Here is a 1,153,433-nt window from a genome sequence, read left to right on the forward strand (position 1 = left end):
TATTTTTTTTAATTAACCCATGACATACAGCATTTAAGGGTATAGAGTGCAAGTATTAACTAATGCCTTATAGCCCCAAAAAGAGATTTTTTTTTTAATAATTCCTCATAGTCAACTCAGTTTAGGATTTTTTAGCAGTTAATAGTTTAAGCATTTATAGTTCTCAAGGTGCGATATGTAGGCGTTGCGTCGTGTGCGTACCGGGATTTCTCGGTTATTTCGAATCAGTATTGAAATGTTCGTTGTCTCTGGGGAGAGCCTTGTGTGCCATATCCTGTTTACATGCTGAACCTTTTCTATACGATTAAAATTATTCGGTTGTTTTTAAATTTCCATAAGCTTCCAACACATTCCGAGTAGTAGTTATTCTATTAAACACCTGTGTTCCTTCAAATTAAAGTGTCTGCTTGTCTTTTTTGATAGTGTGTTCTACCAAGGCTAATTTTTCACAGTGACCACGGCAAACCTTGGTCTTCTGTCAAAAGCTGTGGACAATGCTTCTCTATAATCTTTGGCCGATCTTAGATTTTCTGGTATCGTCTTCGGTCATCTAAAGATATATTTTATATTATTTTATACTCATTTTTGCCGATTTAATTTCTAACATTTTCAGTATACCGTAAGAATGCTTTACCTTTTTGGTTTTCGTTTTTTTTTTGTTCTTGTTTGTTGATATTGCAGTTGACTCTTTTTGAAAGTATATATTGCTTAATGTATTATGGAGCACTGATATTTTGTCCTAATGCTTTTAACCCAGATGTGCCTGACGTACAATAAATTGTACACAATAAAAATATAATCTGTTTAGGCTGAGTAACCGTCTAAATACTTTCAGTACGTCTTAATCAGCCATAAGGTGTAGTACTGGCTTTATGGTGTTGGATCATAATGTAGTGATAAAGTTAATAAGTTTTGTAATACGGCTGAATTTAGAATACGATTTGCGAAATAAACAAATATTTAAATCATGAATGTGTTGCTTGTGTGAGTCCATTTCAAATAGGTAAAAGAAATAAAATAAGACTTACTCACAATCAATTTAATTTTACTACCAGACCGGATTCGCTTTCTACACTTTGCAAAGCATCTTCAGTTCAAACGGTACAAAGTAAATTTAATGATACCGGTACAAGAATTTTTAGGTAATGATTCAACCTATTCTGTATTGCTGATGATGGGTGATCTTCGGTTAGTATTGTAACTGTCTGACAATTACCGAGAAAGTTTCTCGAGGAAAGAGATGTTAACAAATGAAATAGGAGTAAGGTATATATGATTGTTTGTTAAATGAAATTGATGTTTTATATTATTTAAATTATTAAAAGTTGTTTATATTTATTCAAGAGATATCTTTAAGAAATGTGTGTTAATTTATTTAAATTTTTTACAGTAAGAGGACAGTTGTATGACAATGAATGAAATTAGATGTACTTTTTTGTGGGTGTGCAATTTATTTGACTTGCAAACTTTACAAACTTTATTAAAATAGGGGTTGTGTGCAAAAACGATAGATACGAAGGTTCTATCTATTCTTTAAAAAGGGGTCAAGTGTATTGCTTGTGGTTATTGAGATAGTCTCATAATTTTTTGGTGCCAAGTAACATTTTTTTTTTAAACTGGTTGTATAAAAATGAGCTAAGTTCCTTTTGACTCGTTATTACTTTTAAAAATTGTGTTCCAATAAACACTTGAAATAGTAAAAGAGTTATGTTACCAACAGTGAACCTGCTGCTGTTTATAGACAAGCGAAAACTTTAGTTGGTGCCTAAATATCAGTGAATCGAATCGACTGCCTCTCGCTTATTCACTAATTTAGTTCCAATATTTATCTAGTTAAGATACGAAGTTTTCAACTGTTTTGGTAATTTCGTGATAACTGGTTAAGTATGTCAACAAGAACTATACGGATTATAGAAATGGCCAACGTTTCTGGCAAGCTAATGTTTTACTTTCATGAATAACGTTTAATGGTTAATTTGTTGTTTGTGGGAATTATACTGTATTCTATTATGGCATTATTACCTGCTATACTTTGCGAGAATGTGTATTTTAGCAAATAATACTTAATAAATTTCAATTTAAAAGAGGGTGCTTGGATCTGTATAATAATATTGAGGTTATGGGTTTTAAGGAGGTATGTATGTTGCGTAGGTGTGTGTATACGAGGGACTATGTGAGTGTATACAGGGTGTTAAAGCCAAATAAAATAATTTCAATATTTCGTAAATTGGTGACTTAAAGAAAAGAAAAACCCGAAACAGGTCAATTTTTTTTAAATTAAGATTTTTTGGCATATGTATATCATACTAGTGACGTAATCCATCTAGGCGTGATGACGTAACTGATGATTTTTTTAAATGATAATAAGGGTAGCGTAGCGCTCATTTGAGAGGTTATTCAATCATCTATTTAGTAATATAACCATTAACAGATTCAGTAATATAACCATTAAGAGATAGAATAAAGAACATGGAGATTAAGAGGAGAATGGGAATGAACTCCGACATAATAGACTACATCGAACAGAAGAGGTTAACCTGGTACGGACATGTCAGAAGAGCAGACCAAAATCGGTGGATAAATAGAATAACAGAGTGGAGCCCGATAGGAAGGTGAAAGAGAGGCAGACCCCGAAGATCTTTCAGAGATGAAGTGGACGAAACAATGAGTAAAAGAAACCTACAGGAAGGGGACTGGCTAAACAGGTAAAATTGGAGAAATCGGTTGAGTGAAGGAATACAGTGAAAACTGTTGAAATCCTTGTATATATATATACCATTAACATAATTATTTGTACAAAGTATTCAAAAATATTTTTTTTTGATTAAATTAATTGACACAAAAAAAAGAATGTATGCAATTTATTTAATTCAAAATACATTACACTGCTCTTATAAATTATAAAAAAATGTTTATTTCACAAATAAACATTGCTTTTCGCATAAATTAAATGTTCAAACTGCCAGGAGGCAGGTGAGTGGCAGCTTAAACATTGAATTTAAGTAAAACACAATGTTTTCTTCTCAAATAATCATTTTTTTTTGTTTTATGATAGCAGTAAAATGTATTTTGAATTAAATAAATTACAATCCTTGCTTTTTGTTTTTTGTAAATTAATTTGACCAAAAAAATGTTTTTTTGACACCCTGTATAAATAATTATGTTAATGTTTATATTACTGAATACAGAATTCAATAAACTTTCAAATGAGCTAGCACACGACCTCTATTCTCATTTAAAATAATCATCAATTACGTCCTCACGCCTAGATGGATGACGTCACTAGTATGATATATGCCAAAAAATCATAATTTAAAAATAAAAATCGACATGTTTCGAAATTTTTACTTTATTTCGCCGGTTTACCAAATAATGTATTTATTTCATTTGGCTTTGTCACACTGTATAGGCTGGTGGTCGGCAATAGACGCTGTAGGTTGCGTACAGCGTCACGCCGTAGGAAAATTGTTCATTTTCGTTACTTTGAATAAACTTTGAAGGTCAAAAACTATCTTACAATCGAAAATAGTTAAAAAAGAGTAATTCTATCTCCAATAGACGCCGTAGACTGCGTAAAGCGTGTATTGGAGACCATCGGCGTGGAGATTGTGTGTGTATTTTGTATGTGAGGGTGTGGCTATTGAGGAATGTGTAAGGGTGTGCGTGTATAAAGATGTGAACATGTTCACAGTTAGTAATTTCTCAATTTTTAAAGTTTTTCACACATTATTTTATTAACGGGATGTAAAAAAAGTAAAACTAGAATAATGAGTATGCACAAAATAAATTAAACTTAGAATCGATTATCAAGATCAAGATTAGTAGTGATCAAATGGATGTAATGACTGCTACTAACGCAGCTTTGAAAAACTGCTACCAAGTTTCTGAAATGTTTATTGAAAACGCTGCCTTGATACCTCTAATGGTAACTCTCCACTTAGAAATTTAAATAATACGGAAGAAGTTTCTTTTTGGTGATTGTCAGAACTCCAAAAACGACTTAACCTTAGCATCCACTCCAACCATAAATACCTGATATTTGGATTTAATTCATCCATCTTGAACTTCCCTAGCAACTGTTTATCTTAATCAGTAACCAAATCATTGCAGTGATAATGAAAGCAATAACATAGAACGTTCATCTGATTCTTTATTTTCTCCTGGCTCAGACAGTGACTCTGAGAGTAATGCTATAGAGATTGTTACAAAAAAGATGAAGAAGTAAACATACTACGGGAAAAAGCAACTCTAAAAAAAATTAGACATTCCAATAAAAAAAAAGTTACACGCCACATCAAAATAGAAAAAAAGCGCTAGAAGTTAATTTAGAAGTTTCGAATACCTCTGACCTATTTGACGTAAAAGAAGTGACTTGAGAATTGCAGAAAAAAAAAAAAAGGGATAAACAAACGATTACAAAAAAATTGAAGAAGGAAAGTGGACAGCCTTATAAGAGTGCAAAAAAGGTTACATGGTACCTGGTAAATGTTTGAAACAAAATCCTTGCAGCAACTGTAAACTGTGTTGCAAAAATATTGGTGAACAGGAAAGAAACACAATTTTCTCGTTTCACAATACACAGCTAAATCGACAATAGCAAATAGATTGGATATGCTCACATGTTAGTGAAACTAAAATATGCCGACGAAGAAAAATTGCTCAAGATCCACAAAAAAGAACCAAAACTTAGGTTGGGGAATAGGAGGAAATGCGTTGCTAGTGTATAAACAATTTTTCCTTGCAACTCTTGGAATTAATAAAAAAAGTGTTGCAGACATTAACAAACAGATATGAAACAATGAATACTGCAAAGCCCGATAATAGGGGAAAAACTCCTAGTTCAAATAAAACTCCTGAGCATCTTATCAATGAAGTTACGACCTTTATTTCTACGCTCCCAGCTGTATTTTCTCACTATTGCTGCAAAAATGACACACGGCGATATTTACCTTAGAGATTAAATATGAATATAATTTATAAAGATTATACTACAAGCATGGAAAGTGATAAAAGGAAACTGTTTTTAAACTAATATTCAAACAAGTTTTTCAAAAGTACAATTTAGCTTTTCATAAACCAAAAAGAACAAATGCGTTATTTGCGGGGAAATTAAAATAAAAAGAAAGAAGCAAAGTGTTTTAATGAAGATAAACAAGTTTATAAAGCACACAAAAAAAGTTTATACTTCTGATGTAAAATCAGCAAAAGAAGAAGGCAGTTCGTCTATTGTTGCAAGTTTTGACTTACAAAAAGTCTTGTCTACCCCACATTCACAGAGTGCATTACTATACTATACGAGGAAATACGCATATTACAACCTCAGAGTGCACGAAAATACAGATGGTCATGGACATTGCTATTTGTAGGGTGAAATTGATGGACTAAAACGAGCAAATGAAATTTGAACTTGTGTTAAGAAATGGCTTGATAAAATAGATAAAGAAGTTTTAGAACAAGAAAAGACTCCAGTGAACGTAATTCTGTATTGTGACAACTGTTCTAGGCAGGATAAAAATGAGACAATGTTTACAATGCTTTTTCACCAAAGCCAATGTCTATCCGGAATCATGTCGATTAAACTAAAATTTCTCTTAACAGACCACACTTACATGGGTGCAGATACTGTTCATAGTGTTATTGGAACTATTATTGATAAACGATCTATTCTGGCACCTTCACTATGGCCTCACACAATACAGTTGGCTCGAACTAATTCAAGTCCACTTAATGTGGTAAAACTCACTTACAACGACTTTAAAAATTGGTCGGGAGTCCAGAATTCCTATTTTCCCATTGGTTTGAAAGATTGATTGCGGTGATCGAGTTCTATGGTCTCAGATTAGAGGAATAAAATTTATAAAACGCAATAATAACTTTTAATTTTATTATTCCAATATTAATAAAGTCTACAAGAGTGTTAATATAATATAGAGACACAGAGGAGAAAATCTGAACTTTACAGAGGTAAAAATTTGCAATGCTCATTTTAAACCACATCCCATTTCTGTGACCAAATATAAAGATTTGGCTAAACTTTGTTCAAAAATGGTTATACTTTGCCATACTTTGCTATTTTTTGCCAAACAGTGTTAAAGTAAGAGATTGTTTGCTCGAAACCGACCAAAAAGATGAAGAAGTTGTGGATGAACACAATTTATTTACTTAACTTTAACGAATTGAAATACAAGTATTTGTTTTTTTCTTTTAAATAATTAAATATTAATTATTTTTAATAATGAGTAATTATTTATTAATTTCCTTGGAATTATTCGCTAGAAACGCGGGTGATTTTTATTTCAAGGTGCTACATGGAACCTTTTTGTCTCCCTACTGCGATTATTGCCACTCTAAATACAATTTGAAAAAAAGGTGATAAGTAAGGTTTCTTCTAATTTCAAAAAAGCTACCGACATATAAATTTTTACAAGCATTTGTAAGACAAAAGGCCATGATTAATCACCCATAGGAAAGTCACGGGTACTAAACATTCTGTAAAAATATAAAAATGTTACTTAAAACTTAAAATGCCGTTTTCGCACTACGTTTACTCTGAATGATAATACGCATCCGCAGAGATGTCGTACAGTGCGTACAGAAGAAGTTGTTGCTGCTGTAGAGCTTAGCATAGAGGAAGACCCGAATCAGTCTTTCCGTCATCGTGCAGAGCAGTTAGATATGTGTCCATCCACTGGAAGATTTTGTGAAAAGATCTTGGTTTGCGTGCTTACAAAATCCAACCTGTGCAAGAATTAAAGCTACACGATCATCTGGCAATGCGTAGAGGCGGTGAATGGCTCCAAAACGAGATTGCCGTTGATAGCGATATTCATAAGCGAATTTTGTTTAGCGACGAAGCTCACTTTTGGTTGAATAGCTAGTCAACAAACAAAACTGGCGTATTTAGAGTGACGATAATTTTTAAATTTATCTTAAGAAACCATTACATCTAGGAAAACTGACTGTTTGGTGTTCTTTACGGGCAGGTAGAATCATTGGTCTTCGTACTTCTTCAAAAAAGATGCTCGTTAGCACGTTACAGTCAATGATGATCACTAAGAAGACATGATTACCGACTTTTTCATTCCTCAGTTGAACCACCATGATGTGCAGGAGCTCTGGTTTCAACAAGACGGCGCAATATTTAACACAGTTCGTGCCACAATTGTTTTATTAAAGAAAACGTTTGACAACCGCATAGTTCCACGTTTCGGACGGTGTAGTGGCCTCCAAGATCGTATGATTTAACACCGCTAGACTATATTCTGAAGAATGGATGTCTGATGAGATAATGGATATGATGGATGAAAGACGTAAATTCAAGAATAAAAATGCAGAAAAATACCAGCAGATCCACAAAATCATATGAACGAAAATTCGAGAAGCCAAAGAAAAATGGTTTTCCAACGAATGGAGGGAAATAGAACAATCCGAACGAAAATACGACAGTTACAATATGCACAAAAAAATAAAATCAATGACAAACAAGAGGAAATTCAGTAAGTCACCCAACAGCATAAAATATGGCGATCTAAATCTTATCTCGGAGCCATCAACGATCTTAGAAACATGGAAATCATACATAGAAAAATTATTTGCATCTGACAGGACCTATATGGAGAAGAAGAAACAGGACCTTCAATCCTTAAATCGGAGATAGAAGATGCCATTGCAGCACTAAAAAACAATAAGTCAGCAGGTTTGGACAATGTACCCTGCGAAATACTAAAGATCCTATGTAAATCAGACAAACAGTTCCTTGATAATCTAGTTGAACTTTTTAACAACATAAGTATGTAAAATCCCGGAGAACTGGCTGCAGTCAACATTTATTACAATCCCGAAGAAACCAAATGCCCAGATCTGTGATGACTACCAGCTTATAAGCTTGATCGATCAAGCATGTCACTAAAGCGTTCACTAAGATCATTCATAGAAGAATAATGTGAGTCAAATATTGATAGATCGCAGTTTGGCTTTCGGAAAGCACTTGGAACTAGAGAAGCAATTTTCGCTTTCCAGGTGCTTATACAGCGGTGTAGAGATGTTGATAAGGACGTGTATTTGTGCTTTGTGGATTTTAGAAAAGCATTTGACAATGTCAATCATGAACATTTGATAGATATTCTGCGAAAGACAGATATTGACGACAAGGACATTCGAATTGTGGCAAACCTATATTGGGGTCAAACAGCAAGAGCAAAAATTGGCAACGAACTCACTGAAAGTGTGCAGATCAAAAGAGGTGTCCGTCAGGGGTGTATATTATCCCCACTCCTATTCAATATTTATTCCGAAGAAATATTTAACAAATGTATGGAAAATGCAAATGAGGGCATAAAAATAAACGGCGAGTTAACGAACAATATAAGATATGCCAACGACACGGTGATCCTTGCCAGTACCGTAGATGAATTACAGCAGGTAATGGAAAGAGTTTATTCAGTTAGTGAGGAATGCGACCTGAGCCTCAACTTCAAGAAGACAAAGTGGATGCTGATAAGCAGGAAGCAAAAGCCTGCTCGAAAGTTACGGATAAGTAACATACTAATTGACCATGTAGAATCTTATGTGTACCTTGGCACCAAAGTAAATGCAAAATGGGAACAGGCCACAGAAATTAAGGGGAGAATAGAACGAGCTAGAGCAGCATTTAGCAATATGAAAAAGCTCCTCATAAGCAGGAACTTGTCTCTTCCCCTAAAACGACGTCTAGTTAAATGCTACATTTTTCCGATCTTACTGTATGGTGTGGAGGCCTGGACGCTGACGGAGACGCTCACGAGAAAACTAGAAGCATTCGAAATGTGGGTGTACCGACGCATTCTTCGTATATCCTGGACCGAGCATGTCACCAACATAGAGGTAATCCAAAGAATCGGAAAGGAGAAAGAAATCGTGAATACAATTAAACAAAGAAAGCTTGAATATCTAGGCCACATATTGAGACACGATAAGTACCGTCTACTGCAATTGATTGTCCAGATAAAAATAGACAGTAAGTGAGGGCCAGGCAGGAGAAGACACTCGTGGCTCCAAAATCTGAGGAAGTGGTTCGGGCTCACATCGGTCGAACTATTCAGAAGCGCCTCAAACAAGACCAGAATTGCTATGTTAATAGCCAACCTTCGCAACGGACAGGGCACTTGAAAAAGAAGAAGAACACTATATTCTGTGAAGATATACAGGGATGAGTGCCTTAAGAACCGGCAAAATAACGCAAGAGATAGAAAACATAATACGTTGTGAAATAAAGAGAGATGAAAGTAGTAGAGGTGAGAAATTATCGATATTAACCTATCATTTACTTTACATTACATTAGAATTATCGAAAATTTCCCACCTTTAGACGTTAGCTTATGAGCTGGTTGACTTCAGTCATAGTAATACGTATCACGTAATGTAAGTAAAAACAGTTTACGTAGGAGTATTTTTTATCCAAAATTAAAGTATTGATTAATAATAAACTATAATTTGAGACGTCGCATACACTCTTCTCAATACAGAATTATCATAGCTTGTTATTCTGTATTCGTCAACACAGAATTAATTATCAAATTACTACTAATTAAACTGTTTACTTACATTTGCTTTATTGGCTTCAATCAGTTTTTATTTTATGCGAAATTTAAAAAATATAAATATTCGACGTCATACTTGTAATATTATGACTGAAGTCACTAGCTCATAAGCTAACGTCTAAAGGTGGGAAACTATCGATAGTCCTAATGTAATTTAATGTAAATTAGAGGTTTCTATCGATAATTTCCCACCTCTACTACTTTCATCTCTTTTATTTCACAACGTGTTATGTTTTCTATCTTTTGCGTTATTTTGTTGGTTCTTAAGGCACTCATCACTTTATGTAAAGTCGCTAGTCTATGCCAATAAGCCTGAAACGATTGACCAATTGGAGGATGCCGATACGTGGCCATAAATGTTGGAAAAATCATCGAAAGTTGGACCTCTAGATTAGACTACTTTAGAGCTAGCCGTTGTAATCATATGTCAGAGATCATATTTAAATTATAATGCCAAAAAATTATATTTTGAATAAAGTCAATTTTATGCCAATTTAAAAAATCATCTTTGTTTTATTCCGCTTTAAAATTCTATACCTCTAAAAAAACACCCTTTAGTATTTACTTCTACAATAAAAGAATTTTTACTGTTAAAAAGTAAATATAAATAAAAAATATTTCACATTCCAATATACGTCATACGCGATAATAATCAGACAAGATTGTGAAATAATAGCAAATTAAACATATTTAAATCTAATCAACTTTTGATAATTAAGTGCTTTATTTAAAAAATAGGGTAATTTAAGTAAATGACTGCTACCGTTTCCTCTCACCTATATATATATATATATATATATATATATATATATATATATATATATATATATATATATATATATATATATATAAACATGGTTAAAACTGAAAAGCAAAATTTATGTACAGGGTGTCCCAAATTGGTATGTTTTACAGGGTATACCAAAAACTAGAGGAGATAAAAAAAAGTAGTTAAGATGACATTACTTCTTTTTTCGTTAAAGTAACGATTACCTAATCAAATCATCAATCGCTCCACACATTAGCGAAAACGACAGATTTAAATATCTTCTTTATTAGGAAAAATTTTTAAAACTTTATAAAAACTTTTGATAGATATAATATGGAAGTGTTCAGTGGCGTACAAGAATTTTTTTTAGGAGGTCCCACTAAGAAAATATAATACCAACTTATGTTTTTTTATATGGGATACCCTATATATTTCAACATTTTTTGTTTGAATTTTTAATTCTCTTTCACCTGATATGACATAATATATATCTATTTTCAGTCGCTGGAGCTACTCTAATAAATTCTTTATTTGACATTACTTTATAGACACTTCCAAATAAAATGGAAAATAACTCATTTACCAGCAACAAAAAACTACTTTTCCATTAGAATTAATTTTACGAAAATATAAACAACAATAATACACAAAGGAGCAACTAGAATGCATTTTACAAAAATTTAAAAATTTTAACAAATATTCAAAATGCCCCCGTTTTGTTATAATAATAATTGACACCGTTTTCGTACAGATCTTTCTCAATTGAGTACATGCATGGGCTTTATTTTTCTAAATGCTTAATGAATGCTTTGGAATTATTCTTCCTTAGTATTAAAGCCAGTTTTATAAATACTGTTTTTTTAAAATAGCTAAATAAAAAAATTCGGAGGGTTTAGTTCTGGTGAACAAGAACCATAAGTTCTAATCCACCGATTATGAAATTTTTCATTTAAATAATTTCCAACGAATTCGGCATTATGGGCATGTGCTCATAATGCAACTCATTTCACTTCATAATCCAACTAATTTATTATGCGCAACAAAACACCAACGTTAAAACCGAATCTCTCTTAACTCCTGATCCCCTGAACTAAGCAAGGATTTGAGTCATTCCAATATAGTTCATTGTGGCCGTTAAATATTCCTCCACTGGATGTGCGATCTTCATCGCTGAATATTACTATCACTATTACCTATTACCTTTTAATATAACCTACTCTACGAAATGAATATTTTTACAATATGTAACGCAAAATGTTATTTTATACAGATAACGACATTGTTTTGTTGACCATAGAAATTAAGATTTATTGCAATCCCATCTCTAGAGTTTATTTATTATAATGCTCTAAAACTAATTTTTTGGTTATTTTTTAGCCTTAATAGCAATACAGATAAATAGGTAAGTAAATAAGTAATATGCTTTATTGTCACTAAAAATTGGACAAATTGTATGGACAAAGCTTATAACAATAAGACAAGAAAGAAGAAAGAAAATCAGAGTAAGAATCATTTTTACTTTTAAATAAAAAAAAACAATAAAATTTTTCCAAACTCAAACATTAAAAATACTACCTAATTAAGAATCTACAAACTTCCTAAAATGTACGTAACAAAAAATAAAAATTAGGAAAGCAGATCAATGAATTAAGGGCTCAAATATTTCCTTGTGCTAACAAGTAACCAAATCTGTCATACAGATTTCTTCTCATATTTTGGAGTAGGGTTGGTGTAATGCTTGCAGAGAAATAAAGTATTTTTGCCCTTGTTTCGACTATTGTTGTGGCCCTTTCAAACTGATGCCTATAAATGTCTTCTTTGAGAAAACTCAAAAAAAAAGAAATCGTTAGGCGCTAAGTCACAGTATCTAGCGGGCCATTTAAATGTACCACCTGTACTTATTAGTCGATCAGAAAACATTAGATTGAGGAAGTCAATAGTTGTTCTAGAGCTGTGAGCCAACACCCATCCTGTTGGAAATAAACCTCCTGAAAATTAACGGGAAAGCGTCGAACTGCCGAAATGATCTCATTCTGTAAAAGTTGTAAATATTTGGGCCCGTTTAGGTTTCCATCGATAAAAAATGAACCGACAATATGGTCGCCTAACATCCCAGTACAAACATTTAACTTTTGCGGATGCTGTATTCGCACTGGAATACTGAAGTCCTTATTTTTCCGAGAATAATACCTTGCAACGGATGAATTGTGTTTTTTATGTAATGAAAGGGGTGTAGAGCTAATTCGCGTCCGTATTAGAATACTACACGTGCACCCTGGGTAACGCTAAATGAACTAGCAAATACTAGCGGTCAGATAATCTCAGGATCTCCTGACTACAGACACATTGCAAACAATGCCATTAAACGTTATCAGAAGGCAAATTAACAATAATACAAATGGCCCTTCTCAGGATCCAACGACTAGAAAACTCGGACCTATGATCTGAATTTGTCACTTAAATGTAGAAAGCATATGCTATTCAAAGAGCCAGTACTTATATCGAAATTTCTAAAAGATAAAGACATCGACCTGGTTGCTCTACGGGAAACACACTGCAAAACGGAAGAATAACTGCAAAGGAGGGGAAAAATACCTGGCTTTGAACTACTGAGTGCTACATATCATCGATCATACGGCACGGCAACATACATTAAACAAAACATAGAAAACACCGTCCTTGTTTCCACGTATACTGATGACGAAATACACAATGTTGTTGTAAAAATTGGAAGCATCACGGTTACTAACACCTACAAACCACTGGCTATATCCTGGCAAGCTCAAGTCATCGACACACATCCGCACCCGTCAATATACGTGGGAGACTACAACAGTCACCATGAGCAGTGGAAATATAAACACTGCAACAGCAATGGGAATGCACTAGTAAAATGGGCGAAGGAGGAACACCTATCACTAAAATTTGACGCTAAAGACCGACCTACATTCATGTCAGCAGCATGAAAGAAGGAGTACAATCCTGATCTATGTTTTGTCTCTACTAATAAAAACGGGCAACCTCTAGCAGTCTCAACACCGCCTAGTAATCTTAGAGGCAGGAACTCAGATTCCTATAATCACATCCATCCCTCGCTCACGTTGGAATCTAAAGAAAGCCATTTGGGATAGCTTTTCTGCGGAACTGGACAAGACACTAGGCTGGATACCCCCTACCATCAGAAATTACAAAAGATTCGTTGGAGCCGTAATAAGTACGGCCAAAAATCATATACCAAGAGACTACCGAAAAGAATACATTCCTGGTTGGTACCAGCGAAGAACTGTACCAAAATTTCCTTGAAAGCGGCGATCAAGAATTAGCCGATGAACTGCTCCATAGCCTAGATGCAGCGAGACAACAAAAATGGACGAAAACTATAAAAAGTCTTAATTTTCAAAAATCAAGTAGGCAAGCATGGACACTACTAAAAAAATTAGAAAGCGGAACTCTTATAGCAAGGAACAAAACAACAATTAACCCAAACACTATTGCCTCACATCTGGTATCGACATTCAGGACCCCGAAAGACAAGCCACACACTATCTATCTATCTATCTATACAGCCCTTGCTGTCCAATTTTGGACATAGGCCTCCTCTTCCTTCTTCCATGTCTCTCTATTGTAGGCAGTTTGTATTCACTTCGGGCCTGCGTGTTTCTTCAAGTCATCTGACCATCGCATTTGTGGCATTTCTCTTTTTTGTTTGTAACTATATGGTCTCCAGTGTATAATCATCTTATTCCATCTGTCGTCTTTCTGTCTTATGGTATGTCCAGCGAACTTCCACTTAAGTTTTGCTATCTGCGTTACTTTTGTTTTGTTGCGGATCCAAGTATTTCTTTTCTTGTCTGATAGCCTGATGTTCAGCATTTGCCTTTCCATGGCTCTTGGGGTCTTTGCTATTTTTTCCATGTTTTCCTTTGTAAACGTCCAAGTTTGAGAACCGTAGGTGAGAACAATTTTAAATATTGGGGGTATTTTCTATTTTTTGGTATATAGGAAAGTTTTCCGAAGGATACCCAAGCCAACCGTTTCCTTCTCTTTATTTCTCCGGTCTGATTTTCTTTATTTAATTTAATTAGTTATCCCAAAGCCACACACAATCAGATAAAACGAAAGTTCAAAACTTTAAAATTTCAATCTGCAGAATTCGAGTACTCTCGCCCTTTCACTTGCGAAGAAGTTACTATAGCTCTCAAGGATGTAAAGCCAGGTAAAGTCCCAGGATTTGACAATATTCATCCCTAATTCTTAATTAACAGCGGTAAATATGCGAAAGAATGGATGGCCCACTTTTTCACAGATATGAAGACCGGTACCATACCGTACCAAATGATAACAACCCTAAGAACTACAGACCAATAGCCCTACTATCGGCAACGTTCAAGCTACTAGAAGGACTTATCTATAACAGAATTCTTCCAAAGCTACTTGAATTAATACCGGTTGATCAGGCAGGTTTTCGACCGAAAAGAAGCTGCGCAGATCAGGTTCTTTTACTTACCACATTTATTGAGGGAAGGTTCCAGGTTCTGGCGTACCCATTTCTCTAAGTAGGTATATGCCACATTTAATCCCATTTTACGGTATCGAAGGTCTTGGAATAGTAAACAAAGCAAAATATGTTTCTATGTTAAACTCGAGATTTTTCGATAATTTCGCGAATATTAAGAATATGTTCTCTTGTTCCTCTACCTCGGACGAATCCGCATTGTTCTTGTGAAATTTGTGGTAAGAGAATTGATTTTAATCTGTCATTGATGATGGTTAGAAGTACTTTGCTCGCGTATGATATCAATGCTACTGTACGGTAATTACTGCAATCTGTCAGTGAAGCTTTTTATATATGGGAATAAATGTGAGTTTACCCGAGTAATTTGGCCACTTTCTGGTATTCCAGATCTCATTACAAATTCTAAGCATTACTTCCGTCCCTAATTCTCCCATTTCTTTGGGGTTTTCAGCTGTTATTCCATTTTTTCCTTCCGCTTTTTTGAATTTGAGCTTTTTAATTGCCGCCTCAATTTCTAATTTCAATATTTAAGGTTCTTTTTGATCACTTGTTTTCTCTGTACTATTGTCTGGTCGTTGTTAGTAGAGAATAGTATTTCGCAATGTTGTTTTCACACCTCTGCGATACCGTCTGGGTTTGTTATGGTATTTCCACTATTATCTTTGATGATCTGTGTCTGCGGTTAGAATTATCTCGCTAGATACTTGACTTTTGAAAAAAGTTGTCTAGATTCTTGGCGGTCAGCATTTTCCTCTAGTTGTACACATGTATTTTTTATTATAATTATTTTTATCCCTTCTGCACAAGTGTTTTATAGTTGTATTTATGGTGCATATCTCTATTTCTTTTTGTTTTGAATTTGATGTGCTGTTTCTAAGTTTTCGTCGTTCTGCTACAAGATTGAAAGTCAATTTAGTCATCCAATGTTTTTTGTAGCTGTTTTGTCTTTGGGATTTGTATTGTTGATAACTTCAATGATCCATTTTTTTGTGTATTCTCAAGTTCTGTCAGGGCTTCCGGTAATCACTGGTAGGTCAGCTACTGCTAATGCTTCTCTAAACTTTTCCGAGTGTTTTGGAAGTAATTTTTTTCTTTTATTTGTGATTGTTTTACTGTGTAACTGTTTTACTGTGCGAAATTCTGTTAACACTTTGTGGTCGGAACCACAGTCTGCATCTGGTTTTGTCTTCACGTTGATCATTGAGCTCCTCCATCGTTTAGTGACAAGAATATAATCTTTTTTGGTTCTTGTATCTTCCTCCAGGTAACGACGTGTCTATGTGAGTATTAATGAGTTTATTGACTATTTTTGGTTTTAGGTTTAATTACGAAACTTTTTTAAAAGAACATAAATTTTATATATAGTTTTATTAACAGTATAATTTTTGCTTTGAGTTATCTTTATTTATTTATAAAGAAAAGTAATGATGGACATTCCTTTTTTTGTAGCTTAATTATAAAATGAACGAAATAAAAGCATTTTTCTTCGACTTCAGATTGCAGTCTAATATCTTTTATTTGTTTTTTTGTTGCTTTGAGAAATTTACAATATTAATTACATTAATTTGTGTATTAAGTTTTATTTCAGTTTATTTAAAGACTGCAACCTGTTTTTAATTTATAAGAGTACAGATGACAATATGTTCATATTATGTAAATTGTTTTTGAGTAATTTAATAAATACATCTTTAAGATTTTTTATTTAAATAATATTATTTTATTGAAGATATAAGTAGTTCTGCATTCTACCTTATTGACGATATAATTTTGTGTAGTATTTTATTAAAGATAATAATCTTTTTCAGCTTAAGGATAAATATGTCGATTTTAATAGTTTTTTATTGATAATTTAATATGTTTTCTGACGATTTTTGACGTATTTGAGTAAAATGTCGATGCAATGTCTAATTAATTTAGTCTTGAGTCATTTATAAGTGTTAGTTTAAGACATACTGGCGCCCTAATTCGTGCAGTTTAGCCGTATTTAGTATTTCTTGTTTCTTTTTAATAAACTATTATATTTTGTTATCATTTTATGTTTTTATATATCTTGCATTTATCTATCTGTCTTTGATCTGTCATTTCTCTATCAATTATATCTTTAGCCATCCTCAATGAAGCTCCTGAATTCAGCAACGACTCCTTTGTAAAGTACTTGTGAACGATCAGCTTTTTACCACCTACTTTTCTTAGCTTTTTCGTTTAATAATTATGGTAAAAATTGCTTAATTATAAAATATTAGCGCTTTAATTGAATAAACATTATCTAACGATCTTAGAAATTTTAATATAATAAATATAACTCTGGTTGTAAGATTAATTTATGTAAAAAAATTATAGATTAACAAGGATTCCCGAGGTGTAAAATACTAATACCGATTATCAATATTGTAATTTATTAAGATGAGTTTTAATATTGTATTTCAATAATTATTATTATCAATTAAAGATAGCAACTGATGCTTACGTTCCAAAGCATTTAGTTTAAAATAATTTTACTGCTTGTTTATGGTGGTGTCCTGGTTTTTTACTTTAGTTTATTTTAGTTTACTAGCATCGAGCGAAGAGAAGTGGAAACTTAATTACAATTTTAAAAAACTTGAGTAAATATTATATAGAAATTATAAAATTCATTATTATGCTGTACCTACAGTATATAGTGTGTCCGTAAAGTATGGAATAAATTTGATATTTCCTAAATGAAAAGCCTTTTTAAAGAAAATCTTAAACACGACGATTCTTAAATTTAATGTTCTAAATTTTACAATAAAATTTCATTATATAAGGTGATACACATTACAGTGATGACGTCATCGGCTCTTTTTTTAATGTAACACCCTGTATTTTAAGACATTTTTATATTGATAAAAATGAGCTGATTCCAAAAAAGTATAATACTGGGGGTCTAACGGATATAATTTGAAAGATATGTGCTTAAAAACTTAATTTTTAATGATTTATAATATTCATCATCATCAGTTGGCGCTACAGCCCTTCGTGAGCCTTGGCCTGCTTTAAAACATTATTTCAGCCATCCCTATCGAGTGTCTGTCTTCTCCAGCTCCTCCATGGCCGGCATATATTTAGTTTTCTGGATGTTAACCAGAAGTCCGATGTTTTCTGCGACATTTTTGATACGTGTGAAAGCCTCCACTGCTTCATTTTGGGTTCTTCCAATTATGACGATATCATCAGCGTATGCCATTATTTGTATACTACGGGTATATATCGTACCTTTTAAGTTTATTCCCGAATCTCTCATAACTTTTTCTAACGCTAGGTTGAACAGCGTGCATGATAGCGCATCTCCCTGGCGCAGTCCTTTGTTGGTTTTAAATGGTTTTGAAACATCCCCTTGTACGCGCACTTTACATTCGACTTTTATCATTGTCATTTTAATTAATTCTATCAATCCTTTTGGTGTTTCTAATTCGATCATCGCCGAATATAATCGGGACCTGTCAATAGTATCGTACGCTGCCTTAAAGTCTACGAAGATGTAATGGCAGTCTATGTCGTACTCTGTCGTTTTTTCTAATATTTGTCTGATGGATGATATGTGATCAATGATAGATTTATTTTTCAAGAAGCCTCTTTGGTAAGATCCTATTATATTGTCAGTATTATACTGTTTTGGGTTACTGTCAAATACAACAAGGTTGCCAGTTGTTCGTTAAGTATCAGGAACACAATTTTATATGCTGTATTAAAAAGGGAAATCCCTCTAAAGTTGGAACATTCAAGAACGTTTCCTTTTTTGGATTTATAATATTAATAAATTATAAATAAATTCTAATAAATAACTTAAAAGTAATCCAGTAATTAATACATGACTTAATCTTAAATGTTCGAATTGTAGCCCTTGTTGTATTTGACAGTAACCCAAACGTTGTACAAATTCTTATAGAACCTTGTATATGCTTTCTTGAGAAATATTGTTTATTTCTTTACGAATTCTTGTTTTTAAGTCTCCAATATTTGCAGGGTTCGTTTTATAAACAATATTCTTTAAATGACCGCACATAAAATAATCCAAAGGATTGAGGTCTGGCACCTCGCTGGCCATTCAATATGTCCTCGTCTTCCAATCCACCTGTGGGAAAAATTTCGTTTAGGTAACTCCGAACATCTAAAGCATAATACGGAGGCGCACCATCCTGTTAAAACCATAAACTTTTATCAAAACCTTCAGAATTAATTGTACTGGGGAATAAATTAACTAAAGTAGGTACGAGATACCCACTTAAAAACTGAAGGTATGCCAGCCGTTTTAAATTACCTTCGAAATAATAGGGTCCAATGATTTTATTTCTTACAATGCCAGTCCATACGTTTACCTTTTGCGGGTATTGTGTATGATGTTTCCGCATCCAGTTGGAGTTTTGCCCAGTATCTACAATTGTGACGGTTGACCTCGCCATTTAATTTAAATGTAGCCTCATTAGAAAAAATAATATTTTGAACCAAGAGAGGGTTTCGGTGGCTGTTATCCATCATTATTTTGCAAAATTGTATTCTTTTATCTGGATCATCCTCGTTTAATGTGGGCATGAAGGTCTCCTCTACAAACTGAAATTACACCTAACAAACCAACTGTACTTTATACTAAAATCGTGTCTTACTGAACGTTACTTTTAAGTCAAAATTGAAGACAGCTACTCAAATTATCACATCATACAACCTAGCGTACCTCAGGGTAGCGTTTTAGGACCATTTCTGTATATGATATTTACAGCAGACGCTCTAACCAGCAGTACTACCTTCTTAGATACTTTTGCCGATGACACAGGAATCTTGGCAGTGGATATCGACCGTAATGTAGCATCACAAAAAGTACAAAATTATTTAGTCCAATTACAAAACTGTAAGAAAAACTGGCTTAAGCGATGGAAGATCAGTGTAAATGCTAGCAAATCAGTACAAATTACTTTTACAACTAAATAATCTACATGTCCACATGTTTATATTAATCATACTCCCATTTCTATAATACCAGTTGTCAAATACTTGGGATTGCTTCTGGATGAAAAACTTACATGAACAACACACATTAAAACTAAACAGAAACTACTAGATCTTAAACAAAACATATGAACTGGCTATTTAACAAAAGGTCTCAGTTATCTCTTGAAAAAAAACTGCTTCTGTACAAAGGTATACTCATACCAGTTTGGGCATATGGAATATAACTATGGCGCTGTAGTAAACCTTCAAATACGAAGATACTTCAATCATTCCAATCCAAAATACTCCGTAAGATAAGTGAACCTCCATGGTATGTATCTAACCAAACACTTCACAATGATCTGGACATCCTATTACTTAAGGACATAATAAAGAATCACTCAATAAAATATAAAAATCGCATCACTGATCACAACAACGAACTGATAAATAATTCATTCATCCAACCACTTGTCGAAAGAAGAATGACGAGAGTGTGACCAGAAAACCTACCGCAATAGTACTTAACACATTGGCTGCCACCATAAGAGTGTTAGGTACGTTCACCAGGTGTCAAAGTGAAAAATGCTTACAAAAAAATATTTATTCATACAAATGGTTAATAATACAATGTAAGTTTACATTCTTACACATTTTTTTGAAAAAAATAGCAAGATCACGGGTGATTCTAATGGCACTGCACTAACATATTACACACGTATGTGCCACTAGTATCACCGGTGATCGTGAACAACTTAATGCTTTTTAGTGAAACATGTCACACAGTAAAATTTTTCACAAACATTACAAAATGTAGAAACAAGTTTGGGTTTCTTTTGAGCTTCTTTGCTGCCTTTTGTTGCAACTGTTTCAGTGTAACATTGGTTACAACGTTTTCTCTTCTTCTTATTGTTTGTAGTTTTGGGGTCAACTGTAACAAGCATATGCTTTACAGTAGTAATAGGCTCAGACATCGGACTGTAATTGACTAAACTTAGGATTAGCATTTCCCGAAATGAGATAACTTGTTGTTTTGGTGTGTTGAAGGAATTATATATTATCAAACTATTGATGACAGCCGTATTCAATAAAACTTCAATTGCAGCTTTATGGTACCAGCGAACACTTTTTCTCAGAGGTGAGAAATAGTTTGCGAGTTGATCTGAGACATCAACACCATATTTTCCTTTGTTGTAGTCTATAATTGCTTCAGGTTTAATTATAGCTACACCATCTTTCTTATGTTTACCTGTCTCTTTCATGTCGATTCCATGTCTGGTCGTCAAGAAGAGGACATCACGTTTATCGTGCCATTTGCCTATTACAATGCCATCACGATGTTCCTTTCCAATTATCTCTCCTTTTTTTAATTTTGCGGAAAGTATATCTTCTGGAATATATTTTCTATTTTTACGTAGTGTCCCTAATAAGTGACTATTAGCATCTATTAATTGTTTTGCTAAAGGCACAGACGTATAGTAATTATCTGTTATTAAAACTCTTCCTTTTTGTAGATAGTCTTTTGCTAAATCTAGTACAATTTTTCCCGATAAATTCTGCCCTTTATTAGCCATGTTTCCGGTATACATAATCATTTTTAGAGTATAACCTGCAGGATTACATAATTTAAACAGTTTCAAGCCATAGCGGTGACGCTTTGAAGGTATATATTGTTTGAAAAGTAGTCTTCCTCGAAAGGGAATCATACTTTCATCAACAACTAGTATTGAGCCAGGATTACATTGTTGGGCAAAACGTAATTGTGTCATTTCAAATAATTTTCTAATTTTATGGCAACGATCGTTTGGTAAAGCAGCCGTGTTATCGGCAAAATGCAAGAATCTCAAAAGAAGCTGAAATCTGTTTCTAGTTATTACAGAAGAAATAAAAGTAAAATTATGCAATGGTGACTTACTACAATAATCAGCAATTTTGGGAAGCTTGACAACTCCCATATACATAACACAACCCAAAAATTTTAAAATTTCTTCTTTATTGGTAGGTTTCCATGCATGAATTCTGGATGATCTGCTATAACGTTGTGCATTTTTTACTTGCGCAGCATTTCTGTTAGTCTCCTCTACAATAAGTTGTAAAATTTCATGATCGATCAGTTTCCTGTATGCATGAAAAGGAGTTAGTTCGGTTCTATTTTGAGGATACCTATCATCATAGACATATGATTCATTACCAGGAAACTGTATATCGAGACGTAAATAAGTACAGTCAACTTCGTACCATTCATCGTCATTATTTTGCTGGTCGTTAGATTTTACCGATTGTCGTGCATTTTCATCTAATAAGCTTGAATCACTGTTACATTCATCTTCTATATCAGATTCTTCTTCGTCACTCGGGTTGTACTCTGAACCGGATAACACACATTCATCAGAATCCTCCTCTAACAATTTGAGCAACTCCGCCTCTGTCAACTTTTTATTTTTATTTGGCAGACTCTGCATTTTACTTGTACTTGGTAAATTATCCATGATCTGAAAGAAAATTCCAATTAAAAAAAGGAACTTCACTATCACCTATTTTCATTAATTAAATGTAAGCAAAAACATTTGAGGTTATGTAAAATAAATACTGTAAATATTTTGTTTATCCTTACAAATATTCAAGCAACAAGATTTTAAAATGAATAAACTACATATACTTACTTCATATAATTTCAAATTCACCAAAAAACTGCTAATTCCGTAGAAAAACTTGATAATAAATGCCACTAATCGTTTCTACAACGCCTTATTATCAACTGTCGTTACAAGCTATTTACGACATTATCGCGCCTAACAAAATAACATAAGCTAGCTATGGGTTCCTAGTGTGCCTCAGTAAAACTAGTTGAGCGTCCTCACAGTGCCGACCGTTATAATAATTCTGAAAGTTGAATACGCATAAGTAACGCCGGTGATCCTAATGGCACAATTGTAATCTGTTAGTTTGGTTCGCCGGTGATCCTTGTGGCAGCCAATGTGTTAAAGAACCGTCACTGGACGGTACCTACACTTACAGACTATTTACTTATTACTCTGTGTATAGAGTAGATTGTAAACATGCAATGTAACAATAACAAAAATAAAAGTATAGTTAATAAAATTTTGCGTAAATATAATATCTTGAAATAAAAGTCGTCGTTTTTAATCCGCCCTAAAAAACTCTAATTATATTCTATAAATCTTAAAATCCTCTCTCAGTGTACATACAATTATCCTATTACTCTTTAAGCAATGTTGCGTCCGAAAAGGGTAAATGAAGATTTTTTGAAACACTGGATATTTAAAGCTAAATTACCATATTTTAACTTTAGAACCTTGCAATTTGCTCGACTGGAACTTTTATGGATTTAGAGAAAGCGTCGACGAGGATTTAATTTTTGAAAGCGAAAAAGATTAAAAATGATAATTGAGTTTTAATTTAAAAACTATATTTGCAAAAATAAAAGCATTTATATTTAAAATAAACTTAGCTAGTTTTAAAAATAATTTTTATGAAAGTAGTATAATTTACACATTTAAATTCTCTTTTGTATTAAAATTGTATTAAAGGTTGTTTAGACATTCAAAAAATTACACTAAATGTTGTTTAAACGGTATTTTGTGCATTTTAAAATAATAAATAAGGATCATACTCTGTCCCTCTCTTTTTTAATATCAAATATTGGCTGAGCTCTTAAAAAATATAAAACAATAAATACCTACTGAGAGTCGACGTTTGCGTAGATTCATCCAGTAGCAGAATCCTTCAAGGTGCAGCAACCAGTCACAAGTGCCTACTTTCAAATCACCCAAACACATCCTCATTTCCTCCCGTATAATCAAGCCAATTCACCAGGCATTCACCAAACCCCAAGTCACCAACCCTTTTGATGATTTGGATTGCTAATATCCCACTGTACTTTAATTTGTCCTGGATAGAATAACTTTAATCTTTTCCATCGAACTCCCTTGGCCAAACTCTTCTTCGGCTTCGGTCTTTTTACTTTTTTTTTCTTCCAGATTCAGAACATAGGGAAGGCATCTGTGTACTAAAAAACTACCGTCACCTCCAAAATCAAGATGTAACAACATCGTGCCGACGATGTCCATATTCCAAGAGTGACATAATGGACTACAAGTGATGCCGAAAGGAAATGGCAAACTGGAGAGGAAAATAGCCTTAGTAAGGTAAGGGCTCACTGCTCCACTGGCTTGATGAATACGACACAACTCGTGTGAATAAATATAGAAAGGCAAGACAATAAGAGCGAGGGCGAAAACAAAAGAAGAGGAGTAAGCAGAACAGGGAATGGAAACAAGAGAGAAGATATAATAAAATGAGTTAAAGAGGCAGAACGATCAAGAAAGAGGTCGGAGAAGAGAGTAGAGAGATTAAAAAGGAAGAAGAAAGACAACAGTAGAGAAGATCGAAGAGTAAGGTATAAAAAAAGAGGGCGGCTAAGTGAGAGACCGGAGAATAGACTAGAAAGATCAGAGGTGAGAGAAGACAGAATACAGAAGACAGAAGCCAAATAAGAAAAGGAAAGAAAAGAACGAATAGAAAAAGGGAAAGACGTAGCAAAATAAAAAAAGGTAGATCAAAGAAAAGAAAACATAAGATTAGAAGTAGAAGAATAGGAAGCGAGTAGCGCAGATACCGAAAGCTCTAATGTCTAATGATAAGTAACAAACACAGTCAAAAGAGCAGAAACAAGAAAAAGGAAAAGTTGGTTTCGGATACGTAAATAAGAAACAAAGAGGCACAATCTACCGACAATAAATTAAAGTTAGAATGCCTCCAGGAACGCGTTATGGTACTGGGAAACCTCATAAAGCGGTGAAGAATACTGAACTGGAAATTAAGAAGAAAGCAAATGATCTTAGGAACCGGATATTTAACTATCTTAATAAGATAAAAGCAAACAAGAAGGAAGAGATTCTGAGGAACCCGTGTGCACAACTTCCAGAAATACAAAAACCAATGTGAAACCGGCCCCAAATAGTAGAGAGATGAGGTTTCAAGTAGACCTGGAGAACCCAAAAGCAATAAAAAAATCTAAGATACTGATTCCAACCTAAGTGACTAGGTAAAATGTGGTCACAGGTAACTGGATGACTTCCTGTTGCAAGTGCTCACAGGGCACGGGTGTTGGGACGTACCTTTATAAGATCAGTAAGACAGATACAGATAAATGCTTATACTACGAATACTCCGACACTGTTACTCACATAATGCTGAGTAGATTAAAAGTGAAGAGAAACACAGGAGACTGAATAAGTAATTGAAATAAAGTACCTAGAGATTACACTGCCCAGCTAGAAGGCTCTAAATAAGCAATAAACTATCTAGGGATGTTAAAATAGCAAGAGACAAATCACCAAGTAGTAGAAGTGTCAGCTGACCGCGCTGAGATGGATCTCCGCGAGATGGTGACCGCGCATGAAATTTTACTCTAGATTAAATTCATAACTTTAAAATTTTAAATTCAAGAATATAATTTTACTCTAGAGTAAAAATTTAACGGAGTGAAAATTTAGCGTAACACCGGGATTTTCCTTGTAGAAGGTATTCATTATGTAGAGTTATGTTACAACATGAACTGCAGCCTTCGTTTTCTTTGCTCCTATTTTTAAGTTGAAGTCACCAATAATTATTATTATAGAGTGAGCTTGTAAAATTGTTCACTTTACTTGCAATAACTTTGTAGAATATGTCAATCTTTATCGCTATACGAATATACATATTGGAACTTAGGCCTTAATTATTTCAAGGTTATATCTCTTGTTTAGTTTTATAGTATCACTAGCTATTCTGTTGTTTTTGTTTATTATCTCCACGATCCATTTTGTAAACTTTCAATATATAAGGAAGCCGATTTCGTCAATATTGTATTAAACTTCTACATAGAAAAAATGTCCTGATCTTAATGTTAGTTGTCCTTTGCCTGTAGATCTTACATTACTAATATCTCTTGTTAAAGTTCTATAATTTATTCAGTTACTTAAAAATATTTTCATTCCTTTTTAAGTAAGCAACCAAGGAGACGAAATTTTAGCCAAAATAGGTAAGGGTTGTCGACAGGAGGAGCGTTTATCCCGTTCCTGTGGTCACTCCTGATGGATGTCTTGATTTCGCTCCTAAGGTACCCCCATTTATGGTTTATCCAGCACACTCCAAAGAACATTAAATATCCTGACTAGGTGGTGCGACAGGGAAAACTCTCTGTTAATTCTAGTAAAACAGTAGTAGTCAGTTTCACAAGGGGAACGAACCTAGTTAACATCTGGATGCCTCTGTACGGAGACACTCTCAAAGAGGCGAATGGGGCCAAATATCTAGTAGTAGTTCTAGCAGGGTAGCAGGTAGATACTCTTTTACGTTCCCGGTAGAAGATATATCTACTTCAGGGATGCGACTCTGCCCACGTGAGCCATGATTTTTCCCAATATACCAATAGCTAGGAGAAAATAATGTCCTAGACTAATTCTCCCATCCAATTATCAAAGTTTTCATTCCCATATCCTACTTTGATGGCAGGCAGCGCCATCACCAGTACCAAGATATAGCGTAAGAGAAATGATCCTCGATCCTCATTTCCCTGGAGCTGCGAAATTAACTCCGAATGCGGAAGAGCTAAATTAGTCCATGGCATTGAGATGTGGGAAGCCACTGGATAACTACCCCATTAAAGATACTCATGAATATTCATGATCATGGATACGGGAGTTGAAGCCATGTTATATGTAGGGAAACCAAGGCTAAGTTTTAGTAAAATCCAAGGTAATCACTGTACTATCTTTTAAGCAGAAATTTATGCTACAGAGATGTGCCTGCAGGAACTAATCACGAGGAACTAAGGGGATAAATCTATAAAAATTATTTCTGATAGTCAAGCGGCATCAAAGGCACTGAAAACAAATAAGATTTACTCCAAGTGCGTTTGGAAGTGCCTTCAGAATTTAATTTTGATCGGAAAAAGTAACCAAGTAAGTTTACTCTGGTACATACTAGTATTGAAGTGAAGCAAAAAGCGGACTAACATGCCAGGGGAAAGACAAAAAAAACGTTCATAGGCCCACAGTCTGACGTTGGCATAGCACGGAGCCCAACCAAAGAAAAATATTGAACTAAGTAAAACGTGTGAAACGTACTTACTGGTCTGACCTAGTATATACTATATTATTTATCTATGGGTATGACCGAATGAATCACAAACATTCGAAGGCTTTTATACATGAACCTTAGAAGAGATCCAAAGATTTATTAGATAGAATGGAAGTGATCTACGTACTATCGCAGGTCTACACTGTCGCCTCAAGAGGTACATGACCAAAATCGAACTCACAGAAAGTGCTAATTGCATATTCGGTCGGGCTGATGACGAGACGGCAAAACACGTTCTGTGTAACTGACCAGGGTTGGATAGGATAAGCTTCAATACATTGAAGCATAATCAAATAGATTCCTCCCACTTCATAGAAGTGCCACCTAAGGCCATAATAGACTTTGTTAAAAAAGCTGGACTAAAGGGACAGCCTTAACTTAGGGATCAGCCACAATAGACCTCTTAGGTCGAGTTGAAGGGTGGTTAAGAGTTCACTCAACTTGAACCTAATCTTACCTAACCTAAGAATACAACCAGTTTTAATCTTTTTAACTAATTAATGTTAAAACATGATAAGTAAACATGTTTATAGACGTGTTGATAATATATGAAAAAGAAGAAACAACGCGAATATTTTGCCTTGTGATTCTACGAAAATAATTCAATATTTTGCCGTATTAGCTGGTCTGAGTTTTAATTTGTATTAAAAAAGAATTGACATGCTGATAACTACTTGATGCAAATATAATTTATAATCAGAAAAACAAAGATAATAAATAAAAAAGTTTATTAAAATAACTTATAAATTATGAGATAGGTACAACAAATACTAATAAATTAACATTATCACATTGATTCCTCCTAAACAACACTTTTCTCATATGTATCCCGAGCAATCCTCTTTAATTGATCAGAAACTGCTTTGCCGGTTTCTTCAACCATATTTGTAAATATTCCATCTTCATTTTGAAGCAACATATGAGGGTGATCGAATTCTGCCACTGTTCCTTGGTCCATAACCAACACTCTGTCAGAGTCCATGATCGTATTCAGTCGGTGAGCTACTGTTAAGACTGTACAATTGGCGAATTTCGTTCGTATTGTTTTTTGAATGAGTGCATCAGTCCTAAAATTTATAATGACCACAGTTAAAATATTTTAAACAAAATTATATTATATTTATTTAAAACTGTCATCATGATCGGTTAATTCTCGTCGATGTCCCAAGTTAGAAGACTCAAAGACAAACTTAACAATATGTGATCAACAACAGATGGATGTTAACAGTTTAAAGTGCTGTAAAATAGCTAGTAAACAAAAATAGAAGATTAATATACTTACTGAGGATCCACATTTGCCGTAGCTTCATCTAACATCAGAATTCTGTTATTCCTTATGATCGCTCTTGCCAAACAAATCAGTTGTCTCTGCCCAACACTATAATTGGACCCCTTGTCCATCACTCTATTTTCAAGTCTATTAATAATATTATTTGGATCTTTTAGTTCTACTTCCATTAAAGCCCTGTAGAGTTGTTCATCGGTGTATTCTTCAAAGGGATCAAGATTGTATCGTAAGGTGCCTGAGAACAACACGGGGTCTTGTGGAATGATTGAAATTTTGGATCTTAAATCTTTTAACGTTATTTCGCCGGTATCCATGCCATCAATAATGATTGACCCTTCGATATTGGCTAATCTAAATAAAGCAGCAATTAGAGATGATTTACCTGCACCAGTGCGACCGACAATTCCCACCTAAAAAAAAACGAAATTTGTTATACTCCAGAGAATGAAAGTAGAATACAACATAATTTTCTGAATCTCCACGTATTTGCACCAAAAGTTGGCTATAATTTTTCTAACTTTCTACTTCAAAGTTGATCTTGTGCCGTAGGGTGCTTCTACTCTTATCAGGGGTAATTTTTTTTTATTAAAAATAATACTGGGAATAACAATTATACTAACCAATTTTAAGCAACTTTATTTACATACATTTTTTTTAAATCTATAGTTTTCGACTTATTCGTAAGTAAATTGTCAATTAAATACAAAACTTTTTCAAACTGCTTTTCAAATTACACAAAAAGAATGTATTTTATCAAGTAACTTACAAAAAGTAAAACGAATTGTGTCAGTAGGTGTCATTAGCCTCAATAAAAGCGAGGAAATAGCTTACAATAGGTTCTTCTTCGTCAAATCCCAAAATTGAAAGATTCAATGAGACCTATGAAAAAATATTTTTCGTGGAAAACCCACAGAACCTTTTTTGTAGTGCTTCAAAAAATTTTAATTTTTTTATTCGTTATTAAAGTCTCTAGCATGAATACTAAGGAATCCTTTATGACAAAAAAATATTGTTGTGTATTGAAAATCACCCCTGATTACAACCCTAATTGAAAATGATTATTACTAGTTTACGAGTGATTTATTAGCCATTGAGTTTATTGGTTATATACTTATGCACTTGCAAAATATGGAAATCCATAATTGCGTTGTTTTAGTAAATTTTAACAAAAACAAAAATCTCTCATCTGGCGTATTTTAGTGCAACATCTCGTAAACCACACAACCATCTATTCTGTGTGGGATTTGAGGTTTTACATTTCTAAGCAAAACCTGATAACCCACAGACACATGGTACGCATGTGGCTTGCAAGCTTTTGAATCGCATCTTTATATTACTTAACCCAAATGTTTCTAACCTTAAAATTATATCTTAAATACTGCAGTACTCAATAAAAGATTGTGCTCATTAGTTCATTAAAATGAACAGGGATAATATTAATGTTACTAATCGTGTTAAATTATTAATGCAAGAATGTTTAAAAACAACAGATGAGCTTACATATTGAATACTATTATAATATCATGTATTCAAGACGTTTGTTGTCAATTACTTTTTAGTATGTTTTTGTTAAAAACTTAAAGATTTAATTATGCATTAAATTTAGTTTTACAATGTGCCCATGTCCACACATTGAACGTAGTCTTTGGTTATTACCTTTGTTTTAAATTCACAATAATAATAATTTCTCTACAAATATATTCAAACAATTTTACGTAGCATGTTTGTTTCAGATGAAATATCTGCTTTTCAAGAGAATGTTCAAGTTCTGATCCTATTTATCCGCCTATAGTCAACTGTTCCCACTGTCAATCAAGCTATATCCCATAGTACTAATATATACAAATCTGTTAATAAGGTGGTTGACATATAACGGATATTAAAGTTCAGAATCGCAGCCAGCACTGAAGAAATATCAAAAGAAGCAACGAAAAAAATTTTCAGAATCATGCGAAATATTAGAGTTGAATATTTATGAAAATACTATCGATGAAGAAAATATAGGAGGTTTGGAGCATGGAGAAGTTTTCGAAATTTTAAAAAACGGCAACGCAGCCAGTACAATGAAGAAATATTAGAAGGATCACCGAAAAAAGAACAATACAAAATTTCAAAATCAAATGAAGAATTAGATTTGAATATTAATGAAAATAATACCAATAAAGAGCATATAAAAAGTGTATCCAGTGATATTAAAGGCACACAAATGGGTAAACAAAGAAAGAGGAAACCGGAGAGAAAATCTTGAAAAATAGAAGCAAACAAAAGACTACGGTAAAGCGGTAAAGTGTATCTTGGTTTTCAAAAAGATCCTGAAACAAAAGTATACAAACAAATTGCTCCACCTGAGAAAAAAATGCTTGTTCCGACATTTTAGAAGATACAAGAAAAGAAATATTTAACAAATTTTGGAAAATGCCATAGGAACAACGAAAAATTTTTGTGGTTAATAATATTACACGCACGTCAGAAGGTTTACAAAAAATGAAATATCATCCAAAAATTGTTCAATATTTTATACTTTACCAATTGATGGTCAAAAGACAATTGTATGTAAAAAATTATTTCTATCTACTTTATGCTTGGGTGAATTTCAAGTAAGTTCATGGGTTAAGAAAGCTAAATACAATATTCACGAGTCAAAGATGTCAGAAGAAACAGGAACGAGACGAGCATTACACAAAGTAAATGGTGACAAGCAGTTTTTAAAGATGTTTTTAGATGAGCAAAGACTGTTTCTATGAGGACTGTATCATGAGAAAGGAATTTCTATATACCTGCCCAAAAAAGATAAATGTGACATTTGTTGTCAACATGAAGTAGGGAACCTGGATGAGGAATCTTTTGCCAATCGTATTACTAAGAAGGAAAGAGTAAGACAAGAAAAACTGAATGACACCAAGCTAGCTCAAGATGAATCAAGCATCGTTGTAATGATGGATTTACAAGCTGTTAAGGTATGTCCCAGCCTTAACGCAAGTGCTGTATATTATAAAACAAAATTATGTTGCCATAATTTTAACATAATGAATATAAAGACAAAAAATATTATGTGTTATTGGTTTAGCGAAATAGAAACTAATTTATCCGCTTCTTCGTTTGCCTCTTTGGTTGTGGACAATATTACACGGTTTACGGATAGCAACTTGCCACTTGCGGTATACAATGATGAATGTACATATCAAAACCGTAACAGTATCATGGTAAATGCACTGCTTTTTTGCTCTATAAGTAGAAATCAAATAATTGAACAAAAATACTTAAAACGTAGACATACTTTAATGGAGTGTGACTCCATTCTCAGTCGAATAGAAACTAAAATTAAAGGGCGTGATATATATCTGCCTTCCACTTATCTTTCTATTACTCGTAAAGCTAGACAAAATCTCTATTTATATGAGGCCGAATGGGTAACTTACCATCGGCTTAAAGATTATTCTAAAAAGAAAAACCAGATGTATGCCAGATTACATAAATAAATTTGGAAAAATAAAGACTCAGAAATAGAAACATCTTCAAGATTTGAAAGCTGTTATCCCTACTGATTGCCATTACTTTTACAATAATATCGAACATAATTTTTTCGTTTAAAATATTTTTTATATGTACTTTAGTTATAAATAAAACTTAATTTCGAAATAACAGTTTAATTCAATAAAATACTTAAACCACATTTTGCAATATTATTTGGCAGCAAATCATAGTAACCCACCATTAGACCAAAGTAATCTTTGAAAATTAAAAAAAATACAATATATAGTATTTTACAATAATATATAAAAATACCTTGATATACTCGGTTCGCTATTCCCAGTCCGAACTGTCTAGTGCATTTAGTAATGATTTTTTGCGAAGTTAGTTACTTTTTGACAGACTAAAAGTGGCTGGAAATTACTATACAACCAAGCATACGTACTTATAACCAATATTAATAGTAAACAAACCAAATAGTAAATAAAATAGCGAATTTTGCGAATTACCGACAATCATTATTTATTTATCTACACCATATAATAAATAGTTATGTTAAATTATAACAATTAAAATATATTTTTTAAATATATACTACCCAAAATTTGATGGGTTTAGTATACACTTTCACTATTTAGAATAATTATTCTTTTTTTAAAGAAAGAAGTCTGCAATAGTAGGATACTTGAGCTATTAATACTGAGAAGTAGGAAATGTTGTGTTGTAGGTTTCCGACAATGAATGTGTCAAAATGTGCCCGAGCTAAGCTAATGGAGTATATTTTTACAACTTACTTACTTTTCCTTGAAGATTTTCAGCGACGCTAATATATAAAAGCAAACCCTTTAATTTTGTACTATACAAAATGTTGCGTATTTCTAATAGTTTTGGATTTATTTTTAAAAAAGAGGAATTTTTTGTAAAAATTCAAAAACCTTCCTCTCACTTTACTATTTTTTTTTCAAAACTAAGCATTTTAAACCACCCAAACTTCTAGAGTATATTATAAGTACATCAATAAAGTTAATTTTAAAGGGGTAACGATTATTTTTAGTTAAAATAGTAATTACGGGTTTATTTTTACGTTTTTTGTGGCTGAAAAAAAAAATTCGGATTAACCTTATTGTTATTATAACTATTTTATGATTGGTGTTAGAGATTTTTTTACCGAATAAAAACAAAGATTGTTTTAAGCACTACAAAAATTTTTATGAGTTATTCACGAAGAATGCATTGATATCTGCATATTTACGTTGGAACTTTCAATTTTCGCGTTTGACGAAGAAGACACTTTCAACGATCTCTTCCTTTACTTGTGTTGGGGCTACAGATACTATAAATCCACTATTCTTTTTTTATTAGAAAAATCGTAACATCCGCCGAAAAGTTATTAGCCACGGAACAAAATATAAATAACAAAAGTAATAATTACAGATTACAAAAAATGTTTGTACATCTTAGATACGTAACTATATTATCAGTAACACTTTTGACCAAGAGATTCTGCTAAACAGCTCGATATATTGTAACGACGTCTTTCTTGATCATATTTCTCTAAATTTTTTAAAAACTGTTCGACTGTTAATCGAAGGTTATACTGATCACATTTAACTTGATTATTGTTTGTGAATAGGTAACGTTAATTTGGTATGCCCTACACGTAAATGCGCAATCACAACTTGTTACGCCTGTTAAGCGACGATTGAATCCGCTAAGAAACCTTATTTTGGATTTTATTCAGCTTAAAATTAGCTTATGACCACTCAGTTGGCCACAAGCACAACACTTTATTTTTAAAATAAGCTTTTAAGTCACTGGAAACACAGTTGTCACTATCAGCTTCTTCGTATCCCGTTATTCCGACGTGTGAGGGTACCCACAAAAATTAAACTCTTCTTCCATGTTACTTCTTCTTCAAGTGCCATCTCCGCGGCGGAGGTCGGCAATCATCATAGCTATTCGAACTTTTGAGACGGCTGCTCTGAAAAGTTCATTTGATGTACATCCGTACCACTCTCTCAGGTTGCGCAGCCATGACATTCTACGCCTCCCTATGCTTCTCTTTCCTTGGATTTTTCCCTGCATAATCAGTTAGAGCAAGGTGTATTTCTCTCCACGTGTAATATGTCCGAGATATTCTAATTTTCTTGTTTTTATCGAATTTAAAATTTCCATTTCTTCGTTCATCCTTCCCAGAACCTCTTTGTTTGTGACGTGTTCTGTCCATGATATTTTCAGAATTCTTCTGTACACCCACAGCTCAAATGATTCCAGTTTTTTCATTGATGTCGCATTCAAGGTCCAAGATTCCATTTCATAAAATAAAGTCGAAAAAACATAGCACCTCGCCAACCTAACTCTTAGTTTCAGTTTTAAATCCCTGGTACATAGAACTCTTCTCATTTTGTTAAAATTTGCTCTAGTCTTTTCTATTCTTATTTTTATCTCCCGATTGTAATCATTTGTGGAGTTAATGATTGTTCCCAGGTATGCACATTTGTCCACTTGTTCGACGTTGGTTTCGTTTATTAGAAGATTCTCGTTATTTCTTTGAGTTTTCGATATTCTCATAAATTTCGTCTTCTTCACATTCATTGTTAGACCATACTCTTTTCCATACTCTGCTATTCTGGTCACCAGTCTCTGAAGATGTTCAATGTTTTCCGCTAAGATCACAGTGTCGTCCGCATATCTAATGTTGTTAATGGGAACTCCATTTACCTTTATTCCAGCTGTTTCACCTTCAAGAGCTTTTTTCAGGACCTCTTCGGAGTAGGCATTGAAAAGAATTGGCGACAATACGCATCCCTGTCTTACTCCACATCTAGTTTCAATTTCTTCTGACAGCTGTTCGTTAACACGTACTTTTGCTCGCTGTTTATAGTATAAATTTGATATGATCCTGAGGTCGTTGTAGTCAATCTACTTTGATTTCAGGACGTTCATTAAATGTTTATGTCGTACTTTATCGAATGCTTTATTATAGTCAATAAAACATGCGTATACATCTTGATTGACGTCCAGGCATCTTTGTATTAGTATATTAAGTGAAAAAAGAGCTTCACGTGTTCCTAGGCCTTTGCGAAAACCAAATTGTGTATTATTAACGTCTATGTCCAGTTTATGATATATTCGGTTATGGATGACTTTAAGTAGTAACTTTAGCGTATGAGACATTAAGCTAATGGTGCGGTAATCGCTGCATTCTCTTGGGTTTTTCTTTTTAGGGAGACAAATAAAAATAGATGTTAACCACTCTTTGGGTAATACGCCTGAACTATAAATTTGGTTCAAGACTGTCACTAAAACATCAATGTGCTTCTCATCTAGAATTTTTAGGATTTCTATAGGAAGCATATCAGGTCCAGGGCTTTTCCCGCTCTTCATTGTTTTTAATGCGTGCAATATTTCTTCTTTTGTAATATATGGACCTATTTCTTCTGACGTAAGTTCTATGTGCTCCAGATCTCCTCTTTCATCATCGAACAATTCATCGATATATTCTGCCCATCTTTGTATTTTCTCGTCCGTGTGTGTTATAGCAGTACAGTGTCTATCCAGAATTGCACAAGTGGGATTTTGTTTTCTTAGTCTTTGTTCTTTGACTTTGTTGTGTAGGTTAAACAGATCATATTTATTTTGAAGGTCTTCGATCTCTTTGCATTGCTCTTCAAAGTATTTTTCTTTTGCCTGCTTTATCGTCTTTCTAATCTCGTGGTTTATCTCTCTGTATTTATTGTTATCCTTGTTTTTAAATTGCCTCCGTTGTTCCATCATATTGAGTATCTCGTCATTCATCCATTCCTCTTTTCTCCTTGAGGAAGTCTTTCTAGACTGAGCAAGGGAAAACTGGTATTTTAGTAACTTTTCAAAAAGATGGTTTGAAAAAATATGTTTTAATGAGTTTAGAGAGCTAAGGTAATCTGTTATGCTTAGGGCTTTCGGGAACGTAAGCTTCTTAAAAACTTTTACAGCACGATATATAGCGTAGAGCTCAGCTGAATATACGATTGATGCCCATGCGTACTCCGTCTTCGGACTTAGATACATCTGAATAGATTTTATAGTGGTCGGGGTACTTATATAAAAGGGCTTCAAAATTGAACTGAATCAGTGAATTGTTTGTACGGGATTTATCGAAGTAGTCCAGAGATGTATCACAGGTTGGTAAATCGAGAAGCTAAGGCTCTTGGTATTTATTATAATATATAATAATAGTCTCTCGTTTTATACCGCTTCGCGGCTTTGGGAGTATAGCAGGGTAGTCTGCTATATCTAGGGCCTACGGTATACAAGGAAGGTAACATGGCCAGTGCTACGCTTCAACCGCCTATTATTACCCCTGGTTTTACCCAAGGTACTCATTTTATTCAGGTTGAGTCGACCTGGGGCCTATAGACATTTTTAAAAATGTCTAGTTGTTCTTGCCGGCGGTAGGATTCGAACTCCGGACCACCGGCATGCGAGGCAAGAATCCTACCGCTTGCTCTACGCAGGCCCTTGGTATTTATTATCCGATGCAAAAACCTCAGGAAAATTAGTGTTTAGATTTTGAAGTATGGATTTGATTCCTTCGTAATATGGTTTTTTCATTTAGCAATAACAACATTAGATACATTGGTTTTGAAATAGTACAAGCGACTGTGGCTGCAGTCGGCAACATACGGCGGTGATGTAGCGGTTTTCCTAGAAGAGCATAAATGCTGGGCATGGCGGAAGTTGGAAAAGTCCCTGGGAATAATCTAAGACTTTTAATATGAATAATATCTAATGATTTGGAAAGAAATTTATTATCAGTGGAATAGGTGATTGCTTCAGATGTTAGCTTTGAATCGAAGATTAAACCTAAAAATTGGTGACAATCTTCAATCTCCATCTGTTTCTCAAAAATTCTTAGGCTCGAGGGTTGTGGCAAGAGAATACAACTTCTATTGATTTTTCTATCAAAAATTAAAAATCTGTAAGGCGGAACCAATTTTCGAGAGTATTTCAAGAGTTTTGAAGAATTGTGGACATTTGATTATATAATTTATTGCCACTATAAATAATGTTGTACTGAGTACGGACCCTTGGGGTGTATTTTTAGTTGAAAAGATTTGTTGTTTAAAAAGTTTTAGATGAAGTCAGGAACCTTGAATATTCCATTTACGAAGTTGTCTCAAAATGTACTTCCAAGATATATTAAATGTAAAAGAGCTAGTTATTTTGCTCAGAGATTAAGAAATTATAATTTTTTAAAACCCATAAGAATCTGAAGTTAACAATATTTTCTAGTAATTTTCATCATTTTTTTTTGTCGTTTTATAAGCTACAATTTTTATTTTTTAAGAATATTTTTTTTTTGATAAAATACATACTTTTTGATTAGTTTTGCACAAAACCGTTTAAAAAATTGTTGTTTTTTTTGTTGAAACATCATCATTTTCACTTAAGAATAAGTCAAAAAGAATTGACGTTCAGAAAAAAATTTAAGAAACAAATGTTGTTTAAGTGGAACATTCCCGGTGTTCAGCTTTTTCAGTTGGTGCATGTACTGATATACGATTTAGATTGAACCACTTTTCTTTCAGTTTTAAAGAGACGTCTTTCCTTTCTCCCGACCAGAAAACCAGAGAGTTTTCTATCTGTAGGATATCTGAGCCTGTCCACTTCATTTTCTGAATAGCTGCTACATCCATCTTATATTCTTGTAGCTGTTTTATCGTGTATGTCGCGATTCTTGGTATATACCAGCATAGTACGTTCCATGTGTCTAAAAGAATATCCCTATTTGGATGCTTAGTTCTTCGCCGTGTTTCCGTCTAATTTCAAGACAATAGTATATGATTTATGATGACAATAACAGTCCCCAACCTGGAGGTACAACATTTTCTATTAGGGTTTGTTTCCTTTTTTAATTGATTTCATTTTTATTTGCCACATTGTATATATGAATGTATTTGCTAGCTTTTAGGCATTTCCTTTCTTTTTTATTTTAATTAGAACAAAGATGTCCACCTTTATTCTTTCTAGTTCTTTCAACACTTCTCCATGTTTTCTAGATAACCCTTGTATGTTTCACGTTGTTATAATTACATTCCGTTTCCGTAGCATTTGCCGTTGGATTGAAATGTTAATTCGATTTCGAGGCTGAGATTTTTAGTAAAATTTTTGAGTTTTTCCTTGAAAGTTTTGAATCGGGAAATTGTACTCAGATTTTTTAAAAATATTCTTAAACTGCTTTCGTGTGGCACGTTTAATTTAGATATTATGTTTATATAGCTTAATCCCATTTAAACATAACATTAAATTTTTTTTATAGTAATTAAATTGATTATTAGTAGTTGTAAATATCTCCAAATATTACCTTTTCTTTGTCCCTAATTTTTAATGATAAATCCTTGATAATCAGAGGTCCATCCTCGAAGTATTTTAGTTTCATTGATTTAAACTCAATTTTTCCGGAAACGGGCCAGTTTTTCGGTAAAGGTTTTGGTTTTGATGGTTCAGGTTCTGGCGGAAGTTGTTTATACTCTAGAACTCTCTCCACAGATAATAACTGATTCGAAATGTTTGCTGTAATTCTCATGGCGTATTGGATCATACCCGTTAGAGAAGAAGCTTGTGAAATTGCCAAACCAACTGCACCACCAGTAATACCCATGGCTAAAAAAATAATATGTTTAAAGAGGTTAACGGACACAATATAGAACTGATTACCTTCTAAATGGGAATAATCCACAATTAAAGGTTAAAGTTTGTTTATTGACGTTTCAATATCCACTTCGGAAATCGTTCTCAAAATACAAACATTAGTAAATTAAACAATTTTTTTTTTGTTTTTTTTTTTAAATAAAAAACAAAAATTATTATGGCTTATTCCCATTTAAATAGTAATTACTGTAAAATGCCACCAGAAAATAGCTTCAGAACAATATTATGATTACCTTCGTCAAATGTAAGAATACTAAAGATCAGTACAGTAATGAAGATACATGAAAACATGTCCAAACTGAATCCAAAGGCTGAACCACAAGCAATGGACGTAAATGATATACTTATGTGGTAATCTTGAAGTTTATCGAACTCGCTTTGCAAAATCTTCTCAGTCCTAAGTGCTCTGATTGTTGGTAATCCTTGCAGAGTTGAGTTAAGGTGTGTATAGATTGGACTTCTTACTAAAACAAAGAAAAGCACAATAATTTAGATGTTGTGTTAGAAATAGAAACTTTGTTAAAAAAGGTTTTGAAACTGTTTTATTGTAGGCGAGCGGTTTACCCCTATAAGCAGAGCATCAACCGACTAAAATTCTTTTTGCGTTTCTAATGCACCAAACCTTTTTTATTCGATTCTATATATTTTTCCAAGATGAAATGTATTTTTTTAAAATTTTTACAAGTGGGCCGGCAATTGTTATTAACAAATAACTTATACAAAAAAGCAATTTCACCGAATTGTTTCGGAATCAATTTTTTTAGGTGTATCTCATCAAAATAAACACTTTTTCTTTCTTGATAATTGTTCGAAAAATGCTTCCTTTTCGAGTTAATTTGCATTTTTTTGTTGAAAAAATGCCGTAATTAGTGAGTGTTGGGATTTTTTTTCTAAAAAACTACTAAATGAATTGCAATTTTTCAGATAGCTTTATAATCTCTAATCCGTCGAGTACAAGTTAGAATATTTTGACAAGGATAAATGGTTTCTATCTTGCTAAAAACGTGGACCCAAATATTTCGAATATGCCTTTCGAGAGTATCCCGCTAAGCGTGTACAGCGGTTGAGGTGCTGTAGGCGCTAAAAAAAATGCATCCAATGAAAAATTACCACCTTCGAAACCAGCATTATTACAACATTACTTAAGAGCAAAGTGGCAAATAAATGAATGGATTCAAGCAAAAAACAATATTATTTCATCTCTTGATCCATTAACCCATGGTTGGACAATGGAAAATAATTGTTTCGATTTTAATTCTTTTGAAGGCGAAACTAGTTTAGATATGTTACAAAAGTATTTCTGCTCATGTACAGGAAAATGTTCTACGAAAAATTGTAATTGTATTTCCTATAATTTAGAATGCTGCGCAGTATGTGCATGTACACTAGAGAATTGTAAAAATGTTAAAGACGACTTTATTGAAGACAATGAAATCAGCTTATTAGATGGAAATCCTGTTGCTGTTGACGAAAATTTTCAAATTATTGACAATGAAAACGATGTATAATTAATATTAAATTTTAATTTTATTATATTTTTCAATGAAAATTAATTATATAAGTATTGCTTAATGTCTGTTAATTAAGGCTAATGCTTTCACTGTAATAAAACATTCAATAATATAGTCACCACGTATATTAAAAGAAAAATTACATTATTATAGCATTGTAAAAAACGCAACAAAAAAATGCAAATAACTCGAAAAGGAAGCATTTTTCGAACAATTATCAAGAAAGAAAAAGTGTTTATTTTGATGAGATACACCTAAAAAAATTCCGAAACAATTCGGTGAAATTGCTTTTTTGTATAAGTTATTTGTTAATAACAATTGCCGGCCCACTTGTAAAAATTAAAAAAAAAACATTTCATCTTGGAAAAATATATAGAATCGAATAAAAAACGTTTGGTGCATTAGAAATGCAAAAAGAATTTTAGTCGGTATATTCTGTTTCTAAGCGTCTTTTGAGGGGTAAACCGCTCGCCTATTGTAGTATATTTAGTATTCATTGTATTTATATCGGACCTTCCACTATACTACAGAAGGACCTATAGTCCAAAACATGCACACAGGAAACGTAACCATCAGACCAATTTGTAGCAGCATGGGTTTTACTTGTAGAAAACTGTCAACGTTTTAACAAAACAAACAAAAAAATAAAAAAGAACCAAATTAGAGAGGGATGATATATCGACAATACAAACAAAACTTAATGTATTAGCTATAATAAAGCTATTAGCATTATGTACAAATAACACCTATTTTCAGCGATTTTTATAAACAAGATTCTTGATTAGCCATGGGCTCTTTATGATCTCTAATAATAGTAGATATTTTCATCAAAGAATTTAAGCAAAACCGACAGTATGGTTGATATATGTAGGTGATGTGTTCTTTATTAGCCATTATGGACCAAAAGCACTGCATAGATTTTTGATGAACATTAACTGTACAGAACAATCAATCAAATACGTCAAAGAAAAAGAAAATAACTCCTTTTCTGAAAAGAAACCATACTAACAGGTATTTAAATTATTTCAAAACATGTATTTCAAAAAGAAAATAGTCAAATCACTATATGATTATATTGCCAGAACATTATTTTTTATTGTCATTTACCTTCTCCTTCATTTATCTTCTTTTTAAGTAGACATGACTCTGTATGTAAGGAAGATATTGAAGCAACAGCGAAAGATGAAATAGGAACAGAAAGCTGTGCCCGTAAAAATCATTGGTTTGACGATGAATGCAACACAAGAAAAAATGAAGCATACAGAAAGATGCTTACCCGACGAACTAGAACAAATGTAGAGAATTACCAGACAAAGAGAAAAGAGGAAAATAATTATAAGACAAAAGAAAAAAATGCAAAATAAGACAATGCAGAGCAGAAGTCAGAATAACGACTTGAAAGATGTATTGAATAGATAGGTGGAATACTTTAACCAGGTACTTAATATAGAGGAACAAGAAGAAAACCTGGAACAATAAAGAGATGAGGTAAGGAGAACAGACGAAAGGGAAGAGGAACCACCAACGATTCTTGAAATTAAAGCAGTTAAAAAATTTGCCAGAAACAAATCACCTGGAATAGATAATCTTCCAGCTGAACTATATAAAGAAGGTCGCTACGATACCATAATGGTATTACAGCAGCTTATAAATGGAAATATGGACACACAAATCCCTTCCCAATGATTGAAATATTGAAATACTTTGCACCATACACAAAAAAGAAGATATCTTTGAATACTCTTACCACAGAGAAATTACGTTTCTAAATGCAGCGTATAAAATATTTTTACAGTGATATGTCACCGTATGGTATCATATGCAGAACGGACAGTGGAAAAATGCCAGGCTGGTTTCAGAGGTGGTAAATCGACAAATATTTAATAAACCAGCGCAAATTCTTCTCTATGCTGATGATATCAACATTGTTGGGAGAACGGAAAACGCTTTACGAGAGGCGTATGTAGCATTAAAAGAATCAGCTACAAAAATTTGTTCAATAATAAACACCAACAAAAGGAAGTATATGAAAATAAGCACGCAACCACAAATCCTACGACCACTTGCTATAGAAAACGACGTCATCGAAGCCGCGAAAGAAGTTTTATACGTGGAAGCACTCCTTAACACTGAAAATAATACTACCGCAGAGATAAACTGCAGAATTTGTACGACCAATAGATACTATTTTGGGCTCAATCTCCTCCTTAAATCCACTATTATATTGAAAAATACAGAAATAAAACTACACAAAACAATAATACGCCCAGCCTTAACAGATGGTTCAGAGACCTGGAACAAAAAGTAATGAAATCATGTTAAGATGTTTCAAAAGAAAAGTTTTAAGGCAATTCTATGAAGTAGAGAATGATAATGGAATGTGGGGAAGACGATACAACTTCGAACTTTATAAAATATACAAGAAACCAGATATCGTAAAACATGTTAAGATATGACGTCTGAGGTGAATAGGCATGTAATGCGGATGGAACAAAATGATTCAGCTAGAAAAACGCTCCTTGATAGGCCCATAATAGACCCTTGAAGACCCAGAACAAGGTTCCTTGACAACATCGCTAAAAGATATACGCAGGGTTGTAAAGCCAGAATGATGATGTTAACTCTATGTTTTTTAATGTGTTTTCGTGGTTTTCCTACCGATCGTCTTTCCATTGAGGAACTGACTCTTTAGCCATCTTTACTACTCTGCTTTTTGATATCTGGTTTATATGATCGTTCCATTTTACTTTTTTATTTCTTAAATAGTTCTTGATGTTCTCCACCTTCCATCTATGTCGTATATCTGCACTTTTAGCTCTGTCTCATAATGTCTTACCACCAATTTTTCTAAGAGTGTTCATCTTTGCTGTTTCTAATATTCCTTTTGTCCTCTCTGTGCCAGGGCGTAGTTCTACAGCATATGTCTTTATTGATTTGATGCCTGTTCTGTAAATTCCGCCATTCTTTTCCCGATATTTTTTTGTTTCATTCAAGCAACCTGCGACTCTGTCTGCTCTATTCACTAATTGGTATTTATAAACAATGAATTCAACTAGATAAAGAAACAAAACAACAGCAGTAACCAAGATCAGATGCAAGTGATCAAGTAATATCTGCAGGAGATAAAGATGATATCTACTACATGCTACGAAAAATAGATAATATAACAAGTGGTGTTTATCAATAAATATAACAAAAATAGTATATGTAGTCGTTGGAGGTGAAGGAAGCCACTAAGAACTTAGAGGCATTCAAATCAAAAATACGGATAGCTAGAAATACTTCAAGCTAGATAGCCACTTGGACAATACTTGGGAATGATGATGAATGACCAATGGGATCGTCAACAAGAAATAAAATGCCGTACCGAACAAGCAAGACAAGCTTTTATCAAATTTAAACTTCTACTATGTAACCGCAATCTTTCCTTCAATCTACGCTAGAGGATGGTTAAATGGTATGTATGGTCCATATTGTTATACGGCATGAAAACATGGACGTTAAAAGTACCTTCCATTAATAAATTGGAGGCCTTTTAAATGTGGCGTTGTGAAGAATGTTCCGCATACCATGGACAGATAGGGTGAGAAACAAGGAAGTCTTAAGAAAGGCAAATACTGAGAGAGAAGTACTCAATTTGATCAAGGTACGAAAAATTGGATACCTCGGCCATATTCTAAGAGGAGAAAAATACGCAATCCGTCAACTAATCATCCGGGGAAAGATTGAAGGCAAGAGTGGAGTAGGTTACAAACAAATGTCGTTTCTACGAAACATAAAGAACTGGACAGGCATAAATAGCACTGGCGATCTTTTGCATCCGCAAAAGACAGACGTCTGGCCTTAAGATAATTCGCCAACGCACTATAGGTGCACGGCACTATAAGAAGAAGATAGCCAGAAACTATAAGAGGCCGAGGACTACCACTGACTGGATAGACCGACGACGTGAAAAAAAAAAGGGAAAATAATCTACGAGCGGCTCAGTGTAGAGAACATTGAAAAGAACTGAGGAAACTCTATTTCCAGCGTCCAGCAGTTGACGTGATTGGCTGATTAATGATGACGATGATAAATATCTCGGTGTAACTAGAATTGGTCAAGGTAATTCAGTAATACGTCTTCGGAATAGTTATACTCTGGAATAATCAAATCATTGGAACACTGCACAAAAGTATTATGAAAAGTATCGGTTTATACAATTTAGAGTTATGGATAATAAATAAAAAAACGCATACAATCAACTATGTCCAAAGCAAATATTACAGTGGATCAATATCAATATACAGTGGATACAAGAAAATAAGTATACTAAGAAGATCGTGAAAAAAAGAAGAAAACGGTACAATAAAAGTTAGAGGAGAAGCAGAAGACTTATTTGCAGTATCTTGCTGTTCTTAAAAAAAGAACTTACATAGTGGTGTATACAAACTTACATATGGCGACTACCCAAAAACTTACATCGGTCAAATGAGTAGATCCGTTAACTTTTATCTTTACTAGTATCCTTGAAACTTAACAAATTAAAAAATACAGATATGATTCTTAATGACCAACTTAAGACAAAAAGCTCTCTCCTTCTTACCTTATTTAGTTAAAGTCTACACAGTGTAGACTCATTACACAAATGGCTTATTTGAGAAAGGCACTCTGCCAAAACCGTAGTAATAATAAATTATAATACATTTTGTGGAAGTAGTGAAAACAAAAGTTTTCAGTGTTTTATTGTTAAATAAAATAAAATTGCTATTAAATTATATTGATATTTTCATCAAAGGTTTGTTAAAAAATTTCGTTTTACTTAACATTGCGTATTTAAAATACTTCTGGATTTTTATCTAAGTATCTACATAACAATAGACGATAACTTACGCATTCCTTCAAGTCTTCTGATATTTTTGGATGTGGATAAATACATTTTTCTTATTAACCCCGTTAAAACTGCAAGAATAGCCCCCATAATTATAGCGTATGGATTAGCGACAGCTACAAGTATCAATGAACCAACCATTTGAAGCAACATCTGAAATAAAGAAATAATTTATTTAAGCCGCAAGGTAACTATTTTAGACTTTTCTTGTCCTTTTTGCTAGAGATTCATGGTATAAGTATGTTAAGTAATAAAAAGAGATCACATAAACAAAACAGACGGCAGAATAACATATCAAAACATTGAGGTCGCTTATTTGATTTAAATCCAAATGTTGGGAAAAATAAACTGCATAAAATATATAGAAGATTCGAGTTAAAAGACCAGTAAGAATTTAATCAACATACATGCCAGATGGAAGAAAGCAATGAGAGAATAGAACAGAACATTGCTTGTTACAAAATCTCCTGTTGAAAAACGAAATATGATAATCAGAGAACAAATAATAGTTTTATAACTAAAGCTCGGATTATGGACAAAAAGACTTTTTTGTCTATTTTGCCGATGTTAGGTGTTTTAGAAGACAAATTTAAATTTGATTTATACCAGATGATAATTGCATTCAACAGTCCTCTGTATAAAGTTAATTACCCCACTGTTAAGCCCTTTTTAAAAAAAAACATTTTAGTACATCCTTACATGGGAGAGTACATTGAGAAAACAAACTATGAAAGAATGATATGTGAAATGTATTTCAAAAACTAAGCGGGAGTTTGAGGGCAATTTCTTGTACATTATCATGGATGAAACATTGCGGCAGGTATATAACTAAATTAATATTTAAAATTTTGAAAAAAAACTTTGTGGGAAACCCATATTAAGTTGCAGTTAAAGAAAAAAACAAACAATTTACTATAAGTATATTTATACAGGATAATTTAACAAACCTCTTTTTACCCAACACTATACAGCTTATTTCAAATCGAATGGCGAGCCCTTCCACGAAATAGTTAATCGCGCAGACAATAGAATATCTATGATCAGGCCCATGCAGTGGCGTTGCAATATTAAACAAATTAAATTATTTGAAATCGCACTAATTACAAAAGTATTACTCACTTAAATAATAAATGGAGTCTGATTGTACACAGATTGTTTTATAGATACCAAACTTTTTGTTTGTTATAATACCATCTTTAATAATTGATACTCTATAAAGTTTGGTAAAAGTTAATTTCTAATTTAGTATCAGTTACCTTAAAACCGTAATTATAAAGTCATTATTAATGACTTCTTAACGACTCGTTAAGGACATAACAAAGAACTGATAAAAAATATTTACGAGAATTTCTAGTCACTGGATTTCAAACGAGTTCGTAATTTAGTCTCATTATGTTGTCGAGGCGTATTAGAACTATTTTGTAGAATGGATATGGTTAAGTGTAGTACGAGTAAACAGATCAGATTGACACTAGAATCCAAAGGAATAGTTTACAATGTATTTAAATATATGCAAATAGTATTTCCTGAATATAATCGAACCAGTATTAAAAAACGTGTAAGTGAAGCCACTGGAGTATCTTTACGTACAGTAGAAAGGATCATTTAACAAGCGAGTATGTTAACAAACGCAGAGTCAAATAATACACTAAAATTTCTAGCTACGACTTGCTAAAATGAAAGCGACCGTGACAGACTTGAGGGAGTATGATAAACAGTTCATTACAATACCATTCATCGTTTTCATGAGACTGAACGTTGTCGTGTGTCATTGAAGCTTTTGCAGAAAAGGCTTGAAGAGGTGTACGAGTGGACTGGAAGTGTGAGTTCCCTCTACAGAATTGTGAAATATTTGGGATTTAAATGAAAGAAAACGAAAGATAATCGACGTTTATTAATTAAACGAAATGATATTCGTGCTCTACGCATTAAATATGTGGACAAAATTAAATATTACAGAAGCGAAGGTAAGTCAATTGTATATGTTGTTGAAACCTATGTACATGCAAGACACACTACGCCAAATAGCTGGATAGATGACAGTGACAAAGGATTGTTTAAAAACATTTCAAAAGGAAACAAGTTTATTTATCGTACATGGTAGTGGGGAGATGGGTTTCATACAGAATGCCCTTTTGATTTTTAAGTCAGGAGCTAAGACAGGAGATTACCATGATGATATAAATTCAGAAAATTATGAAAAATGGATGAAATAACAGTTAATCCCCAATTTGCCTGTTGGATCTGTTGTTGTTACTGATAATGAGTCATATCATAATGTACAAATTACTAAAGCAACCACCAGTAATTTAAAAAACAATGGATATGATATCTCGGTTGACAGAAAAAATTTTACCATTTGTAACGTCAATGTTAAAACCGAAATTGTATGAAATCATCAAACTACACAAACAAGATCATATTCAATATAAATTTGACAAAGTCCTGCAAGAATGTGGACATGTTTCTTTAAAACTTCCGCCTTATCATCTAGACTTGAACGCTATAGAAATGGTTTGGGCGCAAATAAAAAATGAAGTTGCAAAACAAAACGTTTATTTTAAGTTAGAAGACGTAAAAGTGTTAGTGGAACAGGAATTTGCTAGAGTAACTGTAGATAACTGGAAGAAAGTGTGTGAACATGTTGTCAAGGTTAAAGATAAGTATTTGGAAAATGAACGTCGCATCGATGTAATTACTGAAGAATTAAGGATTGATTTAAATGATACTAGTCACGACGACAGTGCATCTGATTACGAAAGTAATATAATGTAACATTACGATGTACCTATGTAACCTATGTGAATAGAAGTTTTCCAAACTGTCCTGTATGTATGTATTATTTTTTTACTTTATTACAATCAATTCGTATATTCTTCTATTTAACTTTGTGACGTTTAAGTGAGTAATAATATAAATAATAGAGGTTTTAAAGTTAAAACAATCTTTGTAATTAATATTTATTAATACTGTAATCTGTAATAGGTATCTATGGTTTCACATACAGACAATATATGTATGTGATATAATATAATAATATGTATTAAAATGTAGTATAATACTGCCAAAAATATAATCTAATATCATTGTTTAATAAATTGTGTGTACCTATCTTTAACAATTTGATTTGAATCAAAGTATTTTTTGGAACGCCACTGCTTTGGTTAGAGAGGCGTTACTGTTTCTAAAAAATTTCCGCCACTACAGTTGAAACATACTCTACCAGCAAATAAAATAATTTGAATGCTTTTAGATGCGGCGGCATGTGTTAAAATCTGTTTAAGTTAATTTCAAGGTTTTTTATCCTAACTTAATTCATTGCACTTTTGTAGTTCACGGAGTAAAAGAATGAAGGTTTTTGTTTTTGTCTTGTATCGCTAAAATTTTTAATGGAACGTTTTCAGAGGAACTACATATGGAGAATTTGAGCTTGCTACACATGGACTCGGAAAATGCCAATTTGAGCTAGCATAGAGACAGTTAGGACATCTTTAATATCTTCTTCATGAAGTTTACTTACCAAGTTCGAGAAATAGATGAATGTGCCAATGTACTAATGGGTACAACAATTTTCAATACAATATGTGAAAAATGTTGTAAAATGGATATAATCTTCTTTATAAGATTCTTCAGTTGCTTCTATTTTAAATCTATTTGGATTTATGATTCTATACGTCATTTATCTTTTATCATTAGATGTTTTTATTTTTATTCCTCCCTATGGTTTCCTTAGGGAGGAATAAAATATTTAAAGTATCCCTAAATATAATTAAAACAAGAAAATTGGAATATCTCGGACATATTACACGTGGAGAGAAATACACCTTGCTCCAACTGATTATGCAGGGAAAGATCCAAAGAAGGAGAAGCATAGGGAGGCGTAGAATGTCATGGCTGCGCAACCTGAGAGAGTGGTACGGGTGTACATCAAATGAACTTTTCAGAGCAGCCGTCTAAAAAGTCCGAATAGCTATGATCATTGCCGACCACCGCCGCGGAGATGGCACTTGAAGAAGAAGATGGTTTCCTTATTTATTGTTTTATTACTGACTTGTTCTTTTTTATTTTGTTTTTCTTAAAAACTAGTTAAGCTACCTCCAATGCAGTTTGAATTGTTTGTCATACTTAATTTATTTAGATATTATATTCGACATACCCATAAAATTATCCGTTATGGTTTGTAAGAAATACTTTCTTAATACGTTCATTGTATCTGAGGGAAGAGTTTCTTGCGCTTAAAAAAAACAAAAGCCGGTAGGTCTCCCGAAGATGACTTAAGAGGATTACGATGTTATCCTACACGTACACTATCAGACGATATAAACTGTGTTTCTTGGACTGAAGAGGAAATCGATGAACCTAATAATGATGGGGAAGGGGAAAGTAATGAAGAACTACATGATGCAAGTCAGTAACAGAAAACTTTGGAAAACCAAAAATGAATGCAATTTATTTAACGTGCTAATAATGTAACACTATTGGCGTTAAATGTTTAATAACATTCATTGCTTTTCTATATTCAAGTCGTTATGATTGAGTTTAGCTTGCTAGCTAACTTAGTCATATTTAGAGTAAAAGTGGCTTAAGCCAACATAGCCCAATTTTTTGTATTTTATATGAAAGATATAGAATTTATATCTTCTACTTACTATCGAAGTAGAACATCCAAATCAACCACCCCCAGGAGCAAACAACAATACACCATTGGAGCCTCCATCAATTCAGGAAGTACGGAATGCAACAAAACACCTAAAAAATAATAAATCTCCAGGAAGTGATGGTATACCCGCGGAACTTCTTAAATGTGGAGGTGCTACTCTGACTAATCATATATATAAAATCATACTGAGAGCCTGGAATGAGGAACAAATCCCAGAAGAGTGGTGTATTGCGATCGTTTGCCCGCTACACAAAAAGGCTGATCAATTGGGATGTAGAAACTATAGGGGAATAACCCTCCTTAATACAGCATACAAAATATTTTTGAGTATTTTATATGGTCACCTGAGTGCATATTCAGGGGAACTTCTTGGTTTGCAAAGTCGAAATACAGGGCGAACAATCACAGGCATTTGAAACGCATGTTGGGCTGCGACAGGGAGATGCGCTGGCGTGTCTCCTTTTCAACATAGCGCCTTTTCCAGACCGCCGATGATACAAATTCAATATATGGCCTAAGGAATTATTACCATATATAATATTTATTATACAGCGCTATAAAAACCTATTCATTTATAATTTCATAAAAATTTCCAACAGTTGCATATACTGCACTCCTCGAAATTCTGCATTGATTATTTTTATTTCTGGACATTAGGATATAACCTAACAGAGGAAACATTTTTAATAAATCATCCCAAATTTTGCCAGCCTGCAAGTAAATATGAAGAAAACTAAGATAATGGCATCAACACCCAACAATAGAGTCAGAAACATCGGCCACCAATTCACGGTTGATAACTCTACCTTTGAAGTGGTGGACAAATTTACATACTTAGGCTCCCTGATCACCAAGGAGAACGTCATGACGGAAAAAATCAAGCGAAGAATAATCCTAGCAAACAAATGCTATTTTGTACTGAGTAGACATATGAGAAGCAGAAACTTAAGCCAAAAAACAAAAATAACCGTATACAAAACCCTTATACAACCAGTATTGACATATGGGTCGGAAACAAGATTAGCTTAAAAATAGTTGTTGTTAGCCGCAATAAAAACAGCCAAAATCGAATACCTCGGTCACATCATGAGGAACAGCGAAATATATTAGTTGCTGCAATCAATTCTACAGGAAAAAACAGAAGGAAAACGAGCGCCAGGAAAGTGTAGGATTTTCTGGCTGAAAACTTTACGTACGTGGTTTAGCACAATAATCACAAATCTTTTTTCAGAGCAGTAGTGCACAAAATACAGATTGCCATGATGGTCTTCATCATCCGAAACGAATAGGCACTACAAGAAGAAAAAGAAAATTGACCATTTTATTTGATTTTTTTCAAACGATTTAAACCAACCACTTTATTCCTCAGACATATCTTAAATTAACTTATGCCACTTTTATTTTTATGATTTAATGATGGTCATAATATTTAATGTATTAAAATAAACACTTACCGATCCACCATCCAACAGAACTCTTGGTATAGCTTCGTCAACAAGACCAACATCTTTAGCAAACCTGTTAAGAATTCTTCCACTTGGATTTGTATCAAAGAATCGCATTTTAGCATAAATGATTCCTTGAAATAGGAATTTATGAAGGTTTCTGGAACATGACATCACCGTAGAATAAAACGAAAATGATCTTGCAAGTGTTAGCAGTACTACCACTACAATAAGAGATCCGTAGATATAAATGCACGTTTCACTACTCCAATTTGAATAGTCTAAAATTGATTCCCAAACGGATTTTGGTGTAATTATGCTGGTAACTTCAGTAACGTAATCGGAAACAGTACTTGGGATATCTGTAACCCCAGTAAAATTAAGGTTAGCGAGTGTAGTAGCCTCCAGAACTTTAGCATTGCGTGCATCTTCTATACTGGTCCAAAAGCTAATAAAATAATCGACTAGACTTCCACTAGCTTGGACGAAAAGAAAGAGACTTAACATCATCACAACATTGCAGAAATTTGCTCCTGTTCTGAAGTATTGAATCAAAAGAGAACCTAAAACCTTTCCTTTGGAAGATTCCTCCTGTAAATCTTTCATTTCTGGTTTTCTATTTTCGTCTTCGTCGTCACTGTCTTCGTCATCATCTTCTCCGTCTAACATACTTTCAACAAAACTTTTGGAGCTTAGTATACTAGCAAGAGAAGATTTTCGACTCTGAAAATTAAAAATTATTAGATAATGATTGTCGAATTTATTTTATAATATAATAACCTACCCTTTTAGATACCCTTGAAATTTGCCTAACTAATTCGATTTCTTTGGCTTTCTCTTCCTCATTTAATTCTGGTTCAGCTGTAAGTAGTTTCGCATATGCATTATCACTATTCACTAGTTCGTTAAAGGTTCCTTCATTTTCAATTTTTCCCTAAAAAATATATTTTTATGTAAGTAAATTTAAAAGTAAATATATCCAGTATCAGTATGGGTACGAGCTAAATATAAGATTATTAAAACCGAGAAATAAGCAAATAAAAAGCCTTTTTAGTAGTACTGTTTGATACAGATTTGCTTTTGATAAAGTTGGTGATAAAAATATGTAATAAAGAACATATGCAAAAGATTAAACAGTAAAGATAGCTGCAGGTAATGCAAGCTAATACAATATTGAAATCCTGTAGAGGTTCCAATTAAACGTCCTTATGCAGATTTTTAATGCATCATAAATTTTCAGTAGTATACATATTAAGATTAGAGAAATGACGGCAAACTATTAAGGGTTTAAATAATATTGTAAGATTTGAAACCATTGTAGCAAAATTAGGAATAGCAAGCCCAAGTTTAATTAAAAACCTTCTTCTTTCTCCTTTTCTTCTTTGCTTTTAATATTGCTTTTAAGTTTGCTTTTAAGACTGTAACCGTACTTGTGTCATTGATACTGCCAGCTACCTTCTCCCTCCAATGGCGCTACAGTTTAAATCGAGCCTTGTTCTCTATGTTTTACTACCTAGCAAATTTTGCGAGTCCGCTGCCACTTCATACTCCCACTTTTTCCGTGGCCTTCCTTTTGGTCTTGCGCCCTGCATTTTACTATCTAGCGCTCTTTTTGTTGGTACAGTTCATTATTGTACCTGGATCTCCATACTTCGGTTTCGGTAATAGGTCCAAATATCTTTCTTAGGACTTTTTTTCGATGCGAAACCCATGTTTCTATCCATAATATACTATTGGTCTGGTAATAGTTTTGTAGAGCCTGATTTTCGATCTCCAGTGTGTGTTTTTGGAGCGGAACACATGAGCGAGTGAAAAGTAAGCTTTAATTTTGTTTACTATTCTTTTTTATTCGTTTCTTCTGTTCAATTTATGTTTAATGCAACTCCCAGATATGTAAAACTTTCTACAGTTTCAATATCATCCTCTAATTGAACTGTGCGTCTGCTTCCCCTAGCTCTTGCCTGTGTTAGATTTTTTGTCTTTTGAATATTTATTTTTAATCCGATCTCTTTTGCCTTTGCTTTTAATTGTGAATATATTTCTGATTTAGATTCTTCTAATCTGCAAGACATAATGCTAATGCCATTGGCATAGGCGGCAATCTATATTGATTTATTTGTTAGGAGATTACCTCTTCTTATATTCAGCTGTCTTATCACATATTCGAGAGTGAAGTCTGCTTGCTTTAATCCTTTAATTATTAAAAAGTTTTAAGTAAGTGTAATGCTTGCAAAAAAAGAATCTGGATCCAAACGACATTAATACAATACGTGAACTCTACTGGAACCAAAACGCCTCTGTCAGAACTAAATTTGGTGATACTGAAACCATAAACATCCAAAGAGGAGTTAGACAAGGTTTTATATTATCACCATTATTATTCAACTTGTACTCAGAGGACATCTTTGCACATGCTCTAGATGAAGTACAAGAAGGAATAAAAGTTAATGGAGGAAAAATCGTGAACAATATCAGGTATGCCGATGATACAGTACTGATTGCTCGCAATGAAGAAGAACTACAAATTTTGTTAACCAAAGTAGTGTGAGAAGGAGAACAATACGGCTTAAGGTGAATGTAAAAAAACCAAAACAATGGTAATTTCAAAAAAACACACACCAGTTATAAACATACTAGTCAACAACAATCTAGTTAAACAAGTGAAAAAGTTTAAGTATCTAGGCTGTTAGATACATGAAACCTTAGACCAAGAACAAGAGGTTAAATGTAGAATAGAATAGGAAAGAAACACCTTCTTAAAGATGCGACAGTTACTCACTACCTGTAATCTTGATTTATCCCTACGATACTGTATGATAAAGTGTTATGTATATAGTGTACTATTACACGGCGTGGAAGCTTGGACGTTAACACTCAGCTCGTTACGACGTTTAGAGAGCTTTGAGATGTGGGTATTTCGTCGTATGCTGAAAATTCCATGGACCGACCGCGTTAGAAATGAAGAAGTTTTAAGGCGTATGAATAGAGAACGTGAACTCACAGGAATTGTCAAGAAGCGTAAAACGTCTTATCTTGGACACATATTTAGACACGACAGGTATAACTTCCTTCAGCTTATTATAGAAGGGAAAATAGAAGGCAGACGCGGCCCGGGTAGACGACAAATGCCCTGGCTGCGCAACATCAAAGATTGGACAGGATTAGACTTTCAAAGTTTAATAAGGAAAGCCCAAAATAGGGAAGACTTTACAGAGGTCATCGCCAACCTTCGCTAAGAAGACGGCACCTAAAGAAGAAGAAAGTGAGCTCATTTTGTACTCTGATAGTCGGTGTTGACTACTCCATTGTTGCTTTTACTAGTCGGATTTAGTTTTGGGAGATGATGAAGCTATGCAATATTTAATGTAACTTTGTCTATTAATTGAGTCGTAGCCTTGTTTCAAATCTATGAATATATTGTTGACTTTAATGTAGGATTTCCACAACTTGTTTACAGGTTTTTTCACCGTGAATAGCTAATCAGTTGTAGATCTTTCTTGTCAGAAACAGGTCTGATTCACCGACAATATTTTCATTTAGTTGTTGGAGTCGTTTGTTTAATTTTTAAGTAAAAACCTTCTCATGTCTATTGGTCTAAAATATCTTGCTATTTATTCTAGTCTCTCACTATTCATTCGTGTGATATGCTGGTTTCATGTCCATCTTCTCTGTCTTCCTAATCTTATTCTTACAATATCCTCTATTTTACAGAGATCTCTTATTTGATTATTTGGTGTTTGTTTTCTTAATATTTTCCAGCAATTAATCTCAAAGCACTCAATTCTTATTCTGTAAGTAACAAATATTTGTTTATTTGAGATGATCTGATCTTTGAGATGCTACTTAATTTTAATATTTCTGCATGTTCATCAAAGAAGACAGGAAAGCAAATATAAAGGTAGTAATTAAGTGTATTTGGATTTATTGTTTATACAGAAGTTAGTTTAGACTTGAGCTCTATACACAACAATCGTGTGAGTTAATTAGTGTGTGATACAAGTCTTCTTCTTCCTCAGATTTTCCCTTTTTAGGGGGTATTACCACACTCTTGTTTATCTTTTCTTTTAGCCCTTTCCCTATTTTCGATCACAAAGTACCCTGCTCATTCGCTTTCAGTTAAACCAGTCTATATCCTGTGAACAATTTCTCGAGCTAGTTTTTTTTTCCATTATGAAGGAGCCAAGGTATTTAAATTCTCCTACTCGTTCTAGTTTTCTTTAAGAAATTATGTCTCCAACAATTCCTCTACCTCCTGACCACATTTACTTCGTTTTCGACCTGCTAATCTTAAGTACACCCGCTTCAATAGCCCTTCTTCAACACTCCAACTTTTCCCTCAACATTTTTTGCTCTCCTCTACTAACACGATACCATTAGCAAAGAGCATTAACCCAGGAGCCCTCTTCCTTACTTTCTCTATCAGTACATCCATAACAAGATAGCATATTCACCCATTTGTGTTGAACTACTGTGAGGATTGTCATGTACATGTAATAAAATATCAAGTTCCACATTGTCTTCAATTTTAGGACGCCCAGCCTTTGGAATATGTTTAACGTGCCCAGTTTCTAAAAATTTTCGGGCTCTTTTACTTACTGTTGATTGGCTGATGGATCTGTCTGGATATTTTGCGTTGAATAAATTGCATACCTCGTTCTGTGTTCTTTTTTATCCCTGCATCCGCTAAGAATTAATATTTCTATGCGTTGTGTTTCATTTAGATGAGCCATAATTTAGTATTCCAAGGTAAAAATTACAATTGACAACTGATGACAATTCACAAAATCAAAACATTTACGTCAATAAATATTACAGTAACTATGCCACTATCACTTGCTTGAATTAACATTTGACAAAAAGTTTCAGTGTTTATGAGATAACTTTTTGTGTCTATTATTATTTTTACTTATTTTTTCTTTTTAAGTATTTACTTCAGAAAGTCATGGCAGGAACCGATGGATGGCATTTCGAACATTTAATTTAAAATAATTGTTATGCATAATTTGGTTACTTTAAAGTACATTATGAATTAAATCATTAGTTGTAATTTAGTTGAATTTAAATTAAAAAAAATTGTTTTTGTACCATTAAAAAAATATTTTAGTTTAAAATGTAATGTCGTTAAATAGAGAATTAAATTCTCCTTCAAATGAGGTGTCGCGTTATACCAATTTTTATTTAAAAAAATTAACGGTTATGTCACTACACCCACACCGGTGACATCATCCCTACTCCATGTACGTTATAAGATGGGTATTTTATAACAAAAATCGATCTGTTTCGGGATTTTCCTCAAAACTCGACGGTTCTCGAAATAATGATAATATTCCATAATTTAGCCGTTCACTGTATAATCCGTTTCGGCCAAATAAAAACAAATACGGCTTTTACAATTGGAAATAGCAGAGCCTGTTAATTCAAAATTATTGTGTTTCGATTAATTTTGTGTTGATTCCACTGAGAAACACTGATACATAAATAATTAAATTAGTCAAATATTTTTAAATCTTAAAATCTTGCATAATTGAATTATATACCTACCGGCGCCGGTGTACATATGTATGTAGTAATACTGGCTTTTACACTAAATAAACGAAAATCGAATAACGTAACAGATCATAGTAAATAGAATACGAAGCATATATTAATTCAGAAACATAAATAAACGTTTTTCTGTGAAAACAAACATATATAGCCATATATTATACGGATATTCCGAATGTTTGCTTAATTTGTTAATTACTAAGATAATTTTTCGACTGTTCTAACAACCATTCAAATTTCGTCATTTTGTGTCATGTGGAACAATTTCACCCAATCATGTCAACATTATACTGATAATTGCATTCAGTGCAATTTTCAATCCCTATGACAACACGATCGAGTTTGACAACTTCATCCAAATAAATTTCAAAATGTCACGTTTCGGCAATGAGAATGTTAATAGATCTTCTATAGTAGAGAACAGCAACGAATCTAATGTTAACTTAAATTTTAATAATTGTACTATCACTAACTGTACTTTTAATAAATAAATGTTTCGTTATGTTGAGTTATGATTTTTTTTTTCAAAAAATTATCCGCCGAATATCCCTCGGACATTGATGAATGCCTCATAATTTCATGACAAATTTCTCAAGCTCGTTGCTTGGTAACAGCACTCAGCCTTCGGCTTCGTGCTGTTACCAAGGAACGAGCTTTCGATTGTCATAAAATTATCTCGTCTGTTATCAATGTCCTAGGGATATTACTACTGATAATTTCTAGAAAAGTTATATTCAGGGAAGTCACCGACTGTTAAGTTCAACAAACGCGTGCTTAAAAACGAGCTATTATTATCAAATTAATTCTAAAAACTAGTGTAATACTAAAAAATATTTCATTAATTAGTGATCCAGTAGTGCAATATCAAACACTAAACACCACCGAGACTGTAAGTTACTTTAATCATAACAGTTATTATTATTATTGAATATATCGGAATATAGACAGTTAACCTACAAAACCTAGAATAGGTAAATTCATTCTATTGCGGATCAGGTTGTTTGCCAGGATCGTACTCCAATTAATCAAATAAATGATAACTTAAAATAAATAGTTCTATTTATTCTGAATAGAATTCTACTACTCTACTACTACTTCTAGTAATTCTACTACTAATAATACATCAAATAGCTCCTTTTCGAATCAATTAAATGGATTGCGTACATACCTATTCTTCCATAAGCAATCAATCACCACACACCAATATATTTTTATCAAGAAAACAAACAATTATATTCGATGCAATTGAAAATACCAAACTAGAAGATTATTTGTCCGCTATGAGTCTTCTCATACAACCAACACACATTATTTTATGTTCAAGATTATTAAATAATAGAGTATGTATATATTTCGCAAACGAAAAACAAGTTGAGGATTTTATAAACAAAAATTAAAAAATCAAAATAAAGCAACAACTCTTACAGGCTCTTAGACTAGTTAGTCCCAGTCAGTGATTAGTATTGTCCAATGTCTGTCCCTCAATCCCACACTCAGTCGTAATATCTGCATTAAAATCGCACGAATAAATCTTCACAATTCCATCACATTTTAAGCTTCAGACGCTAAATATCTCCACTAAATAACCAGACCCTACCTAATTTATTCCTTGTCACACATAAGAAAACGACATACAGGATTTACCTATCATTAGATAACCAAGCTTGCCAAACATGTAAGCAAACCAACCAACAAAACTGTCCAATGTTGTAACGAATATTTTGCCTACCACATAGGGTATTACTATAGAGGGAGGGGGGGGGGTTGAAAATTGGGGACAGAAATTATTGAGGTAGAGATAGGGCAAGCAAAATAAACGAAACTCTTACGAACGGCTCTCAGGGTTTATTTGGAGTAGCTCGGTCGTGGATAAGTGAATGGCAAGGGGATTTGATTGGGGCAACTACAAAAATGAAACAAAAAGGTACTTACGTGAATCTCCTGGAACAAATGGACAAACAAAACACAAGAAGGTCTTCTGGCTATTTGAAATAAGGACGCCGCTTCGAGGGAACAAATTGTAACGATTACAACAACTAGTTGTAACTATTGAAATAATTATTAGAAATGAAAAATATATCTTTTAAATGAAACTCAAAAAGGGGTTAGAAAGTTAGTTAAGAGAAATAAACAAAATGGTTTAGGAAAAAAATCAATATTTGTTGTTGTCTTACCACAAAGAGTTACAAAAATAGATAATACAAAATAATAGTCACAACAGTAAATACAAAAATAACAAAGATAAACACTTAATATGTCCTATCCGTTTACAAACTCTAGGAGTTGGAGATACTACAAAACTTGCTATTGTTACTGGGCTATAATTTATAGCAGAAATAAATGATTACAAATAAAAAATTATCTTTTAAATGAAACTATTCATAGAGGTTAACCTGTTTCTAAAAACAAAACAAACTAATGTTAAAAAAATAAAACTAGCTGTCAGATGTCAATATTGAATTTTAAAACTGAGAATAAATTATATGACAGCTATTGCCACACCCTGAGATTTACTATATTAATTATTACAATTTAAATTGTTATGAAAGAAAATTATTATAAAAAATGTCTATTTTTACTTTGAAAGTTTAAAACAAAAAAAAGTTACCTGGATTTCACTAAAATGCACATTCACTCTAAATTCCTGGGGGTAGGAACTGGGCTTATATTATACTCTCTGCCACGCAAAAAAATGCATCTCTAAACTGTAAAAACGTATCCTGAAACGGCAGCTTAGGACATTGATGTTGAAATTGGGCCACTAGATACAAACTTTAAACTGGACTTCTTAAAAAGAAACTGGAACAATGTGGGTATTTTTCAAATTTGTTGTAATCGCCGTGCTACAAATATCTCATATGAGAGTCGGCATACAACAAAAGCCAGTGATTACTCTTATTTAAGCAGACACATTACTTTGACTAAAAATCACTTTTCTAACAAATTTGCCGGTTTTTTTTTCCGACTCAACTAAACATGACTGCTTCAATCGCACATCTTTTCAAGCCTCCTCTGTAACTACACATACTGCACAATTAACTGCCACTACACACTACATTTCCATGAAAAGGGACGAAGAACGAGAAAACATTACAAATTCGACGTAAAACTTGGACTAACACAGTAAGCAACTGCCCCTGACAATTTCTTTAGCGAGAGTCGCAATTATCTTTCCGGCAAAACCTTCTCAGCGATCTAAATGGATGTTTATTTGAAACGCAATATCGAGCCGCTTTCGATCAAAGAAAATTACCAAAGAATATGCGTCCGTGATATAAACAAACTTAAAATGTTTTTATATCAACTCGGCGACGCAAAGAGGATTGAAAATACTTTTTGGTATTTTAACACATACGAGGGAATTTCAATATACACCAAGGAATTTTAAAATGCTACAATGTCCACTGCGATTATAATAAATATTTCAACATCAAATAATGCATTTCCAAACATAGACCAAATTAAAAACACAACTAATCTACCAATTCAAAAACCCCAGAAAACCAAGAACTCATCAAGAACCAACAATAGAAGAAAGTTTACAACAAAAAAGTCAACCACCAACTACCCAACAGCAAAGTCCATACATACACCAAATCAAAGAAAATTCACAAACAACAAACGGCCTAAAAATTGATCTAGACAATGAGACAATGCATATAAACAGGCAAAATACAAAACAATCGCACAATATCTCAAATCTCTCCATCAGCTACTACATCTACAGAGGAACCTAATTTTATAACATCAAAAATCCAGGAACCTAATTTTATGACATCAAAAAATAAAGAGAGGAAAGTCAAATTAGATCAAAATACCAAAATAAAAAAAGTAGAAGAAATGCTAAGTTACGCCAAAATATATATAGAAGATATAGTATCATTTTCAACTTTCTAATTCAATGGATCATAAATGGGTATTATACCTATTTAGAAATGTTAAAAATGTTAAATGTGTGTGAAGTGTGCAACAGTGTTCTAACGATAAAACATTTTTTAATACAGTGTCCCAAATATAACTAGGGCATCATATAAAAGATGCCCTAGAAGAAAATAAGGATACTAAAAAAATATTTTCTTATCTTAATCTTAAAGACTGTCAATTACTTCAAAAGATCTAAAACACCCATTGTAACACACATATTATACACTTATCTATATACATTATTTATATCAACTGTCACATTATTCTAAATACGCTCATGACCCTGCGTGTCCGATGCGTTTATAAATAATAAAAAAACAAGTTATACTTACGTTATTTAAAATAACGATCTTATCGGCATTTTTCAAATAATGTACTTGATGTGTTACCAAAATCCTTGTCTTATTTTTCAAAAATCCGTTAATACATTTTTCATACAACACCTTCGACACATGGATATCTACAGCAGATAATGGATCGTCTAGCAAATACACATCTTTTTGTCTATAAACAGCTCTAGCTAAGTTGATCCGGGCCTTTTGACCTCCACTCAATGAAGCACCTTTGTCGCCAACAACGGTAAAATCTCCTTGTGGAAATTGTTCCATGTCCTTTTCTAAGGCACATACTCGAATTACTTCTTTGTATCTTTTTTTGTCGAAGTCAGCGCCAAATAGAATGTTTTGTCGAATGGTGGCCGAGAAAATCCAAGGCTCCTGAGATGCATACGAATAATCTCCATTAGCGGCTATAGAACCTTGTACTATATCCAGTTCTCCTGCAAGATAAGAATAAAAAATAAAAAAAAAAATATTATTCCATTTATATTTTTATTCAAAAGATTAGCCTCAAAATACAAAAGAATATCGCTTAGAATAACTAGAGACGATCAAGGAACTACACGTTGATGATACATACAAAAGCAGAATTATTAAATATTGCCAACATTCATAAATAACATTATAAAAAATATGTAACTGAATGGAAAACCAGAAAACGAAGTATTGAAATACTTGGCTTACCACCCCATTATTGTGAGCTTAATCTGATAGAGTTGATATGGGCTCAAGTCAAAGGTAACGTTTCTCAAAATAATACAACTTCTAAATTCTCGAATCTGACTAATCTTTTTCATAAAGCAATATCCGAGGTAACGACAGAAAATTGGAAAAATGTATTAATTACGTAAAATAAAAATTGAAAAGAACACATAAGAATTTGACAGCAGAATAGAGTCTATAGTATTTTCTTTTGCAGCGGACGAAAATTCATCTAAAACAGAATATGAGGAAGTATAACTGTAAACAGTAGCTCAGAATTTAGTTTCCCTTCAGGAAACAAACATACCAGACGCGTCGATATACGATATAGAAGATAAGACAATGAGACGTCAGTAAGACATTCGACAAAGTGTGGCATGAAGGGCTTATTCACAAAATGGCTCAAATATGGCTTCAATATAGCAAGGCAATGCCATGCCTACTTCACGGTTCATGTAGGAAATGTTCTGTCTAAAGTCGAAATGGTTGAGGCTGAAAAGTCTTAGGGAGACATACTGTCATCTTTTTTGTATACCATATATACCATACTATGTGGCGATGATACAACAATGGTAAGAAGAAATCTGGATACAAACCTACTTACACTACTAGTTGGTGAAATTTTATAGGTATATGGCCCATTTTACTTTATAACACAGAGACGTGGTCTTTTACTAGATAAAAACACTAAAGTATTTGAAAACTCTTATGAATGCTATGGATCGCATATGCCATTAATGAAGAGATTTTAAAAACTGCAGGCGTCGAACGAGAACTACTAAACATCGTTCAGGAAAGAAAAATTTGCTACCTTCGCTATAGCGTTAGGGCAAGCAGATACTACGGTATTCGTATATCTAGTCTGGTTTTCCTGACGTTGGCAGTCATTTTGTCAAATTTTTCTCGGCTATACCCAAGTTTAAGGACTTAATTGACACTACCAATAGCTTTCCAGTCACGACTGTTCATTAGTTTGGTTTCTACTAACTCTTCTTCGTCCTTTTATCTGTCCGTTTATTATTAGTTGAAAGATACAATATTGGTTACCTGATTGTTAAGTTTCCGAAGATTATTAGTCCTTTGTAGGATTTTATTATTTAATCTTTTGTCCATCGATGGTATCCGTAGCATTCTTCTATGAATCCACAACTCTAGGACCTCTAGCAAAATTATAGTGGTTACTTTCAGAATCCAGATTTCAATGTCTTATAAGAGCGTTGCCCGTATGTAATATTATACCACTCTCTGTGTAGTTTCAAATTTATGTTATTACTGCAGAATAATAATTTTATTTTAATGAAGGTTAAAGGGACCAACTCAATTCTATGTTTTCATTTGTTCCGTGACATAACTTCCCAAACAATTTAAAACAATTACTCTTTCAGTTGGTTGTTCATAAAAGTATAAGTTAGCATAAAGATAAATATCATAAATTCGGTCTTCTTCACATTTATATTAAGCCCATTTTCCTGTCTACTTCGCTAACACAGTCCGGAAGATGCACGAGATTTTACAAATTGCAGTCTTGTCCTGAATACCTGATAATATTGATCTTCCTCTTCTTATTGCGCCCTCTTCTTTCGAAGGTTGGCGATCCAAATAATAATTGTAGTTTTGGAAACTGTGCACGAAAGATTTCTGTGGATGAGGGGTCAAACCATATCCTCAGGTCTTAAAGCCACGAGTTCTGGCGTCTTCAACTGATCTTTGGCCCTGCACTTTACCTTCCAATATGATTTGGAGTAATTCATATCTTTCACCTCTCAACACATGACATAAGTATTTTATTTTTCTTTTTTTAATTATGCTGAGTAATTCTTTTTGTTTACTCATGCGCCAATGTATCTCACCATTGGTAAATTTTTGTATCTATGGAATTCTAAGCATTCGTCTGTATATATACATTTCAAAGGCATCTATTCTTTTTTCTGTTTCAGAGTCCATTGTCCAACTTTCACAGTCATACAGCAAAACAAAAAAAACGTAACATCTGGTTATTCGAATTTTGAGCTCTAGACTAAGGTCTGATCTTGTAAAATGTTTTTATGTTCATGAATGTTTTCCTCGGTTATTCTATTCTTGATAGGGTTTTTTTGGGTTACACTGGCTGTTGATATTTGCTCCCAAATTGTTAATGAAAGTTACCTGTTCCATTATTTCTTTTTTGCATACAAATGCAGGTTTGTTGGTATCTTTGAAAATACTAGAATTTTAGTTTTGGAAACATTTAGATGTAAAAAAAACATTTCGGTATAACGAACTACCGCTTTTATTATATTTTGCAATTTTTGTGCGTTGCTTGCTATTAGGATGGTATCATCAGCGTACCTGATGAGGTCTATGCTGGTTTCGTTAATCTTGATTCCACCTTGAACCTAGTCTAATGATTTTCTGAATATAGATTCCAAATACAGATTAAATAATAGCGGTAATAAAACGCAACCTTGTCGCAGTCCTCGTCGGATTCGTATATCTTCGGATGTTATGTGCTCTATTTCAATTGTTGCCATTTTGTCAAAATATAGTTCTGAGATAATTCGCAAGTCTTGTTCGACAATTCCAGTTCTTCTCAGAATTTCAATCATCTTTTGATGGTTAACGCAATCAAATACTTTTCGAGAATCAATAAAACATGCAATATTAATTAGTTCCTAGTTTATAGCAGTGCGCATTCCTGCCGCACTCCGCGTTTTATTTGGCATTCTGTACTTGTATATTTACATTTGCCTTCTCTACATGTACCAATTACCAACTACGATTTGCCGTAATAGTTTAATTAGCTTAGTGTGTTGTTTCCTATCGAAATTTTTTTAATAAATTATGAAAACTTTATGAAACACGCATAGCCGCCTCTTTTTTGATTTGTGTAGTTCTTCATGAGTATGTTGTTGAGTACACGATACTTCTCGAGTCTTAAAGAATTACGTAAACCAAATTGTATATCGTTTGGGCCTTCTTCGTATTTCTTTTTAATTCGCCCTTATAAAATACGAAGAAAGACTTCAAGAGTTTGGTTCATAAAACTCATGGATCATGTAGTTTAACAGAAATGTTATCCAGATTGGTTGCCATTTTGTATTTAGCTGGATCTGTCCAGTATCTTACTATTAATATTAGGATTTCTTGGCCAGTAAATATTACACTTCCAAAGTAATTTTGCAAGAAGACGCACAAAGTGCCAAAAAACAGGAAGAAAGGCAATATTCCTGGCTACGAGATGGAAGAGATTAGAAAATAGTGAAATATTTACTTCACTCTACAAATTTTTTGAAAAGTACAAAAAACTGTCAATGCAACTAAGCATAAATCACAAGAAGAAAAACTGTTTAATCAGATGACAGGAAGATTTTAAGACGATATTCCTTGCTACTTTATATATGCGGAAAATCTGGTATTATCCGGAAATATTGGAAGGTCATCACAAAGACTAGCACAGTGGAGACAAACTCTTAGAAAAGAAAGGTTTAAATTAAGTATAACCAAAACGACATATCTAGAATGTCCGTTTAAAGATAAATTAGGTACTACTACAAATAAGATGATAACTTTGGAGGACGAAATAATTTTAAAAGAGTTTTAAGTATCCACAGTTGGAATTATAACAGATACAATGATTAATAGAATAATACAAAGTATATATTTAGATTTTTTTAGACTTACCCAACAAAGTTTGTAATAAAGAACTCTTTCCAGCTCCAACTGGTCCTATAATACCGATAAGTTTTCCTGTGCCCACCTCTAAATTAATATCATACAGGGTACAATCACTGCTCGAGGAATTCCACCTCGTGGTTAGATTCTCAACTTTTATAGCAGCTTTTGAGTTCTCAGTTGTTTTGCTTATAACTGTATCTAGTTGTTGGTATTTAAATTCATCATTTTCTAAAAATTCCTGTAAACGTTTTATTGACGTGTGCAACTCAGCTAATTCTGCAATTCCTCTGACGAAAATTCCACTAAGCGTTGAAGACAAGAGGTTAAAATATGACATCAATACGAATACCTAAAATTTAATATAGATAGTTATATAATTTTGGTATGTATTAATGCTAATACAAAAAAAGGAACATTTTCTAATGATTAATATACAAGCAACATGGTATTAAAATATATCAAATCATATCAAATAAGAACACATAATTGCAAATATCTTACTCAAACTTTGTAAACGTACCCACAAGTCAAATCAAAGTGTCTTGATGCAACAGAGTTCAGCAAACATTACAAGAACACTAGCCAAGAAGAAATAACGGCGTTGCTAGGTGTTTTTATAGTAATAGGACTACACCCTTTACCAGACAAAGATTAATATTGGTCAAGGGATCCTTTTTATAATAATCCTGTTACCTCCAAAGCTTTTATAATAACCAGGTTCGAAAAATGAATAGAAAACATTGATCTAAATGAAAATTCAGCAGCTGCAGAGAGAGGTTTACCTAACTTTAACATACTGAATAACATAATACCATTTATAGATAGACTAAATGATATTTTCAAAGAACAAGCCAATCATGGAAGTTGATTTTCTATTGATGAATGTATGGTGAAATTTAAAGGACGTAGTTCTATCAAACAGTATACGCCCAAGAAGCCAATTAAGTGTGGTTATAAAATTTAGGCAAAGTATCTGTATCAGTTTATTACCTGCATTGGAAAAACTAATGGCATAAAATGATGGCTTAAGATACAAGATTTTAACCAAATTATTCCAAGATATACCACACAAATCTTTGGTTGTTTTTGATAAATTTTTACAAGTTTCAAACTGTTGGAAAATTTATATGCTAAACAGCTGTATGCTATAGATACAGTCAGACCTAATCGCAAAGATTTACCCGATTTCATGAGGAAAAAGCAAACCAAAAATAAAACTTCGAAAGAATGAATTTCATTGTTTGAGCAGAGGCACTATAACAGCAATAAAGTGGTTGGATACCAAAGAAGTCACGGTTACCACTAAAGCTCGGATTATAGGCAAAATGCCTTTTTTGCCTATTTTGCCTATTATAATTGTTTTTTGCACTTTTTGCCTTTTTTCGTAAATTTCGCCTATTTGTGCATTTTTTAAAATTTCATGGTACTACCCATGATATTATTCTATTACTAAACCATTCTATAATAAAATTTTGGGTCAATAATAAAATATCAATGGTTTGTTTATATAACAGATTTCTAGGAAAATATACCTGATCGAGACTTGAGGGTTAACGATTTGGAAATCCCTAAGCTTTATTAGTTTATTATCAGTTGTACAGTCGGTTACTGTATCAGAGTTTAGTTACAAATTGCTATATCCTAGTTTAGTTTTGTTGCGTATACCGAAAAGCAAAGAACACGTTTTAAAACGTTTTAGACATTTGTGTGAAAAGATGACATCTAAATTAAGGCTATGGATCGCACCTTATTCGGAACTTTCTCTAGAAGGAGATGGAGCATTTTGTAAACCATGCGGCAAATTGGTAAGTTTTATTTTTTCTCGTCCCACAACATAACTAAATTCTTAAGCGGTTTTAGAATTCTAATTATTTTTTTTTGAATTCTCAGATTTCAAGTAGAAAAAAGTACTTTATTGACCAGCATTGTGGAACCCCACTTCATAAACGTAATTTGGAAAAATTAAATTCCTCTAAGTTAGCCCAAATATCTCTGCGGGATAGCTTAAGCAGTTAAAAAAAATAGGAGGAAGACGAAATTTAAATTTGATTGAGGGCAATTTTTTGTATATTATCGTGGATGAAACGACAGATGTATGAGGCAGGTATATAGCTAATTTAATGATTGGATTTTTGAACGAAAACCTTACGAGAAAACCTTATTTAGTTGCCGTTAAAGAATTGAAAAAAACAAACAATTTAACAATAAGTCGATTTATACAAGATAGTTTAATAAACCTCTTTTTACACAACGCTATACCATTGAATAAAATAGTTTTAATGCTTTCAGATGCTGCGGCATATATGTTAAAAGCTGCTGTTAATTTAAAGATTTTTTATCCTAATTTAATGCATTGCACTTGTGTAGCCCACGGGGTAAATAGAATTGCTGAAGAAATAAGAAATCTGTTTCCGATAGTAAATAATTTTATAACTTTTATGAAAAAAGTTTATGCAAAGGCTCCGTTGAGGGTGCAAATATATAAAGAAAGACTTCCCGGTATCCCTTTGCCACCTAAACCAGTAATTACAAGGCGGGGAACCTGGCTCGAAGCAGTTTTTTTTACTTTGAACACTGCAATGAAATAAAATTAGTTATGTCAGAATTTGATGATGATATTTCCGAAGCCATTCGAGAAGCAAAAAAAAATCGGTTGCCTGTAAAGTCGGTTTTACGGGCGAAGATTTTACGTGACAACGTCTTTTTCTCGGTAGAATATTTATTGATATGAATATTATTAAATTGCACAATAGGAACAAGGAATTGAATGAAAATAAGAATTGCACAAATTTTAACTATAGAAATATATTTTGTTTACTAAAACATTGTACATGTAAACTTAAACTTAACTAATTTCTATTTGAGTGATTTTGTTGAGGATAGGACGATGATAGGAGAAATAGCATCGCACCAGCGGACCGATCATGTTTGAGTGGGAGAGAGACGCAAGGCATTCGCCGGTCCGGCGGGCCTCTCTCTCGTTCGGTGACTCATCGTAACAGACGTGAGTGGGCGTTACACTTTTTCATGAGTGACTCCGAGCCACAACCTAATTTAAGACGTTGTCACGTCAAAAATATTAAAAAATCCCAAATTGAAACAGGAACTCGCTTATATCAATGACAATTATAAATTAATAGTTACCACAATTAGCTTATTAGAAAAACAAGACATACATTTATGTAAGTCAGTAAAATTAATAGATAATTTAAAGACGAAAATTAAATCGACACCTGGAAGTAACAGTCAATTAATTTAAAAAAAAAATGAAATATGTTTTCGACAAGAATGAAGGTTTTTCGTTTTTATCTAATGTTGCTAAAGTTTTGAATGGGACATTTTCCGAGGAATTTCAAATTATGCCAGATTTATTATCCGCTCTGAAATATGCTCCAATTACATCTGTCGATGTCGAACGTTCGTTTTCAATGTACAAATTAATTTTAAGTGGTCGAAGACATAGTTTTAAGACCGAAAATATTAAAAAAACATTTAGTTGTTTCTATTAATGATAAAATTTTAAGTGGTTACAATGTTTAATTATTAATTTATAGTTATTTAGTTACTAGTTTATTTATACTAATGTTATGATTATGATGTGTAAATATACCTGCCTTAAGTTAATATTACGTTAATTCACTTTGTACAATAAATAATAAGTTATATTCCTTTATTGCCTATATTTTGCCTAAATGTTAATATTCCTGCCTTTTTTTAATAAAAATCTTTGCCTATATAGGCGCATTTTTCTTCAATTTTTGTTGCCTATAAATCCGAGCTTAAGTTATCACAACTGCTAATCAACCACGTGAAGTAACCATGATAAAACGTACACAAAGAGATGGCACAAATAAAGATATAATATGTCCAAAAGTTATTGCAAATTATACACTAAACATGGGAAGTGTTGACCACTTTCACCACTTTAGGGCATTATATCCCATAAGTAGGAAGTCTAGAAAATCGTGAATGAGATTGTTCTTATTTCTTTTAGATGCAAGTATGAATAAAGCATATATTATGAACACAAGAATTCATGTTCAAAAAATATTTTCCACAAGGATTTTAGGCTTCGCCTTGGAAGAACTCTCATAGGTGACTTTACAGTAAAGGCATCTCGACCTGTGATATTTAAAAATTAAAACAACTTTGGTGTTCCAGACGAAACTGGGTTAAGAAATATAGGACCACATTTACCAGATGTTCAAAAAAATTAAAAAGTTACAGATTTTGCTCAAGAAAAAAAGAAAAAAAAAACGGACCAACATTATATGTAGTTATTTTCAAGTAGCTTTATGCAAAAAAATGTTAATAAATCATTTCACCCAGCTGTGTGTAGTTGAGACCTAAATTAGTTTTGTCACCCATATATGCATTTTTGTATTTTTTTATTAAATAAATTGTTTTACAAACTGTACAAGAATAATTAATTTCCCACCTACAACCATTTTTTAATGAACAACGGGAAAATAGTTCCTACCAATTTTTTTAATACTTTTTCAAATTATTTTTTATTTCAACAAAAATATGTTTTATTTACCTCCTTTAGATACCAAAAGTATATAAACAAACAAATTAATTCTTTTTATATCCGATGTTTTGTTAATGGTTACATGGAAAAGAAACCCTCAAACCACTTAGAGAAAAAATAAAACCTTGACTTCACTAGACTACAGATTAAAGAAAGTCTTGGAAAAAGTTTTATAGTTAGCTAAGGCCCATTCAGACAAAACGATCTGATGAAGAATAGAACGCAATAAAAAGGTGTCTGTAATGATAAAGACGCGATAACTAAAAATGCTTCCAGAATTATAAATTAATCGGTATCTGGTGAAATTAAAGTTTTTATTAGATAAAGAATATCGAAAACGTGGAAAAAAATATGAAGTGAATTATACTGAAAATTAAGACAAGTGCAACTATCCATAGTGCCGTAAAATGTGTCACACCATTCAAGTTTCAATGTATAGGGTACTTAAAAAACATAGGCCAATGCGAATAACCTTAAAATAATAGTAGTCTTTACAAGAAGATGAATTATATACAGATTGAACGAATTTAAAACGGAACATACGAAATCAATGTATTTCGGCCCAACTCCGCTCTAGGTGGTTGGCCAACAAAAGGTTGTCAAATAATTATATTATAAAAATCCAATACTTCAGCGGGCTGCTGGATTCTGAATTCATTCAAGAACAAGTACTGAAAAAACTAGACTACACAAGCAGTTATTATGCTGTCAAACCACTTATCGCTTCCTTATAGTCCAAGAGATAGAGCCGAAATTTTGAACTGATCAGTAATATGACATTTCTCTATTGGAATATATTCATTGTAACTGGGTTAAGACTTTGCCTTACAGGCGGACGCCCCTCGTGGTACAGGGGGTGGCTATACAGGGATGAAGTTGTAATTTTTTTCGGAAAAATTAACGATCGATAATATGGCTGAAAATTTGCCCAGAGTAAGATCTTGGTATAACTAGACGAAATCCCAAAGGGCGGACGCGAGAGTGGATACATAAGGGGTGGCGGACAGGGGTGAAGTTGCAATTTTTTGGGGAAAAATTAACGATAAGTAATATGTCCGCCATTTTCATGGCTCATTATTTAGCCCCTAAAAACTCTAAATCCAAAAGGGCGGACAGCTGGGTTGGTACATAGAGCCATAAAACGGGGTCAAATGTACCACTTGCCTGCGCATTTTAGGTCTCGGTAACAATTTTCAAACTGATTTTATTATGATATTTTTATACCGATTGATTTGAAAACTTGTATGCTCACTTCTGTTACTATTCTGAGAAGCGTCAAGTAGAGTTTTCCTCAAAATTTTCTAAAAAAATTTCTGTAAATGAAAATTTTCGTAATTTTTAAAGGTAAAATCTAATTTGTAGAATCCTTTCGATTTTCTGTATGTTTTTTTTACAAACTAAAGTCATATTTACTTTACAAATTACATTTTTTTCTTAAATATAAATATTTTACGAATTAATTTTTAATTGAATAAATGTTTGATATTTGATATTTTATTAAATTAAAGTAATTTTATAATGTTAACTATTAAATATTTTTAAAGGTTTTTAAAAACCTTTAAAAAAGGTTTTGTTAAAAGTAAACGATGTCAGATTTTCTCTATTTAACCGGCAGTATAAGTTGCATGATGTAAACGAGCCTTTAAAAAAAAAAACTAAAAAATTTCGATGCTTCAAGCTTACCACCATGTCAAGATGAATTACACCAACATCTACTGCGAGCCCATTATATTTCAAATATTTGGACAAATGCTCATAAAAAAGTACCAACAGAATTGATTGTTGAAGAACATGGTTGGGAGTTTGAAGATGAAACATATAAATTCAAATGGTTTAGTGGACCTCAGATGCCAGAATCAGTTCGAGAAGTAGTGATTGAAAATGAAGCAGATAATGAATGTGATATTATTGAAAGTGAAAGTGACGAAGATGATGAATGTGATGACATCAATGAGAGTGAGAAAAATGACGAAATTTTTAAAGTTTTTCTAAATTTTTTTTTCTTATCGGAAAAATCGTTTGAAAATTTTTGGAAAAAAATCATGGTATAACTGACAGAAAATCGAAAGGATTCTACAAATTAGATTTTACCTCAAAAAATTACGAAAATTTTCATTTACGGAAAATTTTTTGGAAAATTTTGAGCAAAAATCTACTTGACGCTTTTCAGAATAGTAACAGAAGTGAGCATACAAATTTTCAAATCAATCGGTATAACAATATCATAATAAAATCAGTTTGAAAATTGTTACCGAGACCTAAAATGCGCAGGCAAGTGATACATTTGACCCCGTTTTATGGCTCTCTGTACCAACCCAGCTGTCCGCTCTTTTGGATTTAGAGTTTTTAGGGGCTAAATAACAAGCCATGAAAATGGCGGACATATTACTTATCGTTAATTTTTCCCCAAAAAATTGCAATTTCACCCCTGTCCGCCACCCCTTATGTATCCACTCTCGCGTCCGTCCTTTGGGATTTCGTCTAGTTATACCAAGATCTTACTCTGGGCAAATTTTCAGCCATATTATCGATCGTTAATTTTTCCGAAAAAAATTACAACTTCATCCCTGTATAGCCACCCCCTGTACCACGAGGGGCGTCCGCCTGTAAGGCAAAGTCTTAACCCAGTTACAATGAATATATTCCAATAGAGAAATGTCATATTACTGATCATTCCAAAATTTCGGCTCTATCTCTCCGACTATTAGGCAAGCTCCTCTTTCCTTTAAAGGAGACAGATAGTTGAACGACATTTTATACAATGTCTATCACCGGGTATGGATTTATTTTTGTCCAAGTTTTATATTAGTCCACTATTTCAAATGCAGTTCAAACAGACATATATTAAATTGTATGTTCCGTTTTAAATTCGTTCAATCTGTATAATAAACTTACCTTAGCAGCGCTTATCTCTTCTCCAGATACACTAATTGTTAACAGTGTCGCGAATAGAGCTAGTCGTGTTGTGATCATACCAAGAGTCATAAAAAGAGCTCTAATGTAAGCATTTCGCTGAACTATTTTGATTTCAGCACTCCTTGCCAACCCAACAACTTTTTGGAACGGTATCTCCCATGCATACATTTTGATAACTTGTATTCCAAGAATAACTTCATCCATCAATCTTATTCTCTCGTCTGTCTTTAGTGCTGTCATTTTTCTGTACTTGGAAGCTAGTTTACCAGAATATGCTACAAAGAGATACATTGATATAAGTTAAATAATTAAAAATAAGAATTACTACAATGTAAGTTTAAAGATCCTTTTACTAACGAATTTTTTAAAAAGCAGGCACTACCAAAACTAGTAACAATAAAATACAATTAATTAACATAATAACACAGACTTCACCAACATTGAACTGGGTTCTAAGAAAACAAAATTCTTAAAGTTGCAAAAGCCTAAATATCTTTATTTATACAGGATATAAATATGGAATTAGAACAAATAAATACAGATCGGAATAATATCCGTTAAAACATATATATCTAACATTATTATTTAGATACAGTTTTTATCGCCACTGCTTTGTTTTGATCTCCTTTGTATTCTTCTCTTTATAAACAATTCTGCTTTTCCTTGGCGGATTAATTGCGGAAGGTTGTCACTCCACTATGAATCAAGTGGCATCTGTGAGAGTAGGACTGGAATCTACATATTTCTCAATCGAAAAACGTGTACGACAGGGTTGTGTTCTGTCACCCCTCCTTTTTAATCTTTACTCTGAAACGATTTTCGATAGATCCTTAAGTGACACTGAAGATTGAATCAAAATCAACGGACAGACTATTAGTAGTCTTCGCTATGCTGATGATACAGTCATACTACCTGATAGCCAAGAAGCGCTACAACGACTAATAGATATAATAAACAATGAAGGAGAACGACTAAAGATTAATATAGACAAGACGAAGGTAATGGTGGTTAACAGAACACGAAATATGCAATTAAATATAAGAGTAAATAATAAGAACATTCAAAAAGTTCCCGTGAATACAATTAAACAAAGAAAGCTTGAATATCTGGCCGCATATTGAGACACGATAAGTACCGTCTACTGCAATTGATTGTCCAGGGAAAAACATGTCCAGGGCCAGGCAGGAGAAGACACTCGTGGCTCCAAAATCTGAGGAAGTGGTTCGGGCTCACATCGGTCGAACTATTCAGAAGCGCCGCAAACATGATCAGAATTGCCATGTTAATAGCCAACGTTCGCAACGGAGAGGGCACTTAAAGAAGAAGAAGAAGAAAAGGTTCCCAAGTCAGATATCTCGGTAGTTAGGTAACTGAAGATCTAGATCTAGACATAGAGATACGTAGCAGGATTGAGCAAACCAGAACAGCATTTACTAAATGAGAACCTTGCTAAGCAATAGCAGCCTTAACTTAACGCTTCGATATCGCTTTGTAAAATGTTACATTTACTCCATACTGCTATATGGTGTAGAAACCTGGACCATAAAGGCCAATGTGATGAACCGATTAAAGGCCTTTGAAATGTGAGTATTTTAAACACTACTTAAAATTCCCTGAACAGATCACACAACAAATGTCAAAGTATTAAATCGAATGAGCAGAGAACGAAAATTGCTGCCAATAATAAAAAGAAGAAAAACTGCTTATCTGGATCATATATTTCAAAATTTTAAGTACCAGATCTTAAAGCTTATTATGGAAGGGAAGATAGAAGGAAAACGGGGCATCGCAAGAAAGAAATACTCACGGCTTAAAAACATAAGGGATTGGACAAACCTCGATGCCCATGCACTCTTTAGAGCCACAAAAGACCGAGAGGAGTATGCCAGAATTGTCGCCAACATCCACTAATTGGATAGTGCACCATACGAAAAAGTCACTCCACCTTTTGCGCGGTCGTCCAATACTTCTTCTGCCGATTGGTGACTTACCTCTTGCTATTTTAACGACATGGTTTTATGTGGTCATTCCATTCTTTTTTTCTATTTTGTGTCCATTCATTTTTACACTGTACGTTACATTTTCTTCTAATATCTTCACTTCTCTTTCTATCTCTTAGAGTATTTCCTGTAATTCTTCTCAGTACTCTCATCTCTGCCGTTTCCAGTAGCCTTTGTGTTGTAGCTGTGTCAGGTCTTTTTCCTAAGGCATAAATGTCATTATTGGTCTTACACGGGCTTTATAAATTCTTAACTTTATCTCAGTTTGTGTCTGTTTCGCCATATAGTGTTATTAAGGCATCCTGTCAGTCTATTTGCTTTTTGTACTTGATCTCTCACTTCTTTGTCCAGGTCTCTATAGCTGAACAGAGTAATTCCAAGGTATTTTATTTTCATTATTTGTTCAATACTCACGTTATTAATTTCTATTTCACATTTGGTTGGTTCTTTGATGATTACTATTATTTTAGTTTTCTGAGATGAGATTTTCATATTAAATTCTTTTGCTCTTCTGTTAAATCGCCTTTCTCCTTTATATTGAGTAGTTTCTATAAGATCTTTTTATCTGATAATCTAAGTTGTGGTAATATCTGTTGTAGTGTATAGTTTCTTCTTCTTCTACTTCCATGACTGTTATCAACAGCAGCTCTAAATAACGATGTAGTTGATTTTCCATACCAATGTCTTAGATTTTTAGCCATTATGTTATTCTTCTACCAGGACCACGATTACCTTGGATCTTTCCCTGAATGATCAGATGTAAAAGATCATATTTTTCAGGGTGTCTCATAATGTGACCGAAGTATTCGAGCTTGCGTTTCTTTATTAAATTGACCAGGTGTGTTGTTTGGTTCAGCCGTCTAAGGACTTCCTCATTTCTAACTCTGTCGACCCAGCTTATTTTCAGTAGTCGTCTGTATACTCACATCTCAAAGGCTGTCAAGCGTCTAAGGGTAGCCTCAGTTAAAATTCACGCTTCCACTTCATACAGCAGGACAGAAAAGATGTAGCAAGATGTCATTCGAACTCTAAGGTCAATGCTAAGATCGTGACTGCAAAGTACGTTTCTCATTTTTACAAAGGCAGCTCGGGCTTGTTCTATTCGGCTTTTAATTTCTGCGGTTGGATCCCAGCTCTCATTGATATTACTGCCGAGATACACGTTTCTCTACTCTGTCCAGTGTGGCATCTCCGACTTTTATACCGTCATCCTGTATATAATTTTGTTTGCCAACTATCATATATTCTTCTCCGCAATTAGCAAGCACTAAGGTATCGTCGGCATATCTAATATTATTGACGGTTACTCCATTCACAATAATACCTTCGGTTGTCTCCATTAATACTTCCTTAAATATTTCCTCCAAATATAAGTTAAAAAGTAAAGGCGACAATATACAGCCTTGTCTCACTCCTCTTTTTATATTTATTTCAACCGACAGTTCTTGTTCAAAATTTATTTTTGGCACTTGATGCCAGTATAGATTTGTAATTATTCGTAGATCTTTATCGTCCAATCCAGCTGTATCCAATATTTTAGCATTTTGTTATGTCGGACTTTGTCAAAAGCCTTTTCAAAATCGATTGCACATTTTGATTTATATCTCTGCATCTCTGTACTAGCACCTGTATACTAAACAAGGCTTCTCTTGTTGTTTAAGTGTTGTTGTTGTTTAGTGTATGGTTTAAGGACCACCAATGTTTTTTTATCTAATCCTGTTTTTCCCATTTTTATATAAGAGAAAATAAGCATCTCCGGATATCAATTCTGCTTATATTACCCATCCATTGACAACTGTTTCCAATTAGTCGCACTAATTTTCCTAGCATCTCATGCACTCCATCCTCCGAGCTAAGCTTTGGCCTATCTCTATGTCTAATTCCGCTGGTTTATGACATAAGGGTTCTGCTGGGAGAGTTATTGTGTTATGATCATGCTCATGCTGTATGTTCTGCCTATCTCAGTCTTCTTATTTTATAAGAGTTATCACGTCGTCTTTTCTACCCCGTTTGTGTTTGTATTTAATATATATCAGAATGAGTAGTACTTTATTCAGATATTAAAACGAGTAAAACATTTTATTTATTTTGAAGATCGTCTATGGTCCAGATTTGTATGTCAGCACTGCTCAAATATGCCAACCATAATATAATTGTTTTTATACTATAATACAGGTACCTTATTTAATTACTGAATGTTGGTGATAATTCTGGAAAACTCGTTTCGATCGGTAAAATTCGACTTTTGTCGCAAAGCAGAGTTTTCATATGTTTAAATGTTGCTCTTGCTCTTGCATATTAAATTTTGCTACGTTAAAGAGATTGTTGTATTTGAAGGTTGAATTGACAAAGGTTGAATTTCTGGTGGAGTAGTCAGGATTAGGTCTTGCTGGAAAAACATGTAGGTGTTTACGAATTAAACAAACAGCTTGTGCAATGTATGGCCTCTTCTGAGGCCAAACAGATACTGTATTGCTCTTTTTTGTAATTTAAAAATAACATTCAGATTCACCAGCTATGCTAGAATCCGAAAAAGGAAGACAATATCAAAGATGAGACTACAACAAACAAAAATTTGTTATTTTGAATGATGCTAAATTGAGTTCGTTCGAAAAAGATCTTGTTGCATAGTATGCTGAGGCTAGTTTCTTACTTAACAAATAGATATGAAGGGACCATTTAAGGTTGTTGTCCATAAAAATACCAAGAAATTTTACAGAATCAACGATACTGATCCTCCTGTTACTAAGAAGCAAGTTTTAAAGAGCTGCTTTATAGGATAATGCTATTGTCTCATTCACGTTAAAAACAAGTAAATTAGAGTCGGACCAGATTTTTATTGCAAGTAGATCAGAAGTTATAGTTGCATGAAGAGTTGGAATATTAGAGTTACTCCAGGTGATACTGGTATCATCAGAATAAAGAAAAATGTTTTCATCAATTTTTAAATTAGATTCCTCAAATTCTGTAGAAACCTAATTTTTTTATCGAAATATCGTGATTTACATTATCAAAAGCTTTGGCATAGTCACAAAAAACAGTAGCAGTGTAAATATTGTTGTTTAGTGCTTGTTAAACCTCATGTAGCACAGATAACATAGCATCACTGATATATCATCATTGATATATATATATATATATATATATATATATATATATATATATATATATATATATATATATATATATATATATATATATAATTCGAACTTCATTAATTCGAAATCTTCTTTAATTCGAATTTTTATTCTAGTCCCTAGCATTTTCTATATAAGTAATGTTAAAAAGTCGTGAATAATTCGAATTATATTTTGGATAATTCGAACTTTTCTACAAGTTAAAAAGTTAAAAATGCCAATTTCATGCTGGAAATTTCCGCTAAAAGAGGTAGTATTCTTTTCTGTTCTAAAGTGCCACTTGTTTTCAAGGCATTCATGGCCATTGTACATTGTACCCGTACCTGTCACCTAAATTCTACCCCATCTGGCACGCCCCTTCAGTTGAGATGCGTTGGCGTTGCAATTGCAATCACCGCAAATCACGTCAAGTCACTTCGTATCGAGTAAAGATGTCGTCGCATGGTAATACGAAAACATACAAAACTTTAACGTTATCGGAAAACATAGCGGCAATTAGAGAAGTAGAAAAGGGGACGAAGAAAAAATCTGAGATTGCCAGGGACTTTGGAATTCCTCCTAACACATTATCCACCTACTTGAAGAATAAAGAAAAAATTCTCAACGGTGAAAGTGAGTGCGGTAAAGGTCGAAAAAGGTTAAGGGAGCCAGTTGTGTGTTAAAATGGTTCAAACAAGCTAGGGATAAGAAGATTCCCGTGAGTGGTCCCCTTATAAGAAGCAAAGCTGAAAAAGTTGCTATTGAAATGGGGAAAAATAATTTTAAGGCGAGTACAGGATGGCTTGACGGCTTTAAAGAACGCAGCAAAATTTCTTTCAAATCCATTTGTGGAGAAAGTGGGACCGTTAATCAGCAAGAAGCCAATTAGTGGAAAAAAAAATTGGAAGAGATGATTCAGGGTATAGATGAAAGAGATATCTTTAATGTTGACGAGACGGGTCTCTTTTTTAAATGCACTCCTGAAAAAACGCTAGCATTTAAAAACGAAAAATGTCACGGAGGAAAATTAAGTAAAGAAAGAGTAACTCTCCTAATTGGTGCAAACATGGACGGATCGGAAAGACTGCCTCTACTGATGATTGGCAAGTCGGCTAATCCGCGTTGTTTTAAGAACGTCATGTCAAAACCAGTTTGTTTATTGACAATTGTACGGCACACAACACTATCCCACTGATGGAAAATGTAAAAGTTATTTTTTTTTCCTGCTAACATGACTTCAGTTCTCCAGCCTATGGACCAGGGTGTCATAAAAAATTTTAAACATTTTTACAGACGTTTTTTGGTTGAAAACATATTGATGGAAGATTGCGACACCCTTAAAATAAAGTTAGACATTCTACAAGCATCTCGAATGTGTAAGAAAGCTTGGGACCAAGTAAAACCTGAAACGATCAAACACTGTTTCAAAAGAGCTGGTTTTATAAAAAAGGAGAAGAACACAGACGACAATTTAACAGAAGAGCTGCTTTCAGTTGACTGTATGGATCATTTCTGATCCTGCCATCTCTTATGAAGATTTTGTCAACGTGGATGAAGATGTTGTAGTATGTGGTGAAATAACCGATACAGAGATCATCGCTGAAGTGCTTAAGGACAATGATGAAAAACAAGAGAGTGATGAAGACGACGCATCATCAGTGGCGGGAGAAATACATGTTCCGAGTGCGGCTGAAGCAACACACCATATTACGCAACTTAAACGGTACTTTGAAAGTAAAAATGATATGTATATGAAAGTAAGTCACTCTGTTTTTAGTTCACTGAACATCTTAGAATCGTTTGTCATTACCGAGAAAGTAAATTCTAAAAAGCAGCTAAAAATTTCGGATTTCTTTGGAAAAAATTTGTCTATTTTCATTTATTGTAACAAATATGTATTCTTATTTTCAATAAATTTTTTGAGACAAAATGTTTTATTGTTTTACTGATGCGTTCTCACTGGAAATTTTTTATCTGCCGGTTGTTTCGGCCAAGATTTGGCCAAAAATACCAATGAGAAAACCTGCAAATGATAAAAATCGACAATAATTGACCATTTGTTATAGCTTGCAAACGCTTTAATTGCTATTCTGGCCGAATTTTGTTGGCCCATTTTTTTCGGTTGACAAAATTCGGGCAAAAATTGCAAGCGATAAAAATGGTCAACTATTGTTGATTTTTATCATTTGTAGATATTTTCTTAGGCATCTTTGTTTTTTGTTAATATATTTTTAATCCGAATTTTTGGATAATTCTGCAAACGATAAAACAATTCGATATTTCTGCAGAAAACATCTGCAAGCGATAAAAATGGTCAACTATTGTTGATTTTTATCATTTGTAGATATTTTCTTAGGCATCTTTGTTTTTTGTTAATATATTTTTAATCCAAATTTTTGGATAATTCTGCAAACGATAAAATAATTCGATATTTCTGCAGAAAACATCTGCAAGCGATAAAAATGGTCAACTATTGTTGATTTTTATCGTTTGCAGATGTTTTTGTAGGCATCTTTATTTTTTGTGGATATATTTTTAATTCGAATTTTTTTAACGGTCCCTTGAGATTCGAATTATCCAAGTTTCACTATATATATATATATATATATATATATATATATATATATATATATATATATATATATATATACGCAAATTTCAAATACAAACTCAATATTTTTGATAATTTAAATTTTACCTTGCAGTGGTGCCATTAAGACTACCACTAAGATTCCAGCAACGCCCGACAATCCCGATCGTTGATATAACATAAACATCACAATTACTCCAGAAATGGGTCCAATCCACATTTGATGAATCATTATAGAGGCCATTTCAAATCTTGCTACATCGTTGGATAACAGGTTGACCACTTTTCCTGCAGGGGTGTCTCCTAGAGCAGTTCTACTCAGTCTTGTAGCCTAAGTAAAGAAGAATAGTTTAGTATCTAGCATAAGTATGTTGTTTTATAAAAATACTAAATAACAATAATATTTAATTAACGTTACTATTGCTTAGCCAATCTATGGGCATCCAGTTAACAATAAATATGAAACATTAATAAATTTTGATAGCACTTAAACTATTCAGAAACTTTTAAATACGCAAATAAGAGTAGTTTAAAATAAAACAAAAAAAACCAGTTAAGATTTAATTTCAGTATAGTATTTCCATTATTCGCTTGTACGTATTTTGGTCCTATCAGGACTCATCAGAGCGACTATGCCAGATGCTGGTAGATTCTATTGGTTGGTATTCTAATTTATTTATAAATTATCGAAATTCATTTTTTTGTTTAGATAATTATTTTAAAAAATTTAAAAAGAAGGAGAAAAATTTATTAGAAAAAAAAGTTTTTATAATAATGTTTTTAAATACGTTTTGCAGCAAATTCGTTAACAAACCTAATTTTATTTGGTGAGTTACTACTTTTTTACAATTATTCGTTCCACTTTATCAAAGGATTTGTATTTTTATTTTAGCTTTAAAAATAATTGTAACTACAATAATTGAAAGCTCCACTAATAAAAAATAGTTCTCTAAGAGCCATTGACTCTTCCCATTCAAACATGAACTTGAACCCATCCAAACATAGTTTTATTTTTTAAAAATAAATTCGATCTATGATATTGTAACCTTTCGCGGATCATGAACAAGCTGACTCTATGTAGAATGTTTTTCAATCTTCTGCTTGAATATTCTGGACGTAACTTCAAGCCTTTTGGTATTAGGTTGTTGTCTCTACATCTTCGTAAAAATTTGATTGAATTTTAAAAATGTGTCAGTTTCTTGTATAGAATTTCCGAAAATTTTGAATAACGCTATGCACATAACGCTTTCTTAATATTGTTCTGAAGCTATTTTCTTGTGGCATTTTAAAGTAATTACTATTTAAATGGGAATAAGCCACAATTAAAAGTTGAAGTACGTTTATTAAAGTTTCAATTTCCACTTCGAAAATCGTTCTCAAAATACAAACATTAGCAAATTAAACAAATTTTTGTTTTTGTTACTTAGTGAAAAATTCTTCTAACAATTTAATTGTATCTGACCCATTTATATTGAAAATTCAGGCATACATTATACATTTTAAAGTAGAAGACTTTAAAATGATATTGCTAATATTGTTGATTTGCGCTCCTGGGACGGCTTTACTTATACGATAGTTCATTCGATTACATGAAATCAACTTTAACTTGAGAATATTCATCAGAAAAGATCATAGCATGTAATTCGTCTTTAAAAAGACAAATACATGCCATGATGACAGACAAATTCTCCTGTTAGTGATTCCATAGTAAATTATAAGGGAAAAACCAGGAAAAAACCTCATAATACTATCCCGACATGGTAAGTATTTGGTCGTGCATTTAGTTTACCTTCAATAAACACCAAATTATAAGTAATTTATAATATTATAATAATAAAGAAGTATAACAATAACTCGTAGTCTATATAATAAAATAAACAAAATGTGTGACTACGTTTGATGTATCTGTGTCAACAATAATTTTACACATATATACAGAACCTACAGTTAACGTCGAGTTAATTGTACATTACTTTTATGTAAACTTACCTTTCTGTAAATCACTGCACAAGCTGCTGCTCGCATTTTCATCCCAATGTGTGCTGCATTTGTGATATATTGATTCATAATCAGAGAACTCATAAAAGTAAACGCCACCATACCGATACCATACATGTAAGCTTCAAATTTGGATTTGGTAGATCCAGGTGCATAGTAATCTAATATTCCTCCTAACATGTAAGGTTGAAATGTTCTTAATCCTAAATCATTGCAAGCAGTTATTAAACCTAAGAAAGCGTATTCTACCCAAAATGCCTTCACGATAGCTTTCACCAGACTAGGTTTATTCTTTATTCCTTTTTTTACTAATTCTGTTTCTGTATTCCAATGTCTGTAAATTACATGTATATAATATCAATTAAATTAAAATGTTGGTAAAATAATAAAAATTATGTAAAATGGTAAAATATTTTTGGTAAAATAATAAATAAAAAAAATAATGAAAATGCTCTAATGCATCCTTAGTAAAATATATTTTATTTTCGGATTAACGGATGACCAATTATTATAAGTTATAATAAAAAGAGAAGGAATGTAATTGGACTACGATTAATAAGACGGAAATAAATAAATAAATTGAAGAAGATTGTAATTGTAAAGATTGTGAAATTAGTGTGATTTTAATGTAATCTATAATGCAAAGAAATTAAATGATCTCAAATGTAATGACAAAAATATTTGTTAAAAATAATAACACTATTACTCACTTTTCCAATCTGTTTCCTAGATAATCACTTCTGTCACCTTCAAGAGTATTATATACGTCATCTACATCAATAACTTTTCTCATTCCTGTCCTAAATGTAGGGATTGTGTATCTGATAAAGAAATAAATAATAATTAACAAAATGTATAAAATGAAATAAATGTATATAATATATCCATCTAAGCATATTTCTCCTCCCCCCCAGTCAAAGAGCGTTTAAGAGCATAGGCGCAAAATTTCGGGCCAATGCTTTTTAAATGAATTCATTTTTTTTGAATCCTGAGAAAACTAACAAAAATTTTTGAAAAATTTAAACGCAGAATGAAAGATTACATTATTACCGAGGGCTGAAAGTCCCTTAGAATAAACAAAAAGTTTTTTTAAATGAGATATATGAAATTAAAAATCACACTAAATTTTTCACCCCTGTAACTTATTAAAATAAACATTATAGAAGTTTTCAGGGACTTTCGGCCCTCAGTAATAATGTATTCTTTCATTCTGCGTTTAAATTTTTCAGAAATACTTATTAGTTTTCTCAGGATTCGAAAAAAATGAATGCATTTAAAAAGCATTGGCCCGAAATTTTGCGCCTACGCTCTTTTAATCGCCCGTTACTCATTGCCATAACCATAAGTAACAATATGGTGTCAAAAGAGTTTTCACTGACAGAGGTAGTAAGATAGGGGAACGGTTTATGTCCTTTATTATTATTATTATTGGAAACCTTTAACAACGAAAGCTCAAGAATAATGTACAAAAACTGACTAGTAGATGAAAAACTCATAAGCAAAATATTTTATAAGATACAGGACCAATAATACCACACAAAAGGGTGTTTAAAAGCTGCAGCAGAAGAAGTGTTGGGCAAGTATGAAAAGATAGCACAATGAAAACCCTATTGGTGGTATGAAGAAGTCAAAGAGAAAATAAAAATCAAACATGATAAATACAGCAATCTTCTGAACATAATAACGAATTAATACGCTTAGAGATCGAAAGAGAAGTAAAGATATTGGAAGAAAATATAATTTAAAGTGTATAAACGAATGGACACTAAATAGAAAAAAATAATGGAATAACCACGTAAGCAGAATGCGGGAGACCCGTCTTGTCAAGACTGCAAGAGACAAGTCACCAATCGGCAAAAGAAGTATCGGACGACCGCGCAAAAGATGAAGTGACAACCTTAAATAGAGGTATTATTCCGCCGCCAATAAACAAGCAGAATTGCATAAAAAGAAGAAAAAGAAGAAGAACGAATTATAGTAAACACGAATACCAAACAACTTAAAGAGAGGTACAAAGGGCTATAATCAAAAAGAAAAACGAATGCTGCGAGAAAAACTGCTCCACAATTAATGCGTACCTGGCCAGTAGCAGAAGTACCAAAAGCTGGTAAGTACTTAAATCTCTTCGAAAAATACCAGACTAAAGATATCAACTTTCCTATTAGCCTATGGGAATAAGACGTTCATGTAACCAGTACTTATCAAAAAAGTATAAAGCTGGAGCATTGAAAAAATATTTCAGAAAATTGGAAACAACTCATTGTTCTGAATCTGATTGACTGATTATTCCCAACTATTCACATCCACCAGTATAAATGATGATACAAACGGTTTATCAATGGAAACAGTTCCATTCCCAGTGTACTCGAACGTAAATATGAGAGCGAAATGCAAATAGCACTAGGCGATCCAGGTACTTGGCCTTATATTCTAACTAAAGATATATACACTGATTTTTTAGTAGAACATGGTCCCAAACAAGTATATATATATATATATATATATATATATATATATATATATATATATATATATATATATATATATATATATAATGTCGGTTTACAACGTTCTTCGACGTCTTCCGATTTCCAATCTCCATCTCATTCTATCGTTCCATAGATCGTCCTCCAGTTCTCTTTCTCTGATTTCTTTATCAACTCCTTCTCTCCAACTTCTTCTAGGCCTTCCTGGTCTTCGCCTACCTCTTGGTTGCCATGCAAGAATTTGTCTTGTTATTCTATTCTCCGGCATTCTCCTTACGTGTCCGTACCATCTGAGTTGTGTCGTTTTGATGTCATCAACAATATTATGTGTAAACCCCATGATTTCTCGGACTCTCTCGTTTATTATTCTGTCGCGTCTGGAGATTCCCGCCGAGCGGCGCCAGAAGTCCATTTCTGTTGCTCCAAGCATTTTTTCTTTTCTGTCTTCTAGGGGCTTCTTCGCATCCATATGTTGTGATACTTTTTATTATGGTGTTGTATATTCTTCTTTTATTTTCTTTAGATTTATCAAACTTTACCTTTACTTTACTGAGAGAAATGGTTACCCCGTACATCTAATATACATACTGAAACAACTATATATCAACAACACAGCAAACGTAAGAGTCAACAACATATACTCCGATAATTTTAAACTAAAAGCCGGTGTTCGTCAATATATATATACCTATATATATATATATATATATATATATATATATATATATATATATATATATATATATAGGGAATACATCATGCGCATTGTATTCGACGGATGGCAAGGAAGAATATCAGTCGGAGGAGGAAAAATCAGCAATCTCCGCTATGCTGATGACACTTTAGTACTAGCATCGTCAACAAATGACCTTGAACACATTATGAACAGACTAGATACTATTAGTCGTGAAAATGGACTTAAAATTAATGTACAGAAGACCAAGGTAATGACAATCTATCGAATTAGATATAACCAGCCGGAAATACGAAACGTAGCGGGGTTTAAAGTGGTAAGCCATTTCAATTACTTAGGTTCTGCTATCACAAACAATGGTGGATGCGAAGAAGAGATACGTCGACACCTTATAATGGCCAGATCAGCAACGGTCAAACGTACTAAAATCTGGAAAGATACGGACATAACTAGGAACACGAAACTGCGCCTAGTACTGACATTTATTTTTTCATTCGCTACCTATGCGTCACAAACTTGGACCAATAAAAAGTCCGACTCACGACGTACAATGGCCTTTGAAATGACAGAACTCGACATCAATACTAGGCTTACCACAATCATTAACCAAAATATATTGAAGTACTTTAGACACATTACTAGACGAATGGAAGGCATGGAGGGGTTGGTGGTTGAAGGCAAGGTAGATGGTAAAAGAACCCGAGGAAGATCGCCACTCCGATGGTCAGACCAAATAAAGTGCGCTACCGGTTACGCTCTGTCTGAGGCAGCACACCGCGCCCAGGAGAGAGAAGAATGGATAGCAACCATTCGTCAAATACCATAACGTCACCACATCCTTACGAAGGATAAAGGATAGAGGAGGAGGATGTAAGTGAAAAGGAAAAAGAGTCAATATTCTATTGATAGATTTTATAAAATATCATTCTGATTCCAAATAGATACACAAAGCTCGAGGAAAAGTAAACAAAGAAAATAAAGGAGAAGCCTACAGCCAAAGTTAGGTACCTTAAGGCTATAAATCCATATGTGGTAATAATGAATCCTTTAAAATGCATCTTTGTTCCAACATGGACAACAATGAAATATTTAATATTTTGGTGCTCTTTTTTATGATTTCTCACAACATCGTGCTATGTGTGTGTAAATTAATCATTAATAAATATCTATATATGTTTATAAATAAATAATCAACTATACATAATAAAAGTTTACTTACCCAAAAAATAAAATGGAAAATATATTCGCATTTTCCCTTGGGTTGGGATTATGTTTTACTTCACTGGGATCCATTTTGGTGCCCAGTTCCTAATGTTTATTTATTCGTAACTATAATAGTAATAACTTTATAACATATTCGACTTATGGGTTTCGTGTGATCTAAAAGAATAATATGGTTAATATTAACGTGGTAAGTATTAAAAAAACCATCAATAGGTTTCATTTCATAATATTAAATATTTCTTTAAGCTCAAATCGTCAAGAATTTGTATTAGATATTCTTACATATTAAAAAAAGGAAAATATAGAGTGAAATATTTTATCGCGTCGATCATAGAAACATGTATGCAGTGGCGTTGAAATAATAAACAATTTAAAAAGAATATTTTATATTTAAAACCGCAAAATATTCTATTACTTACTTAAACAATAAATAATATTTGCTTTTACAAAGATTGATATATATTTAGCATTAGTCATTATTGATAATCATTAGGAACATACAAAGAACTTCTAAGAATTATTGTCGAGAATTTCTCAATACTGTATTTGAAACTATTAGTTTATAATTCAGTCCCATTATGTTTTATAGTCTTATAAAGAAAGATGCGAATACCATTATTAGAAACTATTTTATAGAATGTAGACGGTTAAGTCTAGTGTACGAAAACACAGATCAGATTGACAGCGGAATCCAAAGTTTTCAAAGGTTTAAATATACATAAACAATGTTTCCTGAACATATTCGAACCAATATTATTACTCATGAGCGAATCCGCTGGAGTATGTGTACGTACACTATATCTGTGCTCTTAGGTAAAGTCTTCTTAAACCATTCTTCATATTGATCCCCATCTTGTCGTGGTAATCAGCGGTTCTCTTTTTGATCGGAAAAGTTAATTCGGCTCATGCCACAAAACTAGTTTCGACTCCAGTCTGAAGAAGAAAAAACTGAGGACCTCTTTGGGTTGGAGCATTCAGTCCAGTAGAGAGCCCCTTTATGAAGGCATCTCGTGAATTCTTGATCGTTGTGTCCCTCCATTTCTTTTTGATTAAAGCACCGACGTTAGTCCAAGACTCATCGGTATCAACAAGATTTACATTATCCTTTTTCCTTAATGTTTTTATTTGTCTGAGGTACTTGTGCGTCCAGGATATGATATTTTTTTTCCAACATTATCGAATCTCGACCTCCTTTACCATATTCAACACCCATGTCATTTAGTAGCCCACGAAAAGTGGTTTTTGTAAAAGCGGGTCCTTATCATCTTTTACCCTGTTCATTATGCTGTCGACAGTTGGTGGTATGTTTTTCAAAAACAATCCAATTTTCTATTTTTGAAGTTGAAATCGAAACGACAAAATAAATTTATTTTAAAGTAAAATTGTAGGTAGCTTATTTCCCATAAAAATAGTAAATTAATTAATTTTTTGTACCCAAAATAAATTTTAAATCACAAAGCATATGGAGGTTATATTATAAAACGACTGTTGGTTGATTGTAGACTGGTGAAATAAGCCTTTAAAGTTTGTTATAAAACATTCACCAACTACAAGCTAAACATTTAATGTACCATGATACTGTCATCGAATGCCATAGTCTGTGGACTAGTACTGTACTAGTCTGTGGCGCATCGCCCCGCCTCGAATTTTCCCATTGGCTCTTGACCTGGAAATCCCTATTTATCGCTCGAACAGCGCATATAAATATTGGCGATTTTCAGGTCAGCCAAGTCAGTCCCTCACGAGCTCTCCGAGAGCTTAGTGCTCTTGGAGCGCTGCTTCCTGCTGTTCCAATTATACTCGGTGGCTGAGATATTATTCAACTACAATCTGATGTTTTATTTCGACCTATATTTTTGTCATGTAAGAAATATCTTGTCTTTTTCAAGACAAGCCATCAGAAGATAAATATTTACAAGTCCATACCCAGTAAATAGACTTGGGTAGAACAGCTCTCGACTGCAATGTTCGAAGCCCTCTACAGAGCACCCGGGAATATCAGAAGGTGGTTAGACCCTTATTTGTTCCCCCGAGGTGACAATACCAACTCTACTATAATATCAGCTTAATCTCTGGTAACTGTTGGTGGTTTTAAATATATATATATATATATATATATATATATATATATATATATATATTTACAATTATTCAAAGTTTTCTTTCAGTTGTTTAATTTTAATTTTGGTTTATTCACCATCACAATATTTTTGTCTCTGTTATTGCTATATTTTAATAAAATTATACAAATATTCAATAATAAAAAAGATAACACGTTGCGATTGTTTAGTTTAAATTATGGTTTTATTTATGGTATAAAAATTATGGTTCGCTGTTATTGCGGAATTTTTTATAAAAAACAAGTTATATACATACACACACACACACACACATGTCTACGAGGTGCGTATTGAGATTATGGAATATAAGAATGAATTTACTTTAAAAGTTTCAGCATAAACTAAATTTTAAATCTTAAATCTAATACGGAAATTGTGAAATGCATGTATAGGAGCATTTACAGGAACACCGCGTGGTAAAGATAGCAAGAGATTAATGAATAAGCAGAATTGCTTATAAAGAAAAAGAAAAAGAAAAAGAAAAAGAAAAAGAAAAAGAAAAAGAAAAAGAAAAAGAAAAAGAAAAAGAAAAAGAAAAAGAAAAAGAAAAAGAAAAAGAAAAAGAAAAAGAAAAAGAAAAAGAAAAAGAAAAAGAAAAAGAAAAAGAAAAAGAAAAAGAAAAAGAAAAAGAAAAAGAAAAAGAAAAAGAAAAAGAAAAAGAAAAAGAAAAAGAAAAAGAAAAAGAAAAAGAAAAAGAAAAAGAAAAAGAAAAAGAAAAAGAAAAAGAAAAAGAAAAAGAAAAAGAAAAAGAAAAAGAAAAAGAAAAAGAAAAAGAAAAAGGAAAAGAAAAAGAAAAAAAAAAGAAAAAGAAAAAGAAAAAGAAAAAGAAAAAGAAAAAGAAAAAGAAAAAGAAAAAGAAAAAGAAAAAGAAAAAGAAAAAGAAAAAGAAAAAGAAAAAGAAAAAAAAAAGAAAAAGAAAAAGAAAAAGAACAAGAAAAAAAAACATACAGATATCACTTCATCCTCCGTATGCTGGAGTGATAGTTGAGGTTAGTGACATTTCTGGGGGCGGGCGGAGGACATCTATAAAAATAGATCGAATAAAATTATTTCGGAAAATTGATTGTAAGGTACTTCTTCTTCTTTAAGTACCCCGTCTCTGATCAAATGTTGGCCATCATCATACTTATAAGTTCTTGGAATGTTCCTCTATCAGCTGATGAGCGAAATAATTCTTCAGATGTGTTATGCACAATTTTCTAATATTGCGTAGCCAAGATATTATTTTACCCCTATCCATCTTTTGCTTTCCACTTTTCCCTGTATGATAAGGTGAAGTAAATGGTATTTGGGTATTATGTGTCCAAAATACTCTTTTTTCGTTTTATGATATTCAGCAGCTGGAATTCAGTGTTCATCTTTTTGGAAACAATCTCTTTGGAAGTGTGGGAGATGCACTATATTCTTAGAATCCGGTGGTAAGAACACATGTCAAACGAATCAAATTTACTTTACGTGATATTTCAATCCATGTTATATCTCCCTATCAGAGTATGCATTTTTTGTGTTTAACCAGCTGCCTAGAAATTTAAAATAGCTATCTGCCGTCCAGTTTGCTTTTTTAATTTTAATTAATTTAGAGACCTTTCCGACGACTTGCTTCATTTACCCGGTTTAACAGTGTTTGAAGGTCTTCTACAATTTCTGTAAGAATGGCTAATTATTTCTTCACCAATTTTTAATTTTTCCGGTCTGCCATTCAAAGCTTCCTTGAATATTTCCTCGGAATATAAATTAAAAAGATTTTGGGATAATACACAGCCTTGCACTCAAAGTTGGATGCGCACTTTCTTGGTACAATCGTCTTCAGTTTTGACAGATGCTACTCGGTTATAATATAGATATTTTTGTAGTCCTATATTATACTTTATTAAAATTATGTTATGTTTGAACTAGATCAAAATCCTTCTTGTAGTCAATAAAACAGATATAGATGTCCAACTCCGTCTATTTCAATTCTCATACAGTTTTTATTTTGTCTTCTTAAATATTCATCCCATTGTGTAGGTGGTCGATTGACGCTTCTCTTGTCTTCCCTTGGTCTCCGCTCCATTAACCTTCTTGTGCTTCGCCCATCCGTCATTCTAGCTATGTGTCCTGCTATCTCTATTTTAGTCTGGCTGTCCTTTTGATGACGTCAGTCACCTTGGTTCTTCTTCTGACCTCTTCGTTTTTTATTTTGTCTCCCAGATTTATTCCTAACAAGGATTAGACCATTCTTCTCTGTGTGACTTTCAGTGTGATAGCCGAGGCTTTTGTTAAAGTTAATATTTCTGCTGCGTAGGTCAACACTACTTCTTCTTGTGCAATCTCTTTTTCAAAGATATCCAGCTTACGACGGAAAGCAGACACATACTAAGCTTTGTAATAGACCACATACTAATTTTCCATTTCCTTGTAACGCTGTGTTAAGCGCATTTAAATATTTTAAAATATCTTTTAGAAAAGCCACAACCAGCATATTGTGCCTGTTATATACTCAAAATGTGCCCTGGCTCCCTGCGTATATATATTTTGTAAGAAGAAGATAACATGTTCTTTTATTAGCCAAAAACGTTCAATATAATTTGACCTTTACTTAACCAACGAGCATTATTGTGTTGTAGTAAGTCAGACTATGCTTAGTCACATTCAGAAAGAAGCTCCTTGAAATGTCGGTGCTGAAGAGCAGAATGAGATCTTATAAAATTAATTAACTTCACTAAACTGTCCATGACTTCTTTAAGTCTAGCACTGATTTTTTTACAAAGGGCTGCCTGGTGTATTATGCACTGATATGTTATTGAATTTGTATTCTTATTCCTGATCCTCTTTACTACACCTTTTTCTTTGCCAATCATTGCTGGGGTCCCATGAGTAGAAAGCGAAATCATTTTATTATAACTGATGTTAGATTTAAGAATTAATTCATCAATAACCTTGAATAAATCTTTCACTCGAGTGTCGTCACTTTGAGCGGCAATATTGCTAGCAATTCTTCCCTAAAAATCTGACACTCAATATCAAGAAATCTTACAAAAACAGACATTTGTTCATCATCAACAATTTCACATGATTCGTCAAGGGCTATGGCGTAGCAAGGAGCCTTTTGCAAAAGATTGAGAAGAGAGTTTTTAATATCCGCAGCTAAAATTTCCATTCTTCGTGTATTACGTCGCGCTGACAATGAGATGCTTTAAATTGCTGAGGCAACATCTTTTTTTTTTCTTCAAAAAGTGAGTTAGCTACTGCCAGCATACATTCCTTCACTATCTCAGAGTCCAAAAATGGTTTTTGGTGTTTTTTAAGTATCCAGCACACACGTAACGCTGCCTCTGCCGATTTTTCGTGGTCGCTCAAGAGTGCCAAGACTGCCAAGAGGAAAGTTTGTGTGGAACTGCTGATGAGTTGTTTCGTAGTGTCGCTTAAAATTTCCACTTTTAACTAAGGCGACTGTTTTATTGTATATAAGACACACCGGAATCGCTTGCGGCCTATCAGGCAGTGTAAAACAATATTGTTCAGTCCATTCTGCCAGAAACTTCCTATTTTCACTGTCCACTTTTCTCCTTTTCGGATCTATATTAACGTAGGTACAAAAAGATGTTTTATAAAACGAACGAAAACGCGAGTAATCACAAAACAAATTAAGGGTAGTGCGGTACGTGCATGTCACTGACCAACTAGTGAGCGACTACTGTCAGTCAGTGGGCAGCAGCGTTGCCAGCCCATAAATTTTAATCCCCCAAATTGTGTTTTAAAAGTTGACAGATTTTGAACAGAATTCCCAAGATTTATATATTTCAGTTATTGTGTAAACATACAATATTATTATAAAACAATATTTCATCACTTAAACATAATTGTTATTATGTTTTATCATTTCACTTCCTATTTGAAAATTAACAGCAGTTTTATTTTGAACTGGATTGACTCAGCAATCGATATTCTGCAGTTCGGTCCGCAGTTCAACCTTCTGCGGTCTGGATACGGACCGCGGTCCGCCTGTTGCCGACCGTAGCCCTAGATACTCAGCTATTATGACTATATTATCACCAAAACGTAAGTTGTTTAGATATTCTCCATCTATTTTTATATAATTACTATTAGTATGTAAATTGACAGTGGATGTTGCCTGTAGGTATGTATTGTACAATCATTTTTTTTTGTTTTATACTAACATATTATGTAATCTAAACTTATTTAAAATTAAACATATACCTTCTATAAAGTTAACCTTCTTATAATTCAAATAAAGATACATTATCATGACTTAAAACACCTGCAAGATGTAACACGTTTATCTTATAATAGATTCTTAAACAAATACTTAAATCTTTGTGAGGACAAAAAAAAAATTAAACAGATTTGTAATATGGGTCGATATAGATACTATCAATAGTATACCTTGATATTATTACAAAACAGTAAATTGCGGTACTTTGACTGATTTATTAGTTTTATTATTATTTTGAGTTTATTAGTTTAGAATAAGTATTTTACGAAATATGAGTTGTTTTTTAGAAAGATGATTAAACATTTCAGAATTAGACATTTGTTTTATGTTTAGGATTCAATCTTTGCTTTAAGCCCTTTATTGGTCTTAGATTTGGAATCGCATAATAAAATGCTGTATAACCAGTATCCTACTACAAGGCATGAAAGCCTGGACGCTGACAATTAGCGATACCTGGGAAATTTTGAGGTAGGTATGGAAACTACCATGTTTCCACCATGTTGGAAATGAAGAAGTTTTAAGATGTATAAATAGAGTTCGTGAGCTTGTAAAACTTATTAAAAACAAAAAATATTTTCTCTTGGGTGTAGATTCAAACAGGAATGATATAACGTCCTTTAAATATTAATGGAAGAAAAAATAGAAGAAAACCATGATCATGGCAGACGACAAATGACCTGGTTACGCAACATTAAGTATTGGACAGGACAAGATCTCCAAACTCTTATAAGAAAATCATAGGATAGAGACTAATTTGTAGAAGTAATCGCCAACCTCCATTAGAGAGAGCACTTTAAGAAGATTTGGAATGGTTTAAATTATTAAAACAATTTGGGATTGTCATATTTTAATAATAGAATAGGGCAAAATGTAACAAATGACCGATATAATATTGAAAGAGTGAAAGCGTTTTAAATATTTTGAAGCGAAAATTACTGCAGATAACGATATCGTACAAGAGATAAAGAGGAGAATTTAGGTAGCAAATAGAGATATTTATGTATAGCCTGCACAGATGGATGTATAGCCATATATTCAATATTATCATCTTATGAATATACTTTTTTGATACTATTCTGTGTAATTTTAGTTTAACACAGAAAATACAACAAACCTCAGAGTTTATACGTATACTTTTATACTTTACTTTACTTTACTTACTATTTACTATTTATACTCAGATATATAAGCCATATTTCTGAAAACACTAACGTTGACAATTATAATCAGTTTGGTTTTATACACTAAGACTCCAGTCGTCAAAGACGAAAAAGCCACTGAACCTTTAAAAATCGTCTTAATCTTGCCGAAAATGTCAATTTTAAAACCCCAAAAAAGATACCAAACTGTTTACCACTTTAACACCCGGGTTTCCCCCTAAAACTCTCCTCGTATCAGGAGAAACCGGAAAAACAAAAAATTTCTATTAACTCGACGGTAAAAATTCGATATCTTTTTTATTTTAAAGGTGAACAGTGCAGCTTTCATATGCAGTATTTTGCTGCAAATAAATATACAGTTTTTATAAAAGTGTTAAACAAATAAACGTGGCGTAATTTTTGCTATTTTTTTATTATTTTCATCAGGTCAATAAAATTTATTAATTTCATTGATCAGTTACTCGATCTCAAACAACTAAGAGATGATGACATAAAGCAAGAAGTACGGGAATATCTGAAGGATAACATATCTAAGTCAGAAGTAGTTAATGATGTTGACATAGAAATAAACCACTTAGAAAACATTGGGAAGAAAATATTAGACCAATACCTGCAACCGAAAAAGACAGAAAAGAAAAAACCATGGATGACCGACGTTATATTACAGATGATGGACAGAAGAAGATAATCCAAGCGGAAAGACTACGTTGCATATCAATTTCTAGACAAAGAGATAAAAAAGCTGTCAGAGAAGCTAAAAATAGAAATCTGGAGGAACAGTGTGAAGAAATCGAGATATTGGAACGTAAACACGATTTCTTTCTTCTTCTTCTTCAGTGCCTTATCCGGTCCGGATGTTGGCGATCATCAAGGCTATCATGGTTTTGTTGACTGCTCTGCGAAACAGCTCCGCTGAGGTCATCCCAAACCATTGTCGGAGATTTTTCAACCACGAGATACGACGGCGTCCCGGTCCTTTAACCTCCACAAAAAGATCAAAGAAACAGCATGCATCTATAAATCAAAAAGTCCGGGACACTTAACAGACGCTCAAGGAAATCCAATAGTTGCTATTGAAGAAACAAAAACAACAGGGATGAACTATGTGACAACAACATTTGAAGACGATAGGAATGTCACCATCACACAAAATAAAAGTGACGATACCGGACCACCTATTCTCGAAGCGGAAGTGGAATCTGCTATAAGCAACATTAAGGAGGAAAAAGCCGCATGACCAGATGAGTTCTACTCAGAATTTTTGAAAATTATGGATAAAGACGAAGTAAAAAGACTTACCTTGATCTTAAACAATATATACCAAAGTGGAAAAATACCCCAACAGTGGCTAAGATCAACTTTTATAACAATCCCTTAAAAACCCAATGCCAAAAAATGTGAAGATTATCGAATAATAAGCCTTATGAGCCATCTCCTGAAAACTTTTTTTAAAATTATATATAAAAGAATATATAAAAAGTGTGAAGAACACATGACAAACACACAATTCGGCTTCAGGGATGCATTGGGTACTCGAGAGGCACTTTTTGCAATACAAGTTTTCTTCCAAAGATGTAGAGACGTGAATTGTGATATATATGTGTGTTTTTTTGATTGCCAGAAAGCGTTCGATAGAATAAAACATGACGAGCTGATGAAAATATTAAATTCAATTGGTCTAGGTAGCAGAGATCGCCGTATAATAAACAATATCTATTACGAACAAACTGCAGCTGTTAGAGTTGGGGATCAGTTAACAGACAACATAAAGATAAAAAGAGGTGAGCGACAGGGACATATATTGTTCTCATTATTGTTTAATACATATTGAGAGCACATTATGAACCTAGCGCTAACGGACAGAGACGAGGGAATACTTATAAACGGAGAACGATTGAACAACATAAGATACGCTGATGATCCTGTCATTTTTGTAGACAGTCTTAAAGGTCTGCAGACACTTGTCTCCAGGGTGGCAGAAGTAAATAGCAGATTTGAGCTTGATTTTAACATCAAAAAAACCAAATACATGGATGGTTGTAAGCAAAAATAGGATACCACCTGGTCAATTACTAGTTAAACAACAACAACCTCGGTGCAAACTTAAATAAACAGTGGGACCAATCGACGAAAATTAAGATTAGAATCGAGAAGGCAAGATCAACTTTCGTCAAAATGAAAAAAATCTTTAACAACCACGATTTAAAATTGGAAATAAAAGTTCGTTTCAAATAAAAGTCATGGATCTTAACTTAAGCATTACTGAAGAGACTCGAAGCATTTGAGATGTGGTGCTATAGACGCATGTTGAGGATTTCCTGGATAGACAGAGTTACCAACGAAGAAGTACTACATAGAATGGGTAAAGAGCGCGAACTAGTCGTAACCATAAAACGTCGCAAACTAGAATACCTGGGCTAGATAATGCGCAATGATCAACGATATGACCTACTTCGGACCATACTTCAAGGTAAAGTGCATGGTAAAAGAGGTCCAGGACGAAGAAGAATATCCTGGCTGCATAACCAGCGAAAATAGTTTAACTTAAAAACTACCGGACTTTTCAGGGCAGCAGTCAACAAAGTCAGAATAGCCATGTTAGTGTCCAACATCTGTAACGGATAGGCACCATAAGAAGAAGAAGAAGGATGAAAAATCTAAGAAATCATTTGCACCACAAACAAGCTGTGTAAAACAATTGTAAATAACGTTCAAATAGCCTTAATGATATTAAATCTCCAATAGGAGAGAAACCGAAAGAAGAAGAGGGAAAGAGAAGGAGAGGAAGATCAAAGAAGATATGGGGAGAGACGCTTAGACAGAACATGTCGGTAAAGGGGATTGATAATAATATGACCCAATATGGAAACTTATAGAGACATGTAATTAAGAAAGCCGGAATACATGACGATGATGATGTACCATATGCTATTTCTGTTTCATTTTAACAAAGGCAATAGTTCTCTCTTTAATTTATCCATCTGATTGAGGTAATACCTCGAGTGGTGATATGTGGTAAAAACACCTGTTGTAAGTTTAATAGGCAGCAATTTTACGACTATTTTTACTTGCCTTAATCTCAGTTTATTAAACCAGTTAGGTCGTAATAAATTGTTGTACCAGGTAGCTTGTTCTTTTTTACTCGGCTTTAAGTTAGTCTACAAAAGGGTTCCATTCCTTAGAAGGAAAAGTTTACTACTTGTTTTATTAAAATGTTAGCTTCTTAATTTCCACCTGATCTGTTTATAATTTGTCACAATGCTGTCTTTTTCTAAAGAGAGATAAAAATGTGGGATGTTCAACGTATTACAGTATTAAACCAACTTTAAAAGATGATACAAAAAAGGAATAAATTTTTCTCAACTGTAGGAAATCGAATTTAAATCTAGTTTTGCTAGACACTAAACGGATAGAATGAGGTACTACAATTATGCATCGTGTAATATAGTACTCAATTGTTTAGTACGCAAGGAAAAAATGTTGTTAAAATACTTTACAATAGGTCACATAAGTAATAGACTATGTACAATGTGGGAATGATAATAAATTGACTGACAGAGTAGATATGTACTAAGTACACTTGAGTCTAGCTTAAGTACAATATATATTAAATGAAGTAATTATTATACTCTATTTATATTAACTATCAGTTTGTAAGTGTACTAGAGTAATGGAAGAACCTCAAAATAATGAAACTGGTTGTGATATCCGTCCACACGTTAAAAGAAGACGAGATGCTTTAAATAATTTTTAACTAAAATATTTAGTTATAGTATAAATCTGTTTTGGGAATTACAAATTGCAGTACAAGAAAGTTAATTAGATATCTAATCAGTTAAGCAGGTGTTTTACAATTTAATTTTAGAACAATTTGAGTTTATTACACACTTCTAATCATTAATGACACCTGTGTGGAATAAAGCGACAAAGCGAGAAATTTGTCAGTAATATCAGTCAGTGTGTGACGATTCGATTGCACGTGTTACATAAATTAATTACGTTTTTGTTGATCATAGTCATTATTAACAATGGTTATTTATATCTAGCGATTTACAAAGATCGTTATTTTATTTTTACAAAGAGTGTTTTGCGCTTTTGGTTTCCGATTTCTGATAAATTTATTCTATTCTCTCTTCAGCTCGTGTACTGATTATATATTATTATCTTCCATGTATTTTGGTCATATAAATCATGTCAGACTAAACAGCATTTCACTTTAAATCACATCTTTATCGATATGCTTTATAGCGTATCGTTGTTGACGCTGTAAATGAATGTTGTGACAGATTTTATTTTTCATTACTCAAGTTTAAGCGCTGGCGGGAATATGACACTTATTTTCACCTGACATTTTTATTTCCTGTGATATTGTCAATTAAAATTAAAAAATTTGAAAAAAAACTAATTTTCCGAAATATCTTCATAATCAATTATTGAATGGCTCGGCCGAACAACATTATCGATTGTGAGGGATATTTGTTCTTATTATATAATAATAAAATATGTTCTGTGATATAAAAATATTGATATTGGTAGCACTGATAACAGGCTGAATTAACGGCGAACTTGCTACCGCATCCGGAACATAGACATAATAAGAATAGACTAATAAACTAAATCTGAAGGATTTAAGGTCACGAAAGGACTAAGGCAGGGTTGCTGTGTTTCGCCTACCCTTTTCAAAATCTATCTGGAACAAGCACTCAAGCTATGGAAAAGAAAATGTAATGGCATGGGAATTCCTCTCAATGACGAGACTACACTGTACACCTTATGTTTCGCTGATGACCAAATACTGATTGCCCAGGATCATGACGACTTGAGTTACATGACTCGGAAGCTAATAGAAGAATATAACAAATGGGGTCTCGAAGTCAACATTAAGAAAACTGAAGCCATGTATTGGAGGGACAAAACAGTCCATTATATTAGACGATAGGGTAGAAATTAGAAACTGTGATGAATACAAGTACCTGGGTATGAAGATAACTCAAGATGGAACACTCGATGCTGCTATAAAAGACAGAAACATACAGGGTAGAAAAGCCATATCCATGATGAACGGAATTCTGTGGGACCAAACAATATCTAAAGCGAACAAACAACTCATATACAACACCATACTTAAAAGTATAATCACATATGGCAGCGAAGTTTGGCAAATGAAACAAAGAACAGAGAAACTGTTACTAGCAACAGAAATGGACTTCTGGAGAAGAGCAGCAGGAAAATCAAGAAGAGATCGGATACCAAATGAGAGAATACGTGAAATGATGGGAATCAAGCATACAATAGTTGATGACATAAAAACAAAACAGTTAATATGGTACGGCCATGTACAGAGAATGCCAGATGACAGGATTCCAAAACAGATTTTGACGTGGACACCACAAGGGAGAAGGAAAAGAGGAAGGCCGAGAAAAAGCTGGAGAGAGGGAATTGAAAAAGAACTAGAGGAAAGAGAAATCCCTCCAGGCCTATGGCTGAATAGAGAAGAATGGCGGTTAGGAATCGGAAGGCGTCGGAGAACGCTGTAAACCGATAGTAGTAGTAGACTAATAAACTATTAATTGGATGTTTAGCAAAACAGTGAAACGCGGAGCACTGATCGGTGATTTATCTATCTCTCTTTAACAGCGTGTGTGCATTATGCATACGCCGCTGTACTCTGTGTTAAGCATAACATAACCTTTTGACTGCTTCGAGTTTGAATCTTGATTGATTTTTGGATTGAATTTTATATTCACTTTTTTATCATTAAAAAAATTAATTGCGAAATGAACTAACTCTAAAATGACAAGAACGTGTATTTTTTTCCAAAAAGATTTTATCTCAGAAGATAAAAGTTTATAATATTAAAACACTACAGATGTCGCTATTTGCGTCTATACGAGGCCATGTTAAAGTTGCTTCCTAAGACAGAAAAGATTTATTTTCACGTTCATAGCGACTGTGAATAACTGTCTCTGATGAGCCCTATTAGGGCGAAATACGTATAATCGGATACATAGACGCACTGTACGTGAAATCAAATCTTGACTGTCTCTTCCCTTTTACCACAGATTCTTTTATAATCTTGTAATATTGCCAATAAAATCCTAAGCTTTTTGAATAAAATTGATGGCGTAACTATGTAAACTTTGTCCAAAAAATTTTACAATTTTCAATTTTTAAATTACAGTTTTATTAGAGATTTGACATGATATACATGACATATAGACAAAGATAGCTAGATCACTCCTAGTATTCAGAAAGCTTTGCATACCTTACCTGTCATCCACTTCGGATGTTAACGCTTACACCACGTACTGAAGAACGGATAAATAATGGTAGAAAAAGAAAGGTCAAAGTGTCTAACTGGAAAGATAAGTGTCGAAAATAGGCAACAGAGGCAGGAAATCCACAAATATCAAAAAGACAACGTCATATTCCAGGAAAACTTCCACCGGAAGAGTAAAGAAGGATGATTTTGCAGAAACATTTAGCGCCATCACCCGCAACGTTGTACCTGCACGTGTTTATTTAAAAATTTCATATAACAGTATTACTGAAAACGTCATAAAATATCCACTTATATCTAACATCATTTTAATAGTAATTTAAATTAGTTTAAATTAATTAGTTTAAACTTAAAAACCGTAAAACCTAAAAAGTGTAAAACTAATTAAAATAACTGGTTGTTTTCGGTTATCACTTGCAACGTTGTTCGGCGAAGTTATTCAATTTTTATTTTAAAATAACATATTCTGACTACTGAAGGCTTTAGGTTTGGATAAGTTATGTTAGACTAGGTTTAGTTTATATACAATTATTAGAGCGAGCGCTGCAATGCAGGCCCATTGTCCCAGTGCGACAGTGAAAACTGACGCTAAGCAGTTTCTGCATCCCTTTTTAATGGGTGGGGTTTATTGCCTTGATAGTTCCCTTCTAGTCCAAACATAAGTAAATAGAAGATCACGTGGTCGATAAACCCTACACATTAAAATGAGAAACAGGGACTGCTTTGCGTCAGTTTTCCCTGTTGAACTGGGGGGACGGGCCTGTATTGCAGCGCTCAGTCTATTTGTATTTTATGTCTATGGTGTAGTTAAAAAAGGTTTGTTTAAATAAGATCTAGGTTTAGATTAACTTAGGTTAGAAAAAAGAAATCCATCCCATCTTTTCATTCATTTTTCATTTTTGCCAGAAATGTTGAGCCCTGAGACATTCACAATGAAAATTGGACAAAATAACACAAAATACCTGATTTGAAAAATACCTTTAAAATCAATGTTTGTTTAAAATATACCCTTTCTGGTCAATATGAAGAGGCCGATAGCATACCTACAATAAGTTTTGTAAAGTTTTGTGTCCCAATATAGACAGTTCGCTGCCGCGTGGCTGCTAAATGCGCCTTCCTTTCTAATACACCAAAATTCAGATAAAGTAACCTAGCTGTAAAAAATCTGTAAGTTGTGAGAAACCGTGGTGAAGACTGAATGGCCATAAATCAAGTGGTCGAGAACGAAATCTCTCAGGGCATGAGCTGATGCCCTGGTATATTCTCTGTGGGATAAGAGAACAAGAATCTTGCCATAAACAAAGAAGATAAAAAGAAAGTATGGAAAGAATACTTGGAGAAACTTTTCCACCACCTTAGAACAATACAAGAACCCACCATTGAAAAAAATTCAATCCACTAGACGAAATAACGGCAGCCGTCAGACAAATACAGGATGGAAAGGCACCGGGACTTGATGAAATTGCTGCAGAACTTCTGAAGCTATTAGATACAGAACAAATAAAAATAATATCTAAAATATAAATAATAATGAAATGTACAACGCAGGAAAAATAACAGTAGAGTGGCTTAAATCGGAGTTTGTACCATCGTTGAATTGACATTGAAGGCGGAAACTCTATCAAAACTTCAGGATTTTGAGCTATGGTTATACTGAATTCCTGAAGATACCATGGACAGACAAAGTCACTAATGAAGAAGTACTTGGGACATATAATAAGAAATCAAAGTAGATATAAACTACTCCAATGAATTTTGCAGCGTAAAATTGAAGGAAAAAGGGCCCCAGGACGAAGAACATCCTGGTTTGCTAACCTGAGAGCATGGTATAGAAAGACCTCAACACAGCTATTCCGTATAGCAACCAATAAAGTCATCATAGCCAGAATGATGACTTTGTTGGTGGAAGAGAACACTTTCCCGCCAGGCTAACATTCGTTCCAACTCGAGGATTAGGTATCAGAAATAAACATAAGAACAAAAAAATTAGAAAGGTGAAAGTAACAGAGAGTGAGAGGAAGCTTTTGTGTGTGACCTCTTAGTTTATTGAGGCACAGCGAGCAGTCTGGGAATTGGCGATGGTAGATGCAAGTATTGATGTTACACAGACATGTGAACCCGTAGCGGCGAGGGGAGAGCCCTTAAAGGCGAACTTGATCAATCTGCCGATTACCGAACCAGACAGATCCGGTTCTGAGAGTTCTTGTCTTAGTAGACCGACCGACAGTGGATACCAACGAACAGTAGGACACTAGTACCAACAATAACGGATTAAGAATCTCTGAGACACATCGTCTTCAATAATACACGATAGATATGCAACACAAAAGACACACACACAACACACGAACACTCTCACAAAGACAAACGCTTATGGCACATATTAATAATGCAGAATACTTAGAATAATCAGAATTCAAACTGCTGTTTTACGGCTGTTCCCTATAAGATCGCGGCCAATTGGGTCAATTTTCAATTTTTGTGAAATAACAAAATTTGTAAATAATCTTTTTTGAAAACCATTTCCGGAGTGCAAATCGAAACGTCAAATTTTTTAATTAAAAATATAATTATTATGATAATCCATTGTGGCTTAATCCTATATGAACACAATATTTTAATATTTTTAGAGTCTTAAAATAAAGAAAATACATTAATATTTAAAAACAATGTTAAAATGGATGAAATTATTGATATACCCATACCCATTATAAGTAAAATAAGTAAGTGGAAGTAGATTAGACTTTTTAGTCTAGAATTAGAATAAGTTTATGCATTTTTCATAATTCATACAAAACCAAGAAAAGTCAGTTTACAATTTATAATTCATTATAAACTTACATTATCATGCTTTTCTCACAAAAATCTGTGTCTCTTTCTCTTAACTGATAATATTATTTACGGAATATTAATACAAATAATAAATAGTAGTTTAAATATTTATTGTAACAGACATAGTCATTGATTTTATTTATCAGGTATTCTTAGGACTTGATTTTCTTATGAACTTTTCATTGCCTACATGTTTATGCAGCGCCTCTTAGCGGGCTTGACACAGCTAACTTGAGAGCATGAGTACATCAAGAATAAGTATTAATAGAAATTTTATTTAATTTAGCAATACAACATATCCTGAGGTAATAAAAATAAATAATCTACTTTAGTTACTTTTATATTTTTAACTGTGATCTACGTTTCACTATCAAAGTTAGCGTCCTATAAAACTGGTTTCGCGTTTTATTTTATTTCATTACTTGTCTGAAGTTTATACAGTTTTTTTGTTTCAGTAATTGATTTGTTATTAACTTAAAGTAGGTATAGACAAATCGAAAAGCTCGGGTTTGTTCGCAAAAATATTCCCATTAGATTTTTTTGCAGTCACTTTCATGAGACACCTGATAATAAGGTCCAAGTGGTCGCCCAGGCAAAAGTTGTTCAAATTTTTTTTAACAAATTGTAACAATCATTTTTTTGGCATAGACAAATTTTTATTTGAATTTTTTGGACCATTCTAAATAAAATAGATTTCTTGTAGTTTTTCTGTAAACTTGATTGTTTTCGAGTTAAAAATAATTTTAAAATGAGAAAAACACAAAATTACCCTTTTCAAGGCTCAAAAACGCAAAAAAAAACATTAAATATGTTTTGAGATAAATGTAGGATATTTCGAGATAAATCGATTTCCATCTTGTTTAAAATATGGGACCAAATATTTCGATTTGCATTTCGAGAAATCTATCGCTGCTGTATATGATAATAAACGTGTACGGTCACGGCGATACAGGTGCACGTTGCTTAGAAACCTTTGTTTAAATTTAAAACTATGTTTTAACCAAGATAGAAACGACCTATTCGTGTCAAAATATTGTTACTTGTACTTAAAGTTTTAAAGATTATAAAGCTTTTTATAGAACTGCAATTCCTTTAGTAGTTTTCTAGAAAAAAAAATCCCAAAAATCACTAATTACGGCATTTTTTCAATAAAAAATTGCAAATAACTCGAAAAAGAAGCATTTTTTAAAAAATTACTAAGATGGGAATAGTATATTACTTTATGAGGCGGAGAAGCATGACTTTTCTTGACGCGCCCGATATTACGCGCCGAACGAAGTGAGGCGCGTAATAGAGGGCAAGTCAAGAAAAGTCGCTTCTTTGTCGAATAAAGTATACTATTTTTTCTTCAAACGTAGCAATTTTCAACTATAAATAGTACAATTCATAAGCTATTTTTACTCGAAATTAACTGTGACAACTATCAAAGTCGTCTAGATGTTAGAAATTAAAATAATTAAGTCGTTGGTGGGATTTGCGTCTCCCTGGTTACAGTTGTTTGACAGTTGTTTGCAATTATTAAAGACAGCTTATTGTTGTTGCAACCGCAAGCGCAAATTTAGTGCGAAAATGGAAAACCTAAACGAAATTGAGTCCGCGGCTAATGATGTAGTAGCACGTTTGGGGCCCTCCAGGTCCGATAAGAACGATAATGCTCAAAAAATTTTAAACCCTAATGATTCGCCAACATCGGAAATGATTGCTGAAAGTTGTTCTCGACCATCAGTATCATCCACAATTACCAATGCGTATCAAGAGTCGGGAACATTTTTGCACGGTTTCAATTTTGAAAATGCCTCATTAACTAATTGTACTTTTAATATTACTATAAATAAAAATGATGTTTAATTGTTGTTAATGACATTTGTATTGTTGCTTTGTGACATGTTTCATATTGTTGCCATGACAACATTTTTCCCTCCGCCGTAAAGAAATGGAAAAAAAACTGCTGCCGGCGGAGACATCAAACTTTGACAGGATCAAGTTAGATAAGTAATGTCATCATTATTTGACGTTTGAAGAAAAAAGTATTTATTTCGATAAAATACGTCTGAAAAATCTTACTCAAAGCGATTTGAGAAATTGTTTTTTTGTTATAAATTACTTGTTATTAACAACTTTCCGACCGCTTGGAAAAATTAAAAATAAATAGATTTAAACTTGAAAAAATATAGAGAATCGAAATTAAATGGTTTGGTACGGTATAAATGCAAAAAAAATTAGTCCGTATATTTCAGTTCCAAGTGTGTTTTTAGGAGTGAACCGCTCGCCTATATAACAAGTTTTAACAATAAAATCAACATTTGCAAATATTTCTTAGATGAGAAACGTTAACAATAATAAAAGCTGCCATTTGGTAAAAAATTTGACTGAATGAAAAATTATTTGTCTATTCGATGCGCTATGTTGATTAAGCAAAAGTTATTGAACCAACCTGTGAAACCTCACATCATCCCTACTGAAGAATTACTCGTCTTCTGCGATTGGTTTCACCCCAGTCACAAAAAACAATAATTTTTAAATATTTATGTTTCCAAACTTCTTTCTATATTATACCTTAAGTTAAAAATCTTTCGATACATTATTCTAAATTAAATTCATATTCAAAAATATTTAAATACTATTGAATATGGATATTCCATGCTAATTTTTAAAAATAAATAAATTTAATCTAAATGAAAAATATAGGTCGCCTACATTAACAATAAGTTAAATAATCCATATTTCTAATAAATAATTATTATAAAAAAACTAACCTTTCTTTTTAATTTATGCACGATCACTATCTCCGACACCTTTATCATTAACGGAAACGCTAACAATACATCTCTGAAAAAAATTGTTTATATATATATATAATATATAAAACATTTATTTAATTATCTCAATTCTTATCTTTATTTCTGAACATCTGGAATTTATTTACTATTAATTGTTGAGCATACTTAATACTTACTTACTACAATAATGAATTTTTTCTATACATACAGCACTATACGGCAGTCTCAAAAAACAAGAAAATTAACCATCTACTACTAACTTAGTGACTACATGACTAAATTCATATTATGCGCAATAATTTTGTTATTTTTGATGTTATAGCTTTGTGACTCCAGCTGTTAACTTTCAAGTTACAGTGACGTTTATTGTTTAACTTATGAATTAGTTCTTCAGTAGTATCATTAGTATGGTATTGAGTTTATTGGTATTAAGTAACTATTTTAAGTTTGAAATGGATCATTTTGGCACCACGTCAGTGTTTGTGAACGTTTTACGAAAATGGCAGATCCATCCAAATCCAAAACAGTACACTGCGCCGATAAAAATAATGAATAAACTCTATTTGCATGGTATGACGAGGTAGATAGTGAGGTTAGTATTAAACTGCATAAAACGTCACCGATCTAACACAGGACTGATCAAACTGAATCTGAGTCCTCTTGGCATTAATTAGAGGGCTGGATCTTCTCGATTTCTTGAGTATTATTCGTGAAATTTAATCTTCTGTCGAGGTGGACTCCTAGGTATTTGACGGACTCGTCTAATTGGATTACTTTTTCCTTGTGTTGTACATCTGAGTAGTAAAGGTTATAATGCCGAGTGGGCATATTTCCTGTTCTGATTTTAATTTTCTTTTAGATATTCCTAAACTATTAATAATATAATTTGCCATTTCTACAGTTCTATTTCGTTCCCTAACAAAGATGTAAGATAATCCGTGGGCCAATTTTTAATGTATTAAGTTACTGTTATTTTTAATTTCTTTTGCTGTACCTTCTGGTGTTCTTAAGTAAGGCTATTGTCATATCTATGTGTACATAATCTTTTCTTTTCTTCTTATTATTCCTTTTCTTGTTCTCCTTCCCAGCTTTTCCCGTTTCAGGGGTCGCTATTCCTTACTTTTCGTCGCCACTCATTTCTGTCCATTAAATTTACTTCACTTTAACCTTTGTCTCATAAGTACTCTGCCAAACAATCCTTTCAGCTTCTCCTCAGTTTTTCTCTACCTATCGTTTCATCAACTTTTAACATAGCCTTAATAGTTTTTATCTAAACCTCTGACATGACCAAACCATTGCAGATTTATTCTTGAATCTTTTTTGAGACTATAGTCACCTCTGCTCTTTCCACAATTAAGTTATTTCTGATCCTGTCCCTTTTAGTCTTACTCTTCTTTTCCTGAATCTTCTTTACAGGTCAAACTTTACCACCGTACACCATTGCAGGTCTCACCACACTCTTGTATAGCTTTCCTTTCAGCCCCTTCCAGATTTTTCGATCACAAAGTACCCCAACTCGTTCGTTTCTAATTAAACCAATCAGCTTGTATCCCGTGGGCAATTTCTCCATCTAGTATCCCATTTTCCGTTATGTAGGGGCCAAAGTATTTAAATTCTTCTACTCGACCTAGTTTTTCTCCAAGCAATTCTGTCCCTAACCATTCCTCTTTCTCCCAACCACCTATATTCCGTTTTCAACCTGCTAACCTTAAGTACTCCCGCTTCAATAACCCTTCTCCAACACGTCAACTCCTCTTTCATCATTTCTTTGCCCTCTTTTACTAGCATGATATCATCAGCAAAGAACATTAACCAAAGAGCTCGCTCCCTTACTTTCTCTTCCAATGCATTCATAACAAACTTAAACAGGTAAGGACTTAGTGAAGAGGCTTGATGCAAACCAATTGTCCCTGGAAAACTGTCTGTCAATCCTACAGCAGTCATTACTTTGGTGTACACTCCCTCATACATATCTTTGACAAGCCTTACGTACTTGTCTAGAAACTGTGTCGTATGCCTTCTCAAGATCTATAAATATCAGATGTAGCTTTCTTTTTTTTTTCGTTGTATTTTTCTATAAACTTTCTCAAAGCAAACAAGACATCCGTTGTCGTCCTTCCTGGCGTAAATCCAACCTGATTTTCTGTTATCGATGTCTCTCTTTTTAACCTCTACTCTATGGTTCTCTTCCAAATTTACATTTTGTGCGACATAAACTTTATACCTCTATAGTTTTTACAGTCTTCAATGCCTCCTTTATCTTTATACCATTAGACTCTTTCTCCATGCACTGGGCATCCGTTTTTCCTCAAATATTCTACTGATCATTGGCCATAAAATATCAACCCCTGTCTCTCCTAGAGTCTTTCAAACCTCCACAGTCACTCCATCATTAGGTTCTACCGCTGTTTGTTCTTTGCTACCTTTTATACATCCTTATCTTTTTTAGATCTATCATCATGATATATGATGATGGCCAATGTCTGAATACGGTCACGGCACCTTAGGAAAAAAAGATCTATCATTAGGAAAAAAAGATCTATCATACCATTTGAGAGACTTTTTCTTCTTTTTAACCTTCTGTTGCATTTCTTCGTTTTATCACAAGTTTCTTTGTCTCTAGAAGGCCCTTTGCCAGATGTTTTTTCTAGCACTTCCTCTCCCAGTGCCACCATAACTTTACTATTGGCTTTCCGCCAGTCATTTATTGTAACTTTTCCCTTAAGCTCTTTTACCACATTACACTTAAAAATTATTGCTAAATCCTTACTCTTTAACTTCCACCACTTTACTTTCTGGTGTACTACTTACTTTTCTTTCCGTCGCATCTTTATCTTTTTATCCACTATCACCGGTCGATGTTGACTAGATACATACTCACCCTTTATCATTTTACAGTTGGTTTTACAGTAACTTTTTTAGATGACTTTTTCTACACAGTACAAAATCTATCTGATATTAGCTTCCCCCGTTACTATAAGTATTTTTCTTCTTCAAGTTCCGCTCCCATTGGAAATCGGAAATCAGTCTGGCAATTATAATTTTGTTTCAATTGAGCTGCATCCAAATCATTCACGGAGATTAAGTAACCACGAGATTTTACGTCTTCCTACTCTTCTTTCGCCTTTGATTTTGCCCTGCATTATATTCCTTAATAGTTCATATTTTTTGGCTCTTATGATGTGACCTAAGTATTCTAACTCTCTTATTTTTATGGAATTTAAAACTTCGCATTACTTTCCTAGTTGTTCGAGATCTTATGTGTTTGTTTTGCGATCCATCCATGATATTTTCAGGATACGCATGTAACACCACATTTCGAATGCTTCCAGGTTTTTAATATTAGATTGTCTCAGTGTCCAGGCCTCAACAATATAAAATACAAAAGAGTTAAGAAAATTAATATGGAAGCATTCTTATCTGGAGCGTTATATTTGTTTTGCGATTACAGAAAAATGTTCTCATTATGTTAAAAGTTGACCGAGCAATTTCAATACGGCATCTTATTTCTTTTGTTTGATCAGTATCTTCTGTTATCCATACTCCAAGGTATTTGTACGAAGATATTTGCTCAATTTCAGTATTATCTAGTACTAGTAACATACATCTTTATATAATCTGAAACAATAGAACTTTCTTTGGGAATTAATTGTTAGGCCTCATCTAACTCAGTCTCTCAGGTTTAAGAACGTCTTGTCTTAGAAGTAAATCTGAAAAATGAGTTTGGCTGGCACAAAATTAAACCAAGATATTAACTTATCATATTTATTGTACAAACATAATATAATGGAAATTTAAATTAAAAATAAAGCAAATTTTGTTTATAGTTTTAGAAAAATTTTAAATGGCAAATGGCAAATATTGTTGGTTTCAAGTAGTTGGACAGGTTACTTGTTTGTGACATTAAATGCTAGATGGATGGATTGTAGGAAGCAGCTAGTGCGGGTGCTAGTTCCAGATAGTGGTTAAAATTATACTTCAGGTATGTTTTGAGTTTTCCTAGCAGCGGCCATCTACCGCAGTATATTAGTCCCTATCGTCGATCATGTGGTTTTAGCCGAGGTCCTACGCTAGCAAGGGGAACAAGAAAAATATACATCAGGCCATAAAAACTAAAAAAATATTATTGCCATGCCATATGAAAATTGCAAATAATTACAATATTACATAGAAAATAGAAAATTGGCAAGGATTACATGAATATAATAATTATTAAATGAATAAGATAAATTATAGTCCGAAATTTTATATTTTTCCTAATTTTAATAGATTTTTTTTTGTAACATTTTAAGACAAAAGTAATGCATCAAGTAGGTTGTGCCGATAATAGGTTATGGACAAAATCGCATGACAACACCATCTGTCAAATATCATTGTTTGTAAACAGACTTAAGATTTGTGAAATAATGTCGCAAGTAGAAAAAAGAAAAGTGGTGGAATATTTGCATAGAAAGGGTGTCTGAAACTTTAAAAAATTAGTGCAATTGAGTGAACTCGGAAAAAATGGAGTGTATCAGACAATAAAGAGGATAAAAGATGGCATAGATTTGAGACATAGACCAGTTTCGGGTAGACCGCGTAAGATTCGCGGAAACAATTGCTTGGATGCAAGAACACGAATTGGCAAAAATTCCGTAGCCAGCAGTATCTTCAGATCTTAGCCCCATTAAAAACCTATGGAAACTGATGAAGATTGAAGTGGAATGAGCAGCGCCACAAGATAAAGAAGGTTTCATTCGGTCAGTTTTACAGAATTAGAACACCATTACCGAAAATTATGGCCTTTACCTAGTTTCGGGTGTATCTGGACGTTTAGTTAAGTATTTGGTTTTAAATCAAGGTTGTAGAAGTAAATGAGATGAATTATTTGTTGAAATTTTATATTTCAAGTGATAGAAATAAATACCGTAAAATTATAATTCTGTTTTCGTTTTTCCGGATACTTTCTAGACGGACTATATATTAAAGATTACAACTGCATATAGAAATAGTCTTTGAAAAATAAAATGTTAAAAGTAACACATTGTGTGTAGGTTATGCACAAAAGAACATTCATAAAAAAACATAAAAACTACCAAAAATGAGACTGGATATTAGTTTAATATTAAATGCAAAGAATTATCAACTTACTCCAAAGAACTTTTAACCATATAAATTAATTTTAGAAGGAAAATCAAGCTTAAATAGACGAAAGTATTATAAAAAGCACTCTCTACTTTAAAATAAATTTGTTATGAGAGAACAGAGTTGTTAACCGACAAATATACTTTGTAGGCTGAAGTGAAACATAGATATTATAAAGATGTTCTATTCCTACGGCATATAACAGATTGTAGTCGAATACAGGATATATAACTGAAATAAATGAACATTGAAAATAAATAATAAAGATGATAATAGATTATTTGGTAAATAAGAAGTTGATCGATGAGTTAAGCGCCAACTACTTTTAGAATAAAAATAATAAAATAAAGGATGAATAAACTCGAAAGGAATTGAAATAAAATAATTATTTAACGAAAAACATGTGACCTTTATGACGTTACAAATCCTTGTATTTCAACATAATAATAACACACATTTATATTTTTGGCTTTGCTTATTTATATACATATTACCTATATGTATACTGAATTACTATTTAAATGGGAATAAGCCACAATTAAAATTTAAAGTACGTTTATTGACGTTTCAATTTCCACTTCGGAAAGTGTTCTCAAAATACTAACATTAGTAACCTTTAATTGTGGCTTATTCCCATTTAAATAGTAATTACTTTAACATGCCACACGAAAATAGCTTCAGAACAATATATCTATACTGGTTTTCCCCTAAATAATTAAATTTAAACTTTAAATTAATCAAGCCTAACTAATCTATTTTTAATCCGTCTCTGTTATTTTATTATCGGTATTGGTACCGCGATAAGAAACCTGACCCGAATGAATTTCAGAGGTCAAGGTTCTTCTCATCTCTAAATATTTATTTTACAATGATTAAGGATAGGATAATGTATTCTATTAAAAGAAATTATTTAAAAATTCCTTTATAAAATATATAATAAAAACCCTACTGGGCTATATTACGAAATGTTTTCGGAATAACTATTCCATCATCAGCGCTACCTGGATGTACATGTTTAGAGCCATAAATACATGGGAAAAATCCCTTTAACTGTTATATGTTTAACTTTTGAGTTACATTTTTGACAATTTAAATTTATGATGTTTATGTTACAATAGAAATTGATTACATAGCAACTTAATACTCCACTGAGGTTGCTAGTGCTTTGACGAACTGTCTGTGAGGACTTGTTGATAGCAACTGTAGTTTTCCCGATAGGGTTTTTTATTATTATGACTTTTATAAAGGAATTCTTAAATAAATTTTTTGTAATATATGGTATATCTACAGCCAACTACAGGAATTTAGTTTTCTTGTGGATATTATGCTAAGTTATATTTTGTTCTGTTTTAATTATATGTCTTATCAGAAACACTTACCAATAAATTGTTCTGTAGATTATATGGTTTTATCCAAAATTTACTAAATGTTGGAGTTCACAATTTTCCAACTTACTCCATATATTTATATCGAAATCAAGACCTCTAACAAATACCTGTAAATTTATCTGTGATGTTAATAAGCTGTGTTAGCAGCTGAGTAAAAATATAACATCAACTATTTTGCCACAACAAGATCCTATTTCCTATGTCCCTAATCCAAAAAGGGTCTTGAGTTTGTTCTTTACAACACCAGTTGATAAATCTGAAATAATCCAACCAATAAGTAGTATCAAAAGCAAATCTTCCTGTACTACTGATGGACTTTTCATTTTCTTAAATCTTGCATGGCACGAACAGAAAATGAACGCGGTTTTTCTTTAGATTAATTCTAATCTAGAAGATTAGAATTAATCTTCTAGATTAGAACTGAGAGTAAGATCATTAATCGGAGATTAATGCTAAATTACTTAATTCCAAATAAATATAGTAAATAAGATTAAAATGACACAAGAAAATATCTTCCAGACAATGCTCGGAATAGCTATTATAAATACTTATTTGAAATCTTTATTATGTGTTAATCAATTTAAATTTCATGAAAGGATTTTTATATATTTTTTAAACCTTACAAAAATGGATACCAGTTTTCAAGTGGTGATATCTTTAGCAGTTAAAGAATAAATAGCAAGATTGAGGACAGTCGAGAAATCGATAGAGAAATGTTTCGTTAGTGCGAAATTTAAAGAAATATTTGGGCAAACGCGAAATACCCATGAAAGGAAAACATTTCTTGTTGTTTTAAATAAGACTAATACCTATCTAAATGGAAATAAGCCACACTTAAAGGCTAAAGTAAGTTTATGTTTATTGACGTTTTAATTTCCACTTCGGAAATCGTTCTCGAAATACAAAAATTAGTAAATTAAACAAATTTTGATTTTTGTTACTGGATGAAAAATTGTTCTAATAATTTAATTTTATCTGACTCACTTATATTGACAATTCAGACATACATTATACATTTTAAAATAGACGACTTTAAAATGATATTACCAATATTTTTGAGTTGCGTTACTGGGACGACTTTACTTCTAAGATAGTTCGATTACATGAAATCAACTTTAACTTGAGAATATCCGTCAGAAAAAATCATAGTAAGTAATTCGTCTTTAAAAAGCCAAACACATGCCATGGTTGCAGTAAAATTCTCCTGTTAGTGATTCCATAGTAAATTATGAGGGAAAAACCAGGAAAAAACCTCATAATACTATTCCGATATGGTAAGTATTTGGTTGTGCATTAAGTTTACTTTCAATAAACACCTAATTCTGGTTTTATATCTGTGTTGTTTTGAAAACATAAATGATGCATCTTTTATATGATACTGACTTACTAATACTGGTATTTTACTTTTAATAACTTCCTCTTTTAATATGGGTAGCCAGATCCTACTACATTCTGCCGAGGAATTTGCGACACAATGGGTCTCATTTAGCATAATTAGAGCCGCTTCTTTGATTTTTATCTTTTTTCCATCCATTTCTTTTAGGAATATATTTGAATCATTCCATTGAACCATATATTCATTATCCCATGCGTGTTTACATATTTGCGATCTATCAAATTCTCTATTTTTAATATAAGATTCATGATCACTTATTCTAACATTTAATGACCTTGATGTTTTACCTAAATAAAACTGATCGCATTGACAAAGTATTTTATAAATACAATTTTTTCTCCTTTCTTATTCAGTGTTAGGTTTGGTTTTAGACAAAATAGTGTTTGTTGTTTTGAATGTTGAATTTATTTCCTACCTTTTTTTTTTTTGAAAGAAAGTTTTTCTAAAAATCCTTTTATGTATGGTATTGTTATTTTCCTCGTATTATTCATTGTGTATGCTGTAGGACCGCGTTCTAAGTTGTTATGTTCTATTCGGTTGATTGTTGAAAATTCCTTATTTATAAACGATAAAGGATAATTATTTTTTAATAAAACAGATGTTAACAAATGTTTTTCCTCCAAGAACGAATTTTCGTTGGAACAAGCAATTTTGGCTTTATCGTATAAGGATTTAATGATTCCCTTTTTAATATTGATATTGTGATTTGATTTGAAATTCAAATATCTGCTGGTGTGTGTTGGTTTTCTATACACCTGAGTCTCATATCCAGTATATATACGAATAGAACAGAACAATTTAAAACGAGGTCCTACAGCATACACAAGGAATAATACGAGGAAAATAACAAACCATACATAAAAGGATTATCAGAAAAACTTAAAAGGATAGGAAATAAATTTAACATTTCAACAACATTCAAAACAACAAACACATTGAGATCTATTTTGTCTAAAATCAAACCTAACACTGAACAAGAAAGGACAAAGAATTGTGAATACGATCAGTTTTATTTATGTAAAACATCACGGCCATTAAATGTTAGGATAAGCGACTATCAGTCTTATATTAAAAATAGAGAAAAACATGTAAATACGCATGGGATAATGAACATAGGGTTTAATGAAATGATTTAAATATAGTCCTAAAAGAAACGGATGGTTAAAAGAGAAAAATCAAAGAAGCGGCTCTAATTATGCTAAATGAGACCAATTGTGTCGCAAATTCCTCGGCAGAATGTAGTAGGATCTGGCTACCCATATTAAAAGAGGAAGTTATTAAAAGGAAAATACCAGTATTAGTAAGTCAGTAACATATAGAGGATACATCATTTATGTTTTTTTAAACAACAAACATATAAAATCAGAATTTGGTGTTTATTGAAAGTGAACTAAATGCACGACCAAATACTTACCATATCGGGATAGTATTATGAGGTTTTTTTCCTGGTTTTTTCCTCATAGTTTACTATGGAATCACAAACAGGAGAATTTTACTGTCATCATGGCATGTGTTTGTCTTTTTAAAGACGAATTACATGTTATGATTTTTTCTGGCGGATATTCTCAAGTTAAAGTTGATTTCATGTAATCAAAACAACTATCTTACAAGTAAAGCCGTCCCAGGAACGTAACTCAACAATATTGGCAATATAATTTTAAGCCGCGTTTACACGATGACAATTGTCATTGGATAATTGTCATCACGTGGTTGCGGATTGTCGGAGGCCAGTGCAGTTGAACGAGAAGATGTTTATATGGGGTCAACTATTGCAATGGCAGTAGACAGCTAAAACATGGCCGATTGCTCGTCATCTGTTGTGTCCGGTGAGGAAACTGGCAAAAAACAAGACAGCACTACTGGTCTACACCGTTCACACGGCGCCAATTGTCGCGACAATTGAGATTTCGAGTGGTGGGGGGCTCACTGGGCGTAGTTCATTGTCCTCAGTCTACTCCCGGAGACAACGGAATTTCGGGCCAATTGTGAGGGCACTTGGCAAGACAATTGGCCTGAAGTGTTTAGACGAAGACAATAATTTTATGCCAGTCAGTGGTCTTCTGACAATTGTCTCGCCAATTGTCATCGTGTAAACGCGGCTTTAAAGTCGTCTACTTTAAAATGTATAATGTATGTCTGAATTGTCAATATAAATGATTCGTATAAAATTAAATTATTAGGAGAATTTTTCATTAAGTAACAAAAAAACAAAATTACTTTAATTTACTAATGTTTGTATTTCGAGAACGATTTCCGAAGTGGAAATTAAAACGTCAATAAACATAAACTTACTTTAACCTTTAAGTGTGGCTTATTCCCATTTAAATAGTAATTATTTTAAAATAACAGAAGAAAATAGCTTCAGAACAATATTAAGACTAATATCCTTCAATTTTAAAATAAAGACTAAAATTGTACAACGTAATTTATAATAAGGCATAAACTAAAAAATATAAATTATCTTATCTGACTAGTAGTATCAAGTTTGTTTACAAAATTATCACCGTAGGTATACATCTGTCTAAATAATGACAGCAAAATTGGATCTTTTTTTAAATTTTTAACAAAAGTTTATAATCATTTTTATGAAATTAAGTGTATTAGGAAATTTAGTTTATTATCAGTAAGGATTTAAAACTTTAAATAGGATAATAAATGGAAATTCATTATCTCTGATTTGATTACTGAAGGTTGGATTATGTTTAATATGGGTGGTCGTTTAAACACCTTTCCATTCGACCTAAGAGGTCTATTTTGGCTCTTGGTTCTTCTTCTTCGCGCCCATATCAGAATTATCCGACGTTGGCGATCACCATTGCGAAGGCTTCTCGATCTTCTGCAATATGAAATAATTGTCCCTCATTTGATATCCGAGTCCATTCACGAATGTTCCTCAACCAAGAAACCCGTAATCTTTCTACACCTCTACGGCTCTCTATTTTACCTTTAAGGATCAGTTGTAATATTTTATATCGACTTCCTCTTACTATTTGTTCCAGATAAGACATTTTTCGATGTTTAACAGTCTTTAGCAGTTCTCTATCTTTGTTGACACTCCTTAGTATTTCTTTATTAGTTTTCCTTGCTGTCCAAGGTATCTTCAACATTCATCTGTGCACCCACATTTCCAATGCTTTAATTTTGTTCGTGATCGATACTTCTAGCGTCCACACTTTTGCACTATACAAAAGTACGGATCAAACATAGCACTTAACCATTCTTTGTCTTAGTTTTAAACTGAGATGATTATTGCAAAGAAATAACTTGACTTTCATAAAACAAGTTTTAGTCATTGCTCTTCTACGTTTTATTTCTGTGTCTGGATCTAGTTGGTCCGTTATCACAGTTCCCAAATATGTCATTTTGTGAACTTTCTTAACTTGGACTCCGTTTAATTGAAGCTTCGCATCGGGATGTGGGTCACGACTAAACACTAAATATTTGGTTTTATTTGAGTTTATTTTAATGCCCATTTTGTCTCCTACCTCGTGAATACGATCAAGCAGAATTTGGAGACCTTCAATATTATCTGACAGAATTACTGTATCGTCTGCATATCTAATCACATTAAGTAGTTCCCCGTTGGTTTTTATTCCATATGGTTGTCTCTCAAATGCCTTTTTAAATAACTGGTTCGAGTAAACATTGAACAATGTTGACGACAAAATGCAACCTTGTCTGACTCCTCGTTGTATGGAGATTTCATCGGTGTAGTTATCTCCAATTTTTTACGATAGCAGTTTGACTCCAGTATAAATTTTTCATGACACGAATATCATCTATTCCGATATTTTTCAGTATTTGCATTAATTTTACATGCTGTTCTTTATCGAATACCTTTTCGAAGTCCTCGACACATGCAAATACACCTTTTCTTTGGTCACGGCATTTTTGAAATAGGATGTTAAGCGCAAAAAGTGCCTCCCTGGTTCCCATAGCATTTCTAAAACCAAATTGGGTATCTTTGAGATCTTCTTCGCATTTGCGTCTAATTCTGTTGTGAAGTATTCTTAGAAAAATTTTAAGAGTGTGGCTCATTAGACTTAGTCATTCGATATTCTGAGCATTTTCTCGCATTGTGTTTTTTTAGGTATTGCGACAAAGATGGATTTGAACCAATCTGTGGGAATCACTCCGGTATTATATATTGAATTAATAAGTCTTACTACTACTTTTATGTTATCATCTTCTATTAGTTTCAGCAACTCAGTTGGTATATCATCTGGATCACAAGCTTTTCTAATTTTAGCATTATTTATAGCATGTTCTACCTCGCACTTCATAATTTCTGGGCCGTCAGTACAGTTTTGGTAGAATTCGGCAATATTATTCCTGTCAACATCAAACAACTCTGATATATACAGCTGCTATTATTTTCTTATTTCGTGCTCATTTACAATAATTTTGTTGTTTTTTGCCACTTTGGATTTATTGAAAAAACCTAAAAATATTTATTCTAATTTTTTGTACTCTATTTTGAGTTCTCCTAAGTAATCAGCCACCTGGATCTTTTTTAAAGGTCAAATAAATAGAAAGTAAACAACAATTATATATATATATATATATATATATATATATATATATATATATATATATATATATATATATATAAACAAAAATCGACTATTAAAGGGTTATAAGTTTCTCATAAAGATGAAATAATTTTCCGTATGCCCTTTACATGTATACTTTGAATAAGCGAGGTTGTGCGCTACTCACACGTGAATACAAGTTTTTATAACTTTTTGATCATTCAATTCGGAAATCTAAAACTTTCCAAAAAAGTCAAACGTTTTGTTGTACAATTCGCTAAAAATCCCAATTTAAAAATTTTGAACACAAATTTTTAATTAGAAAAAAAAAACATTTTACGAGTCGCATGTGATTAAAAAAAGCACGGTTTTATTTATAATCATCATTAAAAGTTTGAAGGCATCTAATTTTTTCCAGAAATAATTATAAGTAAAAATCAAAACATTCAACCGGAGCTGATATATCGTGAGTTAAATATAAATTATCATTAAAATTATAAGACAAAAATTTTTGATTTTTCTTGTACATTTACATTTTCTCCCACCCCAATCAAAAAATTGTATCGAGAAAAGTTGTACAGATTTTTATTACGAATATTTTGTTACCAAATTTGCTCGGTAGCCCTTCAGATTTCTCTTAGAAAAATCTATAAATAACCGCCATGATGTGGAATCCTAATTGTTAACTCCTAGTTTCATAACTGGTTCAGGAATATTATTACAATACTCCAAAACGTAGTTCCTAAAACCAACTGATTTTTATCTTTCAGTCATGATCCTAAAATATGTGCAGCATTTAGTTTAGTTTGGTTAAACTGTTGACTTTGGTCTATATCAGGATTGAATTGGTCTTGATCGGTTTTTTCCTTTACCCTTTTATCTGATGATTGCGGTTGGATAGTGTGAAAACAAGTTGGAAAAATGGGCATTCCTGGTTCATGAGGTAAAGGTCGTCTCCCTCTCTCTTCAATCCTGACCCCCGGAGGGACTGTAGTAGTAATCGTGATGTCGTATATTGTCAGTCTCAAAAGATCTCTGCCTCTGGTCACTTTTTTTAACTCTTGCATAGGTATTTTGCATATTCCTGTAATATGATCGAGCCATCTTATTAGGGATCTTTATCGTGATCTTTGGGCTTATATATTTCCTTGGATAATAAGTCTTTCAAAACTCAAGTAACATGTCAAAAGTATTATAATTGTTGGAGATGGACTTTTCTGGATAGCCGTTTGCTAACTTTTAGCTAATTTAGAATCAAATTATTTATCCTGTGGTCAGTTTACAGAATTTGTAACATTCTTCTTTAACAGAACTTTTCAGTGGCGTCCATCTTTCTTCTTTCTGCTTGTCGTAGGGTAGAAGATTTAGATCTGTCAATATTGGGAACATTAAGCACTTGATTAACCTCATTTTTAGAGTTAGTTAAATTTGAGAGGCCTTCCATATTTTGGCAATCTTTTCTACGTTTTATTTCTTTCTGTACTGACCCTGTGTTTGTAATCAATGATTCCAGATATAAATATAAGCTCACATTCACAAACGGGTCAATCGTGGTAATGTGTGGATGATTATTATGTAGTCCATTATCATCATCTTTTTCTTGGATATGTTTAACTGCATTTGACTTTCGTTTTCAACCAGTAGTATGAAATCAATTGACTCTTCTTGACTATTTGCAAGAAGGGCAGTGTCATCTGCAAAACGTAGGTTGTTTATTTTTCGGTCGTTTATTGAGATGCCTTCTTCCCATCCTTCAAGCGCTCTTCTCATAATATGCTTCTCATATAAATATTTAATAATTTTAAAGACAGTATACATCCTTTTTTGACACCACGTTCTAGATGGAATTTGTTTGAGTGGGTCAATTAGGTATTATAGTACGTCTGCTTCTTTTAGTATCTGCCATTAGTATTGCCATTTGACCCTGTTGAACACTTTGCGACAATCTATAAAACAAATCTATAGTGGAATTCCCTAGATTTTTTTATTATTTGTCTTATGTTTAGAAAATGTTCTCGAGTACCTCTGCCTCTTGTAAATCCAGTTTGCTCTTGAGTTATTTCTTCTTGTAGGTCATCTAGCATACAGTAAATCAGGATATCGAATTATATGTTTATTTTTCAAATTGAAATTGGTTGGAAAAATGGTTATTTTGGTTCACTCCATACCATAGAAATACCGAAGAGTAAAGAGCTACGTGGATCTTTTGTCCATTTTATCAGTAGCTCAATACACTAAAAGCATACTTTGTGTGGAACACAAGGTTTGTCCTGATCACCAAGCTTTAATCCGAAGTGATTTCTTAATTTCTTTCTTTCTTTCTTATAATAATAGTCTCCCGTTTTTTTTTATACCGCTGTCGCGGCTTTGGGAGTATAGCAGGGTAGTCTGCTATATCTAGGGCCTACGGTATACAAGGAAGGTAACATGGCCAGTGCTACGCTTCAACCGTCTATTATTACCCCTGGTTTTACCCAAGGTACTCATTTTTATTCAGGCTGAGTCGACCTGGGGCCTATAGACATTTTTAGAATATCTAGATGTTCTTGCCGGCGGTGGGATTCGAACCCCGGACCACCAGCTTGCGAGGCAAGCATCCTACCGCTTACGCTACGCAGGCCATTCTTTCTTTCTTCTGCGTTCTTAATAAATTCTTTTATGTTTCGTTGATGCTTTGCTATCGCTAAATCACCACATACGTAACAAAATATATCAGGACTATTTTTAAACTTTAGAAATGACATTATGATCACTAAACACTCAGAAAACATATATATAATATTTTATATCGATATATCCAGTATTTTTAATAACTCATTTTAATACAATTTACGAAATATCAATAAGGTAATTCTTTGCTCTAGTATAAAATATCTCAAAAGTTTTTTTTAATTTCGTGAAAAATCTTGACGTGATGGGCTCAAACCGAATTCACATTTATAATCAACGTAACCTTACTATAATTATAGCTAAGCATACTTATTAAATTCAAAACACCATAAATCAGGTCGGAATATAAATCTACTATCGTTTTTCTTCTTCTTTTTATGGTGCGTATACGTTTCGGATATTGGCGATCAAAATAGTTGTCCTTATTTTGCTGACAGCTATTCGGAATGGTCCAGTTGTAGACCTGTTAAACCATTTTCTCAGGTTTAAGAAACTCTTCTTCTCTCTTGTCCTCTTTTTCTTTGGAAATACTTTAGGAATAGCACATAAATTATAATTTAACGTTCTCCTAATGTTTTAAAATACAAATTTATAAAAAAACAAATTGCTTCTTTGGTAATTTTAAATCATTTTCTGTTTTATCATAATTCATCATTACGACATAAATATAAATATGCAGGTGTATGATAAGCGAACTTGTGTTTATATTACGGATAACATATTCACACCTGCTAAGTGTAGTGATTTTTTTTTTAATGGCTTTGGCTTGAAACCTTTAGCCACTATAAGTGAAGTGATAGTAGAAGATTTAATCTTGCAGATCCGATATGCGATATTGAAAAACTAAGGATATGTAATAGTATTAGTGGAAGCGTACTTAAAGTATTTAGAGGTATCAAATTAAAAAAAAGAGCAGAATAGAATCTTTATCTGAAAGTGAAAAAAAAAATCGTTCTATTATAAAAGCCAACAGCGACAAAATTCTAAGATTTACTGCATTTTATAGTGAAGGTAAAGCGATCGCTTGACCGTTTTCTATACTGGGATCTGAAAGACCTTTTGTTTATATATGTTTCTTCTCTACCATTTGTATAAAAGTTTAAGGCGCATTGACATTACTAGTGAATAACGAACGTAGTTCACACTAAAAAACACGCCTTATCTACGCTTCTGTGCAATGCGTTTCGTGAGAAAAGTTATAGGTAAGAATGAACAGAAGATGGTGGACCAGGAAATGGATTTTAGATAGAAACATTACTGGAGCTTCAGCATTAATTCAAAACAGTCTACGTGTAACATATTAGGATGATAACCGTAATGATCCTCGGTCTGAGGATCATTACGGTTATCTGTTACAACGTATATCTCACCAAATACAAAAACATGATAAACATTTCAGAGGAGCTGTACCGGCTTAAACGAAACTTGAAATAACTCTTCGTTATTTAGCCACCGGCGACAATTTCAAAAGTTTGGAATTTTTATTTAGAGCTCCATAACAACCATAAGTAAATTTCTACCGGATGTTCTCGATCGCATATACATCAATCTTCAACAATTTATAGAGGTAAGTGAAAATATCAAGATATAATAATTGCTGTATTAAAAAAATTAAAAATGTTGATGTTATTTTAACAACAGAAAAAAATTTAAAAAAAAATCTTAAAAATTATAAAAAATTCTAAAAAAATTATAAAAAATATATAATATGAAAAACAAAAAAATATATTTAAAAATTAAAAAAAATACATCTCATCGTGTACAGGTGTAGATTCGGATGTCATAGTTATAATAGGGGAAGGGGTCTCTGGTGGTACACTTGTAGATGTCTCTGGAGGTACACTTGTAGATGTCTCTGGTGGTACTGGGTCCAGCAAAATTGCTTCCATTACTGGTGAAATCATATTTTGTTGTAGTAAAAAACTTTTGGCTATAGGAACGTTTCGTAAAAATAACACAAGATATTTTCCTAATTAATCCAAATGATCTTCGCGGTTTTGGTTGGCCGAACTCGTTTGAGCTCCACGAGATATATCTTCTAATTTTTGTAAAGCCACATGGATGTTTGAATCATATAATGGCGCACTTACCGGTATTTTATTTTTATTCGTTGTACTGCTATTTGCCAAAGTGTGTACAACTTTTCTCTTTTTAGTCAGCAAATTTCGCATGTTTGAGAAACCAATTAGCTAAGTACTGAAAAAGTTGATAAAGTCGTATTGGCATGTTGCGCCTTACATAACTGGTTGCGTAAAACAGGCACTGCCTATGTACCATTTGGTCTTATCGATTTTGAAAACGTGAACCATCAAAGAGAACTGTGATAAAAATCCCACCAGAGCTGCATCAAAAATACGAGACGACTACTGTAAGTATTTTAATGACACAGTCGCTGTACCATGGCAGTGGCGAATGATACAATAATAATAATAGACAATATTTAATAGATATATATATATATATATATATATATATATATATATATATATATATATATATATATATATATATATATATTGTGACGATTGGGGTTTATAGAAAATAATTTATAAGTTATATACTACATAATATTAGATATTTGGTTGTTTTAAATAAGTTATATACTAGAGAATTTTATAAAAATATATTTATGTGAGGGCATTTTAATAAATTAGCATATAATAATTGTAAAAAGTTGTATTTTAATGTTGTAAATATATTTAAGTGAGCCATGTGCATAGGCAACCAACTATACAGTGAGTGATAGACAGATATACATACTCTGAAGTGACGTTTAAGAATATTTACGAATATAAAGTGGGGTTATAATAATATATTGTTTGAATTGTGTATTTTATTAAATTAGAGTGTTAGTTACTAATTTGAATGTTTATTCTGATCTGAAAAGCCTAAATATCAACAAAATTATCAATGGAACATTAACGAATTCTCCAGAGTGCAGAGTGTGACCATTGTTTACGGTCGAACATTCTGGAATAATGATTATGTCGGTGGATGGAACAGATATTTTTTCGAGAACATCCATATCGAAGAAATAGAACGAAATTGGAACATGATCTCTTACCAGATGGTTCTAGAATATCCAAAAAGATATAAATACCCGTGATTTGGATTCAAGATGGAGTTTTTTAGTCAGAAGTCAGGCCAGTTTATTATGAAAGTTAGTAGACACATTTAGTTAGTGAAGTAATATTGTTCAGAATTTTCAAGAAGTCAGTCAGAAAAGTTTAGTAAGAAATATGAAAGTTAGTTGGAGTCAGTGAATCAGTTACAAATAGAAAATTGTTTAATATAGTGAGTTAAATGAAGATTAAAAATTATGCATAAATTTAATGCACATTTATAATTATACACAAATAATTATTGAAGATTATAAAAGTATATTAGAAGAATATTGGATGGACATTGGAAGAAATTAAAATTATATTATGATTGGAGATTAGTATGAATCAACTTATAATAATTGGATATTGGTATATTGAAAAGAAGAATAAATATAAATGCTGTTTGCTGGTTTGCTTGGTGGTATATAAATGCTGGTGAAGAAAAATATATCTTAAATTGGTAGAAGCTGATAATTGGAAAAAGAAATTTCACAAAAACAAGGATAACCGAAGTACGAAGACATTCAGTGGTGATTAGAATATATATAGTGGAAAACAGTTCATTTAGGCATTCAGTGAAAGAAAGGTACAAAATTTTGTTAATATAATTTAGTTAGTGTTATAACAATTTCAATTTTGAAGATAGTTTGTTTAAATTTAACATTGTCTATAGAATTTAATTAGTTTTATAAGAACATCAATTTAAAGATAGTTTATTTTAAATTTACATTGGCTAGGTTAGATATATATGTGTGTTTCATAATAGTTATAATAAAGATAATTTAAAAAAGTACTTACAAGCTAATTCTTTGAGAACCGCGATAAAAACCCTATATATTATATTATTAAAAATACTCATTGCTCATCATTCAAACAAAAAACACATCATAACAATATATATATATATATATATATATATATATATATATATATTGACATACTTTTTCTTTCCCAACCAAAGAAAAATAAATAAAAATATCCATCGGAATAAAATTTTAAGATATCATTATAAACAAAAATGTATATTGTAATTTAAGATAAGATTTAGTGTAGATAAGAATAGAAAACGACCTTTTTCCGTTTCAAACAAAATTATCAAAAAAACCTTTGTTTAGAATTAGAAGACATTTTACCTGTCTTAGTTAATCTTTTCATTGTTTGTATAGTCGAGTATTAAATGACCATATTCTAATATTTTGAAATATGTATAAATTGTGTATTGACAAAACCAATTTTAAAGTAAGCTATTTAGTTTTTCTCTGAAACCGAAATTAGGCTTTTCCAAAATAATGGTAAACACAATTTGAGCTTTTGATTGGACGGTCGTTTTTAAATGGGAATTTGTGAGCCGATCAGGAGACCGGAGGAGTTAGTGATATTTTGGTCATCGAAAGGCAACAGTCGTTTGTCTCAAGATAGGGTGTGGTTCGTGAGTTTGGATACCGGCGTAACGAAAAGAAGTGAATAGTTGGCAGAAGGAGATAACAAGTAGATTAAAAGAGGTCCTTGTATCTACCGTGGGCATTTTATAAAGTATATGTGAAAGTATTCTTACGGCATTAAGTTGACAAAAGGAGGTCCTGGTGTCATAAATAAGTAGCTGAGTTTGGAGAAGTGAATGAGGTGTTTTTTGTGTAGTCTGCAGGAGGTTTGCAGAGACGTTAAGAAGGAGCCGAGGTGCCAAAGAGGAGAGATCACATCGTTGAGGAGACTGAACTTTTCTGGGTATGTTCCAACATACAACTCAAGAAGAAAATAAGCTGTAAGTGTTTGTACAATTGAATTTTATATCTGTGAAGGATCGGTTTGACATCATGGTCATTAGCATTCAAATTTAAGAACTGAGGTTTTGTTAGGCTAATCAAAAGTTTAAAGTTTTGTTGTTTCTTGTTTCAAGTAAAGAAAATTTTAAGTAAAATTGGTTTTCACGTAATATAAATGTATGTAGCTTTATAATCTTATTATTATAAAAATTTGATTTATTTTCTTGTATGCTGATTGATAAGATAACGACAGAATTTAATAATTGTTTTATTCGTTCATATAAAATAAAGAAACGTAAATCTTTGTAATATAATATATTTTTATTCTTATCCTTTCTTCTCTACCCGATAAAAGACAACTAGAAAATCTTTTGAATCCATCGAACACAGGTAATATAAGGATTATTTTAGTTTTGATAACAAACAAGTTATAATTCTTTTTTATTGGCTCAGTAAACTAAGATTAAAGTCAAAATAAACAATCATAATAAAATATATATATATATATATATATATATATATATATATATATATATATATATATATATATATATATATATATATATATATTTATATATATATATATATAATTACAAAACGATTATAATAAAAACTACTTACCAAATTGAAATGAGTTTTCCTTGATTTTACTTATGGCATTAGAAATCTGTGCATTATCGGAAACCAAACCACTTTTGGCACATAAATATCGGCATCGGAACAGCCGGACTGGGTGCTATTCTTAATCTTCTTCAATTCTTGCAAATATTAACAACCTAAGTTTTTAAATTTCTCTAGCATATGTTTCGCTGTAAAATTTTCAATTTCTAGCTGAGTAACAATTGTTTCTAAGGCTGCTTTTCGCGCGTCTTTTTTGTTATACCTTGCATCAGTTACATTCCAGAGTACAGGCTCACTTTCGTTCAATTCTACAAATCTAACGGTCTCCCGTTCATTCATTCTTAACGAGACGCTCATTTTTGAGGTTATAAGCACGTGCTTAATCAAATACAAACTCTCTACGACTGTATTTACAGCGTGAAACATTTAACATGTTTGATGTCTATCATGGGGTCGCGTAGACCATTCGTGAGAAAATCGTGCCGTACGAACATCTGTTTACATTAGTCATATAGTCCGAGCCAACTACGTAAGCGTGAGCCACGTTCGTTATTCACTAGTAATGTAAACGCGCCTTTATACTTAAACCTTTTTCATGTTGTTGATTCACGTTTATGCCCACTCATTGGACTTTTTCTAGTCCTTGCTGAGCTTAAGCGTAGCTTTTGTTTGTTGTTCTTAGTGCATTTTTTTCCCATAAGAAAGTAAAGTATTTTTCAGGAATTTGCGACAGTTTTGGAAGTTTTTGATTTTATTATTGAATGCGACGATTTTTAAAGTGATGATATCTCGATCCGTGAAGCAATCGGTTTGAAAATTTTATTAAATGATTACTCTTTTAACATACTTTTAAATATTTTTAAGAAAGTGTCTACCCAAACTGATTTGATATTCAATCTTGTTCAAAATCAGCTAACTAACATTATTCATCAAAAATAGAATTAACAAAACTGATGCAGTATATATGTAGTGACGTTTTGGACTCACTTGATATTTCCGAACCCCCCAAAAAAAGACAAAGGCATGACACAGAACGAGTATACTTTGAAATTTTCGATACTATTATTATGCAAATAGATACTCGTTTTTCGAATTTTGAAGATTTGCAAATGTTTGACCTATTTGACGATTCAAAATTTACGCCAAAGAATTCCCAAGATATTTATAAGACAGGTTAATTAAAAATTATCCATCATTCTTTAATAAAATAAAATTAGAAAATAAATTAAAAGTGCTAATGGAGCAGCGCCGACAGTAAAAATACATCAGAACCAACGTAAATGCAATGAAACTCAACGTACGATAAGAGCAAAAATTAAAACCGCAAAGGAAATCTGGATGAAAGAGCGTTGTGAAGAATTAGAATCACTACAAGAAAAGGGGGACAGCTTTGGACTACACAAAAAGGTTAAAGAAATTTCGAATATATACAAGAAACACCACGACACAAACCTGAAAAATGATCAAGGCGACTACGTACATACCCAGGAAGAACTAGCCAAAATCTGGACAGATTATGCTTCGTCCCTCTTTGCAGACAACAGACCGAATCTGCCAACTACTAACCTATCTACAGAAACTTTGTCCGGTCCTCCGATTATTCGCGCCGAGGTGGAGTACGCTATAAAAATAGCAAAACTGGGCAAGGCCCCTGGACCGGATGGCATTACTACGGAAGCCCTAAAACTGTTGGATGATGACAACATCGACACTCTGGTAACAATCTTCAATGCCATATATGACACTGGCCACATTCCAACGGATTGGCTTTGTTCAACCTTCATAATGATCCCTAAATCACAAAGAGCGACAAGGTGCAAGGACCACAGACTGATTAGCTTGATGAGTCATTTACTTAAAATATTTCTTCGCATACTCCACACAAAAATGTTCAGAAAACTAGAAGAGCTGAGCGGCGAGACACAATTTGGTTTCAAGAAGGGACTCAGGACGCGCGAAGCATCATTCTGCTTGAATACCCTGGTACAAAACTGTATGGACCAACGAAAAGATATAGTCATCACATTCCTCGACTACGAAAAAGCTTTTGACACCGTAAAACACGATGAAATAATAAAAATGCTACACAATGCTGATATTGATGAGAAAGATATAAGAGTTATCCAGAATCTCTATTGGAATCAAAAGGCACGTGTGAGGCTGAACAAATCAACAAACACAGAGGCATTCGAAATTTTACGAGGGGTGCGACAGGGGTGTATTTTGTCTCCTATGCTGTTCAACCTCTATGTGGAGAATGTTTTTGCAGAGGCACTTGAAGGCACTGATTGTGGTATAAAGGTCAACGGGTACCCGATAAATAACATTCGTTACGCTGACGACACCGCAATAATCACAGATAACGAACATGATATGCAGTTGATACTAAATAAAATAAACACCACAGGAAAAACATATGGCCTGAAGATAAATGCTGGAAAAAAAAATGCATGACAATAAGAAAGGGCGCATTTTTCAGAGTACAACTGCACGTAGATAATGCTCCAATCGAGCAAGTGAAAACATTCAAATACGGGAATGATGGTGAATGACGAATGGGATCCTCAACAAGAAATAAAATGCCGTACCGAACAAGCAAGACAAGCTTTTCTTAAATTTAAACCGCTACTTTGTAACCGCAATCTTTCCTTCAATCTCCGTTATAGAATGGTTAAGTGCTATGTATGGTCCATATTGTTATACGGCATGGAGACATGGACGTTGAAAATATCTTCCATTAACAAGTTGGAAGCCTTCGAAATGTGGACCTTGCGAAGAATGTTCCGCATACCATGAACAGATAGGGTGAGAAACGAGGAAGTCCTAAGAAGAGCAAATACTGAGAGAGAATTGCTCCGCTTGATCAAGGCACGAAAGATTGGATACCTGGGCCACATCCTGGGAGGGGAAAAATACGCAATCCCTCAACTAATTATCCAAGGAAAGATTGAGGGCAAGAGAGGAGTAGGTCGCAAACAAATGTCATGGTTGCGAAATATAAAGAACTGGACAGGCGTAACTAACACTGGCGAACTTTTGCATGCCGCAAAAGACAGACGTCTGACCTTAAGATAATTCTCCAACGCACTATAGGTGCACGGCACCATAAGAAGAAGAAGAAGAATTAAAAGTTTAATATGCTGATCCAAATATTTTCGGAAGGTGGTATAAGTTACAAGATATGTATAATTTTATATACTGCAATTCATTACAACAAATTGTTACCGAAATTAATAAATTGTCATTAATTCTCTCATTACCACCAACTTCTGGCTCAAATGAACGAGCTTTCTTTTGTCTCAAAAGAATCAAAACGTATTGCCGAAACACCATGAAACAAGAGAGAATGTCGAGCTTGTCTCAAATGTCAATAGAAAAAAAACTTTTGAAATCTTTCCAAAACTCTAATAAATTTACGATAATGTTATAACCCATTTTGCTACTTTCAATCAACGTAGACTAGAGTTAATGTATAAAAATGTTTAGGTTCTAAATTTATAGGAAAAAAGAAAAAAAAACCAAAGGAAACAAAAAAAAATATCAAAAAATCTCCTATGATGATTGAAATCTTTTTATTAGAGGGTATACTTATCTATCTGAGGTGACAAAAAAAACCTTGCCTACCTTGTCTTCAAATCCATGAGCCGCCACTGTAAAAGAATCCAATCTTAAATAAAAATTATGAAATAACTACACCACTGGAATTATGGAATTTCCCCCCAACAGTTGACGGCCATCTTGTCAATGAGTTACCTTTTTTAATTAATTGTTGAACTATGATTGACTATGTTTTCTTATTGAAGGGGGGAAATGAAGTAAATGGTAGGTATGGCATACTTTAACGCTTTTTTGCTCCAACTATTTTTTGCTTAGAAATCGACGAAATACGAGATATTTTAAATATAATGATGTAAAAAAATGTTATTTGGCCATTTTTACATGTTGCACTTTTTGCCTTGTTCAGTTCTGTATTATGTCCGTGTTATAAACCTATATGTACACTGCATCAAAAATTTACTCATGTTAAATGAATAGATATTGTATTTCATACTCCCCAAGAGGACTTAATGCATTGTTAAACAAGCTCTTATTATTTCTTCTTTCAGCTAAAATTATGTACATAACGTAAAACGTGACACGTTTTTAAATTACAACCAAACACCAACACAATGTTGTGTTGAGGCTGTCCGTTTTATACTTTTTGCGATATTATGTTTCACACTGCATGCTGCAAAAATAGTAAAAAATGGGTTATAAATTTTACAATTTCCTACAAGCTTGTTCGTTTTAAACTTTTTGATGTTGGTATTTTCTGGTAGTTCTATATAAACGAAAGGTTTGAGATAAATACAGGTTCATAACACTTTTTATTTACTATATTATGAAATATAAAATTATGAACTCAATATTATATAATACAAGCATAATATAGTGAATTTAAATTGGAGTTCTATTTATTTGGAGAAGAATTTCACATCAACTATAGATTATTAGAGACTACGTAAGATATGTTATACATTGTGATATATGAGGAGGTAAAAACAAGCTTAAGTCACAAATAAGTAATTTTTCAGGGAGACAAAAAACTTGTAGCTTTGATCTAATGAGTTCTAATCGATGTTATGCAACAGTATTAGTTCCAAACATGATATTAAAATCTAACAAATAGTTTAAAAAATTGATTTTGTTTTGGTAATAAGATCTTTTGCACGAACTTAGTGGAAATTAGTCGTTTTGCATGTAAAATATTGTGCACATAGAGGATTTGCATGTAAATAAAGTAAAAAGGCAATAAAGTAAAGAAACAATGGTTTTCTGAATGAATTTCTTTATTTGTAAAATAATAATATAGCCCTTACCTAAGTGACAAACATTGTCATAATAGGTAGTTAATGCAACAAACAAAACAGTTTTTAAATAGGGAAGTCACAGCGCTCATCGTCGGGACAGTCACTCACTACCTCATGCTCCTCAGCAGCAACTGCTGTAGTGGGTTCATCAAAATCAAACTCTTGTACCAACCAAGGTGTGGGTCAATTTTTTTTAAGTTTGTGAACATCTTTGTCTTTTCTTTGGTTTACACATGAGGAAGTGAGAGTTCTTCCAGTCTCACTTGTCTAAGATTCTTTTTCCCTTTCTATTGGCCATCTATTGCTAATGACTCCCCTGAGACAATATTAAGCCTGGTTGGAGAACCGTCATTTAAGGAATTTTTAAGACAAGTTTGGCTGTTACACTCTCTATATCTTTACCTCTTGGTGTTGTGTGATTTAAACCCCATTTTATATTATGTTAAAGTTACCTACAATGACTTGAGGTTTTGGTATTTTTTCAATGAGTTATCGTAAGTCGTTATAATTTATGAGCGTACTTTGCGGTAGAATACTCTGCAAATGTATGAAGTATTAATATTGATTCGACTTTTATCATGAGTGCTTCAAGGTTTTTTTTTTGAACCTATTTTCTATCCTTCCATTGTTGGATGTAGGTCTCCCCCAGTTCTCTCCATCTTTCCCTATCTTGAGCTGTTCTCTGCCATGTGGGACCTCCTTGTTTCCTGATGTCATCTTTCCACCTCATCTGTGGTCTGCCTCTTGATCTCTTTGCATTGTATGGACGCCATTTTCCGATGGTATTGTTCCATCGTCCGTGTTGGAGACGTTCATTGTCTCCAGCCCATTTCCATTTCAGTTTTGCTGCTTATTCTATCGCGTCTACTGTCTTTGTTCTGGTTCTGATCCACTGGTTACGTTTTCTATCTTTAAGTGATATACCCAACATTTGTCTCACCATCGCTCTTTGTGCCTTCCTTATCCTATCCAAATTGGCCTGTGTAAATGTCCATGTCTGTGCTCCGTAGGTGAGCACCGGTATTATACAGGAGTTATATACCTTGCTTCGTAAGTATAGAGGGATTGTTTGATTTTTTAGAACGTAAGAAAGTTTGCCGAACGCTGCCCATCCCATTCTTACTCCTCTCGATATTTCGGCAGTTTGATTTTCTCTGTTAGCTCTGATTGCTTGTCCTTCAAGATTACTAACTATTAAATCTGTTTCTTTGTTAAACAGATATATTCTACTTTTTGCTTCTAGGAAATAAAAAGATAAACGGAAAGTTTTAGTTCTTTACTTTAAAGGTTGCTAAAATGAATGCACAATCTTGACTTCGTATTTTCATCTCTTTTATAAGCTAATGTAACTAAGGTTGCAAAAGGACTCTACATTCTTCTGAATAGGCACTTTTTGACTTAATTACAAGTTTTCATTTTGGCACAAATATAATTTTTTTATACAGTCTAAACCTAAATCAATTAAAAAATCATAATCAAAATTATCTGTTTCAATCACAAAGACTTCTGTTCTTTTTTCTATATCAACAATTTTGAAATGTAATTTTACCATCCAACTGGCTTTTTAATGCCACTCATAGTTTTTAAATTAGTACTGTTAGGATCACTTGAAGCCTACACGGCAAAAACGATGAAAGTCAATTTTTATGATAAAAGGGAATAAATATTGTACCAAAAAACTACTTGTAAAAAGTAGATTCGAATCGCCTGGGCTGCTTGGCAGTTAGTCCAGGAAATGAAGCATTTCACCTCGCAATTTTTTCGTCCTATCAAACCAAAGTGCGCCAAAGCCTTGGGGGTGGTTGCCCCCATCTCGGGGGTGAAAATTTTTTTTTACGTTTTAACCACAGGTTTCGATTAAAAAAGTGATTCTAAACAAAAAATGTTCTATACATTTTTTTTGTAAAACTGATATTTTTCAAGTTATTCGCGATTGAAAGTAACAACTTTTAGACGAAAAAATCGACGTTTTTAATCGATTTTTCGCGAATAACTCGAAAATGGTGCATTTTATCAAAAAAATTGTAAAGAACAAATTTGTAGCTTTTAAAAAGAAAAATACAAATTATTTTTTAAAATGTTTTTGCGATATAATAGGAACCGAAATACGGTCTATCAATGTTCAGCGGTTTTCTTCAAATGCCAAATTTGAAAGATTCAAAGTCGAATATCGGGAAAATGATGCATTTTTGGAAGAAAACTCATAAAACCTTTTTTAAAGAGCATAAATAGACCTATCATAAAAAAAAACTCTAGCTCAAAAATTCAGTGAGTTATGATGAAAATAAGGTCAATACCTCATTTTTTTACGAAAAAATCGATAAAAACAACCCCCTAACTACCCCCACAATTAAAATCGATCTTCACCCTTCTGCAATTCTCTTTGTATATGTATTGTTAATACGTCCAAAAAGTTTGACCCATTTAAAATGCTTAGTTTTAGAAAAAGTACAGCTTAAAGCGAGAAACGATTTACAATTTCATATTTTTTACCCTTCTTTTTTTAAATATCCCCGAAAATACTGAATATATGAAAAAAATAAAAATGTACTAAATTGTAGCTTTTTTAATGACTAAAATTTTCCTTTATTTAGATTTGTTGTACAATGAATATTTGGAGAGATATAGCCGTTTAAAGCATCGATTTACGATCAAGCACCATCTTTTTCGAGCCCTTTAAACTCACCCCATTTAAAAACTAAGGGTTTCAAAAAGATTTAATTCACAGATCCTTGTAGCTCTTAAAAACCTCTACAAAATCGTTTTTGAAGAAACACTCTATCGTTAAAAATGAAGGAAATACGTTAAAAAAACCAATTAATTTTTTTTAATATTATAATTGTTTTACCTATAAATGTAAATATTTTCAACTATTTATGTAAATGTATAAGAATATATGGCGCCTTTTTATGTTGATAAATTTTTTTGCATTTAATTCTACTTTTTTCAATTTATATCTATTCAATTAGTTTATAAAAACTGCAATGTTGTAAAGGGTGATTTTCAAAAGTTGAAAAGTTGCAAAATTTGGGCAAAAAATTGTTTTCACCTATAGCACTCATAACAATTGATTTTTAAGGGTTGAAAATTTATGAAATTGTATTTTAAAGTATAAAAAAATCACTATTTAACTAATCCAAACCAAATTTCACTCATCTTAAGATTTGTAATGTTATTTTACAATTTTTCAAAATTAGGGGTAGTTTTCACCCCTAAGAACAATCAGGGTTCATCGGCATGACATAAACTATAAAGCAGAGGGTGAGTTGAGCTTAAATCCAAATTTTTATCCAAATCGATCCAAGGCGAAATCAATTTTTTTAGAATTAGTAATTTTTTTGCATTAATCTCTAACAAGGGTTGCTTTTTAAGGGTTGAACTATGATGGAACTCTATTCAAAAGTATAAAATAATCATTATTTAACTAATTCAAACCAAATCTTACACATATTCAGGTTTAATATGTTATTTTATAATTTTTGATAATTAAGGGTAGTTTTCATCCCTAAAACCCTTCAGCGCACTTCGGTTCGATATAGATTTTGATCCTTGGGCTATCACCTACCTTCTGTTAAAATTTCAACTCAATCCATGCAGGACGAAAAAATTGCGAGGTTTTAACTTTTTTCGAGCTTCGTTTCATGAACTAAGTATCGCTGGAAGTCTAAGAGTTATTCACAAACTAAATAATTTCATCCACGACAAAAACGCTGAAAGTCAATGTGAAACACTGCAAAAACGTTGTTAAGTCTTTCTGCGCGGTCGCTATACGACGCACGGTTAAAAATATTAGTCATTCGTATCATACAAATGCAAGTATGCGTTTTAGTTTAGAGTGTTTTGTTTATGTCCATCTTCAAATAAGTAGTAGTGTATTTTAAAATATTATAATGGAAAGAAACACAAAGACTGTAAAATTTGACAGCAGTGATGAAAGTACTGTGCAGAACTTAAACGTGGGATCTAAGAAGAAAAAAAGAAGTAGTGGAAGGTTATGTGATGATAGATTGAGTTCACAAGTAATAGGGCCAGATTGTAAGTGCTCCCTGTACAAATGCTTTCAAATGATTGGACTTTTGGAAAGAAATACCATTATTAAGGAATTTAATAGAATGTCGAGCAGAGATGAGCAGAACAGTTACTTGACTGGTCTTGTATCCATGACTTCAATAAAGAACCGCAGACAACGAAAAAATCAATATGAAGTTTCGCGATAAAGCATATTTTTATAAAGTAAGAGTTCAGCGTCCGGTTGATAACCATAATAACTGTATTGAAGTGCCACTTTGCATGAGAGCTTTTGTTTCATTACATGGCATTACTGGACGTCTAAAGGCACCTACAGATATGCGGGGTAAATATAAACATGAATATGGGACTCATTAACCAGCAGATCAAAGCTGAAACTCTTGATGATTGGTTGGACGAATTTAAGGGAGCACGCACAAAACCTAGCCCATTAAAAGTCATAGAAGTAGATTAGCCCCTAATTCTCCAATGGACTTATTTTATAGAGTTTTAAAACAAAATGACCATTTGCTATCAAACCTATTCGAGAAATAGTTTGTAAAGCCATTCATCCTTAACATATTTCATTTAGAATAAGCAACAATGGGCCTTTAGAAACTTATGTGATTCGTACGAACACTATTTTAACACAATTTTCTTGGGCTTAGGTTCATAAAAAAGATTGTCAGACATTTTTTCTACGTTTTGGCAGGAAATCCATGTCTTTTTCAAGAAATAATGTTCACAAGCACATATGTATATATATATATATATATATATATATATATATATATATATATATATATATATATATATATATATATATATATATATATATATATATATATATATATATATATATATATATCGGATATAGGATATATATATATATATATATATATATATATATATATAGGATATAGGATATATATATATATATATCCTATATCCTATATATATATATATATATATATATATATATATATATATATATATATATATATATATATATATATCCTATAAACGCATTACATGTCCCAATAAATAGAATCTGTGAACAAAAACATAAAATAAAAAATGAGAAGAAGGCTTAAGATTTCAGAATAATTTATGCGCCGATATAATTTCCGGTGTCGTAGACATTTCAGCATATGCGCGACATTTCACCTCCATAAAATATTCCGTCTGAGTTTGAACTTGCGGTCGTGGATATATCCTATTTAGATATATCTAAAAAGCCTCCAACGTTTCAGAACTTTTGATAACCTAATCAAAGAAACGGCGAACGCTTTCTATCTTGATCCTTCTTTCAATAAAAGAAAACTGTTTGCTTGCCTTTCCAAACCCTACCCTTCAGTGAAGTAGACAGGGTTAAGATTGAGTTGACGCGACTTTAAAGTGAATCTGAATATTAAAACATTTTACTAAAATACAACACGTTATTTTTAATACAATGTATAACATTTAAAATAAAATATACATAATTAAGTTAAAGCGTAATAGTTTTATTTTCTACTAAATATTCTTATCTTCGTAATTTGTGACCTGAACAGCCACAACACAATTTGGAGGTCACAGGATACAAATTTAAGATGCCATAAATTCTTCTAAAGTGCCAATTTTCTTGCAATGGTGGCAGCCACATCGACCTATCTTATTCTATTCACCTCAGCTCGAAACAGATAAGCCAGCAATATAAAAGCCAAAATTTAAAACAACATTTATCCACAGACTAAACATAGAGCGGTCACCACCATTTTTTATTGTGAATTTTGCATCTATATTGAGCAATGAACTAATCACTTAGGTGTATACCTCCCATATTAGAATTAATATAGTAAGAAATAGCATCAGGCATTTCAATCATCACCTTTTTCTGTTTACATTTACTATACCGCTGAACATTTTTAAACGGCACTTCTGTGTGGCAATTTGACTATACTGTTACAGCAGCATTGTCATTCCATCTAATAGCTGTTAGATGTGGAATGTGTCGTTCCTCTCTCACATTGCTTGAAAGTTCCAGTTTCTCCCAAGTCTCGCTTAGACAGTAAGTAAGGACACAGAAGTGAATAAATTGTCAAAAGATAATTTAGTTCCGTAGGAACGTTGTCATATTTAGAAAGTCCTAGTATTACATTTCCTCAGCGGTTCAGCGTGAGGTGTCATTAAAATCATAATCCAAGTTAGGTGGACCTAAATAAAACATTTTAGTACTAGTTTAGAACAATAATTATCCCATATGTGTTTTCCTTTTTTTGGATTGTACAGCCTATACTTAACTTCTGATAGACCTACTTTTATTTCTAATTACGTGCTTATTTTGCCACGAAGCTTTCCCTTCGTTCATAAAATACTCTATGAATTGTTTGCGGACTTCTTTAACAACATGACATACGTTTTTCCGATTTCGAGTTTCTAGTGGGTTCATACTTGATTGTGAACTAGCGCGGCCAAGAGACCGAATATTTCCATTTTCAGAACTTTCCTGATATAAACAATTAGCAAGTGCATAGGTAGTAGGTTGTTTGTCTATCAAATAGTTATGCAGGACAAAAGCAGCCATTACTACTTTTTCAATTTTGTCTGTATAAAAACTTATTGTCGTATGGAAAATAAGAAATCGGGAAGCGAGAATACTAAACATATTTTCAACTATGTGTTTTACTCGAGATATCCGATAGTTAAAAACCTCTTTCTCGGACAAATTAAGGCTTGTCTGTCTAAATGGCTTTAAAATATTGGCTGTCAAAGGAAATGCATCGTCGGCTACAAATACATATGGAACATTTTCAGTGACATTGTCAGGTTGAGGAATATGTAATTTTTTTCCATTAATTTATCATAGAAACTTGTATTCTGTAATGCACCGCCGTCAGATATGTGACTATTGGTTCCAAAGTCCACTAGAAGCAAACGATAATTTGCATCAACAATAGCAAGTAGAACCATACTATGCTGTCCCTTGTAGTTATAATAGTAAGACCCAGAATCTCTTGGGGGAATAATGTCAATATGTTTTCCATTCATGACACCAATGCAGTGTGGAAAATTCCATCGCTTTTTAAATGTTTTGGATATATCTGTTCATTCAGGTCGAACAAGTGGACAAATATGCATACCTGGGAACAATGATTTACTCCACAAATGATTACAATCAGGAGATAAAAATAAGAATAGAAAAGGCTAGAGCAAATTTCAACAAAATGAGAAGAGTTCTATGTACCAGGGATTTAAAACTGGAACTAAGAGTTAGGTTGGCGAGGTGCTATGTTTTTTCGACCTTATTTTATGGAATGGAATCTTGGACCTTGTATGCTACATCAGTGAAAAAACTGGAATCATTTGAGCTGTGGGTGTACAGAAGAATTCTTAAAATATCATGGACAGAACACGTCACAAACAAAGAGGTTCTGAGAAGGATGAACAAAGAAATGGAAATTTTAAATTCAACAAAAACAAAAAAATTGGAATATCTCGGACATATTACACGTGGAGAGAAATACACCTTGCTCCAACTGATCATGCAGGGAAAGATCCAAGGAAAGAGAAGCATAGGGAGGCATAGAATGTCATGGCTGCGCAACCTGAGAGAGTGGTACGGATGTACATCAAATGAACTTTTCAGAGCAGCCATCTCAAAAGTTCGAATAGCTATGATGATTGCCGACCTCCGCCGCGGAGATGGCACTTGAAGAAGAAGTTCATTCATCTTCAGTGGTAGAAAATTGAAACATAAAAATTTAAGCATAAAATACTGAAGTTTCCAGGAAAACATTGACCACCTACCTCCAGAGAAGATTCAACCGCGACCCATGGTACAACAGGATCCGCCACTCACACCCACGTCCCGAAATCAACGACCTAGGTCAAATAAAAAAAAAAGAAAATGATGAGTAGTCAACAGAAATATTGACCTCTGTACGTGATCAGTTTAAAGCCCCTAAAGCACAAGTCAACTACTTCGAGCTGTTAAAAGTCGAGGTAAAACAGTCACTGTAAAAATGAGATGTATCAAAGATAAGCGTCTGCACCTCATATATAAAAAACGATCTAATGACATTTTATTTGAGATGGAAATAAGTGCTTTTGACACGCCAAACTCAACTTTGAATAATTTACAACAGAGTCTCACTACCACCATGTCCCACTACAAATCCACAGCACTACACCACATATTCCGCTCCAAGTCCACACAGTTACACTTCTGAAGACAGTACAGGGGCATCAGGCTCATCAGCAAATTATTTTTCAAATTTTGCACTTGACAATTTATAATCCTCCAGAACACTTCACCTACCAAGTCGTTTTTTCCATTCCTTAATTAGACCCAAGGGTCCTTTTTTGATGGTTAAAAAAATTAAAATAAAATATATTCTGACTTTTAATTTAACACCATAATTTACATACCTTTATGTGTTCCTGTAGAACTTTGTAGGGGGACAAACATGTCTCGGGAATAATTTAGCCAAGAGCTTGTGATGAAATTCTTGTAGAAAATTTGAAATATTCGTATGGTTGCCCGGTTGCTAAATATCTTAAAGTGGCTGTCAACCTTTCGTGTGGGGATATGGGTTCTCTCATAACTGTGTCGTTTTTCAGAATCAAGGGAGATACTAGTTCAAGTAACTCATTGTACCCAGATTCATTTATGCGAAGAAAATTCCGATAATCAGGGTTCATCTGTTAATTCTTAAAGGAGAGAAATGTGTGTAAATTTATTTCTTCTCTGCAGCTACTCTTTACACCATTGTTTGCGATTTTATTACGCTCTTCTTTGTTTTTTGAAAACCACAAAAAATAACGCAAGAGATAACAAATCTTCTCCTGCAGGATCCATGGTAAACTGTGAAGAAAAGATGAGCATGTACTAACGTGTGTGTGCTCTGCTCTCTACATGCATGCATGACAGGCAGGTCTGTTCATGTATGCATGTCATAAATGCATGTACGTCTGTGGCCGGCCTAACAGCTTGAAAATTTTATCATGCACTTCATCATGTCCTGGTGTTTTTTATCTGTAATCCTCATAAGCTACTTCTTTATTTTGTTATTTCTCAGCCATTGTAATCAGGATGCATCAACTTTTAAACAACAAATTAAAGGCTTTAAGGGATTGAACTTACTTACAAAAACTACCATTAACAGAGTGTAATTAACTGATTACAATTAGGCCATACTAGAGTTACACACTCAAACCTGTTTCCAAAAATATTAGACCAATATTTAAGCACTGTAAACTGTAACTTAACAGTATAATATATTACTAGCGGACCAACTCGACATCGAGTTTTGATGTAAGTTTTGCTGATATTTAAGAGAGGTGTCCATCGTTTCCGTCGCCTGGTGTAAATGTTCCAAAAATCCTAAAAATAAACTGTATCGACGCCAATTTTTTTAAATTGAAAATCGATACAGTAGTTTTTTAGGATTTTCAGGAAGATTTACATTAGGAAACGGAAACAATATGATTGTTAGACTCCGCCCCTCTTAAATAAAAAACGGAAGTAAAACCGGAAGTAACTTTTTTTTGCATATTTTAGATTGTAAAATGCCACGTTTAAGAAAAAGAAGTCGGTTTGAGAACTCTAACTAACTAACTAACTAAATTTATATTTAAATATTATTTAAATTTAAAAAATACAGAAAACAGTATGATGCTCCGCGCTAGTCTACACTACCGCCTACTGTTCCACTTTTTTGAGAATACGCCACAATTTTACTTTATTTTTTAATTTAAGTTTATTTTTTATTTATTTATTTAAAATAAACCTAATTTTAAGTAAAATTGTGGCTTATTCCCAACAAAACTAATATTATATTTCTAACTAATAAATTTAAAACAAAGTAATGCTTACCTCATTATTTAATTCTTCAAGTATTAAACTCTAAACGTAGTCTAAATCTCTAAATATCAATCACAACACCTCACACACGCTGCACTTGTTGGAAACAGAATACTTTCTAACTAAACATAAAAATAAAAAAATACCAACTCATCAAATAGTGTAAAACAGACCCCATAAATTAAAATCGGAGACGGTTATCGTTATCCCTTAAGTGGAACTTGTTGGTGCATTCCAGCATTCGAGAATTGACGCGTTGTTGCATTGTGTATAATATTGAATGAGAAATGGATTTTAATATATTTATATATATTATTTCATAATTCTAAATTCAATCAGTAAGTATAAGAAAAAAGTAGACGCGGGCATATTTTAAAAATGCATTGAAAATTAGGACTTTAAATTTTGAAGAATGAAACCTGTAAAATTCCTATACTTTATTATAGGAAAAATTCATTTTATGGCCGCCATTTTTAAACCGGTTCGAATTTTTTAAATTTTAAACCTTAGGGGGAATCTACTCAACAATCTGTTGAATTATTCGAAAAAATTATTCTCCTATCTATCACCGTTTAGGAGGAGTATTGCGCACAAGAAAAGGGCTTAGCCTTTTAGTATATAATATTATTGAATACGACAAATTAAAATAAAGTACTTTTAACTTTCAACTAGTGATGGCGGTTTTTGAAAAAACACCGGTTTTCGGTTATATCGGTTTTTTTGCTTACGGTTTAACCTGACGGTTATAACCGGCCAAAAAAAACCGGTTTTTCCAAAAACCGGTTTTCGGTTTTTTAATCCAATAGTTACAAAGTTACATTTACAATACACTTTAGTTTGCGATACTTCATTCGACTCGATATCAATATGATCAAAATTAGTACTATCGAAAGAACATCAATATCAATATAAATAAAACACAATTTTTAATAAAACCATTTTATTCTATTAATTATTATATTTATTTATTATTTTATTATTAATACATATTTAGTGATTACTATTAAATATAATATAGCGTAAGAATAATATATACATATTGCAATAATATACAATAAAAGAATATGAAGTAATAGTTTAAGTAAAAAAGTATAGGTTAGAAGGTTACAAATAGGTTATATTATATGAAATGGATTTAGCATTATGTTGATCAGTATTTTTCATGAAACATATTGAGAAAAACTCGTTCATATATATCTTGGTCGGTTAAGTGGCTTCTCTCATCTGACACAATATCATTCAATGATGACACCAGTCTCTCTGATGCCACCGAACTTTCGACCAACGACATGTATTTTTTTAGCTATAAAAGTCAAGCCTGGCATACAGGTTCTGTTCTGATCCCAGAATGAAAACGGATCACTTGGCAGCAAAGGCCGCTGCAGATATAGAGTCAGTTCATTTGAAAAAGAACTTTGAATCTGTGTGTCCTGAGAACTTGAACTGAAACCACTATTCACCAACTCCAGATCGTCTGAAGACCAAAGAGGGTTTTATTTTAAACTCACTTTGGCTTCTTCATTCTGGAAGGAGCAGGAAGGAGAAAGTTTTCCGATTTCGGTAAGGTACGTCTTAACTTTCGAGCCTAAATTGGATGTGACTGTCTCCGCTATATACGGATTTAGATATAGTTTTTTGAACCTCGGGTCCGTGATTGTAGCGTGGCAAAGCAGGAGATTTCGTAAAAGATTAGTGCCCCTCTCTTGAAGGCTAGTTATAATCTTTTGGCATAACTTTTGAGCTGTACTAAGGTTTGGCTTGAGGTTTTTTAAAAATCTTTCGATAATAGACACAAGGGGGATAACAAGGCTAGCAGTAATGTACTAGGACTGGGAACCCGAGATCTCCTTTGTGGCCTCATCGAAAGGCGATAAAATGCTTACAATTTCAGTGATTAGTTTTATATCTGAACCAGAAATCATCCTTGGTGCTTTTTTAATCGAGGGATCTGCCAATATTGCAGCTATATATGGGGACATTAGTGTGAATCTTTTAAGCATATGGTAGACAAAATTCCATCTGGTTTTAGTCAGATGCAGAGAGCAGTAAACCAAATATATTATACTACTGCTCAATAGAGAGCGCTAAAATAATTCAGGTTCTATTGTCAATGAATATAATGAGAGTAGAATATAATATGCAATTGTTGTATTCAATTAAGGATGCAAATTTAATTTACCATTTAAAAATATAATCCTCTAAAATACCCACCAATTTTCCTCTGCTCCCAAACCCAAAAAATTCCCCACCCCAACCATTTCAACTTATAAAAAATTTCCCAGACTCTTTCAAATGAGATTTAAAAAAAAACATAAATATTTTACTTAAAAATAAATTGAATAATGCAATTGATCTTTTATTTTTACTACCATCAAAAAAAATTATCATATGTATTACTTTTAACACGTTTGTATATTTGTATAATAGGTACATTTTAACTCATTTAATACTTCCTGTAGGGTGTATCGTTTTGAAAACGTAGGGAAATCCTTGGAGATTCGTATTTGTAATCGGTAATTCGATATTTATAGTCAGAACATTATTTTTGATAATCAGAAACAGCCATTCACACACTTTCAATGTCAAGAGTCAAGTGTGAAAAATAGATGATGTACCAGATCACTTCTTATGTAAATATTATGATTACAAATACCTTTTCAAAGAAATATTATAATAAAACTTAATTGTTTCTGGCCGATGAGATTTGCACTTTCAGTTTGCTTCTGTATTTATAAAATAAAATTTGAATTATGGTTTTGTTTGGAATAATTACTTGAAAATAATAATTATGATTGGGATCCAAAATAATACCTAACCTAATCCTAATCACCGTAAAAACCTAATAACCGGTTTTACTTTAAAAATAAAAAACCGGTTATAACCGGGACAAAAAAACAACCGATAAAACCGGTTATTGCGAAGTAAAAAAACCGGTTTTCGGTTAAAACCGGTAAGTTTTTCCCATCCCTACTTTCAACGAACTGTCCGGGGTCTTTTTGGACCTTAAGTCACAATTTTGTGTTGTGTTTATATAGATATCTATTTTTTTATCGCTATTGTCTGTGTCATACCTATTTTATTGATAAAAAATTATATATGTAAGAATATTAAACGGTTAGATTAAATTTAAAGTGTTGTTTTATATCTTGGGTCTCATAGTAACAGCTTGGCTAGCCTTTTATGTCATATAAAATGCATGCCAATAAAATTGTAATAATTCAGGAATCTCAGACCTATTATGGATTTGTACTCTAAGTTTCCTCTCCTTTTATATTAAGAGCTTTACACGTTTCAATTGGGAATTCGTCAAGCTACGATATAATTTATTAAAATAATATATTTTGAATTAGAATCAGTTGGCTTCTTGTCGTATAATGCGAAGATTGCATAATATTTTAAGCATTTAAAATTTGTATTTAGATATAACTGAAGGTAACCCAGTTAGGGTAAACTTTTATATTTGCTTGAGAGCGCAGAGCTTGATATTGATATCACGGAGAAGACAGTAAGTGATTTTGAAAATGAAGATAATTTGATAGAGATAGAACTTCAAAATTATAATAGTGATATTATAAAACGAATCTAAAACTGTTTTCTTGATTCAAATTATATTGTGATGTAATGAAAGAATTGATAAATTTGTTTAGAAATACTAATGTCAGTTCTCTTGTTATGGGCGTTAAGATGTTTAAGTAGGTAACACATTTCCAAATACTGTCTTTTAGTTTAATTTTTTTTATTGTAAAATATTTTAACATCTTCCTGATTAACTTTATGTTTAGAATTTACTATTTTTATCACAAATACAGAAAATAGCTTCACTACTTACAGTTAGAAGTAATCTACCCAAAAATAAACGCCCAGTCAGTCCTATGTAACAAGAATTACATTCAGCACAGGGAATGTGGTAAAAAACATTAATGTTTTCGAGAGGTGACACTGGTGCCTTAGTTTTGGAAAATATCAGTTTTTTTATTGCTAATAATTGACTTATTTCTAAACAATTCAATAATTTTCTCTGTAACTCGATAGTCCAGTTATCAGAAAGGTGGCCCCTAAAAATCATACAAACAAGCTGAATTTTGCAGAAAATATTTATTTTGGGGGTAAAAACAAAAATCCACCTAGTAGGATGCATTTACCTGTAATGTAAAACATTAAATTATGCGTTTTTTATTAATATTTCAAATACCTCATACTTGTTGTCACAACTCAAAATTGACATTTCATGCCATATCTTTTAAGATTGATCTCTAAAAATGGTAATTTTACTACGACTGGACAATGAAAGTAATTACTGTCATTCATCTCACGAGAATCGTAATAATGGCAAAAATCGCGCCACGTTTATTTGTTTTACAATTTTATAAAAACTGAGCTTATTCTCGACAAAATACAAAAGAGAGCTGATACAATCCAGAGCTGATGCAAATTTTATTTAAAATTTGCATCAGTGGCAACAAGTATGAGGTATTTGAACTATGAATAAAAAACGCCTAATTTAATGTTTTACATTACAGGTAAATGCATCCAAGAAGACGATTTTGGGTGTATTTTATAGCAGAGGTTTGGTTGTTTTGAAAAACGTACTAGTGTAATTGAAAAAATAAGTTTTAAATGTTTTAGCTTTCGCATCTCCGAGAGTCATCCATGGTACTAAACGAGATGCTGGATCATGAGGAGCAACATCCGAGTGAATCGCACGAGACTTGTTCACATATTCTTCACAACAAACTGAAAGAAGCTACCGAAACAATCGTGCAATTAATAAATGAGAGGTCAGTACTACAAGAACCAGGTTTTATGGCCTGGCTGGCAGGCCCAAGAGTTGATGATCACATTCAAGCAATAAAGAAAATACTTGCTACGGAACCTTACGAGGAGTTTCCCTAAAGAAACAATATTCTATTTAAATAGGACGAGGGTAAGGAATTGTTACAACAACAAAGACTTCCAATATTGATCGCGGGCTTTAATTCTAATGTTAGTGTCTTTTCAAATAATAAAGAACTACTACATATATATTTAGTGTGAAGTCAGTTTAATTTTGGTTACAATGTATCTGTAATAAAAAAAACCTCAAGGGAAATATATTAAAGGCAAGTAAGTTAGTTGCGCTCTTAAAAGAATAAACGAGTTGGTAAACTAGTTAGCTCAAAACATATGTTAGTGTATCAACGAACAAGTTTTTGAGTATCAGAATACACAATAAAAATGTAAAACATTTGTTTTAAAGAGAATTAAATTACCTTTTGTAAAGTTTACTAAACTGTATCATTTAGTCACTATATCTAAATAATATACTCTGTTGTTAAATTAATTTTAATCGTAATTGTGCAAGGAAACTTAACTCAGAAATTTTATGCTCGAGTAATTTTCCACACTATGCTCGTAACAAACGGGATAATTTACGTTATAATCGGAAGGTGAGATGATAATAAATGTTAAACAAAGATAATTTGCATTGCAGACATTGTTTTATTTAGAATAAAGAGTGAACATTTGGTTTAACTAGATTTTCATTGAGAATAAGAAGTAAACATAATTATGTTTTCATAAAACAAAACACATCTAGACAAACGTGTAAATGTGTATATAATTATAGAAATAAATTTATAAATTATTAAAACAAGCGTGGTTTTATTAGAAACTGTAAATAAAATATATAACTCCGCCAAGGCCAGTCCCAAGCCCGGTTGAGAAAGGAGGAGGGTGAAACGGCTGACTTTAGATCTTGGGGTACTCACTGATGCCGATATGTGTGTATCACAAATACCAAGAAACGTCTCAGAGTATAGAACAATTAACACATAGTCAGCAAATCCTATCCCAGAATGAGAAGGGTGAGGGCGAGTCTCCAGCGCCCAAAAACTGGGGCCACTCGGCTAAGGGTAGAAGGCCCCTACAGAAATCTTCCCGGTCCACCAGGATTGGAGGTTGTGGCGATGGGCCTGCTCCCCATCACACGGAAAAAAAACTTTATTGCAAAAAATCCTAGAAAGAAAACGCCGGACGGTCTTAACGGAAAACGACCCAGCTTACGAAAAAGGTTAATGAGTTTTGAAACATGGAATGTGCAAGGTATTCGGACTAAGCTTGATGAGGTGTTGAAAGAAATTAAGAGATTTCAATTAGATGTAACAGTCCTTACAGAAACAAAAAAGAAAGGTAAAGGGATAGACGAGTTTAAAGATTTTGTTCATTTCTATAGTGGAGTAGGAAAAGACAGAAGAGCAGCAGCAGGTGTAAGTATATTGATAAAGAAAAGGCTGTCACGAAATATTAAGAACTGGGAATAAATAAACGAAAGGTTAATAAAAGTTGAGATGAAGCTAAAAGGACGTGACATAGTGGTAGTGGGCGCATATGCACCTTCTGAAGATAAAAAGGACGAGGTAAAGGATAAATTTTACGACGAATTGACGGACCTGGTAGAGAGTATTGGAACTAGGAAGGAAGTAATTCTACTAGGTGACTTAAATGCTAGAACCGGAAGAAAAGTAAATAGCAAAGTGGTCGGTCCATTTGGAAAAAAAAAAATAATAAAAACGGTGAGAGATTAATAAGTTTCTGCGATCATATGAATTTAAAGATAATGAATGGATATTATCAGCACAAGGATATTCATAAATTCACGTGGATTCAGCCAACGAGGAATTTGAAATCAATAATCGATTACTGTATATGCAAAGAAAACTCCACAATAAAGGTTAATAACGTAAGAGTCCATCGAGGAGCAGAATGTGGATCTGATCACCATTTGCTTAAAGCGTCACTACTATTTACATTTAAAGGAAGCCAACGACAAAATGAAAACGAAAGTTCAATGATACTGCAAGACATTTCAACAAAGAGATATAATCTACAAGGTTTTGAAAATGAGTCTACCCAGTTTCTGTATCGAATGAGGTCGAATCTGAAATTGCACGATGTTTGTTACTCCTCACCAATTAATACGTACAACGAAATTATGAAAGATCTTGACGAAGCTGCAATGGAAGCTATTGGAGAAGTGGATAGCATAAAAAATAAAAATGAATGGTGGAATAAAGAAATAGAAGATCTTGTGGGGAAGAAGAAAAATATGTATAACAAATGGCTAGCAACAAAGGACCCTTACTATCGACAACAGTACAACAGCCTAAACAAAGAAGTAAAAAAATAGGTAAATAAAGCCAAAAATGAGATGTGGAATAAAGCCTGCGATAACGTAGAAAATTTTATGGGTACAGCAAGAAGTAAAGAAGCCTGGAAAACAATCAGAGGTAGTAGAACAGATAGAAAAGAATGCAGTAGGTTAACTCTAATAGCCCCAGAATTGTGGGTCGAATATTATGAACAAATGCTGACAGAAGATCGAACAGAATTCCAAGATATTGGCTACCAAAATTATGATATTTCCTACCGCGAAGAAACTGAAATAACACCAGAAGAAATTAAAAAACACGCCAACTCTATGAAAAATGGAAAGGCTCCAGGACCGGGGGAAGTACCCATTGAACTGATTAAATATGGCCCTGACAAACTATTTCAGCTATTGGCTTATACTTTTAATTTATTCTTGAGAGGAGAAGAGCTACCCCCCGAATGGAAAACTGCATATATCAGCAATCTATACAAAAATAAAGAAAAGATTGTAAGAACTACCGAGGGCTTAGTGTAACTAACTCAATCTGTAGAGTCTACGGGAAGATAATTAAAAGCCGAATTGAAGATTGCTGGGAAGACGCTGAAGATCAGAGTGGCTTTCGTACTGGTCGTTCTTGTATAAAATGTGTTCTGCCTAAAACAAACAATAGAAAAGCGTTTGGAACATAATATGGAGACACACATGGTATTTATTGATCTTCAAAAAGCGTATGACAGTGTCCCATTAGCCAAGCTATGGCAGGTGCTAGAAGACAAGAATATTCCACCGATTTACATTAATGCTGTAAGGGAGTTGTACGATGATATGACGAGTGTAATAAAGATTGGACAAAAAGTGACAAGAAACATAAAAGTGACCAAAGAACTTCGCCAAGGCTGCTGCATTGCACCTACACTCTTAAAGATTTATTTGGAGGGGGTTCTGGATATTTGGAAAAGAAAATGTGAACCTATTGGTGTTAAAATTGGAGACCATACACTGTACAGCTCGCATTTTGCTGATGACCAAGTAATACTTGCAGAAGATCAAGATGATATCCACTACATGTTACGAAAAATAGATGAAGAATATACCAAGTGGGGCTTATCAATTATTCCATCAAAAACATCGTGGCCAAAGACCAAGAAGATCGTGGAGACAAGAATATATTTTTATAATGCAAGAAATGCTGTTTATGGAATGCATAAATAAATACACCATTATCATTATTAACGGTGCTACGTTCCTAGTTGAGCCAGATGGTCAGTAGAGAAAGTGAGTCAAGTGCCTACCCATAAATCAACTCTATTGTATGACGCTTTTGAATGGCCATCATTCAACTAAATGATCACAGAAATTTGATATTTTACAGCGATTTCTGTGTTTGCGACGTAATTTCCAAAATAATATAAGAAAAGTCAGTTTCTTTGAACTTAAAAACAGACTACTAATGTGTTTAACTTTCCTACTCTCCAAAACTAAATGTTACATTCTTTGTCTATGGGTACGGGTGGGCCCAGTGGATAAAACTCATACCTGTTAAGAATTAAATTCCAATTTTTTTTTATTCATTAGTTGAAGCTTTTGTAGTTTCATGTTATCGATGTATCAAGAAAAAATATAATAACTTTATATTTAATTAAAATTATATATTTATTCAATGCAACTTTTATAAAACATATTTGAATAAACTAAAAACATTTTTTTTGTAATAAATATTATATAATAAAACTATTCAATTAAAATTATATATTTATTCAATGTAACTTTTACAATAGATATTTGAATGATCAGGACAACTCTTACATGCTTGACATCTTATACGAGATTTTCTATCTTTTTCCCCTCCGAAGTCTTTACACCTTCCACGTTTTGGACTTTCATTTGCATTTTTACTTGTTCCAGCTACAGCTACTGCATGTAAATTTATTTGGATTTTTTTGTGGAACGTTTGTTGTCATTCGGGTAGTTCGGCATTTTTCTGTTAAATTATATGTCAATTCTTTTATAACAAGCCTTCTTTTATGCAGTTTGTTCCTATTATATTGAGGATTTTAGAAAGGAGCAGAAAAGCCATAATTTAATTCCATATTTCCCATGTGGTTTTGTTGGAATGTACTGTCTGAAGGGACACTTACCTCTAAATGGTACAAGTTGTTCGTCGACAGTGATGCTTTCATATGGAACAAACATTTTGGGAAGCTGTGCTACAAATAAATCAAAAAAACTTCTAATTGGAGCTAACTTGTCGTGTTTCCGTCGAATAGGTCTATCCTCTTTACTATAAAATCGCAAAAAGCGGCTGATGTTACAAAATCGTTTCAGAGACATAGTAGCTCTAAAAATGGACCTCCCATCTATTTACCATCAATACAAGCATATTTAGTTTTGTAGGTTTAATGAAAATGTGTCGATGTTAATAAAAACACATTTAACTATGTTTTATACATTATAAAAAAGCTTTTGGTAAAGTAAAACACAAAAAATTAATGAAATGCTTAGAAAAGAAAGATCTAGATCAAACTAACATCAGAATTATACAAAACCTGTACTGGAATTAAGATGCTTTTGTTAGAAGATAGACTGGTAATACGAAAATCATGAATTTAAAGAGGCGTTAGACAAAGTCGCATTTTATCCCTTTGGTTGGTTTACATATATTTACAGAAAATCTTTACAAATGCCTTACATGGCGCACATGAAGGTATAAAAATAAATGGAAAAAAATATCAACAATACCCGATTCTCCAATGGCAAAGTACTGATCGCCGACAGCGAGCAAGATCTGGCAACTCTGCTAGATAAAATCGAGAAGGAAGGAAAAAGTTATGATATCAAAGTCAACGAAAAAAAAAAAAAACAAAAACAATAATTATTTCCAAAAGTAACCCACCCGCAATAAACATATCGATTAACGGGCATCCTATAGAGCAGATAGATCGATTAATAAACCTTGGCTGCCGAATAAACAATACACTTGATCCAGATCAAGAGATAAAAAAGGATATAAATGGCAAGGAACGCTTTCTAAGGATGCTTCTTTGAAAATGATTTTATTTATACTTACACTTCGATAGGAGGAAAAAAAAGGAGATAAAAAGCATGCAGAAAAATACAGATGTATAAACTTGTTAAATACAACGCTAAAATTTTAAAAGTGCTAATAAATCAGAGGATAAGTTTAGCAGATAAACAACAGGGTTTTCGTATTGGAAGATCGTGTACAGATGCAATATTCGCTATAAAGCAAATTACTGAGAAATCACTAGAGTATAATAGACCAGTATTTCTGTGTATGATTGACATAAAAAAAGCGTTTGACAGAGTCAGACTCGAAGATGTATTTCATCTTCTGTATAATAGAGAAGTTCCACTAAATATTATAAAAACTATCGAAAACATCTACCAAAACAATAAGATGGAAGTCAGAATAGATGGACAACCTACAGAACCTATGAAAATAGGCAGAAACAAATAAAAATACTCTGTTACGCAGACGACGAAATATTGATATCTCAAGATAAAGAAGACTAGTCCACAGATTTAACGTAAGAGCAAAATAATTTAATATGACAATCTCATCTTAGAAAACTAAAAGAATAGTATTCAGCAAAGAATCAACTAGATGTAAAATAGAAATTGATGGCAGCATTATTGAACAAGTAACGGAAATAAAATACATGAGAATTACACTGTCTAGCTATGGAGATCTGGACAAAAAAGTGAGAGATCTAATACAAAAAGCAAATAGACTGGCAGGATGCCTTAATAACACCATATGACAAAACAAACACATTAACACTGAGATGAAGTCAAGAATTTATAAACCCAGTGTAAGACCAATAATAAAATATGCCTCAAAAACAAGACCCGAGACCCGACACAGCTACAACGCAAAGGCTACTGGAAACGGCAGAGATGAGAGTACCTAGAAGAATTACAGGAAATACGTTCAGAGATAGAAAGAGAAGTGAAGACATTAGAAGAAAATGTAGTGTTTAGTGTATAAATGAATGGACACAAAATAGAAAAAAAGAATGGAATAACTACATAAGCAGAATGAAGGAGACCCGTGTCTTCAAAATAGAAAACGATAATTCACCTAAAAAATCGAAGAAGACTTCGATATCGGATGGTGAAATGTTATTTAGCATCCTGCTATATGGTATGGAGCATGGACATTGAAAGTCAATACAATACATGTGTAAACTGGAAAATTTTAAGATGTGGATATTTTGGCGCATACTGAAGATTCCTTGTAGTTATAAAAATATATGTTCTTATTATATAGACTTACTTTCTTCCTACTTTTTTTTCTTCACTTCGTTTGATCACCACTATTCTCAACCATAAAACAAAGAAAAAAAGTTGGAAATAAAGATAAAAGCGAATACAAGTGAATCCGTACAACCATCAGAGGTCAGAGGCAGACAATAAGTTATAAGAAAATAAAGTTCTATAGAAAAGAATGTGTAATACCAAAATATAATAAATAACTTTATTCTACACAAAAAATTAAAAGACTTTTTTGACAATAAACTATAGAAACAATTACACCAAAAATAAGTATGGAAAACCTACACCTCTGAAATATTTAAGGATAAAAAAATTGGACATCATACACAAATTTTTATAAAATCCAGAGCAAGGACTAGAATAAATGTCTATAATTTTATATTTTAAAACTACGTTATTATAGCTTACACTAAATCATTTAACCGCGATTTAACTAGCTAACGATCTCAAACTCGTTTTCAAAAAAGTCAGTAGAGGAGACTTGGCAAAACTTATGGCAAGAGAGCAAAACAACTCTTTATGAGATTCAACCATTCATTGGTCATCTTTCCCTGGACTTCCTAACTAGAAGAGAAGCATCGGTTATTAGAAGACTTCGAATCAACCACACCAAACGTACTAATGATTTCTTGATTTCCTTTAGAACTCGTCCAACTTGCCACCATTGCAATGTTTTCCTGACTGTAAAATACATCCTCACCGACTGCAAGCAATTCACCAACTTGTATAAAGCACTGGACTTGAAACCTACTCGTGAGGAAATGCTCAACAACGCTACAGAGATCAACTCTACCACAAGATTTACCTAATAGACATTAGTTAAAGTGATATAATTATTATTTGTTTTCATTATTTATTACATATTTAATATTATTGTTCGTGTACCAATGGCCATAGTTTCCGAGGTACTTTATGTAAATAAATAAAAAAAAATAAATCTATAAAGTGTAAACGCGTACCAAAAATAGATCACTTGAGAAAGGCATGCTGCCGAAACAGCTGTAGTGATAAGATTTTATAATAAATTTTGTGGAAGTTTTGAAAATAAAAGTTTTTAGTGTTTTATTGTTACATAAAATGAATTTCCATCAAGTATCGTTCGAATCCGTCAATTATTTAAAAGAAGTCAGTACAGGACTTTTGACCATATTGTTTTCAAGATTACTTTTGAAACGTAGACTTGCGACACAAAACATCTGGTTTTTAAATATGTATTAACAAAATAAAGTGTTTCCGAAATATATTTAGTTAAAAACCAAGAATCTCAGCCCAGCGGCACAAAAAGGGATACATCACAGCAAGACCAGATGGCTGAAAGATGACAGTTAAAAAACAATACAAAAAGAAACATATCATAGCTGTTTATCTTAAGGTACGTCATTTAGAATCAAATTATAGATTAAATAATATAGAAGGTAAAAGAAATAATAAATTAGACTTACTCACAATCAAGAAATTTCAAATCCTCCCCCTTTTTAAATTTAATGTCTGTTTCGTCCCCCCTTTTTTAAGTGTTTTCTGTGTGTTTTCTGTGTATCATAAAGTGTCCTCAATTTTAATTTTTAATTTTTAATTTTTTAACTTTAATCATTGGACTTTACAACCATTTGCCACATATTACAACAGAACTTTATCAAAGAAATTTGATAATTACAAGTTAATAGAATTGCACACCCACACAATTTGTACATCTAATCTCATTCATTGTCTCACAACAGTCACCTTCAAAAATAAAATCTCAATAAATAACACATATTTCATAAATATATCTCTAGAATAAATATAAATAACTTTTAAATAACTCAATTACATTACACCTATCTCTACTTCATTGGATAAAATCTGTCTCCTCAAGAACTTCCCCGTTTACTATCAAACAATTACAATAATAGACTTGAGTTCTCCAGTCAACAATACAGGATAGTTTGAACCATGTTCTTTCAACCATCAATTAATAGAGTACCGGCATGTAAGTAATGTTTTATTTATTTGTTCATTTATTAATTCATTACAGTTTAATATACTATTTTACCAATTTGTGGGTCTTACCTTGTCTGCTTAAACATTTCATTCATTTGAAAAACCACAGACATGTAATATTGGCATAATTACTGTAATTTATATAATTTATATCATCTATCTCTGTTTATCTTTATTAGACAATACCCCAATATGGGTTTATTATTTCAGCATTTATTTAACTTTGTATCGAGACCTGAAGATGCTTGGCATATTGTAGAAAGCGAAACCGGTCGTCTGGATAGTTAAATTAAATTGATTGTGAGTAAGTCTAATTTATTATTTCGTTTACCTTTTGAAATGGACTCACACAAGCAACACATTCATGATTTAAATAATATAGAATTTGACATCCTAGATTCTAACTTGAGAATTAAAATAGATAATATAATAAAACAAAATTCAATACACAGTGTAAAAAACTAAATAATCTAATTTGCGATAGTAAAAAACCCATAATTCATTATACAAAAAGTTTTTCGAACCATAATTTTATCAATAGATTTATAAATTTAACAGATACTAAATTCAGTAATAGCGAGATACAACTTTTACAGAAGGGATTTAAACACAACTTGCCTCAAGATAATACATAATCTGAAAACTTTAGAACATTTAGGTGTAGAATATAACAATATTATCGGAAAAAGTATCATTGCAAACTCTATTACAGATGTGTGTAGTGAAACAAAAAGTCCTGTTACAAAGAGAATGAAACAGCTATTTCAATTAAAAATAAATCAATAGAAAACAACATAGTGTTTACAGCTCCGTCATATAAACTAAAAAAAAACTGTTAGATTATTTTAGAACATAGTAAATTTTTATCTAAATTTACCATAAAAAATACAATAAAACTAGTTAATAAAATACAACATTTTCAATTACCCAACAACTCCAGATAAATTTCAAATAACAGTGCAAGACTTAATGGGCAATCCTCTAAGTCCGTTGCTATCAGATATTTTTATGGATCATCTAGAGACAAAGATTTCAAAAACTCCCGTATTCAAACAGTTTTTATATTGGTGGAGATACGTAGACGACGTACTGGTATGTTTCACAGAAACTAACAGGCAACTCGACCAATTTTTATCGTATATTAATTCACTTCATAGTCATATTGAATTTACAATAGAACCAGAATAAAATCAATCCATAAATTTTTTAGATTTAAAAATTATCAGACTTAAAAACAAACATGAGTTCTTTATATTTTATAAACCTACCCATACTGACACGACTATACTGAATTCATCATTCCATCCCACACAACATAAACTGGCAGCCTATTATAGTCTATGATATTATGTTAGCCTATCATAGTCTATCAATCTATGTTACATAGATTAACAGAAATTCCGATGTCAAAATACAACATTGAGACAGAATTAAATATCATTAAGCAAATAGCAGTAAACAATGGATATAACGAACAAACGGTTAATAAAATTTTAAATCAAAAACTACACAAGAAAGCCCTGAAATTAGTATTTCCACCATCAGAGAAAAAACCCAGTACGTTCTGCTTGATTACATATACAGGTAAAATATCAACACCAAACATATAAAAAAGAAAGGAATAACACCAGCTTTTAGAACAAAACAACAACTTAGGCAAATAAATTAAAAACAACAAGAGCCAAAATAAAAAGCACTTACACAGTGGTGTATACAAACTTAAATGTGGCGACTGCCCAAAAACTTACATCGGTCAAACTGGTAGAAATTTTAATAAACGCATAGCAGAACATAAAAGGGCTTTCAATAATAGAAAAACAGATTCTACAGACGCACTTTACCTTCTACCTGTAATGATGTTCTGATCGTTTAACAGTTCGAACCGTGGGAGTGTCAATATTTGCGCATCCACTCCATCCAACGAGACGACGAAGTGGGATTCGGAACGGCTATTATAGTCGTGTGAATAGCGGAATTAGACAGTCTTATAGCTAGCGCTCTAGGCTCCCTGACTTGCCGGTGTAGTGAACCTGCGAGCCAACCCGGACAGAGAGATTTCCGTATTGAGGATCGTACTCTGTCCTTAACCAAGCGAAACCCGCTATTGTGTATTGAACATTACCGTGGATCTGCACAGAGCCAACCCGGATAGAGAGATTTCCGTATTGAGGATCGTACTCTGTCCTTAACCAAGCGGAACCCATCGGTATTGTGTTTTGAACATTGCCGTGGGTCTGCTCAGCTGAATATTTTATTTGTGAGGCATTCAGAACTCCCACTGAATTGAAGCGGAAGCGAGCATAAGTCTGCGTGTGATCGACTTTACCTATTTCATTTCTTTATTAGTAATAATTAGTTTCTTTTCTTTTATAGACGTTCGCCGGGGAGTTCATTCATCGCGAGACCCAGACGGGGACGTAGAATTCACTTCATTTTTATTTATTGTATGTACGGCGTAGAATTCATTTTATTTTATTTATTGTATATATGCTAAATTAATAGATTTATTTCTTTTGATTCAACCTGTGTTTTACTGAGTCTGTCGCCCCGAAAGAGCTACCCATTACACATAATCATTCTTTTAATGACGAATTTCAAATTTTTCACATTCAAAATAAAGGCCTTAAGCTCTCTATGTTAGAATCTATAAAAATTAACGAATTAAAAAACACAGACAGACATAATTCTGAATGACCAAATTAAGGCAAACAGCTGTAGTGATAAGATTTTATAATAAATTTTGTGTAAGTTTTGAAAATAAAAGTTTTCAGTGATTTATTGTTACATTACAGTAACGGTCAAATCCATCAGTTAAAAAATAAATCATTTACAAGCACAATAAAAAATACCTACAGCTTTTAGCAAAAACTTAAAACTACGACACTGCTTGCGTTGGTATGAATGAGTTTAAACGTCAACTTCAGAGTTTTCTTTTATTTCTTAGGAAATAGTTTTCCGGCACCTACGTTTATATAAGAACGTTCAGTAAAACAACTATAGAAAAGATGTGATGGGGATTGAAACTTTACATTGTTAAAATCAATTTTGCGGTAATACGGCTTTCATAAATTTCGTACATTTCACCGTTATTTTATGATCAAATATTCCAAAGATTGAAGTAGAATGGAAGTTTTACTTTTAAAAAGGTGGACTGTATTAAAACAATAAACAGTTGGACTGGCCTACTGGCATTGAACGAGTAAGTTTGATAAAAGTTTTTTTCCGACTTTTTCTTGAGTTTTGTGTATTACTTTAAAATGTAAAATATATGCCTGAATTGTCAATATAAATACGTCAGATAAAACTAAATTATTAAAAAAAATTTTTGTTAAGTAACAAAAAACAAAATTTGTTTAATTTATTTCTGTTTGTATTTTGAGAACGATTTCCAAAGTGGAAATTGAAACGTCAATAAACTTATTTAAAACTTCAATTGTGGCTTATTCCCATTAAAATAGTAATTGAGTTTTGTGATTAAACCAATGCATTAACTGATGTAATTTGAGCTCAACAGTCTTCGGCACAACCTCAAGAACGAGCCGCGAATGTATTGATAAAGTTTGCTGAAGCTGGTGAGCAATTAGTCAACCATATAGTTCAACGTAATATGGTACAGTGACAAAATTTGTATGTAGATATGTATTTTTATAAAAACAAAGTTATAAACTAAATATGTTAATATGTTGTATTTTGTTTAATATTAATAGAATAAAAATCAAAATATTCGTTACGAATTTTTATTAGACCCTGTACATATGGTAATAATTTATGTGTTAGCTGGCATTACGAAATAGAGCCTCCGCAACATAATTTCTAAGTTGTGTGCCTCGATTTCGAATTTGTGCTTGATTTCCTTCAGGTATCACTTTATTTGCATCTTGTACTACAATTTGAACTGGATCAAAATCATGGTACGGATCCTACAGATGTTTAGATATGTTGTGGAGTACAAATGCACTTACAATATGTTTTGTAATGTTTTCAGTTTTTAGGCGAAAAGTTTATTGTAACATTGAAAAACGCCTTTTCACTTGACCAAAACAGCGCTCGATGACACAACGTTCCTTCGCATGAATAATTTTGTTGAATAGGTGTGGTTGGATTTTTAAAAGGTGTCAACCACCACGGTGCAATACCATATCCTTCATCACCTATCAAGGCTACTCCTTGCACATTATTATACATAATTCGATATACTACGGAGTTTCGCCAAATTCGACTATCGTGCACGGAGCTTGGCCAACTCGCACCGACACTAAACATTTTTTGGTAGTTACAAGTAGCTTGTACATTTTTGGAATATACTCCTTTTCTATTCACGTATTCTTTACCATGGATATGTGGATTTGTTATTTTAACGTGGGTACAATCAATAGCACCTATAACATTGAGCATTTGCTTATTGGTATTTGCCCACTGGTTGATAGCAATTTCAAATAACTCGTTAGTATTAGCAAATGTTATCCAGTTATTTCTCGTTAAGTAAATTGCTTCTGAAACATTGATCAAGGTTCTGGATACAGTACATTGGTTAACATTTAAATCAACAGCAACTCCCTGCTGATATGATCTCCTAAAAAGGTAATATTTATATTTTTCAAAGTTTACAACTTATTTCAAAAACTAACTTAAACTTCTCAAAAATATCTCCATTTTCCGAGTGGGTGTCAAGGCTCCACCTCTTGTTTCTACGGAATCGTCATCGTCAAGAAAATGACTAGCAAGCCACTCTACATTTTCTCTGTTGAATCTAAAACAAAAAATATGCTAGTAACTTTTTATAAAGATTTTATATTAATACATAAATATACCTACATATGCAGTGCGCTGAAATAAGTCTTCTTTCCTACTTTCCCATTTAAAAAATCAAAATTATGACTGTCACTTGAAGAAGGATTGCTTAAAGTTTGAAATATTAAGTAAGAAATAATAAGTACTAAAAATAAATGAGTTAATATGGGGGGTAACACTTATTCCAGCGCACTGTATGAATAAATCTGCACGATTCATAATAATTACCTGACAATTTTACGATAAATATCGTCATTGCATATTTTTCCTGGTTTGTAGATTTTTCTACGACAAACATTCATAAATACTGTTATTTTTTAACAAGAAACACCTACGCCGAAGTCGTTTATTAACCAACTTCACCTAAACTGAAGCAAATTCTACTAAACTAGCAAATACTTCAAAAGCGTAGTACATCCTTCTATGTATCTGGTAAATAGTAGCAAATACTGCGGAGGAAAGCAAAATGCTTTCTTAGTGTAGCAAGTACTACAAAAATGTAGAATTACTTGAAGCATTAGCAAATACTACGTTTTATGCATTCCACCCATTATTATCTAAAATGACATTAAATAGTACTTCTAGTAGCTAAAGAACACAAGATATCGAGTTATTGCTAGTCCACTAACTTGGAAACCATAGATTACAAATGTCAAGGCTGATTGCTTTGAGGCAAAATGAATAGTTTGAAGCTAGTAAGAGAATAAATGTGTTTACGGCCACGTGGTTGGTCAGAAAAAATAATTTTTCTGCCTTATAGGGAAGATTACTGTACGGTACAATCTGTTGGAAAAAAGATACTTGGAAAAATCTCCTTCATCATAGCAAAATATTTGGTTTTGAGCGATCTTGACAAGCATACAGGTCACTGTCAATTTAATAACATTAAAGCTGTATGGTGGGGGAAAAGTATATCAGTTGTTGAATATGTAGGATAAGGATATATATAGAGTAGTATGTATTCAAAAATTGAGGTTTCATTGCTAGCGGTGCACTATAGCTGAATACCATATGTCCATATGGACTTGTGAATTGCCTTGTATATAAGCAGTTTATTATCCAATGTTAATTTAGAGTTTCGACCAATCAACCAGTACATATCGCACCTTGAAAACCATAGGGCAGTAACTGCAAAAATCATAATGTTGAGTTATGAGCTTTTCAATTTTTTTTAGACTTAATATTATTTACTGTTATTTCAAAAATTAAGTTACAAACCTGGTATTTAGCATAATTGTCTTTAATTTTGCATATTTTTATATGCAGTTAGGAGTATGTGAAATTTATTTTAGCAAATAGGTATTTTAGCGCATACGGCCATATGGTTTTAAAATATATATCAATTTTGGAAAATGATGCTGTAAAAATTCATATCAAATAAAAGTTTTTTTTTATTTAAGATTGTACTTATTTATTACAATTTTCTGGTTTTAACACTTAATCAAAATCATACATATTGTATTTTGTTTGTTCGGTTTCTACTGTTTCATTGTTCACATGCAAATCTTCATAAAACCTATGGTAGTGCTCTTGAATAACATTAGCCTTACACAGTGAGAACAGATCTTTTTTTTTATATTGGATATTCCTGGTGGATGTGAATATGCTTTACTTAGTTCCATATTAGCCACCAACCCTCGTTGTCTTCGCCTTATATTAATGGTTCTGAACTCTGTATCATTGTAGCTTGTCTTAACCTGAAACTTATTTTCAAGTGTCTTCTCCACCTTGATTATCTTAATCTCATTCCAGACGAACCGATTTCCTTCTTTGCCAATATTATAATTGTTCCCCATTTCCTTACATAATTTTTTAAAGTCCAATATATCCGATGTAGACATTTCATTAATTTTGTAAGGTTTACCTGTTTTTTTCGCTGTTTGAACTTCTGTGACCCTTTGCGCAGGCACATAAATTGGTCCTCCTTTTAATGCCCTTTTTTTTGTTTCTCAATCTAAGAATGCATGCTATCTCCCTCATTTTGGGAGTGACCTGTTATCAAAAATTTGTGGGTAATTTTAGGTATGTTCAATTTCTGTACTGCATAGAGATAAAGACAGACAATATACTTATTCTTATTTTGCCCACTGCAGTTATCTGAATATAATATTATTTCCTGTTCTCTCACTCAGAAATTGTAACAGACGTGAGGCTATTTCGTTTGGACCACGATTAGCAATTCCCTCGAACCAATGGTAGCAGTGTCCTGCATTTGTGGTCAGGTCAAAAATTGTGAAATTAAATGTTAATAATCTTCTTTTGCAATTAAATAAGGAGACATCGCCTGAAGGTGTCGGTAATACGGCTTGTAAGTCAAAACAAGCAGTAATGCAAGTATGGGATTTTGCAGATTTTGAATCATTTTCTTTTTCTTTTCTACTAAGTTCCACTTCTTGACGGTTAGTATTATAGGCTGCTTCTAATGTAGTTTTATCTAATGAATTTTTGTAACTTTTACATATCGAGCAGAGGTCTTTTTTGGGCTTAAAGAAACTTATATTAAATTCTGTGTTAAATATGGTCCTAAACGTAGCGTAATTTCAGAACACCGAACCTTTTTCTTCGCAAAATTTTATATTATCGTGATGAATATCAGCCAGAGTTTTGTCACCACTGCCGAATGCTCTGGTAGTTTGTTTTCTTAAGTAGTGAGATTCCACTCTAGGAATGGATTCGATGTAACTTATTGTTTTGTTTCACGACTTCGTCGATGCTTTTTCTTTGTCTTTTGGGATAAACCCATCTACAGTACGACGTTGTATATTTGTTACAGTCTTGTCGCTTATTCCCAGTGTTGCAATAAAATTGTGCTTACACACTCTGTTTCTTGCCTTTCACTTCGAAGAAATAGGCATAGTTTGCTTCACGATTACTGTCTGGATTTACTCTTTTATATTTCACATTAGTTTTTTCATTTCATAGTTTTGCCATTAACATAATCCATTCCTGAATTGCGTAATTTCTTTCTTTTATTTTTGCCCCATTCCTCCGGTAGACATTTCCTCTTTCTACTTTTCTTTTGAGGGCTTATCTCCACAACACCTTTATTTTTAAGAGTATTAGAATCAGTAACACTATTCAGTCTTGGACAAATTTCCTCATCTGTGTTGTCATCCGAAGGTGAATTCGATTTGGTTTGAGGGTGCCAGGTACGATCGTCGTCACTGAGTTCTCCAAATAATGAATCGGATGAGCATATTTCCTCATTATCACTTTATTTTGATGACGGTTGAAGATCACTTGGATCGTTATAAACAGATATTTTATTTTGATCACCAATGTTGTATGATTTAATAACCGTGTTGGTGCCCTCATTTCCTCTGGTTTCCTCAAGTATAGTAGTGATTAAATCAACCGTAATGTTCTTCGTTTCCACTGAGTCATACTGCAAGAAAAAAATTAACCAAGGTAATAACAATTTTGATTTAAAGAACGTTATATTAGAGGGAGCGCATAAAATGCAATACAAAAAGAAGGCGTGTAAACTCCATCTCCTCACGTAATTGAGGGAGAGACGCCCGTGCTCCTCAGTGGCATAAATGGATAAGTAGTTACCTTCTCATAGGGGATGTCAAAATCATGTGCTAAAAGTACTCGTGAAGTATTAGGCAAGCTGCTAATACGGGATGTTACGTTTAACTTAATTAAAAACGATTGTTTACTCACAACACTCACAACACAACAGATAAAAGTAGTTACAGGCAATGTTACATTTTTGCCAGACTTGAAAAACCATTTGGCATTAACTGCTGATATTGCTAGATGGATCTGAGTTTTTGTTCCCATTTTAGAACCATAGAGCAACAACTGCAGATAATGCCTGATGGTATAAAAAGATGAATAGATTTTTTACAAAAGCCATAAGGACGTATCTTTCTGGTGCCGAATTTAAAATTCGTTGCAGATGCTGCTAAATAGCATTAAAAAATAGATTTTTTTTTCTATTAGACTGCATTAAAAGGTCATTTTACGAAAAAATTGCAGATATTGCCATATGGTTTTCAAGGTGCGATATGTCTAAATTAAATGCCCAGTTGTTTTTTTGGAAAGATGTGCTTCAGCCAGGTAAATACTTTGTCAAGATCGATACCTAAGTATTTTTAGTCTTTCGACTTACTTAATTGCTTGACATTGAGTGTAACTGGAGGGCATTCACCTCGTTTCATTATGAAGGTTTGATGTGTTGACTTGGTCTCATTGACTCTAATTCGCCATTTTTTTAGTCAAGTTTCTATTTTATTTATTTCTTCTTGTAAATTTTCTTATGCTTATGTGTGATTAGAGTTCATGGCCAATATTGCGGTATCGTCTGCAAAAGTAGCAACTTCTGTGTTACTGCTGAATGGAAGGTCTGCAGTGAACATCAGAAATAAAATAGGTCCTAGTACTCTTCTTTATTGAATACCTTGTTGATAGGGTGGAGCTAAGTGTATTCATTGTGCTGCTTTACCAGGAAGTATCTACCTTAGAAGTGGAAATAAATGTTTCTTATCCAATAAAGTAGGCCTTCATGACAATGCCTATATATACTGCCTAACCTACCAGACATCCAGCTGAAAGTTATGCGCATTTTGTTGTGTTGTTTTTAATTATACAGGGTGAGTCATGAGGAACTTTACATACTTCTACCATATGTAGAGTCCCTCAGGGAGCATATCATGTGGCCACTAAAAAATGTCAACTCCTCTTCTTTATTAATTAACAGGGTGATTTGTGTAATTGACCATTTATTTCATTTTACTGTAGTGTTTATACGGCTCATTTAATTTTTTTAATTTTTGCATGATACAGTACACTACTATCAAGCATTCGACTGGTATTAGCTAAACTAAAAAATTCCAGGACTGGCTTTGGAAAAATTAATTTAGGGATTCGTATTAAATATTACACCCTGTATAATTTTTTTTTAAATGCAATAAATGATTTTCAAACTACATAAATAGCCAATGAAAACGACATATGCGACAATGTCGCACTTTTATTAAATTTTTAGTGAACGATCAAATCTTACCAAAAATAGAACAACCATAATGAAGTATCAAATTATAATGTATTAATTTAAACAAATGTTATAAATTTCAAACATTTTAATTAAAATGAGTTCCTACAACATAATCTAATACGTAGAAAATTAACATCTTCACTGTCACTTTGTATTATCTCTACGATAGAATCAATTGTTTTTCAATTTTAAATTTTTACTCATAGATCGTATTGGGGCATTATTTTCGATAAATAATAAATTAAATTGATTAAAAAGTCAAACCTCTTGTATGTGTTAGTTTTTGTTGATTGTAAATAATTAAAATTTTATGTCAAATAATAATACATTGCATCAACTGTACTAAATAAAAATAAATCTAAAAAAGTTTAAAATGAAGGTTGGCGTTGACCGTTTGACGTTTCTTGATATTTTATACCCATTGTCATTATTGTCATTATCAATTGTTATTTATGTGTACAAGAATACATATTTCTTCTGTCTTATCTACGTTAAGTACATTGTGTTAGTTTTGGTAGAGCTTTTGTTACTTTCGTTCAAAATGCCACATCAGTTTTCGACCACAGAATATGCAGACATAATATTTATTTATGGATTCTGTAATGGGAATGGTAGGGCTGCTAGTAGAGAATATCGCAGGAGATTTCCTAATCATCGAACTCCCAGTCATCCAACATTTGGGTCAGTTTTTAATTATTTTCGAGAAAATGGCACTTTTCCTAGTGGAACAACAGAGCGACATGTAGATGAAGCGCAGGAAGATGACATTATGGACGCCGTTACTATGAACCCTACAATAAGCACTAGACAAGTAAGTCGAGAACTCAATGTTACTCAATCAAAAGTAAGTAGAGTCTTACAGAAAAATAATCTATACCCATATCACATTCAAATGGTTCAGCGACTACATGCTGGAGATGAGATCGATAGGTTGGAATTTTGTAGATGGATTAACAATAATCGACCAACGCTATACAGGACACTATTTACAGATGAAGCCCAATTTACCAGAGACGGGATAAATAATTCACGAAATTCACATGTGTGGGCAGAAGAAAATCCCCATGCTATTCGAGAACGTCGTTCTCAGTTAAGTTTTTCGGTTAACGTGTGGATTGGTGTCATAAATAACCAATTAGTAGGTCCCCACTTTTTTGTGGGGATGTGTTGTGGCAATGTTTTGCCGAATTTGCTTGCCAACGCGAACGTTGCTATACGAGGGATGTATTTTCAGCATGATGGGGCACCCCCACACTTTTTACTGGCAGTGAGACAACATCTCAATAATGTTTATGGCAACAGGTGGATAGGACGTGCAGGTCCTATTTCGTGGCCTTCAAGATCCCCTGATTTCAATCCCGTTGATTACCATATTTGGGGACGATTGAAGCAAGTAGTTTACGCAGTGAATATTAATAACCGACAACAATTAATTGATAGAATTATACATTTTGTAATACTATTAGAAACGATCCCCAGAGTATCCGTAATTCAATACGTCAATTAACAATTCGGCAACAAAAATGTGTACAGGCTGCAGGGTTCCATTTCGAAAATCTATTTTGAATTATTTTTATTTTGTTACCATTATTGTATCTTTTCCAGTTCTAATTTATGGGTTTATCATAACTACTATGTACATATTTTTAGTTTTTTTTTTAAATTGTTCTTCGTTATTGTTAGTAGTTACTGTTTTTTGTTGTACAGTGACTCAGTTTATCATTTCAATTAAAATTTTTGAAATTTATAACATTTGTTTAAATTAATTACCTTATAATTTGATACTTCATTATGGTTGTTCTATTTTTGGTAAGATTTGATCGTTCACTAAAAATTTAATAAAAGTGCGACAACATTGTCGCATATGTCGTTTTCATTGGCTATTTATGTAGTTTGAAAATCACTTATTGCATTTTAAAAAAATATATACAGGGTGTAATATTTAATACGAATCCCTAAATTAATTTTTCCAAAGCCAGTCCTGGAATTTTTTAGTTTAGCTAATACCAGTCGAATGCTTGATAGTAGTGTACTGTATCATGCAAAAATTAAAAAAATCAAATGAGCCGTATAAACACTACAGTAAAATGAAATAAATGGTCAATTACACAAATCACCCTGTTAATTAATAAAGAAGAGGAGTTGACATTTTTTAGTGGCCACATGATATGCTCCCTGAGGGACTCTACATATGGTAGAAGTATGTAAAGTTCCTCATGACTCACCCTGTATAGTCTGGATGCTATGTTATATTATAACAAGTAACAAAACAAAGTTGTAAAACAAATTTATTGTAAAACTTTGTTATTTAACATGTTTTGTTACTTAGTTTGGACCCGGCTTTAGCGTCTCATTCAACAATTTTAATTAGGTGAGCCATTTCGATATTTTATTGACGAGAGTGAAGATCAGTTTCATCATTGTACCCATTTGATTTATAAGTTCTTTCATCATGGATTTAACTCTGTCATATCACTAGCTTGTTGTACAGCTAGGTTAGATGTGGTTTGGTAATAATTTGGCAATGGTTTCCTGGCTGAATGTTGGACGTTCTATTAAGAATTTATCAAATTCTTTTTTATCTTTATGCCTGTGCGGGCCATTAGGTGCACTTTAGGCCCGCACTGTCATGTTGTAACGAAAGATTTTGCCTACCATAGGGTAAGATTATAAGGGGTAGAAGATTGGGGATAGAAATTACTGGGGGCGAAGATAGGGCAAGCAAAATAAACGGTACTGTGCGAACGGCACTTAGGGTTTGTTTGAAGAGCTGGGGTCGGGGATAAGTAAACGGCAGAGGGTATATAGGTAGGGGGATAAAATGAAACAAAGGGATACTTACATAAATCTCCTGGACAGCTGCGCAAATAGGGACAACAAGAAAAAGACTTCTAGCTATTTGAAAGGGAGGACGCCGCTTCGAAGAATCCTAAACTTGCTGGATTTGGGAAAAATATCCCTAAAATAAAAAACACATCAAAGGGTTAGGAGATTATTCTAAAATAAAGCAAACAAAATAGTTCAGAGAAATAAAATAAATATTTATTTCTGTCTCAAACAAACAGTTACATATACAGATAAGCAGAAAGATATGTTTTTAAAATGAAAATCCCATAAAGGTTAACCTCTTCTACAAACAAACAAAAAAATAAAAAATGTTACAACAAATTAAAGGCTACCAATATTAAGATTTACAATATTTTATTATGAAAAATTTAACTTGTTATACAAACAATTAATTCTTTAGCAAAAAATGTCTGTCTTTACTTAAAAATGTAATCACTTTAAAAGTTACCTGAATTCCACGGTTTAACTTCTGAAACCATAACTAGAAATATAACTGGGGTTGAACTCTCTGCCACACGATCCAATACAAACTGCTCAGGAACAAAGCGAGGTTGAAGGGGGCACTTATGCAAATCTTGAACATAGCTTCTAAAAAAAACTGGAACACGTGGGCAACATGTGGTTATCTTTCGGAATTGTTGTAAAACTGCTCAATACCGAACATTTAACTGCTACTGCATACTACATTTCCATGACCAGGAACAAAACAGGAAACAATACAAATTAGAAGAAACATTTTGACGTGACAACGTCTTAAATTAGGTTGTGGCTCGGAGTCATTTAAGAAAAAGTGTAACGCCCGCTCACGTCTGTTACAGTGAGTCGCCGAACGAGAGAAAGGCCCGCCGGACCGGCGAATGCCTTGCGTCTATCTCCCACTCAAACATGATCGGTCCGCTCCGCGCGGCACTAGAGAATTAGGCGCGTTGAATCGCTAAAGTTGAAAATCGTTGAAAGTATCGTCAGCTGTGTCTGTAGTGAAAACGTGGAGTGCTTAGATTCGTCATTTAGAACAACTACAACAATAAAGGTAAATAATTGTACACTAATATTTCATTATCGTAAACTATGATTGATTGATTAATTGTTAGATTGACACAAAAGTTGAGAAACTGAGTTTATAGGTTATGTCATACTATTAACAAATGTTGATAGTGTTAAGTAAATTATTAGTTTAAATCACTCTGCAATCAATCGTAATTCAATCGATTGAGAAGAAACAGCGCGTATTGCTAGTCAAACATTTAAAATAACAAATTATAACTTCTAACCTGTCAAAACAGGGCGACCAAACAAACGAACTAAACCGACCAATCACCACGCGCGGAGTTAGAATTTAACTGTGTTTAGCAAGAATTTCAAATTCCAATTTTAGTAAATGTTTTAATTTTCAACTTTACCATTTACATTTACAAATTTTAATTAATTTCAAATTTATTTAGCAAAAATTTGAACCTTCGATCTGAATAAGTGTTTTGATTTTCAAATTGATTCTTTAAAATTAAAAATATTAAAATATATATAATCAAAAGTGAACGTCACATAACATTATCTGTACTTATTATTATTTAATATGTAGGCAAATACATGTGACCATACTTGGTAGACACAATTGGAAATAGTAATTTTTTATAACTGAAAAAAATAAATATATAAAATACTGGTAGCAAACAATAACTTCAATGATCGATATCTCCGCAACTAATTGATATATCGAAAAAATTTTCAAATAAATTTTGTAGAAAATAATAAGATCAATAATATAATATAAAATAAATAATATATAAAATAATATATAAAAATATAATATATAAAATATAAATAATATATAAAATACCTAATAAATCGGTAATGCAATTCTTATTTTCATTCAATTCCTTGTTCCTATTGTGCAATTTAATAATATTCATATCAATAAATATTCTACCGAGAAAAAGACGTTGTCACGTAAAATCTTCGCCCGTAAAACCGACTTTACAGGCAACCGATTTTTTTTGACTAACACTATAAGCGACTCTAGCCGACAACCGCTTTAGCGAGAGTGATCTAATAATCTTTTAAATTCATTCGCTTAACTTAGCATAAACAAAACATATAAACTGGAATATTTATTTGAAACGCAGAATATTTAGCGGTTTCGATCAAAGAAAAAAATACCCAAGAAATATAAACAACTTTAAAAATGGTTTATTTTACTGGGCGACCCGGAAGGGCCACTTCCGAGTTTTCAGCAAAGCAAAAAGTTTAAACATGTAATTAATACCAAAACTATTGAGAGTATGCAGTCCAGTAATTAGACCGAAGGTACTTTATCGTTTAACTTAAACACACCACAAACTCCGAATTGAATTCCCGAAACACTTTTTTGTTTCTTCTTTTTAGCAAACGATTTGTCCTATTCACTGTCTGATATTTCACTAGCAGAGTCGTCACTATCTGAATTGTCTATCAGAATAATTAGAGGCCGGACCTCATCTATAACTTGTTCGGTTTAAAAAGACTGAACGATTATGTCTTCCGTATGTCTAATACAATTTTGCCATTGTTCTGCCTTTATTTGTTCTAGCGATTCTTTCCATAAACCAAAAACGCTAGCGTCATCTTTTGTTTTGGATGCATGTTTATCATAAAAATTGTTGGCTATACCCCAAACTATCTCAATTGCATTATAGTGGCATTGGTAGGGCGGAAGTCGAAGAACTTCATGGCCACATTTAAGAGCCATTTGGTCAGTAACAAAATATTTTTGAATTTTGTGCTCTCCACGCCTTTGAAGTAAATCGACTTTTAAAAATATGTCACTGTGATAAATTTTCTTTTCTGTCAACCACAACTTTATTTCTTCTTTTGTCCAGCTGCTTGAAGGAAATCTCTCTTCTACTCTTGAGTGGTAGGATGCATTATCCAACACTATTATGGATGGTCGCACCAATTTTTTAAACAAATTTTCTTCAAACCATTCTTCAAAAATATTTGCATCCATATTTCCATGGTAATCACCTGTATTCTTTATGGACTAAAAAAATAAATTAGCGTCAGGAATAAAACCCTCATCATTTCCAGAATGAAGTATAATGTATCGTTTACCATTACCGGAACGACTAGAAGAATAACATTTTGTGGTGCTATCTTGCCAAGATGATTTTGACATATTACCTTTAGCGAAAATCCAAGTTTCGTCTAAAAATACAACTTGCCTCGGACTATCAGACATTTTATTGTTCATTAATTTTTCTTAAAAAATGCTACCGTTTTGAAACAACATTAGAGAGTTCACACAATACTTGTCTATTATTTGTCTTTTTATATCAAAAACCTAAATGTTTCAACACTCTCCACAAACTTGTTAAACTAATATCACACAGTTCCTTGTCTTTTATTTTTTGCAACACAGCACTAACTATTACAATATGTTCTTTGGCTTTATCTATATTATATATAATATTTTTAATTGCAAGTTTAATTGACTGGTGCAAATCTAAAGTTTTTGGATGTTGACGATTTCTCTTGCTTACTTTATTTATTTCATCCTCACTCATGTTATTAATTTATACATTTTGTTTTAAAGTACCGCTTCACTACACTACTATAAAAAATAGGTACTTATATACAACTACTACACCCTAAAAAGGACGAGGGTTGTACAACAGACGAAACAATCGAACACAAATTATATTTAACAGCCAATGTTATGTAACAAGCATAAACACTGTCTGGATTGTGATTGCAAAACCGTTCGCATGTTTTAAATAAGGCTTTTGCTGATTATGTATTTTGTTAAATTATTAAAACACAAAAATACAACCCACGACCATCAATTAATTTTTAACTATAAACAGAAGAGAAATATGATGACGTTTGAATTTGATTTACTTTGTCGATGACAGTGTCGTTAACAGAAAGATATTTTAAACAGCATGAATCATTTTGAATGATTGTGTGGATTAAGGAAATACATTATTAAACAAATTTTTTAAGTGTGTATAAAATCTTAACTTTTTTTTTCCTGAGATTACAATTATTATGACACATGGTATTTACTCCTTATTTTTCAAATAATATGTTCTTATAAATGCATAACTTTAATTATTGGGTAAACCTACATTATACGATACGTCAGAAGAAATTAAAAAAAATTAACATTGCAATAAAATTATAAACCAATAAACGATTACTTGTTGAGCAGTGCTGATTGAAACAACAGAGCAGTAAAATGTTATTCATAAAGGTAGTGTAAATATATCGCCGCTTATCTGGTCCGCTAGTAATAAAGTTACCAGCATTTAATGGCAAAGCGGTCTTCCTAGCTGAAAAATCCTTAGATTATTCTTTGATACTTTATCAAATACGAGGGGATTTCAATACATATACACAGAATTTAGAAATGCTACAATGTAGTTGGCAACTAAGCAATAAAAACACAATAATGAACTAGTAGGATATAAAAAATTTAAAAATAATGTAGAAATTAATAACAGTGCTTATACGAGGGTTCCTCTAAATTTATATATGCCATATAATAAATCATAAGTTTTAAAACTCGTAATAATTGGAAAATATGTCATGAATCGAATTTTTTGCATCTGATTGTAATTGTGACTGTTTTTTATTTTTTTTTAATTCTTTTTACAAAAATAAATATTTTGAATCTTAAAATATTTTTTTGGAATTGAAGAAATAAAAAGTGTTGATTATTAAAATTAAAAACTATTTGCCATACTTGAAAGTGCATTTTTAGTTCCATTTGTAAGCAGTATATTTCCGTTAAACGTCGACAAAACAATTTTTCTCGGTTCGTCATTTTCCAATTTTTACTCGATAAACAGCATTCATTTCCAGCAGTCACCTCGAATAAATTTACGGCCATTAGACCTTAGAAAAATGCCGAAACGGCGGCTGGCACTGTATTTCATGATATCCTGGTTCATTTCCCACATCCAACTACGAACATTCTCGAATCCATTTTCATCGAGGGCTGTCGCACTCCGGAAGCACTGTTCGTCGTTTTGATAAATCCGGAAAATCTGGAGCGGCTAGAAGTTTGTAAAAATAGCCTAAATAAAAGTGATCTAGATTGTGGCAATAACTTATATTTGTTGCTCCCTTGATCACACCACACTAGTTTCGAATTTAAAATTTGAAGCATATTTTAAACAATGTGTTTGGAATAATTTTGAAACAATGGTAACTCACATATCATTTTTCAAAGAATTTACTACCGGATATAATAATTATAAATCTCGTTATGGATTTTTTTACCGTGTATTATTGTATTACAGCAGAATTTTGTATTATAATGTTGTAATAAAGGAGAAAGAGAATCGATAACTGGAAAAATAAGGAAGGTTGGGTTATATTTGAATATTTTATTTCGAATTACTTGGTTAGAGAAACTACAATAAGATACTTGAAATAACTATACATTTAATTAATTATATATGTAGAATACAGACTATACGTGCAACTCAGGCGTAACATAATCAAGTTCATCTGGGGTATTTAGGCTTCATTCTGTCAAAGTAGGTCTCAGTTCTTGAATTATTTATAAGTAGATTTTATTAACCCTTAACCCGAATCTTTGGTCTGACGGACCACAGCGAAAGGATAGTCTGCTAATGGCGTCAACAGTGTAGGCCGCATGCACTGTCCTTTTAAATACCTCCTTAATAGTGTAGAACAAGCATAGTTCTGCAGTATCGTAGCGATCGCTTTAGTGTTTACGTCGTAATAACAGTAGTTTTCAAAACAAGTAGGTCTAGTAAGCCAGGTGTTTCGAATTGCAGTGTTTTTATGATAGGTCTAGGAGGCCACTTGTTACGGATTGTGTACTGATAAACAATAAGGTGTTTCATATTTTTTGTATAATAAACATAATTACTCTAAAAATTTTTAATTTTGTAGTAATAATGGATAGAGCAGGACCTAGCGGAACTGGCCGTAATAAAAAAGTAAATCTGGCTGACCCAGATTTTGAAAATAATATACAAAGATTACTACTTGCCGACGATCAAGATTTATATTTATCAGAGCAAGGGAGTGACGAGGGCATGAGAGATGTTATAGATGATTCGGATGAAAATTCAGAACCGACTTTTTACAAGTAGAAGGTGATGTGAACATATTCAAAGGAAAAAATGGTTTTCAGTGGCAGGGAACGGAGCCTCCGAGAAATACAAGGACACGAACACATAACATTGTCAGAGAATTACGAGGCCTAACAGCGGTAAACAGGACTCTGGGAAATAGCCCTTTTAAATCAGATATTTGGAAGTTGTTGATTACTGATGAAATGTTGGAACAAATTGTAACATGGACAAACCAAAAAATTATTATAATGAGAGAAAAAATATCTGATTCGACTAATACATCAAACTACGAAAGCACAAATATAGTTGAGTTGAAGACATTGCTTGGGCTTTTTATGCTATTTTCAATTTTAAAATCTTCTCATGAAGATATGCTTCAACTGTTTTCTAAAGATGTTTTGGGTCGGCCAATATTCAGAATGACGATGTCTTTGAAAAGATTTGAAATACTTTTGTCGTGTCTTAGATTTGACAATAGCATGGATTGCGAAGAGCGGAAGAAAACTGATAAAACAGCAGCTATTTCAAATATTTTTTAATAATTTTCTGACTAATCGCCAGAGGCAATACACGTTGTCAGATTGTGTAACTGTGGATGAGATGCTACTTCCATTTAGAGGTCACTGTGGTTTTCGAATTTACATGCCCAGTAAACCTGCGAAATACTGTATAAAAGTAATGTGCATGACAGATTCCAAGAGCTCGTATTTCTATAATGGATATATATACTCAGGGAAAGATTCGGATGGTGTTAGACTTTCAGAAGAAGAACTGAAGCTTTCCAAGCCTGTCAATGTGTCAAACCAATAAATGGCTCTAAGCGAAATATTACTGCTGACAACAATTTTTCTTCAATAGAGTTAGTCACACAGTTGCAAAAACGCCACCTCACGTATGTGGGTACAGTAAAAAAATAAGCAAGAAGTTCCTTTGGAATTCCAGGCTAATAAAAGTAGGGAAATTGGTACAACACTCTACGGTTTCTCCAATGGCATAACCTTGATATAATATGTACCGAAAAAAAAAATAGAACTTTTCTTTTATTATTCTATATGCATCACAGCAAAGACAATGAATTAGGAAAACCAGAAAAAATTCGATATTATAATAGTACAAAATCGGGAGTTGATGTTTTAGACATGAAGTGTGCCAATTATAGTACAAACCGCCGGACAAGGCGTTGGCCCTTAGCCCTTAGCCTTAGTATATATACACTTATAAATATAAGTTCAGTCACAGTTACATTCTTTATCTTTGTTACAAAGATAATAAATTACTTCCACGTTTTAAATTTGTAAAAGATTTGGCCTTTGAACTAATTCAGCCTCATCTAAGGCAAAGACTTAAAACAAATCTTCCCCGAGAAATTAGAAAGCAGATGATAAGCTTCCCAAAAGAAAATTGTGTAGCATTTGTCCATCATCAAAAATGAGAAAGACAAATTATATATGTGTGCGTTGCTCAAATGCTATTAGTTTGGAGTGTAGTATAACTAAAGAAAGGTTTGCGTTACCTGTCTTCAAAATTAGTAGGTAGCTGTAGTATATTTTTTGTTTTATCTAGAAATATATATGTTTGTTTACTTAATTACGCCTAATAATGTTGTTTTCTATATTACACATTTTGTTTTATGTAAGTATTATGTATGAATAAGTTTTTTTTACTCGTTTATACCTAATAAACCCTTTAATATTTTGTTTTTCTCTTCAAATGCTACATTTGTTTTTGATTTATTTTAATTTTTACCTATACTGGTCCAATAGACCATATGTTTCACATTGGCAATAAAAGTACTATATTTCGAGTTAAGGGTTAACTTTACTTCGACATTTATTCTTATTATCTTCTAGTTTTCCTACTGCCAAATCAAAATCATTTGCCCTGCGACAAGCCTTTAACACTAGAAGGACGGCTGAAGTGACCTACCTGCAAGGACGGCGGTGGTCAATTTGACCATTTCTTGCTTTCGTGGTGTTCCAATTAACTAAAAATTTATTAATAAACACATTTAAAAAAAAATACATAATACATTTTGTTTATAAAAAAGTATTATTTTCATGCACTCTAAGCATTGATTACATACAATTGTTTCTGTTCTTGGAAACAGGACCTTGCCACAAATTCTTTTTTTACAGTTGTCATACAAATCACTGGTTTTGTTATAACAAGATGATGTTTTTCAAGTTTTTCTTTCTCTCTTGCTCTTTTCTCTACAGTTGGATGCACTCAATATTGATGAAACTGTGTTCGTTAGGCCCATAGTTCGTTCCTCTACGAGATCCAAGATAAATTTGCGACGTGAAATTTTCTTGTCCGTAACAGCTTTGTAAAGAGACCAGGCATTGATTGCAGCCAACTCCAATACATTATAAAAAACTTGCAACAGCCACCGTCTTGAACTTGCTTTTAACGTGTACTTTCTTGCCATTTCATCGACAACAAATTTAGTTTGATTATAAAATTTTATAATTTCTGGCTTTTTCTTTCCTGCTTCTTCGACTGCTACTGACGAGTGACGTGTTGAAAATAAAGTAACGTTTTTATTTGCTTTACCTTGGTAACCAATTGCAACGCAGTTTTTATGCTTGAAAGCTTTTGTTGAAAACATCTTACTCTTCTTATTTTTCAAGGATTTTGGTATTTCTCTTCGAATTCTATTGACTGTTCCTACAATTGTTGTATTATTTCGTTTGAGCTCTTGAGCAAGATGGATAGAAGTGAAAAAATTATCAGTTTGATATTAGTTGATATAAATTATCAGACTTTCATTTGAGGGACGAGTGTAATCTTTTCCTAAATATGGAAAACCATTGAGGAGATATCGAGAATCTACATCTACAGCTAGCCAGAACTTGATTCCAAACTTATAGGGTTTGTTAGCGATGAATTATTATTATTATTATTATTACTATTATACATAAGCGAGGGCAGAGGAACTAAGTCCCTATTATGCCCAAAAACAAAAAAATTTCATTAATAACCTACTAGTAAAAAACAAAAATTACAAATAAAAGAAATAAAATTACAATTTTTGGTTAAAAAGAAAAACAATATTTTAACTATAATGTAAAACGGTCAAGTCTGTTTTTAAACGAATTGGTAGAGGGAGCAGAGACAATGTTATCGTTAAGGTTATTCCAGCACTCAAAAACTCTATTTGGTAAAAAGTCTGCCTTGATCTTGTAGAAAAATTTTCTTTCTTCAGTTTGAACTGATTACCTCTGAGGCGTTCATCTTGATTAATGTGATTTATGGTAAACATTTCTTCGAGATTTCGAGATTTAAAAAGTTGTAATTAAGTCTCCACGTTGTCGGCGAAGTTTAAAAGAAGGTTAGCCATACTAAGTCTTTCTGCATAAGAAGGTCTTCTCGGTTCCAAAGAAACGTACAGAGTGTAAAGTTTACAGAATGATTGCATTGAAACCTCGAAAAACACCTCCGAATAAAATACAGTCTGAAGTTCGCACGTTTACAAATAGAGGTAATATGGTCGGACTAAGTTAAGCTGCTGTTTATGATAACACCAAGATCGTTATACGAAAACACAGAATCTAATGGCTGCCCGTTAACGAAGTACGGCACAAGTGGGTTATTTTTACCAATTCGAAGCACTACACATTTTTCCGCGTTTAAGGGTAGTAACCACTGGGAACACTAAGTTAAAATAGAATCCAAGTCCATTTGGAGGGTTAGCTGCTTTGTGATTGGATTGGCATATATTTTTGTGTCATCAGCGTAGAACGATATTTTACTTGAAACATAATAAGGAACATCGCTGGTGTAAACCGTAAACAATTATGTAAATCTGCACCTTGCCTTTGTTGGAAAAAGTTGTTCATCAATTGTTATGTTTTCGTTAGGTATAAAACATGACTGGCAATTTAAAATAAATCGCTCAAAAACCTCTGAAATTAGACAAAATTTATTGCCCCGAAGTCTTTGGCGTCTGGTTTACTGCATGTTAAAACGTATAAATCGTATTATTTGTAAAAATTATCTCGAGACATTATCTTTGAAAAAATCGGAGAACCTCACTTTATTGATCACAAGCTCTTCAGTCTAAAACTGTTTTGCCCTATATTAATTTCCACGAGCATACAACAGCCCAACAAACGCTTCAATTTCTTCTAGTGAAATTTTCCACTCTTTATTTTGCAACTGTTGACAAGCTTCGAGTTCTGTGCACCGTTTTATGTGTTTCAAAATATAATCGTCAATGAATAAGATGTGGGTCTAGAAGGGCCCTTCAGAATATTTCGTGTAGCTGCTCTACCTCGAAGAGAAGTGTTCAGATTAATTTTTTCGCACACAGTACCATCAGCAGATGTTTCTGCATCAGTGATAGATGTCGAAGAATTTTGAAGATCTTCATTATCACAGGCTTCATTATCGGAGTTATCAGTGCTTTCATTAGTGGAGCTTCTCGAAGGCGGTTGAAAATTTTCATCGTCACTGTTACCGCTGCCAAAATTAGTTACTTTAAATTCCGCATTCTCTTCACTATTTTCTAGAAAATCTTGAACGTCAGATTCGGTTTCAGATAATTGTTCTAGTTCTGCTAAATAATCCAAAGCTTGTTGCTGAGTAAGACCACCTCGACTTGACCACATTTTTGAAAATCAATCTAATAAGAGACTGTCACCGACGGCTTTTAGACTAATACTGCACAAAAATGCCAAACCCACAATAACTTAGAAACAAATCCTAGAAATAATATTATTGAAAAATTATATTGCCAAATGAATGAAATTCCCACGTAAAAGTGAAATTTATAACCCACAGAAATCGATTCGGGTCAAAATGACCATTTGTCGTCCTTCTAGGGATATTATTTCGTAAAACAAGAATTTTTAAATGAATTTCAATAAAACACTACCAATGTATAGAACAGTTTAGTGTAGAAAAAGTCAAAAAATTACAAATATCTCCTTCAACTAATTGAAAAGATATTAAACTTTGAAAAAGTAAATTGGTCAAAATGACCACCTCCGTCTTTCTAGTGTTAACCTTCCGTTAGGCGCGCATATGTGGTACATACGGTCACCTACAGTTCCATCCTTGTATTTGTAAATTTAAGGAAGTGATGGCCCATGCTTATATCTATTTGTCTATTTCAGTAATACTAATCCGCTGTCAAATTTTGTCGCTCCAGGTCAGTGTGTTCAAATATTTATAAGCCATATCATAAATGTGGTACATACGCGCAACCTTTTATGTAAATTTTTGTACAAAAATGTACTTTTTTGGCAATAGAACCACCAGAACAGAACACAGAACAAAGACCACCAGAAAAAATTTCTTTAAATTCGATAATCCTGATGTCGAAGCACTTCGAAGAAATTTGATTAAAGGTAATGATTCGAGTGATAAAGAAATTTTAAAGACGACAATGAATCGATAAAAGGTTTGTTCCAACACGCAATTTTTGTACGGTCCGAAAACCGTCACGAAACTACTTGTACCGTTTTTAATGCGCATGTTCATCATTTGTATCGTCTGATGACGGTAATTTGTAAACTGATGTTGGAACGATTTTCTGACAACTGAAATAATTTGGTGACAATTTATTTTTCTATTTTATTTATTTAATTATTAATCAGTAGTTTGCACAAATTTAAAATAAAGTACAATCTACCCAAATAATTCTGGTTTTTCACCCTAGGTTCGGCTAATAGCTCCAAATCATCCTCACTACTATAATAATCAGAAAAATCACTAATTCCTTCATCGTCAGTCATATTTATAAAGTTATAAATAACGAGAAACAAATTATATATAAATAAATCATAAGTCTATCATAAGCATGTGATAAAATCATTAACCTAACTTCTTTTTTCTGAACAAATTTAAAGAAGTAGAATAAAATCCTAGTGCGCAAATCATCCCAACCAGTACATACATTTGCCAGATTACTGAAATTATCGTCACGAAACCGTCACTGGGTGATCATAATTTTTGTTGGAACGGTCGGAAGGACGATGAGATGAACGATCATATTTTTGTTGGAACGTATTTTGTTTAGTGCGCAGGAGCGTAACCGTTACGTGACGGTTTTTTGTTGTGTTGGAACAAACCTAAAGTCTTTGCTATTCAGGAATGTAAAGAGGATTCTTTAGAAGAAGAGGAGTCAGAATAAAATGTGATAGAATAATGGGACGAAGATGACATCGAAAACTTACAATTTTGGCTTTATGAAGCATTTAAGGGAAAAAAGGTTAAACTAATTTTTTTTCTTGGAAATGTTAAAACTTAGTTATACATGGTTATACCAAAACAATGACAAAATTTATTATATATCATTATTTTTAAGCTACCCAAATTGAATAATATGATCAAATTATTAAATTTAAAATTTAATTTAGAGTTCTTGAAAACCTTATTACAGAAATATCGAGATTTTTGCTTCTATAATAATTTCTTGTTTCTTATTAATTTGGTTGGTGCACATATCGCAAGGTTAATGCAGCAGTAAGATTTTTTGGTTCTGGAACCAAGTCATGACCCCATAAATCGTTAATACCTTTATTGATTTCTTATTGATTTCTCATCCATCAATATCGTTTGTGTTGAAAAATCTTTCGTATTGGTTGTTAAATTCCTCATCGGTTTCGGTACTTTCTCTTAACATCAAACTCGTAGCAGATACATTTGGCTTAGGGGCAACTATTCTTAAAATCGAGTGAGCATTTCCAACTGTTTTCGATTGATTATTTTATAAAGAAACTAGCTGACTTAACGAACTTTCTACCGCCTTAGAATTAAATAATGTGTATAAAAAATTAACAGAAAAACACCAAAACCCCAATGCAATATGATAAAGTTAGATTTTAATGGCAAAGTTGAAAGAAAAAGGGACGAATAAGAAGTGGTAATCGAAGATTTCGGAATCGCAGTAAGAAACGCAAAAGGCGAAATGGTTACTGATTTTTTGTTGCATCACAAACTGTATGCAATAAACACTTTTTTTTAAGAAACACAGAAACGGACGTGAGTTAGTCCAGACGGAAGACATAAAAGTAAGTATGATTATAATATAATAACAGACCGAAAACAAATTGTTCATGATGAAACTGTACTCATTAAACAATCAGTAGGAAGCGATCATAAATCAGTGAGAGTCAAAGTAACGATAAACCTACATAGATAAAGACCAAAGATGAATAACAGTTGCAATTTAAGAAAAATTTGAAAAAATCTAAGAAAATATATTAATATTGTAATTACTCCAAAAGTAAAGGTTCAAAGATAATCAAAAGAGAATTTAAGAAATATACAAGCTGAGAAACAAAGACGGAAAAACAACAACAGTTGAACAGGACATTCTGAAAATAACTAGAGAGTTTTATAAAGACCTCTTTACCCGCCAAAGACTACAAGACAATTTCCCGATAAGAGTAAGAATGTAGAGATACATATATGAAGGACCTGAAGTACTTTAATCTATTACAGTGTCAGAAATAAGTGCAGCTTTAAAGGAAATACATAACCACCGATCGCCTGGTGATGATGGACTTGTGATTGAGAAAGCATTGAGTAAAAGCAGGAGGAGAATACTTACTAAAATCAGTAATCTCACTGTACAATAAATGCTTGCATGAGGGTACAATTCCAAAAGGCTGAAACATTGCAGTGATAGTCTCGTTACACAAAAAAGTTACTATATTAAAAAATTATAGACCAATCAGTCTCTTAACATATATTTATAAACTCTTTATGAAAATCTTAACGAAAAGAGCGTCAAACAAACTCTTTATGAAAAATATGAAAAATATAAGTTGGAAAAGAGGACCGGGAAAACTACATACGACCTGTTTAAAAAATTTAAGCATTAATTAAAGATATTAATTGAAAACTGCAACTAGTAAAACATACCATTGGTCCCTGAATTTGTTGATTACTAGAAGGCTTTTGATTCTGATCTAATGATCTGATTCTAATCATAAACATCTATGAAAACGCTACATTAAGTATACGACTACAAAAACACAGAATAATTAAACTTAGATCGAGGAAGAATTTAACTCTCAAGCAGAGACAATCAAACACATGAAATACACAGGCGAATAGATATGACATAAATAGCGTTTGACGCGACAATTTTATGGAAATAGAGTTCACACTGCTCCTGAAGTGATCCTTTCACAAGTTAACAAGGTTGTTTTATTTCTTGGCTGCACCATAGTGATGACAACCAAATAGTCAGAAATACGTATTTACGGTAGCCTTCCATCGATATACCTATTTTATTTTTGTTTTCTTGTTTGTGAGATATGCCATTACATTTAACTTTTGCTATTCACTCGTATTCTCCTTTTGTATTTGTTTTAAAAGTTTAAATGTTTGACATCAATTTCTTTAGATAGCTGTAGCTTCCTCCGTGGTTATTGTTAGTTGTTGTCCTGGAAAACGCCAGGTCCTTCTAACTATATTGCCATAAATTGGTCACATTGCTCCCGTAGTGATTCTTTCACAAGTCAACATGCTCATTTTATAACTTGTGTAAATGCGTATTTACGGTTGCCTTCCATCGCTGTAGCTATTTTGTATTGGTTTTCCTGTTTGCGAGTCATGCCAACGCTGTTTTAGCGTTTCTTAAGACATTGTAGTATTTTCTACGTTACAATAATAAGTAAGAAATTAAAAAACCATGGTGTAAAAAGAAAATCAACAAAGATAAAATATGTCTCAGAAATTCAGGTTCCTTATTTTCCGAGCTTTGGAATTCTCCAAGAGGAATTCGACGACCACCGTCTATTTATACAGAACATAAATTGGCCTGCATTTATGCTGATGGCCTGCTGTATAATATAATTCATTCTATTGCAACGAAAAAAAGTAGATGGTAAAAAGCTGTTCGTTCACAAAAGCTTCACAAAGACCATATTGGTTAATTTGGGAACTTCGTTTAGAGTGGGTAAGGATGTACTTGACAGAGAAATAACGGATCAAAAACAGATAGATCAAAAGGTGCATAATAAAAAGATTTGATAACAGAAAAACAAGAAATACTAAATACAGCTAAGCTGCAAAAGTTAGGGTGCCCTAAGACTTAACCTGAGACTTAAAACATCAAAATCACGTCAGAAAACATATTGAAGGATTATCACTACAAAACGATAAAAATTCGACATTTACCGAGAAACTGAAAGAAAAAAAGAGGTTTATTAGGCGGTACTGTAGACTAGCGCGAAGCTTTGTATATCTTGCACCTTCTTCTTCTTTAAGTGCCATCTCCGTGACAAAGGTTGGCAATTATCATGGCTACTCTGACCTCTGAACCAAACCACTCTCTCAGGTTCTTCAACCAGGAAACGCGTCTTATTTCTACGCTTCTCCTACCCTCTACCTTTCCTTGAGTCTCAAGATGTTGTATCTTTCGCCTCATATCACATGTCCGAGATATTGCAATTTCCTTTCTTTTATTGTATTTTTAATTTCTCTCTCTCTGCCTATTCTCCTTAACACTTCTGTATTCGTGACTCTATCTACCCATGGAATCCTTAACCATCTCTAAATGTCCACATTTCAAACGCGTTAAGTCGATTTAGTGTATTCCGGTTTAATGTCCATGATTCAGCTCCATGGTAGAGTGCACTGTGTACATAGCATTTAATTAGCTTTATTTTGAGGGCCAATGTCAGATATTTGCTGCATACAATCTTTTTCATTTTCACGAAGTTGGCATGTGGTTTTTCAATCCTGACTCTTATTTCTGCAGTATAATCGTTATTTTCTCTGATTATCGTTCCCAAGTAAGTATATCTTTTTACTCTTTTATTCTGCTGGCCGCCCACCGTTAATATTTCGTTTGTATTTCACATCATTTCCAAGATTTCTACTGTCATCTAATTTTTTATCGACCTTGTCAGCTGGTGATTTCTAAGTGTAAAGGCGTCGTTTAGGCAGTTTGAAGAAAGTATTCATTACCGTATCTTGTACCTTAAATTATTATAAAAATTTGGAAAATAAAGTTTTTAAAAAGTAAATTTCTAAAAATGCAAATTTAATTTAGTTCACTTTTGTTGGTTTTCAAACGTTATTTTAATCCATACAGAAACATTATTGCTATATATCTATATATATATATATATATATATATATATATATATATATATATATATATACATTTTACCATAAACCAGATAATATTATAGAATCTAAAATGATCGTCTATGAAATCTATTACCTACATAATTTGAAAAAAAATTGTATTAGAACATATTTTTTCTTCAAACGTCAAATAATGATGACATTACTTATCTAACTTGATCCTGTCAAAGTTTGATGTCTCCGCCGGCAGCAGTTTTTTTTTCCCATTTCTTTACGGCGGAGGGAAAAATATTGTCATGGCAACAATATGAAACATGTCACAAAGCAACAATACAAATGTCATTAACAACAATTAAACATCATTTTTATTTATAGTAATATTAAAAGTACAATTAGTTAAGTAGGCATTTTCAAAATTGAAACAGTGCAAAAATGTTCCCGACTCTTGATACGCATTGGTAATTGTTGATGATACTGTCAAGATGGTCAAGAACAACTTTCAGCAATCATTCCCGATGTTGGCGAATCATGAGGGTTTAAAATTTTTTGAGCATTATCGTTCTTATTTCTAATTGAATCCTCTATATATCCTTCGGCAACCGTGCTTGATTTCCAGCCCCCATGTCGGTTGAGGCATTCTAGATTTCCGCCTCCATCAATTAAAAGTGTTGCTGAAGTTCGTCGTAAAGAGTGACCCGTGTATGCGCTTGCATCGTTTAAATTTAAATAACTAGCTACTTTCTGGGCTACTGCGCTGATCGAATGTATTCCCATGACGCTTCGGTAACACTTTCCATTTTGGTACTTGATAAAAAATCGGTTTTCTGTGAAATTTTCAGGCCGCAGTGATGCATACTTTTTATACAGTTTAATGTAGTTTTGACCAATTATCGTAAAAGATCTAATTTGTCGTGTTTTGCTGTCTGGGATTTTGATAATTATTACATTTTCTTTATCCTCAATGTCCACAGTCTTCATTTTTACCATTTCGTCGCATCGACAGGCGCCGGTAACTCCAATTAACAAAACAATCTGAAATATTTTTATAATTTAGTAGAGTATACTGCATGCTTTGTAATATATTTTTTTTTACCTTTAATCCTAAATACAACTTATCTGGCGCTTCAAACAAAAATTTATCAAACTCGTCTTTAGTGAAAACTTTAGACTTCTTTGCAGTATATCCTTCGCTTGTTTTTTTCAGAAAGGCACGTAACTTTAAAAATTTGCTTATATCCACATTTTTTCTAATAACTAACTCGGATTTTATCATAGAGTATCGTGACCACATTGTAGAAGATTTCCATTTATTTTCATTTTCCATTATATTAAAATATGCCAGTAAAACGTCTTCGGTAACTTGCCGTACTCCTCTTGTATCGCACCACTCTTGGAAGTGCTTATACGCTAACCGATACTTTATTCCGGACTTGGAAGGCCCCAAACGTGCTACTGCATCATTAGCCGCGGACTCAATTTCGTTTAGGTTTTACATTTTCGCACTAAATTTGCGCTTGCGGTTGCAACAACAATAAGCTATCTTTAATAATTGCAAACAACTGTCAAACAACTGTAACCAGGGAGACGCAAATCCCACCGACGACTTAATTATTTTAATTTCTAACATCTAGACGACTTTGATAGTTACAGTTAATTTCGAGTAAAAATAGCGTATGAATTGTACTATTTATGGTTGAAAATTGCTACGTTTGAAGAAAAAATAGTATACTTTATTCGGCAAAGAAGCGACTTTTCTTGACTTGCCCTCTATTACGTCAAGGCAATATCGGGCGCGTCAAGAAAAGTCATGCTTCTCCGCCTCATAAAGTAATATACTATTTCCTTTAAATCAAATTAAAAGCTAATTATTAATTAATTTACCTCTTTGAGAAACTTCTTTGGCTCTAACTTATCCCTTCATATGTAATATTTTGTCGTTTTCACATTATATGTTATATCCGAGATAATCTTTTCACAAAGGTAATTTCAAGAAATATACAGAAATATACTGATATTACATATTATATTATAATTACTTCATCCCTTGTATCCGCACTTGTCTGTAAACTGCTTCGCAACTGTAGTATTCTCGGAAATATCAAATTAAAGCAACGTTATCTATCGTACGTTAGCTATTGCACATGCAATTCTCAAGGGAAAAGATTAACCTACCTGTACACATAATTAATGGGGGGATGTCGCATTTATAGCACACATCATGATGTTGATGACATTAGATATAATTAGCCTTTACCTGCAGCGTATCTCATTAAATATTTTTCTAGTAATATTTTATAGGAAATTGGAAAAATTTAACATTAAATAGTATTCATTTATTACTAAATGATGTTATAAGTCTATACCCTCTTTTAAGCTCTCTCCCGACTTGCAATTTCTAGTAGAACAATTTTTTAGTCGCAAACATTGAACTTTTTTACCTGGTGTCTGCGTTTCGATGTTTGGTTATCATCGTTGTGATTTGGATCTTAGATACATCTACACCGAGTTGATTGAAGGATCAACTAAACTCCTCTCTTAAATTTCGCAGCCAATATATCTTGATTTTTCGTATACTTCTTAATCCTACAATTTTTTCGTGGATTATGTTTCGTAAAGTTGATATTTCGACACCTCCTACGTTAAGTATCGTAACTAACAAATTTCGGTTTTTCACTTTTTTTTTAATTTTCATACTTTTAAACATGTAACTAACGTCTGCAATAATTAAAATTTCGATATTTCTAATAGAAGGCCTTCAGAATTAAAATGTAAAATGTCGTATATTAGTCAGTCACATGTTACATCTTGGATTAATAATACAAGAAAGAGTATTAAGTCCTCTGTACTACTTAAATATTTGTTTGTTTTATTTGTCATAAAAACATTTGTTTATTATTTTGCTCATTCTCTTTTTTCAATTTTAATAAAACTTATTACGGATTGTGAGTAGAAGACTTTCCTAACATTGATGAATATGTGCTCACACCAGCAACCTTTTCATCACTTTCGAAGACTTCAGCACCATTTTTGGCAGCGTTGGACTCTCGAATATGTTTCCGAGTTGTGGCAGGAATAAAAATGGAAGTGAAATAAAGGCAACATAAAGGTTGGAATCTTAGTACTAATACAGGATAGGGAATAACAACCAGTAAATTTGTTAATGAGACGTGCTTATTTACTTCATCCTGGCCCTGATGGAGTACCCAGAATTGTTGCCCTTTGCACCTCAGAGGGACATACCAGGAGAGTAGTTGTTACCATACGTCCTCTCCATATAGATGAAGTGAAGTAATAAGCGATAAAAACTTTTCTTTAAAAGTTACGATTTATTATAGTTATTCAATTTTTGGTGCTAAATTGCATTTGAACAATAGTATGAACTACTATAATATTTATTTCAGTCTTTGTTCACATTTACATATTTAAATTTTATTTTATTTTACACTTATATTACATTTTCGAATCCACTCGTATTTGTAAGGTACTATCTATCACAGCGCCATCTGTAAATATTCGTTATATTCGACACAATCATTACAATCAGTCTAATAAAGTCTTTCAAACACTAATAAGTCTGTTTTTAGCTCATTCTTTTTGCACACAACTCGACAGTGAAGAAACTTAAATTTTGATTTAAGAAGGCTCTTCAAGCTCGAACATTCATTAACTCTCTATCTCTCTCGCTCGCTCTCCCTTTTTATGTTTCTCTCTCTTTGACAATATCAAATATAGCATGTAACCATAATGGAGACAGGTTCTCAAAATCCACATTAATTAATTCTTCCTGATGATGGAGTATCAATTGTTGACCCCGAAACGATCTCACAGTTTTAGATACAATTATAAATAAAAATGAATTACACAACAACATTCATCAGTTGGCGCTACAGCCCTTCGTGAGCCTTGGCTGCTTCAAAACATTCTTCCATCCTTCCCTATCGAGTGTCTGTCTTCTCCAGCCCCTTACTCCAATCTCCCTCAGATCTTCCTGTACATCGTCCAGATATCTGAGTTGAGGTCGCCCCCTTCTTTTTCTTCCGACCGGCCTGTTTAGCATAGTTATTTTAGTAGGATCACTCTCATCCATCCGCATAACGTGGCCCACCCACCTTAGGCGGTTTATTTTGATGGTCTTCACAATATCTGCATCACCAAAAAGTCTATAGAGTTCAAAGTTATATCGCCTTCTCCACAGACCCTGTTCGTTTTCTCCGCCATATATGGTCCTCGATATTTTTCTTTCAAAAGACTTACAGTAACTCTTCATCTCGGGTCGTCATTGCCCATTGCCCCTCTTAGTTGAGGGCCCAGGCCAAAATAACAGCGGTTAGCCACGCATATTCTTTTTTTATCTCGTTGGATGTGTTATTTTTGTAGTCTACCAGTGATCCTAAGTAGCAGAATTCTTCTACCATTTCTATCGTTTCGTGTTGCTCCTCAAAGTTATTTTGTTGAATTCTTGATATGGCCGGCATATATTTAGTTTTCTGGATGTTAATCAGAAGTCCGATGTTTTCTGCGGCATTTTTGATACGTGTAAAAGCCTCCACTGCTTCATTTTGGATTCTTCCAATTATGACGATATCATCAGCGTATGCCATTATTTGTATACTACGGGTATATATCGCACCTTTTAAGTTTATTTCCGAATCTCTCATAACTTTTTCTAACGCTAGGTTGAACAGCGTGCATGATAGCGCATCTCCCTGGCGCAGTCCTCTGTTGGTTTTAAATGGTTTTGAAACATCCCCTTGTACGCGCACTTTACATTCGACTTTCAACATTGTTATTTTAATTAATTCTACCAATCCTTTTGGTATTCCTAATTCGTTCATCGCCGAATATAATTGGGACCTGTCAATAGTATGGTACGCTGCCTTAAAGTCTACGAAGATGTAATGGCAGTCTATGTCGTACTCCGTCGTTTTTTTTCTAATATTTGTCTGATGGATGATATGTGATCAATGATAGATTTATTTTTCAAGAAGGCTCTTTGGTAGGATCCTATTATATTGTCAGTATACCGTGCCAGTTGTTCGTTAAGTATCAGGGACACAATTTTATATGCTGTATTAAGAAGGGAAATCCCTCTAAAGTTGGAACATTCAAGAACGTTTCCTTTTGTGTGTATGGGGCATATAATTCCAGTATTTAAATCTTCTGGTAACGCCCGTTCTTGCCATACCTGTATTAGTAGTTTGTGAAGGAGGGTTACAAATGTTTGACCACCACATTTAAATATTTCTGCGGGTAGGTTGTCTGCTCCGGGTGACTTATTTCTGGCTAGAGACTGAATTGCTTTGTTTATTTCTTCCAAAGTTGATAGTTCAGTATCCTCCTGTTCTATTTCTATATCATATCTACCTTCAGCTCTACTTTCTCCATTAAGTAGCGTACTAAAATGTTCCTGCCATCTTTCTAGTACTTCCACTCTCTTGTTTAAAACAATTCCGTTAAGGGCCTTGACTTGGTTCGCTTGTGGCTTGAAAACTTTTCTTTTTGTGTTAACCTGTTTGTAAAATTTTCTGTATTCGTGTTCTTTATTAAAGTTTTCCATTTCTTCGAAATCTTTATTGATTTGTTGCCGCTTTTTGTGTTTGTGTTTTTGTTTTTACTCTCGTCTCTTTACTCGATATTCTTCAACATTGCTCCTAGTCCTTCTGCTGATCATTTTCAGATACACGTCGTTTTTCTCTTTCGTTACTCGTTGGCATTCCTCATCAAACCAGTTGTTTCGCTGTCCCTTTGAGCGTGGTTTTCATAAACTTCCAATTTGTGTTAAGTTCAGTGGGATATACCTCACTTCTGGGATGTTCTGATATTTTACGATCTAAGCATATTTGGAAGTTTCTTTCGACTTCAGTACACTTTAATTTATCAACATTATATTTGATTATTTTTGGTTTAGTTTTATCGTTCCTGGCGTTTGATATACGTGCTCTGATACGTCCAGCTATGAGATAGTGATCGGAGTCAATATTTGCACCTCTATAATTTCTGCAGTCTAGTATATCTGATCCATGTCTTAAATCAATCAGTACGTGGTCTATCTGATTTTGGGTCTGATGATCTGGGGATGTCCACGTCACTTTATGTATACGTTTATGTTGAAAGTATGTACTACTGATCGTCATGTTCAGAGATGCTTCGAGATTTACAAGTCTCGTCCCATTATCATTACATTCTTTGTGTATGCTGTAAGGTCCTATGGTTGGTCTGTACATCTCCTCTTGTCCTACCTTGGCATTCATGTCTCCCATAATCAACTTAGCGTCATTATTCACTGTCAATATGTTTGTTCTAGTTTCTCATAGAATTCTTTTTTTTCTGTGTCTGTTTTATCCTCAGTGGGGGCATGTGCGTTTATAAGACTGTAGTTAAAGAATGTTCCACGTATTTTTAGAACACATATTACACAACATACGATATAAAAAATAAGAAAAGTGCTTATTCTATTTTGTACTTAAATATAATATTAGTTTGAAAGCATCGCTACTAGTTTATTTATTGTTACTCGTATATCTGAAATTGCAGCTGACGCTAGTGACTGATTTGATTTTTGCAGACGACTCTTTACGATGTCGCAAATCCTATCCATCGGATTAAAAGTGTAAGCGTATAGAAACAGATGAAAAGTATGATGCTAGAATTTATGCTTGCAACATTTTTCAGATATTTGAATTTAACGTCGAACTTTGTTTTCATAAAACAAAAAAATTCAGATAGGGGAGGCGAATGTGCATCGCTTGGGTATAGATGAAATAAAGCGAGAAGTAATGTAAAATTATATCGCTAGAGAGTGTCAGAAAAATAGAAATTTAAGCAAGTGAAAGAAAATCATTACGAGATTAATAGTAACTACAAGAAATTAAAATAGTTTTTAAATTATAAAATAAACAAAAGGTAAAAGAAATAATAAATTAGACTTAGACAATCAATTTAATTTAACTAATCAGACGACCGGTTTCGCTTTCTATAATATGCAAAGCATCTTCAGGTCACGATACAAAGTTAAATAAATGATGCCGGTACTCTATTAATTGATGGTTGAAAGAACATGGTTCAAACTATCTTGTATTGTTGATTGGAGAACTCAGTCAACTATTGTAATTGTTTAACCGTAAACGGGGAAGTTCTTGAGGAGACAGATTTTATCCAATGAAGTAGAGATAGGTAAATGTAACCGGTCTGTAATCACCGGTCGTCTGATTAGGTAAATTAAATTGATTGTGAGTAAGTCTAATTTATTATTTCTTTTACCTTTTGAAATGGACTCACACAAGCAACACATTCATGATTTTTATAAAATAAACCTTTTATTATGTAAGTTTGAATTGATAAAACAATAATTTTAGATAAAGGGGTCGTTTGCTCCCGAAAACACTTTCACACACTGCGAACTCAAACACAGATTATACCATAATAGCAATGTAAGTAGTATAGAAAAAATAGGGACAGTATTACGCATGGCCGGGTAAAAGATGGTGCTTTTAGTCTCGCCCTAATGTGCACTGTGATACCAGGTCTACCAGTTACTCACTGATGATTGGGTAATGTGGGCGAGATAATACGTCGAAGCGCTGAAGAGGTGGAATGTGTGAATATGTCTTATCATGCGAGAAAGAAGTAGTTGAATAGGAGGATCCGAGCTGAGAAGAAGACGCACTGGAGAGGACTGTGTGACAAGCTACACGTGGACGTCTCATGTGAAGAGTCTAAGATCGCAATAAAGCATTTCGACGCCTGTGCTCCGTATGACATGTAATTGCACCAGAAGCTGGAGACAGTCACCGAACTGTTTTTAGGACTGTGGCATGATGTACGCAGAGACGTCGAGGCTGAGCGTGGGATTTCCTTTACGTTGGATAAAGTGGCTATGGCAGGGCTTCCGGTCCAGATGGTATCCTGCCTGAGGCAGTTGTACGTCCGGGTCGTTTGAAGCCCACCTGGTTTCTGGAGCACATGAATACTCTTCTTGTCGCGCAGTTGTGTCCGGAACCCTGGAAAATCTCGAGGCTTGTGCTCTTGTCTAACAACACATCATCCTGATGATACTGCACACGGAGGTTTCGCTATAATAAATATAAGCAGTATAAAACATTACGAACTACAGGTAACTAAAATACCGCACATGCAGGTCACAAACATAGTAATGTCACACTACACAATAAAAACAAATTAATCAATCAATTTTCTGAATTTTTTAAGTCAGTTGGATTAAGGTTCCTAGCCGGTGGTGATTACAATTCAAAACATCCTTTTTAGAACTCTAGATTGATGAATCCACGTGGCCAACAACTACTTCAGGTAGTTAATATTAATAATTTCAAAAGTTATTCCTAGGTGAATCTACATATTGGCCAACAGACAGAAGACATCTGCAAGATCTTCTTGATTTCTGTATAGCCAAAGGTATAGTAGATAATCACCTAACAACTAAATCATGCTTCGACTTAACATCCAATAACTCACCAGTATTTCTCACCCTGTTTTCTGAAATAATTTATTTACCTAGACCTCCTACACTTCATTCATTAAAAACCAATTGGACTTTATTTAAAGAAACCATTACTAATAACTTAAACATAAACTTATGTCAAAAGATAAAAAGTGATCTAGACACTACTATACATCATCTCACAACATGTATACAGAAAACGTGCTGGGAATCTACCCCACCAATCAATAATTAACCTAACAAGGAGTTTTATCCCAAGGCCACTAACTACAAAATTGAAAAAAGAGAAAAATTAGAAAGACTTGGCAAAACAATCGAAAACCGACCAATAAAGCTGCATTTAACAAAACAGCAAAAGACCTGAAAAAAAGTGGTCTAAAAATACATCAACTGCAAAATACCTAAGAGAGTTATCGCCATTAGAAGCCACAGATTACACCCTTTGGAAGACTACTAGAAAATTGTTACGACCACAACAACATATACCACCTATCAAAATAAGTAACGGACATTGGGCACGCACTGATGACGAAAAGGCAATTATATTTCTCTAACATTTAGAAACTACCTTTACTCCATTTCCCTGTGAGTTACAACCAAAGAAAGAGGAAAATATTCATAGATATTTGGACTGCCCATAACAGTCTCTGCCTATCAAACCTTTTAGAAAAACCGAAAGTATTGACGCAATTTTTTTCTATAAGTGCCCTCTCCGCTACGGAGTTTGGCAATCATCATTGCTATTCGTATCTTTGAAGCTGTTGCTCTAAATAAATGGTTAGATGTGCACTGGAACCAGTCTCTTAAATTGCGCAGTCAAGATATACGTCGTCTCCCTACGCTTCGTTTGCTCTGAATCTTTCCTTGGATAATTAACTGGAGCAATCGGTACTTTTTCCCTCTCATCACATGACCAAAATATTCCAACTTTCTTCTCTTGATGGTGATGTTGACGCAATACTTAATACTAATAAAAAGAAATCTTCTGGTTATGAACTGATTACTTAATTCGTCTTATCTCAATTATCACAAAATCCGATCCTTTTATCACAAATCTACAACACGGTATTAAGATAAGGATATTTTCCATCATAGTGGAAAGTGGCTCAAGTTATTTTAATCCATAAAATATGCAATCTTTAGAATCCGTAACTTCATATAGATCCATTAGTCTATTAGCGATTTTTGCTAAAATTCTTGAGAAACTAATAATAAAGAAATTCAGTTCTAGAAAATAAAACTGATTAGTTCCTAAATACCAATTTGGTTTTTAACAAAAACATGCCGCATTTGACCAAGTGCACAGTGTTCTTAATATCATAAACCAGGATTTAAAAAACAGTGCTGTTGTTCTGCTGTCTTCTTGAACATCTCACAAGCTTTTGATAAAGTGTGGCATACAGGCTTACTGTATAAAATTAAACAACAACTACCATCTGAATACTATAGGATATTCAAATCCTACATAACAAACAGATATTTCCAGATAAAATACGGTACCTACGGTAGTAAGAGCATTGAGATCTATATACTCTGGAGTATCTCGAGATAGTGTACTTGGTCCACTCTTATATCTCTTATACTCGGCCGACTTACCCACTTCTGATCAGTGTTCCTTGGCAACATTTGCTGATGACACCGTCATGCTCTCTTGGCACACAAATTCGATTGAAGCATCTAGAAGGTTACAAGTCTATGTAAACACCATCCAGATGTGGTTAAGAAAATGTCGAATGAAGGTTAATGAATGTACACGTCCACATGTATAACTAAACAGTCAAGATATACCGCAATTCCATAGTGCAAAATACCTTATTATTTATCTTAATAGACGACTTACTTGGAGAAACCACATCTTTAATAAACGAAATCAACCTATATTAAAATTAAGAACTTTATTGGCTACTTTGAAGAAGTTCTGAACTATCTCTGGAAAATAAATTATTAGTGTATAAAGTAATTCTAAAACCCATCTGGACCTATGACATTCGACTGAGGGGGTGTGTAAGCTATTCCAATATTAAAATCCTGTAGAGGTTCCAATCGAAGGTCCTTAGGCAGACTGTTAATGCACCATACTATGTCCCTAATGAAGTCATACATCGTGATCTATCAGTAAGTGTTGTGAGCGAAGGAATAAAAAGTGTAGTAATAGGCATTTAAAGTGGTTAGAAATTCACCTAAATTCTAGTGCAATAAACCTACTCGACTACTCTAACAGTAGGGAAGTGAGAAGACTTAAGACACACAAACCCTTGGACTTGGAAACCTTGGAATTTCAATTCACCATTATCCATCTATCTTTATACAGTACTTCCTACATTAAATATTTTCTCTTTTGTCGTACAGACGTCTTCCAATTCGATGACACTGAGTTAATTCTGTTTGTCGTTTCCTTCCTCCATCAGTTCAGTCTATTCTATTCCAGTCTAGTCTAGTGTGACGATTAACCTGATGTATCACCTGTACCTTCATTAATTTGATGATTGATGTGCTGATTGAATCCACCGTAATTCGTTACCTTACTTAAATCATTTACGCTGCTTGAGAAGTCCCATTATACCTAATGACCCTGTCAAGTGCCTTTATTGATGACCGTTCTATGAAGGAACGTCATTACCTGTGACTACCTGCCGCCGACTGTAAGTACAGTACTGATTCCTCAATTGTGATTTACCTTTTCGCCGGTGCTATCTAAATCGTTAGGAATTTATTTATGACTCCAGTTCAGTGCCTTTACGTTATTTATGGTTTGTTTATTTTGAATCCAACCGAACGAACTATTAATGGCATAAATTTACGGTATATATATATATATATATATATATATATATATATATATATATATATATATATATATATATATATATATATATATATATATATATATATATATATATTGTTAGGGTTGTTTATTTTGACTTAGATTTTAATTTATTGAGCCAATAAAAAATTATAATTTCATTGTTATCAAATGTAAAATAAGACTCCTTATATTACCTGTGTTCGATGGATTCAAAGATTTTCTAGTTGTCCTTTATCGAGATATAGAAGAAGGATAATAATAAAAGAAAATAGTATATTACAAAAATTAAGTATTCTTTATTTTATATAAAAAAGGAATACAACAATTTTCAACTTCTGCCGTTATCTTATCAATCAGCATACAAGAAAATAAATGAAATTTTTATAATAATAAGATTTTAAATCTACATAAGATTTATAATAAGTGAAAACCAATTTTTCTTAAACTTTCCTTTACTTGAAACAAAAAACAACAAAACTTTAACTTTTGATTAATCAAACAAAACTCAATTCTTTAATTTTAATTCTTCAATTTTAATGATAATGACCATGATGTGAACACAGATCCTTCACAGATACCAATTTCAATTGTACAAAACACTTACAGTTTTTTTTTCTTATTGCATTGTATGTTGGCACATACCCAAAAATCCAGTCTCCTCAACGATATGATCTCTCCTCTTTGGCACCTCGGCTCCTTCCTAACGTCTCTGCAAACCTCCTGCAGACTACACAAAAACACCTGATTCACTTCTCCAAAAACTCAGCTACTTATTTATGCCCCAAGAACCTCTTTTTGTCAACTTGATGCCGTAAAACTACTTTCACATATACTTCACAAAATGCCCACGGTAGATACAAGGACCTCTTTTAATCTACTTGTTATCTCCTTCTGCAAAACTATTCACTTCTATTCACAATGCCGGTATCCAAACTCACGAAACACCTCCTATCTTCTCACAAACGACTGTTTTCTTCGATGACCAAATTACAACTGCCTCTCCCCGTCTCCTAATCAGGCTAACCCCATTACCATTCAAAAACGACTATCCAATCAAAAGCTCAAATCTTGTTAACTACTGTTAATGTTTGTTCTAAAAATTCTGTGTATCATTTGGGAATTTGGGAAGACCAAATTACTGTTTCAGAGAAAGAATAAACAAAAATTGATTTTTCTATCCTCAGTCTGTTAATACACAATCTATACCTGTTTTCAAAGATTAGAATATAGTCATTTAATACACAAACAATGACAAGATTAACTTACAGGTAAAATGTCTTCTAATTCTACACAAAGGGGTTTTTTGATAATTTTGTTGGAAACGGAAAAGGTCGTTTGCCAAACAAATTTTTATTCTTATCTACACTAAATCTTATCTTAAATTACTATATACATTTTGTTTATAATGATATCTTAAAATTTTATTCCGATGGATCTTTTTATTTATTTTTTTCTTTGGTTGGGAAAGAAGAAGTATGACAATATATATATATATATATATATATATATATATATATATATATATATATATATATATATATATATATATATATATATATATATATATATATATATATACATACGATGTATGATCAGATTTGTTTTATATGTAATTTATACTTATTATAGATTTTATACACGTATTTGAAGTGATCACAATCAAACATTTCTGTACCTTCGTTTACGTATTCTCAAGGCGTAAAAATCACTAATTTGTTTTATTTTAACTTATATCAAATATTATAGCGGGTAACTGGTAGGAACTCTTCGGACAGTCCTATCAGGGAAAAGGAATCGTTCGCTGCCCTCCGCAGATTCCAGGGGTTTCCTGACGCGGGAAACTAGCACCTGTTTAGGGTCCCTTGTCCAGGGTTACGGATGAAGACCACAACGGCAGACCACGGCGGAGAAGCAAACCTTCGGTACTGTGTGGATGGCGGAAGTGGCAATCCCGTGATTTTAGGGCTGGTATAGAATCAAGCAGTGTCTGATCCAGAATGGATGGTTGCAAATAGCGTCTGACTCCAGGTTAGGGGCGGCTGAAATCTAAACTCGCCAACCCGCTCGGCAAGCGTGGCGTTGTAATTGCCATAGTTACGGCATAGTTTCTTAAAATGTTATTACATGTTGTAGTATTGTTTTATATGTAATTCATGCTAATTCAAATTACTCATTAAAAATATTCCTAGTGCTTGTAGTCTATTAGAGCTAGGGAGAGCTTCTAGAGAAAAATTTTTCAACACAAGTAGCGCTATCGCTCAATCTTACAAAAAAATTTCTGTACGCCACTGGAAGACTAAGAATACTTTAAGAATGGTTATCACTATTTCTTGAAATTTAGTATTATACTATAACACAAGTTTCGTTTACAATATATCCATTAAGTACATAAAATGAATTAAACGTGAAAGTCTAATCAATATACTAGTATTACTAATCAGTAATGACCATACAAAATCGTTTCGTTTTTTGCAGATACAAAATTCAGTTAATTTTTTGCACTGACACGTATGCATATTATCAACACATGTTTTTTTCGAAGACAACAGACCGAATATTTAACGTAAACAGATTCATGCACCTAAGGGAAACTATGAAGATAATCTACTTTGTCGAGACAGCTAAATACATGTTGAAAAGCAATTATCCGACGTTTGGTTTTATTGGATTCGCCTTGCAAAAAGCCCATTGCCGGAAGCTGACTTTTCGTAAAAAGGAAATTATAAAGAAAACATGACAACGATTCTGATCGTTATACCACCAAACATCCGATTTGGATCGCAACAGAGCCGGGGTTGCAATTTTCTTATTTACTGTTTTTCATTATATTTAAAGGATATTATTTATATACAATGTTTTAAAGATATAATTACAAAAGAATGTGTGTGTGTGTGTGTGCTATTGGTTTCTTTTGACTGTGGATTTAAAGAATTAGCCGAACTAAAATTACTCTTATAATATATCTCTTATACTCATTATATTTATGAATATTTATAACCTATTTGATAATAATGATTTACAATAGTAATTCACACATATTATACATATTATCTACATATATTTTAGTGAGCGTGTTTTTTTTTTGTTTTTGTTGAAGAATTAGACAAAAAATACTATATGCTATACTAAATATTAATCATCATCATCATCAATTCGCCTATATTTGTCCACTGCTAAATGTAGGCCTCCCGTTAAATGTTCCACCTATTTCTATCTTGTGCTTCTTGCATCCAGTTTGTGGTGATGCGCTTGATATCATTCGTCCATCTAGTCGGTGGTCGTCCTCTGCTTCGATATGCCTCTTGCCTTGGTCGCCATTCCAGAATCTTTCTGGTCCATCTATCATTTGATAATCTGGCAACATGTTCGGCCCAAGCCCATTTAACCATGGCTATTTTTTCCACTGCATCTGTGACTCCTGTTTTTCTTCTTATTTCTAGGTTTGGTACTTTATCTCTGATGGTAATACCTAATATTGATCTTTCCATAGTGCGTTGTGTAACTCTTATTTTATCTATTGTTCTTTTTGTCAGAGTCAGTGTTTCTGCACCATATGTGTACCATAAGAAGTGGTAAAACGCACTGGTTAAAAATCTTTCTTTTTAAACAAACTGGGATAATAGACTTGAAAATGTTATTCAATCTACCAAAGGCAGCCCATGTGAGACCTATCCCTCTTTGTATTTCAGTTGTCTGATTATCTCGGCCTAAGCAAATCTCATGCCCTAAATACTTGTAAGCTATTACTTGATCGATGCTATGGCTCTCAATCAGAATTTTAACGCTGGCTCCAAGGTGCGGTAGAGGATAGCACTCCTCTATGATCCCGGTAGAGGACAGGCTGCTACAGGGAGTGGCGTCCCTGCCGTACGCTAGCTACTGACTTTCTCCTATGTCCAAGCCTTTAGGAGAGGCCAGGTCCCTAACCTATCTTCCTACCCATTTTCCAATCCTTACCACATCCCGCTACCAACCCGCACAGCGTGGTAGTGAAATGGCTAATTTTCTCCGTAAATGACATGACACAAACTAGAAAAAGGCCCTTAGTCCCCGGCGGCCCAACGGTCCCTGGTGACGGTAGCTACCAGATTGGACCAAGGACAGAGGGTGTAAAGAATCACCGGGATAGACACGGCTACCATGGACAACGAACATTGCATATTGCCACTTATAACGTAAGAACGCTTGTAACTGAAGATAAGCTCATTGAATTACAGGAAGAACTTAAATATTAATACTACCTACTAATAACTATTAAATTATATAATTTTTTTTAACACAGCGCTAGGGCCTAAACCTCGGAGGTTTAGGGCTTCTTTGTGTGTGTTTTTTTTTAATTTTTTTTTAATTTAATTTTATTTTTTTTATTTACTCTTTTTTTAAATAATTTATATATATTTTTTTATATTTTAACTTTCACAATAAAATTTCACAATTTTAGTTTTATATTAATAATAATGTTTAATATTAGGATCTCATAGATAATTTTATCCTCAGTAGCAATCAAAGCTTGTAGATTAAAAAGTTTTCTTATATATCGTGTAATATAAATTTGATCTATAAAATAATATATTTCTTTTTTTCTAATTTACAATCTAATATCATATGTTCTGCGGATCCTAATTCCCCACATTCACAACAGTTTGTGTCTGACAGTCCTATTTTATGTTTATGTTGTGGAACTAAGGAGTGGCCAAACCTAAGTCTACATATAGGTATATGATATAAAGACCGTGTTGCCTTGATAGTCACTAAACAGCTTTTAGATAAGATCTCTGTTTGGATAGTTTTATAATACACTCCCTTTTTGGAATTAATATACCATTCTTTCCAGTTGTTGATTTTATTAATATTAATATAAGCATAAACGTCATTTAGTGTTAATTTATATTCATAGTTAGTATCTAATTCTGTAGCACTCTTTGCTAGTTTGTCTACAATTTCATCATTTTTTAAATTGCAATGGGATTTTATCCAACATAATAATATTTCTTTACCTTTGGATTTGAGTTCAATAAAGTTTTTTATTATTTCTTTAATGATTTGATTGTAATGTTTTGTCCACTTCTACAATTTAGTTAGAGCACTTTTGCTATCTGAAAGTATCACGAATCGATCATTATTGGTGATCGTTGCTATGTACTGCATTGCTCTTAATATTGCTATTAATTCTCCTGTAAATACCGTGGTATCTGTATCTAGACCTATTCCTTCTTTGTATTGTGTTTTAGGGTCCCATAAAGCAGCAGCAACTTTAGAGTTAATTTTTGAGGCATCTGTATAAATTTGGTAATATTTTGGGCACAGTATTTCTATATCTATATTAAACATAGAGTTCCTTAGATTCGCTGAGAAACTCGAATAATCTTTCATGTAAATTGGCTATATATTAGAAATACTATTTAGATATATTTGAAATATGGGTGATATTCTTGATGTGTATAATTTATTTTTAAATTGGCGCAAGTTATTGTAGGTTTCAACAAGTAGTAAAGTAGGTTTTTTTCTGCCAATATTCACTCGTTAGATCATCTATAAAAACTTTTTGACACTTATCCCCTATTAAACTCTCTTTAACAATGGTTTTAATTATAAACTTTTCGCATAGTTTTAGCAAAGTTATGTGACTTACTGCTCGTAATGCATTATAACCTTTTTCAGCTTTTGTCACAACATATTCAATATGATTTTTCCAGCTCATTTTTCTATCTAGTATCATCCCCAAATACTTAACTTTAGGTTGAACTTTAAACTGTAAGTTTTCTATTTTACTAACTTTGGAAGGTTTTGCTTTCTGGAAAATATGCAAACTTGTGTTTTCTTTACAGATATTATTAAATTTAACTGATACAAGTCATCAAGTAAACAATTTTACACTTCATTTATCATGTTGCAATCATTTTCTACCTCCTCTTGGTCTACGTAAATACATACGTCATCTGCAAACTGTAGTACTTTACCTTGGTTACTACTTACTATGCTTTTACATATATCCAAAGTATAAATAGCATATAATATTGGGGTTAGGATACTTCCTTGGGGTATCCCAGTGTATGTTATACTGGGGCCCACTAGTTTGTTGTCAATTTGAATAAACAAAACTCTATTACTGTACAGTTTATAAATTTTGCAGCACAGTATATATGGGAATTGGTCATTTTTCTCTTCTCTATGATGCTGATTTTACTAGCTTAATTTGTAGAATCGTAAAATATTTGATATTCTTGTTCTATATTTTCTCCTATATTGTCTTTTTTCATTGTTTAAGAGATAAGAAAAAACTGTACAATCCGCTTTTTTAATATCCCATTTAATTCTATTTTTAATTATATCATTATTATCATTATAGGTATTTACGTTACTATCATGTATAAACTCCATAACTACTGGATAGTGATCTGAATTCAGACTTATATTTTCGGTGTGCCAATAGCACGTATAATAAATATCTCTTGAGCAAATTGTTAGATCTATAGCTGATTTACTTCAGGAAACCCCGAATTAATGTTTCAGAACCATCATTTAAGAACTTAAGTCCACATTCTTGCATGGCTTGGCAAGACAAGATGGAAATGACATCTTAACAAGGCTGGATCAAAACGTTCACCTCAGCCTAAAGCCGGCATTGAGGATGGACAGCAATGTTTATCTCAAATTTCGGCCCAAGCGAAGGCTGGGCAAGGACCACCTCAGGGGAATCGGCCAAAGCGCTGAAGAAATTTGTAGCGCTAAGTCAAAAAGGAGGAAGGCCAGAGAGGCGATGGGAAGAGCACCCGTGAGAACAGCTCATTTCTCTCCAGTCCCTCACAAAATAAAGGTAAAGGTGTCAACGTTAAAGGCTGACAACGGTTTTACCTCCAAAAGAGGACAGGGACCGATAGCCCCCGGTGTAAAGCGCCTTCACTCAAGTACTTCCACGGAGGGCACGCCGCAGAAGCATAAGAAGTCACGCAGCGGTGGAAACGCCGCTGTCTCTTCCCAAAGTTTAAAAAAAAAGCCGCTTTAAACATCTTAAGGTCGCTATTATAGATAAGGTAAATCCGTACGAAAAGGTTATTGTTAACCGGGCAAACCTTATCAAACGCAGTTTGAACGAGTAATTGGACAGAGTTGGTCCACCTCCAGTAGCCAGGTAAAAAAGCCCACGTTGAAATCGTGGACTTACTCTAATGAGATCATCAGAGTAGTCTATGATAACGATGAGGCGCTTGCATGGCTGGAAAAGGTTACAGCTGGCCTCAAACTGTGGAAGGAGACATCAGTAGCTGTTGTCAGTCAGGATAAGCTTCCGAAGCTTACCAAAGCCTTTCTATGGATCCCGAAAAATTGCTATTGTCCATTCTGATGACCCAGAAAGTAGTGCACCTTCCACTATGAGGTGAAAAGAGATCCCAAAAGACACCTGTTTGTCTTCGGAATCGGTGACGAGGACATGTATGTCCTTAGGAAAAGGGCAATGAGGCTAAGCTACACGTTTACCTCATTGACTCTAAAAGCAAACACCAACAACGTGGAGGATACCTCCTCGGAACCAGGAACCTCAGACACTCCCAGTCAAACAGACAGACACCCCTGAACCCACAGCAGGGAGATTACCATCAGACAGTGGTTGACGAACTCTGTAGAGGAGGCGCCGAAACGACTAAGGCTGCCTCCTCCTTAACCGAGGAGCAAATGGATACCTTAAAGAACCGTAACGACACCTAAGCCATGGACAAGGACGTCGGGAAAAATAAGGTGACTATTATTCAATGCAACCTTCAACACAAAAGGTGGCAACGGCGACACTATGCCACCACCTGGATGTAACGAAGGCTGGAATAGTACTAATCCAAGAACCTTGGATAACTAAGACCAAAATAACTGGTTTTTAACTGGTCATAGTCAGCTAAGCAAACACCTCCACACACTGGGACTATAAGACCCACCTCTAAGTAGGAAGTGTGAATGAGAAGACGAAACTGTAGAGTATTTCCTATGTGAATGTCCGGAGTTATCGTAAATACGAGAGTACGCATTCGGCAAGTCCTGGCTCACACCTGCCCATATAAGGGAGATATCCCCTGGCAACTAGTCCACCTTCCTAGAAATAGCAGGATGGACAATGAGCTAAGAACGATAGCCTCTTAGGAGAATGCACAATGGGTCAATTGTGGCCTAAGTGCTGTGGGACTTATTTCGACCTCCTTACTCTACAGATACAGATCTCCTGAAACTGAATTTTTTAATTGTCACAGTGCAAGTGGTATTGTTTTATTATGATAAAGAGGGTTGTATGTCATTAACAATTCTATTCATTCTTAGCAGTAGTGCATAATTGTTTGTAACCTCTATTGTTTATTTTAACGTACGAGTAAGATATAATATTGTTAGATAGAGTCGTAACTATCCTGTTAGAAATTGAAAACTTGGTATAGGTGATGTTCAAAAAGGGTCAATTTTCAATGCGGTATTTTTAGTCACCTTAAATTTGTTCCTAAATACATAAAGCATTATAAAAATAGAAATAAAAGCAGAAAAAAATCTATAAATATGTAATTTACTTAGCTGATATCTATTTTGAATTTAAAACAAGCTGTTCTTTTGAGCTAACTTCAACTCTGTAACACTTTATCACACTTTTTACGTTATCCTCCATTTAATGGTATAACGTGACTGCTTCAGCCTTTTTTTACATTTCTTTACAATCACTTTTTAGTAGAGATAACGCAACTTTGCGGACTTAAGAATTTTTTACCCATAGACTACATGGTATTTTGATTACCTTGGAAATCAATTTATTTTTTTATTAACTCTACTATCGATTTACTCAATGACTTTTCAACAAATAAAAAAATTAGAAGTTTCTTAAAGATTAGATTATAAGAATAATCTACACTTTTGGTGGATGCAATAGATGATGCTAGTCTTTTATATTTCGTTTGTGACTTTAAAAAATTTATATATTTAAGCTTTGTATAACACTTGTAGTGGGTACCGTGCAATAACTAATGGTGATTGGTACAATTCTCTTATTAATTATTAATTGACAATTATCTGCAGCTTTTATTTCTTTGACTCTATTTTCGTGTATGTTTTCTTATGAATTATATACCAACATCGTTTTAAACTGTATGATTGGAAACATGCAATTTTCTTATGCTAACTACAGTGGGTGATCAAATTATTAGAACCACCCCATAAAGTTTTACTTTTTATTTAATACTGGTATGTAATTGAGCTATAAAATATTTTTGTGCTTGATTGTATTTTAATGCGATTAAAACCTCATAAAGTTTACAAATATTAAAAAAGAAACGAATAATTTACATAAAAACACTTAAAATTAGGTCTTAAGCCTAATATTTGGTAGTGTCACATTTTGTAGCAATGGCTGCCTCACACCTTCTTGGCATGCTTTCTATACACTTCTGGCCATTTTGTTAAATTGTTTCACTCCTGTGTCATACTGTTAATAAGCGCTGGATTAATTGGCTCTTTGTGGCTATAATTTTGTTAAAAATTTCTTTCTTCATAAGCTTCCAAAGATTTTCTATTGGACTCAGATCTGGCCAATTACCAGGCCAGTCGAGAACCAGGTTGTCAGCAAGGAATTTTGTAAGAGATTTTGCCCTGTGACAAGGCTCTGAAATATGCATAAAGTTGAAACTTTATTCGGAAACCACTTCTGGACCTGGGGAAGCATTTTTGCTTGCAGTACTCTCAAGTACTGGTCCTGCCGCGTTGTTCCTTCAACAATTTAGAGTCTACCAGTTCCTTGACTGCTTATAATAGACCACCCCATGATGCTCAGTGGGTACTTTACCGTCCTTGAATACGCTTTGTATTATTCTACAGGTCTTATGGTCATAAATTGAGCTTTATCCATAAGGATCTGCACGATAGATTCGTCCAAAAAACAAACCTGGAGTATTATTATTATTTTGGAATCGTGAACAAATTAATCAACTGTAAACTACATACAAGAAAAGCAATGTTAAGTAATGTTATCTACCCGATTCCAATCAACAATGGTCCAACCTTTATGATCTTCAGCCCACTGAAGCATTTTTTTCCTCATGACTGGTGTAAGTGACGGCTTTTTAGCAGGGCGACAGGTTGAAAACCACAGATCCTTTTCTCGCTAACGAGCTATCGTTGGTGAAATATGAATGGCAGACTTCTGCGCCATTTTCGTTAAAATCGTTCCAGGTTGTTTTTGTTTACTAAGGCAATATTTATCTCGTGGTATTGCAATTTTTGTTTCGACCACATGTTTGTTTGCGCCGTGGGTAAATCCAAATTTTCGTCAAGTTTTTTTCTTTTATGCGATCCACAGTTGCTCTTGAAATTTTAAAAATTGATACTATGGAGTGATTAGTGTTTATTATTAAAGTTTTTATTTCCGCTATTTTCTTTTATGAGATGTCTTTGGCTTTTCCCATGATGTTCTGCTACCACTGGTGTAACGAACATGCAATGTTTGTTAAATTCACAAAAAATAGTATACGACTGCCAAAATATTACTAGAGTGTAATGGAAACTATTTATTATTTCTCTCAACACCAACACCAAGAATACAAAATAATATGCACAAGAGTTGCAAGCTAGGCTGGACAGCACTAACAAACAATGGCATCTGAGTCACGTATTGCCACGCCCGCTGTGTTGACACTTTTGCCAGACTATTTAGTGTACTTTCATAAAGTGTTAAAAGAAAATCAAATGGAAACAAACGCCTTAATATATTATGCAGCTCAATTATATACCCTTTTAGGAAAAGAATTTAATTTTACTAGGTGGCTCTAATATTTTGATCACCCACTGTATTAGCTATTGTTCTAAAAAATTTCAGCCAAAAAAAATTAAGTATTTTGGTGTTGTAAGGTTTACTGCAACCTCAGCGTTTAATTTTGTAAATACAAAACTAATAATGGACGATTTTGTAAATTTTATTATCGAGTGAAAGTCAAGAACAATCCAAGTATGCAATACATTTGTTTGACTTTTATGTTTGGTTATATTTACTTGGCTTTAATGTGGGTTTCCTAACAAAGTTGAGGTTCTTGAGAAATTGAGCATTCTTGGGAAACATTCAGGTTTTTGAGAAATTGAGCATTATTGATATGCTTTTGGCTTTTGATGACAAGCATATCTTATTATTTTAAAAGTAACTTATGTGATTTTTAGAGAGTTAACTTAAGTTTTCTAATTAAAGCCTGATTTTTAAAAATTGTGGTTAAAATCCTGAAAATTATCCAACCACCGATAGCAAATAACAAGAGTATGTTTTTCGCTTAACAGCTTAACTAACAAATAATAAAATTACTTTCTTCTTCTTCTCATCGCGCCGTCTACTTTCGAAGGTTGGCAATCCAAATGGCAATTGTAGTTTTGGAAACTGCTGCGCGAAAGATTTCTGCGGATGAGCGGTCGAACCATCTCCTCAGGTCTTTCAGCCACGAGTTCTGGCGTCTTCCTACTGATCTTTTGCCCTGTACTATTCCTTCCAGTATAACTTAAAGTAATTCATATCTTTCGCCTCTCAACACATGACCTAAGTATTGCATTTTCCTCTCTTTGATTATTCTTAGTAATTCTTTTTGTTTACACATGCGACGAAGTACCTCAACATTAGTAACTCTTTGTACCCATGGAATCCTCAACATTCGTCTGTATATATACATCTCAAAGGCATCTATTCTTTTTTCTATTTCAGAGTCCATTGTCCAACTTTCACAGCCATACAGTAAGACAGAAAAAACGTAACATCTGATCATTCGGATTCTAAGCTGTAGACTAAGGTCTGATCTTGTAAAAAATATTTTCATGCTCATGAATGCTTTCCTTGCTTGTTCGATTCTTGATAGGATTTCTTTTTTTGGATTACACTGACTATTGATATTTGTTTTATTTAAAATTACTTTATTCAATTTTAAAAATATTAATTCACTACAGAAAACAGTATGAAGCTTCGCGCTAGTCTTCAGTACTGTAAAAATGTTTTATAATAAAATAAACTAGACATTTTTTCAATGTTGTAAACTTTTTTTTTAAACTTACCAAACGAGAACCTTTTATCGCTCTAAATATAAATATTCTCATTTAAAAGCTGCATAATTGTTTAAACAATCTTTGTTTACCCATCCCATCTATCAATACCAAACTCTCCATATATAAAAAAGCAGATAACCATCCCAAAGCATTATATCCTCCAAGATACATGTCCTCCAAGAACTCATGACATACAGTAACCATAATCTTATATATACCGATGCCTCTAAAACTATATATGGAGTGCGAGCAGCATTTATGTCTAATAAAACAAAAATATTAATGAAACTCTCTAAATTAACGTCCATTTACTCAGCCGAGTTAACCGCTATTCTTAATGCAATAAATTTTGTGGTAGAAAATAGTATTAAAAACCCTGTCAATATTACGGATTCCCTAAGTTCTGTAATTTCCCTAAATAACTTATATCCTAGCAATCCAAGTCCACTACTGACTAAATCAGCATTAAGCCAACTGCAAACTATGAACATAAATGTCAACTTTGTATGGATTCCTTCCCATATCGGAATTGCTGGTAATGAAGAAGTAAATTCCTTGGCAAAACTAGCAATCTCGAGTCCGCAAGCTGTAGAAATCAGAAGCAATCCACATCTAGATATAAAACCTATAATCAAGAACTTTATAATCAAAGATTGGCAGAGCAAGTGGAATCAGTCAACATCCAAACTACGAGAATTAAAACATTCTATATTACTTTGGAAATCAACCCCAAATAAGCGTATACATCAAACCATCCTATCTCGTCTTAGAATAGGCCACACCGCCATCACCCATAAACATCTGCTGGAGAGTGAATTAAAACCACAGTGCTACGTATGTGATATTATGCTCAGTGTTCGCCATATTTTACTGGAATGTCCTTTATATTGCATGGAGAGACTTCAATATAAATGACAAAATACCTTACAGGCAATATTAAGTGACGGAACTGATATGAAAAATTTGAGATGATACTTATATTCCATAAATGTACTAAATATATTGTAAAACTTTAAATTGTACAGCGCCAATGACCCTATGAGGTTGAGGCATACATAAATAAAAAAAATTTTTGTTTAAAGAAATTATTTTTTTTAATAATTTTTTGTGATACAATAACAAAAATGAACTTTACAACAATATTTATTTCATATAAAAATTTTCTTCTATTTTTCCAGTTTCGGATAATTAGCAAAGAAATATTATTAATTTCGAAGAAGAAAATAATGATACTATAATAAATTTTCTTCAACCTAGTTTTTTTGGTATTTTTTACACACAATACCGATCGTTTTTATTATTATAACATATGTTATGAACATCTTGAAGACATGAAAAATTTTATCGAGAACTGGGTACAAAAGAAAAAGGTAATGGTTCAAAGATTGATTCAAAGATAATATTGTTTATAAATTCGTCGCCAATGCCCGTCAACTTTGAATCTGCTAATTTGACAAACACGTTGCTGCTCATACTAAGATTTGGTGCTCCTAGAGGTACAATATTACTCTGGGAACCAGTAAACAAATTAAAGTCATAGCTAAATCCCGAAATACCACTCAGCACAAAGTTTTTGAAGCCGCACTTATGTGGTTTTTTTGGGTTATACTGCTTTAGCTGGCTTCGCGTTTTTGTTGGTATAATCTGTTCGTCTACAGCTAGAAATTCTTCTTTCGGAACCATCAGTAGTCGTTCTTTGATTAGGCTTGGAACAGGTCTAATTTTGAATAATCTGTCATGTTCAGGCTGATCATTTTAAATCATGTCATCATTGTTATTGAAATCCAAGAAATGTTTTATTTCTTTGAATCTGTTACAGCTCATTACATCGCTAACTGCTCGGTGGCCTATATTGGCATTCCAATAGTGTCTTGTTGATGGACGTTGAATTATCGACATGTAAATAGTAATTCCTAGAAATTGTTCTATTGCATATTTTTTTACATTAGCTGGTTTATCTGGACGTTGTTGCACTGAGTATAAATTTGATTGATCTGTGATATACTCTATAAGACTATCAGGACAGAGAAACTTAAAAAATTGGACCGAAGTTTCTAATAGTAAAATCGAAGAAGGTAAATTTTCAGAACCAGTATCATTTTCTGATCTTCTCAGATTTCCTTTCACCCAATTATGAGATTTCTTCCTTTATATAGTAGTCTTTCAGACAAACGGGTATCATCATCTGAGTAATCTGAGGATGTGGCAGAAATGACAATTTGCTTGACATTGCTTGGTAAATTTTCACGCTCGTCATTGTCACTATCTTGACACAATATCATCTCATTTGTGCCGTCGTCATCGGAGAGATCTGATTCTTCACTACTAGTACTATTTGGAATTTTAACTGCCAACTTCATTGTACCATAAAAGAGTTTCGGATCCATATCTACAAAAACAATCAATGAGTCCATAACCTTCATAGTGTGCCATATATAGCACAAACCCTTTTTGGGGTTTACGAGAGACGTTAACATTTTTAATTTTTGGTACTTACCATACAATACAATAAATTTCAATTTTTTCTCGCCGTAAAAAACGTTTTTACTATGGAAATAACCTCTAACTTCGAGCACTGTTTCACGTGGTTCAGAATTTCAACAAGAATGAACTTGAAACAGCGCACGGCTGCCTATCTCGCCGTCAGAACTATGCCGCATATCTCGCGTACACTATTAGTACGTGTCAGATATGGACTGCCATGCAGCTACGATCAGAATTGAGTTAAAACATTAAAAAATTTTTTTTTTGGTTTGTGCCATTTATGGCACATGATGCGGTAAAGGGTTAACTGGACGTATCTTATAGAAAATTCAATCATCGCTATTTTATTTTATAACGACTTTGGCCCAAAAGGAATTATTTTAAAATTATTAGTAAGGGAAGTCAACAAAAACGATAATTTCAGTAATTTTTAAATATTTCAATTTTTTTATTAATAGTTCCGACCCATTTGTGAGGGAGGATAAATCAGTTATTATTACTGAAGATATTACATAACTTTTTTACATCTAACTCACAGAAAATCCGCCCTGGTCTAGTTATGGTCATTTTAATGATACGATCATTTACTGCACAGTATCCATGTACATATTTTACTTGATTATTATAAATTTGTATTGCTTACCTTTGTAATTTTGCAATATATTTAGATTATTTTTCCGAGATTGTTTCCTTTGGCTTCAAACTCCATTTTAAAATTAATTCGGCGAAGTTAGTAGCCAAAGTGTATAAAAATATTTCATTTGCAATTGCCTCATTAGTTAACGTAGTTTTTTTTAAAGCTATCATATAAATTTAGTTGACTTAAATTAAAAACTATATTTTCTCGTGCGATATAAATTTTGAAAATTTCCTTATTTCCTTATTGTATTAACGAAAGCCTGTGTAAACCGGAAACTGATAAAGTAGGTATTAATAGCGCGCCCTGTTACTTATTTTCGTTCATAACTTCGTAGATTTACATTCAAGGTTCTCTTTCCTGCACCAAAGCCAAGTAAGTTAATGGCAACATAAATAATACGTTCAGCTCCTCGTTAGCAATACAAAATGAAAGTTTAATAAAAGTGAATTATTGCGAATATTAAAACTAAGTTATCTCGAGATGAATTCTGAACTTCTGCTTTGCATCAAAAGTTTCATTTTTTTGATAATTTTCCTTGCGCTCGGTTATTCTTTGCTAATGAAAAACAAACTTTTAACAAGTTTGCAGTGTGCATCTTGCCTCTGTTGGGTTTATATATATATACAAATTGTTTACTGCAAGACAGTGGCGTGTATCCGTGTTACATTTTTTATTCAGGTGTATATTAAAAAAAAAACAGTCAGGTTATTATAGTGCAGAGTATATAGGAATAGAAATATTAATATCTTGTTATGTTTACCATTCTGTTATACATATAACGAGATTTTTCTCTCAATATTTTTCTAAAGACGTCTTCTTATTTTTCTTATATTACATCTTAGGCCTGATATTGTGCAATCCTAAGTCCATAGTCGTATTTGTGGCATTAACTGTTAAAATCTATTGCTGGTTAATTAACGCTGTAATAATGGAATATTATATTTCTGATTATAATAATCAAAACAAAACATTAGATCTAGCTTATCAAAAAGTTTTTATGAATCACATTATTACAAATACAATCCTTCTCTCAACTAATTCTACATACTCGGCAGTAACAACGAAAGGCAACTATCAAGATTCATAGTTTATTTTTGAGAAAAATTTAATTCTTTTGAGTGTCAAAATAACCGAGTTAATCTATTTAATAGCGGAAATAAATGTCCTGACATTATGTCAAAATCTATTTACAGAGCAAAATAACAAAAGACACAATAGATAAATCATCGGCTGAATTAGCAGTTTAATTAACAATTGCTGCAGTTACGCAGCGACGCAAAAATTTTCACTTTACAAGCGTCAATAAAAAACTGGAAGAACCTGCATGGTATGTACAGTTATATTAAAAAAAAAAGGGTACAAGTATTGGAAAGAGAAGTTAACGTCATCCTATTTGTGTAAAACCCGCTGGGATTTTTGGAGGTTATCAAATGTCATAAGTGATCAAAAATGCAACTCATAGACGTCAAAGACGTTTAATTTGATAGAAGGTTTAACGTTACGTACAATAAAAAAATTAATATGCCTCGTCATTTAAGTGAGATTGAAAAGGCTCAAATAATTACGAAAATGGAAGAAGGATGGTCAATTCGTGCGCTAGCAAATTTCTATAATAGAAATTTGAAAACAATCTTCAGAATTAAGCAACGATGGGTCCAACAACAATCATTAAAAAGAAAAGTTGGTTCAGAGCGTTTCAAAGTATCCACTCCTCAACAAGATGCTGCTTTAGTTCAATTCTTAAGAGATAATCCATTTGCGACGTCGAAGGATTCAAGGATTCATACGGGATTTCCTGGTGCCCAACCTACTGTAAGGAGAAAGATCAATGAATCTGAATTAAAAAACCGACCAGCTGCTAAAAAACCATTAGTAACTGTTGAACATCGGCAAGCAAGAGTAATATTTGCCCTAAACTATATTTACCGCAACCCACAATTTTGGAACAACGTCATTTTTACTGATGAAAAGACTTTTCAGTCGACCTATAACGGTCAAATCCGTGTTTATCGTCCAGCCAATACTAGATTTGAAAAACGATATATTCACTCTCATAATAAATCTGGACGTTTTTCTGTAAATGTATGGGGTTAGATTAATATACATGGACCTGGTGTTTGTTGGCGATTAGAGGGAAGATTTACTGCCGACAATTACATTAACGTTTTGGAACACGTAATGCTCCCTTCTATTGAGCAATTGTATCCTAATAATACTTTTTTATATCAACAAGATAATTGTTCAGTCCACACTGCCTATGCCGTAAGGAATTGGTTTCAAACGCAAAACCTGGAAGTATTGCCATGGCCTGCGCACAGTCCAGATATAAATCCAATTGAAAACATTTGGGGCATAATTGTTAAAAACATATATAAAAGAAATTTTATGCCACAAAATTCAGATCAATTGTGGGATACAATCTTAGAGTGCTGGGAAGATCTTGATCCAAATATGATATGTAATATAATTCAAAGTATGCCAAATAGACTAAATAAAGTTATAGAAGCAGACGGTTCTATCACCAAATACTAAATTCTATTTGTAACAGTCATTAAAATTATTCTTTATATAATTGTTGAATAAATGGTTTCGTCTAATTAATGCTCAACGTCAATGATTTATATTTTTAATAACCTGTGACATTTGATAACCTTCAAAAATCCCAGCCGATTTTACACAAATAGGATGACGTTAACTTCTCTTTCTAATACTTGTACCTTTTTTTTTAATATAACTGTACAAGAATGGTAACACAGCTCAACAAAATAAAAAAATTTGGTGCTTGAGAAATCACGAACTTTGTAACATTTTCGTTTCACCTCGTATATCATAAAATACCTAAAAAGAATCTTAATCTTTTTGCGTCTCTGATATTGGTAATATAAAAATTTTTGGAGTCTATTTATAGTAAACAAATTACTCTTTTATTTGATCTAGATTCTGCCTAGATATTTGCGCAGTAAATAAATAACAATATTTCTGCTTATGCCGTCAAGAGAATAATTGTAAGTGATAATGTCACTTCTTGATGGACCGGCCGCGAGAGCAGTCATTTTCATTGTGGAAGTCCTAATTTAGTTATCAGGACTTCGATGCTTTGGGTTTGGGTGAGAAGAAGGTAATTTGAGCTCAAAATTCTATGTGGAAATCTTTGTATTGTAAGTTCATCACCAAGATATTCTTCTTCTTCCTGGTCCCCTCTTTCCGTAGACCTTTCCCTGTAATATAAGTTGCAGCAGATTATATCTATGATCGTTTCGCATGATATGTCAAAGATATTCTAGCTTGCGCTGTTTCACTGTGGATATAATTTCACATGTCTTATCCATCCGACGTAGAACCTCAATGTTTGTTATTCGGTCCACCCAGGAGACTCTCAGTATCCATCTATAACTCCACATCTCAAACGTCTCGAGTTTTCCCATGGATGCCTCGGTTATTGTCCATGATTCAACCCCATAGTACAGCACTGAAAATACGTAGCATCTCAATAACCGGATTTTCGTTTTTAAGGGTAGGTCGTGGCTCGTAAATATCTTGCTCATTCTGACAAATGCTAAACTGGCTTTTTCAATTCTTTGTTTTATCTCAACTTAGTAGTCCCATTGGTCGTTTATGGTGGTTCCTAAATAGTAGTAACGGGGCACTTGGAGTATTTGTTGCTGATCTACTAGTATTTGACTAGGTGAAATATACTTTTTACTGATGACCATGTACTTTGTTTTCTTAATGTTAAAATCAAGCCCGTATTCTTGACTGATTTTCCACAATTGCGTTACTAGTGTCTGTAAACTTTCTAAACTTTCTGCAAAGAGGATGGTGTCATCTGTATATCTGATGTTATTCAGGCGCTCACCATTTATGAGAATAGCCTCTTTGATATGCTCTAAGGCCTGGCTTATGACGTGTTCCGAATAGACGTTAAATAATAGGGGAGAGAGTATGCAGCCCTGTCGTACTCCTCTCTTTATTGTACAGAACTTCTTCTGTTAGTTGGTCTTTTACCCGAATGGTTTCTGATTGGTTGTAGTATATGTTCTTGATTACTCGAAGGTCTTTGTTATCCAGATCAGTTGCCTTTAGTATATTCATGAGCTTATCATGCTTGATTCAATCGAAAGCTTTCTGGGAGTCGATAAAGCATACATAAATATCGCAGTTGACGTCTCTGCATCTTTGAAATAATACTTGAACCGCGAACAAGGCTTCTCTTGTACCTAACGCATCCCTGAATCCAAACTGCGTTCGTGAGATCTGTGACTCGCATTTCTGATAAATTCTTCTATGTATTATCTTTAAAAAGGTCTTAAGAATGTGGCTCATTAGACTGATAATACGATGCTCTTCGCATTTTTTTGCATTAGGTTTTTAAGGTATAACAATAAATGTAGATTTTAACCAGCTCTCTGGGATTTTTCCCGAGTCATAGTTTTTATTGAACGTTGTCGTAAGCCACTTTACTCCTTCGTCTCCCATGATTTTGAGAAATTTTGAATAAAAATTGTTGGGCCCTGGTGCTTTGCCTGCTTTGGTTACATTAATTGCGGCTTTAAATTAGTCTTGAGTGATTGGTGGTCCTATGTCGTATTCCATAATTATCTGGTTGTTATCTCTGTCGTCATCGAATGTTTTCTCAACGTATTTCTTCCATACATTCTTTGTTTGTTCAATGTCTATTACCGGATTGCCATGATCATCAGTCATATGTCCTGATCACTTGGGTTTGTACATTCCTGCTGCCTCTTTTACCTTCTTGTGGAGATTAAACGAGTCGTGTCCACTTTACAATGACTCTATTTCTGTGCATTGATTTTCCAACCATTTGTTTTTGATTTCTCTACTAGTTTTTCTTATTTCTTTGTCAATTCGTGTATACTCCCACATATCTCTGTTTTTAGCTCTTCTTCTATTCTCCATCATATTTAGGATTTGAAATGGTAGCTTCTCGAAACGCACCCATCGGCAAAATAACAGTGCAATACACTGTCGGGTGTAGACACAAAGACGACACAGGAACAATAGCAACTAAAGACTCGACTCTGTCGCATATAGCTCAAAAAACAAACACATTCTTTCTGGAAAGAACACCTCATCCAGACAAGCCTCTTGCCTCTGATTCAAATAGTGACTTCATCTCGACAGCCTCCAAGATGCTCCACCAAAAGAACACCAGTACTCCAGCGGGTTCAACTTTAGCCTAAAGAGGATCAAATGATCCTAAACGGGTACTTTAAGTTTAATCCTTTTCGTAATAAAGCACTACCTAACCCCTTCCTACAAACGAACATTTTGACGAAGAAAGAAGAGAGAATCGAGTTACGTCTGAGCGCTCACCTTAAAATTTCACTGGGCCTTTGGGTGTTTTGTCAAACGGCCAAAAGGACAACCATCTGGAATTCTGTCAGAGTATTGATATGAGAACAACTCCGCTGGCCCTAAGGTGTTAATAGAAGGAAAACAGCTTCTGTTAAAGTGTTGATCTAGTGGCGACTCCAAACCAGTCTTGAAAGTTTGATTAGTCATATCCTTCCCGCTTCTTTCCGGATCGAGTGTTGATCGATCAGTCTACCTCTAACCCAGGTCATTCCTACCATTTAGGCTGTGTGTATATTAACACATTGTATTTTTGTTTCGATTTTCATGGCATTAACTGTATTTGTTTTTCGCAGGTATAAATACTAGGTCATAGCGCTATCGATACCGTTGGAGCCAGTATTGATATTTTAATTTATTTTTTGTACATGTTACATAGATCCTGATTTTATTTTGATATTTATTTCGAATCGAATATATTTTTATTTAAACTAAACCTGTGTTTAACTCTCTTCTGTCTAAATGAGCTACCCCTCGCACTTTCTCCGTCACTATCATCATTCATTTGAATAACAAATTTATTTCAACCATTAATGTGGAAGTGCTTAATATTCTTCTAGTATTCTTCACTTGACGATTCTTTTTTGCCAGTCTTCTTTGGTAATATTACATATTTCTTTTTTAATTACGTTACACAACACACACAAAACAGGGGAATGTCTTAATATCGTGTGTCCGAGCTTTTCGGTAATACTCTAATACTCTACGGTAATAGTTCGTATAACGAAATATAAATCATCTTCCATTAAAAAGCATTGCAGTTTAGATTTCTTTGAAGATCTCTTTGGCACCTTAGAGAGCTCTCGGGAACGATAGGAATCGTTGTCAAGTACTATTATACTACTTGTCTCCAAATTTGGAATCAGTGAGTTTTCAAACCAACATTAAAAAATATCACCCTCCATACTCTTGTGGTATTCAACGTTACAATCCTCTATTTTCTTTCCACATAATTTTAAAGCATTTGTAACTCATCCCTCACTTCCTTCGCGATTTACAATAATTAGTCGCAATTCTGCTTTACTAACGTTTGATTCGAATTTGATATTGCGTCACAACAAACAGTGCGTAATTAATATTTAAATGGGAATAAGCCACAATTAAAGGTTAAAATACATTTATTAACCTTTCAATTTCCACTTCGGAAATCGTTCTCAAAATACAAACATTAGTAAATTAAAAAAATTTTGTTTTTGTTTTTAATTTACTAATGTTTGTATTTTGAGAACGATTTCCGAAGTGGAAATTGAAAGGTCAATAAATGTATTTTAACCTTTAATTGTGGCTTATTCCCATTTAAATATTAATTAATTTAAAATGCCACAAGAAAATAGCTTCAGAACAATATTAAAAAACAGTGCGTAGAGACAAAATCGAATGTAAATAAATTTGGACGTATCTGGTCAAATTTCCCAGCTTCATATACCATCAAATCGTTTAAACACGACCTTTTAAGACTATGTGCCACAGAGAAATTCGACATTTTATCGAAGCAGAGTATGGGACACTTCGGCGAGACAGTGTGACATCACTGTCGATAAGCGTTGAATCTGCATTACCGGCCAAGTATGAACCTTAACCAAGACCGACACCATTTGTTAACGCTCTTTTCCGTAGATAATGTCAGAACGAAGCTACACTGACGCGGGGGATATGACACAAGCATAACAGACATATTTTGCTGTTTAACGATTTAAGACTGTCACACGTGTGGAAACCGTAATGAGCTGCATACTATATTTTATCTACGACGAACATGTAATTTATTTATTCATTAAATCAATAAAAATTCAAATATATACTATCTAAACAGCATCAATTCGTTTAGAAAAACATTTTGAATAAACATCGTATTAAAATAATATTCGTTAAAATTTCGTATCCCGTTTGTCATTTGAACGGGTTGTAAGATGTCCAAGAATAACTATTTTTCATTTTTCTATATCCTGTCTTGAATCTTGTAGTGCATCCTGGAGATTATAAAAATCTTCAGTTTCACTTTCAAATTTCCAGGATTCTTCAGCGATGAAATCTTGTTTAATAAAATTTGATCTAATACAATACAAAGCATCAAGGTTTGTCTAAGGAAATACAAAAAATGTATTGTCTCTCTGTTAAAGACCTAACAACAGATGGTGGGGAAATAAAAACTCTAAGTCTAGCTATTGCTTTTCACAATCTATCACATTATTCATTCAATGGAAAAGGAATTCCATTCTTTGGCTCAAATTATGATATATTGTATAAATATAAACCTATTGTAGTAATTCCTTCATACAATTTTATTCACGAAAATTTAGTTGTACAGGATAAGCTGGAAGACTGTAACGACTCTTGTAAACTTTACACCTATGACCCAAAATTGTCTGCTGGTGTCGGCTGTGCTGTTTAAATAGACAATATATATATATATATATATATATATATATATATATATATATATATATATATATATATATATATATATATATAAAATATATATACATATATATAATTGTTTTCATTTTAAATTAAAATCAGATTGCTCAATATTCACAGCTAAATTGGTAGCCATTGTCATTGCGTTGGATTGGATGAATAATAGCATATTATTAGATTTAATTATAATATTAATAGTCTCCCGTTTTATACCGCTCGCGGCTTTGGGAGTATAGCAGGGTAGTCTGCTATATCTAGGGCCTACGGTATACAAGGAGGGTAACATGGCCAGTGCTACGCTTCAACCGCCTATTATTACCCCTGGTTTTACCCAAGGTACTCATTTTATTCAGGCTGAGTCGACCTGGGGCCTATAGACATTTTTAAAAATGTCTAGTTATTCTTGCCGGCGGTAGGATTCGAACTCCGGACCACCGGCATGCGAGGCAAGCATCCTAGCGCTTGCGCTACGCAGGCCCTATTAGATTTAATTACAGATGGAAAAATACACGATATACTTAATTGTTACTTACTTAATCCTTTACCAACAGTAGAAAAAATACATATTGCAATACACATCTATCTCACCTACATCCCAGTAAATGTATACCAATATAAAATAGAACTTTTAAAACAGATACACAGCTTTGATGACCTTACTCACTGGATGTTTCAGTGTTGGTATAATCAAGAGACCATAAAATTTTTATTTCAAGACATCTCTCATCAAAAAATTATACTGCCGCAGAACGTTGTTTCTCTCCTCTATTTAAGTAGTTGAAACTAATTATTAGATCGATTTGATGGGAATTTTTCAAACGTGTCAAACGGAAAATTTAAACTGCCTTTTCCAAACAGTCATTGTGTGAATGCGAAATGGTAGGACTTAGTTGTAGTATTTCCTACTTTTAATCCTTTTATGTTATTTGCCTTTAACCGTTGCTTGTATTGTTTGTTTTTTAAAAAAAGTCGCTATGAAAGGAAACTTAGCGTGAAGCTTGTGTCCATGTTCAATCTTTTTTGTACCGTCACCAATAACATTTTTAATAAAAAAGTTAAGAAATTAGGTGAAGAAACGAAATAGGGAATTGTTGGATATAAATTTAAAGGAAATATAAAGGTTAACTGTTTTCACTTATTTAACCAATTCCTGGCTAAATAAGTTTTAAACCTAAGAACAAAAACATGTCTCTCCGCCATTGGTAATTTGAAAGTTTCATCTTACTTCATTGGTTTCCAATACCAAATCGGATAAAATGGTGAAACAGATTATGAAAACTTTTTAAAACAGTAGTAAATAGCACACAAATTAGTAGAAAAAATATTGTTGTAAGTACATTTTTAAACTTATTAGATTAGAAAGGTAGGCCAAAAATAAAACATTCTTAACTGATATTCAAAGCTCTAAATTAAAACTCTTGTACAAATAACGAGCAGTGGTTCGATTGTTGTGGTCAGTACAAACCGATATTAATAATAGACTGATTGGTTAAACGGAATGCTCAATCGGATAGAAAATGTAATTTCCAATCTATGGCACTGTAACTCAGTTTCGTATAATTGGTCGTTATTGGACTATCTTTCAATAATATGATCTGGTTAGTTACATTGTCAGACTTCAAGGGATTAAAGAAATACTTTATTAGATATTTGTACCCCATTTATTTTGTTTCAATATCGTTACTGATTTTAATACTATTTTAATTCTTAATGATATAATAAATCTGTCATATTGAAGAGTTGGAAATAACGCAAATTGTAAAAAACTAATGTAATGTAATTGTAACTATGGGGAAAATTTTACATAAGCTCAACAGCACAGATAGAAAAACAAAAATAATATATATATATATATATATATATATATATATATATATATATATATATATATATATATATATATATATTTATATATATATATATATGTAAATACTTTTTTCTTTTTGGGTGTGGTAGTCAATAAAAACAGAGCTTTGCTAAGGCGTACTATTTATTCTGAATCCAAGCTTTCGGTGGTTTTTTGCCACCTTTATCAAGGTCTACAAAGAAAATTACTATGTTGTAACAGTTTGAATGGTGCCAAAAAAAAAAGGCTATAAAAAACTATAAAAAACTTACCCGAATGTAAGATTCGTGGCAGAAACAACAAAGTTAAATAACATGATATACTGAAGTTGCAATTACATATTATAGTTTTTATAGTTTTTTATACATTTTATAGTTTTTTATAGCCTTTTTTTTGGCACCATTCAAACTGTTACAACATAGTAATTTTCTTTGTAGACCTTGATAAAGGTGGCAAAAAACCACTGAAAGCTTGGATTCAGAATAAATAGTACGCCTTAGCAAAGCTCTGTTTTTATTGACTACCACACCCAAAAAGAAAAAAGTATTTACATATATTTTTTCCAAACTAGTCAAAAAATTTTGGACTACTTTTTATATATATATATATATATATATATATATATATATATATATATTTATGTATATATATATATATATATATATATATATATATATATATATATATATATATATATATATATATATATATATATATATATCAGGCAACGCCTTATAGGGGAGATAGGAGCTAGTTGACTAAAGGTGTTAGTTAACGAATGGCCGCTAGTTCCTCTAGTGTATAACAAATTTTGCTTATAAAGACGATATCTAAACTGCCCACTCTTAAGCCTTAATTTTACAATACCGCTGTTATGGTCGCTTGTGTTTTGTGTCGGTGAGAACAAGAAATCTCCGTGAGGAGTTTTCTGTCTCCCATCGGACCCGTCCCCAGGTGGTGGATAGGGGAACATCCTAACCGGTTATAGGACCGGTGGGTAGTTGGGAAATACAAATACTAACCGCGAACCAAAACAGACCCTAACAGAAGAGTCCTTGGCCCTTCAGGTTGGGGGTTGGGCTAGAGACTGACAACCTCTTCCTGTAAAAAAACATATGTTACGGAATCTCAAGAGCAGTTAGCTGGACGGAACTCACGACGACAATTCTGCAAACCAAAAATGGAATTTAGATTAGGAACATGGAATAGCCCGAAGTGTTAATTGTCTTTATTTTTATTACAGCAGAACTATGGGAACCGACAAAAGAAAAATTGATAAGGGCAAGACAGCATCCGATATCATTAAATGGCCAGTTTCTGTAGTTTTAAATAATGACAGAAATGTTAATAATATCAGAAAAAACTTCTGAATACCACAAAAAGTACTTCAGCGCTATGTAGTTAAAGCCAGATTACATGGTGGGAATGTATAGCTAGAACATGTAGGTGATTTCAATGGTCTAAATATTTTTACTGAGGAACAAGAGACACTTCTAGCTAATTACCTGAAACAACCTTTATATATTTATTATGCTTTAACTCCCAAGGAGCTCGTTCAGAAAAATTCATCAGGATAGATGAAAGAACAATAATTTGTGAAATTTGGCAAGCATTTTGTGTTTTACACAAGGTGTTGTAAGGAGCACCCTATACTTAACAACTTTCCTCGACAACCATGAATTCTACCTTTACACCGTGGTGTTAGATGTTTGTAAGGAAAACGGAGTAACAGTTTTATTTTTTTCTCCGTACTGCTTGCATAAATTGCAGCCTCTAGATTGAAGTGTTTATGGACTCCTAAAAAAATTCTGCAATTCAGCTAAATTCAGATAACTGGATAATGAACAATTCGGGCAAGACATTTTCCATATATGATGTTTCTTACGTTGTAAAATTAAGTCCGTCTTTAGCTGCTACGCCAGCAAATATAATGGCTGCTTTCAGTAAAACAGGGATATGTCTTCTAAATGAAGAAGTATTTTCACAGAGAGTGACTTCTTGCCATCACATCTGATAGATAGGCCTACCAGTAAATGAAGAAGGAAACGCTACCGAAAACAACAGAAATATTTTAATGGTGGAGCAAGCTAAAATCATGGAAAATCCACCAATTCTAGAACATTTCCCAAATATGAACGACAATTTATCTGCAAACACAGTCGCATCGTCAAAAATAGAACCTGCAAGTTTAATATTGCTGTCCCAAGTAAGGCCGTTTCCAAAATCTCGACAACATTCGAGAAAATCGCAGAAGAAGAGACAAACTGCTATTTTAACTGTTACTTCGATAAAAGATCGCAGAAGAAAGACAGAATGCGAAAGAAAAAAAAGGTCCATATAAAAGAAAAACATGCAACCAAAACAAAGACATCAAGAAACAAAAATTCAAGACGGTCGAAAATTTATTTCCCGGAAAGAAAGCGCAATTCCATCTACGTCTGCAGCTCATCATGATCAAACACCTTCGAAATTTTCTCGGAAGAAGAGAAAGAAGTAAAGAACCAGATGACATACTTGAATTTAACAGTATGTAAAAATTAATAATTAAGTCAACAAACCCCTGTCTCCCCGAAGTACGTTGTCATGTTTAAAAAAAACATCAATTAGCCCTGTTTTGTTAATTTTTTAACATAGGCTTCATTCGATACTGACGTCCGATAATGTCAGTCTAATTTCTTAGTCTACTTCTCAATCTTGTTTCAAGCATTGATCTCTCCATTTTATTTTGTTTTTAAAATTCCCGCTGATGTTTTTGTGAGAGTTAAGATCTATCTTCATCCTGTCTTTATTAGAATCTGTGGAAATATTTAAATTAAAAAATATAAATGACCAACTTGAATACTCTCTTTCCTCAACTTATTCAGAAAGACTATAAAGTGTAAACGCATGCCAAAAATAGATCACTTGAGAAAGACACTCTGCCGAAACAGCTGTGGTGATAATAAATTATAAGAAATTTTCTGGAAGTTTTAAAAACAACAGTTTTCAGTGTTGTATTTTTAGGCTATGGCTCCACGAGCGACAGATTGTCGCTAGCAGTAGCAGTAAAATTACGGCGGCAGTAAAGCAGTAAAATCATGGCTCCACGAGCGACAGTTTACAGCACGCATATCGCCGCGTTTTGGTCTTGTAGTGGCTCCATGAGCGTTAATATGAAGCAGCTACAATCAGTGGTATCTTGTCCGTTTATGTAATTTCCATGTATACAGCAGATAAAATAAATAAATAAATAAGTAAAATAAATTCGCACCTATAATACAATAATATAGTATGAATAATCTATCATTTCAACAAAAAGTTAGTCATTATGCTATTAATAAAAGTTTCAATATTGACATTGTGCCATCGACGTAGGGTTAAAAAACAACGGAAATGGTGGATTCACCCTATTCTAGTGCCTAGACAGATAAATTTTTTCTTTTACACAACAAATTAAAAGAATATCCTGACACGTTTTTTGAATATTACAGGATGTCAGTGTCTTCTTTTAATTTTTTATTATGTCAAATATAAGATGTCATACGAAAACAGGATGCATCAATGATGCCTGCGTGATAGCCTAAGCCCAGAAGAAAAATTAGCAATTACCTACCTTAAAGTAAGATTTCAAATTACATATTTTATAATCCTATACATGTATCTACCTAAAAATAAAAAAAAACAAAATATTTAACTATTTAACTTTCATTAGAATAAAAAGGGGCCGCGACCACTTCTTACCTCTGCGTATTCTGTAATTAGCTACTGAATTATTAAGTAGATCGATGGCTCCCATATGTCGATTATATTTATTTATCATATTAGGTTGATGTAATGAATCTTCCTTTTCCAATATATAACTTGCTTTTTTATGTTACAATAATTTAAAAAATTCTGATGCGACATAAAATCTGCTTTGTTGCATTCTTTTATTTATGAATCACGCCAAGCTATAGAAAACGAAAAATTAGTACTGAAGGATAATAAAATTTTACTATAAACAATACCTATTAAAATTTTATTTATATGACATGATTAGACAACCACTTATATAGAAATGAATCACCAGTTCGAAGAAGGAAATCCAAAAAATAGATTTTCGGGAAATCAATAAAAACTGTTTATTCTCTCTATTCAACTTTTTCCTGTTTAATAATGGCATCTATTATAAAGTACAGTTTGATACGGATAATTGGGGTTGAAAAAAAACCATCCATTGATTTTTTTTTTCTAGAATACCGATAAAGAACATATTGGATTTATTTCTTTCTTAGAACTTTTTGTTATGATTTGAGATACAAAATTGTATGAAAAAACTTTAAAGTAATTTATAAAAACGAAGAAACAACTTAACAAACACAGAGAAAAAAACAAACAAGAACAAAAATATTCGATTAAATGGTAATTACCGCTACAAGCGACAAATTACTGCTAGTGGAGCCACAAACGCGCTGCAAATTACTGCTAAAAAATAGGTCCGACAAAATAGGATCTATTCGAACGCGACACGACCTTGACGACACGTCTCGGTCTCAAAAGGAAGCGACAATATACAGCGCGTGGAGCCACTCAGTATCACTGCTGTTGTTTTCATTTATCAAGCTACATTTTACTCCTACTGCTAGCGACAATCTCTGTCTCTCGTGGAGCCATAGCCTTACTGCTAAAAAATAGGTCCGGATCTATTCTAACGCGACACGACCTTGACGACGCGTCTCGGTCTCGAAACGAAGCGACAATCTACAGCGTGTGGAGCCACTCAGTATCACTGCTGTTGTTTTCATTTATCAAGCTACATTTTACTGCTGCTGCTAGCGACAATCTGTCGATCGTGGATCCATAGCCTTAGATAAAATGAATTTCCATCAAGTAACGGTCAAGTCGATCAGTTACTTTTAATTTTATTTCGCCATTTATATCTTTTTGTCCTAAAAAATTATTTTTGACAATTCTAGAGTAAAATTTATAGCATTTCTAATAAAACACACATTATTTATAAACCAATTTTATTATACATTTATTAAGTTTCAACTTATTAATACAATATATACATTTAAAAACTCTATGTTATAACATCATGCTATAAAAATGTCCAACAATCTCTTTGGTGATACTTAGCTTGACAGATTTTGGGTTATTCAATATTAGCAATCAATTAAATTTTTAATTTAATATTATTCTAGAGCTGTTTTCCTATGGCAAGTTTTTTTAAAATGTGTATATAAGCCCAGTAAAATAATTTCGAACACAATAAAACTATTATAATTTGTAACGGATTACCATATTTATGAAATATTTTGATTGATGTATAGATAAAGTAAACAAGAGCTTATTTATTGCAGTTTTTGAAATGAAACATTGTTAAACAATTATTATAATAAAAATGCACAAAAAATTATTACTCAAATTACACAATAAATATATTTGAAACATTTGTCGACAACGGTTTTAATTTTTTTGTTCATAGACTAAAAATCAGTTAATTTGAGACATACCAAACTAAAATATGTTCATAATTTGTTTAAAAGTTGCAAAAATATAAACATTTCTAAAACTTGTTTTAAGTATTTTTAAAACTTTTAAAAGCTTATTACCTTACTGAAACTAATAGTACAAGATATCACTGCAGGATCACCAAGTTCATAATGTAGTTAATCAAACTCACATTTTTACAAACATTTAAAATGAGAAGAAGAGTACGTTGATAACAGATTGCCAGTCAAGAAGTGGCTGCAAATATTTTTAATTCGATTAATAGTAATTAATTTTTGAACAAAAATTTTGGTTCATTTATTAAAAAAAAAAATAAGCTGCTGGTGACGTATATGCATGTTTTTATATCAAATCGCTGCCTTAGAACAAAACAGAACTAGTCTATGTCCAAAATTGGCTGTTTGCTGTTTTTTTGACCAAAACTTTCCTTGTTACAGTGGGTACTTACTGCAGAAATATTATAAGTCCAGGTTTAAAATTATTTAAGCATTTCAAATAATACTGAAGATGTCTATGTCCATTACCTTAATTTTGTTGGTGCAGAAGTAGTGTATGTCTTCTTCTTCTTCAGCCTTTTTATCCACTGTTGGACATAGGCCTCCTCCAATTGCTTCCACGCTTTTCTATCTTTTGCAATTCTCATCCACTGCTTTCCAGCTACAGCTGTTATATCGTCTATCCATCTCTTTTTGGGTCTTCTCACGCTTCTTTTTGTTTCTTGAGGTCTCCAGAATGTCACTTTATGAGACCATCTGTTGATGTCCTGTCTTGCTACATGTGCTACCCATTGCCATCTCAATGTCGCTATTTTTTCCATGATGTCGATTACTTTAGTTCTTCGACGTATTTCGGTATTAGGAATTTTATCTCTGAGGCTTATGTTTAACATGGCCCTCTCCATGGCCCGTTGTGTTACTCTTAATTGTTCTGCAATTTTTCTTATTATTGCCATAGTTTCCAATCTATAAGTTGCAACTGGTAGTATACAAGTTTCATAGGTTTTTCATTTTAAGTGTATTGGGATTTTTCTGTCTTTTAAAATGAAGCTTAACTTAGCAAAAGCAGCACATGATATTTGTGTCCTTCTTTTAATTTCTAGGGTTTGATTTTCCTTTTTGTTTTTAATTGCATGTCCTATATATATATATATATATATATATATATATATATATATATATATATATATATATATTGTTCTACCTTTTCTATATTGATGTTATCTATCGTGATGTTTTCTAGGCTGTTGCTTAATATCTTTGTTTTGTCGAGATTCATTTTTAATCCTATTTGATTCGATTAGTGATTTAAATGTTGAAGCATTGATTTTAGATCATGGATATCTGTGCTTATTAGTACAATGTCGTCTGCGAAACGCAAATGGTTAAGATATGCTCCATCTATTTTTAATCCCTTTTCGGCCCAATTTAGTTTTTTGAAGACATTTTCTAATGCCAAAGTAAATAACTTGGGTTAGATGGTGTCGCCTTCTCTTACACCTTTGCCAAGGTCTATTTTCATAGTTTCCAGATCATCGTCTATTTTTACGTGAAAAGTAACATCATCGTATAGATTCTTAAGGAGCGCTAAAACTCTTACAAAATCTTGCTTGATCCACTGGTTGGTATGACAGGTTGGTAGGTGTCACAATAAGCTTATTGGTCGGTAGTATTCTATATTTGCGGCGTCCCTTTTTTATGGAGTAGAATGACTTCCGCATTTTTTTATGCTTTTGGTATTTTTGTCCTTCCAATATTCATTTATTCAGTAATGCTCTCTTTGCCTCTTCTAATGCAGTGCTTTCCATTTTTAGCATCTCGGAAGTAATTTTATCTTCTCCTGGTGTTTTCCCATTTTTTATTTGTTTTAGGGCGGCTCTAATTTCTGATGTTATTATTTCAGGGATATCCTCTGAGCCCACATTTAAAATATGTTTTGTTGGTATACTGGAGTTCGGAATAGTAGAAGTATACAGCTTCTCATATAATTTTCGGATTTCTCTAACGATCTCTTCCTTATGCGAACACAATGTTCCATGGTCGTCTTTTATCTTTATGATTTTATTGCTGCCAGTGGATTTACATGTTTTTAGTACTTTCATATTCTTATTGTTCTCTATGATTTCAAGAATTTGGTTTGTTCTATAAGCTCTGATGTCTTTTTGAAAAGTGTATGTCAACATTCATTAATTCTCTTCCCATCTGAGTTAATTTAAATCAAATATACTGAGTGCAGAACTAGCCTATCTGGAGATAGACTAGTTCTGCACTCGCCAGATCGTGGCAGCGCTTGTCTGGTTTTTGTAAATATATTTCTAAAAAACGGTTCTATAATTACCATTTCCAGACCACAGGCTGTGACTGAAACTGAATTTGTAGATGGACATGTTCATAACTTGCCAACTACATCTAATTCTGAAAACATTAAGCCCAGAAAGAAAAAAAAGTCATAGTCATAAGAAGAAGTCATGGTGGAGGAACGAGGTTAAAACTAAGAGGAATAGGGAAAAAGAGTATATAAACTGGAGAAGCAACAGAGTGCAAGCAAGAGCAAAGAAAGCCCCGTGCAATAATTGTACTATGACATTGGATACTTTCTGGAACCTATGCAACATTAACCGACATAGGGATTTTATTATAAATAATGTAGAGGAGAAGCCTATTATGCGCTCGAGAGTAAGGAATAATAAAACTGATGACTGCACTAATGATATTGACAATAAGGATGATAAAGAAATATCGACAGGTAGTAGTAGAAAACAATCACCTAGCTCTATGTCTTATTTCTGTTATCTCTATACTTCTGAAAAGAAGGAAAGAGTTTGTAAAATGTTTTTCCTGAGTACATTGTGTCTTTCATATCAAATGGTAAAAACTGTATTTTCCAAAAGAGATAAAATACTAAATATAGTTGGCGAAGATCAAAGAGGAAAAAATATCTGTGTTACAAAATTATCTGACAAAATAAAACAGTCAGTAATGGATCATATTAATATGTTTGCGAGGGTAGAAAACCATTATTGCCGAAAATATTCACAGAGGCAATATTTAGATCCAAATCTAAATATAAAAAAAATGTATGGTTTATATAAAAAAGACTGTGTGAATAAAAATATTCAACAATTTGCTAAGTTATCAATGTACAGATCTTCATTCTACATAGACTAGTTCTGTTCTAAAGCAGCGAAGTTAAAGGTCGATTAATATATATATCCGTGTCGTGTCCGTTCAATGTTATGACAGTGCTCAGCAAAAAAAACAGTAATGTACTCTTATGAGTATATTTATACATTGACGTTTTCCGGACGGCGCCCGTCCGTGCCTGGCCTGAAATTAATCGCAAACGGACTTGTATAAATACGATTTTATACTTTTGGGAACACAAGTGCTGGTAAACAGACTAGCAGGAAATGTTGTGTAGTTAGTACGTTATGGTTTTTTATATGAATTAAAGAAAAAAGAGGATGAAAAAAAGAGTACTGGACATTCTATAATATTCGTGAAATTTTGTTTCATCGTGCAAAAAGTCTCTGTATATTTTAAATTCTCCTTCGGTTTGTCTTTTTTCCACATAGGATGCACACTCCGTTTTCTTTGTTTCCGCATTTTCTGCTCTTGCTCTTCCTCTTCATCAAGTAATAATGCCAACACGGTGAGATTTTCTATCCAAGCCTCCATATTTTTAAATCTTATTTACACAGAGATATTTAATAATGTTTTCTTCTCTATTCGGCCCAGTACGCACCCAGCTACAACGTTATTGTATGTAAATAATGTATGTAAAACATTAAAAATTCCCTCGGCACTGAAACGGAACAGACACGGTACGGATATGTAGAAGTCGACCTTAAAGCTAATTTGTTTCTTAATATAATGATGTGATGAAAAAATGGACGTAAATTAGGGTTGCTAGCTGTTAAAAACACTAAGTATATAAAAAAAAGTAAAATATTTTTCTTCGATATAAAACCAAGAACACCATTTTACAGAAAACCAGTATCGCTGACAATATGAGCGATAGTTATACGTTGGCCCTTTCCTGACGGCGCTCGCAATCTTGTCAATAAACTTTCAACAAAAGCTTGTTGTGCATTTTTTATTGTTGTATCTTGCCAAATTTTGGCGACTGTATGTCCGGCGTTAACTAAAGTCTTGTCGAGGTAATAAATTTTTCGTTTTGCCGCACGATATTTCCGAATTTAGCGTATATAATTACGTCGCCATGATATAATTTCCTTCCTGTTAACATGGAATTTCGGCGTCGTTTTATATATCGAAAGTTAGGATCTTGTAATGCATTTCATAATAATTCAAGTAGATCTGATAGTTGGAGCCCTATTTTCAAAGAAAAATGAATGTACATTTCTGTGGAGATTTTTTTTGGGCTTAATCCAAGTTAACAGGTTTTCGTCAGCGCTAATTTGCAGCTGGAGGTTTAAAACCATTTGTTTTTTTTTCTCATGTACAATACGTTCAACTGTTGCCACTGATACTCCTGTTAAAAAAGGACAGCGACGATAATATGAATAATTTTTCAATGATATGTGTGGATTTAAAAAATTTATTCGGCAAAAGCTTTAATTGTAGGCAGTCACGTCCTTATATTCCCATAATAGTAAGGTAAGATCGTAAGACGTAATTCACGAAACGACAAAGGCACTAACAGAGTCATAATGATAGAATTAGTTTCTAATAAAATAATTCAATTCTAAAAAATATTGAAATAACCACAATCCAGGAATTGTATGATTTTCCAACACGTAGCCTTGACGACAGCAGTGGGCGTAAGAAAGCGCAGTTGCCAGAGTTACCTCAATGTATATTACCTACGTCCAGCTGTGACAGATTTACTTACTGTATAATGCATTATCAGTAACAACAACAGATCCTACAGGCAAATTGGGGATTAACTGCTCTTTTATCCATTTTTCGTAATTTTCTAAATTTATAGCATCATAATCTCCTGTTTTGGCTCCTGATCGACAACGATGGGCCCGTTGACTTATTGACCGACAAAAATAGATGTCACTTTCAGACTCGACAAGATGAGTAATGGAGAAGTCGGCTTTCAGGATGTCGCCGTTGTACAACCAAATCGGTAGGCCCGACCGTCGGGTTCAACGTTGTCTCTCACGGAACGTATGTAGGCAGTTTTATTAAAAAAAACAGCAAGTTAGTTAGAAATAACCAAAATAAAAATAAAATTGGTATACTGAGGGACAGGGTAAGGACGAGGAGATACGTCGAAAGTCAAAGGTGAATGATGTTTTCGAACGCATTACAAGGTTTAAGTGGAAATAGGCGGGAGATGCAGTACGATTGCGGGATGTGATACAAAAAAGATTCTGAAGTGGAGGTAAAGAAGTGAAAATATTTTTAGCATGTCATTATAACAGACATTAATGTTGTTTGGATGAATACAAAGACGAGATTAGTAAAGAATCCTTGGTATTCTACGGAAGTAGAACTACTGATTTTCTTTTATTTATTAGATTCTTTGTAGTAAGTTTGAAAGTCACGCAGATAATTAAATACTTTAAAACTTCGAGAATATTTTTTACTGCCTTTTGAAGGTAACTTTTTCATAAAAATTTTACATTTTATTTCTTTAAGAACTATTGGTGTGGTTATAATATATACACTTTATATTTAAAACTGTTTAAAATATTATTGCCTTCAATTTTTCTTAACTTTACTCTTTGAAACAGTTTTTCGATTAAAAGTTTTCCTGAAAACCTACCAAACGACGTAAATCAATGGCTTTCAAAAGAAAGAGTATAAAGAATGTTAGCAAACAACTTTTTCATAAAGTCTAAATTGGAAGAGCCCATATTTTCTGTCACTGTCGCTTTTATTGTATAAAAACCGTCTTTCTTTATTACATAAGGAACTTTATATGCGTCCTTAATTGACGAGACCTACTGTGATAAAAAAACTTTTTCTTAAAATAGCAGTTTTCGCCTCGTCCTTTCCGTTTTTTATTAACACTGATATGATTATCTATGACTGTTTTTGTTGTTCCTTTGTAAAAGTAAACTTCTTAACAAAAACAATTGAACGTGGCGAATGTGGGAATGGAAATAATCAAATTTTTCGGCATCTGGTGTTTTGGTTTTTCTGTTGGAAAACTCATTAACTCTCGCCTTTGTGGAGGTATTATATTAGAACCATGGGCGGAGAATAATGTTTTTACCTGAACACGCACTACACAATAACTAGGTTTACAAAATAAATTTTGTTCTAAAAAATACCAATAAAAGCAAATATTTGTTATGAAAATGAATTTAAAAGTATTTAAAATAAACTTTTATAAGTATTGATATAATTTTGCATACTTTTCGAAGCACTTTATAGGTAAAACTTCGCATTGCTTTATAGATTTGTTTCGATTTAGAAGACACATATAAGGAGGTAAAATACAAACAAGCTTAAGTCACAAATAAGTAATTTTTCAGGAAGTGCGCAATACTTGTAGCTTTGGTCGGAAAAAGGATAATGAGTTGTAATCAATGTTATGCAATACTATTTGTTCCAAACAAGAGATTAAAACACTCATTTCAGTTAGGGCAGCTAAAAAAGAGTTCAGAAAATTGAGTTTGTTTTGGCAATAAGAACTTTTGCACGAAATTTGTGGAAATAAGTCGTTTTGCATGTAAAATGTGAACATAAACTCACTTGCAAATAAATAAAGTAAAATATCAGTGGTTTTCTAAATAAACTTCTATCTGGATTCCATTCGCCCATCCAGTGCTCCTAAGTAGTGAAATCAGCCAATCTTGTAGCAGTTCTAGTAGGTGGATGTCTGGATTTCTGGATTTCAGTCTTAACTCTCTTTGGTCTAGCTCAACGATGTCTGTATTTATCGGTAGTGCTGCCTTTTGTTGGCATTTTTGAACTAGGGTGTTGAGTGCAGCTAGTCGTCTTATTGCTGGTGGAGCGATGTTGCTCTTAACTGGAAACCATTGGGTTGTTGTGGGCTTTATAGTTTCCGTTATGTGCCTCATTGTTTGGTTTAACTGGGTATCTATGACGTTTGTGTGATGACTGTTTAGCCAGACAGGAGCGCAATATTCTGCAGTAGGATATACTAAGGACAGCGCGCTCGTTCTGATGTCCTCTGCATTAGACCCCATGATGTATTTGCTAATTTCTGAATAATACGATCTAGAGTTACATCAAGGTATTTTGGGTTCGAACTGTGCTTTAGAATGGTTCCATCGCATTCTATTTTTAGTCTGTAATTTGCCTTGTGGTTGTTAAGATGGAAAACTGTTACTTCAGTCTTCGATGGGTTTGGTTGTAGGCCCCATTTCTTAAAGTATTTGTTAACAGTGTTTAGATCTGCTTCTATGGTGGATTCGGCGATTTTTATGTCTTCTTCTTGAGCACCCAGAGCCATGTCATCGGCATAAATAAATTGGCGCGAGGTGGTAGTTGGTACATCTGACGTATAAATATTAAAAAGAAGAGGAGAAATAACTGGCCCTTGTAGTAAGCCGTTTTGCAGGTTTCTGAACTTACTGTTTTTCCCATTTAGGTGTACTTGGAAAAGTCTGTCACTTAGCATTTGGTATATCAAACGGTTGAATGAACGGCATGGTACCATCTGGTATATTTTAAATAAATAAGTTAATAAATAATAAAAGTTTTTTTTTCTTTTATTTAAAAAAACATAGGCATAATGACAATTGATGCAACAAACAAACAGTTTTTTTTTAATATGTATCGCTTATTGTATAAAGGGTATAAGCCAACAATACTTAGTTTTGAGAAAAACAAAAAAAACTGTCTATTTTAGGAACTTGATGACCTATCAAATTTCGTTCTACATATGAAATATATAAGGAAACTAATAGAGTGACATGTTATACAGCAAATTTGGCTTTGAAAACTATTAAGGCCAAAAGGACGTATCTAAGTGCTGGGACTTTTTTCCTTTATAAAATCAATGAATAAAAGACGAAATAATATGCTGCTCTACGGGTAATAATTATTAATTAATTTATAAAAATACGTTTATTTTTACAAACAAGACTTAAAGTACATTTTAAGAGTTAGAACTCAAAAAAACTAATCACTATCATATTCTTTATTGGTCGTCGGCAAGTCCTTAAATTCCCCAAAAAATTCTTTATCTTTTTTGAGAATGTAAGTCAAGACTTTCATAAGATCACCCAGTTTTTTGGCCTTGATTGGCACTTTTCCTTTGTAAGCCATTTTATTTGGACACGAACTAGCTGCAACATTTTTTTTTGACAAATTAAATTTGGATGAAACAAATCCATTTATGGTTTATTCTTTAATTTGATTTGTAGGGGAGACTGGGGAGGTTTGAGCCATATATATTACATCTATAACGATTAATTAAATAAATTTATTATTCCGTGTAGTGGATGCTTACTCATTGTTTCTTTGTCGTTATCTAAGTCCCATGTCAAATCGAAGTCTGTTAGGATAGTTAGAGTCAAAAGTTGTTGTTGAGGCTAAACAATGTAAATTTTTTATTAAAATGTATAAGGAATCTTTATTTACATTATTATCTTTAGAAATAGGTAGAATTATACGAATATGATACTTATTCAACATATTTTCATATATTCAATTATTTGTTAGGTTATGGGTTAAATGAAAAATCGTAATTTATTGTGGCTACTGGTACGCGGGGAGTTATGAACATATTTTAAGTGGGAGGCTTGAGACACGGCTCAAACCTCCAATCATGATAAAAAAAAATGTTTTCCAGTATGTTTTCTTTGCATATTCTTTCTTGCGAGAGGGGTTAGGCAAGGATGCGTCTTGTCTCCAACGCTTTTCAACGTGTACCCACAGGTCATATTCAGAAAAGCCTTATGGGAAAGAAAAGAGGGAATAAGAATTGGTGGAGAAATCATAAACACCATGAGATTTGCAGATGACACTGTAATTATGGCTGAGAGTATAAAAGAACTACAAACTTTACTAGATGCAATAAATAGTGAATGCATTCAAATGGGACTTGACATCAACACAGATAAGACCAAATTTATGATAGTATCAAGGAGTCCAATAAATAATGAACAACTAACTCTTGGTGGACAGCAAATAGAGAGAGTGACCAAATATAAATATCTGGGAGCTTACATCAACACAGAATTAGATCCAGACCAAGAGATCCGGGTACGAATAGAAATGGCAAGGGCAGCGTTCTTAAAATTCAAGCAATTGTTCTGTGACAAAAATCTGAATACTGCGCTGAGACTGAGGATTGTTGAATGTTACGTCTGGTCGCAACTATTGTACGGGGTAGAAACATGGACACTAAAAGCGCATATAGTTAAGAAGATTAAAGCCTTTGAACTTTGGATATACCGGAGAATGTTGAGAATTCCATGGACTGCCAGGGTCACCAATGAGGAAGTGCTGAGAAGGATGGGTCGAGACAAAAAATTGTTGAGAACGATAAAAGTACGCAAGACTGCATACCTTGGACACATACTGAGAAATAATAAATATAGTCTTCTACAGGTCATCATGCAGGGTAGAGTCGATGGCAAAAAGGGAATAGGTAGAAAGAGGAAGTCATGGTTGCGAAATATTCGAGACTGGACAAACATGACTGTAGACGAATTATTCCACGTTGCAAAAGACAGAGAAGCTTTTAAAAATGTGGTCGCCAACCTCCGTTAATGGGGACGGCATAGGAAGAAGAAGAAGATGTTTTCTTTCTTTCCAATATTAAAAAATGTGGACTCACAACCGAATAACTCACTCACAACCGTTTGCTTCTTTTGCTAAAATGTGCACTACGGCACCTACAATATTAATTTTGTTATAGATGCCTTTTAAATGGAAATCGAAAGGCCGACTGCCTACTGAGCCTGAAATTTTGGAAACTGCAGTACGGGAAATATGTAGCACTAATGTTAAAATCCACACAGTCGCTAAACAAATATTGATAGAACGACTCTATTTAGATATGTAAATAAATTTAAATCATACGAAAATGTGTCGTTTGTAGCAAACTTTAATTCTTCGCAAATTTTTTTTAATCAAGAAGAATATTTGCTAATTCAATACCTACTCAAATGTGCTGACTTACATTATGGACTTTTCCAATCCCAGTAAGAAAGTTTGCTTACATCTTTTTAACTGAAAATAATAAAAAAATTTCAGCAGCTTGGGAGAAAAATAGCACTTCTACGCGTGATTGTCTAAGAGGTTTTATGTCACAACATAATAACTTATCACTTGGAACACCAGAAGCCACGAGTGTAGGACGTGCCACTGCATTTAATAAATATACCGTTCGGCTATTTTTTGACAATTTAAAGACCATCATTGAAAGAGAATCGAATAAATCTGACTGTATATATAACACAGATGAAACGGGAGTTACAACAGCACATAAGACGCAAAAATTAATTGAGAAGAAAGCGCAGAAGAAGGTGTCAAAGGCAACATCGTGTGAAAGAGAATCACTGGTTACATTTTTATGCACTATAAGTGCGTCTGGTGATACTATTCCTCCATTTTTAATTTATCCGATGGTAAGGATCCAGGATTATATGACAAGAGGGCTTCCCATTGGTGCTGATGCTGATGTTAACCCATCAGGTTGGATGACTCATGAGAATTTCGAAAAATATTTACTGCACTTCATTAGATATTCCCCAGTCGACATCAATCACAAGTGTCTGCTGATACTAGATAATAATGATAGCCATAAGCCATAAAAGGGCTTAACGTCTGTAAAAACAATGGAGTAGTACTACTCACCATTTCATTTATACTAGCCATAAGTTACAGCACTTAGATACCAACGTTTTTGGGCCATTTGAAAGATTTTATAATGAAGCAGCCGATAACTGGATGGTTAACAATCAAACTCAACTTTGATTTTTGTGTGTTTTAAGACAGTTAACATGTTACCTCCTAATATATACAATCAATCACTCTTTTATTTCGTCTTTCTTTTTAAGGTACAGTACTCTTTCAAAGGTTTGTAATTATCTTGAGTATTAGTATTCTATTTACAGTTGCTCCAAAAAGTTGATTTGAAGGACGCTTGAACCATTCTCTGGTATTACGGGGCCCAGATATTCCTCTAAGTCCAACGTTATGTTTGCCCATAATGTTTCCCTGAATTATGAACTTGCAGAAGCTGGTATTTTGCCTCCTACCTAGGCTATCTAGCACATGGCCTAGGTATCGTAATTTTCGTATCATAATTTCATTGTTTGATTTTGATTTTTCGAGAGTCTTCGCATAACCTCTTCATTGGTAACTCAATCTAAGTGAGATATTTTTCATCATCGCTTTAGTCAACGTGGCTGCCTTTATGCCATTTAACAAGATAATAAATATGTAACTTCTCAACATGCGCATTTTTTAGTAAGTTATAATCAGTCAAGCATATAGTGTCGGCGGATGATCTTCGCGACCTAAAACCTTGTTGTTCTTCTGCTAGTGTTATAATTTCATTTCATTGTTAGTGGTATGTTTATTAAATTAATTCCTCTGTAATTTTCATGGTCCGATTTGTCTCCCTTCTTGGAGAGAAGCTTGGTGCTTGATCTCTATTATTGAGGAATTTTGATTGGTTTTATCATTTTTTGGATTAATTTTAATAGTTGTTTGGTCAGATCTGGTCCTCAGTATGGTTCTGGTCCTGGTCCTGGTTCTATTTTTTAATTTTTCAAATGCTTCCTTCACCTCTTTCTCTTTACTATTTATTTCTTCGTTTGTCATCACCTCTGGTGTTGATGGTTTATTATCGTCACCTTTAGCAAATAGTAATCGAAAGTAATCTGTCCATGTTTCCTTATAAATGTGTTTGTCTTTTATTAGTTCGTTCATTTCTTTTCTTTGTTCTCTGATCATTCTTCATATTTCTTTTTGTGTTTCATAAAATTCATGTTCTATCTGTTTTGAGAAGCTCGGCCAGTATTTGAGCACTGCCTGGGGTGATTGCGGGGTAGGTTGAGTAGCTCTGCGGTTACTACAGGTCTAAAGCTCGGATAAAATATGGAGAGTGATTTGCAAGGTTAGCAACCTATCAATCGTAAAAACGAATACTGCGTAAAGAAACAATGTACAGTCCGGATTAGTACTATAAAGACAACTATGGCAAGGAATAGTAAGGATTCCGTTTACTGTAATTCTCGCAATGTCATTTTTCAGAGTTTCGTTCTGTATGTGTCTCGTATAAAATGCATGGATAATCCGCAGCACGGATAAACCGATCTAATCCATATAACCAAGGGGTTAATGTATATATATATATATACATACATACATATATATATATATATATATATATATATATATATATATATATATAACGTAAAGCTAAGACTAATACTATTCCAAGAATTATTACTAAACTCAACAGGCTTTCGGTTTGGACTCTCTGATGTCTTCTTCAGGGCCTTCGAGGTGTCAGTCTCCTGAGGTTCCAGACACTACTACACTGATCACCCATTAATGCACTACCTACTGCATACTTTCCATTTAAGAAAGAAGAAAAAACAAACTAAATGCCAACATGAAAGATCTACGTAACTGTTAGTTTAATCAACCATTAAAATATTTGACAGATATTAAATTTTTTCAATTTTAAAAATATTTCTTTAAATTATGCTTTTTAAAAATTTAAAAATTGTGATTTGTCTTGTACCCTCCGATATTAATTCTTGGTAAACGATGCAGGGTTACTTTTGTTTAATTAAAAAAAAAATTGAAATACTATACATTAGAAAACCAGTTTTATCATACATTTGGGTCATTTAAAATCGTTTTCATTAACCAGAATATTCCAAAACCTTTAATGTTACCATCAATTTAATTTTACTATTCTGCAATAATGTTGTAAGGTTTAATCTTATTTAAGACAAAAAAGCTGGTAAAACGAAGTATTATCTTAGCGCTACGAACGCGGTCGCTTGAAATTAAACTAATTCTAATAAAAATAAAATCCAAGATTCGTTTAAAACTGGTGTCGAGAATTGAGTAGACTCAGAGATCTAATTAAATTGTGCAGCGTACCTTAAATCTCTCTGGCATCAAAAAGTGTTCGATTTGACACAATTACATTATAGAGAAACCAAGTTATTTTAATGAAAGTGGATTTTAAAATGTAATACTTGCCTCGCGTTTCTAAAGAACAAATTATAACAATCTTTATATTAAGATGAGTAATTAAATAGATAGGAAAATTTAGAAAGGAAGAAATCCATTCTTAATATCTTTAGAGTCCGCTGTTAACTGAAGACATGTAGTACGTATCTGACTTACCAGCAATATTAGTCATTATAAAACACTTTTAATGTATCAGATGCTACTACAGAGGAGAAGCCACCCACCAACCAGATGGACTGACGATCTGAAGCATCTTCTTAACAGTAACTGAATGCAAGCCGCTCAAAATAGACAGATCAAAAGAGATAACGGAGGTTAATGTGCAGCAGAGGAAGCGCATGAGTTGATAATAATGCTGACAAACACTTTTTACAAATTTAAATTTACGTTAACAAAGCTACAATAACGACCATACATTAAAAATGCAGCTTCCATAAATAGGACAACTCTCGAACCACCTTCCTGATCTCACAAGCCAGCAAAATAACGCTACACATAATCAATGAGGGACGGAAAACTTTCATACAAATAGAACTACCCCAAAAGAAAATATTGCATTCAACAGGGTTAAATGACACTTATGGCAGATACTAAAAGAAGTAGGCGTACCTCAACACTTAATTTCGCTTATGACTGAACTATACAAACACACTTATGCACTAGTTAATGTGAACACACTCCCAAACTCCATCCAGAACAAGGTGTCAGAAAAGGATGTATACTGTAATAACAATTATATATATATATATATATATATATATATATATATATATATATATATATATATATATATATATATATATATATATACCGATATGGCAATTTTTTAACTACCGTATACATCTGTTATTCAGTATGTGGAACAAAGATAACACTGATCATTACGTGATTAATAAACAAAAAACACTGAATTGAGAAATGAGTATGTGACAACAGCGCAGCGTGAGCTAAATAAATAACGCACTTCAGTAGATAGACAGATAGTATAACTATCACTCAAAATAATTTGTATCATCGAAAAAAGTAAATATAATTGACTGGCTCTAATGCAAAACAATACTGTATGATCAGACTATGCTTAAAAAGGAATCATTACGAAATGCGAAGCAATATAAATCTTACTACAATAAATATGTCATTGACGACATGGCAAAAACAAAAGAAATACCGGTATTACGTTTCCAACGTTTCCAACCCTGTCAACTAAATCCAATAGAGTTAACATAGATTCAAGTAAAAGGTGAAGTGGCCGCACAAAATTTCTTTCTTTCTTTCTTGACTGGCTTCACAACTCGGGGTGAGTCTTCGCCGCATCCACTATAGCCCTCCATCTTCTGTAATATTGCGCTTTCATTTCCCATTGTTGTACCCCAATTGTAGATAAATCAGATTCAACATCATATCAACCAGACAAAATACAACGTTTAAATTGAAGGATGTCAAACAACTTTTAATTAATTCCATTAGAATGTTAACACCAATATTTTTACAGAAGAAGAATATCTGCAATCGTATGTCACAGATCGACCAAAAACAACAATGGCTGGTAAATCTACCTCATCTAGCGCTCCTGGTTACTCAACTTCCAATTGTTTGACTTTTCCTGTTCCGTCTACTTCAATTTTTATTCCTGTTCCGTCTACTTCCGTTTCTATTCCTGTTCCGTATACTTTCGTTTCTATTCCTGTTCCGTCTTCTTGTTTTCAAGCTGATGAACTGACTTCTGCGTCTTTAGCTGCACTATAGCGTGAATATAGCTGCTAAATAGAAAGACAAAAGCAACACCAAGAGAAAAAGAACCTAAGGAAACAGTAAAAAAAATGATTAAACTTCCTTCTAGTTCTTCATCTGATACTGAAGATCAAATATCCTTCTGTCACACGTCTGATCAAATGGATTATGATAATATGATTAAAGAACATGATTTTACTGAGCATGAGTTTCAATCAGAAATGGATCTTCATATAGTAGTAGGAGACTTTATTTTGGTTAAACTCTGCTCTAAAAAGTTAGTTAAACATTACGTAGCTAAAGTACTGGAAACGATTAATAATAATACTAATTATACTGTAAAATTTTATGAGAAAACGCAACAAAACTTTCATTTTATAGAAGGAAAAAAGAACCATATACAGTAGATTTTCAAGATTTACTGCTTAAATTACCACTACCTTAAAGTGTGGTAGCATAAAAAGGTTTATCTCTCATATTAAATTCATTATTTATTTTGACAATTATACTTTTTGACAATATGTTTTAATGTAAGTATCCATTAATAGTTATTTAACCAACAAGTGTATTAATAAGGGCGATTAACAATTGAGATATTTTAACGCGTGAGCAGAGCGAGCGCGTTAATGTTCGAGATTGTTAATCGCCATTTTAATTCACGAGTTCGTTACAAAATTTTTTCGTCGACCGTACTTTTCAGAAATAAAGATATCTTAGTTTAAACTTTTATTTACTTAACGATAAACAACAATTTTTTCAGCTTTTATTAACTTTATTCAAAGTTTAATTTTCCTTAGTGGTAGTTTTATTATTGTAAACTTTATTATTCGAAATAGTACAATTACTGAAATTAAAGAAAGGTATTGATAAATGATTATCTGCTTTATAGCATTTTGACAAAATTTGCATTTAAGTCTTCTTGGACCTCTGAAAATTCTGTGATAGGAGAAGAAGCAGTGATGCTAAAGGTTTAGTGGTATTCTGTCGCAAGAGTTTTTCAGCCGTCTCAAGTTTATTCTGCATAGAATTATCTATATAACCTTCTGCTACAGCAGTCGATTTCTAGCCACCTAGTCTTTTAATAGCTGAAAAGTCTGTCACCACTGTCACACAGTATTGAGGCAGAGGAACGTCTAAAACAATGCCCAGTGTAGAGATGCGGGTGCTCTAATTTTAAGAATTTAGCAATAACTAAAGGAATTTTGGAAAACGTATTTATGCCAACTGACTGTGTGAAAAAATATTTGTTATTTTTATAAAAAATGAAAAATCGTTTATGGGGTGTGTGTGCCGGTCTTAAAGAAATATAGTTTTTGATCGCATTGAGAATGGTCTTTGCTTTGTTATCTACTATGGTAAATATTCTATTTGTGTGTGTTTTTAATAGTTTTATTGTGACAAGAAACTTTGACCCCAAGTCTTAAATGTTATTTGTTTCTAATTTCAATAGTTCGTCATTTCTTAACGCACCAGCCACTTTGAAAATCAATGCAACCTACAAAATTAAATGGTATGAAATATGATTATTAAATATATAAACTTAATTTACTGGTTTACCTTTATCATTAGAAACACGTCGTTAGGAGCATCAGAGATGAATTTCTGGACTTGTTCTTTTTCAAGTGTTTTTGATTTCTTTGGTACTCAACCTGTTCTTTTTTCTTGATAAACATAATTAACTTATTATATTTAGATATACCAATGTTTGACTTTAAACTTAAGGTTAATTTTAGCATCGAATATTTGGGCCACAAATTTGCTATTAGTCCTTTTTCGACAATGTTTGAAGAATATGTCAACAATACAGATACTGAATATCGTAATATTTTTCTCTCGTCACACCATGCAATAAATTCAGAGTATGTTTTTTCGTATAACACTCTGCTTTTTTCAGGCAGTAAACTTAAAGATATTTCATTTGCAATGTCTGCCATTTCTGGTGGAGTTAAATTAAACTCTTCGTCAATATCCATCTTTTGATTTTTTAAATACACAGAATTTCAAACAATAAAGTAAATAATGACATACGATGACAGATAGTAATAACAGCGGCTACTTTATTTTAAATTTTTTAGTGGGAATATAAAGAGGTATATGTTTGGTTGCCTACACCACAGGCCAATGACAATCACAGAGCGTTTAATTAATTTATGCAAGCAATGTATGTTGTGTTGCCTATAATGAAATCGTTCATTAATAGAAACTTCATTAATAGGGGTCATTAATCAATGATTTTGAGAGTGTTAAAATTGATCATAAATGGACGGTTGACGGAAAATAATATTTTATTATTATTTTAGTTGATTTTATCTTGTCTACCAGTCCAAAGGTAGACGTAGGTGCTGTCCCTTTGGATAACACGATAGTATATTAACAAACGCATGTTAATTTTAAAATGGTGCAACTTATAGGTTATACAAAATTCAAGATAATTCAAAACAGTCTGGTAAACACGTTGCACAAAAAGATTTTTTTCTTAGCATTATAATTTGTCTAATAAAAAAATGCAAAAGTAACATTTTGTGAAATGTCAGAGGTACACATTCTTACCCTATTAATTAGTCTTTCCTGGTTTTTGGGTATTGATCAAAAATATCATCCTTTACCTAACCTATCCAAGTGTTGCAAATATTTATTTTTCGGACATATCAACAACGAAATGCAGCTTCTTCAATGTCATTTACTAAAATTCGTATTTTTATTTTATTGTACATATTATATAGAAGTTAATTTTAGTTTGTTATTTATTTAAATACAGTTTTATTTATATTATTGGAATCTTGAAACTCAATATTAAAAATTTAAGTTTAATTTAAAATAGTAATTTTTATACGAGTTTTTGAGCCTCGAAAATGCGTATTTTAATATTTTTCAGGTTTTAAATCGCTTATAACTCGAAAAGTGTCAACTTTAGAATAAAAACGTGAGAGAATTTGAACATAGAAGATATGTTTAAAGGGGATATTTTTAAACAGAAAGGCGCAAAGAAACTGTATCAGAAGGTTTTTTCCTTACGGGGGCGGTCTCACAACCTGGACTATTATTCTGGTGCAATAGTTCTGGCAATCTATTGTAATGATCATCTAACATAGCTGTGGTTAGCTATCGTCGGTAATTTAAATCAAAGACCTGTAATAATTTTTGGTTTTTACTAAAATCTGTCAAGCTAAGTCATTTAACACTAAATATTTTTGTATATTTTTCAAATTCCTGTGGACACTTTGGCTTTTCTAAATTCTACCAAGGTGGATGGTTAAATCTAGAAAATGACAACCTTACTACCAGTCTGTCAGTATATTAGTTAATGATATTCTTAGGATCTAACTCCGACCAATTGATTCTAGTTCAAAACAGTTGTGTTCATATTGGTTATAAAATGCGGATGACCTCCGGCTTCACCGCTTTGTATAGAAAAGTGTCTGTAAGAAAGATATTCGGGCGGTAAAGGTTGGTCCCTCTTGACTGCTCTTCTTTGTTTCTTAATTTTGAGGTACCCGAGAATTGAAACAAGTCCAACAAACACCACAAAGCCCATACAACAGCCAATAATAAGTCCTAGTCGGCGAGTTAAGATAGATTGGGCACCCATAGAATGGTCTGGTAACATACCCATACCTACGTGCATACTGTCGGGTGCTCCCAATGTGTTTACTTCTGCACAGCGACTTGTGGGAGAGTCAACTAGTAATGGACGTATAATATCAGAAAATAGTTCCATATCGTTTGTGTCATTTTCTGGACGTCTTAGATATTGAGGAGCTTCTTTAAAGTTAAAAGCCCAATTTCCTAAGGCTAAAACACAGATGAGATACTTGGTGTCGGGAAAAAGCTTTGACAATTTCATGGAACGGGAGAAGCGATCCAGCTTTCTGCCTTTGATCTGAAACAAAAACAAAATGTTAATTCTTAAAAACTCAGCTACACTCTTTCATTAAATTTTTTAACATATCAATAAGAAATACATTTTGTTTATTAATATTGTTAGAAATATAGTACTTGGCAAATACAGTGTGAGTTTTCTCTTCCCTCCATACAAACAAATTGTTTGAAGTAGAAAAACTTTTTTATGACTTGTGTTAGTCATTCGGCCAGTTCGACCCAAATATTCACAAATTGTTATAAACAAGTTATAAAAAATAAAATAACGTTTCTTAAACGTCATTTTATATATATATATATATATATATATATATATATATATATATATATATATATATATATATATATATATATATATATATGTATACAAAACCACCAGTTTAATAGAGCTGCAGTCAGAAGGTTGGCCGAGATGTTAAAGAAACTCTCTTTTGACTTTTTGTCAAGCTTTCGGAATTGTTTTATTCCTTTTTCAAGACACTGTAATATAGATAAAAAAAAGTGTGTAAATATTATATATTATATAATACAATAAACTTTGACACTCAACATTAACAACACAAATATAAAATATAATAATGGTCAATACATTCTAAAAATTTTGGTAAGGATAGTAAAACTTAGTTTATTTCATAATGTCTTTTGATGGTGTGTTTTAACTTTGATACATAGAGAACAAAAAGAAAAAACAATATGAATAAAATGTAATTAGATGTTGTTATTACTGTATTTATTTTCAAAAACCAAGAGGCCCATATTGGGTAGTTTTAATTTTTAATTATTGAACCTGTCTTAATGGTATGCAACCAGTTATGCATACAAGAATATGTAAAGGTAAATATTTATTTAATTTTTGATGTTCATCCAGTAAATAACAATAAATGTTGCTCCATTTATCTATGTCAGACTTTTTATTTATGCAGGATATACTAGATTTTATGAAACACATTTCCAAGAAAACAGGTTTTGCATGGTTTTTTTCTTTTGCCAAAATACAGGAATCTTCGAAATGTACTCATGTTTCAGAATTATTGCATGTTCTGTGAGTGCATATGCATTTATGGTTTATTGGTTTTTATGTCACTACAATGTGAGATCACCCTACTGTGGAAATTACGAAATGATTCTACGATGTATACGTTGTTGCAATTGGCACAAGGTATACAATAAACAACATTCGATGACTCCTGTATTGTGAAAGGATCTTTTGTCTTTGTGTATAACTTCGATACCGTTTTCACATTCTTATTTGTAATTTTAAAGCCATTAACATTTTTGAAAATGTTCATTAGCTTAGGTGTCAGAACTGGAATGTAGGGTAAGAAAACATAAGTTATTTTAGATCGTATTACTGATGTGTTGTAGTTTAATGTCAATTGTCGGACCTTATTATTATGAAAATTTTGGTTGTCAGAAAATTGCGAAGGAAACGGAGAACCGAAAATGAGTTTATTTACAAGCCCGTTTATTTCCTATTAATACATTATCCACCTACTTGAAGAATAAAGAAAAAATTCTCAAAAGTGAAAGTGAGTGCGGTAAAGAACGAAAGAGGTTAAGGGAGCCAGACAATCCAAATTTAAACAGTTGTGATTTAAAATGGTTCAAACAAGCCAGGGATAAGAATATTTCCGTAAGTGGTCCTCTTATAAGAAGACCAAAGCTGAACAATTTCATTTAAATCCATTTGTGGAGAAAGTGGGGTAATTAATCAGCAAGAAGCCAACCAATAGAAAAAAATTTGGAGGAGATGATTCAGAATATAGATGAAAGAGATATCTTCAATGTTATCGAGATTTAAAAACGAAAAATACCACGAAGAAAACTAAGGAAAGAAAGAGTCACTTTCCTAATTAGTGCAAACATGGACGGATCAGAAAGGCTCCCGCTACTGATGATTTTCAAGTCGGCTCATCCGCGTTGTTTTAAGAACGTCAAATCAAAACCAGTGGAATATGTAAACAGCGCAAGTGCTTGGATGACTAGTGATCTTTTTGAGAAATGGCTGATGAAATTATACAAAAGTTCATAAAATAAAAAAGAAAAGTTATTTTGTTTATTGACAAATGTGCGCAGACAAGATTATCCTACCGATGGAACATGTAAAAGTTATTTTTTTTCCTACCAACATGACTTCATTTCTCCAACCTAAGCACCAGAGCATCATAAAAAATCTTAAACATTTTTACGAACGTTTTTTATTTAAAAACATATTATCAATATGGATAGATACGTTGCAGTATGTGGTAGATCATCGCTGAAGTGCTTAAGAATAATGATAAAAAACAAGAGATTAATGAAGACGGCGAGTCATCAGTTGCAGGGAAGTACATGGGAAAAATCGTTGAGTTAAATTTCGTTGCCCCATTTTTTTCGATTGACAAAATTCGGGCAAGAATAGGAAAGAAAACATCTGCAAACGATAAAAACGGTCCACCATTGTTGATTTTTATCGGTTTCAGATGTCTTTGTATTTTGTAGCTATATTTTTAATTCGAATTTTTGGATAATTTGCATTTTTTTTAACGGTCCACTCGTCGCGTAAATTGACTCTTCCAACTATTTCGTGTCGCTGCTCTCTTAACGCTCACTTTAGCATTGTATAAATAAAAAATAATATAACGCCAGTATAGAAGATTTTAGATACGCCAGTTTGTGTAAAGTATATTTGTGTAAACACTAAACATATTGAATCCAGAAATCTCTAGATAAATTATGTTCTGCTTAACACCAGCTTTATCTCCATATTTACCACAATTATTCAGGTAATTATTCTTCTTATAATTGGTTTAGATTTTAAAGAACAATATTTAAAAATATTATAAATAGTTTTTCTAGTAATATTTTGAATATTTCATACTAAGAATATTTTTTTTATCGTTACCTCTATTTTAGCACATTTTCATTTTTCTTGTAATTCAGGGGTTTCTTATATGTGTCGTAAACCAGGATTCCTTTGAGGCAAAAAATAATCCCATTAAAAATATTCTTTTTAAATTCTCGTGAAAAATATTCATCTTTCCGTCTGTCAAAAATAAAAAAGTACGATGAAGATATAAAACTTTTGGGAATTGGGAAGTTAGGCATTAATACACAGCCAAAATAATCGTTAGCCACAATTCACTGTCAGTCTTTTGTTTCTTTTGTTTGGTAAAGAAAAAAATGTCTTTAGTGGGTTTGCGTAACTTATCTTTTCACTGAAATACTTTTGTGTTGATTTCGATAAACTTAATGCTGTGTCAATCGGTTTATTGAGAGTTTCCCTTTGTTTCGTTATTTGTGTTAGTAATCAAGAATAAAAGAAATAAACGACCGAAAAGTTTTGTGCGTTATCAACTTTTCACGTGTATTGGTTTTTACTATGTTATGTTTGTTAAAGGGAGCCAGGGCAGTAATAATTTCACAAACTTATAGTGTTTTAGTAGTATTTTCCTAGCGTATTATACAGAGTCTTTTAAAAAAATTTAGATTAAAATGACCATGAAATCACTTATAGACTAACTTATAGAAAAGCTCATGAGACATTTTTAAGGAATCACATATAAATCAATATTACTATGTAATAACAACTGTAGAAACTATATGTCGTCAACTTTTATCGGTACAGGTGACTACCAAGCTAAGGTAATTTTACCACTCAAAGACAGGGAATTTTAGTCAAACATATTTGTACGTCATTTATAACTTATAACTACCAAAGAGAATTAAAATACTATTTATAAAAATAATACTTCAATCAACCATGGGAGCTTACAGTCTATGCTTCGCCTAGCTCAGTATCTCAAGTGTGAATTTGTCTTGTCTTAAACTAGGAATTAAACCATGAACCCTTAGCTGATAGCAAATAAAACAATTATTCAACTAGACATATTTATTTAAAATAAAAAAATAATATTTAAGTAGCAAAAAACAACCCTGCCAATGTTTTACAGCAAATAAAATTTGGACAATACTTATGGTATCATGGCATCGATGGACTACTTGCTACCAATTATCTGTGCTCTCCCAATTAGATAATAAGGTCATCCTGATAGCTGCAGTTAGGTCCTCCAGAGCATGTTGATCCATATATTCTTAACAATATTCTCCAATAAAGTCTTCTATACAGCCAATAGGTTCATAATACAGCCGATAAAACAGCCAATAAATTAAAATATAAGGAACAGCTTGTATTAGAGACACGTTAAAAGGGGGTTTAATTTCCTTGCCATTTTACAAAATTACAATTAAACATATAGCAGATGTCAAGGATAAAATAAAATAGAATTTCTATTAAATTTAGTTAAATTTTGTTACGATTACTTCTGTACAAAATTGAAAAAACGTGCCTTGAAAGAAGTAAGGTTATGAATATTAAAAATGATGGCAGAATTATAGAATCTAGATTACAATGAAAGTACTCACCCCAAGAGAATTCTGCAGACTATAAACTGAAGTTTATAATAATTTTTGCTTTCTTTTATAAATTTCAAAAACAGGCAAAAATTATATTCTCACTACGTTAGAAAAGTTGACTGACAGTAAGTATGGAGACTAAATTGAAATTTGCACAGATGACATAGGATGTATGCCTATGATGGAATTAGCTCTTCTGTCAACATAGAACAGAATATTTAGTCTACCGGACAGAACGAGAGAAGGCGAATATTTATTCTACGGGACAGAACGAGAAAGAAAAGACAGAGGGCGCCAACTACTTTTTAAAGAAAAAAATAGAAAAAAGAAACTGAAGGTTAAGGAATTAATAAATTATCTAATAAAGAAATTAAAATAAAATAATTATTTAAATATAAATTAATAAAGATGTGACGTTTATAACGTTACAAACTTGTTTTCTACACTGTAAAACTGGTGTTTTCTACAAAAATAATGACCTGCGACCTAATGCCGTGAAAACATATTGGTACCAGTAGCAGGGACAATCTTTTCGGTAAATTTTGACCCCTTTTTAGACAATTTGTTACAGTACGACAGTTATACATATAGTTTCGGTTCATTATTTAGATTTATTTTGTTACAGTGCCGTACATATCGGCTGATAAAGGGGAGACAAATTTAGGGCGCACACCTGTACTTTTAAGGAGTACAAATGAGGTGAATTGAGCCAATATGAAACTCACTGTTTTAAATTAAGTTGCATATTACAATTCAGGGATGTATACTCCAGCAAAGATATAACGAAATAAGTCATACGCGTTATATTGTAAGTTATCATATAATGTAGCTGCCCTTATTTTTATAAAAAACTTTAAATGGAGTATTACAAACGAACATCTAATATATCAATAAAATCTAAAACATTTTTCATAGTTTTTCTTGCTGTTCTGTCAATATATTACCCTATTATCTTTTTACTTTTTTTGTTTGAATTCCTTTTTTTCTCTTGTTCAGTTTCTAGTAAAATTTTCTCGACTCTATTTGCTAACTTGGATCTTATATTTCTTGAAGTTGTTTATTTATAGATTCTTTCTACTTTCTCTGGTGAATTTAATTTTCTTCTTTGCGTAGTTATTGATATTTCACTTCTGATTTTCGGCCTATTGCATCATCAAAATATGTTTTTTCCCTATTATTATCATCTGATATTCTTATTACTAATAACAGTAATTCGCTCTTGTTCTTCTTTGTTTACTTTTCGGGTCTAGTACTTATTTAGCTGCTTCTTTCATGATGTTCCTGCACTCTTCCCACTTTTCGTTTATGTTTTCGTGTTTAAGTGTGTGTTCTAGTTTGATGTTGTCTAGTATATTTTGTTTATATTCTCTATTTTTGTTTGTATTTTTAAGTCTTTCGACATCGTAACGTTCATGTTTAGAAAATATTTCCTTTTCGAAACGTATCAAATTCTGGCCCTTACCTTACTTCCGATCGAGTAGTGATCAGAACCCGCATTTGCTCCTCTTCTGGTGTGAAAGTTTATTATATTGGATTGGTGTCTTAAGTCTACAATAGAATGATCCATCATATTTACTGTAAGTTTGTCTGGTAATTTTCAGGTGCCTTTGTGTATATCTTTTCAAGCCAACTTAAAATTATAGCATCGATTCCAAAAAATAAACTACTATGAAAAAGAGGTCATTTAAAATAAGAGCTTTAAAAATATTTAAAATTAGTTATTTCTCAAACACCAAATTTTTTCATTTTGTTAAGCTGTGTTATTATTCCTGTTCCATATCATGCAAGTTAAACGTTTACTTTGTATTCCAGTACTTCCTTACGACATTATTTTTAGTTTTTTATTGACCCTTATTAAATGAAAGTGTTTGATCCGTAAAATAGTTTCGAAACACAATTCAGATAACTGCCTTAATCTGAGCCTTCTAAAAATTGCAAGGCATAGCCAGACGTTGATAAATATGTTAATAGAGACATGGGGAATCTAAAATTTGCATTCCACTACATGTCTCCTCAACTAAGCAGAAATCGTTAGCGAATTGGTTTCTTGTACTCATACAGAGTAGATCCGAATAAAATGAAAAAGGCAGTCAAGATTTCATTTCACGTACAAATCGTCTATGTATCTGTTTATACGTATTTCGCTTTAATAAAGCTCATCAGAACAGTTATTCATAGGCGTTCTCAACGTGAAAACTAATCTTTCCTGTCTTTAAGAAGCAACAATAAAATGGCTTCGAAACGAACGCAATAGCGACATCTGATGAGCTTTATTAAAGCGAAATACGTATAAACAGATACATAGACGATTTGTACGTGAAATGAAATCTTGACTGTCTATTTTATTTTATTCGGATCTACTCTATATGAGTACAAGGAACCAATTCGCTAACGATTTCTGCTTAGTTGAGGAGACATGTTGTGGAATGCAAATTTTAGATTCCCCGTGTCTCTATTAACATCTTTATCAACGTCTGGCTATGCCTTGCAATTTTTAGAAGGCTCAGATTAAGGCAGTTATCTGAATTGTGTTTCGAAACTATTTTACGGATTTAATATCAGATGTCGCTATTGCGTCCGTTTCGAAGCCATTATATTGTTGCTTCTTAAAGACAGGAAAGAATAATTTTCACGTTGAGAACGCCTATGAATAACTGTTCTGATGAGCCTTATTAAAGCGAAATACGTATAAACAGATACATAGACGATTTGTACGTGAAATGAAATCTTGACTGTCTTTTTCATTTCATGAAAGTATTTGCTTCGTTGTGTAGTTGCGGCAATCTGCTGATTCAACTGTTGATTCATGTGTTGTGTCTTTATTTTGCTGTGTTAATATATTTTGACACAATATCAGGACATTGATTAATTTCGTTATTAAATAGACTTCTCGCTTATTTGACACTCAAGAGAATTAAATTTTTTTGACATAAACTTTGAATCTCGATAAATGCGGTTCGATCTTTTTACTGCCGTAAACGCAATAAGTAGATTTAATTGCGGGGAGTACTTGACGCATGTTTTTAAAAGACATTATGTACATACAAACTAAACAAGCATCTGCGGTGGCTAGCACGTTTTCTATTGACAGACTAAATAATTGAATATCTTTCTGAAATAAAAAGAATATACTAATTTGTGTATTTTACATCTTTAGCTATATAGTCGACTTCCGCACATCCCCTCAGTCTATACATTATTATTGTGAATGAGAATTTATTTTATATACTAGATTTAAAGTATTATTTTCAATGATCGACTTCAAAATTTCCGAAAATGAATAATAGATACGTGATTTGGCTTACTTTTGACTAGTTACGACGCGTGATTTGCAATTTATAGTCTCATTTAATATTAACCAGACTATTGTGAAAACTATAAAGACAAAAATTGACAAGTGATAACTATGTGTGAATTATTAGTTTCGAGAATACCAGGGCAGCGAGTAGATACTTCATACTTTTTTTAACATAATCATATGTTTTTGAGTTGTTTGTGAAATTTCTCTTTTTTTTTCTTCCTTTTTGTTTGTTCTCCACTTTTAATTTTCTAAATTATATTTTATTTTACGTAAATTTAAAAATTTATTTTATGACCAAAGTCTCACATACCAGCCGGATAAAAAAATCCTTAGAAGCTAAATATTTATGTCCGGTTTTATATAAATTACAAACAGGTAAAGGTTTTTTTCAAATATTTGACATAACTATACATGGTCTATGGAACGTTACGGCCTTCTCCAGCTGATTCTCCAAGGGAAAGTAAATGGTAAGAGAGGGCCGGGAAGAAGACGCATTTCCTGGCTTCAAAATTTACGAAAGTGGTATAACACGACTACCACTTAACTGTTCCGCGCTGCAATAAACAAAGTAAAGATAGCCGTGATGATCGCCAACATCCGGAACGGATAGGCACTTAAAGAAGAAGATACATGGTCTATGTGGACGAAAGTTAAGTACCCCCTTGGTAGCGAACGTGTCCAGTAACAACTAGTGTTAGGACAGGTGTGACAAAGACTGATAAATTTTAAGTGAAACTAGGATTGTACTAAGACGAATGATAATAGCGAAACTATGAATGGTGCTTCATGTATGCTGATAATGTAGTATTAGTAGGAAATTATTAAAGCGACTGAAACAGTGAAGACAAACAGTTGAGGAAAACGTTTTTAAAACTTAATAGGACAAAATGAGGTGCATAGTGCAAGAGTGGTCTAACTGGTAAAAACTGATTTTGAGAAAAAGACGATTTAAGTTTTATTTAATTTTACCGCTCTCTGTTTCTCCGAGAATTATTAATCTTAGTTTTCAAATTCATTACCTTAAATTAAGTTAGTAAATTTCATTTTACATTAATATAACACAAAAGGAAAATCTTCAAAATCTTTTTGGAAAAAGAATTGTAGGCCACTCTCGCATTAATATTATATAAATAAAAAAAATGAACTGCGTTTTTGCATAAAATATATTTTTACAATACTTGTATACAAACAATTAACAAAAGTCAAAACAATGCCCTTAACTAATTTTTTTTATAAACATTTATTCCACCAGTTGTTCGGAATCTTCTATAGCGTAAAACACATTACATTCTCCATCATCATTATTTTGTATACGTTGATCTAACTTTTTAACATTTAGATTGTTATAACAGTTATGTAAATAAGGTAGTATATACAGCAACAAATCTTCAGTGACTTCAAAGCTTCAATGACTCTGCATTTTGGGTATAAAGTGGAAGTTTTCTGAGAAGAAGAAGAAGAAACGTAGATGTATTGCCTTTCATAATGTCTATGTGTTTAAATATAACCTCCGGAATGTAAGATTCTTTATAATACAATTATAGTGGTTCAGTTAAAAAGTATCGCAACCATTGCATTTTTAAACAGTTGACCGATTTACCCTCGATAGTCTTTTAACGATTAGTAATGGTTTTCTCTAATGGAACACTACTCACGAAATCGTTGCCGATCATTTCTACTAAGTACTGTGAATGGTTTTTGTTTTTTGGCTGTCCTAATGACTCTGGTCCAATATCCGGGTACATCATCATCAGTTGGCGCTACAGCCCTTCGTGAGCCTTGGCCTGCTTTAAAACATTCTTCCATCCTTCCCTATCGAGTGTCTGTCTTCTCCAGCCCCTTACTCCAATCTCCCTTAGATCTTCCTGTACATCGTCCAGATATCTGAGTTGAGGTCGCCCCCTTCTTCTTCTTCCGACCGGCCTGTTTAGCATAGTTATTTTAGTAGGATCACTCTCATCCATCCGCATAACGTGGCCCACCCACCTTTGGCGGTTTATTTTGATGGTCTTCACAATATCTGCATCACCAAAAAGTCTATAGAGTTCAAAGTTATATCGCCTTCTCCACAGACCCTGTTTATTTACTCCGCCATATATGGTCCTCAATACTTTTCTTTCAAAGACTCGCAGTAACTCTTCATCTCGGGTCGTCATTGCCCATGTTTCCGATCCGTATGTGAGCACTGGTCGTATTATTGTTTTATAAATATGGGTACATAAATATCAATAAAAGTTTCTTGTTCTTCTCTATGATCCCAAAGTCACGGTCACAGGCTAAATATGAATGCCCTGACACCAAAAATTTATGGTCAATTTGCTGCACTTTTTATATCTTGTTTTGTATAATGTGATTACAAAATAGAGACATTTTAATGTTCCTACTTACCCTCTACATTGGTTACATAGATTGGCTACATAAAATGCATTAATATATTAATTAATACATAATTAATACATTGGCTACATAATTAATTTTAATGTGTTAACATAGGTTTTGACTTAATGCTGTATACAATATCCAATCTCTTGAGGTCCTCTAGATGCTATGGCTTCATGCCAAATGTACATGTGGGCCTGATTACTTGACAAGTTGTGGATACCTATGTAAGCAGTATATGCACAACTGTCTTTTGTAGTAACATACCCCAGTTAAAAGATGAGGTCTAGGTAATGTAGACATGAGATCAAAGGCTATTACAGTGACATCGTTTTCAGCTATTTTACCCAATTCCGAATCCAATGTCATCCCAGCACGTGCGCTTTCTGCCTTTCGAAGATGCAATTCTTTTTCTAACTTTAAACATGCCAAAGTAAGTTCAGAAGATTTTGTTTTTATTTTTTGCTTAAATTCGTCACATTTTCTACAACTGTCAGAGACAGGCGCATGAAAAGTTACATTAATTTTTTTCTAAAAACATCGCTAAAAACAAATTGTGACGCAGGATCATTTGTTTCTTGTTTGTATAGGGAATATATATTTGACAAATTTAAAGTGGGAGCTAAATAACAAAGATTGGGATTATTTTTTTCTAGAATAATGTGACTGATATTTTGGGAACCTCGAAATAAAATGAAAAATATTGTCAAGTTTCTTCTGCCTTGTTTTATTATGAGGGTTTTTTTCGTCTTTTATCCTTAGAAGGTGTACCACCTTGCTGTTTATTACGCAAAGCACGTGTAAGTCGACCAACTAAAACTCTAAAGACGTTTTTAAAAACTCCTTGCAAACTGGAATATCTAGCCCTGTTTCTCTTGTCAAATAATATTTTCTTGTATATTTTCTGGAGTCACTTTGAGCAGTATTGTTTAATTTTAAAGTAAGTTTGATTTGGCCACATAAGTAAGATGTCTGTAAATCATAATTGGCGAGTTCATAAAAATTTTTAAAACTTTGTTTCACGCTGTTAAAGAGTAATGAGTTTATAACAATCTTTAAAATAACGACAGTTGGATGCATCAAACTTTTTGGCAGCAACTACATTACCCTTAATGTTTGTATACTCACGTCCACTATTTCCTAATATTTTTCTTATATTATGTTGCCATTGACTTTGATCTACTGAAATGCAAGCACCACGTTTCTTACTTCTTACAATTTTTCCAAGATTAGCAATATCGTTAGACTGAAAATTGCTTTGTAAATTCTCATCAGTCACCAATACATTTTCATTTTTACCTAAAACCAGATGTCACCTTCTATAGAAAATATCAAAAAAGCTCCAGAGTATAATTTAATATCGGGAAAAATCTGCAAAAATTTACCCGAAGACGGATTTCGGCTGGTTATGTACATATTTAACGCTATACTAAAGTTATGCTCTTTTCCATTTCAATGGAAAATGGCACAAATTATTCTAATACCGAAACCAAATAAAGATCCACACGAACTATCATCCTATCGTCCAATCAGTTTGCTTCCCATTATCTCCAAGATATTTGAGAGGATACTCCTTCAAAGAATGAATTCTATAATCGACAGACAAAAATTAATACCTGATTATCAGTTTGGATTCAGGCAACAACATGGAACAATTGAGCAGGTACATAGAGTTGCCAAAGTAGCAAGAGATGCAATTGAAAAGAAAGAATACTGCACTGCAGCCTTTTTGGATGTCTCACAAGCGTTTGATAAAATATGGCATGAGGGGCTGCTACCTAAAATAAAAACTCACTTTCCTCATTGTCTGTATGCACTTCTGAGATCCTATCTTACCAATCGATACTTTTAGGTCAGATACAATGAAGCAGTTTCAAACATATCTCCAATTCTATCGGGAGTACCTCAGGGGAGTATATTGGGACCAACTTTATACTTACTCTATATGGCAGATATTCCCACAAGTCTAAACAGCACAATTGCTACCTATGCAGATGATACTGTGATAATGGCTTCTAGCTCGGTTCTTAAAAATGGCAAAAACTTAAAAATTCATTTAAATGAACTAGAGAAATGGTTAAAACTGTGGCGAGTTAAAGTAAATAGCAGCAAATCAGCACATATAACATTTACTTTACGAAAAGAGAGTGTACCATCTGTGTGCATAAACAATACCATAATACCCAAAAAAGTGATGTTAAATACTTGGGAGTATATTTTGACTGCCAACTAAATTGGGGAAAGCACATCTGGATAAAGCGACTGCAACTAGGAAAATGTATTGGTTCTTGAACCAAAAATCCAAATTGAGTCTACATAATAAATTATTACTGTATAAATGTATTCTAAAGCCAGTTTGGACCTACGGTATACAAATATGAGGTACAGCATCTAATTCTCACTTACTGAAACTTCAGTGTTTCCAATCTAAAGTTTTGAGACATATTACCAATGCACCGTGGTATGTGCCCAATTATGTTATACATCGAGAGCCGATTCAAAATATTAAAGACACCGTTGTCTCACTCAGTGGCACTTACAAAAATAGACTACTAGAATGAACCATCCAAATACGCTTGCCGAAGACCTACTGAAGCGACCGAGGACAGGATGACTAAAACGCCATGATCCCTTAGACCTTTCTACGCCTTTACATACATAAACGTATACTCTATCATTTTATAGCTACAACTGATACTATACATACCTATAACTAATAAGTGTGTGTGTATTGTAATTATTGCCATTTTTTTAATATGTTAGTAAATGTCTTTGTAAAGTGTTATTGATATTTCAAATATTTATATACAGGGTGTTTCAAAAAAAGGTAACCCCGTCTCTAGGATAGGTAAAAAACAGAAAAATAATTGGGGTTTGATCAGTAAAAAAATTTGTAACGCCATCTGTTTTCAAGATACAGGGCGTTGAAGAAAAAAAAATTTTACGCATTTTTTACGATTTTGCCGAAACTACTCTCAACATTGTAATGAAATTTTATACGAATATGTTTTGGAAGCTGATACATCCCATGAATTTGTTTTTATATCTGATTCCCATAGAGGGCGCTAGCTACACGAATCGTACTAAGTATTAGTCAATATAACTTTATTAAGAGTATAATTAATAATCAAAATTTCAAGTAAACTTAAACATCATTCAATTTTACACGAAAAAGGTACTCTTGGTAAAACTCGATACTGTGTACTGTTTTCGGAATATTTTGATTTGAAAATTATGAAGTAATAATTGATGCTGGTAGTAATGATAAAGTTCTAATAGGTATACCTCTATTTTATCCTAGTGTGCCATGGAAATCTGACATTTATTGATTGTTATGACGATAAATCAACAATAATTAGAGTTTTGAAACCTTGTTATTTGTAAAATCAAATCAAAATGTACTCATATGTTGAATACACTAACATGTTATTAACCTTAGGCGAATGTTTAGGATGTTCTAGTGCAGCTGTGACACGTTATGCAGAAAAGTTTTCTAGAAGAAACTTACCAAGTAAAAAAACATTTAGAGCCGTTGAACGACGTTGTCGAGAAACTGGGAATTTGAGACCAAATAAAATAAATTCTGGTAGACCAAGAACAACAAGAACAATTAATAAAGAAAATAATATTTTAAATTTACTTGATCAAGATCCAACAGTTAGCGTAAGGAATATAGCAAGACAAATAAATACTTCTTCTTCAAGTACTTGACGGATAGATACTGAAAGAACAGCAATTACATCCTTATCAATACAGACAAGTCCAAGAGCTCTTGCCAGATGATCTACCGGTTAGAGTGGATTTTTGTGAAACATTGCAACAAAGGACAGCCCACAATCCAAATTTTTTAAAATGCATTCATTTTACGGACGAGTCCACCTTTACGCGACAAGGTATGTTTAACTCCCATAATGCACACTACTTGTGTGATGAGAATCCACGAGTCAAAAGGGTATCACATTACCAACACTTATTTAAAGTTAATGTTTGGGCAGCAACTTTAGGTAACAAATTACTATTATAGGTTATCATATTCTACCGGGAAATTTAAATGGTAATATGTATCTTGATTTTTTAAACAATTCCTTATTCGAGATAGAAGATTTAACGCTAAACGAGCCTCCTTATTCATGCGATTTTAACTCTTTGGACTACGCAGTTTGGTCGTATATTAAGGAAAAAGTCTATGCTACAGAGGTAAATTCACGCCAAGAATTGGAAGAAAGATTTCAACGTCAATTTCATGACATCATAGCTGATCCCCTACCATTTAGAAGGTTAATGGAATCTTTAGAAAAAAGAATAGACTTGTGTATTCGCGAAAACGGAGGCCATTTTGAACACTTACTGTAATTGAATTTTATTTTATGTTCTTAGTCATTAATTTAATTTTCTTTTTGTGAGTTTTGTTTAATTACTAACTATTTTATACCAGCATCAATTATTACTTCATAATTTTCAAATCAAAATATTCCGAAAACGGTACACAGTATCGAGTTTTACCAAGAGTACCTTTTTCGTGTAAAATTGAATGATGTTAAGGTTAACTTGAAATTTTAATTAATAATTATACTCTTAAAAAAGTTATATTGACTAATACTTAGTACGATCCGTTTAACTAGCGCCCTCTATGAGAATCAGATATAAAAACAAATTCATGGGATGTATCAGCTTCCAAAACATATTCGTATAAAATTTCATTACAATGTTGCCAGTAGTTTCGTCAAAATCGTAAAAAATGCGTAAAATTTTTTATTCTTCAACGCCCTGTATCTTGAAAACGGATGGCGCTATAAAAATTTTTTACTAAGCAAATCCCAATTATTTTTCAGTTTCTTACCTACCCTAGAGACGGGGTTACCTACCTTTTTTTGAAACACCCTATATATTAGAAATTTATCTTAAAGGATTTTTGTCACTAGACGGATCTGCCCTATGTTAATTACGTGATAAACTTATTGATTATTGTTTTTATTGTAAAAACAGATTACAATAAATAAAGGATGTACCAAAAAAAATTTTTACCTAAAACAAAGTATACTAGTTTTTCGCAAACGATTATAATAAGAATCAAATATTTTTCTCTTCTTCTACGGCACTACAGCCCAAATTGAGCCTTGACCAACTTTATTTTTGCCTCCACCCTTGCTTGTCTGTGGCTGATCTTCTCCATACACAAACTTCTAAAAGTGCTTGTGCGTCGCTGTTTACTGTAATAATAATCATATACTTTTTTACAACTATGGTTCATCAATACTAGAGATATCACTGTCATCAAAGGTATTATTGCTTTTGCCTGAAAGAGAGAAGTTACAATAATTCAGGTGTGTGTTAATAAATACTTTTTAACACCTTATTCCAAAATATCTACTTTTAATAATTACTTAAGAAAATGATCTGAATAATATATCCACCTGATGTGGATGGAATATCCGTTACATAACTTCCAAATAACGAAAGACAAACAATTAAAACGTACACGAGCTGTTAAAAATGAAATAATAATTTTAAGGTTAAAAGATAGGCCACAAGTGCACACGAGAAACTGAAACACATCGAAAGGTATAAACGTTGGGCTATTACTGCACGACCTTCTACGCCAAAGTGACCTTGATCATTCCTCTATCGGCATTTTAATGCAATCGATGTGGGCCACTATTGCACACGATAGAATAATACAAATACTAACGCTTGGTGTTATTAACTCAAATATCATTTTTTTTTTTAGTTAGGCCACTCTTGCACTATGCGCCTCAAATATAGTATTTGTATTGTTCATTTAAAGATAGAGTTACTACAAATAAAATGATATCTTTGCAATTACTGTGTAAAGTCATAATTTTATGTACTTATGATCTGTAGTGGAAATAAGTTGGATGGATGTAGTGGAAAAAAGCGACTGGTGTGTTGTTTGACAAAAAAATTTAAATAAAAATGAACATAAATTTCTATAAAATATTCATAAGACCCGCTATGATAAAAGTAACTAAATGTTAAAAAGTTAAAAAGAACGAGGAACAACAAATGCATGTTGTGCACATGAGAATGCTTAGGTGGATGAGTAGTGTAACCAAAAAGGACCAAATTAAGAATGATTATATTAGGGGAAGTATAGGGATGGCACTAATTGAGACGGTAATCACCCAATACAAAGAATTGTTGATCTGTGGATTCCTGGAGGGAGTAGGAGAGGAGAACCAAAGAAGACCTATGGGGAGACGCTTAGGCAGAATATGTATGTAAAGGAGATTGTTATTGATCTGACCCAAATAGAAACTTCTGGACAACTGTAAATGGGAAGTCGACCCCTCATAGAAGTAAAAACAAAGAAAATAACGATATAAAGAAATATTACAGATAAGCATATTTTAATTTCCTCAAAGAGATCAAAAAATATTATTAAAAATAGTTCACAAATCTTTTACTATGCAAAACTAACTTTTATCACGTTCAAATTTCTAAAATTATTATTTTATGTAATCCACAAATTATAAATTGCCCAGCTATATTTAAGTAGCTTGTCATAGATTTGACAAATGTGCTTTCTTGGTGAAAATTTTTTGATGAACGTATCTATTGTAAATTTAATTTTTGAGCAGCTGCCTAAAACAAGGAAAAAACGTTAAGATACTGAGTAGGTACTCAGTGTACTTTAATTTTTATATAATCAACGTAAAATATGGCCAGTTATAATATAAAATACTGTAATTTTTAACAATATTTAATGACCACATCATTTATTACAATTTTCAAATCATTAAATATTTCATTATTGGGTATCTATGACTTGGGTAAGTTGACAATTATTGAATATAATTAAAATTGTACAGAATTTCATTAAACAATTTTAATAATAGAATATTAATAACGCAACCTCCAGTATATTATATCAAGACCACAATTACAAATAACGGGCGTGAAAATGTACTATCAGAGAGATATTACGGTCCAATTTGTATTATTTATTTATGATATATTAATATTAATTTTAAATTCAATTCAATTGTTTTTGTGTTAAAAAAGTTTTTCCAAATTACATTACAAAATTAAAGAAACGTTTATTGGATAAGACAGTTTTTAGAATAGTTTTTTTTTAAATGTTTAGCAGCAATTTATAATAAAAACTAATTTTATTTGCTCTTGAAAATAATAATTGTAACTACAATTAAAAACTCTAGATAATAAATAGTTAGCCAATAGCCCTTTTTATTGACTCCAACCCATCCAAAACATATTTATATATTTTTTCCAAACGAGTCACAAGTAATTCTTTTTTCTTATATATATATATATACATATATATATATATATATATATATATATATATATATATATATATATATATATATATATATATATATATATATATATATATATATATATATATATATATGACCACTGCCACCCGTAATAGCCAACCTTTTTATGCAAGATATGGAATTAAAAGCAATAGAAACAGCAGAGCATAAACTCAAACTGTGGCTTAGGTATGTTGACGACACATTTATTATCTGGACGCATGGAGAAGAGAAACTTAATAAATTCCTACAACACATTAACAATATCCATCCAAAAATACAGTTAACCATGGAACGGGAGAATAACCAACAACTTCCATTCCTAGATGTGTTAGTTATTAAGAAAGAAGATGGAAGCATAACACATACAGTATACCGAAAACCAACCCATACTGACAGGTACTTACACGCAGACTCACACCATCATCCTGCACAATTAAATTCGGTAATAAAAACCTTAATAACAAGATCTGAGAAACTGGCATATGAGAACCATAAGAATGAAGAAATGCACAAAGTCAAAACAGCTCTAAGAAAAAATGGTTTCTTCATGTTCACGATTGAAAAAGCACAGAAATCCCGAAACAACAACAAAGATCCAGAAAAAGAAGAAAAACCAGTCGGTAAAACTATCCTGCCCTATATAATGGGTACGACAGACAAAATCAGCAGAGTTCTAAGAAAAAACAAAATAGAAACTATTTTTAACACCGACAGAAAAATCGCGACCATATTACCATCAGCAAAAACAAAAGTTGCATTGGAAAATCAAGGCGTATACAGGATCCCGTGTGAAGACTGCGATAAATCGTACATCGAACAAACAAATCGAAGGATACAGATCGAAACGCCATTGAAAGAAAAGAGAAAACTTCATCCCTAGCACAACATGTCATAAACACAGGACACAAAATAGACTTAAGTGGAACAACAATGCTAGCCAACATCGAAAATAAGGCCAAACGTGTAATCAGGGAAGCCAGAGAGATCGAAAAACATCCAAAAAATTTAAACACCAGAGATGATGCCCAAAGACTCCCAAATACGTGGAAAACAATTCTGCAGAAAAACGTAGAAATTAAAATAGCGAAGAAGACTACGCCCACTCTGACAAGAAGCGCAACAAGATATTTAAACTCAGTGTGCAGCGATCGAGAAATCAGTTCGCCTGGAACATCAAGAAGAAGCAGAACTAATCTGACTTGACAATGGCAAGTGTGACCTTGCCGAAACGTCGCCAAAACAATGGTTTTTCTAAAAACCAAAAATATTTAACGCGGAGTCAAACCCGGAAAACAACTGAAAACACATATAGCTCCCGCGGAAATTTCAAATTCAATATATATATATATATATATATATATATATATATATTGATTTATAGTATCAGCAATCGGTTAGGAAATAAAACTCTATTTGTTCAGTCTCAATATTTCGTCACGATTTTGTGACTTCTATTATATGTAAACAAAGTGAATAGTGTAACTGAACAAATAGAGTTTTATTTCCTGACCGATTGCTGTTACCATAAATCAATATTTAAAACAGTACGGTCGAAAAATAATTTAAAATATATATATATATATATATATATATATATATATATATATATATATATATATATATATATATTGAAATGATATTATTTAAAAAATTAATTTATGTTACACATTAGATAATATTAGATATTTGGTTATTTTAATAAGTTATATACTAGAGAATCTAATAAAAATTATTTATGTGAGGGCATTTTTAAGAAATTAGCATATAATAATTGTAAAAAGTTGTATTTTAATGTTGTAAATATATTTAAGTGAGCCATGTGCATAGGCAACCAACTATACATACTCTCCAAGTGACATTTTAGGAATTAAAGTGGGGTTATAATAATAATGTTATTTTAAAATGTTTAATTTATATATATTTAATGATTTAAATGTTTATTCTGATCTGAAAAGCCTAAATGTCAACAAAATTATCAATAGAACATTAACGAATTCTCCAGAATGCAGAATTTGATCTTTGTTTATGTTGGAACATTCTGGAATAATAATTATGTCGGTGGATCGAACAGATATTTTTTTTCGAGAACATCCATATAGAAGAAATAGAATTAAATCGAACATGATATCTTACCAGATGGTTCTGGAACATCTGAAAGGATATAAATACCCGTGATTTGGATTCAAGATGGCCAGTTTATTATGAAAGTTAGTAGAAGATAGACACATTTAGTTAGTGAAGTCAATTGTTCACAGTTTTAGTAAGTCAGTCAAGCAGTTTAGTAAGAAAGTCCGTCCAGTCCATTCAATTAGTCAATCAGTTACAAATAGTCCAATTGTTTAATATAGTGAGTTAAATGAAGATTAAAAATTATGCATATATTTTAATGCACATTTATAATGATACACAAATAATTATTGAAGATTAAAAAAGTATATTAGAAGAATATTGTAAGAAATTAAAATTATATTATGATTGGAGATTAGTATAAATCAACTTATAATAATTGGATATTGGTATATTGAAAAGAAGAATAAATATACATGCTGTTTTGCTGGTTTGCTTGGTGGTTTATAAATGCTGGTGAAGAAAAATATATCTTAAATTGGTAGAAGCTGATAATTGGAAAAAGTAATTTTACAAAAACAAGGATAACCGAAGTACGAAGACATTCAGTGGTGATTAGAATCTATATAGTGGAAAACAGTTCATTTAGGCATTCAGTGAAAGAAAGGTACAAAATTTTGTTAATATAATTTAGTTAGTGTCATAACAATTTCAATTTTGAAGATAGTTTGTTTAAATTTTACATTGTCTATAGAATTTAATTAGTTTTATAAGAATATCAATTTAAAGATAGTTTATTTCAAATTTACATTGGCTAGGTTATATATATATATGTGTGTTTCATAATAGTTATAATAAAGATAATTTAAAAAAATACTTACAAACTAATTCTTTGAGAACCGCGATAAAAACCCTATATTATTAAAAATACTCATTGCTCATCATTCAAACAAACAATACATCATAACAATATATTGTTATGCTATTTAAATTGTATTATATTGCTTACTTAGGAAAAATCCTGTCTATATTTATTAAATGATCTAATCTCCAATTAATCACAATAAATCAGCATTAATTAATTACAATCTCAGGCTATTTAAATTGTACTATTTACCTTTGATCGTGGATTCAAAATATTTTCCAATTGGCTTCCTAATCGGGATAGGTAATATGACCTGAATAAAATACATAGAATTTCAACTGAACTATATGTGAGATGTCCTTTATTTTAATGAAATTTTATATAACAATCAATCCTGTAATATTTGCAATATACTAACTTTAAATATATGAGAAGTTGTTTTCTATCATGGACCCAAATGTTATTTTACATTGATTTTTAATATGTGTTATAACTAAGCTCTTTTTATAATTCTTTCTTTTTAAGTGATCGCAAAATTAACTGTCTCTATTATTTATTCAATTTATTTAATTAATAAATGAAAATCACACTCCGGCTCTAATGAAAATTGACTGACCTTTCCTTCTCTGCCGTTGCAATTCTATGGCCACGCCACAACAAAAAAATCCTTTCTCTGCTTCTACTCCTATTGTGGTCCAGATGACGTACACCTTTCTCCTATCTGTCACTGTATCTGCAAACCTAACAACTCGTGTTAGTCTATGCAGCCTCCCTTTGAGCCAATCTCCGCGCCTGTTTACAACTCCAAATGTTTCCGGCTTCGTCTGCTATTAAAATTCTTATACCCTTTGGTTTTCTATCTCTCTGTACCCCGTTCCTCACACTGGTCAGCTTTTACACAGCAAATAAACACACCCGGTAAATTACGTCTTCGGGACTTCAAAAAAAAACAAATCACAAAGCTCCTTCCTTCTTGGACGACGAAAACTGACTAACCAACCTTTTTCTCTCTCCTATCTCATAGCCAAAACCAACCTCCTTGCATTCAAAAATTGACCAATAAAAATCATCCACCTCTTGTGACGTATATCGTTACCAACCAACTCTCTCTATAAAACGTCATTCGGGTAATTCCAGAAAACAACCTTCTTTAATTATTCTAACTAAATCTATCTGCTTTACAAATATTTCTTACTAATAGCTACAAACGATACCTGTTTCTCAATTTAATGTCTTTTGTTAATAAACTTTTACCGATATAATCTTTCGGGGAGAAAACCACCGCAAATCCCGGTCTATTGTTCAACACTTTCTATATACACTTTTATTCCGGGTAAATCCATTCCATAATAACCGACTTATTATTTAAATTTCTTATCGATAATATTTGAAAGTCTTGTCTCTGAGGCCTAATGAACAATTCTTCGAACAACTTAAAATACATATTTTGTCTTATACAGGATGTTTGAAAATTTATATGCCCGTGTCTTTATGAAATATCAATAATTTTAATTTTTATTTAAGTAATAAAATTTGTATATCGGTTTTTTATTGCTTATGGACATTCAAAAGTACAACAATATATATATATATATATATATATATATATATATATATATATATATATATATATATATATGTATATATATAATATATATATATATATATATATATATATATGTATATATATATAAATATATATATGTATATATATATAAATATATATATATATATATATATATATATATATATATATATATATATATATATATATATATATATATATATATATATATATATATATATATATATAGGCCCCTGGCTTTTAAAACTTGGTGGTCCCTTGCTTTCTCTCTCCAATTTCTCACGCCTTTTTCTGACAAGTCTTGCTTTACTGCTTCTGAACATTTCTTCTTTGGACGTCACCTTCGTTTTTCCCATTTCTCCCTCCTTCAGTATTGTTTTAACATTTCGATTCTCTGGCATTCGTATAATGTGACGAAGCCATCTAGCTCTTTGGGCTCGTATTTTTGCCGTGATTGCTGGTTTTCCATACATCCTCATGATTTCTTTATTCGTTCGTCTTTTCTAAATATTGTCTGCCGTCTTTATTCCTCCGAAGATTTTTTTGAGCACCTTTATTTCCCAGATCTCTACTTTCTTTTCTTCCTACTGGTTCATAATCCACGATTCACTGGCCTACATCACTGTGGGTCTAATTGCTGTCTCGTAGACTCGCAGTTTAGCTATTCTTGACAAATTTTTTGCCTTCAGTAATTAATTTAATGGCCCTATCGCTCTGCTTCTTCCCATTAGTTTTTTGTCTATCTCTTTTTCTTTTTTCCCGTGTTTGTTATGGCAACTCCTAGGTATTCAAATTCTGACACTTTTTCAAAACTATAAACAGTCTCAACTCTTTTCATTTTAATATATTTGTTATGTCTCCTCTCATTTCCATATATTCGTTTTTGTTTGATTTATTAATAATCCGTATGTTTTCGCTTCTGCTTCAAATTTCTGGAAAATTATTTTAAATATTTTTTTGCTCTCGCTAGTATCATCACATTATCCGCGTACGCTATGCACTGTTCCCTTCTATTGAAAATAGTCCTGTTTATGCTTATATCTGATCTTCTTACGATTTGTTCTAATACTAGCTTGAAGAAATTCGTGGTTAGCGGATCCCCTTGTTTTAAACCTTTATTCACTGTGAACTGTCCTGAAAAGCTTCCTTTCATTGTTACCCTATTCGTCGTGTTCCTAAGGGTCATTCTCACTAGCCTTATAAGCTTTTCTGGTATTTGTAATATTTTCATGGCCTCATATAGCATGGTTCGATTTAGAGGGTCATATGCTTATTTAAAATCGATAAATAGCATATGTAATCCTAAGTTTTGTTAATAGCTCTTATTTTGTATTAATTTTAACATACTGATTTGATCAGTAGTTGTTGTTCCTGATCTTAAACCTCCCTGATATTCTCCAGTTACTTCCTATACACTTCTATCCTCTCTTTCTATACACTTTTCCGCTACTTCCGACATGGCTGTCTGTATGGTTTGCCACTCTTCATCTATATCCTGTTTGGCTGGATTCTCTAGTTTTTATTTATTTCTTCCTCTAGTCTGTTTACAATCTGCTTCTCTTAAAGGCGCTCTAATTGGTAATTTAATCTATCTCTAACAGGTTTTGGTATTATTGGTAGTTCTTGTTTTAGTTTTGCTATTACTAGTGGCAATTATTATGGTAACTGCTGGTATCTTTTCCTCTGTTACTCCTTTAATCGATTATTGCTTTATCATGCTTGCTTCCAATTAGGACATGATCTATCTGATTTTTTATTTTTTCATCGGGAGAAGTCCATGTGACCTTATGAATGTCTTTGTGACCAAACCTTGTGCTAGCTATCTTTATTTTGTTCTCTGTAGCAAATTCTATTAACTTTTTCCCGTTTTCATTTGATTCCTTACGTAAACTTCGTCCCCCTGTTATTCTTCTATATATTTTCTCTTTTTCGACTTTCACATTCATGTTACCAATGATTATCGTTATTTCTTATTTCCGTATATTCCCTATTAGGGTGCTTAGCTTTTTGTAGAACTCTGTTTTGGTTTTTGAAGTCTTTATCTTTAGTGTGCGCATGTACATTAATGATACTTACCTTCCTATACTTTCCTCTTACTCTCAAGTAACATATTCTGTATAATATTGGTTGGAAATTTATAACTGATTTGTTTACTTTCTCCGAAACCATGAAGCCCTCTTCAAAATATCTCTTGGTCCCCCCACTTTTGAACAGCGTGCTATTTTTATTATTTTATTTCCCAGTTGTTTCGTTTCTTGCAGGGCAAGGATATCTATTGTATATTTCTCCATAATTTGGTTTAAGCTTCTTAAAGCTCCCTGCTCATAAGTACCTCTCATATTCCAACTCCCAATTTTTAGTATATTTTTGGATTGTTGCCTTTCTTTTGTGTTTATTTTTCCGTTTTTCAGTGTCTTATCCTTTTGCCTTGCCGTTTTGGTATCATATCTCCTCGCTTGTTTTTCTTCTACTAGTTTTTGGAAATTTTTCTTTGGTATTTTCTTCTAGTTGTTGTTTTTCTTCATCCCATATCCATTCTTTCCCATTCACGAAAAACTTTTTAAAGCCTATTTTTGTCTGTTTTCCTTTGCTAACTATTTCTTTCTGTATTTTTTTCTTTTATCGTCAAATCATTATTTATATAGATGCGATTGTTATGATACTTCAACTTACATTTACCATTTAGTATCTCAATTTTATTCGTGAAAGTTTCTGATTCTATGTAGACTGTTTCTCTTATTTTTGTTGCGTTCCTCAGTTTTATTTGCGTCTGTAGTTCTTGCGATATGAATTTCCATGCTGTCTTTTAGTTTTTTATCATCATTTGCATATATTTGTAAACCCGATACAATCAAAGAACTTTTATTTTTTACTTGTTTTCTCCAGTTGTTTCACTCTGTCTTGTACTTGTTTCATATCATTTTTTAATTTTTTGTTTTCCTCCTTTATCTCTTGTAGTTGTTTATTATTCTCCATTTATTCTTTTCTTATTTGCTTTATTTCATTCATCATTTCTTCATTTCTTTCCATTAGTTATTGCATCATTTTAATTATGACATCCTCTTTCTCTTCCTTTCTCTCCGTGTTACTTTTAGATGGTGTACGCTTTTTCATTTTACTTCTTCTAAAATATTCATCCTGGTCTCTTTTCTTGCGTTTTGTTTCTTCTTCTGTATCTATTTCGCTTCCTGTTTCATTGTCATTTCTATTCATTTTCCTATATTAATTAAACTTTTTTATTACAATAACAATTATTATTTATTATTTATTTAGTCGTAAAACATACATTTTACGACGAATTAATAGACTTGGTTGCAAAATAGCAATAAAATAACAAAGTGTAGTTGGTCCATATAAAAAAGAAAAAGTAAATAAAAACGGTAAAAGATTAATAAGTTTTTACGATCATATGAATTTAAAGATAATGAATTATTACTATCAGCACAAGAGTATCCATAAATTGATATGGACTGAACTAACAAGAAAGTTAAAATCAATAATTGATTACTGCATATGCAATAAAAACTCAAAAATAAATGCAAAAGCAGACATTTATCGAAGAGGTCTGCTTTATAGTTGGAATCGTTCCACCACCTATCAGAAGACATTATACATCAGAGGTAGAACAAAAGAAGAAACAGACTGGTTGAAGACCTATAAAACTCAGTCAAGCATATTAAGATCTTGAAAAACTTTCTAAAATGAAGATCCGTCGCCGAAGTACCAGAGACGCGTAGGATAAATCTATGGCAAACGTCAGCTATCATAATACATTTTGCCCATTCAGAGGAAATGGCCGCTAAACACAATTTGTCTTACCTGATATGGAGAGGGCTAAACATTAAGAACTGGTGTCTTAAGTTGTGCTAGAAACCTGAGAAGATTATGGACCTGGATACCAGGCGGAAAATACCTGCAACTCTGAAGCGGTTCAAAGATTTCATCAGCTACTACCACTCACTAACATGAGAGAGCGTTTTGCACAAACATGTTTAGCAAATGCCAGGGCCTTCTATGTCACCAACGATTGTATATTGATTAGAATATCAGCCTGTTTAGAGAAATCATAGAAATTTTAATACACTTGATCAATTTTAATCGTTTTACTGCCAATGTCGCATTGTCTTTCACAACGTCTTCCATAGTTGCAGATGAAAAAATTACGAGAAATACTATTACATCACGACCTCCACTCCTCAATATCCGTAGTTGTGGTTTATTCACGAAATATATATGATAAAATCTGAAATGTTACAAGTAAACAGATTCAGAACAATCTTCAAACTACATTTTATATTTTCATATCATATTTTATATTGCACTTTTATGTTTTTCATGATTAATTGTTAATATTGACGATAATAATTCATGGCTCACGCGAGTTATTGGAGTTTACACAAAGATAATTTAAAAAACGTCTTTCCTGAATGCATTTAATAAACTTCAACAATATGCATCGTGTCTTTTAAAAACAATTTTCCCTTTAAATTAAGTATACTAGACTGCACTTATAAAAGAACTAAATCTTTTTCTTCTTTGCTAAGATACAAGCTATAATATATCACTGTCAGTGTACAAATGTTGCATCTTTGAAATTATATTTTCCTTGAGGCTCTTATTCTTTCATGTCTTAAGAAACTAAGATTTATTCTCTTTATTTCGTGTGATTAAGGCTGAATTTTTGTCATTATTTTCAAAACGTATTTTTCTACGGCGATCGCGTTTGTTTTGAAACAGAATAATTAGGTTTTGATATAAATATACTCTCACCTGAGTAACTCATATTCATTTAGTAATTTTCTAGAACCAGGAGTAGCTATAAATAATATCTTATTGTGGTGTCTCTGTCCTGCATTATTTAAAGATGGTTGTAACAACAATAAATTTTATGAACTTTTATTAGTTTTTATCTCTTTACTTAATGTTTTTTCTTGCCTTCTTTATTAACAATATATATATATATATATATATATATATATATATATATATATATATATATATAACAATATATATAATAACAAATACTATATATGTATATATTATTATGAATTGCAAATTATGACCATTATGATGTTTTTTAAACTTATTTGCCTTAGGCTTAATTTTGTAAAGCAAATAAATTTCTCTTAATTAATTTTTAATTTTAGGACTATTTTTTATCGTTAATTTTCCTACGTAGCTTCAAAGTAAGATCTATGCTATTGCCTTTGAGGAAAAAATGAACAATGGGAGAATAAATGAAAATAAATAAATTTGTGATAATAAATTATCAAACAATTTTTAAAAATTACTTTCAATTTGTTAAATCAAATAAATTTATAATTAAACCAGACGTATAACCTATGCTTTAACGCGTATAATTAAACTTAAAAATTCTCTAATGTTCATATACAAATTATCAATACTTACTATGACTTGTACTCAAAAAAAGATCTCTTAAATAAATTTTATATTATTATGAAAGCGAATAACTAAACAAAATGTTAAAAAAATCAAATTAATTATGATGCAGTTACGAGTGATGTTGAAAGTCCTTTTTTTATTGTATATCGTACTGATTTTCTATTTACACAATTTTTCAATTGGCTTCTTTACTCTTCCGACTGTGCTCTGACCATCTATTGCTCGTATACTTGAATGCTTCACAAACCCCCCTTCTCCTCAGCTGGTGGAGGTCTCTTACACACACTAACGCCGCTACAGTTTCTCCAAAACACCTCCAAGATAAAAACCCATCCCACAGGAACACACTTTCTTACTAATCGAAAGGATTTTCACTTCACCGATTAGCACTACATATATGCTACACCTGTTTTCCTTACTACAGGATGTAAATTCCGCTTTGCACCGCATTAATAATTTACACAACATAATATTTAAATAAAACTACAGTCTAACGATTGTTTCTATTTTATACCAGTAAACTAGCGAAAAGTACACATAACGCCTTCATCGACAAAGATATCCAAATTTTTGAAACAAATGTAACATAACACATTCACCTTCCAAACCCTTCAGTTATAATAATAGCATCGATTGCATCAACAGAAAGATATGATTTTGAGTACTTTTGAATCTATAAAGTCTTCTTCTTTTTCTTCCTTCTTATATGTAGGCTTTAAAGCCTGTTTTTTCTTCAATATTAGCCTCCTAAATTGTTTAAATTGTCGCACTATCTTTTTCTTTGTCTGAAAATACTTCTTCGTTCATTTTGTGCTATTCGTACTATCCTATCCTCCGCCATTCTACTAATGTGTTCGTTCCACTCCTGTTTCCGTTTTTTCACCCATTCATTTGTGTCTTTTCAAATCTTTTCATTTCCGAAAAAAGGAAAACATTTTCCTTTCCTAGACTTCTCACAAAACAGTTTATTCAGAAGCATAAAAAAGTTATAATAAGAAGTTCGAGTAGAAACTCCTTGATTAATACAGAGGCATTTCCCATCAAAATACTCACTTCTACCGAGAGATATGAAACAAATACTGAAAAATTGCGTAGTTTGTTTAACGATAAAGAAACAGAAGAGCTACCACGTTTATATAAGCAATATGGCGTAGATTGTGCGCCAATGTGTTTTGAGATACCGCATAGTTGTGAAATTTTAAAAATCATAACTAAATTTTATAACACACTTGTAAGCATTTGTAGATTTAACGTTTCAGGACGGAAAATGACCGAAGTCGGAAGCGCTGTCCGCGCCAATCCAGTGGACCACGTCCTCGTAAACCGGAGCCGTATCGAAAGGGTTATGATACAACAACTTCACAGTTACACATATATTTATTTATTAAAACAACATATATTATTTGACACTAGCTATTTTGTGTTGTTAAAACTCTCTGAATATTAAAAGGTGTTGTTGAATTTAATTCTAATTCTCGCCAGCTCACAATAAAGAAACAAATGTATTTAATAATGCGAACATATAGCATTGTCCTAAATCATATCGTTAACTCCGCGTTATGGCTACATGAACATTCCTGCATTTCCCGTGTTGTTCCAAACTGTTTGTGAAAATAGTTACATTCATCTAACGTAACGAAACGCGGCACGTAACCTTGTTTTTCGACGTAAATTTATGGTCTGTATATCATATTTTTATCTGAAAAGCTAAAACATTCTAACATATGATATGGAAAACTATGATTAAATATTCAAAAGGGTCAAGCACGTTGTGTCACTACCCTCTAGTCGTAGGGCTGTATGGAAGCTATACATTATGTTCTAAAAATATACTTTAATTAAATATTCATAACGGTTTACATATTACTTATGTGGCATTCCTTTTTGGGTTCAGTTTTGCGGTTTTCATAAATACATAATTTATATCCATTTTTATATTTATTTTGGTCTTACATATAAACAGAATATAAATACTATAAATAATGATCTAGAAATAAACTAACTATTTATATTTAAGTTGTCTCTATTCTAAATTGTTTAAATTCATATGGGAGAACATGTTGATTGAAGTGTTTGGGTATAATCGTCTTCTTGCACTACCTTCTTTGGCTGCATTATCAGCGTGTATTGTGTGGTATACTTTATATCCTTAGAATTGTATGTACGATTGATTTGTAAAATGTATCTCAGATATAAGGCAGATGTCAATTTTCTCGATCTCAAGGATCGTCTGTAACTCTTGTTAATATTGTAGCAACCCATTGGCATTCCATTCCATGATTCTAATTTCACTAGCCATTTCTGATTTGAGAATAGCACCCTTAACGCTATCTTCCAGGCCCTTTTATTTAATTGTTTTAGTTCATCTAGTATGAGCTGTAGAGTCGAGTCTGATTCTTTCTCATTCTGGTTTTTTATTTTTTAACTTGTATTGTTGGTTTTTAATGTATCACTATATTTCTTATTTAGAGTAGCTCTTCCTATTTGTTACAAATTAACAGCATTTTCTTTATTTTTAGTTACTCTTCTTTCTAGAGGATTTGGTAGGTTGACCACAATGGATGCATTTTGGATCTGCGTTTTTTGGCTTGTCAAAATTTTTATTAAAATGCTTTTTTTTGTGCATTTGCAAGACACCTTGGTTCTTTGACACAGTGTTTTCAAGTATGCCCATATGATTGGCATCTCTTACTAATTGTGGCACTAATTTAGAGCTCTTAACTGGCTGGATTTTGATATGTATTTGAAAACGCTCTTTCGGAGAGCCCTCAGGGAAGTGGGTAAAGGAATGATTATCAATAAATCAATATATTCTTCGATTGCTACTTTTGTCTTTATTAAAGATTTCTTTTTTAAATCAATTTAAAATCAATAGTTGAACAATAAAGTGAAAAGGTTAACTAACAAGTTCTTATTATAACCACTACAGTGGGGTTCTAATTATAGTGTCGTACTAAAAAAATTGAGAAATTTAGTGTAATGTTCGATCCTACCAAAATTAAGAATAAATTTCCACTTAGCTGTTAGAAACTCTATCTTCTTGATTTCTGGAGACTCGATCCCAGGTGAGTACTTAATATTTATTATTATTATTTCCTTTAATAATCCGACGTTATGGACAATTGGATAACATCCGATCCTAACTAATATGGAAAACTGATAGCCAATCCCTTAAGGAGTCACTAGATTATAAATATAAGTTGAAAAGATGATCAAAATTGTTTAAGATTAAATCAGAGAGTAAAATTAAAAGGCCTAAAAAAACGTTATTAAGTTTAAAACGTAAGTAGTTATTTATTTTTTTCCAAAAGAAAACCTACCTTTGTTCAAATGTGGCCTTAAAGTGTTTCTAATAAGAAATTAGTTTATAAAATCAAGTTTCTTCTAGTTCTAGAAAACAAATCCACACGATAGGTGATAATTGTTCAGCTTCTCACTGCTTACATTTTCGGAAAACTATAAAGAAAACTCTAGAAAAGCCGCAAAATTGCGTTGTAAGTTCTACACGAACCAATACTTTTTCATACAAAAGACCTCCAAAGAAAGGAAAAGAAAAAAAATTAAAGATAAGTTTTTTTTTATCTGGCGCCGGCCATTGTCCAGTTAGAATTTATTTAAAATAAGTTGTTGTACTACTAATAGGATTGAGATCTGTTTAAAAATACAAGAAGAAGAATTCTATCAAGCTATTTTTGGTATTAACGTTTAAAATAAGAAATAGGCTTTTTGGTTTGTTTATTTTTAATTCAAATTTATTATTCATTTAAATTTATACTTATTTTTGTTTTAGGCTGTACAAAATCAAGGAAAGAACGAATAGATCATCTCAGAGACCAAATAAGACTTGGGAATGCATTAATTTTCCATGAAATCTTGTGGAGTTGTTAACAATTATTTAGCCAAAATTAAAATAATAAAACTTTATTTCAATAATTTATTCTGAATTCTTTGGACCTGTAACAATTTCCACTGTTAATCCCAAGATGTACGTAATCCCATACATCTTATTGACATCTTCATCTTGCTTAAAGTTTACTATAAACAGTTTATTATTCATTTAAATTTATACTTATTTTTGTTTTAGGCTGTACAAAATCAAGGAAAGAACGAACAGATCATCTCAGAGACCAAATAAGACTTGGGAATGCATTAATTTTTCATGAAATCTTGTGGAGTTGTTAACAATTATTTAGCCAAAATTAAAATAATAAAACTTTATTTCAATAATTTATTCTGAATTCTTTGGACCTGTAACAATTTCCACTGTTAATCCCAAGATGTACGTAGTCCCATACATCTTATTGACATCTTCATCTTGCTTAAAGGTTACTATAAACATGTCTAATGGCTAAAGATAAAGACGCACGACCTGGTTGAAGAATCTGAGACAATAGAGTGGGAAAACGTCAATAAAACTTTTCAGAACGACTGCAGATAGAGTCAAGTGGGCCATGATGACAGCCAATATCCTTAGGAATGGGGCACGTTAAGACGAAGAAAAATGGCTCTTTGGTTCGCCATTTAAGTTTAATGACGACATTTGTTACTTTGTAGCCTAGCCCCTATTCTATGGATCAGCAACAATATTTTTCTCTGAACAAGAGTGATTAATTTTTTCACTATAAGTTTAAACGGCCTGTTCTGCTTATTTTCATATAAGTGGTATTGTTAGTTTTCCTCATTTAAAGCTTTTGTTAACTTTCTATATTGTTCGTAATCTTGAACATTAATTTTTATTCCATCACTATTAATAATTTTTGTAGTGAAACAAATTTTCTTGTCTGTCATTTCTTTGAAGACACGTCTTGGTTGTATAAGGGAATTATCCATTTTTCGTTTTTTGTAATTTTTTTATATTTTATTCGAATCCATTTTATCTCTTTGGCTCATCCCTCATCGTCTGTGCAGTATTCTGCTTCTTTTGTTGGTTCTTTTTCTCTTTTCTTTGTCTGTTTGACTTTTGTTGCCAACTCTGTAAGGTCTGTGTCTGCAACTGTGCTATTTGCGCTTCTAGAACAGCAACTGTTTCACTTAGTTTAAGGCCTGTTCATTTTGTGACATCTGACAATTCTCTTGAAAAAGCGCTTGTTTCCTTGCGCTAAATATGCTTCATGTTGTGTAGTTAGTTGGAACATCATGCATCCATTTTTGTTAGTAAATAAAAGAAGATAACTTTCTAGTTAATTATTTTCGTGGTAACTTAACCCATTAGCGCCGTGCGTTGCTTTAAAGCAACGGCAGACATGCCTGTATTTGGGAGGAGCTTGAAGTCATAAGACAGTCATAAAAAAAGTGTGACTTTGCAAATTCCATCAAACATAATCGGTCACACTTAGTTATGCGTATCTATTTGCGGTATTAAGAACTGTTTGTTAGTTTGGTGCATTTGGAGTTGAGTATAATATTAGAACTTGAAAATAATGGACAGTCGATTGGAGTAAGTACCATAATTTCGATATAAATAAAACTTATTATTTTTATATGTTAAATTTGTATTGAATATACTTCTAACAAAACATATTTTAAATAATTTATATGAATTGATCAATAATAACCTTTCAGTGCCTGTTGTAACCCAGCCGTTGCCTTAAAACAACGTTAGGCGCTTATACTATTTTTGTTCTAGACGATGTTTTTCGCTTGCTCAAGCCCTTGATATAATTTATAATGATGAATTAGATGGGGATATTTTTGTAGAACCTCCACATACAAATGTAGAAACTGACGAGGATTAAGGAGATGAAGATGGAGGAGGCTATGTAGTGAAATAGTAATCAAATATTTTATAATAAAAACGCATGGCCTTAGTAGTGTAATTTAATGTTAATACCTACCATTTTTAGGCTGGTAGATAACCTTTCATCCCGTCAATTACGTGCCGGAGCAGAAATACGACTACCAAACAATGAAAGAATTGGTTTGAACGAAGATTATATACAGAATAAAGACATTCCTAGCCGTGGCCATAATTTTGATTCTAAAGTGGTAAAAAATTGGATTTCAGATAGACTTCTTGAGCCTCGAAATCAATCTCAATGGCTGAATGGAGCAGACTTTGACAATGAACGTGCATCGGTATTTCCAAAATCCGACTATTCTAAATAAGAACAAATGTCTCCAACAAAAAAACAGTTTGTAAATGATGCATTTATCTAACATTAAGTTGACGAAAGTCGTCGCTATGCATTATTTTTAAATTGTCCCGATCCGAAGATAACAGGTGAGGAGATCCGTTTGTTTATTACTATTTTATATATAAGCAGGTATAATCAATTACCATCCAAGCGGCATTATTGGGATTATATTATAAAGTATAATAAGATTATTATAAAGTATCTAAGGCCATGCGAAGAGATCGATTTTTACAGATTTGCTGGTTTTTGCACTGTTCAGATAATACCAAAATCAACCAAAATGACAAGGCGTGGGAAATACGACCTCTTATGGACATGCTTAAAAAAATTATGATTAAAATTTTGTACCGGAAGAACATTTATCTTACGATGAAAGTATGATAAAATACTTTGGCGGACATAGCTGCAAGCAGTTTATAGAGGAAAACCAATTAGATTTTAATACAAAATGTGGTGTGTCAACACAAAAAATGGGTATTTAGTTAACTTTGACTTATACCAAGGAAGAATTCCAAAATCAAATAATGACTATGAAAAACTATTTGGAAAAGCTGCCAGTCCTTTGTTATTACTACTAGACAATCTGCCAGTCGAAAAAAGCAATCTAAGATACAATATTTATATGGATAATTTGTTTACTGGAACGGCTTTATTTTCATTTTTAAAATTTCGTGGTTATAAAGGAACCATTCGCGAAAACCGAGTTCCCAGAGGATGTCCGTTAACTCCTAAAAATGAGTTTCTGAAAAAAGATCGAGGTTATTTTGAAACAGATATTGAACGAAATGATGAACAATTATATGTCCGGTGGATGGATAATGCAGCAGTAACAATGATTTCATCATCCTGCGGCACTCAAGAAGTAGGTCAAGAAGATTTTCTTAGAAACTCAAACGAAACATAATTGTTTCTAGACCGAAATTGATCGCCAAGTATAATACATTTATGGGAAGAACTGACCAAATTGATCAGAATATAAGTTGCTACCGGATCAGTATTCGTGGCAAAAAATGGTATTGCCAATTTTTACATGAATGTGGATGCTTGATGTTGCATTACAAAATAGTTGGATATTGTATAATAAAACTGGCAGAGAAAATGTATCGCAATTATATTTTACAAGAGAGATTGTAAGCACATATTTAGCGAAGTATAGTGTACTTAGCAAAGGAAGTGGAAGACCGTCGGCTTCCTTGACAGCATCTATCGACAGCCGAGTTTCAGATGACATTCGTTTTCACACCATCAATCATTTGATACAGTACATTCCAGAAAAAAAAAGAGAAGATGTGCGTCTAAAACATGTAAATCTATCGTTAGAACAATGTGTTTAAAATATGATATTGGACTATGTACTTCTTGTTTTATACCGTTATACTTTCGATAGTGTAAATTTTTATAATTAATCACACCGAATAGTGTAAGCGCCTAGTGTTGCTTTAAGGCAACACTTAATATCTCAGAAATGAAATATCTCAAAAAAATATCTTATGAAGTTTTTAATTATATACGCAGAGTTCATTAATAATATTGCAAAAAATAATATAAAATCAATAATTTATTAATCTCGGCGCTAATGATTTAATGACGGTAAAAACCAGTCATCGGATACCAATCACGATAGATTATATCCTTATCGTAATTATTTGTAGATAAGAGAGCTGCGCACAAACAACCTTACCATTTAGTACTCAAATGAATAATGACTACTTTTTATAAAAATTTTATGCCTTTTATTATGAAGCATAAATTACAAGATCACTTTCACGCTAACTGGTGTCCTATATCGACAAAAAATGGATGTATTAATTCAAAGAGGCATCGTTTTTAGTTATACAATTTAGTTACCATAATAGTGAATGTTTCTAGGTGGATAATTATATAATATAGCAAGTGTTAAAAGCATTTTTTTGTTTAATGTTTATTTAGAAGATAGATTATTACAGAGTACAAATAAATGAGTTACATATATTTTAGGCGTAGAGGTGAGATACCCAATGATGTTTCACCCTCTTTTTGGGGTAAGGTTGTATCTATTATTCTTGTGGCTGAACCATTGGTGTATAGTTCTTTTACTTATTTATCTTCATGGTATATTATGCTAAGGATATAGTATCGAACTTTGAAGAAGCAACACTAAGCGTAGGCCTGAAAATAAACGAAGAAAAAACTAAATACATGGTCGTATCAAAAAAGGAACGACAGCGAATAAGACAAAACATTACCATAAACGATCATAATTTTGAGGTGGTCAAAGAATTCAAATACCTAGGAGCAACAATTACCAGTGAAAACACAGGAGAACGGGAGGTTGAAATACGAATACTGGCGGGGAATAAATCATTCTTTGCCATTCAACATCTAATGAGGTCAAAGCTTCTCTCAAGGCGTGCCAAAATCCAAATGTACAAAACCATAATACGACCAGCAGTGACATATGGAAGTGAAACATGGACATTGAGAAAGAAAGAAATCAATAAGCTATTAGTATAGTAACGCAAAATCCTGCGAATTATATATGGTCCTTGCAGGGACAGCGTGACAAATGAATGGAGGAGCAGATACAACAATGAAATAGAGACTCTCTTCGGGAAGGGAAACATCGTAAGATACATAAAAGCCAATAGATTAAGATGGGGAGGCCACGTGGTACGGAGTGATGACGACAGACTGATTAGCAATGTGTTTTGGGAAACACCAGATGGTAGAAGATCGACAGAAAGGCCTAGAAAAAGGTAGAAAGACGCAGTCAGGGAAGACCTGGAGAAGATGGAAGTAAGGCCATGGGAAATAATAGCAAAGGATCGGAATCAATGGAAGGCAATAGTAAACGCGGCAAAAACTCACGAAGAGTTGTAAAAGCCAATGATGATGATGATGTATATTATGCTCTTTGTAGCTCTTTGGATTTCGTCTTAGATGGAAGGAATCTGAAAGTCATAATGAAGTGGTTGCTTACGCACCATGGGCATCTACTCAATCTTAATATTTTAGACTGACATTTTTGGATGATATTCAGCTTAGTAGGTTTTGCACAGCCCAATAGATGTAGTACCAGATAGGTTTAAGTATGAATTTGTATACATTAATTTTGATTTGAATGAAGGCTTGATTTTTATCCAGTTAGGAGCCAATAGGAAAAGAAGATACTATTAAAAAATAACATAAATAAATTTAGGCACTATTTTTTAAATAATTTTATGTTTTCTTGGACACTTTTAAGCATTTAGTAAAAAGACACAGCTTCAAAAAACTACACAAGTAAATAGGCAGTATTTAACAATGGCTTTTTACCCCATATTAGAAGCATAAGGTATCCTAATATGGGGTACAATTTACAATGTTAAATTTCAAAATAAATTTAATTATTTTGGGTTTTTTGGAATAGTTTAGTCGTTCAATGATGGCACTCCATCGCTTTTTCTCTTTCGATTGTAAACATTTGGTCGCTCCGCCTTAATAGTATAATTTTTTCCAATCTCACCTTGAATTCGCACTACGATCTAATAGAATTAACGTGTTTTAGAATATCTTCGTGCTTATTAAGTTGGCCCGAACAATAACTCTAATCATAAAAGCCAGTACATACTTACAAATTTGTAACTATTGGCGGTGCCGTCATGAATAAGCCGATGCCAGTATCTGATAAGCAGAAAAAATCCTTTATCTATTGCCGCCCCTACCTCGAATTTTGCTATCAAATGAGAAATTTGTCAATGCGTGTAAATAGTGGAAAATAGACACATTTGGCACCACATTTTATTGTTAAACTATGTTCTTGAATATTGGGCATATTAATTTTTCAATAACTATTTAAAATTTGGGAAATTTATTCCATTTATGAGAAGTAGTTTGATTTTGAAAAATACGTAAAAAAGTTGCTTGATTAATAAAACTGGATGCGGCCCGCAGTCGCCCATTATTTTAATTACCCGCGTACAGTGCTTCCTCTTCTTCTTCAGTGCCTTATTCGGTCCGGATGTTGGCGATCATCAAGGCTATCATGGTTTTGTTGACTGCTCTGCGAAACAGCTCCGCGGAGATCCTTGTACAGTGCACGAGCTACATACCTGCTAGGATCGACCCTGCCCACATCCTTCAAATTAAACTTAAAATAAAAAGCTGTCTACTTTGTATCTTGATTTTTCTTTCTCTCTATGGATTGTTTATTTGATGTGTATAAATGTTTATAAATTCTGGGATTTAATATTTTAATCTCTTAATATTAAGACGTTTTAACTACTAGCTTGTGTCCTCCTAATTGTATAAGTGTTGTCTAATTATGTAAGTGTCATTATGTTGTCAAAAGACTTCATAAAATTTCAACTTTCAACGTTTTAACATTGTTGTATATATTCTTTTCCCCTTTTGTCACCCTTTTTATCGTTCCACTTAAATTATAAAGATTGAAGTGAAAAGTTAATAATGCGACTAACACCCTTTAATACGCCACTGTTCTAGGTCAGCAGTCACGTACTGTTATAATATGTCACAGGAGTGGACATAGTATTATTATAATGGAAGGAAATTATGTATGCAGGTTATTTTTCCACACAGGCGAGGTTTTTATATGCATAGTGTGTGTATTTGTGTCACGGAAAAATACCGCCAAATAATTGAAAGGGGAGGTCAACTGGGGTTGACTATGTGTAATTTAAACGTCAATTGTTTGACGGCTTGTTACCGTTTTTAAATGAGTCTGAGTTTCAGCAGATAATAGATGTCTGTTTTTTGAGTGGATAATACTATAAACTACTATGCGCCATTGTTTTGACATAAGCTCCATAGAAATAAATCGGTATATGTAATGTTTTAGAAACTCTATGCTAAAAAAGCATAATCATTGTTCGTAGTATGTATAGCGTGCTTTCTACATGATTTGGAAATATATTTTACATTTACAAAAATGAATAAAACTGAAGCCAACAATATAAAAACAAAATGTGTTTAAAAATCAGCACGTTCTGTGTGTATGAAACCTTTTATCATTTAGTATGTAACTGGATATATATATATATATATATATATATATATATATATATATATATATATATATATATATATATATATATATATATACAAGAATTACTGGATATTAGTGACTGTTAATATAAACAAACAACACAGTTTATTAGGGTTGCAGTCTGCAGTCTGACTGCAACCCCAATAAACTGTGTTGTTATATATATATATATATATATATATATATATATATATATATATATATATATATAATATACGAGGCATGTTTTTTAACATAAAACATTAGTGCGAAGTATTATGACATATGGGGCTGAAAATTGGATCATAAACAAGAAAACCAGCAGTAAGATAGTAGCAACAGAGATGGAATGCCTGCGAAGATGCTGCAGAGTAACAAGAATGGATAGGAGAAGTAATGACGAAATAAAGCAAAGAACATCAATAGAAACAGACATACTAACATATATAGAACAAAAAAGACTAAAGTGGTATGGACATGTAAGAAGAACTAGCGACAGCAGATGGATAAAGAGAATAACCGAATGGAGCCCCATAGGAAGGAGGAAAAGAGTACGACCCCGAAAATCCTGGAGGAACGAAGTAGACGACGCCATGAGTAAGAGAGGACTAAACGATGGAGAATGGAACAACAGAAAGAGATGGAAACGATTGAGCGAGGGAAGGCAGTGAATACTGTAGAATCCCTAAATATATATATATATATATGTTTTTTAAGTAAGTACCGTTTTGCGATTCCGCCGCCGCAGCGCTATGGTCGGCGTTCCGCACATAAGCGCTGGTTACCTACATCTCTTGTCTACGCACTGACGCCATTACAGTCTGATTCTTCATTGTATAGTTGTTTACTCCAGTGTTTAAGATGCCTCCAACAATCGTGAGTCACGCTGATTGTGAAGTACGGGCTGTTATACGATTTCTTAGTGCTAAAGGCGTAAAACCGATCGATATTCATCGTGAGATCGTTGAAGTTTACAGACAAAACATTATGAGTGATGGAATGGTAAGGAAATGGGTGAGAGCATTTAAAGATGGCCGCACAAATGTGCATGATGAAGAATGGAGTGGGCGTCCTTCGGTCGTTAATGAAAATTTGGTGCAGAAAGTGGACGAAAAGGTGAGAGAAAACAGACGCTTTACAATTTCATCATTGTCCGACTGCTTTCCTCAGTATTCTCGTAGTGTTTTGTATCGCATTGTTACCGAGAACTTGAATTACCGGAAATTGTGTTCACGTTGGGTTCCAAAAATGTTGACGGATTTGCACAAAACCCAACGTTTAGGCAGTGACTTTCCTTGAGCGGTACCACAGTGAAGGTGAAGATTTTTTAGACCAAATTGTTACTGGTGACGAAACGTGGGTGGCCTACGTCACACCAGAATCGAAACAACAATCCATGGAATGGCGAGATTCATCATCACCCAAAAGAGTGAAGTTTAAGCAAACAATTTCTGCCTGGAAAATCATGTGCACAGTTTTTTGGGACAGAAAAGGAGTATTGCTAGTGGAGTTTCTGCCTCGTAATGAGACAATCAATGCAGCGTCTTATTGTGAGACATTGAAAAATCTGCGTCTTGCAATCTAGAACAAAAGATGTGGCAAGTTGAGTAAGGGTATCGTTTTGCTGTATGACAATGCCCGTCCACATGTGGCTAATCAGACCAAAGATCTCATCAAATCATTTAAATGGGAAACTCTAGATCATCCTCCATACAGCCCTGATCTGGTGCCCAGCGACTAGCCCATTTGTTCCAGCACTTGAAGAAACACCTAGGCGGTCAGCGTCTTCAAGGCGATAACGAAGTCAAAACATTTGTGATGCAGTGGTTAACAAGTCAGGCGGCAGAATTGTATCAGGAGGGTATTCAAAAACTGGTGCCACGTTATGACAAGTGCCTTAATATTCACGGAAATTATGTAGAAAAGTAGATTAAGGTACAGGCTTTCATGTAAAAATAAAATTATTGCCATATCTTCGCACGTCTTTTTTTAATTCCAAACCGGTACTTACTTAAAAAACACGCCTCGTATATATATATATATATATATATATATATATATATATATATATATATATATATATATATATATATACAAATATCTCCCTTAACTGGAGAGGTGAAATATTTTTACAATTAAAGAGACTTGGGGTCACTTTAACCCCAAGAAAAAGGATAATATTGTAAAAGGATGTTTTTAGAAAAAATACTGCAACTTTTGCGATATATATACTAGGAATGTATTACTGTAAAGTTTTTTTTAATTTACACTTTGCAAATAAAAGTAAGAGAACTGTCTCAAACTGGAAAAAAATAACACATTATACCTTATATAACTGGAAAAATAAGAAAATATTTAAAATAAATCGCTATTTTTTCCATAGTATAAATAAGAATTCTAAAGATAGTTTATAATGCTTACTTATCAGTCAATAAGACACCTTATTCTTAAGCCATACTTGTTAGGCTTATTCGGCATGTATATTTCAAATTTACACTGACCTCCTAAGCCGACTAACATTTTACCACTACAGGCACTATGTCCAATGGTGTTCATTCTCTGACAGTTTTAGATAACTTTTGTGAATATTTTATCAATAGCTGCGGCAGAATTTTGTTGTTTTCTCTGTTTCTCTCTCTTTCATTAAAGACAGTAATAATTTTTCTCGCTTATAGTACTTTGAAAAATGTCATGTCTAAAACCGTCTGTAAAAAGGGACAAAAGGAATTCGTAATTCGGTATTACTACTTAGAAGTAAAAGACCCAAGAATGCCTCAAATTCTATTTCATCGACATCAGCTAATCCAGGTCTGTTCGGACATTTAATTTATTTCTTTATAAATGTAGCTTTTGATTGGTATATGTCACAATTTTTGCAATAAATGTATCTAAAAATAATAGTCGCCAAACCTCATTGGGACCATCTGCATCTACGAAAGCCTCACTAGATGCTCTGATAAATAAATAATAAGATTATGAACATGTGTTCTAGCAGCTGGGGTTTTTTAGCTTCTTTCAAATGATTTTTTTCACGAAAATATCCTGATTGAATAACTGAATCCGAAAAATCTTTAGTTAATTTAAAACTACTTGCTGAAATATGTATCATTAACAAATAAACTTTCCTTAATCTTCTTTATAAGCAGATTGCTAAGCTCCGGATTCCTCCAGATGGTTTTAAAATACGTCCAGGATGCCAAAAAGCAGCCATTATTATTAGACATTGTCTGGTGAAAAAATAACTGTTATCAGGGATGTGGAGTCATACTGGCCCCAAATACCACAAATTGACATGAAACTACTAAGAAACAAAGAGCGACTGACCAATAGTATTAGTATAATATTTCTACTTCGTTTATTACTTTGATATTTTTTCATGCTTGCGTTGATCTGTTATAGTCTATCATGTTGTCTATGTCTCTTTACATTCTCTTTCCGTATTCAGTATTCTTAAGCCTTATTCTGTGCTTCACTTGTTTTCTGAGGGTGAAATATTCTTTTAGTGTTTCTGGGGATCTGTCGTTTAAGCATTTATAAAACGCATTTTTCCTTTTACTTATATATCTTCTACATCGTCATCGAAAAAAAGGCCAAAGAAAAATAAAATATTCTATTAATTGTAGATTTTTAGAGCCACATAGAAAAAAAAAGAAGATATAGTGGAATGAGAAGACGAAATTAGAAAGGACAATGGAAGTCGGCTAATTGAAATATGCCAAAAAATACGATTTGGTCATAACCAACACAAGATTTTAGCATAAAAACATACATAGATAAACATATGAGGAACCTTTTTTGCTAATGAATAAAAAATAATTTAGAATGCTCATTTTCATAGGGCCTTCTAGACCCGGCGCCCCGCCCCGAGTTTCTCTATAGGGAGCAACGACTGAGGGGTTAAGCTTATACTAAAGTTGTCAAACAATTTAACAAATAATTGGAATTTCTTATTGGCAGCATAGTAAAAAATTTACATCTCTTAAGACATACAAAGGCAACAAGGAACTCTTATTTTCTAGTGCTCTAGCAAAATTAAATAATACCAAAACGAATATTTCTTGAGTATAGGTATATAAATATTTAAGTATTCTTGAAAATCAGCAATACAAAAATAACAAGAAAGTTTTAGATTTTGGAAAAACAGTACAAACAATAAAAATCGTTACTGTGAAAATGACAGACTGTATTTGTTCTTCTTCTTCTTATCTTCAATTATATAATCGTATCCTATTATGTAATTTTGTCTAAATGCATACACGGAGATTTTCGTCTCTGCACAACAGGCACATACACACAACCAAACTTATATGGAATCACTATGTATTTTAAACCAATATTTATTTGTCTCAAAGGGACATATGTAGCTGCAGTGGAAGGCGTAACACAGGCCGTTGTATTAAAAACCTATGCTAGGTATCAGTAGTTAGGAACGCTTAAGAAAATACCAAGATAATGTCGCCAAAAAGTAACAACGGCTTGATACGAACAATTTACTGTCCAAGTAGCTAGAAGAGATACAACAATTTCTCACAGGTACAGGTACAGATACATGTGTAAGTGTTTTAGTTGAAACGATAAGAAGAAGAATTCGTGCCCAAAGACTATATAGCAGTAGACAGTTACGAGTTTCCGAGTTAACCAGGCAGCACAAGATTAATCCCTAGATTGGTGTCTTCAACTCCAAAACTGGAAAATTAGAAATTCTCAAAATTTGAACATTAAAAATTGGCAAACAAGGATTTGTGTAAAATTATATTGACCGATGAATTCGTGTACTTAGGGGACAAGGAAAACAAGCCAGGACGAAAACAGCCAGATCTGTTCAAAGACATAGAGGAGGAAGTGGTATGTTCTGGGGAAGTAATATGGTCGGTGAAAAAACTCTTTTAATTTCCATTTAACTAATTCTAATAGCTTACAGGTATGTTAATTTTGTTCTAGAACCTATAGTAAGACGCATGATAATGCACCTCCGCATATCAGCAGAGTCACTACAGACTTCCTTGAAGCAGAAGATATCACTATTCTGTAGGGGCCTGCTTGCTCTTTTTTTTTCTACGGCACTACAGCCCAAATTAAGCCTCGACCTCCTTTATTTTTTGCCTATACCCTTGCTTGTCTATGGCTGATCTTCTTTATACACGGACTCCTAAAAGGGCTTATGCGTCGCTGTTTACTGTGTCTTCCCAGCGCTTTCTTGGCTTTCCAACCGGTCTCTTTCCCTGCATTCTAGCATTCAGTGTTCTTTTTGGTAGCCTATCCTTTTCCATTCTTATCACATGTCCGGCCATTACAATCTTTGTATTCTAATTAAGTCAGTTGTGTTTTCTTATAAAGTTGATAAAGCTCGTTGTTGTATCGACTTCTGAAGATTACTTTTTCCCTCACAGGTCCTAGTATTCTCCTCGGTACATTCCTTTCGAATGTATTGAGTTTGCTTTTGGATTTCTCTTTTAGGATCCATGCTTCACTGCCATAGCTTGGCTATTGCAGTAAAGTCAAATCAAAGATATTGGTCGAATTAAGGTTTTATACATTCTGATCTTTGTATTTCGGTGGACATTTTTAGACCGAAATATATAGAAGAGAGCAAAATAAGCTCTGTTTACTTGTCTTATCCTCTTCCGTATTTCTCCATCTTCTGATCCGTCGGCATATATTTCTATTCCCAGGTATGTAAACTTTCCATCTGGTTCAATGTCATCTTCATGTATAATGTTTTGTGGACTATATTTCTTCTCGTCTATATCATTATTTTTGTTTTTTCTGTGTTAATTGCCAGACCTAGCATTTTTGTTTGTTTGTCTATATCACATGTTTCCTGTGCTCCTGTTGATGTTCTACTCAGGCCTGCTTGTTCACCCGACCTTGATTCTATAGAGCATTTGTGGGATATGCTTAAAAAAAATGGAAAAAAATGGCTGCTCTTAAAAAAGGAAACAACCTACCATAATAAAATGTTGACAATTTGTTTGGGAGCATGCCCACGTGAATTAGAGGTTGCATAAGGCCTAGGATTAGCAACTCTGACTACTAAGAGAAACATAAATAAATAAAAACAATTATACATCATTTCTTGTACATTGAACTTTTGTTTACTATTGACTTAGTTTTTTGAAAACATTTGAAAACAAATAATTTTAATTTTATTATTTAAGATTTTATGGGTTTTTTAAATTTCTATGTACTGGTGATTAAATTGCTTTAAAATAAATATTCTTCGTAGTATGACTTCGTCGGTTAGTTTTTTAATTCGATTAAAATAATAAGAAATATCAGATGATTCCGTATAAGTTTGGTTGTGTGTAAATCAAATGCATGAAAATTTCATAAATCAAAAGTCACCTTGGATAGAATATGGATATCAAAAAATAACATAACTACATTGTCAAAGTAATATGTCAAAGTAATAACCCTATATTAATCCTATGGAAAATCAACAAAAAAAAAAAAAAGAAATGAGAATATAACGTTTTAGTCTTAGAAATGCTTTTCTTGAAAAGTATGGATATCAAACTGGTGGTGTGTAACAGACAACTAAATCATAAAATAAACGGAAAGACGACCGTAATCCAGAAATGTCATTTAAACATTTTTTCCGTAGCAATTTCTGATTCGTCATCTTACACAGTGGGACAATTAGAAGCATCGAGAGAATCCCTAAAGAGTGTTAGAGGGCTTAAGGGTCGACTTTTGAGTGAAATGTTTTGTAACGAAAGAGAAAGTTGGAAAGTTCAAACCACTGCGGAATTTTTTGAGGCCGAAAGTGTGCGACATTGAGTTATGGTTGAAAGATTACATCTTGCAGTATAATAATTTGTCATTGCCGGGGTTAGGGTCAGGGGCGGACAATATTATGCAGGTAGGCAGGTTTAAAATTTTATTATAGTCGGATCCATATCCCATACGTTATCACGCTATTTGTACAATGTTACCAGATTTGGGATAATAAGACAGAGAAAATATAGCAATATAACGTGAATTGTAAAGATCTCTAAATAATGTTAATACATTTTAGTAATATTTACTATTATAATTCAACAGTTATCAGAACGAAGCAACGATAATACCTACAACTAAAAAAATTAAGAGTAGTGTGAAGTAGTACATATTATAATATGGCCTTTGAAAAAGACTAAGAATGGGCATTTATGGATTTATTAGAAATTTATTAATTAATAAATACATGGCAAAGAGAGGACACAGGTGAACTCTTTTTAAATAAATGGATGTAACAGGGAGATACATTATCAGCAACACTATTTAATCTAGTTTTAGAATATGTCCTACGAAATATAAACGAAGGAAACCTAAAAACAAAATCATCATCATCCAGCCTCAAAATTTTACTGAAGAACATAGGCCTCTTCCTCGTATTTCCAACCCCGTCTATTCTGCGCTACTCTCATCAAGTTTTTATTTTTTATTTTCAAATCATCAGCCCATCGTATATGTAGTCGACCGACGCTTCTCTTGTCTTACCTTGGTCTCCATTTCAATCACCTCTTTGTCCATCGTCCATCCGTCATTCTAGCTATGTGTCCTACCCATCTTCATTTTAGTCTGGCTATCCTATCGATGACGTCAGTTAGCTTGGTTCTTCTCCTGACCTCTTCGTTTTTTATTTTGTCTCGCAGAGTTATTCCTAACATGCATTGCTCCATTCTTCTCTGTGTTACTCTTAGTTTGGTAGCCGAGGCTTTTGTTAAAGTAGGTGTTTCTTCTCCGTATGCCAACACTAGAAGGACGAAATAATCAAATACTTTTCTCTTCAGGCATGTGAGCAGCTCACTTTTAAAAAGTTTCTTGCAGTTTTCTATATGCTGCCCACCCAAGACTGATTCTTCTCTTTAGTTCATGGGTTTAATTATCCCTACCAATCATATTTTCATGTCCTAGGTATTTATATTTATTTACGAGTTCTATTTCTTGCCCACCAATACTGATGTTCTGGTTAGGTACCAAATTTGTTATTATTTTTGTTTTCGAGATGTTTATATTTAAATCTGCATTTTCTGTGACCACAACGAGTTCCAGGGCCATCTCGCTTGCTATTCCTAAGTCCTTAGCTACAATATCATTGGCAAAACGGAAGTTGTTTAGAAATTTTTCATCAATTTTTATTCCCTGTCAGCCAATCCAAATTCTTAAAAGCATATGCCAGCACAGTATTAAAAAGTTTAAGTGGCATTGAGTCTTCTTGTCTAGCCCCCGTTCTATTTTTATGCGATTACTATTATTATGTAATTTGACAGTGGTTGTTGCCTATAGGTATATATTGTATAATAATTTTGTATACCTATAGTCTAGACTGCATTCTTTAAGCGCCTGTAGTATTTTACTTATCTCAACTGTGTCAAAGGCTTTGTGAAAATCGACAAATATTAGCACAAGAGGTTTATTGTATTCAACTACTTTCTCTATTAGGGTTTTTATGCTTTATAGATGGTCATGAGTTCTGTAATTTTTTCGGAATCCTGCCTGTTCTTTTGGTTAATAAGTCTTTAATTTTCTTTTTATTATTTTAACTGTTATTCGCGTAAAGAACAAAAGGAAGGCAAATAATCTCCTAGGCAAACAAAGAACCGAAATATAATGAAAGAAATGCTGAACGAAATAAAAAAGAAAGGGGAGACAATAGGACTTAGATTAACTCAAAAAAGGCAAATAAACAATAAAGGAAAAATCATGAAGGAGTTCAGAATTCGAAGAAGTAGAACACTTCAAATACCTGGAAGTGATATTTTCACATTTCCTTTTCACTGTTTATATTATAAAAATCTATAAGTTTCTATAAACAATTAACGTTTTGCGTTTTAGAATTTTAAACGAGAAAACATACTTTAAGTGTTTGTTCATATTTGCCAAATGCCGCTACCAAGATAGTTATTTACCGTTTTTTTTCAATTCGTTTTCACTCTTTTCCACCTATGGAAATTTTAAAAATAATTGCTTTCTGAATCAATATAGACCAGTGATTGACTGATGCTTTACTACGCATAGAATAAATAAAACTATTAAAAATACTCTTAGCCTGGGATCCTTGAGAATGATTTTTTTTTGAGTTCACTTTTCGTCTGGTCAACGAAGGGACGGTCGGCAAAGATGTTCTCTATAGGATTCTTAGTTACTAGCGTGTATTTGGATTTACCTTTGTTAATGTCTACACGGACCTGTTTCGCCGCCGTTTCCAAGGCTTCGAACATCTCGCTTGCTATATTGTCAATATCATCAGTGTATACTAAGATTTGTATAGATTTATTATAAATAGTACCGTCGTCTCTAGTTTTCGTGTCCCGTTATGCTTTTTTCAATGCAATATTAAATAGCAGGCGCAATAGCGCAAGTCCTACCTAGAATTCTCTATCTGTACCCTAACACTCACTTTTAGGTTAGGGACTGTGATTTCTGCGAGTCGGATAAGTTTTCCTAGTATACCAAACTCAGGCATTGATTTGCACAGTACTGTTTTCTTGATACTGTTGTACGCTGCCTTTTAAAGTCGACGAATGGGTGATGAATATCAATGTTAATGTTTAATGTCTTCTCGAGAGTCTTTTCCAATTAATAATATTTTCCAACTTTTCCCTCTGTGTAAACTTGTAGAATTCTGTACAGAATATTTGTTACTATTTTGTAAGCAGTTGTTAAGAGAGTTATATATCCGAAGTTGTCTGTTTTTTATGTAACGGGCATATTACGCCTTGAGATCATTCACAGGGCATGGTTTCATTATGTCAAACCAGAAATAAAGTTTATGCAGTATCTACTGCAGAGCATCGTCACAATTCTTGTAGATATAGTTTTAGTATTTGGCTCATCAGACTTTTTTGCAGTTACTAGCGTTAGATTTTTTGTAGATATGTATGAAAGGTATAAAAATCAATTTTAGCCAGTGTTTAGGTAGTTATGCTGCTACATTATTATCCTGATTTTGTTTTTTGAAACCGTTAATGTGTACTTTGTAATTTTTGTTTTACATTTCCAATTCACTTATTTTTTTTTGTATAAGCCGTGTATTAATGGTGAATTAATACATTGGGAACTGGCAATCCCGTTAGTTTTCATTTAGCGGTGAAGCAGTTAGTTTGACTAGAGAACTAATTGGCGTACAAAATCCGCCACGCGGACGTTCATGATTTTTATTTTTATTATTATTGTCTCCTAAATTTTGATGTTTTGTGTTTGGATATAAATGTAAATGTGATTTTTTTTGTGTTTTCTCATAACCATTTAGTAAATATTACTATTTGGCCTAAGCACTGGGATTTTTTTTTTTGATAGAGGTATAAAACAATTTGACTTAACCATATAAGTTACTATTATTATCGTAATTCTTATTATTTTATGGTAGTATTTGATCTAGTTTGAAAGAGAATGTGCATCTGATACTTAGAATAAATTTAAGTGTTTTCTTTGATAACAATTTGTTATGTTGTAGGAGTTCGCTTTGAGCAGGTTGTTCTAATAAAGCGCTGACGGAAGATGATTTTAAAGAAGCAATGAAAAAAATAACCAAATAATGGAATAATGAGAAAATAGTAAAAGGCAGCGATTACGATGTGTCTTACGAACTTATCGAAAATAGTGACCACAATTCAGATTCAGAACAAGAAGGGGATGCTGAAGATCAATGAACACTGCAAGAGGCAGAACCAACTGAGAGAGAAGATCGCACGTTCACTGGATGTGACAAAAAAATGATGTGGTATGTACGACCAGCAAAAATAAATTTGGTAAAACTGCTACTAAAAATTTTTAATTAAATGTAAATTTTTTTTTCGGAGCCTTAAAAAAAGAGAAAGTACCTAATAAACTCAGCAAATTTTTAAATTTTTTTACGCAAGAGATGATAGAGGAAATTCTCAATTATACAAATGCTTTCATCCTAAGTACCCAAGATAATTATACCAGGGAGAGAGATGCACAAGAAACAAGCAAAGAAGAGTTATTAGCTTTTTTTGAAATGCTCTATCTTGCAGGACTAAAAAAACTTGAAGAAATATGGGTGACTAACGGAGCTGGAATGACCACTTTTTAGGCCAGCATGGCCAATAAAAGTTTTTTGTTTATACTGAGATTTGACAATACAGATTCGCAAAGAAAGCTAGAGGACAAACTGGCCCCTATTGGGCAAATTTTGGACGAATTTGTGAAAAACTGTTGAAAAAATTATTGTACACTCCGAATAAACCGACAAAAAAAATATTTTTAGCCTCTACGATTCCAAAATATTTTACGTGTTCAATTTTGAAGTTCACTGTGGCAAAACAACCGCGGGAACATACGAATTATCAAGTTCTCCAACAGATATTGTTCTTCGATTGGTAGAGCTGTTTAAAAATGAAAATAGAAATTTAATTACTGATAATGAAAAAAAAAACAGTATGCTTGTAGGCACACTAAAATACAAAAAAAAACCCCCATTTATTATCGTGTAAAAGTAGACCCATAAACTTGCCTGTGTTTGCATTTAGCAAAGAGACAACGTTAGTATCTTATTCTGCAAAGAAAACAAGGTTGTCATTTTACTTTCCACCATGCATTCTGACGATAGAGAGGGTTTAAAATTCCAAAAGCCAGAAATTGTCCTTTTTTACCACCAAGGAAGGAATCGATACTGCTGACCTGATGTGCGGTAAGTACTCGGTATAAAAACGTACCAATTATTGGTTTTTGTTAATTTTTTACCAATCACTACCTATATTGCTAACATAAATTTAAATGTGATTTATAATGCAACCAATAGAGATGGTGAGAATCGAAGAATTTTTCTTAAAAAATTATCTATGAGTTTCATGAAGCCCCATCTGTGTACGAGAGCCAAAATCCCAAATTTAACTTTGGATATAAAACAATTTTTTTGACCATATATACGATACGCCAATAGAAATGAATTATAATAAAACGAGTGGAAGATGTATTCACTGTGCAAAAAAAAGTCCCAAAATAACTTTTTTGAAGAAAACTGTAGGTTGCTCGGCAAAAATTATGCAATATATCATTTCAAAGACAGAAAGATTGTATCTCAGTGCATGTGCTTTCAAATGAAGTAAAGAGTTGCAGGCCGAGAAAAGGAGAAAATAGCAAAATGCGAACCAACGCAAAATCCTTCAGAAGTCAGAATTTTTTTTGTTGATTATTGTCTATTATTAATATGCCTATAATTAACATCTATAAAGAGCAAAATGAAAGGAGCGAATATAATGGAATGATAGAAAAAGTCGTAAGATTCCTGGTAATAAAACCTCAGAAGAAAATGAGAATAATATCAAAAAACACAGTGAAAGCTTTCCTATCACAAAAAGTCGCTACAATAGAAAGTCCTTAAAAAGATTTTCTCTAGATTGTAATCAGAATATTAAAAATGTCGTGCTGTTCCTGGAAAAGTGTAAAGAGGACAATTTGCCAAGCTTAAGTCAGATAACTTATAGGCATGAAAGTAAAAGGAATGTAATATTTAAAGCTAAAAAATACCAATGTTTTACCAGTAACGAATACAAAAAGCATCGCAACAAGAACAAGAAGCGATGGAGCTCGATTATAGAAGTCATTGAGACAGAAAAGAGGCTGCTACGAAAGAAAAAAATTCGGACAAAGAAATACCGAAAAATAATAAAAAATTTAATCAATTACATGAGCTATGCAAAGCGTTTTACAAATTCCCTCATCGCAAGTAAGTCTTTTGTATTATTTTAGAAAGCTGAACTTCTAAAATATTACAGTTTATGAATCTAGTGAACCAAATGAGGCATTTGTCATGGCATGGTAAACGTGGAAGCTGCGACATTGGTAGTCGCAGGTATCTGGTATAGAGCATTTAACGATTTTTTAGGGGCATCTAAAGGATAGAACAGAATTATTCAAGTAAGTATCTGCTCTGCTTTTACATGTTGTTAAAAAGCATATAAGTCTCCGAATAATCGAGCAAAAGTTCAGTGGAATGTGCAAAAAAATGTTAAGATTTTTAGTATTCACGAATACGTAATTGTGTTTCGAATTGAGCGAAAATGGAAACAAATCTTTTAACGGGTTTTTAGATTTAAAAAAGCTTGCTCAATTTACTATAATTAACACAAAAGAGGATCAAAAAGGACAAACGGTCCTTAAATCCAAACTGTTTAACGGTAAACTGTTGTGTACGTATATCTCATACGTGTATTGGATAAAAACTTCAGTCTTTATCCTATATATTTTTTAAGTATTTAGCGAAAGCGTTCCGCATGAACCTAGAACCTAAAACATAGAAAGAACCAATTAATTGTTTCTAAACCACAAAGAAATTTGGCCAACTGTCAACTTGTTTATGTTAAAGATAAAACAAAATTGCACAAAAACGTCGATTTTTAAACTTAATTTTAAAACAAAATTTTTAAATACCAAAGGGAAGTATATTATGAGATTTCAGTTAAACGGTATGGTTCAGCAAGTAAACATATTCTGAAAACAATAGATGTGTTTCAAAACGCAGCATTGCGTATTTGTTTGGGTGCCATGAAATCGACGCCTATTAATGCTCTACATGTGGAAGCTCTAGAAAATCCCTTGGGCTATAGAAGAGAATACCTCAGTCAAAAGTTTGTTATTAATATACAAAATCGTAACACTACTCTCTACTCAAATATCAGAAAACTGAACGAAGAAGATTAAGAAGAAGAAGATTAAGAACTCACCTCCACTTTGTGAGGCTTTTAGAAGCCTGACAAATTTTGATTATGACTTTCAATCAGAGGATAATCTTAACATCAAACATTTTTATTCGTGCTTGCAACCCATTACTGTGATACAACCGAATTACCATGTAAATTCTTCTGTTAGCTAGAATATTTTGAGGTCCTGTTTATCTAGTCTGTCAGACTCTTTAGTTATTTATATGGATGCCTCAAAGTCTATTGTTGGTACTGGGTGTGCTATCTACATTCCATCAACTAATACAGAAAAACTTTGTCGACTAAATCCTAGTTTTTCAATCTTTAGTGCTGAAGCTGTACCAATATGTGAAGCATTAAGATACTTTGAAAACACTCAGAATACATCTGTTACAATAGTATCTGACTCATTGTCTGTTATGTTAGCCATTGAAACTTTAAATTTTCCTAGTAATAACTCAAATATATTTGTCTTTCAAATTAAAAAACTTGTTTATGACATTTATAAAAACCGAAGAGTTGTTCATTTTTTGTCGGATAAAGCACATATAGGTCTTAAATACAACGAACATGTTGACCTATTAGCTAAAAAGGCCATTGATACCGGAACGCAAGCTGATCACCAAATCTCTAGACAAGACGCATTAACAATAATTAAAAATAATATCAATAGTAAATGGAAACAATCTTGGCATATATATAGTACGCAGTCTTCCTCGCAATATGCTTCTATACAGCCTTTAATCCCAAGTGATTATTGGTTTAAAAATTATTCTGTTCCACGAAGGTATATAACATCCATAATTAAAATAAAATTTGGACACGCCTGCTATCCTAGTCATCTGTCCAAACTAAAAATCGTAAATTCAAATTTATGTCCAGACTGTCAAAAAGAAGGTGATCTAGATCACATTTTCTTCGAATGTAAAAAATACACAAAACAAACTGAAATTCTAATAAAAAATTTAGTCAACATCAAAATTTTTTCTCCGTACAATATGTGCTATCTGCTATCTCTAAATATAAGAGTTGTAAATTAATGTTTGATGGAATTTATTTGCAAAAGTAAGCTTAATATTTAACTGTAATTAGAATCCTAACCTCTGTTTTACCCCATTTGTTATTACCTGTTATCCGTGACCCAATCTAGTTTGTCTTAAAAGCAATGTCTTGATGGGTCCCTAGACGAGAAACGAGTGTCCATGTTTTATCTCTATCCTATTCTTAATAATAATTTTATTGCTTAAAATTTGTAATACTACTTAAGTTTGAAATTTATATTATCTTTTTATATTGTAGGTACTACACAATCTTCTTTCTGGGTAGAATATTTTCATGTTGTGACTGGCTGTATGGCACTTGCCTATGCCATTAAAACAAAAACAAAACAAAAATTTAAACGGTTATCAAAATTTGATTAAGAAAATATATTAAAATAATAAGTTTTGCTTATTTATAAACTGATTTAAAAGTTAAACATTACCCTTTTTTTGTTGCTTCTTCACTATAAATTTTTAAACAACAATATGGACCATTTTTACCTGAACCATTTTGTTTTATGTACTTTGCTATATATTTTATGATTAAAAAACTGAAAAGAAAAGTTTGTCAAAAACCTATTATTTATTATTTCTTGTTTCATGTTTACATTAATGTTTTGTTAAATTTTGGTTTTAAAAATGGCTTACGTTCGGAATTTAGTCGGAAAATAATATGAAGTAATTATAATTTTTAAAGAGGAGATTTTTATTAAAAATATACGAAAAATATAGTTTAATTTCTACAGTTAACATGGAAGTGAAATTGTTACCAGTTAACCCAGAATAGAGAAAACTGGAGTGAAATGAGAGAGGCCTATATCGAAAAGGTAGACAACGGCTGAAGAATAAGAAGAAGTAGTCCAAGTTACGTAAAAGTTACAATAAAATCAATTCTGGGTCTTTTATTTTATATTTTAATAATTTTATAGTTATTTATTCATAAAATTTTTATCATATCCTGCTAAATGGATTAGACTGGAGTATTTGATTTATGTCTTATATATTATCAAAATTGAAGGCGTCCATATAAGATATTTATATCAATACTGTTTTGATTATGTACAACACCATTCTTTTTATGACCCAGACCCATTCGTATGTAAAATATTTTTTTTATAAAACAAGTTTCTAAAAGCATAAATTGTTTTTGATATATTTTTTATAGTATAATCAAAAATAAATTCCATTATATTCTCTCAGTTTTGTTGCTTTAAAACATAAAAAAGCGAACTGGATTCACTACCTCTTAGATAATACTATTGATGTCTTACAAAGAAGGTTAGATTTAAAATCTTTTAAATCTTTTGAGAACCAAAAAAGATTATAATCAATAACAACAAAAACTTTGTTGGTCTTTTTTAGAACGGACAAAATATAACCGACTGAAATAGAAAATGTTTTATTAATCGTTTGTAGTATATTTCAAGAAAAAACGAAGTATATGGAGATGACTAGAGATGAGCAACAAGTAGGATAATCACACAAAATAATGATTTTAATTTTGTAATTTTTAGATAATTCGACTATTTTAAATTAACAAAAACAAACAGGAAAACAAAAAATAAATGGCCAAAGTTACTAAGATAGGCGGGAATCTGTATAATATGCTGAGGCCAAAAAAATTCACTGTTGCAACATTTTTTTATAGGTCAAATATTAAATAATTTTTAATCCATTTACCCCTGTTGCTGAGCTCGCTCATCCTTAGGAAATTTTATTGAAACGTACCGACTTCTCAGATTACGGAAAAATCTACTTATCAAAAGACGCCGGTTTGGTTAATCGTGGAAAAATTCTTTTCGGTTCCAGGCGGGTTCTGTTTAAACTTTGGTAAACAAAGTCGTAAAAAGTATCTTATAGTATTTTTCTGTAAAAACCTAATCCAAAAGATTTTATATCTCCTCATGTTTGTTCTCGTTGCTTCCTATGTGGTTAGAACCTCTTTACCTTCCTAGAAATACATACAGACTGGCCTGTCATTTTTAAGTGGGGGTTATCCCACCTTTTTTTTGGGAGCTTGTAAAATTTTGAGAGGACGAACTTCACTTCTAAGAGGGCGGTCTATGAATAAAGGCGCTTGCTTCTCTTACCATTCTCGGTGAATTTTTTATTTAAGTGTGTATACATGGGCAGTTCCCGAACGAGCTACCTAGAAAGACCCTGGCTAAACTTACCAATTTAATTAGTGTATCGTTTCGTTTAAATTATGCTTTACAACCATGAAAGGTAGCTAAGATCATCATGATTCCAAAACCAATCAAACCGCTACATGAAATGACGTCATATCGTCTAATATCGTTGCTACCAATCATGTCAAAACTGTTCGAAGATGCTGAAACCTATTATCGAAAAAAGACTACTCATCTCCGATCACCAATTCGGATTCCGAAATCAGCACTCTACAATTGATTAAGTTCACCAGATCAAGGACGTGATCGAAAGATCACTTGAAGACAAAAAGATTATATATATATATATATATATATATATATATATATATATATATATATATATATACAATGATTTCCACAGTTTTCACTGTATTCCTTCACTCAACCATTTTCTCCAATTTTTCCTGTTTAGCCAGTCCCCTTCTTGTAGGTTTCTTCTACTCATTGCTTCGTCCACTTCATCTCTGAAAGATCTTCGGGGTCTGCCTCTCTTTCTTCTTCCTATCGGGCTCCACTCTGTTATTCTATTTATCCACCGATTTTGGTCTGCTCTTCTGACATGTCCGTACCAGGTTAACCTCTTCTGTTCGATGTAGTCTATTATGTCGGAGTTCATTCCCATTCTCCTCTTAATCTCCATGTTATTTATTCTATCTCTTCTTGTTACTCTGCAGCTTCTTCTTAGGAATTCCATCTCTGTTGCTCTTATTTTGTTTTTGGTTTTCTTATTTGTTGTCCAATTTTCACACCCATAAGTGATGATACTTCTTGTCATGGTATTATATATTTTTTTCTTTGTTTTCATGCTGATTTTCTTTTCCCATAGTACCGGGTTCAATTTTCGTATGCAGTCTCTTGTTTGTCCTAGTCTATTTTTTATATATTCCTTCGTTGTTCCTTCGTTTGATATTATGAAGCCTAAATACTTATACTTGTCTGTTCCTTTGATTTGTTTACCTTCGTCTATTTCCAGCTGTTTTATTTCTGTATTCTCCGTTGTTAGGTATTCAGTTTTATTTAGGTTTATTTCCATCCCATTCTTAAAACTGAGGTCATCCTCGTCTTGGGCGATCACTATTTGGTCGTCGGCAAAACTTAAGCGTATATAGATATTCGTTCCTTACTGGTATACCCATTCCTTCGCACTTTCTTTTCCATGGTTTCAGGTTTTTTTCCAGGAATATTTTGAACAGGGCGGGGGATGTGGAGCAACCCTGTAGTAATCCTTTTGTAGTCTTAAATGGACTGCATATTCTATTGCCCGTTTTGATAGCTACTTCGTTATTCTTGTAGAGTGCTTTTACCGCGTTTATTAATCTTCGTGGAACTTCGATGTCTTCCATTGCTTCCCATAGCTTGGTTCTAGGTATTGAATCATATGCCTTCTTAAGATCAATAAAAGCCAGATAGACGGATCTATTTTTGGCCATTATTTTTTCTATTAGTTGTTCGACCGTGTAAAGGTGATCTAAGCATGCTTTCCCCGCTGTGAAACCTGCCTGGTCTTCTCCGATTTTATCTTGTATATATATTTCTAATTTTTCCTTTATGATCTTTCCATACAATCTGCCTATAGACGATATAATGCTGATTCCCCGATAGTTTTCGCAGTTTTTTCTATACCCTTTCTTATATATTGATGTCATATATGCTTGGGTCCATTCTGCCGGTAAAAAGATTTGCTCAGCATAATTTTTGGATGTAGCACAGTGTAAACTTGGAAACCTTTTTTGGATGGTGCTAGAAAGGTCACCAAAGGAGACACTCTGGACGGCAGCCAGATGGTTGGTGTAGAGCGAGTCGAGGGTTCGAAACTAGTCATTTCATGTAGCGGTTTGCTTAGTTTTTGAATCATGATGATCTCAGCTACCTTTCATGGTTGTAAAACATAATTTAAACGAAACGATACACTAATTAAATTGGTAAGTTTAGCCAGGGTCTTTCTAGGTAGTTCGTTAAGGACCTGCCCAGTTATCAAATCGTAGCCGGGGGTCTTTTTATAATGCTATAATGCTTTTTGTTAATTGTTTTTCGCCCAACCTTCTTGTTTCTTATAGGAAGCGTTTGCATAATTGGTCTCCTTAAATTCTTACTGGTTTCCTATAACGACTATTCAGTACTAAAATCATTTGTTAAATGTACAGCAATTTGCTAACGGATTCATTCTTAAGTTGAATAATCTCTCTCTTTAGTTGTAAGGCAAGTTTGTTAACTTTTGTTTTGTCTTGTGGTACTCTGGTCAGTTGACATTTATTCTTTCTCTTTTTTTTTTTCATAGACTAATTCCAAGATTTTTTTTAGGGTAGTTTTTTCCTTTCAATATTCTTAGTAGTTCAGAGGTATTTTCCCAGGCCGCTCGTTGAATATCGGTATTGAATTTTTCCACCGCAGCGTCCAAGTTTTCTTTACTTTTCAATGACACTGCCAAATTAATTCTTTCTTCTGGTATTCTAAAGCTGTCCCAGTCCGTTTTATTGTTGACCAATACAGGGTTGTAAGGCTTTTAAATAATATTTTTACTAATTGTTCATATAATGGAAGTATGATCCCGGTTGACTTCTAAGTTTTCTTCTATTTCTATATAGTTGCTCAATACATTCTTTTTGATGTAAAAGTCTATTAAATCAGGAATTTTTATAGGGTGTGTCGGCCAATACGTAGGCTTGCCTGCTAATGTTACTTTACACTTATTCTCGGTTATCGCTTTTACCAATTTTTTACCCCTAACCGATTACTTGCTAATTCAAAAAGTGTAGTATATATTTCAGGTTTCAAATTGTGTTTTGGAAGACTATATAGATCAATAACTGCCAAGTCATAGTTCTTCGTCCTAACGTTAACCACCGTTGAATATCTTCAGCTTCAAATTTTTCTTCTTCGGTATGTTGAAGATTTTCTATGATTATAACCGCACTACCTCCACTTGCATTATTTTTAGAATGTAGGGTGTGGTATGTTTTGTATCCCTTGAGTAATTGTTTAGCGAGGTATGCTCCAAATTAAACACATCATTTTGTTCATATCTAGGGTTATTTGTTATTCTTGTTGTCTTAGCATTAATCCGCTGATATTCTAACTCATTATTTTCAGACCGCTGGCCATTTATATTTTCTTTTTTGGGATGGCTTCTTTATTGCCATATTCTAGAGCAGTCAATCTTTCTTCAATTATTTTAAATAACTTTTTCTGGCTAGTCAGTTTTTCTATATTCACTTGAAGACTTGTTTTTATAGTCAAGTCTTGTTGATTATTAGATTCTCTTTCCCATTCAGTCGTAGTACCTTTAGCAGTCTGTGCATAATATGTCTTATTAGTGCTTACTACTGAGGAGTTTGTATTTTAGTTTCTCTCGCAGTTTTTATTAGTATTTGTTCTAACATCTTCTCTCTGATTTCTCTCGGAATTATTATCTGTATTTTCTTTAGTTTTTTTTTCTGGACATATTGGGTAGGACTTAATTTTTTAAGCGATTCATTTTTATTTTTTTGTAGTTTCTTCGCCACTTTGCATCCTCCATAATTAGCAGGGTGAGGCTCTCTGCAGTGAACGCATTCAGGCTTCTGGTTTGCGGATTTTATACATTTGCTTGTTTACTGGCACATTTGATACATCTAGGCGGTTCAGCAAAATAGTGCCTTGTGTGTCCGTAGTCTTGGCATTTTTTGCAATGAGGAATCAATTTTGAGGCTTTCTTTAGTTTCAAATTATAGCATCAACATGTTTAGTAGTTCCTTAGTTTTCAACTTTAGACAGCTTACAGCTCAAGCTATTTTAAAGCTTTTTTTGCGCAGGTCTTCAACTATCTTCTCTGTACTACATGCACAATGTAAATTTTTTGCCATTAACTTTATTGACCTTTCCTGCTTGCTTTTAAATAAGTAAAGCCTTTTGCCCCATTTAAAGGCATAATATTCATTACCGTCTTAAATGTGTTCCTCTGTAGAACACCTAACATCTAGTAACACCCCCTCATTTAACCCTAATTGGGTAATACTAATTTCAATAATGTGTTTTACTTTTCTTTACCAAAAGTCTCAAATTAAAATTTTATTAAATTTATAATCATTCCCGTAATTGCAAAAACGATTTTAAGGTAGGGTATCTACGCCCCTGCATCAAAGAAGGGCCACAGTTGAGCAATATATTCTTACTGTCCGGGACGTTTTGTATCCCATAATTTGGATTAATTTAAGGAGCGAAGAATACATTTCTTTATTAAATATTTCATCAAGCCAAGAGGCTTCTTTTCCAGAAAGTGGTGTTAAAAACGTTTAATTTTATCATAAAAATTGGGGTTTGGTAAACGTTTAGGGCTTTCAGTGAAAGAAAAATGTAATGTGATAGCTAATTTGGAGAGATGAGGGCTTTTATTTTATTTAAATTCTCTGACTTTTTGTACTTAACTAATTAGCTAAAAATACCTTGTGTCAACTTTTGTATAAGTCACGTCATTGTGAAATTGTTTATAATCTGTTATAATTATATGAAAATAATACTAAATTATAAATTTTGAGTCAAATATATAATACTATATATAAATATATTTTTATTTATGTTATATATAATGTTTTATTTAAATTCTTCTACTTTTTGTACTTAACTAATTAGCTGAAAATACCTTGTGTCAACTTTTGTATAAGTCATCTGCTTATCTCAGAGAAAACTGTATAAATCTAATAAACCCGGAAGAAATCATTGCGATAGATGAATGCCTACTGCTTGGCTTGAAACTTTTTTGTATCTATTGCATTGGTCCCCAATTTCGTGGCTACACTTTTAATTTTTCATTGTATATTGGAAAGGACATTTATACAATATATCATATCCCTAATACAGGGCATCTAACTATGTCAGAAAAGGTTGTCGTTTACTTGATTCAAACTTTGTTGAATAAGGGAAGATAAATTATTCTTGGTAACTGGTAGTTCCCGTCATATAAAACTGGTACACTTTTTTTTCCAATGTAAATTTGTTTTTAGACTTGACACAATGGTTCGTGAATCAATTCGTTGTTGCCATAACAAATAACGGAATTGCACGAAATCTAAATAAAAAAAAGAATGTTCAAAAAAGTTTTTATATACATAGGTATTATTATTATCATTAACAACAAAAAACCGTATTTAATAAATTTAATAACCAGAGAGAGGGTTGAGTTAATGCCCAAGATGTTTAAAAGATCTTTAAACGTAGGGTATTGGCACAGCGAACATTGGAAGGCATCTACTGTAATTTTATAATGTGTCTGTCGTACAGCCATCTAGTTAGAATCTATAGAGAGGGCATCACTTGACTAAAAACGACCTCACTTCGGCCATATTCTTATGATCGTTTTGACAGATCGTGTATGATTGTTTACGTTTGTTGTTTTTCGAATATTTTTAGTTTTATAATACTTTTATAAAAACTGTAATATTATATTGTGATAGTGCATAATAATGGTTTCTTGTTCTCAACGTAGTTGCAGCTGCAAAAGCAATGTTAATAAAAAATCAGGAATAATGTTGCACATGTTAGTATACAAATATTTAAACAAAGTAATGGCCCGTACTTCAGAGAATAAATTAATAGTATTCATAAGAAATGTTATAAGTAAGGTAGATCGTGCTATTCTGGAGAATACTCAAATATCTTCATCCTAAATATCTTAAAATTTCTTATTAACTACCGCAACATAATTATTTTTATTTCTACACAGTATTTCCCTTGTGATATTCGGCAGATATTCAAATTTGTTTTTTTAATAATAACTTTTCTAACTTTGTTAATTGAACTAAATTTTTAAGTGTCAGTTAATTTGTAGTTATTAAATATATAAGTTGTAAAACGAACGTATTTCTTTTATTTCATACCGTATATTCATTTTACCCTTTAAAATATTTATATTATTATCTCTTTCAGATACAACTTGATTTTGGCACGATGTGTCCTGATTTTCCATCGTTTTGTTCAAATGAGCATTTCAATGAATTTCATGACTATGAATAAATACCTTGAAAACATTGTTGGAGCAAAATTTTATTGTGATAAGATTGTGATTTTTTATTTGTATTAGAAAACTTGTTTATTTCTTGCCTTTATGAAATATTTGAAAAATTATTTTATTTTGTTTTATTTTCCATTTCCACGCCACTGATCAATAAGCTTTTGTATAAAAATGTGTAACATTAACACAAAAATATGGAATCGCATCCAAAATACTCGTATATAACAAAAATGTTAACAGTTGTAATGCAAGGCAGGCATTATTTATTTATTTATAATTTTTGTTTTTATATGGGTTGTCCCTTAGTGCTGCACCTATGGTAAATTAATACTTTTTAAATAATAAAAAATGCTCTCCTGGTCACCAAAAATTTAAACGGACCACGCAAAACAATGTTTTAAAAAAGTTGTATTTTTCGCTAAATCTGGTATAATACCATGCAACTCATCTTTAAGCTTGGTATCCAAGGAGTTAATTATTTACTTATGTATCTTCATAAAATATTATCTGCTTAAACAGATAATTCCTTTTGTATAATACACTACGAGTAATGAATGACAATATGTCGAAATTCTGGTAAATTTATAAATGTACTTACCCAATTTTTCCTGTACGTTTCAGCACAAACTAATTATAAATTTGGATCTGCTGACATTTATGGTCACTTACAAAATGCAAATGAAAAACAACTGAACTATTATATTAACTTGTTTATGACAGTAAGAATCCAATACTGAAATCTGCATTCTAATAACATTTATAACCTCTCTTTTGGAGACCTGTTAGTTCAAAAATAATTCAGTCTCTACAATATTAGTACACTCCAGAACACAACTCACATAACCTATCTGAAAATAGGATCCCATTGTATAGAAAAAAAATGCTTTTAGTTTCATTTATTTTAATTAAATAAGAATATTGCTTTGTTCTTGAACTAAAAAATTGAATATTGAGTTTGGTGCCAGCGATAATTGATTTGGCAAAAATGTGACATTGGTTGTTCTTGTATTAAGGTACAGATATATAAAAGGAGATCTAAGTAATAAATGCTCTTATAGCCTGTTTCACGTCAAATACTGTGGACATAGAGACTAGCCCCTTTTTCTAAATTTTAGTTTTTTTATAGGGGTGTTTCTATTTACATTTTTACTCTTAAAATCGTTATAAAATTCATTAAATTGAATCTTTTGTGGGAAATACATGTCTATGCAAGTTTAAAAATAGCACTTATTTACTTCAAAATTTCAAATGGTCTAGTCTTCAAGCCTATGAGACATTTTTAACCCATTAATGCCCAAAATTAAATTTTTATTAAAATGAAATCAAAACTTAGGCATTTGTATCTTAGGTAGGTAATACAAAAATAATCACCTGCGACCTAATGCCTTTTAAAAATATTGGTACCAGGAGTAGGGAAAATGTTTTATTATCGGAAAACGTTTTACCCATTTTTGGTAATTTGATAAAGTCCCACATTCATACACAAAGTTTCAAATCGATATATAGATAATTTTTTTTGTAACCTAGTACATTTTGGCTGGGACAGGGATGAGAAATATAAGGCCAATCCTTGTTATACCGATAAGAATTGTCGGCATAGAATCTACAGTTGTTATTACATACAGTATACAGTAAACCATCTTTATAGACATGACTAATGGTTTGTAGCATCCTTTTGTATGCAGAAGGAAAAAGGGAGAAATGTTGAATAGAAAAATACAACAGAAGAGAGACTAGAAAATTTTACAAGGAAACCAAGCAATTCACCCAAGGATACATGACAAGATCAACAGTTTGCAAGAACAAAAATGGGGCAATTATCAGCGAGAAATAGGAAATAATGAAAAGGTGGAAGGAGCATTTTCAGGAGCTGTTAAACCCAGAAAAAGATCAAAACGAAGATGAAGAGATAATTTACCACACAGCAGAACAACTAGTTGAGCAACCAACATTGGAAGAAACGATACACGTCATAAAACATCTAAAAAATAACAAAGCACCTGGCACAGATAAAAAGAGCAGAACTGATAAAAAATGGTGGACATGCGCTATGGAGGCGTATCCATAAACTAATCGACCGCATATGGACACTAGAAGTTGTCCCAGAAGATTGAAAAGTAGGAATCATACTTCCTATGTACAAAGCGGGAGACAAACGACTTTGAAAAAATTATAGGGGCATAACAGTTTTAAATGTCATGTCAAGATATTATCAGGAATTATATACAGCCGCCTGGAATCGTTTTCGGAGGAGATTATTGGTGAATACCAATGTGGCTTCAGATCAAAGAGGTCAACTATAGACCAAATACATATGTTAAGAGGTATACATGAAAAATGTGTTGAATATAACATACCTATTTACAACTTGTATATCGATTTCAAACAGGCGTTTAATGGAGTAGATCGACAAAAGATGTTAAAGCAACTATCTATATTAGGGATACCCAATAAGTTGGTTAAACTTATACGAATGACTCTGGAGGGTTCCAAAGCTATGGTGAGAATAGATGGAGATATGACGCAGGCCTTTGATACTGAAAATGGAGTTAGACAAGGGGATGCCTTATCAACAACACTTTTTAATCTAACTTTAGAAGCTGTTGTTAGAAAACTGGATAAAAAATCGGTTGCCTGTAAAGTCGGTTTTACGGGCGAAGATTTTACGTGACAAAGTCTTTTTCTCGGTAGAATATTTATTGATATGAATATTATTAAATTGCACAATAGGAACAAGGAATTGAATGAAAATAAGAATTGCACAAATTTTAACTATAGAAATATATTTTGTTTACTAAAAAATTGTACATGTAAACTTAAACTTAACTAATTTCTATTTGAGTGATTTTGTTGAGGATAGGACGATGATAGGAGAAATATGAAATAACACAGCTGACGATACTTTAACCACACGTGTGAACTTGTATTATGACGTTTTCTCGGTTTTCCAACGCCAAGAACGCTCGAGAAAGACAGAGACACAAGCACGCACCGATTCAACGCGCCTAATTCTCTAGTGCTGCGCGCGCAGCGGACCGATCATGTTTGAGTGGGAGAGAGACGCAAGGAATTCGCCGGTCCGGCGGGCTTCTCCCTCGTTCGGTGACTCATCGTAACAGACGTGAGCGGGCGTTACACTTTTTCATGAGTGACTCCGAGCCACAACCTAATTTAAGACGTTGTCACGTCAAAACGGCTGTATTATTACAAGATCTATACAAATATGCGTATATGCGGATGATGTTGCCATAATAAGCCGCAACGAAAGGGTATTAAGCAAAAAAGTTATAGAACTGAAACGAGAAGCTGCTACGTTTGGTCTATATATAAATGAAAGCAAAACAAAATATATGGAGTGCACAAAATCGAAGGAACATGAGAATCTGAAGGTAGACAACCATACCTACAAATATGCCTTCACTTTTCTCTACCTAGGCTCAATAATAAATGACAACAACATCAGTCAAGAAATTCAAGCACGAATTCTTAGCGGTAATAAGTGCTTTTATGCACACAAAGACTTAATGAAAAGTAAGTTACTGAATCGTGAGTCTAAGCTACTGAATCTACAAAACAGTAATTAGACCAGTGGTCACATATGGATGTGAAACGTGGACCCTCTTAACCACTGATGAAAATCAACTGAGAATATTTGGGCGCAAAATACTAAGGAAGATATTTGGACCAACCCAATGCAGCGATGGTTCGTGGAGAATTAAAATGAACCACGAGCTGGATGAACTAATGCAGAGCGCAGATATTGTCAGATTTGTAAAGCCACAAAGACTAAACTCGCTTGGTCACCCAGAAAGAATGCCAGATAATCGAGCTGTAAAAGTACCAGAGATGGAAGCCCCAAGGAAACAGAACAAGAGGAAGGCCCCGTAAAAGATGGATAGACGACGTAGAGAGGACTCTTAAAACCATGAACATCAGGCAATGGCGAAGGAAAGTATTCGACAGGGCAGAATGGAAAAACATTGTTAAGCAGGCCAACACTCACAAAGGGTTGTAGCGCCATTAGAAGAAGAAGAAGAAGAAAAGAAGAAGAAGAAGAAGAAGAAGAAAAAGAAGAAGAAAAAAAAAAGAAGAAGAAGAAGAAGAAGAAGGAGTATTGATTTACATGTGATTCATGCAGGGTCAAATGATCCAGTAAAAATGTCCCATAGGCTTGTAGTCTAGTAGTTTTTAATTTAGCGTATACAGTAAACAATCTTTATAGATATGACTAATAGTTTGTAGGATCCTTCTGATGTTTATTGTTTAGGTCGTTATGGTGTGTTCTATATCTAGAATAATTACCAAGTAAATTAATAGTAATTCGTGTATTGAGTTCTATTTATTTTTGTCAAAACAACATACTGATATTAATTTCGTTTAGCTACATATTTTATAGTAATACCAGGTGTAAACGTGCAGGATAAGTTATAAATTTCATATAAAAATTTCGAATAAAGATTTACTCCTCCAGAGTAAATGGATATTCGGGATTATCCTTTAATTCTTCAGCATGGCAGACTCTAATATTACAGTTGAACTCATCAATAACAGCCATTTCTTTATCTGTTAATTTAAAGTCAAATATATCAATATTTTGCTTAAGTCTATTAACATTAGAAGATTTGGGAATAGGTATGGTACCCTGCTGATAAACATATCGCAAAACAACTTGAGCGCTACTCTTCTTGTATTTTTCGCCAATGGCAATCAATCTTGGATCTTGTAAAGACAGCATTATATCGCCTGGTTTAGCCCACGGTCTCGCAGGCGACCCTAGTGGTGAGTATGCCATTATTTCTATTCCACGACTCTTGCAAAAATGAATAAGTTTTTTTTGGTTAAGAAATGGAGTAACTTCAATTTGATTCATAACTGGCTTTATAGTACATACATCTAATATTCTCTGCACTTGTTTTGAATTAAAATTTGACAAACCAATGCTCTTAGCCAGACCAAGTCGGACACATTCTTCCATTCCTTTCCAGGTCTTACAAAAATCATATTCTATATTTTCGGAATCTTTAAATGGGAGTTGAATGTTAAAATCTTTGTTCTTGGTAGCGCAAGGCCAGTGTATCAAATATAAATCAACGTAGTCAAGCCCAAAATTCTTTAAGGATTCTTTGCACGCTGGAACTACTTTTTCTTCTTCGTGAAAAATATTCCACAATTTTGTCACAACAAACAGATCTTCTCTTTTAACAGTTTTATCTTGAATTTTTGCTCTTAAACCTTCGCCTATTTCTTTTTCGTTTCCATAAAGCCACGCACAATCGAATAGTCGATAGCCAACATCAATCGAGGTTTTCACAGTTTCTTTGACTTCGCCAGGAGCGGCCAACCATGTACCAAGGCCAAAGCTTGGACACCGAACTCCATTGTTAAGAGTTACGTCAGGTACTGACATTTTATTTATCCTAAAAATAAAATTGTATGTCAAATAAACCGTCTATAAATATTGAAGTGTTTATTTCGTGTAGATATAGAAAACAAGACAGATCGTTGAAAATAATTAAACATAGTAAACTATTAGCTAAATTACATATTGAATATTAAGCAGTAAGTTAAACTGAAAATCTATTTCCCGTTAGCATTATATTTTGGACTAAGAATAATGTAACAAATTGTTTTAAAAAATAACTTACCGGGCAAACATTTTATGAAAAAAATTAAACTGAAATTTTTACCATATATTGACATATAATTAGACACCGAATGACATAAAATTTATCGTAAATCATTTATATACTGATGGCCAAAAAATTCAATACCTAGACGGTCAAACATTTTTTTAAATATTTATTTATGGAAGTATACATTATATTATTCTTATTATTTACTAACATTTTTATAACTATATACAGTGCTAGTCAAAAGTCCGTTCTCCCCCTCGTATCTTTTGAACGGTTTTACTTATAATAGTGAAATTTAGAGGGAGGTAATAAACAGACGTAGGCTTCTTAACTAGTCATAACAATTGACGTAACAGTGATAGATGTCGTTATAGCGCCACTGTGACAGATAATTTTAAATAACACCTTATGGCAAGTGATACCTCGTTTGAAAGGTATTGAAAATACCTATTCAACCATACTAATTTTGTTTAAGTTTAAGCTCATTTTAATGAATAAATTAAATAAATACTAAAATTGTAGTTTCTCATTTAATTAATAAATATTAAAACCTCCACCACTAGTTACTTGTCAAAAAGTTGACATTTTTCAATTCTCTAATTGTTTGTGCGTCAACATCAACTTTTTTGACAATTAACTAGAGGCGAACGTTACAATATTTATTAATTAAATGCGAAACTATAATTATTTTAATATACCTATTCAATCATTCTAATTTTGTTTAGATTTAAGATGATTTTGACGAATAAATAAAGAAAATAAACATTAAAATTCTGGTTTGACATTTAATTAATAAAAATTCTAACGTCCGCCTTTGGTTATTTGTCAAAAAATTTGACGTATATCAATTCTCTAGTTGTTTTTAGTTTGCAAAAGCGTTTATAGCTCAATATTTAGTTTCTGTTTCTACTTAGTTTAGTCAATTCTCTAGTCACTTTTAGTTTTCAAACGCGTTTATACCTGAATATTTAGTTTCTGTTTCTGCCTAGTTTAGTCAATTCAAGTTTAGTCAAGTTGTTTTTAGTTAGTTGTTCTTAGTTAATATTAAGTTTAAATACTGTTTAACGAGACCTTTAAATTTATACAAAGGCAGAATGGTACGTACTGTAGCCGACAAAGTAGCAGCTGTGTTAATAATTGGTGAATGTGGAAATAATATCCATGCAGCGGAACGTCTTTTTATTGAGAGGTACGCCGATCGCCCTAGAAGCTATTTAAGGAAGCTTCTTCGGAAGTTTAAACAAACAGGTAGTGTTCAAGATGTCAAACGATCTTGTCGACCAACAATTAGTGACGACAAAAAAATTAACATAATTTCAGAAATGGTAGTGAACCCTACTTCTTTTACAGCCCAAGTTGCTCCTCTATCTATGAAATCAGTCAAAAGACAGTACACCGAGTGTTGGCTGAAAACAAATTGAATCCATACAAATTAAAAATTGTGCACCAACTTTCAGATGATAACCCCGACCGAAGACTAGAATTCTGTGAAAATATGTCCAATAAAATTAACCAACAGCCCAATTACATAAAAACAATTTGTTTTAGTGACGAAAATACTTTTTCTCTCAATGAAAATGTTAACACACACAATGTGAGGTATTGGAGTGACACAAATCTTCACGTCTTTCGTGAAACACATACTCAATTTCCAAAAAAAATAAATGTTTGGGCATGTATTTTGGGAAACCACATAGTTGGGCCTGTTTTTCTCAATACTAACTTAACCGGTGAAGTGTATCTGGAGATGTTACAAAATGCAATTGAACCATTAATACTTGAAATTCTGGAGGATAATCCAGATGAATTCGGCAACTTGCAAATAACGTTTCAACAAGATGGTAGTCCTGCACACCATTGTGGTGCAGTAAGACGTTACCTAGATGAGAAATATCGTGGTAGATGGATTGGACGACGAGGTACGATAGAATGACCAGCTCGGTCACCGGACCTCACACCATTAGATTTTTTTCTGTGGGGATACTTGAAATCTAAAGTTTACGCTACAGCAACTGACAATATTGACATTTTGAAACAACGAATTTTTTGAAGAATGTAGGGCAATTTCCCCCGACACATTTGAACGAGTACGGCAAGAGTTTAGAAATAGGATGCATTACTATCAGGAAGTAGATGGAGCACATTTTAAACACTTACTATAAGAACTGGTTGTTAAATATTTTTCAATTAAATGAGAAGCTATAATTTTAGTATTTATTTAATTTATTCATCAAAATGAGCTTAAACTCAAACAAAATTGTTATGACTGAATAGGTATTTTCAATACCTTTCAAACGAGGTATCACTTGCTATAAGGTCCCATTTAAAATTATCTGTCACAGTGGCGCTGAAACGTCATCTGTCACTATTACGTCACCTGTTACGACTAGTTGAGAAGCTTACGTCTGTTTATTACCTCCCTCCAAATTTCACTATTATAACAATAACCATTCAAAAGATACGAGGGGGGAACGGACTTTTGACTAGCACTGTATAACTAACAAATTTGCAACGTCATTTTCGTCAAAAAATTAATAATGAGTGGCTCCCACTTGATTTTCTATATACTCGGTTAATCTATGGGGCATTGATCGAATTCAGTGGTGTATATCATATTGCGAAATATTCATCCAGATTCTTCTTATGACATACCACGATACCACAGGTCCTTAAAGTTTGCTGAAGAAAAGTGCAATCGACCTACCATATCCCATACATTACACGTTCGTTGGGTGACAAATCAGATGATCTTGATGGTCACTTTAATGTCTCTATACCAGATTCTTGTAAGAACTCGCATCTAATCTACTTCTTAAACATATAGCACTCACTACATACCATAACGTTTGGTTGTCTTGCTGCATGACGTTTAACAACCAAGTCTATATTTCGTCTCTTATCTTGAAAACGTCTTACCCTTTTTGGCTCAACAGAACCATCCCCAAACAAAACCTAGATTTATCACTAAAGCAGACAAAATTCCATTGGCCATTCCAATTTTACCGAGCTCTGCACCCTTATAAGCGGCAAGCCTTATGCTGTGGTTTCAAAGATAACACCAAAAGAGAACTATAAGCTCTCAGTCCCATTTTAATTAACCTTTGATTAACTATTATTCCTCCGGTAGGTGCAATTAAAATATTTATTACTTGATGTATACTGTCCTGCCTATTTCTAAGAGAAAGAAGTCTAAAATGGTGAAAACCACGGACTTGCAATAATCTAGGACGTCCACACCCTCCACAACGTAGATAACTCTCACCTTTGGACTACCCCCTCCAACCTCTTAACACCGTTGATGGATTATCTCATGGACTTCAACTTTATGTGAAAAACTTCCTGTAAACCAAAACCAGCCTCTTTCTTACCTGGAATGCGTTCTTTTTCGCTTAAGTCGCTTAAATGACGAAACTGTCGAAGACCGAGAACCGAGAGAAGGTCTGATCTTGTAAAAAATTTTTCATATTCGTGAGTGCATTTTTCGTTTGTTCGATTCTTGGTAAAATTTTTTTTGTGGGTTTCACTGGCTGTTGATATTTACGCTCAAATATGTAATGTTATCTGTTCTATTCTTTGTACCCTGGCATACAAATTTACGTTTATTGGTATCTTTAAAAATACTAGAATTTTAGTTTGGGAAACATTTCGATTAAAATCGAACATTTCGCTATGACGAACTACCGAATTTATTATTATATTTTATAGTTCTTCTACATAAGTGGTCTCGGAGTTTATAAATCTTGGAACACAACTAAATAACAGCCACCTAGTGAGCGTAGACATTAAGAGAAGAATATACCTGGCGAACAAAGCTTACTTTGGACTAAAGCAGCTCTTAACATCACACATAATTAGCAGAAAACCCAAGATACTAATATATGAAACTCTTATTAAACCTGTCCTGACATATGGGTCAGAGACATGGACTATGGTAAAAAGCGACGAAGAACTGTTAGGCCGTTTTGAAAGAAGAATACTTAGGCACATATAAGGAGGAGTACAAGAAAGCGGGATATGGCGGAGGCGCTACAATTTTGAGTTGTATCAATGCTATGAAAAATGCAACATCGTCCGGACATCTTGAAAGAATGGACACTGGAGACCCCAAAGACAGATATAAGATAAGAGCCCGTAGGAACCAGAAAGAGAAGCAGGCCAAAATCTAGATTTAAAACTCAAGTCGAAGATGACTTGAGGAATCTAGGGGTCAGAAATTGGAAAGCCAGGGCGAAATATAGTGGGGAATGGAGACTAATTCTTGAACAGGCCAAGACCCACACAGGGTTGTAGAGCCAAAGATGATAATGAAGTTCTTCTGCATTGCTTGCTATTAGAATATATTATTATTAGCGTACCTGATGTTGTTTATGTTGATACCTGATTCGTATATCTTCTGATGTTGTGTGCTCTATTTCAATTGTTGCCGTTTGGTGTCAATATAGTTCTGAAATAATTCGTAAATCTTTTTGTAAATCAATTATAGTTATTTCATAATTCCAATCATCTTTTGATCGTTGACGTCGTCAAATGCGTTTCAGTAACCAATAAAATATGCGTATAAATCTGCGTTAATGTTTCTGCATCGTTGTGTTAACACATTTAAGGCAAGAAGAAGAAAAGTGTTAGCACAACGTTGTCAGTGGTTCCAATCCGTTTCGAAATCCAAATTAGGTATCGCTCACCTGAAAATTCGATAGTCATTGTAAAGTATTGGGTTAGATTATGCGATTATGCGTTGATTTTAGCCAGCCTCATAATATTTTACCTGTGTCGCATATCTTAATTAATAGTGCTGTTCTAAAGTCTAAGCTACTTTCTTTATCTGAAATTAATTTAAGTACTTGTCATTGATACTGTCTGGTGAACTGGTGGCTTTTCCATATTTCTAAGCATTTACTGCATAAATAACGTCTAATTTGCTTATTTCTGAATATTTTTCATTGATCAGATCATCTGTGGATTGCAGAACATAAGATCTATCGTCGTCAAAAAGTGTGTGAATGTATTCGTTCTATCTCTCCAGTTTTTCTTTTACACCCATAACATTTTCGTTAATATTATTTCTTGTTTTCTGTTGTTTTTTTGTGTGAATCGATGTCTTCTTCTTGTATGTTTGATATTTTTAGAGCTTTAGAGATTTAGAGCAATCCATGTCACTTCAACGTCTGTCTGTATAAGACGTCTGTCGTTTATAAGTCTTTCTTGACATTGATAGGTATTTTTTTCCTTTCAGTTCGTTTGTGAGATGTCTATTTTTCTTGTCACTTTTTCGCTTTTAACTTTCAGATGATCCTTTTTGTCTAAAATCCATTATAACTGGATTGTGATCTTTATGAATGTTAGATTCAGGCCAGGGTATATTTTAGTAGATCTTATGTACTTCAAGTTGTAGTCATGCACCATGAAATAAAATTATACCATAACAATTTTATCTTTTCTGTTTTCAAGAAGTTGACTATTAAACGGTTGTTCTCTACTTGTAATTATCTAGACATAGTACAAGTCTATCTCCAATATTGTTTCTATTACCTTACCTACACTGTATAGTCGGTTCGCTATATTTACGCGGGTTTCGGATTAACAAAATTATGCTAATGACTCATTGATAACCAGTTGCAGTAAAATTAGGTAAAAACTGCATTAATGGTCATATTTTAAAATACATTAAAATAACATTAGGGTAGGTATAAATTTGTTACAGTATTGCAGTTGAATTGATTCTTTGCCAGTGTTGACATTGTATGTTTGGTGGAAATATTTAAAAATGCCTAGACGTGTGTTAGATGTAGATAGTCTAATTTGTAGTGTACATAAGTATTTTACGGATGAAAAAGAAAATGGCGGTCCTTTAAAATCGGTAATGTCTGTTCAACAACGCGTATGTGATGCTCTAGGAATTAGTGAAACCAAACTAAGAGGAGTATTACAAAATCGCAATAATGAACGGCCGAAAGAAGATCACCGAAAAACTTGCCTATCATTGAAAACGAAAGATATTCCAGATGGAAAAAAATTTGAAATTCGTGATACCATTTATCGAATGCGAGCCAACAAGGCACATGTGACCTTAAATACAATTCTCTCGGAATTAAAAGATAGAAAATTTTACAAAATTGGCAGAACAAGTCTATGGCAAGTGATACATAATTTGGGTTTCAAATTTCAAAAGGAGAATAACAGAAAAGCCCTTTGTGAAAAAAGTTCTGTTGTGCATAAAAGAATTAACTTTCTAAGAAAATATTCTAAATTAAAAGAAGAAAGGGCAAATTTTATATATTTAGACGAAACATGGATATTTTCTAGGGGTACAACCAAGAGAATATGGCAAGATGATAACGTAAAGTCTATCAAACATACTGATAGAGAAGGGAAGCGACACATAATTTTACATGCAGGAGGGAAATCGGGTTTTATAGAAGGTGCTGATTTAATATTTTCATCTAAATCAAAATCAAGTGACTATCACGATAATATGAACACAGAAATGTTTGTAAAATGGTTACATGAAAAACTTCTCCCAGGTTTAAGTGAGCCCAGCGTAATTATTTTAGACAATGCACCTTACCATTCTGAAGTATTAAACAAAAGTCCAACGAATTCTTGGACTGTTAATAAAATTAAAGAATGGTTGACAAAGGAACATATACCATTTACACAACATATTTTAAAATCAGAATTATTACGCTTGGCAAATATCCACGCAAAACCAAAAACCTTTGTTGTGGATCAGATTATTGAAAGTTACGGTCATCAAGTTTTACGTCTGCTACCGTATCATTGCCAGTTTAATCCCATCGAATATATATGGGGAATAGCAAAACAATATTATGACAACCATATTGGGTTATAGCGACGACGCAGTTCGGGAAACTTGGCGAAAGGCACTTTCAATTGTAACTCCAGAAGTGTGGTGCAACTGTATATTCAAGTGCGAGAAACTAATAGAAGATTGGTGGACTCGTGAAAATAAAATAAACGAAATAAGTCCAATCATAATAACAATTAATGGTGATGACAGTGATGATGATGACGATTATGATATTTTTGATGATAATGACTGATTTTCATTTTTGTTGGCAAGTTAAATTTTTTTATTTTTCATTAGAAATTCTCTCCATGGAACAAATATACATAAACCATATTTTCTGTGTGAAGTGTAATATAAAATTATTATTAGGTTTATATTAGCCACATTAGACTCCATTAATGAAGTAATTCTAATTATTATACTGTCAATTATATAAAAGATTTTCCATTATTATTTAATTAAAAAAAGTTATGGATTATTTTTCATTTCATTTGACCAGTTGATATTTCCCCAAAGAGCAGGTAATTAAAACTGGGTACTTACAATAAAATTTTTAATCCGAAACCCGCGTAAATATAGCGAACCGACTATATGCTCTTATATTGTCTCCTTCAAAAGAGAAAGACTAGATTCGGCATGACTATTGAAGTACAACGAGATCTTTTTACCTTTCCGGAATATGTCTCCATTGCTACATATGTCTTTCACGAGCTTAATATTATTCGAGGTTAGTACTTAATAAATGTTTGATCGAATGAACGAAAATTTTTTGCGTAGAATTGCAAAACTGCTTATTTAAAACATGGAAAATGTTGCTATACCTGGTGAATAAGAGATCCTCTTTCGAAAGCACAAGCTATGAGAACACCTTATCAGTGACTGAACTTTAAAGTGATTTCAAGTGTTTATGTGTTATTGATAATTGAGAATAAACTAAATGCAAGACCAAGTCACTATTTACCATAGAATTACTAACCTTTAAAGAAAAATCTCACGCTATTATTTGTTTGATAGGTATTTTCAAATTCAGGTTAAATTCATATAATCAAATGAACTATTGGTCAATAAATTTGTTCCAAAACGTATATTAAACATAATGACTATATCATTTTGTTCTACTTTATAATGTGTAATATAATGTCGAAGTTAAGTCATTAAAATTTAACGATGCAGATAAAAGAGTCTTTTTATAGTACCAAGTAGCATAACGAAATGATTTATTTAATTTGTATTTTAAGAACGATTTCCGAAGTTGAAATTACAACGTCAAAATTATTGTATTTTAGATTAAAATTGTGGTTAAATCCAACTATACGATCCCAACTTAAGCAGCCGATGAGTAAGACGTATGAACTCAGACGATCCTGGCAATGATAGTTGTTATCAGTAAAAATGTGTTAGTTTTTCCTGTTATTGTTTTTTTATCAATGACCATCGTTGTTTCATTATCTGTGTAAATACAAAGCGATATGTGACAATTGTAACCAAACAATTTAACGTTAATAGTTCAAAAGTTCATTGGTAAATTTGACTTTCCAATGGCGTAACAAAATTCAGGTAACTGTTATTTTTAATCCTTTTATCCACAGAGTCCCACTAGGACGTCTGTTGCGTTAATACTAAAAAGTTATGTGTAGTGATTTTGGTATCCAGATCCGCTCACTAAAATGACCTCAACTACTACTCAAATGACCTCACAAAATAACACAATCAATAATACCAACTCTTATGTTGCTGCTACTTTATCTAAACCTCCACCTCATACGTTTCCTATTAAAAATCAAGACATTATCTTACATGCTCTTCCTAACGTCGTTCTATTTGAGTACATAAAAGCTATAGGAGACATCATTACCCCAAAAAATATCATCTTTGCGTCTCAAATCTCAAATAACCGCATTTGTATTTATTTAAACTCTGTTAAACTAATCAATGATCTTCCCAGTGCCCACCAAAGTATCATTATTAACTCAACAGTTGTTCCTATCCAAATACTTATAACACCTGCTATGTGTATTCTCATATCAAATGTATCTCCTACGATACCTCCCAGCACTATCGAAGAAGCTTTAAAAGATATCGGTTTACAGATGGGCTCTCCTGTGTCATTCGTGAAATGTGGCTGGCTAGGTGATGCATATGCACATATAATGAGCTTCCGAAGAGTGTCATATGTTATTCTGGATTAAGAAAACTTCTCAGTCCAGACCTCTCTTTTATTAACTCACGACAACACTTCATATCGAATATTTGTGTCTAATGACAAATTAGAATGTTTTTTTTGTGTAAACAAGGATGGTCATACTACTGAAACTTGTACCAATGAAGCAATTTCTGTAGCCCAATCCGAACTTCCCTCTCCCACTACCTCCGTATCCATACCCACAAATACAACGATACCCGAATGCACTCCCAATCACATCAATGCACCAGTCACATCTTACCCCGAAACTTCAACTAATGTGGCGGAGAGCATCCCCTTAGTTACACAGTTAGCATCCCCTCCAATACAGAGACAGAAACGGGCTATATCCAGTGAAAGTAATGCTGGCACCCCTTCTCAACTTTCTCCAGTTCCTACTCCAGAACCAGCTATCAATCAAATGCCTCCCCCCTTATCTGTAAAATCTACCACTACTTATTTTAGCAAGTCGCTAAAGAAAAAAGTAAAACTAGTAACAGAAGAACATAAATTGACACCCATTTCTTATAATGCAGTCCAAGCCATCTATAAAAATAATTTATCCGAACTAACTCTTACTGAAAATCAATTTACAGCTTTCCTAAATGAGAAAGAGATTTTTGAGAAGAGCAAATTAACGAAGGGTTCACCTAGTATACCTACACTTAGTATATAAAAAGTAAACGGATCGACCAACATAATAAAAATGGAAACAAATGCAGGCTGCGATTAGTAAAATAGCAACGGAAGAAAGAGAAAACTCAAGGACGACACAAATTGGATATTATAAAACTGAAAGTTGGTGAAGGAATTAAAGTGAAACAAAGATAAATGAATTTCGGAAAACATAAGCAGAAAACGGTATCATAGTAGAAATATTTAACGGAAGGGGGACAGCTATTACTCAAACGACTAAACAACCTAATAAAGCAACTTTGGAAAAATTGAGATATTGCCATGAGGCTGGAGAAATGTATCCATAGAAGCCTATGCCAAAATTATAGAGGAATTACTCTATTAGATGTAGCATGTAACATATTAGCTTTATTAAGAAGAAACCGACTAAAAAATCATGAATCTGAAATAATACATGAATATCAGGATCGGTTTAAAAGAGGTAAAATTGATTAGATTTTTATGATGAAACAAATATTGCACAACAGATACGAAAAGTTAACGAATTAACCATACAAAGCAATGGATCTGTTAAAAATACCTACCAAACTGAATAAAGTAATACTGCAAGAAAGTTTATCTTTTACGGTAAGGAAGAGGTTAAGGCTCTGGTTGTTGCTCTGGTTGGTTGTTGCCCCTCAGTGGATAAAGTTATTCTTCTAGCCGGGAATTTGTGAGTTCCCTTAAAAAATGTAATCCATTGTCATCAACCTAGTGCCTTAATATGTACAATGTTTATTACTTTAATAATGTAATTTAAGGATCATTTGAGCTTATTATATGGCTCGTTCCAATGACTTTATAGACGTTTTTCACTGATGATGATCCGATAGGATTGAAAACGTTCTGAAAATTTATAAATCCATTTTGGATAATTTTTAAAAATTTTTAACATAGTTTATACCATTTTACAAAATAAGTTTATACTTCCTAGAAAGTATTTTAAAGATTTAATTAGTTAATAGTTTTGTTTATTCAAATTAGTATCTATAATATTTCGAATGTTTAGTTTTAATGGATAAAAAATATGCTCAACGTTCCACGGTTAATCATTAGAGAGAGAGAGTAGAATTTGAAATTTGAATTTATGGTAGATTGGTTTTTATTTGTTAAACAACTACGGCCAACAATGGACTAATATTTATAACAAATTTAATTCTCTGAGGTATAAAAAAAGGGTTAACTACAAATAAAACCGAGTTAAATTTTTTTAATCATGTACTGCAATATTCGCAATATTTAAACTCAAGCGAAGCATGTAATTTGTGGTCCTGTGCAAAGATATTGTTTACTTTTCATTGTACAGAACATAGTATCGCAATCACAGGCAACAAACACTCCAATATTTCCACATAATTAAGTGTAATCGATTTAAATGCAAATGAATGTTGATTTACTAACATTAAAGTACACATTACCTTTATGTGGTAGTAGCAAGCGCGAACTTGTATTTATAACAAAAGGACTTGAAACTGCCCACAGGTGTATATCTGATTCAAACCCAAAGTTAACTAAACCGAGACCGAGAAGTAAAAGTTAAAGTAGACTGGTGATGATGGATGTTACCGGTAAGAGATGGGACGGGCGGACATCTTTGATGGAAATAACTAGTTTGTAGCACAAATCTTGTCCTCCGTTTGTCATGAAAATTATATAATGTACAACTTTTCAGAAATAAAAATAAAAAGAGCGTTTACCAGTCAAGTGAAAATAAAAAAAAGTAATAAGCGAACAGAACTGATTAATAACATACAGTATGATGCAAATCTATAAAATACATTCATTGTTTCAGAAACTTTTAACAAAACTTTTAAAAGAATTCCTATTTAAATTTTTAAATAGCCATCAATTGCTATATATTGTGTTGGACATTAAATCATCAGTGTTTGCAGAATGGGGTAATCGACGATTTTTGAAATGAATTATTCTTATCGCTCGATATGATATTTTGTAGACATGGACCCGATGCTTTAGGGGCCCGAAATCCTATTTAGTTTGACTCGAAAAATCGAGACAGGTGAAGTAATATTGAGGTATACCGTAATATACATAATATACGTACATATACACTTATAATTTTATATAATATATTTTTATTCTGAAGCTATTTTCTTGTGGCATTTTAAAGTAATTACTATTTAAATGGGAATAAGCCACAATTAAAGGTTAAAGTACGTTTATTGGCGTTTCAATTTCCACTTCAGAAATCGTTCTCAAAATACAAACATAATAAATTGTAAATTAGTAAATATACTAATGTTTGTATTTTGAGAACGATTTCCGAAGTGGAAATTGAAACGTCAATAAACGTACTTTAACCTTTAATTGTGGCGTATTCCCATTTAAATAGTAATTATAATATATTTTTATAGCAACTCAAGATTTAACGACTGAATCGATTTGGCTAATTTTGATATTAAACTATTTGTATGAAATAAAATAAAATACATTAAACAAAATGCCAATAATTAGAAAAAATTGAATCGCTCTTTTAAAATGCTGTTTTGAACTTGCTTGATATTTGCAATTTTTTTTTTTGGGATTAATGACTACAGAATTATTTGGGTAAGCTAATGATGTTGGTAGTAACACGGGGTGTTTGGTTTTGGAAAGACGAAACGTATGACTAATGAAACCGTCAATAAAATCGTGAGTCACAACTGTACCTTTTAATGCTTATTGTATTCAAACGGCACAAACGACGATGGAGAGAAGGTTCTTTTTTCTTGCTTTTGTACCTTTGAACCTAGGCTTTCATTGAAGAGACAGTTTCGCCTGTAATATGTTGGCTACCAATTACGATAATCTAATATCTGACGTGTCTTTATCTCAAAAACAGAAAAATTTGTCCCAGCTCTAGCCATAAGGGAATAATATTGGTCTGACACATAAATTTTGTCATGCTTCTTAATTTTTGATTTCAGCGCCCCAAAATCTCGATCATTCGGCAAAAATGAATGTCCTCTGATTGGAAAGTAATGGATTATTTTGGAAAATCTACCTGCATCCGTCAATGAGAGCAAAAACCGGATCATCGTATGGTTCTCTTCTTGTCCAGGACAGTTGTCGCGGAACAAAAATACTTCTTGTACGTTATCGGGTAAAAAAGTTTCAAAATAATCGGACAACATGGAAAAAACTTCATTAGCGCCTTTATTGGCTTGGCCTTCATGATAAACGTAAAACAGAGATGGTTTTAACATTTTTTATACCGAAGCAGTTTACCCATAGTTGACGCAAATAAAATATCTCTTGTATCGGACATATTTGTATACATACACTTCTATATATAGGACAGAGGAAGATTTTGCATAAAATCAAACGTAAGAACAATGCGTCCTCTCGATTTTCACAAATGTCACAAAATTTACCTTGTGAAATTTCGTGGACCTTCTTTTATGAACCAATACTTCAGCTTCTGCGGTACGTTTGGCATGTGCTCCTAGGGACTGGCTGTTAATTTTTGTAATCAATTCTTCGCTTTTCAACAAAGTTGATACTTCGACAGATATCAACTTGAGATCTACCAAAACGCAAAGAAAACTGTTCTTTAAAATATTTTGCGTAGTATTTATAATTAACATCCACATTTGGATGTTTTTCTTTAAAAAGACTCCATGATTTTGACATCTAGGCGTGCATCAAGGTATTCCATTTTTTACTTGCCTAGTGTGTCTGTTTTCTGGGATGTGACAAAATATGATCATAAATGAGCTTATGAACTTCAGGGGATTTGGTATTCCATTTCGGGTGTTGTCCTCGCCTATCACGGGGGTCAAAGACTTAGAAAGCAGGTTGCAAATTCTTCTTACACGACCTTCTGATATCCCATAAATTGAAGTAAAAGCCTTTTTATAGACTTTTTCGTTCTTCTTTTGATTTGGAACATGATAGGTGAATTGAAATTCTTTCAACACTGCTCATTCTTTTCGAGCACGGTGTCTCTGAACAGGCACCTTTTTGATATTTTGCTGAAAGAATATATCTTACTCATTTTTGGTGGAAGAGTTGTTTAGTGTGTCAACACAAAAAGCCAATTCTTCATCAGAAAATTTTTGGAAACATTTTGCTCTGCATCTAAAACTTTGCAAAACAAGAACCTTATTTATTGCGGAAAAAATATGGTTTTATTAACGAAATAATAAACTATGTTAAGAAAACTATAAAAATTTGCCTATTGCTGATACAAACGGTAATAAACAAACCTCTGTAAACCTACATAAAAGCATAAATAATTACTTACTTGCATTTAGGTCCTGTAGCTCTAGCCGGTAAAATATTTTCTTTATAGTTAGTGTGTTGTAAACCTTTAACTTTGGCATTACGTACAACATTCGTATTGTATTCCCTCTGTATTTATCTGGATTGGGTTTTCTCTTTTTTAAGGGTAACAGTTCATGTACACTATCGTCAGATAAAGTATGCATATTTTTTCTTTGTATAAATAACAAAAAACCAATAAATTTAAATTAATCGTTGTCAAGCACTTAACCTCACAACACACCTCATTAATGAAAACTAAAATAAAACATGGTAACGTAAACGACTCAACAATCATACGATCTCGGCTACCAACCAAATTCTTAGAAATTATGTTTACAAATTCACAGCAAAAACTGCATACGTCCTGGACTCGCGTTATTTTTGCACAAACCTTTAATTTTAGTTGTAGAGTATTTTGACAGATTATGTACGGACTGGTGTCGTTTTTGCACACAACGTGAGTTTATCTTAGAGGAGTCTATTCCGCACAAAAAGTTAGTTTCTGAAAATTGTAGACTTATGCACTTTTGAAATGACCGATTCAATTATAAAAATGACAAAAAATTATAAAAAATATAAAAAAATTACAGAAAAATTAAAAAAATATATATAAAAAATTATTAAAATTAAATAAAATTAAACAAAATTAAATATTTATTATTTTAATAAGAATGAGCCACAATTGAGATTTAAAATAAGTTTATTGACGTTTCAATTCCACTTCGGAAATCGTTCTCAAAATACAAACATAATAAATTAAACAACTTTTTGTTTTTTACGCTTGAAAAATTCTTCTAATAATTTAATTTTATCTTGTAGCATTTCCATTTCATTCCATATAATATAATAAAATAAAAAATATTCTTAATATTTTTGTGTCGTTGACATTGATATAAACATTTTTGGTGTGTTTATAATAATTTTAAATGTTATTTCGTTTGATCTTCATTTCGCCTAGATATTTGCGCGTTAAATAAATATAAATATTTCCACTTAGGTTGGTGGGAAAATGTATGCTGAGAAGAGATCACTACTCGGTGAGCCCGCTGCCAAAGCAGTCGGTTTCATTGTTTCAGTCTGGATTTACTTAAAATTCGTTATCGTTATTTGTTATTCGTTTTTGCCATCGGAAATTAGTTAGTGAGCAGTAAAGCTAATTGGGTTCCGAACGGGACAGTTGGTTCTCGGCAGACAATTTGAAAAAACCGGCAAAAATTTCGTTTAATTTCAGAAGTTAGAAGAAGGTGAATTTAATCTCAAAATGCTATTTGGCAGTCTTTGTTTAGTGAGTTAGTTAATTACTTGTTTGTTGGATGCTGTATTTCATGCGAAGAGATTTGAAAAGCTGCGTTTCAGGGGTCTAAGAAGCCCACATGGTTTTAAGTGAAAATTAAGTAGCCGAGTTTTGAAGAATACAATTTGTTATCATCAGGATAACCTGAAGTACAATTCGATGTTTGACCTTCCCAAGATTTGCCCACTTTCTATCTCATATGGGATTAATCCAGATCATATTAAGTTTGTGTGAGACAGTGTGTTTTTTCTTGTATCCAATTCCAAGGTAATAAACTTTCTTAATAACTTACAAAAAAAATACACAGCCAGTGAAGCAAAGTAGTTTTTTGTTAAATTTTTCTAAGTAAAATAAACATTCTTCGTTAATGCACTAAGACTTGCTTTCATGACAAATTAAAAAGCCATAAATAAATACAAGTTTTATGGATTAGCTAATTGTCATGTTTTAGTTTTTTTTTTTTTAAAGTTAACCTTAATAATGAATTCAATTATCAAGGTTAACTCTAAATAAATTAACTCAATGTAAGGTTTGTTGCTAAATTTGAATAATTTTATTTGTACTACCTGTTTATATAAAATAAAAATAAATATGTAGTGTTTCTCTTTAAACCAGGAGTGTAAAATTATTTCTTTTAAAAAGATCTGTATCTGTAGAATAGGGAGGGCGAGTTAAGTTTCACAGGGAGCTGTCACCCTTAGCTCACTGTCCATCCTGCCATTTCTAGGAATTTGGACAAGTCACCAGGAGACATCTCTACAGTTTCGTCTTCTCGTTCACACTTCCTACATAGAGGTGTGTCTGCTAGCCCCAGTGTGTAGAGGTGTTTGCTTAGTTGACAATGACCAGTTAAAAAACCAACTACCAAACGTAGGTTTTTCCTGGTCATTCCCAAGTACTTCTTTGATGTTGACTCTTTAAGGTTACTTAGTGTTACCCTGGCAAGTTTACATCCTTGCCCTTCTTCCCATCTTTTTACGCATTTGACAATTTCCGCGATTGTTGTAGTTGACCAACCAAAAAGATCCCCAGGTCCTAAGAGTCTTAGGCCTGCGCCTTCCTAGATAATTGGTCAGCAATTCGGTTGCCTATTCTTATTGTGTCCTTTAACCCACCTCAGGATGATGCTAATACCATCCGAAGCTTGAGTTAGTGACTCGTGACACTCCATTACTAAACCTGATGTGACACGTGGTCTATTCAAGGTTAGTAGCGCTTGTCTCCCATCTGTGCAGATCATTATAGTTTTCCCTGCTATACCTTTTTGGGTTATCTCTTTTGCGCCTATGGTGATACCAGTCAGTTCTGTCTGAACTACGCTGGCATTGTTGCCCATACCCCACTTTATCCTTAGGTTCACGGATCTGAAGTATGTCCCGCATCTTGAGCCTTCTTTTATTTTGGAGCCATCGGTGTATATGCAATAGGCATTTGCCACGTTTGTCTCCATATACTGTCTTGTTTCAATTTTGTAAGGTTTATTAAAGACAAACTTTGGTTTTAAAAAGATATTCACCTTAATTTTTTTAGGAAAGAAAACCCTTTCTTCTAACCAGCAAAGGAATTTTTTTTAAATGGCGTCCATTTTAGATAGTTTAGGATTTTTCTTGTGTATTGTTGCCCAGCAAAACTCTGTAAGTATGTTTTGACTTCTTTTTTTTTGTAGTTAATTTCTCCAGTCCCTCAAACAAAGAAACCTTTATCCACGACCTAGCTCTCTAACCAAAATACGAGTAGCCGTTCGCAAACGTTTCAATTTATTTGTTAACCCTATCTCCAGCCCATTATTTATTTAGTTCCCCTTTTCAACCCCTATAAGCAAATATATATTGTTACAAGTGACATCCAACGTGGTAGGTAAATAAAAATTGTTAAAATCTAACTCATTTGTATTCACAATTCCGACATATATTATACATTTTAAAGTAGATGACTTTAAAATGAGAATCATGAGAAAAAAACCAGTAAAAAAATCTCATAATGCTATGCACGACATGGTAAGTATTGGTCTTATATTTAGTTTACTCTCAATAAACACCAAATTATGATTTTATATGTATATTATTTAAAAATCATAAATAAGTGCATAAAAATGCTAATCGTGTTTTTTTTTATAATCAAAACGGATGTGTCTGAGAAAAAACTTAAACCGTACAAGGGACATTGTCAATTTAAAAATATCTGACATTGAGTCGTTTGTCCTAAATAGGTCTCTGAATTTCTGTGGTTATTCGTGGTTACTTCAGCTATATATAAAACATCCTATAGTGTCTTCTTAAGTTCTAAAATATATATTTTATTTGCAGATTTATTACTGAGATTGTAAGAACTCAGTCAAATAAAGATATTCATGTTGTCTACAATTGTTTGCAAAATCTCTTTAATGAAAAACAACTACAAATCTTTGATGCGCTTTCCTGATGTTTCACTTCCCCAGCTAACCCAGAAAGTTTTACCTTTATTATATTTTTACTGCAGAGACGCTGAAATATGGTAGAAAAGTGGTAATTAATACTCTACATTCCCTTTTTAACAAGATATTCAAAGAAAAAAGAATCCCAAACAACTGGAAGGAATCCGTAACCATTACCCTACACAAGAAAGGGGATAAAGCAGATATAAAAAACTACCGTCCTATAACACTCATAACAAAAAAAAAACAAACAAAAACAAATTCATAACAAAAATTTTAACCAATAGATTGACGACCAAATTCAACGGATACCAGTCGAAAGAACAAGCTGGTTTTAGAAAGGGATTCAGCACAAATGACCATTTACTAAGTATGGAAATACTTATAGAACGATCAAATAAATACCACATTCCTCTATATATAGCGTTCATAGATTTCGAAAAGGCTTTCGACAGTGTCGAACATTGAGCAGTGAAAAGTTCTTTAATTAACAGCAGAACTGACCACAGATATACGGAACTAATGGCCAATATATATATGGAAGCCAAAACAACAATTAAAGTATATGAAGGAACAAAATCAATACAAATAAATTGAGGCATGAGACAGGGTGAGACAATATCACCGAAACTTTCCAATCAGGCTCTGGAAGAAATTTTTAAAAGATTAGAATTAGAAGAAAAAGGTATAAAAATTTGTGGACAACGCTTGAACCATCTAAGGTACGCTGATGACATCGCATTGATAACCGATAAAAAAGAAGAATTATTTGAAATGATGAAGAACTGGACGTAGAAGCTGGAAAGATAGGCCTTAATATGAATTACAGCAAGACCAAAATCATAACAAATACAGATGAAGACATCACAATGAGGATCGGAGAAGATGAAATAGAACAAGTTCAGGATTATATATATCTGGGTCAAACTATAAAACTTAACAAAGAAAACCAAACAGCAGAGATAAAAAGACGAGTTAAACATGGACAAAATCATAAAAACCCAAAGAGCAATGGAAAGACAAATGTTGCACATAAGATTAATGGATAATAATAGAAACGAGTGGATAAAAGAGAAAAAAAAAAGTGAGGGATGTTAGACAAGAAGTTTCAAAATTGAAATGGAGATTTGCAGGACACAATATAAGACAAAAAGAAGACCGATGGAACAAAATTCTTATAAGTTGGAGACCGTGGGAATATAAACGAAGCAGAGGAAGACCCCAAATGAGATGGGCAGATGATATCAAGAAGCACGTGGACTCTAGGTAGATGGCAGAGAGAGAAGAATGGAGAAAGATTGGGAGGCCTATGTCGAAAGATGGACCAAAGAAGGCTAATTAGATAGATAGAGATTTTTACTGCGAGTTTCTATCCGCTGGTTTCCTACAAGCTTCTTCCATTTAGTTGTTCCATCCTCACTAATGAACATATAAAACTTCTGAGATTGGCTCCTCAATTTCTTCTTTCATGGGGTGACGTGGTCCTGTATTGCTTCAAAATCTTCTTTCAAACTAGCATTGTTATTGTCAGGTTCATCTTTTAAAATTGAATATTACCTAAAGATTTGTTACAACTTGTATAACGTATGGACTCACGCTTTGCAATTCAATATAGCAGCAGAACTGAATGCATTAGACAACTCTCAATTCGACAAGCGGACGTGCAGTCCGCACGTTAACCTTAAAAGGTTAATAAGATTTGCGCGTCGTACAAGTTGTAGCTTGTAGAAAGTCACTTACAGTTTCCTCGGCATTTTTCAGTTTTATTATAATCGGTTTGTCCCACAACACATACTCAGTTGTACTCAAAAATATCGTACACAGCAGTTATTGTTATTATTAGACACGGTTCACTCACATTTCATCTACGTAAAATGGGCAAGATGTACAATGTAAAAATGCAAAGAAAACTGCGGAATGTTAGTTAGAACTGCAAGGCAACGTGGTTGTAAATACCCAAGTCAGGTTTTTTGGAACCTGAGTAGTGTTGTGAATAAAACTGTCTTGTTTGTGACCTGGAAACTGAAAATATGATTTATTAGACGTATAGATCGTTCTGACTGAACATCGATATACAAAATATCTTTTGGGTTAAAGTTCGAAAAGATGTATGAGTGCATCCGACTCATTTTAAATATATATCCTATAAATCTACTATAGAATACTAATTGTATTCTTCTATATTTTTATTATTTAGAAATTTTGCACTGGAAAAAGAATGATATTAACTAATATTAAAACCGTAAATTAATGTCAAAATATCAACTATGTCAAGTAAACTATGCTAAATGCAATTGACGTGAACATCTTACAGCTTTGACATTAGTAGTACATATTTATTTTTTCAGATCAAACATTAGCAATTTTAATTTGCATTGCAAGTTTATTCATAATCATAAATTACATAAAATATTACCTATAAGCTATTTTATTTTTTTTGTACCATAAATGATATAAGAACAGAACAGTTATTTACAGCAATAAAGAAGACGTTCTCTTCATACAATATAAAATACACCTCTATACATTATGTCACTGCTATATGCTGAACTGATACTGCAATTTATTAGTAATTTTCTCTGGAAGGTCATCGCCTGAGATAATTTAATATCGTTTCGTTGATAAACAATATAAAAATCTTCCATAAATAATAGAATGTAAGAGGCACTACCGACTAAAATATTAAAAGCAATATTTTTAGCAAAACAAACAAAACTAATATTTTAATTGAAGTGTTTTTAAATAATAGATACATTAAATATAAAAAATCCAATCAAAATTGCATAAAATCGCACGAAAGTGTAATCAAGTCCGTACGATAAGCGTAGTGAGACATGAATTATGATATATTATACAACTTACAAGACTGACAATTAATAAGCCACATACCATTTGGTTTTTTAAAAATGACTTTGCGGTAATTATTTAGTAAGCCGGAACGCCTCAAAATTGCCAAATTTTTTGTGGACTTAGCCGAAAAAGTGAAAAAAAACCTCAAATTTTAATGTTTTCTTTGCTTTAAACTAGTAAAAGTGCCCAAATAATCAAAAATACAGAAAACATAACAAAAAAAGTAGGATGAATCAAAAAAAAATTACATAAAAAGCAAAGAAAAGTATATATACATGTCTTAATAAAAAAAGTAACTAAAACATATTAAATCTCACTGTTTTTTACTGTTTAATTATGAAAAAATGGGTAAAATTGTTTAAAATAATCAAGATTTTTAATATTTCAAAACAATATGGCGGCCATGCGCAAGAAGTTAAATTTTATGTACTTTTGACATTGTTGCCAGTTTTAACCATTAAAAGATCTAAAAATTTCATGAAAATTACCTTAATTAAAACAGGTGGATACAATCTTAATAACCACGTGAAAAACGAGTACCCGTTAATCATCGTCTTATTTTATTATTAAAAATGTAAACCAATAAACCAAATCTAACCTAACACTGGTAAAAAAAACAGTAATATAAATAAATAATATGTTATAATATAATTAAAAATCAAAATTTTTATATTTCATAAGAAAACATGCAATTAAAACTAAAGCAACGTAACCATATCTAACCTAACGCTGGTAAAAAAGCAGTAATAAGAATAAAATTTTGTATAATTAAAAATCAAAATTTTTATATTTCATATGAAAACATGAAATTAAAATTAAACCAACGTAACCAAATCTAACCTAACGCTGGTAAAAAAGCAGTAATAAGAATAAAATTTTATCAAAATTTTTATTGTTCATAAGAAAACGTGATAATAAACGTATAGTAACGTAACCAAATCTAAACTGACCCTTGTAAAAAAGCTATACTTTTCAGTTAAAAGTAGGAAATAATTTATTCATTTTAAGTTTTAGGTAAATTTTTATTTTTCATTAGAAAACATAATTTTGAATAACTATGGCAACACTGGTTAAAATTACCCTTTTTGATCATAAGAAACAGTTGTCATTACTGTCATTTCTTGTTGTTTCATGGTAAATAATGGCGAATAATGGCGGTGGCTTTTAAAAATCGGGCATATTTTAAATCGGAATTATATAAAAAAGAACACTTTGCACCGAATAAAAATCATTGCACAATCATTAGTAAGTGAAGGAGAATTCATTGATATAAATTTCATCTCCGTAGACACGGTTCCGGTTTATTAAACTAGTACCGACTTTGCTTTAAAAGTAAAGCAGAGAAACCTCTTTTATAATACTTATGCATAAATATCAAGGATATATCCTATGAACAACTATTATAGGCGAGGAGACGAGCTCTGGTTATACCACAGAGTATTAAAAATATCATGGACTGATAGAATTACAAATAAATATACACACCAGAAAACTTTAATAGTCAGGCCGCGTGGTCAGGGGACCAAAATATGAAACTTTGAGACTCATAATACAGGGAAAGACTCAAGGAAGAAGAACTGTTGGCCAAAGTCAGAACTCTTGGTTGAAGAATCTACGTGATTGGTATCAATACAGATCGATTGATTTGTTTAGAGCAGCAAGTTCAAAAATAAAAGTAGCCATTATGATTGCCAACCTCCGTTGGGAGACGGGACTCTATGAAGAAAAATTTCGTCGAACAGACATAGACCGAAAAATAAAATTGGCCACTATATTGTTATATTAGAAAAATAAGATTTTAGTCAAAGCTGAAATGAAATATTCGAATGTATTTAATTTTTTGTTCTTTAGAAGAATGTCTTTTGCCTTTAAATGCTGACATAACCTGCCAACAAAAAAAACTTAATGGTAAAAGTACACTATAAAAAAATGACTGACCATTTCGTAATAAATAAATATTTTATTTTGCTCGTTAACATTTAATTTAATTGATTTTAAATGTTTAAATTAAAAAATTAAAAAATTTAATTGATTTTAAATGTGTTTTTAAAAACCCAAAGAAATAATTTATTGTGATTGTGTTTGTAGACATTCAAGTAAGTGATAACGATAAATTTGGTGTTTATTATCAATCAAATAATTACAATTCATATCTAAAACTAGCAAAGTTAATTATGCCTAATACATCGTTTTGCGCTAACTGCTCAAAGCTAACCTCTACCTCCGATAGAAAGCTCCAGTGTGATGGCTGTAAGAAACCAATACACATTTCTTGTACGGATCTGTCGGCCGAGGATCGAGTTACGAGGCAAAAAGTACGTGGTATATGTATACTTTGCAATCCATGTACTTCAAACATTGGGAATATTACTGAAATCAAGAGTTTACCAGTCGAGTTTAAAGCGGACATTAAGAAGAAAATTGAAAACTTTGATATTAAATTATCTGAATTCAGCAATAAATTAAATCAACTTGATTCTATTACAACAACAGAATTTACCGACAGCATTGTCAATGAAGCAGCTGACCGCATATCTCGTTCCAAAAATTTTTTGGTTAGAGGCGTCCCTGAAACTACAGGGGACGCACAAAATAAAAAAGATCATGATAAGAATAAAATAAATTTAGCCCTAGAAGTCATTGGATGTCAAGAAAGTCCTGTTACATTTTATAGAGTCGGTAAACCAGATCAAAATAAACGTTATCCCCGCATGATAAAAGTGATAATGAGTTCTGAACACCATACTCGAAAAATTCTTCGTAACAAAAATAAACTTTTGGAAAACAAATCAACTGAAACTTATTCTGTTATTGATGACAAGACACCTATGCAGCAACTTCGTTTAAAGGAACTTCGTACTGAGCTTGAAACTCGTAAAAATAATGGAGAAAATGACCTTACGATTAAATATGTGAATGGTTGTCCAAAGATAATGAAATTTCGTTCATAATTCTTCCGCACCAAAATTTACGGATTGGCTTCTTATGTATACAAACCTAAACTCACTTATGTCCAAATTTAATGAATTTATAAGTACTGTTCAACTTTTAAAACCTCACATTATTCTTCTAACAGAAACGTGGCTTAATTCTTCTATTCCCGACGCTTTTGTAAACATTGATAATTTCACTATATTTCGTAGAGATAGAGGTACTCGTCGTGGGGGAGGAGTATGCATCTATTTAGCAAATGAAATTACCAATACTTTTTCCATTAGTAATAAAACAATAGACGTACCCGGTATAGAAATTATCCACTTACTTATTACTAATAACTCTTTCATATTTAATATAGTTTGCATATACCGACCTCCGGATACAGTACTTACTCAGGACAATATGCTTATTAACAAACTTGAGGAATTATCATCCCTTGAAAATCTTATTGTTGTTGGAGATTTCAATTTTCCAGACATAAGCTGGCCCATTATTTCCAAAACTGATACTATCAATTCCCAAAATTTGTTTAGAAACTTTGTCATGAACTCAAATTTATTACAACTGATAACTGAACCTACAAGGTTTAGAGCGAACAATAATCCTTCAATTTTAGACTTATTTTTCACAAATGATGATCAACTAATTTCTACACTTAAAGTGTCCTCTCCTGTGGGTCTTTCTGACCACTCACTTATTACTGCTCACATTCAATTTAGTTTAACACCGCCTTGCAAAAATAATTTCGTAACGTATGCCACTACTGATTTCTTTAATGTAAATTCAGTTTTATCCCAGTTAAACTGGCAATCTATTTTTCTTAATCACTCTGATCCATCGTCAATGTGGGACTCTTTTCTTCATACTGCTATTACAACAATTTATGATTATACAACCGAACGGCAGCTATACAGAAACCGACTAAAACCTTGGATTAACCTCTCAGCTACCCATTTAATTCGACATAAGCGAAAGCTTTGGCGAAGATATAAACTTACTGGATCCCTTGATGATTTTCTCGCCTACCGTAATTTTTCTAACCGAGTCAAACAATCTTTGCTAAAGTTAAGAACAGAATTTGAAGAATCTATCATTGCTAGTGGTAATAGTAAAAAAGTTTATCGGTACATTCGTACATCTTTATCTTCTAAAGTCTCCATACCGTTACTTCAAAAAGCTGACGGGTCTTTATGTTCTTCTTTATGTTCCTCAAATAATGTGCCCACGTTTGTCTAAAACTCTTGACAATATATCTTTCACACCGGATGAAGTTAAACATCATTTAAGGAAACTACGAAATAATTCATCACCTGGATTAGACGGACTCACCTCTTTTTTCCTCAAACAATGTGCAGAATCTGTAGCCATCCCTATATCTCTTATAATGAATGCTTCTTTTAATCAAGGTTCTCTCCCCTCGTCCTGGAAATTGCCTTCGGTTACTCCTATATTCAAGAAAGGAAATAAACTTGATTGCAATAACTATCGTCCAATCAGCCTGGTTCCTATTGTCGGCAAGGTCATGAAATCGATTATTTCAGAAGCTATGTCTGAGTTTCTTCTTCAAGAAAATATCATCCCTCACCAACAGCATGGCTTTATCAAAGGTCGTTCAACGATCACAAACTTACTTCATTGTGTAAATGATTGGTCATTATCTTTAAACAATCGAAATCCTGTCGATGTAGTCTACTTAGACTTCTCCAAAGCTTTTGACCGTGTTCCAAAACGTCGATTACTAGCTAAATTGGATCTGGATCACTATGGTATCCGCGGAAATTTGAACATTTGGATTGAAGATTTTCTATCCGATAGATACTTCAGGGTTCGTGTTGGGGAAGACCACTCACTAGATAAGCCAGTCAAGAGTGGAGTCCCACAAGGATCAGTACTTGGACCGCTACTATTTTGTGTCTACACTAGTGATCTTCCGCTCATCGTATCCAGTAAGGTTTCCATTTATGCTGATGACACGAAATTATATGTGAATCCAACTATTAACCAACATGTTCTTCAACAAGATCTTGACGCAATATTCAAATGGTCCTCAGAATGGTTACTTCCGCTTAACATTGAAAAATGCGTTGTTTTACATATCGGCAAAAATAACCCATCACTACCGTACTTTATTAATGGACATCCCTTAAACTCGGTAACCTCCCACAATGATCTCGGAGTGATAATTAATAGTGACTTAAATTGGTCTGATCACATAGTGTCGGTGTGTAAACGTGCAAACTCGAAACTGTTTTTGATCCGTAAATGTTTTACACGTATATCTCTAACTTCTGTTAGTAAACTTTACTCAATATACGTTAGACCTATTCTTGAGTTTGCCGGACCAGTGTGGAATCCAGATCTCATTCGCGATAAGATCTTACTTGAAAATGTTCAGCGTAAAGCTACAAGACTGGCATACGGTAGTCTAAGACCTAACTATGAAGATAGATTATCCATGGCTCATCTTACGACATTCGAGCAGCGACGTCTTCGAGGTGATCTAATTATGTCCTTCCGTATTTTAAAACATAACTTTGGGAACCTAAGCACCATATTCACTTTGAATCAAGACGAAAGATTAAGAGGCCATCGATACAAATTGAAAAAAGAACAAACTACTGCAAGGTCCAGGGTGAACTTCTTGCCAAATAGAATCTTTAATATCTGGAACAATTTGGATCAAGACACCATATCGGCAACTAGTATTAACATCTTTAAAAATAAACTTGATAGTGGTTTATTTTATTTATAGGATTTTTTTTTCTTTGACAGCATTATTTATTTATTTATTTATTGTCTCACCATTCAACTTTTGTATGATATACTTAATTGTTTATGTTTACTTTACTTTATAATTGGTATTAGTTTTATAAGGATGTTTTTTTTTTATTTTTGATTTTTGGGCATAATAGGAGCTCGCTCCTCTGCCCTTATTTGTAATATAATAATAATAATAATAATAATAATAATAATAATAATAATAATAATAATAATAATAATAATAATAATAATAAAACACGACGGGGTACTAATATCGGAGGGGCAGATAACAGAGTTGCACCTTGGGAAAAACGGCTGCTAACGAAAATTGAATCATTACGTAGGGACATTGGTCAAATCACGGAATATGTTCGAGGAACAACAAGTAGAAAAGTAATCAGAAGAGCTGAAGAAATAATGCTAACCACCGCAAGACACTCACAATATAATCCAGAAAACAACACAGCACAACAGTGCCTGGATACATTAAAACAAAAGCTTTCCGTTTACTCAGGCCGACTAAGGAGATACAAAATTAGTAACAAACGAAAATGTGACAATACGCTTTTTGAAAATGCCGAGAAGGCGTTCTATCGGAAACTAAATTCTACTGCAGAAAGTGCCAATAAATCTTACCCAAGCCGAGAAGAAATCCATGAGTTTTGGGGAAATCAACTTTCCACACCAGCCGCTCTTAACACCAATGCTGGATGGATCGAAGATACGGCGCACAACTGCCAACACTACGTTACTGCTCCCTACGAACCCTTCACCACTGAAGAAGTTTCAAATATTATCAAAGAGCTTCATAACTGGAAATCTCCTGGACCAGATGGCGTTCAGAACTTCTGGCTTAAAAAGTTCTGGAGTATTCATGAGTGTCTATCAGCAGTAATTAATAACACTATTTCTAATCCGCAGGAAATACCATCTTTCCTAACCCAGGGAACAACTTATTTAATTCCCAAAGATCAAAATAACACCCAAGATCCAACCAAGTACCGCCCAATTACTTGTCTTCCAACTCTGTATAAATTGGTCACATCCTGTGTAGCCCGGCGTATCAACCAACACTGTGCTCTAAACAATATCATAGAGCCACAACAGAAAGGATGCGCTAAGGGTTCCATGGGCTGCAAAGAACAACTTATCATCGACTCTGTCATTTCTAACCAAGCATATAGCAAAAAACGGAATCTCTTTACTGCTTTCATCGACTACAAGAAAGCGTTTGATTCAGTGCCACATGAATGGCTTATAGATATATTAAAAATATATAAAGTCGATGATAACATAGTGACCTTTTTAAAACATATAATGTCAGATTGGAAGACAAAAATTCACCTCAAAATACCTGGTGAAAACAATATCGAAACTGAAAATATTGCAATCAACCGGGGCCTATTTCAAGGAGATTCGTTGAGCCCACTGTGGTTTTGTCTAGCGATGAACCCCCTATCCCAGATACTGAACTCAACTAACACAGGTTTTAGCATCAAAAATAACACCACTGTTGTTGCAAAGCTTAATCATCTATTGTATATGGATGATTTAAAACTACTAGCTTCCACTCGAAGCCACCTGGATCAGATGCTAAAAACAGTAGAAAATTTCTCTAATGATATTAGTATGCACTTCGGTCTTGACAAGTGCCGTGTCTTAAATATAATCAAAGGAAAGGTTCAGCCCGGCGGATTCGATATGCAAAACGGCCAGAACATCGAGGCCATGGGTGAAAATGATATGTATAAATACCTCGGAATAAAGCAAGCTCGGAAGATTGACCATAAGCAAATGAAAACTGAGATAACTACTGAGTTTATACGAAGGGTAAAACAGCTGCTTCGTTCACATCTTAACAGTAAAAATTTGTTTAAGGCACTAAACACCTACGCATGTTCCGCGCTTAGCTACTCATTTGGTATTGTTAAGTGGACAAAAACCGATATAGAAAATCTTCAGCGAAAAGTACGAACACACCTCACAAAGGCACAAAAACACCATCCTCGAAGTGCAGTAGAAAGAACGACATTACCGCGGTATTTAGGAGGACGAGGACTTATGGATATAAGTGAGCAACTAGAAAAACAAATTACTAATTTAAGAACTTATTTTCAGGTGCAGGCTGAGACATCTACTCTACATCGCGCGATTTGCGCAGTAGATGATACAACACCGATCAAACTGAGGGAACCAGAAATGCGCATAAACCATCTTACTAAGGACGAAAAAATGCGCACCTGGATGGGTAAACCTCTGCACGGGCGACATCCCCATGAGGTCAGTCAAGACCATGTCGACAATATAGCGTCGAACTATTGGCTGACATCAGGAAAGATGTTCCCTGAAACAGAAGGTTCACTACTGGCCATTCAGGATCAGGTTATACCAACAAAAAATTACCTGAAATATATCGTCAAAGACCCTCAGGTCCAAAACGACAAATGCCGATATGGATGTCAAGCCCAAGAAACCATCCAACATCTTACCGGGGGCTGCCAGGCATTTGCTGCAACTGACTATAAGGAACGGCATGACTCAGTAGGAAAGATCCTCCATCAAGAGATAGCTTTTAAACTGGGACTTCTACAAACAAACCATCTCCCATATTATCAATACGTTCCTGAGAGTATGCTTGAGAATGACAACTACAAGCTATACTGGGATCGCACTGTGCTCACAGACCAAACTGTAGCACAAAACAGACCAGATCTCGTGCTAGTTAATAAACTTACAAGACAAACAACACTAATCGATGTGGCGATACCTAACAACAATAATCTGCGTGTTAAGTACAACGAAAAGATCGCCAAGTACAGAGATCTGGAAATACAAATAAGGAGACAATGGAGAATGGAAAGTACCCAGACGATACCTATTATTCTTTCTACCACTGGAGTCATCCCGAAGAACCTTCTAGAAAACATAAGAAAGCTGGGTCTAAATGAACACCTATATAAGATCATGCAGAAAGCTGTGCTACTTTCGACGTCCAGATGCGTTCGAAAATTTTTGGGAGATACACCGATGTACCAAGTCACCTAGGACTCGATAACATGGAAAGAGTCCCACCAGAGCTCAATCCTTTTGATACCGTAGGTATCTGGGATGAGTGAATTTTCCCCTTAGAGGGAGTGTGAGCCGTATGGCTAAATCTGGATAATAATAATAATAATAATAATAATAATAAAAGCGGGACGACCGAGGCAGCGCATGAAATGGACTGTGTCTATTAATGAAAACATTTTGCGTTTCTATTACAAGGTGACGAACCTCGGTCGAGAAACGATCGGCTATCGACAACAACTGTATGCCGAATTTTGCAGGGAGTACCCAGAGATTCAAGTATCTGAACAGCGAATAGCAGATCAATACCGGGTAATTATAAGAAATAATCTTATCCCAGAGGCTAGACGCGATACTATCAGAAGCGAAGTCGAACGGGAGATTCATAACCAAGAGCTAGTTGTGGATCAAGTCCATAATCAAATCCCAAATGAGCAGATTCCTGAGCCCATCATACAAGAAACTCAACCTGTTAACACGCAGCAGGACAACAACGAGTTGCACGATAGCCTGGTAAGAGAAATGGCACGTGCCGTACAAGAGTTTAATGGTACAAACCCACTTAGCAGACCACCGCTACCAAAAATAAACTCTTGTAAGAAACTAGGTGCGCTGTTACAAATTATGAACACTGAAGTCCTACCCAATTATATCGTGGAAGCCCATACATTAGAATATTTGCATATGCTGATTTATTGTGCAGCAACAGCAATTGCTAATGTTATGGGCATTAAGATCAGAACACGGCGGGGAACTAATATCGGAAGGACTGAAAACAGAATTGCACCCTGGGAAAAAAGACTGCTGAATAAAATTGAATTATTGCGCAGGGATATTGGACAAATTACAGAATACATCCGAGGAGTAAGAAGTCGAAAAGTAATTAAAAGAACTGAAGAAATAATTCTGAACACTCTAAGACACTCACAACATGATCCAGAGAACAACACAGCTCAACACTGCCTGGACACATTAAAACAAAAACTCTCCGTTTATTCAGGTCGCCTAAGGAGATACAAAGTTAGTAACAACCGTAAATGCGACAATATACTTTTTGAGAATGCAGAGAAGGCTTTCTATAGAAAACTTAATTCCACCGTAGAAAATGTAAATAAATCCTACCCAAGCCAAGAAGAAATTCATGAGTTTTGGGGAAACCAACTTTCGACGCCAGCTACTCATAACAACAATGCTGGATGGATTGAACAAACGACGAACAACTGTCAACACTACAGTAATATTCCTTATGAACCTTTCACCACTGAAGAAGTCTCGAACATTATCAAAGAGCTTCATAACTGGAAATCTCCTGGACCAGACGGAGTTCAAAACTTCTGGCTAAAGAAGTTTTGGAGTGTTAATGAGCTTTTAACAGCATTTATTAATAATATTATTTCTAATTCACAGGAAATACCATCATTTCTTACTCAGGGAACCACTTCTCTAATACCGAAGGATCAAAGTAACACCCAAGATCCAGCAAAGTACCGCCCAATTACTTGTCTTCCAACTTTGTACAAATTGGTCACATCCTGTGTGGCCCGGCGTATCTACCAACATTGTGCTCTGAACAATATCATAGAGCCTCAACAGAAAGGATGCGCTAAGGGGTCCATGGGCTGCAAGGAACAACTTATTATCGACTCAGTCATTTCTAACCAGGCATACAACAAAAAAAGAAACCTTTTTACTGCCTTCATTGACTACAAGAAGGCTTTTGATTCAGTGCCGCATGAATGGCTTATAGATATATTGAAAATATATAAAGTCGATGATAATCTCGTGACCTTTTTGAAGCATATAATGGCAGAGTGGAAGACTAAAATTCACCTTCAAATACCGGGTGAAATTAATATCGAAACTGAAGATATCCCTATTAATCGGGGGCTTTTCCAGGGGGACTCGTTAAGTCCACTTTGGTTTTGCCTAGCAATGAACCCACTATCTCAGCTGCTGAACTCTACTGACTCAGGTTTTAGCACCAAAAATAACAACACTGTTGTAGCGAAGCTTAATCATCTGTTGTATATGGATGATTTAAAATTAATGGCTTCCACTCGAAACCACCTAGATGAGATGCTAAAAACTGTAGAAAATTTCTCAAATGATATCAGTATGAATTTTGGACTAGACAAGTGCCGTATACTAAACATAGTCAGAGGAAAGGTTCAGCCCGGAGGTTTCGATATGCAAGATGGCCAAAACATCGAGGCAATGGGTGAAAATGATATGTACAAATATCTCGGAGTAAAACAAGCGCGGAAAATTGACCATAAACAAATGAAAACCGAACTAACTTCGGAGTTCGTGCGAAGAGTAAGACAACTAAATCGGTCATATCTTAACAGTAAAAAATTGTTTAAGGCATTAAATACGTACGCCTGTTCCGCGCTGAGCTACTCATTTGGTATTATAAAGTGGTCAAAAACGGATATAGAGGGTCTTCAGCGGAAAGTAAGAACACTTCTCACAAAGGCGCAAAAACATCATCCACGTAGTGCAGTAGAGAGAACAACATTACCGCGGTATCAAGGGGGAAGAGGACTTATGGATATAGGTGAGCAATTGGATAAACAAATTGCTAATTTAAGAACTTATTTTCAGGTACAGGCTGAGACATCTACTTTACATCGAGCAATTTGCGCAGTAGATGATACGACGCCGCTTAAACTGAGGGAACAAGAAATGCGCATAAACCTCCTGACTAAGCAAGACAAAATGCGCGCCTGGATGAGTAAACCTCTGCATGGGCGACATCTTAATGAGATCAGCCAAGAATATGTCGACAATACAGCGACGAACTATTGGTTGACATCAGGAAAGATGTTTCCCGAGACTGAGGGTTTCCTACTTGCCATTCAGGATCAGGTTATTCCAAATAAAAATTACCTGAAATATATTGTTAAAGATCCTCAAGTCCAAAATGACAAATGCCGATATGGATGCCAAGCCCAAGAAACTATCCAACATCTTACCGGTGGCTGCCAGGCATTTGTCGGTACTGATTATAAAGACCGCCATGACTCAGTAGGAAAGATTATCCACCAAGAACTAGCTGACAAACTGGGACTTCTCCAAACCGACCATCTTCCTTATTATCAATACGTCCCTGATAGAATGCTTGAAAATGACAACTACAAGTTATACTGGGACCGCACTGTGCTTACAGACCAACCAGTGGCCCATAATAGACCCGATCTCATACTAGTTAATAAAATTACTAAGCAAACAACACTTATTGATGTGGCGATACCCAACACCAATAATTTACGTGTTAAATACAACGAAAAGATCGCCAAGTACAGAGATCTAGAAATACAAATCAGGAGACAATCGAGAATGGAAAGTACCCAGACGATACCTATTATTCTTTCTACCACTGGAGTCATCCCGAAGAGCCTCCTAGAAAACATAAAAAAGCTGGGTCTAAATGAACATCTATATAAGATTATGCAGAAAGCTGTGTTACTTTCGACGTCCAGATGCGTACGAAAATTTTTGGGAGATACACCGACATACCAAGTCACCTAGGACTCGATAACATGGAAAGAGTCCCACCAAAGCTCAATCCTTTTGATACCGTAGGTATCTGGGATGAGTGAATTTTCCCCTTAGAGGGAGTGTGAGCCGTATGGCTAAATCTGGATAATAATAATAATAATAAGAGAGAACAACATTACCGCGGTATCAAGGGGGAAGAGGACTTATGGATATAGGTGAGCAATTGGATAAACAAATTGCTAATTTAAGAACTTATTTTCAGGTACAGGCTGAGACATCTACTTTACATCGAGCAATTTGCGCAGTAGATGATATGACGCCGCTTAAACTGAGGGAACAAAAAATGCGCATAAACCACCTGACTAAACAAGACAAAATGCGCACCTGGATGAGTAAACCTCTGCATGGGCGACATCTCAATGAGATCAGCCAAGAATATGTCGACAATACAGCGTCGAACTATTGGTTGACATCAGGAAAGATGTTTCCCGAGACTTAGGGTTTCCTACTTGCCATTCAGGATCAGATTATTCCAACTAAAAATTACCTGAAATATATTGTTAAAGATCCCCAAGTCCAAAATGACAAATGCCGATATGGATGCCAAGCCCAAGAAACCATCCAACATCTTACCGGTGGCTGCCAGGCATTTGTCGGTACTGATTATAAAGAACGCCATGACTCAGTAGGAAAGATTATCCACCAAGAACTAGCTGACAAACTGGGACTTCTCCAAACCGACCATCTTCCGTATTATCAATACGTCCCTGATAGAATGCTTGAAAATGACAACTACAAGCTATACTGGGACCGCACTGTGCTTACAGACCAACCAGTGGCCCATAATAGACCCGATCTCATACTAGTTAATAAAATTACTAGGCAAACAACACTTATTGATGTGACGATACCCAACACCAATAATTTACGTGTTAAATACAACGAAAAGATCGCCAAGTACAGAGATCTAGAAATACAAATCAGGAGACAATGGAGAATGGAAAGTACCCAGACGATACCCATTATTCTTTCTACCACTGGAGTCATCCCGAAGAGCCTCCTAGAAAACATAAAAAAGCTGGGTCTAAACGAACATCTATATAAGATTATGCAGAAAGCTGTGTTACTTTCGACGTCCAGATGCGTACGAAAATTTTTGGGAGATACACCGACATACCAAGTCACCTAGGACTCGATAACATGGAAAGAGTCCCACCAGAGCTCAATCTTTTTGATACCGTAGGTATCTGGGATGAGTGAATTTTCCCCTTAGAGGGAGTGTGAGCCGTATGGCTAAATCTGGATAATAATAATAATAACAACATGAGTTATATCTGTTTAATACCCCAATATAATTTGGAATCTAATTGGGATTCACGAATAACCGCTGGTAGTGGTAAAGAAAACATTTTGTTGACAACGATGGACGCTGGTAAAATTAATGTATGGATAACTATATGTTGCTGGCTACTGATCCCTGTTACCTATTACACCCGGTATATGGATAAACGAGTCCGAAAATTTCTCCAATTATTTCCAAAACGCCTAAAGCCTTCTTTATGAAAAAATAACATGGTTTAACCTACAACGCACACACCTTTCATGTGACACACAAAATTGGTTCATTGGCAAGTACAATATTAAACACTATTTTTAAACGCTCTGATTACACAAGTCAGTTGCTTTTAGATTTTTGCCTTTTTAATATTTTAAAAGTACTCGGGAGTTTGAGAGTGTAGAGGTATGAGTTGATCGCTTTCGCCGGCATCACAGTATATGGTGATTGTAAATACATTTTTGAAGTTGTCTTTTTTTTAGCTTGGCTTATATGTTTAAAATACAGTGAACAGCTAAATTATGGAATATTATCATTGTTTCGAGAACCGTCGAGTTTTGAGGGAAATCCCGAGACAGGTCGATTTTTGTTATAAAATATCCATGTTATAACGTACATGGAGTAGGGATGATGTCACCCGTGTAGCTGTAGTGACGTAATCGTTACATGTAAACATATACATGTAAACGTTACAATTGTAAACATGATGACAGCCAACGTCTGAATACGGACACGGCACCTAAAGAAGAAGTCAACAGCTTTGCTCCAATAAGATATTTAGCACCTATAAAAAAGTATTTTGTGATGTAACATTATCATCTTTGAATCGTTTTTATACGAGTAAACTATTAATTATGCTTATCCACAGGTATTCAGAGCTTTATTGCACAAATATCACAACTGAGAATTATTATGCAGCTGATTTATAAAATGCGATTATCTCGAAAACTGTTGAGTTTTAAAGCTATTAAGAAGTATATCTTTTTTTTTGTTAACATAATTTATCTTTAATATTTTCTTACAAAAAAAAGCGCTGACTTAAAGAGCAAAAAAGTTAAGCGCAAATTTATGCCACATATGTAGCAAATGTGGCGCCCTATATTAGCTACATCAAAGTATGCATCAAATTATAATTTCTCATAATTAAGAGCACCCAGTTGTAAATTTTTATACGTATATTTAATAAATATGTATATTTATTTTTATTTATTTTATTTATTTATTTATTTAAATATTTGTGTATGCGTGTACAATTAGTAATTTTGGTAATTATTAATATTATCATTAAAGGAAAAGTAAAAAATGCTCTTACCTAGAAAGACGAGGGTTAGTCATTTGACCCCAAACTTTTGAAACATAATTTTGATCTAATAAAACGCTAAAAAGTAAACGGAAAGCCATAAAAACTTCTAAATAATTACTCAATACACACACATGTCACATCAATCCGTCAATAAATGGCGTACGTGAGTTCGCCATTCTGAATTCTACTAATTCTGCACATTTGAACTACTACATAGCGACGCGGTAGAAGATTATTAATATAAAAGATTTTGTTATAAATTAAAATACGTTTGTTACAGTTATTATTTAATACGTTCTATAATTATTGTTATATTTTCGTATATTTTTGTATTTTCAAAATAAAATTCTTTTTAAAAATTGTTTTTCGTGAAATAAAAACAAAATTTGCACATAAAATATGCCGCGCCCGGCACTGTTTTAACAGTAAGTTACATTTGACAATCACAATATTATTGTTTTTATTACCGCAATTTTGGCGATTTACACGATTACAAAATATCAGTGGCGACTCGCGACATATGAATTTTAGTGCGCAAAAACTAATATAACCCTTTATAGTTCTGTGGTCCTTAAGTGGACCACAAATTTGTAACGACTTAATGGGCCACAAAACGTTTATTCATAGATGTTACTGTGCACGCGACTTTGCTTTCTTAATTTTTTGTGTATTTTATATATAAACCGGTAAATACCTAATACTTTTTTGTTCTTAGTACATATATAGATATTTCAAAATTAATGTAAAAATTAAGTAAAAAGATATAATAAAAAAATTAAAAATATTTTACTTTCTAACCTCAAAAAGTAAATAAAAAATTGCTATTTTTTACTTCATAGATATAACAAGTAAAATATACTTTGTGTTAGCTGACTATTGCTAGTCACTGAATATTATAGTATAGTGTTATATAACAAAGTGCTAGAAATATTGGAAACAGCTGGATTGGACGATAAAGATCTACGAATAATTACAAATCTATACTGGTATCAAGTGGCAAGAATAAAGGGTGAACAAGAACTGTCGGATGAAATAAATATAAAAAGAGGAGTGAGACAAGGCTGTATACTGTCGCCTTTACTTTTTAACTTATATTCGGAGGAAATATTTAAGGAAGCCTTAATGGAGACAACCGAAGGTATTATTGTGAATGGAGTAACCGTCAACAATATTAGATATGCCGACGATACCTTAGTGCTTGCTAATTGTAAAGACCTTCAAAATCTAATGAACAAAATAAAACAGACTTGTGATAAGTATGGATTAAAACTCAACGTTAAGAAAACCAAATATATGATAGTTAGCGAACAAAATTATATACAGGATGACGGTATAAAAGTCGGAGATGCCACACTGGACAGAGTAGAGAAACTTGTGTATCTCGGCAGTAATATTAATGAGACCTGGGATCCAACCGCAGAAATTAAAAGCCGAACAGAACAAGCCCGAGCTGCCTTTGTAAAAATGAGAAACGTACTTTGCAGTCACGATCTTAGCATTGACCTTAGAGTTCAAATGACATCTTGCTACATCTTTCCTGTCTTGCTGTATGGAGTGGAAGCGAGGACTTTAACTGAGGCTATCCTTAGACGCTTGACAGCCTTTGAGATGTGGGTATACAGACGACTACTGAAAATAAGCTGGGTCGACAGAGTTAGAAATGAGGAGGTCCTTAGACGGCTGAACTAAACAACACAACTGGTCAATATAATAAAGCAACGCACGCTGGAATACTTCGGTCACATTATGAGACACCCTGAAAAATATGATCTCTTACATCTGATCACTCAGGGAAAGATCAAAGGTAATCGTGGTCCTGGTAGAAGAAGAACATCATGTCTGAAAAATCTAAGGCAATGGTATGGAAAATCAACTACATCGTTATTTAGAGCTGCTGTCAATAAAGTCACAATAGCGAATATGGTAGCCAACATGATATCCAACGATCGGTAACGGTCATGGAACTAGAAGAAGAAGAATAGTATAGTGCAAGATCCTACTACAGGATCACTACGTTTATAACCTAGTTAATCAAACTCACAGTTTTACAGACATTTAAAATTAGGAGCATACATTGATACTAAGCTCACAGTCAAAAAATAGCCGAAAATATGTTTATTTTAAATAATAGTAATTAATTTTTGAACAAATATTTTATTCCGTGCATTAATTTTTTAAATAAAATACACTGCTCATGACGTATATGCATATTTTTTATAAGTTAAAGATAATTTTGGTCGCAAATAAATGGTCGCAAATTAGGGTTGCCAAAGCTGGTGAAAACGCGAGGTATCAGATAAAACTTAAGATAGCTAGCGCGCAACACTACTGGTTTGACAATATTTGGTTTGGACAAATTTGACAAGTGATAATATGTATATTATTATATATCTATCGACACATGTTTTATAAACTCATATAACTGATATTTTAAAATATATATGATAATACAGGGTGTTCCATAATGCTTTAAGAGCCAATAATTCAGAAAGTAATGAATATTCTTAAGGTGAATATTGTTACTATTCCTCCAGACCAAGATAACAGCCTAATAAAAGGAAATTTGACACTACCTCAAGACGTTGTAGGAGAAATTGAAGTTCTTTGCTCTTCAGATGAAGACGAATACTTAGAGGATATACCATTGACACTGCGGTTAAAAATAAAAAAAATTTTCAAATAGAGTTTTACTTTTCACAAGTTTTGTTACAAATAATATTACTAATAAATACCTAATGCAAAATATATTAATTCTTAAAATTATCTATCGTTATTCGAGATTCAAATAAAACATTCCTAAACAACAATGTGATTTTAGAGATATTTTCGATTGTTTATTCAGGCATCAGTTGTGGGTAGTTTAAACACGAAATTGGAAGTAGTGTAATCAAGTCGTGAGAGAAATTAGTTCACAATTATAGCTCAATAGCATTTATTATAGCATTATAATATAATATAGCATTATAAAAATATAATAAAATATGCCTATTCCTGGTTTCATACAAGGCTGATCAAGCTCTACTGCGGCATGCTGTTGTGGTAAAATTTTCAACTTAATTGTAGCTTTCTACATGATGACTCTGTAATATTTTCAAACTCTAACATAAATTACAATTTTCTATCATTATATCCATTGGCTGAGTTGCCTAGTGGTGTAGGCAGTCATTTTATCAAATACGCTATAACTTTATTACAAGTAGACCAAGTAAGCAAATATATCTTTAACAACATCTTTATGTATAATATTTTACTGCTCTGCTGTGTCAATTGGAATATAATATACAAAATAAACAAAGTTATGACTTTGCACGAATATTTTGTTTGAGAAAAATAACGGTTTATCCACACATATCATAAACAAATGATTCATATTATCTAAACATATTTATCGACAAAGAAATTTTGTAGGTACTTAGCCGGCGATATCTGTGAATACCGTATTACTATTCATACAATTCATACTTGCTATTGTATATTACATTTTTTTTTGATAGTTAAAAATTAAATTATCTGGTATTATTTAATATTTTAGGGGAATAATATTATAAATGTTCAATCGTCAAAAATGTTATTTAAAACATGCCAACATGTCTTCCTTTTAGTCTGTTAATTACTGGTTTAGGTTTGTTATCTTTCAAGTTAGTCCTTCTTCTTCTCTTTTTTGTATATATCCAAACGATCTTAGTCTTTGTGCATTAATAACTTTTATTATATCTTTCCCTTTGGTTATATTTCTATTTTTTATTTCATGCTTCATTAGTCTTCTATATTCTCCTTGTTCTGTCTTTATTGGGCTGTATATTCTTATAAATTTTCTTCCAATAATTTTTACTTTTTCTTCATATTTTTTCGTAATACACATTACTTCCGCTCCGTATGCTATCACCGGTCTAATTGCTGCTCTATATATTTTTGTCTTTGTTTTTTTTTGCTATTTTTTTATATCTTTAAATAGTGGGTGATATTTCCAAAACACTCCGTTCTTCTCCCGCTATGTGTACGTGGTAGTGTCATGTGTTGGGTGTACGATTTGGGGTGGTTGATGCATATTTAGTTAACACGGTTCTATTTGGTCTATTGAGTTGCTTCAGTTACCGTATTCGACCATTTTATAACGCCCAATGAGTATGTGAAAAGTGTTATTGCTTATTTGTTTATTGCTTTTACTATGTGCTTGGAATTAAGTTAGCTTTTGATTATTATTATTATTATTAACCAGATTTAGCCATATGGCTCACACTCGCTCTAAGGGGAAAATTCACTCATTCCAGATACCTAAGGTATCAAAAGAATTGAGCTCCTGTAGGACTCTTTTCGTGTTATTGAGTCCTAGGTGACTTGGTACGCTGGAGTATCGCCCAAAAATTTTCGTACACATCTGGACGCTAAGGGTAGTATAGCTTTCTGCATGGTCATGTAGAGATGATGGTTCACGGAAACCTAGCTTTTTTATATTTTTTAGGAGGTTCTTCGAAATGATTCCAGTAGTAGAAAGAATAATAGGTAGTGTCTGGCTACGTTCCATTCTCCACTGTCTTCGTATTTGAATTTCCAGATCCCTGTACTTGGCGATCTTTTTGTTGTGTTTAACACGAAGATTATTATTGTTGGGTATCGCCACATCAATTAGTATCTGTCTCTTAAGTTTATTAACTAGTATGAAATCTGGTCTATTTTGTACCGCTGTTTGGTCTGTGAGCACAGTGCGGTCCCAGTATAGCTTGTAGTTGTCATTCTCAAGTATACTTTCAGGAACGTATTGATAATATGGGAGATGGTTTGTGTGGAGAAGTCCCTGTTTGATGGCTATCTCTTGATGAAGGATCTTTCCTACTAAGTCGTGCCTTTCCTTATATTTAGTTGCAGCAAATGCCTGGCCCCGGTAAGATGTTGGATGGTTTTTTGAGCTTGACAACCATATCGGCATTTGTCGCTTTGGAAGATAACATTCTTATTAAATTTTGTTGTAATCTGCCAAAGTGTAGTACAAAGTAGGTAATTGATATGGCAACCCTGTTAGTATGACGTTTTGTTTGAAGCGTTTCGAAGCCGAAAGTAACGCTATCTAACGATGATAAATATTACTGATGTTACATATGGAGGCATCTCTCTACAATACAATTTGGTGGCGGCAGTTCAAGATTGTTTAACAAGATTTTTCATATATTTAGGAAAAATATTTAACGTTTTATTGCATATATTTTCCACTTTTACAGTTCTATATATGTTGCTATTAAAATTGTTTTCGGTTTCTTACCGGTAGCTTTATTATAAGCCGAATTATATTATTTTTTCATATTGTAATAAAACTGTACATTCAAAATTTTCAATAAGTTCATAAGTATTTCTTAGAATTATATCTTTATGCTGTAAGAAAATTAACAAAATCGTATTATGTTTGGTTTTCAACGGAACAAAACAAAACGAAAATTTTACGAAAATTTACGTTATTAAATTTTTTCAAATTTTTTGAATGTGTAGTTTGTCTTTTAGGGGGTGTAGATCAACCTCTTTAATTAGTAAAGGGTATCGCATGTTAATATTCATTTTCATTCTTAAAATATTTATGTATCATATAAATTATTATTACACTGTGACTTACCTCCATTTCTTCTACTCTATCTATTGAGTAGTACGCCACTTGGTAGCCATTAAGCCCAGAATGATTTCTGCTTTGCCAAGAAACCAGAACCGAAAACGGCTGAATATCTTGGATTCCAAGCTTCACTACCATAGGTTGGTCACAGAATTGCTCTGGATCCAATTCCAAAAATATTCTTCCCCGAAGTTCTGGCGGGTGTTCACAACGCAATTCCAACTTGTCCGAATGTTCGACCAATTTTTGGTGGTCTCGCAGCCATTCCCATAGTTCTTGGGAATCGCAGTTACAGGATAGAGGATTCTCTGTAAAATATAAATGATACTTGAATATTTTTAATACTTGTCTTAATCATTAACTAGGTATGGGAAAATAATAATTAAATAAGAGGTTAATTTGTATGATTTTATTAGATCACATATTAGTATAAAATCGTAAAAAATGTTTAACCCTTCGGCGGTGGCGCCAAGACTCTCAGAGCCAAGCGTAGCCAAGCCTCGCGGAGATGGTACGTAAAGAAGAGAAGAAGAATATAGGTACAGTAATATATAGTGAAATAAGTCTCAAAGAGTAGTTTTGCTGTTAGAATCTTAATTTATTTTGTAATTCATCTAAGAAGATTAAAAAAAAAAATGCGGAAACCTTTGGCGAAGTACAAGTTGATTTGTGAAGATAAATACCATGTTAATTAAATACAAATATTGTTTAGCTTATGATGTGCTAATTTAAAGACCACTTGTTCGATGTAAAAACCATCAAATGTAGGATTAAAAATTGAATTAGAACCGGAAAGATACCTTTTATTAAAGAGACATAAAGTAATCGCTTATTAGATTTAAAAACACAAACAAAGTCTTATTTCAAATTGTGATTCCTTTAATTATTAATTATTATTAACCCTTTACTAGTCGCTACATGGTCAAAAAAACCGCACGTATTAAAAATTGCTAATATTTCGGAAAAAAATTACATTTGGCAACCACGGCCTTCAGTAGCTTACTTATTCGATACAAAGAGCCTCAGTACTAAATCAGAGTAGCGGGAGGTTTGTTGATTAGGAGTTACAGCGCAAAGGTCATAATTTCCACGCGCGTCTAGTCAGCTAAAAAGTTTTTATAAATCGTTTTATTGTGTTTCTTATCACCTTAAGGTATGTATAAACGCTAGTTTTTTTTAAATAATATACTATTATACTTTTGTCTTATTGTTTAGTAACCTTTTGAATATACCTCTCTTTCTTTTACTATGTAATTAGTCATCAAATTTTAAATTACTTTGCAGCAAATTACGATTACAATATTTCATAATTTTCTTTGTTCTATTATTGAGAATCAAATATTAATTTTTTTAAATTTTAAGCTACAGCAAACTTTTATATATAACTTGTTTGGCTTTATTTTTAGAATGGACTATGAGAAGAAACAAAGGAGACTTCAAGCCCTCATGGAAGAAGAACCGCTTGATATAGAATATGACGACGACGATGACGAGAATGAAGTAAATCCGGAAGTTATTGATGAGAGGTCGGAAGATTCGGAAAGCGAACAAGAACAGGATTTAGAGGAAATAGAAGAAGTTTTACTGAATAATTTACAAGAAGAAAGTGTTTTTAGGGGAAAAGATGGTACAGTGTGGAGAAAGCACCAAAGAAAAAACAAAAGGGTACGTATGAGCAAGCCTAATTTAGTAAAACAATCACCTGTGCCTAATAGATTTACGAAAAAGTTGAAAGCCATTTATGAAATATGGAGTTATTTCATTGATGAGGACATGATTTACATAATTGTAGAATCCACTAATAAATACATTGAAAGTATAGTAAGCAATTTCTCTAGGGAGAGGGATGCAAAGCTTACAAACCCATCTGAAATTCGCGCTCTTATAGGCCTTTTATATTTGGCAGGGACATATAAAGCCCATCACCTGAATACAGAAGATATCTGGCAAACTAATGGCGAAGGTATCGAAATATTTAGACTAGTTATGTCCTTATCCCGATTTCGGTTTCTTCTAAGATGCATTAGATTTGATGATAAGGTCGATCGTGAAGAACGTAGGAGACTGGATAAGATGGCCGCTATCCGAGTATTTTGTGACAAATTCGTAGAAAAGTGTAAATCGGGATATAACTACTCGCAAAATTTAACATGCGATAAAAATGCTTCCTGGATTTTTAGGGAATTGCCCTTGGATACAAGATATTCCAAGCAAACCCCCAAAGTATGGGCTCAAAATTTTTAGTTTATGTGATGCTGAAATGTATTATACCATAAATATGGAGGTTTGTGTGGGTCGTCAACCAGATGGCTCCTTTACTGTAGACAATTCTCCGAAAGAAGTTGTAAAAAGAATGTGTGCGCCAATAAAGAATTCTGGGCGCAACATTACTCTAGATAATTGGTTCATTAGCATTCCTCTAATAGATGTTTTAAAAAAAGAATTTGGATTGACTGTTGTGGGGACCATTAGAAAGTACAAAAGGGAACTGCCCCCTGAATTACTTCAAGGATCTCGTCCTCTAAAATCAAGTATGTTCGCCTTTAGCGATACATGTACCTTAATGTCGTATATCCCCAAAAAGAACAAAGTTGTATTGCTTGTTTTAAGTCTACATGATGACGACGCTATAGATAGAGAAACATTTGAACATTATAAATCAGAAATTCTGACGTTTTATAACAAAACAAAAGGCGGGGTTGACATCGTGTATCAGCTATGCTCCTCTTATGATGTTTCGCGAAAAACCAGACGTTGGCCCATGGTAATTTTTAACACCATACTAAATATCGCAGGCATTAATTCGCAAGTGATTCATGCAAGTAACAACCTTGCTGATAATAAAATGCTTAGAAGAAAATTTTTGAAGCATTTAGCATTTTCTCTTATGGATGAACATCTACGGATCCGAGCAACAGTAGACAATTTAAATAGAGATCTAAAGTTACGTATTAAGGCCATATGTAATATTCCTCATATGTAAAAACACAGACGGCACTCCAACGAATGAAGGAGTACATGGTAGATGTTACTTTTGCAACCGTAAAAAGAACCGGAAAACGACTGTTTAGTGCTGTAAATGTAAAAAGTTTTTATGCAGAGAACATACACGTACAGTATGCGAAGAGTGCCAAACTGAACTTATTCGGATTAAATTAAAGTTTCCTGTTTTTTATCGGAGTAGAAAATAGATTTTCTAATGTTCTGTCCAGTATTTTTAACATTAGTTTACTTTTTATATTATTTTGTAATATGTTACTCTACTTAATAAACCTTAATAAAATCGTGTTTTACTTAAACTGGTTCCAAATACTTTTATTAACACAAATAAAGAAGTAAAAGACCAAACGGTCGTTTCGACCACGCGCGACTACTAATTTTCAAAAATTCCTAGCGGCTACTGAAGGGTTAAAGCAACAACAAAAGGCTAAATAACTTACCTTCAGTTCTGAGACTTCTTATCTGTGTTTCCAGAGGTCGAAACGCATTTAACGGAATGTTCTCTAAATAGTTTCTACTCAGATCTAAAGTTCGTAGTTTCTTCAATGGTTTAAAGGCATCACTAGATACTAGTGAAATCCAGTTGCCAAAGAGATAGAGCTCGGACAGATTTTCCAGATGCTGAAAAGTACTTTTGCTAATTCTTCCTATTTGATTGAAAGAAATATCTAAAATTTGAAGAGACCTTAGATCGGAGGGAAATTCTTCTAGTTCTTTTAAACGATTGTGGGTTAGGTTTAAAATTCTTAAATGATGAAGACCTTGTAGGCGTTCCTGTGGTAACAACTCGAGTTCATTTATACCTAAATCTAGAGTTAGTAGATTGGGAAGGTTTCCAAAAGCACCCGGCGACACTCTAGAAATTCGATTCTGGCCCAGAAATATGTGCAGGAGAGCCGGAAACGATTCAAAATCTTTACTGGTCACTATGCTTAAATTCGTGGAACTAATATGAACTTCTTCTAGGGATGGGTAACGGTTAGTCGAGGTAATATCGTGAATCCGCATTAAAGGGTTGCCAGTTAAATTTAACCAATTAAGTCCTGGCAAGGTTGTATCTGATAAGGCCGAACTGGGTATTTGTTTAAATCTGTTATACGATAGATCTATACGGCCTAGCAAAGGAGAATGATGAAAAAAATTTGCAGGCAATCCTACCAGTGAGTTGTTGCTTAAATCCAATGAAAATAGTTGTGTAAGATTCGCCGAAGCAAATCCAGACAACGACGTTATTTGATTTCCTTGTAAATAAATCTCTCTTAAATTAGGTAAACCGTTTAATCTTGAAATTTCAATTGTTGACAACTTGTTAAAAGCCAAATTTAGGGCCTCCATTGTAGATATGTTTAAAAGGGCTGTGTAAGGTATGTCAACCAGTAGATTGCTCGTCAATTTCAACTCCTTTAACACATTTAGATTTAAAAACACTTTGTATCCTAAATCCGATATATGATTGTAACTCAAGTCTATGTGTAACAAGTTTTTGTTTTTAGAAAATAGTTCATCCGGCACTCGCGAAATTCTACACTGATCTAAATAAAGTGTTTGTAAAGATGGCAATCCATTTAGTGAAAATCCGTGTAATGTACTAAAATTATTATTGGTCAGCTTCAATACCCTTAAACCAGGTATATCCAACGCAGTTAAGTCTTTAGAAGTAAGTTCATTTACACCAAGATTTAGCTCATTTAAATTGTTTAATCCCCGAAACGCTCCCGAATCAATACGTTGTATGGAACAGTTGTACAAATTAAGGTTTCTTATAGGTAGGCCTTCTTGCAAAATATTATCATGAAGAACTATTAAGGGATTACAGGAGAGGTCCAAAACCCTCAATTTTTTTAAATTCGTTAAGGCCTGCGGTTCAATGCTTCTTAAAAGATTCTTGGATAAATACAGCTCTTCTAATTCAAATAACTCAGAAAATGTTGTTTGTGTAATCTGAGTAAGTTGATTCATGCTGAGTTCTAGAAATTTTAAGGCCTGCATCGGTTCAAAAGACCTTTCCTCAATATGTGAAATACTATTATTAGTTAGATATACCCTTTGAATCATAAGTAAATCCTTAAAGAGAGATCTGCTAATTCTCTTAAGTCTATTGTGTCCAAGCCACATAATTTGCACACTTGATTGGCCTCTTAACGTGTCGTTGTGTAAGGATGTTATACTATTGGAATCTAACTGTATTGATACCAAAGACGGCGATTCGTGCATAAATACATCACCAAGATCTGTTATTATATTTCCTTGTAGGTTAACATGTTGTAGGCTTTGTAGAGTCCTAAAGGCGCCCCAGTCAATAGAAGAAATTTCATTGTTTTGTAAATGAAGCTCTAACAACGAAGGTAGAGGATCAAATACACCGCGATGAATAGAATGAATTTTGTTGTTGTGTAGCCTTATTTCTCGTAAATTTACAGTTTTTTCAAAAGTTCCGGGATCCAAATTGGACAACCAGTTACTATCTAGACTTAACGATGTCAGATTAACATTTTGTTGAAATAAATTATTTGGTATATGCGGTATGAAATTTGAGCTAAGATGAAGTTGCGATAGGTTAACCAATGTGGCTAAGGATTCAGGATCTATCCGTCTTATAGCGTTCTGTTGTAGGTAGATAACAGACAAATTAGACGACTCCTTAAAGGCATCTGCAGGAATTTCTAATATGTTGTTTTCTGAAAGGAATAGTTCTTTAAGTTCTGGCAGAAAAGCGAACACTCCGCTTATATAATGGACGTGATTGTGGCTTAAGTCTATCGATCGCAGTTTTTTATTATTATGGAAGGATAATTGGTCCAGATAAACGATTTTGTTATGGCTCAAATCCAATGATTGAAGATCTGTCAACGCAGAGAATGTATCATGGTGAATTGTCTCAATAGCGTTATAATACAATGATAACGTACGAATTCCCGGAAAAATTCTAAACGAATGCTCTTCCAATTTTTCGAAATTATTAAAACTAAGATCTAAGTAGAGGAGGGAACTGAGTCTTGAGTAGGAATCATCTTGAATGGCATTAATTTCATTCCAGGCTAGACGTAAATGTCGCAATCTTTCCAGACGTCTCAAAGATTTAATTGGAAAAGTCTTCAGTTTGTTTTCAGCCATGTCTAATTCAGAAAGGGAGTCTTCGAGTCCTGCGAAGGCGTATTCGGATACCTGAAAAGTAATTTTCGAATTAATCCAATTTAGGTACGTGGAAATTGGTTAAGGAAACGATAATAATTTTGTTTTTTATAGTACGGTCGCTAAATTTTTAATAAGTTTTTTATGAATAATTATTACTTAAGAGGAAAACTCAAATAGGATAATATATTTTTTTAAATAGAAACACAGTACATCAATATAGAAGTAATATAAATGTAAATACATGTAATAATATGAAATTTGTTTAAATTTAACAAGTTTTTATCATATAAAACTACATGTCTGTAATCATATAAATATATTTCGGTTTTTGACAACACGTTGTCATGCTTCTCATAATTGATTTATTACCGGAATACTTGCACCAAAGTTAACCTTTTAAATATTTTTTAAGAAACCAAAATTTTGTGTTGGTGTTATATTACTTATTCCTTCTTGTCACTGAGAAATGTGCTTAGTATGGCTCCAGAAAAGTGCCGTAAGTCCAAAAATATTGAATATTGAGTTATATATGGTTTCCTATATTTTTAACCATGCAGAATTCAATGGGTTACTCAAAATTGTCGTATCTCCAACAGTGATCGAGATATAAAATAATTTTTTGCAGTAAGTGTATCAAAAGTTTTAAAATAATATGCAAGACTGCCGTAAATACAATAGACTAACCAAGAATGCAGTAACTCCTTTGTACATACTGCATTTATACTTAGTACACTGTACTTACTGCAGTCTTTCTTAGTGGCCATTTAAACAGCTGATGTACTTACTGCATTGTATTTATGTTGAGTGTAAATTGTGAGGTTATGTTTGTAACATATAAGTTTGCTAAAAATTTGCTGTGCTCAGTTTAGGTTATAATAAGCCAATATTTGTGTTGTTGAAGTGGTTCAGAAAGTATATAAATTACATTTAGGTAATTGTTGTATTGGAACATGAGTGCTTCAAAGTTTAATACAGTCTCAACTCGTTCTGAACTTATTGTAAACTTAGTTCTAAAAAGCACCAAGACTGACACAACAGTTGTATAAGATGAGAAATCAGATTTAATTTTACCTACAAAATGTCCTTCCAGTGACTTATTAGAAGCTAATGAAGAACCTCAACCATCTCGCTGCACTATAACGTTGTAAGATGATGTTGGAGATGTGAGATTACCTGACAATATAACTCAACAGGTAATAGACAACCATAATATATTAGTTTATGACCTTAGTGAAAACACACTAATATCACGTCCACTGGAAGAATTTGATGTTGATAAATCTGTTTATTTAGAATCACATACTAACCTACAAGTTATAAATGTACCTGAAGTACTATTTGAAAATCTACTTACAAATGTGGTCCAACCAAACAATGATAATATAAACTTGAAAGAAGATCCAGCTGCTAGTGTTGATTTTCTGATAACTGCAAATGAAAATACTAAACAAACGAATGTATACTGTAATGACAATGCAGACCAACATATTGACAATACCGTCGTACAAAATGAATTAACCCCTGTAATAAAGAAAAGAAGAAGGTTTGAAACCAGTCTGAAAGAAAGAAAAAAACTTAAAGTTAAAGAAAAGAAAATATCTCATGCAGTAAAACACACACACACACACACATATATATATATATATATATATATATATATATATATATATATATATATATATATATATATATAACGGATTGATTACGGCTGTCGCCGCTTCTCCCCCCAATTTCCATCTTTTTCTGTCATATGCAGTTGCCTCTTCTAAGTCTCTTACCGTCATTACTTCATCAATATCGTTGCGCCTACTTCTCCGTGGTCGTCCTCTCTTTCTTCTTTCAGGAGAGAGCCACTCCAGTACTCTTCTAGGCCATCTGTACTCTGGAATTCTTTTAAGATGTCCGAACCAGTTTAATTGTTTTCTTTTTATGTCATCATTGATATTCCGCTCCATTTTTATTTCGTTTCTTATTTGTTCGTTTCTAACTCTCTCGTGTTTCAATCTACCGTAGCTTCGTCTCAGATAATTCATTTCTGTCGTCATAAGTTTGTTTCTATTATCTAGTAAAACACATACCGTGTAAAAACGCTGATGCTTTTTGCAAAAAAAGTGTGGACAGAAAATTATTGCAGAACTAAGAGAGTTTATAAACAAAACGTTTTGGGAAATGACGCGGTCTGAACGTAGACATTTCATTTTGACATCATGTGATAAGGTTAATATTAAGCGAAGAAGAAATAAAAACACTGAAACAGAAAGACGATCACTATCTATTCAATACAAACTAGAATATTGCTCTGACGTCACACAAGAGGTTTGTAAGAGTTTTTTCCTCACCACATTAGGCTTTAAGAAAAATAATGACACGATTTCCCATTACAGACGGGAGCATGCTCCAAATGTGCGTTACCTTCCAGGTGATGTTAATGTAACACTTATGTACAATGAATTCATCAACAAATTTCCCGAGTTTAAAGGGAAAGTATCATATGATTTCTACAGGCGAATCGTTAAAAAACAACATATATCATTCACATAACTAGGATATGAGGAGTGCGAAAAATGTGAGCAGTTTACCCTTCATGCCCACAAAAAAGAGAATCTTGACATATCGTGTGATATAATATGTAAACAATGGAAAGTTTATAACAAATTAGTTATAGAAGCTAGAAAGGTATATCAAAGCTTTTCTGAACAGGAAAGATCAAATAATGCAATATGTTTTTCAAGTGACATGCAGAAGGTTATCATGTTGTCAAGAGTGGACATGTTTAAAATAGTATTATTTGTAAATCGTTTCGTAGCCTATCATGAAACCTTTGCACCTATAAGGAGAAAAAGTAAAGCCAAAGTTCGCTCTATTTTGTGGCATAAAGGAATTTTAGGCCGCAATAAAGAAGATAATGTTAGTGTGTTTTAGATGTTTTTAAAACAACACAGAGATATTGAAAAAATAGTTCTTTAGTTAGACAGCGGCTCTTCCCAAAATAAAAACTGCTGGTTTTACACATTTTTAGTGTACATAATAAACTCTGATGACATTGCAGCTAATGAAATAGTTTTAAACTATTTCCAACCTGATCATTCATTCATGAGTGCAGACAGTTTTCACCATCAAGTAGAGCAATCATTAAAGGCTCAAAAGAAAACTTTTGATTTTGAAGACTGTGTTAATGCAGTGAAAAAATCCAAATCTGGAAATGTCAATGTATACAAAATGCAACAGTTTGATTTCTACCACTGGCCCAAATTCTTGTCCCAACAAAAGCTAAAATCATCATCACGTTTGTATTTAAGTGACATAGTTAATATTAAAGCTAAACGAAGCAGTTATCATTTGTTGTGCAAGACAAACTATGATGTAATGAGCACCTACCAACAACTGGACTTTTTACAAAAAAAATCAATGAAAGGGATTAAACTGCCCAGCCATCATACTGCACCATGTGGATTTCCAGAAGATAAGAAGAAAAATATCATTCAGTCATTAAACGGGGTAGGGGAGAGGTAGGTACAGTGAGACGGTCGGAACACTGAGACAAATGCGGTAGAGCTTACCACGTTCGGTATTATAAGGTAGAACTAAACGAACATGCCTATTACCACCTTAAAGTGAAGCAAACAAGAAACCATTAAGATTCAACAAGAAATGTTTTAGTTATCGCTGGTCATTTGAAGTGAGTGCATCGTAGTAAATATACCGTATCCACGTGGCCGCTGTTTTCACGAAAATTGAAGTTTCTTAGACAAGGTAGGTTATTCTAACTACAAAGTAAACCATTTTACGAAACAATTAAATTAAAACAAACGATTTTTGTACATATTTTATTAGTTTTTTTCATATATTTTTATTAACGATTTTTTAAGGAACAGTGAGACAACACATCAGATGGAACAGTGGGACGCGTCTCACTGTTCCTTTACTGTCTCACTGTTCCGTTATAGTTGTATAAGCCAGGTCATTTGCAAAATAATTTCTCTTACAGAACGAAGATGCCAAGAAAAAATAAAACAGATCGGAAAATAGGAAGATTCTCTGAAGATATAATGAGACAGGCTGTTGAATTAGTACAAGGTGGCACTTCTATACGGCAAGCAGCACGAATAAAAGGAGTATCTTTCCAAACAGTCCACAGATATGTTAAAAAATATCAACAAGATGAGAACGTCCGTTTATGTCCTAATTACAAAGAAAAACAAATTTTTACTATCGAACAGGAGAACGACTTGTGCGAATATATAATTAAATGTTCTAAAATGTTTTATGGCCTATCAAGAGAAGATACCCAAAAACTGTCATATGAAGCCGCAGTCTACAATAACATAGTGGTTCCAGCAAACTGGCATACTTCAAAAATCGCTTCACTTACCTGGATGAAAGGATTTCAGAAACGTCATTCCAATAATTTATCCCTCCGGACCCCAGAAGGTTGTAGTCTTGCAAGGGCAACCGGTTTCAATAAATTTAATGTTGAAATGTTTTTCAGTAAACTTGAAACCGTTTTACAGCGTTTCCCTGTGTTTGGAGATGGTAGTCGCATCTTTAATTTAGATGAGACAGGAACCGTTACCGTTCAAAAGTCCCAAAAAGTGTTTGCAGAAAGAGGTGTACGACAGGTTAGTAAAGCCACAAGTGGCGAACGTGGAACACTCGTTACAACATGCTGTATTGTTGGAGCATCTGGAGTAGCTATTCCTTCTGCTCTGGTATTCCCAAGAGTACACTTTAAAGATTTTATGATAAATGGGTCGCCTCCTGGAACTTTAGGATTAGCTTCAAAAACAGGTTGGATGAATACAGAGTGCTTTGTGCAAGTTGTTAGGCATTTTATTAAGCACACTGGTAGTACTAGAGAAAACCCTTCTTTATTGCTAATGGATAATCATCAAAGTCATTTATCGATTGAGGCAATCGATTTATGTAAAAATAATGGCGTTACAATCCTGACTATACCGCCACACTGCACGAACAGATTACAGCCGTTGGACGTAGGTTTATTTAAGCCATTTCAGACTTTCTACAATGCTGCAGTAGATGCATGGATGATGAACCATCCTGGTCAGACATTTACAATTTACAACGTAGCAGCCTGTGTGGGCACAGCATATCCACGAGCAATGACGCCAGTTAACATCGCAAGCGCTTTTCGAAAATCTGGAATATTTCCATTCGATCGGCATGTCTTCGCTGAAGAAGATTTTTTGTCAAGTTTTGTGACAGATAGGCCGCTTGTTGCAGTTGAAGCTGCTGCTGAAAAGATAAGTGAATCTCCAGATGTAGAAAATCCAGGTCCAAGTCATACTGCTACTACTACTAAAACCTTTGTTAGTCCAACAGTTTTTAAGGGTTATCCTAAAGCTCCGACAAGAAAATCTTTAGAGGGCAACAAAAGACGCAAAGGAAGGACGATGATAGCTACGGATACCCCGGAAAAAATGGAGCTGATTAAATCTAAAAAAAAACACCAAAACAGAAAAAAGTAGCACGGCGCGTATTAGATAGTGATTCTGACGAGCAAGACGAAAATGAGATGGAACTACAAGATTTCAGCGGAGGGGAGGATTTTATTGGTGAAGATCCAGAACCAATTATTTTCGAAGATCTTGATCGCTGTCCAAATGATGGGAATTATGTGCTCGTTGAATTCAACTCTAAGCAAAAGACATATTATGTAGGCAAAGTCTTGTCTCAAATAAAAGAAAATGATTTTAAAATATCGTTTTTGCGAAAAAGCGCTAAATATGAAAATAGGTTCTTCTTTCCAGTTGTCCCAGATGACTCACATGTATTAAAAAGAGACATTAAAATGATTTTGCCGCCCCTTTTAATGCAAGGGTTAACCAAGCGCCAAAGTTCGCTTTTACAATTTGAATTAAACTTTGATAGTCTTAACGTCAAATAATGTTAATTGTTACGTCTCAGTGTTCCCACATTGAAAGGAACAGTGAGACATTTACTAATTTTTAATTTTTATATTTTTGAGGTTTTAACATTAATTTTTATGAGAAAACGACATGATTTTTCAGTTCTTATTTATATACCAAATATCACTGTACAATATAAGTTTAAAGTAGCATTTAATAAAAAAGTTATTGGCATTGAAATTTTTTCGTCTCAGTGTTCCTACCACTCCCCTACTGCCAGAAAATCGAAAACAATTTTGGAAAGACTTGCCTACAAATCTCAGCCAAAAGACTGAACCTATTGTGACATTCCTTTTACTTATATAAAAGTATTGGTTATATTTTTTAGAAAATATGTTAAGTTAATCCATTCCTAAAACTGTATATTAGGTTTATTTTTCTTACATTAATAGATTGTAAAATATCTAAATGCTGTGTTCTTTCAACAAACTATTAAAAAATGTAAAGTAGTACACACGGCAATATAGCCATTCATATTACTAAGGAAAAGTGCCGTATGTACGACAACTTTTTTTGCATTAAAAATTAGAATTATAGAATAACAATGTTCATTTGTGTTTAACATAAAAAATGTACTTGAAGAATAAAATGAATAACTGAAATATCTTTATATTTAAAATTACAGCATCCTTCTAAACTTTATGTCAAGTTTTCTCAAAATCATACTATTGTTACTTACGGCACTTTTGGTTAGCTGGGCAGTATAGTAGAGTATTTATTTAACTACATAGCAGATACAAATATTGTTTGTAGCAAGTAAAAAAAAACATAGTATTAAGAAAGGAACACAAGACCTAACTTAAATATATACAAACAAGAACACCATATTAAACAGAAAATCATTTATGGCAAAGTTACAGTAAAACAATGTTTTAGAAGATATTTTTTTTAAACGTTATCGAAACTATTACAGCTTAGCTTTTTGGTAAAATATTGTAATAGTTATAATTAAGACAATTTTTTTCTGAAATACTTAATGTATAGCGATTAGTTCGTAGGCAGTGACAGTTTCGCGTATTGTGAACATGGGCATCAAACTGCTTTATTAAATGGGCACGTTTTCTGTGAATTTCAGTTAGAACTTATTATATCAATAGAGTAGGTAGCGACATAATTTTAAATTTGATAAAAAAGGTCGTCACTGTTCTAGATAACTAACCATTGCTAAAATCCTGACAACTTTCTTTTGCATTCTAAAAATTTGAAGTGCATTTGTTGAATTGCCCCATATGGTTACACCATACTTTAGGTGAGAGTGAAATGTTACGTAAAAATATGAGTCATAGTTTTTAACCTTTAAAACATGTTTTTATTCTAATATGTTGTAGAGATTACGAGAGGCCTCGATTTACCTGAGCGACCTTCCAGAACCAGTGCGAGGGAAATCCAGTTTGCCTTTACCGTTTCGCCATCGAAGGTTTTGGATTTTTCGAGATAACGGCACTGGTATATAATAACGGAACTTTATTTGGAAGGGACAGTTAATTCGGACGACGCGCTCGCGATAAAATGTTACGTTCGCTTTTTAATAAATTATGTACGTTTAGTGAAAATAAATAAATATCAGTCATTGTGCTTTTTAATGAATTAAGATAAGAACAAGACATTATAAATTAAAGACTTAACAATTAATAAATTCACAACAAATGGTGTCAGAGTGAGATCGAACATAAATTAGACTTATAATAATAATACAAGTGAATATAAAATAATTGTGAAAATGGCTACGATTTATGAGCTGACAGTGACTAATTTAAGAAGACATCTCGAAGACAGAGAATTAGCTTCTACCGGAAAAAAGGCTGAGTTAGTCCAACGACTAAAGAACGCTTTGCTAGAAGAAGGACTAGATCCAGAGACTTATATATTTGAAGATGCTGTCATCTCGTCGATTTCGAAATTAGAGAACAAAGTTTCCGGCGACATCGCATCATTGGAGAACAAAGTATCCGGCAACATCGCTTCTTTAGAAAGCAAAGTTTCTAACGAGATTTCTTCTCTGGAAAGCAAAGTTTCTGCTAACATCTCTAAAGTCACTTCAGAGATATCTGCTCTTGACGATAGAGTGTCTTCGTTAAAAAACCAAGTTGCTGCCGATATGTTGGCCTTCGAAGAAAAGATTAAAGAGATGGAAAGGAAGATGGAGGAAACAGGGACAGCAGAGAGAGGAAACAATCCAATTACAGTGGAGACAAAAGAAGAAGAGACGAAATGTAAGTTGGAAACACGGCCGAAATTTGAAGGAAGTGGAGGTTCTGTCCATGTGAAAGTCCCAACTTTCGATGGAAAATCGTCATGGAACAACTACATGAAACAGTTCGAATCAGCCGCAAGAGCAAATGGATGGTCTGAAAAAGAAAAGGCGGTAAACCTGACTATCGCTCTTCGAGGAGATGCCTTAGATGTGCTTCAGACCATAGCAGTAGAGGAGACCGATGATTTCGAACAACTGAAGAAGAGGTTAAATATGCGATATGGCCACGAACATTTGGAGCATGTATATCAGTCGCAGCTTAAAAATCGTAGACAGAAGAAAGATGAGGCTCTTCAAGAATATGAGGTAGATATTGCCAGATTAGTACGATATGCTTATCCAACAGCTCCCGAAGACATGATGGAAAAATTGGCCGTTCAAACGTTTATTGATGGTCTTCGTGATCATGAAATGCAGAGAACACTACGATTAGCTCGTCACAAGACGCTGGTTGATGTCTTATCCGCCGCCCTCGAATACGAGTCAGCTACGCAGGCCTCTGGCGGGTACAGTAAAGTTAGGACTGTAAAAGAGGAAGGAGATGAAGATAAACTTGACCAGCTCGTTAATATGATGAAAAGCATGACATACAAGAAAACGAAGACCATCAGATGCTGGAATTGTGGCGAAATAGGACACGTACGAAGCTCCTGTAAGCACCCTAGGTACGACGCAAATCAAGAAACTCACCATCAGGAAAACTAGAACGGGTCAGCCTTAGGGGGGCAGCTTCGACCCAGAACTTTTCCAAAGACCCTCTCATACTAATAGCTTCTTTGAAATGTCGTGAAGATAGTGTATATGTAGATGGAGACATAAATGGTAAAAAGCATACGTTGTTGGTGGATACCGGAGCGACCAGAACCATTATACGCCCGACAGTTATAAACAGCCGAAAGAAACTGTTACCAACGAGGTTACGACTTCGGACCGCTACAGGTGAAAATGCCAACATTCATGGAGAAATCCAGGTACAATTGGGAATTGGAGCAGAAAAGTTCGTCCATACTGTTATAGTTGCTGACATCGAAGAGGATGTTATATTAGGAATGGACGTAATGAACATGCATGGATTCCAATTGGATTTTAAGAATAAGGTAATCAAAGTTGGCAACGAGGAGGTATTTCTCCATCCACATAATGACAACACTGTGCAAGCAGCCATTACAGAAGATACAGTCGTGCCTGCGAGAAGCGAAACGATCATAGTAGCGCGGCTACAGGGATTTGTGGACGAAGGGAGACCTGTTATGATGGAGCCTTGGAACCACGACGATGAGGTTGGCCGTGGAATCATAATTGGAAAGGAATTGGTGACTTCGGCTAAGGAAATTCCTGTGAGACTTATCAATGTCAACGACTACCCAGTGACCATAAAGAAAGAGACAAAAGTAGGAACTTGTGTACCTGTGACATCCATAATCCGTCAGGCGACAACATCTGATAATTCCAACGATAAATTCGACCAAATGGTTGCAGTTGCAGGACAGTCTCTAAATCAGATGGAGAAAAGGAAATTAAGGGAATTTCTTCGGCAGTATCGTGATATTTTCGTACCGAAAGGAGGAAAGACGGGAAGAACTACGGTTGTTAAGCATAAAATTGATACTGGTAATGCTAAGCCAATTCGTCAAACAGCTCGACGATTACCACAGGCGAAAAGAGAGGAAGCTGAAACGATTGTTCAGGAAATGAAGAAAGACGGGGTGATAGAACCTTCTACGAGCCCATGGGTCTCTCCGGTGGTCCTGGTTAAGAAGAAAGACGGAACGACGAGGTTCTGTGTGGATTACCGTTTGCTGAACAACGTTACCAAGAAAGATAGTTATCCTCTGCCTCGGATCGATGACACATTGGACACATTGGCTGGAAGTAAATTGTTTTCTACTTTAGATTTGAAGTCTGGATACTGGCAGGTAGAAATGGACCCAGTCGATAAAGAAAAGACAGCCTTCACCACAGGATCTGGATTGTGGCAATTCAACGTTATGCCATTTGGACTTTGTAATGCTCCTGCGACATTTGAGAGGCTTATGGAAAATGTGTTGAGAGGGTTATCTTGGAAAACATGCCTGGTTTATTTAGATGACATAATCGTCTTGGGGGAGACATTCGAAGATCATTTGAGGAATTTAGAAAACGTTTTTAATCGACTTAAAGCTGCCCAATTGATGCTAAACCCCAAGAAGTGCCAGCTATTTCAAGGTAAAGTCAATTATCTGGGTCATATAGTCAGTAAAGAAGGAGTGGCCGTGGATAAGGGAAAAATCGATTCCATTAAGGAATGGCCAAAACCAACTGACAAACATCAAGTGAGAAGTTTTCTTGGACTATGTACTTACTACCGGAGGTTTATTAAGAAGTTTGCAGATATCGCTAAGCCATTAACGCGACTTACAGAGGAAGCAAGAGAATACCGCTGGGATATAGACTGCCAAAATGCCTTTGAAACGTTGAAAAAGCATTTAATAACCGCACCAATTTTGGGGTATCCACTGCCAGAAGGAGAGTTCATCTTAGATACGGATGCAAGTAACGTGGGAATTGGAGGAGTGCTGTCTCAGATTCAAGGAGGACAGGAACGAGTCCTCGGATATTTTAGTAAAGTCCTTTCAAAACCTGAGCGGAATTATTGCGTCACGAGAAGAGAACTTCTAGCAGTAGTTAAATCAGTAGAGCACTTCTACCAATACCTCTATGGCAGAAAGTTTCTAATCCGAACCGACCATGCCGCCCTTAAGTGGTTGATGCAGTTTAAGAATCCAGAGGGTCAGATAGCCAGGTGGATCGAACGACTCCAAGAATACGATTTTAAGATTGAGCACCGGGCCGGAGTTAGCCACAGAAACGCTGATTCTCTTTCCAGAAGGCCATGCCCAGCAGAGTGTTCCCACTGCAACAAAACGGAATCCAAGGAAGCAGCAGTGCTAAGAACGACGATTGTCAACGACGACTGGACGCCTACTAAGATAAGGGAAGAACAAGAGAGAGATCCAGTTATACAGAAAATCCGAAAATGGAAAGAGGAAAACCGTCGACCACCTTGGCAGGAAATATCAAACCTATGCTCAGTAGTTAAGACGTATTGGGCCCAGTGGGACTCATTTATCATCGAAGATGGCTTGCTCAAACGAGTCCTGGAAAATGATGACGGTTCAGAGAAGAGAAGACAGTTGGTGATCCCAAAGAGCAGAATAGCCGAAGTACTTCGTCAGTTACACGACAGTCCATCGGGAGGGCATTTTGGTGTAAGGAAAACCCTTCAGCGAATTCGGGAACGGTTTTATTGGATGAACAGTTCCGACGACGTAAAAGACTGGTGTAAGAAATGTACTATTTGTGCTACGAGTAACGGGCCTCACCGGAAAAGGAGAGCTCCTATGAGACAATATAATGTTGGAAGCCCGTTTGAAAGAATAGCTTTGGACATTGCAGGGCCATTTCCAGAAAGTGAAAATGGGGGCAAGTACATGTTGGTAGTAATGGATTACTTCACTAAGTGGGTCGAGATTTACGCACTTCCAGACCAGAAGGCCGCCACCGTTGCAGATAAGTTGATCCAAGAATATATCAGCCGATTTGGAGTGCCTTTGGAGATCCATAGTGACCAAGGCAGGAACTTCGAAAGTGATCTATTCCAAGGAATATGTGATAGACTAGGCATGAAGAAAACAAGAACTACCGCGTATCATCCGCAATCGGATGGTATGGTAGAACGAATGAATAGGACAGTTGGCAAGTATTTGACAAAGATGGTGTCCGATCATCAGCGAGACTGGGACCAATACCTTCCGTTCTTCACAATGGCCTACAGATCTGCTGTTAACGAATCAACGGGCCAGACACCAGCCAGAGTCCTATTCGGACGCGAAATGCGACTACCTTGTGATCTAGAATTTGGGTGTCGACCTGGAGAAGATGTAGCAGGTGAAGATTATGTGATCGAATTACGAAGAAGAATGGACGATGTACATGAGTTGGTCCGTTCCCACCTTCAGATCGCTAGCGACCGAATGAAGAAACGGTACGATACACAAGCCGAAAAGGGTTGCTTTAAGAAGAACGACAAAGTATGGCTGTATAATCCCAAGAAGCGAAAAGGTTGTTCTCCCAAATTGCAGCAGTTTTGGGAAGGTCCATACCTCATCATGGAGAAGATCAACGATGTCATCTACCGAATAAGCAAGATTCCGAGGGGAAAACCGATGATAGTACACCATAACCGGTTGGCATCTTTCGAAGGTGACCACGACGTAGATGAAGAAGTGGAAGTAAACCAAGTCCAAGATGTGTCTGACCTCACGTTTGAGGAATTCATGGGTGCCTATGGAGGTACCGGTAAAGCGAGACATGGTGTTACCACTGAAGAAAAGCAAGATCTACTCGCGCTCCCCGATGACTACTCGCTGGCCCTTACCATCCCGGCCAGTATCAAAGACGCACCAGGGTTGGCATCCGTCTTTCGAAGGAAGTTTGGTCGAGTTGCAGAACTTCAATGCCAAGTGCCAGCTCCCGGTAAAACCTTGAAACTCCAAGATGCATCACGTTACCTTTTCTACCTGGTAACAAAAGACACTGCCCGTGACCAACCTACCTACCGAGATGTATGGGAAGCCTTACTTCAATTGAGAGGGCACGTACTAGAGTCCGACGTGCAAAAGTTAGCCATGCCAAAGTTGGAGTGCCGCCAATTAGATTGGAGAGTTATCCGAAATATGGTGGAGGAGATCTTTAAAGACACCGAAGTCCAGGTGTTAGTCTGTTGCAATCCGCATAGTTACTGGTGCGGAGAGAAAACCGTCCCTTGTCATTTTTATACAACTGGAAGTTGTAAAAGAGGGTCCAGTTGCCGATACCAGCATACCGTTCCAGTTCTAGTCCCAACAAGGTTCCAGGAGGAACCATCTTTTGAGAGGGGGGCAATGTTACGTAAAAATATGAGTCATAGTTTTTAACCTTTAAAACATGTTTTTATTCTAATATGTTGTAGAGATTACGAGAGGCCTCGATTTACCTGAGCGACCTTCCAGAACCAGTGCGAGGGAAATCCAGTTTGCCTTTACCGTTTCGCCATCGAAGGTTTTGGATTTTTCGAGATAACGGCACTGGTATATAATAACGGAACTTTATTTGGAAGGGACAGTTAATTCGGACGACGCGCTCGCGATAAAATGTTACGTTCGCTTTTTAATAAATTATGTACGTTTAGTGAAAATAAATAAATATCAGTCATTGTGCTTTTTAATGAATTAAGATAAGAACAAGACATTATAAATTAAAGACTTAACAATTAATAAATTCACAACAGAAATAAAGAAAAATTTGTCGTTTTTAATGTTTCAAAGTTGACAACCCTTGCTTGTTGGCAAATAATAAATAATGAACTTAATAGATTTTTCTTAAGTTGTGAGATATGAGCCGACCAGTTGAGTCGATTATCTATGGTTATTCCCAATAGTCTAACAGTCTCTTTGTGTAAATTTTATTTGCAGATATAACCATATTTTGGGTTTTATCAGAGTTAAGTTTTAGTTTGTTTGCAGCAAACCATAAGCTAGATTTAATAGAAACTTCCATAAACATCAATATTTTTTCCGGATGTAACATAATATTTTATATAAGGAAAACATATTGATGATTTAAAAATTACGGTTACACTATTACGGTTGGAAAAAACATTCAATTGTTGGCAATGTTTTGCTCTCTTTTATTTTTTTTTCATTCCAAAATAATAAAAAGTTGGTTAAAATCTGGGTCTTTAAAAAGGAAATGTAGTGAAGTCACTGAAGAATCTGCATCAACTGATTCAGTGACAACTAGCAGAGATGGAGAAGATCCAAATGTCTACGAGATCCATTCGAGTCCAGCTCATTCAAGTTGTTTTTCCTCGTGGAAAGGAGGTTCCATACCAAAAAGAAATTCAGGAAAAAATAAGAAGGTATGATTCCAGATATCTCACGTTATATGGCTTTATTTAAGTTGGTAACGAACAGGGCCCAGAAGGCCAATGTGTTAATTGTCACAACATTGTTGCTAATGGGTGCTTGGTTCTATCTAAATTAAAAAGACATTTGGAAAGTAATCATACAGATTTAGTCGATAAGGCCGAATCAAGCTTCAAACGTCGTGCTTAATTTGTTCAAGCAGGGTCATGCATGATGAAAAGAGTACGAAAAAATGAAAACGAAAACGCCACTGAAGCATGATTTATGGTTGGTTTGCACACTGCAAAAGCTCGAAAAACCCATACCATTGTCAAGGAACTGATTAAACCTTGTATGAAGGATGTCGTACAATGCATGTTAGGTCCAGATATGACCAAGTAGATTGATAATGTGCAGATGTCAAATAACACTAAGAGCAAGAGAATTTACACTATTTTAGACTTTGTAGAGAGAGAGAGAGAGCTTATAAATAGATTAAAAATTTGTAAATTCTTCAGTTTACAGCTTGATGAAAGTATCGACGTTGCTGGACTTGCTGTTCTGCTTGTGTTTGTGAGGTTTCCATTCGGGATGAAAATAGAAGTAGAACTACTTATGTGTGATGAGCTTAAAAGTTATTGCACTGGTGAAAAAAATTTTCAAGGCTATCCACGAGTATATAAGAAAAAATGATATATAGTGGAGTAAATGTGTATATATTTGCTGTGATGGAGTAGCTGCAATGGTTGGTAAAATTAGAGGGTCTGTGTCTAGAATAAAGATAGTGGCAAAAAATGCCTCCAGTAGTCATTGTATCTTACATCGCCATTCTTTGGCAACTAAAAAGATGCCGCAAGGTTTGAAAGACGTATTGCATGGTTCTGTAAAAATATATAACCATGTGAAGAACCGTCCGCTTCAAGCACGCCTTTTAAAGCTCACCACTGAAGATATGGGTATGGATCACTTCAATCTTTTGCCCCACACAGAGGGCCGGTGGCTATCGAGGGGAAAAATTTTAGGAATACTATTTAAACTAAAAGATCCACTGATACATCACATTTACAGAGGAGTCTTTCATCCAAGAATTAAAAGATGTTAATTGGCTGCTAAAATTAAGATACCTTTCAGACATCTTCGAAATAATAAATAAAACCAGCACTTCGCTTTAAGACAAAGAAGGAGCACAATTAAATAAAATCAAAGCCTTGCGTAAGAAAGTTACATTTTTCAAAGCATGTGTTGAAAAGAGAAACCTTACAAATTTCTCTCGATTACAGGAATTTGTTATAAAAAATGAAATCAATCCTCAAACGAACTTCTTTGAAATTGTTATTGCTCATTTGCAGGTGCAAGGTTTGGAAGAAAGTATTGTAAACTATTTTGCTGACATTGACTCAGATGACTTATATAGCCTGAATGATGAACCCGTTTTCATGCAACCCAAAAGATAAACCTGTCGGAATGAAAACTGAAGTTTTTCAAAATCTACTTCAGATCAGCGAAGACAGCAGTTTAAAACTCAAATGCCGTGAAGGAAGACAAGAAGAGTTGTGGATGCAGGTATATTCAGAAAATAATATTGTTGTTAAGGTTACAGTGAAAAAACTTTTGTGTTTCACATCGATTTATCTCTGTGAGTCTTCTTTCTCCAAATATGCTTACATTAAAAACAAATACAGAAGAAAACTTCAAACATCAAGGGATTTGCGGGTTAAACTAACAAATATTACCATAATTATAAAGGATATGATGAAAACATCATCGAAACGGTTTCATTTACCACATTAAGTAAGGATATTTGAATATCAAATGTACTCTATTTTATTGATCTAAAATGAAGTTTATATTAAGATCAAATAAGCCTCACATAAAAATACTACGCGGAGTTAGACAGGGATGTATTCTATCGCCGTTGATATTTAATATGTACTCAGAAAAAAAATTTTTAACGAGGCTCTTTACGGAATAGACGAAGGCATCCTTCTAAATGGTGAAAGAATAAACAATGTTAGATATGCCGACGACACCATGGTGATAGCAGATAGTTTAGAGGGACTTCAGAGGCTAATGGACAGAATAAACGAGTACAGTCAACAGTACGGACTAAACATTAATACCCACAAAACCAAACAAATGATTGTCAGCAAGGAGAATATAAATGGGGCTCATCTATACATTAATGGGACGCAGATAGAGCGAGTAAAACAGTATTGCTACCTGGGAACTATTATAAACGAACAGTGGAGCAATGTACAGGAAATAAAGTGCTGCATAGGAAAGGCAAGAACGGTCTTTAACAAAATGAGCGCCATCTTCAAAAGTCACAAGATATCCCTGGATACAAAAATGAGACATTTGAGATGCTATGTTTTCTCTGTGTTGTTGTACGGGGCGGAGGCATGGACGCTTACAGACACCACTATTAAAAAACTTGAAGCATTTGAGATGTGGCTTTATAGAAGAATGCTGAGAATATCATGGACAGCAAGGATCACGAACAACGAAGTTCTAGAAAAAATGAAGAAGGAACCAGAGATTGTGTTTACGATCAAACGCATAAAATTGCAATATCTGGGACACGTTATGAGAAATCAGCACCGTTACTCCCTGCTGCAGTCTATATTGCAAGGTAAAGTCAAAGGTAAGCGAGGACCCGATAGAAGGAGAATATCATGGCTGCGGAATTTAAGAACATGGTTTAAGAAAACCTCAACGGAGCTGTTTCGAGCCGCAGCGAGCAAGGTCATGATTGCCAATATGATTTCCAACATCCGAAACGGATAGTAACCAGAAGAAGAAGAAGAAGCCTCAGAATTGTGTTTTTTTAATTTTTGATCGTTTCCCAAATCGCCTCAAGGGTTGGAGTGCCTCGAAACATTTTTAGCCCTACAAGGTAGCGCGACTAAAAAAGTTTAAGAACCACTGTTGTAGACTGTTTTTAGAAAAACTTTATCTTTTAACGCCCTAAATAAAAGTATTCTCATTTGAAAGCTGTATAATGATTTAATCAATCAATCTGTTTATCACATTTTTTAATATTTTTTTATGATATATAAAAAAAAACTTCATAACAATATAAGTTTATGTTATTACTTGATTTAATTTATAGAAATGAATTAAAAATTATTCTGTATGTTTTATAGAAACTATCTTTTTTTTTTAACAAATTAATGTTTTTTTTAATAATTTTTTTATGAAACAGTAGATATAAAAGACAATACAATACAAAAAGAAATAATTTAAATTATTTATTACTAGAAAACCATCAACTTTAGAAAAAAATTGTAACAGACCTTTTTTGTTCAGAGTGATCCAAAAAACCTAACCTTAAAATTTGTTCGGCCGAAAAAAATTGGTTTTTACAATGTGTTTAAATAAATTTGTTTAAATAAACATAAACATATACCAGTTTTTATATGGGTGGCCTTTTCAACCTTATTTTGGGGTTTCTCATGAAAATGATTATGTAAAAACATTGCAAGGTTATATTTTTCCGAATTCCGAACCAACCCGAGCTATTTGCCTTGTTTACTATTGATACTTTAGTTATCTGTATTCTATTCATCTTATATTCTCGGAGCATGTTTTCTATTCGCTAAAGTAAACTTACATATTCATTATCTTTGAAACTAAGTTATTCCTTAATTGTTATTACGTGTACCTAATCTTCTCTATGTTAGAGATAAGATAACCTAATAAAATATAGCCGAAATAAATTATTATAATACAGAATAAGCTTCCAGACTAAATCCAACTTTCCTATATATTAAATTACCGACAGTTTTATAGACACGATGGAGTATACCGGGATAAACTTGCAAGAAGTTAAAGCTATTAAAGCAATAGTTTAATAAATGTTTCTGTCTCATCGCAGTCGACGATTTCAGTCGAAGCAGAATAATCGACTATTAGTTCATGTTTACAGTTATGCCCCAATTATGTCTACATAATACAATTATTCCCAGTTAAACGCTTTACAATGTTTGGTATGTCTGATTTTAAGCGTTCATTCAACATCAGTACACCATTTAGACGAGTACAATGTGACAATTTGGATGATTGTCGTATGATTTTATTGCAAATGGACAATTTTATTGAAGTTATATTTATGGCACTGCGCGAAAGGCACCACTTTTAAAAGAAAAAACAATCTTAAAAAACGTATATATTATGTAGATAAAGTATATTTATAGTTTGGTTATAATTAAATGTAGACACTAATTTCTGAGAAAGGATTAAAAAAAACCTTATAGAGGGTCTTTCAAATTACCTACTAGAAGAAATTTTTCGGAACGGTAAAGCCTGAGTTAACAAAGCAGTAGCGGTTCAAAAAATATTTTCGATTTAAATTAAATTGTTAACCTTCCTTTACTCGCGCCAATTTTCCGTGATCGAATATTCGCGCACGGTGCAGAAGACGGGGTCCGAAAAAATGGGTCAGTCATATTTTTTAATTTTCTTTTTTTTGAAAATTGTGTACAATTATATTATTTAATGAATCTTCTTCTTCTTCTTCTTCAGCCTTCATTCATCCATACATAGGCCTCCTCCAATTGTTTCCACGCTTCCCTATCTTTTGCAATTCTCATCCACTGCTTTCCAGCTACAGCTGTTATATCGTCTATCCATCTCTTTTTGGGTCTTCCCACGCTTCTTTTTGTTTCTCGAGGTCTCCAGAATGTCACTTTATGAGATCATCTGTTGGTGTCTTGTCTTGCTACATGTGCTACCCATTGCCATCTCAATGTCGCTATTTTTTCCATGATGTCGGTTACTTTGGTTCTTCGACGTATTTCGTTGTTAGGAATTTTGTCTCTGAGGCTTATATTTAACATGGCCCTCTCCATGGCCCGTTGAGTTACTCTTAATTGTTCTGCCATTTTTCTTGTTATTGCCATAGTTTCCAATCCATAAGTTGCAACTGGTAGTATACAAGTGTCATAGGTTTTTCGTTTTAAGTGTATTGGGATTTTTCTGTCTTTTAAAATGAAGCTCAACTTCCCAAAAGCAGCCCATATTTAATGAATACATAATCATATAATTTTGTAGATATGCGTTTGTTTCAACATGATACTACTTTAATGAAAAGTTAACTAATTTTCATTGTTATCCATTTATATATACAAAAAACTTACACAAAAGAATCAAAAATAAAGAGTAATTGTAACAAAAAAATATAAGAAATATTAATTAAAATTTTCATAACATAAATTACACAATGATGTAACATGTTCCAAACACAGATATTTTGTGCATATTTGGCAGTAATATTTTGTTTTCCTATTTTTCCGCCAATGACAAACAGCATAGCGACCTTGAGTTTTAGGTGTTATGACTGGTACTTGTTCCGCTGATACATATCTCCCTAAGCCTCATTCTGATTGTTCTGGGTAAACTGGTAGACATAGCCCGTACTTTTTTGTAGTCACTGGTTAGTAACATCGAGAGTTGCAGGAAAAATTCTTTACGTGGTGTTTTAGATTCTTTATTTAGACTAGTATAAACTACAAAAGAGTTTATTCCTGCTACCTTCAACAAACTAAAAAAGGAACCATAGGCCGTGTGGCACGGGCGCTATTATATTGCTCGCATAATTTATCTACCACATCTACTCCGCTCTTTGTCTCATTATATGTAATTATCATCTCAGGTTTATTTGAGGTAGGATCAATATCATCTCCATGGTTCATTTTAGAGATAAGTAGGACGTTCCTCCAAACATTGAAGAGCCAATGCACCTGCCGTTATTTTGTATAAATTCTAATGGCAACTTTTTTTTATTTTTTCGAATAATACCCACTAAAGTTAACTTTTTTGACTAGCTAGGGCTATCAGCTAGAGGCACACTACAAAACCAATTATCGACAGTAACATTCCTATTACTCCCATAAATGTGTGCACAAAGTCTTTTTACTACATCTTACGTCGCTGTACTAACTTGAAAAGGGCCATGTGGTTGTTTTCCGACGTAAACTTCTCAGTGGCTGGTAAGTATAAAATTGTTTTGCATTGGAAATGGTAAAAATTTTTTATACCATATTTATTCGGCTTGCTATAGTTTATTTTTATGAACGAGAGAGTAATTAGCATAATTTTAACTGGTAGCTCCGACCACTCCATGGGCGTGCTCAAGATTAATTGAAAAATTACTTTGAATAATATTTTGAATAAATATTTTGAATATTTGAATAAAATATTTTTCTTTTTTGGTTTCTCATTTCCTTTATGGTTCTTAGAAAATGTCTTCTCCATATGACAATATCGCTTCTTTCTAATAAAATAGACTTTCTGGGATTCTTTTTCCAGCGGAAGCCTATTTCTTTTAAAAGTTTCCATAACGTACTTCGACTCATTTCTGGGTAATCCTTATCATCTCGAACTGAGACAAGAACTTTATCCAATGTTGGATATTCTTGTCTAAAGAAGAATTCATGCACTTTCCGTCGAAGTCCTTCTTTAAAATGATATTCTATTTGAAATTTTGGTTTCCCTTTAAACCCTTACTTCGTGGAATGCACTCATTTCAGATAAAATAAAACGTTTTATTTTATCTAAAGAATTAAACTTTATTTTGCAAATAGGCAAAGAATTAAACTTTATTGTGCAAATAGATAAAATAAAACGTTTTATTTTATCTAAAGAATTAAACTTTATTTTGCAAATAGGTAGGTACTTATTAAACTTTTATTGGTTATATATAACCAATAAAATAAACATCTTACATTTCTTGCAAATTCATTAGTACCTGTTAACCTCCATCACTCCGACACTGGCAACCTTATTTAGGGATTAGTAATCCTCACAACTATTGTATTCTATTCTGCTCCAACCTTTATACCTGGTGGTCATACTCAATTTAAAATTGTTTTCCTATATACTTCTGTAAACTTGTTGACAAATATCTGTTTTTCATTGAGTCACCCGTATCAACAGTTTAGGGATTTGCATACATAATTTATTGTTTTATTACTCTCTCATACATAAAAATACACTATAAGAATATATTGTCTGAAACTACAATTTCCTCTAAAAGCTTTTAGTTTCTCATCTATGGTAACATAACCAGATTGAGATTAGCATTTTCTAATGTTGCTGTTAAATTTTTCTAATAATATTCGTATTGGAGCCAGTTTATCTACTTGTATTCTTTCATGTCGTGTGTGAATGTTATCAAATCGCAGATATTGCAAAAGAAATTGAAATCGAGGCTCACTCATTACAAGTGGAAAAGTTTCAATGCCAGTTTTATCTGTTCTTCAGAGATCCTCTAAATTCATGTGATTTGCTTTTCTAATATCAGCAAGATAAAAGAGACCAATTAGTGCTTTGATTTCGGCAATGTCGGTAGGTTTCGCATTTCTTTGTCTACTGTAGTCATTTGTTACACTCTGAATTTTTCTATTTGTACAGTCAATAACTAAATTTAGCATTTCTTTATCAAAAATGCAATTCCAAATGTCAATAGGTGTTGAGTAAGTTTTAACAAATTATGTTATAGCTGGAGATATCGAAGATATCGGAGAAACTCAGTTTGTATTCCGGGAGGGATATGGAACTCGCGAAGCATTATTTGCCTTTAACATCTTGACACAGAGGTGTTTGATAACGTCAAGCATGACCAACTTTTAATGATCTTGGAAGCTAAACAGTTAGACACTCGCAATAGAAGAATAATATCTACTCTGTATTATAATCAGAAGACAGTCGCACGCATCAAAAATAGCACAACAAATAAAATTCAAATTAAAAAAGGAGTTAGACAAGGATGTGTGCTATCACCAATGCTATTTAATCTCTATTCGGAAGAAATTATGAAGAAAGCATTGGAGGAAGAAGAGATTGGGATAAAAGTTAACGGCCAACCAATTAATAATATTAGATACGCAGATGATACGGTTTTAATGGCGGAGACAGTAGAAGACCTGCAAGCCATTTTAAACAAGGTAGTCACGGCTAGTGAAGAGGAAGGGTTAACAATGAACGTCAAGAAGATGAAATTTATGATTATTAAAAAAAAAATTGAATGCAAACCTGTACATTCACAATAACGAAATCGAACGAGTGCACAAATATAAATATTTAGGAACAAGCGTTAATAACAACAATGACATCATGGAAGAAATAAAAACTAGAATTGAAAAGGCTCGAGCTGCTTTTGTTAATATGAAAGACATTATGGGAAGTTATGACATTAACTTAAACCTGAAAATGAGATTGGTTAGATGCTACATCTTCTCGATACTGCTGTATGGAGTAGAGACTTGGACTTTAAACAAGAGCAATACCGATAAACTAGAGGTCTTCTAAATGTGGATATACAGAAGAATTTTGGAAAAACCTTGGACAGACAAAGTAACAAATAGTGAAGTTCTTCGAAGAATGAACAAAGAACGGGAGCTGTTGATCACCATCAAGAGAAGAAAGTTGGAATATCTTGTTCATGTGATGAGAGGGAAAAGTACCGATTGCTCCAGTTAATTATCCCAGGAAATATTCAGGGCAAACGAAGCGTGGGGAGACGACGTACATCTTGGCTGCGCAATTTAAGGGACTCGTTGCAGTGTACATCTAACCAATTATTTAGAGCAACAGCTTCAAATATACAAATAGCAATGATGATTGCCAAACTCCGTAGCGGAGAGGGCACATGAAGAAGAAGAAGAAGTTATAGCTTGCAATCGTACAAATATATTGGTACTGCGTGTTCTTAGATTCTTCGGTGGACAATGTTTTCTCCACTTTGTTAATTTATCTTTACTCATAAAGTACGGCTCCCTTCTGAAACTAACATTTTCTTTCTCTGTTTGATCGGCTTCAAAGTCCTGTTCAGCGTTACTACATTCAGATCGTTCTTCTACATGGTCAATTTCATTTTGTTGATTATCATCTTCATACGTTTCCTCGTCAGTCGATACTTCCTCAAATATAATAATAGTCTCCCGTTTTATACCGCTGTCGCGGCTTTGGGAGTATAGCAGGGTAGTCTGCTATATCTAGGGCCTACGGTATACAAGGAAGGTAACATGGCCAGTGCTACGCTTCAACCGTCTATCATTACCCCTGGTTTTACCCAAGGTACTCATTTTTTATTTCAGGCTGAGTCGACCTGGGGCCTATAGACATTTTTAAAATGTCTAGATGTTCTTGCCGGCGGTGGGATTCGAACCCCGGACCACCGGCTTGCGAGTCAAGCATCCTACCGCTTGCGCTACGCAGTCCCTAATAATTCCTTCCTCAAATAATTTTAATAATCTCTTTTTTTCTTTTTCTCGTAATCCATATCCATATACCTATAAATATACAAATATATTATTATAAACATTGCAATAATAAGAACTTAAAATACCTTGTAGAGTAAAACTTTTAATGTCTGATCCAAAGCACAAACATGTGTCCACAATACTCGCATCTGGTGTACCGGACCGTGTTGGCTAATAATATAATTATAATGCTCTTTTTTATACTACACACAGAGCTCAACGATAAGTGACCGACGGCTGAAGAGGTACATGAAGCAGCAATTCCAAATCCCCACTACAATCAGAGTTACTGGAAATTATTTACAGGGCCGGTCTCATACACCGTGCGCGAGTAACGGCAGGTTAAAGATAGGTAAACACAATGTATTAGATTTTATTTGCCAATATTTAAAATCGTTAGTATTTATTATATAATTACTCATTATTACTCACTGAAACTTATTGATGTTAAATAGAAGAATATACGAAACGATGGTAATAAACTAAAAAAATAATACATGCAAATAGGACATTTTGAAACTTACTATATTTTGAAAACTAATATTCATTTACATTATAATGTTAAACTATGTTATTTACTTTTATAATCAAATACACTGTCGTCGTCGCTAGAATCATTTAAATCACTCCTTAATTCTTCAGTAATTATATCTATGTGACGTTTATTATCTTCCAAATACTTATCTTCAATCTTGATAACATGTTCACACACTTTCTTCTAGTTGTTTACAGTTACTCTAGAAAATTCCTGTCCCACCAACACTTTTACGTCTTCTAACTTAGAATAAACATTGTTTTACAACTCCATTTTTTATTGGCGGCCAAAACATTTCCATAGGGTTCAAGTCTGGATAATATGGCAGATGTTTTAAAGAAACATGTTCACATTCTTGCAGTACTTTGTCAAATTTATTTAAATATGATCTTTTTTTTGTCGTTTGATGATTTTATACAATTGCTGTTTTAACATTTTCGCTACAAATGGTAAATTTTTTTTCTATCAACCAAAATATCATATTAATTTTTTAGACCTACTGGTAGGTGCTTTATTAATTTGTACATTATGATATGATGCATTGTTAGTAATAACAAAAGATACTTTCTTTCATCCATTTTTCGTAATTTTCTGAATTCATATCATCATGATAATCTTCTGTATTGGTTTCTGATTTAAAAATCAAAAGGACATTTTGTATGAAACCCATCTCCCCACCACCATGTACGATAATCAACCTACTTCGTTTTGAAATATTTTTGAACAATCCTTTGCCACTGTTATTTGTCCAGTTATTTGGCGTAGTGTGTCCTGCATGTTCATAGGTTTCATCAACATATTATACAATTGACTTACCTTCGCTTCTGTAATATTTAATTTTGTTCAAATACTTAATGCGTAGAACACGAATGTCACTCCGTTTAATTAATAAACGTCAAATCCCAAATCTTTCACAATTCTGTAGAGGGAACTCACATTTCCTTATTTTTTTGATTAAACAAAAGGCAGATATCGAGAACAGTTTTATTAATTTAATCTTGCCCAAGTACTTTCACTCCCTAGAGCATCTTCAGGGGCATTTCGTCAATTGCGGCCTATCCAACAAGAATAGAATATTAATCATTGTGTGACATAATTTGCTTTCCAACCAGATATCTTTCTTTTTGTATATATTTGTTATCAGTAGTAATATCCCTAGGACATTGATAACAGACGAGATAATTTCATGACAATTAAAAGCTCGTTCCTTGGTAACAGCACGAAGCCGAAGGCTGAGTGCTGTTACCAAGGAACAAGCATTCATCAATGTCCGAGGGATATTCGGCGGATAATTTTTCGAAAAAAAAATCATAACTCAACATAACGAAACATTTATTTATTAAAAGTACAGTTAGTGAAAGTACAATTATTAAAATTTAAGTTAACATTAGATTCGTTGCTGTTCTCTACTATAGAAGATCTATTACCACGCATAATATTTATAATCTTGTTGTGGTGTTCTTTTCAAAACGTGACATTTTGAAATTTATTTGGATGAAGTTGTCAAACTCGATCGTGTTGTCATAGCGATTGAAAATTGCACTGAATGCAATTATTAGTCTAATGTTGACAAGATTGGGTGAAATTGTTTCACGTGACACAAAATGACGAAATTTGAATGGTTGTTAGAACAGTCGAAAAATTATCAATATAAGTAGTCCAATATTGTCCCATTCATCTGCAACATTTTTTCATAAGTATGAGTTCTTCTATTTTAAATCTATAAATCTTCAGAAATTTTTAGCTTTTAAGCTACAATAACAATAATTTCTACATACCAAACGAAAAGGCATATCCGTAATTAATAAAAATTTTAATGGGACTCTTGTTTTTATTACGTTCTTTTAACCTGTTACGTAAAAATAAACTTAATTGTACATAGGATAGTGGTTTTGATGATGATAACTCCAACCATTCTCTTTTTTATTATTTTTGTTGTATATTCCGTTTTGGATATTTTAAAAACCGGTTTTAGCGGTTTATAAAATATTCTAGCATAAATCACTATAAAGCGAACATGTGGTAACATTTCTCCTCTTTTATTTGTTGAATAAATTGGTCTCTTTTAAAGTTCGTAGTTCGTACAAATCAAGAAACTAAACAAACAACAGTACACTACGACATAAATCTGGAAAAATAATCCACCATAAAATATTATAGTAGCTCATAAAAAATTCAAAAAAGCACAGACGAGAATCTGGCAGGGTGAAACAATGAATTTTAAAACAGCTTCGATCCGGAGTGCCAGTAGACGAACGCTTTCAAGAATTTAAAATTTAATAAAAAACACCTACACAATCAGTTTTTATGCTCAACAAACAGCTCATTTTAGGAATTATGGGAGCTTAGTATTCAATAAAATTAAAAGTATTTTGTTAAAGGGTTAATAGTTTTTACGCGCTTTACGATGGACATAAAAGTTGTTTCTCGTCATTGATATACTATATATATCTACGAAACGTAATATATTAATCAGGATGAGTACTGGGGAACTGTTCACGGTGTCCAAACTGATATGTATTTTTGTATGATATATCGAAAAGTATAAGAGATAGAAAAAAAAATAGTTAAGATATCTTCTTTTTTTATTAAAGTAATGATTGCCCAATGAAATTATCAATAATAATAGTACCCCACATTAACCGCATACAGGGCGATTATTGAAAAATGTCAAAAACGGCAGGGTTATATATTATATCTCCGTTATAAGAAAACATTTAAAAAACTTTATTGAATTTTTTTATAGATATATATTATGGCAGGCTTTAGCGGCGTATAAAAAATTTTTTAAGAAGATCTCACTCACTAAGATAATATAATCTCAACTTATGTTTTTTTATGAGATATTCTACATATTTTATGAATTTTTCGTTCACATTTATAATTTATCATCTAATATAACATACTTTAACGACACCTCCTACGTGAAGTATCGTAACCAACAAATTTCGGTTTTTAATTTTTTTTCAATTTTTATACTTCTAAACATGTAAACTAACGTCTGCAATAATTAAAATTTTAATTTTTTTAATAGAAGGCTTCCAAAATTAGAATGTAAAGCGGAGTGTTAGAAAACTATACTCTAATACTCCGCCATCGAGCTCTTTAGCAGTCCGGATGCCTTACGTGTGCCAGATGTCTCGACGAGCCAGACTTCTTCGAAGCTTCAGTCCCGGAAGCTTCTGGAATGTCCCCCGGAGTAGCACGCAGTGCTTACCTGGTAACGGAACGCCTTATAAGGAGCAAGCTACTACCGGCTGGATGTAGCCATGGACAACCTGATTGCAGAGAAGAAGACGAACCCGCCGAGGGAAATGGTACACCGACCGCAGATGAAGCCTGCCACAGAGGGAGATGCAGAAACATCCGGCATCCCAAGTTCAAGCTAAGTGTTGTGTGTATTTAAGACTCTTCTTTTAATATTCTATTTTGTTCATCGTATTTTACTTACTATTGTAATTTTTTTCGTCGTATTTTACTTAAATGAAGCTTGTAATTTTCTTGAATTTTAATAAAATTTTTCACATCCTCAGAGTCTCCAAAGGAGGGGGATGTCGCCAAGTGCTCGGTCAGAACTGACCAATGGGCATTTTTGGCGCGCATCGCCCCGCCTTCCCCACCTTTTTCTATTTTTCCATTGGTCTTTTGGCTTGGAATCTTGTAAGATATTATCTATAAATATTAATTGAATTCCAAGCCAAAGACAGTCCACATTTTACCTCGGTCTCTCCTAGAGCCCTAAACTCTAAGGAGCCGATCACCGGGGCTCTGCCTCTACCTTCTAACCTTAGACTCTGAGGTTTGTTTTGTGTTCTGCAAATCTGTGTTTTATTTATTCTTCGGTGCAAGTGCACATAAGAAATACTTTTAGCATTTTAATTCTCATGTAAGAAATTTCGACTTGTCTTTTTCAAGACATAGTCCAACTAGACTACACGTCCAGCTCTGATTTGGATAAGTGCCTAGGGTATATCGTACACTACACACGAATACCCTAGTGCAGAGCGTATAGCGGAGTAGAAAATTTTATAAGTCTCACTCCAGCTAAGACGAAACTACTACCGTTATTTTACGGGGGGCGAAGATTTATTTGTATGTATTCTTGTTTATTGATATCTTGTAGTATAATAAGTATTTTTATATTAACGTAATAATTTCTATCATTACCGATAAAAAATATCATCAAGTTATATTTACTATATTTCACGTTGTTGGCGATATTAAAAAAATATCGTATGTATTAAATAAGATACTTTACACCGGAAAATAAATAAAAATTATATCGTATGTATATGATACGATGTTTTACATTGGCGTTTTATATTGTTTTTTTATCGTATCTTATAGGTACTTGCCATAGATTACTTTGTTTTGTTATTTAAGTTACAACATTATACGTGCCAAAAAACCTTTACAGTAAACTAATTTTATTTTCTTTTTCCAGAATCACCTCTACCATCGGAGGTAGAAGAGTACAATAGAACAAATTATGGATTTTTTGTCAGATTCAGCTAATGAAATGTTCAATAAGGTTCTTCCTTCCCCGTTTTCTGGTAAATATTTATAAATAAGAAATAATTAATACAGTAATAATATTATTTATAGGTACACAATGATAAGTTATTATTGAGTTATTTTTAGAATCAATAGCGAACCAGTCAGAGGAAGATAACACACACACATTCCATCCCCAGAGTGTGCTAAAAACTATTTAGACTATGATTGTGATAACTACTTTTGTCCTTGGTATGAAAATGCTATTGTTACGATAATAAATATCATGGCCTTCTTCTTCTTCGTCTAGCCATTCACGTCCACATCTGAACATAAGCCTCTTCAAGTCTTCCTTTCCATTGTTTTTTATTGTACGCTACTTGTAGCCAATTTTTCCCGGCAGTCCTTTTCAGATCATCTGTCCATCTCATAGGAGGTCTGCTTCTGGGTCTTTTGTGTTGGTATGGTCTCCAGGTTAAAATTGATCTGTGCCATTTGTTTAGATCGCTCCTAGCTACATGTCCAGCGTATTCCCATTTCAACTTTAATGATTTTTGCACCACATCGGTGACTTTGGTTTTCTGTCTTATCCATGTGTTTGTTTTCTTGTCCTTAAGTGATATACCTAGCATTGCTCTTTTCATCGCGTGTTGAGTGACTCTAAGTATATTCATATTCTTTTTTGTGATTGTCCATGTTTGTGCCGCATAAGTTAATATCGGAATAATGCATGCATCGAACACTTTAGATCTAAGATGTAATTGAATTTGTTGATTTCTGAGTATATAGTTCAGTTTACTGAATGCTGCCCAAGCTAACTTTCTTCTTCTTTTTATTTCTTCAGTTTGAATTTCCCTATTTAGTATTATTTTTTGTCCTAATTATATATATTTTTCAACTTTTTCTATAACTTTATCGTTTATTATTGTCACGGTGTCTTCGGAGTGCATGACTTTTGTTTTGTTTAAATTCATTTTCAGTCCTATTTTAGAAGATTCGGTATGTAGTTCTAAAAGCATGGTTTGCATTTCTTGTAGGTCAGTAGCTATCAGGATTATGTCATCTGCCTATAAAACTGCCATATCATGGCCTATAAAACTGTAAATATATTATGACTAATTCTGTCTTTGTTCTAGTCATTTCGGCGTTTGTTTACCAGAAACCTCTAGACCCGAATTATGATGAGTCATCCACAACTCGAGGGTTCCAAGCAGTTGAAAAACTAGTTTAGCCGTCGACCGCCTTCTAGTCTATTCGATGGGGTCCCGTTATAATGAAGTAGGTCAACGATCCTTCCAGATAACGTCTTTAAATTGTAACGTCCGATAGATAAATTATGTAATTAGTCAAATAAATGTTGTACAGTGGTTTAATAAATTGATATAAATTATCGTGTTTTAGTAAATTAAAATAAGAACAATAAATTAGAATTAATAAAAACATAACACTATACAAAAACCGCAGTCAGCCGTTTCATCTACTACTGACCTACTCTCAACACCCCAAGCTAACATCCCGATTTCTTCATTTTCCGAACCAACTCCGAAATGTTCTAGAAAACGAAACAGGTTTCTCGAAAGGATGTAGGTAACATCGGACGTCGTCATCTTGGATTAATAATACAAGAAAGAGACTAAAAGATACAAGTAAATCACATAAAAGTCGTGATGGTACAACCAGTTTGCGAAATCGTTAAAACCAATGTGTCCTGAAAATGTTCTTCAAAAATTGTTACCGATGAAAGGATTTCCATTTTCAATAAATTTGGAATTTAGGCAAGAGGGAAAAAACAATGGGATTTTGTAGCTTACTTAGTATTAGAACAAAAAAACGAAGGCTTGTTACTATTACAGTATCAAGACGCAATTTTACTCTCATTTACAGACTGAAAGTGAAGAGAGGTGATAAGGACGAATTTATATCTGTTTGTAAAAAGACGTTTTTAAATACTTTCTCTATAAGTGAACAGTTTGTCTACATTGCTTTGGTAGAACTAGACGTTACTAGCGGTTTGATATGAATAGATCCGAGATGCCATCACAATCATCGTAAGGTGATAACCGAAGACGTTGTCGAAAGTGTTTGTGATTACATCAAGTCCATTCAACCCGTAGAATCTCATTATACACGAAGTGGAAGTGACAATCTTCCACTTTGGATAGCGATTTAAATGTCCATCGCTTATTTGATTTATACAAGGAATAGTTTGACAAACAGATATACTCCTCTATAGCTAATACTGACAGGCAATATCGTGATATTGTTAACAAACGTTTTAAATTGAGTTTTTACGTTTCCAGAAAGGACCAATGTGATGAATGTCATATTAAAAGACAGAAATCTTAACCAACATTGCTTGATTTATGAGTCACATCTGCATAGTAAAAATCTCACGCGTGAAAGAAAGTGTTTTAGTAAAAACTAATCTAAAACCTCTAAGGAAAAAATATTAACAGCTACATTCGATTTTCAAAAAATACTTTGTAACAAGATACTGGGGTGTGTAGGAGGAGAGAGGTATAAGAAGAGTGGTCTATATATATGGGATAAAACTGATAGAAGTAAAATAGATAACAATTAAGTAAAGAAGTAATAAAAAATATTGAACGGAATGTGGCTAGGCTAGCAATGTAGGCAAGAGAATGACCACTAGAAACTCAAGGATGGATACGGCCAATTTGCATGCCTTTTAAAGACAGTAAATCAGGAAAATATGTATGATGGATAGAATAGATGGAAGAAGATATGAAAAATAAATAGATGTAATGAAAATTAACAAAGAAAACAAATTGAGGGCGCCAGAAGAGGGATAATACTCTAAAAAGAGTAACAGTCACTCTTCCAGGTATCGTATACTGCTAATATTAATTAAAGTTGATTTAATAAACAAAAATGCTGTAAATGTAAAAAGGTAAGGAAATATTAATAAAAAAAAATATATGCAAAACAAATTCAAGTTTATTAAATATAACTTCTTAGATTCTGACAATCTCTAAGTTACCAAAAAGTATATGAAAATTTCACAATATAATATTAAAAAAAAAATGTTGAAAACAACTATAATAAAAAGTTGAAAACTAGACAGAATAACTCTGATATAGAGTGTACAACCTACATCTAGGTTAAAAAACAACCTTAAACAAAATAATACTAACGTTGGAAGAACGTATAGCTAAGTAAATATATCATACTAACCTACAATATGACCAACAATATTGTTAAACAACTCTAAATTCAAATACAAACAAAATAATATATATAAATGGGAACAAGCCAAATTAAACAATTGAAACGGTATATTATCCTGAAGGGATAATAACCGGAGTTAATAACGCAAGATGAAATATAAAAAATTAGTTAAGTAGACAAATAATGAAATAATTAAAGTTAATAATGAAATAATTAAAGTTAATAAAGAAATAAATGGATAATACAAAAAACAATGGAAGATAATCTTTGGGTAGAATTTGAGCTCAAACTTACCGATACCTTACACCAAGGGGAGTTATATTAATTAATATATATATATGTTATAAAAAAAAACCTATAACTGGTAAAACAAGATATATATATAGTTCTGAAGTAAAAACCAACTGTCCTCCTAGGTGAAACAGTTGTCTGGAAGGATACTCCCGAATAGCTTCGGTGTCCCAGCGAAGTCCTCCTTGAGGTCCGAAATTAGCACGGAGCTGGTGCTAATTGGCTTAGTTCCGATGATGACTGTCCTGCCCTACCTCTAGGTGCAGGCTGGAGAAAAAAATGAGGGTGGAGTAGACAATACCCCCTGGCTTGTCCCAATGACCCTGATTCTTATAGAGTTGAAGTGGTACTCTCCCTCGGATGTTCTGAGGGAAATTTATAATTCCATGGTAGGTGGCTGAAAACAATTCCCCGTTACTTCTAATCTCAACATTGATAAAAAGAAATCAAAGAAGAAGTGAGGAAAGTTTCTTTCAGCATAAGAAACCGGAGCAAAAAGATAATTATGGTAGATAAAAAACCCATCCAATCGGATGTAGCGTGACCTTGCTTCACATAGAGTAGAAATATAATGGCCTTGGACAAAATACTATATTAAAATATGAAATAATGAATCTGAATAATAGGATATAGATAAAATACTCTAATGTTTATAATATAAAAAATTATTATTTACCAGATAGCTACTTAATTCCGTGCTAGAAATCTCACTTCACCTCCCCGAGTTTCCGAAAACACCGTCAATTAAATTGTTATGGTTCTACTTGGAATATTTAACTTCTTGAAGTGAAGGAAATTCTTTGCATTACTTGGATTTTCTTTCGCTAACTGCCACCGTCGTGTACCACTCCAAACTCTCGATCAAAAGTGAATTTTAATTCACAGTTAATTAACCAAGAAGAGCCAATTTCCACTTCTCCCTCATCTCCTGTCATTTCTCTGGTTCGCAATGGTACCAAATTAGATCGGAGTGACAACTTAAATTATTAAAAATACACACTTAATGGGCAAATGAACACTTAAAGTTAGGCAACCCATACTACATCTCTGAAATTATTTTACTATAAATTGTTTATTATTTTAATATAAATTGTAATAAAAGTAACGACTGTTACAACTTTCTTTATAATCTTTATTATAAACCTAAACTATTAATATTCAACTTCATTGTTTTCAATGTCATGGATAAAGAAGGCAGTTGCTTCATGTGGCATGAAAGGCAGGGCAAGAGGGGCGCTAATAAGGTTTCCACGTGTTAATTAAAATTGATTTCAAAACATAACGACCTAGGCACAAATGAATTTAGATTTTGGTCGGATAATTGTGTGGGCCAAAACCGCAATCACATAGCCATGTATTTTTGTGCTGCATCCACTTTAAAAGTATCTATTCGTCATTGCTTTTTAGAAGTTGAGCACACTTAGGATGATAGTGAGTTATATTGTATTTTTATTTTTTGTTACCAGAAGTTTTTTATGTTTTATTAAAATTTACGTTAGGTTGATGGATCTTAAAATAACGGTTATTAAAAGTTATTGCATGATTTATTTAGACTACGGTACCTTAAAAAATTATAATAAGAGACTACTTTATGAATTTGTATGACAAATAACGATAATTCCATCAATTATTCTATCAATAATATATGGTAGTGTGATTCTATTAATAATAATTTCATGCATTTTCATTGCCTACTTTCCTAAAAATACCCCTAAATATTTTTATTACAATGAGGTTAATAAACTTACGACATTATTATTTAAAATTTTAATGAAGTGTGTGACGTCCTCTCGTGGGAGTCACTATCCGGGTATCTTTTAGACAGTCAGAGACAGAGTTCAAAATAAAAATAAAACTTTATTGTCTTCCTTAAATTAAATTGACAAAAATCTTATGTACATATTTACAACTTGGTTTAGTCTTCTCAGTACCTGGCCTATTTATTCAAATTAAGTTTGACCTTGTCATATGGAACTAGTCTTATCGGCAAGCGAGTGTGTATTTGAAATTTTACGGTAACGTTGTATCGATTTAATAACAGCGGACGATAGGTACAAAGAAAGGAAAGGAACTCAACACGTCCCTTAAGTGATTCGGGTTAATAGGACACTCCTCGACAGTCTCAACACGACTGCTTCAGAGTACGGGTAGTGAAGAGCTCAACACGCTCTTCGGGTAACGACGGTATGGGCGACGGAAACAACTTGTGAACTCAACACGTCCACAAGCCGGGGTAGGAAAGAAGAGAACCTTCAGTCAACACCTGTCGATTCTGCTCTATGAGGAAATGTTGCGGTTTATATAGCGGAGCTGTGTAATTAGTTTTGCCCTTTCTACTGTCGATACACTCCTACTTCATGGGTTGGTTCGCGCGCACGCTGGTTTAACGGTGACGGCTTTGACTCATCGTTACAAGTGGAAGATATTATCTACTACTTACAACAATTATTTACCATTTTTTACAAAGAAGAATATGTTATCTATGGCATACGACAAATGGTTTCAGTCACTGAACAACCATCAATAAACAATCAGCAAACCTTTAAACAGCTGTACTGTAAAGTTGACCGAATGCACTTACGATATTCTACGTAGGAGGTGTCAATATATCTATTTTAATTTATTGGAGCTACTAAATTGTTTATTTAACATCACGTTAAAGGCACTAAAAAACAAAACACTCAGACACACATTTAACATTTTATTGTGCGGATACTCATCCTCACAATTTTATTTACCAGAAATAAGATCAATCGACTTAAAAAATGGGAATAACAAATTTACCAACAACACAAAACGGCTTAACAACCAGAATAAGTTTTACAAAAAAATATAAACGTGATAAACATACAAACAACAAAAATAAACAACCTAAAAACTAATTAATTTCAAAAAAAAAAACAAAATTATAATTAATATTTAGAATGCTCCCCGTTTTGAACATTTGTAATAATAATTGACATCTTTTTCTTATAAAACTTACACTATTGAGTATATGCACTGGCTTTACTTTTCTACATCCTATGAATTCTATGTAATAATTTTTCCTTTGCGTTAAAGTCATTTTTATAAATATTATTTTGTAAAACTCCGCAAATAAAAAAAAAATCAGGAGGATTTAGTTCTGGTGAACGAGGGCCATAATTTATTATTACTTTTATGTTCATAAAATTGCACCTGGATTAAGCGATTTTGCTAGGAAATACGCAAAATTTTTACAGTCCTCAATTTAGCCATCCTCTTTAGCAACTGAAACATAACCAACATCTTAATTGCATTAACTGCATCGATTTAACTCTGTTCAGAGTTGGGTTAAAAATTATGTCAAAGTTTACCTACTTTTCACGCGTATACAGGTTGCGATTAGACAGCAGAATTTTATAATTAAGGAAAAATTAGAGCATTCAAAATATTTTCTCAGAATGAAACCATTTATGCAACGTTACTGATAAAGTCGATATATTCATTGATGAAAAAATAATTGTTGTTCAAAGTTTACGGCGAAAATTTATGATGTAAAGAACTGCAATAGAGTAAATGATGCAAGAAATCGCATTTTTACGAAAACTTAAGATGCGAAAAAGGACAACGAAAAGTTTTCGAAAAAAATTAAAAAAATTGATTCCAATACTACAGTATGCTGGAAATCTTAACAACAAAAACTTTTAAGAACTATTTTTGTTAATTACATGTAGTTTTATGCAACTGAGTCGGAATGTACAAAACTCCAGCATGAAAACTGTGGTTGGCATTTAGATGAATTTATAAAACCAACAGGATTTATTGGGGACTAATGAATAGATAGATAGATTTAGAAAAGTAACCTTTTGGCCTATTCCACCGCGACCTTTTCAGATCTATTGTGGTCCTCTAGTCCTAGATAACATTCTCTGGAATGGCCCTTTTTAAAGAATTTAATAGCTTCGAGACTGTAACTTCCTTGTAGCTATTTTCTGGTTGATTTTTTTCTCCTAATGCAAAGAACTGCACATTTTTCAGACTGTCACACTGACATAGAATATACTATGCTGTTTCTTCTTCCAGGTGACAGAATCTGCACAGGTCATCATCTGATAATCCCATCAGCTTTAAGTGACTATTCAGCTTACAGTGCCCTGTTAGAAGACCTACTATGACTTTGACTCTTTTCCTGTTTTTGCTTATTAGGTCTGTCATTATTTTGCCGAATTTTTTGTAATAAACTGTTTCGTCTCTCTATGTCAATTCCTTCACCATTCTAGAGATTTATGAGCTACCCACTTCCTTGTAGCCTTTCTTGTTACTGTTTTTGCAACGCTGCAGAAGGGTTCCGGTCCAATGAATGGCATTGATGAGCCTTGTTTGGCCATTTGATCTGCTTTTTCATTGCCCTTATAACCCTCGTGAATCGGTAGCCAGGCTACCGTAACCTTTCTACGGTCTCCTAGTTTATTTAGGGCACACACACACACAGACTTAGAATTAAACTCTACAGAATTAAGTGCCTTAAACACTGCCTGACTATCTGTGAAGCTGACAAGTGAACGGAACGTTTTTTCCTGTCTTTATATTTCTTCCACGCAGGAATTGATCGCCGTTATTTCCGCCTGGAAAACTGTCACATTCTTAGATAGACTTAGCAGGAAATGTATCCATTAATTTTTCCCTACTATGCCGGCTTCCACACCCTCCGATGTTTTTGAACCATCTGTGTATCAGGTAGCAGCAGCTTTTATGGGTACACCTTCATTCCAGTCTTTCCTGCCTGGTATCTTAATTGTGAACTTATTGTTAAACCTATCTCTTGTAGCTGTTGCATCTATAGGTTGCCCCATCACAATATGGGCTTTTAGCTCCTCGATAAGCTTTCTGTTGTCAGCACCATGCATCTTGCTTATATGTCGCTGACTATGGATTGATCTGTGCATCACTCAGCTGGCTTCGCCCTGTATAAAGATATGAAGTGGTGGTAGATTTAGCAGGACTTTCAACGCTGCTGTGTGAGTTGGTTTTATGGCCCCCGTTATACACGGGCATACTAGCCTTTGTGTATTACTTAGCAGCCTTATTGCTCCCACTTGCTGCGTCTTTCTTTACCAGGTCACCAAGCCATAGGTTATCATTGGTCTAATAACCCTTGTGTATAACCATATAGTCATTTTGTGACAATCCAGAGTGGATATTACTGTCATATTCTCCAGGGATGCCCTTATCCATCTGCACATTACCGCAGGTGCACCTCGTCTACTCATAGCCCCTTATTAAAGACCTGGTAGTAACATTATTAAATGCCTTTTTTATATCTAAAAAAGCGGCCATTGCTATCTCTTTGTCTTCCGTTGACTTTGATATAAGCCTATTTAGATCATCTAACGCAGAGTCAGTAGATTTACCAGGTTGATATGCATATTGACGTATTGGGGACCAAAAGTTTTTGAAAGTGCAAGACATTTTCGAAATGACGAAAAATGATGGCGAATGCAGCGAAGTCAATAATGAAAATTTTAGTTCCGATGAACTAGAAGTAGAATAAAAATCACTAATTGGAATCAATGTTTTACAAATGTAATATTTATATTTATCATTTAGAATAATAATTTTTTTTTTGTGAATAAACTATCTTTAAAGTCATTTTTTAATTATTAATTAATTAATTAAGTATTAAATTCATTTTATCCATTAAACGATCGGTGAAGGTCTTTCTTATATCGGATCTGGATCTTAGACTATTCGTTTTGTGTAAATACTGTAAATGATACCGCGGGAATTAATCAGAGTTGTGCGTTTATTGAGTCATTGTCGTTTCTGGTAATAAAAAACCACCTCAATTGTAAAATAGTTTTATAGTATATCAAGGAGAAATCTACATGCAAAGTAAATTAAAAGTAAACAACGCCATGTCTAAATATTTTGATCTAAAATAATTAAGAGTAAGCTAAGCATGTCCTTCTTTTTTATATTTTAATAGATCAAAGTTGTATCTTTCATACAAATAAATTTTATTTTAAATAGACTACAGGTAGACTGAAATCTAAAATTGTTTCTTTGTGGCATGTTTTGAAATAAATATTTTGGTGGGTAAAAACATAAATTTTAACATAAATTCTTTGTGTGAGACGTCAAAGGAAGAATGTATTTTGCAATTTGTGGTTTATCGCGAACGAGATATTAAAAAGACGTAGAACAATAAACTTTTGTAACTTAATAACAAAATTTAAGTAAACGTGAAAATATGGAAGTGATAAACTATTCACCCACTTAAAAGAAGTATTCCAAACATGCAATTTAAACGAAAAGTTCCCCAAGAGTGGAATGAAAATTATTGAGCGAATCTACTAAAGTAAGGTGGTAAAAGAAAACAAAATTATCGAAGCAATGCAGTCACCAATACGGTAAGTAAAGTATATAAAAAGATCCTAAAATCTAAATTACCGAAACAGCAGTCAAGTCAGTCAAAAATGAAAGAAACACAACAAAATACTTTATACACCCTTAAATTTGTTAATAATCAAATAGTTCAATCTCAATGCTACGAAGAGTTGTATATACAGGGTGCAGTATTAGTGCGAGAAAGTCCAATTAATCAATGTCGTACGAGATACGAAAAAAATATTTAGGTGAAAGCTGAAGCACAGATAGGACAACTCTAAAAATATTTAGAAATATACAGGGCCACCCACCTCATTGACGCCGTGGAACAAACTTATCTTTTTAAATGGATATATAATGGATATATATATATATATATATATATATATATATATATATATATATATATATATATATATATATATATATATATATATATATATATATATATAGGGTGCGGCATTAGTGCGAAGAAGTCCAATTACTAATTCGTTGTAACAGATACGACAAAGATTATTTAGGTAAAAGCTGGAGCACAAATAGGGCCATACTCAAAAAATATTTCGAAATATACAGGGCCACTCATATTGACGTGGTGGAACAAATATTTTTTTTAATGTAACACACTATAGTCCGACAATTTTCAATTAAAGGTGACTAATCCTACAAATTGAAGGAAGTGCTAACGGCAACCATGTAAAATCTCAGAAGTAAACTCTTACCGGGGTCATTTTTATTGTGTATGCTTCGCCCATGTAAATAAGTAAAAAATAATTGAAGATAGTCCCATAAAAATTTGCTCCCGTAACAATACAAATTGGTGCGATTCACGAGCGTATAGCTCGACAAGTTCATTGAATAGTTTGAAGCATCGGTAAACTTATTAACATTTCTCTGGTCTATACATATTTACTTTCTTAGAAAGAATGAGAACGAGACAAATATGATATTTTAGTTTATTGGTTTCACGTTTTATATGTGCATAGGCGTAGTGTGTTCCTATTTCTTCGGAATATATTTATTAAATAGACTTTTATTATTAACTTTAAAATAGTTTCTAGGTAAGTAAAGAAAATTTGAGATAAATTTATTCTTTTTATAACATTAACCCATTAACGACCAATACAATAAATAAAGAGAAATTTGGCAATTAATTTATTAGATTGGATTAAGAACACATAAATTAAGACTAATTTACAACCAAAAAGGTTGTTTTTCCATTTTCAAGGAAAAATAGTACAATTTTTAATAAAGGAACATATCGTATCTTAAATGTAAATTAAATTTGAAGGTGAACATTTTTGAAACATTCGGAGTGTAGATGCACTCTACTACACCTTTTAGATAAATAGATAGTATTACTTTTACATATCCGACATTCTTGCACTATCGTCTCTTTTTGTAATGTGGCCAATATTGTTGAATCTAGTTTCATATGGTAAAGCAAATTTAGATTGCCGTCCATGTACTAAGTTTGACACTGATGTACGGTTTCTTCACTATTCTCTTCTCTTCATGTTCGATAAAACGAAATCAATGTTGGCTCATGCTTTCTCTTATATAGTGCACTTCTTTATCCTCATCCTTCGACCAATACATATTAACTTGAAGCAGAGTGTGAACCAGATAATATACATATGTCAATAAATTTTTTAAATCTATGTCATTCATTTCAAAATCTTGGCGGTTATTCTGCGATGCATAAATATTTGTAAAATATAGAATGCTCTCAATTACTTGTTTTATCAAAAAAGAGTGAAAAAACTTCAATATAAACTTGTCTCAATGGTTGGCTTTTATATTGTCTAAATATCAATCTACTCTACGTTATAGTCTACGCTAAGTATCGTATGCTTTTATTTATTCTATACCTATTTTTGCCTAAGTTTATTCATTGCATTTTTCTAAGTAAAGCAAAGAAGTGATTTATTTTGTTAATAATCTAAATCTAAATCTGGCTTATCTGAATAAATACTTAAATCAGTTGCAACAATTTTTTTAAGAGAATGGCACTTTGCAAGGTGTATAAAAGCGTTAGTAATTAAAAAATAAAAACATTCGCAATTTCTTAATATTAATTTTATGGCGGTGTCAATTGCCTGACAACTGTGGCATGTCACCAGTTAAGGGTTAAAATTCCTTCTACACTACGACCACTAATTTAAAAACATGTGCAATTTTTATAATACTAATATGCGGATTCCCAGCCAAATTAAGGATTGTATTTAACAGGTTGATCATTCTGCGTTGTGATACCTTATGTATCACCAGTGATCCACGTTCTTGGTTTATTTTTGAATAATATGTATCACACGTGACACCGCGCTGAGTGTAGTTTAAATTTCCATTAATATTGTTGGAATATAAAATCGGATATAAAATCGGGCAAACAGATTATGCCATTGGGATGTAAGTGAACCTAATAGCATGTCGGACAAGTGGGCATCATGGGTGATTCATCTTAGTCAAGGTTAAATTATTAATTTACAAAACTTACAAAACAACCTGCTGTTAAAAAAATATAAGTAAATATGATTATTGTTAACTTGTAGTCTTGAAGTCTTGGAGTCAATTATTATTTACGGCATCTAAGGATAGTTGGCAAACTGCAGTCGACAGTTCGAACGTAGAAATATTTTATTTTGAGTAGGGAAGTATATTCCCGGTTAATAATCCATTTACATCGGCATGTGAGTTTTCATCAATGTAAACCCAATCGCTATTTGGTATTGCGGTTAGTTTTGCAAGTGCTCCAAAGTTCACTAAAGATGGACTGATTACTCCGAAAACGTTCTAAACTTTTTAATCCATTTGGATTTTTTAGTGTAATTTTTTAATTAAATATACCACTTGCAGAAAAAGTTTTGTATCACGATGTTCGAGTTTTTAACTAATATGGTATACAGCCAACTCCCGGGAGTTATCCATTTTTAAAAATAACTTATCTTTATCAACATTGTGGCATGATTGTAATATTTGTAATTTGTAACTGGCTTTGGCTATTTATATTGCAAATTACAAAGTATTTATTGCAGTTAACTTCATTTAGTCAAATTTCTTTTACGATTTTCTTTTTCCCACTGTACTATTATAGAAGAAAAACTAAATTAAGCTGATTTCACTCTTTTTTAACACCGTAGAAACAATGTTACCGCCTGTAAAGTTTAAGTCTTTTCAATAGTATAAGATTTTCATTATATGAAAACTAAAATAAGAGGATTTTGTAGGACGCTTGAAAGTTCCTTACATTTAACTCGATAAAGAAAGTGGTGGCTTCGTTAATTAATTTTAGTTTGACTCCTTTAGTTTGATAAACTTTACAGGCTTATTTTCATATTTGCGTGCTTTTTACTCAAGTGCTGCTATAAAAGAAATGGCTTCAGGGAATGCTTTGACAATGTCTCAAATAGCTCAATTTCTCAAACAGCAACTTGGTGCAATTTCCAATTTAAGTGAAGCGAAATGATAAATAGGTTACTTCATATTTTTGTTTTAACGATATTTGGTTTTTGTCACCGTTATAAGGCAATTACGTTGTACTAGAAGTAGCTAAATAACTTGGTTTCTCATTATGATTGGAACTAAGTTTACCGTTCAGGCTACAGCATAATTGGTTTCTTTGTACTTGTACAACTAAAATATATTAACTACTTATTAATTTCGGTTGATAGCTGTTAACAGCTACATATATAGATAAAAAAGGACATCATTTTAAAGTTAATGAATAATTAGTTAAGGAGATCAGTTGCGGAATGCAATTTTAGATTCCTCATGTCTCTAATTACATCTTTATCAACGTCTGTTTTGCCTTGCAATTCTTAGAAGGCACAGATTAAAGCAAAAATCTGAATTTGGATTCGACAATTAGAAATCTTCGGATTTTAAGTTTCGGGATTTATTATCAGATGTCGCTATTGCGTCCATATCGAAGTCATTTTAGTGTTGCTTCTATTACAACAGGAAAGATTGTTTTGACGTTTAGAGTACTGTAAATAGCCGCTCCAAAGATTCCTTTTAGGACCAAATACGTATAAGTGGATAATAAATTTGAATAATAATCATATAAAACAAGTCGGTAGCAAGTAGGATCTCCTTTTTTATAATCCTATCAAAAGTAGTGAATCAATCCCTGGCGACCGCAGGTTCCAGGTGTTTCCTGACCCCGGAAACTACTAACTGCTAAGGGTCTCCTACCCAAGGTCACGAATAAAGTCCACATCGATATCCACGTCAGAGAAGAAAGTCTTCGCAACGATGTGGAAGATGCAGCCTCCTGGATATAGAGCTTGCATATAATAAAAAATGGCCTTCCTTTGCCCTAGGGTGTTGAATTGGTTTTCAAGGCAAACGAGCCAAATTGTAGCCTAGGAAAAAGCACTGCAATAAAGGTTCGAAATAGCATCTCTAGTAGAAAGTCAACATGGATGGTAAAATAGTCAAAATCTTACAGATCGTGGAATTGGGGAGCCAAGAAATGGAAGAAAGCAAAACCCCCGTAAAAAAACGACAAAAAAAAAGATCAAGATAGAGAGATAGAGCATAGGAGTCGGAACATAAAATGTAGGAAGTCTGTTTGTAGCTGGAAAATGTAATGTGGGCAATGCAATTTTTGAAGTGAAGGTTGTGTAAATATATATATTATGTATATTATGAATAAGTAACATGCGGTGACAAGAAAAAAAGCACAACGAAAAACTGTCTGTAGGAATGCTGTATCATTCTGTTAACGAAGATTCATCTCATCTATATGACGTAGGCATTCTCGTAGATAACAAAGGTTATAAAGCGGTTCTTGGTTTTACAACAATTACAAGCAGAGTTTAAAATAATACAGAGAGAGTTCCAGTAAACAGAAGTCAAGATGACGAGGAAAAGGCTGGGACATTTTACAACCAACTAAACAGTGGTCTGAGTTCAACAAAAATTCATATTAGGAGATGTCAACGACAAAATTGGTAAAAAAGCAGTTAAGTAATGGATTGGTAGGTATGAATTAGGTGAAAGAAATGAGCCTGGAGATAGATTCTTCTAATTCTGACAAAGTGAAGATATAATGAAACTATCATTTTGTTCCACCTACCAAGAAATCACCAGAAGATCAAGACACACAAAGGGGACATTTTTCCGATATTTTTGATGGTTTGCTTTCACCCCTAAGCCAGGGTAAGACTCACGTCTACATTACTCCTAATGGGAGTGGAGGTGAAATAAAATATCGTGTTTGTTAAAGCCCTTACAATTCCCTGTACAATATTTTTAAATTTTCCAATTCGGTCCAATACTTTATTTTATTTATATAAAAAAGATTTTAATCTTTAAATTATATTTGCCTGCTTTAATTGTTTATTTAGTACACCAATGATTTATATTTTAATTTCTTTCGTTGTCGAACTTTTGTTTTTTGTCACATTTGTCACATTTGTAGATGATACGATATAAACACACAAAAAACATGAAATTAAAGGATTCTCTTATGAATATCAGTTGTAAGCATTAATCACCCTAGCAATTTAATGAACGACATCAAGATAAATCATAGTATATAATATAGTTGGGAATTTAGGTAATAAAAAACAAGAAACTGATGAGCATGTGTGAATGAATCTAGTGAAGTTGCAGTGTAACGGCATATCCATCTAGATTCCATGTTATATACGAGGCAAATAACAGATATATCTGGAATCACCTGAAGTAGCGTCCAAGCCATTTTGGGAACTTAATGAAGATGCCAATACCCGCTGCGCCATTTACAGTTTTGTGAAATAATCAGTGAGCGAACAATGACCGATACACAACAACAATACGCATTGGTCAAATACTTTTCTTTTGAGGCTAATTGGTATGTTGGCTCTAAGTGTGTCTTGCAGTTTTCCAAAGGCTGCCCACGCTAAAGTAATTCGTCTTTGGATTTCGCATGTTTGGTTATCCCTGCTAATTCTTATTTCGTGACCCAAATACGTATATATTCCCCACCGATTTACCAATATTAATGTCCTACGCAGAGTTGTTAATAAAGATAAGAAAGTCATTTAAACGATATAAGGTAAAATTTTAAAGGCAAAAGAGATAGAGGAAGAAAAGGAACGTGTTGGTGGCGAATTCTAAGAAAATCTCCATCCAACTTTTTAGAACTGCCATAAATTGGTAATGTTGATATTCAACCTTTAAGAAACTTTAAGAAGATAAAACAAAACTATAAAAAATGGCTGTACGAAAGATAAATTGACAAAAGAAATGGAGTTTTAACGACAACTCTACTTTAAAGTTTCGAGAGTTGGCGTATCATCGACCAGTATGTCGCGTACCGCAAGTGGTATTTGTATCACAAATTGAGAGCTGCTGGTCAAGAACTTTGTAGGCCCAAGTATTTTGTTCCTTTTGTGGAATACTAATGAAGACGGTTAAGCTACGATAAACTTTCTAAACTATTGTACTGGAACTATTGAGACCAATTTGTAAAGGAAGTTGTTGGCCTGCATCAGCTCACATTTCCTTTGCATCTGAGTTAGATGTAGAAAAACGGTACCTAAGGACATGCACTTTTATGAATTGATCTGTAGACTTTGTATATCTCAGGATAGCATTGACACATCTACACGTGCCAATGCTATTGCCCTTTGCTCTCTGGTCCAGCTATTCCAAACTCCGTGTGCCATGATTGGCTCCAATCCTACTGCAAATTTCCCAAAATAAAATTCTGTAGATTATGTTAAATTAATTAAAGTAAGTGCTTACTGTGCAGAGACGAATGGAACGCTCGTTACTTGGACTGACTTTCAGAGACAGAGTTAGAAACCCAGAAATAAGAAGCAGGACAGGCGTCACAGATGTCATAGAGCAGGTAGCATGGCTGAAGTGGAAATGGGCGGCCATGTGACCAGAATGAATGACGGGCAGTAGATCTAAAAAATTACAGTTTGGAGACCACGAGCTGACAGAAGAAGCAGACGACGTCAAAAGAATCGTCGGAAATTGGCTGCCAGAAGCGCAAGACCCACAGAATTGGAAGAAATTAGAGGAGGCCTATGTCGAACCGATGATATTAAGGAAATAAAAAGAAATTAAAAAGACTGCAGGGAACGATAGAAAAGCTCATAATGGAAAGCAGAGAGCTGAGAAAAGAAAATTCAGAACAAAAACAAGAAAATATAGAGATCAAGGAGGAACTCTGAGAAATAACAAAAAACATGGAAGTTATGGAAAAACACCGACGAATAAATAACATAGTTATGTACGGCCTAAGGATAGACACATATGAGCAAGCAGGGTTAAAAGGAACAATCAATAATTTCATTAAACAACATATAGGGATAGAGGTTAAAATAAGGAATGCTCACAAGTTAGGCAAAAAACATGCCTAATTGAATTGGAAAACCAAGAAGAAAAAAGAAAATAATGAAAAAAAGCATAAATTAAAAGAAATTAAAGAGTACAAAATATATTATCAACGAAGATACAACCATAAAAGAGCGAGAAACAGAAAACAATTAGAAACATTGCTCAAGAAGAAAGAAATAAAGAAAATGAAGTCAAGATTGGAGTAAAAAAAATGTGGGTAAATAACAGCGAATGGAAGTGGAATGACAAAGAAAGCGCAATATGTAAAAAAACATAAAAAACTAGCAACTAAATGTACTACTGGAATAAAGTTGACGAAAGAAGTACAGAACAAGGTTAGAGATAATACAAAAAAAGGAAAAAAGAGGAAAAAAATCAAAACCGGACCAAAACACAAGAAAACATTACGAAAAGAACACTTACTTTTAGGAACATGAAATGTAAGAGGCACATATGGAGAAGGCAAACTTAAACATTTAGCGAGAGAAATCGAAAAGTTCCATTGTGACATAGTAGCTTTACAGGAGACGAAACAGCTGGGAAATGATATATTAGAAATAGAAGATACAATGTTTTTAATAAGAAAAGAGCTAAAAGAAGCAATAGTAGAGTTTAAACCAGTATCAGGCCGCATATGTAGCATCAGGTTCAAGAGAAAATACCAAAAAATCACCCTCATAAATATTCACGCGCCTTCAGAAGAAAAAGATAATGATGTCAAAGAATGTTTCTACAGTAAATTAAACAGAACAATCGAAAATATACCCAGATATGATATGGAAATTATTCTAGGCGACGCAAATGCCAAAATAGGGAAGGAAGAAGTATTTAGACCGACAATAGGAAAATATAGTAAACACAATGAAACTAATGAGAACGGACAATTCCCGATAGATTTCGCAAGAGAAAAAATATGATCATAATGAGCACATATTTCGAAAGAAAAGAAATACACAAGGAAACATGGATATCGCCAGATAGAAAGACTAAAAACCAAATAGACCACGTGCTAATCGAAACAGAAGAACAGCAATGCATAAAGAAGATAAGAAAATACAGAGGACCAGACGCTGACTCAGATCATTACATGGTGGGCATCAAAATTAAGCAACTGATACCAGAAAACAAAAACAAAATAAAAAAAAAAGAAATGTATACATAACCCAATTCGATTAGCAACAAAGAAAGAGCAAGAAATATACAAGGAAACAATGGAAAGAGAACTAAAAAAGATACAAATAGAAGAGCAAAATGAGAACAAATGGGAAAACATAAAGCAAGTAATGAACATAGCAGCAAAAGAATGTAATAAACAAGAGAATAAAAAGAGGAAAGACTGGTTCGACATAGAGTGCCAAAAATAAATAGAACTAAGGAAATCATTGAGGATTGAAATGATCACGAAAGAAATAACAGAGACAAAAAATAAATATAGGGAGTAAAGACAAAAAGTAAAGAGGGTACTGAGAGAAAAGAAGAGAAAACACATAGAAAATAAGCTAAAAGAAATAGAAGAGAATTACAGAAATAAAAAAATAAAAAACCTATATCAAGGTGCTAGAAATGAAAAAAAAAGGTTTCCAACAAAAACCCATATTCGTTAAAAATAAAGCAGGAAATAATATAAGCGGAGAAGCAGAAATAGTCGAAAGATGGAAAGAGTATTTTGATGAATTACTAAATGGCAATAATAAGTCAAACCAAAGAGAATGTATGGAAGCAGAAGCAAGAATCGAACACTTAGAAGACATAGAAAATAATTCACCCAGCAAAGAACAAATCGAGGAAATCATAAAAAATCTGAAAAACAACCCCCTGGAAGCGATAACATAACAGCAGAGATGATGAAATATGGTGGAAAAATGCTAAATAATTGGATATACAAGATCACAAAGAAGATATGAATAAAAGAACGAATACCAGAAGATTGGAAGAAAGCCATTATTTGTCCATTACACAAAAAAGGAGACAAAACAAAAGGCAGTAATTACAGAGGACTAGCGTTACTAAATATCGTATATAAAATCCCATCAAAATCCATAAAAGATAAGCCAGAAAAAGAAGTTGAAAATATAATAGGCGAATATCAGTGCGGATTTAGACGAGGAGAAGCGATAAATTATACGATAAAATAAAAAGAAAGGAATTAAAAGAGACCCTTGAGGAACTGGGAGTTAGCAGAAAGTTGCGTAACATGATACATCTTACTTTAGAGAATTCAGAAAACAGAGTCAAAGTAAACAATCATGCATCGGACAAATTTATAGTTAACGAAGGATTAAGGCAGGGCGATCCTTTGTCATCATTACTCTTCAATTTATGCCTAGAAAAAATAATGCTAGAAGCGAAAATCAATAGAGAAGGACTCCTATATCATAAAAGACACCAAGTTTTGGCATTTGCGAATGATATAGTGTTGCTGGCAAGAGGAAAAAAAAGAGCTACAGGAGATAGTACAGAGAATAGTAAAAGCAGCAAAGAAAATGGGACTTTACATAAATGAAACTAAAACAAAATGTATGCAGTGGACAGATGATCAGTTCAGGGATGGACAAAAATTTAAAGTAGAAGTAGAAGAAAGATCATCATACGAATTCGAAATGGTAGAAAGATTTACATACCTAGGTACAATAATATCACGTACAAGAAAGGCAAAAATACAGTTATACAAAACAACTATACAACCAATAGTAACATACTGCAGTGAGACATGGACAATGACAAAAATAAACAAAATTTACTGGAGATATAGGAAAGGAAAACCCTAAGGAAGATATATAGGAATAATAAGGGACGGTTTATGGATAAGAAGATCAAATAATGAGTTAAAGAAATTATATAATCAACCTCACATAATAGGAGTCATAAAGGCACAGAGACTAAGATGGCGAGGTCACCTAGAAAGGATGCCGAACACGAAGACTCCAAAAAGGGTACTAAACTACACTCTAACTTTAAAAAAGAGAAAAGGAAGGCCAAAAAATAGATGGAATCAGGAGGTAGAAAAAGATATGGAAGACATTGGACTAGAAGGCCAGAGAAGAAAAATGAATAACAAGAAGGAATGGAGAAAAATCACATATCGAGCCAGAGAAGATCTCAGTACATAAAGGAAAGCGAAAATGAAGAAAGAATAAACTTTTTAAGCCATGGGCATCTAATGCCTTTAGTGCTATTGTATATATACGTCGAACCTTGGATGCAGAAGGCTGTACGACGAAGTGCTTATTTTCCGTGGAGACAAAGTAACCACCGCTAGAGTGAATAGAGTAGTGTGAATAAACTTGTAGTTTCAAAATTCTATTATAATATAAAGTAAAAGCAGTACCAGCTGTGTAAAATATATAGCAAAAAGATGAATTTTTGCAACTAAGCAGAACCGTTTTTCAAAAGTGTTTTCATATAAATTTATTTCGGTAAATTTCCTTATCTTTTACCAAGTATTGCAGATTTTGCAAAATTTAAAAACACAAATATTCGACGGATACTAGAAACCACAAATGGAGAATTAAAACGTTGGAGTAATATTTACTTCATAAAGGTAAATTAAGTTCGGTCTTACTAGTTTCGGAATGTAAGGTCATACAGGGGAGCCAATGCTGATTCGGATCACATTTTGGTGATAGACGACATGAAATTGAAGATACTTAAAGATAAAAACGACAGAAAGAAAAGAAAGAGGTGGAATCGGTCGAAACTAAATACAGATAATGCAAACTGAAAATTCTGCACTAAATTAGAAGAAAAACTATTAGTCCTAAAACCATCAAACATAGATAAAACATGGGAAGACATAAAAGATAGTATCTTAACAACAGCAGAGGAGACGATAGGACTAATGGAAGACAATAAAAGAAAGGATTGGTACGATGAAGAATGCGAGCAAGCTAGTAAAGACAAGGACAAAGCAAGACACAGGTGGGTGGCCACAGGGAAACAAGAAGATCTCCTACACTATAAAGAGAAGAAGAAAGAGTCAGACAAATGCTGCAAAACAAAAAAGAAGAAATGGATCGAAGAATTACTGCAGGAACTCGAAGCCAATAGTAATGACAATGCAAGACTATACAAATACTTAAAATCACAGAGAAAAAAAGAGATACCGGCAAATATTGGAAAAATGGAATGGGAAACACACTATAGAGAACTGTTTAAAAAGAAAGACGAGGCTGAAAATGCAGAAAATGAAGAACAAACAGAAAATAGGAATGGAGAATAATCAGAGCCTCCCTCATACAGCGAAGTATTGGCGACCATAAACAGATTAAAGTCAAGGAAAGCAGCAGGACCAGACGACATTATAAATGAGTTCTTCAAGAAAGGGGGAGAGGAACTAGCCCACAGAATCCACAACCTAATAGAACGAATATGGGAAGAAGAACGCATGCCGAACGACTGGAATTGTGGTCTGATAACACCAATTAAATACAATGTACAAAATATTAACTAATTTGATCAGACAAAGAATAGAAAAAGAAACTAGAACAAAAATAGGTGAATACCAACATGGATTCAGGGAAGGCAAGTCAACAATAGATGCAATGTAACACATTGTAACGCAAATCGTCGAAAAAAGTTACGAGCACGGAATAGATCTACATATACTGTTTATTGACTACAAGCAAGCTTTTGACAGTCTAATAAGAGAGGAGCTAATTAAGGATATGAATCAATTAGGCATCCAAGAAAAACTAATAAGTCTCACGAAAATGACGATGAAGGAATTCAAGGCACGAATCTTAACAAGGGAAGGCCCGTCAGATGAAGTACACATGGAGGTAGGTGTCAGACAGGGAGACTCCCTGTCAACAACATTATTTAACATTGCCATAGAGGGGGCAGTAAGAGCAGCCAAAATTATGGGAACGATTATCGAATCTTCAGCCCAACTGATAGCGTATGCAGACGATATTGCACTGGTTCCTAGAGATTTAAAAACCATGCAGAACATAATATTAATACTAGATAAAGAAGCAAAGAAGAGAGGGCTAGTAATAAACCAAAGCAAAACGAAATACCTCAAGTGTTCAAGAGAGAATACGAACATAGAGAAAGAAATTAAGCTTGGTGCATATACATTTGAAAGAGTACACCGTTTAAAATACCTGGGAGTTATGGTGAATGACAGAAATGATAGAACGATTGAAATAAATGAACGCATCCTACTGGGTAATAAAACCTACTGGAATTACCAAAAATTCCTGAAAGAAAAGTACATTAGTAAGAAAACCAAATTAAAAATTTACAAGACTGCAATCAGGCCAGTGATCACCTATGGTGCAGAGACGATGTGCCTAACACAAAAAGATGAAATGAGGTTGGAAATCCTAGAGAGAAAGATAATTCGACGAATAATGGGACCGGTGAGAATAAGTGTAGGCGAATTTAGAAGATTAACCAATGAAGAAATTAAAGAAGTCATCGAGGGTGAAGACATAATCAAGTTCGTGAAGACGCAAAGGCTCAGGTGGCTGGGACACACAGAAAGAGCTAACCCAGACTCTACCCTAAAGCGAATAACTGGATGGAGACCATCAACATAGAGACCAAAGGGGAGACCCAAAACAAGATGGAGAGATCAAGTCTTAGGAGACATAAAGAAGCTGAGAATCTACAATTGGAAGGAGCGCTGTAAGGACCGGAAAGAATGAAGGAAAATTGTAGACAGGGCCAAGTCACACACGCTGCTATAATAATAAAAAAAAACAACAGCGGACTGATTCTCCGCAATAAAATAAATCAGAGAGCCCAAAAGGGCGGCAAACACTCCGCCAGGAGTGAATAAGCCATGATGATGAAGTTCGGTCTAGTTTAGTTTGAATTACCATACGCTTTTAAGAAATAACTAAAAAATATAGGATTGTTTTAACAGAAACATTTTTTGATTAATTTTATAAGCAGAGTTTTAATTTTAATCCTGAGACTAAAAAAGTACATGGCGAAAAGCACTGCTTTGTGTAAATTCAAAAAGTAATTTAAAAAAGTATATCGGAGAGTTAATATATTCCCTGTGTCTGACACGAAAATTAAAAATCGATTAACCGTCGGAACCTATAAACTCTTTATAATTTTATAATTAAATGCATGACTATAAATAAAGTTTCACCGAAACAAGGTAGCTTCTATAAACTAACCATTTTTTACTAGATGACAATACGAAAAATTTAATGTAAGTTACCTATCGTCGGCTTAGTGACACAAAAATGTAACTACATTTTTTCCCGTTTTGAGATATCTACACCTTTGAACTTACTTTAGTGAGTTCTATTGAGTGACACAAAACTGTATCTCTCCGAACAGCTAAAACCCCAGTAAGGAGTTTTCGTACCTATGTAATAAATAATCTTCACTTATTGTCTTGTATGGTAGATTTATTTAAAACACTAGATACTCATAGTTTAGTTTATTAGAATCAAGTACAATACTAAATAGTACTCAGTTGACGTTGACTAACTTAGACCGTTCTCTTGATTCTTCATTCTTAACTATATTGATAATAATACCCCTAATCCCGTGATTTCCAGCTATTTAACACACGTTAGTTTGTTATGATAATACGTTTGTTATTTGTTAATTGATACACGTTATTTAAGAAGCTTTTGATTACATTGCAAATTTCACTAGGTCAGAGTGTGTCCTCGTTACAACGATATTTTCGATGTCGTAAACAAATAATATATTTTCGCAAATGTGTCACGGTATTAAAAAGATTACTTAAATCTGATGCTTAATTAAATCCCGTTACATCCCTATCCATCAGAAGAAAAATTTTCTGAGTGCTGTTCGTTTTCAATCAATTACATGAACTGTTTCTACTCTTCCCTTCCGAAAGAAAAAAATTTTTCGTGTCATCATCAACTGATTACTGTACATATATACATTATTTACATTCAGTATTTACATACACATATTTATAGAATTATATACAAATTTTTGGTACATATTTCCTTATATCTAAAAATTTTTTTTCAATTTAGTAACCTCGCCTAACCTAACATCAGCATATTATAAAGTTACCATGATTGTTCCCTTGTAATATGCTGTTTATTATCCTTTATTATGCCTTAGATTAGCTTAATATTTTACCTACGTTTTTTTTAACGTTAAATCATTTAGATTATATTACATATTATATCTTACCCCTATTATGTTATTATGTATTATATCTTACTCCCTATTATGTGCACATAATATTTACAATAACCTTTACATATTTTAAATAATAAATAAAAATTTATAATAATAAAATCTTATATTAATTCTTGTATTAATTCTTGCATTAATTCTTGGTACCAACTAATAGTTCTGTTTTCACTTTTCATATACACTATTAATAACTTTGACATCTCACAATAAAGTTTTGTCATTTTATTCATTTATTAATTTATCCCTATTTCTTTTGTTTAACTACTACTATACAGTCTAACATTTTTCTTTTTGTTATACACATTTTAAATATATATTGTACGAACTTAAAACTATATTTACACATTATATTCATTTAAATATATTTTTATGTATTATTTGCATTCAAAAGTACATGTATATATTACGAGTATATTCATTGACTCTAATTGTAGCAAAGTATTGTTTCCTTAATTATTCTAGCTATAAACTCTGTGCCTTGGTCTGCTATTATTTTTCTGGGTACTCCATACCTCGAGATAAATTTTTTTTTACCAATAATTTGGCTACTGTTTTGGCTTATTTTATTTTCTATTACATATTCTTCTACGTAGTTGCTTAATTCGCATTGTACGTCAATACGTTCTTTGTTTATGATTTACTGCTTATGCCTTTGGCAGTCGTCGCATCTCTTTACATTTCACATATTTCTCAACATTTCTTCGTAATTCGTTCCACAAATAGTATTAACTTATATTTCTGTATTTAACATATCCTATTTATTCTTCCATATCCTTCCTGTAACATGTGGAAGTCATTAATTATAACTCTTCTTGATCTGCTTATCTTGTACTATATTATGTATTGATTGTATTATGTTTATCTTGTACTATACAAGCTTTTATACTTTCCTTAAAAAAATTATTATTTTTCTCTTCGTATTTTATTAAGATTTGGTTGATTCTTTTTTCATCTCGTTTTATTCTCATTTCATTATTATCATTTCCTTTATAATCTTCTGCACTCACATTTGTGAGCCAAAATCTCACCAAGTCTCTCCGAGGGTCTTAATATTTCCTCTTGCATCGTAAATAAAATTTTAAATATACGGATCTTAATAATAAAATATTTAACCTGGTCAGTTATATTTTAATTATTTCAAGTTTATGGACATGCTTACTACGTACATTCCAACTATATCAAATATCATACTATTAACCTAATGTCATTATGTAATGTTTTTATGACGAATACTGTTTGCTATCGTAATAAAATTATTATAGTTATGCTTTTTTTTTTTTTTTGTTTATTGTTTGGTTTCTCGTCTTTTACAAACTAACTTTTGCTTGTACATCTGGGTCTTTTCCAAAATAAAAACATCTGCAAATTTTGCACTTTTTCTATGGGTCTTTTTCTTCAAATATTAATGATTTTTACTGTGCTTAATAGTTGTTTGACTCTTTTTTACTCTTTGCCTTGTTTCTTCCATATAAAATATATAAAATTTTTCCTGGGTTTTGTATCTTCGGAATTAAACATCTAATTTATATTTCTCGATTATTTACATTTATGATTCCTATAGGTAACATAATTTTAATCGGTTTATCTATTAATCCTACTGTAAATTCCTTCTCAACTTCTGGTTTCTTTATTACTGTAACTGTTTCTTCTATTTTTCAGATCGATCTTGAAATTAATTTCGTCAAATATGTAATAATACTGACATATACTTTTCAAAATAATCTGTTCATCATTTTTCGCCTTTGTGCGTACTTAATTTACTTAACATATTTTCTTCGCTTGCATATAAATAAAATAATTGTAGGGAATCGTCTTTCATTGTGACAAACTTCTTTTTCAATCATTTTTCCATTTATTTCATTAAAAAAAAAATCATTATTCAAAATTCGTTCCGCAATTTTAATCCATTCTGTAGTTACTGTATTGTCGTGCTGGAGCCGCAGGACTCTCAGCGGGTTGGGATTCAAGTATCACCCTAGCTTATCCTCTTAGCAGTCTCCTGCTCGACGTAGGTTTCAACCATTAAGGTCGAACCATATGCAGTTTGCCTACATTTCTGTCAAAAATCTACTTCTGTCACTGTATTCGTATTCGCATGCGGTGCGTAATATGATCTTGCTGTGCCTCTATTTCTGTGGCATCTCACCTGTGTCCATTGACTATTCTTTGTTCTTCGTTGTGATTGCCAATCTGCTCTGTTTTTATTACGATATATCCTCGTATTATGTCTTCCATATTCCCTTATATTTCTATAATTTGTGTTTCTATATTGTTTTCTTTCTTCGAATTTATTTTTATAATATCCATATATTGTATTCTTACTTTCTTTTCTCATATCAAAATCGTATTTGTTCCTGTAATTTAATACTTTTCCTTGTGTGCTATCTTCTGTCTCGTCGATCGATAAAAATTTGTACATTATCTCTTGTGTGGTTGAAAAGTTACAAGCTTCCAAAATGAATTTAGCTTTTTCTGTGTTGACGTTGCGTTTCATTGTAGCTACTACTGCCTCTGTTGTGTATTTTTTCGCTAGTTCCAATGACATTCCTTCCGCTACGTATGCAACTTTTAGCTGTTCCGCTAATTCTTCAACTTCAGATGCATAGACCTCTGCATCTTTATGTCCTTGTCTTTTCTTCGTCAATTTAGCTATTACCGTCTTTGGACTGTCGCCTCTCAGTTCTCTCTTCAGTACCTCTGCTATTCTTGCGGTTGTATCCTCTGTAGCTATAACGTTTCTGGCTTTATTCGTTAATCTTGTCTTTATTAATGTTGTCGCTGTCTCCTCGTGTCCTATCGCTATTTTCTCAAGGAGTTCTAGTGCATCTAAAAATGACTGCAGTTTACCTGCTTTTCCATCAAACTCGCTGGGTAACAACTTGCTTGCGATATTTAAAAATTCGTTTGTTGTAAGAGCCATACTTATTTCTTGCTCTGTGTCGCTATGTTCTTCCTTCTTTATAGGTTGTTGTTTCTTTGTCACAGGTAGAGAAACTGGTTTAAAATCTTTTACATTTTGAGTATATTCTTTATCCGAAATTTCCATAATGTTATTATCATTTAAAACTTTTCTATCTCCAGTGAGTCCTTGTATTTGCAATGATTCGGCCGTTTCAATGAAGGTATTTAAATTTTCTTGTCTAATTTGTACTTCTCCATGGTATATAAATTGTAATAAGTCTCTTAGTGCTTCGTAAGTCACGTTTGTCAAAATTACTATAGGATGTTGACAGGGATTTGACATAAAAATTTCTTTAAAATATGGGCTACAAACTAAAAGAACCATTTTATGTGCTTTTATGCATTTTCCTTGTGCTGAAAGCGTTACGTCTACAAAATCTTGACTCTTCCATAATGAATTTATTCCTGAACTCATATTTTCGTGGAAATTGTTCCAACATAATGAAAATTTTTCTGACGCCATGGTCAATTGTCTTTAAAAGTTCTTTTAAATTCGTTTTTCTTCCTTATAAATGTAACAATAATTCTAAATATCCTAATTTATTGTAGCTAAATAGTAAAATAAAAAGTCATATCCGATTTCTTCGTCTATATTAATTGAAGAATTTGTCATTTAAGCAAATTCATGTCGTAATTTAATATTTTCTGACTTATGTCACAGTGTATGTTCATGGTCAAATATAAATATTTTTAAAACTATACCTTCAGCAAATAAAATTATATGGCACATATTTGTTTCATTAAAAAAAATAGAAATAAAAATAAATAGAATTTGATATATAAACAGTTATTTAGCGATAATTTAAAATTAAATTATATTCTGTACTTTTAAAAGCCATAAAAATTGTGTACTCAACATTCTGAACTTGAATTAGTTAAATTCTTATATTCAAATACTAAGTAATAATTTCTGTTAGACTGCATAATTTACATAAGGGATAAAAAATAAAATTTACTTACATAATATATATACATGGTTTTTTTTTAAATTCACTTTTGTCCAATTATCCATTGTTCCCATTTATTGTCCATTATCATGAGCTGGGATTCTGTCGCGGGGCTCCTGGCGGGTTTGGCTCAGAATTTGGCGGGAATTTTCTTGACTGCTGACACATTTTCCATTTCGAAACTGTACAGTGGGTTCCATATATCATCTATTATGTAACTTTCCATTTAAATTTCCAGTATGTGTTTGCCATTTTTATTTATTTCTTCGGATCAGAAGACTCCTAATTCCAAAGGTAGGATCGCCATGTAATAAATAATCTTCACTTATCGTCTTGTATGGTAGATTTATTTAAAACACTAGATACTCATAGTTTAGTTTATTAGAATCAAGTACAATACTAAATAGTACTCAGTTGACGTTGACTAACTTAGACCGTTCTCTTGATTCTTCATTCTTAACTATATTGATAATAATACCCCTAATCCCGTGATTTCCAGCTATTTAACACACGTTAGTTTGTTATGATAATACGTTTGTTATTTGTTAATTGATACACGTTATTTAAGAAGCTTTTGATTACATTGCAAATTTCACTAGGCCAGAGTGTGTCCTCGTTACAACGATAGTTTCGATGTCGTAAACAAATAATATATTTTCGCAAATGTGTCACGGTATTAAAAAGATTACTTAAATCTGATGCTTAATTAAATCCCGTTACACCTACATTTCTTAGCAATCTTTTAGTGTCACAGAAATGTAAGTGCTGTTTTTTTGTGGCATTAATTTTATTGCACTGTATGGCGATTGCAGGTAGCAACTGTGGATTTGATAATTTGTTTATTATGTTTAGCAGGGTGGTCCGTTGTATTTGCAGTTCTGTTACAGCTGTGAAGACTTAAATACGTTGAATCAGTTTTAAGTTAATTGTTGTAGAGATTGTTATAATAATCGTTATAATACTGTTTTATAATTATTTTATTATTACACAATAATGGATGCAAAAGGGAAGAAGTTAGTTTTGGTAGCTTTTAACAAATGGGTACGAGATGATACAACACATAGTCATAATTTACCGCTCTCATTACAATTGACATATTCAGACAGACCCTCCCATGTTTCTGCCTGTGAACCTAATGTATCAGGATATGCACAGTGTGAGGATATATTTTTTGGAGACGATTAAGAATAAGTGATACGTGTGGTGGCCAAAATCGCAACGTAAATGTATCTTCTGTTGCTTTACGCCATTCAGACATTAGAGATTCCAAAAATTGACCATTGTTTTTCTGAACCTGGTCATTCGATGATGGAGTGTGACTCGGTCCATGGTTATATTGAGAAAGCATGAAAAATATGTCCACATTTGACCCCACTGGTGGTACTCCATTGTAAGAATGGCGTTAGTGAAATCAAAATACACTGTACACGAGATTGGACAGAAAGAAATTTATGACTTCAAAGCTTTTGCCACAATTCTAATAAAAAACAAAAAAGTGGACATCGATGGTAATAGTATAAATTGGCTAAAATTAATATGGCTACAAGGAAAATGAAAATTTCGAGACTTTTGAGGTTATCCGAAAAGAAACTAGGAAATTTTCCATGCCAAATTTAACAACGGCATATGAAGGACAAGTGCCAATAAAAGAGGAAAAATAAAAGGATTTAGAAGAGCTGTGAAATAAAGGCATTATTCCTTCCCAATATCATCTCTTCTATAAGTCGTTGCTCACTAACAATAAGGACAAACAATGAGATGTGCAAAGTGATTGATATAATTAAATTTATTGTTTCAAAATGTTTTCAAAGTTTATGTTTAATTTAAAAAAAAATTTATGATTTTAAATAAACTTATAAACGTCTCGATGGGAATAACCACAATATATTTATTAAAAAAAATAAACTTTATTGACGTTTCGACTTCTAATTGAGAAATCGTTGTCTAAACATTTTATAAAGTTTCTTTTATTAATAAATATATTGTGATTCATTGCCACAAGAAAATAGCTTCAGAACAATATAAAGTTATAAAATGAATTATGATTATTATTTTTATTATTATTATTAGTAAATTGGGTAACCCTCAGTTGTGAAATTAGATTATATTGCTACAGCAATAAAGAATTACAAGTAGATACCATTTCATTTTAGAAAAGCTTAATCCAATTACAAAGTCATTAATTTGTATTTAAATTGTGTGGTTTTCGTACTAAAAGGTAAAAGTTTTCGGACCATTTTAATCCATTGTACTTTTAATTATTATACCTGTCACTCAGTATGTTCCTCTCTTGAAATTTATCGATATTACTCAAATACAAATGACTTTGTAACATGATTAAGATTAAGCTTTTCTAAAATAAAATGGTATCTACGTAAGTCTCTATAATAATAGACTTTTCAGTTAGGGACACAAAAATGTATCTCCGCTACTTTATCTAATTGTTGATATTTTGAAAACACAATTTATCCAATGTGGCGTATGATTATATTACCGTAAAGAATACATTTCTAAGATTAATAATTCGGAACAAAAAAGTTGAGAATAAACTACAGGTTATTAAAAAATGCAAATAATTTTTTTAAAAACCTTAAATAAGCTCTCCTGAAAAGTAGTTATTTTTGAGACACATTTTTGTGTCACTAAGCCGACGCTATGATACGAGCACTATTTTTTATACTCTCTGTATAATAAAGCTCTTGGTTTTATGATTATATTTTATTTATTGAGTAAAAAACCGAACTAACATATATGAATATTACATCTTCTTCGTCTAAACGTGAATATCTTCTAGTGATGCTGGCGACCACATTGACTCATCTTATTCTATTCACAGCAGCTCGAAGTAGATTAGTTGACATTAGACCAGTTCACTAACTAAGATTGGCCAGCCAGGATATACGTCTACGTCCAGGGCCTCTCTTGCCCTCAATCTTGCCTTGTAGAATTAATTGTAAAATTCGCATAATGTGGCCTAAGTAAACCAATTTTCTGTTCTTAATGGTGTTAATAATTTTTTTGCATTTTCTTAGCCTCTGAAGAATAGCTATATTAGCTGTGTGGTGTATATATGAGACCCTCAACAAATGTCGGTAGCGCCACGTTTCAAATGCCCCTAACCATTTTATGGCACCTTCGGTAATATTAAAGCTTTCTACTCCTTAAAAGAGGACACTAAAAACTAAGACCAAGTTCTTAAGAGAATCTTCTTAAGACCATTAAAAGAGCTTCTGTCTTTTTCAATACGAGTTTGTATTTTGTAGCTGTAATCCCTATATTATAATAAATTAAATGCAGTTTCAGAAGCGGTAGGCTTAAAAATGAACTACAGTAAAAAATACTGAGCCGAGACCAGACAAATATAACAATACGAAATAATACCATAGAAAATGTTGAACATTATGTATATCTACATAGGTCATGTCATCAAACTAGGAAAACCAAATCAAAATGATGAAATTAAAAGAAGAACAAAACTGGCATGGGGCGCTTTCGGCAAACTAGCATATATCTTGAAATCACCTCCATTCATGTAAACTTAAAGAAAAAGGTGTATACTACATGCATACTACCAGTTTGTACCTACGGCTAGGAGACAGTAGCCCTTACCAAAAAATCTGCTAAAAAATTAGAAATAAAGCATAGAGCAATGGAACGAATCATGCTTGGAATATCACTCAGAGATAAAATGAGAAACACCGAGTTAAGACGTAGAACGAAGATTAGGGATATTGTCGAAGAAATTACAAAAATGAAATGGCGCTGGGCAGGTCACGTATCCCGATATAACTACATCAGGTGGACACAGAGAATTCTAGAATGGAGACCAAGGACGACAACAAGAAGCATGAGAAGACCTTGAAAAAGTTGGGTAGATGACATAAGAGCAGTGGTAGGCAAACAGTGGAATAGATTGGCGCAAGATAGAGAAAGATGGAAGCAATTGGGAGATACCTACATTCAGGAGTGGATGAAAAATGATTGACAAAGAGAGAGAGAGCTATAATCCCAGATATTTTTAATATTGCAGCTCAGATAGTATTTTTTCTTGATTCTTTCTAACGGTGTATCCTGTATTGTGATTTGGGCGTTTATGTTGGTGTTATTACTAATGATATTCATTTTTGTCTGCTTACATCTTAACTTTAGATCTTATTTATTTGTTTAATTTTTTTCTGTATTTCAAAAAACCATTTGTTGAAATAAATTGGTTTTGTTTGGAACTGATGTCTTTTTTTCGTTTAATAACAATAAATCCATTATCCCATTATCCTCCAAAACCTATTTCTAAAGTACAAATTTCACTGACATCTCTCACTCGTTGCTAATTTTTGTTGACTAATTTGACAGCTTTGTTTCCTGTTAGTTTTTGTGTACTGGATTATATAATTTGTGGTTAGGTTAGTTATGGAATAAACCGCGTTCACTAAAATTTGTTTAAAATTATGTTTATTGACAGCTGGTCATACAACACAAATTATAACGTTTAAATAGCTGCAATACGGCCACCAAACGTTCCATTACTGGTCAAATTAGATTTCATTATAATAGATTATTGCTTGCACATTTTAACATTAATTATACAAAATTTAAACACTTTAAAATGCAATTTAGTTATTTTACATAAAATTCGAAAAATGTATTTTAAAAATATTTATTTTTATTTATTGGTACCTCATTTTGCCTATTTAAGGCTCAGCGTGTTTAAATTCACCTTTAAAAAACGCGCGTGTTTTAAAGTTACCATGGCAACATCAACAGTTTTAAATATTGATCTGCCTGACAGGCGTACATACCTTGTAATAGTGATGGCGAACGTGGTGATTTTTAAATCACGCCATGATTAGCGACCGTGATTTTTAAATAACAGTGATTTTAAACGGTGACTGTGAAATAATAAATTTACAATACTACATTAAACATTAAAGTAATCCATTTTTAAAGCACTATAAAAGTTTCCCATTTTACAAAGCTTCCTCTTTTAAATAAAACTGAAAATGACTCTAGAATTTTACTTAAATTTTTTTATAACCTTTTAAGAATATTTTTATAAAAGAAAAAATTTATTTATTACGTTTAATGACAATATTTTAAATTTTTGTTTTTTAAAACTTTAAAATACTTTAAAAGACAAAGATCAGTAAATAATAACATAAAATATCTCGTATTTCAGTTCATAATATTCACCGTTGGTTAATCCCCAGATGTTAGTCACAGTTCCCCAAATCCGTTCACCGAGAATATCATAATATTTATTATATAAACAAGTTTTGAGAGATAGTGACCGTGGATTGATATCTCAGGTATCTGGTCACCGATCACGGTTATCGAAGTTAGCAAGGAACGCTAGTTATCGGTGATTTATAAATCACCGTGACTGAATCATCGTTAATGAAAACAAGTCCCAATACTACCTTGTAACGCCAAATAAATAAAATATTACTAACAAATTATTCAAAAGCGTTATTCAAATCGCAATTTTTTTTTATTATTTTAAATGTGTGAAAAGTACCGTTGGTATTGTTTGAAATATTTATACTTCCGTTTTTTGAATCTGAGAAAATGCTGTTTAAATTAATATTACCAACATTTTTGGAATTCAATGGGGTTGTACTTCAATTAATGGCACTCCCAATAATGTTTAAAACACTCTTCTTATTGGTAACAAACTCTTCAATGTAACCAGTCGCCATAGCTGCCAAATTCCATCCTACTTTTTGTTGGATTTGATCTATTGTCATGTGACTGTTCGCTATAATTTTAGCGGACGTACGTCGTTACATTTTTGGGGTGCAATAATAAATACTATTATACCAGACGCACAAAATTAATTGCGTAGCTATCAGCATCTGTAAAACATCGAGCCATCACAGTCTTAGATGGTCGAATAGTAATAAGTAGACTTCGGCAAATATGCAAATAAAAATGTAGAAAATATGCGCATAAATATGCACGTGTTTACCCGAAAATATGCAAATATTTTACAAAATATGCATACAAATAAATAAAAAAATCGTAAAATAGTAACAATTTTATTAAAAAAAAAAAGTGTACATAACTAAATATTTCCTACTATTCATTAAGATTTACATTTATTTTAAGTAACTACATCATTTTTAAGTATGAATAAACTTATTTAGAATTATGGTAACAATAAATGACCAAGTGGTGTTCAAAATTTTCTAACAAAAACTTGTGGCTTCTGTCTGAGTACATATATTTATATATGGAAAAACTTCGTTCAACATCAACTGATGTAACGGGAGCATTTTTCAAACTAACCAAAATATTTGGTTCTAAATTAATTGTTTCCGAAATATTTCCAGCTAGAACACTGACTACTTCAGAAAGAATATATGGTAACCTTTATTTTTTTCCATAGTAGCTTCAAATTTTTTTAAAATATCTTTTCCAATATTACCTCTAACGTTCCGACAACATGACGCAAATTCTTTTATTAATGCTGTACTTTCGAACAATGACAGTTTTGGTGATTCTAACTGAGTAATTGTTTTTTGAACAAAACTAAAATTTGATTTTATAAATGAAAGTTCTTGTTGAAGCAAGTTACTCTGAAAAGTTTGTTTAGAATCCAAAAGAGATTGGGAACTTTCATCTGTTAACGTATCAATTATGTTCTTTATTTTAACAAAATGATCTTCATAAAAATTAGCTGCTTCTAACCATGTTCCCCATCGCGTTAAAATAGGTTGTGGTGGAAGAGGAATGTTAGGTAGCATTTCTTTATAAAGTTGAATTCTTATATGAGATTTAAGAAATACTTTTTTGACACTGGATATCATGGTATTTACAAGAGGAAACTTTTTTCGTATTTCCTCTGCAACTCTGTTTAATCCATGCGCTACACAAGTAACATGTATTAAATCTGGGAAAAATATTTTTAAATTTTGTCCTGCTTTCACCATATAAGGAGCAGCATCCGATAAAATAAGCAGTAATTTATTAGAAGGAATAGTTGTCGGAAGAAAAAAAGTTGCTAATGTTTCTTGTATAAAACGCGAAACGTAATTCGCAGTTCGTGAAATTCCACCACTATAGTCTCCGACGGGGAATCACATGAAAAGAATTCAGTGATTGCCCGAATAATACGATTTCCAAGCAGACGATATTCGCTCTGTGCGTGACTGACGCGACATCTACCGCCTTCATCTGACAGTTTTGGACCTCCCAATTTAAGGTTAAACATATGTTAAATACATACGAAATTGACAATTAGTAATAATTGGTTTTTTAATTATATTTTTTCAGTTAATGCACAAAATAAATGTAGTATTAAAAACTGGGTTTCTAAAAATTCATCATAATTTATCTTTTCAACCCCAAACGGAAAAATCTAGTACTGACAAATCAAGTTTTTCACGCGAATGAGCTTGTAATTAAAAATAAAAATAGTAAAAATTATGATATAAAAGCTAAAGTCATCATGTAGGCTGCAGATGCAGCTTGAAGCCTTATGAAATATCATTTAAGGTAAATTATTTAAATTTTTCCTATTTTAATTGCTTAAGAATGAAATTATGTGATATTTACTTTTTCATATTAATATCACGAATCCGTCTTTTTCTTTTCTCTAATTTATATGTAATCTTTGGAAACCTATAAAAACTACACTCACTATTTTTGCTAGTATTAGCACAATTAAATATGCAACATGTATTTGCACCCATTTTTGATCAAATTTATGGGTAAAAAGATAGGTCCAATTTTGTCATATTTCTCCGCTATGCACGCTGACATCGTTTCTAGGTATCCTACCATGGTTACGCACGGAGCAAATATGTACTTTTTGGAAAGTTTATTCCCAATAATGTTTAAAACACTCTTCTTATTGGTAACAAACTCTTCGATGTAACCAGTCGCCATAGCTGCCAAATTCCATCCTACTTTTTGTTGGATTTGATCTATTGTCATGTGACTGTTCGCTATAATTTTAGCGGACGTACGTCGTTACATTTTTGGGGTGCAATAATAAATACTATTTTACCAGACGCACATAATTAATTGCGTAGCTATCAGCATCTGTAAAACATCGAGCCATCACAGTCTTAGATGTTCGAATAGTAATAAGTAGACTTCGGCAAATATGCAAATAAAAATGTAGAAAATATGCGCATAAATATGCACGTGTTTACCCGAAAATATGCAAATATTTTACAAAATATGCATACAAATAAATAAAAAAATCGTAAAATAGTAACAATTTTATTAAAAAAAAAAGTGTACATAACTAAATATTTCCTACTATTCATTAAGATTTACATTTATTTTAAGTAACTGCATCATTTTTAAGTATGAATAAACTTATTTAAAATTATGGTAACAATAAATGACCAAGTGGTGTTCAAAATTTTCTAACAAAAACTTGTGGCTTCTGTCTGAGTACATATATTTATATATGGAAAAACTTCGTTCAACACCAACTGATGTAACGGGAGCATTTTTCAAACTAACCAAAACATTTGGTTCTAAATTAATTGTTTCCGAAATATTTCCAGCTAGAACAGTGACTACTTCAGAAAGAATATGGTAACCTTTATTTTTTTCCATAGTAGCTTCAAATTTTTTTAAAATATCTTTTCCAATATTACCTCTAACGTTCCGACAACATGACGCAAATTCTTTTATTAATGCTGTACTTTCGAACAATGACAGTTTTGGTGATTCTAACTGAGTAATTGTTTTTTGAACAAAACTAAAATTTGATTTTATAAATGAAAGTTCTTGTTGAAGCAAGTTACTCTGAAAAGTTTGTTTAGAATCCAAAAGAGATTGGGAACTTTCATCTGTTAACGTATCAATTATGTTCTTTATTTTAACAAAATGATCTTCATAAAAATTAGCTGCTTCTAACCATGTTCCCCATCGCGTTAAAATAGGTTGTGGTGGAAGAGGAATGTTAGGTAGCATTTCTTTATAAAGTTGAATTCTTATATGAGATTTAAGAAATACTTTTTTGACACTGGATATCATGGTATTTACAAGAGGAAACTTTTTTCGTATTTCCTCTGCAACTCTGTTTAATCCATGCGCTACACAAGTAACATGTATTAAATCTGGGAAAAATATTTTTAAATTTTGTCCTGCTTTCACCATATAAGGAGCAGCATCCGATAAAATAAGCAGTAATTTATTAGAAGGAATAGTTGTCGGAAGAAAAAAAGTTGCTAATGTTTCTTGTATAAAACGCGAAATTGTTAAAGCATTTGTTTTCTCAAGTTGCTGGCATGAAATAAGATGAGATTTTGGTAAGGTATCTTCTTTAAGAACACCAATCAATAAATGAGCAATATACTTTCCTGAGGAATCAGTGGTTTCGTCTACAGATATGTAAAAATAATTATCTGCAATTTCTTCCATAATATTAATTAACACCGACGAGTATAGCCCGTTCACATTATTTCTTCTTAGAGACCGATCACTTGGAACATTAAGTTTGCAATATTTTTTTAGAAACGAACTAAAATTTACATTTGCTAATTTTGAAAGCGGTATGTTTGCAGACACTAATGCGCGACACAAGCCTTCATTAAAAGTTTCTTGCTCATCTAATTTTTTTGAAGTAGATTGGAAACATTTAGCCATTGAAGTTTGATGTTTTCCTCCTATTTTTCCTTTTTTTGCAATGTGTTAAGCAGTTCTCACATGTTGGTCTATCTGAAATTTTTTCTCACATGCTATCTATAAATAAAAATAAAAACCTTTATTTTAACCCAACCTTTAAAATATAAAAATATACAAGGTGTTTTTGGTTAATCAAATAACTGGTTTAAAAAAAAACACTCGCTAAGTGTTTTAAATGCAGTATTAATCCACAAATTAGTTTTTGTTACTAACCATTAGTACATCATATAACTTATTTTAAAATTCAACAAAAGTTTTTTTTTGTTAATTCAATTACAATAAAAATAATTGTGTATTAGAATAGCTGACTTCATAAAAAAAAGTAAAGGTGAAAAATTTTTCTAAATACACACCATTGTATTGTACCATGGACAATTTTTTCTCACTAAAGGAAGCTATTTTTCATTTAAAAACAACCTACGAGTACTAAATTTCAAGTAAATACGTTTATTGGTTTTAAAGTTATTGTTGTTATTAACTAAAAGAATTTAATTTTTTTTAATTTTAACACCCTGTATCTCGAAAAGTAAATAAGTTTGACCCCTCATTAACTATATTGTTTTGTTCAATTTTTCGAGAAGTATCTACAGTCAAACGTTGTAAGTGTCATTTGGAAACACCCTGTATGTATGAAATATTAGATATTTAATAGATACTTGTCGATCGGATAGCCAAGCGGGGTGGGCGGCTGGCTTCTCCTTCGCTTCAATGCGAGAGATGTCAGTTCAAATCCCCGGCTCGGTGAACAGAAACCAAAAAGGCTAACGCAGTAGTTTAAAATTCTAAAATGAATCTGCGGCTTAGTCTAGAATATGCTGGTATCTGATCGGCCTATGGTGGAGCAGTACGGCAAGAGATAAGGGCTTGCGGCTAGGTGATACTCCTCCATAGATCCCTACCGGAAATACCGGGTATATATATATATATATATATATATATATATATATATATATATATATATATATTAGATACTTACAATTTTGCCACAGACTGAACAGTAGATTTTTCCCATATCCATAGACAGCTCTTTATAAGGTTTAATCCAAGTTGAAGCACTGGTTATTTTAGGCATTATAAAATCACAATCTTCCTTTTTGTTACGCACAACGAGTGTTTACGCTTTGAATATCAAAACAAAAATGATTTACAAATCTGAGCATCAAATTAGAAATGTTTAGGTACCTAATTCAATAAACTGGGAGATTTTGGAAAATCCCTAAATTAGGAACAAAACTATTAGCCGTTTACCTGTTGTTAAGATACAATAAATTGTAGATAGATTTGGGGATTAGATCATAAAATGCAAATGAGCGAACCCTTAGCGATTATCCAATAACTGAATGCCTCAGTGACCGAGACTTTCTAAGAATGTTGAGGGCTACTTAAATTGATCTTCTTTGAAATTGTAAATGTTTTGTACCTGTAGAGATTACGTACTAAGATCATTTCTTGATTAAAATGACTACAAAATTTTATACAAGAATTGAAATAAGTTGGTATGTTTAAAAATTTTCAAATACAGTATAAAAATCTGAACTTTTATGCACTTTATGCAAACTTTTATACAAATATGCCAAAATATGAAATATTTGCATAAAATATGCACAATATGCAAAATATGCAATATGCATATTTGCCGAAGTCTAGTAATAAGTAATACACTTCCTTCTTCGTTGATGTCGTGTAAGCGTAAATCTCAAAATTCACATCTTCTGCAAAAACCAAACATACCGCAAATGGCTACCACCATTAAAAATAAATACGTAATGACCGGAACATCTGTGAAAACTTCCGCAAATCGTCTTCCTTGAATACATATGCCTTCTTGGCCACGTCATTCTTGCTAAGTGCTTTCATGAATGCGTGCTCCTTCACAAATGATTTTAAATTGATCGGTTGCCAGATGAATTTTTTTAATTCCCTAGAATTTTTGCCAAAATTTCCCTATATTTCCCTAACAACTTGACAACCATATTTAGCCTAGAATCCTAGAATGACCTACCTAAGTCTGACGTCAGAATGAGCGGGGGTTTTAAAAATCTTTCCAAACATTTCTAATTTGTGTGTATTTGTCACATAAGAAGTTGCAAATATTGAAATCCACTAGGAAACTAAGTTCCTGTAGCTGGCTGTATACCATGTATCACAAAAAAAATTTTATTTCAAAATTTTTAGTAAAAGGTATAAATAAAATACCCAAACGGGCATGTTACCAATTCCAACGGTAACTTAGGCAACTTAGACATCTTAATTTTCAATAGTATATAATGTAACATATTTGTAAATTTATATCATTTAAAGGGTTTTCATCCATATATTTTAGTGGCTCATAGCATGTGCACTTTGTTACACTGATGATGGAATTTACATTACGAAAACGTTCTGTATTTGAGATATAGCCCGTTTGGGTATTTTATTTATACCTTTTACTAAAAATTTTGAAATAAATTTTTTTTTTGAAAATATTGGTTTTTTTAATTGCTTGAAGAATAAATAAGGGCTTTTGGCTATGAACGTTCATTCTGTGCGATTGGTATAACTTGTTGGGGATCCCCGTCGTAATTCGCCGTTCGTGAAATACCACCACTCTACTCACCGACAGGGAATCACATGAACAGTTAAAGAAAAATAAACTAAAAACCAAAAATCGCCCGAGGCCAATATATACTTTAGCTCAGGTGGATCCCCGACGTATTTAGCAGTTCGTGAAATTCCACCACTATAGTCTCCGACGGGGAATCACATGAACAGAATTCAGTGATTGCCCGAATAATACGATTTCCAAGCAGATGATATTCGCTCTGTGCGTGACTGACGCGACATCTACCGCCTTCATCTGACAGTTTTGCACCTCCCAATTTGAGGTTAAACATATGTTACAATGCACAAAATAAATGTAGTATTAAAAACTGGGTTTCTAAAAATTCATCGTAATTTATCTTTTCAACCCCAAACGGAAAAATCTAGTACTGACAAATCAAGTTTTTCACGCGAATGAGCATGTAATTAAAAATAAAAATAGTAAAAATTATGATATAAAAGCTAAAGTCATCAGGCAGGCTGCAGATGCAGCTTGAAGCCTTATAAAATATCATTTAAGGTAAATTATTTAAATTTTTATTATTTCAATTGAATAAAAATGAAATTATGTTATATTTACTTTTTCATATTAATAGCACGAATCCGTCTTTTTCTTTTCTCTAATTTATATGTAATCTTTGGAAACCTATAAAAACTACACTCACTATTTTTGCTAGTATTAGACAATTAAATATGCAATATGAATTTGCACCCATTTTTGATCAAATTTATGCGTAAAAAGATAGGTCCAATTTTGTCATATTTTTCCGCTATGCACGCTGGCATTGTTTCTAGGTATCCTACCGTTACGCACGGAACGAATATGTACTTTTTTGGAAAGTTTATTAAATCCGTCAGATGTTTTAAAATAGTCTTACAAATATTAAGAATTCCCTAGATTTTTCAAAGAATTGAATAAAAATCCCTTTTTCCCTAAGCTGGCTCAAAATTCCCTAGGTATAGGGAAAATTTCCTAGGTCTGGTAACACTCCCTTTTTATATCTTTAACATACTTTGCAATTTCGAATGGATAGCTCACATAGTCAATAGCCTGTACCTTTTCGATATTTTCTTAAGGTAAGGAAGTACAAGTCGGTCATTTGTATTAGTTACCTTTTGCTCTTTCAACCATTTAATGAACTTGTATTCTTTTTTATAAGCATCTTCCAATTTTATGGTATTAACCGCGATTCTGCTATACCTACTATTAAATTAATCAACGCTAGAACTTATTTTTAAGCAATATACAAAGTAATTACAACTAATCTTATGTGACAGATTGCAAATTAATGTTTGTTTTTTTAGTTTTCTAAATCAGTTTACATGATTAGCTCTTATTTAAATTTTTTGTAGTAATAATACTATAAATACTGATTTCAAAGTGTACCATTAAAAAAAAATACCGTAAAGTATTTGTGGATAACTGGTCTTTAAAACACTTGCTCTATTTCGAGCACTCCGGCAATCTCGTGTTTAAAGACCTCAATATTCACTTATACTTTAATATTCTATTTGCACTGGGAAATATTCCTCTTTTCTTTCGTACCAGGTATACGTTTTAACCTGGAGATTTTCTTTAACGCTGCTTTCTTAAATACCTAAATAGATCAGATAAGAAAAAAGTTTTTATGTATTTCTATCCAAAAAAATAATTACCAACTATTATTAGGTCCGCGAAAAAACACAGAAAGAAGCAAACAAAATAAGCGCTTCATCTAATGTGAAAGCATAGATACTTATTTTTATTATCAGTGCGCAAAAACCTAACCATTTAGGTATACACAATACAAGCAACTTTATTTACGATTTTTCTTACATTGGAGTATACTCACAAAATTTAGTACGGCAATAATGTAGGGTATGGATTACTGAGGTCAGAAGAAATAAATGTCAGACAACAGGGATTAGGGGGAAAGTATATACACCATGTATAAGAAGTATACTCACGCGTGGTATCGAAATATAAGCATGAGAAATACGAATTAAAATAAAAGTGCATTTAGATAGGTTGTGATAAAGACTTTGAAAAGATAACGGAGTAAACTCTTAGCAGTAGCGTAAGAAACGATTAATGTAACATGCTTTATTTGTCGTCAAATTCAATATCATTTACTAAAAATATTTAGAATTTATTTTGATATACACATTCCATGTAGCATTCCATATAGTACCGGAAGCAGTAGTAACGTCCAATTTTCTTCGATATATTAAAACAAAAATTTAGTTTTAAAGTCCGGTTGTGTTTGAACCAACAAGGCATGGTAAGTATTGTTTGTAAGTTCTTTTTGTGGTTCTTTTTTTGTGGTGATAATTATCGTCATCATCTTTAGCTTGACAATTCTCTGTAGATCCTGGACTGCTCTAAGATTAGTCGTCATTATGTTCGGTTTCTGGCAACGTGTGCCATCTTCTGATTTCTAGTATCCCTAAGTTGGTCTCAACTCCATATAACCACCTAATATTCACGGTCAGCCTCTGGTCTTTTTATATTCGATGGGTATTTACTTGCTAGCAGTTTCTGTAGGAAAAATAAAAAGAACGGTGGTACTGTAATATAATGTAAAAAATACTTTAAAATTCGAAGCTATTAACTGTGATAAATTTAATATAGAACAAACATCTGAGTTGTGTGAAATTGTTCTACAAGATATTAACACTTTTGTATTGGCAGTGTATAGATCCAGTAAATATAATGATATTAAGTCTTTTTTTTTTAATTTCGAAAATTTATTAGTTTCCATTATGAGGCCAAATTTCAATGTAATAGTTTTGGGATATTTTAATATTAATTTTATTGCCAAAACGGCAAATACTTGTGAGCTGATTTCTATAATATCATTTGAAATAAAACAAACAATACATAACTATATTAGAATTACTGATAAATCTGCCACTTGTATAGACAATATTATGACAAATGTTGAAGAAGACCAGTTTCGGGCAAATGTTCTTGAACCTGGTTTCTCTGATCATCTCGGCCAGTATATATACCTAGCAACGTTTCTAATAGATAAACGGCAAACTGGTTCAATGACAACATAAAAAATGTGAGAAATAATTTGCAAACATATAAAATACCTGCTGATTCTACAAAAAAACCCAGTACCTTACAGCGAATATAAAAGATATAAAAATCATTAAATGCTGAGTTGAAAAGAATGAAAAAGCTGGCATATGATCAATTGATATTAAGTTCAAAGAGTAGATCCGAGACGTGTTGTAAGGTAATTAACTATGAGCGAAATAAAACAAATGGTTTACATAATTCAACAACCAACATATTATTATCTTGTGACTCTTTCAATAATTTTTTTGTTGAAATTGCTAAGAATATTATAAAATCCATTTCAAATACACCAGACGACACAATTTTAAACTATCGAAAATTTCCAGCTCCATTGAATTCATTTTTTTCTGTCTCCAACCAATCAACAAGAGGTATCCGCAGTTATAAAAACATTAAAAAATTCAAATTGTTTGGATGAGGTACCAATGAGGTAAACGCATCTTTTATCAAAAGCACTAGTGAAATAGTTACTAAAGCTTCAACACTGTTCTGAAGCTATTTTCTTTTGGCATTTTAGAGTAATTACTATTTAAATGAGAATAAGCCACAATTAAAGGTTAAAGTACGTTTATTGACGTTTTAATTTCCACTTCGGAAATCGTTCTCAAAATACAAACATTAGTAAATTAAACAAATTTTGTTTTTTTTTTGTTACTTAGTGAAAAAATTCTTCTAATAATTTAATTTTATCTGACTTATCTATATTGACAATTCAGACATATATTATACATTTTAAAGTAGACGACTTTAAAATAATATTGCCAATATTGTTGAGTTGCGTTCCTGGGACGACTTTACTTATAAGATAGTTCATTCGATTACATGAAATCAACTTTAACTTGAGAATATCCGTCAGAAAAGATCATAGCATGTAATTCGTCTTTAAAAAGACAAACACATGCCATGATGACAGTAAAATTCTCCTGTTAGTGATTCCATAGTAAATTATGAGGGAAAAACCAGGAAATAAAACCTCATAATACTATCCCGACATGGTAAGTATTTGGTCGTGCATTTAATTTACCTTTAATAAACACCAAATTCTGATTTTATATGTTTGTTATTTAAAAAACATAAATGATGTATCCTCTATATGTTACCGACTTAAAAATACTGGTATTTTCCTCTTAATAACTTCCTCTTTCAATATGGGTAACCAGATCCTACTACATTCTGCCGATGAATTCGGCATCAATCCTATATTAAAAATAGAGAATTTGATAGATCTCAAATATGAAAACACGCATGGGATAATGAACATAGGGTTCAATAGAATGATTCAAATATAGTCTTTAAAGAAACGGATGGTAAAAAGAGAAAAATCAAAGAAGCGGCTCTAATTATGCTAAATGAGACCAATTGTGTCGCGAATTCCTCGGCAGAATGTAGTAGGATCTGGTTACCCATATTGAAAGAGGAAGTTATGAAGAGGAAAATACCAGTATTGGTAAGTCAGTAACATATAGAGAATACATCATTTATGTTTTTTAAATAACAAACATATAAAATCAGAATTTGGTGTTTATTGAAGGTAAATTAAATGCACGACCAAATACTTACCATGTCGGGATAGTATTATGAGGTTTTTTTCCTGGTTTTTCCCTCATAATTTACTATGGAATCACTAACAGGAGAATTTTACTGTCATCATGGCATGTGTTTGTCTTTTTAAAGACGAATTACATGCTATGATCTTTTCTGACGGATTTTCTTAAGTTAAAGTTGATTTCATGTAATCGAATGAACTATCTTATAAGTAAAGTCGTCCCAGGAACGCAACTCAACAATATTATTTTAAAGTTGTCTACTTTAAAATGTATAATGTATGTCTGAATTGTCAATATAGATGAGTCAGATAAAATTAAATTATTAGAAGAATCATGAATGTGTTGCTTGTGTGAGTCCATTTCAAAAGGTAAAAGAAATAATAAGTTAGACTTACTCACAATCAATCGGACGACTTACCGGTCGTCCGATTAGTTAAATTAAATTGATTGTGAGTAAGTCTAACTTATTATTTCTTTTACCTTATTAGAAGAATTTTTTCACTAAGTAACAAAAAAACAAAATTTGTTTAATTTACCAATGTTTGTATTTTGAGAACGATTTCCGAAGTGGAAATTGAAACGTCAATAAACGTACTTTAACCTTTAATTGTGGCTTATTCCCATTTAAATAGTAATTACTTTAACATGCCACAAGAAAATAGCTTCGGATCAAAATTAAAAAATTACTAGAAATTACTAGAAATAAAAAACAGTGAATTCAGGTGGCAAGCTAACTGATAAAGAGAACAGGAAAAGAGAAGAGGAGGAATACTATAGCAAAAGATAAAAAAAAATGCCGAGAAAACCACAAAAAAGAGAAGAAGAAAATACAAGTGGAATAGACCAAATGGTAAAAATGATGAGGGAATTAAAAATGAATGTAAAAAAAAACAATGTAGATCCGGAGATAAAATTACACAATGAGAACAATTAGAAAAGGAAATTTATACAGCAAACAAAAAATAAAGAAAGTGGAGAGAGAAAAAAGAAGGAAACATGTAATAATACAAACAATTAAAATTGATACAAATGATCAAAAAGTTTTGCGGGAGACTATGGAGAATTCTATGGAAAGGAACTATAAGCATCAGTAGATGTAAATGGAGTAAGGCAAATAGGCAAAAATACTGCCATAGTAGAACTTAACAGCGTAAAATATATAATCGGAGTAATGAAAAATAAATGTAAATTAAAAAACAAAAAGGACGAATGAATTTATATAAATGATATAAATATAGATATATTAATAGAAGAAGGCGAATTGGCAAAGCAAAGGTACATGAGATGGACCAAATTTAAAGATTAATAAAGAAAACACAACATTAAACAAATATATATTAGTAGGGACATGGGATATAAGAGGAACATACAAAGAAGGAAAATCAAAACACCTAGTCGACAAATGCAAAAAATATAAATTCAAAATAGTAGCACTGCATGAAACGAAACAACTAGGACACAACTTAATAAAATAAATGTTTTTTTTGGGTTTGGCAAAATTTTGTATTCATTGATCGGACTAAATATTAGATGCATTGAACCGTCTCTTATATTATTCTTTTTATTTTAAAATGTCCACATTGTTACTAAATTATGTTTTCCTAACGTTGTTTCCAGACATAATATTTACTTTAAATAGAGAAAACCACGTTACCGACCCTTAAAATAAAAGTTTTCTATTCAGCATTTGCTGAATCGCTTTCAATTTGTGAGAATTGCAACTGCAGACAAACCTTTTACGTTTCCACTGACACGACTAACAATATACCCCCCAGAAAATCCGCATGTACCTTAAGTTTTACTTCAAATTACGTTGAAAGACGATCAAAGTTAAACAGAGGTAGAAATTTATCTAATTTTGAATCAGCTATCTCATAACGGAATTACCAGGTTGGAAACTGTGTTTAACGCTACGATAATACGTGATTATGCTCTATATTCCTAGTTACTGGAGTGGTTATTAGCCAGGCAGCTTATTATTCAAATGTGTCTTCTTTTTTGAAAGTATACTTTGTGTTCATAGTTACAGAATGGTTTGTACGTCTCACTATATACATATATATATATATATATATATATATATATATATATATATATATATATATATATATATATATATATATATATATATATATATATATATATATATATATATATATATATATATATATATATATATATATATATATATATATATATATATTGTGACGATTAGGGTTTATAGAAAATAATTTATAAGTTATATACTACATAATATTAAGTATTTGATTATTTTAAATAAGTTATATACTAGAGAAATTTACAAAAATATATTTATGTGAGGGCATTTTAAGAAATTAGCATATAATAATTGTAAAAAGTTGTATTTTAGTAATTTTAATGTTGTAAATAGATTTAAGTGAGCCATGTGCATAGGCAACCAAAAATACTCTCGAAGTGATTGACAGATAGAAATAAATCATAATTGGGAATATAAAGTGGGGTTATAATAATATATTGTTTGAATTGTGTATTTTATTAAATTAGAGTGTTAGTTACTAATTTGAATGTTTATTCTGATCTGAAAAGCCTAAATGTCAACAAAATTATCAATGGAACATTAACGAATTCTCCAGAGTGCAGAGTGTGACCATTGTTTACAGTCGAACATTCTGGAATAATGATTATGTCGGTGGATAGAACAGATATTTTTTTCGAGAACATCGATATCGAAGAAATAGAACAAATTGGAACATGATCTCTTACCAGATGGTTCTGGAATATCCAAAAGGATATAAATACCCGTGATTTGGATTCAAGATGGCAGTTTTTAGTCAGAAGTCAAGCAGTTTATTATGAAAGTTAGTAGATTAGTTAGTGAAGTCAATTGTTCACAGTTTTAGTAAGTCAGTCAAGCAGTTTAATAAGAAATATGAAAGTTAGTTGGAGATAGTCCAATTGTTTAATATTGTGAGTTAAATGAAGATTAAAATTTATGCATATATTTAATGCACATTTATAATTATACACAAATAATTATTGAAGATTATAAAAGTATATTAGAAGAATATTGGATGGACATTGGAAGGAATTAAAATTATATTATGATTGGAGATTAGTATAAATCAACTTATAATAATTGGATATTGGTATATTGAAAAGAAGAATAAATATAAATGGTGTTTGCTGGTGGTGTATAAATGCTGGTGAAGAAAACTATATCTTAAATTGGTAGAAGCTGACAATTGGAAAAAGTAATTTCACAAAACCAAGGATAACCGAAATACGAAGACATTCAGTGGTGATTAGAATCTATATAGTGGAAAACAGTTCATTTAGGCATTCAGTGAAAGAAAGGTACAAAATTTTGTTAATATAATTTAGTTAGTGTTATAACCATTCCAATTTTGAAGATAGTTTGTTTAAATTTAACTTTGTCTATAGAATTTAATTAGTTTTATAAGAACATCAATTTAAAGATAGTTTATTTTAAATTTACATTGGCTAGGTTAGATATATATGTGTGTTTCATAATAGTTATAATAAAGATAATTTAAAAAAGTACTTACAAGCTAATTCTTTGAGAACCGCGATAAAAACCCTATATATTATATTATTAAAAATACTCATTGCTCATCATTCAAACAAAAAACACATCATAACAATATATATATATATATATATATATATATATATATATATATATATATATATATATATATATATACTGAAAAAGCGATAAACGCTTGTCATCAACGCTGATCAAATAGAATACAAAACTCAAATATTTGGGTGTGCAGCGGAAGATAGGACAAAGAAGTACTCTTTTTAGTAAACCAAGCTTTCGCAAATCTTTATTTGCATCATCAGGGTGCTACAATAAACAAAATTAGTACAAAATACAGAAAAGGAATTATTTTGCATCTTACACTAATTGAGGTTGGTTGTCGTGATGTTTATCAAATGAAATGAGCAACTCATTTGACCCCTACAAATGATAGTGAAAACTATCCAAAATTGTTTTTTAAAAAACGTTCTTTAACAAATACATATTTAAAACACTTTAAAACACATATACATGAACACTTAAATAAAATTATGTTAAAATAATTACAGAACATGTCATAAAATAAAATTGAGGTCTAGCATAAGATATGCAGATGACACTGTCCTACTGGCTGATACAGACACAAACTTACAGAGGGTTATAGACCACCTAAAGGATGCTTGTCGAGAGTTTGGAATGAAGATCAACGAAAAAAAAACAAAAGTAATGGTGATCCAAAGAAAACAGAATATCCCCTTACCTATAAAAATAAATGGGAATATTTTAGAACAGGTAAACCAATACAAATACCTTGGCTGTTGGATTAATTGCAAGCTGGACCCAGAACAAGAAATTAAAGCGAGAATTGCTCAAGCTAGGGATAGTTTCTTTAAGATGCGCGTTCTATTCTGCGATACACATATAAATATTAAATTGAGATTAAAACTTGTAAAATGTTTTATCTGGTCTGTTCTTCTCTACGGAGTCGAAACATGGACTTTAAAAATAAAGAGCCTGAATAGAATCGAGGCATTTGAAATGTGGGTGTACCGTAGAATTTTAAAAATTCCTTGGACAGCACGAAAAACAAATGAAGAAGTACTAGCGAGACTCAATTTAGAAAAAGAACTATTGAGAACAGTCAAAAGAAGAAAAACCAGTTATTTAGGGCATTTGTTGCGCAACGAGAAATACTACATCCCTCAGTTGATAACAAAAGGCAAAATAGAAGGAAAGCGAGGAATTGGAAGAAAAAAATTGTCCTGGTTACGTAATATCAGAAACTGGACAGGACTTGGATTTGAGGAACTCTTAAGAACAGCTGAAGATAGACAAACGTTTTCCACCATAACCGCTAACCTCCATTGATGGAGACGGCACTTGAAGAAGAAGAAGAGGTTATAAACATTCTTATCAGAAACAAAGAATTGGTTGTGAATTCGTTACTGCCAACTTAAAACGATAGAACGTTAGATCTTAATGATAACAATGTAAAGGTAATAGTATACCTGATAGACGCTGAACTTGAAACAGAAAAGGTAAAAAGACTTATTTTAGAAGAAGTAGTAGAGGTATTGTATATCTCATATATAATTAAACTTATATTATTGATGATGAATTATCTGTATTAGTAGATTCATGTTTATCCAAAGTTAACAATAATGAATATAAGTTGCTTAAATTATTGGTATCTGTCTTTTTGTTAATAGTTTCTTTTTCTTGAAAAATGAAAGCCATCTCGAGAAACAATCTTTTTAAATAATTGGTCTCCGTGGATAGGATTTTTACATTTGGAAAATCGAAAGAGTGCCCTGTTGTGTTAGCATGTGTGGCTAGAGAACATCTATCAGGGTGTAACCTAATGTCACTCTTGTGAAGAGTCAAGCGGCTAGAAACTTTTTGGGAGGTGTGACCTATATAAGAACCTTCACAGCCCAAACAATTAAGTTTGTAGACAACATCACTTTTATCTAAGTTTGGTACTTTATCTTTCAATGACTTGTACAAAGATCCCACAACTAGAGTGCTTTTATAAGCAATTTTTACATTTGGTAGGTATTGAGCAAAAATTCTGGCCAATTTGGGAGAGACGTCCTTAATAAATGGAAGTGATACAAAAGATATATTAGAAATATTGTTAGTCTGTGAGTGGGAATCAGAGCTAACTTTCATAGCACCTGTATTTTGGGGAGGGTTTACTTGTGTGTTGAGTATGACAGAGGATGTGTTAAAGATGATTTTCCTAAGTAAGGATTCGGGGTAAGAATTATCTAGGAACAACTGTAAAAGGATGTTGAGATTCTTCTCTCTAAAAACAGGGTCAGCTAGTTTACGAACTCTTGTAGTCATTTGTTTGACTAGATTAATTTTCATGCTTGACTTGTGGTAAGAGTGGTAGTTGAGATATCTTCCAGAGTTACACTTTTTTCTATACCAATCAATTGTAATGATGTTATCCAGTTCTCTAATAAACATTGTGTCGAGAAAAGGAACAGATTGGTTTTGATCCTCTTTTTCAAGAGTAAATTGAATGTGGGGGTCATAGCTATTGAAAATGTCTAAGAGCTCAAATTCTAAACCTTGTGGGCACGATATGTTGATGACATTATTATGTCGTGCCCACAAGGTTTAGAATTTGAGTTCTTAGACATTTTCAATAGCTATAACCCCCACATTCAATTTAGTCTTGAAAAAGAGGATCAAAACCAATCTGTTCCTTTTCTCGACACAATGTTTATTAGAGAACTGGATAACATCATTACAATTGATTGGTATAGAAAAAAGTGTAACTCTGGAAGATATCTCAACTACCACTCTTACCACAAGTCAAGCATGAAAATTAATCTAGTCAAACAAATGACTACAAGAGTTCGTAAACTAGCTGACCCTGTTTTTAGAGAGAAGAATCTCAACATCCTTTTACAGTTGTTCCTAGATAATTCTTACCCCGAATCCTTACTTAGGAAAATCATCTTTAACACATCCTCTGTCATACTCAACACACAAGTAAACCCTCCCCAAAATACAGGTGCTATGAAAGTTAGCTCTGATTCCCACTCACAGACTAACAATATTTCTAATATATCTTTTGTATCACTTCCATTTATTAAGGACGTCTCTCCCAAATTGGCCAGAATTTTTGCTCAATACCTACCAAATGTAAAAATTGCTTATAAAAGCACTCTAGTTGTGGGATCTTTGTACAAGTCATTGAAAGATAAAGTACCAAACTTAGATAAAAGTGATGTTGTCTACAAACTTAATTGTTTGGGCTGTGAAGGTTCTTATATAGGTCACACCTCCCAAAAAGTTTCTAGCCGCTTGACTCTTCACAAGAGTGACATTAGGTTACACCCTGATAGATGTTCTCTAGCCACACATGCTAACACAACAGGGCACTCTTTCGATTTTCCAAATGTAAAAATCCTATCCACGGAGACCAATTATTTAAAAAGATTGTTTCTCGAGATGGCTTTCATTTTTCAAGAAAAAGAAACTATTAACAAAAAGACAGATACCAATAATTTAAGCAACTTATATTCATTATTGTTAACTTTGGATAAACATGAATCTACTAATACAGACAATTCATCATCAATAATATAAGTTTAATTATATATGAGATATACAATACCTCTACTACTTCTTCTAAAATAAGTCTTTTTACCTTTTCTGTTTCAAGTTCAGCGTCTATCAGGTATACTATTACCTTTACATTGTTATCATTAAGATCTAACGTTCTATCGTTTTAAGTTGGCAGTAACGAATTCACAACAAATTCTTTGTTTCTGATAAGAATGTTTATAACCTCAATTTTATTTTATGACATGTTCTGTAATTATTTTAACATAATTTTATTTAAGTGTTCATGTATATGTGTTTTAAAGTGTTTTAAATATGTATTTGTTAAAGAACGTTTTTTAAAAAACAATTTTGGATAGTTTTCACCATCATTTGTAGGGGTCAAATGAGTTGCTCATTTCATTTGATAAACATCACGACAACCAACCTCAATTAGTGTAAGATGCAAAATAATTCCTTTTCTGTATTTTGTACTAATTTTGTTTATTGTAGCACCCTGATGATGCAAATAAAGATTTGCGAAAGCTTGGTTTACTAAAAAGAGTACTTCTTTGTCCTATCTTCCGCTGCACACCCAAATATTTGAGTTTTGTATATATATATATATATATATATATATATATATATATATATATATATATATATATATATATATATATTGATATGATTGGTGTTTAAAGAAAATAATTTATAAATCATATACTACATAATATTAGATATGAAAAGTATTTGGTTATTTTAATAAGTTATATACTAGAGAATTTTATAAAAATATATTTATGTGAGGGCATTTTTAAGAAATTAGCATATAATAATTGTAAAAAGTTGTATTTTAATGTTGTAAATATATTTAAGTGAGCCATGTGATTAGGCAACCAGATATACATACTCTCGAAGTGACAGATAGAAATTAAGAATTATTACGAATAAAAAGTGGGGTTATAATAATAATGTTAGTTTAAAATGTTTAATTTATATATATTTACTGATTTAAGTGTTTATTCTGATATGAAAATCCTAAATGTCAACAAAATTATTAATAGAAAAGTATGGAATTCTCTAGATCACCGGAGATGGCCTTGTTTGCGAAATGGTTTGTTCCAGAAAATTCAGACATGTATTTAATAGAACAAATGGAACATGATTTTTTACCAGATGGTTCTGGAACATCCAAAAAGATATAAATACCCGGTGATTTGGATTCAGTTAGTCAGTCAGTCAGGCAGTTTTTAGTAAGAAGGTCCATTAAGTTAGTCAGTCAGTTGTGAGTTATAGTTACTATTAGTCCAGTTTTAGTATGAAAATTAGTTAGAGGCAGTCAATCAGTTACAATTGTTCAATATAGTGAGTTAAATCAAGATAAGAAACAGTATAAAGAAATTATTATTGAAGATTAAAAATTATGTTATGTATAAATGATGATAATGGAAGAAGTATTAATTGAATATTAAAATTAAATAATATTTTGGTGATTGGATATTGGTATATAGAAAAGAAGAATAAATATAAATGCTGTTTGCTGGTTTGCTTGGTGGTTTATAAATGCTGTGAAGAAAAATATCTTAAATTGGTGGAAGCTGATAATTGCAAAAAGTAATTTCATAAAAACAAGGATAACCGAAGCTGAGAAGAAGACATTTGAGTGGTGATTATAATCTATATAGTGGAAAACAGTTCATTTAGGCATTCAGTGACAGAAAGGTACAAAAATTTTGTTAATATAATTTAGTTAGTGTCATAACAATTTCAATTTTGAAGATAGTTTGTTTAAATTTTACATTGTCTATAGAATTTAATTAGTTTCATAAGAATTTCAATTTAAAGATAGTTTATTTTAAATTTACATTAGCTAGTTTAGATATATATGTGTGTTTCATAGTAGATCTAATAAAGATAATTTAAAAAAGTACTTACAAACTAATTCTTTGAGAACCGCGATAAAAACCCTATATTATTAAAAATACTCATTGCTCATCATTCAAACAAACAATACATCATAACAATTTGGCGCCCAACGTGGGGCTCTCTATTTAAAAGAATTAGTTTGGGAAGATAAGTGCTCTCATATAATTAAATTAATTTTCATTAGAAAGAAAAAATTATAGATTTTATTTTTAATTATATTTGAACAAGTAAAGTCTCAAAATGTCTCAAGGAAAGAAAGGTACAAGAAGCAAAAAGAATGAAGAAGATGTAAAAGTAGAAACACAACCTATACAAGAGGAGATTTTAGTTCAAGCTCCACAAGATACTGCAGAAATGAATCCAGAAAGAGGAAAATGTCAATATGGCAGCTTTGATGTCATTAATGATGCAGATGAACAAAAAAATGGAAGAGAGTATGAAGAAAATGGAAGAGAATTCAAAAGAAATCAAAGAAGACATGAAAAAAATGGAACAGAAATTGGAAGAGAATTATAGAAAATTAGAAAAGAAAATAGAAGATAATAATAATAAAATTGTAAAACAAATAGAAAAACAAATGGATAAAAAACTTGAAGCTGCAGAGAAAAAAGTAGCAAATGAAATAAAAAATATACGGAATGACTACAAGAAAAAGATAGAAAATGAGAGGACAGAAGTAAAGCGGATTATTCAAGATAATAAGATAGATATAGAACAGAAAATAGAGTTGCAGAAATGTAACTTAGAAGTAAAAATTAACGAAGACAGGAGAAACACAGAAGAAAAATTAGACAATATACAACAAAATATCCAAATAAATAGTAATCAAATAAGAAATGTGGAACAGAGAATAGATGATATTTCACAAATGAGAGACATAGGGAGACCTTACTTAAATTTAACAAATGAGACTGGGATTAAATTCACTGGTAATATAAAAAATTTGCATCCTAGAGTATACATAAACAGTTTAAAACATAAATTAAGATTAGTGAATAATATTAATGATATTAAAGATTATATTAGAATGACATTAAATGACAATGCAGCAACTTGGTTTGCTAGTATTGAAAATGATTTAGATAATTTTCAAACATTTGAAAATAAATTTTTAAATTATTATTGGGGTGAATTAGAGCAAGCCAAGTTTAGAGAAATTTTATATTTTGGAAAGTATAATCAAAATTTAAAATCAAATATGGTAGATTATGCATTGAAACTGATAACAGTTGCAAAATATTAGAACCACCACTTAGAGAGGAAAAAACAGTCTTAAATGTATCTAGACATTTTGATGCTGATGTTGTGCAAACAGTAACTGTACAAAATATTCAAACAATAGATAGTTTTATTAATTTTATTCAAAGAATACAAAGAGGCAATATGACAAGTAATAATAACAACAGAAAAAACAATAATAACTTTCAATATAATAAAAATGATAATCAACAATATAGACAATCATATAACAATAATACTAGGTATGGTGATAGTTTACAAAATTTTAATAATAATAACAGTAATCAAAATAGACAGAACTTTAATAACAATACTAGTTATAATAGACAAAATTTTAATAATAATACTAATTATAATAGACAACATTTTAATAACAGTACTAATAATAATAGACAAGATTTTAACAATAGAAGAAATACAGAGCGACCTAACTATAACAGACAGGTAAATTGTGTTCGAAGGAATAGAAGCTGCGAAGACAGGGAACGAAGTAGTACAAGGCAGGAAAATGTGAGTAGAAGTCATAGTAGGGAAAGACATAGGACATCAGATCCAAGTGGTCAGATACAATCTGACAATTCTAATAATCAAAATTTTGTTCAGTAAACTTTCTGAATTACAAGTTAGGCCATTGCTATTATGAAAAACCTTCTGAATTTATTTCTTTAGATGAAGATAAAATTATTGAATCTATTAATTTAATTTATATAAATGCTTTGGCCAAAAATAGTGTTTCATAGTAGATCTAATAAAGATAATTTAAAAAAGTACTTGCAAACTAATTCTTTGAGAACCGCGATAAAAACCCTATATTATTAAAAATACTCATTGCTCATCATTCAAACAAACAATACATCATAACAATATATATATATATATATATATATATATATATATATATATATATATATATATATATATATATATATATATATATATCTACGGCATAAAGTGGACTCCGCCCATGTTAAAATGCAGGTTCAATTGAGCTCCGTGGTCAAGTGGATACCGATATACGGAGCTCACTTGACCATTCCATAATATTGGTTCTGTCGATTCATCAACATGTAGAGTTTAATAATTTGTAAAAATTTTTTGGAGCCCGTAAATACCCCTGTATCATAAATGTATATCGTTTAGTTCACGTGTATATATTATAGGGGTCGTTCAGATCTTCTTCATTGTATATTTCAACCATACGTTTATCGGTTTAAGTAAGCTCTGAGAGTTTGGCAACTGTGCGATTATACCGTATATTTTCAACATATACCGTGAACGGTTTATATGGGCTCCTTATTTTTATCTACTGTTTGCAGACAGTGTAATGTCATACGCATTACACTGTGTAACAGAGGATATCGTATTACCTGGTATAACTACGTACTAAAAGGTAACTGGTTCTTTAAAAAACAGGTATATAGATACAAAAGGATTTGGGCTTATTATTTAATGGAATGTTCGCTTGCATAGAAAATTTTATTTTTTCTGCATTTTAAAAATAATGTTGTTTTTTTATTTAATATAATTTTATTAGTTCAATGCTAAACTCGATGTTTTTTTTAATTACAGAAATTTCGTAATATATTTTGTTTACGTGAGTATGTCTTTGTACGTTTTATGTAAGCATCCGATTAATAAAAACTACTTTTATTTTATCCAATTTTCTGCAATATCTTGTATAAAGCTTTTTTATTATTTTAGTTCTGCTCTTATTTGTGTACTAAATATGATATCTCGATAGAAGGTTATCTCAAAATAAATATGTTATATAGTGTAGGTGCCTTTATGCTACCCCAAGCGAGACTGTTCTTCAACTGCTATTCTTACCATTATGTGATACAAAAAATTTTCTCTTGTGTAGGTATATGGAGACAATATAAGTGACTTTGTTATGTAAGGGGATATCATATAGTTTTTGGAGAAATATTCTGTAATTTAAGGTGTCGTAAGCGGCGTTTAGAGTAAAAAATACCACCCCTGATACCCGATATTTTTCGTACTGGTCTTTGATTTAGTATTTGTGATGTACATAATCTTCCCTATCTATAGCCACTTTTGCCTTTTAATTTAAGTTTTTCTTCTAATATCGGTGATATCATATTAACGATCTTGTGCAAAAGTATTTTGAATAGCTGACAAAATAAAGATATTGGCCGATAGTTTTTGTAGTCGTTGGAGTTTTTGCCAGGTTTAAGCAAGTTAACAACTTTGGCTTGTCTCTAGACTTTGGGTATCTCCATAATTTGAATACAGTTGTTCATCATCCGGATCAGCCATTGTAGTGTTTGGTCCAGATTTCGTAATATGCTTTGTGCTCAGATCCTCAATGTCGATAGTTGTATTATTTTTCATTAAATATGTAGATGGTGGATTCAAGCTCAACATCGTTAAAAGGTTCTCTCAGCTGACTGGTTTTGTCCTTTCTTACTCTACAATATAAGAATAACTCTCTTCTTAGAGTAATTCTTTGCTTCTTTTTCGACAGAAATAGCATGTCTATATCTATAATGCGGTTTTAACGATCAGCTGTATACCAAATACCCTAGGTTAGGCCCTATATGTGTTTCCTGCGCTAGAAATAAGTCAGATTCGTGTTTAGCTCATATGTCTGATAAGTTTAAGTAAAGTAAAGTTTCTTGATCTTTAAAAATACCCTTAACAGTTATAGACATATGTTATTAGAATAGTTGGTCCTAAAAAGGACCAATTTGAATAAATCATATTAAAGAGGTGACTGAAGAATTAGCCGATTAATTAATTAATCATTATCCGGGGTATGCCCGATTGCGGTGGCCTTATTAGTACTTCAATCTTCGTAAAGGCTCGTTCTTTGAACCACAGAACTAATGCCTAATCTTTTACTTTTTATTAAAAATTTAAATTTTACATGCCGTGTATTACTTTTTGACGATATTTCGAATCAGATTTGTATAGTAATAATTTTAGGTATTAAAGGGCCTCTTTGTGGAAAATAAATAAGTTTGTGATATCGGTCGCAACTCATCTATAGATAATAAAAAAATAAACAGTTAAAATAAGTGTAAACAATTTCATTTACATACATCGGCGCCACTGTTTAGGTCATAGGTTTATCATAGATATCAAAGGTAACATTTTAATTCAATGTTCTATTTACGTATTTTCAATATTAAAAAAGTAGGAAAAGACATGTTTATGCTTTTATTTTTTTTACTTACTTACTTACTTAATCAGTAGACCCATTTGTACCTTTCGGTGTTGGGCCTTATTTTTTTTAAATCTATTCTATTTTCTTTCTAGAGTTCCGTCTTTTTTTAACGACCTGTGTTATTTTTTCAATTGGGCACTTGTCCAAGGCTATGACAAATCATCTGTCCTCTACTATTCTATATTAATATGACTGATTCATTATTTTCTCTAAACACTCTGTCCTCTGCTATTCTACAATAATATGATTGATTTATTTTATCTTTCTTGCAGCTATTTTAATGATTATCCTGTGTATCTTCTTCTTCTTCTTTTTATATAGACATGACTCTGTCTGTTTTTCAATGTGCCTCCAGTAAGTTGCCGTTCCATCGTTTTTGTGGTCTTCCTACTGATCATTTTCCTATGGGTTAACCGTCTCTTGCCGTCTTTACTAGTCTATTTGTTGTCATTCGGCTTATATGATTATTCCATTCTACTCTTCTATTTCTTAACCAGTTCTTGATGTTCTTTACCTTGCATCTACGTCGTATATCTGTACTTCTAGCTCTCTAGCATTCTCCCATAGTATTTTACCATCAATTTTTCTAAGTGTTTTCATCTCTGCTGTTTCTAACACCCGTTTTGTCCTCTCTGTGTCAGGTCTTGTTTCTGCCGCGTATGTCATTATTGGTCTGATGACTGTTTTGTAAATTCTGCCTTTCGTTTCTTTCCCGATATTTTTATTTCTTCGTATTGTTTCATTAAGGCAGCCTGGGGCTCTGTTTGCTCTATTCACTGGATCTTCCACTTCAGTTTCGAGCTTTCCGTAGCTAGATAATGTGATGCCTAGATATTTAAATTCCATCACTTGTTCTATTATCTGACCTTCCAGCTCCAATTAACATCTTAGTAAATTTGCTGTTGTAACCATGCATTTTGTCTCTTTTGGGAAAATTAACATGTTAAATTTTATATGAAATTGGTGCAGGATACGTTGTAAATCATCTTCACTTTGAAAGAGTAGTATTGCAGATTATTTTAATTTGTTTTTCTTCCATTTGGTATCCTTTTTAAGTTCTTACTTTTTTATTATTTCATCCATAATCAGGTTGAACAATAAAGGACTCAGGGAATATCCCTGTCTTATCCCATTGTCAGTTTCAATAGGGTCGGTTAGTTCTTCGTCTATTTTTACTTTTATTGTGTTGTTTTGGTATATATTTTCGATCGTTTTGAGTTTTTCTAGAGGTATCTCTCTTGCATACAATAAGTGGATAAAGTTTTTTAATTTATATATCTTCTGTATATCATTATTTCTTCTGTGTATTAAAAGTTAAATTTTGGTTATTATTAAGATTCTCTTAACGTGTTTATTGTCTTGTTTCTGCGGTGCGAATATATGTGTATCATAATAGATTGTAATGCATATTTCATTTAATATAATTAAAGTGCTCTTTGCGTTTGCCAATTACTTTCTCACTTCCTCAGCGATAGGTCTTTTTTTTTCTCATCAATAACCTTATCCTCGCTCGATACAGCTATTCTAAGATATTTATATTTCACTATATGCTCTATCATTTGGTTTTTATCTCAAATTTGTACCTATGAAATTTATAATATCTAATATCTGTTGCTTTCATACGAAACTGGAATAAAACACTTGGTAGATAATGTTTATTCGTTTTAAACCAAAATATTATGAAACGAATTGGGGATATTATATTACACAAACTAAACCGCTTTTCTACAAAAATAAAATCAAGAAAATATGATACGACCGAAAAGACTAATGACTTTACAGCTAATTGCCACATAAATATCAATGTATAACGCAGATATTAGGACGATTGTATACATATAAGACAAATAACGATAAATGTTACAAATAAAGGTTAAAACATGCTTTTCAATTCGCAGTAAAAGATTTAATAGAGTTCAGCACACAACATAAATTCGTAACAAAATTCATATACCAGTAAACAGTACTCGAGACAGCAGCAAAGTAATTTTGGCAACAAATATGTAGGTTGTACTTTACACCATTGGAATCATAGCACCCGCTATGGAAAATGGTGTCTTCTTTGACATCCAGCAAACACAAATGTGAAATTAGGAAAGATTAATGTGAAATTAGAAAAATTCAATGAACCGTTGATCAAATATTCACTATTATATACTTAATTAACAATGTTAAGAATAAGAAAAACATAACATAAGAAGCTAGTTTGCAATGCTTGAGAGCATTGCCCGGAAAGCAAATACAGAAAATCTCACAGTTTAATAATTAAGGTCCTCATATTATAGGGACTTTTGACGATGAGTTTAACATAGTAGTGAGTATAATTATTAGTGAGAAAAAAACATTAATACATTCAATAGAAAAAATCGCAAAAAAGGGTTCTCCAAATCAACGATAATAAAAAAATATATGGCTATCATAAGAAGACTATCATAAGAAACAGAATAGGACATAATATTTCAATAGACCAGTATAACTTTGAAATGTTTCATCGGTCTAAATATTTGGGATTTAAGAGCACTTTTAACAAAAACACTACAAAAGAGAATAACAACAGAATACAAGCTGGCAATTGCTACGTTTTAAGCAAAAAATTAAATCCAAAAATACATCCCGCAGTAAGAAAAATATAATTCTACGTATGTAAGTAAAACACGAACAATGAAAAAATAAAATAAGAGCCGATTGAGCATCGCAGAAAGAAGAATTCTTAGAGAAATATATAATTCTATTATGAATCAGATCACAAATCAATACAAAGTGCAAAACAATAACTTTATCGTTGAGATTTAGTTTCTTGTACGACGGTGCAATTTTTATATACCTGTTTGACCTTAGCATTAGTTCCCGGTCGTAAAACACTTCTGACTAAGGGGAATCTTTCTAGCAATCCTGATGTAATCAATACCTGAGTTTTACTTACATTGTCTTATATATGTATATATCCTGATTTTAGTAGTATGTATTACACTTCTGGATTTAAAAGTGTTATGAGGTTATACATATATCAGTTTGCTACCTGAATTTTCCCTTTTGTCTCTTATGTGACAACGTTATCTGCGATATCTAAAACGCTCAAATTTTTTAAAATTATATGGGTCTATTGTTACGTTGTATGCCCTATTTTACATCGTCTCTTTTGTCTGTTAATGAACATTTATTTGGTTTTCTCGTTACTATTATACCGTTTTTTTGCTGGTAATAGCATTATTCTATAGTATTCGAATATTTAATCTATGGAATAAATCAGGATAGCCGATAGATATTCTTTACTTTCTCGGAGAAATTATATTGTAACACACAAAAACCCTATTAAATTGCCAAAAACGTCCTTGCATATTCTACTTACTTATGAGGGGCAGCAGCAATATCAGTACCATAATATTGCATATATTCCTGGACTGGCTAATCGTTGGATAATAGGAAGTATGAATGTAGCAGTTTTAATGGTTTGGTGACTGCTTGCTAAAATCGGGGAGCAGAGATATCAGTACCAAGTTAATGTCTATAGGAGTTGCGGATACATTTTCTGATACTATAGAAGTCGCATGTACAGTTCCCATGTATTTTGTGAAAGATGCATAAGGTATTTAGACATCGTTTTTTGTAAAATTAATGTTTTAGATTTTCAGATGTATAAACTTGACGTTCATTAATTTGGACTCATTTAGTTTAGGTTTCCAATTTTAAGTACATATGAATTTTATTTAATAACAGTTATAATTTTTTTGCTGCTACTTTGCTGTTGTCAAATACTGTGAGTATGACAGTGTCATTTCCAACTATGACCATGTAGGTATACTATTTGCAGGTTAAACTCCCATGCTATACTTTAGCAAAGGCCTAAGCTATGTCAAAAAAGACTAGCACAATTTTTTTTTTCTAAAACGTGTTTCTCAACAATTTCTCACTTAGTTACCTATATCGATAATTCTGTATATTCAATTAATCATAGGATATTTTTTATCTCTGAATAAAAATTATCGGTTTGGAATCACCTCTTTTCTTTTATTATTGGTTTCATTAACTTAAGGTGGTTCTTAACTAGCTGTTTCTCAAATAGTTTTAACATTACTGATTTAACAAATATGAACAATTTGTTATATAATATTTTGAAAAATTTGATTCATTTATGTTAAAAAATTATGTATATATGCAAGTCTCACCATATTTACTGATTCTTCATCATCATTCTCTTTGCCTTTATCCCTTTACGCCTTATCCTTATATACAGAGATATCTTTCTATCTTTCGCTATATCAAGATGAATTTCTTTCATACACATATTTCTCCTATTCGTTTCCCGTCATCTCTTTTTCGGTCTTTCTCTCCTACTACTTTCTGGGACCTGGAAAACCAGAATCCTATGTATTGCATGACTCTCGTGTCGACGATCAACATGCCCTAATTATCGTAACCTATGCTTCCCCATTTTTACATAGATGAGGTGCTGCGCCTAGACTTCTGCTAATATTTTAATTTTTAATTTAATATTTTCTTTTTAAGCCACCCATCCATCTAAGCATTGTCATTTCGTTCAAATGCATTCATTGTTCTTATTTTTTTAACTGTCCAATTACGGTTTTATAATCGTTTTATGGAATTTACCTTTCAGTTTCGTAAGAACCTTTCTATCACACAAGACATCACTTGCTTCTTTCCATTTTATCCATCCTTATTTGAGTCTACTATATCTCCATCTATTTCCCCATTGCTTTGTAACATCAAATCTAGATTCCTACCTAAAACGATTTTTTTTTCAATAATTTCACCAGTCAACATTACAACCTGATTTAAAGTGAAGTTGAAGTTAATTTTTAAATGCACACTTTAGATACTCTGGTTTTGTCTTCCTTAGTACCTTTTTGCTCAAGCGCCCATCTTCATTGTCTCAATCATTAATTGAATTCTCTCTTCTTATCTCTTACTAACACCACATCGTTAGCATACATCAGGCACCATAGAATATCTCCTTGACATGTTTTCGTTAATTTTTCCAACACTAATTAGAAGAGAAAAGGGATTAGCACTGACCCCTGATGCAATACTATTCTTAAATTAAATTTATCAGTCTTATCCTCACCTGTTCTAACATTAGTTTTCCATTACTTGCCTTATGATAAAAATTGCATCCGTTGTTGATTTGCCTTGCGTGAATTTAAACTGATTTTCTAATATTTCTATTGGTTGGTAAGTTGACTTTCTCTCTTTTAAAAGCATTTACTAACAGTGGCCATACCTAGTGCTACTGCTAATTCCAGTATATTATCTGCTGCGTTATTTCTAGTTCCAATGCCGTATCCTCCATCTATATGTTCATTTCCTCTGTCTAATTAGCCTATATTAGCGTTGAAGTTACCTTCTATTATGAGTCATTTCTTAATTGGAATATTTCTAAGTCTACCACCTAACTGATCATAGAAAGCTTTTCTTTTATCGTCACCTATTTACTCATAGCGACATGGATTATGCCTGGAGGAACAACCGCTAACCAAATTGATCATGTCTTGATAGACAAACGGGCCGCAACAAGCATACAAGATGTGAAAAGCCGAAGAGGAGCATGCTGCGGATCTGACCATCTTCTAGTACAGATAAAATACAAATGCAGAATTCAGAGAAACAGGAAAGAAAGACAGGAACAAAGAACAGAACAGCTAAATATACAAAAATTTAAACAACAAGATGTCACACAGAACTATGAAAGAGAAATAACACAAACACTGACAGCACTAGGTACCGAAGAACATTGGGAAGCAATCAAAACAAAAGTTATTGACGCAGCAAGAAAAATCATAGGCAAGAATAATAAAAATAAAAAAGGGAATGGTTCAATGACTAGTGTAATAAGGCCATACAGAAAAGAAATGAAGAACACAAGAAATATATGGAAAGAAGAACCAGAGAAAGAAGGGCAAGTTACCAAGATTCAAGACGGAGGGCAGATAAAATATGCCAAACAAAGAAAAGAAAATACGAAAACGGAATATACAGAAAATGGAAGAAAATGTTCAGAGCAACAATATAAGACAGGCGTACAGATATCTACGCAATTTAAGAGAAGGATATAAACCTTGAACAAATCTATGCAGAAATCAAGAAGGGCAAATAACCAGTGGTCCAAAAGAAATAAAATCAGTTTGGAAAACCTATTTCCAAACTCTTTTAGGGACACAAGAAAATGAAGATCATATTGACATGCATCACAATGAAGGAGACACCGAAAATATAGAACCCCCAACGATGGAAGAGGTAAAACAGGCAATACGAGCACGAAAGATCAATAAGGCTCCAGGTATTGACAACGTCCCCAAATGCATGTGCTCATGAACAAGATTTGGAATGATGAAAGGATCCCTAATGATTGGAAAACCGGGATTATATGCCCAATTTATAAAAAAGGGGATAAACTAAAATGCGAAAATTATCGCGGCATAACCCTCTTGTGCACGGCGTACAAAATTTTTACTTACATACTAAACAAACGACCGGTTTCTGAGAAGGAAGATCTACAACTGACCAACTATTCACAGTGAAACAAATCTTAAACAAATCGTGGGAATACGACATTGACGTCCACAACATATTCATACATTTCAAACAAGCCTACTACTTAATTAATTGGAACAAGTTATATCAAATATTGCAGAGCTTTAATATCCCCCAAAAATACATCCGACTGGTAAAAACAACAATGGATTCGCCAATAGCAACTGTCAGAGTCCAAAATTAGCTCACTGAAAATTTTACGATAGTCCAAGGATTAAAGCAAGGAGACGGGCTTGCACCGACACTATTCAACCTGACCTTGGAATATGTGATAAGACAGCTGATTATTGGAAGAGGTAATCTCCTAACAAATAAATCAATACAGATTGCCCTATGCCGATGATATCAGCATCATGTCTTGCAGAACAGAAGAGGCGGCAGAAATATATTCACAATTAAAATCAAAGTCAAAAGAGATCGGACTAGAAATAAATATTCAAAAGACATAAAAGTTAACACAGGCAAGAGCTAGGGGAAACAGACGCACAGTTGAATTAGAGGACGATATTGAAACGGTAGAAAGTTTCATATATATAGGAGTTACATTAAACACGGATGGAACAGAAGAGCCAGAAATCCAAAGAAGAATAGTAAAGGGAAACAAAGCTTATTTTTCACTCGATCATGTGTTTCGCTCCAACAACACACATTCAAATCAGGGTCTACAAAACTATTATCAGACCAATAGTATGTTATGTACTCTCAGCTGACTGGTTTTTTCCTCTCTCACTTTGAGTTTTTCTTTGCTTCTTTGCCGGCAAAGATAACACTTTTCTATTTATCACATTGTTTTATCTGCACTAGAAATACGTCACATTTGTGTTAGACACATGTCTTACCTATGAGTTTTAGTGAAGTAAAGTTTCGTTATCTCTAGATATGCCCTCAATTTTTATAAACATAATTAGAATAGGTTGTCCTAAAAGGTTCGATTTGACAAAATCATATTGCACGGGTGATTGAATAATTAGCCAATTAATTAGTTAATCATTCTCCAGGGTACGTCCGATTGCAATGGTCTCATTAGTACTTTAATCTTCGTGAAGCCTCCTTCTTTTGACCCCTTAAGTAATGGCTTATCATTTACTTTTTATGAAAAAATTAATTTTTATATACAGCCTATTACTATTCGACGATATTTCGAATCAGATTTGTGTACTAATAACTGTAGGTAATAAAGAATCTCTTTATGCAAAGTAAATAAGTTTGTAATTTCAGTCACAAGTCGTTTATATGGATAATAAACAGTTAAAATAAGTGTTCAAAATTTTAACTACCTATATCGGCGCTATTGATCTTGACAATGGCTACTTAGACATAGTATTTTTTAGTATGTAATATATTCTGGATCATATTACATACGTGCTAATATGCTGTACTAATACTGTTGAGCGATATTGATATATTTAATGTATGGAGGATATACTGTTCCCATTCCTATTTACTATGCACGTGTTTAAAAATAATATTTGAAAAAGATATATTGAAGGGAAGTACTTTTACCTATGGTAGCGACAATCAAATTTATTTCTTACACTTTAACGTTTCGTGGTAAAAATGATTTTGTGTGAAAATAATGGTAATTAAATAGGTGCTTTGGAATATTTATTGAGTTCAATCTAACTGCAAGATTGGTATAATAAATTATTTATCCCTACAATATGTGATGAATTTATTTCTATTGTATTGAAATATCTGCAACTCATAAGAGTGAACAAATTACAGAAAGCGAAATTTTACTCTCTAATTATTGATTCAACACCTGATATAGATCAGCGTACCGTCATTCTTCACTATGTTCTTTTAAGTGGTATAAAAGAGGGATTTTTGAGATTTGAGACTCATCAAACTGATGGTTCGGTAGTCACTACATCTTTTTGCATTTGCTTTTTTAGGTATCGTCACAAAAATCGACAGCCGCCAATCCGTTGGTATATAGCCAGTTTCATAAATTTTATTAAACAGATGAAGGAGAGATATTTTACCTGAACTTTGGAAGCACTTTATTATTTCACTCGGTATTTCATCTGGTCCCGTCGCTTTTCAGGTCTTTGCTAATCGTATTGCTTGTTCAATTTCGTCCATAGTTATGTCAGGTCCTGTAACTACTTCGTTAATTTTAAGCTCGGGCCTTTCATCACTAAACAGTTCCTCAATATACTCTTTCCATCTGTCTATTTTATGCGAATTAGTGATAGTCAGTTTTCCGTCTCTATCAACGTTGTTATTTGCCTGTTTTTTGTTCTGACCTGTCAGTTGTTTTATTTTTTTGTACATATTAAATGAATCATGTTTTCCCTGTAATTCTTCAATTTCTGAACATTTGTTTTCGAAGTATGTTTGTTTTGCAGATTTTATTTTAGTCCTTATCTCTTTATTAATTACTTTATACATTTCTACGTTTTGGTTCTTAAAATTGCGTCTTTTTTCGATCAAATTCAAAATCTCATCGTTCATCGACTTTTGCTTTTTTTGACTGCTCTCTTTTAAGTTTGGAGTTAAGTTGCTTATAATCGTTTTGATTTGGTTCCAATGATCCTCGATGGATTCTTGCTATTCATAATTATCAAAATTGCTCTCTAAATTGTTTGCAATCATCTGGCTATTGTTTCTAATAAAATCCATATACAGTTTGTTATAGGATCGTTGTTGCTTTATCCGTTTAAGTTTTAATTTTATTTCTGCTAACAACAGGTTGTGATCAGATGGAACATCGGCACCAGGAAGAGTTTTTACAGACTTTACTGCATTTCTGTAACGCTCACTGATAGTTATGTAGTCAATTTGATTTCTGACGATATTACGGGGAGTGTTTGCTGGAGATTTCCATGTAAATAATCTCCGTTTAGGTAGTTTGAAAAAGGTGTTCTTTATACATAGGTTATGTTCTTTGCGGAGCACAGAGCCACGTTCTCTGTCGCTCACGTGGGTAACTCCAATCTGGCGCGTCCATGTCGCGGGGATTGGCATCTATCATTTCAGTAGGCCGGAGTGAATACATGGCCAAGTCCAGATCGGGACCCAGTTCTGTGGGGTATAACACTGACCCCTACCTAGGGATACAGGTGAAGACCACAACGGTAGGCACGGCGGAGAAGAAGATCTTCGGTGCGACGTGGATGGCGGAAGTGGCATCCCTGGATTTTAGGGATGGTATAAAATCAAACCGATAGTTATAGTTATACTTGCAAAATTACAACTAAACACCCGTTACTCCATAAAGATCATTCAAGTCTATGCACCAACATCGAGTCACGCTGACGAAGAAATAGAACAGTTCTATGATGACTTGTACACAGCTGTTTCAGAAGACCAAGAACATTTTACGGTAAAATGTGGCGACTTTAATGCCAAAATAGGAATAAGCACTGATCCAGCTGAAAATGCCCTCGGAAATTTTGGCACACCAGATAGAAACGAAAGGGGCAAAATACTCTTAAATTTCCTATTAGAAAACAATCTATATTTAATGAATAGCTTCTTTTATAAGGGAATCCATAGAAGATGGACTTGGAAGAGCCCCGATGGTAAGACAAAAAATGAGATCGACTTCATCATCACTGACAAAAAACATATAGTCAAAGATGTTACAGTCTTAAATCAATTTAGAGATTTCTCAATACAACAAGAGAAGACGTAAATAACCTAAACGAAGAAATAGTAGCTACATTAACACAAGCTCAGGAAAAATCTGGCTTTAAACATGGAAAAGAACAAGTCAAGGAAATGTTGACTCACAAGATATAAACAGCATCAATAAAGAAATCTCTAAAGCCATCAGACGGAATATTAGAAAATACAACAAGAAAATTATAAAAACTATAGAAGACAACAAAAGCATGAAACCATTGAGGAGAAAAATGGAAAATGGCAAAAAAGAAATCTTCCAACTTAAAGACAAAAATTGAAATATTATCTCAGATAGACCAAGCATATTACATATAGTAGAAAGTTTCTATGAAACATTATATAAAAGTCAAGTTATTCCAGAGCTCATCGAACAACCAATACAAAAGGTATATAATGTAGGATCGGAAGATATACCAGATATATCACGAGAGGAAATTCAACATGCCCTCAAAAATATGAAAAATAATAGAGCTCCGGGGGAAGATGGTGTAGTCATTGAGACAATTAAACTAGGAAGTCCACTTTTGATGTCCCGAATCCAAACACTTTTTAATCTATGTCTGCATAGTGAAAACATTCCAAGTACATGGAAGAATTTGGTTACAATCCTCCTCCACAAAAAAGGGGATAAATCAGATCTCAAAAACTATAGGCCAATTAGTTTGCTTAACCACCTATACAAGCTCTTTACTCGAACACTGACAAACAGATTAGAAGCAAAATTCGATTTCTATCAATCAGAAGAACAGGCAGGATTTAGAGCGGGACACGGAACAAACGACCATTTGCAATGCCTTAAAACTCTAGTTGAAAAGTCTATCGAATATAACAGACCCCTTGCTCTTATCTTTGTCGACTTCCACAAAGGATTTGACATAGTCGAAACAGTTGCTATTTTAAAAGCACTATCAGAATGCAGAATAGATCACAGGTATGCAAATATTATTCGAAATATATACGATAATGCGACAACAACCGTTAACCTCCACTGCATAACTGAGAAGATAAAAATTGGCAGAGATACCTTGTCGCCAAAACTATGTATAGCAGTTGTGGAGTACGCATTTAAACGGCTAGAGTGGGAATCAAAGGGTATTAGCATCGATGGAAAGATATTCAATGATCTCAGATATGCCGATGATATTGTTCTCATAACAGACAACTTAGGAGAAGCCAGAGTTATGCTACAATAACTACAGCAAGTAACCCAGAAAGTCGATTTAAAAATAAACTATGGAAAAACAAAAATGATGACCAATCTCGTCTCCAATGAGCTAATAGAAATCGAAAAGTCGCCCATAGAACTTGTGGAAAAATATGTGTACTTGGGTCACGAAATAAGGTTAACGCGAGATAACCAAACATGCGAGCTACTTAGAAGAATAAGTCTGGGTTGGGCTGCATTCGGAAAAATGAGAGACGTATTTAAAACAAATATACCGATCCATTTAAAAAGAAAAGCTTTTAACCAGTGCGTTCTACCAGTCCTCACATACGGAGCAGAAACCTTAACTCTCACAAAAACATCAGCCGAAAAATTAAGAAGGACACAACGAAAGATGGAGAGATCAATGCTTGGAATAAGCTTAAGAAATAGAATAAGAAACGAGGAAGTTCGTAGACGAACCGGAGTGGAAGACATTATCGAACATATTACAAGGCAAAAATGGAGATGTGCAGGACATGTTGCAAGAATGAAAGACGACAGTTGGACAAAAAAATTGCTTGAGTAAAGACCACGGACTGACAAGCGAAGCCGAGGAAGACCCCCAACGCGATGGACCGACGACCTCAAAAGAATCGTGACCAATTGGATAGCAGAGGTGCAGAACAGAAGCAGATGGAAAAGTCTAGAGGAGGCCTATGTTCAACAATGGACAACTCAGGGCTGATTGATGATGATGATGATGTTCTTTGCAAAATCTGAGAAATAATCTCCTCTTTCATTTTTCTCGCCCAGTCCATAACTTCTAATAATGTTACTTTGTCTGCCTTTTCCTATCTTAGCATTTAGGTCACCCATCAGAATAGTCAGATCTCTAGTCTTGAGTTGGTCAGTGACGGTCTTTACATCGGCGTAGAATTTTTATGTTCTTCCAGTTCACTTTCCGCTGTCGGTGCATACACTTGTATTAAATTTATATTTCTGGGTTTCGCGTTCAACTGAATCATTATGACCCGTTCAGATACCTGGCATATCGCCCTGTCACATTTGCTAACATCTTTTGTGACTATGAATCCTACACCATTACGATGATAATTACTGTCTTCTCCTGCATAATACACTTCATGATCATCCACATGGCATTGGCCAGATCGGGGCCATCGCATTTCACTAATACCCATAATTGATATTTGCAGTCTTCTCATCTCATTTATGGCATTCTGTGTTTTTCCGGGTTCATATAAACTCCGCACATTCCATGTGCCTATTCTACAGCTTTTTTCGATATCAAATTTGACCGTTGTAAAGACCTTCTTCTCCGCCCTGGATGCCGTTGTGGTCTTCATCCATAACCCTGGAGAAGGGACCCTTAACACGTACTAGTTTCCCGGGCCAGGAAACACCTGGAATCTGCGGAAGGCAGGGATTTATTCACTTTCCCTGATAGGACTGTCCAAAAAGGAGTTCCTACCCGCTATCCGCGAATCTCTATATACAGTAGTTTTAATATATTAAAATGAGTGAGTTTATTATCTAAGGGGATGTCATATAGTTTTTAGAGAAATTCCCTTTAATTTAAGGTGTCGTAAGCGGTATTTAGATTTACAAATACCACCCCTGATGCCTGATATCTTTCGTACTCGTTGTTACTTTTTGCACTCACGATGACCTCTATTAACATAAGTGACCAATTTAAAAAAGTGATTTATAAATTATTGTAATTTAAATTTTATTAATTTATGAAACAAATATTGCACGTCATAAACTGTAGCAATCATAAAGTTACTAAGATCTCCCTGCTGTACAGAGTTTTCTATAATTTTATGTGGTAACAAATATTAGAGTACTACTACTTTCTTAAACTGTTACACGAAAACTCCACTCGATATACGTACATTTATATGATAAATGTTTCAGTCCGATGCATTAAAAGAAAATACTAATGCATAAAAATGGAAACTTTCCAAGTTTATAATAGACGCTTAAGTTTAAAAATAATTAAAGCAAGTAATATAAATTACTACCTTGCCTATTAAACATAAAAGTAATATAAATTTATATGTCGGTTAACAATTTATATTATAAAAATTTTAACTACGTTAGCCAAGTATCTATGAAATTCCTCGATGCCTAAATTGATGAATATTACCTAATATAAATTTCAAGTCCCACAATATACCTGCTGTAAAATTTCAAAATCTACGACTAATAAAATTATTGGCAACATTGCAGGAGCTTAGTTTTGTACCAAACGAGGTGTATACGGATCCCAAAAATGTTTTAACGTATTACGGAGCCTACTTGATCCTATGCGTTGGTCGGAGTCTACATAAAGCGCTACTTAGATAATAATATACTCGGTGTATATTCTCCTAGAGTTCGTATAACACCGTTTTAGTACGGAGCTCACATTAACCGCTAGATCTATATATATATATATATATATATATATATATATATATATATTTATATATATATATATATATATATATATATATATATATATATATATATATATATATACATATTTATAAACTATTTACAAAAATAATTACGAAACGACTAGAAAATAAATTGGAATTTTATCAGCCCATAGAATAGGCGGGTTTTAGAAAAGGCTATGGAACAAACGATCACCTACTGGTAATAAAAAGTCTTATAGAAAAATGCACTGAATATAATAAACCACTAGCTTTAATATTTGTCGACTATGAAAAGGAATTCGACACCGTAAATCAACAAAAAATGTTGGAAGCCTTGACACCCTAGCCGAATTGACTATCGGTATATAAATATAATTAAACATATATACCAAAACGCAACAACCAGTGTTAGAGTGGGTGATCGTCAAACCCAGAAATTCCCGATACAACGTGGAGTACGCCAGGGGGACACCATATCGCCGAAACTGTTCACTACGCTTTTGGAATATATATGTAAAAGGGCAAAACTGACCGACAAGGGCATAAACATAAACGGAGAAAAGCTTAGCCATCTAAGGTTTGCAGATGATATTGTACTAATAGCTGATAGGATAGATGAGGCCAAAGAACTTTTAAATCAGCTCTACCTTTCCTCGCTAAAAGGGGGATTGAAAATAAATATATCTAAAACCCAGATGATGACAAATCTTGTAGTCAGCGAAGATATATGCGTAGAAACAAGATCCATAGACCAGGTAATGGCCTATAAATACCTAGGTCATGAGATTCGCATAGGAAAAGATAACCAAACCGTTGAGCTTCTCCGTCGTATAAGACTGACTTGAGCAGCCTTCGGCAAGCTGAACCATATTTTCAAATCGTCTGATATACCAATATGCCTTAAAAGAAAAACGTTTAATCAGTGTGTTTTACCAGTGTTAACTTACGGTGCCGAAACGTTGACCATGACAAGGAGAACAGTTCAAAAAATCCGTGTGAGTCAAAGGGCGATGGAGCGTGCTATGTTGGGCGTTTCACTACGAGACAAGATCCCAAATTGCCAGCTACGACAAAGAACAGGAGTGGCTGATGCAGTAGAGAGAGTAGCAACACTAAAATGGAACTGGGCAAGTCACGTGGCTCGAATGACAAACAATAGATGGACAAAGCGGATACTGGAATGGAGACCAAGAGATGATGCCTACCGAAGTAGAGGTCGTCCACCAACACGTTGGACTGACGATCTAAAACGTTGTCATAGGAATTGGATGCAAGAGGCACAAGATCGAAATAGATGGAAAATTATGAGGGAGATCTATGTCCAGCAGTGGATAAGCAAAGATTGAATGATGATGATGATATATATATATATATATATATATATATATATATATATATATATATATATATTTTGTTATTAACAAAAACTATGCTTTAAATCAATTTTGGAAAATATGTGTAAACCCGTAATTCCTCCAAAAATGGACTCAATGTTTAAAGGTGACTCATATTGTGATGCAGTGTGTTAGATGATATTTCTGGCATATCAACATAGACTCAATTCTCTACTGCTTTTCTTTACTAGTACGATTGGATTGATCTCAGGTACGTCACATCTCTCTATGATTTGATCTTCCATTTTATTATTCTCTCCCTTCACCTCTTGCTGATACTTATAGAGAATCGGGTATGTCTTCATTCGACAGTTTTCTAAGTTTTGTACCTCAAACGAATGTTCATACTTTTTGGCAACTCTATTTTATTCATTTATTAAATTTTCATAGTCTCTTAAAAGCAAACCCATCTCATTTCTTTACCTTTTCCACACATTACCTCTCTCTTTTTTATTTCTCAGATTCCTTACACATGTTTATCGTATATTCTGCATTCTAGTTTTTACTTCTTCGTTAAATACAACTCTTTCTAATTTAGTCTCTCTATTTCCGTTTATTCTCATCTCGTTTCATGCATCCCATGTGTGAATGTCTTTTTCTATCCTTCTTTCTTTTGCTGGGAGTATTTCTTCTTTTAAGGAATCCCATGTTTTATTTTCTATTTCCTTTCTTTCTTCTTCTGGGCTCGTCTTATATGAGGAATGCCATGCTTTAATTTCTTCTATCCTTTCCTTTTCTGAGCTTGTCTCTTTTGTTAATTTTTTTTCTTCTTCTTCTTCTTCTTGGCTCATCTCTTCTTTTGAGGAATTCCAGGTTTCATTTTCTTTTACCCTTTTCTGTCGCTTTCTCCCCTTTCTTCTTTGTCCTTGTTTCGTTGCCAAATTAATCTCCACCATAATTTGTTCTTTATCTGAATCGTCCATTTTCCATTTATCATGTTCCTTGTCCCTTTCCAATTTGTCCTGTTCTTCTTTTTCATCCGTGAGTTTTATATTGTTATTTTTAAAATCAATTACTACATGTTTCCCTGTCAATTCGTCCACTCCTACGATCATGTCATGTGACATGTTTGGCATGATCACACATTTTAGTACATAAAATTTCTTACCCAATCGTATCTTTATTCGTATGCTATCGTATGTATTCGTATATTTATCGATGACAATGTCCGTTTATTTGCGGCCACTAAATTTACCCTAGGTATTTTGTAAATTTAATTTTTAAATTAACTTCTTCTATTAACTTTCTGTTGACAAGCGTTATTTCCGATCCAGTGTCTATCATAATTTTAATTGGTTTCTCGTTGATAAATCTATCTACAAATTTTAAATTTATTCCATTTCTTTGATCATTATTTCCTGCAAGTTTTATAAATTCCTTCAGGTGACCAAAAATTCCTGTTTGATTTTTTTCTAGTGAGCGACTTCGTGAAAAGACGCCTGTTACTCTTCAGTGCTTCTCCTTTCGTCGCTTTGACTCCCTTCCTCATATTCTGTCTGGGTATTATTGACCTCTCTTCTATTTTCTCTTGGTCTGTCGGATTTTTATTGGTTTTGTCGATACTTCTGTTTTTCGTCCATTATTAATTCTGTTCTCGTGATATGTATGGGTGGTGTTTCGATTCTGGTTTTTTCGATATCTATCCTCGTTCCATTGCCGATTTCTTTGTTCATCATTTCTTCGTCCGTTTTGTCTATTTTCGTTTTGTCTCCTGGGAATAAAACCTCTTTTTGTATAGTCCCTCCTATAATTTTGTCCTCTATCTTTGTACTTAGGTGTTTCTCTGGGTCTGTAATTTTCTTGCGATCTTCTCGCCTTTCTTTACCTCAAGCGTGATTCTCTTATTTGTAGGAATTGACACAAGCTATGTATATCTTTGTAATTTTGTGTGATATTTTTGAGTGATTTTGAGTGATATGTTCTTCTAGCGTTTCTTCAAAATGTCTTGCAATCAGCTCAACAAATTGTTCTGATGAATAATTATATTGTAAATGCTTTGCATTATTATACACTTGTTATGCGTATGTTTCTTCTGAGATACCCATCCTATCATTGTATCTCCCATTTTGCAATTCTTTGTTGATTTCTAATTGCTGGATTCTTTCACAGAAATAGCTCAAAAATTTCTATTCAAACTGGTGCCAACAGTCAAACTCTTCCTCTTTGTTGTCAAACCATAGACTAACCTCATCTTTGAGATAATTTTTGATCATTTCTTTAGCTGTTTTAAAATCCCTTTCAAAATTCAGAATGCATTGTACTTTCTTTTTTAGGTTATTTATGAACGGCACTGGGTGTAATTTTTTTACATTTCCGCCAAACTGTATTTTTGTATCACCGGTACTATGGATGAGTATTTCTCTTCTGTCCCCAAAATTTTCTTGAATTGTTTCCCCAAAGTTTTCCACTCCAACCGCCGGAGCTCCATGCTCGGATAACAATTGTCCTATTCGTACCCTGAAGTTTCAGTTGCTCAAGTACGAAGAGATCAGTCTCGTCATGGCCTCACTGTATCCGTAGCCTCTCATTTTGTATACTATGCCTTTATGTCAGACTCTGTCGAAGGCCTTGCTTATATCCAGAAACGCTGTTCCTGTGTATTGTTTTTCATTAAATCCAGCTGTTATGTATTCTTTCAGTTAAAGTACTTGTAATTCGCTAGAGTGTTCTCTATTGCAATTACAAGCTTATTGGCTTGTATTTTTGTGAAAACATGGTATTCTTTTCTGGCTTCGGAATCATGATAAAGTGGGCTTCCTTACATCGATTTGGGAAGAGCCTGTATCTAAGGATCGCCTCCGTTATGTTGTTTAAAAGTACTATTACTTTTGCTGGTAGATACTTCAGAGCTCTAATGGAGGTGGGATTATCTCCTCTGGTTCTTCAGTCATTTCTCGTTATTCCTCGACTTCTTCAATGAAGTCTACATCTTTCTCTGTTTAGCTGATTTGCCCTGTTTTTGTCCTCCTGGTTTCTTATCCTTATAGCTTTTTTTGGTTCTATTCTTTTTCCTTATCATGTCTTTGATTTGCTGGTTTATGTCTCTAAACCTTCCCATATGTATCTCTATTTCTTCTGTAGTGGTGTCATTTCTGAGTGCTTCTTGTACGATGTTTTTGAACTCTAGGACTCTTTCTTCTTTTTCTTGTGGATTTTTTTATCACTAGGATGTTGTTGATTCCAATACTCATGAGTCTTTTGTAATTTGTCCACTTTGTTTTCTTTCTTTTTCTTGTTGTTGTGTTGTTCTTTCCATGTTCCTATTTCTAGTAGTATGGTGTTATGCTTTTGTAATCCTCGGTTTAATGTTCTAATCTCGGTCTGTAGTCCTAGATTTTTAACTACTACTATGTCTAGATGGGTGGGTTGAGCATTTCCTGGGAAATGTGTCGATAGGCCTTATTACGATTGTATCTTCATTGTTTGCTAGATAGTTGTTCAGTAATCTTTCGTTTCTATTCGTAGCTCTATTGTTTCAGTTTGGGGGTCTCGCAGTTAGGTCTCCTATTATTCTGGAACGCGTTCAGGTCGTCGTCTTAAAAACACAGCATGTTGGTTTCAATAGAGGTTTTTCACTACGTTAATATTATTTTTGTCGATTTCTTTTCGCTATAGACATTCCTTGAGAATGTAATGTTTAAATTTGTTAAAAGTTTTCTCATATTCTATAAATTCGACGAAAAAATATTTTGTTGATCTCGACATTTTTTAAAAAAGGTTGTGAATCTATGCAGAGCTTCTACTGTTTCGAAGCTATTACGAAAGGCAAACTGTCTATTACGTATATCCGCTTCACTCTTTCTGAATATTCGTGCATGTATAATTGTTAAAACTGTTTTCAATAATTGTGACATTAAGCTGATTAATCTATAGTCATTACAGTGTTTGGAATTCTTGGATTTTGGTACAAAGCGGAACAAAGGTCGATAGTACCCATTCTGAATGTATCTCACCAGATTTGTATCTATTGTTAAAGAGAATAGTTATTGCCCTTAAATTGTCTTCATCTGCTTTAAGTTTAATCAGCTTGATGTGAACCATATCTGACCTAGGGGATCTGTCAGATTTTGATTTGTTTAGAGCATGTTGGACTTCAGATTTTAATATTATTGGAGCTTCCTCGCTATCGATTTGTGTTGATTCTGTTTTAAACGTATTTTAGATTAAGTATCTAGTTTTCGTTGAATTTGTGTAGTTATTCGAAAATTCGAAAATTGTAAATAACTACACCTGAGTGCAAAATAATCGACTCAAAAGCGATATTTGAGATTATACCTTCTGTTTCAATGTAAGAATTATGAAAATAAAAAAATGTAATGTGCAAACAACAACTTTATTATTGAACTTACAAAAACTTCTATTGCATTATTTGAAAGACGCATTTTAAAAATAATATGCAATATAAACAGATATTCCTAAATATTCATCATTGGAACTAACACGAGAAAGACAGAGAAATCATCAGTTTATGAATTGAGAGAACAGGGAAATGAACAGAGAATGTTATGAACAGACAAATCATCAGTTATAACATGAATTTCTTAATTATTCAGTATTTAATATTACCACCCCTACTCCTAATTATACTTTCCAATCGATTTCGCATGGATCGGATGACTTTTCTAATAAATTCTTGAGGCATTGCTTTTCATTCATCATTAAGTGCAGCTCTCAATTCCATTATGCTCCTTGGTGCATGATATCTGTTCCGGACCCTTCGTTTAAGCTCATCCCAAATATGCTCTATTGGATTTATGTCCGGGCTCAACGCAGGCCAATTTATTGTAGGTATACCGATCTCAGTCAGATAGGTGATGGTGACTCGTGCGGTATGACATCGTGCATTATCATGCAATAAAATAAAGGTATTACCAATAAATCCCGCGTATGGAACGACATGTTCCTCCAAAATATCTCTGATGTAACGATCCGCCGTTAAACCTTCTCCAAGTCCTCCACCAGGCACGAAAACCAACTCGGTTTTCCTATCCATAGAAATGCCTGCCCAAAACATACAAGAACTGCCTCCATATGACACAATTTCTCGCATATAACATTGAGCAAATCGTTCCGCCGGCCTTCTATAGACTCGACGCCTCTTGTCGTTGCCATGTAGGCAGATCCTACTTTCGTCGGAGAATAATACCTGACTCCATTGATAGTCGTCCCAATCCAGATGTTCGCGAGCAAATTCTAGTCGCCTTTGCTTCTGGGCTGCAGTTAGCTTGGGGCCCGTAGCTGCCCTTTTTGGTGTCAGGTTTGCTGATTTCAGTCTCCTTCTGACTGTCCAAACGCTGGTTACCACACCTCGAACCTCTCTAAGCTCTTCTTTGAGATTAATCATCATCATCATTTAACCGGGATCTATCCACTGCTGGATATAGGTCTCCCTCAGTCTTTTCCATGTATTTCTGTTTTGTGCTGTTTGCATCCAATTTTTGTCGATCCGTTTTATGTCATCAGACCATCTTGTTGGTGGACGACCTCTACTTCGATGTGCTTCTTGTCTCGGTCTCCACTGTATTATTCGCTGTGTCCACCTGTTATCCGACATTCTAGCTATGTGCCCCGCCCAGTTCCACTTAAGGGTCATAATTCTTTCTATGCCATCTGTCACTCCTGTTCTCCGTCTTATATCCTTGTTCGTGATCCGATCCCTACGAGAAATGCCTAACATCGATCGTTCCATGGCTCTTTGGGTAACACAAATTTTATTTCTTACTTGAGATTAGCACCAGTCAAATGTCGATTTCTCAGAGATTTAGATACAAGAAATCTATCATCTCTCTCTGTTGTTATTCGTTTACGACCTCCTCCTTGTCGGCGGACATAATCACCAGTATCTTGGTACCGACGATACACTCGGGACACAGCAGATTGGCTTAAATTTAGTCGATATGCCACGGCTCTCTGGCTCAGGTCTTCTCTCAATAATGCTACTGCTTGAGCTGCTTTTAAATTGACTTATGTATTAGTGGGTTGTTATGGAAATTGATGCTTACGATGTTCACCGAACGCGTTAAGTCGGTGCGTGTCGATTTCAATGAGTCAAATTCTGACCCCCTCTCTACGTATTGCATTATTTATTTGTAATACGTCACCCGATTTACCAAAAATCAAAACTTTTTTCAAACTCAATAATGAGATTAATAATTGTATACTAAATATGTTTAAATTTACACCTTTTTTGATTGAAACAGGAGACGAACTTTCGCAAAATAATTTTGAGTCGATTTTTTTGCACTCAAGTGTAGTTAGTTTATGTAAACGTGAAAGTGATTAAATTCCAATTGAAGCAATATGTATTACATCGTCCGTTTAAATTACTATTTTCTTAGATGGTTCAACACTATTTTTGATGCATGAAGTTATTAATCTTGCAGTTAAATATATGATTAAAAGAAAAAAGAAAAAATATTATTTTTACACTAAAAGTTTAGAGCTACGATTATATATTGGCAGATCTGTTTACTGTATTAGTGGTCAATCTTCTTTATTAGCTGTGTTTTACCTTCCTACTGAAATTGAGACATCAGTATTATTTCTGCTGCATCGTGTGGTACGTGATAAATAAAATAATAGAGATACGTGATATGCCAAGAAAAGACTTATGTTTTCTTAAAAACTTTACAAGCAATCTGTTTATAACGAGCCTCCCGAGGAGAACATTTTTCTGGAAAGGAATCTAGTATAGTTAGATTTAAGCAAAACATATAAATATGTAATTACAAGTAGAATAAAGGGAAGCTATGAATCAAACAAGAAGATATAATTCATTAAAAAAATCCAAAAATGCAATTGTGAAAGTTTCCAATGTCAACATTTGTTCTCAATTTGGTTAATTTTAATGTAGTTATTTAATACTAACCAGATGCCAACAATTCTTGTTTTCAATTCTTTGCAATTTTAATCCATCTTGGACTAGTTGTTTGAGATACAATAATTTTACGATCTGCAAATACGGGATGGTGCAAATGAGGGTAATAAAATAAATATGTCATATCTCACTGAGAGAAAATCCTGAAATCAGGAATTTTTAATTTCAAATCTCTCAAATTCTCTTGCTATTCGTTACGCCATCGGTCTGATTTATCTGCAAAACCGTATTACTATTTTCAGTAGTACAGTTTTAGGGTAATATTGAACAGGTTTATACCTCTGTAGTATTCTGGCTGTTTTTTATCCTACCTTTTCGTATCTTTGGTAATTTGTTCTGTTAAACCAAGTACCAATTCCAAAAGCTAGTTTCGAACCACGACTTGTTCTCCAATAACCATTTAACTGCCGTTCGCAGTATATCCATTGAAAACCTTTCTAGCAATATTAAAAAAGGGTTTTATATTGGTATAAAGCAAGTAATAGTAATGAAATACCTTGAAATTAGCTGTATAGCTGTAAACACCTTGACAAAGAAGTGACAGATGGAATATAAAAACCAAATAGACTGTCATAATGCCTTAATAACGCTGTAGAGAAACCGACATAGTAATACTGACATAAAATCAAGAATTTATAAAACCAGTGTAACACCAATAATAGCATATACATCAAAAATAAGACCCGACACAACTACAATACAAAGACAACTGCAGAGATGAGAGTACTGGGAAGAATTACAGTTACTACGTTGGGACATCGAAAGACGGGTGAATACATTAGAAGAAAATGTAACATACAGAGTATAAACGAACGGATACTAAATTTAAAAGAAGAATAGAATAACCACATAAAAGGAATGGGAGGAACCCTTATGGTCAAAATAGCAAGAGATAAAACACCAATCGGTAAAAAAAGCATACCGTGCAAAATATGGAGTGACAGTCTTCCATAGAGGTATAAATTCACCGATAATAAAGCAGAATAATTGCTTTTAACGAGAAGGAGAAGGAAAAAGAAGTAGCATAGTATAAGGTTTCTAACAAAAATGGATAGAAATAGTCAAAAAATCTACCAACTACTGGCAGAACATGAAGTATAATAGTGTAATATTAAAGTCTATTGCATAGGTCTGTGCGAAAAAATGTATATTTTGAAGAACCTTTTAACTGATGATATCATAAACATGTTTCATAGCGATTTGTCATGTTTCATCACCGTCATCATTCTCAGGTTGTTCTACCGATTATGGTGTAGCATCTTTTACATAGTTGTTCTTTATTTCTTCCCACGATTGTCTAATATTCGCTTTTCTGTACCATGTTGTGTCGGTATGTTTCCTTATGTCATAGTACCATCTAAAATTTGGACTTTGGTCCTTGGTCTGTTGGCGCCTTTTAAAAACGAGTGTAATTCCAGTGGACCATCTATTGTCAGTTCTTCTCTCTAAATGTCCCGACCACTGCCATTTTAAAGATTTAATTCTGTGGATTACATTACTGACCTTGGTTTTTTGTATTATCCATTCTATTCTTTTTCGATCTCTCTTTTTTATACCTACCATGCATCGCTATATTGACATTTGAGTTTCTTTGAGTTTTGCTATTATCTCTTTTTTTTAATACCCTAGTTTCGCAGCTGTATGTCATTATTGGTAGTATACACTGACCAAATGCTATTTTCTTCAGGTGGAGTGGCGTCTTCGATTTAAATATAATGCATTTTTACTAAAGGATGTCCAAGCCAGTTTCATTCTTCTGTTGATTTCTGGGAGAAAGTAGCCAGATTTATGTCTGGTCTTAATTGTCCCATATTGTATACATACTCGTCTACTGTCTTAAATGCAGAGTTTATTATTACATATTGAATATCCTCTATATCGTGGTATATGGTTTTTATTTTTGTCAAGTTCATTTTTAGGCCAACTTTGTTGCTAGGTACATTTAAGGTCGCGTATAAGTTTTTGTAGTTCTGCAGGATTATTAGTAATCAGAACGATATCGTCTGCAAATTTTTGATAGCTAAGGTATTTTCCATCAATGGATAGGCCTTTGTTCTGCCAGTTCATTTTGCTGAATATTTCTTCTAGAGTTGCAGTGAAGAGCTGGAGTGTTTTACTTTAGCTTTTGCTTGTCCGTATATATTTGCAAAAGTCTCTTTATATGGTTTGTCAATGCCTTGGTTGGTCAAAAATTCTATTACTGAATGATAAGCGCATCTATATGATACGTGATGCTGAATCCACTTCTGATGCCAGCTTGATCTCATGGCTTTGCAACATCTAATGCATTTGTTAATCGGTTGTTGATCATCTTTGTGAATGTCTTGTATATGATTGTTAGTAGACTTATAGGTCTGTAGATTTTGATATGCTCTTTGCTACCTTTCTAAGAAATGAATGAGAATTATGTTTGCTGTATTCTTACAGTTCGTAAATATGCGTGCTAAGATTTTCCAGATTTTTTTGCCAGCATGTTTAAGCAGTTCCACTGTTATGCCATATATTTCAGCTGCTTTGTCACTTTTGATTGTTGTAACAACGGTCGATTCTACTTCTTCCAGAAGGACTTCTGATACATCTTTATGGTTACTGATTGTTTCTTCAAGTGTTTCAGGAACTTTGTATAGTTCGCTGTAGAATTCAAAATCACGAAGAAGCAAGCTGAGCTGATAAAGTAGAACTGCTTATAAAGAGAAGGAAGAAGAAGAATAAATAGTACAGTATAACGTTTATAGCAAAAATAGATATAAATGGTCAAAAAATCTACCAACTACTGGTAGAACACGAAGTATAATATTGTATTTCATCTTTATGGATTAAAGTCTGCTGCAAACCTACAAAATTTTACTTAATGATAATATACAACATATTTATGGAATTCACAAATAAAAGACATTGTTTATTTGGTAGTATAGCCAATTTTGTTGGACATTATGGACTTCTTAGAAATAAAAGCACTCTGCACTTTTATATCTCACGCCTGTCTTTAACTCAAATCATGTGCATCACGTGAATCACTTGCAAGAGACGACAAAGAAAGAACATATTTCATGCTACGACGTTGCTTGAATGTTTCTTATTTTTGTTAGCTGCCTTACGGTTTGACAGAATAGCTACAAGGAATGAGAGACTTGTAATATAGAAAAATTGTATTATATCAGTGTTTTTAATAAGTTTATAGAACCCCCTATCAGGGGGTACAAACGCAAAAAAATCAATTTATTAAGAATCTGTACACCGTAGAAAAAAATCTTTTAAATAAAAAATGTAGCTGAGATAATTTTAAACAAAAATGTTTATAAGCATTTTTGTGTAGAATGAACCGTTCTCTTAGAAACAACGCTTGAAGCGACCGTCGATTTTGCATGTCAGTTACGCACGCAAAATCAATGTTCAATAAAATTTGTATCAGCTCGACGGTAAAAATTCGATATCTTTTGATCCAAATATCCTATCGACAAAAATCAACATGTATTTTAAAGGTAAAGAGTTGAGCTTTTGTATGCAGTTTTTGTATTTTGCCGCAAATAAACTCAGATTTTATACAGGTGTTAAATAAATAAACGTTGCGCGATTTTTGCTATTTTTATAATTCTCACGAGATCAATACAATCTACCCCTTTCATTGACTAATCACTATAAATTTTCAATTAATAGAGTCTAATCTTTAAAAATTATAGCTTGAAATTTTAGTTTTGAGTTTTGGCAACAAATGTGAGGCATTTGAAATATGCTTAAAAAACGCTGGATTTAAACTTTCACACAACAAACCATCTAAAACATTTAAAACTTTTTTTTTTTTAATTATACCAATTTCTTTTTCAAAACAACAAAACTTCTGCAATTAACGACAGCCAAAACCGTCCTCTTAAATACATTTTCCGTGACGTTTAAATTCTGAATTTTTTATTCATATGTTAAATGCCCTATATTTGTTACCACAACTAAAAAATGAAATTTCATATCATCGGGTTTAAAGATTGATCTCAAAAAATGGAAAGGCTAGAATGAACTGAGGCTATTCTCGGCAAAATACAAAAATTGTTTACGAAAGCTGCATTTTTGCCTTTGACCCACTTCTTGATTTTTGTCGATGGAACATTTGGATCAAAAGATATTGAATTTTTACCGTCGCGTTGATACAAATTTTATTGAACATTAATTTCGCGCAAGTAACACATATAAAATTGACTGTCGCTTTAAGTGTTGTTTCTAGGAGAACGGTTCATTCTACACAAAAAATGCTTAAAAACGTTTTTATTTAAAATTATCTTAGCTACATTTTTATCTGAAACACTTTTTGTACAGTGTATAGATTCCTGGTAAATCGATTTTTTTTTGTTTTTACCCCCCTACGAAGGGGGTTTTAGGGGGAAGTCGGGGAGTAAAAGTAGTAAACTTTTTTGCTTCCTTTTTGGGTCCCAAGGTAATATTCTGTGCAAAATTCAGCTTGTTTTCAGCGAATTCTTGAAAATATCCCACTCGAACAAGCAGGTTTCATACCTAATCAAAGCTGCGCAGATCAGGTCCTTACTCTAACTACGCATATAGAAGCAGGCTTCCAAAAGCAACAGGGCTTGTAGTTTTTGTGGGTTTGACAGCTGCCTACGACACAGTATGAAAGGAGGGACTCCTCTACAAACTAACCAAACTAATCTCATGCCAAATAATATTGCAACTATTAAACAACATGCTCTCTCATCGATATTTCCAGGTAATCCACGGTAATGACATAAGCAAACAAAGGAAATTAAATAATGGATTATTTAATTGGGAATAAAGGAATTATGGAATAAAGGATCAGTCCTTGCTCCGATGATTTTCAACTTATATATATCGGACCTACCTGACACTGATGGAAGAAAGTTTGGCTACGCTGACGACCTAGCAATAGCAGTTTGAAATTACCCAAAACGTGCTGACAAACGACCCCAACAAACTATATGAATATTTCACAAACTGACGCCTGATATCCAACTTAAATAAAACTGAGGTAAGCTGTTTTCACCTCAATAACAAACAGGCAAACCAAAAATTAGAGGTCAAAATGAGAAATGTAGCACTACCCTACCAACCCTACCCAAAATATCTGAAGGTTACCTTGGACAGGACTCTCTCGTTTAAAAAATATCTACAAATAACTGCACAAAAAATAAGTAATAGAAATAACCTTATCCAGAATCTTTGTGATACCAACTGGGGCGCATCTTCGGACACACGACGAACATATGTGTTAAGTTTGGTTTATTCTGTGGCAGAGCACTGTGCACCGGTCTGGCTAAATAGTCGTCATGTGAAAATAGTTGATATGCAGCTTAATATAGCAATGAGAATGATTAGCGGCTGCATCAAGACTACTCCACTATATTGGCTTCAGATCCTTAGCCATATTCCTCCGCCTATTCTACGAAGACAAAAGGCCTTGATAACGGAGTATTCGAAAGTAAATAGCAACTTGCAACTACCAATCCATGAAGACATCCCGAGTTTAGCAGCAAACCGACTCCCATCCAGAAAACCACCCAAAAGAACAACTTAACAGCTAACAGCAGATGATTTCAATTTTACCTCCAGATGGCGCACGCTGTGGACTGAGGAAGCCCCACCTGAAGTATCCAACCTTATTGACCCAGTCCAAAAGCCTAATGGCTTTGACCAGCCACGAAACATATGGAAGAGCCTAAACCGAATTAGAACGGGACATGCAGTATGCGCACACAACCTACATAATTGAGGAAAACAGCCTACCTCCAGCTGCGACTGTAGAGCTCCAGATCAAACTATCCAACACATAGTGGAGACATGTGAATGTAATATAATGATTTGGCTCTGCAATTGTGGTTTTGCTTGGCCCGTCATTCGCCAGACGTAATTGGCTGAAGTAGTGTGCGGAAGAGTCGTCCAAATCTCCTCAAGCGACTCTTCAGTTATATTTGCGTTTGGGTGAACGTCGTGTTTCATCTTTACCATATAAAATCATCCTAGTACAAACCTCCTCGTTATTAGAGCTGGGAATCCATATTCGTTGGATCAAAAATACGGGCACTTGTTAGAGCACGTACTCTGATTTGGCGAATAGTGATTGCTGATTGTACAGTGTGTATCCGCTTGGTAGTGTGCGCCATATTTGAGATTTGGCTGATCCCTTTAGAATCCTTGAGTCCGCGCACCAGTGGAGTTACTAATCAGTCGGATCTTTCGAACTCCTTCAAGATTACACACCCTTCCAGTTTCTTGGAAGCTTTAGTTTTAGAGTAACGTAGGTCTCAAATATCTAAGTGGTGAGTAAGTTTTTATTTCCTACTCATCCAGTTACTCTACAAACCATCGTGCGAGATGATCATCTGGTTTCACGGTCAATGGTTTCTTCTGTAAGGAATCAAAATAATATGTACTTTTTCTGTTATCTATGCATCGTGAATACAATATAAATAACACTACAAAAATCTGATTTCATTTTTTATAGCTCCTATAAATAATGGGTAGATAGTCTGTATCAGAATAGCTGTATGCGATATATAATGTAATATAGTATAATATAATCATATAATATTGGCTATGTAAAATTTATAGTTTTTTTTTAAATTGTACTGTAATTAAAATGTAACAATGAAATGATGAGGACACAATTTGTGATCAATTTGAGAACATCAATGATAAATTCTGTAAGAACCCAAGATCCGGTAGAAAAGGACAATATCAAGACTGCAGGTTCCCTTAGGTCGTTAATATGCAAAATCCTTGCAAAATAGCATGTTTAATATAGTTAAAATACATAATACTATAAAAGAAATGAAAATAATGCAAATCATCATCTTCGAAATAACCGAAATGCAATGGCCGGGATTGGGAGTATGTGATGTTGATGGATAGCAACTGTACTATGTTGTAATTAACCATGCTAATCACTATAATAGAGTTGCAATCGTAGTCACAAAACAGCTCAATCAGTAGTAAATTATATGCCTTTATATGACAAAGTAATCCTAGTGAAATTTAGTTCAAACCCCTTCATTACGAACGTAATTCAGGTCTATGTCCCAACCTCATCGAGTGATGAAGATAATTCAGAAGCATTTTACAAGGATGTTGCAGATTTGTCAAAAAGCAGCAGAAAATACCGTAGACCTCGGAGATTTTTACGCCAAAGTTGGCTAAGAGCACTGTTTAAATATTATGGGAAATTATGGCCTAGGGAACAAAAAACTAGCAATAAAAAAACGAAAAACTTTATAAAAGTACTAGCGATTTTGCTCCTCACCATGCGGCGGGGGATCCAATCAATTGCTTCTACAATTACTCCACTTAATTTTTTCTGTGTTCTTTCTATTTAAGGCTAGGACAACATAATTTAGCTTTTCATAACAAATAAGTCACTTTTGGAGAGTCGCTGAACTTTTTGTGTAAAGTCATCCTTACAATTATAAAATCGACCTACGTATAAAATCAGCGTAATTCTAGTTTCGCAATTTATTTGTTGGGAAAGCTCGAGTTTTATATTATATTTTTTACCAATCACCAAATTCACAGCCAATTTTTTAGGATCAACAAAATTTTCAAAAGAATTGAAAATTAAATTTTCAAAATAATAAGCTTCTTGCATTAAAGGGCCGGTCTTTTGACCTCCAGATAAATATTATCCTATCTAACAGATAGTTATCTGAAGGACAGACTTTTATTTATAAAATAAAATATACCCTTTTTGTCTTTTCACGTCAAATTATGTTGCGGTTAGTTATCTGTAAGATAAATGTGCAAAATTTATTTTGAAACACACCAATATTTAATTAATTGCCAAAGAAATTACAATATTGTTTTAATGTCTCTTTTGATTATACTATTCGTGGTGGCAGGAATTAAAAAAATATGTAAAGAAAAATTTAATAACGAATAAAAAAATAATACATGTTAATGATTCTCTTCGGGTTTTTCCATAACACTTAAATATTTTATAAGGTTAGTGTCTTCATTTAGCAATTCATCTTTAAAATTGTCTAATTTTGATCTCTCGCTAGGTTATACTCGTAGAATATTGCTGCAGATTAGAACGGTTGAATCTTTTCAACCTTACAGCCACTTCCACTGGATTAAATAGTACATAAACCTTCTTTTTCATACATATAAAGTTATGTTGCATATCTGGTTCTCATATAAAACTCATTATAGAAATTGGATTGTTTGGTGGACTTCTAAAAAATGGCTTTATTTTATAATCAGAATCTCCTTGTAAGAACCCATTTCTATTATCTTCATTTAAACTTTTTATCAAGAATTTAAGGGCCTGCGTAGCGCAAGCGGTAGGATGCTTGCCTCGCACGCCGGTGGTCCGGAGTTCGAATCCTACTGCCGGCAAGAATAACTAGACATTTTTAAAAATGTCTATAGGCCCCAGGTCGACTCAGCCTGACTAAAATGAGTACCTTGGGTAAAACCAGGGGTAATAATAGGCGGTTGAAGCGTAGCACTGGCCATGTTACCTTCCTTGTATACCGTAGGCCCTAGATATAGCAGACTACCCTGCTATACTCCCAAAGCCGCGAAGCGGTATAAAACGGGAGACTATTATTATTATTATCAAGAATATAGAATTATTTATTCCTACGTGAAAGATACCTAGAAAAACATATCCAAGAAGTATTACGAAATTGTCAGAATTTAAAATCAATATTCCATATATTATATAGAAGATTTATTGCAAGTTTCGAAAATTTCCTACTACACTCTGTATCTTGTTACTTACTCTGAGTCTTTTTTATTAATAATTGAATGTATTTTATAATTACTAAACGAATCTGACAACCTAGGTACTATCTGCATATTTTTCATTTTTTAATCCGATACTAAATATCTCTTGAAAAAGGTTAATCAATCCATTTTTTAAATATCAAGATAATGAAAATATTTAATTCCTAAACTAAGTAAATGAAAATATGTATACACCTACTTTTATAATCATTTATTAACAACGATTTACAATATTTTTTCAGAATATAGATCACTGTCGGTTTACTAATTCTTAACCTTTTAAAAAAGTCTTTATCATTACAAAAAATAAAATGTTTATAAACATTTAACATCATACTGATCATACTCTTCGATTTAATTAAATCTTTTAATATCCATGTCTCTAACCTAAACTAAACAACAATATTTAGGTTATATTTTTGATCTCGCGATAACCTACAACATAATATCAAACTACAATAAAGACAATTTATTTTTCAGATAACTTTTAATTCAGTATTTTATTTGTCAAATAAATATTTTATATTTTATATGTCAGATAATTTTTATTTATTTTATCTGTAAGTGAATCTGTTCAGATTCAAAAACAAAATATGATTGATGCATAGGTTGAAATTTTAGTACTTTAGATTTCTTTGTTCAGATGGCGTTTGGATTTTAAACATAAACTAACATTGTTTTGTGTAAAACTTAGAGGTCGCTGGTTAAATGAATTATAATAATAATCGAAGAAAAAATGCAATATTTTTTGATATTGAATAAATTAGAAATTTATTCAAATATTACGAAAATTAGCTGGCTTAACTCATTGCTGTTATCTGCTGTTATCTGTACAAGCCGAGGCACAAAAAAGGGACATCCCGATCAACTGGATGTGTTTTGTTCGCTGTCTCGAGGGAAAGTGGTGTCTTCAGATAGTTAATAAATCCTCTGACTATTAGGTGGTCCATGGGACAAATGTACCCCCATAAGTCAGCGCTATTGTAATGCGCTTTTGAATGGCCATAATCTAACTTTGAAATATGATACTTTACAGCGTTTTGTTTGATGGCGACATAATTTCCAAAATAACAAAAAAAAAGTCAGATTCTTTGAACTTAAAAACAGACTTAATGTGTTTAAGCCAGTTTAACAGTGAGATTTTACTAAATAGAAGAAAATAATATATTTTAAAGCAACTAAGTATTTAAAATATACCAATAAATATTATAGTACAGTAAAAGAAATATTAAAAATAGAAAATATGAAAATAAATACAAAGTACTTCCCAAACAAACATAAAGCTTTAAATTGTTTTGTATTAAATTCTAAATTATTAAATAATATTAAAATATTTATTAATTATATTAATATGTAATTAATACAGAATTATTAATTAAATGTATCGTTTCAAGAACAAAATATGATTAAAGGGTCAAGTGGTGGTAGTTTAGATTTCTTTACTAGATGGCGTCGTTAGTTTACTGGATAAACGGTGTGACCTGTCATCATAGCCTTTTATATACGAGATACAATAGAATATAATAGCCTCGTAGATAGATACAATAAGAAATTCCACGTAAAATACTTACTACGTTCTTTTATTATATACTCATGTGTATAGAAAAACTGATTTCGTTAATAAATTAATAAATGCAATGAAAGCAATTAAAGTATAAATTTTTTATCGAACATTTCTGTATCTGTAAAAAAATCAAGCAAATAGAAGGGATAATACTGATAAATTATGGATGTTAAATTTAGATAGTATCTTTTCCATGTAACTAGTAGAAATAAGTGCATATTTCATGGATTTTTCTGTCCATGCTAAAATTTAGTAAGTCCATGTGTTTCCTCAGGCAATGTGATTAAACTTTTTACTTTATATTAAATAGGGGTGTAGCGCTCTAGCAATATACTCAAATTTAATAGGTATTTATGATATCTGCAGAATATCGCCTTTATAGACGTTAGCATGCAAAAATTGCACAAGACCAATATACGGGTTGGGTAATCGGATAATACGTCAAGAAGAAGAATATTTTTATATATATTCAATAAAATAAATGTGAATCGAATATAATTTAAGATAAACTAAAATTATGATTTAAGACCCGTTTACACGGGTAGAGTAATGATGCAAGTACTTGGTAGAGTAGAGTAACTCTACCCGTAAAAGCGCTCAGCGCAGTAGAGTAGCAAGTAGAGTGCATAGTAGGTGGTAGAGTAGAGTGACTAGCAACATGTGGCAAAGTAACTCTACTCTACTACCACCACCACCGCCAAAATTTCCACTCGCCTGCGCACTCTACCCATTTGTCTCTTATTAAACTTTATGCGATGATATCCTTTAACTTAAAATTAACTAAAATTATAACTTTAAATGGTCTAGCCGGTTAAGATAGTAAAATATGCCCCGAGCGATATTTCAAAAATAAAAATACCATGTTGTTCTAAATCATAAAGTATTCAACCAAAAAAAGTTTTAGACCAGTAGACCCAAACATAACCTTAATACAAATTTTTCAAACCTGTTGAAATTTTTAAAATTAAAATTAAAATTCATTAAAAAAATGTCTTGAACGCCACTATATATATATATATATATATATATATATATATATATATATATATATATATATATATAATATATATTGTGACAATTGGGGTTTATAGAAAATAATTTATAAGTTATATACTACATAATATTAGATATTTGGTTGTTTTAAATAAGTTATATACTAGAGAATTTTATAAAAATATATTTATGTGAGGGCATTTTAAGAAATTAGCATATAATAATTGTAAAAAGTTGTATTTTAATGTTGTAAATAGATTTAAGTGAGCCATGTGCCTAGGCAACCAACTATACAGTAAGTAATTGACAGATAGAAATTAATCATAATACGAATATAAGTGGGGTTATAATAATATATTGTTTGAAATGTGTATTTTATTAAATTAGAGTGTTAGTTACTAATTTGAATGTTTATTCTGATCTGAAAAGCCTAAATGTCAACAAAATTATCAATGGAACATTAACGAATTCTCCAGAGTGCAGAGTGTGACCATTGTTTACGGTCGAACATTCTGGAATAATGATTATGTCTGTGGATTGAACAGATATTTTTTCGAGAACATCTATATAGAAGTTAATAGAACGAATGGAACATGATCTCTTACCAGATGGTTCTGGAATATCCAAAAAGATATAAATACCCGTGATTTGGATTCAAGATGGCAGTTTTTAGTCAGAAGTCAAGCAGTTTATTATGAAAGTTAGTAGATTAGTTAGTGAAGTCAATTGTTCACAGTTTTAGTAAGTCAGTCAAGCAGTTTAATAAGAAATATGAAAGTTAGTTGGAGATAGTCCAATTGTTTAATATAGTGAGTTAAATGAAGATTAAAAATTATGCATATATTTAATGCACATTTATAATTATACACAAATAATTATTGAAGATTATAAAAGTATATTAGAAGAATATTGGATGGACATTGCAAGGAATTAAAATTATATTATGATTGGAGATTAGTATAAATCAACTTATAATAATTGGATATTGGTATATTGAAAAGAAGAATAAATATAAATGGTGTTTGCTGGTGGTGTATAAATGCTGGTGAAGAAAACTATATCTTAAATTGGTAGAAGCTGATAATTGGAAAAAGTAATTTCACAAAAACAAGGATAACCGAAGTACGAAGACATTCAGTGGTGATTAGAATCTATATAGTGGAAAACAGTTTATTTAGGCATTCAGTGAAAGAAGGTACAAAATTTTGTTAATATAATTTAGTTAATGTCATAACAATTTCAATTTTGAAGATAGTTTGTTTAAATTTTACATTGTCTATAGAATTTAATTAGTTTTATAAGAGTATCAATTTAAAGATAGTTTATTTTAAATTTACATTGGCTAGGTTAGATATATATGTGTGTTCCATAATAGTTATAATAAAGATAATTTAAAAAAGTACTTACAAACTAATTCTTTGAGAACCGCGATAAAAACCCTATATTATTAAAAATACTCATTGCTCATCATTCAAACAAAAAACACATCATAACAATTTGGCGCCCAACGTGGGGCTCTCTATTTAAAAGAATTAGTTTGGGAAGATAAGTGCTCTCATATAATTAAATTAATTTTCATTAGAAAGCAAAAATTATAGAATTTATTTTTAATTATATTTGAACAAGTAAAGTCTCAAAATGTCTCAAGGAAAGAAAGGTACAAGAAGCAAAAAGAATGAAGAAGATGTGGAAGTAGAAACACAACCTATACAAGAGGAGAGTTTAGTTCAAGTTCCACAAGATACTGCAGAAATAAATCCAGAAAGAGAGGAAAATGTCAATATGGCAGCTTTGATGTCATTAATGATGCAGATGAACAAGACAATGGAAGAGAATACGAAAAAAATGGAAGAGAATTCAAAAGAAATCAAAGAAGACATAAAAAAATTGGAAGAGAATTCAAAAGAAGTCAAAGAAGACATAAAAAAATTGGAAGAGAATTCAAAACAAGTCAAAGAAGACATGAAAAAAATGGAACAGAAATTAGAAGAGAATTATAGAAAATTAGAAAAGAAAATAGAAGATAATAATAATAAAATTGTAAAACAAATAGAAAAACAAATGGATAAAAAACTTGAAGCTGCAGAGAAAAAAGTAGCAAATGAAATAAAAATTATACGGAATGACTACAAGAAAAGGATAGAAAATGAGAGGAGAGAAGTAAAGACTATTATTCAAGATAATAAGATAGATATAGAACAGAAAATAGAGTTACAGAAATGTAACTTAGAAGTAAAAATTAACGAAGACAGGAGAAACACAGAAGAAAAATTAGACGATATACAGCAAAATATCCAAATAAATAGTAATCAAATAAGAAATGTGGAACAGAGAATAGATGATATTTCACAAATGAGAGACATAGGGAGACCTTACTTAAATTTAACAAATGAGACTGGGATTAAATTCTCTGGTAATATAAAAAATTTGCATCCTAGAGTATACATAAATAGTTTAAAACATAAATTAAGATTTGTGAATAATATTAATGATATTAAAGATTATATTAGAATGACATTAAATGACAATGCAGCAACTTGGTTTGCTAGTATTGAGAATGATTTAGATAATTTTCAAACATTTGAAAATAAATTTTTAAATTATTATTGGGGTGAATTAGAGCAAGCAAAGTTTAGAGAAATTCTATATTTTGGAAAGTATAATCAAAATTTAAAATCAAATATGGTAGATTATGCATTGAAATTGATAACAGTTGCAAAATATTTAGAACCACCACTTAGAGAGGATGAAACAGTCTTAAATGTATCTAGACATTTTGATGCTGATGTTGTGCAAACCGTAACTGTACAAAATATTCAAACAATAGATAGTTTTATTAATTTTATTCAAAGAATACAAAGAGGCAATATGACAAGTAATAATAACAACAGAAAAAACAATAATAACTTTCAATATAATAAAAATGATAATCAACAATATAGACAATCATATAACAATAATTATAGATATGGTAATAATTTACAAAATTTTAATAATAATAACAGTAATTATAATAAACAACATTTTAATAACAGTACTAATAATAATAGACAAGATTTTAACAATAGAAGAAATACAGAGCGACCTAACTATAACAGACAGGTAAATTGTGTTCGAAGGAATAGAAGCTGCGAAGACAGGGAACGAAATAGTACAAGGCAAGAAAATGTGAGTAGAAGTCATAGTAGGGAAAGACATAGGACATCAGATCCAAGTGGTCAGATACAATCTGACAATTCTAATAATCAAAATTTTGTGCAGTAAACTTTCTGAATTACAAGTTAGGCCATTGCTATTATGAAAAACCTTCTGAATTTATTTCTTTAGACGAAGAGAAAATTATTGAATCTATTAATTTAATTTATATAAATGCTTTGGCCAAAAATAAAATGATTAAGATTATGATAGATACTGGTTCAGAAAGTACTTTAGTCTCGGAGAATTTTATTTTTAATACATTAAAATTATCAGATATAATAAAGATTCCAAAAATTAAAATTGTTGGTGCAAATAATAAGAAGTTGGGTGAAATTGATAAACTAGCCAATTTTAAAATTAATATTCTTAATAAAGAAATTAATATGCAAGGATTTATTGTCAAGGATTTATGTGTTGATATATTAATGGGAAATGATGAATTGGAAAAGAAGAAAGTAAAGATAGATTTTGAAGAAAAAATGGTAACTTTGGAAGGGCAAATAATTAAATTTATGCAGAAAGATGAGGTGGAAGAAGGAATAAGAGTTGATAGGATATTATTAAAAGAAAATAATGATGTTTATGAAGAAGAAATGTATTTTAATGATAGGGAAATGTCCCAAAAGAATGTAAAGAATAATTATTGTAATGAATATTTAAGGAATGGAAATTTTAAGCAGATGGATGCCTACGAGGCGGAGTGCGTAAAATTGGAAGCAAGGAATAATGAGTACATAATGAAGAATAATTTTATTTGTAAAGAAGATATGATAAAAGTTTTAAATTGCCCTGAAGAATATAAATCAATAGTCATTTCCATATTGCAGCAACACAAGGGACTTGTCAATAAAGAAAATAGAATTGCACAAAATTATATCCATAGTATAAAAGTTAAAGAAGAAAAAGATTTTAAAACAAAATCATACCCAATACCATATAAATACAGAGAAGAAGTAAACAAAACAATTAATAATATGTTAGAAGATGGGATCATTAAGAAGGCAGACACACGTTTTATTAACCCCATAGTAGTAGTACGAAAAAGATCAGGTGAAATCAGGTTATGTTTGGATGCAAGGAATATTAACAAGATTACTGAAAAGCAATTTGAAGCACCAATGAGTATAGATGGAATATTAGGAAGAATTACAGGAATGTCATTTTTCACTAAAATCGATTTACAGCATAGTTTTTGGTTAATACCTCTAGAAAGAAAAAGTAGACAGTATACAGGATTTCAGATAGATGGAGAAGTATATCAATTCAAAGTAGTACCATTTGGACTTCAATCATTTTGCAGTGTTTTATGTAGATGTCTTCATGATATTTTGGATCAATATGAACATTTTGCAATTCACTAAATTGATGATATATTAATTTTTTCTAAAACTGCTGAAGATCATGAGAAACACCTAAAAATTATAATAAATAGATTAGACAAAGTTGGACTAAAAATAAATCAAGAAAAATGTACATTTTTTCAAAAAGTAGTGATATATCTAGGTTATAAACTTAACACTAACAGCTTACTGATATATCCATTTTATTCAATAGACTTGATTTGTTAAATAGATGGTAGATTTCATTATTTTGAATCAATTTGACATCATACTTGTTGAATTTTGTATATATGGAAATTAATTTGTACCCTAAAAATCATAATTTGGGGTTAGACACAAAATTGATACTATAATTGCTATAAAAATGTCTTTCTAATATAATAAAGTGGAAAAACTTACCAATTTATATTGATGAAAGTTATTTTGAATGGAAATAATTCCTAGATTTTGTCTGATAAACAGAACTTTGATAAACAGAACACAATATCGATTATATTTTTAATTAAGGTTATATTTTATTCTCTGATATCGCATCCATTGCCCCATTTGACATGACAGTTTGACCATAGAATAGCCGAACTGTGCTCCGTTGCTCTCTGCTTTGACATAGACAGCGAACAGGGATGTATTTAACACATTTTAAATAATAAAAAAAAAAAAATTGAATTATTAATTTATTAAATTTAATAAGGTATGAGAAAATTAATATTTAAAAAAATAATAAGTAAATTATTTATTTTAAATATTATTTTGGGGTATTGTGACAATTGGGGTTTATAGAAAATAATTTATAAGTTATATACTACATAATATTAGATATTTGGTTGTTTTAAATAAGTTATATACTAGAGAATTTTATAAAAATATATTTATGTGAGGGCATTTTAAGAAATTAGCATATAATAATTGTAAAAAGTTGTATTTTAATGTTGTAAATAGATTTAAGTGAGCCATGTGCCTAGGCAACCAACTATACAGTAAGTAATTGACAGATAGAAATTAATCATAATACGAATATAAGTGGGGTTATAATAATATATTGTTTGAAATGTGTATTTTATTAAATTAGAGTGTTAGTTACTAATTTGAATGTTTATTCTGATCTGAAAAGCCTAAATGTCAACAAAATTATCAATGAAACATTAACGAATTCTCCAGAGTGCAGAGTGTGACCATTGTTTACGGTCGAACATTCTGGAATAATGATTATGTCTGTGGATCGAACAGATATTTTTTCGAGAACATCTATATAGAAGTTAATAGAACGAATGGAACATGATCTCTTACCAGATGGTTCTGGAATATCCAAAAAGATATAAATACCCGTGATTTGGATTCAAGATGGCAGTTTTTAGTCAGAAGTCAAGCAGTTTATTATGAAAGTTAGTAGATTAGTTAGTGAAGTCAATTGTTCACAGTTTTAGTAAGTCAGTCAAGCAGTTTAATAAGAAATATGAAAGTTAGTTGGAGATAGTCCAATTGTTTAATATAGTGAGTTAAATGAAGATTAAAAATTATGCATATATTTAATGCACATTTATAATTATACACAAATAATTATTGAAGATTATAAAAGTATATTAGAAGAATATTGGATGGACATTGCAAGGAATTAAAATTATATTATGATTGGAGATTAGTATAAATCAACTTATAATAATTGGATATTGGTATATTGAAAAGAAGAATAAATATAAATGGTGTTTGCTGGTGGTGTATAAATGCTGGTGAAGAAAACTATATCTTAAATTGGTAGAAGCTGATAATTGGAAAAAGTAATTTCACAAAAACAAGGATAACCGAAGTACGAAGACATTCAGTGGTGATTAGAATCTATATAGTGGAAAACAGTTCATTTAGGCATTCAGTGAAAGAAGGTACAAAATTTTGTTAATATAATTTAGTTAATGTCATAACAATTTCAATTTTGAAGATAGTTTGTTTAAATTTTACATTGTCTATAGAATTTAATTAGTTTTATAAGAGTATCAATTTAAAGATAGTTTATTTTAAATTTACATTGGCTAGGTTAGATATATATGTGTGTTCCATAATAGTTATAATAAAGATAATTTAAAAAAGTACTTACAAACTAATTCTTTGAGAACCGCGATAAAAACCCTATATTATTAAAAATACTCATTGCTCATCATTCAAACAAAAAACACATCATAACAATATATATATATATATATATATATATATATATATATATATATATATATATATATATATATATATATATATATATTGGACCCCTAGACCCAAACATAACCTTAAAAATAAAATTAAAACGTGTTTATTCGTTTTTGATTTGTAATTCTAATAATTATTGTAGACACTTATACATATTTTTGGTTTGTAGAATATTTTATTGTCTACATCATGGTATTTTTGCAAAATTTTTAGCAAGAAATTAAAATTTTTGATAGTTTTCAAAATTTTTTAAATTTGTTTAATAAAAAAAACTGTCTCGAGCGCCATTCCAAAAAAGTATGTTTATTATTGGTTAAGTGTCAAATTATCTCCATGATTTTTTTCGGATTTTTATAGGTGAGGCATCATGATCAAAATAACGAAAAATCATTTGTGGGCAAGCTGGTTAAGATAGTAAAATTCCCCCGCAATATTCTATAAATAAAAATACCACGTTGTTCTACATCAAAAAGTGCTACACAAAAAACTCATTCTTTTTTCAATTTTTGTTGGATACTTTATTATGAAAATCTATAAAACGGCCATAAAACTAATAGAGGTATATGCCGCAGAAACATTCACATTAACTGAAAGAGAAAAAGAGCAATTGAAAGTTTTTGAGAGGAACAATACCAGAAAAATAGTGGGACCAACGGGGGAAACGAAGATGAATGCAAGACAATGAATGAATCACGAAATACAAGAATGAATGGAATAAGAGAACATAGTTAGATCAATAAAAGCACAGAGAATTAGATGGTATGGACACATAACGAGAAGAGAGAAGAGCAATCCGTTAGTTATAATGAAATGTATACCACCAGGTAAAAAGAGGCAGACCAAGACTAAAATGGAGACAAGTGAAAGAAGACATAAGGAGTATGGAAATTAGAAATACGCGAAGAACAATCAAAGAGAGAGAAGAGTGGATGAAAAGTAGTAAAAACAACGAAGTCGCACCAGAAACTGTAAAACCAAATCTAGAATGGGATGATTCTGGGATGGGATGATAGGTTATTGACCAAACATTTTAAATATACTAAAATTTGTTGACTTATATAGCCCTATATAAACATATTACAGAAATCTTTACAAAATTACCTACATATTTTACACACCATAGCAGTTAGTTTAGAGGTGGTAAAAAAAGGAATATTAAACTACATAGTTTCATTAACCATAACAATTAGTTTAGAGATTAAAAAAATATATTAGAGTATTTCCATTTAAAGCTGTTAAAATACCTAAATGGCGGCTTTATAAGCTATATTAGATTAAGAAAAAGTACCCCAATATTGCGAGAATATAGCAATATAGCATTTTTCATATAAAAATGCTTGCACGTCATTTCAGATTTACGACGTCAGAAACCCACAGCGTTGCCAAAACATCAGAATAGTTAGTAAGTGAGGAATTTTTAAAATGTCAACTATTTGTCAAACAAGTGTATTAACAGTAAATACACTTAGTTTTAAGACTACTGCAACACACTAAAATCCATTAGAAAACATTTTAATACAAAATTATATATTCTAAATTTTAAACTTACCTCTTTTATGGCTTTAATAGTAAAAACATCCCGTCATTATTTCTTGTTTAAAATAATCTATCTTATATGAAAGCCTATCATCTTTCTACAGACTATTTATTTGATTTGGCATAGCACAATCACAATACACAACAATAATTAGTTTTTAAAGCTATTAATCTAAATTTAATCAGATTTAATCAAATTAAAAGAAATCAAAACATAAACAAAATTCTTACTCTAAAAACGCGGCAACACTTTATACACTTTTGCCACACGCTGAATTGTCAATAAAATTTGAAGTATACGAAAATGGTTGCATTTCGATTTAATTTGAGTCTCTTGTCTTTAATTGCTTATTTAATTGCTATCGACACATTTAACTTCAAAATTTGAAGTATTCGTATATCAGTTGCGTACAATTGTCTAATATATTTAATTAAAATTATTATTTTTTGGAATATTAGACTTAGAGAGTTATTTCATAAAATTTATATTATTAATAATAACAAATGTTTTTGGTTATTTAATCAATATAATTCTAAAATTCCAAATATAATGATGATTTTATTTTCTGATTATTACACCATGTTAACGCCGATGAAAGATCGAGCAGTTCCGTATGGGTTTCGTATTATTAGCTGTGTTAGGAAAATTTGAACTCTAAGGTTGACGTTCTGGAAATTTTAAATATAAGTCACTTTATATAAATTGTGACGTGCACGCATTTTATATGAAAAATACTATATATTGCTAATATATTAAGTATAGCCAATTTCGAATTTACAACGAGCACATTGTTTTATTAAAAAGATGACTTATTAAGTGGCACCAATGACCATTTCTCTTCGCGTCTATTACTAGAGATAAGTTCAAAGTAATGTCTATTTCTCCTTAGCAAGGATATTCTATTCTTATTTGACTTTATCTATTATTTTTTTGATGCCTTTCGATACCTTTAAATGTATCGAGATGCATTCGCTAAAGACAATAAAAGAAAATATAAAATACTACTCAGAATAAGTACGAATTGCTAGTATAAAAACGCAAAACTATACTGTAGCCAACTACAATAATGAAAGTACAGAGAAAAGATGGGGAGACAAAACTCATTAATAAACTATTAGGGCTAAAATGTAGGCTTCTGCAATAATTTTTAAGGATTCTTTTCCAAAAAATAAATAATACGAGTCAAACTTCTTATAGAAATTATGCAAATTTTGGTTTTATTAGATAATCTCTGGTGCCAGGTAATCTTTATGGATGCTTGTAGCTAAAGTATTTTAATTTAACAGGCGAAAACATGTTCGTGATCGTGCATAAAAATTAGAAAAGCGGATGCAAAACCGAGAAAATATACTAAAGCTCAATTGTACATCTACTACGTACAGGTATAAAATCGATTTTGTATATACTGTTAGGCCTGAGTAAGACAAAATATATATAAAGATTTGCAAAAATAGATTATTACCAGCTATAATAGCTAATATAAATAATATGGAGCCATCGAAAACAAATCGTTTTTTAAGAAGGCTTTACGAAATCACTTTAAGAACAAAAGAAACGTGTTTAACGTGTTAAACGTGAGAAAATAACAAATAAATGTTTGCAGAGAGAAAATGGATACGTCGAAGCTTCAATAGTTTACAAAAAAAGTTACTTATGTTCCTTACTATACAAATTACCAAATATTATTTATATTCTTAATTCTACAATAAATAATTACTATGTATTTATTACGTATTTAAATTGCAGGACAACACATGAAAAGGATATCTATCATATTTTAATGGATAAGATAGATATCCAGTATTGAAAGTAATAACTACAAATAATTTCTAATAGGTATACTCTGGTCCAAAATTAACCAGCCACCTTAAAAATGGGTAATTTTTGATTTCTTATATCTCCTAAACCTGTGAATTTAAGTGAATTTTTTAATATATTATAGCCTTATTCCTTCACAATATCTTTATAATAATATTGTTGCTAAACATGTAAATTTTCATTGTATACCGGGTGTACGAATCAAACTGTGTTTTTTTTCTTCTTAAAGTTTGCATCACCCTGTGGAATATTTTAGCATTTTTAGAATAATAAAACTAAATCGTAACTATAGTCTCATGCGCTTTAAACATTATATTTTTTAATTGATTCGTTTATGTTGGATAATACAAAAGTTAGGTGCTTTAACAACTGGACATGTTTTTTATCAATTTTTATCTCCACGGAAGAGAAAAAATAATCTTTTTGAAAAAAAGTTTTGAAAAAATTTGTTACAGTAAAAATCCAATGAATAAAATTTTCGAAGAAAATTCAAATTAACAATATTTTGGAAATCAAACTCTAATAAAAAAAAATTTGGTATCAATAATGGGTGTTGCCGCCTCTAGCCCTTAGGACTTCTTGGGGCCAGTTTGGCAATCCATTCATGATTTCCTGGATATCAGATTCGGGGATATTGTGCCACTCCTCTACCGCAGCTGTCTTCAGCTCTTCAAGGGATGCAAGGGCTGGTACTCTTGCTCTTACCCGTCTTTTGAGGTTGCCCCAGATATGCCTAATTGGGTTAAGATCGGAACTGTGTGCTGGCCATGGAAGAACTTGAATCTCGAGCTCATTAAGGTACTCATGGGTAGATCTTGCTGTAGGCCAACGTGCATTATCATGCATTAGTCTGTAGTTATCACCAATGAATGGTGCAAAAGGCTAACATGGTCTTGGAAAACTTCTTGCACGTATACTTGTGCATTCACACTGCTATTACCGAACACAACAAGATCAGTACGCGCTTCGTAAGAAATACCTCCCCAAATCATGATTGACCCTCCTCGGTAAGCCATTGTTTCGGTTATAGCGCATGCAGCAATCCTTTAATTTTTACGCCTATAGACACGTTGGCGTCTATCTAGACCTTTTAGGGCTACTCTGCTCTCATCTGAGAACAGTATATTCTTCCATTCCGCCATAGTCCAGTTAGCATATTCTCGCGCAAAATGAAGTCTGGTCCTACGGTGTTAGGGGAGCAGTTGTGGTACGCGGGCTGGATGAAAAGCCCTTAAGTTTATTTCTGACAGTCTTCTTCTAATCGTTTGTCTACTCACACTAACGTTTCTCAGCTCAAGAAGAGACCTACGAGCTTCAGGAGCGGTGCAAAAGCGATTTCTCAATACTTTAGTGATAACGAAGCGGTCATCTTAAACTGAAGTGTATCGTTTTCGGCCTTGACCTGGCCTGCGGTTGTACGATCCTGTATCCCGAAATCGTCTGATGGCATCTTGTACCGTAGTTCTGGGTACATCGAGTATACCAGCGATATAACGTTGACTGTAACCAGCATCAACTATAGCCACTGCCCTAGCAGCATAAGTTGAAACGAGTGGCATTTTTAAAATCAGAAACAATAAATAAGCACTAAAATTTCAACTTAAACAATATTCGCTCACAATAATATATAATTACAATTTTAATTGTTAATTTTAATTACAAATTTAATTTTAATTACTACAAGTTGTTCAAGAATTGTTATTACCACGGAAACAGATTTGCAACAATGTCGTACAACGACTTTATTTCAAAAATCCTTCGATGACATAAATTTAGAAAACAAACTGTCACAGGTAATGTAAACAAAACAATAAGAAAGGTGGTGAGTAATATAAATTTTAAACGTTTCGGAATCTCAATAGTGTCTGGCTAATATCAAGTTCTGTATCAGGAAAGTGTTCTGTAAACACGGTTATGAATTACTGATTACCTACACCCAATGTCAAACGAGGACATTGTTACTTTTATAATCTTATAATTCAATATATATATATATCTATACATATATATATATATATATATATATATATATATATATATATTATATATATATATATATTATATATACATATATATATATATATATATATATATATATATATATATATATATATATATATATATATATATATTGTTATGATATGTAAAATCAAGAAAAATATTGGTTTGTTTAAAATATTTCAAAGTTCAAAAAACATTAAAATAATTCAGATAAGTAGGATAATATCCAACAAACATTTCGAAGAAGGAGAGTTATTAATTTCTTGAATTACCTGTACTAAACAAAATGTAAGCTTTGCATAAATTATTTCTTTGTTATACGTGAGTGACCCGCATAATTTTAAGTGAAATCCCAAAGACAATTGAAATACATTAATGCAGTGATTAAAGACAATAGAAGGGATTATAGAAAGAGGTTTTTGTTAGTTTGTAAGAATTATAGAAAATATTATTTGTAAATAAGTTTTAAGAAATTTTATAATTATAGGTAAAAATTTGTTTGTTATCGAAATGAAAAAATGGGGGAATTGTGACGAGTTTTGATTGGCGGAGATTGAAAAAGGTGGGATAAGTATGTAGGAAAAAGTTTAGAGAGATTGAAGGGGAGAAAGATATAAGCAGTTGGTTTCCAAGTCTGTAAGAGGAACATTGATTGTTCTCTGCCGGTTCCCGAAATGTAGCAAGCAGTAGTGTTGAATGTTAGTGAGTTTTGTGGAGTTAGTGTATCTGACAGAAGCTGAAGCAGCAAAATATTGTAAGTCATATTTCTCTACTTATATTCCAAGAGTCACTGTTCAGGCCAACGAGAGATTCAGTTTATCGTAAAGAGAAGATATTCCAAGAGTCAATTTTCACTCGGGCCAACGAGAGATTCAGTTTATCGAGAGGAGAAAGGCTATCAGAATTTGAATGATTTGTGCTTTTGAAGGAGATCATTAAGGACGATATACTTGCAACAATCTGTTGTAAGATTGCTGATTACATAGGGAGCGGTTGAGAGGAGATAATATAGTCTACAAGGAACAAGGATTTGGACCAATCATCATCAGAGATATTTTTGTTTTCTGCAGTTTTTTTTTTCTTTTATTGATAACACAATTTTACACGTAATTTAGAAAGGATATAAATATTTTGATTAGGAGAGTTAGAATAGTTTGGGATTTTGAGTTTTCAATTAATATTGTTTGTACCATTAATTTTGATTGTTCACGTACGGAGAACAAAATTGTGAGAATCCTTATATGAGATTTGTTTATTGAAAACTTTTGAGTGTGAATTATTTCATTATTTTTATTTCAATATATAGTGTTAGATCATATGTGTTTTTTATTATTCCGGTATTCTCTGGACCTTACCTTTCACATGTAATAGCATAGATATTGAAGCACGAATTTAACCCTGAGATAAAAGAATTAAAAATTGTGATAGAGTCATAATCATATCATTTAAATAATTTTAATTAATCAAAAAAATTAATTAGCTAATTATTGCTTGGCGCACCAAGACTTTAAATATCACAATAACTGGCTTCCAAAACGTGGGGCTTGAAAATATCGCAGCTTTACATTTAAAGGAAGGGAAAGAGATCTGGAATAAGTACAGGTGATCCAGAGATAAAAACATATAACATTGAGGGAATTTGAATTTGAAAGTATTTTGACAATTTTTCCAGGGAATATAAATTTGATTTATTGATTGATCGTAGTTAGTGGATATTTACTGCTATTGAATTATTTGATTTTATTTTCTTTACCAATCGTACATTTGATATTTATTTTGAATTATTTGAATTTTACTGATTGCATATTTGATATTTGTCGTGAAAATTTAATACATTTGGGGAGAAATATTGTCGTGTTCTGAAACATATAGAGTGTTGTAAAATTTCACATTTGGCGGGGACAAAAACAGTAACGAAAAGAAACAACATGTCGACCACAAGGAGTCAAAGCAAAATGCAAGAAAGGAAGGAGGATAACAGAGAAGAGGAAACAATTATTGATGAAGGATCGGATAATGAAGGAAATGCCACAATAATGGAGGAAAGAAAAGAAACAGGAATGCTGGAAAAATTATTAGCAATGATGCAAATACAGACACAAACAATAGAGAGAAACCAACAAGAAACATCACAAAAAATGGATGAAACAAAACAAACAATGGCAGAAACGAAACAAACAATGGAAGAAAACCAACGGGAAACAAGGCAAGCAATAGAACTAAATAACAGGAATATAGAGAAGCGTTTGGAAAACTATGAACAAGAAATTAAAGGATGTGTTGAGGGGATAAAGAAAGAACTGATACAACAGATAGAAGAAATAACCATCAAGAATGCAAAACAAGAGACAGAGATTAAAGATATCCAAAATACAATGAAGGAGATACAAAATTGCCAGAGAAAGGAACTAGAGATGCAGAGAGAAAAAATAGAAACTAAAATGAAAGATAGTAAGACTGTCCAGAAAAAGGAATTAGAACAGTTAGAAGAAAAATTTGAAATGGCGCTACAAGAAGACAGGAAGGAAATAGAAAGAAGATTAAAGCAAAATGAAAAACAAATGGCAGAAATTGAACTAAGAGGGGTAGAGAGAAAAGAAGTTATCATCCATGGAACAAGCGAGTCGAAAATACAATTTGGCGCGGATATTCGGAAAACACACCCAGTACCGTTTGTTAAAAATTTGAAAACCAAATTACAACATATTAGATATTTTGACGAGTGCAAAGAAACAATTAGAAACCATTTGAAAGAAGAAGCAGCGTTATGGTATGAAAGCAAGGAAGATGAGTTTGAAAATTGGACAGATTTTGAAAATAAATTTCTCAACTATTTCTGGGGGAAAAATAAACAGAGAGAAATCAACCAAGAGCTACAGAATGGAAAATATCACGAAAAAATGGGAATATCTGAAGAAAGATATGCTTTGCAGATATATAACAATTCAAAATATCTAGAATACAAATATTCTACCGAACAGCTGGTAGAAATGATCAGCAGACATTTTGAGGAAACGTTGGAAGATCACGTGATTTTGAGAAACTATCAAGATATTGATAGTTTGTGCCAATTCCTTCAATTAAAAGAAGCGAAAAGAAAAGAAATGAGAAATAGAAGACAACATGACCAATATAATGGACCGGAAAGAAGGTATTCATCAAATTATGACCAGAGAAACCGACATCCCAGATCAACAAACGAATATAGGCCGAGAAATTACAATAATTACAATAGACAACAAAATTACGATAACAGGAATGACACACAACATAGAACATATGAAAATCACAACAGGAATAGAGATGCACAAAATCCTCCGAATAGGAATATTAACGAACAAAGGGACGATAGAAATAACCAGAGCTTCCAACAACAAAATAGAAGGGAGATGAATCATGTAGCAATAGGAAACGACAGACAAATTTCTAATTCTAATCTAATATTTTTAGATGCATTTATAAAACATAAAGCGATTAAAATTGTGATTGATTCTGGATCGGAGATATCGCTAATCAATAAAAAACTAGTAAAAGAATTAAATTTGGACAGATTTGTGTATAAGATTCCTAGGGTTGATTTAGTGGGTGCAAACAATAAAAATTTGACGACAGTAAACGAAGGCTTGGGAGTACAGATAAGAGTGGGAAACAAATTCCATATTATGAAATGTGTGGTGATTGAAGATTTAAATCATGATATGATAGCGGGAATTGATGAATTGAGGAAAAAAGATATCACCATAAATTTTTCGGAAAATAAACTGGAAATCAGAGCAGAACCAGACAACACAGGAGAAGAAAAGCAAACAGATAGGAAAACAAATTCTGGAAGGATCAATGCACAGGAAAAACGCAAAGAAATCGATATGACTGTAGAGGATAAACCGGAAGTACAAGAACAAGATCTAACAGAAAAGAAAAAGAGAAGGAAGAAAAAGAAGAAGAGTTCGAAAAGAAAGCAGGAAAATAAGATGGAGACCAGAGAAAAACAGGAAATAGAAGGTACAGAAGAATTGTTGGCAACCGACGATAAAACAGAATGGAAGCAGGAAGAAAAAGAAGGTATCATCAGAGAAATGAAAGGAATAGAAACATGGTGCTCGGAATACCAAAGGGAATTAGAGGATAAAAAGAAAACAGAAGAAAAAATGGCATTGATGGACGAGAATCCAGAATTTTGTGAAGAAGTATTATGGACAGTGAACACATGTGAACAAAAGGTGGATGCAAGAAAAATAAATTGTGGAAAAAACATGGAGAAGGAAATAGAGAAGATTTTAGGAAACCATGGAGATTTTGTTAATAAAGTAAATCAAGTGGTTAAAAATTATGAACTTTCTTTTAAGGGAAAATACTTGGAAAAATTTAAAACGAAAATATATCCAATCCCGTATAAAGACAGGCAATATACGGGGTATTTTAACATTCACGACATTTGTCAGTATCATAAGTAGATTTTAATAACATAGTGAAATAATTTGATCCTAGAAAACTTTTGTCATTTTTAAAATTTTAACAAAGAGTTTTCGGCAGATCAAATGGCGGGGATTTGTTATGATATGTAAAATCGAGAAAAATATTGGTTTGTTTAAAATATTTCAAAGTTCAAAAAACATTAAAATAATTCAGATAAGTAGGATAATATCCAACAAACATTTCGAAGAAGGAGAGTTATTAATTTCTTGAATTACCTGTACTAAACAAAATGTAAGCTTTGCATAAATTATTTCTTTGTTATACGTGAGTGACCCGCATAATTTTAAGTGAAATCCCAAAGACAATTGAAATACATTAATGCAGTGATTAAAGACAATAGAAGGGATTATAGAAAGAGGTTTTTGTTAGTTTGTAAAAATTATAGAAAATATTATTTGTAAATAAGTTTTAAGAAATTTTATAATTATAGGTAAAAATTTGTTTGTTATCGAAATGAAAAAATGGGGGAATTGTGACGAGTTTTGATTGGCGGAGATTGAAAAAGGTGGGATAAGTATGTAGGAAAAAGTTTAGAGAGATTGAAGGGGAGAAAGATATAAGCAGTTGGTTTCCAAGTCTGTAAGAGGAACATTGATTGTTCTCTGCCGGTTCCCGAAATGTAGCAAGCAGTAGTGTTGAATGTTAGTGAGTTTTGTGGAGTTAGTGTATCTGACAGAAGCTGAAGCAGCAAAATATTGTAAGTCATATTTCTCTACTTATATTCCAAGAGTCACTGTTCAGGCCAACGAGAGATTCAGTTTATCGTAAAGAGAAGATATTCCAAGAGTCAATTTTCACTCGGGCCAACGAGAGATTCAGTTTATCGAGAGGAGAAAGGCTATCAGAATTTGAATGATTTGTGCTTTTGAAGGAGATCATTAAGGACGATATACTTGCAACAATCTGTTGTAAGATTGCTGATTACATAGGGAGCGGTTGAGAGGAGATAATATAGTCTACAAGGAACAAGGATTTGGACCAATCATCATCAGAGATATTTTTGTTTTCTGCAGTTTTTTTTTTCTTTTATTGATAACACAATTTTACACGTAATTTAGAAAGGATATAAATATTTTGATTAGGAGAGTTAGAATAGTTTGGGATTTTGAGTTTTCAATTAATATTGTTTGTACCATTAATTTTGATTGTTCACGTACGGAGAACAAAATTGTGAGAATCCTTATATGAGATTTGTTTATTGAAAACTTTTGAGTGTGAATTATTTCATTATTTTTATTTCAATATATAGTGTTAGATCATATGTGTTTTTTATTATTCCGGTATTCTCTGGACCTTACCTTTCACATGTAATAGCATAGATATTGAAGCACGAATTTAACCCTGAGATAAAAGAATTAAAAATTGTGATAGAGTCATAATCATATCATTTAAATAATTTTAATTAATCAAAAAAATTAATTAGCTAATTATTGCTTGGCGCACCAAGACTTTAAATATCACAATAATATATATAAAATCATCATTCTCAGCATATGCAGCTTTCCTTACATATGCATTCGTCATTTCTGCCCACGATTGTCTAAAATTCGCTTTTCTGTGCTATGTTGTACCGGTTTGTTTCATTATGTCATAGTCCCATCTTAAATTTGGACATCTTCTTTGTCTCTTGACGCCTCTTGGGTACCACAGCATAATTCTAGTGGACCACCTATTGTCAGTTTTTCTCGCTAAATGTCCCGCCCTCTGCCATTTTAAACATTTAGTTTTATGGCTGAGGTATTCTCCATCCATGGATATTCCTTTGTTCTCTCAGTTCATTTTGCTGAATATATTTTCTAGAGTTACAGTGAAGAGCTTTGGTGATAATGCGTCTCCTTGTCGGACGCCTATGCTAGTAGAAAATCATAGAGTGTTTTCATAAATTTTTACCTAATCTTTTGTTATAGCAGAATAAACTATGGAATTATAAACAGAAATCTGAACCTGCGCATAAGACCAGACCAAAACTACCCAACAGTGTCTTGAAAATTATATACACGAATTTAGTAGTAGTGACCATAGGCTACCAACTAGCCCAGACTTTAATCCACTTTTACAGTTTTAGAGGTCTGTACAAGACGTCACCATAATATGAAGCCATTAAAGTAGGCACTGGTAGAAGCTGTGGACAATTTTTGTAAGGATGTCATGCATGCAGTGATCGATAAATGGCCTAACAGACTTTGGTGCTGTAGTCAGGTAAATGATGGCCGTTTAAAATAAAGTGTATAAAACTTTTTTAAATTAAACTGATAGTTTAAATTTTTTATCAATATTTATGACAGACTTATATATAAACATGTATAAAATAACTCTAATATAATTAATAGTTAAGAGGTAAATGGGAGTTATTACATATAAAAGGAAATTCCAATCAATCAAATTCTGGTAATAGACGTTAAAATTCTAACCGCCCCATAGAAATATGTTATTGCGTGTAAGGTAAATAATATCGATAAAATGAGGGTATTAATAACCCAGTTATTTAGGTGCTATCGTAATTTAGAAATGTGTGGTATTATTATGCTGTAAGCTTTTAATACAATCATGCAAACGGTACCAGTATTTTTTTTAACAAATTATTGTTAGATGAGTAGTAGATTACACTTTTTTATAGTATGAATAGGTCTTGTAGTATCCTATTTTTTAATTATTTAATTTTTTTAGAACTAGTTTTATATATATTCTTCTTCTTTCTTATTATATCTAGGCTTTAAAACATGTTTCTTCTTTAATATTAGCCTCCTAAATTGTTTAAATTATCGCACCATCTTTTTCTTGGTCTGCCAATACTTCTTCTTCCATTTTGTGACTTATCTCGTGCTATTCGTACTATGCTATCCTCTGCCATTCTACTTATATGTTCGTTCCACTTCTATTTCCGTTTTGTCACCCATCCATTTGTGTCTTCTATATTGCATGCCCTTCTTATGTTTTCGCTTCTCTCCCCATCCAACAGACTTCTCCCTGATATTCGTCAAAGTATTTTCATCTCTGTTGTTTCTAGTAGTCGTCTCGTTTTAGATGTATCAGGTCTTGTCTCCGCCGTGTATGTTATTATAGGTCTAATTTCTGCTTTATAGATTCTTTCTTATATAGATATATATATTATATATATTTACAAAAAACCAAGAATATAGATTCTTGGTTTTTTGTAAATACTTGCTTTTAAGCTTTGTTGTCGTATTTCTTCTTCAACATCTCCGTAACTAGTTATATCTACTCCCAGACATCTAAACCTTATATATATATATATTATATATATATATATATATATATATATATATATATATATATATATATATATACAATAGCACTAAAGGCCTTAGAGGCCCATGGCTTAAAAAGTTTGTTCTTTCTTCATTTTCGCTTTCCTTTGTGTACTGAGATTTTCTCTGGCTCGATATGTGATTTTTCTCCATTCCTTCTTGTTATTCATTTTTCTTTTCTGGCCTTCTAGTCCAATTTCTTCCATATCTTTTTCTACCTCCTGACTCCATCTATTTTTTGGCCTTCTTTTTCTCTTTTTTAAAGTTATAGTGTAGTTTAGTACCCTTTTTGGAGTCCTCGTGTTCGGCATCCTTTCTAGGTGACCTCGCCATCTTAGTCATTGTGCCTTTATGACTCCTATTACGTTAGGTTGATTATATAATTTCTTTAACTCATCATTTGATCTTCTTATCCATAAACCGTCCCGTATTATTTCTCCATATATCTTCCTCAAGATTTTCCTTTCCCATATCTCCAGTAAATTTTGTTTATTTTTTGTCATTGTCCATGTCTCACTGCAGTACGTTACTATTGGTTGTATACTTGTTTTGTATAACTGTATTTTTGCCTTTCTTGATAAAAACTTGCTTTTCAACATTCCACTAAAAGCATGTACACTTCTATTGCCTGCCATTATTCTAGCTTGTATTTCTTCTTTAATGTTAAGTTTACGTGATATTATTGTACGTAGGTATGTAAATCTTTCTACCATTTCGAATTCGTATGATGATCTTTCTTCTACTTCTACTTTAAACTTTTGTCCATCCCTGAACTGATCATCTGTCCACTGCATACATTTTGTTTTAGTTTCATTTATGTACAGTCCCATTTTCTTTGCTGCTTTTACTATTCTCTGTACTATCTCCTGTAGCTCTTTTTTTCCTCTTGCCAGCAACACTATATCATCCGCAAATGCCAAAACTTGGTGTCTTTTATGATATAGAAGTCCTTCTCTATTGATTTTCGCTTCTCGCATTATTTTTTCTAGGCATAAATTAAAGAGTAATAATGACAAAGGATCGCCCTGCCTTAATCCTTCGTTTACTATTTTGTTCGATACATGATTGTTTACTTTGACTCTGTTTTCTGTATTCTCTAAAGTAAGATGTATCATGTTATGCAACTTTCTGCTAACTCCCAGTTCCTCAAGGGTCTTTTAATTCCTTCCTTTTTATTCTATCGTATGATTGCTGGAAGTCGATGAATAGCGCTATCGTTGGTAAGTTGTGTTCATAGCTTTCTGCTTGTAATTCTCTGATTATGAATACTTGGTCCGTTGTGCTTCTCCCTCGTCTAAATCCGCACTGATATTCGCCTATTATATTTTCAACTTCTTTTTCTAGCTTATCTTTTATGGATTTTGATAGGATTTTATATACGGGATTAAGTAACGCTACTCCTCTGTAATTACTGCATTCTGTTTTGTCTCCTTTTTTGTGTAATGGACAAATAATGGCTTTCTTCCAATCTTCTGGTATTCGTTCTTTTATCCATATCTCCTTTATGATCTTGTATATCCAATTATTTAGTAGTTTTCCACCATTATTTATCATCTCTGCTGTTATGTTATCGCTTTCAGGGGATTTGTTGTTTTTCAGATTTTTTATGATTTCCTCGATTTGTTCTTTGCTGGGTGAATTATCTTCTATGTCTTCTAAGTGTTCGATTTTTGCTTCTGCTTCCATACATTCTCTTTGGTTTGACTTATTATTGACATTTAGTAATTCATCAAAATACTCTTTCCATCTTTCGGCTATTTCTGCTTCCCCGCTTATATTATTTCCTGCTTTGTTTTTAACGAATATGGGTTTTTGTTGGAAACCTTTTTTTTTTTCATTTCTAGCACCTTGATATAGGTTTTTTATTTTTTTATTTCTGTAATTTTTTTCTATTTCTTTTAGCTTATTTTCTATGTGTTTTCTCTTCTGTTCTCTCAGAACCCTCTTTACTTTTTGTCTTTGCTCCCTATATCTATTCTTTATCTCTGTTGTTTCTTTCGTGATCATTTCCATCCTTAATGATTTTCTTGGATCTATTTCTTTTTGGCACTCTATGTCGAACCAGTCTTTCCTCTTTTTATTCTCTTGTTTATTACATTCTTTTGCTGCTTTGTTCATTATTTGCTTTATGTTTTCCCAATTAGAAACATTGCTCAAGAAGAAAGAAATAAAGGAAATGAAGTCAAGTAAGTGAAGTCACATTGGAGTAAAAAAATATGGGCAAATAACAGCGAATGGAAGTGGAATGACAAAGAGGGCGCAATATGTAAAAAACATGAAAAAACTAGCAACTAAATGTACTACTGGAATAAAGTTGACGAAACAAGCACAGAACAAGGTTAGCGATAATATAAAAAACGGAAAAAAGAGGAAAAAAATCAAAACCGGACCAAAACACAAGAAAACATTACGAAAAGAACACTTACTTTTAGGAACATGGAATGTAAGAGGCACATATGGAGAAGGCAAACTTAAACATTTAGCGAGAGAAATCGAAAAGTTCCATTTTGACATAGTAGCTTTACAGGAGACGAAACAGCTGGAAATGATATATTAGAAATAGAAAATACTTTACAATGTTTTTTAACAGCGGCGGAAAGAATCGAACGTTAGGCACAGGTTTTATGATAAGAAAAGAGCTAAAAGAAGCAATAGTAGAGTTTAAACCAGTATCAGACCGCATGTGTAGTATCAGGTTTAAGGGAAAATACCAAAAAATCACCCTCATAAATATTCACGCGCCTTCAGAAGAAAAAGATAATGATGTCAAAGAATGTTTCTACAATGAATTAAACAGAACAATCGAAAATATACCCAGATATGATATGAAAATTATTCTAGGCGACGCAAATGCCAAAATAGGGAAGGAAGAAGTATTTAAACCGACAATAGGAAAATATAGTAAACACAATGAAACTAATGAGAACGGACAATTCCTGATAGATTTCGCAAGAGAAAAAAATATGATCATAATGAGCACATATTTCGAAAGAAAAGAAATACACAAAGAAACATGGATATCGCCAGATAGAAAGACTAAAAACCAAATAGACCACGTGCTCATCGAAAAAGAAGAACAGCAATGTATAAAGAAGATAAGAACATACAGAGGACCAGACGCCGACTCATATCATTACATGGTGGGCATCACAATTAAGCAACTGATACCAGAAAACAAAAACAAAATAAAAAAAAAGAAATGTATACATAACCCAATCCGATTAGCAACAAAAAAAGAGCAAGAAATATACGAGGAAACAATGGAAAGAGAACTAAAAAAGATACAAATAGAAGAGCAAACTGAGAACAAATGGGAAAACATCTAAACCTTGCTGCCTGCTTTATTATTTTCCCATCAGTTTTGATTTTACATCGTAGTGGGTATTTAGATGTTGTTATACATTTGGTTTTTTTTTGCTGATATTATCATATTGTATTTCTTGGCTATTGTATTGAAGATGTGTGTTAATCTTTGGAGCTCGTATTCTGTCTCGGCGATTAATGCGGCTTCGTCTGCATAACATAATATTTGGATTTTATTGTTCCCCATTCTGTAACCATGACCTTTATATAGTGCTTGTATTATTTCGTCAATTATTATTTTAAATAGAAGTGGGCTTAACGAGTCACCCTATCTGACTCCGCTTTGTACTGGTATACACTGTGTTAGTTTTCCATTGATCTTTGTCAGGTTTATAAAACAAAATTCATGGCTATCGCTATTTCCTGAAAAGTAATTTATATTTCGTGCCTTAATTCAGACACTTTATTGTGTTGACTATTATTTTCCTTTCCTTTAAACAGTTCCGTTAGATACCTTTCCCATTCGTTTGCTGATATGTTATTGCATTTCTTTAATTCTGCCATTTATTTCCGTTGGTTTCTTATGAATCTCCATATTTGTTTTTGTGTACCGTAGAAGTCGCTTTCCATCCTTTTTGTAAACTGTTCCCAGTGTTAATTTTTTGTTCTTCTTACCAACTGCTTTGTTTTATTTCGTATTCTTCTATAGGTGTCTCGGGATTCTGTAGTATTTGATGTTTTGTACTTCGTGTAGGCCTCTTGTTTTTCTTTAATTTCTCTTTTATATCTTTTCTGAACCATGGTGTATTGTTGTTGTTTCTTTTGTTCAGTATGACTTTGCGTTTTCCTAGAGCTTCTGTTGCTGCTTCTTCAATGTTGTTTTTAATTTTCTCGCAGCTCTCGTTTATATCTTCGATGTCGTCTATTTGTTTCAGCTGTATTTTCTGTGCTAGCCTCATTTCGTACATTTCTCTTGTAGAGTCGTTCCACAGTGATTTTACATTGAATTTTTCCTCGATGATTTCCTGGTAAAAAATTTTGGTGTTATTTTCATTCCTATTTTTGCTAAAACAAGTTAGTGTTCACTCCCTGCGTCTGCTGAGTTTAAAGTTCGGATATCTAGAATCTACTTTGGCTGGATTTTTCTATTAGTGACTATAAAATCCTGAAACTATTTCATTTTCGATTCGTGCATTAAAGTCACCCATAACAATTAAGGGTTCTGCATGAGGTATTTCATACAGGATGATTTGCAATTGTTCGTAGAATGCCTCTCGTTCCTCCTTAGGTTTGCAGTCCTCGGGGCTATAGATAGATATGACATTTAATTTGTCTTTAAATTTTTTATGGACAAGTATAGCTACGACTGCTCGTGCTCGTTCTTCTTTCTTCACTCCACTGTATGCTAGAAAATATTGGTTATAGTCTCTTTGGTCTTTACCTTTCTTCTTGGTTTCTTGGATTGCACAAATGTCTAGGTTTTTACTAATCTGTTCTTCTATTATCTCTTGGTCTTTGTTGTTGAAAAAAGTAATGTTCCATGTTGCTAATCTGATTGTGAGCTTATTTTTTTTCTCGTTTTCCTTTTCTTTGCGTGGTTTGTTATCTTAGGTTCCGTCTAGTTCCGAGGCTTTATAACGGTACTTTGAGCCTGGTTTTCTTTTACAATGGGTAGGATGCTAACCTGGTCCATTAACCCTCCTCTTTTATCCGGGCTTGGAACCGGCTGTGGGCATGAACGCAACTTCTGAACTACTCAATTCACCCAGTCCTCGTGCTCATAACCCCCGGGCAGTCACATATATGTAAATATAATTAATTAGTTGGACGCTTCGAATTAAAGCTCCGTATCGTATTTGTAAGTACATTTTCGTGCTGAATGTCGAAACAAATAAAATATTTAGAAAAATTGGATTTGTGATTATTACGTAAAATAATTATAACCTAATACTTTTTTGTTATCTTTTTTCTTTACCAAGTACCTTAGAATTTCCCAACATGCATGTTGATGTAATAGTTTCTATAATTTCGAGCTAGGGGTTTTCCTTCAATATTTTCTCCAAATAGGTTCATTCGGCTTTTAAAAGTTAAAAGTTTATTTATTAATAAGACATATCAATCTTTGATCCTTATTTTTTTGGCCTTAGTGAAAAATGAGAACAATATCAGGAGAAACTTCCCGATATCTATGTTTCGTGGACCTTAAGAATGCATTTGACTGGGTTAAATTAAAAGACGTTATCTACTTATTGTACTCAAGAGAGATACCTCTAGGTTTAACCAAAACAACAAAATAAAAGTAAAAGTAGAAAAATAACTAACCGACCCTATTGAAGCTGGCAATGGGATAAGACAGGGAGATTCCTTGAGTCCTCTATTGTTTAACCTGAATATGGATGAAATAATAAAAAAAGTAAGAACGAAAAAAGGATACCAAATGGGAGAAAAGCAACTTAAAATAATCTGCTATGCAGACGACTCTCAATACTACTCTCTCAAAGTGAAGATGATTTACAACATGCTTCACCAATTTAATTTAACTGCCAGAAAATTTAACACATTAATTTCCCCAAAAAAGACAAAGTGCCTGGTTACAACAGCAAATTTACTAAGATGTAAATTGGAACTGGTATTTAAATATATAGGCATCACATTATCTAGCTACGGAAAGCTTGAAACTGAAGTGGAAGATCAAGTTAATAGAGAAAACAGAGCCGAGTGAAACAATATGGAGACATAAAAATATCGAGAAAGAAACCAAAGGCAGAAACAAAACCTGACATAGAGAGGACCAAAAGGATGTTAGAAACAGCAGAAATGAAAACGCAAAAATTGATGATAAGACACTATGGAACAGATCTAGAAGTACAGATATACGACGTAGATGCAAGGTGTAGAACATCAAGAAATGGGTAAGAAATAGAAGAGTAGAATGGAACGATTATATAAGCCGAATGACAACAAATAGAGTAGTAAAGACGGCAAGAGACGGTTCCCCAATAGGAAGACGATCAGTAAGAAGACCACGAAAACGATGGAATGACAACTTACTGAAGCACATTGAAAAACAGACAGAGTCATGTCTATATAAAAGAAGAAGAAAAAGAAGAAGAAGAAGAAGTAGATGAATAAGAAGAACAAGTAGAAGAAGAAGCAGAAGAAGAAGAACTTCCCGATAAACTAAGTACTCAGTCTAACATTTGGCTTGTCATCTGCCTACCATAATGTGATTATTATTCATATAGCCTAATCGAGTAAAATTATTGGAATGGTTATGGTTGGATATAAATAATCTCAAAACATGGTGTATTAGCTTATTACCTTTCGTCGTTGTCTTAATCTCCATGAAGGGTACTGGATATACAACTCAATAATATTAGTTTTATCGAATTATTGAACATAATCGCCTATTCCAAAAAGAAATATTTTTTAAAGAGAAAAGGCTGTTAACATTTTTTTTAGTTAGTAACTATTAACCTTTGTCATTTTTAAATATAGAGTTTTGCAGAATTGGGAAAATAAAACAACATAAATGGGATTAAGAAATGTATAAGGGACGATTCGAGGAATATAGCAATACCATTCGAAAAAGGCTTGTCAGAAAAACTTAAAAGAAAAGGCAATAAATACAATATTATATGAATATTTAAAGCAACGAATATAGAAGCATAAATATATAAAATAGCCAAACATAGAACAAAGAAAGGTGAATATTATCAGATTATATCTATTAGAAACAAAAATAATAAAATACTAGTTCACGAACTGGCTGTCAATAAGAGATGGGGAAAAAACTTTGACAGTTTATTAAATAAAGAATTGGACAAAAAACCAGGAAGAATAACAGTAATGGTCACGAAAATATCAAATGAAGAAGTTTCTCAAACACTTAAAAAACGATGAAGTAGTTAGACCATATGATATCCCTGGGGAAGTGCAGACAGATTTAGGAGAGAGAGGAACAACTTGACTCCCTCTCGAAACTGTTATTTACCTTGATGCTGGTGGAAGGTAACTGATCTTGGTATCTAATATTGTGAGGGGAGCACGACTAGTGAAACGATGAACAGTCCAAACAGCGTTGGGCGTCGTCGCACCGGGTGATCGCCAGACTTCCCCTTCGGACGCTAAAATGTGCCGCAATCACTCCCAATTGCGATGTCTTTCACCCTCTTTCGATTGTACCTATTCCTTTTTTCCTCACCGCAGACCCCCATTTTAGCAGGAGAAAACCTGGTCAAAAATTCGGCGAAGAAAACGGAACGGAATCTCTCAGGGTACCAGACGACACTCTGTTGTAAACTAGCCTATGCAGGGTAAGGGCGTATTGCCCTGCCGGACTGTTTTTCGGCCCTACTCGTAGAATCTAAATGAGGAAAAATAAAACTAAAACCGAAAAGTATAAAAAGTTTAGAGGAAAAGGAGTGAAAGGGGGAAATTCCATGTGTGAAGTAAGGAAGCGCTCTGAGAGGATCACTCACGTATGGATCTAGAAAAGGTGGACAGAAATATGTCCAAACTAAAGATGGTCCTATTTTACGTGTTGCACCTAACAAAAGTTCACGTAAATACTAAACTGGAGATAAAGTTCGGTGTCAGAGGGTTAACAAATCGAATGTACAGATTAGAAAAGGGCATATCCCAGTATAAAGCGGCATTGGTGAAAGATCCCCATAAGTCACAATGATCAGATCAGTGACGAAAAACAATTGTGTGCAGGTGTCCCTGTCAGAGGACTCAGGACAGTGGAAATTAAACGCCGCGTCCAGAACATTAGAACCCGAATGGCAGAAAGCAAAACCCCTGAGAAGATCACGGATCTCCTCAGCTAGGATTGGCCAAAGGCCTTGTTTATCAAGGTTTCTGTTATGGAAGGTAGCCCGCTTGACTCTAATAATGACGCGGTTGTGTATATTTCCGCCAAAAAATCTGATGAAAAGGTGCTGGGGCGCTGTAAAGAGAGGTATCTAGCCTTCCTGTTTACTCCAGTAGTTGACGATGAAGAGGGTGGAGTTGGCACAATGTTTAATTCAGTAAGCATTGTTGATAGTGATAGGCGAAGGGCTAGCACTGAACGGTGATCATACCTAACAACCCGAATGTACCTAAGAAAAAATGTACCTAAGTCATTCAGGTTCTTGGTGGCGAGCCGTAAACTTTTGCATAGGGTTGGAGAAGTTAGGAAATGAAGAGAATGGTCTGATGAAGGTAATAAAGTTAAGATCTCGGTATGTGGACTGAGGAAGAGGTGAATAGCCACATCTATACGGATGTGGCAAGCCGAATGGGAGGCGACTGTGGATATGGCACTGTGAACCAAGTCACTCGTACCGGACCTATGAGTATGGCTCGAATGTGGACACCGGCGTTTAGATTATTTTCTGTCGCAGGTTCTCACGGATTACGGGTGTTTCCGCTTATACCTCTTCATCGCGGCTAGAGATAACTACCCTTACTGAGGTTTCGTCGACACTGTGTCACATACAGTGTTGGAATGTTCAAGATTTAATGTGAATAGATTAGAATTGGAGAGCAGGGATGGTGTTCGTTTCGATTCTGTGACTGATATAATTGCGATGATGTGTGAGGATGAAGACACGTGGACAAGAATCCATGCGTTCGTTAGACAGATGCTTCAGTCCAAGGAGACCGAAAAAAGACTATTGTAGTCACAAAAAAGTTTGTGGCGTTTAAGTCCAGCCGTACAGCGATATTTAATAGCACGTGAGGCGGTCGTAGTACCGAAGATATGATATGCCGTCACCAGGGCGAATACCGGACTGCACTCACGGATCACAAGTGCGGTTAGGAGGATGAAGGATTTAAGGGGTAGGTTCTCGCCCCGGTGGAGATTGTAGTTGAGAATATCACGTGTGATAGGCTCAGCAGCCATCTCAGCGCTGTAGAGGAGGTGAACCCACATACCAGATAATATACCTGGAATCTTACGAAGATTTCCCACCCATCTCTGATAATAGTGAAAACAAAAATAAACAAGTTGGCAAAACAGTATGCTTTAATAGAATTATGGAATTGGAGCAGATGCCAGACAAATGTAAAAGCAGTATATTATTAACAATACACTGTTGAAATACATAATTTAGCCGTAATAAAAAAAGCGGTTTGTCGCACCCTGTATATATTTATTTAAGAAGGCTCCGGGAAATACAATGGTTTTTTATACATAATATTTCGTATTCACTTTGTCAGATTCCTGTAAATTTTAAATTATATTCTATATTTTTATTTTAACAGTTTTTTCGTACCTTTTGAATTTGGTTTCCTTTCATATTCAACTTGATCAGATGTAATCCATAGAAACTGTAACTTGGCAAATCTACAATAGCGTTAGCCTCTAGATCCAGAGCAATTAACTTATTCAATCCCTTAAATGCTTTTTGAGGTATTTCCTTAAGACGCCCTGAAACCAAACTGAACGACTCTAAATGGGGTTTAAGAGGTAGAAGGCAGTCGTCGTGTAGTTCTTGAATGTTGCTTTGAGAAATTTGGAGGTGTTTGATGATAGTTGAATCGGGAAAGAAGTGTTTCGGAAGTTTAACCTAAAACAAAAAAAAATTATAAAAAGAAAACATTCCGGTTTTACACCGTTGTTTTTATAAACAATACAATAATCCAGTTTTAATGAACGTTGAATATTATTATATGATATAAGTCCTTTAAACCAAATATTTACAATTAGAAAAGTACAAATAATATGTTTATAGGGGATTATGCCACAATTATTGATTGTAATAAAAATCACATTTTTAACTATCTAGTGTTTGACGTTTCGACTACCACATTGGAAATGATTCTCAAAAAAAATTTATTATAAAAAATTCTGTGAAAATTTATAACCAAAGTTATTTGTAATTTGATTATGTCACTTCAAAATTGAAAGGCTTGGACTCGTCTTTTAGGTAGAAAAAATCTTTTGTGTGTTTTTGTGTTATATGTTTATGTAAAGTCTATTTAAATGAGAATAAGCCACAATTAAAGATTAAAGTACGTTTATTGACGTTTCGATTTCGGAATTTCGAAAATCATTTGCGAAGTGGAAATTGAAATGTCAATAAACGTACTTTAACCTTTAGTTGTGGCTTATTAATAATAATAGTCTCCCGTTTTATACCGCTGTCGCGGCTTTGGGAGTATAGCAGGGTAGTCTGCTATATCTAGGGCCTACGGTATACAAGGAAGGTAACATGGCCAGTGCTACGCTTCAACCGTCTATTATTACCCCTGGTTTTACCCAAGGTACTCATTTTTATTCAGGCTGAGTCGACCTGGGGCCTATAGACATTTTTAAAATGTCTAGATGTTCTTGCCGGCGGTGGGATTCGAACCCCGGACCACCGGCTTGCGAGTCAAGCATCCTACCGCTTGCGCTACGCAGTGGCTTATTCCCATTTAAATAGTAATTACTGTAAAATGCTACAAGAAAATAGCTTCAGAACAATATGTGTAAACTCTATCGTAAAATTAGGATTTTGTATAAGATCATAGGTGATCTTTTCGACCTCCTGTTACCCCTCTATTGTGGGTCCCCTCTTGGACCAGAGAAATAACATATTTTTCATGACACTGACCCAGCTAGGCAAACTACAGTTGTTTTAAGTACTACGGATTTTTATCACAAGAACCTAGATGTTTCCGGCAGTCGACTTTTTGGACTTTATTTTCGAGTTATTAACAAATTAAGGCCAAGAAACGGTAAATTTTCACTTTTTTTGTCTTTTTGTCTTTTATCAGCAAAAAGTGAGGCATTTCAATGAACTGTAAGAAGAGTGAACTTATAAGTGATATAATAACCTTTAAAATTGTGTTTTTTTTTTTAATTTTAGTCCTTATTTTGTTGCTTAGGAAGTTGCAAAATATGTCAGACATTTTGGTTTTTTATAAATGTTAATCCTTTTTTAAAAACGAACTGAGAACCTTCATATTACAATAAATGGTGGGCCTTACAGTGCTTAAAATGTGATAAGAATTTGAAAGCCATCGGTCAAATTGTTTGAAAGTTATGTTACTTATGTATCAATTTTTTGCAACAGTATAGATCAGAAAATGTTAAAGTTACAGTAATTCTAGGGATAGCTTATGAAATAAAAAGATCATTCTCTCAGCATGAAAAAAAAATGAGGACAATAATTTAAAATATTGCAAATTAATTTGGCAAATACACTACTCAACAATTGAAGTGGATAATTTTAAAATTCCTAAAATTAACATATAAAACTATTTTTAAAATAATTGCTTGTACTATATACCTCTATATGTTATCTTTATTGCCAATATTTTTTGCATGTGGTTTTTTCTCCCTATTCTTATCGACCCTTATCTCATACAAAGAGAGACATGTTGTTCCAAACATGAATATATCATTCGTATAAAAGTGCTTTTATTGGCGTTACCAGTTGTCAATTAGTCAAGAAATCTATTTATCACAAAAAAATTATGCCGCAAAAAAGTTGTGCAGCTCGAGCAATTAGTTCGTTGGATCCAACAAGGCATAACTCAACAAGAGGTTGCTATGAGGCTAAATGTGTCGCAAAGTGTGATAAGTCGTGCATGGAATCGGTATGTAGTAACTGGATCTGCAATATACAGGCATGGAGGAGGAAGAGAACGATCTACAACTCGTCGGCAAGACCGTTTTGTAGTTCTGACGGCAAGAAGAAACCCAACATTCACGGCTTCCATAATTAACAGTATCTTCAGGCAAGCTACTGGACGAGCGATTTCCAGTCAAACTGTCAGAAGACGGTTACATGCATCCAATTTAAGGTCTAGACGGCGCGCTACCCATCCACGACTAACTAGGGAGCAGCGTGCATGCAGATATCGCTGGGCGATGAAACACTATCAGTGTAATTTTGAAAATTGGAGGAATTGTCTCTTTACAGACGAGTCAGATTTCGTTTGTATACGAATGATGGCCTAATATTGGTGTGGAGGGAAAGAGGACATCGTTACAATGAAAATCTGAGAGTCCCAACCACTCTTTTTGGAGGTGGATCCGTTTGCTTGTGGATATATGACGGTCAGTATGACTGTGGAGGCATATAACGGTCGCACGGACTTAGTCGTCTTAATTAATGAGACAATGACTGCTACACGATATCGAGATAGAGACATAGTACCAATAGTTGTTCCATTTTTTGGTGCAATAGGCGAACAATTTGTTCTGATTGATGATAATGCTCGCCGTCACCGTGCGAGAGTTATCAACGAGTGTATAGAAGCTCATGGAATTACAAGAATGGAGTAGCCACCGTGTTCACCTAATACGAATTCCATTGTACATGTTTGGGCCGAAATGTCTAGGCAACAAAACAGGCTCCTTCAACCGCCCCAAACCATAGATCAGTTGGCCAATACATTACGCATAATATGGGAACATAACAGCAGTTCATCAATAATTTATTAAGAGGTCTTTCAAATAGAGTTAGAGCACTAAGGCGACACACAGAGGTCGGACCCACACACTATTAATTTTTCTTTTCGGGATAATAGAAATTAAGCAGGAATAGAAATTTTAGGTTGTTAATTTTACAATTTTTGTTTATTTTCTTTTTTTTTTTTCATAAAGAATTTCTTTCGGTTCATCTGTATGAAAATACGAAGTAAAAATAAATCTTTATTTATATCACTCTATTTTTCTATTTGACCTTATGAACAAAAAATAAAATACACATTTTCATAATATCCACTTCAATTGTTGAGAAGTGTACATTTCTATTTTCTGCTTATAAACAATTACAATAAATTTTAAACTATTGCCTGTAGGAAAATAATTTTAATACTTGAAAAGCTTGCATTTTTCTACAAGTTTAAAAAAACAAAAAGTTGTCTTAGGATAATTTGGAACAAAGTTAATTCCTTTTTTTGAATTGGTAGCAGTTTGTTTATAATAATTGAGAGATCTATTTAGCGTCATTTGAAAGAACATACTTTGAAAGTAACAGAAAACAAAATTTGTTTAATTTATTAAATTTTGCATTTTGAGAACGATTTCCAGAGTGGAAATTGAAACGTCAATAAACTTATTTTAACCTTTAATTGTGGCTTATTTTCAATAAAATAGTATCTACAGAGGTGTACAGATTGAATAAGATTGGCGATAATAATAAGCCTTGGGGTATGCCGTTATAGTTATGTCGAGGTCCTATTAGCTTGTTATTATGATCTCTGACATAGATTACCCTGTTTGTATAGAAGCCGATAATTGTGTTAACGATAGCAACTGGCATTTAAAATAAATTTACCATTATTTATTTTAAGCTTGACAAATACACTGATTCATATGCTCCTTCAATATCCAAGAATATTGCTGCTACATAGTTATTATTAGTTAAAATAATATTATTTAGGGGTATTTTCAAATATTTCAAATAATTAATGGAACATTGCCCGATAGAATTAATTATATTAAATATAATTAAATATCCGTATATGTACAACTGTGTCAAACTAACTAAAATTTATATTGCTATTAATACAAAAGTAATTTATCCTGAATAATGTGATCTAACAAATATGTTTCAGATTTTTGTCCATTATTTATATTCATAAAATTATGCGAGAAAATTTAAATTTTAATTAAACAAAACCCGAATAGAAATTAAATATTTCCGTTAATTATTCATTTAAAATGAATTATTGTATTTATTTAGGATTTGTGATTAACGTTTTTCACAAATGACAAATGTCAATAAAATGATAATCGTTTCATGTTATTTGCTGACAGTAGACAGTATTTATTAAATTTTAACCGCAATACAAGTACCAAAAAAAAGTTATAAAAAGCTGTCAGATTTAAAATGGCTTTATTACTTGTTAACAAATCTTTTTACTTATTTTATTTAAAATTAAAAATCACCTTATTATATGTAAATTGTATTGAAAACAAAATGTTGGTAAAGTATGATATTAATCTTGGGTATAAATCATCAAACACATCTGGAAAATATTTTTCAAAATTTAAACCCAAGGTTAATAAAGATCATCAAACAAATATTATTTATAAAATAAATTGTAAAGAATCACGAATGTGTTGCTTGTGTGAGTCCATTTCAAAAGTTAAAAGAAATAATAAATTAGACTTACTCACAATCAATTTAATTTAACTATCCAGACGACCGGTTTCGCTTTCTACAATATGCAAAGCATCTTCAGGTCTCGATACAAAGTTAAATAAATGATGCCGGAACTCTATTAATTGATGGTTGAAAGAACATGGTTCAAACTATCCTGTATTGTTGATTGGAGAACTTAAGTCTGCTATTGTAGTTGTTTGACAGTAAACGGGGAAGTTCTTGAGGAGAGAGATTTTATCCAATAAAGTAGAGATAGGTGTAATGTGATTGTTTGTTTGATGAAAGTAATGTTCTATACCATTGAGTTATTTAAAAGTTATTTATATTCATTCTAGAGATATATTTAGGAAATGTGTTTTATTTATTGAGATTTTATTTTTGAAGGTGACAGTTGTGAGACAATGAATGAGATTAGATGTACCAATTGTGTGGGTGTGCAATTCTATCAACTTGTAATTATCAAATTTCTTCGATAAAGTTCTGTTGTAATATGTGGCAAATGGTTGTAAACTCCAGTATTTAAAGTTAAAAAATTAAAAATTAATAACAATTTAAGACACACAGAAAACACTTAAAAAAGGGGGGAACGAAACAGACATTAAATCTAAAAAAGGGGAGGATTTGAAAGCACTACATCTCTTACTCGACTTACACTTACTACAAGTAAGAGATGTAGTGCTTTCAAATCCTCCCCTTTTTTAAATTTAATGTCTGTTTCGTCCCTCCTTTTTAAGTGTTTTCTGTGTGTCTTAAAAAATTGTCCTTAATTTTTAATTTTTTAACTTTAAATACTGGACTTTATAACCATTTACCACATATTACAACAGAACTTTATCAAAGAAATTTGATAATTACAAGTTGATAGAATTACACACCCACACAATTTGTACATCTAATCTCATTCATTTTCTCACAACTGTCACCTTCAAAAATAAAATCTCAATAAATAAAACACATTTCCTAAATATATCTCTAGAATGAATATAAATAACTTTTAAATAACTCAATGGTATAGAACATTACTTTCATCAAACAAACAATCACATTACACCTATCTCTACTTTATTGGATAAAATCTCTCTCCTCAAGAACTTCCCCGTTTACTGTCAAACAATTACAATAGCAGACTTAAGTTCTCCAATCAACAATACAGGATAGTTTGAACCATGTTCTTTCAACCATCAATTAATACAGTACCGGCATCATTTATTTAACTTTGTATCGAGATCTGAAGATGCTTTGCATATTGTAGAAAGCGAAAGCGGTCGTCTGGATAGTTAAATTAAATTGATTGTGAGTAAGTCTAAATTGTAAAGACTGTAATTCAACATATATTGGGCAAACACACCAATACCTACATAAAATGTTTGTTACACACAAACATAGTCTACAGACCAACGAATTAAACACAACAGCCCTAGCCAAACATTCTCTAGAAAATAGCCATTCTTTTGACTTTGGAAATGTACAGATTTTGAAAAAAGAACAAAATTACAACAAAAGATGCATATTGGAGATGAATTACATAAAAAAGATCCACATTTAGAGGAATATTTTAAAAACATAAACATCAGGTAGTGGCAAAAGAAAGTATACGACAGGGCAAAAGTAAAGAACGTTGTTAAGAAGGCCAAGACTCACCCCAGTTTAATATTTATATATAACAGAATTAAAATAAACATTGTTTATACACAAGCTTCTTCTTCTTCTTTTTCTTCTTCGGCTTTTCCCATTATGAGTTCGCCGTTTTCGTCCTCCACAGCACTCTATTCTCCCAGTCACCTTCTCTGAGGTCTCTATCTATCATAGCATTTCCGACGTATGTTTTCCATCTTGTAGCAGGTCTTCCTCTCCGTCTTCTTCCCGGCGGGTCCCAATTTAATATTCTTTTCGGCCATCTATGCTCTGGCATTCTTTGTACATGCCCGTACTACTGCAGGGCTCTGTTTTCCAACTTTTTTGTAATTGAGCATTTTACTTCCATTCTGTTCCATATTTCTTTCGTTCCTATTCTATCCGCTCTTGTGATTTGTAGACATCTTCTCATAAAGTCCAGTTTAACTGTTCTTATTTTATTTCGTATTGTTCTTGTCATTGGCCATACTTCCGCTCCATATAGGGTAATATTCATCACTATGCTTTGAAAGATCCTCTTTTTGTTTTCTTTGGTTAGTGTTGGAGTGTTGTTCCATATCACTCCATGAAGTGCTCTTGTGGCTTGTTTTCCTTGTGCTATTTTCATTTCTATATCTTTCATACAAGTAATATCTCGGCTAATCATTGACCCTAAATACTTAAAAGCCTTACAACTCTTAATAGTCTCTTCTTCTAAACTTAAGTTCAAATCTGCAACCTCGGGTCCAATACATAAATATTCGGTTTTGCACATATTTATCTTGAGTCCCCAAAGTTCATATTCTTCCTTTAATTTCCTTATCATATATTCCATATCCTCCCTGTCTTGTGCAAAAATGACTTGATCATCTGCGAAAAGTAGTGAATGTAATATATTCTCTTGTACTGGTATGCCCATTGTTCTGCATTTTCTATACCATCTTTTCAAAGCCTGATATATATATATATATATATATATATATATATATATATATATATGTAAAAAAGTGTAGGTGAGAGACCACATCCCTGTTTGAGGCCTTTTGTTGCGGTGATTGTTTTTGTTATTTCACCTTCATTTTACCTAACTTTATTTGCACTTGTGTTTCTTTATACAGTCTTTGTGTTATATTCACCCATTTCTTTCTAACGCGCATTCTTCTTATTGCTTCCCATAGTTGTTTCCTGGGCACGCTATCGTATGCTTTCTCTAATTCGATAGTGGTCATATGTGTTTCAATGTTTTTTTCTTTTTTCTTTTCAATTACCTGTCTCATAATGAATATATTATCTAAATATGATCTGGCTTTTGGAATCCGGCTTGTTCTTCGCTATAATGGTCCTAGTTTTTCTTTTATAACTGATGAAAATATTCTTGCTATTGAAGGCATTACACTGATCCCTCTGTAGTTATTTGGTGACCTTTTGTCACCTTTTTTAAAAATGGAGGACATGTATGATAAATTCCGCTCATCGGGAATCTTCTCTCCTGCTTCGATTTTATTGAACAACATTCGTATAAAGGATACTATCCTTGCGCCTCCATATTTCAGCAGTTCCATTTTTATATTCCCTGGTCCTGGTGCTTTATTGTTTTTGGATTTCTTTAGTGCTTTATTTATATCTTCCTCTGTGATTACTGCTTCCTCAGTTATTATTGTCACAGGGTGGTATGAGATATACTCCGGCCTATTCTCCTGCAATAATTTTGTGTAATGCTTTGTCCACTCTTTTGATGTAATTATCTGTATGGTATTTTTACTTCGTTTATTAATTCTGATGTTTTTTATTTTTTTCCATGCTTCCGTTGATCTGTTATACCCTATCGTGTTGTCTATGTCTCTGCACATTCTCTCCCAGTATTCGTTTTTCTCGAGCTTTATTCTTTGTTTAACTTGTTGTCTGAGGGTAACATATTCTCCCGGTGTTCCTGGGGTTCTGTCGTTTAGCCATTTATGAAATGCACTTTTTTTTCTTTTAATCATCTTCTAAGTCATCGCTGTATTTCTCCAAATATGTATTCTTATGTTGTTCAATACCCAGCACTTCATTTGCCGCTTTGTTTATTTTTTCCTTTAGGTGTTGATACATTTCTGTTGGGGTCCATTCTTCATTCATCTGTAGCATATTCTGTAGCATATTCTGTAGCATATTCTGTAGCATATTCTAATATAGTGTTCGAGTACTAAATTGTTGTAGAAGTTCTACTTTATACCTCGTATTTGCGATTTTTTGCATCTCCTCATCTTTCTGGATATTATCTTTTTGTCGTCTTCCCGTGTATATAAGTTTTCCTAGCACTAATCGGTGGTTACTTACACATTCTGCTTGTCTGTATACTCTTACATCTTGTATTATTGTTTTGCTGGCTTTTCTTACTATTATTAAATCAATAATTGATCTTTGGTTTCTACTAGTTTCTTCCCATGTGTATCTATGTATGTTTTTATGCTGGAATCTTGTGTTGGTTATGGGTAAATCGTATACAAAAACTAAAAGAAAAAACTCATTCTCAACGTCATTCTTAAATAACAAATAGGTAAAAAGAAATAAAATAAGACTTGATAAAATCAATTTAATTCTACCATTAAAACGACCGGTTTCGCTTACTACACTGCTAAGCATCTTCAGGTCTAACGGTACCAGGTAAATTAAATGCTAAACAATTTTATAGTAATTATGCCAATATTACATATCTATGGTTATTAATATGAATAAAAATTGATGAAGCAGACAAATAAATAAAAACCCACAAATTGGTATAAGATAATCTATTGAGTTCAAATAAATTAGTAAATAACCGAAATACTACTAGTATCTTGGTTATTTATTAATTTATTTTAACTCAGTAGATTATCTTATATCAATTTGTGGGTTTTTAATTTGTCTGCTTCATCAATTTTTATTCATATTAATAATCATAGATATGTGCATAATATTGGCATACTTACTATAAAATTGTTATCTTTATAAGACGTCACCCTAATATAAGCTTTGTAATTTCAGCATTTAATTTACCTGGTACCGTTAGACCTGAAGATGCTTAGTAAAGTATAGTAAGCGAAACCGGTCGTTTTGGTGGTAAAATTAAATTGATTGTGAGTAAATCTTGTTTTATTTCATTTTACCTATTTAAAATGGACTCACACAGGCAACACATTCATGATCTTAAATAACACTTGTAAGTATCTGTTTGTGTGTAACAAAATATATTTTTATGATATATACCTACCATAGCTTTGTCAGGGTCGTAGATGTTGAGACTCTGTACTGATCCTTCGATAATCTCCAAAACAGACTTGACCGATTCTGCCGTGGCAGCTGGACATTCCAAAAGAATTCCATTCTCAAAGTTGAAGCATTGACACGACGGATTTGCAGCCAAACTGGGGCACTTCGTCTGATCAGCGACCGTTTTGGGGCTGATCGAAACAGCCAGAAAAATTAGAATGGCGCCATAGCGCGCCATCATTGAAACCGTTGCCAAGGCACCATTTTTGGTTCAGCCACCTGCCATATTGAGATGAGACCTGTAATAGATAAAATGGTTTTATTATTTTTTTTCTTAAATATTTCAAGCAAAAGTAATATTTAGGATAGAAAGGATACCAAAAAATTTTAATTAGATTTGTACCACAAACTGTACATTTTACCTATTTATTTGCTATTTCTCGTTTTGAATTTATCTTCTGGATACAAGTTTTCTGTACTGTTCTTTATTTTAGCCTGCTCTTCATTTCCGCTAAATCTGCTATACTTCTGAGATTACAAGAATGTAACATGATGTAATTGTACTTGTACTTGAACTGTAATTGTATCGCCCATCAGATAATACTCAGTCAGACATCTAAACGGAAGCTATTTTCCGGGAAAAAACTATTTTTCTCTATTTAAGTTTACATATTTCTCGCTTTAATTGGACATAGTATTTGACCGAATTTGCCTGCAGCGGAGCGCACCGCTACAGCCCAGAATTAAATACCGCAACGTAAATGTATTAGACAAATTCTGTTAGATCAGTCAGTGTATTTCAATATGAAGCAACAATAAGTTAGGAGACTTCTCATCGATTACAAATTAGGTGAACTTCAAATCCAAGCTTACTGCTATTGAACGCTGTTAGTAATAATTTTATTCCGACCATACATCTAATGTTTATCATTGAAAACACCATATTTTGCTCACTTTTCGTAAAGAAAAGTAACATAGACCATTACATTTCTTTTCAATTTGAGCTCCACCATTGTTTTGCACGGGTTTCAAGGTTTCGTCTCTCAACAGGAACACTTGTAGCAGCTTAAACTGAAATAAAATACTTGTAGCATTTTCTTTTCACTCAGTAAATCATAGGATCCGAAAATAGTTCATATCGTTTTGCGTTCTGAAATTATCAGAATAAACAACTTTGAAGTCTGTTTATAATTAGGCTCATTAGACGCAATTCGTTTTGTCTCTTTTTCGACTATAGGGATTTTAAAATAAATGCTGGTTCTTAGACTGGTGATTTACGTATGGAATAAACAACAATCTACTTAAGGCAATTTACAACCATTATCGTAGGAGAATAATATATTTTTACATGACTTCACTTTCCGTTGCGCGGTCGAGATAGAAAGTTACTTTTTGTCTGCAAAAAGAGGCAAAAAACTCGGTGATAAAAAATATTATCAGAAATGTCTAATAATACCAGCTAAATGTAATAGTCATTTAAGTGCACAAACTATTATTTTCATTTAAAGAATTGTCGTTTAGCAGCTTAGCAGAAATCAAATTAAGTATTTAAAGTGAGTGCCATGACCATTAAATTAAATTAAGTAGAGTTATTTGTAACTTTTTTTAAACTTATTTTAAACCCGACAAACAGTTGGAAAAACAAGGCTTACTATCATCTAATCGTGATCAAAGGAGATATACCTGGTTTTATTTCTAATTTTTGTTTAAAATATAATTAGTGCACTGCAGTGTTTGGTTTTTTTGTATCGGATATATCCCCAAATCTTTTTTTATTTTAGAATAACCTTTATTTTTATGGTCAACCAAAAATTTTGTAGGTTGAGTACTCTAGAGTAATCAAAGGATAATCACTGTACTTTTTGTTTAACAATATTTCTATGTGCATTTTACTCAGTACAATACTACTACAATGAGATATTATACCTACATGTTATGTCATGCTAATAACTGAGGTAATGTCATTACATTTTTGTCTATTTTTAACATTTAATTTAAGTATCATTTAATTTAAACCGAAATTCACACTTTTACCCAGTTATAAAGAGGTATATAATTATAATTCTATCTATTCGCATAATTCCACAAATATTTTTAATTTACAATTTTGATTTTGATATTTTCACTGTTTGGTATATGTCCTTTTTGTTAATATACTAAGTGACATAGAAATCCGAACACCCAGTTAAAATGATTTTATTTCAATTAAATTTGGTGTAATTCATTTACCTTACCGAAAAAAAACAAGTGATAAAGTTTTTAGCCTTATCAGTTGGAGATTCCGGATTTTATACTTTTTGTTTTTAAATTCACTAACAATCTAAAAATGAATATTTCAGCAACAGTAAAGATCCAAATTTAGCGGATTGTGGTTCTTGACATTCTTTACTATTGGTTACGATGCCTAGATATGGAGACCTGTACGATTTCGTCAACTTAATGAGTTTGATAGGGGCCATATAATGGGACTTCGGGAAGCTGGATTTTCTTTTCGGGAAGTTGCAGTTAGAGTGCAAAGAAGTATAAAGACCGTGGTTAGGTGTTGTCAGGCATTGCTTCAAGAAGGCCGTACGTAAAGAGCAAGGGGTACTGAACGCCGCCGTAGAACAATAGACCGTGAAGATCGCCGCCTAAGATTATTGGCCTTAAGAGACCGTTTATCCACTACCAGCTTCATTGCAAATGAATGGTTTGCAGAACACGGAAGACCTATTAGCATAAGTGTTTACCGACGAATGAAAAGTTTTGACCTGTTTTCATACCGACCACACTGGGTCCTCCCTTTAACTCCAGAGCACCGCCGTAATAGCCTTCAGTGGTGCAAAGAACGGTCACTCTGGAATCAGGAATGGAACAGTATTGTCTTTAGTGACGAGTTTCGATTTTGTTTAGGCATGCACGATGGTCGAGCGAGGGTTAGAAGGCGACGTGGTAAAAGGAGGAATCCACAGTTTTTTGTTGAAAGACATGTTCATCACACTGTTGGAGTTATGGTTTGGGGTGGTATAGCTTATGGCTCCAGGTCACCTTTAATCTTCACCAGAGGTAACATGAACGCGCAGCGTTATATCCAAGAAGTTCTAGAACCCCAACTTTCACCCTATCTTGACACCCTGGCAAATCTAACTTTCCAACAAGATAATGCACGACCACATGTTGTAAGAGTCACAATAGACTTCTTTCAACATAATGATGTCATATTGTTAGCATGGCCACCAAGATCTCCCGACTTATCCCCAATTGAGCACGTGTGGGATATGATGGGTAGGAGATTGCTCAATTTGCAACGTCCTCCTCAGACTCTACAAGCACTTCGAGAGGAGTTGGTGGTTGCCTGGAATGAGATACCACAAGAGGACATTGACCACCTGATCAGAAGCATGCCTAGGCGCGTTGGAAAATGCGTAAAACATTGGGGTGCATCCACACATTATTAAAGGTAAAAGGGCTTTAAAGCAATGCAGTCATTTTGAAATTTTAATCATTTATTTATTATGCTTCATTAAGTACTTATACAAAATTTTATTAAAATAAGATCATTTAAACTGGGTGTCCGGATTTCTATGTCACTTAGTATATGTTGGTATTTCTATATTAACTTTTACTTAGCTAAACTTTTCACCATATAAGAAATAAAAATAAAAATAAAGAAAATTATTACTCTCACATAATCTTTCTTTCTTTTGAGAAATAATAAAATATAATAATTTAGACATGAATATAGAGCGACCATATAAGATAAGTATGTTTGTTTCTCGTACTTTTTGACCATTTATGTATTTTGTTCTATAAGTAGTGTTCTACGCTTTTCTAAAGACGTGTGAAATAAACGTTATTGCTTTTACTTCGACAATTTTTTTAGCAGTATTCCTCTTCTACAAGAACTATCTAAAAGACAATCATTTGGCTGTAGGACATTTAAAATTAACCAAAAATATTACCCAAAAAAGTTTTTACGAAGTGACAAAGATAAAAAATTTGTAGATTCCGACTTTGCTCAAATTGGAGATATATCTGTGGTAAAATGGAGAGATAAAGGAAAAAAATGTGTGGTGGCGATTAGCAATATGCATAATCCTGCTAACAAAGGAACTTACCGCGTCCTAATAAAGAAGTAAGAGAAGAAATTGAATGTTCAAAAGCAGTTTCTGATTACAATCGGTTTATGGGAGGCGTCCACAGATTCAATCAGATGCTTTCTTACTACGATATCTCTTGGAAATCCAGAAAATGGTGGATGAAACTATTGTTCTATATCCTAAATGGTACAATAGCAAACAGTTATATATTGTATAGTCGTGGCATGAAAAGAAATTCACGCAAGCTTATGCCATATTTCGCATGCCGCAAGTTTTTTGCCATTAAGCTCATAAATAATTTTTCGAGTAGAAAACGACGGGGTCCTGTTACGACAATATTTCATGAAATAAATAAGATTGATGGACGAAAGGTGTCTACTGATCCTGTAGTTAGAAGTTAGATGATTTGTAAATATTTACCTGTAAAAGGTACCTCTCAGCGATGTGTTTTTTGTAGCACAGAGAAGAAGCCAAAGCGATCTCACGTGATATGCAAAAAATGTGATGCTGGCCTTTGTTTGGAGCCTTTGTTTTACACGTTTCCATTTGTAATTGTCTCTTATAATAATTGTATTTTGAAAAAAACGTTGTCTAAAGTAGTTTTTTTATTTAGTTACACAATTTCCCAAACAAATTGAACAAGCAGTTGATTTTTCAACAAGTGAAAGTCATTGATACCGCAATGGTCCGTTGGTTGAAACATCAACCACGTCCTGTTAGACAAAGAGAAAAACATAATGACAAAAGGATACATTATTACTCTACCTATACTTGTTGTTGTTGTGAAAAGGCAAAATCGGGGAGGATCAGGCAGGCTTCACGGCAGGAAGATCATGCATAGACCACATATACACACTGGAACAACTGTTGGAAAAGAAAAAAGCAAAAAATAGAGATATACACTTGGCATTTGTGGATCTGAGAAAGGCGTATGACTCTGTACCAAGGTCAGAACTATGGGAGGCAATGTACAAATTAGAAATACAGACGGAACTCATAGAAGCTACAAAAGCTCTGTATAAAGAAAATAAAGTGTCCATTTAAATGGGAACAAGAATCATAGGAGACTTCACCACAACAAAAGGGCTCCTGCAGGGTTGTTTCACATCTCCAACCCTATTCAAAATATACTTAGAGAAAGCCTTGACTACATGGAAAAGAAAATGCGAAGGCATGGGAGTACCGGTACGGAACGAATACCTATATACGTTAAGTTTTGCAGACGATCAAGTAGTGATTGCACAAGACCAAGACGACCTCAGCTACATGATGAAGAAACTACAAGAAGAATATACCAAGGCTGGCCTAGATATTAACCTCGCGAAAACAGAGTACCTATCTACAAGTGAAGAAGACATAGAAGATCTACAGATTGATGACAACGTAACAATCAAAGGAAAGGATAAATTCAAATACCTGGGGTTTATAATCACGAAAAAGGCAACAACAGAGGAAGAAATTACACAAAGATTAAGACAAACAAGAACAGCAATCCGACAACTTAACTCAGTATGGTGGGATAGACACCTAAATATGAAGACAAAAACGCAGATTTATAAAACATTAGTGCGAAGTATTATGACATATGGGGCCGAAAATTGGATCACAAACAAGAAAAACAGCAGTAAGATAATAGCAACAGAGATGGAATGCCTGCGAAGATGCTGCAGAGTAACAAGAATGGATAGGAGAAGTAATGACGAAATAAAGCAAAGAACATCAATAGAAACAGACATACTAACATATATAGAACAAAAAAGACTAAAGTGGTATGGACATGTAAGAAGAGCTAGCGACAGCAGATGGATAAAAAGAATAACCGAATGGAGCCCCATAGGAAGGAGGAAAAGAGGACGACCCCGAAAATCCTGGAGGAACGAAGTAGACGACGCCATGAGTAAGAGAGGACTAAACGATGGAGAATGGAACAACAGAGAGAGATGGAAACGGTTGAGCGAGGGAAGGCAGTGAATACTGTAGAATCCCTAAATATATATATATATACTTGTTTTGCATCGTTTTACTTTGTATAAGCGTATATTTGGACAACGAAAAAAAGTATTGAGCCTTAAAGGGATAACTATCAAAATGACTATAAACATTTATTTAATATCGCTATTTAGCTAAATTGTTTAACGATTTTAATCCTTAAAAATAAAATTGAAAATATTTTTATGCTCTAAAATTTTTAGTTTACAGATTATTTCAAAAATTTAATTTAAAAATTAAACAGGCCATTCACGTTCCGATTTTTAGTCCGACTATTGGCCCAACTTCCGCAGTTGGATCTGAAATCAGACCGTGAGTGGGCTGGTGAATGGTGAAGTTGTAAGTCAGATCACAGGTCGGATTAAAAATTTCCTCATTTCTATGAATTACTTTACACAAAGATTCCTAGTTCGCAAATATTTATAAGAAAAGAAACTTTCAATTGCACGAAAATTACCCCTATTAAAATAAACGGTTCTTCATTATTAGCTACTTTTTGTTGGGGCAAATCATTTTCCAATTCAGGTACATTTTCCAACACTGCGGATTGGCTACAGAAGAATTATCAACAAACAACGAAAATTAAATCATAGTTGTATTGAAATTAAAAGTAACTGTTTCTTTATATTGTTCTGAAGTTATTTTCTTGTGGCATCTTATGCAAATTTAATATTTCAACTGGAAATAAACCTGAATATTAGTTAGAAATTAAATTTATTTGACCTTTCGAGTTCAACTTCGAAATATTTTAATAACGATTTCCGAAGTGAAAATCCAAACGTCAAAAACATTTAATTTTAAACTCATATTGTGGCTTAATCCCAATTAAAATAGTAAATTTACTACAAGATCACTTTGTAACTGATATTTTCTGTCTTTATACAATTTGCTTACAACATCATCTCCAAACAAAATCTCAATTGGTGTGTCTGTCCGACACCGCTGAGCAAAGATCCCTAGTTCGCAAATAAATAAGAGAAATTAACTTTCAATTTCACGAAAAATTATTATAGCCTTGCAAGTTTCTGGTATCACCTTTCCCAATACTTGTGGAGATATATTACAGCTAAACTTCAGTTTTTCAAATGACGTTTCAGTGGTCAGAAAGCGTTTAGTTGCTACAAGACGTTGTTCAGTACTGACACATTCACACATAACGGTATCTTTTTTGGAAATGAGTAGACCAACTTTTTCCAGTAACAGCGAAAAAGTGGAGTTGTCCATTCTGAGGTAATTTTTGTATTCATCCTCATAAATGACATTGAGCAATTTTGTGTTACAATAGTTCACACGATCAACAAATAATTTTTTTATCCAACATTTTCTCTTCTTTTTTTTAAATGGTAAGGATAACAAGTACAATGCTGATATTTTCCTCTTCCTAATTATATTTTGCGTAGTGTTTACTCGATACATTTTTTGGTTAAGCGATGTACACCGTCGTAAAAACAAACGAGAACTGAAGTTGGACCGCTAGTTGAATAGCAAGTTGGAGCGTGAGTGAAGACGAATATCCAACTAGTAGTCCTACTAAGTGAAACCGCAAGTCGGAACGTGAATGCCCAGTTTTATATAAGCAAAATACTGAATTTTAGACTTTTCCCATTTTTTATAAAAAAAATGCATCTCACTCTATCTTTTTATGTATTTATCATTAGAAACCCCCCTCACCACATTTATTGAAATCTTTAAGATATCTTCTAAATTAATTTACGCGAAATGCCTATCTTTTTTTCTGAAGCCTGGGCTAACATCACAACCTTTTTTTGCCTTTTAATATTCGTATTATTATTCTCTGGACGGTTCATTCTGTTATTACTCATCTATTTACTATTAAATAAAGTACAAGATGGTTTTAAAATAGTGTATGTTTATTTTATTTGTGTATATTATAAGTCTTATATTTTATAATTTATTCAAACCACAAATATCTGACCACTGTTTTATTATACAAGCTAGAATAAAATAAAGGATTTGGCAAACAAAAAGTTTTATAAATCTAGTTTGACCCTCATTTCTAGAAATACTTAAAAGTGCAAACTTCTTCCAATCTACGTATCCACAAATTCAAATGATAGACGAGATAATGGCTACAAAGTCAGACAACAATAGGGGACCCAAAGCGGACTTGTCGGACATTTATTGCCTTTTTACTAGAATTAAGTTTACCATTGCCAAAAATTTGTAAAAACTTTGAGGATTCCTGAGAGGCAATAAAGTTTCTAGTTTTCTTGGTTGTACACTGAAAAAACTATCCTAAAATGTATGCCGCATGTGAAAATATTTTAATGTATAATACAAAATTCTACAAAAGGTTTTTATAATATTTAATATAAACTATCCGGATATAAATTGAATTGGCACACCCCCAGAGTTGGCAACCATACGTCCATAATGGTCTCAGTATTTGTTTGAATAACAGTTATTTGTTATGTATAGACAATTCTGACTTTCTTCCTATTACCCATTACATTTTATTGGGTTTTCCTTCTCATTAACCCTTTGAACTAATTACTATTTATATGGGAATAAGCCACAATTAAAGGATAAAGTACGTTTATTGACGTTTCAATTTTCACTTCGGAAATTGAAACTTGAAATCGTTATTAAAAAATAGATTTTCGAAGTGAAAATTGAAACGTCAATAATAGTTATTTAACCGACAAGTGTATTAATAAGGGCGATTAACAATTGAGATATTTTAACGCGTGAGCAAAGCGAGCGCGTTAATGTTCGAGATTGTTAATCGCCATTTTAATTCACGAGTTCGTTACAAAACTTTTCCGTCGACCGTACTTTTCAGAAATAAAGATATCTTAGTTTAAATATTTATTTATTTAACGATAAACAACAATTTTTTCAGCTTTCATTGACTTTATTCAAAGTTTCCTTAGTGGTAGTTTTATTATAGTAAACATTAATATTCAAAATGGTACAATTACTGAAATTAAAGGAAGATATTGATAAATGATTATCTGCTGTATAGCATTTTGACAAATTTATATTTAAGTCTACTTGGACCTCTGTAAATTCTGTGATAGAAGAAGTTAAATTCTGGTGGAGTTAAATTAAACTCTTCGTCAATATCCATCCTTTGATTTTTCAAATACACAGAATTTTAAACAATAAAGTAAATAATGACATACAATGACAGAGTACTAACAGCGGCTACTTCATTTTAAATTAATTTTTTAGTGGGAATATAAATAGGTATATGTTTGGTTGCCTACACCACAGGTCACTGCCAATCACAGAGCGTTTAATTAATTTATGCAAGCAATTTATGTTGTGTTGCCTATAATGAAATCGTTCATTAATAGAAAATCATTCATTAATAGGGGTCATTAATCAATGATTTTGAGGGTGTTAAAATTGATCATAAATGGACGGTCGACGGAAAACGTACTTTAACCTTTAATTGTGACTTTGAAGCACTAGCTGTATTTGTTCATTGATATCTTAGCTCTTGTATTTTTTGGCCACATAATATCGTCGGTAGTTTGAATAATGATTGTCACCACATGCATAGATTTGGTTCCCTTTTTAGTGGTTTCTCACAATATTTTGTAAGATGCTTACGGATGCATTAAGGCATCTTGGTTTGTAGCATGTATAAATTCCTTATAACTATCGAATATTTAATGTATACGATTTATTTGGTACGCCCCTGGCTATGTATAAAATTCCTTGAGTTTTTGTTTATACTGTGACGTAAGTGTCTGCGACATCCAAGAGAAATTTTACTGCGTAGTAAAGTAATTGATATTACGTTTTAACTTCTACAATTTTCAAAGCAAAGCAATGTTAAGGACCAATTTCCCGTGAAAGGCGTCACTGAAAAAAATTCCGATTGGCCAGCTGCGAAACATGGTCGAGAGGGGTGATGAAGGTTACAGAGCCGGGATTAACTCCTGAAGGGAAAATATTCGGCGTGTGTAGTCAAAAAGCCGGCAAAATTTTTTTTGTGGAAAGGTGAATTTAATTTAAAAATGCGATCTGGCAGTTTTTTGTTGGGTTAATCACCGATTTATCACAGTGCCCGTGTTGCCCCTTTACGTGACAAAATTCTTTTGATGCAATAATTTCAAAAATGATAATAAATATTTTAAATAGCTCATGACTATTTTGAAGGAAACATACTTCTAAACAAATTCAGTGATGCATAAAATTCAATAAAAATTTTGTATCAGTTTATGATAAAAGAATTGGCGTCTCGGCCCGTTGGACCCACCTTTCCCGGATAAGGGTTAAGGTATTTACATTCACTGAAGGTATTAGCTTAATTAAAGCGTTTACTATAAGGCACATATTATGGTAACGGTATTACTTGCCTAAATACACAAATTTATAATTGCGTAATTCTCTTCAACCTTTATTAGAAGAAACAATTTGTCACTGTCAAAATATTTAAATAATTAAAGTTTACTAAATCTGAATGAAATCACGTGACTTTTTTTTAACATCATGATCCATATATAATAATAAAGCTCAGCGTATCTCTTGAAGCTTTTAGTCAAAAACAATTTTCTGTACTAAATAACAATCGTTGAGTTTGCTTCGCTTCTATGCACAATATCAATTTTAAAATACCTCTTTCTAAATTTTCCTTCATCGAAACAAACCACGTCTTTTACGTCAGCTTACATTATAAGTATTTTCAGCATTCGCTAGTGGAAAGTTGATCAGCTAAAATATCTTTCGCCGTGTCCCAAAATCTTCTGGCAACGAAACTCACAGAAAAAGAAAGAAAATGTATAAACTTTTCCTACACTGAAATAAATTTATATTGTTTTATCGTCTGTGTTTAACTTCCATAATTCCTGGTTTTCGTAATATATGAGATTATCTTACGGAATCTCTAAAATGTTTGAAAGAATAGCCAATGGCTATTTGATAACTTTATAAATCTATGAAAGTTTGTATATTATTTATATTTTATACATCATTCAAGATAAAAGGAATAAGCAGAATCGCACTAAGACATGTGAGAAGCCATAGGCGAACGGTTTTGCTTTTCTATTAAATTACTAAAACTTAGTAGAGTTGCTACTTGTTATAGCAAGATTGGCTTTCAGTTTTTTGCAAGCACAATTAGTGAACGTTGCTTGTTAATCGTTGTATTTACCTTTTACTTTTATTTCCTAAATCGGTTCTTAGTTTTTAAATAACTATTAATATTTCTATTGTAGCGTTTTAACAATAAAACGAACGGTTCTAATTTATATAAATATATTTATAATTTTACAATACAATATAGTGTAAGTATTAGAGTAGTATTAGTAGTATGTAGTAGTAGTAGTATTAGACTGACGATCTAAAACGTTATCATAGGAATTGGATGCCAGAGGCACAAGATCGAAATAGATGGAAAAATTATGAGGGAGATCTATGTCCAGCAGTGGATAAGGGAAGATTTAATGATGATATATATACCAAAAGTATTATTCGAGAATCATCTGGAGTAGTTCACCTCTAGTCTCCTCGTTAAAAGCGCCTAGAAGGCAGGCACTATTAAGAATACCATTGATTATGTATTCTAGATTCATCCTTTAACGAATTGTGACATATATCACGATACCACGCGTCGAAGGTGGGCTATTTCGTTACACTGCTCCCCTCCTAAATCAAAACGTCCACATCAGCAACTTTGCATGAAGGCCCAGTATAGCTGAATCCACAACACTCTCCTTCTTCTTCTTAAGGTGCCATGCATTTCTGCGTAGGCGTCCACCGTACATCGTCTTGTCAGGTGAGATGTTAAATAGTCAGGATTAAATAATTCTGTTTTTAGCAGCATTGCGAAGCATTTCATAGCTGTGGATTCCTGTCCATTGTCGAATATTGCGCAGCCATGACATTTTTTTACGTCCGAGACCTCTCCTACCCTCTATTTTCCCTTCGAGTATCAGTTGCAACACTCTCCAGCTCTGCATAAACCCCTCAGATCAGAGAAAATAACGGTCTACTGTCTTTGGCGGATACGATCACTTCGGGTTAATGCAACACATGGTAATTCGTACGCCGGTTTCTCGGAAGATCCCTTCAAGCATGCTTCTGACAATCTTTTAATCCAAATTTTCTAGTTCGTGGCCTATCTTGTGTAAGGCCAAATTCTTGACGTCATACTTGTACACGGTCTTCTTTAAATTTTGGAGCACGCCATATATCCTCGTAGTTTACCCTGTCTGTATACGACTTCCTGGTCACCCAATACAGCAAAAATCGAGGACCATCTTCTAATCTCATTACACTTTTAACTTTAAGCTGGTGATTTTTTAACTCGTTCAAACGACCAGACTTCTTATAGAATACGAGCAAGATTCCTTTAGTCATCTCAAGATCTTAGGCAACACAGTGGGCTAAAGAGATGTTATGCGGAACACTAAAAAGATACTGCTGAACTTCTGTGGTCACGCCGAATCTAGCACTCTTTTTTTCTACGTAATTTGACATAAGTTCATTAAAGCTTGGTCGCCGGTCATCTCCGATCTTATGTTGAAGGGTTCGTGCTTCTTCTGTTTTAATTGAGCCAGCATAACGTGCAAGATGATTTATGTGAACTACTTTTGGTTTACCTTTCGGCAACTTCTTAATTCGGTATATTAGGTCATTTAGTCTCTTTTAAATTTCACACGGAGCTTTCTACTGTCTTTTCAGTTTACGAGACAAGCCTCGACGACGTTGTGGAATATAAAGCCAAACAAGATCACTTACTTCTATTCTTGCATCGAGAATAATATTGATCTTTTATTCTGTCACTTGCTAACTGGATGTGTTGTCATGCAAGTTCATGAATGTTGTTCGTTCTAAACTTCACACGGTCGACATATTCTTCGCTTGTAACATGTCCTTCGGAAGGTCTGCAGCCAAACCCTAGGTCGCAGGGCAAACAAACTTCCCTACCTAACATCAGGCAGGTTAGAGTCTGGCCTGTAGTTTCATTTACGGACGAACGGTAGGCCATCAGGAAAGAATGAGTGTGCTGGTCCCAATCTCTTTGATGTTCTCATTCAAATTTCGATATGTGTTTACACATCGTTTGGTTTATCCTTTCGACCATTCCATCTGATTGAGGATGCGGAGGTGTCGTTCTGGTCTTTTTGATACCAATAAATTTACAAACGTTTTGGAAAAGGGTTGACTAAATTTTTGCCTTGGTCGAAGTGGATCTCCAAGGGAACAACCAATCGGCTAAAGAATTATTTAACAAGTGCCTCTGCAACGGTAGTAGCTTCTTGATTTGGTATCGCATAGGCCTTAGTCCACTTCGTAAAATAATTCATGGCTACCAGGATATATTTATTTCCATCATTTGTTTCTGGAAATGGACCTGCAAGCTACTCTTTCTTTGGGACGACCAACATTGTACTGTTTCATGTGTGCCCTCTTTTTACCAACTGGACCATTACTGGTTGCACACCGTTCACATTTCCGGCACCATCTTCTTACATCATCTTTACAGTTCACCCAACAGAACCGTTTTCGAACCTTTTACAGAGTCTTTGTAATACCAAAGTGTCCACCTGATGCATCGTCATGCAACTGACGTAATACTTCTGACACTTTACTTTTAGCTACAATCAACTGAAGCTTAGATTCTGTACCGTCATCGTTCTCAAAGGTTAGAATATCATTTTTTTGTACTAGGCAAATCCATTGGCTCCAGTAAGACTTAAATTGGATGCATGCTGAACTGGACTACATGCATTAACGTCTTGCCAAGAAGGTCTTTCACTTCGACGCATCCAATCCAATACTTTTTTTGTATATTGAGCGTCTTGTAGCTGTTGAGGCTGCCATTGATCATTAATGACTAAGGTTCGTCTCACGAGCCAAAGTTGTTCTTCGAATTTAAGACAGTAATTACAATTTACACTGATTTTTCCAGCCCACTGTTCGATCCGTTCTAGCTTTCTGACTGTTGTATTATTCTCTTTCAATTTACGGATTTACGGCGAATGTGATCTACGTCGCCACCACGTTAACATCTGTGTTCGAGTCTCTTCGGCATCCTGTTACGAATTACTTTTCGTACGATTTCCTTCAGACATTTATCGTTTTGTTTGTCGTTCTCTTCAGAGGTTCGTACTCGATAGCTCCGTGAAGCTTAACTAGCTGTTTCGTATTCCAAGGCAATGGTGGGCGCTTCATCTAGAACTTTCGGTCTTGCTAGTCGTAAATCTTTCTGTAATCCACTGTCTTTCAAGCCATTGACGCAGATATCTACAGCAATTTCTTCAAAAATATTATCTGGTGCTTTTGCACTATAGGCAAACCGTACTATACGAGCAACATCTGCTTCAAACTCTTGCAAATTTTTATTTGATCTTTGAATTATACTTCTTAGTTGTGCTTTGTAGACTTGTTGTAGATGGACATCTCCGTAACGTTTATCTAGTCGAGTAAACAAGTTCTGGTAACATTTTTCTCTTAGGATATCCGCAGCATCACCTCGTAAAGCAACAGTCAAGGAAACAAAATAGCCTTTTCTTCTTCTGTTCAATGATTGGATGTCACAATAGCTTCCGATTTTCTAAGGTATATGGACCAAGAAGACTTTTCATTAACCCTTATGGGTGATACTTTAGTACACGTAAGAACGGATTGGGTCTCAGAAGCTCAAAAATTAAACTAAGAATTTTTTTTGTTTAATTTTGTAACAACAGGTTTACGTTGCATATCTTAGAACTACTACTAAAGACAACACATACATTAAAAGAAAATGAACTTCTATTTTAATACTAAAACTAAAAATATTAAAGAAATTACGTACTAAAATATGGCCGATGTTTAACCTATTCAGTCATTTTATGAATGCATATGGGACAAGCAGGTATAGTATATTCCAAGCAAATAAATTTTTTACAATAGTGACACATGTATTGAGTTTTACGATCTCTACAAAAAGCACAACGCCCCCTTTTATTTTGCAATTCCGCAGGTGCTTGTACTGGTCCAACACCACTGAGTTTAGCAGCAAGCTCTCTTATATCTCGTGCCAAATGAGGAGATTGAGCTTTCTTTTATATTGTCGATTACTAACTGAAGACCTAGTTCTTTTAAAAAAATCTTCTTCTTTTGTTTGTTTTTAGATCCAGTTTGTTAGTTCTCTGTATCACAAATGCATTTATTTCAGCAACATCAAGCAATCAATGAAAGATGACCATGGGCCAACGTTTTGTATTCCTTGCGACAGTATAGGAATTTCGTAGTATAGCAAAAGGCATTACATGTTCAACAATAACGTTGCCTACGAGGGGTTGCCTAAGGTATGGGGACCAACTCCATACGACCTTCAAAACAAATTCCCCTCCAAAACATTTTAGAGCCACCACCAAAAGGTACTTTAGGAGAGATATTGCAGCTGGCAAACCTTTCTCCTCGCCTTCGCCTGACACGCTCACGACTATCTGGAGCTTTTAGGCTTACTCTAGTCTTATCGGAGAAAAGAACTTGTTTCCAATCATCGATGGTCCAATTTTGATGCAATCTTGCAAAATTCAGTCTCTAATCCCTGTGTTCTCTGCTAAGCAAGGGTTTTTTGGCCGGATTCCTGTTACTCAATTCTGCTTCATGTATACGTCTTCTAACTATTCGAGACGATATCGCGACATTTCGAACATCTGCTAGTTCATTTTTTAGCAAATTGCTGGTGACTTTCCTATCTCTCAGAACACGCTGTCTCTAAAAACGTTCATTAATTTGATTATTGCAACGTTTTTGCAATTTCCCTGGTCTTCGATGGTACGACCCTGTTTCGTTATATCGCTTAACCTTGCGACTGATGCTGGAATGATGTCTTCCTAACAAACCTGCAACGTATCGCATTGAATATCCTTCATCTAGGAGAGTCGATGCTCGCACTGCCTCCTCCATTAACAAATTTCTTTGGCGGTTCATTTTTTATTTGATTTTTATGCAAATAAACTTCCAAACATACATGTGATGAAAAATATAATAATAAAAAGCTTGTTTCTTACAAGCACTTTGCTTTAATCGGCACTTTTTATGAAAAGTTTAACTCACTTTTAGTCTAAAACGAAGTTTAATACAAATTATTGTTAAAACAAGACTATTATTAGCTTACATAACAACTTTTACTGTCAAACAAGGTCCATAGGCAACTTGTTGTACAGCAAATTATGAATAAATAAAGATTATTGAGAAAAATATGAGTGGTGCGTTAATTTTGTCTAGGAGTTTATTTAAAAAGAAAATATTCCTGCTTTTATTGATTACGATAAGCATTATACTTAGAAATCTGGACTCTATTTCACTAAATAATTCACGTAGCCGCCACAAGAGCTTAACAGATAAACTTAAAAATGTTATCATTTGTTGTTCGTGGCAAGATAAGTCGATGTATAAAAAATTATTATAATTCCAATAAACATACTTGGGTGTTCACTTTTTTTGTCAATCGGTATGTTTTAACTGGGAATAAATAGAAAAAAATTATTGTATTAGATATTGCAGAAAATAGCTTCAGAAACAAAGTTGTTCTAAAATATAAAAATAAACTTGGTGCATTCTACTGTAAAAATATTCCAAATCAAAGGCAAGGAAGAGGACCATTACATAAATGATAATTTTTTTTTAAATATACGCAAAATATATTATTTTTAACATATTATCCTTAAAACAAAGAAGACAGATAGTTATTAAGAAGTCAGTTCTATTTAAATGGAAAACGTGTTTTAAAATTAAAACATTTGCTCTCTAGTCTAATATCAATTTTATTCACCTGTTGTATAGCGAACGAACGATCCGCCCTTAATTTGCATATCGATCAGCAATTACTTTATTGAGTTTAATAAATTAGAGGAACAGGAATTGATCTATCGCTTTCTGATAATTTATCTTGGCGTACATAACAGCGAGCAGCGAAATCTGGAATGCATAAAACAATTCGGAAATGTCTTGGTTGGCATTGAGCTTAAAGGTGGTTAATTAGCCGGTGGCACTACCGACAGGAGTTCAAGGGTCTCCAGTTAATTAATGAAGGGAACAGGAGTGGAACAGATGTGCAAAATCGAGCCGATGCCGATGCTATGTTATTATTTTGTTCATTTTGTTCTGGGCTTGACGCCGACACAGCCTCGCCTTTGGCATTCATAACAGCGGTGGAAGTGCCGGGAAGGGGAAAGTGGCGATTACCGGGTTAGGATATAGTGACTGAACTTGATGGTTAATGTCGAAACCATTCCAATATTGATATTCATCAATCTTTGTTAAGTAGGTATATTGCCCAAATTATATACAATGTCATGATTTGTCCTTAACTGTTAATATTTAATTTATTGAGTTAATGATGTTAATGCATTGTATTCAAACCTAACGAATCTATTCTTTAAGCTTCAGTTTATTTTTTTTAATATTGGCATAATTAAATTTTACCTTGTGCGAAATAGTAAAACAGAACTGTGTCTTGATCCGTAAATCATTTCTTTTGCGTAAAGCACTCTCAGTTCTCTACAAAAAGTAATGGTGTTCCAAGTAAAAAACAACAAGGGTAAATTTCATACTTACAAAACAATTTGTAGGTTTTTGTGATGTTATAAAAATTATAAGAGTACTTAACTTTAAAACACGACAAACGAAACGAGGGAGAAAAAACTGAGTTCGCGCACTACTGTTTGTTAATTTAATTGTCACGTGATTTTATTTTCACAAATGGATTCATTAGGCTGCGTTATTTGAGCTCTTGCATGGATGAAACGACACCAATGTATTGCATTTGGATATTTCGAAGGATCCATTATTTTCAAAGATGTTTTATAGCAAGTTTAACCTTTCGGGTACTCCCGTTAAGATAGGCAATATACCCTCAATCGAATTAAATTTTTTCCATTTTTTACAGGCTCAGTGCAATTTTAGCAATCCTTACCCCCACCGTTTCACTAGAAACATCATATTTTCGGTTTTATTTTTTTTTTAGGTGGGATCCAATATAAAAAATTCAAAAAATGCCCACGCATAGTTTTTGTCCCGTAAGTTTGAGTGAACTTAACCTATGACCTTAAAAATGCATTTTTTTTCGAAAAAAGCGTATAACTTTTTTGGGGGTGACTGTAGGTCTATTTTTTTTTATTTTGTGTATTTGATAAACAACTATATCTCTCATTTTTTTCAGATTTTTCGTATTTTACTCCGTCAAAAATTCGAAGAACTGTTTCAGAAGCTTTGGGGAATTTTCTCCATTTTCTAGACTTCACAATAAATCAAATCAAGGTTTTTTAATAGGTTATATATATATATATATATATATATATATATATATATATATATATATATATATATATATATATATATATATATATATATATATATATATATATTATTATAAATTAAGCCTAAAGGACATTTTAAAATTGGCCGGAACGCCTTTAAATTTTCAAAAAACCATGTTTTTCACAGTTTTTAATGGTTTTATCGGGGTAAATCATAATTTTTGGGATCCATACGACCTGAATCAATTTTCTTTCATGTTTACTTTTAATGTACTTAAAAATAGGATTCGGCGCAATTTTCGTCCGCCACCTCCCTTCCCCACCCGAAAAACGTCTTTTTTTTCCTTTTTCTTTTCGATAAATTGCAATCAATTTAAAAATTCAAAAAAAATCACATGCATAGTTCTGCCCAACCTAGCCTGAAAGTTTACTACTACAAGAATTTAGTAAACTATTTCTTCCTCACGGTCGAGTTCCTTCTTATTGTTTCAAAATTGTAAACCAATTTTTAGATAAGACATATATATATATATATATATATATATATATATATATATATATATATATATATATATATATATATATATATATATATATGTTAATAGCCAACACAACAAAGGAAGGCGTGATAAAAAGATTTCCTGAATGCTTGAAAGTTTAAGGAAAAAATTTAGAACACTTGTTATAAGTTGATATAACGTATATAGATGAGCTTGATATATGCTAGCGCATGGTTTATAGTGGGGCAGAAGATATATGGCAACCTTGTAAGTTGCGCATAACACCTCAAACTACTTGTGTTGAGTCATCTGTTCATATTCGTTCATTCGTTCATATTCAATTTGCCGTTTCTGACCAATAATAAGAGAAATATTTAATATTTTCAATAAAAGATAAGTAAATGTACCTTTTATTAGTCTGCGAAAAATACGGTCGCCATTTCTAGTCCCCAACTAACAGAGTACTGTGGTCATGATTTTTAGTCGACGATAAATCAGAGAAACAAGCCTATGACGTCAGAAGGGGAGGAGCAATAACTATGTCTCTGTTTTTTTTTAGATTTTTCCGTATGGTGCGCCATCTTCAAAAATCCAAAAAACTATTTTTCAGGGGTTTTGGGTGATTTTTTAGATTTTATAGACTTACTTAACTCAGGGTTAGGCAAGTAGATATACGTTTTTTTAATTAGTTTAAAGGAAGATTCAAGACACACTAAAAGTGATTTGGTGGACGGTAAACATAGCTACAAGTAGGAGGCAACTAAGTCAAAATCTGAATTAAGTGTGTGTAAAAAAATATGATTAACTCCGCCAAAACTTTTAAAAACCGCGAAAACATGTTTTTTGGAGGTTTAACACGTTAAGCCTTATGTCTACCACACTAGCACACACTCTAATTTTATCTGGGACCGTGTACACCTATCAGGTCACAGCGAAGTGTCGTATTCCTAAAGCTGTGGCTCGTCGAGGATTGCATTTGCCGTGCTTTCTTATGTATAAATTTGTGTAAACGGTCTAGTTTTTTGTTAAAAAGTGGAACTAAAAAAGAAGATAATTTTCTGTAAAGGACTATCGAAAGACGAACTTCGTAGAATTGCTGAGGAGAGTGACTTTAGTGATATCAGTATGCCTGAAAGTACGTTTTATGATTGCGATGCCGATCCAGTGTACAATGAAAATGTTACTGATGGTTCTTCAGACGTATGCAGTAGTTTTTTTAATTAGTTTAAAGGAAGATTTAAGACACACTAAAAGTAATTTGGTGGCCGGTAAACATAGCTACTAGTAGGAGGCAACTAAATCAAAATCTGGATTAAGCGTAGATAGTTGGAGGGGGGTGACGGAATAAGATTGCGTCTATCAATTTAAAAAAATATGATTAACTCTGACAAAATTTTTCAGACTTATGCACTACTGAATATGAGTCTCGGAGAAAAAAAGCTAAAATTTACAAACAAACACAAAATTGCAAAGAATTTACTACAAGTCCTAGTTCTAACCAAAAGAAGCCTGATACAAGAAGGGTAGGCAAGTTATTCAGGAATGCACAATCCCTGTTTGGAATTGTGCACTTTTCTTTGCTTTGTAGAAAAAGCTGAATCTGCAAACGTTAGCTTGGAAGCTGTTATTGACGATGTTGTATCAAGAAATAAAATAACATGGAGCGGTGCCAAATCCAGATGATATTAATAAGTTCGAACTATAATTTACTTCAGGAATAAATCAGAAAGAAATTACAAAACTTACAGGCCACAAACCAATAGATTTCTTCCTACTTTGCAAGATGCAACAAATGCAAGATTTGTTGGTTACTGAAACTAATAAATACGCCGAACAAACAATAATCGCTGGTATTGTAAATAAATCAATAACGAAACATTCGCTTATGAGTAACTGGAGACCAGTTGACAGAAAAGAATTGCTTCGATTTTTGGCTCTCATTATTTGGATGATGGGGTTAGACAGAAAACCCGAACTCAGAGATTATTGGAGTAACAACTTACTTTACAAGAATTAAGTTTCTAAAATGTGTGAAATAGGTAGAAGTCGATTTAAAATAATATTACACTTCTTTCACATTTCAGATAACGAGAGCTGCCAACCTGGAAACAGACTCTACAAAATTTCTCCTCTTGTACAAATATTAAGTGAAAAGTTTCAGAAAATTTATACTCCTAGATAATCGTTATGTATTGACGAAACTATGGTGCCATTTTGTGGTAGACTTAGTTTTTTGCAATACATTCCTGGAAATAGACACAAACATGAAGTCAAATTGCTTAAACTTTGCGTCGCAGATGGATATACGTACGCCGTAAAAGTTTACGGTGGAAAAGAGATGCAACCATCTGAAAAGTCTTTAGCATCCAGAGTGGTGATGGAACTTATGCAACCGCTTCTTGATACTGGAAAAACTTTATATACTGATAATTTTTATACGAGTGTTGACTTGGCCTATGATTTAAATAATAGGAAAACCCATTTAGTCGGAATATTACGTGCCAATAGGAAACATAATTCAAAAGCGGTAGTCGATGCAAAATTAAAAAGAGGTGATATGAAATATCGACTTCTTCTTAAAGTTCCATCTCCTATCGGAGGTTGGATATCATAACGGCTATGGCCACTTTGTTGGCTGCTGCTCTGAAAAGTTGTAGTGAACTACAGTTAAACCACTCTCTAAGGTTCTTTAGCCAGGAGATGCGTCTTCTTCCTATGCTTCTTCTTCCTTGGATCCTTCCTTGCATAATAATTCTCGGCAGCTCATATTTTTCTCCTCTGGTTATGTGACCCAAATATTCTAGTTTTCTTCTTTTTATGCTGTTAATAATTTCTAACTCCTTATTTAGACGTCGTAGTACCTCAGCATTGGTAATCCTTTGAACCCATTGAATTTTTAATATTCTTCTGTAACACCACATTTCGAACGCTTCTATTTTTCTTATGTGTTGTTCCTTCAATGTCCAAGCTTCCATTCCGTATAGTAAGAAAGAAATATCTACAGAGTAATACAAAAGTTGTTTTAACGACCAAGGATATTCTTGATGATAGATGTTCAAACAAAACGTGGACCTGTTCTCAAACCATCGACCATTGTTGACTATAATTCAGCAAAATCTTTTATCGATGTGTCGAATCAAAAGGCTGCATTTAATTCCCCTGTTTGACGAAGTATAAAGTGGTATCGTAAATTGGCTGTGGAATTACTAACAAATATCTCAATTGTGAACACCTTAGTCCTCTACAAATCTGTTACTGGCAAACATCTCTCAATTACTGAGTTCCGTGAACATATTGTTCAAAGCCTTTTAATACCACAAACAAGTTCTCAAAACATTTTAAGAACTCTGCATACGCTGGACGAGAAAGAGAAAAGGAGAAGGTGTTCAGTATGTTATAAGAACTTTTCGAACCGTGAAGGAAGAACATCAGCGATGAAGAATGTCAAAAGGTCACTTTTTGTTCGACATGTGCTCTTAATACCGCATATATGTGTGTTAAGTGTTTTGTGAATATTCATATATTAAAAAATAAATTGTTTTTGTATTTTTAAACTTAAAATATCTTAGGGAGAAGGTATTTGATTATCTTCCTGGTGGGCGCCAATATGGCACACATGGTCCACATTAAAACAAATTACAAAAATAATTATAAATAGATTTTATTTTAGAATAGAAATAAATAGTTATACACATTCGTATTTCAAAATTATTAAAAAAAGGTTCCGGTCTGACAGAAAAGTTATATCATAATGGCCGGGGCTTAACGTGTTAAAGGGGAGTCGTCCAATTTTTAAATGTCCTAAAGGATTCGTTCAACCTAAATTATATATAGCCTATAAAAAACTCCGATTAAATATATTTTATATGTCTATAAACGGAGAAAATCCTGTAAATCCCACAAAAAAACAGTTTTGTGGATTTATAAAGATGGCGCACCATACGCAAAAATCTGACAAAAATTAGTAATATAGATTTTGATCAAATACACAAAATAAAAAAAAAATTGGACCATTTGCGATGTCCAAAAAAAAGTTCTACGCTTTTTTCGAAAAAAAAAAAGCCTGTTGAGGTTATAAATACTTAAACTAGGGGTGTATAAAAAATATTCAAGTTTTGTAAAAGGTTTAACTACGTTTGTAAATTTTTTGAAATTCTTAAATTTATTGCAACACAAAAAAAATAAATACGAAATTCTGTTGTTCAGGCGTTCTCCATTTATAAGTAGTCCTCGTCTATACCAATTAGCGCTAAGTTCATAATATACTCTGTAGAAATATTGAATAATAATGGGGACTTTTAAATAATCCCCAACTCTAAAAGCTGCGGTTCGTTCGTAATTGTTACAAGATACTCTTTATTATACCATGTCTAATGGTCCGTCCGATCTGATTCTCGCTACTGAAATTTTTAACCTGTTTTCCTTTACGACTGATAAGTTGCAACTATAAGTAAATACAATACATACCTGGACTATAAAACGGCGAATAAAATTAAATGAGACTAAATTTGCACACATTAACTTTACAAAAAAAAATAGAAAATTTCCCACTTAGAATAAATAATACCCAAGTTCCTTACGCGACGAGAGAAGGCTAAGAAGAAGAAGAAGAAGAAGAAGTTCCTTACGCAACATCAGCAAAACACTTGCGTATCACCCTAGACGCGAGACGGCGTTGGAAAGTCCATGTTAAAAAGAAATGAGCGGAGCTTCTTACATCATTACAAATCAACATATTATCCAGAGATTTCAAAACAAAGTACTGAGGAACATTTTTTGATGCTCCTTGGTATAACCGTAACAGCAACCTCCACCAGGACCTGGGTATGGAAATTGTGACCAAAGTAATCAAGAAAACAGCAGCAAGTAACGAGTAGAGGCTGTATAGTCATGTAAATGTCGAGACAATCCAGCTTCTTGACAACACTGAACTAAAGAGAAGACTCATAAGTACAAAACCGTTTGAGTTAGTGTAAATGTGTAACAGTTAAGTGTAAAAAGCAGAGTATAGTGCTGTGATGTTATTTGCATGTTAGTGGTAATGCAGTAGTTGACAGATAAAATATAAGTAAGCCATAGGGTAAGCTCTTAGATTTAAGTATTTGCTGTTTATTAAGTTAGGTCCGAAAACAACTGATATTTGGTCATTTTTGACCAGATATCAGTATAGAAACACCGTACAGGTGTTATACAAAATAAAAAAAATAATTGTGATCCAGGACCAAAAACCTTTAGCAGGCACTATATTCTTGGATTAGAAATCACCTGGAATCTGCGGACAGCAGGGATTGGTTGATTTCCCCTGATGAAGATATCCAAAAGGAGTTCCGTTCCTATAGTCCTTTTTTAAAGGAGTTCTTTTCTGACACTGTTTTGTAAAATACTCTGTATATAATTTGGGAAAATAATAACTATTACGGGCGTTTATGCACTGCTGCACTGACAGCGGAAAATGCAGATAAAAGGCAGCATACTTTTTATTAAAAATTATTTTGTTTTTTATATGCTCGTATGTTATATAAAAAATAATATCGTAAAGCCCATTATTTATTTGATTTTTCATGTTTATTGTCATATATTCATTACAGTATGATCTATTTTTGTTTGGCATGATTTATGTCGTCATATTTCATTTGATGTCTAATAAAATTTAAAATATTTATGTAGATGCAACTGAAATAAAATGAAATATAAAATTTAATATCACTGTATTATTTTTTAGTAGCATAATTTACAATAAGTTTTATATAAAACTAGCTGACCCGGCCACGCTTTGCTGTGACTTAATTATTATACGACTGATATTATGTTCAATTTATTTAACAGAGTTACGTATTACATTGATACACTTTAGACCAATTTAAAAAATAATTAAATAAAATCAAGATAATTATAAAAATGAACTAAGTAAAACCCACGAAAACCCACCCATGAAAAACAATACAAAAAGTTGCATAAGACTATACTAAAGGAGATAAAAGGAGCAAATGAAGCATGGCTGACGGAGAAATGTACGAAAATTGAAACACTACAACATGACGATTTCCATATGGACAAAAAAATTAAAGATGTACAGAACACGAGAAAACAACGCAATACAGGCATAGTTGTAGATATTGAAGGCTAGATTTTGACTACCATTGAAGATAAATTACGAAGATGATAAGAATATATGAAAGAAATATTCGAAGATGCAGCACGAAATCCGACTGAAATAAACAATCCCTACGGTCCAGACATGACAAACGAGGAAGTAACTATGGCCATTAAGCGGATTAACTTTCGGCTGATAACGTAATGTCTCTAGCACCGACTGATTCAAATTTTTGCGGTTTAAGCCTCGCTCATTTTTATGAGCGAGGCTTAACGAGGCCTTTCGAACGTGCCTATGTCTATTTAGTCGTAGATTCGGTACGATTCGGTTCCACGGACCGACGTTATAGTTGCTGTCACATTTTTAGGTAAGAATCATTTGTTTGATTTTTTGTTTACAGTACTGATTTATATTATATTTAAGGGCATACGTTTATAGTGAATTACGAGAGGAAACAAGAGTACCTGTTACGGCTTTATGAGGAAGTTTTAACTGATTCAGAGACAGAACCAGATGATGAAGATGGGAGTTTGATATATGACCATATTATAGAAACTATTGAGGATATAAACTCGGAAGAGGAATTTTAAAATTAACAAAACTCACCTATTCTTGAAGAAAGGTTAGTTGAACAAGCTGCAAGAATTTCCTATCTTATCGGTAAAGATGAAACTACCACGTAGCGAAAATATCCTGCATCGGCACGGATTGTTCGAACGCGCGCTGAAAATATTGTTACCCATTTACCTAGATCTATGGGAGATATATGGCATAAAAATAAAGCTTCAAAAATATGGCAATGCTTCTTTTCTCCAAACATATTGGAATGGCTATGGACATATCCAGACTTACTATGTCCCGAATACGAATCCAGTTTTTGTTGAAACATATTCGTTTCGACGATAAAACTACCTAGAAAGAGTACAAGTCGACAAATTAGCTGCACTTATTCGAAACCGAATCGCTACGAAATAAAAATATATTAGACGCCAAAATCTTTTATACTTCAAATTTGGAAGTGTACATAGGGAAAAAGCCTGTCAAAACGAAAGAAGGTGTCGACGTTATTGATAAAATGTACGAAGCCTACAATTGCGCTCGTGCGACTCGTCGTTGGCCAATGGTCACTTTTTATAGTGACATGAACGTTTTTGGAATAAATAGTTACGTCGTTCACACAAACAAAAATCGATAGAAGAAACTTCTTAAAAAATTTTGGATTTCAATTACTTAACCCACATATTCGTCGATGAGCATAATAGCAAATCATTCCCAGGATAATTCGTTTGCGTCTTTCTAAAGTATGTGGAATAGAAACTAAGAATCTTGCTCCCCAGAATCAAACTCATGAACGATATACGTACTGCAGCACTAAAAAAAGTCGAAGAACAAGATATTTCTGCACAAACTGTAAAAAATATTTGTGTCTAGAGCATTTGACGGAATTATGTAGGCATTGTTATGATAGTTATAACGATGCTCAACATTTGGAATAATAGTTTCAGTAATCTGTATAGATTTCGAATCAGAATTTTTTATTTTATTTCAATTGTTTTGATTTTATTAAAAGCCTGTTAAAAAATGACTCTTTTTTTTAATATTCCCTTAAAATTGTTAAGACAACAAAAAAATTATAAATTTTTGTATATTTGTATAGAGAATAAGGTACACAATTATATTATTACAAATATTTGTCACCTACAGCTAAATTGCTATTTTTTTTTAAGTTTAGAAAAAGTCGGTTTGTTAGACCGACGTTATCAAAAATTTTTTCACGTTATCTGTGGAAGGTTAACGATGAGAAATCAGTAGAACCTGATGAGGAGCATAGTGAAATTTTAAAGCTATTAGACGCACACCAAATCACAACTCTTACAAATTAAGCCAACGCTCGAGAATGTGAAGTACTAGGATTAATTAGTTTAATGAGCAATGTACTTGAACCTTGAAGCCATGTTCTTGAATCCTTACTATCATTCACTCGCGCATATACACCAAATTAGAACAACACCTGAGTGAAGTTCAATTTGGATTCAGAGTAGGACTCGGAACGAGGGAAACACTTTTTAGTTAGCAAGTTCTAATACAGAGAGCCAGGAATGTCAACTGTGATGTGTAGGCATATTTCATTGATTTCAAAAAAGCATTTTAAAAGTCCCACATGGGAAAATAATCGATATCCTAAAAACATCAGGACTCGATTGTAAGGATATAAGACTGATCTTCTGAACTTATATCTCCAACAAAAAGTAGCAGTGCGATTAGAAAATGAACTGTCCGAGATCTTAACAGTCAAAAAAGGAGTTAGACAGGGTTTCATATTGTTACCAGGATTATTTAACATTTACTCTGAAAACATCTTTAGAGAGGCCTTAGACGAATCAGAAGATGGGATTGATGTACATGGCCAACTTACAAACAATATTAGATATGCAGAAGATACAGTGTTGCTGGCAGATAGTGCGCAGCGGCTCCAAAGGATGATGAATAATGATCATTAGTAAGAACGCCAACATAAACGCCCAAATTACAATATGAGATACACCGTTAGAAAGAATGGAAAAAATATGCTATTTGGACTGCAATATTAAGGATACTTAGAATCACAGCTACAAAATAAAAACTATTACTGAAAAAGCCAGAAGCTCTTTTAACAGCCTTAGGAAGATTATCTGCAACTTATCTTTAAGTATCAATGTACGCATAAGAATTCTCAGATGTTACGTTTTTAGTGTCCTCCTCTATGGAGTAGAAAGCTGGAGCCTTACAAAAGATATCATCAAACAATTAGAGGCATTTGAAATGTAGTGTTACCGACGGGGTGTAGAGTTGTGTTATAGAGGTAGCACCTTTTATCGGAACGACCACATCAAGCGTCATAGACGGGAGATGGTTCTTGATAACTGGTCCTCATAAGATAACTGATACTTACTTATGGCTCCACGTGCCTTACCCCTGGTCGGCAGGCTAAACTAAGTGAGGGTAGCCAGATATGGCTACCAACCTAGGAAGCCAGACCAACGGCTTCAGGCGGATGAGTTAGTAAGTGTTAGGGCACTTTTTTGTCCTGTGGTTGAGAAATTGGCCTCGAAGGCTAATGAACAAAAAAACTGTCAACGTCATAAGAATGTAGAAGGCAAGGGGAAACCACGACATTAAAGATTCTACACAGATATCCCTAGTACAATTGTCTTGACTGTACAAAAAAGTGACTCTGTTACTTATCATGGATATCGGAAGCCAAGATCCGGCAGGGGAGGCAAATCACACATAGACCACAGGGCCTCTCAGGTCGATATCAAATGAAATCCCTGTGAAATACCCATTAGTAACCCATCATCCAAAAAGAAGACTAAAATCGATAGAAAGCGTATGAAGATAGACACGTGGAATGTTAAGTCAATATACCAAGCAGGTAAAGTCCATAATGTCATTCAGGAAATGGAAAGACTTGACATAAAAATATTAGGACTAAGTGAGACCAGATGGCCCAATTCAGGTGACATATTAGTAGGTCAAACAAATATATACTACTCTGGTAATGACAATAACGCAAATCACTGGAATGGAGTAGCGATATTAGTTGACAAAACTACCCAGAAATTTGGATTTCGACCTGGATATTCTGGATTCTTAACCATCTCGGATAGAGTTTTGAACTAACTAACTAGCTAATTTGAACTAACAGCAACTGCTGTCAGCAGTCGGCTATAAGATAATAGGAGGTACTCTTGCCATTATTTAACATAGTTTTATACTATGTCTTCATAGGAGTATTACTGGTTGCAGAACCCAGAACCCGCGAAATATTTAAAAATGTTGGATTTTTTCAAACGGTGCGAGTGATGGAGGGTTAAGTAAGATCGTTAATATAAAAAAACGATTCTTTGATGTTGTCCCTTTTTAACTTATGGAAAAAACTTAATCAAATAATGAAACCTAATTTTTATAATGAATATAATGAATATTACATACCTTAATTAGTTACATATTTTAACAAAATATATAAAGATAATACTGTTTCATGATATGAGGTGGATTATGATACATTATTTAATCCCGTAAAATATTGAATTTCACATAACAAAGAATGAATATATAATTATAGAGAAATTTTCATGATGGACTGAAAAATATATATTATAATTTTACTTTCATTTATATGGACGCGGACGCCTCAAAAATTGTAACAAAGTAGGTTTTGGCATTTATATTCCTAATATAAATATTACAAATTTTCATCCAGACTACCTGATGAACTGTGCATATTATGCCAAGCAAAAAATATGGCTATATATCAAGCAGTTAATTTGTCCAATAATAAGTATATTATCATAGTTATTTTCTTCTTTGATTCCCTTAGTACAATTTTTAAAATTAATAATAGCAACATTTCTGCTTCGGCAGATTATTGGCTTCATAAAACAAAAAAAAAATATTTCATCTGCAAATAGAAACCGGTTTGAAATACTTATCTTATAGATAACGGATCATTCCGATACACCAGGCAACCTACAAGCTGATCAACTGGCCAGAAAGAGAGAGAGAGAGAGAGAGAGAGAGAGAGAGAGAGAGAGAGAGAGAGAGAGAGAGAGAGAGAGAGAGATCTTAATTAGGATATGCGGGACAGTAGGAAGCGAGATAGACTCTTGTTCCAGTATCCCGCAATGCTAACATTAATTATATTTTCCAAATAAGTAAATTTGTTTTTAAAATATTGGTATAACGACAAGTTAATATTTATATTTTTTTTTTCAAACAAATTTTGTTTTTACAAATTGTCATAACAATTAAACATCAACGTTATATTATTAGACAAATTTAACAACTACTTCAAGTGGCACCTTTTCCTGTACAACGCATTGTAAAAAATTCTACTTTTTTTTTAGTTTTTTCTGCTTAAATTGTTTCAGACGCTTTGCTATATAGGATCGTTCACGCACCAATTTAAATCATTAAACATGTATTATTTTTTTATTCGTTATTAAATTTTTATTTACATAATTTTATTGTGCTTGAATTAGAGAACCAAAGGGACGATCAAGGCAACCTTGCTCTAGACGGAGATTTGCTGCACTTCCAAAAAGATGGAGCATCTCCTTACTATAGTGTATTTTTTGTATGAGAGAGTAATAAAACAATAAATTATGTATGCAAATCCCTAAACTGTTGATACGGGTGACTCAATGAAAAACAGATATTTGTCAACAAGTTTACAGAAGTATATAGGAAAACAATTTTAAATTGAGTATGACCACCAGGTATAAAGGTTGGAGCAGAATAGAATACAATAGTTGTGAGGTTTACTAATCCCTAAATAAGGTTGCCAGTGTCGGAGTGATGGAGGTTAACAGGTACTAATGAATTTGCAAGAAATGTAAGATGTTTATTTTATTGGTTATATATAACCAATAAAAGTTTAATAAGTACCTACCTATTTGCAAAATAAAGTTTAATTCTTTAGATAAAATAAAACGTTTTATTTTATCTATTTGCAAAATAAAGTTTAATTCTTTGCCTATTTGCAAAATAAAGTTTAATTCTTTAGATAAAACAAAACGTTTTATTTTATCTGAAATGAGTACATTCCACGAAGTAAGGGTTTCAACAATCAAACATTTAATTCTTTAATTCCAGGAATCTACGACAGTAATTGACTAGATAATTACCTTCTAAACTTATTCCACAGAAAATGTGATAGTGGGTTTTTCCATTTTGTATATAGGAAGGTCCAAGTGGCGTATTCGAAATTCTTAACAGTTCACTAAAAGTAGGTACTTCAGTTGCAAGGTGCAGTTTATTGTGTATACTAGTGTTATGGAAAATTTGGAAGTGCCGTGTAAACGCCGAAAAATTGGTCCTCTAACAGTTAATGAAAAAACATTAATATTTAATTGTTTTAAATCATTTACAGACAAACGTTTATGTGAAAGTGTTGATGAGACCGTTGATTTAGTTAGCAGTACACTTGGTGTTGGGAAATCTACGATTTACAGAGTTATTAAAGAAGAGAAATGTGGTAGTTTTCAAATGCCACGTAATGCTCCAGGGAAACCAAAATTTCAAATAGAATATCATTTTAAAGAAGGACTTCGACGGAAAGTGCATTAATTCTTCTTTAGACAAGAATTTCCAACATTGGATAAAGTTCTTGTCTCAGTTCGAGATGATAAGGATTACCCAAAAATGAGTCGAAGTACGTTATGGAAACTTTTAAAAGAAATAGGCTTCCGCTGGAAAAAGAATCCCAGAAAGTCTATTTTATTAGAAAGAAGCGATATTGTCATATGGAGAAGACATTTTCTAAGAACCATAAAGGAAATGAGAAACCAAAAAAGAAAAATATTTTATCTTGATGAAACATGGATCAACGAGGGTCATACACCAAATAAATTTTGGCAGGATGAAACTGTTACAAGTCAAAGGCACGCTTTTGTAAATAACTTATCTACTGGTTTAAACCCACCATCAGGAAGGGGACGCAGGCTGATAATAGTACACATTGGCAGTTCAGACGGTTTTGTTGAAGGTGGTTTATTAACTTTTGAATCAACTCGTACCGGTGACTACCATGAAGACATGAACGCTGATGTCTTTCAAGAATGGTTCGAACAAATGATAGATCTTCTTCCTAAGAACTGTGTAATAGTAATGGATAATGCAAGTTATCACTCCAGACTTATAGAAGGAGTGCCCACAACCAAGTGGTTAAAAAAAGACTTGCAGAATTGGATGAGTTCAAAAAATATTACGTACCATCCCGGATCTATAAGAAAGGAAGTTTATTCGTTGTGTGCCCTTCATAAAGAAAAATTTAAAAAATACGAAATTGATGAAATTAACAAAAAACGTGGAATGACAGTACTTAGATCCCCACCATATCATTGTGAATTAAACCCGATTGAACTGGTATGGGCACAGATAAAAAGTGAAGTTTCAAGAAAAAATATCACTTTTAAAATTCATGATGTTAAACAGTTGTTTTTGGAGGCCGTAAATAATGTAAAACCTGAAAACTGGGAAAAGGCAGTAAATCACACTATTAAAGAAGAGGAAAAAATGTGGAAGCTGGACAATATTACTGATAAAATGATCGAGCCAGTTATTATAAATCTTGGTTCTGAAAGTTCATCTTCTGAATCTGATTTGGATTTGTAACAAGTAGCTGTAAGTTTTATATTAATATTTTTATTCATCTATTTAACATACCTTAGACGGTTTTAAAAACTCTTTTTCTCTTTTGTAATTTTTAAAAATTAAAAAAAATGTGAATTTTTTAAAACCCTTTTTAATGTAGGCCAGTCAGTTCTAATATAGTGTGTGATAAAAGAGGTCACTTTTGTTTACATACACATAACACTTTATAACACTTTATAACACTGAAATAATTCATTTATTTTTTACAATTATTCAAAGTAATTTTTCAATTAATCTTGAGCACGCCCATGGAGTGGTCAGAGCTCCCAGTTAAAATTATGCTAATTACTCTCTCGTTCATAAAAATAAACTATAGGCAGCTCTAGTTAGGCATTGGTTGGATACTAATTATCCAAACAAATGGATTAGAAGAAGAATTCCCATTGAGTGACCACCGAGGTCACCAGACTTACCGCAACCTGACTTTTTTTCTATGGGGTTACCTTAAGTCAGTTGTTTATAATACTCAACCTGCGCCACTTGAGGAATTTCGAGAAAGAATTACACAAGCATGTCGCGCTATTACTAGAGTACTAAAATAACATTTGAAGAAGTTCGTGCAGAATTTGAATATAGGCGGTATTATTATTTAGAAAACAACGAAATACACTGAATATTTACTAAATTGACATTTTAAACAAATTTGTAGTTCAACAAAAATCTTATTCAATTTTTCATTTAAGCCAAAGGTTCACAATTATTGGTTCACCCTGTAAAATTATTATTTATATTAATGAATAACACTTTTATAGTCTTTTCAATGATGTATTACAAGTAGGAGTTTGCAATTTAAACTTTTTTGGTTGTGATGGGTGAGGACTAGAGGTTGATAGGGATGAGTTCTCTTTTATGTCATTTTAGTTCCCCCTTACTATCCTAGAAACAGTTTTAAGCATTTTTTGATATCAGCTTTTGTTCGTGAGATATTGCCCATTGTAAGTTTTAAAATTGACACACTGTATACGATAAGTAACCGCAATATAATTTGACGTGAAAAGACAGGTACATTTTATTTTATAAATCTAGATAACTATCTGTTAGATAGGTCAATATTTATCTGGAGGTGAAAAGACCGGCCCGTTCATGCAAGAAGTTTATTATTTTAAAAATTTATTTTTTAATTCTTTCGAAAATTTTGTTGATCCTAAAAATTTGGCTGCGAATTTGGCGATCGGTAAAAAATATAATACAAAACTCGTTCTTTACCAACAAATGCATTGTCAAACTAGAATTACGTTGGTGTTTATACGTAGATCGATTTTATAAGACGACTTTACACAAAAGCTGAGCGATTCTCCGAAAGTGATTTAATTTTATGAAAGTTGTACAACACTTTAAAATATTATTTTGTTGTCGTCCTAGCTTTAAATGTGGGGAAGGTAGAAAAAATTAAGTGAAGTGACTGTAGATGGCAATTTATTGGAACCCATGTAGCATGGTGACGGGCAAAATCAGTTAAATAAAAAATTCAAAACAATACATCTAGTATGGGTTAACAGTCATTGTGGAATACGGGACAATGAAACAGTTTATGTCTTAGAGCCATACATGAAGGTACATTACAAAGAAATTCAAGATACGATTTACAAAAAACCATGGTTTATAAAGGGATTTCTTTCCAAAAATACAAGGCAATCTGTCAACTGAAATTTAACCAAGTACCGGTTCCAAAATATCTATTTAAAATAAGATTAAAACAGATCCATATTGCCATTGTGGATAAATAATAGAATCACAAGTAGTCATACAAACCCAAGTAAAAAAAATACAAAATATTTGTTATTACCTTAAATCCTGCTAAAGCTCTAACCCCCTTTAAATAATTTGGATGACAGTACACTGCAAAACCTTTTTAGAACAACAAATAGTTAATTTTAGTTCACATACTTTCTAAAATTCTGTTCCTTATTTGTGTTTGGTAATATTTAGTCATACATAGGAGCGTAGGCGAAATTTTTGCATTAATTTTTTTCGAATCCTGAAAAAAATAATAAATATTTTTGAAAAATTTTAACGCAGGATGAAAGATTACGTTATTGCCGAAGGCCGAAAGTTCCTTATAATAAACAAAAAGTTTGTTTTAAATGAAAGATTTGAAATTAAAAATCACACTTAATTTTCTCTTCTTTTTCATCCCTGTAACTTACTAAAATAAACATTATAGAAGTTTTTAGTAACTTTTCGCCCTCGGTAATAACATAATCTTTAATTCTGCGTTTCAATTTTTTAAAAATACCTATTACTTTTCTCAGGATTTCAAAGATATGAATGCATTTAAAAAGCATTGGCTCGAAATTTTGCTCTTAAGAAATGAATTATTTCATAAATTATTATGAACGGTCCTATAAAATAATTTATACAAGCTGAAGCTGAAGGCCATTAAATTACAAAAATTATAGCTCGAATTATAGCTATGGTCATCGTTAAATGCTCTTTGTTTAATATAAATGGATCAAGCTATGAATAGTACAACTCTAAATAATATAGCTAACATTTATGAAAGATTGTAACCCACATTCAGTAGCCATCAATAAAACAAGTAATTCTGAACATATTTTAAATGGCACTAACAATCCATTACTTCCTTTGACGAGTGTTTTACACTCGCTAACAACTTAAATCTAATGGGCTTACACCAGCGGAAGAACAGGGGATGAGCACTCTATAAATTAGGAAATAAAATAGCTCTAAACAATATTAACTCGACTGTTGTATTCTGTCGGAAAAAGAGATCCAGTCATGGGGTTATCGTATCACTTGTATGTCTATTTGCCTAATACTGGGTTATCTTGGATCTCTTAGTCCGTATCTATAAGGCGCAAACAGCTGCTTTTACGATAGAGGCTTCTTACAGGACCGATCTTACAGGACCGTATGTTAAGAAGCTAATCGCTAAAATATTTTTCTATTCTAAATATAGTTAGTAATGTTTTTTTTTTAATATGAGAAAGGAGGCTTTAAAATAAAATATTGGTACTTGTTGAAACAATATTTTTCTAAATAAAGATTTAAAATAAATCTACTTTTTAGTCTTGAAAATCATGAAACCGAAAGTTGTACTCGTTTGTTACTTATTATAGAAAAAAATTTGAAGCGTATTCCTTTTTAGATATAAACTTTTATTATATAATTAATTTACTTTATTATTTTTTCATCATCATTGAGTATATAAACTATAATGGTTCTTGTCCTTTTCTAGGATCATCCATTTCTTCCTTCCTACGCATTGGTTTTCCAATTTCGTACTTTTAGTACTCGTAAGTCGTCTTCCACCTGGTCCTTAAATCGTACTGTGGTCCCTCCTCTCTTTTTTCGTTATAAATGTGTTTCGTTACTAGGTTTACTATAAAGGCTGTAAAGCTTAAAATTATAGCGTCTACTCCATAATCTATTTTCCTGCACACCTTTATAAATATTTCTGAGGATTTTACGTCCCAAACAGCCTAAACTTCTTTTAACTCTTAATAAGAGTTCTGTATATCAATATTTTTGTTTCTGATGTGGCTATGTTTGATACCAAAAGTTTATTTAATCCAAGTATGCTCTATTTACTAGATATATATCTCTGTTAATTTCTGCAGTTACTGTATTACTTTGGTTAATTTTTGAGCGTAGATATATAAATTCTCTTACTCCTTCGAAAGTATATGTTTCGACTTTTAGAATTTCGGGTTTTGTTACTGGCTTATTATTTGTCACCTTCATATATTTATTTTTATTAATATTACCGTGAAAGCCCATTATTTTTGCTGCTGCTTCCAATGACGTGAACGATTCCACCAGGTCCGCCTTTCTTGTTGTTATATCATCGGTGTCATCCGCATACGTTAGTATTTGTAGACTCCTATTAATAATGGTTCCTTTTGTTGTTATTTTAGATTTTTTAAGTCTTTGTAGATATCACAAATTGTTAGATCTAGTTTCTTTCTTGTAAATAAGTACACTTATACCTACTTACTTACCTACCTATACTTATACCTACTGTCAAAATACAGAGAGGAGTCCGCCAGGGTTGCGTGCTGTCCCCACTATTTTTCAATGTCTACAGTGAAGCGGTATTTCAAAAAGCGCTCTCAGACTCAATAGAAGGTATATCTATCAATGGAGAAGTTTTGAATAACTTACGTTTTGCAGACGATACAGTAATAATGACGGATAACAACAATGATTTACAGAACGTAATTCAACGCCTTAATGAAAGCTGTCATGAGTACGAACTGAAGATAAATTTAAAGAAAACTAAATGCATGACCATGAGTAAATCTGCACATGCAAATATCCAATTGACTATTGAAGATACTGCAATTGAATGTGTTAATAAATATAAATACTTAGGAACATGGATAACATCAGATGTAGACCAAACAAAAGAAATTAGGACACGCATTGAAAACTTAAAAAGTGTCTTTGTTGTCGGGATATAAGGTTAGAACTACGCCTGAGAAAGCTTCGATGTTACGTGTTCTCTACTCTTTTTTATGGCTTGGAAGCACTAAAACAAGTCCATCTGAATAAGTTGGCCGCCTTTAAATTTTGGTGTTACAGAAGAATCCTACGAATATCATGGATAGGATAGGAAATGAGACGGAAATAATATTAACTATCAAAAGACGAAAACTTAAGTACCTAGGACATGTGATTAGAGGACAAAAATACACATTATTACAACTTATTATGCAAGGCAAAATCCGAGAAAAGCGAAATGTGGGAAGACGAAGAATATCCTGGCTTAAGAACTTAAGGGAATGGTTTGAATGCAGTAGTGCAGAACTTTTAGAGCGGTAGTCAACAGAGTCCGCATAGCCATGATGATTTCCAACCTTTGATAGAAGATGGAACTTAAAGAAGATACCTACTTTCCAGTCTTTTGGTAGTTTTACCTGCTTCCAAATTAGTTCTACTATCTTACTTATACAGCAAGTCAGATTGTTTGTGCCATGTTTTAAAAGCTCAGAACGAATGCTATCTGATCCCGGAGCTTTGTTGTCTTTCAATTTTTGTATTATTTTAATGACTTCTTTCCACGTTGGGATCTTTCTCTCTTTCGTCTTCCATGCCTTCAAGCTGGATTTCTGCTCCTTGTAACCTCATCTCATTTCTTATATTTAGACCCTCTTTAAAGTTTTCTGTCCATCTTTTTAGTGTCTTGTCCTGTTCAACGAAGGTCTCTCCCGTTCTGCTTCTAAATATTGATAATCTAGGTTTGAACTCCTTTCTATCCTAGTTAATCTTTTTGTAGAATATTCGCGTTTTCATTTGTGTGTTATATTTTATAGATTTTTTAGTTGGTTTTCTATAAATATGCTCTTACTTTCTTTTCAGGTTTCGTTTCAGCTGCCTCTACGCTTCCTCTACTTGTATTGTTGGTCATCCTGTACCAGTATGACCTTGTTTTTTTAAGTTTTCTTCTTCCAATCTTTTCAGTTCCTATCTCTTCCAACATAAGTAGTTCTACGCTGCCTCCAATAATTGTTAACATCTTTAACTATACGAGCTGTACAGTCCTCTAGCTTACTTTCCAGACTTTCCTCAAATCTGCTATCGCAGAGTTTTAACGCTTCTTCGTTAATCATTTTCTCTTTAGCTCCATTGACTATTTTGCATTGAAGAGTTTAGATCTTTTTTTCTCTAGCTCTTATATTGAAATAAGATACTTATCGCGAGTCTAGCTCTTATCTTCGTTTGGACCAGGTAGTGGTGCAAGTCTGTGTTCGCCCCTCGTCTTGCACATACGTCTATTACTTTGTCTTGCGTCAATCACTACATAGTAGATTTAATTTACTGTTTTCGTATCAGGGTTTCTTCATATCCCCTTATGTATATCTTTTTACATACAGCATTTGTTAGCATCTGCCATGTTCATTGTACTAAGTGTATCAGGCGAGTTCCATTGTTGTTCGACTCTGCATGTAAACTGTGGTTTCTAATGGTTGGTAAGTATTCCCTCTTCTTACCTATCTTTGCATTAAAATCTTCTAATAATACCTTTATGTCATTTTTAGGACAACCTTGTATAATACTTTCTAGTTAAAAAGAGATAAAAAGAAATAAATTAGACTTAATCACAATCAATTTAATTTTACTACCCAAGACGACCGATTTCACTTTCTAAAATTTGCAAAGCATCATAAGGTCAGTGGTACAAAGTAAATTAACTGCTGAAATTATAAAAAGCCCAGATTAGGGTGCTGTCTTATAAGGATATAGATCAAAAAAAGGTTTTAGTAATTATGCCAATATTACATGTCTGTGTTTATTAATATGCATATAATTGCTTTAGCAGACAAAGTAACAACCCACAAATTGGTAAGAGAAAAAAAATCTGTTGAATTGTAATAAATTCAAAATAAACAAAATACTACTTACATTCCGGTACAAGAGTTTTTATATAGTGATTGGTGATACATAGTTCAAACTATCCCGTATTACTGATAATGAGTCATCTTCGGTCAATATTGTAACTGTCTGACAACTTAGGAGGAAGTTTCTTGAGGGGAGGGATGTTAACAGATGATATACGAGTAAGGTATATTATGTTATTGTTTGTTGAAAGAAAATGTGATGTTTTATATTATTTAAATTATTAAAGTTATTAAAATTTATTAAAGAGATATATTTTGAAATGTGTGTTAAATTATTGAAATTTTTTTATACAGAAAGAGGACAGTTATATGACAATGAATGAAAGTACTTGTACTAGTTTGTGGGTGTGCAATTTCTTTGACTTGTAATTATCAGCCTTTGAATAAAAGCATTTAATTTCTGCTAGGCAGAGAATTATGATGTCAAATGTTAAAATAATAAATTAAAACACAATTAGGGATAAACATAACACAATTAACAGGACAAAACAAACATAAAATTTTAAAAAAGGGGGGGCTTTGTTGTCTACTAGTATTTTAAGAGGTAAATTTCACAAGCTAACCTACAATAGCGTAAATTAATAAACACAGACATGTTATATTGGTATAATTACTAAAACCTTTTTTTGATCTATAACTTTTTTAAACTATATCCTTATAAGACAGCATCCTAATATGAGCTTTTTGTAATTTCAGCATTTAATTTACTTTGTACCACTGACCTGATGATGCTTTGCAAATTTTAGAAAGCGAAACCGGTCGTCTTGGGGAGTATAATTAAATTGATTGTGAGTAAGTCTAATTTATTTCTGTTTACCTCTATTTAAAATGGACTCACACAAGCAACACATTTATGATACTTTCTAGATGTTCGTAAAATTCTTCTTTTTCATCATCCGACTTTTCCTCAGTTGCTTGAGTATTTAATATTAAATATTAGCGCGTGGCTAATAAGCGGACCGGATTCCAAAACAACTAATGTTTAAACCAAATCTCCCTTACCCCCTGATCCCCTGAACTAAATAAGGATTTGAGTCATTCGAATATAGTTCGTCGTGTCAGTTAAATATTTCTACACTGGATACGCAAGTTTTATCGCTAAATATTACCTTTTAATAAAAATTTGGATTTTCAATACATTTTCCTACTTGAAACCTTCTGCCAACCAGAACCAATCTGCAAATTGCATCCTTCTCTAATAATCGTTTAGGTATAATTTTTGTCTGACAGATGTACGATAAGGCCTAAATGTATTTTTTTAATTCACCAAGCACTTGTCTTTGGAATACCTATTTCCTACTCAATTTAGTAAGTCAAGTTTTTAAAATTCTCTTATCTGGTTGTCCACTTTTTGAATATCGTTGAAAATATAATTTAAAGCAGCAAAAACATTCTTTTGGCATTTTGTATAATGTCAGATCTTTCTTATAAGATGTAACAATATATCATTTTAGATAAAAAAAAATGCAATTTACAGAAATCAAAATTGAAACGTCAAAATAAACTTATTTTAAAGTGAAATTGTCGATTATTATCAATAAAAATAGTAAATTGCATTAAGATACCACAAAAAAATAGCTTCAGAACAATAATAAAAAAAAATAGAAGACAGTAATATTATATCGGATAAAAAATTTCAAATGGAGCACTTATATGGACATAAAAAAATGTAGTTGTTGTTCTAATTTGTAACAATTATATTTATAAAATATGGAATCAATACTTTAAAAATAATAATTCACTTCGAAAAACAACAAGCACTTTACTTTCAAATTGCGTAGGCACCGATTTAATTTTTGTAAAACAAAATCATCAAGGAATTAGTATTCTCTTAATTAAATGTTAAAATACGTTAACATTGTTACGAGTGTTTTATTGTATGCGTTTTATTGTGTTTAAGTGCATTTAACATGACGTCAACTATAAATATTGTATTTGCAGAGTAGCTTCAACAACTGAAAATAGATTATATAACGTGTCATATCATGTTAAAGAGATTTAAAAATGTAAACGAAAAGTGTCAAAATATTATTTGGTAAAAGTTCGTATTATATTTTCTTAGTGAGACCCCCTAAAAAATTTCTTGTATGTCACTGAACCCTACCATAATATATCTATCAAAAGTTCAAATCTTTTAAAAAATTTTCTTAATAAAGACCCTGTCGTTTTCGACATTTTTCAATAATCGCCTTATATGCCGCTAATGTGAGTAACTATTGATGATTTGATTGGGCAAACGAAAAAAGAAGTGATGACATCTTTATTTTTAAGTACTGACATATGAATATTGGAACACAATTACTGACATGTCGTCTGTGAGACTCCCTTTAATAGAAACAATTTTTCCATCTTTTTTGTGAAATTTAGTTAAATATATTAATTTGCAACAATATATCTTCAATAAATATCAAAAACTTTTATATCCACTTTTAAAGTTTTTTTCAGGAGATAAAAAAAATATCCTACATATTTATTTTAAAAAATTATATTAATTTGAGAAAACAGTTTCAATTTAATGGGGTTTACTAACTGAATGACGTATATTTTTTTATAAAAAAAGTAAACAACTCGGCGTTATTAGCAAAAAAACATTGGATATATCCGGTTTTGCACACAAAATGACACACTGTGAGAAAAAAATTATTTATTTTTCATTAAATAAACAAAACAAGTTAGTTAAAGTAATATTTGCAAAAATAGAACGAACAAATTTAAATATGTATTGCAGTCTCTTCGTGCAGGCAATTGCATAGCTTGTCTCCATCTTCTTGGGTTTCATTATTTTCCGAAATATCTACGGTTTCTTCTCCGTTACTGTCTAATACATTTTTGTACCACAAAAGGTCTTCCTTGTTTCGCCAATCTTCACCAAAATGCTCATTCATCAAATGATTCAAACTTTTTTCTTCTTATCTGGTATTGAATTACTCAATGGTAACCTACTTAGCCGTATATTTTCTGATTTTCCCTTCTTGACCAGCGACTCCCAAGTTGTGTCACCTAATGCTGTGAACCGATAAAATTGAAACTGTTTTACTTTAATAGTAGTTTCATTATTTTTATTTACAAATTTTTTTAAGTGGATTTTTTTGCATTCAGAAATTCCATTTATTTTCTTATACACTTTTTCCAGTTCTTTAACATCATACATTTGCCAGTCAGAACCAAGTGTTTTTACCGAACCTACTTCCGAATACATTTCTATGTATTTTTCTTTAGACGTTATGACTGGATGTCTTTTCTAGAGTTTCTCAACTCTACCGAATGATCGGTCCGCAGGTAGAAAGCTATGTCCTCGGACTGGAAATGTTATTATTATTTCTGTCAAATTATCTGGGGACTGGTTTTTAAGCCAATATATTAGGGTGTGAATGATATGTGAATTCTTATTCTGCCCTCCACATCCATCGCAGAATAGTTTGAGAAGATGTACTCCTTCATAATTCAAACTTTGAAGATGATGAAATAAAGCAGAACCAATTTGAATGGCCCCTCGTCCAGCCAAATCTTCGGTCCAGACATAGAATATCGAATTACGAGACGTCATAGGAACGCAGTAAAAAGCATACAAACTAATTTGATGAGAATAAAACGCATCCCCGATTGGTGTTAAAAAATGTCGAAACAAAAGGTCATGCTATTATCAGGTTTTTCTTGGGCGAGTTCATAGAAAGTGTTTGCCCTTTTTCTATGGACGCGGTACTCCATAATGAAGTTTTGTCTTCGTTGTAGGTCTCTTGTGTGTCTTAATTGCCTTTTTAACCTGGTGCACTTGGAACACACATCTGACGCAGGGGATGAGAAGCCGACATTAAAATCATTTAAAAATATATTTCTGAACATATCGTAGGTTACTTGACCTTCAGGATTACATTGCCTGCTATACATTTTATGCAGCTTTGCCACAGAAACAGTTGCAGAAAGATATATACGTTTCGATTTTTTTCTATTGTAGTAGCTTTCTTTATCACGCAAAGAACCAATAAATTGTCGTACTTTTTTTTGATGCAGTTTTCTTGAACACTCTATAACCTCCCCTTTTCTCCTTCGGAAGACCTCCTTCCTCCAAAACCTTTGTAACAGTGACAAGTCTGTGTTTAGTTACGCCAAAAACAGCAGAGAAAAAGTTTTGCAAACCCTAACCATATTTTTATCAGACTTTAACATGTAACAAACTGTTGCGTTCCTTTCTTTCATTTCTTTATTTTGTCTGCGTCGTTTAACTGGCACAACAGACATATATTTACATAAAAACATATCCTGGCGGATTTTCTCTTCGTTACTATAAAACTGTTTTCTAAGACTTATAATACCTTGCGTACTCACTTTGCAATATTCATATGTTTTACCATTATGACTACAAGGACGTGTCAAACCTTCTAATCTAGGGTCGGGATCTAAATACCTAAAATTACAAATTAGTAAAATCGTAATTTTAAATAATACCTAACCTTAATTTTGCTTTTTACTCGCTTCCCTTTTGTTCTCGCTTGTTTTTCTTTTTCTGCTTCCATCATTTCCTTCACTTACACTAATATCCTTCTCCATAATATACAATTTTTAATGTAAAACTTAAACACACTACTTTTATTAAGCACGTGTGATCATAACCAATGTCAGTAACAAAAAAAAAAAAAATTGCAAGAGAATACGCACAGACTTGTTTATTTGGATATATCCGCTTTTGCCTGCAAAAATTTGGATATAACCAGTTTTGCTCCAAAGGTCGAACTTTAACTAACGATTTTGGAGGGACTCATACGGTTTTGGTTGCAAATCAATATGTATGCCTATAGATATCATGGCTTAGACCCAGAAACCACCAAAACATGATTTTGTGTAAAAAGTGGATATATCCGGTTTTGCACGCGAGCTCCTCAATTGAAAAAAAATTAACTAATTAAAAAATTACTTTGGAAACCGAAAAATATAAACCAAGTGTAACCCTTGAGAAGTTTACAGTAAAAGAAAATTATAAATTTTCATTAACTATTACATATTATCTAGTATTTCTTAGGAAATATAACAAAATGTATATGAAGTAAACACACACTTGAAAAAGTAAATTAAACAGAGAAAGAACATCATTCTCTTTACTCTTTACTCATCTTCTGCGCATCTGATACACACTTTTTCTACACTGGAGGCATATCGGTTTTTTGCAATTATTACAAAGGGATTTGGTCATTCGTCTTTTTTTACTAGGACAAATCGAGCATATTTTTCTTTTTTCCAAGGTGTAGTCATCTACAAGATCTGACGCAGTTGTTTCTTGAATACCTAATACCCGACGTAAAAAATTTTTTATTTCTCTTGGAATGTGATTCATGGTTTCCCGTCTTCGCATATGCGGTTCTACTGATTGTTTTATTAATTTTTGTATGAAATTAGATTTTTCCGATATTGTAGGATTGTCTTTGTAAGCCTGATGAACTATGTATGCATTGCAGCAAAATATATCTACAATTCTAAAAAATATTCCCATTGGCCTTCTTTGAGTACGACGCCTGCTAGTACTTTTGGAACATTTCTCATCTAGTGAGTCGACTCCTCCTTTGGTCGTATTGTAGAACGATACTATATCTGGCTTGTTCGTTTGCGAATCAGTGTCTTTACAATGGTGCTTTAAGGATACAAGAATTGAAGCTTCTTCTTTTTTCCTGCATACGACATCAATGCCATCTATTCAGTAAAACCCTGAAGGATGCTTCTGTTTGGTAGAAAAGAAGAAGGAATTTCTTTTTTTATTTTTTTTTATGATTCCCACGTAAGTCAAATCATTGTTCCTTTAAAGTTGCACCATATCAATCGATGAAAACCAATTATCTGCGTTGACATTTCGGTTTGTTTTGAACAATGGACAAGAAAGTCGTAAAACAGATTAAGTTGGTTTCGAAAGTTTTTTTTGACACATCAATTTGAGACCATAATTGTCGGCTTTGTTCGGCATGAACATTTTAAATTCACATTTGCCCCGAAAACTAACTAGCATCTCATCGACACATACAGTCTGGCCTAATGAATATACGTTTTGACAATTTAATACAAACTTGTAAAATATTTCTGATATTGGAGCAATTGGATCAGCTTGTTGACGCTGTTTTCGGTCATTGGGATTATCAAAACGAAGACATGTTAACAGGACCACAAACCGATCTTTACTGATAACACGCCGAAAAATGTCTCTTCTGGTACCGTCCGTAGCAAAAATGTTGTGAATACACTTATAATTTAAGTTAAAAAGGGCAGAATAAATTAGCATACCCAAAAATGCTTTCATTTCAATCAAATCCGTGCCACGAATTTCACTTCTGTCAGTTCTTTTATATTTTTCCTAATAACTACAGATTTTAGCGTTGGTCCAGTGAATAATTTTCTCAATCATCGCTGTAGAAAACAGTAAATTCCAAACATCTAAAGGGGATGCATTATTTCCAAGCGCACGAGCAGAATTCTTTAGACCAGGAAGTTATATAATAACTAGAATATGTTTCAAACTTCTCCCTCGTGTAGGTAACTTACTTTTGCCGCCAATTTAAAACGATTTTGGTCGAAAATTTTACCTCGATTAGATGAGTTATTTTCTTCAATATTTTCATTTTTGTCACTATTTTCAGATGCTGTATCGTGCTCACTTTCGATAGCATATTCCTCACATCATATTGTGCATTCTGTATTTCACTTCCACTGCTATCACATTCTTCATACCATTTTGCAACTGTTTTTTTATAATTATCATCCAATGAAAATGTTCAGGGTTTCTCATTATATTTTGACCCCCCACTTTTCCTTAATTTCGGGAATACAAAAAAAAAGTTTTAAATAAAAGTTGTATTATTTTACCTGTACCGACCAACAGTGTAACAACAGACCAAATTTTGTATACAGGGAATGCCCAATAAAATGCATCTTCAATATTTCAAACGGGTCACCCTGTATTTTTTGAGTAGCCCTGCATTTCCTGATTACAAATATATAACATAGTGTATCATCAGTTTTGTTCTATAATGGTGTATGGTACTACTATACTATACTAAGATGAGAAAAAAATATATTTAGGGAAAATATATTTAGAAAGTCAACAAAATTAATGATTTACAATACTACATTTAAGATACAATATAACATTTAAGATTACAATAGATGGTCAAAATGCCCTCCATTGTTATCAATGCACAAGTAATATCTTCTTCTCAAATTTTCTAATGCGTCAGATATTGTGTTATTATGACCATTTAAATTTTCAATTTCCGCGCGACCTTTTGCCGTGATAGTGTTAATATTTGTATTTGAATCAAAATACACTTTTTCTTTTATAAACCCCCATAAAAAGCTATCAGATTGTGTTAAGTCGGGACTATTTGGTGGCCATGTAATGGTACCCTTATTGCCGATCCGTGGCGGTGTTGTTTTGAAATATTCCGCACCATACATTTATTCATTTTCTTCCTGACTTTTTTATTTGCTTAATTTTTCTTTTTCTATTATTTTTCTGTTCCCACGAATACCTATTTCTTCTAATAAAAATGTCTGAAGTTAAAAAATTGGATTCACCTGTCCATAAAATGTTATTAAAATAGTTAGAATCATTGTTCAAATTTGTAAGCATTTCTTAACAGAACTGTAAACGCTTTCTCTTATGAACATCGGTAAGTTCTTGTATCGGTAATATTTTGTACGGCTTATAGTTGTGCTTTTTTAAAACTCTCGTCGCACGGCTTTTCTCTCATGCATTAGTAGCATTGTTTAGACTAGTTGCAGAATTTTCTAAAATAAAAATGTTATTTTGGATTTAATCTATTATTTAAGTATTTAATTTTTACCTTTAAAGTAAAGCAAAGTATTAAGATTTTCATCATCATTTCCTACGATAGTACGTTTCTTCCGTTCAAACATTTTTTCATTTATGAGATGACGATAATTATATAAAAATGTATTTGCAGAAGGAGTCTGTCGATCTGGATAAATCAGCCTATATTCTCTTCTTTTCGCTTGCTTGTTTTTATTATTTTTTTTACATAAATTGAGAATATACCTAGTTTTTTATCTGCAGTATAACCCATTTCGGTATGAGGACTGACAGTTTATAATAAATTAATAAATGTTGCATTTTAAAATGTCAGTTACATAGCCACCTATGGTTACCCTTTTGTAGTACCATATGCCATTATAGAACAAAACTAATGCTACACAATGTTTATATATTGGTAATCAGGAAATGTAGGGCTTCTTAAAACTATAAAAAAATACAGGGTGTTCCATTTGAAATATTGAACATGCATTTTATTGGGCACTCCCTGTATACAAAATTTGATATGTTGCTACACTGTTGGTCGATACAGATAAAATAATACAACTTTTATTTGAAACTTCTTTTTGTATTCTTGAAATTAAGGAAAATAAGAGGGGGTCAAAATATATTGAGAAAGCCGGTACACTCTTTGAGGAATGTGCTGTATTACTCATTTTGACCACTTTTGACTATCACAACGTAACAATAAACAAATAACACATACTACTAAGACTGGGTCCCCTTAGGGGACCCAGCTCGGCTGTTTAGACTTCCTGCACTGAGCACATCCATATTAATTTTATAGTTCTACCATTGACTGTGGGTTCAACTGAACTACTTGGATTACACACCATTTATATACTTTGCTTTCAATTTTGATTTTTAATTTTAGTATTTTAATTACTTAGTCAGATTTCTTCCTTTCTACATTACAGATAGTGTTTGGTAGACCATTTTATTGTAGTCAACTACCCACTGTCTAATATATTGTTTAGCCTTTTTCTTACATTCTTACTTTACGTCGACTTCAGTTGCTCTCAAACTAACACCCTAATTATTATAGACAGGTTTGAGTGTGAGATCTGGATTATTCAATCTACTTAAAAATATTCTATATAATTTTATATTTCATCAGTGACCTCCTATAGTAGTGTCAGTTGGACTTTTGGTCAATACTTAGTTTCATAGGATTTTTAAAAGTTGCAGATCACATATCTATGATTGTGACTGCTCATCCAAGCTGTCATTTGTCACATGTCACCCCAACATTTCCGTTAGATCGGGAGCCATTCTGTCTCTGACTTCGGCACGCAATGTAGCTTTCCTTTAATAATTTTAAAGTGTTTGTTTGTCCTTTTGTAGTGTGGTGTAATGTACAATTATATGTTTATGACATTTTGTTCTTGCCGGATAGGCCGCAATTGACGAAGTAAGTCTATAAACGTTAATCACATAAAAAACTCTTTATCAACCATAAACTTCGAGATTTTATCGAAGTTAATCAATTTCTTTAGTTATAAAAAAACGTTTCTTGGCTTATTTCAGATGCCCCTGAAGATGATCTAGGGATCGAAAGTACTTGGGCAAGATTAAATTAAACTGTGCTCGATATATGCCTTTTATTAGATCAAAGTTCATTTATTCGAGCATTCAACCTTATATTTACTTATTAAAAGCTTAAAACTTTTATTTTAAAGAAGATCTTTTCGGAATTGAATCATTTCATCATCAGTTTAATAAAAAGTTGTTAAAAAACATTGTTTGGCCACAGAAAAACACTGGAAGGACATCAGTAACAAAAACAATCCTCATGGAATTTACAAGGGTAAATGCAATAGACCGTTAACTTCGCTAATTAATAAAAACTAAAAATGGGGGCATCTTACATGACTCCCCGGAGCTGGTGAGATTTTGTCGACTTACATTACCTCTGATCTATGCTGGAGTCTAGGGTTAACCGATAGAAAGATGGTAAAAAAATCAGTCAATACCCGTCAACGTCACGTGGAATGATGTTGACATGTTGAATGACGCAAAAACGGAAACTTATGTTTTGGAGTGAGAACTGCGCTGCACAAAATAAGAACATGACGCTTTTGTACTCATGGTGTTATATAATTGAAGGTCTCATTGGTGAGGTTGAGCAAAAGTAGCTTGTTCCAGGTCACTCTTTTTTGAGTTGTGACGGAGACTTTGCACAGATAGAAATAAGACAACGGAAGTCACATTGTAAGGTGCCACTAGATTTGCTGAGAGTTATTGTATCAGCAAGGCAAGAACATCCTTATTTGGCATCCATAATGGAAAATGAAGATTTTTTTTGATTTTTATCAGCAGCTGAAAACACGATTACTACCAACAATGTGCAAATTTCTAGAGTGCAATGTATTGACGATGATGAAAAATCTAAACCCGGAAAGATTATGACCAAAACAACTCTGAATAATATAGAGGAATGGAAGGATATTACAGTGTTTAAGAAAAACATTATAATGGAAAGCTTTACGTCGTATTTGACTTCACTCGAATATAAAAGCAGATTGATGCGACAAGAAAAAGGATTTGAGGGATTTTAAACTACTTAAAAGATGAAAATAAAGAATTTTATAGGAACTTGATAGAATAAAACATTTTAATGTTTTAACATACTTTTGTGAATAATTGGTAATTTGAATTAATACAAATATTAAGTATTTTAGTTAACTGTTTAAACATGGTATGGATATTGTCATTAATGACATTTTTATATGTACATATGACCCATTTTATAAGAATATTCTTGTGGACATGGCCCGTTATATAGGGAAACATTGTTTGACATACCTTGTTTTACTTTTTGAAACTTTACTTTACTTTTGAGATTTTATTTGTCATCGTTAAGTGTAACTTTGAAAATATGAAACAAAATTGTTGACTTACGTAAACCATATTAAATTATGCAATAAATATGTTTTTTTAATTTTTTTTATATTACTACTATAATTTCTGAAAAAAACTCATTTTTCTGGATTGTGCATGTTTGTCACTTCGCCCGTTATATATCTCCACTCTTCATTTGGTAAATACGTTTGTTTTAATACTATTAGCTACCTAGCTATAGTTTATTTCACGAAAAATGGTTGAGTGCTTAATAATTGCAATAAAACCCGACCGCAAGTACCTCAGCTTAGTCAAGATTAGTTGAGCAGGTAAGTATTCAGGTAAAATTGAAGCTACTGTGGAGTGTCGTTATCTTGTTTGTATAATAAATTCCTGGTAATATAAAAACGATTAAAAAATCGTATAAAATTATAAAAACGATTAGAATACATTTTATTTCTCAAACTTTTAAACATTTTAACAGTGAGTTTCACTATCAATGGTTGATCTTTTAATGACCACAATAAATTTTTTGATCGTTAAGTATTTCCTGGAATAATTATACAGGTTCCCTCTATTGTGTATAATTTGTAAAAGTATATAAAACCGATGAGAAATTTTTAAATATACATTTTGTTTCATTTAGTTGAAAGTATTACAAGTATTACCATTGTTATTTATACCTATAAAACAGCATTATGTGGCGTCCGTGGAAAAACATTGATGGTGCTTCTTCCAGTGTTCCAGCAAAGAAAAAGCATTTATGTGCTGACGCTAGAGAAATCGTAAAAACAATATATAGTTCTTTACTTACAAGGGGACTTACTGTCAATACTGCTGCCAGTGAAATATCTGATTTAACGAAAATACCATTAAGTCAAGAAGGAAGCGTAAGGATGCCGGTTCTACCAAATGTATTGACGAAAGTGATAAGGACTTAATAAGACGAAAAATTTACACAATGTACGAAGAGCAACAGATACCTACATTAGATGCTTTAAAACAACGGCTTATTAATGATGATACACAAATAAACTGTAGCCGCATTAGTCTTTGGAGGATTTTGTCTAAAATGGGCTTCAGATATCGTACAATTGACAAAAGGCAAGTGATTATGGAGTCCCATCGTTTACAAAAGTGGCGTACTGAATATATAACTTCTATAAGAAAGTACCGTACAGAAGATCGACCAATAATTTATCTGGACGAGACATGGTTTGACACTCATGAAACACCATCCAAAGGATGGTCCGATTCTTCCAACAGGTGTCAAACAAAAGCTCCATCAAACAAAGGGAAAAGAATAACAATTTTACATGCAGGATCAGAAAATGGTTAGGTCCCAAATGCCTTATGGCTTTCTGCAAAGAACATTAAAGACTCCTGCGTAGACTACCATGAGGATGCAACGGCAGAGCTTTTTGAGCAATGGTTTAAGAATTGTCTTATACCTAACCTTCCTCAAAATAGTGTGATAGTAATGAACAATGCAAGTTACCACAGTCGTCAATTACATAAGTCTCCAAGTGCAAATAACACAAAAATTAAAATTCAAAACTACCTGTTAGAAAACGATATATATTTGGAAGAAAGTTATTTAAAAAATGAACTGTTAGAAGTGTTAAATCATTTTTTATTAAAAAAGTATATGTTTGTGACGCATTGGCCGAGGATATGGGACATAGAGTGTTACGGCTTCCGCCCTACTATTGTTTATTTAATCCCATTGAGCATATGTGGCACCAACTGAAGTCAAATGTTAGGTCACAAAATGTTTCTCCGACTTTAAATGGTAGTGTAGTCGAATAATTAATAAGGAAATGTGTTGATGATATTTCCCCAAAAAGTTGGAAAAATTCAGTACGCCATGTAATGAACGTAGAAAATTCATATGTTACTTTGAATCACACAACTAACCAATTGTTATTAATCTTGAAGGGGACAGCGACAGCGAAACAGAATTAGTTATTTAGGAATTCATAAATATATTTTGGATATTTTGGGTATTTGTTTTGTAAATATTAACTTTTTTCAATTCATCTATTTTTTGTACAATATGTATTCGTTTGTATGTATATACTGTAAATAGAACTATTATTACTGTACATTTTTAACGATATCCGATTAGGAAGAGCAAAAACTTTTAAACAAGCCAGTTTTTTGCTTACAGTCCTAAGCCTGTAAAAAGTGTAAAGGAAAGTACCTTTTCTGAATTTAGATCCATATACTACAATTATTCACGTAGAACAAATAAACTACTTTCTTTATGGTTAAAAATTGTTTAGTGATCAAGTATATTCACTTGAACAACCTGAAAATACCATATGAAATAATTTAATAAATTTTTATAATCGTGTATTACACAGCTACCAATGAAATATATTAAATAACAAACTTTCTGAAGTGCAACCCTGTGTACTTCGGTAGTTTATTGAGAGACTCTTGTATACACAATAGGATCAACTCAGGTAACCATTAAGCACTCCACCATTTTTCGTGAAACAAACTATACCCAAGTCGCCTACCAACCGTAGCCTGGTAGGCTACGCGTCAGTACTTAAGAGTTAACTACCTTCTTTCTATTAGTTTGGAACGCCCTATACGGTTTTGATATATATTTTTAAATGTGTTAAATCAGCATTTATTTATGAAGTATAAACTATCCAATTCAAAAACGCACTATATAATTTGGAAAATCCTTCTGATCGGCGCAATGATTATATTGTTTGTTGTGTTTATAAATCCTTCCCTAAACAGACGTTGTAATAATCCGGTCCTGATCTGCTTTCACCCGTTTAGTTTCCCAATAAAAATTGAACAACGTTGCTTTACTGGATTTCGGCTATTTCTACTTTATTTTGATAGGATACATCGGGATCTCCAGAGGATATATACGAGATCAGTTTGCCTGTTTCCGATTGTTGAGACTCCCAAATTTTGAATGGGCGCTATAGGGTGAGAACTGCGTTTACCAGTCGATCTGTATTATGTCGCTTCGATGGAAACGGTCGGTTCTAACAAAAGACTGATTAAGAGCAGCAGTTGAAGAGGGTTATCAATGACGTCCGTAATTATTTACCGGTTAGGGTGTGAGTCCTAAATAAAGTTTTTCGTTTGGAATATTCATTTTCACGACTAAATTTATTTTGAAGCTTTGAACAAAACCGTTGTTTTAAATAAAACTTGTTTGGAAATATTTGCGTGTAGGATAGCTTCTTTACACTGCTTGGCTATTTGATCTTTGACCCACACTTTATTTATTAACTTAGTGATCTCTTTTTGCAGCCTTTTCTACCTTCTTTTTGAAACTCAACAATTTCACCATTTGCCTTGTTCTTATTATACTTAAAATGTCTTCCTCGTCGTCATATATTTTAATATATATTGGAAATATTTGGCCCGTCTTTTCAATTTTCAATATTTTGGTAATAGTTCTTGATTTGTTTATTTTTAAAATCTTTTTCAATATAGCTATATTTCGGCTCCAAAAACAACCCTTTCCCCTCCCCTGTGTAGCGAAAGGTTTCCTAATTTGGACTGCTTTTCAAACATCTATTGTAATAAACATGTTAATAAATATTTCAAAATCTTATCATAGGGGTCATTTACTAAATACTGTTTGTATTTCAAAATCTTATCATAGGGGTCATTTACTTAATACTGTTTGTCTTCCTAAAAATCACAAATAATAGATACATGGTGTAGGCGAGCGGTTTACCCCTCAAAAGACGCTTAGAAACAGAATATACCGACTAAAATTCTTTTTGTATTTCTAATGCACCAAACCTTTTTTATTTGATTCTATATATTTTTCCAAAATGAAATGTATTTTTTTTTAATTTTTACAAGTGGGCCGGCAATTGTTATTAACAAATAACTTATACAAAAAAGCAATTTCACCGAATTTCTTTGCAATCAATTTGTTTGGGTGTATCTCATCAAAATAAACACTTTTTCTCTCTTAATAATTTTTCAAAAAATGCTTCCTTTTCGAGTTATTTGCATTTTTTGTTGAAAAAATGCCTTAATTAGTGATTTTTGGGATTTTTTTTCTAAAAAACTACTAAATGAATTGCAATTCTACAAATAGCTTTATAATCTTAAAACCGTCGAGTACAAGTTAGAATATTTTGACAAGGATAATTTTTTTCTATCTTGCTAAAAACGTGGACCCAAATATTTCGAATATGCCTTTCGAGCAGTCTACCGCTAAGTGTGTACAGCGGTTGCGGCGATACAGGCGTGCGGCGCGTAGAAATATTTGTTAAATTTAAAAAATTAATTCAATACAAATATTACGTACAATTTATTAAAAAAAAAGATATTTTTAATTATTTTTATATAGACATATTATAATTAAAATAATTAAAATTAATTTTTTACAATGCTATAATAATGTAATTTTTTTAGGCATATTCGAAATATTTGGGTCCACGTTTTTAGCTAGATAGAAACCATTTATCCTTGTCAAAATATTCTAACTTGTACTCGACGGTTTAAAGATTATAAAGCTATTTGTATTGCAATTCATTTAGTAGTTTTTTAGAAAAAAAATCCCAAAAATCACTAATTAAGGCATTTTTTCAACAAAAAAATGCAAATAACTCGAAAAAGAAGCATTTTTCTAAAAATTATTAAGAGAGAAAAAGTGTTTATTTTGATGAGATACACCCAAACAAATTGATTGCAAAGAAATTCGGTGAAATTGCTTTTTTGTATAAGTTATTTGTTAATAACAATTGCCGGCCCACTTGTAAAAATTAAAAAAAATACATTTCATCTTGGAAAAATATATAGAATCGAATAAAAAAGGTTTGGTGCATTAGAAATGCAAAAAGAATTTTAGTCGGTTGATCCTCTGCTTATAGGGGTAAACCGCTCGCCTAGTGGTTTATAATATTTTATTTTTCGAATAAAAAAAATAATAAAAACAAAAGTCCAATTTGGGATACTGGCAGCTTTAATTGGACCATTATCACTCCAAATTGGACATTATGTTAAAACCTACATTTAAACATTAGGAACATGTTAAAAAATATATATTAACATAACATACACGTTTTGTAACTAACAAACTTAACCTAAATGTAACAAATCTGTATTGTCATATACAGGGTGTTTCAAAAAAAGGTAACCCCGTCTCTAAGGTAGGTAAAAAATTGAAAAATAATTGGGGTTTGCTTGCTTTGCTTAAACTACTGGCAACATTATAATGAAATTTTACACGAATATGTTTTGGATGCTGATACATCCCATGAATTTGTTTTTATATCTGATCCTCATAGAGGGCGCTAGTTACACGGATCGTAGTAAGTATTAGTCAACTTTTTTAAGAGTATAACTAATAATCAAAATTTCAAGTAAACTTAAACATCATTCAATTTTGCACGAAAAAGGTACTCTTGGTAAAACTCGATACTGTGTACCGTTTTCGGAATATTTTGATTTGAAAATTATGAAGTAATAATTGATGCTGGTAGTAATGATAAAGTTCTAATAGGTATACCTCTATTTTCTCCAAGTGTGCCATGGAAATCTGACATTTATTGATTGTTATGATGATAAATCAACAATAATTAGAGTTTTGAAACCTTGTTATTTGTAAAATCAAATCAAAATGTACTCAAATGTTGAATACACTGACATGTTATTAACCTTACGCGAATGTTTAGGATGTTCTAGTGCAGCTGTGACACGGTATGTAGAAAAGTTTCCTAGAAGAAACTTAGCAAGTAAAAAACATTTAGAGCCGTTGAACGACGTTGTCGAGAAACTGGGAATGTGAGACCAAATAAAATAAATTTTGGTAGACCAAGAACAACAAGAACAATTAATAAAGAAAATAATTTTTTAAAATTTACTTGATCGATATCCAACAGTTAGCGTAAGGAATATAGCAAGACAAACAAATAATTCTTCTTCAAGTACTTGGCGGATACTGAAAGAACAGCAATTACATCCTTATCATTACAGACAAGTCCAAGAGCTCTTGCCAGATGATCTACCGGTTATAGTGGATTTTTGTGAAACATTGCAACAAAGCACATCCCACAATCCAAATTTTTTAAAATGCAAAATTCGTGCATTTTTGATGCACTGATCAATGAAATTGAAGGTGGTCTCGTCGGTAATATTCTTTTTACGGACGAGGCCACCTTTACGCGACAAGGTATGTTTAACTCCCATAATGCACACTACGTGATGAGAATCCACGAGTCAAAAGAGTATCACATTACCAACACTCATTTAAAGTTAATGTTTGGGCAGCAAATTTAGGTAACAAATTACATAATAGGTTATCATATTCTACCTGGAAATTTAAATCGTAATATGTATCTTGATTTTTTAAACAATTCCTTATTCGAGATATTAAAAGATTTAACGCTAAACGAGCGAAGATCTTTATTTTTTATGTACGATGGAGCTCCACCACACTTTGATAGAAGGTGTCGTAATAATTGGTTGAGTAATCAGTTTCCAAATCGATGAATTGGTAGAGGTGCAGAAGCTCCGATTCATTGGCCTCCTCGGTCATGCGATTTTAACCCTTTGGACTACGCAGTTTGGTCGTATATTAAGGAAAAAGTCTATGCTACAGAGGTAAATTCACGCCAAGAATTGGAAGAAAGAATTCAACGTCAATTTAATGACATCATAGCTGATCCCCTACCGTTTAGAAGGTTAATGGAATCTTTAGAAGAAAGAATAGACTTGTGTATTCGCGAAAACGGAGGGCATTTTGAACACTTACGGTAATTGAATTTTATTTTATGTTCTTAGTCATTAATTTAATTTTCTTCTTGTGAGTTTTATTTAATTACTAACTATTTTATACCAGCATCAATTATTACTTCATAATTTTCAAATCAAAATATTCCGAAAACGGTATACAGTATCGAGTTTAACCAGGAGTACCTTTTGCGTGTAAAATTGAATGATGTTTAAGTTTACTTGAAATTTTAATTATTAATTATACTCTTAAAAAAGTTATATTGACTAATACTTACTACGATCCGTGTAACTAGCGCCCTCTATGAGAATCAGATATAAAAACAAGTTCATGGGATGTATCAGCTTCCAAAACATATTCGTATAAAAGTTCATTACAATGTTGCAAGTAGTTTCGGCAAAATCGTAAAAAATGCGAAACATTTTTTTTCTTCAACGCCCTGTATCTTGAAAACGGATGGCGTTACAAAAATTTTTTACTAAGCAAACCCCAATTATTTTTCAGTTTTTACCTACCCTAGAGACGAAGTTACCTTTTTTTGAAACACCCTGTAATATTATAAATCTTAATTTTAAGTTTTACAATTGGAACAATAAAATATCTAAATTATTGACGATACATTGGCACATTTTGCATAAAATCAAATTTTACATTTAAGACATTGGATCATTTCTTCGACTGATTCAGACTCGCATATTTCACAATACCGTCTGTTAGATTTAGCTACATCTAATTTTGCTACGTTTTTTTCATAACCAATTTTGGACAATTTTTTGGATAATTTTGGACAAGTAAACTTTGATCAAATAAAAGGCAGATATCAAGCACAGTTTAATAATTAAATCTTGCCCAAGTACTTTCGCTCCCTAGAGCATCTTCAGGGGCATTTCGTCAATTTTGGCTTATCCAACAATCAAAGAATGTCATAAACATAAAATTGTACATTACACTACACTACACAAGGACAGACAGTTTAAAATTTTAAAAAATAGGCCAAGCTAAATTGCGGTTGACTAGGGAGAGAGAATCCTGATGGCAACCACAATGTAGCTTCGCCTATTTTTTAAAATTGTAAATAAAATTAAAATTTATAAAATGTAACTATGTCACATAAGATTTTTTGACCCGGAAAAATTGATTGGCAACCACTAATACTTCCAAGAGTAAGAATAATTACATAGTTGCGTATTGAAAACCTGCGAATCCTTAACTGCCGTGCAGCATTATTTCAGTCTAAACATAGACACTAAGAAGGTCGGGTATTATTTGCAAGGTGCTACAGAATTTAACGGTTTTCTTCCTGCCAATTCTACGCACCTAACACAGCAATTAGATGTCGCCTACTTTCGACTGATGAAAATAGCTTGGCGAAATATTTTGATCGAATATAAAACATTGAATGTTACCACCAACTTAATCTCAAAAAGCACCTTTTCCACCCTTTTGAAAAAACTGGTTGAAATAATTAGTGTAAATGGCGGAAAAATTTTTTAAAGTAGATTTAGAAAATATATCATTTCTCCCCTAAACGCAGAGGAAGTGCTAACCAAAATTCCAAACTATAAAACTGATGCTGCGCAAGTACATTCGAGAGTACGTGACGCTGTTTTAAATTTTCATACAGAAAAAAGTGGATTAGAGTCTACAGCTGATTTAGTTGTTAAAAGAAAAAGAAAAATAGAAATTGCAGCAGGAAAAAGTATCTGTGCTGAAGATGCTAAAAGCCAACAAGATGCTGCAGTTGCAAAAAAAAGCGGCTAAGAAGAAGCCAGTAAAAGAAAATGGCACTACAAGAAAATCAAAAACGAAAGTTGGAATGGCAGCAAAACGTAATATTGAAAGGAAAACTGAACAGGCAACAATCCAGCCAATAATCAGATTTGGGAAACAGAGAAAGAAAATCTACAAAATGAGGTCCTTGGAGACGTTAATAACAAATTGTACTTGGCAGTATCCTAGATCAAGAAATCTCTGAACAAGCTACCATTGCTGCAGCTGGCTCTAGAGAATTGCCTAAACATAAGATGGTAAAAAAACAAAATGTTTCAATAAAATACAAGATTTTGGAAACACTGCAAATACTACGTCTAATTCTGCATCTAATGAGAGGTTTAGGAATAATGCAGATCTACAAGAGTTTTCCATTCGAGTTGGAGACTTGCAGACAGAAAAATTCGATGGACTTATAAGAGATCGTAATAACTCTTTAATATATACTCAGAAGAAGTATTTAAGACAGCGCTGGAGGAAAGCACAGAAGGCATAAAGATAAATGTAGAAATAATTAATAACATAAGGTATGCTGATGACACTGTGATTCTAGCAAGTAGCATGGAGGAACTGAGTTGCCTAATGAGTAAGATACAAAAAACAAGTGCACAATACGAACTCAGACTAAATATCACAAAAACCAAATGGATGTTAGTAAGCAAAACCCAACAACCATCACAGCAACTGATATTAGACAATGAAAGAATTGAACACGTGGATTCGTACATCTACTTGGGAACAACAGTTAACTCAAATTGGGATCAAGCGAAGGAAATACGTATAAGAGTAGAAAAGGCAAGTGCATCGTTCACTAGCATGAAGCAAATTTTCACCTCTAAAAGCCTCACCCTACCTCTCAAAATTCGACTTCTGAAATGTTATGTATTCCCGGTTTTGTTATATGGAATGGAGGCGTGGACAATGACCGCAACATTGATGAAAAAAGTAGAGGCCTTCGAAATGTAGGCTTACCGACGTATATTACGTATATCCTGGACTGAGCACGTGACCAACGAAGAGGTACTACGCCGGATAGGTAAAGAGAGAGAGGTAGGAATAAGTATAAAGAAAAGAAAGTTGGAATACTTGGGTCACGTTATGAGACATAATAAATATAGAGTACTACAACTGATCGTTCAAGGGAAAATAGACAGCAGAAGGGGCCCAGGGAGGAGAAGACACTCGTGGCTCCAAAACTTGCGGCAATGGTTCGGATTGTCATCTGCTGAACTATTCAGATCTGCCGTAAAGAAAGTCAGAATAGCCATGTTGATTGCCAACGTTCGGAACGGACAAGGCACATGAAGAAGAAGAATAACTGTTACGGTTGAGTGCAAGTAAGGGTACTGGGTAAAAAAAGTTTATGGCAATGGCGCCGTAAGAAAATCCTACCACTTGGATAATATTGAGTTCACAGAGCTATTGGTTGGAACTTGGAGATAACCGATATTTCTTTCCAGTTTAAAAAAAGCTTGTTAATCGTTTTATTGTTCATTGTCATTTTGTTAAGAAATTATATTTTTTGTGAACTTAGGGCCCTATGTGGAGTTTCATGTTAGTTCTAGTTTTTTTTTGTTTAAAATTTAAATAAATATTTTTTATACATGCCAAATTGTTTGTTTCTAATTCATCTTGTAGGGTGATTTAAGCCCTAACAATAATATTCACAGCGATTAAATGTAAAATGTAGCTTGAGACAAAGTCATCCGACACTGGCAGGTGACTTTGCACACCACATATTTACTTTTTTTATATAATAAAGTAAGTGTTTCTTAATGTTTTAGTGTAATTTTTGTAAAAAAGTAATCAAAAACTCAAATACAAATAAATAAAGAAATATACTTTTATGTATTCAGAATACTGAAATCTACATTTAAACTTCGAAAGTGAGTCAAAGTCACCCGAAATTACGGTATATTATACATTAGCAGAATTTTTAAAATAATCTTTTGAACACGATTATCAGAGAGTGAAAATCAAAACAGTTAAAAAAATAATTTTTATTACAATCCAAAGCACGTGGTGTTCGCGTGTATCAAGGTATAAAAAAATGCTTATTAAAAGCTTAAAACTTTTATTTTAAAGAAGATCTTTTCGGAATTGAATCATTTTATCATCAGTTTACTAAAGGAGAGAGTAAAAATACCAATATTAAAAAACACGTAAGTTAAAATTTAAATATATAGAAAGAACACGTTGATTTTTTACCAATTACATAAAAAGTTGTTAAAAACATTGTTTGGCTACAGAAAAACATTGGAAGGACATCAATAACAAAAACAATCCTCATGGAATTTACAAAGGTAAATGCAATAGACTGTTAACTTCGTTAATTAATACAAACTAAAAATGGGGTCATCTTACATGACCCCCAGAGCTGGTGAGATTTTATCGACTTACATTACCTCTGATCTGTGTTGGAGTCTAGGTATCAGATATCTAGATATCAGATCAGAGGTAATGTAAGTCGATAAAATCACACCAGCTCTGGGGGTCATGTAAGATGCCCCCATTTTTAGTTTTTATTAATTAACGAAGTTAACGGTCTATTACATTTACGTTTGTAAATTCCATGATAGATTATATCGCTGCACCAATTAGGTTTAGAAACTCCATCAAAGCCGTAAAAACTTACCCGGGTGCGGACGTAGCATCAGACCACAATCCGGTGGTATGTAAGTATGAAGTAAAGTTAAAAAAGCCAAATACAAAGAACAGGCCCGAAACGCTAGATATTAGGAAGCTTTCCAACAATAATATTAAACAACAGATGCAGGAGAATTTAAATACCGAAATATCAAAAATCCTTAAAAATAACAATGAACCGCTGGAAAAGTGGAGTGAAATTAAAGAAGAGATTAGGACTTCAAGCACTAAGTTTTTACTACCTGATACGAGAAAAAAGAAAGACTGGATAACTGCAGAAATCCTTGACATGATGGAAGAGAGACGGATATATAAAACTAAAGATACTGCCAAATACCGCGAAACCCATAGACGAATTAGAGCTGAGATAAGAAAAACTAAAGAGAAATGGTTCTCGGAGAGATGCGAAGAAATCGAACAGTGCGAAAAGGTATACGACTATCACAATATGCATAAGAAGATAAAGGAACTCACAACAAAGAAAAGCTACAATATTTTATCGAAAGGGCTATGCGATGATAATGTAAATCTACAACTAGACCCCGACAAAGTAGAATCTGGGAAACTTATGTGGAACAACTGTTTAATGATGACCGTCCTAGTGGGTATACACTGAGCAATGATGATACTGGCCCTTCTATTCTAAAATCAGAAGTGGAGAATGCTATAAAGGGTCTTAAAAATAACAAAAGACCAGGTAACGATAACGTATACGGGGAAGTATTGAAAATGCTGTGCGAAACAAACAGTCAATTTCTAAACTCACTCGTCAGACTCTTTAACAATATTTATAACAGCGGGGAGTTTCCTGAAGACTGGCTAGAGTCAACTTTTGTTGCCATACCGAAAAAACCAAAAGCAAAGTCTTGTGATCAACATCGGATGATAAGTCTAATTAACCACATTTCGAAGGCATACACCAAGGTTATTTACAACAGAATAACCAAAAAATGCGAGGATAACATTGGAGATTCGCAGTTTGGGTTTCGGAATTCTCTTGGGACAAGAAAAGCACTTTTTACTCTGCAGGTACTCATCCAGCGCTGCAGAGATATGAACAAAGACGTGTACATATGCTTTATAGACTACGCAAAAGCATTCGATAGCGTAAAGCACGAAAAGATAATTGAAGTTCTCCATAAGATCGGAGTCGACTACAGAGACATTCGAACAATAGCGAGTCTCTATTGGGTCCAAACAGCTAAAGTTAAAGTAGGATCTACATTGACCAATAAAATTGAGATCAAGAAAGGGGTACGACAGGGCTGTATCTTGTCTCCTATTGTCTTTAATATATACTCAGAAGAAGTATTTAAGACAGCGCTGGAGGAAAGCACAAAAGGCATAAAGATAAATGGAGAAATAATTAATAACATAAGGTATGCTGATGACACTGTGATTCTAGCAAGTAGCATGGAGGAACTGAGTTGCCTAATGAGTAAGATACAAAAAACAAGTGCACAATACGGACTCAGACTAAATATCACAAAAACCAAATGAATGTTAGTAAGCAAAACCCAACAACTACCACAGCAACTGATATTAGACAATGAAAGAATTGAACACGTGGATTCGTACATCTACTTGGGAACAACAGTTAACTCAAATTGGGATCAAGCTAAGGAAATACGTATAAGAGTAGAAAAGGCAAGAGCATCGTTCACTAGCATGAAGCAAATTTTCACCTCTAAAAGCCTCACCCTACCTCTCAAAATTCGACTTCTGAAATGTTATGTATTCCCGGTTTTGTTATATGGAATGGAGGCGTGGACAATGACCGCAACATTGATGAAAAAAGTAGAGGCCTTCGAAATGTGGGCTTACCGACGTATACTACGTATATCCTGGACTGAGCACGTGACCAACGAAGAGGTACTACGCCGGATAGGTAAAGAGAGAGAGAGAGGTAGGAATAAGTATAAAGAAAAGAAAGTTGGAATACTTGGGTCACATTATGAGACATTATAAATATAGAGTACTACAACTGATCGTTCAAGGGAAAATAGACAGCAGAAGGGGTCCAGGGAGGAGAAGACACTCGTGGCTCCAAAACTTGCGGCAATGGTTCGGATTGTCATCTGCTGAACTATTCAGGTCTGCCGTAAACAAAGTCAGAATAGCCATGTTGATTGCCAACGTTCGGAACGGACAAGGCACATGAAGAAGAAGAAATTCCATGAGGATTGTTTTTGTTACTGATGTCCTTCCAATGTTTTTCTGTGGAAAACAATGTTTTTAACAACTTTTTATGTAAGTAGTAAAAAACCAACGTGTTCTTTCTATATATTTAAATTTTAACTTACGTGTTTTTTAATATTGGTATTTTTACTCTCTCTTTTAGTAAACTGATGATGGAATGATTCAATTCCGAAAAGATCTTCTTTAAAATAAAAGTTTTAAGCTTTTAATAAGCATTTTTTTATACCTTGATATACACGAACACCACGTGCTTTGTATTCAACAGGTATACTAGCCACCCTTGGATATCTCCACTTCATGGTTTTGTTCCAGTTTCACTTTTAATTTTATTACAATCATTAATTGTAGCTTTATTTTATATAAAGATCATATTTATATAAGTGATGAATTCGACCATTACTTGATGGAAATATATTTTATCTAACAATATCTCAATCCATCACTTGAGAAAGGCACTCTGGCCGAAACAGCTGTAGTGATAATAATTTAAAATAAATTTTGTGTGAAAATAAAAGTTTTTAATCTTTTCTTGTTAGATAATATTTATATTAGACATGTCACAAGAAAGTCGTTTCAGAACCTTGTTATAATGAAGGACGTAACAACAAAAACATCAAAAATAGATAATACAGTAATTGAATAAAAATAATTCTTTATAATAATCTGAACGGCTATCAACTGAATGTAGAGGAGTTGCTTTTTAAAAAATACCGCAAGCTTGATACTTATTGGTTAAAAACTTTATTAAATTAGGATAAAGGAACACTAAGCATTAACATTTTTTACATAATAAAATACCGGTTATCAATATCCGCTTCACATCTAAAAAATTTATTATTTATTTGATTGATCAATCGAAAATCTTTAAAATTTAATTTCGCGAATCTAAACTCCAATTTTAAAGAAACTATTCACTTAGAAATCCTCAATAAAAGTAAAACGCGATAGAGCTCAAAAGACTCAAGGTTTGAATGAGTTTCAAGAGCGGAAAACTGAAATTTATGACCAAAGTTTCGTAAATAAAAGTTTTAAGTAGTTATTTAGTGGCAGGATTGTACCGAACACTTCCGAGGATGTTTATATGATGTGATTGTAGCCGACATAAATTTGTTAAGTAAAATATATTTGAAAATACACGGAGAGCTTTTGAAGCTGCTTGAGGACAACTACCTTAAGGAAACTAAGTGGCTGTAGAAATAAAAAATGTATTTTATGATACGTGGTTTAAAAAGAAAGTGTCTTCAACGTTCTAATATTCTAGAATGGCAAAACATTATGCGTTGTAAATTAAACTGAGATGTTTTAAAAAATCTTACAATTTATTTCACAAAACCAGAAAAATAAAAACGCTACCCATCAGTGTTTGGCTTTAAAATAAAAGAAGGCGAATTTTTCTTGCGTGGTTTGGTGGTTTCATGGTCTATGTATAAACAGGATGGTCCTTAAGTCATTGTAGCATCCTTACTAAATATCAATACCCAGTACTTTATACTCGTTACTTTCGGTACTTTTAGTCTTCAGTTAGAGTACGATATTGATGACTTTAGTGATTAGTATTTAACCCTTAACTGGAGAGACCCTATTTTAATACACACAGAGAGACATGCCGTCTGACAGACTATAATGTAGAAGAGGGCATAAGAACTAAACTTACAAACTTTTTTATTATATTTAATAGTACTCTAAAAAATGTTTGTATTTGCAATTAAATACAGTTAAGAAACTCAAAATATTGTCAGAGAACAAAAAAATAACTACGACTTTCTAACAGCTAATCATTTACAGTTAGTGACAGTCACATTTTTTACTTTTCATTACAGTGAAAAAATAAATATACACCAAGTAAGTTCTTTTATATGAAAGGCACTAACACATACTGGATTACGTAAAAATTAACTCGCGAAATTATTTTGATGTTGAAAAAAATGTCCAGCAACTGTAAAAGTTACATACAATTGGTACAAATTGGTTTCGTATACTAAAGACACACAGGTTTTCTACATCGGCCACAAAGGTATTTTGTGATACGGTTCTTATTGCGAGGGCAGAAATAACATATTTTTAAAAAATTAATGGAAAAATCCCAGTAGTTGGCTGTATACCATCGTTTAAAAAAACATACAGAAGTTAAAACACTTCACCATTGTATTTAGGTATATAAAAACATATAGTTAAAACTTTTACAAGTGTCGTCAAAGTTTATACAGTAGCATAACGTTTTCGATCTAATCAGACCATCTTCAGTGCCTTATGTACTTGAAGCTAACAATGAATTTGTGGCTATGACATCCATATATGGGTTTACATCTTTTTAAAATTAATTTATATGTTGACTCTAGGTCGATGACATTGGATAAAATTTAATACTTGAGGAGCTACATGTCTCCCTGCTCGGTTTTTTCCGTAATACTTTGTAGTACAGTTGCAAGTAATAAATAATAAATAGTGCCAATATCAAAGAAACCTTTACCCATTTCGGCAGACGTATTATATATTACACTTCGTCGCCGCCTCGGTTTATCTCTTTAAGTACTGCCTGATTACAGGCATGTCAGTCGACAAAGAATTTGTTTTGTGTTACCGATATCCGGGTATTTCGCATAATAGTTATGGTTTGGTAAGTTTTATCCTATACCCAAAGTAACAAGTATTTGTAACAACTAGGAATCGGTACTTAGGGTATTGGACAAATACCTGTTAATTTGTAGTTACTTTTTTTGCATCACTAGTTAAAGAGGTCTATACGTCAATAGTTATGTGAAAGTGAAAATTTAATTTTAATTCGATTATTTTCAACGATAAACTAATGTGTGGTATTTATTAAAATACCCTGTATATTTTTGCATTCTTTAAACAAAAATTTATTTTTTTGTATATTCAAAGAACAAATTAAATGCTTTCGGGTCGCTGGATTGCATGCTTTTTTTTAGAAGCTCTTTCCATTGTTAAAATTTAATAAACACCGATAGTAACGTACATTTCCCGCTAAAAAAGCCCCTCTTGATTCGCTAAGCAAACAAAAAAATTTAATTTCCTGAAATCTGGAAATCGCTAAATCAACGATTGATACCGTCCTACCCATGGCGATTATATTTTTTGTTTTATTGTTATTTCGTCTCTTCTTGACATTCGTTTCCACAGACTATGTGCCAATGGCGCTGCAGGAGATATTAGAGATTAGGGTTTTTAAAATTTTTAAAATGGCAATAAATAAAATTTCAATAGAACTTTGAAGGGTGCGCGTTCACATTTATAGCATGGAGTGACATAAATGAGTATTTTGGTGTCGCATAAATCTTGAGGTGATTATGTTGACAAAGGCGGTTTTTTTTAATTCTGTTTTTACCCGGTAATGATAGACGTGAGGTCCCAGACGTATTCGGTTTTCGAATTCTTATATTTTTTTGAGTCGCGCATTCAAATTTAAAAAACGTAAATATTATAAAGAAATGTTATGACTCCGTGACCAGTCATTTAGTTTTTATTGAGTTAAAATATTTTCAACGTCTGCCAGGCCTTACGCCTGTAATAAGGTAACGTTTTTAAATTTATTATATAATGTAATTTCCAGGTTTTGTTTAATTCATTAATTACTGAATTTTAAAATTGTGGAATTTGCTTTTTAACTTTTTCTATAATAGGGATGCCCAAATATTGTACACCTCCCGATATTACTAACTGCGACGGACCCCTAATAACACGCTCTGAGGTTATAAAAGCCATACAATCATCAAAAGATGGCTGAGTGACTGGTTCTGATGAAATTTCAACTAAAATATACAAGCTTATAAATGGTAGCAATGTTTTAGAGGCTATGACTTCATTTTTTAATACCATTTATACCAGCGGACAACTACCTAATGGTTGATCTAATTCACTGTTTATAGCTCAACCTAAAATGACAACAGCAAAAACCTGTGCTGATTATAGAACCATCAGTTTGTTAAACTACTTATTGAAAATTTTTCTGAAGGTAATACATGGTCGTATCTACAATAAATGTAAGGAATACTTGGATGACACACAGTTTGGTTTCCGTAGCGGGTTTGGAACGAGAGAGGCACTGTTTGGAATAAACGTACTTGCTCAAAGATGTCGAGATATAACTGTGACATATATTGTTGTTTTATTTACTTTCAAAATGCATTTGATCGTGTTAAGCACTCTATGTTGATCGAAGCTCTAAAAGACATTGGCTTGGATGGCAGAGATGTTCGAATAATTGGAAATTTATATTGGAATCAAACAACATCAGTTTTAGTAGATGGTGTAGAGGCTCTTAATATTAAAAGAGGAGTACGGCAGGAATGCCTCTTGTCACCCCTGCTTTTCAACGTTTACTCCGAAAGAATTTTTAGAAAAGCACTTTCAGAAAAACAAGAAGGAATACTTGTGAACGGTGAAGTCATCAATAATTTGCGATATGCGGACGATACAGTACTAATAGCTTCTAGTCAGGAAGATCTGCAAACACTACTTGATATTGTCGTTGAGAGTTGTAGGGATGCAAGTGTGGATCTGAACATACGGAAAATCAAAATACTCGTAATAAGTAAATAACAGCATATAAAACCGTGTATATATGTAAACAATACCAAACTTGAGCAAGTTGATAAAATCGTTTACCTTGGACAGCAATTAAATTGAAACGCAGAAAGTCACGGCGAAATTAGATCTAGGATAGAGCAGGCTGGAGCGGCTTTCAGAAGGATGTCCGAGATGTTATGTTACAAAGACCTAAAATTGGCATTGAGGATCCGCCTACTTCGCTGCTACGTCTTCTCGGTCTTACTTTATGGTGTCGAGTCCTGGACTGTGAATAAAATCGATCTAAATCGCTTTGAGGCTTTCGAAATGTGGTGCTATAAAAGAATTTTAAAAGCTTCCTGGGTGGAGAAGATTCAAAACTCCACAATACTAGAACGTCTCAGCAAGACTACTGAGATTATAAAAAGCATCAAGCAGAGAAAGATGGAGTATTTCGGATAGGTAATGAGAAGTCCCAAATATGGGTTGCTACAAAATATCATACAAGGAAAAATCATGCAAGGTAATCCTACAATAACAAAAGTAGTACAAAAACGTAGACTAGAACTGCTCGGACATCTAGAAAGAATACAAGGTAACAGACAAGTTAAGAATATTGGTTGGAGTGTACCTGAAGGCAAAAAAGACACGAAGGCTAAAAATAATAAAGAGATGTATTGATGGAAATGATGGAAAATGTCAGAGAGATGGAAATGAGAGATTGTAAGCTGACAGCTAGAAACAGAAAACGATGGAAAAATATCTATTCAGCAATGGGTCTTTACTATAAGGTCTGTTAACGCTATACATACTCATATCTTAGAAATACTATTTAATAAAAATGTTTCTTTCATTAAATTGTTCAAATTAGCCCGACTGCACCAAGACATAAGCAACCAATAACAATTTGATTAATTAATAACAATTAAGAAATCTGTTGTTTGAAAATCATCCGGAGCTGGAAGGTTAACTTACTATATAGTTAACTTTTTAAGCCTTTTAAAGTGTTAAATATATTAGCATATATAATAAACAACAAAAATACTAAATTTGATATATATTTTTCATTATTCTCTATTGAAATACGTATACCGTACGAAATTAAAACCGACAATCTAAAAAGAAGCAGAAGGCAAACAAAAAAATGTTATTTTTCCACAAAAACGTAATTAAGCTGGAACTTCCCATGAAACCAAATTCATATTTACTGAATCTCTAAAACAACCGGCCAAGCTTATTACTTCCTAATTTCTCTCTTGATGTTTCCACTCATTCTACCACGTTCCGGGTAGGCGTTGATATAATTTTCAAATTTTCGCCACATATAGTTATTTACTGTCGCAGACATATCAGATATTAAATTTTTCTGGCAAGAGCTCAAACTTAGCTTTATCCTTTTTTCACTCATACAAATTCTTGTACTTTTCTTACTATATGAACACTGAAAGAGCCAATAAATTTGATCCCTTGAAGATATCAGTGCCAACGGCGAACAATTTAGCGTTTTATAAGGTGAACGTTGTATTTAAGATAGTAATTTTAAAAGATTTAGTACTTTAAATGCTAGTTAAAATAATTTTTGTATACAAGGAAAATATGGTATATAATGTATATTTATTTTTGGATTCATCATTTTAATAAAAAGCGGAAAATGTACCAATTTTTTTAATCACGATCTCATCAAATTCCGGTTAACGTAATTGAATTAACAGTTTAAGTGCCATATATTAAAAATTTTATTGTCTTAATTGGCGGATCACTTTTTTTCTTTTTTTTTTATATAAGTATTTTTATTACTTTCTTTAACTTTCCAATCAAAATCTAACTCTCTAAAATGTGCATTTTTGTTAAAATTTCATTTTTCAAAATGTGAATTCACGTTGGAGCTTCGCGGCCACTAGCAAGATTTTTATCACAAAATGCCTATGGGGAATTTAACGTAGCTTCATGCCTTGACTTGTCTATTTCTGTTAATAACGTGCCGGAAAATCTAACAAGCGAAGGAGCCGTCGCCGTGGCTTACTTTTTGCTTTTCAGTAGTTCAGTACTTAGATTAGAGCGGTACAATGCAGTCATACGAGAACCAAGAACTTGAAAAATATTGGCAAGAAATTCTGTCAGATGAAGAATCAGATGAGTCCACCAGTAAAGAAAAAGAATATACAAATTTCGCAAAACATGTTGATGATGCTATAAAATCTGTCATTGCCCAACATTCTGAAGTCTCCTAAGAGGAACTTTTAGAAGAACTAATAGTATCCAATTCAATTAATGAAGCTATGGTCTAGGGGCTTCTTCTTCCTCCTCTTTATAAGCAATTCTGCGTGTTCATTGGTTGATTAATACCTCTATGAAAGGTTGTCACTCCATCTTTTGCTCGGTCGTCCGATTCTCCTTCTGTCGATTGATGACTCATCTCTTGCTATTTTGACGACACGGGTCACCTCCATTCTGCTTATGTGGTTATTCCAATCTTTTTTTTTATTTTGTGTTTATTCGTTTGTACACTGTACGTTATATGTTCTTCTAATGTCTTAACTTCCCTTTCGATCTCTCAGCGTATTTCCTGTAATGATTCTCAGTACTCTCATCTCTGCCGTTTCCAGTGGCCTTTGCGTTGTGGCTATGTCGGGTTTTGTTTCTGAGGCATATGTGTTATTGGTCTTACACTGGCTTTATAACTCATATACATAGACTTTATATCCCAGCGTTAATGTGTCTGTTTCACCATATAGTGTTATTAAGGCATCTTGCCAGTCTATTTGCTTTTTGTACTTGATCTTTCACTTCTTTATCCAGGTCTTCATAGCTAGAAGTGTGATTCCCAGGTATTTTATTTCTATTACTTGTTCAATGCTGATGCCATCAATTTCTACTTTACATGGTTGGTTCTTTGTTGACTACTATGGTTTTAGTTTTCTGAGATAAGATTGTCATATTAAATTTTTTTGCTCTTAGCTTAAATCTGTGGACCAGTCTTTGTAGACTATCTTTATCTTAAGGCTATCCATATTCCGTCGTCTGCGTAACAGAGTATTTTTATTCCTATGTTTCCCATTCTGTATCCTCTTCCTTTGTTGACGCATTTGATATCATCCATAATCAAATTGAAGAGCATGAGGCTCAATGAATCGTCTTGTCTTATTCCGCTACCTATTTCTATAGGTTCTGTACGTTGTCCATCTATTCTGACTTCCACTTTGTTGTTTTGGTATATGTTTTCTATAGTTTTTATAATATGTAGGGGAACTTCTCTAATATACAGAAGATGGATTACATCTTTGAGTCTTACTCTGTCAAATACTTTCTTTATGTCAATCAAACACAGAAATGCTGGTCTATTATACTTTAGTAATTTCTCAGTAATTTGCTTTATTAGGAATATTGCATCTGTAAACGGTCTTAGACTATGAAAACCCTGTTGTTCATCTGCTTAACTTATCCTCTGATTTATTAACACTTGTAAAATTTTAGTTGTAAGTTTTAGCGTAGTATTTAACGAGTTTATAACTCTGTAGTTTTCTGGCTGGTTTGAATAGTAGAACTAGTTTGCTCAATCTCCATTTTTCCGGTATTTTATTGTGTTTTATAATTTTATTAATTAATGTTGTTAATTGTTCCGTCATTGCTGCTCCACAATATTTCAATAATTCGTTAGGTATGCTGTCTTTACCTGCTACTTTTCTGTTCTTCAGGTTTTCAAGTATTTTCCGAACTTACTGTACATTTATATTAAGTTCTTCATTAGTGGTAATTTTTGGTGTTTCCGGTTTTAGCGTCGTTTGTTCTTTGTCTGCATAGAGCTTTTTTAGGTAGTCAATTCACGTATCCTTTTCTATGTGTTTTGGTTCTATTAGTTCCTTTACCTTCGTTCTTTGACCCCTAAAAATATTCTTTAAACTGTCCAATTTACCAAAACGAGCAAGTATACATGGATTAAAAGGTAACCTAAATGAAACTAACTTCATCAATTGATATACATCACACTCTGAGCTGTCTTGAGGTTATCAATATAATATTTTTATATCTCCAATTTCGGGTAAGACATACGGGCAACGTCGTGAAAGACTGGATGACAGATCACGGACTAGAACTTACAGCAGAGAAGACCAAAGCTATTATTTTAAAGGGTAAGCGAAAAAGACAAGGGATGGAACTCCAATGTGCATGGGTACAAATAACATCAAAGAAAAGCGTCAAGTATCTGGGAGTTACACTACAAATATATGGCGGATAAGGGGAGCATATATAGTTGGTATTCCAGAAGGCAGCAAAGAGTGCGGCTGCGATGGGGAGAGTGATGCCTAACATTGGAGGACCCAAATCAGAAAGGATCTTCTCCTTGAGCATGGGGCTCAATGAATCGTCATGTCTTATTCTGCTACCTATTTTTATCGGTTCTGTAAGATGTCCATCTATTATGACTTCCACTTTGTTGTTTTGGTAGATGTTTTCGATAGTTTTTATAATATTTAGGGGAACTTCTCTAATATACAGAAGATGGATTACATCTTTGAGTCTTACTCTGTTAAATACTTTCTTTATGTCAATCAGAGGAGGACTTTACACGGTTTTGTGCAAACAATGATCCTTTACGCCACACCAGTCTGGTGTGAGGCAATGAGAAGATAAAGATACCGATCTATAAAGGGCTCATGATACGAATAGACAGAACAAGTCAATTGCGAGTAGCATGCGCCTATAGGACTGTATCTGCGGCGGCCTTGTGGACTATCACGAGTTATGTTCCTCTGCATGTATTAGCAGTAGAAAGAAGACATATCTATGAGAGAGGAGAATATTTGACAGCAGCCATAAAAAAGAAGAAAGGGCAAGATTAATAGAATGATGCCAAGAACAGTGAAACAACATGGAAGATGTTGCTCAGTGGATCAAGATGCTAATCCCGAGCATAAAGGACTGGGTGGACTATGGTTACAGGTGAATGGATTACTTTCTGATGCAAGTGCTCATAGGACATGGGTGTTTTTCGGATATCTTCATAGATTCAGAAGGACAGATACAGATAAATGCTTAAACTGTGACTATTCTGACACTGTTACACAAGACTGGAGTGTATTAGATGCACAGTAGAGAAAAACAGAATTTGTAGAGAAATAAGTATGAACCCTGTAACTGCGAGAGAGATGATCGTGAAGATCATGGGAAGTAAGGAGGGATGGAATATTGTACATAATTACATTCGAACAGTAATTAAAAAGAAAGTAGAAGAAGAGAAACACCAGCCGGACCAACGATAGCGATAAGATATAGATAAGAATAGGTAGTACTCCGAAAGTGTCGTCAGCCTTACAGAGGCCATCCCACTTTCGAAACACGGTATGTGCCACAGTAAACTGCGCGCAATTTTTATTTAATCTGTGTATAATATTTTATTGTTATTGTACCTCAATTATGTATTAGACAGACTACTACAGATATATCTAAGTTACAGATAATTGTATATATATATATATATATATATATATAATTACTAAAAATGATAAAAATATGAAATACGGTATAACTGTATTAAATTTCAGGTTATCTCGGGATCAAGAACCTAACCATTTTTCGCTCCATTTGATTTTTACGACATTATACGGAAATCTTTTACGTCCCATATAAATAAAGTACATGTAATAAAAATGGTTGCCTATAAACGTTTCAGAAATCTCTCTTTTGTCCGTTATCCCCAAAAATTTGTAAAAATGCTTTATTTTCTCCTAAATTATTCCGAGAGTGAAATTTTCAGCTTAATCTTGACGATTTTTCATTTTGAATGGTGTAAAAGAGGGGCCTCGTCTTTTGCTTGAATTTTTATTGCGGAAATACTGAGAAAATTTGTGGGAAGTCGTAATTTCTTTTGTAAACTGATGAGATTTGTCAGATGACGAATAAGGCGGGGTTTTATTAAAAAATAAATATATTTATACCGCGTAACACAACGTAAATAAATTTTATTCTATTGTTTGTATTGCGGTCAAATTTTTCATTTTAACGAATATTATTTTGACAAAGCGTTGTTAAGATTTTTCTTTAATCATAAAAGTTATTAAAAGTGATTTATTCATATTGCCAATGATTAAAACTAAAAAAAATTCTTTCGTCTACTTATTATACAGGTAACGACATTGTTTTGTTGACAATAGGAATTAATATTTATTGCAATCCCATCTCTAAAGTATATTTATTATAATGCTCTAAAACTAATTTTTTGGTTATTTTTTAGCCTTAATAGCAATACAAATAAATAAGTAAGCAAATAAGTAATATGCTTTATTGTCACTGAAAATTGTACAAATTTATGGACAAAGCTTATAACAATAAGACAAGAAAGATGAAAAAAAAATCAGAAGAATCGTTTGTACTTTTAAATATAAAAAACAATAAAATTCTTCCAAACTTAAACATAAAAAATACTAGCTAATTAAGAACCTACAAACTTCGTAAAATATACCTAACAAAAAATAAAAATTAGGAAAGCAGATTATTGAATTAAGTGCTCAAATATTCCACCTCTTTGTGCTAAACAGTAGCCAAATCTGTCATACAGATTTCTCCTCATATTTTGGAGTAGGGTTGGTGTAATGCTTGCAGAGAAATGAAACATTTTTGCCCTTAATTCGACTAGTTTTGTAGCCCTTTCAAACTGATGCCTACAAGGAGTTCTCTTGTAATTACAAGAGAACTCCTATCCTATAGGGCTGTTAAATAAACCCATTTTCGGTTCTCCGTTTCCTTCGCATTTTTCTGACAACCAAAATTTTCATAACAATGAGGTCCGACAATTGACATTGACACAGAACACATCAGTGATATCATCCAAAATAACTTATGGTTGCCTACCCTACATTCCAGTTTTGACACCGAAGCTAATGAACATCTTCAAAAATGTTAGTGATTTAAAAATTACAACCAAAAATGTGAAAACGATATCGAAGTTGTACACAAAAACAAAAGATCCTTTCACAATACAGGAGTCATCGAATATTGTTTATTCTATACCGTGTAATAATTGCAACAAAATATATATAGGAGAATCATCTCGTAATTTTCACAGTAGGGTGATCTCACATCGTAGCGATATAAAAACCAAAAAAATAAATGCATGTGCATTGACAGAACATGCATTAACGTTGAAACATGAATTTAATTTCGAGGATTCCTGTATTTTGGCAAAGGAAAAGAACCATTCAAAACGTGTTTTCTTGGAAATGTGTTCCATAAAATCAAGTACATCTTGCATCAATAAAAAGTCAGACATAGATAAACTGAGCAACATTTATTGTTACTTACTGGAAAAACATCCAAAATAAAATTAATATCTACCTGTACCCATACCCACACAAATTACAATTAAATGCATAACATGTTGCATACCATTAAGACAGGTTTAAAAATTAAAATCACCTAAGATGGGCCTCTAGTATTTCTTAAAAAGAAACATGATAACCTAATTACTTTTTTAATCATAGGATTTTTTCTTTTTGTTCTCTATGTGCCAGAGTTAAAACACACTAGTAAAAGATGACAACAAAATTTTTACTACTTGTACCTAAATTTTAAATGTATTTTGTCCACTATTTTATATTTTATGTGTGTTGTTATTAATGTTGAGTGTCTATGCTTTTGTAAATAATCTCAACGACTAGTAAGTTGCACTGAAGATTTGTGATATTTTATAAATATTTACACTTTTTTCTTATTACAGTGTCTTGAAAAAGGAACAAAACGATTCCGAAAGCTAGACAAAAAGTCATAAGAGTGTTTCATTAACATCCCGGCCAATTTTCTGACTGCAACCCTAATAAATTGTGTTGTTTGTTTACATTGACAGTCACTAATATCCAGTAATTCTTATATATATATATATATATATATATATATATATATATATATATATATATATATATATATATATACAATTGCGACAATTTGTACCTACTGTGAAATGCATATAGAAGTGGAAACGTGTAACATGTCACAGCGATTGCCATTGTGTTGTATGGTCAATAAAACAATGTGGTGATCTGTATATTGTTTTATTAATTTTATAATTAGAAACAATACATATTTGTTTCATTAAGTGACACAAGTATATAAACTAAAAGTTGTTTTTAAATTTTTTAAATATAATTTGTCCTAATTTTATTTACACTGACTTCTTCAATTACTCAATCTACCGATTATGGCTGGTAACAATTAATCCTTCCAGGACCAACCTTTTATTAGTCTCCGGCTTCAGTTGAATTGGCATCATCTCAGGATACATAAATATTTGACCTCTTGCCGTGCTTACCGTTGTAGCATTTCTATTTTCCTTTCGTATGTATTAAAACACCGAAAAATATTTTCAATCTTTTTGCGCTGCTGAGATTGAAAATATAATTATTTTAAGTTTGTTTCTATAGCACAGATGGTATCTATTTGATGTTAATTATGCTTAATATTGCGCGTCAAATAAATATCCACTAAGATTGGTGAGAAAGTTATGCGGGGAGGCGAACGATTTTTAAGAACGATGTCACTCTGCAATAGACCACGATAGGAGTCAGGTTATTGTTTAGTCTGAATTTTCCTTTTTAAATTCGTAATGGTTTTTCATTATTCGTTTTTTGTTATCAGGAATTCAGTAATGTAAAGTGATGGAATGCCAAAGCGTTTGGTTTTATTGTGAGTCCAGATTTTTTTAAAATTCGTTATTTCTGTTCGTTATTGTCATGGAAATATAGTGTGAAGTGCTAGTAGCAGTTAAAGGTTCGAGTTAGGGAGAGATTTGGATTTGGAAGAGATAGCTTTCGGGGGTAGTCTTCAAAGCCGGCAATTCTTTTAATTTGAAATGTGAATTTGGTCTTAAAATGCGATCTCCCAGTTTTTGGTGAGTTAATCACCGATTGCTTATGCTGTGCTGTATCTGCTTTATCTTTAGATTTGTAAGACGGTGTTTCCAACCATTGGAGAGGTCCACATGGTCTGAAGAAGAAATTAAGTGGCCGAGTTTTAAAGATTGCAGTTTGTTGTCATCCAGGATAATCCAAAGCCCGAATCTTCCCAAGAATTGTCTATTTTGTTGTGTTCCATGGTCACTTCAGACCAATTCTAGCTTGTGTGGGACACAGTTGTGTGTTGTTTGCAGTGTTTTATTTTAATTTTCATTTAAATCAATTTTCAACAATAAATTTGGTTTAAATTTTTTGGTTTAAAAAAAAGTCCGATATAATAGAAATTTTAATATCTAAAAAGATGCCAGACTCGTTAAAAGTGAGTGAAAACACAATCGTGAAATCAAAAACAATCATGAAACGTTACAGAAAAAAAAGAAGGAAAATGTAAGTCAACTACCATCTCTACATCGATTCCTCAACCGTCCAATAAGAAAAATGATCTTATCACGGAACAAGATTAAATTATTACGTCAATCGATTCCCTGCGAGAAGGCAGCTCTTCAGACAACGGCAGACGGGAAGAAGTTCGTCATAGAAGCAGAAGACAGAGACAAGCTATTGTAGGCACAAGTACAGATACCACGATAAAAGGTACTGCTAAATTCGTGGATCTCCACGTACACAGAATAGAACCAACTGCAACAGCTGCTTCTATTGTACAGCATCTAAAGCCTCATTTTCCAGAGGTCATTTGTGAGGGGATAAATTCACGTCATCCTGAACTATATGCATCCTTCAAAGTACGGATACACCAAGAACACTTCAAGAAGGCAATGGATCCTGCAGTATGGCCTAAGAACGCTTGTGTAAATAGTTTTTTATACCTACGGGGGCAACTCCAAAATCAAGTTTTAATCCAAATTTAATGCTGTTAAATATTCAAAGCATAAATAGTGATCAAATTTTTTGGTGTTATTTTAGAACTTACTTCTCATAAGAGCATAAATATTATCTGTTTAACGGAATTATGGGAATCAAATGATTCTATTGGGAACGACAGCAGAAGATTTTATCCTAGCAAGTTGTTATTTGCGAGGTAACTCAATAAGAGGAGGAGGCGTAGAAATTTGGGTTCGAAAAGGTCTTAATTTTAATAATAAACTCAACTCTAGTATAAAGCAATATTGTGTTAATAAACATTCTGAATTTTGTACTATTTTTTTAAAGACAAGAAAAATATGTTATATTAAATTGTTACCAATCACCATCTGGTGATTTAATTATTTTTTTGAATAACCTGGAAGGTATTTTAAATTATTTATATAAACCAAATATACGTTTTGTAATTTGTGGTGATTTTAATGGAGATACCAGAAATATGACTAAAGATCATGTTAATCTACTCAATGTTTAACTGAATTTTAATATCAATTTTAATCTTGTTAATTGACTAACTAGGGTCACAGATACCAGCGTTACAACATTAGATAATATATTTGTAAATTTCTCGAACTCCGGTTTGTCATGTACATGTGCCAACACTGTATCAGATCACAGAACAGTTTTGGTGGAACGACTTTGAAACGGAATTGTCATACTTTATACAAAAAAGACAATTTGGTGAGGACTAGATAAATCACTTTCTCGTTAACCTCATTAACGAAAACTGGAATAGTGTTTATGGAATCTTAGACACTAATCTAAAATTTCAAGCTTTTATAAATATCTTATTGTATCATTTTAATAATAGCTCTCCATCAACAAGGAAAAAAATTAAAACAACTAAAAATAAATGGATTAATAGTAAAGTGTGAAAGTCGAGTTTTGAAATAATAAATTTACATGCATTAAGGGCAGTACCAATTCTCAGAGATTTTTATCAACAACAAAGAAAAGAACATAGAAAAATTTTGACCAAAACAAGAAAATATTATTACCAGAAAATCATTACTTCGTCTAATAATCTCAATAAAATCACGTGGAAAATTGTCAATGATTTTTCAAAAAGTGCTAATCTATTTAAGTGCTATCTGCTGTGTCACTGTACCTGCGTGAATGGTTGCAACATCTGCATTTTTCCCTTCACAGGAACAGGTACTTCATACCATATTAACCTTCAATGGTATTATGGAACCGTAAACATCGTTTAATTTCAAAATAATAGATCGTTTAATTTCAAAATAAAGACGACTTTTGATCACAGCCATATCGATTTTTTCGACAAAAATATTTTTTTTATTTTTTTTTATACACCCTAGTGTAGAAGTCACACATGCTGAGTTAAATTAAATTGCTTGCTTGCTTGCTAAGACAAAATCTCCCTAAAGAATAGATGGAGAAACATAGTACACCAATCTGACAAAAGCAGATATCATTTAAATTAAAGTGAAGAATAATATATATTTTAAGTATTCATAAAATAAAAAGGCAATGAACAAATTAAAAATCTCGAATTGTTGCCAAGCCTAATGACAAATATTAAAAAGAAAACAATGTTAAACAAAATTTTTCGCAAAATAAAATGTACAACTATTTTAATGAAACTTCGAAATAGTTAACTTTATTTTAAAGATATGTAAACATATTAGATCAACTCCTAAAAAAATTTCACAAAGTCCTAAAAATATCCGGTAACAAAGCAAGAGAAAAAGTAAGTTAATCGAAGAATCCCGACAAGCAGCGTGTTGGGTTCACATTCCTTTACTCTAAAATACTCGCTTCAAGTATTCAGCGTGATCTTAGGGTACACAGTCGAGTGAACTTTAAACGTAGACATACTAGAACAAAATAAAATAACTTCTGAGTTTTTTATGTCATAGAACGAACTTGCGAAAAATAAAGCAGAAATATTGGCTTTTTAAATTTTGTTGGCAAGTATACAGCCTATTTTATATGATTATAACAATGTTGACAAACCAATGATAAAATCATATTCAAGGAATTAAATATTAAAAATCATTTGGGGATTTTTACTTAAAAAGTTTCAAAACAATATATTTATTTCTGCAATTTATGAATTATTTAGTTTAACTGATTTCTGGTACTTTAATAACCAAAAACCGCTTTACACAATACAAAGTAATTTTATTTAAAAAGCGGCATTACCCCCAGCTCTACTCATTAAAATGTTACATGTAGGGTATACAAAATTCGAAGAATATTCTAGAATTCAATGTTTACGATACTGTAATGAAGTAATCAACACAATAAACATCGTTATTACTGCATGTTTAACAAATCATTTGGTTAAAACTAGGCTTGAAATATAATGTTAGTGCCGGTTGTCGAATTTGCATATTTTTTTTATTGTATAATGACTTTGGCATAACCAATTAGCCAGACTATTTGTGGTAATTACAATTTTTGATTTTATTACCTAAGCCTGTTTGAAATCTAAATTTACAGAGAATAATATGTTCGTATACACATTTTTTTAGTTTTTGACATATTTACAATTTTTAATTTTATTACCTAAAACTACTAATAATTTAAATATACAGGACGTTATATGTATTCGTAGATACATTTTAATATCTGCTTATTATTTGAAAAATAGTTGTATTCAAATTGACAGGCAATAGACAATTTAGCTCAATTAGTTTTTCATACATCATTTTAATACTTTATCTGTACTGGCCACACTCCAATATAAGGTGCTGTAGATCCCCCCTTTACCACAGGAGCAATATGGGTTATCAATGATACCTATGCTGTGTTTGTATGCAAGAGTGAGAGCGTGATTTGATCTTATTCTGTTTATTGTTTGTCTAAATAACCTATTTGTCTCATATTTAAACCATCTCTGATTGGGAATTAGTGGTTGGCAGTTCTAAAGTTTATTGCAGTTGTACTTTGGTTGTATAGACGTTGCCATCTTTGTTTGCAATTGTTTCTACTGATATTATCTATGTCTGTTACTGGTAGAAGTAGGTTGTTTATATTATATGATTAAAGCTGCAGATTTAGCTAATTTATCGTCTTCTTCATTTCCTAATATTCCAGAGTGTCCTTTTATCATTGATTATAAAACACCCTGGGTGGTTTATAATCAATGCTTTTACCCAACAAATAATAATCGAGCTACCTGCGGAAATATCATAATGTAACCTCTTTAATTATATCTCAATATGGTTTAGGTTTTTTGTGGTTTTGATAGAAGTGAGTTTGTGCACAATGCTTTTATAATCGGCCATAACAATATAATAATTCATACCAACAGAGGCTATATATTTTAACGCAAATAATAAAGCTGATAGTTCGGCAGTATATATTAAAACTTCATTGGGTAATCGACAACATGATTTTTTGTAATCAGAAATCCAGTGATATAATGCATAACCAGTTTTATTTTGAATTTTAGACCCGTCATTAAAAATATATTAAAATGCCGACCACTTATCTTTAATTATTTTGTTGATCATACTTCCTGGAAGGTTTGAATCCATATAATATGTTTCTATCACCTTGGAGAAGAGAGTCTTGGAAGGTTGAATATAAATTGGTGGTATTTTATTTTGATACAATTGTTTTTTAAATATTGCCAATTTTCTATGACTTTCAACATAAATGGGAATTTTTTTGTTACGCCAATATTTGTAGTTTAAATCTAATATATTCAAGTTACGAATATTTTTTAAATAGCTAAAATTTTTTAAGATAGCTCTAGCTACAAACTTATCTGTACAAAACTGTCTGCGTAGTTGCGGACAAAATTTCGTGACGCAACATTTAAAAAACCAGAAGAAATCGGTTTTTTTTTGCTTTTTTCCGGTTTTTTGCTTAATTAAAAGTCGAAAACTGTTAACTTTTAGTAAATGATCTGTTTACAGAAATTAAAGTACTTAAAGTTCTGTCCAAATGTCACTATTTTGGTTATTGTACAGACGAACTGTTCGGTCTCAAGTGCAAGTTGAAAATTGGCAATTTGTACCGGTGTGACGCAGGATAGTTTTCTTGCAAACCCAAAAAACAAGAGCCGGTTTATATCTATGTTAATGAAGAAACTTCATGATGCAAAAATTTATTCAAAGCACGCTGTGGAAGATGCTTATATCCTAATTATCACAACAGCTCTTGAGATGGCCCCTTCAAATGAACATGTGACAGTGGTGAGGGAAGATATCGACCTACTGGTCATTTTGATTAGCCTTTGTAGCCCTGATATTAAAAAATGTATTTTTTTTAAGCTAGGAAAAGGAAAGGTTTCGCAAAGCCTCTACAACCCTCATCTGACTGCTGAGAAAATCCTATTGGATCATATTTTATTCCTGCATGCGATGAGTGGTTGTGATACTACTTCTGCATTGTTTAATCAAGGGAAACTGAGATTTCTTAAAGTCCTGCAGGAGAACAAAGATTTTCAATTGGTAATTGAAGCTTTCAAAGACCCTAATTCAAGTCAAGATGAGATTGCCATAGCAGGAAACATGTTTCTCACGGCTTTATATGGAAAAAATAAGAGACAAAACTAAACGATTCAAGATATAAACAATACTTATCTTCATCATTCAAAAATAAGACCAACATTTCCTCATTGCCCCCAACTGAAGCTGCTGCACGAGAAAATTCACTGAGAGTTTACTATTAGGTGCAGCAGTGGTTATCCGGTCAAGCCACACCTAACGAGCAACAAAAAGACCCAAGTGAGTGGGGATGGCAAAAAACTAGTAGTGGTCTTGTGCCAGTACCAACTAATTTGGACCCTGCACCAAACTCAATACTCCGGTACATTACATGTAAATGTAAAAAGGGCTCTCAACGCAATTATGGATGCAAAAAGGCAGGACTCCATTGTTCCCCAATATGCGCATCATGCGAAAGACTGTATAACAATGTTGAGCCCCCAGAAGACAGCTCTGACATAGACGTAGAAGAAACTGAAAAATGAACATGTTTTGGGAATGAAATTCTCATTTTGCCATATATTGTTAAAAATTTATAATAATAATGATTTGTATTCCGTGGGTAAAAAATATAGCATAGAGTATAATATACAGTCCATCCCTGGAGGCGAACTATTATTATTTTTTGAGTCCATGATTTAATTCTTACGATTCAAATGGTTTTTATAGATTGGAGTATTCTCTGGAAACGGTGGCTGTAGCTTTGATTATTTGACTTGGTACCCAAGGAGGTGAAATTTTGAAGTGGAAATCTTCTATCCATGCAGCTTCGCAGTTTATCGGGAGTTTATTGGACTGCTTTCGGTTTTTGTAGCAATGTACTTTCTTCCAGACGTCACCGATTGGACTGTGAGAGTTAAGGCTTTCGCAGTAGTTTATCCAACTTTGTTTTTTTTTTTTCTAATTTTAAAAATATTTTTTGTTAAAGCATCCAATTTTTTGTATTCAATTAAATTATGAATATTGGGATTTGCTTTATAACGTCTATATGCTGTTTTACGGTTATTTGCAGCTGTTTCGCAGTTATTATCCCACCATGGCAAACGAACGAAGCAATCCGGAACAAAACAAAAATAAAGGACGCCGCGAATCAAGCAGCTAAATTAAAATGGAAATGGGCTGGAGACAACGAACGTCTCGAAGATGGTAGATGGAACAAAGAAGTCGGAAACTGGCGACAGTTCGATGGGAAGACACCAAGAGGAAGACCTCAAATGCGCTGGAGCGACGATATCAAAAAAGTCGCAGGACCAATGTGGAAACGCCTAGCACACAACAAGGATGAATGGCGAGAAATGGGAGAGGCCTTTATTCGACAATTCGGATAGAAAAATGGCTATAAAAAAAAATCTCACCATGGTTATGAAATCTTTTCTGTAGGATATTTTTTATGTTTTGATACTTTTGAAATAGCAACGGTTGCGCATCTGTTTATTTCATTAGCTAATTCCTCATAAGTTTGAGAAACTTTTCTGAAGAATAGTTGGATGGATACAAATTTCAATTTGCTTTATTTAGATTCCTTTTTTTATGTGTATTGTTATCAGGTGGTATTGCTCGTTTGGAATTTTCCAAGGCGATGGTCAAGGGTAGATGCTCAGAACCATGTGTATCTTGAATAACAGACCAAGTTTATTTAGATATAATGTCCTGGGTTCAAATTGTTATGTCCATTGCTGATGGACTGGAACTTAGTGCAAGAGTTGCAGAACCATCATTTAAGTATAAAAGATTACATTGTTCTATCGCTTCTAATAAAACATTACCGTGAGTATAATTAATTTCGCATCCCCATGCCATGTTGTGAGCGTTGAAGTCCCCTCCAATGATGGCAGAGGAATGTGTTGAAAAAAATGGATCCATTTTTCAACTGTTACTCTAACACGTGGTTCTTTGTATATGAATATTATATGTATAGGTTTATTAATACAAGAAAGTTTAACAGCCATGCATGTGTAAGTAAAATCATAACTATCTAATAAATTTATTTCTTCTGTAATTATTTTATCTCTAATTAAAATTGCTGTACCTCCATACCCATCAGGGCGATCAGATCTAAAGCAATTATAACCAGAGAAGTTATAAAATTTTCCTGGTTTAAACCATGTTTCTGATGGTTTAAACCAGGAAATATGGCCACACACAAATTTTTCTGAATAAGTAAGGCTTCTAAATTTGGTTTATTAGAAACTGCTGAGCGGCAGTTCGATTGTAAAAAGTGTATAGGGCTAGTTATTTCTGAAAAGATGACGTTTGAACAAGTAAGTCTTGTTGCGAGATCGATGCCGTACTTAAGTATTTATTAATTTGTTGTATAATGTCTGTTTTTAATTGTCTACATTTTTCCAGTGAGTTTTAATAAACTATTTATATTAAGAACCAATTCTAAAATTACATTATTTAAATCTGATGATACTCCTTGTTTCTGCAAATTTGTTGTATTTCTATTCTCTGTATATTTACAGGTATTATAAATACCACCTTTTTGTCTAAGTATATTTATTGGGGAAATTATTTATTTTATAGCTGATTCCAAAGGATCGGAAGAACTTAGACGTTGTCGCTTTAAATTTGATTTTTCTGGACTACTGCTGGTACTTATAAAACATTAGTGAAGAGAACTTTTTTGCGAAAAAATCAGTTTGATTTGGAGTTACTTGATAGGACTGATCACTGTTATTAGAGTTGGTTGGCAAGGAAGAACTATTATGTCTAGTGGCGATATCGGCATATTAGATTTTCGGTATTTGTTTACAGGCATTAGAGAAATTTAGATTTAATGATGACATAGTATTCTTGATTTGTTTTTGCCTAAAGAACTCAGGATATGCACTTAGGTGAGTCGTAAAATGATTACCTTAACAGCTGAAACAGGTTGATGTATATGTATATATATATATATATATATATATATATATATATATTCACTGTACAATCTTTTGTACAATTTTATGAAAATCATGACAGTTATTGCACCTGAGACGTGCCTTGCATTGAGATCCAAGATGTCCAAAACGAAGGCAAGAGAAACATAATAAAACTTTTTGAACATAGGATTTGACTTTTTTAATTACCTTATTAATTATGATATATTTTGGAAGAGTTTGCGCTTTGGGTGTTTGGTTCTATAGTAATTTCCAGTAACTTCTAGTCTGTCAAAAAGTAACTAACTTTGTAAAAAAATAATTACTAAATTCACTGGACAGTTCGGACTTGGATTAGCGAACCGACTTACACCTGCGTTGTTCGCATTTAAAATTTGAAATGGTACAATGATAATTACAATATATCAATCGATTTTATTAGGATCACCTTAGATCTTTGTTTTTGCTCATCTTAATTGAATTATGAGTAATAGTTTTTTCTTTATGATAGCAATAGTTGCTTTTCTTAGAATGTTGTATTTTTTCTAGCAGTATCATATTCTTAGCCTCTACATAAGTCTTAGTAGTCATAATAATTTTTTGCATTATTACGAGGAATCATTTCAGTATATTAACCCAAGTGATGGTTTATAGTAAACAAACGTGTGTATTTTAAAACCCACTATACTAGTTACAGTGATCCAAAATGGGAAAAAAATATATTTTTTACAATTTAGAAGAAAAAATAATATGTTACAAAATACTTTCTTTTGTAGAAATTATTTCCTCCATTCTAAAAATTGTCAACAGGGGATTTCAACAGCCTCATAACTCTGTCTTCTTTCGAAAATAAAATCGAAGTAAATTTTTGGTATTCGGAATATAATGCTCCTTGCCCTTCGCCACGGAGACACGACATTTTTCCAAGTAAATCAGAATTTCCGTGGAAAATATATTTATAAAGTAATAAAAATTTCGCATTCGCATTTCCTCGGTTGAATCCTATAGATTACTATCAAAAAGCGCTCTTCCATCTGATTGCCGTTTTCCTTCTAGGATGTCTCACTCGGCTTGTTGAGATTTTCCAGATTTGTAACCCGAACAAATTTGTACGTGATGCAGCAAAACCGGAAGTTATTTTATTGAAATGCAGAAAAAAGTATGAACGAAAATAAACAATTTATTTAAAATAGCGGCTTACACAATACGTATTTATACAATTATAAATATAGAAGTAAATTACATTTTAGCTATTTATTAACCCTCCATCACTCGCACCGTAAGAAAAAATCTAACAATTTTAAATATTTCGCCATAATTTTCGAAATATTGCTTCTTTTGGGTTCTTCAACCAGGATAACTCCTATGAATACTCGTATAAGACTATGTTAAACAATGATGGGAGTACCTATTATCTTATAGCCGACAGCTAGTTCAAATCTAACACGCGAGCGATCGCGTTCGTCGTAGGTTTAGAAAAAATCTAACTACGCGAGTGTTGGCGTGTGTTGATTTTTAGAGAGATCACTTAAGAAAAGTTATAATATTATCATAAAAGGTAAGATTTTTAGTGAAATACCTATGGATTATTGAACATCCGTTATTACAAGTGCTATTTTGGTTTATTGCAGGTAAATATGGACAAGAAAATAGAAAACCACTTACTAAATTGGTATGAGGAGATAGACAGCGATGTGGAACTACTAGATTCTAATAAGGACTTAAGTGATGTTCTGAACACAGTATCCACAATACAGATTCTGAGCAGTTCACACAAGATCTACCCAGTTATCCTAAAAATGCCATGGAAGAAAGCGGCCAACATGATGGTTATCCAAGATTTGATGTCAAAGATAAAACATTATGGTTGAAACATAAAAAACACACTTCCAAAGGTAAGACCAAAGCTTGTATTATTGATACGAACTTACCTGGGCGAAAAGCAATAGCAAAAGGCGCCAAAACCATATTAGAATGCTGGAAATTCACCACTAACACATGCAAAATAAAACACCGTGAAACTATAAATCAAAGGTTTAATAGATTTGTATTTACAAATACAAGGATTATTATTTAGAAAATAGCTTTTGGGCCATCACCATTTGTTTGGTGTATAGTAAAACTACTTACCGTCACCGTAAATTCACAAAACATGTGTTGCTCGATTTTCAATAAACAACAAAATTCATTTCGAATCATAACTTTGAATTTGGGAGGTTAGTATTGAATAATATTGAATTTTATTCATTACTTTAAGGAAATATTAAGTAAAATAATTTCTCAGCGTTCTTTACAATAACCGTAAGTTGGCTACATTTGGAGCAACTTAACGACTGTAAATTATTATTATTACAGTAGATTTTATTATTCTTAATTTTTAATTTTAATAACAAAGTAATGCACAAACTTAAATGTTTATTTTATTGCAGAGAAAATGATGAGAAATAGTTTTTGTATTGAAAACAATAATGATGAGTATTTTAAAATTATTTATAATTCTAAACAAAAATAATTTTGTCAAAATTAAACATATTTACTTTTAAGTAAAAATCACATTAAAACACTTTATATACAACTAATAAAAGTTTACAACTGATGGTATATATGGTGTAGATCAGTATACAGTATAGGTAAAAGTTTATGGTCGGTATGGACGTTACGTGAGACGGAGTGGGATACACCTGTTTAAAAAGAAAGAGGTATATTAGGTTCGCCCTTTACATCGCCGAAAATGCATGAGTTGAAATAATAAAAAAGGGACAGTTCAACGTTGCCAAACTTATTGGTTTTATTTGACCTGTTGTCTTTTTAGCATTTGAACAATGTTCTAAGATAATCAAATTTGGGCGAAATGGATTTAAATAGCAGCTTACTGTTTTTTATTGGGAATATGCCACAATTTTACTTTACAATAAGTGTAATATAACATTTTGATTTCCACTTTGGAAATCTTTTTATATAAATAAAATTTATTAATGTTTCGTATTTTAAGTACGATTTCCGAATTAAAAATCTAAACATCAAAATAAACTTTTAAAGTCACATTGTGCCTTATTCCCAATAAAAATAATAAACTGCATATGACGCCGCAATAAAAATCCTTCATACAAAATTATTTGGCAACGTTTCGTCTCGCGTGGTCAAAGCACCGAATCAAAGTAGGGACAGAGGTAACGAGTAGAGGTGGGTCGTTGACGTTTTTATCGTGAACGTACTTACATTTACATTACACGTTATTATTAAATCGCGAATCGTCTAAATTGACATTTAAAAACATAAGTTTTTCTACATTACTTCTTCTAACCGTGTTCTTGTTTTATTTACAAATTAAACCAGATTTTGAACATGTATTCATATTAACATTACTTTATGAATATAGTGGTTAAGTTAGGATATACATGGCAATGGTTTTTCCACCATTGTAAAAGACTCTCGATAAAGGTGTACGTTTAGATGAGCCATGTCCAATTAATTGATCAAAAATACACCATGGACTTAAGTCATCTTTATCGGTTTCTTTTTCTTGTACTGGTTGATTTTTAATAGTACAATCTTCTTGCTCTTTAATTATAGAAGTAACCAGCTTCTTAACTCTTTCTTTTGTTTTTTTAGCTTCATTTTTATCAGAAAATCCCTGCACTTTAAATTGTGAATCCATAAATGTACATAATGACAATGTGCCACTCTGTCCTATCCCTCTAAATCTTTTTGCTAAACCCGATATTAGTAATTGTACTACGTCGGTTACTATGGATGTAAGGTTACCGTTTGATAAAATTTTATTGCAAGATTCTTGCAGGCAGCGTTCCATAACAATCACTGAACTACCCTTCAAGTATTTTTCGCCACTCATTGTACTTGTTATTTTTTTAAATTTTTTTTAAAATGCCGTAAAATTTTGGAAAGTTGAAAGTTGAAACAAATAATCCAGTCTTCATTATTTAGATTTGGTCTGAGTCTAAGTCTGTATTAGTTAATACCAATGTGGAACGGATTGCCTCTTCTAACTCGGTCATTCTTTTTAACATGTAATAGGTAAAGTTCTACCTAGTTTCCACGTCTTGGATTGACCGTTTGGGAACTTTGTTATGTTGTAATTAATACTTTAAAAGGCTTTCTGAAGATAAGGTCCTTTTTTGAAATGTGTTTTTTGCCGAATTGTCGAAAAAAAGACTTTTTATTTCATCTATTTGTACACGACAACATTTAAGTGCGTCCTCCACCATTAAATTTAACGTATGAGCAAAACAATTTAAATGTTTTCATTCCAAAACATCTTTAATAGCTTTGACCATATTTGAGGCATTATCAGTTACTGCAAAATGTACTTTTCGTTTTAGACCCCACTGATTAATAATTTCACTAATTTCAAAAACGATGTTTTCTGAATTATGGTTTCCAGAAAAATGGCAGCAGCCTAATAAAACCGTTTTAAATTCTAAATTTTCGATTAAATATTGCCCTGCTAATGCGATGTAACTCTCAGTTACTCCAGATGTCCAGAGGTCAGTAGTAATACAGATATTTTCTACTTCTTTAACAGCTTCTAATATTTTGCCCAGTGATCTACTAATTTGCTCAGTTTTGATATAATATTCCTGAAGTAATGAACCTGACAAAGTTTTTCTTGTTGGCGGTTTATATCCAGGAATCCACCCTGCAAACTTTTTAAAAGCTCGTTCTTCAACTATGGAAAACGGATGAAACGAATCTTTGCATAGGTTTACCTTTTGACGCTTGGGTGGCGGTGGCAGTATGTCAGTACTTGTAGTAGAAGTAGTAGAAACGGACAGAAATGCGTCAGGAGAAGTTTCAATCATTGCAATATTTAGAAAGTGGACCATAAAAGCTGCATCTTCTACAAATGTGCAATTTTTAAAAATAAAATTATTATTCTTATACTAGGTCAATAAATTTGACTAAGAAAAAGAATTCTTAATCGAATATTTACAATTAAGAAATCCTTTGACGAACTATCAATCAAGATTTGAAATCGAAAATGCAGATTATTCGTAAATCGAAACTCATTCGTTAATCAAAATAACTAGTTATTTTATTTTCAACTTCAACCGATAGCCAGACTGTCCACTGTCCCGAAAAAGTTGCATGTTATTTTTAGTTTTGTAGTAGTCTCTCAGATACAAATAAAGAGACAAATAATGATTTAAAATGCAGAGATTTTCTGATAAAAATGAAGGTAAAAAAACAAAAAAAAGAGTCAAGAAGCTGGTTATTTCTATAAAAAAAGAAAAAGAAGATTGTACTATTGAAAAACAACCAGTACAAGAAAAAGAAACTGATAAAGATGACTTAAGTCCATGGTGTATTTTTGATGAATTAATTGGACATGACTCATCTAAACATACACCTGTATCGAGAGATATAAAAGAAGTAGACATGTATTTGTCTGATGATAAATTACCCACAAAAAATTTCGAACGGAGATTGTAACTGTCCGTTACAGTGGTGGAAAAACCATCGTCATGTATATCCTTACTTAACCACTATATTCATACAATATTGTAGTATTGTAACAAAATCTGTTCCTTGTGAACACATGTTTAAAATCTAGTTTAATTTTAAATAAAAAAAGAACACGGTTAACAAGAAAAGTGGAAAAACTTATGTTTTTAAATGACAATTTAGACTATTCGCGATTTAAAAATGTGTAATGTAAATGTGAGTACTATTTACTATTTGAATTGTTAAATTAATTTTTCAAGTTATAATAAATATATTCTTCGTTAGTTTCTTTCAGTTCAATACTTATACACATAAACAATAATAGCCAATATGTTTGTTTGTGTACTCGTTTATTTGAAAATACTGGTAAAAAATCAACTAGTTACTAGTTTACGAGAAACGGTTCCGATAAAAATGTCTACGACCCACCTCTAGTTTCTTAGGTATATTAGGATCGAAACCAGAGATATGTAAAATATCTCTGATCGAAACTAATCGTCTTACTAATGGGCAATGGGCGTCAATAAGAAATATGGAGGGGAGACCAAGGGGAAATATGATTGTTATCTTTGTCTATTCGCTGAAAATATGATTTTATATCTGTGCTAGATATCCTGTTAAATTTTACCATAAACTTTTACCTACACTGTATATATAACAGTTTGTATGGAAAAATAAATCTGATTTTACTATTTTCCCCACAATTTCATAATAGTTTCTTAAGTTTAAGCGAAAAAAGTAAAATCACGTCTCTTTGAAGTTTGTTAAACGCTCCTTTATCTTTAAATGAACTACTGTAGAGGTACATCGTATAAAATATTTTGTATATGAGTATAATTTAACTGTTTGTATGGGAAAATAAAGGCGTTTTCCTTATAATTTCATCATATTTTCCCACCTATTAGACCTTCCTAGGATTTCAAATATTCCAAATTAAAAATTGGCCAAATCGATTTAGTCGTTCTCGATTTAACTATTATAAAAAAAAGTTAAATAATATAAGTTATATATATGTGTATATATATATATATATATATATATATATATATATATATATATATATATATATATATATATATATATATATATGTATATATGTATACAAGTTAGTGTAAAAACATAAAATGATGTTTGTTAAACGTTATATTATGATATTTTATAACTACATGGATCAAATGAACAAAAAATGTAGAGGTGAAGTCGTATAAAAAATTTTAAATTCCTAATTAAAATAAATAATGGTCATTCATCGAGACCAAAAATATTCTATCTCCTAAGTTGGATCAATAAATACACTTATTATATATTTTTATCTATATATAAATGTGTTAAAGCTTTGAAATCAGTGCACTAACATTATGCAATTCCTCATGAATTCAAAACATAAATTCGTTTCCTACTTTTAACTTATAAATATGAAATTTAGTTTAGCCGTTAAACTTCCAATTCATTTCTGGTTTCTTGTTGAACTGACGGTGCAAATTATTGGCTAGTAATTAGGAAATCTGAAACTTTAGACGGTTGTTAATGTGAAAACAACTTCGTTCAAATGCTCGTTAACGCTGGTTCTTTAACTTATTAGTATAATTGTTCCAGGTGCATAATACCTGCGCGTAAAACTTTTATCGGCACTAATTAAAGCTCTTGTGCGCTCTTCTGTGCTTTTGATATTGCTGATTTCCCAATAGTACTGTTTGGGAAAGTATGTGGTATTTATATTCATGTTTTACATTTAATATCTTTCTTTTGCTGTACTATAATGTAATCTAATTCAATGTTGTATTCTAACGACTTTGTTAAAATATATTGCTTCCTGTTATTTCGTAAAATCGAATTGTTAAACTGGCTATCCCATTTATTATGTTTTAAATACGGAGAATTTGACTTCTTTTGTTATTTTTGTGTCGCCAATTCACACAAGAGTAGAGTATCGTATTACCGTGACAATTAACTTATATTATCGCCACTCAAAATCGCAATACAATAGAGTGATTTATTGGTATACCCTCTTGGTATACGGATCACCACGTAACGGTTAGAGGGTTCGTTCTGACCATCTTAAGTCTCGAGACGACACTTCAACTTCAACACTGAAACAGCGAACAGTAACAAGGGGCGCCCTTTCTTTTGTGCGCTGGGCTGGCGTCGTGACGCACCGCGACCAATTCTTCTGCCTGCCACGAATACATCAATATTTCAAAAGGTGGGTCTATATTCTTTGTACAGACAACAGTATGGGTTAAGACCAGTTAATTTCGTAATTTATTCCCAGTTGTATTTGCTATTTTTCACTAATTTATTTACAGTCAAAGTATTGGATTTTTTTCTTCATTATTATCTCTAAATTCATCTAACCAGCGACCTCTAAGTTTTATACAAAACAACTACTCTGATTTAAATTTTGCTTAATTAAGTAGGATGAGAGCTGCTTTTTTAATTTTTTTATGTCTGTTTTTGTCGTGATTATTGTTGCATCTTTACATTATACTGTGCTCAATGCCCAAGCATTTTTGCATGTTGTGATTTGAAGTCTCTGTTTTTTATGAATATTTCATGCCCGTTTATCCCCACACTTAGTGGTCTTGTGGTTTATTCCACATAAACTCTTGTGTGTTCTAAGGTTTGGTTTTGGACAGGATATATTTCAGTGTATTAGTTATTTTTAATGTTGTTGTGATGTTGTACTTATCTCCGAGCCTTTTTAATTTTTTCGATAAGCCCTTTTATATGGTATTGCTGTCATCCGTGAACCCCTTCTTCTTAAAGTGTCCTCTTCTCAATGGACGTAGGCTACTACAATTGCAAACTTTTCTTGTCTTTAGATGTTGTTATCAGCTGTTCAAAATTTAGCTCTGTCCATTGTCTGATGTTTCTTAGCTACGTGAGTCTTTTTTTTAAACCTTAAACTTTGAACCCTTTTTTGTAAGTATGTCTGGGTGGCATTTGGAGTTTGTTGTTTTCTGTCTTCATTATGAAGACTTACCAAAATACTTTCGTATTCTATACTAGACTTTGTTTAAAATTAAGTATTTTCAATACTACTCTACTGAAAACGTGTAAAATGAGTTTAAGCTCCTTTCTAAATATCACCTGCAATTATGTATACCTATTTATTAACTTAGTTAGTCCAGACCTTGAAGAACGAGGGTTTAAGAACAACAATTCTACAACATACGATATTCCTACATAATTCTAATACGAACTTCTATTAATTATAGGTATTACAATTTATTGAAATAAATACTTCTTATCGCTCGGTATAATTTTTTCTTAGTTTTTGCTCGGACCCAAAATAATATTTAGCGTGACGCAAAATATCGAGACGCGTGCAGTAACCGTAACAGTAATAATATATTATCTTTATACTTAAATGCTTCTAAGACTTTATGCGAGAACATGTAAGACCTAATTCAAAAGCAAGAATTAAAGGAGTTACCAGAGGAGTGGAGAGGAATGTCAGGATTTCATCAGATACCGTCAGAACAATCTTCAAGAAAATACACGTCCTTTAGTATGGAAAAAGGAACATTTCAATTCACCAGATAACCAATTAAACATAAGCCTAATTAGCTTTTTAAGAATTATGTCATTGGTATTCTCAGCTCTAACAGCGTACAAAGGCAATTAAAAAAAACATTTAAGATATTTCGGAAATTTACCTTCAAACAAAAACCCAGCAAAATGTCAATTTTTAAAAAGAAGCCAAATATTTAGAACACGACATCTCTCATAAAACAGTATTACCTGATAAAGCAAATTACCAAAATTTATTGTTATTTACCAAATTTTACTAGAGCGATTAGAAATATAGAGCAAACCTTGTATAGCGGAGCCTTGCAAGATTATTTTTCATCTTTATAGGAAGGGGAGATATGGAATCTTCAAAAGACATCTCAGTCCAGGATGCCGCCTGACTGACTCTAATGCAGGATTCGTTTTTCGTACTCCTCGCGACAGTTCCTCAGGTACTTTAAAATACCCTCTCGTCGAGTCTATGCCAAACGCCTACCTGCTAAACCAGTCCCTATTCTGTCATCCAGCGATCCGGAAGCGAAATGACCACTGTAAGGCCGATATTACTTCCGAAGCACTACTTTTATTAATCTACAGACTGTCAGAAAAGAGACTCCCTGTCTCGTTCCAGGTAGCGCGTGGAAGACACTCATCGCTCCTGGTACGGCATGACTCCCAGACAGGCATTTTCTACCTTCCCACAGTCCTACTCACACAGTCTAGCTTATACAGTCTGACCCAGTTTCTACCTTTAACTTCCAGCACCTTTCCTTCTTATTTTTGGCGTTGGTCCAGCTGTCTTTCTTCCTCTTGTTTAAAATTCAACACTTGTCTGTTCCCCCTTTCAGAATGATGGTTTCGTTTTCTCTGTCGTAAATTTCAGTCCGTGCTGCATCATTCATTTCTTTACTACACGTCATCCGCTAATGCGAAGGGGGTTGTACTCTCCCCGTATTTACAGTTCATAACCCCGGCATATGCCAGGTTCCATAACGTCGAGCAAAAGATAGATCCCTGGGACAGATGCAGGCATGTCCACGATCGTCTCCTTTTCCACCATTATCCTTTTCTCGGACAGATAATCCGTCACCACATTTATCAGGTAACCAGGACATTCGCTCTTCTCTATTGCCTTTATTACCTCGTTCTACTGCAGCGTATTGAATGAATTACTAACATCGAGTCACCACATTTATCAGGTAACCAGGACATTCTCTCTCCTCTATTGCCTTTATTACCTCGTTCTACTGCAGCGTATTGAATGAATTACTAACATCGAACAACAGCAAGGCCGCCCAACGATGTTCATCCCCTCTGTTGCGCCATGCTTCGAGTAAACTTACGATTGCATCAATTGTGCTTTTCCCTTTACAAAAACTGAATTGCCTTCGAGATAACCAACCTGACCTCTCAATCATGTCGTCTGTGCGCACTCGCAGCATTCTTTCATACAGCTTACCGATGCATAGAAGAAGACAGATGGGTGGTATCTGATTCAGTCCGGGGGACCTGCGCATCTTGAGAGAACCCAATTCCTCGACGAGTTCATCAATGGTAAAGGGTACGGCCTGCTTGTCCATAGGCATTTCGTAAGGAGAATACTTCATAACGCTTTCTTCCATTATTCTTAATGGGACTTCTTCATAACGATCTTGTATCCCTGACCCCAGATGTCCTCATCCAGATTTTCACATAGCTCTTTCCAGTGCCTTTTTTTCTGTACTGATTTTGCTATAAAGTTCCCTCTTCCTTGCTCGGTACTTTTCCTCGATCTCCTCGTTGATCTCAGGATTGATCCCTGCTCTGCCCCTTGCTCTCGTTAACCTTCTTCTCATTGCTATACATTCATTTCTTAGTGCCTCAATGTCCGCATTCCACCAGTATGGCATTCTGTTGACATCTACGCGACCTATCTAGCCTTCTTCCATCGCTTCTTTAATGACCCTCTCCAGGTTTTGTACCGTCGGTGATTGACCATACATCATTCCCTCCATTTAATAAGCTCCTCATATACTTTTCAGTCATTCCCATCGTTGCATCCGCCCCCCGACATCCCGGATGCACGAACCGCGTTAGTGGTCTCCACTCCGGTTATCGAGAACTCAATGTATCGAAGTTCAGTTCCGGTGTAGTCTGGCAAAACCTTCCAGCCTCTTGCTTTTACCGCTATTCCTTGTGTCGCCACGATTACGTCGATGTACGTGCCCGTAACTCTTCTAAGAAACCTAGGCTCCAGATTTGTGTTTAGTACCACTAGGTCTAGAGTACCCACCCAGTCAGTTAGTTGCTGCCGCAAGTGTTAGTGATGGGAGATCCCCACTCCGCTGCTTTTGCGTTAAAATCTCCCAGCACTATGCATTATTCTCCTGTGTTTCCCACTTACTGCATGATCTCGTTCATCTTTATCTCGTACTTGCCTACCGTCACGTTTGGAGAAATTCGTATTTGCCCACCGTCACGTTTGGAGAACCTTGCCAGCTAAGCATATTAATATCAACAACAATATCTCTAGTATCGAGGCGATTTGTCAGAGATTATTAAAATATAGAAGTATCCAGACAAGGAATCGAAGTCAATAATAATATAATAATAATAATGTAATAATAATTGTAATTAAACAGATGTAATTCTAATTACTTGTAATGAATAGTCATAACAGACCAATTCAAAGTTAATAGCGTATCATCGTCAACTAAGTATGTTGTTAATTAATAAACATAAATCTAAAAAGAGTGGAATATACCAATAAAGATGTAAAAACGGATTTATACATATATTTCTGATCCTCCGTACCACGAAGTCCAACTCCTGATTATCTAAGAGAAGCCATCCTGATTATTAATGTATTTTGTAAATATATATAAAAGTGTAGTTTAACCTGTATTTTTAGTAAAAAAATATTTATTTATTGGTGGTCCAATTTATTAGCTATTAATATACAATTTTACCCTACTAATATTTCTTATGTCATATTTGTCAATGATCTGTAAACGTTCCGGAAAAGTAAATATAATCAATAAAAACCTTTTCCACTACATCTTTATGTACCCCTCTGAGTGGACGACATTTATGGGCTTTTTACAACCTGGAAATGAGCTCCTGATAAAAAATAAAATTGACTTTTTCATGACCTATAAACTGTGGATCCTAATGGTACAAAAGACCATCTTTTCACTTTTTTATTTGCTGAGTTTTCTGTATAAACTTTTTGAATTTAGTATTTGTCAGCACTTATAAAACAAGTGCAGTTACTTGTTCCTTTAACGGCTTGTAAAGGTTATAAAAAAACTCAAAGTTGAGACGGTAATCATCCCATTATTAGTTTATCACATGTAGATCTTCGGGATGTCCATGTAGCGGAGTATTTTAATAAGTTTTAAGGAAAATGTTTCTATTCTGTAATTCTTAAGTAAATTGGATGTATGTTATTGAACATAATTTCATAAAAACATAATTGATTGAAGATAGAGGAAAAAACTATTTTTATGTAAAAGAGAAATCTAATTTATTATAGTATTATAAGACTCTAAAATTTGTTTCTAAAATCAAAATGTAAAAACACCACAAAAAAGGCATTTTTTTATTATAATTCATTATTGTTTATTCCCAAATATAAAATACCCTCTTCTTGTTATTTTAACGTTTCAGGGATAACATGATATGATGGTAAAAACACAATGTAACGTCGGACTAGCAGTCGGCAAATCTAGAACAGTTCCAAAAACGAATATTTTCGGAAAAATGGTCTAAGAACTTGTCGATTTATACAGATGCTTCAAAATCAACAGATGGCGTAGGAGCAGCAGTTATATCCTCTAATATGTGTCAAAAATATAAGTTGCCAATACACTATAGTACTCTTAATGCAGAATTATATGCCATATACGAGGCACTCACATATATTATATCCTCACCAAATCAGAAATATATAATTTTGACTGATTCACTAAACTCACTACAATCTATAGGAAGAATATACAAAGAGAATCATATTCTTGAAAAAATAAAACAAAATCTGATAGAGATAGAAAATTGTAATAAGGAGGTAATCTTTATTTGGATCCCATCACATAATGGTATTAGAGGTAATGAAGAAGCAGATAAGTGTGCGCCTGAAGCCGTCAATTCAGCTGACTCTATTATTGTGAAATACGTGATAGCTAGTGATGTTTCAAGTGTTATCAAATCGCGGATCCTAAGTGAGTGGCAAAACCGGTGGGAATTTTCAGTGTCCAATCTTCGGAATATTAAACCGGACATTAAACCATGGAGATGTTTCCCGACTAAAAGAAGGGATCAAGTGACATTAACTCGTCTTAGATTAGGTCATACCAGTGCCACGCACAAGTTCTTAATTACTAAAGAATCCGAATCAAAATGTGAGCAGTGTAACGTTAAACTCTCGGTGAAACATATTGTTGTAGACTGTCCAGTTTTCTCCACAGCAAGAATCAATTATAGTATCTCAATAAACTTAGAGAAAGCACTTGGTGCAAATTGTTCATTCACAAATATGTTAAACTACTTAAAAGCTATTAATTTTGTTGATATATAATATATTTAATATTGTAAATCTGATTCTCGCTAATAACCTTCGGGTTGATGCAAATTTGTAAAAAAAAAACTTGTCGATTCTTTAAATATATAAATAAAATATACAAAAAAAGCATTTGCATACAAATTTATTATAACTTGTATTTAAACTCATGCTTTGAAAATAGAAGTTAACAGATATATATATTTTTCACATTTTGAGTACTATAAAACACAAACATCCAAACTAAACAAATACAAAACAACTATTTCCAAGAAATTAAACAAAGACTAAACAAAAAACAAATTTCTACGATGCTCAAAGTAGATACATTAATGAACGGAAAATAAAAAAAGTCAGTCTTCGCTGTCTTCGGAGATACCATCCTGTAGGCAGTCGGAACAAATGCATTTTGAGTGTTCTAAGCATAAAAATTTTTGGCATTTTTGAGAGGTATATCTGGTTGGCCTATTTTTTAACTACTACAGTAAAAACAACGACATTGACCATTAGGTTGTAGATTTGGTGCTAAAACAATCTTTTCTTCAACATGGCTTTTTTATTCTTGACCTAATTGATCTAGGAATACGTTTAATCAAAAATCGACGTTGCAGATAATCGTTTACTAGTTTCATACCAAGGAATTTTAGAAAATGTCTTCTAGGCATTTTATCTATCTCATTAGATTTATATTTGTTTATTACAAATGAACTGATATCGGCTACATTCATTGCAGAATAAAAAATAACCATAGGCCATCGGCAAGTGGCTCGAGCGTAATTATTGTATTCGGCACACATTTTATCAACTAGATCTACTTCTCCTTTGGATTCATTATAGTCAATGATGATTTCTGGATTGCCCGTTAATTCGTCTAGCAAATGGTCGTGGTGCATCGTTGAGACTAAAATAACGTTTTTGTTTTTTTCTGGGTATATACGACACAATCGTACATTTTTCTCTAAAAGCAAACATACTTGTTTTTTCTGGTATCCTAGGATCAGTAAATTGAAGTGGAAGCTCTCTTTTGTTTTTTATCATAGTGCCGATCATAGTCAGATGATGCTCGTTCAAAATAAGGTCGGCCCAGCCGGGGCTCGTAAAAAAATTGTCTATTTTTACATTTCTGTGAGAACCAGATATAGAACTGCAGAGGCGAGGAACGGGGGAAATATTACTCGTATTAACTTTATAAAAGCCAGGTGGCTGTTGTCTAACGTATACCTATTCTTCTTCTCATGGCGCCGTCTCCTTTCAAATGTTGTCGATCCAAATGGCAATTGTAGTTTTGGAAACTGCTGCCTGAAAGATTTCTGCAGATGAGCGGTCGAACCATCTCCTCAGGTCTTTCAGTCACGAGTTTTGGCGTCTTCCTACTGATCTTTTGCCCTATATTTTTCCTTCCAGTATAACTTAAAGTAATTCGTATCTTTCGCCTATCAGCACATGACCCAAGTATTGCACTTTATTTCTTTGATTGTTCTTAGTAATTCTTTTTGTTTACACATGCGACGAAGTACCTCAACATTAGTAACTCTTTGTACCCATGGAATTCTCAGCATTCGTTTGTATATATACATCTCAAATGCATCTATTTTTTTTCTATTTTAGAGTCCATTGTCCAACTTAGTCCAGCCATACAGTAAGACAGAAAAAACGTAACATCTGATCATTCGGATTCTAAGCAGCAAACTAAGGTCTGATCTTATAAAAAATGTTTTCATGCTCATGAATGCTTTCCTTGCTTGTTCGATTCTTGATAGAATTTCTTTTTTTGGATTACACTGACTATTGATATGTGCTCCCAAATATTTTATGGAATTTACCTGTTCTATTATTTGACCCTTGGTATACACCTGTACCTACGTTTATTGGTGTCTTTGAAAATACTAAAGCTTTAGTTTTGGAAACGTTTAGATGTAAACCGAACATTTCGCTGTGGTGAACTACCGCATTTATTATATTTTGTAGTTCTTGTGCGTTGCTTGCTATTAAGACGGTATCATCAGCATATCTGATGTTGTCTATGCTGATTCCGTTAATCTTAATTCCGCCTTGGACCTCGTCTAATGCTTCTCTGAATATAGACTGCGAATATAAATTAAACAGTAGCGGTGATAAGACGCAACCCTGTCTCACTCCTCATCGGATTTGTATATCTTCGGATGTTTTGTGCTCTGTTTCAATTGTTGCCGTTTGGTGCCAGTATAGTTCTGAGATAATTCTCAAGTATTGTTCGTCAACTCCAGTTGTTCTCAAAATTTCGATCATCTTTTGATGGTTAACGCAGTCAAATGCTTTTCGATAGTCAATAAAACATTCATATACATCTACATTCATGTCTCTGCATCGTTGCGTTAACACATTTAAAGCAAAAAGAACCTCTCGTGTTCCCAATCCGTTTCGAAATCCGAATTGAGTGTCACTCATCTGGAACTCGCATTTCTTGTAAATTCGTGTATGGATAATTCTGAGAAAAGTTTTAAGGACATGAGACATCAAGCTTAATATTCGATAATCATCGCAATGTAAGGAATTCGATTTTTTTGGTAATGCTATGAATGTTGATTTTAGCCAGTCTGTTGGTATTTTACCTGTGTCATATATCTTATTGAATAGAGCTGTTATTAAGTTTAGGCTTTTACTTTCGTTATCTGCAATTAGTTTTAGTATTTCGACATTGATATTGTCTGGACCGGTGGCTTTTCCGTCTTTCTGAGACTTTACTGCGTGGATCACTTCTTTTTTGGTTATTTCTGGGCCTTTTTCATTTATTCGATTATCTGTGGATGGTGGAGAACAAGGTCTATCGTCGTCAAAAAGAGTTTGTATGTATTCTTTACATCTCTCTAGTTTGTCTTTTGTACCCATAATTATTTTGTTATTATCATTTTTTAATATTGTTGCTTGTCTTTTTTTGTGCCTACCTGCCATTTCTTTTACTTTTTTTATACCTATAGATTTGCGGTATAAGTAAACTTATCGTCCACTAATGCGTAGATTTTTATGCCGTATTTATTAGGTTTATTGGGCGTTTATAACTTAAAGCCACACTTGCTACGAAAAGCTTCCAGTTTTTTATCTACCATTGTATATGCTGATAATAAAAAATTTTTAGGTAAATTTGAATTAAATGAATCGAAGAATATTCTCACAGCTGCCAATTTGCCATATCTTTGCCTCTCTAATCGTGTTAGTTTATCATAAAAACGGATGTGTCTGAGCAAAAACTAGAACCGTGCAAGAGACATTGTCAATCTAAAAATCTCTAGCGATGGGATGTGTGTCCTAAAGAAATCTTCTGCATTTCTGTGGTTATTTTTAATTACCCCAGCAATATATAAAAGACCCAATGGTGCTCTAAATTCCAAAAAAAAATTTTTGTCTTTTTTCTAGATTTATTACTGAGATTGTAGGAACACAGTTCAATAAAGATATTCGTGTTACTTACAATGGTTTGCAAAATCTCTTAAGTAAAAAAACAACTCCAAATCGTTGATGTGCTTTTTATATGTCATACTTTCCTGATTGGTGGTTAATGGCAGGTTATAGACATCGAAGGTAATATGAGATGTCGATTCTTATATTACAATAAAACTCTAGGAAATGTCCACTCGTTTTCCAACGAAAGGGTTGGGGGTTCTGGAAACAGAACTCAACTCTGCCAGTAAATCCTACTCTCACGTCCTCGAAGACATATATGTCGCGTAACCACCGAGTATACGGCTTACAATAGATGTGCGTTGTATAGCAGCGGAGGAAGGGTGAAACTGGAACGTGTGGATTAAGGAAAGAAACCCCAACAGAAAATATTGATCCTCCAAGTTTGGGGGTTGGACTGATGAGCCAGTCCCTCATCATCTGGAAAAAACTCTTTTGCCTAAAAATTTGAACGCGGAGCCTAGGAATACGAATGGAAACTTACAAATACGACACCTGGCGAAGAAAAGGTCTTTGAAGATTGGTACTTGGAACACTCAAGGCATGACTCACAAGACAATGAAAATTTTAACTGAAATGACGAAGCAAAAAATGGAAATCATAGTGCTCTCTAAGACCAAAAAGAAAGGCCAAGGAAATGAACAGATTAAAGACTACATTCATATAAGGTCAGGAGTAGAGCAACACGTACACGTTTAATCAGGGGTCTTAATTCTTATAACAGAGTCGTTAAAAAAATATATACAAGACTATGCGTACACCTCTGAAAGAATTCTGACAATAACTGTCACATTGTACGGCATCGAAATAATAGTTGTTGGAGTCTATGCGCCAACAGACGATTCAAATCAACAAGTTAAAGATTCCTTCTATGAAGAGTTATCAAAAATTTGTGATAAATTAAAAAGTCATCAAGAAATAATACTCTCAGAAGACCTAAATGCCAGAGTAGGTTCTCAAATAGACGATGATGTGGTGAGACGGTACGGAGAAATAGTTAAAAATGGTTCAGGGGATAGCTTAATTGAGTTCTGTCAACTTTTTGGTTTAAAAATAATAAATAGCCAATTAAAACATAAAGATATTTATAAATACACTTGGGAACGACCTTCACTCCAACAGAACATTCAACGATCATAGACTATATAATAATGAAACAGAAATCAAAATTGAAGTGCCAAGACTGCAGACTTAAAAGAGGATCTAACTCTGGAACAGATCACTACTTTCTTTTAGCTAATCTTTTGTGCTTCTTTAAACAATACTACAAACAGAACACCGAAAGTGAGAGAAACAATACAACACAGTACAAAACGGAGAGATATAATTTGCACCTTTTATTCCAACCAATTATTAAACACCTTGGAAAGAGATATGGATGTTGAACAAGAATACAACGACCTCAAAACGATATTAAAACAAATTGCTTATGAAGTAGTAGGAACAGAGAACAACGACAAAAACACCACGAACCACCATGGATGACAGAAAACGATAAAGAAATAATACAACAACAAGAAAAAAACAAAATATATAAGAAATGGCTAACAAATAAAACATCTAGCAATAAAGTAATATATCAAAGGAAAAACGGAGAAGTACGCAACCAAATAAAAGAAGCAAAAAATAATTTCTGGGAACAAAAGTGTGTCCAAGTTGAAAATTTTATTGGTGGTTCTCAGGTTTCTGAAACATGGAGAACTATCACTAATCTAAAGAAAAACGCCTATGACTCCTTAAGCAACTTAATTCCTATAGAAAAGTGGGAAAATAAATATAAAAATTTACTCCAATGGTTCAGATTGGAATATATGGGAGAGGAATACAGTATGGAGAGACAAACAAATAGTAACGTTAATGCTACTAAACGAGGTCAGTACTGCGTTAATTAAAATGAAGAACGGGCGATCTCCAGAATCTGGTAATATAGCTGTAGAGTTACTTAAACCAGGAGGTCCACTCCTAATAGAACAAATAACTTTTCTAATGAATCAATGCTGCCAACAAATTAAAGATCCATCTGAATGGAAAACCGCTCACCAAGTGTCCATCTTTAAAAAGGATAATCCAAAAGATCCTAACGGCGACAGAGCATTAAGTGTCCTACCTATTTTCGAGAGATTTTTTGGAAAGATAATAAATGGAAAAATAAGATGATATAGGACATCTAATTAGCGAAGACCAAAGTGGATTTACGCCTGGTAGATCTTCCACTGGTAACTTGTTTATACTCCAACAATTAATAGACATAAGAATAGCGGTTGGTACCGAAGTACAATTAACCTTCATCAACCTAGAAATGTATAATACAGTTCCAAGCCTTAGATTGTGGCAAGCTTTACAACAACTCGACATTAGTCCATACATTTTAGGAATAATCACAGAAGTATACAGGGATAACACTACTTACCTTAAAATCGGAAATAAATTATCAGAGCTAATAAAAGTAATCAAACGACTAAGACAACCCTTACTGTTTAATTTATATATTGAGGCTGGCCTCCAAAATTAGAAAAACCACTGCCAGGGAATGGAAATCCCTATAGGAAATGACGTAATGTTTTCCCTGAACTTTGCGAATGACCCAGTCGACCTAGCTCAAGATTCTTATGATCTAAAATTTATGATAAAGCGTTTATACAGAGAATATGTAAAATGGCGATTATAAGTCAGCATGAAGAAAAGAAAATATTTAGTTATCAATTCAGATGCAAGGTTTATAGCGTTGATAGACAAGGGCGTGGAAATCAAACAAGTGGAAAAATTTTAATATTTAGGTGCACTCATTGATAAGAACGGCTTGGGAGAAATCGAAATTAAACACCGAATTAATCAGGGACGTACAATTTTAGGATGTCTGAACTACTTATGGTGGGATCGCAACATTTCCAAAAGGAACAAAAAAAGGATAGGGCAAACCATGGTTGAATCAATTCTTTGTTATGGCCCTGAAAATTATGAATAATTAATGTAGGCCTAAAGAGAAGATTGTTGGCAGTTGAAATGGATTATTTGAGAAGAACTGCTAGAACATCAAAGCTGGAATGGAAGACCAACGAATCTATAAGAAATAACATGAATGCTATAGAAACGGTCATTGACAGAATAGAAAGAAGAGGTTTAAAATGATTTGTACACCTATTGAGAATGCTCGACGAACGTTGGCCTCAAAAACTTCACAGATGGAAGCCCCCTGGAAGAAGAAAAAGATGTACACCTCGACGCTTATGAAATGGAGGAATTAGAAGAGCGATGAAATCGAGAGGTTTGTAGGAGTAGCATGCCTTGGACCGGGAGGATTGGCGGAGGAGAACGGGAATACGGCGATAGCCGTCTCCAAAAAGTATTGTATTTACAAGTTGGATCCTGTAATTAATATGTATATATATATATATATATATATATATATATATATATATATATATATATATATATATATATATATATATATATATATATATATATATATATATATTTCTATAGTTGCTACAGAAATTTTTATCTTTATTAAATTGTCACTGCGAGTTCGTATCCAGCGGTTTCCTAGATGTTTCTTCCATTTAGTTGTTCCATTCTTACTAATAAAATGCCACACTCTTTGTGGAACACTCAAGACTTCTGAGAGTGGCTCCTCAATTTCTTTTTGCATGTCGGTGTCGTGGTCTTGTATGTCTTTCAAATCTCCTTCCAAACTAGCATCGTCAGGTTCAACTTCCGGTCCAGAATTAGAGGGAAATTCTGCATGAAGCTCTTTAAGATATGCTTGTTGCTTTTCAAAACGCCTATTAAAAAATCTGTAAAAAAAACCAGAAAACATAATCAGTAGATCACTTAAAATTATAAATTACATAAATATTTTTTATTTACCTTAGAAATAAAATATTTTAAAATTGAATCTTACTTAAAGATTTGTGACAACTTATATAACGTGCGAACTCACGTTCGGCAATTCAATATACAAGCAAAACTAAATGCACTAGACAACTCCCACAGCTGTACGGAATAGAGTATCCCCTCGATTAAAAGTTAGCGAGCACGCCACGACCAGAATCATAAAATTTATCTTCAAAAATCGACAAATAATTCGACAAGGGGACTCATAGTCCTCACATTAACTCTGAAAGGTTAATTACATATTTAAATAGGAATTATTGGGATTTAGTTAAGCTAAATATTTGGGCCTTAAATGACTTTAAGTACTGAGTTTATTTGGAATACATATTAATAATATTACATACAGGGCTACAAAATGATTCTGAAACTGCAGAAGAATTATAGGTAGAACCCGGGCTATGAATATAAAGGTGATCTATTGGTTGTATACAGCAGTGGTAAGAGCAAATGTATTGCATGGATCAGTAAAGAGGTAAAGAAAAACGGCAGTACAGACTTGTTTACTAAGACTCACTACTATACAAAAATAAAGACGTTCCTGAATATCACATCTCTCTACGCTTAAACTATCAATTTAGAAGGTAGCCTTTCTGACCATCCTGAGGGTAAAAGAAAACAACACGAACGAGTATAATAGGCTATCGGGACTCTGAGAAAACAGGCAACTGATAAAATTTTAAAGAATATTTTATAGAAAGTATTTTAAACCTATAATAAATTTTCAATTTTTATTTTAAACTTTTTACATTCTTTGCATCCTAGTTGTCCGTCGGTCGAATATAGAAACACACTTTAAAATTGAATAAGTACTCGTATTACCTGTTTTATTTTTAAATTCTAAAAATCTTATTAAACTTGTAACAGTCTTTAAAAGTTTTTTAAAAGAGTAAACAATATGTTATAAGTTACCTAAGTGAAAACTGGTCATAATTAATGTTGTAATTTATAATTTCCTACCTCCTAACATTTCTCAAACTTTGCTGTTGTTTTACACCCCTTACAAACTTTTCAAATTAAACTTTGAATAAATTACTTGGTGCAGAAGGTATCACATTATTTTATTTATTTTATTATTTAAGACGGGTAACGTTGGCAACAACGCTAAAAGCTTATTTAATGAGAAACTTCGTCGTATACTCATAAAAAAATCCGAATGCTCTAATTTCATATATGATTCAGTGATTTATATATATTGTACATATATATATATATATATATATATATATATATATATATATATATATATATATATATATATATATATATATATATATATATATACTTCTTCAATCTACTATACCTATCTATATACTATCTTCAATTATTAAAAAATATTCTAATTGAAAACTCTTATCCTCCAGATATGCTACATAGGATGCTTTTTTCTAATATTGGTAATATAAATAATTTAACACCATTTTTTGCTCAATCTCAAAACATTGTATCTAACAATCAGAACATCTATTATCATTCACTACCTTTTATACCATCATTAACACCTAAATTAATACAAATACTAAAGGTTATTGACAATTTAAAAATAGCAACAAAGAACATCAAAACTATTTCATCTTTATATTCTAAAACTAAATATCCTATAGACAAATTTGAAAAGACGAATTTAGTATACAGCATTAGTTGTACTCAGTGTGAGGCTGAATATGTTGGTGAGACCGGAAGAAATCTTTCAAATCGCATTATTTCTCACAAAAGTGATTGCAGAATTAAAAAACCATCTTGTGCTTTGGCAGAACATGCAATCGATAAAGACCATATTATGGATTTTAATAACATTAAAATTTTATGTAGTGAAAGTAATAAATTTAAAAGGACTTTTTTGGAAATGGTTTGTATTAGCAAAAGTGATAATAGTTTAAACAAAATATCAGAAATTCAAAATTTAGGCAAAATTTATAATTATATTCTTTCTTTATGATTTATATATAAAACTTGTAAAATGTCATATTTAATTCTCCATATATCTGTTACATTCTTTCAGACATCTGTCAACGGTGAATAAATCTTCTTCTTTTTGTTACTAAACAAAAAAGAATGTTTAAACGAAATTTTACTTTTGGCAATATAATTGTCAAAAATAAAAATTTTATGTTGGCATTTATGACATTGAGGCTATTTGTAATTGGTTGCTATTTGAACTTATTTATAAATTCAATTATTTTTGTATTAAAAAAATGTTTTCAAAATTATAAAACTTTTCGGAGAAACATTTATTAGATTAAAGCATTTTTGTATTAAATATTTTGAAGATGTAAGCAGTAATTTTTACTTACTAAACTAATTTTTATTTGGTAAGTTAACAAAAATTGTTTTTTCTTTTTAGTTCAACCTTATAAGTATTTTGTCTTTTTTAGCTCTTGATAATAATTGTAAACACAATTGAAAGCTCGAGAATAAAAAAATAGTTAACCAATAGCCCTTTTATTGACTCCAACCCATCCAAAACAGTTATATATTTGTTCCAAACGAGTCACAAGTACCTCTTTTTTCTTGCGGTTTCGATGAGACGACTTAGAGGTGGGACTACCCCAGAATATTCTCGAACATAATACTTTTGGTATATATATGTAACGATATTAGGGGTAGAGTTTAGTTGATAAGAGAGTACCGAACTGTAAACATAAAAATATTTATATAAGTTCGAACCGCTCGTTTTATTTAATCTCTCTACAGTTGGTGTCAGATGTGGGGTTTAGAAATAAATTCAGCAGTGATTGCTAAATAAAAAAAAAATTTAAACTTTTGAAAAGTATTGTTCGTCGGGAACATCTACGTAGTTCGGTAGTGATCTTTGTACGAAAGAACATTTTAAAAAAGTACGTGTGTACCTGACCAAAGATGCTGCTAGTACAACTTTCAGTAAAACAGTTGCGTGAGCAACTAGAAGAACGCGATGAAGACTGCAGCGGGTCCAAGAAGATCCTTCAAGAACGACTAAAGAATGTTCTCAACACGAATGGAGATGACCCAGAGACATTCCATTTTCAATCAGCAAAGAAGCAGTTTTAATGAAGATAGAAGAAACTTCTAGGAAAAATGATAATAAATTCATAAATGTGTCTAGAAGATTCAACGAGAAATTTGAAAATGTCTCGCAAAAAATTGAAGAATCTTATAAAAAAAAATGTAGATAAATTCGAGCAGATTCGATAAATAAAAAAGCAGCTAGAGAAAATGACGAGAAATTCGAAAATGTTACAAGAAGATTCGACGAGACTTCTCAAATATTTAAAGAAGTATGTAATCAAAACAATGAGAAATTTGAAGAAGTCTCAAGAACATTCGATAAGATACAGAAAAATGTAAACCACAAGATAGAAGGCGTAGAAGAGAAGACCAAACAATTAGAGACCATAATAACTAACACAAAAGTGCTACCACCAGTTAATACAGTAGCCTTAGATCCGGTAGTGAAAGAAGAATCACCGAGAGACGAAACGACACAACATATGAGATTCAAATTGCCACCATTTGAATACCTCTCGGTAGTAAATGAAACTACAGTCCAGACTCCAACCTGCCTGATGTTGAGTCATGAAGTTCGTTTGCCCTGCTACATAGAGTTTGGCTGCAGACCTTCTAAAGAACATGTTGCAATCGAAGATTATGTCGACCGCCTGAAGTTAAGAATGAATAACATTTATGAACTTGCCCGACAACACATCCAGTTAGCCAGTGAAAAAATGAAAGATCAATATAATTCTCGATGCAAGAGTGAAAGCTATGAAGTGGGTGATCTTGTTTGGCTTTATAATCGCACAACGTCATCGGGGCTTGTCTCCCAAACTGCAAAGACAATGGGAAGGTCCGTATGAAATTAAAAAGAGAATAAATGACGTAATATACGAATTAAAGAGTTGACGAAAGGTAAACCAAAAGTAGTTCACATAAATCGTCTTGCACCATATACTGGCTGAAATGAAACAGAAGAAGCACGAACCCTTTAACATGAGATCAAAGATGATCGGTAACCAAGCTTTAATGAATTTATGTCAAATTACGCAGGCAGAAAGAGTGCTAGATTCAGCGTGACGACAGAAGTTCAGCAGGATCTTTTTAGTGTTCCGCATAACGTCTCTCTAGCCCACTGCGTTGCCCAAGATCTTGAGATGACTAAAGGAATCTCATCTGTATTATATAGGAAGTTCGGTCGTTTGGACGAGTTAAAAAAACCAGCAGCCCAAAGTTGGAAGGGTACTGAGATTAGAATATGGTCCTCGATCTTTGCTGTATATGGTGACCAGGAAGTCGTATACAGACAGGACAAGCTACGAGGATATATGACGTGCTCTAACTAATTTGAAGAAAATCGTGTGCAATTATGACATCAAGAATTTGGCCTTACCCAAGATAGGCCATGCACTACAAAATCTGGACTGAAAGATTGTCAGAAGCATGCTTGAAGTGATCTTCCGAGAAACCGGCGTACAAATTACTGTATGTGGTATTAACTCGAAGATCAGCCCAAGTGTCTGATGAGGCTGGGATAGGCCGAAATGATTCATAACACTTTATTGATACCGATTCGAGCACGGGAAATTCGACGAATTTAAGGTTCAATATCAATCAATTAAATCTTTGTAAATATTTGGTAATTTAAGACACAAATTTTAACGCCATGAAGAATTTCGGTTATATTTATTAAAAAAGTTTAAATTGAATACATATATATGTATTCTACGAGAACATTGCCATGTTTGTTAATATACTCGCATATTATAAAACTTTAGTCTAGATTTCAGTTCTAATTAACTAACTGTAATATAAGAGGCAACAATATTAACTTTTACAAAAGTTTATGAACCGAATAAGTAGGTAGTGTAACATTCTTATTAAATAGAATTATTAAAAAGGTTCTTAATTATTTTCATTATCTGTCGTAATATATTACATGTCATTTATATTCGTTTTTGTGGATACATTAAGAAAATTACTGCCAAGTTTATTTTTTTTAAAGTTTCATTTTATATAAAAATAAATAAGAAATAATTTTTTATGTAGGTAAGTTTTGTATAGATTTTTATTCATTTCCTGCTTATTTGGTAATATTTATAATGAATTGTGTAGATCTATATCTGATTTATGCCCCAAACAAGGACAGGCGGCGAACTTGTATTATCTTCTCATATTATAATAATCTAGTAGTTTAAATTTTAAATACTTAGACTGGAATACGCTGATGTATCTGATATATCTATGTATATTATCGAGTCCGAGGTGACTTGATACGTCGGTGCATCTCCCAAAAATTTTCGTACGCACTGGACGTCGAGAGTAGTACAGCTATTTGTATGGTCTTATATAGATGTTGATTTAGACCCAGCTTTTATATGTTTTCTAGGAGGTTCTTAGTAATGACTTCAGTAGCAGAAAGAATAACAAATATCGTTTTGGGTACTTTCCTTTCAGTTCACTATTGTCTCCGTTACCGCACAGACACGTATAATGCTGTTTTTAGCATTTAAAACAAACGAATATTAACGAAGATATGCCTTTCGTAATTTTTAAAAGTTTTCAGTGTCCATCTAAGATCAACGGTTGAATCTGCAAAAATCAATAAGTAAACAAAATTTCTTTACATATATTTAAGCATTTATTGTCAACCGAAAACGCTTCGAAGCGAATTTTTTGAAACCTTGATAAGAAATATCAAAACAAGTTCTTCAGGTGAACAGAACCGCACTCACCCACAACTTAAATTATTAAAGTGGCGTTCAAATATTGGATAACAAAAATCCAGGGGACCGTGTCCCTAACCCTCCTCTGAACCTTCACATGTTCACTATTGGGTTGAGTTACACTAGTAACTCAACCCAATACAATTCCCAATCATACGCATTAATTACAACAATAAATCAAACATTATCCAAATTCCCTGATAAACAGTAAGTCATCTTATTTACTTCCATTGACGACGTAAAAATTGAAGATTATCTAATATCCTTGGGCAGTATTTTAAATCCTAAGGATATTATTTTCGCCTCACGGATTTCGCAAAATAAAATATACTTATCCTCAAAAGAACTAGTAGATAACTTTTTAAAAAATTATGGTTTAATTAAAGTCAACAATCAAATTCTCACTACCCGCAAATTAATTACTCCAAGTCAAAGAATTGTTTTATCCAATGTATGCCCCAGCAAACCACATTCTATTTTAGAAGCAGAGCTAATAAAGCTAGGTCTATATCTAATATCTCCTATCAATTTTCTTAAAATAAACGCATCTCGCCCAGAATTGTCATATTCTCAGTTTTTGCCGACACACGTACGTATATTACTCCTTTAGAAAACAATGCAACATTACCAGCTTATAATAAATTTCGACAATACATCATACAAAATTTTCTTAGCAACTGACAACATTAAATGTTTTTCTTGTATGCAATTAGCCCACTTAACTGCAGTGTGCTTACTTCTACCACATAACGAACCCACTTTCCTCTTCTTAAATTTTTTTTAAAACCACCACTCCTCTCTCAAAAACAGAATTAGATCATCCCCCAAATTGGACACTCTTCTAAGACCAAGTAGACCAAAAACTTACATATCTCCCTGACCCTAGTACCTCAAATATATCTTCGACTTATCTTCAATTCTCTGAGGTACTATTAGAGGCAGGGCATAAAGCTGCCGGAAAAACTAAAAGTCTTAAAACTCACATGCCAGTACCGTGGTGGAATAACAAATGTAACGAAGCTATCAAAAAATAAAAGCGAGCTTTGAACAAATTTAGACGATGTCCTACTACACTAAGTCAAACAGAATATAGAAAACTAAGAGCTGAATCTCGATATATCTCCAATACAAAACTGGAAATCTTTCGTGGCATCCATCAACAACTCTATTTCCCTATTTGCATTATGGGAAAAAATTCATCAACTATCTGGAAAACAGAAAAACGTTCAAATTAGTTTCTTAAAACATAATGATCAAATAATTACCTCAACAGAAGAAATCGCAGAAATTTTTGCAGACCTTTACGAACAAAATTGCAGCACTAACAACTACTCTCCAAATTTTCTTTAATTTAAATTTAGAAATGAAAAGATTTTTCTCCAAAGACTAAGCAGAACCACAAAAACAAACCTCTTAAATGTTTTGAACCAAATGTGGATACAGCACTACTTTCCAAAGTCTTGGTCAGAATTATATATTATCCCAATCCCTAAACCTCAAAAACCGAAAACAGATCCCCGGTCCTATAGACCAATATCCCTAATCTTGTCAACCTGTAAGCTATTCGAAAAGATTATAAACCGTCGCCTTACATGGTTTCTGAAAGATAAAAAATTACTTATCCCGGAGCAAAACGGCTTTCGTCCAAATAGATCATCGACGGATAACCTAGTCGATCTTGAATCCGAAGTTCACGAAGTACTCATTAATAAACAACACTGTTTCCTAAACTTTATTCAAAATTTTCTTCAACTCAGAACATTTAAGGTACGAGCAAATGGAACACTATTATCAACTCGAATCCAGGAAAACGGAGTCCCCCAAAGATCGGTGTTAAGTGTAACTTTATTTCTTGTTACAATTAACGATATCTTGGAACGATGTCAACAACCGGTTAAAGAAAGACTGTACGCAGATGATCTGGTTCTCCTGAGAAACAAATCTAGTATCCTCCCAAAGAATCCTTAAAAGTGCATTAAATAATCTCCAGAAATGGTCTGACAAAACGGGACTCAGCGTCGCTAACGAAAAAACAAAATGCTTGCTCTTGTCAAAAAAGCGAAAAGAGGATAATCCAATTTTAACATTGAGTGGTAAGAATCTGATCTTTGTAAAAAACCAAAATTCCTCGGTCTTACATTTGACAAAATATTGGTTTGGAAAAGTCATATTAACAATCTAAAAGGTACTTAGCAGCAAAGCATTATTACTTTGAAGACACTGTCGAACATCACCTGGGGCAGCAATACGGCAACTCTTCTACGAATCTTTTCATCCTTAGTTGGATCAAAAATTGACTATGGCTCAGTGGTATATAACTCAGCCAAGAAATTAGTTCTTAAAGAACTAGATGTAATTTAAAATACGAGACTGCGAGTCGCTTTGGGTGCCTTTCGAACAAACCCCATACTAAGTATACGCAGTGAGTCAAAGCAAACCTTTCTAGAATTTAAAAGAAATTTTTGTTTATCGTTTGCTTGTAAAGTTCTATCCTGTCCAAATAACCCAGTCTACCATAACGTTCATAACAATCGTTTCAGCCACTACTTCACATCTCACCCTCAATACAATCCGCCTTTCTATGAACGAATTAACCGATTACTTTATAAATATAGCATAATATTTCCGACAATATACCACCCTTCCGAAAACCCTCCTCCTCCATGGACTGTAAATAAACCAACAGTGATCAACAAAGTAGCCAAACATATAAAAAAGAAAGGAATAACACCAGATTTCAGAACAAATCACAACTTAGGCAAATATATTAAAAACAACAAGAGCCAAAATAAAAAGCACTTACACAGTGGTATATACAAACTTAAATGTGGCGACTGCCCATAAACTTACATCGGTCAAACTGGTAGAAATTTTAATAAACGGATAGCAGAACATAAAAGGGCTTTCAATAATAGAAAAGCAGATTTTAAATGCGCACTTCACCTTCTAGATCATAATCATTCTTTTAATGATGAATTTCAAATTCTTCACATTCAAAATAAAGGCATAAAGCTATCCTTAGAATCTATAAAAATTAACAAATTAAAAAACACAGATATAATTCTGAATGACCAACTCGAGACAGACTGTCCTCCCCTCCTCAACCTATTTCATTAAAAACTATAAAGTGTAAACGCATGGCAAAAATAGATCACTTGAGAAAGGCAATCAGCTGAAACAGCTGTAGTGTTAAGATTTTATAATAAATGTTGTGTAAGTTTTGAAAACGAAGTTTTCAGTGTTTTAGTGTAACATAAAATGAATTTCCATCAAGTAACGGTCAAATCCATCAATTAGTTAATTTCTTACTTTTATTTGATTTTCTACTCACTTTTATATTAAAATAAACCTGTTTATGTAAGAGTTATTATTAGTTTTATTTCTTTAAAAAAGACGTATCTCCAAATTATAGACAAATTTTACTAAGAAAAATACCTAACTCCTTTATTTTGTTTTTAATGACTTAATATAATTAAAAAATTCAAAGTGCATTCTTCCACTTTACATTATTTTTCGTAAAAACTTTATACTATATAGATTCATTTATTCTTTAATATTTATCTTGGAATTAAAAGAAAACAGTTTTTGGCGTTTCCTGAAAAGTTTTACCGATAGGACAGTTTGCGAATTACGCCGACGGATCAATTTTCTTTCATGTTAGTATGTAATTAAATTATAACCTTTCTTTGTTTTATTATGTATTTTCCATTGTTGATATTTTCCATCGTCTATAACCTCAGTGATTCGGACGACATGAAATAAATAAATAAAAAAAACTAATCATTCTTCTTAAACTACACTGATATTATTTCTTTTTCTTTTAAAGCTTATTCAATGGTTTCGTTTAAACAAAGTACCTACTCTAAAAAAACTAAAATTAATATAAAATTCTCTGGTATACTGTCAGATTAGATTTACTTCTAAAATATCAATATTCGATATTTACTGAAAACTGTACTCGAATATTTAACTCCCGAGGTAAATAAACGTTTCTAACAGTTATTTTTATTTAATTAAAACCGACTTCGTGTAAGGATTTTTCAAAAATGAATTTGTCGGAAACGTTATAATTTCCATACAATACAATAAATAAAAAAAAAAGTGAATTGTTGATTTTTCCAACAAAAAAGTTCAAACCTGACTAAACAAGAATAAAAAAGATTATGGAGTAATAAGCAGCCGAGTTTTTAAATTGTGGAAACACTTTAAATAAAATTCTGTAGGCACTACTTCAAAGTTTAATGCGGTTAGCTAGAAGGGCCACAAAATTCGAAACAACAGATTAAACGGAAGTGCAGCTTTACAGAGAAAGTTTTTGCGAAAATTTAGATGCAAATTTGGGTTAAATTTTGATAATGTTTTGAAAACCACTAACGTTGGGTAATTAATTATTTTTGCTCAGCGTCTACTGTTTAATTTCAATTTGGATGTTTGCTTTCAAAATTTTTAATTAAGTAAAAAATCCGGTCTCAATTTATAAATCACGGTTTCGTTGGTGTTTGGATTATTTTCAAAAATTTCAGACTTTCTTTGCATACAAAGATTAAAACGTTATTACATAAAAATAGGAATATTTGAATGGAGATCAATTGCTTTAATTATTTTGGAATTAATTTTGATAAGTTGCTTAACAGCCAATTTCGTCAAAATCTCCATAATTAATTTTTATGCTTGGGAAGGTAATAATTATAAATAAGAATACTTTTAGACCTGGTCAAAAAGTATTCTTAGGTTATTCTTAAAAGGTAAAATTTGAATATATTTTAGCAAAGAATGTCAATAAAGGACATCTATTTGCATACATGGTTGTTTTGTTTTATACTATAGTGTATTGTTCATCATCATCTTCTTCTTCTTAGAGTGTCATCTCCCTACGGAGGTAGGCAATCATAATGGTTATTTTTATTTTTGAACTTGCTGCTCTAAACACATCAATCGATCTGCCTTGATACCAATCACGTAGATTCTTTAACCATGAGTTCAGCCATTGGCCAACAGATCTTCTTTCTTGAATCTTTACCTGATTTATGAGTCTCACAATTTCAAATTTTGGTCCCCATATCACGTGGCCTAGGTATTCCAGTTTTCTGGTTTATATAGTGGTGATTAGTTCTGTTTTTTAATAACCCTCTCCAGTACTTCTTTATTTGTAATTCTATCAGTTCATAATATTTTTAATACTCTGCGGTTTAACCAGAGTTCGAAAGCCTTGATTCTTTTTAACTTGCATTTTTTTAATGTCCAAGTCTCACCTCCATAAAATAATATTGAAAATATGTAACAGCGAATGGTACATAGTTTGATCTCCAAATCTAGATTTTTGCACGTTAGGAGAGTGGCTTCATTCGTATAAATGCTGATCTGGCAATCTCTATTCGCCTGTTTATTTCTGCAGTATGATCATTGGTTTCTTTGATCAAAGTTTCCAAGTACTGATATTTTTCTACTTGTTCTATCACGTTACCATTGATTGTCAATAGGTGATGTATATTTTGTGGTCTTTTTGTAATTAGCATGTACTTTATTTTTTTAGCGTTTATAGTAATTCCCATCTCAGCACTATTCATACTTAAGTTTTCGATAAGATGTTGTAGATCTTCTATACTCGTTGCTATAATCACAGTGTCGTCTGAATGTCGTAAATTGTTAATTAATTTTCCGTTAACGGGAGCTCCTGCCTTGATATTATTCAGCGTGTTTTGAAAAAATTCTTCAGAATATACCTTAAACAAAAGTGGCGATAAAACACATCCCTGTCTAACTCCTCTACAGATCTTCATTTATTCGGAGTGTTGCCCATCAATCTAAACTGTGACACTTTGGTTTTAATATAATGTTTGCACTATATTTATGATTTTACTGCCGATGTGCTTGTTCATAAGTATTTATATTAGTTTTTCATGTCTTACTTTATTGCAAGCTTTTTTCGTAGTCAACAAAGCACAAGTGTAGATCAACGTTTACATCCCGACATCGCTAAATCAATATGTTAATGGCAAATAGTCCTTCTCGAGTACCCATTCCATTTCGGAACCGAACTGCGTCTCGCTAATATCCTTCTCTAGCCTTTCGTATTATATTCTTTTATGTATTGCTTTCAGCAGTACTTTTAAAGTGTGACTTATGAGGCTCAGTGTTCGATAATCAGAGCACTCTTTTGCTGCTTGTTTTTTAGGGATGGTTATAAAAGCTGACTTCAGCCACTCTTGTGGTATTATTTCCGTATCGTATACCTAGTTGAATAAATCTGCCAATACTTCCAAGTTATCCTCTTCCACTAGTTTTATCAGTTCTACTGGTATTTCATCTAATCTAGTTGCCTTATTATCTTTAGAGTTTTTGATAGCGTATTTGATTTCATCTATCGTGATCTTCTGTCTATGAAAACGGATTTAATTCTTGTATTTTCTGCATTTCTCCTCTTTGATCTTGGAAAAGTTCTCTAACGTACTTCACTCATCGTCATAATTTCTCTGGTAAATCTATTAGGAGTACTCCTTTTTTGTCTTTTATGTGTCCTTGCTGTATATTTCGATCCATTCCAGTCACTTCTCTTATTTTTTGTGCATATTGCACATATCATATTTTGTTTCTAGTTCTTTTATCTCTTTACATTGTTTCATTAAATAGATTTCCTTAGCTGTTTTGATTTTTTCCTTAATTATTCGTTGTATTTCTTTATACTTCTGTAGATCTTTTCCTTTATATTTCGTTCTTTTTTCCATCTGTAATGGTATTTCTTTTTTCATCCACTGTTTTTTAGAATCTGACCTATGTTGTATCAAACTTTCTTGAGCTGGTTTCGGTAATGTGTTTTTTATATTACACCACTTTTTATTTACATTCATAATTTGTTTTTTGTCAGTTAGTGTTTTTTGCATATTAACATTCACATTCTTTTTTGCATCATCATGTAGCCTCAAAAGTCCACTGATAAACATAGGCCTCTTCCTCGTGTTTTCAACATTGTCTATCTAGAAAAACAGAATAAAAATTGGATGAGAGTGGCTCAATATATTGTTATACGTTTGGTATTTGTACACTGCTTTTGGGTGGGTTGGAACATTGAGGTAGAATACAAATTTTACTTAAACCAAAATTAATTGGTTAAATGACTTTTTCTTCTCCTTATTGTACCGTCTTTTTTCGAAGGTTTCGCGATCCAAATGGAAATTGTAACTTTGGAAATTGCTGCACAAAAGACTTTTGTAGATGAGTGGTCAAACCATCTCCTCAGGTCTTTTAGCGACGAGTTCTGGCTTCTTCCAACTTATCTTTTGTCCTGCATTTTACCCTCCAATATGATTGTTTATTCATGAGCCCTCCATTGGTACTTGATACCTCACCGTTGGTAAATTTTTGTACCCATGGAATTCTCAGCATCCGTCTGTATGTATACATTTCCAAGGCATCTATTCTTTTTTCTGTTTCAGAGTCCATTGTCCAACTTTTACAGCCATACTGCAAAACAGAGAAAACGTATCGTCTATTAATTAGAATTCTAAGCTCTAGACTATCCGATCTTAAAATTTACATTTTTTATAACACATAATAACGGTATTAGATTTCTATATTGATGCAGGGCAGCTGCAAGCCGCTTATGCGTATTTCAACCTCTTTAGGTCTCATCAGAGCAGCATATGCTGCTGATCTGAATCGAAGAAGAATCTATTCCGTCGTAGGACAATAATTACTGAAATAATTATTGACAGACGTTTACGTCTGTTTATAATGTTTATGTTTTATTTCTTTACTCTGTTTGGAGTACCAGAAACTGAATTCACTACGAATTTTGATCATGATGAACGGCATGTGGAATGCATATTTTAGATTCCCTTGCCGACTAATTCATCAATCTATCTGCTTTGCAACTATTAGAAAGTACAATGGTAAAGATTTGAATTCAGTTTCGCCAAGTAGGAAATCTTATGATTTCTCTTGTTTTTACATTTTTTATAAATTTCTCATAAAAAATGTTTTAATGTTTATGAGTGTTTTCCTCGCTTGTTCGATTCTAGGATTTGTTTTTTGGGTTACACTGGCTGTTGATATTTGCTCCCAAATATTTTATGGAAGTTATCTGTTCTATTATTTGTTCCGTGGCATACAAATGTACGTTTGTTGGTATCTTTGAAAGTACTAGAATTTTAGTTTTGGAAATGTTTAGCTGTAAATCGAATATTTTGCTATGTAAAACTATCACATTTATTATTTGTAGTTCTTGTGCGTTGCTTGTTATTAGAACGGTATCATCAGCGTACTGCATGTGGACTATGTTAGATTGTTGACTATGTTGACTGCATTAGACCTCGTCTAATGCTTTTTTGAATATAGATTCCAAGGACATATTAAATAATCGTGGTGATAAGACGCAACCTTATTCTACTCCTCGTCGGATTCGTATATTTTCGGATGTTGTGTGTTCTATTTCAATTATACATACTTTTCAATAATTTACAAGTCTTTTTTGTCAATTCCAGTTATTCTCAGAGTTTTGATTAACTTTTAATATATAACATAGTCAAATGCTTTTTGATAATCAATAATACATGCATATACATCTACATTAATGTATCTGCCTCGTTGTGTTAACACATTTAAGGCAAAAAGAACTTCTCGTGTTCCCAATCCGTTTCGAAATCCGAATTGAGTGTCACTTTTTTAAAACTCATACTTCTTGTAAATTCGTATATGAATGATTCTGAGAAAAGTTTTAGGGACATGAGAGATCATGCTTAATATTCGATAGTCATCACAGATTAATGCACTGGATTGTTTTCGGTAGCAAAATTAAAAACGCGAAACAATATAGTCTAAAAGCTATGTGGCACCACATGGGGGTCCTCAGCCTCCGAACTTAGATCATCCGCTCTCGGACTTGTATACTCGGCGGCTAAATATATTTCCCCGGTATGGGTCAATAGCAAACATACGAAGAATTTTGACACTCAATTAAACCAGACAATGCGAACGATCTCAGGTACAATTAGACCCACACCGAACTATTGGCTTCCCATTCTGTGTCACATTCCACCGCCGAAACTGCGAAAAAGTCAGTCTCTTCTCAGAGAATATCAAAAAATCGAGGCTAGCCATCAACTACCAATCTACCATGATAAGCTTGATATCGACATAAACAGACTGCGCTCCAGATATCCTCCATTATTAAGAGCCAACTCCTCACATCAGGAACATTTCAACCTCACCAACGCTTGGAAAAGACCCAATTTGCTAACCCGCAATACATGTAAAACCCTAAACAGAATAATAACAAGCAGCAGTAGATGTGCTAACAGCTTATATAGATGGGGAAAAGCCCTTACTCTTAAGTGTGCTGTAGTGCGCAACGACAGACCTTCCGTCACATTGTTGAAGAATGCCTCTGAAGGCGATTCCCTGTAGTTTTCGATGAGTTTCTGAATGCGATCGAAAATGTTTTACATTATATTAATAATACATTATAGTTTATTTTTATGAACGAGAGAGTAATTAGCATAATTTTAACTGGTAGCTCCGACCACTCCATGGGCGTGCTCAAGATTAATTGAAAAATTACTTTGAATAATTGTAAAAAATAAATGAATTATTTCAGTGTTATAAAGTGTTATGTGTATGTAAACAAAAGTGACCTCTTTTATCAAACACTATATTAGAACTGACTGGCCTACATTAAAAAGGGTTTTAAAAAATTCACATTTTTTTTAATTTTTAAAAATTACAAAAGAGAAAAAGAGTTTTGAAAACCGTCTAAGGTATGTTAAATAGATGAATAAAAATATTAATATAAAACTTACAGCTACTTGTTACAAATCCAAATCAGATTCAGAAGCTGAACTTTCAGAACCAAGATTTATAATAACTGGCTCGATCATTTTATCAGTAATATTGTCCAGCTTCCACATTTTTTCCTCTTCTTTAATAGTGTGATTTACTGCCTTTTCCCAGTTTTCAGGTTTTACATTATTTACGGCCTCCAAAAACAACTGTTTAACATCATGAATTTTAAAAGTGGTATTTTTTCTTGAAACTTCACTCTTTATCTGTGCCCATACCAGTTCAATCGGGTTTAATTCACAATGATATGGTGGGGATCTAAGTACTGTCATTCCACGATTTTTGGCAATTTCATCAATTTCGTATTTTTTAAATTTTTCTTTATGAAGGGCACACAACGAATAAAGTTCCTTTCTTATAGATCCGGGATGGTACGTAATATTTTTTGAACTCAGCCAATTCTGCAAGTCTTTTTTTAACCACTTGGTTGTGGGCAGTCCTTCTATAAGTCTGGAGTGATAACTTGCATTATTCATTACTATTACACAGTTCTTAGGAAGAAGATCTATCATTTGTTCGAACCATTCTTGAAAGACATCAGCGTTCATGTCTTCATGGTAGTCACCGGTACGAGTTGATTCAAAAGTTAATAAACCACCTTCAACAAAACCGTCTGAACTGCCAATGTGTACTATTATCAGCCTGCGTCCCTTTCCTGATGGTGGGTTTAAACCAGTAGATAAGTTATTTACAAAAGCGTGCCTTTGACTTGTAACAGTTTCATCCTGCCAAAATTTATTTGGTGTATGACCCTCGTTGATCCATGTTTCATCAAGATGAAATATTTTTCTTTTTTGGTTTCTCATTTCCTTTATGGTTCTTAGAAAATGTCTTCTCCATATGACAATATCGCTTCTTTCTAATAAAATAGACTTTCTGGGATTCTTTTTCCAGCGGAAGCCTATTTCTTTTAAAAGTTTCCATAACGTACTTCGACTCATTTCTGGGTAATCCTTATCATCTCGAACTGAGACAAGAACTTTATCCAATGTTGGAAATTTTTGTCTAAAGAAGAATTCATGCACTTTCCGTCGAAGTCCTTCTTTAAAATGATATTCTATTTGAAATTTTGGTTTCCCTGGAGCATTACGTGGCATTTGAAAACTACCACATTTCTCTTCTTTAATAACTCTGTAAATCGTAGATTTCCCAACACCAAGTGTACTGCTAACTAACTCAACGGTCTCATCAACACTTTCACATAAACGTTTGTCTGTAAATGATTTAAAACAATTAAATATTAATGTTTTTTCATTAACTGTTAGAGGACCAATTTTTCGGCGTTTACACGGCACTTCCAAATTTTCCATAACACTAGTATACACAATAAACTGCACCTTGCAACTGAAGTACCTACTTTTAGTGAACTGTTAAGAATTTTGAATACGCCACTTGGACCTTCCTATATACAAAATGGAAAAACCCACTATCACATTTTCTGTGGAATAAGTTTAGAAGGTAATTATCTAGTCAATTACTGTCGTAGATTCCTGGAATTAAAGAATTAAATGTTTGATTGTTGAAACCCTTTATTTTGCAAATAGGCAAAGAATTAAACTTTATTTTGCAAATAGATAAAATAAAACGTTTTATTTTATCTAAAGAATTAAACTTTATTTTGCAAATAGGTAGATACTTATTAAACTTTTATTGGTTATATATAACCAATAAAATAAACATCTTACATTTCTTGCAAATTCATTAGTACCTGTTAATCTCCATCACTCCGACACTGGCAACTTTATTTGGGGATTAGTAACCCTCAAAACTATTGTATTCTATTCTGCTTCAACCTTTATACCTGGTGGTCATACTCAATTTAAAATTGTTTTCCTATATACTTCTGTAAATTTGTTGACAAATATGTATTTTTCATTGAGTCACCCGTATCAACAGTTTAGGGATTTGCATACATAATTTATTGTTTTATTACTCTCTCATACATAAAAATACACTATAGATGTGCGTTTGTAATACTCCATGTAACGTTTTATTTTGATTTTTAGTTATGTGTTCTTATTGTATGCCATACTATAACGTTTTTTATTAGAGTTTAGAGATCATTTCTTATCATTTACAATTTTAGTTATCACCAATTATTATTTTTCTATTATATTTCTGATTCAGAGTAAATACGCTTTAAGCAAATAGGAGAACTTTTAAGTTTTCCATTTATAATTACGACTAAAAATAATTTTCTTTAAAACCCTTATGCTGATGGACTGATAAATATATTTTAATCGCATTAAGGTTTTAGCTTGTTTTAAAGTTCTGATCTTCACTGGCCTTATTGAGGCTTGCAAAACATTTTATATATCCTGCTTATTAAAATTTTACAAAAATTAAAGTTTACAGAGTTGCGCTCTTCGAGATAGTTTTTAATTAGGTTAATGGAAGGGAGAAGAGATTACATAAAGTTTTTCGAAGTTGATGTAATTTGTTAACGAGCTGTTATAATATGGCTGACAAGAACTAGCTGAAAAATTCACAATACCCGTCAAACATAACTTAAAATCTAGGATAATCACTGAAGGCTGGCACAAGAGTATCAATGTTCCTCTCTTTAAGAAGGGTTAAAAAACAAAACCAAAAAATGGCTTCACACAAAGCTGAAGTTATCTACAAAGTTTTTAAGGACCGAATTTCAAATAGAGATGAACTGAAAGACATGTTCATAAATAGTTAACTTAAATAAAATCCATCTAATACAAAAAAATCAAGAAAAAACAAATACAAACAATTCTTAATGGTTTCACACACCACGTGAAACCAATGAGGTCAATAGTGACCTCAAAGCTTTCCATCAAACAGTTTAATAATATTTGTTAAACATAGTTAATATTATGAAGTATACACAAAATTTGTTTAATAAATTTAAAAGTTTTAAAATACTTACATCTACAGTTTTAAAATACTTACATACTCTAGTCCGAGACAAAAATACCACTGTACCTCTAAAAATCATACGAATAAGCTGAATTTTGCTAAGAATATTACCTTTAAGACCCTTAAAAAGATGCACAAAAGTTTACCACTTTAACCCCCGGGCTTCTCCCTAAAACCCCTCTCGTAGAGGGGTAAAAACGCAAGAAAATCAATTTAATAAGAATCTGTACGTTGTAGAAAAATATGTTTCAAATTAAAACTGGAACTGAGATAATTTTAAACAAAAATGGTTATTAGCGCTTTTTGTGTAGAATGAACCGTTCTCTTAGAAATAACGCTTGAAGCGACCGTCGATTTAGAATATGTTAAGCGCGCGAAATCAATGTTCAATCAAATTTGTCGATATCGAACTTTTACCGTCAGCTCGACGGTAAAAATTCGATATCTTTTGATCCAAGTGTCCTATCGACAAAAATCAAGATACGTTTTAAAGGTAAAGAGTTTAGCATGCGTATGCAATTTTTGTATTTTGCCGCAAATACACTCAGATTTTATAAAAGTGTTAAATATATAAACAGTAAAGATATAACAATAAACAATGGTAATACTAGAAGCATACCAACACCAGGCGTAATTGGATATGGAGACAGTTTCAGTTCATTTATTTTAATTATGGAAAAAATAATTGGAGAAAATGTCTTTCTAAAGCTTAAATACAAGCTACAAAACAAAACATTAAGCATAGTTTGTTACGCAGATGACGCAACAATAATGGCTATAGAGAAAATAGATTTTTAGTTCTATTAAATTCCAGAATACGACAACATACTCATATCAATGGATAAAACTAAGAGCATGACGTTTACTAAAGATTTCCTGAGATATATAACTAACGTCAAAAGTATTATAAAAGTTGTGCAGTTCTACCAGTTCAGAGTGCATAACTTATGATAGCTTAGGTGAAGCAAAATATTAAATAAATAAAGCTGCAGTTTTTTGCAGGTGTCTGCGAGAAATGATGTGAATGAATAAATATATTACAAATGGTAAACCAAAACCTACAAAACATGTCTATGACTTTAGAGCTGATACACATCAAAAGAAAAAAATATAGAGATGGGATGAGGTGAATACTTTAACCTATTGACGCCCAAATGATTTCTTTTAATTTTAAAATTTTAGTTGTAATACACACAATTATTAGTAATATTGTTATTAATTCAGCAGCTGATAACGCACATATGGTTAGAAGAAAGGATACCCGTACGATGGAAGAAAAACATAATAGTGCCCATCCACAAAAAAGGGGACAAAACAAAATGCGCGAATTATAGAGGGATTTCACTTCTAAACACGGCGTATAAAACCCACTCAAACATCATTCTTAGTAGACTAATCCCTTATGCTTAAAATGTCTTAGGCGAATATCAAGCTGGTTTAAGGGCAAACAGATCAACAATAGATCAACTATTCACTCTGCGACAACTTCTAGTAAAGGGATGGGAGTATACCAGACCCATACACAAGCTATTACTCGCATATGCAGATGACATAGATCTCGTTGGAGACTCCATCCTATCCACGAAAAACATCTTCAACAAGGTGGAAGGAGCAACAAGTGAAATAAGACTGAAGAATAATGAAGAAAAGACGAAATATATGTGTATAAATAGAACGACACGAAGAGATAGAATAAGACAAAATGTGACGGTCAACACCTTCAATTTCGAAAGAGTACAATGTATCTGGGAGCCATAATCACAGATGACAACGATGTAACTGAAGAAATAAAAGACAGAATCCAATCTGCAAACCGCTATCTACTTGCACTGGATAAGCTGATCAAATCAAAAAATCTTACAAGAAGTTCTAAGGTCAAAATATATAAATCCATCGTCAGACCTGTAATAATATACGGATGCGAAACGTGGACCATGACCAAAGCAAACGGAGAAAAGCTCAGAAGCTTTGAACGAAAAATTTTCGGACCTTACCATGACATCACCACAAATCAGTATAAGATCAGAACCAATATCGAATTAAAAGCACTCTACAATGACGCCGATATTGTCCAAGAAATTAAATCACAGCGACTAAGATGGGCAGGCCACGTGCACAGACTGCATAACGAGAGACTTGTAAAACTGGTATGGGAGGAGATTCCCAGAATGCGATAAAGAGATAACATCCAAGCAGATCTCCGAAAAATGAACATTCCATTTGATCCTAGGTTGATGGAAGACCGAACAAATTGGAAAAAAGTTGTACAGTTAGCCAAGACCCACCCAGGGTAGATCCAGGGACCCGTCCAATAAATAGATTACTATGTGTTAGTGTTATCATGAGTATGCATGAATGAGTTAAAAACTTATACTGCATAATAACAGATAATAAAACTATATAATAACAGATACAATTTGTTAGCAATTCGAAGCATCCCGTATAAATAGGACTTGTTTTGCTAAATATTATTTACCTAATACAATTTTTGGGCAAAACTGATTACTTCAATAACTGCAAAAATACCACGAAGCTACAAAATCATTACCAGTTTCATTTAATTTAACGAAAGGAAATCGAAATACCTATGTTTGGAAAAATCATAAGTGACGCTCGAATGAGTTTTTTCTAAACGAACTCGCAAATTTCAATTTAAAAAACTCAATTATACCAGAATAAATAAAGAACACACCAACAGCTTCCACAACAAAGGCTGGGATTAAAATACTTTAGTCAATACAGAAAAATCAAATCAAGTCAGTTTGGCTTCTAGCTTTTTTAAGAATTCAAATAAATTTCTGTTATACAGGGTGGCGCACCGAAAACGAAACAGATGCATTTACTGGCAGATGATTCCTTTTTTAAAAAAAACGCTTGGATCCGTCGATTTTGTTATCGAGGGGGAAACAAAATTGGCAAAAAATCACATTAACATTTGCAGCCCCCTAAGCGGGGGTGGCACCATCCCTAAAATCTTAAATGGAAAGGGGGGTCGAATGATCCATCATTTAAAAGGTCTTTCAACTCCCTTTACAATGATGTAAAATTCATGTACTTCAATTCAGTAGTTTTGGAGATTTATTGATTTAAAATTTAAATACATCATCGTAAGAGGAGATCAATACATAGCAACAAAGTTGTTAAATAATAAAGAATGAACTGACCTGTCAGCCGAGTAAATGTTGAAAATGACCACCATTACTTTCCATGCAATAATAAAGATTTTGCTGAAAACGTTGCCGGACATTTTGCAATATTTGAGAAGTAATTTGATGGTACTCATTCACAATTCTTTGTCGTAAATCTTTTAAGGATGTTGGCTAAGTAGCATAGATTTTGCTTTTTAAGTAACCCCACAAAAAGAAATCCAAAGGTGATAAATCTGGCGATCTTGGGGGCCATTCAACGGCACCTCTTCTACCAATCCATTGACCTGGAAAGGTCTGATCTAAATAATGCCGAACTCTTAATGCGTAATGTGGTGGGGCACCATCCTGTTGGAACATCAACATATTCTCAACGTATCGACCATCATTCTGATTTTCAATTATATCTGTTAGCGCAGGATCTATGGCATTTTGCAGTAATTCCAAATACATTTCACCAGTCAAATTTCCAGGTAAGAAAAAAGGACCAACCAAATGATCGCCAAAAATGCCAGCCCAAACATTTAATTTTTGTGGCTGCTGTGTGTATACCTCATGGTAAATTCTGGGATTAGAGTCCGACCAATATCGACAATTATGACGATTTACTTCGCCATTTAAAAAAAAGGAACATTCGTCGGAAAAGCAAATGTTAAATAAAAATTGTTTATCGTTTGTAATTCGTTCACTCATAACTTCACAAAATTCTAATCGCTTATCAAAATCGTCTTCATTAAGTTCTTGTACAAGGTGAATTTTATACGGATGAAAATTATGGGCCTTTAGAATCCGTTGGATAGTACGTCGACTAACACCACACGAAGTTTGCAATTTGCGGGTACTTAATGTAGGATCTACAATAACTTGCCCTAAAACCCCCACTTCTGTTGCTTCGTTCCTTATAGGATTTTCAATATTACGTTTTTTATTGGCGACTGATCCAGTTTCCCAAAATTTAGCTACAAGTTCTAGAACATATTTTCGGTGCACATTATTGTTCTCATGTCGCTCATTAAAAATTTGTGCTGTTCTATTAGCGCACTGATTATTTCCGAAAAATATTTCAATAATTTCAACCCTTTCTGCCGTGGAATATACCATGGTTAATTTATGTATAAAGCAATAAATGATATTTTAACAACAAAGATTGGTCAAATCAATCGCAAACTAATGTACTATTTCCTATTTAAAATAAGTACGTGGCATTCTCTACTTATCTTTCTTCAAGAAACAATTTTTTTTGTCACAAAGGACACTTCAATTGCTATTTTTATTATTAATAAACCATGGGCGTAGTAAATAAAAGCATTTACTTATCAAGAAAATGCTTTTACTCAAATTTCTTCTGAAAGAAGTACAAACTAATTTGATGTACCTATTAAAGTCTACTTTAAACTTTAAATCAATAAATCTCCACAACTACTGAATTGAATACATGAATTTTAAATCATTATAAAGGGAGTTGAAAGACCTTTCAAATAATGGATCATTCGACCCCCCTTTTCATTTAAGATTTTAGGGATGATGCCACCCCCGCATAAGGGGCTGCAAATGTTAAAGTGATTTTATGCCAATTTTGTGTCCCCCTCGAAAACAAAATCGACGGGTCCGAGCGTTTTTTCAAAAAAGGAATCATCTGCCAGTAAATGCCTCTGTTTCGTTTTCGGTGCGCCACACTGTATGTGTATATGTACACCGTGAGGTTTTTTCATCAAAGTTATTGTAGTTCTTAATAAGCTGGTTAATTTTAGATTATATAGCTTTATAAAAATATTGCGTAATATTTAGAAAAATTAATAAATAACAATAAAATTATATTAATATCTAATTCATTCTCCAGATTATATTGACAGATAAAATAAGGTTTTCTAATTAAAGGGGTCAGTGCAAAACGTGTTTAAGTCACATTTTTATATTTCTGAGTTATAGTTGTTTAAAAGTTTTAAATGGTTCCTGCATCTAGATTTTTAAAAACCAATTTGTGTAATTTTTTAACTCTTTCGAGCCGGCCTCAGGTGAAACGTAGTAGTTTCCCAGTACGGGCAAAGTCAACAGTTGCTAATTAATCCGCTTCCCGGTCTTCTTCTTCTTACGATGCCTATCCGTTCCGGATGTTGGCGATCAACATGGCTATCCTAACTTTGCTTGCTGCTATTCCGAATAGTCCGGTTGTCGATGTATGAAACCACTTTCTCAGGTTTTGAAGCCAAGATATTCTTCTTCTCCCTGGTCCTCTCTTTCCAAATACCTTGCCCTGAAGAATGAGTTGCAACAAGCCGTATCTCTGTTCATTCCTCATAACATGGCCAAGATATTCTAGTTTGCGCTCTTTGATGGTGTTAATAATCTTGCATTTCTTGCCTATTCTACGTAGGACCTCAACATTAGTCACACGATCCACCCATGAAATTCTTAAAATACGTCTGTAACACCACATCTCGAATGCCTTGAGTTTTCTTAAATAAGCTTCGGAAAGTGTCCAGGCCTCTACTCCGTATAATAACGTAGAAAATACATAGCATATAATGAGAGAGATTTTGGTAGCAAGTGGTAAATCGTGACTTCTGAAAAGAGACTTCATCATTATGAACGCCGATCTCGCTTTTCCTATGCGTTGTTTTATTTCACTTTAGTGATCCCATTGGCTGTTAATGTTGGTACCAAGGTATGTGTAGCTGTCCACTCTGTCAATTGGATGTTGGTTAACCAAAAGCGGTGTATTTAATATTTCGCGCTTACTGACTGCCATGTACTTTGTTTTCTTCATATTAAGATCAAGTCCGTGTTCTCTACTTCCCGGTCACAATCAGTAATTATGGTGGTAATTACATATATTCATTTTTATTTATTTTTCTGTTCGTATTGGCGTTATTAGAAAAAGAAACAAGTTAGTTACTAAAAAAATCATTTTTATTTGAATTAAAAATTCATAGAGAAGTAAAATAACCAAAAAAATGTCCAAAAAAAAAAAACATTAATTCTAATTTTGAAACAAATTCAACAATACAGAACTCAAAATTTTAAAATTGTATGATATAATTTAAAACAACTTACTACACACAAAGGCACATTACACTTTTGACACAAGTACCTTGTGTCTTTTCTAATTTTGCGTTTGGCACAAACGACACATCTTTTTGACAAAGGTCGCCTGTTTTCTCGTAACGGATACAGCGTAGGAAAATGTCTTTGTACCAACCGTAATGGATGATTACCAGCATCCGGTCTGTTATTTCGTGACAGTCGAGAAGTGCTTTGTTTATATTTTTGAAAAATTTGTTTCTCCAAATCCCTCTGGAAATCCAATAGAGGAATGTTTTTTTCAGTTTTGACTTTGTAAATGCATGTGAATTTAGTACAACTAGGTCAAGTATATGAAAACCGACTTTTTTGTACCATTTCACGTTTTTCCTTACGGATTCAGTAGAACTTAGGAGCATGTCTGTTCTATCGACTCCACCCATATTATTATTGTACGCGATAATACATTCAGGTTTTTTAACTTCTTGGTTTCTGCTATTTTTGGTTTTAGATATATTAGCTTCATTCACGGTTGTCAACAATACAACGTCTATTTTATCTTTCCATTTGAGTGCCAAATATTTGTCAGTAGAAAAGTATTGTATATAAACTATTTCCAGATTGGTTTTAAATTTTGGCATGTGTTTTCGATTCTGCTTTACAGTTCCGCAACAATTAGTCTTTTTTTCGAATAAAGCTTCAGCCAATAATAGACTGCTGTACCAGTTGTCCATGTAAATTTTGTGACCATTATTCCAATATGGCTCGGTCAGTGTCATAACGATGTTTCCAGATATACCAAGATTCTCAGAATACTGAGTTATGTATATCTGTATCCGCTCCGGTATATAATATGAAATCTAATATATAACCGGTTTCACAATCAACGACAACAAAAAACTGAATTCCAAAACGATGCCTTTTTTTCGGAAGATATTGGCAAAACGAGATACGTCCTTTGAATAACATAAGTCTTTCATCTATGAAAATATTTTCAAATGGATAGAAGTTTTTCTTGAAAATATTCCTAAAATAGTCACTTATGCTTCTAATTTTCACAAGATGGTCATTTAAGTTACAGTTATTGTTATCCGAAAAGGGGATATTTCTCAATAGCTAAAAATATCTATCTCGAGGCAACCACTGTTGAAATGTTGGTGTTTCTAGTAAAGCATCTTTGGTCCAATAATCACGCAGTCTCTGCTGTTTTAGTTGTGGCATGAGCAAAGATACGGCAATAAAAACCAACATCTCATCAATATCTGTGTTTTGCCAGTTTTTCATGTGAGAAGGGCCAGGCATTCCAGAATTGGCATTATCACCGTATATATTGGTTTGTTCAACGACTTTTTCCATTATATCTTGTGTAAAAAAGGCTTCAAACACTTGTAGGACAGATGGAGCGTCCGACAATGCTTCAATACAACATCCCGAGGCATCGTTTGAAAAATTATGTATTGTAGGAGCAATATTTTTTTCTTGCCACTCGAAAGGATCCGATTTTTTTTGTTTTGTTTTTCGTCTTTTGGGTTGTGGAATATCGGGAACAACGAGTTCGGTGTCACTTTCTGAACTGTCATGGCTTTTCTCACTATTACTGCACGACGGTTCGCAAATATTTTCCCACCCGTAGCTCTTCTCTGATTCAGCATCAAAGTTTTCGTCTGAATCACTGTTAAAAGCAAGTTCAAATAATTCTTCTTCAGATAAACCCTTTTTACGAAACATATTGTGAAAAAACGTGCAAATACAATGCGTATGCCTACGAAGTTATGACTTCACTGACGCAAAATCAACAAGTATCGACCACTAATGATATTTTGCTGGTGCTCTGTTACGTGAATGATCACAGTCAAGTTATCCATGCGCTGATTAATACGTTTTCCATCTCGAAGTGCATCCTCTGTCCCTGCGGACTTATACGTCTCCCGTGTATCGGACTCGTTATGATTTCGCGGATATCAGTTTCCCGTTACGAAAGAGTTAAAAAGAAAATACACCTTTAAGCTATATATTAACAGATACCACATTATTAAAAATGTGTCTATTTATGAGAAAACAATATTTTTAAATATGGACTTAACTACTTTTCGTAAAAAACAGATAAAAGTTAAAAAATTATGTCAAAATTATATTTCTAAAAATATTACTCATAGGAGGGTAGAGGCACTACTTATGGCCACTACCCGAAGTATGGCCATTTTAATCTATGATTGGTATTGTATTAAGCATGGCATCTAACCAATAAGTTTGAAGCTTCTAAAATATCAAATAATTTCTTAGTAAGTGGAAACAATGATAGAAACCTATCCAACTGCTCCGTTTATTTATTTATTGATGTTTGAGTAGTAGTGTGGTGCATGTGTCAAATGCGTGTATGTTTAATACATTTTCGGAGAAACATTTATTAGATTAAAACATTTTTTTATTAAATATTTTGAAGATGTAAGCAGTGATTTTTACTTACCAAACTAATTTTTATTTGGTAAGTTAACAAAAATTGTTTTTTCTTTTTAGTTCAACCTTGTAAGTATTTTGTCTTTTTTAGCTCTTGATAATAATTGTAAACACAATTGAAAGCTCGAGAATAAAAAAATAGTTAACCAATAGCCCTATTATTGACTCCAACCCATCCAAAACAGTTATATATTTATATATATATATATATATATATATATATATATATATATATATATATATATATATATATATATATATATATATATATGTTAATCGGATGTTTACATCCGATTAAGCCACAAGCAATTGTTTGACTCCGAAAATAGTTTTTAAACGTTAAAAATGTGCAAAACGTACATATAACCAACAAGTTGTTTAGCGATTATGTTTTCCTAAACTGACGGCAATAGCCATGTTTTTATTTGAAAAAATCTGGGGGTACAGTTTGTGATCTCAGAATGTCAAATTCTGATTATTTTGTATGTTTTTGTATTTTTGTTTGTGTATTATGCATTTAAGTATTGTGTGTTAACGTATTATATGTTTGTATATTGTGTGTTGTATTTATATTATAATTGAAGATGATATATTTCCAATTTTCTATTGATTCGCTATTGTTTTTATATTCTTGCTGTTGATTTCTACTTTTAGTACTGGCAATCAAAGCCTGCTACATTCTGCTAACATGTTTGCTACACCTTTTTCTTCATTAAGTAGGATAACAGCTGCATTAATGGTTTGTTTATATCTATTTCTTTTATGAATATCAATGCATCGTTCCATTGTACTCCGTGCTTAATGACTCAGGATTGTTTACATATTAGTGATCTATCGAAGTCTCTCGATGTATGTTTTATGCTGGTTTATTCTATCATTAAGCGATCTTGAAGTTTTGCTCACGTAAAAATTGTTGCATTCACAGGGTAGTTTATAGATACAGTCCTTTGATCCCTCTTGCAGCTTGTTAGGTTTAGTTTTAAACAGAATATATCTCAGTGTATAACAAAGAGTCAGACTGATCACATCTATAGATTCAAGGCATGAAACACATGAAATAAACTGCATAAGTTAAAGAGGCGCAAACATAGACTCAGATCATTGCCTTAATGCCTAGAGTTTCAAACACCAGTAAAGAAAATAAAATGGATTGAAGAAAATGGAATGTGCAAAAGCTGAAGGATGCAACAATTGCAGAACGGTACTCGGAAAACATCACCAATAGGCTAAGGAATCAAAGAGTTGTCACTTGAAACAAGTAAACCGAAAAGTGAGAGGCAAGGAGACTCACCGGAATCAAGTACTCCGAAAGGTAAGAAAGAGACTTACAAACAAGCACCCCGATGAGCGAGATGCAAGAGGATTTGCTAAAAACAAGCACTCCAAAGATAAAAAAAATCTGTTAAGTTAACGTCGTTGTTGCTCAGTTATGCTAAACTAGTGAATTTTCCCGTCGCATGCGACGGGGAATACAATCAATTGTCATCTGCAGTCAGTCATTAACATGTTATGTATATATTAATGGCACGCTATATACAATATATGTAACATACTTATATAAGTAATATACGTCGTTTGATTTAATAAAGTAAACTTCGTGTAACCTTCTGGCTAAGATCTAGATGTGTCATGTGCTAGTATTAGGCTAGTTGTTAGATTTGATGTGTCATATGGTAGTATTATGCTAGTTGTTTATTTTGTAATCAGTCGGAGGCCCTTTTCAGGTCAATAAAGCGAATTTATCTTATGCTTTATATATAAAGTAACATGTCTATTATCATCTATACTGCCATATGATATGTCGTGTGTTGCTATACGTTCATTAATAATTAAGATACTGTGTAGTGGCCTTTTGGTAGTCGCCTTGTTTATTTTTTGTAACTCACAAATATATGTCGCATTGTTAGGATTCTTTCAGTTGTTTATTTTGTACTCAGCCGGAGGCCTTCGTTGAGTCAATAAATCATATACATATATATATTTTACAGGACCCAACTTGTAAATATAATACATTTTGGAGACGGCTATCGCCGTATGATACCACCTCAGGTTTTTATTTAGTGCCATTCATAGATTTTTAAAAAATTTTATGCACGTATTTTCCAGTTTTTGATGTAAATTTTGCGAAATATTCGACCGTCCCTCTACTTTTGGCACACCCGGTATACCAAACCCCACTTTTTATAAAACTTTTTTTTTTATGTATAGTTCAAAAATTGGTCGCATTTCAAAAAGAACTTTAATGATTAATCATATTTTGAACTGTACATAAAAAGATGGATTTTAGTAATATTTGGCACACAATCCGACGTAAGCCCAATTAAAAAAAAAACAGGTTAATCAAATACCATACATGTTTACAATGCCGCTTATTTCTTGACGACTGACCCTGTATTATTTATTTTTATACGTCAACGTACAAACCTCCGTCTTTCTAAATTAAATGTATTTTATAATTTAGAACAGTTGCCTTATCACTTTTATCTTATTTCAAAAGCCATTAAAAAGAGTGAGAATCCTAAGTTAAAATTCATCGCGACTAATCTAAAGCCGAGGGAAAAAGCGTGGGCGTTATTCAACAAGACGAAGAAAGGGGTTGAAATGAAGAATAAGGGAAGTATCTTGTTTTAGAAAACGCTCATTATCTTACAGTGTTACTTCCCCCTTTCTATTTGCGACACTCATAAGGCGCTGCTTTATTGTATGAATGGTCCTTACAGAATCAGCACACTGTCTAATTAATGAAGTTCTCCATACGGAGGATGACATCCTTAGACTTTGTCTACTTCGCTGATATATTTTAAGTTTTTTTCTTATTATAAAAAGAAATGAGCTTTAAACATTGTCACGTAGATTTTTATGAGTTGAATTAGGCAAACAGTAAAATAAACATATAATATTTGCATATATATATATATATATTTAGTAGATTAATTTTTGAATGTTTCTTCGTAATAATAACATTTTAATGCTACAGATCTTTTAAAGGTAAGATCATTTACTTAATTGTTTTTCATATAAGATGTATCGCTAATAACACTATTTTAGATGAACTGATGATGCTCATTGAACAGTGGGCGAAACGTCTTCAATAAATAGATAAAGTAGCACAACTCTTGTCTTTTTTATCTCCAAATTGACCGAAAACATCCCATTCACTTCCGAGTGCACTTTTATATATATATATATATATATATATAGGAAAAAGAAGTCTTTGCTGACAACGATAGAAAACGGAGCTTTGTCTTTCGAAATTTTGACGACAGATATGCCAAGTGTAAGAGAAGAAAGTTTGGCGGTGGTGTTGTCCATTGTTTGGGACGGAATCTCATTTGAAGCTCGAACTGAACTTTCATCAATGGCCTCCTGAATGCTCACCGGTATATAGAGGATGTTTTGGCAGAAGCAGTAGTTTCATTTGATTCTTTTAATAGGGACAATTTCGTTTTTATGCATAATAATGCACGGCCGCATACTGCAAGAATCCTGACATATTACTTATGGGAAGTTGGAATTAAGATTCTAGCGGCCAGCCTACAGCGCTGATCTGAATATCATCGAACATCTTTTGGATGCACTTTATCGTTCATCTCAGGTTTATAAGTCAACCAGGCCAGTCAGAAAGTATTACAAAACTTTAAAACATGCTTCGTGAAGAATAAAACCATACTCCTTAAGTTTTTGTTGAAAATTTGTTCCTTTCCCTTCCAAACGGTAATTGTTGTTTTCGCGCATAATACCCGATTTTAGACAATTTTGTTTAAGTTCACTCGTAATTTTTATTGTTTGTAATTCATTTTGATATCACACTTTTTTTTGTCGCCTTCTAATTAAATAAATTATACTAGGAAATCAAGCAGTAATGGCCATTTTTCCAATGAACTTTTATTTTTGAAAATTTATAGAGTGATAAATAAGTAGTAAGTATAAATATTTTCATCGACCGAAAAATCACCACTGTACTCGCTGTTTACATCAAATAAATTGTTCTGTCCAAGTTGGTTTTTCAATGCATTTTTTTTCTTGTCTGTGGCTCTTCTGTAAGTTCTTCAACAGTTTTTTCTTCCATATTCTCTGTAACTTGGGTGTTCAAGCTATCCTCAACAATATTTTCCAATAATTCTTCTATTTGAGTGTCTTCAATCATTTCTTCTTCGAAAGTCTCTTCCTCATTATCAACATCAAATTCAATATCAGAGTCGTCAAGAAATCTAACTACCTCTTCCTGGGACAGATTTTGCAATTCCCGAAAAGAAAGTTTGGTTTTGGTAGTTTTGAATACACAATCCATCTAAAATAAGAAAGTATATTGTACTTCTATATTTTATTGACTGATACAAAATTCACACGACTTCCCAATGATTCCATTTGTAGACCTCCACAATAGCCCAATGATTCCATTTGAATTCATTGATATTTATAATGTTTACATAAACAATCTTGTAAATATGAGCAAACTATAATGAAAATTATCAAATAAAAACAATGTTAGAAGCAAAATAAATTTTTTCGTGCAATTACTGGTTTAATTACTCACCTTAGAATGATTTGAAATTTACAGTGAAATACTTTCACTTCGAAGTTTTTCATTGAAATGTGACTAACGCTTACTGATAGAATTGTCAAATAAATTAATGCCACAGAAAACATTGCTATGATCACAAATGGAATCATCTGACTGGAAAGGGTTAAATAAATTGTAACAATCAATTTTTTCGGCATGTACAATTTCTTGAGTTTTTTGAACATTTTGAACACAATAGGTTTCTTGTAATTTTTGTGTAAACTTCATGTTTTCTAGTTTTCAAATTTTAAAAACACTACTTGTGTTTTTTTAAATGTTATTTTTTAATTTATCAGGGACCTAAATTTAAGTTTTAACCTTGTTGTATCATTTTCCGGGCTTACTTTATTTTAACAAATTGTTTGTTACTCGTTAATAAAGCGCTTATGACAAGATGGGCGCTCGAGCTGCGACGCGTGTAAGAGAGAGAAACAAGATCTATGGTACAAATCTTTGCTAATTTGCTCGTCCATAGGCGCTTTCCCCACTGTTTTTTTACTGTTTCTGTCATTTTTCCTTCTTTGTACACTACCTTTTCACTCTTGTACACTTATAACTCCTACTTATATCAATTTTTGTTTTTTTTTCTTAGTTTATGAATATTATTTATTTCCTTGTATTTCTTATTCTTTCTTCTGTATTTTTTATTTGTATTCCTATGCTGTTAAATGTAGTTTCCAGTTGGTAGTTATCACTGCCTAAATCGTAACTTCTTCTCATCCTTGGGTCTTTTATCCAGCTTCACTATGTTTTTTTGCACTACAGTATAGTCAATAATTATTTATTGTTCGTTTCTTGATATGACTTTTCTAGAGGTCTTATGTTTTTTTTGTGTTGAAAATAAGTATCCACGATCATCATGTTATTGTTTTAACAAAATTCAAGTAATAGTTTTTCATTAATGTTGATTTTGGTTCTCTCCGTGTGATCCTATAACATCCTTCCATTTTTCTACTTCTTTTCCTACTGCAACATTCATATCTCCTGTCATTTATTACTTCTTACAGTTTTTCCCAGAACTCATTCTGCGACAATCTTTCTTTTCTTTACTTTATTGACATGTTTCTTTATAATGCATGCTATATTATTTATTTTCCGTTTATACTTCTTACATTCCATGTTGACATTTTTAAAATGTCCTTCTCCTTGTTTCTCATTATGTTGCCTTTTAAATGTGGTTTGTTTCTATTTGTATTATCATCTTTTTATACACTCATGTCCCTATTCTATGCTTTTTCTATTTTCCATTCCGTCCAAGTATTTTGTTCCACTAGTTTTATTGAACTAGCTTGCACTGTCATGAAATATGTTTCAAGTGGTTTTATATGGATTGAATGAAAACTTTACGTACAATTTTCTTTTATCTAGTTAGAAAAAGTCTTTAATTTTACTCTTAGTAATAAACATGTTTTTATGCAAAACACTTTTTATTCGGAGCTAAAATTATTGAGAATTCTCTTAATAAATATTAAAAAATTTAAATGGACTACAATACAATAAATAAAATAATTAATTTTACTTCAGTTAAATTACCGCTTCAACGAGTTTACAGAAAAAGTTTTAAATTCATAAATTTCTGTATTGAACATAAGCTTCCTGCAATTCCGATTTATTGCTTCAAGAGGAATTTTCTCTCGAAAACAATTATGAAACTAAGATTAAACGGAATTCTTCCTTAAACAACTAAAGGAAAAACAGTTAAAAACGGACATCGTTGAAAGGATATTCGGTAAACACCTGAAGCGTTCGACTTGACGTCAGTTGGATAAAAAGTTACTAAAAGAAATTTGTTTTGGGAAACAAAAAATATTGGCAATGCTAATTAAAAAATACACGCCTTAAAAGTTTAATTAAAAATATTAGGAATAATGGGATGTATTTTCCTATTATAAGGAAAAATTTTTAAATATACCGAGTTTTAAAAAGATTCGAATATCCAGTAAAATTAATCAATTTTAACAATGTTTGTATGCAATGTGTGGTTAACCCGGCGGTGCACGGGTTGGGTCTGTCGGGCCCATTCACTTTTTCTTATATCTCTATTCGGTCAGCGAGTCTACGTACTGTCTTGGCGGTCTAGGTACCTTTCGACAGCATAGCCAGCTATAATCCCTCAGTTACCAATGCGTATTGAAGCGATATTGTCGATGTTATATCTGTTTTCGTTCTCTCAGACCCAACCCGTTCCTTAATGTAAGTATTTTTTTATGAAAGTACAAAACAAAATTTGCAGTGCATAACGAGGGAGAGGTAAAACGTTTGCAATGTCTCTACGAGGAAGTTGCAACCGACGAGGAAAAAAATTATGAAGATTCAGATTCCCATGAGTCTATTGTTGGAAAATTAGAAAATGAAGATGGTAATCATAACTCAGAGTCTGAATTCGATTTATCAGACACCGAACTAAACTTACAAGAATGTATTCCACAAGGTGGGTCAAACCAACACCTTTATTACAATACCAAAGATGGAATGAAATGGAATAAGGCATGCGGATCACGAAATGTTAGAACTAGACGAGAAAATATCATCACAAAACTTCCTGGAGTTATTCGTGAAGCGAAAAGTTGTACAACTGAAAAGGAATGCTAGAAACTCTTTTTTAATGACAAAATTATAAAACCTATTGTTGAATGTACCAATGTATATATCAAACGTGTGTCCGTGAGATATAAAGACAGTTCCTATGCGAGGCTAACAAATATATCGTCGGCATACTGCCGAAAGTGACCAAGTCAAAAAAATCTCATTTTGATGTTTATTGATCAAATGACTTAAAACTATAAGATCTTTTCCAGAAAAAATGCCCAACTCGTGATATAAATATGGTTGCCTAGTTTCAGGCATGCCTTAGAATGCTTAAGTCATAATACTGGTATTCGCTACCGCCAAAACTGACCAAGGCGACTTGGTCACTTTTTTCGGTAGGTTGTTGTTATTAAACTTGTCTGATCAATTTAACTTAAGTAGACGTTACGTACAAGGATACTTAATTTTGTGTCAAAATCATTGTCCTAACGCAAAGAAAATTCAAATAATGTGTTCCAGGGTGAAGCATGTTCATAATTTCTTTAAATTATTCCCTTTAATAAACTATTTTCACGCCGCCCATGCCTGCATACCTTCGTTTTGTTACGCCTTTTTTTAACAAAGAAATAACTTCGCCAAATGTTTCTTCTTCTTTTTATCTTGTTTTGCTACATAAAAATCTTTCCTAATAACAAAGGAAAAAGGACCTATTGTGAAATCTCCGAGCTACCTTCTCAGAAAATCAGAAGAGTTGTTTTTCGTAGAAACTTTACTTTCTATTGGTAAACGCTACGAAAATGAACCCCAATATCTCGGATATTTAATGTCAATTTCGCGTGGCATCCTTCAGCCAATATCCCTTCCCTATTTTCAACCTTCGCTTGTCTAAGCCCTTCTAAATTCACAATCCGATATTCATTTCCAAGTTGGTTCCTGTGGCAAGCGGTCTTATCTTCGACAATCGGCGGTAAGTGGATTTTCAATTCACCCTTATTTATCTTTACACAGTGAGTCCTATATTAAATATTTTCTCTTTTGTCCAACAGACGTGTTCCACTTCGAAGGAACGAGGTCACTTCTGTTTGCCGATTAACCATTAGCCATTAACCATTAGCCATTAACGATTAGCCATTAGCCATTAGCCATTATTTAATATTCACTATTCATTGTGCATTATTCATCATTCATCTCTACTACCGATTATTACCTGTGCTATTCCTGTTTGGCTGTTTATCTTCTCGTCTGCCGAAATCAACCCGAGACGGATTGAAAACCGTAATTCGTTGCTGTAGCTACCTGTTGCCGAGGACCAAGTGTCAAGTGACTTTATTGAAGGCCTAACGCCACTATCTGTATCCACCTGTGGCATATTAATTGTGAGTAGTAAATTTTATTGACTAAAGCTCAACTTTGATACCTAAACCGTAAGAATTTGATTTATAACGTTTAGTTTAGTGACCTTGCTGTTTATGGTTAAACGGAACGAACTATTATGAGTTTGAACCTACGATATAATATATGTATAAATTACGGACCATTTCTTTTATATTAATGTAGGGTATATTTATGTTAAATTTCATATATAGATTTGAGGTGATCACATTCAATAAAAAAATTTTTGGTAAACGTTTAAGTGTTCTCAAGGCATAATAATAATTTGTTTGACGAATATTGACTATTATAATGTCCCTTGCTTTCTTCTATTCTTGAGAATACTACGTTATGCAGAATTATTTTCCCCAAAAAAATATTTTTTGTTTTTATTCGATTATAAATTAATCAATCACTTATCTCGTGTCATCTAACTGTGTCGTAAAGATTGTTATAGTGTATTTTTTTTATATACCTCAATATAATTTTGTTGACGAACCTTTTGCTTTTTATTTTTATTGTTATGATATGAATATATATTATTGTGCATGGTGTATCTCTTTCAGGCATTTTTACTGATTTATGTTATTTGTTTTATCGTATAATTAGTGTATCTGTGTCGAAATATTGAGTGTGTACCGCACGATCAAGATACCTTTTCTCTCACGGTTTATTTTATTCTCGCGTATCTTAACTGTATCTTATCTTTCTCATTATCGTATTCTCTATGCCTTAAGGTTTCCCTGTTCCTCTAAAAATAGGGTGGTGCCCAAATAACTTTTCTTCTCTTATCTCTTATCTTCTCTTCTAACTTCTTGTCTTTGTGTCGTAAGTACTTCCTTAATTGATCCGTGATATTTGAGCTGTAACAAGAACCCCGACCAAGATACCTCTACCAGACTGAAGCCCGAGCCTAGTACCGTTCTTTGTGTAACCTTCAATCGATCATCAAGAGGGTACACAGAAAAGAATGGCGCCCAATGTGGTAGCTAACAGCAAGAAAATATCGTCCAATGTGGTAGCTAAATGGTAAAAAATAGCACCGCAACGCAGTCTTCAAATATAAGTATCTTCTCTTCTCTCGACTATTTTTTATCTAAACGAGTTTAAAAATGGATTCTTCTGTTATCTCTTATCTCAAGGTAAATCAGATCGATTACGAACTGAAAATCAGAGGTATTAAGTCAAATAGAACTCTTTCCGAAAAAAAATCTATCCTTAAGAAAGCCCTTCAGAAAGCCACTCCGATTATCGATCTAACGGAAAATCCCCTTATCTTTGAAGATGAATCAAGCCAGATCGAAACTATCTTTTCCGAAGTCGAAAATCTTATTTCTGAATTTGAAGGAAACCCTAGTGATTCTGTCTACAAAAGAACAAAGGCCCATTTATTGCATCTTTCCCTAAGACTACAACGTCTAACCCCAGATCCACAGAAACCTGTGGAATCGAATTTTAAAGACGAAGCTATCTCTACCTGCCTTCTGTTAGAAGCAAACCTAGATGATAAAATAATCACTACCGACTCGAATCCTGCATATATACCTTTAACTTCACAAGCTCCTATGCCAGCCATTAACCCTATCGTCCATGTTAATACTCCTGTCAATGTAGGTGATTGGAATATTAAATTTTCCGGTGATCCTAAGCATCTATTTAGTGTCTTGGAAAAAATTCAAAATCTTGCTGAATCGCGTGATATTCCCGATGCGATACTTTTCCGATCTGCCGTGGAATTTTTCTCAGGTAACGCAGCTAAATGGTTTAGCAGCGTTAAATCTAAACTTACCTCTTGGCCACAACTGGTCGAATTACTTAAATTCACATTCCTTCCGCATGGCTATGAAGACGAACTGTGGGATCAGATCAAAAGCCGTAAGCAAAGAAAAAATGAACCTTTCGTTCTGTATCAAGCAGACATACTTAATTTAATAAAGAGATTACCGAGACAGCCCTCCGAAAAAACCATAATCTCTTATATTCGTTCAAATCTCCTACCGGAATATTCTACTATGATAGCCACTAGTACGGTGGATACCGTAGACCAATTATCTTCTCTCATTAATACCGTCGAAATAAATGCTGCCTCAGTTTTCAAACGTGACTCTCCTTCTATTTCTAGCGTAGAAAACCAAAGGGATGCCCAGAGAAACCCTCCGAGACATTTTCAGTCTAGAAACAATTTTTCTAGTAATACCTTTCCCACGAACCGTTCTTTAGGCAAGAATTACGTACCTCCCTTAACTTCTAAGCCAAACTCTTCCACTGCGTGTTGGAATTGCCAAGGCAAAGGACACAGTCACCGTGAATGTCGTCGTCCGAGGAAAATATTTTGTTATCGATGTGGAAAATCTCAAGTTACCTTCCCACAATGTACAAATTGTAATCCTCCAAAAAACTAACGTACGGAATAAATACTATCGGCTATTCTATTCCCAGACATCCCAAAAAGTCCGATATCTCCCGATCCTCCAGTTATTCTTCAAATAGAATTCAGAATAATTTACCTCGAGATTACCGTTCTCCTACATCTCACCGAAGTACCTTTAACTCCCGTCAGCGAAAACAATGGAATAAGAACCGAGACTTTTCGCAGAGAAACTCCTACCGCTTGACCGAAAATGAGTGGAAAAATTACCTTACGGAAGTTAGAAACTTCTATCGTCTTCCTTCTCATAATAAAGTCTGTCCCCTTGTGATCTCTAAAAAGACTGATAAAAGACCCTACATATCTGTAAATATCTACAATCAAGATTTTACTGTACTATTGGATACCGGTTGTTCCATTACGTGTGCCGGACAACAAGGTCTCGCTTTTCTTAATCAAAATAAAATTCCAATAAATAAATCCGTTAACTCGACAGTTTCTCTAGCAGACGGTTCCAATAAAAAAGTAACTGGTCTCATAGATTTACCTATTCTTGCCGATAATGTCTTTAGAGTAATTCAATGCCTTGTAGTGCCTTCTTTACCGTGTTCTTTTATCCTTGGAAGTAATTTTGCTGAACAATTTTGTCTCTCAATTGATTTTAATACCAACCAATGGAATACTAAGTCCGACAAACCAAATCATCCTTTTCCTATGGCCAATCCAGAAGCTATCTTCCCGCATCTTTGTTCGTTAGAATCTCTTAGTCCAACCGACCGTACCTTAGCGAACAAAATTATTAATAACTTTAACGAAGTTAGTAGCGCTGAAGGTATAGGCCGCACAAATAAAATTCAAATGACAATAGATACAGGCGACTCAAAACCATTCAAGCGACGTCCTTTCCCTATGTCTCCATATATGTCGAATATCTTAAATAAGGAACTAGATTCAATGCTCCAGCTAGGTGTGATAGAACCCAGTTGTAGTTCTTGGTGTTCACCCGTTTTGTTGGTTAGGAAGAAAAATGACGAATTTCGTTTTTGTTTTGATGGTCGTACTTTAAACGATGTCACTAAACATGACACCTACCCGCTTCCAAATATCGATAGGATCCTCTCTCTTTTACGAGGTGCCAAATTTATCTCGTCTATTGATCTTAAGAAAGCTTTCTGGCAAATCCCCTTGGAAAAATCATCTCGTGAAAAAACTGCTTTCGCCGTAGTAGGTCGAGGGTTATTCCAATTTACCGTTATGCCTTTCGGTTTGTGTAATTCAGCACAAACACAACAACGTCTGGTAGATGCAATTTTCGGACCTGAATTCGAACCCTTTATTTTTTGTTATCTTGACGATATAATAGTATGTTCCCCTACCTTTGAAGAACATATCTCTCTTCTTTCTAAAGTTAAAGAAAAGCTAAAGGACGCAAATCTTACCATTAACGTAGATAAATGCGAGTTCTTCAAAACTTCCCTTAAGTTTCTCGGTTATATCGTTGGTGATAATTCTCTTCGGTCGGACCCCGAAAAAATATCTGCTATGATAACCTATCCCAGACCTACAAACACTACCGAAATTAAACGCTTCATTGGACTTTGCTCTTGGTACCGCCGTTTTATTAAAAATTTCTCTACCCTTGTCTCTCCAATAAACGATCTCCTAAAGGGTAAAGGAAAAGAAAAGAAACAAACCATTACTTGGAATCCTGAAGCTGAAAAGTCTTTTATCTTAATCAAGCAAGCCTTAGTATCTGCCCCCGTACTGGTTCAACCAGATTTTTCGAAACCCTTCGTCGTTCAAGCCGACGCCAGTGATACTGGAGTTGGAGCTGTTTTGACGCAAAAATTAGATGATAGCGAACAAGTTATATGTTACGCTAGTCGATCTCTGACTAAAGCCGAGCGAAATTTCTCTGTCACAGAACGTGAGTGCCTTGCCGTCCTTTTCGCCATTGAAAAATTTCGTCCGTACGTTGAAGGAACCAAGTTCACCGTCATCACTGACCACTATTCCCTTCTCTGGTTGACTACCCTCAAAAATCCCTCTGGTCGTCTTTGTCGTTGGGCCATGCGCCTCAAACAACATAACTTTACTCTTGTTCACCGAAAGGGATCCTGCCATAAAGTACCGGATGCACTCAGTAGAATGCACGAACAAGTCCCTCTGGACGAAACTCCTGTAAGTCCCGAATTAGCTTCTCTCGATGTTGATCTAAATAGAATCGAGCCCTGGTATGATAACTTACGGTCAAAAATTATCGCTAATCCAGATAACTTCCCCCAATGGAAAGTAGAAAATGAATATGTTTATAAGTATGTACCTACCTGTCTACCTTTTAAATCTAACGAAATAGAATGGAAAATTTTAGTACCTTCTCCCCAGAAACACGACGTTCTCAAATCCTGTCATGAACCTCCTACTTGTAGCCATTTAGGCTATTTTAAAACTTTATCCCGGGTCAAAGAGAGATTTTACTGGCCGAAGATGAGGAGAGACGTCCTCAAATACGTTCGTTCTTGCCAAGTCTGTGGAGCACAGAAAGCTCCAAATGTTCCTCAAATGGGTTTAATGGGAAATCAGAAGAAAGCCGAGTTCCCGTGGCAAATAATTGCTATTGATTTTATCGGTCCCCTCACGCGCAGTAAAAAAGGTTTCTCTTGGTTACTCGTCGTGACTGACTGGTTCTCTAAATATACGTTAATACAACCCCTACGCAAAGCTACCGCTCAGAATGTCGCTAACTTCCTAGAAAATAATGTTTTCTTAACTTTCGGTGTTCCCCAACACATCATATGCGACAATGCCTCTAATTTTAATAGCAAAATTCTTAAGAATCTTTGTCATGAATACAGAGTTCAAAAAATCTGGTTCACTGCCGTTTATTCCCCCCAATGCAACTTCGTAGAAAGAAGTAATCGTACCATTTGTACCGCTATTCGCAGCTATATTACCGAACATTCCGAATGGGATAGAGAAATTTTTAAAATTCAACAAGCTATTAATACCGCCCGCCATGAAGTTACTCAACACTCCCCAGCTTTTCTGAATTTTGCCCGCAACGTTCCCTTATTAGGAGATTATTATAATCGTCCCTATGACCAGCTCCAAAATATCGAATTCTCTCCCGGTAACAGAGACGAATATGCCTCTGAAATAACTGGACTGTCAACTGTCTTCAAGGAAGTCCAAACCCACCTATCTAAAGCCTATGAAAGGAATGCCAAATACTATAATCTCCGCAAACGAGATGTTCAATTTTCTGTTGGTGATACCGTGTGGCGCAAAAATATTGTTCTTAGTAGTGCTCCAAAACGTTTCATGTCTAAGCTTGCTCCCAAGTATGTCAAGGGTACAATATCTAAAAAATTCTCTCGTCTCGTGTATCAAATAAAAAACGAAGATGGTACTAATGCTGGACGCTGGCATATAAAAGATTTAAAGCCGTGTTATAATGACTCTTTTGATTCCGAAGTATCAGAAAATGAGCAAGAATAACTATTTACCATGCTAGAAATATATATATTATACCTTTTGTAGCTGTCGTCTAACGCCCACATCTAACTTTATTGACTAGGAACTTTTACCTCAAATATCTATATACGTCTGTAGTAAAAACGGTTATTTTACTATTTCCTACTATTTCTTATCTGATACTCATACATACATTGTTGTAACAAGATTCGTGAAAACACCTCTCATGTCTTTCTACCGATGTATCTTACCTGTCCATGTAAATTGATGTTTGTTGAGACCCCTATAATTCATGGTTAGTCTTAATTGCTTTGATTTCTACCTATCTATGTCTTTATTTTTACTTTCGACGTCATGCGATTTACCTTCAATTTTTCGTCCTATCTTATAACACACCTTACCTCATTGCGTTGATAAAATAATCGTTATATAGGCTGTGCTGTAGTCCTTACAAGCGAAGAAATCTTATCGTGTGTTACCTTTATTTAAAAATTTTTACCTTATCTTCAAATAAAAATGGAAGGATATCTTACCTGTTGGAAATATACCTTACCTTCCAACGAAAAATTTACCTTACCTTCAAATGAAAATTGAAGGGTACCTTATCTGTTAGAAACACACCTTACCTTCCAAAGAAAATTGGAAACATATCGTATCTTGAATAAAACTACCTTGACTCCAAATGGAATAATTAAGGACTACCTTATTTAAGAAAACCTAAGATTTTCTTGCCTTTACCTTCTAAAAAGTACAATTGCCTTATACCTTATCTTTACTGATACAGTGTTTCTAACAAGACTTCCCCTAAATCCCTAAACACACTGTCCGGCTGTGACATCTCTGTCGTGTTTAGAATTCCCAAATCGTGTAGTACTCTCTTTCCTACTTGGTTTAACTTTTGATGTGAGACCCAACATAGAAATAACATCTTCTCTACCCCTTTTCGTCATAGAGATCAGCATCTGCCAGAGATACTAGGCACTGAGGAAGGCTAGGACTGATGTTAGCGGACGTTCGCCAGTTGACTCGCCGAAAATAGTATCTGGATCCTAGTTTCTATTGACCATCTGTGGTAAGAATTCAGTCGTTCTTCAACCGGAATGAGGCCAATTAAATGACTCTCTTAGTGTTAATTTTGGTGCCTAAGAGGTTAGTCCCATCAATACCAGAATAAATACCCTATGTGCACCTGAAAAATTATGTACCATATGTACCCCCTGCTCCTAAACCTCGGGTTTTTGCAACCACATTACTGAAATATAATTGTTAACTCTATTAAATCTCAATCTCTTGTTAATACTGCATAGACTTTTGATGATCATTAAGAGATACTAAGTACGCAAATCCTCATTACAATTCTCCTTGTTAGTTACAAACTCCCTACCTACCTAACCAAAACTTAACATTAGTCTTATTACCTTTATGCCGAGTTACGAAAAACGTTGGCATATTAATCGTCTATTATTACCGCTTATATTTCAATAAGTACCGTTATATGGATTTTTAGCTATCTTCTTACACCACTGAAACTAGGTTAAGTCTATCTTTCTAGTGATGATATCTAAGCAAAATACTCGGACTATCTATTGATACAGTGTTATTTAAACCAAGGTGCCTCACGTTAACAATCTCGCGACGAACTCACTCTCTCGCTCATTGTTTAACGATCTCCATATTGCCTTGTTTGCCTTACGTGTCCTATTTTGCTGTAACAATATCGAGCGGATACCCTCTTATACCTTTTGACACATAAGTGTATATATTAACATAGTTGTATAAAAATATTATATAGGTTAAATAAATTCATTAAGCTTGTACTTTCATACCTTTTGTAAAAATTATAATTATTAAGCATATACCTTTATAACTTTTGTAAAACTTGTAGAATTACTTTTATGTTTTGTCTATTGTGTTAGATAGATACTATTTAGTGTATCGTTTATGTTATGTTATAATGTTACTTGGTCATATTGTACGTATGTGTTATCGTAGTAACGTAAACTTTCCTTGTTTTTCTCAACTTGTCTTTACGATAGTTCTCCCATGCTTCCTTGTTTCACAGTTCCGATGCAAACTCAGTACACCCAGTTTACATCGTGGAAAGGGCTGTGAAGCATGTTCATAATTTCTTTAAATTATTCCCTTTAATAAACTATTTTCACGCCGCCCATGCCTGCATACCTTCGTTTTGTTACGCCTTTTTTTAACAAAGAAATAACTTCGCCAAATGTTTCTTCTTCTTTTTATCTTGTTTTGCTACATAAAAATCTTTCCTAATAACAAAGGAAAAAGGACCTATTGTGAAATCTCCGAGCTACCTTCTCAGAAAATCAGAAGAGTTGTTTTTCGTAGAAACTTTACTTTCTATTGGTAAACGCTACGAAAATGAACCCCAATATCTCGGATATTTAATGTCAATTTCGCGTGGCATCCTTCAGCCAATATCCCTTCCCTATTTTCAACCTTCGCTTGTCTAAGCCCTTCTAAATTCACAATCCGATATTCATTTCCAAGTTGGTTCCTGTGGCAAGCGGTCTTATCTTCGACAATCGGCGGTAAGTGGATTTTCAATTCACCCTTATTTATCTTTACACAGTGAGTCCTATATTAAATATTTTCTCTTTTGTCCAACAGACGTGTTCCACTTCGAAGGAACGAGGTCACTTCTGTTTGCCGATTAACCATTAGCCATTAACCATTAGCCATTAACGATTAGCCATTAGCCATTAGCCATTATTTAATATTCACTATTCATTGTGCATTATTCATCATTCATCTCTACTACCGATTATTACCTGTGCTATTCCTGTTTGGCTGTTTATCTTCTCGTCTGCCGAAATCAACCCGAGACGGATTGAAAACCGTAATTCGTTGCTGTAGCTACCTGTTGCCGAGGACCAAGTGTCAAGTGACTTTATTGAAGGCCTAACGCCACTATCTGTATCCACCTGTGGCATATTAATTGTGAGTAGTAAATTTTATTGACTAAAGCTCAACTTTGATACCTAAACCGTAAGAATTTGATTTATAACGTTTAGTTTAGTGACCTTGCTGTTTATGGTTAAACGGAACGAACTATTATGAGTTTGAACCTACGATATAATATATGTATAAATTACGGACCATTTCTTTTATATTAATGTAGGGTATATTTATGTTAAATTTCATATATAGATTTGAGGTGATCACATTCAATAAAAAAATTTTTGGTAAACGTTTAAGTGTTCTCAAGGCATAATAATAATTTGTTTGACGAATATTGACTATTATAATGTCCCTTGCTTTCTTCTATTCTTGAGAATACTACGTTATGCAGAATTATTTTCCCCAAAAAAATATTTTTTGTTTTTATTCGATTATAAATTAATCAATCACTTATCTCGTGTCATCTAACTGTGTCGTAAAGATTGTTATAGTGTATTTTTTTTATATACCTCAATATAATTTTGTTGACGAACCTTTTGCTTTTTATTTTTATTGTTATGATATGAATATATATTATTGTGCATGGTGTATCTCTTTCAGGCATTTTTACTGATTTATGTTATTTGTTTTATCGTATAATTAGTGTATCTGTGTCGAAATATTGAGTGTGTACCGCACGATCAAGATACCTTTTCTCTCACGGTTTATTTTATTCTCGCGTATCTTAACTGTATCTTATCTTTCTCATTATCGTATTCTCTATGCCTTAAGGTTTCCCTGTTCCTCTAAAAATAGGGTGGTGCCCAAATAACTTTTCTTCTCTTATCTCTTATCTTCTCTTCTAACTTCTTGTCTTTGTGTCGTAAGTACTTCCTTAATTGATCCGTGATATTTGAGCTGTAACAAGAACCCCGACCAAGATACCTCTACCAGACTGAAGCCCGAGCCTAGTACCGTTCTTTGTGTAACCTTCAATCGATCATCAAGAGGGTACAAGGGGGAAGTACATAGCCTCCTTGTGTGCAGAAAATTTAACAAATGAAATTGCAGTAAACATTACAGGTATGTAATTATTTATATTATGTTCCAAAAATTACGTTATAGGTTAGATATTACTTTTATTGTATTTGATTGATTATGATTTATTTTTAATAAAATATTTCAAGTTATGCCAAAGGGGTATTACATAAATAATATACGAGTGAAATGATTAGAGATTATTGATAACTTCTTTTATTTCAGATCCAACTACTAGCCTCAATAACAGTTCATCGGGTGGTAATCAAAATCAAATACCTATCAAACTGCATGTAGATGCTGAATTTACAACGAGTGAGACTGAATCAGAACCATTTGGAACAGAGAGTGATGATAATTACATTGCCACTGAAGATGAAAGTAGTGAGGATGAAGTATTAGTAAAAAAACCAAGATGGAAAAAAGCCAGTCCAGAAAAATGGAAGAAGAATATTGCCAAACAGAACAGATCGTTAAGTATTCCCTACGTAAGTAAAACTAGTATAAAAAGTCCAAAAAAACCAAAAAAGGTCAACTGCAAAAACTGTAAATTTCAGTGTTCAACCAGTTTTTCTGAAGAAGAATGTGACAAGTTATGCGCAAGTTTCTGGAAGTTACAGTATGAAAGGCAAAAGGACTTTATTCTATCTTGTGTTTCGTGGACTAAGCCAAAATATCGAAGGGTTCGTACTGGAACAGGCACTAAGAAGGAAACATCTAGGAAATATCATTTCCAGAAGAATGAGCACAGAATTCAAGTGTGCAAAGTATTCTTTCTTAAAACTCTTTGCATTAGCCACGGGCCTGTGGATACAGCTTTGAAGGGAGCAAATGAACATGGATTGTTTGCTATTTCAGATAACAGAGGTCATCATGTTCCATCTAACAAAACATCTGAAGACATGATAGTAATAGTAAGAGAACATATTGCCAGCTTTCCTGCGATGGACTCCCATTATTGCAGAAAATCTTCAAAGCGACAGTATCTAGATCCAAGTTTATCAATTTCCAAGATGTATGACTTATACGTCAATAAATGCAAAGAAGATAATAAACCATACGTTTCCGAAATTACTTATCGTCGTATATTTGGGAAAGAATTTAATTTATCTTTCTTTCACCCGAAAAAGGATCTTTGTGAAGTATGCGAGAAACACAAAAACAAATTAATATCGGATGAAGATTACACAGCTCATATTGCGCGACGTGACGAAGCAAATCAACTCAAGGCCAATGACAAGGTTAGAGCAAATGCAGATACTAATTTTATAAGTGCAACTTTTGATCTACAAAGCGTTTTAAATATTCCAACTTCGGCCGTTTCTCAAATGTATTATACAAAGAAGTTATGTGCCTACAATTTGACTATTTATGAAGCTGCGAAACCCAATAATGCTCACTGCTTTTCTTGGACGGAATTAAATGGTCAAAGGGGAAGTTGTGAAATAGGAACTGCGTTACTCTGCTGGATAAAAAGTATTCCAACTACTATAAAAGAAATTAGTGTTTTTTCTGATAGCTGCAGTGGACAGAACCGAAATCAATTTATTTCTGCTCTCTTTCTGTATATTGTACACCACATGCATTTTGATGTTATCCAACATAATTTTTTGGAGAAAGGGCACACATACATGGAAGTGGACTCAATGCATTCTGCAATCGAAAAAGAAAAGAAAAATGTATGCATCTTTACACACAATGACCTTTTAAACATTTTCCGACTTGCACGTTCTAATCGCAATAAAAATAAAAGTTGTAGTCCCTATAATGTTCAAGAATTAAGATTTTCTGATTTCATTGACTTAAAAGCTCTAGCAAATACCTTAATTAAAAATAAAAGCAAAGATGAGAAAGGAAACAAGGTTGAATGGCTAAGAATAAAATGCATGAGGTATTAAAAGGCTAATCCAGGATGTATTTTATTTAAATACAGACCTTCAGAGACCGAGTTTCATGTGCTTCGGGTAGCTGGAAGAGGAAGACCAACAGCAACGGCGATGGATCTACAGCCATTATATAAATCGTTGTTACCAATAACGTAAAAGAAGAAAAACAGTTTGCTTAAACTTATAACAAGTAGCATAATTCCGCCTGAATATCATGATTGATACAAGTCTTTGCCTGTGAATATTAAGGCGCTTGATAGAGTTCCAGAACCAGCAGTATCAGATTCAGATAGCGATATTGATATTGATTAATTTTATTGTATGTAAGCAATAAACATCTATACTACAAACAATTTTTTTTATTTTTATCGGTTCTTACGTTAGTTTTACCATGTCAAGTTAGACATGCCCAAGTCATATTGGTTAATTTTATCTTACATCGGAAGTGACCAAGTCATCTTTATTGCATTTTTGTTAGTGTACCATCGATAGGTCGACGGAAAAGAGGAAGACCCAGATTAGAATGGCAACACGGCGTAAACAAGTCCATGAGCGAAAGAAATTTAACAACAAACGACTGCGAAGATAGGAAGAGATGGTGTTTAGGTATCGGACAACGTCGAAAGACGTTCTAAACCGATGTGTATATATATGTTAGTGTACCATAAGAGTTATTTTATTATTAACTAAAGTATTTGCCTCTAGATGACTAACCCTCGAAACATAAAACCTTCAAAACTGTGTAGTTATCATGTTCGATTTTATAGGCACTTCTAAAACTTTACACTTCATTTTCTCGAAACTACCTAAACATGACTTGGTCACTTTTGGCAGTATGCCGACGATATGTGAACTAAAAGCTCTGATTGGTTTACTTTACTTAGCTGGAGTTTACCGTGGAGGTAGAAGTTCAATTTTTGAGTTTTGGGAAAAAAATGGTACGGCATTGACATATTTCCGGCAACGATGGCTCTCCGCAGATTTAGACTTCTTATGAAGTGCCTACGACTAGATGATATTCGTACAAGGGACGAACGGAAACAAGTAGACCAACTTGCAGCAGTTAGAGTCATATTCGAGGGTGTAGTTGAAAATTTTCAAAAATATTATACCATTGGCCAATATGTCACTATGGATGAGATGCTTTTAGGCTTTAGAGGTCGCTTTAGTTTTAGAATATACTTTCCAAACAAACCGGACCGATACGATCTGAAGGTATATTCTTTGGTGGATTCTCGCACTTTATATACTTATTAATTAGAAATCTATGCCGGTACACAACCACCAGATCCATATTCTATCAGCTCTGCAGCCTACGATGTGGTTGAGCGGCTTTGGAAACCAATCTCCAATTTCAACGGGAATGTCACAATGGACAATTGGTTTACATCAATTGAAGTCGCACAAAACTTACTGGCAAATCATAGTCTAACAATTGTAGACACCCTACGGAAAAACAAAAGGCATACCCCAACAGAATTTTTAGTGAACAATAGACCGCCAAAATCAAGTATTTTTGGATTTATCAAAGATATGACGATATTGCCCTATATACCAAAACCAAAAAAACATGTTGTTCTTTTGTCAACCCTATACCATGATGACCAACTCAATCCGACAACGGGTGACGAAAGTAAGCCTGAAGTAATAACATTCTATAACTCTACGAAAAGTGGTGTGGACACAGTTGATCAACTTTGAGGTTCCTATACTGTCGCAAGAAATACAAAACGTTGGCCCATGGTCATCTTTTATGGATTGCTTGATGTTGCTGCAATAAATGCATTTGTGATACAGAGAACTAACAAACTGGATCTAAAAACAAGCAAAAGAAGAAATTTTTTTTTAAAAGAACTAGGTCTTCAGTTAGTAATGGAGAATATAAAAGAAAGAGCCCAATCTCCCCATCTAGCACGAGATATGAGAGTTTGCTGCTAAACTCAGTGGTGTTGGACCAGTACAAGCACCTGCGGAATTACAAAATAAAAAGGGGGCGTTGTGTTTTTTGTAGAGATCGTAAAACTCGATACATGGGTCACTATTGTAAAAAATTTATTTGCTTGGAACATACCGTACCTGTTTGTCGCATATGCTTTGATAAAATGGCTGAATAAGTTATATACAAGGTGTTTTTTAAACATCAGCCATATTATAGTACGTAATTTCTTTTATATTTTTAGTTTTAGTATTATAATAGAAGTTCATTTTCTTTTAATGTATGTAAGTTGTGTTTAGTAGTAGTTCTAATATATGCAACGCAAACCTGTTGTTACAAAATTAAACATAAGAAATTCTTGGTTTAATTTTTGGACTTCTCAGACCCAACCCGTTCTTACGTGTATCAAAGTATCACCCGTGTACCGAAGGGTTAATTGAAAATGTAACCCAAAATTTTGTCTTCAATTTTCAAACTAAAATATTAAAAAATTAAAATACCTTCTGGATTAAAGGGATTTGTTCGGCGTGTTATGGTCAGATCTCTGTTAATTGTGGCTTATAAAATTTATTTTTAAAAATTACTGATCTAACTCTCTACGTTGGCGTTATTGTAAATCTGAAGACTGGCGTTAAATAAGAGAAAAGTCTAGTTTAGCTGTTAATAATAATAAAAGCGCAAGTAGCTATATACTATTTTTATTGATGTTGAGATTTGTTACGGTTCATAAAATTAAACACATACTGGTTATAACATTAGGGATTTATTCGTCATTCGAAAAGGCATATTGGCATTTTTAACTGCTTTTCGCGAAAGAAAACTACCTTATGCTCATAATTTGTGATTTATTAATATTGTACTAATATACTAAAACTTTAGATCCATAGAGATAAATAGTACTTTACAAAACCTAATTAAACAACAAGAATACCTTTATATATATATATAATATATATATATATATATATATATATATATATATATATATATATATATATATATATATATATATATATATATATATATATATATATATATATCAGCGGGGATCCTACAGCTTCTGCCGCTTCCCGCATTTCGATCGCCATCTTTTTCTATCTCTCCAGGTGGCTTCATCAATGGCTCTGTCTTTCATGGTTTCCATAACACCTTGTATCCAAGACTTGGCTGGTCTTCCTCGTTTCCTTCTATTACTTGGATTGTATTCCATAGCTCTTTTTGGCCATCTGTTGCCGTCCATCCTCTGTACGTGTCCATACCATATTAACTGTCTAGTTTCTATTCTTTCAGAAGTTGTATGTACTCTATCTGTTTTTCTTCTAATTTCAGAATTAGGTATACGTTCTACTCTTGATATACGGCAAGCTCTTCTTAGGTAGTCCATTTCAACCGTGTCAACTTTTTTCTTTCCTTTTACTGTCATTTGCCAACATTCTGCTCCATATGTAAGAATGGGCTCTACAATTACTTTGTAGATAGTCATTTTAGTTCTCATAGTAGCTTTGTTGGACCAAAGTATCGAATTCAGAATTTGAACACTCTTCCTGTCTTGTTGCACTCTATAGTCTATATCTCGTTCCGTTGTTCCTTTACTGCAGATAATGCTTCCCAAATATTTGTATTCGTAGCACCTTTTCATTTGTCTAATTTCCAAATCCGGGTCTTCGTCTTCACTGCCTATTCGCATATATTCTGTTTTAGACATATTCATACTCATCCCCCATTTTTCGTATTCATCTTTGAGCTTTCTAAGCATATAATCTGCATCTTCTTCACAGCTTGCAATTAGTACTTGATCATCTGCAAAGAACAGCGTTGTCAGATAATGGTTATTAAGCTTCAACCCCATTCCCGCACATTTTTGTCTCCACTGGTGCAGTGCTTCTTGGATATATATTTTAAATAGGGTGGGGGAAAGACAACATCCTTGTCTCAAGCCTTTCGTTACTGTAAATACCCTTAATTTTTTTTTGTATTTGTATTTCCTGTTTTTACAGTGCTTTGAGGACATTTATAGATGTTCAGTATTGCTTTTAGATATGTTTTACTAAGGTCCGTTTTCGTCAAGACACTAAATAAGAGTTTTAAAGGAACTGTATCATAAGCCTTCTCCAGATCTATAAATACCAGATGCGTAGGGAGGTTTCGAGTCGTTCGTTTTTCAATTACTTGTTGAAGGGTAAATGTGTTGTCCACGCACGATCTTCCTGCTCTGAAGCCGCTTTGTTTTTCAATTTCTTTATACTCCTCTTCTATTCTTCTTTTCAATATACGACCATATAACCTTCCCAGCAAGCTAGTTACGCTAATGCCTCTATAATTTTCGCATTCTTTTCTGTCTCCCTTTTTATAAATGGGGCTAATGTGGGCCAAATTCCAATCGTCTGGAATCGTTTGGCCTTCAATTAAGCATTTATTAAAAATATTCACTAAGCTTTCCAAAAGAGCATCCGGTCCATGTTTCACCAACTCGATGGGAATGTCTCCAGGCCCGGGTGTTTTTCCATTTTTCATTTGTTTCAATTCTTTTTTCAGTTCTTCTTTGTTTATCTTATGCACCTCTGAAATTTCTGTCATTGAGATATGGTCAGGTCTTTCCATAAATTCGTGCCTACTTTCTGTTAATAGCGTTTCGTTATATTTTTCCCACTTTTTATTTTGAATCAGGTTTATATTTCCCTCATCTTTTCTTTCTTTTCTAATACTTTTTATGAATTTCCAAGCTTGTGTCACTTTGGTTCCTCCTAAGCATCGGTCCATCTCTTCGCATTTCTCTTCCCACATTTCGTTTTTTCTTTTAGTGACTTCCTTCTTTGCTTCCCTGTTGAGTCTGCTGTAAATTCTGCGGTCTTCTGAGTATTTCGTGGATAGCCATGTTTGATAAGTTTTTTTTTGTCTTTAATTAATTTTCCTACTTCTTCGTTCCACCACTCAGGATTTTTTCTTTTGTCAGCTTCTTCGTACCCCAATGCCTCTTTGGCCGCCTGATGAATGCAATTTTTTATATCTTGATATTCTTTTTCGGCTGTTTCTCTTCGAGTTAAGTGAGTTAGTTTTGAGGCTAGTCTAAGTTTGTAGAGGAATTGTACTGATTCTTGTTTGAGAATATCTTTATAAAAACCTAAAAAATCACAAAAAATATATCTTTGAATTGCAAATCATCAAATAACCATATATTCAAATAAAAGGCTTAGTATTTCCAGTTTCTAAGTAACATACTCGTAAATGCGTGACTCCAATTATTTAACCAAGTTGCTCACAGCTATTCAGTACCTACAGTATACAGTAAAAATACTCAAAAATTACACCCACCACTGGCAACCCATCATTATCATGTGAATGAAATGGTTGAAATTATTTAATTTTAAACAATTGCTGAATGACTATGCCTGTGTGGCATGCTTATTTACTTATTTAGATCTCACCTTTGCTTAAGATGCTAATTTAAATTTAGCCCAGTCTTGTTAAAAAAAGGTCGAAAAATTTTTCACCGATATCTGAAGCATTTAAGACATAGGGCTACTAGATGAGTAGATGAAAAAGTTCTCGTAATTTTACAATATTTATTTCATTTTTTATATCGAAAATATCATTATTTTCTCGTTTTTTAAATTAAAATTAATTAAATAATTTACGGAGATATTTGCAAAAAAGCAGTTTTTTTGGGAACCGTCTTCTAAATTTGTGCGAAATTTCCCCCCGATCGGTCTAATAGTTTAACACTAGAAGCACCAGAGCGGTCATTTTGACTGCTTTTCATTTTTGACACTCTGTATTACCTATTCATAAATGTTTTAGAAACTTGACAATATATGACTTTTCCTAGATCTATTTGAAGATTATAATTTCTCTTTTACAGGGACTTAGCGTAATTACTTTTTAAGATATGGTAACGTATACCTAGAACTACCATATAGCAGTCATTTTGACTGATTTCTATTTTCGACCCTCATTAGTCTAGAGTATTACTCATTCATATTTATTTTACAAAATTTATGATTTGGGACTTTATTATTTACTTGAGGATTATAATTTCTCTTTTACAGGTACTTAGTATAATTACATTTTGAATATATTTATGTTGATGTCTACCTAGAAAAATGCGGTCCTAATGACGAGGTAGTCTAATTTTTGTTCTACTTTTCTGGGAAGTTTTTACTTATTTTATGTATAAAATACATCGAAAATATTTGTTATTATGTAGTTTGAGTATACTGTTTGCAATTGCATGTTCAATCTGTATTTTAATTAATTTTACATTGTGATTTTTATTATTTCTGCTATCATGTCTCGCCGATATTTTACTCAGCAGGAGCTATTAGAGTGTCTACAGAATTTGTCACAAGATGAATCTGTAGCAAAGTTATCTGATGAAGATGTATCCGATAATGAAGTTGACGAGTATGTGCCTAATACAGTTGATCAAGGACATTCATCGGGCAGTGATTCTGAAGGTGAAGTTGAGATTGAGGTGATGCCCAGTACTTCTGCTTCAACTTCGAATGCAGACTTCAATACATCTTCAGAAATGATTACCAACCAGGTAAGAGGAATTTGCAAAAGAAATTTAGAGAATTATTCCATAGATACCATAGGATGGGAGTGACTTGACAACAATGCTAGTACACCAGGTAAGCAACTATATTATATTAGTAGCTTCTATTTATGTATTCACTTAGGTGTATAATATTTTTGAGCATAGAAGGACGCATCTAGATTCATTTCGCACAATATTTTCAAAATATTGTAATTTTCGAGATTTCATAGTGGTCCACGGGATTTGAAGTATTCTCCGATTTAGCCACAGCTCGAATGCTTACAATTTTCTGCATATATCTTCGTCAAGGTCAACTATTCAACACCATAAAAAAGAACAGAGAAGACGTAGCATCGCAGCATCCTTACTTTTATACCAAGAGAGAGGTTATGGCTCTTGAAGAAGGCCCCCATCTGGTTGAAAATGGATCTAGCTTTTCCGATGTGCGCTCTTATTTCTTGGTTGTTGTTCCATTCTTTATTTATTACGGTGCCATTTATTTAAATAAATAAATAAATGAGTATATACCTGCATACTAATTTATCTCGTTCATTTTAGGAAGGCGTACCAGTCAAAATGTTCTAAAGGAAGCTGCTGGACCAACCCCTCATGCTAAGAGAAGCATTATTAGAGATTCTGCAGCTAGTGCATGGCGGCTGTTGATTAATGAATGCATACTCCGTAACATAAAATCATGTACTGTTGCTGAAGGTAGAAGAAAACTCAAAGATGAAAATTGGCAAATTTCTATTGAAGAAATCGAAGCATTTATATCCTTACTGTATGCTAGAGGAGCTTATATGGCACAAAATGTTAGCATAAAGATGCTGTGGTCTGATACGTGGGGTCCAAAATTTTTTCAAGAGACGATGTCTAGAAACAAATTTACACAAATAATAAGTTTTATCCGTTTTGATATGAGAAATACCAGGTCTGAGCGATTATCAACAGATAAATTTGCACTTGCGTCGGGAATATGGAACCCATTTATAAAGAATTGTATATTATGTTATACACCTGGCGAAAAAATAACTATCGACGAACAGCTTTTTTCCACGAAGGCAAGATGCCGCTTTACCCAGTACATGGCGAATAAACCCGATAAGTTTGGAATTAAATTCTGGCTTTCAGCTGATGTCGAGTTCAAATATTTGTTGAACGGATTTCCTTACCTAGGGAAAGATAAACAACGACCAGCCAATCAACTTCTAGGGGAACATGTTGTTAGCCGTCTAATGGAACCATTTATAAATAAAGGAAGAAATGTCACGACGGATAATTTCTTTACGTCCATAAAGTTGGCAAAAGAATTACGAAAGAAGGCTACCAGCATTGTTGGAACAATCAATCGAACAAGAAAGGATATTCCACCGTCAGTAAAAAATGAAAAGATGGAATTGTACAAAACAAAAATTTTCAAACACGAAGACTTGACGCTAACGGCGTACCAGGGAAAAGTCAACAAAAATGTTCTAGTGCTGAGTTCTTTACACTCAAATGATATTAAACTGGGCACAGATAAAAAGAAAAAACCGGAAACCATCATCTTCTACAACCAGACAAAATACGGAGTAGACGTTGTAGATCAGATGGCTAGACTGTATTCAACCAAATCTGCTTTAAGAAGATGGCCGTTGCAAGTTTTTTTTAATATTTTAGATATGACAGGAATAAATGCTTGGGTTCTGTATAAGAAAGTTACGGGCAGTCAAATATCTAGGCAGGATTTCCTACTTCAGTTAGCAGAAGAATTGCGAGAAGATCACATGACTAAGGGCAGGACAAGATCAACGGATACAAATCAAAGAGGTACAAAAAAACCACCAAATAATAAACGTTTGAAATAAAACATTTGAAATTTGTCATATATGTAAAAAATTTGTGTGTGGGTCATGTACAAGCAAAATTGAAAAATTTTGCTACTGCATAAATTGTACTTAAATAATTAAATAATTAATTCAAATATATTAAATATGTCTTTTATTATTAGTTATTAACCCAATATAGGTTTTTATCAAATAAAAAAGAATACAAAAACGGCTGTCAATAGAAAATTCTAATATCCGTCATTTTGACCGCCGGTGGTGCTTCTAGGTATGCACAAATGCTGGTGCTTCTAGTGTTAAAAGTTATTTAATTCATTTATCTCTGAGGCTAAATATTTAAACTATTGAACTTACTCTATTAATGATGCTAGACACATTTAGCAAATTTCATAGGATTCTTTAAGACTGAGAAGTTAAATGCATATTGCGTTTTTATCGAAATTATTTACAAAATAACCGTTTGAAAGAAGTGTATGTTTTTCACTTATAAACAACTGTAATAACTTCTACATTTTTGAAGCCACAGACTTGTACGTACAACTTGTACGTTCAAATGGAGTCAATTGTTCCGAGGTTTCCCATATTTCCCGACCAGTGAAAACTATGTAGTTATTCATATTTCGACAAACTACCACAGATTAAAAAAAAGAGTCTTCTAGCTACAATGGAAGCCGAGATAATGAAAATTTTTCCTACATGTTTCAATTTGAAGTTCCGATTTCGAAAAAAAAAGGAAGCTAAAACAGTTATCCCCTCTACCTTTCTATGTTGATCTTTCGAAAGTACCTTCGTTCCGAACGGCTGTAAGTTTTGAAAAATTGGATGAATTTTATAGCTACAAGTTTCAGTATAAAGTTTAGATTTGAATTCAAAATTTGTGCAAATTTTACTTCTTAATGTTTAAAAACAATGGAGATATGATTTTTTTAAAAAATAGTCCCTAACTTCGTTCTAATTGGTCATAGAAGGTTTTTTTTTAATGTGAGTTTTGTACCAACTATTTAATGGTTGTACGTACAAGTCTGTAGCTTGAAAAACATGGAAGTTATTACAATTGTTAATAAGTAAAAAATATACCCTTTTTTAAAACGTTTATTTTGTAAATAATTTCAATGAAAACGCCATATGCATTTTACTTCTGAGATAGTTTAAGCCTTAAATAATCCTATGAAATTTGTTAAATGTGTCTAGCATCATGAACAGAGCAAGTTCAATAGTTTAAATATTTAGCCTCAGGGATAAATAAATTAAATAACTTTTAAACTGTTTGACCGATCGGGGGGAAATTTCGCACAAATTTAAAAGACGGTAATTCCTCAATGTTTAAATGTATTAAAAACATTTCATTTTGTTAATAAAAAAATTAATAAATTTATAAATAAGTGCAAAAAACTGCTTTTTTTGCAAATACCTTCGTAAATTATTTATCAATTTTAATTTTAAAAACCGTAAAATAAAGATATTCTGGATATAAAAAATTTATATAAATATTGTTTATGTAAAGTATAAGGGAAAAAACTTAGAGAAAAAATCAAATTGTGACCATAAATTATTGTTTAAAAAAAAGGCAAGCGACAAATACGAGTACTTTTTCATCTATTCGTCATCTAGTTACCCACACCTATGTCTTAAAAACTTCAGATATCTACGAAAAATTTTGCAGTGAAATCGATGATTTTTGCATAACCAGACTGGGCTAATTTGTTTTTAATGTTTAAAATTGAAACATCAGGTAAAATTTATTGATAAATAATAACAATATTATAAATATTTACCTATGGTACGTTATTCCTGGTGTTTTCTTCTCACTGCCACTTTTGCAGTCCAAATATGAACAGACCAAAATTTTTTAAATTAAAAAAAATTTGGTCTTTACTTCAACTTTTTCACAAAAAAACACAAAAATAAATGTGGCGTCAGATATACAACTGGCACCAAAACTGACTTCACTTTTCGAAGGTTTAATAAAGAAGCAATACCTGTCCTCTCGCTTTCCTTGTGTAAGGAATCACAACAGTAAAATTCTGTAAAAGATTTTTACTGTAAATTACGAGGTATACCTGGAAAAACTAAACACACTATCCCTAATACACTAATTATCCGTTCTAAAGCTATTTTTTCGTGGCATTTTACTATTATTTCTTATTTTTATTGGCCTATAATCACGATTCGATTTCCACATCGATTTCTCAAAAAATTTTATTTTATTTTTAACTGAAATTGTGGTTAATTACCAATAAAAGTAATAACTAATATAATTTATTCGGCTTTACATTTAGTTGGTTTTCAATATCGACATTGAACCAATTATTTATCGAATTTTCAACGTTTTGTCGTGGTTATTCCAACTAAAAAAGTTTAGTATAAATACTTGCCAAAGTTGTTTCAGTTTACAAACAAGTAAAGACCCTTCCAAATGTTTACCAATTAACTTGGATTTCGGAATGCTCCAGAAAGCAGGAAACGACATCGACAAAGATATTATCGTCGCCAAAACTCTTATAAACTTTTTCCTTGCTATCTCGAAGTACATCAGAAGTATGTCCTGGTGTTTCAAGCACTGCTCGAATAAAAAACCGCTGAAACGCGGTGTGGAAAATATGTCGTATCTCTCGAATTAATCGGCAGTCTATCTCTGATAAAATGCGAAGAAAAGCAATTTAGGGCCACTGGTTTTTGAATTAATGTACATAGACCAACGATGCTCTCTTAAATAGAGACGGAGTATCAGATTAATGGAACTGATTTAAAAAAAGCATAAACGATTTTTTGTATGATATGTAGGACAGAAAAACAAAAAAGTGATAACAAATATATATATATATATATATATATATATATATATATATATAAATATATAATATGTATATATATAATTTAATAATATTATCTAAAGTCAAAATTAAAATTTAACTGATTATAAATAAATTGTTTGAAGTGCATCTCATGATCTTTCTAGTTCTCTGCATATCAAATGTTTATTGTTTTTTTACTTAAGTTTTTTATAATAACTTTTTTATATACATGTATGATTATCACATGTCCTTTTGCTGTGCTAATTCTGTTAATTTGTAAACTATATCTAGTTTCAATTAATTGCTTATACAACTTTATCTCTAAATGTCCAGTATCGTAAGCTTTTTCACACTTTTAATATCATTGATGCTACATGTCTTTGTAAGGTAACACACATGTTTTAACTTCTTTATAGATGTTTGGTTTCATATTGTTCTTTTAGATGAACTGATGATGCTTTCTGAGCAAAAAGCGAAACGTCTTCAATAAATAGATGAAGTAGCCACCTTCTTTGTCTTTTATTTCTCCACTTTGACCGAAAAACCCACCACTCTTCGACTGTACCTTAGTTTATATATATATATATATATATATATATATATATATATATATATATATATATATATATATATATATATAAGAAAAAGTAGTCCAAAGTTTTTTGACTAGTTTGGAAAAAATATATGTAAATACTTTTTTCTTTTTGGGTGTGGTAGTCAATAAAAAATAGAGCTTTGCTAAGGCGTACTATTTATTCTGAATCCAAGCTTTCGGTGGTTTTTTGCCACCTTTATCAAGGCCTACAAAGAAAATTACTATGTTGTAACAATTTGAATGGTGCCAAAAAAAGGCTGTAAAAAACTATAAAAAACTTACCCGAATGTAAGATTCGTGGCATAAACAACAACGTTAAATAACATGATAAAACTGAGGTTGCAACTAAACTTAAAAATGTTACTGTTAAAAAAACACTTTAAAAATTACTAAATACGTTAAAAGTTAAAAACAAAATGACGGACGACATTTTAAAACAGTCTTCGTTGCAGGCTTGATTTCAGTCACATTTTACGAGCAGAAAGAGAAAGTGAGTGGACAATTATTGTTTAAATAGTTTGGAGAAAATACAAAAAACCACTTTGAAAATAACGTCTCACAGAATACTGTTAGTGAATTTTGAGTACTACCAACTGTATTACCAACTTGAAATTAAGCGGGAAATTAAAAATGTAATTTATAACATAAGCAATCGAAAGAAAATAGTATTTAGTAAGTAGGTTCAGAAAAAACAACTTAAAACAAAACAAAACTGAATTAGTAGTTGCAGTTTGATCACAAATATTCAATTAATAATGAAATTTCAAAAAAAAAGGGAAAGAAACAAAGAAAAACTCTGAGATGCAAAATAGCTTAGTCAAAAGTCAATATAAAATTGTAAATTTTGCTAAGATTCTGGATCTCAGATCTCTTATTAAGATTGTTATTATCACTCTTGCTGATATGTACCATCTCTAAGAAAGTTCTCTTGAATTTATTTTTCTCTCTGGCTAATATTATTACATTGTTGAAATCTATCTTATGGTCTAGATCGATAGTATGCTCTGCCAAAGCACAAGTAGGTTTGTTTAATCTACAATCACTCTTATAAGAAATAATAGGGCTAGACAGATTCCTTCCAGTTTCACCAATGTACGTGGATGGACATTCAGTACATTGAATGCAATAAACAACATCTGTAGTCTCTAAAGTGGTTAGGGGTTGTTTTATTTTGCTATACAGCTGACGTATGGTTTTGATGTTCTTGTTAGCTATTTTGATATTCTTAAAGTCTTTAAAAATCTTAGTGAGGAGGAGCGGGAGGGATCTTTGCCTTTCCTTAACATGAGTTTGCATAGATGTGAGGATAATGTTGTGAAAACACAATGGTATAGAAAACCCATATGTAGCAATAGATTCATAAGCTACCACTCCTACCATCCTCCTAGGATGAAAACTTATTTAGTCCTAGCGATGAAAGAACGTGTCAAAAGGTTGGCTCATCCGGATTATCTCCAACATGATCTCAACCTCTTACGTAATATTTTTGTTGAAAATTCATATCCTCTAAGACTGATCAATAAATTAATTTTTAATGTCCCCTTTGTTAATAGAAACAACATACTTACTATGTCACAATCAGTGCCCTCAGCACAAAATATTTCTGCTCCAACAAGTGTGTATTTTTATGCCCTTCCATATATTCCGAAACTAACCGTTGAACTCACTAAGATTTTTAAAGACTTTAAGAATATCAAAATAGCTAACAAGAACATCAAAACCATACGTCAGCTGTATAGCAAAATAAAACAACCCCTAACCACTTTAGAGACTACAGATGTTGTTTATTGCATTCAATGTACTGAATGTCCATCCACGTACATTGGTGAAACTGGAAGGAATCTGTCTACCCGTATTATTTCTCATAAGAGTGATTGTAGATTAAACAAACCTACTTGTGCTTTGGCAGAGCATACTATCGATCTAGACCATAAGATAGATTTCAACAATGTAATAATATTAGCCAGAGAGAAAAATAAATTCAAGAGAACTTTCTTAGAGATGGTACATATCAGCAAGAGTGATAATAACAATCTTAATAAGAGATCTGAGATCCAGAATCTTAGCAAAATTTACAATTTTATATTGACTTTTGACTAAGCTATTTTGCATCTCAGAGTTTTTCTTTGTTTCTTTCCTTTTTTTTTGAAATTTCATTATTAATTGAATATTTGTGATCAAACTGCAATTACTAATTCAGTTTTGTTTTGTTTTAAGTTGTTTTTTCTGAACCTACTTACTAAATACTATTTTCTTTCGATTGCTTATATTATAAATTACATTTTTAATTTCCCGCTTAATTTCAAGTTGGTAATACAGTTGGTAGTACTCAAAATTCACTAACAGTATTCTGTGAGACGTTATTTTCAAAGTTGTTTTTTGTATTTTCTCCAAACTATTTAAACAATAATTGTCCACTCACTTTCTCTTTCTGCTCGTGAAATGTGACTGAAATCAAGCCTGCAACGACGTCTGTTTTAAAATGTCGTCCGTCATTTTGTTTTTAACTTTTAACATATTTAGTAATTTTTAAAGTGTTTTTTTAACAGTAACATTTTTAAGTTTAGTTGCAACCTCAGTTTTATCATGTTATTTAACGTTGTTGTTTATGCCACGAATCTTACATTCGGGTAAGTTTTTTATAGTTTTTTACAGCCTTTTTTTGGCACCATTCAAATTGTTACAACATAGTAATTTTCTTTGTAGACCTTGATAAAGGTGGCAAAAAACCACCGAAAGCTTGGATTCAGAATAAATAGTACGCCTTAGCAAAGCTCTATTTTTTATTGACTACCACACCCAAAAAGAAAAAAGTATTTACATATATATATATATATATATATATATATATATATATATATATATATATATATATATATATGTATGAGGGGTCAGGGGAAAGACGGTTATAGACCATTTACCAAAGTTTTTCGGGAGACGAAAAACAAAATTTACAAGTACTTTCGATCCCTAGATCATCTTCAGGGGCATCTGAAATAAGCCAAGAAACGTTTTTTTATAACTAAAGAAATTGATTAACTTCGATAAAAACTCGAAGTTTATGGTTGATAAAGAGTTTTTATGTGATTAACGTTTATAGACTTACTTCGTCAATTGCGGCCTATCTGACAAGAACAAAATGTCATAAACATATAATTGTACATCACACTACACTACAAAAGGACAAACAAACACTTTAAAATTATTAAAGAAAAGCTGCATTGCGTGCCGAAGCCGGAGACAGAATGGCTTCCGATCTAACGGAAATGTTGGGGTGACATGTGACAAATGACAGCTTGGATGAGCAGTCACAATCATAGATATGTGATCTGCACCTTTTAAAAATTCTATGAAACTAAGTATTGACCAAAAGTCTAACTGACACTACTATAGGAGGTCACTGATGAAATATAAAATTATATAGAATATTTTTTAAGTAGATTGAATAATCCAGATCTCACACTCAAACCTGTCTATAATAATTAGGGTGTTAGTTTGAGAGCAGCTGAAGTCGACGTAAAGTAAGAATGCAAGAAAAAGACTAAACAATATATTAGACAGTGGGTAGTTGACTACAATAAAATGGTCTACCAAGCACTATCTGTAATGTAGAAAGGAAGAAATCTGACTATGTAATTAAAATACTAAAATTAAAAATCAAAATTGAAAGCAAAGTATATAAATTGTGTGCAATCCAATTAGTTCAGTTGAACTCACAGTCAATGGTAGAACTATAAAATTAATATGGATGTGCTCAGTGCAGGAAGTCTAAACAGTCGAGCTGGGTCGACTGTTTCGTTTCGTTTTGACAAGACAGTGAGAGTTTCCATTTGTTTCCCTTGTAATCTCCAAATCTTCCAATAAATCCAACTCCATATAGTTTTTTTTTCTACTAATGTCATGTAAGATAGATGAACCAGTGTTGATGTTAAAATTGTGTTTACTGGATAATAAGTGTTGACCAAAACTTGAAGAGTTTGGTCTTTTGAAATGTTCTGAAACTCTAGTGGATAACTTTCTAATGGTTCTACCTACATAAGAGGCATCACAATCATCACATTTTAATTTGTAAATATCACTTTTGTCAAGTGTGTTCATCCTATCTTTGGTGTTGATTAAGAAGGAACCTAAGGTGTTGTGTGACTTGAAGGAAATTTTAATATTATTAATTGTAGAAGTAAAAAGTTTAGATATTTTATTGGAAATGCTGCTAATGTAAGTGTAACTTTCACTAATTAACGATTCCCTTAAAAAAAGTATATTTCCAGAGTGCCTAAAGACAGCCATTATTGTTCCTCTTCATAAGGGTGGTGATAAATATAATGTCTGCAACTATGGACCTATTGCCCTACTACCTGTCCTATCCAAAATTATTGAGAGACTTATAAAAGTCCGACTTATGTCTTTTCTCGTTGAAAACAACATTTTATCACAAAGTCAGTTCGGCTTTTTATTTAATAAAATGTACCAGCGATGCTATGTTTTCTGTACTACATGAGGTCTATCAATCACTAAACAATAATCTTTATACTGCCACTGTTTTTTGTGACTATGCCAAAGCTGTTAATTGTGTAAATCATGACATTTTGATAAAAAAACTAAATTTCTACGGAATTCAAAGTATTTCTTTGAATTGGTTCCAATCTTACTTGAGGAATATGAAACAACTAGTTTGAGCAAATGATACTGACTCTAGTCACAAAAGCATTGTATCTGGAGTACCACAAGGTTCAGTACTGGGTTCTCTGCTTTTCCTTATCTTTATAAATGACATCACTAACTTAAAAATTGACGTACATTTTTTTTCTTTTGCTAATGATACCAGTATTATCTGAAAGAACTCGAATGCAATTATAACTTCTGCTCTACTTAAAATAAAAACCTGGTCCGACTCTAATTTACTCTCTTTTAACGTGGATAAGACAGTAGCATTATCCTATAAAGAAGCTCTTCAACCCTTGCTTGTTAATAACAGCCAGATCAGTGTCCTTAATTCCGTAAAAGTTCTTGGTATTTTTATAGACAGCAACCTTAAATGGTCAATTCATATCGATTTGTTAAGTAAGAAACTAGCCTCAGCCTGCTAAACAATAAGATCTTTCGAAGGAAATCAATTTAGCTTCTTTCAAAATAACATACTTTTTTTTGTTCGAGTCTCATCTTCGATATGGTCTTACTTTTTGGGCTTCTAGTACAGCTGCCCAATCTGATGTTATTTTTAAATTACAAAAAAGAATAATACGGCATCTTTTTGGCCTCAAAATTGCAGGCTTCTTTAAAAATTACGGGATTTTAACTCTTCCCTCTTTATATATTCTAGAAACTGTTTGCTTAATTCGTAAACACCTAAATGTTTTTCCAACAAGACCTAATTATGACTACTCCACTAGAAATTCAAAGTTTGATGTGTATTTGCCGATCGCGTCCATTGAGTTAGTAAAGAAATCTATATTATATTCGGCAAAAAATTATACAACCATCTTCCTTTGTAACTTAAATCCACAACTTTTTTCCTTAAGTTTTGTAAATTGACAAAAAACTTTCTATCTGAAAGTCCATATGATTCAGTGGCAGAATTGCTTAATGAATAACTAAGAAGTTACAGTACGTTTAGCTACAAGCAACAAAGTATTTTTATATATATTTGGGTATCACATGCAGCAGCTTCAACTTATTCGTAAACTAGTTCGTAATGTTTTATTATGCAATTTGCAATTTAGTGAAATTTTGCAATAAATTAAATATTTTATTATGTTTTATTTTGTGATATTAACGATTATAAAATTTTATTATTCCATTCTGTTCTAGCTGCGAAAAGCTCGAAACCGAACTGAAATATTTGGGAATATCATGAAAGAAATAAAACGCAGAATTTACAAAACAATCATCAGACCAATAATGACTTACATGGCAAAAATACAGCCTAATACAGAAAGGACAAAAAAAGATATTAGAAACAGCAGAGACGAAAACATCTATAATATCGTCGTATATCTACAGATACACGACGTAGATGCAAGGTGGAGAATATCAAGGACGGTACGAGGTAGAAGAGTGGAATCATCATATAAACCGAATGACAACAAATAGAGTAGTAAAGTCGAAAAGAGCCGGTGCCCCAGTAGGAAGAAGATTGGTAAGAAGACCACGAAAATGATGTAACGACCACAATGGAGGCACATTGAACAACAGACAGAGTCATGTGTTCATAAAAAGAAGTAGAAGAAGCAGAATAAATAAATAAATATATATATATATATATATATATATATATATATATATTGCTTGTATATTGTATATTGTATATATAGTATATTATATATATATACTATATATAGTATATTGTATGTATATTGTATATTGTATATATATATATATAAATATATATATATATATATATATATATATATATATATATATATATATATATATATATTGCTTGCCTTAGCATTTTGCAATAGAGTAAAAAATAATGCAACGCCATAATATAAATTTTGCTTCAAAAACATGTTTATTCCTAGCTCCTTTGTTGTGCAAAATCCACCAATCTTTCTGCGTTCTCGTTATCGATAGCAGGTATTTATTCCAGATATTCTTTTTATTCTCGTATTCTGATATTAGTATCTCAGAAAAGCATGTACTCATATTTTTCTCTCAAATAAAAGTGGTTCTTTAAATAAAATTTTATACAATTTAATAAAATAAAACGATAAAATTTAGTAAATCTCTATGCGTTGCACACGATAAGAAAAAAGAAAGATTCATTTTATAAAAGATATACATTTAAAGGAAGACATTATGTTCACAATAAAACGTCCACAAACGCTGGACAACTTTCCTTTTATATAATGATTTTCTTGACCACTGCACTCTCTCGAGCAACTACATCACGTTTTATTTTTAGGGGAAGTTGCAGATCCTTTGTACGCGCACTCAACGTTTTCTGGTTAAGTGTTTATCGTTGTGGAGATGATACCGTGACTAACGAGCAACGTGTATGCAGACTACAAAAGTACAACTAAAAATAAAGAGAAAACTGTTTAAGAATGTAGTTTTTTGCATGTTATAAGGGTAGTTAATGTTTAAATCCCAACTTAATACAATTTTATAAAGAGAAAGAAAAAAAAACTTTAGTTTACTATTAAAATTTTATTTACTTAGTTAGTTATTCTTACAGCCTAATAGATATATGCTTGAATTAAACATATCTCACTGCACATCAAAGCCTATGTCGTCAAGTATCACTACTTCCAATATACACAGTGTCAAGAAAATTTAAACAAATTCCTCGTCAAAATTAAGTTACATTAAAGTATTAACCCATTTGATCTCACGATAGTTTTTTTAATAATACATTTTTTGTCCTTGTGTCCTTGTTGAACCTGGGTAATAGCACAGACCACTAATAACTAGAGGTTTCACACAGGTAACTTAAGGTCAAACTAAATTAAATGTCATTTGTAGTACCGATACAAATCTTTTGATGTCGCTATACTCTGCAGTATAGATTTAGAACAAAACTAAAAATTATAATTATTGCCAATTGCCAATTGTCAGTAATTGATTAGCATTGTTATTATGCGTCTATAATTATTGTTTGATTTAATAGTTATTATTGCAAATTGCAAAGAAATCAAACTATTTGGTATTTCTTTGTGTTTATATGACGGCGGACACTAAACCCATTCGCCAATCTTACAATTTTTACTTATTTTTTCATTAGTCATTGTTTCGTATACAATCTTATCCTAAATATATTACTAGTATTGATCTCTAATATATAGTCTTTTTTTTTGGTAATTTGTTTCTAGTTTAGTTTTTATTAGGTGCGTTTTTAAATATTTATATATAAAATAGGTGATGAGGTCCTCAAAGTTCTACAGCAAATTCTTCTGCAGCTGTCTACTTAATTCAATAGCTACTATTTTCTTTTTATTTTTATTTTTTTTATTTTTTTTACTTATTATTTATTTCTTATATTTTTTTTATTTTATTTTTTTTTGACTTATCTTTTTTTTAATTTTCTTTTTCTATTATTTATTTTTATATTCTAACAAACTATAAAAAAATACTTATTCTATATGTATAAGAAATCAAATTAATCGTGGTTTAATACCTCTAGGTTATTGTTAACATTAACCTCAAATCAGTTTCTAAATTACAAATCACCTACCTCAGTGGTCTGTGTTTTAAATGTTCTTGGCGTTCAAATAGTATTTTGTAGATTAATAATAATTAGTTAAATATGATTTTTCACAATAAATGTTGTATGGCACAATATACCAATTCGTCAACAATTAGATATGCTTTTCCAAATCCTGATAAAGATATTATACGATTTTTAGGAAGTGACTTAGTGTTATAAAAAATCCTAATTTAGATATGATAAATTCCACTACAGTTTTTATTCCAAAACGAATATGACACAAGCACTCTGAAGATAAGTTTGCTTGTTCATGGATTCATATATTGCGTTAAAATGCAATTCCCAAGAACAAATAATTGATTGATTTTAGATTCCTCTTCTAATGTATATCCCAGAAGTATTTCAATTTTGTGTACAGAACCAAATGTAACAGAAAATAAGTAATCCTCATATGTAATTAATCAAAATTATTTTACTTGCAGTGAATCATAGTACAAATTATAATATTGACTTAGTAACTTAACTTAGAACTTTAGTTAAAAGTGCTTCAACAAGTTGAGATGCACAATCTACACACATGGTTTAATTATTTGAGATACCCAATAATTGTAGTCAGTATTGGGAAAATTACAATTAATAATTTTCAGGTTGGTTACTATTTATGAAACTTTTTAGTTGCAGAACACAATCATGCACAGTTACTTAACGAAGAGATTTTAATTGTACAAACTGATGAGAGTAAGGATTTACAAGGTAATTGTAGTTAAAATTTTATATTTTATATTGTCATTAGCAAATTTGTAAACATTCTCTAATATAATTGATTATAAAATTAACGGTTTGCTTAACCTTCGGATAGTGATACTAGAGTTTTTTATAAGTTTAGTTGCCTCCATGTCATAGACCAGCTGGGGCTAAAAACTAGAAACAGGAGCTTGCTTGTATTCATAATCTCCCATTGCTAAAATCTAACAAAGATATATGAAGGTACTAAAACATTCTAGTCCTTACAATAAATTGTTTAATACTCACATCAAAAAACAGTCTACTGAGTCTCTCACGTAGTAATGACACTAAACGAAGGTTAATATAATGAATAGATTTTGTCTTGTTACAATTGAATAAGAAATTAACAACACATTTACTTTTAGGTGTTTCCCTTAAGAATATCACACCGCTAAAAATATTGCAGCAGTGTTAGATATCAAGAAGTACAATTAACCCTAAAAAGAACAGAAAAGAACAGAAAATAAATTGGTTGATCTTCAGAACATTATTAGAATGACAGCTTTGATAGGTAATTCAAATTCAGTAGAGAGAGAGAGAGATATAAAGCAAAATAGCTAAGACGATTTACTATTAATGAGAAATGTTTAGCTTTGTGTTTATACAAACAAAATGCTCGTTCATATAATATTTTTTCCAATCTATTTATCTTACCCAGTAAGTCATCATTAAACAGACTTCTGGCTCAAACTATTGGGAGCCCAGGAAATAATAAGATAATATTTGAGTCACTAAAAGTAACAATATAAAAAATGGATGGAATGGATAAGCATATAGATATATTATTTGATGAAATGGCGATTATGTCAAGTCTTTATGATAATGAGCATAGTAGGTGTATAGAAGGTTTTGATCTGGGAAAAATGGGAGATGACAGAGATTCATATGAAGCAGATCATGTTCTAGTTTTTACGGTAAGAGGTCTATGAAAATCGTGGAAATCACCTATTTCATACCAATTATGTAGCAAAGGTGATGCAAAAACCCCTCAATCTAAAGACAATATGTGAAAATCATTGCTGATTTCTTAAAAGCCTCAGCCTCCTATGCAATAAGATCTGTTTTGAAGGAAATCAATTTAGCATCTTCCAAAATAACATATTTTTTTTGTTCGAGTCTCGAGAATCTTCCAAATGGTCTTCTCTTTTGGAGTTCTAGAACAGCTGCCCCCAATCTGATGTTGTTTTTAAATTTCAAAAAAGAGCAATACAGTATATTTTTGGCCCCAGTAGAATATCATATTGTAGAAGCTTCTTAAAAAATCACGGGATTTTTACTATTCCGTCTTTATATTCTTTAGAAAGTGTTTGCTGAATTCGTAAACTCCTACATGTTTTCCAGCAAGACCTAATCATGACTACTCCACCAGATTTTTTTTTTCTAAGTTAATAGCACTGACAAAGGCCAGTCATGTTTTCTTATAGTTTTAACCAGAAATTCAACCTTTGATTTCTATTTACTGAACCCGTCAAAGGTAAGCGAGGACCCGGTAGAAGGAAAATATCATGGCTGCGGAATTTAAGAACATGGTTTAAGAAAACCTCAACGGAGCTGTTTCGAGCCGCAGCGAGCAAGGTCATGATTGCCAATATGATTTCCAACATCCGAAACGGATAGGAACCAGAAGAAGAAGAAGAACCCGTCGACTGAGTTAGTAAAGAAGTCTATATTATATTCAGCAAAAAAATTATACAACTACCTCTCTTTGCAACTTAAATCTGCAACTTCTTTCTTTAAGTTCCGTAAAAAGACAAAAACCTATCTTTCTGAAAGATCATATTATTCAGTAGAAGAGTTTCTGAACGAATAGCTTTATGTACAAGTAACTAAAGTATTTGTATAAATATATATTTAAATATCACATGCAGCAACTTAAACTATGCAATTTCCAATTTATTTAAATTTTGCAATATATTGTATTTGTATATCTATTTTATTATCTTTTATTTTGTGATATTGACGAATTTGCATATTTTAAAATTTCAAATGCTCTTTTTTTTAAATATACCAAATTATATTTAAATATTTTAAGCTTTATTTAAATTTTCCCACCAAAATCAAATTTTGAAATTCCCGCGTAATTTCCCGCTTGAATTGGTTCCGATGCAAATTTCTTGGAGCGCTGAGTTTCATATCCAACTAAAGTATTGTCGTGAAGCGTCTAGAGGTATGTGATTTGTGGGTAATACCAAAAATTTATTGCTATTTGACATAAAAAATTTAATTTTTAGCAAAAAGAAGGTGTATCCATACGAGTCCAATGGGGCTGATCGGAAGTTAAAAATATAAAACATTGTGTAAATAAGAAAATGTTTTATTCTTACAATATAGGTATATACTTGGGTATATACTGTAACATAATCTAACGAGTATGATACTATACTGCACATCCACGTTCCAAACACAGAGTAACTTTACACATTTTAGACAAGTAAAACGTACTCTTGGATGGCATGAGCGACATCGAAGTTGTTTGTCTCTTTTTTTGAAAAATGACCGCTTTGATCCATTTTAGACTAAATTCGTACAGCACATGCTATCTAAAGATCCATTTCCTTTCTTCCAGCTAATATTTATAACCACTAGAAATTAACAAGAGACCAGTTGAGCATATAAGTAAAAGTTGGCCACCACCGTTTCTTATATTATATACTAACTCGGTAGTTATTAAATAAGTTCTTTTGATTTTCCACTTCATTTTCGAGCTTTCCGTAGCCAGACAATGTGATGCCTAGATATTTAAACTCCATCACTTGTTTTATTATCTGACCTTCCAGCTACAATTTACATCTTAGTAAATTTGCTGTTATGAAAATGCATTTTGTCTTTTTTGGGAAAATTAACACTTTACATTTTATGGCGGTTATATTAAATTGGTGCAGCATACGTTGCACCTAAAACTCTTCTTAAAGATAATTCACACGAGAATATACAACAGATGTGAAAGAGACATTAGCCTCACACAGTTCGGTTTCAGACAACGATTTGGCACAAGAGAAGCCCTTAATAGCTTCACTGTCCTACTTCAGAAATGCAAAAGTCAGCAAAAAGATGTCTTCCTATGCTTTATAGATTACCAGAAAGCGTTCGATTGTGTTAATCATTTAGAATTAGTAAGATTGCTCCAGGAACGTTCGATAGATGAGAATGACCTTAAAATCTTAAAGAACCTTTATAATCAAGTGACATCTGTGAGAGTAGGACTGAAATCTACATCATATTTCTCAATCGAAAAAGGTGTACTACAGGGTTGTGTTTTATCACCCCTCCTTTTTAATCTTTACTCTGAAACGATTTTCGATAGAGTGGCATAAGTGGATAAGTGACAGAGTGGATAAGTGACACTTAAGATGGAATCAAAATCAACGGACAGACTATTAGTAATCTTCGCTATGCTGATGATAAAGTCATATTAGCTGATAGCCAAGAAGCGCTACAACGACTAATAGATAGAATAAACACTGAAGAAGAACGACTGGGCTTAAAGATTAATATAGATAAGGCGAAGATAATGGTGGTTAGCAGAACAAAAATATGCAATTAAATATAAGAGTAAACAATAAGAAAAACCAAAAGGTCCTTAAGTTCAGATATCTCGGTAGTTGGATAACTGAAGATCTAGATTCAGACATAGAGATACGTAGCAGGATTGAGCAAACCAGAACAGCATTTACTAATATGAGAACCTTGCTAAGCAACAGCAGCCTTAACCTAACGCTTCGATATCGCTTTGTAAAATGTTACATTTATTCCATACTGCTATATGGTATAGAAACCTGGACCATAAAGACCAATGTGATGAACCGAGTGGAAGCCTATGAAATGTGGGTATTTAGAAGACTACTTAAAATTCCCTGGACAGATCACACAACAAATACCTAAGTATTAAATCGAATTGGCAGATAACGAGAATTGCTGCCAAAAAGAAAAAGAAGAAAAACTGCTTATCTGGGGCATATATTTCGAAATTCCAATTACCAGTTTTTAAAGCTTATTATGGAAAGGAAGATAGAAGGAAAACGGGTCATCGAAAGAAATAAATACTCATGGCTTAAAATCACAAGGGGGGATTGGACAAACCTCGATGCCCATGCACTCTTTAGAGCCACACAAGACTGAGAGGAGTATACTTTATAAATCATCTTCACTTTGACATAGTAGTATCGCGTCGAATGAATAGCAGACTATTTTAAGTTGTTTTTCTCCCATTTGGTATCCTTTTTTAGTTTTTAGTTCTTTTATTATTTTATCCATAATCTTTGTTATCCTTCTTCTACTTTTACTTTTATTCTGTTGTTTTGCTAGATATTTTTCATCGTTTCGAATATTCCTACAGGTATCTCTTTTGCGTACAATACGTGGATAACGTCCCTTAATTTTTACATGGTCAAATGTCTTCTTAAGGTCGACAAAACATAGATATGCTGGTTTGTTGTATTTTAATGATTTCCCGTGCACATCCCACATTGTAAATATAGCGTATGTAAATTCAATTGTGGGAAATTAATGTGCCAGGGTTCGGTTTGTATATTTTACCTGGTAGATTTTTAAAAATGGTATATTTTTCGTGACCTGTTTAATTATATAAATATTAAACAAATTTTTAAAACTAACTGTACAAAAAATAAAGTAAACCTAGTTAAAATATTCAGCAAATTTCGTAAGGATATCAAAGATGGTCCTGATCTATGTGTTTTTTAAATTTATTGCTGTATATTTATATTCATGGTAATTTTCCCTTTGCGGCAACTAATTTTTGATATAAATGCTAATTGGTGAGTCACTCTCCTCCTATTTACTTTTTGATAAAAAAGTGAAACCCGTTTTCTTGAGTACACAAAGTAAGCCGTGAATAATGATTTCGACAGTAGCTTTAGCAACTTATTAAACGTGTAACTCGGTAAATGCTATCGGCTCAAAGCAACAAGCTGAGAGCTACAGCAAACACAAGAAGAAGTAAATAGGTGGAAAAAATAACAAGGGTGATAAGCTACTGGCAAGATTTTTTATTATTAAAAGCTTTAAAAGTAATATCGAAGGGAAATAAAATTTTGTAATACCGTTTTAAGTATCTTCTTATGTTGCTCATATTTATGTATTTATATTATATCATAAAATGTTAAACAACAATAATATGATACACAAATATGACATTTAAAGCTTAATTCTTGAAAACTAATTAACATTTTTATTATTTTTTTTGCCATGAAAATACTTTCAAGATCTAATACAAGTAAAAGGAATTACTATTTTAATGGGAATAAGTCACAATTGAAGTTTCAAATTAGTTTATTGACGTTTCAATTTCCACTTCGGGAATCGTTTTCAAAAGACAAATATTAATACATTAAACAAATTATGTTTTTTGATACTTGATGAAAAATTTTTCTAATAATTTAATTTAAAATATCTGATATAGCTGAGATGCGTTCCTGGGGCGACTTTATTGTTAGATAGTTTATTTGATTACATGAAAACAATTTTAGCTTGAGAATATCCGTCAGAAAAATCATAGCATGTGATTCGTCTTTAAAAAGACAGCCACATGCCATGATGGCAGTAAAATTCTCCTGTTAGTGATTCCATAGTAAATCATGAGGAAAAAACTAGGAAAAAAACCTAATAATACTATCACGACGTGGTAAGTAGTTGGTCTTACATTTAGTTTACGCTCAATAAACATATGTGATTTAAAAAACATAAATGATGTTTCCTAGATATGATACTGACTTACTAATAGTGGTTTTTTTTTCTTTGACTAACTTACTGTTTTAATATGGGGAACCATATCCTACTGCATCCTTGCGACATAATTGGTCTCTTTTTCTTAGGGTGCCTGTCCATTTTGATCGTTGGCGATCATTTTGGCTATGGTGACTTTGTTAGTTGCTATATGGAATAGCTCTGTTGAGGTCTTTCTATACCATGTTCTCACTGGTTAACAAGCCAGAATATTCTTCTTCGTCTTGGGGCCTTTTTTCCTTCAATTTTACCTTGCAAAATACATTGGAGTAGCTCGTATCTGTCTTGATTTCTCATTATATATCCCAAGTACTGTACGACCCTTCACGATGTTGACCAAATACGCGGTTGTGTTCATTCTCCGCAGTACTTCTTCATTGGTGACTTTGTCTGTCCATGATATCTTCAGGATCCTTCTGTATAATCATAGCTCAAAAGCCTGAAGTTTTGATAGAGGTTCCGCCTTCAATGTCCACGTTTCTACTCCGTGTGAAAGTACTAGAGTATACGTAACATTTAAGGAGCCTAATTTTTGTTTTTAGGGTGAGTTCCTAGGTAGTTGTACTGTGAGACACGTTAAATTCTCATTTGGTTCACATACAGATTTGCTCCAGTTATGTTTTCCTTGTTGATAATCATCAGCTTGGTTTTACTGGTGTTTATATGTAGTCCATATGTTTTATTTGTTTTTGTTATTTTGTTCATTAAGTTGTGCATCCCTTCTATGGTCTTAGAAATCAAAGATTGATGTTCACTTATTCCATTAACGCCGGCCGTACTTATTTGAGGACGCCTATAAAAATAAACATTCTATTGAATTTTAAAATATTTTCGGCTATTAGTCACGTTTTCCCTTATCGAGATAAATTGCTTAGTCAGTAACTAGCTTCAGTTCGCTTTAAATACAATCAGATGTGATTATATAGTGCTTCGTATTACACGAGTTTCAAAGAGATAGTAGTTGCAGAATAAAAAACATTTGTTCATCAAGAAAAATATTACATTTTATAAGTTTTATACTGGAAATTAAAAGTCCACGGACTATTCTAAATGTAAGTATTCACCATAACAAATTTATTTTATATTTGGTAGTATTTAACAGCCACTATATTTTACCATCTCCAAACGAGGACGTTAGGCACAAATATGCCTAATTCGTGTATTTGCTTCTTTTCAGATCACTATGGATCCTACAATATTTTATGGCTCTAAAACCTTCCAAAAATTGGAACAAGCCTTGGAAGAAGCTAATAATGAGCTAATAAAAATGAACAACTGTAGAGTATTTATTTGTGTGTTCTGCCACCAAATTTGGATGAACTGACAGATAATGAAGAACATGATGATGATATTCTAGAAGATCCAAATTACATTCCAAATGAAATTCCTGGAACTATAGAAACCTCTTTTAGGTCTCATGATGAACCAGAAGATGTAAGAACTTCCGATGAAGTTTCGGGTGGACAATCAAAGGAATATGCTAATTTTTTAAAACCCAAGTGGGTAAAAACCGATTTTCAATCTACTACTACAACAGTAAATACATCATTTGAAGAGGAGAAGAAAAACGTTAAAAAAGATTTGAGGAATTTATCACCAATTCAAATTTTTGAAAAATTACTTACTGAAGAAATTATTACATACATTTGTGATCAGTCAATTTTATAGGCACGGCAAAAAAATAATCACTCTTTTACAATATCTCCAAACGAAATGAAAACTTTTTTTGCAATATTATATCTAACTGGGTATAACAGATTACCACGAGAGAAGTTATACTGGTCATTAGATGAGGACCTAGCAGTTTCCTGTGTTTACAACGCTATGAGCAGAGACAGGTACTTAGAAATAAAAAAAATTGTTCATCTAGCGGATAATGTCAAAATAGGCGATTCTAAAGATCGTATGTACAAAATTAGACCCTTAGCAGATAAAATTATAGAAAAATTCTGCCAGTGGGGATGTTTCTATAAAGATATATCCATAGACGAATCCATGGTGAAATATTTCGGCCATAACCCAGCAAAACAATTTATTAGAGGAAAGCCAGTCAGATTTGGGTATAAGAATTGGATGATAACTGATTCCACTGGGTATTGTTATGGTTTTGACGTTTATTGTGGAGAAAAACCAAATGATACTGAAGATACTAAAGGAATACCACTTGGAGCTAAAGTAGTAATTAATCTTTTGAAATACCTACCCGAACCATCTAGAAATGAAATTTTTTTCGATAATTATTTCACGACATATCAACTAATGACATACCTGAAACAAAAAAACATAAAGGCCAGAGGAACTGTAAGAAAAAATCGTGTGCAAAAATGTCCAGTAATGGAGTCTAAGCTAATGAATAAAATGGCAAGAGGTACATATGATTATAGATTCGACAAAGCTAATGAAATTTTATGTGTGAAATGGTATGACAATAGTGTTTGTTCTATGTTATCCAACTATGATACCAATTGAACCATTAGGTCAGGTAAAACGGTGGTCCAGAGCATCAAAATCAAAAGAAAATGTAGTACAGCCAAAATTGTTTGCTTCCTACAATTCTGGAATGGGTGGAGTAGATGCGCATGACCAGTGCATATCATTATACCGAATAAGCATAAAAGGTAAAAAGTGGTGGTGAGTTTTATTTACGTACTTTCTTGACATGATTATGACTAATACCTGGAAACTTCATCAAATGTCTGCTGAAAATGTGATGGATCAGTTAGAATTCCGTCGTCATATAGTACGTAGTTATTTGAGCGATGGTGTCACCTCAAGGACACAAAGAAAAAGAAAAGCTGGTTCCAGCATTGAAGTCACTGAAGGCTTTCATTTTCCGGTAAAACTGGAAAAACAGTTGAAGTGTTGGGTGTGTCATATGAAGGCAAGGTGGATATGCAAAAAGTGTGAAAAAACAATGTGTATTGAAAAAGGATGTTTTGAAAAATATCATACAAATACCTAACGTCCCCATTTGAGGACGCCCTTGTATTTCGAAATGTTTTAAAAAAAAATATTTTTTTGAATACATGTAATAAATATACACAATTTTGTACCGCTTATCATTTTTTCCACGCTAATTTGTTTTTAGGCGTTAATGGGTTATCCTAACATTTAGGGCCGGTTCTACAATGCTTTTATAAACTGAGAATAAAGTTATACTTATAATTTATATATTATATTATATTAATATAACTTTATTCACGGTGTTCTACAAATAAAGAATAAACAAGGAATAAGATAATCGGAGTATAACTGTAGAATAACTTTATCCCTCCAAAGTTGAGCAGATATACTGAGTATAAATTTATACTGTGTTTCTATCGGTCGGTCACGAGTTGTCAAATTTGTGATATTTTAACCTTACTTTATGCCATTCGATATTTAAACTGCGGTTTTGTTTGTTTTTATATATAAAATAAACATTTTTAATATGGATCCAGTTAATATTAATATTTTTGAATCTATATTTCTATATATATGAAGATTTTGAAGAAGGAATACCTAGGCAAAGGCATCCAAAAACTTTTAGAATTCGGTATGACTTAGATATATACTTATGAAGCATTTGACGTTTTAAGAAAATTAAATTTTGTAGGACAAATTCTTTTAAAGAGTATGACAAATTAGAATTCTTCACTTGTTTTTGTTTATAGAAACATGCGTACATAATTTTATTGCAACAAATAGAAGTAAGAATATTGTCTCAGACTGAGCGCAATCATGCCATATCAGCAGCTACTTAACTGTAATTAACCTTAAGATTTTATGCTTCTGGTTGCATGCTAATAGCAGCTGCAGATTGTGTAGGTATTAGTAAAACATCTCCTTGTGTAACTGTAAAGCAAGTAACGGAAGCAATATGCAATTTATGATACACATACATAAAGTTTCCTGCTACACAAATGGAACTACAGGAATTGAAACAAAAATGTTATAATATCGCATGATTTCCATAGTACTAGGCGCAATAGACTGCACCCACATCCGGATGCAATCACCAGGTGGAGATCAAGCTAAACGTTATAGAAACTGAAAAGGATATTTTTCATGGAATATTCAGACTGTATGCAAACAATTTTTAATATCTGTAGATTTAAAGCTCTCTTAGTAGAAAAAGAATTTGGTGCAAATTCTGTTCTGCTGGTCGATAGTAGATATGATATTAAAAATTATTTGATAACACGTTCAGCAGCTCCAAATGAACCTGCAGAAATTTGATTTAGCGAGTCACAAAGTAGAACTAGAAACTGTGTAGAAAGATTCTATGGAGTGTGGAAACGTAGATTCCATATTTTAACTTTAGGTATCCGAGTATCCCCTGAAACTTCCTAGGCTATTATCGTAGCAACTTCAATTTTGCATAACTTAGCATTCAATGAATAAGATGGTGAACCGCCAAATGAGGTGCATATTAATGAGGAATTGCATGAAAATAATGACGTATATGTTAATGAAAATTACAGAATTCGAGCATCATTTATTATAAATAATCATTTTGTGAATTTGTTAGAACAAAATATAAATCTTGTAAAATAAAATTGTTTTGGAAAAAAAAAATTAATTTCGATACATTATTAGTAGCCCGATCAATAAATATAAAATGTAAAAATTAAAATGAAAAAAAAAATATCTAATATAATTATAAATAAAAAAAAACAGATGAAGCGAATCAACTCCTTTCAGTTTTAAACAAATTTTACAGTTATAAAAACTGCTAAATGTCACTGTCAATAACAATTTAAACTAATTTTGAGGACATCTACTATTTCGTTTTACCTTAGTGTTCTGTGGTTTTACCCAGAATAACTATTCCGCTGTCGATTTCACAATGTAGAACGCTCGAAAGGTTATACTTGGAATAAGTTATACTCAGAATAATTATTCTCCAATTTATACTTGGATTGTAGAACCGGCCCTTAATGGTATTGATGTTTCACCTACATAAAACTGATTCACAAGGTATTTTATAATTACTATTCTTTGTTGTTTCTTGTCCATTGTTAGGTTTAGTTTGGGAAAAAATAGATCTCAATGTGTTTGCCATGTAGAATGTTGTTGAAACGTTAAATTTATTTCCTATCTTTTTAAGTTTTTCCGATAATCCTTTTATGTATGGTTTTGTTGTTTTTCCCGTATTATTCCTTGTGGATGCTATATAATCTCGTTGTAAGTTGTTCTCTTCTATTCGGTCATTTGTTGAAAATTCATTATTTTTTATAAATTATAAAGGATAACCATTTTTTATTAAAACAGACAGTTAATAAATGTGGCATGGAAATTTAATGTGCAACCGTAAAATTAAAGTTTGATACTGGAAAAATATCCGTAAAGGAACATGGAACATACCAGGAACCAATGAGGCCAATCAAATTGACCACATTTTCATCTCAAAAAGATGGACAACAGACATAACTACTGTCAGAACGTAGTATCACGGGGCGAACTCTGACTTAGATCACTATCTTGAGGGGGCAAAACTGCGGCAGAAAATCGCGACAATGGCAAAAGGGAAAAATAACAAAGTTAAAAAATGGAATGATAAGGGATTCAAAAGTATAACAAAGATACAAGAATATCAAAATGCTATTCAAGTAAAACTCTAAAGAATCAGAGAGGAATACACTGCAGAGGAAGAATGGCAATAATTAAAACCAATACTAACGGAATCTGCAGGGAAAACTGTCGGAAAAGCCAAAAGGCAAAGAAATGTGGAATAATATGATGACGAATGCAGAACTTCAGTAGAGGACACAAAGCAAGCTAGGCTTAACCAACTTTAAAGAATTACAAGAAATAGCAGAGAAATTTATAACGAAAAGAGAATACAAGCACCTAGAATATACAGAAAAAAAAGAGAGACTTTTAAAAAAAAAGTTAATGAAATTATAGAACATAACAACAGGCACGAGAGCAGAAAATTCTATAAAAGAATAAAAAAAGGCCAAAATTGACAACATGTAAAGACAAGGACGAAAAACTACTAACACAGAAAGAAAAAATTATAATGAGATGGACAGAATACTTTGAGGAAATCCTAAATGCAGATACTGGAAATGATCAAAACGAGACAATATATTTTAGGGCGGAGCAGATCATTGAAAATCCGAGTTATGAAGAAGTCTTTCAAATAATAAAGAAAATAAAAAATAGTAAAGCTCCAGGAAGGACAAAGTTTCGGCATAATTGTTGAAATATGGGGGACCCGAATTCTGGGGAAGAATAAATTACCTGATAAAGTTGGTATGGACCAAGGAGCAAATGCCGGAGGAATGGGCAGTTGGTCTTATACAGCCAAGATATAAAAAAGGAGATAAGAGGGAATGCCAAAATTAGAAACCGATTACATTGCTAAATGTAATATACAAAATCCTTACTGGCATTATCTACACTAGATTGTCAGAATACTCCGAAAATATAATTGGAGATTATCAACATGGATTCAGACCAAATACAGCCCCTACAGACAACTTATTCATACTTAAAACAATAGAAGAGAAAGCTTATAAATACGAAATAGGACTATATAATACGTATATAGACTTTAGACAAGCTTTCGATAGTGTGAAAAGAGACAAAATATACCAAAAAAATAAATTTATCAGCCTCATAAAAATTACATTGCAGGGTTCAAAAGCTAAAGTTAGAGTAGATGGAGAACTGTCTTCCGTGGGGTGAGACAGAGAGACGCACTTTCAACCATGCTGTTCAACGTAGTTCTTGAAGCAGTCATCAGAAAAACCAATGTAACCGGCCACGTAAATACAAAAACAGTACAAGTTATTGCATATGCAGTCGATGTCGCCATTATTAGTAGAAGCAAGACACGACTAATGGAAACTTTTAGGAAATTGTTCCTGAAGCACAAAAAAATAGGGCTTAAAATAAACGAAACAAAAACTAAGTACATGACCATCAAAAACACACCTGAGGATGAAAATAATATAGCAGTAGACAACTATACTACTGAACGTGTAGATGCCTTCACATATCTGGGCACAGAAATCAATCAGAAGAATTTCATAAGTGGCGAAATTAATGCACGTATTTTCAATAGAAATTGTACATACTATGCTAATAAAAGATTGATGAAATCGAAATTATTAGACAAAATAACCAAAATGACTATCTACAGAACAACTTTGACTAGACCTGTAGTAACCTATGATTGTGAAACCTGGGTAATGATGAAAAAAGAGGAAGCCCAACTCAGTACATGCGAGAGAAAGATACTTAGAGAAGTATATGGCCCATTGCAAGAGGAAGATGGCACATGCAAAATCAGGAAAAACGACGAAGCTAATGAATTGAATGAAGGGTATGACATTGTAAGATTTGTGATGGCTGGGACATGTTCAGCGGCAAGAATACACGAAAACGACAAAAAAGATGTTACAGTGAAAGCCGGTAGAAAGGAAGGCACATGACGAGATGGTTGAATGACGTGGAAGACGACCTGAAAACCATGAATATAAGACAATGGAGGAGAAGGGCTCAAGATAGATCTGAATGGAAGGACATAGCCAGACATGCAAAGACCCATCCAGAGTTATAATGCCAAAAGAAGAAGAAGAAGGCTGAAATGCAAAGGCCTTACAAATCATAGGGAGGAGATTCGGGCGGTAATACAATTAAATAATCTTGATATCATGATGGTCGCTGAAGCTCATACGGAGCCATTTTAGTGCCAGATTTCTGCACCTATGTCACACCACATCAAATGGAAAAGGGCCGTCCTGAAACTGATGCGTCAATCATTAGAAGTAACCTCGATATCTGTAAAACTCAGCAAGAGGCACATAACGATTGTAGTTGCGTATTGCTCACTGGTAAAATAATTCAAAAGAAACATTTCTCTAGTTATTTAAATATAAAAAACATTTGTTTTCCTTTGTAAAAATAATTTGTAAACTCTAGTTTTTTTTCATGTAAAGTGTAATTGTTGTCTCTGGTAATATTAAGTACCTCTCTTTTAGTTTTGAAGCAAGCAGTTCGGCTAAATCTTTTGAAAGATTCGAATCTCGATCAAGATCATCTACATCAGCTTGATTGTAAAGTATAGAATTTTACAAACTTCATACTCACTTCATCTGCATATTCCAAAGCATGTACACCTTTAATATTGGAAAATCCAGCAAATGTTTTTCAGATTTTTCTATTTTGCCTCTTTTTGCTGTAGTTACACTTTGTACGGATGGATAAACATATATACTTTTTTTTCACTTTATTTAAACCTGTTATGTCACATAGACAAAAGTAGCAGTCCCGAATGTGTAGTAGACCATATTTTTAGTCTAAGCAATCCGACATGAGGTATAAATAGATGTAGGTATCCATGGTCTGTCCAAGTTTTTTATAAGGGTTTTGCAACAAACCAAATTTTCCTTTTCATAGAATCACTAATAGGTCTACGATTAGCCTGTATCTCAAATGATCCACATATAGTAAAGAAATTATTTTTTAAATTTCTTCGAATAGTTCTTCAACACATGACTATTTTGCGTGAAGTTGATAAAAGAGATGAATAAAAATATTGATTAAATGATCTATTGACTTTTGTCTATTTTACTAATTGTTTTTACAAAATATTTACAAAATTGTAATTCACAAAATATTTAACGACTTTCAGAATGTAAAACCTACTTAATATACTAACGTATACTTTAAGATGGTTATAACCATCGATATATAATACAAATAGACAAAAGGGTCGTAACAAGCATACACGATGTAAAGAGCTGAAGAGGAGCTTGCTGCGGGTCTGACCATCTCATAGTACAGTTAAAATACAGATGAAGAATTCAAAGAAACAGGAGAGACAGACAGGAACAAACAACAGAATATCTATATATACAAAAATTGAGACAACAAAATGTCAAACAGAACTATGAGAGAGAATTAACACAAACGTTGAAAAATACAGGTAGTCTAAGCACCGAAGAACATTGGAAAGAAATTAAAACAAAAGTAATTGACGCAGCAACAATGACTATAGGCACAAAAAAAGAAACAAACAAAAAGAGAATAGTTCAATAACGAGCGTAAAAAGGGCATACAGAAAAGAAATGAAGAACACAAGAAATATATGGAAAGAAGAACCGTAAAAAACATAGCAAGCCAGGAAGATACAAGATGGAGGGTCAATAAAGTATGCCGAATAGAGAATAGAAAATAAGAGCTAAAACCTCCAAAGCAACGATATAATATGCATATTTTTTTAATAAGTCGGGTTTATCGACCACGTGACCTTCTCATTGGTCATTTAGGTCACGGGGTCGATAAAACCGGCAAGTCAGAAAGAGATACAGGGACTGCTTTGCGTCAGTTTTCTCTGTTACACTGGGGGAACGTACCTGTATGGCAACACTCAGTCTATTTGCATTATAACGTATGTCACTAAAGTTTTCGGAAAATTTTAAATTTAAAAGTATTATTGGTAGGAAGCATCGGATCAAGTTGCCATTGAAAACCAAAGTTAGTAAACAACTTAAACGATATAAACAATGATGTCAGTTTCGACAAGTACGGTTCGTTAAGATGTCGTACAAACTTATTCGTCAACTAATATTCGTCAAAGTATTTATCGTTTAGTTGGACATGTACCAAAACGCGATATTTAAGAATTTTTAGTGCTCAAAATATTTCTGTGTTAACGATTTTCCAGACAATTAAAGAGTGCGAAAATGGTATACCATGCCTTAATTAGCCTAAAAATGGAAGACCAACAGTTTTAACTCCTGCTCGGGGAAAGAGATTAATTTAGAGTATGGAGAACCAATTAGAAAAGTTTTTGCGAAATGTTTGCCGAAGATATAATGTTTCACGAATGACTGTAAGTAGAACAATTTCTAGAAATTATTTAAAACGACATAAACGAATAAAAACTCCTAAGTACACACCAGCCCAGTTCGAAAATATTCGTAGATGTTGCCGTGCATTGAGACTTATTCATTTTCCTGGTAAAATTCCTATGAATCATGATAAAAAGTATTTTAATTTATCCAATTCCGAAATGAATAGTCCAGTCGTCAGAGACTTGACCCGTAAAAATCATATGAACAAGCTGAATTTTGCAGCGAATATTAATTTTGGGACCCCAAAACAGATAAAAAAAAATTTACCACTATTGATTTACCAAGGATCTGTACAACGTAGAAAAATATATTTTAAATAAAAAATGTAGCTAAGATAGTTCTAAACAAAAAAGTTTATAAGCATTTTTTGTGTACAATGAGCTGTTATCTTAGACACAACGCTTAAAGCGACCGTCGATTTTGCATGAAAGTTATTTGTGCGAAATCAATGTTGGATGAAATTTGTATCAGTTCGACGGTAAAAATTCAATATCTTTTGATCTAAATGTCCTATCGACAAATATCAAGATGCATTTTAAGGGCAAAGAGTGCAGCTTTCGTACTCAGTTTTTATAAAAGGTGTTATTAACGTGGCGCGATTTTTGCCATTTTTTACGATTCTCGTGAGATCAATAAAATAGATTACTTTCATTACCCATCTGAAGTAAAATTTCCATTTTTAGAGATCAATATTTAAAACCTATGACATGAAATTTTAATTTTGAGTTGTGGTAACAAATATAAGGCATTTGAAATATGAATAAAAAACGCAGAATTTATTGTTTTATATTACAAACCATCACACGTCACAGAAAATGAATTTGAGAAGACGGTTTTGGGTGTAGTTTATTGCAAAAGTTTTGTTCTTTTGTAAAACGTACTAGTGTAATTGAAAAAAAAAACTTTTAAATGTTTTAGATCATTTGTTGTGTGAAAGTTTGAATCCAGCGTTTTTTAAGCATTTTTCAAATGCCGCTAATTTGTTACCAAACCTCAAAACTAAAATTTTATGCTACAGGTTTTAAATATTAGGCTTTAGTAATCGAAACTTAATAGTGACTAGTCAATGAAAGGGATAGATTGTATTGATCTCGTAAGAATCATAAAAAATTGTAAAGATCGGGCCACGTTTATTTATTTAAACCTGTATAAAATCTGAGTTTATTTGTGGCCAAACTCAAAAACTGCATACTAAAGCTGAATTATTTACATTTAAAATGAATCTTGATTTTTTCGATAGGTCACTTGAATCAAAAGATATCGAATTTTTACCGTCGAGCTGATGTAAATTTTATTGAACATTAATTTCGCCCGCGTAACTGACATGTCAAATCGACGGTCGCGATTAGAAGAGAACGGTTTATTCTACACAAAAAATGCTTTTAACAATTTTTGTTTAAATTATCAGCTACATTTTTTATTTTAAACATTTTTCTACGGTGTACAGATTCTTGGTAAATCGATTTTTTTGTTTTTTGACCCCCCTGCGAAAGGGGATTTTGGGGGAAGCCTTGTGGTTAAAGTAGTAAACTTTTTTGCATCTTTTTTGGGTGTCCCAAAATTATTATGCTCGACAAAATTCAGCTTGTTCCTATGATTTTTAGAGGTTCAGTGACATTTTCGTCTCTGACGACTGGAGTAGAAGGGCGAGGATGGATTTTATACATGCAATGTACAAGATGCACCGGATGAAGTTAGGTTTAAGGAAATGGTAAAATTTGCCAATAAAATTTTGGTATGGTGTATTATCTCAGAAGCTGCTCTTTCACGGCCGTTTGTTGGGCGTGTTCGCGCTGAAGCTCTCAATGCTGACAATTACGTTGACAGGAGTCTTACAAAGCTTGTTTAATTTATAAATACTTATCACCCCAGTAATGAAATCATATTTTGGTCCGACCTAGCTTCATGTCATTATGCCAGGAGAACGACAGACTGGTTAACTGCTCAAAATATGAATTTAGTCCCCAAAATGTGCCTCAGACGATGCCTATATAAGAGTTTTGGACTGGTTTGAGTCGAATGGTGTATAATAATGACTTAAAAGCCTAAAATAAAGATGAAAAATTTCGTGAGATCGACTTAGAAACAGTCGCAAAAGGCTTAATGCACATGCAAGACCAAATTTACGTGCCATCGAAGATTACAGACATCTTTCCGTTCTATAAATATACACTCAGGTGCAAAAAAATCGATCCATGGGTATTTGCTGAAAAAAGAAAACGTTTGAAGATATTAGTTTTAAATCAGGTATATACGTAAAAGTATATGTTAGATTAAAATAATTTTTACAGATTATCCAAAAAAATCATTTATTTATGGAGACATACGCCAAAACTCAAAAATACAAGAATATTCAAAACTTTCTGAAATTAAGAAAAACATTGATAATAAATCAATATCTAGTGTTTCCCCCTCAGGCCCTTAGAACATCCTGTACACGTCTAGGCATTGAGGTAATTAACCTCTGGATATCAAATTGATCCAATTGGTCCCATATTTCTTGAAGAGCCGCTGTAAGTTCAGCCAAGTTGTTTGGACGGGGTAATCGTGCTCGAAGACGTCTTCCCATCATATCCCATAGATGTTCTATGGGATCGAAATCGGGACTGCAAGCTGGCCAGTTGATACGGACGATTCCCACCTCCTCTATATATTGGTTGACGATTCTAGCACGGTGAGGACGAGCGTTGTCGTCCATAAAGATAAAATTAGGTCCAATGAAAGGGGCAACAGGGATCACATGCTGATCTAAAATACTTGTTATGTATCTTGCAGCAGTCATAAAACCTCTATCTACAATAACTAAATCAGTATGGGCTTCTGAACTGATACCAGCCCAAACCATAACAGAGCCCCCCGATAACTTTTTCTTTCCGCAATATTACATTGAAAATATCGCTCTCCGTGTCTTCTTCAAACCCTTTCTCGGCCGTCTGGTGACCTTAGACAAAATCTGGACTCATCTGAGAACAATACATTGCTCCAATCTGCATCACTCCAGTTTTCATGTTTTCTTGCAAAAGCAAGGCGAGCTCTGCGATGTTCTATGGATAGTATTGGAGATAGTGCCGGCCTTCAGGATAACAAATTACCTTCTACAAATCGTTGACGAACTGTCCATCTGCTTCTCCGTCCGGCTCGCGGAGATAAGAATACGGCCGGGGTCAGAAAGCCCTGCCTGTCGTAAGAGGCGACTAATGGGTAGGAATAGGGAGGTGGAGAGCCGTCGCTTGAGGTGTCGGGTTTGTAGAAACGCACACGGTCGCTTCGGCGACACGGTCACCGGTCTACACTTCTAGTATCCGAGACGAGACTACTCGTGGGACCACTCTACTCCCATTCCAAAAGAGCCTGGTGAGGTTGAACGAGCTGGGCCCGTAAATACCTCTCCTGACCTCGGTCAGGAGGGGTGTATATACACCGCTCCTGACGGCGGTCAGGAGTGGTGTAGGTGCCCCGGCACGTACCCACCGGGAGATCCAAGAGTGGTAGAGGAGAGATCCTCGGCGGCGACCTGTCTACGTGTGAGGTGGAAATTCCTCCGCCTGCCGAACCTACCCGCCCGTGGTGTGGGAGTAACGGGTAGGCAAGGTACTCACAACACAGGTACTACGGGGAAGGTGGAGCCCCCGCGGGTTGCGTGTGCTAGACGTGTCGTGGTAACCCTACGGGGTACCCCCACAGGGGGACCCACGGGACGTCTTTGGTACGCGCCCCGTGGCACCTTCACTTTGGTGTCGGACTCGTAGGGGCAGAGGTTCCGCTAAGGGCGTATGTCGAGAGATAGGTAGCCCAGGGTCCTGCCAGGTCATAGTATTTGGAGGGCACGCACACATTGCAATGTCCATCTGCTTACATCCACGTGTGTCACTTCGCTCAGACGATTTGCCAGTTCAACTGAAGTTAGATGCCGATTTCTCAAACATGATGAGACCAGAAATCGATCATCTCTTTCGGATGTTACCCTTCTACGACCTAATCCTGGTCTTCTTGTGAAATTACCGGTGTCGCTAAAACGCCGAACTGCTCTTTGAACCGAAGATCGACTAACACCCAACATTTTAGCTGCATAATATTGACTACGACCATCTTGAACTAAAGTCACCGCCCTTGCAGCATCTATCAGAGTTAGAGACATTTAGGAAGGATAATTAAATAAAAATATAACACGTTTTGAAAATAAAATCACTACACTAGTATGATTGTTGAATTAAAAACAAGATTCAATAAATATCCACTTGCTTCAGACCCTTTTTGACAAAAACCTGAAATACCAATTTGTTTTAAGAAATATAAAAAGTATTATTAAAAATATTATTTTATTTCTCGTATACGACGAGGTACACCTAAATTTACATACGTAATTTAATGTCTCTAAAATTTTACAACTTCAAATAAATAAGAAATACGGAATGGATCGATTTTTTTGTACCTGAGTGTAGATTACAAACCTTAACTATATAGACTTAATTTACTGTATTTAGTTACTAAAATAAACTTAATTTACAGTTAGAAAATACATATTTATTTTTTTCGAAAACTTTAGCAACATGCGTTATGCCAATAGTTAAAACATTTTGTGGGAGAAAAAATATAATATACGATGCAATATAACCGCAAAAACGGTCGAAAACCCAAAAACAATTGACATAAAATACAAGATAGACTGATCCTCCCAATACCAGGTCGTTCCCACAGTGCTACTGAGAAAACTAATACAAAGCAATCCCTGCATATCTTTCTAATTTGCCAGGTTTATCGACCACATGATGTAAATGACCAACGTGGTTAATAAATTCGGCCCATTAGACAGATATGCAGGGATTGCTTTGCGCCAGTTTTCTCTGTCGTACTGGGGGAACGCCACTGTATTACAGAAGTCAGTCTATCTTGTATTATAATATGTCTATACAAAAACTGCTATTTTTGCACTTTTAGGTTAGGATATCTCAGAAACCAGACACAAGTTGGCAAGTTTGGAACTCAGTTGCTAATTCAGAGCGTAAAAAATCTTCTGTAAAGTATATTCTGATCTCTGGGTTTGAATATTTGTCAAATTGTGTCGGCCTGTATAAATAACAACATTTACACCATAAAGACCGCAGTATAATATTAATTAATATCTTTAACAAGCTAAACGATCAAATTTTCTGATTACAAAGAAGAAAAATAAAGAAACCGCAGGTAAAGCATAAAGTGAACTATCTTTTATTTTACTTTTTATTTTTACTTGCGCAACCTAACAAAATGTATGCCTCTTTTAAGTTTAAAGTTTGTAAATATCGAACGAAGTTAGATGACTTCTCATCGGAGCTGAAAACTCCTTAGTGTGTAAAAACACATGTTGGCATATATTAAGTTGAGCGAAGCGCTAAAAACAGTGTAGAGCAATATTATTATGGAGATATTTTAAAATACCGGCTTACTTTTCTTAGTGCTGTAGTATATTTTACCAGTAAAATATATTATTTTCATCACTATTTAATACATTTTAACATTTCAGGCACTCACGACTCAGTAACCATATCCAATTTAAAACGAGAAAGCTTTTATACAGTTTATATTGTTGATGTATAAGGCGCATGAAAGAAATTTTAAAAAGCAAATAATTTATGTAGTATAAGTTAAAGGTTTTCATATTTTTGTCAAGTACTGCATATTTTCAAGGGATTTACAATAATTATTATAATAGCTGTAAGAGCCATCGTATATTTCAAGCAACTATTAGTATCTAGTTAGCCTAGACCATTTTGTGGATACAAGAAATGTTTCTATAGCAAAAAAGAAGAACTTTTCAGTATCAGGATGAAGTGTAGTTTTTTGTCAGAAAGCCAAACCAGAGTTAGTCAATAAAATTTAACTAGAAGAATTTGTGACAATTAAAACAGTAGAGTACCGATCCATCAATAAGTATCTACATTTAAAGGCGTTAAGACGTAAACTGAAGACCATTGTAATGAAAGGCAGCAGTAAATCCATCACTTATACAACGATAAATTTCCCGAAGATACAGAAAGGATACTTAAATTCTAAGAGTTTGACCCTATGGTCTCCTCTTGTTTTATTTAACAACTATGCACTATAGCTAACATACAACACAATACTATGATCTGCTATTATACTAGCTAACACTTTACTTAAATGGTTTTCTTCGTTTCAGTCTTCTTTTTAACCCAGTATTATTGAGAAGCTGGATGACCTCCATGTTTACATAACTATGGAGCCGTTGGTTGTGACTACATGTCATTTTCTTGATGACTTCATGTATATCTTGTTTGTGTATAACAGGTAGAGGAACGGACCTAATAAGCTTTTTTGAGGGACTCTTGCTTTGATTTTTCTTAGATATGTATACACGTCGTCTTGATTAATTATAAAACATTCCTCAGATGAGTGTAACTGCAAAATTTCTGAATGTTGTTTAGTTATAGAAGTTTTGAGATTTTAGATTAAACCTTTATTTCATACTTTATAGAAAGCCTTAGCTACATCGAAAATGATTGTACAATAGACTTTCTTTCCTTTTAATGATTTTTCAAATATTTGTATGAATGAAATAACGAATGAATTTTACAAGAAGATGTAGCAGAAGTCCTTCTGAAAGAAGTAGAATTGACAATTACAAAAATGAAAAGCGGTAAAGTAGCTGGAATAGATGGTATAATAGTGGAACTGCTTAAATACGCTGACAATAAAACCTGAAAACCTTATCAGGCATATTTACGAATTATCTAAGATTCAGATGTATACCAGACCGCTGGAATACGACAAACATAATTCTCATTCATAAGAAAGGTAGCAAAGAGGATATCAAAAACTATAGACCTATAAGTCTACTACCAATCGTATACAAGATATTTACAAAAATCATTAACAACAGAATAACAAACGCATTAGATGCTGCACAGCCGAGAGAGGAAGCTGGCTTTAGAAGTGGATTCAGTAAGCTATATCATATTCATACACTTCGAGAACTAATGAGTAGAGCTAAAGAATATGAAATACCTCTAGCATTAACCTTCATAGATTTCGAAAAGGCTTTCGATTCTATATATCCCAAGGCAGTAATAGAAGCTTTGACCAACCAAGGCATTGAAAAACTATACATAGAAACTTTAGCAAATATATACAGACAAGCAAAAGCTAAGGTAAATATTTATAAAAACACTCCAGAATTTTTCACTACCAGAGGCGTACGATAAGGAGATGCAATATCACCAAAGCTCTTCACCGCAACTCTAGAAAATATATTCAGCAAAATGAACTGGCCGGACAAAGAAATATCCATTGATGGAGAATACCTTAGCCATCTAAGATTTACAGACGACATCGTTCTGATTGCTAATAATCCTGCAGAACCGACCTAAATGCTGCTAGTAATGAAGTTGACCTAAAAACGAACTTGACAAAAACAGGAACCATGTAGAAAGAGCTAGTAAATGTCCAAGATGTAATAATAAACAACACTGCACTTGAGACAGTAGACAAGTATGTATACCTGGGACAATTAATACATAAATATGTCTCCTTACTTGCAGAAATCAATAAAAGAATGAAACTAGCTTTAATTAATTAACAAACCTGTTGCCTTGGTTTTTTCCTTCTTAATTAGTTAGTAAAATAAACTCTGTTGCTTGTTTAATAAAATTAAACGAAACATTTTTACATATTATGTCAACATGTGCGATGAAGATTTGCATAAGCATAGGCACTTTCCCTGTCAAAATAACCTAAAATGCATATAAAAAATAAAAGAGACATGGAAACCATAGTAATAAGTTTTGAATGAAAGAAAAAAAAGAAGCAAATTAATAAAATTTCGTCAAAATATTAAGTAATTCTGTTAATTTTATAGTAACATCCTTACAAGGCTAAGCCTGTTGAAGATAAAACTTCATTGTCTAATGTAGTTTTTTGTTTTCATTTTTAGTATGTTTTGGGAATAAGTTAAATAAACTTGAAATCTTAACAAACCTTTAAGAGTTTTACTTGTACTAGTATATGAGAAATGAGTCAATTTTTCATCATTTTCATCATTAGTTTTACTTTTACTTAAAGGCCAGTATTTGACTATAAAACCCAAAATATCCATATGTATTAATACTCACCTAGTCACTAAAAAGCCCTTTCCAAAAAAAAGTAATGTTTATACAGAAACTACTTCAAAATTACTCCGAAAACTGTGTTAAAGTAAATTTAAAAACACGTTTTTTTCGTTTGTGTATTAAAAAGAATCAATATGCGAAAAAAATCTTCCTCAGGTTCACGACATATTCAGTATGATCCCGTTTCAACATAAATAAAGAAATATATTCCTAAGCGTCTATCGTATCCACACCGCATATCCTTATTTTAAAATTCCATCTTAGAATATTTGATAAACACTTCCTGCTCAATCTGCAACTCAATCACTTTATTTCCTCAATCACTTCGTTCCCGAGTGTAAAGCAAAAATGATGAATGTAGTCTAGTTAGGCTCAACCATTTATCAAAAAAAAACTGAATGAAATTCAAAATCGATGAGAGCCGCTATAAATGATCGGAAAAATATATTTTCTACCTCTCGCAGACGATGAAAAACATTTATGTATATTGAATTCGCATGTCTTTATTTTTATTGAAATTTAGAATGTATTGTTAAAAATTGTGAAAAAATTATGAGAGAAATATATTATAAAAAAATTTTAAGCTATTAAGGTCTTAAGGTCATTTACCCCACTAGTTCTATAAATATTTTATTAAAGAAGATGCAAAAATTAAAATAAATTATCAAAAACAAGATCCTGACATGATTACCTTGTTTTTTTTTTAACTGAACCCTTTTGTGGGTGAGCCCACAAAAGGGCTTTTAACCGCACGATAAGCGCCATTCAAACTTCGGCGAGTGGGCATATTGCGGCTTTTACACTGCAATGAATATTAGATTTTCAATCTTATAAAAATATTTATATGATCTTTGCATAACATTTTATTAAAGAAAACATTAAAAGATGCAAATACAAAATTCATCCATTTATTTGTATGTATATATGAGACAAGACGTCAGCACTCAATATATAATTCGATGACTGCAGTAGACAAAATGTGGTTAGTTGGGGTGTAGATAAAGTGATAATAAAGTGAAACTTCTCCATAACGGACACGAACAAGGAAAAATAATTGCCCGTTGTGTAGAGTTGCCCGTTATGTAGAGTTATAGCTTAATCAATTGAAATCAAAAGAGGTTTCGATTTGCTTGATCTTTAATTGTACGTTTTTGTACATATTTGTACAAAATACTAATGTAAAAAAGGTAGATATTCTTAAAAATATTTTAAACATGGTGAGATAGTCCCTACAATATTGTACGAACAATTCCTACAATTTCCTACAATATTGACAGTCATACGATATTCTACGATATTGTAGGACTGTCAGAAGTGAAAAGAAGAGGCGAACAATGTATGCACCTAAACTCTGGAAATCTATACTGTACAAAAGAAATAGACGAAACATGTGGTGGAGTAGGATTTCTTGACAAAAAGTATCTCACACCATACATTTCTACATATAAAAGCGTTTCTGATAGAGTAGCTTATATTATAATAGACCTAGTTAATAAAGCCAAGATCAAGGTTATACAAGTGTATGCTCCCACAACAATACATCAGGAAGAGGTAGTTGAAATATTCTACGAAGATTTGATAACAGCATTAAAGAAAATGATACAAAGTATACCATTATTATGGGAGGGAGATTTCAAAGCAAAATTAGGTAAAAAAAAAGAAAATACTGAAACTAAAATAGGGATGCATAGTTAGGACACACGAAATGAAAAAGGAGAAAAATTATATAATTTCTTAGAACAACAAAATTTATATGCCATGAACACACGCTTCAAGAAACCAGCAAACCGAAAATGGACGTGAAAATCTCCCGATAAAAAGACGAAAAATAAGATCGATTACTTCCTGTGTGGGAACAAAGACATTTTTGAAGATATAACTGCTCCCAATCGATTCACAACTGGTAGAGATCATCGCCTATTAAAAGCAAGGAATCTTGCAAAGAAATCTTATTAAACTGACGAAAACCAGTAGAAATAGGCCACATAATTATTGTAATCAGATAGATTAAGCTAAAATGAGACAGAAGAAAACTGAGTACAGAGGAGACTTAGGAAAAGAATTTGTAGAATATTATCAACAAGATTATTCTGACATCAACACAATTAATAAAGAAATGCAACGAAAACTCGTAAAAGGAAGACTGACTGTTGCAAAGAAAACGAAAAATAAAGAAGACAGAATAAGTGATGCAACCAAACGGTTGATGTAAAAGAGACGCACATTTATAAGCGGAGAAAAGCGAAACACCGATGGTTTCAAAGAATTAAATAAACAAATAAAGAAGGGTGTAAAGAAAGATTTAAGGATCTACAATGAAAACAAGGTAGAAAAAATAATACAAAAGAACTGAGGCCTGAAATGCTTAAGATAAAACTTAGGAAAGCCTATAATAATCTTATTGAAAGATAAAGATGGAAAAAAATAAGAGAAAAGAACGAAATCTTAAAAGTTACTCAAACATCTTTCGAAATAAAACAAGCTATGGCACAAATAAAAAACAATACGGCTCCATGCCCAGATGGAATACTTGTAGAAATGTTGAAGGAGGGGAGTGAAATTATTCTCGAAGAATTGAAAACTTTTTTCAACGAATGTCCTCACAGAGGAGAAGTCCCAGATGGTTGGAATTAAAGTTTGACAATACTTCTCTTCAAAAAAGAAGACAGGGGAGATCTGAAGAACTATAGATCAATCTCCCTGCTGTCCCAAATGTACAAACTGTTTATGAGAATAATAACTAACAGGTTTATGTCGAAGCTCGATAGCTATCAACCGGTAGAGCAGGTAGGATTCCGAAAGGGGTACAGTACAGCGGATCATCTTCTTACAGTCAGAACGCTAATAGAGAAAACCAATAAATATCACTTGAACTTATACATTGGCGTCATTGATTACGAAAAGGCATTTGACTCCATAGAACTTTGGGCCATAGTGAGAGCTATGAACAACTGCATGATAGACTCCCGATACAGAATGCTCATACATAATTTTTTCAAGAAAGCTAAAATGAAAATACAAATTAATGCGAAAACCAAAGCTATACCAATCAACAGAGGAGTTCACTAGGGAGGTGTTATCTCACCAAAGCTATTCACACTTGGACTTGAAGACGTGTTCAAAGACATTAACTGGGCAGATAAGGGAGTAAATGTTAATGGAAGAGAAAACTGAGTCATTTAAGATACGCTGATGATATTGTAATATTCGCTACAAGTTTCGAAGAACTACAGATCATGATGACGCAACTATTTCAAGCTTCGGAAAAAGTAGGTCTTAAGATGAACTTGAAAAAAACAAAAATATTGACAAATACACCGAACATTCCAGAAATAACATTGAACGACATAAATTTAGAAACAGTAAGCGAATACATCTACCTGGGACAGATAATGAAAATTAACAAAGAAAATAAAATTGCCGAAATTACCAGAAGAATAAGGTTAGCGTGGGCAGGATTTGGAAAACTGAGTTGGATCTTGAAAAGCACTAAAATAGAACAGTATTTGAAAACCAGAATTTACGATTAGTGTATCCTCCCAATACTCACGTATAGTTCACAGACGTGGACACTCACCAAGTCCAATATGGATAAAATAGTAAAAGCACAAAGAGCCATGGAAAGATCAATGCTCGGGGTGAGACTTATAGACAAAAAAAAAACAAACACATGGATTAGAAGTAAAACGAAAGTAAAAGACGCAGGAGAACATGTTGCCAAATTAAAATGGAGCTTCGCAGGACACAATGCCCGACTAAAGAAGTAAAGATGGAACCACGAAACAACCACGAACAATGGAGAGCATGGTTAGGAAAGAGGAGCAGAGGAAGACCACAAATGAGATTGGCTGATGATATTAAGAAGATCGGAGGCACAACTGGAAGCAAGTGGCGAAAAATAGAAGACACTGGATTGATTTGGAGGAGGCCTATGTCCAAAGTTGGATTACTGAAGGCTGGAGAAGAAGAAGAGAAAGAAGTATCCTCCCTATACTCACGTATGTTTGACAGACGTGGATACTCACCAAGTCTAATATGGATAAACTAGTAAAGGCACAAAGAGCGATGGAAAGATCGATGCTCGGGGTGAGATTTTTAGCAAAAAAACAAACAAATGGATTAGAAGCAAAACCAAAGTAAAAGACGCAGGAGAACATGCTGGCAAATTAAAATGGAGCTTTGCAGGACACAATGCCCAACTGAAGGATAAAAGGTGGAACCACGAAATACAACAATGGAGACCATGGTTAGGAAAGAGAAGCAGAAGAAGACCACAAATAAGATGGGCTGATGACATTAAGGAGATCGGAGGACATAACTGGAAGCAAGTGACCCAAAATAGAAAACACTGGATTGATTTGGGAGAGGCCTATGTCCAAAGTTGGATTACTTAAGGCTGAAGAAGAAGAAGAAGACGAAGACTGATAGTTCCACCAATAGATTTTCTCAGGTAATCATAAAGAGACTGCAGCTTGGTATACTCGCTTTACGCATGGACATCTCATGACACGAGATCCTTAACCGCAGTTTTATGCTTGCAAAACCAAGCTAATAATAAAGTACCTTCTAATATAGTGCCGGTTACATAGTTGCGGAAAGAGGGGAATTCGGAATTTCAAAGAATTCTAAAGAACTATTCTTTAAGCACGGTATAAAAGTGATTATTCAGTAATTAAAGACAATATACTATTTGACTATAGCCCCAAGCGAATTTGTAAATAAAAAAAACTAAACACACCTAAAGTTAAAGTGAATTTATTATACGTTAACAGTTATAAGGACCAAATCCGATTGGAAATTGCACGAGTACCATTTGTAGCATTGTACAAGCATAACCGCTTTAAATTAACTTGGAAGGTTTGACGTAGAGATCGGTTTTAAGGTATCTTAAGTATCTTAAAAGATCGTGAAAATTAGTTAAAATTTAATTGGTCCAAAGAAACAACATATTAATTATAGAAGCTATAATTTATTTCTGCAAATAATTAAATTTAAATGTTATTCTTGAATCTTAGTTACTGGTAGTTCTCTCATCATCATCACCATCGACTTTGAGTTATTTTAAAACCACATTAACATTAGAATTCCCGTCTAATTTATTTTAGAGCGAAAATAGAGAACTGGAATCTGAAACTAACTATTAACATTTATGAAGACCAAATTGAGCCCTGTGTCTGGTTAATTATACTGTATTCTTATTACTCCCTTGTTCCACGTTTTGCAAATTCAAAATTGCCTCTTGTAGAAGGAAACGGGAACACGATACCGCTAATACTAAATTCGGGTTTCTAAATTAATTCTAAACGAAATAGAACAAAACTTCATTGCTGGATTAAGTTTACTATATAAACATTTCAAACTTGTATTATTCAATTAAATATTTTTAATTGGTTTCACTTATTAGCCAATCATATTAAAGTAAATGTTTAATTAAGCAATATTAGTTTGATTTTAAAATAGTATACAATTTTGTTAAACATAATTTAGTTGTTAAACAAAATTGATTTTCTATAGTATTTTATATTTTATCACAAGGCTAGAGATAGTTAATTTTTTCCCAATAGCTCAAACTTTCTACCTTGTACAGTTCTATTGAGAATTCCAAAGATATCGACGTTCAATTTAAAAAATCGTTTAAAAATGGTCGTGTTAGGCACAAGTACGGAGCCCAGTCTGGTTAGCCCAGTCTGGTTATGCAAAAATCATCGATTTAATGACAAAATTTTTCACAGATATGTGAAGCTTTTAAGATATAGGTGGGGGTTACTAGATAACCAATAGCTGAAAAGGTACTCGTATTTTTACCTTGCGTTTTTTTAAACAATAGTTTATGGTCACAATAATTTACAGTCATTTGATTTTTTGTCTATAAGTTTTTTCCCTTATATTTTAGATAAACAATTTACCCAAAAAGCAAATGGAATATCAAAAAGGCAAATTGGTCCCTATATACATCCTTAATTGAAAACATGTTTTCCAATAAAAGTAGCTCCCTTAATACTTATGAAAATTATAACTTTCTAATAGATTGCATTAATGATGCTGCTATTAAATCTATTCCTCAATACAAAATTTTTAAATTAAAAAATCGATCTCCTCCGCCTTGGTGGGACTCTGAATGTGATCTAATAATTAATAACAGAAAAGAAGCATTAGCAGTTTATAAACGTTCACCATGCCTTGATAATTATCTAAAATGTCAAAAAATACTGCTCATACTAAAAAGCAGCTGAAACAAAAAGCCAAAGCTATTTGGATCAAATAGTGTTCTAATTTAAGCAAAAATACTTCTTCTAAAGAAATATGGTCACAAGCTAACAAAATGAACGGAAAATCACATAATAGTACAAAACCCTTCAATGATACTTTATTAGACGACTTCTTTAATAGAGTATCTCCTCCATGGGTTCAACATTCGCCTACACAGCCTACACAAAATCATCATTCAAATGATCACTTTCTGCTAAAACCTTTTACTAAAACTGAATTAGACATCGCCCTTAAAAACCACATTAATACTTCTCCTGGAATCGATTATGTAAAATACTCCATGTTAATCAACCTAAGATTAATATATTTATATCTAAAAGAGAATTTACTACCAGTAAACCAGTTTGGCTACAAAAGAGATTTGGGAGCTCTAGACGCTTTAACAACACTTGTTGTAGATGTACAGAATAACTTAACTAGGAATAACTATTTAACAGCCCTATTCTTGGATATTGAAGAAGCATATGAATCAGTTTGTTTGTCAATCTTGAAATTCAATATGGTAAATTTCTTTCATTTGCCAATTGCTGTCGTTAACACAATTATCGGTTTCTATACAGACAGGGTAATCTACGTCAGAGACCATAATAACAAACTAATAGGACCTCGACGCAACTATCACGGCATACCACAAGGCTCGGTATTATCGCCAATTTTATTTAATATGTACACCTCTGACATACATAATATGCAAATAAACAACATCCCATTTAAAATAATACAATATGCAGATGACTTTTGTGTCTATACAGAAAGTAAGAAATATGGAAACGGTATGCAAAACCTAAGCAGAGTATGGAGTTCTCTTTTCCCATGGTACTTAGAGAACGGCTTAAATTTATCAATTACCAAATCAGCAGTATCTGTCTTTACAAGACACAACCTTTCTCTAAATCAAAATATACTTCTTGATAATCAATCTTTTACATTTAAAAACCATGTCAAATACTTGGACCTTACACTGGATAAAAAATTGACTTGGAAACAACACATACAATATATGCTGGATAGATGCAACAAAGGTAGTAATTTTCTTAGAATGAGAACTAAACTGTGGTGGGGTTGCGATGTTAAAACATCCTTATTATTTTACAGAGCTTATATACGATCCATTATAGATTATGGTGCTACTCTTTATGGTTCCGCGTCTAGAAATCTTTTAAGAAAAATTGACATTTTTCAAAATTCTGCCTTAAGGGTCTGTTTAGGTGCTATGAGATCTACCCCTATACAACCACTACATGTTGAAGCTTATGAACCTCCTCTTGATGGGTACTCAAAGCCCACTCAACAAATCCCAAATTATTTTTTAGTATATTTCAACTTAACGAATCAGATCTCACTCACAAATATTGGATTAAAAAGCCATCTCCACCTTTGTGCACTGCTTTACAGAACAAAGAACAATTCTATTTTTTCAAAGAATTTGGCCAAAGTGGACAAAAATTTAGACTTCTGTGCTTTCTTTCATAAAACTAAAGTTATAATACCCACTTATAGTGACAACAACAAATTGAGAAACAATATTTTGAAACCTGTTTTGAACTGTTATAGTGATGCCACAGTTATATACACGGACGCATCTAAGTCAATAGAAGGAACTGGCTGTGCCTATTTTCTACCCTCAGGAGGTTTTGAATTTAAGTACAAACTCTCCAAGGAGTTTTCAATTTTCTCGGCGGAATCATTGACGATATTCGAAGCTTTGAAATATGTTAAAAACTCTTATATTAAAAATCGTTAATTCTTTCAGATTGTCTTTCAGTTTTACAGAACATAAAAACACTTGTTTGCCCAAAACATTTAGTAATCCTTATATTTTTTTAATAAAGGATTAATTAAAGCAGTTAGCAGACTCTGGCTTTAATATAAAATTTATTTGGGTTAAGGCACATATTGGACTCAAAGATAACGAATATGTACATTACTTAGCTAAAACCAGTATAATATCAGGCACTTTATTGTCATATTCTTTATGTGTATCAGTTGCCATTACGATTAAAAAAACAGCTATCGACATGGAAAGATCAATGGAGTCTTTACTGCTTTACAAACCAAACAAGATACACCAATTTACAACCAGTTATTCCACAAACTACTTGGTTTAAGAATTTTAAATCCACGTAAATATATAACCACCATAAATAGACTATGCTTTGGACATACGGGTTATCCAAGTCATTTATATAAAATAAATGTGATTGAAGATGATAATTGCAAACATTGCGGAAAACCAGGCGATCTTGATCATATGTTTTTTGAATGTCCTAAGTTTCAACAGCATTCAAACTCTCTCTATAAAAAATTAATCGAATTTAATATGTATGCACCATTCAATATCCAGTCGCTACTGGCTACAGGCTCAAAACAAATATATAATATCATTATAGATTTCTTGTCAGACACATGCACAGTTCTATAGAATTTGTACGCGAGAATGGAATTTTTCATGATCGTTTGGAAATTTAGATTTGTATCCTTTGTTTGCCCCAAATTTTATAACACCTTATCCGTGGTCCAGTTTTGTTTGTCTACTAAGAATATCTTGATGGGCCCCTAGACGAGAAGCAAGTGACGCTGTAAGTTTCCTTGTCATATATTCTTCTATTAATCATCCGTTAGTTTCTATTGGGGATATCTATTAGAATCTATTGCAACTGGCTGAATGACTAATGTCTATGCGATTAAAAAATATCCAAAGTTTCCTACTACGTTGCTAGCGCTACCCTTTCCAATTTTGGCTTTCAGGTCACCCATTATTATTGTGACGTCACGTGCTTTGGTAGTTCTCAATACCTCTTGAGTTTGTTTATAAAACGATTCCACCTCTTCGTCATATTTTTCGGCCGTTGGAGCATAGACTTGAATTATGTTTATTTTTCTGTCTTTCGTTTTTAGTTGTAGTAGTATAACTCTTTCGCAAAAAGGTAGAAAATTCTGGACGTGTTGTGAGATTTCATTGTTCAGTATTATTGCCACGCCATGTCGGTGTTGTATGTCATTATTACCCGAATAGTATATGGTATGATCTATAACTTTCCATTTTTCATTTCTTATCCATCGGTTTTCACTTATTCCTAAAATATTGATGTTAATTTTTTTCATTTCTTGGATTACATTGTGAGTTTTTTCGGATTCTAATATGCCAGTCACATTCCACGTTCCAATTTTAAATTGACGGTCTTGTTTTTTCTTTTTCTGGTAGGGATTTTACTGGTTAACGACCTAAAAAGCCCTGACTTCTTTCCTGCCGGATCTTGGTATTTAATACCCATGGTCAGTACACGTCTGCTTACTCTGTCTTCTCATTTTATGATGATTCTACTAGGGATATCTTAATGATCTTTAATACAGTAGTTCTACGTTGCCTTTTGTATTCTTATGCCGTGGCTAATGTCTTAGCTCATCTGCCTTTTAACCCTAAGACAAAGGACCTGCCACTTACCAGCTCATCCGCCCGAAGCCGTTGGCCAGTAAGTGGGAGGATAGCTTATACTGGCAATCTCTCGGACGTCAGAGCCTCGTTTGTTATCTGACAATTTGCACCAAATAGTCACACGGGCAGGGGAGGTTGATATTGAAAATGGCATTAAAAAACGCTAAAATTGGCTTTTTTCGCCATTTTTAATTATTTATGAGCATTATACGTTTAACGTAAGTATTTAACAAATAAAACACAAGAATAACTATTGTCTTTGAATATCTCAATTATTAAAAAAAATGTGTTCAAAGCAAAAAATTATTATTTTTTATAATTTGTTTAAAAATTGTTAAATAAATAAATAATAAATAAATTATAATAAGTAAATAATAATAAATTATAGAAATATTACTAAAAAAATTAAAAATTAATTAATCTAACAATTTATTTATTTGTTTAATACATATTCGTAGTATACGCAAAAAGTATATACCAATTAAAAAAAAGAAACATCGAAATCTAGAAACAAGAACCAGAGATACAGTTAAATGCTCCTTAGCTCCCGCGAGTTCAAAGCCGACCGATTTTAAGAAATAATCATTTTGAAGCTTTGTGGACGATTCCGTTGAAAAGTAATCTGCTTCAATGATGTTAATTAGACATCTTAATCATTATAATATACAAAGCTGCTGTAAACTTTTAAAAAGAGCGACTAACTTCGTCCCAAATTGTCCTAAGACAATTTTTTTTACAAATAATAAAAAAATGCAGACTTTCCAAATATAAAAAATATAGTTTTAGTGTAGTTAACAGTTAAAAATTGGTTCCAATTTTTTTTAAGCAAAAAATCGACATGTTTTTATAAAATAATTTTGAAATATTTGAAATAGTTCTTTTTTTCAATTTTTTTTTTTAATAATGATAGAATAAATCTTTTACTCTCATCAGCTATTTGTAGAATTACTGTAATTTTCTGACTTATATTGTTGCAAAAAAAATAGTTCGGAATAAACAAATACAATAACTTTTAAGTTATTTATATTTTTTTACAAATATTTTTTTTTATAACGAAAATCCAATATGATAAGGCAAATATTTCACCATAGGTCTGACAGTCAATAACACCACCATATAAATAATAATCTTCAGATATTTAATAAACCTTGAGCAACAGAAGTATAGAGAAGAGATAAATATTTTACACATAAATTATGTTTTTATAACTTTTCGCTTCTTATTTATTCAACCCCATGGTCTCTATAAATGTTAATAAGAAGTTTAGTTTAAAATAAAACGTTCGCTTCATGTATCACTGAAATGTGAGTTTTCTTATATACTTCACTGATTGCAATAAAGTACACGGAAGCTAACGTTTGAAGGAACAAGGTATTAAAACTTACATGTGTACTGAATATTTTACCTTCTCGGGTATGCTTTGCGGCAAGTAGATAGAAATTGCACAGACATACATAAAAACCATTTGAAGGGGAACATATCTTAATAACGAGAGATACATTTCCCAGAAGTGTGTCTTATATTTTATTATAAAGGTAAAATTTTGTGTTCATATTGAAAATTTAACTGTTTGTGATATATAATAGAATAAAGTTATTTAAGTAATCTTTTTACTCGTTTATTATTTATAAACATACTACGGACCAACTCGACATCGAGTTTTTTAAATGAAATTTTTATTTTGAGAGAAAAATTAAGAGATCAATACAAACAATATAAGCAAGAATATACATAACATTCATCAATAATAATGCAAGTAAAAAGTGTATTAAATATCACGAAATATTTCGTCGAAAACAATGTTTTTTGTTACAATGTTATCATTTAGCAGTTAATTTTGCATGCTGATCACGAATCCGGTGTCAGATTTGCTCTATCTTGACGTTTTATGCGCGTTGCGGGTCACTTCCGGTGTCGGATTGCAACCGGAAGTACATATTTAGATTCGTCTCGACGAGACTTTTCGATCCATATATACATTGTGGGGTCTAAAACTTAAAGTAAATTTTAACTTCCGGTCATCTCAAAACCGGAAGTGAATTTTTGTACCAAAAGTATATCTTAACAATCTCATACGTAATAGTAATAATATTCCGAAAAAATATTTTAATTATCTAATATGGTTTTTGAGTAAAGTGGTGGACAAGAAAAGGGCTTAGCGTTTTAGTATATAAGATTTTCTTGGCATTTATATGGACATTTTCGTAAATTTAATTAATATTATGTTTTTATTATGTTATGTATTATTATTGTTAGGTTGTTAGGGTTTAAGGTAATTAAAAAAATATTCACAAGAGAGCTTTCACTAATGTGATTCTAGAATAAACAAAATTAAAGTTAATACAAAATTTAGTAAGAAATTTTATTTTTACAAAATTTGTAGCATTTTCGTTTCACTACGTATATTATAACGACCTATGCAACGAAATAAGGACCTGAATAATGGAAATAATGATCTTAATGTATTTACCTGGAACGTTCGCACACTTAACGAACCTGGAAACATCCGCAAACTGTGTGACATATTAGCACAATATAATGCTGATATTACTGCAATACAAGAAGTACGATGGACAGGCCATGGCATGATCGAAAAAGCAAACTACAATATATACTATAGTTGCCATAGAACCAGACATGAATTTGGGACAGCCTTTATAGTCAATAATAAAGTCAAGCACTTGGTTATAGATTTTAAGCCGATATATCCGCGAATGAGCTGCTTAAGGATCAGGGGCAAGTTTTTTAATATTAGCCTTATTAATGTACATGCCCCAACAGAAGACAAGCAAGACGAAGAAAAAGACAATTTCTATGATGAATTAGAAAGAACATATGTCAATTGTCCCAGAAATGACATTAAAATAGAAATCGGTGATCTGAACGCAAAAATCGGAAGGGAAGAAATATATCTACCGCATATTGGTAAATATAGTCTCCATAATAATACTTATTCGAACGGACACCGAGCAGTCACCTTCGCAGCCTCAAAGAACATGATCGTAGGAAGCACATATTTTCTACACAAAAAAATACATATGGGGACTTGGACCTCGCCTGATGGATTAACGAACAACCAAATTGATCACGTGATCATAGATGCTAGACACTTCTCCAACCTTATGGATGTCCGCACCTATCGAGGTGCCAATATTGATTCAGATCATTTTCTAGTTGGCACAAGAATTCGGGGCGCCTTAATATTGAACTCCTCAAAAACCCGCAAACGGTAGAAAGGTTTCAAAACTATATCGAAACTAAATACATAACTAAAGAGAATCTAACAGTTAGTGAACAATGGGAAATGTGTAAAAATTACATTAAAGACGCAGCAAATAACATTCTAGGGCCGCAAAGACCACCACCACGCAATGAGTGGTTCGATGCTGAGTGCGAGGACATTACAAGAAGAAAGAACAATGCATATAAACTGATGCAGAAAAGAAGAACCCGAGAAAAAGAACAAAAATATAAAGATCTCAGAAGAGAAGTACATCCATTGGAGAAAAAAGCGAACTTATGAAAATAGAATATCGGAAGAACTTGAGGCATTAAAAAAGGAAAATCAAACAAAACAATTCTATTAAAAACTAAATAAAGCAAGAAAATAATTTAAACCAAGGATCGGACTATGTAAGGATAAGGAGGGGCATATACTCAATACAAAAGAAGAAGTATTGAAAAGGTGGGTGAAACACTATAAAGAACTGCTTACTATCGAAGTAGAAGATCCAAATCAACCACCCCCAGGAGCAAACAACAATACACCATTGGAGCCTCCATCAATTCAGGAAGTACGGGATGCAATAAAACACCTAAAAAATAATAAATCTCCAGGAAGTGATGGTATACCCGCGGAACTTATTAAATGTGGAGGTGCTACTCTGACTAATCATATATATAAAATCATACTGAGAGCCTGGAATGAGGAACAAATCCCAGAAGAGTGGTGTATTGGGATCGTTTGCCCGCTACACAAAAAGGGCAATGAATTAGAATGTAGAAACTATAGGGGAATAACCCTCCTTAATACCTCATACAAAATATTTTCGAGAATTTTATATGGTCGCCTGAATGAATATTCAGAGGAGCTTCTTGGCGAATATCAAAGTGGTTTTAGGCCTGGTCGATCAACAACAGACCAGATCTTTCTGCTAAGGCAAATACTGGAAAAAACCAATGAATTCAATATCGATACATACCATATTTTCGTAGATTTTAAATCGGCCTATGATAGTGTCCTAAGAAATAAATTGTATGAAGCCATGGATGAATTCCACATCCCCGATAAACTGATAAGATTGGTTAAGGCTGCAATGCGTAAAGTTGTTTGCAAAGTCAAAATACAGGGCGAACAATCACAGGCATTTGAAATGCATGTTGGGCTGCGATAGGGAGATGCGCTGGCGTGTCTCCTTTTCAACATAGCTTTGGAAAAGGCGGTCAGGGATGCCCAAATAGACAGCAGAGGAAACATTTTTAATAAATCATCCCAAATTTTGGCATATGCAGATGATGTTGATCTAGTTGCTCGCACAACACGCAAGCTAGAAGAAATGTATACCACCTTGTCAAACGCCTCAAAAAATATGGGCCTGCAAGCAAATGAAAATAAAACTAAGATAATGGCATCAACACCCAACAATAGAGCCAGAAACATCGGCCACCAATTCACGGTTAATAATTCTACCTTTGAAGTGGTGGACAAATTCACATACTTAGGCTCCCTGATCACCAAGGAGAACGTCATGAAGGAAGAAATCAAGCGAAGAATAATCCTAGCAAACAAATGCTATTTTGGACTGAGTAGACATATGCGAAGCAGAAACTTAAGCCAAAAAACAAAAATAGCCATATACAAAACCCTTATACAACCAGTGTTGACATATGGGTCGGAGACATGGACCATTTCCAAGGCAGATGAAAATCTCCTGCTTATATTTGAACGAAGGATCCTGAGAAGAATATTTGGTGGCATCTGTGAAAATGGTGTTTGGAGAAGGAGGTACAAATACGAGATATATCACAGATATAAACATATATTTGGTGGTAAAGACGTAGTATCCTTTATAAAAATAGGAAGACTAAGATGGGCAGGACATCTGGCAAGATCACAGCAGAACAACCTTCCTAGAAGAATCCTTATGTCACAACCTGTGGGAAGTAGAAGTAGGGGTAGACCAAAACTCAGATGGAGGGATGGTGTATATGAGGATGGTATACAAATAGGCGCAGCAAACTGGCAACAGTTGGCAATGGATAGAACTGACTGGCGTTCTAGACTTGGGAAGGTCGAGGCTCTTTTATAGGGCTGTAGCACCAATGATGATGATGATGATGATGATGATGACGTATATTATAAAACACCGAAAAAGATTCTTAATTTTTTTGCGTCTCTGATATTGATAGTCGAACCCATTATGACCTAGTGTTACTTAGATGTAACGCTTGCAGAGGTTTTTGTTGTTGTCTCTGAAAATTTATATATTACTGTGGATATGTTTGTTAAAAACAGTTTTGAATTGTAGAGTGACATATATGTAACGCTAAGCTCTCTGGAGTACGTGTCTTTTTTAGCCTTGAAATAGGTAGAATTAATACTCTTTATTTCTTTCTAGACTAGGTTTAACTCTAAAAGAAGCAATATAATTAGCATATATAGATGATGCAGATAAAATATTCATTGATCCTCCGGATGCCAATGAATTAACGGCTGAGGTTTCTGGAAATGAGGATGACGGTGGCATTTTAGACAATCTAACTGGCCGTCAACTTCTGTCCAAAGTTGAAATTAAATTTAAAAACTATAGAGATGGTGATGATGACAAAGCTATTTCAGATGATGCATTCGAACAAAATACAGACGGAGACACTATAGAAAATGAGAATTGAAAAGCAGGGAGAGAGGCAGGATATCCCAAAAAAAAAAAATTAAGCTTAACAGTAAAATCAACTGGAACGAGAATTGTGATTTAGTTTCGTCACATGCACGACCTTTTCCTATGTAAAGTAATAAAAAAAATATCGAAGATCCTGTTGCTTTGTTCGAAAAAGTGTTAGATGATAATATCCAGATGTTAGTAACAGAAACAAGAAGGTATGCCATTTTTAAAAACTATCCAGATCCTCAAATTACGACGGAAGAAATTCGATATTTCATTGTCATTCTAATAGTGAGTGGGACAGCCAGCCTGATATGCGAAATGAAGCAGTTTATAATGCCATGAGACGGGAAAGATTCACTCATATAATGCGATTAATACACTGCGCAGATAACTCCAAAGTAGATGCTAATGATAAACTCTTTAAACTTCGACCGGTTGCAAATATGGTAAAAAATAATTTTCATAAACATTTTGTTACTGCTGAGCAACTGTCTTATGATGAGTCAATGATTCGATACTTTGGCAAGAACGGGTGCAAGCAATTTATAAAAGCAAAGCCAATTAGATTAGGTTTTAAGATGTGGGTGCTCAATTCCTACAATGGATATCTTCTAGATTTTAAATTTTACCAAGGTAAACAAAAAGATATACACACCACAGTTGAGGAAACCTTTGGAAAAGCTACCACTCTGCTGATAAAAATGTTGGAGCAGATACCACATAAAGAATATCCTTATCATTTCTATGTAAATAATATTTTCAATAATAGAATAGTATGTAACTACTTGAAATTAAAAGGATGTAATATTACGGGATATTAATCTCCTTTTTAAATCTACAGTTATATCAAGAAATACAAAAGTAAAACTCTACAAAACAATAATACGCCCAGTCCTAACATATGGTTCAGAAACCTGGACTTTAACAAAAAGCAATGAAAGCATGTTAGGATGTTTCGAAAGAAAAATACTAAGGCGCATCTATGGAGCGGTAAATGAAAACGGTGTCTGGAGAAGACGATACAACTTCGAACTCTATAGGAACAGATATCGTAAAACACATAAAGATAGGACGTCTGAGGTGGGTAGGCCATGTAATGCGGATGGAGCAAACTGACCCAGCTAGAAAAACGCTCCTTGATAGACCTATTGGTCAAAGAAGAAGAGGAAGACCCAGAACAAGATTCCTAGATAACATCGATGAAGACATGAGAAATATGGAAATACGTGCTTGGCGGAGGAAGGCGATGGATAGGGACGACTGGAGAAAAATTCTTGGGGAGGCTAGGACCCACACAGGGTTGTAAAGCCAAAATGATGATGATGAATATTACGGGAACCTTTAGGGATGACAGAATTCCTAAAACTTGTCCACTACCGAAAAAAAATTAATTGAAAAATTTGGACTGTGGTAGTTTTGCTTCATGTATCGACAGCGATCATGGTATTTTTTTCATAAAGTGGGTAGACAATAAACTTGTGGCTGCTGCATCTACAGCTTATGGTGCTGTGATATAGCAAAAAAAAACATATGTGCAAATTCCTAGACCGCAAATCATTGCCAAATATAACAATAATATGGGAGGAATGGATTTAATGGACCAAAACATCTCTACATATAGAATTGGAATCCGTTCAAAGAAGTGGTGGTGATGTACCTTCACATGTCTTATTAATGCAAGTATTAGTAACAGCTGGATAGATTTCAGAAGATATATTGCTCAGTCCTATCTTAAAAAATATACAAATGCTCCAAAGTATGGAGGAAGACCCATTTCTTTGAAATTTAGTGTCTTGCTTAATAGAATCACATACAATCTAAGGTACAATGGAAACAATCACCTTTTAATATTTATACCAAACAACAAAAGACGTCACTGTGCAGTAGTACTCGAACAATGTGTAGCAGATGTGATGTCGGCATGTGTATTGACTGCAAGTATACTTTTCAGTGTTTCTTAAGAATTTATTTTATTTTCGTTATGGTACCGTAATCACCTAGCGTTACATTTATATAACACATACGTTTTGTTAGTTAATAAATTTTTGGGTTAAAAAAATGTTAATTTGTCTATTATTAGACTTTTTTAATAAAAATATATAAATAGTTTCTTTAATAAATTACAAAAAAAATAACTCGGGCCATAATGGACTAAACTGACTTTTGGTGTCTGTTTATAATAAACAAATTGCTCTTTCCTTTGATATTGTTTCCACCTAGACATTTACGCATGAAATAAACAAGAATCTTGCCGCTTATGCTTATACAGATTTTTGAGGATAAGGTCACTTCTCGGTGGACCGGTCGTGAGAGCGGTCGCCTTCATTGTGGAAGTCCGAATTTGATCATCGGGACTTCGATGTTAGCAGTCGGAAAAAAACAATTCAGACACTGGGCACGTGGCCACCGTTTTAGTGGGATTTTAAAAAACAGGCAAAGTTTCCCTTAATTCGATAAGTTTTCTTGAGAAGAAGGTGATTTGAGCCCAAAATGCCATGTGACAATTTTTGTAATGTAAGTTAATCATCGTTTGTTGTAAGCTGTATCCTGTAACAAGCGATTTTATAACAGCGTCTAAAAGCTAAGTACTCCGACATGGTTTTAATTGAAAAATAAGCAGCCGAATTTGAATTTGTTTAGGATTCGCAGATTTAGGATGTTCAGGATTACCTGAAGTCCATATTTGATATTTAATTTGATTTCTTCCAGGATTTTTCCAGCCTCCATTTTGTGTTTTCCAAAGGTCATATCTAGATTGTTTGAAGTTTGTGGGACAATGTTTTTTTGTTTAAATCTAAGGTAACAAACTTTTTTAATAATGTTACGATAAATATCCTGGCCTAAAAATAACTGTAAAATATATGATGACTAATATTCTGTTTTGTTGTAGAAATTTCGCCGGAGGTTCTAGATTCAAATTATGGTGAATCCTCCAACTAGATGTTCTCGACTATTCTAGTATATCAGGATTTCGTATATAAATACAACATTTTTATATGGAGAGTCAGTTAATTCTGAAGACCCGCGGCCGCGATATTTACTGTTACGCTCGCCTATATAAATTATGTGTATATTTAGTGATAAATAAATTAATATCAGTTATTGTGCTTTTTAATGAATTAAGATAAGAACAAGACATTATAAATTAAATAGACATTGAAATAAAATCATCACAGTGGTGTCAGAAGTGGGATCGAACATAAATTAGACTTATAATAATAATAAATTTGAATTTAAAATAAATTGTGAAAATGGCTACGATTTATGAGCTCACAGTGACGAATTTAAGAAGACATCTCGAAGACAGAGAATTAGCTTCTACCGGAAAAAAGGTTGAGTTAGTCCAACGACTAAAGAACGCTTTGCTAGAAGAAGGTCTAGATCCAGAGACTTATATATTTGAAGATGCTGTCCTCTCGTCGATTTCGAAAGTTTCTTCTGATGTAGCCAAAGTTTCTGGTGACATCGCATCATTAGAGAACAAAGTTTCTGACGATATTTCGAAAGTTTCTTCTGATGTAGCCAAAGTTTCCGGCGACATCGCTTCGTTGGAAGATAAAGTTTCTAACGAGATTTCTTCGCTGGAAAGCAAAGTCTCTGCTAACATCTCTTCGGAAATCTCTAAAGTCACTTCTGAGATGTCTGCCCTGGACGATAGAATATCTTCGTTAAAAAACCAAGTTGCTGCCGATATGCTGGCCTTCGAAGAAAAGATATGGAAAGAGATGGAAAAGAAGCTGGAGGAAACAGGGACGGCAGAGAGAGGAAACAATCCAATTACAGTGGAGATAAAAGAAGACGAGACGAAATGTAAGTTGGAGACACGGCCGAAATTTGAAGGAAGTGGAGGTTCTGTCCATGTGAAAGTCCCAACTTTCGATGGAAAATCGTCATGGAACAACTACATGAAACAGTTCGAATCAGCCGCAAGAGCAAATGGATGGTCTGAAAAAGAAAAGGCGGTAAACCTGACTATCGCTCTTCGAGGAGATGCCTTAGATGTGCTTCAGACCATGGCCGTAGAGGAGACGGATGATTTCGAACAACTGAAGAAGAGGTTAAATATGCGATATGGCCACGAACATTTGGAGCATGTATCAGTCGCAGCTTAAAAATCGAAGACAAAAGAAAGATGAGGCTCTTCAAGAATATGAGGTAGATATTGCCAGATTAGTACGATATGCTTATCCAACAGCTCCCGAAGACATGATGGAAAAGTTGGCCGTTCAAACGTTTATTGATGGTCTTCGTGATCATGAAATGCAGAGAACACTACGATTAGCTCGTCACAAGACGCTGGTTGATGTCCTATCCGCCGCCCTCGAATACGAGTCAGCTACGCAGGCCTCTGGCGGGTACAGTAAAGTTAGGACTGTAAAAGAGGAAGGAGATGAAGATAAACTTGACCAGCTCTTTAATTTGATGAAAAGCATGACATGCAAGAAAAAGAAGACCATAAAATCAAGAAACTCACCATCAGGAAAACCAGAACGAGTCAACCTTAGGGGGGCAGCTTCGACCCGGAACTCTTCTAAAGACCCTCTTATACTAATAGCTTCTTTGAAATGTCGTGAAGATAGTGTATATGTAGATGGAGACATAAATGGTAAAAAGCATACGTTGTTGGTGGATACCGGAGCGACCAGAACCATTATACGCCCGACAGTTATAAACAGCCGAAAGAAACTGTTACCAACGAGGTTGCGACTTCGGACCGCTACAGGTGAAAATGCCAACATTCATGGAGAAATCCAGGTACAATTGGGAATTGGAGCAGAAAAGTTCGTCCATACTGTTATAGTTGCTGACATCGAAGAGGATGTTATATTAGGAATGGACGTAATGAATATGCATGGATTCCAATTGGATTTTAAGAATAAGGTAATCAAAGTTGGCAACGAGGAGGTATTTCTCCATCCACATAATGACAACACTGTGCAAGCAGCCATTACAGAAGATACAGTCGTGCCTGCGAGAAGCGAAACAATCATAGCAGCGCGGCTACAGGGAATGGTGGACGAAGGGAGACCTGTTATGATGGAGCCTTGGAACCACGACGATGAAGTTGGCCGTGGAATCATAATTGGAAAAGAATTGGTGACTTCGGCTAAGGAAATTCCTGTGAGACTTATCAATGTCAACGACTACCCAGTGACCATAAAGAAAGAGACAAAAGTAGGAACTTGTGTACCTGTGACATCCATAATCCGTCAGGCGACAACATCTGATAATTCCAACGATAAATTCGACCAAATGGTTGCAGTTGCAGGACAGTCTCTAAATCAGATGGAGAAAAGGAAATTAAGGGAATTTCTTCGGCAGTATCGTGATATTTTCGTACCGAAAGGAGGAAAGACGGGAAGAACTACCGTTGTTAAGCATAAAATTGATACTGGTAATGCTAAGCCAATTCGTCAAACAGCTCGACGATTACCACAGGCGAAAAGAGAGGAAGCTGAAACGATTGTTCAGGAAATGAAGAAAGACGGGGTGATAGAACCTTCTACGAGCCCATGGGTCTCTCCGGTGGTCCTGGTTAAGAAGAAAGACGGAACGACGAGGTTCTGTGTGGATTACCGTTTGCTGAACAACGTTACCAAGAAAGATATTTATCCTCTGCCTCGGATCGATGACACATTGGACACATTGGCTGGAAGTAAATTGTTTTCTACTTTAGATTTGAAATCTGGATACTGGCAGGTAGAAATGGACCCAGTCGATAAAGAAAAGACAGCCTTCACCACAGGATCTGGATTGTGGCAATTCAACGTTATGCCATTTGGACTTTTTAATGCTCCTGCGACATTTGAGAGGCTTATGGAAAATGTGTTGAGAGGGTTATCTTGGAAAACATGCCTGGTTTATTTAGATGACATAATCGTCTTGGGGGAGACATTCGAAGATCATTTGAGGAATTTAGAAAACGTTTTTAATCGACTTAAAGCTGCCCAATTGATGCTAAACCCCAAGAAGTGCCAGCTATTTCAAGGTAAAGTCAATTATCTGGGTCATATAGTCAGTAAAGAAGGAGTGGCCGTGGATAAGGGAAAAATCGATTCCATTAAGGAATGGCCAAAACCAACTGACAAACATCAAGTGAGAAGTTTTCTTGGACTATGTACTTACTACCGGAGGTTTATTAAGAAGTTTACAGATATCGCTAAGCCATTAACGCGACTTACAGAGGAAGCAAGAGAATACCGCTGGGATATAGACTGCCAAAATGCCTTTGAAACGTTGAAAAAGCATTTAATAACAGCACCAATTTTGGGGTATCCACTGCCAGAAGGAGAGTTCATCTTAGATACGGATGCAAGTAATGTGGGAATTGGAGGAGTGCTGTCTCAGATTTAAGGAGGACAGGAACGAGTCCTCGGATATTTTAGTAAAGTTCTTTCAAAACCAGAACGAAATTATTGCGTCACGAGAAGAGAACTTCTGGCAGTAGTGAAATCAGTAGAGCACTTCTATCAATACCTCTATGGCAGAAAGTTTCTAATCCGAACCGACCATGCCGCCCTTAAGTGGTTGATGCAGTTTAAGAATCCAGAGGGTCAGATAGCCAGGTGGATCGAACGACTCCAAGAATACGATTTTAAGATTGAGCACCGGGCCGGAGTTAGCCATAGAAACGCTGATTCTCTTTCCAGAAGGCCATGCCCAGCAGAGTGTTCCCACTGCAACAAAACGGAATCCAAGGAAGCAGCAGTGCTAAGAACGACGATTGTCAACGACGACTGGACGCCTACTAAGATAAGGGAAAAACAGGAGAGAGATCCAGTTTTACAGAAAATCCGAAAATGGAAAGAGGAAAACCGTCGACCACCTTGGCAGGAAATATCAAACCTATGCTCAGTAGTTAAGACGTATTGGGCCCACTGGGACTTATTTATCATCGAAGATGGCTTGCTCAAACGAGTCCTGAAAAATGATGACGGTTCGGAGAAGAGAAGACAGTTGGTGATCCCAAAGAGCAGAATAGCCGAAGTACTTCGTCAGTTACACGACAGTCCATCGGGAGGGCATTTTGGTGTAAAGAAAACCCTTCAGCGAATTCGGGAACGGTTTTATTGGATGAACAGTTCCGACGACGTAAAAGACTGGTGTAAGAAATGTACTATTTGTGCTACGAGTAACGAGCCTTACCGAAAAAGGAGAGCTCCTATGAGACAATATAATGTTGGAAGCCCGTTTGAAAGAATAGCTTTGGATATCGCTGGGCCATTTCCAGAAAGTGAAAATGGAGGAAAGTACATGTTGGTAGTAATGGATTACTTTACTAAGTGGGTCGAGATTTACGCACTTCCAGACCAGAAGGCCGCCACCGTTGCAGATAAGTTGATCCAAGAATATATCAGCCGATTTGGAGTGCCTTTGGAGATACATAGTGACCAAGGCAGGAACTTGGAAAGCGATCTATTCCAAGGAATATGTGATAGACTAGGCATGAAGAAAACAAGAACTACAGCATATCATCCGCAATCTGATGGTATGGTAGAACGGATGAATAGGACAGTTGGCAAATATTTGACAAAGATGGTGTCCGATCATCAGCGAGACTGGGACCAATACCTTCCGTTCTTCACAATGGCCTACAGATCTGCTGTTAACGAATCAACAGGCCAGACACCAGCCAAAGTCCTATTCGGACGCGAAATGCGACTACCTTGTGATCTAGAGTTTGGGTGTCGACCTGGAGAAGATGTAGCAGGTGAAGATTATGTGATCGAATTACGAAGAAGAATGGACGATGTACATGAGTTGGTCCGTTCCCACCTTCAGATCGCTAGCGACCGAATGAAGAAACGGTACGATACACAAGCCGAAAAGGGTTGCTTTAAGAAGAACGACAAAGTATGGCTGTATAATCACAAGAAGCGAAAAGGTTGTTCTCCCAAATTGCAGCAGTTTTGGGAAGGTCCATACCTCATTATGGAGAAGATCAACGATGTCATCTACCGAATAAGCAAGATTCCGAAGGGAAAGCCGATGATAGTACACCATAACCGGCTGGCGTCTTTCGAAGGTGACCACGACGTAGATGAAGAAGTGGAAGTAAACCAAGTCCACGATGTGTCTGACCTCACGTTTGAGGAATTCATGGGTGCCTATGGAGGTACCGGTAAAGCGAGACATGGTGTTACCACTGAAGAAAAGCAAGATCTACTCGCGCTCCCCGATGACTAGTCGCTGGCCCTCACCATCCCGACCAGTATCAAAGACGCACCAGGGTTGGCATCCGTCTTTCGAAGGAAGTTTGGTCGAGTTGCAGAACTTCAATGCCAGGTGCCAGCTCCCGGTAAAACCTTGAAACTCCAAGATGCATCACGTTACCTTTTCTACCTGGTAACAAAAGACACTGCCCGTGACCAACCTACCTACCGAGATGTATGGGAAGCCTTACTTCAATTGAGAGAGGACGTACTAGAGTCCGACGTGCAAAAGTTAGCCATGCCAAAGTTGGAGTGCCGCCAATTAGATTGGAGGGTTATCCGAAATATGGTGGAGGAGATCTTCAAAGACACCGAAGTCCAGGTGTTAGTCTGTTGCAATCCGCATAGTTACTGGTGCGGAGAGAAAACCGTCCCTTGTCATTTTTATACAACTGGAAGTTGTAAAAGAGGGTCCAGTTGCCGATACCAGCATACAGTTCCGGTTCCAGTCCCGACAAGGTTCCAGGAGGAACCATCTTTTAAGATGGGGGCAATGTTACGATAAATATCCTGGCCTAAAAATAACTGTAAAATATATGATGACTAATATTCTGTTTTGTTGTAGAAATTTCGCCGGAGGTTCTAGATTCAAATTATGGTGAATCCTCCAACTAGATGTTCTCGACTATTCTAGTATATCAGGATTTCGTATATAAATACAACATTTTTATATGGAGAGTCAGTTAATTCTGAAGACCCGCGGCCGCGATATTTACTGTTACGCTCGCCTATATAGATTATGTGTATATTTAGTGATAAATAAATTAATATCAGTTATTGTGCTTTTTAATGAATTAAGATAAGAACAAGACATTATAAATTAAATAGACATTGAAATAAAATCATCACAATAATTTATACAATAACTAGTCAGTGAAGCGAGTAGTTTTGTCAAATTTTTCTAAATAAACACTTATCGTTAAAACAATAAGATTTGCTCTCATAACAATTTAAAAAGTTTATAAATAAATGTAAGTTTTATGTATCAGCTAATTGTCACATTAAAATTTTTTTTTTTTAAATAAAATTAACTTTTGATAATAATTAATATTTCAGAAAAGTTTGTTGATTCATTTCGACATATGACAGTTAGTACATTTTATTCTGCCATTTCGTACATAACCATAGTTTTTAAGTCTGTTTGGTTAGAAGGCTCAATGCAATGTTTGTTAATAAATTCAGATATTTTTCTGTAATAACTGTTTGGGTAAAATAAAAATAAATATGTAATTTTTTCACTTTAGAAGTTTAAAGAATTATTTCTTTTAAAAATATATTTATCCTTAAACATTTTTAGTAAAAAAAACCCCAAATCTTTCTTTTTAAGTAGAAAGAGGATTGTTTTAAACGGTGTTCTTACTTTAAATTGTTTAGAAATCTTCTTGTTTAGTATCTGTCCAGGACATTTTTGTAAGTTTTTCTTGATTTCTTTTCCGTAGTTAGTTCTCCCAGAACCCCCCCCCCCCAGGGGGTGTAGGGTTGTGTTATAGAGGTAGTACCTTGTATTGGAACGAACACATCGAGCGTCATAGATGGGAGATGGTTCTAGATAACTGGTCCTCATAAAATACCTAACTCCTACTTATGGCTCTACGTGCCACACCCCGGGCAACTTCATTGGTCTGCAGGCTAAACTAAGTGAGGAAAGTATTCGAAATGTGGGTGTACCGACGCATTCTTTGTATATCCTGGACCGAACCTGTCACCAACATAGAGGTACTCCAAAGAATCGGAAAGGAGAAAGAAATCGTAAGCACAATCAAACAAAGAAAGCTTGAATATCTAGGCCACATATTGAGACACGATAAGTACCGTCTACTGCAACTGATTGTCCAGGAGAAAGTAGACAGTAAGCGAGGGCCAAGCAGGAGAAGACACTCGTGGCTCCAAAATCTGCGGAAGTGGTTCGGGCTCACATCGGTCGAACTATTCAGAAGCGCCGCAAACAAGATCAGAATTCCCCCCCCCCTCCAAAATAAATAATCCTTATATAAGCACCTTGCTCTCCAACCAAAACACGACTAGCCGTTCGCAATCGTGCTTACCCTAGTTTCATGCCCAGTATTTGTTCAGTCCCTTTTTTTAGTCCCCTATAAGCAAATTAAATTGTTACAAATTTAAGGATTTAAGGCTAAATATTATAAATGTGGCTCTTAATAAATATACCAACCATAACCCTCTAAAAATAAATAAATTACAAAATCTGAAAAAAGTGTAAAAATAAAATCAGTGCTGTTGTGTATACTTAGCTATTATAATATTAATAACACACTGACACTTTTTTAACCATTCTAATATCAAGTTAATTTTAAAACACCTAGTAGCGATTGATAGTAGACCACATTATCACCCCTTTTTTTGTTTGTATATTTATACAAAAGTATTGTTAAAATGGAAACATCATAAAACACCTCCAAACAATATGGACACTCATCGAAAAGTGTTAAGAATACAATGAATCTCTTCATTTTCCATTTGTGGATTACAATAGTGCATTTGATTTCATGAAACTCTGTGCCGTATTGGAAGGAACAAATAATGCACTGATTGACTCCAGATAAAGGATTCCAAGGCTTCTTAAATGTTACGTATTCTCAGTGCTTCTGAACGGAGTATAAATGTGGATATTGAAGACATCTTCAGTGTGTTAGAAAAATAGTATTGTATCATAAACCCTTAAATATTTTTATTTGACATGACTTATTATTGCTACTATACATATTGTAATGTTGTTTGTCATCGCCCTCGTGCGAGTGGCCATAGTTGACGAGCACGTAAATGTAAATAAATAGGGTAAACCATACAGTTATTATTGGACACACAAGAAAATTTCAAATTTAAAAATTCATAATTCACATTGTTCTCTGCAGATTGAATTGAAATTTATACAAAACGTAGTCTAAACAGTTTGTTATAATATTGCTAAAAGGATTTAAAGACAGTGTTAAACCTTTTTTGTCAATATATATTTATTAAAAATAGTTACAAAAATTATAGTTATTGGAAAGTTTATTTAGTTACAGGACACTCAAAATTAGTTATTGGACAACTACTGCTTTAACACAATAAAAAACTAAAAACAAATGAAAATTACAAGAAAAACAAGATTTCTGTGAGGTATGAGGTACCTATATACAGTTGACACAATTAAATTTTATAATTGCTTCTATGCTTCTTTGTATTGAGTGAAAAGTTCGTCAATTTCTTCATCCTCACTATTATAGATCACCATCGTTAGGTATATGCTGTCTATGCTTAACAGGAATACAACATTCGTGATAATAAAGACTACAGTCATCGCATTTTAATATATTCGATTGAATATCATTTGAACAAATAGAAAATTTGACTTTTTTGAATTATTTTTTTTTGTTACACTGGTTTTTGGTTAATTTTTCTTCTCTTTTCCGTTTCCTTTATTGTTTTTATTTTTCCTGCTCTTCTTTTAACTCCTCCTTTTTTCATAACATTTCTTAATATCGTGCAGATGTAATACGTTAATAAGGATAAATAACCATAGGCACGCAAATTTTACCGTCTGCTGAAAACGCTGAACACCACAGTGACGTTTCCTTTTGAATAGCTTTTTTTGATATTATAAACATTTTTTTAACCTTTCATAGCAAATACTTTTCTATTAGATAGACATGTTTGAAATCCTGACTTATCTCCATTAAAAATTCTTGATGGATCAGTTAGAACTTCTTCTAGATGTTTTTCTTTAACATAGTTTTCAATATTTTTAAACCAGTTTTTGATGTCTCGTTGAGATACACAAGAGCTAGCTGCCGTCACACCTTCACTCGTTCTTTTAGAAACCTCTGGATGTCGCTTCAAAAATCCCTAAAAAAAATCAGACAATAAATACAGATTAAAATACATTTTTTTGGTGACTAACTTTTAACCATCCATCTCCAGGTCGATTATCTTTAAAGTTATTGGGGTACGGATTTTCGATTAACAATTTTTGCACTCTACTTTTTAAATCGTTAGCCGTTTTGGAAAAAGCCTTTTTGAAGCGCTTTCTTGTATCCACCTGGAATATTGAATGTAAAATCAAATTATGCTATGGATTACGATAAATTTAATGAATGTACCTAACCAGAGTGTTATCATCATCGCAAGTGAAAATAGGAGACGGTCCAAGTGTATCTTTCTGTTCCAGATGTTTAAATTTAAATTCTATAGTGGACTTCAGAATTCCATATTTTTTTTTACCTCTTCTATATGATTTAGTGTTATTTTGGACATCCTTAACAGCTTCTATAAGATTAATCTTATCGTATTATCTAAGTTTAGGCATTTTACTAAAATCCTAAAAAATAAATTTAGTGATTGGTGGGTCAAATTTAGTTATAGTCCAATAACTGTCAAACCGATTACTAAATTAATTTTACTGCTATCTCCAGTTAATTATACGTAATCCCGTTGAAAATTGTAGAAATATGTGGTAAGTACCTATAGTTATCTAGTGATTGGACAGGTGTCCCATAACAGAATTCAGCAGGTTTTCTAGTTTATTTATTAGACAGGCGTAATTATATCCGAATTAAAATCACTATTATTGTACGCGATCTTCCTTAAGGACTATAAGGGCCTTTATTACACCCTTTTAAATAAAAATACAATCTTACCTTAAAACTAACACGTAGTTTTGAAAAAAAAAAAAGTCAGAGCAGATGCTTAGCACAATGCTTAATTGTCACTTCACTCACATAACCTAAAAATATTTACCGCCAAAATGACAGAACCCGTTAAAGGCAAAGCATAGATATAAGAATGTACGTAATATAGAAACGAGTAGTGCCACGTCACAGTATATTGCTTAAAAAATCAGTAGGTTCACTCTCGCATTTTCACGGTTCCAAGTTTGAATCCACTCCTGGCTCATTGCGCAATAGATTTGGCGAAAAATGCCGCTGTTGCTAGATTTAAAATATTCCATCAGTTTCAAAGAATATTCCAAATTTATAATAAAATAATTATTATAGAAGTTTGATGTAAATGACATTAATGTGTTGGAGGGCTCAAAACTGCATTTTCTATATATTTTTAAATCATTATAACTGTACTTACGGAATCACCAGTCATGGCGAAATTCGTAAGTAAATTACGACGATTTACAAATATGTTGAAAATGCAGTTTTGATCCCTCCAACACAATAAAGTAATTTTTCAAAATTTCAAAAAAATCAAAATTTGTCTTATGGTAAATCTATTTTTATTCAGAGTACCCTATCATATCTCGTATGTCGTTATACGTTCATTAATATTGAAGATACTGCGTAGTGCTCTTTTAGTAGTCCCCTTGTTTATTTTTCTATCTGAATATATTCGTTATATCCTCCCCTTTCATTTGCCATGTCGCATGTTAGGATTCAATCAGTTGTTTATTTTGTACTGAACCTGAGGCCTTCTTTAAGTCAAAAAATCAAAATTTGTCTTATGGTAAATCTATTTTTATTCATAGTACCCTATGATATCTCGTATGTCGCTATACGTTCATTAATATTGAAGATACTGTGTAGTGCCCTTTCATTTAACGTATCACACTTTTACTTAATTACATTTATTTTTGGTAGATGTTAGTAGTTCAGATTTCTTTCCTAGGTGGCGTAGTTACCTTACTGAATAAACAGTGTGACTTGTCAGCCTAGCCTTTTATATAGATAGATTCTCCCAATTTTAAATGTACGTAAAAATATGAGTTTGACTAACTACGTTATGAACGTAGTGATCCTACAGTGGGATCTTTAGGCTATATGACTTTTTTTCATTTCATTATTTTGTTAATAATAAGTTGTGATTGTGAAAATATATATATTCTATTCTAACTTGTATCCATAGTTCGCTACTTGTGTTTTTATAATCCTATTTTTATTATAACTGGTATTGTAAAATTCAAATCCTCAAAATATAATTTATAATTCGAATGTATATTATTTTTTCATCTATAGAAATTAGTTTCCTCATTAGCTCTTCGTTTTATGAGATTTCTCACCAGTAACAGTGAATACAGTGTGATTTTCTAATGAATCCAAAAAATTTAATATTCGATTAATCAAAACTGATGGATTCAACATAATACATTTTGAGGGACAAATAGTAATAATTATTTTGGCAAACTATTGATATTGTCGAAAACGCTAAATTTAGCAAAGTATTCATTATTCCGAAAATCTAATTAAATTTTAGGTCGCCACAAGTCACACTTTTCCTATTTATTTTCGAGCAGTTTATTAAAAGTTATATTGAGCAGTGTATCAAAAACTGGAATTTATCTGCGCGTGGAAATGATGCGCGTGAAAAAAATGGAACATGAAGAACAAAGGACTGGCGGCAGAGTGAACCTACTGATTCTTTTTAAGCAATATACTGTGGCCACGTACTGAAATATACTCTTGTTAGCACTTGCAGAAATCTTATAATCGTAAGTGAACACTGTAATGTCCAATCTCGTGTCCAATAACTGGCGGTTTACTCTAATAAAAAATTGAATATCTCTAAATGAATATAAAATACATTTTAAGTTAAAACCCTATTTTTCCTGATTTGCTATTATTCAAATATTTGGCGAATTTGCTATTAACTTTTTTAGTACAGCGGACTGTTTAAGTCAAAACTTTCATCCCTTATCGAAAATAGCCGCAAATTCGTGAAATATACCTTACATACTGCGGATCATAGAAATATAAACGCAAAATAAAATTAGCACGACTAAGGCGATTGGGCAAATAACATAATAAAGCCAAATGGATAAAAATTGTTCGAAACAAAAGAAAATCAAGATAAGATTCAAAGATAAAAAAGCTTACACGCCGCCCATTCTTGATAAAAGGTGAATATAATTTTAATTTTTTCCTTCGATGTCTGTATAGTCAAATTTAATATGTTAATGTTCGTTATGGTGTGAAATTTTATTCATTTCCTAAAAAATGAAGAGTGAATCGAATCGCTTATTCAAAAGCCTTCAGTTTACCTAAAATATAAAAAACATTTTTCTTGTACAAAAACCTCGACGATGGAAAATCGATAAATAATTTATGCATCATTAATCAACTGCGATAAAGCCCAGAAAGTACTAAAAGGGAGGACGATGGGATCAAAAATACATAACACTTTATTAAGCAAATGGCTGTTTAAACAACAGTAAACGTAGATTTATGTACTTTATTATTTTTTAAATGATTTTCTGCTGAGGTTTTATTAAAAGGCTAAGTATAAGATTTCTCAGGTACCGTAACTTGTATTAGGGTTTTATTTTGAAGCCAAATTAGGAATAATAATTATGTGCAGCATAGATAAAGAATATATATTACTGAATAGATAGGAAACTGTGTAGGTTATTTCTGGACAATGCGCCATCTGGCGGCCTTAGGAAAGCAACATCTTTTTAAAAAATCTTCTCGTAATTCTTCAAATATAAAGATTAATATTGAGGGTTTGATTACAAAAATAAAACAAACGTTGGTTCTTTTTCTACTTTATTTTCTTTTTTACGTTTTTATATAAACATTAATTACATGTATTTAAATGTAGTTGGTTAAACAGTGGCTATTCTGTAGTTTCTATAAATTACAACACAGAAACAGAGAAGGAATAGCATCACATTTCAAGGTGGACTTATATCTCAATCCAACATAGCGGGCTTCTGGTCCAAAATGAATTGTGCAAGTCTTCTCTGCCAATTTTGTTAATCCAAATATCATAAAGCTAAAAAATAAATAGTTTGTTTTTAATATTTTCTGTGAAATAATGTTACATAGTATATTTCTAGAGGTGCTTTACAAAAGGACAAATAAACAAAAGTTTTGTAGAAAAAGTTCTTGAAACATTGAAGAATTGCCACATTTTTAATGGCGATAATTTTAATTCCTAAAAAACTTTTACCTAATTCTATATCGGCAACAATTCTAATACACATCATAACGTGAAAGAAAGAAGTTTGGGACAACATCGGACATTTTAAGGCAATTATTAAAAAATAAATAAAATCTTATATCAGCATTTTCTACTTACCGCCCTATCTTTTGGAAAAATATGCATTTGAGCATCCTTATTGTAATTATTACAACCATTAACGCAACAGTTAAAAACCGTAATTATTTAAATATGATGGCAAAAAAGCAAACAATTATTTAATCGCAAATAATACAACTCGAAACACTGTGTCGAAACCACAATAAAAATGGCGCACTTGTTTTGTTGGTTGCGGTATTGCGCAGTCACTGTCTTATGCTACGCCCTCTGGTGTCCTTAGGAAATACAAATTTCAGAGGACTGTCACTCCCATAAGAGATACCCGGGCATGATGTGCAGTAAGTTCTCATCTAGGGTTAGAGTGCAACAAATTTAAGTTTGGGAATGTGACGTAGTGTTTAACGCAGGTGGGCGGGCTGTTTCTACCAGTGGCGGGCGGAAACAGGTAGATTTAAAATAATTTTTCACAAGTATATCCAATTAAGTAAACAATGAATTTGTTAATTTTTATTTTCATAGTTCTTAATCATTATGAAGTTTATAGTTAGTTGCACTCGAAAAATAATGAGTAAAATATTATGAGTACTTTAATAAATAACAAATTCCTCAATACTTACAATTTATTAACATTACCCCGAAGGAACGGTGTCAATAATATAAAAAAATCAGTAGTTTATTTTAACTAATTAAGTAATATATTTATTTGTCTAAACAAGAAGTTAGTTATGATTGCTCGCATGATTCTAAGATCTCTATTCCTGAATTTGAATTACAATCTTCATCCTCAGAAAAGCTTTCTCCGGATAAACCAGTATTAACAACAAATTGCGTAAGTGGTACAGCGTAGTGTCTAACATATGTTCTTTTTCGATTTAAATGTTTTTATAATTTTGCGCGTGTTTACATATATTAATAAACTCCTCTAAACACTTCTTCTAAAATATTGGTTTTTGCTATATTTTCAACATCATTTATATTAAATGTTGTATTATGAGTTGTCACTTTACCTTTTATCAAAGCTCATATTTTTCGATAGAGTTTAACTCCGGATGATAGGGAGGCAAGTGAAGACCTTGATGTCCATGATGTTCAAGCTCAAAATATAATAATACATTTACAGATGGAAAAAATAATTAAAAATAATAATAAAAAAATAAAAATAATCATTGTATATTCTTTCTGAACGATCATTAACTCGTTATTAGTTTCGTAGACAGTCGTTAATAAGCTTTTTATGAAATTTTTGTCAAAAATAGAATTTGATTTATTATGAAACTTTAAAAATAATTATGGCTTACATTACTGTTATTGTTATAACAATTGACTTTTTAATTATAAACATGCGATTTATTTAAAAATTCACACGCATATTAATGCACACAGCGTTAGGTACAAATCCAGTCTCTTCTCCAGCCTGTACAATAATCAGCCTTTTGCCCTTAGAAATCGGTTTCTTTAAAGTTTTTCCACTTTGATCTGCCCAGTGATATGGTGCAGTATGGCTGATGTGTACGTATATGTCTTTCATTGGTATAAATTATGGTTCTACCCTCAGATCAAAATTGAATTAGCTGCTTTAAATATTGTATTCGTTTTGAACGAATATCATAACTTTTCATTAGGACCCTCCTATTGTCTTTGGATTTTCGCCCCCTGCAGTTTGTTCAAGATGATTTGAAGAGTATGTGTTCAAAAGTATGATGGTTTTATTTGTTCCTATCTTTTTAGGAGCCATGTTGTTAAGTAAATATTATTAATAACTAAAATAAACACACTATAGATACCCTAAATGACAATAATACACTAATTACTACTACCAATATACTAAGCACTAATCTAAAAAAAATTAATAAAATATCCAACACGATCAAATCAACATGTCAAACACTCTCTGCGATACTTACTTTTCAAACTACGACACTGGCAAGCAGTACACAGTGGTCGTTTCCATGGTAACACTAGTAAACACGATTCACTGCGCATCGTTGAAGTATGAGTCATATTCCCAAACTTAAGTTTGTTGCAGTATATTACAAAAAAATTGTTATATAATGTTAAGTAATGTACAATTTTATGTTTATGACATTCTGAACAGATTGTTGGTTAGGTCTAATTTGACGAAGGTAGTCTAAAACGTTATATTACATAAAAAACTTTTATCAACCATCAACTTCGAGTTTTTTTATCGAAGTTAATTAATTTTCTTCAGTTGAAAAAACGTTTCTTGGCTTATTTCATATGCCCCTGAAGATGCTCTAGGAAGCGAAAGTACTTGTGCAAGATTTAATTAATAAACTGTGCTCGATATCTGCCTTTCATTTGATCAAAGTTCATTTATTTGAGCATTCAACCGTATACCAATATTACATAACAATTTAGTTATAAAACAACATCTAGCCATTGAATCTAATTACTATTTAAATGGAAATAAGCCACAATTAAAGATTAAAGTACGTTTATTGACGTTTCAATTTCCACTTCGGAAATCGTTTTCAAAATAGAACATTAGTAAATTAAACAAATTTTGTTTTTTTGTTACTTAGTGAAAAATTCTTCTAATAATTTAGTTTTATCTGACTCATCTATATTGACAATTCAGACATACATTACACATTTTAAAGTAGACGACTTTGATATTGCCAATATTGTTGAGTTGCGTTCCTGGGACAACTTTACTTATAAGATAGTTCATTCGATTACATGAAATCAACTTTAACTTGAGAATATCCGTCAGAAAAGATCATAGAATGTAATTCGTCTTTAAAAAGACAAATACATGCCATGATGAGTAAAATTATCCTTTTAGTGATTCCATAGTAAATTATGAGGGAAAAACCAGGAAAACAACCTCATAATACTATCCCGACATGGTAAGTATGTGGTCATGCATTTAATTTACCTTCAATAAACACCAAATTCTGATTTTATATGTTTGTTATTTAAAAAACATAAATGATCTATCCTCTATATGTTACTGACTTACCAATACTGGTATTTTCCTTTTAATTACTTCCTCTTTCAATATGGATAACCAGATCTTACTACATTCTGCCAAAAAATTCGCGAAACAAATAGTCTCATTTAGCAATTTAATTGCAAAATGAGACTCAATAAATACGCTAACACAACACCAGAACACACCACAAAAATAAAAGCCGAAAACTTACCGGATAACCTTACAATATAGCTTTTCCAAAAAAGAATAACAGAAAGAAGCAGAAGCTGAAATATGAAATTGAAGGGTCCAAAGCATAAACCGGGCAAGTCCACTTTTTGGGCAGAGAGTTAGGCGTTTATTCATGCACAGTATTAAATTCTACATCTTACGGTGCATAAAGCAGCTGGATAGCCTTAAAAACATAAATAATAGGGTGTATAATATGTTGCCTGTATTTTAAAATTTGCATAAACCAATTAAGTCCTGGACTTAACTGGTTAATACACGGTGCTCTCAGTTCTCTGTCAAATAGGTTATGATTTATTGTGTTGTTGTTAATACCAAGCTGTTGTTTCTTTGATTAATTCACGGTGTTTATTATTATTAATTTTAAAGTTAAAAATAATGTCTTCTCACACAGAAAGTATCAGTGGTCCTTTTGATGGCACCCAACCATCCAGTGACAAAGATTATGTGCCAATTAACAAGAAATATAACCAAAAAATTCAGCCCCATACACAATACATAGTTTCCGATGATTTCTTAGCTCTAATGGAGAAAATCAAGAACCTGAAGACGTCGCTAATATGTCAGAAGATGTTTCTGAAATGTCTAGTAATACGACACAACAAGGAAAACATCGACTTTTACGTTCAGCATTATGGAAAAGAAACATACAAAAAATAAAAAAGTTACGGGTGAGCCTTATTTGACTATTGTTGGTGTACATAAACCTGAAAAACATATTAGTAGTAACTGCCACTGTAAGCTTAAGTGTTTTAAAAAAATTGGACATGAAAGCGTTAACAAAATATTTCGCGGAGACGGCCCTGACAGTTGCATGATTATACCACGTTTTAAACCGCTCTGTTATTTTTCAATTTTTAAATGTAAAATACGGAACAAAAATTTGATATCCTTAAATACTATCAACAAACAATAGTGCAGTGTTAATGCCAATCGACTCAACCCGACGTGAGTAACAAAAAACCTTTATATATAAGATATTACAATAGTAAATATAACCTATACAATTCGAATCAAGTTCAACCTACTGGTTTTATCAACTGGCTTTTTGGAACCGTTGGCGAAGGCATCAAAATCCACAATTACATCGTAGCAATTGGAGCACTGGTTGGTCCACGTAACGTCTTGTTTGCATCTAGAATTCCAAATAACAGAATATGTATCTACCTCTCTACCAAAAACATAGTCGATATGCTTCTTCATTCCTACAAATATATTAATATAAATGAGTCAGAAATAGAGATAAGAAGCCAGAGATAAGAAGATAAGACACCAGCACAACGACTTGTAATTTCTAACGCATGTCCTTCAATTCCAGACAATATTATTGAAGCAGAATTACAAAAATTAGGCATCACTGCAGTTGCCAAGATGACTTTCCTAAGAGTTGGTATGGCAGAAACCGAATATAGCCACGTCCTAAGCTTCAGACGGCAAGTATTTATTTCGCCCCTACATAATACCTCCATTCCTGACTCCTTCAATGTATTCCACAATAAAACTTATCGTTTATTCCTCTCTATTGATGGACTGAACTGCTCTAAGTGCAAGACTATTGGACATAACGATACTGATTGTCCCATCATAACAACTGCTAACTCCTCAACCGTACCCTCAGAAACCTCTCCAAATACGACACCTGAAATAGATGATAGAGATCCTGAAACACAACAAAACATGGAAACGAACGTCAGCATAACTGAAACTATAGAAAACGCAAGTCAGTCCTTACCAAAAGAAACAATATCATCAAATCTAAATAATATTAATAATCCTGCTGAAACTGTAACTGTGGAACCTTCAGTTAATATTAATAAACAACTTACTTAAGTATCTACTCAAGTTAAAAGACAAATCTCATCCTTACCTGACATCGACCAAAATAACCCAGAAACGGACTCACAAATCTTTACTCCTCCTATCTCACATAAACTAAAAAAACCTAAAAAACAAACTAAAACCTCTAACGACGACATTATTTGTTCTCTAGAATTGATAAAAGATAAAATTAAAAACCGATCACCCCCATTCATATTTAATTTTAATGAAATATGCTACTTTCTAGTTAATAATCTTCATGCTAAACATCCTGAAACTATCTCAAAGAACTACTCAAATGAACCTTCCGAATTAACCAATATCCTTAACTCTGTGGCTAGAAGGCAAAAGGGGATAACTCTCATTTGGAAGTTTTTCAGTACAGACATTTTTAGTTCATATGGTCTTTTTGTTACCTTATAGACGTAATATTAGTAACGTTTGTATATTTCTAGATCCGACTTACATTCTGTTAGATATATTTAAGTGTTTTTTCTTAAATTAATATCTATGTGTCCAATATTTTGATAAATTAAAAAAAATATTTTAGGATATTTATTATTTTTAATTATTTCAAGAAAGCATAAGGAGATAAGTCAAGTTATAGTTGAAATGCACATAAAATCATCCTGGTAAAGGGGGTTATGTAGATTTATACCCTTATGCTCGGTAGTAACTTGGTTAACATTATATGTGCACTGTAGTGTTAACTGCAGTTATTTCTACTTACAAAGGGCAACCACAATAAAGCAAAGAAAATATTTTGTTCTGGATATAGCATTGACAGAACAAGAAATAAAACGTAAATTTTTTCAAAAAGTTTATTAAACATGGCGGTTTCTACAGTAATCTGATGATACATTTACAAATTAACAATTGATCAAGATGATACTTAGAAAGAGAATTAAAGGCGCATCCTAAACACAAAATAAAAAGATATATTCTATATAATACGAACAGAATAGCTTTCGCAGGAAGAAAAAAAAATTTTGATGAACACAAATATTTTTCGGAAGCTGTTTCTTTAAAATAATAAATTACACAAATATTTGTTTTTAGAATATTTTATTAAAAACGTCATCACTAAAATAATTATCTATGTCTGGATCTGTGTCAGCAGTATTATCCAGATCTTGTGAGTTTCGTGAGATTTGGGCAAGTCCACGATAACATTCTTTTGCACTCTCATCAACTAACTTAATAAGGTCTGAAAGATCGCTTACTTTTTTTTCACTTATTTGTCTTGGCTTATCATACAAATTATCTAAAGTAATGTTCTTGATATCGATGAGTGTATCTTTTTTTTTGTCTTCTAAAATTTATTTCTTGAAATGGCTGATATTCCTGAAGCGATGTTTTAAAATTAATAATGCCAAATTCCTTGGTGTATCTTAACCATTTCATATTTCTCCAGCAAATTTCAGTCTTATTGTCTCTTCTTTCTCTTTATTAACATTCCTTTTAGCAGAAAGCATTTCAGAAGGTAAATTAGCAAAACTCTTAAATAAACAAGAAGCAATTTCGTTGGCACGTAAAACACGGTATTAGTTTGTAAGTAAGGAGTAGAAAAACCTGTTGTAAGTCAAATACAAATATTTTTTTGACTTTTGCTGTTTATACATTTTAATTTGTCTAATCTCTTTGACTCGTAAGCAGTTTCAGATTCTATATGATGATCTGCTAATAAATTCTCATGTTTTTTCCTTGCATCAGCTGTCTTACTGATATTAATATAATTCTGAAAAATATCACAATTGTTACAGGTATCGTTGCTTGGTTTTTTAAACTTTAAGCCTAATTTATCGATTGTTTGAGAGTAAACTTTATAAGAAACTGGTTCAGATGTTATGTCCTGGGTATACATTTGATACATCTTAGCTTTTGTTAATTCTGCTACTAGATACTTTTTACTAGTATGTTTTCATGAGTAGTGAGACACATAGGCAGGAAATTTTGATATGTGGCTATAGACGAGTTCCATTCTAGATTTGGAAATTTTGATTTTTGGTTCATGCCTGCCTCTGCTATCAGCCATAGGAATACCTTGAATGACATTTTCTGTTTTGTAACAGTTTCTTTAAATTTATTACTTTCGTCAAAAATAGCACAAAAACATACCTTGCAGCATTGGATTCTTCCTCCTTGGATTTCTTTAAAATATGTAAAACACTTTTCCCTATATTTTTTGAAGGTTTATCAGTATCACTTCTGTTAGTAGTAATCTTCTTGTCAGAAATTTTAATTAATGAGGCAATACAACTTACCCTTCTATCGTAGTTGCCCATTCCCCAGTAATTTTGAAACAGAGATAATCTATGGTCACCAAATATTTTTTTTACACTTTCTTCTACAATCTCGCAGTGACCGTGACTGCCTAGCTTTATTGCGTTTCCTTTGTTTGTTTCATGTCCTTTACCCGTATTTCGTAAAACCTGTCTATTTTTTCTTTTTCCTACTTTTCGTTTCAATATTTTGTGCATTAGTTGGCCATGTTATTCATTGTTTTCAAAATTTGGTTCATCTGAGCCATTTTTCTCCTGTTCGGTGTCAGAATCACTATGGTGGTCTTCTTGAATGTGATCATAGTTCTTTTACTAAAAAAAAGTATGGACTGTAGTGATCAATAATCAACAATTATACCACACGTGGAGGAATAATAATTGTTATTTCGAGTTGCCATCGTAGTGAACGTTCCTTGATAAAATTTGCGTATGCTCTCTTCACAATCTAGACAAGTACTGACAAGAAACTGATACGAATATGATTTGCGTGGACACCGCATTCTTGCAAAAAGGGATAACTTTGTATATCCTAGCAATACTTTCATATATATTTCTTCTATCACATTCCGGCAAAAGGGGTTATCTTGATTTAATGCCTTTTACTAGCACACATTTCGAATAATTCTCAAGTTAACATGACTTAAATCGTTTTGCTTCTCAGTTAATTTCCTAATGTTAGAAAATATGTGCACATATACCATTTTACTAGTAATTACTATTTTGCTCTCCAGAAGATATCTTGAGTTATATCCTTAAAACAGTCGTAACGATTAAATTGTAGCCAAGTTACCCCTTTTTGATCAATAATAATATTTTAATTAGTAAACTTTCACTTAACTCTCTTTACCCAGATTGTGCAGAATCAAAAATGCTGTCGAATGGTATACATAACACTATTTTGCAAAAAATCGACTTATCCCCTTTTGCCTTCCAGCCACAGAACTTTATTCATTGTTACTCTCACAACTCTAAATTAAAAAACAATATTACCAGATTAAAGAAAAAAGTTAACCCCACTCACACATCTTCAACGGAAGAGACTGAAAAATTCGATGGATAAATCACTAATCCTTCAATGGAACCCAAATGGGTATTTCGCTCACCTCGAATCACTCAAACTATTAATTCAAAAATATTCTCCACTAATACTGTGTATACAAGAAACTCACTTCAAAGAGAATTCTATAATAAACCTAAAAAATTATACTCCTTAACCTGAACAAATTAAAAGATGTCATAGAAATTGTCGGCACCGCCTTACCACTCCCACTCAAACGTTGTGAACAAGTGATAATAACTCGACTACGATTAGGGGATACTATACCAGCCCATATTCACTTAATAAATAAAGAAGCCATCCCTTTCTGCCACAACTGCAAGACACAAATCACTGTGAAACATATTATGTTAGAATGCAAAACATACACCCAAGAAAGAAGAAAAAATAACCTCTCTACCAACATGAAGGATCTACTAAGCTGACAGTTCCATGAAGTGCTGAAATATTCGAAAGACATTAAATTTTACAATATTTAATAGAATATATTTAAGTTATATATACATTGTAAGAAATTGAATACTTGTAATTTGTGTTTGTACCCCCTGCTAATAACTCTAAGCAGTTGATGCAGGGTCATTTTTGTTAAAAAAAAAAAATATATATTTCGCGAATTTTTTTGCCATAGGAACAAAATATCTCCAAGATGTTTACTTGTATGGAAATTACCTAAGTTAAATTTTTTGTTTAAAATATATTTTTCTATAGCCTTTCATCTTCATGCAAACATTGAACAAATCAAGTTCATAATTATGTTTTTTAATTTTTTGCTCCATTTTTATTTTATCATTACTCAGACGAATTGTCTATTTCCACGTGAATAAGTTCTTGTTTAAAAACAATGGTTCGTATGAATAGACAGACTCGAATAACGAAATAAAAACAACGGTTTTTTCAGCTAATCATATAAGTCAGAATTGCTCGCCAGATTAAAAATTAGCATACCTTTATTCTCCAGGTCTGTCAAAGCAGACAATTCCTGCTGTGAATTAAGTTTAGATCTGTTTGGCTCTAGTTTTTATCCGCACCAAGCTATTCAAATTTCGAGCTCTTTGTTTAAAACACCAATTATATTTTAAAGTTACCCGTGGCAGGATTAAAATATTTAATGTCGTTTTATTGGTTCTAAATTTATGAAGCCAATTGGAAAGAATTTGCTTAATAATTTTTAGCGGTGTTTTCAGAGAATTACACTAAATAGAATAAGATAGCACTCTCTAGGTCAAAGTTTACTAACAAAGATAATTTGGTTTACAATTTAATATGTAGGCTGTCATAAAAAGATTGGTCATAAATTACACCATGACTTTTAGGGATGAAAATAAGTCCATTTGGCCTAACTTACAAAATAAAACCGAATTTTTAAATATTGCTCCAAAACGTCATCTTTAATGAGACTACTTAAATTCACGTAACATAAAATAATCAAAGTTATTATAATTATCAGCTAAAAACACCAAACAATTTTTTTAATTAATAATAATAATAATTATTTAATTTATTCACACTAACATCGTAGTGGGGGACTCTAACCATTCGTTGGTGGGGTTTTTGTTTAATAATACGTTGCAGAGCTACTTCTTGCAGTTCTTCTTCTGCTTTGCTGCTAGTAACTAGTATTTACAATGTGGATGTGTAACGTTACCGAAATTGAAGTTACGGATTTAAAAAGTGGTGTTCAGAATGAATACCAACTTTTCCCAAATCTGGAATTTGATGCTTCTGATGAAGCCATTTATGGTGCAGTACGTCCCTCATCTTATTCTCCAGAGTTTTGTACAGAATTAGCCAAAAAATATGAGAAATGTGCTGAAATTTGTGACTTGTATCTTAAAAACCAAATCTGTTTATATGGATTTGTATCGTTACTAGAAGTTGTCGAATTGGATGGTTATTTAATTCCAATAAAAAAATATCTCCCATCTGTTTTATACGAAAAAGGAGAAAACAATGGTGATACTTCCAGTAAGGAGATTATTAATGAAGATATTGATGTTATTAATCACCCTCAAGATGTAATGTATCAGCCACATACCCAAGGGAAACAACCCCACCATCTCAAACGCAATCGTTAATCAGTTAGCCCGGTATGTCACAAGTCAACATAGCAAGAAAATAAAAGAAACAAAATAAGGGGTAGTTAGCCTAGAAAATTAAATAATTAAATAAAGAATAAATTTGACACAGTTTAACGTATACGTTTAAAATTAAACAAAGAATAACAATTCGACCTAGTTTTAACACAAGCTCCGAATGTTTAAAAATTACGAAATGTGAAGACCTTCGTTGGAAAATAACACAAAATACGAAGCGACACACCAGCGATAAGAATTAAGCTGAGTTAGGAGGTTGCACATGGCATGATCCATTTTAGCACGTGGAGCAGACGGTGCGATCAGCAAAAACTCTAGGGGAAAGCGGTAAGACGCAACGCTTTACTTCGGACTGTGACGGAGTAATTTAGGGTACGCGTTGGCGGTACATAAAAACAAAGAAGTTGGTCAACGAGGCAGTAGAGTTCTGGCGACCGAGCCAGGAGGCAGTAGTTCTCGGCGACCGGCGCCATTGGTACTTGGCGCTGTGGGCAGTCAGTGCGAGGCGACCTTAAGTGTTAATCGGTCAGCCGTCCCGGTGCGATCAGCTCAATTAGCGTGATATCGTGTTCGACGAAAGGTAGAGAGCCTAGAATCAATTTTCGTCTCTCTTAGAATTCGCGATAACGTTCAGTGCTTCCAGCGTTCATTCAGACTTCCTGAGTTTCAGTTCGGACTACAAGGCGTATTCTTTAGCTAGGACCTAAATACGCTAAGGTAAAGAAACATAAATACTAATCAATGGGGAAACAAATAATAGTAGGCTGTCTGCCTTTTTACTTCCTTGGTAAAATCTCTTCTCGTCTCCCTTCGCAAAATAACTGGCTATCTTGTGTATCTTATTGTATTAGTTGTAAATTTACGATTTATTAAATATATAGTAAGTTGAAAATTGGCTTGTTCTTTCCCTACCGTTCAGGCAGAGACTAGAAGAGAATACATTTTTCGCTTTGTACATCTCTCCGGCCTCTAACGCAAGCCAATAACCTCTAACTCTTTACAGGGCCTACATCTGAGTGTCCTTCCGCCCCTATCCAATCTTTACTACCCTCTTGTAAATCCGCAAGGACGGAATCACGACCAGTTCGGACTAGTGGACCAGTAAGCCTCGCATCCGCTCGCAGAGCTAAGTCTCCCTTAACTATATAGGACTAGGATATTACAGCGGTCTTCCAGGCCGTAGTTCAGTATTTAAGCCCAGGCGATATTACAGTGGTGACAGCGTATTACGTTAATATTCCAGGCAGTATTACAAAGACGGTTTCAGTAAATTACAAACGTAATACTTTTATATATTGTATATTGTATTTAATAAAAGCATTTCTGTACTAATAATTGTTTTATTTGGTTGTTTAGCATTCACCAATATGGTGTGAGTTTTAAATGTATTTTGTTTTTGAATACTAAAATCTACTAATAAAATTAGATGTTGACCTACAGTAATGGTAATACATCCAGCAATCAGACTTACTTCTTGGGGATACTGTTACTCTTTTTAACAATTCCTATATGTTGTTATAAATGTATTACAAAAAATTAATAGTATATTACTAACATGGTATCTTTTAGATCATGTTGATGTGTTTGATATATTGGATAAATGTTGTGAAATTCCGCCAATTATTCGGTGCAACGAAGTTATCCGAATGAAGCTATCTTCTTTGGAACAGTCTTCTATCTCGCTATTATTATTTTTTGTTTTTGAATACCTAGCCTATTTGACTTTCAATTTGGTGTTTATTTTAACCGTTCGTATGGTCTGTTGGAGTAATGACCGCTCAATAACCCTACGACTTTGACCGCTTATTTTTTCTACCACTACGATCGGTTGTTGACCACTTGACCGTAACACCTTGACCGTTCATTAACCCTGTATGTGGTGGGGGGAATACAAAGGGGTGAGAGTCGGCGGTGGGGGTTGTGCGGTCAGAACTCTCACCCCTTACCTAACCATTGTAGGCTGGTATACCAATGGTGGCGGGGTCGGTGGGAGGGTATACGAACGGTGCGGCCAGAACTTTCATTTGCCCTCTACTAGTAATTCCAAGATCATGGCTTTCTTTGGGTTATTATTGCTCTACCAAAGAAAACAAAATCCGTATCCTGCAATGATTTCCGGACCATCAGCTTAATGATCCACATTTTAAAAATCATGCATCAAAGGTTGTCATCATATTAAGACATTTTTATTTTCTTTTTCGACGTTTCGGCAGGAAATCCATGCCTTTTTCAAGAAATAATATTGACTAAATACATTTTATCAACGATATAATAAGGATTTCAACGATGTAGAGATGTAAGTTGCGATATTTATGCATGCTTCATTGATTACCATAATAAAGTATTCGATACAGTTAAACACTACAAGCTGATGGAGATATTAACAAATATTGGAATAAATACCTGTGATCCAAGAATTATTAGCAATCTTTACTGGACTCAAAACATCCTCTATCCGTACAGAGGCAAGAGAACTCGATGATATCAAAACTAAACGTGGGGTTCGACAGGGATATATACAATCACCCATGCTGTTTAACATATACTCTGAGGAAATCTTTCAAGGAGCAGTAGAGGATGTTAAAGACGGAATTCGAGTTATCGGAGAATGTATCAATAACATCAGATACGCAGATGACACGGTGGTATTTGCTGACAGTTATGAAGGCCTCCAGGAGTTAATAAATAGAATAACAAGAGTGGGTCGGAGACATAGACTTTCACTGAAAATTAAGAAAACAAAATGTATGATAAACTCTAAAAAGGCACAGCAAATTGAAAGAATCAGTATGAATGGTTAACCAATGGAAAGAGTAAAAACATACACCTACATACAAAAACACCTACGTTAGTACGAACGTCAATGAAAATTGGGACCATTTCCTAAAAATAAAATGTAGGATAGAGAAAGCAAAATCTGCATTTCAAAAAATGGCTAAGATATTTAAATTCCATGATTTATCAGTATCCATAAAATCAGGTAAATACGATGTTATATCTTTCCTATAGTATTGTATGGAGTTGAGTCGTGAACTCTTACAGATGCTGCAAGAAAATTAAGGCTTTCAAAATATGGCTTTATCGTTGAATCCTGAAAATATCCAATACTGACCACGTTACTAACCCCAGGACATTTTATTAAGAATGCAAAAAGAAAAAGAGTTGGTAACCACAATAAAAACAGCCAAAATCGAATACTTGGTCACATCATGAGGAACAGCGAAAGCTATGAGTTGCTGCAATTAACTCTACGAGGAAAAGTAGAAGAAAAACGAGGACCAGGAAGGCAAAGGATTTTCTGGCTGAAAAATCTACGTACGTGGTTCAAAACAACAACCACAAATCTTTTCTGTAATAGGGAATTTTTTCTATTCTTATTTTGTAATAGGGGATAAGTATGAAAAATCATAATAGCAAGTTTTAATATCAATATATTTAAAGAGACATAGTAGCACAAAGAAAATATATTTTAAATTTTCCAACATTTTAATGTTTAAATTTTTTACTCATTTAAATTTCAACTAAAGAATGCTGTTTTGTAATAAACTGTACTTTATGTATCGTAAACAAAACCATCTCATTAAAATCATTAGTGCTTTTTATTTAACGTACCAAGACCTGTAAAAACTTATTCCGCTCCGTATTCGAGATAGCTTAAAATATAGTCAGACGGTCTTCAAAATGAGGAACTGCTGCAAGTGGAGAATAAGACAAAACGTCTCTGGTAAAACCGCTTTTGGAACGTAAATGGTCCGAAACTGAAAATAATTGTTACGCTGAGAAAATTAAATTGGTTTTTTCGGTTTTTCTTTCTTTGAGGTTTAAGGTTTACATTGCAGAATCGCTGGCGCTCTTTTAATGGATAAGTAGTTGGGATAAAAAGATAATATCTTTGAGGTTACTTTTGAACAAAGGTATATTATTATCTGGAAACGATTTTGTTCTTCGCAAATGAAACTGATACAGATGTTTTTAACCTAATTTTGTTTTTTATATTTAGAAAGAGAATGTATTTCTTTGGTTTATTAAAATAAAAAAAAGAAAGTACAATGGAAAGAAGTGTATATTTTTTATAAGAATTTGTTATAGAAATGAATTTTAGACATTTAGTGTAAAAATAAGTTTAAAATATTATCACTCTTTACGTTATTTAAATATTAATACTCATCATCAATATATACATAAGGTCAATCTTCTCCTTTTTTTCAATTAGTCACCTCTTTCGTAGAATTAAAGAAAACACGAACGCGTTATCAGAGAAATATTCCCATACTTCGTCTCAAAGTGACTAGTCTGTACAGGGTAAGAGATGCAATGCTAACCTTATGAAAATTTTGCCAAGACGTCGCCAGTTATATGCAGTGAGCGATGGCGTTCTCTATTGTCTATCTTTCAAAATAAACGGAATAAACCAGGAGTTCTTAACAAGTCCTCACTTTCAATTTTATGTAATTTACAAATATCGTTTGCTAATAATTTTACATAATACTATACATTATTTATTTCTAGTATTAGGTAACTTATCAACTTTTATCTTTTATTAGTAGCAGTAGTATAATAAAATGTGCATTAAATAAACATTTGTTTCAAAGTTTAAAATAATTTTGGTAATTTCTACTAACTGCCAAATTTAAAATGTTATTTATATCCCTGCGGTGCTAATTATTGCCATAATATGTAAGGAATTTGTAATTTTGGTTGATATCAACTGCAAATACTTTCTTCTAAGTTATTCAGTAATTAAAAAGCAATTAGACTAATTTTTGTAGAAAATATGTTTAAAAGCTTCATACAACCAGGGCCTTAATTAGTCTTTATTTGTTCTTCGGAGCGCGTAAACATATTCGAGTTACGATTATTTGTACCATCTTGGATGTATTGTTACTGTTTTTTTTTGTTATTATTTGTTGGTGGCTGTTGTTGTGATTTGCTGTTGGCAATTATTGTTATTTTCTGTTGTTAGCTATTGTTATATTTGACGCCGAATTTTTACCGAAAATTGGAGGAAATTGTTCAATAGAAACGTGGAAAAGCTCTGAATCTTTCAGAGAAGCATATACTAATGAATATTATTAATTATCATCTTAATTAGGGTAACAACAATTCTGCATTAAGTGTAATAAGGAAAGTGTCAGAAATGAGTGGTGTTTGCGAAAAGACTGTTTCGCATACGACAGGAATATTCATCACCTGCTGGATTACAATCTCCAAAAAGCAGGCCAAAGAAGCGAAAGGTTGGTAATTCTCGTGACAATAAGTACGATGAAGGTGTCAGGGGCCAAATTCGTAGAACAGTTCATCAATTTTTTTCGACACAACATACCACCAACAATAAACACCATATTCTTCTTCTTCAAGTGACATCTCCGCGGTGGAGGTCGGCAATCATCATAGCTATTCGGACTTTTGAGACGGCTGCTCTGAAAAGTTCATTTGATGTACATTCGTACCACTCTCTCAGGTTGCGCAGCCATGACATTCTACGCCTCCCTATGCTTCTCTTTCCTTGGATCTTTCCCTGCATAATCAGTTGGAGCAAGGTGTATTTCTCTCCATGTGTAATATATCCGAGATATTCCAATTTTCTTGTTTTTATTGTATTTAAAATTTTCATTTCTTTGTTCATCCTTCCCAGAACCTCTTTGTTTGTAACGTGTTCTGTGCATATTTTCAGAATTCTTCTGTACATCCACAGCTCGAATGATTCCAGTTTTGTCATTGATGTCGCATCCAAGGTCCAAGATTCCATTCCATAAAATAAATTGGAAAAAACATAGCACCTCTCCAACCTAATTCTTAGTTCCAGTTTTAAATCCCTGGTACATAGCACTCTTCTCATTTTGTTGAAATTTGCTCTAGCCTTTTCTTATTTTGATCTCCTGATTGTAATCATTTGTGGAGTTAATCATTGTTCCCAGGTATACATATTTGTCCAATTTAACACCATATTAGCTGTTGTAAATGTCGAAGAAACTTTGCCCAACTTTTCACGTCCCACGCTACATCGCTTGCTGAGTGATATGGATTTTGTGTTCATAAAACGTGGCAGAAATTCAATTTTGATTGAAAAACCAGAAATCATCTCGTGGCGTCATCGTTATTTACGCGCAATTCGTAAATACCGTGCAGAAGGATACAACATAGTGTATTTGGATGAATCATGGGTAAATATCGGGCACAGTTTGAAAAATAAAAATGGGTTGATAAAACAATTACATCTCATCGCGATGCTTTTGTTCGTGGTCTGACAACAGGATTAAAAGCTCCAATAGCTCGTGGTGCACGGTTCGTTTTATTGCACGTAGGATCTACAAGTGGATTTGTTGATGGAGCAGAGCTTACGTTTTTGGCAAAGAAAAATATTCAGGACTACCACGAAAATGGATGGACCGGCCTTCGAAGATTGGTTCGAAAAGGACTTTATGCTAACTTTGCCAGAAAAAACTGTTGTGGTAATGGGCAATGCCTCCTATGTCAGCTGAAAGTCAGAACAAATTCAATACTAAAAAAAGATGGCAAAAAGCACGATGTGAAAATTCTGAGGCTCCCACCCTATCACTGTGAACTCAATCCCATTGAAATGGTTTGGAGTAAAGTGAAACAGTATATAGCTGGACGCAATGCGAATTTTAAAGAAGCTGAAATGCGAAATTTAATTACAGCAGCGTACCAGGTCATTACGCCAGAGAAATGAAAAAACTACGTAAATCACGTAAAAGCAACAGAAAAAAAAATGTGGGTAATTGACAATTTATTGGATAATATTGACCCAATTATTATAAATATAAATAATGTAGATAGTGATGACAGTGACGATAATAATGATGATGATGATAGTGAAGCAGAAACTAAATGTGACGGCGATTGACAGACAAAGGAACTAAATATAATGGTGTACAATTACGATTACTTATACACGAAATTAAATTCAATGACCTCTTTTATTTTCAACTTATTTATTAGTTTTATTTTCGGATATTTCTACGTTTTGTTACTGCCAACATATACAGTGCGGTTTTTAAAAATCCTTCCCTCCTTAATTTTTGAACGGAACAATACATAAATAAAATGTTTCTTTATATTTTAGTTTTATTTTATTAGATTTTATTTAAATCTACAAACAAATGGTTTGTATCGCTAGTACATACTGTAGAATTAAAAACAAACTGCTTGTGTGATATGAATAAAAGTCATTTCTTAATTTCTATTTTATTTTAATTTAACCCAAGTATGTTGTAGGAAATAATATTTATGTTTGAGAGCCACTGTCAGAAGGAAGCCAGGTAGGGTCGTTAGTGGGCATTAGTACTTAAGCTACCCTCAACACAAAAGATGGATTAGGCTAAGTAGTAAGAAGTGACGTTTATTTTAATACAAGTTTGCAAAGAAGTATGGCATCGATGTTGTGCATTAACCCTGTACAGACTAGTCACTTTGAGACAATCTGTAGCACAAACATCAAGGTTATTATCTGCTGTCAGTTCATAATCTTCGGACTACGAAGTCTGGGTGAAGCCTGACACGAAATTCACTTTCTTAAAATTTTATAAAATATATTTTTTTTACAAATCCGATTAATCGTTTCCTTATTTGTTTTAATCTATTTTTTCTTGTATTATTCGTGAACATGCAAATTATAGTTTTCAACTTTTAAATTTAGAGAAAACGAGGCAAGTGTAAAATTGGTGAATAAGCAATATAGAAAAATACAAAGTTGTAACTTAATCTTGATATTGAATGCAACCAATGTTTCTACATTCTAGCTGGAACAAAAAAAACATAAACTTAACAAAATTTTGGCACTATTTTATTTACATAATATTTTTTAAATCTGAAAGCAACAGCAACCACCCCTGAATTCGTGGAACCAAATATTTTGATGGACTTATGAGTTTTGGGAATACATTTAGCCCAAACCGGAAGTATTTCCAAGAACAATAAATAAGTCCCAATATGCAATTTATTTTATATTCTTTAAACTTTGAGCAAAAGCTTTGATCTAAGATTCATTATTCATTTCAGTTGGATACTGGATATTCGTAAATTTTTTCCACTTGGTAAGACATAACTAGTAAATGTAGATACTAGATTAGTTACGCTATTGACTAGTCTTGACTATTGTTTTTAAGAGAAATTTTTATTATTGAATATGTTTGTATGATACTTAAATATAAAAAAAGATGTGTATTTTGTTTTTGATATTGTTGTATTAAGGTTTTTTAAAGGAAATTAAATTTCAATCGAATAGGTTAATAGGCATTTTTTAAAATATAAAGACATTATTTTTTTCTAGTTAAGTTTAAGTTATGCCTAGAAAATAATGCAAAAAATAAAGCAATATATATTTTTTTAATATTTGCCTATAAATTTTTGGATTGCAGTCACATTGCTTTATGCAAAAAAAAACTGGCATCTTTTACTTTTGAAAAGTTGTTATAAAATTTGATAGATTTTTTTCAAATTTAGAAATTTGGTCAAATAGTGATATTTTTGGAAAATTTGATTAATAGTGTACACAAAATTAATTTACATTATGTGGTTTGCGAGAAACTGAAAATTGTTTTTTTTTAACTTTTTAACCTAATAATTTCTAGGGAGTTTTTCATTAATTCGTTTCGGTTAGATGGAACTATTATCAAGTTTTTCATTTCCTGTGAGCGTCATATTGGATTTTGTATGGCATCAGTTTATTTTTCGATCTCTAATTATAACGAATAGCCAATATATCTGGAAAAAAACTTATAGGTTATTTAGAAAAACTAAAGGAATGACCATTTTTTTCTTGACATTACCTTAAAACTTTTTTCTTAAGTCAATGGCTATACTTATTTTAAGACACAAAAAGTCATGGACAAAAATTAAAACGAAAATAAATATTGTAATTTTTTGGGGTTGCAAAAATTAATATTTTGGGCTGCAAAAAATTGACATTTTGCTCCCCCCTTTTGGAAGAGTTTGTAGAGTAAAGCTTTACAAGAATTTACAATTGATCCGCGTAAATTGTTGTTTAAATAATAGCGTTTAGTATCAGACAATTTATCTTGCTTCTCAAATCAAAGGCTTATCCAGGAGGAAATAAACTTATTAAAGTTGCATCACGTTTTTGTAAAAAGGATTAAAATGTTTTTAAATATTTAAACTATATTTAGTTTGCTTTATTTTTGTATAAAGGCGTTGAGTTGTAATTTTGGCTCTAAAAACGTTATTTTCAAAACTTTTCTGAAGGAAACCCTTTCCCCCTCTCCCTTCTCAGTGAAGACTCTCAATTTACGTCTATAGTTATTATTGCTTATCTAACCAATTTTTTATTTTTTAAATCTGCCCCCCCTAGTTTTGATCCTGCGAACGCCTATGACGTAACATCTATGACGCCGGGTTAGTCCTGACCCGGTTTTCGGATTTCGAAGAATATTTTAAATATGTTTGTAGTTACACGTAAAACGCAGCCGTCTCTGTTTACCAGTGTACACATTTAAGGCCAAAGGATTATAGAAGAAGTGTCTAAGGCATATTCTACGAGAACGACTAAGACCTCTATTTGGGTGTAAAGCGGTATTTCACGTTCGTTTATTAATTTACTTTACGCATCGGTCTTAAAATGTGCAATATTATATCAAAATGTGGAAAAAGAATAAACCTTTGAGTGAAACTGAGTTGTATGCCTTACTCCTATCATAGTGAAGAAGATGACTTTGCAGAGCTGGATGAAAGCAATAGTAAAGTGAGTGATAATGACGGTTGTAAGCCGGAAGCACATGAAGGTAATTTATCAATTACTAAACTCGAGAACGAGGAATCTTTAGCAACAACTTCTGAAAATACAGATAGTGAACGATGTTATGTGCGAAGGACGAACATGGCAATATTTAGCTCCAAAAGTTGTAAAACATTGGCATATAATTTAATACAGAAAAACATAGGTCACACTACGAAAAGTCAAAATATTTATACATACATGGATGCCTTCAATTAATTTTTTTCTGATAGTATAATATAAATGATTCTTGAGTATATCAATAAGAGAGCAATGTCGGGATATATTTATAAGTATTTAAAAGTATATTTGCTTTGATAATTTGGATACGAGTGTAGAAAGAAAAGAACGAGATAAATTAGGACCTATTCGAGAAATCGTTAATCTATTTACCCAAAAATTGTAAAAATCATATGAACCATCTGCTTTTGGTACTATCGACAAGCAATTTTATGGGACATTGTTCATTTCTGATTTATACATCTAGTAAACCAAAGAAATACAAAGGTCTATGCGACTTTAAGAAATGTACTGGAAAGATTGATGGTTAATATGAACGTTACCAAGACCCAAGAGAACACTTGCAGAACATTGGTATAAGTCTGGTCAAAATATTACAACTGACTAATTTTTTATTAACATTTCTTTATCTGACGAATTCTTTCTTAAAAATTTAAGCCTTCTGGGTACCATTAAAAAAATAGGAAGGGTTTGCCCAAATCATTTCTTGAAATGACAGATTGTTCATTGTGTTCTTCAAGATTTTTGTTTACTAACAAGAGTACTTTAGTTTAATATGTAATCAAGCCTAACTGTCGTATTATTATCGACCTTACACAATGAACATAAAATTATTATATATATAAAGCATATATAAAGCCAGAATGATGATGATCATTTTGCCGGTCAAGCACAAAATTTTAAAGCTAAAAAAATATCATGAAAAATTGTTTAAATTAAATGGAATATCGTGATGCAAATAGGGAAAAGTTACTAGTAGAATAAACAGTTTTCTACCAAAAGCAAGAAACTTAACTTTGTAGAAAGATCTGCTTGAACATATTTTATTATTTCAAAGATAAAAAATATACTTACAGAAAAAACAGCACATTGTGTTCTAGCAATGATCAGTTATTTACCTGAAAATAAACAAAAATTTAGTCAACGAAAACATTATTAATAAGAAACAACAATAAGAAAATGTTATTTTAATTTACTATTTTCTGCCAATGATGTTAAGCTCGGTACACATATGCTAGCCGAGCTGTTCGCGAACAGTTCATTGAAAATGTGTTTTTGTTCGACTATCCAATACCCTAAGTATCTAATAACAAACCGAGAATTAATTTACTTCGTTATTCTAAATATTTCAGTATTTTGTTTACATTACCTGTTATTAATTTCTCTCGTTACTTTTGAATAAGCCGCGCTCGTTCAGCAATTTTGTTTAACCGAATGATCTCATCGCACACTTAGCAGAAATAATTTATAGTCTCGAACACCGTCCAAATTTAACTGCGAACATTATTTTGTGCTCGTCCCAAAAACCGTGGTTCCTGACGAGCAACGAACGAACAGCTCGCAAGCGGTTCGTCCGTCGTACAAATAGACGAATATAGCGTTCACAAACGGTTCCCGAACAGTTCTGCTCGCATATGTGTACCCACCTTAAGGGTCCTGCTATACGAGCACTAGCAGTGTCACACTAAGGTGGGTACACATATGCGAGCAGAACTTTTCGCGAACCGTTTGTGAACGCTATATTCGTTAATTTGTACGACGGGACGAACCGCTTGCGAGCTGTTCGTTCGTTGCTTGTCAGGAACCGCGGCCTGTCGGTTTTTGGGACACACAAAAAAAATTTTCTCAGTTAAATTTGGACGGTGTTCGAGACTATAAATTGTTTCTGCTAAGTGTGCGATGAGATCATTCGGTTAAACAAAATTGCTGAACGAGCGCGGCTTATTCAAAAGTAACGAGAGAAATTAATAACAGATAATGTAAACAAAATACCGAAATGTTTAGAATAACGAAGTAAATTAATTCTCGGTTTGTTATTAGATACTTAGGATATTGGATAGTTTGAACATAAACATATTTTCAACGAACTCTTTGCGAACAGCTCACGAGCAGTTCGCAAACAGTTCGGCTCGCATATGTGTACCCACCTTTAGCGTCACACTAACCGTAAAATGATCCTACCATGGAGTAAATTATACCAACGACATTGCCGTCGACGAATCCGCGTTATCCTGAGGGCAAGTATTGTTAGCGCGGCTATCACGCATTGCACATAGCGCTTATTAAGTTATACGTAGCGCTGACAATGCGGACAAAGTGATCTCAACGCGACGCTACTATAGTCACATATAACTTAGAAATTATGCACCGTGTTGTCCACTTGAAATACAATTTAAAGAAACCCAAGCTAGAGTCAGAAATCTGATCTGTAAAAATGACAAATCAAAGAAAACATGTTCCAGAATCAATACATAATATTATATCGGAGGTAGAAGAAGTATGGAAACTTCGATGGTATTAGAGAACATGAAGAAAGTTAATACCTATAATTTAATATCATCAATAATGGCCCAAACATGAAAAACTACTTTGCCAACATGGTAATGGAAAACAGACAAAAAACTTAAAATCACAGAAAAAATTAATGTCCAGATTATAATTCAAGGCTCCCCCCTCAGACTAAACTTTATATGAAGTAAATGACGTTTGTAAATTCCTTAAGAGCGGGAAAGCGCCAGTTCCAGAAAATCTAGTAGAATAACTAATAAAAAAACGGAACAGATAAGATATTCTCTCTATAGAATGATCTGTTTCAGAAATGTATCAATAAATGGAAAGTCCCAAAAGAATGTAAAATATCCTATATATCGACAATGCACATAGGAGAAGACAAATACATCTCTGATAATTACTGGGGAATTTCTGTAACAAATATACTACGTAAAATCTGCGCCAAGTTAACAAAAAACAGAATTAAAAATTAATACAACGAAATGGGGACAGAATAATCTTCTGATAGGCGCGCGAATGTGGTAGATTTGGGGGATGTGCGGCTCGTAATTTTGTATTTTTCTCTGTTTTAGTAATGTTAAGTCGTTGTCAAATTTTGTAACTTGAGCTCAGTCTATTCTAGAAGTTATAACCTCTATTGTATGTGGTATATCCGTGAGACCTTCTATGTAAGTTTATTATTTTTATTGTTTTAAACGATATTATTACACAAAATACTATTATCAGATTTAGCCATACAGCTCACATTCCCTCTAAGGGGAAAATTCACTTATCCCAGATACCTACGGAGGTATCAAAAGGTTTGAGCTCTGGTGGGACTCATACCTAATCTTCTTCTTAAAGATCATCATCATCATAGAAAGGTTCTTCCTTCTTATCATGTAATAATGCTTTTTCCATCAACTTTTGAAGGCGATTCTGCTCTGATTATTTGTTTATAAAAACAATTTATTTTGATTCTAGGTTTTTCCAGAAAGCGGATTAATTTACAAATGAATATTATGAGAATATATGCGCACATACTAACTAGAATAATATAAATATGTAAAACCTATTTCAGTTACATCAGCACACGCGCGCGGACTCTCAATCCGCGTTTGCTTATAATTTGTAAACAAGATAACTTACTAACTTCTCAGTCTAGACGAACATAAAGCAACCGAAGTCCGCGCGTGTAGTGGAAAGTTAAGATGTCACAAGAAAATTACTTCGGAACAATAATAAAAAAATAACTAATGATAAACACTAAAAAAAGAGCAAGCTATAGCAATATAATTCAAATGCAGTAATTATAAGAGTATTTTATTAACATCCAAAGTAACTCCAGGAATATATAAGAAATCATCATGTATCTTTCTTCAAATTATACAAAACTTTTAATAATTATTTTAACGTTTATGTTTAAAAATGATACTTTAATTTTCGTAAAAAAGAACTCACTCAAATACTTTAACTCCACAATCCCTGTCAGCCTACATAAAACTTTTTTCATGTATTTTGGCGATTGGGTCCAAAAATTTTTATAAAGAAAATAAGCAGTTCAAGTATCACAAGGCCGATTTACTTTTTTCTTGTGCAAACAAAAACCTTCACACACATCCTTAGGGCTACCTTGTACATTTGATATCACTACCATATACATGTCCCTAAAAACAAGATCCGTGTAAAAAGGAAAAGAAATATACGAGTAAATAAAGAAATCCGCTGTCGTGTATCCTCTACACGTTCTCAGAGCTCTTTTCTAAAAGTAGAACATTTTGTTTTTCAGCAGGGGCACTTCTGAAAGCTGGTCTCCATATTTTACCCCATTCTATTCTATTTATGTTTATACAAAATGAGAAGGCGTGCACCTGCTTTAGAAACGTAAAGAAAAAACCTTTTTAAAAAGGTTTTTGAGAGTTCCCCTAGATTTGTTTTTCCTTTGATTCTTTCAGGGCCGTTCTTTTAAAAATATATTAATAATTACAAAATAAATTGTTAATATATCCAGGAGTAATAATTTTAGTTTTAGAATAAAAAAATATATTTTAAGATAATTTTTTTACGTACTTTCAAATTAGCAATTTTAAGATCTCTCCGCTTGTTTTTATTTATTTCTTAAGTTGATATTTTTCGAAGTAGAAAAATGTTCTCTATTTTTCTTTATTGCTTAATTTTCTATTTCTTAAGGGATTTATAATACTAGTATTCGATTAAACATAAACGATTTTTATTTGAATCAGATTTAGATGAATCAAAATTAACCACAACCCTTAAGGTAGCGGAGACACATGAGCGAAATCCAATTTAACCTACGCCATATTTTTTCACCCATTTTCCTTTCACCAATTTTTACCATTCAGCCAATAATTTTTCACCACCAAACCACTTATAACTAAAATAAAAAAGTGTTCTGTTGTTTTTATTAAACTTTATACTTACAAAACCAATCTCCTTCGGAAACGTTTCGGCTAGCTTAATATTCGAGCCAGTGGATTTAAAAAGAAAATTTTGAAATACTACAGTGTTCTGCTTTTTACGAATTGATTACCCCTTTAGTAATATTTTACCCCCTGACTTACCCTTATGGGAAGTCAATAATGTTTTAACTAAGTGTTAACCAACTACACCAATTCTACCAGCCACACATTTACGCTAGCTGAATACAAAAAAAATCGTTTCCGAAAATACGAAATACTACAGTGTTATGCTAGATTTCACTTATTTATTACCACCCTAGTAATTTTTCATAGTTCAACTACCTTCTATGGGAAGGTATTAATTCTGCTAGGTTAAAATTTAAGGTAATAAAAAATCTATTTTTGCAATTTTACTGTACTCTCATCATCATCATCATTTAACCCGGATCTATCCACTGCTGGATATAGGTCTCCCTCAGTCTTTTCCATGTATTTCTGTTTTGTGCTGTTTGCATCCAATTTTTGTCGATCCGTTTTATGTCATCAGACCATATTGTTGGTGGACGACCTCTACTTCGATGTGCTTCTTGTCTCAGTCTCCACTGTATTATTCGCTGTGTCCATCTGTTATCCGACATTCTAGCTATGTGCCCCGCCTAGTTCCACTTAAGGGTCATAATTCTTTCTATGGCATCTGTCACTCCTAATCTCCGTCTTATTTCCTTGTTCGTGATCCGATCCCTACGAAAAATGCCTAACATCGATCGTTCCATGACTCTTTGGGTAACACAAATTTTATTTCTTACTTTCTTGGTTAGTTTTAATGTCTCTGCACCATATATAAGTACTGGCAACACGCACTGATTAAAGACTTTTCTTTTAAGACACATAGACAGTTCTGATTTAAGAACATAGCTTAGCTTGCCGAATGCCACCCAAGTGAGTCCTATGCGGCGGCTTAGTTCGCACGTTTGATTATCTCTTCCTATGCGTATCTCATGTCCTAAGTACTTATATGAGGTGGTTTCTTCAATATGCATGCCATTTACTGAAATCTTTTCGCTTAACACAAGATTTGTCATGATTTGTGTTTTTGTGTGGTTGATTTTTAATCCTACTTGTAGGGAGGCTAGGTATAGTTTCTTCAGTTGCGATACTGCATCATCGATTCTGTCAGCAAAAAGGACAATATCGTCAGCAAACCTCAAATGACTAAGTATTTCTTCATTGACATTAATTCCTTTTTCACTCAGATTTGCGTTCTTAAACATATGCTCTAATATTGTTATAAACAATTTTGGCGAAATTGTGTCTCCCTGTCGCACTCCCCGTTTTATTTTCAATACGTTGGTCTTTTTATCTGCCAATTTCACACTTGCTGTCACATTTTGATAGATGTATTTTATCATGTTTATATAGCGATGATCTATACGGCACTCTGTTAAGGCTTTTAACATCTTTTGATGACTTATTATGTCGAAAGCTTTTTCGTAGTCAACAAATGTCATGACTAATGGCTTGTTATATTCAACACTCTTTTCTATTAAGTTCTTAATTACTTGTAAATGATCATTCGTGCCATATCCTGCTCTAAAACCTGCTTGCTTTCTTGGCTGATAGAAATCCAACTTACTTCCTAGCCTGTTGGTAATAACTCTTGTAAATAGCTTATATACTTGTGACAACAAGCTAATGGGGCGCGGTAGCTTCTAAGGTCGCTGATATCTCCCTTCTTATGAAGTTAGATGATTTCCGCGTTGTTCCACTGCGTCGGTGTTATCGCTTCGCACAGACATTTATTGAACAGTTTAGCAAGTGTCAGTAAGAGCTTATTTCTTCCTAGTTTTAGGCTTTCGGTCATTACCCTGTCTTCACCTGGGAATTTATTGTTCTTCATCACCCGAAGTGCATTTTTAATTTCGTCAACAGTTATGTTTGGCATTAATTCTGAGCCTTGATTCTCTATCTTTGGTAAGGGGCGTCTTTCATCGGATTCACTTGTTTCATAGAGTTGTCTGTAGAAGTCTTCCACTGTTTTCACTATTTCTTTCTTATCAGTTTTATCAGTATTTCACAATGTCGTCTTGTTTATTTCTTAACTTATGTATGTTCTTTTTTCCTGTGGTCATGTTATATCTTAGAACTTTCAGACTTCTATTTTTCTCTATCACCCTTGTCACCTCTCTCATGTTGTGTTGCCGTATGTCTTTTCGGACATACTGTACTCTACTTGTAACTGAAGGTATAAATTGTTTGCCAGGTTTTACCGAATTTGATTTATCCTCATAATTTTTGACGCTCTAAGCCACAGTTTATGGAAAACGTTCCACAAGCTACACATTCACGCTAGCTGAATGCAAAATCTTTTTGGAAATACAAAAGTGCTCTGCTAGATTTTTACACAGACGGTCACAGAAAATCTACTGATCTAGATACTGGGAAGGCAGAGCTTGTGGCATTTTACAACGCAACAAAAAGAGGAATAGATGTACTCGACGAAAAGTGCACAGTTTATTTATCTACCAACGGAATAGTTTACAGTATTTAAATATATGCAAATACTATTACCTGAAGATAACCGAACCAGTATTAAACAACGTGTGAGTAAAGCTACTGGGAGTATCTTTACGTACAGTAAAAAGGATCATTCAACAAGCGAGTATGTTAACAAATGCAGAGTCAAATAATACACTAAAATTTCCAGCTAGAACACTTGGTAAAAGGAAAGCAACCATGACAGACTTGAGAGAGTATGACAAACAGTTCATTAGAAATACCATTCATCGTTTTGCAGAGTTTTACCTTTGTATGTCTCAATTTAACCGTAATATTCGTTATACTGGAGCGTTATACTGGAGCAACGTTCATCAAATACAAATATGAAACAATCTTTTGCAACTGTCACAAATCAAAATGTACCTAAATTTCTATTCAAAACATAAGCAATAGTTTTTTCTGCGCTGGAAAATACAAAGTTGGAAGATTATCTATTTGCAGTTGGTGATTTAGTGCATCCAAAAAATATTCTATTCTTCTCTAGAATGTCAAGTGGTCGAATTTGCATTTATCTAACAAGCGAAATTTTAGTTAACAATTTTCTACAAATTAATAAAGGGATAATAACTGTAAACCACCAAAAAATTCAGGCTCGTAAATTATTGTCACCAAATAAAAGATTAATGATATTAAATGTTTGTCCTTCAATTCCACATTCAATTATTGAAAATGCACTTTCTAATTTGGGATTAACTTTGGTAACTCCAATAAATTTTTTAAAAATTGGTACATCAAATCCTAATTACCACCACATTTTCAGTTTCAGAAGGCATACTTTTATTTCTCCCCCAGTCTCATCAATACCCGACTCAATAATTGTGAACTACGAAATGAAATCATATCGTATATTTCTTGTAATGGAGAAGGATATATGTACTTATTGCAGGCAAGCGGGACATTCGGCTGAAAATTGCCCAACTACTAAGGAAACTCAAACATCTCAAACCACAAAATGCTGCTCCAACTACTTTAACTGATCCAATAGACAATTAATACATTTTCCTAACGCAAAACATATTTTTCTCGGCTAATACAATATCGACTAAACCGGATATCCATATTTTACCATCTACTCATGTTACAGAAAGTACTGTTTTTATGAACAAATGTCCCACGATCCTCTCTCAATCAAACGAAATCGTTCTGAAATTATAACCCTTTTACCAAATGATACCCCCCCCTTTTCAGACACTAAATTAAAAAAGCCAAAGTCTTCAATCACAGACATAGGGACCATTAAAGTAACTAACGATATAAAAAATTCAGCTAGACGAATATATTATGAAGATACTTCAGTAAACCAGTCAATATCTTATAAAACATTAGTAGATATAGTAGAAAATGCTCATGGTACCCCTGAATCAGTAATCTTAATAAAAACTAATACAAATGATCTAGAACACCTATGGAAACTACATGAAAATGTATCAGATAGGAAATCAAAAAATAGATGCACTAGACTTCGAAACAAAATAATTACAAAGTACATATAATCCATACAATCAGAAACTAACACCAAATCCGATAATGAAATTGTAAAAGATATATTATAATGACTTTCTTAATTATCCAGTGGAACCTACGAGGGTATTACACTCGCCTTGAGATATTACAACAAATATTTAAAAAACTTACTCCATCCATACTTTGTTTACAGAAAAACCATTTTAAAAATACCAAAGTTCATAATTTGAAACACTTTATATGCACATATAAAAATAGAAAAAATGTAGACCATGCTACAGGTGGCGTAGCAATTAACAGTCATTCATCCATCGATGTAGAAATTCTTCAAGTCAATATTCGCCATATTTTACTGGAGTATCCTTTATATTGCATGGAGAGACTTCAATATAAATTACAAGACCTTACAGGCAATATTAAGGGACGGAACTGATATGAAAAATTTGACATCATACTTATATTCTATAAAGGTACTAATAATAATGCAGTAAAAATAATGCAGAAAAGTATATTTGTCTATAAAGAACGATGACATAGGTTAGAAAATTAAAAAATAATTTTAGAGAACCAGTTATTAAGGTAGTGGACAACAACCTAAGTCACGTCACCACTGGTTAAAGAAGAAGAAGCAGTTTACTCTCTCTAAGTAGAATATATCAATACAATTAAAATGGACAGTCTATTAAATAAATTTAGTCTCACAAAAATAAAGCTCCTAGTATGGACAACATTCATTATACAACCTTCCATTGTCCTGCAAAATTACTTTCTTTGAAATAATAAATAATATATGGGAAACCACACAGTATCCAAAAGATTGAAAGAAAGACATTATGATTATGAAAGACATTATGATACCAATGTTGAAAACGCAAAACGATCCAAATCTAGCAGAATCCTACTGAGGCATATCAATGGCATCCTGCGTACTAAAAATATTCAACCGAATGCTCAAAACAAAAATGGAATATTGGCTAGAATCCAACCTCAAGCTACCAAAATATCAGTTTATATTTAAAAAAGCTCATTCCTCAATACAAAATATTACTACTTATCTAGTCACTGACATTATTATCTCATTCTCACTAGGTCGTTCTACCATAGCGGTATTTGCATTTTGAGGGAGCCCACGATAAAGTAAATCTAGGAATCATACATCAAAAAATGGTGCAAATTGGATTTAGTTGTGAATTCAGAGATATTAAGATATTGAAATATGCTAACGATATATGTACTTACATTGACAATTGTGATCTTGAATTTGGTTACAGTTCTTTAACCAATGGTGTTAAGAGAAAAGTTTAAAGATTAACGAAATTGAAATCATGTATATTCACCCGAAAACTAGCAGTTCCCAATAAGATTGTATTACAAGAGCAAAGCTTTCCCATTATTTCTCACGTAACATACCTAGGAGTAACAACTGATAGAAAACTAGTCTGGATAGAGAACATGAAAGAATGTCAAATCAGCTGGGGAGCTGATCCAGAAATATCCCTGTTATAATACAGGTTATTTATTGGATCAATTCTAAATTACGGATGCTTTCTATATTCTTCAACAGCCTCCAGCAACCTAAAAAAAGTTAGATAATATAGTAAATAAACGTCTGAGATTATCGCTTGGAGCCTTCCAAAGTACACCAGTTTTAAATTTTCATGTAGTGTTGCGAAATGCCTTTACAGCTAAGAAGAAAATATCTCTGTAATAAATTTTTGTGGAAAATTTGATCTAAAAATATTATTCTAGTTAGTAAAGTTCACAAAGAATGTAAGATAGAGAATCGAAGTGTAAACACGCTATCAGTTATAGCAATTAGTGATAATTGAATTTTTAATTTTACCAAGTTTAAAATAATTATTCATAATTTTTATCTACTTATAGTTAATTTTCCTAATCAAATAAGTATGTAGTGATAAGTAGTAGTGAGTGCAGTCTCTTTGCATCTTTAAAACTAAAGTAAGATGCACAATTATTATTTTATTTTGAAGTAAATAAACAATCTACTAAAGTAAGAAATAAAAACAAAGACAGGTTTCTTATTAATTAGTTTTCGTGCCTCTTATCAGTCTGATTTGCTTCAAGGCAGGTCCGGCCTGAGGGGGTACAAATAGTTATTTGGAAATAATGGAACTTCAAAATAATGCTGCAATTATTACTGTCAACAATACTAACAATCAACAACAAAGTTACTCAAGAGCTCTTACCCAACCGAAATTCCCTTTAAAAAATCAAGCTATAGTTTTCAACTCCCTTAATGGAATAAAACTAGAAGAATATCTTATATCCATCGGAACGAAAATTAGTCCGAAAAATATACTTTTCTCGTCTAGGATATCTAACAATAGAATATGTGTTTATCTATCCAGTGTGGCAAAGGTCGATGAATTCATGAACACTGACAATGGAATAATTACAGTAAATTCAGAACAAATTCAAACTCGCAGATTCATTACTCCAAGCCAACGCTTATTATTATCTAATGTGTGTCCATCTATCCCACATGATTGTATAGAACAAGAACTCCGAGAACAAGGCTATAACTTAGTATCTCCTTTAAATTTTCTCAGAATTGGGACAACCAACCCTGAGTATAAACACATTCTTAGTTTTCGTCGTTACATCTATATATCACCTCCCAACAATACGGTCCCAGACTCGATTTTATTATCTCATGATAACATATCATATCGTATTTTTTTGTCTCATGAAAGCCAGCTGTGTTCAAAGTGTAATCAAACAGGTCATTTCTCAAACAATTGCTTAACTGCAGTAAGTCAAGAGCCTACAAACAATACCAACATCCCTACCTCACCAAATGAAATCCCTATCATGACAACTGTACAAGTAAATGAAAAATCTTCACCTTCCCAACCTCTAACCCATAACATAGCACCAAATACACAAAATAATAATAACGATATAGATAAACAACCAACCACAGACATATCTACGCCTTCCCCAAAAATAAAGGAATCAGAAAATGTACAACAAACAGGTTCCAAACGCAGTATTACAGACGTAATAACACCTCCTCCGTCCTCACAAACTGAAGTTACATTTTTAGTACCAACTACGCAGAGAAAGAAGAAATCCAAAACTGATACTGAAGAAGAATCATGCTTGCCCAAAACACATGAACCAAAATCTAATGAAATACTGCCGTTACTGGAACCAACTAGGAAAATATTCGAAGAAGAATCGCTTAAACTCAGTTTTGATGAAATCGTCGATTTCTTTGTAAATGTGAAAGGAAACACAGATCCGTTAAGCTTAGTTAAAACATATACCGAGAATGTTCATGATTTTTTGAACCTATTAGCTAAAATTCATCCTTATTACAAAGACCGAAGAATGAAAAACAGAAGCACGAGAATAAGACGTAAGATTATGAAGCAACTAAAAATGGACCCGATAGCAATGAAGATATATCTAGAAGAAGAATCCGACACCTCTGTCGATTCAGCGTAAAGTACATAGTAAATAGAAGCAATGGCGTCCATAATACAATGGAACGTAAACGGTTTCTTCAGCCGTTACGAAATGCTAAAGCATATTATCTCTGAAATCAACCCAATGATACTTTGTTTACAAGAAACCAACTTTAAGGATTCCAGCCATGCATTCAAGTTTCAAAAATACTCAAACTTTTTCAAACACAGACAAAACGCTGATATAGCCAGTGGAGGGGTTGCTATTTACGTCGATAAATAATATGAAGCCCAGCAATTACAAATCAACACACATAGCTTTGAAGCAGTAGCGATTACAGTAAACATGGAACAAACAATCAATATTTGCAACATATATTTACCTCCTGATCAAATTATAGTCCAAGAAGATTTTTATAATCTACTGCAACAAATCCCCAGCCCCGCATTATTTTAGGCGATTTTAATTCACACAATCCTATGTGGGGTTCAACAAAAACAAACGCTAGAGGCAAGATTGTGGAATTTTGTATGACCTCACAAAATCTTAATTTGTTAAACGATGGTAGACCCACCAGATTTAGCATTCAAACGGGTAGTCAGTCGGCCATCGACATATCTTTATGTGATCCAATGTTATCCCCAACACTAGAATGGGACGTTATCCCGTACCTATACGGAAGTGACCACTATCCCATTAAAATTACGTTTCCACAACAAAAAAAATAACAATATTACCACAACCCCATCGAAATGGAATACAAAAAATGCAGACTGGGAGAACTTTACAAAATACATACAAAATGAAATAAACAACATAGATACCTTCATATCAATAATTAAAAAAGCAGCAGAAAATCATATTGGAAAAACAAAAACACTAAAATATCATAAACCTTTACCATGGTGGACCACAGAATGCAAAGAAGCAGTAAAAACGTATAAAAGAGCCTTCAATAGGTATAATCATCACAAAACTAGTGAAAATATGGTAGAATACAAAAAACGTCGAGCAGAAGCTAGATATATTCTCAAAAAATGCAGGAAAACATCATGGCAAAAATTCGTTGCAAGTATAAATAGTTCTACCCCAGCAAGTAAAGTGTGGCAAAATATAAGGAAAATATCTGGAAAAAAATGCTCAAATAAAATACCTTTCCTGGCAAAAGATAACAAAATTATAAGCGACCGAAAAGAAATTGCGGAGCTATTCGCCGGTGAATTTGAGTCAAATTCAAGTAACGATAACTATTCACCGGAATTTAAGCTCAAGAAACAAAGCATAGAAAAAACGAAGTTGGAATACTACTCTCAAGATGATAATATACTAAATGTGCCAATTACAATGCAAGAACTAAGGGATGCCCTAATGTCAACTAAAAACTCCGCTCCAGGTCCAGACGGCATACCATTAATTTTTTTGTTAAACCTACCAGAAAGTGGAATGTCTTGGCTACTAAAATTATACAATTTTATATGGACAAATCAGGTCTTTCCATCTGTATGGTCGGACAGCATTATAATTCCTCTGCTCAAGCCCAACAAAGACAGAACAAAGGTAGACTCGTACCGTCCTATATCACTCACTAATGTATCCTGCAAAGTTCTAGAAAAAATTATAAACAAAAGACTATTGTGGTACTTAGAACAAGAAAAACATTTAATTCCACAGCAAAGTGGCTTCCGTCAAAATAGATCATGCGTAGATAATCTATTAGATTTAGAATCAGAGATACACGAGGGTTTTGCAACTAATCAAGAAACCATCGCAGTGTTTTTCGATATTACCAAGGCGTACGATACAGTTTGGAGGTTTAACATTATATCAAAATTACACAAATGGGGAATCAGGGGTAATATGCTAAGATTCATAGAAAACTTTCTTCAGTCAAGAGCTTTCTCTGTGCGCGCCGATAATTCCACTTCAACAAAAAGAATTCAGGAAAACGGAACACCTCAGGGATCAGTTATGAGCCCAACTCTCTTTCTTGTCGCTATCAACGATATACTGGATCATTGCTCCCCGCTAGTTAAGGGAAGACTATATGCCGATGATCTGGTTCTATTTGCAAAGGGCAAGAATATAAAAATGGTTCAAAAACACTTACAAGAATCCATTTACAAACTAGAGATATGGTCTACATCAGTAGGTGTACAATTCTCCACACTAAAAACAAGATGCATGATTTTCTCAAGAAGGCACCGGATGCAAAGAACTACACTAAAGCTGTGTGGCAAGCCGCTGGCATTCTCAGACAAAATTAATTTTCTCGGAATGGTATTCGACCAAAAACTAACATGGAAACATCATATTTCAGAAATAAAAAAGTCTTGCCAAAGTGGATTAAACGTAATGAAAACATTATCAAATAAAAAATGGGGAACCGACGAAACCACATTATTAAATATTTATAAGTCACTTGTTAGATCAAAAATAGATTATGGGGCTATTGTATATGACTCGGCTAAAAAACACGTTACCAATCAACTTGAAATCATTCAAAACACAGCACTTCGGATCGCCACAGGTGCATTTAGAACCACACCCGTTAAGAATCTCCAATGTCTTACAGGAGAACCACCTCTTACCCTACGAAGGAAGTATCTAAGCCTTTCGTATGCATCTTCAGTTGCCAGTAACAAATTCCACCCAGTGTTTCGAAATACATTTACGGACCGGTATCTAGAAGCTTATAAAAAAAGTAAGTTCGATCCACCTTTCTATGAAAGAGTCCGAAGAAATTTAAAAGATCTGCAACTGCAAATTCCTGACCTCTATCCTTCAAATCTAAAAACTCCCCCTCCCTGGTTAATCATGATTCCCGAGATTAATACGACACTACTCCAATATCACAAATCAGAGACATCACCAAATGTAATCAGACAGTCATTTTTAAAAGAACTCGAGACTTGCGGGGAAAGTTTTTGCATTTATACAGATGCCTCCAAATCTGCAAACGACGTAGGAGCAGCATTTGTCACTCCATATGCATCCTTCCAATTTAAATTAACGTCGGCCACTTCTATATACTCAGCAGAGTTATATGCAATATTACAAGCCCTCATTCATATCAAAAGTACAAAACAGTCTTCCTCCGTCATTATCTCAGATTCTCTAAACTCGTTAACAACAATTGATCAACTATTCACTAAGAACCCTATAGCCTTACTTATCAAGAAAGAACTTGCAGCCTTACAAGAAACTGGTTCCGAAGTCAAATTTATATGGGTTCCATCTCACATGGGAATACAAGGTAATGAAAAAGCAGACCTCCAAGCAAGGGAAGCTTACAAAAACGATCATGCTACAATAGTGTCAAAGACTATTTCCAGTGATATAAAACAGTTCGTCAAAGAAAAAGTGATCAGTGCGTGGCAAAATGAGTGGAATTTATCGGAATCTAAACTAAAAGAAATTAAATCGACAGTGAGTCCGTGGCGCCTAGTGAACTTAAAAAGAGCTGATCAAGTCAAAATCTCTCGACTTCGATTAGGTCATACCAACATTACACATAAGTACCTAATGAATAAGGAAGACATTCCAGTGTGTGAATACTGTCAAATCAACATTACTGTTAAACACCTCCTAACAGAATGTGGAAAATATACAGTCAACAGACAAAATAACAATATTTCCAACAATTTAAAAACAGTATTAGGTGAACATTTAAACATCAAAGACTTAATTAATTTTCTTAAAGATACATCTTTATATAATTTAATCTAATGTAAAAACTAATGTCGCTAATGACCCAAGTGGTTGAAGCGACTATTTTCTTTGTAAATAAAAAAAAAAAAAAAAAAAAGTTCACAAAATTATTATAATTGATTTAACAAATAAGTAATGGAAGAAAAAAGAATCGCTGGTTTTATGTAAATCATATCAAGATTGCTTACAATATAAAAACAATACGCTTTCTAAGGTATTATTCTAATTACCCTAAGTCGTTAAAAAATGTGATGTTTAATTCAGACATACAAAATGATTTTAAAAAGTATCATATCATATTTACAGACGCATCTAAAGAAGACGATCTTGTGCATTTTGGAACCCTACACAAAACTATTTCAAGGCTAAAAAACTTCTGAGTGAATTTTCAAGTTATTCAGCTAAACAACTCGCTATTTTAGAAGTGTTAAAATATATTAAAAATAATGTATTTAACAATCAAAAATTTTTAGTACCATCAGATTGTAAAAGTGTTTTACATAAACTTTTAAATATATCTACTAATATTAATATTAATTGTATCTTACAAAATATATTAGCCAATTTTAAATACCTGCACGAGGAATGAAAAATGAAGAACTAAAGAACACAAACATAATTTTGCTAGCATACAAAAATAAACACGTTTAAAAATCAACAAATTATACTTACAGCACTAGAAGAAAAGTTCATGACTATGCCCAAATTACTAGTAATTAAAAATCAATTGAAAAACATTATTTCACACATACTTTAGTTCTAAAACATATAACTATTTACCCAAGATCTATGAAACCTACATGACAAAAATCAACTCATTCAACATGATTAAATCCATTATTATAAAATTTCTTAAGAACACTGGATCAGAAATTTTGGGATCTTCTTTAATTTAATTCATTATTTAACTAATACGATACTATATACTTTGTAATATTATCAAACTGATAATACTGTAAAACAAATATTTGAATATTGTAAATGTGCGTAATCCCTCTGGTTCATCAGGGAATTTCTTCTTTGTTTATTTGCTAACAATTATTTGTTTGTACAAAATATTTAACTTAGAATTAATTTGTATTTATATAATATTAAACTATTATATTGTACTTGGGAAGTAAACAAACATTATTATTATTAAATTGTATCAGCAAACGCTAATATTATAGAAATACACAATGGATATTTTAATTTAACCCGTCATTGTTCGCATGGTGAACGCAGCGCTCAGTTGGAATTATTTTTGAGACTACACAAGTATTCAGAAAACAACCGGCATTCAGACTCAGTGTAACTCAGACTCTAATGGTAGTATGTAGAAGGCACTTACGTGTTAAAACATTGCCGGCAAGTATAAATACCCCGCCATTAAATATTTATTTCCTGTCCGGTTATAAGCTGAGCTGCACCGTCGCACTCGGCCAACAACCGTGGAAAGAATTTGTTGTCACCCCGGAGATATAATTGTACTACCTGCGATTTTCATTATAGAGCCAGCCCAAGAGAGACAACTTTTGGCGTGGATAGATGAAATTGAAGTAGAGGAGAATGAAAATAAACCTGGTTTACAAGATGAAGAAGATAGTGATATACACCAGTGTGAAAATTTAGGCCATAATACAGACTCCGACTTGTCAGTAGATTCTGATGACAATGATGTGCTTCTGTTTGTCGTAAAGGAGATCCAGTTTTTCTTGGAAAAGATGGTATAACAAAATGGGCTCTTCATTCGCAGCTAAACACCAGTCGCGCACGTTGGCGCAACAAAGTTACTCATCTACCAGGTGTAAAATAAGTATCGAAAAATATGTTAACAACAATTGAATGCTGGAAACTGTTTTTGTCTGACGAAATGTAAACAAAATTGAGCAACGTACGCAATTTCTTTTAAGTTATACAATTTTTTCTACATGTATGTTATTTATCACTAATAATTTTTTTTAAGCAACCGACTAAGTTTCTGTAATTATTAAATATCTTAATAAAATATAAGAAATGAGAAAATATATGAGAAAATGGCGACTGAGCGCACCGCTCATAGGCGAACAATCGCGTCATTTCCTGATACGCGAACAATGACAGGTTAAGGAAATTTATTTCATTTCTATTTTGTTTTTTTCGAAATGTTTCATTTTACACCTCACAGGTCTAATCCACGTGTTCATGTAATTTTATTTTGCCCGTCCACTGTAGGGTTGAATTCGATGTCCAAACTATTAAAAAATGGAATAAAAAAATATCAAAATGGGCCGTTTTTCTGCAGATTTAGTTATATATTTCACTTAAAATACACAGTTTACGAAAAAATAACATTGGTAACTTTTTTATTAGAATAACCCAAATTTTTAAAAAAGTGGTTTTGAAGCTGAAAAATCTATTTTATATAATGTATTTAAAAATTTTTTAAGAATAAATAGGTTCCCGTGAAAATTTTTGGTAACCTTTTAAACATATCATACTGGCATCATTAAACATATCTATTAAAACAAGTTTCAGTTTGTGTGTATGAAATCGACTCTTTTCTCGATTTTGATTTTTCTCTTTTGCCATTTCGTAGTAAACATTTAAACGTTTAAACAAACTAAAATTGTGAGTAATTTCCAATGAAAATAATAAATTATATTTAAATGCTACACGAAATATAGCTTTAGATAATATATGATCGTGATTACTAAAGCTCGGATTTATAGGCAACAAAAATTGAAGAAAAAGGCGCCTATATAGGCAAAGATTTTTATTAAAAAAGGCAGGAATATTAACATTTAGGCAAAATATGGGCAATAAAGGAATATAACTTATTATTTATTGTACAAAGTGAATTAACGTAATATTAACTTAAGGCAGGTATATTTACACATCATAATCATAATATTAGTATAAATAAACTAGTAACTAAATAACTGTAAATTAATAATTAAACATTGTAACCACTTAAAATTTTATCAATAATAGAAACAACTAAACGTTTTTCAATATTTTCGGTCTTAAAACTATGTCTTCGATCACTTAAAATTAATTTGTACATTGAAAACGAACGTTCGACATCGACATATATAATTGGAGCATATTTCAGGGCGGATAATAAATCTGGCATAATTTGAAATTCCTCGGAAAATGTCCCATTCAAAACTTTAGCAACATTAGATAAAAACGAAAAACCTTCATTCTTGTCGAAAACATATTTCATTTTTTTTTTAATTAATTGACCGTTACTTCCAGGTGCCGATTTAATTTTCGTCTTTAAATTATCTATTAATTTTACTGACTCACATAAATTTATCTCTTGTTTTTCTAATAAGGTAATTGTGGTAACTATTAATTTATAATTGTCATTGATATAAGCGAGTTCCTGTTTCAATTTGGGATTTTTTAATATTTTTTTTGCTTCTCGAATGGCTTTGGAAATATCATCATTAAATTCTGACATAACTAATTCTATTTCATAGCAGTGTTCAAAGTAAAAAAAAACTGCTTCGAGCCAGGTTCCCCACCTTGTAATTACATTACTGGTTTAGGTGGCAAAGGGACACCGGGAAGTCTTTCTTTATGTATTTGCACCATCAATGGGGCCTTTACAAAAACTTTTTTCATAAAATTTATAAAATTATTTACCAACGGAAACAGATTTCTTATTTCTTCAGCAATTCTATTTACCCCGTGGGCTACACAAGTGCAATGAATTAAATTAGGATAAAAAATCTTTAAGTTAACAGCAGCTTTTAACATATATGCCGCAGCATCTGAAAGTATTAAAACTATTTTATTCACTGGTATAGCGTTGAGTAAAAAGAGGTTTGTTAAACTATCTTGTATAAATCGACTTATTGTTAAATTGTTTGTTTTTTCCAATTCTTTAACGGCAACTAAATAAGGTTTTCTCGCAAAGTTTTCGTTCAAAATTCCAATCATTAAATTAGCTATATAACTGCCGCATACATCTGTCGTTTCATCCACGATAATATACAAAAAATTGCCCTCTAACTCCCGCTTAATTTTTGAAATACATTCCACATAACATTTTTTCACAGTATGTTTTCTCAATGTACTCTCGTTCGGTAAGGATTTATTAAGATATTTTTCGAAAAAGCATTTAAAACTAGGTTTATATTATATATCAGATTTAAATGCGTCTTCCTCCTTTTTTTTGAACTCCTTAAATGATCCCGCAGAGATATTTGGGCTAACTTAGAGGAATTTAATTTTTCCGAATTACGTTTATGAAGTGGGGTTCCACAATGCTGGTCAATAAAGTACTTTTTTCTACTTGAAATCTGAGAATTTAAACAAAAATAATTAGAATTCTAAAACCGCTTTAGAATTTAGTTATGTTGTGGGACGAGAAAAAAAGAGAAAAAATAAAACTTACCGATTTGCCGCATGGTTTACAAAATGCTCCATCTCCTTCTAGAGAAAGTTCCGAATAAGGTGCGATCCATAGCCTTAATTTAGATGTCATCTTTTCACACAAATGTCTAAAACGTTTTAAAGCGTGTTCTTTGCTTTTCGGTATACGCAACAAAACTAAACTAGGATGTAGCAATTTGTGACTAAACTCTGACACAGTAACCGACTGTACAAGTGATAATAAACTAATAAAGCTTAGGGATTTCCAAATAGTTAACCCTTAAGTCTCGATCAGGTACATTTTCCTAGAAATCTGTTATATGTATAAACAAACCATTGATATTTTATTATTGACCCAAAATTTTATTATAGAATGGTTTAGTAATAGAATAATATCATGGGTAGTACCATGAAATTTTAAAAAAGGCACAAATAGGCGGAATTTACGAAAAAAAGGCAAAAAGTGCAAAAAACAATTATAATGGGCAAAAAAGGCATTTTGCCTATAATCTGAGCTTTAGTGATTACTGTATTTTATTAACAGTTTTGTAATCACGAAATAAGATATGTGGCAGGAATAAAAATATAAAAATTGTATTATTGTCTTATTACACAGTTTCATTTGCATGCTTTTCCGTAGAAGAAATACGTCATAAATTTCTCGTAAGTGAAATCCACTCACATTTTCACACCTGACAATTAAACCTACCCTTTAAAGTAATTAAAATAATTGGTACAATTTGTTTTCTACCAAATTGTCTGAAATAAAATTTTGCACACCACACAGTTTTATTACTAAACTAATACTACATTGAATTGATTAAAATGCAACGACTCTGGTTGTTTAGTTAGTGATGATGTAATGTATTCCAAATTCTACATTTACATTTACAAACTAGCTGATTTGATTTGGACACACAATATTTGATTTGTTATAATCAGTATAACGTTGACTTGTGCATAAAATATTTCTAATTTGAATTCTGTGGGAGCCTGATTTTAAAATAAGTATCCATCATTATTATCTAAATTTATTTTGAAATGTTATTTTCAGAATTGTTGGTGAAGAAATCAAACTAATTCCTAGGTTAGTATAATTGGTTTTGTTTTTTATATTAAACAAAATTAAATGTATTATCCCTTACTATTTAAGGAAATAGAGCTGATTGATTGTAGATATGGATATATATATGGATATTTTGGGTTTTGTAGTCAAATACTGGCCTTTAAGTAAAAGTCTTTAAGGTTTGTTAAGCTTTCGAGTATATTTAACTCTTTCTCAAAACATACTAAAAATTTAAACAAAACTTACTTTACTTTATCGTGTCCGGACATGTTATTCATAAAATTTTGGCCCAGTATCGGGCTACGTCGGTTCCATCTTGGTTCTTCTTCTTAGAGTGCCATATCCCTACGGAACGTCGGCGACTACCATGCTTATAATATTTTTATACAGATCTCGGTCTTGCGCTACGTGTAGCAATTGGTCCGCTGTCAAACCTGTCCACTGCCGCAAATTCCTCAACCAAAAGAGTTTCTTCCGTCCTATCCATCCATCTTGGTTGGCGAGCCACAAATCTTCGAGGGTACATCGATGAGGACAGTTTCTGCATGTAAGAAGATGTTCGATATTCTGTGTTTCTCCACATTCACAGTTCACATCATTTTGATCGATTTTTCCCCATTTTGCCATGTTTGATTTTACTGGAGCGACCCCCGTTCTTATCCTATTCATAGTTTTCCACGTTTTAAAGTCTAGGGACTAGCCGGTCCATTGAACCTGGGGAAGAGGAAAATACTCAGGCGGTTCATCCTGCACTGTTCCAAGGAAGCTTTTCCTAGATTTTAGTCGCTTTCGTGGTGTTCGAGCTGTGTATAGGACGTGCCGTTCGTCTGCGATCTGTTTAATTTTCTCTATGTGCTCTGCAAAGCCTCTGCGTGTTGAGGGTTCTGCAAAACCCACTGCTTTATATAGATTTGAGAGTGGCGTTGGTTTTATGCACCCCGGTACTATACTGCATGTCTCATTTAGAGCAGTATCAACTTGTTTGGTGTGGGCAGATCTGTGTGGACGCATATTCAGCAGTTGATAAACACAGTGCCTGTGCCGTTGTTCTTAAAACGCCAGGACGTGCGCCCCATTTACTTCCCGTTAGCTTTCTGAGTATGCTGTTCCTAGTTGTTACTTTCCCTCTCGTTTTTATGCAATGTTGTCTGTAGGTGAGGGACCGGTCCAGAGTTACTCCAAGATATATAGGTTGGTTTGTGTGTTATAATGTATTACCATTCCACGCAATTTGGAGTTTTCACTTGACTTCCTTTGCGCGAAGGTGGAAAGCGCAGACTTGGGTTTAAGAGGGATTGGGTCTCAGGAAATTCTGCAGGTAGTACGCTGTCATTGTTTTTAAGGCAGTTTCGAGTTTCTTCTCCACTTCTTCAAAACTATTTCTTTAAGCACATATTGCAAGATCGTCAGCATAGAGGAAGTGCTTGGTTTAGGTCGGCGTAGGTTGGTCGTTTGTGTATAAATTAAAGAGCATTGGTGCTAAAACACTTCCCTGTGGGAGGCCACTTTTTTTAACTCTCCACCTACTTACTTTACCTTCCAGCATAACGAAAAAACGTCTGTTTTGCAGTAAGGAATATACGACCTTACCCATATAATGGTCATTGAGAGTGTCTTATAATTTGCGGAGTAATGTTTTGTGCCGTACTGTGTCATAGGCTGCTGTCAAATCTACGAAAGCAGCTCCTGTTAGTAAGTTTGTTGTGGGATGAGGTGCTTGTCGACATTTTTTTCTATTCTGGGGAGTATGAGTCTCTCATATAGTTTGAAAAAGTGACACAACAGCGAGATAGGTTTGTAGCTACTGGGGTTTTCTGGGTCCTTTCCTGGTTTTAACAAGATTATTACTTTAGATTTCCTCCATGATTTTGGAATTTCGCAGGTTTTGCAGCACGTGTTATAAAATTGCAAGATCCAGTTTTTTGCTCCTTGGCCTAGATGCTTTATTTATTCACGGTGTATATCATCCACACCTGCAGCTTTCCCGTTTTTTAACCTGTTCATAAAGTCTTGGAGTTCTTTACAATTAAAACAAAAAACTACATTAGACAATGAAGTTGTTGTATATTTAACAGGCTTACCCTTGTGAGTATTGTACTATAAAATTAGCAGATTTACTTAACATTTGACATTATATTATTTGATTTTCTTTTCTTTCAGTCAAAACTTATTACTATGGTTTCCATGTCTCTTCTATTTGTTATAATTATTTTAGGTTAGTTTGACAGAGTGTCAATGTTTATGCAAACCTTCATTGCAAATTTTGACATAATATGTAAAAATGTTTTGTTTGCACTTATTAAACAAGCAACAGAGTTTATGTACTAAGTAATTAAGAAGGGAAAATCCAAACACAAATAAAAAATAAATTTTATATTATTTGAACTTGGAATAATCCCTTTAATCTGTGTAACTTTTAAAGAACTACCAAATAGTTGTTGTTCTTTTCTTTAAGAGAAGATTACTGTATATAGCATTAAGATTTTCAATGTCATTGTTGTCTTTCAACATAATTTCACAAAACTACATCCGCCTAAAGTTATCTTCTGGAAACAGTTCTTGTGTTGGTTGTATCTTAAAACAGTGATACCCATTCCTTTTGAGAACTCTCTGGACAGTTCGAGCATTCATGTTAAATTCCCTAGAAATTTGTACACTATTGCTGGGTTCACTAGCTTCCACAAATGCACAAATATCAATATACCTGTTTTAATGCTCCTCATCGACAGGTCTAACACGTGGTTCATTACCTTCATGACACTTTTTACAACTGTTTACACATCCCGAAGTTTGAAAACGTTTAATGGTATTTTTAACTGTGGTAATACTTGGTGAGGGTCACCAAGGTACTCTCCAAGCAATATTCTTGACTAGTCTACTACCTTGCATTCTTTCTAGATGTCCGAGCCATTCTAGTCCACGTTTTTTCACTACTTTTGTTATTGTATTATTAGATTAGGTTATATATATATATATATATATATATATATATATATATATATATATATATATATATATATATATATATATATATATACAAAAACAAATTCAAATTCAAATTCAAACAAACAAATTCAAACCACAAAAACGGTGAAGGAAAAAGCAACTAAAGCTTCTTACTTAGTCATCTATTTGATAGCGCATCATGGTGAATGGTTGCTTAATTGCAGAAAATCTTATAAAACCTTCATGTATGGAGATGGTAAAATGTGTGTTGGGTAAAAAATCTTTAAAATAAATGGCTAGGATTCCACTTTCAAATGACACGGTAGCTCAGCGCATCAAAGATTTAGCAGCCAATATAAAGAATGAAATTACTTCAAATCCTCAAAACCTCAAATCATGCAAATTTTTGTTACAAATGGATGAATCAACCGATGTAGCTGGACTCGCAATATTAATTGTAATCGTTAGATATTAGCACGAAAACTTGTAATGCACGAAATGTAAATCTCTACCAACACGTACTACTGAAGTCGAAATATTTGGTCTTTTAAATTCTTTTCTTGAAGGGAATAAAATACTATGGGACAACTGTGTTGATATCTGTACCGATGGAGCAAAGGCCATGACTGGCGTAATTAATAGGGCTGTCCAGCTTATTAAAAATATAGCTAAAAACTGTTCTAGTAGCCACTGCATGATCCATAGACAGGCACTTGCTGCTAAAAAATTATCCCCTAGTTATAAGAGTGCTCTCGATGAGGTCATAAGAATTATTAACTTCTCGACCGCTAAATAATCGTTTATTTGAAATACTCTGTGAAGAGATTAAAAGTGTACATACATCTCTTCTTTTACACACTGAAGTCAAATGGTTATCTCAAGGAATTATACTAACCCGTTTTCTTGAGTTAAGGTGCGTGCTTTTTTTTAGAACACTATTTTGAACTGAGATATCGATAATTCAATACTAATTGGTTACTTAAAATTGCCTATAAGCAACACATTTCTGCAAAATTAAATAAACTTAATTTAACCCTCCAGGGCAAACAAGTAAATTTATTTATTGCCCACGAAAAAATTCTTGCTTTCAAGAAAAAAATTGACTATGAACAATATGTATGCGCTCCAACGAGTTCGATTGTTTCCCAACAATAAAAGGCTTTTTAGAATAAGAAGGGATTAAAATATCAAATGCATTTATTGAAGAAATTATTCAACATCCAAAAGGAGTGAGTAAAGCTTTTGATAAGTATTTTCCAAAAGAACAGCAGATTAAATAATATCAAACTGAATTGTGAATAAAAAACCCATTTATTTTTAATTCACGACTTTCCACCATGTCAACGGGAGAATACGAAACTTTTATTAAAATTAATTACTATTTAAATGGGAATAAGCCACAATTAAAGGTTAAAATACGTTTATTGACGTTTCAATTTCCACTTCCGAAATCGTTCTCAAAATACAAACATTAGTAAATTAAACAAATTTTGTTTTTTGTTACTTAGTGAAAAATTCTTCTAATAATTTAATTTTATCTGACTCATCTATATTGACAATTCAGACATACATTATACATTTTAAAGTAGACGACTGTAAAATGATATTGCCAATATTGTTGAGTTGCGTTCCTGGGACGACTTTACTTATAAGATAGTTCATTCGATTACATGAAATCAACTTTAACTTGAGAATATCCGTCAGAAAAGATCATAACATGTAATTCGTCTTTAAAAAGACAAATACATGCCATGATGACAGTAAAATTCTCCTGTTAGTGATTCCATAGCAAATTATGAGGGAAAAACCAGGAAAAAACCTCATAATACTATCCCGACATGGTAAGTATTTGATCGTGCATTTAGTTTACCTTCAATAAACACCAAATTCCGATTTTATATGTTTGTTATTTAAAAAACATAAATGATGTATTCTCTATATGTTACTGACTTACCAATACTGGTATTTTCCTTTTAATAACTTCCTCTTTCAATATGGGTAACCAGGTCCTACTACATTCTGCCGAGGAATTCGCGACACAATTGGTCTCATTTAGCATAATTAGCATAATTAACTGATCGCATTCACAAGGTATTTTATAAATACAATTCTTTGTCCTTTCTTGTTCATTGTTAGGTTTGGTTTTGGACAAAATAGATCTCAACGTGTTTGTTGTTTTGAATGTTGTTGAAATGTTAAATTTATTTCCTATCCTTTTAAGCTTTTGCAATAATCCATTTATGTATGGTATTGTTATTTTCCTCGTATTATTCCTTGCTTATGCTGTAGGATCTCGTTCTAAGTTGGCTTGTTCTATTCGATCGATTGTTGAAAATTCCTTATTTATAAACGATAAAGGATAATCATTTTTTAATAAAACAGATGTTAAAAAATGTTTTTCCTCCAAGAACGAATTTTCGTTAGAACAAGTAATTTTGGCTCTATCGTATAAGGATTTAATAATTCCCTTTTTAATATTAATATTGTGATTTGATTTGAAATTTAAATATCTGTTGGTGTGTGTTGGTTTTCTGTACACCTGAGTTTCGTATCCAGTATCGTTCTTAGAGATTAAAACATCCAGAAAAGGTAATGTGTTATTATATTCCTTTTCCATGGTAAATGTTATTGTCTCTTCTTTATCGTTTATATCATTTAGGAATGTGTCCAACAACTCTGATCCATGAGGCCATATTGAGAATACATCATCTACATATCTTCACCTGAGGGTTTTAAATTTTGTTTAGAAATAATATTTGTTTCAAAATCTTCCATATATATATCGGCTAATAATGGAGATAAACTAGAGCCCATTGCTAGTCCAAAACTTTGTTTATAGAATTCATTATTTAGTTGAAAGTATGTATTATCAGTACATAATGTTATTAACTCCATTATAGCTGATATATTTAGTCTTGTTCTAGTTGCCAATGTATCATCACTTTCTAATTTTGTCTTGACTATATTTAAAGTCTTATCTAATGGCACATTCGTAAATAAACTATTTATGTCAAAACTTACTAAAGTATTATTTGAATTAAATTTAATATTTGATAATTTATTTAAAAAATGTTGTGTATTTTTTATAAATGTGTCATTTTTATTTGCAATTGGTTTTAAAATATTTAATAAAAATTTTGATAGTTCACTACAAGGAGAATTCATGGTACTACAAATGGGTCTAAGTGGTATATTCGTTTTATGAACTTTCGGTATATATTTATGTATAGAGAATATTAATGACACATTATATTTATGTATAGAGAATACATCATTTATATTTTTTAAATAACAAACATATAAAATCGGAATTTGGTGTTTATTGAAGGTAAACTAAATGCACGATCAAATACTTACCATGTCGGGATAGTATTATGAGGTTTTTTCCTGCTTTTTCCCTCATAATTTACTATGGAATCACTAACAGGAGAATTTTACTGTCATCATGGCATGAATTTGTCTTTTTAAAGACGAATTACATGTTATGATCTTTTCTGACGGATATTCTCAAGTTAAAGTTGATTTCATGTAATCGAATGAACTATCTTATAAGTAAAGTCGTCCCAGGAACGCAACTCAACAATATTGGCAATATCATTTTAAAGTCGTCTACTTTAAAATGTATAATGTATGTCTGAATTGTCAATATAGATGAGTCAGATAAAATTAAATTATTAGAAGAATTTTTCACCAAGTAACAAAAAACAAAATTTGTTTAATTTACTAATGTTTGTATTTTGAGAACGATTTCCGAAGTGGAAATTGAAACGCCAATAAACGTATTTTAACCTTTAATTGTGGCTTATTCCCATTTAAATAGTAATTAATTTAAAATGCCACAAGAAAATAGCTTCAGAACAATATTTTATTAAAATGACATCTGATTCATCATTGCAAAATAAATTTAAATTAATGTCATTAACGAAATTCTGGTGCAGTATAAAAGATGAATATTCTCAATTGTCGCAAAAAGTAGTGTTGGTGTTGTTATCATTTGTAACCTTATATATGTGCGAATCGGGGTTCCCAGCTTATTTGTCGACAAAAACTAAATACCGGAACCGACTTAATGCCGAACTTGACATAAAAATTCATCAATATTAATATTAAGCCTAATATTAAGTATATTTGTGGCAATAAAAAGCAATATCACTCATCCCATTAAAATTAAAATTTAAAAGTCCTGTGAATGTAAATTTAAGTTCTCTTAAGAAATTTTGTGTTAAAAAATTACTTTTTGAAGAAAATAAATATTTTTTTTAAGTAATTGTCATTTTTGTTACATTTAATAAATCTACAGATGAGCTTGATCAACTGCTTAATATTCCCAATACTGACCTACGGATGTGAATCTTGGACCCTGAGACAATCGTAAAGAAGAAAATAAACGCCACTGAACCGTTTTGTAAGAGACCAATATTACGAATTCCTTGGATTGGACCGATTGTAGAACAAATAATTCAATTTTAAGAGAGTTAAAAGTTAGCCAACGACTTTCTAGTAAAGTACAACTCCAACAATTAAAGTACTTTGGAAACGTTTGAGAGCAAACACAGAAAACATGGAAAGACTTATTATACAAGGAAAGGTGGAAGGCCCAAATAGTGGGGAAGATCCCCAATAAGATGGATCGATCAAATTACATCAATATGCAAAAGACACTATGCATAAGCTAAAAGAAATGACCAGGCGGACAATACACGACATCATGTCGACCACTTAACTCCCTGAGAGGGACCAGGATTGGATTGAAGAGAGAGATTGAGACAAACCAGGGCTTCCACAATAAAAGTGACTAGTAAAAAGGGTTTCATTTATTAAAAAGATTAAGAAACCCTGCTCTATGGTATAACCAGAGTTTGAAAGCCTCGATTCTTTTTAAATTGCTCTTTTTTATGTCATCCAAATCTTAGCTCTATTTCCACATATCTTTTATAAGATAATAAGTGTCTAATAATAAACCTCAGCAAGTCCCTGAGTTTTTGTTATAAGAAGTGTTCCGACTTTTTTTTTTAAATTAGGGGAAAAATTAAAAATAATAGTAATGATGGCCGACGTTCACTGGAACGTAAACAGGAACCAAAATTAGGATGACGGAAACACAAAAAACCTACAAAGCACAAAGATTTTAACTAACAAGCACCAAAGCCTTTAGAAAACCAAAAAAATAATAACAAAACAGTGTTTTGTTATTATTTTTCACCCTGGAAAGATTCACTCACGTCCTTTACTCTAATCTAAAGTAATAACCAATTGTCGAATATTTGGGTTGAGAAAACGAATTTTTCTTAAGATAAATTAACTTTTCTGTGGGCTCAAACCGTCTGAGATTTCCGTCGACAGTAAATAATCCTTCTACTTCGTAACCTTGCAGACTACTCCTTGAAAAGTTTCCTGAGAAAAACGCTCCGAACTAAGAAACTTGAAGTGTGTCACGAGGAAGTCTGAAAATTATATTTTATTTTTTCCCTTAGGGGTAAGTACTATCTATAGTGGGATTAAGGATGTTTACTCCGCTGGGATATCTATCACGATACACTGCTGATCGAATATACGCGAGACGGGGATTACGCTATAGACTGGTAGAGATTTGGATGACGGTAGTTGTATACAGTATATTAGTTATTTTTGACGTAGGCGTATGCGATGTTTGTACTAATAAAAGTAAGAACTGAATATAATATGTATAAGTTAAAAAAATCATACCAAATTTTAGGAAAATATCTGCTCTACTTGTGGATTTTAAATTTTAAAGGGATTGTTTGGCTTCCCCATACCTTTTCACACTGCGATCAAATAGAATCTACGACAAAAGGACGCGGAAAACAGGACGCGAGACCAAAGGACGCGGAAAAAAGGACGCGCAAAAAAAGGACGCGTGGAAAAAAGGACGCATATTATTAATGAATTACTATAAATAGTTTATTTTAATTGACATTAGCCATTACCCCCTTTTTATCCCCATATGTTATTACAGAAAATGATTCTACCTAACCTAAAATCGGTTACGGTAAGAGTAAAAAGTGAAAAATAATTATATGAAAAAAACTTGCCCTCACATTGTATCGAGGCTTAAAAGATCGAGAGGACTAAAATATCTTAAGTAAAATAATAAATACTAATATAATGTTGATTCAAGATTTCTGGTATTGAAACAGGTTAGATTCCATATTATCAGAATTATGTATGGGATTAGAAAAACCCAAGTACCAGCCCAGTAAGGGGTCTAATGAGGATTTAACGCGAACCGGAAGGTTGGTAAATTCCGCAGGTAATGTTAAGAATGTAAATAGAAACGATTAGTAAGAAAATAAAACTTTCTAATTGTTTGATAATTGTTTTTAAGAAATGAATATTACAAAAGGTCCGATATAACAAAACATCATTAACCAAATTGTTTATATAGGGGAAACTTGTCGCGGTAGGTAATTAATTCTGTTCTTAACAAGAAAACATTTTACAAATTGATATCAGTCTGTTAAGATGGTGTTAGCGTTTGTGAAAAGCCAAAAAGGCAACAACTTGTTACTTTATAATGGATTTCTCCATAAAAAAGAGCGAGTGATTGGTGAAAAGACAATTTGGAATTGTGCTACTTATAATAAGTGCAAATGTACAGGAAGAGTGCATACCGTTGTGGATGAAATTACAAAATCCACAGAACATAATCACGTTGCAGACACGGCAAAGATTAAAGCAAAAGAAGCTTGTAACCGGATGAAAGAAGTTGCACAACAACTGGAACACTCCACCCAAGGTGTAGTAAGTGAAATTTCTCAAGGACTTTCCTTAGCTGCTACGGCACAACTTCCATCAGTGTCGTCGTTAAAAAAAACTGTGCAAAGAGTTCGGAACGAGCTAGGAGGTACGGCCGCAAATCCGAGAAATTTAGAAGAACTTGTGCTTCCGAAGAATATAAAACAACTACAGGCGGTGAGCTATTTCTATTATTTGATAGCGGGCCAGAAGAAGAACGTAGTTTGTTATTTTCAACACAAAGAAATTTAAGATTTATGGAACAATGCGATCATTGGTATGCCGATGGAACATTTAACTCAGCACCACCATTGTTTTCTCAAATATACTCAATTCATGGAGTGCGATACAGTAATGTAATCCCGACTGTATTTGCACTTCTAACAAACAAAACACAAGAGACTTATACACGTGTTTTTCAGGAACTAAAGGTGTTGAATCCGGCCTTGCGCCCTCTAACAATAATTATGGACTTTGAAAGAGCGGCAATGAATGCTGCACAAACTGAGTTCCCAAATGTGAGAATCCGCGGATGTTTTTTTCATTTCTCGCAGTGTATGTGGCGCCATATTCAAAGTGCCGGATTGCAACGTAGATATATTGAGAATCCTGACTTCGCCCTTCACCTAAGATAATTGACAGCTCTTGCGTTTGTTCCAGACAACCATGTAGTCAGAGTGTACGAGGAGTTGCTCAATAGCGATTTTTATACACAAAATGAAGAACTACTAGTGCCGCTGATTAATTACTTTGAAGACACTTGGATAGGGAGATTAGCTAGAAGAGGAAATCGAAGACAACCCCTTTTTCCAGCAAATGTATGGAATTGTTACGATTTGGCAGACCAAGATATACCTCGAACTAATAATGCTGTCGAAGGATGGCACAACAGCTTTTCTTCTCTTCTCAATAGTGCACATCCGAATATTTGGAAATTTATTAATTCTCTAAAAAAAGAATATGATTTAAATGTTTTGAAAATAGAGCAGTACATTTCGGGTAATGTACCTCCACGCAAAAGAAAATATCAAGATACAGCAAACAGGATAAGGGCTATTGTTGCCGATTATGCTGACAGGCCAACTTTAGAATATTTGAGAGGCATTGCTCACAATTTTCAGTTGCAAACATAAAAAAATACAAAAAAAAAATTAATATCAAAAATAAAACAAAAAAAAAATAAAATGACAAAAAAATTCCAAAAAAAGCAAAAAATAAAAAAAAAATAAAAAAAAACTTGTAAACAACCCAGCTTCTGCTGCTAGTCCTAAGCCTGGATAAAGTGTGAAGGCAAGTTTTTTTCATATAAATATTTTTCACTTTTTACTTTTACCGTAACCGATTTTAGGTTAGGTAGAATCATTTTCTGTAATTATATATAGGGGATAAACGGGGGTAATTGCTATTGTCAATTAAAATAAACTATTTATAGTATTTCATTAATAATATGCGTCCTTTTTTCCACGCGTCCTTTTTTCGCGCGTCCTTTTTTCCGCGTCCTTTTTTATGCGTCCTTTTTTCCGCGTCCTTTTGTCGGTATACCGATCAAATAGGTTTGTGTTATTCTGTATCTATATTTTAGTTCAAAATGACTGTAGTTTGTAAGAAACTCTATTTAGGCCCTGTCGGACCTAATTTTATTAGCTGAATATTGTTTAAAACATACTGCTCAAAGTATTTATGGCATTGGAGAACAATGACATTACATCTGCAGGCCATATGTTCGGCTGTTTTTTTTTGAATTTTTACAGAACTGGTACAAAACTTAAGAAATAATTAATTAAATCTTTGAAGCAAACTAAAACTAAAAAAGCAAGTAGTCCAGACGATTTAAGTGTTAAAGTTATAAAAATATTTGACGAGGGATGTATTAATCTTGTACTTACGTTCTTTAATAGAATATATAGTACTCGAAAGATACTTGGGCAATTGCTCCATTTTACATTTATTATGCTACCTAAAAATTCATTGTATAGCAAACATGTATAGCAAGTAGGGGAGACTGGTGTCAATTGTAACAGGTGTCGTTTGTAACAATAGTGATATTTGCGGCATCTTTTGAAATAAATCAAAACGCACTAATATGCATAGACGGATATCTACCTCACACCACCGAATGTAGTTTGAGAGTTAGCCGTAACCTATTGCACAAGTTCCAGGCACATGTTTGTATTTCATCATAAAAGTACATTTTAGTTGTGTCACAAATTGTTGATTTTGCCGTTCAAAACTTAACCTGAAAATATTTTAAGGTAAGGCCAATCTTTTTTAACATCTTTAATTTCGTTTACTGTAGTTCACCTTTTCTACGAAGGGCATAATGTATACAAAAATCATCTTTCTTATTTATAGGTTAACTTGGTGTCGATTGTAACACACACTGCGGTGTCGCTTGTAACATGTTACAATTGACACCTATTATACTCATTTTTAATATAGAGTTATTTATTTTCTAGATCGACGAAAAATGGTGAAGCCAAGGCCAAGAAAAACGGAAAGGAGGGTAACACCATAAGTTATTTATGACGAAAGAGCTAGGAAGGTAATAGAACCAATCTATTAGAAAAGTAGCTAAAGATTATGGTATGAACGCTTCTTTATATCGATATGTTAAATCGTTACGTGAAAACTCACAACCTTGGGTTGGATACAATCCTCACAACAGAGTATTTAATGATGAAATGGAGTTACAGATTGCTAAATACTGCGAAACTACTGTAGATTTTTATTTCGGACTTACCACAAAAGATTTACGCAAGTTAGCTTTTCAATTTGCAAAGTGTAACAGACTGTCCTCCCCACAAAAATGAAACACGACTGAACATGCAAGTGAAGACTGGCTTATTGCTTTTATGCGACGAAATCCAAATTTAAGTCTTCGTACACCTCAAGCTACTAGCCTTTCACGAGCCATGAATTTTAATAGAGAAAATGTAAACAACTTTTTTAATAAATTGTCAACTGTTTTAGACAGATATAATTTTGAGCCTTACAATATATATAACATTGACGAGACGGGTGTTTCGACCGTTCAGAAGCGATCAAAAGTTATAGCTAGAAAAGGAACTAAGCAAGTAGGATCCATATCATCCCAGGAACGTGAAACTCTAGTAACACTATGTGTAGCCATTAATTCAGTGGGAAATACCATACCCCCAATGTTCGTCTTCCCACGATTACATTTTCAAGACCACTTTATTAGAGATGGACCAGTTGGGTGTATAGGAACTGGAAATAAGTCTGGATGGATGCAAGATAATGAATTTCTTGTTTTTATGAAACATTTTGTTAAACACGTAAAGCCAAGTGAAGCTAATAAAGTGCTTGTATTGCTAGACAACCACTCGCCTCATATTTCGATATCTCTGATATAATTTTGCAGAGCTAATTTCATTACTCTACTTTCGTTTCCGCCGCACACTTCACATAGGCTTCAACCTTTAGATCGTGGGGTATATGGTCCGTTTAGGAAATATTTTAATAATGCTGGTGATCAGTGAATAAAAAATAATCCTGGAAAAAGAATGACTATATACGATTTGCCTTTGTAAGAACATCACTTCCTTTGGCCACTGCGCCTGTCAATATTCTTGCTGGTTTCTCCTGCACTGGTATTTGGCCTTTCAATCGAGAGATTTGCAACAATAGTGATTTTAATGCATCAATTGTAATTGATAGACCTCTATATGAAGAAAACGTAGAAAATAATCAACCAGAATTCAACCTACAGTACAACACAACAGTCACTTGGAAAGTCAACCGGGTCTATCCACTACCTTGTCACCAAAAATACACACAACTCTATCACCCAAGCCTAATAATCCAGCAGTATTTATTTCGCCTCAAGATATTAAGCCATTGCCGAAAGCAGACCTAACCAAACCCAAAAAAGGAGGAAGAATGAGACGAAAGACAGCTATTCTGACTGATACACCAGAGAAGATGTTGATTGAAGAAGAAAATTCAAAGAAAATGGACAAACATAAGGTTTAAAATACATATTGTTAACCTTATGTATTTTAAAGGGTGTTTACCCTAATATTTTGGTGGCTCAGGCATGTCAACCTGTAAGTATAACCATTTTGCTTTTTTAACCTTAGTCAAAATTTTAAACCACGTTTGCTTTAATTAAATGGTTTATACTTATTTCAGGCATTTTTAACCTGATGATGGAATTATTATTCCGAAAACGTTCGTGTTATTTGATGTAGCCCTTTTAAGGGTTTTTTAAATATACCCATTTACAAAGATTTAACCTCTTTTTTATTGTTAACGTTTTTGAAATTTCTTCTGTTGTCCAACATGCTTTTTTTCATAATAATTTCAATTTTGTTTTTATTAAGTGACCAAAGAGTTTCAAAATATTTTGCTCACTATTAACATCTTTTTCTTTAATTATTTTATTTAATTCTACAATCCTCGTTCTGGTAGTACACAAATCTTGTTTATTTTCTTCTAATTTCTCTTTTAGTTTTTGTTTTCTTCCAGCAAGTCCTCGTATTTGCATTTTAGAATATCTCTGTGATACAAAATCAAAATGGGTTTGTATTCTTGTGTACTCTGATGACGTAAGTCAAGCATATAAGTCTCCCCACCCCAGTCGGAGTAGGAAACCGTAGTAAGTCTACCAACCGTGGCTAGTACCGTTGTTTAACTTAAAATAGTTGATTTCGGTACTTGAGTAAGTAACCGTAAGTAACAATAATTATATTTGAATCTCGTGGAGTCTAACCATTTGAAAAATGAATATAACTCATTTTTAGTAAGATTGTGGCTTGTACCGTTGTTGTTCTAAGGTCTTCAAACTATTATTGCCTCAAATAAAGAAAAAACTACAATAACTTCAAATCGCAACAGGGACCAAATTGGCCCCTCTGACTTTCTACTGTTAAGTAGATATTGGATGCAGACAAACAGCTGGGAAAGACGCTAGTAAAAGACCATAAAAAAATCGTTTAAAAGGTCCGCAACTTCCAAGAAAAATTAGAAGACTTATTTCTGAATGGTTAGAGATAAAGCCCAAAGTAGATGAACTGCCGACCATAGAACACAAAAAAATATGCTAAAAATATATATATATGTGAGATCAAGAAATCGACATTCCAAATAAATCTGTTCAAACTGCAGAAAAACGTTTACTAACAAAAAATATCTGTACTGAATGTTACCAGGTATAGGATTTAGGAATCAGGTATAGGATTTTTCACCAGCCATTAAATGCTGGTAACTTTATTACTAGCGGACCAGATAAGCGGCGATATATTTTACACTACCTTTATGAATAACATTTTACTGCTCTGGTGTTTCAATCAGCACTGCTCAACAAGTTATCGTTTATTGGTTTATAATTTTATTGCAATGTTATTTTTTTTTATTTCTTCTGACGTATCGTATAATGTAGGTTTACCCAATAATTAAAGTTATGCATTTACAAGAACATATTATTTAAAAAATAAGGAGTAAATACCATGTATCATAATAATTGTAATCTCAGGAAAAAAGACAGTTAAGATTTTATAAACACTTAAAAAATTTGTTAGTAATGTATTTCTTAAATCCACACAATCATTGAAAAATTATTCATGGTGTTTAAAATATCTTTCTGTTAACGACACTGTCATGGACAAGTAGATCAAATTCAAACGTCATCATATTTCTCTTCTGTTTATCGCTAAAAATTAATTGATGGTTATGGGTTGTATTTTTATGTTTTAATAATTTAACAAAATACATAATCAGCAAAAACCTTATTTAAAACATGCGAACGGTTTTGCAATCACAATCAATACAGTGTTTATGCTTGTTTGGCATTGGCTGTTAAATAATTTGTGTTCGATTGTTTCATCTGTTGTACAACCCTCGTCCTTTTTAGGGTGTAGTAGTTGTATATAAGTACCTATTTTTTATAGTAGTGTAGTGAAGCGGTACTTTAAAGCAACATGAGTAATTTGGAAGAAAATAAAATACAGTCGAAACGTAGAGTGTTATCTCCAGAAGAACGGCGTTTAGTTCTAAAAGTCGAAAGTTATTTCAATTTGGAAAAAAATAATATGGGTCCATTGACATCTGTTATGGCAGTTCAGAAACGCACATGCGATGCTTGAGGTATCTCAGAGAGGACATTCCGAAGAATTAATAACATTAGTGAGGATGAAATAAATAAAGTAAGCAAGAGAAATCGCCAACATCCAAAAACTTTAGATATGCACCAGTCAATTAAACTTGCAATTAAAAATATTATATATAATATGTATAAAGCCAAAGAATATGTAACAGTTAATGCTGTGTTGCAAAAAATAAAAGACAAGGAACTGTGTGATATTAGTTTAACAAGTTTGTGGAGAGTGTTGAAACATTTAGGTTTTCGATATAAAAAGACAAATAATAGACAAGTATTGTGTGAACTCTCTAATGTTGTTTCAAAACGGTGACATTTTTTAAGAAAATTCATGAACAATAAAATGTCTGATAGTCCGAGGCAAGTTGTATTTTTAGACGAAACTTGGATTTTCGCTAAAGGAAATATGTCAAAATCATCTTGGCAAGATGGCACCACGAAATGTTATTCTTCTAGTCGTTCCGGTAATGGTAAACGCTACATTATACTTCATGCTGGAAATGATGAGGGTTTTATTCCTGACGCTAGTTTAATTTTTTTGTCCACAAAGAATACAGGTGAAGAATACAAATATTTTTGAAGAATGGTTTGAAGAAAATTTGTTAAAAAAATAGTGTTGGATAATGCATCCTACCACTCAAGAGTAGAAGAGAGATTTCCTTCAAGCAGCTGGACAAAAGAAGAAATAAAGTTGTGGTTGACAGAAAAGAAAATTTATCACAGTGACATATTTTTAAAAGTCGATTTACCTCAAAGGTGTGGAGAGCACAAAATTCAAAAAAATTTTGTTACTGACCAAATGGCTCTTAAATATGGACATGAAGTTCTTCGACTTCCGCCCTACCATTGCCACTATAATGCAATTGAGTTAGTTTGAGGTATAGCCAAAAATTTTTATAATAAACATGCATCCAAAACAAAAGATGACGCTAGCGTTCTTGGTTTATGGAAAGAATCGCTAGAACAAATAAAGGCAGAACAATAGCAAAATTGTATTAGACATACGGAAGACATAATCGTTCAGTCTTTTCAAACCGAACGAGTTATAGATGAGGTCCGGCCTCTAATTATTCGGATAGACAATTCACATAGTGACGACACTGCTAGTAAAATATCAGACAGTGAATAGGACAAATCGTTTGCTAGAAAGAAGAAACAAAAAAGTGTTTTAGAAATTCAATTCGGACTTTGTGGCGTGTTTAAGTTAAACGATAAAGTACCTTCGGTCTAATTACTGGACTTCATACTCTCAATAGCTTTGGTATTAATTACTGGACTACACATGTTTAAACCTTTTGTTTTGCTAAAAACTCGGAAGTGATTTAGTATTCATTTGTTTCAAGGTTATATTTAATACAGTGTCTGCAGAAAGTAAAGTCTTGGATGTATTTTATTCGAATTTGGACATACCAGCAACTTGGCAAGTATTTTTCAATTTAACTGCATGCAAAAACCATTTGTATAATTTTCACTCTACGCAAAATAGAGACTTATAGAGACCTTGATGAACATTTGATGTCGACAAATAATTTCGATTATTCGAAATATTCCGTCCCACTTCTTTTAACCGCCCTGTATATACATATTGTGTATATAATATTACAATATTATACATATTGTAAAATCCAATATTATTATTGAACATAAAATACAGGAAATTAAATATTTTTACTTTTCAAGCGATCGGAATTAAATATTAACGTCCCACTGTTTCAGACCCACTGATCATATCTTAATTACATATCGGCCTTCATAGGGTAAAAGGAGTTTATTACTTTCTTTTCTTATATTATATATTTGTTTACTGTTTGCGGTGTTTTGAAAAATAAAATATTGTTTTACAAAGAAAATATTGTTTACTACATAAAATCAAAATAAAATAACATACAGTAATACATTGGAGTGTCATAATACTAAACCCTGGTGCCTGTGAGGCGCCATGCGAGCATTTATGAATGTTAAATCGCTGCCATGCACCAGAGGCTTCTTTGTAATAGTAATTAGGATAGCCTACATTTTAAATTTTAGCTGTACTTTTCAATATATTATTATATTCACATTCTACCAAACAAATGTATTTTGAAAGTTATATCTAATTTTATTTCTTATTTATTCTTGGTAACAAAACCCCTAGCATTACTTCTTTGTTGTTTTATTTTCGAACATAAACAAGTTTAGACTTTATCCACCCTAATGATTAAATATATTCTTCCAAACTGATTGTTATTGTTTTTACTTAATTAAGAATTTTGTATACCATTGTATTTTGAATTTTACTGAAAGGGTTAGGACCCTTTCGTAACGTCTATTTAGCTTGTTATCCTGGGGTAGATTTTGGAACAATGTATTGCCGTTTAGATGAAATTGTTAACCTCATTTACCCAAAAGTTCAGGTCAAATCAAATTGTATTTGATCTCAATATCACTTTGAAGTACACACCTGGAATGTATGATAGAATAGATAAGATGGTCGATGGGAGTTCCATTTCCAGAAGGGTATTTCATTAGAAACATTCCATTGAGCACTTTTGATAACAGTTGTATACGGTATTTATATATTTATTATAAATTATGATAAATTTAGAAAGTAATACCAGGTCACAGGGAAATAAATAATTTAAGTGTCTTTATATACAAAACATATGAATCGCTTATTTATGAAAGGATATAAGTCACTACTTTATGTATATTGAGATTATGACGAAAATTTGTTTTCAATACTTATATCTAACGCTCAGTTATAAAAGAATATAAGTCTTCAGTACTGTTGATAGGTAGGCAGCCAACAAAATAGTTCATCTATATATGAAACGATATAAGTGATTGACTTATATCGTTTTATAAATTTGCCGCTGATCTTTGACTGGCGCTAGTAGTGTCATAAACACAGCGATTTTGCTTGGTGATAAATGACAAGCAGGTTGTTTTGTTATTGTTTATAGACCAATACTTTGATATGTCGGCGATTGTTGTGTAAAACACTACATATTTAATTTAATATGAGTGATACTGAGGTTACAAAAAAGAGAAAGAAGGGAGTTAAAAACCAGATGAGAATAAAATTTAAAAATAAGAGAAATCGTTTGTTGGGACAACCATATACAAATTATCAAGGACACATGGTTCCAGAAAAGGTCATTGAAAAACCTTGCAAGTAAGTTTCAAGAGTTTTTATTATTTTTGTAGTTTATTGAAAAATTTTATTTTATTGAAGGTGCAAGTCAAAATGTTTTGAGAAGTTAAGCGCAGAAGACACAATTGAGATAATAAAAAAATTATATTCTTTTTCAACATAAAATGAACAAAATGTTTATCTGCAAGGTTTAATAGAGTCGGAAGTTATTAAGAAGAGACGGTCTCATAAAGAAGAATCATAACAAAGAACTGGATATGTTGACTATTTTGTGTTGGTTAACACAGAGCGACGCAAAGTTTGTAAACATGCATTTTTAAGTTTGTAACATTTTTTTATAGTTAATATATTAAATTATTTCTAATTCTTTTACCCCGTTGTTGAGACGCCGATGGCCAATCTACCTACTTATTTAAAAACGACGACGGTTTAGGTAATCCTCGGTTAATTCCTTCCGGCTCTAAGGCCGGGTTCCTTTATGATAAATTTGTTAAATATCGCCGAAGGCACGTTGTCGTAATTTTTCTGAAGAGAACGTAATTCCGGGGATTTTATATTTCATCACGATCCTAGCTAGAAGGGTACCGTTAGTTTCGATGTTCGTTAGAAACTTTTTGTCTTCTTAGAAGTAGATACAGGCTGATTGTCATTTTCCCCACCTTTTTCTTGGGTAGTTTGGTAAATTTTTGCAAAAAGGAGACCACTTCTGAGTGGGCATTCGTTGAGAAAAGACCTACTTCTCGTAAGGCGCTTTGCTCATTATCGTCTCTGTGCATTTTCTTTCTAAGTGTGTATAGACTTGTATATTTAAGTTTTTTGATCTAATATCATATTATATTAAATATTGGTATAGAGTACCTTTAATTTTAATTAACTTCAGTGCTTGATACAAGTAAAGTATAGTAAATTAAATTAACTTCAGTGAAATAGTGCAGCAGTCATCAGGAATTACTGTAAGTTACCATAATATTAGTATCTCCACTTATCTGGGTGAATAATATGGTATTCTATCATATTTTTTTCAATCATCTGGGCGAATCTAAGTTCATCCATGTCTTCACCTGTAGTTAAGAGTAACTACTGATTTTTACATTCAATATTTTCTTACGAACTTTCCATCAGCTACTGAGAAATTTCAATAAACCTAATTACGAACATTAATTCTCAATCATTACATAACAGTGCGAGATAGATAACCAACTTAACCAAGTGCGGTTTGGTTAAATTATTATTTCGGTAACCTTTTTGTATTCTTGTAAATTTAGATTTGATTAATTTTTGTTATTTGCTATAATTGTTATACATTTTTAACCCAGTGTCTCGAGATATGCCCATTAAACAGCAAAGAGAGACCTTCTGTAATCAACTTTAGTTGAATTTTTTCTTACTCAGTATCAGGCTCTCTTCGCTGATAATTGAACCTGTGCATTATTATATTGTTGTATTTGTAAAGGTACTTATTATTCGTATTACTGCTTATTTTTATGTGTACACCACCATTTCATAATTGATGGTGTATTTTTATTACTTGTATGTACATTCACCTACCAACATCATTGTGTTGTTGAATATATTGTTTTTATACTATACCTTTGACCAGTAGAAAGATCAGGCCGATTAAGTTTCGTAGGTAAGTAGATGGACGGAGTCCACCTAATATATTTATTAATTGTTTATATAGTGTGTTGACCAAATTTATTTAATAATTAACTGTTGGTATCTTTCCTTGGATTTGGTCTCAGAACCAGAATATCTTTCTTTATCTCTTTTCTTTTTTAAGGTTTCTTAATTTCCTCCTTCAACCGCAAAAAAAATTAAGTGGCGCCCTGTTTCTATCTTATTGTATCTTTGGTAATTTTACCCATCTATCTCTTTGTTTATTTCTGAATCTTTTTCAATACCTCTTATCCTATCTTTACTTATTTCGTCCGTTGGACCCATTCCCGGTTCCAAAAGCTAGTTTTGAACCCACGACTCGCTCTCCACCAACCATCTGGCTGCCGTCCGCAGTGTCTCCATTGGTGACCTTTCTAGCACCATCCAAAAAAGGTTTCCGAGGTTACAAGTTTAAACGGCATAAGTTCTAAGGTAGTACAACGCTTACAAGCTCTTGTGCATTTCGGAAAATCTCCTACAGATTTAAAGGGTCTACAGAATTACAGAAAAACTGTTCCTGGTAATATTATACACATTGTACGTGAGCATATATCTTTATTTGCTGTCAAACAAAGTCATTATTCATCCAAAGAATATCAATACCTAGACGCAAAGCTTAATGTAAAAATAATGCATTCCTTATTCAGAGAGAAACATGCTGAAGTTATTGTCAACATATTATACTATTTTTAAAGAGCATTTTCACTACAAATTTGGGCGACTGCAAGTCGATTCATGCTGCTAATGAAAAGAACTTAATATTAAATGTACAAGTTCTTCTTTGAATGAAACAGCCAAAAGAGCTGCCTTAGCTAAACTTACGGTGCATAAAAGACGCTCTAAAAAATTTAATCATAGCGTTATTTGACTTTGCTTTGATTATATGCAAAACATTTCATTACCGTCGATTCTAGTTCAAGATATTTATTATTTTCGTCAGCTATCAGTATTTCCATTCAGTATTCATAACCTAAAAGACAACAGTGCCCAGTTTTTTCTTTGCCTTGAAGACGAAGCTAAAAAGGTCCAAATGAAACTTGTTTTTTTATTTTGAACTATTTATAGCAAAACATACCTACCACAGTAAAAGAACTTCACCTCTACAGTGACGGCTGTAGTGATCAAAATAAAAATAATGTTATGATCCAATTTTGCCTTGCACTTACTGATACAGGAATGATTAAAAAAATTGTCCACAAATTTCCAATCCGTGGCCACTCTTTTTTGCCATGCGATCGGGACTTTGGCTTGGTAAAACGCCAACTCAATCGCATGGATAGGCTGTATACACCAATGGAAGTTTCTGAAGTAATCTGTAGTTCTGCAAAGAGGCAGAAATTTACTGTACAAATGGTCAGGACTAATGACGTTTTGGATTTTAAAGATTAGTGGTCCAAATATTACAAAAAGACGTGCCTTTCTGTTGAAACTTCCGCTAGATCTATTCAACGTTCATAAAAGAAGTCATTCGCAGTTTCCAGTTTTATGGAGTTCCGCTACAATCATACAAAAAAAAGGGCTTGTTGACGCATTGAAGTTTATCGATGGAGCATTAACCAGTTCCTTTGTTTTAAAAAGTCAGAACACCCAAAATATTCAAATTTCAAAAGAAAGCTTATTCTATGAAAAAAATTGCTAACAATAAAAAAATAAATGATATTCAAAAGATAACTAGGTACATACCTACACCACATCCTGAAAATTATCAACAATTTTATGAGGAAATAATTGGTTGGCCAACCACTGAAGTGAAAAGTACTGACGTATGAGTATCTTGTAAAAAACTGCTACTACTACTACTACTTGTCGGTTTATAACGTTCTCCGCCGTTTTCCGACTTCCAATCGCCACTTAGACCGGTTGTTCCATAGATCTTCTTCTATGGCCCTCTCTCTCAGTTCTTTATTTATTCCTTCGCTCCAACTTTTTCTCGGTCTACCTCGTTTTCTCTTTCCTTCTGGTTGCCACTTTAGTATTTCTTTTGGCATTCGTTGTTCGTGCATTCTTTGTAAGTGTCCGAACCAGATAAGTTGTTTTGTTGTTAGGTCATCTGTGATTGTTCGTTTGATTCCCATTATTTCTCTAATGCGTTCGTTGGTAATCCTTTCTCTTCTAGATCTTCCTGCGGCTCTTCTCCAAAAATCCATTTCCGTCGCTTTCAGCGTTGACAGTGTTCTTTCTTTCAGTGGCCATACCTCACAGCTGTATAAAGTGATACTTTTTACTATAGTCTCATATATCCTCTTTTTATTTTCTTTGCTGATGGATTGGTCCCATAAAATGGTGTTTAACATTGTGATGGCTTTTCTCCCTGACGTATTTCTCTCTCTTATGGCTTTGTCTAATGTTCCATCTTGTGAAATAGTGATACCTAGGTATTTGTAGTCACAGCAGTGCTTTATCGTAGTGTTTTCGTCTAATATGAGATCTTTTTGTTCTGCTCCAATGCACAGGTATTCGGTTTTCTTTTTATTTACTTCTAGACCCCATATATCATACTCTTCAATTAATTTTCGTGCCATATAGTTTAAATCGTCATAATCTTGAGCCATTATTACTTGATCGTCTGCAAAGTTAAGCGTATATACCATAGTATTGGTGAGCGGTATCCCCATTGTCCTGCATTTTTGTTTCCATCTTTTTAAAGCACTTTCGAGGTATATTTTAAATAAAGTGGGAGACAAGCAACATCCTTGCTTTAATCCTTTTGATGTTATAAATCCTGTTGTTATTTGTGTCCCCGCTTTTATCTTTATTATTGGTTGGTTGTATAGCACTTTGACGGCTTTTATTAATTCTATATTAATATTCGTGCTTTCCATTGATTGCCACAGCTTCTTCAGTGGAACGCTGTCGTAGGCTTTCCGTAGGTCGACGAACAACATATGAATCTCTTGATTCCTTGCCATCTTTATTTCTATTATCTGGGTTAAGGAGAAAATGTGGTCAATAGTGGATCGACCCGTACGAAATCCTGCTTGTTCTTCTGCTTCATAATACAAGTATTCTCTCTCGATTCGGTTCTTTAACACCTTTCCATATATTCGACTCATAGATCCGGTTACAGCTATTCCTCGGTAATTTTCACAATTATTTTTATCACCCTTTTTATGTATAGTGCTAAGGTGTGATATCTTCCATTCCGTAGGGATTTCGCTTGTGTTTATGCATTCTTGAAAAAGTTGTCGAAGACATTCGTACAATTTGTTCGTTCCGTACTTAAACAATTCTCCGGGTATATCTCCTGGTCCGGGTGCTTTGTTCCTCTTCAGCTGTTTACATACATTTTTAATTTCCTCTGTTGTTAATCTTATTGGCGAGCCAACTATTGAAATTCTATCTTGATTTTGATTTCTACGTTCCTGAAATTCGACTCTATTCTCTACCAAAAGTCCTTTGAAATACTCTTCCCAGTCTTCAGGTTTTATGCTCTGTATTACTTCTTTATTCTTTTCTTTTCTCAATTTTTTTATCAGTTTCCAGCTTTCTGTGCTTCTGGTTCCTCCTAGATAAGTATTTATTCGTTGGCAGTTTCTTTCCCAAGACTCGTTCTTCTTCTTAGAGATTTTCCTTCGTACTTCTGCTTGTTTTTCCTTATATTTTATTTTGTCTTGTAATGATTTAGAACTTAAATATTGTTGGTATAGTTGTCTTTTACATTTTATTTCTTCCTCTATTTCGTTATCCCACCAGTATGGTTTGTTTACCTTGGGTTTTATGTAGTATTCCATTGCTTCAAATGCTGCTTCGTGTAAACAGTTTTTTTTATGTTTATATAGCTGGTCGATATTCTTGGGGGCGGGAATTTGTAGCTTCTTATCCAATCTATTTTTAAATAAGTCTTGGGTACTTTCTTCATCTAGGCTTCTGATGTTGTATCTTCGTTCCTGTATCTTTTCTGTTGTGTTTATGTCTATGCGTGTTTCTCTCTGTGGTCTTCGGATTGGGAAGTGTATTTTTGAACGTAATAAATAGTGATCGCTACCGCATGTTGAGCTTCTCTGAACTCTTACATCTTGTACTCTTAGTCGGGTTTTTTGTTTTGTTACAATATAATCGATTATTGATTTTATGTTTCGTGTTTCCTGAGTCCATGTATAGCTGTGTATCAGTTTATGTGGAAAGTACCCATTTAATATTTTGAGTTGATTCTGGTTGCATAAATCTATGAATCTTTCACCATTGTTGTTCATGGTGTCTTCTCCGTATTTTCCTACTATTTCATCCGCATCTTTTCTTCCTACTCTACTGTTAATATCCCCCATTAATATTATTTCCCGCGATTGACTTATTTTCGATATTTCTTCGTGAAGCTGTTCAAAAAATGCGTCTTTTACGTTGGCTAGTGCGTCGTTATTTATTGCGTATACGCCCATAATTGTTAGTTTATATCCGTGAAGACACATATTTACTTTAATCAATCTTTCACTTATGGCTTCCCAGGTTGTTATGAACTTTCTTAGTCTTCTGTGAATCATTAAAGAAATTCCCTGTTGAGCTCTACATTCTTTTGGTACTCCACTATAGAAATGGTCATATTTTCCTAGATTTTCAGAGCCGGTTCCCTTCTTTTTTGTTTCAGTAATGACTGCTATGTCTATTTTTAGTTCTGTTAGTTCATGTAAGACTTCTTAATGTCTGTCTTAAAAACTGCTTAATGTTTGTTTTTTTCTAAGATTAAAATATTTCATTTGGTAATGATTGGTAATAAAGTTTGTCAATAAACGTTTCTTTTTTGTTAATTTGAACAAAAACGGCAAAAAATAATAGTTAAGACATTTTTTTTTGTTAATTAATTCGTGAAAAGGTATAACGTCAGACAAATAGAATAACAAATAAAATACCTACTAATTAACTAAAATCAATATACTTACAATAATATTATCAAACTTATAATAAAATAATTCATTTTCCAGGAAAAATCAAAAATTTTTTATTTGTTTCAAATATAAACACCTTTTTAATTTTCTCCAAACTTCATTCGTGTGACTTATATTCTCTCATAAATAAACGATTCATATGGAATGTTCCAGTGACGGATCTTCTTTTTTATTTAACACCTACATATTAATTTATAAATAAAAAAAAATATTTATACAACTAGAAATATTTTTTTATGGCACAGACTAGGTGTCAGTTATCTAGTCACAACATGCTAATACATCAAATATAAAAGTTTAACCCTTATTCGGGCAAGGTGGGTCCAACGGGCCCGAGACGTCAATTCTTTTATCATAAACTGATAAAAAATTTTATGCATCACTGAATTTGTTTAGAAGTATATTTCCATCGACATACTCATAAGCTCTTCAAACAATTCATTATCATTTTTGAAATTATTATGTCGAAAAAATTTTGTCACGTAAAAGGGCAATACGGGCACGTCGGGCCCTATTTGTATTTATGCCTAAAGTCTAAATCTTTGTTACAGAAGTTAATCTGGCAATCAGGTAATGTTTCTGTGGATTATTTAAACGACTTTTACGATACCGAAAATCTAATAATAAAGTCTAAACGTGTAACAAACAATGTAAACATCTCTTTGATGTGATCATCAAAGAGATGCTTACAATAAGTGTTATATATAAAGATTCTAAATGAATTTTAAATACTGATAATATTATTGTTGGAATGTAATAATATTGTTAGGTAGGTACCTATACATATTTTGAAATAAATAATGCATCTGCCATCAATCGTTTGATATCGATATGTGTCGTCAACTAAGCTCCTAAAATTATATTGAATTACAGCGAAAGTAGATAGTGCTAATAAAATGTTCCGAAAACCATTATCAGCTGCAGAACTGCAAGATATTGCTAATAATTTATGGGATTTCGATGATGAAGAGTCTCCCGAGTAGGTGGCATTGAAAGTGACTCTGAGATTGAAGATCATCTTTCGGAAGCAAGTGAAGAGAATGATCAGCAAGTAATATTGAGTTATAATGAAGAAGAATGTGTAGCTACAAGTTCCTAGATTTCAGAGTGTGTAATTTTTAAAACTAAGAACGGAATTAACTGGAAGGGTCAACCCCAACCGACAGGACGTATAGGATCCTGTGACATAATAAAAAGCAAAGTGCAAAAAGTAATGTTAGCCCCTGGTCAAAGTGTAGATTGTTTTTTTTTTATTTAGTTTGATGGCCTTGGCCGAGCCAATTAGCCAGACAAATTTAAACACAAACAATTACAATCAAAGAAATTTTTTACAATCAGAGGAATAAACATACAATCATCCGTACAATCTAACGTGCAATTAGTAATAAATTACAACTTATTTTTTAATTCTTTTTTTATTTTTTCCTGCGCTAAGACATAAAACCCGATTCAACATCTCGGAGGTTAACATCTTCCTTTTTATTTTTTAATTCTTTATAATTTTTTTTTTTTTTTATTAATTTTTTTTAAATTTATTTTTTTTTCCTGCTATAATACAATATTTACTTAAATATAAGGGTTAGTTTTAAGCTACAATTTATATTTACAGTTTTTGATATGTTCGTAAATCGTTTTTAATATATTGATATCTCTAGAGAAAATCAAATTGTTCAGGTAGACGGGAAGTGGAATTTTTAATATAATAAGATTATCATAAAATTTGTTTATGTTTACTGATTCGTGGGAACATTCAAGAAAAATATGTAATAGGTTACCTTCTTTTCCACACTTGCAATTAGGTGACTCCGCGAGACCCAACTTGTACATATGAAGGGGGGTAAGAGCATGATTAGATCTTAATCTGTTTATAACCCTTATGAAATGGCGATTTGATATAGTATGAAACCATCTTTTTATGGGTATTTCAGGCTGCATTTGTTTGTAATTATTTCCAGTTCTCGTGTTTCGATAATATGTTTGCCATTTTTTTTTTGATGCTGTTTACTAATTATATCAATGTCTGAAAAGGGGAGTAAGTTCAAGGGAGCTTCTTCGCCTATGTCTAGGGCAGATTTGGCTAGGCTATCTGCTATTTCATTGCCCTTAATGCCCGCGTGTCCCTTTATCCATGATATAATAATGCTTTTCCCTAAATTTGTAATTTTATTGTAAATAGTCATAATTTCTAGTTCTATATGATTTAGTTGTTTGGACCTGTGTACATTTGTTAGTCTGTCGACGACATTCTTACTGTCTGTAAATATTATGCAGCTGTGGGGTAAAGTGTAGATGATTCTGTTGATTCCTTTCGTTTGTTTGTGAACTAAATAGTGAAGTGTACAAATAAAGAAGCCGAAAAAGTCCTGGGGATAGAGAACTGGAAATATTGCGACTCTACAAAGCTATATGCCTTTATTGGACTACTACTAACTACAGGGCATCCATAATGTAGATCTACTTTGTAGTAAGTTTTATGGACCTACTATATTTAAAGCTACCATGGGGTTAAAACGATTCAAAAATTTGCTAAGATTTGTTCGATTTGGCGATAAGGACACAATGTCTGAACGAAGAACGAACGACAAATTAGCAGCAATACGTGATGTGGGGAACCAAGTTAACCAAAACTTTCAAAAATACCATTGACCAGGAAAAAACATAACGGTAGATGAGCAACTTGTTACGTATCGAGGTAGGTGACCTTTCGAGCAGTGTATGCCTTCAAAGCCTAATAAGTATAGCATAAAAATATTGTGGGCCTGTGACTCGGAAACATATCACATACTATAGTAGCATCTTTTTTTTTAATCTAGACAATTTAACTTTAATAAAAAATCAAAAAAGAATATAAGAAATATATAGGTAACTTTTAATAGCACATTCAAGAGTAGTGGTGGGCCCAATGGTCCCGAGTTGCCCGGTTTACGATTATCGAGGGAACTGGTAAACGAAAAGAGTATTTTAACAAAATTCAAGCTTAACAAACTATTTAAAAACTTACTTGTTCAAATAGCCTTAAAAAATACCAGAACCTTAAGAAAGTTATTTTTGAAGACACAAACTTTATTGGCCCCTCTGGAACAAACTAAAGTTGGGCCGCCGAACGGATAGAATCCCAAGGCCGCGAGATCACCGAGTGTCGAAGACTTGCAGAGTTGTGATTGGCTGTCTGCAGACTTACATGCGTTTGAAACCGAACGGGAGAAGCCGTGTACTCAACGCACCATATTAAATAAAATCAGTGTGTGTTAGATTATCGTTTGTTTTAAATATGGATGGAAATACTCTTTGCCTCTAAGAAAAGGGCAAAAAAATAAAAATTTACTGTTGAAGAAAAATATGTAATTTTAATTACATATTTAATTACATAATTACTTTTAATTAGGGAAATTTGCCCTATTCTCCATAAGACCGGAACAGTTTTTCCCTAGATCTGGGACAAAAACTGGAGTGAAATGTCTACTTATCTACTTATGTACATATAAAAAAGCATCTAAGGAGTTAAACGAATACAATACAAACAATACCTGAAATCCCGGACTTTTCAATGAAAAATTTTTTTAAATATAGAACTTTAATATCATCATTTTATTGATTATTAAACTTGAATTATTTGTGGCTTCAAACTGATTACTAACATAAAATAAATTTTTACATAAAATCATATTGCAATGCAACAGATTTGATTATGGTTCAAAGCACGTGAAATTGATCATTTAATGGGATTGATTTTAAATAGCGGGAAAGAAATTATGAAGTTTGTTTACTTAAAATGGTTGACAAAACCAAAACAAAAAAAATTATCAGCAATCATTACATCGTAATAGAGATGATTCATGTGTATACACGAATTGTTTTTAAATCGTATTTTCAGAAGACGATAATTAAAATACAGAAATTTTAATTTGATATGATTTTTCGGAATATTTGGTCACATTATTCATATTCATACTACATTAATCAATAATAAATTGTAAACATCATAACTCCATTATTACAGTGACAAATAGAATTAAGTTTTCAATATTTATATTATGTATGGGTTATGGGTTTTACCGCATTCACTTCGATAATAATTATTGTAAAATATCTTTCTTCTTGACCCAGTGTAAATCGAGCTTGTGACGTTGGGAACTGCAACTCGTAACCATCGCATGGCGTTCACGTGATAATTCTATCTGTTCGGCGGCCCAACTATAATGTCGTATATCATATACCCTGTGCAGAGTGCAACTCCTGCTATATTGGCCAGACCAGCCGCTCTCTTCAACGTCGATTAACGTCCCACAAAAGCGACATTAGGATTTCTAAACCATTTTTTTGCCGTTGCTCAACACGCCATTTCAACTAAACACAGTATCGATTTCATGAATACCAAAATAGTGTGCAAACAACAAAATTATCATAAGCGATCCATCCTTGAAATGTGCTAAATTCTAAAACATCCAGCGTTCCTAAATAGAAGAACCGACATTGACAACTTGAGCCGGCTCTTATCATTCAAAACAAATAAAAAAACCACATACAGGACATCATGAACTTCATTCCTATTGTTTTTCCCTTTTTTTTAACTAATACTCCAAATTGGTCCATTTTCCATTGAATAGAATATATTAAAAAAAAAAGAGAAGGAAAAAAAAATAAATCCTTTTTTAAAAACAGGTCGGCCTTTTTTCGTTTACCAATTCCCTCGATAATCGTACCTCACTGCATTCAAAATAAACACATGTATGAAAGCAAGCAACATGTGAAATTATGACATTCTCCAACGGATAGAAAACAATCGAAAAGATTAGTGTGGTTTGACCCTTGAAAGAGCATAAACTAACATCGATATGAAGCCATTGGTCAAAATAACAAAGTCACCAACAAATAAAATAAAAAAATGAACAATAGTGCTCGTATACAGTTTTTCTTGTGTTTTTTGTTTTTTTTTCTCATTTAGTTAGTTAAGTCATTGTAGAGTTTTTATAAAATCTAAAACACTACAAATTGATTTTGTAAGTATAAACCCTGTTCGTTGTTTACTTATATATTCGAAGATCAGTAGAAGACTTTCATTTGTCAATTATTGACCGATCAAACACCTGCAATTCAAGCATTGAATATATTTAAAATTTAATTAACGGTCGTATTCTTTGCAATGTATATATATATATATATATATATATATATATATATATATATATATATATATATATATATATACATATATTTATATATATATTTATATATATATATATATATTTATATATATATATATATATATATATATATATATATATATATATATATATATATATATATATATATATAACGGAGCTTTGAGGATTATTGGGATACGCAGCAGTGAAATGGTGTAACAAAAATTTTTAAAATGACAAATTATATAAAGTGACACATAAGAAAAAGACAAAATTAAAAAACTATTTTTTAATTTTGTCAAATTTTATAAATCAAAATTTGTCTTATAGTAAATTTATTTTCATTCATAGTGACCTATGATATCTATTATGTAACTCTACACTCATTAAGATCAAAGATGCTATCTAGTGCTCTTTTTGTAGTCGCTTTATTTGTTGTTATATCTTCATATAATCGTTATCCCCTTCCCATTCATTTGTATATCGCATGTTAAAATTGTATCAGTTGTTTATTTTGTTTTCAGTCAGAGGCCTTCTTAAAGTCAATAAATCAAAAATTTTTGACTTAAGTAAATTTTTTAGTAGATCTGTTTTCATCCGTAGTGCCCTATATCTCGTATGTAATTGTACGTTCATTAATAATCAAGATATTGTGCAGTGCCTTTTGGTAGTCGCCTTGTTTGTTTTTTATCTTAATATAATCGTTATCCCCTCCTCTTTCATTTAATGTATCACACGCTGCAATAGGACCAATAACAACGGAGATCTAATGTAATGCCCCTTTGGCATTTCCGATACGTCTGTTTTTTCCACAATTGTTATAGCTACCTTCTTCTCTTTTCGACAACAGTTCTCGAGCTGTGCGACTTTGCGAAAAATTTATGTATTGATGGCGGTCGCAAAAATCTGTCGCAGATTGAATGATTTATTTCCCATCAAAAAAGTGTTCAACATGGCTAAAGAAGTTTTTACTTAAAAATAGCCATCTTCTAATAAAAACTCCATCTAGCCGAAATATGCCTCACAATTCGAGGTACCTCTTTTTACATAATATCCCGCAACCACAAACACACAACACAACAATTATCATCGTCCAGGTCATAGTCTGGACCATTTCAGATTTTACATTCAAAAAACTTACACATCAACTGATATTCAAAACACTGTCACGACATACAACACACAAATTCCTAACTACACACAACAAAGACCCTACACACATTCAAATACACATCAAAACTCATCATTCATAGTCACTCCATTAATCACAGAGTATTACAACCAACTACAAATTTTCTTAGACACCTTAAACTTAGGCAGCTCTTTAAAATATGACATCAAACAAATGATACAACGCACAAACAACTTTATGTCACAAAACTCTCAAAAAATCTCAACTTAGAACTAGAGGAGATTAATAACCAGTCGGTATGCTTATTTTCATCCCGGTTGTTCCAAGTGTCCATTAATATAGATAGGCGCCCGATTCAAACAACTGGAGAACTCAGGGAAGCAGAGGCGAGTATACGGAACTATTACGATTACTAGAACGAAGAGTCCCTTGTATTACTCGATGCAACACACTTACACGATACAAAAGACATGATAATCCAAATCTCTAACCAAATTCTGCAGTCAAACCCCAATAATCCTTATCGTTCCGGATATGTTAGAAGACGAATACAATTTCTTTGTAATCTACGTGAACAAGTTGAATAAGATAGCCTACCTCTACACAACGAACCCCATTAATGCCAAACCTCTGCAGAAAAAACTTAATGTTTTACCTGGAGCCAAATATCTAACCATCACAAACAGATCCAATCAAAAAACACATAGCCCACCCCGCCGTCCAATCCCAGAAAACATCACATAAAAAAATCTAAACGAACGCATTCCTTAATAATTTCGCAATCAACACAGATTCAACCGATTATTTATTTAAAACTCAAAATCTACCCATCTATCAAAATTCAAGTCATTTACAGTCAACTCTCCTTACAAATCCGCCACACAGCCAAATCCAAAATCAACATATCACCCCTTATACCTTATATCCCATATTACAGTATATTAACATTACAATTACACACAATACACAATATGAATCTGTAACAGAAACAATACCTATTGAACCTTTACCCCCAACCTTACAATCAAAAACACAACACGAAACACATACAACTCAATCTACACAACAATCAACTCAAACAATCGATCCGAACCATCCCCTACAACCATAACACACAAGCAATAAAAAAACACAAGACATCTCAACAAGACAATACAACCCAAGCAAATACCTTATAGAACACATCCCGCCAAACATTTGCCAACGAAACACTTCTCAAGAATATTTTAAAATCAAACGAACTTCTTCCCAATAACATAGCCCACTTAAAAGTCTATTCATTAGACGAAACAGTACGCCTCAACACATAACCCTAAACCTTAACCCCTAAATATCCACGAATTCCAGATAAAACTAATAAGAAACTATATCATGATAATCACGCAATCGTGAGTGTCAACCTTCGTAGTGTCAACCTTCAACAGATTTATACAAACCAGATTTTAATCCCGTTACATCCCACCTAAGCTCTAGCTCCTAGAATGCACCCACTAGCCATCGACAAAACTACATAACTCCTTCATAGTCGATTTAATTTACACAAGGACATGAGAAGATTCGTTTTCTGTGATTTCCCAAACTCATTGCACAACGTTAAACTCCATCAAACTCCCACCTCGACTCCTACGCCGATCTGAACTCATTAACAGAAAATCGTCCCAAACAAACAGAAAAACTCCAAGAAGAGGAATGTAGCCTAAAACAAGGCTTTACCACCCCTATCCTTCTTCTTCTTGTTCTTCAGATTTTTTTATTTCCAGGGGTCGCTGTTCCTTACTCTTCGTCGCCACTCATTTCTGTCTACAGGTTCTTCTTCACCTAAATATTTCTCTCTGAAGTCCTCTACCACACAGTCCTTTCATATTCTCCTCGGTTTTCCTCTACTTCTCCTTCCATCAACTTTTAGCAGCTCTATCTTTCATCCCTGATAGTTTTCATCTCTACGTCAGATATGACCATATCCTTTTCTCTTAAGTATTTTTTAAGAATGTAGTCACCTCGGCTCTTTCCCCAATTAAGTGATTCCTGATCCTGTCATTTCTAGTCTTACTCAATATTCTCCGTAATATTTTTATTTCAGCTACCTCCATCTTATATATATCTTTCCTTTTAGCTCTTCCCCGATTTTTTTATCACAAAGTACCTCGCTCATGCGCTTCCAGTTAAACCAACCAGCCCGTGGTTCTCCCTCTTCAATAGACCTTCTCCAACACCCCAACTTCACCACCAACATTTCTTTGCTCTCCTCTACTAACACGATATCATCAGCAAAGTGCAGTGGTCAAGGAGCTCTCTCCCCTACTTTTTCTGTCAGTACATCCATAACAAGATTAAACAGGTAGGACTTAGTAAAGAGCCTTAATGCAAACCAACCGTGACATATAAAATTTCGGTCGTCAATTCGCACAAGTCCTTAATTTGGTCTGTACTCCCTTATACATTTCCTTAACGAGCCTTACGTACTTCTCGGGAACCCATTTCTCTCCCACACATCTCCATAGCTCTTGTCTAAGAACTCTTTCGTACGCCTTCCCAAGATCTATAAATACCAAATATAGCTCTCTTTTCTTCTCGCCGTATTTCTCTATCAACTGTCTCAAAGTAAAACAAGGCATCCGTTGTCCTCCTTCCTTACACAAACCCAAACTGTTCTCCTTCTTTGGATGTCTCTCTCCTTAACCTTCACTTTACAGTGTTCTTTCAGATTTTCATTGTATGCGACATTAACTTTATCCCTCTATAGTTCTTACAGTCCTAAATTTTTCCTTTATCTTTATACAATGATAACATCACACCCTCTCTCCATGCATTGGGCATCACCTCTTATTCATATATCCTCATCATTTGCTACAAAATATCAACATTTTCCTCTCCAAGAGCCTTTCAAACGTCCACAAGTATTTCACCAGGTACCATTTTTCATCCTATTTAACCCCTCAACAACGTCATGTTTCGCTATCCCTGGTATTATATTCACATTTGGGAACCCGCATCCTCCGTCTCTTCTCTGGTGTTCTTCATTTAGCAACTTTCTAAAGTACTCATACCGGATTTGCTTTATTTCAACATCGGTTCTTAACACTCTTCTATATGGACTCTTAATCTGCCTCACGAGGGTCAAGTCCTTTGATGACTTTTCCCTTATTTTAGCAATTCCCTCGAGTGTCTCAAACTCTTTATACAGCTGTGCAGACTATCTTTCCTTAGTAGTAGCTATAGCGCGCTTTGCTACCTGTATATATCCTTATCTTTCTTTCTTTAAATCTGTCATACCCCTTTCTAGCTTCTTTCTTCTCTCTAACCTTCTGTTGCACTGTTCACCACCAAGTTTATTTGCCTCTAGGAGGCCCTTTACTGGATGTTTAATCTAGTACTTCCTCTTCCTCTCGCACCACAACTTTACCGTTGGCTTCTTACCAGTCATTTACTTTTTTCCTCAAACCCTTCCAGCACTCTACTCATAAAGACTCAACTCTTATCTTCTAACTTCCACCACTTTACTTTCTGGTATCCTACTTGCTTTCCTGTCCGCTTACCTTTATCCCCGCATTCACTATCAACAGTCGATGTTGACTAGCTACACACACACCCTTATGTCTTTACAGTTGGTAACGTCTTTTATCTGACTTTCTCTACACAGCACAAAATCTATCTCACTTTCCCTCCCCCGCCACTATAAGTAACATATTGGTCTTCAGTCTTCATAAAGAACGTGATAAAGAATGTTAATGACAACCAAATCCCATGCCACTGCAAAGTCAATCACACTATTTCGTTTATCATTTCTTATTCCCATCCCCACACCTTCATGAACCATTTCTATTCCCGCTCCTTCTCTATCTATATGTCCATTCTAATCACCTCCATTACCCATATCCTTCATACAGAAAAATTCAATACTGAACCAGAACCAACCGGTACAATTTCAGCATGCAAATCAGGAATATAAAAAGCGCACCTTCCAGGAGCCCCTCAGTTAGTGGCCGTTCGCTGCCAGGTAAGGAATTCCAGTGGAGATTTTTCAGATTTTTTTTTCAGGTGAGTTTTTAAAAACTTCTAATATTATTATAGTTTATAGGTCAGTTGGTGTATTAAACTAAATATTGAAAAGAAAGTTAGTTGGATTATTGTAATGTAATATAAATATTATATTATAAATAAACTGTTTTATGGTCTTCTTCTTCTAAGATTGTTTTGTGTTTTGTACGAAAATCCTAGGTATTTCAAACTTGGTACGTGCGTTTCTATTGGTATAAGCATATTGGAACCCTAGCAAATTTGGCGTCAATTTCTTCTCGAAGTCTATTTGTTAATTTTTGTTTAACATGATTTTTTTCTTCTTCTTAATTTTCAAGGCCTATTAATTTTGTTGAAAGCAAACTTCTGGAGTTCTAAAACTTGGCACATAAGTTTTTAATGGTGTAAGAATGATCTTTTGACTTTGGGATCGACTTGCCTTTTTTTCCTTTTCCTTCATTCTCTCACGTATTTTTAAATCTTTCTTAAAACTTATCATATAGGTTCTATTTGGTGTACGAAAGAACTCTATTGATTTTGGTATCGTCATGTCTTCTTCTTCGTTCTCACTCGTATTTTTACACATTTTTTTTTTCAAACAATATCCTCTAATTTTAAAACTTTATAGATAGGTTCCATTTATTGTAGGATAAGGTTCCTTATTGATTTTGGAGTCAACACTTGTACAGCACTTGCAAAAGCTGTACAGCAACGGAAAAAAATATTTCACAGTTTAGTTAAAAAGGCCCAATGAACATGACTAATGAAGACTTAGCTGAAAAATAACTGCAAAAAACCTGCATAATCTTAGTAAATACGTATCTGCGGTTGCCTAGCATCTTTTAATAAATTTTATAAATCCTTTTTGAACAAGTTTTGCCATTAAGTCTTTTTTATTTTTTAAAAATATATACTTAATCATTCACCCTTTTTATTAACTTGTCTCAGCTATTATTAGTTGGCTACACCGTACTGATGACGACCAATGAGTCAGAAATACGTATTTACAAAAGATTTCTATTATTGTCCATCTTTCTATTGCATATCCTTCTTTTTACGGATTATTTCCTGTTAATATATTCCCCATAATAAGGTTTAACTTATCTTCCTTTGCCAAATTAAAGCACTTGTTGGTTTTAATGGAGTGGTTTAAGAGTTATTGCATATCGTTTTCGTTGCTTATTACTAGTACACACTTCTCTGTGTTTTCATCTCTGCTGTTTCTAACATCCTTTTTGTTCTTTTTGCGTCAGGTCTTTTTTCTGCCGCGTATGTCATTATTGGTCTGATGAGTGTTTTTTAAATTCTGCCTTTCGTTTCTTTCTCGATATTTTTATTTCTCCATATTGTTTTATTTAGGCAGTCTGAGGCTCTGTTTGCTCTATTTACTTCATCTTCCACTTAGGTTTCGAGCTTTCCGTAGCTAGATAATGTGATGCCTAGATATTTAAACGCCATCACTTGTTCTATTATTTGAACTCCCCGCTCCAATTTACATCTTAGTATATTTGCTGTTGTAACCATGCATTTTGCCTTTTTTGAGGAAATTAAAATGTTAAATTTTCTGGCGGTTATTTCAGATTAGTGAATCATACGTTGTAATCAAACTTCACTTTGAGAGAGTAGTAGGTATTGCGTCGTCTGCATAGCAGATTATTTTATGTTCTTTTCTCCCATTTGTTATGCTTTTTTAGGTCTAACTTTTTTTATTATTTTATCCATAATCAGGTTGAACAATAGAGGACTCAGGGAATCTCCCTGTCTTACTCCATTGCCAGCTTCAATAAGGTCGGTTAGTTCTTCTTCTACTTTTACTTTTACTTTTATTTTATTGTGTTGTTCTGGTAGATATTTTCGATCGTTTTGATCATACCCAGAGGTATACAGTATACCTTGCATACAGTAAGTGGTCAAATGCCTTTATAAGGTCCGCAAAACATGGATATGCCAGTTTAATGTATTCTAATGATTTCTCTCGCACTTGCCTCATTATAAATAAAGCGTCGTTGCATGATCTCCCCGACCTAAAACCTTGTTATTCTTCTGCTAGCGTTATAATTTCATTCAATTTATTTGTTATTACTTTGGTTGTTAATTTTAGTCTTGTGTTTAATAAATTAATTCCTCTGTAATTTTCCGGGTCCGATTTGTCTTCCTTTTGGAAGAGAGGTATTAGGACGCTTGATCTCCATTCTTGAGGAATTCTGTTTTGTTCTATTATTTTATGGATTAGATTTAATAGTTGTTTGGTCAGATCTGGTCCTCCGTAATTTAGGAGTTCGTTCGGTATGCTGTCTTCTACTGAAGATTTTCTATTTTTGTGATTTGTTATATTTGAATATTAGAAATTATAATGATGAAGTATTTTGTGGTTTAATTAAAGTGGTGTTAGAACTAGTGCATAGCCAAATTTTTGGGTGTTTCTAAAACACACTTCTCTAATTTTGTAAAACCTTATTCTAGGCATTTTTTTCTTATTTCGTCATTAACAATAATAAATAAAACAAGTTTCAATTTGTCCTTCTTCCTAGATTAAAAATCTGACCCTATAGATGCTCACAGACAACTGGTAAATGGTATTCTAGAAAACAAATTTAGTGTTACGCCAGTCGCCGGCGCTGGGTCCACAGCGACATTCGACGCCTAAATGTTTCAGTAGAAACCTAAGACTGGTGAAAACACTGAATCTTTCTTTTGGAATATCAGTTATCTCGGCTCTTTGTGTAGTGTCTTTTTCATTTTCGAGAAAAATAAAATTTTCTATCTCAAGATAAAGTTGGATATAATACATGGAAATTAAAAGGTTTTGTGTTTTGTTATCTTTGAATATAAGAAATTATTATGATGAAATACTTGGTGGTTTTATTCAAGTGGTGTTAGAGCTAATGCATAACTTTATTATTGCTGGTGTCTAAAACATATTTCTCTGATTTTGTATAACCTTTTCTAATCTCTATTTTGGGTATTTTCCTATTACTTCGTCATTATTAATATTAAATAGAACAAGTTTCAATTTGTCCATCTTCCTAGATTAAAAATATGACCCTATAGATGCTCACAGACAGCTGGCAAATGGTATTCTAGAAAAAACCTTTAGTGTTTCGCCAGTCGCCGGCGCTCGGTCCACAGCGACATTCGACGCCTAAATGTTTCAGTAGAAACCTAAGACTGTTGAAAACACTGAATCTTTCTTTTGGAATATCAGTTATCTCGGCTCTTTGTGTAGTGTCTTTTTCATTTTCGAGAAAAATAAAATCTTCTATCTCAAGATAAAGTTGGATATAATACATGGAAATTAAAAGGTTTTCTATTTTGTTATCTTTGAAGATAAGCAATTATTATGATGAAATACTTGGTGGTTTCATTCAAGTGGTATTAGAGCTAGTGCATAATTTTATTATTGCTGGTGTCTAAAACATATTTCTCTGATTTTGTATAACCTTTTCTAATCTCTATTTTGGGTATTTTCCTATTACTTCGTCATTATTAATATTAAATAGAACAAGTTTCAATTTGTCCATCTTCCTAGATTAAAAATCTGACCCTATAGATGCTCACAGACAGCTGGTAAATGGTATTCTAGAAAAAACCTTTAGTGTTTCGCCAGTCGCCGGCGCTCGGTCCACAGCGACATTCGACGCCTAAATGTTTCAGTAGAAACCTAAGACTGGTGAAAACACTGAATCTTTCTTTTGGAATATCAGTTATCTCGGCTCTTTGTGTAGTGTCTTTTTCATTTTCGAGAAAAATAAAATCTTCTATCTCAAGATAAAGTTGGATATATTACATGGAAATTAAAAGGTTTTTTGTTTTGTTATCTTTGAAGATAAGAAATTATTATGATGAAATACTTGGTGGTTTCATTCAAGTGGTGTTAGAGCTAGTGCATAACTTTATTATTGCTGGTGTCTAAAACATCTTTCTCTGATTTTGTATAACCTTTTCTAATCTCTATTTTGGGTATTTTCCTATTACTTCGTCATTATTAATAATAAATAGAACAAGTTTCAATTTGTCCATCTTCCTAGATTAAAAATCTGACCCTATAGATGCTCACAGACAGCTGGTAAATGGTATTCTAGAAAAAACCTTTAGTGTTTCGCCAGTCGCCGGCGCTCGGTCCACAGCGACATTCGACGCCTAAATGTTTCAGTAGAAACCCAAGACTGGTGAAAACACTGAATCTTTCTTTTGGAATATCAGTTATCTCGGCTCTTTGTGTAGTGTCTTTTTCATTTTCGAGAAAAATAAAATCTTCTATCTCAAGATAAAGTTGGATATAATACATGGAAATTAAAAGGTTTTGTGTTTTATTATCTTTGAAGTTAGAAATTATTATGATGAAATACTTGGTGGTTTCATTCAAGTGGTGTTAGAGCTAGTGCATAACTTTATTATTGCTGGTGTCTAAAATATATTTCTCTGATTTTGTATAACCTTTTCTAATCTCTATTTTGGGTATTTTCCTATTACTTCGTCATTATTAATATTAAATAGAACAAGTTTCAATTAGTCCATCTTCCAAGATTAAAAATCTGACCCTATAGATGCTCACAGACAGCTGGTAAATGGTATTCTAGAAAAAACCTTTAGTGTTTCGCCAGTCGCTGGCGCTCGGTCCACAGCGACATTCGACGCCTAAATGTTTCAGTAGAAACCTAAGACTGGTGAAAACACTGAATCTTTCTTTTGGAATATCAGTTATCTCGGCTCTTTGTGTAGCGTCTTTTTCATTTTCGAGAAAAATAAAATCTTCTATCTCAAGATAAAGTTGGATATAATACATGGAAATTAAAAGGTTTTCTGTTTTGTTATCTTTGAAGATAAGAAATTATTATGATGAAATACTTGGTGGTTTCATTCAAGTGGTGTTAGAGCTAGTGCATGACTTTATTATTGCTGGTGTCTAAAACATATTTCTCTGATTTTGTATAACCTTTTCTAATCTCTATTTTGGGTATTTTCCTGTTACTTCGTCATTATTAATATTAAATAGAACAAGTTTCAATTAGTCCATCTTCCACGATTAAAAATCTGACCCTATAGATGCTCACAGACAGCTGGTAAATGGTATTCTAGAAAAAACCTTTAGTGTTACGCCTGTCGCCGGCGCTCGGTCCACAGCGACATTCGACGCCTAAATGTTTCAGTAGAAACCTGTGAAAACACTGAATCTTTCTTTTGGAATATCAGTTATCTCGGCTCTTTGTGTAGTGTCTTTTTAATTTTCCAGAAAAATAAAATCTTCTATCTCAAGATAAAGTTGGATATAATACATGGAAATTAAAAGGTTTTGTGTTTTGTTATCTTTGAAGATAAGAAATTATTATGATGAAATACTTGGTGGTTTTATTCAAGTGGTGTTAGAGCTAGTGCATAACATTATTATTGCTGGTGTCTAAAACATATTTCTCTGATATTGTATAACATTTTCTAATCTCTATTTTGGGTATTTTCCTATTACTTTGTCATTATTAATATTAAATAGAACAAGTTTCAATTTGTCCATCTTCCTAGATTAAAAATCTGACCCTATAGATGCTCACAGACAGCTGGTAAATGGTATTCTAGAAAACAACTTTAGTGTTACGCCAGTCGCCGGCGCTCGGTCCACAGCGACATTCGACGCCTAAATGTTTCAGTAGAAACCTAAGACTGGTGAAATCACTGAATTTTTCTTTTGGAATATCAGTTATCTCGGCTCTTTGTGTAGTGTCTTTTTCATTTTCGAGAAAAATAAAATCTTCTATCTCAAGATAAAGTTGGATATAATACATGGAAATTAAAAGGTTTTGTGTTTTGTTATCTTTGAAGTTAGAAATTGTTATGATGAAATACTTGGTAGTTTTATTCAAGCGGTGTTAGAGCTAGTGCATAACATTATTATTGCTGGTGTCTAAAACATATTTCTCTGATTTTGTATAACCTTATTTTAGGTATTTTTCTATTACTTCGTCATTATTAATATTAAATAGAACAAGTTTCAATTTGTCCATCTTCCACGATGAAAAATCTGACCCTATAGATGCTCACAGACAGCTGGTAAATGGTATTCTAGAAAAAACCTTTAGTGTTTCGCCAGTCGCCGGCGCTCGGTCCACAGCGACATTCGACGCCTAAATGTTTCAGTAGAAACCTAAGACTGGTGAAAACACTGAATCTTTCTTTTGGAATATCAGTTATCTCGGCTCTTTGTGTAGTGTCTTTTTCATTTTCGAGAAAAATAAAATCTTCTATCTCAAGATAAAGTTGGATATAATACATGGAAATTAAAAGGTTTTGTGTTTTGTTATCTTTGAAGATAAGAAATTATTATGATGAAATACTTGGTGGTTTTATTCAAGTGGTGTTAGAGCTAGTGCATAACATTATTATTGCTGGTGTCTAAAACATATTTCCCTGATATTGTATAACCTTTTCTAATCTCTATTTTGGGTATTTTCCTATTACTTCGTCATTATTAATCTTAAATAGAACAAGTTTCAATTAGTCCATCTTCCACGATTAAAAATCTGACCCTATAGATGCTCACAGACAGCTGGTAAATGGTATTCTAGAAAAAACCTTTAGTGTTTCGCCAGTCGCCGGCGCTCGGTCCACAGCGACATTCGACGCCTAAATGTTTCAGTAGAAACCTAAGACTGGTGAAAACACTGAATCTTTCTTTTGGAATATCAGTTATCTCGGCTCTTTGTGTAGTGTCTTTTTTATTTTCCAGAAAAATAAAATCTTCTATCTCAAGATAAAGTTAGATATAATACATGGAAATTAAAGGGTTTTGTGTTTTGTTATCTTTGAAGATAAGAAATTATTATGATGAAATACTTGGTGGCTTTATTTAGGTGGTGTTAGAGCTAGTGCATAACTTTATTATTGCTGGTGTCTAAAACATATTTCTCTGATTTTGTATAACCTTTTCTAATCTCTATTTTGGGTATTTTCCTATTACTTCGTCATTATTAATATTAAATAGAACAAGTTTTAATTTGTCCATCTTCCTAGATTAAAAATCTGACCCTATAGATGCTCACAGACAGCTGGTAAATGGTATTCTAGAAAAAACCTTTAGTGTTTCGCCAGTCGTCGGCGCTCGGTCCACAGCGACATTCGACGCCTAAATGTTTCAGTAGAAACCTAAGACTGGTGAAAACACTGAATCTTTCTTTTGGAATATCAGTTATCTCGGCTCTTTGTGTAGTGTCTTTTTTATTTTCCAGAAAAATAAAATCTTCTATCTCAAGATAAAGTTAGATATAATACATGGAAATTAAAGGGTTTTGTGTTTTGTTATCTTTGAAGATAAGAAATTATTATGATGAAATACTTGGTGGCTTTATTTAGGTGGTGTTAGAGCTAGTGCATAACATTATTATTGCTGGTGTCTAAAACATATTTCTCTGATTTTGTATAACCTTTTCTAATCTCTATTTTGGGTATTTTCCTATTACTTCGTCATTATTAATATTAAATAGAACAAGTTTCAATTTGTCCATCTTCCTAGATTAAAAATCTGACCCTATAGATGCTCACAGACAGCTGGTAAATGGTATTCTAGAAAAAAACCTTTAGTGTTTCGCCAGTCGCCGGCGCTCGGTCCACAGCGACATTCGACGCCTAAATGTTTCAGTAGAAACCTAAGACTGGTGAAAACACTAAATCTTTCTTTTTGGAATATCAGTTATCTCGGCTCTTTGTGTAGTGTCTTTTTTATTTTCGAGAAACATAAAATCTTCTATCTTAAGATAAAGTTGGATATAATACATGGAAATTAAAGGGTTTTGTGTTTTGTTATCTTTGAAGATGAGAAACTATTATGATGAAATACTTGGTGGTTTTATTCAAGTGGTGTTAGAGCTAGTGCATAACATTATTATTGCTGGTGTCTATAACATATTTCTCTGATTTTGTCTAACCTTATTTTAGGCAGGTTTTTATTTTTTCGTCATTAATAATATTAAATAGAACAGGTTTCAATTTGTCCACCTTCCTAGATTAAAAATCTGACCCTATAGATGCTCACAGACAGCTGGTAAATGGTATTCTAGAAAAAACCTTTAGTGTTTCGCCAGTCGCCGGCGCTCGGTCCACAGCGACATTCGACGCCTAAATATTTCTACTGGTGAAAACACTGAATTTTTCTTTTGGAATATCAGTTATCTCGGCTCTTTGTGTAGTGTCTTTTTCATTTTCGAAAAAAATAAAATCTATCTCAAGATAAATTTGAAAATAATTCGTGGAAATTAAAAGGTTTTGTGTTTTGTTCTTCGTTTCTTTTTCTTTTTGTATAGACATGACTTTGTCTGTTTTTCAATGTGCCTCCAGTAAGTCGTCATTTTATCGTTTTCGTGGTCTTCCTACTGATCGTCTTCCTATTGGGGAACTGTTTTTTGTCGTTTTTACTACTCTATTTGTTGTCGTTCGGCTTATATGATCGTTTCATTCTAATCTTCTATTTCTTACCCAGTTGGTGATGTTCTCCACGTTGCATTTACGTCGTATATCTGTACTTCTATCTCTGTCCCCTAGTGTCTTACCATTAATTTTTCTAAGTGTTTTCATCTCTGCAATTTTTAAAACATCCTTTTTGTCCTCTTTGTGTGAGGCCTTGTTTCTGCCGCGTATGTTATTATTGGTCTGATGAGTGTTTTGTAATTTCTGCCTTTCGTTTCTTTCTCGATATTTTATTTCTCCATATTGTTTAATTTAGGCAGCCTGAGGCTCTGTTTGGTCTATTTACTTCATCTTTTACTTAGGTTTCGAGCTTTCCGTAGCTAGATGATGTGATGCCTAGATACTTAAACTCCATCACTTGTTCTATTATTTGACCTTTCCGCTCCAATTTACATGTTAGTATATTTGCTGTTGTAACCATGCATTTTGTCTATTTTGGGGAAATTAACGTGTTAAATTTTCTGGCGGTTATATCAGATTAGTGAATCATACGTTTTAATTAAACTTCTCTTTGAGAGGGTGGTATTTCGTCGTCTGCATAGCAGATTATTTTTGGGGTCATTTTCTGCCATTTGTTATCCTTTTTTAGTTCTAACTTTTTTTATTATTTCATCCGTAATCAGGTTGAACAATAGAGGACTCAGGGAATCTCCCTGTCTTACTCCATTGCCAGCTTCAATAAGGTCGGTTAGTTCTTCTTCTACTTTTACTTTTATTGTGTTGTTTTGTTAGATTTTTTCGATCGTTTTGAATATAGATAGAGGTATATCTCTTTCATACAGTGGTCAAATGCCTTTGTAAGGTCCACGAAACATAGATATGCCAGTTTGTTGTATTCTAATGATTTCTCTTGCACTTGCCTCATTATAAATAAAACGTCGTTTCATGATCTCCCCGACCTAAAATCTTGTTATTCTTCTGCTAGTGTTATGATTTCATTCAATTTATTTGTTATTACTTTGGTTGTTAATTTTAGTGTTGTGTTTAATAAATTAAATCCTCTGTAATTTTCCGGGTCCGATTTGTCTCCCTTTTGGAAGAGAGGTATTAGGATACTTGATCTCCATTCTTGAGAAATTCTGTTTTGTTCTATTATTTTATGGAGTAGTTTTAATAGTTGTTTGGTCAGATCTGGTAATCCATACTTTAGGAGTTCGTTCGGGATTCTGTCCTCTCCTGGTGATTTTCTATTTTTGTGTTTTGTTGTGTTTGAATATTAGAAATTATTATGATGAACTATTTTGTGGTTTAATTGAAGTGGTGTTAGAACTAGTGCATAGCAATATCGTGGCTTGTTTCTAAAACATACTTCTCTGATTTTGCATAACCTTATTTTAAAAATTTTATTATTATTTCGTCATTAATAACATTAAATAAAACAGTTTCAACTTGTTCTTCTTCCTAGATTAAAAATCTGATTCTATAGATGTTCACAGACAGCTGGTAAATGGTATTCTAGAAAAAACCTTCATTGTTAAGCCAGTCGCCGGCGCTCGGTCCACAGCGACATTCGACGCCTAAATGTTTCAGTAGAAACCTAAGACTGGTGAAAACACTGAATTTTTCTTTTGGAATATAAACTATCTCGGCTCATTGTGTAGTGTCTTTCATTTCCGAAAAAAAAATTAAGTTTTCTAAAGTTTTTACCAATTTATTCCAAATCTTCCAAATATGTGCATTTCTTTTCTTGTTTGCTAATTGTCAGTTCTACTTTTGCCTTATATCTTTGATATGTCTTTTGTGCTATCATTCGTTGTGTTTTAGGCACGTTGTTACGTTTAATATAATATATTGGAAGTTAATTGAGCAGCAAGTTAGCAATTTCACACTTTTTTTCTTCGTTTTTTATAGAGGCGTTTAATTTCACTTAGATCTTTTATATGGTAGATCAGACTTTGTAATATTAATACGTTAGAGTGTTGAGGAAGTACTGCGGAATTTGTCTGTTTTAGTATATGAATGATGTCTTTCAAGTGATACCAATTAAATAGTTCTATTGAATAAATTAAACATATAGAACGATTTATAAAACTCAAATGCAAATTTTAATTTTAGCGAAGTAGTTTTGTATCTCGGTAAGTCCAGGTTTTTTAACTCCGCCTACAGAATCATTGATATACTATCTCAATGATCTTGTTGCCGGTCCTAAGCCCAGAAAAAGGAGGAAGGTTCTTGGGTCAGACTAGCACTATAGCCAAGTTAAAAAAACCTTGTCTTTTTTGAAAAAATATTTTTTTTTTCGGTTTTCGGTACAGACTATTTATGACTTATTTTAAAAATTTGCGGCTCTCAAAAACATTTTATAGTGAAGATGTTGCGCGACAGCGGAAGGTTCTAGTAGTTTTAAAAATATCAAGAATCATCTAATCGAGAATGGAGTCAACATAACGACAGTCAAATTCCAGTCAGCAGATGAGTACTTATGAAAATAATCAAAGAAATGATGAAATTGATGAAACTTCTAGTTAACCAATGATAAATTAGAAATTTCTAAAAATTGTAATTAGAAATTCAAAAATGTTTACAGTAAAGTCGAAGAATGAATTAAAAAAAGTAAAAACGTTTTCTGGATCGAAATCGAAAGATCAAAACATAAATATGTAAAATTTATTTCTCATTACAATCAATTGTGGTTAACTCCCATATAGTAATGCCAAACCAAAATAATTACAGATTCTTATATAATATTTACCTAAGCAGTATTCATACTTTTAATTCAATTAAGTCGTGATAAAATCCACAATTAGTACCACGTTTTAGTATACAGCTGAGTGGTGATTTGAAACCATCAGTTTTGATTTTTGTATTCTGAAAATATAGTCGGCAATTGATTTTTGGCGTAAGATGGCATTTTTTGCAAATCCATTATAGTTTCGAAATTACCTGCTCTTATAGTATCTTGATAGACTTTTAGTTTACTAATCTTCTGTAGAAGGAGCTACTAGACTGCAATAACATTAAGACATTAAGCTGCGTATTTTCTATAAATACTGTATACTGTGGCCACCCTATAAATTTTCAAAAATAAAAATTCATTAGAAGTTTTATGCACTGTTTTATATTGTATACTCAACATCTTTTTATTTTTAATACAAAAAATTTTCATTTTTGCTTGATTCTTTAGCATAATTTATTTAATTGGAAGGCTACAAAAGAAAATAGTGTAATATCGAAACGAATTATAAATAACAAAAATTAAGGGTGAACTTGAACAACATTTTCTTATATCGGGTATTATGCCCTAAAACATCAATAACCGTATGCATACGATTTAGGTGGAAAAGAAACAAATTTTAAATAAAAACATGCTTTTTTACGAAGCTTCTTCTTCTTTTTGGCTGGTCTGTTTGACTTTCAACCCTACGATGAAATTTATCCCAAAGATGTTCGATGATATTCAGATAAGGCTCCAGGTTGGCCATTCTAGAGAATTAATTCCTATTTCCCCTTAAGTAATTTGTTACGATTTTTAATTTATATTCATTTAATCGATATTTATTATTATCATGCATAAAGTCAAAATTGTCTCAATAAATGAAATGAACCAAATGAAACTACTGCGTATACTGCTCGAATTTTTATTTTTGGCAATTTATAGGGTGACCACTTTTTTTGTCCTACAGTGTACCTTCATGTAGCATGGTTAAGATAAATATTATGTTTTTATCGAATTAAACCACAATAATTATTGGTTGTGATTGTGATGAAAATCACACTTTTAATTAACTATTTGAAACCAAATTTCCTTTTCATTTGGAGCTATTTCTGCAAGTATGGGTAAAATCTCTTCTTGTAGCAAGTATAAAAAACATTTTTAGACTAAACATAAACATCAATATGACCAAACGCAAGATGTCATACACATTCTTGCACAGCGTGTGGCCTTACTTTAAGAGGTGTCCTAAAAAATGTATTATATTCTTGCAATATTTTGTAATACGTTTAATTCGTAGAACAATTTTAACATTTATTTTCGATACATATTTCAGTCCTCTACAAATAGTTTTTCTTGACTTTTGGTGTAAAATAAATAGTGTGGCCCGTTTGACGACTCACCACCCTATATATATATATATATATATATATATATATATATATATATATATATATATATATATATATATATATATATATATATATATATATATATATATATATATATATCAATGAACCAAAAGTATTTGCTGACAACGTAAGGAAGTAAACGTTAAATAGTGGGTTTGCAACAATATTGCTGCCAACCCACTATTTAACGTTTACTTCTATATATATATATATATATATATATATATATATATATATATATATATATATATATATATATATATATATATAATATATATATATATATATATATATATATATATATATATATATATATAGTGTGTTATTTCCTGTTTCTATTTAATCTATTTATTTAAATAGAAGCTTTTTTATTTTTTGGGTTTGTCTTTAGTAAATAGTTTTATTTACATCAGACCGACAAACCCAGGAAATAAGAAAGTTTCTATTTATACATATATATATATATATATATATATATATATATATATATATATATATATATATATCATATATATATATATATATATATATATATATATATATATATATATATATATATGTATATATATTCTATCTATAGAAATCTTCTTTAGAACCATTAGGTGGATGCGACGTGTCATTAAATAAAATATGTAAAATTAACAATTTGCTTCCTTAACAAATTCATGGAAGTAGCCGTGGACCTGTTTTCTTCGTCGTTTGCGTAAACAGGATATATTGGATTAATGGGTGGTATTGTTGTTTTTTGTGCCTGGTTATAAATTTAATTTATATTACTACTGATAGAACCAAAATCCTTGAGGTTGTCGAATCGTTTTATCGCGAAATGTATGAGAGCACCAACGAAAGGCAAGATTAGCCCCTGTCCAAAATCACAAACCAGGGATCAGAATTAATGCCCGAAATAACTTTATTCGAAATCAAAACGGCACTTTTACAAATGAAAAATAACGAATCCCGTGGCGATGACGGAGTAGTGATCGAAGCGATCAAACTAGGTAGAAATAAAATTATCCAGGCTTTGGCCAAGCTTTTCACCGAATGCATCTACCAAGGAAACACTCCTTCTCAATGGAATAATGCAGTCATTACTTTATTACACAAGCAAGGAGACACAACAGATTTAAAAAAACTACCGTCCTATCAGTTTGGTTTCACACATATATAAACTTCTCACAAAAATTATCAAAAAAAGACTTCTATCAGCCTAGAGAACTAGCTGGATTTAGATCGGGATACAGCACTAACAACCACTTAGTAGTGATAAAGAACCTGATAGAGAAGTCTGCAGAATACAACAAACCATTGGCGCTAAAATTTGTTGACTACGAGAAAGCATTCGATACCTTAAGCCATCGGAAAATTTTAAAAGCATTGTGTAACGTTGTAAACGTCACATCTTTATTAACTTATATTTAAATAGTTATTTTATTTTAATTTCTTTATTCATTTATTAATTCCTGCTTTCAGATTCGTTATTAAAATTTTTTCTTCAAAAAGTAGTTGGCGCCCTCTGTCTTTCTTTTCTTTCTCTCTCTGTCTTGTAGAATAAATATTCGCCCTCTCTCTTTCTGTCCGGTAGATTAGATATTCTGTTCCATGTTGACAGAAAAGCTATTTCTATCATAGGCTTACGTCCTATGTCATCTGTGCTTCATTTCGATATCCTACTTAGTTTCTGTCAATCAGCTTTTCTGACATTGTGGGATATGTTTTTTTGCCTGTGTCTAAAATTTATAAAAGAAGGAAAAATTATTATAAGCTTCATTTTATGGTCTACAACATTCTCTTGGAGTGAGTACTTTCATTGTAATCTTTATTCTATAATTCTGACAGCATTCGCAATATTCATAACCTCACTTCTTTCGAAACCACGTTTCTTGATTATGATTTGTTCTTAATTATATGCATGCAGGACTTATTAAAAGAATTTAACTAAGTAATAATAATTATAGTTCTTTTTATCCTTGCCATGCGCTATTTGTTTAATTGTAATTTTGTAAAATGGCAAGGAAATTAAACCCTCTTTTATGTGTCTCTAATGCAAGCTGTTTCTGATATTTTAGTTTATTGGCGGCTTTATTGACGATTCTATTCAAGACCATATTTTATTGACCATATCCACGTGTTTATTAACAATTTTATTCAAGACCATTGGAGGACCTAACCTAAATTCTAATCAAATTATGAAAATTTATTGACCATTTGAGGACCTAATCACAGGACTTAACTAAACTTAATCAGGAGGCTACATCCACATGTTACAACTGCAGCTCTCCGGATGACATAACATCTAATTAGGAGAACACACAAGCATCTCATCGACGCCATAAGTATCATAATCACTAATTAATTGTTAAGCATTGGCAGGGTTGATTATTGTTTTTTTTTAATAAATATGATTGGTTAAAACTTGTTTTATTTGCTATCATCTAAGGGTTCAGGTTCAATTCCTAGTTTAAGACAAGACGAACTCACACTTAAGATACTGAGCTAGGCAAGGCATAGACGATAAGCTCCCATGGTTGATTGAGGTATTATTTTTATAATAGTACTTCAGTTCTCTTTGGTAGTTTTATCGTTACAGAATGCCGAATAAACCATCGCTACACTAACATAATTAAATATATCTACCAAAATGCCACAGCTAGCGTAAGACTATCTAAACAAGAAACCAATAAATTCACGACGACACAGTCTCTCCAAAGCTATTCACGACGCTTTTAGAACATAGTTGTAAGAGGGCACATCTGAACAAGCATGGTATTAACATAAATTGACAGAATCTCAGTCATTTGAGATTTGCAGATGACATCGTCCTTATAGCCGATCGTATGGATGATGCAATAATAATGTTTAAAAAATTATATCACGCTTCCTTGGAGGTCGGACTAAAGATTAATATGAACAAGACGCACATAATGACTAATCTTGTGCTATATCGAAATATTGCTGTTAATGGAGGGGATATTGTGCAGACTACATCGTATAAGTTGCAGGACATGAAATTCGGTTGTTCAGAGATAACCAGATATGTGAGCTACCACGTCGCATAGGATTAGCCTGGGCAGCGTTTGATAAATTAAACTATGTATTTAAATCGGACCTACCCATATGCCTCAAAAGGAAAATCTTTGACCAATGTGTGTTACCTGTACTCAGTTATGGAGCGGTAACATTAACACTCACAAAAAAGGTAGTTAATAAGATTCACGTGAGTCAGATGGCTATGTTGAGGGTTTCTCTAAGAGACCGAATACCAAACGAAGAAATACGTCGTAGAACAAAAACAACAGAAGCTATCGAAAAAATCGCGTCGTTAAAATGGAATTGGGCAGAACACGTCGCCATGATTATCAGACAACCGATAGACAAAACGTATTTTACAGTGGACACCAAGGCAAGAAGCAATACGCAGCAGAGGACGCCCACCAACTAGATGGACTGACTACCTGAAGCGTGTTAGCAATAACTGGATGCAAGCCGCACAAGACAGAGAGAGATGGAAAGATTTGAGGGAGACCTATGTCGAGCAATGGACGCATACAGGTTGATAATGATGATTAAATTTAATTTAAAATCTCTGGAAATTTGTAGAAAGGTAATTATTAAAATCTATTGTTTATATTGTTCACAGAAAACTGAAAATAAGAAAGTTAAGTGATTTCTTGAGAAATTGGAAAGTTTGGTTTGTTTTTGAAATACGGAAAGATGATTGGTCAAAAATAAAAGGGTAAAAGGAGATTTTGGATAATGATGGATGGATCCATGGCTGACTTTAGAAGGAAGATCATCGAATACTGGAAAGTGATTGCATGCAAGGTAGTTGTGAATGGTTGTAAACGTAATGAGTGAATAAGGTGAATAATTTGAATTTGTTGAAGAGCTAAAAAGTGGTAGCAGTACTGGTCTATGAATGCTGATTGGAAACAGTTGCAAATTAAGTTTTTGTAGTATTTATTGTGCAAACCAGTTAATATTCATCGGGAGAATCATGGACAGAAGTAGATATTTGGTAGCCAAAAGAGATTGAAAGGATCATTAGGACGTTTGATTGAGAATCCATATAAGCAGACCAAAGGAAGGAGTTCAGCTACAGAGCTTTTGAGGAACGAAATTAGGGACATTTCAGAATTAAAAGTTAACCGGGTGTATTGAGAACAATATTGCAGTGGCTTAAAGTTTGAGACGAAACAAATAATACAATTAATTTGCAAGGTTTTCTTTTATTAATGTTTGATAAACTAATGTCTGTTAATTGTTAAAGCTAATTTAATTTTGGGCTACGCAGTTTAATATTTCAAGATAGGAACATTGATATTTCTGATTGATTTGTTTATACGTGTAAGAATTTTTTTACGGATTTTTACCATTATATTTAATTGTATTGGACATATTTTAATTTTATTTATTTCTTTTTACTCCCATTTCTTATTGAACACCAGTTAGAGATAAAGGTATTTCTCAAATCCAATAAGAACCTTAAGATATAATAAAATCTAATAAATAATTTTGCGTCTGTAATTAAAAGGATCCAGATATATGAATTCAAACTCAATAAATAAATTTTGTTTGTTAATTATATTTAAATTCATTAAAATTAGAACGAACAAAATCAATAAACTAACAATTTTATCAGATACACAACAAGGATTCAGATCCGGAAGATCCTGCGTAGACGCCGTATTTGTACTAAGACAAATCACAGAAAAGGCCATCGAGTACAATAAACCAGCATATCTATGTTTTATAGATCTAACAAAGGCTTTCGATCGCATCCAAGTCGAAGACGTCTTACACCTACTGTATAAAAGAAACATACCAATCAATATTATACAAACCATCGAAAACATCTATTTCCATAATCGAATACAGGCAAAGGTAAATGGAAAACTAACACAGTGTATACCAGTACAAAGCGGAGTCAGGCAGGGTGACTCGTTAAGCCCACGTCAGGCAATACAAGCAGTACGTAAAGGTCATGGCTACAGAATGGGGAACAAAGAAATCCAAATATTATGTTATGCAAACGACGCAGCATTCATCGCCGAAACAGAAGACGAACTCCAAAGATTAACACATATCTTCAACACAACAGCCAAGAAATACAATATGATAATATCAGTAGAAAAAACCAAATGTATGATAACATTCAAATGCCCACTACGATGTAAAATCGAAATTGACGGGAAGGTAATAAAGCAGGAAGCAAGGTTTAGATATCTGGGAATAGATGTTACGGAGATGTTGAAGAAGTACGACAACAAAGCTTAAAAGCAAGTAAAGAGGCAGGATCTCTTAATGACACAATCTGGAAGAACAAACCATTAAGACAAGACACAAAAACAAGAATCTATAAAGCAGCAATTATATCTATATCAACATACACGGCGGAGATAAGACCTGACACATCTAAAACGAGACGACTACTAGAAACAACAGAGATGAAAATATTCCGTCGAATATAAGGGAAAAGTCTGTTGGATAGGGAGAGAAGCGAAAACGTAAGAAGAGCATGCAATATAGAAAACATAAATAGATGAGTGAAAAAACAGAAACAAGAGTAAAACGAACACATTAATAGAATGGTAGAGGATAGGATAGTACGAAATAGCACGAGATAAGTCACCAAATGGACGAAGAAGTATTGGCAGACCAAGAAAAAGATGGTGCGACAATTTAAACAATTTAGGAGGCTAATATTGAAGAAGAAATATGCTTTAAAGCCCACATGCAAGAACAAAGAAGAAGAAAATTAGGAATTCAATTTAGGTTTCTATTTTATATTCACAGGAATGTCTTTAATAATAACCAAGGTATTTTAGGTACATATTCTTTTAATTTTTTAGTAAGCTTGAATATGTTGCCTGTGTGAGTCCTTTTCAAATAGGTAAAAAGAAAAATGAATAAGATTTACTCACAATTAATTTATTCTACCACCAACGACCGGTTTCGCATAGTATAATTTGCTATGCATCGTCAGGTCCTAAGGTATATGGTAAACTAAATGCTGAAATTATAAAACCGGTATTAGCTTGCTGTCTGGTAAAGAATATACAATAATTATGCCAACATTATACGTGTGTGATTATTAAATATTACTTATATGCCCATACAAGGATTATTATTTATTGTTTGAGACAACATAGTTCAAACTGTTATGGTAAACTGCTGACGGGTGATCATCAGTTTTATTGTAACTATTTAACAAAAAGAAGGAAAGTTATTGAGGATAAAGTTATTAATAATTAAACTAGGAAGCAGGTACGGTGTAGATTGTTTGTTGAAATGAATGTGATGTGTTATATTATTTAAAAGTAATTTATATTTATTCAAGAGGTATATTTTGAAAATGTGTTAATTTATTGAAATCATTTATTTTAAACATACAGTCTTATAAATATATATATATATATATATATATATATATATATATATATATATATATATATATATATATATATATATATATATATATATATATATGTATGTATATATATATATATATATATGTATATATATATATATATATATATATATATATATATATATATATCAAAACTGGTAGGATTATCGACCGAAACGTAAATAACAATTTTTTGGATTGGTGTGTCGGGTATGCGGTCTGTTAAAAAATAAAAAAAAACTCTTTTTTCTTTTATTACTTTATATTTCGCTGATTTTTTGACAGCTTCATCAGGAGGCAAATGAAATATGGTTAAAAAGTATATAAATATCAGGTGAAAAGAAACAATGATTTACTTTCAGATTTAGAGTTAAAACTATTTAAAAATGTTGTACATAATATATTCAAAACAGTACTGAGAATATTCGTTAAACACCTGGTCACTAGTAATTAAATTAAAAAAAAAATTAAAAAATTTTTAGCAAAGAAAACAACTAAGAAACAATTAAAAGACAATAAAATCATACATTAAAAATATACAGGGTGATTTAAAATATAATTGTAAACAAAAATAATTTGAACATACTAAGAATATTACAGTAGATATTGCTCAACTGTCCCGTGGCTGCCCTATTATTCTTCTTCTTCTTCTTCTTCTTTGTGCAGTCACTTTTGTGTTGTGTGACCCTTTGTTTTAGCCATTAAGAAGTTTGGCTATCATAACAGCTCTGGCAATCCAAACAAAGCAGTTTGTAGATAACATTAGTTTTATTTACAGTTGGTGTCTTGTCTTTTACTTTAGAAAACACTTGTCGGTTTTCTAATAAATTATATTGGACAATTTTAATGTTAGTACATTGTTTAAATAAACTGGTCACAGAAGGTGTTAACTGTTTTATTAATGGTAGTTTTTTATATTGGATTGTCGGTACTGCTCCGATATCAGTGGGACCGTTATGAGTTAAATATCAATTTTTTAAGGATATGTTTTGGGTATCCATTATTTTCAAAGATGTCTAACAGCAAATTTAAGTTTCTGTTTAAACTTTAAACAGAAAGTTTTAACTATTTAAACAATAATTGTCCACCCACTTTCTCTTTCTGCTCGTGAAATGTGACTGAAATCAAGCCTGCAGCGACGACTGTTTTAACATGTCGTCCTTTTATTTTGTTTTTAACTTTTAACGTATTTAGTAATTTTTAAAGTGTTTTTTTAACAGTAACTTTTTTAAGTTTAGTTGCAACTTCAGTATTATCATGTTATTTAACGTTGTTGTTTATGCCACGAATCTTACATTCGGGTAAGTTTTTTATAGTTTTTTATAGCCTTTTTTGGCACCATTCAAATTGTTACAACATAGTAATTTTCTTTGTAGACCTTGATAAAGGTGGCAAAAAACCACCGAAAGCTTGGATTCAGAATAAATAGTACGCCTACGCCTGTCAAAAAAGAAAAAAGCATTTACATATATTTTTTCCAAACTAGTCAAAAAACTTTGGACTACTTATATATATATATATATATATATATATATATATATATATATATATATATATATATATATATATATATATATATATATATATATATATATATATATATATATATATATATATATATATATATATATATTGTTATGATATGTAAAATCAAGAAAAATATTGGTTTGTTTAAAAATATTTCAAAATTCAATAACATTAAATAATTCAGATAAGTAGGATAATATCCAACAAACATTTCGAAGAAGGAGAGTTATTAATTTCTTGAATTACCTGTACCAAACAAAAAGTAAGCTTTGCATAAATTATTTCTTTGTTATACTTGAGTGACCCGCATAATTTTAAGTGAAAACAAAAAGACAATTGAACGGGGTTTTCCAAAATACATTAATGCAGTGATTAGGGACAAATAGAAGAGATTTTAGATAAAGGTTTTTGTTAGTTTTTAAGAATTATAGAAAAATATTATTTGTAAATAAGTTTTAGGAAATTTATAAGTATAGGTAAAAATTTGTTTGTTATCGAAATGAAAAAATGGGGGAATTGTGACGAGTTGTGATTGGCGGAGATTGAAAAAGGTGGGATAAGTATCTAGGAGAAAGTTTAGCGAGATTGAGGAGAGAGAAAAGATATAGTCAGTTGGTTTTCCAAATCTGTAAGAGGAACAGTGGTTGTTCTCTGGCGGTTCCTGAAATGTAGCAAGCAGTAGTGTTGAATGTTAGTGAGTTTTGTGGAGTTAGTGTATCTGACAGAAGCTGAAGCAGCAAAATATTGTAAGTCATATTTCTCTACTTATATTCCAAGAGTCACTGTTCAGGCCAACGAGAGATTCAGTTTATCGTAAAGAGAAGATATTCCAAGAGTCATTTTTCACTCGGGCCAACGAGAGATTCAGTTTATCGAGAGGAGAAAGGCTATCATAATTTGAATGATTTGTGCTTTTGAAGGAGATCATTAAGGACGATATACTTGCAACAATCTGTAAGATTGCTGATTACATAGGGAGCGGTTGAGAGGAGATAATATAGTCTACAAGGAACAAGGATTTGGACCACTCATCATCAGAGAGAGATATTTTGTTTTCTGCAATTTTTTTTCTTTTATTGATGACACAATTTTTACACTTAATTTAGAAAGGATATAAATATTTTGATTAGGAGAGTTAGAATAGTTCGGAATTTTGAGATTTCAATTAATATTGTTTGTACCATTAATTTTGATTGTTCACGTACGTAGAACAAAATTTTTGAGAATCATTATATGAGATTTGTTTATTGAAAACTTTTGAGTGTGAATTATTTCATTATTTTTATTTCAATATATAGTGTTAGATCATATGTGTTTTTTTTTTATTCCGGTATTCTCTGGACCTTACCTTTCACATGTAATAGCATAGATATTGAAGCACGAATTTAACCCTGAGATAAAAGAATTAAAAATTGTGATAGAGTCATAATCATATCATTTAAATAATTTTAATTAATCAAAAAAATTAATTAGCTAATTATTGCTTGGCGCACCAAGACTTTAAAAATCACAATAATATATATATATATATATATATATATATATATATATATATATATATATATATATATATATATATATATATATATATATATATATATATATATATATATATATATATATATATATATATATATATATATATATACCGTGAAAATCCATGGCAAAAATACAACGAAGAAATAAGCAATACCGGCAGTATAAACTAAATTATAAATGATAATTAAGTTTTTATTCCCTGAATGTAAATATATATCTCTTGTGTAAAACTACCCGTATTTCCAACAACCACAGCCCAGCGAACATGTAATTCAATTCATATCTCTCGTTTATATTTTTAATCAAGCCGTGAATTATTTTTTGATGAAATATTCTAAAATAATATAATGCACATTTATAGTAATGCGGCTAGTAATCTATTTAAATCTATTTAGTTCTCTAAAATAAAAAAGAGCCAACGTCCAATTGTGGCTAAATTTTAGTCTCAAACATACACAAGTACGAATTGATTCATGACTGAAATGCCCCCTTTTTATCAACGTCCGACAATTGATGGCCTCCTATTTTTCTTCAATAAATTGAATTGTGTAGGCGTTTCAGCTGCTCATTTTTTTAAAAGCGTTAGGTGAAAAAGCACCTGACGAATATTAAGTGAGCTGATAAATCTGCTGTATATTTTTAATTGTATGGGGGATCCCCAACATTGGAACCTATTGAATATTAATCATTTGCAGGCGTTGAATAGTCGATTAATCACATTTCTATTCAGAGCATATGGAAAAATGTTTATTATGTTTGGTAGAACAATGCAGGTTTTTTAAATCCTATCTTAAAAATAACTTTAACAATTGAATTAAGTTCAATTTTATTTGCAGGTTAACATTTAATCTTCCCCTAGGTCGTTTCTCATTGTCGGTCTAAAATTAGAATTTATCTTAGGTAACTTAAAGGTATAATTTGTATATGCTTTGTATGTAATAATAGGTAGTTTAATAAGTTTTGCGGTTTCATAAGAAAAACACAAGTTTATGGTTTGAAATACACTTTATTATTCAGTATAGTCTCCCTGGACACCAATATCCTAGTTCTAATGAGATTCCAATTTATGAATTCCAACCATAAAGTGAGAATCTGGAAGGATTGCAAAATCTGTTTTTGACCTCATTTAATGAAAAATGCTTTACACGGACGAATTTATTTCGGTATTGAAATAATATTAGTCGCTAGGGGACAAATCTGGAAAGTATAGTACTTCAGCAATACTCACACCATATTTGAAGTAATTTGAGCAATATTACCGGAGTTAAAGAGATTTGAGTACCGCGCGGTCGGTGCGTGAGCTCTTAGTTTAAAAACTTCAAATGCGTTTTTTTTTTCGAAACTTTGTTTTTCTGTGCGATCTGTAAACTCTTCATTTACGTGTCATACTTTTAGGATTTTTTCGATTCTTATGATTTAATTTCCGGATTCAGACCAGTTGAAAATCCCTTTAATACAAACAATACCATAAATATCATAGCAAAGTTTCAGCAAAATCGGTCAATTCGTTCTCGAGAAACCATGCCTACCACACAATGGATATTTTCCGTCACAATGAAAAGTGGCTCAAGTTAGTTTAATCCATAAAATAGGCAAACCTTTAGAATCCGTAACTTCATATAGACCCATTAGTTTATTACCAATTCTTGCTAAAATTGTTGAGAAACTAATAATAAAGAAATTGAGTTCTTTCCTAGACGAAAACTGCTTAGTTCCTGACTATCAATTTGGTTTTCGACAAAAACACGCTGCAGTTGACAAAGTGCATAGAGTTGTTAATATCATAAATAAGGATTTGGAGGAAAAGCGCTATTGTTCTGCAGTCTACTTGGACATAACACAATCTTTTGATAGAGTGTGGCATACAGGCTTGCTGTATAAAATTAAACAACAACTACCATCTGAACACCATAGGATATTCAAATCCTTTATAACAGACAGACATTTCCAGATAAAATACGGTACGATAGTAACAGCATTGAAACCTATAAACTCTGGCATACCTCAAGGTAATATGCTTGGTCCACTCTTATATCTATTATACACGGCCGACCTACCCACGTCTGATCAGTGTTTCTTGGCAACATTTGCTGATGACACCGTCATCCTCTCGTCGCACACAAATTCGATCGAAGCATCTAGAAGTTTACAAGTCCACTTAAACACCATTCAGATGTGGTTATGAGAATGGCGTATCAAGGTTAATGAAAGTAAATCAAACCCTGTAACTTTTACAACTAAACGTCTGACATGTCCTCCTGTACAACTAACAAATCTAGATATACCGCAATCCGGTAGTGCAAAATACCTTGGTATTCTTAGTCTTAGTTTTGATAGACGACTTACTTGGCGAAATCACATTTTTAATAAACGAAAACAACTCGGACTAAAATTAAGACAACTTTACTGGATATTTGGAAGAAGATCTGAACTATTACTAGAAAATAAATTATTAGCGTATAAAGTAATTATAAAACCCATCTGGACCTAAGGCATTCAACTGTGGGGTGTGCAAGCAAATTTAATATTTAAATCCTACAGTTTCCAGTCAAAAGTCCTTGGGCAGATTGTTAATGCACCATACTACATCCCTAATGAAGTCATACATCGTGATCTCTCAGTGAGTATTGTGCGCGAAGAAATAAAAAAGTGTAGTGATAGGCATTTAAAGCACTTAGAAATTCACCCAAATTCTAGTGCGGTAAACCTAATGAACAACAGCAGGGAAGTGAGAAGACTTAAGAGACACAAAGCCTTGGATACCAGATAGATTTTCATAAATAAATTGTTTAGAATATAAGAAAAAAACTTTTTTTTAAATATTATCGTTGTTTAAATTTAATAAGGAAGGTACCAGCACTGGCAGGTATTCTTTGCTCATGTTAATGTTCTCTGTTTGAATTATCAAATTGCAAATCTTTACTTGGAAAACAAAAAAAAAATTGTGTCCATCTGTATAGTCTGTACTAGAGAGGATTTTACATTTGCTAGTGATGTAGTCTATTGTCTCTGAAAATTGCTGACATCTTCTGCATTTGTCGTCTAGTATATTTGGGTCTTTCAAGCTATGTTTCACGTAATTTTTAGGTATTATTACCTAGTCTTGGGTTACTATTGTAGTTCCTTTTGTTTCTAGTCGTAGTACTCCTTTTGTTAGTCATGTGTATAAGTATAATTTATTGATATATAATTGTTGTATTATATTGTAATGTCTCCTGTTCAGTGTTTTTGGACCATTTTGTTGTTTTATCTGATGGGTTTGCTTCATCAGTATTGCTATCTAGTTCTTCTGGTGCTTACTGTTGGCTAAGATTAAGTGGTATTATATTAATGTCAGAGGTGTTAATTGCTCTGTGTAGTGAGCTGTCTTGTTGATTGTGGAAGTATTGTCTTAAGCTCCTGATTTGTTTTTTATGTAGCTGTTTAATATTTATCCTCTCCCTCCTTGTGTGCGTAGTGGTGTCATGCATTGGCTGCATGATTTGGGGCGGTGCATGCGGTATTTAGTTAGCATGGTTCTATTAAGTCTATTTAGTTCGTCAGTTTCCGTGTTGATGTGTGTACTGTAGTCTTCTGTTATTCTTGTTGTTCTTTGATTTGTGTATTTGTTGAAGCGTATCATTTAATCTCGTTTATGTAAAGTAAGCGGCTGATGCTACGTAGTATTCTTGTTATGTGTTTTGTTGCATATATTTGTTGTCTCTTGTTAAGTGTTTGTGAAAGTGGGTTTAAACACATGCAGAATCATAGCGCACTCAGCGAATCTCCGAAGAATATTCATTTTCTTATGTGTATTTCTTCTGTCTCTCCTGCTCTTTATCTTAGTTAGTATTTAAAGAAAAACATGAAGGTACACACAATGTACCTGAAGTAAGTCAGTTTTCTGTTATTAAAGGTGTTAATAATTGCTTTTTCGTTTCTTAACCTCTGGAGAAAAGATTATGTTAGTTGTGTGATGTATATATGAGACCTTTATCATCGGTATTACCACATTTTAAATGCCTCTAACCGTTTTACGATATTTTCTGTAACACTTAACTTTTTATTCCTTAGGCATGGAAGCGGACATTAAAGACATAACATTTAAAAATTCTTATGCGTATATTAATAATAAAAAGATAATTTGCAAAAAATATTTTTTTTGCAATATATTTTTTGTCTTTCTCAATATGAATTTTTATTTTTTCGCTATGATCCCAGATATTCTTAGTATTGCAGCCCAAGTAGCATCTTTTCTCCATTATTTTAACAGTGTATAGCCATTACCACTGATCATTATTATTTCAATCGTTCCACTTATAGTTATCAAATGAAACTTTCGCATACAAAAAAGTAAAATCATAAAATGTCATGTTTACAACTCGTGTGCAACAAAACTTCTCGATACTAGAGTTTTAATTTTTTTTTTTCAGTTGTTTTGTTTTACTTCTAGTTTTCTAAGAAGTAAAACTTGGTGACCATATTTCTGTTATTGATTTTCTTTATTTTGTACCATTTGTGTATTTATTAGTTTCCTGAAGTAGATTGAAATCGATCGCTTAAATTATCTGGTTTATCTTGTTTTGCTAGACAGTCTAAAAGATTGGATATAAATCAGTGAGATAATCCCGTCGCAAAAAGCCAATTTAGTGATGACGAAATTTTCTAGTAATTTTATCTAGTTTTCAAATTGAGAATAGGAAAATTGTGTTCGTTAAGAAACGACTCACTGAAGAATTTGTATTACAAAATGAGGATATTGCAGTGTGGAGAAACCCAAATAAAATTATGAGTGGCATACTCAAATGGATTTTAGAATTTTTGATTAGGTCGTTACTGTGTGAAATAAATTAAAAATCTTAGAAACATTTTAATATAGACTAACATAGACTACTAGAAAAATTAAATTAGAGAAGTATTATGAATATATAAGAACAGTGAGAGATTAAATAGTTTTTGCGATCATCTGAATTTAAAGATACACTTTAAAACAATTTGAAAAAACATTTCTTTGACTTTGATTTTTGAGTCTTTGATTTTAGGTATTTAAGCATTCTAGTTACTAACTAGACATCTGTGTATTAACTGAAGTAAAGAAAAAAGAAAGAGGAAATGAAAAGATAAACGAATACCTGCATTTCTATAGTGGCGTAGAAAAGAGCGAACGAGCTAAAAGGGGAGTGTCTATAGCAATACATCAGAAACTGAAAAAATGTATTAAATCATGGCAAGAAATAGATGAAAGAATTATCCTCATGGAAATTAAGAAAAATGGCCATGAAATAGTGGTAATTGGAACATATGCACCGACGGATGACTCAAGGGTTGACAGCAAGGAAGTTTAACACGTTAACAACTGTTCTAGCCACAATTAATAAGAAGAAAGAAATTTGGATCTTAGGTGATCTTAATGCAAGAACTGGAAAGAGCTCCAACAGTGAAATAATAGGCAGATATGGAGCAGACGTTCTAAACGACAATGGTCAAAGATTATTAGATTTTTGCGAGGCACATTCTTTGAAAATATTAAATGATTTCTTCCCCCATAAGAATATACACAAATTTACATGGACGCAGCCTACCAGGAATTTAAAATCAATAATTGACTATTTTATTCAGCGTAAAGATTCTAAACTAAAAACAAAGGACGTGAAGGTGTTTAGAGGGCCAGAATGTGGAAGTGGCCACTATATGATTATTGCAAAAGTAATGGTGACATTTAAGAGAGAACAATCAAGTCACAAAAATGACAGACATAGGAACAACCATAGAAAATATAAAATATAACCTGGAAAGCTTTAAACAAGATTCGACAAAGTTCTTATATAAAATTAGAATAGCTCAGAAAATTAATAATTAATATAGAAACAAAGGACTTAGACCCTGAAAGTCTGTATGAGGTAATTAAAAAATATATTCATGAAGCGGCAAATGAAGCACTGGGAAAAGTTGAAAATCGGAAAAAAGGAAAACCTGAATGGTTGTCAACGGAACTAGAAGAGAAAGTTCTCAAGAAAAAACAAGCATATCACATATGGCTTCAATCCAAAGATCCTCAAGACAGAGAAATATACGCTAAATAGAATAGAGAAGTTAAAAAAGACGTGGATAAGGCGAAAAATATAAACTGGGAGGCTAAGTGTGATGAACTGGAAAGATTTATGGGTGGAACAAAAGTGGCACAAGCTTGGAAAACGTTAAAGCAGTTTAGGAAAAATGAGAAAAATGAAGACAACATTTCTCTCATAAAGTTAAATGAATGGGAAGAATATTATACGAAACTGCTGAAAGAGGATAGAGTAGAGTACAGATGGGAAAAGATAAGGGAATTATTAGACAACAGAGACGAAAGACAGGAAATCCCTATAATAACATTACCTGAATTGACGGAAACCTTAAAAGAGGTTAAAAATGGAAAAGCCGCAGGGCCTGGAGACATTCCCATAGAGCTGATTAAATATGGGCCGACTGCAATTTTAGAATTAGTAGTAGACCTTTTCAATAAATGTATGTGTGGAGACCAGGAAATTCCTAAAGATTGGAATAAATCTTATATAAGCTCCATATATGAGAGAGGGAATAAAAGAGACTGTTCCAATTATAGAGGTATTAGTGTGACGAGCTCTGTGGGCCAGTTGTACGGCAGAACATTAAAGAAGAGGGTTGAAAGAAAGATACAAGATATTGAAGAACAAAGTGGCTTTCGTACCGGGAGATCCTGCCTTGATAATATATTTATCCTACGACAAATAATTGAAAAGCGTGTCGAAAGAAGTAGAGAGACTGTTAAATAATTTCAGGTTTTCATCAATATCCATATGAAAAGCCAAAATGCCGCGAGTTTATAAACGAAAATTGGGATCAAGAAGCTACAAGAACTTCTCTGACGAAATTCTTGAACATGTTTTGCTTCAAATAGTAAACGAAAACTTGTCTGTTAAAGCCGCTTGAGAAAGATTAAAAATTCCATACGGTACTTTATATAATAAATACAAAGGGAAGCATGGAAAGAAACCAGTGGGCCAAACTGCGTTGTCGGCGCTGGAGGAAAAATCAATCGTGTCCATTGTCAAATGTGCCGATTAGGGATTTCCATTATCGACGTTAGATGTACAACTTTTCACTAAGAGCTATTTAGAAAGAACTGTAAGAATTATTTCTAAATTTTAAAACAGGGTACGTCTTGGTAACGACTGGGTAACCCATTTTTTAGAAATGCATAGTCAGCAAAACTCTCAACTACTTGCGTCTAACATTACTAGAGCTCGGGCAGGTGTCACAAAAGAAACGATAAAATCATATTTCAATAATTTAAGAACAACTCTCTTAAATTGCCCTCCATCGCACGTTTTCAATTACGATGAAACTAACGTTAGTGATGATCCGGAGAACAGAAGATTGCTATATAGAAGAGGGACCACATACCTAGAGCAAATCACTAATCATAGTAAGTGCAGTGCTGCTGATGGCATACTACTCCCTCCTTATATAATATATGTGGGATGCGTGAACATTAGGGGGTCCACAGGGCTCTCCTTGTTGTAGTAGTGGATGTTGCTCAAGAGGAGCTAGATATAACCGAACAAAAAATAGGTGGATGGAGGTAACTTGTTTTACAGACTGGTTTGAGACCATATTACCACACGCAAGACGGCTGGAAGGTAAAAAAGTTCGGTGACAACTTGGCGTCTCACTTTTCAGATCATGTATTACAACTGTGTGAATTGCACAATATTGAATTTCCGTGCCTTCCCAGTAATCCAACACACATATGCCAGCCTTTTAATGTATCCTTTTTTAAACCCATGAAAGTTTCTTGGCGGAAGATTGTAACCGTTTCAAAAGATTTAAAAGAAAATCATTATAAATTTCGATTATTTTTTTTTTAATAAAACTACTAACCCCATCTATCTGTCAAGTACCTACCTGTAGCCGACTCAAGGATTCCTCTGAAATTCGCAAATATATCCGGTAGATGAGCCTATTCATCAACTTGTCACCCACGCCCAATTTCAGAGAGCGCAAGAATAGCGTCCCCCTCTTTCCTGTTAAGAACGTCCAACCGTTAAGACGTGTTTGCAAAGTGGGTCTCATTTAGAGGTGAGCTTAGAAATCCTTTTCTTGTCCATATTTCAGATAGATATTTATTTTTTTTTAGACCCTTATTGGAGAGGCTATAATGCTGACTTATTTCTAATACTTGTCGCAAGATAGTATTGGTATGGAGTTATTCCAGATCATGGCCCAGTAGCGGTATCTTTTTATGGAATACCTAACCCCTCTTATCTAGGATGGTGGTGGATTGATATCGGATGTAGCCGAATTAATGGTTTATTTGGTGACTGATTAAATAAGAAAAGAAACAGAGCAGATTAAGGTTGTACCAATTTTTATTATACCTACTTTCAAGAAAACGGAAATTATTATGAACTCAAAAAATGAAAATATAGTGAAGTGATCTAATTTTATTTAAAGGTTTATTTTCTCTATTATTTATAGTTGATAAATAACTATATTATTTTCAATGTAAACAAATTTCGAAATTTGGGGTTAATATACATATATATTCATTTAGTTTATAACTAATTCTTAATTTAATACGATACAAAGCTTTTTTGTTTATGGTAATGTAAACATAAAATAATATTTTGGTATCCCTTTGGGATGAAGTAACTATTAATGTTTTCTTTTTGTTCATTACTAAGAAATAATAAAGAATAGTTTTCTTGTAAACTTTCGATAAATCTTAATTTTTTTTTGCTCTTCCCCTTCGAGGATAAACCAGGGGTGGCGTCCAATAATAAATTATAATTTCATATTATCTAATTGTGCTTGGATTTAAAATACGATATAGTTTCTATATGTTTATGAAAACCCCGCCCAACACTCTTCGACAACGAGCGATTCTGGCCTTGTATATATCATTGTAGCACGGCAGTGTTACAAGATTTTGACGGAATTTAAATTGCGATACCCAAATATTACTGGTGTACCTAAAGAATGCTTGGAATTAATGGATCAGACTGCAAAGAAAGTGTAATTAAGACAGTTTTGAAGAATGGGTTCGTGGCTTGTGGCATGGTTCTTTTTAATCCAAACAAAGTCTTGAGTAAAATTGCACCAATCAACCATGTTGTTGATTATGTAGAACCTTTGATTAACGAGAGCCTCACAAACTATTTGACGAATAAGAAGTCCGAGATAGAAGTTAATAAACGTCGAAGTAAAAAAAACTTAATATCCAACCCGGTAAAAAGTGTAAATGACATTAAAAATGAAGATTCTGTGGAGAACCAATCATATGAAGATGAGATGAATACAAAATCATCTCTTGCTGAATTGAATGTTGGAACTTATGTGCTTGTAAAAATTATGCCAGGTAAACGAAAATGTATAAATTACGTATATGCCGAAAGGATACAAGAGAAATTACCTTTTGACGAATACGAACTCATTGGACTTAAATCACTTAATAAAACCCATACAAATTTTAAAGTTGTGAAGACCGACGTTTTTAATGCTCCTTTCGCTAATATCATAGCAATTCTGAAGACCCCATCGGATAACATCAACTCTGTCATATTTCCTGGCAGAGTTGATGTTAAACAAAAATAACTTATTTTGTTTACCTTTCATAATATATTCTTGACTCTTTTTTACTGTTTTATATTGTTTTATTAATTTGCTAAAATGTTTTTTACCTCAATAAAATATTAGCTACTTTTAGAATCATTTATTGTATACTAATTATTGTGTCTATAGCAGCTATCAAAGTCACCCCACAAATTAAAATTGAAATATCTAAAAATTGGCTTGATCGATTAAAAAATGGCTTGACATTGATATTACTACATGCATCGGCTAAGCTATTTCAAAATAGGGTATCAAAGTGACCCCACATCAATGAGTGACTTTAATATACACTTTTTTATTTTTTTTTTTGAGAAAATACACAATTTGAAAACATATATACTATCAATTTAAATTAAATAAACATAAAATGCATCCCAATGGTGACTTTTCCACATTTTTGGGATGACTCATTCAAAAGTTACGCTAGAAAATTCGGAAAAAAATATCAAAGTCACCCCGTTCTACTATAATTAGTCCCTGCTTTTTTATTTTATTTAGTTCCGCTGTTATAACTGCAACTTGACTATCGGACGCCATCTTGAAAACCTCTAAGGTAAGGTAGTTCCCGTTACTATTCTCCGTTCATAAATTGTTGAGAGCACGAAATGTGCCTCAAACTCATAAAACGCTCGTAAAACATAGGCGTTCCTGAGGTGTTTATTCATTAAATAATAATATAATATTTTTTAATACTGTTATATATATATATAATATTATTAATATTTTAATACTAATATATTTAGCAAAAAAACAATTAAAACTTTCACGGCTAATGTTATGTAATTATATTATATTAATAAAACTAAGAATTTAACCATTAACAATTTTGTAAATAAGAATACCTTATCTCTTTGGATATTTCAATACTAATCTTTACGTTTAATCACTTTACTAGAAAACCTGGAATTCATATCCGAAGGTACTATTCGTTGCAAGATAATTAGGATGGAATTTCCCAGATTTTTAATAATATAATTGGTATGCTTTGGCCACGTGCCTAGTTTGTTCAGTTTATATTCGAAACTTAACTTAAAAGGGTGAAGTTATTACGAACGAAAACAATTTTTTTGTTTAGTACGTTTTTGATCGCATGTAATTTACGGCTCGTCGGTGTGTCCGCGTCTACGGCAGTAAATAGCGTCTCGAATATTTCTTTTGCGAATTATATGCAGTGCGTGAGTGATTTTTTATTCCATATACCTACGAACATATACGTACCTTTCGCTCGTGCTTGTTTTGTTGGATTGTTTGTGATGGCTTCATCATCAACATCATCAAGTTTTACACCGGTACTGTTGCGTACAGTCAGTAAGTCTGTCTATTCACCAAGAGAGAAGACTATTGTCCTGAATGTTCACGATGCTCTGGTTTCTCAGAATCCCACAAACACTGTTCGCAACATAGTCGAAAGTTGTGCCAACATGACTGGCGTAGGAGAGTCAACTATATATAGGTTCCTATCAGAAACAAAAAAAACACGGTATAGCTAACCCAAACACAAACGAACACTTAAAGAGAGGGAAAAAGTCTATTGAAATTGATGGATTTGCTAAAAATGGTATTCGAAGGAAAATTCATGGATTTTTTTTCAAAAAAGAAATACCAAACCTAAACAAAATTTTACAAGAAGTTAGAGACGACCCGGATTTGCCTCATATCGGATGAACTAAATTGTGGCAAGTTTTAAAAGAATTAAATTTATTGAACTCATTTGGGCACAAATGAACAGTTATGTGGCTAGAAAAAATACGTTATATAAAATACAAGCTGTATGTGAATTGCTATACGAGTCTTTACCACATATTACAGAACAAAACTGGAAAGATGCAGTAAGACATGTAATAGAAGAAGAACAAAAAATGTGGGATCTTGATAACATAATTGATGCGACCGTAGAGACACAACCGCTAATTATTAACCCTCAAGATGACTCGGATTCCGAAGTTGATCCTATTTATTTTGAATTTGAATAGTTTTCTAATCGTAATTATATAAGGTAAGTAATAATAGTTGTAATCGTAAGGTATTAAAGGGGAAAGGCGCAAAATGTCGCCTGTCAAAATGTTCAATGTGTTTTAAATGTATCCATTTTTTTTCAAATCCTGAGAAAACTAAACAGCATTTTTGAAAAATTTAAAGGCAGAATGAAATATTTTTTAGAATAAATAAAATTTTATTTTCACCCCTGTTACATAACGTATTAAAATAAACATTGTAGAAGTTTTCAGGGACTTTCTGTCCTGAGTAATAATGTAATCTTTCATTCTGCGTTTAAATTTTTCAAAAATATTTATTAGTTTTCTCCGGATTCGAAAATAATGGATACATTTAAAACACATTGGAAATTTTGCCAGGCGACATTTGGCGCCTATTTCCTTAATTAAATAAATGTATCTTTTACAAATGGCAAGAAACTTTTTATTTTTAAATAAAATAAATAAGTTTTATTAAAAAATACAATTTACATAAGTACAATTTAAAAAATATATTTATTTAGTTCAAATAAATGTTTCAATCATATACTCTACGACAGTGGTCGTTCATCTCTAACCATTCAAAATACCCCCGTAATAGGATTTTAAGGTATTGTATTCCTTCAGATATAAGGTGGGTTAGTCGAAAACGTCTTAAACCATCAGTTTTAGGTTGGTTTTTACTATTATATCGTATTACCTATCTTCTCTGTATTTCAGTTTTTTAATTAGGGTTAAACTTGTAGTAAGCTATCAACAAATTGTGAACCGACTGTAAGGAAAGTGTCCGAAATATTAGTAATACCCAAACCTGGAAAATGTAATATTAGTACTATATATTAGTACACTAGAGAAATTAAATCGTATAGATCCATTACTCTCCTGTCTTTTTCTTGTCTTATAAAAGTTTTAAAATTTAAGAGGCTAATACCAGACAAATTAACTTGAAAAAATCCAGCTGACAACCCAACAATTTAGCATTGAATAAGATCATGCAACACCAGAGGACGCAAATGCGTTGTGGTGCTCTGTGAATATATTGCGCTATGTGTTTCTTTGATATTATAGATTTGGAAAATAAAAAATACTTTAAATACTAAAATAAATTTTGAATTGTTGTTTTTAATTTATAAAAAACTTTTATAAAGAGTTCAATTAAGTATTTTTCTTTTTAAACTATTTCAACCTCTTTCTTACTAACAGCGATTTAGAAATGAAAATTTTCTTAAGGTAATGAATTATAAAAAAACACAAAATGAATTATTTTCCTTAATCAGGAATTGTACTACTTAAGATGTCATTCGACCGAGGTAGAAACGAGAGCCCTTTAGAATTTTTATTAGATAAGACGACCGTTTTTTTTTTATTTGAAAAATCTGCCATGTTTCAACTCTGAGAAATTTAGATAAATTAGGCAGTCTCTTTTGAGACATCTAATTATGTTCAACTGGATACGAACAGGACAAGATAATGAGAAATCAGTTGAAGGGATTTTTTGCCTGAGTGATGCTAATAGAAAAATCTAATTTCGTAGGAGCTCAACACGTTACTTTCCGTTGACGAGATGAATAAGGAAAAATTTAGTTCTTTTATCATAGACTGATTAGAATTTTTCCAACGTATGTTGCAATTAATTGACTGTTTTAATTTTGACATTATATTAGTGGAATACTACTTAAATAAATAAAAACTATAGTAACAAAATTCAAAAACATATGTCTCCAATTATTGTCTCCATAATCATAAAATATAAAATGCTTAGTTCATGGAAACGATTTAAGAGTTTCATTTTAAACAAATATAGCAGATGTCTACTCAGAATTCTTTTCATATGCATAGAAATGCTTGAAATTTTGACACTAAATAGAAAAAAGCTCAAAGATCAAAATATTGTAGTTTTTAAATAAAACGAGCAGTTTTAATTTATATAGGTAAATATGTTTATTTATAAGCTTACAGCACGATTATATCTTATCTACCAACTTTAACTCATAAAAGCCCTGCTTATATATACAAGTTATTATGCACTAGAATAATATGGAATAGTCCACCTCTATTTCGCTTGTTTGGCAGCTCGATCTCGCCCGCGGTCGATACACTCCGGAACCTTCGAGAAGTTCCATCATGGTTCTCGAGATGCAACCGTCATAATATGGGCTACGTCGAATGCATGTTCTTAACAATATATTATATGAACTTTGATCAAATAAAAGGCATATATCGAGCACAGTTTAATTTAATATTGCCCAAGTACTTTCGATCCCTAGATCATCTTCAAGGGCATCTGAAATAAGCCAAGAAACGTTTTTTATAACTAAAGAGATTGATTAACTTCGATAAAAACTCGAAGTTTATGGTTGATAAAGAGTTTTTATGTGATTAACGTTTATAGACTTACTTCGTCAATTGCGGCCTATCTGACAAGAACAAAATGTCATAAACATATAACTGTACAACACACTACACTACAAAAGGACAAACAAACACTTTAAAATTATTAAAGAAAAGCTACATTGCGTGCCGAAGCCGGAGACAGAATGGCTCCCGATCTAACGGAAATGTTGGGGTGACATGTGACAAATGACAGCTTGGATGAGCAGTTACAATCAAAGATATGTGATCTGCACCTTTTAAAAATTTTATGAAACTAAGTATTGACCAAAAGTCCAACTGACACTACTATAGGAGGTCACTGATGAAATATAAGATTATATAGAATATTTTTTAAGTAGATTGAATAATGCAGATCTCACACTCAAACCTGTCTATAATAATTAGGGTGTTAGTTTGAGAGCAACTGAAGTCGACGTAAAGTAAGAATGCAAGAAAAAGACTAAACAATATATTAGACAGTGGGTAGTTGACTACAATAAAATGGTCTACCAAACATTATCTGTAATGTAGAAAGGAAGAAATCTGACAATGTAATTAAAATACTAAAATTAAAAATCAAAATTGAAAGCAAAGTATATAAATGGTGTGTAATCCAAGTAGTTCAGTTGAACCCACAGTCAATGGTAGAACTATAAAATTAATATGGATGTGCTCAGTGCAGGAAGTCTAAACAGTCGAGCTGGGTCCCCTATGAGGTGAAGCTGTAATAAAGCTTTTAAAAATAGGTTTAAATTTAGTACAATTTAAATTAATTTGAGTATTAAGACAATGAGAGTTTCCATTTGTTTCCCTTGTTATCTCCAAATCTTCAAGATTATTCAATCTACTTAAAAAATATTCTATATAATCTTATATTTCATCTGTGACCTCCTATAGTAGTGTCAGTTGGACTTTTGGTCAATACTTAGTTTCATAGAATTTTTAAAAGGTGCAGATCACATATCTATGATTGTGACTGCTCATCCAAGCTGTCATTTGTCACATGTCACCCCAACATTTCTGTTAGATCGGGAGCCATTCTGTCTCCGGCTTCGGCATGCAATGTAGCTTTTCTTTAATAATTTTAAAGTGTTTGTTTGTCCTTTTGTAGTGTAGTGTAATGTACAATTATATGTTTATGACATTTTGTTTTTGTCAGATAGGCCGCAATTGACGAAGTAAGTTTATAAACGTTAATCACATAAAAACTCTTTATCAACCATAAACTTCGAGTTTTTATCGAAGTTAATCAATTTCTTTAGTTATAAAAAAACGTTTCTTGGCTTATTTCAGATGCCCCTGAAGATGATCTAGGGATCGAAAGTACTTGGGCAAGATTAAATTAAACTGTGCTCGATATATGCCTTTTATTTGATCAAAGTTCATTTATTCGAGCATTCAACCTTATATTTATTTAATATATTATATGCCAATATGTGCTTTTCCTCTGGGGTGGAAAATTCTGATTAAAAAAATCATAATAGACGCTAGAATAGTAAATTTTAATACAAACATAATATTCTGTAGAGTTTTTTTTTTAAATTTAATATTTTTAAAGTTATTCTTGACTGAAAGTTCACAAATTACACGTAAAAAACGCACGCCAAAAAGGAGTCGCGTCATTCGCAGGAAAAATGAATTGCGTCCCGACTGTCTGAAGAGAAAAGTCAAATTTCCTGCATCTGTCATGATTGGGGACATCATGTCGTCTAAAGGTGTGGGAAAGTTACATTTTATCGATGAGATTGTATAGACGGACAAATATTTGAATATTTTAGAAGGATCTCTTTTACTGATTATGGAACACCGTTTACCATCAGCGGAAGATTTTGTCTTTCAACAGCACGGCGCAGGTTGTCATTTTAAACTGTTTTTTGTACCTCAAAAAACAGTTTAAAATGAATTGAACATCATGGCATAGCACTTCTGGAATGGGTTTCTAACAGTACCAAATACAGCAAGCTTTAAGAAAACAACCTGATATAGTGAAGGCGTTTTACCCTGTCGTATTTCGGATTAACGCCCGAAAAATAATTTATGACTTTAGTTGCAGCCACTCTGTTATGCTTTCCCTTTTCTACCTGCTTTGTGGTACCGAACCTCCTACTGGTCGGCTGTAGTACTTGAGGATAAATCAGCGATACCAAAACAATTTTTTTATAATTTATAAGAAACTATTTAAAAAACAAAAATTCCGAATTTGTCAGACAATTTGTGTTTCTTGACGAAAGATAAATTTTTGCGAAAGAATACCAAATCATCCTGGCAAGATGATTCTACCAAATGCTATTCGAGTACTAGTGCAAGTAATGGCAAAAGATATATTATATTGCATGCAGGAAATACGGAAGGTTTTATACCCAATGCTAGTCTTATATTTTCTTCGACAAAAAAAAACTAATGATTACCACGGAAATATGGACGCCGATATTTTTTAACATTGGTTTGAGGAAAAATTATTAAAAAATCTGGAAAATCCGTCATTAATAGTCTTAGACTATGCTTCGTATCACACCAGAGAGGAGGAAAAGTTTCCCACAAGCAGCTGGAAAAAAGAAGACTTAAGAAAGTGGCTGTCGGAGAAAAATATAGAACATGAACATCTAGTTTTAAAAGCTGAATTATTAAATAAGTGCAAAGAACACATAACTGAGAAAAAATTTGTCGTTGACCAAATGGCACTAAAATATGGTCATGAGGTCCTAAGACTACCAGCATATTACTGCCAGTACAATCCAATTGAATTGGTGTGGGGCATCACTAAAAACTACTATGATAAACATGCATGTAAGACCACCGACGAAGCCAGCGTTTTACAACTCTGGCAAGATGCACTAAACTAAGTCAATAAGGAACAATGGCGGAAATGTATTAAGCATACTGAAAAAAAAAATTTAGAATCATATGAAATAGAACAAGTTATTGATGAAGTAAGACCTTTAATTATTCGTAATGATGAAGATTTACATGAATCGGATATCGAGTCAGATAGTGATGATATATGTATGTCCATAGATTAATACGTAGATAGAAATATTAACACAAAAGGGTACCAACCACCAAAAAAAAAAAAACAAAAAAAAATAAAACAAAAACCGCATGCAGGAGAGAGCCGGAGGCACGCCGCACGACGCTCTTGAATGCAAGCACCAAAAAAATTAGATTAGCAAGTAAGGTAGATTAAGGACATGACTGGACGAATGACTGGGTATTACACGACGGATGAAAGGATTCGATGCTTGCTCGCTCTCGACTGCACTTGGTAAAGGAAAGGGAAAGCAAGTATCGGCACACACAACCATCATTAGATCGCCGAACAATTGCTTTGACCGGTAGTGATAAAGCCAAATGGCTTTATCACTACCGGTGATAATGGCTAACCTATCACTTAAATGTAAATACCCGGAAATCTCCCATTGCCTGACGGGGGAAACCGCCAAATAGTCGAGACCTGGCTCCAAAGACCAGGGGGCGGAGGAAAGCCGGGGCTTGTTGTACCGCAGGAGGACAACCTACCTCGGTGGGTTTGGGAAGGTGTGTGTGGGAAGTAGGAATAAGTCTTTGTTTTATATAGATTATATATTTTTATAGATATATTTATAAAATATATAAAAATAAAAATATAATACAAAATTTTGAACACCCAGTATTAACATTGGCAAATTTTTTTATTTTATTTTATTTATTTTATTTATTATTTTATTTATGCTTAAATAAAAATAGAGTTTAGTACACACTGAAAAAGAATTTTTGTTTTTTCAGCATAAATATTAACCACAATATTAATTTTTGAAGTTGCATGTGTAATATGAAAAATTTTTCAAAAACTTTAAATATCTCAAAAACGGCTATCTTTTCGAGAATGGTATCCCAATAAAAATCGATCCAGAATTTTACGTAGATTCTAAAAAAAATAACAAAAAGCACAGAAAAAGCACAGTTTCTATTTAAAATAAGAAACTTAATGGCGACTTCCGGTACAACTGCTAGAAGTGCTAGAAGAATGTATATATTTAAAAAATGACGAATGCTTTGCATAACACATTATTCCAAGTTTGCAGAAATCAGTGACGACCTGAACTTTGAAAACTTTTAACCAACATGTTGCGTGAATGACCCTGTATATTTCATACTCAATGTTTATCAATTTACATTATAATATTCAATTATTATAAAACATAATACAAAGTAATTTTATTAACCCTTATCCGGACACTTATTTTTTCTAACGTAGTAGGACAGAGTGTGTCCATCGGACACAAGGCAACAATATTACGGCATTTCATGTTATAATTAATAAAATGTGTATCAAATCTTTTGAATATTTATTTTTAACTAATAAAGTAATAATTATTGAGTGCTTGCTTTATCAAAATTAAAAAAAGAATGCATATCTTAACCTATAATAAATCTAAAATATCTACAATTCTATATATACAATATATATGACATTTATTTATTACTTTATTAGGCAACTACTACACTCACGTTTTACACTGCTGTGTTCGTTAGAAATGTTCTTACTGCAACTATTACACGTTTGTTTTTGTGTTCTTGATTTTTTTGATGGACATAAGTAACATCTTCTTTTTTGTGTTGACTGAGTTGTAGCATTTGTGGCAGTTAATTCTCCTGCAAAGTTCGCCATAAGGGATCTGGTTGATTTAGACAGTCCTACGTTTGATCTGCGGATAATATGGGGCTTTATAAGTTGTTCTGCTGCTTCAATTATGAATAGACGTCTTTTTTCGTGTTTTTTTATGTTCCATTTTGGATGCAGGTTAGTCCAAATAACATAAGATGCTAGACACCATACATCCAACATATTCATAAAACATGCGAAAGTCCAACGGTTTGTTCTACGTTTGCACATTGATGCACCATCTGGTCAAGCGAGTTAACTCCACCTTTTGTTTTATTATAGTAGAGAATAATATCTGGTTTATGGTTCACCTCTTCTCTAGTGTCATTCGAGTAATGCATTGTTGAAAACACTATGACACTTTTCTTAGGCTTAGGCACGTATGATACCAATGTCGCCTTTTTTGTGAATCCAAATGTAGAAGACGATTGCTCCTTGTTCTTACATGGTTAAGGTTCAGGAGAAATAAAGTTTTTATTTTTTCTAACTATTTCAACAATTGTTAAACCATTAGATAGCATAATATAAGCAATATCTAAGTCCATAAAATAGTTATCAAATGTTATGTTTCTGTTGGTTCGGTAATAAGGTTCTAAGATTCTACTACTTTACGTCCCAAACCAGTAGCTACTTGGTTACCTTCTTTGCCAAAATATGGAATCGCATTTAGAGGATAAAATGTTTCTGAGTCACATGCCCACCATATTTTCATCCCATACTCGTCGGGTTTTGAGAGAATATACTGTTTGAATGGACATCTTCTACGATAAGATATCAACTGCTCGTCGATTGTTATATTTCGTCATGGCAAATAATGCTTTGTCAAATTTCCTAATATTTTATCCCATATATCCCGTATAGCAGCCAGTTTATCTTTTTTGCGTCTCTCGGATCTTGTCGTTTTGTCGTCGAAACGAATGAAACGCAAAAGCTCCTTGAACCGATTTATACCCATAGTGGCTCGAAAAATCTGGTCCATAAAGTGAATTCCACAAAGCTTCATAACTTCATAGTTTGATTTTAGATGCCCGGCTGTGAACAGGAGGCCAAAGAAAGCATACATTTCAATTCTATCACAAGACTTCCATGGTTTATTTTGCAATACACGATGAGCCTCTAGGTTAGTGTAACGGACAATGTCATTCACAATATTTTCAGTCAAATATAAGCGAAATGTATCTATTGGCTCTTCAATGAGTGTTCCAGGTGGAAGTTGAACTCTGTGAAATGGTCCTTTTACCATATTCTGAATTCGTGTTCGTCCAGTCGGAAAAGGTTGTGATAACCACTTAGTTTTATCTTTTGCAACATACATTTCTGGTTGACTGTTTTTGATATGTTCTTTAACAGCTGGAATTTTATTATAGAGTATTCTAGTCGATATCTACGTTTTATTTTATATTTACATGGATTTTCCTCTGATATTTGTTCATCCTCCTCTTCACTAGCTTCCGACAAATGATCATCATCTGATTCGGATTCGTCGTCTAAATCCGCTACGCAGTGTTCGTCTTCATCAAAATCAGACAAGTTCTCAAAATTATATCTTTAAGCTCCGTTACGGTTAACTTTCTTTTGGCCATATTTACTATTTTATGTATAGTTTAGTAGATGTGTGAAAACTACAACGTGAAGATATTTCTAAGTAAGGAGTAAACACCAGTAAAATAAATTGAAAAACTTACCCGAAACTACAGGACTACGAATATATGAAAAACAACAAATAAAGTAAACTGCACTCTAGGCTAGCAAAAATGCAACTGAATGACTAGTCAGACAAGTCAGAGCCTGTTTGGTACTTCACGTGACCGATAGTCGATAAATATTGATGACCAGTGGCGTAACCGCATCCAATAGCAAATTGTGTCTGGCGAACACACACTGTTCGGTTACGTTATTAAAAGCAATTTTATGTTTTTATAGTTTATTTTGATTAGTTCAAAATATTGAGTTGTTGTCTCCAATAAGTTTACTTTAAAGTAGACAAAATCCTAATTTTTGAGGTAATAATATACTGTGCTTTTCGAAATATACAGTAACATATCTATAAGTGTGTCCGATGGACACACCTTTTCCGGATAAGGGTTAAAAAAATCCTTAATGTTGTATTATCAAATTAAGAAAACCGTACATTTTTAATTTGAGAACCGCTGACTACCTGAAGCAAATCCGAACAGACACTTTTATTACTTATGCGACAGGCTAAAATGATCCTACTATAGGTTCGTCAACGAATTGAAGGAAAAATTACAAGAAATATGGGATTCATTTCCATTAAAATTTTGTCAGAACTTGGTCAAAACCATGCCTCGAGGAATTGTGGATGTCATTAAAAATAAATGGAATGTAACTCAGTGGTAAACTTTCATATTTTTTTTTGTTAATATTATATATTATATGCATTTTTTTTTAAATTTATTATTATTCTGTTTAATCCATAGTTTTTACTACGTTATAAAATATTTTCTATAATTAGGAAATTTAAAAATATGTTACTTGCTTAACTGGTCTTAAGACGAAAATGTATAATATCGGCTAAGTAAATACTAAGAGTTTCGCTTTACATAGTTAGTAGATACAAATTTAATTCCTGAACACGTTTTAGCGATATGAAATTACCCCGCTGACCTGAATATATCAAAAGTTTAAGTGTACTTGCTGAAAACTAAATTGAAAATTGGATACAGCTCGTACATTGGTATAAAATGTAAGAACTTGGCTAGCAGTATTTCTCCTTTTAATACAAAAGCTCTGAAGCTTCTAGAAAGAAGGTTTAATAAAGATTACTCTGTCGCCAGTCCATAAAGAAATAAATTCATACGTTAATAGAGTACGTGTTTAATATTATAACAGCAAGCAAGACCTATATATTTTTTTAAGAATTATACTACATAAATATTTTCAAGATATACTAACAGGCATATTTTATGGCATATACTAAATATCAACTAAAAATAAAGATATAAGTCCATAAAATATCAACAACGAAGAGCTTATTATACGATTTAAGTACTGAAATGAAGACAAGAAAAATTAGGTACTTAGTTTACTTCTTTTCAACATTAACAGTGCCTTTAAAAAACGATCTACAAAATACATAGAACAAAATTCAAAATACTGTCTTTGGATTAGCTGCTTTTTTTGAAAAAAGCTTTTATACTTTTTTATACACAGAGTTTTACTTTTTTCTCTATGATAAAATGCTGAGGCGAGCCTTACAGCACTATTATGACGAGAAGGCGTCACGGATAGCGTCACAAAATACCAGTTCTTTACATCGACTTACTACTCTCGATTTGCATTACATTACAGACTAAATGAGAGGTAAAAAATTAAAAGAATATCTGTCAATAAAATATATGATTTGGAACGATTGTCAAGAGTTAAAAGTCATATACGTCTTTCAATTATTAACAATATTAAATTGTCTGTTTAAATTTTTATGACACTTCTCGTATTAACCCTTCATCACTAGCACCGTTAGAAAAAATCTAACATTTTTAAATATTTCGCCATAAGTTTCGAAATATTGCTCCTTTTGGGCTCTGCGACCAGGAATACTCCTATGAAGACTCGTATAAGACTATGTTAAACAATGGTGGGAGTACCTATTATCCTATTATCTTATAGCCGACAGGACCCATTCTGCCGAGGAATTCGCGACACAGTTAGTCTCATTTAGCATAATTAGAGCCGCTTCTTTGATTTTTCTCTTTTTACCATCCGTTTCTTTTAGGACTATATTTGAATCATTCCATTGAACCCTATGTTCATTATCCCATGCGTGTTTACATATTTGAGATCTATCAAATTCTCTATTTTTAATATAGGATTGATGTTCACTTATTCTAACATTCAATGACCTTGATGTTATATTATATTATTATCCTTTATCGTTTATAAATAGGGAATTTTCAACAATCGATCGAATAGAACAAAACAAGAAAGAACGAGATCCTACAGCATATACAAGGAATAATACGAGGAAAATAACAATACCATACATAAAAGGATTATCGGAAAAGCTTAAAAGGATAGGAAATAAATTCAACATTTCAACAACATTCAAAACAACAAACACGTTGAGATCTATTTTGTCCAAAACCAAACCTAACAATGAACAAGAAAGGACAAGGAATTGCATTTATAAAATACCTTGTTATTGCCATCAGTTTTATTTAGGTGAAACATCAAGGCCATTAAATGTTAGAATAAGTGAACATCAATTCTGTATTAAAAATAGAGAATTTGATAGATCTCAAATATGTAAACACGCATGGGATAATGAACATAGGGTTCAATGGAATGATTCAAATATAGTCCTAAAAGAAACGGATGGTAAAAAGAGAAAAATCAAAGAAGCGGCTCTAATTATCCTAAATGAGACCAACTGTGTCGCGAATTCCTCGGCAGAATGTAGTAGGATCTGGTTATCCATATTGAAAGAGGAAGTTATTAAAAGGAAAATACCAGTATTGGTAAGTCAGTAACATATAGAGAATACATCATTTATGTTTTTTAAATAACAAACATATAAAATCGGAATTTGGTGTTTATTGAAGGTAAACTAAATGCACGATTAAATACTTACCATGTCGGGATAGTATTATGAGGTTTTTTCCTGGTTTTTCCCTCATAACTTACTATGGAATCACTAACAGGAGAATTTTACTGTCATCATGGCATGTATTTGTCTTTTTAAAGACGAATTACATGTTATGATCTTTTCTGACGGATATTCTCAAGTTAAAGTTGATTTCATGTAATCGAATGAACTATCTTATAAGTAAAGTCGTCCCAGGAACGCAACTCATCAATATTGGCAATATCATTTTAAAGCTGTCTACTTTAAAATGTATAATGTATTTCTGAATTGTCAATATAGATGAGTCAGATAAAATTAAATTATTAGAAGAATTTTTCACTAAGTAACAAAAAACAAAATTTGTTTAATTTACTTTTTGTATTTTGAGAACGATTTCCGAAGTGGAAATTGAAACGTCAGTAAACGTATTTTAACCTTTAATTGTGGCTTGTTCCCATTTAAATGGTAATTAATTTAAAATGCCACAAGACAATAGCTTCAGAACAATATTAAGGATAGTTAAGTTAAATTGTTGAACTTGGTTTTCTTTAAATTTATTTTTAGTCTATAATCGTGAAAATATCTATTTAGTTGTTAAACAAGGGGTTGTAGTTCTTCTAGTGTTTCCGCTAGAAGGACAGTCTCGCCAACATATCTTTTGTAATTAAGTGGCCCACCGTCTATTATTAGGTCCTTATTGACTTCTTCCAATGCTAACTCTGAGATGGCTTTACTGTATAAATTAAAAAACAATGGTAATAAATTACACCATTGGTGCACCCCACGACGAAGCTGGATATCCTACAGTTTAATTCCAATATGGGTTACATATATAATTCTAATGTCTCTACAGTCTGCAAAAATATATGATTTGGAACGATTGTCAAGAGTTAAAAGTCATATACGTCTTTCAATTATTAACAATATTAAATTGTCTGTTTAAATTTTTATGACACTTCTCGTATTAACCCTTCATCACTAGCACCGTTAGAAAAAATCTAACATTTTTAAATATTTCGCCATAAGTTTCGAAATATTGCTCCTTTTGGGCTCTGCGACCAGGAATACTCCTATGAAGACTCGTATAAGACTATGTTAAACAATGGTGAGAGTATCTATTATCCTATTATCTTATAGCCGACAGCAGTTGTTTTTAGTTCAAATCTAATACGCGAGCAATCGCGTTCGTCGGAAAGTTAAAAAAAATCTAACTACGCGAGTGTTAGCATGTGTTGATTTTTAGAGAGATCACTTAAAAAAAGTTATAATATTATCATAAAAGGTAAGATTTTTAGTGAAATACCTATAGATTGTTGAACATTCGTTAATATAAGCGCTATTTTGGTTTATTGCAGGTAAATATGGACAAGAAAATGGAAAACCAGTTACTAAAATGGTATGAAAAGATAGACAGCGATGTGGAACCACTAAATTCTGATAGGGACTTAAATGATGTTCGTTTTAAACATAGTATCCACAATACAGATTCTAGCAGTCCACACAAGATCTACCCAGTGATACTGAAGATACGATGGAAGAAAACGGCCAAGATGATCGTTATCCAAGATTTTATGGCAAAGATAAAACACCACAGTTGAAACATAAGAAACACACTCCCAAATTAAGACCAAAGCTTATAATATTGCTACAAACTTACCTGGGGTAAAAGATAAGGCAAAAGGCACCAAAACCATATTAGAATGCTGAAAATTTTTTTCTCGGATGCTTTGATCAATAATATTGTAAAATATACAAATCAAAAACTGGATATGATAAGAGTGTTTTATACTCGCCCTAGGGATTGTCTTGCTGTTGACTACGAGGAAATGCAAGCATTTATCGGACTTTTGTTCCTTGCTGGGGTAAAGAGAACGCAACATTTAAATACTGATGTACTCTAGAAATTATATGGCATAGCTCCAGATATTTTTGCTGCTACTATGTCTAAGAAAAGATTTCACCAAATAATTCAAGCTGTAAGATTTGACGACGCCACTAAGAGGCAAGAAAATTCGGCAGTTGATAATCTTGCACCCATTAGAGAAATATATGAAATGTTTTTCACTAACTGTTTATCGGCATACACTCTATGTGACCATAGAGAAATGTTGGAATCCTTCCGTAGTCGATGCAAATTTAGGCAGTATATAGCCCATAAGCCAGCGAAATACGGAATCAAGATTTATGTCTTGGTGGACGATAGAACATTGTTCACACAAAATATAATATTTAATATAATATTTTCTGTGTTGTCTAGTGTAACGCTACAACGTTCCATCTACTTTTTATAACAACTATACATCTTATTTGTTTTATATAATAAGTAAATTGACTATTATATGATATTTATTTGTATGTTATTATTATTTAATATTTCGTCTGAATTTGACATCTGTCAAATAAACGTCAAAGTGTAAATACGAACTTAAAAGTTCTCTGCATTTTAAAGTTTAATTTCAGATAGTTTTGCATATAAACTCAAGTTAAATTACACATTTTAAAGTTCTCTGCGAATTTTTATGATTTAGGAAGTCCTAAACACAGTTACATTCTATTACTATAGTTTAATATAATTATATACATTAGTACTAGTTTACTCGTCGAAGCGATCGTCGAAGGCTCCATTTATGGAGTTTTCTAACGGGGGCGAGCCCCCCGATAAAATGCCAAGGGATCAGGATGCGATGGATGATTGCAGTTATGGTTCCCATGGATTTTCATCCCATCAGCTAGAAAACTCGATAAGTAGTCTTAATAATATTAATCATTTAAAAACCGATAAACAAATTAACTCCTTAACTTCTAGTGAGCCAGAAAAAAGCAGACCTGTATATTTATATGATAAAACTGATTTAGGGCCATTTTACATAAAAATTTTACAGGCAAATTAAATGCAGTTAAGATAGGTGAAATATTATTTACCGTACACCCAGAAATTGATAATTATATTAAAAAAATTGATTCAATTGGACGCAACCGGATTAGAATAACATTTAAAAACTATGCTAGTGCAAATACCTTAATTACTTCTAAATTGCTTATTCAAAAAAATCTAATTGCATATATTCCGAAATTTCAATTATTTAAATTAGGTGTAGTTAGGGATATAGAATCAGATATATCGGAAGAATATCTTAAAGATAAAATAAAAGAATTTGATCACCATTGTAAATTCTCGGTGGATTATGTGAAAAGAATAAAGAGAAAAATAGTAACAGATAATAAAGTAGTTTTTAAACCTACAAAATCGGTAATTGTATCATTCAAATGTCAAAATATACCAAAATATATCGTAATTAACCATGTTTTACATAATGTAGAAAAATACCAACAAAAAGTAATTATTTGCTACAACTGTTATAGGTATGGACACATGAGTAAGCAATGTAAAAGCAACCCTAGATGTCTTAAATATCATGAGTCTCACCCTTCCGATTCTTGTTCTTTATCATTCTTTAATAAAAAATGTCTCTCCTGTGAAGGTGAACACTTCACTAATGAATGGGAGATATGTCCAGAATTCGATCGCCAAAAAAAAATAAAACATTACATGTCTGAAAACAGCTTGTCTTTCAAAGAAACGCTTAAATTATTTCCTAAAGTAACCTATGCATCGATAACAGCTAATAATTCCTCAATAAATTCACATCAAATTCCAATTATGAACGCTCCATCTTTTTCATATTCCTCTTCTCAATTGTCCACATCTCCTTCACCCCCCAATCAGCTCGCCCACCCTACAGTTTTAAACAGATATACAGTAATAAAACCTCCAAAATTCAAACGACCCCTCCCTTCCTCGCAAGACCCAATAGCAATAGAACATCAAAAAATAATAAAGTTAAACCCCATGTCCACCAGACCTGGCGGCATTTTCAATTCATCTTCTTATCAATCTACATTTAATACAGAACAAGGATCCAAAATACATGAATCTCCTAAAGAATTAACAGAACTAATATCAAATATAGTTATAAGTATTATTTCTAATTTGAATCACAAAAATTTTGAAATCCCAGAAAAATCAGTTTTAATAAATTTAATTCAAACAGTTTTAAGTTCTCTCTCATATAATAATGAATAGTTTGGTAATTTGTCAATGGAATTGTAGATCGGCTAACTCTAATAGAGAAAATCTTCTCCACCTACTAGAAGACCAGAAAGTTGATATCGCATTATTATCAGAAACTAGATTTAAACCAAAAAAGTATATTAACTTTCACGGATATAATATTGTCAGAGACGACCGCTTTTCAGCAACTGTCGGTGGTGGCTCGGCAATTTTAATAAACTCAAATCTGTATTATGAGGAAGTCACCATGAAAGTCAAATTATTAAACATCAATACAGTAGCCATTAAAATTAAGTTTAAATCATTCACTGTCACATTTATATCGATGTATGTTCCCCCAGGAGAAAAGTTATCATTACAACAGTGGAACAATTTCATAACATCTATAGAGAGACCGTTCATAATAGGAGGCGACTTCAATGCTCATCACATTGCCTGGGGCTTGGACAATCATACAGATATAAAAGGCAAAATCTTAATGGACTATATAGATGATAATAATTTGATATACAAAAATGATGGCTATCCTACTTTCTTAAGGAACTTTTCGAAATCGGCAATAGATCTGACCATTTGTACTCCTGACTTAAGTCATCTGATCTCTTGGAAAACACTTCAAGACCTATTCGGTTCAGACCATGTACCTATAAGGGTCGAATTAGAGGATCAACCAACTCATATATATAACCCGTATTCACAAAAGTGGAATTTAAAGAAAGCCGACTGGAAATTATATGAACAATTTTCGGAAGATATCTTCTCTCAATCTGAAGATATAAATTCATATGAAAAATTTTTGCACAATATAAATACAACTGCATCCTACTGCAACCCCAAATTTAAAATAAAAAAACCAACTTCCAGAGGAAAACACTGGTGGGATTTAGAATGTGAGGAAGCAGTCAGAAGAAGACGGGAAAGTTTTTGTATATTCAAAGATCATCCAAACCAAGAAAACCTACTTAAGTATAAAAAAGATGATGCCCACGTGAAGAAGATTACTAAACAAGCTAAAAGAAATAGCTGGAGAGATTATGTCAGGTCCTTAAATAGGTCGGTCCCTATTAAAGATGTATGGTCAAAAGTTAATAGACTAAAAAATAGAAAAACTAAGAACAAAGTCCCTATAATACTATCGGAAGCTTCATGGATAGAAGAGTTCCATCAAAATATCACTCCACTGTCTGCAGAATTAGTAATTCCCGACCTACAAGTGAATGCGCAATACGACTATCCAGAACAAATCCGCTTCTTAATCAAACCATTTTCTGGCACTGAACTTTACTTTTCGTTAAAGAAAAATTCAAATTCAGCACCAGGTGCTGATGAAATCCATTACTCGATGCTATCAAATCTTTCAAAAATTGGTAAGACTGTGCTTCTGAATATATACAATGAAATTTGGTCACGCTGCATAAAGATTCCTGACGATTGGCACGTTTATACTATTCTCCCGATCTTAAAACCCGAAAAATCGTTAAATAATTGTGATTCTTACCGTCCAATAGAACTGGCTTCATGTATACTTAAAACATATGAGAGACTTATTAAAAACCGTCTGGAATTTTGGTTAGAAAAGAACGACCTATTACCAAAAACTCAGTTTGGTTTTAGAAAAGGTAAATCCACACAAGAAAGCCTAAGTCACTTATTGATAGACATTTATGGTTCCTTTACTTATAAGAAAGCAGTTAGTGCTTTGTTTGTAGATATAAAAGGGGCTTATGACAATGTTAATCTCCACATTCTATATGCGAAAATGTTGGAAATAGGAATACCTGAAACTGTAACATGGAATATCATTAATTTGTATGTTAATCGATCAGTACACGTTAGATTAAATGGAGATAAGTCTAACACACATCTTTGGGACCACCACAAGGTAGCATCTTGAGTCCTCTATTGTATATTCTGTATACTGCAGATTTAGAAAATAAACTTCCTCAACATATAAAAATCTTACAGTATGCTGATGATGTTGCAATCTATGTAGAAAATAAATCAATAGATAAATGTAATGAGTACCTTAAATCAGGATTGAATATTATAAAAAAATGGGCGATGGATAAAAATTTAACAATCTCGGAGAGTAAATCAACCATTGTTACTTTTACCAGAAAACGATATTCTCCTCCAAACCACCTACAATTTGATAATTATAAAATTCATTATATAACTTTAATAAAATTTCTTGGCTTATTCTTAGACTCAAAATTAAATTGGAAAGAACACACAAATTATATATTGCGAAGAACGGAAAACGCAATGAATATCATCAAGACTGTAAGTGTCAGTAACTGGGGAGCTGACCCAAACATCTCAATATTAGTATACAGAAATTTAATGAGATCGATCCTAGATTACGGATCTATATTTTATGGCTCAGCATCAAACGCTGTACTTCAAAAAATCGAAAGTATAAAAAATAAAGCACTTAAAAATGATCAAGTATTACTTGACTTACGGAAGGAATAACTTAGTAAACAAGTAAATTAAATGGTATAAAAATATAATGCAAAGAAAAATGTTTCTAAGTGTTTCTTGACTTACGGAAGAAACAACTTAGGACAGAAATATAGATAAATGAAATATGTAAATGTGAGAGTAAAATATGGAAATATTTCTAAGTGTTTCTTGTGTTACGGAAGAAACGACTTAAAGTGGAAAAATAAAATACTCAAAATATAAAACGAGAAATGCAAAAATGAAACAGATTATAGAAATATGTCTAAGTGTTTCTTAACTTACGGAAGAAACAGCTTAGCGAAAAATGGAAAAATGAAATAAACAAATATATAAGTATTTTCTTAACTTACGGAAGAAAATATCTTAGATAAAATATCAGAAATAATAATGCGATATGAAAATATTTCTAAGGGTTCTTTTGACTTACCCGAAAAGAACCACTTAGACACACAATAAAATAACAAGTCAGATATCAGAGAAATACTTCTAAGAGCTCTTTGACTTACCGAAAAGAACTACTTAGATACAAAGTACAAAATCAAATATATAAAAGAGAAAAAGCAAGATAAATATTTCTAAGTGTTCTTAACTTACGGAAGAACAACTTAGACACAAAATACAAGAAAAATAAACAATCAAAATATTCAAATAAAATATCAAACAATCAGTACATGAACAAATATAGATTAATGTAATATTCTAACCTGAAAAGGTCTGAATATACAATAATGCTAAAATAAAAAAAAATGGTATATAGGAAATACAATAACTTAGTTGGAACAATAATAGCACCGACTAGGTCTACACTAGAAGAGGCAAGCTCGACTGATCGATGAGAGAAAATCTACCTGCTTTTATATAAAACAAATCCTTTGTTTTACGTAGCGAAAGTGGAATTTCCCTGCATCGAATCAATTAGACATTTAGATTTGGCCAAACTTGGAATTCCCAAGTATTTTGACCGATATCCAAATTCCTTGATGCGTCCGGCACGGCTGTCAGCTCCCGGCTGACACGCCTCCGGAAGACAATCCAGCAGTTGATATGATAAATATGGATGAATAAATGAGGGCTAAATGATGTTGATAATGATAACTTTGTGCATAGATATATTCCACACTTTTGTATTGAATTAAAGCGTGGCCGATAAAAGTTAGCAGCCTGAATAGATTTTAGGGAATTGAAATCACACGCAGTACTCCTGGGCTACGAACATACGAGATTTACTTAAATTGTTTAGCAAAGAAAACCCAAAACTGACAAAAATTGCCAAAATTGTTGCCGATTGTCAGTAGAAGAAGACACTCAATGGAGAGGAAGATCTACTACTCTTAGTGTATTTCCGATTAAATTATTTTAGGGTACACAAAATTATCAATTATCAATGTATTGGACTGCTTTAATATTAGTTAGAATAGCGTAGTAACGAAATTTAATATAAACAATATGGTACTTAGTATACCGACCCGATTTTGATGTTATTTTATGTAGATACTACCGATTACTTTATTGATTTTTAGCTGTATATTTGCATATTTTAAAATAAATTGGAAATTTTATAAACTACATTTTTAGGAATTTCCAGATACTCTATTGTAGTTTTTATGCGAGTATAAGTAAAATTCCATGATGTGCTCCCGTTCTATATAAAAATATCTTTGAGGGAAACTTATCTTTTAGGAAATCTATTTTATTATCAGAAGTAAGGGAAATCGTTACCTTTTCACAAAATCATCCTTTTCTAAAGCTTATTTGTATTGAAGCTTATAGTAGTTTGCCTTTTAACCAAAAGTCAAATCTGTTTTTAATGAGCATTTCATAGGTTTTCATTACACATAAAGGTAGAGATAGGTTTGTGTTCGTTTAGGGAATTCTTCTTTAAGTTCCGGTCTTATCGTAGATTGGAAATCATTCTGGCAATTATAATTTTGTTGGTTATGCATCTGAATAGTTTAATTGAACTGCATTCAAACCATTCACGGATATTGCGTAGCCACGGGATTTTACGTCTTCCTACGCTTGTTCTGCATTTAATATTGCCCTGCATTACATTCCTTAATAGTTTGAAATTTAAAACTTCGCATTGTTTTTCTAGTTCTTCGAGAACTTGTGCGTCGTTTGTGTTGCGATTCATCCATGAGATTTTCAGAATACGCCGGTAACACCACATTTATAATGCTTCCAGGTTTTTAATATTGAATTGTTTTAGTGTCCAGGTCTTAACCTTATAGAAAAGAATAAAGAAAATATAACATCGAAACATTCTAATCCGGAGCGTTATATTGCTATTGCAATTATAGAAAAGTTTTCTCATTCTGTTAAAAGTTGACAATGAAATTTCAATGTGGCATCTTTTTGCTTTTGTTTGATTAGTATTTTCTGTGATCTATACTCCAAGTGATTTGTTTGAAGATATTTGGTCAATTTCTGTGTTGTCTAATGTAACGATACAACGTTCCATCTACTTTTTATAATTTCTCCTATTGCCTTCTTTGTATTTCACTTCTCATATATAGCTTTTCTCTTCATTTTGTTTCTCTGACGACTTAGTTTTTGTTCTAAACCTTTTTGTTTTAGTTTACATTTCATTCTGTAGCCTTTCCTTTTAAATTAAGCTTCCATTCACTATTCAAATATTAAGTTCAGCACATTAATTGTTCTAGCTCCTGTCCTATTTCTTAAATGTACTTTAAATATTAGTTCTCTAAATACGAACTGTTTATTGTAATTAGCAAGTATCAGACATATTCTTTAGTACAAGTTTTTCACCCATACGTTTATCGCCTAAAAGCGAGTTCCTTCGTGAAATTAGTTCTCCTCTAAATAAAATTTCAAAAGAAATCCTTAATATTTTTTATTGTCTTTATTTTTTTACGTTTATTGCTATTAATAATTTTTATTCAGCTTTTAACTGTAATTTTTATCTTTATGTATCTTCGTTGGACAAGGAAATTCTGTTCAGTGATATTAGCTGCGACCATTTGACTTTAATAAGACGTGGGGAAAACGCGAACTGGGTCTTCTTGCCAAACGTGGATCTAACTTGCTCGTATGCCCATAGTAATACACACTAATTTTTTTTTCTAGTCGTTGGGGAGAGCCTCATAACAACTATAACAACAAGATAAAAATCCAGCCGCCACGTTCCGCACCGGTGTCGATAACGTAACGATAAGAGCATGCATCTGGGCACACCTCCATCCAACAGAGGAGATCTCCAGCAGCAGAGATCACTCGCCGCAGTCAACGGAGATAAGTAGCCCTCTTAAAGTCGAATACCAGCAGAAAATACTACTAAACAATTAGTTGGTAGTCTTGCTTATTAAACTGTACTAGTTAATAACTTTAACTTTCCTTAAAAAAAAAAAAAAAAAAAAATAAATGCATATCTGATTTGCATCTGAATGCATCAGAAAGACGTCATATCTAGCGCACATAATGCGCCATAGGAAATTTTAGCACCTCCAGGTAATACTAGAAGGCAAGAAAAAAGGTAAACGGGGCATGGGACGAAAGAAAAAATCTTGGCTAACGTATGGTCCTAAAGTTTTGGGAAAAATTTCACCTGGTCTGATTGAGAAGCAAAATGCATTTAACAAAGAAGGCCATGGAATTGAAATGTCATCAGTTATTGACATTTAATAAACAAAGCAGAATATTATGGTTTGTGCTCTGCAAAATGTCTTATAAAATTGATATTCGTCGAGGTGTAATAGGTCGAGGTCGAGGTAAAGGATAATAATATAATATAACATCAAGGCCATTAAATGTTAGAATAAGTGAACATCAATCCTATATTAAAAATAGAGAATTTGATAGATCTCAAATATGTAAACACGCATGGGATAATGAACATAGGGTTCAATGGAATGATTCAAATATAGTCCTAAAAGAAACGGATGGTAAAAAGAGAAAAATCAAAGAATGGCTCTAATTATGCTAAATGAGACCAACTGTGTTGCGAATTCCTCGGCAGAATGTAGTAGGATCTTGTTATCTATATTGAAAGAGGAAGTTATTAAAAGGAAAATACCAGTATTGGTAAGTCAGTAACATATAGAGAATACATCATTTATGTTTTTTGAATAACAAACATATAAAATCGGAATTTGGTGTTTATTGAAGGTAAACTAAATGCACGATCAAATACTTACCATGTCGGGATAGTATTATGAGGTTTTTTCCTGGTTTTTCCCTGATAATTTACTATGGAATCACTAACAGGAGAATTTTACTGTCATCATGGCATGTGTTTGTCTTTTTAAAGACGAATTACGTGTTATGATCTTTTCTGGCGGATATTCTCAAGTTAAAGTTGTTTTCGTGTAATCGAATGAACTATCTTATAAGTAAAGTCGTCCCAGGAACGCAACTCATCAATATTGGCAATATCATTTTAAAGCCGTCTACTTTAAAATGTATAATGTATGTCTGAATTGTCAATATAGATCAGTCAGATAAAATTAAATTATTAGAAGAATTTTTCACTAAGTAACAAAAAACAAAATTTGTTTAATTTACTAATGTTTGTATTTTGAGAACGATTTCCGAAGTGGAAATTGAAACGTCAGTAAACGTGTTTTAACCTTTAATTGTGGCTTGTTCCCATTTAAATAGTAATTAATTTAAAATGCCACAAGACAATAGCTTCAGAACAATATTAAGGATAGTTAAGTTAAATTGTTGAATACTTTAATAAAAATATAAGATTATTGTGGTCAGAGTTATATGCTTTTGAAATTTTTCGCAAAACTTTAAGACCATACGTTACGAAACATCGGAGATTGGACCCACACAAGAGGAAATGAAATAATTCATCAAGCCCAGAACTTTGCCAGAAATTTGCCATATTGATATTGCCAACCTCAACAGAGAAGGCACTTAGGAGGAGGATATCTGATTTCTTTTATCAGTGTTAATAAACAAATATGTAAAGTTATTTTTTAATTTCACTGATTAATCTCCCTTAGACCCTTGGAAAGGTGATTTTTTTGGCACAGCACGGGACCTACTCTCGGTTGAGCTAGCCACTAACCGTAATAAGGATTACACTATTACTAGCTTAACTTTAATGTTTTGTGCTTTTGTAAATACCATGAACTTGGTTTATTTTAAATTTATTTTTTAAGTCCATAATCGTGAAAATATCTATTTAGTTGTTAAACAAGGGGTTGCAGTTCTTCTAGTGTTTCCGCTAGAAGGACGATATCGCCAACATATCTTTTGTAATTAAGTCGCCCACCGTCTACTATTAGGTCCTTATTGACTTCTTCCAATACTAACTCTGATATGACTTCACTGTATAAATTAAAAAACAATGGTAATAAATTACATCCTTGGTGCACCCCACGACGAAGCTGGATATCCTACAGTTTAATTCCAATATGGGTTACATATATAATTCTAATGTCTCTGCAGTCTGTTCTTATTTAACAGAATTTCCTTAAGCCGATTATGCCGCACTCTGTCAAATTCCTTTTCTAAATCAATGAAACAAGCATATACTTTCTGATTTATATCTAGACATCTCAATGAAAGAACACTCACTGCAAAGAGTGGATCCGGTGTTTCCAGACCTTTCTTAAATTATATTTGTGTATTACGTATACCTTTATCTAATTTCTTATGTATTCTATTGTGAATTAATTTTAAAAACAGTTTCAAGACATGACTTATTAAGGCTATGGTGCGACGTCCATTGCTCTCCTTTGAATTTGATTATTTGGGAAGCAGCATAAATGTAGATTGGAGCTATTCTTTAGGTATTTATACCTGTTGCATCATCATCATCATCATCATCATTGTCAGCATATTCTATCGATTATGGTGCAGCCTCCCTTACATATTTATTCTTCATATCTGCCCATGATTGTCTAAAATTCGCTTTTCTGTGCCATGTTATACCGGCTTGTTTCCTTATGTTATAGTTCCATCTTAAATTTGGACATCTTCTTGGTCTCTTGACGCCTGTTGGATACCACATTGTAATTCTAGTGGACCACCTGTTGTCAGTTCTTTTCGCTAAATGTCCCGCCCACCTTTGAGTGGCTTTGAGTTTCGATATTATCCCTTTCTTTAATGTCCAAGTTTCGCAGCCGTATGTCATGATTGCACTGATACACAGATCGAATGCTTTTTCCTTCAGGTGGATTGGCATCTTCGATTTGAATATAACTGCATTTCTACCAAAAGATGTCCAAACTAAGTTCATTCTTCTGTTGATTTCTGGAAGTAAGGAGCCAGATTTATGTATTAATTGTCTTAAGTATACATACTGGTCTACTGTCTCAAGTGCAGTGTTTTTTATTATTACATCTTGGACATCCACTAGCTCATTGTACATTGTTTTTGTTTTTGTCAAGTTCATTTTTAGGCCAAATTCATTACTAGCTGCATTTAGGTCGCTTATAAGTTCTTGTAGTTACTCAAGACTTACAGTGGCAAATGTTGAAATATATAACTGTGGAAATGGTATATCTAAATTTCGAAGAGATATGGAGAGTGTAATCAACGTCATCTATGGATCAATTGATCCCGAACAAGATGAATGCAAGATGTTTTGCAAGTTATTGACGAATGAAATAGTAGTATTAATCAAAATATGAAATTAATAAACTCTTAAAGGGTATATTCAATGCAGGAAGTCTAAACAGTCGAGCTAGATCTCTTACGAGGTGAAGCTGCAATAAAGTTTTTAAAAATAGGTTTAATATTTTAGTCGTCAGAGACGAAAATGCCACTGAACCTCTAAAAAACGTACAAACAAGCTGAATTTTGCCAAGCATATTAATTTTGGGACCTCAAAAAAGATGCAAAAAGTTTACTACTTTTATCCCCGGGCTTCCCCCTTAAAACCCCGTCGACGGTGGGTAAAAATTCAAAAAAAAATCAAATTACCAAAAATCTGTAAATCGTAAAAAAAATATTTCAAATAAAAAATGTAGCTGGGATAATTTTAAGCATAAACGGTTATAAGCATTTTTCTGTAGAATGAACAATTCTCTTTGAAAGAACGCTTGAAGAGACCTTCGATTTTGCATGTCAGTTACGCGCTCGAAATAAATGATCAATGAACCTTGTATCCGCTCGACGGTAAAAATTCGATCTCTTTTGATTTAAGTAACCTATCGACAAAAATCAAGATATGTTTTAAAGGCAAAGAGTTCAGATTTCTTATGCAGTTTTTGTGTTTTGTCGCAAATAAACTCAGATTTTATACAGGCGTTAAATATATAAAGGTGGCGCGATTTTTGCCATTTTTATGATTCTCGCCTGGATTGAAACTTTTACACAACAAACGATCTAAAACATTTAAAAGTTTTTTTTTTCAATCGCACTAGTTCATTTTTCAAAAGAACAAAACTTTTGCAAAAAAGTATACCCAAAATATGGTCCTTTTTTTTCACCAAAGTATGAGATTGCATCGATCTCCTTGTAGTTCGTAATTATTGTTGTTCCCTTTTGGGATCAATATGTGACTCACTGTTGTCTTCATAAGTTAAGAGCCACTTTATTATATGCTCCCTAAATTCAGTTATTTTCATCTTTTTATCGGCTAGTTGGTTGAAAATAATGTGAGAATTTACGAGTGATGTGCCAAGAAGAAATTCCACAGCGAGCTTCCTATACCATTTCAGTGACTTTCGTAGAGGTGAATTATAACTTGTCATCTGGTCTGACTGGTCAATTAAGGACTTTACCTCATTGTATTCCATTACACCCTGAGGTTTATGAGCAAAACCACTTCGTCGCTGAATTGCTCGAGTTTCGGTAGTATGTTTAGTAGATCAATAAGACATCTGTTTTATCCTTCCATTTCAAAACGCAGATGCCTCTTTCGTTTTCCAAGTCAAACGTTTCCCCTTTTTTCAATTTTTTATTTATTACTTATTTTGGGTTTCCACAACGATTTGCTCTTACCGTCCCAATATGGTGAGTTTCCTTGTCAAGTATGTTAGCTAACTCTAGACTTGTATAATAGTTATCAGCTACTATCGTACATCCTGAATTCAAAAGGCGTTCTGATAGGTTAATCACTACATTTGTTGGTACAGAAGTGTTACCTTAATTTTTCTCTTCACCTGCATAAATCTGTATATTCCACTACAAAGCTTAAATCCATACTTATGCGTCTTTTGCGGTATGTACTGCTTTATTACTAGACGACCTTGGAAAGGAATAACACTTATCAATACAGAATATACGCCCTGGCGTATAAACTCCCCTTAAAGTTTTTAATAAGTTTATCTAGCAATGGTTTGACTTTGTGCAAGCGGTCAAAATCTGAACACGTAGTATTATCGGATAAGTGACACATTCTTAAAAGGAGCTGAAATTGGTTTCTAGGCATAATTTTCGGAACCATACAATTTTTGTAGAAATTTTCAGTACTCCAATATTTGTCAATGGAAGGCAGCCTCACAAGTCCCATATAACCCACAAGGCCAATAAATTGTATCGATTCTTTTCTTCTGGTTGGAACCCATCAATATAGTCTAGATTCGTTACTGATATCATTAGTATCGCACAAAATCTGGGTGGCATACAAGTTAGTTTGTTTAACCATCCCATCTATAACTTCATTGTCCACGAAAATTCGAAAACAATTATAGGGGGAAATTTTTTTATAAGAGCTGCAGCGTAATTTGCCTGTAATCCAGCTTTCGCAGAATAGTTGAAAATATTGTGATTGCTAATAGGTATTTTCCATGAAAGTTGTTCGTATCCATCAGCAGAACTTTCCTCGCTTTGGTGATCTACATTTTGCTCGGATGATAATATGTTTTGTTGGTTTTGTTGATCGATTGTAACTTGAAAAAAGGCATCTAATTCTTCCGAGGAAATAGCACTGTTCTATTCCAAAGGCTGGAGTTGCACAATATTTTTTAAATTTCCACACAAAGAGTGTATTTCTTTGGAAATGTTATCCCAGCTGAAAAGTTACTTAGAACAGCATGGCTCATTACAAATTTCCCTTTTTGCAACAAGAGTGTTTAGCTTTCTACGTTTATTTTTCAAATTTATTTCTTCTTCCGGTTCTAATCCATCGGAGCGATATGCAATTTCTTCATCGCTGGACGGTAAGAATAGAGGGTATGAGTAAGAATCAAAGGAAAATATATTAGGTTAGTCATCTGAAAAAAACCAAAATTTTTGTAACCGTAAAACTGTAAAAAAAATGTAAATTAAATTTTGCAATAGATTGGTTTTGTTTTACTTCATTATCGTTTATTTATATTGACGATTTGTATAATTTTAGTAAATTGTATTACTTAGTTATTGTTTTTTCTGACTCTTTGTAAACTTTGCCTATAAATTTTTCGATATCTTTATTGTCTATATATCTTTCAATGACAATAAAGCAAATTTCTATTATATTTTACTAATAAATAAAATCATGAATGTGTTGCTTGTGTGAGTCCATTTCAAAAGGTAAAAGAAATAATAAGTTAGACTTACTCACAATCAATTTAATTTAACTAATCGGACGACCGGTTTCGCTTTCTATAATATGCAAAGCATCTTCAGGTCACGATACAAAGTTAAAATGCTGAAAATAATAATCCCATATTAGGGTGTTGTCCAATAAAGATAAAAACAAAGATAAAAACATAGGTAGGTGATATAAATTATATAAATTACAGTAATTATGCCAATATTACATGTCTGTGGTTTTATAAATGAATAAAATGTTTAAGCAGACAAGGTACGACCCACAAATTGATAACATAGTCTATTAAACTGTATAAATAAACCAATAAATAAACATTACTTACATGCCGGTACTCTATTAGTTGCTGGTTGAAAGAACATGGTTCAAACTATCTTGGATTGTAGATTGGATAGCTCAGGTCAACTATTGTAATTATTTAACAATAACCGGGGAAGTTCTTGAGGAGACAGATTGTATGATCTTCAAAGGATGTACAGATTGTGTGGGTGTGCAATAGTATAATCTTGTAGTTATCTTGTAGTTATACTATTGCACACCCACACAATCTGTACATCCTTTGAAGATCATACAATCTGTCTCCTCAAGAACTTCCCCGGTTATTGTTAAATAATTACAATAGTTGACCTGAGCTATCCAATATACAATCCAAGATAGTTTGAACCATGTTCTTTCAACCAGCAACTAATAGAGTACCGGCATGTAAGTAATGTTTATTTATTGGTTTATTTATACAGTTTAATAGACTATGTTATCAATTTGTGGGTCGTACCTTGTCTGCTTAAACATTTTATTCATTTATAAAACCACAGACATGTAATATTGGCATAATTACTGTAATTTATATAATTTATATCACCTACCTATGTTTTTATCTTTGTTTTTATCTTTATTGGACAACACCCTAATATGGGATTATTATTTTCAGCATTTTAACTTTCTATCGTGACCTGAAGATGCTTTGCATATTATAGAAAGCGAAACCGGTCGTCCGATTAGTTAAATTAAATTGATTGTGAGTAAGTCTAACTTATTATTTCTTTTACCTTTTAATAAATAAAAGTGTACTTTTCAGAATATTATCTTGCTTGTTGTGTAGATAATTGTTTTTACTATTATCTAACTCTAAAAATAATACGAGCACAACCAACTTACTTGTCTTACTAACAATCAAACCTCTACTGATAAAATATTGGTCAAAATAACCACTCAGCAGGATAATAATCGACGAGTCTCATCATGAACAGAACGACCGCCCGACCGACCGCTTGGCACCACGGGAATAAATATGTCGCCTCCGCCCCGGCGGTCGTATTAGACCGCTGACATATTTTTTTTTTAAATTGAGACTAATAAATAAAATTGGTTAAATATTAGTAATGAATGTATTTCAGTTGGTTGCCAGATGCACTTTTTTCAACTTGGCACCATGGACTTTTTTAAAAAAATTTTGTGGCAGTCAACTTGTTAAAATATGTGTGGACATTTATTGACTTCCACTGTTTCTAATAAAAGGTTGCTCCTGCAAGAGTTATGGCCCTTTAAAACATGAGTGACTAAAATGCATGATGTGTGTTTACTGGATGTATGTTTAATTTTGATGTAGTTTTTATTATAAGTATTATATAAGCACAAGAAATAACTTACTTTCTTGCTTATGCAATATCTAGAAATTTGCATGTGTAATCATTCATTGTCCAACTTTAAGTAAAATTTAATCCTTCGCCGACTTACTTGGTGAGATATATTATATTCTTTAAAAAATAGCAGAAACTTGTGCAGTTCTCACACTAAACTGCATCTATATTTCAAGTTAAATACCCGTTTCTAGTGTTCTGCAGCGAGGCATATAATGATGAATGGCATTATTCTGAATTATACTGACGCATTGTCATGCATCTGCGCTGAATGCATCCACCATGGGGCTTTTAATATACATTTAAGGAAGTTTGTCCCGATGTCAGCTTGTCTACAGTAGTTATAAAACTTGAGTGAAAGTACGGAAGGGATGAGATTAACTATAATTTTGCATTTACCGGTGTAGCGATGACAGACAAGCTTGGATACGCTATTTCTCAGCGATAAGTTTATGTGTACATACAAAACAATATTCAACAAACGTTTGAATTACTAGAATTAGTTAGTTTGTGCTATATTCGCTCTATGTTAACTATTTATTTGTAAGTGTGCTACACGAACATTAAGTATCCCGTCAAAATATAACTTTAAAACGAAGTATTTACATATATAATATAAACCATTTGTGGAATTTATTCCTAATGTTAAGTTGTCTTCCGTAAGGTGCGTCTGTAGGTGGTGGATAGGGGATGGCCCTAACCGGTGAGTAAATGAAAAAAAAAACGGTCCATGAAACAAAACAGACTAAGTAAAGCAATCGTAACAAAAGCGTTCCTGATCCGTTAGGCTCAAGGCTTCGATGTTAGGAATGCATTCAATACGCTGCAGTGGAACAAGGTAATTGAACTTTGATCAGATAAAAGGCATATATCGAGCACAGTTTAGAATTTGTGATTGAACAAGGTAATTGTTCAATCACAAATTAACCCCTTAATTTGTAATCTCACATTATTCTTAACTTAAACCATATCGTATAATATTTTAATAATTAGTTCATTTACCTACAACTAAATAAATTGTCGAATAATATATTTTCTAATTGAACTTTCTAATTGAAGTGTCGCAATTAAGGCGTAGATTAAATTGTAGTGTAAGCAAAGTTTGTTGGTATGGTATGATTGGAAGCAATAACCTCTATGCTTAGGTATGAAATATTTGTGAGATTATAAACTGGGGATTTGAGCTCATGTGAGCGCACTTTACTACAGTCAATCATAAGTAGTTAGCTAATAAAAAGCATATTGTGTAATTACCAGTAGCTGTCAATAAATCAACACTTTTACTCCACAACTTCAACTTTTATTATACCTATCATCGTCGATCGACAAGAAGCGGACAAAGGGGCATTTACAAACCGATTCGAACCTCAAATCCAAGTTCGAAACTTTCCTGTAATGAAGGCAATGAATGAGAGAGAATGTTCTAGTTATCTGATGAATGTGGTGGCGGAGTATCTGTCCGAGAGAAGTATTATGATGGAACACCACCTTCGCATTTGCTGATGACCTCGCTGTACTGGTAATTACCCGGGATCAGCCATATCTTAAATACCGGGTTCGAAACGCAGGCGGCGTCGTAAAGAAATGAATGATGCAGCACGGACTAAAACTTCCGACAGAGACAACCGAAGCTATCATTCTAAAGAGGAAAAGGAACAGGCAAAGTGTTGAATGACAATGTGCGGGAGCATGTCTAACACCCAAGAAATACGTAAAGTACCTAGGAGTGACATTGCACCAGAATGAAAAATGGCAGGAGGAGGCCCGGAATGCTGCGAATAGTGCGGTTGCGTTGGGGAGGATGATGCCCAACATTGGGGACCCAAATCTGAAAAAAGAAGGGCTTGCACGCTGTTGTACAGTCGTTCGTCCTCTACGCGGCACCAGTCTGGAGCGTGGCGGCAGAGATAACGACCTATAGGAGGCTCATGTCACGAGTAGACAAAACAAGTCTGTTGCGAGTGACATGCGCCTACAGGACTGTATCTGCGGCAGCCGTGTGGATCATTATTGGACGTGTTTCGTTGCATGTTTTGGCGGTGGAAAGAAAAGTGCTCTATAAGAGAAGAGGCCCAAACCTTACTATGGCCGAGAGAAGACAGAAAAGGGAAAGGTCAATTAAAAGATGGCAAAAAGAGTGGAATAACACGAAGGATGTAGCACAGTGGACGAAAATGCTGATCCCAAACATAACAGATTGGGTGGACCGTCTGTGGCTATAGGCGACTGGATTATGTCCTGACGCAGGTGCTCACAAAACACGGGTGTTTTAGGGCCTACCTTTTTAGGTTCGAAAAGGCTAACATAGATGACTGCCTATACTACGGACACTCGGACACTGTAACACATACGATGTTAGAGTGCAACAGATGGATAATAAAAAGAATGGAAAGAGAGACAGGTGTGAATTTTGTTACATTGCGAGAAATTATTGAGAGAATGATTGAAAATAAAGCAGGTTGGACTAGTATACACAACTATATTCGTGCATTAATCAAGAAAAAAGAAGAAGAACAAAGACAGCTGGACCAACGGCAAAGGTAAGAGCTGGAAGTTGGGTCAGACTGTATGAGTTAGACTGTGTAAGTCAGACTGTGTGGAAGGAGAAAATGCCCGTCTGGGAGTGATACCCTACTAGGAGCGATGAGGGTTTTCCACGCCCTACCTGAAACGAAATAGGAAGCCTCCTTGCTGATAGTCTGTGGATGAATAAGGGTAGTGCTTCGGAGGTTATGCTGGCCTTACAGCGGCCATTCCGCTTCTAGATTGCTGGATAAGAGAGGAGGGTCTGGTTTAGCAGTTATGCGTTCGACGTAGACTCGGCGAGAAGAGGACATTTTAAAGTACCAGGGAACTATCGCCGAGAGTATGAAGCACGAATCCTGCACTAAGGTCAGCCAGGCGGCGTCCTGGACTGAGATGTCTTTTGAAGATTCCTGACCCCTCCTCTATAAAGACGAAAAAAAGGCTTAAGGAAGGGCGTAAGACTAACATAAAAAATCTTTTTCCCATAAAAATATATTGTGGCGAAATCTAAAGCTAACTGTACCGAACGGAACTTACTGAAACGACCCAAGAAGAATGACCCACAATATAAGGAGCTTGAGCTAAAAATTTGGACGTGAAACGTTGTAACGTCAAGCGGAAAGTCAAGAAGAGTTTTTGAAGAGCTAACAAGATTAAGTCAGGTATTACAACTATTCAGAAAGTGCAGTGGATAGGGTAAGGACTAGAATATAAAAGATACCAAGCTATATACTACAGCTGTTAAAATATTAGACACGAATGAGGAACTGCTTTCATAGTAAGTTCAAGGTAGAGTACGGCAAATGGTTTTTTTAATTCAAACCGAGCAGCCACAAAAAAAATTATTTCAATAATCGAAAGAAAATTCTGTAATTTAAGTAATCTCAATGCACATGCACCAACCTACGAAAACTAAAAAAGCTAAAGGACCAATTTTATAAAAAATTGGAATCTGCTTGTGTCGTCTGCCTCGAAGTGACACCAAAATTGTGATTGATGGCCTAAATGCCAAGATTGAAAAAGAAGGTTGCTACCAGTCTTCTTTTTACCTGTAATCTTAATTCACCAATTGATCAATTAATTGCATAGTATGTCAAAAATAAAAACCGAAGCCTGAAAATTTACTTTAGCAGTTAATTATTTTTTTTTTAATTAACAAAATGATCAGCATAGAAATTAGCTGCTTCCAAGCATGTTTCCCAACGTGTTAAAATGAGTTGCGGTTGCAGTGGAACAGCAGGAAGCATATCTCTGTAATATTGTATTCTTACAGGTGATTTCAGGAACACCTTTTTGACGCTCGCTATTAAATTGTTAACTAGTGGAAATTTTTTTCTTACTTCCTCCACAACTCTGTTTATTCCATGCGCTAAACAAGTGAAATGTATTAAGTTTAGATAAAATATTTTTAAATTTTCTCCTGCTTTCACCGTATATGGTGCGGCATCAGATGAAATAAGCAATAATTTATCATTGGGCACAGCAGCAGGAAGAAAAAAGTTTGCTAATGCTTCTTGTAGAAACCGTGATATTGTTAGAGCGTTGGGTTTTTCCTCTTGCTTACAGGAAATTAAATATGATTTTGGAAAGGTTCCATCGCTCAGTACACCAAGCAATAGGTACAGAATGTATCTTCCTGGCATGACTATAAGTCAGTGGTCTCGTCCACACATATGTAAAAGTAATTATTACCTATTTAGGCTTTTATGTTGTAGATAACTGAGGAGTATAACAAATTGACATTATTTCTCTTTAGAGTTCGTTCACTGGGAATGTTTTGTTTGCAAAATGTAAAAAAAAACTACAGTTTTCATTAGACAATTTTAAAAGCGGTATATTAGAAGGTACTAATGACACAAGTCTTCGTTAAAAGCTTATTGTTAGGTTTGTTTTTTGGAAATTGACTGAAAGCATTTGGACACTGAAATCTAATATTATTTACCGGATGTAGTTTTTACTTTTTTAGCTAAATGATTGGCGGTTCTGACATGCTGATCTATTTGAATTTTTTTTTTCAGATAAAATCTAAAAGACAATATAAATATCCTATAGTTTTACCTATTTTTAAAATCTGAGATTGTAGAAATGTAAGAGTCATGCAAGCTCAAACTTCTTTATCATGACTGACTCTTTATATGTTCTTCAGAGATTAAGGCAAATATATCCAGTACATGCTATCCCGCAACAAATACAACTAGCACTTTATCACCTACAAAACAGACACGTGAACGTTAAATTTCTCTGGGTACCATCACATACAAGTATCACAGGAAATGAAAAAGTAGATGAATTAGCAAAGAAAGCTGCTACTGACGAGCAAACTGAAATAATGACTACAATTCCATTCAGTGATATCCAGCTCATTATTAAACAGCACTGTAAAAAAAATTGGCAACAAATGTGGAATTCTAATAGGGCTAACCTGAAAAACGTTAAAACTAGGATTGGCACTAAACTACAATTTCCAGAAAGCAAAAGGCAGCAGGTGATTATCAACCGAGTAAGAATTGGACATACAGCGTTAACTCACCAGCATCTCATAACAAAAGAACTACCACCTGAATGTTCCTATTGTGAATGTCCAATAACTTTTCAACATACATTGATTGAATATCCTCTTTATTCCTATGAAAGAGCTATCAACAACGTACCAGAAGAAGCAAAGAAACTTAAAGATATTTTAAACTGTAATGTATCAAATACAATCAAATTCCTTAAGGACATACGTTTACTACACAAAATTAAAGTTATATTATATATATCATTTTGTAATTTGGTAAATTAATATTTGTAATTTAATATGCAATTCGTAATTAGTATATTTAATAACAACTGTAAAATCTGTAAAACCCGCTAATAACCTTTAATGGTTGATGCGGAAATTTTAAATAAAAAAAATCTTAAATATTTGATAATTTTGTCCTGACTGTGATACACTGTTAAAACGATTATGCAACAAAATAGAATCCATTTTAACTCATGATCACGTACAAAAAATTCTTTTGAACCTAGAGCTCTCATTTTTTTGTTTTAGATTGCCTTTTCACTATATAAATAAGAGAAACATAATCGGGACTTCATTTGATTTTTGTTTTATTGACTATCTTACCTGAAAAAATTCTACGAACATCCACATTATAGCTAATGCCAAACAAGCACGTATTGTTATTTCTACACACACATAAGGTTTCTGCAAACCTGTCCAAACAAATTAATCTCAACAATGATAAAAACTTCCCTCGATGCACCTAACTCAATGCATCACACAAACCAAACAAATATCTCGGCTGCCTGAAATTCTCTCTATGCTTCTTCTGCTCCTTTCTCCGGCAAATGGAGGTCCATTCAACGAGAAAATCGTGAAAGGAATAAGAACATAAAGATTCGTGCTATTAGTAGTGCAAGTGTTCGACTACGGAGTGCAAGAAGGAGCATACGTGAGCTGGTGTTAGATGATGGTAATCGGCTTTTGAGATGTAACCTCGATTGACTTGTCATATATTTTAGGAAAATTATGCCAGTGATGCATATTAACTTAAAAACAATTTACTTGAAAGTATTTTTATATTTTATTTAAACACTTTTATGCTGTTATAAATATACAAGGTGGTCCAGAATTATGTACATTAATTTCTAGAGCTCATAGTACGTCCAAAAATAAGGGTACTTCTTTATGTACACTTTTTTATAAAACTGAATAATAAGGGAGATACAACCCTTTAAAGGGGTGAATTGAAATTCTTATTTTTTCAAATATCTTCCAAACGGTTTTAAATACGGAGTTCATATTTTGGAAGTGATTATAAGACATTAGGATAATTAATTTTATGTCACCACCTACCACATGCTATATTAATACAGGGTAGTTTTGGAGGGTAAGTGGGGGTTATTGCGTCACATGTTTTTTAATTTTTACATATTGAAAAAAAATATTTTAAAAATTGTTTCCTTAGACTTTTCTACGCAAAAAAGGTGCTCTTGTAATATTTCGATAGATATCACCGTTTTCGATTTATTTAAACTCGAAGGTATACATGTATTTTAATGTAATCGTTATATTTCTTAATATTCATCAAGTACGCTTTGGAATTGACACTTGTGTTAGCAACAACACTTTAATCTCAAGTAGTCTATGAATTGTCAGTGACGTTTAATAACAATTAAATTATTTTATCTACACTTTTATTGTACTCGACAGTGAAATTTGTTTAACACGTCTCTTTTGCTATATTTTTAAATTTGTTTGCCCGCAATATGGCACACTATTCAAATTCTGAGATGACAGACACACTTTTAGTATTAGGGGAATGTTCGGGAAATGCTGCTGCCGCTGTAAGACGCTACAGAGAAAAGTATCCGAACAGAAATATTCCCAACGCCAGGACTTTTGTAAGTACTGAACGACGACTGAGAGAAACCGGTTGTCTTCAAAGAAGGAATACAGATGCTGGTCGTCGTAGAGAAACAAGAAATGTTCGCGTTGAACAGCAAATATTGAATGCTGTAATAAATGACCCCACAATAAGTACACGCAGGTTAGGATTAAGAACGAATATTTCCCATCAAAGTGTTTTAAGAGTTCTGCATGAAGAGCAATTACATCCTTACCACTATCGACAGGTGCAGGAATTGTTACCTGACGATATGCCACTTAGAGTTGATTTTTGTGAAGTATTGCAAAATAAAGTTCAAACTGCACCAAATTTTTTAAGCAACATTCTGTTTACAGACGAGGCCACATTTGAAAGACAAGGTATGTTCAATTCTAGAAATATGCACTTCTGGGCTGAAGAAAATCCAAGGGCTACAATGGAAACTCACTTCCAACACACGTTCAAGATAAACGTTTGAGCAACTACTTTAGGAAATAGTTTCATAGAATACCACATCTTTCGCGGAAATTTAAATGGTAACATGTATTACAATTTTCTAGACAATATTTTACATGATATTTTGGAAGATATTCCATTACAAATACGAAGAAACATATTTTTCATGCATGATGGTGCTACACCACATTACACAAGAATTTGTAGAAGGTGGTTACATGAACATTTCCCTGATAGGTGGATAGGCCGGGGTGCGGATGCACCGATTCATTGGCCTGCTCGTAGTTGTGATCTTAATCCAATAGACTTTACAGTATGGAGTTATTTGAAATCAAAAGTGTATAACACTCCAATTAATACAGTAAATGAGTTAAGAGACAAAATTGAACAAGTATTTACCGATTTACAAAACGATACAGTAATATTAAGTGGATTAATGCGTTCGCTAAATAAAAGAATTAGATTATGTATTCAACAAAATGGAGGACATTTTGAACAGTTGTTGTGAAATATTATTTTCGCCATTAATTTAATGTTAATTAAGTTTTCCATTAATTTGTAAAATTATTGCTAACACAAGTGTCAATTCCAAAGCATACTTGATGAATATTAAGAAATGTAACGATTACAATAAAACACATGTATACCTTCGAGTTTAAATAAATCGAAAACGGTGATGTCTATCGAAATATTACAAGAGCACCTTTTTGCATGGAAAAGTCTAAAAAACAATTTTTAAAATATATTTTTAAAATATGTAAAAATTAAAAAACATGTGACGCAGTAACCCCCACTTACCCTCCAAATTACCCTGTATTGATATAGGATGTGGTAGGTGGTGACATGAAATTAATTATCCTAATGTCTTATAATCACTCCCAAAATATGAACTCCGTATTTGAAACCGTTTGGAAGATATTTGAAAAAATAAGAATTTCAATTCACCCCTTTAAAGGGTTGTATCTCCCTTATTATTCAGTTTTATAAAAAAGTGTACATAAAGAAGTACCCTTATTTTTGGAAGTACTATGAGCTCTAGAACTTAATGTACATAATTCTGGACCACCTTGTAAATTATTTGTACATCATCGTAAGATAATTGCATAAACTGTACTAATATTTAAAATATATATCCCTTCCAAAAAAAAAACAAAAGAAAATGACATGAAAAACATAACAATAATAAATTGTAACAATAGTTTAAAATTGATAACAATCACACTGCTATAAAAAAAGAATAGTTGAGTTAGTTAATTTGTCATCAAAACCTTTTTTGGTCACAACTGTATACACAAGCTTGAAATTTGAAATGTGTAATATGAGATATAACAAAAAGACGCTAATCTAGGGATTCATAAATTTTTTAGTGGAAATATTTTTAAATAAACAATCAAAACGTCAAACTCATTATTTTGTTCATAACTTAAAAACTTATATATTTAGCGAGTTGATGTCAACAGACAACTTTTTCGACAACGTTCGTTATACAAGATTTCGGTCTGAAAGACGGATGTTAGCTTTTACGGCAGTACTAAACATAAGGTTGAAATTTTCGGCGTTGTATTTTTCTTCTTATTCTTCTCCTTTATCTTTATAAGCAATTTTGATTGTTCATTTGCAGATTAATACCTTTATGGAAGATTGTCACTTCATCTTTTGCGCGGACGACCTTTACTTCTGCCGATTGGTTACTTATCTCTTGCTATTTAGACGACATATTATATATATAAGGTTCTTGAACTCCTAAGTGGAGCATAAAGCTTCAGTGAAAACGCGCCATCGGGTTCTATTTTGCGCTAAGGCCTTCACCTCATTCCAAGACTTTCCTTGGCCTCTTATCTCGTCCATGATGGATCTTCTCCAAGTTTGTACTGGGCGACCTCTTTTTCTTTTCCCTTGGGGATTCCACTCTGGGGCAGTCTTTGCGATACTGCAACTATTTTTTCGGAGTTTGACTTAATTTCATTTTGTACCCTCTTTTGTTCGGTCAGGTGTAGCAGATCGTCGTTTCTGATGGTGTTAGGCCAGAATATACGAACAATTCTTCGTAGACATTTGTTAACAAAGACCTGCAGTTTGTCTGTGAGGGTGTTTGTCACTTTCCAGGTTTCACATCCGTAGAGTAGAACAGACATGACATTTGATCGGAATATTCGAATCTTTGTCCTTGTAGTATACTCGTCAGATCTCCAAACAGGGTTGAGCGTGCTGAAAGCTTGTTGGGCTTTTCGTATCCTCATACGAATATCGTCTTCTGTACCTCCGTTTTCTGTTATAACACTTCCAAGATACGTAAAACGTTTTCCACATTTTTAATCTGCATATTGCCGATATTAAATAGCGTGTTGTTCCTTGCATTTATTCTCATGGACTTGGTTTTACTAATATTGATTTTCAAACCTATTTTATTGGCTTCAGTGGAAAGTGTTTAAAATCTCAAGATAGATCTTGGAACCTTTGACCTAATAGACAGATATCGTCCGCGTATTCTAGATCGCTTAGGCGTGTGGTTAACGTCCATTGTATCCCTCTTGTGTCGGAGTCTAGTTTGGAGAGAACATAGTCTATAGCTATGTTAAAAATAAACGGAGAAAGCACGCATCCCTGTCTAACTCCAGTAAGTACCTTGAATTCGTCACTGTTGATCCCATTGTGTGTCACGCTGCATTTCGCATGACGACATATTATTCCATTGCTTTTTTCTATCTTTTGTCCATTCATCTATACACTGTACGTTACATTTTCTTCTAATGTCTTCACTTATCTTTCGATCTCTCAGCGTATTTTCTGGTATTCTTCTCAGTACTCTCATCTCTGCCGTTTCTAGCAGCCTTTGCTTTGTGACTGTGTCGGGTTTTGTTTCTGAGGCATATGTCTTTATTGGTCTTACACTGGCTTTTTAAATTCTTCACTTCATCTGACTGTTAATGTGTCTGTTTTGCTATATAGTGTTATTAAGGCATCCTGCCAGTCTGTTTAATTTTTGTACTTGATCTCTCACTTCTTTGTCCAGGTGGCCATAGCTAGACAGTGTAATTTCCAGGTATTCTATTTCCATTGCTTGTTCAATACTCAAGCCATCAATTTCTATTTTACATATGATTGATTCTTTACTGACTACTATTGTTTTAGTTTTCTGAGATGAGATTGTCATAATAAACTCTTTTGATTTTACAAACAAACTATTTTTATTTATGTGTTACCCATTCTGTAGACTCTTTCATTGTTAACGCTTTTGATGATTTCATCCATGATCAAATTGAAAAGCATGGGGCTCAATGAATCGCCTTTTCTTATTCCGCTGCCTATTTCTATAGGTTCTGAAAGTTGTTCATCTATTCCGACTTCCATTTTGGTGTTTTGGTAGATGTTTTCGATAGTTTTTATAATATTTAGGAGAACTTGTCTATTATACAGAAGATGAAGTACATCTTTGAGTCTTACTCTGTCAAACGCTTTCTTTAGGTCAATCAGACACAGAAATGCTGGTCTATTATACTCGAGTGATTTCTCAGTAATTTGCTTTATAATTAATAGCGCATTTGTACATGATCTTCTACTACGAAAACCGTGTTGTTCATCTGCTATACTTATCCTCTGCTTTATAAGCACTTGTAAGATTCTAGTTGTAAGTTTTAGCGTATTATTTATCAAGTTTATACCTCTTTAGTTTTCTGGCTGTTTTTAATCTCCTTTTTTGAATAGTAGAATTAGTTCGCTTGTTCTCCATTCTTCCGGTATTTTATTGTGTTTTAAAATTTTATTAATTAATGTTGTTAATTGTTACGTCATTGCTGCTCCACAATATTCTGTAATTCATTTGGTATCCCGTCTTTACCTGCTGCTTTTCTGTTCTTCAGGTTTTTTAAAGTATTTTCCGAACTTCCTGTACATTTATATTAAGTTCGTCATTTGTGGTATTTTCTGAGGTTTGCGTTTCTAGCGTCGTTTGTTCTTCCTCTGCATAGAGCTTTTTTAGGTACTCAATCCACGTATCCTTTTGTATGTGTTTTGCCTCTGTTTTGTATGCCTTGGAGACCGTAAAAATCATGTTCTATTTCTTTCAAAAAGCGTTCCCAGTAATCATTTTTTATTTTTCTTATAAGTGCATGTGCTTCTTTTCTAATTGTCTTAATTACGGAATGTCTCTAGTGTTTTGGTTGACATCTATTTCACGTAAGCTTTTTCCTTTTCTTTTTATTTGTCCTTCACTTTTCTACATTTGGGAATAGGTTGTAACACTGCGTGCTACAATGATATCTGCAAGGCCAGAATCGCTCACTGTCGAAGAGAATTGGGCGGGGTTTTCTTAAACATATAGAAACTATATCGTATCTTAAATCCAAGCACAATTAGATAATATGAAATTATAATTTATTATTGGACGCCACCCCTGGTTTATCCTCGAAGGGAACGAGAAGAAAAAATTAAGATTTATCGAAGGTTAACAAAAAAACTATACTTTATTATTTCTTAGTAACGAACAAAAAAACTTTGTATCGTATTAAATAATTAAGAATTAGTTATAAAGAAAATGAATATATATATATATATATATATATATATATATATATATATATTAACCTCAAATTTCGAAATTTGTTAACATTATAAATAATATAGTTATAGAACACTTCACTATATTTTCATTTTTTTTTGAGTTCATAATCATTTCCGTTGTCTTGAAAGTAGGTATAATAAAAATTGGTACAACCTTAATTTGCTCTGTTTCTTTTCTTATTTAATCAGTCACCAAATAAACCATTGATTCGGCTACGTACTATATCAAACCACCACCATCCTAGATAAGACTGGTTAGGTATTCCATAAAAAGATACCGCTACTGGGCCATGATCTGGAATAACTCCATACCAATACTATCTTGCGACATGTATTAGAAATATATCAGCATTATAGCCTCTCCAATAAGGGTCTAAAAAAATAAATATCTATCTGAAATATGGACAAGAAAAGGATTTCTAAGCTCACCTCTAAATGAGACCCACTTTGGAAACACGTCTTAACGGTTGGACGTTCTTAAGAGAAAAGAGCGAGACGCTATCATGGCGCCTGATTCTGGGCGTGAGTGACAAGGTGATGAATGTGCTCATCTACCGGATATATTTGGGAATTACAGAAGAATCCTTGAGTCGGCTACAGGTACTTGACAGATAGATGGGGTTAGTAGTTTTATTAAAAAAAAAATATTCGAAATTTATAATGATTTTCTTTTAAATCTTTTGAAACGGTTACAAGGTTTCTTGTGGAGTCATTCTGTAAGCTTTCGAATTTTATCTTTGTGGTGTATTCTGGTGTTTTGTTATCACATATATGTGTTTTTATTCGGATTTGGCACAATACCAATTTATGGTCGCTTCCTATATCTGCTGTTGTTAGTGCTCTTACATCTAAGATTTGAGAGGGATGTAACTCTCTATTTGACAGAATATAGCCTATCATAGATCTTTGTCCTGTAATGTTTTCAAAAATATATTTGTATTGTTCTTTATGACAGAGTGAGAGAATAAAATATAATTTTTTATTTTTTAAAAATAGAAATGAACTAGCAGGAGGAGCAAAATTATTTGCAGAGACTTTTAGAGGAAGTTGATAGTAATGATGAAATGGAATAGAACGATTCTGCGAATAGATCTGAAGAAGATGCAATTAAAATACAAAAGCTCGATACAGATAGTGAACAGGATATATCAGAGGCAGAAACTGATATTTTTTATGAGGCAGAAGCAGAAAATATTTGTTAGCGAATTCCATTTTTTGTGTTAAGAATAAAAAACTAAATAGCGAAAGCTTATTCGTAATAATTGAGTGCGTAAAAGAGCAGACAATTTAATGAGACATTTACAAGGTGTAAATGTCACCTGATTTTCCCAGTTTTTCAATTTCATATTCTTCAATATCAGATGTTGCTCCCGTATATATGATTAAGTCGAGAACATAGCTGGTTTCACAATCACAAAGGAGAAAAAAATTAACTCCAAACCGATGTCTTTTTGAAGGAATGTACATCTATGCAAAGATTTTGAAACGGACTGAAATTTAGGAAACAAACTGTCACAGGTAATGTAAACAAAACAATAATAAAGGTGGTGGGGTTAGTTTTGCTGGTGAGTTAAATCGTCTGTATTGATAAAAAACATGTTTAGTTGTTAAAGCACTTAACTTTTGTATTATCCAACATAAGCGAGTCAATTAAAAAACAAAATGTTGAGAAAGCATGAGGCTATAATTACAATTTAATTTTAGTATTCTACAAATGCTAAAATATTTCACAGGGTGATACAAACTTTAAGAAAAAAACACAGTTTGATTCGTACACCCGATATACAATAAAAAATTTACCTGTTTAGCAATAATATTATTATAAGGATATTGAAAAGGAATAAGGCTATGAGATATTAAAAAAATCACTTAAATCGGACAACAGTTTTGGGAGATATAAGAAATCAAAAATTACCCATTTTTAAGGTGGCCGGTTAATTTTGGCTCTGAGTGAATATTGCATGCTCATGTGTTGTTAAACCATCAAATTTATTATTTATATTAGCAAAAAAAATCGACGAAAATTCTTGTGCTCCAATTACCGGTTCGTTAAATGTTAGTTATTACGTATAATTTAAAATAATATAATTATTTCTAGAAAAAGTCAAATTTTTCATACATCTATGGATTTCATATGTATTATATTATTCATAAAAAAATTGACAATGAAAAATTTTATACATAAACTTAAAAATCTTATTTTTTTTTGTGGATTATGTTTAATTGCTAATACCTTAAATTTTATTTTTTGACGCTACCCTCTGACAGCTCTTAGATATGGATTTCATGATATTTATTTAAATCTGGCCTTATATTTCCTGTTATTATTAATAATACAGAATCTGTGATGTACTCTTCTTAGTTTGTCATCAATTATATGTTCTTTACTTTTTCTGATACACAACTTTAAATTATCTAAAAATTTTATATAAATATCTCTTTAAATTTTGTTTCCATCGGCTGCTAAATTTGCCTCTCAACCTGACTTTTGTTTGACAAACTTAAATAATATAACTTTATTTAAAATCTGGTAAATCAGAAATCGTTAAAGCATACTAAACGGGTTAACATTTGCAAAGATTTTTGTGTAAACTAACGTGTAAAGGGAATAATAATAAATATTGTAATAATTAATAGTACATACCAGTATTGTTCCAATGTTATGCTATCCTGCGGCTAAATCAAACTGGTATTGTGTTGTAAAACCAGTACACACAAACAATGTTTAACCCTATATTGTTTCATCGAAATTGAAAATTATTTTTGTGTAGCTACGGATGAGCACGAGAAAATAACTGTGACTTGATAAAAAGATATCTATTTATAATAGCATAAAAAGCCAACGACAAAAATTCTAATTAGATTAAGTTTAATTATAATAGATACAACAGTATAATTACAAATTATAATTTTTTTTTAATTTTAAACTGTAATTTAAAGAAAATGCAACAATTTAAAATATATTAAAGTTCTGGTAACGTTTATGACGTATGCATGAGAGTTAATTCAATTGTGAACAAGTTAATTCAACTCAAAAGCAGGATTTTTTGGAATTAAACTCCAATTTTAAAATTTAATCCTTAATTCGGCAAAATAGAAATCGGGGGTTTAACTTTCTGAAACTTTTGGTTTCGGGGTAATTTTGGTACGCGAAATACGAATGAAAAGTCAATTTCTCGATATCTTTATTGAGTTAGCCACAAAGTGAAAAAGAAGAATGCCGCCCATATGGCCGGTATATCATTCTACAGGAAAAAATTAACTAGTGCTTTTTTGTCGCTTATAAAAACATTTAAATTTTTATTGATATAAACTTGGTAAATAAATTAATAGATAATAACTAATAAATGAAATACACATTAACGACGGACGTGGTAGTCTCTCCAACAATTTTTGGCAGCGGAATAACATAAATGCAGTTGACATTTCGGGCAGAAAGTGTGTGTCTCCGATTTCTTGCAGTATTTGCAGGACTTTTTACGGCCTGGAATCTATTCAGGAACATGATCTACTCCATCGTCCCGTACGTCTTCAACAGGATGCGCCGCCTTTGTACCAGCATTAGTACTATTAGTAGGGAGCGGTGAGTTTGAAGGTCGACCAATGGGTCTTTTCTGAACAGAAGAGCACAGAGCTTGAGCAATTTTCACACGAAATTGGAATAGTCTCATATTTTTTTCTTGTGAAGCTTCTTCTTCTTCTCTGAAATCTGTTTTCTTGGCATCTTCATTATATGATCTGCGATACAAAATGAACGCATTTGTGACAGCCATATCCAGAAGATGGTAAAAGATGCGTGTCATTGCATCCATTGTTTTAATGCGCAGTCCACTTCGTCCCATATGAGAGTCCATGAGGTCAACTCCACCAATATGCGAATTGTACTCACGAATTATTTGGGGGTAGTCAACATTAATGTATTCTTTCTTTTTTTTTTGTCGTAACGAGTCGTTTTTGCTATCTGTTTGTCTGAATTCAATTTCCGAAACGGTTTGACCCCAACGTAAGTTGAACAAAGTTTTACGTTTTTGGTGTCTTTCCAGAGGACAGTGGTAAGATCCACACCATATGCACAACCCATATACTCCACTGCATAACCTCGTTCCGCGTCTTTGATTTCTCTATCTGTATCAAGCGGAAGTTTACAATTGGGAATTCGATTTGCACGTATTGTCCCCAACCCAAAAATTCCACGAGCTCGTAAATAAACTAGAAGAGGCAAGGAGGTGTAAAAATTGTCACAATATACAATATGATTTTTGAAATTTGGAATTGTTTGTGACAACCGAATAACAACGTTGCTGGTAGCTCCGAGGTGTGGTGTTCCTGGCACGATGATGTTATCTCCAGCACCATTATATATCTCAAATTGGTACGAATATTCTGTGGTATCGCACAGTACAAACAACTTAATTCCCCATTTATGGGGTTTGTTCGGCATGTACTGGTAAATGGTGCGCCATTGTTGTCGAACACATTTGCTCGTCAACACATAACCGAGCATTCTTTGGAACGGAATTGAAGCGTGCATTTAAAATATTAACAACTGACTCGTCATCTGAAGCAAGATTAGAGTTCAAGATCTCGTCGATTTTTTCATCGGTTAATGTGGAAAGATCGTATTTTGTTCTTTTTTCCGCTTCTGTCAACTCGTGATACCTTTTCGCACCATATTTTCTTCGTGTTTGAGATCTATTCTTTTCCATGGTCTACGATAGAAAGAAAAAAATGTATAAATATTACAAATATGTAGTTTTATTCAAATACGCGAAGGAATTATTTTTACCGTACACCGACAAGCCGGCCAAAAGGCGGGTATCACTCAACACTCAAAAAGTAGCACTAATTTTGCATTTCTTAACAAACACGCTAGCAAACTATCAAACAGATACTATAAGTACTTACCAAAAAAAATATGAAATTAATTTGACAACTAGAACTATTTTATTTTACGGTTCGATTCCACGTGTTCCAGAGCAATAATTTGTATGTACGATTCACTTGCTTGTTTCTACGTAACTGGCTATATCTCTCAAGTAACTGAACCTACAACTTTTAAACCGTTACCGTTGGTCGACTCTATTCTTGCCCAAAAGCGGTGTAGTCGATATGAGACCAAGTAAATTTTACATTTTAAAATAATTCGGTTATTTTAATGCCGGCCTTATGGCGGGATTACCGATTAAAGGGTTAAGTAATTATCAAAAGTTTTTTTGTAAAAATATATTTTTTTATTTATCTTACGTTCCTACTTTACCTTACCTTTACTTTACGTTCTCGGCAACTATCGCCACTCGCACAGGGGCGGTTACAAACAACATTACACGAGATATAGTAGAACTAATAAGTTTTGTCATACAAAAATATTTTAGAATTTATGATACAATAATATTTTTCTATAAAACTGAAGAACTCTGTCTGTGGTTGGGATCACTAGAATGTTACCTAGCTATGGCTTGAGATTTGGCTGTCGTCTTAGTTCACTGCATTGATGACATTCGGTAAGAATGTGTTTCACTGTTGGCATTGGTATGTTTGACAAATAGGCCGGAAATCTAATATCATTAGAAAGCTGTGTGTTAGTTTGGTGAGGCCTATAAGGAGCTCAAGTGAGTTTGCCATAATCTCTTGGTTAATCGGTATGCTTCTGTTTTTAAATCTTTGTAAATTTGCAAATTTGGATGTATTTTAGTGGTATATGGTATCTGCTGAAGCCGTCTTAGCATGCTGATCTGCAAGTGCGTTACCAGATATACAAATGTGGGACGGAATACACAATAAAGGTAATCTTAGTGTTTAATATAAAAAGGTGGTTGTATCGGTGGATATTTTGTACAAGGGGATGATCGAAACCAAAAGCACTTTTTAAGGTTTAGTAATAAGTCGTACCTTGTTTAATCTCGCCATAAATGATCTTTGTTTTAATTTACCTTGTTCTACCTATATATGTAGCGTATGCAGATGATTTAATATTATACTGTCATGGTCGTTCAGCATCCACGAGTTCTAAAATTTCGCTTCTTCTTCTACTTCTTCTTCTTCTTCGGCTTTTCCCAGTATGAGTTAGCCGTTTTCGTCCTCCACAGCACTCTATTCTCCCAGTCACCTTCTCTGAGGTCTCTATTTATCATAGCATTTCTGACGTATATTTTCCATCTTGTAGCAGGTCTTCCTGTCCGTCTTCTGCCCGGCGGGTCCCAGTTTAATATTCTTTTCGGCGACCTATGCTCTGGTATTCTTTGTACATGCTCGTACCACTACAGGGCTCTGTTTTCCAACTTTTTTGTAATTGAGCATTTTACTTCCATTCTGTTCCATATTTCCTCCGTTCTTATTTTATCTGCTCTTGTGATTTGTAGACATCTTCTAATAAAGTCCAGTTCAACTGTTCTTATTTTATTTCGTATTGTTGTTGTCATTGGCCATACTTCCGCTCCATATAGGGTAATATTCATCACTATGCTTCGAAAGATCCTCTTTTTGTTTTCTTTGGTTAGAGTGTTGTTCCATATCACTCCATGAAGTGCTCTTGTGGCTTGTTTTCCCCGTGCTATTTTCATTTCTATATCTTTCATACAAGTACCATCTCGGCTAATCATTGACCCTAAATACTTAAAAACCTTACAACTCTTAATAGTCTCTTCTTCTAAACTTAAGTTCAAATCTGCAACCTCGGGTCCAATACATAAGTATTCGGTCTTGCACATATTTATCTTGAGTCCCAAAAGTTCATATTCTTCCTTTAATTTCCTTATCATATATTCCATATCCTCCCTGTCTTGTGCAAAAATGACTTGTTCATCTGCGAAAAGTAGTGAATGTAATATATTCTTTTGTACTGGTATGCCCATTGTTCCGCATTTTCTATATCATTTTTTCAAAGCCTGATCTATATATATATATATATATATATATATATATATATATATATATATATATATATATACATACATATATATATATATATATATATATATATATATATATACATACATATATATATATATATATATATATATATATATATATATATATATATATATATATATGTTAAAAAATGTAGGTGAGAGACCACATCCCTGTTTGAGGCCTTTTGTTGCGGTGATTGTTTTTGTTATTTCATTACCTAACTTTATTCTTTATTTGCACTTGTGTTTCTTTATACAGTCTTTGTGTTATATTTACCCATTTCTCTCTAATCTCTCTTCTGATTGCTTCCCATAGTTGTTTCCTGGGCACGCTATCGTATGCTTTCTCTAAGTCGATAAAGGTCATATGTGTTTCAATGTTTTTTTCTTCTTGCTTTCCAATCACCTGTCTCATAATGAATATATTATCTAAATATGATCTGGCTTGTCGGAATCCGGCTTGTTCTTCGCTATAATGGTCCATGTGTTTCTAGTTTTTCTTTTATAACTGACGAAAAGATTCTTGCTGTTGAAGGCATTACACTGATCCCTCTGTAGTTATTTGGTGACAATTTGTCACCTTTTTTGAAAATGGAGGACATGTATGATAAATTCCACTCATCTGGAATCTTCTCTCCTGCTTCGATTTTATTGAACAACATTCGTATAAAGGATAAAATTTCGCAAACAAAAATAAACATCTGGACTTACTCTCTGGGACTTACTTTATTCCTAATAAAATCATTTAATTTATCGGTATCAATTTATTTGTAATAAACAAATATAAATCAAATGAGATAGATAAAATGCTTGGAAGCCATTTTCCAGAAGCTCTTAGTATGGAACTAGTAAAAGATCAACTACAACGTCGATGTTTGAATAAACGTATACCTAGATCAATTAGGTCAAGAATAAAAGAAATGTTTCGTATTAAAAAAGAAATAGTTTCACTCTTAAATCCACAATCTAATTGTCGAGGGGGTTCTTTACTGTAGTAGACAAAAAATAGGGGAACCAGATATACCTGTCAAAAATGCCAAAAGTGTGTATGCTTAGAACAAGCAAAATGCATTTGTTTCGACATTTGTTTTTTGGACATTTCTAGATTTGCGGACTTCTAGTCTGACGTTACATTTCGTGTACCATCATGTCACGTTATCACTGAAAGGTAAAAAATACTAAAAAAATTCTGAAACATAGTTTTATTTATACATCATATATATTTTTTTCGAGGTATCTATATTTTTATTCATTTTTAAATAGGCGTTTAACATTTTCAAACGCTTAAATCAATTAGAATTTTCTGCCAACTGTTATTTTTGTTCCAATATTTTTATAGAGCACAAAAAACCTTTTATTAAAACAATAAAAATCTATTTGGGTCAAAATTAAGCGAGCTATTGCCAAAGCTAGATTTTTAACGTTTTACGGAATTTTCAGGTTGTGTCAAGATTTTCTGCTAAAATTTGATAAAATCTTTTGTCATTTCAAACAATACCCCAAAATTTGGGGTCAAGTTTCCCCTTGAGTAATTTTAACATTAATATTCAGCTATGCCCTTTATAAACATTTTTTTCCATAACCTTCGGCTAGGAGCGCCCTAAATAATTACATCATCAGGCGCGCCGCAGCAATTTGCTGCCATGTAGTTTCTTATTGTTTTTGACACTTTTAATTATTGATTAACTGTATCGTTATTAATTTTGTCAAAAAATAAAAACGCTTTATTAATTTAACTAATTTTAATAAATTGTACAGAAAAAAACTTTTAATTTATTTGATCATTAAAATTAATACATACAATATTAGATTTAGAATGTACAAGTAAATGCACTACATTGTGCACATTCATAGAGGTATACGACTTGATTTTTTCACTGTAACAATTGCAGCATCTACCACGTTTAGCAGAATTTTCGTCTTCTTGATGGGGTACTGGTTGCTTCGGAAACGTCCTGGACAGGAACTCGGTTATATCACGTGGAAGTGTTTTAATTTGTGATCGTGTATGAAGGTGTTCTTTCATGAAGGTGTTTTTGAGAAAATGTCTCCTTTTGAGTGATTTTCCAGAATTTGAAGCGGAATGTAGAACAAAAGCATTTATGCCTCCAATATTCATTAAATTATAGAATATAACACACGGCCATCTTTTAGTAATTCGTGAAACACTGTATGATGAACATAATTTATTTACAGTATCAACTCCTCCTTTTGTTTTATTGTAATCTAAAATCAACTGTGGTTTCTTAGTATCCATGTCAACTGTACTTTCGTTGTGCATAGACGATAATAATATGACTGACTTACTTTTACGCGGCACGTAAGAGGTAATCATATAATCTTTTTGAAATCCAAATATGCTAGATTGAACTGCCCTTGATTTATGTGGAAGAAATTCTTGAGGAATTTCTCTTTTGTTTTTCTTCAGCGTCCCAAGCATAGTAACTTTCTTCTGCAGCAAATATCTAGCTAACGGAATACTAGTATAAAAATTATCTGTTGTTATGTTTCTTCCTGTCATTCCTACGGACTCTATTAGACGTTTTACAACGTCAAAGGCCGAATTAAATACATCGTATGGGCCAGTTGACTGTTTACCGCAATATATCTCTAAATTGGCGGTATAAAATGTTTGAGCATCACATAACGCGTACATTTTATCCCGTACTCAGCAGTTTTGTTGAGTATATATTGTATCCAGCTACACCTACCTCTAAAGCGATGGAGCATTTCATCAATTGTTGTATACACTGACAAATTGTATGAGTTTTAACAATTTTTTATAAATCTGTCAAAAAACGATCTAATGGCCGACAGCTTGTCTATTTTACATCTATCACTCCTTGTATGTTTATCATCAAATCTTAATGAACATGCAATAAATAGGAAACGTTTGTAGCTCATTACTGCTCGAACAATATCAATCCCTGTGCCATCTTTTTCCCATCACATTTTTGTGATTGTCGTGCTTTATGCCAAATAGAGGAGTCCAAAAAAGGCCAATAACTCACTCCTGTCTACATTCTTGCAATCTCTATCTCTCAAATATTGCGTTTTATCTCTATGTCCTTATATATAAATTGGTAAAAATTAGAATTTCATCAACCATATCAATATTGATAATAGTAAAAAACGCATCAATTTCTGTTTTTATTTGACGTGCAGTTCCTTTTAATCCCGGTGGTACTTTCATTATATTTTGGTGCTTTGTCTTAGATGTGGCAAAATAAGTTTTATACCACTTACTTGTTTTATGCTTGCCAATGAATGTATCTTCAACGTTTTCGTAAAACACTTCCTCCTCATCTGACATATCTTGCTCTGAACATGTATCGTCGTGGTTCTCCTCAATTTGTTGTTCATCCAAATCACTATCACTTTCCAATATTTCATCTTCAATATCTGTCATATTATTTAGAATTTCATCTAATTGTGCCTGGGTTAACACTTCCTTTGGATTTTTACGAGACATGGCGTAATCTAAAATTATAAAATATGTTATAATATAGAATTCTACAATAATCTAATATGTTTCATATATATTATTAATTCTTATAAATAATTATATTATTAACAATTTTACTTACCAATAAAATTTCAATTTCTCGAAAAAGATATATAATATATTAGTTATTTCAAAAAAAAAAAAATTGCGCGAATTTCACTATCAGGCGCCTTGCATCAATTGTCTGCCTCGATGTACTATTCACAATAAAGTATGATAACTAACTAATTGGATTTGGATTTCACAAGACGATGATGGGTACTGACTAAGGAGTAACCGATAAGGGAATTTTTTAGGAGTTTACGCAGCAAATTACTGCGGCGCGACCAACTGAAGGATATAGACCGTTTATGCATCTGCATGTCTCAAACTGGTAAGTCAATCTGCTATTTAATAGTGATTTACTTATTATTAGTTTTAAGACAAGTTGAACAGGTTATATAAAAAGACAATTATATCTTAAATTAGTTTTATTTAACTTAATAGTCGACGTTTATACAAATATTGTTTTATTACATAATTTATGTATTTAATAAAGTTTTCTTTTATATAGAAAATCGTCGTTAACAGGTAGACGGGGATATTCCTTATCCCTGGGAATTTTTCTTAGTGTAAAAAATATAGAATTGCAAAGCATGTATTACCAAGCAGAAACTCTAAAGAAAAGTGAAGAGAGCAAGGCAAACTGTTTGTTTGGGATGGTGTGTTGTGAATGTGTCTCGAAAAACAAGGAGGGATATCAAACGAGACAAATTTTATCGCAGCGAGGTTAAAAAGTACGTTTGGTTTTACAAATTCAATCTTGGTGATTCCCTTTTTATTTTTTCTCGCTGTCAGAGTACGACATCGGAATACTAAAGTGGTTGATGGAATAGAAAATGAATGGAAGAGACGTTACCTAACAAGTAAATTGCCATTGTGTAATAATGCACATCGGTGACAACTCCATTTGTTTGCCGTTGGTGGATTTGGTTAGTGACGTTCCTTATGAGAGAAAAATAAATTATTGAGATTTTTTTCTTAGCTAATTTATCTAATTTATTTTTTATATAAGACTTGTTTATACATTTTTGATTTATATTAGATCGATTTTTTTCTAAATATAATATTGACATCAAAATTTTACCAAACTATTATAGGTATAGTAAGCTCCAGCTTGTATAAGCAAACATAAGGTAATTGTACCATATTCCGGCCTATTAAGACTTTTCTACCTTTGAGACAAAATTCTCAATAGTTAAAATAAATATATGGGTGTGTCGTATAATTTTAACTCAAAAACAGAACTTTTATATTTAGAGTGCGGTGTTTTATATAAAGAGTAACCTACATTTCATATCAAATTTAATGTTTTTAATGACCACTCCAATGTCTTTAATTACGCGCTATAATTTCGAGGACTACAGTAATTCCGTTCTAGTGGGTACCTATTTCCGGCCTACAGTTAGGTGGTCAAATAAACTTGTGTAACTAGGAATAATAGCACTAGAAAATACAAGTAAAAGACGTAATAATAAAAAAATGAGATACACCTTGTTAGTTGAAATTAGTCACAAGGGTGTTACTAAAATAAGTTTAAAAAATATTACTTACAAAATGTAATTAAGTATTAAGTACACAAAAAAAAATTAAAATGAAACAGTTTGGAAATCCACAATAGACTACTTAATTTTAACTAATTATCGGCATCATTAAAGTCCGGAACAGAAAATACACCCCTTTTGTTGACTGGTATAGGACGTTTTATTTTCTTCAAGACATCCTCAGAGTTGTAAATTAGTATATCGTCCTTATCAGGCCAGCGCCAATTGGTTCGACTAAATGTCATTGTTTTGACCTCGTATTGTTTTGGATTTTTATTTATAACTGCCTTTACAATTCCTGGAAACCTTCCACCTTCGTATAAAATCACTACGTAATCTCCTATCTGGATTGCCTTAGGAAGAGGTTGGAGTGTGTGATTTTTTGTTTCGCAGTTATCATCTTTATTTTCTTGATCAGAAAAATTCTTTTCTCCTGCTGCTTGTCCTTTTTTCTGTTTCCATTATTAGACAGTTTCTTCTGTTTTGCGCTTTTATTTTCATTTATTAGTCGGTTTTCTTTCTCGATCTTCCTCAATGCTGCTTTTTCCAGTTTACTTTTTATTTCTTGTTTCACACGTCTTTGGTACTCTATGTATTCTGGACACGTCGCTACTGCTGGAGTTATTTTTCTCTTGACCGTTTTTTTTATTTTGGCTAGTAGAGGCAGTTTCTGGCCAATAGAATGCATTTTTAAACGGTGTAGAAAATTCTGACTTAGAATCATTTTCTGTCCCAATTGTTTGTTGATATGACTGAACTGCTATAGTTTCACTTTTTTCTGGTGTGAAATGTCTATCAGTTGTAATATTTTCAGGTATTACTCCTTCCATGTCGCAGTTATTCTTACTACGTGTGGTTTTAGTTTTTTCTGGTGTGAAATGTCTTTCGCTTGTAATATTTTCAGGTATTATTTCTTCTTTCATGTCGCAGTTATTCTTACTAAGTGTGGTTTGTTTTTTTCTGGTATTAAATGGGTACGTCTTGTAAGATCTTCAGGTATTAGTAGGTTATCAGATAGTGTCACCGATTGTTGTTGTGAGTCTCGTTTTGAACCAATATTTTTTGTTAAATTATTACCCTGGGAAGAATATTCGAAAAAACCATCCTTTTGTACGTCAAACAGTATAAAATCCTCATCGTTGACGGCAGACCAATCCAAATTAATGTCAGACAGTTTATCCACAAAGTTTGCTTCCAGCGTTGAGTTGCCCAACTCAAAATTATTATCGTTTGTATTTTCGCTTGTCGTTACACTGCTGTTGACTGTTTTCCAAAAAAGATACAAATTTGTATCCTTTACATCTCCTATCCACTCCCCATCGCATTTTTTAAATTCACGTATTTTCTCACTACCTGCCCACTCCTCTAAGTATTTGACTATTTGGTCCGAATTCTTGTTATTTGAAGTTCCTGGGTAGGATTGCATCGGGAAGTTGGTAGATGGAGTGTTGACATTAGTGGTGTTATTAGAACTCGAAGATTTTATGAGCTTGCTATAATTTACGGCATCCAAGAAGAGCCCAGAGAACGAGTCAAACATTCCTTTTCATCATTTCCAGACATGCAATACACGGTCTGAGTACCTTTTCGTACTAAAATACGCTGACCTTTGGGGCATAGAAAAAATGCTGACTCATCGCAGTTGAAAACTCTGGAAGGGTCTTCGAGAATTTCGACCAAATTATTATCTTCCAAGTAACTGTAAATTTTTTGAAACCAAGCTCTAATCTTCTCTGCATTAGCACCGACCCTCGCTGTGGTAAGGGTTTGTGAGACTCTTTTAGTAATAGTTAAATTCCTTTTTAAAAATCCCTCATACCAATGTCTGCCTGGTAAACCATTTTTAAATTTGTGTGGATGATTTAGCTCTTTGACCAGTTTTGAGACTGAATATAGGAACTGATCTTTAGTAATCGGAAAGCCAATATCTGCTAAATGATGTACCCATTTTACTATAAGATTTTCTTCAGTTGTTGTTAGAATATTTGGGGCTCCAGCAAATGATTGTTTTGTGTATTTTCTGTGTACCTTATCTAATAATGTCTGTTTGGGTATATTGTATAATTTCGAAGCTTTATACGCAGAAATTGTTTTAATTTGGATAGATTCCAGGGCTTCGTTTAATAATTCCGGGGTGTACCTTTTTGATGGCATTTTATCTGGAAATAATTACATATATAAGACTCAAGTAGGTCCGTTTTTAAGAATAATATCATACCTACTGCTTAATATAGTTAAGCTGCGTATAAATGTAATAATGGACAAAAGCTACATTACCATTTCAAATTGGGGTCTAAAGGACGTTTTTACGGTCATTTAATATTTTGTGAACCTATAACCGTGCTATAAACTAAATGTATTTTTCTAATTTAATACAGTCCCTGTTAATTTAAAATAAAACCAATGAAATCAGTAATGTGTTTTGAAATGTCGTTTAAAAAAAAAACTAACAAAATTGATTACGTTTCTTAATTAAACCAAAAAAAAAAATACTCGTAAAAGATTACTATACGGCACAACTCTCATTAAGGAATATTTTAACAAGTACCATTATAAAACTCAAATAACAGCAAACAGACTGGTCAAATAATAGTGGCACGTAAATATCTCAACCAAACCGTTACACGTTTTAGTAGCACTAAAAAACAATAATCTTACCCGTTAAGGTGATTATGAGTAAAAAAATAATAATAATATTTAACCGTTCCCATCCGTAATTCCGTCCATAAGACGGAATAATGTACATGAGATGAAAAATGCCAACATAATTCCGTGCGTCATTAAAAAGAAATTTTTTCAAGAAAATATTAATTACACGTAACGAAAGTAAAAATAATAATATCAGTAAGAAGGAAGACCCAGAAATAATTATTATCTCCTCAAATAAACAAATAAAAATGACGACTGAAAAAACGAATTCATGGTATGACTTCGGTTAATTTTTGAGATATAACGCAGTTTAGAATTCAAATAATAAGAAACTGGTTGACAGAATATTAGTACGTAATTATCTCAAGCAAACTTTTACGTTTCAATTTTCCACTATAAACAAAATTTTGACCAATTCGGGTAATAAAGCATTACAAACAAGTAATAACAGTTGACCCTTTTATTCCTTAATTCCGTCCGTAGAACGGAATAGCGTACATGACATACAGAATGCGAACATAATTCCGTGCGTTATTAAAAAGTAATTTTTTAATAAAATATTAAAAATTACCTTACGAAAGAATTAAAATGAAATAAATAAATGCATATTGGTTATTGAAAATATAGATATTACCTATAGAATCTTACCAACTTCTATTGAGAACTCTATGAGGATTCGGATGACTCGTTAAACATAAACAATAACACGTGGTGCTTATTTAACGATTCTGTGCATACTGGGTATTCATGACAAGTGAAGGTGCCAGCAGCCAAGTGAAAAATAGCGGGAATTTTAATTACTGCATGCAGAAGCATTTTAATTACTAGCTTAGAATCCAGATTGGTTATTTCTAGGAAAAATGTTTATGCTGTGTGTAAAAATGCTATAAATTGTAAAAATACAACAAAAAATGGTAAATTCAAGTTCTATCGGTTTCCAACTTCTAAGCACAAATTAATGCAACGAGAAAAGTGGATTTATAATAAAATATCATAATAAACCAGCAGTAAGTAACATAACTCAAGTTATGCATTTTTACGCCCGATTTCGTAATAAATTGGTTCAAGTTTGTTCAATTTAATCTGAAATAAACATTAGTTAAAGTGTGCTTTAGTTTGTCATTATGAAATCGGGCGTTAATGTCGCTTCAAAATATTTATATGATAATATATGCAATTATTATTTGTATGTACAGTGGAGATGATAGTTGGTTGAAAAGGTATTTTATGATTTATTTTATGTAATTCAGATTTTATTATTTCATCCATATTAATAGTAATACTGGAATTTTATAATTAATTTTATTTACTACATACAATATTTACCTTTTAATAACCAAATAACCTCAGTCTTAAATGTCAAATAATGAAAGCTAAACGTAAAAAATATATTTTTACGAATTTTTACTTAAGTTAATTATTGATATAGTTACAATAATTATTGTATTAAATTGTAGACATTAAATAAGTAAGTTTAAGTCACTTTATTTGCACCTAATATAAGACTAAAATACTAATAGCGCTAACACCTTCGCTGGTATATGCCACTAGATGTCGCTATTCGGAACTTGCACATAGTGAATACCATCATCATTTGCACCAAATTCTCTTTCTACTAAGCGAGCTTTCAATCTAGAGTGGGATCTCTTAATGACACAATCTGTAAGAACAAACACCTAAGACAAGATACAAAAACAAGAATCTATAAAGCAGCAATTATACCTATAGTAACATACACGGAGGAAACAAGACCTGACACATCTAAAACGAGACGACTACTAGAAACAGAGAGGGATAAAAACACTCCGACGAATATCAGGGAAAGGTCTGTTGGATAGGGAGAGAAGTGAAAACATAAGAAGAGCATGCAATATAGAAGACATAAATGGATGGGTGACAAAACGGAAACATCAGTGGACAGAATAGATAAGTAGAATGACAAAGGATAGGATAGTACGAATAGCACGAGATAAGTCACCAACTCGACGAACAAATATAGGCAGACCAAGAAAAAGATAGTGCGATAATTTAAACAATTCAGGAGGCTAATATTGAAAAAGAAACAGGCTTTAAAGCCTATATACAAGACAAAAAAAGGAGAAAAAGTGTTTAAAAATAAGGAACGCTTATTCCAAAGTCTGCTTTAATTAGTTTTTTTTTCGATAACCTATTATAAAACTAACATTTAGTAAATTAACTATTATTATATTATATATTAAATATTATTGTAATATATTTTAAATATTATATATTATATTAAATTTTGACTAAATTTTTTCTTTAAAGTTTTTATAGAATTTTATAAATTTTATAAACTAAAGTTTTTATAAAAAATTTTCTTCAAAGGATGAATCTTATTTCTTAAAAAGGACTTCGTATAATATGCTTTTTTACGCAAATTCGATACTCGAGTATTTCGAACTGATTGTTTTGTATCGATTGAATAATTCAGGAATGCCAAACAGGGTCTGGTATTGATTTTAATTCAATACTCCAAGGTTATCAGAAAGTTACAAATAAACGAAAAAGTATAAAAATACCAAAAATATATTCTTTGTTTCCCACTTCTGGCTAATTTATAGAGAAACATCTGTGAACAAACAGAAACTACAAAACAGGATGCCGTTCTCCTTGATACACGTATATTTATGGAAAATGGGGTGGTTTCTCACGCCATTTATCATTCGGTGGTAGCAAACGTGGCTGGCGAGAGAGCAACGGCTAATTTATCAGTTTTCACCGCCGAATTTACACAAAGTCGCTGCTATGGTGCTAGACGATAAGGCGTTACTTTACTTACTCCTTTCCTTCGTTCTGGTGGAGAATAAACAATCAATGAGGAACAATAATTTAAAGTGGGATTTAAACAGAACATTATTTTTAGTACATAGGTAATTTAAAAGGTAGGGAGATTTTTTCATGACATTCTTTTTCTGAAATACTAATCTATGTTTCAAGTTTTTTTAAACCAAATATTATTATTTTTATCTGAAATAATTAAATACACCGCTGGATTATATGAAATGGAACACAACTTGATAGAAATATACATCTCTATCGACAGTGCTTAAGGTAAACGTGTTTTAAAATAGCTCCGTAATATCATTCAATTGTTAAAGATCGTTTGTACTGTCTGAATATGGTTGAATGGTACACTGCATATTATGTCATCACAAATTTATAAATAAATGCTAGTGAATTTTATTTTATGTTAGATCTTTAATTCACTTCATCAAAATATTCAATTCACTGTAGAATATGAAAAGAAAAATAGTACCTTTTTTAGATACTTACTAAAGTCATAATAACTAATGACAACAAAATCATGTTAGATTGGTATCAAAAAGATACTGCATTCGACAGATTTATAAATTATTATTCTAATCATCCTAGAAATCAAAAATTCAACAAAATTGTATCTATGAAAAATCGTGTAACGACAATCTGTGATCGGAGTTTTCTAGATGTCAATTTAAAGAAACTTTGTGAAATGTTTTTAAACAATGGCTACCCAAAACATGTATTAAAAAAACTTTTTAGTTTTCAATATACATAAAATTTTTATATATAACATATATAAAAAAAATAACACACACTTTTACAATAGAGCTTTAATAAATAATCCACAACCAGTTTCATACAAAAAAATACCTTACATAAAAAATTTAAAAGACCAAATTGTCCCACTTTTCAAAACATTTCCGAACATTAAATTAATTAAATATAATCCAATTCTAGATTCAAGGTTATTCTCAAAAATAAAAGTTAAAACTCCAAATTCACTAATAAGTAATATAATTTACAGACTAAATTGGAGTCAATGTCAAAGTTGTTATATTGGTCAAAGTCGACAGTGGCTTAAACAACGTGTCACTCAACACAAAAGTGACTGTAACATACGAAAAAACTCTTGTGCGTTAGTGGACCACCACTTGAAGACAGGAGATAACTTTGACTTCAATAATGTAAAAATATTAAAACAAGTTATTAATTATAAAAATTGACTTTTCCTTGAAATGGTACACATTAATAAAACTCCTGAATCTATCTATTATAAGACAGACACCAACCATTTAAGTAATATTTACTTCAACATACTAAACAATATATGATATGATAGATCTTAACCTTTAAAAACAAACTCAGTAATCCTCTAGTAACTCTACCTATAATTTTATTTCATTTCTAAATATTACTGATATTACAATAACTGACTACGTACCATCAATTATATTTTATAGACCAATTTACCATGTTTCTGATTCTTTCTCAATTCTCTACTATTAATTCCATCTTTATTTATGGAGATTAAAAGCGCAAATAGTTAAGAAGCTTGAAGCCTTTAAACTTTGGATATACAGGAGAATGTTGAGAATTCCATGGACTGCCAGGGTCACCAATGAGGAAGTGCTGAGAAGGATGGGTCGAGAAAAAAAATTGTTAAGAACAATAAAAGTACGCAAGACTGCATACCTTGGACACATACTAAGAAATGATAAATATAGTCTTCTGCAGGTCATCATGCAGGGTAGAGTCGATGGCAAAAAGGGAATAGGTAGAAAGAGGAAGTCATGGCTGCGAAATATTAGATACTGGACAAACATGACTGTAGACGAATTATTCCACGTTGCAAAAAAAAAGAAGCTTTTAAAAATGTGGTCGCCAACCTCCGTTAATGGGGACGGCATAGGAAGAAGAAGAAGAATTCCATCTTTGCATTTTATAATATGGATAATACTGTCATAATAATTGTTTATTTTAACTTATTCACTAAAAATTGTACAATGGGAATTTACTTTATAAAATATTGCGGTTACCATAACTCATAGATAAATAATATAGTATATAGCTCCTAAATAAAAATAAAACAAAAATGTCATTTATTTAGATATGTTAAAAAAATTTAAATTTTTACTCTTATAGTTGTAAGTATTGAAATATTTACATTGTTGATATATTTAATAATTATTACAATAAATTTACAGTTTTCTCCTGAAGAAGTTACAAAGTTCCAGTTGCCACTTCTCCTGATTCATACAGTCTTCTTCTATGTCTCTGTCTTTCATTTTTCTATTGATGCCTTCTATCAACTAAGGTGGGGTCTTCCTCTTTTTTTTCCACCGTGAGGGGTCCACATTAGGACTTGTTTTGGGAGACGATCTTCAGACAGTCTCTGTACATGACCGTACCATCTGAGTTATTAGGCAACAATATCGTCTACTATTGTATGATTTATTTTTACAATTTCTCTTATTCTGTTGTTCGTTACTCTTTCTAGTCTAGATTTTCCAGCTGAACGTCCCCAGATATCCATTTCAGTTGCCTCAAGTTTTCTCTTGTATCTTTCCTTTATTTGCCATACCTTAATATTTATATGTGTTGCAATGTTTGATTACTTCTCCATCTTTAAATATGAGGTCCTGTTGTTTTCCACCGATGCACATATACTCGGTTTTTTGGATATTCATTTCAAGTCCCCATTTTTAAAACCCAACTGAAAAAAGAACACAGTCTAACGGTTGTGGGTACGATTCAGTCTCCAAGAAAAGAATTGCCCCCAATTATGACCAATGTGAAAGACCGCCCTGTAGATTTCTCTGTTTTTGGTTTTGGAGAACAGATGATGGTAACATCGCATGTACCCAAAAAGAATAAAAATGGGTTACTAGTTTCATCCTTTCATCATACTGATACAGTAGGCAAAACTAGCAAGAATCCAGAGATGATTTTATTTTATAATAATACCAAATGTGGAGTAGATATTGTAGATAAAATGGCGTCATCTTACGGCGTGTCTAGAAATACTAAACGATGGCCACTTGTAATTTTTTATGGGGTCCTAAATATCGCCAGTATAAACGCTTTTGTTATTACCAAACATAGTAATCCCAATACGGAATATACTAAACAACGAAGACAATTTATTAAAAAATTAGGAGGAGTTCTAGTAAAAGTTATTTGGAATCAAGGCTACTACTTCAAAATTACCTTTCAACAAGAAAAGGAAAACCTGATATTTTTGCACATTTTGCAAATGTTGGTTATGCATGGATCATATCATCGGGTGCTATGAGGAGTTTATTCAAAAAAAAAGAACCTCTCCGCTTGATTAATTTTACTGCATTTTCTGTGTCATAGAATTTTGCTGAACTCTTTATGTTTTTTAATATAGTTTTATTATTGTTTTGACCAATTTTTGTAAAATAGAAGAATGTTTGATAGTTTGATTTTTTGTTAGTGTGGTAAGCTGTCAAAATTATTATGTCAAATATATCTTCTTCTTTAAGTGCCGTCTCCTGATCGGAGGTTGGATATCATCATAACTATATTTACTCTATCTACTGCTGCTCTGAAAAGTTCTGTAGACAGTAACTTATTTATATGTTCTTGCGTTAATGTCCAGCTTTCAAGTCCATATTGCAGTTTTGAAAAGACGTAGCATCTCAGTGCTCTTACTCTCAGTTCTAATCTAAGGTCTTTGTTGCAGAGAATTGTTTTCATTTTTACAAACGCATTTCTTGCTATTTATATCCTGGCTCTTATTTTGGTTGTTTGATCATTATTGTTAGAAATCCAGGTTCCTAGGTATTTGTGTTTATCAACCCTTTCCTTCGGTACATTTCCCAAATGTATGTTTGCTGGTATATTTGTTTTCTTTGTTATTATCATGTATTTGGTCTTTTTTATATTCATTTTTAGTCCATATTTTTCACAGAAACTGTTTGTTTTGTTTAGCAGTGATTGGAGTTTTTCAATAGAGCTTGCCCTAATCACGGTGTCATCTGCATATCTTATGTTGTTAATAGATCTTTCGTTAATTATTATTCCTTCACTTTGATATAGTAATGCTTCTTCAAAAATGGCTTCACTATATAGATTAAATAGTACTGGGGACATAATACTGTCTAACTCCTCTCCTGATTTTAATTTCTGGACTGGGTTCGTTATCTATTACGATTTGTGCTCTTTGATTCCAGTAGAAGTTTGTTATTATTCGTAAGTTCCTATGGTCTATGTTTTTTGTCTTTAGAATTTGGACTAATTTTTCATGTCTTACTTTGTCAAATCCCTTTTCAAAATCAACGTAACAAACATGCACATTAACATTCATATTCATGCATCTTTGAGCTAACACATTAAAAGCAAATAACGCTTCTCTGATTCCTAGTCCGTTTCTTAACCCAAACTGACTATCATCTATTCCTTCTTTCAGTTTTTAATTTATACGACCATGTATTATTTTCAGGAATAATTTGAGAATGTGACTTATTAGTGGTATTGTTCTCTATTCACTGCAGTATTTAGCGTTTGTAGTCTCCACAAAAGGTGGAGAGTAACCATTGTTTCGGTATGTGTCCTGTCAAATATATCACTTATTTTTAATCTACTTTAATTTAATACAAGGTAGGCATAAACAAACAAAATATTTTCATCATATGGAAGAAAATACCCTTTAAATACAAATAAAAATATTGTGTTTCAAAATACTAATTTAAAGAAAATAAATATATAGCCTTATTTGTGGTTTCAATAGACTACCGTCGCGTCGTGCAGTCTTGTTATTATTTAGACGCCGTCGATCGGACTGCTGAGAGAAATGTTTTACTGATCTTGATACTAAAAATAAATTAATTAATCATAAATACAAGATAATAATAAAAATGTAAATAATACATAAATTCTATATTATATTTAACAAAATTTTAAAATTACTAAAATTCAAAAAAATTAGGATTTTTAAAAAATTAAAGCAAGCAGTTGCAAGCAAGTTGCAAGCATTGCAGCTCAAGGAAATTGTTCAGAGCAGCTGCCTCGAAGGTCAGAATAGCCATGATGATTGCCAACCTTCGTCGCGGAAATGGCACTTATAGAAGAAGAAAAAATTTAAGAACTTAAATACCTATGTGGTTTTTAAAAGGAATTAACAATTAAGTCCTAAGCACACATAAACCTTCAGTTGCTCTCATATAGTAATACCGCACTATAAAAAGTAGGTATTCACTACTGTCGGCACTCCCCACGTGCCTCCCGCCGTTTTTTTTAATATATTTTTTTAAACCTTCTCCTGGCCATAGCAAACACATAAAAGAAGGACTTATGCAATTTGGTGCAGTCGTTTAAGTTATGGTGCAAACATTTTGGTAATTCATTTTTATTTATATAGCTTTTATCTCTTCACTGGGTAATTTAAATATGTAGGCAGTATGACAAAATAAGACATAAGAATTCTGGAGTGTACGAATATATATAAATGGTAGGCCCAGTAGCTGCAATTTGTAAACTTTCTTAGCGAATAGATCTTAAGGAATCCAGTGATATTCGAAGAGCAGTCTTTTTAACACGATTGAAACTCTTTAGCTGCTAGCGAGCTGTTATATATAGTATACTGTCAAAGATATTTTTTAAAGGTATTGTATATCTTTGCACTCGAGATGTAGTAAAGATTTTAAGATATTTATTATTTTCAAAATACATAAAATGGGAATATTAACTCCTCTAATATAATTCTTTGTTTATATTTTATTAATAAAATTTTGCCGATTAATATGAGATGTGAACAACTTGTTTGATCGAAAATCCAACCAGTCTACACGAAGTATTTTAATATGAATGTATTTTTATAACTAAACTTCAGATATTGAACTACACGAACATATATGACAGCAGCGACGCAGCAATTGTTGTGTGTCATATGGCTTCCAACTTTTCAATAATTTTGAGTGCAGGTGCTTGTAATATTCTCCGAGTCCTCAATGAAATCAGCCATCGTATAGCGGCAGCACGGAAATAATGTTTGTGATGTGTATTTATAATAACTCTGGACTAAATATTATGTTCGATTCACAATAAAGAATAATAACAATTTTACTGACTTAATGGTTTCATTTTTTATTCAAGTAGTTTTAGCTTGTAAACATAATCAATGATTATTAAACCTTAATCAAATATCTTACATTTTTAGAACCAAATAGACCAGGGCGTATCTGTTTTGAGGAAGATTTGATTTTTGCAGAAGTTGTGTAATAACTTATTAATAATAATAATTTACTTATCCTTTCTCTCAAATAGGTCGGGAATAATAAAAATACTTAAAAATTTATAAATTACTACAGAGTGCCTAAAACGTTTAAATATTATCAAAAGACTTTCCCACTACCAATGGGGCGCTAGCGAATGTACACTATTAAAAGTATATAGGTCTCTTATTCGCTCTAAACTCGATTACGGCAGCTTTATATATATGTCAGCATCCAAAACATCCTTACAAACCCTTAATTCAATGCATAATACTGCTATCCGCCTCTGTTTAGGAGCTTTTCGTGGCAGTCCAGCTGAGAGCCTCTACCGCGAAGCCAACGAATCCCCTCTTTGGCTTAGGCGCCAATATCTCCTCCTTTCTTATGCTGCCTCTACTTCAGCTAACCTTTCTAATCCAGTACACACACTGTTGACATTACCCAACTATACTAGTACTCATCCTCCTGCTCCACGTATACACACTATCGCCCTCCTACTTCCAACTTTAATACCACATATAAATTTATCCCTAACTAAACCTCTCCCGATCCCGCAGAATTCTCCTTGGACCAAAACTTTACCGAAATTTAATGTGTCACTTACAAAGTTTAGTAAGGCAGAAACTAGCCAGGATTTGATTAGGAAATTCTTAATTTTAAGAAATTCGATCAAGTACTCTACATTGACGCATCAAAGAGCGAAACGGGGGTTTGTTGTGCGGTTACCACTACGGAAACAGTCGTTAGTTCATGTCAAATACCTGCCACATGCAGCGTTCACACTGGTGAACTGTATGCTATTTACCAAGCCTTTAAACTCTGTACAGCACCCAATCAACATATTACCATCTGTACAGACCCTTGTTTCTATCCAGTCCATCAATAATCAATTTACCAATCACCCTCTTGTACAAAAAATCCATGACACTTACCAAAATCTTATCATCCACGACATTCATATCACTATCATATGGATTCCCTCCCACATCGGTATTATGGGTAACGACAACGCCGATCGCTTTGCCAAAGAAGCTGCTATATCCAATTGTACACCACATAATATACAAATTGTCAGTGACCTAAAAACTAGTATAAAGAAACTCGTACGAAATTACTGGCAGAATCATTGGAAACAATCCACTACATTTTTACACCAAATAGATCAGACGATTGACCGGTTCGTTATCCCTGTTATAACTAGAAATGAGATGGTTGTTGCTAGAAGATTGCGTATCGGTCATACCAGATTTACACATGGTCACCTAATCAATTATATACCTAAGCCAATCTGTCACTATTGCCAATCTCCACTAAGCGTTCTACACAACCTTGTGGACTGCCCTCATTACAATAAACGACGCCAAGAACTGGGCATGAAGGGCGACATCATAGATATATTATCGGACCAGAACCAAGTCATCACAGCTATCCAGTTCCTGAAGCTAGAAAACTTACTAAATAATATATAACTATAGTATATTATAACATGTAAATGTACCTTATATATAATTTTATCCACGGTGCCTCGCGCTAATGGCCGAAGCTGTCACAAGCACGTTAAATTAATTAAAAAAAAATTACCAAAAGCATCGTTTTTTTTTGTTACTTTCTTTTCTTATAACTTTAAAGCAATTGATTTTGGAGAGAAGTTGTAACAAAATAAAACAGCGATAATTTAATTTTTTATAAGATACGACCAGCTAAAGATGTTTTACTTTATAACCCTTGCTGCAAAATAGCAATAAAATCAAAATAAGTGTGATCAAAAATGCCTTTTTTTTATTTAATATTTTTTAACCAATTATTTTGCAATGTTAATTTTTTGAACAAAATTAAAATTCTTTATAATCTTGCACAGCAAAAACTAGACACTATAGAAGTTTGCCAATTTCTTTTTACATATAATTAGTGTTGCCCAAATGCAAGAACAAGGCAAGACTTAGACAGTCTTGGTCTTGGTCTTGCGCCAATACACCTGGTCTTGGTCTTGGTATTGCACTCCCGGTCTTGGTCTTGGTCTTGGTCTTGCAGCAAGTGTCTTGCAAGTCTTGTAGTTACCCATTAGCCTATTGCTATTTATTAAACGTTACTTTAGATCTTAGAACAACGTAACAGAGTAAGTACATTTTAAGCTTGAATTAACATAGCCATAATAAAGACCAACCAAATTAATAAATGTCTAAACAACTGACACCGGGTAGGATTTGAAGCCACGAACTAAGTGATTCGTGCCTATGCTCTAACTAACTCAGCTATCTACCATGCCTCACGGAAGACAATCTGTTTCTTAATAAACGTTTGCATTTAATAAGCTTACATGTGCTAACACATGGTTAAAACACAAAAATAAACAAATTAATGACATAAACTTGACTGTATTGTAAAGAAGATTGATCAAGGGCACAGATTCTTTAGTTAATAAGATAACAAACTATAATCTACTTATTAAAGGAAAGTAAATGTTGTTAACAATCTTAGCTTTACTTTTATATAAAAATATTAACTTGAAAAAATAAAAAATAGGTAAAAAGCAATGATAATCAAAAGAACTTATTTTAAATTAAGGAGATACCTACTTAATAAATAAATTAATTTACCAAAATAAAGTAGTAGGTATATAATATATGTAATTGGTAATAAAATAATAAATATATTTTTTTACATGTCCACTTTTTCCAGCGGTTATTAAAAAGCTTGTGATTACTCCACCGGATTTTTTTTTCAGGAAGAAATATTTGTAATTCCTTTTTGTGAAAAGATATTAGATGCTTCCTTAAACCTGGCGTGTTACTGTTTTTCATTTTCATTTAAACCTTTCTATGTAGACACAATTTACACAAAACAATTTGGGATACATGAATTATTTTGAAAAGCATTTTCAAAAAATCAAATTTGCTTTTAGGTCTTTTAGATCTATGACTCCATCGCTCACTACTCCGACTAGAACTATTTGAATCGTTGTCCCTCATGTCTAATTGCAAACTTGTCACTCTGGGAACAACAAGAATTAGATGAAAAACAATTATCACATTAGAGTCAAAGGAAAGCTCAATTGGGAATGCAGTTTGGTGATGTCGAAAAAGTAACTACCTACTACTAGTTAATCTATGTTCGTTACTATCCAATACCCTAAGTATCTAATCACAAACCGAGAATTATATGTATATCGTTACTTCGTTATTCTAAATATTTCGGGATTTTGTTTACACGGTAGGCGACATTATCTGTTAATTTGTCTCGTTACTTTTGAATATTAGCCGCGCTATTTCAGCAAATTTTGTTTAACCGAATGATCTCATCGCACTCTCAGCAGAAACAATGTTTTAGGAAGATAAGATTTGTTTATTTTGATTACTCCTAACTAAATTATAATGGGAAAAAATTGAAGTGTTATATTTTTATTAGCTAAGGTGACATATTTTTACAAAATTTCGATACGATAATTACTGTCGGCGTCGCAATGCAAGATTATTTTATGATTAGAGGGCGGCTATTCTCAAAATCTGGACAATTAATTTTAGAGCGAAGAAGTTGTCTACTGAAAAAGAATGTACAAAATATTTTATTTTTACATTGTAATTATGACCTCTGAGCACGTGTCAAATGAGTTTTTTAATGAATATTTTGATTCGGTATGTATGTTTATGGTATTGTTCATAATGCGCATAAGTCCAGTTTTTCAAATTTTTATTACATATTTTTTTGCGTCTCAGAGTCTTTGAGCATATACCCGAACTAATATACTCGCTAAAACGACACTCAGTCCTAACTGCAAGACGCAAGAGTCTCACATGCTAAGTCTTGTTCTTGATTAAATCTTGCATGGTCAGTCTTGGTCTTGGTCTTGCTTAAATAAAGCTGTCTTGGTCTTGCTCTTGGTCTTGCGAAAACGCAAGAACAAGACCAAGTCTACAAGACCAAGACCGATTTTGGGCAACACTACATATAATAAAGTACTTTACCTATGTAACGTATGTTATATAATTAAAATCGGATTATTTCGGTTTTAGAAATGTTTAAAATATGTCATTAAATATTAATTTAAAGTAAATTCATAAAACGGTATTGGAAAGTACTGGGTAAGACGCTCATTTTAAAAGAAAAACAGTTGAATTACGAGCATTGGTTTCTGAGATACAACCAGTCAAAGTTGACTGACAATTGAGGCGTTTTTTGCACAAACCCCATATGTCAGTTTTTTTCGGAAATCGAATTATGCTATGGATTGAAGGACTAATTACCTATGTTCCTTGCGTAAGAAAATTCCAGTAAAACCACAGTAGTCCAAGATATAAGCGACAAAAATATAGGCGATTCAGCATAAACTCCACATGTCAAGCGCAATATCCTGCAAAAACCACAGTTGTTAATGACTATTGGTATTTTTAGAGAAAATTTTATTGCTTGGCTGTCAGTAGGTTTTTATAGGTTAATGTTCCTTCGTATAGTTGTGTTGTGTGATTTTATAAGTAAACGCCATAAACCAATTTAGTAAAATGAGTTTTATAATAAATACAAGTAACAGAACTAGAACTACAAAGTTCAAGTGAAAATGTGCCATTAAAAAAGAAAAGGAAGGTGCTGAGACGTACAGAGATAAAACAGGCAAGAGTGAAGGGACAAAATCATGTTAATTATAAGGACTAAGAAAAAGCACAAGTACAAATGGGTCCCAATTGCAGGTCCGTTACACATATGAATTGTAAAATGATACTCTAAGAATTTTACTCTAAAATTATTGTTGAAGAGAAATTTTGAGTTTTCGATCACTTTTATGCTTTGGAAACTAAAAACGAGCAAGATAGTTATTTGGCAGGTAAAATTCATCGCTTTGTTTAAATAATTAACAACACTTTGTTTAAATAACATAACAACAAGTATATTTCATTGTAGGGCTGATATGTTATCATATTCCAAAGCAAAGAAGAAGCCGAAAAAACGTTGAAATTGGGGATGTTTTACTAACCAAAGTAGAAAATGATGCGCCAAGCTAAGGTAGTGTTCCGCAAACGTTCAAAGATCAACATTCTGCTGCCTATAATTATAAAATAAGGTTGTAAAAAAGAGAGGAACCAGTATGTGTAAAGGCTTTTTGCGGTCTTCATGGAATAACATATTTATGAAACAGTTCGAAGGCTACAAAAACATGTCTTTAATGGTGGATCAGCACCAAAGAATAAACGAGGTAAGCATTCAAACCAACCAAATAAAACGGCAAAAATATATTGGCTTAAATTAAGAGCCATATCAAATCTTTTAAAAACCGACAGTCTCACTCAATACCTACTACCTTCCTGAGAAAAAAAATCTGTGAAAAAGATGTATAAAATATTCATAGCGGAACATCCCGGTGTAAAGTCTCTTATAAAATATATTGGAAAATATTCCATACCAAATTTAACCTTAAACTTGGCTTACCGAGAAGTGATACATGTGGTACTTGCGATCGGTATCAAAGTAAACTATTAGCTAGTTGTGAAGATCCAGAAGACGTGCGGAAATTAAATATTAAGAAAGAATTCCACTTACGGAAAGCTGAAAAGTTTTATGAACTAAAAAGAAAATATAAATTAAAAGCACGTGATGATTCAGAGAACTACAGTTGCTTGTCTTTTGACTATATGCAAAACCTTCCAATGCCACATATACGTACCAATGCAGTATTCTATGCTAGGCAGTTATGGTTATACGTATTTGGTGTGCACAATGATGGGAATAATACTGCAACTATGTTCTCTTACGATGAAACCATTGGAACAAAAGGACAAAATGAAGTAGCTTCATTATTGCTCCAATATTTACGATCTAATGAGGTGACGACAAAGAATCTTATCCTAATAAGCGACGGATGTACCGGACAAAATAAAAACTATGATCTTACGAAATTTTTGTACTTGCTTGTCCACGGTTTACACATGTTTCAAACTATCACACCTATTCGAGGCCATTCATTTGTAAGTTCATCAAGATTTTTCATTGATTGAAAAACCTTAAAAATCTGAAATCGTCATAACTGATGTTAATCAGTCTATGATACTTAACATTTCAGAAGCAGTAACTCCATTTTTTCTTAGATCAGCTCATCCTCCAGTGAAAATCAAAACTGCGCGAATGTTGAGATATTTAGTTGAATGAACCTAGGGTTGTTTTAGTAAGACAGACTTATACAGGTAGCTGGGAAAAATCCCTTATAAGAAACAAACGTGGTAAACCGAAAGAGTTTGAATTTAAACCGTTATATAGTACCCGTTTGGATATTCCTCAGGGAAAAAAAGAAAACCTTACAGATTTTACCCAATATTTGGAAAAAACAGAGGCTCAAAACTTTTATAACGAACTGCTCACAGAATTTGGTCATCAGTCTGAAAAGATTACCGATTTAGACAAAGACGATAACAGCAGTGGTATAAGTGACGTAGACTAAATATTTTGTTTCAAATTTCAACAATTTCATATTTAAATTTTTTCACATTTCAAATAAAAGTTTTCGTTCATTTTTTATTTTGGTTTATTACTATAAATATCGTTTTTCCTATAAATCAATTAAAATTTCCTTCAAAAATCCCATATATGTCAAATGAATAAAAAGTGTCCTTCATAAAAAACCAAAGAAAAAATATTGTTATTTATATTGTAAACTGTGTAATATCATCAAATATCATCAAAATAATAAATCTTTTTTCATTCGAGACCTGTCTCAATAAAAAGTTTCGTATTCATTATTCATAACATATATTATTATAATAATAATAACGATCGGTATTGCGCGTGAAAAATACCAAAAAAACTAGATTGAAGAAAATTGAAATTCAACGTTTAAATCAGTATACGTAAAACAAATGTATTTTCTCGACTTACAATGTAGCAAGTTTCTTCTTTTTTAATCCGATATAACTTGAATAAAGCCACCTAAATAAAGCATTAGTAAAACCCAAAACTGCTTTAGTTTTGTTATAAATAGATTATTTATAACAAAATAAAATAACAATTTTTTTCTATGTTGTAGACTTTTTTTTTAGAAAAACTTACCAAATGCCCACCTTTTAACGCCCTAATTACAAATATTCTCATTTGAAAGCTGTATAATTAAGACGAAAAATCTTGTAGTTGACTATTTACGATGAATCACAAAAGTTTTGTTTAAAAATCCTTAACAAATGATTTAATTAAAAAGACCTTTTCGGGCTTCATCACAGAACGTTTTCAGATTAAAAAGTCCAAAGTATTATCCGGTGCCCATGAGTTAAGGCACTAAATATTTTGGTTAAAACCCGTAAAATGGAACAAAATTTATTATGTCTTACATTTTTGTTGAAAAGATGGAATGATGTTACAACCCTTCGTGGGTTTTAGCCGACTGGACAACATGCGTCCACCGTTTTCTGTCTTGAGCACCCTCCATCTAATTCTCCACGCTCATAGTGCTTAGGTCTCCTGCTATCTTATCTCGCCACCGGAGACGAGGGCGTCCGCGTGGTCTCCTTCCAGTTAGAACTTCCTCCCACACCATTCTTACTGTTTATTCGTCAGAATGTCTTCTGAGGTGTCCTGCCCATTGGAGTCTTCTGGACTTTATTTCTTTTATGATGTTGGCGTCTGGGTAAAGTTCTTCGAACTCTTTGTTAGTTCTTATCTTATATTGTCCTGATGCTTCATCCAGCACAGGGACAAACATCTTCCTTAGGATTTTCCTTTCCCAAACACATTTCTTTCCCGAAACAATAGGTATAGCTGCTAAATCTAATATGTATATAAATGGGTTCTAGATGGCAACTCAGAGTTGCTAAATAAATAAATTTATGTATTTAAAATTAAAGCATCTTTGAAATTTATTTAGTTGTCTCTATTCGAGTTATATCGGAATAAAAAAATATAATACAATTAAAAGAAAAAGAAGGTAATTACTTCACTGGAAGCAGAGAAATTACATTTTTTTAATTTTTAAAATTCAATTTTCTTCAACCTAGTTTTCTTTGGTATTTTTCTCGGGCAATACCGATCGTTATTATTATTGTAATTATATATGTTATGAACATTTCACAAATATAAAATTTTTTAACATTTCGTCTTCCCCATCAGACTCAAAAAATGAAAGCAACTGTTAGTTAAAAATAATTAATAAAATAAAATTATTAACTCAATTTTTAATATATATTTTTTTAACATATATTTTATTAACATATTTTTTATGTAAATTTATCGTATATAGACTGACTCTAGCAATATTTGTCTCCAAATCTAATAAAAAGTTAGGACAATACCTTGGACAAGGAAACATTTTTTTTATATAAAATCTAATTATTTCCACCTCATCGTACTCAAAAAGACCCCATACCTGAAATCCATATTTTAAAATTGATGTTATCACCGACTCATACACTGTTACTTTAACCAAAAGGGGTATATCAGCCTTAGACACTAAACTACTGCGTGTGAACTGCCACTTCTGCCAAACTCTGGCGCTTTTTTACACGTCCTCTTCTGAATACAAGAGTTTTGAGTTTATCCAAAATTATGTTTAGATTCCACATCCTGCAGTATTTTTCTAGTTCATTAATTACCCGTTGTAGCACCTTCGAATTGATTGCCATCAAAGTCAAATCATCTACGTATAATTAAAGCTTTATAATCAAACAATTTATCTCCAAACCGCCTCCCAATACTTCATGTAGGTCATTCAAGAAAAGCGCAAACAGAAATGGACCTTATAAGTAATCCCACATCCGCCACCTAAGTGAGCATCCGATGGAGAACTAACAACCCTACATCGAACTTTGGTTTTTACATTAAAAAGGTTTGTTATTAAAACAAGTGAAATACATAAGGTTGACATCGTACAAATCTGTTTTAAAAAACACAAAAATGAACCACTGTTGCTTTTCAAATACTGTTTTATTAAACCACTTTAACTTTTCCTACAGCTCTTTTGAGGTTTCGGAAAGTATGCTTCGTATCTTACTTTACATCGTTTCTCTGTTTATTTAGGGATTTTAATTTAGTTTGTAATTAAAAAAGCTTCTTTGAAATTAAAGTAGCTATAAAAGAATTAAAGATTAAACCTTATCTGTAGTAACTTTAAACTCTAGACAATTTTATATGAATGACTGAGATTTATTTTTAAAATTTGTTTTCCGTCATAATTAGTAAACATTTTATCATTTTTCTTGTCTTAAAATTTTTTTACTCTGCAATATCTTTGAGTTCTTAACACGTTAAACGCTATTTGAACCAACATACGGTTTACAGCCGATAAAGCCGCCCAGGCTCCGTGCCCCAATATATGGGCTTCAGAACTTGTTTCCCCTTTCTGCTCTGTAAACCTACTTACGGTTCACATATTACATTGCGGTGTATGAAACGCTAAAAGGTTGGGTCTGAAGGTCCAAACCAGTTGTGAGCCCATGATTTTTTCGTTATCAAGTATGGGGAAACTAGAAATTTTAATGTAAACATATCTTTATTATTAATGAGAATACATTCATATTAACAAAAAAGTTTATAACTATCTACATTATTGATGACATGAATTTCAAAGAAACATTTTAGAAAACGTTACCCATTTTTCACCATAATATTTAGACTTTGATGTCTGCAACTGCGCCTTTTTTCGACCTTCCCTGTTACTTATTTGTTCATAGCATGTAACACATATACGACGGTCTTTGAATTGAACTCCCCAAAAATGTGTTGTTTATCATTATTGACGGTTGGTTATTTGATGGTATTTAATATGCTCTCAACTATTTGCTATTTAAATGGGATAATAAAATAATTTATCTAGGGCCTGCGTAGCGCAAGCGGTAGGATGCTTGCCTCGCATGCCGTTGGTCCGGAGTTCGAATCCTACCGCCGGCAAGAACAACTAGACATTTTAAAAAAAATGTCTATAGGCCCCAGGTCGACTCAGCCTGAATAAAATGAGTACCTTGGGTAAAAACAAGTGGTAATAATAGGCGGTTGAAGCGTAACACTGGCCATGTTACCTTCCTTGTATACCGTAGGCCCTAGATATAGCAGACTACCCTGCTATACTCCCAAAGCCGCGAGCGGTATAAAACGGGAGACTATTATTATATAAATAATTTATCTTTGGTTATATTTTTATATAAAATATGCATTTACCCCATATGTACCCAGCAACAACTCTAATGCAAGCTTCCTATACCATTTTATCCCTTTTCCTAACGGTGACGAATAAGCTTTTGGTTGATCGGTCAGAACATTGAATGCTTTACTAGCTGTATAATCGCAAATAAAAGTGGATTTTTCAATTTCCTCGCCTCATCTTGTAATTTTCTTTGTACTTTCTATGTGGTTTCCCAGATAAAGTATGTTTGTCTTGCCACTTTATTATGTTCGTTTGCGATAATCTCTTGCTGAAACTTTATTTTTTCCACAATATACTCTAAGATTAAAGATGTAGCCTCCTTTACAACAAAGTTTATAATATATAACTCTATCCCAAATATAATCTTTTATTTTTTATGTAATGTTTGAAGCTCAAGCGTCCTCTAATTCCATCAATACAAATATTGCGTTCTAGAACATAAACATGCCTAAATTTATTTGTCAAAAGCTACAGCAAAGGACTCAAATTTGTCAAACGATTGCTAGGAATCGCGTCTTCATTGTTACTAAAATGAAGCATACTCAGAAGTATTTCGAAGCGATTTCTTGACGTCTGTTCTAAAATTTTGTTTAAATATAAATTCCGTTTCTCCATTAATCTGGTATTTTGGGGAATCTTACTAGACCTATCAACAAAACGTTAGCAAAACATATTCTTATTTCTTCTGCGTCAGTGTTTTTACATCTGTGAAGTCGTGAGTTTGGCTGTATCCCCAGCCACTGAGTTTTTATTATGCATGTTAAGTTTTTGTTAGTTAACAGATAGGGAAATGAGACCGTCCATAAAAGCAATCAAAAATAAGAAAGCACCGGGATCTGGAGGCATCTCACCTGAGCTTATAAAATACGGATCAAAAAAATTACACCGGATGATACAATGGATATTTCAGAAAGCCATAAATGGAGAACAACTCCCAAAGGAATGGACGGAGGCATATATGACATCTATATTTAAGAAAGGAGATAGAAAACGATGCAAAAACTACAGAGGAATAAGCGTAATATCATCAATAGGAAGATTATATGAGAAGATACTGCGAGAAAAGATAGAGCAAGCAATAAAAGGAAAAATCGGGGAGGAACAGGCAGGCTTCACGGCAGGAAGATCATACATAGACCACATATACACACTGGAACAACTGTTGGAAAAGAAAAAAGCAAAAAATAGAGATATACATTTGGCATTTGTGGAGTTGAGAAAGTTGAGTGTCCAATAAAATGGGAACAAGAATCATAGGAGACTTCACCACAACAAAAGGGCTCCTGCAGGGTTGTTCCACATCTCCAACCCTATTCAAAATATACTTAGAGAAAGCCTTGACTACATGGAAAAGAAAATGCGAAGGCATGGGAGTACCGGTACGGAACGAATACCTATATACGTTAAACTTTGCAGACGATCAAGTAGTGATTGCACAAAACCAAGACGACATCAGCTACATGATGAAGAAACTACAAGAAGAATATACCAAGGTTGGTCTAGATATTAACCTCGCGAAAAAGAGTACCTATCTGCAAGTGAAGAAGACGTAGAAGATCTACAGATTGATGACAACGTATCAATCAAAGGAAAGGATAAATTCAAATACTTAGTGTTTATAATCACGAAAAAGGAAACAACAGAGGAAGAAATTACACAAAGATTACGACAAAAAAGTTAGGACTCAGTATGGTGGGATAGACACCTAAATATGAAGACAAACACACAGATTTATAAAACATTAGTGCGAAGTATTATGACATATAGGGCTGAAAATTGGATCATAAACAAGAAAAACAGCAGTAAGATAGCAGCAACAGAGATGGAATATCTGCGAACATGCTGCAGAGTAACAAGAATGGATAGGAGAAGTAATGGCGAAATAAAGCAAAGAATGTCAATAGAAACAGACATACTAACATACATAGAACAAAAAAGACTAAAGTGGTATGGACATGTAAGAAGAACTAGTGATAGCAGATGGATAAAGAGAATAACCGAATGGAGCCCCATAGGAAGGAGGAAAAGAGGACGACCCCGAAAATCCTGGAGGAACGAAGTAGACGACGCCATGAGTAAGAGATGCCTAAACGATGGAGAATGGGACAACAGAGAGAGATGGAAACGGTTGAGCGAGGGAAGGCAGTGAATACTGTAGAATCCCTGAATATATATATATATATATATATATATATATATATATATATATATATATATATATATATATATAGTTTTTGTTAAGTTTAGTCGAAAAGATGTACTTGCATTTTGCGTAAGTAAATTTTATTTATCTATATAATAAATTTTAACGATATTTTTTTAAAAAGCAATGGTTAATAAAACAAATATTTATATCCTTTTTGCCAAATTGAAATTTATTGAGACATTGTTCGTTTGCGATAATCTCTTTTTTTTTGAGTTTCTTAGCTGTTACCTTAGTCTTATGTAATTGCGATATTTTCTTAAGGTGCCCACCAAGTCGTTTTTTGCTTTATATAAACTCTTGAGCAGCAGGACAACACTTGTATAAAAATTGTCGGTAAAGAGGGTAAAGACAATTCTGTCTTGATCTAACAGTGGTTTTTTTGGTTGCATTACAATTTTTGTTGAACCACTTACAGCTAAAACTTTATTTTTTCCACAATAAACTCTAAGATCAAAGATATAGCCTCCTTGACAACAAAGTTTATATAACTCTATTCCAAACTTAAATCTTTTATTTTTTATGTAATGTTTGAAGCTCAAGCGTCCTCTAATTGGAACTAATGTTCCATCAATACAAATACTGCTTTCTAGAACATAAACACGCCTAAATTTATTTGTCAAAAGCTACAGCAAAGGACTCAAATTTGTCAAACGATTGCTAGCAATCGCGTCTTCATTGTTACTAAAATGAAGCATACGCTGAAGTATTTCAAAGCGATTTACTGACGTCTGTTCTAAAATTTTGTTTAAATATAAATTGCTATTTCTCCATTAATCTGGTATTTTGGGGAATCTTACTAGACCTATCCACAAAACGATAGCAAAACATATTCTTATTTTTTCTGTGTCAATTTTTTTCCATCTGTGAAGTCGTGAGTTTGGCTGTATCCCCAGCCACTGAGTTTTTATTATGCATGTTAAGTTTTTGTTAAGTTTAGTCGAAAAGATGTGCTTGCATTTTGCGTAAGTAAATTTTATTTATCTATATAATAAATTTATTGAGACATTTTTCTAATATCTTACCAAATATCACTGGGAGTTTATCATATCATTTATAATTTATGATAATTTTTTTACAGTCGTGGATTGTCATTATCGAAAGCTCTAGATATAATATATGATAATGAAAATGTCGCTCATGAACTATAAGAAATATAGGTTAAGCCACCTAATCCACCTGTTGACACTGATGAAGATTCAGTAGATGAAATAGACAACCTCATGATAATTAATTTAACTGGTCGTCAATTGCAAGCTGGTGCTAAGCTGAAATTAACCAATAACAAACATATTAAAGCCAATGATGACAGTAAATAGTCAACCAGTAAATTTACAACCAATACATTCTTCTGCTGGTCCTTCCCATTAACCTCTGAGGTCTGAAAGTAATTGGGTTCAAAACAGATTACAAGAAATTTAGAAAGAAAAACTACTTAATTTGCAGAGAGGTAGAGAAAAAAAGAAAAGGAATTATCAACAAATTAAATGGGTAAAAGGAGATCTTGTTAAATAAGTATCCAATTTTTTCTTAGCTGAGTACACTTTGTATGAAAGTATAATGTACAAAATCGTTTGAATGTTTTTTTAAATATGATATAATGAATCTCATTTGTGAGCAAACAAGAAACTATGCCTTATTTAAAAATCAAGCTAATCGAAATATAACTGTGGAAGATTTAAAATGTTTCTTTGGAATATTCATTCTTTTTAGATATAACACTGTTCCATCAAAAAGCATTACTGGGATATAAAAGTCGATCATATAAATAAACTTGTGACCGACGCTATGCGTCGCAATAGATTTGATGAAATTCAAAAATATATTCATTTGGCCAATAATATGCAGATCCATGAATCAGACAAGATGTGGAAATTACGTCTACTTATGGCGAAACTGAAGAAACAGTGCTCGGATAATTTTGTGTCTGTAAAAAATGTTATATATGATGATAATGAAGCCATAATAAAATATTTTGGTCGTCACGGATGTATAGTAATTTATTGTACAAGACGATAAAATTGTACTTTATCTTCGAGAGCGTTTTTTAGCGCTAATTGTGCTCGAGAAGATAATGCGATTTTATCGTCGTGTGCAATACAACATTTTTTTCTATAGCAAGACTTCAAGTTCAGGTGAAAATTAGAATTTCAAAGCAAATTGTAATTTTTAGCACAAAAATCGCCATTGTGTTGCTCCGTTGCTAGGGATATGACTTGCTCTGTCAACAAATGTCAAACAAATGTTACGTTTTGGTTTTTGCGGAGAATATTGTTGCGTGTTGTGTACAAAGTGAATAAATACGAAATGGACGGAAAATAATTGACACAAGAAAAGGAAAACCTGCCATCAGATGTAGAAAATGCAGCGTTAGAAGCAGAAAGTTTATTGGTGCCACAAAAATCTAGGATTATGTATGAGAAAGAATACCAGTCTTTTAAAAAGTGGAAAAGCATTAAAAATATCAATGGCGTGAATGAAAAAAAAATTCTGGCGTATTTTTCTGAAAAGTCGAAGAAAGCGATGCCATCGTCATTATGGTCGTATTATTCGATGCTGAAGCATACGTTGTTGGTGAATGAAAATTGTGACATTTCTAAATTCAGCCAGTTAACCACCTTACTAAAAAACCTGAGTGGAGGATACAAAGCTAAAAAGTCCAAAATCCTGGAGTCAGATGACATTATTAAATTTCTGACAGAAGCTCCTGATGACGTCTATTTGTTGATGAAGGTTATTGCTATTTTTGGTGTGCATGGAGCGACTAGGTCCCATGAAGCGTACAAGTTAGAAGTGTCTAACGTGGACGACAGCAAATCGGTGATAATCGTTTCATTATCTGATACTAAAACCAAGCAGGAAAGGTCGTTTTGTATTACTGACAAGAAAAGTGGACTGAGTTTCTTGGAAATTGTGAGAAAGTATATTGCCTTGCGCCCCAAAAACGTTCCTCACAGTAAGTTTTTTGTAAATTACCGACAGCAAAAGTGCACTACTCAACCGGTGGGGATTAACACTATATATAATATCCCCAAGAAGATTGCAGATTTTTTGAAACCTGCAAATTCAGAAATGTACACGGGGCATTGTTTCCGTCGTTCTTCAGCTACTATGTTCGCAAATTCTGGAGCTGATCCAGTAAAAGTTAAACGTTTAGGTGGATGGAAATCGTCATCTGTTGCAGAATCTTACATTGAAGAGTCAATAAGCAATAAGATTGCTGTATCCAAGTGTATACTTGGCGGACCAGAAAATCAATCCAGTACCTCGAATCAAGTGTTTAAGCAAACGAGTACAAGTTGTGATGCTCCAAAAATAGATATCTCTAATAATGTTAATTGTAAAATTTCAGTTGTTTTTAATCCTCAATGTGTTTGAATTTCTAAATTTTATTGAATAAAAAAAAGTTAAAAATTTTTATCTACTCTTGCTGTTAAAGTGTCACTGTATCTACCCTTACGGTTAAAGTGGTACTTTATCTACTCAAAACAGTTGTTAGAGCAACACTTTAACATTAGCTATGGAAAGAAAAATTATCTGATACAAACGATACATTTTGGTTACAAAATGTGGTGTTTAAATACCAATGACGGCTATCTGATCAATTTTGATTTATATTAAGGTAACAATCCTCGTGACAATAATCTTGAGAGATTATTTTCTCGAGGATTGAAGAATGAATCTCTTTTTGAAAAATGTTTTGCTCCTTAAGTACATTTTTTGGCAGATTTACCAGACGACGACGTTTACTAATTATAATTTGTTTGCTTATCTGAAGTACAAATAAAGCAACGTTTTCTACAAAATCCAGGGATACCTCAGAACATATAATACATAAAGACGACGAAATACTATTAGTTCGACGGATGGAGTGGCGACTGTTACTTCAAATTCTTTAGGTGTTTTACCAACTTCGTTAGTAAACAGATACTCCGTGCAGCAACATCGTCATATTATGATAAACTGTCCATATTGTATATCTAAGTACAATGAAAATATGGGCGAAACTGATCTTCAGGATCAATGTGTGGCAAACTACAGAATAGGTGTTAGGGGAAAGAAGTGGTACTGGCCTATACTGTTTTGGATGGTAGATATCACACTAAACAATGCCTGGATCATTTACTGAAATAGTTCAGGTTTTTTTGACTCGATATGGCGTCAAATCGACAGGTGCTAGCAGAAAGAAGATTAACTCGGAAAACAATCGGACAAAATCGATCATTTTGTTGCTCCTTGTAATAGAAGACGTTGCGGTGGAATTTTTTTGTACTACATTTGGGAGGACACAATGCATAAAATGTAATGTTGGACTATGTGTTAAGTGTTTTGTTTCGTATCATTCTAAATATTTTTTTTGTAAATTGGATATATCATAAGTTCCCAGTGATACCATATGGTATCAGTCTGAATTTTTTTTTCTAATTAAAATTTGACAAAAAATCACATAATGTTTCCTTCTAACTTTAGGTCAAAGAGAGTTGTAATAAAAATTGCAGTAAAATTTATAAAAAAAAAGTTAATCTGGGCGTTTATGGGTCAAAGGAATTTTAATTTGTAAAATAATAAACTATCCGTAAATAATCTTTGAGCATACTACTTTATACAAACAAGCCCATTATACTGTAACGTGAGTAATATTTCTGCAGAAATTAATTAAATTCGAAACCAACCGGAACTTTATCGAATAATTCAATCTCTTCAGGTCCATTTGAGTTGTACTAGGACTATTTTAGTTTTGTATAGAGTGAATAGTGAATACGGGCACTTATATTTTGCGTGCTTTCCAATTATAACTTTGAAAATGTAACGATTTATTGTTGTAGTTAAAAGTTAGACGCAAAGTTTGAGATCCTTGATTAAAGTTAAGGCAATTGTAAAAGAATATTATATGTAAACAAGAATAACTTTAGGTTGGAAAAGAGTTTCTGAAGTATAATAAAACGACTTAAAAGAAACGTGTTCTTGGAAAATTATTATTACAATAGAGCATTGCTGGTTTAGAAGCCCATGGGTATACTTTATTCCATAATATAAATTAAGTCTCTTAAAGCTCTTATTTTATGTTCAAATATATATATATATATATATATATATATATATATATATATATATATATATATATATATATATATATATAATATAAAGTTTTATTTTGAGGTTGCAGTCATTAATAGGGCAGGAAAGTGAAACTCTTTGTTCTTTAATCAAGCTTTCGCAAAATTTATTTGCTTCTTCAGGATATGCTAAAATATGGTATCAGTAAATACAATGAAATTAGAATTAAATAACATTATATAAAACTAGTATGAATTTATACAAAATTAAATAAAATTAAAATATTGTACTTACATAACTATATAATTTTAATAAGTTAAGTTTTACTTACTTACTTACTTACTTACTTAATCAGTAGACCCATTTGTACCTTTCGGTGTTGGGCCGTTTAAAATACAATTCATTAAATTACAATATTTGACAGTCTTCTGAAGTGTCCTAGCTCTTAACGAACTTTCTCTATTCCTTTCTGTTGGATGCCATCTGTGTTGCTTACTGCCAAGTCTTACCCTTACTCTGCAGTATCTGCGAGATGTCACTGTTCCATTCTTTAATGGGTCTTCCTCTTCTGTTCTTCTCTATTGGTTTGGCGTCCCACACTCTTTTTACTTGTCTATTATTGTCCATCCGGGTTAGATGTCCGAACCATGCCAATTTTTTCTAAGTTAAGTTTTAATGTTTTGTCAATTTAAAAATTTAACGGATTAACCTCATGTAAGTTTTTATACTAGTTTTATATAATGTTATTTAATTCTAATTTGATTGTATTTACTGATACCATATTTTAGCATATCCTGAAGAAGCAAATAAATTTTGCGAAAGCTTGATTAAAGAACAAAGAGTTTCACTTTCCTGCCCTATTAATGACTGCAACCTCAAAATAAAACTTTATTTTACATAACCTGTCAGTCAATAATACCTAACCACTTTATATATGTATATATAATAAATATATATATATATATACAAAAGGAACATTTTTATTCTCAAGAGATAAAGAGAGAGAAAATATATCTTCGGTCTCTCTCTTACGAATTATCTTACATATGTAATGATTTCACAGATTCACTCCCGTACAAATTTCCAACGTGGAGCGCGTGTATAGAAGTATAACTTCAAAAAATTGCGGAAGAACCAGTTAAAAGATCAGGTGACGGAGCTGACGACGAAACCCATATACCACAATGTCCTTACTTTAAGTCACTTTTGTTTCTAAAAAATACTTGTATGCCTCGAGAAACTTCTGGCAAATTTCTGGCTCAGGAAGAGATGCTTTCGCCTATGCCTGATGATTTAATACAGGACACTTGTAAGCGATGTTGAAATATCATCACAAATTTGTTTTACTTCTACTTCAAGGCCAGGAACACCATCCAGTAGTCCAACCCTTCTACAAAAACCTAGCAAAATTCGAAAAGCAGCATCAAACCAATTAAAGCAGAAATCGAAAAATTAGAATGTTTGAGACGCAAAGAAGAAGACAGACAGAAAAGAAAAATATTGGAAGAAGAAAGAGCTTTACAAAGGTAAATGGTAGATAAGGATGGAAAAGGTATTTTTCAATAGCATACTTCCTCATGTTAGGGCATTGGACCCTAAAACAAAAATTCATTTTCGAATCAATGTACTACAGTTGTTAAATAATGTGTTACCAACACCTTCCACGTCTACTAATAATGTGTTACCAATACCTTTCATGTCTACTATAAATTCTGAGCGTCTTCCAAATGATCAACATGTATCATCTAACAACACAAGTTTGCAAAGCCCAAAAACTTCAACTCAGCAAACTGACAAGATTGGAACTACCCAAATTTTTAATTAAATATTTGTGTAAGTTTTTTTTAACTTAAAAGCAATAATAATAAAAAAATTGTAACTTTGGCCTACTGTCTTTTGAAAATTAAAATTTTGTATAAAGCTTTAATGCATACCTTATTGTTACCATTAACCGTTCCTCAAGTGAAATTGGCTGTGCGTGCCAATTTTTATAGTTTCTATCTAAAGCGTTATCGATTTTGCATAAAATATACTCAAAAGTTTCTATATCCATCCTCATATACTGAAAAAAATCGACGTATCTTTTTTGAGGTCGTTAAAAAGGTGGTGAAATTCTCCATATTTACATCTCTTTTTGTTTAAAGGATGAACTTTTTATTTTCGCTTTTCCATAAAATACCATTTTTTTAAATTTGATTCGAAAAGAATATCATCCTCATCTGACGACGATGAAAAATCGATACTGCCGCAAACGTACAACAAACACTGATTTAAATACGAAGAGACGACCACGATACCATGGGGAGAGTTCTAGTTGTGAACATGAAGACTACGATGCTATGCTCTAGGCCAGGATACGATGCGATGGTCTCTGTTATGAACGTACCCTAAGGATTTTATTACAGGACAGAATTAGAAATAAAGAGAAGTCGAACGAAACTCACATGTGTAAAGACGATACGAAAATAAAATTGAGTTTGCAGGGCACGAGACAAAAAATCTGACAATATATAAGTCGTAAAATAACACGGTGAGGGCTGAAACAACAAAAGAAATAGTCTCAAAAATGGTGGGTATATCTGATCAATTCTGATATGCCTTTGCAAATCATTATTTACATTATATAATTCTAAAATAAAAAATATTACATTTACCCGTTAGTATTATATAAATTATATCAACTCTTTATGCATAAATATAACGAGCATTTTTAATTAATATGTCCGCTACATGTTTTTCCGCAATAACAATAGCTCATGCTAAAATGTATAAACAATTTTAAATAAAATAAATTAAACTATTCTCTAGATTGCAGAGTCTGCTCTGACGTTTTGTAATTGCAAAACGGTAGAACTTTTACTCTTCTTGGATACTATACACATATACGAGAAGTAAATAATATTGTTTTAATTAGAAAAAGTAATTTTTACATAAAATAACATATTAATTTAATTAAAACTAAACTACAGTAATATCAGAAATGGTTTCAAATAAGATCGTCGTGTTCTTGGATTCTCGTAATAAGATTTTTTATGGTGTCAAGGTGTTAACTCTACGCCCAACCTCCAACCTGGAGGGCCAAAGACTCTTCTGATAAGGGTTATCATACCTTAGCCAAGGTGTTCCAGGTTTGAGGCGCTGGCGCTGGAGATTCGCCTTCAGACATCGCATCATTGGTAGGGTTTAAGTACGATAGATTGTACACCATAAACATAATTTGACGTTTAAACATAAGTTTTTTTCTTCGTAACAGCTTGAATACTTTGAGTAAGTCTTAATCAACCATAAGATGTAGCTAGAAGTTGCTCGCTTTGTAATATCTGACGATAATCTGGCATTATAACATAGTTGTGTATATCACTAAATACATATATATATATATATATATATATATATATATATATATATATATATATATATATATATATATATATATATATATATATATATATATATATATATATATATATATATATATATATATATATATATATATATATATATATATATATATCGAGAAAAGGAGTACGACCGTCAATCCAATATAAACTAAGGAAGAGTGGTGGGTTTTCAAAGTGGAGAAATAAAAGACAAAGAAGGTGGCTACTTCATCTATTTATTGAAGACGTTTCGCTTCTTAATTAAGAAGCATCATCAGTTCATCTAAAAAGAACAATATGAATAACCAAACATCCATGGAAAAGTTATTATAAGTTGGTTACCTCAAAAAGATATGTAGCAGTCAAAGATATAAAATGTGTAAAGAAGCTTATGATACTGGACATTAAAAATTATGTGGTATAGACAATTAATTGAACTGAATGCAGTTTACAAATTAACTCAACTTAGCACAGCAAAAGACATGTAGTAATAGTACATGTATATAAAAAAATATGTGACTTTCTCAACTACCATTCTTGTCATCCCTACAAATATAAATTAAACCTAGTTAAAGCTTTGAGCTGTAGGCTACATAGACTGACACATCCGGTTAATCGAAGGGAATCCCTCCAATTACTTAAAAATATTCTAATTGAGAATTCATATCCTTCATCCCTCATTAATAAATACCTTTATGCACAGAGTTATGGTTCCTCTTTAAATGACCAATGGTGACCAACTTAGAATAATATCAAATAATTCAATTAATAACACTGTTCTGCCTAATACTGTACTTGGGACTCCAACCACCCATTACTCATCTTTACCTCATTTTCCTCAAGTTACTGAAAAACTTATTAAACTGTACAAATAGAAAAATGTACCGGTTAAAATTGCAGTTAAAAATGCTAAGACTGCCAGGAATTTGTTTTCTAAAACTAAAACACCCTTGTCCCCTCTGGAACAAGTAAATGTCATCTATCACATACCTTGTGCTGAGTGTGACTCATGCTACATTGGGCAGATAGGGAGATCACTGAGAGGGCGTCTTACGACTCTCCGCAGTGATATCAACTTATCTAAGCATAGTTGTGCTCTTGCCCAGCATGCTATTAACACTAAACACAAAGTTGTTTTAATGAAGTTAAGATTCTTGGCAATGAACGCAATATCGTTAAAAGACAGGTTTTTGGAAATGTGTTCAATACTAACACCCTAACGCTCTCAAGAGAACAGACATTAGTAACTTGAGCTAAATTTATCATGCATTATTATTGCAGAATTAGGCTTAATATGTTGTTTACTTTAAAAAAATTGTCCCTTAAGGTGTAGTTTCTATTATATTTTCATATAAATAATTTAAAATAAAATAAAATAAAATAATTTCTTACTTTACTTACTTAGATTTATTCAACTTACATTTTATTGATTATTTTGTCAATGTTACTTTTACATATTTAAATAATTGTTTCTGTTCAAATAATTTAATAAAATTTAATATTAAAATAGATTCATAGAATCTATATTATTCTCAGTTCAAAATGTATGAACCTTGGACTGATGGAGGTTGAAACAATCTTCACCTGTTGCTGGCTATTCAGCCACAACATTAACTTTTTAAAAAATGCCTTGCTGTTCTATCAAAATTTTTTGACCTCAAGGTTACTGTCTTTTCTCGTTCGGCGTGGTACCTAGATTCCTGTCGCATTTCACCGACAGCGACTAAGAAGCTTAAGAGTGGTAACTTCATTATATATTTTTTTAAATATCTATAATTCAATTTTCAATAATGTTGCCTCAAGTTAAGATCAAATTTAAATAATAATATACTGTTGGAAGTGCATCATAATATTATGATCTTTTTAGTTCTCTATAAATTAATGTTTTTTATTTAAGTTTTTTCACATATTTTTTTATATAGATTTACTTTTACCACATGTCTTTTGCTGTGCTAAGTTAGGTTGATTTGTAAACTGTATTCAGTTCAATTAATTGTCTATACATAATTTTTAATGTCCAGTATCATAAGCTTCTTTACACATTTTATATCTTTGACTGCTACATATCTTTTTGAGGTAACCAACTTATAATAACTTTTCCATGGATGTTTGGTTATTCATATTGTTCGTTTTAGATGAACTGATGATGCTTCTTGATTAAGAAGAGAAACGTCTTCAATAAATAGATGAAGTAGCCACCTTCTTTGTCTTTTATTTCTCCACTTTGACCGACCACTCTCCAAGTGTTCCTTAGTATATATATATATATATATATATATATATATATATATATATATATATATATATATATAAATATTATATTATGTAGCTACCACGACCAATATATGTGTGACTGTATGAATATATGAATGGAAGGGAAACATGCAACAAATATATGTACCAAGGTTGTTCAAACAAACAATTTATATAATTACCCAAGGGTCAAAAACTAACACAATCATGACATGTCACGCGAAATTTTAAAATTAGATATAATTACTAAAAAGCACAATTTTCATATTGTTAGCATATCCACGCCCTCTGTAATATATGATTTTTGAGTGAGCAGTGAAGTATTTACCGTATAACACAGACTCCCCAAACATGGCTCTACACTCAGGTCTTGATGGCGTCACTACAATATTATGTTTATTGTAGACGCCATTAGGGGGAAAGCCAAATTTATTTGAGTAATGTTGTGTGAAAATTGTGGCGGTAATGGTTCCAAAACATTCACATAAAAGTCACATTATTTTTGATAGGTATTTCCTATACTTTAGCTAAAGGTAAATATTCTCCCACACATATTTCTTTAAATTACACTTTGCTTTAAATATACATTTTATTTAAAATTTTTCTGAATCGCTAATACATGAACAGGCTTTTAACAGTGATTATTAAGAACACTGGGAAATAGAAAATTTGTTACATTTACACAACTATTTCACATTTTTATTTTCTTTTGTTCTTTATTATTACAGTTTGCAAAATTTTTAAAAATGAACATTACCAAACAAATGAAAAATATTACTTTTCATAATTGTACAATAATTATAAGATCCAGAAATAAACATGGTTATACTATAAAAAAATTTAATTGAAGGTGACTCATCTACAAATTGAATTGAGAGCTAACGGCATCAATATAAAATGTCAAATGTCAAATGACATAGCAAATAGTTATGAACAAGTTTATTAAATACTTTGAAACATCAGTAAACTTATCAACACTTCTCTGGTCTATATATTTACGTCCTTGGAAAAAATGGGAATCGGAGAAATAGTTTATCTGTTTGGTTTCTTCATCATACATATCGTTTCTTCAAGCTTACATATTTGCATAGGCATGGTGTGTTCTGTTTCTTGTAAATGTGACTTTGTTTTATATTTATTAAAAGGACTTATTTATGATAATAAAAGATTATATTTATTAACTTTAAAATAATTTTTGACGTAAGTAAATAACAAAAAAATAGCAGAATAATATGATTGACCTTTATTCTCTTTATAGCACTAAGATGGATGCCGTTCCAAGTCCAAGTAATGTACAAAGAAAGCGAAAGTTTATGTCGGTAGAAGAAAACCAGATTTTCTGTAAAGTGTATGAAAATTGAAAAACAACACTTCGTACAGCTGTACGAGCTGTAGTTCAATTCTCATTTTTAACGGGAGTATCTCTGTCGACAATCAAACGCATTGTACGTGAGAAAAAGTGACAGGAATTGTTTAAGCTCCAAAAGTACGTTCTCGTGTTAAAAAAATATGGAATTAGACGAATACCAACAAAATTTTGTACGCACTACTATTCATTCATTTTTTTTTTTGAGGATAACGAGCTAGCCCTCGAATCCATTAGGATAAAGATAATGGAGAATAAACTCATTTTATGATCCTGTAAATATATCTTAATAAAAAGAGAAAATTTAATCTCATGGCGACGAATATATCTTCGGTTCGTCACAGAGGTTCCTTCTGCCCACAATAATATTTATTATTAGAATGAAACGTGGGTAAATGCTGATCACAAAGTATCTAAGATCTGGCAAGATACTACTGTAACGAATTATCGTTAAGCATTTGTGAAAGGTTTATCAACAGGAATACGAGGACCAATGGTTAAAGTGCAAGGACTAAATGTCGCCCATATGGATAGTAAGAGTGAATTTTTAGACGATGGTGCAAATTTTTTTTTTTACCAAAAAAAAAAACGGAAGATTATTACGAAGACATGGACGTTGAATGCTTTGAAAAATGGTTTAAATCCCTTTTTTTACGAGTTAAGCCAAATTCGAGAATACTAATAGATAACGCTTCTTATCACAGCCGATTGGTAGAACATCTGCCAATTACGGCCACCAGAAAACCAGACATGCAGAGTTGATTAGGATAAAACGAAATTCCATTTTTCGAGAACATGGTTAAGGCTGAGCTTGTGTTATTTTTAGACAACTATATTTATTGGATTCAATTGTTACGTAATTACTGATGTGATTAAATAAATAATAAATATTTAAAATATTATTTTGGTACGCCCCTGCAAAGTTTATAGGGGGAATATCGGTTGGTCGCTTTAAGTGCGATGTTGCTAATGAATCACCTTTAATTGATAATTGTTTTAGTATACAATAAAATATTGTAATTTGTAAGTATTCTAGAATCACTAATAAACATGGCTTAACACCATAAAGTGGCTTTGGGAATATAAGGTTTTTAGTCTTTAATTTTTTTAGAAATTTTCTATTGTTGCAAGAAAATAATTGTATCGCTGAGAGTTTAAAGAAACCACAGATAGTGAACAATAATATGCGATACTTTGAAACTTGCAAATTCATTCGCAAATATAATAATCATATAATACTAGACTGGTATCAAAAGACTACAACATCAGGAAGGTTAGTAAACTATTCTTCTAACCATCCTAAAAGCTAAAAATGTAATACCGCTGTCATCATCATAATCATTCTGATTTTACAACCCTGCATGGGTCACAGCCTCCTCAAGAATTTCTCTTTAGTCGTCCCTATCCATTGCCTTCCTCAGCCAAGTACCTATTCACATATTTCTAATGTCTTCATCGATGTTATCAAGGAACCTTGTTCTGAGTCTTTCACTTCTTCTCTGATCAATGGATTTATCAAGGAGCGTTTTTCTAGCTGGGTTATTTTGTTTTATCCGCAATTTATGCCCTATCCACCTTAGACGTCATTTTAATATGTTTTACGATATTTGGTTGCTGGTATATTCTATAAAGTTGGAAGTTGTAGTGCCTACTCCATACTCCATTGTCATTTACTGCTTCATAGATTCGCCTTAGTACTTTCCTTTCGAAACATCCTAACATGTTTTTATTACTTTTTTTAGAGTCCAGTTGATATTTGGTTGCTGGTATTTCCTTTCGAAACATCCTAACATGTTTTTATTACTTTTTTTTTAAAGTCCAGTTCTCTGAATCATATGTTACGACTAGGCGTATTATTGTTTTGTTGAGTTTTATTTTTGTATTTCTTGATCTAATTGTGGATTTAAGGAGGAGATTATATTATCTCCGTTAATATTGTTATAGTTGGAGCGTGTGATATGATAAATGAAAGGGGATATAACAAATGTATTAGGATAGGAAAAACCAACAAGGCTACTACCAAAAGGGCACTGTACAGTATCTTCATTATTAATGAACATTTAGTAACATACAACATATCATAGGGCACTATGGATAAAATAGATTTACTATAAGTCAAAAAAAGCCATCTGGCTAAACACCAAATAAACAACTGATCGAATCTCAACATGTGACATAGCTGTTTTTACTATTTGTTCCAACTAAGTGAATCTTCCACCATTTAATTTGTAATCCTTCTCGTTATTTTGGTTTCGTATAGTAGGTTGGCATAGCATGTACTTTGGGACACACATAAACTACCACCTATTGGTAAGAATATTAACCTTATAACAACCTCCCTACATCGTTGATGTTATGTGGTTTATCTTTTACCAACTCTAAATCGCCGGCAACTTTGACTGTTATTAACCCTACAGCAGGCGCGCCGACTACCGTTTCATAACCGGGCGAGCTATGTATTTTGTACACAAAACACATTTTAGTTGATTTTACCAAATTTAGTGCGTTTTAATAAAATGACAACCACGATATGGGAGAGTTTGATACAGCATAAGGCCCCTCAGGTTGCCGTCCACAATAAACCTCTAAATTTCCAACAAAGTAAGTTTGTGCATCGCCCAAAATGAACAGCTTGATACCGTATTTTGCTGGTTTATTTGGTAAATACTGGATGAAACTACAACGTCCTCTGAATCCCTCTAGTTTTTCGTCTATTGTAACAAATTCACCAAGATTATAGGAATTTTTACAGTTACTAACAAATGCGTCCAATATTTTTCTAATTGGTGCAAGTTTGTCATATATTTTCCGTTCATGTCTTGGGGTTTTGTCATCAAAGCGCATTGAACGTAACAAAAATAAAAATCTTTTGTAACTCATTACAGCTCTAAATTTCTATACCTGTTCCATCAGATGTCCAAAGTTCAAGTGCGTTAGTATGGTTGGCCTTTTTAGTGCCTAGGAGGTAAAGCACTCCCAGTAACGCCATTATTTCCCTTTTTGAAGTATGTTTCATATCTCGTTCTCTTTTATATTGAACAGATTCTTTTTTACTATCAATGTACAAATTAGTAAATTGTACGATGTTCTCTAATATATCAGAATCTATAATTTTTTCAAAAGCTGAAAGTTCTGAGGTCACTTTTGAAGTCACTGCCTTTGGTACTGGAAGTATTTTGATAATATTTTTCTTTTTAATTTTTGATTCTTGTTCTGGTTCTTGTTCAGATTCAGAATTGTGGTCATCATGGTGTATTTTTCTTCATCTGTCTCAGATTCATCGGAATATTCTATTTCACTAGTTTCTGTTTCTGGGTCTTCATTAAGAATTTTATATAACTCAGCCTTAGTTAAAAACTTCTTTCTAGCCTTGCAAAAATAAAAAAAAGTAACACACAAATATTATAACAATGCAACTAAATTCTTACATGATATTCTCTCAGCGTAGCCGTTATATTCCTTCTCAATTATGTTACAATATCCTGTTCAACCTAAAATAAAGCAAAACTAAAGTTAATTTGACTTTAATTTCGAATTACATCTTTTTATAAAGTAAAATAATTAATGGATAAAATACTTACACTAGAAGGCGCGCCGTGTATTATGTACACAAAACCGTCGCACTCTCGTATTTCTAAGAATTCTCACAAAACTCAGCTGCAACAAAAAATATTACTCAACTATTCGAACGACAGATCTCTACTGGACGAATAGACGCGACGATATCGCCAGATTGACGACACTTCTATATTTAGACGACTTTTTCTATTGGACGTGTACAAAATACACGGGCGCGCCCGCTCGAGAGTTAATAGTGTTGGTGCTGTTTGACCATATTTTGGACTGGCACGAGGTACAGTACTAAAATTTAATTTATATTTTTAAATGTCTAGAAGTAAAGAAGGAGTGAAGCGAGTTAACTGAAGAAGCAAACAAATCAACAGCAAAAAAATAAAACGTAAAGTGTTCAAAAAAAGAAGAGTCATGCGATTTAGAGGCAGATGAAGCACTGTCTTTAAGCAGTGGTTCACTTAAAGATATTGATTTTGGGGCCACAGATGCAGTCAACATAGAAGAAAAAAAGGACATTGAAATAGAAAACATACGAGAAGGCGGATACGCATTAGTTTGCGTTGCCGATAAAAAGAGAAAACCTTTTTAGGTAAAAAGGCAACTATTTTTTAAAACCGCAACCATTGCGGTTATTACTCCTAGCAAGGCTCTTATTTCAATTTTGTTTGTGGCTGTCCATAAATTTAACCTGAATATTCTTGAATGTCACATACTTAATTGTTGAACGTTGGTTTTATTAAAAATAATATCCAATATTTTATCAGTTACGAAATGACTAAAAACGTCTATTGGTTTTTGCACCTCATGTGGTTCAATACCAACTAATGGATTCTTTCTTACTAAAAAATCGTCACCATCTATATCTTCTTCTAAATCACAAAATTCATCACTATCACTATTCTAAGCACTCATTATTATTTGATGTAACTTGCTCATATGATGTAGTAATATTTTCGTCATCACCATCGGTAGAAGAATTTAAATCGGAGGATGAAGATTTATAAAAATAACTTTTATCTAGAAATGAATCGTCACTGTCAAAGGGATCTTTGATACTGTCGGCATCAGATGAAAATTGAGTTGCTGTCTGCTTATTCTCCATATCGAGTTTATCAGCCTATTCGTTATCCATTACTGTTCGTGTAAACTGTTGTTCGTTTTCATTATTAAAATTTTCATGAATTTCAATCAACCGTGTATTATCATGTAATTCGTTTAAAATAGTATTTGTTTCAGAACTCTCCCCAAAATTTTTATGATCACTGATTGTTTGCTCATTTGCAACTTCTATCACCTTTTGCTTCACTATATCAACCATATATCTTAACCCTTTTTGACATTTTAACAAGTACTGTTCACACTTCAATGAACTACAATAAACTGAAACTGAATATATACAGCAACAAGCACCAACAAGTTAAAACGAATAGCAATGAGACATGCCTCCCGGGGTCTGTGACGCATAGTAACAATAAATTTTTGATTATGTGCGGCACGTGTCTACGAGGGTATGTCTCATATTATCGATATCACTGGCGAGAATTAAAAATTTGCTTTCGATAGCTATTTGTTACACTTAAAACGACGTTCAAATACCATTTTTGTCGCTATTGCAAGATGCGACGGTTTGATCAATTTTGCTACAGACAGTTGAAAAATTACGCACATGCCCCTGGGGATACGTGACGCAGTCAAGGTATTAAACTATTTTGTATAGACGACTCCACCAGTATCTAATAGTATTAAGGGATTAAACAAACGTTACAGACTAACTTTAATTTTAACAATGGCTTTCGTTATGATAAAAAACTATATCGAGTTTTTCAAAACTCAATTATATTGGTTTATTTTATTTTATTTTTCAGAAAGCTTCTCTTAGCTCTACAATGTACATAATGAGATTAAAAAGTTTATTTTTTCGGTTGTAGCTTTCAATGGCGGTCTACTATTCTTCCATTCTCCTATTTTATTTACAAGAGGCGCCGCCCCTGTTATATTGGAATACAATTCAAATAGTACTCCTACACTGGAAATGATCGTACCGACAATATAATAAACAAAAAATGAATTAAAATAATTTTTAATTTTTTCTTGAATTTCAAATTTTAATCAATTGAAAACGAGCTCCTTCTTACCTTTTGACGGAACATGTTTCAAGAATTGCACAAAGGCATACTATACGAAGGACAAATGTTCAAGAGAAACGACGTATATTATTCACAATTCCCAGGCCACATTTGGTCAATACGATTTTAATATGAACCGTATTTTCCGGAAAATTGGACTTTTATTGACCTTTGAGGAATATCCTACAGTGAAAGAAAATTGTTTGGGGATTTCCGCATCAAAAACTTTCTTACAATCCTATTCAGAAGAAAATTTAATAGATACCATTCTCTTTGTGAGCTGAAAATAACACTTACATATTGAAGGAGCCTAGTATCTTTAAAATGGATAAATATATTAGTGTTTGTGTCTCAAAAATATTTGAATAATATTTGTTATACAATACATAATGTTATATTCTATTTCCATAATTTAAAAAGCCTCTTTTGATTACATATTTCTTTATTTTTAATAAACTTGAAAAAGTATGTACTATAATATGTTTTTTTGTTTTCTTTAAATTTTCTTTATTTGTTTTCTTTAAATGGACCAAATAAATTAACGGCTACACGGACTAGATATAATTATACGAGGCTTGTTCAATTGAAACACATCATTGGCCCAAAAAAAAATGTTGGCAAATTTATCTAGAAATAATTAACACTACAGTTAAGGTAAAGATCCTATTTAGCCCAGGAAAATAAGCTATTCTTCGTGACACTCGTCCGGCCGGGTAAAACACAGTTGTTTTGGATATTATGGACCTCTTGTTTCCTGCAATCGATTCTTTGGATTAGTTATTAAAAGATTTATGTCAAAAAACGGTAAATTTCCCTTTTTGTGGTCTATCAGCAAAAAGTGAAGCATTTCAAACAAATTTGAGAGTAATAAACTTACAACCTCACAAAATCATAAGAACAAGCTGAATTTTGCCGAGAATATTAATTTTAAGACCCCAAAAAAGATGCAAAAAACTTTAACACTTTTACCCCGGGCTTCCTCCTAAAACTCCCCTTGAAGGTGGGTAAAAACGCGAAAAAATCGATTTATTAAGAATCTGTACGCCGTAGAACAAAATATTTTAAATAAAAAATGTAGCTAAGATAATTTTAAATAAAAATGATTATCTGCACTTTTGTGTAGAATAAACAGTTCTCTCAGAAACAAAGCTCGAAGCAACCGTCGACTTTAATTGTTGAAATCAATGTTCAATAAAATTTGTATCAGCTCAACGGTAAAAATTCGATATCTTTTGATCCAAGTGTTCTATCGACAAAAATCAAAATGAATTTTAAAGGTAATGAGTTCAGCTTTTGTACGCAATTTTTGTATTTTGTTCTTATATATTATAAAGGTGTTAAATAAATAAACGTGGCGCGATTTTTGCCATTTTTTATGATTCTCGTGAGATAAATACAATATATCCCATTTATTGACTGGACACTATAAAGTATAAGTAGAGCCTTATCTTCAAAGCCCATAGCATGGAATTTTAGTTTTAAGTTTTGGCAACAAATGTGAGGCATTTGAAATATGCTTAAAAACGCTGGATTTAAACTTTCACATAACAAACAATCTAAAACATTTAAAACTTTTTACTGTAATTGTAGTCGATAACAATTTTTGGCTTTTCTTTCACAGTTTCATTTCTTGATGTTACTGGTAGTATTATTTCCGTATCTTTTGTTGACAACATCAGAACCTCGCGTATATCACACCATTTTATTACTACAACTCCTGAGTCACTTTCTGCGCCAATTACCTGCCCCTTTTTTAGCTTTTTTTCAATAATATGTTTTTTGGATTTCCCTTTTAATTTCTTTGCAAGGTTCTAACAAGGTGTGTTTGTCGTTCTACTAATTTATATGCTAGTTCAATACTCGTGTAATAGTTGTCAACAAATACAGTATGACCGCAGTCAAGAAGCCCGTCACATAGTCCTAAAACAACCGAACTGGGAACACTAAGTGCACTATTAGTTTTCTCGGTACCACAATAGATTTTAAAGTCATAAGTTTACCCATCTTCTATACACAATTTAAAGAATTTTACACCAAACTTATGCCGTTTATTTTTGATAAATTGTAGGAAAGATAGTCGACCACGAAAGGGAATTGAAGTTTCGTCTATACAAATGTTGCCAGACGGCGTTATAGAGTTTTGAAATTTTTGTCGGATGTGATCTATGAGCGGTTTTATCTTATACAGTCTTGTGAAAATATGTGAATTATCGTTATCAGTAAAATGCCAATTATTCAGAAGACGTTCAAATCTGTTTCTTGACATGACTTGTTTTATTTCATTGAATTTTAACAGATTAGAAGACCAATAAGAAGATAGTTTTGACATTTGAACCAGCCCAATCCAAATTTGTAATCCCAAAAATATTTTTATTTCATCCATATTTGTATCTTTCCACTTTCTTATTCGAGAATTAGGTAAAATTGCTTTCTCAGTTTTTTGGGTGGCATATTTATTTGTCTCGTTGACCATTATAGTAAGAAGACTGTCATCCACAAATAGGTAAAAGAAATCTATTGGTTTTTTCTCTCGAATATTTTCCGTAATATTAAAGTTTATTTTTAAATTATTAGCAAGAAGCGGAAATGTTTTCAAATTGTTACTCGTGATTGCACTCCACTGTAAATTGCTAGAACTCGTATCTCGAACAAGTATCACGTCTGACGAGGAATCGCTGCTCCATTATAATTTCTTTATAACACCCTCAATGATTTCATCAACGTGAGAAGAATGACTTGTACTTGGACCTAATTCGTCAACATGCCTGCTGCTTGTATTTACCAATCGCTGTTGGTCAGCTACATTTGAAGCCAAACAAATGTCTTTTTTGTACGACGTACTTTTTTGCTTCCTACAGGCGACCAATGTTTAGAAGAAGAGATTTCACTAGTCACTATTTACATAACTTTCCAATGAATATCCCAATGTTTCTTCATCTGACAAAATTTCGTTGAATTTGTTATTTTTTTTTTTGGTATTCGCCCATTTTAGATACACAATTTATTGCACTTATTTAGACAATGACGCGAAATAGACTGAATGCTTGTAATATAAAGCTATGATAATCGACTAGGACCGACAAGTTGATTCCTGTCGGCGTGAATGACGGGTGGGTCGCGCGGCCTCGAAGAGAGATTTGGTACTGGGGGGCCACGTGGAAAAAAAATATTGATGTAACATGTTTATATATGGAATATTCATGACATAAATATGTTTTGAGTAAAAAGTATCCTTGGCCCCGAAAATCATACATAATATATACATTACGGCGTTCAACGTGTTAACTATTCAAAATAAAGTGGTAGAACTGGTAGAGAAATATACGTATTTGGGTCACGAAATAAGAATCAACAGGGATAACCAAACATGCGAAATCCAAAGACGAATTACTTTACCGTGGGCAGCCTTTGGAAAACTGCGATACACACTTAGGGCCAACATACCAATTAACCGCAAAAGAAAAGTATTTGACCAATGCGTATTGCGGGTCGTGACCTATGGGGCGGAAACTATGACTCTAACCAAGACTACGGCTTCGAAATTGAGAGTGGCAAAGAGACGAATGTAACGATCTATGCTGGGAGTGACGTTGCGAAACCAAATAAGAAACGAAGATCCGTTTTCCATAGCAATCTATTTTTTATTTACTAGTATTTATTTATTTAACAATTTTTAAACAAATTATAAAAAAAGTGTTTTTTCTTTAAAATTACTTTTTTTAATAATTTGTTATCATCATCATCATCATTGGTGCTACAGCCCTATAAAAGAGCCTCGACCTTCCCAAGTCTATTACGCCAGTCAGTTCTATCCATTGCCAACTGTTGCCAGTTTGCTGCGCCTATTTGTCTACCATCCTAATCTACACCATCCCTCCATCTGAGTTTTGGTCTACCCCTTTTTCTACTTCCCACAGGTTGTGACATATGGATTCTTGTAGGAGAGTTGTTCTGCTGTGATCTTGCCAGATGTCCTGCCCATCTTAGTCTTCCTATTTTTATAAAGGATACTACTTCTTTACCACCAAATATATGTTTATATCTGTGATATATCTCGTAGTTGTACCTCCTTCTCCAAACACCATTTTCACAGATGCCACCAAATATTCTTCTCAGGATCCTTCGTTTAAATAGAAGCAGGAGATTTTCATCTGCCTTGGAAATGGTCCATGCCTCCGACCCATATGTCAACACTGGTTGTATAAGGGTTTTGTATATGGTTATTTTTGTTTTTTGGCTTAAGTTTCTGCTTCTCATATGTCTACTCAGTCCAAAATAGCATTTGTTTGCTAGGATTATTCCTCGCTTGATTTCTTCCGTCATGACGTTCTCCTTGGTGATCAGGGAGCCCACGTATGTGAATTTGTCCACCACTTCAAAGGTAGAATTATCAACCGTGAATTGGTGGCCGATGTTTCTGGCTCTATTGTTGGGTGTTGATGCCATTATCTTAGTTTTATTTTCATTTACTTGCAGGCCCATATTTTTTGAGGCGTGTGACAAGGTGGTATACATTTCTTCTAGCTTGCGTGTTGTGCGGGCCACTAGATCAACATCATCTGCATATGCCAAAATTTGGGATGATTTATTAAAAATGTTTCCTCTGCTGTCTATTTGATCATCCCTGACCGCCTTTTCCAAAGCTATGTTGAAAAGGAGACACGCCAGCGCATCTCCCTGTCGCAGCCCAACATGAGTTTCAAATGCCTGTGATTGTTCGCCCTGTATTTGGACTTTGCAAACAACTTTACGCATTGTAGCCTTAACCAATCTTATCAGTTTATCGGGGATGTGGAATTCATCCATGGCTTCATACAATTTACTCTAACCAAGACTACGGCTTCGAAATTGAGAGTGGTACAGAGACGAATGTAACGATCTATGCTGGGAGTGACGTTGCAAAACCAAATAAGAAACGAAGATCCGTTTTCCATAGCAATCTATTTTTTATTTACTAGTATTTATTTATTTACAATTTTTAAACAAATTTTAAAAAAAAGTGTTTTTTCTTTAAAATTACTTTTTTTAATAATTTCAGTTATTCTAAGACGAAAGTTATTCTCGTGTTTTTTTCGTAAAATATTTACTTTACACGTAAAATGCCAATAAATAAAAAGCTGAAAAAAGACGATTTTATCGTTATTCGAGACCATTTTTCAATAGATAAAATTTAAAAACCAAAAATATAAGATGAACGCATAAGTCAATTAGTTTCAAAATGCGTAAATGTGGTTTAAAATTAGTAATTTTATAACTTATAGTTGGGTAATTTAATTTTGTTTCTATATATTTACCGACATGGAGAACTGGTGTCTTCATAAATTACCTGAAATAAATAAAAATATGTTATTGTATAGAATTTAGCGTTATTTTATTAAAAATAAATATAATACCAAAATCGTATTATTATATTATAAGGTACACGCTCTAAAAAGGAATAAAAATATCGTACGCATAACATAGGTATTGAATTAAAAGTATTAGAAACATATGTAGTCCACTGCATATCGGAAAAATCTGGTATAACAACCGACTACCATCAAATAGCATCGATTTCCATGAAATATTATAATTAAACTTTTTACTTTTACCTCCTTTAATCGGGCACTTTTCTAATCTGATGGGTGTACTTATGTATTGTAGGGCTTATACAGATTCACTTCATGGAAGCGCAAAAATAAAAGCAAAAACTTTAAATGCAAAAAACGAAAAGGGCAAGAAAAACACTCGCTTAACTTCAAACTATTAAAAGAGCCCCGTACACTACAAAGGTATCAATATAAGCCCAGAAGAACCCACTTCACACAACGGTTGGTTCGATGATGGATGTGCAGATATCACTAAAAGAAAAAAGTGTGCGTATAAACAAAAAAAAAAGCGTGCATTGAAGAAAAAAGCGGACATTGGAAAACCAGATTATGCAAGAGCTGTAATTTCTAAATGAAAAAAAAAAAACGAACCCAGAAAGTTCTATAAGTCAAGCAAAAAATTTAAACCACGGCTAATGATATTTAGAGACAAAATGGACATATAGTTAGTACCAGTGATGTTGTACAAAGCAGATGGATTAAGCACTCCAAAGAATTACTTGGTACTGAATTGAAAAAATTTGTGTTACTCCAAAGGCCAAAAAAACACTCAAGTGGAACCTCCTTCAATGTTAGAAGTAAGAGATGCAATCACACGCCTTAAATTTAACAATATACTGTATCCCTGTAGAACTCAATAAATATAAAGGTAACAGCATTGTGCACCAAAATCATACCATGATACTTAAAGTCTGGGAAGAAGATCAGAGGAATGATACACTGAAATTATACGTCAATTGCACAAAATAGAGATTTTTGAAAGGTAAAAATTATTAGGATATAACTCTTCTGAACAAAATACACAAAATATTCTCCAAAACCCTGTATAGCCGTATAAGTACGTACGTGCAACAACTCCTTGGTGAATATCAAAGCGGTTTCAGGCCGCTTTGGGGCTGTTTTCAGGTCCCAAAGGTCCTTCTAGACACTTTGTCTCAGGACCAGCAACTTCATGTGGTACTCTCGTACGTTGCCATGTTATCAAATCAACTGGTAACTTTAACATCCTAATATATAAGACTAAATAATGTAAACTAAATTGTAACCTATAACTTTTAACAGATTTTACTTCTTGTTGTTGCTTCTTTCAGATTCTATCAACACTTACATCCAAAGGAAAATATTTCTTATCTAACTTCTCATCGACAAGTGACATCTTCTGAAGGCAAAAATAGTCACTCGACAAAGATTGGGTTGGCCGACTGCGTCCGTCTCCAGGACATCAGGTATGATGGAGTTAATCATATACTGACAAGCGATACTCAAGGTAGATGTATTGTTTGTCAAAAAAATACGCGCTTGCATTGTAGAAAATGTGAGAACGGGATGCATAAGCTGTGCTTAATAGCACTATAGCAAATAATATGATTTTTATCTTACAAATTAAAAATAAACTTTCTTATAACAAACATTTTAAAAAATTGATTTTTTTATCTTGGAACATGCCAACTTTCCCATTTTGGAAACAGTGTGTGACTTTTTTTTTATAAAACCAAAATATTAGTCATACAGAGACCTCCACTGATACCATATCTCAATTGCAAGTCAAAATTTTAATCCTATCTAGTAGCAGCATTTAATGTATGTATTTTCTTCTCTTTTATATGAAGTGGAGTCATTTAACGTTGTATAATACCTAATTATAGGTATATTATATAGCGATTTGTAGTTCCCAGTCATAGCAAATAGTTGTAAGAGTTCATTTACGTGACGAGCAGAGTCCGTTATACAACATGTAACCTTTTTTAATTTTGTTAAAATCTATAACAAATATACAAATAAAATGAATGAATAACAAAATTACTTCTTTAATTTTAAAAAAGGTATTTAAATTTTAAAAATATAGAAAATGGTATAAAGCTTCGCGGTAATCAACAGTTTCGCCTACGGTACCACTTTTCTAATTTATATAAATTAAGCTTTTCTAGTAAACTTTTGTAGTGTAATGAAAAGACTGCCAAAGGGAATTGGAATACTAGTATAAAAATAATACCTCAATTAACCACGGGAGCTTATCATCTATGCTTCGCCTAGCTCAGTATCTCAAGTGTGAGTTCATCTTGTCTTAAACTAGGAATCAAACCTGAACCCCCAGCTGATAGCAAATAAAACAAATTTTAACTAATCATATTTATTAAAAACAGGAAACCCTGCCAATGCTTAACAATAAATATAGTGAGGGTGATACTTAAGGCAACGATGGCATCAATGGGATGCTTGTGTGTCTTCCCAATTAGACGGTTAAGTTTTCCTGTGAGCTGCAGTTATACCATGTGAGTGATTCCCAATTAAGTGTTTAGGTCCTCCAATGGTCAATAAGTTTTCATAATACAGTCAATAAAGTCTGGAACATGGCCAATTAATTCTGCCAATAAAATTTGGATATGGTCAATAAACTAAAATATAAGGAACAGCTTGTATTAGTGAAACATCAAAAAAAGGTTTAATTTCCTTGCCATTTTACAAAATTACAATTAAACAAAGCGGATGGAAAGGATAAAATGAAATATAATTACTATTACTTAGTTAAATTCTGTTTAGATCCCTATATGCATATAATCAAGAAACGTGGTTTCGAAAGAAGTAAGGTTATGAATATTGGAAATGCTTTCAGAATTATAGAATAAAGATTACAATAAAAGTACTCACCCCAAAAGAATGTTGCAGACCATAAAATAAAGCTTATTATAATTCCTACCTTCTTTTATAAATTTTAATTAGAAACAAAAAATAATCCCATCGTTAACCATTCCATAACGGGAAACTGATATATCCGCGAAATCATAAAGAGTCCGATACGCGGGAGACGTATAAGACCGCAGGGACAGAGGATGCACTTCGAGACGTAAAACGTATTAATCAGCGCATGGATAACTTGACTGTGATCATTCACATAACAAATCACCAGCAAAATATCAATAGTGGTCGATGACTCATTGATTTTGCGTCAGTGAAGTCATAACTTCGTAGGCATACGCATTGTAATTGCACGTTTTTTCACAAAATGTTTCGTAAACAGGGTTTATCTGAAGAAGAATTATTAGAACTTGCTTTTAACAGTAATTCAGACGAAAACTTTGATGCTGAACCAGAGAAGAGTTACTGGTTGGAACTACTACAGTGATAGTGAGAAAAACCATGACAGTTCAGAAAGTGACACCGAACTCGTTGTTCCTGATATTCCAAAACCCAAAAGACGAAAAACAAAACAAAAAAAATCGGATCCTTTCGGGACTGGCAAGAAAAAAATATTGCTCCTTCAATACATAATTTTTCAAACGATGCCTCTGGAGGTTGTATTGAAGCATTGTCTGACGCTCCATCTGTCCTACAAGTGTTTGAAGCCTTTTTTACACAAGATATAATATAAAAGTCGTTGAATAAACCAATATATTCGGTGATAATGCCAATTTTGGAATGCGTGGCCTTCTCACATGAAAAACTGGCAAAATACAGTAATCTATTGCCGTATCTTTGCTCATTCCACAACTAAAAAAGCAGAGACTGCGTGATTATTGGACCAAAGATGCTTAACTAGAAACACCAACATTTCAACAGTGTATGCCTCGAGATAGATATTTTCAGCTATTGGGAAATATCCACTTTTTGGATATCAATAACTGTAACTTAAATAACCGTCTTGTGAAAATTAGAAGCATAAGTGACTATTTTAGGAATATTTTCAAGAAAAACTTCTATCCGTTTGAAAATATTTCCATAGATAAAAGCCTTATGTTATTCAAAGGAAGTATCTCGTTTTGCCAATATCTTTCGAAAAAAAAGGCATCGTTTTGGAATTAAGTTTTTTGTTGCCGTTGATTGTGAAACCAGTTATATATTAGATTTCATAATATATACCGGAGCGGATACAGATATTACTCAGTATTCTGAGAATCTTGGTAAATCTGGAAACATCGTTATGACACTGACCAAGCCATATTGGAATAATGGCCACAAAATTTACATGGACAACTGGTACACCAGTCCATTACTGGCTGAAGCTTTATTCGAAAAAAAGACTAATTGTTGCGGACTAGATTATTGTAACTGTAAAGCAGAATCGAAAACATATGCCAAAATTTAAAAATAATCTGGGAAAAATTTTTTGAATAAAATCCCTTATAAAAAGGTATATAAAATATATATATATATATATATAAAATATAAATCTGGAAAAAGTTCTATACAATACTTTTCTACTGATGCTGTTTTGAACGATATCATACAGTTTTAAAATTTTGAGTTTTGTATTGTTGAATTTGTTTCAAAATTAGAATTAATGTTTTTTTGTGCACATTTTTTTGGTTATTTTGCTTCTTTATGAATTTTTAATTAAAAAAAAAATATTTTTTTAGTAACTAACTTGTTTCTTTTTCTAATTACGCCAATACGAACAGAAAAATAAATAAAAATGAATATGTGTAATTACTGATTGTGACCGGAAAGTGGATTAATCAGCAACTGTTGACTTTTCCCGTAGTGAAAAACTACTACGTTTCACCTGATGCCGGCTCAAAAGGGTTAAAGGTGATTGACAGAAAATAGGAAGGGACTGCATGAAGTTAGCACAGATGTCATAGGATGTTTCTATATGATGCAATTAGCTTTTCTGTCAACACAGAACAGAATATTTAGTCTGTTGGAGAGAAAGAAAGAGGGCGAATATTTATTCTGCGGGACAGAAAGAGAAAGAAAAGAAAGACAGAGGGTACCAATTACTTTTTGAAGAAAAAATAATAAGAAGATAAATGAAGTTAAAGTAACTAATAAATTAATACATAAATTAAAATGAAATAATTATTTAAATATAAATTAATAAAGATGTGACGTTTATACCGTTACAGTATATCAAGAAATTGTTGTGAAAAGGGTAGATATACATGGTTTTTAAGTTATGAGTAATTTTTTAGTTTAAATATGGTCAAGATTTTTGACTTTGCTCATAATTAAAAATATCAATATACGTTCTATAATATTTTCTTAATATGTAATAAAAATGTAATATTAAAAAGTAACATATATCCTTTCTACTCTAAAAAAACTACAAAATTTCACGTAATTTGTACCAATAATAGTCTAATATTTTCGTTATATAATATAAAATCAGTCAGAGTTATCTAATATATTTAAGAAATTAACAAAATCGCAAATAATATTATACTCTCCTTATTGACGGAGCCATTATCCCGAGTGACAGCCTTGAAGGGCAACTTAGCTTGTAATGTCAAGCTACTTTATTTTGAAAGATTTATTTTCCCCATTTTCATCATTGGCATGCCAATCTTTTTCTCCCTGGCATATTACAAAAATTGAGGGGTATAATATGAGACATTTAATATTAAATTGATTTTTTTCTAAAAGACGTTTCCTGACAAGTACTTTATTGAGAAACGATATTTTAACGTAAAGGTCTCGAAGCTTTGAGTAAATATAATCTATACCAATTTTCAAAATAATTCTGTTGTTGACGCTAAATGTCAGTATTAATAAATACAATTATATAATAAATTGCGGTGGCTAAGTACATTTACAATTTTTAATCTGGCGTAATATGTTTTATACGAAATTTTAATGCAGTAAAATATTCGGCAGAATATAGTGATACCTCAATTTCATAGGAAAATAAATTAAAATTTAGAGTTTTGAGAAAATAGCACTCAAAGATTTAAATGCTCAACATTTTCGTTCTTTACCATACCATTCTAATAATAGGCATAATAAATTTTATGCATTAAAAATACATATTTGTTTAGGTAAAAAAGCTGTTTTAATTAATAATCTTAGCTCTTTTCTAATGAAATTAATCCGCTTATAGTTGTTAATTTTACTTTTGAGTATTATTTCGTGTTGGTACTTTGTAAATCTTCTACTAACGTAAGGTATTACCAATAAGGCAATAAGATAAGGTTAATGCAATAGTGAACGCAGTTTCCCGTTATAGGTTTTTCGTTAAGTGCATTACAAGAACAGAATGTACTTTGGAGGTTCTCCCGGATATATTAGTGCAACTGTAACTGGATAGTCCACAGAGTAACATGGTTTACCTTTCTTTAAAATGCTTCAATCACTTTCTGACCTATGCCAGTTGTTTAAACAAAAATGATGCTTGCTTGTTGTTGAAAATCATGAAACACACCTTTTTCTAGAAACCATTAAACAAAACCTCTGTTACAGGAGTAGTCATGGTTACGTTTCCTCCCCACAGAAGCCATAAGCTTCAGCCGCTGGACCTTACAGTTTATTCACCTCTTAAACCTTACTACAACCAAGCGGTTAAAGTGTGGTTGATCAACAATGCAGGGAAAACATTCGATATATCCACAGTTGCTAAAGTTTTTGAAACGGCTTACCCTCGAGCATTTGCTCCCAACAATATTACTTCTGGATTTTGTAAATCTGGAGTCTTTCTATGTTACTGATCGCTCGACAACCTTTCTTTTTCCAGCTTCAGTAGACGTTACATCAGAAGTAGGAAATTTAAGTAAAATAGCCAATTCTGTTGCTTCTCCTTCAGTACGTTTAGGATATACAAACCAGTCATGTGTTACTGTTGTAGTGTCTTCATGTGAAGAGCTTGTGCACTTCAGATGTCTTTTTGTTTTGGGTGCGGGAACAGTTCCTGTTCTTATATCAGGTGCAACATGTAATACAACTAATTATAAAATAAAGAACATAAATTTCTATCGACCCCCAAAGAAAAAAAAGTGTTAACATATTTATAACCCCGAAAAATGTTCAGCTTTACCCTAGGGCACAGACAAGAAAAAGGAAAGCTAGTGAAAGGAAACCATGTAAAACCATAAACGATACAGACACTCTAGAAAAAATTCTGTTAAAGAAGAAAAAAAAAAGAAAAAGCACGAGCAAAAAGACAGCGAGGAAGGAAAGGGTGAAAAATAGAGGGAAAGTAACAAAGAATTTAACAGTCACTTTTATAACATCATTAAACCCATATGTTCAAAAGCCAATATCTGGAGAAAAGAGAGTACGACAGCAAGCAAAACAACAGAGATTTATTGATTCGAAGAATGCATGTATATGTTTTGACTGCTAATATTAAATTTATGTATCTTTTATTTATACATATGAAGTTTATTTGGTTACAAACCACAAGTTTTGGTGTACTGCTAATAATACATAGGTGTAAAGATGACGCTTTGGAAGTTTGAAAATTGTGTTTGTTATTACTAGTTGCTTTTCTATACAAAAAGATGCCAACGTATAGATGCCATATTTTTCTATGATTTCTTCCTGATCTCCTTTGCCAATCTCCCATGACAATATTGAGCTCGTGTTTTTTCGTAGATGCTAATACTTTTTCTAAATTATAATAGATCTTTTTAATTGCTTCTTCTTCATAGTCTTGTCTGGGACCATATGCTTGTAATATCTTTACATTTATTAATTTTGTTCGTATTTGTAACATTAGTATGCTGTCTGAGCATAGGACGACGTTTTTTATAACTTTATCTGTTTCTTTCGTTACAATTATTGCTACACCATTTTTAAGTTTTGAACTGTCTTCTCCTGAATAGTATACAATTCGATTGTCTATAGTTACTTTGCTACACCCTGGCCTTCTCATTTCAGTTATTCCAAGTATACTTATATTTAGGCGCTTCATTTATTTTATAGTGTCGTGAACCTTTCCTGGTGCATAAATGCTTCTTACATTCCGTGTACCTATTTTTATTTCATCAGAAAATGTATTTATCCCAAGTAAGCGCCCTTACTTAGGGCCGTTGTATTTGTCAGCCATTTCCATGATTGTTTCTTGGTAAAGTTAGGCTCTAGGTAGTTTTCCGTTGTCTTTCTAGAGTGTGTAGTAGAACCAAATATAGTGAATTGTCTCTTCTCGGAAACCTACTAGCCATTCGGAGTCGGAAGAAATAATAGTTAGCTAGTAGAGGCTGATAAAATAGATTAAATACATTTCACTTAAGACAGTTACACAAGAGTAAAATGTGAAGGTCCTTATGTTCCGCCAGGTGCATTGCATAAGAGTATGAATATTGATACACCTTGTGTTCCCGCTGATATCTAGGGGTGTTGACTAAAGACTGTATGGCTTGTCCAGTATACCATAGCATGAAGCATAGAGTTCCCGTCATTATTACAATCCGATTATTAGACATCCCAACTCCATGGCCCTGAGAGATTGATAATATGGATAAAGGCAAAACCTTACTTTTATTTTTTATTTCCTTTAGTATATTTACAGTTTTCTTTTGTATGTGTTTAGTAAAATAAACATAATAATGGAATAGTTTTTCACCAAGTAACTAAAAACAAAATTTGTTTAATTTATTAATGTTTTGTATTTTGAGAACCCATTCGAACAAGTGGAAATCGAATCGTCAAAAATAAACTTATTTTAAAATTAAATTGTGGCTTCTTCCCAACTTCTTCTTTTTCTTCTTTAGGTGCCGTCTTCTTAGCGAAGGTTGGCGATGACCTCTGCAAAGTCTGAAGGAAGTTATACCTGTCGTGTCTAAATATGTGTCCAAGATAAGACGTTTTACGCTTCTTGACAATTTCTGTGAGTTCACGTTTTCTATTCATACGCCTTAAAATTTATTTATTTCTACCGAGGTCGGTCCATGGATTTTTCAGCATACGACGAAATACCCACATCTCAAAGCTCTCTAATCGTCGTAACGAGCTGACTGTTAACGTCCAAGCTTCCATGCCGTGCAATAGTACACTATATACATAACAATTTATCATGCGGTATCGTAGGGACAAATCAAGGTTACGGGTAGTGAGTAACTGTCGCATCTTTAAGAAGGTCTTTCTTACCTGTTCTATTCTAAATTTAACCTCTTGTTCTTGGCATAAGGTTTCATGTATCCAACAGCCTAGATACTTAAACTTTTTCACTTGTTCGTTTGGATCCAGGTTCTTTTTTTGCAAGCATTCTATTAGCTGATCGTGTTTGACTTTTTCAAAAGCCTTTTTATAATCTTTAAAGAACAAGAAATATTTTTTTGCTGATCCCGACACTTTTGCACGAAAACAATGAAACTGAACAAAGCTTCTCGAGTTCCCATACCGTTTCGAAAGCCAAATTGTTTCGGACCCATATCTTCTTCGCATTTTTTGTAAATTCTGTTATGGATAATTTTTAGAAATAGCTTCAGAATATGGGGCATGAGACTTATTAATCGAAAGTCGTTACATTTTTTTTCGTATTTTGATTTGGGTATAGGCACAAATGTAGACGTTAACCAATCTTGTAATATTGTACCAGTCTTGTATATACTGTTGAAGAATCTTGATAATAGTTCTAAATTGTCTTCTTTCAAAAGTTGTATAATTTAACTATGAACGTAGTCAGGTTCAGAGGCTTTTCCGGTTTTCATATTTTTTAATAAGACGTATTTTATTTCTGATGTTAAGATGGGCAAGTCGTTATTTTCGATGTTTGTTTGTCTATCAATATTTATTGTTCTATCGTCTGAGAATAGGTTTTGTATGTATGTTCCCCATTCAACGCTTTTTTCTTCTATTGTGGTCAGGACTCTATCATCCGTGCTTGTTATTGTGCCACACTGCCTAGCGTTTCTGATCCCACACATTTATTTAATTTTCTTATGGAGAAGTCTATCATCATGTTTATTCTGTAGGTCTTCTATCTCTTCGCAGGTTTCTACAAGCCACTGTGCTTTTGCTTCCACTTTTTTTTTCTTATTAGTCTTTGTATTTCTTTATATTAATTCCAGTCTTTGTTCTTGTGTTGTCGTCTCTCATTCATTATTTCTAATATTTCATTAGTTATCCATGGTTCCTTGCCTCTTTGATTCGTGTATTTAAGGTGGTCTTCAGCTTTTAGAAATACAGTCTTAAGTTCTTTCCATATTTGGTTTAAGTCGTCGGATTCTTCTGGGAAATCATTTTTCTTTTGTCTGTTTTTAAGTTCTCGACATTCGTGGTTAAGTTCTTGTGATATCTTCTGTCTCGTTTCTATATCCTTGAGTAAACTTATGTCTGATTTCTGTTCTCCTTTCTTTCTTTTTATGCTTTTTAACTTGTTTTTGAATTTGGCGACGAGCAAGGTGTGGTCGGAAGGGACATCTGCACCGGGGTAAGTTTTTGCGCTTTGTATGCTATTTCGGTATCTCTGGTTGATCATGATATAATCTATTTGTTTTCTGACGCAATTTTTATCATTGTCTTGTGGCGATTTCCATGTTTATAGTCTGCGCGCAGGTAATTTGAACCATGTAATTATAATAGCAATATTCTGTTCTTGACAAGATTAAAACAGCCTATCGCCTCTTTCATTTAGCTGCCCTAATCCATGTTCTCCAATGATATTCTCAGATCTACCTTTTCCCACTTTTGCATTGAGGTCTACCAACAAAAATAGTAATTAAATATCTTCATTTTGAATGCCAGCCATTACTTTACTGTCCTTATGTTTTTACAGCTTTATTCTGAAAATATTTATCACTAATAAATTAAAATCAAAAACTGAACAAAAAATATTACATAAAATCGATTAAAAAAGTTTAGTTACCACGTTAGATTCAATATCTCCATTTTGAGATCAACGTAACATATAAACAGAATTCTTTTTTCACCACTTTTCTTTAATGCAGCTAAATCCAAATTGATCAGATAATATCTAGGATAATAATATACTCAGTATTAATGATAATACACAAAACTTTTTAATAATCCACACACTAACCGCATCAAACGAGGCGATTTTAGCATAAAATTATGTTGTTTTCTCAAGTTTTTTATTAATTTTAGCATAATTGCTAATTTAAATGGTTAAACAAATTTTGTGATGATCTTCTAATTGCAAAAATTAGGTCTATTGCAAAAATAAAATAAACTTACTTTAAAGTTCATACAATAATAATATATAAAAATAATCGTTTTTAGAAGTACTAATTACTATAATTTTGACTGTTTACCTGCAAAGCACCTTTTTACCTAACTAATAAAAGATACAAAATACCCTTATCTCAATAATGCCTGCGGTAATTCATCCATATCCGCCATTCGAGTCAATTATCTCAGATACATACAAACAAGCTTCAGAACACATCCTGTTATAAGATGCCTACGTCCACGTAAAGCCCAAGTATCCACAATCAACATCCTGATAGTGTTCCTCAAATTGGCGTGACTGTTGACCCAAGGGAAATTGTGTACAAAGTCATAAATTTCCCTACAAACCACTTGCCGTCCTGCTTCGACATCAGGAACACGATCGATGCGCAACGTGCTTTTCATATTAAATCAAGAGATATGAGAGAATTGAGAGAATCTGACTTGTGTCGCCCTACGGCTTGTATCTCTCTATTATCTGCGTCGCTTGTTCTTTCCTGCGACGTATTGTTTGACTTGTCAGGGAGATATACACAGTTGTAGTATTTAGCACGTTCGAAATTGAATTGTCATTATGAGCTGTCGAGTTTTCAAAACTTTTTACTTCATTAAAGGGTATATTGTTATTGGATTATATATTTATATATCTCGTTCTATATTTTAAAATATTAAAAATAATTTGACTGTTAAATCATTTATTGCTATCACTAATAATACAAAAAACTATTTTATAAGATTGATTTACATTAGGAAGTTTCATTTCTTTTCCTACTTACCAAGAAGTTAAAGTATATTAAATGATGAACATTTTACGATCTTCAAAATAAAACTAACATAGCTCAAACTTTTTCTCTTCCAAACCGTGAAAATCCAAATGAATACTTCGATAATGTGAGTAAAATAAAACATCAACTATTTTCCCACAAGAAGATCCTCTTTTCAATCTCCCAAATTCAAGTTCTCGAATTCATTCTTTATAAGACCAATTGATAAATCTGAACTGATCCAAACAATCAGTAGTATCAAAAGAAACTATTCTTATAGTACTAATGGACTATCTATAAAAAATTTCTTAAATCTCGCAAAAAATGTGTTGGAAGTCCTGGTCTCACTAATTAATGATTTCTTTAAAAAAGGTATATTTCCAGAGTGCCTAAAGACAGCTATTAATATTCCTCTTCATAAGGGTGGTGAAAAATCGAATGTATGCAACTAAAGATTTATTGCCTTAACCAAACTACTAGGACTTATCCAGAGATTACCAGAACTACCGGTCCTATCCAAAATTATTGAGAGACTTATAAAAGCCCGACTTGGGTACTTTCTCGTTAAAAACAACATTTGATCACAAAGTTAATCAGCTTTTTATCTAATGTACCAGTGATGCTATGTTTTCTGTACTACACGAGGTCTCTACATGTCAAAGCTTTTTATTGTGTAAATCACGACATTTTGGTAAACACACTAAATTTCTACAAAATTAGAGGTAGTTCTTTGAATTAGTTCCAATCGTATTTAAGGAATAGCATTCAACTAGTAATAAGATCTATTTTAAAGGAAATCAATTTAGCATCTTTCAAAATAATATACTCTCCGCGAAAAAAGTATCGCATCACGTATGAAACTGCAAATTTTGTATCAAAAATAATTTAAAACATGGATTTTTTACTGTTGTTTTTTTTTGTTTTTTAAGTATGTAACAAGTATTAAACGAAAAATGCAAAATGTACGAAAAACAAAGGTTTTATTTAATTTATTTCATAAATTAGAAGTAAGCGCACAAACAGTATTGAATAAAAAAAAAAAATAAAAATCAAAAGTAATGATAATTTAGTAAGACGTATTGCCTCCTCTAGCTCTTATAACATCTAGAGAACGTTGTGGCATACTTTTAATTAATCTTCTTAGATAATCTTAAGTGATATTATCCCATTCTATGGCTAACAACCGTTGCAGGTCCTGAAGATTAGTGGGCGTCACATTACCAGATATCTCACTTCTGTAAAGATGGTCCCAAACATGTTCTATTGGATTTAAGTCCGAGCTGTGCGCTGGCCAATTCAAAACTTAAATTTACCTCTTGAAGGTACTCGGTAACGATCCTTTACCTATCGTAAACGACTCGTTACCTATCAGTACAAAATAAATTGTTAAAATTAAAATTTCTACACAATGCTTCGCATTAAAAAAATTTTGCTATACACGAATTAGTCATCTTTGCTTACTCATCTATTTACATGAATTTTATGGAGTTAGAATATTAACTGTTTTATGTCGTTTTTTTTTAAATAAAAGAAAATTAAAAAGTCATTAGCAAGTATATTAGTTAAAAATAAAGTATACCTCTTATTATTATTTTATAGATTTACACATTATAATTCTCGTACTAATAGGTATTTAGGTATAATTAGGTATCATTTAGTTATCTAGAAAACATAATTTATGAAACATTATGAAAGGTGGCAAACATATTTAAGTTTGACATTTGCACATTAAGGCAGTTTTTTTCGTGCATTTGGATCGGTGGTTAGGTCACGACTATTTAAGTAAATGTCAGGAATCGGTGAAGCTAGTGCTAAGTGTAAAACACGTTTACATTTATCTGATGATGCCAAAGAAATTATTAGGAATGTTTATCAAACAGTAAAAGAAGATAATCCAAATTTTTCTTCTCTTCAAGTGCCACCTCCGCGGCGGAGGTCGGCAATCATCATAGCTATTCGGACTTTTGAGACGGCTGCTCTAAAAAGTTCATTTGATGTACATCTGTACCACTCTCTCAGGTTGCGCAGCCATGACATTCTACGCCTCCCTATGCTTCTCTTTTCTTGGATCTTTCCCTGCATAATCAGTTGGAGCAAGGTGTATTTCTCTCCACGTGTAATACGTCCGAGATATTCCAATTTTCTTGTTTTAATTATATTTAAAATTTCTATTTCTTTATTCATCCTTCTCAGAACCTCTTTGTTTGTGACGTGTTCTGTCCAAGATATTTTCAGAATTTTTCTATACACCCACAGCTCGAATGATTTCAGTTTTTTCATTGATGTCGCATTCAAGGTCCAAGACTCCATTCCATAAAATAAATTCAAAAAATATAGCACCTCGCCAACCTAACTCTTAGTTGCAATTTTAAATCTCTTGTAAATAGCACTCTTCTCATTTTGTTGAAATTTGCTCTAGCCTTTTCTATTCTGATTTTGATCTCCTGAATGTAATCATTTATGGAGGTAATCATTGTTCCCAGATATAAAAATTTGTCCACTTGTTCGACGTTGGTTCCGTTTATTAGAAGATTCTCGTTATTTCTTTGAGTTTTCGGTTGAATTCAAATCCAGAAGACGGTAAATTTCTCATCAAGGCAACATCTCGATTGACAAGCATGCCATATACAACAGCGTGGAAAATTGTTACAGATAGAATTCAACCTCCTAAAAAGCGGAGTGACTTTTTTACATATAAAGCAATGAATGAAAAAGACGCTGAGGTAATAATTATAAAAGCAGTTTATAATTTCTATTTAAAGAACCTAGTTCCAACGCTTACTCTGATCTACGATCAACTTGTTATTGACTATTCTATTACGTATTCGCCTTTAACTTTATCAAAGTTTTTGAATCACATTGGTTTTTGATACAAGAAAATTAATAAGCGATCATCAATAATGGATTCCCCTCGACTTATCAACTGAAGAAACGAACACTTGGATGCTATATCTAAATTTAGAGATGAAGGAATACCAATATTTTATCTGGATGAAACATGATTCGATACCATCAAGATATGCTCAAAAAGGTTGGACAGACGACTCTATTAAATGTGCACCCAATTATCCAATTAATAGAGGTCAGCGAATAATTATTCTGAACATTGGATCCAAAAATGACTGGCTTAGAGGACAAAGTTTTTTACTATCGGCAAAAAACAATAAAGATTCAAAGCTGTATTACCATGAAAATATGACGAGTAACTTGTTTAAGGAATGGTTTGAAAAGAAAGTGTTGTCAAATTTGCCTCCAAAAAGTGTCATTGTAATGGATAACGCGACATATCACAGCGAACAAATTGGAAAAATCTCCAGTGTAGGCTCAACGAGAAAACAAATATCGGATTTTTTGTATGAAAAGGATTTGTACTTCGAAGAAACATATTACACAAAAAAAAAAGAAATGTTGGAAGTTCTTCCCCAAAAAAATTTTGAGAAATTGTTTGTTATAGACGAATTAGCCAAACGTGATGTTTATATTATATTGCGATTACCTCCTTATTACTGTGTTTTCAACCCTATTGAATTAATCTGGAGTCAACTTAAGGAAAGTTTACGGCGAAACAACTGCTGTCCCAAATTTAGTAGCAAATCGGTATCACATGTTGTAGAAGAAATAAAAAGATTTTCCCAACACTGTGGCAAAATTGTGTTTTACATGTTATAAAAACGGAAGATCATTACAGAACATTAACCTCACATATTAAACCAATAATTATAACATCAGATGATGACGATTCTACTGAAGATGACAGCGCTAGTGACACAGAGTTTTAATTTGTAATTATTTTTTTCCATCTAAACTTCAAATTCTATTTTTTTATGTTACTGTTTCTAATTTTATTATGTTATCTTTTTTAAATTTGGATTTTTGCTACCACTTTTTTAATCTTTTACTGTTATTAACATAATTTTCCTTAATTTCTTTAATTTGTTCATTTCTCTTATTTCATTGTGCATAATAACATACCTATAACTACGTATTAAATATATGATATAATATTTAATTTTATATTTATTATTCCAACCCTATTAAAATATTATATTATGTACTTGAACTTTTTTGTTGATTTTAGTAAATCCGCTCCTGGAGGTATGTTATTTGTTATTATAAACTGAATCGGTAGGGTGATCCCACCAGCGTCAGGCAAAATTTCTTATATCTTATTATTCTTACATCTTTCCGTATAGACGGAAACTATATCTACAGGTAAAACGTATATATTTTACGTCCTATACGTAGTCGAGTAATGGTAGTTTAAAATTTTAGGCTTCGACCTGTAGGTAGGATAAAGATTTTCTTTAGTTTTAATTAATGTTGTTTGTGAATAATTCCACTCTTGATTTCACATACACGTAATTTAATCTCTAATATATGATTTTGTATCACCTGCGAGATTTCGACTCTCCATTACATCTGTTTCGACATTTTTCAACACTTTACGGGCGCACTGGCCTGCTCCTTGGTTTCCGTCAATAAAATGAGATGGCATACATATAAAGATAATGCATCTGATATTTTCTTGAGCGTATTTTAGTTCAGATTTTACCATTTTCTCTAAGAGGCTTTTAGAATACACACAATTTAAGGTTTGTAAAATACCGAGGGAATCGCTTAGGATCAAGCATTCTGGTATTTCATTTGTGTTCACATGTTCAATATCTTTAAATATTGCATAAAGTTCAGCAGAGAAAATGTTAAAATCGGGATGTCTAAATTACAATTGAATTTTCGACGTTTACCTGTTATTAAATTTACGGTATTTTTAAAAATAGCCAGATTTGTTGAATGTTTGCTAAACGCAGTAAATATGCATAATTTATTTGGAAGATATTAGTTTTCGAATGTGGAGGATAGTCCAAATTTATTGAAGCGCAGCTTCTATGCTGGCGTTGTATTACTTTTTTCTCTATAGTAAGATGCTGAGGTGAGCGTCACGGAACTAGCGGCACAAGATGTGGTCGTCACGGAACTAGCGCCACCAAATGGCGTCGTCACGTGTAATGTCATAAAATAGCTGTTCTTCACATCAATTGACTACTCTCGATCAATTCATTTCTAGTCATCATATATTTATTCTAAGCAGGTTTAAATTAAAAACTGCATGAGAAAAAAACTAAATGAGAAGTAAAAAATCAAAATATTATTAAATTTGTTAATAAACAATTCGACTCGAAACGATTATCATCATTTAAAAGTCATAAATGTCATTCGATTAATAACAATATTAAATCATATGTTTAAATTTTTAACACATTCCTTGTTTTAAAATAATTTTATATAAATATAATTATTATTTTTAAACATAATATTTATGTAGTTTATATAATAATTAAATTTACTATTACAAATGATACTTATTGATATTTTATTATAATTTAATATTTCGTTTAAATTTGACAGTACTGTCACAAGTACACAACGTATGATTTTTGAATGCGTCAACAGGTTATAATAATGTTGTATGTTCTTTTAATGTTTATGGGATTGCTTCCATCAAGAATTCCATATAGTAGAACTCTAGGGGTAGTTTATCCCCTGCCTGGGGTTTACTAACTCGAACTCACTGGATACTCATAATTATTTTTTTCGTTCTCCAAGTACAATAATACAGAGAGTACCCAGTTGACGGATGACAACACTAGCTTTGACTTCTTCTTCAGGTGCCATCTCCGCTACGGAGGTTGGCAATCATCATAGCTATTTTAATTTTTGAGGCAGTGGCTCTACATAGTTGTTTTGAGCTGCATCCAAACCATTCTCTCGGGTTCTTAAGCCATAAAATTCGTCTTCTTCCGATGCTTCTTCTGCCATCTATCTTTCCTTGCATTATGAGTCGCAGGATGCCATACTTCTCGCCCGCATCACATGTCCGAGATACTGTAGCTTTCTTTCTTTAATTGTAAGTTCAACTTTCTTCTCTTTACCTATTCTTCTCAGTACTTCATCGTTTGTAACTCTATCTATTCAGGAAACCCTCATAATTCTTATATAGGTCCACATTTCAAAGGCGTTAAGTCGTCTCATTGTGTCTAGATTTAACATCCATGATTCCACTCCATAGTATAGTACACTGTATACCTAACATTTTGTTAGGCGTACTTTAAGAGCTAATGTTAAGTCTTTGCCACATAGGACCTTTTTCATTTTCATAAAATTAGAACGTGCTTTTTCGATTCTGACTTTGATTTCTGCAGTGTAGTCATTATTTTCTGTTATAAGTGTTCCTAGGTAAGGGGACCTTTTTTATTTTTTTGATCTGCTGGCCCTCTACTATCAAGATTTCGTTAGTATTATGTTTGTTTTTACAAATTTTCATAAACTTCGTCTTTTTGATATTGAGCGAGAGTCCGTACTTCCTACTACACATTTTACTTATGAGTCTTTCCAGGTCTTGTAAACTATCGGCTATTATTACTGTATCATCTGCATCTCTAATGTTGTTAACTAAGACTCAATTTACTCTTATGCCGACTGTTTCATCTTCCACAGTTTCTCGAATTACCTCCTTAGAATAAGCATTAAATAATAGAGGTGATAGTATACAGCCTTGCCTGACTCCTCTCTTTATTTCCATTTCTTCAGATATCTCTTTTTGAATTCGTACTATTGCTCGCTGATTGTAATAAAGGTTTGTTATTAGCCTTAAATCTCTTTCATCTAGGTTTTTATTTTTTAGAATTTCCATGAGTCGATCATGCTATACTTTATCAAACGCTTTATTGTAGACTATAAAACAGACGTAAAGAGGAAGGTTAACATCCAAACATTTCTGCGCCAGTACGTTGAACGAGAATAGTGCCTGTCTGGTACCCATACCATTGTGGAACCCATATTGTGTGTCACTAATATCCAGCTCCAGTTTAGAGTGAATTCTGGCGTAGATAATAATTTTCAACAGAATTTTCAAGGTATGTGACATTAAGCTTACGGTTCGATAGTCATTGCACTCTTTGGCATTCACTTTCTTTGGCAAACACACAAATGCTGATGTCAACATTTCTCTAGGGATGATTCCCATAGTATAGATAGCGTTGAATAGTACTACTATTATGTCCAGGTTTTTCTCGTTGACCAACTTTAATAGCTCGCTTGGTAATTCATCTGGACCAGCAGATTTATTTGTTTTTTATTGAGTTTAATGCCTGACTAACTTCTGATTTGGTTATCTCTGGGCCTACATCTCTCGTTTGGCTATCTAAAGATGTACTAGCTTCTCTCTGGTCATGAAATAATTCCTCGATGTACTCTTTCCATCGTCGTAGTTTTTGTTCTGTCTCCAATATAATATTTCCATTTTTGTCGACCAATATATTCGAGGTTCTTCTACTTCCTACTCCGGCTAGTTCTTTTACTTTCTTATGTAGATTAAAGTTGTCATATCTGTTTTGCAGTTCTTTTATTTCTTTTCGCTTCGACTGTTTACTCTTAGTTCTTAATTCTTAATGATCTACTCCCGTTATTTTCCAGCTATTTAACGTACGTGCGTTTGTTTATATAATAACGTTTTACTAATATAATTTGTACACAATATCAACCAAGCGTCTGATTACATTGCAAATTTATATACTTATATTAATAAGCAATTGTTAATATTATTAAAAGGGTTTTAAATTTTTAAACTGAATTGGGTTACTTAGATCTGATGCTTAATTAAATCCCGTTACATCCCGTTACATACAAGTTTTCTGAGTGCTGTTCGTTTTCAATCAATTACATAATCTGTTTCTACTCTTCCTTTCTGAAAGAAGAAAAGTTTTCGTGTCATCATCAACTTATTACTATACATACATATATTATTTACATTTACCATTTACATATACATACTTATAGAATTATATACAAATTTTTGGTACATATTTCCTTATATATAATAACAAAAAAAATGTTCAATATCAATATAATTGTTCCCGTTTTCACATATCACTAATTCACTGTGTTTCTGGACTGTAAGCGTATAGCCTATTTTTATGCACCTTCTTGATCTTACCGTTATCCATCTTAGTTTTACAGTTAACATTATTTACCTCTGTTATTATGAAAGGACCTGCATAAAGGCTATCAAACATAAAATTCTCGTTACTTTTGACTAGGACTAGGTCTCCTATTTCGAAGAATTCTGGCGTCGTTTTTGACTATTTTGTGTCCTGTCGTTCTTTTTTGTGCTTTAATAAAAAGGTTTAGCTCTCTCGTATGCAAATTTTAGTTTATAGCGTAACTTATTGTAGTAGGGATCTATGTTGTAACATGGTTGAACGTCTCGTGTAAGGTCTTCGGGTAAGTTTACTTTCGTTTACGTTTATACTTATTGAAAGCTTTTTTACTTGCCCTAATTAGTTTACTACAGTCAGAGTTCCACTACGGATGTATGCCTTTTTGCGGTTTTGTTCTACCTATAAACTGTGTTGAACTATGTACAGTGATATTATTGAAGTCGTCTAGAATATAGATGATGATATCTCTTACATTAAATTTTTTCATAACTTTATAGGTGAATTTGTTAAATTATGTTTAAGTAGCTAAATCCAGAGTGAGTTTTCTATTTGGATAAAAATCATAAGAAGGCTTGTAAGATTTCTGATAAAAATGGGATGATGGTTACTACTATTATGTATATGGGAGGCATTCACATAATACCTAGGGTGATATCGCTGTGTCACGAAAACTTAAGTCAATTGGAGATAAATCTCCAGTCTGAATAATAAAATGTGTAGGAGTCCCATCATTAAGTAAATTAAGCTGTAAGTCAGAAATTAATTTTTTTTTAGTTTTCTATATTCTTCTTTGTTTTCATTTTCGTTCTCGCTTAGGTTTCGTCGTATTTCCATGAGAGCTTTTGTATCTTTGCTAATCTTTTGACTTTTGGTGTCATTTTTCTTGCAAAATTTGAGTTGTTCTAACCGAGCCTGTTATTAATTTATTGTGATCGTCGATACTTAGAGGTTTGGGATTATTACTCTATAAAGTTTCGGCTATATTTTTTATGCATGCTTCTGGCTGATGTGGTGAATTCCAAACTATGCGTTTGCAACTGTTTAACATCTTTGCTCTTTCTTTTTGTAGGTTTATCATTACTCTAGCTCTTACTGGTTTGCCGCATACTACTGATAGTTTATTGAGTACAGATTGACATCTTGAATAATTTGCTTTTTGTCTGTTATTATATAATCATATTCGCTTTTAGTTCTTTCGCCTGGACTAGCCCACGTCCGTTTTCTATTCTGTTTCTTCTTAAAAAGGTGTTCATTGCATACAGTTTGTGTTGCAGTAAAAAGTTGGTAAGCATTTAGCCTCTTTCGTTTCTTACTCCGATTCCAAAATCTCCGATTGCCACTTCTTGTTCTTCCTTTTTCCTTCCGAGTTTCCCTTTAAAATCTTGCATTATCAGATTGTAATGAGCCGGTTCCTGCTTTTTTGCTGTTTCAATTTCGTCATAAAAGGCTTCAGCAATTTCATCTTCGTAATCGCTGGTGGGGGCGTATACCTGGATTATACATAACTCTTGGGGAAATGCAGTCAATGCTCTGTATATTTTTCTGTAATTTTTTGTGTACTAATAAACCTATTCCTCTAGTTGTCGATTTTGTTTCCATTTTATAGTGGAATATATTGCCTGATTTTAGTTTGACCTGATCTTCAACTCTTCTTTTGACTTCGCTAATTTCTATAATATCCCATTTCACATGTTTGAGTTCTTCCTCCAGTTCTGTCATTTTTTCATCCTTACATAAGGTTACATAAGGTTCTTACATTATACGTAATTATGTGCAGCGTTCGTCGCTCTTGCTAGCCTCCTACAACCCGGGGATTCCTGCAACCCGCTGTCTGTCCGAGTCCTACCGCTACCTTGGTTGGGAACTAGAGAGCTGTCGGGGACTGAGAGACGTATACTGCAACAAAGTTAAGTTTGGGAATATGACTGATACCTTGACGATGCGCAGTGAATCGTGTTTACTTGTGTTACCATGGAAACGACCAGTGTACTGCTTGCCAGTGTCGTAGTTTGAGAAGTACGTATCGCAGAGAGTGTTTGACTTATTGATTTGATCGTGTTGGATATTTTATTAGGTTTTTTAGATTAGTGCTTAGTATATTGGTTGTAGTAATTAGTGTATTATTAAGTCATTTAGTGTTTCTATATTGTGTTAAGTTTAGTTATTAATAATAGTTATTTAATAATATGGCTTCCAAAAAGATAGGAACAAAAATAACCATCATACTTTTGACCAGATACTCTTCAAATTATCTCGAACAAATTGCAGGTGGAGAAAATTCGAAGACAATTGGAGTGTCCTAATGAAAAGTTATGTTATTGGTTTAAAACGAATACAATATTTAAAGCAGCTAATTCAATTTCAATCTGAGGGTAGAACCATTATTTATACCGATGAAAGATATATAGGTGCACATCAGCCATACTGCACCATATCATTGGGCAGATCTAAGGTTTTCGATTAACGATTTCTAAGGGCAAAAGGCTAATTATTGTTTATGCTGGATGAGAGACTGGATTTATAGTTAACGCTATGTGCGTTAATGTGCGTGTGAATTTTTCAATCAGGTACATGTTTATAATTAAAAAATCAGTTGTTATAACAATAACAGTTTATTTAAACTCGTTCTTCGTGATAATGTTAATAAATTGTAAGTATTGAGGAATTTTGTTATTTATTAAAGTACTATTTTACTCATTATTTTTCGAGTGCAACGGACTATAAACTTCATAATGATTAAAAACTATGAAAATGAAAATTTACAAATTCATTCTTAACTTAATTGAATATACTTATAAAAAATTATTTTAAATCTACCTGTTTCCGCCAGCCACTGGTAGAAACAGTCCGCCCACTTGCGCTAAACACTACGTCATATTCCCAAACTTAAATTTGTTGCACTCTATTCTTGAATGTCTGTGCATGCTGAGGGGGTTTTGGTATTTAAACACCACGCTTTCCAGATGGGTTTGTGAGTTGGTTTAGGAAATTTGTACGATAGTAGGTATTGGGTAGGAATATGGTTAGAACACGATTTCTCTCCACAGGAGTTGAGAGAGAATCAAGGCTCGCGTAGGGCAGGGTCGCATCCCTAAAGAAAGTCTATCCTCCACTGAGATTGTGGAAGAGTACCTACCCTCTATCGCATCCTCTACCCAAGTCAAAGCCGAATAGATTACAGGTACACAACACTAATCAAAAACATCTACGAGAACGCTACATCAAGTATACAACTACAACAAGACAAAAAAAAATTCAGCTTAGGTCGAGGAGTTAAACAAGGAGATAATATTTCACCAAAATTGTTCATGGCAGCTTTAGAGTCAATATTTAAGAACACTCAATGGCAAGATATAGGTGGGTATTAATCGCAGCCAATTTACAGGATACAGTTTCTATAATACATTCGCTTTAAAGTCTGTCTGAAAGAGCAGGATTAAAGATAAACTTTGAGAAAACAAAACTTATGACAAATCTCGTAATAAGTGGAAATATAACTATAGACAATAATACCATACAACAAACAGACACTTACAAATATCTGGGACACGAGATCAAAATAAGCAGAGACAATTAAACACATGAAATGAAGAGGCGAATAGGCCTGACATGGGCAGCATTTGTCAAATTAAGCCATATTCTAAAAAGTTCAATTCCCATGTGTCAAGCGAAAGGTTTATAACCAATGTGTTTTGCCTGTACAAACTTATGGAGTAGAGACTTTAACACTCAAGCAAAAATCTGCGAATAAACTCTAGAGTTACACAACGAGCTATGGAACGTATAAAGCTGAACGTGAGCCTTCAAGACAACATAACAAACCAACAAATTAGGTAAAGATCAGGAGTTCAAGACGTCATCGAAAGAACCACGACGCTTGGAACTGGGCAAAGCACTTAGCCAGAACACAAGATGGACGGTGGACCAGACGTATTATGAAATGGAGGCCCACAAACTATAAAAGAAGCCAAGGACGACCACCGACTAGATGGACCGATGATATAAAACGTGTAGTGGGAAACTGGCTACAAGCGGCCCAGTGTAGAGAACATTGGCTGATTGATGATGATGATGAACATTACTTAAAAGTAAACAAAAGTGGTCGAAATTGAGGTGTTGAATGTTGGCGAATGATTTTTAATAAACTGTTTTAGTATTTTAAAAAGAGTTTGATTTGTTTGTGTGGTTACTGTGAAGTCTGCACTGGTCTTAGTTTTCTTTATTTTGGGTGTTGACCCAAGTAAAATAAATTGCTGATGGGGGAAAATACTCTGTTAAATTATGGTTTATTTTAAATATTCATATTTTGACGTCAAGGTTTAGGTTTAGCAGTTGAATTATGAACACATGTTTACAATACAACCTGTACAGATGAAAGAAATATATCTTAAGTATTTTAATATTATGTTCTTTAACTATTTACTTAATTTTTAAAGTTTTTAGAGTTTTAAAAAATCTAAAGTTGAAAGAAGTCATCTGTTATCATTGAAAAGCATTTTAAACTGTGATAGAAAAATTAAACTAAAATTCCTAGAACGAGTTTTGTCAAATCCAATTCAAGAACATGTAAAGCTGACTAAAGCAAAAAATAAAAGCGTCTTTTGTGTTCACCTTCCACAAATTCTTTTTCAGAAATGTTGTTCGGAAGAATTGAGACCTCCGTCTACTAGGAACTTTAATCCCGCATTCCGGAGGCACAATTCTTTAATTTTAAGTTAAAGTTCAGGGGAGTACAACAATATTACTACTGTACAATAGTTTTACGACTACAATCAACGATGGGAACATATTTTATTCGTTTTAAAATCCATTTAGTATAGAAATATTTCAGGCATGATATTTATGTGACTCTTCATTGCAATAAAGCAAAAGTAATGACGTGTAAGTAATTTAATACGATATTAGAGATAAGAAATTTAGAAATAGAAATATTACGCAACTATGTGATAGTTATAGTTGAGTTATTGTGCCACAAAATAATAATAGGGATATATATATATATATATATATATATATATATATATATATATATATATAAGATATATATATATATATATATATATATATATATATATATATATATATAAGATATATATATATATATATATATATATATTTATATATATATATATATATATATATATATATATATATATACTAAGGAACACTCGAAGAGTGGTGGGTTTTTCGGTCAAAGTGGAGAAATAAAAGACAAAGAAGGTGCCTACTTTATCTTAATCAGGAAGCATACAGCAATAGTCCTCCATCCATGCACTATTTACAACAAAGTATGATAACTGACTAATTGTGTTTAAATCGTCAATGACAATAGACCAAATTTCTGCTGTTTTTGAAAGAATTGTTGTTTTTAATGTATGTTATAGTATTGTATGCTAGTATAGTATGTATGCTATTGTATGTTATGTTATGTATAGAAAGAACTTAATCTACTGCAATGAGAACCCCAAAACGAATTATTAAATCATTTTATATGATAGAATTAAAAACACCTGTTCGAATAGAAAGGCATCTCAAAAAGAAAAAAACTCACAAAAAAATGTTTTAACAAAAAATGACTATCCATTGTCCTTCTTTGTAAATAAGAATTTCACAAGATAGATAGAAGAAAAAAGCTACAAAATACCACAAGCGATCCAGAAACACTCGCAAGAACATACCTAGGGATAACCACAATAATACCATTATTTAAAAAACATTAGAAAAATTAAAAAGGATAGGTAATAACTAATAAGTAAAACATTTAAAAAAACTAATCCACTCAGGTCTATGCTGTCTAAAACCAAATCTAACAACACACAGGAGTGTAATAAATAATGCTTCACTTATCGTCTCGTATGGTAGATTTATTTAAAATACACTAGATACTCATGATTTAGTTTATTGGTTATCTAAATACAATACTAGATAATACTCAGTTGACTTTGACTAACTTAGACCGTTCTCTTGATTCTTCATTCTTAACAACATTGATAATAATAATACCAATGATCCTGTGATTTCCAGCTATTTAACACACGTTAGTTTGTTATCATAATACGTTTGTTGTTTGTTAATTAATACACGTTATTTAATAATCTTTCGACTACATTGCAAATTTCACTAGGTCAGAGTGTGTCCTCGTTACAACGATATTTTCAATGTTGTAAACAAATAATATATTTTGCAAATGTGTCACGGTATTAAAAAGATTACTTAAATCTGATGCTTAATTAAATCCCGTTACATCCCTATCCCTCAGAAGAAAAATTTTCTGAGTGCTGTTCGTTTTCAATCAATTACATGAACTGTTTCTACTCTTCCCTTCCGAAAGAAGAAAATTTTTCGTGTCATCATCAACTGATTACTGTACATATATACATTATTTACATTCAGTATTTACATACACATATTTATAGAATTATATACAAAGTTTTGGTACATATTTCCTTATATCTAAAAATTTTTTTCAATTTAGTAACCTCGCCTAACCTAACATCAGCATATTATAAAGTTACCATGATTGTTCCCTTGTAATATGCTGTTTATTGTCCTTTATTATGCCTTAGATTAGCTTAATATTTTACCTACGTTTTTTTTAACGTTAAATCATTTAGATTATATTACATATTATATCTTACCCCTAATATGTTATTATGTATTATATCTTACTCCCTATTATGTTATTATGTATTATATCTTACTCCCTATTATGTTATTATGTATTATATCTTACTCCCTATTATGTGCACATAATATTTACAATAACTTTTACATATTTTAAATAGTAAATAAAAATTTATAATAATAAAATCTTATATTAATTCTTGTATTAATTCTTGCATTAATTCTTGCATTAATTCTTGCATTAATTCTTGCATTAATTCTTGCATTAATTCTTGCATTAATTCTTGGTACCAAGTAATAGTTCTGTTTTCACTGTTCATAATTACACTATTAATAACTTCGACATTTCACAATAAAGTTTTGTCGTTTTATTCATTTATTCGTTTATCCCTATTTCTTTTGTTTAACTACTACTATACAGTCTAACATTTTTCTTTTTGTTATACACATTTTAAATATATATGTTGTACGAACTTAAAACTATATTTACACATTATATTCATTTAAATATATTTTTATATATTATTTGCATTCAAAAGTACATGTATATATTACGAGTATATTCATTGACTCATAATTGTAGCAAAGTATTGTTTCCTTAATTATTCTAGCTATAAACTTTGTGCCTTGGTCTGCTATTATTTTTCTGGGTACTCCATACCTCAAGATAAATTTTTCTACCAATGATTTGGCTACTGTTTTGGCTTATTTTATTTTCTATTACATATTCTTCTACGTAGTATTCTTGCTTAATTCGCATTGTACGTCAATATATCTGTTTCCATTTTCATCCATGTACATTTTCATGGGTTCCTTGTTTATGATTTAGTGCTTATGCCTTTGGCAGTCGTCGCATCTCTTCACATTTTACATATTTCTCAACATTTCTTCGTAATTCGTTCCAGAAATAGTATTAACTTATATTTCTGTATTTAATATATCCTATTTATTTTTCCATATCCTTCCTCTAACATGTGGAAGTCATTAATTATAACTCTTCTTGATCTGCTTATCTTGTACTATATTATGTGTTGATTGTATTATGTTTATCTTGTACTTTACAAGCTTTTATACTTTCCTTAAAAAAAATTATTATTTTTCTCTTCGTATTTCATTAAGAATTGGTTGATTCTTATTTTTCATCTCTTCTTATTCTCATTTCATTATTATTATTTTCTTTATAACCTTCTGCACTCACATTTGTGAGCCAAAATCTCAACAAGTCTCCTAATGCTATTCCTGAAGCATAAATCCTTAAAATAAATTTGTTTTTCTTCGATAAATCGGGGAATTCCATAACCGGGGCTTATTAGATTCGAAAACTTATGTCCTAAGATTTCCTCTTTTAGAAAACATGAACATATATCTGTTCATCGATTTTTCTTCTCTGTCAAAAAAATTCCATACTTGTTAGTTCTTCTTGCATCGTGAATAAAATTTTAAACATACGGATCGTAATAATAAAATATTTAACCTGGTCAGTTATATCAAGTTTATGGACATGCTTACTACGTACATTCCAACTGTATCAAATATCATACTATTAACCTAATATCATTATGTAATGTTTTTATGACGAATACTGTGTTTGTTAATAAAATATTAAAGGTATGGTTTTTTTTTATTGTTTGGTTTCTCGTCTTTTACAAACTAACTTTTGCTTGTACATCTGGGTCTTTTCCTAAATAAAACGTCTGCATATTTTGCATTTTTTCTATGGGCCTTTTTCTTCAAATATTAATGATTTTTACTGTGCTTAATGGTTGTTTGATTCTTTTTTACTCTTTGTCTTGTTTCTTCCATATAAAATATATAAAAAATTTTTTTCCTGTTTTTGTATCTTCGGAATAAAACTTCTAATTTATATTTCTTGATTATTTACATTTATGATTCCTATAGGTAACATACCCTTAATTGGTTTATCTATTAATTCTACTGTAAATTCCTTCTCAACTTCTTGTTTCTATATTACTGTAACTGTTTCTTCTATTTTTCAGTTCGATCTCGAAATTAATTTCGTCAAATATGTAATAATACTGAGATTTATTTTTCAAAATAATCTGTTCATCATTTTTCGCCTTTGTGCGTAGGTACTTAATTTACTCAACATCTTTTCTTCTCTGGATGAAGATTTCTGGAAGATTCCTGGTTTCTACCACTTCAGGATCGCCATGTAATAAAAAAATGTAATAAATAAAAAATTAAATTTACTTACATAATATATTTCACATATTGTTTCTGATAATTCACATTTGTCCATTTATCCATTTTTCCCATTTATTGTCCATTATCATGAACTGGGCTGCTGTCGCGGGGCTCCTGGCGGGTTTGGACCGGAATTTGGCGGGAATTTCCTTACCTGCTGATGCATTTTCCACAGTGGGTTCCATATATCATCTATTATGTAAATTTCCATTTAAATTTCCAGTATGTGGTTGGCATTTTTGATTTGTTTCTGCGAATCAGAAAACTCCTTATTCGAAAGGTAGGATCGCCATGTAATAAATAATGCTTCACTTATCGTCTCGTATGGTAGATTTATTTAAAATACACTAGATACTCATGATTTAGTTTATTGGTTATCTAAATACAATACTAGATAATACTCAGTTGACTTTGACTAACTTAGACCGTTCTCTTGATTCTTCATTCTTAACAACATTGATAATAATAATACCAATGATCCTGTGATTTCCAGCTATTTAACACACGTTAGTTTGTTATCATAATACGTTTGTTGTTTGTTAATTAATACACGTTATTTAATAATCTTTCGACTACATTGCAAATTTCACTAGGTCAGAGTGTGTCCTCGTTACAACGATATTTTCAATGTTGTAAACAAATAATATATTTTGCAAATGTGTCACGGTATTAAAAAGATTACTTAAATCTGATGCTTAATTAAATCCCGTTACAGGAGGTATCAAAGAATAGCATCTACAAAATTCCCTGTGAGTACAACTTGTACGCTGGAGAAACCGCAAGATCTCTAAGTGTCAGCATAAACGAGCATGAAACATACGTCAAAAACAGGAACTTTGACAAATCACAGATATACAAGTATATCTGGGACAATGAACACAAAGTACAATGAAAAGATGCATCAAAATTTATGAAACAAACAAACATACAAAAGAGAAAAAAACAAAAAGCAGCCTATATCTTACTCAATTAAGAAAAATGTGAAGCAAACTCATCAGCAGAACGTAGCAGGTTTTGGTTGTCAATACTGAAAAAAGAAGTCAACAACAAGAATACACGAACATTAACGGATTAAAAAACTCGTAACACATCGCCTTTAATCATACATAATATTTATGCAACACACAATAAACTAACACAATACACCAACACTCTCTCAGACGTATACGCTTGTATACACATATTAAGAATACGTAGCACAGAATAATCAAAATTTCAAGTTTCATAGGGCAAAAATTAACCCGCATATCTTTTCAGCCAAGTATTGGCTATTAACAGAAAATACAAAAAAATACAAAAAAATACAAAAAACAACTTTGAAATTAACGTCTCACAAAATATATAATTATTTTGTGAGACGTTAATTTCAAAGTTGTTTTTTGTATTTTCTCCTAACTATTTAAACAATAATTGTCCACCCACGTTCTCTTTCTGCTCGTGAAATGTGACTGAAATCAAGCCTGCAGCGACGACTGTTTTAACATGTCGTCCTTCATTTTGTTTTTAACTTTTAACGTATTTAGTAATTTTAAAGTGTTTTTTTAACAGTAATTTTTAAAGTGTAATTGCAACTTCAGTATATCATGTTATTTAACGTTGTTGTTTCTGCCACGAATCTTACATTCGGGTAAGTTTTTTATAGTTTTTTATAGCCTTTTTTTTGGCACCATTCAAACTGTTACAACATAGTAATTTTCTTTGTAGACCTTGATAAAGGTGGCAAAAAACCACCGAAAGCTTGGATTCAGAATAAATTGTACGCCTTAGCAAAGCTCTGTTTTTATTGACTACCACACCCAAAAAGAAAAAAGTATTTACATATATATATATATATATATATATATATATATATATATATATATATATATATATTATATATATATATATATATATATATATATATATACGAAGTAACAAGTCCAGAGACCTCTCTCTGATAGCAAATTAGGTGAACCGCAAATTCAAAGTCTCTTACTAGAGACTTTTAACGACGCTAGAAGTATCCTTTTACTTCGACATGCATCTACGATTCACCTTTGAAAATTACTATCTTTTTCGCTCTTTACGTAGAGAAAAACGTTTAAATAAAATAAAAGATGCGCTAAGGCCTTCACGTCATTTCAAGACTTTCCTTGGCCTCTTATCTCTTCCATGATGGATCTTCTCCAAGTTTGTACTGGGCGATCTCTTTTTCTTTTCCCTTGGGAATTCCACTCTAGGGCAGTCTTTGCGATACTGAAACTATCTTTTCTGAGTGTGTGACCGATCCAACCCCACTTTCTGGACTTAATTTCATTTTGTACCCTCTTTTGTTCGGTCATGTGTAGCAGATCTTGGTTTCTGATGGTGTTAGGCCAGAATATACGAACAATTCTTCGTAGACATTTGTTAACAAAGACCTGCAGTTTGTCTGTGAGGGTGTTTGTGACTTTCCAGGTTTCACATCCGTAGAGTAGAACAGACATGACATTTGATCGGAATTTTCGGATTTTTGTCCTTGTAGTATACTCGCCAGATCTCCAAACAGGGTTGAGCGTGCTGAAAGCTTGTTGGGCTTTTCGTATCCTCATACGGATATCGTCTTATGTACCTTCGTTTTCTGTTATGACACTTCCAAGATACGTAAAGTTTTCCACATTTTCAATCTGCATATTGTCGATAGTTATCACTATAATTCGTATCAATTCATTCGGTACATGAATGTTGGCGTTCTTAATTTGCTTCATTTTGTTAATATTGATTTTTGTAATTGAGTTATTTTAAAAGTAAAAAATTAACTGCTCGAGTTGGACTTGGACTTGAAAAAAAATCGCTGTATACGTTTTTCTCATGTTTACTAACAAGGAAATTTTAATCTCTAAAAATTTTCGAACGTTGTAAATACACACTATGTTTGAACTAATCCCTTTTTCGTAAACTACATAAACATAAATGTTTATATTTGTTAATTTTTACTTCCAACGTACTCTGTCTGTAGTATGTGTTTTAATTAAATGAATAAAAAGTGCTTTTTCAACACAAAAAACTAAATGCTGTTTTGTTGAGCTAAATGCAATTTATCACAGATTAAAAATGATTTGTAGTATGCCTTTTACACAAAAAAGAGTAGATAAACTATTCTGGCTTACAAATTTTGTATAAACAGACATAAATTTTATCTCCTAAATATATTACCATAAAAATATGTTAAACTTAAAGCTAAATTTTCATTTTTTGTTTGAGGTATGTGAGGATTTGTGAGATTAAAGATTTAAAATCTTCTTTAAGTTTTCTAAAATAATTAACGCACGAATCAACGAATATTATAAGAGAAATTAGCAAATAGAAATATTTTGATAAATTTGGTGTTAAAAATATTTAGTAAACAGAATATGCAAAAGATTAAACGTAACTTTTTACTTATAAACAATATAAAGGGTGAGTCATAACTATTGGGACATAGACTAAGGACAGGTTATCTGGACCAAAATATGGCTATTGGGCCAAATATGCCTTAATAAAATGATGCTGAGAAAAAAGATACAGGGTGTTAAATTTAATTTTTGTTTTTCGTTTTTTGCTAATAGTTTCCCTATATATTTATAAATTGCTATCAAAATTGGCACAGAGGCATAATCTTAGACAAGAAATAGTATTTTATTTACAATTTTACGTTTTGTCATAGAGGGCGCCACGTGCATCATTCCTAATGATCAAATTGAGTCTAAACTTTTTCTGATGAAACTTTTTAGTAATTTTTATTAGAAAATATGACGTAAACATCATTTTTACGTAAAATTGGTACTCTTGTTTAAACATGATAATTTCAACCGTTTTCGATAAAAACACAGTCGAACTGCTTAGAGTCTTAAAAAAGGATTTTAAATATTATTTCATTTATGAAAAGTATGTTTTGGACTGTCAGATAATTGTTGTTGGTAAATGTCATTTGTTTAGAGTAAATTATTTTTGATGTGACAGTGTAGTGTAATGTTGCATTTTTTAAAAATAATCATTACTTTTTTTGATTGAAATGCCTCGTCACAATAATTTTCTGAAGAATGAAGTAATGAAGAAATGCGAGATATGATTTGCGTATACGCACAAGAAAATTTTTGCGGTCGCTCGGCAGCCAGAAGGTATAGAATGTTATACGCAAAGAGAAGGCAACCACAAAACCTTTGCTGATGTTTATTCAGAATACGTTGGCAAAACTGTAACCGTCGTGGAAGATCTGTTGCAAGTAAATTTTGAACAGGAGTGAAGTGATAAGGATGGAGGTTCTCTTTTTTTTTTAGAATTCTAAAAATAGACGACTGGCTTACTCCTGTTGCTGCTGATAGATGTCGTGAACTTATTTCAGGATTTTCATCTACTCGAACCAAAAGTTCATCTTCTTGATTAGGTGTGATTTGTTTCGGTCGACCACCCTTATTTTTAGTGTGAACTGACCCAGTTTCACCCAAACTACGCAAATCTTGCAGAAGTTTTGTGATTTGGTTGTCTTCTGTTTGCGTATAACATTCCATACCTTCTGGCTGCCGAGCGACCGCAAAAATTTTCTTGTGCGTATACGCAAATCATATCTCGCATTTCTTCATTGGTAAAATGATTGTGACGGGGCATTTCAATCAAAAAAAGTAATGATTACTTTTAAAAAATGCAACATTGCACTACACTGTCGCATCAAAAACAATTTACTCAAAAATGACAAATTACAAAAATGACATTTACCAACAACAATTATCTGACAGCCCAAAGCATACTTTTCATAAATGAAATAATATTTGAAATCCTTTTTTAAGACTCTAAGCAGTTCGACTGCGTTTTTATCGAAAACGGTTAAAATTATCATGTTTAAACAAGAGTACCAATTTTATGTAAAAAAGATGTTTACGTCATATTTTCTAATAAAAATTACTAAAAAGTTTCATCAGAAAAAGTTTAGACTCAATTTGATCATTAGGAATGATCCACGTGGCGCCCTCTATGACAAAACGTAAAATTGTAAATAAAATACTATTTCTTGTCAAGATTATGTATCTGTGCCAATTTTGATAGCAATTTATAAATATACAGGGAAACTATTAGCAAAAAACGAAAAACAAAAATTAACTTTAACTTTGTATCTTTTTTTTCAGCAACATTTTATTAAGGCATATTTGGCCCAATAGCCATATTTTCGTCCAAATAACCTGTCCTTAGTCTATGTCCCAATAGTTATGACTCACCCTGTATAAACAATGTAAGATCGCTATTTGATTTTAAATAGTAAGGTGAAGACCGCTGAACTATATGAAAAAGTGACACACTTTTACTAAAAAATCAAAGAAACGTCCTTTAAAGGGCAGTTTGTAAAGATATTTTTGTTAATTTGTGGCTTAATTATTGAAAAATAGGTTCAAAAGTCGATTTTTGGAAAACATTTAATAACTTTTCTAACGATGCACAAAAAACTTTAATTTCGCTTGATAACACAGGCCTACAGAACAAAATTTTTGTTTTGGTGCCGTGAATCTTTAAGCTGATTTTTACTATATTAGGGGTTATAAATCGAAATATGGATTCCGTTTTTTTTATCAGTTCTAGTTTTATAAATATGGCACATTCCGAAATTAGTAGTTTTAATATTTTAAATAATAAAGAATATCTATGCAATTCAAAGGAATATTCATTGTTAATCAAACTTCTTCCTCAGTATATTTGTTGTTATTACTGTAGTATGCCTTATTTATGCAAGAAATATTACTATGTCATTACATTACTATTTTGGTAGCAAATACAACGGCTTGGAAAGTATTTTTAAAGTTTTAAAATGATAAATTTACCACTTGTAAACCCATTCAGCCTCCACCTAATAAAATACTAGGTTCTTCAGAATCATCATTAGTGCTGCTATCTCTCCATGACTAATCCCAGTTAAAAAAATTATTTCAATAAGTATTCGCTAGATTGCATACTCATTCATGTTTACTGCTGATAATGTGTCCTTTGTTGTAGTTAGTTCTGTTTAGATATTTACACATAACTCACATGCTACAATATGGAAACAGGCCGCCACAGCCAGGAGTTACCAGGTTTACATTAACAAATTTTCCACCAAAAAAGATACGTGTTTTGATTTTTCCATTTCTAGAATTAGTTAAATTTCTTTGAAGTTCAGTGCCTAGGCAGCAATGTAGAGCTACCATAGATCATTGTTATAACATTAAAATTAAAAATTCGATTTTTTTGGAGTTACGTGGTTTGTTAATTAAGCCGTCGATATACAGACAAGCAAAAGCCAAGGTAAAAATTTATGAAAACACTCCAGAATTTCCCAGTATCAGAGGCGTCCGACAAGGAGACGCAATATCACCAAAGCTCTTCACTGCAACTCTAAAAAATATATTCAGCAAAATGAACTGGAAAACAAAGGAATATCCATTAATGGAGAATACCTCAAGATTTGCAGACAACATTCTTCTGATTGCTAATAATCCTGCAGAACTACAAGAACTTATAAGTAACCTAAATGCAGCTAGCAATGAAGTTGGCCTAAAAACGAACTTGACAGAAACAAAAACCATGTACAACGAGCTAATGGATGTCCAAGATGTAATAGTAAACAACACTGCACTTGAGACAGTAGACGAGTATGTATACCTGGTACAATTTATACATAAATCGATTCTCCTGAAGAAAAAAGCATTGGATCAGTGTATACTACTAATCATGACATACGGCGGCGAAACTTAGACACTAATGAAAGAGATAATATCCAAACTCAAAGTCACTCAAAGGTCAATAGAGCGTTGTATACTAGGTATAAAATGGGACTATGATATAAGAGAACAAGCCGGTACAACATGGCACAAAAAAGCGAATTTTAGACATTCGTGGGCAGATATGAAGAATAAATATGTAAGGGAGGCTGGCTACACCATAATTGGTAGAATATGCTGAGAATTATGATGATGATGATATATATATATATATATATATATATATATATATATATATATATATATATATATATATATATATATATATATATATATATATATATATATATATATATATATATATATATATATATATATATATATATATATATATATATATATATATATATATATATATATATATATATATATATATATATATATATATATATATATATATATATAATATACTTATTCAAAAATTTAAAAGTTAATTTCGAACATCTCAAGTTAATAAATAAACACTTTGTTTACTACTAAAAACATTCTGAACAACTCACGTACAAATAGGACACTAATAAAGAACCCCGACTGTCGGTCAACAAAATCTTCAAAGTGGAAAAGTTGAATCACTCTAACGCTCAAAATTTTCATCACGTCTGAACTTAAGTAATTTATGAAAAACGGCTGAAGTTCTTAAAGTTTGCTTGTTGTGATAATGGGAGATCCGACCGATGCAGCTTGAAATGCACAGCTTACGTACAATCTTAGTTTAATCCTTCGTGGTAAAAGTTTTAACAAGGATTAAGTAACACTTATTTACCACTGTCAACGTAAATAATTGCCTAGGACTAGTAAATAGAAGAGGGGAAGTTTTCCGATAATTTTATAAAAGATATTTTAGACATGTTTGTGTACATTAAAATTTAATTAAAGTTTAATAAAATGTTTTTAAAAAAAAATCAATAACTTTTGACTTTTTAATAACATTTACTAATCTCTAAGTGAAACGACGTGAAGAAAATAAGAGTATAAAAATAATGAGACGCAAACTCACAAATGGAAATAAACAAATAGTCAAACTCAAGGATAGAAATGGCAACATCACATCAAACAGAGAACATTTGTTACAAATTGTGGAATCATTCTATGAGACATTATATAGCAACCAATCGACCCTAGATATAGTTGAATATCAGCAGAGGAAGGTTCAAAATCAGGGTTCCGAAGATATCCCAGAAATCTCCTTGGACGAAATTTACAAGGCTCTAAAAAAGATGAAGAATAACAAAGCTCTGGGGGAGGACGGTGTCGTCACGGAAGCGATAAAGATAGGAGGCTCAGTACTGATAACCAAAATTCAAAAGCTCTTTAATCTATGCCTATGGAATCAAAATATCCCAACAAAGTGGAATAATTCAATAACTGTACTCTTACACAAGAAGGGAGATATAGCAGACCTGGAAAGATACAGACCAATCAGTCTCCTTAACCATCTTTATAAATTATACACCCGAATAATAACGAACAGATTAGAGACAAAGCTGGATTTTTACCAACCTCGGGAACAAGCCGGTTTCCGCCCTAATTACGGCACAAACGATCACCTGCAGTGCCTAAAAACCCTGATAGAAAAAACTAACGAATATAACCGTCCCTTGGCATTGATATTTGTAGACTTTAAAAAGGCGTTTGATACAGTGGAACTACCGTCCATCTTAAGAGCACTACAAGATTGCAGGGTCGACCACAGATATTGTAATATAGTTAAAAATATATATGAAAATGCCACAACAACCATAAGTCTACATTCAGCAACTAATAAAATAAAGATAAAAAGGGGAGTCAGGCAAGGTGATACCATGTCACCAAAGCTGTTCATTACCGTTCTTGAGTATGCATTTAAAAAACTAACATGGCAACAGAAAGGAATATCCATCGATGGAGAAAGATTAAACCATCTACGTTTTGCGGACGATATCGTGCTTCTGTCAGATAATCTGGGAGAGATCAAAGACATGCTCCAAGAACTGAATGACATACTACAAGAAACTGGGCTGGAGATAAATTTCGAGAAAACCAAAATGATGACCAATATGGTTCCCAGCGAAGAGATACAGATCAATAACAGCAAGGTAGAATTAATCGATAAATACACATACTTGGGTCATGAAATTAGAATAACCAGAGACAACCAAACCTGCGAGTTAAATAGACGAATCACGTTGGGATGGGCGGCACATGGAAGGATGAGAGACATTTTTAAAACAAATACCCCAATTCACCTGAAAAGGAAGGCATTTAACCAATGCATCTTACCAGTCTTGACCTACGGAGCAGAGACCCTAACTTTAACGAAAGCTACTGCCGAAAAACTGAGGGTAACACAAAGGCGAATGGAGAGATCAATGCTCGGCCTGACCTTGAAAGATCGCGTGAGAAATGAGGAGATACGCCGACGAACTGGCGTAGACGATATTATACTGCGAATCAATAAACAAAAGTGGAGGTGGGCTGGACATGTTGCTAGAATGGAAGACGGAAGATGGACGAAGAGATTATTGGAGTGGAGACCAAGAGCCGACAAGCGAAGTCGAGGCAGACCACCCACCCGATGGACCGACGACCTAAGGAGAATAGAAACAAACTGGATTGCAGCAGCTAGAGATAGAGAGAACTGGAGACATTTGGAGGAGGCCTATATCCAACAATGGATGTGAAAATGGGGCTGGATGATGATGATGATGAAGTGAAACGACACATGGCAAAAACAATATTTATTTGCTAAAATATAGGACTCGTTTCCACATTCCTGTCATCTTCTTCTAAATATGCCTATCTTCTAGAGATGTTGGCGATTCTATTCACAGCTTCATTCATCAGCTTCATTTCTTACACGCCTCCCAAGAGAAATAAGGAATAATATTCGTAAATTTCTGAATTTCGAAGAAGAACAAGAAACTGCTCAAAAGATAAATGATTTATTAGGCCGATGTGACTTCTGTCCCCGAAAAAAGGACAGAAAGGCTTGAATTAAATGTGAACATTGCCATAAAAGTGTATGCGTGTAATGCTCTCCTCTCCTGCCGAATCTTGGCCAACGCTTTTCACGATTAGTAACGGTTTGCAATTGCAGTGTCAATTTTATGGTGATTTTCCTGGGGGTGCTTGTTGATTCATCCGCCTTCGGGGCCAAAACTACAACCTGGACAATTGTGACCGTGTATTATAAAAACACTGATGCTGTATATGTGTGTTGTTACATCTGTAGCCTTTTTATATAGATTGGACAAAGGATCGGAAATATATAATAAATTGATTTACATCGCTTACTTATTATCAGTTCACTACAAGCACAGGTTCACTCTAACTGAAAAATGAAATACTTATTTGATACCTAATCTCCATACTTAACACTTACTCTAATATTATTTCTTATTAACCCATACTAATTCGTAATAACTACTCGTATGCTTAACTATGACTTATTATGATTAACCAAGAATAACCTCATTCTCTTGTCTGCACGACTTTAAATAAAATTATTCAATAACTAATTATGATTCTACAAGGTTAGTAGCATACTGCGCCCGATTGGAGATTTTTTTGTAAGTTAACAAATTTATATTTGTTTTAGATTGGAAATACGCTTCGGCGGAAATAATGGCAAGTTGTAGTAAAAAATATAACTTGGAGGATCCTAAAGAGGTTCTTCTTCTTCTGGTTCCTATCCGTTTCGGATGTTGGAAATCATATTGGCAATCATGACCTTGCTCGCTGCGGCTCGAAACAGCTCCGTTGAGGTTTTCTTAAACCATGTTCTTAAATTCCGCAGCCATGATATTCTCCTTCTACCGAGTCCTCGCTTACCTTTGACTTTACCTTGCAATATAGACTGCAGCAGGGAGTAACGGTGCTGATTTCTCATAACGTGTCCCAGATATTGCAATTTTATGCGTTTGATCGTAAACACAATCTCTGGTTCCTTCTTCATTTTTTCTAGAACTTCCTTGTTCGTGATCCTTGCTGTGCATGATATTCTCAGCATTCTTCTATAAAGCCACATCTCAAATGCTTCAAGTTTTTTCAAGCCTAAAGAGGTTAAAGAACTATAAACATTGATGTTTGACGACGACGGATTTGATTCACATGACGATTTTGATGATGAAGAGGATACAAATGTAGAATATGAAGTCGAACCTCGTGACGGCGATTCAGATACCGAGCAAAAAGCTAGTGGCAATGATTAATATGGATCTAACGCAGATGATAATAACTTCTTTGGAAGAGAAAAAACTACAGGAAAGAAGCTCTCAGAAAAAAATAAAATGTAATAAAAATCCCCCATCACAACGAGTTCGTTTAAAACAACATAATCTTATTTCCAGATACCAAGTTACCCGAAGTTACCAGATGTAATAGGTGCTGCAAGAATGGCAAAAACTGCTATGGAATGCTGGAGTTGCATTATGGATGACGAGATATTGCGTATAATTAGACAACAGATCAACCAATATATTGTGACAACCTCTAGTCATTGTTGAACTTAAAGAAATTATGGGTCTCTTATACTTTGCTGGTGTGAAGACCTGTGGTGATCCGACGGGGATGGTATTGATAAATTCCGACTGGTCGTGAATATCAGAAGATATAAGTTTATTATGCGTTGTATGGAATTTGATGATCGCACCACCAGAACTGAAAGAAAAAAAACCGACAAAATTGCAGCAATTCATGAGATTTTTACAATGCTAGTGAACAATTTACAGAAATCCTATATTTCAGGACACAACGTTATGATTGAATAGAAATTGGAAGGAAAAATAAAGTCGAAATTCCACTTGAATTCCTTCCAAATAAGATGAGAGCTAATAATAGTAGCTTGTTTGCCTTCAAAAATGGATGCACTTAGGTCTTTTACGTTTACCGAAAAGGAAAATGTGTAATTTCAACTTAAAGTCTACATAAAGATTCCTCTATTGATCTTGAAACAGGATATAAAAGAAGCCATTAATTATCACCTTTTACAGTCGCACCAAAGGCGGAGTTGACACAACAGATAAATTGTGTGCATCACACACCGTAGCTTGAAATATTCATCGTTAGCTTATGGTGGTATTGTTCTCTATGCTTCATATTAGTGGAATCAATGCTGATAAAAAGAAGCCATCAATTATTAATTACCTTTTACAATCGCACCAAAGGCGGAGATGCATCATACAACGTAGCTAAAAATATTCATCGTTAGCCCATGGTGGTATTGTTCTCTATGCTTCATATTAGTGGAATCAATGCTGAGGTAATATATTTTGGCAATAATCAAAATGTTATTTTGAAAGATTTGTCACAAGCATTAGTTTTACCTCAATTAGTTCGACGTAGTTCACAAATATCAAAAATTCATATCGGTCTGCAACATTATCTAAAAGAATTTGCTAAATTAGATCAAGGAGAACAAACAAACAAAAAATGAACATGTCGAAAAACGCAAGAGATATCATACATGCATTGGACAAAGACGTTTGACTAAGTATAGCTGCAAAAAATGTAAGAAACTCATTTGTCTAATTTACATAGACAGCTTTTGCAATATTTACAGTCAGATATTTACAGAAATACCACAAGATGACATAAATGAGGAAAAGATACAATAAAGAATTTATGCTTTTTTTACGAGTACTACGTCTGATTTTAGAAAAAGTTAGTTATAGTATTTTTTATATAAAAATGCGTGCACGTCATTCAAGATTTACGACGTCAGAACCTCACAGCGTTGCCAAAACATCAGAATAGTTAGTAAGTGAGGAATTTTTAAAATGTCAACTATTTGTCAAACTATTATATTAACAGTAAATACACTTAGTTTTAAGATTACTGCAACACACTAAAATACATACGAAAACATTTTAATACAAAATTATACATCGTAAGTTTTAAACTTACCACTTTTAGAGCATTAATAGTAAAAATGTACCGCCATTATTTCTTGTTCAAAATGATCTATCTTCTATGAAAGCTTATCAGCTTTCTACAGACTATTTAGTTGTTTTGGCATAGCACAATCACAATATATCACAACAATAGTTAATATTTAAAGATATTAATATCTAAATTGAATATATATTTATAAATACAATCTATTAATATATAATATATAATAATCAAATTGTTTAAGAAATCAAAACATAAACAAAATTCTTACTCTAAAAAGCGGCAACCCTTTAAAACAATTTTACCACACGCTGAACTGTCAAAAAATTTGAAGTATTCCTGTATCAGTTGCGTACAATTGTCTAATATATTTAATTAAAATTATTATTTTGTGGAATATTAGACTTAAACAGTTATTTCATAAAATTTATAATATTAATAATAACAAATGTTTTTGGTAATTAATCAATATAATTCTAAAATTCCCAATATAATGATGATTACATTTTTCTCATTATTATACCATGTTGACGCCTATGAAAGTTTGAACAGTTCCGTATGGGTTTCGTATTATTAGCTGTGTTAGGAAAATTCGAACTCTAAGGTTGACGTTCTCGAAATTTTAAATATAAGTGACGTTACTTTATATAAATTGAATGCATAGTATTAGAATAAGTTGTTGTTATTTACAGTTAAAGACGGAAACAGCCGCGTACTTAATTTGATACATTGCGTCCATTTCTTTTGGTTGGAAGACCGCGCCTGACGGAAGGATAAATATAAATAAAAATCCTACTAAATAATATCGACGGAACTGCGGTCCTTTGGTGATACCTGTGGAAAATAAATAGTCTGTTGACAAGAAAAATACACTAAGTTCTACTACAAACTAAATGAGAAAATTGGACAAACACTTTTATTTGACTAAAATTTCAGTTTTGTTTTGATTAGGTATTATGAAACTTCTATTGTTACCTCTGTTGTCAGTATTTATGGAGTTTTTGGAGTTTTAATACATAATGTTTTTTTCTGCAACTAACTTGGCTAAAACATTAAATAAAACAATTATTAATGAACTTGATTTCGATTTTAATATAATAAGATTTTATAAAAAAAATTAAAAAAAAGCTGAATAAATGAACTAATTCTTCTTCTATAACAAAAACTGAATAAAGAATTAATTATATAAACTCATTCATCTTCAGAGTCCCTAAGATTGGGTTCCGGTAAACGATCTGAGCCTGTTGTTTTAACTGAAGGTAAGTTTGTATACCAGGCAGCTACTTCTTCTCGTATCTGTCCTGATGAGACTAATTTTAAAAAATTAGATTTTTTTTACTTGAAATCGGTAAAAGTTCCTGATATAAAGATTTCAGTTCAACTGGTAACTGTTTAGGTCAGCCTCGTCCAGAAATATTTACTTTTTATAATCACTTGAATGGTCATATCTGTAAAAGGATGCTTCGGGATTTTTCTTCTGAGACCTCAAGCATTTTATATTCAACCATTAAACTGTTTCCCCATTCTCATCTTTATTTCTGTTTTTAAAAAGATTTGAAGATATCTCTTGCAGGTTGAAAAAGTCTGTATATTTAAGGATATGCACCTGATATTTACCTTTCTTTTTATATTTTTGGTTGGAGGATCGGGCAGATTTAAATATTCTCGTCCAATGGTTCATGGTAAAGGCACCCTCATAATTTTTTGCAGACTCTGTTGCTGAATTCAGGGAGTCGCATTCCATATGGGAATGCCCTGACTCCAAAAACTTTATCTTGATTATCTTTAGGTTTGGAATAATTTGTACAGCATATAACATCACCACATATTTTGGTTTCGATTTTGCCCTGCTCATGTATCAAAAAAGAAAGAAACATGATTAACTACGAAAGGGAGTGATTGTAAAAACTTGAATAAAATTGACCCTATGCCATTACTCCCCCGCATCCCATTCAGCTCATTCCAGATGAAGCAATGTGTTTTTTCATCATAACCAACATAAATAGTGAGGTTGTATACACAAATTTTTCTGGAATAATAGAACACAGAAACACCAGGGGAAGGTAATTGTAGGACACTTTGTAGGTCAGTTTTTACAGCGTATCTTATCATTCTCCTTTGCTTTGTTAGATTGATTTTTTTTTTTCATTAAATAAAAAGTATATTGAGCACCCAGTTCACGTTTTTCAGTAGGTAAAGCTTGTTCATATTTGGTGCAAGTTGACCAAAGATCCTCTTTTGATTTGAAGAAAGTGTAGTTACAACTGTTGTAAAATATTCTACGATAAGTTTTTTCACTGACTGGATTATCCAAGTTATTGTTTTTACAAAAATCATTCTTGCAGAGATTATACATCTTATATATTGACAATCTGCTATCTAAGTAGAGCTTTTTAGTTAATTTACGAACATAGTGTGACTCCATTGCTCGAAATTGTTCAAAGTGTTTTTTTAACATAACAATTTGATTTTCGGTACTTTTGTTTGCAGGAGCTTTTTTGCCTCTTTTGTCTATTCCCACAAAATATCCAATAGCACTAGATTTTTTATAGCGGGCTATTTGATATACAAAGTGTTCTTTCAAAAAATTTTGCACACACCCTGTATCTACCCCGTTATTTTCCAAAAAGTAAAATTTTGGGATACTTCCGGCATTGCTGTTTTCTACTACTTTTCTGCGTTTAGGTTCCAGTCGTGTTACGTATTTTAAAATAAATTCTTTTTATCTAAGAAAATTACCCAGTCCCTAATAAGTTTTACAAATAGTTTCTCTCTCTTGTTGTGTAAAACTGGAAGTGCATTTAAACCTACAAGTACTGCAATCAACTTGCTTAGAAAACTTTGCAAGGCATCCTTTTTTTTTTGGTTTTTATAAGGGAGATAATTAGCTTGCTTTTCTTTCGTTATATTAACTTTCCAGTTTTTTGGTTCGTCGGTTCTATACCTTGTCAAATTTTTGCCTTTCGTTTTTGGGATTTCATGAGAAATTAGTAATATCAGAGAAGTTCCCCTCTTGAAATGTTGGGTCTTTATCAGAATCTCCAGAACAGTCAGCTTCACTTTACAATCATAGTCCACAAGGCGGTTACATTTCACCTGAAAGGAATTAATATGAGATGGTTTCTCCATTAGTTTAAGCAAATCGATATCGATATAAAAACTATTTTACTCAACTTCATTATTTTTTTATCTCAACGATTTTTATATAACATACATAAATAAATAACGCGTAAGTACTTTTCGTAATCACAACTGAAATAAATGAACAACATTTACATAAGCCTGAAAAAAAATATTTTTTACAAAGATATACATATTGCGTAGCATAAACTCATAAAAGAAAAGGCAAGAAAACACAGATTCTACTACTTTAGCAACCTTCCTGAGCATACACACAACAGGTATATTGCATCAAAGTATTTATTTAAGCCGGTTCGGGACTTTAATTAAAAGGAAAACAATATTATCATAAAATTTCACTCACCTTATTTGACTGTTTTATTTCAAGAAAATTACCTGTTGCTATTCTAAAAATATTTAAAATACAATAACTTATCAGTCAACATAACCTCAAACACTTACTACGATTTGCATGTTTTCTTCAGATTCTTTACTACGATAATCTATTTCTAACATCTTCCGGCTCCTTGATGACATCTCAAATACTACTCTAGTAATATTTCATAAACAATATTAAAAATCTTTAAAAAACTGTGTTTCTATAATGCAATCGATTTTATGATAGCTCATTAACTGTCATGTCGCAACTGACTTTACTGAAATGCTGTCAGCTTAACCTCACTAAGTGTTCAATTGATTTTTGCCTGCCGTAAATAGAAAAGAAAAAATCACCTAATTAATTTTAGAGGTACATAACTCTATTATTGGTAGATTACTGTAGTTAGTGACCTTTTCCAGCAAACCATACAATCAAATTAAAGTAGTTAGTGAAAAATAACCAAATGACTTTTTCTTGTCAACAGATGAAATATTGGTGATATCAGAATAGCTAAGGCCGAGGACGATATTTTGGTCAATACCCACAAAATCGGGGAAGACTAATCAATACTTAGTTTAGGTTAGAGGTAGCCGGTCGGTGTTTGATCAATAGTCACTGACTCGGAGTAGGAGCTCTTTCGAGATGAGTACACCAGGTCGAAATCCCTTAAGTTGAGCACCAACTATTTATAGAATAAAAATAGTAAAACAAATCAGAAAGTTAACAAATGAATAAGATCCAAAGAAACTTGGAATAAAAAAATTATTTAAATAAAAATAATAAACTTGTGACGTTTATAACATTACAATTGTTTTAATTCATACAAATATACTATAAAATCTAGTTTTATATACTGTAGTCTCCGCTAATAACCATTATTATAAATGAGGCTGTTTTTTTATAAATAAAAAACCTAGATATGGGATATTGCATTATAAAAAGTTCACTGATACCGTAAGTATGAATATTTTTCGGCTTTTAAAGTGTTTAATTTCCTCATTGTTGAACCGGGATACCTACTTTTTCGTAATTATTCTTAAAAACTTTTAACGACTAGCCGGTAAAATTTGTCTAGGGACGTGAAGATGCATAATTCGCCTTGATTTCCGATTTCTAACGAGTCTGTCTAGGGAAACCAGACAAAAACTCTAGAAGCAACACAAAGGAGACTTTTAAAATGGAAAGAATGAAAGTTTAATCTTGGGATTTTGCCCTAGGGGTAATATATCTTTGCGAAGTTTTAATTGCGTTAAATGAACACAAATGTTTTTCTAATTAGTTGTTTCGAAAGTTTAAAAGCGTTTGTAATTCAATTTAAAATCAGTATTGAGGAAGCTGGTAAATTAACGATTATCCTTAGTTAGTTTTATATTTCCCGATTTTAGGGGGTAGAGAAAAAGTTTTAGTGGAATTATTTATTAACTGCAATTTTCTTATAACATATTAAGCCATAAACGTGTTGAAATTAACAATAAAGTTTAGAGCCATCGAAAAAAAAACAATTAAAGTAGTCTGTATAGCCACCTTTGCAGATGATTCTGCCATTCTAGCAGTAGGTGATACCAGTGAAGAAGCAGCAGACAAATTACAGTTGTCAATAGATAAAATCCATAAGTGGACAAAAAAATGGAAAATCGAACTAAACGAGTCTAAATCAATTCACGTTAATTTTACAAACAAAAAAATCCAAAACATTCCAATTAGGAATAAATGATGCTCAAATACCGCGCGCATCTACTGCAAAATACTTGGGTATCACACTTGATGTAAAGCTTCGCGGGAAAGCCCATATCAAAAAGAAAAGAAAGGAACTAGGTATCCGTTACAAGAAAATGTATTGGCTGATGGGAAGAAATTTAATTTTGTACACACATAATAAACGACTGATATACAAGCAAATACTGAGACCAGTATGGATGTATGGTTGCCAACTCTGGGGCTGTGCTAGTAAAAGTAATATCCAGATCATCCAGAGATTCCAGAATAAAGTACTAAGGAACATCGTTGATGCTCCTTGGTACATCAGAAATGTCGACCTCCACAAGGACCTAGAGATGGAAGATGTAAATAAAATTATCAAGAAAATGACAGGTAGTCACGAACGGCTCCATAAACACGTAAATATCGAGGCCATCCAGCTTCTAGATAATACTGGGTTAGAAAAAAGACTAAAACGAACAAAGCTATTTGAGTTAGTGTAAAGTGTAATAAGTGTAAAAGCAGAGCATAGTGTTGTGTTGTGAATTTGCATGTTAGGCATTATTGCATAGCTGTTAGATAAAATAAGAGGACGCCATAGGGTAAGCTCTTAGAATGCATCCTTTAGTAAATTAAGACAGATAAAAATTGATAATTGGTCAGCTTTGACCAGATTTCAATGGTATAAACACAGTAGGTGTTCAATATAAAAAAAGTAGTCTGTGTAATTAAAATAACATAGGTTGGGATTTTAGGCATTTGCACAGACGATGTTTTAATCATAGACATAAAATACCAGTAACCTGAGCGATGAAATACAGCCGCGTTCCCCCAGTGCAACAGAGACAACTAACACAAGGAGGACACATTTTGTCAAGCCATTATAGACAACACGAATATATTTATTAAACTGTGTTCTTACAATATCGGTCTGTCTGCAAAAAAGACAAATATTTTAGAACTTAGAGCACTATTGGGTCTTTTATATATAGCTAGGGTAACCCAAAATAACTACAGAAATGCAGAAGATCTCTTTAGGACAAACCGCTCACCGCCAGAGATATTTAGATTGACAATGTCCCTTGGACAGTCCCTAGTTGATAAAATGTGTGTCGCCTACAATTACGCTCAAACCACTCGCCGATGGCCTATGGTCATCTTTATTCTGCAATAACTGTAGTCGGTATTAAACAAATATAAATCTAATGGGATAGACAAAATGCCTAAAATACATTTTCTCGAAGCTCTTGGTATGGAACTAGGAAACGATCATCTACAACGTCGATTTTTGAATAAATGTATTCCTAGATCAATTAGGTCAAGAATAAAAGAACTTTGCCGCATTAAAGAAGAAATTGTTTGAGCCCCAAATCCACAACCTTATCGTCAAGATCGTTGAGTTCACTATAGTAGACAAAAAAATAGGCCAACCAGATATACCTGTAAAAATACCAAAAATTTTTATACTTAGAACACGAAAAATGCATTTGGTCCGACTGCCTACAAGATGGTATTCCCAAAGACAGCAGCGAAGATTGACTTATTTCCGTTCATTTATGTATCTACTTTGCACATCTCAAACATTTGTTTTTTATTTAGTCTTTGTTTAATTTGTTTTATTTGGGTTTTTCTGTTTTTTCCTAGTACTAAAAATGTGAAAAAAATATATCTGTTAACTTTTATTTTCAAAGCATGAGTTTAAATACAAGTTATAATAAATTTGTGTACAAATGTTTTTTTTGTCTGTTTTAATAATTATATATTTAAATATCGACAAATACTTATTGACCGTTTTTCCGAAAATATTAATTTGTTTTTAGGACCTTTTCTAGATTTGCGGACTGCTTGTCCGATGTTACATTTTATGTACCATTATGTTACATTCTCCCTGAAAGGTTAAATTAACGTAAACACTTAAGTGGGGACCATTAGGGACCCTCTACATTTTTTAATTTTTACGTGTACTTAATAATGATGAGTTATTTTTATTCTAAATCATATTTATTAAACATAAAAATTAAAAAATACATATGTCTTAATAAAGATATACATTAAAGTTTAAAAAAAAGTAATACTAGGGAGGTCAGGCCATGAAGTTGAGGTATCTACATTGTAAAAATGGCGTGTATCCTATTCTGCGTGCTATCGCATGTTGGACTAGCAATACAATATCTAGTAAACAACGCCGAGGTATGAGTGGGAACACAAAGTATATCAATACTCATACCCTTATTTTACATAGGTACCAGGCGCATCATAAGGGAGTTCACATTTTACTTTTTTTAAATTGTCTTGAGTGAAATATATTTAATATTTCCTATCAGTCTCTCTTGTTTCTTCCGAGACCGAATGGCTATTAGATTTCCTAGGGCAGATGGGTCACTATATATCTCTCTACTAAACACTCTAGTAACCGAACGATTACCGGTATAAGTAATGACCCATATGTTGGTTAACAGCTGTGAGGAAAGAACCGACACGTAGTGTAGTAGATACTTCTGTACGCTGGAGCTAAGAAATTAACTTCGACGGCGGAAGAGTTAAATTAGTCAACGGCATTAAGATGTAGAAAGCAGCGGCATAACTATCACACTAAAGATCCATATTGATATCCTTAGCCTGAAACTCCAGAAGAAACAGCCCTTAGTCTCGGGCACCCCTTAAGTAGGGAAAGGGTACTAAGAATTCCCTGGTCAGCCTATAATGTCCCAAAAGTAAAATGGATCGGTACGTAGAACATTTGAAGCATGTATTAAGCAGGTAAGGCAGTAAATATTATTCAAGAAATGCAAGCCTAAACATATATATTTTAGGATATAATGGTTTTATGGCCAAAGCCCGGAGTAACAATGCTCCTCTTGCAATTGAATCAGTGAAATGTCTTCTTCTTTAAGTTCCATCTTCTATCGAAGGTTGGAAATCACCATGGCTATGCGGACTCTGTTGACTGCCGCTCTAAAAAGTTCTGCAATACTGCATTCAAACCATTCCCTTAAGTTCTTAAGCCAGGATATTCTTCGTCTTCCCACATTTCGCTTTCCTCGCATTTTGCCTTGCATAATAAGTTGTAATAATGCGTATTTTTGCCCTCTCATTACGTGTCCTAAGTAGGTACTCAAGTTTTCGTCTTTTGATAGTTAATATTATTTTTGCCTCATTTCCTATCCTTCTAGTTATTTCCACGTTTGATATTCTTTAAATCCATGATATTTGTAGGATTCTTCTGTAACACCAAAATTCAAAGGCGGCCAACTTATTCAGATGGACTTGTTTTAGTGTCCATGCTTTCAAGCCATGCGCAGCCTTTCCATTCAACACGTAACATCGAAGCATTCTCAGGCGTAGTTCTAACTTTATATCCCGACAACAAAGAAACTTTTTAAGTTTAATTAATGATGCACGTGCTATTTCAACGCGTGTCCTAATTTCTTTGGTTTGGTCTACATCTGATGTTATCCATGTTCCTAAGTATTTATAGTTATTAATACTCTCAATTGCAGTATCTTCAATAGTCAGTTGGATCTTTGCATGTGCAGATTTAGTCATGATCATGCATTTAGTTTTCTTTAAATTTATGTTCAGTCCGTACTCATGACAGCGTTCACAAAGGCGTTGCATTCCTATCTACAAGATTTTTATGTTGAACCTTATCAAATGCCTTTTCAAAGTCTACAAAACATAAGTACATGTCCTGATTCATATCCATGCATCTCTGACCCAGCACATTCAAGCCGAACAAAGCATCTCTTGTACTCATACCATTTCGAAAGCCAAACTGTGTGTCACTAATTTCAGTGAAATGTAAAAGGATATAATTTCAAAAACTTTACTTTTGGAAAATTACAATAAACGTTTTATCTCTTTAACAGCATAACAGCATAAAACTCTTAATTACTTTTTTGTAGTATGTGATAAGCAGAAGATACTTATGTAACAATTAGGTTTTATAAATGTACACATTTATTCAGTAAATACTATTTTACTTATTGGAATGTTATTCTTTTAAAAGTAAAGTAAAAAATCAACGCTATTTTGTTACTTCAAACTATTTATTTACATTTAAATGTTGTTATACAGTTTATTCATCGTCACTTAAATCACTAATAAGACTTTTATCATTCCCTCCATTGGAATCGATTGGTCCCAACTAGGATCTGTTCGTAGAAATGTTTATGTTCCTTTGGTATATAATGCATAATCTTTCGGACATCAACGAGTTTGTTAGCTTTCACTGGCAACATTGAGTAATAGACTTGATCTGTGGGAAGCTCTACTCTTCCTCCTTTATACAACTTGAAAGTTCCAACCACGAAAGAATCAATAAATGGACGAGCGTCGACATATCCATATTTCTCACTGGTATACTGGAAGTGATTGAATTTACTGATGTTAAAATATTGTGTCTTGTCTTGGCTTTTTGTAGTTTTCTTGAATATTGAAGACCACCATTTTTAGAAATCAAGAAAATTTGCATGTTCCAATGGTTCTACTAGAAAATTTGGAGCTTTTACTTTAGATTCTTGAATGATGTTATTGTATTGTTCTGGTGTAAAAATACGGTCATGTTTACGAATAGCACCTTTGCTGTGGCAAAGTCGCGGTCATTGGGTAAGAAACTGTGACTGTGAACTGGGAAATAATGGTGAATTGTGTTAAATCTTCCTGTCATTGTTAGTGCTAAGAACATTCTTATAATGGTGTGGTTGCGGTTTTAACCTCCGCCATCGTCACAAAAAACATGTAACTCTTTTACTTCACGGGGTATTTTATCTCTAATGTACTTAGATCTTCTTCTTCTTCTTATGCCGTCCCCATTAACGGAAGTTGGCGACCACATTTTTAAAAGCTTCTCTGTCTTTTGCAACGTGGAATAATTCGTCTACAGTCATGTTTGTCCAGTCTCGAATATTTCGCAGCCATGACTTCCTCTTTCTACCTATTCTCTTTTTGCCATCGACTCTACCCTGCATGATGACCTGCAGAAGACTATATTTATCATTTCTCAGTATGTGTCTAAGGTATGCAGTCTTGCGTACTTTTATTGTTCTCAACAATTTTTTGTCTCGACCCATCCTTCTCAGCACGTCCTCATTGGTGACCCTGGCAATCTATGGAATTCTCAACATTCTCCTTACGATGGTACTTAGACAAATCTTGTACTTTTCTTGTAATTTGTACCATCGTACAAATCTTGTAAGGCCCCTTTTTCCCTGAACCCTTATGATAACTACAAAATACTACTTCATTAGTTGTTAGGTTATGGACACTAAAGACATACAACCATAGTTTATGCAGGTAAAACATTTCCTGCGCAGGTAATGCAGGCAATTGTACACTTTGCATAAAGTCAAAACTAATTACCATAATGTCTGTTCTGTTATTGCACATTTCTGGAACACATTTTATTTTAGAGTAAAATTTTTTAGCTTTTCGTTTATGTATAACAATATCAGCTGCAGCTGATAACTTTGCATTTTGGTTAAGAGAAGATTTCATTTTCACATAGAGTTCTTTGCAGACTGAACAGACTTGAGGCCTGCCGAATTTAAAATCAAAGGTTTTCTTCTAGTATTTTAAAAAGAACTCGTACATGACATCATTTGACGATATTTCAGGATATTTTTCTAAAAACATATTATAGATTTTTTTTACGAGAATCTAATATCATTTGACTTTCTGGGGTGATTTTCATGAAATCCAATCCAAGCTATAAGCTTTTATCATATGCTCGCCTTTATTTTTTAAGTTAGTAAGACGTTGTAATGCTTTACTACTTATTGAATGTAAACTTAAAATGCCTTTCTACAAACTTCCACTTTTGTGTTGTTTCGTAATGAAAAATACTTAAAAGATGATTGTATTTGCTTAGAGTTTTTATTTTTAGGCCTATGTCTAGTCACATCGGATCTGTTAATGAGGCCCATCAAAAAAGTGTCTGACTCATTATTAGGTTGACCATTGTATACAAGTTTAATAATACCTGTGCATTCGTTCTTACATAAACAGTCAGGCCCAGTCTTCCTTTCTTCAACCAAAACACCTTCGGAAGTGATAAATTCTGATCCATCCCTTCTTGCTTTCTTTTTCTTTAATTTTGTCACCCACTTTTTTTACAGGAGACTGACTATTAGAGTTATTAATATAAGAGATCATAAACCAATCAATAATTATCTAATTATTAGAACAAACTAAACTCACTTTACACAACACACAATACAAAACATAACCTTAAAAGCTGATGTAATAACAAACACTCTGTCACAATATGCTTTTGGAGAGAAGTTAATATGGTCAAATGTCAAGTGAAAAGTAAAAAAAAAAGAATCAAGAATGTATAAAACTAGAATATTATCCTTTTAGATGTCAATGATGAAAATAATTTCGTTGAGGTCAAAAGGGATAACATTCCAGGAATGTTATTCTTTTAGATTTCACTTCAGAAAAATGAGCTTAATACAGTGTGACCCATTTAGATTGGAAACACCTCTATAAAATTTGAAGTTGTTAACCGATTTTAACCAAATTTTTTTTAATGTCGTTTAATAAAAGTCTATTGCGGGACAAAATATGAAATATTTAGTTAAATTTTCAGGGCAGTCTACGATACTTTTTCTTCGTCGAAAATGGAGAATTTGTATTAGCGATTTTTTTATTAAAAAAATTTCTACGCCACTGGTTTAAGAGTGGCTTCAAATAGCTATGACAAAAATTTCATTAAAATATATTTATTAATAACGTAGTTATGACAACTTAAAATTTTGTAACTCACTAAGCTACGAGTCAAAAAAGAACACCCTGTATCAACAGATAACCATAAAACTAATTATTTTTCAAATAATTTTAATAATAAACCACTTCTAGACAAAAAATGTTTAAAATAACATAAAAATTTAATGCAAGTAACGCACTTATTATTAACTTTACATGCTACAACTTAAATCTCAGTTGCCATGACAACGATATTACTGTTTGACATTATTTGTGTCATACAAATTTCAGTGCTAGCATAAATTTATGCATAATATCTGCAACAATATTTACTTCAAATTCTTTTAATAATATTTTGTGTCATGGCTGCAAGATTAAGTTTGAGAGAAAAAATTGAAATTATACGTCTTTTGTGAGATAACGATAGAAGTGCCAGGGAAGTTTGTAAAATATTTAATGACAGACATGTGGATCGTCCTATATTAGCTGCGGTACGGTAAACAAAATAAATAGAATATTTAATGAATATGGTGCAGTATCAACACTAATTTTAAAAAATAACCCGTTACAAAGAAGAAGAGGAAATGATCAAATAATTTTAGATCAAGTCAGAAATAACCCTAATGCCAGTTTAAGGAATGCCAGTTTATTATTTGATTGTGCCTTGAGAGAGTATTCTGCGATGTCTTAAGGTAAATAATATTAAACCTTTCAAACCAAAATTCGTACATTACATACATTACAAGAAGGCGACGAAGCAAAACGTTTAGAATATTGTTTATGGGCCCAAGGGGAATATTTAAACAATATAAATTTTCTAAAAAACGTGTTGTTTATCGACGAAGCTACTTTCACTACAAATGGAGTAGTATCATCACAGAATTGTCGCCATTGGACAGCAGATAATCCCCATTGGGTAATAAGCTGTAAAAGTCAGTATTCTCAAAAAATCAATGTAGGATGTGGTATACTGAACGAGCGAGTTATTGTTCCTTTCTTTTTTGAAGAAAACTTGAACTCGCAGAACTTTTTAGAATTTTTAAACACCGACTTGTGGGATGCTATTCATGAGCTCCCAATTAATGAACGAATTTGTATAACCAGTTAGATGGGTGTTCTGTTCATTACGCCAGAACCGTAAAGCAATGGCTAAATGAAAATTTTCCGAACCGTTGGATAGGCCGGGGTTGTCCGTTGATAGATTGGCCACCCAGATCTCACAATTTTAGACTTCTTTCTCTGGGGAGTTATCAAACAAAAAATTTACCAAACCCGTGCAAGAGACGTAAACGAACTTCGTGCAAGAATTCGACAGGCATGTGCAGAAATTACTCCCAAACAACTAAGAAATGTAATTAGAAATATTCATAAAAGCTACGAAAATGTATCCAATTAGATGGTGGATTGGTAGAGGCAACTAGGATTTAAACTAAAATTATGTTTCCATGTTTCTGTTAATACAGAGTGTTTTTTTCTTAGTGAGTTTTAAAATTTTAAGTTGTCATAAGTTTGTTATTAATACATATATCTTAATGAATTTTTTGTCATAGCTATTTGAAGCCACTCTAAATCCAGTGGCGTAGAAATTTTTTTAATAAAAAAATTGCTAATACAAATTCTCCATTTTCAACGAAGAAAAAGTATCGTAGAATGCCCTGAAAATTTAACTAAATATTTCATATTCTGTCCCACAATAGACCTTTTATTACATGACATTAAAAAAATTGGTTAAAATCGGTTAACAACTTCAAATTTTATAGAGGTGTTTCCAATCTAAATGGGTCACACTGTATAAGCTATTTAATGTGATGGAATGTTATCTGTCTTTGTCTATGTCTGTAGAGCTTGGTAAAGTGAACAAAACTGCTATCTTAAATAAATTTGGCAAAAAATGAAATGTTATCCTTTTAGATCTCATCGATTCAATTTATATATGAGTTTTAATTTCTTCACAAGGATTTAGTATCTTGTTTATCCAACATTCTAGGTATTTAAAATGGTTGATTTTTGTAATCGGTTCCTTGTTGACAATTAGTTGCATAAGGGTCAACGTCTTGTTTACTAACCACAAGTAAAAGTCTGTTATTGAAGCATTTACTACTGATTCGGTCTACAAGGAATTGAACATTTTTGATACTTTCAGCCATGATCGCTGTGTCCTCTGCATACATGATATTGTTGATATTTTCTTCCCTTCCCTTTCTTTAAAGTTCGGGATAACACACAACCTTGCCTGACACCACTTTGAATGAAAATTTTGTATGTTTCTTTGCCGTTTAACATAATAGAATATTCATGATTCCAATAAAGCTATTGTGAAAGTCTCAGATATCTATTGTTTATTCCAATTATTTTTGGATCGTGGTAGAACTAATAAACGATTTTTCAAAATACATAAATCAGACGTAAAGTGGTTTCTGTACTTCCCATGATTTTTGAAGTAATGTTAGCATTGAAAACAAAACTTTCCTTGTTTCCAGTCCTTCTCTGAAACCGAATTGTTTGTGTCCCAATATTTCCCCACATTTTTGCTTAATTATGTTAAGAATTATCTTGAGAAGCAGCTTGAGAGAGTGATTCATAAAACTAATTAGTCTTTACATGATGATGTATGAATTTGGTCATGTAAAATTGATGTAAAATTTGGTCATACTATCCTTGAGAAAAGTAAACAGAGAATGCTAAATCTTTGTATTCAAAATAAAATAGTGCTTTAAAATTAATAAAAACTAGCTATTTTTAATAAATTGGATATAAAACTAACAATTCTATTTCTAGTAGCCATAACGTGTCCTAAATTACTGTAGTAACTATGAAATTACACATATTTTTGTCTATATGAAAATTACCGTGAATAAAGCAAATACGTTCCTCATTATTGTGTGCATGTTAATGTCTATAGCATGAGTTAAAACCACTATGTTGTATTCACCATATCAAGATAACAAAATCAATGAGTTTGGTTGTAGGAATAAAAAAGTAGTTCGCATGAGAAGTAACGATACGTATATTTTACTGTTTTGTAAAGGTTATTGCGCTGTTGTTCCTTTAATACGATTTATTTTATTACTTGCGAATTGTACAAAAATAAATTTGAAACAGGAATGAGTTCAAATAAAGGACATAACAACACAAACAAGCATTAAAGAATAGAATCCTGCAGATTGAGATAAGGAGACATTGCGCTTATTTTTTGCAATAATGTCCTAACTCGAAAATCAATAGAGCAAAAATTAAAATAATATAATTTTTTAACTATACTTTGTCTCAAGTTAAGAAAATAACATTGCGCTTATGGAGATCAGTGTTGCCAAAACTCTCAGACACGTGTTGCTATTAGAATGTCGATATATGATTCATTCTAATCAGAGACGTATTCAGCACTGTGTAGTTGTAGTTGATTAATTTCACTATTAAAAGGATATATATAGTTGAATACAAAATAATGCATTATAAATACTAGTTTCTTTAATTGACAGATATAGGTATGCAATTATTATAGGTCTAATAAAAATATTATTTTCATGTAAGTAATAATAACAACTACATACATAAAAATTTTTCCATACAGGGTTAATCACCACTAACGGAACGGAGGATCATAGCGAAAGAGTAAAAAAATTTAAAAAATTTGAAATTATTAGTTTGAGGGTTGATAAAAGCTACATTTTAAAATCATTTTAAAATATACAGGGTGTCCCAATAAATTGCGGCGTACCAAAGTTAGATTTTATCTTCTTATTCTTTTACCTCTTCATAAGCAATCCTTGTTCATTGGCGGATTGATACCTCTATGGAAGGTTGTCGCTCCTTTTTTTGCGCGGTCGGCCGATACTTCTACCGATTAATGATTTATCTCTTGCTATATATATATATATATATATATATATATATATATATATATATATATATATATATATATATATATATATATATATATATATATATATATATATATATATATGTTATATTATATGAAATTTTTTGCACTAATTACCTAATTTTCACTTTTGCTGGACTATTATTTACAGACTTTTCGGATTTGGCACTTTGTGTCCGCCGATTTGCACACTATCACATAATTTACACACTGCATATCCTCATCTTCTGTACCATCGCTATCATTTTAATTTCTGTCACTGTCAACCGTCACGTTTATTACCATATGATCAATATCGTCCATCAACCCAAAATTTTTGCTCTTCCTTGTGTTGACCATCACCACAACAGTTTTCTCTGGAAGATTAGGAAGCAGCTTTTCCTTAAACTATTGTTTAAATATAGGACCATCCATCTCATCATGATAGTCCGCTGAGTTTTTTTAGCTTAAAACCAAAAAGCAGTACCTTCTACAAAGCTCAATTCGCTACCCGCATGTACTATAACAAATCGGGGGCCTCGTTGTGTCGGCTGTTTTAGGCCTGTTGACAACCCCTTAACTAACGAATTCCTGGTTGAAGTTACTGAGAGATCCTTCCATCCTTTGGAAACACTATGTCCAACATTCACCCAAGTTTCGTCCAGATAAACGACGGTGTATCCTTGAGAATAAAATTTTTTTATTTCACGCAAATACTCATGCTTCCATTTAAGAATATCGGTGTGTTCAATCATGCTTGACTTTACTTTTCGTTTGCAAAAAACCAAGTTCATTTCATGGAGTATTCTCCACATTGTTGTGCGTGGCATGTTTGCTAAATATTTGTCTTTTTTTCACTGCTGTTCACTCTACTTTTGGTACGTTTTCCTTTTTTTATGGGCGTTAGCCCTCCTTCCGCAGCTTCTTTGCGTATTTTAGAAATAGTACTAAAACTTTTTCCCGTCATAGCACTTACTTTATCGGTTAAACTTCTAACACTTTCAACACTTCTTAAATTTAGATGATAATTAATTACATTTAAAACAATTCGTTTTGCACGGATATCGCAAGATATTCCCTTGGCTTATTTTTTCAATTTCCATTTCCAATTAACATTTAACTGTAAAGTCAGAATAACTACTGAAGAATCACAAAGCCCTATTATCATTATGTAGTCAGAGAGCGACATAAAATCGCTGACATACGCACACCGTATTATTTTAAGTTGCAACTAGTAATTAGATATACGCATTCCAATGGATAGCTGGACAACTGCGCTACACAAAGCGGTCCGTTTAATTGCTTATCTTTAATGCCAACAAAATGCATGATTTCGCTAAGCAATATTTTCTACTGATTTCCACGATTTATGGCATATGATATTCTCACCGAAAAACAAATAAACTGTCGTTACTATAATTAAAATAATATAAAATAAAATTATCTTTTGTAAATACTATTTATTTAATTAAAATCATTTTCCCTTACGTTAAAAAACATCAATTTTAATTCATGTCTGTTGAAACGAAAATACAAATAATACAACCCTGAATCGTGCTTGTGTTCGTCGTGACATCGCCGCGCTTCTATCGTCCATAAGAAATACATGGCTCTATCTCCGCGATGTTATCTTCTTAGCGTGGAACGCTCTATAGTAGAATGTCATTTTTGTGCTTTCAAGGTTAACTTAGGTATAGCAGTAGTGTCATTTCATTTTAACGCATCTACATTGTGCACCAGAATTTTAACATTTTGTTATCTCAGTTATCTAGGTGTTATGTACATAACATTAAAATCACCTACACACGTCCCGACTAAATAATCCAACTGTCGTGACAAAAATCATGTATCCGACGGTCAAGTAGACAGATTTGGTTGGACAACCGCTACATCCCGGCAGTTAACTTCCCCATTACCAAACCTGTCGACTCGGGACGTGACAACTATTTTTGTCGGTAAATAAGCTTACACGGTTTTTATCGGTCATAACGGTTGGCTTTTGGGTTGGTCTTGTCGAGACGTGTGTAGGGGGTTAAGTTAACCCTTTAACGCTCACACTATTTTCTAATAGTGGAATGCTTAGTGGCTACATACTTAGCCACCCACGTTAAAGTCAAAAGCGACTTTGATAATTTTCCGAAAATGAACTCTATTAGCAATGATAATATGATACATTTTTAGCCACATTTACTTCACGTGCTTGCAGCGTGATTTTTAAAAAAAGTGTCCTATTACTAAGCCACTTATTTGTTTATGAGCAATTAAGGTACGCGACTTTAGTCGATTTATATCCATTTAAGAAAGAACAATGGCTATAATGGTAGCCCAATTTATTTATAAATTTTAATTGGTTAATTTATCTTAACTTAAGTAAAAAAATTTAAAAATTAATAGTTTTCTATTGCAAATTAGACGATAACATAAAATAATACAAAATAAACAATGAAAACTTCTAAAAATTTAAATAATGTATTCTAAATTATTTATGCGTATAATTTTGCACCAAGGTACACAAATTGCATAAACCTTGTTTTCTGTATTAAAAAAAACATACAAGAACATTAAATGCAACATACATTAGGCATTCTTATGATACAACCAAAACACAAAGATTCATTTTGCATTAAAATTTTTGAATGGAAAATATCCTAAATTTGATGTATGTACTCTACACATGAATCCAATGAATCCATACTGGACCAGCTAAACATAAAGAAAAGACTAAGAACACAAATATCAGAACAAATAATAAGCTATTTTGGACATGTCCTTCGAAGAAATGGTCTTGAAAAACTTACTATCCGGGGAAAAGTAGAAGGCAAAAGAAGTAGAGGTAGATCTCCCACACGATACACGGACCATATTGTTGCTACCATTGGCGCTCCATTGTCAGAATGTGCTAGAATGACAGAAGATAGAACAACTTGGAGGAACATTGGGAAATTTAACTAATATCTTCATGATATCACGATACCTGCATCAGGTTAACGACTAAGAAGAAGACTCCACACATATCTCCCTGAATTGTTCTTTGGAGGCATATCTTTTATACTTCTCACATTGTTTTTGGGTTAATCTATCGCGTTTTCGATCACAAAATATATATCGTCCTACTATATTTTGACTTGTCTGAGGGGGCAGTATTGACACATCTGTAATTCCTTAAACAGAACACGGGAGTGCCAACGAAGTTCCGAATGAAATTGTTTTTCATTGTTCTTGTATTTTAAAGATCGCGCCAAAAATGTTCGTCCAAAAATTACTGCTCCATGGCGGACAGTTAATTTGTAGAACGGCTAATTTATATCTGGGATATAATTATCTAGGGGTTCTATGTATAATTGATGCCTAAAACTGAGTATGTGGCTATATTCAGAATTTGTTGCTGCAATTCTTAAACATGTTATTTTGTATATCATGTTATATCAATCTCAAGCCTAGGTTTTGGAGAAGATTGGTTAATATTTCGTGTGGGGTTGTTGGATTAACATTAGATAGGAAAAGTTGTTCTGATGGGATAATTACGTTACGTGCTGGAAGTATTTCATTATTTATTTTTATGGATCCTTTTTTATTGAAAAAATAATCGATTTTTTAGTGCTATTAATTGAATTGCAGTAGACGGTACTTATCGTGTCTCAATATGTGGCCTAGATATTCAAGCTTTCTTTGATTGATTGTGCTCACGATTTCTTTCTCTTTTCCGATTCTTTGGAGTACCTCTATGTTGGTGACATGTTCGGTCCAGGATATACGAAGAATACGACGTTACATCCACATTTCGAATGCTTCTAGTTTTCTCGTGAGCGTCTCTGTCAGAATGTTTCAAATAAGTAAATTATTAAAATCATATGTTGCTTTTACTGTTTTACCCCCTTCGCATGTACGAATACAAATAATATCTCTGAGATAATTTTAAGAGACTTTTTGGCACTCATTTACGAGAAACGACAAATAGGCTCCACTCACAATAAAACAAAGTTTCTCTAGTTACAGCTACTTCAGAGTAGAGATCGTAATCAAATTTATCGACACAGTTCATTATTGCTGTTATCACACAACACAAGTCGGTGAGAGTTTGTCAAAAGCATTTTCGGCAGCTTTTCATGGCAGTAACGGAACAAGATAAATGCTAAAGGTGTTTTGCAGAAAGGTAAAATGGAAGATTTTAATCTAGTAACACTATATCTTCTTGAATTGTAGTACTTAACAAAATTTCACTTTTGTCTGTATAATTTTAGTCAAGGAGATAAGTAAATATAGGTACTTATGTTATTAATTGGATAAGTTAAAGCCAATTTTTTTTTTTAAATAAATGGTACGATATTTTTAACCCTAGAAATGTGGATTATCGTAAATTTGACGACGCTCTAGCTTTTCGTCGCAGTTCTGGTGCAATCGCGTAACCTGTGCCCATACACTCCTTAGTAGCTGTTTCTTTAGTTTTGATTTAACAGGTGGTGGGTGTGTTTCATTACTACTGTAATTATGTCTTAGATTTTTTGAGAGCACGTCGTCAATTTTCCACTTTCTAATTTAGTTAGACTCGTAAAACCACATACAATCGTATAGTTCCTTTACATGAAGGTATTTCGGGCGCTTAACAGATAACGGGCCAGAGTAGATGTGTAATGATGAAGGAGGTAAAGTCAAAATAACTTTTTCCGAAAAAAAACGTAATATTCAAGTAAGCTTTTGTTTTCTACCAAATTTTGGTTTGACATTAACTTTTTATTTATTTATTTATTTACGCTGCAAATACAAGGGTTATTAGCGACCTAAAAAATCTAATACAGGTAAAGGTAGAAAAAATTACAATAATTGATACAGTTCTGAGTCTTTAAGATAACTTATTGTGTTTTTTAATAATGATGTTTTTTCCTAAGACTTGTGATGGAACAGACATGAAGTCTATAGTTTAGAGGAATTATTTACCGATGAGTCGGAATCTTCTTCCGATAATGAAGTTTTCACTTTAGAGAGTAAACCTATGTGTTTGCCAAGTTTTCGTATTAATTTGGTGCTTATGGTTTTCATTCTTTTGTCGATGTAGTATGAATGTAATTCCGTTAGAAACTTTATAAGTACATAAGAGTCTTCTGAGTACAATTTTTTTACGCTGATTATATCTTTTGATCCTTGTATATTTTCGAATAGATCCACTACTTGATCGAAGCTTAACAATTGCTTTTCCCTTTCTACATATTCTCTAACTGGTTCCAATAATGTTTGGAGATTTCGTATATCATTTCTTAAGTTTTTGTCATCAGTTTTGGTTTTTTTCTTCAATTGAAGCTTAGGTTTTTCAAAGTTTTCTTCGGAGGGTGGCGTGATTGCATCTTCTAGGGTTCTTTTTCCGGTTGCTTTGTTCGAAGTTACTTGGGGTTCGTAAGAATTCAAATGAGTATTTTGATTTGAAGATAAGTGTTGACTTGTTTCGGGTAAGGTTGATTTATGTTTTTGGGTATTAGAGGATGACTCAGACGATGTAGGTGTTGCGATTGTAGTGTTAACTGAAGAAGTGGTCAAATGTATGGATGTATTTTGTAGTGAGCACTGTTGGGTTTGGTTTATTGATAAATTTGGGATTGCTACTCTTTGTAATGTGGTTTGAGAAGACGTAGTAAGTGTGGAGGGAGTGGTATTTGGGATTGCGGGAGTATTTTGTAGATTATCTTGTTGAGTATGATTTATTGATGAATTTTGTCTTATTTCTGTTTGCATTGCACTATCATTGTGAGGATGGTTAGAAGGTGAAATATTTGGACAATTAGCTGCCTGGTGTCCAGTTAATTTGCATTTAAAACAATTTTCGTTTTGGGCTATAAATATGCGGTATGATGTTTGTTCCAACTCGATAATAAAAGATTCAGATAGTACAAAGTTGTCTGGAAATGGTGAAACGAAAATTTGTCTTCGGAAGCTTAGAATATGACTAAAGGCAGGATTGGTTGCTCCTATCCGTAGATATGATATGTTTGAGAGAGGATGTAAACCTAGTTTTATTAATTCGTCCATTATTATGTTAGAAGGTATGCTTGGACATACATTGGACAGAATTAAGCAGACTAATGGAGTTATTAATCTTCTCGCTTCTAGTATATTTCCATTTACTATTATTTTCTTTGTTTCTGCTATGAATTTATCTACTGGGTTTTTGGATGATAGATATATGCATATTCTACCGTTTGATATACGGGATGCGAAAATTATATTTTTCGGTTCTATATGCTGACTCAATCCTTCAAGATAGTCATTAATTGTACAATTATCTAGAGTGTTAAACAAAATAGCTTGATCTCTGCTTGGGATTAATATACTACGTGGTTGACTAACTGCTTTTGAGTATGATGCATTTTGTGGTAGCTGATTGGAAGATGACATCTTTTAAATGGATTTTAAAATCCGACTAAAACCGGTGCTGTTTTACAGCTTTCGTTGTGATACCAGTTCATGTAAATTGGATAATACTTATAACTAATTGCAGTTGTTTACTTAAATATATAAATCCAAATAGATGAAAAAAGTATATTTTATCTACTTACGATTTCAATATTCAGTATACAAATCACTTTCACTTTTATACTTAATTACTTTTATTAAGTTATTACCACTATAAAATTAACTTCTTTGCGAGATATTTTAGATTAGACTCGAACAGGATTTTGATTTTAATTTTATTCACTATTTACATGTTCAGAACTGAAGAAATAATCGTTTAAATATTTAAATTTTTAAGAGAAACTTTGAAATGCGTTTAAACACTTTGACAGTTTTTTGACGTTTCCCATTAACTTTTTAAAATCACTACTGAAATGAATACTAAAGTTAATATTATTTCTATTATGGGAAACTGGAATATCTATTAATTTACAGTATGTATTTTTTACCAGCGCGGCCCATTCTTCTGGTAATACGATCCTCTCCCGTTTCCCTTTCACCTTTTTAATCATTCCGAAGCTGCGGTCACAAGGAAGGAAACTATGTCGTGGTTATAGATAAATTTTTATAATATTAGCAAATTTGTTAGTACTTGCATGAGTATTTATAAAGATACTGACCTATGAATTGTTTTTATTTTGCGAGCTGCAGTTATCAGAATATGGGTATAATTTTATCATGTATTGCTGATACGAAATTTTAAAGAAAATAATGTAAAAAACTATCATTCTCTCCTTTCTTGGCTACGGTTTTATCGTACATGAAAAAGTGCGATCTTCCAGATGCCTAATAAATACAAAAAATATTCTCTCTCTCTTCAATGGCGCTACAGCCCAAATGCCTTGGCCTTCTCCAAACTATGCCTCCAACCTTGTCGGTCCCGCGCCGATCTCCTCCAGGTTCTCACGTCTAGCAAATTTTGCGCGTCCGCTGCCACTTCATCTTCCCATCTTTTCCGTGGCGTTCCTTTTGGTCTTGCGCCCTGCATTTTACTATCTAGGGCTCTTTTCGTCAATCTTTCTGCCTCCATTCTTACTGTATGACCAGCTCAGCGAAGTCTCTAAAGTTTAACGAATTCTGAGATCGGTGTCTTTTTGAACAGTTGGTAGAGTTCATCATTGTACCTGGATCTCCATATTCCGTTTTCGTTAATAGGTCCAAATTAGGACTTTTCTTTCGAAGACTTCCAGTTTTCTTTTTGTCTCTTCTGTCATCACCCATGTCTCGCATGCATAACATACTATTGGTTTGATAATAGTTTTGTAGACCATGATTTTCGATGTCCAGTGTGTGTTTTTGGAGCGAAATACATGATCGAGTGAAAAATAAGCTTTGTTTCCCTTTACTATTCTTCTTTGGATTTCTGGTTTTTCTGTTCCATCCGTGTTTAATATTCTATATTCTATAATATTTAACTTTCTACCGTTTCAATATCGTCTTCTAATTAAACTGTGCGTCTGTTTCACCTAGCTCTTGCCAGTGTTAACTTTTCTGTTTTTTGAATATTTATTTGTAGTCCGGTCTCTTTTACGTTTGATTTAATTGTGAATATATTTCTGCCGCCTCTTCTGTTCTGCCAGACATGATGCTCATATCATCGACATACGCGGCAATCTGTATTGATTTATTTGTTAGGAGATTACCTCTTCCTTTATTCAGCTATCCAAAAAATATTACTTCTATTTAAATAAAGTTGCTTCGTAAAAAATGAATAGTGGTACTAATAAACATATTACTACTATTAATAGTTAAAAGTTACTTCGTGAAAAATTAAAGAGCAAAAAGAAAATACAGGTAATTATCTGCTTTTAGAGTTTTTAATTTCATGGGGTCTATTTTAAAGTATATGTAACTCAACAAATAAATGCTTAACTCGTAATTTTCAAAACTGGTTTATGATCTTGACGTTAACCCTCTATTTGAAGTAAACTGAATGAACTAAAGAGATCTGAATAAGATTGAGCTTGTCTGGGTACCAGAATATCAGGGCATCGACGGCAACGAAAAATCAAATCAACTTGCAAAAGAGGATCGAACGAATCAGATGAAATGGCTGTAACTCTGGGAAAACCAAAGGCTGCAGTTCATAGGCCTGTAAAGGACTAGATTAAAGAGAGTCATAAACGATATTGGGAGAGAATCACAAAACAAGCATATAAAAAAAATATTCATTGGTAGATCATGAAGAAAAAGAACACAGGAACAGCTTGAGTAACAGAAATGTTGAGTGGGCATGCACCAGTAAAAGAATTCCTGAATAAAATAGGCATCTATAATGGAGACCTTAACTGCAGACTCTGTAATAAGGAACTAGAAACTGTAAAACATGTACTATGCAACTATGAGGCGTTGAATCTTAAAAGACAACAACTGTATGGGTAACCAATAGAAGACCTAGGTTTATTTAGAACTTACCAAGCAGACGTACAATAGACTGGGTGTAGGAAACAACAATTGGCCTTTAACACAATTAGCTTTGAATTCGGTAATACCGAAGATCTTTTTAATCAGACAGGCCCATGGAGAAAAAAAATTAAAGGGTATATACAGTATTGTCCAAAATAAACAGTACTGAAACTGAAACATAGATGTCTCTTTGTGGGCGCTGCCATATTCAATTTAACTAGTACAGACGTGTCAAGTAATTCTTAAACAATTAATTATTAAGGCCTAATCGTTAAAAATTGTGTTAAGTACAGAGAAGAAAGTGTTTCTTGTGGAGCATTATTTTCGCTCATACGGAATTGGCCTACGTAATAATGCAAATCTGCAATACGTGTGTGATCAATTCACACAGCGGTTTAATAAACGTTCTCCAAGTAATGCTGTAATTTTGAAGGTTGTTGAAAAGTTTAGAAATACGGGTAATGTATTGTGCAAACGAAAGGGAAACTTAAGGCGTCGTAGGACAGTTAACAACAACGATAACCATGAACGTGTTTTTGAGCGAATCTTGGAAAATCCGGAAGCCAGCCAGACAAGACCAGCGTTGCATCTTGGCTTAAAACGAACTTCCTTGAAAAGAATCCTGAAGGAGCTGGGTGCATTTTCGTATGTGATTCAGGTACATCAACAATTACATCCCAGAAATTATCACAGTAGAGTGAAATATTGTGCCAGAATTTTTGTATTACAGCATGAAAATCCTGAATTTTTGAAAAATGTATGGTTCTCAGACGAAGCTTATTTCCATCTGTCAGGCCATGTAAATCGTCGCACAAATCGATTTCTGTGCTTTGACAGACCAGATGAAGTTCAAGAAGTTGCTTTACATAGCGCAAACGTAAGTGTCGGGTGTGCAATTTCGAGACACATAATCATTGGTTCATACTTTATCGAATAAAATGGTAGTGAAGTCACACTTAATCAATAGAGTCACTTTTTTCGTACGTCAATTTTGTCGTGCACGTAATTTGGCATTTCAAGACCAATTTTTCTAGCAGGATGGGGCAACTTGTCATACTGCTTTCGCAGTTCGTCAATTTCTTCAGGAACATTGTCCAAACAAATTCATTTTACGATTTACTGATTTTCCCTATCCTGCACATTTTCCAGACTTAACATCTCCAGACGCATACATTAGGGGCATGGCTGCCGTTTTTAAACGGGCACCACAAACCATCAATGAGTTAAAGGATGCCATTAGAGCCTTTTTCGTGGACTTCAGATAAACTTTATTCCATAACATTACGAGAAATCTGGAATATCGGTATGAAGTCTGTCTTGAGAGAGGAGGAGCTCATTTAGAACTCTTCTTTTTCTTCATGTGCCGAGCTCGATTATCGAGCGTTGGCTATCAAATTGGCTATAGTAATTTTGTTGACGGCAGCTCGGAAAAGAGATGCAGAGGATCTGTTAAACCAATCTCTCAGGTTTCTAAGCCATTACGTTCTTCTTCGACCTGGACCTCTTCCTCCGTCTACCTTGTCTTGTATTATTAAATGGAGTATATTATATCTCTCTGGGTGGCGCATAACATGGCCAAAATATTCAAGTTTGCGATTTTTTACTGTTTTGACACGACTTCCGTAACTTTTCCCATCCGATACAAAACAGCTTCGTTACGAACTCTATCCACCCAACTTATTCGTATGATTCTCCGATACACCCAGATTTCAATGGCTTCCAGTTTCTTGAGAAGTGTATCCGCCAAAGTCCCACCTTCGACACCATACAAAAGAGTAGAGAACACATAACATCTCACTAATCTAATTGTCAGACCTAAAGTAATATTGTTTCCACATAACAGTTTCTTCATCTTAAAGAATGCAGCTCTGGCCTTCTCTATCCGTATTCTAATTTCTTTGCTCATGTCCCAGTTCTCATTTAGATTACAACCAAGGTCAGTGATACTGTTAGTTCTCTCCAGTTGTTCACCATAAGCTGTTACCACTTCCGGTTGTATTGGCGTTTTACTGACGACCACCACCTTTGTCTTTGCGGTGTTTAGCTTAGGGCCATATTCATCACACTTTGTGGTAATCCTATTAATTAGATGTTGAAGTTCTTCGTAATTGCTTGTAATTAACACTGTGTCATCCGCATATCTCAAATTATTAATATTGACGCCATTAATTTTTATACCACATTGAACATTATCCACTGATTTATTGAAAATTAACTCAGAATAGATGTTAAATAGAAGCGGGGACAAAATGCAGCCCTGCCTTACTCCTCTTCGTATTTGAAGCACTTAAGAGGTGTCCCGGCCAATCCTGATGTTTGCACGTTGATGCCAATAAAGATTTTTAATAATGCGTAGGTCTTTATCATCAATACCTACCTGCTGAAGAATGGCTATCATTTCAGTATGTTTTACTGGATCAAATGCCTTCTCATAGTCAATAAAACACATATCAACTGGATGTCCGACATCCCTGCATCTCTGTACCATAACCGGAATACTAAATAGTGCTTCCCTTGTTCCAAGGTTATTGCGGAATCCAAACTGTGTGTCACCAAGTTGTTGTTCTATTTTTTGGTACATCCTAGAGTGCAAAATTCGTAGAAATATCTTTAAAACATGACTCATCAAGCTGATGGTTCGGTAGTCACTACATCTTTTTGCATTTGCTTTTTTAGGTACCGTCACAAAAGTCGACATCCGCCAATCCGTTGGTATATAACCATTTTCATAAATTTTATTAAACAGACGAAGGAGATATATTTTACCTAAACTTTCGAAGAGCTTTATTATTTCACTCGGTATTTCATCTGGTCCCGTCGCTTTTCGGGTCTTTGCTAATCGTATTGCGTGTTCAATTTCGCCCATAGTTATGTCAGGTCCTGTAACTACTTCGTTAATTTCAAGCTCGGGTCTTTCATCACTAAACAGTTCCTCAATATTATCATTTAGAACATGTTATAAAATGTCAATAATATGTATTTTTTAAAACAATAAAATAATTACAAGTTCAGTAGTGTTTATTTTGGGCTATACGGTATTAATAAAAATAAATGATTTCTTGAGCTAGATATTGTGTCAAACATAATATATGTATTAAAATTCTAATTACATATATTATAATAATAATTCTAAAACACAAAATCAAGCTGTATAATTTATCAAAAAGTAAAAGCGTTGTACAATTTTTGGTCTGCTGGAATTTCACTGAAAATATATTTTTATAAAAAGTTTGATTAATACAAATTATTTACAACCTGTAATGATTAGCATATTGAGTACAGGTCTCAAAGTCCTCCTACACGAAACCAACAATACAGGATAAATTTCAAACTCAGTGCTGGTAAATTCCGTGCAACTTTTGTAACATTTAAGCACCGTTCTCGACTAAGCCTCTGACCTCTTTTGCATCACTTGTTGTTAGGAAAGCTTAAGCTGGATTAAAACTAATCCATTAACAATATGGGGCTGTAATATGCTCCAAAAGGTACTTGATGGTATTGTAGATAATGGAGTGTTATATATCTACGCAGAGTGTCGCATACATGAACGCCCAAACGTATTACGGGGTTTGTCAATAATGAATGTGAATTTGTATTTTATTCTGGTGAAAATTACATAATGTCCGCAAATTCTCTACACAATAGAAAACTGTAGATGGTGCAATGTGTTATCAACCCTTTGCAATAATTTAATTCAAATACCTTCAGAATGTTTATTTTTTGGGAACTACATATTTGGGATTTAACTATTCTCAATTGTTTAAGATAAATACATTTTCATAAATCTTTAAAAATGTTTTTTTGTTATTTTGGGAGATATTTGGAGATCTATTTTTTTATTACATATATAAATAATATAAACTACTCTCCAAAATTAACGCACCACCTAAAATAGACCATGATTTTGAAACTATATTTCTTTTGAACCCTTAATTGAATTTCGATAATTTATTTTTCACATTATAGGTATATTTGTAATTAATTACTTTAATACTGTTTTTTAATAAATTTAAGGTTTTACCTATATACGGGGTGTAAAAATAAAGTTGTGTTTTTTCATCTAATTTTGGAACACCCTTTATAAAGTATTAAAAACACACGCCACATTCTTTCTCCACATTTTCGTAATAAAATCATCTCGATATCTTTATTATCAAAAAGAAAAGTATGGTCAAAGCATTACGTGATTTTCTACTCTCCAAAATTAACGCACTACCTTAACTGTACCATAATAATTTTTAAGCTATTTTTCTTTTGAATCCTTAATTGGATTTCGATGATTTTTTTTTTTCGCACTGCAGACCTATTTCTAAGTAATTACTGTATTAATGCTTTTTGAGAAATGTCAACGTTTCACCCATATACGGGATGTAAAAATAAATTTGATTTTTCACCTTATTTTACAATACCCTGCGGAATTTATTAAAAGCAAACGTCTTATTAATATTTCGAAAAAGCTTCATTTTTTTCAACATTTTCATAAAAAAATTATCCAACATTTCTTTATTATCAAAGAGAAAAGTACTTTCTAAGCATAACGTGATTTTATCGAGTTGTAATACTCATTAATGGAAGCAGTTAGTTGGCTATGAAAAATCAAACAATTTGACAGGACAGTTTTAAACTGACAATATTGTTTACATTTCAAAAAAGTTGTTTTGCTGTTTTGTGTATGTTATATAGTTGACATGGACCGTATTTCAAGAAATCTAAGCCGACATGAATGTGTTCAGGCAATTACTTTAGCTGATGTAGGGTTATGTTATCGTGAAATAGGATTGAGGTTAGGAGTATCTCATACTACAATATCACGAGTCATTCAACGTTTTCGAGAAACAAACGACAATACGAGACAGCGTGAATAAGGAAGAGAAAGACTCACAACACCACGACAAGATCAGTTTATCAGGCTGTGAGAACGTTTTCTCACAATGAGACATTTACAAATACAAGTGGCAAATGTTCATAATATTCAAATTAGTAGAAACACTATATAAAGGTGTTTCGCTGAACAAGATCTGCATATAAGGATACTAGTCAGAGCACCAGCTTAAAACGGAAATCATCATAGAAATAGATTACAATTTACAAGAGAGCACCTTGACTGGAATGTTAATGACTGGGAGCACGTGTTGTTCACTGATGAATCAAGGTATTGCTTATATTGCTTAGATAGACGTGAGAGAGTTATTCGACGGCCAAGAGAACACTACGCACAGTGCAAATACGACCTATTATTTTATTCAATGGAGGATCTGTAATGGTTTAGGAAGGAATATCTGTTACAGCGCGAACGGAACTTGTTACTTTACGAAGAGGTTCCTTAACAAGTGAAAGGTATATTACAGACATTTTGTCTAACCATGTCGTTCAATTTGCTCCTGATATAGGAAATAATTTTTTTACTTAATAAACCACGAACTGGCCGCCCTGCAGCCCGGATCTTCATCCCATAGAAAATTTGTGGAATATTATTGATCGTCAACTCAGGAGCCGACAATCACCACCTGTCTCTCTTGACGACATAGAAGTTATGGTAAGAGAAGTTTGGAATGCAATTGATCAAGAAAAAATACGCCACAGTTTATCTTAAAATATTAATAAAATGTAGCGTTTCTTTCTACTAAATTCCACAGGGTGTCGCAAATTACGATGAAAAAACACAACTTTATTTTTACACCTCGTATACGGGTAAAACGTTCATATTGTTTAGAAATTATTAATACAGTGATTAACTCAAAATAGACCTATAACATAAAAAAAAATCATCAAAATCTAATTATTCTTTGAGAAGAAAAATAGCTTCAAACTTATGGTACATTTATTATGGTACATTATGGTACATTTAAGGGGGTGCGTTAATTTTGGGGAGTAGTGTATATCATATATATATATATATATATATATATATATATATATATATATATATATATATATATATATATATATATGTATGTATGTGTGGTGGGTATGAGTGGTGGGTTTTTTGGTCAAAGTGGAGAAATAAAAGACAAAGAAGGTGGCTACTTCATCTATTTATTGAAGACGTTTCGCTTCCTAATCAGGAAGCATCATCAGTTCATCTATAAAGAACAATATGAAAAATCAAACATCCATGGAAAAGTTATTATTTTAAGTGTGTTACCTCAAAAAGATATGTAGCAGTCAAAGATATTAAATGTATAAAGAAGCTTCTGATAATGGACATTATAATATTATGTTGTATAGACAATTAATTGAAACTGAATACAGTTTACAAATAAATTCAACTTAGCTTAAAAAATATGTGAAAAAACTTAAGTAAAGTTAAAATTGGCCGGGATGTTAATGAAACACTCTTTTGACTTTTTGTCTAGCTTTCGGAATGGTTTTATTCCTCTTTCAAGACACTGTAATAAGAAAAATATGTAAATATTTATAAAATATTACAATTCTTCAGTGCAACTTACTAGTCGTTGAGATTATTTGTAAAATCATTGACACTCAACATTAATAACACACATATAAAATATAAAATAATGGACAAAATACATTCTAAAATTTTTAAAGTTTATGTACAGATAGTAAAACTTAGTTTGTCATCTTTTACTGGTGTGTTTTAACTCTGACACATAAAAAATAAAAAGAAAAAATCCCATGATTAAAAAGTAATTAGGTGTACCTAATATTATATCTCTTTTTAAGAAATACTAGAGGCCCATCTTAGGTGATTTTAATTTTTGAAACCTGTCTTAATGGTATGCAACATGTTATGCATATAAGTGTAATTTATGTAGGAACACGTTTTGAATGGTTCTTTTCGTTTGCCAAAATACAAGAATCCTCGAAATTACATTCATGTTTCAACGTTAATGCATGTTCTGTCAATGCACATACATACATATTACCTAGGCCACGTGATGAGGGGACCAAAACATAAAATTTTGAGACTTATAATACAGGGAAAGATTCAAGGAAGAAGTCTGTTGGCCGAAGGCAGAACTTATGGTTGAAGAATCTACGTGATTGGTAGCAATGCAGATCGATTGATTTGTTTAGAGCAGCAAGTTAAAAAATAGAAAAAACCATTATGATTGCCAACCTCCGTAGGAAGACAGCACTCTACGAAGAAAAAACATATTAGGTCTGTTTTTAAGTTCAAAGAATCGGACTCTTTTCTTTGCTATTTTGGGTCTCTTCCTTGCAAACTCTATAAAAAGCAGTAAAGTATTATATTACTGTGACCATTAAGTTAGATTATCGCCATTCAAAATAAACACAAAAAGAGAAACTAAACATAAAACTTTAACAGCCCGTATTTCTTTAGAAATAGGAACACATATTAATAGGATTTTTTTAAGCTCAACTCTGAAACTCAACTTAATTTTTTAACATTATTAAAAAACACTATGGATATGGATAATTTGTAAAATAAAACTTACCGCCTTTACAAAATAATTTACCATGTTCGAATGATAACTGTAAATATTCTTTTATTCATTCAGTTACGGTTGGTTTTGGCATTTTAATTTATTTCGCAAATATTTAGCAGAAACCGCTGCAAGCCAAATAATAGTAAATAAGGAAAAGCAAAGCATTCTCGAAACGATAAGTTTAGGTAATTACACTAATAATATTAATTACATTTTAATATAATTAATAATACGAATAAATTTTTCGCAAAATTGACATAAATGTTGGTTGCATTAATTTTAAAATAAGGTTATAATATTTAATAAACAAAATAATTTAAAGCTTTATGTTAGTTTAGATTTAAACACTTAGCGCCACCTAGGAAAGAAATCTGAACTACCAACTGACAGATCAAATAAATTAAAATTATCTGTAAGATAAAATATAAAATATTTATTTACCAAATAAAGTACGGATTAAAAATTCTCCACGATTCTCCAAAAGTGACTAATTTTTTTGAAAGTTGTACAACAGACAAAATATTATTTTGTTGTCGTCATAACCTTAAATAGAAGGAAGGCAGAACAAATTTAATGGAGTGACTGTAGATGGCAATTGATTGGATCCTCCGTCGCATGGTGACATTCAAAATCACTAGGAGATATATAAAAAGCACAAAAATGCAAAAAAAGACATTTTAGTCTTCTTTTTCAAATCTTAAGTTAAAAATGTCTCTAATTTAGTTCTGAAAATTAGCCGTAGAAAATACTGTTTATCCTATATCAAGGCATATAAATAATTAGGTAGTCCTATATAGACCTAAAACTTCAGAGGATAAAGCGCTTATAGAATATACCTATTTGTCGTCTATTGTACAAACACACACCCGGTTTTTCAATAGGGCTGCTTTTTATGTTCGTCAAGTTTATGAACCAAGTAATATGGAATTCAGGTATTCTAAGATAGGCATTATTGAATAAACGAAGATGAACGACTACTAACGCCTTTTGTTTTTAAAATAAAAATAAGCTAACAATTTCCTTTTCTTTTAAACCTTAGCTGTTTGTTTTAATCTGTACTATATAAAAATCTCGTGTCATTGAACCTTTAAAAATATGATGTAAAGAGTCAAAAATATTTTAACGTTTTCCATTAAAAGCCAAAAGAGTAAAAACACGCATTTTCCAGTATATTCATTTTTCTATAACCTCGAGCATTTCTCAAAAAACTCGGTTACAACAAATATTCTTTCTTTGTGCGAGAAATGTTTTTTAAATCAACTTTTTCAAATTGACAAGCAAATTGAAAAATAAAACGCAAACGAACAAAATAATCTAGAAGGTTTTTATTCCGTAAAATCAACAAAATGATTCGTTTTCTTACAACTGTTTTTCAAGCGTGTTGAGAATTTAAAAGGAATTGACGAATTTTAAAATGAAGTCTTATAAACTACCGTTACTAAATAAAATATTTTCTATACAATTAGTATTAAATTATATAAGCCTTTGAAGTCCGAAAGGCTTATTAAAATGTATAAAAGTATTTAATACAATAATATAACTATATAACATCGCAGGTACCAGCGGTAGCGGGAAAATGAAGTACTATAAGCGGACCAAAACATGTAGTACAGCGATAATAGTAAAGCAAGGAACGCGAAGAAATGAAACACGTGATTCTGTGTTCAATGAAACCGAAAGATAGTTGCTTTTATTAACTTCAAATAGCGTGCATCACATAGGGCGTGAGCCCTCAGGTGTCTATATGACGCGTCTGGATTAAAACCTCGGGATCTTGATTATTTGTATTTACGATTAAGCAGAAACGGCCCCAGAGTCTATAAGGCAGAGAAACGTCAAGGAAACAACTCCCTTGAAAAAAAGAGTGTGAACAAGCGTACATGGTCATGAAATGGCAACCAGAAGTCGATTGACAGCGGTCAATTGGTCGATAAAAAAAAACAGAATCTTTCCCCCCTATCAGGCTACGAATACTTTGATTTGTGCTTTTCGAGAATAAAACAATTCGGATGTAAGTAATTTAAATTCACATCCCTCCCATCCTTTAAATGTATATACCAAAGGCTTCTCGCCAATGAGAAATCGTAAATGATTGCAATATTTGTGAAAATACCGAAGATACCAATTGAATTTAGTTTTACTGGTACTTTCCAGAGCACTAGTGACGACCAATTTTCCTGCCAGATGGAAAGAGGCTCATGTAATAATACCGGCCCATAAGCTTATTACCAAAAATAATCAAAATTGCAAGAGCAAGTTATCTTAGCCAGGATAAAAGAGAAGCCCGAGATGATAGACTGAATACCTAAAGCGCAGTTCGGGTTCAAAAGTGAACACTCGGGCCAGTCTCAGCACCTGCAATTCACACATGTGAACTGCAGGTGCTGAGACTGACCCAGTACACCTAAAGAGTTTACAGAAGGAAAGTATACAGCAGCCGCCTTTCTCGATGTTAGTAAAGCCTTTAACAAGGTCTGACATGAGGACGCAATATATATAATATGAACGAGTTTTAATATAGCGATGATTTTAAGTGCATTTTATATACTCTCGTCGTACCTAGCCAACAGAAAGTTCAGAGTTCAAATAAGGCCAACGCTGTCCTCAAGCGGAACAATGGAGAAGCGAGTACCGCAGGGAGCGTTGTTATCGCTGTACCTGTACAGCGGAGAGCCCAATAGAACCCAGAACTATGCTGAGCCTATACGCTGATGACATTGCAATGGCAGTAAGCAGCAGAGATCTTGACCTGGCAACAAAACACAAACAGCACTTAACCGTTTGCAATTCTGGTGTGTAAAATTGAGAATCGCGGTCATCTCGAAGAAAATACAGGCCGTCATGCAGCAAAAAAGAAAAGAACAACCTAATAGGATAAAACCCTATTTAATACTCCTATGGAATGGACAAATAATGCTTAATATGACGAAAAATTAGACTAAGGTTCAAAACAATAATCAGAATCGCAAATGCTATAATCCTGACAACCCTCATATATGCCTTAGCGGCATGGGGTTACACGTGTAAGTTAAATTGGAAGAAAATTGAGACCATCCAAAACTTCATGATTAGGGAGCACATGAAACCTTCAACAACCTTAGGAACTTAGAGGACAGAGGACCTAGGATAAACGAGATGGCCACCAACTCCCTAAAGACGAGGTAACAGAAGGTCCAAAAAAAAATACAAAAAAATACAAAAAAACACAAAAAAGCACTGCTCACCGAAAAAATATCCTTTACCCGTTCCCAATTATTTACATTTTATTTCTTTTATTAAGTAACCTTTATTTTCTTAATTAACCGTTTACACAATAAAAATAGACAAAAAACAAAACAAATATACAATGCGTGTATGAGGGCCGTCTACACCTGGGAATGTACACCTCACCCATTTCTTTTCTCTATATTATTATTTTGTCTTTACCTTAACTAACAATTTTCTGTTTACTGTAATCATCGAAATTATTGCTATCTGGTAGCTATATATACTACAAGCTATTAGGTCTTATTTTGTCATCACAGTTGCGGTGAAAACAATCGTTATATAGTCCAGTTACTGTGGCATTTTCCCTTTAAATTTTTTATAACTGCACCGATTTATCTGAAATTTTTACAGTGGGTAGTAAATTACTCAAAAAACATAAGTTATATGGTGCCGATGTGTGCTTCTACCCCTGGGGTGGTTGGCACCCCATCTAGGAAGTTGAACTTTTTACACTCAAAATAACCCCGGGAATTGATATAAAATCAAATTTTTCAACAAAAAATGTTATATAAATTTTGTTCGCTAAATCAATACTTTTTGAGTTATACGCACTTGAAAAAGTAAACTTTTCGCAAAAAAGAACATGTTTTCCAATGATTTTGTACGAATAACTCAAAAACAAAGCGTTTTATTGAAAAATCTATAATGAACAAAAATAAAGCTTATAAAAAAACAAAGAGATTGTTTTATATGTGTTTTATAAGTACAATACTAAGCGATTTATAATTGTTTGAAGATGACTTTTTATTTTTGGGATACTATACTCGATGCATTTAACATCAAATATCGGAAAATGGACATCTTTTTTGATAAAAACTCATACAACACTTTTTAAAGAGCCAGAAAAAAACCTTTAAAATGAGCTATGTTAAAAGCCATTTCGCTTAAAATAAAGCGAAATACGAAGTAAAGAATTTGAATTACTCTAGCGTTTAAAAAAAAACGAGCAGTATAAGTAACACTATTTCGATCAGAATTAAAATTAAACGTATATCTTTTAAAATTCATTTTATTTTAGTGTTATTTATAAGTTTTAAAAGTTTAGCCTGTTTAAAATGCGTATTTTTTAAAAAAATCATGTTTAAATTAAAAAATCTTTTTTTTAATTATCTAAAAATTTACATTTTTTCAAAATAAATCTAAAACTATAAGAGATATGTGAAAAATGGTTTTATACCAAAATGTAGTTTTTTTCTTAACAAAAATTTTGCTTTTTTTATTTTTGTTGTAGCTCAAAAAATAATAGAGATATAGCCAATTGAAGTTTGAGATACAGCGGCTGACACACCTGTAATCAGCACTTTGGCCCTTTACTATTTAAAAAGAAAGAATTTTAACATATGTTAATCTACTTAGTCTTGTAGCTTTTGAAATTACCTTCAAAATATTTGTTTAATGGACACTGTAGCTTAAAAATTAACGGAGTTATTCTAAAAAAAATTTGGAGCATGTTATTTATATTTTGGAGCATCAACTTATTTTCTGTATATATAAATGCTTTATTCAAATATATTCCAAAAAACTGGTAACAAACACACTAACACTCAAACAAATATGTATATAATACATACATACATACATCTATATATGTTATGTATATAATATAGGCACCTCTAAACTGAACATTTGCTTCAGAGAACTAACGAACACAGAGAAGCGACACTCCTTTGAAGTTGCGTGGGCAAGCCGCCAATGAGTGCCAATGACAGGAGTACTTCAGATCTCGAAGACATTTTAGAAGCTGGAAGATACTGTACAATTTTGCTGTAGGGCCTTGCCAAAGACACCCACATGAACATAATGAATAAGGTCGAAGATTATTCATCATTACTTGAACAAATGCGATACGAATCCTTTATTAAAGCCACAACTAAAAATAGTGCAGTTAAATTATCATCTCTTGTACCAACTGTAAGTGCCCTGGATGAGCATATCAAAAGAGTTTATTTACAAACTCAGATATGGCTTGGAAACAAAGAGATTGATATAACGGATTGGGTATGGTTCAAGAGTGATGATATTTTACAACCAATAAAAATGAAAAGTTTGGCGAAAATTGTTAAAACTGTCCTGCAATAGACGAATAGGTGGAGTTAGAACACGACGAGAATGACGCTTCAGACAATGAATAATTTAATATATTGTAAATAATTTTTATTGTGGTAAATACATTTTGTATACTTTCTAATGTAAAGTATTTTCATGCATAATTTTTTACAATAAAAACATCATGAGTATACTTAATTTTTTGATTTAGACATTTACCAAAGGGGAATTTGTTTCGTGAGCATAGAGGTGGTTTTTAAGGGTTGAAAATAAGCAACCAATCAAAAAATATTTTATTGATAAGAAAAGAATTTTTGAATATAAATGTACATTAAAAACTTTTGAAGTTGTTTAAAAAGATTTTTTTATATATTTTGACATAGGGGGTAGTTTTTAAGGGTTGAAGTGTTGCAATCAATCAAAATTATTTTATATAAGCAGAGAATTACATTGTAGATGATATAAATGCACTACAAAAGCGTTTGAACCTGTTAAACGATTTTTTACAATTATTTTTATTAAAAGGGGTGGTTTTTAAGATTATTTACGGGTTGACAATGTACACAATATCCATTAATATAATTGACAATATTTCAATTACCTAATTTAACACGATTTAAATCCATAAAATGATTTAATATAAATGTTAAGGGGTTAATTTTCAATAAGGGGTGATTTTACCCCTTAAAAATAAAACGCTCACCTATCGCATATATAACTATTGAAGAGGGAGGTAAGATAAGCCTAATTCCAAATTATTTGCAAAATCGATTCAGTTATAAAAAATTTAGAGGTATTGACTTTTTTTCCTCCACACTGACTGGAGTAATAGGCGCAATCGATATACTAAATGCTTGCTGTTTACGCACAATCTAAAATGATTATGGATACATTAAAGCAAAGTTTAGTATTTATTCTACAAGACTTTAAATTATGTATTAGGTCTATTTTTGTCATTACAATTTTTCCAGTACATAGCGATAAGGATGCGGATGAAGCTCCTGACTTTAATCCAGATGATGGATTTGATTTCAAGCACAACAAGTAAGCTAGGTTATTTCCTAAAAACATTTTTCTAATAAAGAAGACGAGGATGAATAACTGTTAACATTACCACAAGCAAAAAATTTTTTAACTACTGCCGATAAAGACGAGAAAAAACTCTTCAGAGTTTTCTTTCTTCTTCTTCTTGATGTGCCTATCCGTCACGAATGTTGGGGATCATCATGGCAATCTTTATCTTATCTGCAGCAGCGCGGAAAAACTGCACAGATGTTCTTTAACCAAGATGTTCTTTTTCTTCCTGGACCTCGTTTTCCAAATATTTTTCCTTGCAGGATGGCTGAAAGGAGAGTATATCTGGATTCATTTGGCATAATATGTCCGAAGAACTGTAACTTTCGAGATTTGATGGTGGTCAGTACTTCTTGATTCTTATTCATTCTTCTGAGGAACTCTTCATTTGTGACTCGGTCAGTCCACGGGATCTTAAGCATTCTCCGATATAGCCACATCTAAAATGCTTCCAGTTTTCTGCACATATCTTCGTTCAAGGTCCACGATTCAACACCATAAAAAAGGGCAGAGAAGACGTAGCATCGCAGCATTCTTACTCTTGTATTAAGAGAGAGGTTGTGACTCTTGAAGAAGGCCCCCATCCGATTGAAGGTGGATCTAGCTTTTTCGATGCGTGCTCTAATCTCCTGGTTGTTGGTCTCCTTTATTTATTATAGTGCCGAGGTAGTTATAGTGCGTCACTCTTTCTACAGGGGATTCGTTGACGCAGAGTTGACCTTCTGTTATTCTTTTCTTGCTAATTATCATAAGCTTTGTCTTCTTAACGTTTATATTGAGTCCATATTGCTGACTGTAATACGTGATATTGTTCATAAGAACTTGTAGGTCTTCTAAGTTGTCCGCAAATACTATGGTGTCATCTGCATATCTGATGTTGTTTAGCCGGCAACCATTTAGTAGAATACCTTTTTCAGTTTCGTGCAAAGCTTCGATAAATATTGTTTCAGAGTACATATTGAAGATTAGAGGAAATAAAATACAGCCGTGCCTCACTCCACGCATGATTTTCACATAGTCAATGTGTTCACCTTCAACTCTGAGATTTGCTGTCTGATTTCAGTAGAGACTTCGAATTATTTTCAGATCTTGGTTGTTAATTCCTGTTTCTTTTAGTATTTGCATCATCTTGGCGTGCTGTACTCGATCAAACGCTTTCTCGTAGTCAACCAGACATGCATATACGTCGCAATTGACGTCTCTGCATCTCTGGAATAAAACTTGTACTGAGAACAAAGCCTCTCTAGTACCAACAGCATTTGTGAAACCGAACTGGTTGGGGGAAATTTGACTTTCACACAGCTTGTAGATTCTCTTGAATTTTCTTTAGGAACAATTTTAGTATATTTTAGAATAGTAACTGTAGATTAAAATCAAATATCTGAATGGTCAACAGTATAATTTTGCATTAATTTAGGTTTGTGGTTCTCTATTCGAAATACCTTGCACAGACAGAGTGACCAACACAGAGGTATTGAGACGAATGGGTAAAGAGGTGGAATTGTTAACAACTGTTAAAAGGAGGAAATCATCATACCTGGGCCATGTGTTCCGTAATGATAAGTACAGTCTGCTACAGCTTATCGTGGAAGGAAAGATTGAAGGTAGAAGAGGTTTGGACAAAAAGAAGAAATCTTGGCTGAGAAACTTGAGAGAATGGTTTCAAATACCAGAAGCTGCGAATATAATACATGCGGCATAAAACAGAGAAACCTATTGTTTGATGGCGCCAACCTTCGGTAGAAGACGGTACATAAAGAATATTCGAAATACACCTTTTTAGGGACCTAAGTCCCGAAGTCATGATATTATATTATCAGAAGTAGATTCAGTAAAGTCAGAAGGTAGAAAAGCTGCTCTAGCTACCCCTAAAGGTGACTTAACCACAAAAACAAAAAACAGAGGATGTTTCATTAACCAGGACACCTAAAATCACGATCAGTTCATAAGCCTCCCCTTCGCAAGTAACGTGTTAAGGAGGGGTGGTGAAATGCATTGGCGGTCAGATAGGTACCACTTGTGGGACACGTAGGTCCCACTGTTCAATGGTACACACATGTTCCTATGGGTTGGATTGAATGCGTGGGTATGTATGTGTCTGTGCGCGCGTGTGTGTGTGTGTGTGCTTATAATGTTATCATTATGAGTGCTCAAATTTTAAAACATTGTTATATGGATATGGCATCGTTTTCTATGATTAGTACCTATATCCCGAACAGTACTTTTTAACATTTGAGGCGGGCGGTTAAAATAACAGTGGTGTATGTCAGTTTAACTTCATTTAGAGAAACAGAAGCTTTTACCAAGATCACTATCAATAAATCCAGGACAAACAAATCGTATTAATTATCCCTTATGTGAAACTCTTGATGGAGGTATATTAAACTAATTTATATAGGGGAGACTTAGAACAAGGGTTGAAATAACTTACACCACTATTTCATCAAAAGTTTATTGGACAGAGAAAGATACAGAAAATCAAATCAACATCGTGTACAAAAAACATTGCAGGTTTTATGCCCCAGGTTCGTTACTCGCTGGAAGCTCATCATCTGTGAGTGGTTCTGAATCATCAACGCGTCCAAAAGAATTAGATGTAATAAGATTATTGAAACAACTATGATGCACAGGTGGGATAAATGGCCACAAGCCAGACATATCCCGTCTTTTCATAATAGTTACTGGTCGAGGACTGTTATAAAGTCGGTCTTGTAGAATGTTTTTCAATAATCTCGGCCTTCCTTTTTGTGCGCATGGTAGACTGTTGATGCTGAAAAAGTCCGATTCTTCATTTAGTGTTTCTTTATAAAATAAATAAAATAACTTAAAAGGGTTCGTCTCGCTTGCACCTAAGCCACTGTATTCTTAATCACCAAACTGGATCATTATCGTAATTCACTTTTCTTTGTGTGATTGCTTTTTTGAGATTGCAGGCACTTTTAAAATCTTCGCTAACCATCTCTGTAAAGTGGAACGATTTATGTCTTCGTGACTTCATTATGATAGAATAACGATCGTTTGGGACATAAATTGCCTTTCCTCTGGAGTAAGTTTTTATTGATCCAAAGTCTGCATCGTTGAGTAGGCATGAATGACCACTCACCATAAACTTTAGATCAATTGTTTTCGCCTGATTGGAGTCACTAAGTACTATCTTTAATAAGGATAAGGCAACCTTCCAGTTCCTATTTTGTCCGGTGCAAGTATCACTGTGGGCAACAATATGCTTAAAGTGCGATGCGCGTGTTTCAAAGTGCTTAACTATACACGATGCGATTTCCTGTGAACCTCGAAAGGCAAGCGTCTCATCCCACCCATACATGAAGCCTAAACCAGTTGAAAGTTCGTGACAGCCAAAGTTGTAAACGTACATATTGCGTTTATAGTACGCTGTGGACGTAATGAGTTTGAGAAAAGCGGGAGCCTTTTCTAGGTCAAACGTAAAAGAGTAATAGGATTCATCATACTGGGCTTTTTCTTTATCAAACTTCATTGACGTTCGAGCACGCTCTGATTTCCGTAGATGTAGTTCATGTTGAGTTTCCAAATTACGTAATTCTATGTCGTCGGTCAAGATAGGTTTTCTGATTTTATAGCTATCACATTTACTACAAATGTCTGTATGTGGTACATGGAAATTAAGATTAAATTCATTGTTAAATTTTGATATTTCTGTCGTCACAGGATTCCTTGTACAAATTATACATAAGAGTTACATTAAGTTGTAATAATAAATATTTTGGGTTGGGATTTTTAGCTCTAGTGTAATGTGACTGATATGCTGGGAAGCTATTGATGTGTTCTCGAAATATGTTCATGCGTTCAATAGGAATTTTTTTGAAAGAAGCGCGACGACCTCTGTAATCAGATCCAGGTTCGTTTTATTTTGCAATTTTTTAATAGCCTTCGACATGCGGCCATCAGATATCTTAAATGTCTGAAGAAAGAACTTTTTACAGACATTGATGGTTTGCCCTTATGCTTGTATGTAATATTGATTACTAACCGACTTTGCAGAACGTGATTGATCTTTGGGACGTCTTTGTTGGGTAATGCTTTATTTTATTAAAGAGTTTTCTGGTATTTGTTGCAAACATTTCTTTTTGCAAAAATAGTCCGTGTTAGTAAATACTTTTTCTGTTACAATTTTACTACGCTTAGTCGTATATTCTTTACCTGTATTTCTTAGTTTTTTCTCGTTTTTTTACTACAATACCATTCATCTGCCTTTTCCGAGTTCGAGGTGGTTTTTCATGTACTTGTTGTACCTCCGGTATATCTTGTGTTATAGATGTATTAGGTACAATGTTTTCGACATCAGTTTCTGCAATAAAAAAAAACATTGTTAGCGACAACCGACAACATCTTTCAGACGTAATTTTACGTCTATCTATCTACCTATCTATACAGCCCTTGCTGTCCAATTTTGGACATAGGCCTCCTCTTCCTTCTTCCACGTCTCTCTATTATAGGCAGTTGGTATCCACTTCGGGCCTGCGTGTTTCTTCAAGTCATCTAACCATCGCATTTGTGGCCTTCCTCTTTTTCGTTTGTAACTATATGGTCTCCAGTGTATAATCATCTTATTCCATCTATCGTCTTTCTGTTTTATGGTATGTCCAGCGAACTTTCACTTAAGTTTTGCTATCTGCGTTAATACATCGGTCACTTTTGTTTTGTTGCGGATCCTAGTATTTCTTTTCTTGTCTGATAGCTTGATGTTCAGCATTTGCCTTTCCATGGCTCTTTGGGTCTTTGCTATTTTTTCCATGTTTTCCTTTGTAAACGTCCAAGTTTGAGAACCGTAGGTGAAAACAGGAAGTATACATTGGTTGAAGATTCTTGTTTTTAAATATTGGGGGTATTTTCTATTTTTTAGTATATAGGAAAGTTTTCCGAAGGATACCCAAGCCGACCGTATCCTTCTCTGTATTTCTCCGGTCTGATTTTCTTTATTTAATTTAATTAGTTGTGCCAAATATACATATTCTTTTACTTTAGTTTTATTATAATTCATTTGTAGACCTATTTTTGTTGATTCGCTATTTAATTCATCCAGCATATTTTGCAATTCTTCGCTTTTATCTGTTATTTATACAATGTCGTCTGCATATCTTAAGTGATTCAAGTATTGGCCATTTATGTTAATACCCCGTTTTTCCCATTGTAATTTCCTTATAACGTCTTCCAAAGCTTGATTGAATAGTTTGGTTGATATAGTGTCACCCTGTCTGACTCCTCGCCGTATCTTAATGTTCTCCGTTTGTTTAACTATTTTGATGGATGTTGTTGCTTGCTCATATATATTGGAAATTAAGTCCGTATATCTATAGTCTATTCTCCCATTTTGTAAAGATTTCTTTACTGCCCAATGTTTCACCTTATCGAATGCTTTTTTATTAAACTAAAGTTTAAATACCAATTTTGTGGTTATGTTACACTTTTCATTAGTATACGTAAATATAATGTGGCTTACCTGTATTTTCTGAGTCCGATGGTAGCCATTCGTCCGATCCTGAGTATGAATAAACACTAGGTTCACTATTACTTTCACTTAATACACTGGAAACGTCGTCAGCTATATTTAACAGCACTCAACAGTCAATGACAGCATCTACAAAAACTGCCACTTGGCTGATATAAAAGTGGTGTAAGTCAGACTTACACCACAATTTAACTACGATATGAGTAGTTTCGCTTGCCGATCAAACCGATCCTGCCATCTATGAGACAAGAGAAGACATTTGACCTACACCATTTTTCTTGCTAATAGATTTGAATATAGACAAAACGAATATGAGCATAACTCAATAATGACAAATAACTGACTTACATAACTTTTATTTTAACCGTCTCATTTGTATTATGTGCTTTCTTTATTATTGTAACTTCACCAATAAATATGTTATATACGAATTTTCTTACGTACCGAAAACATTTTACAAGCTTTCAAGCTTTACAAAAAGTTCTATTTCACGAATTTTTATTTTATAAGAAAGTCTCACTGTTTCTGCCCTTAAATAAAGTTAGATGGGCCAATTCTAAACAGTTTTAAACAATTTTATTTCATTTTTTATTGTTTTTCTCAGTATTACTTTTTTATGAAGTGTAAAAAGCTAAACGGCACAATGGCAGGTATTTGAATGAACAAATAAAGCGGAATGTCTTTTATTAGATAATTGAAATACCTCTCGACGTGTTCGGATACATTTTTGAACTTATTTTTAGGGTGTTATAGCTTGGAAACAAGGGAATGATGATAAAAGTAATTGGATATTTCGGTATTACAATACAAAATCGAAGAAGGTCAATATTAGGTTTGTAATATTTTATAAATTTTTTGCAAAGTAATTTGAATTGAAAATGTATATATAACGAAGAAAGATTATTTTCCTTTCTTCGCACATTACTTTATCTTCTAATATTCCTGCTACAGGGTAATTTTAATTCTATGAGAATGTTTTTGTTTTTGCGTAAATTTTGAAACAAAAATGTCTTATTTCTTGTCTTAGAAGTTTGTAACCGCAAGCTTAGAAGAAACATCGTGCCTAATTCAACTAAACGAAGTTAAAGATAAGAAAAAAATTATGAGAAGCAAACAGACGCTTAAAAATATAAGAAATGAGTTAATAAAATGCCTACGAGAAAAAAACAAAGGAAAAATCAGCTTCAGTAAATTAACTTAATAAGCTCCATGGGGCAATAAGCGAATAGTTTAATTATATATATATATATATATATATATATATATATATATATATATATATATATATATATAGTTTTAGTTCTTGAACCTAAATATATATTTTTTTAGTGGATTTTCTTGGGCTTAGGTTCATAAAAAAATTTTGATTTGATACTAAGACATTTTCATATATTTTTTCGACGTTTCGGCAGACAATCCATGCCTTTTTCAAGAAGTAATATTGACTAAAAAAACATTTTATGACAGATATAATACGGTTTAAAAGTTAAACTTTTGACTTAGCAAGCATGTAAAAATTCGATACTAACAAGTAGACGTCACAATTAAAATAATATTAACAACATAGGACATACCCACTAAGTCACTACATGTAAAATGTATTTTAAATCTAATGTGTTGTTTATTGATGTTAGTTTATCGTTTAAACAATCAGTTATTTTAACATCTTAGGCGTTCTGAGATTGTCTTTTTATGTGTTTTTAAATTAAGTTAAAATATATTTTGTTCAAATTTTTGACATCTTTTTTATCATTTATTGCATTATTATTTTTTTTATTTGTATAGACTCTAGAAGCTCTCTCTTCTTCCTGTTGGGTTCACTTTTTAGGATCTTGGTTTTCTCAAAATCAAATTTATGTTTTTTTTCGTTTTCATGTTTTGTGAGGGCGGTTGAGTTTTTTTGTCATATTTGTGGGAACGTATTCTTGAGTTAAGTAGCTGACTGGTTTGTCCAATATAAACTCCATCACAATTCGAGCAGGGAATTTCATATACAACATGCGATCTTTTTAATACAGGGGTTTTTGTTTTTAATCTTTTAAAATTCTTTTTCAAAAGATTGTGCCCTTTATGAGCAACCGTAATATTATGTTTGGACAGAAGATTTGCAATTTGTTCTGAAAATCTTTTTATATAGGGAAGAGACATATAGTTTTTCTTTACCGTGTTGGTTTTATTGTTATTATTGTTATTGTAAAATTTATGCAGTCGCGATTTGAAAGTGTTGTCGATAAGGTGGTGTGGGTATGAATTAAGTGTTAGTGGTGTTTTTGCTTTTTTAATGGCCTGAGGTCTATTGATAGGATCGGATAATCTAATAGCTCTATCGGCGAGTCCGATAACTACTGATTTTTTTTGAGACAGGGGATGATGAGAGTTGAAATTCAGATATCTCGACGACCAGGTTTTTTTGGTGTACCATAAAGTAGTTATAGTGCTGTTTTCTCTATGTAAGGTCAGGTCCAGAAAATTAATTTGATAATTTTTTTTAATTTCTAATGTGAATTTTAGTTTTTGGTGAAAGTTATTGAATTTATTTAGTAAAATATCTATTTTATTTTTAAAATCTATTTTATTTAAAACAATTTCCTCTAGATCCTCTAGAACTAATTAAGCGATTGTACGTAATAAATAAAAATTCACACTATTTAAAAGACGCTGATCACCTGAAATTAAAACTCAAAAATATACATTTACCTCCAAATTATAAATTAGTTTCTCTCGATGTGGTATCTTTATACACCAATATTTCAATAGCTTTAGCGAAAGATATTATTAAAAAAAAGTGGAATGAAATCAATGCGTCCACAGACATCCCTCTAGAAGAATTTCTGCTAGCAGTCGAAACAACATTAAAGTCAACCTATTTCCTATATAAAAACAAAATCTTCCAACAAACAGATGGATGTGCTATGGGTGCTAGCATATCCAGTGCCATCGCTCAATTAGTTTTAGAGCATCTAGAGGAAATTGTTTTAAATAAAATAGATTTTGATATACGTTTTTTCTATCGCTTTCTATTCAAAAAAACTTGTTTTACTAAATAGTGTTCATAGAAAGACGACAAGTTTTCATTTTGACAAGTGAGATATTGCACAAGTTTCACTTTTATGTGGAAATTTCGTTTAATTGGCAACATAATTTTATAGGAGAATATTATTTCTAGGATTTGTTTCCAAGTTATTGTCAGTTTGGCATTGTTGTGCAGTATTAGTCTAAAAGCGATCAGTGACAGTCATTTATTAGATTGATTTTTAAAAATGTGGTCAAGTTGTGGCTGTGGTCTTACTCAGCAACAAGCTTTGGATTATTTAGCGGAACTAAAACAATTATCCAAACCTAATTTCGATGTTTAAGATGTTCTAGGATATAGTGAAGAGAATACTGAATTTGAAACAACTAATTTTGATAGCGATTATAGTGACGATGAAAGTTTTCGACCTCCTTCGAGAAGCTTTAGTGATGAGAGCACTGATAACTTCGATAATAAAGATCTTCAAGATGCTTTGACATCTATCATTGATGCAGAAACATCTGCTGATGGTTCTGTGTGGGAAAAATCAATCTGAACACTTCTGTTGGAGGTAGAGCAGCTAAACAACATATTTTAAAGGGCCCTTCTAAACCTACATCATAAGAAAAAAAACTTTTGTCAGATCTGTTTCAAGTGCTGTTCACTTATTCTTTGACGATTATATTTTGAAACACATAAAACACTGCACAGAAGTTAAAGCTTGTCGACAATTACAAATTCAAGAGAGAAAAATTTCACTACAAGAATTTGAAGCTTTTGTTGAACATTTGTATGCTCGTGAAATTTAAGGGCACAACAGTTTTAGTCTGAAGAGCTTATGGTTAACACAGTGGGGATATCCGATTTTTTCAAAGACAAAGTTTCAAAATAGATTTTTACAAATAATGCTGTTTATACGTTTTGACATCCGGTCAACCAGATGCCAAAGACTTCCGAGCACTTTTAAATTATCAATCATATTTTATACCTAACTCAAATATAAACATTGATACACAGCTTTTTCCAACAAACGTGAGGTGCAGGTTTACACAATTCATGGCTAACAAACCCGATAAGTTTGGAATCAAGTTCTGGCTGGCTCTAGATGTAAATTCTCGATATCTCCCCAATGGTTTTAAGTACTTAGGAAAATATGACACTCTTACTTCAAATGAAAGACTTTCTGAATATGTAGTGTTGAAGCGGATGAAACCCTACTTGAAAAAATGACAAAATCTAACAAAAAAACTGGATTTAAAATGTTACTAGATAAAGCAAATAAAAACGTAATTTTATTTTCAACACTTCACTTGTCAGTAGCAGTCAAAGAAGGAGGAAGGAAAAAGCCAAAAAATTATAAAACTTTATAATCAAACTAAATTTTGTGTCGATCTTGTAGATCAAATGGCAAAGAAGTACACGGTAAAAGCAAGTTCAAGACGGTGGCTGTTGCAAGCTTTTTTTATAATTTATACAAAGCTATCACAACAAGAAAATTTCACGTCACAACTTTATCTTGGATGTCGCAGAAGAGCTAAATATGGGCCTAACCAATACAGCTTCATGGACAAATTCAGAAAACGAACTCAGTGCACCCAATTCTATAGAAAATGGCAGGAAAAAATAGCAAAATATCAGCTTGTTATAACAAAACCAGTGATTTGTGCGACAACTGCAAAAGAAAATTTGTGACAAGTGTCCAAGAATAGAAACAATTGTAGGTAATCAATGCTTACAGTGCATGTACATATTAGTTTTTTATAAACAAAATGTTTAAATATGTTTAATGTTTCTTAATAAATTTTTAGTTAATTGGAACACCCTGTCAAATTGATTACCGCCGTCCTTGCTTCAGCCATACTTCTATTGTTAAAGATAATAATAGAGCTGATCAAAGCCTATTTTGCACACCTCTTTTAAAGAAATATAATAGAGGACCTTACAATACATGGTGACATGGAGGGTAACAGAGCTAGAGGCAGATCTCCTATAAGACATACTGGCCACATCGTTCAACCAATAATGTTACTCTATGAAAATGTGCTAATTTGACGGAAGATCGAGAAAAACAGAGGAACATCGGCAAAACCATTTTATGATACTGTTGAGGATTGAGTAATTCTTCATAATTTTGCACAACCCAATTTATACCGTGTTTTTCAAAGACTAAATCGGTTAATTTTGTCTGTTCGTATACGTTTTATCCAGAAAAGGAGCAAAGCGGGTAGACAAAGTTGTTTTAAAAATTGATTACCTCGGCATATTATCAAAGCCTTCTAAAGAAGTTGGAAATCCTAATCTGTTTCGTCAAGTAAAAGTTAGGTAATGACACACAAAGTATTTAATTTTTGTCGTTTCTTTTTGAAGGTTGTTTTAGATAGGTTTCAAAGGAAATTAGGGATAAAGTTTAAATTTAAAAATAAAATTTAAAATTGTTTCAAAGTTACATATTTGTGGCATTTCAGTTTTTATATTGTATTATATACAGTGTGTCAATTTTAAAACTTACAATGGGCTATATCTCACGAACAAAAGCTGATATCGAAAAATGCTTAAAAACGTTTCTAGAATCGTAAGGGGGAACTAAAATGACGTTACAGAGGGTCTATGGGGTTACCTCAAGTCATTTGTTTATAAGACTTAACCTGCATCACTTGGGGAATTGCGAGAAAGAATTACACAAGCATGTCGCGCTATTACTAGAACAATATTTGCCAAAGTTCGTGCAAAATTTAAAAATAGGCTATATTATTGTTTAAAAAACAACGTAACAACTTTGAACATTTACTTAATTGACATTTTTAACAAATTTGTAGTTCAACAAAAACCTCATTAAATTTTCCATTTAGGCCAAAGTTTCATATTTATTGCTTCACCCTGTTTAATTATTATTTAAACCATTGAATAGTATTTTTTATAGTCTTTTCAATGATGTATCACAAGTACGGGTTTGCAATTTAACCTTTTTTTGGTTGTGGTGGGTGGGGCCTAGGGGGTTGATGGGGGTGAGTTCTCTTTCATGTCATATTATTTACTTACTTACTATCCTAGAAACGGTTTCAAGCATTATTCGATACCAGCTTTTTTTCGTGAGATCTAGCCCATTGTAAGTTTTAAAATTGACACACTGTATATGCAAGGTGCTCCTCAGCGTTCGCTACCAGCTATGTCTTGGAAACTGTAGCAGATGTAGACAGGACAACATTTCATAACTAAGTCAACTAGTCAACTAGTTTAAATTTAAAATATTATATATATATATATATATATATATATATATATATATATATATATATATATATATATATATATATATATATATATATATATATATATATATATCATCATTATCACTATTAACCTGTATGCGTCCACTGCTGAATATAGGTTTCCCTCAGCTCTATCTGTCTCTGTCTTGTGCGGCTTGCATTTAGTTATTGCTAACACGCTTCAGGTCATCAGTTCATCTAGTTAATGGGCGTCCTCTGCTCCGTAGTGATTCTTGTCTTGGTCTCCACTCAACAATACATTTTGTCCATCGGTTGTATGATAACCGATAAACCGATAAACAGGTAACGTTTTATTGCTAGGAGGGTATGAACAATGTGGTTTGATAGATGGATGGAAATTATAGATTTGGCTTGACGTACTTTACCGCTTTGTGTTTTGTTTTCGTAGGTTACACAGCCATTTACCCGAATGTCGGATACGTTTTTTACCGGTTTGTTTAATACTGAATTTATTTTGTATCTTCCTTTTCTTAGTTGGCTACTTATTTACGATGCCAGTATTTCTACTATCTTCGTCATTGGAATTATTGTCAGTATTACATACTTCATCATCGGATACATAGAGATCTTTTTTCAGTTGATCGTTTAGACTCACTGCTTGCTCTATTACCCCGTAACCTGTTCTCTTATTACTGATTCATACGTTTACCTCTGGTGAAACATCTTCATTTCTCATCAATATCACTAGATGTCTCACTGAGCAAATAATCTTTATCAGCATCGGAATCATCATTTTTTTAAAATGGATCGTCATTGTCTATATTAAGTCCATTATTGGGATTATTTTGATTGGTTTTTTCTTCTGCATTATAAGAATTTGGATCTGGAAAAAATATCTCTTTTCAAGTCTCATTACTAGTCTACAACATGTAGTTCAAGACACTCTGTCTAGACGATACTGTAGTGTTAGAAATATACACAGAGGTATAGGGTTTCATATCCGTATGGTGCCCTCTGCCTCTAAACAGAATCTGACTTGATACTTTTTATAAAGTGCTTATCTTTGTTATTTTATGAAGTAGGACATAGTGCTTTATATCTATGTGTGGAGAATTAAAAGTTCATTAAAACTGCAGCATAATCCCAATATTGACAAAAATGGACCTAGTGCCCCTTTACCTCTGGCATACATATATATATATATATATATATATATATATATATATATATATATATATATATATATATATATATTTAGTGGATTTTCTTGGGCTTAGGTTCATAAAAAAAATTTGATTTGATACTAAGATATTTTCATATATTTTTTCGACGTTCAAGAGTAATATTGACTAAAAAAACATTTTATGACAGACATAATACGGTTTAAAAGTTAAACTTTTGACTTAGCAAGCATGTAAAAATTCGGTACTAACACGTAGACGTCACAATTAAAATAATATTAACAACATAGGACATACCCACTAAGTCACTACATGTAAAATCTATTTTAAATCTAATGTGTTGTTTATTGATGTTAGTTTACCATTTAAACAATTGTCTTTTTATGTGTTTTTAAATTAAGTTAAAATATATTTTGTTCAAATTTTTGACATCTTTTTTATCATTTATTGCATTTTTTTTTTTTTTATTTGTATAGACTCTAGAAGCTCTCTATTCTTCCTGTTGGGTTCACTTTTTAGGATGTTGGTTTTCTCAAAATGAAATTTATGTTTTTTTTTTCGTTTTCATGTTTTGTGAGGGCGGTTGAGTTTTTTTTGTCATATTTTTGGGAACGTATTCTTGAGTTAAGTAGCTGACTGGTTGTCCAATATAAACTCCATCACAATTCGAGCAGGGAATTTCATATACAACATGCGATCTTTTTAATAGAGGGGTTTTTGTTTTTAATCTTGTAAAATTCTTTTTTCAAAAGATTGTGCCCTTTATGAGCAACCGTAATATTATGTTTGGACAGAAGATTTGCAATTTGTTCTGATAATCCTTTTATATAGGGAAGAGACGTATAGTTTTTCTTTACCGTGTTGGTTTTATTGTTATTATTGTTATTGTAAAATTTATGCAGTCGCGATTTGAAAGTGTTGTCGATAAGGTGGTGTGGGTATAAATTAAGTGTTAGTGCTATTTTTGCTTTTTTAATGGCCTGAGGTCTATTGATAGGATCGGATAATCTAATAGCTCTATCGGCAAGTCCGATAACTACTAATTTCTTTTGAGACAGGGGATGATGAGAGTTGAAATTCAGATATCTCGACGACCAGGTTTTTTTGGTGTAGAATGAAGCAGTTATAGTGCTGTTTTCTCTATGTAAGGTCAGGTCCAGAAAATTAAATTGATAATTTTTTTCAATTTCTAATGTGAATTTTAGTTTTTGGTGAAAGTTATTGAATTCATTTAGTAAAATATCCATTTTATCCTCTGGTGCTGCGCTCAAGCAGTCATCTATATAGCGATAGAAAAAACGTATATCAAAATCTATTTTATTTAAAACAATTTCCTCTAGATGCTCTAAAACTAATTGAGCGACGGCGCTGGATATGCTAGCACCCATAGCACATCCATCTGTTTGTTGGAAGATTTTGTTTTTATATAGGAAATAGGTTGACTTTAATGTTGTTTCGACTGCTAGGAGAAATTCTTCTAGAGGGATGTCTGTGTACGCTTTGATTTCATTCCACTTTTTTTTAATAATGTCTTTCGCTAAAGCTATTGGAATATTGGTGTATAAAGATACCACATCGAGAGAAACTAATTTATAATTTGGAGGTAAATGTATATTTTTGAGTTTTAATTTCAGGTGATCAGCGTCTTATACATAGTGTGGATTTTTATTTATTACGTTCAATCGCTCAATTAGTTCTAGAGCATATAGAGGCAATTGTTTTAAATGAAATAGATTTTGATATACCTTTTTTCTATCGCTATATAGATGACTGCTTGAGCGCAGCACCAGAGGATAAAATGGATATTTTACTAAATGAATTCAATATCATTCACCAAAAACTAAAATTCACATTAGAAATTGAAAAAAATTATCAAATTAATTTTCTGGACCTGACCTTACATAAAGAAAACAGCACTATAACTACTTCATGGTATACCAAAAAAACCTGGTCGTCGAGATATCTGAATTTCAACTCTCATCATCCCCTGTCTCAAAAGAAATCAGTAGTTATCGGACTCGCCGATAGAGCTATTAGATTATCCGATCCTATCAATAGACCTCAGGCCATTAAAAAAGCAAAAACAGCACTAACACTTAATTCATACCCACACCACCTTATCGACAATACTTTCAAATCGCGACTGCATAAATTTTACAATAACAATAATAACAATAAAACCAACACGGTAAAGAAAAACTATATGTCTCTTCCCTATATAAAAGGATTATCAGAACAAATTGCAAATCTTCTGTCCAAACATAATATTACGGTTGCTCATATAGGGCACAATCTTTTGAAAAAGAATTTTACACGATTAAATACAAAAAACCCTCTATTAAAAAGATCGCATGTTGTATATGAAATTCCCTGCTCGAATTGTGATGGAGGTTATATTGGACAAACCAGTCAGCTACTTAAACTCAAGAATACGTTCCCACAAATATGACAAAAAAAACTCAACAGCCCTCACAAAACATGAAAACGAAAAAAAACATAAATTTGATTTTGAAAAAACCAAGATCCTAAAAAGTGAACCCAACAGGAAGAAGAGAGAGCTTCTAGAGTCTATACAAATAAAAAAAAATAATGCAATAAATGATAAACAATATGTCAAAAATTTGAACAAAACATATTTTAACTTAATTTAAAAACACATAAAAAGACAATCTCAGAACGCCAATGATGTTAAAATAACTGATTGTTTAAACGATAAACTAACATCAATAAACAACACATTAGATTTAAAATACATTTTACATGTAGTGACTTAGTGGGTATGTCCTATGTTAATAATATTATTTTAATTGTGACGTCTACTTGTTAGTACCGAATTTTTACATGCTTGCTAAGTCAAAAGTTTAACTTTTAAACCGTATTATGTCTGTCATAAAATGTTTTTTTAGTTAATATTACTTCTTGAAAAAGGCATGGATTTCCTGCCGAAACGTCGAAAAAATATATGAAAATGTCTTAGTATCAAATCAAAATTTTTTTATGAACCCAAGCCCAAGAAAATCCACTAAAAAAATATATTTAGAGTCAAGAAGAAGATTTAGGGTATTGTTGAGTGGAGACCAAGACAAGAATCACTACGGAGCAGAGGACGCCCATTAACTAGATGAACTGATGACCTGAAGCGTGTTAGCAATAACTAAATGCAAGTCGCACAAGACAGAGACAGATAGAGCTGAGGGAAACCTATATTCAGCAGTGGACGCATACAGGTTAATAGTGATAATGATGATATATATATATATATATATATATATATATATATATATATATATATATATGTATATATATATATATATATATATATATATATATATATATATATATATATATATATATATATATATATTGTTATGATGTGTTTTTTGTTTGAATGATGAGCAATGAGTATTTTTAATAATATAATATATAGGGTTTTTATCGCGGTTCTCAAAGAATTAGCTTGTAAGTACTTTTTTAAATTATCTTTATTATAACTATTATGAAACACACATATATATCTAACCTAGCCAATGTAAATTTAAAATAAACTATCTTTAAATTGATGTTCTTATAAAACTAATTAAATTCTATAGACAATGTTAAATTTAAACAAACTATCTTCAAAATTGAAATTGTTATAACACTAACTAAATTATATTAACAAAATTTTGTACCTTTCTTTCACTGAATGCCTAAATGAACTGTTTTCCACTATATAGATTCTAATCATCACTGAATGTCTTCGTACTTTAGTTATCCTTGTTTTTGTGAAATTTCTTTTTCCAATTATCAGCTTCTACCAATTTAAGATATATTTTTCTTCACCAGCATTTATATACCACCAAGCAAACCAGCAAACAGCATTTATATTTATTTTTCTTTTCAATATACCAATATCCAATTATTATAGGTTGATTTATACTAATCTCCAATCATAATATAATTTTAATTCCTTCCAATGTCCATCCAATATTCTTCTAATATACTTTTATAATCTTCAATAATTATTTGTGTATAATTATAAATGTGCATTAAATATATGCATAATTTTTAATCTTCATTTAACTCACTATATTAAACAATTGGACTATCTCCAACTAACTTTCATATTTCTTATTAAACTGCTTGACTGACTTACTAAAACTGTGAACAATTGACTTCACTAATTAATTGTGTCTATCTTCTACTAACTTTCATAATAAACTGGCCTGACTTCTGACTAAAAACTTCCTGACTGCTTGACTTCAGACTAAAAACTGCCATCTTGAATCCAAATCACGGGTATTTATATCCTTTATTGATATTCCAGAACCATCTGGTAAGAGATCATGTTCCATTCGTTCTATTAACTTCTATATAGATGTTCTCGAAAAAAATATCTGTTCGATCCACCGCCATAATCATTATTCCAGAATGTTCCAACATAAACACAGGTCAAATTCTGCACTCTGGAGAATTCGTTAATGTTCCATTGATAATTTTGTTGACATTTAGGCTTTTCAGATCAGAATAAACATTCAAATTAGTAACTAACACTCTAATTTAATAAAATACACATTTCAAACAATATAACCCCACTTACATTCGTAAAATTCTTAAAATGACACTTAGGAATGGAGGGTATAGTGTGTTGCCTAGTCACATGGCTCACTTAAAAATATCTACAAAATCATAACTACTAAAATACAACTTTTTACAATTATTATATGCTAATTTCTTAAAATGCCCTCACATAAATAATTTTTATAAAATTCTCTAGTATATAACTTATTTAAAACAACCAAATATCTAATATTATGTAGTATATAACTTATAAATTATTTTCTATAAACCCTAATCGTATCAATATATATATATATATATATATATATATATATATATATATATATATATATATATAGAGGAAAGGCTGCAAATATGGGCTAGTCTTGTAATATGGACTAGGTAGGTTTCACAGCTATTCGTTGCAGATCTCTCCATTTTGACTATTGCAAACGGTATTTGGCGAAGTTAACCTATCACCGTAGCGATGGCGCTACAGTGGTAGATATTTGCCAGTTTATAATAATTGTTTGTCGGTTGGTGTGAGTGTCAAAACTTTTTGATAAGTTGGGTAAGTTGATAAATTCCAGTATTTGAAAATAAACACTAATAAATAAAAAACGTCTGTGTCACGTTGAAGCTCTATAATCAATCTTTGATATATGCTAATGAGTTTTCTTCAAATTGTCTACTTTTAGACATAACCTCTTTTGTTGTGCAAAGCAAGCGTGTTTACAATATGGGATATACCTCTGTTTTAATTATGGGCTGGTGACCCATATTTAGAACAATGTAAAACATAGTTAAATTGTTTCAGGATGTCAAAAAAACAGCCGAAAGAAGATAAAAAAGAAAAATAAATATAAATAAATAATATATATATATATATATATATATATATTTATAAATAGGATAAGAGGGATATGGAACGTGCAATTATAGCTGTCAGGCAGCACGAAATGGGTATACTGAAAGCTGCAAAAATGGTTAATGTCCCACTTTCTACATTGCAACGGTCTGCAAGAAAACTTGAACTAAAGCCATTTGAAGCTGCTCAAATAAAGTTAGGGTGTAGAGCTGTTTTAGGGAATGATCTTGAGGACGAATTAATTCGTTATATTTTGGAAATGGAAGCTAAATTTCATGGATTAACCAGAAAAGAATTTAGGGGGATGGCGTACGTCTTAGCTTCCACGAACAATACCAAACATCCGTTCGGAGGTAATATGGCAGGCGAAGCCTGACTTTTCCTGCAACGCCATAAATATCTATCAGTACGACGACTAACGGAAACATTATATTCACTAGCAAGAGGCTTTAACAAAGAAAATGTCGCATCTTTCTTCAATGTTCTGAAAAGAATATGACAAACGGTTTTACCCACGTGAATGTATCTTTAATGTGGACGAGACAGGTCTTACGGTTGTACAAAACAAGATTGCACAGGTAGTAGACCGAAAAGGGAAACGACAAATTGCATCATTAACTTCTGCGGAAAGGAGATCTCTGATAACCGTTGTGATATCGATGAACGCTGCTGGCCAATTCATCCCACCAATAATCATATTCCCACGTAAAAATATTAACCAGCAACTGATGAAAGGAGCTCCTCCAGGTTCCATTATGGTATTACATGCCAGTGGATGGATACAAAGCAATATTTTCACAAGATGGTTTCAACATTTCATTGACACAATGAAACCCACAGAAAAATCACCAGTCCTGCTTATTATGGATGGTCATTGGAGCCATACACGTAATATAGAAGTCATAAATTTAGCTAGAGATAATCATGTCACTATATAATTGTCTTGCCTCCCCATTGCACCTACAGACTCCAGTCATTGGACAAAACTCACATGGGTGTTTTTAAGACTTACTACAGCGAAGAAATCAGGGTGTGGTTGCACCACAATAATCGTACATTTGATGTGTCAGAGCTCTTTGGGAAAGGTGTTTTGAAATGCCAAACTGGAGAGATTGCCGTTAATGGATTTAGACCTACAAGAATTAAATATTTTGAATAAAAACATATTTACATAATGACGATATCCTTGTAGCTAAAATTAAATCAGACAATACTTCGACAGTCGCACCTGATAATGCTAGTTTATGAAGATAATAAGGTGATCGTCGTTTCAACTGCTGCTGATAATTCAAATAAACCTACAAATTCTGACGATAACTTTGAATTGAAATAGAATTTTTATTCTTTTTTTATAAAGAAATATAAAATGGGTAGCCCATATTTGCATCCTTTCCTCTATATATTATAGTACATAGAATACTTTTTTTATTACTATTTTCATAATATAAATTATTATTCCATCTATAAAAAAACTATTAATAAAAAAATACTAAAAATGAAATGCTCTTAAAATTTTAAAATCAAAAGGAGCAAAAGTGGACGAAAATAGAACGGCAGGGTTAAATGTTAATCAAAACTTTGGATAATTTACCAATAAATTCAGCCAAATGTTTAAACATTTTTACACAATATATTGCAATTTACTGGTCATTTGACATCAATTAATAAGTACACTAACTACCACATAAATTCTGTTACACAAACAATAATAAATAATAGAGTCATGTAGCCATGTTTATGTAATGCTAAACATTTATTCACAAAATTGTTCAAGTTTGGATAAATAATTAGTTTGCATAAATTTCACTCGTGCATGCTTAATGGAAATTGCTCTATAATTTTCAACATTAATTTTATTGCCAGATATTCGGAGGTTTGGCACAAATAGCGATAACAGACTGGCTTATACAAATTATTATTTATCCTTATTTATAAATCACTACAAAATTGGTTTCTGGTTAGTAACCGTAAAACTCCAAACTTTTTCGACTTCCTCGAAAGTTTCCCATTAATTATTCATTTTTGTATATCTAAGCAAAACAAACTTAATAATGAAGCAGTAGTACTATTACAGTTCGCAATACATAATATTCTCACATAATCGGAAATACTTTGTTAGGAAAACTTACACAAATTTACTTCGCAAGCCAGGTATCTGGGATCAGTTATTGACTATGATTCCATAGTGAGAACCCAAGAAAAACATCAGAGAGCAGGTTATAGATCGGAGGGTCTATGCATCTAGCCAAGTATAATTTTGACCATTACCTGTAACAAAACAAAATATATTTAGGTTATGCTAGAACAACTAAGTAGAATCTATAACAACGATTACATTATCACGTTACATTGGATGTACAGATTAGAATTATTGTACTGATATATAGGTATTTTCATTCATTTATCTTATATTATTTTATTTTATTAAAAGTGACTCATACAGTTAACATCAGAGTGAAGCTGCTCTTAGGAATGATATCTAATGCAAATTTAAAGCACGCATACATATTTCTATTCTTTTTTATTTTATCTACTCGTTATAATTGACTGACGATTGATTAAGTCCTCTGTACTACTCAAATAATGGTTGGTTTGTTTTATCATATACACATTTACTTATATCATCATTATCATTGGTGCTACAGCCCTATAAAAGAGCCCCGATCTTTCCAAGCCTATTACGCCAGTCAGTTCTATCCATTGCCAACATTTGCCAGTTTGCTGCGCCTATTTGTCTACCATCCATTTACTTATATACACTATGTATTTTAGCCTTAGTTTCTTGAGGGCCTGAAGATGCTGTAAAAGTTTGTAAACAGCGAAACCAGTAGCCCATTTTCTTTTACCAATTTTAATAAAATCTTAAGGGGATTGTGAGTAGAAGACTAACATTCATGAATATGTGGTAATACCAGCAACCTTTTTATCGTTAGAAAAACTATGCTCTATTAATCTTCTTCTTAAGGTGCCCTCTTCTTTACTGAAGGTTGGCTATAACTACAGCAAATTGCCCTCTACCTTGAGCTGTTCTTAATATGTGTGTCCATATCTGTCTAGTCTCTTACATTTTTCAGCCAGGAGCATTTTCTTCTTCCTGGACCTCTTCTTTCTTCCACTTTTCATTCCATTATCAGTCGTAGGAAATTGTTTTTTCTCCTCTGTAAATGTGTCCTAGATAACTCGTTTTGGAACCTAGAAGAAGAAAAAGAGGTAGAAGAGGTAGACCTCGACGCTCATGGAATGAAGGAATTAGAAGAGTGATGGAATCAAGAGGTTTAGAGGAGGAGCATGCCTTGAACCGGGAGAATTTGCGGAGGAGAACGGGAATACGGCCTCCAAAATGTATTGTATTTACAAGTTGGATCCTGTAATATATAATATATACATAACTCGTTTTTCTGGTTTTTTGGTTTTTACAATATTTAGGAGTTCTCTCTTAGTCCTCATTCTTATCAGTACCTCGTTGTTGGTCACGTGCTCTGTCCAAGAGATCTTAAGCATCCTTTGAAAAACCCACATCTCAAAGGCTTCTACATATCTCATACTTGTGATTCCGAGAGTCCACGTTTCCACTTCGTATCATTCGGATATCATTCGTATTCGATTCGTATCATTCTTATATTCATAATTACGATCTATAATTGAATCTTCGCTAAATTCATGTTCACCTTCTTCGTTGGACATATTATTTAGTATTGGTTCAAGTTCATAATCTGATAAACCACATGTATTTCGTGAACTCATTGTGTAACAGTAAATACTGAACTATTTGAGCGATTCAATATCTGTCGACAAGTACTTCAGCTACACTAAAGCTTTGGTTTCCTCGAAAGCGGTACCGGCAAATTGCGACCGTAATATTGCGATGAATGACGTCAGATTGCGGTGGAAAAATCAAGTTCCTTTATTGCGGCAATGAAATGTGTAAACTCGTCTATGAAAGCGTCGTCTGTACTGTTTTGCGTTGAAAACGAGCGACCCTGAAAGACCTCGATGTTGCTCTTTTAGTAAAGCTAGATGGTGAGGAATGAAAGAAAGAGAATAATAGAAGAAGTGAATCTGATCTTTTTAAAGATACAACTGTAGAGGGTGCATACCAAATTTTGATTTGTCGCCATTTACATGCTAACAAAAATAACTTCAGAGAATATTTTCGGTTAACGCCGGTCTTATTTGATTACGTGCTAGGATATATAAAAGACGTTCTTTGTGCAATACCAATAAACCGTGTTTCAAATCCATTGACTCCTGAGCAGAAATTATGCCTGTTTTTAAGGTATGTATTTCCATTACTATTGACTACATCAAACATAAAAGTAACACATAGTATTACATATACTTTTATTTTGAAGAAATGTACATTTATTTGATAAATTTACATACAAGTATTTATTAAGTATTTTAGGCCAGGCTTCGCCACTACTGACGTAGCGGATGGTCCCATTGCAGTTACATTATCGGTAACAAATATAATGTTTGATGTGGAGCTACCTACTGATGATGGTCTATACTCACAGTCAGAACTTGTCAATGATGATAATTGTTCAATCTCTGCATTTCCTACTAAATTTTCAATTTCCATTCAACGCCTAGCCTGAACTACTTTTGACAAATGTTTAGTTATTTTTGCAATTCATGCAAAGAATAAATCATTTTCATCTTGCTTGTCCATATTTTTTAGATCTTGTTTTTCGGCTATTTGTTTTAATATTTTCAAACATTCATCTGCAATTATGGATGTAGTTTGCGATGGATATTTGCGTTTATTAACTCTTGGAGTTTTTACAATTTCAGCTTCGGCTTCTTGGATATTTAAAATGTTGTTGCTAGTTTCATCTACGGTAATAAGTAGTTCAGACGGTTGTTGCTCCATGTAGTCGTCTTCATTTCTACAATGTGCTATTTTCCACACTCTGTTGAGATTCAGACTGCTCTATATTGCTGAGAGTACCAAAAATAAAATCAAAATATTTTATTATCAGCAAAATAAGGAAATATAAATTTACCGTCCCTTGGCCGAAGAGATACTATCTAAGAATGATAGCTGGACCGATCTTTTCTTCGCTTTTTATGTAATAATCTCTTAAATATCCCTACCTCTTGCTGCAATTTTTGTCTATAAATATAAAAACAAAAACAATGAGTTAGGTGTCATGAATTACTAGATGTTATTTTTTTAGGTTTTTGGCTACAGGAGAATCTTTTAGATCGTTGCTGTTTCAGTTTAGAATATGCCATTCATGGATTAGTATAATAATAAGGCAAGTTGCTGAATCCATTGTTATAAGAATTCTCACTTAATCTCTGCGTGGCGTGCCAAAACTCTCTTCCTACTACCTACGAAATTGCATCGGTGTGGCGTGAAGTGACTTTTAAACTCTTTCTATGCCTCGTCGTGCCCATCGGACCGACAGTCAAATATTGACATTTTTTCGTTATTAATCACTTAAAAAAAATACAACAATGACGGTAAATATTTAACAGTAATAATTGTCAAAGTTCAGTTAGGCTGTAAGCCTAATTTAAAAATATAGCTTGGCAGTTGACTTGCTAAGGCATTTTTTCAAAAAAAAAATTGCACATAACTCAAAAAGAAAGCATTTTTTTGAAAAATTACCACGTAAGAAATAGTATATTACTTTATGAGGCGGAGAAGCATGACTTTTCTTGACGCGTCTGATATAACGCGCCGAACGAAGTGAGGCGCGTAATAGAGGGCAAGTCAAGAAAAGTCGGTTCTTTTCCGAATAAAGTATACTATTTTTTCTTCAAACGTAGCAATTTTCAACCATAAATAGTACAATTCATACGCTATTTTTACTCGAAATTAACTGTGACAACTATCAAAGTCGTCTAGATGTTAGAAATCTTATATACTAAAACGCTAAGCCCTTTCCTTTACGCCCCCCCCCCCCACTTTACGCAAAAACCATATTAGATAATTAAAATATTTTTTCGGAATATTATTAGTATTACGTATGAGATTGTCAAGATATACTTTTGGTACAAAAATTCACTTCCGGTTTTGAGATGACCGGAAGTTAAAATTTACTTTAAGTTTTAGACCCCACAATGTATATATGGATCGAAAGGTCTCGTCGAGGCGAATCTAAATATGTACTTCCGGTTGCGATCCGACACCGGAAGTGACCCGAAACGCGCATAAAACGTCAAGATAGAGCAAATATTACACCGGATTCGTGATCAGCATGCAAAATTAACTGCTAATTGATATCCATGTCGACATTTGATGAACTAAAAATTGCATTCCGGTTTTGAGGTCGACTTCCGGTTTCGTTTTTATTAGTCAAATCAATAGAGAATTCAACGTAGAGTTCAAAAATGTAAGTTCACGAAATTATCATTTATAGTTTTTGAGTTATTGATAAAAATATTTTTACTTCCGGTCATTGTATATATTGTATATTTTTCTCGCAAAATAAAAATTTCATTTAAAAAACTCGATGTTGAGTTGGTCCACTAGTTATATACTAAAACGCTAAGCCCTTTTCTTGTCCACCACTTTACTCAAAAACCATATTAGATAATTAAAATATTTTTTCGGAATATTATTAGTATTACGTATGAGATTGTCAAGATATACTTTTTGTACAAAAATTCACTTCCAATTTTGAGATGACCGGAAGTTAAAATTTACTTTAAGTTTTAGACCCCACAATGTATATATGGATCGAAAGGTCTCGTCGAGACGAATCTAAATATGTACTTCCGGTTGCGATCCGACACCGAAAGTGACCCGAAACGCGCATAAAACGCCAAGATAGAGCAAATCTGATACCGGATTCGTGATCAGCATGAAAAATTAAGTGTTAAATCATAACATTGTAACAAAAAACATTGTTTTCGACGAAATATTTCGTGATATTTAATAAACTTTTTACTTGCATTATTATTGATGAATGTTATGTATATTCTTGCTTATATTGTTTGTATTGATCTCTTAATTTTTGTCGCAAAATAAAAATTTCATTTAAAAAACTCGATGTCGAGTTGGTCCGCTAGTTAAACTAATTAAGTCGTCTGGATTTGCGTCTCCCTGGTTAAAGTTGTTTGACAGTTGTTTGCAATTATTAAAAAAAGCTTATTGTTGTTGCAACCGCAAGCGCAAATTTAGTGCGAAAATGGAAAACCTAAACGAAATTGAGTCCGCGGCTAATGGTGCAGTAGCACGTTGGAATGATTGCTGAAAGTTGTTCTCGACCATCAGTATCATCAACAATTACCAATGCGTATCAAGAGTCAGGAACATTTTTGCACTGTTTCAATTTTGAAAATGCCTCATTAACTAATTGTACTTTTAATATTACTATAAATAAAAATGATGTTTAATTGGTGTTAATGACATATGTATTGTTGCTTTGTGACATGTTTCATATTGTTGCCATGACAACATTTTTCCCTCCACCGTAAAGAAATGGGAAAAAAAACTGCTGCCGGCGCAGACATCAAACTTTGACAGGATCAAGTTAGATAAGTAATGTCATCATTACTTGACGTTTGAAGAAAAAAGTATTTACTTCGATAGGATACGTCCAAAAAAAAATTTACTGAGGCGGTTAGGATAAGTGTTTTTTGTTATAAATTATTTGTTAATAGCAATTTCCAGCCCACTTGGAAAAATTAAAACAAAATATATTTGAACTTTAAAAAATATATAGAATCAAATAAAAAAGGTTTGGTGCGATAGGTCTTTTTAGGGTAAATCGCTCGCCTTCAGAGGAAGAGCAACAATTCACATGGGGTAGATATTGATCTTAGCATTTTAAGCAAATTTTTGCATATAAAAAGAATTCTGAACAGAAAGACGTCATATGATGGATTAGAAATCGTTCAAACTATTAAAAAACGAAAACCTGAATTTTTTACACATATCAAGAGAGGATCAAGGTACAGACTGCTACAGTTGATCACGAAATGCAAAATAAAGGGTAGGTAGATACAGGAAGAATGCGAACTTTTCGGTCGCCAAATCTGAGTGAATCTTAAGCTGCATCCAACTTTTTAGAGCTGCCATAAATAAAGTAATATCCGATTTTCGATAGAAGGTGGAACTTTAAGAAAAAGAAAATGTTAAACAGTATTGCTTTTTCTGCCAGTGTGAAAAAGTGTTTTTTGTTTTAGGATAGATATTGATATTTCATATTTTTAATTTTATAAAGAATTATCTTTGTATATGCTCAGTTAAGTGTGACTATGTCAAAGTCAAGGCCTAAGAAATTAACGGCCCTTTGTCTCTGAACCAATCTTGCCTAATTGTTCCAGTACAGCGACAGTGGGAACATACGCGCATTGTGAGGAAATTGGCCAATTATCCAATCAATTGCGGTAGTTTATTTTCAATTAAGGTCCCACACAGCTCTTTGATAATTTGATAAAGGGGCGTAAAGTATTACATATAAAGCAAAAGAAGTAATTGCGATGTTGCCATAAATAAAATAAAAAACTAAATATATTTGCTTCGATGTGTTTGGTATGTACGCATGTTATATTTTTAAACGAAAATGTAGTATAAACATAATTAATATTTGTCACATTAAGCAAATCAGTTTCTTTTATATGTAACTTCCTTATTAACTGAATATAGAGCTTAGAATAAAGAAACTATCTTGCGTGACCAAATAGGCATCAAACACTTAAAGTAAAAGAAATATAAATAAAAATAAATCGTTTCCAATGCGAAGAACTTTCTGGATTTGTACAGAAGTAACGGAAAGATATCAAGAAAAAGCAAAAACCTATAATACATATCAGCCATGACACAAAAGGCATACCATAATTGTTGGGGCTAAAAGGAAAAGTGATACAAGTGGTACAATATATTTATTAATATAAAAATGGTACAAGTATCAAATACCTTATACAAGAAAAGAGAAATGACAGTAATGCTCCTTTAATAAACTTTAGAAAAGTGAAGCCAGTTTTTGATGTGACCGCCACGTTTTTGTGCCAGTTGTATATTTGACAACACATTCATTTTTGTTTTTTGTGAAAAGGTTTAATTAAGGACCGAACATTTTTGACTTTAAAAAAATGTGGTCTGTTCATATTTGGATTGGAAAAGTCGCATTGAGAAGAAAACACCAGGAATAACGTATCATAGGTAAATATTTATAATATTGCAATTAGTTATCAATCAATTTTACCTGATATTTCAATTTTAAACATCAAAAACAAATTTAAATTGGCATCTTAAGCAAAGGTGAGATCTAATTAAGTAAATAAGCATGCCACAGGCATAGTCATTCAGTAATTGTTTAAAATTAAATAATTTCAGTCGTTCTATTTACATGATTGTAAAATGTCAGTTTTGGGTGTGCTTTAAGGGTTAAAATACCATAACAAATAAAGTAAATTTTTGGGTATTTTTACTTATACTGTAGGTACTGAAGGATTATTTTTCCCCTTAAATAATATTTTAAATAACTTATGGCATTACAATGTGTAGGTATAAATGCAGTCATTAAAACTATTACTAATTAATTAATTAAATTCAATGATATATAATATGATTCTGAAAAACTGATAGTTATGTTTTTCCAGATTTCCCCTTAAGAATCCAAAAAATACATGAATGGGTTAAACAAATGCATTTTGTTGACTGATATAAAAATATGTATCTATAACTAGTTATAAATAACCCTTTAAATATAAATTGTCTGTATTTTAAAATTAGGGGAAATGTGCCTATGATGGACCCCTTAAGGAAAAAGCTTCATAATAACTTTAATTATTTACTTAGTAGGCTTTAAATATGACCACATAACGTCTTGTTATTTGTATAATATGCAAATATTTCAAATTTTAATAAAAATTAAGATGGAAAAAGTTATGTATAGTTTACTAAAATTCTATTAAGGGTCCATCATGGGCATATATGCGCTCATGATGGACCCTTTGATACGCTTATGATGGACCCGTTGCATTTTGTATAAAATAAGTAAATACCAAATTATTTTATTAAACCAAAAGATATTCTAAACGATAAATAATATTACAAATAGGTATTTTTAAGAAAAAAGTTACATGCACAATTTACATACAAATTGTTTACGTCCAGGATTTACATCTGCACATTTACTGTGACACCAATTCTTACACACTTGACAAAAAATCCATTTTTCTTTGGATCGTGAATGCGAAAATAGTTCGTTACAGTAAATACAAGCTGCATCGTCCGAGTAGTCTTCAAAAGAAGATTCACAATTGTCTTCAGAACTGTTTGTAGTTGAAACACGAACTTGCCTTTTCACTTTTCTTGCGTCTTATTTTCTTTTTTTTTTGCTTCTTTTTCTGCAATTTTTTGTTTTATATCATCAATTTCTGGCGTTGAATTTAAATATCCTGTTTTACCCCGTTTTCTACCCCTTTTCTGAGTTACTTCAGATAATCCAGTTAAAGGAGGAGGACAAATATCTTCGACCTAGATGTTTAGGACTGACGATGATGTTGATTTCTGATCAGTGATTTTTGATAAACCTTCAATCAAAGAAACTCTATCGGATTGATACTATGAAGACGACTATGGCAAGAAATAAGGACAAGCGAAAAGCATCTAAAACCCAAATGAGAATTACTACTTGGAATATCAGATCACTCAACTTAAGGGACCAAGAAATAACCCAAGTGCCGAAAGAGAAAAGAATAGACATTGTGCTCTACAGGAAACAAAAAAGAAAGGAAAAGGACAATCCAAATTAGGTGAATACATACTAATCTACAGTGGAGTAGCAAAATAAAACAGGGCCAAAGAAGGTGTAGCCTTACTTATACACCAAAGGTACCAAAATCGCATCAAAGAGTGTCATCCATCAAAAATAATCGACGTCAGATGCCTCAACTCAGCAGTGTAGGTAGCGGCCATGGCCTAGTATTAAGAATCATCCTGAAATGCTTCCCACCCAAGAGAGCGGCGGCAACATAAACAAAAATCAAAGTCGAAGGACTAAATAGGATAAGAAATAAGGACTAAATTATACAGGAAAAGAATATCAGAGAAAATCGCTTGAAATGAAATATTAGAAAACGATAACATCGAGGAAAACTGGGAAAAACTCAAAAATAACATAATTAACGCAACAATAGAATCACTTTAAAAGAGGAATTTTTTTTTGTTTAAATGGCATAGGCAAGTGCCATACAGCCATTCACAACATGAAAATATTCTACCCAGAAAGAAGATTGTGTAGTACAATATAAAAAGATAATATAAATTTCAAACTTAAGTAGCATTACAAATTTTAAACATTAAAATTATTATTAAGGATAGGATAGAGATAAAACATGGACACTCGTTTCTCGTCTAGGGACCCATCAAGACATTGCTTTTAAGATAAACTAGATTGGGTCACGGATAAAAGGTAATAACAAATGGGGTAAAACAGAGGTTAGGATTCTAATTACAGTTAAATAATTATTAAGCTTACTTTTGCAAATAAATTCCATCAAACATTCATTTACAACTCTTATATTTAGAGATAGCAGATAGCACATATTGTACGGAGAAAAAATTTTGATGTTGACTAAATTTTTTATTAGAATTTCAGTTTGTTTTGTGTATTTTTTACATTCGAAGAAAATGTGATCTAGATCACCTTCTTTTTGACAGTCTGGACATAAATTTGAATTTACGATTTTTAGTTTGGAAATATGACTAAGATAGCAGGCGTGTCCAAATTTTATTCTAATTATGGATGTTATATACCTTCGTGGAACAGAATAATTTTTAAACCAATAATCACTTGGGATTAAAGGCTGTATAGAAGCATATTGCGAGGAAGACTGCGTACTATATATATGCCAAGATTGTTTCCATTTATTATTGATATTATTTTTAATTATTGTTACTGCGTCTTGTTTACACATTTGGTGACCAGCTTGTGTTCCGGTATCAATGGCCTTTTTAGCTAATAGGTCAACATCTTCGTTACATTTAAGACCTATATGTGCTTTAACCCACAAAAAATTAACAATTCTTCGGTTTTTATAAATGTCATAAACAAGTTTTTTAATTTGAAAGACATATATATTTGAGTTATTACTAGGAAAATTTAAAGTTTCAATGTCTAACATAACAGACAATGAGTCAGATACTATTGTAACAGATGTATTCTGAGTGTTTTCAAAGTATCTTAATGCTTCATATATTGCTACAGCTTCAGCACTAAAGATTGAAAAACTAGGATTTAGTCGACAAAGTTTTTCTGTATTAGTTGATGGAATGTAGAAAGCACACCCAGTACCAACAATGGATTTTGAGGCATCCGTATAAATAACTAAAGAGTCTGACAGACTAGATAAACAGGACCTCAAAATATTCGAGCTTTCCTTAAATGAGGAAATTAACGAACACTAATATATCACTAACGTACGCAACAGAGATATCACTAGTAATAATCAAAACGATCGAAAATATCTACCAAAACAACAAAATAAAAGTAAAAGTAGAAGAAAAATTAACCGACCCTATTGAAGCTGGTAATGGGATAATATAGGGAGACTCTCTGAGTCCTCTATTGTTCAACCTGATTATGGATGAAATAATAAAAAAAGAAAGAACTAAAAAAGGATACCAAATGGGAGAAAAACAACTTAAAATACTCTGCTATGCAGACGACGCAATCCTACTCTCTTAAATTGAAGATGATTTACAACGTATGCTGCATCAATTTAATGTAACCGCCAGAAAATTTAAGATGTTAATTTCCCCAAAAAAGACAAAACGCATGGTTACAACAGCAAATTTACTAAGATGTAAATTGGAGCTGAAAGGTCAGATAATAGAACAAGTGATGGAGCAGGCTGCCGAAATGAAACAATATGAAGAAATAAAAATATTGGAAAAGAAGCGAAAGGCAGAATTTACAAAACAGTTATCAGACCAATAATGACATACGCGGCAGAAAGAAGACTTGACACAGAGAGGACAAAAAGGATGTTAGAAACAGCAGAGATAAAAACACTTTAAAAAATTGATGGTAAGACACTATGGGACAGAGCTAAAAGTACAGATATACGACGTAGATGCAAGGTGGGGAACATCAATAACTGGGTAAGAAATAGAAAAGTAGAATGGAACGATCATATAAGCCGAATGACAACAAATAGAGTAGTAAAGACGGCAAGACACGGTTCTCCAATAGAAAGACGATCAGTAGGAAAACCACGAAAACGATGGAACGACATCTTACTGAAGGCACATTGAAAAACAGACAGCCATGTCTATATAAAAAGAAGAAGAAGAAGAATTTTTGTTTCTAGATTTAAAGAGAGTTTAAAGAAAGTTTAGGTATGTTGTATTGATAAGAGATTTCTTGAAAAATACTCAATTTTTTTGTGAAATATATTTTTTTCAAAAACTCAAACAGTTTAAGGCAAGAAAATGGTATTCATATGGATCTCTCTTATATTTAACAAAAAAATATGCAAACCATTCAAAATTACAACTAAAAGTTAATAAAATTATGACTGTAATAAGTGAAAAAAGAAACCATTTGTTTATTCTTTTTAAACTAATGAAAATCACCGTGCAAGTCAAGTATGAAAGATGGAAATAACGCGTGTATGTATAGCTCAAAATAAGCCATCGTCTTCGTCCGTCGCGTCGATTTCATGGTGAACTAAGTTTAATTACGTCAGCAAATTTAGCGCGACGTTCTAATAACGTTCTAATAACGAACTTCCTCTTTCGAGTCTCTGTCGGTTCCTGATTCTCTCTTAGATTCGTAGAATGCAGTCGTTCTTCCATGAGCGTAGGTCTGTACATCGGTAATTGATTTTGTCATTTGGTATTTGAAATGTTATTAGAACAAATTGAGTACGTACATATTTCTACTGTGGTTCTGGATCTAAAAATAATTTATTTGTGATTTACAAAACAGTAATTCAACTTGCTCCTGCTTAATTTAATTGTTTGAGGTATTTATAGATGCACACAAATAATCGTTAGATTCAGTTTTTTATTTCGAATTTTAAAATTCTTACAAAACTCTGATAAATTCATAGAGCTAAAAAACAGAAAAATAAATTTTATTTAATTAAAGACATGAAAATGCTTTGCATTAACTAGAAACATTAGATAAGGGCGTATTTCATTTTTTATTTAGTTTAATTTACATTCCATAACAAATTTTCAAGGCCCTTCCAGAGTCGCTTTTGTATCTAACGGATTTTTTCTTTAATATCTAGGTTCTTATTCGTTTTGGAAGCGAAAGACCAACATAGCAATTTACACTTTATTGACCGCTTTCGTGGTTGTAATACTAAACGAAGTTCTTGTATTTGAAAGCCAGGCAATGCTTCTTCCTGGTACCTTTATCCAAAGACTTTATCTTGTAAAAGTTACTAAGGTAGGCTTTGTCGATGTCCGTTTAGGAGCCGTAGTACATTCATCCCAGATAATAACTGAACTCATTTGCATTACTGCAACCATTCCACATTGAGTGGCTTCATATTAAAAACGGACATGTGTCATGCAAGAAAAATTGAAATAAATTGTTTTTTTTACACAGCTGCTATTATTCTTTTTATAAAAATCGCACTCTCTATAATTTTAAGGCATCAAAAGTAATCTTGTGGACATTCTGATATCAGAAATTAATGAAATTATTATAAAATTATTATTTAAAAATACAGATGTCCGCTTTTGGAACAAAAATGTCCATGTTTGATCCAAATATGATGGTAGGTGTCTGTTTTTGATGTTTAAAAAAATTGTATTTGAAAGAGTGGACCCTCGGTTTGGATCTAACTTAAAATTTAATCCTTATAACTAGACTTGCAAATATGCAAATAAAAATGTAGAAAATATGCGCATAAATATGCACGTGTTTACCCGAAAATATGCAAATATTTTACAAAATATGCTACAAATAAATAAAAAAATCGTAAAATAGTAACAATTTTATTTAAAAAAAAAAAAGTGTACATAACTAAATATTTCCTACTATTCATTAAGATTTACATTTATTTTAAGTAACTACATCATTTTTAAGTATGAATAAACTTATTTAGAATTATGGTAACAATAAATGACCAAGTGGTGTTCAAAATTTTCTAACAAAAACTTGTGGCTTCTGTCTGAGTACATATATTTATATATGGAAAAACTTCGTTCAACATCAACTGATGTAACGGGAGCATTTTTCAAACTAACCAAAACATTTGGTTCTAAATTACTTGTTTCCGAAATATTTCCAGCTAGAAGACTGACTACTTCAGAAAGAATATGGTAACCTTTATTTTTTTCCATAGTAGCTTCAAATTTTTTTAAAATATCTTTTCCAATATTACCTCTAACGTTCCGACAACATGACGCAAATTCTTTTATTAATGCTGTACTTTCGAACAATGACAGTTTTGGTGATTCTAACTGAGTAATTGTTTTTTGAACAAAACTAAAATTTGATTTTATAAATGAAAGTTCTTGTTGAAGCAAGTTACTCTGAAAAGTTTGTTTAGAATCCAAAAGAGATTGGGAACTTTCATCTGTTAACGTATCAATTATGTTCTTTATTTTAACAAAATGATCTGCATAAAAATTAGCTGCTTCTAACCATGTTCCCCATCGCGTTAAAATAGGTTGTGGTGGAAGAGGAATGTTAGGTAGCATTTCTTTATAAAGTTGAATTCTTATAGGAGATTTAAGAAATACTTTTTTGACACTGGATATCATGGTATTTACAAGAGGAAACTTTTTTCGTATTTCCTCTGCAACTCTGTTTAATCCATGCGCTACACAAGTAACATGTATTAAATCTGGGAAAAATATTTTTAAATTTTGTCCTGCTTTCACCATATAAGGAGCAGCATCCGATAAAATAAGCAGTAATTTATTAGAAGGAATAGTTGTCGGAAGAAAAAAAGTTGCTAATGTTTCTTGTATAAAACGCGAAATTGTTAAAGCATTTGTTTTCTCAAGTTGCTGGCATGAAATAAGATGAGATTTTGGTAAGGTATCTTCTTTAAGAACACCAATCAATAAATGAGCAATATACTTTCCTGAGGAATCAGTGGTTTCGTCTACAGATATGTAAAAATAATTATCTGCAATTTCTTCCTTAATATTAATTAACACCGACGAGTATAGCCCGTTCACATTATTTCTTCTTAGAGACCGATCACTTGGAACATTAAGTTTGCAATATTTTTTTAGAAACGAACTAAAATTTACATTTGCTAATTTTGAAAGCGGTATGTTTGCAGACACTAATGCGCGACACAAGTCTTCATTAAAAGTTTCTTGCTCATCTAATTTTTTTGAAGTAGATTGGAAACATTTAGCCATTGAAGTTTGATGTTTTCCTCCTATTTTTCCTTTTTTTGCAATGTGTGAAGCAGTTCTCACATGTTGGTCTATCTGAAATTTCTTCTCACATGCTATCTATAAATAAAAATAAAAACCTTTATTTTAACCCAACCTTTAAAATATAAAAATATACAAGGTGTTTTTGGTTAATCAAATAACTGGTTTGGAAAAATAACACTCGCTAAGTGTTTTAAATGCAGTATTAATCCACAAATTAGTTTTTGTTACTAACCATTAGTACATCATATAACTTATTTTAAAATTCAACAAAAGTTTTTTTTTTGTTAATTCAATTACAATAAAAATAATTGTGTTTTAGAATAGCTGACTTCATAAAAAAAAGTAAAGGTGAAAATTTTTTCTAAATACACACCATTGTATTGTACCATGGACAATTTTTTCTCACTAAAGGAAGCTATTTTTCATTTAAAAACAACCTACGAGTACTAAATTTCAAGTAAATACGTTTATTGGTTTTAAAGTTATTGTTGTTATTAACTAAAAGAATTTAATTTTTTTTTAATTTTAACACCCTGTATCTCGAAAAGTAAATAAGTTTGACCCCTCATTAACTATATCGTTTTGTTCAATTTTTCGAGAAGTATCTATAGTCAAACGTTGTAAGTGTCATTTGGAAACACCCTGTATGTATGAAATATTAGATATTTAATAGAAAATATTAGATACCTACAATTTTGCCACAGACTGAACAGTAGATTTTTCCCATATCCATAGACAGCTCTTTATAAGGTTTAATCCAAGTTGAAGCACTGGTTGTTTTAGGCATTATAAAATCACAATCGTCCTTTTTGTTACGCACAACGAGTGTTTACGCTTTGAATATCAAAACAAAAATGATTTACAAATCTGAGCATCAAATTAGAAATGTTTAGGTACCTAATTCAATAAACTGGGAGATTTTGGAAAATCCCTAAATTAGGAACAAAACTATTAGCCGTTTACCTGCTGTTAAGATACCTTAAATTGTAGATAGATTTGGGGATTAGATCATAAAATGCAAATGAGCGAACCCTTAGCGATTATCCAATAACTGAATGCCTCAGTGACCGAGACTTTCTAAGAATGTTGAGGGCTACTTAAATTGATCTTCTTTGAAATCGTAAATGTTTTGTACCTGTAGAGATTACGTACTTAGATCATTTCTTGATTAAAATGACTACAAAATTTTATACAAGAATTGAAATAAATTGGTATGTTTAAAAATTTTCAAATACAGTATAAAAATCTGAACTTTTATGCACTTTATGCAAACTTTTATACAAATATGCCAAAATATGAAATATTTGCATAGAATATGCACAATATGCAAAATATGCAATATGCATATTTGCCGAAGTCTACTTATAACATTAATACAGGGAATCAGGTATTTTAAATGAAAATTCCAATTTTAAAATCTTTTATTCAAGTTGCATTAGTACCTACCTACAAAGCAATTTAACTAAAAATCTATAAAGTAAAATATTAAAACTTATAAAATATTTAAACTTTAGTAACATTCAAATTAAAATTAACATAAGATCAGCATTAAAATCAGCATTATTATTTTCACACTTACATGAATCGTCACATTCATCTGATATTTCAGGTTCTGCTTGCATTGTGTTTTTGTACCACTGCAAAGTACCGTTCTCCCTCCAATTTACTCCAAAATGTTTTTCAAGCAATTTTGCTACGTCTTTAACCTTTTCTACTTTAAGGGTCACACCAATAAGAATTTCTTTTGGGTTGATGTGTCCAATAGTGGAGTTGGTCTTACAAATATTCCTTTCTGCACCAGTGTTAAAATTAGAAGTCGTTTCTCCTTTCACAACGATATTTCCCAATTTAGTTTTTCGAAAATCTATTCGTCGGCAGGTGGAAATTTTGAAATGAAATTGAGCCGCCGTTACCATAACACTTTTCGCTTCTTGTTTCCAGTCCGACGGTACTCAATCCCTTCCAATCCACTTAATTTTACCATATTTCTTAAAAATTTCATGATGTACTTCTTTTGTCACAATTGTTTTGATTTTTTTTAATATTTTCTTTATCATTCTAAATACTTTGTCGGCAGGAAGGAATGAGTGCCCTGTTACAGTAAAGACTGTTTCAATTTTTCGTATGCTTGTGGGAGCACAGCTATCCAGAAACTTGCAGTACATAGTTAAAATATTTATATTCTTTTTTTGTCGAGCGCCACCATCAGGCACCAAACGAATAGAGTCGTATTCTGAGAGATCAGCTGTTCTCAACCCATTGAATACAATGGAAGCAACCTCCTTGGATGATTTTTTTGCTTCGTCTTCCGTCTTCCATAAATTGAGACAGTACTGGGATTCAGGAATTTGACAATCCTTTAACTACTGAAAGGTTATAGCAGTAAAACTGTCGTAAATAGTACGCACTTTGATCAGTAACTTTTGGCAAAACAAGGTTCTTTTGACAATCAAAACTCAAAATAATACATCCTTTTGGTTTTTCTCGCAGGTGTTGGAAGAAGGCTTGGGCCTATTTCTTGTGTAACTCCATTTTCATTTTTAGACACCTTTTTTCTTCCTCCGTTTTTTCCAATTGGATAAGACTTTGTAATTCTAGGCAAGTACTACATTCATCCATACTAGGGTAAGAGAATCCAATGTTGAAATCTGAGCAAAATATTTTTTTGAAAAATCCCTAAGTAACCTTCTTAGATTTTTCTTCACCACAATTGAACATTTTTCACATTTTGGCAATAGTCAGGCCTGATGGTAAGTAGACAGGTGATGAGTGATCTGAATAATACGATTCAATAGCTTGAAATCTACAGAACTTTTTAAATCTTTTCTTTTTGGAGCAAACTTAACTTCCTTGTGGTTTTCGCCTCGTGTTTCCACTGGGACATGAGATACACCGTTTCTGTTCCTGGACCTGGTCATGTTTTTACAGCCAACTTTCAAGCTTCATATTTTAAAATCAGACATTAGTATATTACTTGAAACTATTCATAACTCGGATGAACATATAAAGTAACTTCTAACATATCAAACTTCCACCCACCTATTGACAATGTATTAGAGCAATCAAATGTTAAGTAAATGATTGAGTTTAATGATTAGAATTACCTTTGTCAATTCTGAATGTTTTCGGGACTGATCTTCTTCTTAAGCGTCGTCCCTGGATTAACAGATATATTAGACTCCATGAATCTACTTTGTAAACTAATAATATGCGAAAAAACAGTTTAAACTAGTGATACACAATTAAAACGATTAACATTAGACAAGTTGAAAGTAATGGCGGCCATTGTTGACTTCTCAGTCATGTGATCACAATACAGCATTCTCATTGGCTGTTGGGGAGATGTCCGTTTTTAAAACAAACCTTGATAACAAGAGTCCGAACAATTTTATAAGAAACCACTACTAGCAAAATTTTTATTTTTTTGACACATGTCCGTCTTTCATCTGAAGCCACTTATTTTTTTTTTAATGTTAACCATTGCATTTGGTTTGCTATGAACGTCTAATGGCAGCTTGAGTACTGAGTATGCTGTTTAATAATTAACTTTAAATGGCATACGTGTAAATGCGCGGGTGATTCGCTAGTTGTCTCGTGCTTGTGTTCTGGATGTAGCTATATGTTGTTGCTCACGTGCAGCTCTCATTCTTACTGTATTCTGTCATTGTACGTTAGTCTCGATGTTCACGAGATTCTTGTGCACCGTTCTATTCTAACCTTATTCTCTTTATTTATTTGAGTAGTTTCTTCGCTCGATATATTAGTCCTTGCAATTCGGTTACGTCATGCGGCTTGGCTGTATGCATTGTTGAGGATTAATTTTATTCAAGCTCGAAAGGCTCGAAACTGAAATAAGGGCATCGCCCTGTATTAGATGACCGTCTTTAACTAGGATGACAGTGGTCTACATCCTATTATAAACTAGAATGAACTAGGACTCCAATTAAATCAAAAAATGCAAAAATAAAATATATGAAGAATCGAAATATTTTCTTCTTACGCTGCCGTCTCCTTTTGAAGGTTGGTGATCCAAATGGCAATTGTAGTTTTGGAAACAGCTGCGCAAAAGGTTTCTGCTAATGAGCGGTCGAACCATCTCCTCAGGTCTTTCATCCACGAGTTCTGGCGTATTCCTACTGATCTTTTGCCCTCTACTTTTTCTTCCAGTATAACTTAAAGTAATTCGTATCTTTCGCCTCTCAACACATGACCCAAGTATTGCATTTTCCTCTCTTTGATTATTCTTAATAATTTTTTTGTTAACACATGCGACGAAGTACCTCAACATTAGTAACTCTTTGTACCCATGGAATTCTCAACAATAGTCTGTATATATATACATCTCAAAGGCATCTATTATTTTTTCTATTTTAGAGTCCATTGTCCAACTTTCACAGCCATACAGTAAGATAGAAAAAACGTAACATCTGATCATTCGGATTCTAAGCTGCAGACTAAGGTCTGATCTTGTAAAAAATGTTTTCATGCTCATGAATGATTTCCTTGCTTATTTGATGCTTAATAGAATTTCTTCTTTTGGATTACACTGACTATTGATACTTGCTCCCAAATATTTTATGGAATTTACCTGTTCTAATATTTGACTCTTGGCATACACATGTACGTTTATTATTGGTGTCTATAAAAATACTAAAGTTTTAGTTTTGGAAACGTTTAGATGTAAACCGAACATTTCGCTGTGGTGAACTACCGCATTTATTATATTTTGTAGTTCTTGTGCGAAAGAATCGAAACATACAAAGATTAAAAAGTGAATTGGAACTCTTTTAGAAGGGTCTTTTGTACAAGTAATTTATGTTTACATTTTGATGTAAAAAGTCTGGCTAAAGTACCGTATCCGAATTTTGTCCGAAATATTCAGTACTCTTATATGGCCCATAATGTTATCCTAGATTATTTAAAATATTTTACAAGTACTATACGGGGTTTTTGCGTTATTACAATAGTACATTTAAAAGATATTATTTAGAATATTTGCAAACAAAACATAACGGGATATTTGGCAGCATTTTGGTAAAGGGGACTATACGGGCAGTTAAATCACCCTGGGTGGACAAAAATATAACGGCAAATAGCATTAAATGTTTTATTAAGAAATACCTAAAAAATTAATCTTATGTACGGAGTGTTTTCCAAATTGTATTAGAATAAACGAAAATTTAAAAAATGTAAGGTAAAGGCTTTTCGACACGTTCCAATGTTTTACTTATAATATTTAGCCCGTTATTTTCTTTATCGACACTAAACACAACTCCGTGTACTAAGGGGAGTCGAAGAGATGTGAGCGTGGGAGTATATTCGCATAGTGAAGCTTTTCTACGGCAGCAGCCAGCTTAATCTGCCGAATTAGATATTTTCCACCAAAAAAATCATTTTGATTGTTTAGAAAAAGTAGCAGGAAAGTAAATATCGGAGATGCTAGTTTGTATAACTAAATAATCTTCTTTTCTTATATCAAATATGAACTTGTGTGAATTTAAATTTGTAGAAACGTAGATTTTGATAGAAAATGAGAGTGCCTTAATTATTAATAATTTACTGAAAGAACTTACAAAGCAATAAACATTATGGCCATATCAATGTTAATGTTTTGGTTATATTTAGTTACACGACTTAAAATTCAGAACCTTAAGAATAGTCTTAATCTTCTAGGTTGTAAAAACATTTCAGCAATTTTTTACGTTTCTCGTAATATAGCTAGTATTTAATCTTTGAAGTACGAAGTCTGGGTCAAGCCTGACCTAAAAATTAACTTTTTTCTTAATATTTTGTGAAATATTGTTTTTTACAAATCCGATTGATCGTAAGTTCTCCTTAGTTGTTTCAATTTAATTTTTCTGGTATCGTTAGTTAACATATAAATTACAGATTTTCTTCTACATAACATCTATGATGCCTGGTTAGTTCTGACCCGGTTTTCGGATTTTGAAGAAAATTTTCAATATGTTTGTAGGTACACCTAAAACGCAGCTGTTTCTGTTTACCGTTGTACACATTGACGGTCAAAGGATTGTATTTGTAGAAATATTAGTAGCTAGAAATTTAACCTTCGAAGTAAATGTAGTGTCTAAGGCATATTCTACGAGAACATCCTAGACTTCTACTTCGGTGTAAAGCGGTACTTCACGTTTGTTTATTAATTTAATTTATGCATCGATCTTGAAGTGTTCAGTATTATATCAAAATGTGAAAAAAAATAAACTTTTGAGTGAAGCTGAGTTGTATACCATACTCCTATCAGATAGTGAAGAAGATGACGTTGAAGAGCTAGACGAAAGCAATAGTCAAGCGAGTAATAATGACGGTTGTGAACCGGAAGTACATGAAGGTAATTTCTCAATTACTAAACTCGAGAACGAGGAACTTTTAAAGACAACTTGAACTATGAAAATACAGATAGTAAACGATCTAATGTGTCTGATGTTATGTGCGAAGGACGAACATGGAGTTATTTAGCTGCACAAAAGAGTGAGCTATTGGCATGTAATTTAGTACAGAAAAACATAGATCTCACTACGAAAAGTCAAAATGCAGTGATATGCACGAATACCTTCAATTAATTTTTTTCTGATAGTATAATATCAATGACTCTTGAGTATACCAATAAGAGAGCTATTGAGTTCATAGTTGCGTATAACAGTGGAAACGAGAAAAAAATGAAGGAATGGATTAAAATCCACAAGGAAAATAATTCCTGCAGCTGGCTGTATACCACGTATAACATTTCAATTTTTTAAATTTAAACACATATATTACAACTTTAATTCCTTCAGCCGGAAGATTTTTAATCCCTTTTCTCAATCTATTGGACTCACTTATATTTAATTTTTTACGATACGAGCAGTATTAAACAATTTCATTCAAATACGAAGTCTTACATTAGCTACAAATATATACTATTTATTTTTCCTTGTCCTAGATGTAAGCAACATAAAAGGACATTTCCATATATTTAAGCTAATTCGTCACAAATTACACTTTTTAGACCACACCCCATACGATAAAGAGTAACATAAGCTGCCTAATGCATACGTCATTCTCTTAAACATGACCTTCAACAACACCAGTAATTTACATCTTTTATATCCAATATTAAATAATTATAGGAAAAAAATTTTTAAATCCCAACACCTGGATCGCTGTTATCATTTTAACATCATCAATGTTTTTTAATCTTTTGGCTGTAGTAATACTATGTTTAACTAACATTGTTTCATGGTACATTGACATTTTGTTTTTGACACCGTTCATGGGTACCTTATCAATCAGTTACCAGCTGAAGTCCGTTTGAAGAGGTTTACTCTCCGGACACTGGAACTCACTTAAGCATGGGTGTATGTTACCTGAAGTAAAATTTAATTAAAATATTAAACATCATATAATATTATCAACATCATGTACAATCTTTGGTAACACATTACATTTTAAAGGGTTTTTACCCAAATATTTTGGTGGCTCAGGCATGGTAACCTGTAAGTATAACCATTTTGCTTTTTTAATCTTAGTCAAAATTTTAAATCACGTTTGCTGTAATTAAATGGTTTATACTTATTTTAGGTATTTTAACTTGATGATGGAACAGTTGTTCCGAAAACGTTCGTACTTTTAATGTTGCCCTTTTAAGGGTTTTTATAAAATACAATATACCCACATACAAAGAATGGATTGAAGTTGATCTGATCGAAATGCGTGCTTTCTTTGGTATACTTATATCATGTGGAAGATTCAGAGAATCTCATGAGAACGTGCATAATTTATGGTCCAATACAAATGCTGCATTTACGCGTTCTATTTATAAAGCTTCTCTAAGTTGTGATAGATTTATAAGTATTTTAAAGTATATTTACTTTGATAATTTGGATACGAGAGCAGAAATGAGAAAAGGAAATAAATTAGCTTCTAGTCGAGAAATCACTGATCTGTTTGCTAAAACTATAGAAAATCATATGAATTATCTGCATTCGATAATATCGACGAGCAACTTATAAATTTTAGGGGACGTTGTCCATTTCTGATTTATATACCTAGTGAACCAAAAAAATTTGGTATAGAGGCTTGAACCCTATGTAACGCTGAAAATTTTTATTGCTTCAACTTTAAGATATAATGAAAAGATTGGTGAACAATCTGAACGTAACCAAGGCCCAAGAGTGGTCAAACATCTGAAGAAAATTGGTATAGGTGTAGTCGAAATATAACAACTGAAAATTTTTTTACTGACATTGCTTTTTTTGAAAAACTACTCTTACCCAAAAATTTAACTCTTTTGAGTACTATTAGAAAAAATAGAAAGAGATTGCCTAAATTATTGCTTGAAATCACAGATCGTTCACTGTATTTTTCTAAATTTTTGTTCAGTAAAAACATTACTTTAGTTTCATATATAACCAAGCTTAACAAATTTGTCGTATTATTATTGACTTTTCACAATTTAAATAAAATTTCTGGTAAAGACCAAAAGTTTCAACCAAAGATTATTTTTGATTACAACTCAACCAAATGTGGAGTTGATATTTTAGATAAATTAATCCGAAGAGCAACAAGAAGATGGCCCTTATGTATTTTTTTTTAACTTTTCGATATTGCATGTAATAATGATTTCGTTTTATGAAATATGAAAAATCTTGAATGGGACATCAAAGTAAATATAAAACATCCAATAACACTATTTCTGGAGGAGCTTGGAAAACAATAGGGATGTTCACTAATTTTTAAATATAGTTAAATTCAATTAAATTCAATAGATTATAAAATATATAAAATTATAGTAAACATGAAATTGTTTAAAAATATATATTTTTTACGATAAATCAATTCTTAATTTTAATTTTGATGGAGGCTAGAAAAACGGCTACTCGCAGCGAGGCTACGGTGTGTGATGTCAGCAGTCGTATCGGCAACTTGTGTATACGTATTTACGAAGTGTAACCAGTTCTTTAAGTATTTATACAGCGATAATGGAGCCAAATAAGTGGTGTTTCCTACAAAGAGAGGAAAAAACTAGAAAAGGCAGTTATTATGCAAGTTAGAAAAAAAAAATAAATGCAAATCTGTACCTCGGAAGGAATTAACACTATGTTCATTTTTAAAACTTTACAGGAGAGCAGTTTTAAAAATTTTTTCACCAAAAAGTATTATTGCTGCAGCTATTTATTGAGATATCAAAACAATATTTTAATAGAACATTCTGTTTATTGTTATTTACATAATATATTTGTTATAATTAAAAACAAATTTGTTCCTGTGTTTTTTAACCCTTTTAACGGACATGGTGTTGTATCCATCTAATAAAGTTATTGTACTGTAATAATTAGTATGGGGTATTCAATAACAACTACAATTCTATTTGACTTTTACTGACAAAATTTATTTAACCATACAATTTACAAATACAAATAATACATATATGTATTTAATCAAAATGGCATTTTAGGTACAAACCACTCAGTCATTTTCAAGTAAGTCTCCTTCTGGATAGTCACTATTAGTATTATTAGTAGATATGCTTTAAGTTTTGATAAAAATCATGGCAAAATGTAGGAACATATGACAGGAATGCCAATAGATCGCCACTACTGACGTAGCGGATGGTCCCATTGCAGTTACATTATCGGTAACAAATATAATGTTTGATGTGGAGCTACCTACTGATGATGGTCTATACTCACAGTCAGAACTTGTCAATGATGATAATTGTTCAATCTCTGCATTTCCTACTAAATTTTCAATTTCCATTCAACGCCTAGCCTGAACTACTTTTGACAAATGTTTAGTTATTTTTGCAATTCATGCAAAGAATAAATCATTTTCATCTTGCTTGTCCATATTTTTTAGATCTTGTTTTTCGGCTATTTGTTTTAATATTTTCAAACATTCATCTGCAATTATGGATGTAGTTTGCGATGGATATTTGCGTTTATTAACTCTTGGAGTTTTTACAATTTCAGCTTCGGCTTCTTGGATATTTAAAATGTTGTTGCTAGTTTCATCTACGGTAATAAGTAGTTCAGACGGTTGTTGCTCCATGTAGTCGTCTTCATTTCTACAATGTGCTATTTTCCACACTCTGTTGAGATTCAGACTGCTCTATATTGCTGAGAGTACCAAAAATAAAATCAAAATATTTTATTATCAGCAAAATAAGGAAATATAAATTTACCGTCCCTTGGCCGAAGAGATACTATCTAAGAATGATAGCTGGACCGATCTTTTCTTCGCTTTTTATGTAATAATCTCTTAAATATCCCTACCTCTTGCTGCAATTTTTGTCTATAAATATAAAAACAAAAACAATGAGTTAGGTGTCATGAATTACTAGATGTTATTTTTTTAGGTTTTTGGCTACAGGAGAATCTTTTAGATCGTTGCTGTTTCAGTTTAGAATATGCCATTCATGGATTAGTATAATAATAAGGCAAGTTGCTGAATCCATTGTTATAAGAATTCTCACTTAATCTCTGCGTGGCGTGCCAAAACTCTCTTCCTACTACCTACGAAATTGCATCGGTGTGGCGTGAAGTGACTTTTAAACTCTTTCTATGCCTCGTCGTGCCCATCGGACCGACAGTCAAATATTGACATTTTTTCGTTATTAATCACTTAAAAAAAATACAACAATGACGGTAAATATTTAACAGTAATAATTGTCAAAGTTCAGTTAAGCTGTAAGCCTAATTTAAAAATATAGCTTGGCAGTTGACTTGCTAAGGCATTTTTTCAAAAAAAAAATTGCACATAACTCAAAAAGAAAGCATTTTTTTGAAAAATTACCACGTAAGAAATAGTATATTACTTTATGAGGCGGAGAAGCATGACTTTTCTTGACGCGTCTGATATAACGCGCCGAACGAAGTGAGGCGCGTAATAGAGGGCAAGTCAAGAAAAGTCGGTTCTTTTCCGAATAAAGTATACTATTTTTTCTTCAAACGTAGCAATTTTCAACCATAAATAGTACAATTCATACGCTATTTTTACTCGAAATTAACTGTGACAACTATCAAAGTCGTCTAGATGTTAGAAATCTTATATACTAAAACGCTAAGCCCTTTCCTTTACGCCCCCCCCCCCACTTTACGCAAAAACCATATTAGATAATTAAAATATTTTTTCGGAATATTATTAGTATTACGTATGAGATTGTCAAGATATACTTTTGGTACAAAAATTCACTTCCGGTTTTGAGATGACCGGAAGTTAAAATTTACTTTAAGTTTTAGACCCCACAATGTATATATGGATCGAAAGGTCTCGTCGAGGCGAATCTAAATATGTACTTCCGGTTGCGATCCGACACCGGAAGTGACCCGAAACGCGCATAAAACGTCAAGATAGAGCAAATATTACACCGGATTCGTGATCAGCATGCAAAATTAACTGCTAATTGATATCCATGTCGACATTTGATGAACTAAAAATTGCATTCCGGTTTTGAGGTCGACTTCCGGTTTCGTTTTTATTAGTCAAATCAATAGAGAATTCAACGTAGAGTTCAAAAATGTAAGTTCACGAAATTATCATTTATAGTTTTTGAGTTATTGATAAAAATATTTTTACTTCCGGTCATTGTATATATTGTATATTTTTCTCGCAAAATAAAAATTTCATTTAAAAAACTCGATGTTGAGTTGGTCCACTAGTTATATACTAAAACGCTAAGCCCTTTTCTTGTCCACCACTTTACTCAAAAACCATATTAGATAATTAAAATATTTTTTCGGAATATTATTAGTATTACGTATGAGATTGTCAAGATATACTTTTTGTACAAAAATTCACTTCCAATTTTGAGATGACCGGAAGTTAAAATTTACTTTAAGTTTTAGACCCCACAATGTATATATGGATCGAAAGGTCTCGTCGAGACGAATCTAAATATGTACTTCCGGTTGCGATCCGACACCGAAAGTGACCCGAAACGCGCATAAAACGCCAAGATAGAGCAAATCTGATACCGGATTCGTGATCAGCATGAAAAATTAAGTGTTAAATCATAACATTGTAACAAAAAACATTGTTTTCGACGAAATATTTCGTGATATTTAATAAACTTTTTACTTGCATTATTATTGATGAATGTTATGTATATTCTTGCTTATATTGTTTGTATTGATCTCTTAATTTTTGTCGCAAAATAAAAATTTCATTTAAAAAACTCGATGTCGAGTTGGTCCGCTAGTTAAACTAATTAAGTCGTCTGGATTTGCGTCTCCCTGGTTAAAGTTGTTTGACAGTTGTTTGCAATTATTAAAAAAAGCTTATTGTTGTTGCAACCGCAAGCGCAAATTTAGTGCGAAAATGGAAAACCTAAACGAAATTGAGTCCGCGGCTAATGGTGCAGTAGCACGTTGGAATGATTGCTGAAAGTTGTTCTCGACCATCAGTATCATCAACAATTACCAATGCGTATCAAGAGTCAGGAACATTTTTGCACTGTTTCAATTTTGAAAATGCCTCATTAACTAATTGTACTTTTAATATTACTATAAATAAAAATGATGTTTAATTGGTGTTAATGACATATGTATTGTTGCTTTGTGACATGTTTCATATTGTTGCCATGACAACATTTTTCCCTCCACCGTAAAGAAATGGGAAAAAAAACTGCTGCCGGCGCAGACATCAAACTTTGACAGGATCAAGTTAGATAAGTAATGTCATCATTACTTGACGTTTGAAGAAAAAAGTATTTACTTCGATAGGATACGTCCAAAAAAAAATTTACTGAGGCGGTTAGGATAAGTGTTTTTTGTTATAAATTATTTGTTAATAGCAATTTCCAGCCCACTTGGAAAAATTAAAACAAAATATATTTGAACTTTAAAAAATATATAGAATCAAATAAAAAAGGTTTGGTGCGATAGGTCTTTTTAGGGTAAATCGCTCGCCTTCAGAGGAAGAGCAACAATTCACATGGGGTAGATATTGATCTTAGCATTTTAAGCAAATTTTTGCATATAAAAAGAATTCTGAACAGAAAGACGTCATATGATGGATTAGAAATCGTTCAAACTATTAAAAAACGAAAACCTGAATTTTTTACACATATCAAGAGAGGATCAAGGTACAGACTGCTACAGTTGATCACGAAATGCAAAATAAAGGGTAGGTAGATACAGGAAGAATGCGAACTTTTCGGTCGCCAAATCTGAGTGAATCTTAAGCTGCATCCAACTTTTTAGAGCTGCCATAAATAAAGTAATATCCGATTTTCGATAGAAGGTGGAACTTTAAGAAAAAGAAAATGTTAAACAGTATTGCTTTTTCTGCCAGTGTGAAAAAGTGTTTTTTGTTTTAGGATAGATATTGATATTTCATATTTTTAATTTTATAAAGAATTATCTTTGTATATGCTCAGTTAAGTGTGACTATGTCAAAGTCAAGGCCTAAGAAATTAACGGCCCTTTGTCTCTGAACCAATCTTGCCTAATTGTTCCAGTACAGCGACAGTGGGAACATACGCGCATTGTGAGGAAATTGGCCAATTATCCAATCAATTGCGGTAGTTTATTTTCAATTAAGGTCCCACACAGCTCTTTGATAATTTGATAAAGGGGCGTAAAGTATTACATATAAAGCAAAAGAAGTAATTGCGATGTTGCCATAAATAAAATAAAAAACTAAATATATTTGCTTCGATGTGTTTGGTATGTACGCATGTTATATTTTTAAACGAAAATGTAGTATAAACATAATTAATATTTGTCACATTAAGCAAATCAGTTTCTTTTATATGTAACTTCCTTATTAACTGAATATAGAGCTTAGAATAAAGAAACTATCTTGCGTGACCAAATAGGCATCAAACACTTAAAGTAAAAGAAATATAAATAAAAATAAATCGTTTCCAATGCGAAGAACTTTCTGGATTTGTACAGAAGTAACGGAAAGATATCAAGAAAAAGCAAAAACCTATAATACATATCAGCCATGACACAAAAGGCATACCATAATTGTTGGGGCTAAAAGGAAAAGTGATACAAGTGGTACAATATATTTATTAATATAAAAATGGTACAAGTATCAAATACCTTATACAAGAAAAGAGAAATGACAGTAATGCTCCTTTAATAAACTTTAGAAAAGTGAAGCCAGTTTTTGATGTGACCGCCACGTTTTTGTGCCAGTTGTATATTTGACAACACATTCATTTTTGTTTTTTGTGAAAAGGTTTAATTAAGGACCGAACATTTTTGACTTTAAAAAAATGTGGTCTGTTCATATTTGGATTGGAAAAGTCGCATTGAGAAGAAAACACCAGGAATAACGTATCATAGGTAAATATTTATAATATTGCAATTAGTTATCAATCAATTTTACCTGATATTTCAATTTTAAACATCAAAAACAAATTTAAATTGGCATCTTAAGCAAAGGTGAGATCTAATTAAGTAAATAAGCATGCCACAGGCATAGTCATTCAGTAATTGTTTAAAATTAAATAATTTCAGTCGTTCTATTTACATGATTGTAAAATGTCAGTTTTGGGTGTGCTTTAAGGGTTAAAATACCATAACAAATAAAGTAAATTTTTGGGTATTTTTACTTATACTGTAGGTACTGAAGGATTATTTTTCCCCTTAAATAATATTTTAAATAACTTATGGCATTACAATGTGTAGGTATAAATGCAGTCATTAAAACTATTACTAATTAATTAATTAAATTCAATGATATATAATATGATTCTGAAAAACTGATAGTTATGTTTTTCCAGATTTCCCCTTAAGAATCCAAAAAATACATGAATGGGTTAAACAAATGCATTTTGTTGACTGATATAAAAATATGTATCTATAACTAGTTATAAATAACCCTTTAAATATAAATTGTCTGTATTTTAAAATTAGGGGAAATGTGCCTATGATGGACCCCTTAAGGAAAAAGCTTCATAATAACTTTAATTATTTACTTAGTAGGCTTTAAATATGACCACATAACGTCTTGTTATTTGTATAATATGCAAATATTTCAAATTTTAATAAAAATTAAGATGGAAAAAGTTATGTATAGTTTACTAAAATTCTATTAAGGGTCCATCATGGGCATATATGCGCTCATGATGGACCCTTTGATACGCTTATGATGGACCCGTTGCATTTTGTATAAAATAAGTAAATACCAAATTATTTTATTAAACCAAAAGATATTCTAAACGATAAATAATATTACAAATAGGTATTTTTAAGAAAAAAGTTACATGCACAATTTACATACAAATTGTTTACGTCCAGGATTTACATCTGCACATTTACTGTGACACCAATTCTTACACACTTGACAAAAAATCCATTTTTCTTTGGATCGTGAATGCGAAAATAGTTCGTTACAGTAAATACAAGCTGCATCGTCCGAGTAGTCTTCAAAAGAAGATTCACAATTGTCTTCAGAACTGTTTGTAGTTGAAACACGAACTTGCCTTTTCACTTTTCTTGCGTCTTATTTTCTTTTTTTTTTGCTTCTTTTTCTGCAATTTTTTGTTTTATATCATCAATTTCTGGCGTTGAATTTAAATATCCTGTTTTACCCCGTTTTCTACCCCTTTTCTGAGTTACTTCAGATAATCCAGTTAAAGGAGGAGGACAAATATCTTCGACCTAGATGTTTAGGACTGACGATGATGTTGATTTCTGATCAGTGATTTTTGATAAACCTTCAATCAAAGAAACTCTATCGGATTGATACTATGAAGACGACTATGGCAAGAAATAAGGACAAGCGAAAAGCATCTAAAACCCAAATGAGAATTACTACTTGGAATATCAGATCACTCAACTTAAGGGACCAAGAAATAACCCAAGTGCCGAAAGAGAAAAGAATAGACATTGTGCTCTACAGGAAACAAAAAAGAAAGGAAAAGGACAATCCAAATTAGGTGAATACATACTAATCTACAGTGGAGTAGCAAAATAAAACAGGGCCAAAGAAGGTGTAGCCTTACTTATACACCAAAGGTACCAAAATCGCATCAAAGAGTGTCATCCATCAAAAATAATCGACGTCAGATGCCTCAACTCAGCAGTGTAGGTAGCGGCCATGGCCTAGTATTAAGAATCATCCTGAAATGCTTCCCACCCAAGAGAGCGGCGGCAACATAAACAAAAATCAAAGTCGAAGGACTAAATACGGAATCCACGGAATAATTATACAGGAAAAGAATATCAGAGAAAATCGCTTGAAATGAAATATTAGAAAACGATAACATCGAGGAAAACTGGGAAAAACTCAAAAATAACATAATTAACGCAACAATAGAATCACTTTAAAAGAGGAATTTTTTTTTGTTTAAATGGCATAGGCAAGTGCCATACAGCCATTCACAACATGAAAATATTCTACCCAGAAAGAAGATTGTGTAGTACAATATAAAAAGATAATATAAATTTCAAACTTAAGTAGCATTACAAATTTTAAACATTAAAATTATTATTAAGGATAGGATAGAGATAAAACATGGACACTCGTTTCTCGTCTAGGGACCCATCAAGACATTGCTTTTAAGATAAACTAGATTGGGTCACGGATAAAAGGTAATAACAAATGGGGTAAAACAGAGGTTAGGATTCTAATTACAGTTAAATAATTATTAAGCTTACTTTTGCAAATAAATTCCATCAAACATTCATTTACAACTCTTATATTTAGAGATAGCAGATAGCACATATTGTACGGAGAAAAAATTTTGATGTTGACTAAATTTTTTATTAGAATTTCAGTTTGTTTTGTGTATTTTTTACATTCGAAGAAAATGTGATCTAGATCACCTTCTTTTTGACAGTCTGGACATAAATTTGAATTTACGATTTTTAGTTTGGAAATATGACTAAGATAGCAGGCGTGTCCAAATTTTATTCTAATTATGGATGTTATATACCTTCGTGGAACAGAATAATTTTTAAACCAATAATCACTTGGGATTAAAGGCTGTATAGAAGCATATTGCGAGGAAGACTGCGTACTATATATATGCCAAGATTGTTTCCATTTATTATTGATATTATTTTTAATTATTGTTACTGCGTCTTGTTTACACATTTGGTGACCAGCTTGTGTTCCGGTATCAATGGCCTTTTTAGCTAATAGGTCAACATCTTCGTTACATTTAAGACCTATATGTGCTTTAACCCACAAAAAATTAACAATTCTTCGGTTTTTATAAATGTCATAAACAAGTTTTTTAATTTGAAAGACATATATATTTGAGTTATTACTAGGAAAATTTAAAGTTTCAATGTCTAACATAACAGACAATGAGTCAGATACTATTGTAACAGATGTATTCTGAGTGTTTTCAAAGTATCTTAATGCTTCATATATTGCTACAGCTTCAGCACTAAAGATTGAAAAACTAGGATTTAGTCGACAAAGTTTTTCTGTATTAGTTGATGGAATGTAGAAAGCACACCCAGTACCAACAATGGATTTTGAGGCATCCGTATAAATAACTAAAGAGTCTGACAGACTAGATAAACAGGACCTCAAAATATTCGAGCTTTCCTTAAATGAGGAAATTAACGAACACTAATATATCACTAACGTACGCAACAGAGATATCACTAGTAATAATCAAAACGATCGAAAATATCTACCAAAACAACAAAATAAAAGTAAAAGTAGAAGAAAAATTAACCGACCCTATTGAAGCTGGTAATGGGATAATATAGGGAGACTCTCTGAGTCCTCTATTGTTCAACCTGATTATGGATGAAATAATAAAAAAAGAAAGAACTAAAAAAGGATACCAAATGGGAGAAAAACAACTTAAAATACTCTGCTATGCAGACGACGCAATCCTACTCTCTTAAATTGAAGATGATTTACAACGTATGCTGCATCAATTTAATGTAACCGCCAGAAAATTTAAGATGTTAATTTCCCCAAAAAAGACAAAACGCATGGTTACAACAGCAAATTTACTAAGATGTAAATTGGAGCTGAAAGGTCAGATAATAGAACAAGTGATGGAGCAGGCTGCCGAAATGAAACAATATGAAGAAATAAAAATATTGGAAAAGAAGCGAAAGGCAGAATTTACAAAACAGTTATCAGACCAATAATGACATACGCGGCAGAAAGAAGACTTGACACAGAGAGGACAAAAAGGATGTTAGAAACAGCAGAGATAAAAACACTTTAAAAAATTGATGGTAAGACACTATGGGACAGAGCTAAAAGTACAGATATACGACGTAGATGCAAGGTGGGGAACATCAATAACTGGGTAAGAAATAGAAAAGTAGAATGGAACGATCATATAAGCCGAATGACAACAAATAGAGTAGTAAAGACGGCAAGACACGGTTCTCCAATAGAAAGACGATCAGTAGGAAAACCACGAAAACGATGGAACGACATCTTACTGAAGGCACATTGAAAAACAGACAGCCATGTCTATATAAAAAGAAGAAGAAGAAGAATTTTTGTTTCTAGATTTAAAGAGAGTTTAAAGAAAGTTTAGGTATGTTGTATTGATAAGAGATTTCTTGAAAAATACTCAATTTTTTTGTGAAATATATTTTTTTCAAAAACTCAAACAGTTTAAGGCAAGAAAATGGTATTCATATGGATCTCTCTTATATTTAACAAAAAAATATGCAAACCATTCAAAATTACAACTAAAAGTTAATAAAATTATGACTGTAATAAGTGAAAAAAGAAACCATTTGTTTATTCTTTTTAAACTAATGAAAATCACCGTGCAAGTCAAGTATGAAAGATGGAAATAACGCGTGTATGTATAGCTCAAAATAAGCCATCGTCTTCGTCCGTCGCGTCGATTTCATGGTGAACTAAGTTTAATTACGTCAGCAAATTTAGCGCGACGTTCTAATAACGTTCTAATAACGAACTTCCTCTTTCGAGTCTCTGTCGGTTCCTGATTCTCTCTTAGATTCGTAGAATGCAGTCGTTCTTCCATGAGCGTAGGTCTGTACATCGGTAATTGATTTTGTCATTTGGTATTTGAAATGTTATTAGAACAAATTGAGTACGTACATATTTCTACTGTGGTTCTGGATCTAAAAATAATTTATTTGTGATTTACAAAACAGTAATTCAACTTGCTCCTGCTTAATTTAATTGTTTGAGGTATTTATAGATGCACACAAATAATCGTTAGATTCAGTTTTTTATTTCGAATTTTAAAATTCTTACAAAACTCTGATAAATTCATAGAGCTAAAAAACAGAAAAATAAATTTTATTTAATTAAAGACATGAAAATGCTTTGCATTAACTAGAAACATTAGATAAGGGCGTATTTCATTTTTTATTTAGTTTAATTTACATTCCATAACAAATTTTCAAGGCCCTTCCAGAGTCGCTTTTGTATCTAACGGATTTTTTCTTTAATATCTAGGTTCTTATTCGTTTTGGAAGCGAAAGACCAACATAGCAATTTACACTTTATTGACCGCTTTCGTGGTTGTAATACTAAACGAAGTTCTTGTATTTGAAAGCCAGGCAATGCTTCTTCCTGGTACCTTTATCCAAAGACTTTATCTTGTAAAAGTTACTAAGGTAGGCTTTGTCGATGTCCGTTTAGGAGCCGTAGTACATTCATCCCAGATAATAACTGAACTCATTTGCATTACTGCAACCATTCCACATTGAGTGGCTTCATATTAAAAACGGACATGTGTCATGCAAGAAAAATTGAAATAAATTGTTTTTTTTACACAGCTGCTATTATTCTTTTTATAAAAATCGCACTCTCTATAATTTTAAGGCATCAAAAGTAATCTTGTGGACATTCTGATATCAGAAATTAATGAAATTATTATAAAATTATTATTTAAAAATACAGATGTCCGCTTTTGGAACAAAAATGTCCATGTTTGATCCAAATATGATGGTAGGTGTCTGTTTTTGATGTTTAAAAAAATTGTATTTGAAAGAGTGGACCCTCGGTTTGGATCTAACTTAAAATTTAATCCTTATAACTAGACTTGCAAATATGCAAATAAAAATGTAGAAAATATGCGCATAAATATGCACGTGTTTACCCGAAAATATGGAAATATTTTACAAAATATGCTACAAATAAATAAAAAAATCGTAAAATAGTAACAATTTTATTTAAAAAAAAAAAGTGTACATAACTAAATATTTCCTACTATTCATTAAGATTTACATTTATTTTAAGTAACTACATCATTTTTAAGTATGAATAAACTTATTTAGAATTATGGTAACAATAAATGACCAAGTGGTGTTCAAAATTTTCTAACAAAAACTTGTGGCTTCTGTCTGAGTACATATATTTATATATGGAAAAACTTCGTTCAACATCAACTGATGTAACGGGAGCATTTTTCAAACTAACCAAAACATTTGGTTCTAAATTACTTGTTTCCGAAATATTTCCAGCTAGAAGACTGACTACTTCAGAAAGAATATGGTAACCTTTATTTTTTTCCATAGTAGCTTCAAATTTTTTTAAAATATCTTTTCCAATATTACCTCTAACGTTCCGACAACATGACGCAAATTCTTTTATTAATGCTGTACTTTCGAACAATGACAGTTTTGGTGATTCTAACTGAGTAATTGTTTTTTGAACAAAACTAAAATTTGATTTTATAAATGAAAGTTCTTGTTGAAGCAAGTTACTCTGAAAAGTTTGTTTAGAATCCAAAAGAGATTGGGAACTTTCATCTGTTAACGTATCAATTATGTTCTTTATTTTAACAAAATGATCTGCATAAAAATTAGCTGCTTCTAACCATGTTCCCCATCGCGTTAAAATAGGTTGTGGTGGAAGAGGAATGTTAGGTAGCATTTCTTTATAAAGTTGAATTCTTATAGGAGATTTAAGAAATACTTTTTTGACACTGGATATCATGGTATTTACAAGAGGAAACTTTTTTCGTATTTCCTCTGCAACTCTGTTTAATCCATGCGCTACACAAGTAACATGTATTAAATCTGGGAAAAATATTTTTAAATTTTGTCCTGCTTTCACCATATAAGGAGCAGCATCCGATAAAATAAGCAGTAATTTATTAGAAGGAATAGTTGTCGGAAGAAAAAAAGTTGCTAATGTTTCTTGTATAAAACGCGAAATTGTTAAAGCATTTGTTTTCTCAAGTTGCTGGCATGAAATAAGATGAGATTTTGGTAAGGTATCTTCTTTAAGAACACCAATCAATAAATGAGCAATATACTTTCCTGAGGAATCAGTGGTTTCGTCTACAGATATGTAAAAATAATTATCTGCAATTTCTTCCTTAATATTAATTAACACCGACGAGTATAGCCCGTTCACATTATTTCTTCTTAGAGACCGATCACTTGGAACATTAAGTTTGCAATATTTTTTTAGAAACGAACTAAAATTTACATTTGCTAATTTTGAAAGCGGTATGTTTGCAGACACTAATGCGCGACACAAGTCTTCATTAAAAGTTTCTTGCTCATCTAATTTTTTTGAAGTAGATTGGAAACATTTAGCCATTGAAGTTTGATGTTTTCCTCCTATTTTTCCTTTTTTTGCAATGTGTGAAGCAGTTCTCACATGTTGGTCTATCTGAAATTTCTTCTCACATGCTATCTATAAATAAAAATAAAAACCTTTATTTTAACCCAACCTTTAAAATATAAAAATATACAAGGTGTTTTTGGTTAATCAAATAACTGGTTTGGAAAAATAACACTCGCTAAGTGTTTTAAATGCAGTATTAATCCACAAATTAGTTTTTGTTACTAACCATTAGTACATCATATAACTTATTTTAAAATTCAACAAAAGTTTTTTTTTTGTTAATTCAATTACAATAAAAATAATTGTGTTTTAGAATAGCTGACTTCATAAAAAAAAGTAAAGGTGAAAATTTTTTCTAAATACACACCATTGTATTGTACCATGGACAATTTTTTCTCACTAAAGGAAGCTATTTTTCATTTAAAAACAACCTACGAGTACTAAATTTCAAGTAAATACGTTTATTGGTTTTAAAGTTATTGTTGTTATTAACTAAAAGAATTTAATTTTTTTTTAATTTTAACACCCTGTATCTCGAAAAGTAAATAAGTTTGACCCCTCATTAACTATATCGTTTTGTTCAATTTTTCGAGAAGTATCTATAGTCAAACGTTGTAAGTGTCATTTGGAAACACCCTGTATGTATGAAATATTAGATATTTAATAGAAAATATTAGATACCTACAATTTTGCCACAGACTGAACAGTAGATTTTTCCCATATCCATAGACAGCTCTTTATAAGGTTTAATCCAAGTTGAAGCACTGGTTGTTTTAGGCATTATAAAATCACAATCGTCCTTTTTGTTACGCACAACGAGTGTTTACGCTTTGAATATCAAAACAAAAATGATTTACAAATCTGAGCATCAAATTAGAAATGTTTAGGTACCTAATTCAATAAACTGGGAGATTTTGGAAAATCCCTAAATTAGGAACAAAACTATTAGCCGTTTACCTGCTGTTAAGATACCTTAAATTGTAGATAGATTTGGGGATTAGATCATAAAATGCAAATGAGCGAACCCTTAGCGATTATCCAATAACTGAATGCCTCAGTGACCGAGACTTTCTAAGAATGTTGAGGGCTACTTAAATTGATCTTCTTTGAAATCGTAAATGTTTTGTACCTGTAGAGATTACGTACTTAGATCATTTCTTGATTAAAATGACTACAAAATTTTATACAAGAATTGAAATAAATTGGTATGTTTAAAAATTTTCAAATACAGTATAAAAATCTGAACTTTTATGCACTTTATGCAAACTTTTATACAAATATGCCAAAATATGAAATATTTGCATAGAATATGCACAATATGCAAAATATGCAATATGCATATTTGCCGAAGTCTACTTATAACATTAATACAGGGAATCAGGTATTTTAAATGAAAATTCCAATTTTAAAATCTTTTATTCAAGTTGCATTAGTACCTACCTACAAAGCAATTTAACTAAAAATCTATAAAGTAAAATATTAAAACTTATAAAATATTTAAACTTTAGTAACATTCAAATTAAAATTAACATAAGATCAGCATTAAAATCAGCATTATTATTTTCACACTTACATGAATCGTCACATTCATCTGATATTTCAGGTTCTGCTTGCATTGTGTTTTTGTACCACTGCAAAGTACCGTTCTCCCTCCAATTTACTCCAAAATGTTTTTCAAGCAATTTTGCTACGTCTTTAACCTTTTCTACTTTAAGGGTCACACCAATAAGAATTTCTTTTGGGTTGATGTGTCCAATAGTGGAGTTGGTCTTACAAATATTCCTTTCTGCACCAGTGTTAAAATTAGAAGTCGTTTCTCCTTTCACAACGATATTTCCCAATTTAGTTTTTCGAAAATCTATTCGTCGGCAGGTGGAAATTTTGAAATGAAATTGAGCCGCCGTTACCATAACACTTTTCGCTTCTTGTTTCCAGTCCGACGGTACTCAATCCCTTCCAATCCACTTAATTTTACCATATTTCTTAAAAATTTCATGATGTACTTCTTTTGTCACAATTGTTTTGATTTTTTTTAATATTTTCTTTATCATTCTAAATACTTTGTCGGCAGGAAGGAATGAGTGCCCTGTTACAGTAAAGACTGTTTCAATTTTTCGTATGCTTGTGGGAGCACAGCTATCCAGAAACTTGCAGTACATAGTTAAAATATTTATATTCTTTTTTTGTCGAGCGCCACCATCAGGCACCAAACGAATAGAGTCGTATTCTGAGAGATCAGCTGTTCTCAACCCATTGAATACAATGGAAGCAACCTCCTTGGATGATTTTTTTGCTTCGTCTTCCGTCTTCCATAAATTGAGACAGTACTGGGATTCAGGAATTTGACAATCCTTTAACTACTGAAAGGTTATAGCAGTAAAACTGTCGTAAATAGTACGCACTTTGATCAGTAACTTTTGGCAAAACAAGGTTCTTTTGACAATCAAAACTCAAAATAATACATCCTTTTGGTTTTTCTCGCAGGTGTTGGAAGAAGGCTTGGGCCTATTTCTTGTGTAACTCCATTTTCATTTTTAGACACCTTTTTTCTTCCTCCGTTTTTTCCAATTGGATAAGACTTTGTAATTCTAGGCAAGTACTACATTCATCCATACTAGGGTAAGAGAATCCAATGTTGAAATCTGAGCAAAATATTTTTTTGAAAAATCCCTAAGTAACCTTCTTAGATTTTTCTTCACCACAATTGAACATTTTTCACATTTTGGCAATAGTCAGGCCTGATGGTAAGTAGACAGGTGATGAGTGATCTGAATAATACGATTCAATAGCTTGAAATCTACAGAACTTTTTAAATCTTTTCTTTTTGGAGCAAACTTAACTTCCTTGTGGTTTTCGCCTCGTGTTTCCACTGGGACATGAGATACACCGTTTCTGTTCCTGGACCTGGTCATGTTTTTACAGCCAACTTTCAAGCTTCATATTTTAAAATCAGACATTAGTATATTACTTGAAACTATTCATAACTCGGATGAACATATAAAGTAACTTCTAACATATCAAACTTCCACCCACCTATTGACAATGTATTAGAGCAATCAAATGTTAAGTAAATGATTGAGTTTAATGATTAGAATTACCTTTGTCAATTCTGAATGTTTTCGGGACTGATCTTCTTCTTAAGCGTCGTCCCTGGATTAACAGATATATTAGACTCCATGAATCTACTTTGTAAACTAATAATATGCGAAAAAACAGTTTAAACTAGTGATACACAATTAAAACGATTAACATTAGACAAGTTGAAAGTAATGGCGGCCATTGTTGACTTCTCAGTCATGTGATCACAATACAGCATTCTCATTGGCTGTTGGGGAGATGTCCGTTTTTAAAACAAACCTTGATAACAAGAGTCCGAACAATTTTATAAGAAACCACTACTAGCAAAATTTTTATTTTTTTGACACATGTCCGTCTTTCATCTGAAGCCACTTATTTTTTTTTTAATGTTAACCATTGCATTTGGTTTGCTATGAACGTCTAATGGCAGCTTGAGTACTGAGTATGCTGTTTAATAATTAACTTTAAATGGCATACGTGTAAATGCGCGGGTGATTCGCTAGTTGTCTCGTGCTTGTGTTCTGGATGTAGCTATATGTTGTTGCTCACGTGCAGCTCTCATTCTTACTGTATTCTGTCATTGTACGTTAGTCTCGATGTTCACGAGATTCTTGTGCACCGTTCTATTCTAACCTTATTCTCTTTATTTATTTGAGTAGTTTCTTCGCTCGATATATTAGTCCTTGCAATTCGGTTACGTCATGCGGCTTGGCTGTATGCATTGTTGAGGATTAATTTTATTCAAGCTCGAAAGGCTCGAAACTGAAATAAGGGCATCGCCCTGTATTAGATGACCGTCTTTAACTAGGATGACAGTGGTCTACATCCTATTATAAACTAGAATGAACTAGGACTCCAATTAAATCAAAAAATGCAAAAATAAAATATATGAAGAATCGAAATATTTTCTTCTTACGCTGCCGTCTCCTTTTGAAGGTTGGTGATCCAAATGGCAATTGTAGTTTTGGAAACAGCTGCGCAAAAGGTTTCTGCTAATGAGCGGTCGAACCATCTCCTCAGGTCTTTCATCCACGAGTTCTGGCGTATTCCTACTGATCTTTTGCCCTCTACTTTTTCTTCCAGTATAACTTAAAGTAATTCGTATCTTTCGCCTCTCAACACATGACCCAAGTATTGCATTTTCCTCTCTTTGATTATTCTTAATAATTTTTTTGTTAACACATGCGACGAAGTACCTCAACATTAGTAACTCTTTGTACCCATGGAATTCTCAACAATAGTCTGTATATATATACATCTCAAAGGCATCTATTATTTTTTCTATTTTAGAGTCCATTGTCCAACTTTCACAGCCATACAGTAAGATAGAAAAAACGTAACATCTGATCATTCGGATTCTAAGCTGCAGACTAAGGTCTGATCTTGTAAAAAATGTTTTCATGCTCATGAATGATTTCCTTGCTTATTTGATGCTTAATAGAATTTCTTCTTTTGGATTACACTGACTATTGATACTTGCTCCCAAATATTTTATGGAATTTACCTGTTCTAATATTTGACTCTTGGCATACACATGTACGTTTATTATTGGTGTCTATAAAAATACTAAAGTTTTAGTTTTGGAAACGTTTAGATGTAAACCGAACATTTCGCTGTGGTGAACTACCGCATTTATTATATTTTGTAGTTCTTGTGCGAAAGAATCGAAACATACAAAGATTAAAAAGTGAATTGGAACTCTTTTAGAAGGGTCTTTTGTACAAGTAATTTATGTTTACATTTTGATGTAAAAAGTCTGGCTAAAGTACCGTATCCGAATTTTGTCCGAAATATTCAGTACTCTTATATGGCCCATAATGTTATCCTAGATTATTTAAAATATTTTACAAGTACTATACGGGGTTTTTGCGTTATTACAATAGTACATTTAAAAGATATTATTTAGAATATTTGCAAACAAAACATAACGGGATATTTGGCAGCATTTTGGTAAAGGGGACTATACGGGCAGTTAAATCACCCTGGGTGGACAAAAATATAACGGCAAATAGCATTAAATGTTTTATTAAGAAATACCTAAAAAATTAATCTTATGTACGGAGTGTTTTCCAAATTGTATTAGAATAAACGAAAATTTAAAAAATGTAAGGTAAAGGCTTTTCGACACGTTCCAATGTTTTACTTATAATATTTAGCCCGTTATTTTCTTTATCGACACTAAACACAACTCCGTGTACTAAGGGGAGTCGAAGAGATGTGAGCGTGGGAGTATATTCGCATAGTGAAGCTTTTCTACGGCAGCAGCCAGCTTAATCTGCCGAATTAGATATTTTCCACCAAAAAAATCATTTTGATTGTTTAGAAAAAGTAGCAGGAAAGTAAATATCGGAGATGCTAGTTTGTATAACTAAATAATCTTCTTTTCTTATATCAAATATGAACTTGTGTGAATTTAAATTTGTAGAAACGTAGATTTTGATAGAAAATGAGAGTGCCTTAATTATTAATAATTTACTGAAAGAACTTACAAAGCAATAAACATTATGGCCATATCAATGTTAATGTTTTGGTTATATTTAGTTACACGACTTAAAATTCAGAACCTTAAGAATAGTCTTAATCTTCTAGGTTGTAAAAACATTTCAGCAATTTTTTACGTTTCTCGTAATATAGCTAGTATTTAATCTTTGAAGTACGAAGTCTGGGTCAAGCCTGACCTAAAAATTAACTTTTTTCTTAATATTTTGTGAAATATTGTTTTTTACAAATCCGATTGATCGTAAGTTCTCCTTAGTTGTTTCAATTTAATTTTTCTGGTATCGTTAGTTAACATATAAATTACAGATTTTCTTCTACATAACATCTATGATGCCTGGTTAGTTCTGACCCGGTTTTCGGATTTTGAAGAAAATTTTCAATATGTTTGTAGGTACACCTAAAACGCAGCTGTTTCTGTTTACCGTTGTACACATTGACGGTCAAAGGATTGTATTTGTAGAAATATTAGTAGCTAGAAATTTAACCTTCGAAGTAAATGTAGTGTCTAAGGCATATTCTACGAGAACATCCTAGACTTCTACTTCGGTGTAAAGCGGTACTTCACGTTTGTTTATTAATTTAATTTATGCATCGATCTTGAAGTGTTCAGTATTATATCAAAATGTGAAAAAAAATAAACTTTTGAGTGAAGCTGAGTTGTATACCATACTCCTATCAGATAGTGAAGAAGATGACGTTGAAGAGCTAGACGAAAGCAATAGTCAAGCGAGTAATAATGACGGTTGTGAACCGGAAGTACATGAAGGTAATTTCTCAATTACTAAACTCGAGAACGAGGAACTTTTAAAGACAACTTGAACTATGAAAATACAGATAGTAAACGATCTAATGTGTCTGATGTTATGTGCGAAGGACGAACATGGAGTTATTTAGCTGCACAAAAGAGTGAGCTATTGGCATGTAATTTAGTACAGAAAAACATAGATCTCACTACGAAAAGTCAAAATGCAGTGATATGCACGAATACCTTCAATTAATTTTTTTCTGATAGTATAATATCAATGACTCTTGAGTATACCAATAAGAGAGCTATTGAGTTCATAGTTGCGTATAACAGTGGAAACGAGAAAAAAATGAAGGAATGGATTAAAATCCACAAGGAAAATAATTCCTGCAGCTGGCTGTATACCACGTATAACATTTCAATTTTTTAAATTTAAACACATATATTACAACTTTAATTCCTTCAGCCGGAAGATTTTTAATCCCTTTTCTCAATCTATTGGACTCACTTATATTTAATTTTTTACGATACGAGCAGTATTAAACAATTTCATTCAAATACGAAGTCTTACATTAGCTACAAATATATACTATTTATTTTTCCTTGTCCTAGATGTAAGCAACATAAAAGGACATTTCCATATATTTAAGCTAATTCGTCACAAATTACACTTTTTAGACCACACCCCATACGATAAAGAGTAACATAAGCTGCCTAATGCATACGTCATTCTCTTAAACATGACCTTCAACAACACCAGTAATTTACATCTTTTATATCCAATATTAAATAATTATAGGAAAAAAATTTTTAAATCCCAACACCTGGATCGCTGTTATCATTTTAACATCATCAATGTTTTTTAATCTTTTGGCTGTAGTAATACTATGTTTAACTAACATTGTTTCATGGTACATTGACATTTTGTTTTTGACACCGTTCATGGGTACCTTATCAATCAGTTACCAGCTGAAGTCCGTTTGAAGAGGTTTACTCTCCGGACACTGGAACTCACTTAAGCATGGGTGTATGTTACCTGAAGTAAAATTTAATTAAAATATTAAACATCATATAATATTATCAACATCATGTACAATCTTTGGTAACACATTACATTTTAAAGGGTTTTTACCCAAATATTTTGGTGGCTCAGGCATGGTAACCTGTAAGTATAACCATTTTGCTTTTTTAATCTTAGTCAAAATTTTAAATCACGTTTGCTGTAATTAAATGGTTTATACTTATTTTAGGTATTTTAACTTGATGATGGAACAGTTGTTCCGAAAACGTTCGTACTTTTAATGTTGCCCTTTTAAGGGTTTTTATAAAATACAATATACCCACATACAAAGAATGGATTGAAGTTGATCTGATCGAAATGCGTGCTTTCTTTGGTATACTTATATCATGTGGAAGATTCAGAGAATCTCATGAGAACGTGCATAATTTATGGTCCAATACAAATGCTGCATTTACGCGTTCTATTTATAAAGCTTCTCTAAGTTGTGATAGATTTATAAGTATTTTAAAGTATATTTACTTTGATAATTTGGATACGAGAGCAGAAATGAGAAAAGGAAATAAATTAGCTTCTAGTCGAGAAATCACTGATCTGTTTGCTAAAACTATAGAAAATCATATGAATTATCTGCATTCGATAATATCGACGAGCAACTTATAAATTTTAGGGGACGTTGTCCATTTCTGATTTATATACCTAGTGAACCAAAAAAATTTGGTATAGAGGCTTGAACCCTATGTAACGCTGAAAATTTTTATTGCTTCAACTTTAAGATATAATGAAAAGATTGGTGAACAATCTGAACGTAACCAAGGCCCAAGAGTGGTCAAACATCTGAAGAAAATTGGTATAGGTGTAGTCGAAATATAACAACTGAAAATTTTTTTACTGACATTGCTTTTTTTGAAAAACTACTCTTACCCAAAAATTTAACTCTTTTGAGTACTATTAGAAAAAATAGAAAGAGATTGCCTAAATTATTGCTTGAAATCACAGATCGTTCACTGTATTTTTCTAAATTTTTGTTCAGTAAAAACATTACTTTAGTTTCATATATAACCAAGCTTAACAAATTTGTCGTATTATTATTGACTTTTCACAATTTAAATAAAATTTCTGGTAAAGACCAAAAGTTTCAACCAAAGATTATTTTTGATTACAACTCAACCAAATGTGGAGTTGATATTTTAGATAAATTAATCCGAAGAGCAACAAGAAGATGGCCCTTATGTATTTTTTTTTAACTTTTCGATATTGCATGTAATAATGATTTCGTTTTATGAAATATGAAAAATCTTGAATGGGACATCAAAGTAAATATAAAACATCCAATAACACTATTTCTGGAGGAGCTTGGAAAACAATAGGGATGTTCACTAATTTTTAAATATAGTTAAATTCAATTAAATTCAATAGATTATAAAATATATAAAATTATAGTAAACATGAAATTGTTTAAAAATATATATTTTTTACGATAAATCAATTCTTAATTTTAATTTTGATGGAGGCTAGAAAAACGGCTACTCGCAGCGAGGCTACGGTGTGTGATGTCAGCAGTCGTATCGGCAACTTGTGTATACGTATTTACGAAGTGTAACCAGTTCTTTAAGTATTTATACAGCGATAATGGAGCCAAATAAGTGGTGTTTCCTACAAAGAGAGGAAAAAACTAGAAAAGGCAGTTATTATGCAAGTTAGAAAAAAAAAATAAATGCAAATCTGTACCTCGGAAGGAATTAACACTATGTTCATTTTTAAAACTTTACAGGAGAGCAGTTTTAAAAATTTTTTCACCAAAAAGTATTATTGCTGCAGCTATTTATTGAGATATCAAAACAATATTTTAATAGAACATTCTGTTTATTGTTATTTACATAATATATTTGTTATAATTAAAAACAAATTTGTTCCTGTGTTTTTTAACCCTTTTAACGGACATGGTGTTGTATCCATCTAATAAAGTTATTGTACTGTAATAATTAGTATGGGGTATTCAATAACAACTACAATTCTATTTGACTTTTACTGACAAAATTTATTTAACCATACAATTTACAAATACAAATAATACATATATGTATTTAATCAAAATGGCATTTTAGGTACAAACCACTCAGTCATTTTCAAGTAAGTCTCCTTCTGGATAGTCACTATTAGTATTATTAGTAGATATGCTTTAAGTTTTGATAAAAATCATGGCAAAATGTAGGAACATATGACAGGAATGCCAATAGATCGTTATACGTTTGTTGTGATATAAGTATTGGACTTTGTGATACCAGTTGCAAATCTTTTGGCAATGTAAGGTGTCGCCTTCAAAATCTAACAAGGTCAATCTCCTGGTTTTCGTCATAAAAATTACTTTTTAAAAACAGAGTTCCAATGCTGTTTTGTTTAACTTGCAGTTAAACACAGTTTGACAGAAGAACTTGTTGTTTGTTAATGTCTCTTTTTTATTAATCAAAGGCGGATTTTAAGATGTTTTGACATCATACAAAGACCTTAAATTTTTAAAATCTTCTAGTTTCATATTATGTACGGTATATTTCATTGAGGTTTGTCTGACTAACTGCTGCCAGTCCCAGGGCGTGTAAATAGAAATGAAGTTTTTTCTTTTTCGCTCTATCAGCGCATGGACAGTGTCCGCCTCCATGTGAGTATAACTCTTTAGTAGAAACTTCTGGATGATAATTTTTACTTTTTTAAACAAGTAGTTATTATTGCTAACATTTTTATTCTGGCCGTAATATTTGTAAGACCATAGTATGATTTCTTCTATGTTACTCTCAGGAATGACGTTATCTGCCTATTTTAGTCATTCAGATCTTATTTCATTTCCACTACGAATAGTTTATCAGAACTTTTGTCGATATCAGACTGATCTTTGTTATCAAAACTCAAAGCATCTCTAATAATATGCTCTTCATTTAAAACATCATTGCTTGGCGTATTATTTGATTCTGAAATTAAACAAGGCGTATAATATTGTAAAAGATTTAATAATATTGCTAGTCTAAGGTTGGTATCAAACCACTACATTACCCTTTTGAGATTATGCTTTTTAATAATTTAAAAATAATGAGCAAAAAGGTAGCTTACCTGTAAATGTAGTAGAAGAATTCGCAGAACTTTTTAGTGGGTACTTCAAGAATCTTTCTCCTACGAGAATTATGGTTCATTGTTCTTATTATTAGTAACAAACCACTGTAAACACACCATAAATGGCAATAATATTATTATTAGATCACTAACAGTCTATCTCTCATCATAGAGATATGCGCGACGGTAATTCACATGCGTAGAGGTACAAAACATTAAGTCCACATGGTGTTTTATCCCTCTAAGTAAAAATGGACTTGGTGTTCTTTTAAAGGTCACTTTTTTTATCAGCAAATGGTTTAGGACCTAGTACTCTATTCCTTTAAATAAAGTTATAAAAGTTAATTATTAATCTGTAAAAGTGTCAAAATTGAAAAAATGGACATAGTGTTGTATCCCTCCGAGGTACAGATATAAAAACCTGTGGTTTGACAATTTTAAGTGAATATGGTGTTAAATTGTTTGGAACTGTAATAAAAATCTTCTCAGAATTGTTTTTAGATGTATTTAGACACCCAGGAACAAAACACCACTTATTTGGCTTCATTATCAGTGATTAAATACTTAAAGAACTGGTCACACTTCGTAAATACGTATACAAAACAAGTTGTCAAGACGACGGCTGACGTCACACACCGTAGCCTCGCTGCGAGGAACCGTTTTTCTAGCCTCCATCAGAATTTAAATTAAGAATTAATTTATCTTAAGAAATATATATTTTTAAACAATTTTATGTTTGCTATGTTTTTATATATGCTATAACCTATTATTAATTTAACAATATTTAAAAATTAGTGAACATCCCTATTAACCTTACCCAATATAAAACGAAGAGCTAAAGCAATACAAGAAGGACCCACCGGGTACCATAAATCCGTAATCGTTGCAATAATAGATACCACCGGTATTAGTGTAAAGGAGCAAAGAAGAAGTGCCGAAATCTTCAACAAAACGAGGTCGTTGTTATTCTTATAGGTGTAGTGACGACAATAAATATTCGAAGAGGTGTGACTTTTGTAAAATATTTGTTTGTAATACTAGTTCAAAACGTGAAGAAGTCAATATTGTCAAATTTAAATGCAATTACTGTCAAAAAGACGAGGATAAGGAACCATTTTAAAAAATTTGTAAATATATAAAACAAATACAATAATTTAGTATTATAATTGACATGTTTCTTTCGATGGTTAAAACGTGCTGTAGGTAAAAAAAATAAGGCACATTAAGGTTGTTTATGCAGCTTGAAACTTCGTCAACTTTTGCAAAATTTGCAAATATTTAGGTTGCTTACTAATTCTTTTCAGTTTCTTCTACTGATGCTTATGTCTGTATTATCTAGCTATCTGACTTCCTGGATTGATTTGATTTCCATTTTAAGCCTTTTTCTTTCCTTTGCCGTTTGTCAGGCTGCTCCTGTTGGCTGGCAGCACCAGCTTAGCACGGTCCATGTACCTAAATTTATGTTTCTTTGACTATGCTTTTGTCTTTAATTTGGTATAGCTGTACAGTTTCGAGGCAATACTCCAGTTTTCGTGACAGAGAGAGAAAGCTGTTAAATGTTCTCCTTAGAGAGCATTGGATAAAACTGGATAATATGGCGATATTAATAATTTTATACGTTATCTGACACATTGAAGTCTACCATACTGAGACTAAACCAAAACTCAATTGATACGAAATAATTCAAACTTGTGAATGTAATTATAATTATTAAATAAAATATGTTTGTTATACCAGAAATTTTTTATTATTATTTCTTTTAAAAAAATCCAATATTTTTTTTATTTTTGTATATAATTTATTATTTACGTTATGTCTGATATATCACGTTCAGCCTCCTGGATTTATAATAAACATCATTAGTTACACTGGTTAATCTCTTTTGTAGCAACATTATGAAATTTTGCTTTTAACTCTAAAACGCCTTCTTAGTTCCACCTATGTATTCGACAATTAATGTGCTCGCCATTTGACGGCAGCATTGGCCGTGGGCCAATATCCATTAGTCACCTCAAATATTCATACCCATTCAAGCGATAAGCGATGGGCGGAGGTGGATGTAGTCGGTTTCGGTCTGATGACATGATGCTCAACATTTCACTCCATAAGACATGGTTTATTTGTATGCATTTTCGATTTCAGTCAATAAATGCACGTTTATCAAAAGGTTGTAAAGCATAATTCCAATTTACTGAATGTACATAGAACAATATAAATTAGTATCAACACGGTAAACTTACAGTAACCCAATTATTGGAAAGCATATGTACAGTTTATTCTTGATGTTTGGTAGATACGAATGGAGAGGTTTGCTGAGGGAGGCCAGGGCTCGAATTGGGCTGTAGAGGATGGATTTAGTAGATAAAGATCGCCATCGATTTGCTATATTAAAACTTACGTGTAAAGAACACTTCAGACAGTGTTCGCAAACACTTTTTTTTGTTCACAAAATGATTTGCAACCTGCAATAAAGATTATATGAAAAATAGAAAATGTTTAAAATTTCAAAAATTAATGCAGAATATGGAGTTTACTATATCGATGCAACAATAGTACTTTTTATTAAAGTAAACTCATTATGAAGAAAGCGTATATCAGTCCAAAGGATTTATGATAAAGTACTTAAGGAGAAGTCCCATATTATATTGTTATATCTGTTAGATAGAAAGGTAGTATAGGAGATTAATACAGTCAACCAAAAAATTATAACGAGCTAACGAAAAAAAAAAAACGTAATTAAGCAAGTCTTGAAATAATCCTTCCTTTATTAATAGGAATTCATAATAAATACTACAAAACTTAATTTGTACGGTACTATTAGGTGATTTGTATAAAATACAGTTTAAGTGAAAATAAAATAGTTAAAATGCGTTTAAAACTTCATTGTAGGTTGTGTATTTTAACCATTTTAAAAGTACTTATAACTGACATTTTTTGCGATTTTGAGTTGGCTAAGCGAACCGTGTCTATGCTCTAACTAACTGAGCTATCTACCATGTTCCACGGGAGTCAATCCGTTTCTTGATAAACGTTAGCATTTAATAAGCTTACATAACATCAGAGAGAAAACAAAACACCAGAGAGAAATCATACAAAAACAAAAATAATGTGACAGCCCACAAAGAAGATCGTGCGTAGCTCAAAAAACTCGTGGACAAATCACAATGTACAGCGTGGGCCCAGTTGCTGTTAAGTTGATTAACATTCAATTTTATTATATTATACATTATATATATTATAAGCATATACTAATTATGATTTTTTGTTTCAGGCAATCTACCAAAAAAAACCAAAAAAATACAGAAAAAACGAAAAAAATTTGAAAATACCAACAAAAACCGGCGCTAGCCACCAAAAATAATTAACAAAAACCTAGCCTAGCTCAGAGCAGAGACTTGTGGCCCAAGTAAGCAATTTTAGTTCGCGGATAAGCCACATTATGATAACAGGATTATAGCGACAACGCGCTGTCCTGATTTTGATGCGGCCAGGTAAACATGTTGCCCAACATTGGTGGACCCAAATCCGAGAGGAAGGGGGTCTTACACGATGTTCGGTGTACAGTCGATCGTCCTCTACGCGGCACCAGTCTGGAGCGAGGCGGTAAAGACAACGGCCTATAGGAGGTTCATGACACACGTGGACAGAACAAGTCTGTTGAGAGTAGAATGCTCCTATAGGACTGTGTCTGCGTAAGCCTTGTGGACCATCACTGGATGTGTTCCGTTGCATAGTTTGGCGGTGGAAAGAAAAGAGCTCTATGAGAGAAGAGGCCCAAACCTTACTGTGGCCGAGAGAAGACAGGAAAGGGAAAGGTAAATTGAAAGATGCCAAAAAGAATGAAATAACATGGAGGATGTGGCACAGTGGACCAAAATACTGATCCCGAACATAAGACATTGGGTGGACCGTGGCGACAGGCGACTGGATTATTTCCTGATGCAGAACACGGGTGTTTTAGGGCCTACCTCTCTGGGTTCGGAAAGGCTGACACAGATGAATGCCTACACTGTGGATACTCGGACACTGTGACACATACAATGTTAGATTGCAGCAGATGGATAGTAGAAAGGAAAGAATGGAGAGAGACAATTGTGAATTTTGTTACAGTGAGAGTGAGAAATGATTGAGAAAATGATTAAAAATAAAAATCAGGTTGGACCAACATACACAGCTATATCCGTGCAGTGATCAAGAAAAAGGAAGAAGAAGAAAGACAGCTGGACCAACAGCAAAGGTAAGAGTGAAAGATGCTGGAAGTTGAAGCTAGAGAAGTGGGTCACACTGTATGAGTTAGATAGGCGTGATTCAGACTGTGGGAAAGGAGAAAATACCTGTCTGGGAATGATATTCTACTAGGAGCGATGAGGGTCTTCTACGCGCTACCTGGAACGAGACAGGGAACCTCCTTGGTGATGAATGGAGTGTGAATGTGTATAAATGGAGAATGAATGAATAAAGATAGTGCTTTGGAAGTGATGCCGGCCTTACAGTGGCCATTCCGCTTCCATATCGCTGGATGACAGAGGAGGATCTGGTTTAGCCGGTAGGCCTTCGGCGTAGACTCGGCGACGAGAGGGCATTTTACAGTACCTCGGGAACTATCGCCGGGAGTACAAAAAACGAATCCTGCACTAAGGTCAGTCAGGCGATGTCCTGGACTGAGATGTCTTTTGAAGATTCCAGACCCCTCCTCTATAAAGACGGAAAAAAAAGGTAACCATGTTGGACTTCTATTACCCAGGACTCCCACATGAAGAGCATTTGGCTAATAGTTGTGCTTCTATCGCGCATCATAGTGCGATAGGGAGGAAATGGACGGTCTGGAGCATTGAACCGCGGGGGAGTGACTCCTGTTTTTACTCGAGTTAATACATCTCGTTCCAATCAATTGTTACACCTAAACGTTGCTTGTTTGCTGCATAAAGTTACATAAAACATGGTAAAAACACAAAAAAAAAAACAAATTATTGACATAAATTTGATAGTATTATCTAGAATGTAAAGTATACAATAATGTAAAGCACATTATCTATCTAGAAAGGGATTGATGGACACTCACATTATATATGATGGAATAAAATAGTTATACAATTTGCCATTTATTTAAAGGAAAGTAAAATACAGTACAAATTAAATTATAGAATAGTACGCAATAGCTTTGACATTACTGTTACTTTGTATTAATTTTTTTAACCAAGAATTAATACAAAGTATTACAGTTTACTGAACATTCCATTTAAATAAATAAAAATACAACACAAATTAAATTAGGGAACAGTGCACAATAGTCTTTGACATTACTGTTACTTTATATTAATTCCCTTGATCAAGAAATAATACAAAGTAAACACCTGGCTGACTCATCAGTTAACCCATTTCTATCTTTTCTAATTATTACTAATGATACTTTAGACAATAATCTCTCAGCAGGTACTGAAGTTGCAGCAGGTATTAAAAGAAAACCACCTGCCATCTTCGATAAAGTCGGATATACTCGTCTAGAACTCGTCAATAACTAAGCCTTGTTGACAAGGTACAGCTAAAGTCGAGGGGCATGAATACAGTTTTTGAAAGTCTATTAAGTCTTTATCTTCATCATATTCACATACCTTCTTTTCATTTCTTGGTGTTTCTAGAGAGTTCATTCACTGAGAGTAGAGTTTTATACTCTTTAAAAAGTTCATTAAATTTGCAGAGGCTTTCTGTTTAAATTTGCTTTTCTCATACTCTCATGTCAAAAGTCTGAGCCTTATGCCTTGGGTCTAAAATTAAACAGATATTAAAAATCCAGTTCCTCTTTTTATAATGTTTAAGCATTGTGTCTCGAGCTGCTTGAAAACTCAGAATGAGCCTTTTATCCACTTCAGATCGATTGGGTGTTTCATCTAATTGGTTTACAATGGATTTAAATTTATCGAACAAGAAATTGAATGATACATTGACTAAAGGTAATGTAACATATGTATTTTTTCGAGTATTTGCCATTCATCATCTGTGATTTGAAAATGATTCAATTCGGTAACAGATGTGCACAATATGTTAATGCCAGTTCTTACTTTTAAACCAAATGCAATCATATCATTTGTGGAGTTTCATCTCGTTGGACAGTCGAGTATGGGATTCAGATTTGATGACACGTCAGCTGCTTCACAAACAGACTGAAAATTCCTCTTCAATATCTCTCTATTTTTATCTTAATGGAAATACTATGTAATTTTATTATATCTGTAGCATGAGTACCGAATACCAAACCGAGAATTATATACCGATAATTCGTTACTTTAAATATTTCGGTATTTTGTTTACACGGTAGCCGGCATTATCTGTTATTATTTTGTCTCGTGACTTTTAAATATTAGCCGCGCTCTTTCAGCAAGTTTTGTTTAACCGAATAATCTCATCGCACACTCAGCAGAAACGATGTTTTAGGCCGCTAAGATTTGTGGTATTTAGATTCCTTCTAACTAAATTATAATAAGGAAAAAAATTGAATTATTAAGTGGGTGTCCTTAACAGTAGGTATGCTAACCTTATTATATTTTTTATCATAAAGGTGACATGTTTTTGTCAATATTTATTCGCCGCATTTGCTTCTAAGTTCGTCAATGAAACAGGTAGATACTGCATATGTGTCAACATTTGACGATATTATTGTGAACATAGAAAAGTTAACTACATACGATATATTGGTATGTTTCCCGATGATAAGTTTACAGTTGAATAGACTACAGTAGAGGTTTTTATTTTTTAGAAATCATGAGCATAAACCCAATCTATCCAAAATGTATTTACTGATCTTCATATCGTCCAAAAATTCCATGACCCTTACCAAATTATATAACATATAACAGTTACGCTAATCTGTCTACCATCCCATATTGGTATAATAGAAAATGAACATGCAGACTGCCACGCAAAACTTCTCTCAACATTGTCTGATCCAGCTGTTAACATTCCAATTAGTAGGGAATTAAAATCTCATATTAAAAGAAGAACAAGAAGCCTACAAGTACACTGCGATACCAACTGCTCAACTTCACATCAAATAATTTAACATTTAATCGAGACTCCTATTGTTTTTGGCCCTACAAGTTTGTCCAGACAAGGTCTTATCGTAGTAAGGAGACTTCAGATCGGACATAGAAAATTAACCCTTTAACGCTTACTGGTATATCTGTAGTACCAAGCGTTGCCAGATGGATCAGTGAACCTGAATGCTGCTGATATTTAAATTAGTGTGGGGACGGTGTTTGTGTCTACCGGTGGATTTCGTCAGTTGGCTTAGAAGTTTCATTGTTGGAGGTTAAACTTGCCACGTGCTTCTGAGTGGTATAACTGGTATACCAGTGAACATTTAGACAACCGTTTTTTACACTTTTTTGTGTTTGTTGTTTATTTCTAGCTGTTATTTCTAAATTTAGCTGAAGTTTTCCCCTAAACACAGGTAAGTTCATTTAAAATATGTTTAAACTGTACATTTCTTGAAAGCATATTTCAAAAAATTTTAATATTAAAAAAAACGAGGTATTCAAATGAAATTTTCTTTTGGGAAAAAAATTATACAAAATATAACTTTTCTTTTTAAAAAATTTAAAAACAGTTTGCAATTTCCAAGTACACAGTGTTAATCTCTATATTCCTCAAATTTGTTTTTTGCTTTTGAAACTTTTTGTTACGCCAGGAAAATTTTTGCATTTTCCAAAACACAGTTGAAATTTTTATGTAAGATTTTAAAGAAATCTGTACCTACTTGATCGTTTATTTTGTCAAATTGCTAATCAAATTGAAGTATTTATACTTTCTGTTACCTTTTTCTATAAAATGACAAAGTTTCAATACTAATTAGTTTTCAGTGTCGTCCTAAGGCGGTTAAAAGAGGGTTCACAAAAATAAATATAGGTAAAATAATATAAATAATTTTTTTATATTTGCATTTATTTTCCAGGAATGTTAAAAATTATGGAAGAAAAGCGAAGTTTTTCAACATGGTTTTAATAAGTCTTTAACGCCAGCGAAACTGTTAGAAGAATTGGAGGGAATTACTGATGAGCAATCCGAGAACTCCGATATTAATGGAGATTCCGATGCTGATGATGATTTAGACGAAGTATCTGATACAACTTATAACAGATCATCTTTATGTACACCTACATCCTCAGGTACTTCTACACCACAGCTACCTCGAAAACAAAAGATTAACTTGGATTTATCAGAGGATAATATAGAAGTAATATACAAGTCACGTATTCCGATGATTCAGTGGACGATCCTAATTGCATGCCTTCTTTACAGCTTCCACCGGTTTCTCATGAAAGTGAAGAAGAGGATGGAGAGGTAGAAAATACTACTGAACCATTTTTTTCTTGGACTAAGATTGCCGTCCCCCCTAAGAGATTCAATGATTGTACCAAAAGAGAAAATGAAAGAAGACAAAAAGCTGGCGATGGGACAAATAGACTTTGCAGTGTCTGATGAGATATATATATATTACCAAATGGAAAGATAGAGGGGTAAAAGCAGTTACTGTGTGTAGTAATATGCACAATGCTGCTGAAACTGGTCACGTTCTTCTCACGAATAAAAAATGAGAGAGAGAGAAGTTATTGAGTGTCCATCTTCTATCGTTGATTACAACAAATATATGGGCGCTGTTGACCGCTTTGATCAAAGAATGGCAGCATATTCCATTTGTTGAAAAAGTAGAAGATGGTCGGTGAAGCTTCTATATTACTTTATAGATGCATGTATTGTGAATACCTATATACTTTATAGAGAGGATCTAAAAAAAACGAATCCACGAAATAACCTTGTAGCCACCTGGACTTTAGGAGCAAATTAGCGGATCTACTCATAGGAAATTATAAGGCCAGAAAACGGCCAGGACCTACAACTATAAAAAGAAATGATTTTGGGAACATTACGCATTACATTTCAGTTAAAACAACCAAAAGGAGGTGTCAAGAATGTTCCAAACGGGGAATCCAGAAGCGTAGTAATTATAAATGCCATGTCTGTGATGTAACTTTATGTGTGGAGTGTTTTGTGCCATATCCCAACACTTAAGAAATTTAAAATATATACCTATTGTTTTATTTAGATAATGTTTTGATTTGTTACTGTTTGTATTTTTAGTGTATTCTTATAATAAATAATATTGAACGGTTTCGGTATACCACGTATAATACCAGAGAACTTTCATGATTTTTTTTCCTTTAATGTTCCCTGGTACAAAAGTTTACCACATTTTTACAGAAAAATCAACCATCTAAAAAATACAAAAAATTTTGTTTACTACTTAGTGTACATATTTTTGTGTAAAAATGCACTTTTCAAATCAGTTTAGCAAAAAAATAATTTTGGGTTAACACATGGTTATCTGATGTCATCTACCAACCAACCTACTTGTGAAAGCTGTCATCAATATTTTGCCAAAAGATTATTATATCGCCTCAAACCTAATATACGAGATATCCTAAGTAATACTGATCAAATAAATAATAACATTTTGTATTTTGTAACATATAAGATATCGTAACATTTTGTCTATTGTAATTGTCAAAGTGTAATTTGTAGCCGAGCACATTTATTTTAAATAAAAAAGAATTCATAATTAGGTACTATCACATAAATACAAATTTAATTTAATTCTATACTAAATATATTTTAATTTTTTATTTTAATCTAGATTTAGAAAGTGTTACGATTTTTTCCTGCCTCATTAAATTCGATCCTGTGTAAGTAAATATTAAGTAAGTATTCCAACAAATCGAATCATCATTTCTTTTCTTTCACTTCATTTGTTTTTGACAGATACAAAACGTACAGCTGAGTAAAGACATTTTTCTCCTTCGAATGCCGAATTTCTCGCCAGGACCTACAATCAATGTCCTTTAAAAATGGAAGTGTATACTGGCCCAACTAAAAGACAGATTTTGGTAAAATAGGTGTAATATGGTTAAAGTTTGATAAACGCCTTCTATAAATTAAAGAAAATTATAATTAATAGAGATATTACGTTAAACCTTAAAGTCAGATTAATACGCTGCTATATATTCTCCACATTACTGTATGGTATGGAGAGCTGGACCCTTACAGAGACATTAATGAAAAAATTAGAGGCCTTTGAGATGTGGATTTATCGACGAGTATTGCGGATAAGTTGGGTTAATCTAATAAGAAATGAAATAGTTTTACATCGAATGTTACAATATTTTGGTCATGTAATGAGACATCCAGAGAGGTATAACCTTCTACACCTCATAATACAGGGTAAGACCGGAAGGAGAGGCCCGGGCCAACGAAGAACATCCTGGCTCCGAAATCTCCGAGAATAGTATCAAGAGACCACCGCTAATTTATTTAGAGCCGCCGTAAACAAAGTTATTATTGCCAATATGATCGCCAAACTTCGATAATCGGACAGGGTACTGAAAGAAGAAGAAGTTATCTTAAAGACAAGTTAGTATATAAACTCCAATAAGAAATTTCTAAGATTCAATCTGCTCGTTTTTGGAGCGTTTTGTGATGGGGGCAGAATGACTAGTTAGATCATGATGTGCAAGGATTTAACGAATAAAATTCGATGACAAAGAAAAATTAAACATAACGGCATGCCAAAGGGGCTTTAAACATGTGTCTTTGCTACTATATGGCCAATCGCTACGTGCGAGATGGTATATGACAGAATTTAACGAATAAAATTTGATGACAAAAAAAATTTAATATTTCTGCATGTCAAAGGGGCTTTAGATACGTAACTTTGCTGCTATCAGGCCAATCGCGACGTGCAATGTGTTATAGGATCCTGGACACTCATATAAAAAGCATGGAAATGGAAAGCTTACTTTGCACAGTGGAGGGCAGTGGGGGACATTTAAGTCAACGTTGGACAAAAATTTAATACAAATTAAATGGGACAATTCTCTGGTAGACATTTTACTTCGCAAAATGCGTAACTCCACATATGGGTGAAAATTGCTAATAATAAATTGCTTATTTATTATCTGCACAACAGAAAACGTGGTAAGTCCAGCCCCACCAATTTCGCGATAGAAGAATACGTAACTCCGGTAGTTCCCTTGTTGTTGTAAACACTGCACATGTGCTCCTAAATTTTAAGTAAATATTGCAGTAATTTATAGTATAGTAGAATATATAAAGTAGTATATTTATCTGTGCTTCTCTATAGTAGACTTGCCAGAAGTTGCCGTACAGTGTAAATAATATTTAAACAATATAATATAATTAACTTTGAAATTAAAGTGAGTGTACGCCACTGGATTTTCATACGTCTTTCCCCACTTCTCCGCCTTCGAACGGTGAATCACTCTCCCAAATAGTGAAATTAGAGTTTAAGTGATTACATTCGTAAAAACACTGTTACTAGGTAAGTAATATTTTAAGTTATAATATAGATTAATTTCAATGTTATATTTATTGCCAAATATTGTGTAAATTTGTTGTATTTAGAGTAATTTTAGATAGGCAATTTTCGTAAAATATAGTTTAGTGATAAACATTCAGAATACAGGAGATATGCCTTTTCCCCCGAATTTTAAGGGGGTGTTAGAATTACCTAAATTTAAAAGTATAAGTGGTGAAATATCTTTTATTTAAAAACATTTTTTATTAAAAAAGCTCTAATATAGGGGTGAGTATGCTAAATATTTATAGAGACCGTGGGCTTGAAAATCGATAAATAGATTATTTTTAAATCCATTTTATTGACCTTTTTTGTATTTTTGCTTTTTTTCGCAGAAGATGTCCCGTCGAATTGACAAAATATTTAAGTCACTAAACAATGCCAATGAGAGGGCCATCATGCAAGTAAATGTGGATAATAATCCAACATCGACCGTAACTATATTCCAGCAATTAAACATTTATACTGATGATGTAGATGCTACGATTATACAAGACGCAGAAATAATATTTGTAGACCATAATGTTAATTTATACAAAAAGTAACTTGGGACTATTTTTTAGACTAGCTCGTCAATAGTGCAATTGACTAAAAGTTCAGTTGTTGTTATGATATGCAATTAAAAACTTTGTATAGTCTGTCATACTTTTTTCAAGGGCGAATGCATGAGGACCTGATAGGGAAAATATGTCAAACCTTAGTGGATCCTACTTTTACTATAATTAATGATACTGACGAACATCTTACAGAACTACAGAAACAAATAATGAAAACGTAGAGATAAATCATGGTCAGAATGAAATTTTTCATGACAACAATGCAGAAATACCCAATGAAACTATGAAAACAATCGAAGATATCAAAGATATACTGGCTAGTAGCCCTGCAGAAAATATGGAAGTTGGCGATGAGAACAATGACCTTGATTTTGTAATGAATTCAGAAGAATCTAATAGTTCTGAATCGTCCGAAATTATTTCAGATTTGCAGAATGGTGAAATAAATGAAGATATTACTCAAGACGAAAGCCCAAGAAGAAAACGGTCCACAAAGTATGAAATAAACAAAAATAGATGGAAAAGGAACCAAAATAGTTTAAATAGAGAAAAGGGAAAGTCTTACCAAAGAAAAAAAATGGAAAATGGAGGTGTGGCTTATTAAAAAAACCAAAATCCATAAGAGAAAGTTGCAATTGTAAGTTAAGTAAAAATAAAAAATCGGTCCTAATGTGCACTAAAATAAGTGAACATGAGAGAAGAAGAATTTTCAGAGAGTTCTGACAATATACTTGGGTCGAAAAGAATATGTTCGTAAGAAACCATGTATGTGTAAAAACTACCTCTAGAAAACGAGCCCTAAATGAAGTTTCGAGAAGATCATATTCAAACGAATTCTTCTTAGGTTCCTCTAGGCCAGGGGTGACCAACCTTTTTAAGTCGAGTGCCAATATGAGAACAAAAAAAATTTGGCGTGCCACTAAAATTTTTCGACATACTAACATTAATAATATACGGTACAATATGTATTTCTTATGTAAATTCCACATTTTTCCGTTTAGTCAAGATAGTGGAGGTTTAAAAAATAACGTAATAAGTAAAACATAACAACAAACTTACTTTATTGTTAATAAAAATAAAATAAAAACGTTAAACAAAAAAACTTAAATATTTAATTTAATATTTATTATCTAAAATTCAAATTATTAAACAGTTACTTATTTAATGTGGTATTTGAACTTGTATTTTTTTAATTAATTCATCTATATTGGGATTAATTTCGGAACTAGCCAACAAAATTAGATTTTTTAAATGCATGTCAGTTAATCGTGACCGATATTTTGATTTTATTATGTTCATAATAGAGAACATTTGCTCACAAACTTACGTTGAACCAAATCTACAACAATATCTTAGAGCTAACTCGTGTAAATTAGGAAAATTGTTTGCTGGTACAAATTTCCAAAATTCAATATAATTGGGATCAGTAACAGTTGAAATAATTTCCCTATATTTGGTTTTTAGTATAGTGTGGTTCTGTAAATCAATAATTTCGATCTGTATTTCAGCTGAGTAACAATTGATATCTTGCAGAGAAATAGAAAAAGGATTTATGAAAAGGTCAACATTCATTTTGTCTTTTTGAAAATCTTCAAACCGGGTATTGAATGAACCTAGCAAATTAGATATAAGGTTTTTAAATTTGTCATAATTTGGAGTTCTACTGACCTTGTTGGCTAATTCCTGCATTAATGTGAAATGTGTCAATCTGTGTTCTCCAAAATCGTTACAAAAAAGCATAAGTTTATTCACAAAAGAAGATATATGACCAACTAGAGTAGGAAAAATACAATTTTTTCCCTGTAATCTTAAATTTAATAAATTTAAATGTCTCATAATATCAGTGAGAAAAGCTAAATCCCAAAGCCAATCTTTATCATTAAGTAACGAGCACTCACTGGGTAGTTCATTGTTTTCTTGCAAATATTTTAAGACGCACTCCTTCAAGTTCCAAAACCTTTCGACTGCATTTCCTTTGGAGAGCCAGCGCACACTGCAATGGAGAAGTAACTCTCCATCTTGCTCCGTTTCTTCCGCGAACAGTTCTCGAAATTGTCGTCGATTCAATGCCCGAGCTCGTATTTTGTTAATGCAGCGTGTTACAGAGTCAACAACAGATGACATGTTTAGATCCTTGGCACAAAGAGCTTCCTGGTGAATAATACAATGGTACTTAAAAACTTTTCTTCCCAAATAGTTTTCCAGTAATGTAACAAACCCCTTTAGTCTACCAACCATGCAAGGAGCTCCATCTGTACAAACACTATCTAATTTTGACCATTCAACTTTGGTGACTTCGATTACGTTTTTAAGCTGTTGAAAAATGTCCTCTCCTGTTGTTGTGACTAGTTGGCGCAAATCCAGAAGCTCTTCGGCATTTTCAAAATGATCATTGGTATAACGGACAAAAATGCTTAACTGCGCATTTTCTGTGTTGTCACAACTTTCATCCAACGCTAAAGAAAAGAATTTCCAGGATTTCAATCCACCTATAATTTGGGAAACAACATCCTGGCCCATATCATCTATAAGGCGCATGACTGTATTTCGGGATAATGCAATATTATCGACCATATTTTTGATCTTTACATCTCCCACATTTTTAGCAAATATTGCCAGACTATTTTTAATTATCTCCTCTCCATCAGAGTAGGCTTTTTTCTTCCGGGCTAACAGCAGAGAAAGTTCATATGATGTTTTAACCATAGTTTCCATTTCATCACTTCTCTTCTGAAACAGTGACTGTTGGCTGGCTAGGGTTTTCTTTTTTTTTTTTTTCAATAAAGTCGGCTCGCAAATGTGAACCAATAGGATATTTGTTGCTGAAGTCCTTATGCAGTTGTTTATAATGTCGTTCCAGGTTAAATTTTTTCGGAACTGCTACAGACAATCCACATATCAAACAAACAGGCTTTGAAGTATTACGATTAGTAAATAAAAATTGTTCTTCCCAGGCAGGTTGAAAATCGCGAATTGCAATATCATCTTCGTATTTTCGTTTTGAAGTCGAAGGATTACTCGTGGACATATCGAACAAATACTTTTAAAATTTTAAAGAAACAATGCGCGATGACAAAATGTGCACATACAACGGGGCAGTTTAAAATAAACTAAGCAAGGGTAACGCAGTCCTATTGCACATTACGACAGCTAGGATCACGTGCACCAATCGCAGCAATATCGCTCGCCAGAGGATGCAATGATGCCGCATCTATCGTAACTTCCGTAAACCTACCAAGTTTCTTCTTATTATTTTTTGTTTTTCAAGTTTTAATTTTTTTGAAACTGTTTTAATCCAAAACGCTACGCGTGCCACTGATAGGACTCAATCGTGCCACAGAGTGGCACGCGTGCCGCGGGTTGGCCATCCCTGCTCTAGGCTAAGAATTTGTAAAACAAAGTTTTTAAACACCCTTGGTGTGAAGGATTAGGTCATTAAAAAATGGGCCAAGATCGGACTAGAGGCAAATGTGCAAACTCAAAATTCTGATAATAATAATACCGGTGTAAAACAGCTTTAAATATTCTTTGATGCTCTACCAAAACTTAAATCGCACTATAGTAGAGCTACTTTGCCAAAACTTTACCTGGAACCTATGTGGGCTAGCAAAAGCCAACTGTACAAGTTCTACAAATCCGATTTTTGCATAAATCAAAATCAGAAAGCGGTATCAATAGCTACTTTTCACAAAGTATTTGAAAAAAATACACTTTCTTTGTATAGACCAAAAAAGATCTGTACGATACTTGTGTCCTTTCAAACAGGAAATATTTCATAAGATCTCTACAATGAGCATGACAAATATAAAAAAGAAGCAAGAGTTGAAAGAGATAATGATAAAGAGTCCCATAATAAAGTGTTTATTATAGATCTTCAATCAGTTTTGCTTTGTCCTAAATCAAATGTGTCCAGCCTCTATTACAAAACCAAACTAACTGTGCATAACTTCACAATTTATGATATTAGACGCCAAAAAGGCTTCTGCTACCTGTGGAACGAATCGGAAGGAGGGCTCACAAGTAATGGGTTTACGAGTATTATTGTTTATTAAACCAGCAGGTACAGTTGTATAACTTGAAAGAAAAACCGTAACTCGATTAACATTAACTAAAAGTATTTACAAAAAGGTCACACCCAGATGGAGGTGAACAGTGTTCACTCCGCCATTGAGAGGCAAATTTGAAATAAGAACGTTAACATTACAGCAGATTATGTATCCGTCTGTAAAACTAAAAGTCCTTATAATGTCGAATATCTAACGCACGATTTCTTCAAAAAATATGATCACATCCAGTTTGTTAAATCAATAAGACCAGGCAAAACTGTCGTCGATGAACGCACTGTAAACAATATTAAAGCTTTAAATACTCCAAGGATGTTATTTTTTTAAGCTTCGTCACACCGAAGATTGGCAAACCTTACCGGTATGGCTAAATATAAGTAATGTTGTGCCTATTAGTTCTATCGCCTTTTCCCAATATACAAATAGACTTAAAATTAAAAACGAAAAGTTTCAGCACCTTCAGCAATTTAAATTATCCATGGAACGTGATTATCACGATTTTTATGACAAGCTACCCCACGAAAACAATGGTAATTTACTACTTTTAGTTAATTTTCTACTAACATTTGTAATAAAATAAACCTGTTTCTGTAAGAGTTATTATTAGTTTGATTGCTTTAAAAAAAATGTATCTCCAAATTATAGACAAATTTTACTAAGAAAACTACCTAACTCCTTTATTTTGTTTCTACTGACTTAATATAATCAAAATTCAAAGTGCATTCTCCCCCTCTACATTACTTTTGGTAAAAACTTTACAAAACAAAAAGTGTTTTTTGTTATGAAATAAAATACCAATTATGATTTTCGTATCGCCATCTCACGTTTTTATCAACTTATTATAACATTATACTATCAATTAAACACTTACTGCACCAACGTGTTTCTGTGTCGTAAAGACAACGAAAACAAAATAAAAAGGATGTACAATACAGTCAAGGGATTCCTCGTAAAACAAACAAAAGGAACAAAATAACAATATTCTATAATACAATCGAGAGATTTGCCGTAAAACATAAACTAAAAGGATTGCCGACTTGGGGGATTTTAATTCCATAATTTTTTTAAGCAAAAGAACAATGTTACGTTGTTCGAACTTGCCCCCCCCCTGTAAACCACCCTAACGTTTCATAAGACCCTCCCTCCCCCACAATACTTAAAGGACCCCTTATATCAACTATAAAATTCATAACATAGAAATATCATAAAAACGTTAGATACAACATTAAATTTAATGCATAACATCCGTCGCAGTATTAAATTTGCTATAGGAAAAAAGCAGAATAAAACAATACAGTTTTTAGGTTTAACTAAAACACATAAAAATACTAAACACATTTTGGAATATTCCGTAATTCCTCACATGCTGATATTACGGTTCATTAATGCCTTCATGCATTTACACAAAAAATATCCGTATAAAAAAGGGATAATACAGAAATTTTACATCTAAAATTAATAAAAAAATATCGACTAATAGTCCAGGCTGTGAGGTCACTCCCGTAGAAAAACTGTTTCTGATTCGGTTTTTTTGCGGATATAATCTGTGCAAAAATATCCCCTTCAAACAAATCAGAAGTGAACCGGGAGAAATTTTGTGTAGAAATTGTTAAAATAATTGTTTTAAACAAATTCCAAAAATCCTTTAAATCCAATAAAATGATATATAAATGATGAAAACAATGATGATGATATTTAGTTAGTGTATTATAAAAACATTATTTTTAATGGTTATGCTTTTAAAATATTCATGTTTATCACAGTGAATTGAGTTAATTTTTAACCACGGGCTAATGTCTTGAAAAAGGAGATACAATTTCCGAAAGCTGGAGTAAGCTCAAAGGCTTTTACTTATATCAGCTCAAATCAATTGACTGCATTCCCCAAGTATATAATGTATATATATATATATATATATATATATATATATATATATATATATATATATATATATATATATATATATATATATATATATATCATCATGGCGACACTGCCCAGCCACCTCGCCATTTTTGTTTTACTGATATTAACTGCTAGTCGTCACCGCCAGTAATGAGCCATTTTTAATCCGAATTATACATTTATACATTATTTGTGTATTAACCTATTATTCACTAGTTACTGTCTATAATTAGCCATTTTTAATGAAAATCCAGGTTCAGTTTTGTAAGGTTTTCTTTTCTTTTCACTTAATTTATATTTTTTCTAATACCTTTCTCACCTCTTTCACACTTGTAGATTGTACATGTTGTCCATGCTCTAATGTATATTTATCTCAATTGCCTTTGCTCTCTAGGGTGGAAATTTCATTGCATATACAAGCACTGAATCTCCCTCTCGAATGTAACCATTCTGAATTAAATACTCTTCTCTCGTAATGGGAGTGAGGTTTACCAAAAAGGCCATCTTCATCTCGAGGAGGGGTTTTTGACTACAAGCACACGCAATGTATCTCAAAATACCATAATGATCCAAATAAATAATTTTTCTAAATGTAGTTTTTGGATGTAGTCTTTTCCCTACACGTTGTATTTTCTTCTTATAAGCCAACATTGTAGATCCATTTGTAAAGTGAATTAATGAGAGGAGGTGTTCGTGTGGAGTACTTCTGTTGTCTACTAAATGACATTGGCAAATATAATACCATTTTTCATTAGGACATACTAGAAGAGAAATTGTCACTCTTATTTAAGAGTAAATGGTACCACTGTTTTGGTGACTCTTCGTAAACCTTTGCCATATCCGCTGGCGAAAAAAGCTTTAATCTCGATGACACTCAGAAAAGCCAGATATTAACTTTTTGACGAACTAGACATATTTACAACTGCTGGCGCCAGTTAGACGGAACGCGGACGAGGGCCACTGGCATGAAAAATAGACCATTTCTCTATTCGAGTCAGTGCTGGAACACAGTTATTGGATACGCGTAAACCTGCCTCTAAGGCTAAGGACGGTCCAACACCAGATATAAGGTAACACTCATACTTTTATTATTATTCTAACGGTGTGTGGGGCTCTGCTAAAAATGTAAAACAAACTATCGAAAAGTGGTCGGGCATATCATAATAAAGCTTAAAAATGACTGAAAAGGGTTTAACGATCAATAGTATACAGCGCAGAGAGGAAAGGGTTTATGTACCTCTTGAGTCAAGGCCTGTGTTCAAAAGAGGCTCCATAAAGATTGCTTAAGACTAACTTAAAGCCCAAAACGATATGTAAGGTATAAACAAAAGATTTACGAAACTAATAGACCCTTTTATCTACAAATTACAATCTATAAGCTAGACCAAAACTAGTTGCTTGGTCTTGTAGGTTAGTTTTAATCCATACTTAGGCACGTAAAAGGTAATAACGATGTTAATTATAATTATAAATAAAAAATTTTAACAATATGAAGAACAAAATAAGTGTATTTTTCTTTTTAAAAAGTAGTTTCCCCTACCTGAAATAAAATAAAAATGTAGATTAATGTTAGTGAGCTAAACATCTTCTTCTTCTTTGTGTGCCGTGCTTGTATTCAAGCTTGGCTATCGTCATATTGACAAGCTGATGAAATGATTCTCGGTCGGCAGCTAGATGAAACAGTTCCTCGACCGTTCCTGGAGCTGAACATATTATTTTTTATTTCTTTTATCAAGAAGTATTTTCAGAAAGTACATTGGGCAGTTATTTATCCAAGTACGATAAAATAGAAATGAAACATTTTATATATACTTTTATACGAATACTTAAATACGAAGCTCAAATAAATGTATAAAAAATAGACTACTATTGTAATTATTTCATATGGAAGATTTATAGAACTGGACAAATACGAAAAACAAACTTTTTAGATGAATCGGAATCAATAGAACAATATAACCGTTATTTAAGTATCTCTACTTCGTCAGCCATACGAGCTGATTCCGATTCAAACCAAAAAGTCTAACTAATATCTCCAAAATCTTCCCACTTTCAGTTGTTCGAGCACAAAGGTGCCACCAGCTCTGGTGGCGAAGAACTAAACAGTTAAATAAATAATTGTTGTCTATCATCTGGTCTGTTGAAAATTAATTTGCAAATATTAGTAGCTTGTAGCAAAAGCTTGCTATTGCTCTGGTGAAATAAAAGCCATATATTGTGGCATTGGAGCACAAATTGGTTATAGTTTTCACGTCTAACTCGGCACTAATAGAACGAAGTGACAGTTATTTCAGTATCTCTACTTTGTCAGTAGTTTGAGCTAATTCCAACTTAAACCAAAAAATCTAACTAATGTCTCCAAAATCTTCCCACTTTCAGTGGTTCATGCACAGAGTTGCCACCTGCTCTGGTGGCGAAGAACTTAACAATTAAATAATTGTTTTCTGTCCTCTGGCCTGTCGAAAATTTGCAAATATTAGTAGCTTTTAGCAAAAGCTTACTATTGCTCTAATGAAATCTTCTTCTTGTAGTGCCTCTCCGTTTCGGATGTTGACGACCATCATGGCAATCTGTATTTTGCAAACTTTTCCTTGAAGAATCAATTGCAGAAATTTATATCTTTCGCTGTTTCTCATGACGCAACCTTCTTCTTTATGTGCCGTCTTCTACCGAAGGTTGGTATCAAACGATAGGTTTCTCTATTTTGTGCCGCATGTATTATGTTCGCAGCTTCGCATGACGTAACCAAGGAATTAAATTTTGGCTGTTTTTATTGTGGTTACTAACTCTTTTCCTTTTTGCATTCTTAATAAAACGTCCTGGTTGAAACGTGGTGGATATAGAATATCTTCAGGAGTCTACAGTAAAGCCATGTTTTGTAATGGTAAAACATGACGCAATGATAAATATGCTACACAAAGCTAACATTCACGAGAAAGATATGAGTTTTCCAGAATCTCTATTGGAATCAAAATGCACGAGTGAGACTGAACAAATCAACCAACACAGAAGAATTTAAAATTTTAAGAGGGGTGCAACAGGGGTGTATTTTGTCTCCTATGATCTTCAATCTCTATATGGAGAACATTTTTGCAGAGGCACTGGAAGGCTCTGAGTGTGGAATAAAGGTAAACGGGTTCCTGATAAATAACATTCGTTACGCCGACGACACCGCGATAAAAACAGACAACGAACATGATATGCAGTTGATGTTAAATAAAATAAACACCGTAGGAAAAATATATGGCTTGAAGATAAATACTGAAAAACTAAATACATGACAATAAGAAAAAGGCACTTTTAAGAATACAACTGCAAGTAGATAATGCTCCAATCGATCAAGTGAAAACATTTAAATACTTGGGAATGATGATGAATGACCAATGGGATCCTCAACAAGAAATAAAATGCCGTACCGAACAAGCAAGACAAGCTTTTATCAAATTTAAACCGCTACTATGTAACCGCAATCTTTACTTCAATCTCCGCTACAGGATGGTTAAATGCTATGTATGGTCCATATTGTTATCCGGCATGGAAACATGGACGTTAAGAGTACCTTTCATTAATAAGTAGGAGGCCTTCGAAATGTGGACGTTGCGAAGAATGTTCCGTATACCATTGGCAGATAGGGTGAAAAACGAGGAAGTCTTAAGAAAGGCAAATACTGAAGAGAACTACTGAATTTGATCAAGGTACGAAAAATTGGATATCTCGGCCATATTCTGAGAGGGAAAAAATACGCAATCCTTCAACTAATCATCCAGGGAAAGATACGGAACATGAAGAACTGGACAGGCATAAATAACACTGGCGATCTTTTGCATGCTGCAAAAGACAGACGTCTGGCCTTAAGATAATTCGCCAACGCAGTATAGGTGCACGGCACTATAAGGAGATATATGGCAGGAGAAAGTAGGCAGATAGGAGAATAGATATTTGTACGTTAATATATGAAAACAATAGTGGAATTATCATAAAGGAATAATGTTAGTAACTCAAAGATGGCAATTTTAGAATATAAGGTTTAACTCTTTTGTTTACAAAGAAGTTGGACAAAGAATTAGAAAGTTTTGTGGTCAGGGGTAAGTAAACAATAACCGAAGTAGTATTAGCTGTATTTTCTCTAGAAACTTGGAAACAAAGAAAAGTCCACATGGGAAACTAATCGATATCCTAAAAACATCAGGACTCGATGGTAAGGATATAAGACTGCTCTTAAACTTATTTCTCCAACAAAAAGCAACAGTACGATTAGAAATGAACTGTACGAGATCTTCACAGTCGAAAAAGGAGTTAAACAGGGTTGCATATTGTCACTGGTTTTATTTAACATATACTCTGAAAGCATCTTTAGAGAGGCTTTGGACGAATTAGAAGATGGGATTTTTGTAAATGGATAACTTATAAAGAATATTAGATATGCAGAAGATACAGTGTTGCTGGCAGATAGTGCACAGGGGCTCCAACGGATGATTGATAACGTTGTAAAAGCATGTAGAAAATACGACCTAAATTGCAAGAAGACAAAAATAAAGATCATTAGTAAGAACACCAACATAAACGCCCAAATTACAATAGGCGATACACCATTATAAAGAGTGGAAAAATATGTTATTTGCCCATTTCTAGACCAAAATTTTGTTTATAGAATTCATTATTTATTATGTTATATATATGTATATATATATATATATATATATATATATATATATATATATATGTGTGTGTGTGTGTGTGTGTGTGTGTGTACAGAAAGCGCCGCTTCGGATAATCAGTCACGCCTAAAAATCTTACCTTTATCCACATCCACAGAAAAGAGACATCAACATTTCTCGGAATTGCGGCTAAATTCCTAATGGATTAAACGTAATGGAAACATTTTAAACAATCTTTACAATCTGGCATTAATCTTAATACTTTACATTTAACAGAATAATTCGTTTATATGTGCTAATTATCATTGGCGGAACACCATATGGTTTATTAAGACATATACACAAGAGCAATAAAAAATAGTCATTTCCTATTTCAATCCAAGACCTTTCTATTCCTATTTAGAATTAGACTATTTTAGAAAGTAATAAATATTCGATGTATTTTCCTAAAATTTCCTCCAATTTTTGTTGGTCTGGCACTAAGTGTACTTAAATATAATGTACTTTTTAAGCTTAATTCTATGTAATATTAAATTATTCCAAAATATGCAACCAATCAAGATTGATTTATAAAATTTAGCAACAACTCATCCCTTAGGAGTCCCGTGTTAATTTATCTACCCCGGCAGCGTTTCTATTCTTTAATGTTGTGATCTCCAAGGTTTGTTCTATTAATTGTTCTTCCAGACATCTGTTACGGTTATAATAGAGGCTCTTATAATCTTATAAACATTGTTGTTTCCAATTGTCTTTTACGTGGGAATACTAATATTTCAACATTCACATAGGGCTACTAAGTAATTTTCTTGTTGCATTTTTTGTTGTTTTTTACTATGGTTAATGGGAATTAACTACAATTTTTGTTGCAGATACGTTTACTTTGATGTTTCGGTCCCATTTTGGTAATCGTTCTTAAATTACTTTTTTTTTAACTTCCTTTATTTATTGTAATCTGTTATTAATATAGCAATAAACAATAGGTTCAAAAGACAGAAAAAGTGATACAGTGGAAGCTACACCTAGTGGTGAGCACACTTTACCTATATTTAGTTTACACTACCATATTTTTAACGTTTATACCAATGAGTAACTTCTATCTAAGTCTTAGTGCTGGAGAGATCTAGAGGATTCAACATTTTAAATCTTCTAAGCAGTGGTGGCGTCAGGAGGTTGACGGTGTGTGGATTTAGATGAGATGATGAGTCTCTTAAAATAGTTTGTACACTAAGTGACGGTTGCTTCTTTAACCATCTAGGTCAGATGAATTACATCGTTGGACACATATTATAAGGCATTGCAGGCATCAGGAAGGACTTTCGATTGGAATCTTTGTAGTCTTTTCATACTTATATTACTGACAGTTCCTTAGATTTGAATTCTGTACAGCCATACCGATCATAGTATTATCTTATAGAGAAAAAGTTGGTTTTGAATACTTATACCGGACTTCCGATTCAGAAACAAGTATATTTTTTAGTAAAGCACGCCCAGTTGTAGTCATTTGGACCATATATATTTTCCCCAATTCAGGTGATTGTCTATACTTGATTACACTTATTATATTACACTGCAATAGAAACAAAGGTGCAGCGGATACAACAGATAAATTATCAAAAGAGTTCACAATTCAAAGAAAGATAACCGGTGGAAGATGGCAATAATTTTCATCTACTGGACACTGAAATTTTATGGTTTAGATAGAAGAAAATTATTTTTATTAGAGTTGAGCTAACAATCAATTAAAAAAATATAATTTTTGACATCCAAAAAATACAACAGTTTTTAACAAGTGAAGCATACACAGCAAAAACGATGAAAGCCAATTTTTATGGTAAAAGGGAATATTGTACCAAAAAAAAAATGTAGATTTGAATCGCCTGGGCTGCTTGGCAGTATCGCTGTAAGTCTAATAGTTAATCACAAACTAAATAATCTCATCCACGACAAAAACACTGAAAGTCCATGTGAAACACTGCAAAAACGTTGTAAGTCTTTCTGCGCGGTCGCTATACGATACGTTACAAAGATTAGTCATTCCTTTCGTACACGTGCAAGTATGGCCTGGTTTAGAGTCTGTTTTGTTTATGTCCATCTTCAAATAAATAGTAGTGTCAATATTTTAAAATATTATAATGGAAAGAAAGACAGAGACTGTAAATTCTGACAGCAGTAATGAAAGTACTGGGCAGAACTTAAACGTGGGAAATAAGAAGGAAAAAAGAAGAAGTGGAAGGTTATGTGATGTTATGAAGCAATTGAGGTTACAATTTCTTTGATATATAAATTCCTTGATATATATATTATGATTGTTTATTTTGAGTTCAAACTTAGTTTATTGAGCCAATAAAAAAGAATTATAACTTATTTGTTATCAAAAGTAAAATAATCCTTATATTACCTGTGTTCGATGGATTCAAAAGATTTTCTAGTTGTCTTTTATCGGGAGAGAGAAGAAAAGGATAATAATACAAATATATTATATTACAAAGATTTACGTTTCTTTATTTTATATGAACGAATAAAACAATTATTAAATTCTGTCGTTATCTTATCAATTAGCATACAAGAAAATAAATCAAATTATTATGATAATAAGATTATAAAGCTACATACATTTATATTACGTGAAAAACCAATTTTACTTAAAATTTTCTTTACTTGAAAAAAAGAAACCACAAAACTTTAAACTTTTGATTAGCCTAACAAAACCTCAATTCTTAAATTTGAATGCTAATGACCATGATGTCGAAACGATCCTTCACAGATATAAAATTCAATTGTACAAACACTTACAGTTTATTTTCTTCTTGAGTTGTATGTTGGAACATACCCAGAAAAGTCCAGTCTCCTCAAAGATGTGATCTCCCTTTTTTGGCACCTCGGCTCCTTCTTTACGTCTCTGCAAACCTCCTGCAGACTACACAAAAAACACCTGATTCACTTCTCCAAACTCCGCTACTTATTTATGACACCAGGACCTCCTTTTGTCAACTTGATGCCGTAAGAATACTTTCACATATACTTTATAAAAATGCCCACAGTAGATACAAGGACCTCTTTTAATCTACTTGTTATCTCCTTCCGCAAAACTATTCACTTCTTTTCGTTACGCCGGTATCCAAACTCACGAACCACACTCTATCTTGAGACAAACGACTATTTCTGTCAATGACCAAATTATAACTAACTTCTCCTGTCTCATCATCGACTCCCAAATTCCCATTTAAAAACGACCGTCCAATCAAAAAGCTTAAATTGTGTTTACTATGATATTGGAAAAGCCTAATTTTGGTTTCAGAGAAAACTAAATAGCTTACTTTAAAATTGGTTTTTTTTAATACATCATTTATACATATTTCAAAAGATTAGAATATGGTCATTTAATACTCGACTCTACAAACAATGAAGAGATTAACCTTCAGGTAAAATGTTTTCGAATTCTAAACAAAGGATTTTTGATAATTTTGTTTGAAACGGAAAAGGTCGTTTGCCAAACAAATTTCTACTCTTATCTACACTAAATCTTATCTTAAATTACTATATACAATTTGTATTGATATCTTGAAATTTTATTTCGATGGATTTTTTTATTTATTTTTCTTTGGTTGGGAAAGAAGAAACATAACAAATCCCCGCCTTTGCATATGATAAAAATTACTGAATTATTTAGGGATTTTTCTCTATGCAAAAACAATAAAAAATAGTCTTCCAACATTTTTTTAATTTCTTCTTTCACCTGTTGTCGATATTTATATGGGATCGGGTACGTCTTCGATTGAAAGTTTCCCAAGTTTTTAACCTCAAAGGAATGTTGGTGCTTTTTTGCCACTCTGTTTTCCTCATTTATTAAAGTTTCGTGTTCTTTTAACATCAGACTCACCTCATTTTCTTTTTCTTCTCCACATATCAATTTTATTTCTTTTTCCTCACATTCTTGACACATATTTATCGCACATTTTTTCTCCTCTTTTTCATCAATCTCTTCCTTAAATACCACTGTTTCAATCATATCCTTTTCATTTTCCTTTGTCGACACTATTTCTTTTTCTTCTTCGGGGCTTATCCCTTCTTTTGAGGAATCTCCGGTAGTGACTTCCTTTATCCTTTTCTTAAGTTTTCTTCCTTTTCTTCTTTGTCCTCGCTTCGTTGCCAAATTCATTTCCACTGTTTGTTCTTTGTCTAAATCATTTTTCTTTTTCCCATGTTCATTTTCCTGACTGTCCTGTTCTTCTTCTTTTTCCTCTGTGATTTTCATCGTGTTATTTTTGAAATCTATCACCACATGTTTTTCTGCCAATTCATCCACTCCTACGATCATATCATGCGACATGTTTGGCATCACAACACATTGTAGTGCATAAATTTTCTTATCCAATCGTACTTTTACTCGTATTCCCTCATTTATCGTTGCCAATGTCCGTTTATTTGCACCCACCAAATTTACCCGTGGTATTTTGTAGATCAAATTCGTTAAATTAACTTCCTCTATTAGTTTTCTGTTAATCAGTGTCATTTCCGATCCAGTATCAATCATAATTTTAATCGGTGTCTCGTTGATAAAACCATCTATAAATTTCAGATTTGCTCCACTTATTTTGTCCTCATTTTCTGCCAATTTAATAAATTTCTTCGGGTGACAAAAAATTCCTGTTTGTTTCTTTGTCTTTAGTGAGCGCCTTCGTGAAAAGGACGCTTGCTGTTCTTGTTCGCTTCTACTTCTGTCGCTTTGTCTCCCATCCTCACATTCCTCTATGTGTGTGTTGTTGACCGCTCTTCTATTTTCTCTTGGTCTCTCATATCCGTTCCGGTTTCCACGATATTCCTGTTCATTTCGTCTATTGTAATTTCTGTTTTCGGGATATGCGCGTGTGTTATTTCTGTTGTGGTTTTCTCGATATCTGTCCTCATTCCATAGCCGATTTCTGAAATCATCATTTCCTCTTCTGTTTTCCCTATTTTCGTTTTCCCTCCTGGGAATAAATTCTCGTCTAGTGTAATCCCTCCTAAAATTTTGTCCTCTCTCTCTGTATTCCTGAGTTTCTCGGTGTCTGTAATTTTCGTGTGACCTTCTTGCTCTTTTTTCCTGTATCCGTGATGCCCTTATTTGTAGGAATTGGCATAAACTATCGATGTCTTTGTAGTTTTGTAGATTGATTTGATCTTCAATTGTGTCATCAAAGTGTCTTGCAATCAACTCTACTAATTGCTCGGATGAATAATTGTATTGCAGATGTTTTGCGTTATTGTACATTTGCAATGCGTATGTTTTTTCTGATATACCCATCCTCTCATGGTATTTCCCATTTTGCAATTCCTTGTTTATCTGTAATTGCTCTGTCTTTCCCCAGAAAAAATTCAGAAATTTATTTTCAAATTCTTGCCAATTTTCAAATTCCTCCACTTTGCTGTCGAACCATAGACACGCCTCATCTTTGAGATGATTTCTGATCATTTCCTTTGCTGTTTCGAAATTACCGATATGTCGTACTTTCTTTTTTAAATTGTTAATGAAAATTACTGGGTGTAATTTTTTTACGTCCCCGCCAAACTGTATTTTCGCTTCGCTTGTTCCATGGATGATAACTTCTTTTCTCTCTACTCCTCTTAGTTCAATTTCTGCCATTTGTTTTTCATTTTGCTTTAATCTCCTTTCTACTTCTTTCCTGTCTTCTTGTAGCGCCATTTCAAATTTTTCTTCTAACTGTTCTAATTCCTTTTTCTGACAATTTCGTATCTCCTTCATTGTGTTTTGGATATCTTTAATCTCTGTCTCTTGTTTTGCATTCTTTAGGGTTATTTCTTCTATCTGTTGTATCAGTTCTTTCTTTATCCCCTCAACACATCCTTTAATTTCCTGTTCATACTTTTCCAGACGCTGCTCTATATTTCTGTTATTTCTATCCATTTTTAGTGACTGGAGTTGCATTAGTTGTAATATTTTATCTATTCCTGATGGTTCTTTTCTTTTCTCTATTATTGTAGCATTTCCTTCATTATCCGATCCTTCATCAATAATTGTTTCCTCTTCTATCTTATCCTCTTTCCTTTCTTGCGTTTTGCTTTGACTCCTTGTGGTCGACATGTTAGTTAGATTATTTATCCCCGCCAAATATGAAGCTTTGAAATTTGTGCAATAATATCCCCGCCAAATATAAAATTCGAGTAATTTTGCAAAGACGAAAACTTTTCCTCTTATCCCAAATGCAATAAATTCAAATAAATGCAATAAAATTTTAAAACTTTTGTCAGTTGTAAAAATCAATCAAATATCATAAATTATATCATGTAAAAATTTGTACCTAGAGAAATACCTATTTGAAATGTAATGTCATCAAAGCAAATATTATAAACTTTAACCATCGGCAAATAAATTTTCAATCAATCTGCTTTCTTTCTCTATCCGTTTAAATTTTAACTAGAAATACTTTCTACGCCTTACACGTTGGGGGCCATTTGTTATGATTGTTTATTTTGAGTTCAAACTTAGTTTATTGAGCCAATAAAAAAGAATTATAACTTATTTGTTATCAAAAGTAAAATAATCCTTATATTACCTGTGTTCGATGGATTCAAAAGATTTTCTAGTTGTCTTTTATCGGGAGAGAGAAGAAAAGGATAATAATACAAATATATTATATTACAAAGATTTACGTTTCGTTATTTTATATGAACGAATAAAACAATTATTAAATTCTGTCGTTATCTTATCAATCAGCATACAAGAAAATAAATCAAATTATTATGATAATAAGATTATAAAGCTACATACATTTATATTACGTGAAAAACCAATTTTACATAAAATTTTCTTTACTTGAAAAAAAGAAACCACAAAACTTTAAACTTTTGATTAGCCTAACAAAACCTCAATTCTTAAATTTGAATGCTAATGACCATGATGTCGAAACGATCCTTCACAGATATAAAATTCAATTGTACAAACACTTACAGTTTTTTTCTTCTTGAGTTGTATGTTGGAACATACCCAGAAAAGTCCAGTCTCCTCAAAGATGTGATCTCCCTTTTTTGGCACCTCGGCTCCTTCTTTACGTCTCTGCAAACCTCCTGCAGACTACACAAAAAACACCTGATACACTTCTCCAAACTCCGCTACTTATTTATGACACCAGGACCTCCTTTTGTCAACTTGATGCCGTAAGAATACTTTCACATATACTTTATAAAAATGCCCACAGTAGATACAAGGACCTCTTTTAATCTACTTGTTATCTCCTTCCGCAAAACTATTCACTTCTTTTCGTTACGCCGGTATCCAAACTCACGAACCACACTCTATCTTGAGACAAACGACTATTTCTGTCAATGACCAAATTATAACTAACTTCTCCTGTCTCATCATCGACTCCCAAATTCCCATTTAAAAACGACCGTCCAATCAAAAAGCTTAAATTGTGTTTACTATGATATTGGAAAAGCCTAATTTCGGTTTCAGAGAAAACTAAATAGCTTACTTTAAAATTGGTTTTTTTTAATACATCATTTATACATATTTCAAAAGATTAGAATATGGTCATTTAATACTCGACTCTACAAACAATGAAGAGATTAACCTTCAGGTAAAATGTCTTCGAATTCTAAACAAAGGATTTTTGATAATTTTGTTTGAAACGGAAAAGGTCGTTTGCCAAACAAATTTCTACTCTTATCTACACTAAATCTTATCTTAAATTACTATATACAATTTGTTTATATTGATATCTTGAAATTTTATCTTCTTTGGTTGGGAAAGAAGAAACATAACAATATATATATATATATATATATATATATATATATATATATATATATATATATATATATATATATATATATATTGGAATCTTCTCGTATATGTATTAAATTAAAATCCCCTCATATATGCATTATAATAACGAAGAATTATTTCCATGTTTCTTAGTTCGTATCTTTTAAGTTAAAATATCCGAAATATATTTCAATTCCTTATTAGGTCGGCTCGAGTTAATATAAACCATTTTAGAGTTGTTTATCTATTTCGCAGCTGCGTATGTTCCTCGATATTTCTTTGTTCAAACCGCCCGATACTGCGTTTTTAAATTAATAATTTGCGTCCTAATTCCCGTTTGTGTTTTGTTTATACCAAGTAATGTGAATCAATTTTAATGATAATTTCATTACTCTCGCTGGAGCTGCGGTCAAGAGTGATAAGCTTCAGCGTTATGTCCAAATTTACGTCGAATTTGTAAAGTTTTCTGTTTTTGCCCCTTTTCATGGAAATCTTCATCTTACGTTATGGAAAACAATTTTAGTAGCAGTTAATAGTAGCAAATTAATGTGTATGCAGTCTAATTCTACCTGTTCCTGTTTTTTAAGAGGCAGAGTCATAAGTTTTGTGTTCAGTGACGACTTCAACCACGAATAGTCAGTCCTATCGCAGTGTGAGATGTAGTTTTTTGTTCCCGTAATAGTTCCAGTAATAGTTCCAGAAAATTCAAAGTGTTTTTGTGAAATCCAGGTAACTTGTTTTTGTGTCAAGTTTTAAAGTAAAGACAGACATTTTTTTCTTAAAGTAATGATTGCTTTCATAATTTCATACTATAAAAAAGATTTGTAATAATTAATAAATTGTAAAATTTTAGGGTTTACCTTTAGCTGTCGATTTATTTGTTCAGTTTTTTTTTAATTTAATGTTAACTTATGACAGCTCGTTTTATTATTTTTGATGTTCATTTGTTTTGTTGTTAAAAAAAGGTTAACCTCCATGCAGTAACAATTTTGAAAGTTTTTGTAGCAATTCCTCATTGTAAACAGATAGGACACATGTAAGTTCTTTTTTGTATTTTTGTACTTCGTAACTATTCATATAGTATTTTTGTATTGTCTTATTTTTTTTAACTGTTTGTGGTAAGACACAATAAATGTTAAATTTTTTTCTTAATATTTTGTTTATTTTTTTAACTAACCCTTTTTTTGAGTTTCATTTGAAAAAGACATGTTTTTTATTTTTAATAATTATTTTGATAGTTACAACTAGCTGTTATAATAGTTATAATTAGGCACCTTCAAGTGGCGTCCTTTTTAAATTACTAGAGGTGTTTCCTGTTTCTTTTTTTGTCCCAATAGATTCATGACCCTTTGTTTCATTTTTTATAGCTGCCCCAATCCGACCCATTGTCATTTACTTATTCACGACTCCATCTCTCCTAACAAACCCTGAGTGCCGTACGCACAAGTAGCGTTTATTTTGTTTGCCCTATCTTCGCCCCCAGTAATTTCCATGCCCAATCTTCTACCCCTTATAATAATACCCCATGTGGTAGGCAAAATATTTCGTTACAAGTTTAAGTTCACACGAAATAGGGCCAGATTGTAAGTGCTCCCGGTAAAAATGCTTTCAAAAGATTGGACTTTTGGAAATAAATGCCATTATTAAGGAGTTTAATAGAATGTCGAGCAGAGATAAGCAGAACAGTTACTTGACTGTTCTTGTACCCATGACTTCAGATAAAGAACCGCAGACCACGAAAAAATGAAAATGATGCCAAGTTTCGTAATAAAACATATTTTTATAAAGTAAGAGTTCAGCGTCCGGTTGATAACCATAGTAACTGTATTGATGTGCCAGTTTGCATGAGAGCTTTTGTTTGATTACATGGCATTACTGGACGTCGTCTACAAACGATTCAGGAGTCTCTAAAGAAAACTGGTAAGGCACCTACAGATATGAGGGGTAAATATAAATACGTACATTGTGCAAAGCCTTCAACCATATTTGCGGATGTAAAAGATCATATTAGTTCCTTTAAGGGCATACAGAGCCACTACAGTAGAAAAAAAATCTACATTGGTGTACTTACCAGACAGTCTAACAATAAGAAAAATGTAAAATATGTGTAAGGCTTATTTCTTCCAGATATTTCATATAAATTTTGTCGCAAAATTTTTAATAATAACTTCAACATTAAATTTGGATATCCACGCAGCGATACTTGCAGTAGATGCGATAAATATACTGCTGAAAAAACAGCACTATTAAAAAATAAAAATGATTCAATGACGCCAGAAAATGACACGAAAATTCTTTAAGAACTGAGAAAGAATCAAATAGAACATGAATCTTGATTTTGTAATAATTTCATATTATTATTACAGTTGTGTCTAATCGTTTATCATAGATTACAGCATTTCATTGATTTTTTATAATTAGAATGTATTTCTTTTTGATATTTCTTAATTATAATAAAAAAAACAAAACGGTTGGGGTACATTTGCACCCCACTCGGTATTTAACGTAAGTTTTAGACCATGGGTTTATGATGGTGAATAAAGGTTTTATGACTTCGATATAATTATTCTGTTTTTTAGTTAAAATCTTCAAGTGTTCTCGCAGGACGGTAAATATTTTTCTCGAAAATTGTCTAAGCGTTTACTAAATACAATTTTTGAAAATATCTGTGAGAATTCTGAATTCTAAACTATTAACTCTATAACTTCAATAGTAAAGTTTATTTTATCTATTTACTTTTGTGGCGCCAGTGGCAGAAATGCTAATCTTATTTTAAAATTCCATTTTGGATTTCATTCAAAGCACGGACTGAGGAAGAGGGGCTCAGGAATAACATCAAGAGGTTTCCACACGACTGAGTTGCCTTCAAATCTGTTTAAGAGATTTATACGTGTACTATTGTTGCTTAATTTTTAATGGAATCTTAAACAATCAGGTCACTCGGAAGTGAATTTAAACTTCGTTTTGCAAAAAGTTTAAATAGGTGTATAATGTATTTTTTAAAGTGTTTTAAAAGTCGGCCTCAATAATTTACTATAATTAGGTATAATATTTTATACGAAAGAGATGGTGCAATTTAGGGAGATCTTAAAATTTTTGTTGAGAGTTGAGTGATTTAGATCATTAAAAAAATTATATTTGCTTATAATATAGGTTGTTTCATTTATATGGGTAAATATTTTAACTCCACTATTCTGATGTCAAAATATAGAGTCATTGAAGCAATAACGTGAAAGTATTGCAATCATTAAGCAATTACAAAAATATATTGTTTCTCGAAATGTGTCATATAAATCGAACTAAGAATGCAATTAACAATAAAAGAGACACTAGTGATTTTAGTAATATATATTGTAACATTTTAAATACGTTATAATAGTAACATCAAAAATAACATATACCTCTATATAATTTTATTTAAGCTTTAATATCTTAGTAAAAAAAGTTATTGTATTTTAAAATTGGTATTTGTAATTATTTTAGTGTAATTGTTAAAGTCCTGTGATGTGCTGGTTTTTATTTCAATGATTCCACTCTGTGAGTTTTTATTTGTTTTTGGTATGTTCTCTGTAATAATTGTTATTAATTATAATTTTAGTGTACTTCTGATAAAGCTAGTAAACATTAGCGAAATATCGAGTTTGACGAGATAATAAAATTGTTTCATTATTTTTTGACCGAAAGACCTGATAGTCATCTCACTAGTTTTACTTATTAGATGGTCAATAAGATATAGAAAATCAACTATATGTAATATATATATATATATATATATATATATATATATATATATATATATATATATATATATATATATAAACAACACAGTTTATTAGGGCTGCAGTCAGTAGGTTTGGCCGGGATGTTATAGAAACACTCTTTTGACTTTTGGTCGAGCTTTCGGAATTCTTTTATTTCTTCTTCAAGACACTGTAATTAGAAGAAAGTGTAAATATTTACAACATATCTCAAATTGTCATTACAACTTACTAGTCGTTGAGATTATTTGTGTAAAGCTACGACACTCAACATTAAAAACACACATATAAAATATAACATGTAAAATAATGGACAAAATACATTTTAAAATTTAGTTGGAAAGTTACGAACAAAATTTTAACTTTCCAACTAAATTTTAAAATGTATTTTGTCCATTATTTTACATGTTATATTTTATATGTGTGTTTTTAATGTTGAATGTCGTAGCTTTACACAAATAATCTCAACGACTAGTAAGTTGTAATGACAATTTGGGATATGTTGTAAATATTTACACTTTTTTCTAATTACAGTGTCTTGAAGAAGGAATAAAAGAATTCCGAAAGCTCGACCAAAAGTCAAAAGAGTGTTTCTATAACATCCCGGCCAAACCTACTGACTGCAGCCCTAATAAACTGTGTTGTTTGTTTATATCGACAATCAATAATATCCAGTATTTCTTATATATATATATATATATATATATATATATATATATATATATATATATATATATATATATATATACTATTCCCCAGCTAATTTTTTCACCTAGTGCGAAAATGCTTTCTAAGGGAGCTAGAGTTCTTTAAAGAAAGTCTTGTAAGTAGTTTTTTTTAATACCTCGAGAACGCTTCTATTTAGAAAAATGAAAACTGGTACGATTATTTATCCTTCAGAGTTGAATCGATTACATTAATTGCCAATTTTCAGTACTGGTCATAGGCGTCCGTTTTAGGTAGATCAACGGTTATTTTAACGCATAACTTTTGTGTTTTTAAGTTTTAAGCATTTGTAATACTAGATTATTAGATTTTCGGGTATTTTAGTAATAAAAGCTACTCTTATTTTTAGTCGGTAGGATATACCGTTTTCGAGAAAAATCGATTTGAAAATTTTTAGTTTAGTTTTTAGTTTAGTCATGAAAGTTAAATTAATATTTTTTGCACTAGTAAGCTTTGAACCATCAACAAAACTATAACCTACGTTTTCATTGTCAAATTCTTGTCAGTTTGTGAAGTTTTTCTTTTAAATTTTACTTTGTGGCATTCAAAGATAATAATTTCAGTTCAAGAAAAACGGTTTTTACTAATAAAAAAACGTTGATATACATTTAGTTTATTGCGAAATGAGGTGTAACGCTTAAGTAGTAAAGTAGATATGCTGAAAAATTTCCCCATTAAGAGAAACAAGTTCAGTGTTTCCAAAAAATAATGAAACAGAGCGACCTAAAATATTGACCATTATAAATCAAGAAATATGTATATGGACCAAATACATACAAGAACTCTTTGATGATAATGGGTCCGAACAACCTTCGTCCTATATATGTAATGACCCCTTACCAATCACATTCGATGAAGTGGAAAAAACAATATCACAACTAAAAGATGGCAAAGCTCCTGGACCTGACAATGCATATGCTAAACTCATAAAGCTATTTAACACCGATGGTACCAGACGAATAACAAAAATATTCAATGACATATAGATTTAAATGAAGTAATACAAAGAGCATGGCTGAATTCAACGTTTATTGCTTTACCAAAGAAAACAAAATCCGTATTCTGTAATGATTCCCGGATTATCAGCTTAATGAGCCACATTTTAAAGAGATCATGCGAACAAAAAAATCAGCTCTCTTTAGCATACAAGTGCTATTTCAACGATGTAGAGATATGGATTGCGATATTTATGCATGCTTTATTGATTACCATAAAGCGTTTGATACAGTAAAACACGACAAGCTGTCAGAGATATTAACAAATCCCGGCACCGACAAAATTTTCAATTCCTAATTTAACTGAGCTGCCACCGTACTTAGGAGGGCACGTAAAGCCTTCGGTCCCGTATATGAAAGTACTCGTTAAGTCATATTAGAGGTGCTTGCGAGACCTGAAAACCCTTAGACTTAGCTTAGACTTAGTTAGGCCTTAGCCAGAAGGTTACACGAACTTTACTTTATTAACAAATATTGGAATAAACAGTTGATCTAAAAGTTATCAGCAATCTTTACTGAAATTAAACATCGTCTATCCGTAAGGAGGCAGACATGACATGACAAGATCGTTTTCACCTTGTTTAGGCCTGAGCCTCTTCAAGGAATGGGAAACTCCGTATTTTTCTTTTTCTACGAGTTGTGGGGGTGCGGTAAACGACATCGCGTGAAATGATGCATGTGGAGGTGGAAGTGGTGGACTACTAAGAAACAGGAGGGTAGCTGAAGGTGACTAGGTGTGTGATCTGAGAAGATCCAGAAGCGCACAAGAAGAAGTGGGTGCTGCCAAGCATGCCAGTTTAGGTACTTCAGTGTTACCAGCCAAGTTTGTAGGAACGGCTCTTTATCAGCGTTTGTGGCGCGCAGACTTTACCTGCGATATTGAATGGGGAAAGATTCTAGTATTTCAAAATACTCATCAGGAAGTTCGTGTCCAGTGTTGTGGAGAAGTTTAGCTGGAGGAAAAGGAACTTTCTTTAAGGGAAGCCTGGTGAGTATTTGCCCCCTATGATTGCAAGGTGTCTTTAGTATTTGTTCGGCTCTGTTGTTCGAGCCGGCTATGGTTCTTAGGACATACTTCCTGCTGAGGGTTAGGATTCTGTCCTTTATCGGTGTTGTTTGCGAGATTGCGTAAATGTGGGCTGATGGATACGACCAATCCTTCCTCATGCAGTATCAGAAGATACGACGTTCGGTGGCCGTAATGGCGGTTAGTTGACGTGCATTCAGGGAGGTGCAGATGCAAGCCTTGTATTCGACTATCGGTCTGACAAAGGTGTTGTATGTGTGCAACAAAGTTTTAGAAGATGTCCCGCCCAGTTTGCCGGATAGCACTTTCAGGAGGTTAAACCTCTGCCTCATCCTATCTAAGGTTTCATGAACGTCGGCCTTCCAGTTGAGAGTTATCGTAAAACGAACTCCCAAGTAGAGAACCGAGGTCCTGAAGATGAGGTCTTCTCGTAAAAGCGATATCTGGCCACGGACGTCTTGACAATATGGAGATTTAAATAAAATTGTTTGAGTTTTGGAGGGATTTATGGTTACCCTCCATTTGTTGCACCATTTCATGACTCTGTCCAAATAATGCTGAGACCGTTCGAATACAGATCGCTGTACACCCTCCCTGTGAGGTCCAGAGGTGAGGATGGCCGTATCATCAGCGAACAGGAGAAGAGACTCTGATCCTTGCTGTGGTCGGGGGATGTCACTGTTGTAAACTGTGTATAATACTGGTTCAAGTATTGAGCCCTGGGGCACTCCAGCTTGTGGAGTGAATGAAGTGGATAAATGGTCAGCGATTTTGATCCTGATAGTCCGATGTGAGAGATAGGAATTTATTAGCTTAACGAAAGGAGTAGGCAGTCCAGCAAGGTGGAGCTTTTCAATCAGGCCTGTGTGCCAGACCTGATCGAATGCCTTCTGGACGTCTAGGAATATGCCTATGACTTGTTTCCTCTCGTTAATTGATTGTGAAATGAAGGTTGTTGCTTCTACCAATGCATTTTGTGTGGAGTGTCCAGCCCTGAATCCGAATTGGTAATCTGGAATTAAGAGGTGAGCGTCTAGGAATTCTACGAGTCAGAAGGAGGCAGAAGAATCCGATGATATTAAAATAAAACGTGGAGTCCAACAGGGATGTATACTCACCCTTGCTGTTTAACATATACTCTGAGGAAATCTTTCAAGACGCAGTAGAGGATGTTGAAGCCGGTATTCGAATTAACGAAGAAAGTATCAATAACATCAGATACGCGAGTGACTCAGTGGCATTCGCTGACAGTTATGAAGCCCTTCAAGAGTTAGAATAGAATAACAGAAGTGAGTCAAAGATATTTGAATTATTACTAAACAATAGACTTACAGCATACATCAAAAAGTATAATTTAATTTCTGCTAACCAATTTGGTTTTAAGCTAAATACTTCCACACAAGATGCCGTTTTGAATCTAACATCAAAAGTGTATGAACCTCTTAACAATAATAAAGTTTGCTTATGTGTATTTCTAGATTTGGCCAAAGCTTTTGATACTCTCAGTCATAGTAAACTCTTACAAACCTTAGAGAAAGTTGGTATAAGAGGCAACTGTCTTCAACTATTCAGAAGTTACCTCTCTGAGAGGCAGCAGGTAGTAAGGGTTTCCGAAACAACAAGCGGACAAAGAGGTATAATGTATGGAGTGCCACAGGGAACAGTGTTAGGACCTGTCTTATTTAATCTATATATAAATGGTTTATTTTCATTGCAAAGTACAGGGCATATAATTGGGTTTGCTGATGACACGGCTATTGTTTATGAAGCTGATAACTGGTATGACTTAAAAATAAAAGCAGAAACTGATCTACAATTCATAAAAGACTGGTTTGATTATAAAATACTTACAATAAATTTTAAAAAGACTGTTTATTTACCAATTTCTAACTATACCCCGAATATTGATCTATTCGAACCTCTTCGAATAGCACATTAAAATGGGATTGTCACATTAAATACGTTATTAAAAAGTTACAGTTTATCCTCTATAAATTTAAGCACCTAAAAAACACATACCGGATATATACCTTCTCACACTATATTACGGATTAGTAGAAAGTCATCTCCGTTATGGTATACTGGCTTGGGGAAGCGCCCTAAAAACTCACATTCTCCCACTAGAAATCATGCAAAGAAGATTTCTGAGGATCATTATGGCTAAACCCTACACTTGTTCTACAGATAGACTATATAAGGAGAGCAAAATATTTGACTTAAAGCAGTTATACTTTCTTTTTATATCTGTAAAATATCACACCATGAAAGTTAAAAGCAACTTACCTTCACATGGATATCATACTAGAGGCAAGCACCTCTATATGGCTCCAAAAAGAACGAAATCTTTCTGTCAACGATCTTTCTTATTTTTAGCCCCTAAAATATATAATCATATTCCCCTTGATATTAAAAATACGAAGAATGTCTTTCTCTTTAAAAATAATCATGTAATAATAATATCTCATGGAACAGACAAGATATTTTTGTAATATCATTAGTTAGTAGCATAAGTTATAAAGCCATATTCACTTAAACTTTCTTTTCTAAAAAAAAAAAATCTTAATTTTAAATCTACTACTTTCAAAAATGAATTAAAAATGTAATATATCATGCTGTTTTTATTGTTTTATTTAATGTGTTTATCATATTTACTGAAGCATCTGTGTTTACACTTTTGTCCTTTTAAAAATCTTGTTAACTAATTGATTAATACATAAGTGCTGTATTCATTACCAAGGGTTTCTACTAAAATTTTAATTATGGTTATTTTATGATTCAAAAAGCAGTATATATTATTGTATTGTATACATTGTATTGTTTATTTTATTTAGCATATTTACCAGAACATAATTTGTGTATTTGCAGATCTCGTTAAAAACTTATTAGTATCTAAGTTTAATTTTATTATACATCTTTGATTGTTGTATCTAAATTTTCAATCTGCTTGTTTTTTATGATTAAATTTTATCTTATATATATTTATAGTTTAGTATAGTATATTGTATTTTTATTTATTGTATGTTACATTTACCGAAACAGGTGTTCCCACACCTCTCGGAGACCTTCGGGTTAATTTATTCACATATTTTTAATTATTGAAACAAATTTTGTATTATTGTTGAATAAATTATTATTATCCAGATTTAGCCATACGGCTCACACTGAGGGAAAATTCACTCATCCCAGATACCTACGGTATCAAAAGGATTGAGCTCTGGTGGGACTCTTTCCATGTTATCGAGTCCTAGGTGACTTAGTATGTCGGTGTATCTCCCAAAAATTTTCGTACGCATCTGGACGTCGAAAGTAACACAGCTTTCTGCATAATCTTATATAGATGTTCATTTAGATCCAGCTTTTTTATGTTTTCTAGGAGGCTCTTCGGGATGACTCCAGTGGTAGAAAGAATAATAGGTATCGTCTGGGTACTTTCCATTCTCCATTGTCTCCTGATTTGTATTTCTAGATCTCTGTACTTGGCGATCTTTTCGTTGTATTGAACACGTAAATTATTGGTGTTGGGTATCGCCACATCAATAATTGTTGTTTGCCTTACTTGATCTCATCTCCTTGTGGGGTTATTCAAAGAGCTGTTCACCTTTGGGCATATTGGGTTTAATTTGGTTGCTTAATTTTTTCAGTAGATTAGATTATGTGAGGTCGTTAAGGCCATGCGGCCTCACCGCACTTCGACCTATAGAGATCTTTTGTGCATACCTTAATCTAGTTAAACTCTAGAATGCCAATAACTCTGATGAAGTTGATTAGCTTTCTAGGTGACTTGTTTCCTATGTCAGAGGACGCCAGACTGACCTCTCCTAGGAATTTTAGTCGTTTGCAGAACAGTGCTACGTAGTTGCATAGTATATGTTCTGCCGTTTCTTTTTCATTGTGACAGAAACGACAGTTCTCACTATCTGATTTGCCCATCTTCTTGAGATGATATCTCAGAGGGCAGTGACCAGTGAGAAGGCCAGTGACCATTTTGATATCTTTTTTACTTATTTCGGGATGACTCCAGTGGTAGAAAGAATAATAGGTATCGTCTGGGTACTTTCCATTCTCCATTGTCTCCTGATTTGTATTTCTAGATCTCTGTACTTGGCGATCTTTTCGTTGTATTGAACACGTAAATTATTGGTGTTGGGTATCGCCACATCAATAATTGTTGTTTGCCTAGTAATTTTATTAACTAGTATGAGATCGGGTCTATTATAGGCCACTGGTTGGTCTGTAAGCACAGTGCGGTCCCAGTATAGCTTGTAGTTGTCATTTTCAAGCATTCTATCAGGGACGTATTGATAATAAGGAAGATGGTCGGTTTGAAGAAGCCCAGTTTGTCAGCTAGTTCTTGGTGGATAATCTTTCCTACTGAGTCATGACGTTCTTTATAATCAGTACCGACAAATGCCTGGCAGCCACCGGTAAGATGTTGGATGGTTTCTTGGGCGTGGCATCCATATCGGCATTTGTCATTTTGGACTTGAGGATCTTTAACAATATATTTCAGGTAATTTTTAGTTGGAATAACCTGATCCTGAATGGCAAGTAGGAAACCCTCAGTCTCGGGAAACATCTTTCCTGATGTCAACCAATAGTTCGACGCTGTATTGTCATACTGTAGCACAATGTTGGTAGATACGCCGGGCCACACAGGATGTGACCAATTTGTACAAAGTTGGAAGACAAGTAATTGGGCGGTACTTTTCTGGATCTTGGGTGTTACTTTGATCCTTCGGTATTAGATAAGTGGTTCCCTGAGTAAGAAATGATGGTATTTCCTGTGAATTAGAAATAATATTATTAATAAATGCTGTTAAAAGCTCATGAATACTCCAAAACTTCTTTAGCCAGAAGTTTTGAACCCCGTCTGGTCCAGGAGATTTCCAGTTATGAAGCTCTTTGATAATGTTCGAGACTTCTTCAGTGGTGAAAGATTCATAAGGAATATTACTGTAGTGTTGACAGTTGTTCGTCGTTTGTTCAATCCATCCAGAATTGTTGGTATGAGTAGCTGGCATCGAAAGTTGGTTTCCCCAAAACTCATGAATTTCTTCTTGGCTTGGGTAGGATTTATTTACATTTTCTACGGTGGAATTTAGTTTTCTATAGAAAGCCTTCTCTGCATTCTCAAAAAGTATATTGTCGCATTTACGGTTGTTACTAACTTTGTATCTCCTTAGGCGACCTGAATAAACAGAGAGTTTTTGTTTTAATGTGTCCAGGCAGTGTTGAGCTATGTTGTTTTCTGAATCATGTTGTGAGTGTCTTGGAGTGTTCAGAATTATTTCTTCAGTTCTTTTAATTACCTTTCGACTTTTTACTCCTCGGATGTATTCTGTAATTTGTCCAATATCCCTGCGCAATAATTCAATTTTACTCAGCAGTCTTTTTTCCCACGGTGCAATTCTGTTTTCAGTCCTTCCGATATTAGTTCCCCGTCGTGTTCTGATCTTAATGCCCATAACATTAGCAATTGCTGTTGCTGCACAATAAATCAGCATATGCAAATATTCTAATGTATGGGCTTCCACGATATAATTGGGTAGGACTTCAGTGTTCATAATTTGTAACAGCGCACCTAGTTTCTTACAAGAGTTTATTATTATTATTATTATTATATGGACTTTCACTGAACATTAAGAAAACAAATTGTATAATGATCTCCAAGCAGGAACAGCAAATTTGAAAGATTTGGTGTGACTGGTTAATCAAGACAAAGAGTAAAAACATACACCTACGTACCTTTGTACGAACGTCAATGAAAATTGGGACCATTTCCAAGAAATAAAATGTAAGAGAGAGAAAGCAAGATCTGCAAGAATTGAGTCGTGGACTCTCAAAGACGGTACCTGAAAAAAAATTGAGGCTTTCGAAATGTGGCTTTATCGTCGAGTCCTTAAGATATCCTATACCAAACACGTTACTAACCAGAACATCATTAGGAACAGCGAAATATGCTGCAATTAATTCTATAAGAAAAAGTAGAACGAAAACGACAATCAGGAAGGCGAAGGATTTCTTGGCTAAAAAATCTACGTACGTGGTTTAACAAAACAACCACAAATCTTTTCAGAGCAGCAATTTGCGAAATACAGATGGCCACGATGGTCGCCAACATCCAAAACGGATAAGCACTACAGGAAGAAGACTTATTCCTAAAACCTTCACCGACACTTCGGCACTATAATATTAAACCAGATTTATTACTCTCTCATCATACACAATAAATATGAATCGCATATTCCGAGTTAAACAAATAGTCCAATATTAGTCCGCCATACCAAACCTCCCATCGAACAAATTATTCCACGAACCCCGTATATCCCTTCGTCAATCCCTTTCGACAATCGAACATTTGAACTTCATGACCACCCCCTTAGGTGTAACATAATATTATATACACACATGAGCTGATGCTCTCGTTTCGGAAACAAAAATTCCAAATGGTAATTCGCAGTGTCTTTTCATTCTACTTTGTGTCATTAAATGCTCAGTTGAAGTTGTTTGTTTTCTGTTATTAGCTCTGAATGTTAAATAACCGTACAGTTTTTAGAACATCAAAAAAAAGTTCCTTATAGTCGTTTATTTATAAACTTCATCATTATTTTTGTAGTGAACTGAGAAAGCTTTTAAAAGTAACGAATATTTAAATACGCCATTGAAATAGACGACATAAAATAGTCATGTTCAATGTTATTAAACTTTTTTTGGTGTAATATTTGCTGTAACTCGAATATGGACAGGAAATTCGTGCATTTAGAAACGTATAAATATAACGGAAAACAACCAAATAGTTGTTTTTTGTTTTTGTGAATGTTCGGACGCTAATTTTACATAACTAGTTAACGGTGACAAAAATTGTAATCAAAAAGTATACTTTTTCGTATTACTTTTGCCTTTACTAACGTTAGAATATACCAAGTGGAATTTATTCTCGTCGCGAAGTTGTAGTGAGGCAGGTTTAAAATTGTTTTTTTTTATTTAAAAAACACTTATATATACCACATCAACCACGCTGGGTTATTAGTGGGATGACAAACACAATAGTTTTAATATGATTATGTACATTAAATAGTATAATACAATTTTATATCTCTTAAATCATTAAATACATTTAATTTTTATCTGCCAGGATGGATTTGAGGTCGTTTGAAATTCCATGCATTCTTCTTTGATTTTGGAAACAGGGGCAGTGTTTCAATGTCGATGAAGTGGAGCAGTTATTGCAAATGGATGGTGGATCTTTACTGATTAAAAATTTGTGTGTGACAGCAGTATGACCAATTCGTAAATGGTTTATAATTACTTGATCTCATCTCCTTGTGGGGTTATTCAAAGAGCTGTTCACCTTTGGGCATATTGGGTTTAATTTGGTTGCTTAATTTTTTCAGTAGATTAGATTATGTGAGGTCGTTAAGGCCATGCGGCCTCACCGCACTTCGACCTATAGAGATCTTTTGTGCATACCTTAATCTAGTTAAACTCTAGAATGCCAATAACTCTGATGAAGTTGATTAGCTTTCTAGGTGACTTGTTTCCTATGTCAGAGGACGCCAGACTGACCTCTCCTAGGAATTTTAGTCGTTTGCAGAACAGTGCTACGTAGTTGCATAGTATATGTTCTGCCGTTTCTTTTTCATTGTGACAGAAACGACAGTTCTCACTATCTGATTTGCCCATCTTCTTGAGATGATATCTCAGAGGGCAGGGCAAGTGAGAAGGCCAGTGACCATTTTGATATCTTTTTTACTTATTTCGAGAAGGCGGTTTGTTGCAGTAGGCGACACTTTTATGAGCCTTTTTGCTTGCCTTTGTCTTGGTGTCTTAGACCAATATGATCTTAGTTGATTGAGTTCCCAGGTACGGAGTTCCTCTCTGATGTGGCTTTTCTATAGTCCACAGAAGGGTTCCGGACCCTGAAATGGGGTAATTTTTTTAGTAATTTTGCCAAATGTTATTGCAATGAAGTTGAATCAGATGTTTCATGTCACTATAAGGATATTTTGTAATTTTTTTAGTACCTTTTAAGTTGATACGGCTTGTAGTTGCTAGTTGATCTGCTTTATCATTTCCCCAGATTCCAGTGTGCGATGGTACCCAAATGAAAGCTGTGTCTTTTCCCATGGAATGAAGTATTTCTAATAAATTTTTATTTTGCTTGTATAATAGGATTTGTTGTATAAATTTGCTTTAATTTTAATAACGCATTAAGTGAATCTGTAATGATGACGGACGCACTTCATCGTATTACTCGTAAGTATACTAAAATTTGTAGGTAAATGTATGCTGTAGTTGTCTTTATCAGAGTAGTAAGCAGCAGCATGTCCATCTGGAGTTTTAGAGGCGTCGGTAAATAGTTGGGGTAACTTTTAGTAGGCGGGTTGTCTATGGAGGAGAGATTCCATTTCTATATGGCCCTAGACTAAGTTGATCCATGTTAAAATGTGTGACTTTTATTCTCTCTATTAGGGGAGTACAGTTTGTTGTCTTTTTAAAAAAGAGGATGCCAGAGTAAAATTTGAGAGAAAAGAGGATGTCGTTTTTGAATTAAAATTTTGGCAATGTAGATTAGTGATAATTGTTGTTCAATTACAAATTAATCCCTTAATTTGTAATCTCACATTATTCTTAACTTCTTATCCTTTTATAGTTTCACTGTTTATAATTGAAACATTGTGAAACATATCGTGTAACATCTTAATAATTGGAGTCCATTCACTTGCAAACCTATTGAATTGTCGAATAATATATTTTCTAATTGAACTTCCTAATTGTTGCAATAACGGCCTAGATTAAATTGTATTGTAAGCTTCTAGTTCAAATATTGTTAGTACGATAGAACGTAACCTCTGTGCTGAGGTATACACTATTTGTGAAATTATAAATTGGGGATTTGAGCTACTTTGAGAGCAGCCTATTATAGAAAGTTACCTAACCAACAACTAGAGTGTAATTATTATTAGCTGTCAATAAAACTATAATTTTTACTCCACAACTTCAACATTTTATTGTATTACCATCGTCGATCGAGAAGAATCGGAAAAAGGGGCATTAGAAAACAATTCGATCATATTTGCATCGAATAGGTCCAATTGTTGTAGCCTTATGTTTAGAGGTTGCTATTTAGCTAAAACTTATAAACTACTAAAATGGGACTAGACATAAATGTACCAAGTGTAGTTTTGCTTGCGTCATTACAACAAATGCAGCAGTAATCTAGTTGTTTACTCCTAATGAGTGATTTCTATAAGTTTACTAATATTTTAGTATCTGCGCCCCAAACTTTATTAGACAGACTTTTGAGTATATTTAACCTAGATTGACAGAAATGTTGTAGATTGTTGATAAGCAAGTTCCAATTTAAGGTTCTGGTAAAAGTTAAATCTAGAAAATTAACTTCTTATTATTGTAGTAATAAATTATTTAAAGTTAGGTAAGTTGAATACCGACATCTGTTTGGATTAAAAATTATGTTATATGTTTTTTCTATAAAGAAGTCAAACGCAATTTTTACCGTTTAATTTTCAACCCGAGTTAAAAAAAATTGAAAAATTTTAGTTGCCGATTCTATATCGTTTGATTTAGTATAAACGACGATGTCGTCTGCATAAATACTGGCTTTAATAGGTGCTCTAATTTCATGGATAACACTATTGATAGCAATTAAGAATAATGTTGGACTTATTATGGATTCTTGAGTGATTCCACTATCTAATGATCTTGTCGAGCTTTTAAGGCTATTTATGCTAATTTTTATTATTCGATTATTTAAAAAATTGTTTACAAATGCTAGTTTGTTATCTTAAATCCCGTTTTCGCTTAGATTTTTCAAAATGCGTGTCTTCAAGTTCTTTCAAAAGCTTCCAAAGCTCAACAGTTCATCTACTTATAAAGGGAATCTATTAAAACTCGTTTAGCTGTAAATGGCAAGTTTTTTTTATAAATATTAGTGGTATGTCATCTGGTCCAGTCGAGGCGTTTTTTAAATCAGGAATAGCAAATTCTAATTCTTGAAAAGTTATGACGATGTTTAAAAGAGTATTGATATCGTTTATATTGATAATAGAGGATTCTGTAGTTTCCTTGTGCGTTAAAATTTCCTAAGGTATATCATTATTGCTAGAATTTGGTTGATAAACATCAGCAAATGTTCATGCAATGTATTTGTTACAAGTAATTAGTGTTTGACGAAGAGTTAAGGTGTTAAGTTTACAGACACATTAATTCGGCACAACACGTTTTTATAAACAGGTAAATAACACTAAACAGGTAGTCAGAAATTGAACATTACTTTTTAAGCATTCAGCTGTATTCGGAACAAAACAATAATCGTAAGCGCCCGACCGGCTATCCTAAACGACTGGCACTTACAATAAATTAATAATCAGTCAAGCTATGTTTCTTAAGATCTTTTTGGGTACAATTTCAACGTAGTACAAAAATCCGGTGCTTACGATTGAAAGAAAACAATTGGTAATGGATACTTAATATGTCACCTACGATATTTTGTATCTGCAAATAAGTTTAACCAATCGTATACACCAAAAATAGTGTTTTTGGAATTTTTGTCACTTAAGATGTTTTATCAAAAACCCGTCGAGCTGTACTGTAAAGTTAACAGAATGCACTTACGACATTCTACGTAGAATGTGACAAAGTACTTAGTTAGCCATTTCGAAAAAACTAAAAGCTGAAATGTCAAATAAAGTCTTGATTTGAAAAAAGCCATTAAAATTTTTGTTATTCAACGTTTAACCTCAATATTGTTCCTAATTGTAGCTTACAGAAACATTTGTCTTCGATGTTTTATTTTGGAATTCTATGTAAGCACAACAAGTTAAAAGTTTTATATGTTTAACACCCAGCTAGACAGATTTTAAATAGACGATACAAAATCAACAAATAAATTTGTACATTAAGCGGTTTGTTTTGTTAATTAAGCGGTCTGGTAGCGAAAAGTAAATAATGGATAATAAACAACTTTGCAGTCCCGCCGGTCCCAAGGGAGAATTTTGTCGAAGTAACGGCCTATTAATGTTTACCGTGAGGTATTAGGATAAGATTGAGGGTGCCCTAACCCGTCGGTTTAGATATCAATCGATTTTCAATAAACTCGAAATTTATTGCACTTTTTGTATCTTATCTTTTCGAAAGTGTGCCTGTGACCAACAAAAATGCCTAGTAAATTATTATATAGCAAGAAACCTTTGTTTTCACGGAACTTTTTTCGTTTTGATAAAATCATTACAGGTAGAGAAAGTTAGCAAAAAAAAATAAATTTTCTGTAGAAATCTTTATCTAATACTCCTGGATTTTTACTGATTTCTTTCGTACAGGAAAATTGATACGATCTTTTGTTTGTTATTAATATTATTTAATTGATGATCTATATTTGATTCTTGATCAAACCGTTAGTCCGATAGGGTCAGGTTCCATTAACAATAAAAAGTATTATCATGTAATTATCATTACATAAAAGGACCTGCAGAACAGTCAGTAAATACTTTAAAATAAATAAGAAGAAATTTAATCAACATAAACTAAAATTTAATTGTTTTTGAACGGAATGGTAATGGGCAGTCACAGAACTGTTGAAGTGGACTAAAAACTCGAGCAGTTCCTTTCACATCAAATAAAAATAAATAAATAATAATAAAAAAAAGATAATCATTACAAAAGTAAAAAAATATATTCTTGTTAAATAATGTATATTGACGAATTCAAAATATTTAACCATCCGATGTATCGTCAAAAATATCTCCGGTGTATTAAAACTCCCCAATTGTTATTTATGGAAAACTATGAATTACCAATCAGATAATCATGAATCTAATTATCGATGGAGTGAGATTAAAAATACCTGCCTATCCCGAAACCTTACTTCTGGATAAAATTGAAAAGAGATATTTAACTCACCAGATGATCAGTATAAAATAATCAAATCCCACAAGAACAATTATTTATATGAACAAAGAATAGAACAGAGAAGTATTTAGTTTTTTTTATTTTTAAGCCCATTTTGATCATTTTTTTGGCACACTGTGTATAAATTAATAAATTTAACGTGAAAAATTCGAAAAAGATTGCATTTTAATGAAATCGTCCACAAAGCTTCAAAATTGTGGTCCTCAAAATTGGTCGGATTTGAAACTAGTGAGAGCGCAGAAGGGGGAAGGAGCTGTTAACTGTATCTCTGTTTCTTGTTTATGGATTTCAACGTACCTTTTTTTAATTTGTTTGTACTTTTTGCGTACACTACGAATATGTATTATTTAAATAATTAGGTTAAAACCTTAAAGTATGTGTTGCGTAACAACAATACTTAATATTTTTAGTCTATTTTTGTATCCTTATTTAGTTTATTTTTGTATCATACTGTATATTAGTTTAGATATATAAAATTTCTTTGTACTAACTAATAATCTGTAAAGCGCCGTTATCTTGCATTTAAATAACTTTCTACACAAGTTTCTAAAACCTTCATAGAATCGTAACAATGAAAGGATTAGTATTTTCCAAATTACCCTCTGACGCATTCCAAAATTCCGCAAGTTGAGACAAATACCCTTATCAGGTAGTTTTTATCAATGATTTGAAAGTTAAAGGTATTTGAAAAATAAACATATCTTTTAATACGTCGAGGGGTCAGGGGAGAGATTTCGGAATGTTTGTGATTGAGGGGAGAGAGTGGACATCAGTATCAGTTTAAATTCCAGCACTGAAGGAGCGTCAGGCTCTACTCGCCCCAGCGGCATATTAGTGTTTTAAACCGGTCGGTATATTAATAAGTTCGTGTCAATATTGTATCACCGACAAGTGTGTATCATATGCAAGTTATCGGCGTTTAAAATACATTGTATTTGTTTAAATATATTTGTTCAAACGTTCTTTTCGAATCTTCATTTTTCCCAGTTTTCTGGGTGGTCCTTCAAAGAAATATATATATAAAGTGAACCTATTTCCCTAAGGAAAAACCTTGTTCCCCAAAAAAAAACCAGCGACCTATTACTGGTGCGTGAAACAAAGCCATCAGGACAAACACCTACATCTTCGCTCAGTATGTTCTTTCAGATGACACTAATAAGGTCTCTTAATTGTTATAAACAAAGATGCTGTCAATTTATAAAAAAGGCACTAACTTCGTCTTAAAGTGTTCTAGGTCAACTGTTTTCCTTTTAAATTTGTAAAAAAATTCAGGCTAACAAAATATGAAAAAATCAGTTTTTTTTTTTTTCAATCAATGGTTAAAAAGTTATTCTAATTTTTTTTAGGCAAAAAATTGACATGTTTTTGCCAAATTATTTTCAATATTAAAAATTATTTTTCCTCATTTTTTAATATATATATATATATATATATATATATATATATATATATATATATATATATATATATATATATATATATATATTTAATAATAAAAGAATAAATCTTTTTCTTTTAGAGTCCATTAGTATATTTAATATACCTATTTAATTTTCTGACTTATATTGTTGCAAAAAAATTAATTTGGGAGAAACAATTTAAATAACTTTTAAACTCTTTGTTTTAAGCAGCACAAGATCCAACATTGTGTGTAATATAAAGGTTATAAGTTTTTTTTAAAAAACGGTATTAACAGTTATAAAAAACTAAAATTTTTTACTTATTTTGCAACTTTCTAAGCAACAAATATAAATAGGAATGTT

The 1,153,433-nt window shown here is 32.8% G+C and overlaps 6 protein-coding genes across 7 annotated transcripts; all 6 read right to left on the reverse strand.

The window, feature by feature from the left end:
* Positions 1-27,666: 27,666 nt before the first annotated feature.
* Positions 27,667-106,045, reverse strand: LOC140441260 (ATP-binding cassette sub-family C member 4-like). The gene is made up of 15 exons (XM_072531870.1): positions 105,973-106,045; positions 86,604-86,764; positions 82,915-83,025; positions 82,196-82,538; positions 80,315-80,537; positions 72,480-72,775; positions 65,060-65,402; positions 60,692-61,137; positions 51,676-51,825; positions 50,901-51,614; positions 44,789-44,939; positions 38,639-38,869; positions 38,059-38,357; positions 28,236-28,651; positions 27,667-28,020 (listed from the first exon to the last, which is right to left on the reverse strand). The coding sequence occupies exons 2-15, from the start codon at positions 86,675-86,677 to the stop codon at positions 27,756-27,758; spliced, it is 4,062 nt and encodes a 1,353-aa protein (XP_072387971.1). The 5' UTR covers positions 86,678-86,764; positions 105,973-106,045; the 3' UTR covers positions 27,667-27,755.
* On the reverse strand, positions 105,986-107,967 carry LOC140442142 (uncharacterized). Its single transcript, XM_072533218.1, has 2 exons — positions 107,656-107,967; positions 105,986-106,045 (listed from the first exon to the last, which is right to left on the reverse strand). Exons 1-2 carry the CDS (start codon positions 107,965-107,967, stop codon positions 105,986-105,988), a joined length of 372 nt encoding a protein of 123 aa, XP_072389319.1.
* Positions 107,968-189,198: 81,231 nt separating this feature from the next.
* Positions 189,199-189,738, reverse strand: LOC140442143 (uncharacterized). The gene has a single exon (XM_072533219.1). The coding sequence runs from the start codon at positions 189,736-189,738 to the stop codon at positions 189,199-189,201; it is 540 nt and encodes a 179-aa protein (XP_072389320.1).
* Positions 189,739-241,435: 51,697 nt separating this feature from the next.
* LOC140441261 (uncharacterized) lies at positions 241,436-782,433 on the reverse strand. Its single transcript, XM_072531871.1, has 7 exons — positions 782,273-782,433; positions 766,605-766,648; positions 517,073-517,370; positions 507,397-507,690; positions 355,066-357,790; positions 351,632-351,933; positions 241,436-243,731 (listed from the first exon to the last, which is right to left on the reverse strand). The coding sequence occupies exons 3-7, from the start codon at positions 517,310-517,312 to the stop codon at positions 243,192-243,194; spliced, it is 4,101 nt and encodes a 1,366-aa protein (XP_072387972.1). The 5' UTR covers positions 517,313-517,370; positions 766,605-766,648; positions 782,273-782,433; the 3' UTR covers positions 241,436-243,191.
* Positions 309,329-346,180, reverse strand: LOC140441262 (aldo-keto reductase family 1 member B1-like). Of its 2 annotated transcripts, none has more exons than XM_072531872.1 (2): positions 346,039-346,180; positions 309,329-310,425 (listed from the first exon to the last, which is right to left on the reverse strand). In XM_072531872.1, exons 1-2 carry the CDS (start codon positions 346,125-346,127, stop codon positions 309,468-309,470), a joined length of 1,047 nt encoding a protein of 348 aa, XP_072387973.1. In that variant the 5' UTR covers positions 346,128-346,180; the 3' UTR covers positions 309,329-309,467. The 2 variants fall into 2 exon arrangements, with proteins under 2 accessions (XP_072387973.1, XP_072387974.1); XM_072531873.1 differs by lacking the exon at positions 346,039-346,180 and adding an exon at positions 321,725-321,860.
* Positions 782,434-977,718: 195,285 nt separating the features above from the next.
* On the reverse strand, positions 977,719-978,145 carry LOC140442144 (uncharacterized). Its single transcript, XM_072533221.1, has 2 exons — positions 977,987-978,145; positions 977,719-977,916 (listed from the first exon to the last, which is right to left on the reverse strand). Exons 1-2 carry the CDS (start codon positions 978,143-978,145, stop codon positions 977,719-977,721), a joined length of 357 nt encoding a protein of 118 aa, XP_072389322.1.
* Between the last annotated feature and the right edge of the window lie 175,288 nt (positions 978,146-1,153,433).

This window comes from Diabrotica undecimpunctata, chromosome 5, assembly GCF_040954645.1.
Source record: "Diabrotica undecimpunctata isolate CICGRU chromosome 5, icDiaUnde3, whole genome shotgun sequence".
Classification (NCBI taxonomy): domain Eukaryota; kingdom Metazoa; phylum Arthropoda; class Insecta; order Coleoptera; family Chrysomelidae; genus Diabrotica; species Diabrotica undecimpunctata.

Coding starts and splice junctions, on each gene's coding strand:
- LOC140441260 (XM_072531870.1), bottom strand. CDS start 86,677: ATGGATCCCAGTGAAGTAAAACATAATCCCAACCCAAGGGAAAATGCG. Junction 61,138..65,059: donor TTTATTACAAACTTTGTTGG/GTAAGTCTAAAA, acceptor CTTATCTTGCAG/GAGAACTGGATATAGTACAA. Junction 28,021..28,235: donor ACGGCAAATGTGGATCCTCA/GTAAGTATATTA, acceptor TATAAATTTTAG/GACTGATGCACTCATTCAAA.
- LOC140442142 (XM_072533218.1), bottom strand. CDS start 107,967: ATGTATGAGGGAGTGTACACCAAAGTAATGACTGCTGTAGGATTGACA. Junction 106,046..107,655: donor GGTTGGGAGAAAGAGGAATG/GTTAGGGACAGA, acceptor AATTTTTTTCAG/AGATGTATTGTTAGCGTTTC.
- LOC140442143 (XM_072533219.1), bottom strand. CDS start 189,738: ATGGGAGACATGAATGCCAAGGTAGGACAAGAGGAGATGTACAGACCA.
- LOC140441262 (XM_072531872.1), bottom strand. CDS start 346,127: ATGGCTTTCCGTTTACTTTTTAGCGTTTTATTAGATCAAAATTATGTT. Junction 310,426..346,038: donor ACTAACCCTCGTCTTTCTAG/GTAAGAGCATTT, acceptor TTTTATTTTTAG/GATAAATAAAATGTCAGTAC.
- LOC140441261 (XM_072531871.1), bottom strand. CDS start 517,312: ATGATGGCGCGCTATGGCGCCATTCTAATTTTTCTGGCTGTTTCGATC. Junction 507,691..517,072: donor ACGACCCTGACAAAGCTATG/GTAGGTATATAT, acceptor TTTTTGTTTTAG/GTTAAACTTCCGAAACACTT. Junction 351,934..355,065: donor AAGAAGTCTCAGAACTGAAG/GTAAGTTATTTA, acceptor TATATTTTACAG/AGAATCCTCTATCCTGTAAC.
- LOC140442144 (XM_072533221.1), bottom strand. CDS start 978,145: ATGACAGAACTGGAGGAAGAACTCAAACATGTGAAATGGGATATTATA. Junction 977,917..977,986: donor CTAGAGGAATAGGTTTATTA/GTACACAAAAAA, acceptor TGTATAATCCAG/GTATACGCCCCCACCAGCGA.